The following is a 1,153,433-nucleotide window of genomic DNA, read 5'->3' on the forward strand; positions in this document are numbered from 1 at the left end:
TGGATTTTTACAGGCTAAAACAACTGTTCATGATCCTTTCAGCTGACAGTCTGCAGGTATGCAGTGTCAGTTTGTGTACGCTTGGCTGGCTTGAAACATCCACTCTCACTGACAGCATGTTGCATGTTTTGTGGGCATGGAAGACTGACCCCTGTGTAGACAAAGCCGAGGGCCCAAACAATCACAAATAGTCATTTTGGCTGTCTGTACACACGTTACCCAGTACAAGGTCTTGAACACCAAACTCTCCAGGGTGTCTGAGCACAACTCTTAAGTCTCTTTCTAAATCCTGCAGTAGCCCTGATTCTTGACAGCCAATTCTGCAAATTACACTTTAAGATCTATAGTCATTCCCCTTCCTAAAAGGTCTTCCCTGCAGTCATGAGAAATGCTACACATTACAGGAAAACCAAGCAAGCCTTTAAAGGCTTCTTTCAAACAGGAGACTGAAGGCGGTGAATGCACCACCTGTCATCTTCTGCCCTGCACCAGCTGGGTGCTTGCTAGAGCTCAGCACCTGCAGTGAAGAGGTGCCTCCCCCTCATCTTAGCGTGGCCTCAGCTCACGACATTGCGGTTTTCCACCTCTGGGTAATGCCACCGTGTGTCAGTCAATGGCATTTGTGGTGTTACAAACACTTCTAATTGGCTGTATTTAAATTGCACCTGAACGGCACTCATGGCCAGCAGGCTAACTGCATGATAAGAGTGCAGTTCAGCATCCTATGTAGTGTTCTAAAGCTCAAAATGTGAAAGAAACCATTACTTTCATACAAATTTTATAAGCTTACAGACCAGGCAAGTTTACTTTCGGCCAAAAACCCATTCTAAGCATTGTAAAGCTCCACATTGGCAGAGTTTTGTGGGCTATGATATTTGACAGTCTGAACAATCATGCACATATCCACTTGGCCGAGCACCATGTTCAGTTACTTGAAAGAGTAAAGCCTCTTTTCCACAAGCAGCTGAAGGCGGTGAATTCACCGTCAGCAGCTCCCGTCTACCGGCCATGTACTTGTTAGCGCTTAGTACCAGTAGTGACCAGGTGGTGACATAAGACGTATTCGCTGCCAGGCAACACCTCCGCATGGCAAATGTGACACATTACTAAAAGCATTCGGGTGCATGTAATTGCAGCACAATGGCACATGCGGCCAGCAGCCGGGCGGCTGAACTGCTAGACTAAACAAGCAGTTTAGCCGTCCATGGAAAAGAGGCCTTAGAGAAGCAGCATCTGGGAACAAAGCTTAAAGTTTCCATCCTGGTCAGCTGCTTGTCACCTGTGTTTTGATGAGTGCAGAAGATAAGGAAGACCCAAAACTGACAACCAAAATGATCACAAACAATTGTTTCAGCCATCAAATGTTAAATGCTTGCATGTAATTTAAAGTTGTACTTCAAAGAAAATAAAAATATAGGCACCATGCTCCATCGCCTGCTATGCATAAATCATAGCACACAGTACCTGGTCCATAGCACAGGCATTGCCCCACTTCAAGAGTCCCTTCCAGGTGCTCACTGGGAGGAATGGTACCCTTCCCAAGGGTCAGGTCTATGAACAATGCTTTTTGCCATCATACCACAACTCCGCTGTAATGTGGACTGATGCTTGGGCCCAGTGAAAGCCATGCACTGTGCATTGCTAGCGAGTGGCAGAAAAGTTAATGAATACTATCTTTAATAGGCACCTTATGGTGCCTAGTGGTTCTTCCATTGAAGGTGAAAAAAAAAAAAAAAGATTAAAAAGCAGGACAGGTATAAAATAGCTGTTACAGTATATAATTTCCTTTATGCGTTTGCCATTTTTTTTTTTTTTAAGTATCCACAATGGACTGTGGAATCTCATAAGCTCCAAGTCAGATTCACCACACTGCAGCTGAACCAATCTTTAAAGATGTGGACAGAATGAAGCTTAAAGAGAACCCGAGGTGTGTTTAAAGAATGTTATCTGCATACAGAGGCTGGATCTGCCTATACAGCCCAGCCTCTGTTGCTATCCCAAACCCCACTAAGGTCCCCCTGCACTCTGCAATCCCTCATAAATCACAGCCATGCTGTGAGGCTGTGTTTACATCTGTAGTGTCAGTCTCAGCTGCTCCCCCGCCTCCTGCATAGCTCCGGTCCCTGCCCCCGTCCCTTCCCTCCAATCAGCAGGGAGGGAAGGGATGCAGGCGGGGACTGGAGTTCTGCAGGAGGCGGGGAGAGCAGCAGACTGACACTATAGAGATAAACACAGCCAGCTCTGACAAGCTGTTTGTCAGCAGCGTGGCTGTGATTTATGAGGGATTGCAGAGTGCAGGGGGACCTTAGGGGGGTTTGGGATAGCAACAGAGGCTGGGCTGTATAGGCAGATCCAGCCTCTGTATGCAGATAATATTCTTCAAACCCACCTCGGGTTCTCTTTAAAAACTGCTTCAGGTACATTTTTTTTTGCTGGAACAAAGTAAGCATTTTACCAGGCCTGATGAGGATAAAAAAAACCCTCAACGCGGACAACAATCATTCTAAATTTAGTACAATGATAAAGGTAATTTATTTAACCTATATAAATATTAAATATGAATGTAGAAAGTGATTGAAATAAATTACCAGAACAATCTGTAAGGTTGGCTTTCCACATCGCATTTCCCCCGCCCTCCCACACGATTCAGAAACAGCTTACTGATTTCAACAGGCTGTGATTCTGCATTGGAATAAGCGTGTAGGAAAACACTGCGATTCAGTTGCAGTTACAACAGGCCCTTACACACGCACTACTAAAGAGAACGACGGGTCCGTCAGACCCTCCCGCTGGGCGGTCGTTCTCCCAACAGTAGTGCGTGTGTACAGTCTGTCTGCAGACTGATAAGGCCGTTTCTGAACGATCCACTTAGCGGATTGTTCAGAAACAGCCTCATCAGCCTGCAGATAGACTGTACACATGCACTACTGTCGGGAGAACAACAGCTCAGTGGGAGGGTCTGACGGACCAGTCGTTCTCTTCAGTAGTGTGTGTGTACGCACCTTAAAGGCTCGTACACACGTCTGACTGAAGACAACGACAAGTCCGTCGTCACCTCCCGCTGGGCAGGTTTTCAGCAGACAGTACAGCGTGTGTACAGTCTGTCGGCGGACTGATAAGGCTGTTTCTGAACAATCCGCCGGGCTATATTGATAGCTATTATCACTGCTCGCATCAAACCCCTGTGAAGCCCACACACAAAGCAGAAGTCAGACATGATCACAACCAGCCAAAAGCAGAGGTTAAAGGTGGCCATTAATTGTACAATCTCCAGAACCATCGACCATACAATCGATCAGATTGGTGCAATTAGTGGTGCCGATTAGCAAAAAATTATTTTATCGATCGTTCTGTCAATCCGAATTTCAGAACGATTATTTTACTCTGATTGGACTGCTTATCATTTTCCCATCCATTGGTGGGCTGAAAGATCGTTTGGGAAATGTAATAATTAGCACCTTTACAAATTTATCCCATTATAATGTCAATTTCCTGATTCTCCATGAGTTCATATTGGATAGAAAATTCTTATCAGATCACTTATTGATCCGAAAGAAATGCAAAACAGAAATAATATATAAAAAAACAAAACAAAAAACAAATTTTGACTTTTTCTTACTTGAGCTCAACCATAGCATATGAAACAAAATGTTGGGTAGGAAAGTAAACATTTCAGATACTGCCAAGGCTGCAGTAGGTATACAGGCTGGCCAGCTTGCCATGTAAACATACTGCTTCTTCTACCCTCATGTCTTCTGAAGGAGAGAAGAATCAGTAATTCAAGTGCATTGAATGATCAAATGAGGATTTCTATTTCAAGCCTTTTTTTTCTGAATGTGACAAAAGTCACAAATGAATGAAAATAGGCAAATTACTATTTTTAAAAAGTTTTTAAAAATAAAAGTTTACATCAGCATCTTTAGAAAACATTTTCCAAAAGAGCATCATGCCAATACCTGAGAATAGACAGCTCTGTGCTACAATATCCTTTACATACATCTCCTCAGGCACTGCTCAGATGAACAAGAGGGTGTACATCTGAGGCAATGAAGAAAGACCTGCATTATCTGTTAGATTGGGTAAAAAAATAGAAATCACTACTTAGTCAATGTTATCCCAAGAGCCTGGCCTGTGGGCTGCAAGTGGGTCAAATGTGCTCCTGCTATAAGGCAAATAAATTCCCACAAATCCAAGCAGCACTGGAGGTGTTGGAAGTCATAAACATGCTGCAGCTTATAGTGTTGTCCATGTCTCTACACACAGATAATAAACATGCTGCAACTGGAAATGACAGTACATAACGTCTGACACGCAACGTGAAGCATCTCCACATTGGTGCTAAATGTGCTGTGCCATCTACATTATGAAACAAATACAGGCTTGAGCGTAGCCCATAATTAATAATATATCTAGACACTATAAGTTTCCAGATAGGAGACTGGTAGCCAGCCGACATGCCTGATGCCTCTGACTGGTAACAAGTTATGTGTACAATCATTATTGGCTAAAGTGATAAGGTAGGTTTACAACATGGTCATGTAGCAATTGTGGTGGTGGTAGTAGTAACAAAGGAGCATGGAATGGATATTAAAAGGACACAGAAGATTGTAAAAGGGAAGGGGGAATTAAGATACAACAAAAAGAGGTTGGAAGATTAGTGTGGTCATGAAAAAATGGGGAACAAATATTAAACGGAAAGAAGGGTATGCAAAAATTCCAGTGACCTTTAAAGAAAAAAACAAAAACACCACATATGGAAAACCCTCCTCATCTGCATAGAGAGCCACATGAATTACCACCCAGAAAGTTTGTTCCCATCACCTTATTACACACACAGACAACCTGCACTAATAACATTCCGCAATTAAGAGACTGTCAAATCTTCCAATTTAATTCTCTCTTCTTGCGCCTTCACCAGCCTCTTCTCATGAATGTTAGTGTTAAATGCTGTAACACGGTCAGAAGTCTCCGAGCTGCCGAGAAGCATTCCTCTTAAACCAGCATCCTGGGTCCAAGCTCCGTTGTCCTTGCCCCTCAGGAGCCTGCAAATGGATCTGCCCAGAGTCTTTGGGTAACAGTCAGAAAGTGCTTTGTGAGGAGGCAGAGTCCTGGGAAGCAGCTTGTTGTCTCTACTCCTCCCGACCTTTATTCCTCTCTGTAGTGTATTCCTTAATATTTACTCATTGTCGGTTCCTACAATTTCTATATTGTGCAGCCCACTTCCTATGGACATAATGAATACAGTTCCTCATGGTATTCGCAAAATGAAGTATTCATCTGAAGTGAAAAAATGTAAAGTAGTGCTGGATGCAGTCACAAGTTTCCTGGTAAATGTACCATGGGGTGGAGATGAAACATTGCCACCCCCTCCCCATGGAAATGGTGGACGAAGGCTGTGCCAGAGGAAAGGATGTGGAATGCATAGACAGGCAGCAGGGGGGGCTCAAGCCTCCTTTTTGATCACAAATGTTTTCATGCAGGAGTGGCCCCTCTCTGGAAGGTGCGAGAAGGGAGGAGAGGAGGGTGAGCTGCAGGTGAACAGTCCAGGCAGCAGAGACTGGCCACACAGTCTCACCTTGGGATGGGAGGCAGAGGAGGAGCACCACGGGTTGCTGAAAAACAGAATTAGGATGGTTAATATAAACTGCAAATACATTCTATTTTAAGTAGGCAAAGTTATATTTAGCATAGTTTTTTTTTTCTTTGTAAGAGGACTTTTTGGTCCTTTTAAAAATGACACTGAAATGGAAACATTTTTAATTAATTTAATGTGTAGTATGGATAATTAATAGAACATTCGAACCAAAGAAGAGTCATTTTTATTTTTGTAGTTATACAGCTTTTTTTTCTATAAAACTGCATCATTCTCTAATATTTCGATACGGGAGGATAGGAGGCGCCCTGAAGGGTACTTATGAAGCGGTTTGTAAATCTATAGGTAAAAAGATTTTTTTAATAAAAATAAATAGAAAATAAAAAATGCTGCTGATATACACGCCAGTGGCGTAGGCGATGGTTTAAACAAACTATTAATATAGGAATATAGTAGTCACTCCCAATAGGTTAGAAAAAATTGCTTTAATGGGGCACTTTAAAATGACAACAAGTTTCGCGGTACAGACAGCTACATCAGGTCGTGTATTGTGCCTAGAAGAACAGACAGGGCACTAAGACACATGGGAACAATTCATATACAATTCACAACTAAAATATCCATTTTATATACAATTGGCAATTAAGATATGTATGAGCTAAAATGAGCAATAAACTCATAAAAACAAATGATTAGATGCAGTCAAAACATCAAAAGTTATTATACAGTCTATTGGAAATACATATTTCTCATAAACACTGATGTATCCCCAAATACAGTAATACATGCATTAACAGACTCGAGAGAAAGGATTCCGTCTGTGTCTAAAGCATAACATCTCACACAAACCTGATGTTGGGGAGAAGCTATAGGTCTCCTAGCGTTAGTGTACTAAATGGAGAGACGGTATGAGAAATTCACATACTAAAAAGGTCTATACCCCCAATAGGCCAAAATTGCAGTGCCATCAGGCAATGGTGACCCCCTATATATGATTGGGGGGGGGGGGGGGGGGGGGGAAGAATCTGGATAAACATAAACATAATCCGCTAGACGTACGGGGGTGTAAAGAGGAACCTGCTAAGTGGGTGTCAGTAAATCCTACAACGAATGGAAGTAGTGGGATGGAGAAAGGGACCATATGAGAGCAAGGGGGCATACATTCCCCGTATCTGCATGTGTGATAAGAGATAGGTAGTCTGGAGACGGTTTACCGGAGTGTAAATTTCCCAGGAGTCAGGCGCCTGTAGCGCCGCTGTTACCACTTCCTATTTTTATTAGAAGTCCGCGCTCGTACAAAGTATGACGGCGCAGCCGATGACGTCAACGCGCCTCCCATCTGATCAGGCTCCGCCGGCAAGAAGGGAGTGTGAGGCACACTAAATAGGCACACTATGAATAAGACAGACCTATGGTTTATAAAGTTGTGCTACTTAGAAAGTGTTACGAATGCCTTCAGTAACATACGAATATATTATATTGTAGCACCACTGCAATTTTTGCCTATGGGAACTCGTGGTGCCATTCTTTCCGATGCCTCCCAGAATGCCTTCCCACCCCCCTCCCCCTTTCCAGTCCCCATTACACATTAACCCCTCCCCCCAGCCCGTTCTCCGATTCCCCTTGGTCCCTTCACAATATCTTCCCTCCCCAGTATTTACATCCATCCTCCCCCCCCCCCCCCTCCCTGCATTTTACCTCCTCCACACTTTCCTTTCCCTACCACCCTGCTCATATTGCTTAGATCCCAGGCGCAGTTATAATGCACCCTCATCAATATATACCGATTCACAGATATATGCCCTTAGATCTAAATTTATATTCCATTAATTATTTTCTATCTCCATTAGATTTTAGTTAATTTATAATGTTGAATATAACCCATTAGCGTGTATTATGGTATTTTATGTGTTAGTCACTAAATCCAAATTGTTATTTTTACTGCTTGTCCCTATCTGTGATATGCAGAGGCTCCATACCCTACCCCCTATGAGAAGTGCTACTGTCCATGTCACAAAGCCGCAGTTCGAAGCCTTCCAATGAACAAGTGTGTTCATTATACCACGGCAAAATGGCCGCGGTACGTGGTCTACAAGAGGCGTTCCCGCCTCCCATCTCCTTTGAGACGGCTGCAACACTATCTATGCCGGTGTGGTGTCAGATACTGCAGCCCCGCACGTTGTGCAGCCCCGCATGCGCAGTAGGAGCCTGCGCCCCATTACATTGTGCAGCCACGTGTGAAACGTCCTAAATATCTCCGCTTCCGCACCACGTACACTCCCGAAATTTTCAGGGGATGGAGGGGACCCCCACATCTAGCTCTGTGCCGAATTGCAGCCCCCAAGCCCCGCTGGTTCCCGGGACTGATTGCAGCAAACCTATCTCGGGAACTAGCGGGGCTCGGGGGCTGCAATTCGACACAGAGCTGGATCTGGGGGTCCCCTCCCTCCCCTGAAAATTTCGGGAGTGTACGTGGTGCGGAAGCGGAGATATTTCAGCTAAATAATGTCTAACTTCCCACTGAGCATGCGCGATACTCAGTGAGGAAGGCTGCTTCCGGGCTGCAATATCTGACATTACACCGGCCGAGCGGTAGTACGTGGGAGGCGGGGCGACGTCACCTGCCGCGCCTCACACTCCCTTCTTGCCGGTGTGATGTCAGATATTGCAGCCCCGCACGTTGTGCAGCCCCGCATGCGCAGTAGGAGCCTGCGCCCCATTACATTGTGCAGCCACGTGTGAAACGTCCTAAATATCTCCGCTTCCGCACCACGTACACCCCCGAAATTTTCAGAGGAGGGAGGGGACCCCCACATCTAGCTCTGTGCCGAATTGCAGCCCCCGAGCCCCGCTGCTTCCCGAGACTGATTGCAGCAAACCTATCTCGGGAACTAGCGGGGCTAGGGGGCTGCAATTCGACACAGAGCTGGATCTGGGGGTCCCCTCCCTCCCCTAAAAATTTCAGGAGTGTACGTGGTGCGGAAGCGGAGATATTTCAGCTAAATAATGTCTAACTTCCCACTGAGTATGCGCGATACTCAGTAAGGAAGGCTGCTTCCGGGCTGCAATATCCAACATTACACCGGCGGAGCCTGATCAGATGGGAGGCGCGTTGACGTCATCGGCTGCGCCGTCATACTTTGTACGAGCACGGACTTCTAATAAAAATAGGAAGTGGTAACAGCGGCGCTACAGGCGCCTGACTCCTGGGAAATTTACACTTCGGTAAGCCGTCTCCAGACTACCTATCTCTTATCACACATCCAGATACGGGGAATGTATGCCCCCTTGCTCTCATATGGTCCCTTTCTCCATCCCACTACTTCCATTCGTTGTAGGATTTACTGACACCCACTTAGCAGGTTCCTCTTTACACCCCTGTACGTCTAGCGGATTAGGTTATTATAATATTATCCAGATTCTTCCCTCCATCATATATAGAGGGGTCACCATTGCCTGATGGCACTGCAATTTTGGCCTATTGGGGGTATAGACCTTTTTAGTATGTGAATTTCTCATACCGTCTCTCCATTTAGTACACTAACGCTAGGAGACCTATAGCTTCTCCCCAACATCAGGTTTGTGTGAGATGTTATGTTTTAGACACAGACGGAATCCTTTCTCTCGAGTCTATGTTAATGCATATATTACTGTATTTGGGGATACATCAGTGTTTATGAGAAATATGTATTTCCAATAGACTGTATAATAACTTGATGTTTTGATTGCATCTAATCATTTGTTTTTATGAGTTTATTGCTCATTTTAGCTCATACATATCTTAATTGCCAATTTTATATAAAATGGAAATTTTAGTTGTGAATTGTATGTGAATTGTTCCCATGTGTCTTAGTGCCCTGTCTGTTCTTCTAGGCACAATACACGACCTGATGTAGCTGTCTGTACCGCAAAACGCGTACTCATTTTAAAGTGCCCCATTAAAGCAATTTTTTCTAACCTATTGGGAGTGACTAATTATTAAAGGTAGGATCATTCCATATTCCCATATTAATAATTTGTTTAAACCATCGCCTACACCACTGACGTGTATATCAGCAGCATTTTTTATTTTCTATTATTATAATTATTTATTTTTATTAAAAAAAAAAATCTTTTACCTATTGGTTTACAAACCGCTTCATAAGTACCCTTCAGGGCACCTCCTATCCTCCCGTATCGTGCTATCCTCCCCTGGGATCTGGGGACACCACCTTGGCTGGTGGCATCTTTTCAAAGGAGCAGTGACCACCCAAGCGACGTCACAAGGCCGAGTGAGGACGGTACTTTCTCACATGCAACATTGGTTGGTTGCCTCATGTGCAACCCGGCTTTGTGAGTATATACGATCATTTATTACATCAATCAAAATTGCACGTGCGATAAGACACCAGATCGGGCTCCCGGTGTTTTCCCGTCCCTTTTCTTTATTCTATTAGCGCACATTCTCTAATATTTGCAATTTACAAATTACACTCTGTATTTTAAATGATGAAACAGAGCAGAGCTAATGACACTTTGAACTTGAACTTTCTGACAGAAAAACCGTAGCCACTTAAAGGGATATTGTAGGGGGGGGGGGGGGGGGGGGGTCGGGGGAAAATGAGTTGAACTTACCCGGGGCTTCTAACGGTCCCCCGCAGACATCCTGTTCTCGCGCAGCCACTCACCGATGCTCCGGCCGCGCCTCCGGTTCACGTCTGGAATTTCAGACTTTAAAGTCTGAAAACCACTGCGCCTGCGTTGCCATGTCCTCGCTCCCACTGATGTCACCAGGAGCGTTCTGCGCAGACACAGACCATACTGGGCCTGCGCAGTATGCTCTTTGTGACATCAGCGGGTTCGAGGACACGGCAACGCAGGCGCAGTGGTTTTCAGACTTTAAAGTCTGAAATTCCAGAAGTGAACCGGAGGCGGGGCCGGAGCATCGGTGAGTGGCTGCATAGGCACAGGATGCCTGCGGGGGACCATTAGAAGCCTCAGGTAACTTTATCTCATTTTCCCCCAACCCCCCTACAGTAGTGAACCAGAGACGAAGCACCCTCATGTATTTTACCATATAGATCAGTGGGAACATTAGAGAAAACGCCTACACTGCTCTCTGTTTCATTCTTCACTGCTTGTTATCAGACCTGATAAAATCCCTGACTGAGCATTCAGTCTGGCTTTGCTCTGGAATCATTATAGCAGAGTCATTATGGCAGAGCCAGAAGGGGGCAGGCTTGGGCTTGAAAATACATCAGAGAAGACAGACTCAGCTATGATTCCTGAGCAAAGCCAGACTGAATGCTCAGTCTGGGATTTTATCAGTGCTGATAACAAGCAGGCTGAGCAGTGAAGAAAAACAGAGCAGGGTAGAGTTTTCTCTAATGTTCCCATTGATATATATGGTAAAATACGTGAGGGTGCTTCGTCTCTGGTTCACTTTAAACAAGAAACAGTGAGAGAGGTTGAGATAAACGCTTCAGAAAATAGCAATGCTCTCTGACTAAATTTGTCGGAGAGCTCAGAGACGCTCTTTTGCATAAACAACAACTGGAGTTTCTTCACTCTTACTGTACTGGAAACAATATGAGACTCATAACTGTGCTACTAATGTTCTATTTATTAGCTGTACATACAATTATATTATACATTTACAAGCTACACATGCAAATCATTATCTCATAAGTTTATTTTCACGTCAGATTCCCTTTAATATCATATCATGATGGTGATGGGTCACCAGAAATAGGTTTAGTCATTAAAATGTAAACAATTCCAAGTTCATTTTTTTTGTTTAGTTTTTGTTATGCAAATTCATGCAGCTTGAAAGTGAACCAAATCAAATAGAGCTTAAAATGTTCCATTTTCAAGCCGCAGAAACCTGCATAATTCTGCCCTAACTTGGAATTAAGACCTGTAAGGCTACAGAAGACTGGAAGAAGCTGCATGTAAGCAAGTTTTGTAAAATCATGTCCCCCGTGTAATCTTATGGGCAGCTGCGTGTCCTATGATACAAAACTACCTACATTCTCACATATCTGTGTTGATCCAGAGGAAGGTGAAAAACCCTTACAAGGCATGGTCCAATTAGCCCCAAAAGGGAAAAATTCCTTCCCGACTCCAGATGACAATCAGATAAAATAGCTGGATCAACATCACTGGGAATTACCAAGTAATCATAGCCATGGATGTCTTTCAATGCAAGGAAAGCATCTAAACCCCCCTTAAATGCAGATATAGAATTTGCCGTAACTACATCCCATGGTAATAAATTCCACATTTGAATCACTCTTACTGTAAAGAACCCTTTCCTAAATAAATGGATAAGACTATTCACCCAGCCCTAATCCTTTGCACAAACTTAGGGACAAAAAGTTCATCTGTCAAGTACTGATTTTTTAAATGTCCTTGGGGAAAAAAAAAGCTGCCAGTTGCCCGGTTGACATATTGATCGTTGGGCTCCATTACCATTTCTGGCTTTATCACGCCTACAATGCTTCTTGAACAGCTTCTGCCATTAATTGGAGACGATTCAATCCTCTTCTAATTTTAACCTTTAGGCCTCTTAAACAGTGCAACGTTAAAGTCGCACGTTAGACAATGTTTAAACGTGGACTAACGCACAGCAATATTAAGTCTGTGCAACATTCACAGTGCACATGTTGCATTATGTGTAATGTGTAGCAATATTTAGAAAGTGTTGCATGCTGTGCGTTTTAGCAATAAATCTGCTACGTGTGTGTGTGTGTGTGTGTGTGTGTGTGTGTGTGTGTGTGTGTGTGTGTGTGTGTGTGTGTGTGTGTGTGTGTGTGTGTGTGTGTGTGTGTGTGTGTGTGTGTGTGTGTGTGTGTGTGTGTGTGTGTGTGTGTGTGTGTGTGTGTGTGTGTTGCACATGCTCAGTAATTTTTTTATTTTTTTTTAATGTAACGCATGTGCCGTTTTTTGTTCCATCACTGTGCGACAGAAACAGTGCACCAAACGCAGGGCTAAATGTACTATAACGTCAGTTATAGTCTTTCAATGCGTTGCATTAGGGGCACGTTATGCGACCTTAACGTCGCATCAAAGGCAACGTCCCACTGTGAAAGAGGCCTAATAGAAGAACTTCAGGAGGTGTTAAATTAGCGTGTCCCTTAGTTAGATCGGTTATTACAATTAACAGTTTAATGCTTTTTTCCTTTGCCTTGAAAGATTGCTGAAAACTGCATTTATGCTACTGAAAGACTTCTATTTTGGTATGACTGGCAATGAGCTATATAGCAGATACCTAAAAGCATGAATAACAGAGCAAAGAAGACACTGCCACTTTACTGTTTGGACAAACACCCTGCCAGGCCAATATGCTCCCCACTGCAAAAAGATTGCTGGAAGCCCTTACAGACCATATGCTAGTTTCATATCCAAATGCAATTCATGGATTTGGCAAATGGTCATCTGACACCTGTATATAAAACATTAAAATACACTGTTAAGAGGAGGGAAATTATAAGGTGGACCAGATAGATCACTAGGATAAGCAATTCAGCCACAACCACATTTTACACAGGATTAAAGTATGAGTATTGTGTGTCCAAAAACAATAGAAAGAAGCATGAACCTTAAAGCGACACTGTATTGAATAAAGTTCAGTTCAATTCTCCTCGTATTTATGAATGTCAAACTTCATGTAACCAGGCTGTTTGTCAGATTTTTTTTCAAGTGTCTGTATGCAGTAGCCATCTTTATACACATTGTGAAATCACTCTCCATGTGATGTCTGTGTGGGTAGAGTTAGGTCGAGCTAGAAACTACATCCAGGTTAATCCACGCAACAGGCTGTTTCCTGTTCCGTGGATGGGGGGGGTTAGCCCTATGCGGACTGCGCAGCCGCGGCCAGCTCATGCCGCCATGTTAGTGCAGGCAGGAGAGCCCGACCCAGGCCGTGAGGTCGGGAGCCGGCCCGGGGGGCTACTGAGCGGCGGGGACCCGGCGAAACGGCACAGAGGGAGTCTTCCGTGCCTACAAAAGTGATGCAGGTATATAACTGACATTTAGCATCGGAAGTCCTTTAAGACGTCAGCAAATGAAAAGACAAATCGGTAACAACATAATGTTCTTTGGTTCATAAAGACTTAGGTCTCACCTCTGATTGATTTGCTGGGGTAGATTTTCTGGAAGGGTCTGTAGTCCTCTGGAGCAGGAAATTCATCCACTGAATGAAAAGAGTACTTTGACTCAAAGTCATCTGCAACACATATATAAAATATTAAGTAAGGTAGTTCCTTGTTTCTCACTACCTGATCTGTCATTTCAGATCTCAATTTCCTAGGCATACACCTAGTGAGATGCAATAGTTGAAAGCATTAGAGCAAAATCTTATAAAAATCTAAATTACATTAATGGAAATGGCATTGAATATACAGGCTCACGGAGAAAGCATGGGCAGCAACCAGAATAGCAACCATAGTGATTTCTATGGGGCCCAGTTAGACCTACCTTACCTGTGTCATCTCCCCAAAACAAACACTCACTGTAGACTGAGCAGGTAGCGTAACCCTCTGGTGAATAAGCCTGTGATGTCAGTGATAATGGGGCTTGGCATCCTTTCATGTAAAAGTCAATCAAAATCGTCAGGAAGTGCATTTGAATGGCCCAATTCCAAACTGCATATAATTTGCATTAAATATTCTTGCAAAGCAAAATTATTAGCATACAACCGTCCATCTCTAGACAGTAATATGGCAACCTCTGTTTAACCACCTTAGCGGTATGGACGAGCTCAGCTCGTCCATTACCGCCAGAGGGTGCCGCTCAGGCCCTGCTGGGCCGATTTTGATAAAATAAAAAGCAGCACACGCAGCCGGCACTTTGCCAGACGCGTGTGCTACCTGATCGTTGCCACTCTGCGGCGATCCGCCGCGTGCAGCGGCGAAAGAGAGTCCCCCCAGCCGCCCGAGCCCTGCGCAGCCGGAACAAATAGTCCCGGCCAGCGTTAAGGGCTAGATCGGAGGTGGCTGACGTCAGGACGTCGGCTGACGTCCAATGACGTCACTCCGCTCGTCGCCATGGTGACGAGAAAAGCCAAACAAGGAAGGCCGCTCATTGCAGCCTTCCTTGTTACTTCTGATTGCCGGAGGCGATCAGAAGAACGGATTCGGAGCGCCCTCTAGTGGGCTTTCATGCAGCCAACTTTCAGTTGGCTGCATGAAATAGTTTTTTTTTTAATTTAAAAAAAACCCTCCCGCAGCCGCCCTGGCGATCTTAATAGAACGCCAGGGTGGTTAAAGGGAACCCAAGGTGAAAGATATATGGAGCAGTGTGCTCTACAAACCCCATCAGCCATGCACTCCACCAGACTAATTTTGGCGAGTGCCAGGCTGTCATGACTCTCCTACTCACTGCCCTCCTATCATGCTAGCACATGGAGATTAGAGCAGGGAATAATGAAGGGCCAGATGCGCACACTCATAGCTGTCTAGTCCTGCGAGTCAGCAGCAGCAGGAGAGAAAGTGTGAGAAAGATTGTCTTGTTGTACCAGTGTACAGCACTGCTGCCCCTGGAGTTTACTGCTTGAATTACGAGATTCTGTTTTTCTCGTGGTAATTCAGGCAGCAAATTAAGGGGCAACATCGCTGTACAATGGTACAGCAGATCTTTATCACGGTTTCCACACAGGAGTGAGAGAATGAGTGTGCGTGTTTTACACAGCAGTTTCACTGAAAGAGGCCTTAGAATCCAAAAAACATCAGTGCACCAAGGGATGAAAGGGTCTGACAAGAGAGTCAATAAACCCATTGACCTTTTATACACATCTATCAAGCAAACAGATCACAGGTGAAGATGGTTACCTTTAATTGCCATTATAACACATTTGTGTCAAGTTGTGTGGGTTGCTATTAGGACGAATCACAAGGGTATGTAAACTTTTGATCAGGGTCATTTAGGTAGTTTGTGTAGATTTAAAAAAAAAAAAAAAAAAAAAAAAAAAAAAAAAAAAGTGTAAACCATTGTTTGACAATAACTGGCTTCACCCAACCACTAACTGTGAATGAAAAAGTTTGTTTTATTCATATTCCATGAAAAATGGTTAAGCAAATTCTGCCAAGGTATGTAAAGTTATGAGCACAACTGTAATTATGTCTATATGCATACATGTACCTCATATGCCCCTAAATAGTGCATAATATTGGTTTACATTTCAGAATGCCCTAACCATTCTGGAAATAGAGTTGTAAATTACAAAAGAATGCATTGATTCTAACCCTATATTAGAGTGAATAACCATCCCATTCTTGCCCGATATAGGATTTCAGCAACTGTTCAAAGGACTTTAAAACTGTGCGCTGCTGACTAGCTGGGCAGTCCTCTTAAAGCGTAACGAAACCCAGCATTTCTTCTTTGCTCTAAAAAATTATTTACAGCATATTATATACTACCAGCATTTTTTTTTACTAGAACAGCATTCAAATGGTTACACAAAAGACTTGAAAGTTCAGTGCAGAGAAATCTGGACACATCCAAAGTTTAGATAATGTTAACTTGGGTTTACTTAATTGTATCAAGTGAGGAGAATGTGACATTCTCTGGTTGTGCAGAAGCTCCTGGACAAAGACAGACACTCAAAGCATTTCTGCCTTCAATACATAATGAATAAAACCAGTTATGAATAAAATGCAAAGTCAGCTCTCAAAGCAAAAAATTGTACTTTTGGGAACCTGTAATTTGTAAATGAATACTACTACTTCTGCACAAATACAAATATGATAACCGTATGGCATATAAAAAGCAGGAAAACATGTTCATTGATTATGTCAGGGTTTTATACCAGGTTTTATGGTTGTTGGTGCCAGATGAGCCGGTCTCAGTATTTCACAATCTGCTCAGTTACTGGGATTTTCATGCACAACCATTTTTAGGGTTTACAAAGAATGGTGTGAAAAGGGAAAAAAAAAACATCCAGTATGCGGCAGTCCTGTGGGCTAAAATGCCAACGTTGACTGAAATAACCACTCGTTATAACCGAGGTATGCAGCAAAGCATTTGTGAAGCCACAACACACACAACCTTTAGACAGATGGGCTACAACAGTAGAAGACCCCACCGAGTACCACTCATCTCCACTACAAATAGGAAAAAAAGGCTACAATTTGCATGAGCTCACCAAAATTGGACAATTGAAGACTGGAAAAATGTTGCCTGGTTTGAGGAGTCTCGATAAAGGCAGAATTTGGCGTAAACAGAATGAGACTATGGATCCATCATGCCTTACCACTGTGCAGGCTGGTGGTGGTGTAATGGTGTGGGATGTTTTCTTGGCACACTTTAGGCCCTTTGTGCCAATTGGGCATTGTTTAAATGCCACGGCTACCTGAGCATTGTTTCTGACCATGTCCATCCCTTCATGACCACCATGTACCCATCCTCTGATGGCTACTCCCAGTAGGATAATGCACCATGTCACAAAGCTCAAATAATTTCAAATTAGATTCTTGAACATGACAAACAGTTCACTGTACTAAAATAGCCCCCACAGTCACCAGATCTCAATCCAATAGAGCATCTTTGGGATGTAATGGAACAGGAGCTTCGTGCCTTGGATCTGCATCCCATAAATCTCCACCAACTTCAAGATGCTATCCTATCAATATGGACCAACATTTCTAAAGAATGCTTTCAGCACCTTGTTGAATCAATGCCACATAGAATTAAGGCAGTTCTGAAGGCAAAAGGGGGTCAAACACCGTATTAGTAGTGTTCCCAAGGTTATAAAACAATTTTCACTGCAGATTCAGGTAGGTTTGTGTTCAATCGGTTTCATTCTCAAGAAAAAAAAAATCCATCAACTAAAACAGGAACATTTATTTGCAAATAACTGCCCCCTAGTCAGTCAACTAAATATCTAAAGTTCGAAGACAATGGGTTAAATAAGACTATGCATGTATAGAATATTTGTACCACATTCTATTATTGTATTAGTAAAGTGCTATGAATCAAGAAGCTTCAGTTTGGTATTGACAGACCCACTGTACATAAACTTACCAGCAAATGATCTACCGAAAGGAATAGAGTCACGGTGTCCATTCCTGACAGGGGGTGGGGGAGGCGGAGGCCCAGAAGGCGTTCTGGAGGGAGGTGGAGGAGCCTTGGCCCGGTTCTGAGTAGTTTCACTTCCACCATGCATTCTGTAGGGAGGAGGTGGAGGGGGTGGGGCTTCACGTCCACCATTTCGTGAAGCTGGAGGTGGTGGAGGAGGGGCTGAAGATCGGAAGATAGCAAAAAGAAAAAAAAATAAAATCTTAACAAAGCATAAAAATTATTGATTTAATTAAATACAGGTCACAAATTAACTTTGCACCGTAATCTTAACAGTGGTTAGATACATCATTGCCTGTATATAGTAGGTTGAGAAGATCCAAAATTCCTACTGCCTAGTTACATTTTCTATCCCATAACAAGGCAATGCATCTTTGAGGAGTTTTGGGTTCATCAGCTCAAAGTCTGTAGTCTGAGCACTACCTGCCAAACCACAGCCCTGCTCCACTTGTCAACCATTGGTCAGGTAGACTGAGCACTGGAAAATTGTTGTCTCCATGTCATTGGGGCTTCCATCTTGCTTTCTGCAATTTCTGAAAATAACATTACCTGCATCTGACACTAAACCGTACATTTCAGCATCTGAAATGTTTATATGAGAAGGTGACGGACAGATTCAGAGAGTTATCTACTGCGGTGAACGTGGATACATGAGGAATGGGAGGACAATCATGGTTGAGAGAAGAACATCCTAATACCTCATTTGAAAAGATGACATCCAGAGTAAAGGGCATTTGAACCATTCTAGCCAAGCTAATAGAAAAACAAAAAACACAGGGAGACCGGGAGCCCAATCTGGTATAATATCGCCAGATAACTGGTAGCGTCTATGAGTGATAAGTATTATACCCACAAAGATAGGTTGCTAAAAGGCAACCACTGATAAAGCAGGTGGAGAAGGACCATCCCCACTCGGCCTTTATTGGTCACAGCTCCAAGGCAAAAGGTTTGTACCCCTGGATGTCATCCAAAGGTGTACACCCCAAGATGGGGGTAGCGATACAGCAGAAGGTGGTTTGGAGGCGCCCGTGGTTATGCAATCTAGCTAGCATACAGCAATTATGAATTGATTTATAGTAAGTGTTTTCCTACCTTAAAAGTAGAGATTCTCATAGTCATGGTATTACTATGGCGCCCCAAGATGTGATGTGTAGAAGGGATAATGTCAGCTGGATAGAATAAACAAATAGGCTTACCTTTAAAAGAAAGGGGTAGCCCAAATAAATCTTTTTTTATTAGAAACCAGACACTTGAATGATAATGCATTTTGAAGGTGACTGCAATCCGCGAAACGAGTTATCATTCAAGTGTCTGGTTTCAAATAAAAATTGTATTAATTTATTTGGGCTACTCCCTTCTTTTAGAGGTATGCCTATTTATGTTTTATCCAGCTGACAGCCATTCCACACATCGCATCACATCTTGAGGCGCCTCCTCCCTCCCTGTAATTACCCACACCAACCCACTCAACTTGTGGTGTTGGCCGTGGTTGTTAATTCCCTGGAACCCTTACACACCCTTTTTTCTTTTCCTTGAGAGCGACCTACATTCCTGAAGACTAAGGAACCCGAGTGAGGACGGACTTTCCTCACCAGCCATTACACTGTGGTTGCCAGTCTTGCAACCTATTCTTGTGAGTATTCTGCATACTGTTGTCGAGTATCCCATACCTTCGACGTGCTACACTATCATGGGCTCCTCATGTTCCTGTTTCAGTTTTTTGTCTCCCTTGGAAGGTCCTTAGATATCATTGGTAACACACCCTCTACTTCCTATACCTGTATATTTGCAAGGGAAGGGCTCTCTCACCCTTTAGTATCTTGGAATTTGTTATACATTTTATTCATTACTTTTGTTACTGCAATCACCAATTCTGTATATTGATGTGTACTATTGTCTGTATTATTATGTCCCCCATGTTTGTTTCTTACTTTGCACAGTGCCATGGAATATGTTGGTGTTTTATAAATCCATAACAACAATACTGTGTTCCACGGCAGCTGCAATACATGCTGGGTATCAACGATGCATGCCGGGAGATGTAGTTCCCATTGATGTGATTACATCGCATGGCCAGAAGATGTAACCACATCAAAGAACTGCATCTTCCAGTATGCATTGCAGTCACTGGGACACATATCATTGCAGGTATATTCCACTTCCATATAGACAGGGAAGGCTAAAGAGTAGCCCCCTGCAGGTAAGTTATTGCTTGCTTGCTGCCGAAAAGCCCCCATAGTTTGTGAACCTCCCTTTGGGGAGGTTCATTTAATGACAGTGCTACCCTAAAGGTGGCCACTAACGGTCCACTTTTTATTGAACAATCGTTTGAGCAATTAATCAGAACTAACATGTCATAATACATTGTTTTCACCATCAAACAAATCTGTACTTTCTATCCATCAGATCCAATTAAAAAAAAAATTCCAATCAACAAAATTGCCGAATGATCCCTTTAAGAATAGTTTACAGTCGATTGGCAGAAAAACTCCACTGATGTTACCAAACTTGTCAAAATTTTCTAATTGTTCGAATGATTCTTCAATAAAAATTGGACAATTAGTTGCCACCTATATAGGAGCAACCAGGTGTTCAGTATACTTTAGCTAGTCAGCTCTGTTTTAGGATTATTTAAAAAAAAAAAAAAAAAAAAAACCATTTCATTAGGTGGTAAGCAGCTTTATTTTTGTGACCATCTGATAAAGAAAGATCATAACCTTTCAAGAAATGTTATTGCATATAAAGTATAAAAAATAGAACTAATAATGATGCTACAAGTGATCTAACATAGTTGCAATCAACTATTGTGGAGCACTAAGTAACATACTGATTCTTTATGAATACAATTTAATTAGAACTTAGAAAAATGGAAGAAAATGCATCTGGCATGAATGTGGTTTGTTCCAAAAGCCAGGTGGGTGGGACCCACTGCTTCAATTTGTCGATTTCTGTAATTAACAACTAAAAGAGTAACATTTTTGTATAGTGCTCAAAAAGCCTTACCTGCTTCTCTTACTCTTGCTGGGGGATCTCTAGCTGGTGGTGGTGGTCTATTTCCACCAGGGGAAAGGTTGGCTGAAGGAGGAGGAGGGGGAGCCATAGTTCGCACTGGTCCAGCCTGCCTGCGATGGAGTGAGTTGTGCCTCTGTGGTAATTCTGGTGCCAATTCATTTATTGGACTGGGTGGTCCATTAACAGATGGAGGTGGCTGTCTATAAGGTGGCGGTGGGGGAGCATGATTAGAGGGCGTCCTCATGTTGATAGGAGAGGGAGGAGGCTTGACTGGCGGGGCAGCAGGGGCACGGTGTCCTGGGGTTGGTGGTAGAGGCTTCTCTCTGTTGTATGGTTTGGCATTCTGCGAGGAAGGAGAAGCAGCAGCTGTTTGACGTCTGCCTGGTGGAGGTGGGGGAGGTGCGGAGGAACTGTGCTTCATAACAGGACTGCTTGTACTGGGGGGCCGAGTGAGATCAGGCAGGGATGGTCTGTGCGCTCGTCCAACTTCTGGAGGGGAAGAGCGATTGCTGCCGCTGTCTGAGTCATCCTGCGGTCTACCTCCCGTGACTGGAGGACGTGGAGCAGCTGATCGTGTGGAAGAACCCTGAAGAGGAGACCGACCAGTGGGACCATCTGAAACATAGTAAAATCACCATCTGTCTCAAAAACAGATTTGACAGGTACATTACTCTATTTTCGAACTTCCTACATTCAGTTAGCATGTCACTCCCATGCTGTCCCTGGAGGAAGCTATTCAACCTGCTCAGCTGAATAGCTCTTTAGTACTTCTCATACAGCCTTCAGTACTCGCATCCCGAGTGCTTCCCAAGAGGAGCACATCCATACTACACTGGCACAAGCTTGGACTCTGGGCTGCAAGTAGTTCCAAAGGCTGCAGAGAGCTAGCATGGGTAATCTCAGCTATATTTATTTTCGTATCCTGCAATTCATGATCAAAGGACAACCTGGGAGCTCAATGCTGCATTGACACAAGTCTATTAAAGAGGAATGCCAGTGAAAATAATGTAATATAAAAAGTGCTTAATTTTTTTACAATAAATTTTGTATAAATGATTTAGTCAGTGTTTGCCCATTGTAAAATCTTTCCTCTCCCTGATTTACATGCTGACATTTATCACATGGTGAAATTTTTACTGCTGGCAGGTGATGTCAGTGGAAGAAGATGTCGCTTGCTTTTTGGGCAGTTGGAAAGAGCTGTTACTTCCCACAATGCAACAAGGCTCCCACAGTATGATGTTAGGACCTCAGAGCTGTGAGGCGCTGACATCACACTGTGGGAGGCTTTTCACCACAATATCAGCTACTGATTGGGATGAAGTTCAATTCTTGGTTATGGTTCCTCTTTAAACCTTTCAGGCATTTCTACACAGGAGTCTTTTCCTAGAAGTTGATGTGACTAATCTGTTAGAGAAAAGGAGAAATTTTGAATATAGTTCCGCTTTAAAGGGTACCTGAACTGACGTGAACAGATAAACGTGTAAGTGAAGGGCCATTCCCACATATAACTAAGCGGGGTTCCTTTTTCTCACTGAAAGGGTTAAAGGACAACTGTAGGGAGCATAATATGGAGGCTGCAATATTTATTTCCTTTTAAACAATACCAGTTGCCTGGCAGCCATGCTGTTCCATTTGGCTGCAAGTATTTGAACAACACCAGAAACAAGCATATGGCTAATCTCGTCAGAAACACCTGATCTGCTACATGCTTATTCAGGGTCTATGGCTGAAAGGAGTAGAGGAAGAGGATCAGCAGGATAGCCAGGAAACTGGTATTGTTTAAAAGGAAATAAATATGGCAGTCTCCATATCCCTCTCGTTACTGTTGTCTTTTAAACATTCAGGTATGCAAATGACCGTTCTAGTTCACACTCTGCGCTTGCAGCTGTGCTAGCCTGCGATCGCGTTCGGCTCCGCAATCGCTTTGCGGCTAAAATCTTGAGATTAAGCGTGATTTGCGCTTGTGATTTCCGTTCAATAGAACAAGAATCACAGCGCAATCGCCCCGAAATGCTGCATGCAGCGCATTTGCGATTGATCAAAATTGCAAATGCTGCAGTGTGAATATATCCATAGATGGCCAGGTGTGTACTGGTCCTGCCCCCTCTCCCCCTTAGATATTCCCCAGATAGCCATTATGCCCCCCTCCCCTCACCTCCATGCTGCGATCGGGCAAGCAGCATGGAGGATTAGCATGTAAACAGCTCACCTTGCCTCGCTCCAGCGCGATCAGCCTCCTCTCCGTGCATCACCGCTGCCTGTGTCTTAATGCCGAACGGATCGGGTCCCGGCTTGATGACGCCATCAAGCCGGGACCTGATCCGTTCGGCATAATGACACAGGCAGTGGTGATGCACGGAGGGGAGGCTGATCGCGCTGGAGCGAGGCAAGGTGAGCTGTTTACATGCTAATCCTCCATGCTGCTTGCCCGATCGCAGCATGGAGGTGAGGGGAGGGGGGCATAATGGCTATCTGGGGAATATCTAAGGGGGAGAGGGGGCAGGACCAGTACACACCTGGCCATCTATGGGGAGGGGGGCAAAGGGGCACACTCAGCTATGGGGGCAAAGACGCTCACCTGGCGAGATATATATATATATATATATATATATATATATATATATATATATATATATATATATATATATATATATATATATATATATATATATATATATATATATATATATATATATATATATATATATATATATATATATATATATATATATATATATATATATATATATATATATATATATATATATATAGGCAATGACAAAGGGGCACATCTAATTATCTATGGGGAGGGGGGGAGAATACAGCGGCACACCTGGCGATCTATGGGGTGTCAAGGGGGAACATATATAGCTTTTACACTGTGGGAGGGGCTGATAAGGGGCACATCTGGCTATACTGGGGGGATAAAGGGGGGCACCTGGCTATCCATGGGGGGAGGGGGGGAGAAGGTGGAATAGAGGGTACATCTGATTACCTATTGGAGGAAAAGAACAAAAGGGGCAAACCTGGCCATCAATGGGGGGTAGGGGGACTAAGGGGCGAATCTGGCTAATAAACATCTGGGATTTTTATGGTGGAGGGGCTAATAAGGGGCACATTTGGCAATCTATAATGGGGGGGGGGGGAGATAAATGTGCACACCTGGCTATCTATGGGGGTGGAGGGTAATAAAGGGGCACGTCTTGCTAACTACGGGGGTGGGAGCTAATAAATGGACTTAGCAGTTTAGATATGTATGCCGTGAGGGTATATTACTGTTATTTTGGCGAATACGGCTTGTAATTGCTAGTAAAGTTGAAAGCAAAAAAAATGGAAAAAAATACACCTTTATTTATTTCTCCTTATTCCCTTTAAAATGCATTCAAAGTAAAATACTTAGCAAAAAGTACCACCCAGAGAAAGCCTAATTGGTGGCAAAAAAACAAAACAAGGTACAGATCATTTGTGATAAGTACTGCTAAAGTTATTGGCTCATGAATGGGAGACCTGTGAAATGTAGAAAATTGCTTGGGTTTTTTAGGGGGAAAACCCCAGGGTAGGGAACTGGTTAAGCAGAAAATAAAAAAACTGGGATTCTATAAGATAAAAAAAAAAAAAAAAAAAAGGTCATTTTCAGGCTAACATCCTCCAGTGGTAGTCAGGTGCATCTCATTTGAATGCAGGGTATGTACTTTATCTACTAGTGGTTCTTGCACACTTCGTGCTAGTAGTAATTTGAATGCAGTCTGTCCTATGTAGCACTGTCTATTGTTCGCTGTCTACATTTTCAGGAGTAAGCTGAGCCAGTACCTATTCAAGCAAAGAGTCCTTGGGCAAGAGTCCCTAACCCTGCAGGGAGGCCTATTGAACATGCCCTTAGTGGCAGCAGCTCACAAGTATCAAACAGAAGAAAAACGCTATAAAAATGTTAGCATCATTATCACCACCAGTTTATTTTCAGCTCAAGTTTTCTTAAAAAGTAAAGACTTATAAACTGCATGGAAGACAGGCATGTCACTTCTATTAATTTGGCTTCACACATAGCATAGACATACAGTTCTCATACGAATGCAATGGGCATCTGCTCAAGACAAAAAAGCTGCTTATGCAAAAAAGCTGTTTCCCAACCCGCGTGCTGCGACACATTTATGTGTCACCGCTCTCTCAGTCTACCTCCTCGCTTCTCTGCTTTCCCTCCACTTCGTCTGTAGTTACAGGCATATGTCAGGGTGCAGGCTGGTGGTGTACTTTATTTTCTAGTTAAACTCTATGGACGTATGTCATTTTTCAATCCAAACAACTATGCAACCATTTAATTTATGTAGTTAGAGCAGGGCTACAAGAAAACATCCACCGATGTCCACAAATGCGAAAATCGGCAGCAATTTTTTGTAGCCCTGCTCTAACTATGAACGGAGAGAAGCCAAAATGGAGCAGCGAGAGGTGAGAAAGAGCGGGGAGCTGAGAAGTGTGCTGCCGCTAGCACATGCTACTGTGGGCACCTATAGCTGGAAACCTATATTGGGGCCAACTACACCTGGCTACCTATACTGAGGGCACCAACACCTGGCTACCTATACTGGGGGCACTAACACCCAACTTCCTATACTGGGGCACCTGTGCTTGGCTACCTATACAGAGGGCACTTACACATTACTTCCTATACTGGGGACACCTATACCTGGCTACCTACCTATTCTAAATCTGGATTGCAGTTTTGTTTTGTTTTTGGCTTCCTTTTTAAAGGAATCTTCAGCCATAAAATGTGCCCCCTGATATACTTACCCGGGGCTTCGTCCAGCCCCTTGCAGCAGACATGTCCCACGCCGCATCTCCGTTCGCAGCTGCCAACCTGGGGTCCCCGCTGGTGCAGAAGGCAAACCTGAGCCTGCCAATCTAGGCCATGTTGTGCGCGGTGTACTGCGCAGGCGCAAAACTGCTGCCCAGTACACCGCGGACATGGACTTGACCGACAGCGGAGCACTAGAGGTCGGCCTCTGCACCGGCGGGGACCCCGGGCCGGCGACTGCGAGTGGAGATGCGGCGTGTGACAGGTCGGCTACAAGGGGCTGGAGGAAGCCCGGGTAAGTATATTAGGGGGCAGCATTTTATGGCTGATGATTCCTTAAAGTGTATTCAGGATAATGCAATATATACATACCTGGACTGTCTTTGGCACCCACAGCTCGTAATTTAGGAACTCCTCCCTGGAAAAGGCCTCCTTTGGGCTGCAATGCTCCTCCTCCAGAGCCCACTCCTCCTGTACCTTTTGCTTCTGCAAGCATACAATAATTTAGTAGTGAGATAACAGCAGCACAGTTACAGAATTTTTTTTTTTTTTTTTGGAGAACCAGCAGTATTTTGGGGCTAAATCCAAGAGGCAGCACTACCCTTGGCTATGTACTACTAGGTCGAAACTGGTTTATGCTAATAGATGTTACCCCAGAAAACCTTAAAGGACCACCACATACATCAAGACAAAATGTACTATCTGCGATTGCTAAAGACTTTAGTTGAAATTTTGAAGCAATGACTCATCCGAAAATGGAGGAACAAGTGATTAAAATCTCTGCATTCAGATACAATTGTGTACACCAGCAATTGTAAACTGAGCAGGACATGAGCTCCAGTGCTGTCAAGTTGTGCCCATGTAACCCAATAGCCAATACCTTCCTAGGTCTGCTAGGGTTTGCATGGCTGGGACCCTGCCTTGAGAGGAGGATCATTGGTCCATTATGCCGAAGGAAAGCGGAGTGAAATGCTGAGCACAGCAGTAGCCTTCAGCCACGCTGCCTTTATGGACGCCAGCTCATTTTCAGGCATTCCACGTAGGACCTCGGGTTCCGCCTCCCCAGTTACCAGAAATTCACGGCACATTACTTCTGCCAGAAGCCTCAATGGAAACACCAGCTTCAGCGCCATTATCATTAGGTCGCTGCAAGCATTGCAAAAGAGGGGGGGGGGGGGGGGGGGGGGGGGGGGGGAGTTAGAGAGTAGGAGGGGTTACTTAAATTGCACTCTGTGCTTCTAGTCTCCTTGAATAAGCAGGGCGATATCCTGGTGGAACGGTCATGGCGAAAAGTGGAAATGGTAACTTTTGAACACTGTAATTTCGAAGGTGTTAGATAGTATTTGAAGATCTGTGCCTATAAACCAGCTGTGCCCAACCTAAGGCCCGCAGGCCATTTGCGGCCTGTGAAACCAACTTTTGTGGCCCGCGGAAGTGTCCTGAGGAGGAGGATCTGGGATTGTGTCATACTATGTCATAGGTTTACACAGCATAGTCACGTTCTCCGCAGTAGCGCTGTGATAGTTAGAGACCCTCATCCATTGGTTGCTGCAGGAACCACCGTACAATAGGAATCAGCCTTATTCTTATTGGGAGGGAGGTTCCTGCAGCAACCAAGAGAGGGCAAGAGTCCAATTATCACAACGCTACTGCAAAGAACACGAGAAACCTATGACGCAATCGCCAATCCTCCTCAGCACGAATTCTTGCTTTGGCTCTCCTCACATGCTCCAGCTCTCCTTTCCCAGATGAATTGCCAACTGCTCCGGCCTCTCATCTCAGAGGACAGTGTGACATCACACCCTACCAGCTTGTCAAGCTGAAAAAAACTTTGAGACACGCTGACCTTCACCCGTGGCAACGAATGGAGCCCCCCGGCTTCTGATGAATAGTTGGCCTCAACTACCCCCAGTAAAGAAAAAACAGAAAAGAGCTTCCCCCATCACATACATTTGAGCGTAGTGAAAAATAGTGGAAAGCCTCTGCACACACACCCAGGTAACCCAGAAAATGGGCATCAAATGGTGAGTACAATTCTTGAATTGGTTTTCTTTCCTTTTCCAACACCATGTTAACTGTTACAAGAAAAATGTTAAAAAGAGTTATATTTAAATTTTGTATGCATGTATTCCGGCCCTAAAAATGTATCCTAATATGAAGTGCAGCCCTCGGGCAAAAGAAGGTTGGGCACCACTGCTATGGACAAACAAAGTAAAACTTGTACTTGAAGAAATAAATAAAAATAAATAAAAAAACACGAATGGGGCTGCCCCCATACTCCTCAGCCAAAGCAATCCAGCACTGGCGCTCCTGAGCAAGCCATAACAATAACACTATAACGCACTTGCATCTTTCCACTTAGGCTCCAGCGGAAAGAGCCGAGCCCTATCGGGTCTGCTCTACTGCGCAAATGGCTTACGCCTGCACAGTAGAACAGACCCAACAGAGCTCAGCCATTTCCGTTGGAGCCAGAGCCGAAAGCTGCTTGTGCGCCTGCATGCAGCGCCAACAAGCCCTTGCCGCCAGGCTTTCAGGGGACCCACCGCTGAAACAGGGCTGAAGAGGATTAAGAGGGAAGCCTCTTCAGGATCCAGTGGCTTCCCTCTCTCTCTCTCGAGGAGTACTTATAGGGGCACTTATTTCACTACAGATCCATTTTAAAGCGCCAAATGGGATGATATGCTAAGCTTGACTTTCCCAGGAACAGCTGTAATGAAATCTAGTCTAACCACTGCAGAACGCATGTAAATAAGGCACAATTCACACGGGCTTTTGGCATCGCCGCGTTTAGGAAATGCAAAACACTTCTCTGCAGAGTGCAGAGAAGTGTTTGACATCGGTTTCGGTCGTTCAGTAAATGCATTGCATTTTGACCTGGCAGGGGGACACGGAAGCACCACGCTTAGCGGATCCTGGATATTACATGTAGCATCCAGGATCCAGCGTACATTCATTCCAATGGACAGCGCTTATGCAAGGAATGAAGCACCGTGATTGATGCTGGTTTAACAGCCCTAAAATTACAAAGAAAAAAAACTAAGCGGACATTGTATCTGCAACTCAAGTAACTTTCCTTAATGTAAAGCAATAGTGTACAACTAACCATACCGCGTATCACACAAAACTAGCTAATTCCAGTCAATATTTATATACATGGGTTGTGTTTGTATATGTTACGGCAAGAACCCGAAGTTTGGCCACTTCCCGTTGTGGCTAGCCACCTCGGGTTCTGGCCGGTCAATGTGCGAAGTGGCCGCAGCGCTGCGGCCAATGTCTGAAATGAGCCGAATCCTGTCTGCTCCGTTCATTTTCCCCGGTGCTGGCTCCGCCCCCTGCCTCCCTGCTACAAGCTTCTGACAGCCGGAGGACACATGCGCCCCCCCCCCCCCCCCGAGTCGTTCGCGGCTGTAGGAAGGCAGAGGCAGGAAAGCAGGGGGGGTTACTCGTGTGTCTCCGGCTGACTGAAAGCAGATAGCAGGGAGGCAGAGGGCAGAGCCAGCGCCGGGGAAAGACTGGAGCCGTCAGGATTCGGCTCATTTCGGACATTGGCCGCAGCCCCTTCGCACATTGACCGGCCAGAACCCGAAGTGGCCAGCCACACCGCGAAGTAGCCAAACTTCAGGTTCTGGCCGTAACATATATAACAGTCTGTCAATACTTCCTGCGTCACACATACTTTCCAATACAGGTGCACTTCTGTCATTCACTGCAGCTGTCTTCTTTAGCCTTGCTCCTTTGCAGATGTCATTAAGTAGAGCTCCTCGACCCCGTTGCTCATCACGGCTCAGTTTGGGAGGTTCTGTATTTGCCTGTGGACAGAAAAATCAGACGGATTTGGAGTAAAACCTGGGATAGAATCTTGCACATGAGAAACTGAGGGAAGAAAACTGTAACCCTGCCCATAGCAATTGGTCCGATTCTTTGGATGTTCTGAATGTCAATACTTTTCTCCACTTTGCATAATGTCTAAATAGCACAGGTGATTTTTTTTAGTAGCACATTTTAAAAGTATTGTCAAGCTTGTAAGTGAACCTTTAGCAAAAGCAACGTTTAACCACTTCGCACACCTAGGTTTCTACCATGGAAGTTTGACAATATTGACACTACATCTGTGTTGCTATTGAAACAGCAATAACTTTTTCATTACTTATAACATCCATTTTGAGGGAAAATTTTTCACATGACAAATACCACAGTTATAAAACCCATAAAATGATATTCTTAGGCCGTTTTAGATTAAAATCATGTCACATATTCTATTACTAGCGGGACATGCAGTGGACCATTATCCCCAGAATGTGAGTCTGTAGTGATGGGATGCAACAGTTATGGCAACAGTTCAGGGGCCCCAGTGCTGTACAGATGCATCACTAAGCAATGGCAGAACAATGCATTTATAGATCATTAGGTCCCCAAACTGTCACCCTAGCGACCAATTGCTACAAGCGGCAATCATTAAAAATGGTGTGGAGGCAAGTGGAAATGGTAACTGTTGAACACTTTCATTGCAAAGGTGCTAGATTTTTTTTTGTAGATCTGGGTCTGTATTCAGACTTAAAGTCCTGAACTACCTGAAGTACCTGAACTGATAATAAAAAGTCAAAATAACCATACACAGGTCATACTTACCTCCCGTGTAGTCTACTCAATCTCTTTCTCCTCTCCTGTGTCCCTTTTGTCCACTGTCATCAATGGAATTCTCTGTCCTCCATTTTAAAAATGGCCGTTACCCCATAAAAGCTTCCTGGTAAGCACACTTAAACTAACATCACCCACTTGAGCCATAGGGAAACATGGACATTACCTTGCACAATGAGTTGTAACTGACAGCTGCTGATATATAACTGACAGCAACTGGTAGATTTCAGTTCTAACAAAATATTGTCAGACCTGGAAGGGCTTACTGTAAGAAGAAAATGGTGAGATTCGGAGAGGAACTGATGGGGAGGTAAGTATGTAATATTCATTTGCAGCTACGTCATGTGTTTATTTTAAATCATTTTACTCAGTTCAGGTTCCCTTTAAAGAGGAACTGTAGTGAAAAGGGATAAAAAAAAAATAAATACATTGTAAAATGAGATGTTAAAAAATAGAAGAGAGATCAAGAAATTAATGATGATCGCCATTTAATTAATCCACAATCAGCCTGCATGTAATCCTCTTTACTACCGGCAGACATGAAAAAAAAACCCAGACAACACCAAATGACCTCATCTATAACCGCACCACCTAACTATGCGATAGGCTAAAAGGCTGTTTTTGTTTGTTTTTACAAATATACATATGGACAGAGGGAAGTACTGGTTGCTAGGCAGCTGGAAACATCCATTATTTTCCACAATGCAACAAGACTCCCACAGTGTGATGTCAGTACCTGGTGCTGACATCACACTGTGGGAGGGGTTTCACCACAATATCAGCCATACAGACCCCCCTGATGATCTATTTGAGAAAAGGTAAAGATGTCCTATGGGAAAAAAAAAAAAAAAAAAGTATCCGCTACTGATTGGGATGAAGTTAAATCCTTGGTTACAGTTCCACTTTAAAGTAAACCTGTGACTTGAAGAAATTACACACACAAAAAAAATAGAAAAAAAAAAAAAAAAAAAAAAAAAAAAAAGAGGATGAGGCTTCCCCTGTACTCCTCAGCCAGCACGATCAAGCGGTGGAACCCCCGAACAGACCCTAACAATAATAATAATGGCCTGCCTGCGAAGGTACACTAGCAGCTCTCCACTCAGGGCTTGTTTCCACTGTTGCGACGCGATTTCGCCGGCATTCCGACGCTTGTAAAAACGCATGCGGATGAGTTTCCACTTGCGTTTTTACCCGCGATTTCGCGTGCGATTTCGCATGGCAGGGTGCCATGCGAAATTAACCATGACACTGCCAGGGCAAAATAAAATTGAAAAAGGTGCGAAATCGCACGCGAAATCCCGGGTAAAAACGCATGTAACAAACGCATGCGTTTTTACTATTAAATAAATTAGCGGCGATTCGCATGCATTCCACTCGCAGGCGAATTCGTTGGCTCTTTTGTGCGTTTTTTTGCTGCTTAAAAAAACGCACCTCAACAACGCTACAGTGGAAACAGGCCCATCCACTTGCATTACATGTGCGAATCCGCATGCATTGGACGCATGCGGATTCGCGATAGTGGGAACGAGCCCTCAGGCTCTGGCGAAAACAGCCCTGATAGAAGATAATATGAGGCAAGGATTGCTCTCTCTGAAAACCAATCTAACATTTTTGGAGGTTAGTCGTATCAAGAAGTCACAGTGGCAGCGCACAACCACAGTAAAAACCACGTCTTTATTGGAAAATCTTTAAAATAGCATATCCTGCTTAGGCCTGGCAGCCATTTAATGTGATCCCTCCTAAAATGCAGCATATACCGTATATAGCCAAAATTTGACCCTCACAAGGTGGATTTTTTCAATTATTCAAGTATAAGTCTACAGTGGCTTGCAAAAGTATTCGGCCCCCTTGAAGTTTTCCACATTTTGTCACATTACTGCCACAAACATGAATCAATTTTATTGGAATTCCACGTGACAGACCAATACAAAGTGGTGTACGCGTGAGAAGTGGAACGAAAATCATACATGATTCCAAACACTTTTTACAAATCAATAACTGCAAAGTGGAGTGTGCCTAATTATTCAGCCCCCTTTGGTCTGAGTGCAGTCAGTTGCCCATAGACATTGCCTGATGAGTGCTAATGACTAAATAGAGTGCACCTGTGTATAATCTAATGTCAGTACACATACAGCCGCTCTGTGACGGCCTCAGATGTTGTCTAAGAAAATATTGGGAGCAACAACACCATGAAGTCCAAAGAACACAGACAGGTCAGGAATAAAGTTATTGAGAAATTTAAAGCAGGTTTAAGCTACAAAAAGATTTCCAAAGCCTTGAAAATCCCACGGAGCACTGTTCAAGCGATCATTCAGAAATGGGAGTATGGCGCAATTGTAAACCTACCAAGACAAGGCTGTCCACCTAAACTCACAGGCCGAACAAGGAGAGCGCTGATCAGAAATGCAGTCAAGAGGCCCATGGTGACTCTGGACGAGCTGCAGAGATCTACAGCTCAGGTGGGGGAATCTGTCCATAGGACAACTATTAGTCGTGCACTGAACAAAATTGGCTCTTATGGAAGAGTGACAAGAAGAAAGCCATTGGTAACAGAAAAGCATAAAAAGTCCCTTTTGCAGTTTGCCACAAGCCATGTGGGGGACACAGCAAACATGTGGAAGAAGGTGCACTGGTCGGATGAGACCAAAATGGAACATTTTGGCCAAAATGCAAAACGCTATGTGTGGCAGAAAACTAACACTGCACATCACTCAGAACACACCACCCCCACTGTCAAATATGGTGGTAGCAGCATCATGCTCTAGGGTTGCTCCTCTTCAGCAGGGACAGGGAAGCTGGTCAAAGTTGATGGGAAGATGGATGGAGCCAAATACAGGGCAATCTTGGAAGAAAACCTCTTGGAGTCTGCAACAGACTTGAGACTGGGGCGGAGGTTCACCTTCCAGTAGGACAATGACCCTAAACATAAAGCCAGGGCAACAATGGAATGGTTTAAAACAAAACATATCCATGTGTTAAAATGGCCCAGTCAAAGTCCAGATCGAAATCCAATCGAGAATCTGTGGCAAGATCTGAAAACTGCTGTTCCCAAACGCTGTCCATCTAATCTGACTGAGCTGGAGCTGTTTTGCAAAGAAGAATGTGCAAGGATTTCAGTTTCTAGATGTGCTAAGCAGGTAGAGACATACCCTTACAGACTGGCAGCTGTAATTGCAGCAAAAGGTGGTTCTACAAAGTATTGACTTGGGGCTGAATAATTAGGCACACCCCACTTTGCAGTTATTGATTTGTAAAAAAAATTTTTTGAATCATGTATGATTTTTGTTCCACTTCTCACATGTACACCACTTTGTATCGGTCTTTCACGTGGAATTCCAATAAAATTGATTCATGTTTGTGGCAGTAATGTGACAAAATGTGGAAAACTTCAAGGGGGCCGAATACTTTTGCAAGCCACTGTATATGTAAGCCCGCCAGGTATGTGCCTCCAGTATAGGTAGCCAGTATTGTTACCCCCAGTATAGGCTAGGCAGGTAGGTGCATCCAGTGTAGGTAGCAAGGTATAGTTGCCCGCAGTATAGGTAGCCAGTATAGTTGCTCCCAGCATAGGTAGGTAGCCAGTATAGTTGCTCCCAGCATAGGCAGGTAGCCAGTATAGTTGCTCCCAGCATAGGCAAATAGCCAGTATAGTTGCTCCCAGCATAGGCAAATAGCCAGTATAGTTGCCCCCAGCATAGGCAAATAGCCAGTATAGTTGCCCCCAGCATAGGCAAATAGCCAGTATCGTTGCCCCCAGCATAGGAAGGTAGCCAGTATAGTTGCCCCAGCATTGGTAGGCAGCCAAGTATAGTTGCCCCCAGTATAGTTTGGTAGCCATTACAGTTGCCCCCAGTATAGTTTTATTGTAGCCAGTATAGTTGCCCCCAGTGCATTTTGGTAGCCAGTACAGTTGCCTCCATGTATAGGCTGCAGCGGTGGGAAGCAGGCATGGAGGCAAATATCTCACCTTCTATCTTCCATCTACTGTACTTCCTCCCCCTTCCATCTACTGTACTTCCTCTCCCAGTTTCAACACAAGGGATGCGCGGTAAAGGAAATAGATGGAAGATAGAAACTGTGGGGGTCCAAGAAGGCGAGATGTTTGCCTCCATGCCCGCTCTCCCCGCCGCTGCAGCAGTCTGTTACCATCCACCGCTGGGCGCAGTCTCTTCTCTTCCACTCGCGCTGTAACTTCTGCACCCGAACCTTCTCTGAAGGGGGTAGACCGCACAAGTGAGCCCAGCGATGGATGGTGGGTAACACGCGAACGCGCGCGCGAACACACACACACACTTTAGGACTATGCGACTTGTAAGTCGACCCCCCCCCCACTTTTGTACTTTGAGTCAGTCCTAAATTTTGCGACTTATAGCCGAGAATATACAATAGCTCTTTGAAATTGCAATTGGAAACACACCCACAGGTTTCGGCTGTTGCAGCACTTTGCCAATTGCCAGTGATCAGAAAGCGCTGCAGGAAACGCTCTAGTGGGTCTCAGCATACGCTCTACTCAATTATTAAAATGTGCAATGTCTCCAATAATACCTTTCTGATAGAAAATGTTGTGTGTCTTTATATGTGGAACGATGGTGTGATTCGTAACATTTGTATGCATGCTTACAAGGTTTTCAATAAAATCTTTAAATACAAAAAATAAATTGATTGTTGATTGGCACCACCAACAATATCCAATCCGATTGATCAGGATATATATTTTTGTGGAAACCTTAGTTTACCTGAAAAAGGAAAAAAAAAAAAAAAAGCGCCAATTTTGGGTACTTAACTCGCTGTTCCAGCGCTGGGACCCCTGAAGCCAGAGCTCAGGCGCACTGCGTAAGTGGCTCGCACCTGAGCAGTGGCACGGGACTGAACAAGTTTGGCTTTTTCCGGTGAGCCTGAGCGGCAGCTCCTTGCTACTGTGTAGGCTGCCTGCTCTTGCACAGTGTAGCTGCGCTCATTTGTGTATGGGACCACAGGCACGAGTTGCGGAGAGAGGCAGCGCTGGAACAGTAAGGTGAAGGGAGACGGGGGAGCCTCTAGCAGGGCAAGTATGTATTTTTTTTTCCTTTTAGAACTCATAGGTTTGTTTTAATTCCCCAGGGAGAGAGAAAACAAGAGACAATTACATCATATAGCTGCCACTGACAACATGAACATTTAAGCATTCACTTCTTATGCCACTTTTAAAAGGGAGAGGCAGGCTATGACTTAAAATACTGTTTCCAAAGAGAGGCTATAGACTTGAAATTATTTTAGCCTAAATAGAGGCTTTAATAATAGGTTTACTTGTGGATAGTCACAACTGAAATGGAATAGCTGCTTCCCCATCCTGCAAAGCACACAGCGGCATGTACATGTGATTAATTGCAAAATACCCCATCTGTGTTTAATTAAACACAGACACATACTAAATAGTATGCTTCATACCGCTGACAGCTTACTATTCCATTAAGCAAACATCCAAAATTAATCAACGACAAGGCAGTCGTACTCTTAGTTGGCACCAAAAGCAGCCTGTACTAAAAGCTGTTTAACTCTGGTTTCTTTGGGGAAAATGGAGATAAAGTGTGCCAGAGATGGGCAATTACCAATAAAATACATACCTGGGGCTTCCTCCAGCCTGATTGCTCCCACAGCGTCCTCTTCTCCCTCTCCACTCGCCTGCAACTGGCCCCAGAAAATCCATCAGTTGGGACCAGTTGTTGCATGCGTAGTCCAGCCAGGCACGCTCACGTTTCCCTCCCGTCGCTTGGAGCGCTCTGTACACACGGTGGATTAAAGTTGGCTGAGGCAGTCGTTAACGACCTCCTCAGCCAATATTCTAGTGTGTGTACAGCATCTCAACTAGCAATCCGCCTGGCGGATCAATTCAGCCAAGCAATGGTAGATACCTTTGTTCTCACTTTCGCTGTGGATAATAATTCTTAGAGAAAATCTGTAAACTCAAAAAGTTCCTGTGGGGGGTACTTACCTCGGGAGGTCGAAGCCTCAGGATCCTAATGAGGCTTCCCTCGCCATCCTCCGTCCCTCGCTGCAGCCCTTCGTACAGCGGCGATGTAAATATTTACCTTCCCGGCTCCTGTGGCGGCTGTCGGCTCCAAAGTAGGCGGAAGTACCCGATCGCCGTCGGGTCTGCTCTACTGCGCAGGCGCAAGTCTCCGGCGCCTGCGCAGTAGAGCTGACCCCGACTGAGATCGGGTATTTGTCTACTTTGGAGCCGAAAGCCGCCACAGCGCCCCCGCTGGAGCCTGGAAAGGTAAATATTGAACAGTTGGGTCTGCGACTGCGGGCGGCTGTTCGGAGGGCTGCAGCGAGACCCCCGTGGGACAGAGGACGGAGTGGGAAGCCTCATTACGATCCTGAGGCTTCCCCCACCCGAGGCGAGTACCCCCCAGGGGAATTTTTTGAGTTTACAGTGTCTCTTTAAAGCAGAAGAGGAGATGGAAAGCCTTATCAGAAATGAATAATTGGCTGCATCAGCAGATGAGCTTTAAGGCCCGTACACACGTCGGATTTTTCCAAACGATAGGTCGTTTGAACGTCCCGTTGTTCAATCGCCCGCACGCCAAATCGGGCGTGTGTACAGACCGTCGTTCGGGTGATAAGACTGGTCTTGAGCGATCTGCCTGGCGTCGGAAAAATCCGACGTATGTATGGGCCTTTACTCTGCAAAGGAAGATCTGGGAAGGGTGTTCACCAACCAGGTGCTAGCAAGCATGTTCTAATTAATCTGCTACCCCCAGAAGAGCATAGCTGGCTACAGACAAGTGAAGGTTTTTTAATACTGTAATATTCTACAAAATAGCTCCTGTAGCACATAACATATATCCTAAAAAAATGAATACCGTACAAAATATCTTCTAGAGAACCACAAATTCCCTGTCGTGTGTGTTCTTTCACTGGGCCTACCTATTGGGAGTCCATTAGCCAACGTATCCACTGAGGTGTTTTGGCCTCACCCTACACTTTATCTTACAGGTCTGGAGAACTTAACAATTTAAAGAGGATTTCATCCATACGATTAAATCAGTACATTTCTGACACCTAGAATTGCCTGCCTGATTACTAAAATATACATAAAATTACATAAATAAAAATTACATAAAAGCACCAATACCCAACCTATTCAGTATTAATTCGCTCACTAAGGCCCAGTTCACACCAAAAACCTCTAGCAGATCCGCAAAACGCTAGAGGTTTTTGAAGCAGATTTTCAGAGCGATTCTAGGCATGTTTAGAGAGCTTTTCTAAACATGCCTAGCGTTTTATGGAGCGTTTTTGTGTAGCAGATGTCATATATTGTTACAGTAAAGCTGTTACTGAACAGCTACTGTAACTGGAAAATCGATCTGATCGAACGTTTTTCAGAGCGGTTTTCCACTTTCAAATACTTAAACATTGAATTTGCGTTTGTGGGAAAAACAAACCGCTCTGGTGCGCACCAGCCCATTGAAATACATTAGCCAAGCGGTTTTCTATCCCCAAGCGTTTTAAAAAAAGCTCCAGAACCGCTCTGGTGTGCACCAGCCTTAATACAGGAACAATTTGTTGCGTCTCCAGATGCACACACAACAGACGTTAGTGCATAGTATCACTGCTTTCCTTCCAGGCCTCTGCTCTCAGGACTGGCACTGCACACCAAGAGGGAGCTGCTAACTCCAGGAAGCAATCTCAGCACATCTCATTGTGACCTTAATTCTCCTCACTCAGAGGGATAAAAAAAAAAAAAAATAATAAAGAAGCCATCCACCACAGAAGCAATAGCTGCATGTGTTGATACATTGACCAGGATTCAGAGGGCCAACTGAAACTGGGCACGGCAAACACGAGTATGAATCAATATCAGTAGTAACCAATGTTGAGGGGAAGAATCTGATTGCAGCAATAATGTAAAAAGGTGGAAATTCCTTTTAATATGTGCAGTCTTGTGAAAACCATGAGCTGTCATGACCAGACAGGAAGCAAGGTGTGGGCTCAGTTGGGCGAATACATAAAAGAAATGCTATTGGAAGGCAGCCAAGCACTTATCACCTGGAGAGGCAACACCTCCAGATAAACTGAGCCTCACTGTCTGAACATAATGGATTTACTAACAGTATCAGCTATTCTTCCTCTGCTTGTGCTTCTGCTTCAAACCTCTACCCCCAAACTAAACAAAATACTCAATTTTCAAGCATGACGAGAACTTTTAGATGCCCGGTGGTCTTCAGCACTCTTTTGGTCATTTAACGCACATACAATCCTTAGCTCAGTGAATGATCGCCGCCAAGTTTCACCTACAAACTGCCATCCCCTAGCGTGGTGTTGCTAACAACGAGCGTTTCACTGCTCCATCAGCTGACAGTCATGGCCAGATTGATTAAAGTTTTTTCTTCTTAAAGGGCCACTGTAGCGAAAAACATAGGTAGCGGTAGTTAAAATCTAACAGAACCGACAGGTTTTGGACCAGTCCATCTCATAGGGGATTCTCAGGGTTTTCTTGGTTTTAAACAGCATTTCCTAACTGCCAAAAAAGTAAGATACCAGCCAGCCTCCCTAATCACTTGCACACTATTTTGTCAGACTTTGCAGACTCTGCTGTTCAAAACAAAGAAAACCCTGAGAATCCCCCATGAAGAGATGGACTGGCCCAAATCCTGTCTGTTCTGTCAGATTTTAACTGCCTATTTTTTTTTCCGCAATACTGATTATTTAAACTGTTCTAACCAGCAGAGGAACTGTTCTGCATGATAAGAAACTTATCCAACAGAATAGCATCAGTTTAGCATTAATTACTAGAGCTGCACTACAGATAAAGTGCAAATCCATCCCTAAACTGTTGCAGATTAAGAAGTGCTTAAAGCGGAGCCGAGATGAAAAACTAACTATAAAGGGGCCCATACACCTAACGTTTTTCCCGCCGATATATGGCCGATTCGATCACAGCGATCGAATCGGCTGTGAAATCGCCGCCCACACCGCTGACAGAACGATCGATTTCCATCTGAAGTCGATCGTTCCCGTCGATCCGTCCGGAAGATTTTTCTCGATCGCCGGCGGGTCGGGAGTGCGTCGATAGGCACCGGCCAGGGCATTGACAGTGACTAACTAGGAACAAGAATTAAGCTAGCAACGTGTGAGTAATTTTAAAACCCCTGTGATACCTGTTCCACGTCATGTAGCCAATGCAGAAACCATGGATTAGAATTGCTGACAGGCACCTGGCATTTTTACTGGAAAGTCAGCAACAACAGGATACATGATAAATCATCACTAAGGCTTTGTTCACATCTACAATTGAAATTGCAAACGCCAGCACTCAGATTTTGTGAGCAATTTTTTTTTTACCCTCCCGACGCTTACCTTTGCACTATGATTTTTTGTAAAGCACTTTTTAAAAGCGCTTTTGCAGAGCGATTTGTATTTTTGCTTCCTGATGCAAGCCAGGAAGTGAACTATTTGACCCGGAAAAGAATAAATACAACGTATTTATTCTTAAAGCGCAAACGCAATTGCCGCACAAAACGATTGAGAGTTTTGCGCTTTTCCTATACCTTCCATTGTAGCAAAAATTCCCTAAGGGCCCGTTCACACCTGAGCGGGAATCGCACGATTCCCGATCACGGCAAACCACTGCCACGGTTGCGGTTAGCGATAACCTCAACCGCACTGCATGCAGCGGTTTGCCGGCGACGAGCGTTTCGCGATTTGCGATCGTGATTAGCGTGCATAGCACGCTAATCACGATCGCTCCAAAACTGCGATGGTACATGCATCGTTTTGCTAAACGGAAAGCTGACGAAATGCTCAGATATGAACTATCCCATAAGGATTCATTGCACTACCGATTTTAGTGAGTTATTTTTTTAATCACCGGCGCTCAAAAAAACCCTGCAAAAAACACCCTAGGTGTGAACGAGCCCTGAATGGAAATGTGCTATTTTCACCTATTTATTCTGTATAAAACTATAACCTAACACTTCAGATAAAAAAAAAATACTTCAAAGTCACAGTGGTATCCATGCCAACACCACAAAGTTCTGACTGTCCTACTGAAGATGCCAAGCGGTACAGGGTCAACATACATTTTTGTGCAGTATCTGCACTTTCTGAAGACCAATCGAATAGCAGCTGTGAAGACAATTTTAATGTTAGTTTTGGTTAAAGGACAGCTGCAGTGAGGGATAAAGAGGCTCCCATGTTAAATTTACTTTTAAACAATGCAGATTGCCTGGCAGTCCTGCTGATGTTTTATGCATAAGTAGTGTGTGAATCACACACCTGAAACAAGCATGTGGCTAATCCAGTCAGCGCACCTGATCTGCATTGCTTGTTCAGGATCTATGGCTGAAAGTGTTGTGCAAGGTACACACAGATTTTCTGGCAGAATTACTCAGATCGATTATTTCCAACATGTCCGATCTGATTTCCGATTGATTTTTGATCAATTTCCGTTCACTTCTAGCGTAAATCGATCGGAAAACAGATTGGACATGTTGAAATAATCAATCTGAGAGTAAATCTGCCAGAAAATCTCGTCATGTGTACCTAGCATAAGAGCCAGAAGATCAGCAGAAGAGCCAAGCAATCTGCATTGTTTAAAGTGAATGAAATATGGCATCCTCTATAGTCCTCTCACTTTAAGTGTCTTTTAAATAACAAAAATAATGTGCTTAAAATATTTTTTTCCTAGAATTGAGCTCTAAAGTATAGACTTACCTGCCCAAAAGTTGGGGGAGGAGGACCTGGAGGGGGAGGAGGTGGAGGAGGGATGGGCATTTTTCTGCCGATAAGTGCTACTCTGTTTGGGTCCCCAGCGCCAGCCCTGACAAAGTGGGCGGTGACTTATTTCTATGGGAAGACAAAAATACAAGTACAATACAATGAATTTTCCACTACAAACACCACTAGGAGTACTAAGCACAATAAGGTGAGAGTCCTAGGTATCTGCAGTGAGATCAGTTTCCACCTGTTCTTAACAACCTGACATTAGAATTGCTTGCAATCTTACCAAGCAAGGGTAAGAATAACAGGAACCTCGAGGACGGAATATCAGTAGTTGAGGAAGTGTGGCTGTAATTAGGATCCCAAGCAGATCTATTTCTAGGACATGGACTGCATCACTGCAGGTGCCACATGAGGCAGAAAGTGAGAAGGAATCAGGATGGTAGTGTTAAAATGGTCATCTGAGATCTACTGCAATTTTATATTCTACTAGCTGATGACCAAGAATTGCCCAGGTATGTATTTGGCTCTGCCCACTTTTCTTAACCTCAACACCCAGTCACTCCATGACCAAGTTTGTGAGCTTTGCATCAATGATTTAAAATGTTCCCTTTGAAATGAAACAAATCGGATTTGCTGTTTGAGGCTCCACCCCTTTTGTGAATTTGAACCCCAGTCACCCAATGACCGACGGTAGCAGGTGTGAGGCCTCTGCCTTTAACAATTGTAAGGGTGGCCACTAACGATCCAATCTTTTTCATCCAATCTTACAAATCTATGTAGTAGAAGAGTAAACTGATGGAATATATTAATTGGATACCATAGGAAGTTCCCTTATATTAGATAGAAATTGTAAGATTGGATCATTAGTTGCCACCATAACAATGGCAGCAGTTTAAATTTTTTTCCTTTAAAATAAAATGGGTGAATTTTGATTGGCTGTTGCAGCGTCCACAGACTTTCTACTTTTAACTTTCCTAATTATTAATCCCGGTCATCCAGTGACCAAGTGTGTCAAGTTTGAAAACCTTGTGATTAACAGTCTAAAGGTGCGTACACACGCACTACATCTGCCAACGACAGGTCCGTCAGAACCTCCCGCTGGGCGAACGTTCAGCCGACAGTAGCGTGTGTGTACGCGCTGTCGGCGGACTGATAAGGCAGTTTCTGAACGATCCGCTGAACGGATCATTCAGAAGCAGCCTCATCACTCTGCCGACAGCACGTACACATGCACTACTGTCAGCTGAACGTCCGCCCAGCGGGAGGGTCTGACGGACCAGTCGTTGGTGGATGTAGTGCATGTGTACGCACCTTAAGAATGGCTGCAGTTTACATTTTACCATTTGAAATTAATGCCTGAACTGTCATTGGCTGTTTTATGCTCTGCCCACTTTTCCTGAATTTGTAACCTGGTCACTAAGTGATGAACTGTGCCAAGTTTGGGGACTCTGGCTTTATTACTGTGATAATGGCAGCCTTTTCCATTTTTTTTTCCATTGACGTGAATGGGTGAAATATGAATGGATGTTTGTGGTTCCACCCAGGTGTGCAGGGGGGTCATGAGACCCCCAGAACACATCTTCCCAGATAGTAAAGTACCTGTATATCAAGTTTTGTCAAAATCAGACAAGGTGTTTGAGCAGGAAAAAAAAAACAAAAAACAAAAAAAAAACCTTACACGTCAATATATACAGTGCTCAGCATAATTTAGTGCAACCCATTACATTTGTCAGAAAACCTTTAGTTTCCTTTCAGTATCAACATTTTCTATGAGATACTGTACTACAAAATACTCCCACAAATGTGGGCCATTGATTGCAAACAAGATTTGTTACTTTGCATACACAAACAAGCGATTTTCCTAACAAATTCATTCAAGCCCATGTTGCAAATATTAGTACACCCCAATTACAAAATGAACAGACATTCAACCGAAGGTGAGCCTAATGATTCATTTAAGAGGTGTCCAGCAGACAGGTGTCTATAAAAAGGCATTACTCAAAAGCCCTTCCCATTTCATGCTGTCAACAATGGCTCCACGTGGAAGAGAAATGTAAAAAAAAAAAAAAATCTGAGAAAGGAAATAAATTACTTTACACAAAAAAGGTGAGGGCTACATATCAGTCAAAATACTGCAGCAAAAGTAATTCAAAAATTTAAGAAAGATGGAAGTGCAACCATCTTACAGAGATGTCCAGGCCGTCCATGGAAGTTAACATCTCCACAAGAGAGAGTCTTCTGATGAGAAGGGTTGAAGAGAAATTGCCATGCAAGTTCGCTGCAGTTATCTAAAGCAGTAGAAGCCAAACTGGAGTGACCGGTTTCCGTGACACCATACGGCGCACACTGCAGAGGAATGGCATGCATGGGTATCAAAAGGAAGCCTCTCCTAAACAGGGCTGTGGAGTCGGTACAAAAATCTTCCAACTCCGATTCCTCAGTTTATGAAATTACCGACTCCAACTCCCCAAAATTGCTCCGACTCAGAATCCGACTCCACAGCCCTACGCCTAAAGCCCATGCACAAAAAAGCATGCCTAGAATATGCTAGGGCCCAAGCTGAAAAAGATGAAGACTACTGGGACTCTACATTCTGGAGTGAGGAGACAAAGATCACCATTTATGGAACTAATGGTTTCAAAACTGTATGGCGTCATAAAGGTGAGGATGTCATAGAAAAATGCATAGTGCCTACAATGAAACATGATGGTGGCAGTGTCCTTATGTGGGGCTGCATGAATGCTGCTGGTGTTGGGGAGCTGCATTTCATTGATGGCATCATGAACTCAACAATGTACTGCTCTATACTGAAAGGGAACCTAAACTGAGAAGGATATGGATTTTTCCTTTTAATATAATACCAGTTGCCTGACTCTCCTGCTGATCTGGTCTCTCTGAAGGTGGCCACACACCATACAATTTTTTAAATATCTGTTCAATTTAAGAATTGCAATCAATTTTTCTGACTGATTGTAACATTTCAAAAATATGACCAATGTACCACACACCTATGTTCAATTTTGTCCCCAATTATGATAAAATTGATTGGAAAATTGAATTCCTAGGGTGTGTATATTAATAAATGAACAATCCAACACACACCATACAATCTTTATTAGAAATTGAAGAGAAATATCTGGCATTCCGGATCGATTTAAAATCGAAAAAAATGGGAAATCAGATCGGATTTTTCAGTCGAATGAAAAAAGCTTTCGATTTTTTCGAAAGATACGATCGTTTTTTATCGAATTACTGTAAAATCGGATCATTTTATTGTATCGTGTGTGGCCACCTTAATACTTTCAGCCACAGCCCCTGAACAAGCATACAGATCAGGCGCTCTGACAGAAGTCAGACTGGATTAGCTGCATGCTTGCTTCAGGTCTGTGATTCAGCCTCTACTGCAGCTAAAGCGATCAGCAGGACTGTTGGGCAACTGGTATTGTGTAAAAGGAAACATCCATGAAGAATGGAAAAAGATAGGTGATGCAAGGTCGCCAATATGCCTAGAAAACTTGGTGCGGTCCTTAAAATTCACGGTGGTCATACAAAATACTGGATGTCGTTTTTGTTGTGGGGTGTATTCATTTTTGCTTCAACCAATTTGAGTAAAACTGAAGATTTTGTGATCTAAGTTATATTAACCTTAATTTCAGATTATGGAGTTAAACAAGTGTTCAGTAAAACTCAGCCTTGTAAAAATTCTGGAAATTGTTCTTTTGTTCATTGAGCAACTGATTAAAATCGTACTTTTTATGCTGGGAATACACCATACAATTTTCTGTTAGATTTTTCTGTTAAGGGGCCCATACCCCTAACGATTTTCCCGCTGATATACAGCAGATTCTATCACTGTGACCGAATCTGCTGTGAAATCGTTGCGCAAACGCTGACAGAACGATCGATTTACGTCTGAAATCAATCGTTCCCGTCGATTCCAGCCGTTCCGTCCGTGCGGAAGATTTTGTTCGATCGCCGGCGGGTCAGGAGTGCGTCGACAGCTGCGTTCGAATGCCTGACGACCGCCGCAATACATTACCTGATCCGGCCGGCGTGATTCCCCCGGTCTCAGCGCTGGGCTCAGAGTCCAGCTGGCTTCACTGAACTTCCTGTCCCGGCAGGAAGTTTTAACAGTAGAGCGCCCTCTAGTGTTTAAACTTCCCCCGGACAGGAAGTTCAGTGAAGCCTGCCGGACTCTGAGCCCAGCGCGGAGAAAAGACAGCGAAGACCGGAGGACTCGCGCTGGCCGGATCAGGTAATTTATAGCTGGCGGGGGGCGGCGGCAACTTCACAGATTGTGATCGGTTTCATGCTGAAATCGATTCACAATCTGTTTGCAGTGAAGGCAGCTATACGATCCCTCTCTGATCAGATTCGATCAGAGAGGGATCTGTTGGTCGATCTGATGGCAAATCAACCAGTGTATGGCAACCTTTAGATTTTCTGTTAGAATGCATAATTAGATTATTTTCTGTAGAGAATGGTCTGGTGCATTGTCTTCTGTTTATCTCCTGCTGAGTAGAACAATGCCTAATTGCTCGGCAGATAGATGGTAAGCTAGATAAATTTCCAACATGTTGAACTTTATCTGTGAGGTAAATCTAACAGAAAATTGTATGGTGTATTCCCAGCATTAAAGAGAACCCGAGGTGGGTTCTAAGAATGCTATCAGCATACAGAGGCTGGGTCTGCATATACTGCCCAGCCTCTGTTGCTATACAGTGCCCCCCCCCCCCCAGGCCCCCTTTGCACACTGCTTGCCCCCCATAAATCAATCACCGTGCTAGTGACATGCAGCGTGTCGCAGCCTGCTGTTTACGTTTGGTAGTGTAACTCTCGCCGCTCTCCCACCTCCTCTAGGTCGCCTCTCCCCTCCTGCGTCCCTTCCCTTGGATCAGCGGGTAGGGAAGGGACGTGGGCGGAGAGAGGCGACCTAGAGGAGGCAGGGGAGCGGCGAGAGTGACACTACCAAAGGTAAAAAGCTGGCTGCGACACGCTGCGTGTCGCTAGCACGGCAACTGATTTATGGGGGGCAAGCAGAGCGCAAAGGGGGCCTGGGGGGCACTGTATAGCAACAGAAGCTGGGCAGTATATGCAGACCCAGCCTCTGTGTGCTGATAGAATTCTTGGCACCCACCTCGGGTTCTCTTTAAAGAGGTGTACTCATTTATGCTGAGGTGTGGGTGTGAGATAGATAGATATACTTAGGTTTTCCTAGCCTGGTCATTATCTTAACGGATGATATGCCTACTTAGAATTAGGGATGATCAATCGCCTGCTAATAGCGCATGATTATACTTTTCAAAAGGACCTCCATTTTTCAATTTAAAAATCATTGTTTTATTGATTTCATGTAATATTAAAATTTTCTGAGATTATTATTATTTTGGGGTTTTCATAAGCTGTAAACCATAATCTTTAAAATTAGGACAAATAAAGGCTTGAAGTATTTAAATATATTACTTTGCATGTAATGAGTCTATTTCATATATTAGTTACACCTTTGAAGTTGAATTACTGAAATCAACTTTTGAGCGATATCGTAATTTTTCGAACTTCACCTGAAAAGACCTACTTTTCCATCTTCTGGAGAAAGGAACGTGCTGTAAAATAACCCTATTCGAAACAGTCAATCATTACATCATCCGTGTTAGTTTTAACCTTGATAAAATCAGATCAGTCCAGACAATGCAAGGTTTGAAATATCTTTTAGTAAAGAATATAAACAACCAGGCAAAGGGTTATGAGCAAACAAGGTGATAAACTACATAAAAAGTGGGAGGATTAGAAGCCTCACCTTAAATACACAGCTACAAGATCTAGACCATGGCCTGAAAGCAAAGAAGAGAGGTGAGAACCGGCAGAGAAAGGTAATCAGAGCACAAGTAACAAAAAATGAAGAGGTAATGAACCCCACATTTTAGCAGGACAACCCTAAGATTATTATTCATTTATAACGCGCCAACATTTTCTGTGGCTCTGTACAGAGCAAGAAAAACATAGGGTACAACACAATAGAGACACTTGGTTATACCAATATACATGATACACAATTGGTACAAAATACAGAATTGGTAACTACAGTGACAAACATAACCAGGGCTGTGGAGTCGGAGCAATTTTTGGGTACCTGGGGTCGGAGTCAGGAAAAAATGCACCGACTCCCAAGGAATTTAAACTGTAATTAACATAGAATATGATAAAATGTTGTATTTCTCAGATAATTGTCATAAATTATATATACAGTAATAGCTGTGCTTAGCCCACAAAAATGAAATAAACCAAAACAAAAATAGTTACTTGAGCTGCTTCAATAAAGCAGTCCTCGTATTTTTAGTTAGATATACATATATGATTGTGACTGTATATATGATGTGCACACAGGAATCTTTTATACATACTATGGTAAATAACATCTATGCTGTAAGAATAAAGCCTGACGTGTAGCTGAATTACTAATAGAAAGGGGTCAATGAGATGCAAATAATTCTGCGTTGATGCTGGTTTATGCAAATTTATGCACCCCTTTTGCTCATGAAATCAAATAATTTGATATGCTGTTAAAATTTGGTTTGGTGACTAAAGGGTACCCGAGACTGATGAAAAGAAAAAAAAAAGAAAAAAGTTTTATACATACCTGGGGCTTCCTCTCGCCCCCTTCAGGCTAATCAGTCCCTCTCTGTAGTCATCCACCACCTGGATCTTCTGCTACGAGTCCCGGTAATTCAGCCAGTCAGCGCAGTCCGGCCGCATGCCGCTCCCACAGCCAGGAACATTCTGCATCTGGGCAATAGTAATAGAGCTGTGCAGGTGTAGTACGTTCCTGGAGGCGGAGTGTGTGCATGCGCACTACGCCCGACTGGCTCAAGTACCTGGACCCATAGCAGAAGATCCAGGTGGCGGAGGAGGACAGCGAGGGACCGATTAGCCTGAAGGGGGCTGGAGGAAGTCCCAGGTATGTATAAGGGCTCTTTCACATTAGGGCAGACTTTCTGCGTTAACGCAAACGGAAGCCGTTTGCGTTAACCAAGGTAAGATGAAAGTCCATAGACTTTCATTTTACCTTTCACACTCGACGCTGCGTTTCCGACGCACCCGGGCGCAGTTTTTCCTCCAACGCACCCGCGAGCCGGCGGTTTCCGTCGGGTTTAATTACCAGCTACCGCCGCTGATTGCGTCGCACCGCAGATACCCGACGACACGCCGCAGGCAGACAACGCGTGCAGGAGAACGGCTCCTGTTCGCGTTGTCTGATGTGAAAGAGCCCTTAAACTTTCATCTGTCTCAAGTTTACTTTAAAGAGACTTTGTAACAAAATTTTCAGACTTATTTCTATTATCCTATAAGTTCCTATACCTGTTCTAATGTGCTCTGTCTTACTGCAGCCTTTCATAGTTGCACATTGGCTGTATTATCTCTGTTATATAATCTAATTTTTTTTCCTCTGATGGCTTTGTCGAGCTCAGGCACTCAGGCTGGAATGTGCTGCACCGCTTCTGATAGGATAAAAGCTATACACACCTTCTCCACACCCCCTGCAGGCTCTGTGTGAGTCACACACACTGAGCTCCTCTCAGCCTATCACATGCTGTTAGCAGCCATGTCTTGTTTGTAAACACTGCCTAAAACTGGCAAATTACAAGCCAGGATTGCAACAGGGAGTGGAAGAAACAGCACAGAGGGGCCCAGGAGAACATAATGAATAGAATGGTATGCTTTTTATTGTAAGAATTTTAGAGTACAGATTCTCTTTAAGTTACAAAGTAGTACTATACTCTACATATGCATTCCCCACAGAGATGCAGGAAATCCACTGAGGCTGTTGTGCACATTGAACACAGAGGTGTTTATCACCCATAAACCTGGTTCAGATTGTTCATGAAGAATGTGTAATAGAGGAAGAATCCCCTCATTCTCTTGCGGAGTACCTGTACATCACTCTTACATGTACTCACCGTTACATTGCCTAAGGTCTGATAGATGTTCTTTGTTCCTGTCTGTACCTTCTACAAGTACTCTTACCAAGGATTCGTTTAGGCCTTGTTCACATCTATGCAGCTCAGATGGCCGTGCGACTGGAACACAATGCGTACGATTGCATGCCATCTGCGCTGCTACCCGCGGCACTGCTGATCCCATCCATTGACAGTGAATGGGTCAGACCTGCGCTTGTGAGCAGAATGCAAGCGCATCATAGTGCATTGTATTGCTGCACAGCGCATTTGATGTGACTGCAAGAAGGGCTGTCTATACTCTTCTGCTGTTCTTCATGTTACCATGTCATACGCGCTTCCAAATGTGCACGGAAGCCCGTATGATGTGAACGAGGCCTAAGTGTGACTAAAATTATTAGAGGCAGAAGATCAGCTGGATAGCCAGGTAACTGGTACTGTTGAAAAGGTAATAAATATGGCAGCCTCTATATCCCTCTCAGTACAGTTGTCTTTTAAAATTCCTAAGCGTTGGTAGTTGAGAGATGCATTTCATGTTACATACTTTCAATCAACAAGATTGTAATATGCAAATTAGAGGAGTCTGAGTCAAGGAATCCTAACCCGAGGAGTTGGAGACGGAGTATTTTTGGACAGACTACACAGCCCTGAAAGAGAACCCGAGGTGGGATTTTATTATGCTAGTGGGGCACAGAGGCTGGTTGTGCACACTATCACCAGCCTCTGTTGCCCCATGGTGTGCCTCCAGGACCCCCCTGCGCACCGCTATACCCCCGCAGTGCTGGCGACAATGTTTACCTAAGCGCTGTCATCGCTGCTCCCCCGCCTCCTCCTTATCGGCGCTACCCGCCTGTGTCCCTTCCCTCCCGCTGATTGGAGGGAAGTGACGCGGCGGGTAGCGCCGATACGGAGGAGGCGGGGGAGCGGCGCTGACAGACAGCGCTTAGATAAACATTGTGCTGGCGACACGCTGCGTGTCGCCAGCACTGCGGGGGTATAGCGGCGCGCAGGGGGGACATGGAGGCACACCATGGGGCAACAGGGGCTAGCATAATAAAATCCCACCTCGGGTTCTCTTGAAATTAACATGATAAATAAAAAGCTTAAACTGCAACAAACAAAATGAATAACAAATTCCAAGACACAAAAGGTGAGAGAGCCCTGCTCTTTCAAGCTTACAATCTAAAGGTATGGAAAGGGGGGGGGGGGGGCGTTAGTATACAACATTTTTACCTAGAGGCAGTGTTTTTAGGTCATCTAGTAAGAAGCACAACTTGGCTAGAGGTCAAAGGGGGAATGGCCTGCTTGTCAGAAAAAGTAAGTTTTGAGGAAGCGTTTAGAGATTTCAAAGGTTGGAGAGTGACAGATGTGTTGTGGCAGGGGATTCCAGCGGAGGGGTAATACACATGAGAACTCTTGTACATGTGAATGCAAGGAGGTGATTCTAGAGGACAAAGGAAGGCCATATGCAGATCTCAGATTGTGGTTGGGTTGGTATCTGGAAACTAGTGAGATGTAGTACAGGGGGGGGGGGGGGGGGGGGAAGAGAGAGAGAGAGAGAGAGAGAGAGAGAGAGAGAGAGAGAGAGAGAGAGAGAGATTGTGGAGAGCTTTGTAGGTTAAGGTTAAGCGTTTGAAATGGATCTTCTTACTAACTGGCAGCCAAGGAAGAGCTCAACAGGAGAAGCAGAGTAAGTGTAAGGGAAGACTGAGTCGAGAAGCATTGTTCAGTACAGATTAGAAATGCCAGTCTGTTAGTTTTTGGTCCACAAAGCAGTATATTATAAGAGCATGTACTAACATTTTAGTAGAGTCCTGAGTGAGAAAAGGTCAGATAAGAGATGACAGGAGCTGGTTAGGGAGTGAATGTGAGGAATAAAAAGAGAGAAGACAGAACATTATGCCACACTTTTCTGCTGGTGGACTCAATGCGCCAGAGCTGAAGCCACTAAAGTGCACTCAAGTAGGCAGTAGCAGTGTTAGGGATTGTTGCCTGAGGACTGAGTAGGTGTTTAGGCTTACTTAACCACTTGCCGACCGCGCACTCATACCGCGCGTCGGTAAAGTGGCAGCTGCAGGACCAGCAACGCAGTATTGCGTCGCCAGCTGCAGGCTGATTAATCAGGAAGCAGCCGCTCGGGCGAGCGGCTGCTTCCTGTCAATTCACGGCGGGGGGCTCCGTGAATAGCCTGCGGGCCGCCGATGGCGGCTCGCAGGCTAAATGTAAACACAAGCGGAAATAATCCGCTTTGTTTACATTTGTACGGCGCTGCTGCGCAGCAGCGCCGTAAGGCAGATCGGCGATCCCCGGCCAATCAGCGGCCGGGGATCGCCGCCATGTGACAGGGGACGTCCCGTCACTGGCTGCACAGGACGGATAGCGTCCTGTGCAGCCCTGATCTCCGGGGGGGGGGGGGGGAAGCAGGTAGGAGAGGGAGGGGGGAATTTCGCCGCGGAGGGGGGCTTTGAGCTGCCCCCCCCGCCAGCCACATGCAGGCATGAGAGATCGGACCCCCCCAGCACATCATCCCCCTAGTGGGGAAAAAAGGGGGGTGATCTGATCTCTCTGCCTGCTACATGATCTGTGCTGGGGGCTGCAGAGCCCACCCAGCACAGATCACTCAGCACAGCGCTGGTCCTTAAGGGGGGGGTAAAGGGTGGGTCCTCAAGTGGTTAAAGAGGAACTGTCGCGAACATCTTAAAATTTAAAACGCATACAAATAAGAAGTACATTTCTCCCAGGGTAAAATGAGCCACGAATTACTTTTCTCCTATGTAGCTGTCACTTACAGTAAGTAGTAGAAAGCGGACATTACTGACAGGTTTTGGGCTAGTCCATCTCTTTTTAATGGGGGTTCTCCACATGGCCTTTATTCTTTATAAAGATATTTCCCTGAAAATGATTAATACAATCCTCCCTGCTCGCTGCACACTATTTTGGTAATTGGATGGAGAGCTGAGATTTGAATCCTGGTCTCCTGTGTCAGAGGCAGAGCCCTTACAGTGACACTGAAGTTAAAAAAAAAAAAAAAAAAAAAAAAAAAAAACTTTTGATGTAAGGATTTATATGTGCAATTCTGAATTAGTAAAACGGTTTTATTAATTTATACTGAATGCCATTGAGAATCCACATGCATTTCTCTTTTTTTCATGGTGCCATTTACTGTGATTAGGTTACCTGATCCATTGGCAAAAAAACCCCAAACAAAGAATTAGGTTCCCACCATCATGTTTGACAGCGGGGATGGCGTTCTTTGGGTTGAAGGCAGCTCCCTTTTTACGTCAAATGAAAGAATCATGGTGACCAAACAATTCAATTTTTGTTTCATCTGACCGTAACAGACGACCAGAAGTCGTCTTTTGTCCAGATGAGCATTTGCAAAGGCCAAGCGAGCTTTCGCGTGCCTTATCTAGAGGACTGGAATCCTCGGTCTGCATACATGGAGCCCAGCAGTGTGCAATGTCCGTTGGATTGTCTTGCCTTAAGATAGTCATCAACAGAGCCCAGATTCACCAGAGTGGCGTTGGCGGTGACCTTTGGATTATTTTTCACCTCTCTCACTATCCTCCTGGCCAGCACAGGTGTCACTTTTGCTTCCGACCACATCCTCTGAGATTTTAACACAGTGAGGGACATCTTGTATTTTTTTTAATACTACTTTGCACTGTAGCCAATGGAACTGGAAAACATTTAGGAACATTCCTGACTTGTGAGCAGCCACAATGCGCATGCGCAGGTCCTCACTGAGCTCCTTTGTCTTAGCCATGACTGTCCACAAACCAACTGCAGAGAGCTGCTGTTTTTCACCTGTTGAATTGATTAAAACAGCAGTTCCCAATTAATCAGGGTAATTAGGATGCTTTAGAACAGATGGGACCATTTAGAATGGTATAGACCAGTGATGGCTAACCTTGGCACGCCAGCTGTGGTGGAACTACAAGTCCCATGAGGCATTGCAATACTCTGACAGCTCTAAGCATACCTTGGGGAGGCAGAGGCATGATGGGATTTGTAGTTTTGACACAGCTGGATTGCCAAGATTAGCCATCACTGGTATAGACTATTTGGACTGTGACAGTTTGAGAAGGGTATGAATAATTTTTGACTGGACACTTTTTGCTCAAATGTAAATAAAAGCCGAGATTTGCCCCCCCCCATATTGCCTCTTGTACATAGTCTAATCTTGAGGGGGGGGGGGGGAAGAGAGGGAGGGGAGAGAGAGAGAGAGACACACAGACAGACAGACAGACCGAGAGAGAGAGAGACAGACCGAGAGAGAGAGAGACAGACCGAGAGAGAGAGAGACAGACCGAGAGAGAGAGAGAGAGACAGACCGAGAGAGAGAGAGAGAGACAGACCGAGAGAGAGAGAGAGAGAGACAGACCGAGAGAGAGAGAGAGAGAGAGACCGAGAGAGAGAGAGAGAGACAGACCGAGAGAGAGAGAGAGAGAGACAGACCGAGAGAGAGAGAGAGAGAGAGACAGACCGAGAGAGAGAGAGAGAGAGACAGACCGAGAGAGAGAGAGAGAGACAGACCGAGAGAGAGAGAGAGAGACAGACCGAGAGAGAGAGAGAGAGACAGACCGAGAGAGAGAGAGAGACAGACCGAGAGAGAGAGAGAGACAGACCGAGAGAGAGAGAGAGAGACAGACCGAGAGAGAGAGAGAGACAGACCGAGAGAGAGAGAGACAGACCGAGAGAGAGAGAGACAGACCGAGAGAGAGAGACAGACCGAGAGAGAGAGACAGACCGAGAGAGAGAGACAGACCGAGAGAGAGAGACAGACCGAGAGAGAGAGACAGACCGAGAGAGAGAGACAGACCGAGAGAGAGAGACAGACCGAGAGAGAGAGACAGACCGAGAGAGAGACAGACCGAGAGAATGCATAAGAGGACCAGCCAGAATGAGGGACAGCATGGACCCGGGGACTTGTGCCTGCGGTACAGGCGAGGTCATTGCTGCGTTGGTCATCGCCGAATAGAAACCAGTTACTCCCGACCCGCCGGCAATCGAGCAGAATTTTCCACCTGGACAGATCGACAGAAATCGATCGATTTTGGATGGAAATCAGCCGATCGGTCCACATTTGTTTTATCGATTTCACAGCAGATTTGATCACAGTGATCGAATCTGCCGTCTATCGGCAAGAAATCAAGTTAGTGTATGGGCACCTTTACAGCTATCCTTTAATGAGTGATTAATGGTCTCAATGTAACTGCTGGGAATACACGTTACGTTTTCTGTGTTCGATTCTCCGCGCGATTTGTTAGTTGCTCGATTCTCTTATCTTCCTCTCCTTTTTCTTATCTTTTTTAAAATTCACTTCTATGAGAAATCGAGCGGAACAGAATCGGCCATGTCGGAATTTATAGATCGCGCGGAGAATCAAATGCGGAAACCGTAACGTGTATTCCCAGCATAGCAGGAAGATTAGTCACACCAGAAAGTGTCATGATTTGCATAACAGAGTTCCTGGAGGGTAGAGTCCTTACAACACCTTGAGAGACAAAGGTCCATATGCAATTAACTTTTTCTCCTTCATTTTCTCCAAGTTGATATTTTTACACCTGGTCATTAAAATGCCTTTTAAGCCACCAGGAAGCAAGAAAATACACTGGATCACTGTCAATACTTTTTCACTTACTTTTGGCATTTTTTCAATTACAAGGTGCTGAAAAATAATCTTAAGGGGACTCCGAGGAGTAACAAAAACAAAACCAGAAATTCTCTAGCCCACCGTAGGTCGGGAGGTCCCCCGGCATCGTCCTGGCTCCTCTCTGGGTCCCTTTAGTCAGTGGAAACCGCTTCATGTTAGCAGTTTAACCATTTGACCACTGAGGGGTTTTTCCCCTTTAGGACTAGAGCAATTTTCACCTGTCGGCGTGCGTTCCTTTCTTTTGCCAATAACTTAATCACTACTAATCACAATGAATGATCTACCATGTATCTTGTTTTTTTGCCACCGAATAGGCTTTCATTGGGAGGTACATTATGCTAAGAATTTTTTCTAAATGCATTTTAATGTTAATAAGAAATAAAATGGGAAAAAAATAATTTCTCGGTTTTCAGCCTTAACAGTTTTAAATCAAAACTTTCTACTGTGGATAAAACCCACACATTTGCCGATTTGTCCTGGTTATTGCAACGTTTAAAATATTTCCCTAGTACATTGTATGGTGCCAATATTTGGAAATAAGGGGCATTTTTTTCATTTTGCGCCCATCACAAATTAAAAGCCCATTAAAAAAAAAAAAAAAAAAAAAAAAAAAAAGTTCAGTCCCTAAGGTAACTATATACAGTGATGTGAAAAACTATTTGCCCCCTTCCTGATTTCTTATTCTTTTGCATGTTTGTCACACTTAAATGTTTCTGCTCATCAAAAACCGGTAACCATTAGTCAAAGATAACATAATTGAACACAAAATGCAGTTTAAAATGATGGTTTTTATTATTTAGAAAAAAAACTCACTAAATAATAAAAAACATCATGTAAAATTGCATTGTGTGTTCAATTATGTTATCTTTGACTAATAGTTACCGGTTTTTGATGAGCAGAAACATTTAAGTGTGACAAACCTGCAAAAAAAATAAGAAATCAGGAAGGGGGCAAATAGTTTTTCACATCACAGTATTTTTTTTGAATTGTCTTTTTTCTGCAAAAAGAAAGGGAGAGGGGGTGAGCAGCTACCTCCCGCAGCAGAAAACTAAGATCTACCTCCCTGGGACGTCAGATGAAGTTTCCCAGGGCATAGATATACTGCACTAGATGCAGTAAGAGGTTAAAATAAACAGGGCTGTGGAGTCGGTCCAAAAATCCACAGACTCCGACTCCTCAGTTTAGGATTCCTCCGACTCAGACTCCTCTAATTTGCATATTACAATTTTGTTGATTAAAAGTATGTAACATGAAATGTGTCTCTTAACTGCCAACGCTTAGGAATTTTACAAGACAACTGAAGTGAGAAGGATATGTAGACTACTATATTTATTCCCTTTAGACTAAAACTAGTCCTTGGTAAGAGTACTTGTAAAAGGTACAAACCGGAACAAAGAACATCTATCAGGCCCTAGCCAATGTAAGTGTGGGTACATGTAAGAATGATGTGCAGGTACTCTGCAGGGGAATGAGGAGATTCTTCCTCTATTACACATTCTTCATGCACAATCTGAACAAGGTTTATGGGTGATAGACAACACCTCTGTGTTCAATGTGCACAGCATTCTCAGTGGATTCCCTGCAGCTCTGTGGGGAGTGCATATGTAGAGTATATTATTATTATTTATTGTATTTATAAAGCGCCAACATATTACGCAGCGCTGAACATTAATTTAGGTTACAGACAATATTTAGGGGTGACATACAGCAATATGACAATACAGGAATACAAGAAAACCAGATCACACAGCACAGTATTAGTACAAGGTAATGCTTAGTCACTGGATGAAGCATGGAGATTAGGCAAGTTAGGTTCACTCAAATGCATGGCATGGGTTCACAGTAATGGAGGTGCCAGATCAGGTAGGACACAAAAGGAGGAGGACCCTGCCCAAAGGCTTACAATCTAGAGGGAGAGGTAAGGACACGAATGGTAGGGGACCAGAGTTCAGCTGTAGGTTTAGAGCACTTGTGAGGGGTAGTAGGCCATAGTGAAAAGGTGAGTTTTGAGGGCTTTCTTGAAGATGTTGAAGGAGTTCCATAGTGTTGGAGCAGCTCTTGAGAAGTCCTGGAGGCGTGCATGGGACTGGGTGATGCGGGGGGTGGTTAGGCGAAGTTCATTGGAAGAGCGGAGTGAGCGGCTAGGTGTGTACCTCTGAGTAAGATCGGAAATGTAGGTTGGACAGGTTTTGTGGACAGATTTGTAGGTCAGACACAGTATCTTGAATCTGATTCTGGACTGGATAGGAAGCCAGTGGAGGGATTCTAGGAGGGGATCTGCCGTGGTGGAGTGATGGGAGCAGTGGATAATTCTGGCTGCCGCATTCATGATAGACTGCAGTGGGGCTGTTCGGGTCATAGGGAGACCAGACAGCAGGGCATTGCAGTAGTCAAGGCGGGAAATTATGAGGGCATGGATGAGGAGTTTGGTGGTGGCAGAGGTCAGGAAAGGACGAATCTTACAGATGTTACGAAGGTGGAAGTTGCAGGACTTTGTGAGGTTTTGGATGTGGGAAGTGAAGGAGAGTGTGGAGTCCAGGGTGACACCCAGACAGCGGGCTTGAGAGGTAGGGCGAATGGTAGTGTGGTTAACAGTGACATGCACATCTGGGAGGTTCGTGGATGGCCGGGAAGATCATAAATTCCGTTTTGTCTAGATTTAGTTTCAGGAACCTAGCAGACATCCAGGAGGAGATGGCGGATAGGCAGGAGGAGACCTTGTCCATGGTAGTGGTGGATATGTCAGGGGTGTGGAGGTAGATCTGGGTGTCATCTGCATACAGATGGTAGTTAAAACCCATGGAGGAGATAACCTTGCCAATGGAGGATGTGTATAGGGTGAACAGTAGGGGGCCAAGGACCGAACCTTGGGGGACTCCCACCGAGAGGTGGTTGGGGGTGGACGAGGACTCATTGAATGTGGTCGTGAAGGAGTGGTTGGAGAGGTAGGATGAAAGCCAGGACAGGGCGAGATCGTGAATGCCCAAGGACTGGAGGGACTGGAGGAGTAGGGGATGATCTACTGTGTCAAAAGCTGCTGACAGGTCAAGGAGGAGGAGAATGGAGTATTTACCTTCAGCTTTAGCTAAGGCAAGGTCGTTGACCACTTTGGTGAGAGCAGTTTCGGTTGAGTGGGCAGGCCGAAATCCAGATTGGAGTGGGTCTAGCAGTGAGTTAGCATTGAGGTACTGGGTCAGGCGTTTGTGAACCAGACGCTCAAGGAGTTTTGAGGCAAAGGGGAGGAGGGAGATAGGACGGTAGTTGGAGGGTAGCGAGGGGTCGAGTGAGGGTTTCTTGAGCAGGGGTAGTACAATGGCCTGCTTGAAGTCTGTGGGGAAGGTGCCTGTGGATAGGGAGAGGTTGAACAGGGTAGTGAGGACTGGGGCCAATTCCGTGAAGTGAGGCTGAAGTAAATCCGAAGGGATGGGGTCAAGGGGGGAGGTAGTGGTATGGGAAGTCTGCAGTAGGTGGTTGACTTCCTCGGTGGTAGTAGGAGTGAAGGATGTGAGGGGAGGATAGGGTGGAGGAGGAGCTGGTTGGGAGGGGGTGGGAAGTGAAGATTGGAGATTGGATATTTCCTGGCAGATGGAGACAATTTTGTTGGTGAAGTGGGTGGCTAAATCTGTGGCAGAGAGGGAGTAAACGGAGGGTGGGGGGTGGGTTTAAGCAGGGAGTTGAAGGTGGCAAAAAGACGCCGGGGGTTGGAAGCTTGTGCTCCGATGAGCTTGGTAAAGTATTCCTGCTTCGCATGAGCAAGGGCAGTGTGGAACTGCAGCAGGTTGGTCTTGTACTGTAGGAAATCCTGGTTAAGTCTAGTTTTTCTCCATTTCCGTTCAGTGGCGCGTGTTTTCCTCTGGAGGATGCGAATATGGGTAGTGCGCCAGGGCTGGGGGTTAGGGGGTCGGTTGTGGCGAAATATTGGTGGAGCAGCTTTCTCTAGGGCTGATGAGAGAGTTTGACGATACTGAGCTGCAGCAAGATTAGGACAGGTTAGGGTGGGGAGAGTGGAGGAGAGGGCATGGAGGGGGTCAGCAAGGACACTAGGGTTGAGCTTGCGTAGGTCTCGCTGCCATCGACCAGGTGGGTGGGTGGCTAATTTGGAGGTGCCTTCCGTGAGGAGGTTGAAGGTGAGAAGGTGATGGTCTGAGGGTGGAAAGGGTGCAATGTCAAGGTCTGCAATGGTGGTGGATTTAGTGAGTACAAGGTCGAGAGTGTGACCTGCAGTGCGAGTGGGGGTGTCGGCGTGTTGTACAAGTCCAAGTGAGTTGGCAATGGTGAGTAGCCGGGTCACAGCAGAGCTCTGGGCTTCATCGATGGGAATATTGAAATCCCCAAGGATGATGGTGGGGAGGTCAGAGGAGAGGATATGAGGGAGCCAGGAGGCAAGGTCATCGAGAAATTGTGGGGTGGAGCCCGGAGGGCGGTATAAGACCGCAACAATGGCAGGGAGGGGGTGGTAGAGGCGAATGGTGTGGGCCTCAAAGGATGTGAATTGTAGAGAGGTAGGTGGTGTGAGGACACGGAAGGTGCAGGATGGGGAGAGGAGCAGACCCACCCCTCCCCCGGTCCTGTTGTCTGGTCTGGGGGTGTGACTGAGGTGAAGACCCCCATAGGAGAGGGCAGCCTCTGCGGCAGAGTCAGAGGGGGTGAGCCATGTCTCAGTGAGTGCAAGGATGGTGAGGGATTTGGAGAGGAAGAGGTCGTGGACTGCTGTAAGTTTGTTGCGGACGGATCTGGCATTCCAGAGACCGCAGGGTAGGGGGAGTATGTGTTTGAGTATAGTACTACTGTGTAACAAAGTAAACCTGAGACAGATGAAATTAAAGTTTTATACATACCTGGGGCTTCCTCCAGCCGCCTTCAGGATAATCAGTCCCTCGTTGTCCTCCTCCACCACCTGGATCTTCTGCTATGAGTCCAGGTACTTGAGCCAGTCTGGTGTAGTGCGCATGCACACACTCCGCCGCCAGGAGCATACTACACCTGTGCAGCACTATTACATATACATACATACATACATACATACACACACACACACATTTTTAATGACTTATCTGAGAAATAGAACATTTTATCATATTTTCTATTTTAATTACAGTTACAAATTCATTAGGAGTCGGAGCATTTTTTCTCCGACTCCAGGCACCCAAAATTGCCTGACTCCACGACTCCGACTCCACAGCCCTGAAAATAAACACAGTTGTACTTCAAAATGGTTAAAGTTATTAGGACATTATTATTTAGTATTTTTATTATTTAGTATTTATATAGCGCCAACATATTCCATAGCACTGTACAGAGTATATAGTCTTGTCACTAACTGACCTTCAGAGGAGCTCACAATCTAATCCCTACCTGAGTCCTATGTCTATATATGTATCATATCAAGAAGTGGATGTATTGTAGCCTAGGGTCAATTTTTTGAGGGATGCCATTTAACTTATCTGTTTGTTTTTGGGATGCGGGAGGAAATTAGAGTGCCCAGAGGAAACCCACGCAGACATGGCAATGTTGACCCAGCTGGGATTCAATGTTGACCTGGCTGGGATTCAATCCGGGGACCCAGCGCTGCAAGACGAGATAACTACAGTCATGAAACATCAGTATGCACAAAATCTATAAAACACGACATATGTGTCACTTAAGATTAAAATACAGTTAAAACGTATAGTCAGTGTTTGAGTGACATGCTGGGAATGCGGTTTGTATGCACCAACATGACCTGACAAACTAGCCAGGAATTGATGGCTTAATCCATCACTTTATTCCTGCTTGCAGAGAATGTGACAAACTGTAAAAGATGAACAGTACTCCAGAATTCATTTACAAATAATGAAATTATCTAAAAACAATAGAAAACCAGTTACAGCAGTAACAATGGGAGAGGATGGTATGAGGATGGCCATACTGAGTTCATTGATATTTGGACAATGATACCCCTGTAATTTTGGATTAATACTACTATGAATTAGAAGTGAAAGCAATTCATCTATGCAATCAAGCACAGACCTAATTAGGACTGGAACCAATGGAAATCAAATATTGGGATATTTCAAGGCTGCACTGCAGTTTGCTGCATGTACATTACTCTTTCTGCTTTCACTAAGGTTGTTAGCAAGCGAGACACATAATGTGGTCAGGTGTTTGCATTCATGGAGTTTTTTTTCTTGAACCTTAAAGCGGATCCGAGATGAAAAACTAACTAACTATAACAAGTAACTTGTCTATAGATCTTATCTAAAGTTTAGATGGTTTACACAGCAAAGCTAGCTTCAAACAGTTATTAGAATAGGATTATTTATTCCTGTGATACAATGACAGCAGCCATGTTGTTTGTAAACATTACATTGAGACCGGTTTATATGTACCTTGAGCCATCAGCCTAATCCCCTCTCCTCCTCCCTTCTGCCTCTGAAATCAATGGCTAGTAACACCTCCACCTCCTCCTGCCCAGACTGAGCTCCCATGAGCCCTTGCTACTTCCAAGGCTCTCTGAACCTTTGGGTGTGGCTTATTTAGTTTATAGGGAATTCGAGTATTAAAACAAAAACAAAAATTTGGCTTGAGAAATGCCCTATAAACAATAGGAAAGGAACAATTCCAGTGATGTGAAAAACTATTTGCCCCTCTTCCTGATTTCATATTCTTTTGCATGTTTGTCACACTTAAACGTTTCTGCTCATCAAAAACCGTTAACTATTAGTCAAAGATAACATAATTGAACACAAAATGCAGTTTTAAATGATGGTTTTTATTATTTAGTGAGAAAAAACCCCTCTAAACTTACATGGCCCTGTGTGAAAAAGAAATTGCCCCCTGAACCTAATAATTGGTTGGGCCACCCTTATCAGCAATAACTGCTATCAAGCGTTTGCGATAACTTGCAACGAGTCTTTTACAGCGCTCTGGAGGAATTTTGGCCCACTCATCTTTGCAGAATTGTTGTAATTCAGCTTTATTTGAGGGTTTTCTTGCATGAACCGCCTTTTTAAGGTCATGCCACAACATCTCAATAGGATTCAGGTCAGGACTTTGACTAGGCCACTCCAAAGTCTTCATTTTGTTTTTCTTCAGCCATTCAGAGGTGGATTTGCTGGTGTGTTTTGGGTCATTGTCCTGCTGCAGCACCCAAGATCGCTTCAGCTTGAGTTGACGAACAGATAGCCGGACATTCTCCTTCAGGATTTTTTGGCAGATAGTAGAATTCATGGTTCCATCTATCACAGCAAGCCTTCCAGGTCCTGAAGCAGCAAAACAACCCCAGACCATCACACTACCACCACCATACTTTACTGTTGGTATGATGTTCTTTTGCTGAAATGCTGTGTTACTTCTACGCCAGATGTAAGGGGACACGCACCTTCCAAAAAGTTCAACTTTTGTCTCGTCGGTCCACAAGGTATTTTCCCCAAATTCTTGGCAATCATTGAGATGTTTTTTTAGCAAACTGAGACGAGCCTTAATGTTCTTTTTGCTTAAAAAGTGGTTTGCGCCTTGGATATCTGCCATGCAGGCCGTTTTTGTCCAGTCTGTTTCTTATGGTGGAGTCGTGAACACTGATCTTAATTGAGGCAAGTGAGGCCTGCAGTTCTTTAGATGTTGTCCTGGGGTCTCTTGTGGCCTCTCGGATGAGTTTTCTCTGCGCTCTTGGAGTAATTTTGGTCGGCCGGCCACTCCTGGGAAGGTTCATCACGGTTCCATGTTTATGCCATTTGTGGATAATGGCTCTCACTGTGGTTCGCTGGAGTCCCAAAGTTTTAGAAATGGCTTTATAACCTTTACCAGACTGATAGATCTCAATTACTTTTGTTCTCATTTGCTCCTGAATTTCTTTGGATGTTGGCATGTCTAGCTTTTGAGGTGCTTTTGGTCTACTTCTGTGTCAGATAGCTCCTATTTAAGTGATTTCTTGATTGAAACAGGTGTGGCAGTAATCAGGCCTGGGGGCGATTACAGGAATTGAACTCAGGTGTGATAAACCAGTTATTTTTTAACAAGGGGGGGGGCGATATTTTTTTCACACAGGGCCATGTAGATTTGGAGGTTTTTTTTTCTCACTAAATAAAAACCATCATTTAAAACTGCATTTTGTGTTCAATTATGTTATCTTTGACTAATAGTTACCGGTATTTGATGATGAGCAGAAACATTTAAGTGTGACAAACATGCAAAAGAATAAGAAATCAGGAAGAGGGCAAATAGTTTTTCACATCACTGTATGCAATGTGTAAAAGTTCACCTCGGATCCACTTTAACATAGCCATACATCTAGCGATTCTGATTCGATCGACAAAGCAATCTACTTTATTAAGGAATCGACTTTAGTATGGTTGATCGAAAGTCGATCGACTAGTAACACACACACACTACAAACTATATCCTATGCAATTCACCTACACCGATTGATCTGACTGTTGTGTCTCCATGCTCTTAATGCAAAAATTGATCGAATGACATGTGAACAGTAGCCGATTCCTGTGCAATCAACTGATATCTTGCATCCTGCTCAATCGAGTAAGCTGGTCGATTAGACATGAAATCAGCCACTTTTCATCGACTGGGAATTCTGGAACACACTCGATTCGATAAAATGATCAAACTGAATGGTTGATTGTACTGCAAAATTGCTAGATATATGGGCATCTTTAAGAGTGAGGCGCATTGCAGACAAAAATCTGGAGAGTGTTCTTGAATTAGCTATATATGATAATTTTTTTTCTTTACCATGGAAAAAACTATAGTCATCCAGGCTTTTTGGTGTTGCAGAGCTCACCGATGCATTCTTTTTCAAGAATGAAGCAAACTGGTGATTTGGCCACTAATAATATTTCTGCTGTCTCTGATGGCTTTGTTTTGGTTTTTCAACCACAAGATTATTTGTTTGATTGATGGTTTGATTGTATTGACAGCTTTCTGGGCCACAGTCACAAAGTTCACAGCAACAGATTCCCAATGCAAAAAATGAATTGATGACTCCTATAGGACCTGTCACAATGGGAGTATAGAACAAAAACTGGATGGAACATACATCTAGCCATTGAACTCTGCAGCCCCAAGACTGGAGTAGATAACATGTTTTTCCCTCTAGAACTGTTCCAGCATTAGACTTTACATGGAGTGCCCCAACGAAGGTCCACAGCTTCTTAGAGAAATCAGGAGAAAAACTACCAAATGACTGAATGTACAAATGTACATCAAAAATAGCCTCATGGCAAACCCTGCCTCTGCCATAGCTCAACCACTGGAAACAGCAGCCACGAATCCAAGCCACAGAAGTACAGATCTCTCTACCACTTCCATGTGGGTCAGGCTTGCAGCTAGAAAACAAAACAATAGGGATTTTTAATATGCCTGGTGTGTATTATCCACCTGGGGCCATATACAATTCACTTTTTCTCCTGAGTTTTCTCCTAGGTGATATTTTTACAACTTGTCATAAAATGCTTTTTAAGCCATCAGCAAACAAGGAAATGCTCAAAATTTTTATAGTACTTTTTCACCAACTTTGCGGTACTTTTTCAATTGTAAAATGCTAAAAAGTTAGTTTAACCTTTTCAGCCGCGCGGACGTGAGCTTCACGTCCGCAGCGGCAAGTGCTAGAGCCGCAGGGACGCGCTAGTCACGTCCCTGCAGTTTGGGTGGTCTGCAGGCGATCGTGCGGGCAGATGTACGCGATCGCGCTGCTGCTGCTAGCAGAGGGGATTGGCTGCAGGGGACAAAAGTCCCCTGTGCCAATCCGAGCATGTCCGCCGAGAATTAACACTGTTTTTGTTGAAAAACAGTGTTTATTCTGTAAATGGAGCCGCCGCGCTATCTCCCGCCGGTTTCCGCCGCCCGATCATTAAATTTATGAATGGAAACAATGTTTCCATTCATAACTTCCCCGCCGCCGCTGTGATCGATGGAAGCCTACGTCACTTCCCTGGTTACAATGTAGTGATACATTGTATCCCCATTAGCGTACTTTGTACGCTAATGGGATTTTTGCTCAGTAGGGACATCTTGTGGCCAAATAGTATAACACACCTACCGAGTTTGGGGAATAAAAATAAATGGTTATTTATGTCAAGAGGACATTAAATTAATAAATATTGGGCTAAAAATTTGTGATGCATGTAAAACTGAAAAAGTGCACCTTTATTTCCAAATAAAATATTGTCACCATACATTACACTAGGGGTATAATTTGAACGTTTAACTAACGAAGGCAAATGGACAAATAAAATGTGTGGATTTTAGTTATGGTAGCATTAATTATTTTAAAACTGTAATGGCTCAAAACTGAAAAATAATGCATTTTTTTTATTTTTTTCTTATTCCCATTAGATTAAAATAATTCTTAGCATAATTTACCACCCAAGGAAAGCCTAATTGCTGGCGGAAAAAACAAGGTAGAGATCATTTTGTTGTGATAAGTAGTGATAAAGTTATTGGGGAATGAAAGGGAGAAGCGCTGACAGGTGAAAATTCCTCTCGTCCATAAGGTGAAAAATACCCGCGGGCTGAAATGGTTAAATAGAAGTTGAAAATTATCTCCTAGGAGAAAACGCAGGTGAAAAAAATACTTGCATATGGGCCCTGCTGTTTTCTGTAACATCAACTAGGACTCAACGGTCACTCCAAGACCTCACTGGGTAGCAAGTACCATAAATCCAGTAATACAGTATAACCTTTTTTAAACTTTTCATCCTTGGACCAAAACCAGGACAGGACTACCTACTCACAATTCTGCCCTAGGAATAAGGGGATAGATTATGAGGTCCATAACCTATTACAAATTGTCTGAGGTCGCGTTCACATTACAAATGCTGACGGGCACGAACGCGGAACGCAACGCGTACGAACGCACGCCATCCGCGTTTGTATGCATTGCGTGGCTGATCCCATCACTGAAAAGTGAATGGGACAGTCACGCGTTTTGGCAAAAAATGCGTGCAGCATGCGTTCCCGGACCGCACAGGTCCGGAACGCATGCAGTGTGAACATCAGACAGTGCACTCTATGCACTGTCTGATGTCGTGCGTGTCGGGCACCTGCACGCGTTTCCAAAACGCGTCTGGAAACGCGTGCAGTGTGAACGGGGCCTAATCCCAGGCTGGGCATAATCACAGTAAATAAATAAAAAAAGTTATGCATTTACTCAGATTGGGGGTATGGTAATTATCCCTCTGAGGTTTAGCTGTATTGGAAGTGAAAGAAATAGGCTTATTATTTTAACCACAAGTCAGTAGATATACGTCCTCTGTGACTTCATCTAAGCCACAAGTCAGTAGATATAAGTCTTGTAGGAAAAGCAGTGCAGGATTGGCCTTGCTCCTACGCACATTTCTGGCACTATCTGATGCAGCACTAATTGGTGAATGGGAATATATGTTTCCTGAGCTAATAAGATTGATTTTTACTATTAAAAACACTTTTATTTTTCACATTTCATAGTGAACAATACACTCTGTAGTATAATTTCAGAATCAAATATCTTCACCATAAATTGTGACCAGAACATAATCTAAGTTTTGTGATAAGCAGTAAGAATAGCCAATCAAAATGTGTGTTTTTATCTACAATAGCACTTTATTTTTAAACGAATTAGTAAAACTGAGAAATAAATGTTTTTTTTCCTTGTTTTCCCATTAAAATTCACAGAAAACAAAATTGTTCGAGGGAAAAAAATGGCATACAATGAAAGCCTAGTTTGTCTTGAAAAAAAATAATATATATTTAATTTATGTATCGTAAGTAGGGATAAAGTTATTTCTGATTAAATAAGGATATAGCTAAACTGTCAAAACTGCTCTGGTCCATAAGTGGGAAAAAAGGTCTGGATGCGAAGTGGTTAAGTCTGTATGGAGTTTTCTTGTAATGATCGCAAAATTGCTGCATGTCTAGGGCATTTAAAGGGGACCTTAAACCTTCATGCCCAGAGGCCTTTAAAGCCCCTTCTATACCATTCAATTCCAGGCGCGATCGATTTCGATCAGATCGATTAAATCCGACATGTCCAATTTTCAATGCAAATCGATCACATGATCGATGGATTCCCGAACCAGACATGTCGGATTTAATCAATCCAATCAAATTCGATTAATAGCGCATGGAATTGAATAGTGTAGAGGGGGCTTAACCAGCTGGGCGGTATGGACGAGCTCAGCTCGTCCATCACCGCCGGAGGCTGCCGCTCAGGCCCTGCTGGGCCGATTTGCATCAAATAAAGAGCAGCACACGCAGCCGGCACTTTGCCAGCCGCGTGTGCTGCCCGATCGCCGCCGCTCTGCGGCGATCCGCCGCGAGCAGCGGCGAAAGAGGGTCCCCCCAGCCGCCTGAGCCCAGCGTAGCCGGAACAATAAGTTCCGGCCAGCGCTAAGGGCTGGATCGGAGGCGGCTGACGTCCATGACGTCACTCCGCTCGTCGCTATGGCGACGATGTAAGCAAAACAAGGAAGGCCGCTCATTGCGGCCTTCCTTGTTTATTCTGGGCGCCGGAGGCGATCGGAAGAACGCCTCCGGAGCGCCCTCTAGTGGGCTTTCATGCAGCCAACTTTCAGTTGGCTGCATGAAATAGTTTTTTTTTTATTAAAAAAAAAAACCTCCCGCAGCCACCCTGGCGATTTAATCAGAACGCCAGGGTGGTTAAAGGAGTCATCAGGGATTTTTATAGAAAATAAATGCTACTTACCGGGGGCTTCCTCCAGCCCCAATCTCCCAGGACCTCCCTCTCCGCAGCTCTGCCTTCAGCTGTTCGCCGGAGCTCCGACCCGGTCCCCGGCGATGACGTCAGAGCGACCTCCAGGTCGGTCTGCACTGCGCCGGCGGCGCTGGGTCGGAGCTCCGGCAAACGGCTGAAGGCAGAGCTGCGGCGAGGGAGGTCCGGGGAGCTTGGGGCTGGAGGAAGCCCCGGTAAGTAGCGTTTATTTTCTATAAAAATCCCTGATAACTCCTTTAAGGACAAATGAAGTCAATGCACACTCCAGTACATTAGAAAACGTGTACGTACATACGTGTGTGTGTGTGTGTGTGTGTGTGTGTGTGTGTGTGTGTGTGTGTGTGTGTGTGTGTGTGTGTGTGTGTGTGTGTGTGTGTGTGTGTGTGTGTGTGTGTGTGTGTGTGTGTGTGTCAACTTCAAAGTCTCACATTCCTTTTAAACCATAGAAGACAAGAAATATTTGCATACAGAGATTAGATCCATAGTCACTTCCTGCATAAACCTAAAGGAATGTATTCACCTACAGCACACTGGTACCACAGTACAAAACTCCACGACATATGAATGTATTACTTCCAAACAGAAATCAGCTATGACCCAACAAACCACACTGAACTGCAAAAACATTTAGGCCCAGTGCACACCAAAAATCTCTAGTAGATCTGCAAAACGCTAGAGGTTTTTAAAGCAGATTTTCAGAGCGATACTAGAAATGAAGGAGAAGGAGCATCAGTGACAGCGGGGATACGCACCGGCCGGATCAGGTAATGTATTGCCGCCAGCGGCGGACATTCGAGCGCCGCTATCGACGCACTACCGACAAGTCTCATTAGGGGTGCTGTCTGAGCTAACGTACTGGGAAAATCTTCTGGTCCAGTGCCAACTGCACATGCAGGACAGGCATGAGTTTCTGACACCAGGAGCGTTCCACGCCTGTGCATTACCACTGCACAGGCGCAGAACGCTCCCGATGAGGGGAGTGAGATGGGGTAGCGCACCTGGCCGGACTGTGCCGACTGGCCCCGTCTGGAGGATTTTCCGGAGCCAGTTGCAGGCGAACGTGGAGGAAACTGAGGACGAGGAGGGAGAGATCAGGTCAGAGGGGTCTGGAGGAAGGTATGTATAATTTTTTTTTTTTTTTTTATGTGGCCCCATCTCAGGTACAGTTTAAGGCCTATTTCACATCAAGACGTTGCGTTTTAGGGGACGTTAAGGTAGCATAACGTGCCCCTAACGCAATGCATAGGCCTCGATTCATGAAAGTGTGTGCGGGTAATATAATCCGTGCGGTATTTCACACTTCTGGGTTGTCATTCATAAAATTTTGTCAGTTGCGATAACAGAGCGGAGATCTCCCGCTCTAGGCTGGCGGAAGGCATGCGGAAACGTAGGAAGCTGCCGGAGTCCCTCCGTGCACTCCTCTCAGTGCTGCTGCTTGGGAGGTCTGTCCCATTCACTTGCACGTGTTCCGCATGGTTATCACTACATCCCGAGGTAGCGGTAATACCCGGCCGCATCCCGCTTGCGGTAATTTTTATGAATGGGCATTTTGATACTTTTATTAACATAATCACCGCACAAGGCGGTGATTTCTCGCTCTGCTCACGAATGTCGGCTTTTCATGCGGAAAAAGCCTTTATGAATACACATTTTGCTAAGTTGTCGGTAAAGTCATCTGTTTTCAGCATTCCCGCATGCGGAAATGCTTTATGAATCGAGGCCATTGTGGTGTTGAAATTGGACGTCAGATTGAGCCGCGTTGTGCAGCTCTTGGTGCGCTGTTTTCATTTTATCTATGCTGATAGAACAGCCGCTCCAGGATAGTAATGGGAAGTCCAGATCTTTTCAAGGATTCGGATGATTCGAATCGGATCATTGAAAAGGTCCAGATCTTTGAACCAAATCATTTGAATCATTTTACTAGGGAAGCAGACTGGGGTGAAATGACTAGCAGGACACGACTTTCCCTGCACTGTACATTCTGTATGTTCGTGTTTCTTCCAGACAGACATCCACTGTGAACCGAATCGTTCATTGTGATGATCCGGATGATTCGACTCACAGAAAAGATTCGGATCAAATGAACGATTCATTCATGATCGGACAACAATGAGTCCAGGTTACGTCACCACAGTGCAGTGAATATTAATTAGCCATGTGGCTAGTCACTGAGCATGTGCAAGCAGTCTAATGCAGCTAAAGCCCAGTATAACGCACAGCATGCTGCACTTTCATTCAACGTGTAGCATTACAATGTAACGCAACGTGGGCACTCTGAACAGCACATTGATTTTTCACTACTGTGAGTTGCGTTGCAGGCTGCTGTAACATGGGACTTTAACATCCCACTGTGAAAGCAGCCTAAAGGACAAATGAGGTGAGAGGGATATGGAGGCTGCCATATTTCCTTTTAAGTAAATACATAAAACATTAAATAAGAACGGAGTTCATTGGAGGATACCACAGAGGAAGCCACAGCTGTCCCAAAAAAACATTGCTGCATGGTTAAAGTTTGCAAAAGAGCACCTGGATGTTCCGCAGCAGTACTGGCAAAATATTTTGTCGACAGATGAAACCAAAGTTATTGTTTGGAAGAAACACACAACACTATGCGTGGAGAAAAAGAGGCACAGCACACCAACATCAAAACCTCATCCCAACTGTGAAGTATAGTGGTAGTGGCATCATTGCTTGTGGCTGCGTCAGGGCCTGGACAGATTTCGATCATTGAAGGAAAAATGAATTCCAAAGTTTATCAAGACATTTTGCAGGAGAACTTAAAGTGAACTTTAAGCCAGAAAAAAAAAAAAAAAAAAAAAAAAAGGGTTTACTCACCTGGGGCTTCTACCAGCCCCCTGCAGCAGTCCTGTGCCCTCGCAGCCATTCAGTAATCCTCTGGTACCCGGCTGCCAGCTAGTTTCGTTTTTGCCGACAGGCCAGTCAGGACTGGCCACGCGTAGCTTTTCCGCATTCCCAACTGTAATTAGCGCTATTGCTGGCCGCAACGCGTACAAAAATATGCGTTGCCGCACAGCTATGCGTTTGTAATGCGGCAACGCATATTTTTGTATGCGTAGCGGCCTGCAATAGCGCTAATTACAGTCAAGAATGCGGAAAAAGCTACGCGTTGCCAGTCCTGTCAGCAAAAACGAAACTAGCTGGCAGCGGGGTACCAGAGGATTAGTAAGTGGCTGAGAGGGCACAGGACTGCTGCAGAGGGCTGGTAGAAGCCCCAGGTGAGAAAACTTTTTTTTTCTGGCTTAAGTGTCTTTAAGGCCATCTGTCCACCAGATGAAGCTCAGCAGAAGATATATGTTGTAACAGGACAGCGACCCAAAGCATAGAAGTAAATACGCCTTATGGAGTGGACCAATCAGAGTCCTGACCTCAGCTGATTGAGATGCTGTGGCATGACCTCAAGAAAGCGATTTACACTAGACATCACAAGAATATTGCTGAACTGAAACAGTTCTGTAAAGAGGAATGGTCAAGAATTACTCTTGACTTTTGTCTGATCTGCAACTATAGAAAACATTTGGTTGATGTTATTGCTGCAAAAGGAGGTTGAACCAGTTATTAACCTCCCTGGCGTTCTGGACGAGCTAGGCTCGTCCAAAGACGCCGGAGGTCACCGCTCAGGCCCCGCTGGGCCGATTTGAATATTTTTTTTTTAAAACACGCAGCAAGCACTTTGCTTGCTGCGTGTTGTGTCTGATCGCCGCCACCCGCCGCTACCCACCGCGATGCAGGGCCTCCCAGGCAAGACCCCGTGCGCTGCCTGGCCAATCAGTGCCAGGCAGCGCTGAGGGGTGGATCGGGTCTCCCTGTGACGTCACAACGTGCATCGTCATGGCGACGGGGGAAGCCCTCCTGGAAATCCCGTTCAGAGCGGGATTTCCGGACGGGTGATTGCGCCAGCGGGGATCGGAGGGGTGGGAGGGATCATGTAGCTAGCGCTAGGCTAGCTACATGATAAATTTAAAAAACAAAAGTGCAAAAAACGTTCCCGCGGCTGCGGGAATCAGAACGCCAGGGAGGTTAAGGCTAGTTACACACCAGGACGTTGCGTTTAGGGGACGTTATAGGGCACATAACGTGCCCCTAACGCAATGCCTGGTGCTCTCTGGTGTGGACGTCGGAGTGAGCTGCGTTGTGCAGCTCACTCTGGCGTCCGTGATGCGTACTCTTGGACGCATGCGGCATCACGTGGACCCGCCCGGCCAATCGCCGCACAGAGCGGCCGCTCCAGGAAGTAAACACTGCACGTCACTGAGCGCAGTGAATATTAATTAGCCATGTGCCCGGCCGCTCTTCCCTCCTCCTCCACATGACTGAGCATGTGCAAACAGTCTACCGCGACTTAGCCGCCTAGAACGCACAGCATGCAGCACTTTGCTGCGTTACAATGTAACGCAACGTGAACAGTCCACTTGTGTTACATTGCTGTGCATTGGGGGAGTGTTACAGGCTGCACTAACGTGCGCCTGTAATGTCCCTGTGTGGAAGCAGCCTAAATCCAAGAGTTCACATACTTTTTCAACATGCACTGAATTTTTACATGGCATGTTCAATATAAACATGAAAACATTATCTGTGTGGTATTAGTTTAAGCAGACTGTGATTGTCTATTGTTGTGACTTATGCTGGGGATACACGGTACGTTTCTGTACCGTGTATCGACCATCTGATCAGGCCAGCTGATAATATTCAGCTGGCCCGATCAAGCCGCTCGACCCTCGCCCGCTCGCTCCCCGTTAATCGATCCGCGCGGGGACGTGGCTGGGGTCGATCCGGCGGCTAACCAGATCGACCCATGTATCCCCAGCATTAGATAAAGATCAGATCACATTTTAAGACCAATTTGTGCAGAAATCCATAATTCTAAAGGGTTCACATACTGTTTCTTGCTACTGTATATCCTCTACTTAAGACAAGTACACCATATAAACATTCTGGAAAGTAGCATAAGAACTGAGGAAACAAGTTAAATTCCACATAACTTTATAACACGTTTCCCTAAAGCCACAGAACCTTGAAACTTTTAAGATCTGAAAACACCAACACTGACAGAGGCCTGTCCCTAGGGCAGCGTCAGGCTTTCACCCTACAAACCTTACACTTCTTCAGTTATGTTCCTCGTTTTCTTGACTATCCACATTTTTAAAAGTTTTCTATACAACTTTCAGTAAGGTATGCAGCAGAGATATGCAGTCACACCCCCAGGGCCCGGACTCCCCTTTCGCACCTGTCCAGGAGGGAAGATGAGGTAGTACAGGCAGGAATTTCAACATAGGCTCTTACAGAGAATTTGGTCAAACCCAGCAGCTTGTTGATCACTCATGAGTCACGCGCAAAAACAGAAATAGCACATTTTTCATATAATATAAGGGCTGAAGTTAAATTAGTACCATGTAGCCACTGTGACTGGCTTTGGTCCATAAACCATACAATGAGGACACAGTAATGATTTAAATATAGATGAATTGTATACTTTTTGGGACAGTGTTATTCTTCCATCTTGTTATTTTGAGATTGCCACAGACTTGTAAACCAATCCCCTTCTATTTAACATAGGGTCCTGCAAAGTATGTTGTTGCCTTATAAAGATAGCCCATATATATTCTGTTGCACTTTACAGATAATATATCCTTGTCACTAGCTGCCCCCTCAGTGGGGCTCCCAATCTAATTCTTACCATGATACTATGTCCATCGTAGTCTAGGGCCAAAACATGTTAGGCCAATTAATTTATCTGTATGTTTTTGGGATGTGCAACTAAACCTGAGTGCCCAAAGGAAGCCATTGCAGACACGGGAAAACATACAAACTCCATGCAGGTAGTACCTGGACTGGGATTGAAACTGTGGATCCGTTACTTCAAGGAGAGAGTGCTATCTACCACACCACCCTGTCACCCATGTAAAAGTTTCAGGAAGTGACCACTACGAAAAAAATTGATACGCCGAAATACCTGTCTCTATGGAAGCCATTATTTCTTACAATAATTCTTGCTCACATTTGGTCTGGGGCACTATAGGGCCAATCAAACCTTGTTCAACCAAAGCTGCTGAAAGAGCAGACAAGGTATTCTAAATAGTCACTATAAAGACCCCCTCTAATTCTGCCCAGGTTTTGCTTGCATTAGTTTTGATAAATCTGCTTTTGTCTATCTTTTCTGCATGTGCTATGAGTATGCTAGAATAAGTGTTGTACAATGGACAGGCGTCAATCGCTGCTTTCACAGCAGGCTTCTGACAGTGAAAGGTTTCTTATGATGAACTGGAAGAAGTAGAAAGAATGTATAGATGAGGTCTCTTTGGCATACCATGAAAATGAATGTATAATGAAGTATATACTGTACTGCTACAGAAGGCTCCCACTGGTTTCTGGTCCATTTCCTTCTTAGCAGGAACCCTCTAACTCCCTGCTGCTGTAACAGTCAAGTTACTGATGTCAGTGTCCAGGTACTTGGTCCAAGATCACCAAGTCTAGTATGAGACACTATGGAAAAAGCTTTCAAAAAGGGCAACTACTTACCATTCCTGTAGTGCAAATAATTGGCAAGATTAGAGAGGAGAAACAGGGTCTATTGGGAGCCTTCCCGGGTAGGCATGTATATTCCCTCTTTTTTTTTTTTTAGCCATTTATATGTAATGAATTTATTCACATGCATTTCTGTCCAGTATTTTCTCTACAGCCCTGGCCAGGACGTATGAAGTGCTTATAATTATATTTCAGTACATCACATAAACAACTCTGAAACAAAGATATAAAAGCAGTTTAGCAGCAAACTTGTGAAAACTAATATTTTTGACAGCCTCAAAACTTTTGGCCAGGACTGTAGACAGTAGGGGTAAGGCTTTCTCAAGTGGCACAAATCAAATGAGTGCTTCTGTCGTGGCACCACTTCTTTGCCTAAAACCTTTCTGCACTACTCCCTGTTCACTTGTAAGGGCAGACACACACTGAAGAGTGCTTTTTGTACCTTTTATGTTTTTAAAAGCATCCTCCCATTTGACATGCATGAATATCATGGTAAAAATCACAGCAAAATTGCCATGATCCCAATTTTGTTAAAAAAAAAAAAGTGAACGCAGCAATTTTTCTGCGATTTTAATGCATGTCAATAGGAGCAGGTTTTAAAAACTAAAAAAAAAAAAAAAAAAAAAAAGGATCAAAAAGCGCTCTGCAGTGTATCTCAGCCCTAACTTGCACAGACCCTTCCTGACTATTAGCTACTGCTGCATGTATGCATATGTAAAAGCACAATGAAGTAATACGCCATGCTTAATCAAATGGAACTTTTTTTCCTTTAATTACCTTCCCTCAAGAGAAAGAATGATAAAATACCTTTTGGAATGGAGATTCCCAATGACTGTTTCAGCATGGTTGTGCCCCCAAACAGCTGTAATTGGGCCACATACAGACAAATGAACTGAAGTAAACATGTTCAACAATGCTACTGTCCAAAAAGTAGAATCTGTCTCAAGAGTGAGAAAAGTTTCTTCCACTATTCTGCTTTGAGATATAGAGCCTTAAATTGAGAATCATATGTAGGCTGCCATCTTTTCTTTTAAAAATGATGCCAGTTGCCTGGAAGAACTGCTGATCTCTTTGGCTACTGCAGTGTCTGAATCTAATCAAACTTCAGTCAAAGCATCTGATCTGCATACTTGTTCAGGGTCTATGGCTAAAAGTATTAGGGTGTGTATACACATCCAATTTAAACCGGCCAAAAGAGGGAAAAGAGAGATTTTGAACAGATTGCATAGAAAAGCTCTCATACTACATGGAAGTGGTAAAACTGACTATTAGTCAAAACTGGATGTGTATATGCACCCTAAAGCCCGGTACACACATTCAATTTTGAATGGTCAATTTTACTATACATAATTTGTTCATAGTCTTAAAAACCTGTTGATTTCATGCTACTTTGAGGTGATAAATTGGTCAGTTATAAGGTACCCATTAACAGTACAATTTTTCCTTTAGACTTGATGTCTCAACGCACTTTTTTATGATCGAATTGTATAGAAAACTATTCCATGTGGCGCAAATAGATGTGAGAAGATTCTTTGGTCGGAAAAGTAAAAATTATCAATCCGAAAGTTAGATTTTATGATCGAATTGGAATGTAAAACCTTCATAAAATCTTCATAAATGGGAACAATCGATAATTTAGATTGTAAGCCTGCACGAGGAGGGCTCTCCCCACCTTTTGTGTCTTGAAAATTATTATACATTTTTTATCATGTTACTTTTATCACTGTCATTACCAATTCTGTATTTCGCATCATTTTTGTATTTTTCACCAATTATGTATCCTGTATATATAATTGGTGTACACTATTGTTTGCATTATTATGTACCCCATGTGCATATCTTACTTTGTACAGCGCCACAGAATATATTGGCGCTCTATAAAACAATAACCACCTTCCGATTAGATACGCTTGTTCAAATTACATCAAAATATTGCATCTGATGAAAAAAATTGTACCGTTACTGGGCACATATATACACACACCAATCAAAATTGGATGTTTGTATCAGGCATTTGTATTGTTCAAATATAAAAAAAACAAACAAAAAAAAAAAATACATACGCCAGCCTCCATATCCCTCTCACCTCAGGTTCCTTTTAAGCCTGCTGCAGAAAGTATCCGAGGTGAATGTAAATTACAGGGGCTGTATTTTCATGGTTAGAGATGATCAGTCATAATAGTCTTGGCCGTAAATGTGGTATCAGTACAACTGGCCCCAGGCATTGTTTAGCAATCCATCCTGAGAGACTGAAGAAAGAGCAAATCCAAACAAGTACTTTTGTTTGGTACCGGTTGCTCAGAGGCCACGTGTTGTCCATCCTCCCCTACCTATATAGCAGAACAGGCTGCTCAGCTATAGCCAGATGCAGTATAAAGCTAATGCAACTACTGCTCATGTACTACTTCCAGCAGGTAAGTGAAACTCATTTTTTTATTTTGCTTGGACATTCCCTGTAAAACCAAAAACTCATTGCAATAAACTAAGAAAAGTTCAAGTACCCCCTATGCAACTCCTTAGATATTGCATATGGAATGTATCATAACCTCATACAATCATATTACAGTAATAGAATCAAAGTCCTCTCATTCAAACAAGGAGTGAGGCCTTGTGCACATTGTACCAGTTTTTGAAACATTTTAAGCGAGGGCGATTTTCAAAAATCGCTTGTGCAATGATTCTCTATGAGAGAGAGTTTATATCAGAGCAGTTTGTTTGCAATCCGCTTTGAAAAGCAGTGCTTGAGCCATTTTTGAGGTGATTTGCCTCAACGGAAGGAATAGGAAAAACCAAAAACACTCACAAAAATCGCTCAGTGCAGCGATTGCCTGAGCGTATTTAAGAATACATTGTATTTATTCTTTTCTGGACCAAAGAGTTCACTTCCTGACGTTAGGAAGTGAAAAACCGCAATTGCTCTGCAAAAGCACTTAAGAAAACTCTCCAACACAGAGAAATCGCATAAAAACCGTCAAAAACCAGCCAACGCGGACGGAACGTAATGCGAACAAAGCCTTAGGCAGGAAACACACTTCACTGTTTTCGTACGCGATTTCTGCACAGAAAAACTGAGAACTCATTGTAATCAATGGTCTAGTTCACACTTAATGTGTTTTTTGCGCGCAGAAAAAAAGCCGACATTGCGCATCATGATTCTGCACATTTCGTCAGTTTTCTCTATCAATTACGGTACATTAGCTGCTGTGGGAAAAAATGTGCTGCATAGAAACACACTTGGGGCAGGAGAAAAAAAAAAAAAAAAGAAAAAAATTATATAAATATAGATATAATTATAGTTAGTTTGGGCCACCTTGTTAATCTTCATGATTTACCTGTATAAATCGTCGATTGTTACGATAAAAAATGTCAGTTAAATATATCATATAGGAGATGCACAGTAATATTCAAGAAGTGAAATTAAATTTATTGGATTTACAGAAAGTGCGCAATAATTGTTTAAATAAAATTAGGCAGGCTTGGGCACGGTTGTCATTTTATTGATTCCAAAACCTTTAGAACTAAAATTATTGGAACTCAAATTGGCTTGGTAAGCTCAGTGCCTTATACTGGGCATACATGGTTCGTTTATGCGTCGGTATCAAGCCTGCGGCTCGATGCCGGCGTGTCACCACTCGTCCGCGCGGATCGATTCCCGCTCATCCCCGCGGGCGTTTCTCATCAGCGCTTCTTATTTTCTATTGACCGCCCGCGGGGATCGAGCACAGTATCTGGAGCGCAGGATCTGTCTCGGTGATTGGACAGGTTAGATCTTATCAATCGAGCCATCAGCGGCTCGATTGATAAGAACTATCTAACCATGTATGCCCAGCATTACATACACAGGTGAATCCAATTATGAGAAAGGAGTATTTAAAGGGATCAATTCTACGTTTCCCGCCTCTTAAATTTTCTCAGAGGAGTAACAACATGGGGGTCTCAAAACAACTCTCAAATGACCTGAAGACAAAAATTGTTCACCATCTTGGTTTAGGGGAAAGATACAGAAAGCTGTCTCAGATTTCAGCTGTCTGTTTCCACAGTTAGGAACATACAGTATTGAGGAAATGGAAGACCACAGGCTCAGTTCACGTTAAGGCTCGAAGTGGCAGACTAAGCAAAATCATGGACAGAAGCGACGAATGGCGAGAACAGTCAGACTCAACCCACAGACCTATAACATCTTGTTGCAGATGGAGTCACTGTGCATCATTCAATCATTTGCGCACTTTACACAAGGAGATGCTATATGCAAGAGTGATGCAAGGGAAGCCTTTTCTCCGCCCACAGCACAAAGACGTTTGAGGTATGCTAAAGCACATTTGAACAAGCCAGCTTCATTTTGGAATAAGGTTCTGTGGACTGATGAAACTAAGATTGAGTTATTTGGGCATAGCAAGGGGCGTTCTGCATGAAGGAAAAAACACAGCATTCCAAGAAAAACACCTGCTACCTACAGTAAAATATGCTGGGGGCTCCATCATGCTGTGAGGCTGTGTAGCCGATGCAGGGTCTGAGAATCTTGTCAAAGTAGAGGGACCCATGGATTACACTCAGTATCAGCAGTTTCTGGAGACCAACGTCCAGGAATCCGTGACAAAGCTGAAGCTGTGCCGGGGCTGGATCTTTAAACAAGACAACGACCCTAAAGTAAACACTACTCAAAATCCACTAAGGCATTCATGCAGAGGAACAAGTACAACATTCTGGAATGGCCATCTCAGCGCTGCGTAATATGTTGGCGCTTTATAAATACAATAAATAAATCTCTGTCCCCAGACCTGAATATAATTGAAGATCTGTGGTGTAAGTTAAAGACAGCTGTCCATGCTTGGAAGCCATCAAACCTGAATGAACTAGAGAAGGTTTGTAAAGAGGAATGGTCCTAAATACCTTCAACCAGAAAACACTCCCTCGTTGGAACCTACTGGGCACATGAACAGCGGCGGGGGTAATAAGATGCGCACATTGCAGGGAACCATCATCGAATGTACTACTACTTCCTGTTCCAACTTACTGTAACAGTGACATTTTAAGCAATACCAGTTGCCTGGCTAACATACTGATCCTTTACCTCTAATACTTTTAGCCATAGACCATGAACAAGCATGCAGCAGATCAGGCGTTTCTAACATTGTCAGATCTGACAAGATTAGCTGCATGGTTGTTTCTGGTGTGATTCGGATACTACTGCAGCCAAATAGATCAGCAGGACTGCATGGTATTGTTTAAAAAGGTAAAAATATGGCAGCCTTCATATTCTCACTTCAATTGTCCTTTAACTATAAAATCTATTACCCATTCACTTCTTGTGAGATATTATTTCTATGCACATGGTTAGAGACCAAAAACATCTTCGCCGAGCAGATCAGTCAAAAACCAGTCTTATCAGTCTGCCGACAGCCTGTACTCCGACAGCCGTGCTACTGTCGGCAGAATGACCGCCCCGTGGGAGGGGTCTGACGGACCAGTCATTTGTAAAAATACGGCCTTTATCTGTATTGAACTAGGTTGCTTGTCTCATTCATCTCTCTTCTCGGTCTTCCTCTCTGCCAAGCTCTTCATTGGCTGCCAATTAGCAAGAGGATCCATTTCAAACAAGCCTTGTTCACATTAGTAATTGCCAGCGCGAATCGCAAGCACTGAGCACTTTTGTGAGCACCTTTTAAAGCGATTTTCTCTGTGCTTTATCAGCGATTGTCATTTTTAACAATCGCTTTTGTGTGACGATTTGCAATTTTCTTCCTAAAGACAATCCGGAAGTTAACTTTTTGACCCGGAACTGACTGTATATAATATACAATGAGCAAACGCGCTCACCAAATGCTTTTCCAAGCGCTTACTGATTTTACTATTCCTTGCACTGCAGCACAAACACTCAGGAAATGGGGCAGGATCCACGTTTGCGATCAGAAAGAAAGCTCATCACTTATGTGAAAAACACTCACATAGAGCAACACTGCATAAGCGCTTTAAAAGCAATTTTTAAAAACGCCAAGTGGAACGGTTGCAAAAATCTTAAAATTTAAAAACACAAACAAATAAGAACATTTCTTCCTGAGTAAAATGAGCCAAAAATTACCTTTCTCCTATGTTGCTGTCACTTATAATAGGTAGTAGAAATCTGACATTACCGACAGGTTTTAGACTAGCCCATCTCTCCATATGGGATTCTCAGCAGGGCCTTTATTCTTTATAAATACATACCCTAAAAAAATCTTTATACAAAGATGGTGGACAGTCTCCCTAAACATTATTTTGACAGTTAGGGCAGAGCAACTGCCATTCACTAACTGCTTTTAAAAATAAAGAAAACCCTGAGAAGCCCCCATGCGAAGATGGGCTAGTCTGAAATCTGTCGGTAATGTCAGATTTCTACTACCTACTGTGACAGCAACAAAGGAGAAAGGTAATTTATGGCTCATTTTACTCAGGAAGAAAATGTACTTCTTATTTGTATGCGTTTGAATTTTTAAGATTTTCGCGACAGTTCCTCTTCAAGAAAAACAAAAAAAATCTCTCATAGGGTGAACAAGCCCTTAGGGCTTGTTAACATTACCAGAGCTTTTTAAACGCTAGTGATTTTGAAAAGCTCTTGCTAATGCAATGCTATGGGGGATTTTTTACAACATCACATCGCTCTAGTGAGAACACAAATATAGGATAACATTAGCAAGAGCTTTTAAAAATCACAAAGCGCTTAGAAAAGCTTTTGTAGTGTAAACAAGCTTTAACCCTAACCTACATAGCTCTCCCCCCTATACATTTCCTCACTTATTTCCAAATACCAACCCAACCGCAATCTGCACATGAGCTTCTTTTGTCCTCCTCTAGAATCACCTCCTCACGATCACGTATACAAGACTTCTTGCAATTAAGTCCGCACCACCAGAATCAAAAAATATAAATCAACACATCCTGTGCAACTGGCAAATGTCAATACGTAAACAAAACGGGAAAAAAAAAAAAAAAAAAAAAAAAAAAAAAAAAAAGCATAAAACCAGAAGTTTATATGTAAATATAGAACCGAGAGCCAAATATAGTGTAGTAAGTTGTGGCAATGGGTAGTATGAAAGAAAAAAAAAAAAAAAAAAAAAAGAGTACAACGATATACTCACAAGGCGCCAGGTGTTACCCGGACATACTGCTGTCGTGTGCTCCTTTTGCTATTGCCTGAGGAAGCGGGTTTTTGCCTGCGAAACGCGTTGCAACTATCCCCCGGAGTGTACCAATAAATCTACCATTTGTTTTGAATACACAACTTGTTGAGTCTGCTTGCAGGAGCTAAGTCCACCACTGCCTCCTAAGCATTTTTTAAACCTTTTAATAACTGTTTTTATCCCTTTGGCGCCTCTGTTCTCTTCTACGTTAAAACCAGAAGTTGCAATGTTTGTACCGGTACGTCCTGATTCATGGGAGCAGACATTTTGTTAACAGCCTGTACTTTCAAATGTGCGTATCTACCGTGGCAGTCATGTGACACAGGAGAGTTGTCAAATTACAACTTGTGATTAGACACAAATGAGGGGGAATTAGACAGGCTAAACTCTCTAAAGACATACAGGGTGCATTTCTATCTCTATGCTCTCCTGCCTTGTGCAAGAGTTTAGGTCTACTTTAAAACATAAAATCAAGTGGAGGTTTAATCAGGAAACCCATCTACATATCACAAAAAGACATTAATACATTTGTAGTACATATTGAATACATTTTAGTACATTTGTAATGAAGGTTAGGGATCAACAACTGCATATCGATATGTATAGAAAATATCAATCCAGTAGTATAATGAAATCCTACTATAACAATATAGAAGAACATAAATGTCAGTCATAAGAAAAAGTCACCAGGTGCACAGAGAAGAAATCAAAGTGCTCTATGCAAGATTGACAAAAAATAAAAATGCTTCGTGCTTGGTCACGTAACCAAAGTGCATGAAGAGAAGAGCTATATGTGAAGAGTCAGACCGTCAAACGCAGACTAATGCCTGGCATACACGGGTCGATAGGGCGGCCGATTAGCCGGATCTGCCAGATCTATTTTCCAACATGTCCGATCTGAATGTCGATCAATTTCCATAGAAGTGAACGGAAATCAGAAATTCTATCGAAATTTAGATCGGACATGTTGAGGAGGAGAATTCGATCTGGCAGGTAAATCTGACAGAAAATTGTATTTTGTGTACCTAGCATAAGATTCGTGTTCTGCAAGAAACACCTGGTGCAATAGAGATTGGACCCCATTCGGGGAAGGAGGAAAACTGGATACAGAAGTGAATGAGGAGTAGCCTATAGGATGCCTACTAGTGGAGACGGCAAAAGCGGCGTCCCCAACCACGCCTACCCCTCCACGTTTTAAGCATCCCATATAGTTACAATAAAGGACTTTTGTCATTACACATCTAGGTGCAACATCTGGTTTTCTGCTTTTTTGTTTAAATATATACACACACACACACACACCTTCTCAAGTGCTTCAACAACCCCTAACACCCCCCCCCCTCCCCCAAATACCCTTCCACAGCACATCAGTCGCTCTCCAACCTTTGAACACTCCCAAAAACTCACCTTTTTTGACAAGCATATGCCCTAACTCAGGCCATTCCAACTTCAACGTCTGACAGAGTTGTATTCCTTACTAAATAACCTAAAAATACACTACCTGTATGAATACAGCATACTACCATACTTCCTCTTGTAGTGCCATACCCCCCCCCCCCCAGATTCTTGCTTTATATTGCACGCTTGTAAGGGCACAGCTCTCTCACCCTTTTGTGTCTTGGAATTGGTTATTCATTTTGTAGCTTGCAATCTGTTAAACAGGTTATATTTCTCACTGCAATTACCAATTCTGTATTTTATACCATAGTCCATATTTGATGTATATCATTGTCTGTATTATTATGTACCCCATATTTGTTGTTATTAATTTGTACGGCTCCCACAAAATATGTTGGCAATAATAATGCACACAGACATATAAAATAAAAAAAGTCACACAGACGTACTCATAGCTTACAACACAGACTAGAGGAGTCAATAAAGTACTGCACCTAACATCCAGTGCATCCATTAGATATGACAGGCTGGGACCTGCAGCAACATAGCAGCTGCAAGATCCCAGGCTTGTATATATTACAGACTGATGTCTTCTATATGACTGCCACTGTCACCAGCACATATATACATATACAAACATATAGGACACAGGCTGCAGTATTGCTGCAGAGAATAGTTTGCTCAATACCGAACTAGTCATTTCTCACCCGCTCGCTGACTCTACCTCTTCTCTGCGTTCTCACCGGGCTCCGACAACCCGGAAATACAAGAATTAGACTCGTCCACTAGCACAAAATGGAGTCACCGCAAGGGGCGTGACCCACAGTTCCAGACGTCATGACGTCTGCCGCTACGCCCGTACCGTTTTGTGTGGGAGCGGCCATGATTGGGCGGGACTGCCAGAAGGAAGGCTAGTAGTCTGGGGCGGATCTGTACGGATATGGGTGGAGCTATGCGGAGGGCTTGCCTAAGTAATGGCACGACGTAACTAACAGGTAGAGATGGTCCTCCAGGTGAGAGTCACGTGCAGAGAGGCGTTCAGACCCCCTCAGTGTCCACCCCCTCAGTGCCACACCTCCAGCACTCGCCTGTCTACATTCTTTCATGGAAATCCTGTCACAAGATCCCCAGGAGAGCAGTGTGACCAGGGGCGTAGCAATAGGGGGTGCAGCGGTAGCGACCGCATCGGGGCCCTTGGGCCAGAGGGGCCCCGAAGGGCCCTCCCTCAACTACAGTATTAGCTCTCTATTGGTCCTGTGCTCATAATAATCACTTCTATAGATACTTTGAACAGTGGTAATCATTAACAAGCTATTTCCCATCCCCTTCTTGCACCTCTGACACTGTAGTTACCATTGGCAGGTTTTGGTGCGCCGTATCAATTGTTATGTATAGAGTGCTTGAGGGGCCCCATTGTAAGACTTGCATCGGGGCCCACAGCTCCTTTGCTACGCCACTGAGTGTGACATCTGTAGCTCGAATAATAAATACAAACTTTACTAATACAGTGCATTTTAACTCATACAGTACATTTTCTCACAATTGTCTGCTAAAACGAGATTGCTCCAGGAAATTCCCGCATGCGGTAAAGTACATGCGGGAAGTTTGCACCCAAAATACCGTCAAGTTGGAATTCTCAAAATGTTCCCCATGTTTTTTCCGCATGCGGAAAAAGTGTGGTAAAAGTGCGGGATTCATGCGGAAAAATTTCCGCAAAAGTCGGTATTTTCCGCAATAAAAGATCAATTCTCAAAAATGTTCAGGCGCATCATTTCGTCGTTAATTACCGATTTTTTATCACCTACAAGTAGTAGGTGATATATTCTGCATCCCATTGACTTTAATGAAGTGTGGAGGCTTAAGGGCTGTGTTTGCTGGACTTTAACTTTTTTTTTTTTAAACACTTTTTCATGCGACCTTTTTACCGCATCATTCCCGCATGAATAATAGCTGTTTCTGCATCTTTTTTCCCGCATGCGGAAAACATGCGGAAAATATTAGTGAATGTGGAAAAAATGCGGAGTTTACCGCTGGCGGGAATATAGCGGTAAAATTTTGCGGAAAATTTGGCTCTTTGAGAATAGAGTCCATTGTAGTAAATCACGGGCACTTTGCGAATTCGCAAACTGCACGTAGTGGGTCCCAGGCCTCAGCTATTTCTTCATTAGTTGTTTTTATTAGCTGTGACGGCTGGATAGTGCCTCCACAGGGAACCAGGGTTCAAACCTCAGCTCTTTCTGCTTAGTAACCTTGCGTCTATTCAGTGAGGAGACCTTGGGTAAGGGCTCAGACACATTATAAGCGCTTTTCTTAGTGCTTTTTGGTCTCCAGAGCTTTCTGAGAGCCTTTTAAAAAACGCTCCCATTGACTTTCTAAGGCCTAATTCTCACTTTTCAGAGGCAAATTGTGCAGGTGATTTTACTGCGTTTAGCGCGGGGGGGGGGGGGGGGGGGGGAGGGGCACAGCTCACTCAGCTATTATTCCCCTATTGTGTTTGAAGCAGAGAGAAATAAGAAAAGGGGATACATGGCAGTGACTGCAAGCCAGATAGTGTAAGCCGATTAGTCTCTGTGCTCAGCCCCGACTGAGAGGAATCCACCAGACACTGTCTTAAATGGGTATATCAAGAATTTATTTGTGACCTAATAATGGTCAACTGGTAACTTCTCAACCAGTAACAAACCTCAACACAATTCTATATTCTTTGCACAATACTAGTCAGATAAATCTTCTCCTCTTCACAGCCGGTGCACTGGTAAAAGCTGCGGAATGAAATTCGGGTTACTTATACACTTCTTACAAACGATTGAGCTACAACAGATCTATCTTTTTCACAATCATCAACCACTACTCAATACAATTTTTTGTCATCACAGTACCATATGCTGAGGTATAGGGGGCTTGGGTAAGAACAGGTCTACTGAGCAATTCAAGTTCTATACAGTCTCTGTCCCTTGTTACCAGTCCAAGCTATATTGCTCAGCAAAACCTAAGGGTGTTAGAGGTTCTCTTCTGTTATGGGACTGAAGCAACTTTCATTTTCTTTTGCTGATGTATGGCACCGAAATGATTTACACTTTTTTGGCTCAGAAGATTTCTCAGACTCTCTCTTTCTCTATACTGTGGTCCCCAAATAAAATAATAATAAAACAAAATAAAAATAATGAAATGAATGGATAAGGGATTAAAGAAATAAAAAGAAACAACGAAAAGAAATGCGCCCAAATCTAGCACCAATATTTCTCTGCAGTAAGATCACTCTTTCTTTATGCTGTTTGGACTTCACACTAAATAAAGCTCCAGCCTATGCAATTGCAATACTTGATTCACTAACTCTGACTCCTTTTCTCTATCAGGTGCTACTTTCCTTTTCACTGTAGTTCTCTTAGTGTCACTGGATGCAGCGTGACTCCATCACAAATCTTCTCCCTTTTCTGCCGGCAGGTTAACAGAACTTATGTTTAATTGACAGGTTCTCTTTAGCTCAAATGCTCTTTCTCGCTCTCGCTCTCGCTCTCTCTCTCTCTCTCTCTCTTTTACAGGCCTTGTACTTAGGTAGAACAAATATCACTTATGATTCACTTTAATATCAGGCTGTTGGTACATAAAGTGAGGAACTGATACAGGCTGACTGCAAATGTCTCTGGAGCACAATCACCACTCGCAGGTGAGCTATACATCAAATGAGGGGCTTGGCAGAGGCCATATACTTTCTGGCGACAAAGTTCACTCACACTGGCTGTAACTTAGGCACAGTCTTTGTTTCTTTGGGCAATACAGTGTTATATTGCAGAAATGAACTGTTTATCATCACAACGTTACTATTTCTTTAAGTATATATCAGACAGGCAGAACCTAATCACACCACCTTCATCAGAGGATACATTCAGTATGCTGTGGTTAACTGTCACTTTTCTCAGACAACCATCACTGAATCTTAGCTCTTTTCACCTTGTTGCTGGCTACTACTTTGATCACAGTCTGTGGCAAAGTAGCACTGCTTATTCTCATCTGTCTCAACAGTGTCTCTTTCTCTCTCTGCGCTGGTTTGGATCTGATTTCATGTCTCTTTAATCTTTTTTCCTAGTTGCCGCTTGGTCTCTGTCACTTCTGACTAAGCTCTCTCTCCTTTGTGTTTGTTTAGCTGCCACCAGGCCCCTGCTCTGCTTCATGGGGTGGCTGCTACGGCTGCTCCGGTGCGGGCCTCTTTTCCGCTCGCTCACCGCCACCTGACTGAATTGCGCGCTGTGAGGAGAACTGGTTATAACCAGTCTCCTCAGCCTGTGTCTCGCGCCACTCTGCCTACTGCGCCTGCGCTGACTCACACACTCTCCTCGCGCGGCTTCTGGAAGATTCCCTGCTTTATGTCTATGGTTGCCTAGCAACGCAAATACATTCGACCAAATGCTCACTTTAGGCCTCTATGCGCCGTTTTAGTTTCAGTGCTAAATCTCAAGGCGAATTTTAGCCTATCATGCTAATATTACATTACACATGTGAAACACATTCCCTCATCACACTCCGTTTTCCCAAAGGGCTACCTACCTATCTAGAGATTGGTGTCTCATCCTTGGGTGCAGGAGGACTTTGTCCCGGCTCTGTTCCCTCTATACCTATTCGACTCAGCCAGTTGACCCAGTGCTAAATCAGGGTGTTTAAAGAGGGTTCATAATTATCCAGAGGCTTCCCACTGCTGAGGTCAGCATATATCTAACTTTTTTCTTTTTGGAGGGGGGGTTGACAATCATACTACATGTGATGCATAACACTTGAGCTACAATGCAGGCATTACGCAACTTACACTTCACATGGTAAAATATGCAAGTTATCTTCATAGCATGAACAATTGCTATGTAACCTGAAAATTTTGGCTCACAGTATCCAGAAACGCACTGTAGAAACTGTGTTAGGATATCATATTTTTTTATTACGAGACAGAAGTGTGAGCATGCAGCAACATAGCATGATGCAAAGTGCATAGTGTGAACGCATACTCTTAGAGATGGTAAGAGATGTAAATAATTTTGGCTTTCAGCAATTTGTATGCGGCTTAGAATTGGGCTAAGCGATTTCTATTGTCCCAGATTCAATCTGCAGACAATCTGAATTCATGCTATAAAAATATGCATGTTTTAACATGCAGCGTTTGTATTGTGTGGCACTAGTCTACTTTAGGGGACCCAGCAGCAAACCTTGAGGGGAACAGTTGTATACATCAAATTTAGTAAGTGAGCAGTAAAGTCACTTCCTGTGTACACACCGTCACTGTGCACTGTTCGCCTGGCTGTCTCTTCACTGCTGATCTGAGGTCTGAAGTATGCCGCAGGGCAGCACTGCCAGAAGTGAGTGAGGGATGCTGAACTTTGTGGAGGAAAGACGGGATCAGGACAAGTGACAGGCAAACCTGGTGTGTACCACCTGGCCAACAGCAAAGAACCACTGGTTGTACGCCCTGGTCTAGACATAATGGGAAACCACTTGAGGGCTATATTTGATGGCTTTGCAGGCCAGGTTTGGCCCATGGACTAGAGTTTGACATGTATGGTCTACGACCAGCTAACAGGCAGGCTGTCCTGACTCCTATGAAGTAAACAATCTCTAGTGACAAACTTGTGGCAGCCATGGATGGACCACCAGACACAGCTGAAGTATAAGTGATCCTGAGACAGATAATGCATCTAAAATCTTTATTGATAAGGACTAGGGATGAGCGGAATGAGCAAATTCCGTTCCGCCGGAATTGCGGAATTACGCCAGCGCTAAATTCCGTCGCCATTACATGTCTGCGGAATTTTGCGTATTTCCGCGGAATTCCGCATTCCAGGGGAAAAAGTAAAGTAATCGTAAATGAAACCTCATTTACGCTAAATGGTAGCCCATGGGACCTAGTGGCTGTTCCCCCGGTCATTTTTTTTTTCAGCAGGAGCAAGAGGTGTCGCTTAAGCCATGGAACCTAGCGGTGGTCCCATGGCGGTCATTTTGACACCGCAAGAGGTGTTGCTTACTCCATTGGACCTAGCGGTGGTCCCATGGCGGTCATTTTGGCAGTGGTTTTGGCGCCGCAGGAGGTGTCGCGTAAGCTATGGAACCTGGCGGTGGTTCCATGGTGGTGATTTTGGCACCGCAGGAGGTGTCGCGTAAGCTTTGGGACCTGGAGGTGGTCCCATGGCGGTAGTTTTTGCGCCGCAGGAGGTGTCGCGTAAGCTATGGGACCTATACAAAATGGTTGGGATAGGTGAGATAGCTAGGGAGCTGGTTGCTAACATAGGATTGATTAGTTTTTGTTAACACTGTAATTGGTGCTGAAATAATTCCGATTTTCATGCAGAAATCCATTTGGGTGGTTTTTGTAAGCCTCTGATTGGTGCAGAAATTCCTATTTTCATGAAGAAATCCTGTTCTTTTCACTTTAAGCTTCTTCTAGGGCAGCGTTTTTCAACCGCTGTTCCGCGGCACACTAGTGTGCCGCGGGGGATGTTGCCTGGTGTGCCGTACAGGTCTGGCCTCTCGGTCCTCCCCTCCCCGCCGCTTCTGTCACCTTATCATGAACGGGCGGCCGCTTGTCCGATTAGATTCCCCCGTAGTAGCCGCTTTCCTCTGTGGCATCTCCTATTACAGCAGCGCGCTCGGCGGCTGCTGTGATGACCAGGAAGCGGTACAGCGGTTCCCATGGTAACGGTGATGCATATCGCCGCTACAGGAAGCCGCTGTACCGCTTCCTGCTCATCACAGCAGCCGCCAAGCGCGCGCTGCTGTAATAGGAGATGCCACAGAGGAGAGCGGCTACTACGGGGGAATCTAATCGGACAAGCGGCCGCTCGCTCATGATAAGGTAACAGGAGCGGTGGCCGCGGAGGGGGAGGGGCACACCTACCCATACTAGTAAGCTATATTGGGCACTATACTAGCTATACTGGGCACTATACTGGGGCACTACCTACCTATACTGGGCACTATACTAGCTATACTGGGCACTACCTACCTATACTGGGCACTATACTAGCTATACTGGGCACCATGCTAGCTATACTGGGCACTATACTGGGCACTATACTAGCTATCTGGGCACTATACTAGCTATACTGGGCACTACCTACCTATACTGGGCACTATACTAGCTATACTGGGCACTTTACTGGCTATACTGGGGCACTACCTACCCATACTGGGCACTATACTGGGGCACTACTTATCCATACTGGGACTATACTAGCTATACTGGGGCACTATACTGGGGCAACTATGCTAGCTATGCAGCCGCACCCCCCCCCCCCTAGCCTGCTGCGCACCGCACTGTCCACTAGGTCGCGCAAACACCCGCGCCCATACGCCCCGCCGCACCCCCCCCCCCCCCCCCCCCCCCCCCCCCCCGCCGTTGCCCAGAGAAAAATTTGGTCAGAAAGTGTTTCCCGGGCCGGAAAATGTTGGGAACCACTGTTCTAGGGCACATGTGTCGAACTCCATGCCAGTGTTTAGAATGGACTGAGAAAGGAAGGAATGTGTTCTACCTGATGGACCACACCTTTCCTGATTCAGACCCATCAATTCATTTGAGCTGTATCAAAAATGTGTCTCGGCCCTCGTAGGACCGGTTTGACATACCTGTTCTAGGGGCTTCCTTGTGATTGGCGTACAAAATTCCGCATTCCCGCCGGAATTACGCATCGTTCCGCGGAATTTCCGCTATAGCGCTATTGCAATTCTGTTCCCATGCGATGGAACGGAACCACCAAATTCCGTCCGGAATCACAGAAAAATTAATTCCGCGGAACGCGGTGAGCATCCCCAATAAGGACAGCCGGTTCAGCAGGACACATCTGTTTGCTCTATTTATTGAATTGGAGCAGTAGGGTACTCCTGTTTACAACAGGAATACAGAGTACAAGGCACATTTTCCTGTGGATCCACCAATCTGGTATATCTGATCATGTGTGCTAAATACCCTAATGTTATGTACAGTGGCTTGCAAAAGTATTCGGCCCCCTTGAAGTTTTCCACATTTTGTCATATTACTGCCACAAACATGAATCAATTTTATTGGAATTCCACATGAAAGACCAACACAAAGGTGGTGTACACATGAGAAGTGGAACGAAAATCATACATGATTCCAAACATTTTTTACAAATAAATAACTGCAAAGTGGTGTGTGCATAATTATTTGGCCCCCTTTGATCTGAGTGCAGTCAGTTGCCTATAGGCATTGCCTGATGAGTGCTAATGACTAAATAGAGTGCACCTGTGTGTAATCTAATGTCAGTACAAATACAGCTGCTCTGTGAGGGCCTCAGAGGTTGTCTAAGAGAATATTGGGAGCAATAACACCGTAAAGTCCAAAGAACACACAAGACAGGCCCAAGACAGGTCAGGGATCAAGTTATTGAGAAATTTAAAGCAGGCTTAGGCTACAAAAAGATTTCCAAAGCCTTGAACATCCCAAGGAGCACTGTTCAAGCGATCATTCAGAAATGGAAGGAGTATGAAACAACTGTAAACCTACCAAGACAAGGCCATCCACCTAAATTCACAGGCCCGAACAAGGAGAGCGCTGATCAGAAATGCAGTCAAGAGGCCCATGGTGACTCTGGACGAGCTGCAGAGATCTACAGCTCAGATGGGAGACTCTGTCCATAGGACAACTATTAGTCATGCACTGTACAAAGTTGGCCTTTATGGAAGAGTGGCAAGAAGAAAAGCATTGTTAACAGAAAGCATAAAAAGTCCCGTTTGCAGTTTGCCACAAGCCATGTGGGGGACACAGCAGCCATGTGGAAGAAGGTGCTCTGGTCAGATGAGACCAAAATGGAACTTTTTGGCCAAAATGCAAAACGCTATGTATGGCAGAAAACTAACACTGTACATCACTCTGAACACACCATCCCCACTGTCAAATATGGTGGTGGCAGCATCATGCTCGGGGGGGTGCATCTCTTCAGCAGGGACAGGGAAGCTGGTCAGAGTTGATGGGAAGATAGATGGAGCCAAATACAGGGCAAACTTGGAAGAAAACCTCTTGGAGACTGCAAAAGACTTGAGACTGGGGCGGAGGTTCACCTTCCAGCAGGACAATGACCCTAAACATAAAGCCAGGGCAACAATGGAATGGTTTAAAACAAAACATATCTATGTGTTAGAATGGCCCAGTCAAAGTCCAGATCTAAATCCAATCGAGAATCTGTGGCAAGATCTGAAAACTGCTGTTCACAAACGCTGTCCATCTAATCTGACTGAGCTGGAGCTGTTTTGCAAAGAAGAATGGGCAAGGATTTCAGTCTCTAGATGTGCAAAGCTGGTAGAGACATACCCTAAAAGACCGGCAGCTGTAATTGCAGCAAAAGGTGGTTCTACAAAGTATTGACTCAGGGGGCTGAATAATTACGCACACCCCACTTTGCAATTATTTATTTGTAAAAAATCTTTGGAATCATGTATGATTTTCGTTCCACTTCTCACATGTACACCACTTTGTATTAGTCTTTCACATGGAATTCCAATAAAACTGATTCATGTTTGTGGCAGTAATGTGACAAAATGTGGAAAACTTCAAGAGGGCCGAATACTTTTGCAAGCCACTGTAGTTTGATTAAGCCAAATTTTGTAGTTTATTTGAAAGTGTTGGTAGGGAGTGTTAGAAAAAAATACTGTCGCTTGGGGGGGCAGTGGGTGACAGTGGGCCTTGGGTGGAGAAAAGTACAAATCCGGCCAGGTCACCTGTTTTTTTAAAATATCACGTTTCCTTGATCAGCCAGGCAGTCAGGGGCTAGCAAGAAAATTAACACTCCTACACACTACCAGGACTGGATTTTTTTCCCTTGCCCCTATTTACATAGAGATTAACTGGGCAATAGCCCAGGGCCCCAGACTTTTTAGATGCCCCCAAGTCAGGGTCAGGGACTGTAAAGGTTACAACAGCTTACAGTCAGGACAGTACTAGATTGTAAGTGCCTTACATTAATGTCTGCCAAGGTCCTATTTACCTAAAATTGTCCCTGATTCTTGCATTCAGAATGTGTACTTACATTGTGTAAAAGTTTGGAGGCTGAGTCTGTATATTCAAATTTTGACTGTGCAAATAAACATAGAATCACATGTAGTACTTAACCACTTTTTTGATCCTAAGGCAATCCATATGAAATCATTTTAACATGTTTCAAGCATTTTAATAAGTTGTATTACACACACAAACGTGTAATTGGTGTAGTGAGTGCTCTGAAGCTGTCTATGCGGACTACAATAAAATACTGGTGTTGCTGACTCCTGCTGTTAAAATGGGAGTATAATAGCTGAGGTATAAGCATTCCCAGCATACATACAAATATGCATCACCTCTCCATGGGTACTTTATGATTCATTGCAGTAAAACTAGAGAAACGTGAAGGGTAAAAAATGCATGCATGGAATTTTATTTCCTGCTTTGAGCCAACGTCAGAACTAGCCACAAAAACAGTGATGATTGTCACGGCAGAACTATGGAGTTGATTCACAAAGTTTCTTATTTTTCACCTGCAAGGAGTGCTAATGCATGAGATAAACAAATAAGGAAAGATAATTCATGAGATAAATAGATAAGCTAAACCATGAGTTATGCCAAATAAGGAGAGCTAAACCATGAGTTATGTCAAATAAAGAAAACTAAACCATGAGTTTAGTCAAATAAAGAGAGCTAAACCATAAGGTAAGTTAGATAAGGAGAGGTAAATCATGAGTTAAGTCATGTAAGGAGAGAAATTGTGAGTTAATAAATAAGGTGAGATAATTTAACAGAAAAGCTTTGTGAATCAGGCCCTAAGGCCCATGTGCACTTTTTCTCCTTTGTGTTCTCTAAGTTGATATTTTCACAATTTGTCATAGTATGCCTTTTAAAAGCCCAGCAAGCAAGAAAATACTCAAAATCAATTTAAAAGTACTTTTTCTACTACTTTTGGTACTTTTTAATTGTAAAATGCTGAAAAGTTATTTTAAAGAGCAGATGAAAAATTATCACCTAAGTGAAAACACAGGAGGAAAATCGAATTTCATATGGGCCTAGAGTTTTATGATCGCAATCGGGATTGTAATCCAATCCGATATTGCATTGTGTAGGAACGCTTTGTTTTTTTCTTTGTATGTTAGAAGGGAAATTTTATTTAATTCAGACTGGGTGTGTGGACTCTCAATTTTTCAGATCCATTTGCATGACACTAGACTGCTGAAAGCATGCGTTCCTCTAACGGTCCGTACACCAGCCTGGCCGATAATGACTGCCTCAGCCAATAGGCATGTGTACGGTGGCCCCCACCCCACGGGTGAACCGCTCAGCAGATCAACCCACCCCCATGAAGGCTTATCACATTGTTTGCATTGCTTCTCTGCCCGCTGCGTGATGCCACGCCCCAACCCCCCCACATAGCTATAGGACGCATTGTTAGCTACACGGCTGTCGGACAAGGGGATCGGGTTCTGATCCCCAACGGACAATATAAGGTCAAGAGGAGAAAATTCACACCTGGCCTTAGCAACTAAATGGCAAACAAAAGCCAAAGCAGAAAGGAGGGAGAGTCCAGACCAGGGGGACAACTGTCAGTCCCCAAAGCCATAGGGGGTAGCTACCTGTGCTCTGGCAATAATAATGAAACCATTTCATTTTTGCTCTCCTCCGAACTAAACCATACATTTTTATCCCTATAAAAAATAAATTACCAAATTCTGGGCATCGTGCCTTTCATGCAGACATCTTGCGTGATGGGAGTAAATATGAACAAACATTTGTTATAAAATGTAATCTTAATATTTCACACAGGGGAATAGTGTTTGGTATTGAAAGTTTATAGGTTTTTCATGGGTTATAAAATATGGACAAACAATAAATGCATAATTAACTTTGACCCTTGAAATGCAGTGGGAGGATCAGCTGGAGCAGGAGGGAGTAGAGATGGCTCGAACCTCCGATTTTTGGTTTGCGAACCTCGAACGCGAACTTCCGCAAAAGTTTGCGTTTGCGCGAACCATGTGAACCGCAATAGACTTCAATGGGCAGGCAAACTTTAAAGACTACAAACACTGTTTCTGGCCACAAAAGTGATGGAAAAGATGTTTCAAGGGGTCTAACACATGGAGGGGGGCACGCGCAGTGGGATACACGCCAAAATTCCCTGGGACAATTACGGATTTGACGCACAGTAGCGCTTTAATCCCTTAAGGGTAGAAATCACATGGCATTCCTAAATTAGAGGCATAAAGTGCTTGAAAACATCTTGCGTGTGTATACATGGATCAGCAGGTAGTGTAAGTAGTGTACTGCTTCACACTGACAGACCAAACTCACTGTGTAACGCACCGCAAACAGCGGCTTGTGTAGTGATGGCCGTGCTGGACTGGTGCGCACCATGGCGAGAGTGCAGGTGATGGCGGTTTTCAAGCCCATATGGTCGGGCTGAGGTAGCTCAATGACAGAACAACAGTGACTGTCCAGCTGATCGAATTTGGTCTGTCCACAATGAAGCAACGACCTTATTATCTTGGGTCAGGTGTGCCCCCCAACACACTCATATAGCCGGTTATTTCTTTCAATGTGATATGCAAGCCCCTTCACCGCGGCAATGTAACGATCACAAAGGGGAATTGACACTTGTACATGCCTTTTGTTTTGTTGCAGCCGCAGTGCAGCTAGAGAAATTAGGCAGGCATGTACACGCACCAGAAAAGTTACATAGTTATTTTGATTGAAAAAAAGACATACGTCCATCGAGTTTAACCAGATTGTTATTCTTTTTGTTAGCGGCCTCAAAAGTTCAGGAATCTACCTGGAGTCCTGGACCCTGTTGGTGGTGGCGGAGAAGGCAGGCAAGCGGCCTGCAGGCAGAGATGCTGTGTGGGGGGACTGACTTAGTCTTGGGGCAGGCAGCAGCGGCCTGCAGGCATGCAGGCAGAGATGCTGTGTGTGGGGACGACTTAGTCTTCGGGCAGGCAGTAGCCCTCCGGGATCCATGCCTCATTCATTTTGATAAAGGTGAGGCACTGAACACTTTTTTGATCTAGGCGACTTTTCTTTTCTCACTGACAATGCCTCCAGCTGCGCTGAAGGTCCTTTCTGACAGGACGCTTGAGGCAGGGCAAGCCAGAAGTTGGATGGCAAATTGTAACAGCTCTGACCACAGGTCAAGCCTGTGCACCCAGTAGTCCAGGGGTTCATCACTGCTCAGACTGTGGATGTTTTTTTCTCTACCATTGTTAAAGCTTCCTTTTTTTTGTTTAATTACTTTTTCTGCTGTCTGTCTAGTTCCTTCATTGAGAATCTGTTATGGAGGGCAAGTCTGCCATTCATTCAACTGTGTGATAAAGTTTCCATGGTACTTTCTCGGTACCATGGTGACCACAGGTAACGGGCCGGGAATCAGGGTTCGCTTTCGGTCCGGAGTGGGAGCCTGAGAAACAGCTACCACCACACATCCAAAGAAGGCAGCAGGCACGGTACGCAAGTCCAGACTCAGGGAGGTAGTGACGAAAAATAACAATACAGGAGGACTCTTTCGAGGCCCTGCTGTAAAATGATGAGTCGAATACACTTGAAATCCTTTAACGAGAATCTGTTATGGAGGGCAAGTCTGCCATCCATTTAAGTGAAAGGTATGCACTGACTATTATCCGGAGTAGTACACCATCAGGAAGCACTGTGGGGATGTGTATATACCCATCAAGTGAGGACAGCTGTCTGTGAGGGTGGGCAGCAGTAATAAAGGGTGAGTAGTAGACAATAGGTGTGGACTGCTGTGATAATCCAGTGTGATAAGACGTAACTGCACTATGATGTTTTATTGTTTTATTTGAGATCGCAGTGGAAGAAAATTATTGTGACAACTTAAGCGCATTTGCTGTCTGTGAGGCGGGGCAGCCTTGCAGCAAGGTGAGCGTGCCATTTGTTGGTCACTACAGGAGGTGACAGAGGTGATCCCACAATAGAACTTGCACTGATGGGCCCCCATAGGGTGATGGTCCCCGTGTGGAATTAATACAGACAGATCGCACTATGTTTTACTTTTTATATGTGCTGTGACGTTTATAATCGATCCCCCGGAGCACCCGGAAAACCAGTGGCCTCTGAGTGAAGGAGGATGCAATGTATGAGGACTAATACAGCAGGAACTATCAGGACTAATTTGAAAATATATGTAATGGGGTAGCGCACTCTACAAGAATTTTGATTTTTATTAGGATATGCACTGACTGGTATGTAAAACAGTGTGCTGTCACACAGATGCAGTGAAAGGTATGCAGTGACTGGTGGTATAACAATGTGCAGTCACACAAGGGCAGTGAAAAGGTATGCACTGACTGGTATATAAAACAGTGTGCTGTCACACAGATGCAGTGAAAGGTATGCAGTGACTGGTTGTATAACAATATGCAGTCACACAGGTGCAGTGAAAAGGTATGCACTGAATGTGCTGGGCCTGGCACAGTATAGCAATTAGCAAGGGCCATGTGCGACAGACAGGGCTGTATATGCAGTGTCAGTGGGCCACAGTGGGCCTTTTCAGCAACAAATATCAGCAAGGAGCAAGCTAACAAGACCTCCTAAATAACGCTTTTCCTATCTCTCCAATGTCTCTCCCTTCTCTCACTATAGCAGCAGCGGACGCTGCTACCTTTTATAATGGGGAGGGGTCCAGGAGGGAGTGCAGCCTGATTTGCTGCCATGTGTCTGCTGACTGTGATGTAGAGGGTCATAGTTTAGCCCAATGATGTAGTATAGGGGGCGGGTCGAACCCACGTTGTTCACGCAAACAAGTTCGCATGCAAACCGTTCGGGCCATCTCTAGGAGGGAGGAACCCTGCCTCCCAAACCACATTTCTCATGAGGAATCGTGGCCGACAGCCATTTTAATATCCTAATTTCAATTGCACAGACAACTACTAAAAGTCCCATGGAGATAGCTGCTAAGCTGGGACTCCTATCTACATACATGGACTTTAACTAGAAGATTTTATAATTTCTTAAAGGATTCAGACTTCTCTAAAAAAAGTATTTCTTAATTTTTTCCTTTTCAATTTAATACTGTGGCTTCTGTTGTTATAATTGTTATCCATAATCATGTTTCTGTAATAATAATAATGTATAGCATATAGTTTAATAAAATGACAAAAAGTAATTTTTTGGCTATTTACCTGATTTGAGTACCGTAGAACGAACCTTGCTTTTCTGAAGAGATGCTACCCAGAGTATTGTATTGTTTCAGTAACAATAGATTGTGTTAACCCTTTCTTCTTAGCTCAGGCTAGATAGCGGGTTCCTCTTTTCCTGAGTAAAGGTGGTAGCCTTTTTACTGTAAAATTATGCGTATTAAAGTTCCTCTGAACATTGATTGCATCCACAAGATTGGATGGTCTGTGAGCTAAAGCAGATTGGGAGGCACTAAGCGGTCTGGCCAATAGGGGGCATGTGTAGAGATGGCTCGAACCTCCAATTTTTGGTTCGCGAACCTCCGCAAAAAGTTCGGTTCACGCAAACTTTTCGAACCGCAATAGACTTCAATGGGGAGGCGAACTTTGAAAACTACAAACATTTATGCTGGCCACAAAAGTGTAGTAAAAGATGTTTCAAGTGTTCTAACATCTGAGTTTTTGCATGGATGAGTGGGATAGATGACAAAAGTCCCAGGGAAAAATCTGGATTTGACACACAGCAGCGTTTTAAGGGCAGAAATCACATTAAATGCTAAATTGGAGGCCTAAAGTGCTTTAACCACTTTCCCCCCGCCCGTACGAATTTCTCCGTCCCTTTTTCCATCCTTTAACCCCCAGGGACGGAGAAATCCGTACTTTGCGCACTCCCGCCGCTGTCCGCGCTCCCGCTCGTAAACACACCGCCCGCCGCTAGTAAACCCGCCGCCGCCCGCTCGCCCGGAGATCAATGAATGGGAAAATCCATTCCCATTCGTTGATCTAAGCCCCGCAATGATCCGCTGCTCTCCGATGCGCAGCGCGATCATTGTGATCTTACCCAGCCTCCAAGTACCTCCTCCAAGCTTCCGAAAGGACGCTTGGAGGTCGCATTAAAACAAAAAGTTACTGTGGCCATCTTGTGGCCAAATAGTAAAACTACACCCTACACATTTTTCACATACAAATAAATTACTTTTACACAAAAAATTAACTCATTACCTCCCACACTCCCAATTTTTTTTTTTTTTGTAATTAAAAAAAAATAAAAAAATGTACAATAAAAAATAGTTACCTTAGGGACTGAACTTTTTAAAATAATGTCAGGAGGGTACAACACTGTTACTTTATAAACTATGGGCTTGTAATTAGGGATGGACGCAAAACTGAAAAAAATGCACCTTTATTTCCAAATAAAATATTGGCGCCAAACATAGTGATAGGGACAATTTTATAACAGTTTTATAACCGGGACAAAAGGGCAAATACATTTCATGGGTTTTAATTACAGTAGCATGCATTAATTAAAAACTATAATGGCCGAAAACTGAAAAATAATTAATTTTTTCCCAGATTTTTCCTATTTTCCCATTAAAACACATTTAGAATAAAATAATTCTTGGCATAATGTCCCACCTAAAGAAAGCCTAATTAGTGGTGGAAAAAACAAGATATAGATCGTTTAATTGTGATAAGTAATGATAAAGTTATAGACGAATGAATGGAAGGAGCGCTGAAAGGTGAAAATTGCTGTGGTTTTCAGGGGGTAAACCCCCTCAGTGGTGAAGTGGTTAAAACATCTTGCATCTGTATACGTCAATCAGGGAGTGTACCAAACACTGACACACCAAACTCACTGTTTAACGCACCGCAAACATCTGTTTATGTAGTGACGGCTGTGGTGAACTGGTGCGCACCATGGCGAGATTGCTCTTCCTCAGTGATATCAGGTAATGTCTGACTGCCTTATCAACTTTCGATTGTTCTTTCTCTACCATTGTTAAAAGCTTACATCTATTTTTTTAAATTACTTTTTCTGGTGGCTGTTCAGTACCTTTAACGAGAATCTGTTATGGAGGGCAAGTCTGCCATTCATTCAACTGTGTGAAACTTTCGATGGTACTTTCTCAGTACCATGGTGACCACGGGTAATGGCCGGGGAATCAGGGTTTCGATTCCGGTCCGGAATGGGAGCCTGAGAAACGGCTACCTACACACATCCAAGGAAGGACCCATTGTGCTGTATAGTAATATACCTGCCCTGACCGTGCTTTGCAGACCAGGAATCTGTGGTCAGATGGACCCTTGACCCAACGCTGTGTGCCAGAGATGACACCACTTGCTTTAACGAGAATCTGTTATGGAGGGTAAGTCTGCCATTCATTCAACTGTGTGACTGATAAACAAGTTTCCATATTACTTTCACAGTACCATGGTGACCACGGGTAATGGCCGGGGAATCAGGGTTTGATTCCGGTCCGGAGTGGGAAACTGAAAAACGGCTACCACCACACATCCAAGAAAGGCAGCAGGCCCGCTGTGGGCAAAGGAGCAGGAACGACTATCACCACACATCCAAGGAAGGCAGCAGGCATGGCATGCAAGTCCTGACACAGGGAGGTAGTGACAAAAAATAACAATACAGGAGGACTTTCGAGGCCCTGCTGTATATGAGACGAATTAACTTTAAATCCTTTAACGAGAATCTGTTATGGAGGGCAAGTCTGCCATCCATTCAAGTGAAAGATATGCACTGACTACCAGGTATAAAATAATACAATGTGCAGTCACAGATGCAGTGAAAGGTATGCAGTGACTGCAAACAGCTGTCTGTGTAGTGACGGCCATGTTGGACTGGTGCGCACCATGACCAGAGTGCAGGTGATGGAGGCTTTAAAGCCCATATGGTCGCCGGGCTGAGGTAGCTCAATGACAGAACAGTGACTGTTCAGCTGATCGAATATGGTCTCTCCACAATGAAGCAACGACCTTATTATCCTGGGTGTGCACCCTCCCCCCCCCCCGAAACACTCATATAGCCGTCGTGACATTGCTTCATTGTGATACGCAAATCCCTTCACCGTGGCAAGGTAACAATCACGAAGGGGAATTGACACATGTACATACCTTTTGTTGTTGCAGCTGCAGTGCAGCCAGAAAATTAGGCAGGCATGTACACGCACCAGAAAAATTATTATAGCGGCCGCTGCTAGCAGCAGCCTTAAAAATTCCGGAATCTGCCTGGAGTCCTGGTGGACCCTGTTGGTGGTGGCGGAGAAGGCAGTCAAGCGGCCTGCAGGCAGAGATGCTGTGTGGGGACCAACTTAGTCTTGGGGCAGGTAGTCACACGCCATGCAGGCAGAGATGCTGTGTGTGTGGACTGACTTAGTGTTCGGGCAGGCCTGACAGTGCTTTGCAGACCACGTGGTCAGATGGACCCTTGACCCAACGCTGTGTGCCGGAGATGACACCACTTGCCTTTCAACATCACGGTACAGTTTGGGTATCACCTTTTTTGAGAAATAGTTGCGGCCTGGTATCTTCCACTGCGGTGTGTGGCTTTGCTTTTGTGTGCTGCTGGTCATCCCATTGCAGTTTGTGCTTTCTCATCATGTGCCTTCGTAAGGAAGTTGTCTTGGTCTTTCCACAGCTCAATTTTTGGTGGCAGAGAGTACAGATGGCATTGCTCTCATCTGAGGCAGACACACAAAAAAATGTCCACACCGCTGAGCCCTGGGGTGATGGCACTTTGGTGGTGGCGGCCGACTGGGGGTGCCAGAATCAGAGCAGGAGGAGTAAGATATATCATGCTTCCGTGCGGAAGCTGAGGAAGATGAGGTGTGCTGTGTTAAATAGTCAACTACGTCCTGACAATCTTGGGGGTTGATGGCACGCGCCTTCTGAACACTGTACTTTGGTCCAGGGCCGCACAAAATCACGACAGCATGACCTCGAACAGACCTGCCGGGTGGCCTGCCTCTGCCTGTTTTGCCCATATTGGGGGGGATGAAGTGAAAGGTATACACTGACTTGACTAATACAATGTGCAAACACACAGGTGCAGTGAACAGGTATGCAGTGACTGGTATCAATACAATGTGCAGCTGTCACACACACAGGTACCGTAAACAGGTGCAGTGACTGGTATATAATGATACAACACTGCTTGCGGTCACGTAGGTAGGTGCACTGAACAGGTAGGTATGCAGTGATTGGTATTACAAATGTGCAACTGTCACACACACACACACACACACACACAGGTACCGTGAACAGGTGCAGTGACTGGTGGTATATAACACTGCGTGCGCTCACGTAGGTAGGTGCACTACTGAACAGGTATGCAGGGACTGCTATTACAAATGTGCAGCTGTCACACACACACACAGGTACCGTGAACAGGTGCAGCAACTGACTGGTATATAACACTGCATGCGCTCACGTAGGTAGGTAGGTGCATTGAACAGGTGGGTATGCAGTGATTGGTATTACAAATGTGCAGCTGTCACATACACACAGGTACCGTGAACAGGTGCAGCAACTGACTGGTATATAACACTGCATGTGCTCACGTAGGTAGGTAGGTGCACTTAACAGTTGGGTATGCAGTGATTGGTATTACAAATATGCAGCTGTCACACACACAGGTAGTCACTGAATGTGCTGGGCCTGGCAGTGGCACAGTAGGAATTACCAAGGTCCAGCAGCTGCGACTGACTGACAGGGCTGTATATGCAACACAAGTGTCTGTGGGACACACACACACAAAAAAAATAGATCACAAGAACATTAGCTCTCAAAAGAGCTGTTGAGAATGAGGAGTACTTTTTAACAATAAGTATCAGCAAAAAGGAGCAAGCTAACAACAAACCTAACACAAGAGCCTAACTAAGCTTTCCCTATGTCAGCAGGTTCTGTCCCTTCTCTAATTACTGCAGCCACACGAGTGAGTGAAAAGGCTGACGCTGCCTGCATTTTATAAGGGGGGGGGGGGGGCTCCAAGAGGGAGTGTAGCCTGATTGGCTACCCTGTGTATGCTGACTGTGATCTAGAGGGTCAAAGTTGACCCCAATGATGTAGTATAGGGGGCAGGTCGAAGTCGCATATAGTTCGAGGTTCACCACGAACGCGAACCACCGAAGTTCGTGCAAATAAGTTTGCGGTCGAACCTTTCGGGCCATCTTTAGGCATGTGTCAATGATATTTCGGGGGCATCTTTTACACGTTAAAAAGAAGTACACTACTGCAAGTTAAGTTTTACATTTCAAGTAGCATTAGTATGTCAGACATCCACAATGAGACATCAAGCATTGCATTTCTTGAAGGACAGAGGAAGATAAGTAAGGGTTTGACAGGTGGTAATAACATGCTATATGCATTTTTTTTATTAAAGTGGAGCTCCCCTTTGATTTTTTGAAAGACATGAAGAATGCTCATCAAGTCTTGGAACACTTGCTAGAATGCAGGACTGCAGCATGGTGACGTAGTGGTTAGTGCTCTTGCCTTGCAGCGCTGGGTCCCTGGTTTGTATCCCAGCCAGGTCAACATCTGCAGGGAGTTTGTATGTTCGTTCTCCCCGTGTCTTTGTGGGTTTCCTCCATGCACTCCGGTTTCCTCCCACACTACTAAATAATTATAATAATAATAAAATGAATCCTTATAATGACCCAGTAGGTCCCCCACACCTCTGTGTACCAGATTCCCCTTCACATCCTGAACTTCGCACCAATACAGCCATGTACAAGGTTATGAGCCACAGAAAACCTTTCGACCTCTCGTTAGTGTAAATAAAAGGGAAAAGCATTCAGGCCAGTTTCACCCTAAGGATTTGCGGCAGCCAGGGAGCCGCACCGCCAAAAACAGGCTTTCAGGGTTTAGCACGTTTAGCACGTTAATAATATGCGGTAAGACCCTACTGGCTGACAGGCAAAATGGAAGTGAAGCTCGCTTGCGCTCACTTTCTGTTTCAGAAATACGGAAGTGCTCAGAAGCGTATTGTAAGAAAAACATTTTCGCGCAAGCGTGCCTCACCGCCACACCACCATTTTTAAATCCCTGCATCACCATAGACTACATGACTTCCGGTCTGATGCAGGTTGCTACATAACCGTGCAGTAACGTAGATCTATCTGAGCATCGGGTATTAGGTAAAAAGTCACTTCCATTGCATAACGCCATACCGCAGCAGTATGAAAGTACATAGTTACATTGTTATTTGGGTTGAAAAAAGAACAACACCAGCCTGCTCCCTCACAAATCCCTGTTGATCCAGAGGAAGGCGAAAAACCCTTACAAGGCATGGTCCAATTAGCCCCAAAAGGGAAAAACTCCTTCCCGACTCCAGATGTCAATCAGATAAAATCCCTGGATCAACATCATTGGGCATTACCTAGTAATTGTAGCCTTGGATGTCTTTCAACGCAAGGAAAGCATCTAAGCCCCCTTTAAATGCAGGTATAGAATTTGCCATAACTACTTCCTGTGGCAATGCATTCCACATCTTAATCACTCTTACTGTAAAGAACCCTTTCCTAAATAAATGGCTAAAACGTTTTTCCTCCATGCGCAGATCATGTCCTCTAGTCCTTTGAGAAGGCCTAGGGACACAAAGCTCATCTGCCAAGCTTTTATATTGCCCTCTAAAGTATTTATACATGTTAATTAGATCCCCTTTAAAGGAATACTTAAGGCAAAAAAAAAAAAATGACATTTACTCACCTGGGGCATCCCTCAGCCCCCCGAAGCTGGATGGTGCCCTCGCAGCTCCGCTCCGATCGTCCTGTCCCCGCCGGCGGCTACTTCCGGTTCGGCGACAGCCGCCGACAGGCTGGGAACGCGGCTGATTTTCCGCGTTCCCAGCCGCTGCTATCACCCTCTATGCTGCTATAGCGTATATATAGACGCTATAGCAGCATAGAGGGTGATAGCAGCGGCTGGGAACGCGGAAAATCAGCCGCGTTCCCAGCCTGTCGGCGGCTGTCGCCGAACCGGAAGTAGCCGCCGGCGGGGACAGGACGATCGGAGCGGAGCTGCGAGGGCACCATCCAGCTTCGGGGGGCTGAGGGATGCCCCAGGTGAGTAAATGTCATTTTTTTTTTTTGCCTTAAGTATTCCTTTAAGGCATCTTTTCTCTAGACCAGGCATGGGCAAACTCGGCCTTCCAGCTGTTATGGAACTACAAGTCCCAAAATGCATTTGCCTTTATAAGTCATGACTGTGGCTGTCAGACTTCTGCAATGCATTGTGGGACTTGTAGTTCCTTAACAGCTGGAGGGCCAAGTTTGCCCATGCCTGCTCTAGACTAAATAAACCCAGTTTATCTAACCTTTCTTGGTAAGTGAGACCTTCCATCCCACGTATCGATTTTGTTACTCGTCTCTGCACCTGCTCTAAAACTGCAATATCTTTCCTGTAATGTGGTGCCCAGAGCTGAATTCCATATTCCAGATGTGGCCTTACTAGAGAGTTAAACAGGGGCAATATTATGCTAGCATCTCGTGTTTTTATTTCCCTTTTAATGCATCCCAAAATGTTGTTAGCTTTAGCTGCAGCGGCTTGGCATTAAGTACGATTAACTTGTTGTCGATGAGTACTCCTAAGTCCTTCTCCAAGTTTGATGTCCCCAACTGTATCCCATTTATTTTGTATGGTGCTAGACCATTGATACGACCGAAATGCATGACTTTCCATTTTTCAACATTGAATTTCATCTGCCATGTATGTGCCCATATAGCTATCCTATCTAGATCCTGTTGCAATATGTCCCTATCTTCTTGAGAGTTGATGATTCTGCACAATTTTGTATCATCTGCAAAAATAGCAACATTGCTTACTACTGCATCGACTAAGTCATTAATAAATAAATTGAAGAGCATTGGACCCAGTACAGACCACTGTTGGACCCCACTGCTAACAGTCACCCATTTTGAGTATGATCCATTGACCACAACTCTTTGTTTTCTGTCCATTAGCCAGTTCCCTATCCATGCACACAGACTCTTCCCCAGTCCTTGCATCCTCAACTTTTGCACCAGACTTTTGTGTGGAACAGTGTCTAAGGTCTTTGCAAAGTCCAAGTATATCACATCTACAGCATTCCCAATATCCACATTAGCGTTCACTACCTCATAAAAGCTGAGCATGTTAGTCAAACCGGACCTGTCTTTGTTATTATTTTCTACTATATAGTCATGTATAGTATCTCTTAGTAACCTCTCAAATAGTTTGCATACAACTGATGTTAAGCTTACAGGTCTATAATTTCCTGGATCTGATTTTTTTGCCCTTCTTAAATAATGGGAAAGGGTGGGCTGTACGCCAATCCACTGGGATTCTGCCAGTTGAGAGAGAGTCACAAAAGATAAGATAAAGGGGTTTATCTATAACTGAGCTTAATTCCCTTAGGACCCGAGGATGCATGCCATCCCAGCCAGGTGCCTTGTCTATTTTTAATTTATTTAGTCTTGCCTTCACTTCTTCCTGCATTAAGTATTTAATATTTCATTTGGAAGAGTGAGACTCTTCTGCATATGTAATTTGCAACAGTGATGTTTCCCTTGTGAAGACAGAAGCAAAGAAAGCATTTAATAACTCTGCCTTACCTTGGTCATCCACCATTGAGTTCCCATCCTCATCCTTTAGGAGTCCAATACAGTCAACCTTTCTTTTTTTTTAGAGTTGATGTACTTGTAAAACTTCTTTGGAATAGATTTGATATCCCTAGCGATTTGTTTTTCAGCTTCAATCTTTGCCAGCATAATTTCTTTTTTACAACTTTTATTGCACTCCTTATAATTGCTTAATGCAGCCTCGGTCCCCTCCTGTTTTAGAACCTTATATGCATTCTTTTCCCCCTTCATTTTATCTCTAACCTTTCTATTCATCCATAGAGGCCTTTTTTTATTCCTAGACATTTTCTTTCCATATGGGATATACATACTACAATATTGATTGAGAATAAGTTTAAAAGCTTGCCATTTCCCTTCAGTGTCCTCCCCTTGTAGTACATAGACCATAGACTTTCATTGCCCTGCGGTGGGGTGTGGTAAAATTACTGCACCACCCCCATGAGAAAGGGCCCTAAAGGAAGTGGTCTGGCATAGTAATGCTGCCTAGAAAGTATCCTTATCTTAAATTGTTTTAACCTTAGTTCAGATATGCTGTAAATCAGGACTGTCCAACACCAGAGATTTTGTCGTAGCCCGTCCACCGTTTGCTCTGTCCCTCCTCCTCAGCAACTCCCCCCCAAACAGTGGCGTAACAATAGGCCCCCCCCCCTGGGGCCCGCTCGGGGCTGTTTTGTGGGGGCTGGAGGGGTGGCAGCATGAGGGGAAAGCCTTGGCCACAGTCGGCGGGGTGAGGTGAAGTTCCCCCCCTCTCCCTCACCTCGGGGCTCTCCCCTCTGCGCTCCCCTCCAGCTAGTTACAGGAACTTCCGGAAGTGATGTCAGCCGCTAGAGCGAGAAGTCTGCGATGGAATGCACGGAAGAAGGTATGTATCTGCCTGCCGCTGCCCGCTGCCCACACACTGTAACTAGCTGGAGGGGAGGGCAGAGGGGAGAGCCCCGAGGTGAGGGAGAGGGTTGAACATCCCCTCTCCCCGCCGACTGTGGCCAAGGCTTTCCCCTCATGCTGCCACCCCTCCAGCCCCCACAAAACGGCCCCGAGCGGGCCCCAGGGGAGGGAGGGGGGGCCTGCTCTGAAATTCTGCAGGGGGGCCTGGTGGGGCCTAGTTACACCCCTGCCCCCAAAGGTCTCAAACTGCACAGAAGCAGCTGAGCGATCTCACCTCTATGCCAGGCCTGCCTAATTGTGTGTATTTGGGGGGGGGGGGGAGGTTTGTGGGTGTTGCTAGGACCTTAAAAGATCCAGGGTCACTTGGCGAGTGTGGCGAAAAATGGGCATGGTAATGATGTGGGTGTCAGAAGATGGGTGTGGCCATGACATGGACGTAGCCAACTATAATGCAAGCCTGAGTTTTTTTCCCAAAGCACAGGCAAAGTGACCCTAAGCAGTGGTGCTCACCGCCAGGTCGTGATCACGCTTACGCGTGGATTCACGACCATTTTGACGCATTCCGCCTCGGACACGCTAAGCCGTGAATAGATTTTCAACCACAAAAATCGGCTTCGCGTGAATGCGGACAGAAATCCGCATTCACGCTCGTGAAACCCGGCACTGAAGTCGTGGTTAGCGGAAATGCGTCAAACTATGCGGAAGTGACACATTGCAGGCCAATCAGAGGGCCCCAGCCAGGCCCTAGCAACCAATCACAGGAGGGGAGCTATGCCCTCCCCTCCTGAATATAAAGCGGCGGCCATGATGGAAAAGCTCTGTCCTTGCTAGACTGTGGTGCTGAGAGGATTATCTCCAGGCCATTGTTGTTTGAGCAAGTGCATTTATTGTGTTAAAAACAAAGCGTTTTTTTTGCTAACACTGCTCTTATACTGTACACAGTTAGCTAGTCAGTGAGTGATTGCTGTAGTTAGTTGTAGTCAGTGTAGTGTAGTGGGAGTGTGGGAGTCTAGTGATTATTTAACTGTGTGTAGTGCAGGCAGGTTCAGTGCTGCAGTTTAGTCAGTGTAGTGGGAGTGGGGATTATCTGTGTGTAGTGCAGGCAGGCAGGTTAGTGCAGCTGCAGTGTTCACTTGTATATTCCAGTGACAGTTATACACTTGTACTATTTGCAGGCAGCCAGTCACACCGCCGGCACCGCCACTCTCTGCCAGCGCTGTTCATTCATTCTGTCAGTGACCTTGTGCCGTGCCCAGTGCCCACTGCTCGCTCGCTGGCATATAAGCATCTCATTACACAGTGTGAAATCCTTGTGTGCCCACTGCATCCTACAGTGACCTAGTTGTATATCCAGTGCCCACTGCTGTGCCCACTGCATCCTTCAGTGACCTTGTACTGTGCCCACTGCATCCTTCAGTGACCTAGTTGTGTATCCAGTGCCCACTGCTGTGCCCACTGCATCCTTCAGTGACCTTGTACTGTGCCCACTGCATCCTTCAGTGACCTAGTTGTATATCCAGTGCCCACTGCTGTGCCCACTGCATCCTTCAGTGACCTTGTACTGTGCCCACTGCATCCTTCAGTGACCTTGTACTGTGCCCACTGCATCCTTCAGTGACCTAGTTGTATATCCAGTGCCCACTGCTGTGCCCACTGCATCCTTCAGTGACCTTGTACTGTGCCCACTGCATCCTTCAGTGACCTAGTTGTATATCCAGTGCCCACTGCTGTGCCCACTGCATCCTTCAGTGACCTTGTACTGTGCCCACTGCATCCAGTGATTCATTACTAGCAACATGTCTGGCAGGGTTTCGCGGGGTGAGAGGAAAGGGAGTTCAATTGCCTCAGCCACTTCTGGGACTGCTCCACGTCCAGGGAGAGGACGCCCAGCTGTACGTGGTCGTGATGCAGCAGAAAGGGGGGCAGCAAAGCCTGGGCCGAGTCAGCGGACGCCATTGTCCAAATATTTTAAAGTTTCTGGTCCCCGTGTGGTGGTTGAGCAAATGGAACCTGATGTACTCATGGACATCATGACTTCCTCCCAGACCTCTACTGTGAGCACCACTCCAAGCAGCAGCAGCAGCAGCCAACGTCCCACGCTTGTTGTGACATCCACCCCAGCACCCACTGGTCAGCAGCCCTCCCAGGATGACAGCGTTCTGTCCCTCAGTCCGGCATCTGGGAACCTGCTGATGCAAGAAGCTCAGGACTTACTGGGGACTGATGTGGCAGAGATTGAGATCGGGCCACAATCACAAGCGTTGTTGAGTTCTGGTGATGAAGAAGAGGGGTCTGTGTCTGGGGATGTAGGGACAGAAGAGGAGGCGGGGGAGTCAGAGGAAGAGCTGGAATATGATGATGGTGCTGATGATGACGACGTTGTGGACCCTAACTATGTGCAGCCTGCGGAGTCCGTGGAAGAATGGTCAGAGCAGGATGACGAGTCACCTCGGCCTAGGCAAGGATATCGCCATGTCAGGCAGGGGCATCGGCAGCAGTGGGCGTGGAGGAAGTAGACAGGACACTGCTTCAGCCGGCACCACCACCATGCAACCCCCGGCAACTACTACCACACATTGTTCCGCTGCACCCTCTGCTAGTGGGGGCCGCAGTAAATTAAAGTCACCAGTGTGGGATTGCTTTGACGAATGTACTGATGACAAAAGGTATGCGGTGTGCAGGTTATGCAGCAAAAGATTGAGCCATGGGAAAAGTCTGAGCAAGATGGGTACCTCATCCCTCCAGGGCCACCTGAGAAGCCGCCACTGCCGCGAGTATGCGGACTTTAAGAGGAAGCAGGCACTGCTGGCAGGGGTTCCTGAGAGCAGAAGGCCCACCAGCGCAGCAGCATCATCCCTCCCTCAGGGTCGTGAATCCCCCACAGCAGCAGCAGTAGTAGCACGCAAGCGCTCTTCCACCTCGGCTACTCAGGACACAGACATTGAGGCTGGCAGCCAGTGTTCGTCTCTCTCCTCTGTCTCCCCTGCATCCCAGCGTCGTCAGACCCTGCTGAGCGACACCTTTCAGGGTCTGACCAAGCCTCTGCCTCCAAGCCACAGGCGGATCCGCAAACTAAATGGCTTGCTGGCCCGGGCCATGGCATCACAGCTGCTTCCCTACTCCCTGGTGCAGGAGGGGAGCGCCATGCGGACGCTGCTCCAATTTGGCATCCCCGAGTGGCAAGTCCCCCGTCGCCACTATTTCAGCAGGAGCGCGATCCCAGCACTCCACAAGTTTGCGGTGGAAAACGTGGCCCGTTCCCTGGACTACTCTGTGGGCAAGCGGGTCCACGTGACCATGGACTAGTGGAGTAGCAGATTTGGGACAGGTCGCTACCTGTCCTTTACGGCCCACTGGGTAACACTGATGGAAGGGAGGGAGGACAAGAGCGCATCAGCCCAGCTAGTGGTGCCACCACGCGGGATCAGGGGGGATGCCGAAGGGTCCTGTCACGACACTCCCTCTGCACCCGTAAAGCAAGCCCGCCTCGGCAGCAGCAGCGCCAAGCCTCGGCACTGCCAAGCCCTTTTAAAATTGGTGACCCTGGGGAAGGAGAGGCTTACGGCCACCAACGTCCTGGCCGCCCTCAGGAAGCAGGAGCGGAGGTGGCTGACCCCCAGAGGCCTGGAAGTGGGGTATGTGGCAGCCGATAACGGGGCCAACCTGGTGGCAGCAGTGCAGCAGGGAAACCTCCAGCACATCCCCTGCTTGGCCCACGTGCTCAATCTTGTGGTGCAGCGCTTCTTGCGCACCTACCAGGGGATGAGCGAGCTGCTGCAGGATGCCCGGGCGGTGGTACGCTTTTTCCGCCTGTCAGCCACTGCCTCTGCACTCTTGTCCACCTTACAGCAGCAGTATGGAAGGCCACAACACCGGATGATCATCGACATGCCAGTTCGCTGGAATTCGACTCTGGCCATGTTGGAGCGGCTGTGTCAGCACAGGCTGGCTCTTAGGGCCTACATGCTAGACCCAAGTGTACCCAGCAACCAGCAAGTCCCCATGATTACTGCCACTCAGTGGACACTGATGCAGCAAGTATGCCTGGTGCTGAGTCCCTTCCTGGAGGCAACCAAGATGGTCAGTGAGGAGCGGGCCTCTGTGTGCCAGTGGGTGCCCTTGGTTTGTCTACTGGAGCAGGCAATGGACAATTTAATTGAGCGTGGGGATGAAGCCCTGAGGCAGTTGGAAGAACAGGAGCAGATGGCAGCACAGTCCAGCTCAGAGGAGGGCTCACAGCAGGTAGTGGAAGAGTTGGAGGTCCCTAACCTGAATGAGGAGGAGGAGGAGCAGAGTGCAGCAGGCGTTGTACGTGAATGGCGGTTTGAGGAGGACAACGACATGGCACAGGAAGAGGACAGGCATGCGTTATGGGACAATGGCGAGGACGAGGAAGATCTTGCTGGCAGGGCCCACTTGTTTCCCATGGCTGTGCACATGTTGCGCTGCCTTTGCAGGGACCCCCGGGTGATCCAGATGCGTTCAAGGGAGGACATCTGGATTACCTTGATGCTTGATCCCCGTCTGAAGGGGAAGCTGGGAGACTTAATGACGCCATCCACCACCGAGCAACGCACAAGGGAGTTGAAGGAGGCCCTTGTGCGCAGACTACTGGAAGCATTCCCCCAGCCTTCCACCCCCACTGTAACTGCTCTGCCAAGCCAGCAAGAGGTGCCTGCCATTGCCACTAGCAGCACAACAACAACCACCAGCAGCAGCAGCAACTGGCGCCCCGGAGACCTGAAGAGCCTAAGCAAGAGCCTGTATGCAGTGCAGCAGCCCAGAACAGAGGTGCCCGCCACAGCATCCACCACCAACCAGCACAAGCAACGACTGACCACCATGGTGTCTGACTATATGGGGTCATCCAGCGGGCTCAATGACACCGACAGCCCCGTGGACCCCTTGGAGTACTGGGTCAAGAGACTGGACATCTGGAGCGAGCTTTCCCAGTACGCCCTGGAACTCCTATCCTGCCCTCCTTCCAGTGTCCTCTCAGAGAGATGCTTTAGTGCGACCGGTGGCGTGGTCACAGAGAAGCGCTCTCGGCTCTCCCACGCCTCTGTGGACAAACTCACCTTCCTGAAAATCAACCAGGTTTGGGTGGAAGGTGAGTTCCTGGCCCCTATTGTCGGACACAGGGGGACATGAAGTGGCTGCTGCATGTGCTGTTGTTAACTATGCCTGCCTTTATAAAGACAGTTACTACCTGCCTAGTGCCTACCTTGGTTAATTTTTTGGTGTTATGGTACTACTACCAGTAAGTTGCCATGGTCCTCCTTCTGAGCTGCTGAACTGACCGCCCGCTTTGTCCTCCTGACTCAGTCGCTACTACACTCTGCGTTCACACTGCCCGGGTCACTGGGTGCATTTAATTTTTTGGCCAGCACTATGACGCTGTGCTACTACTACTACCACCAGTATGTTGCCATGGTCCTTCTGTGCTGCTGAACTGACCGCCCGCATTGTCCTCCTCCTCCTGACTCAGTCGCTTCCACCTATGTACTCTGTCTGCGTTCACACTGCCCGGGTCACCGGGTGCATTTAATTTTTTGGCCAGCACTATGACACTGTGCTGCTACTACTACCACCAGTATGTTGCCATGGTCCTTCTGTGCTGCTGCTGCTGCTGCTGAACTGAACGCCCGCTTTGTCCTCCTCCTCCTCCTGACTCAGTCGCTACCACGGTACCACCAATGCACTCTGTCTGCGTTATCACTGCCCGGGTCACCGGGTGCATTTAATTTTTTGGCCAGCACTATGACACTGTGCTACTACTACTACCACCAGTATGTTGGCATGGTCCTTCTGTGCTGCTGCTGCTGAACTGACCGCCCGCATTGTCCTCCTCCTCCTGACTCAGTCGCTTCCACCAATGTACTCTGTCTGCGTTCACACTGCCCGGGTCACCGGGTGCATTTAATTTTTTGGCCAGCACTATGACGCTGTGCTGCTACTACTACCACCAGTATGTTGCCATGGTCCTTCTGTGCTGCTGAATTGACCGCCCGCATTGTCCTCCTCCTCCTGACTCACTCGCTTCCACCAATGTACTCTGTCTGCGTTCACACTGTCCGGGTCACTGGGTGCATTTAATTTTTTGGCCAGCACTATGACGCTGTGCTGCTACTACTACTACCAGTATGTTGCCGTGGTCCTTCTGTGCTGCTGAACTGACCGCCCGCATAGTCCTTCTCCTGACTCAGTCGCTACCACCACTGCACTCTGCGTTCACCCTGCCCGTGTCCACTGACAACTCTGCTGCGATGTCATTGCTAATTGCTGCAAAAAAAAAAAAAACTACAAAAACCTCTCTGGGGCCTTTTTGGCGTCAGCCACTCATCCTCCTCCAGCGGTACCTTCGCCGCCAAGTGCCATTGGAACTCGCCTTCACCTCTTTGATTGCTTAACGCGTATATCCCTTTTTAAAACCACGTATTACCAATTAATAGCCCCATTTACAGTGGTGATTTGTCTTTAAAAGCCATAAAAAAAAAAAAAATTGGGGAATTTTTTATGTTGAAGTTATGTTGCCCCTTATCACCGCGATAATCCATGCAATTTGGGGGATTGTAGCATGTATGGGGGCTTTGTTATTAACGTTAAAAGAAAATCCGCCTCCGGGCGGGAATCCACGCGTGATTACGCCATTCACGGCAGAAAATCCGCGTGGTTGCGTGGACGCGGACGAAAATCCGCATGCGGCGGGGCCGAATGCGGATTTTTTTTTGCAACCACGCGGATTGCCGAATTCGTGGATGAGGCACATCCGAGCATCCCTGACCCTAAGGCCGGTTTTAGCATCTGATGGAGTCGGGAGCCTGGCAAGTGTGAAGCTGTTTCTTCCACAGTGCTAACTCTTATGGAGGGGGGAGCAGAGTGACAGGAGGGGAGCCCCAAGGAGAGGAAGGGAGGATAGAAGTCGTGGCCCTCGGTGCGCCATGGGCGGAGTTTCAGGGGAGAATCCCGAATATTTTGCCCTAATGGAGTACATCTCTTCTCGGCGCCGGGAGTTCAGTGCAGGGCGAGCCCGAATGACGGCTCTCCCTGCTGCAGCTAAACTCTCAGGCAGCAGTAAATACTATTGCCCCTCCGAGTTGCAACAAGGTGTAATTCGGGGTCTGGCAACCGCCGGAGCCCCAAATTACCATTATGCGGGGCGTGCAGCATAGCATTACTGCTATGACAGCGCCCAGCTTCGGCACTCGGAGCTCAGTGCTGCATGCCAAAATGAACTGCTTCGTAGAATATCATCCCTGCCATCATCTTAGTCACTAACTGTCTTCAGAGGTGCTTACCATTAACGGCTCACTTCATTTCACACATTTACACAAGCCTGTAGTGGATATGAGCACTTAAAGAGACTCTGTAACAAAATGTTCAGCCTTATTTCTTCTATCCTATAAGTTTCTATGCCTGTTCTAATGTGGTGTGGCTTACTGCAGCCTTTCCTAGTTGCACAGTGGCTGTATTATCTATGTTATTTGATCTAATCTTCTTTCCTCTGTTGGCTCTGTCGGGCTCAGGCACCCAAGCTGGAATGTGCTGTTCTGCTTGTGATTGGATAGAAGCTATACACAACCTCACCAGGCCCCCTGCAAGCTCTGTATGAGTCATACACTGACCTACTCTCAGCCTATCACATGCCATGTCTTTTGTTTGTAAACACTGCCTAAAACTGGTAATTACAAGCCAGGATCACAGCAGGGAGTGGCAGAAACAGCACAGAGGGGCCCAGGAGAACATAATGAATAGAATGGTATGCATTTTATTGTAAGAATTTTAGAGTACAGATTCTCTTTAATCCATGCCATCATACTATGGGCTCGATTCACAATGCGGTGCTAACCCAGTTAGAGACTTTAGGCATGATAACCATTGCACCACGCTGGTGAAAAGCAATTTTAGGCGTGATACGTTTAGGCGTGATCAGTTTAGATACGTTTAGATCGAGCGCAAAATCCCGCACGCAAAGCAGCGCCATTAAACTCTATGCAAAGTGCACCAGACTTTGCTAGCACAAAACTTTTGATCATCTGTGCACTCTTATCAAGCCTAAACTTATCATGCCTAAACTTATCATGCCTAAACTTATCACACCTAAACTTATCATGCCTAAACTGAGTTTAGGCGTGATAAAGGGCTTTTCACCAGCGTGATAATTGTTAGCACCGCTTTGTGAATCAAGCCCTATGAGTTTACAGATTAATCCCTGCATTCATGCTACTAACTGTCCTCATAGAATCTTATAATGTAATTCCTGTCAGTGTTAATTATGAGGGGCACAGTGGTCTTAGAGTTGATTATAGTAACCAACACCAGTTGTCATATCAGTCCTTTTGATCTGTATATTTATCCCATTATTGGCACAGCAAAAATTCAATTTATTGAAGCCGGCCCCCACCCCCTCTCCCGTGTTTTGTTTGTCCACTGTGATTGATGGAATTCTCTGCCCTCCATTTTAAAAATGATGATGACCCTGTAACAGCTTCCTGGTCAGTATTCCGTTAACCTGTAATATCACTTGAGCCATAGGGAAAAATGAACATTACCTTGCAACTTCAATTGTCCTTTCAGTTATAACTGGCAGCAACTAATATAGTGTAAAGGGCCCTAGTTTCTGGAAACAAGTACGAATACATGTAGCCAAAATAGGAAGGAATCGTTCTTAGAAGAAAATGGTAAACTTCTGAGAGGAACTGATGGCAAGGTAAGTGTGTAATATTTATTTGTAGGTACAACATGTGTTTATTTTAAATCATTTTTACTCTATTCAGGTTCACTTTAAATAGAAATTGCACATGCGTTGTTTAGGTTCCTTCCCCATTTCACCACTGCTGTGGAAGCATCTTTGTGGTGTCAGTACACAATTCCTTCAATTCCACCTCCAACTTCTCCAGTTTATGGCAACTCCAACTCCTCTGTTAAAGCTCAACAATTTAAAACCTTTAATGAAGTTAGTGTCATAAATGATTCGTGAAGAAATGCAATTGATTTGTGAAGAAACGCAATCGGTTTTCTGATTTTTTTTATGATTCCAATTTAGATTGCATGTCTAGGGAACCGTAGAGAAAAAAGCTGGGGATTGGCTATTCCTGTGAGATAAATCAGATTCTATTCCTTTAGATTGTAAGCTCGCAAGGGCAGGGCTCTCTCCCCCTTTTGAGTCTTAGTAACCATTATACATTTTATTCATCATGTTAATTTTATCACTGTCATTACCAATTCTATAATTTGTATTTTGTCACTAATTATGTATCTTGTATATTGGTGTATACCATTGTCTGTAGTATTATGTACCCCATGTTTGTTTCTTACTTTGTACAGCGCCACGGAATATGTTGGCGCTTTATAAATCAATAATAATAATAATAATAATAATTCTATTCAGGCTTCTCTGTTCTGGGACATAGTTTCACCCAGCTGACAACTAGGTGTGATTTCTAGCTGAAAGGAATTTCTCTTTAGTAGCTCACTCAAGGCCCATACACGCGGCATACATTTGTCTGTAGTTGTGAGGCAACGACAAACAGACAACAGCATATTTATGGCAGTGCCAATTCGAGAAACCAACAGACTAAGTGACGGTTTGTGAGACAAAAGTCACAAAAGATTCACCAGTTGAATCGCTCAAACATGGCTGTATCTGCAGACAGTCTGCTGACAGTATTTGTCTTTTGCAGCTTACACACGAACAAACCCTTGCTCAACACATGTCTGTACAGACATTTGTATGCCATGTGAAAGGGGCTTCACACAGAAGGGTCCACATCAGTTTAATACAGTATAGCCATTTGTTACTGACATAGAGGGCTGGTAATGCAGCAGGAGAGCAGACTTGCTGGCACAATTGTAGCAGATTTAAAATAAATATATTGTATGATTTTTGCCTTTTTAAGATATACCGTACTTATGATGGGTATGAAAATTATATAATTTTATTGGTCAGGACCTGCTGAGTATTCTCATATGTAATTTAAGGACATGGGGTAAGCCACAACCGAATTATTAAACTTCGCAGTGGCAGAATGTTATAAAATATTCATGTCTAGTGTCAATTTGATCTATATTTTTGGGAGATTGTGCATATGTTATTATTAGTTGGGTGTGATGAACGTGAGTTGAGGTATGAAAATGTCATATCTTTTGGACTTAAGCTTCCCGCCCAAAAATAAAATACCACCCAAACTCCAGCCCAGGGGCTAGCTCTGAGCTCCGCCCTCGGAGCAAGTTTGGATAAAAAGAACCACAGCAATTTCAGCAAGCAGTCCTCCAGTTTTTAACATCACCGAAGCTAGCAGAGGGCCGTAAGGCTGGCTTCCTGAACTGAAACAAAGGAACTTCTTGGACTTCCGCACAAAAGGTCATCTTTCCCTCCAACCTTTAAGTATTATTTTTTTTATTTTTTTACCTTTTATTTTAGCTGGGCTATTATGTGTATATTAATTATTTATATTGCATTTATAAGAAAATACTTTAAAATAATTTTCTTCAGCTACATACCGTCTCTAAGCACCGCAGAAAGAATCCTAGCCTTTCATAAGATTAGCTACCCTGAAGTATTTTATTGTTTAGCCAGAGCAGAGTGTTTTAACAATTTGCATTCACAGGTTTAGAATAGTCAGAGCAGGTTCCTTTGTCCTTCACAGAGGTGGTAGCAGCCCTGTACCTGAAACTGTGTGTAGTAAAGAGTTTTTTTCACTCCCCCGCTCCCGCTTAGCCTGTCTGCTGTCCAATTTCAGCAGTTTCAGCGCACCGATTACATCCACAAGGTTGGACAGTCTGTGGGTTGAAATAGATTGGAAGGCATAGAGCAGTCTGGCCACTAGAGGGCAAGCAACAGTTAGTGTCTGCTTTTGGGCGCAAACCAAAACAATACTGGCTAGAAATCTGACATACTACTGTATTGGCCATCCAAGTCTTCCATTGCCATCATAAAGTAGTTAAAACTGTTAAAGTTGGGGGGCGGAGCCAACCATGGAGGAGTAAGGACGTGAGTGTGCTGAGCTCCCGGCCCCGCATGTATTCAGCAGCGACTATCAGATAGAAACCTGGCGACATCTAGGGGGGTATGAAGAGTGATAAAACAGCATCTGCTACCGATAGGTGCCCTCCAGCCCCGAATCAGAGGCCGGTAACCAGATATTTCCAGGCATTGGGCCCGACCAAAGATTCTACCAACATGGCGGATGCCATGTCTTCTTCCTCCTCCCAGACCTCTACGTCCTTCAAAGCAGGCCCGGCGGCCTTGTGCAATCTAGAGGATATCTGGAATTACTTACGTGGCCTCCCCACCAAACAAGACGTGGATGAGCAGACGGAACGAATTGTCACCTCTACAAAGGCGGAGATAGCCTCCATCCATGCTGATATTACAGGCCTCTCGGACAGAGTGACCACGGTGGAAAGCGGCCTAGCAAACCTCCGTGCAGAAGTAGCACAGCTGAAAGAAGCCAAGGACAAACAACTTATATGCAACCGCACGCTACAAACACAAATGGAGGACATGCAAAACTGAAACCGGCAACCGCCGCAATAATATAAGAGTACGCGGCGTCCCCGAGTCTGTTTCAGCCGACGACATCACCAACACACTGCGCGCCATTTTTAACGGCTTGCTGAAACGACGAGGGATCAACGTCTCAAGTTTGATAGAGCACACAGGGCCCTGAGAGCTGCCCCTACGGATCAAGAACCACCTAGGGATATCATCTGCAGGCTCCACAATTTCACAGAAAAGGAGTCCATTATGAAAGCCGCTCGTAACGCAGATAACGTTTCCTGGCAGGGGTTAACGATCACTTTATTCCAGGACTTAGCCCCATCTACCCTGATTCAGCGTCGAGCTCTGAAGCCACGGATACAGGCTCTACAAACCATCGGCGCCACTTACCACTGGGGATTCCTCTTCCAGCTGGTGATGCAACATGGATCCAAGTCCTTCACCCTGCGCCACCCTTCGGAGCTACCGGACCTGTTCCAGGCCTTCACTATGGATAAAATGGAACTACCTGAATGGGATCCTGATTCAATGAACACCACTCGCCCGCCCAAAAAACGCGGCCCACGCCGTTAAGGTCATGTGAGTAGCACTGTACATTGTTCCCCCCGTTCGTCTTGTCGGACTGCCTTGGCCTGTTCCCCCCCGATACCCCACTGCGAAATCTATTTGCTACCACCCCCTTGACTTTCCCCCTGGGACCGGATTACCATGGACTCTGCTGCCCCATACCCCCCGCCCTTGGGAGGTTTGAACCTCCATACATCGCTGCCTTCCTGGGTTTCGCACCCTCATCTGCATTGTTAAGCGTTTCCATATCCATACACTATCCATATGCTCCCCTCTGCATGGTGTGGAGAGTACGCCGAAGCCCCCAACAGGGGCACCTGAGATAACTATATCCCTCGGACTCAGCATGAGAATACGCCCCGCCATCATGATCTACTCTACATGCTTGTTATCCCAGCCCTCCTGACGCATGTGCTACCATTGCATCTACAGCATTGCTTCCCGACCGCGCTGTACCCTCACCGGGCACAGCTAAGAGCAGGCCTGTTCAACATATCTCTATTTTAAACCTTCCGCTGAAGGTCATACGTATTTACTGTATGGGTTGTGTTTTGTGGGGGGTACATATGTTGTAATAGACGACGGAAGGGTTGGGGTCCTTCCGCCATCTTGCCGCTGGACATGTTTACATTATCATCTGTGTGCAGCGGGGTGGCGGGGGCCCGGCCATTCATCTTGTGGACTGAGCTTTTGGGATTACATTTCTGAGCTTACTTAAATACTGGTCTGGGGTGGGGGGCGCTTGGGGACGTGGGGCTGCCCTTTGAGGCCATTATAACTTCCCATGCTGCAGCCATGTATTGTGACTGGTGGCGGGGGGTGGCCCTGTGTCTCCAGGCGCCTGCGGGGTGCCTCTCGCTGATTAGCTGAAAGTGCATGACGCATGGAATTATAGCACAATCTCTCTGCCCATCCTGACTCTCCACGCTAGATGTCCTAACCATTGTTTGTGTGGATGTGGAGGGGAATTTTGGGGCTGCTTGTTTGCCCCCCCTCCCCTCCCCGGATGCAATGACAGACTTTCCTGTCTTCCTCCCGGTTGGTACCGTCCCGGGGCGCACGAATATGTGCTCGCCCCTGGGGGGGCGGCTTGGGAGCTGGGATATACAGTACCTAGCCCGGGGGAGGGCGGGGGGGGGGCGGAATTTGAGGTGGTGGGGTCCTTTTACCATAGGGAATGGTCCACAGGTACATGAAACTAAACTAAGGTATATGGGTCTTTCTCATACAGCTACATTACGGGACTATTGAGGACACTTTTGTAGCAATGAGGATCTCGTCATATGTTTTGCTGAACCAGGAGTACGGTTTTGAACATGTGGAGTGGTGGGAGGGGGGATTCGGGCTGGGGTGGGCGGGCTGGTACTGGGGGAATAATTATTCACATCATTAAGGTGTTACATATGTCCTAGGCGCCTATTGGAATGTATAGAAGCCTCTAGATTATCGTTCTCAGGCTTATACTCGCCAGTGAGTTGTTTCTTGTTTTGATGATAAACATGCGGAATCCCAGGAACCCCGGGACACATACCCCTCTTAGGTGTGGTTTTCCCTACCCCGAGGCTAAACGCCACGCTCTTGGGAGATTCAGAATCTCTCAATTGAAGGGATAATACACCCATACATTGGGTACACTTCGTGACCCACAGGTAAATTCTTGTACTGTCTGTACTTTACCTATGTTGTTTTTGTGGTTTGTTACACTTTTTGTGCTATCTATCTCTCTAGACCTTTCTCTTATTCTATTTCCTCCCTTACCTATAACTTTTCTTGCTATAACTCTACTGGTTTTCTCCTATATGAAGTATCGAGGGGTCCGTCCGGTGTCGGTGCGCATTCCAACAGGCACTTAGATTGCTATCCCTGAATGCCAGGGGCCTAAACGTTCCAGAGAAGAGATCCTCAATTTTAAATATGTGTCACAAAGATAGAGCAAACTTTATCTGTCTACAAGAAACCCACTTTAAAGGCCCTAAAACCCCCAAGCTGATCAATAAATACTATAAACAGGCATATTAAAGTCTCCCCCAAGACAATAAGACTAAAGGCACGGCCATTCTGATCTCCAGAGATACCCCTTTCTCTCTACAGGCAGAATACAGCGACCCTTTTGGCCGTTTTAACCTGATTAAGGGTACAGTACACAACCAGAAAATTACAATCGGTTCTTTTAAGCCCCCAACACTCAGCAAACCACTTTTCTTCAGGCCTTCCTATCTAAACTTAAAAAGAGTCTGAAGCGAGAATAAATCTCGCTGCAGACCTCATAGATAGCAGGGGCATGTTTGCCCCTGCTAAAACGCCGCTATCCCGCGGCTTAACGGGGGTCCCTGACCCCCCAAATCCCTCCGTACAGCGGGGGAGCGCTTCCTGGTTGAGGCAGGGCTAACCGCCGCAGCCCTGCCCCACGCGCGTCTGTCAGCGCGTATCTCCGCCTCTCCCCCGCCCCTCTCAGTCTTCCTTCACTGAGAGGGGCGGGGGAGAGGCGGCGATGCGCCGCTGACAGACGCGACTGGAGGCAGGGCTGCAGCCATTAGCCCTGCCTCCAGGAAGCCATAAATCACGACCAAATCTGCGACCAAGTGTTGCAGTGGTCGCTTTGGGGGTGAAGGGACCCCCGTTAAGCCGCGCTATAGCGGCGGTTTAGCAGGGGCACACGTGCCCCTGCTAACTATGAGCTCTGAAGCGAGATTTATTCTCGCTTCAGAGTCTCTTTAACACTTTTGCCGAAGGCAGCATAGCCATTGGGGGAGACCTTAACCTTGCATTAGATCCTGCCCTAGATTCCTCCTCTTAAAAATCCCCGGTCTCCAGAAGGCTCCTTCGTAAATGCAGATCCCTAGCCAATTAGTTGACGTCTGGAGAATACATAATCCTACACAAAAGGATTATACATTTTTTTCTTTCCCCCATTCCTCTTACTTGAGGCACAGACTAACCAGCAAGCTCATGGTGACCCAGAACTCATTGGGGTGTGTAAGGGACTACAATGGTCCTAAAAGCCCTCTTACTAAGTTTTGTTTCTCTTACTTGAGAATTGACTATATTTTCTTATCGCATAACCTACTATCAGTAACTTCCTCTACCAAAATTGGGAGCATATCACTCTCTGATCATGCACCAGTTTCGGTAGACCTTGCGCTGGGGGAATGTCGAAAGGGTAGCGCCTCTTGGCGACTAAACAACTCCTTACTCCATGATAAAGCATTCTATCAAAAATTCAAAGGGGAAATGGAAGAATTCTTCCAAATCAATAATAAGGAAGATGTATCCCCATCCATTTTATGGGAAACGAATAAATGTTTTGCTCGAGGTTTATTAATCAGAGATGGAGCCAGAAGGAAAACGATAAGGGAGAAGGATATTCAGAATACTTTGAATGCCATAATTTCTTTAGAGGCACAACACAAACAATCCGGTTTGCCAGAGGTGTTATCCGACCTAACTAAACATAGGGAAACCCTTAAAAAACTCCTTTCCATAAGGCCAAACACGCAGCTGAAAGATGCCGACGCACCTTTTATGAATACGGCAATAAGTGCAGCTCTATTTTAGCGAAGGCCCTTAAAACTCAACAAACCTCCAATTATATTGCAGGGATCAAAAACACAAACGCTACGATGCTACATAAATATGAGGAAATCTCAGGTGCATTCCGAGATTATTACTCTAACCTATACAACCTGCCCCCACGCGCTGACAAACCTACACCCACGATTCATAGAGTCCGCATCTCAGACTATATCCAACAGTCAGGCATGCCGGCCTTAACGGAAGCCCAATCTAAAGAACTTGAAGAACCTTTCACAGAAGATGAGCTCTGCACCGCGTTATCCCAGATGCCCTCTGGGAAAGCTCCAGGTCCAGATGGTTATACGTCCGAATATTATAAAAAGCTTTGCCCACTCTTGGCTCCTTTTATGTTACGAGCCTTCAATACCATTGCAGAGCGCTCATCGGGCCACAGTGGATTCCCAGCTCAGATGCTGGAATCTCACATATCTGTTATTCCAAAGTCAGGAAAGGACCCCTCCCAATGTCAAAGCTACAGGCCAATATCGCTACTGAATATTGACCTTAAGATATACGCCAAAATATTAGCTAACCGTTTAGCTCCACTTTTAAATGGTATAGTGCACCCTGACCAGGTGGGATTCATGCCGGGAAGAGAGGCGAGGGACAACACAATTCGTGCCCTGAATATCCTTCATTGGGTGAGGTCCCGGTCCACCCCGACTTTGTTATTATCCACAGACGCGGAGAAGGCTTTTGATAGGGTGGACTGGGACTTCATTGAGGAAACCCTTCATCATATTGGCCTGGGTGACAGGATATGCAAACAAATTTTAGCATTATACTCCTGCCCGTACGCCAGAGTAAAAGCTAATGGGGTATTGTTTGAGCTGTTCTCCATTCATAATGGGACTAGACAGGGCTGCCCTTTGTCCCCTCTAATTTTTGCCCTCTCCCTGGAACCATTTCTTTGCACAATACGTAACAATCTTGATATTAACGGTGTCAGCTTCCCACGCTCTACTCACAAAGTAGCTGCCTATGCAGACGACTTGTTATTCTTTCTCACTAATCCCCATATCTCCGTACCCAACTTGCTAGATTAATTTAAAAGATATGGTCACCTCTCCAACATGTCCATTAATTATGACAAAAGCGAAGCTCTGGGCATATTGCTGTCACCAGACCTAAGGTCCCTTCTGCAATCTAATTTCCCATTTAAATGGCCTAAGAAAGCCTTAAAATACTTGGGCGTACAGATTACTCCAAACCCTAAGGACCTTTTCCTAGCTAACTTTACCCCAACCTTAGATCGTATTAAACAGGATCTCCTCCTATCGGATAAACCACATTTTTCCTGGTTCGTCAGAGCTAACATTATTAAAATGACCATTATGCCCCGTCTACTACACTTATTCCAGACGTTGCCGATTTTCATCCCTTCCCATTACTTTCAAACAGTCAAGCAAACCTTCTCAAAATTTATATGGAATGGCCGGAAACCGAGGCTTAAATACTCTCTTCAAACTGCCTCTAAAAATACGGGAGGGATGGCTGTCCCTAACCCATGCCTTTACCATTCTGCAGCCATTCTGATTAGAGTTATAGACTGGCACAGACATGCAGGCTACAAAAGATGGGTCTCTATGGAAAACGAAATAATGGACGGACGTCTCGCACACTGCCCTTGGCTGGCCCCATCATACAAAATAACGGACCCAGCGGTTTCTTTGATTTCCCATACTCTTAAAACGCTGGCAAAACATAGGCAAAATTCTGATATTTTACCTTGGCCCACGCCTCTACTTCCTATTTTGGATAATCCGGGTTTCCCACCTGCCCTCCCCCCTAATAGCTACCCGTTATGGTGCACTGGGGTCATGCTCCGGGCAAAAACTTTCCTTGCTGAAGGAGACTGGATCACCTTACAGAACCTCAGACAGACCCTTAATTCCCCGAACCTGGACCACTGGTCATGGCTTCAATTTAGACACTACATTATGTCCCAAGAACCCAAAGCGGCCTTCTCTAGGCCCTTAACGACACTTGAGCAAACCTGCTTAAAAGAAGGGCCGATGCGAGGCATGGTCTCACTTCCATATTCGCTTCTGAATAACCCTGAAGCACCAGCCTCAAACTATAAAGAAAAATGGGAACAAGATTTGGGAATGTCCTTCTCAGATAAACAGTGGGGAAAAATACTCACCTTTTCACACAAATGCTCCATTTCCTCAAAAACCCAAGAGGCCGGATATAAAATCTTCACGAGGTGGTACCTCACTCCATCTAAACTACACCGAATGTTCCCCGGGGTCCTCCCCCCTCTGTTGGAGATGCGGGATGGAGACGGGAACTTTGATACACATATTTTGGTCATGCAATAGGATCTCACAATTTTGGTCAGACATAAACTTAATACACACAATGACTGACTCTCTTCCTCCAGACTCCCCAGCCTTCTTCCTACTGCACCACAACACCTGGTCTATCCGCAGATATAAAAAAACCCTCACAAGACATCTAGTCAACGCAGCATGGGCATTGATAGCTAGGTAATGGAAATCCACAGACCCCCCCACACAGTACAGGTGTGGCTAAAAGAAATAGATCAGATAAGCTACATGGAAGATCTCACTGCCACCATACATGAGAGTCATGAAAAATTCTGGAAGACATGGTTCGGCTGGTTCGAATTCAAGGAGACAGACCGTTATCGGTCCCTTATGTCCAATCAAAACTCACCTTAATCTGTTCATCTGTCATATAATTCACCCTGGCATTTTAGGGAAATGTGGACCGGTTTGCGGGACGGCCTCTCGACGCAGATCTTATCCTCTTCTTTTACTCCTTCTCTCCTCTTACCCTTTTTTCTCTTCCTTCTCATCTCACCTTTTTTCTTGGACACAGATATCCATCAAACTAAGAAGGGGTAAATCGCTCCCCACACGCTTACAATACAGCTATGTTACCTTTACACCTAATTTACAGAAAAATGGGTCCGTGGCCTCTGTCTGGGTATAGTTACTCCGCTAGACAAGCCCTATGAATGTTCCCCATGGGCGTAGGGCTGTTAGCTTTTATGTTTAAAATATCTTAGATAAGAGATCTCCCCTTATTGTTTATTAGATCTCTTTTCTCCTCGGTGACACTACAGGTTTTCTGAGGCACTCTGATAAATACTGATTGGCCGCCCTGGTTCGCGGTCCATTACTGCACTGCTCAACTGGTCGCAGAGGCCTCCTCCCCCTCACCACGTGCTGGTATGCAATAACTACCCCTGCTCCTCTGTTCTTTGTATGTCTTCTGCATACTAATGCTATATAATATGTATGCTTTATCAAAGATGTATATCTTATTTTATATCTGCTGTCAACAGTAATATAATGTTCTGTCTGTTATTAGGTTTCTCTTTTTTCTTTGAAAAATAAAATAAAAGAATCTTTAAAAAAAAAACTGTTAAAGTTTGGGTCCAAAATAGGCCAGCTTATTCTGCACAGGAAAGGAGGAGGACAAAGGGAAGCTCCAGGGGACCATCTTATCTGATCACCTAATTCCGATGCCATGCAAAAAGTTATACTAAAGTATTCATTGAAGTATTCATTAAAGAGTAAAGGTGGCCATACACTGGTCGATTTGCCATCAGATTCGACCAACAAAGAGAGAAAAAAATGTTTGATCTCTGCACAATTGTTCTAGTGATTGCATCTGCTCAGCCACTGATAAGGAATCATACAAAGTTTTGTACACAAAGATTTGAGGACAGTCTCTATTCAGTGTGCAGGGGGAGGGGCTCCATCCAAAGTTTTGCAGGTGGGCCCAGTGGTTTCTAGTTACGCCCCTGTTAGTAGATCCTCCTTTTGCAGAAATTACAGCCTCTAAACGCTTCCTGCAGGTTCCAATGAGAGTCTGGATTCTGGTTGAAGGTATTTTGGACCATTCCTCTTTACAAAATATCTCTAGTTCATTCACTTTTGATGGCTACCGAGCATGGACAGCTCTCTTTAACTCACACCGCAGATTTTCAATTATATTCAGGTCTGGGGACTGAGATTTCCATTCCAGAACGTTGTACTTGTTCCTCTGCATGAATGCCTTAGTGGATTTTGAGCAGTGTTTAGGGTCGTTGTCTTGTTGAAAGATCCAGGCCTGGTGCAGCTTCAGCTTTGTCACTGATTCCTGGACATTGGTCTCCAGAATCTGCTGATACTGAGTGGAATCCATGCATCCTTTAACTTTGACAAGATTCCCAGTCCCTGCTCTGGCCACACAGCCCCACAGCATGATGGAACCCCCACCATATTTTACTGTAGGTAGCAGGTGTTTTTTTTGAAATGCTGTGTTCTTTTTCCTCCATGCATAGCGTCCCTTGTTATGCCCAGGGCCGGATTTTTACTTTTTGACGCCCAAGGCCTGCTGTGACTGGCTGCCCCTGACACCCCCCCCCCCCCCCCAGATCAACCAAACCCTGATCACCCCAATCTGGATGTTCATGGTGAACTCCCAGCACAACAGCACTATTTAAATCAGTTAATGAAATGTTTTATAATAATTTCATGAAAGTGTGCGCCACTTCAAAATGGTGCTGCTGAGGCATCCGATTAGTTTATAAGAGTGTACACAAAATTTAGTTGGATATGGGGGGCAGTTTTCAACGGATCGGTTGCGATTACCACAATGAAAAAATCCAACTTGCATGATAAACCTGGACAGTGGATGCGTTTTCTACAGAAGTCTGTGGTGGAAACGTATCTGCTCCAGACAGGCCCGTTTCTAGGGCCGTGCGGCCCGTGTGGGCGCCCTGGGCGCTGAAGGAGTGTGGGCACAGTAATGAAGGGGGGAGTCAGCCGCGGGGAGGGCAGCCCGACCTCTCCCTCCCTTCCTCTCCCGGGCCGCCCTCAGTGCTCCCCCCTCCGAGTGTGACTGCACAGGAAGCGCTGTCAACAGAGCGCATTAGCGCAACTCACCTCCCTCCCTGGTTCCAATCGCCGCCGCTCTCCTCCTGTTTTGCCGGAAGCAGCGTGTGTAACTGTATCAGCGGCTGTGAGGAGAAGAGGAGACCGGCGGCGATTGGAACCAGGGAGGGAGGTGAGTTGCGCTAATGCGCTCTGTAGACAGCGCTTCCTGTGCAGTCACACTCGGAGGGGGGAGCACGGAGGGCGGCCCGGGAGAGGAAGGGAGGGAGAGGTCGGGCTGCCCTCCCCGCGGCTGACTCCCCCCTCCATTACTGGGGGCGGGAAGCTTCCTATCTAACCACACTGGGGGGCAGCTACCTAATCTAACCTATACTGGGGGGCACCTACCTATCTAACCTATACTGGGGGGCACCTACCTAATCTAACCACACTGGGTGGGGGGGGGGGGTTGCACCTACCTAATCTAACCTATACTGGGGGGGCACCTACCTAATCTAACCACACTGGGGGGCACCTACCTAATCTAACCACACGGGGGGGCACCTACCTAATATAACCACACTGGGTGGCACCTATCTAATCTAACCACACTGGGGGGCATCTACCTAATCTAACCACACTGAGGGGCACCTACCTAATCTAACCACACTGGGGAGGGCACCTACCTAATCTAACCACACTGGGGGGCACCTACCTAATCTAACCACACAGGGGGACACCTACCTAATCTAACCTATACTGGGGGGCACCTACCTATCTAACCTGTATTGGGGACAACTATTCTGACTCCCTATATTAGAGGCACCCACCTAGCTAACCGGTACTGGGGGCACCTACCTATCTAACCTATACCGGGGGCACCTGCCTATCTAACCTATACTGGGGGCAACTATACCGGCTACCTATACTGGAGGCACCTACCTGGCTAAATGGGGGCAACTATACTGGGGCACCTATGCCTGGCTACCTATACTGGGGGGGACCTATAGCTGGCTACCTATACTGAGTGTAACTAGACCTGGCTAACCTATACAGCGGGCATATATACCTGGCTCCGCGGGGGGGGGGGGGGCGGGGGTTCGCGCAATTTTAACACCCTCGCCCTGGGTGCATTTTAGCCTAGAAACTGCCCTGGCTCCAGACTCCAACTGAACCACAGTGCACTATCTGAGTGGACATTGCACTGTCCGCTTCAGTTAGCGGTTAGTGATCTGGTCTGAAGTGAACCTTGTACGGCCAATTGTTTTATGCACAGCTCTCTCCCACCCACCGCTTGGATGTCATGTACAGATCCCAGCCCAGCGATGTCACCCAAGGACCCAATCCCAATCCCTGACGGTCAATATCCATTACAATGTAATGGGTGGTCATGAGACCTTGTGCAGGGAAAGCGAAAAGTATACTTAAGGTAGCCATACATCTAGCGATGATGGGCAGATTCGACCAAAAGACAAATCTCTCTGATCGAATCTGAAAAGAGAGAGATCTGTCAGCTGACCATACACCGCAGGCTGGTTCCCCATCAATATCAGCATGAAATCTTTCGGGAATCAGCCTTGTGACGCTGCATCCGACCACCGCGCCACCTGACGATATCCCCCTAATGATGTCCTAAATGTCCCCTGTGCCTAGTGCAAGGTATACATTACCTTTCCACCGCATCCGATAGTCTCTGCAGGCTCCGGGCGCACTCTGCTCATCATACATGCATGCAAAGTGGTTACCTAGTAAAGTGGCCGTGTGTATGACGTCTGATGTCATGCGCACGCCCCTTACTAGGAAACCACATGGGGCGCGCGTGTATGGCGAGTGGAGTGCACCCGGAACTTGAGGAGACTAGCAATAGTGGCGGAAAGGTAATGTATTACATGCACGGGGCACCAGGGGGAACATTTATCATTGGGTCCACAGCAGTGGGGATTTTGTTGCGCTCTTGCAGCATGCGCGATCGATTATGCGGGACCGAAATTAGTCGCTTTGTCGGTCGGGCATGTACTAATTTTCATCCGGGTTCAATTATAATGGAATCAGATGGTCGATCGGCCGCCAAGTTGCCTGATGTATGGCCACCTTTAGAGATTGGGAGAGAAGGACACTTAGCTGTAAGTTTAATGGCAAGTCAGGAAACCCCACACACTAACACACAATAGAGGAGCAGTAAGCCAGATGTGTAGTAATGGATCTGTAACTCTGCAGAATTCTTACCAGGAACTGGCTAGGAGATGATTTGCTTCATTGCTTGCTTCTCCAGCACAGTGAGTGATTTGAGAGTCTGGGACTCAAGTTTATGATGCTTATCTCTCCCCTCTGAACTTTCCCCTCTAGTCCAAGCCTCTGATCTTTCCCCTCTAGTCCAAGGCTCGTCTTCACCTCTCCCCCTCCCAACTCAAACTCCCTCTAACTTCCTGCTTGCTCTGAATACTTTCCTGGCTGTCCTGGCTCGCTCTCATAGCAGCACTAATGCTAGATACACACTATGAGATTTTCTGGCAGATTTAGTATCAGGTCGATTATTTTCAACATGTCCGATCTGATTTCTGAACATTTTCCGATCGATTTCCTATTGAGGTGAACGGAAAACAGTCGAAAATTGTTCAGAAAATGATTGGAAATCGATTGGAAATTAGATCAGACGTGTACGAAATAACGGATCTGACAGTAAATCTGCCAGAAAATCTCATAGTGTGTACCTAGCATTAGACAGTGTGCTGCTTCTCATGCAGACCTATCCTCTCTGTTTTCACTTCACTGCACAAGTGAAACTTCCATGCACACTGCACACAGGAGCAGCCATGTGGACCTCCTTCAGCTGCAGGACGTAATTGGGCTATTGTCCGTTACTGATACCCGCACTTCTCCTGGTCTGTAGCCGCCCACTGCACACAGACACACAGCACAGCAGGGTGCAGAGTGAGGCGGCTTCAGATCAGAGCATAATGATGAATGATTAATTGTGCTGTGACTGTAGATGGAGCAGCCTGGGACGACTTGTGCTGCTGCTTATGAATGTTAAAGACTGCTCTCCGGCCACCCGCCTCTTGCTTGGCTCCGCCCTAGTCACGTGCCTAGGAGGCATTCCCAGAAATCCGGCCCTGGTTATGCCCAAATAACTAAATTTTTGTTTCATCCGTCCACAGCACCTTATTGCAAAATAAAGCTGGCTTGTCCAAATGTGCTTTAGCATACCTCAAGTGGCTCTGTTTGTGCTGTGGGTGGAGAAAAGGCTTCCTCTGCATCACTTTCGCATACAGCATCTCCATGTGTAAAGTGCACCGAATGGTTGAACGATGCACAGTGACTCCATCTGCAGCAAGATGATGTTGTAGGTCTTTGGTGCTGGTCTGTGGGTTGACTGACTGTTCTCACCATTCGTCGCTTCTGTCTATCCGAGATTTTTCTTGGTTTGCCCCTTCGAGCCTTAACTGGAACTGAGCCTGTGGTCTTCCATTTCCTCAATATGTTCCTAACTGTGGAAACAGACAGCTGAAATCTCTGAGACAGCTTTCTGTATCCTTCCCCTAAACCATGATGGTGAACAATCTTTGTCTTCAGGTCATTTGAGAGTTGTTTGAGACCCCCATGTTGCTGCTCTTCAGAGAAAATGAAACGAGGAGGGAAACTTACAATTGATCCCCTTAAATACTCTTTCTCATAACTGGATTCACCTTTGTATGTAGGTTAGGGGTCACTGAGCTTACCAAGTCAATTTGACTTCCAATAATTAGTTCTAAAGGTTTTGGAATAAAAAAAATGACAACAGTGTCCAAATGTATGCACCTGAATAATTTTATTTAAACAACTATTGTGCACTGTCTGTAAATCCAATAAACTTCATTTCACTTCTCAAATATCACTGTGTGTCTCTCCTATATGATATATTTAACTTACATTTTTTTATCGTAACAACCAACGATTTATACAGGAAAATCATGATGATTAACAAGGTTGCCCAAACTTTTGCATCCCACTGTATGTGCTCCTTACCACAGTGTAGGGAATATATCCCTACTATCTGGTCTTCCACTGTCTCAAAGAATAGGAAGCAAGAAAGGTCTTTACATACAGAAATTCCTGCACATAGGGTAACCACTGTTTTTAGTTTTGCAAGAAAAGTTTAAAACTTCTATTAGGATTTTTTTGTACTGCTTGGGTCCCTATTTGGAATATTCAATTTGTTTGTGCCCCAGTGACTGTTATGGAGAACAGAGTGAGAGAATTGCCACACTATGAAACCAGATTACAAGGAAATTCTGACTCTTCACCTTCTATATTCCAAATGAAAGAAAAAAGCGACGCACTATTGCACTGCTGCACACATTTTTGGCAAAGTGCATTGCTGATCCCATTCACTGTAATGAATGTTACATAGTTACATAGTTATTTTGGTTGAAAAAAGACATACGTCCATCGAGTTCAACCAGTACAAAGTACAACTCCAGCCCGTCCCCCACATACCCCTGTTGATCCAGAGGAAGGCGAAAAAAACCCCACAAGGCATGGTCCAATTAGCCCCAAAAGGGAAAAATTCCTTCCTAACTCCAGATGGCAATCAGATAAAATCCCTGGATCAACATCATTAGGCATAACCTAGTAATTGTAGCCATGGATGTCTTTCAACGCAAGGAAAGCATCTAAGCCCCCTTTAAATGCAGGTATAGAGTTTGCCATAACGACTTCCTGTGGCAATGCATTCCACATCTTAATCACTCTTACTGTAAAGAACCCTTTCCTAAATAAATGGCTAAAACGTTTTTCCTCCTTGCGCAGCTCATGTCCTCTAGTCCTTTGAGAAGGCCTAGGGACAAAAAGCTCATCCGCCAAGCTATTATATTGCCCTCTGATGTATTTATACATGTTAATTAGATCTCCTCTAAGGCGTCTTTTCTCTAGACTAAATAAACCCAGTTTATCTAACCTTTCTTGGTAAGCGAGACCTTCCATCCCATGTATCAATTTTGTAGCTCGTCTCTGCACCTGCTCTAAAACTGCAATATCTTTTTTGTAATGTGGTGCCCAGAACTGAATTCCATATTCCAGATGTGGCCTTACTAGAGAGTTAAACAGGGGCAATATTATGCTAGCATCTCGAGTTTTATTTTCCCTTTTAACCTTCCCAGCGTTCAATTTCCCCAGGATTTCTGTGCAAACAGTGATAAAATTTATTTTTTAAACTTTTTTTTTCCTGTAACTTGCTAAAATGTGTCAAGCAAGGGTCTAGTATACAGTGCAGGAGAGTATTGATGTATATGCATGTTTATACTGTTCACAGCATGTTTTTTTGAACGGACATTTCTGTCCATACCGCTAGGGAGGTTAATGCATCCCAAAATTTTGTTCGCTTTAGCTGCAGCGGCTTGGCATTGAGTACGATTATTTAACTTGTTGTCGATGAGTACTCCTAAGTCCTTCTCCAAGTTTGATGTTCCCAACTGTATCCCATTTATTTTGTATGGTGCTAGACCATTGGTACGACCAAAATGCATGACTTTACATTTGTCAACATTGAATTTCATCTGCCATGTATGTGCCCATGGGAGTGGGATCAGCAGCACAATGCACGGCAACGCATATGGCGTAGCTAAGAAAGCTGTGGGCCCCCTGTGCAAGTTTTACATGGGACCCCCAAGTGCTATATACATAACAAATGATACGGCTTACCAAAACCAATCAAGGACAACCACAGTGTCAGAGGTGCAATAAGGGGATGGAGAACAGTGCATAATGATTACTACTATTCAAAACATCTCTAGAAGTGATTATTATCAGCACAGGACCAATAAAGAGTGAATACTGTGGTTAATGGAGGGCCCCTTGGGGCCCCTCTGGCCCAAGGGCCCTGATGTGGTCGCTACCTCTGCACCCTCTATTCCTACGTCAATGTGCGCTTGCGTCCCAAGCGTACGGCCATATGCGTTGCCTAATGTGAACGAGGCCTAATACTAAGCTAGAGATCAGCAGAGAATACAGGAAAACAGGAGTGGTCTAAGATGCTTTAATCAGTAAAGAATAATATGCTAGTGCTATTGCAGTTACATGCAAGAGCATAACAATACATACTGGAGATGGGGCGGGCAGGTGCTTGCTTCTGTGCAAGTCACATGACACACATGAGATAGACTGCACAGTTCGTGGCTTCAGTAATGAGATGAGTAAGGACTTGTGAGAGAATTGAGGGTGAGGGTGCTTCTGGTTGGTGGGATGGGTGCTTCTGGCTGGTGGGTGCTTCTGCCTGGTGGATGGGTGCTTCTGCCTGGTGGGATGGGTGGGTGCTTCTGCCTGGACTGGATGGGTGTTTCTGGCTGGTGGGATAGGTGGCTGGATAGGTGCTTCTGGCTGGTGGGGTGGGTGCTTCTGGCTGGTGGATGGGTGCTTCTGGTTGGTGGGATGGGTGGCTGGGTGGATGCTTCTGGCTGGTGGGGTGAGTGCTTCTGGCTGGTGGGATGGGTGATTCTGGCTGGTGGGATGGGTGGCTGGGTGGGTGCTTCTGGCTGGTAGGATGGGTGGCTGGGTGAGTGCTTGTGGCTGGTGGGGTGGGTGGGTGCTTCTGGCTGATAGCTAGTGGGCTGGGTGCTTCTGCTTCTTGGCTAGTGAGGTGGGTGGGTCGGATGTGCAACTTACCTCAGGGCCCTTTCCTGTCACTGAGCTCCATTTCTTGTGGCGGAAGATACAGCTTTCACAGGCTTCATCAGCCGCTAGAGCTCCAGCCGCCTGCCTTCCACGCTCTATCCTCTCTGCAATGCCCACACTACTTCCTGTTTCCATGAGCGTGGCATTGCAGGGAGGATACAGCATGGACGGCAGGCTTTTGGAGCTCTAGCTGCTGACTGCATCCTTGTTCAGGGTCTAAAAGTCAGACATGATCAGGACTGTCAGGCAACTGGTATTATTTAAAAGGAAATAAATATGGCAGCTTCCATTTTCTTCTCACCTCGGGTTCCCATTAAGGGGGCAAAGACCACTGGTACTTATGTGGTTAAAAGATTTTGGGTAGGAAACAATGTGGAACTGGACTGAATATTGATTTAACCTTAATTTATTTTTTTCAGCATACTCCACAAAAACAAAAATGTCATGATGAAGATGAGGTAGAACACCTACAATATGTATTGAAAGACTATATACAGTATGTGATAAAAACCTCGAATAGACTGCCATATGGAATTTAGCCACTGGATGGCAGCAGAGGAATTTATATAAGGATATCTGCAATTAAACTTTCATATGTATTTTGGACATCATTGTGTCCTGAGAATTTTAGATTTGTTACATAGGATGGGAGTCTTATAATGTTTTATATGTTATGTTTTAACCTTTTATCTTGCATTGTAAAATAAATATGGCAACTTTCATTTTCCTCCCACCTCGGGTTCCCTTTAAGGGGGCAGAGACCGCTGGTGGTTAAATATTTTTGGGGAGGAAACAATATGGAACTGGACTGAATATTGATTTTAACCTTTTTTTTCAGCATACTCCTGAAAAAACAAAAATGACATGATGAAGATTGAGGTAGGACACCTACAATATGTAATTTAGCCACTGGATGGCAGCAGAGGAGTTTATATAGGGATATGTGCAATGAAACTTTCATGTGTTTATGGACTATTTTGGACATCATTGTATATTGAGAATTTTAGATTTGTTACATAGGGATGTGAGCGTTATAATGTTTTATAGGTTATATTTTAACCTTTTATCTTGCATTGTCAAGAAGTTTTAAATCAGAATGATACCATTTAATGGCTAACTAAAAATGAATAAGAATAAACAAGCTTTTGGCCTTGCAGCCTTCGTCGAGCTTACATCCTGTTAGTTTGCAGGCAGGTGGTACAGACAGCTATATACATGCAACATCAAAAGGATTATGTGCATATACTAATTTATTCATGTGTATATAGGAAATAGATGTTGCATGTAAATTGTCCTCCTGAAGCTCTTCCCTAAGCGTATTTTCGCATTGCAAAATTCACATAAAAATGAAATTCATTATGCTAAATTAGACCAGACAGTGTGGACACATGTGCGGGATGGTTAACCACTTAAGGACTGCAGTCATAAAACCCCTTAAGGACCAGACACTTTTTTTCCATTCAGACAACTGCAGTTTTATCGGTTTATTTTGCTCGGTCATACAACCTACCACCTAAATGAATTTTACCTCCTTTTCTTATCACTAATACAGCTTTCTTTTGGTGCTATTTAATTGCTGCTGTGATTTGTAGTTTTTATTATATTCATCAAAAAAGACTTGAATTTTGTCATGATTTTTTTTAACTTTCTGTGCTGACATTTTTCAAATAAAGTAAAATTTCTATATACATTTTTGTCCAAATTTATTGTGCTACATGTCTTTGATTAAAAAAAATCCAATAAGTATATATTTATTGGTTTGGTTAAAAGTTATAGCGTTTACAAACTATGGTGCAAAAAGTGAATTTTCCCATTTTGAAGCATCTTTGACTTTTCTGAGCACCTGAACAGAATTCCAGGATATTATAACTACCCCCCAAATTACCCCATTGGAAAGAAGACATCCCAAAGTATTCACTAAGAGGCATGGTGAGTTCATAGAAGATTTTATTTTTTGTCACAAGTTAGTGGAAAATGACACTTTGTGACAAAAAAATAAAAATAAAAAAAAGTTTCCATTTCTGCTAACTTGTGACAAAAACAAATGAAATCTGCCACGGGCTCACCATGCCACTCTCTGAATACTTTAGGATGTCTACTTTCCAAAATGGGGTCATTTGTGGGGTGTGTTTACTGTCCTGGCATTTTGGGGGTGTTAAATTGTAAGCAACCCTGTAAAGCCTAAAGGTGCTCATAGGACTTTGGGCCCCTTAGCGCACCTAGGCTGCAAAAAAGTGTCACACATGTGGTATCGCCGTACTCAGGAGAAATAGTATAATGTGTTTTGGGGTGTATTTTTACACATACCCATGCTGGGTGGGAGAAATATCTCTGTAAATGACAATTTTTTGTTTTTTTTACACACAATTGTCCATTTACAGAGATATTTCTCCCACCCAGCATGGGTATGTGTAAAAATACACCCCAAAACACATTATACTACTTCTCCTGAGTACGGCGATACCACATGTGACACTTTTTTGCAGCCTAGGTGCGCTAAGGGGCCCAACGTCCTATTCACGGGTCATTTTGAGGCATTTGGTTTCTAGACTACTCCTCACGGTTTAGGCCCCCTAAAATGCCAGGGTAGTATAGGAACCCCACAAGTGACCCCATTTTTTTTGTACTCAGAAGAAGTAGTATAATGTGTTTTGTGGTGTATTTTACACATACCCATGCTGGATGGGAGAAATATCTCTGTAAATGACAATTGTTTGATTTTTTTTTACACACAATTGTCCATTTACAGAGATATTTCTCCCACCCAGCATGGGTATGTGTAAAAATTCACCCCAAAACATATTATGCTACTTCTCCTGAGTACGACAATACCACATGTGTGACACTTTTTCGCAGTTTAGGAACCCCACAAGTGACCCCATTTTAGAAAGAAGACACCCCAAGGTATCCCGTTAGGAGTATGGTGAGTTCATAGAAGATTTTATTTTTTTGTCACAAGTTAGCGGAAATTGATTTTTATTATTTTTTTTTTCACAAAGTGTCATTTTCCACTAACTTGTGCCAAAAAATAAAATCTTCTATGAACTCATCATACACCTAACGGAATACCATAGGGTGTCTTGTTTCTAAAATGGGGTCACTTGTGGGCAGGGCCGGGACAAGGTCTACCACCAACAGAGGCTGACCTGCCCAAGTGCGCCCCCCCCCCCCCCAATCAGCCACATCTCAGTTATTGTGCCTCTTTACAGGGGGGTGTATATAGTGAGCTGCTGGTCGTCTGGTATGCAGGTGCTACTGCGAGTGACAGACTCAAGCTCCAGAGAGTAATCAATACCGCAGAGAGAATCATTGGGTCATCCCTTCCACCTCTGGACCTTATACACACCTCCAGACTGTGGTCGAGAGCAAATAAAATACGGAACGACCCTTCCCACCCCGGCAGTCGTTACTTTGACCTCCTGCCACTGGGTCGCCGCTACAGATCCATCCCTACCAAAACCACCAGACATTTAAATACTTTCTTTCCCCAGGCTGTCCGCCTGCTGAACTCGAGCTACCACCCTCACGAAACACGCTAGTCTCGCACTGCTGTCCAAATCACGTTGCACCCTTTGTAAGTTATGCCTGTTATGTAATCTTGCTATTGTCAAAACTATATAGTTATTATTGTTATTTTTTTTGCATTCTACTGTATACCACTGTCTGTTTATTGTCTAAATGCTCTTTTTGTAACAAATTTCCATGCCGTGTGTTCCACAAAAAAGTCTGTGTGCGACGCCTGTCGTACTCGGCGATTAAACTGATTCTGATTAAACTGATTCTGATTCTGCTCCACAGGACTGCATTTGGCACACATACAGTAATCATCAGTAGTGGAGATCACTTGAAGTCTTTTTGTTGCTATGAGTTTTAGGTAACCAGTTATAGGTGCCCCCTGTATAGGTAGCCAGGTACAGGTATAGGGGCCCCCAGTATCACTCCAGGTATAGGTTCCCCCAATATAGGAAGCCAGATATAAGTGCCCCCAGATTTCATTCAGATACTTCATATTCTCCTACATCTTCAAAGCATACTAATAAGTCAACTGGTTTCCCCCAAACAATCCTATAGTGAAAATATTAGTCTATAACTATGATAGGGATTGTACTATGAGCAACTCTAGGGACAGTCAGGGACATGACTATGTACTCTGTAAAGTGCTGCAGAAGACGTCAGTGCTATATAAATACATAATAATATGTTAGGACATTAGACTATGACTATGGTGGGATTAGATTGTGAGCTCCTCTGACCTGATCCTGACCTGATGACCTGCCGCTCAGAGGCCGGAGCCTCTCGGGCCTCTGTGTCGCCCCGGTCCTGCTTGTGGGGTTCCTATACTGCCCTGGCATTTTAGGGTCCCAAAACCGTGAAGAGTAGCCTGGAAACTAAATTCCTCAAAATGACTGTTCAGGGGTATAAGCATCTGCAAATTTTGCTGACAGGTGGTCTATGAGGGGCCGAATTTTGTTGAACCGGTCATGAGCAGGGTGGCCTCTTAGATGACAGGTTGTATTGGCACTGAAGTGCAGGAAGCACAGGATGTTCTCAAATCGTGACCTGGACATGGCAGCAGAGAACATAGGCGTGTGATGTATTTGGTGCGTAGACCAATAAGACCGCAATACATTCTTTTTGACTAGACCCATGTTAAGGAGAAGGCCCAAAAAAATGTTACGTTCGGAAACTTGGAGTTGTTTCCACCGAAAAGGCTGGGCATGGTAGCTTCTTGGATTGGCGGTTGCGTATTGTGTGGCATAACGGTTGGTCTCAGCCACAATCAAGTCGTAGAGACCAGCAGTGATCAGAAAAAAAAATACTGTCACTGCGGTGGGGCAGGTGAGGGTTTGGCCGGGTGATCAGAAGCCCGCAGGGGGCAGATTAGGGCCTGATCTGATGGATAGGAGTGCTAGGGGGTGACAGGTGGTGACAGGAGGTGATTGATGGGTGTCTCAGGGGGTGATTAGAAGGGAGAATAGATGCAATCAATGCATTGGGGAGGTGATCGGAATATAATACAATACAATAACATTTGTAAAGCGCTTTTCTCCCATAGGACTCAAAGCGCATAGCTGTGTCTCAGATTAATACAGGGTTTCAGGCTGGGTTGTGTTACAGAGGAGATAGTCAGATGTTCATGAATGCCAGACTGAAAAGGTAGGTTTTCAGTTTAGACTTAAATGTTTCCAGGGATGGGGCTGTCCTGATTGGGTGTGGCAGGGAGTTCCAAAGTGTAGGGGCAGCATGACAAAAGGCTCTGTCTCCAAAGGTTTTGAGGTGGACTCTGGGGGTGACCAAGGTGTTACGTCCTTTTGATCTAAGATTGTGGGGGGTGTGATGTAGTTGCAACAAGTCCTTCAGGTATCCAGGGCCCAGATTGTGCAAGGATTTGAATGTGAGTAAGCCAATCTTAAACAGAATTCTCCATTTTATCGGTAGCCAGTGGAGTGAGCTCAGGGTTGGTGTTATGTCCATTTGTTGATAGGACCAAAAATTTCCAGGATAGACTAGGTGTTACCAATTATGATATAAGAGCTTTCATAAACTGTGACAGTGAGAAGGTAGTGTACATGATTGAGTGCCCCTGCCATCTTAGATATATAGGGAAGACTAAGAGGGCCCTAAAGGAACGGGTGTTGGAACACCTAGCTATCATTGTAGGTGGGAAAGGTCAGACCAACATAGCGGAGCACTACAGAGAGGTTCATGGGAATAGTTTGAGGGGTACAACTGTAAAAGGGATATATAAACTCAACATTTCAAGCCGTAGAGGTGACTTTGATGAAGTGTTACTCTGCAAGGACTCAATGTGGATATTCAAACTTGACACGGTGAGCCCTAGAGGTTTGAATACAAAGTTGGACCTCTCACCTTTCTTGAAGGTAGCAAGGTATGGTTGACCCTATGGCACTTATGGCACTTATAAAAACCAATGGTTGCGATGAATGGATCCTTTTTAAGCCATGTCATTTCGGCATTGGAATGTGAATATGCTTGGTCCCGCAATGAATGTTAGAAATGCACCGTGCCTTCTTTAAGCTGTGCCGCTGCCTGCCGCACACAAATCAATAAAAAGACATGCACTGATGCCTGTATCTAATGAGGACGCTGCTATTTGATGGAACATGAACATTACTTTGAACGTGAAATTTGATGGGAGAAACTGGAACTGTGGTAACTGACACATTCCCTGTACTAAACTCCTTCATTTGGATTGTATTGTTGCTTCAGGTGGTGGGAGTGTCTGATGCTTTGCTGGACTCTGTAGCTATGATGATTCGGGGAGTGGAATATCTAGGAATTGGCTAGGACGTGCAGCCTTCTCTTCCCCTCCACTCTGCCTTCCCCTCCCCTTCCTGGCTTGTCTCTCCTCCTGTTATTTGCTGGTGGATGGGCGTGATACGGGTGTTAAAAGGGGCGACATGTCAGGAGCTAGCCACACCTTGACAAAGAACCTGGGCGGTTCGAAACGCGTCGGTGGGCGGAGCTTCGATCAGCTGATCGCTTCACAGCAGCGTGTGCCCGCTACTGCTCCGGGCCTGGCGTGCTCTTCTCCCCTGCCGGTGAATCATCACAAGAGAATCCCCTGCTGCGATTGAGCAGGAGCGATAGGACCCTTAGGATCAGCTGGGTTCATGTGAGGCGGCACTGCGGATTGAAACGGAGCATCACGTTGGATGTTGGTGAGATCCCCCTATGCTACAGCTCAATACCATGTGCAATTCGGGTATATAAACAGGATGTGGCTGCCACCATCATTGAAATTAAGTGGATAAAGCTTTCTCCCTATTGCAGAGTTTTTTCTAAGGGGGCCCCCCAACAATTTTTACCTATCCGGGCACGGTGCATTTACAGGTGAATGCGCGGGCGAGTGTTGGAAGTATGTGATTAAGTATGCCATACACGCTATACGTCTGTGAGCACATACAATTGCGGACAAGCTGATTTATGAAGTTTTCTGCTGAGCTCTTGTTTTTAACCTTTTGTATTGTGATGACAATTGTGATGCTTGCATAGTTTTTGAAAATTGTATATCGGTGCTGTAATTAATAAAAAGTTTTGTATTCCTTGTTGACACTACGAGCCCAAAAGCTTTTCTTGTTTTATCTTGGTGTTATGTGGCAAGGGCGGGGTTGGCTCGTTAACAGCCCTGCGGCGGCATTCTGTACTAATTGCAGGCGGCGTAAGTCTTTCTTATGCAGGCCTGTGTAGAGGACGTTGCAGTAGTCTAACCTTGATGTGACGAAGGCATGAACTAGGGTTGGAAGATCCTCTGAAGGAATTAGGTGTTTAATCCTTGCAATATTCCTTAGGTGAAAGAAGGAATGTTTCACAACAGCTGAGATTTTATTCCTGAAGCTTAATTTCCCATCAATCAGTACTCCCAGGCTGCGCACACAGTCTGAGTTGTTCAGGTCCGAGCTCCCTATCCTTAGCGGTGTTGGTTGAGACTGGAGCTTTGCTGTTGAGCCCTGGCCCTCGATAACAAGAACCTCAGTTTTGTCAGCATTAAGTTTTAGCCAATTATTATTCATCCACTCCTGAAGCTCAGCTAAGCATGCGTTTATTTGTGGAGTAGGGTCTGTGACGTCAGGTTTGAATGACAAATATAGCTGGGTGTCATCAGCATAGCAATGATATGTCAGGCCATCGGAAGGGGGTCTGAGGGGGATCTGAGGGTTTGGCCGAGTGATTAGGAGCCCACACGGGGCAAATTAGGGCCTGATCTGATGGGTAGGTGTGCTAGGGGGTGACAGGTGGTGACAGGGGGTGATTGATGGGTGATCAGTGGGTGATTAGAGGGGAGAACAGATGTAAATAATGCACTGGGGAGGTGATAAGGGGGGTCTGAGGGCAATCTGAGGGTGTGGGTGGGTGTTTGGGTGCCCGCAAGGGGCAGATGAGGGTCTGATCTGATGGGTATGATGGGTAGCAGTGACAGGGGGTGATTGATGGGTGATCAGTGGGTGATTAGAGGGGAGAACAGATGTAAATAATGCACTGGGGAGGTGTTCAGGCGGTGTCTGAGGGTGATCTGAGGGTGTGGGCGGGTGTTTGGGCGCCTGCAGGGGGCAGATTAGGGTCTGAACTGATGGGTAGCAGTGACAGGTGGTGACAGGGGGAGGCGGGGTGATTGATAGGTGATCAGGGTGTGATAGAGGGGAGAATAGATGCAAGCAATGCACTGGCAAGGTGATCGGGGGGGGGGGGGGGTGTTTTCTGAGGGCGATCTGAGGGTGTGGGCTGGTGATTGGGTCTGATCTGATGGGTATCATGGGTAGCAGTGACAGGTGGTGACAGGGGGTGATTGGTGGGTGATTAGAGAACAGATGTAAATAATGCACTGGGGAGGTGATAAGGGGGGGGGTCTGAGGGCAATCTGAGGGTGTGGGCGGGTGTTTGGTTGCCCGCAAGGGGCAGATTAGGGTTCTGATCTGATGGGTAGCAGTGACAGGTAGTGACAGGGTGATTGACAGGTGATTCAGGGTGTGATTAGATGCAAGCAATGCACTGGCGAGGTGATGAGGGGGGTCTGAGGGTGATCTGAGGGTGTGGGTGGGTAATTGGGTGCCCGCAAGGGGCAGATTAGGGTCTGATCTGATGGGTAGCAGTGACAGGTGGTGATTGATGGGTGATTGATAGGTGATCAGTGTGTGATTAGAGGGGAGAATAGATGTAAACAATGCACTTGGGAGGTGATCTGAGGGCAGGTCTGCGGGCGATCTGAGGGTGTGGGAGGGTGATCAGGTGCCTGCAAGGGGCAGGTTAGGGTCTGATCTGATGGGTGGCAGTGACAGGTGGTGACAGGAGGTGATTGATGGGTGATTGACAGGTGATTGACAGGTGATCAGTGGGTGATTACAGGGGAGGATAGATGTATACAGTACACGGGGGGGGGGGGGGGGTCTGGGGAGGATCTGAAAGTGTGGGGGGTGATCAGGACCCCCCAGGGGGCAGATTCAGGGCCGGATTTCTGGAAAGGCCACAAAGGTCAAGGCCTAGGGCGATAAAATTCAGCAGGGCGCTGGACTTGGAGAGATAAGAGGTCACATGTCAAAGTAAATCACTTCTGCTTTGCTCTATTCTGCCTGAATTCCAGAGATCCCTGCATCTCTCTCACTGCAGAGTGTGTGTGATGACAGTCAGCATGTGTTGTCATCTGAGGATCTTGTCCTTAGTATAATGAGTGGGGACATACAAGCTGCTGTGAGAAGAAAAATATATGGGCTCAAGTAGTAGAACTTTTGAGTTCAGATTAGTTTCTTTATGCAGCACGCATTCACGGACAGGAATTATCAGCTCTCTTCTCCCCCAGACTGATGTTTTATTACTTGGTCAGAGCTGTTAAAGACCTGAGACCTGTAAGATTTATGGTTTGTTTTCTTTCCTGACAACAACATTCTCTTTGCTACAGTTTAACTCTTTCCTGACATGTTTTAGAAGCAGCAAAGCATTGTTCTGTTTTAGCCATCAGTGAAAGCAGGATGTTTTGAAACAGAATGACAACTGTATTACATTTATTTATATTTACAAAACAATGTATGCATCTCCTGCTGACTTTATATATATCTGGGTTCCCCAACATCTTACATCTTGTATACAGGAACAAAGTCTGAAGATGACTCATTAGCCAAAGGCTCACTATTTTCTTTTGGTTAGCCAATAAATATTATCATTCTATTACAAAACGTAAAAACTTCCTGCTGACTGATTAAGATCTGTCTTAACTTGCCCCAAGTGCTAAATTGTCACTGTGTAAAGTACACCTGAGCTTATGCTAGATACACATGATGCAATTTTCTGACAGATTTACTGTCAGATCGACTATTTCCAACATGTCCCATCTGCTATCCGATAGATTTTCTGAATGATTTTTTTCATAGAAATGAACGGAAAATCGATTGAAAAATTGATCGGAAATCAGATCAGACATTGTAAACAATCGATGTGACAGTAAATCTCAGAATTGCATCGTGTGTACCTAGCATTACACGACATCTATGCCAGCGTGTGTAGTGTTGGATCCTTCTACTTACCTGTTCTGCTTTGGATGGGTTTCTCTCCTTTGCGCTGCACCATCACCTGTTTGTGACTCTGACTGAAGCAAGTCGCACAAAGGACAAAGAAGCAGTGCATGCTCTGTCCTCTCGGGCTTCTTGTTATTACGCACTCCTGTACTGATGTGCACAGCAGCCGAGGCTGGGAGTGTTATGGGTATGTGTACTTGACAAGTGCTGCTCATATATGAGCATCATTTCTGAATTATGCAAGCCCAGAACACTATCGGCTGCTGTGCATCCAGGCTGGAGTGCAAAATTACATGGAGTGGACAGAGCATGCACTGCTTCTTTGAACGGGGGGGGGGGGGGGCAAAGCAGCAAAACAGACAGGAGCCCATGTAAACCAGTGATCACTAGTCAGAGTTGGACAGAATGGGGGGGGGGGGGGGGGGCGGTTGGTGACAGCTGGCCTAGGGCGCTGGAAAGTACAAATCCGGCCCTGGGCAGATTAGGAACTAATCTAAAAAATAGTGTTGACAGATAGTGACAGGGAGTGATTGATGGGTGATTAGGGGGGTGATTGGGTGCAAACAGGGGTCTGAGGGGGTGATCAGGGGGAGGTCTGAAGGGTGCTGTGGGCGATCAGGGGGCAGGGGGGGCAGGATCAGCATTCTTGTGTGCTTTCCAAGTGGGCTGTCTCCTGCCCTGGTGGTTCCTTGATCACTGGGACCACCAGGGCAGGAGGCAGCCTGTATAATACGCTTTGTGTACATTACAAAGCGTATCATACGCTTGCTTTGCGGCAGATCGGAGGTTAACAACCCGCTGGCGCTGCTAATTGGCCGGCGGATTGACGTTGCGAGTGGGCGGAGCCTAATGCCGGTGGATGCGCGCGCATCACTGCCCTGGGAGAGGGGGGAGGCTTCCCCCCCTCCCCGACGATCTGTGCCCGCTGCCCCCCCTTCCAAGCTGGGGTGAACTTGCATTTTGTGGGGGTATCTGCCGCCAACCTGATTGCATTTTGTGGGGATATCTGCCGCCAACCTGAATGTATTTTGTGGGGGTATCTGCCGCCAACCTGATTGCATTTTGTGGGGGTATCTGCCACCAACCTAATTGCATTTTGTGGGGGTATCTGCCACCAACCTGATTGCATTCTGTGGGGGTATCTGCCGCCAACCTGATTGCATTTTGTGGGGGTATCTGCCGCCAACCTGATTGCATTTTGAGGGGGTATCTGCCGCCAACCTGATTGCATTTTGAGGGGGTATCTGCCGCCAACCTGATTGCATTTTGTGGGGGTATCTGCCGCCAACCTGATTGCATTTTGTGGGAGTATCTTCCGCCAACCTGATTGCATTTTGTGGGGGTATCTGCCGCCAACCTGATTGCATTTTGTGGGGGTATCTGCCGCCAATCTTATTGCATTTTGTGGGGAAATCTGCCGCCAATCTTATTGAATTTTGTGGGGGGATATCTGCTGCCAATCTGATTGCGTTTTGTTGGGATATCTGCCGCCAATCTGATTGCATTTTGTCGGAAAATCTGCTGCCATTTGACTAGTTGATGAATTATCATGAGGCATGTAACTACTTGAATATTTTATCTAAAATGTATCTGGTCGGACCTAATCTCTGTGAATAACACCGCTACTTTTTTTTTTTTTTTTTAAGTCTGCATCATGACCACGCCGATGTTCCAGTGCGTGGTGACACCCATTTATTTTTGTTGCGGTGCGCATGTGAACATATTCCTATTGTAGACTGTCCTCAGAAGTGCTCACAATCTATTTCCTACCATAAAGTCATGCAAAATTTCTAGAGTACATGTGTATGTGAGCCCAAAATGAGGGGGGGGGGGAGGAGGAGAGGGGATGAGGGGGGGGAGGAGAGGGGATGGGGGGAGGAGGAGGGGAGCGGATGGGCCCCAGGCTGAAGCTTCCTCGGTGGGCACTCAGTGTCCCAGTCTGACCCTGCCTATATACTTTTATTCTACACTGAGGGAGTCCCTGTTTATCTTTTGTCTTCACATACACTCTGTGGATATTGGAGCCTGCTAACTTGCTCACAAGAGACAAAGAGGACATCCTGAGAACAGTGGATGGATTTATAAGGCCTATTGGTGGAAGCACTAGCGTGACAGATTGTTTTGATTGGCTTGGAGAGACTGCGTATGGGACTAGGTCTTACTGTATGCTGCTGTGTTCCGTCATATTCCCATAATTTTCTACTTGAATCTAAAGGCAAGGAACCAAGGGCACCACAGACCTGTTAGTGCTCGATTTCTTGTGGCTGATGTAATAGACTGATTTTTGTGTAGTAAAAATCTGTAAAGCAGTAATTTCCCAATTAGCTATTGGAAAAGAATCCTTTTCTTTGAAATATCTATGTAAATAACAGGCTGAAATACAGGATCAGGATTTGGGCTATCTATTGGCTGAGTCTGTTTATGTTTAGCAACTAGTTTGACCTGGGGAAAGTACCTAAGGGGTGGCTCTTGGCCTGGCTCCCTCATTCTCATCAGACATGATGCAGACAGAGGAAGCATGCTCATTGAGTCCTTATTTATAACTCCCCTTTTTCAGGTATTTTATCCATGTTTTAAGCTCAAAGTGAATTAAGTGATTACTAGACAGTTATTGTATGTTATATGAACAACTTATGAACATGATAAATGTATGTGAAGCAGATATTTGCTGTGGATAAACTGAGCAGTGCTGTATGTGTTATATACTAGGCAGCTAGCCATTCAGCCATTTTAGTGTATATGTGTTATATATGTTACGGCCAGAACCCGAAGTTTGGCCACTTCTAGTTCTGGCCGGCCACTTCGGGTTCTGGCCGGCCAATGTGCGAAGTGGCCGCTGCGCTGCGGCCAATGTGAGGAATGGAATGAATCATGTAACATTCATGTATATTCTGGCCCCAGCGCAGCGGGCAAACGTATCGCAACTTAGTTATTTTAATGAAATTAAGCCGGCTTTTTCTCTGCCTCTCTCTCTCTCCTCCCCCCCCCCCCCCGCCTCTCTCTCCTTCTCTTATTATGTGCAGCACTCGTGTCCCCCTCCAGAGTCGTTCGTCGCGACAGGGGAAGCCTGCCGTTCCTGCAGAGCGGGTGCTGGCAGAAGCGATGTCTGCAGCCTCCCCGCTTTGCTTTGCCTGGCGCGACGAACGACTCTGGAGGGGGACATGAGTGCTGCCCATAATAAGAGAAGGAGAGAGAGGCGGGGGGGGGGGGGGGGAGGAGAGAGGGAGAGGCAGAGAAAAAGCCGGCTTAATTTCATTAAAATAACTAAGTTGAGATACGTTTGGCCGCTGCGCTGCGGTCGAAGATACATAAATGTTACATGATTCATTTCATTCCTCACATTGGCCGCAGCGCAGCGACCACTTCGCACATTGGCCGGCCAGAACTAGAAGTGGCCAAACTTCAGGTTCTGGCCGTAACATATATATATATATTATGCAGCTAGCCATTCAGCCATTTCAGTGCTATATGTGTTATATGTTAGGCAACTAGCCATTCAGCTATTTTAGTGATTTGCAGAAGAAAAGCCGATCAGGCCTCACAGCCAATATGCAATGTGTGTGTTCTGTTCATATGAAGCCTTATAACTCACAGTTATGTGGTAATATAGTGTTTATTGTAAATGCATTTGAGCTAGTGTGCAGCCACATGTGTGTTTAGTGACTACCTGCAGTCAGCCATGCTGGAACCATGTGTCACAGTGAATCTATGCAGTTATAAAGATCAGCAGAAAAGTTAATGCATCTTTACCTGTTCAGCAAGACATGCTTTTGTATTTGCACTTTTATTTGACTGTTATATGGACAAGAACTGGATGTTATTGTGGAATAGTTCTTATTGAAAACCTTTTATTTTGCTATACCAGTTATATTGTTTGAATAAATTCTCATCAGACATGATGCTAGTAGTGTAGAAAAGCACAACCCCATAAACTTGATCTGTGGATGTGCCACGGCGAACTCAGACACCACCTGAGTATAGCAATAAAAAAAGATCCAGCCGGCACCATCCAATAGGCTCTTTTAGTTTATTATAAGACCGTCATATACAAAGTGCGACGTTTCGGAGTAGTAAACTAGCTCCTTTTTCAAGCCATGACAGTCTCAAAGTACAGTGTATGACAAACATCTTATATACTGCATCATCATTTCAAATAAACCAATCACTGACCCCAAAACACAAGGGGCCAATCACAGTCCGCCATGTCAAAAACGGACCTGATGGAGAACTTACTCTGAACAGAGCTATCCAATGAACATCAGGACTCACCAGTGTCATGTCCTCCAAATGCGCACAGCACCTGTGATACAAGGGGATCCACAGATCGCTCTCTGATGGTAAACTTTACTATCAGAATACAGTACACAGATGTAAACAAATATACCATGACATAAAAAAATGACATTTTTAATCATTGCATTTTAATTATTCAAATAACTCACTTTTCAACCCCTTTTATTCTGATTCAAAACTTTCTGCTTTGACCCCTTGAACCACTTGAGGACCCGGGGCTTAAACCCCCTAGTGACCAGGCCATTTTTTCTGTTGGTGGGCTATGATCCCTGTTGAGATGTTTATTTGTTTTTATACAAATATGTATTTCCTTTATTTTTAAATAAATGTTGCTATTTCTTTATTATTCTTTTAACCCATCCCTCCTTCCCCCAGCCAGCCAAACAGCACGATCGGCTCCCTGCCTCCAGAGGGGAGAGCCGTGTCAGGCACCAATTCCTTCCACCGGTGCCAGGATCAACAGGTGTAGCTTGCCAAGCACAATTGGGTCATGAACCTGGTATACAGTAAAATACACTGCTTCTATAACTATATTTTCTTGTGTTCCCTAGAACAGTCTGGTGCAAAAGTTGAGGATGCAAGGACTGGGGAAGACTGTGTGCATGGATAGGGAATTGGCTATTGGACAGAAAGCAAAGAGTTGTGGTCAATGGATCATATTCAAAATTGGTGACTGTTAGCAGTGGGGACCCACAGGAGTCAGTACAGGGTCCTGCATTCTTCAAATTATTTATTAATGACCTAGTAGATAAAGAAGAAAGTAATGTTGCTGTTTTTGTAAAAATCAATGTTGAAAAATGTAAAGTAAGCATTTTGGTCGTACCAACTGTCTAGCACCATACATATTAAACAGGATACAGATGTGGAGATCAAACTTGGAAGAGGATTTAGGAGTACTCAACGACAACAAGTTAAATAATTGTAGTCAATGCCAAGCAGCTGCAGCTAAAGCAAATACAATTTTGGGTTGCATTAAAAGGGAAATAAGAACTCGGGATGCTGGCACAATAATGCCATTGTTTAACTCTCTTGTAAGACCACATCTGAAATCTGGAATTCAGTTCTGGGCACCACATTACAGGAAGGACATTGCAGATTTAAAGCAGGTGCAGAGATGAGCAACAAAATTAATTAGAGGGATGGAAGGTCTCACTTACCAGGGAAGGTTAGATAAACTGGGCTTATTAATTCTGGAGAAAAGACGCCTTAGAGGAGATTTAGTTAACAAGTATAAATACATCAGAGGCAGTATAAAAGTTTGGCAGATGAGCTTATTGTCCCTAGGCTTGTGCAAAGGATTAGGAGAGTTGATCTGCACATGGAAGAAAAAAGTTTAAGCCATCTATTTATGAAACTGTTCTTTAGAGCAAGAGTGATTAAAATGTGGAATGCATTACCACAAGAAGTAGTTATGGCAAATTATATATCTGCATTTAAGTGGGGCTTAGATGCTTTCCTTGTAATAAGAGACATCCATGGTTATAATTACTAGGTAATTCCTGGTGTTGTCAGCCAGGGATTTTATGCCATCTTAGGCCTGGTGCACACCAAAAACCGCTAGCAGATCCGCAAAATGCTAGCAGATTTTGAAACGCTTTTTCTTCTTTTTCTGTAGCGTTTCAGCTAGCATTTTGTGGTTTTGTGAAGCCTTTTTGGTGTAGTAGATTTCATGTATTGTTACAGTAAAGCTGTTACTGAACAGCTACTGTAACAAAAAACGCCTGGCAAACCGCTCTGAAGTGCCGTTTTTCAGAGCGGTTTGCATTTTTCCTATACTTAACATTGAGGCAGAAACGCATCCGCAATCCAAAATCTGCAGCAGCCCGGGAGTATGCGTTTCTGCAAAACGCCTCCCGCTCTGGTGTGCACCAGTCCATTGAAATACATTACCCTAGCGGATCCGCACCCGCAAGCGGATCGCAAACCGCAGCAGAACCGCTCTGGTGTGCACTAGGCCAGAGTGCCATCTGGAGTCAGGAAAGATTTTTTTTTTCCTTTTGGGGCTAATACGACCATGCCTTATAAGGGTTTTTCAGGGATATGTGAGGTTTGAGGCTAGTGTTATATCTTTTCTGGTTGAACTTGATGGATGTACACCTTTTTTTAACCAAAGTAACTATGTAACTATGTAAATTATGAATCTCATTACTATTAGACCTTGCCTTGTTCAATTTTGTGTTCAGCTGAGCTTTAACTCGTAGGCTTACATTCTCCCAAACAATAACCTTCATTTAATGCTTACTTTACCAATTTATCTAAACTTGAACCTTACACTAACCCTAAACCCTTAACTAGCCATAACATTCACCTTCATCCTAGCGCTAATCCTCAAAACCTTGTACACACGCACACCAGATTATCTTCAGATGAGATGATTGTTTATGTTTACAGCTGCCTCATAACTGTGGCAGATCACTAATACATGATTAATGAATGAGCACATTGTCTTTCTTGGGACCCCGAGTCCCAGGATGATGCTTGTTCATTCATTGCACATCAACCTTTCTCCCCTATATAACCAAACAGCGAGTCTGTACAGCACTTTCCCAAAATTATTGATTGACAAATGTAGGGAACATAAATTCTGTGTGCATGAGGCTTTGCCCTACACTAAAGATGATCTTATATAACCCGAATTAACCCCCCAAGATCTGTTTCATTATCTTTGCCAGATTAGTGGGATATGGAATCAACCACACAAGGAAAAGATGCTTCAGCTAAATCCATCACTATAGGTCAGTTAGTTCAGCAGCGTTAGAGGTCCTAAATCTTCCTCCTTTACTGGAATTCCTGGACAGAAAAAAGGAATAAGTTTATCTATAAAACTGCATCCTGTGACTTGAAAGATTAGGTCCATGGTATCCACATCATAGAAAGCCAGGTAGCCCATTAAAACATCAACAAATACTCCAATTCTCAGTGGTGAGCACATGGACTTTGGAGAGGACTGTCCACAGGCAAGGTAAACATTGTCTTCCTGCTTACTTAGCACCCAAAACCCATTAGTTGGATCCAGAACTTGGGCACCCCTCCTTGGCACTGTCTCTTTCACAACTCCAATAATCCAGTTGCTTTTATGACCAACATCCACCTCCCAGTATTGCTGACCTGACTGAAATCCAGGTTGTCCCAAAACATAAAGCCCTGTGTCAAAATAGCTTTGCCTTTTGAAAGTGAAAGTTTGTGGTACAAATGAGAACCTCACTTGCTTGAGGTTTTTAGAGAGAAGAAGATTAGGATGTGCACTCTGGGGGTCAAAATGTAGGGGTTTTTGCAGGGGTTTCATAACATGTTTAATTCCTCTCCAATCCTGGATGTGTAAAGGAGGTGCTCGGCCAAGCAATGCCATCCTAAATCTGGACAAATCAACCAGCTGCTCCTTGAGGATGTGCATCTGTTCACTGGTGTTAATTAGGAGTTTGTTTTTTTCCATTTGGAAAAGCAGTGTTGTTATGGAAGAAGACAGCTCTGAAAGCAAGACTGCTCTGTCTTCCAAGCTAGTTAAGGTTTCTCTTTCTTTATGCTTATTTTTGTCTAGCCGAACAGTTTCCTCATCAATTAGATATTTGTGAAGATGTTGAAAAAAATTGCTAATTCTCGTTCTGTTCAAGACTGCAATAGAATGCACTGAATGTGATTTTCTCTCAAACTCTTCAAATAATTCCCAGGCTGCCTTCTGCAGTGACAGAACTTCTTCTGTAATGTCAGCTTCATTTTCTTGAAGGTCAAGTTTGGAGAGCCTCTGCGTAGAGAGAACACAAACAATTAAAGCAAAGCTGTTCTCAAACTGTCGAAATCTTCATAGAACAGACAAGGGGGTTGATTTACAAATGGAGAGTTAATGCAAGAGATAAACAAATAAGGAGAGATAAATCATGAGGAAAAACAGATAAGAACAGATAAACCATAAGTTAAGTCAAATAAAGAGAAATAAACCATGGGTTAAAGCGGTATTGTCACCATAAAAGTCAAATTTCAACAGCAACTGGTCTGAGTGTATTAAGTGATAAAGATGCTAATCCTGCATTCAAAACTTGCAAAACGTTTTCTGCTGTTATGGGTTGGAGTTATCACATACTTTAGGAGCACTGGCCCTAGTGCCAAACAGTGCCAGAGTGTAATGCTGGGAGTTCTTTTTATCTATAATATATTCCTACTTTTCCTTTTAATTCCCTGCCTAGCTGCTTATCAGAAACACCCTCTGATCACCAGGGGCGCCTCTAGCCTTCTTGTCACTCCAGGCAAGAAATCCTGTGGCGCGCCCCCCCCCCCCCCCCCCGTAAAAAATAAAACAAAAATCATATACATTATAGAACACTTCACACATGATATAAGCCATCAGAGAAGGATAACTATGAAACTTTGCCCTCCACTGATGGTCACCTGGCTCATTAAGTTAGATTTGGTGGGGGCTAGCAACCACCAGGCCCCTAAACTATCTCTAGACCCTAGGCAGCTGTCTAAGTTTGCCTTGTGGATGATCAGCATTGTATGCCATACAGCACATGCTTCCAGTATGCACCTCAAATAAATACAGCATCCACACTACAAGTTCCAATGTCAGTCACATTGCAAGATTGGATTATCAAGCAAGACATTCTTCCTTTCAGAAAATTTTTCACAAACATTATGAGATATGCAGATATGTTACCACCTGTTAGGGTAGGACTGGAGTGGGTATATCATACCATTGATATGGTAAGGTGGTTTAAGGCACAGTGCACACCGAGCGGTTTTAGCAGCGATCCGCCAACAACATCTGTCTGTGAAAATGCTTGGCTAATGTATTTCAATGGGATGGTGCACACCAGCGGTTTGAGGTTTTTAGCAAACCGCAAACGTGCCTCCTGCTGCACATTTGCGGTTTGCGGAAGCGATTTTGCCTCAATGTAAAGTATAGGAAAAATACTAACCGCTCTGAAAAAACGCTAGATCAGAGCAGTTTTCCAGGCGTTTTTGCTACAGAAGCTGTTCAGTAACAGCTTTTACTGTAACAAGATTTGTAATCTGCTTCACAAAAACGCTCGGCATGTTTAGAAAATGTCTCTAAACATGCCTAGAATCGCTCTGAAATCTGCTCCAAAAACCGCTAGCGTTTTGAGGATCTGCTAGCGGTTTTGGTGTGCACTGGGCCTAATAGTTTGATTCATAATCCATTCTGGAGATAAGCACAGTGTATTTGTAGTGTAAGTGATACAAGAGAAGAGAAGTAGAATGGAGGGAGGAAGGGTAGTAGAGGGTCAGAATTGATGACATGGATGAGCAGATATCTATGAGTAGAATAGAGGCTCAGTGGGTAGCACTACTGCATTTTAGTGCTGAGTCCTAGGCTTGAACATTGGCCAGGGCAAAATCTGCATGGAGTTTCTGTCTTCAGACACTTCAGACATTTCCTGCATCCTAAAAAAAATACTAATAAGTCAACTGGTTTACCCCAAAACAATCCTATATTGAAAATATTAGACTAGAACTGTGGTAGGGATTAGATTGTGAGCTCCTCTGAGGACAGTCAGTGACAAGAAACCCCTTCCAGAGCAAGGCGGAGCTGGGCGACAAAGGGGGCATGACCTGGCTGGGGGCTGGTGAGCTCACTGCTGGACAAGAGAGGGCAGTGGAGGTCAAGGTGCCAAATAAGGGAGGGCAAGGGACCTGGAGGGAACAACAAAAGGAAAAGAGAGGAAGCTGGACTTCCTTTAGAGATCCAGCAGGAAAGGAACAAGGAAGGAGTCAAGGAAAGAACAGCAATCTACTACGCAGGAAAAAGGGCTGGTAAGTGATTGCTAATTTTGCTACTATAGCGGAATCCTTTTATTTTAAACTTCTAGGGACCCGGCCAAGCACTTTCCTAAACCAGTTGCTCACTTTAGCCCTCCTGGCCATGAATTGCATATTTGCAATTGCATGGCCACATGTCCAGGACCTGATCACTGGGTTTCCCCAGCCAGCGGTTTTTCATCCCAGAGTTTTATGATAACAGGATTCTACTGTAGTTGCCCAGCATTTAACCAGCTAAACCCCCTGCACGTTAAATAAGGACACTCCCAGTACAGCAGAGAGAGTAGAGATTAGATGAATGTGTTAGGGGGAAGGGCAGCCTTTTGTCCTGTTTGGATATAACAAAGCCACACAGCAGGCAGAGAGAGTGGGTTCAGGCGCAGCTGGCTTACCTCAGCAATAGTGGGCACCATGGCCAGGCATCCACACATAGCAAGGTGCTGGGCCCCAGGGAGCCTGTGCGCTTGATCGACAGCAGGGGATGGCTGGGCAAAATGAATGCCTGTGCTATCTGGGTCCCCAATCAATGTCATACGGCAGGGCTTGGGACCCGTGCAACATGGCCAGGGACCCAGCAACAATTACCCCCTCAAACAGTGGCTGCTCATACTTTAGGGCGAGCTGAGGGGGTTGCTGCGTTACCCCTACCCCCTGCATCAACGGAACACACCAACCTGGATAGAATCAGGTGAGGTCTCAGTAACACTGAGTGGCGCAGGCGATGCCCCAACACAAACACACACAAATAGCACTGAACAGAGAGAGTTAATGATGGCTTTGAGTAGGGCAATAGGGGCAATAGTAGAATCCTTTTATATTAAACGTCAAAGGACCTGGCCAAGCACTTTTACGAAGCCAGACGCATACTATAGCTCATCTCGTCATGAATTGTATATTTGCATGACCACGTGGCCAGGACCTGATCACTGGGTTCCCCCTGCCTGCAGTTTTCAACCCAGAGTTTATTATAACAAGATTCTACTGTATTTGCCCAGCAGTTAGCCATCTTAGACCCCTGCACATTAAACAAAAACACTTCCAGTACAGAGAAAAGAGTGGAGATTAGATGGATGTGTTAGGGGGAAGGGCAGCCATTTGTCCTGTTTGCATATAACAAAGCCACACAAGAAACAGGACCCAGAGGGCACAGTGTTTCAATTCCTAGATAGAGGGATTATCAGTTATTTCAGGGTGAAGAGAAAGTTTTTAAGTAGAACAATGTTATTAATTAGCTAATGAATTACTTTAATCTCTGCTGCCTTATAATCAGCATAAGGCCTCTTGCACACTACATGCGATTCCACTTCCGACTTGCGATGGATTGGTCCTGCATGCCGCATTTTTACTGCGCTGTTCTTCATTTGTTACTGTATTCTGGGAAAATCGGAAATCGGATTTGAGATTTACAGTAAGCAAGAGGCCTTAAATCATTTATTAGTCATGTTCAGGATTAGTGCCAAGGTTCAAGATATAGGCTGAGGTGAGGGAAAAATTTAAGCCATGCAATAAGTTGATAAATCTATGGCTTTAATATAGAATAGCCACCCACACATATGGATGCAGTTTCCTAGGTAAGTACTGTAAGTAGTTATTCTTTAGGATATCTATCACAGTTTAATCAGAATGATACATGGTAAAGACTAGCAACCTAACTTCAGGATGGGTACGTTTCACATTGTCCCTTTGCAGCAGTAAAGCATACTCAAGAGTACGCTGGCACATTTTAAATCAATGTTAACCAGCCTGGCGGTATGGACGAGCTCAGCTCGTCCATCACCGCCGGAGGCTGCCGCTCAGGCCCTGCTGGGCCAATTTTCTTCAAATAAAGAGCAGCACACGCAGCCGGCACTTTGCCAGCCGCATGTGCTGCCTGATCGCCGCCGAGGGTCCCCCCAGCCGCCTGAGCCCAGCGTAGCCGGAACAAAAAGTTCCGGCCAGCGCTAAGGGCTGGATCGGAGGCGGCTGACGTCAGGACGTCGGCTGACGTCCATGACGTCACTCCACTCGTCGCTATGGCGACGATCTAAGCAAAACAAGGAAGGCCGCTCATTGCGGCCTTCCTTGTTTATTCTGGGCGCCGGAGGCGATCGGAAGAACGCCTCCGGAGCGCCCTCTAGTGGGCTTTCATGCAGCCAACTTTCAGTTGGCTGCATGAAATAGTTTTTTTTTTTATTAAAAAAAAAACCTCCCGCAGCCTCCCTGGCGATCTTATCAGAACGCCAGGGTGGTTAATATCTAGTTACACAGAGGTGCAAATTTCGATCTGCCTTGCACATTCCTACAGTGCTAGTATTACAGTATGCTTTCCCTGTGCTAGGGATCCATACTCAATCCCTGTTAGTTTACAACTTATCAAACTTATCAGATGTTAGTGATCGGATAGTAACTGAACAAAATATTGCTACAGTGTAGGACCACATTAGCTTAACATTATGCATACCTAATGTGTTACTAAATTTACTAAGCATACCTAATGTGTTAGACACAGGCAATTGATGAGTGAGCTAATTGCTTTACCATTGTCCCTGCTCCAGTCATAATAGCCAGGAGAGCAGATGTAATACACAGGTCACCCCTCCTGTTAGAGTGCAAAAAGTACTATATTATTATTATCTAGTATTCATATAGCGCTGCATCTTTTGCAGCGCCGTACAAAGTAGGTACATATAGTCTAGTCAGGGCCGGATTTCTGGAAAGGCCACAAAGGTCAAGGCCTAGGGCGATAAAATTCAGCAGGGCGCTGGACTTGGAGAGATAAGAGGTCACATGTCAAAGTAAATCACTTCTGCTTTGCTCTATTCTGCCTGAATTCCAGAGATCCCTGCATCTCTCTCACTGCAGAGTGTGTGTGATGACAGTCAGCATGTGTTGTCATCTGAGGATCTTGTCCTTAGTATAATGAGTGGGGACATACAAGCTGCTGTGAGAAGAAAAATATATGGGCTCAAGTAGTAGAACTTTTGAGTTCAGATTAGTTTCTTTATGCAGCACGCATTCACGGACAGGAATTATCAGCTCTCTTCTCCCCCAGACTGATGTTTTATTACTTGGTCAGAGCTGTTAAAGACCTGAGACCTGTAAGATTTATGGTTTGTTTTCTTTCCTGACAACAACATTCTCTTTGCTACAGTTTAACTCTTTCCTGACATGTTTTAGAAGCAGCAAAGCATTGTTCTGTTTTAGCCATCAGTGAAAGCAGGATGTTTTGAAACAGAATGACAACTGTATTACATTTATTTATATTTACAAAACAATGTATGCATCTCCTGCTGACTTTATATATATCTGGGTTCCCCAACATCTTACATCTTGTATACAGGAACAAAGTCTGAAGATGACTCATTAGCCAAAGGCTCACTATTTTCTTTTGGTTAGCCAATAAATATTATCATTCTATTACAAAACGTAAAAACTTCCTGCTGACTGATTAAGATCTGTCTTAACTTGCCCCAAGTGCTAAATTGTCACTGTGTAAAGTACACCTGAGCTTATGCTAGATACACATGATGCAATTTTCTGACAGATTTACTGTCAGATCGACTATTTCCAACATGTCCCATCTGCTATCCGATAGATTTTCTGAATGATTTTTTTCATAGAAATGAACGGAAAATCGATTGAAAAATTGATCGGAAATCAGATCAGACATTGTAAACAATCGATGTGACAGTAAATCTCAGAATTGCATCGTGTGTACCTAGCATTACACGACATCTATGCCAGCGTGTGTAGTGTTGGATCCTTCTACTTACCTGTTCTGCTTTGGATGGGTTTCTCTCCTTTGCGCTGCACCATCACCTGTTTGTGACTCTGACTGAAGCAAGTCGCACAAAGGACAAAGAAGCAGTGCATGCTCTGTCCTCTCGGGCTTCTTGTTATTACGCACTCCTGTACTGATGTGCACAGCAGCCGAGGCTGGGAGTGTTATGGGTATGTGTACTTGACAAGTGCTGCTCATATATGAGCATCATTTCTGAATTATGCAAGCCCAGAACACTATCGGCTGCTGTGCATCCAGGCTGGAGTGCAAAATTACATGGAGTGGACAGAGCATGCACTGCTTCTTTGAACGGGGGGGGGGGGGGGGGGGGGGGGGGGGGCAAAGCAGCAAAACAGACAGGAGCCCATGTAAACCAGTGATCACTAGTCAGAGTTGGACAGAATGGGGGGGGGGGGGCGGTTGGTGACAGCTGGCCTAGGGCGCTGGAAAGTACAAATCCGGCCCTGAGTCTAGTCACTAACTGTCCCTCAGAGGGCCTCACAATCTAATCTCTGCCATAGTCATATGTCTATGTATGTATTGGTAGTGTATGTAATAACTAGTGAAGAGAGGGTTCTCATATGCAGGATTGTCAATACTGTTCTACAATTTTTAATTTTATTTTATTTATTTATCTTGTTATAAAAAGTTTGGCTAACCTACAGGTAAATAAAAAGTAAGCCTTTGGATAATACCCCTTCTTCAGACGTCCATCCTGTATATACAATTTTTACAAATACACATTTTCAGTTCTGCTCTCCCCGAATCTAAAACTTAAAGGGGGGGGGGGGGGGGCAGCAGGGGGCGCTAGCTCTCCTGCTGCAGTCCCTGTGTGTAATGTCCCAGATCACCTCTAAACAGCAATATCCTGCTAGTTTCTGCAGGAAATAGGTTGTAACTGAACTTATGCAATTGGATTCTCTGCAAATGCATGTTGGCATAATGCTGCAGACCCAGTACCAGGGGATGGGTCCCAGGTTAAAACTAAGGACACTATATGCATGGAGTTGATAAGCTACAAACAGGGACAGAATAAGACAGACATTGGCATATACAAATAGACACTGGTACTTATTTGATTTATTGTATTTATAAAGCGCCAACATATTATGCAGCGCTGATGGAACTGGTAAAATTACAGTGACAAATACGTCATGATGATCAACATGTATAGCACATTACAAGATACAAAAGTAGCCTAGTAAACTTATAGGCTTTCAGGAACTTTCTGAATCACAGGAGGCATATGGTTAGCTTAAGGATCTGTGCCCACTAGAGCAGAGAACTAAGCCCCCCACCCCCCACTCCCTTTCATCCCCGCTAGGACAACTGTCTGTAATAACAGAGACAGTAACAGGAAAGGAAAACTCTGTTCTCTAAATAGCCTGACCAACTACCATGTTCCATAGAAAACGCTGGGGTGCAGCAGGGCCAGTTGAAAAATGGGGAGATGAGTTAAAACAACGTTTAACTGATGCACTAGAACCTGTTTTTCTTTAGGGCCAATTGTATGCACTTAGCACAGTGAGGGGGACACAGTACCAAATACATGCTTGGATTCAAAATTCAAGTGAGACATAGGGCCAGTCACCATAATAGGAGGACTTTTCAGAAGTTCTGAGGTTGTACACATTAAATCCAACAGGGGGGTTGTTCCTAAATGGCCCATTTATTTATATTTATCTATTGTATTTATAAAGTGCCAACATATAATTCTGGTTGTATTATACGTATGGCGTAGGTTACATTATACATTTCTACAAATTGGAGCACATAGCGGGAAATAATGAAATAATCCAACCTGACAAACTATATCATATCATAATTATTGGGAGTACATTGCCAAACACTAGGATTATCGCCAACATTCTTTACAAATAAAGCACAAGTAGGCAGAGGCCTTATGACTATCCCTTGCCCCCCCCCCCCCCCCCCCCAAAAAAAAATACAAATAAAAAAGTGTATGTAAAGTACCAACAAGATGTACTAAATTAATTTCAAGAAGTACTAAGTTCATTTCATACCAGATTTGTGTAACAAACAAAGGCCCGGTGGCCAGTTCTGAATGGAAGATCACCGCTGACTATAAGAAGCGTTCATAGTACGGCTTAGTAATCAGAACTTACATCAGACACCCACCTTTGTACATAAGGAATATGGGTCAGCCAGGGCACCATAGAATTTGGTGCACCCCCCCCTTTTTCCCCGGTATATAAGCTATATTGCACAATACCTAGGTGAGCCTATGGCAGCCGGCTAGTCTGCTTCTTCTTTCACCAACGGATTTAGCCGGAAGAAGCAATGAGGCAAAGTAGAGTCATATAGACATCTTTGCACTACAGTGCATGCAGAATGATGCCTGGCTTTATACAGCCTTTTTGGCAAGGGGTGGGACGACTGACAAGTCTTTCAAAGCAATTTTCTTAGAATAAAAGTTTACAGACATGCATGACTGCGTGGAGACACATTGCCCTGGGGCTCACCTTAGTCAGATGTGTCAAAAAACTTTACAGACTGTCCGGGCTAGGGTGTATGATATAAAAACCTTTATACTCAGAGCATGCGACATGTTTCCTGGCCTAGTGATAACTTGTTTTTCAGGAAGACGGAGTTCACATCAATGAGGTGGGCATTAACGTTGTCCTGTTTGGCCTAAGGGAAGCCCTGGAGGTGGCTTTGGCCCTGTGGCGGGGCATTCGGGGTTGAGGCAACCTCCGAAGTGCTGTGGCGGGGCCCCTGACAAGGCCCATGTGGATGTTTAAGTTGAGCCGGCAGTGGGGTGTACCCATCGAGCTGTTATAACTGTGGCTGGTGGCTGGTATGGGTTGCGCTGCGGCTCGTTTTATTGGGCGGCCTGTGTCAGGGGACTCCGATGTTTTTCTTTATTAATGTGTGTGAAAAATTATGGAAAAGAAATTGAATGTGATTTATATTTCAAATAAAAATTGTTGCCTCAGGCAATATTGAGGTTATGGTAATAAAAGCTGTGGCCAATTTTAAAAATCCAAATGGTTGTCGCAGTCTTTTATTTACCAAGTCAAAGGGAGGTCACTGTTTGCCCCCCTATCCAGGTCAAGAAACCCCTTCCAGAGCAAGGCGGAGCTGGGCGACAAAGGGGGCATGACCTGGCTGGGGGCTGGTGACCTCACTGCTGGACAAGATAGGGCAATGGAGGTCAAGGTGCCAAATAAGGGAGGGCAAGGGACCTGGAGGGAACAACAAAAGGAAAAGAGAGGAAGCTGGACTTCATTTAGAGATCCAGCAGGAAAGGAACAACTCTCCCACCCGCCCCTGAAGCGGACATCACCAGCAGGAATCACGTCATATGTTATTTGTCACAGCAAGAATGGTGGCGGGGCCCCTGACAAGGCCCATGTGGATGTTTAAGTTGAGCCGGCAGTGGGGTGTACCCATCGAGCTGTTATAACTGTGGCTGGTGGCTGGTACGGGTTGCGCTGCGGCTCGTTTTATTGGGCGGCCTGTGTCAGGGGACTCCGATGTTTTTCTTTATTAATGTGTGTAAAAAATTATTGAAAAGAAATTGAATGTGATTTATATTTCAAATAAAAATTGTTGCCTCCGGCAATATTGAGGTTATGGTAATAAAAGCTGTGGCCAATTTTAAAAATCCAAATGGTTGTCGCAGTCTTTTATTTACCAAGTCAAAGGGAGGTCACTGTTTGCCCCCCTATCCAGGTCATGACTCTGTAAAGTGCTGCAGGAGATGTCAGTGCTATATAAATACATTATAATAATATGGTAGGACATTATTCTATAACTACGGTAGGGTTAGATTGTGAGCTACTCTGAGGACAGTCAGTGACATGACTATGTACTCTGTAAAGTGCTGCAGAATATGTCAGTGCTATATGAATACATAATAATAATATGGTAGGACATTACAGTTTGACTATGGTAGGGATTAAATTGTAAGCTCCAGTGAGCAGTCAGTGACATGACGATGTACTCTGTAAAGTGCTGAAGATGTCAGTGCTACATAAATACACAATAATAGTTCCAAATGCTACTGGCTCCCCTGAAGAGTGCTCAGACTAGTGTACATAGTTGTGCACATTGTTCCCCAAGTAGCAGTTGTTTGGTCAGAGAGACAGTGGGAGAGGGAGCATGAGCAGAGGGTGAGGGCAAGCAAAGTTAAGCTCCACACTCACCACAGTGACTGCAACAACACAGGAAGATGGATCCAGCGAGGTGTCCCCTCATGACAAGCGTCCAGCGATTAATCTTCCTGCCAGCGGGTATGCAAGATGTCACGTGACATTACAGGATGGGCGCCAACGAGAAGTCAAGCGACCGCAGTACTTTACGGGGTGTCGTCAAGGATCTTAAAGATCTGATCCTCAGTGACGGTCACTTTTCACCACACAACGCTAAGTGATGTCACGACAACGTGTAAATGACTACTTGTCGCTCAAAAAAAATTTTTATGGACATCGGGAAAATCATTGGAAAAATCGTGAGGTGGTACATAGCATTAGAGAGAGGGCAAACAGACAGCATTAATGGAAATACGTTATTATGCCAGCTTCAATTATAAGTAGTGATGGATGTAATTACACACATTGCTTACATGTTCATTATCATTGTTTGAGCTTTAGATGCTGCCCTCCTGTTCACTCTCTCACAATGAAAGACAAAACCTGCAACCCCCACTGTGTCCATTACACACTTCAAACACTGTCCTGGTGAATTCAGGGAGAAGTTCAGGCTGTGTGTCCCAGAGGGGAGAGAGGATCAGATGATCCTACCTCTCCATAGCTAGTCATGGCAAGCGTCCTGACATCTAGACATGCCAGACATTCTAGCAGCAGAGCACAGGGCTGTCTGCAGAGTTTACTGTTTGTTTGTCTTGCTCGCTCTGCAGACTCAGTAACATTTGGGGGTAGGGTGCTGTCACCTCTGTACACTGAATAGTGAGGGACTGTCTCAAATCTTTCTATGAATCCTTATTAGATGCATTCCTAAAAACACTTGTGAGAGTAGAACAGAGTAACCAAGCAGCTCAGGGTGACCCAAGCTACTAGTAATGTATAGGGGGATAAAAGGAACCAAAAAGCCCTCCTACTAAAAAAGCAAAGCTTGGTGTAATTGCCTTCTTAAAACAGAGAGTAGAAAACCTTCTCTACATACCCTTAAACGGCAGTCAGTCACTCAGGCTCAGAAAGGTGGGGCAGAGAACAGCTATAAACCAGACACCTTCTTCTTAGGGAGTATCTATAAATCTGAACTCTGAATGATTCTTTATCCGTGACTTAGCAGAATGCTATTTGTGAAAAGAGCAGAGTATCCAAGCAGCTCAGGGTGACCCAAGCTTCTAGGAATGTATAGGGGGATAAAAGTTACCAAAATGCCCTCCTACTAAAAAAGCAAAGCTTGGTGTAATTTGCCTTCTTAAAACAGAAGGAAATCTATTTCTCTCCAGTCCCTTACAACGGTCTTTCAGGACCGGAATTTTTATTTCTCCTTGGACTGACAGTAATTTATTGCGCCTTACCCCATCAAAGCCGCTCCAAGCCGCTGCCTGGGTGGTCAGTAGGTTAAGGCGCCCCTGCTGATCACTTGTGTTTACAAGCAAGGCTGAGGTGACTCAGCGATTGGATGTGTAAATAAAAAAAAAGAAGTTCCTAGTATACACCTCAGTGGGAGTGACTGAAGACTCTGGGAGGAGGGCAGCTAATTAAAACACAATGAGCAAGAGAAGGGATGGGGAAAAACAAGAGTCAGGGAGGATATAATGTCAGCATTAGCTTGGCAAGATGGCCACTGCCTAGAATAGGATTTTCTGCTTTTCCTTTATAAAATTCACAGGAATCATTACGTGGATAGCACAATACATCTGTTATGTAAGTAGAAGTAGTATTTATCTACTTATATATGTGTTTTTTATTTCTAGGCTAGCATGGGTGTCGCTTGTTCTTTAAGTCATTTAAAGTAAGCCTGAGACAGAAAAAATAAAACAATATACATACCTGTAGCTACCTCCAGCCTCCTCCAGGCTGATCACTCCCTCACCATCCTCCTCTGCCACCTGGATCATCCACAATTCGGCCCCAAACGTCCTTCAGTCTGGGCCAGTCAGCGTAGGTTCAGTGTGGCCGTGTGTGCTCCCCTGTTGTGGTCCCCTTCCCCGCAGTAGTACTGTGCAGGTGCAGAATGCCCCCGGCGCGAGGACCGTGACAGGGCCGGGCCGTGCATGTGCAGAACGTCCCAGACTATAGGACTTTCAGGACCAAATTGCAGACTATCCATGCACAGTGTTGCCAACCGCCCGTAAATTTACGGGCAGCCCGAAATTTTTGCTACAAATTAAGCTGCCCGTGAATTCCATAAGGAATTCAGCAGCGTCCGTAAAAGGGCGGCCGATTAGCCGCCCGCTCTGTTGCAGGAGGACAGCAGCGCAGTGGAGGGAGAGCTGTGGGCAGCGGTGGAGAAGGGGGGCAATCTCCCCCCCCCCTTCTCTCACCTCTGTGCTCTCTCTCCCTCGCTGACTGTCCCCCTCCTGATCTAAGTGACGAGTGGCTGGCAGTGGCGTTTGGCAGCGGGCGGGACTTACCTTCCGTCTCGCTCCAAGCGCCGGAAGTTCTGCTGCTCTGGTCTGGAACAGACCAGAGTAGCGCAAATCATCCCGCGCCGGCGACGAGAGAAGACGCAGGTAAGTTCCGCTCACTGCCGCCTGCCACTGCCAGCCACTCAGTCACTTAGTTCAGGAGGGGAGAGCGAGCTGCTCCCCTCCTGCTTTGGGGGGGTCACCTGGCTACCCATGGGCACATATACATCTGGCTACATCTACTGGGCACATATAACCCTGGCTACATCTACTGGGCACATATAACCCTGGCTACCCATGGGCACATATACCTCTGGCTACATCTACTGGGCACATATAACCCTGGCTACATCTACTGGGCACATATAACCCTGGCTACATCTACTGGGCACATATAACCCTGGCTACATCTACTGGGCACATATAACCCTGGCTACCCATGGGCACATAAACCTCTGGCTACATATACTGGGCACATATAACCCTGGCTACATATACTGGGCACATATAACCCTGGCTACATCTACTGGGCACATATAACCCTGGCTACATCTACTGGGGACATATAACCCTGGCTACCCATGGGCACATATACCTCTGGCTACATCTACTGGGCACATATAACCCTGGCTACATCTACTGGGCACATATACATCTGGCTACATCTACTGGGCACATATAACCCTGGCTACATATACTGGGGACATATAACCCTGGCTACCCATGGGCACATATACCTCTGGCTACATATACTGGGCACATATAACCCTGGCTACATATACTGGGCACATATAACCCTGCCTACATATACTGAGCACATATAACCCTGCCTACATATACTGGGCACATATACCCCTGCCTACATATACTGGGGACATATACCTCTGGCTACATATACTGGGCACATATATCTGCTGGCTACATATACTGAGGACACTGGCTGTTTGCCATTATGTGCATTTACTGGTGAAAAGCTGTCTCATGTGCATTTACTGGTGAAAAGCTGTCTCTTATTATGTGCATTTACTGGTGAAAAGCTGTCTCTTATTATGTGCATTTACTGGTGAAAAGCTGTCTCTTATTATGTGCATTTACTGGTGAAAAGCTGTCTCTCATTACATGCATTTACTGGTGAAAAGCTGTCTCTCATTACGTGCATTTACTGGTGAAAAGCTGTCTCTCATTACGTGCATTCACTGGTGAAAAGCTGTCTGTCATTACGTGCATTTACTGGTGAAAGGCGGTCTCTTATGTGCATTTACTGGTGAAAAGCTGTCTGTCATTACGTGCATTTACTGGTGAAAGGCTGTCTCTTATGTGCATTTACTGGTGAAACGCTGTCTCTCATTATGTGCATTTACTTGCCATGCCCACTTTAGTCGCCGCAAATTTCCTCGAACATGTTGCCCCCTACCCATTTGACTGCCCCCTCATATGTGCCAGTCTAGAAAACCGGCCCTGTACCCCTGCATACATATACTGGGCACATATACCCCTGGCTACCTGTTCTGGGGACATCTCTCCCCCTGGCCACCTATTCTGCGGACACCTATAGACCTGGGGCTACGTATTTTTGGGGAACCACTGCTGTCAGATTAAATGTATTTTGGGGAACTGCTGCCAGATTATGTGTATGTTCGGGGAATCGCTGCTGCCAGATTACATCTATTTTTTGGGAACCACTGCCATATTATCTGTATTTTGGAAGAACCTCTGCCAGATTACGTGGATTTTTGGTGAAATGCTGTAAGATTACATGTATTTTGGGGGAAGGGGGGAAACACTATGGCAGAGCTCAAACTTCCCTGGCAGACCTTTCACAGCAATATTAAAATCATGTATATTTGGCCCCACCCATGACCACTCCCACATTCTGTTGCGTGGCCACGCCCATTTTTTGGCGCGGCGCGGGGGTTTTGTCAGTAAAAAAAAAACTTTTGTCAGTAAATTTTTAGGTATTTGTTAGTAAAAAATAACGTGAAAGGTTGGCAACACTGTCCAGGCAGAGAAGGAATGTGGCAAGGGAGCGATAAGCCTGTAGGGGGCTGGAGAAAGCCCCAGATGTATATATGTTTTTAAAACCTATATCTCAGGTTTACTTTAACCCCCCTTGCAGTATTCCTGAGCTGAGCTCGGGCTAGGTATTAGCAGCTAGAAGTGGTAAGACCCGAGCTCAGCTCTGGCTGGCCTAAACCAACGCGCACGTTGTTTACCTGGGTCCCACGTGCGATCAGCGCTGGCCAGTGGGATCCAGGCTTCTCTCCCCGGCCGCGGGATCCCACTTACCTCGCTCTTGTTCTGGGATCCCAGCGGCCAATCAGGACGGCAGAGTGGCAGTGTGCGGCGTGACGTCATGCGGGCGGCACAAAATGTTAATGTGGATCTGAACTTTTGCACAGGGCAGAAGGAGAACATAGAGAAATGCGCCCTGTATGCAAATAGAGAGTTTAGCCTGTCTAATTCCCCCATCTGGCCCCCAATATGCACTGGCACAAGGAGAACATAGAGAAATACGCCCTTGTGTACATAGAGTTTAGCCTGTCTGATCCCTCCATCTGGACCCCGATCTGCTTCACAGGACAGAAGGTAAACAGAGAGAAATGCTGCCTGTATATAGAGAGCTTAGCCTGTCTAATTCGTCCTCATTTGTCACTAATCGCAAGTTGTAATTTGATCTCTCCCGTGTCACCTGACTGCCATGGCAGAGATGGCAGATAAGCTCATTTGAAAGCACAGGATGTTAACAATATAGCCATTTGGTTCCCAACTGCTTCTGAGCTAAGAGCTTCTGCCTTAATGTTACAGATTTTTGCCTGGATTTTGACTACTCACTGCCTGCCATCTGTACGACCTCTGCCTGGATTTTCACTACTCTCTGCCTGCTGCCCTGTACTGACCTCTGCCCGGATTTTGACTACTCTCTGCCTACCGCCTGCACCGACCTCTGCCTGGATTTTGACTATTCTCTGCTGGCCGCCTGCACCGACCTCTACCTAGGATTTGACTACTCTCTGCCCGCCTCTTGCACCGACATCTGCCTGGGTTTTGACTACTCTCTGCCTGCCACCTGCACTGACCTCTGCCTGGATTTTAACTACTCTCTGCTTGCTGCCTGCACCGACCTCTGCCTGAATTTTGACTACTCTCTGCCTGCCACCTAAGACTGATAGCAAAGGGAGTAAAGTCCGAAAGGAATCACGCTTATACTTCCCCAATTGTGATGTCGCCCTCTGTGCTATTCCCTGTTTCAAAATATACCACATGCAGGAGTATTTGTACAGTTTCACTATGTTTTAAGCTTATTCATAAATTTAATTATTTCAACAATTTTGTGTTCTAGTGTTTTATTATACACGGGATGTCTTTTAAGGCCTTTATTCTGACATATTTTGGTGAGTTATGACTTTGTCAACGTTCATTGCGCCTTCACAGCCCTGACCGCGCACTTCCACGTTCGCGCCACCTTTTCTGGGAGCATACTGTGCAGGCTTACAGGAAACCTCATATTGCTGTACACTTTAGGAGTATATACCCTGTAATGGAGGTGGAGGGCTAAGTCCGCACACAACAAAACAATGTAGTACAGTTTCTCACCCCAAACCACTTGTATGGTACAGGTGCAGGATAGCCCCAGGGCGTGCAGCCGGCCAAAACAGCAGAAAAACACATAGAAGTCACTTAGTACAAAAAAGCTGGTCTGGGCACTGTCCCTTTAAAAGGCTTTATTCAATCACCGCCATGTTCATAATACAAAACAGTTCCATACATCTCTTGAACCAGGATACATCTAACCTGTATTATCGGGCGGTGTCAGGGTGGTGAGGAGGATTGTGACCAGAGGATGTAGATGGCACAACAGCCGTTTCGCGCCAGTGCAGCGCTTGTTCACGTGCACTAAGTCCTCATATTGAGACTGTGCAGGATGCTCCCGGCGACAGGAGCCTGAACAAGGACTCGCAGGCGTAGTGGCAAGCAACTAAAGAAACCAAAACTGAGCCGCAGTGGGGAACGGGAGGATTGTGGAGGACCGTCGTGGGCACAGGACGGCTGCAGGAGGCTGGCAGGAGCTCTAGGTAAGTGAAACTTTTTGTAACGACATTACAGGTTTCCTTTAAAGCGTTGCATGCGTGCGCAGCCAGGCCGTGCATGCGCAGTAGGCCCCGACTGGCCAAGTTACCAAGACCCCGCCCCGAAGATCCAGGAGGCGGAGGACCTCGCCGAGAGAGCGATCATGCCGGAGGGGGCTGGAGGAAGCCCCAGGTATGTATGAAGGACAACCACAGTGTCAGAAGTGCAAGAAGAGGATGAGGAACAGTTTGTTAATGATTACCACTATTAAATGCATCTATAGAAGTGATAATTACCAGCACAGGACCAACAGAGAGCTTATACTGTCGATGAGGGAAGGCCCCTCTGGCCCAAGGGCCCCGGTGTGGTCGCTACTTATGCACCCCTTATTGCTACGCCACTGCACAGAGCACTCCATATACCTCAGTGATTGCACTTAGCATCCCATACACATAAATGAAGGCTAAGAGCAACCCATACACATAAGTGATGGCATGGAGCACCCCATATACATGACTGATTGCACAAAGCACACCATACACATCACTGATATCTAAGAGCACCCCAAACACATCACTGATGGCTAAGAGCAGCCCATACACATCAGTGATTGCACAGAGCACCCGATACACATCAATGATGCCTAAGAGCACTCCATAAACATCAGTGATTGCACAGAGCACCCCATACACATCAGTGATGGTACAGAGTAAACCATACACCTCAGTGGCGGTATAGTTTGTTACATGTGATGCTATTGTGTGCCTCATAGCCATCAGTGATGGCATAGAACACTCCATACACATCAATGATGGCTAAGAGCACCCCATACACATAAGTGGTGGCACAGAATACCCCATACAGATCAGTGAAGGCACAGAGCACCCCATACACATAAGTGGTGGCACAGAATACCCCATACAGATCAGTGATGGCACAGAGCACCCCATACACATCAGTGATGGCTAAGAGCACCCCATACACATAAGTGATACACAAGTGATATACGAGCTCCTTACTTACGCCACTGTGTGCCTCATACTTATTAGTGATAGCACAGAGCACCCCATAGACATCAGTGGTGGTGCAGATCACCTCGTACACATCAGTGATGGCACAGTGTGTTATATGTGATGTTATTGTGTGCCAGTCCATGGGAATCCATGGCCTCGCCTTGGCTTGGATCTCCTACCTGTTCAATCGCTCCTTCAAGTCCTCAATTTCTGCCCCCCTCTCAGTCATGGTCCCCCAGGGATCTTTTCTGGGCCCCCTTCTGTTCTCAATATACTCTTCCTCATTTGGCAAACTCATCTCCTTCCTGGGCCTCAAATGCCACCTTTTTACCAATAACACTCAGATTTACCTCCATACCCCCGATCTCTTCTCCACCACCATGGACAAGGTCTCCTCATGCCTTTCAACTATTTCCTCCTGGATGTCAGCTAGGTTCCTAAAGCTTACCCTAGACAAATCTGAGCTCCTGATCTTACCAACCCATGCTGCTGCACCCCTCCCAGGTGTCCACCTCACAATTGATAACACACCCATCCACCTTACTTCCCAGGTCCATTGCCTGGGCGTCACATCTCGAAGATCCACCCCTTTCTGACCATGGACACTACCAAGTTACTCATCCATGCTCTCATCATCTCCCGCCCTCCTTCAATCAGTAATGAAAGCGGCTGCCAGACTCATCTATTCTTCCCACCTTTCCGCATCCACAGTCCTCTCTGTAAATCCCTGCACTGGCTCCCTATCCCATTCAGGATAAGTGTCAAGATTCTATGCCTGGCCTATAAATCTGTGCACAAAACCTGTCCTAACTACATCTCTGAGCTTGTTCACAGGTATACACCAGGCCGTGTCCTCTGGTCCTCCAGTGACCTTCGCCTAACTGCCCCACGCATTCCACACTCCCATGCGCGCCCACAGGATTTCTCAAGAACTGCACACACCCTCTGGAACTCCCCTCCACAGCCCATCAGACTTGCCCCCTCCTTAAAGCGGACCCAAACCAAACATTTTTTTAATTCAAAATATTTAGTTGCACCACTCTGACACATACAAATATAAATAAACACTCCTTCAAGCCTATGAGCATTTCAGTGCATGCTTTTCACCCTCCTCTTTGCATAACTAGGGTTATACAGGTGGCAGCCATTAGCAATTCCTCCTTTGCTGGACACCATCTACTCCACAAGTTTGCCGGATTATTTGCCGGCAATATGAAAGGAAGGGAGGGGTCTCGTCAATAAATGTAAAATATTTTATAGTTGTCATCATGCAGCTGAAAAAAGGCTGCTATTTATTATTATAATTTAGAAAATAGATTTTATTTCTGAACTCTTGTATTTTTAGTTTGGGTCCACTTTAAACACATTCAAGCAAGCCCTCACAACCCACCTCTTCAAGATGGTCTACTCACCCCCTACCACACAGCAACTCAATACTGAATACTTATTTTCCAACCCTATCTAGTGTGTCCATCTCTCCTCCCCTTAGATTGTAAGCCTTTGGCAGGATCTACCCTTCCCTAGTGTATTCTATATAATTGTGTGCTCTTTTCCTATGACCACCTCATACTTGTATTACTGGGCTTACCTAACCAGCCCCAAATCGCATGATCATCTTATACCGTTTGCCTTGTATAATTTTGACCTATGTTGTATAACCTTGTTGAGTTACGATTGGGATCCTTTGTACCATTGTATGTATTATCAGTGGTGGCACAGCACACCCCATACACATCAGGGATCATGCACATTAATAAACTAAAATGTAAATATTATTACATGTAATTCATATCTTTTATTAAATCATTTTGTTGTGATTGTGTCAATATCAAACAGATGTTTGTGGTACATCGGTTGTAAGAGTCTAATTTTTCATTCAAGTGAAAAAGAAAAAAACGATCGAAATTGTTTAATAAAAAAAAGGTAAAGAATTAACGTGTATGGCCACCATTAGTCTGGGCAGATTTGCTGTTTGGCAAAGTCCAAAGCAATTACACTTATACATTTTACAATTACATTTATTACAACTAAAATACACACAATTTAATGGCAGGCAAATGAATAGATGAAAGCAGGATTTACATTTCTTTTTCTTTACTCTTGTAATTGAGGTTTATTGTTTTACTATAAGTAAAAAAGAAGTATGCTATTGCTATAAACTAAAGGGAAATTATCTACAGTGTTATGAAATCCAACAGTGAAGTTCAATGTAAAAGAAATGTCAATAGGTCTTCTTCCCAAATCCCCAAAACATACTGATAAGCTAACTGGTACTCCCAAAATGGACTTAAAAGAGACACTGAAGCGAGAATAATTCTCGCTTCAGAGCTCATAGTTAGCAGGGGCACGTGTGCCCCTGCTAAAACGCCGCTATCCCGCGGCTAAACGGGGGTCCCTTCACTTCCAACCCCCCCCCCCCCCCGCAAAATCAACAACCAAAGTGGTCGTATATTTTGCTGCTCCTAGAGGCAGGGCTAACGGCTGCAGCCCTGCCTCTAGTCGCGTCTATCAGTGGCGCATCGCCGCCTCTCCCCCACCCTCTCAATGAAAGAAGACAGAGGGGCGGGGGAGAGGCGGAGATACGCGCTGACAGACGCGCGTGGGGCAGGGCTGCGGCGGTTAGCCCTGCCTCATCCAGGAAGAGATCCCCGGCTGCTCGGAGGGGATTTGTGAGGTGAGGGACCCCCGTTTAGCGTCGCGATAGCGGCAGTTTAGCAGGGGCACGTGTGTAACTATGAGCTCTGAAGTGAGATTTATTCTCACTTCAGAGTCTCTTTAAAGGACACCTAAAGTAAAACTAAGCTTCCCAGTGTCATCTATCTGGGGCTTCTTCCAGCCCCCTGTAGTAGTTCTGGTCATGTGCCATTGTTACACTCTTCTCCGTTCAGCCACTCTCCCCTCCAAAAGCTGCATGTGCGACCCTGGGCCACGCGTGTCTGTTCTGCACTTCTGCAATCTGTAACAATTGCAACTGTGCAGAATGCTCGATTCTGCGGGAGTGCTATCAAGGAAGCATGCGGCTGAGGCCACTCATGTGCAGTGGCCTGTGACTTGCCCAGTCGGCACAGTGGCTGAATGGAAAAGAGAGGAACAAAGGCAAGGGACCAGAAGGACTACCTGAGCCTTGTAGAAGCCCCAGGTAAGTTAAAATGTGCACATTATTTTTACTTCAGGTAACTAGCCATTCACTATTAGGTTACCATGCAATGTTGTTGATGTTCGATATTACCATAGCGTGTGGCTAGCTTAAGGCTAATTTTGGGAGAATTTCGGGAAGACCGTGATGGTGGCCACTAACAATCCACTCTTTTTCATGCAACCTTACCATTTCTATGTAATATAAGGGAACTGCCTAAATAATCCATTCAATATATTCACTGTTTTCCCCTCGACTACATAGATTTGAAAAATTGGATGAACAAGATTTGGATCATTAGTGGCCACCATTAGTGACATGACATGACTGTATACTAAAGTATCATATATATCATATACTAAAGTGTAAAGTGGTGCTGAAGGTGATCGTGTTATATAAAAAAAAGCACAATGATGTTAAAAATAATTTGCTAGGGTTTTTTTGAGGAGGGGGGAGCAATAGGTTATTATGCTTCATTATGTTGCAGTGACAATTATTTGCCCCATCATTGGATTGAGTGACAACGAGTAATTTCAACATTAGATAACATTCTTCTACCCGGTCAGGTTACTGTATAAAGTCTTGCATTGCAGAACGGTTTTTGCTAACACAGAGTTAATGGGCACCAGTCTTCTTCTCTCACAGGGACTCCTGGGCAAAAAAAGGGAAACAGCTTCTGCTCAGCACAGACAGAGAGCTGAAAAACACTTCTCATTGTGTCAGCATTGTAAAAAGCAAGGTGATTTTTAAATAAGTCCAAACACACGCCAATTCTCATGGGCAAAGTTTCTAGAGTCAGAGATATAAAGGAATCGCCTATGCCATAAAATACATTGTCGTCTTGCTTACGCAGAACCCAGTAGCCATTTTCTGAATTGATCTCCCATGTTCCTTTGCGTTCTACTGTCTCTCGTACAACTCCTATGATCCAGCTTCTTTTACTGCCCACATCTACTTCCCAGTAATGTCTGCCCGATTTAAATCCAGGCCTCCCCAAGATATATAACCCAGGCTGAAAACAGTTCTTCCTTGCTTCTGTTATGTCAGGGCAAGGCTCAAATCTCACCCTCTTCAGGTCAGGAGATAGGCTGAGGCTTGGATGAGCACTTTCTGGGTCAAATTCAATTTGTTCTGATACTGGTTTCACTATATGAGTCATCTCTTTTGATACTCGTAGATGTATAGGAGGCTCCCATTCATCCAGTCCCACCACAGGCTTTGAGAGTGTGCGTAACAAAGCATGAAGTTTACGTACTTGGTCCTTTGTCTTTATTTTATTTAGACACTCCATAAAGTTTACCAAGTTCAGGCATTTGTCCTCCAGCTCAAGCTTTGCTTTTTCTTCCATTCTACTACTCTTGGCCAGCATCACCTCTTTTTCTTTTTCAAGTAATTGAAGACAATCCCTGTAAATGTTGTTGAGATGAACTTTATTTAGGATAGCATCCCTTCTTATTGTGCTCATTTTACTATGTATGTCACTTATTAGTTGACAGGACAGCACTTGCATGTGAGAAAGTTGCCTCTTGGTGTTGTGAAGGGAAGCAGCGGTAGATTCTGTAGGTTGGGAACCGGTTTCATTTCTATTTTGATTTGCAGTTGTGTCTTTGCATCCCGTGGTCTAAATAGAAAAGGATATATTGTGGCCTGTTAGGAAAAGGCTAATATATAATATATTTGTGCTGGCTCATTACTTTAAAGCAGTTGTTAAGTACATGGGTAAAGAACGCTAAAGGCATACTATATAGTATATTTACTATATAGTACCAAAACCTAGCGACAGGTATAAGACATAGTGCAGATACTGTAAATACAGTTTGGAAAGTACTAGTCAGCTGTATGTTCACTAGGTGTGCACATGTATACAATTCAAGCAGGTAGCTTGCACCTGGAATTTTTACCAAGAAATAAACTTTGTCCTTTTTTAGTTACATTGGCTATCATTCATGAAAGTGCTGTCAGTATGGAGAATCAGTGCGGGAAAACACCGCTGGCGGTGTTTTAGACTTCTGGCTGCTGATTCATGAAAAAGTATTCAGGTGCGGTAGCAGTGCGGAGATTCCCCGACCTAGGCTGGCGGTAGGCAGGCGGTAGGCTTGCGGAGACACGGAAGCTGCCGAGTTGATACATTTCTCCGTGTTCCGATCTACTGCAGCTGCCTGGGAGGTCTGTGTCTCCATTCACTTAACATTGTTATCGCCACATGCAAGGAAGCGGTACTTCACGACCTCACACCGCTTGCGGTGATCTTTATGAATTAACATTTTGCTACATTTTTTACAATAATCACCGCACAAGGCGGTGATTTATCCCTCTGCTCGTTAGTGTCAGCTTTTCATGCGGAAAGAGGCATTATGAATGCCGAACTTGCTAAGTGTTCGGTAAAGTCAGCTGTTTTAAGCATTTCCGCATGCGGAAATGCTTTATGAATTATAGCCATTGACAAACAGATAAAAGTGTGACAAACAACTGTTTCAAGTATCACAGTAGCCTGTTTCAAGACAAGACTCAGAACATGTATAGCTGCAGCCACTAGGACACGCTCTATAGGCAGTAGCAGTGATATGGAGTCTTGCTCAAGGTCTCCTACTGAATATGTGCTGTCTAATGGCCCATACTCACGGGCAGCAAAAGTTGCCTGTCGCCAGCACACGTGAGCGTGTGGGCGACAGACCGGCGACAGCTCCTCGCCAGGTCCCTCCGCGTACACACGCGGAAGAGGGACCAGCGGCGCGACGGAAGCTGTCGCCGACGTTCCTCCTCCCCCCGCCAGAAGCTCCGCATTCTCAATGGAGGTTGCTGTCGCTAGTCCGCGTACTCACGCGGACTAGCGACAGTTGCGGCGGAGGTGCGGCGGTGACTGTCGCCAGGCAATTGAAACTTTCAATCGCCTGGCGACATCAGCGACGGGCGACAGTTCGGGGTGCGCGCCCGTGCGACGGCCCATACTCACGGGCGACCTGTCGCCGCAACACGCACGCGCCGCATGTTGCGGCGACAATTGTAGCCCGTGAGTATGGGCCATTACTGAACAGGAAGAGCCGAGATTTTAAGCCTGGACTCCTGTGTCAGAGGCAGAGCCCTTAACCAGTACACTATCCAACCACTTTTCAAGCATGCTATAGTTTGAAACAAGCTGTGGTGCTTGAAGGTTTTTGTCAGCTTACTACCTGGGATGTTGTCTGTCTGAAAATGTAACTAATGAAGAAAAACAGGTTTATTACTTGGAAGAAGTTCCTGGTGCAAGCTAACTATCTAAATTAGATAATTTGATGGCAGCCTCTCGTGTAGCTCACAACTGTCGCAATTTGGGCAAGACTCCCAAATTTTTATACCCCTCTCGCAGTTCTGTCACCCACAACCTATTCACTCCACACATTAGTGGAACAGCTAGCCCAGCCCCTTGCATATGTATGTGTATGCTGGTTGCCTGGAAGCGTGTGTATATTTGTACGGTGTGTTCCAGCATACCAGTTCCTCTTTATAGTGTGTTCCAGTATATCATTTCCCTCATCATAATGTGTTCCAGCATTGCAGTTCCTCCTTCATTTTGTGTTCCAACATACCAATGTCCCCCTCCCAATGTTTTCTAACATACCAGTTCCCCCATCATAGCACACAACAATTTCCCCTACATAATGTGTCCCAGTATACCAGTGTCCCTGTTATAGTGTGCCCCAGCATTCCAGTTCCCTCCTCATTGGGGCAGATTCACAATTGAGCATCCTTACCATTTACATGCATTTCATAACAAAGGCAGACCGGGAACTGTTCTGCTACTTGCATTTATTGTCAAACATCACAGCCAAAGTAACATCAAAGTCCAATGAATATGTACATCAAACCTGTTTCCATTGTGTATATGGTTGGTGGAGGGAGGTATGGTGACCAGCGAATAAGTGGACGGGCACTCGTCCCCTGGTCACCATACCTCCCTCCACCAACCATTTACACAACGGACACAGGTTGGATGTACATATTCATTGGACTTTGATGGTACTTTGGCTGTGATGTTTGACAATAAATGCAAGTAACAGGACAGTGCCCGTTCTGCCTTTGTTATGCAATGCATTTGAATTTCTATTTCGTAGTTGCGCTCCCCTGTTCCACCCTCACCCACTAACCAATGGTCTGCTGCAACTCGTTTCTACGCTACATGCACGTCCAGGTCAAACTCAAAGTTCTTTATAGAGTGTGCTACCCTTTCCCATAAAATATATATTAATCCTAAAAAATGTTTTAATCCCGGAACAGTCCTACTGTACTGATCCTCTGTATTGTGTCCTTTTCCACTTAGAAGCCACTGTTTATCCGCGTACTCCAAAGGATCATCCAAGACACGGCACATAAAGGCTAAAGCCCTGATGAGTCGAATGACGTAACGCGTAGGGCGGAGCAAGGAAGGACTAGCGAACAGCAGCAGGAGGAGACGTCCCCTGAGTCTTTTAACTTTGATATGCGCTTTTTAACTCATGTTTGTGAGTATGTTTCTGATTTTTATGGAATAAATTGAGTGGTTTTACACTATTGGAGGTGTTTTTAGCCTTAGATTTTCAAGCAACTCTGTTTTAAGACAAAAACATTCCTTGGAGCAGCAGCACTTGCTCGGGAGGCATTGTGGAGAGGTCTGTGTACCTGTTAAGCGAAGACAGCTGTCTGTGAGGGTGGGCAGCAGTTAAAGAGGGTGAGCAGGAGATATATAGGTGTGGTTGATTGTGAGAACTTTATGATGATCCTTTGGAGTACACGGATAAACAGTGGCTTCTAAGTGGAAAAGGACGCAATACAGAGGATCAGTACAGTAGGACTGTTCCGGGATTAAAACATTTTTTAGGATTAATATATATTTTATGGGAAAGGGTAGCGCACTCTATAAAGAACTTTGAATGCATTTGAATGTCCTTCTTTCCCCTCGTGATACCGGAAGCACGACTCTGTGCATGTCAGAATAAGCCAGCAGTGTATACCGGTGGATGAAGTCCTTTATTTGCTGTTTGTATGTGGTGGGACCCCTCTGCAGGCCGAGTGCCCAGCCAACTTCTCTTTTATGTACCTCAGTAACATTTACTCCTCCATTCAATATGAGCTCTAGACTGCTTTCCACCTTCTGACACTTCCACCACCTAAACTGGAAATTTGGCTGTGAAGGCCGAAGTGTAAGGAGCAGTGTGGAATGCATCAGAAGAGAGGTGGCGGCCAAGGTAAGTTAACCTTTGTGTATACAGCCATAATCACCCTCTCTCCCCTCCCCCCTGAACACTCCAGGATTATTTTTCTTTTTGCAACATCGTTATAAGTCATCACAACAAACTACATACTGCTTTGTATGTAGAAATGTAGAAAAGAGTTTTGTAAAAGTAATACCTTTGAATGGCTAACTGATGCAAGCTTTCAGGGTCTAGTCTAGTTCTTCATTCCTATAGCGCTTTGTAGAATCACTGCATTCTATCAGTGGTACATCACTTCATAGGTCACAAAATCAAAGTGCATTTGAGGTATGTAGTTTATGGGCAATGCACACTTTAATTTAGCATAGATTTTATTTGAGACAATCATTCACATTTGAAGCTCGACGTAGGCCACATAAAACGGCGAGGCAGGGCGCTTTGAGTTTCACATTGCTCTCTCTGTCTATGACAGTTTGCCCCTCTTTCTCATGTACAAATGTGGGGAGGCATGTGAATCCACTGCTATATCCTGAAACAGAAGTATTTAAAGGATTCCTGAAGTGAGAGGGATATGGAGGCAGCCATATTTATTTCCTTTTAAACAATGCACATTGCCTGGCTGTCCTACTGATCCTCTACCTCTAATACTTTTAGCAATAGATCCTGAACAAGCATGCAGATCAGGTGCTCTGACTAATGACTGACTGGATTAGCTACATGCTTATTTCAGGTGTGTGATTCAGACGCTACTGATGCCTAAAGGATTAACAGGAAGCCAGGCAGCTGGTGTTGTTTAAAAGGAAATAAATATGGCAGTCTCCATATGTTCTCACTTCAGGCATTAAAGGAAAACTGAAGTGAGAGGAATAAGGAGACATCCATCTTCATTCTCTAATAAACAGTAACCGTTGCCTGACTACTGTGCTGATGCTCTGCGTCTAATAAGTCACTGGCCCAGAAAGAGCATGCAGATCAGATGTTGTGACTCTGTCTGACTGCTTGGTGCAGGTGTGTGACTCAAATACAATTGAGTCCAAAAGCTTAGCATAACAGCCAGTATTGTTTATAAGGGAATAAAGATGGCAGCTTTCATATTCCTCTCACTTCTGGTTCCCTTTAACTACTTGCCGACCGCTCCATGTCAATTGATGTGAACGCGGCGGCAGCTCCAGGACCCTTCCACGCCGATTGGCATGAATGGCCTGGAATGGGGATTGCAGGGAAGCGCATCCCCACTCTGATGACAAAGCTCCTCTCCACCTTCAGCCTCCCAATGGCGATTGCTGCCCTGAGGGACACAGAAGTGATCCGAGGTGATAGACTGAAGCCTATCACAACCGATCACTGTGATAGGCAGACGGGCTCACTTGTGTGCTGAGTTGTACAGCCCTGCAGTGAGGCCTTAAAGCTGCAGTGGCCTATTTCTGTAAAAATGGTTTGGTCACTAGGGGGGTTTAACACCGCGGTCCTCAAGTGGTTAAAGAGGAACTCCAGTGAAAGTAATGTAATGAAAAAAGTGCTTGATTTTTAACATAATTATGTATAAATGATTTAGTCAGTGTTTGCCCATTGTAAAATCTCTTATCCCTGATTTACATTCTGACTTTTATCACAGGGTGACATTTTTACTGCTGGCAGGTGATGTAAGTAGAAGAAGATGCTGCTTGCTTTTTTTGGCAATTGGAAACAGCTGTAAACAGCTGTTATTTCCCACAATGCAACAAGGCTCCCACAGTGTGATGTCAGAACTATGGTCCTGTTAATCGAAAGTATCGCACACCTATAGTAGAGCAGTGCTGGAACCCGTAGCAGCGATAATCCAACAGTCAAAAGAGGGATCCGCACATAGTCTTCAAGGAACAACGTCCTTTTATTGTTCCAATGCACACATATAATACACACCAAATTGTCTCAGCCGACAATTGTTTCGGGGCCAATCAGGTTACCTTTATCAAGGCATAAGCAGACAACATATACGTTTATTTACGTATATGTTGTCTGCTTATGTCTTGATAAAGGGGACCTGATTGGCCCCGAAACAATTGTCGGCTAAGACAATTTGGTGTGTATTATAAGTTTGCATTGGAACAATAAAAGCACGTTGTTCCTTGAGGACTGTGTGCGGACCCCTCTTTTGACTGTTAGAACTATGGTCCTGCTATCGCACTGTGGGAGGGGTTTCACCACAATATCAGCCATACAGAGCCCCCTGATGATCCATTTCAGAAAAGGTAAAGATTTCTCATGGGAAATGGGGTATCAGCTTATGAAGTTCAATAATTGGTTTACGGTTTATCTTTAAACCCTTTTGCCATGTTTTCAGTTGGTGATCAATTACCTGATCAGGACAGGAGCTGATAAGCATATAAGATAAAACTCATGCGCCTATGCATAAAAATATTGCACTATTTATTAAATCACAATGGAGATTAATAATCTGCATATACAGTGTAAACCGCAAACTTAGTTTCCCAGGCTCAAACCCAGACGTAATAAAATCTCAGGAGTGGTACCTAGACTAATCTGCCGGCTATTACCTCATACATGCATGTATCATAAAAAATATAGATAAAAATGCAATTAAAAGCGAATGGCTGTTTTAAAAATGGTAGCGTCATTCATCTATTCATAGAGGCTCCACACCACATTTAGGAGTTGGTCACAGATTTCCAAGGTCCTGATCCAGTGTATGTACATACAAACAAGCTGGTATATGATCTTCCGCTAATCCAATAATAAACTCACGGTTCTTGGTTAGTTCTGCGCTGATAGTTTTTTTGTCAGTCTCTTTCAGCGGGAGGAGAGGCAAAGAGAGTCCACAATCCTTCGGAAAATAACGGAGTTGCTTGAGTCCCGGCCGGCGACTCACTGCAAACTTCCCATGTTACAGGCTTCTCACGGACTTCCGGGTGAAAGAGTTGTTACAGCACACGGAGTCCGGGGGTGACGTCACCACACTCTTAGCCAATAGCCGACGCGTTTCGGTAGGGTCCGCCTACCTTCTTCAGGGCGTGCTCCTATTGGTTGTGTCTTCTCTTTATACTGTGTGACTCCGCCCTCCTCTCTCGGCAATGTTTCAGCGCGGTTTGTACTAGGCAGAATTGATTAAAATGCATAGATCTCAATGTCAGAATTTAGTCCCAGTGGAATTCCACTATTCATAGTGTATATCCACTCCGTTTCTTTACGTGACATCTTGTCTATATAGTTTCCACCCCTCCAATCTTTATCTACCTGCTGTATAGCATAAAATCTGAAAGTTTCAAGATTTTTCCCATGTGTTTCTTTGAAATGTTTACTCAAAGGTTGTTTCATATTTCCACTTTTGATGTTGTTTATATGTTCTCCTATCCTGGAGAGGAGCTTCCTTTTAGTCCTGCCGACATATTGCTTTCTACAGCCACATTCTATTATATATATCACACCAGTGCTATTGCAATTCAGGTCTCCCTTTACATTAAATCGTTCATGTGTCACATATGACTCAAACTCCTGTATTGGTGTGTGGTGTCTTGTATTTTTACAAGGGACACAGAACCCACATCTTTTAAAGGAGCCATTTTTTCTTCCATTTCTCAATGTCTGTGGTTCAGATATGGTGGGAGCAATTATGCTCTTGATATTATTAGCCTTAGAGAAGGTATACTTTGGTTTCTCCGTTAAGATTCCACATAGTGTTTTGTCCTTTTGAAGGATTTCCCAATGCCTAGCTACAATCTTTTTTATATCATTGGATTGTTAATTAAATTGCATCTTAATGCTGGGTAGTGGATATGTTTCACTGCCCGTCTTGACTTTTAGAAGATCTTCACGTCTATATTCTCTCACTGTGTCTGCCGTTTGTTCTAATTTCATTTTGTCATATTTTTTCTCCATAAATCTTTCTTTCAGCAACAATGACTGTTCGTTATAGTCCTCAATTTCAGTACAATTGCGCCTAATGCGCATAAATTGACCTTTTGGGATGTTTGTAAGCCATTTCAACATATGGCAACTATCAAAATAAATAAAGCTGTTGGTATCAACTTTTTTTAAAAAGGTTTTGGTCTTAATCTGCCCTCTATCTATAAAAATATTTAAATCCAAAAAATTAACTGTATTCTCACTATATTCACAGGTAAATTCAAGATTATATTCATTTTTGGTATTTAACCATCCCAAAAAGTCTATCAGTTTTTTCTCTCCACCTCTCCATATAAACATGGCGTCATCTATAAAACGTCTCCAGAGGACGAGGTCCGCCCCGGGTCCCCCTTGGCCTTCCAATATCAGTTTCTCCCAATAGGCCATATATAAATTCGCGAACCCCGGAGCGAACCTCGTCCCCATCGCCGTTCCGATACGCTGTAGATAATGTTCTCCTGCATACGAAAAATTATTGTGCGTCAAAATAAACATAATAGACCTTTCTATGAACTCGATTTGGTCCTTCGGAATATCTGTAAGTTCATTTAAGAAATGACTCACAGCTTCTACCCCTTTAGTATGATCTATAATGGTGTACAGGGACCTGACATCTGCCACACATAGAATGTCTCCATTTCTCCATTCAACCTCACTCAGGATTCTCAAAAAATGTCCCGTATCTTTGATATAGGATTTAGTCTGGATCACTGCCTTCTGTAGAAAACCATCAACATATTCTGATAAATTTGCTGTCAGGGACCCAATCCCGGAGATAATTGGTCTCCCAGGAGGGTCCCTGACTTGTTTATGAATTTTAGGGAGATGATAATAAACTGGGAGACGGGTTTTTTTTTGCGACAAATATTGTCCTTCCTTTTCATTCAAAATGCCTTGCTCTTCTCCAAACCTAATTAAGTCTTCCAACTGTTTTTTATAGTCTAAGGTGGGATTTTTTCTAAGAAGTAAATAGGTTTCATTATCTTTTAGTTGTCGCTCAGCCTCTATTTTATAATCTGATCTATTCTGTACCACTATCCCCCCCCCCCCCCCCCTTTGTCCGCTGGCCTGATTAAAACCTCAGGATCATCACGCAAGGACTTCATAGCTGTTTTTTCCAATCCATTAAGGTTGGAAAAATTCCTCTGCTTGAGTTTCCTAATGTCCTTTAAGACCATAGTCTCGAATGCTGCCATGGAATCACTCATTTCGTTAACAGGGTTGAATTTGGACCTGTTTTGTAAACCACTATGTATATACCTACTCTGATTATCCTCATTCATGATCGGGGGTTTCTTAATGAAGTATTTTTTAAGACATAGTTGTCTCATATATTTTTTGATGCCAATATAGGCATCAAATTTATTTAGCTTGTTAGTGGGTGCAAATTTTAAACCTTTCTTGAGGACAGACACTTCAGTGGAGTCTAATTTTCGATCACTCAAGTTGTATATCCCATCTCTGATCTCTCTAGGCTCCATTGGGGTTTCAATATTTATCTTTTCTTTCTTGGATTTGCCCCCCCCCCCCCCTCTACTCCCTCTATATCTCTTCCTTCTTTTCTTCCCTTGTATAAAAAATGATTGGTTATTTTATTGGTAGCGTCATATTGTGATCTTAATTTCATTTTCTCAATAGTCTCTTTTTTATCTTTCCTATCCTTCTCACTCCTCCTACTTTGTCTGATCTTCTCTGATTTCTCTACTCTTTCCCAAGGGAAGAAAAGAAGGAAGAGATATAGAGGGAGTAGAGGGGGGGGGGGGGCAAATCCAAGAAAGAAAAGATAAATATTGAAACCCCAATGGAGCCTAGAGAGATCAGAGATGGGATATACAACTTGAGTGATCGAAAATTAGACTCCACTGAAGTGTCTGTCCTCAAGAAAGGTTTAAAATTTGCACCCACTAACAAGCTAAATAAATTTGATGCCTATATTGGCATCAAAAAATATATGAGACAACTATGTCTTAAAAAATACTTCATTAAGAAACCCCCGATCATGACTGAGGATAATCAGAGTAGGTATATACATAGTGGTTTACAAAACAGGTCCAAATTCAACCCTGTTAACGAAATGAGTGATTCCATGGCAGCATTCGAGACTATGGTCTTAAAGGACATTAGGAAACTCAAGCAGAGGAATTTTTCCAACCTTAATGGATTGGAAAAAACAGCTATGAAGTCCTTGCGTGATGATCCTGAGGTTTTAATCAGGCCAGCGGACAAAGGGGGGGGGGGGGGGGGGGGGATAGTGGTACAGAATAGATCAGATTATAAAATAGAGGCTGAGCGACAACTAAAAGATAATGAAACCTATTTACTTCTTAGAAAAAATCCCACCTTAGACTATAAAAAACAGTTGGAAGACTTAATTAGGTTTGGAGAAGAGCAAGGCATTTTGAATGAAAAGGAAGGACAATATTTGTCGCAAAAAAAAACCCGTCTCCCAGTTTATTATCATCTCCCTAAAATTCATAAACAAGTCAGGGACCCTCCTGGGAGACCAATTATCTCCGGGATTGGGTCCCTGACAGCAAATTTATCAGAATATGTTGATGGTTTTCTACAGAAGGCAGTGATCCAGACTAAATCCTATATCAAAGATACGGGACATTTTTTGAGAATCCTGAGTGAGGTTGAATGGAGAAATGGAGACATTCTATGTGTGGCAGATGTCAGGTCCCTGTACACCATTATAGATCATACTAAAGGGGTAGAAGCTGTGAGTCATTTCTTAAATGAACTTACAGATATTCCGAAGGACCAAATCGAGTTCATAGAAAGGTCTATCATGTTTATTTTGACGCACAATAATTTTTCGTGTGCAGGAGAACATTATCTACAGCGTATCGGAACGGCTATGGGGACGAGGTTCGCTCCGGGGTTCGCGAATTTATATATGGCCTATTGGGAGAAACTGATATTGGAAGGCCAAGGGGGACCCGGGGCGGACCTCGTCCTCTGGAGACGTTTTATAGATGACGCCATGTTTATATGGAGAGGTGGAGAGAAAAAACTGATAGACTTTTTGGGATGGTTAAATACCAAAAATGAATATAATCTTGAATTTACCTGTGAATATAGTGAGAATACAGTTAATTTTTTGGATTTAAATATTTTTATAGATAGAGGGCAGATTAAGACCAAAACCTTTTTTAAAAAAGTTGATACCAACAGCTTTATTTATTTTGATAGTTGCCATATGTTGAAATGGCTTACAAACATCCCAAAAGGTCAATTTATGCGCATTAGGCGCAATTGTACTGAAATTGAGGACTATAACGAACAGTCATTGTTGCTGAAAGAAAGATTTATGGAGAAAAAATATGACAAAATGAAATTAGAACAAACGGCAGACACAGTGAGAGAATATAGACGTGAAGATCTTCTAAAAGTCAAGACGGGCAGTGAAACATATCCACTACCCAGCATTAAGATGCAATTTAATCAACAATCCAATGATATAAAAAAGATTGTAGCTAGGCATTGGGAAATCCTTCAAAAGGACAAAACACTATGTGGAATCTTAACGGAGAAACCAAAGTATACCTTCTCTAAGGCTAATAATATCAAGAGCATAATTGTTCCCACCATATCTGAACCACAGACATTGAGAAATGGAAGAAAAAATGGCTCCTTTAAAAGATGTGGGTTCTGTGTCCCTTGTAAAAATACAAGACACCACACACCAATACAGGAGTTTGAGTCATATGTGACACATGAACGATTTAATGTAAAGGGAGACCTGAATTGCAATAGCACTGGTGTGATATATATAATAGAATGTGGCTGTAGAAAGCAATATGTCGGCAGGACTAAGAGGAAGCTCCTCTCCAGGATAGGAGAACATATAAACAACATCAAAAGTGGAAATATGAAACAACCTTTGAGTAAACATTTCAAAGAAACACATGGGAAAAATCTTGAAACTTTCAGATTTTATGCTATACAGCAGGTAGATAAAGATTGGAGGGGTGGAAACTATATAGACAAGATGTCACGTAAAGAAACGGAGTGGATATACACTATGAATAGTGGAATTCCACTGGGACTAAATTCTGACATTGAGATCTATGCATTTTAATCAATTCTGCCTAGTACAAACCGCGCTGAAACATTGCCGAGAGAGGAGGGCGGAGTCACACAGTATAAAGAGAAGACACAACCAATAGGAGCACGCCCTGAAGAAGGTAGGCGGACCCTACCGAAACGCGTCGGCTATTGGCTAAGAGTGTGGTGACGTCACCCCCGGACTCCGTGTGCTGTAACAACTCTTTCACCCGGAAGTCCGTGAGAAGCCTGTAACATGGGAAGTTTGCAGTGAGTCGCCGGCCGGGACTCAAGCAACTCCGTTATTTTCCGAAGGATTGTGGACTCTCTTTGCCTCTCCTCCCGCTGAAAGAGACTGACAAAAAAACTATCAGCGCAGAACTAACCAAGAACCGTGAGTTTATTATTGGATTAGCGGAAGATCATATACCAGCTTGTTTGTATGTACATACACTGGATCAGGACCTTGGAAATCTGTGACCAACTCCTAAATGTGGTGTGGAGCCTCTATGAATAGATGAATGACGCTACCATTTTTAAAACAGCCATTCGCTTTTAATTGCATTTTTATCTATATTTTTTATGATACATGCATGTATGAGGTAATAGCCGGCAGATTAGTCTAGGTACCACTCCTGAGATTTTATTACGTCTGGGTTTGAGCCTGGGAAACTAAGTTTGCGGTTTACACTGTATATGCAGATTATTAATCTCCATTGTGATTTAATAAATAGTGCAATATTTTTATGCATAGGCGCATGAGTTTTATCTTATATGTTTTTTGGTATATAGTGACGGACTCTATAGTAACTTATTGCTGCCAAACCTAATTAACATAATTATAAGCGCTACAGCCATTATTACCAATCTTAGGAGCTGATAAGCGCATAATCAATGCTGCTCTTGCTAATACAGCTACTCTCATGTCTCACTGCAATTCCCACAAATCATTACTTCATTCACTCCAGTGATGTTCACATTAGCATCATCATGTTCCAATACTATATCCCAGATTTTATAGTCTTTAGAACTTGAAATGAAATTCCTATTTTGTTTAAAAAAAATGATAAATATAATGCAATGGTTTACAAGTGTTTTTTTTCCCCTGATGTCAGACTGGTAAGGTAATCCCAACTTCCTGCATGAGTAATGAACAGTGCGGAAGCCCTTGTTACTTATTTAAAAACGTATTTGTAATGATCCGCTCAGCTGGCTGCACAGGCAGACAGCTGTTTGACCATTCCTTATGTCTGAGAGATGCAGGTCTCTGGAAAAGAGACCTCGCTTCATCTTGCAACTTTCAGAGTTGCTTTGCTGAGGGATTTGCATACATGCAAATTGCCCAGCTGTCTCCTTTGAGGGCTGGCAGTATAAAAGCCTTCTGCTGACCAGAAGGCTTTGCTGGTCATAACGGTTTGTTAATACACTCCTGGAGTGTCAGCCTTCCCTGTTGGATTGTTATAGTTATCTTAGAGTAATTCTGGGGACTGCACTAGGCAGCTCCTCTATTGCAGTTAGCCTGCTTATCTGTTTTGTCTATGTTGCCTCTCTGGTGTGATTGTCCTGTCGCCAACGGTGGTCGATAGGAAATCGTCCTGTCTGTCTGTGGGTGCTAACCAGAGCAGCGGTTGCTACTGGTAGCCCCTTCTGTTTCATCTGTCTTACTTGGATCGCACTAGCCTCTAGCGGTAGCGGCTGTGGATCCTTCTGATCTGCTTTCTTGGAGTATAGCTGGAGCAGCGGTTGCTACCGGCTATCTCATCTGTCTGTCTTGCTCGGATCGCACTAGCCCCTAGCGGTAGCGGCTGTCGATCTTTCTGATCTGTGATCCTGTCCCTGAACCCGGATTGCACTTGCTCTGGCGGAAAGAGCAGTGGATCTTTCCTATCCTGTCCCTGAACCCGGATCGCACTCGCTCTGGCGAAAAGAGCAGTGGATCCTGCTAAGCTCTGTTGCTTTACTTGGATCGCACTCGCTCTGGCGGAAAGAGCAGTGGATCTTTCCTATCCTGTTTTTCGTCCGTCTGTCAGTCTTGTCTGATACGAATGCTTACTGTAGGCTCGGTGAGGTAACCGTTAAGCAAGCGCTCGCGTTCTCTATTTTGTGTTTGTGTGGCGGTGGTTAGTTAGGCGTGCTTGTCTCTGTTAACGTGCGGAGATCGCGCTGTAAACGCGTTCGCTGTTGTGAATGAGCGCGGTGTTCGCGTTTAGTTAGCGTTTGTTATTTTCCTTATCTTTGTATGATTTGCTGAGCCTTTGCTACTCTCGTGCCCTGTCTTGCTTAAGTCTTGTGTCACCTCTGGCAATTGCCTCTCTCGCGATTGCGTTCCTACTTTGTTTCTGCTGTTGTGTGTGCACCGTCGCGGGTTGGCGACTAGATTGGTGCACACACATACATTCTGTCCCTGTGCTCATTCTCATTCGCAATCGCTTCTCTTGCAATTGCGTTCTCACTTGGTTTCCTCTGTTGTGTGTCCATCGTCGCAGGTTAGCGACTAGATTGGTGGACATACATACATTCCTCCTCTGTGCTTATTCGGTCTTGTGTCGCTGTTAGCAATTGCCATCTCTTGTGATTGCCTTCTCACCTGATCTTCATAGTTGTGTGTTCATCGTCGCTGGGTGGCGACTAGATTGGTGGACACACATACACTCTGTCGCTTTACTCTCTCTCTTTAACCACCCTGGCGTTCTGATTAAATCGCCAGGGTGGCTGCGGGAGGGTTTTTTTTAAATAAAAAAAAAACTATTTCATGCAGCCAACTGAAAGTTGGCTGCATGAAAGCCCACTAGAGGGCGCTCCGGAGGCGATCTTCCGATCGCCTCCGGCGCCCAGAATAAACAAGGAAGGCCGCAATGAGCGGCCTTCCTTGTTTTGCTTATATCGTCGCCATAGCGACGAGCGGAGTGACGTCATCGACGTCAGCCGACGTCCTGACGTCAGCCGCCTCCGATCCAGCCCTTAGCGCTGGCCGGAACTTTTTGTTCCGGCTGCGCAGGGCTCAGGCGGCTAGGGGGGCCCTCTTTCGCCGCTGCTAGCGGCGAATCGCCGCAGAGCGGCGGCGATCAGGCAGCACACGCGGCTGGCAAAGTGCCGGCTGCGTGTGCTGCACTTTATTTGATAAAAATCGGCCCAGCAGGGCCTGAGCGGCAGCCTCCGGCGGTGATGGACGAGCTGAGCTCGTCCAGACCGCTCAGGAGGTTAAGGGCTATCTTGCCCTGCGTTTCTTCCCTTCGTACAATTCCTGTCTGACGTCTGTGGCAGGGCAGAGGATCTGTTCCTCTGCACTCCACAGCTCCATCTGCCGACAGAAATCTCTCTCTACAGGTGCGTTGCACCTTTTGCTGGGTTCTCTCAAATTATACGCTTGTGGAGGATTTCCGCAGTGTCAGCGCACGTCCTGTGCGCTGACCACGGATAGAATTCCACAATCGTTACGGTATTCAGTATTCATCTATAAGCTTTGACTAGTCTGTCTGTATTTTTTTTAAGAGTACCATGGAATAGATGTGCTTTGTGTGCAAAAAAAAAAAGCTATTGTTCAACGGCGTGCATGAAATAGAGGCGCAAGGAAAAATGGGCACCGGGAGAAGCTGATATAAGTCTATACGATAAATAACTTTGTGAATTGGGTGCCAAATGAAAATGAAATTTTTTTTACAGTGGTAATAACAATAGTGAAACTTTGGTAAATGTTACCAATATTTTACCAAAACTAAACCTAGCCCTACTATGACACAAAACCCTCCCCCCTCCAATGCCTATCCTTAACCCCCCCCCTCCTTCCTGGCGCCTAACCCGAAGATCCCACCTTCCTGCTGCCTATCCCTAAAACTTCACTTCCTGACGCCTAACCCCAAACGCCCCTTTCTGATGGCTAACCCTAAAACCCCCTTCCTTGTTTAACAAACTGTACCCCATCCCCTTCTTGCACCTCTAACACTGTAGTTGCCATTAGCAGGTTTGGGTGCACCGTATCAATTGTTATGTATAGATTGCTTAAGGGGCCCCATTGTAAAACTTGCATCAGGGGCCTACAGCTCCTTAACTATGCCACTGCTTAAAGGAAACCAGAGCTGAGCTAAAATAAAATTTTGATAGATACCTGGGGCTTACTCCAGCCCCATGCACACGGATCGCTCCCACTTTGCTGTCCTCAGTCTTCTCTCTCTTCGGTACCAGGTTCCGTAACTTCAGCCAGTCTGCGCAAAAGAAGTGCGCCCTCTACGTATCCCTATGCAAGCACTGCCAGCGCTTAGTGAAGTTAATTTTGTATATGAAATTTGTCTTCATTGAGGGTAAGCCACATCATTCCTTTTCTCATTATTTGGTTCTTAACCCTTGGATGCCTCTTCTCTCCCTTTTGTACAATATTAATGTATGTTATGTAAACTATTCTTGTGCTGATTTTAGTAATCCAGCAACAACAGAGGTGAAGTCAGACGATCTGCTTAGTTTTTATTTGTTATAATTCTTAGCTTGTTCTGCAGAGACGTCTGGTCACTGATGTGGCTTGGAGATGGGAGGGGCTCAGCAATGCAAATGAAGGAGGAAATGTTACTGAACAGCTAGGAGCCTCAGGTGGGTGAAGTGAGATGAGGTTTTTTTCTTCTCAACTCAAAACTCTGTCCAAGATTTCAGTCTAGGCCAAACATGTTAAACTCCTGCCCGCCAAATCTGGTCCTCAGAACCATTAAATTCGGCCCTCAAGTGGCTTCCCCACTATGCATTATGTGTGGCCCACTCTAGACCACCATGCAAGCTATATTGAGGTGAAGCCCTAGAACACCAGGGGAACAAGAACAAGCCATATGGGGGATGTAGGGGGAAAGTACTAAACACCAGGTAACTGTACAGGGGAGGGAGGACCACTAGACACCAGAGAACTTGTTAAGGGAGGAAAGTGGCCAGTAGATATTAGGGTTGGCCCGCGACTAGGTCCCAGTGTACAATTTCGGCCCACTTTGTATTTGAGTTTGACACCTCTGGTCTAGGCACATCAGCAGGAGGCAAGCATCACCCTTCAAATTGCTGCGTCTTCCAATCAGCAAAGCAAAATGTGCTGATTACATTAATATATCAGTGAAAAATCTGGATCTAAATTAGGGCTTTAAATACTAAGTACTGAAGGCAGGTTCTTTCTCTAGTAGTATACATATAAAAAGAGTGCTGCAGTATTCTCACTTGAATTCGCCCTCTATCGATGCCTATAAAACGAAAAATATTGTTTTATTATGTAAACGAATGCGGCGCCATTATTATACTGTCGGCGCTGTGTGCCATTTTTAACTGTTCCAGCACCTCCTGGCCTGAGTGCTACAATAGCTGCAATTAACATTGTGGTCTATGTTGCAACCATTTTACCAAAGCGCCAGAGGCACCAGAGTTACCTGCTTCGCTCTAGTAATCATCTGCAGGGGGTAGAAAGAATTCTAGCTCTACAGCAGGTGACACCTGTCTATGTGTAGACCTGCATTACAAAATATGTTCTGTAATGTATCTTAATCCCCAGTATTTCATGCACACAGTTTTACCTCATTATCCTGCTGTGGAATATCAGAAGGGGTGGAAAACGCAGGATCCATGTTAATTCTCTCTAAGATCAAACTTGTAACAGCTTTGTCTTCTTTATAATCTGCAAATAACGCAAACATGTATAGTTTATAAACATGTTTACACGTACACAATGAGCAGCATCTGCGTTTAAGATTGGTTGGTGTGCTCATACACATGATACAATCTTGATTGTATGTACAATCGGTAAAATAAAGTTATTGATTTTACACTGTAAATCAAGGTTTTGCTGCCACCACTCTCCAGATTGATGAGGTGGAGAGACCTCAGATTATCTATCTAATAGAAAAATGGTTAATTGCAACATAACTAGCCAAATCAACATAACATTTTCACTGAAAGCCTAATAGGGTCCCCGTATGCTACCCTGGCGGGGTCAGCCAAGATTCTCAAACACCAGATATTTCAAACTGAGCTCCCCCACACCCCAATTCTGCCTGCCCCAGTATAGATAGCAGACATTCCCCCCAGTATTAGGTAGGTCGCCCATAGTATAGGTAACGAGATGTGCCCACAATATTAGGTCCCTCCAGTATAGATAGCCAGATGGGCTCCCACCATTATGCGCACCCCACTATAGGTAGCCACATGTGCCCCTGGATGCACCTCCTATGGGTAGCTAGATGTGCCCCCAGTATTAGGTCCCCTCCTAGTAGAGATAACCAGATTAGGTTATCCCCCCAGTATTAGGTAGGTCGCCCATAGTATAGGTAACGAGATGTGCCCACAATATTAGGTCCCTCCAGTATAGATAGCCAGATGGGCTCCCACCATTATGCGCACCCCACTATAGGTAGCCACATGTGCCCCTGGATGCACCTCCTATAGGTAGCTAGATGTGCCCCCAGAATTAGGTCCCCCTCCTAGTAGAGATAACCAGATGTACCCCCAGTATAAGCCAGCCCCCCCCCCCCGTATAAATGGCCAGATCCCCAGTATTAGCCCATTAGCCCCCCCCCCCCCCCAGTATAGTCAGATCATGTGTCCCTTTTATTTACCCCCAGTATTTATAGCCAGACGTGTCCCCCATTACAGATTGCTGGATGTGTCCTCAGGGTCCCCATCCCCCCCCTCCATTACAGTCAGCTGTGCGTGGAATAAAAGCTGTGGATGAAGCCTTTCTCACCTCTTCTGGTTTCATCGGCAATCATCCTGCAAGAGCCGCTGCGCACAGCTTGTTCACTCAGCCTCGTACTGCCGAATACACCAGATCCTGGCTTGATGACCTCATCAAGCCAGGACCTGGTGTATTCGGCAGTGTAAGGCTGAGTGAAGAAGCTGTGCACCGCGGCTCTTGCAAGATAATATCCGATGGACCCAGGAGAGGTGAGAAAGGCTTCCTCCACAGCTTTTATTCCTCGATCTTGTAAGCACGCGGAGGAATGAACGAGCATTGCTAATGGCTACAGCAGTAATCGTTCATCCCTGAGGGGATAACTGATTGGCTAAGGGACGTTATTTTCCCTTATACCAATTAGTGTTACAGCTAAAAGTGCAAGAGGTGTGCACAGGAGTGCGCCTGATCGTGCATATCTGTCCCCAAACAAAAACCTTATATCTACATCCGCGTGGCTTGGATGAAGTCATAGAGGACCTAGATATACTGTTGTAGTGGAATAAGTAGTTAAGGTCAAAAAATCACCCAGGGCTAGGGTGAACTAGAAATTTTTAAAGTAAACCTGTAAGGATTTTTTTTTAAAAAGCAGATACTTACCTAAGTAATGGGAAGCATGTACCTAATATTAGGAGCATGAGTTACTAATCATTTTTTGTTCTTAAATGTCTACTTGAAAGGTTATAGAGTGTGTATGCAGAGATCCTGCCCATCACTTTCAAAGCGATGTGATGTGTACTACACCCTCTGCTGACTCAGGCTGTGCCGTAACATCTATATTTCATCTCCTCTCTCTCTCTGCTGAAGTTGTACTGGAAATGACGGCCGCTCAGCAAGTGCTCAGGGAATGCTGTGGAAGATCGTAGCACTGGGAGCAGAGGGAGCCAAGCCCAGTGTAAAGTGTAATGTAAACAAGTAATTTATCTTGCTTACTTGTTTATTTATGATCTTCCACAGCACTTGCTGAGCAGCAGAGAGAGAGGAGAGCAGTTGCAGCCCTGCTATATAGGATCTAAAACTACGTATAATCACGCTACAGTATATACTAACTATATACCTATTTACTATACTATATATACAGTATACTACTGTATATACTACTTACTGTAAATACTACATATAATCACGCTACACTATATACTAACTATATACCTTAACAATCTAAATAAGCTATACTTAATACCACCTAAATTCTATGTATAATCACTGTACACTATTAAAAAGAGCAACAAGAGTAATAGTAGCAGGTTGGCACTACAGTATTTGAAGTGAAGCGATGAGCAACGCAGCATTGCCTTATTTGTGCATTCTTCCGTTTCAAGTGTAAATAGCGTGCTCTAGCAGATATAGTCCATAGATGCAGTAATGAGGAGATAGAAAGTGCTGGCACTGCTGTAAAACACTACTTTATTTGTTTGTATCATATAGTACATGCAACATGTGCACCTGTACCCAGCACCCACCGTCACCATCTGTGCCACTCTCCAGTATATGGTATGTTCACCATTTTGACTTATATGACTTATATGTTGCATGTACTATATGATACAAATGAATAAAGCAGTGCTTTACAGCATTGCCAGCACTTTCAATCTCTTTACTACTGCACTATTAAGAGAGGTTCAGAAATGATGTGTGTTTTTAGGGAGCAGCAAGCATTTACTTACCTATGGGGGGCATCTATTTGGGGGTCTCCATCTTCTCTGTCCCTTTACCACTGGTTGAAGTACCCATGGTGATGTCATATGTCCCCGGCCACCGCAATCCGTGCCTGTTCATTAATGTGACTGCATCTTCTGGCGAGAGATGTAATCACGTTATTGGACAACATCCCTCAGCAAGCATTACGGCAGCCAGGGATGCTGGGGGCGCGCAACATCACTGTGGATACTTCAACCTGTGGTTTTGAAGCACAGGGACAAAGAAGAGGGAGGTCTCCATATAGAAAGGGGGATACAGAACAGAAGGTAAGTGAATGCTTGCTCCCTCCTCTCTCAAACGCTCGCAGAGTTTACAAACCTCCCTTAGAGGGAGGTGTCACAGGAGCCCTAGTGGTCAAACCGCAAATTGCCTTCCAATCGGTTTCAGCACACAGACCATGCAAGCTTTGGTCGCGATCTTTGCGCAGAAACCAACAGAAATTTGGGCACCACCAGAAGGGAGCCTGTGGGTTACGGAAATACACTTTACACACTAGTTCAGGGTATAACTGCCACCACTTCTGTTACCATGGGACAGAGGAGCCCGCTGACTGTCTGAACCTAGATCTACAAATAAAAACGGTTAAAACACGCTGTATTCTGTCTAGCTAGCAACAATACAATAGTAGCGTCTCTTCAGAAGTCTGGTTCAGTTTGTGCGGCTGCAAAGCAGGGTAGCGGAACAGTGAATGACTTGGATAAAGTCGTTTATTCACGGCAATATAAATAATTAATATATACAGACAATTATTAAAATCAACAATTATTAAAACAGTAATAGCTAGTATGAAAAATAAAAGAAAGGGAGAAAAGATACTTAGTTTCATGGAAAATGTTCTTTTGTGGGAAAATCATCAAGTCTTTGGTTTCAAGTTCCGCAAAGTTCTTTGTTTCAGCTAAGTTCAAGCAAAATGGCCACCACTTGTTCCTCACGGTGGCCGTGTGTTCATGAAGGTGTAAAAATGGAGGAATGAGAGCCCGCCTGCCAGCCATGTGCTTTTGATGAAGCTGGTTTGGGGGTGTGGCAATGCCAGCCCCCTCTGAGTTACCCACCAATGACAGTTCATTCCCTCTGAGAGATTTTAGGGTTTAAACTTACAAACTGCAGTACCTCACAAACAATACACGTTATATTTAGGGGGATAACAGATTCATACTTGTCGGAAAATACAGATTAATATGACATCAGACATGGCTAGGGCAGCGGGTCCAGTTCTTGATAAGGGTCATACCTCAATAACCGGACGGACTATCACAATGAATTTCATATCAGCACGATGGCCAGATTTTACCGAACAAGACGATATGAATTTTATAGCTGTGCGAGGTATGGTTGCCATATAATCGTCAAGAAACCATACCCCACATGCATTCATATCTGGCCTGGTCGGAGCCGCTTCGGCTGGCTTTCTATAGCCCCCCTGTGGAGATTAGCTTCCTGAACTCAAGAGTTTGTTCCTGCTCATTAGCATATAAAAAGAGCCATCCAGCAGTTAAGCTGATGTCTTCTCTCTGCTGAGAAAAGACAGATGCTCCTACACAATCAATCCAGATTCTATTCATCTGAAGCGCAATCGATGCAGATAATCGAGTGCGATCGCTTTTTCTTCGCGGGCGGTTCCAGGACACGTCTGCGGCCCCGCAACCGTCCGTGACAGCCCCCCCCCCTCTTGTCTGCGGCTTAGACACACACCCGCAAGATGTGTGGCGGTGCCGCTAACCTGGCTGACGGGTCTCGGGTTGCCGGTGCGGCGGGAAAACCCATTGGAGCCTGTGGCTCAGTTCCCCTGGACAGGTCGCGGTCCACTACCCTAAGGCTTGACCTGACATGGACCGTTCCGGACAGGGCGTTTGCGCCACTGCGTTCGGATGGGGCGTCTGCCAGGACTGCTGACAACGGGCAGTGGTTTAGGTAGGTCAACAGCCAGCCCACGCAGGGTTTCCCTGCTAAGTGGCTGTGGACCTAAGGGAACCCCGCGGGAATCCCTGGACCTTCCCAGCTCCTGACAGACGGCACATGCTTTGCAGAAGTTTGCTACATCCCTGTTCATCCTGGGCCAATAAAACTGTCTCCGAATACAGGCAAGTGTCTTGCGGACACCAGAGTGTCCTGTCAGGGAATTATCATGTGCGGATTTCAGCACATGTCCCCTGAACGCACTCGGGACCACAAGCCATTTGGTATTCGCCTGTGGCTTACCTGCAGGGGGCTGTACAGACTCGCTGTACAGTCTCCCACCTTCCCAGTACACCTTGAAAGCGGCCGTCTACGAGGGACTCAGAGGCTTGCTGCCTGAGCACCTCCAGGCTTGGGTCGCTTTGTAGTGCTGCTGTGAGGACGCTGTCAGTTTCAGCCAACTTGCTCATGTCACACGGAGCCAGCGGCTGAAAGGTCTCATCCCTGCAGTCAGAGGAGGGGGAGGAGGCCGGAACCCCCTCCACCTGTTCTGAGCTCGGGTTCTGAGCAGTACCGCTGCGCGGTACTGCTAGCACAGGTATACCTTCGGAATGGCACAGACTGGCATTACTCAAATCATCGTTGCAGGCATTAATGACAGTGACAGGCCTAGACACATTTTCATTACAAACCGTTTGTACATTAAACACAGGTACAGTTACATTTCCATCACAACAGGCAGTTTGTACATCAAACTCAGGTGCCTTTGAAGCAGGCACTATTGAACCTGATACCCTTGAACTGGGCACATTTAACCCACCTCCCCCTGGTGCTCCCCCAAGTGTATAAAGTACCTGGTGGTGAGTGGAGAGTCCGTCTCCTTCCGTGAGCGACAAGGCGGTCGTGGCAGGTTCGTAGTAGGACACAAGCTTGCCCAAATCATTCCCCAGCAACACAGGGACTGGGAGATCCTTCATAACCCCAACAACCCTTTCTTGGACTCACACCCCCCAGTCGATCTTCACTCTCGCGTGGGCTATGTGGAAAAGGGTGCCCTCTACTCCAGTAAGGGCAAGGGATCGGCTGGAGCTGGTGCTCTCCTTTGGCACAAGGTGTGAGTGAACTAACGTGATGTCAGCTCCGGTGTCTCAGAATCCAGTGACAACTTTGCCGTTCACTCTAACAAGTTGCTGCTGGTCGGTTCGGTCGCGGATTTCCTTTCCGCGGGCAAACAGAACAAAATCTGATGATCCAGGCTGTGGTTCGCTGGCGGGTTGCCTCTGCTGTGGGTGAGGTACAGGGGATACAGGTGCTGCAGGTTCTGGTGGTGTCTGTCTCCGCTCCGGACAGTCGAATTTCATGTGTCCGGGCTGGCGGCAGTAGTGACAGGTGACCTCTCCAGGGGCTGCAGGCCTGGGTGCAGTAGCTGTGCTGGGTGGCCTCTGTGGCTGACGGCTCACAGGGGCAGGAGAGTCTGCCGGGGTATTGGGCTGACCTCCTCTCCAGCTGGATGGGACAGTTCTGCGTTCTGCGTGTATCAGACACCCGGGTAGTTGCAAAGGTCTCAGCGAGGTCTGCAGCGACAGTTGCTGACACAGGCTTGCGCTCAAGCACAAACTGTCCTACATCAGCAGGGCAAATGTTCAGAAATTGTTCCAGGACTGTCAAGTCCTCCAGGACATCATAAGACCCTTTGGTGAGGCCTAGAGTCCACTGGCGGAGTGTGGTGAGCAAGCTGCTGACCACATCTCGATAAGAGTCAGAAGACTTTTTCTGCCAGGCCCTGAACTTTTTGCGATAGGCTTCTGGTGTCAGCTGGTATTTGGTAATGATAGCGTCTTTTATAGCGGCATTATCATTATCTTTCTCCGCAGGCAATTCTGCGAAAGCATCAAGCACTTTGTAGCGCAGCAAAGGTGTCAGATGTCTGGCCCACTGGTCTTGGGACAGACGATACTGACGGCATGCTTTTTCAAAAGACCGCAGAAACAAGTCAATGTCGGTGTCTTTTTCAATATTAGCAAATTTAAATTTTGCACTTACGGGTGATGCTCCTTCAGCAGGGAGGCTGGGCGGCGAACTCCGGCTGGCCTGTTGAACTTTTGCCAGGTTCAGCTCATGCTGTCGTTGCCGTTCCTCTCGTGCCTCTGCAGATTGGCGCTCCAACTGCGCTTGCATGTACTGCAGGTACTTGTCCAGGTCAGTTTTCATCAGCTTTCGTAATGCCTGCTGCATTACCGGGTCCGCACCCATGGACAGTCCAGTACTGGCCAGTTCCGGGCGAGTACTTTCAGAAACTCTGGGATTGGGGACCATACTGACAGCCTCCTGTGTAACTGTTGCCGCATTGCCCGCGGGTTGCTCAACCTCTGTACGCTCAGGATTTTCAGTCTCTGGTTCCCCTCGACGTCAGTCAGATGGGCTGGTATCCACTTCAGCGGACACTCCCGGCTCCCGCAGTTGCTGGGTATCCCATCTGGACAAGTCGGCTATCAGGTCCCGTTTTTTCTTGCGGAGGATGTCCATGCCCCTCGCTTTGCAAAGATTTTCCAGGTCTGCTAGGCACATGTTCTGGTAGTTCCCAGACATTTCCATGCCAAATAAAATAAAACTTTTGGGGAGGGGTACTGGCTACACAGTCTCTCTGTATATATAAAAAATATATTGCCTTCCAGCTACACCATCGAATTAGTTTGTTTCTTGATAGCACTAGCGCTATCTTAGATACTTTCAGCACAACACAGGTCCCAACCGCTGCCAAACACTGTCACAGGAGCCCTAGTGGTCAGACCGCAAATTGCCTTCCAATCGGTTTCAGCACACAGACCATGCAAGCTTTGGTCGCGATCTTTGCGCAGAAACCAACAGAAATTTGGGCAGCAGCCTGACCAGAAGGGAGCCTGTGGGTTATGGAAATACACTTTACACACTAGTTCAGGGTATAACTGCCACCACCTCTGTTACCATGGGACAGAGGAGCCCGCTGACTGTCTGAACCTAGATCTACAAATAAAAACGGTTAAAACACGCTGTATTCTGTCTAGCTAGCAACAATACAATAGTAGCGTCTCTTCAGAAGTCTGGTTCAGTTTGTGCGGCTGCGAAGCAGGGTAGCGGAACAGTGAATGACTTGGATAAAGTCGTTTATTCACGGCAATATAAATAATTAATATATACAGACAATTATTAAAATCAACAATTATTAAAACAGTAATAGCCAGTATGAAAAATAAAAGAAAGGGAGAAAAGATACTTAGTTTCATGGAAAATGTCCTTTTGTGGGAAAATCAGCAAGTCCTTGGTTTCAAGTTCCGCAAAGTTCTTTGTTTCAGCTAAGTTCAAGCAAAATGGCCACCACTTGTTCCTCACGGTGGCCGTGTGTTCATGAAGGTGGAAAAATGGAGGAATGAGAGCCCGCCTGCCAGCCATGTGCTTTTGATGAAGCTGGTTTGGGGGTGTGGCAATGCCAGCCCCCTCTGAGTTACCCACCAATGACAGTTCATTCCCTCTGAGAGATTTTAGGGTTTAAACTTACAAACTGCAGTACCTCACAAACAATACACGTTATATTTAGGGGGATAACAGATTCATACTTGTCGGAAAATACAGATTAATATGACATCAGACATGGCTAGGGCAGCGGGTCCAGTTCTTGATAAGGGTCATACCTCAATAACCGGACGGACTATCACAATGAATTTCATATCAGCACGATGGCCAGATTTTACCGAACAAGACGATATGAATTTTATAGCTGTGCGAGGTATGGTTGCCATATAATCGTCAAGAAACCATACCCCACATGCATTCATATCTGGCCTGGTCGGAGCCGCTTCGGCTGGCTTTCTATGGCCCCCCTGTGGAGATTAGCTTCCTGAACTCAAGAGTTTGTTCCTGCTCATTAGCATACCAAAAGAGCCATCCTGCAGTTAAGCTGATGTCTTCTCTCTGCTGAGAAAAGACAGATGCTCCTACACAATCAATCCAGATTCTATTCATCTGAAGCGCAATCGATGCAGATAATCGAGTGCGATCACTTTTTCTTCGCGGGCGGTTCCAGGACACGTCTGCGGCCCCGCAACCGTCCGTGACAGCCCCCCATCTTGTCTGCGGCTTAGACACGCACCTGCAAGATGTGTGGCGGCGGCGCCGCTAACCTGGCTGACGGGTCTCGGGTTGCCGGTACAGGCGGGAAAACCCATTGGAGCCTGTGGCTCAGTTCCCCTGGACAGGTCACGGTCCGCTACCCTAAGGCTTGACCTGACATGGACCGTTCCGGACAGGGCGTTTGCGCCACTGCGTTCGGATGGGGCGTCTGCGGCCCCGCAACCGTCCGTGACAGGAGGTTCATTTGAAATGTTTTTAAAATTGAGTGAAAACTTCCCTTTAAGGAAAGCAGAGATCCGCATCTTTCAAAAGTTAATGTGATTGGGAAACTAATGATTGGTTCAGCCCGGAGAAGGGGGGGGGTTCACATTAATCAGAACAATTGCCTTGAGAAATTTCACATTACAATTCTATACAGGACTAAGAAATTATTTGTGCCACATGCATTAAATAGGCGCTATAAAAAAGGGCGCAGGATAATGCCGAAATCATTATTTTTCGACAGTGATAAGGAAAATATTGTTTTGCAAGTAAATAAAGGTTAAAATTAGTAATTGTTTCTAAAGTCTGCACAGTCAGTGCGCAAGGGCGTGCATGGCCGCGATACACACGCGCTTGCGCGGCCACTAGGCGCACGCGCTCGCATGACGCACCCGCACACACCTGCCCCCCTGCATCCTGGATAGAGTACTGGTTAAGGGCTCTGCCTCTGACATGGGAGACCAGGGTTCGAATCTCGGCTCTGCCTGTTCAGTAAGCCAGCACCTATTCAGAGGGAGACCAAGTCTCCCTAACACTGCTACTACCTATAGAGCGCGTCCTAGTGGCTGCAGCTCTGGCGCTTTGAGTCCAACAGGAGAAAAGCGCGATATAAGTGTTTGTCTTATTGTATCCGTCCTCCTGTGCTGTCCGAAGTCTGCCCTCATGCCGCACATGCATGCTAGGCAAAACACAGGGACACGGAAGGATGCAGTGATAGGATAGAATAATAAATATATTAAAATGACGGTAAAAGTGTGCCGGGTGAAACTAAAATCTCAAAATATAGTTTATAACAATGGGAAAGAAAGTTAATTTTCGTAATAATTGGTAAATATTCCAGATAATTTACTACTACTAAACCTAACCCTACTCTCACACAGAACCCTACCCCTACCTATCCCTAACCCTTAGACCCCCCCCCCCCGGTGGTGTCTAACCCTAAGGCTTTCTTGGTGGTGCCTAACCCTAAGACCCTGGTAGTGCTGAACCCTAAGATGCCCCTGGTGGTGCCTAACCCCAAGAACCCCCCTGGTGATGCCTAACGCTAAGATACCTCTGGTGGTGCCTAACCCTAAGGCTCCCCTGGTGGTACCTAACCCTAAGACCCCCCCCCCGGTGGTGCCTAACCCTAAGACCCCCCTGGTGGTGCCTAACCCTAAGAACCCCCCTGGTGGTGCCTAAATCTAAGTCACCCCTGGTGGTGCCTAGCCCTAAGACGCCCCCTAGTGGTCAAAACCATAAGCAATACATTTGTAAGATATTATGTTTCAAAACGATAATTTATAAAATTATAATTCTCATAACAATTTTCAAAATGTTAAAACAGTTAAAATGATAATTTACAAAAAATGATAATTGTCAAAATGAATTTGAAACAATATTTTACAAACCACTAATTCTTAAAACAACAAATTTCCCACTATTTAAAGGGCGCCCAAATAGTCCAGTTTTGCGCCCAATAGCTGATATTTAACATCAGAGCGAATGACGGTGCCCAATTTGTTCACTTCTCATATGCACCCGATTTTCCTTCGCCCATTTGTGCCTGGAAAATGGCTTTGAGATTTCAATAGCTTTGTTGCACAGCTCTCTAAGTTCCATGCCTATCATCAGTTTGGCTTTTTTTTGCAGCAAAGAGAGTAAAGCACAGCAAATAACAATATAAAAGCAGAATCTATACAGTAACATACCAGTGGGCAGTCATGTCACTCAAGGTAATTTTTGGGGAATATCAGCAGTCTCCTTCAGCTAGCAATGCCACTATTGTGTCTTTTCTAGTAAGAACATCCTGGTAGACTGCAGCACAGACTGATAAACACACATCAGAACACAGTTGAGTTTCATTTTCGCAGCTCAGTTTCGTTTCTTCGTCTCTGTCCAAAGGCCGACAGGCAGCTCCTAGCAGTATTTACTTAGCCCCACCCAGCTATGAGTATTGCAAGCCTGTAGAGATAATGCAAATTGTTCTTTCATTTTCCATCTGTGGAGCTCAAGATTGCATGAAAACGAGATAAAGCTGCTGAAGTCATGATGTATATTTTGTTATGGTTATTGATTTGGATATACAGTCATATAACTATGCTGTTCACAGATAGAAGTGCATGTAGATTTGCAAAGCCTATCTCGATCCGGGAAATTTTGGCACCCATTCAGATATCGCCTGTGGCCTAACCTTGACCCCCCCCCCCCTCGCCCTTTTAGCGGTGGATTGGCACGGGAAAGGGGGGGGGAGCGGATTGGGTTAAGGTTAGTCAATGGGGTGGTGGTGGTTAAGGTTAGGCATGGGGGGGGGGTGCTTAATGTTAGTCATGGGTGGGTGGTCAAGGTTAGGTATCGATAGAGGAAGGGTTCAGTGTGAGAATAGAGTTATATATAACTTGTTTTGGCTTCACTAGGTGCCCTTGTTTCCTCAGCGCCCTTTTTGCATAGATGCACCTATCTGCTCATAAGGACTCGTTCGTGTGAGCTGTCAGTGTAATACTCTGCAGGGCAGAATTGTGGGACTATAAAATGTATGGATTGTTATGTTCAACATAACGTAACAATACTTGTACCTTAAAAAGGATTGTACTCAAACAGCAAATGGGATTATTAATAAGTATTACTATTTATTTTGTGCTTGATGGTGTCTTTAAAGGCCTTTACATCCTTCATGTGTCCTCAAAATGTGACCTAGGTAAAATGACAGGATAAACAACCAGTTATAATGGGCACATAGCTTCATAAAACAAGTTTAGCCAAAGATTGCACTTAAAGGGACACTATGGCTAAAAATTGTAAAATTTAAAATATGTGCAAACATATACAAATAAGTAGTACGTTTTTTTCCAGAGTAAAGGTTAGGCATGGTAAAATGAGCCATAAATTACTTTTCTCCTATGTTGCTTTCACTTACAGTAGGTAGTAGAAATCTGACAGAAGCAACAGGTTTTGGACTAGTTCATCTCTTCATGGGGGATTCTAAGGGATTTATTTATTTTCAAAAAACTCTTAGTGAATGGCAGTTGCGCTATCCAACTGCCAAAAAACTGTATAGCGAGCAGGGAAGCTGGCCAGCATCATTGTTTAAATCCTTTTTAGGGAATTTCTTTATAAGGAATAAAAGCCTTGCTGAGAATCCCCTATGAAGAGACGGACTAGTCCAAAACCTGTCGCTTCTGTCAGATTTCTACTACCTACTGTAAGTGACAGCAACATAGGAGAAAAGTAATTTATTTTACTGTGGAAAAAAATGTACTTCTTATTTGTCTATGTTTGCACATATATTTAAAATTTTACAGTTTTTCGCCATAGTGCCCTTTTAACCGATTAATGGCAAACTGACTTATTAAAATGTCCTGTTTGAGCCTGTTAACGGCAACAGGACGTTTTAATAAGTCGCTCGTTCCCGCCACCGCTCCGCACGTGTGCGCGCCGCTTCCGCCACCGTTACCCATCGAGTCTCAGTGTTCCGTGATTGGGGAAGAGAACCGTGTGGTCCTCTACCCAATCGCAATGCCTGGAATGAATGGACGTGACCGCTCAGCGGCCGTGTCCATTCATAAAACAGGCAGACATCACAGTTCAGTAAAAATGAACACTTCCTAAACAGGAGAGTGTTCACTAGCGCCATCTTGTGGCCAAAAAGTAAAATTACACACAGACACATACATACACATACATTTATACACAATATTAATAAAATTAATAACTTACACTTCCAAAGCTGCCCCCCCCCCCCAAAAAAAAAAGAAACACTTTAAAAAAACACATTAAAAAATCAGTTTGAAAAAAAACAAACATAAATAGTTGCTATAGGGACTCAGATTGTATATTTTATGAGGGAATATTACTATAACTTTACTACATAGGGGCTTGTAATTATGGACCGGACAAAAAAAAGCAAAACAGAAAAATAACACCTATATTTCCACATAATATATTGTCGCCATACATTGTGATAGGGACATAATTTAAATGGTTTAATAATCGGGACAACTGGGCAAACAAAATGTGTTGGTTTTAACCACAGGAGAACGTTTAATTTTAAAACTATATCGGCCGAAAACTGAGAAATAATGATTTTTTTCCATTATTTTCCTTGTTAAAACGTATTTAGAATAAAAACATTCTTAACAAAATGTACTACCCACAGAAATCCTAATTGGTGGCGAAAAAAATGAGGTATAGATCATTTTGTTGTGATAAGTAGTAATAAAGTTATTAGGGAATAAAAGGGAGGAGCATTGACAGTTGAAAATTGTTCTGGTCCGTTAGGGTAAAAACCACTTGGGGGTGAACTGGTTAATGTTGGAATCCATTATGTAAGAGTCATCAATATGCACATCTGCCACTAAATAAGAATGGATTGTAGGTTTAGGCTCTTTTTACTAATATACAACATACACTCCTTCAATAATTGGTACACATGTAACACTATAACCAATCTTTTACTATTGAATAGAGTTGGGCCGAACGGTTCGCCTGCGAACGGTTCCATGCGAACTTCCGTGGTTCGCGTTCGTGTCAGGCGAACGTTTGCGGAAGTTCGGTTCGCCCCATAATGCACCATGGAGGGTCAACTTTGACCCTCTACATCACAGTCAGCAGGCCCAGTGTAGCCAATTAGGCTACACTAGCCCCTGGAGCCCCACCCCCCTTATATAAGGCAGGCAGCGGCGGCCATTACGTTCACTCGTGTGCCTGCATTAGTGAGAGTAGGGCGAGCTGCTGCAGACTGTCTCTCATAGGGAAAGATTAGTTAGGCTTAGCTTGTTCCTGGCTGCATACCTGTTCTGTGAACCCACCACTGCATACCTGTACTGTGAACCCACCACTGCATACCTGTTCATTGAACCCACCACTGCATACCTGTTCAGTGAACCCACCACTGCATACCTGTTCAGTGAACCTGCCAGGCTGCCACTGCATACCTGTTCTGTGAACCCACCACTGCATACCTGTTCTGTGAACCCACCACTGCATACCTGTTCAGTGAACCCACCACTGCATACCTGTTGTGTTCAGTGAACCCGCCACTGCATACCTGTTCTGTTCAGTGGACCCGCCACTGTATACCTGTTCAGTGAACCCGCCACTGCATACCTGTTGTGTTCAGTGAACCTGCCACTGCATACCTGTTCTGTGAACCCGTCACTGCATACCTGTTCTGTGAAACCACCACTGCATACCTGTTCAGTGAACCCACCACTGCATACCTGTTGTGTTCAGTGGACCCGCCACTGTATACCTGTTCAGTGAACCCGACATTGCATACCTGTTGTGTTCAGTGGACCCGCCACTGTATACCTGTTCAGTGAACCCGCCACTGCATACCTGTTGTGTTCAGTGAACCTGCCACTGCATACCTGTTCTGTGAACCCGCCACTGCATACCTGTTGTGTTCAGTGAACCTGCCACTGCATACCTGTTCTGTGAACCCGCCACTGCATACCTGTTCTGTGAACCCACAACTGCATACCTGTACTGTGAACCCACCACTGCATACCTGTTCAGTGAACCCACCACTGCATACCTGTTCAGTGAACCCACCACTGCATACCTGTTCAGTGAACCTGCCACTGCATACCTGTTCTGTGAACCCACCACTACATACCTGTTCTGTGAACCCACCACTGCATACCTGTTCAGTGAACCCACCACTGCATACCTGTTGTGTTCAGTGAACCCGCCACTGCATACCTGTTCTGTTCAGTGAACCCGCCACTACATACCTGTTGTGTTCAGTGAACCCGCCACTGTATACCTGTACTGTTCAGTGAACCCGCCACTGTATACCTGTTCTGTTCAGTGAACCCGCCACTGCATACCTGTTGTGTTCAGTGGACCCGCCACTGCATACCTGTTGTGTTCAGTGGACCCGCCACTGTATACCTGTTCTGTTCAGTGAACCCGCCACTGCATACCTGTTGTGTTCAGTGGACCCGCCACTGCATACCTGTTGTGTTCAGTGGACACGCCACTGTATACCTGTTGTGTTCAGTGAACCCGCCACTGCATACCTGTTGTGTTCAGTGAACCCGCCACTGTATACCTGTTCTGTTCAGTGAACCCACCGCATCAGTGTGCATACCTGTGCAGTTAAGTGAACCCACCTACCTACGTGAGTGCACGCAGTGTGATATACCACTCCGTGCATACCCGATATGGACAAAACAGGTAGAGGAAGAGGTAGTGCCAGAGCCAGAGGAAGGCCACCCGGCAGGTCTGCGCGAGGTCGTGTAAATGTAATTTCGTGTGGACCTGGCCCACAGTACAGTGCTCGGAAGAAGGCACGTCCCATCACCTCCCAAGATTGTCAGGACGTGGTTGAGTATTTAGCGACACAGAACACCTCATCTTGCTCAGCCACCAGCGCTACTACTAGCACCACTTCCGCTGCATTTGACACTTCGCAAGAATTATTTAGTGTTGAAATCACTGATGCACAGCCATTGTTGTTACAGCCAGATGAATTTTCACTAGCTCATATGTCTGAGTTACGCGGGAACACTATGGATGTAACGTGTAAGGAGGATGAAGGACCTACTGATGGTGCATGTTTGGATTTTTCTGAGGCAAGCGAAGCTTGTCAGGATGATTACGATGATGACGATGATAGGGATCCTCTGTATGTTCCCAATAGAGGAGATGAAGAGGGGGACAGTTCAGAGGTGGAGTCAGAGAGTAGTAGGAGGAGAGAAGTTGCTGAAAGAAGCTGGGGCAGCTCTTCGTCAGAAACAGCTGGTGGCAGTGTCCGGCACCATGTATCGCCACCTATGTACAGCCAGCCAACTTGCCCTTCAGCATCAGCTGCTGAGGTCCCCATAGTGCCCACATCCCAGGGTGGCTCAGCGGTGTGGAAATTTTTTAATGTGTGTGCCTCAGATCGGACCAAAGCCATCTGTTCGCTCTGCCAACAAAAATTGAGCCGTGGAAAGGCCAACACTCACGTAGGGACAAGTGCCTTACGAAGGCACCTGCAGAAAAGGCACAAACAGCAATGGGATGGCCACCTAAGCAAAAGCAGCAGCAGCACACAAAAGAAAAGTCACCCTCCTTCTCCTCTTTCTCCTTCAGGTGCATCATCTGCTTCTGCCGCTTTCTCCCTTCCACCTTCACAGGCACCCTCCTCCACTCCGCCTCTGCCCTTGAGCGCTTCCTGCTCCTCTGCCCACAGCAGCAGTCAGGTGTCCGTGAAGGAAATGTTTGAGCGGAAGAAGCCAATTTCGGCCAGTCACCCCCTTGCCCGGCGTCTGACAGCTGGCGTGGCGGAACTGTTAGCTCGCCAGCTGTTACCATACCGGCTGGTGGACTCTGAGGCCTTCCGTAAATTTGTGGCCATCGGAACACTGCAGTGGAAGATGCCAGGCCGCACTTATTTTTCGAGAAAGGCCATACCCCAACTGCACCGTGAAGTTGAGAGGCAAGTGGTGTCATCTCTTGCGAAGAGCGTTGGGTCAAGGGTCCACCTGACCACGGATGCCTGGTCTGCCAAGCACGGGCAGGGCCGCTACATTACGTACACAGCCCATTGGGTCAACCTGGTGGTGAACGATGGCAAGCAGGGCGCAGCGGACCAAATTGTGACACCTCCACGGCTTGCAGGCAGGCCTCCTGCCACCTCCTCTCCTCCTGCTACATGCTCTTCGCTGTCCTCCTCCTCCTTGGCTGAGTGGCAGTTCTCCTCTCCAGCTACACAGCCCCAGCTCCGCAGGGCCTATGCTGCATGCCAGGTACGACGGTGTCACGCCATCTTAGACATGTCTTGTCTCAAAGCGGAGAGTCACACTGGAGCAGCTCTCCTGGCTGCTCTTAACAGGTGGATGAGCGGCTGACCCCGCACCACCTGGAGATAGGCAACGTGGTGTGCGACAACGGCAGCAATCTGCTTGCCGCTTTGCATATGGGGAAGCTGACACACATACCCTGCATGGCACATGTCATGAATCTAGTTGTTCAAAGATTTGTGGCAAAGTACCCTGGCTTAGCGGATGTCCTGAAGCAAGCCAGGAAGTTCTGTGGGCATTTGAGGCGGTCTTACACAGCCATGGCACGCTTTGCGGAAATTCGGCGGAAAAACAACATGCCGGTGAGACGCCTGATTTGCGATAGCCCGACTCGCTGGAATTCGACCCTGCTCATGTTCTCCCGCCTGCTAGAACAGAAGAAAGCCGTCACCCAGTACCTCTACAACTACAGTAGAATGAAACAGTCTGGGAAGATGGGGATGTTCTGGCCCGACAACTGGACACTGATGAAAAATGCATGCAGGCTCATGCGGCCGTTTGAGGAGGTGACCAACCTGGTGAGCCGCAGTGAGGGCACCATCAGCGACTTAATTCCCTACGCTTACTTCTTGGAGCGTGCTGTGCGTAGAGTGGCGGATGAAGCTGCGAATGAGCGTGACCAGGAACCGTTACGGCAGGAACAGGCATGGGACCAATTTTCATCAGACCCAGCTGTTTCCTCAACACCTGCGGCAGCACAGAGGGGGGAGGAGGAGGAAGAAGAGAAGTCTTGTGCAGAAGACGAGTCAGACTCAGAGGATGATGAGCAAGGTGTTTCTTTGGGGGAGGAGGAGGAGGAGGGGACGGCGGCAGGAGAACAACCGCAGCAGGCGTCGCAGGGGGCTTGTGCTGCTCAACCTTCCCGTGGTATTGTTCGCGGCTGGGGGGAGGAGGTTGACTTACGTGACGTCACTGAGGAAGAGCAAGAGGAGATGGAGGGTACTGGATCCGACTTTGTGCAGATGTCGTCTTTTATGCTGTCCTGCCTGTTGAGGGACCCCCGTATAAAAAACCTCAAGGGGAATGAGCTGTACTAGGTGGCCACACTACTAGACCCTCGGTACAGGCACAAAGTGGCGGACCTGTTACCAAATCACCTGAAGGTGGAAAGGATGCAGCACATGCAGAACCAGCTGTCAACTATGCTTTACAATTAGGGGTGCTCGGAATTGCAAATCCGTGTTCCGCGGTAATTCCGAATACCGCCGCTCCGGAATTCCGTTACCGGGTCATACCGCGGTATTCCGGAGGGTTTCCGCGGTATTCCGGCGGTATTCCGGAATTTCCGTGTGTATGTTTCCGTATTTTTATTACGGACTTCCGTAATTTACGATACCGTTGCTCTTTCCGTTTTTTTGCTCATTTACTCATTGTTTTTGGTATCTTCTGCCTTTAAGATGATATGACGATAGTGTTAGGGAATAAAGTTGTTGTGTATGGTCTAAATTTGTGATAACAGCGTACTTCCGTCAAGTTCCGCCCATTTTTCCGGAATTCCGTTTTTTTCATTAATACACTACGGGGGCAGATCCCTGGAGGAATTCCGTGCTTTGGTCACTTCCAGGAACTTGTGGAGTCTGTGTAGTGAGTCTGAGAGACCTGGAGGAGCAGATTGCACCTGCTATTGAGGTAAGTGAATAATATGTACATATATTTGTTTACATATATGTGTATTATGTTTGATGAATGCAATTATTCCTTTTTTTTTAGGTTAGAAGAACAAGTTACCATATTTGTGTGTTTGACACTGACCTGTCACTCTGTCAGTCATTTGATGATTAGGAATAGGATAGCATCATATTGCATTTCATGGAGATTTGTGGCATGCACTTTCTGTGCATGAAGTTACCTTCGTGGGCATGTAGGGCGTTTTTTTTTCCAGACCACATGTTGGAGGAGGGCCGGTGTTAGGAGTTGGACCCAGGAATCTAAATTGGGTTGCCAGGGTTAGTGCTGCTTATGGGCATTATGGGGTTAATGTATGACTTTGCACATGTTCAATTTCATTTGTATGCTATTTTGTCGGGTATGCTGAAATGTTGGAACAAAGTGCATTCTGATTGGTCGCAGCTGTGCCCACAAAGTGCAGTGTGATTGGTCGCAGCTGTGCCCACAAAGTGCAGTCTGATTGGTCGCAGCTGTGCCCTCAAAGTGCAGTCTGATTGGTCGCAGATTTGGCCACAAAGTGCAGTCTGATTGGTCGCAGCTGTGCCCTCAAAGTGCAGTCTGATTGGTCGCAGCTGTGCCCAGAAAGTGCAGTCTCATTGGTCGCAGATGTGGCCACAAAGTGCAGTCTTATTGTTCGCAGAAGTGTCCACAAAGTGCATTCAGATTGGTCGCAGCTGTGCCCACAAAGTGCAGTCTGATTGGTCGCAGCTGTGCCCTCAAAGTGCAGTCTGATTGGTCGCAGATGTGGCCACAAAGTGCAGTCTGATTGGTCGCAGATGTGCCCAGAAAGTGCAGTCTGATTGGTCGCAGTTGTGCCCAGAAAGTGCAGTCTTATTGTTCGCAGAAGTGTCCATACAGTCTAGTCAGATTGGTCGCAGCTGTGCCCACAAAGTGCATTCTGATTGGTCGCAGCTGTGCCCACAAAGTGCAGTCTGATTGGTCGCAGATGTGGCCACAAAGTGCAGCCTTATTCGCAGAAGTGCCCACAAAGTGCAGTCTGATTGGTCGCAGCTGTGCCCACAAAGTGCAGTCTGATTGGTCGCAGCTGTGCCCTCAAAGTGCAGTATGATTGGTCGCAGATGTGCCCACAAAGTGCAGTTTGATTGGTCGCAGATGTGTCCACAAAGTGCATTCTGATTGGTCGCAGCTGTGCCCACAAAGTGCATTCTGATTGGTCGCAGATGTGGCCACAAAGTGCATTCTGATTGGTCGCAGCTGTGGCCACAAAGTGCAGTCTTATTGTTCGCAGAAGTGTCCACAAAGTGCAGTCAGATTGGTCGCAGCTGTGCCCACAAAGTGCAGTATGATTGGTCGCAGATGTGCCCACAAAGTGCAGTTTGATTGGTCGCAGATGTGTCCACAAAGTGCATTCTGATTGGTCGCAGATGTGGCCACAAAGTGCATTCTGATTGGTCGCAGCTGTGCCCATAAAGTGCATTCTGATTGGTCGCAGATGTGGCCACAAAGTGCAGTCTTATTGTTCGCAGAAGTGTCGACAAAGTGCAGTCTGATTGGTCGCAGCTGTGCCCTCAAAGTGCAGTCTGATTGGTCGCAGATTTGGCCACAAAGTGCAGTCTGATTGGTCGCAGCTGTGCCCTCAAAGTGCAGTCTGATTGGTCGCAGCTGTGCCCTCAAAGTGCAGTCTGATTGGTCGCAGATGTGCCCAGAAAGTGCAGTCTCATTGGTCGCAGATGTGGCCACAAAGTGCAGTCTTATTGTTCGCAGAAGTGTCCACAAAGTGCATTCAGATTGGTCGCAGCTGTGCCCACAAAGTGCAGTCTGATTGGTCGCAGCTGTGCCCTCAAAGTGCAGTCTGATTGGTCGCAGATGTGGCCACAAAGTGCAGTCTGATTGGTCGCAGATGTGCCCAGAAAGTGCAGTCTGATTGGTCGCAGTTGTGCCCAGAAAGTGCAGTCTTATTGTTCGCAGAAGTGTCCATAAAGTCTAGTCAGATTGGTCGCAGCTGTGCCCACAAAGTGCATTCTGATTGGTCGCAGCTGTGCCCACAAAGTGCATTCTGATTGGTCGCAGCTGTGCCCACAAAGTGCAGTGTGATTGGTCGCAGCTGTGCCCACAAAGTGCAGTCTGATTGGTCGCAGATGTGGCCACAAAGTGCAGTCTTATTCGCAGAAGTGCCCACAAAGTGCAGTCTGATTGGTCGCAGCTGTGCCCACAAAGTGCAGTCTGATTGGTCGCAGCTGTGCCCTCAAAGTGCAGTATGATTGGTCGCAGATGTGCCCACAAAGTGCAGTTTGATTGGTCGCAGATGTGTCCACAAAGTGCATTCTGATTGGTCGCAGCTGTGCCCACAAAGTGCATTCTGATTGGTCGCAGATGTGGCCACAAAGTGCATTCTGATTGGTCGCAGCTGTGGCCACAAAGTGCAGTCTTATTGTTCGCAGAAGTGTCCACAAAGTGCAGTCAGATTGGTCGCAGCTGTGCCCACAAAGTGCAGTATGATTGGTCGCAGATGTGCCCACAAAGTGCAGTTTGATTGGTCGCAGATGTGTCCACAAAGTGCATTCTGATTGGTCGCAGATGTGGCCACAAAGTGCATTCTGATTGGTCGCAGCTGTGCCCATAAAGTGCATTCTGATTGGTCGCAGATGTGGCCACAAAGTGCAGTCTGATTGGTCGCAGATTTGGCCACAAAGTGCAGTCTGATTGGTCGCAGCTGTGCCCTCAAAGTGCAGTCTGATTGGTCGCAGCTGTGCCCTCAAAGTGCAGTCTGATTGGTCGCAGATGTGCCCAGAAAGTGCAGTCTCATTGGTCGCAGATGTGGCCACAAAGTGCAGTCTTATTGTTCGCAGAAGTGTCCACAAAGTGCATTCAGATTGGTCGCAGCTGTGCCCACAAAGTGCAGTCTGATTGGTCGCAGCTGTGCCCTCAAAGTGCAGTCTGATTGGTCGCAGATGTGGCCACAAAGTGCAGTCTGATTGGTCGCAGATGTGCCCAGAAAGTGCAGTCTGATTGGTCGCAGTTGTGCCCAGAAAGTGCAGTCTTATTGTTCGCAGAAGTGTCCATAAAGTCAAGTCAGATTGGTTGCAGCTGTGCCCACAAAGTGCATTCTGATTGGTCGCAGCTGTGCCCACAAAGTGCATTCTGATTGGTCGCAGCTGTGCCCACAAAGTGCAGTGTGATTGGTCGCAGATGTGGCCACAAAGTGCAGTCTTATTCGCAGAAGTGCCCACAAAGTGCAGTCTGATTGGTCGCAGCTGTGCCCACAAAGTGCAGTCTGATTGGTCGCAGCTGTGCCCTCAAAGTGCAGTATGATTGGTCGCAGATGTGCCCACAAAGTGCATTCTGATTGGTCGCAGCTGTGCCCACAAAGTGCATTCTGATTGGTCGCAGATGTGGCCACAAAGTGCATTCTGATTGGTCGCAGCTGTGGCCACAAAGTGCAGTCTTATTGTTCGCAGAAGTGTCCACAAAGTGCAGTCAGATTGGTCGCAGCTGTGCCCACAAAGTGCAGTTTGATTGGTCGCAGATGTGTCCACAAAGTGCATTCTGATTGGTCGCAGATGTGGCCACAAAGTGCATTCTGATTGGTCGCAGCTGTGCCCATAAAGTGCATTCTGATTGGTCGCAGATGTGGCCACAAAGTGCAGTCTTATTGTTCGCAGAAGTGTCGACAAAGTGCAGTCTGATTGGTCGCAGCTGTGCCCTCAAAGTGCAGTCTGATTGGTCGCAGATTTGGCCACAAAGTGCAGTCTGATTGGTCGCAGCTGTGCCCTCAAAGTGCAGTCTGATTGGTCGCAGCTGTGCCCTCAAAGTGCAGTCTGATTGGTCGCAGATGTGCCCAGAAAGTGCAGTCTCATTGGTCGCAGATGTGGCCACAAAGTGCAGTCTTATTGTTCGCAGAAGTGTCCACAAAGTGCATTCAGATTGGTCGCAGCTGTGCCCACAAAGTGCAGTCTGATTGGTCGCAGCTGTGCCCTCAAAGTGCAGTCTGATTGGTCGCAGATGTGGCCACAAAGTGCAGTCTGATTGGTCGCAGATGTGCCCAGAAAGTGCAGTCTGATTGGTCGCAGTTGTGCCCAGAAAGTGCAGTCTTATTGTTCGCAGAAGTGTCCATAAAGTCTAGTCAGATTGGTCGCAGCTGTGCCCACAAAGTGCATTCTGATTAGTCGCAGCTGTGCCCACAAAGTGCATTCTGATTGGTCGCAGCTGTGCCCACAAAGTGCATTCTGATTGGTCGCAGCTGTGCCCACAAAGTGCAGTGTGATTGGTCGCAGCTGTGCCCACAAAGTGCAGTCTGATTGGTCGCAGATGTGGCCACAAAGTGCAGTCTTATTCGCAGAAGTGCCCACAAAGTGCAGTCTGATTGGTCGCAGCTGTGCCCACAAAGTGCAGTCTGATTGGTCGCAGCTGTGCCCTCAAAGTGCAGTATGATTGGTCGCAGATGTGCCCACAAAGTGCAGTTTGATTGGTCGCAGATGTGTCCACAAAGTGCATTCTGATTGGTCGCAGCTGTGCCCACAAAGTGCATTCTGATTGGTCGCAGCTGTGCCCTCAAAGTGCAGTATGATTGGTCGCAGATGTGCCCACAAAGTGCAGTTTGATTGGTCGCAGATGTGTCCACAAAGTGCAGTCTGATTGGTCGCAGCTGTGCCCTCAAAGTGCAGTCTGATTGGTCGCAGCTGTGCCCTCAAAGTGCAGTCTGATTGGTCGCAGATGTGCCCAGAAAGTGCAGTCTCATTGGTCGCAGATGTGGCCACAAAGTGCAGTCTTATTGTTCGCAGAAGTGTCCACAAAGTGCATTCAGATTGGTCGCAGCTGTGCCCACAAAGTGCATTCTGATTGGTCGCAGATGTGGCCACAAAGTGCAGTCAGATTGGTAGCAGATGTGCCCTAGATTGTCCACGCTCCTCCTATGCAGCGTGGACAATCCAGAACGCCGCACGCTGCCAGCTCCAGATGACACCAACGCTCCCTACACGTTCCCAGAGGCGGAAGCAGCGGCAGCGCTGTCTTTCGCCAAAATGGTAATTTTCTTATTCATTACTGCTCCCTAGCAAGTACATCAGGAATTTCTAGCACTTCAGAAGTATATGAAAGTATTAGATATCCACTTCCGTATTACTATTAATCAGATGATATGTAACTAGATAGCCAGTTACACAATAGTCATTGTACAGACTTTAGAACGCTATGTCGCTGTCTTTGCCTCAAAACAGCAAACTCATTGCAATTATACATGTTTTGCTCAGAAATAATTTATCGTATGTGAAAAAATATATTTCATATTTCCCAATGTTATTATTCATAGAGTTGTACGAATATGGCAGATGCTGCTGAAGCTGGTGGGAGTGGTGGTGATGGTGGGAGGAGCAGGACGTCAGCCCCTGCCGCCTCCTCTCCACGCCTGCAGAGGAGGGAAAATTTTTTTATTATTAAAGTAAGTTTATTTCTTTTTTTCTTCACTGTATTAATACATGACTTTCAATTTATTTTGCTTGACTGTGTAATGCATGCTGCATCTGTAGCTACTTTAATAGTACCATGAAGCTTTGCAATTGAAGGGCTTAAAGGGATACTGTAGGGGGGTCGGGGGAAAATGAGCTGAACTTACCCGGGGCTTCTAACGTTCCCCCGCAGACATCCTGTGCCCGCGCAGCCACTCACCGATGCTCCGACCCCGCCTCCGGTTCACTTCTGGAATTTCTGACTTTAAAGTCAGAAAACCACTGCGCCTGCGTTGCCGTGTCCTCGATCCCACTGATGTCATCAAGAGCGCACAGCGCAGGCCCAGTATGGTCTGTGCCTGCACAGTACGCTCCTAGTGACATCAGCGGAAGCGAGGACATGGAAACGCAGGCGCAGTGGTTTTCAGACTTTAAAGACTTAAATTCCAGAAGTGAACCGGAGGCGGGGCTGGAGCATTGGGGAGTGGCTGTGCGGGCACAGGATGTCTGTGGGAGACCATTAGAAGCCCCGGGTAACTTCAACTCATCTTCCCCCGACCCCCCTACAGTATCCCTTTAATGTTCAGACTACACAACTGTACGCCCCATACACACACTCAAGTCAACACTCAACAGCGGTCTGTAAAGTCCACCCGGCGGATCGCTCAGAATTTCAGAAAGAGCCTTATCAGTCTGCCGACAGCTTGTAGACATGCCGGACTGTCCGTGAAAAATCCGGCCAGCGGGAGGTGACGACAGACCCGTAGTTGCCTCCTGTGTAGCGTGTGTACGGGCCTTTAGGCTCTCATAAGTTTCATTTCGATTCACTTACCAAAAATCTCCTTATATTGTTCAAGGAGTTGATAAGACTGATGATGATAAGTCAATTGAACATTCAATTGACTTTTCATCAGTCTTATCATATGTTAGTACAATAGCAAGAGATGTATGTATTTTATAGGTTACTTTTAGCGGATCATTGATTATTTTTTTTTTTTCCAGACAATGATACGTGGGGGTTATGATAAGGGGAAGAGGGAGGAGAAGAGGGCTGTGTTGGACCAGCTGAAGCGTGACCTGGAGAGCCGGTACCACCGCACCTGGTCTGTTAAAAAAATCCAAACTATGTGGAGTGATTTCAAGATGAAGACGCCAGGTGCGGTGGAGAAAATCCGAAGACAGCTTCGGAAATGTAAGTAAATAATGCGTTTTTAGTATATGTAGTGGGATGCGTAAGTTTTTTCAACCTTGTTAATCCTCACGATTTTCATGTCTAACAAATTTGTTGTTACGATACAATTGTGAGTTACATACCCAATAGGAGAGACAAACGCCTTGCTAGTGCTACTAATAGGAAAGTGCAATGGAGTTAATTGGATTTGAAGTCATTTTACATCAATTGTTTAGCTTAATGTAGCAGATGCATAATAGTGTATACTGCTACAATGAATAAAATCAATATGTTGTTGTATATCCTCCTTTTGCACAATTTTTGGATAGTAATCTTTACCTGTACTCAATGACTGTATGAAATCTGTCGTAAGGTGTTTTGGACCATTGCTGTTAATACAACGTCTGTAGTTCATTCACGTTTCATGTGCTGTAAGAATTGAGATCTCTCATTAAATCACACCATTGATTTTTGGTCTAAGGACTAAGATGGACGTTCCAGAACATTGTCATTATTCCTCAGCATTAATGTATTATCGGATTTAGAGCAGTGTTTACGGTCGTTGTCTTTCTTAACGATTCCGGCAAGATGCATTTACCTATTTCTTACTTATCCCCGTACATTGGTCTCCTCAATGTGCTGATACTGATTGGAAGCCATGCGACCCTCTACCCTTTGGCTAGATTCCCAGTCCCAATTCCGTGCACTTGCCGTACACCCTCACAGTATTATGAAACTAAATTTTAACTGTAGGTAGCTTTTTTTTTTTTTTTTTTAATGCTTTGTTTTGTTTCCTCCATTCATAACGCCCCCTCTTTGCACAGAAAATGTACGTCGATTAACAAGGTTTTAAAAACTTTCAAATTTTACTTAACATTGTAAGATGTTTCCTTTTTTTTTTTTTTTTTTTGGTTTTCAATATGACTGTTTAGATGACGTTAAACTATGTTATAGGTTTTGATAATGTGTATCAGTGGTTTAATGCTCTTAGGCAGGGCCGGCCCTAGACTTTTTGGCGCATGAGGCAAAATTAGAAAAAATCGCCCCCCCCCCCCCCCACCGTCCGTGGGTGTGGGGGGGGGCGCCGAGCTGGAGGGGTAGCGGGCAGGAAGGGGGTATTGGGCCTAGCGGTGGGGAGGGTAGTCGGACCCCCCTCCTCCCTCGCCTGGGTCCCCCGATCTGCGCTCCCCTCCAGCTTTAAAAAGTGAAGTACCAGCTCTATGATTAAGAGGCAGCGGGCAGGAATCACTCACCTTTTCCGTGTTCCATCGTGCGCTTCACTGTCGTCACTTCCTGCAACGCCGTCCACTTTCAATACAGTGGGCGGCGTTGCATGAAGTGACGTCAGTGGAGCGCACGATGGAACGCAGAAAAGGTGAGTGATCCCCGCCCGTTGCCTCTTAATCATAGAGCTGGTTCTTCACTTTTTAAAGCTGGAGGGGAGCGCAGATCGGGGGACCGAGGCGAGGGAGGCGGGGGTCCGACCCCCCCTCCCCACCGCTAGGCCAAATACCCCCTTTCTGCCCGCTACCCCTCCAGCTCGGCGGGCGGCCCCCCGCACCCATAGACAGGCGGGTGCCGCCCCCCCAGAAATGCCGCCTGAGGCAAATGTTTCACCCTGCCTCATGAGCGGGCCGGCCCTGCTCTTAGGCCTCTTTCACAACAAGACGTTGCGCTTTTGGGGACGTTACGGTCGCATAACGTGCCCCTAACGCAACTTCCTGGTGGTGTTGAAGTTGGACGTCACAGTGAGACGTGTTATGATGAGGCTCTTTCCTTGTACACTGGAAGAATTCTGGATGAATCGAATCTGATCTTTCAAAAGATCCGGATCTTTGAACCGAATCTTTGAATCATTTTACTAGGGAAGCAGGGGTGCAGCAGAGTGAGAGGTGCAGGAGAATGAGGGCACATTGAGGGTGCTAATGGGGAAGGGAGAGATGCAGCATGAAGACAGTGCTTGTGATGTGAACAGAAGCTGCAGTTCCTGTTTCTTCCAGACATCCACTGTTAACCAAATCATTCATTGTGATGATCCGGATGATTCGACTCACAAAAAAGGTCTGGATCCAAGAACCGTATCGTTCATGATCCGCACAACACTATCGGCTCCTCCAAGTGCAGTGAATATTAATCAGCCATGTGGCTAGGAACAAAAGGACTCTCCCCTTACTGAGCATGTGCAAGCAGTGCAATGCAGCAAAGTACCAGTATAAGGCATAGCATGCTGCACTTTCCCAGAACGTGCAGCGTTACAATGTAACGCAACGTGGACACTGTGAACAGCACATTGATTTTTCAGTGCTGTGAGTTGTGCTGCGTTACAGGCTGCTGTAATGTGGCACTTTAACGTCCAACTGTGAAACCAGCCTTATTGTTAAGCAATGCACTTTTTAACTTTAGGTATTATTTTCTTCCATCTTTATTTTAAAAACAATCTCACATTCTTTTTTAGTGGATCGGTCTCAGGCACGCAGGCGGTCCCGTTCAGCCTCTGCTCCTCCCTCTTCCCGCAATGTCGTGGACCCCAGTGATGATCCTGCTGCTGCTGGCCCCCCCCCTGCAGATGATGAGGCTGGACCCAGCCAAAGGCCCCGAAGCCGGCAGCGTGGGCGAAGGCGCTCCCGGAGCCGTTCTGTGGCCTGTAAGTTTTTTTTAACAAAGTTGCAACATTAGTCAGATGAAAGTGGTACGTCTCTAAGGAGATTAGTACATAATGGATTTTTTGCACAGAACATTTTAATTAATGTTTTTTCTGTCCTAAAAAAAAAAAAAGTGGAATGATACCATGTTTTCTTTTTATCTTAGCCTCTAGCTCTGTGCGACTGCGCAGACGCAGGCCAAGGCGAGAATCTCCCGGCAGGCCAGAACCTCGTTCCAGTGGAACTGCTGCTGAGTGTAAGTAAAACATTTTTTGGTAGAAAAAAAAAACAGGCAAGACGGAATGTATCCACAGCTATATTACGGTTCTAATTGAACACTTTTTTTTGGGGGGGGGGGGGGGGAGGAGGTGTAATATAAGTTGTTCCGAGTGCTTCTTCTGGGCAGTGACCAGTTTGTTTTCTTTTCATGGATGTTTGTAAAAATCGATCTTGTTTACAACTGGTGTTATCCAGGGAACTAATGGGATGAAGTAAATGCGATAGTAACTGATGTTGTGGAGGTTCTTTGAGAATGGTTATTTGAGTAATGTGTTATTGCTAATGTTTATTATCTACATAGCGCCGACATCTTTCTCTGCGCTGCACAGAGTATATTTTGTTTTCACTTAACTGTCACTTTAGGTGCACACACAATGTAATCCATCCAAAAGTCCTATGTCTATATTGCCCTCAATTCCACTACCTTTATCAAACAGTTTACACAGTGTGTCATAAATAATGTAACGCATGGGTATCATCAAATTTAGATTTCGCAAAAGTGTTATCGATTGGATGTATATAAAGTTTCATCTAGAAAACATTCAATAAATATGTAAAAACGTACTTAATGCAAAAGTTGATTTTGCTTGTTCGTTACATTATTACACCCTTTAAAAAGTGTTTGATGCAGCTTATTGATTTGGAGACATTGTGTAGTGTATGTATCGTATCGTACTCTAGGGTCTATTCAGGGTGATTCCAAGCCTAGTATAGTAGTTGTAGATCTTTTGGATGTGGGCGGAAGAATGAGTGCTAGGGGGAAAACAATGCAGACAGAAGGAAAAACTTAAGGGACCACTATCGTGAAAAAAGTAGGCAGTTAAAATGGGACAGCTGACAGGTTTTGGGTCAGTCCATCTTTTTAAGGGGGATTTTCATGGCTTTCTTTGTTTTCGACAGCATTTCCTGAACAGTTGCGAAATCTAACTGACATAATAGTGTGCAAGTGATTAGGGAGGCCGTCTGGTATCTTGATATTTTGTCAGTTAAACAGCAATTCAGGAAATGCTGTTGAAAACAAAGCAAACCCTTGAAATACCCTATGAGGAGATGGATTGTCCCAAAATCTGTCGGTTATGTCAAATTCTAAATGCCTACTTTTTTTTGTGCGCTAGTGGTCCTTTAAGAACTCCATCCCGATGTTGAAGGGATTGGAATCGTTGCAAAGCAAGAGCACTAACCCACCCACCACACCACTACATCCCCCTGCTTCCAAATTAGAATACTTCTTCCAGTCAGTGATTATGTCCATAGTAAAAATAGTGTATTGTCACGATCGGTGTAGCAGAGAGGGTCTGATTCTCGGTGATCTAGAGTATCACTGGGAATACAGATATATACCCGATTATTGATGATCTGCAGTATCACCGATAATCCGATATAACGCTAACCTCTGAACACCTTAGTAGTGTGAGTGCTTGGTGCAACAGTAATACCCTGAGGACTAAGCCTTAGAAACAAGTGCCGTACAGTATGAAGTACTGCAGCAATATAGATTCCTTCCAAATACCTGGACTCTCCCGGGGGAGGAGTCAGGCGAAGCGTAGGAAGGACAGAACGTGAGTGACACCTAGGAGAGGGTGTCACTAACACATCTGGGAACTGCCTCTAACAGTAAGATCAGTTCTCGAAGTCGGGCAAGCCAGGTCGTAACACACGGACAGATACAGTACATATTCAGAAAGCAGTGGCGGAGTCTAATAAACAAGCAGGGTATGGCAACAGGGTATCAGAAATATCGGGGTACAGAATCAGGAATCAGATGCATGGTCTAAGAGCGAGCCGAGGTTCGGCAACAGGTTATCAGAATGACAAGGTAAAAAATCAGAATACAGAAGAATAGTAACAAGCCTGGGGAACCTGAGGAGCGGGTTCCCAATGAATACAGGATGGGCCCTGAAGCAGCAAATACAGAGCTGGCCCTGTGGAGCAGGTGCCCAGCAAATACAGAGCTGGCCCTGGGGAGCAGGTGCCCAGCACATGCAGAGCTGGCCCTGTGAAGCAGGTGCCCAGCACATACAGAGCAGGAACTATCTCCTAGCGATAGAGATAGTTCTCAAGGATAGGATGGCCAGGTCGGCAACTCACAGACAAACAAAGTACAGGATCAGAAGACAGAGGCAGAGCCAGGGGCTAGCGGAGTTCGGCAAGGGAGTATCAGAAAGGCAAGGTACAGAATCAGATATCTGGAGAGTAGTCAGACAGGCAGAAAGTCATAACAGATAATCACAATCAAAATAGTACTTTAGACTATCAACAGAATCTACCTAAGTGTAGGATTACAGCTCCAGCTGGTCCCGGCACACTTTCGGATCTAACTAAGGTCTGAGTGCCACCACATAGTGATCGCAACGACAGGCAACCAGCAACTGACTAAGCAGCAGAATATATAGTTGCTGGACTCTGCTGCCCCGGCCGAACCATTCAGCCAATCATGAGTCCTGCAGGAGTCAGCTGACACTTCCCCTGCTGGAATAAAGGTCCTGCATTCAGGCCCGCGCGTGCATAGCTCTCCATCTGTCTAGGTGCACTAACAGACCCAGCCACACCAAGCACACGCCGCCGCATGCAAGCAGCTGCTTTGCTGTCAGGACATGCGGGGGCTTTTCCGCGTTCCACCACACAACCAGATGCGTGCAACCGTCGCAGAAGAAGCGGAGTCAGCCGCCTAGCTCTTGGCAAATGCGGTGGCTTTTCCGCGTTTCCTCACATGTATCATCCGTAAATGTAATGTAAGCACAAGCTTTAATTTCACAACTTGAAAGGACGCTTCATTCCAATTAGGCCGTAAATAAATGTACATAATGGGGCAACATATCACTTGAGGAAATGTTGACAAGCTGCAGTACTATCCATGTGTGGAATGGTAGTTTAAAGTTATTTCACATCCATTGTAGCCACAACAATTTCAAATAAATGTTTGTGTTTCTTTTTTGTATTGCAAGACACTACTTTTGGCAGTCATATTTCAGTACTCTTTCTTTAATTTTGGTAAAACAAGGTTTTTTTTATTTTAAATCTGGATGATACCAATCATTGGTAAACGTAGACATGAGTAAACAGTCAACTTTTGGCTTATAAACAGCTTTCGTCGGACTGCTTCTTGACCAAAAATGAAAAACACACTTTATGTACACTGACATACAGAGGTGAATAATTTTTCTTCTAAACATAAATGTATTTTTACATGAATTAACTGTTACTCAGAACAATTTTCCTTGCCTCTGGGCTAAATTGATAACTACTAGTCACATGCACCATTAATTGTAAGCTAAAAAGAATTCTTGCATCTCAAACCAGCATATGCAAAAAAAAAAAAAAGTTAACACCGTCAAACACAGCATATGACACAAAAAATTAATGGAAAAATAAAACAAAAACTTTTTTTTTCAACATGTAAACCCATTGTACAAGCAAGAGAAATTGTAAACAAGAGTCCTGGTTTTAACCATGTTGTACAGATTTGATCCAATGTATAAACTTTTTCTATTTTTTACATCTCATTTATTTCCGTTTTGAAGCCACCCATTAATATAGTCAATGTCTATGTTTGTAAGCCGTGTTTTCACTGTTGGTCAGGGAAAAGTGCAAGGAAAGCTTTATATAATCTGATGAACCAATGATTACTTTTCTCCAATGTAGCCAATAAATGCTATCATCCTGTTTCCAAACTCCTTGTTTTTATGGCTAATACGGCCACACTCTACTGTATTAACTTTTATTATACGTTATTGTCCAATGTCCATGTATAGTGTAATTTTTTAATTTTGTAAATCTTGTTATTTACAGCTTCTCAACTTCTCACTGCCCGGGTTGCTGCACTAGAGCAGCAAGTTACAGTTCTGCAATCTGAAGTACAGCAGCAGCGGGCAGAATATGAAGTGCGCCTCCAGCAGCAACAAGCTGCTTATCAGCAGCAGATACAGCAACTACAAGAACTACTGGAGGCGCAAATAGAGGACCAGCGGCAGAGGATTCTGGCCTGCAGGGAGGAGGGAGAACGGCTCCATGAATACTTCGCCCAGGTTGCCGGGAAAAGGAGGATGTAACACCTCGATATGTTTTGTTTAAAACCATTCCATTGTTGGCTTGTTGCCCTGGCTTTATGTTTATGGCCGTTTTTCCTGTTGGAAGGTGAACCTCCACCACAGTCTCAAGTTTTTTGCAGTCTCCAAGAGGACTTCTTCCAAGATTGCCCTGTATTTGGCTCCATCTATCTTCCCATCAACTCTAACCAGCTTTCCTGTCCCTGCTGAAGAGATGCCTCCACCGAGAATGATGCTGCCACCACCATATTTGACAGTGGGGATGGTGTGTTCGGCCTGATGTGCAGCGTTAGTTTTCCACCACACATGGCGTTTTGCATTTTGGCACCTTCTTCCACATGTTTGCTGTGTCCCCCACATGGCTTGTGGGCTGTGGCAAACTGCAAAGGGGACTTCCTATGCTTTTCTGTTAAAGGGGAACTTCAGCCTAAACAAACATACTGTCATTAAGTTACATTAGTTATGTTAATTAGAATAGATGGTTAATATAATTTTTTACCCACCCTGTTTTAAAAGAACAGGCAAATGTTTGTGATTCATGGGGGCTGCCATCTTTGTCATGGGGGCAGCCATCTTTTTGGTTGAAAGGAGGTGACAAGAAGCATGAGACACAGTTCCAACTGTCCTGTGTCCTGATAACCTCTCCCAGCTGCACACGCTAGGCTTCAAATGTCAAATTCAAAATGTGAAGAAAAAAAAATGTGCACCAAAACAGCAGAACGAGAGCAACAACATCAGAAATCCCATCATGCTTTGCACAGCATCATGGAAAAAAAGCCCGGGCAGTTTTCTTCTGTGCAGCTAAAAATGAGGCTTGGATACGAGCAACAAAGTTCTGATGCTGTGAAACGGTTAAAGAAACACCAGGCCTTTTCAGTGCAGCTGAGTCGATTTTTAGTCCGGAGGTTCACTTTAACAATGCCTTTCTTCTTGTCACTTTTCCATAAAGGCCAACTTTGTGCAGCGCATGAAAAATAGTTGTCCTATGGACAGAGTCTCCCACCTGAGTTGTAGATCTCTGCAGCTCGTCAATAGTCTCCATGGCCCTCTTGACTGCATTTCTGATCAGCACTCTCCTTGTTCGGCCTGTGAGTTTAGGTGGATGGCCTTGTCTTGGTAGGTTTAGAGTTGTGCCATACTACTTCCATTTCTGAATGATTCATTGAACAGTTCTCCGTGGGATGTTCAATGCTTTGGAAATCTTTTTGTAGCCTAAGCATGCTTTACATTTCTCAACAACTTTATCCCTGACCTGTCTGGTATGTTCTTTGGACTTCACGGTGCAGTTGCTACCGATATGCTCTTAGACAACCTCTGAGGCCATCACAGAGCAGTTGTATTTGTACTGACATAGATTACACACATGTGCACTGTAATCTCTTACCCATCCTGTTTTATAACAGCAGGCAAATGGTTTATTTCATATTGGCAGCCATCCTTTTGGTGAGGTGACAGGGGGCCAGATTTATCAAGAGTGTCTGAGACAAAATATTAGTAGGTTTTTAGAAAACCGTGCTGAACTGTCTCAGACATCCTAAGAAATCGCTATTGCAGATTCCTTCTTAACCACTTCCCGACCGCCCACTACACAGGGGCGGCGGGGAAGTGGAGCCCTGCAGGACGGCCTCACCCACAGAGGCGGCGGTCCATTTAAGGGCATGGGCGGAGCGATCGCGTCATCCGTGACGCGATCCTCCGCCGGCGCCTGTCACCGCTCGCTCGCCGCAACATCCCGCCGGCTATACGGAAGCGCCGGCGGGATGTTAACCCCGCGATCGCCGCATACAAAGTGTATAATACACTTTGTAATGTTTACAAAGTGTATTATACAGGCTGCCTCCTGCCCTGGTGGTCCCAGTGTCCGAGGGACCACCAGGGCAGGCTGCAGCCACCCTAGTCTGCACCCAAACACACTGATTTCTCCCCCCCCTGCCCCAGATCGCCCACAGCACCCATCAGACCCCCCCCTGCCCACCCCCCAGACCCCTGTTTGCACCCAATCACCCCCCTAATCACCCATCAATCACTCCCTGTCACTATCTGTCAACGCTATTTTTTTTTTTATCCCCCCCCCTGCTCCCTGCCCCCTCCTGATCACCCCCCACCCCTCAGATTCTCCCCAGACCCCCCCCCAGACCACCCCCCCCTGTTTACTGTATGCATCTATCCCCCTGATCACCTGTCAATCACCTGTCAATCACCTGTCAATCACCCGTCAATCACCCATCAATCACCCGTCAATCACCCCCTGTCACTGCCACCCATCAATCAGCCCCTAACCTGCCCCTTGAGGGCAATCTGATCACCCCCCCACACCAATAGATCGCCCACAGATCCGACATCAGATCACCTCCCAAATCCATTGTTTACATCTATTCTCTCCTCTAAACACCCACTAATTACCCATCAATCACCCATCAATCACCCCCTATCACCACTTGTCACTTTTACCTATCAGATCAGACCCTAATCTGCCCCTTGCGGGCACCCAATCACCCGCCCACACGCTCAGATTGCCCTCTGACCCCCCCTTATCAATTCACCAGTGCATTAATTACATCTGTTCTTCCCTGTAATAACCCACTGATCACCTGTCAATCACCTGCCAATCACCTATCACCCATCAATCACCCCCTGTCACCCCCTGTCACTGCCACCCATCAATCAGCCCCTAACCTGCCCCTTGCGGGCAATCTGATCACCCACCCACACCATTAGATCGCCCGCAAACCCGCCGTCAGATTACCTCCCAAATGTATCGTTTACATCTGTTATCTTCTCTAAACACCCACTAATTACCCATCAATCACCCCCTGTCACTGTTACCTATCAGATCAGACCCTAATCTGCCCCTTGCGGGCACCCAATCACCCGCCCACACGCTCAGATTGCCCTCAGACCCCCCCCCCCCCCCCCCTTATCAATTCGCCAGTGCATTAATTACATCTGTCCTTCCCTGTAATAACCCACTGATCACCTGTCAATCACCTGCCAATCACCTATCACCCATCAATCACCCCCTGTCACTGCCACCCAACAATCAGCCCCTAACCTGCCCCTTGCGGGCAATCTGATCACCCACCCACACCAATAGATCGCCCGCAGATCCGACATCAGATCACCACCCAAGCGCAGTGTTTCCATCTATTCTCTCCTCTAAACACCCACTAATTACCCATCAATCACCCATCAATCACTCCCTATCACCACCTGTCACTGTTACCTATCAGATCAGACCCTAATCTGCCCCTTGCGGGCACCCAATCGACCGCCTACACGCTCAGATTGCCCTCAGACCCCCCCTTATCAATTCGCCAGTGCAATATTTACATCTGTTCTCCCCTGTAATAACCCACTGATTACCTGTCAATCACCTATCAATCACCCATCAATCACCCCCTGTCACTGCCACCCATCAATCACCCCCTGTCACTGCCACCCATCAATCACCCGCTGTCACTGCCACCCATCAATCAGCCCCTAACCTGCCCCTTGCGGGCAAACTGATCACCCACCCACACCAATAGATCGCCCGCAGATCCGACATCAGATCACCACCCAAGCGCAGTGTTTCCATCTATTCTCTACCCTAAACACCCACTAATTACCCATCAATCACCCCCTGTCACTGCTACCTATCAGATTAGACCCCTATCTGCCCCTAGGGCACTCAATCACCCGCCCACACCCTCAGAATGCCCTCAGACCCCAGCCCTGATCACCTCGCCAGTGCATTGCTTGCATCCATTCCCCCCTCTAATCACACCTTGAGACACCCATCAATCACCTCCTGTCACCCCCTAGCACACCTACCCATCAGATCAGGCCCCAATTTGCCCCGTGTGGGCTCCTGATCACTCGGCCAAACCCTCAGACCCCCTTCCGATCACCTCCCCAGTGCATGGATTGCATCTATTTTCCCCTCTAACCACCCCCTGAGACACCCATCAATCACCTCCTGTCACCCCCCTAGCACTCCTATCCATCAGATCAGGCCCAATACAACCTGTCATCTAAAAGGCCACCCTGCTTATGACCGGTTCCACAAAATTCGCCCCCTCATAGACCACCTGTCATCAAAATTTGCAGATGCTTATACCCCTGAACAGTCATTTTGAGACATTTGGTTTCCAGACTACTCACGGTTTTGGGCCTGTAAAATGCCAGGGCGGTATAGGAACCCCACAAGTGACCCCATTTTAGAAAAAAAAGACACCCCAAGGTATTATGTTAGGTGTATGACGAGTTCATAGAAGATTTAATTTTTTGTCAAAAGTTAGCGGAAATTAATTTTAATTGTTTTTTTTTCACAAAGTGTCATTTTTCACTAACTTGTGACAAAAAATAAAATCTTCTATGAACTCGCCATACACCTAACGGAATACCTTGGGGTGTCTTCTTTCTAAAATGGGGTCACTTGTGGGGTTCCTATACTGCCCTGGCATTTTAGGGGCCCTAAACCGCGAGGAGTAGTCTAGAAAACAAATGCTTCAAAATGACCTGTGAATAGGACGTTGGGCCCCTTAGCGCACCTAGGCTGCAAAAAAGTGTCACACATGTGGTACCGCCGTACTCAGGAAAAGTAGTATAATGTGTTTTGGGGTGTATTTTTACACATACCCATGCTGGGTGGGAGAAATTTCTATGTAAATGGACAATTGTGTGTAAAAAAATCAAACAATTGTCATTTACAGAGATATTTCTCCCACTTAGCATGGGTATGTGTAAAAATACACCCCAAAACGCATTATACTACTTCTCCTGAGTACAGCGGTACCACATGTGTGGCACTTTTTTACACCCTAAGTACGCTAAGGGGCCCAAAGTCCAATGAGTACCTTTAGGATTTCACAGGTCATTTTGCGACATTTGGTTTCAAGACTACTCCTCACGGTTTAGGGCCCCTAAAATGCCAGGGCAGTATAGGAACCCCACAAATGACCCCATTCTAGAAAGAAGACACCCAAAGGTATTCCGTACGGAGTATGGTGAGTTCATAGAAGATTTTATTTTTTGTCACAAGTTAGCGGAAAATGACACTTTGTGAAAAAAAACTATTAAAATCAATTTCCGCTAACTTGTGACAAAAAAATAAAAACTTCTATGAACTCACCATACTCCTAACGGAATACCTTGGGGTGTCTTCTTTCTAAAATGGGGTCATTAGTGGGGTTCCTATACTGCCCTGGCATTTTAGGGCCCCTAAACCGTGAGGAGTAGTCTTGAAACAAAAATGACCTGTGAAATCCTAAAGGTACTCATTGGACTTTGGGCCCCTTAGTGCAGTTAGGGTGCAAAAAAGTGCCACACATGTGGTATCGCCATACTCGGGAGAAGTAGTACAATGTGTTTTGGGGTGTATTTTTACACATACCCATGCTGGGTGGGAGAAATACCTCTGTAAATGACAATCTTTTGATTTTTTTACACACAATTGTCCATTTACAGAGGTATTTCTCCCACCCAGCATGGGTATGTGTAAAAATACACCCCAAAACACATTGTACTACTTCTCCCGAGTATGGCGATACCACATGTGTGGCACTTTTTTGCACCCTAACTGCGCTAAAGGGCCCAAAGTCCAATGAGTACCTTTAGGATTTCACAGGTCATTTTGAGAAATTTCGTTTCAAGACTACTCCTCACGGTTTAGGGCCCCTAAAATGCCAGGGCAGTATAGGAACCCCACAAATGACCCCATTTTAGAAAGAAGACACCCCAAGGTATTCCGTTAGGAGTATGGTGAGTTCATAGAAGATTTTATTTTTTGTCAAAAGTTAGCGGAAATTGATTTTAATTGTGTTTTTTCACAAAGTGTCATTTTCCGCTAACTTGTGACAAAAAATAAAATCTTCTATGAACTCGCCATACTACTAACGGAATACCTTGGGGTGTCTTCTTTCTAAAATGGGGTCATTTGTGGGGTTCCTATACTGCCCTGGCATTTTAGGGGCCCTAAACCGTGAGGAGTAGTCTTGAAACGAAATTTCTCAAAATGACCTGTGAAATCCTAAAGGTACTCATTGGACTTTGGGCCCTTTAGCGCAGTTAGGGTGCAAAAAAGTGCCACACATGTGGTACCGCTGTACTCAGGAGAAGTAGTATAATGTGTTTTGTGGTGTATTTTTACACATACCCATGCTGAGTGGGAGAAATATCTCTGTAAATGGACAATTGTGTGTAAAAAAAATTAACAAATTGTCATTTACAGAGATATTTCTCCCACCCAGCATGGGTATGTGTAAAAATACACCCCAAAACACATTATACTACTTCTCCTGAGTACGGCAATACCACATGTGTGGCACTTTTTTGCAGCCTAACTGCGCTAAGGGGTCCAAAGTCCAATGAGCACCTTTAGGCTTTACAGGGGTGCTTACAATTTAGCACCCCCCAAAATGTCAGGACAGTAAACACACCCCACAAATGATCCCATTTTGGAAAGTAGACCCTTCAAGGTATTCAGAGAGGGGCATGGTGAGTCCGTGGCAGATTTCATTTTTTTTTGTCGCAAGTTAGAAGAAATGGAAACTTTTTTTTTTTTTTTTTTTTCTCACAAAGTGTCATTTTCCGCTTACTTGTGACAAAAAATAATATCTTCTATGAACTCACTATGCCTCTCAGTGAATACTTTGGGATGTCTTCTTTCCAAAATGGGGTCATTTGGGGGGTATTTATACTATCCTGGAATTCTAGCCCCTCATGAAACATGACAGGGGGTCAGAAAAGTCAGAGATGCTTGAAAATGGGAAAATTCACTTTTTGCACCATAGTTTGTAAACGCTATAACTTTTACCCAAACCAATAAATATACACTGAATGGGGTTTTTTTTATCAAAAACATGTTTGTCCACATTTTTCGCGCTGCATGTATACAGAAATTTTACTTTATTTGAAAAATGTCAGCACAGAAAGTTAAAAAAATCATTTTTTTGCCAAAATTCATGTCTTTTTTGATGAATATAATAAAAAGTAAAAATCGCAGGAGCAATCAAATAGCATCAAAAGAAAGCTTTATTAGTGACAAGAAAAGGAGCCAAAATTCATTTAGGTGGTAGGTTGTATGAGCGAGCAATAAACCGTGAAAGCTGCAGTGGTCTGAATGGAAAAAAAGTGGCCGGTCCTTAAGGGGTAGAAAGCCCTAGGTCCTCAAGTGGTTAAACTGTAAGAAATAGAAGGAGCTAGGAATGTCAGGGACTGCAGTGTGTGAGGAAAATTGCTGTTGTTGAGGTAACCAACACACCTGCTGTCAGCAAGCTCTGAGTGAGGGGGAGGAGCCCTTCCCAAATCACATCTAGCCTGCACTATCTGTAGAATTGATAATGAGCACCTCTTCGGCCTCTTGCACACTGCAAGTGATTCCGATTCAGATTCCGCTTTTTAGGCCTCTTGCACACTGCAAGCAAATCAGATTCAGATTCCGCTTTTTAATCAGTTTTTACCTCCGATTCAGATTCAGATTTGCAGTGTGCAAGGAGCAAACTGCAAATCTGAATCTGAATCGGAAGTAAAAACAGATTAAAAAGCGGAATCTGAATCTGAATTGCTTGCAGTGTGCAAGAGGCCTAAATCAGTTTTTACCTCCGATTCAGATTCAGATTTACAGTTTGTTCCCTGCACACTGCAAATCGGAATCTGAATCGGATGCAAAAACTGATTAAAAAGCGGAATATGAATCGGAATCACTTGCAGTGTGCAAGAGGCCCTGCAGCAGTAATTGAATAGATTTGCACTTTTCTAAAAGAGACACTGAAGTGAATAAAAAATAATGATATTGTGATTTGTATGTGTAGTACAGCTAAGAAATAAAACATTAAGATCAGATACATCAGTCTAATTGTTTCCAGTACAGGAAGAGTTAAGAAACTCCATTTGTTATCTCTATGCAAAAAAGCCATTAAGCTCTACGACTTTCAAAATCGTAGTGGAGAGGGCTGTTTTCTGACTTTGATTATGTCAACTGTTATTGAACTATTTACTTTTTCTCGGCCAGAGGAGAGGTCATTAGTTCACAAACTGCTCTGAAACAATAATTTCGAATGATGAGTGTTGTGTAATCTGAACCTATTATAGAATGATGCTATGGTAGAAATAACACTATATTACTTCAAGGGACTCCGAGCAGTGCGGAAACTATGGAAAGATGCATATCATTTTAAAGCTCTCTTTCTCCCCTTTCCAATGATATATAAACCACCACCCTACGCCTTTTAGTTTTCTCTATTTTCGCAATTGAAATCAAGGCCGCGGCAATTTCAATTGCGAAAATCGTGACAACTAAAAGGCGTAGGGCGGTGGTTTATATATCATTGGAAAGAAGAGAAAGAGAGCTTTAAAATGATATGCATCTTTCCATAGTTTCCACACTGCTCGGAGTCCCTTAAAAACAAAAATATGGGAATATTTTCTTTGCTGTTAATCTTCTAGTAATTATTCATAATACACAACCAAATCATTATATCATATATTTTTATTCGCTTCAGTGTCTCTTTCACTGTTGTGTAGCTCTAAAAATCCAACGCTAAACTGCCAATATTACATAGGCTTTGGGAAGTTTATTACTATCATGCAGAACTGTTCCTCTGCTCGAACAGTTGTAGAAGAAAAACCTGTCGGTAATGTTTTGACAAATCTGGCCCAGGGAGTATGACATACAGCGCCAACTGTCCTGTGTCCTGGTCACCCCTCCAAGATGATAGGCAACCTGAACAACAACATAGGAAATCCCATCATGCTTTGTAGGTCTCTCCAAACATAATTATCACAAATTCTTTCTGTTGTAAGAAAGCAAAGTTTTATTTTTGTTGTATGTTTTGTAATTTTTTTACCTTTTTTAAAAAAAGTTTAACCGACTTATTGCAAATTGCAATAAAAGTTTAAAAAAAACCTGGTCCTTGTTGTATTGTATGTATTGAACAATGTATGTCTAACTAGTTGGTGATGATAACCATCATGCTCTTGCCTGCCTGGCATATTTTTATGTCTGTTGTATGCACCACAACGTCCGGCAGTTGACTTGTCACAGCAGCAGAAGTAAGTATCATTAGGTTTGAGAGTCTTGACAGCAGGTAACGACAGCAGAGTAGACAGGCTCTTGCCCCTTACAGACATGGGTTGAAAGATATAACGTCCGGCAGTTGACTTGTGTCACAGCAGCAGAAGTAAGTATCATTAGGTTTGAGAGTCTTGACAGCAGGTAACAGCAGCAGAGTAGACAGGCCCTTGCCCCTTAGGGACCTGGGTTGAAGGATATAACATCCAGGAAGTACACTTGTCACAGCAGTAGTAAGTATCATTAGGTTTTAGAGTCTTGAGACAGCAGGTAACGGCAGCAGAGTAGACAGGCCCTTGCCCCTTATTGACCTGGGTTGAAGGATAGAACATCCAGGAAGTACACTTGTCACAGCAGTAGTAAGTATCATTAGGTTTTAGAGTCTTGAGACAGCAGGTAACGGCAGCAGAGTAGACAGGCCCTTGCCCCTTAGGGACCTGGGTTGAAGGATATAACGTCCGGCAGTAGACTTGTCACAGCAGCAGAAGTAAGTATCATTAGGTTTGAGAGTCTTGACAGCAGGTAACAGCAGCAGAGTAGACAGGCCCTTGCCCCTTAGGGACCTGGGTTGAAGGATATAACATCCAGGAAGTACACTTGTCACAGCAGTAGTAAGTATCATTAGGATTTAGAGTCTTGAGACAGCAGGTAACGGCAGCAGAGGAGACAGGCCCTTGCCCCTTAGGGACCTGGGTTGAAGGATATAACGTCCGGCAGTACACTTGTCACAGCAGTAGTAAGTATCATTAGGTTTTAGAGTCTTGAGACAGCAGGTAACGGCAGCAGAGGAGACAGGCCCTTGCCCCTTAGGGACCTGGGTTGTAGGATATAACGTCCGGCAGTAGACTTGTCACAGCAGTAGTAAGTATCATTAGGTTTTAGAGTCTTGACAGCAGGTAACGACAGCAGAGTAGACAGGCTCTTGCCCCTTACAGACATGGGTTGAAAGATATAACGTCCGGCAGTTGACTTGTGTCACAGCAGCAGAAGTAAGTATCATTAGGTTTGAGAGTCTTGACAGCAGGTAACAGCAGCAGAGTAGACAGGCCCTTGCCACTTAGGGACCTGGGTTGAAGGATATAACATCCAGGAAGTACACTTGTCACAGCAGTAGTAAGTATCATTAGGTTTTAGAGTCTTGAGACAGCAGGTAACGGCAGCAGAGTAGACAGGCCCTTGCCCCTTAGGGACCTGGGTTGAAGGATATAACGTCCGGCAGTAGACTTGTCACAGCAGCAGAAGTAAGTATCATTAGGTTTGAGAGTCTTGACAGCAGGTAACAGCAGCAGAGTAGACAGGCCCTTGCCCCTTAGGGACCTGGGTTGAAGGATATAACATCCAGGAAGTACACTTGTCACAGCAGTAGTAAGTATCATTAGGATTTAGAGTCTTGAGACAGCAGGTAACGGCAGCAGAGGAGACAGGCCCTTGCCCCTTAGGGACCTGGGTTGAAGGATATAACGTCCGGCAGTACACTTGTCACAGCAGTAGTAAGTATCATTAGGTTTTAGAGTCTTGAGACAGCAGGTAACGGCAGCAGAGGAGACAGGCCCTTGCCCCTTAGGGACCTGGGTTGTAGGATATAACGTCCGGCAGTAGACTTGTCACAGCAGTAGTAAGTATCATTAGGTTTTAGAGTCTTGAGACAGCAGGTAACGGCAGCAGAGGAGACAGGCCCTTGCCCCTTAGGGACCTGGGTTGTAGGATATACCGTCCGGCAGTAGACTTGTCACAGCAGTAGTAAGTATCATTAGGTTTTAGAGTCTTGACAGCAGGTAACGACAGCAGAGTAGACAGGCTCTTGCCCCTTACAGACATGGGTTGAAAGATATAACGTCCGGTAGTTGACTTGTGTCACAGCAGCAGAAGTAAGTATCATTAGGTTTGAGAGTCTTGACAGCAGGTAACAGCAGCAGAGTAGACAGGCCCTTGCCACTTAGGGACCTGGGTTGAAGGATATAACATCCAGGAAGTACACTTGTCACAGCAGTAGTAAGTATCATTAGGTTTTAGAGTCTTAAAACAGCAGGTAACGGCAGCAGAGTAGACAGGCCCTTGCCCCTTAGGGACCTGGGTTGAAGGATATAACGTCCGGCAGTAGACTTGTCACAGCAGCAGAAGTAAGTATCATTAGGTTTGAGAGTCTTGACAGCAGGTAACAGCAGCAGAGTAGACAGGCCCTTGCCCCTTAGGGACCTGGGTTGAAGGATATAACATCCAGGAAGTACACTTGTCACAGCAGTAGTAAGTATCATTAGGATTTAGAGTCTTGAGACTGCAGGTAACGGCAGCAGAGGAGACAGGCCCTTGCCCCTTAGGGACCTGGGTTGAAGGATATAACGTCCGGCAGTACACGTGTCACAGCAGTAGTAAGTATCATTAGGTTTTAGAGTCTTGAGACAGCAGGTAACGGCAGCAGAGGAGACAGGCCCTTGCCCCTTAGGGACCTGGGTTGTAGGATATAACGTCCGGCAGTAGACTTGTCACAGCAGTAGTAAGTATCATTAGGTTTTAGAGTCTTGACAGCAGGTAACGACAGCAGAGTAGACAGGCTCTTGCCCCTTACAGACATGGGTTGAAAGATATAACGTCCGGCAGTTGACTTGTGTCACAGCAGCAGAAGTAAGTATCATTAGGTTTGAGAGTCTTGACAGCAGGTAACAGCAGCAGAGTAGACAGGCCCTTGCCACTTAGGGACCTGGGTTGAAGGATATAACATCCAGGAAGTACACTTGTCACAGCAGTAGTAAGTATCATTAGGTTTTAGAGTCTTGAGACAGCAGGTAACGGCAGCAGAGTAGACAGGCCCTTGCCCCTTAGGGACCTGGGTTGAAGGATATAACGTCCGGCAGTAGACTTGTCACAGCAGCAGAAGTAAGTATCATTAGGTTTGAGAGTCTTGACAGCAGGTAACAGCAGCAGAGTAGACAGGCCCTTGCCCCTTAGGGACCTGGGTTGAAGGATATAACATCCAGGAAGTACACTTGTCACAGCAGTAGTAAGTATCATTAGGTTTTAGAGTCTTGAGACAGCAGGATAACGTCAGCAGAGTAGACAGGCCCTTGCCCCTTAGGGACCTGGGTTGAAGGATGTAACGTCCGGCAGTACACTTGTCACAGCAGTAGTAAGTATCATTAGGTTTTAGAGTCTTGAGACAGCAGGATAACTGCAGCATAGTAGACAGGCCCTTGCCCCTTAGGGACCTGGGTTGAAGGATATAACGTCCGGCAGTACACTTGTCACAGCAGTAGTAAGTATCATTAGGTTTTAGAGTCTTGAGACAGCAGGATAACGGCAGCATAGTAGACAGGCCCTTGCCCCTTAGGGACATGGGTTGAAGGATATAACGTCCGGCAGTAGACTTGTCACAGCAGTAGTAAGTATCATTAGGTTTTAGAGTCTTGAGACAGCAGGATAACGGCAGCAGAGTAGACAGGCCCTTGCCCCTTAGAGACATGGGTTGAAGGATATAACGTCCGGCAGTACACTTGTCACAGCAGTAGTAGTAAGTATCATTAGGTTTTAGAGTCTTGAGACAGCAGGTAACGACAGCAGAGTAGACAGGCCCTTGCCCCTTAGGGACCTGGGTTGTAGGATATAACGTCCGTCAGTAGACTTGTCACAGCAGTAGTAAGTATCATTAGGTTTTAGAGTCTTGAGACAGCAGGTAACGGCAGCAGAGGAGACAGGCCCTTGCCCCTTAGGGACCTGGGTTGAAGGATAGAACATCCAGGAAGTACACTTGTCACAGCAGTAGTAAGTATCATTAGGATTTAGAGTCTTGAGACAGCAGGATAACGGCAGCATAGTAGACAGGCCCTTGCCCCTTAGGGACCTGGGTTGAAGGATATAACGTCCGGCAGTACACTTGTCACAGCAGTAGTAAGTATCATTAGGTTTTAGAGTCTTGAGACAGCAGGATAACGGCAGCATAGTAGACAGGCCCTTGCCCCTTAGGGACCTGGGTTGAAGGATATAACGTCCGGCAGTAGACTTGTCACAGCAGTAGTAAGTATCATTAGGTTTTAGAGTCTTGAGACAGCAGGTAACGGCAGCAGAGTAGACAGGCCCTTGCCCCTTAGGGACCTGTGTTGAAGGATATAAAGTCCAGGAAATGGACTTGTCACAGCAGTAGTAAGTATCATTAGGTCTTAGAGTCTTGAGACAGCAGGTAACGGCAGCAGAGTAGACAGGCCCTTGCCCCTTAGGGACCTGTGTTGAAGGATATAACGTCCAGGAAATGGACTTGTCACAGCAGTAGTAAGTATCATTAGGTTTTAGAGTCTTGAGACAGCAGGTAACGGCAGCAGAGTAGACAGGCCCTTGCCCTTTAGAGACATGGTTTGAAGGATATAACGTCCAGGAAATGGACTTGTCACAGCAGTAGTAAGTATCATTAGGTCTTAGAGTCTTGAGACAGCAGTTAACGGCAGCAGAGTAGACAGGCCCTTGCCCCTTAGGGACCTGTGTTGAAGGATATAAAGTCCAGGAAATGGACTTGTCACAGCAGTAGTAAGTATCATTAGGTCTTAGAGTCTTGAGACAGCAGGTAACGGCAGCAGAGTAGACAGGCCCTTGCCCTTTAGAGACATGGTTTGAAGGATATAACGTCCAGGAAATGGACTTGTCACAGCAGTAGTAAGTATCATTAGGTCTTAGAGTCTTGAGACAGCAGGTAACGGCAGCAGAGTAGACAGGCCCTTGCCCCTTAGGGACCTGTGTTGAAGGATATAAAGTCCAGGAAATAGACTTGTCACAGCAGTAGTAAGTATCATTAGGTTTTAGAGTCTTGAGACAGCAGGTAACGGCAGCAGAGTAGACAGGCCCTTGCCCCTTAGGGACCTGTGTTGAAGGATATAACGTCCAGGAAATGGACTTGTCACAGCAGTAGTAAGTATCATTAGGTTTTAGAGTCTTGAGACAGCAGGTAACGGCAGCAGAGTAGACAGGCCCTTGCCCCTTAGGGACCTGTGTTGAAGGATATAAAGTCCAGGAAATGGACTTGTCACAGCAGTAGTAAGTATCATTAGGTCTTAGAGTCTTGAGACAGCAGGTAACGGCAGCAGAGTAGACAGGCCCTTGCCCTTTAGAGACATGGTTTGAAGGATATAACGTCCAGGAAATGGACTTGTCACAGCAGTAGTAAGTATCATTAGGTCTTAGAGTCTTGAGACAGCAGGTAACGGCAGCAGAGTAGACAGGCCCTTGCCCTTTAGAGACATGGTTTGAAGGATATAACGTCCAGGAAATGGACTTGTCACAGCAGTAGTAAGTATCATTAGGTCTTAGAGTCTTGAGACAGCAGGTAACGGCAGCAGAGTAGACAGGCCCTTGCCCTTTAGAGACATGGTTTGAAGGATATAACGTCCAGGAAATGGACTTGTCACAGCAGTAGTAAGTATCATTAGGTCTTAGAGTCTTGAGACAGCAGGTAACGGCAGCAGAGTAGACAGGCCCTTGCCCCTTAGGGACCTGTGTTGAAGGATATAAAGTCCAGGAAATGGACTTGTCACAGCAGTAGTAAGTATCATTAGGTTTTAGAGTCTTGAGACAGCAGGTAACGACAGCAGAGTAGACAGGCCCTTGCCCCTTAGGGACCTGTGTTGAAGGATATAACGTCCAGGAAATGGACTTGTCACAGCAGTAGTAAGTATCATTAGGTTTTAGAGTCTTGAGACAGCAGGTAACGGCAGCAGAGTAGACAGGCCCTTGCCCCTTAGGGACCTGTGTTGAAGGATATAAAGTCCAGGAAATGGACTTGTCACAGCAGTAGTAAGTATCATTAGGTCTTAGAGTCTTGAGACAGCAGGTAACGGCAGCAGAGTAGACAGGCCCTTGCCCTTTAGAGACATGGTTTGAAGGATATAACGTCCAGGAAATGGACTTGTCACAGCAGTAGTAAGTATCATTAGGTTTTAGAGTCTTGAGACAGCAGGTAACGGCAGCAGAGTAGACAGGCCCTTGCCCCTTAGGGACCTGTGTTGAAGGATATAACGTCCAGGAAATGGACTTGTCACAGCAGTAGTAAGTATCATTAGGTCTTAGAGTCTTGAGACAGCAGGTAACGGCAGCAGAGTAGACAGGCCCTTGCCCCTTAGGGACCTGTGTTGAAGGATATAAAGTCCAGGAAATGGACTTGTCACAGCAGTAGTAAGTATCATTAGGTCTTAGAGTCTTGAGACAGCAGGTAACGGCAGCAGAGTAGACAGGCCCTTGCCCCTTAGGGACCTGTGTTGAAGGATATAAAGTCCAGGAAATGGACTTGTCACAGCAGTAGTAAGTATCATTAGGTTTTAGAGTCTTGAGACAGCAGGTAACGGCAGCAGAGTAGACAGGCCCTTGCCCCTTAGGGACCTGTGTTGAAGGATATAAAGTCCAGGAAATGGACTTGTCACAGCAGTAGTAAGTATCATTAGGTCTTAGAGTCTTGAGACAGCAGGTAACGGCAGCAGAGTAGACAGGCCCTTGCCCCTTAGGGACATGGTTTGAAGGATATAACGTCCAGGAAATGGACTTGTCACAGCAGTAGTAAGTATCATTAGGTCTTAGAGTCTTGAGACAGCAGGTAACGGCAGCAGAGTAGACAGGCCCTTGCCCTTTAGAGACATGGTTTGAAGGATATAACGTCCAGGAAATGGACTTGTCACAGCAGTAGTAAGTATCATTAGGTTTTAGAGTCTTGAGACAGCAGGTAACGGCAGCAGAGTAGACAGGCCCTTGCCCCTTAGGGACCTGTGTTGAAGGATATAAAGTCCAGGAAATGGACTTGTCACAGCAGTAGTAAGTATCATTAGGTCTTAGAGTCTTGAGACAGCAGGTAACGGCAGCAGAGTAGACAGGCCCTTGCCCCTTAGGGACCTGTGTTGAAGGATATAACGTCCAGGAAATGGACTTGTCACAGCAGTAGTAAGTATCATTAGGTTTTAGAGTCTTGAGACAGCAGGTAACGGCAGCAGAGTAGACAGGCCCTTGCCCTTTAGAGACATGGTTTGAAGGATATAACGTCCAGGAAATGGACTTGTCACAGCAGTAGTAAGTATCATTAGGTTTTAGAGTCTTGAGACAGCAGGTAACGGCAGCAGAGTACACAGGCCCTTGCCCCTTAGGGACCTGTGTTGAAGGATATAACGTCCGGCAGTAGACTTGTCACAGCAGTAGTAGTAAGTATCATATTAGGTTTGAGACTGCAGGTTTTTGATGTAAAATTCACGGGGGAAAAAATCAGATACAATATTCGCCAAGTTTGTAAGGGATAATTTTCATCTTCTTCAACAATTTTATTTTATTTGGTCTCCTTAAGGATCAATAAGAGGGGCATTAAAATCATCATTAATCCAGGATTCGTTCATTTTGATGAATGTGAGTCTGTCCACATTTTCTGCAGACAGACGTGTCCGGTAGTCAGTGACCACGCCACCTGCCGCACTAAACACTCTCTCAGATAGAACACTTGAGGCGGGGCATGCAAGTACCTCCAGCGCATACTGAGCAAGTTCTGGCCAGGTGTCAATTTTTTTGGTCCAGTACTCCATGGGGTCATTACTCTCTATGTTATCAGGAGCACTAGCCGACCCTAAATAGTCACTCACCATACGGTCCAGCCGCTGGCGGTGACTACTATTGCTGCTGGTGCTGCTGCATGGAGCATTGGAAGACTCTGGCTGATAAAAATCATAAAACATACTCAGCAAATTTTGTGGTTTTTTGGTACTGCTGGGACCACCACAACTTTGCTGAGTACTTTGCAGAGGAGTGAAAACTGTGGCCCGGGGTGAAGGTGCGGGAAAAGCATCTTCAACCCAGCGAGCAAGGGCTTCATGGATCTTTCGCATCATGTTGTCTGCCTGGGATGGGGGTAGGAACTGCCTTAATTTCCCTTTACAGCGGGGATCTAAAATGGTGGCCACCCACATGTCCAGCCTCACTTTCAATTTCTTTATCCGGGGGTCACTCTTGAAGCACTGGATCATGTGAGCAGCCATAGGAAAGAGGTGCCTGCCAGAAATCTCCTCTTCCGGCCTGTTATCACAGCTGTCACCATCCTGCTCCAGCAGCTCATCAATCTCTTCCCACCCCCGTACAATTGCCTCTTCCACCTCCTCCTCCTCAACCTCTGCCTCTCCTACGTCCTCTTCCTGGGCATCAGCATGATCAGACACTCCCGAATTTGCCTGTGCACTCTGATCTCCACGTCCAAGCAAGTTAAACAACATTTTGTCAAGCATGAAGATAAGGGGGAGTACTTGTGAGATGCTACAGTTCTCCATGCTGACCAACTTTGTGGCTTGCTCGAAAGGCTGCAAAACTTGGCAAACCTGACCAATTTTCTCCCACTGGTCCCCAGTAATGTAGTCCAGTGACAAATTTGAGGAAGCTGTCTCAGAAAGATAGATTCTGACTGCCATTCGCTGCTCCCACAACCTCTGCAACATGTAGAGGGTGGAGTTCCACCGCGTTGGGCAATCACTTATGAGTCTGTGCTGCGGAAGATTATGACGGCGCTGCAACAACTTCAAAGAAGCGGAGTCGGTTGCTGAGCGCCGGATGTGAGCTGACACCTTTCGTGCTGTTGAAACAGCGTCCTTTAACCCTTCATATGTTCCTAAGAACTTACTAACTATAAGATTGAAGACGTGGGCCAAACAGGGAAGATGGGTGTAGCCACCTAGACGCATAGCAGACAGCATATTAGACCCATTGTCAGAGACGACAATTCCTGTAAGAAGTTTCCGTGGGGCCAACCACTGGCGGATCTGATCTTCAAAGGCACTAAGGATTTCAGATCCTGTTTGCCTCTTCTCTTCCATCGATACCAGCTTCAGCATTGCTTGGCATCGATGGTGCTGCATGCCAGTATACGAGCGAAACTGCTTGATGGGAGGCTCATCAACTACCTGGCCTGCCACAGAACAGGTGGCAGAGGGGAGTGGAGCGGGCCTCCCCTTGACCCCACGAGGTGGCACCACAAGCTGTTGAGATACTGGACAAGATCTTCCACCATCCCCAGCACGATGTAGAATGACCCAATGGGCTGTATAAGTTATATACTTCCCCTGCCCATGCCTGCTGCTCCAGGCATCTGTAGTAAAATGGACCTTTCCACCCACCGCATGGTCCATTGACCGGGCTACACACGCCACCATTTGCTGGTGTAGGGCAGGTATCGCTTTCCTGGCAAAATAATGTCGGCTGGGGATCCTCCATTGTGGCGCCACACTGCTCATAAGTTTGCGGAAGGGGGCACTGTCCACAAAATTGTAGGGTAGCAGCTGTTGGGCCAACATTTTTGCCAGGAGCCCATTATTTTTTACAACAAATTTGTCATTTGCAGGGAGCATACGCTTCCTCTGCAACATTTCAGGAACCGAAGGCTGGCGCTGAAAACCTAATGAGGTGGATTGGTGCACTATTCCAGCCTGGCATGCAGAGAGAATCGGACAGGATTGGGAAGGTGCAGGCTGAATAGGGACAGGCCGAAGGCTGGAAGGAGGAAGGGGTGGGCCTGCTGTTGCTGCTGTTCCAGCCACACTCTTCCCAGAATTCTGTACCCACTGAAATGCACTGTGGTGATGGACGCGCAGATGGCTTCTCATGCCAGAAGTGCCAAAGCCGCTGCCCTTTTGGCCTCTGCTTACCGCTTTGCGGCATATGGTACAGACCACCTTGCAAACGTCCTCTGCATGGTCTGTAAAGAAATGCCATGCCGGGGATGACCTTTCTGCACTCCTACTGGTTTTTTTGGTTGTTTTTTTTACCAGCATTGGACTTGGCTGCAACAGGAATTACAGCTGGAAGTTGCTGGCCAACTGGATGATCACTTTGACCATGGTGATTGTGCCTACTGCTGCTGACACCTAGGCCACGAGATGCCGTCCATGTAGGAACATTAGCCTCACAATCATCTACTTCAACCACAGAATTATCATCTTGTCCCTCCACCTGCACACTGTGCAAATCAGTGGTTGTATTAAGAAGTTGAGTAGTACCACTGGTGTCACAAGCTTGTGGAGCTTTTCTGCATGACAAAAAAATGGGGGCCATTTCTGTCAAAACATCACCCACTATTTCTTGAGAGCTTGGACCCAAGGTCTCTGCCAATGCCTCATCCAAATCTTTTTGCAAATCCCTCTCCTCATCCTGAAATGTTAAATTTAGCTCTGGAGAAGAGCACTGGGAGGAGGCAACCACATCACAATCAGCAACTGCCGCCAGGGTTTTCGCAGCCTCACGAGGAACATGAGAACTAGTGCTGCTGTGACTGTCAAGACTACCTAACAATTCCTCAGACTGGGTACAGGGCTCCTTTTCAAAATAGTTCAGGACAGTATTGGCTCGTTCCTCATTAATAGTTATCCTGCGACCAAACACAGGGAACAAATTGCGTACCAAAGGGGATCTATTCCTGCTGCCACCTTCTGCCTGATCACGTGCTTTGCGTGATCCACCATCGCTCCACTGTCTTTTTGGAGTGAAAGGTGCATCCTGCTGCTTTCGATCCATTGCCTTTGGACTCAGTAGATAAAATAAAAATTTTATATATATATATATAAAATTATAAATATATGTATATATATATATATATATATATATATATATATATATATACACACACACACACACTCACTCTGTCACACCACAGTAAGCTAACTATCCCTGACCCTCTCTCACACTACAGCAAGTACACTCTCTAAGTCTCTATCACACTACACTACACCTGACTCTCTCTCTCTCTATATATATATATCACTCTAAGCTAAACCTGACTCTCTCTCTCTCTCTCTATATCACACTAACCTAAGCCTGAATCTCTATCACACTAAACTAAGCCTAACTCTCTCTGATTCTCCTCACAGCAAATATTACACACTACACTACAATCTAGCTCTCACACTCAATCTACAATCTGTCACAAATACCCAGCTAACTCACTAATCCTCACTCTAGTCTAAGCTCACTCACACACAGTCTTTAAAAAGACTATTGGTTTATTATTTATACAGTAAAGTATATATCTCAAACTCAGTCAGTAACAAAATATGGGTCTGTCTCTCTCCTCTGCTCCACAAGACTGAAACCCACAAAATGGAGGACAGCCTCTCCTCTATTTTATACAAGATGGGTGGGATAAGTTGTGATAGGTCGCTAGGAAATGGTTGCTAACGTATGATTGGTCTATCTTTTTAAAGCAGCCCTATTTGTTCAGCAATTTCGCGGATTTCCGCGGAATTCCGAATTCCGGCAGTTGCCTGATTGGTTCATTCATTCCGAATGCAATGATTGGCTTAAAAATACCGTTCTGCCGGAATCGCGGAAATTCCGCGGAATTCCGTTTCTGTTAACGGAAAATTCCGCGTTCCGCGTTCCGATGCGGAAACATAATTTCCGGCCGGAATTGCGGAAATTACAATTCCGCGATATCCGAGCGAGCAACCCTATTTACAATGCCTTTAAGGGTGATGTGACAGCACAACGCCAGCAAGGTACCACTGCCACTAATCCTCCTCCCGTGTCCACGCAGTCAAAGACAGGACGCTCCAGTGATCTCATGGTGATGTCGGACATGCGGACGTTCTTTAGTCCAACGCCTCGCCGTAGCCCATCCGGATCCACCCTCCACCAACGCCTGGAACGGCAGGTAGCCGACTACCTGGCCTTAAGTGTGGATGTAGACACTGCTGTGAACAGCGAAGAGGAACCCTTGAACTACTGGGTGCGCAGGCTTGACCTGTGGCCAGAGCTGTCCCAATTTGCCATCCAACTTTTCTCCTGCCCTGCCGCAAGCGTCCTGTCAGAAAGGACCTTCAGCGCAGCTGGAGGCATTGTCACTGAGAAGAGAAGTCGCCTAAGTCACAAAAGTGTTAAGTACCTCACCTTTATCAAAATGAATGAGGCATGGATCCCGGAGGGCTGCTGCCCGCCCCAAGACTAAGTCAGTCCCCGCACACGCAGCATCTCTGCCTGCACGCCGTGTGACTGGCTGCCTGGCCTCCCCCAAGAAGACTAAGTCGCTCCCAGTCCCTCCACACAGCATGTCTGCCTGCAGGCCGCTTGACTACCTTCTCCGCCACCAACAGGGTCCGGGACTCCAGGCGGATTGCTGAATTTTTTAGGCCGCTGCTACCAGCGGCCACTGTAATAATTTTTCTGGTGCGTGTACATGACTGCCTAATTTTTCTGGCTGCACTGCGGGCAGCTGCAACAACAAAAGAAAAGGCATGTACATGCGCCCATTCCCCTTCGTGATCATTACCTTGCCGTGGTGAAGGGGCTTGCGTATCACAATGAAGCAATGACCGGCGCCTAGATGAGTGTCTCGGGGGGCACACAAAAGATAATAAGGTTGTTGCTTCATTGTGGTCAGACCAAATTTGATCAGCTGGACAGTCACTGTTCTGTCATTCAGCTACATCAGCCAGGCGACCATATGGGCTGTAAAGCCACCAAAACCTGCACTCTCGCCATGGTGCGCACCAGTCCAGCACGGCCGTCACTACACAAACAGTTGTTTGCGGTGCATTACACTGAGTTTGGTGTGTCAGTGTGAAGCAGTACCTTAATTACACTACCTGATTGATGTATACACATGCAAGATGTTTTAAAGCATTTTAGGCCTGTCATTTAGCATTCAATGTGATTTCTGCCCTTAAAACGCTGCTTTGCGTCAAATCCAGATTTTTCCCGGGGACTTTTGGCGTGTATCCCACTCCGCCATGCCCCCCTCCAGGTGTTAGACCCCTTGAAACATCTTTTCCATCACTTTTGTGGCCAGCAGAATTTTTTTTTCCAAAGTTCGCCTCCCCATTGAAGTCTATTGCGGTTCACGAACTTTTCCGCGAACCGAACGTTCCGCGGAAGTTCGCGAACCCAGTTCGCGAAACCTAAAATCGGAGGTTCGGCCCAACTCTACTATTGAACAGCAGGACTGCTACGCACAATGTCCATGCATGGTCCTTTCCTTTCTATGGCTGCTACATTATTAAGTACTAGGGACCTAAGCCCATCTAATAACAGGCTCTAGGTCTATCACCGCCGCCACCTGTCAGCGTGCATACGCGCGCATGCCCACACCCGCTCGTCGCACGCACACGCTCACCTTGACCCCTGGCAGTCCTGTCCCCGTCCGAACAATGGCTGTCCCTGTGGCACATGCGCACTAGTGCAAAACAGGGACACACACACACACACGGACACCTGATATAATCTAAAAGGTGTTGAAGGCGGAGCGAAAATCCAGGAATAGGATCCTAACTTGAGAGTCAGGTTTGTCAAGGTGTTCTGTATTGTACGCCAAGATAACATTAAAGTGAACCTCCGGACTAAAAATCTACTCTGCAGAACTGAAAAGGCTTGGCGTTTCTTTAACAGTTTCACAGCATCAGAATTTTGTTTTTCTTACCAAAGCATCATTTTTAGCTGCATTTTTAGCTAAGCTCCACCCATCAAAGAAAAAAAAGCCCGGGCTTTTTTTCCCTGATGCTGTGCAGAGCATGAAGGGATTTCCTATGTTGTTATTCACGTTGCCTTGCAACTGGCCCTGGGAGAGGTGCTCAGGACACAGGACAGTTGGAACTGTGTATCATGCTGCCTGTCACCTCCTTTCAACCAAAAAGATGGCTGCCATCATAAAATAAAACATTTGCCTGTTCTTTTACAGGTGGGTAAGAGATTATATTACCTATCTATTTTAATTAACATAACTAATGTAATTTAAAGGGAACCTAAACTGAGAAGGATGTGGATTTTTCCTCTTAAAATAATACCAGTTGCCCGACTCTCCTGCTGATCCTGTGTCTCTAATACTTTTAGCCACAGCCCCTGAACAAGCATGCAGATCAGGTGCTCTGACTGAAGTCAGACTGGATTAGTTGCATGCTTGTTTCAGGTGTGAGATTCAGCCACTACAGCCAAAGAGATCAGCAGGATAGCCAGGCAACTGGTATTATTTAAAAGGCAACATCCATATGCCTGTCAGTTTAGGTTCCCTTTAAAGGGATACTTAAGTAAAAATAAAAAAATGATTTTTACTCACCTGGGGCTTCCCTCAGCCCCCTGCAGCTGTCCGGTGCCCTCGCAGCCTCGCTCCGATCCTTCTGTCCCCGCCGGCGGCTAATTCCGGGTTCGGTGACAGCCGCCAACAGGCTGGGAACGCGAGTGATTCTTCGCGTTCCCAGCCACAATATAGCGCCACCTATGCTTCTATTGCCTTCTTGCCGCAATAGCAGCATAGGGGGCTATATATTGTTCAAGATCAAGACAAGACAAATAACATTTATATCGCGCTTTTCTCCTGGCGGACTCAAAGCCCCAGAGCAGCAGCCACTAGGTCTCCTACTGAATAGGTGCTGCTTTACTGAACAGGCAGAGCCGAGATTTGAACCCTGTTCTCCTGTGTCAGAGGCAGAGCCCTTAACCATTACACCATCCAGCCACCACCAACAGGAGCCTTCACTAGAGGAAGCCGCGTGGAACGCCAGAAGTCTGCAGATCGCCGCTGCTGGAATAGCTAGGAAGGTGAGTTGCTCTGCTGCTAACTATTCTTTTGCAGGGGTAACAGAGACATGCTGGAGGCGGAGGACCACACAGCGCTGGAATTGATGTGAAGGTGAGCTTCTTAGCCACTGCTCTATACCCAGGATGAGTGGAGACATGCAGGAAAGGGGGGGGGGGGGGGGGGTGGAGCCACGGACTTCGACACAGGAGGGGACAAGGATGGACTGGAGGACCACGAGCACACATACAGAAGGGGATACAGACGGACACACACAGGAGGGGACACGAGGGACTAGAGGACTACACAGGGGGGTTGAAGGGGACCCGAACACATACACAGGGGGCAGGAGGACTGCACAAGGAGGCAGTAGGGGACACAGGGGGACACACAGGAGGACAGGAGTGGACACGGGGGGCTGGAGGGGACACACACAGGACACGAAGGGACACATAGGGCAAGAGGACCACACAGGGGGCAGAAGGGGACACATGGACACACAGGAGGACAGGAGGGGACACATAGTGGGCACAGGAGAACAATGGGGGAGATCATCTACAAGACAATCTGGAACATGGACGCACCAGGTTTAGTATATCTTTTTTTTACCTGCTTTTGCTCTGTAAACTTAGGTGCATCTTATATTCCGGAGCGTCTTATATTCCGGAAAATTATGTTTTGTATTTTTGCTTTTAGATCTGACACTACAAGTGCAAAACCAGATGTACTCCATCCTCCAGGTGTTGGAAATTATGGCCAGAGTGGGGGCTAGCATCCACTGGGCCCCTAGACTCTCTCCAAGCCCAAGGCAACTGCCTAAAATTGCCTTGTGGATGATCGGGCGCTGCTTATAAGATAATATAGCCTCTCCTCCATCTCTGTGACCACTGTGGCATTCTGGGTCCAAAGTCTCCTGGGAGCACCTCTTCTGGAGGCTCTTTGAATTGCAAACACAGAAAAATCAAAAAAATGTAATGCATTTTGTGTTTGTATTTTCAAGATGGTGATAACTTGTATTTGATACAACAACCCACTTATCAGAAATCTTCAACAGTGAGTAAGGTTTAGCTAGGTAGTATTGTTGTATTTTCTATTGTGCTGTGGAAGCATTATATTAAAAGCTGTTTTTTTTTTAGTTCACTGTCTCTTTAAAGGGAACCTGAAGTGAGATGTATATGGAGGCTGCCATATTTATTTCCTTATAAACAATAAGATTTGCCTGGCAGTCCTGTCCTGCTGTTCCTCTGCCTCTAATGCTTTTAGCCATAGGCCATGAAGAAGCATGAGATCAGCTGTTTCTCATTAATATGACAAGATCAGCTGCATGCTTGTTACAGGTGTGTGATTCAGACATTACTGCAGCCAAAGAGATCAGCTTTCAAGTGTGTACAAAGCTTATATATACATAGCTTATACGCAAAGTATACTGGGGTTGACATGCCTATATCTAAAATGGCTGTAAAATAAATAAAGTATGTATTTTGCTTCATTTTAACCTTCCCAGCGTTCAATTTCCCCAGGATTTCTGTGCAAACAGTGATAAAATTTATTTTTAAAACTTTTTTTTCCCTGTAACTTGCCAAAATGTGTCAAGCAAGGGTCTAGTATACAGTGCAGGAGAGTATTGATGTGTATGCATGTTTACACTGTTCACAGCATGTTTTTTTGAACGGACATTTCTGTCCATACCGCTAGGGAGGTTAAAGATTAGCTGCTTGATTGTTTCAGGTGTGTTATTCAGGCACTACTGAAGCCAGAAAGTAGCCATGTGAACTTGGATATCAGTGTAGGCTCAACACACACCATACAATCTTGGTTGTTCAATCTTACCACTTTCATGTAGTATAAGAGCTTATCCAATCAGTCAATCAATGTATTTTCAATCTGTTGGCCCTTATAGTACATAGATTTGGTAAATCTGTACAACCAAGATTGTATGGTGTGTGTTGAGCCTAAGGTAGCCAGATGTGCCTCCAATCTCCCAGTTTGCAGTATAAGTATCCTGTGGTTGCCCCAGATAGCAGTATTAGGAAGCTTTGTATGATTGCCCCTTATAGTGCCCATCCACGATACAATAAAAATGTTGGATTTTCCTGTTTATTTGATTAAAATGATCAAATTGAATGAAAGTCAAAAATTAAATCAGACATGTTGGAAAAATCTTTATATTCGATCTAACAAAATAATCAAACAATTATCTAATCGGAGAAAAAAAATTGTACCATGCATGGGCACCATTACCTAGATAGTATTGTGCCCCAGCCTAGATATTTTTATTAGGTAGCTAGATGTGTTTGCAAATCCTACCTCGTCTCTGCCTACACTAACCTTTCCCTTGGACTCTACCTAAGACCTGGTTCACACTCCAAATCACGATCAATTGCAATTTTGCAAACCAATTTCCCAAGCATTTTTTTTAAGTAATGTGCGAATTTGCAGCATTCCTTCGTGCGCAATCCCTCAGAAAATGCTGCATGCTGCAGTGGGATCACCCAGGGTTACATTGTATTAGAGCTTTGCCAACCACTGGCTGGTGATCATCAAGCTTCCCATCAGGGCTGGGACCCACTAGAGCGTTAATTTTTTTTTGTGAGAAATTGCTAAGAAACAGTTCACACTAAGGCCTGGGACCCACTACAAAGCGCTATTGCAATCGCTTGCGATTTGTAATTTTGGGAGTGATTTAGAATGGAAATGCTCCCTAAATGATGCATGTCCTGCGACTGCGATTTCCCTAATCGCAATCACTCTTGTGGAGTATGTCCCATACATTTACATCGGCAGAGCGTTTAGGGAAATCGCTAGCGATTGTAAGCAATCCCTTAACACTCAAAAAACGCTCTAGTGGGTTCCAGGACACAAAATGGAAGTCCGCAACACTAGCAGTATAAATGAATCACCAGGTGTGCTAGGGCTCAAATATATACTGTATATATATAGGGGAAGGAAAGAAAGCCCACATATACAGCACCACTTGGAATATGCAAAAAAAAGTTTATTTCATGATACTAACATCAAATATTAATTGACACAATGATAATCAACATGATAATAAAATCAGTTAAAAACTACGGCAAAAATCAATTCACTGCTGAAAAAATCAATCATATAAACACATATAATATAGCATCAGAATACATAGGTATATACTATAAGAAATTGATAATGAGATGATACCAACAAAATGGGCATCTAACAAGAGCCCAATAATTCTTGAACCCGGGTTCAGTAATAAAAGTAGTGCAAATACATAGTGATGGACAAAAAATCCTTGCAAATAGCAAAAATGAATAAATATATATAATATTGTGTACAAAAAATAGTGCATATGCTGCAAACACACCAATACTGTATATAGGAGCAGCCTATGAGATAAAGTGCATGAGAGGAAAAGCAGAGTGCGACAAAGAAGATACTTATCCCCAAGTCAGGCTGGTATGATGCGATCAGCAGGAAGATAGGTAGGTACCCCTCGGGACAGCCCCGCTAGCTCCGCGGGCGTCACCCCGCTTTGAAGGAGGGCGGAAGTGGGTTCCAGGTGTGTGTGCGTGTGTGTGTGTGTGTGTGTAGAGTGGATGCTTGGTGGCTGGATGGTGTAATGGTTAAGTGATCTGCCTCTGACACAGGAGACCCGGGTTCCAATCTCGGCTCTGCCTGTTCAGGAAGCCAGCACCTATTCAGTAGGAGACCTTGGGCAAGTCTCTCAAACACTGCTGCTGCCTATAGAGCACGTCCTAGTGGCTGCATACTGGCGCTTTGAGTCTGCCAGGAGAAAAGTGCGATATAAATGTTATTTGTCTTGTCTTGCTTGTGTCTGTGTTTGCAGTGGCTGTGTAGAGCATTGGTGTCCACACGTTTTCGGCTTGTGATCTACTTTAAAAATTAGCAAGTCAAAATGATCTACCTATGTACAATTTTAGGAGCACAATCAGAGACAGATTTACCATAAGGCACTGTAGGCACGTGCCTACAGGCGTCTGATGATGGAACGCCTCCCGTTCTTTTTGCCTATGCACAGTCCTGATGAGGGTGTAAATGAATGAGAGGATTACTCACGCTTCTCTCGGGATTCCGCTGATCTCCCTTCAGTTAGGGGTACCTCTAGCTACGAAATACATGGGGGCTCTTCTAGCTACTTAATATTGAGGGTACTTCTGGCTACCTAATGCTAAGGGGCAAGGAAAGTAAGGAGTGACAGCTGGTGCCAGGACATCTGTGCCTATAGACTCCTGTGAGCTAAATCCGGGCCTGAGCAAAATTGTACTGTATATACAGAATGGAAAATGCAGTGAGGTTAAAGATCTACCATGAAGCCCTTTGTGATCTACCGGTAGATCGTGATCTACCTAATGGGCACCCCTGGTGTAGCGTGTATGTCTGTGCAGAGTGTGTGTATACTTTACAAGTAGAGTTGGGCCGAACGGTTCGCCTGCGAACGGTTCCATGCGAACTTCCGTGGTTCGCGTTCGCGTCCCGCAGGCGAACCTTTGCGGAAGTTCGGTTCGCCCCATAATGCACATGGAGGGTCAACTTTGACCCTCTACATCACAGTCAGCAGGCCCAGTGTAGCCAATTAGGCTACACTAGCCCCTGGAGCCCCACCCCCCTTATATAAGGCAGGCAGCGGCGGCCATTACGGTCACTCGTGTGCCTGCATTAAAGAGAGTAGAGCGAGCTGCTGCAGACTGCCTCTCATAGGGAAAGATTAGTTAGGCTTAGCTTGTTCCTGGCTGCATACCTGTTCTGTGAACCCACCACTGCATACCTGTACTGTGAACCCACCACTGCATACCTGTTCTGTGAACCCAACACTGCATACCTGTACTGTGAACCCACCACTGCATACCTGTTCAGTGAACCCACCACTGCATACCTGTTCAGTGAACCCACCACTGCATAGCTGTTCAGTGAACCTGCCACTGCATACCTGTTCTGTGAACCCGCCACTGCATACCTGTTCTGTTCAGTGGACCCGTCACTGTATACCTGTTCTGTTCAGTGAACCCGCCACTGTATACCTGTTCAGTGAACCCGCCACTGCATACCTGTTCTGTTCAGTGAACCTGCCACTGCATACCTGTTCTGTGAACCCACCACTGTGAAACCTGTACTGTTCAGTGAACCCGCCACTGCATACCTGTTCTGTTCAGTGGACCCGCTACTGTATACCTGTTCTGTTCAGTGAACCCGCCACTGCATACCTGTTCTGTTCAGTGGACCCGCTACTGTATACCTGTTCTGTTCAGTGAACCCGCCACTGTATACCTGTACTGTTCAGTGAACCTGCCACTGCATACCTGTTCTGTTCCGTGGACCCGCTACTGTATACCTGTTCTGTTCAGTGAACCCGCCACTGCATACCTGTTCTGTTCAGTTAACCTGCCACTGTATACCTGTTCTGTTCAGTGAACCCGCCACTGTATACCTGTTCAGTGAACCCGCCACTGCATACCTGTTGTGTTCAGTGAACCCGCCACTGTATACCTGTTCTGTTCAGTGAACCTGCCACTGCATACCTGTTGTGTTCAGTGAACCTGCCACTGTATACCTGTTCTGTTCAGTGAACCCGCCACTGTATACCTGTTCAGTGAACCCGCCACTGCATACCTGTTGTGTTCAGTGAACCCGCCACTGTATACCTGTTCTGTTCAGTGGACCCGCTACTGTATACCTGTTCTGTTCAGTGAACCCGCCACTGCATACCTGTTGTGTTCAGTGAACCCGCCACTGTATACCTGTACTGTTCAGTGAACCCGCCACTGCATACCTGTTCTGTTCAGTGAACCTGCCACTGCATACCTGTTCTGTGAACCCGCCACTGTATACCTGTACTGTTCAGTGAACCCGCCACTGCATACCTGTTCTGTTCAGTGAACCTGCCACTGCATACCTGTTCTGTGAACCCGCCACTGTATACCTGTTCTGTTCAGTGAACCCACCGCATCAGTGCGCATACCTGTGCAGTTAAGTGAACCCACCTACCTACGTGAGTGCACGCAGTGTGATATACCACTCTGTGCATACCCGATATGGACAAAACAGGTAGAGGAAGAGGTAGTGCCAGAGCCAGAGGAAGGCCACCCGGCAGGTCTGCGCGAGGTTGTGTAAATGTAATTTCGTGTGGACCTGGCCCACAGTACAGTGCTCGGAAGAAGGCACGTCCCATCACCTCCCAAGATTTTCAGGACGTGGTTGAGTATTTAGCGACACAGAACACCTCATCTTGCTCAGCCACCAGCGCTACTACTAGCACCACTTCCGCTGCATTTGACACTTTGCAAGAATTATTTAGTGTTGCAATCACTGATGCACAGCCATTGTTGTTACAGCCAGATGAATTTTCACCAGCTCATATGTTTGAGTTACGCGGCAACACTATGGATGTAACGTGTAAGGAGGATGAAGGACCTACTGATGGTGCATGTTTGGATTTGTCTGAGGCAAGCGAAGCTGGGCAGGATGATTACGATGATGACGATGATAGGGATCCTCTGTATGTTCCCAATAGAGGAGATGAAGAGGGGGACAGTTCTGAGGGGGAGTCAGAGAGTAGTAGGAGAAGAGAAGTTGCTGAAAGAAGCTGGGGCAGTTCTTCGTCAGAAACAGCTGGTGGCAGTGTCCGGCACCATGTATCGCCACCTATGTACAGCCAGCCAACTTGCCCTTCAGCATCAGCTGCTGAGGTCCCCATAGTGCCCACATCCCAGGGTGGCTCAGCAGTGTGGAAATTTTTTAATGTGTGTGCCTCAGATCGGACCAAAGCCATCTGTTCGCTCTGCCAACAAAAATTGAGCCGTGGAAAGGCCAACACTCACGTAGGGACAAGTGCCTTACGAAGGCACCTGGAGAAAAGGCACAAACAGCAATGGGATGGCCACCTGAGCAAAAGCAGCAGCAGCACACAAAAGAAAAGTCACCCTCCTTCTCCTCTTCCTCCTTCAGGTGCATCATCTGCTTCTGCCGCTTTCTCCCTTCCACCTTCACAGGCACCCTCCTCCACTCCGCCTCTGCCCTTGAGCGCTTCCTGCTCCTCTGCCCACAGCAGCAGTCAGGTGTCCGTGAAGGAAATGTTTGAGCGGAAGAAGCCAATTTCGGCCAGTCACCCCCTTGCCTGGCGTCTGACAGCTGGCGTGGCGGAACTGTTAGCTCGCCAGCTGTTACCATACCGGCTGGTGGACTCTGAGGCCTTCCGTAAATTTGTGGCCATCGGAACACCGCAGTGGAAGATGCCATGCCGCACTTATTTTTCGAGGAAGGCCATACCCCAACTGCACCGTGAAGTTGAGAGGCAAGTGGTGTCATCTCTTGCGAAGAGCGTTGGGTCAAGGGTACACCTGACCACGGATGCCTGGTCTGCCAAGCACGGGCAGGGCCGCTACATTACGTACACAGCCCATTGGGTCAACCTGGTGGTGAACGATGGCAAGCAGGGCGCAGCGGACCAAATTGTGACACCTCCACGGCTTGCAGGCAGGCCTCCTGCCACCTCCTCTCCTACTGCTACATGCTCTTCGCTGTCCTCCTCCTCCTTGGCTGAGTGGCAGTTCTCCTCTCCAGCTACACAGCCCCAGCTCCGCAGGGCCTATGCTGCATGCCAGGTACGACGGTGTCACGCCATCTTAGACATGTCTTGTCTCAAAGCGGAGAGTCTCACTGGAGCAGCTCTCCTGGCTGCTCTTAAGAAACAGGTGGATGAGTGGCTGACCCCGCACCACCTGGAGATAGGCAACGTGGTGTGCGACAACGGCAGCAATCTGCTTGCCGCTTTGCATATGGGGAAGCTGACACACATACCCTGCATGGCACATGTCATGAATCTAGTTGTTCAAAGATTTGTGGCAAAGTACCCTGGCTTAGTGGATGTCCTGAAGCAGGCCAGGAAGTTCTGTGGGCATTTGAGGCGGTCTTACACAGCCATGGCACGCTTTGCGGAAATTCAGCGGAAAAACAACATGCCGGTGAGACGCCTCATTTGCGATAGCCCGACTCGCTGGAATTCGACCCTGCTCATGTACTCCCGCCTGCTAGAACAGAAGAAAGCCGTCACCCAGTACCTCTACAACTACAGTAGAATGAAACAGTCTGGGAAGATGGGGATGTTCTGGCCCGACAACTGGACACTGATGAAAAATGCATGCAGGCTCATGCGGCCGTTTGAGGAGGTGACCAACCTGGTGAGCCGCAGTGAGGGCACCATCAGCGACTTAATTCCCTACGCTTACTTCTTGGAGCGTGCTGTGCGTAGAGTGGCGGATGAAGCTGCGAATGAGCGTGACCAGGAACCGTTACGGCAGGAACAGGCATGGGACCAATTTTCATCAGACCCAGCTGTTTCCTCAACACCTGCGGCAGCACAGAGGGGGGAGGAGGAGGAAGAAGAGAAGTCGTGTGCAGAAGATGAGTCAGACTCAGAGGATGATGAGCAAGGTGTTTCTTTGGGGGAGGAGGAGGGGACGGCGGCAGGAGAACACCCGCAGCAGGCGTCGCAGGGGGCTTGTGCTGCTCAACCTTCCCGTGGTATTGTTCGCGGCTGGGGGGAGGAGGTTGACTTACGTGACGTCACTGAGGAAGAGCAAGAGGAGATGGAGGGTACTGGATCCGACTTTGTGCAGATGTCGTCTTTTATGCTGTCCTGCCTGTTGAGGGAGCCCCGTATAAAAAACCTCAAGGGGAATGAGCTGTACTGGGTGGCCACACTACTAGACCCTCGGTACAGGCACAAAGTGGCGGACCTGTTACCAACTCACCTGAAGGTGGAAAGGATGCAGCACATGCAGAACCAGCTGTCAACTATGCTTTACAATGCCTTTAAGGGTGATGTGACAGCACAACGCCAGCAAGGTACCATTGCCACTAATCCTCCTCCCGTGTCCACGCAGTCAAAGACAGGACGCTCCAGCGATCTCATGGTGATGTCGGACATGCGGACGTTCTTTAGTCCAACGCCTCGCCGTAGCCCATCCGGATCCACCCTCCACCAACGCCTGGAACGGCAGGTAGCCGACTACCTGGCCTTAAGTGTGGATGTAGACACTGCTGTGAACAGCGAAGAGGAACCCTTGAACTACTGGGTGCGCAGGCTTGACCTGTGGCCAGAGCTGTCCCAATTTGCCATCCAACCTCTCTCCTGCCCTGCCGCAAGCGTCCTGTCAGAAAGGACCTTCAGCGCAGCTGGAGGCATTGTCACTGAGAAGAGAAGTCGCCTAAGTCACAAAAGTGTTAAGTACCTCACCTTTATCAAAATGAATGAGGCATGGATCCCGGAGGGCTGCTGCTCGCCCCAAGACTAAGTCAGTCCCCGCACACACAGCATCTCTGCCTGCACGCCGTGTGACTGGCTGCCTGGCCTGCCACAAGAAGACTAAGTCGCTCCCAGTCCCTCCACACAGCATGTCTGCCTGCAGGCCGCTTGACTTCCTTCTCCGCCACCACCAACAGGGTCCGGGACTCCAGGCGGATTGCTGAATTTTTTAGGCCGCTGCTAGCAGCGGCCGCTGTAATAATTTTTCTGGTGCGTGTACATGACTGCCTAATTTTTCTGGCTGCACTGCGGGCAGCTGCAACAACAAAAGAAAAGGCATGTACATGCGCCCATTCCCCTTCGTGATCATTACCTTGCCGTGGTGAAGGGGCTTGCGTATCACAATGAAGCAATGACCGGCGCCTAGATGAGTGTCTCGGGGGGCACACAAAAGATAATAAGGTCGTTGCTTCATTGTGGTCAGACCAAATTTGATCAGCTGGACAGTCACTGTTCTGTCATTCAGCTACATCAGCCAGGCGACCATATGGGCTGTAAAGCCACCAAAACCTGCACTCTCGCCATGGTGCGCACCAGTCCAGCACGGCCGTCACTACACAAACAGCTGTTTGCGGTGCGTTACACGGTGAGTTTGGTGTGTCAGTGTGAAGCAGTACCTTAATTGCACTACCTGATTGATGTATACACATGAAGACAAACATGAACCGAATAAAATTGTACCAGGGAAAATTAAGCAAACACCAATGTCAATATGACATCCCTATTAGTACTAGGTCAGGTTCTATTTACCTGCTAATATCTTAATTAGTCAATCTAAAAATGGCAGCACGCTATAAGTGTTGCTCATGCAGTGTGAGCCATAAATATGTCTGAACAGTCATATGCTGCAGGGGTCCTTGCTGATCCCCCTCCACTCTTCCACTATATATATGAGTGGGGTGTAGCTATCCCACAGATCGACTGAAGTGATCACTAGGGTCTTTATGTACAGCACAATGCACATTCTCTAGCACTTTGTAAATAGCCCCCCCCTATAAGGGTGGTACTTAGGACCAGTACTACTGAGGGGTTAGCTGGGGTGATTTACAGTTTCACAGCAAGCGACCACACTCCGGTCCGTACCACCCTCAGCAGTGATCACTTCAGTCGATCTGTGGGATAGCTACACCCCACTCATATATATAGTGGAAGAGTGGAGGGGGATCAGCAAGGACCCCTGCAGTATATGACTGTTCAGACATATTTATGGCTCACACTGCATGAGCAACACTTATAGCGTGCTGCCATTTTTAGATTGACTAATTAAGATATTAGCAGGTAAATAGAACCTGACCTAGTACTAATAGGGATGTCATATTGACATTGGTGTTTGCTTGATGTATACACATGCAAGATGTTTTAAAGCACTTTAGGCCTGTCATTTAGCATTCAATGTGATTTCTGCCCTTAAAACGCTGCTTTGCGTCAAATCCAGATTTTTCCCGGGGACTTTTGGCGTGTATCCCACTCCGCCATGCCCCCTCCAGGTGTTAAACCCCTTGAAACATCTTTTCCATCACTTTTGTGGCCAGCAGAATTTTTTTTTTTTCAAAGTTCGTATCCCCATTGAAGTCTATTGCGGTTCGCGAACTTTAACACGAACCGAACGTTCCGCGAAAGTGCGCGAACCCGGTTCGCGAACCTAAAATCGGAGGTTCGGCCCAACTCTATTTACAAGCTGCCTGCTTTTGGTTTTCACGGAAGTTCCCTGCTGTTTCTGGAAACCTGGTTGCAGTCACATAGGGTGTCGTTTAGCTATCTTTGGCCAGCCCCTAAGCATACCTTCCAACATTTTGGAATCAGAAAGCGGGACACTTAGGCCACACCCCTAACCACACCCCTGACACATCCCTAGTCATGCATACCATACTGAGACAGGCCCAGCCTGGAGGTCTGATCTAATGCAGCCAGCCAATAGAAAGAGCTCAGACTTGAACACAGGCAGTTACAGCCAGGATAGTTCATTCAGGCTGGTAAGAGTGAGCTGCCTGAGGGCAGGGCTTAGAATCGAGTGGCCACATTTAAGCAAGTTCAAACTTATCACTGCACCAGCTGGCCCTGGTTGTTAGAGGAGACGGCGGCCCGGGGGGAAATCTCCACCCTTCCCCCAGGCCAGTCCACGCCTGATGGGAAGTTTATTATGGAATTTTATGATACTAACAAGCAGACTGGCTCAGCGTACAACCTATTTTTTTTAAGCCTATTTGTGAACTCCTCCATGCTAACTAGTTACGCGACCATGCAGCCACGCGAGATTGAGCTTTAACAGGTCTGTAAGGCCCTTAGATGTGCGGGTGCTGCATGCGTGCTCAAGTGAATGGACCAGCATGGGCGTTTAATTTAAGAATAAATGTTATTGTTATTTATAAGAAATATTTTTATTTAGAAAAAAATGTCAATGTCATTTACAAAAATATGTAACTGCAACTCCAATGCAGAGCCACGCAGTGGAGGCTTGCCAGTGAGGGTCAGCAGGTGGCAGGCTGGCAGCAGGCATGCCTGCCATTCGTAGTGGTGTTACCAACTACAAATGCAGAGGCATGCAGTGGAGGCTTGCCAGTGGTCAGCAGGTTTATCCAATGTGCATTACAGGTAATATACCTGCCCTAACCATGCTTTGCAGACCAGGTATTAGTGGTTAGATGGACCCTTGCCCCAACACTGTGTGCCAGAGATGCGGTGACTTGGCTCTGTACATGATGGCACAGGTTTACACATACAAATTTAATTTTTGAAAAAAAGTCAATGTCATTTAGAAAAAAATGTTATTAGTGCACTGGAATGTGGAATAGGCCCTGGTGAGCTGGGGGTGATATACCCGCCCTGACCATGCTGCTTTTAAATGTCCACAGTGGTAATGTAGATGTTATGCCCGCTTCACACTGACAGACCAAACTCTGACAGACTCAACTCGCCGTTTAACGCACCGCAAACACCTGCAAAGAGTTGTTAATAGTTGACACTCTCAGGACTTAAATGTTAGTCCCCTCGACCGCAATGCTAATGTCCGCAATGCTAATGTGCGCACGTTAGCGAGAGTGCAGGCGACGGTGGTTTTCCAGCCCCTATGGTCGGGCCGAGGTATCTCAATGACAGTAAAGTGACCCAGAAAACACTGGTTCTATAGTGTGGGTCCAGTGTTGACCTAGTAGACTTTATTGAAGGTTTTGCCAAAACGTATCCAGCCGATCGATCAACTTTGGTCTGTTCACAATGAAGCAACGACCTTATCATCTTTGGTGTGCCCCCAGCACACTCATATAGGTCAATATTATGCAATTGCATAAGACGTAATACCTTTATTGGCAAAACAGTATAAATAACCAGTCGAGAGTGTGTTTGTTTGCCTGGTGGATGTGTGAATGCATGAGCTATGTAATGTACAATGGGAGCTCCGTTTGTGCTGCTGGTTTTAATTTGATGGAACAAAGAAAACAGCACTGGGCACTCCATGTCAATGCTTAAGGATTTATTCCATCAGGTACAGGTACATATTACAGGCAAAGCAAGGGGGTAGAAATAGGTCTGACCAGGGCAGGGCAGCCATCGAGGGGGGGGGGGGGGGACACAACTGACACTGCAGTGAGGGGCCCAGGGCTTCTGGGGGCCCTGGGCCCTCCCAAAGCGCTGGAAGGGCTGCATGTTCTGGCTGCGGGCCTGTGGCTCACTAACCAGCACACCGCGTTCCAGCACTGAGAGAAGGGTGACATCAGCGCTAGAACGTGGGGAGCAGATGAGTGAGCCCGCTACAGCGGACTTTCTATACTGGGGCACCACCTATATCTGGCTACAGGCTACCTATACTGGGCCACCACCTATACCTGGCTACCTATACTGGGGCTGGAACCACCGATACCTAGCTACCTATACTGGGGCACCACCTATACTTGGCTACCTATAATGGGGAACCTCCTGTACCTGACTATCTCTCCTGGGGTGCCACCTATACTTGGCTACTTATACTGGGGCGCCTATAGCTTGCTACCTATACTTGTGGCACCTAAACCTGGCTAACCTATACTGGTGCACCACCCATACCAGGCTACCTATACCGCGGCACCACCAATAATTGAATACCTGTACTGGGGTCACCTGTATCTTGCTGGCCTATAGTGGGGCACCAGCTATATCAGGCTACCTATACTGGGGGTATCTACACCAGGCTACCTATAATGGGGCACCACCTATGCCTAGATACCTATACTGTGGGCAGCTACACTTGGCTAGGGCAGGGGAACGAGCTGAGGCAGAAGGGGACAAGAGGTAACACAGGGGGATAAAAGAAGCACAGGGGGAACCTGCGGCGGACAAAATAGGCACAGGGAGAAAAGAGATGAGACAGGAACATGAGGGCCCCACGAGGGTCACAAAAGAGAAAAGAGGGGGACAAAAAAGAACGGATAAAGGATAACCTGTATTTTGCTAGTATTTGGCTCCATCCACAACATGACATGGCCACGCCCACTTTTTGCTGAACCACGATGTGCATGCCGCTTTCTTCAGTGTCAGAGCCATGCACATTTTTCGCCACAGCACACTTCGTGCACAGACACAGGGGTGGGGTGGCTACTGGGTGGGCACAGCAACCAGTGAGTGGACCCGGGGAGGAGGGCCCATGCCTGATAATGTGAGAGGTGCCCTAAAATTTCTGATGGCGGCCCTGGACCAGGGGTCTAGTCCTGGGAAAAGAGGTGAGTGGACTCACCCTAAAAACCTCTATGCTATGCGCGGCGTGCCAAAAAGTGGGCGTGGTCAAGTGTAGCGTGGTCATGGATGGGACCAAATATACATGACCTTAGCAGTGGTATAAAAGGTCTGCCAGGGGAAGTTTGAGCTCTCTCATAGTGTATCCCCAAAAAGTAGATGTAATCTGACAGCATTTCACCAAAAATACACGTAATCTGGAAGAGGTTCCTTCAAAATACAGATAATATGGCCGTGGTTCCCTCAAAATAGACAATCTGGCAGCAGCAGTTCCCCCAACATACACATAATCTGGAAGCAGTTCCCCAAAATACACGAAACCTGGCAGTGGATCACCAAAAATATACCTAACACCCAAAATACATGTAATTTGGCAGCAGTGGTCCCCCAACATACACAATCTGGCAGCGGTTCCCTAAAATACACGTAATCTGGCATTCGTGGTTCCCCAAAAATACAGATCCAGCTGAGAACGGCTACAGAATGGTTCCCCCAAAATAGGTACCCCCAGTATAGCTAGACAGGTCTATAGGTGTCCCCAGTATAAGTAGCCATGTGTATAGTTGTCCCCAGAATAGGTGGCCTGGTGTAGAGATGTCACCAGAATAGGTAGCCAGGTGTATAGATGTCCTCAGAATAGGTGGCCAGGTGTATAGATATTCCCAGAATAGGTGGCCAGGTGTATAGATATTCCCAGAATAGGTGGCCAGGTGTATAGATATTCCCAGAATAGGTGGCCAGGTGTATAGATATTCCCAGAATAGGTGGCCAGGTGCATAGATGTCCCCAGAATAGGTAGCCAGGTCTATAGGTGTCCCCAGTATAGCCAGGTGTCCCCAGTATATGTAACCAAGTGTTCAGGTGTCCCCAGTATAGCCAGGTGTATAGGTGTCCGCAGTATATGTAGCGAGGTGTATAGGTGTCCCCAGTATATGTAGCCAGGTGTATAGGTGTCCACAGTATATGTAACCAGGTGTATAGGTGTCCCCAGTATAGCCAGGTGTATAGGTGTCCCCAGTATATGTAGCCAGGTGTATAGGTGTCCCCAGTATAGCCAGTCTATAGGCGTCCCCAGAATAAGTAGCTAGGTGTCCCCCCCAGGTGGGGAGCAGCGCAGTGGAGAGGAGCGTTGTGCAGAGCAGTGGGGAAGGGCAGATGTCTCCCCCCTTCCCTCACCTTGGGGCTCCCCTTCCTGGCTCTCCCCTCCAGAACATTTGTAGCGGCGGTGGCTGGCAGCGGGCATCAGCGGGCGGGACTTACCTCCTCCTCATTCCAGCGAGTTGAAGCTGTGCGTGACGCTAGTCTGGTCTAGTCAAGATGCAGATGTATGATGTAGATGCAGGCTTGGGGCTTCTGCGACAGGATAGGACTACAATCAGGGAGAGGCTGGGAGACGTTGAAAGACGTACCTCGGACACTGAGGACACTGTCCGGACACATGGCACCGACATTACCGCCATGAAGCGGCAATTGAAAATCATGGAAGTCAAGGCAGTCGATTCCGAGAATAGGAACAGAAGGAATAACCTTCGTCTTCTCGGTTTACCTGAGGGCAGTGAAGGGAAAGACGTTCCTGACTTCGTGGAAAAACTTCTTAGACGCCTTCTCCCGGATGACACCTTTTCTCAATTTTTCGTGATAGAGAGGGCGCATAGGATTGCGAGAAAGAAAAACCCTCCGGGTTCTCCTTCGCGAGCCCTCATCTTTAAAATCCTAAACTACAGAGACCGAGATAACATCCTGGTGGCGGCAAGGAAGGCAGGGGTTCCAAGTTCTTTGAGACTCCAGAGGCTGCGATGACCTGGATTGAGTCGCTCCCACAACTGCAAAAATAAAGTAATATCGACTATTGCTCTCCGAACTGTAAGTAGAGGTAACACTTGATTTTGCTATGTCCAGATACTCTGAGGCCACATCAGAAGATTGAACTTCCCCCATATACTTACCTGTTTAATATTTTGATCCTATCTTCGGAGGGTCATGTTTTTTCCTTTTTATGGATTTATTCTAACGCACAAGACAAATTGTATGGCTGTTCAACAACAGGAGAATACAAATATAGACTGCCATAACTCTTCTATGGTTCATTATCCTTGTTTTATTGTAATGTTCTTTAGCTTGGAAATGTTACGTTACTTCGCATTGTTCCTACTACGTCATGAACAGCTGCAGGAGATTATACTCCACTCTTTATGATGCACAAAGCATTTTTAGGACTTCTTAGATATATATATTTTTACCCCGTGTTCTGTTTTGCAGGTGCCAAGGGAATAGCATACTATGTAGACACTTTAGAATGTGACCTGTTTGCCGGTATGTGTGTTGTGGCTGCACTCTTATTATTATGATCGACCTACCTATATGTATATGTCTGTACAACCTGTGGTATGTGGACTGGGCTCATTGAGAAGTTGATGGTGTGGTGAACGCGGGCTGGGAATAGTCAGTGGGGTCAGCTCAACTTGCCGCCAATTATACGGCGCACCCGCGCCATTTTAAACATGGGTCTGCGCGCCATTCTACTAACGGCTCTACCCGCCATTATATATATGGTTACATTTCAAACACTGCTTCTGACATGTGTCGCTCTGCAGAGCTTTGAGTGTGTGTGCGACTCTGTAGTCTATGAATGACTTAAGGATAGTGTACCAGAGTAAACATGTATGTGACTTCTTACCTCTTATGACACTACCGGATAAAGAGTAATGCACGGGAATGCTCTGGACAGCGGAGTGCCGCTGAGTTGATGCATGCGGGATGTGTGTTCTACATATGACCGAGGTATATACCCTTCGTAGGTGTAGCATGCATTTCTATCTCTGCTGTTGCTATACGTCAACTAACATCTATGCTTGTCTCTGCACTACCTGCATGTACCATCATATGTGTCTCCTATGGGGAAATGCTATTCATTGCAGGTCAATACTGGGTATTGGTACTACTGTTCTTTATTTCCACGTTATAGTGGGACCGGACTCTCTGGCTGGGTCAGGAAGTGTATGTACTCTCACTATTAATAATGTCGGGTGTGTAATTGGCATAACTGTTTGAGGGGGGGTCTGAATACTTGGGCGTGCGCTATATATGGGCATGTGGCCTAAGGACCAGACGCTTCGTGGGTCTCTCTGAGTCTAGCTCCTCTCAGACTATATAACTGCACTCTGGGACTTTAGCTTTCTACAATCTGCAACAAAAATGTGACAAGACTGCGCTAATGTATATTGAGCATTTAAAGAGGAGCTGTTAGGTATAGGGTCTCAGAGAAAATAAACACATATATCAGTAGCTAAATATTGGCTGTACTTACATTACATATGCATTTCACTGTTCACGTTTGGATTTCACAGAATCTTTATATAGTATTTGCACAGAATGATGCTCCTGACAGCTCATGGCAGGTTCCATGTTTGTCTGTCTCCTATGAAGCCAAATGTGTCGTCATGTCCTGCCTGCTTCCTGATGATTAGACTCACACAAAAGATCGGTAATGTAAAACACTACTGTGCAGTGAATATTAATTAGCCATGTGGCTAGGAACAATAGCCGACTCCTGCAGTGTACTCTGCCAGGAGTTTTTTCAGTGCTGTGGGCTGCTGCTTTTGTAACACGAGCCCTGTAACTTATCACTAGCAGCCGAGGGGAGGGCCCCAGAATGCTTTGCTGTATGGTATGCGGCTCTCGGCTTCTTAAGAGCTTGGGTCTAACAGCTTTGCTGATAAGCACACATCAAAACTAAGAGAGATTTTTAACTTCAGTAGTGCCTTTTTGGCTTCCTTCTAAACTGTTTAACACAGGAGAATAGAGGTTTAAATTAGCTTTTGCAACCTGACAGTTACTCTTTAACATCCTGCTTCTCACTTGAAGATAAATGCCGACCTCAGCTAGCAGAGTCCATTACTGTCCCAAGTATACAACTCTGACAGCTTTAATTTGGTTTAAGGATGCTTACTATTGGGGGAGATACAGGCAAGGGAATATATTTGACACGCAATGAATACTTTGCCAACCTTCTATATTTATACTACCAACAGCGACCAGTAGAGGTCACTGCAACCCAACAGTTCGACCAAGCTGTCTTAACATGCTATACATAGGAGCTATGTTATAATGTTTTCTACCTTGTAGTCTATTTGCTCTTGACTAGTGGTGCTCACCGCCAGGTCGTGATCACGCTTACGCGTGGATTCACGACCATTTTGACGCATTGCGCCTCGGACACGAAAATCCGTGAATAGATTTTCAACCACGAAAATCTGCTTCGGCTACGCGTGAATGCGGACAGAAATCCGCATTCACGCTCGTGAAACCCGGCGCTGAAGTCGTGGTTTGCGGAAATGCGTCAAACTATGCGGAAGTGACACATTGCAGGCCAATCAGAGTGCCCCAGCCAGGCCCTAGCAACCAATCACAGGAGGGGAGCTATGCCCTCCCCTCCTGAATATAAAGCGGCGGCCATGATGGAAAAGCTCTGTCCTTGCTAGACTGTGGTGCTGAGAGGATTATCTCCAGGCCATTGTTGTTTGAGCAAGTGCATTTATTGTGTTAAAAACAAAGCGTTTTTTTTGCTAACACTGCTCTTATACTGTACACAGTTAGCTAGTCAGTGAGTGATTGCTGTAGTTAGTTGTAGTCAGTGTAGTGTAGTGGGAGTGTGGGAGTCTAGTGATTATTTAACTGTGTGTAGTGCAGGCAGGTTCAGTGCTGCAGTGTAGTCAGTGTAGTGGGAGTGGGGATTATCTGTGTGTAGTGCAGGCAGGCAGGTTAGTGCAACTGCAGTGTTCACTTGCATATTCCAGTGACAGTTATACACTTGTACTATTTGCAGGCAGCCAGTCACACCGCCGGCGCCGCCACTCTCTGCCAGCGCTATTCATTCATTCTGTCAGTGACCTTGTGCCGTGCCCAGTGCCCACTGCTCGCTCGCTGGCATATGAGCATCTCATTACACAGTGTGACATCCTTGTGTGCCCACTGCATCCTTCAGTTACCTAGTTGTATATCCAGTGCCCACTGCTGTGCCCACTGCATCCTTCAGTGACCTTGTACTGTGCCCACTGCATCCTTCAGTGACCTAGTTGTATATCCAGTGCCCACAGCTGTGCCCACTGCATCCTTCAGTGACCTTGTGCTGTGCCCACTGCATCCTTCAGTGACCTAGTTGTATATCCAGTGCCCACTGCTGTGCCCACTGCATCCTTCAGTGACCTTGTACTGTGCCCGCTGCATCCTTCAGTGACCTAGTTGTATATCCAGTGCCCACTGCTGTGCCCACTGCATCCTTCAGTGACCTTGTACTGTGCCCACTGCATCCTTCAGTGACCTTGTACTGTGCCCACTGCATCCTTCAGTGACCTAGTTGTATATCCAGTGCCCACTGCTGTGCCCACTGCATCCTTCAGTGACCTTGTACTGTGCCCACTGCATCCTTCAGTGACCTAGGTGTATATCCAGTGCCCACTGCTGTGCCCACTGCATCCTTCAGTGACCTTGTACTGTGCCTACTGCATCCTTCAGTGACCTAGTTGTATATCCAGTGCCCACTGCTGTGCCCACTGCATCCTTCAGTGACCTTGTACTGTGCCCACTGCATCCTTCAGTGACCTAGTTGTATATCCAGTGCCCACTGCTGTGCCCACTGCATCCTTCAGTGACCTTGTACTGTGCCCACTGCATCCTTCAGTGACCTTGTACTGTGCCCACTGCATCCTTCAATGACCTAGTTGTATATCCAGTGCCCACTGCATCCTTCAGTGACCTTGTACTGTGCCCACTGCATCCTTCAGTGACCTAGTTGTATATCCAGTGCCCACTGCTGTGCCCACTGCATCCTTCAGTGACCTTGTACTGTGCCCATTGCATCCTTCAGTGACCTAGTTGTATATCCAGTGCCCACTGCTGTGCCCACTGCATCCTTCAGTGACCTTGTACTGTGCCCACTGCATCCTTCAGTGACCTTGTACTGTGCCCACTGCATCCTTCAGTGACCTAGTTGTATATCCAGTGCCCACTGCTGTGCCCACTGCATCCTTCAGTGACCTTGTACTGTGCCCACTGCATCCTTCAGTGACCTAGGTGTATATCCAGTGCCCACTGCTGTGCCCACTGCATCCTTCAGTGACCTTGTACTGTGCCCACTGCATCCTTCAGTGACCTAGTTGTATATCCAGTGCTCACTGCTGTGCCCACTGCATCCTTCAGTGACCTTGTACTGTGCCCACTGCATCCTTCAGTGACCTAGTTGTATATCCAGTGCCCACTGCTGTGCCCACTGCATCCTTCAGTGACCTTGTACTGTGCCCACTGCATCCTTCAGTGACCTTGTACTGTGCCCACTGCATCCTTCAGTGACCTAGTTGTATATCCAGTGCCCACTGCTGTGCCCACTGCATCCTTCAGTGACCTAGTTGTATATCCAGTGCCCACTGCTGTGCCCACTGCATCCTTCAGTGACCTTGTACTGTGCCCACTGCATCCTTCAGTGACCTAGGTGTATATCCAGTGCCCACTGCTGTGCCCACTGCATCCTTCAGTGACCTTGTACTGTGCCCACTGCATCCTTCAGTGACCTAGTTGTATATCCAGTGCCCACTGCTGTGCCCACTGCATCCTTCAGTGACCTTGTACTGTGCCCACTGCATCTTTCAGTGCCGTTGTACTGTGCCTGGTGCATCCTTCAGTGACCTTGTACTGTGCCCACTGCATCCTTCAGTGACCTTGTACTGTGCCCACTGCATCCTTCAGTGACCTAGGTGTATATCCAGTGCCCACTGCTGTGCCCACTGCATCCTTCAGTGACCTTGTACTGTGCCCACTGCATCCTTCAGTGACCTAGTTGTATATCCAGTGCCCACTGCTGTGCCCACTGCATCCTTCAGTGACCTTGTACTGTGCCCACTGCATCTTTCAGTGCCGTTGTACTGTGCCTGGTGCATCCTTCAGTGACCTTGTACTGTGCCCACTGCATCCTTCAGTGACCTAGTTGTATATCCAGTGCCCACTGCTGTGCCCACTGCATCCTTCAGTGACCTTGTACTGTGCCCACTGCATCCTTCAGTGACCTAGGTGTATATCCAGTGCCCACTGCATCATTCAGTGACCTTGTACTGTGCCCACTGCATCCTTCAGTGACCTAGTTGTATATCCAGTGCCCACTGCTGTGCCCACTGCATCCTTCAGTGACCTTGTACTGTGCCCACTGCATCTTTCAGTGCCGTTGTACTGTGCCTGGTGCATCCTTCAGTGACCTTGTACTGTGCCCACTGCATCCAGTGATTCATTACTAGCAACATGTCTGGCAGGGTTTCGCGGGGTGAGAGGAAAGGGAGTTCAATTGCCTCAGCCACTTCTGGGACTGCTCCACGTCCAGGGAGAGGACGCCCAGCTGTACGTGGTCGTGATGCAGCAGAAAGGGGGGCAGCAAAGCCTGGGCCGAGTCAGCGGACGCCATTGTCCAAATATTTAAAGTTTCTGGTCCCCGTGTGGTGGTTGAGCAAATGGAACCTGACGTACTCATGGACATCATGACTTCCTCCCAGACCTCTACTGTGAGCACCACTCCAAGCAGCAGCAGCAGCATCCAACGTCCCACGCTAGTTGTGACATCCACCCCAGCACCCACTGGTCAGCAGCCCTCCCAGGATGACAGCGTTCTGTCCCTCAGTCCGGCTTCTGGGAACCTGCTGATGCAAGAAGCTCAGGACTTACTGGGGACTGATGTGGCAGAGATTGAGATCGGGCCACAATCACAAGCGTTGTTGAGTTCTGGTGATGAAGAAGAGGGGTCTGTGTCTGGGGATGTAGGGACAGAAGAGGAGGTGGGGGAGTCAGAGGAAGAGCTGGATTATGATGATGCTGCTGATGATGACGACGTTGTGGACCCTAACTATGTGCAGCCTGCTGAGTCCGTGGAAGAATGGTCAGAGGCAGAGCAGGATGACGAGTCACCTCGGCCTAGGCAAGGATATCGCCATATGTCAGACAGGGGCATCGGCAGCAGTGGGCATGGAGGAAGTAGACAGGACACTGCTTCAGCCGGCACCACCACCATGCAACCCCCAGCAACTACTACCACACATTGTTCCGCTGCACCCTCTGCTAGTGGGGGCCGCAGTAAATTAAAGTCACCAGTGTGGGATTGCTTTGACGAATGTACTGATGACAAAAGGTATGCGGTGTGCAGGTTATGCAGCAAAAGATTGAGCCCTGGGAAAAGTCTGAGCAAGACGGGTACCTCATCCCTCCAGGGCCACCTGAGAAGCCGCCACTGCCGCGAGTATGCAGACTTTAAGAGGAAGCAGGCACTGCTGGCAGGGGTTCCTGAGAGCAGAAGGCCCACCAGCGCAGCAGCATCATCCCTCCCTCAGGGTCGTGAATCCCCCACAGCAGCAGCAGTAGTAGCACGCAAGCGCTCTTCCACCTCGGCTATTCAGGACACAGACATTGAGGCTGGCAGCCAGTGTTCGTCTCTCTCCTCTGTCTCCCCTGCATCCCAGCGTCGTCAGACCCTGCTGAGCGACACCTTTCAGGGTCTGACCAAGCCTCTGCCTCCAAGCCACAGGCGGATCCGCAAACTAAATGGCTTGCTGGCCCGGGCCATGGCATCACAGCTGCTTCCCTACTCCCTGGTGCAGGAGGGGAGCGCCATGCGGACGCTGCTCCAATTTGGCATCCCCGAGTGGCAAGTCCCCAGTCGCCACTATTTCAGCAGGAGCGCGATCCCAGCACTCCACAAGTTTGCGGTGGAAAACGTGGCCCGTTCCCTGGACTACTCTGTGGGCAAGCGGGTCCACGTGACCATGGACTCGTGGAGTAGCAGATTTGGGACAGGTCGCTACCTGTCCTTTACGGCCCACTGGGTGACACTGATGGAAGGGAGGGAGGACAAGAGCGCATCAGCCCAGCTAGTGGTGCCACCACGCGGGATCAGGGGGGATGCAGAAGGGTCCTGTCACGACACTCCCTCTGCACCCGGAAAGCAAGCCCGCCTCGGCAGCAGCAGCGCCAAGCCTCGGCACTGCCAAGCCCTTTTAAAATTGGTGACCCTGGGGAAGGAGAGGCTTACTGCCACCAACGTCCTGGCCGCCCTCAGGAAGCAGGAGCGGAGGTGGCTGACCCCCAGAGGCCTGGAAGTGGGGTATGTGGCAGCCGATAACGGGGCCAACCTGGTGGCAGCAGTGCAGCAGGGAAACCTCCAGCACATCCCCTGCTTGGCCCATGTGCTCAATCTTGTGGTGCAGTGCTTCTTGCGCACCTACCAGGGGATGAGCGAGCTGCTGCAGGATGCCCGGGCGGTGGTACGCTTTTTCCGCCTGTCAGCCACTGCCTCTGCACTCTTGTCCACCTTACAGCAGCAGTATGGAAGGCCACAACACCGGATGATCATCGACATGCCAGTTCGCTGGAATTCGACTCTGGCCATGTTTTGGAGCGGCTGTGTCAGCACAGGCTGGCTCTTAGGGCCTACATGCTAGACCCAAGTGTCCCCAGCAACCAGCAAGTCCCCATGATTACTGCCACTCAGTGGACACTGATGCAGCAAGTATGCCTGGTGCTGAGTCCCTTCCTGGAGGCAACCAAGATGGTCAGTGAGGAGCGGGCCTCTGTGTGCCAGTGGGTGCCCTTGGTTTGTCTACTGGAGCAGGCAATGGACAATTTAATTGAGCGTGGGGATGAAGCCCTGAGGCAGTTGAAAGAACAGGAGCAGATGGCAGCACAGTCCAGCTCAGAGGAGGGCTCACAGCAGGTAGTGGAAGAGTTGGAGGTCCCTAACCTGAATGAGGAGGAGGAGGAGGAGCAGAGTGCAGCAGGCGTTGTACGTGGATGGCGGTTTGAGGAGGACAACGACATGGCACAGGAAGAGGACAGGCATGCGTTATGGGACAATGGCGAGGACGAGGAAGATCTTGCTGGCAGGGCCCATTTGTTTCCCATGGCTGTGCACATGTTGCGCTGCCTTCGCAGGGACCCCCGGGTGATCCAGATGCGTTCAAGGGAGGACATCTGGATTACCTTGATGCTTGATCCCCGTCTGAAAGGGAAGCTGGGAGACTTAATGACGCCATCCACCACCGAGCAACGCACAAGGGAGTTGAAGGAGGCCCTTGTGCGCAGACTACTGGAAGCATTCCCCCAGCCTTCCACCCCCACTGTAACTGCTCTCCCAAGCCAGCAAGAGGTGCCTGCCATTGCCACTAGCAGCACAACAACATCCACCAGCAGCAGCAGCAGCAGCAGCAGCAACTGGCGCCCAGGAGACCTGAAGAGCCTAAGCAAGAGCCTGTATGCAGTGCAGCAGCCCAGAACAGAGGTGCCCACCACAGCATCCACCACCAACCAGCACAAGCAACGACTGACCACCATGGTGTCTGACTATATGGGGTCATCCAGCGGGCTCAATGACACCGACAGCCCCGTGGACCCCTTGGAGTACTGGGTCAAGAGACTGGACATCTGGAGCGAGCTTTCCACGTACGCCCTGGAACTCCTATCCTGCCCTCCTTCCAGTGTCCTCTCAGAGAGATGCTTTAGTGCGGCCGGTGGCGTGGTCACAGAGAAGCGCTCTCGGCTCTCCCACGCCTCTGTGGATAAACTCACCTTCCTGAAAATCAACCAGGCTTGGGTGGAAGGTGAGTTCCTGGCCCCTATTGTCGGACACAGGGGGACATGAAGTGGCTGCTGCATGTGCTGTTGTTAACTATGCCTGCCTTTATAAAGACAGTTACTACCTGCCTAGTGCCTACCTTGGTTAATTTTTTGGTGTTATGGTACTACTACCAGTAAGTTGCCATGGTCCTCCTTCTGAGCTGCTGAACTGACCGCCCGCTTTGTCCTCCTGATTCAGTCGCTACTACACTCTGCGTTCACACTGCCCGGGTCACTGGGTGCATTTAATTTTTTGGCCAGCACTATGACGCTGTGCTGCTACTACTAGCACCAGTATGTTGCCATGGTCCTTCTGTGCTGCTGCTGCTGCTGCTGAACTGAACGCCCGCTTTGTCCTCCTCCTCCTCCTGACTCAGTCGCTACCACGGTACCACCAATGTACTCTGTCTGCGTTCACACTGCCCGGGTCACCGGGTGCATTTAATTTTTTGGCCAGCACTATGACGCTGTGCTACTACTACTACTACTACCACCAGTATGTTGCCATGGTCCTTCTGTGCTGCTGCTGCTGAACTGAACGCCCGCTTTGTCCTCCTCCTCCTCCTGACTCAGTCGCTACCACGGTACCACCAATGCACTCTGTCTGCGTTATCACGGCCCGGGTCACCCGGGTGCATTTAATTTTTTGGCCAGCACTATGACACTGTGCTACTACTACTACTACTACCACCAGTATGTTGCCATGGTCCTTCTGTGCTGCTGCTGCTGATCTGACCGCCCGCTTTGTCCTCCTCCTCCTGACTCAGTCGCTTCCCGCTGCTGCACTCTGCGTTCACAATGCCCGGGTCACCGGGTGCATTTAATTTTTTGGCCAGCACTATGACGCTGTGCTGCTACTACTAGCACCAGTATGTTGCCATGGTCCTTCTGTGCTGCTGAATTGACCGCCGGCATTGTCCTCCTCCTCCTGACTCAGTCGCTTCCACCAATGTACTCTGTCTGCGTTCACACTGCCCGGGTCACCGGGTGCATTTAATTTTTTGGCCAGCACTATGACACTGTGCTGCTACTACTACTACCAGTATGTTGCCGTGGTCCTTCTGTGCTGCTGAACTGACCGCCCGCATAGTCCTTCTCCTGACTCAGTCGCTACCACCACTGCACTCTGCGTTCACACTGCCCGTGTCCACTGACAACTCTGCTGCGATGTCATTGCTAATTGCTGCAAAAAAAACAAAAAAAAAATTACAAAAACCTCTCTGGGGCCTTTTTGGCGTCAGCCACTCATCCTCCTCCAGCGGTACCTTCGCCGCCAAGTGCCATTGGAACTCGCCTTCACCTCTTTGACTGCTTAACGCGTATATCCCTTTTTAAAACCACTTATTACCAATTAATAGCCCCATTTAAAGTGTTGATTTCACTTTAAAATCCATTTTCTCTAGAAAAATTTTTTGGGGGGAATTTTTTATGTTGAAGTTATGTTGCCCCTTATCACCTCGATAATCCATGCAATTTGGGGGATTGTAGCATGTAAGGGGGCTTTGTTATTAACGTTAAAAGAAAATCCGCCTCCGGGCGGGAATCCACGCGTGATTACGCCATTCACGGCAGAAAATCCGCGTGGTTGCGTGGACGCGGACGAAATTCAGCATGCGGCGGGGCCGAATGCAGATTTTTTTTTGCAACCACGCGGATTTCCGAATTCGTGGATGAGGCACATCCGAGCATCCCTGCTCTTGACGAATTTTATATATACTTATGCTCACTCACTGCCCTCTCTTTCCATGCCCTTGCTGCAATATATATTATATTTCATATAAGCCTAAGTCCTTTATACTTCTGTACTATAGATATGGTGTGGGTTTTCTTTATGAGCTTAGATCCGCAATCCATATGCTGGCTGTGTCTCATGTCTATATTATACCATGCCTGCATGCATATTCCCGTTAAATGTTCTACTAATAAATAGGTATATGGGGTATGTAAGAATGTTTTCCTGATATGTTGGTCCTTGACATGTATGGTTGCTCTGGTACTGTTACTGTGCTATACACCTTAACTGTTTGTTGGTTGTGTTTAGGTCGTTTAAGTCTTATACCCTCAACCCCGGGTGGGTTGAGAGTAGGGTGGCCACTTGCAGTACCCCAAAAAGGAGGACATCACACCTTGAAAAGGAGGACATCGTACTGAGCGTGCCAAAAGTGGGTGTGGTCAAGCATAACATGGGCGTGGTCATGGGTGGGGCCAAATATACATGACATTAGCAGTGGTGTAAATTGTCTTCCGGGGAAGTTTGAGCTCTGCCGTAGTGAAGCCCCCAAAAATAGATGTAATCTGACAGCATTTCACCAAAAATACGCGTAATCTGGTAGAAGTTCCTGCAAAATACAAATAATATGGCAGTGGTTCCCCCAAAATAGACAATGTGGCAGCAGCAGTTCCCCCCAACATACATATAATCTGGAACCAGTTCCCCAAAATACGCGAAACCTGGCAGCAGATCACCCAAAATACACATAACACCCAAAATACATGTAATCTGGCAGCAGTGGTCCCCCAAACATACACAATCTGGCAGCAGTTCCCCAAAATACGCAAAATCTGGCAGCAGCCGTGCCCCTAACATACATAATATGGCAGCGGTTCCCCATAAATACAGATAATCTGACAGCAGTTACCCCAAAATAGGTACCCCCAGCATAGGGAAGAACAGGCTCAAATAATTCATGAACCGGACGTCACTACGCAGCGCTTGGAGCGAGGCAGAGGTAAGTCCCGCCCGCTGCCAGTCACCCCAAAACTTTAGTTCTAGAGGGGACAGCGAGGAAGGGGGAGCCCAAAGGTGAGGAGAGGGGGGGGATATGTCCCCCCTTTCCCACTGTGCCCACAGCTCCCTCTTCCCTGCGCTCTCTCCCTCCACACACAGCCCAGCGCCCAAAAAGGAGGACATCTGGCTGTTCTCCCTTGCCTTGCGCCGGACGGAGGGCAAGCAGTCCAAAAACCGGACTGTCCGGCCTAAATCCAGACGGATGGCCACCCTAGTTGAGAGATTCGGGCCGGGGGGCTCTTCATGCTGTCCGCTTCCCCACAGAGGTGGTTTTAGTAGTTAGATTCTACCATCTCTGACACAGTTGGTTCGTTGGGGTGCAGACATGCTCTTTCCTGTCGTTCTGGTAAGAGGTGTAGGGTGGGGGGGTGTTGGGAGTTTGTTTATCTCTTCTGTTCTCTGTCTTCTTTTCCTTTCTGGCTCCGGTCCCTTCCCCAGGTCGCGCACAGTCTGGCTTCTATTTAGGCCCTTGGACACTAATATATTTTACGCTTTGCCAACATCAGTATATATCACCAATGGATACACTTAAATGTCTATGCTGGAATATAAGAGGGTTGGGGTCCAGGGTTAAACGGTCCCTGGTCTTTAATTATTTAAAACAGTACACTACGCATATATGCATTCTACTTGAAACACATTTGGTAGGAAACAAAATACTATCGCTTAGGCGCCCTTGGGTTTCACAGCATTATCATTCAACGTACTCCTCTTATTCCAGGGGAGTTTCAATACTTCTTCATAAATCTGTTCCATTGCGGATTCTAGATTCATGCTGTGATGACTTAGGACGCTTTGTTCTACTTAACTTTGAACTTTATGGTCTTGAATATATTATGGCTGGGATATATGTACCGCCACCGGTGAACAAACAACTTCTATATGATATAATGGCCAAATCCTCTAGGTGGCATGGTGACAGACTTATTATAATAGGGGATTTTAATTTAACTATGGACTCTGCGATGGACAGAACTAGTACTTCCACCAGAGACGGGAATGATTTACGGCTTTGGGCTGAAGGTTATCATCTTCAAGATCTATGGAGATGGAAACACCCCATGGATAAAGCATTTATGTGCTTTTCCTCGGCGCACCGCTCTATGTCCCGCATAGACCTGGCCTTTGCTACCCCTCCCATATTATCTCAGTTACACTCTATAGACATTTTACCGTCTGATATCTCAGATCATGCTCCTGTTTTACTCACGGTAACTATTTCCACTAAGCCCAGGGATAGACTGTGGAGAATCTCTCGCTTCTATATAACCGAACCCTTAACCTTCCTGGCGGTAAGCCCGAGCTGAGCTCGGGGTAAGCCGCCGGAAGGCACCGCTCAGGCCCCGCTGGGCCGATTTGCATAATTTTTTTTTTGCTGCACGCAGCTAGCACTTTGCTAGCTGCGTGCAGTGCCCGATCGCCGCCGCTACCCGCCGATCCGCCGCTATCCGTCGCGCCGCAGCCGCCCCCCCCCCCAGACCCCGTGCGCTGCCTGGCCAATCAGTGCCAGGCAGCTCTATGGGGTGGATCGGAATCCCCTTTGACGTCACGACGTCGATGACGTCGGTGACGTCATCCCGCCCCGTCGCCATGGCGACGGGGGAAGCCCTCCGGGAGATCCCGTTCTTTGAACGGGATCTCCGGATCTCCGATCGCCGGCGGCGATCGGAGGGGCTGGGGGGATGCCGCTGAGCAGCGGCTATCATGTAGCGAGACTTTGTCTCGCTACATGAAAAAAAAAAAAAAAATTAAAAAAAAAAGATTTGCTGCCCCCTGGCGATTTTTTTGCAAACCGCCAGGAGGGTTAATCCAACCACAAATATCACAAGCGTTGCAACACTACTGGGATACAAATACTGGCTCTACTTCTGATCCGGTTGTATGGGACGCAGGGAAGGCGGTCATCCGTGGTCAATACATGACTGAACTTAAAGCATTTAATTCCAACTCCAGGGCGCACATATTAAGCATTGAAAGTAAAGCTAAAGAGGCTGAAGAGATCTTTATCAATTCTAACTCTCTTGACTCATGGAGATCTTGGCAACAGTTAATCCGGCAATGGAGAACAGCTCAAATATCTCTAACCAAAAATGTACTCCTACATCAAACACAGCGCATCTTTGAATTTGGTGACAAGAATAGCAAACTGCTTGCTTGGCTGTCTAAAGATTCTAGTGTGCCCACAGCCATTCCTGCTATTCTGGACAATAACCAACTTCTCCAGGTTGACCCCGAGCAAATTAATATAGCCTTTACTGCCTTCTATGAAACCCTATACTTCTCTAGAGCCCAATATGCCCCGGAGGATTTGTCTAACTATCTGGATAATATAGATATGCCATGTCTATCAGATCAACATAAAACGCTTCTTGACAGCCCAATTTCCATTGAGGAAGTTCAGGAGGCTATTGCTGATCTTAAACCAAACAAGACCCCTGGTTTAGACGGCCTCCCTTCCGAATTCTATAAGTGCTATACTGATATTTTAGCTCCCAAATTACGCTCCTTATTCAATAATGTCTTGGAGGGTCATTCTCGGAAGCAATAATAATTTTAATATTAAAGCCAGGGAAAGATCCAACACACTGCGGGTCATACAGGCCAATCTCCTTACTTAATACCGATGCCAAAATCTTAGCAAAGATACTAGCAAACAGGGTTAAGCCAGTGATAACTTCTCTTATCCATAGGGACCAATCTGGATTTATGCCCAATAAGGGCACTGACATTAATTTGCGCAGGCTTTATACTAACATATCACTGTCCTCCTCGGTGTCCGGTCGTAGGGTTGTTGCCTCGCTGGACACCGAGAAGGCATTTGATTCTGTGGAATAGCCCAATCTCTGGGAGGTCCTGAGCCGATACGGCTTTGGCACTAAATTTATCAAATGAGTACAAGCCTTATATCATAATCCTAAAGCTAAAATCCGTACGGGTAATACCATCTCTGATCCATTCCAGTTGCAACGGGGTACCCGTCAAGGGTGTCCACTTTCACCGTATCTTTTTGCTCTTGCCATAGAGCCCATGGCTATTCTAATAAGAGACTCTGATCACATTAAAGGTATCCCAGTGGGATGTATTGAAGAAAGGATCTCATTATATGCAGATGATACCTTACTCTATTTAAATGACCCGGATGACTCCTTAGCCTCGGCCCTTGACATTATTACAACCTTTGGCACATTTTCAGGCCTTAGGGTCAATCAGGATAAGTCTGTCATCATGCCACTGACTGGGTCCCAGCTTATTATACCCTCTAATCCTCTACATGGGGTGACTAAATTTAGGTATTTGGGCATTCAAATAACAAACTCTGTGAACGATTATATTAGGTACAATATACAGCCGGTTATTGAGGCCTTCCGTAGGAAATCCCAGACTTGGAAGAACCTACCGCTATCACTTATTGGGAAAATAAATATTTTTAAAATGATCTTTTTACCCAAATTTCTATATGTCCTTTGTAATTCACCAATAGACATTCCTAATTTTTTTTTAAAAAAATAGCTACAATTAGCTATTGACCAGGGAGGTCTGGCCCTTCCTAATATGCAGCTATACTACTATGCTGCAATATTGGTCCAGGCCAGATGGTGGTTTTCCCAAGATAACTATAACCCTGCAGTGGTAACTGAGGCGGCTTATTTGGGTTCCTACGAGAGACTCACTCTTCTACTGTATAGAGGCGCAAGTAATGACAAGCGTTGCACTGTCCCAATGCAAACAGTATGCAAAGTATGGTCTGCAGCGACTAGATACCTAAAGGTAGAGAAGCTAATATCTCCTTACACACCTATATGGGATAATACTAGTCTGGTGCACTTTACTCAAATACCTGACCCCAAACTTTGGGCGTTGGCAGGAATTAAGAATCTACAACATATTATTAAAGATGGCACATTATTAACGTTCAATGAATTAAAGCTATCCTACTCTATTACAAACAAAATGTTCTTCCGTTACCTGCAGCTCCGGCATGCCTTCATGGCGCAGTTCCCCGGGGGTGCGCCTGCGCTGGAGGTACATCACCTTGAAAATACTCTTCTGACAAAGCATCTGGACAAACCCCTGTCGGTAATCTATTCAGACCTAATGTCCCAAAATAATGAAAAGATTCTTCGCTGCCAAGAAAAATGGAATTTAGACATTCCAGGCCTAGACAATACTGATTGGGAGGACATTTTGGCTGACTTTGTGAAAGTTCCTATTTCGGCTAGGGATAGGCTTGTGCAGGTCAAATTCTAGCATAGGACATATCTCACTCCTATAAGAATGCACACTATTAGTGGTGCTAACAGTGCGTTGTGTCAACGATGCTCTGTTGAGATTGGTACGTTCTATCATATGTTTTGGGGCTGTGCAAATGTTAGCATATTTTGGAGAAGTGTTTTTGATATTCTAAATGAAATTTTGGAGACATATGTAGACTGCACGCCCAAACTTGCATTGCTGGGAGTATTTGAAGAACCAACATATGATAAATATACGCAATACCTAATTCGTATACTGTGCTTTTATGCACGCAAAGAAATACTAAGGGTTTGGAAAGGGAAAGAGGTGCCCTCTATACATATGTGGAAACGCACTATTAATCGGGCCCTTCCACTATACCAAATGACGTATAAAAACCGTAATTGCCCTTTAAGATTCCAGAAAATCTGGACACCATGGTGTGAGAACCCTTCCACAACTGGCTCGGATGTGGAGTCTTATACTATACTATACTTTTTCTTTACAATATCATGGATGGGACCATTGGAAATAGTGGTACCGTGGTGTGTGGCCGGGGGGTGGGGTCGGAGTCGGAGTCCTTTTTCTTCACCTTTTACATGGAAAAAAGACAAAGAACAGTTTAACTACACCATCTTACCAGGTTAAAAACAATGTTAATATCACGCTTGGTATAATGTATACACAGAGGATCAGATAATCGTAGTCAAATCGTAAGCTAGGGTCATACACGTGAGATTAGAAAGCTGCGGTACAAAAGGCTAAGACAGAGACTAGGTCGTTTAACAGGCTATGGTCATACAGGGCCGGTTTAAGCAACAATGGGGCCCCAGGGCAAAATAAACCTGGGGGGCCCCCTCAACATATACCCCGGAACAAAAATCGGCATTAGGGGACCTTTTTTGCAGCTGGTATAGTCAGGGTGTGAAGCCCAATCGGTCAGAGCTCCACATTCTGGCTATCCCAGCCTGCATGGGAGACAAGGGGTTAAAAAGTTTCAGGAGGTCCCCACCCCACATAATTTAAAAAAAAAAAAAAATTCCCACTCTAAACATAAAAAAAAATTGGGAAAATAGGAAAAAATGCCAGGGATCTTCATACAGCCATATTGCGGCTGTATAGCGATCCCTGGCCAAAGCGCTGCGGCTGCGTATAGACCCCCTGGAAACTCCGTCAGGAAATTTATTGTGCTTTTGTTTGATGCATGTAAAACTACACTACCGTTAGGTTTGCTACTAAAAGTGACATTTACCGCATTTAAAACTATACTTTTTTCCTTCTAAAATCGATTTTCTCAAAAACTAAAAGGTCTTTTTGAAAAATTATTTTTTCCTCTTATTCCTAATGATCTCCTTAACATATCCTGCAAATTTAGGGTTTCTAGCATTTAAGGTGGATTTGCTATTAACCATTAAAGTCGGCAGGTTTTTAAATGTTTTTTTTTTTCCTTTAAAACTTTAAAATCGATTTTCTCAAAAACTATAAGGCCGATATGAAATTTTTTTTTCCTCTTGTAGCCACTGGGGACCCCTACAAGCTCTGGGGCCCTGGGGCAGCTGCCTTCTTTGCCTTAATGGTAGCGCCAGCCCTGTGGTCATATACGAGTAATCAGAGGGCTGCGGTACAAAAGGCTAAGACAGAGACTAGGTCGTTTAACAAGCTAGGGTCAAATACGGGTGGTCAGGTGGCTGCGGTACAATAGGCTAAGACAGAGACATGGTCAAGGAGTAGCAAAAGTCATACACAAAAAATCAGGAAAATAACAAAGCTAGTCTAAAGGATAGATATTTATCACAAACACTGCATATAAAGGATCTTCTAAAAAAATTAGCATATTGTGATAAAGTTTATTATTTTCTGTAATGTACTGATAAAGATTAGACTTTCATATATTTTAGATTCAAATACACACAACTGAAGTAGTTCAAGCCTTTTATTGTTTTAATATTGATGATTTTGGCATACAGCTCATGAAAACCCAAATTTCCTATCTCAAAAAATTAGCATATTTCATCCGACCAATAAAAGAAAAGTGTTTTTAAAACAAAATAAGTCAACCTTCAAATAATTATGTTCATTTATGCACTCAATACTTGGTCGGGAATCCTTTTGCAGAAATGACTGCTTCAATGCGGCATGGCATGGAGGCAATCAGCCTGTGGCACTGCTCAGGTGTTATGGAGGCCCAGGATGCTTCGATAGCAGCCTTAAAGAGAATCTGTACTCTAATATTCTTACAATAAAAAGCATACCATTCTATTCATTATTTTCTCCTGTGCCCCTCTGTGCTGTTTCTGCCACTCTCTGCTGCAATCCTGGCTTGTAATTAACAGTTTTAGGCAGTTGTCACAAGAGCCCTAGTGGCTGACCGCACTTAGCCTTCTAAACGGTGCCAGCGCACAGATCGTGCGAACTCTGGTCGCAGTCAATGCGCAGGAACCGTTAAGAATTAGCCGCAGACAACTCAGAAGGGAGCCTGTGAGACACGGGTAATTACAACGTCACCTACTGGTTCAGAGTAAACTGCCACCACCGCGGTTACCATGGGACCGTGGAGCCCACTAACTGACTGACTAGTCCTGCGAATAAAACGGTTAAACACACGGTATTCTGTCTAGCCAACAACAAACAAACAGTAGCGTATCTTCAGAGACCCGGGATCAGTTCTGTGTGTGTGCTGATAAGCAGGGTAGCGGACAGTGAATGACTTGGAGAAAGTCGTTTATTCACGCAATATAAATAATTAATATATACAGACAATTATTAAAATCACAATTATTAAGACAGTAATAGCCAGTATAAAAAATAAAAGAAGGGAGAAAAATACTTAGTTCCTGGAAAGATGTCCTTTTTGTGGGAAAACAGAGTTCTGGGTTTCAATTTGAGTTCAGAGTTCAGACCAGGTGGATGCCAGCATATCCTCAAGCTGGCATCTGATGAGTTCAAGATGTTTCAGTGTGGAGGACCCTGAGTTTGGGTCCTCTGCCATTCTTATGCCCCTGCTTCAGTAGGAGGGAGTGAGGGCGGGGAGCCATACACCCCCTTAGAAGATGAGATGAGCCCTCCCCTTGTCCTGGGGGCTAGAAATCATATCTACCCATATATGGGCTCTATCTCACAGAACCGTACAGGTCAGGGCAGATTTATTAACATTTTCAGGTCTGTCTCGATTTACCCAGCGCCCTGATACCAGACATGAGGGGTGGGACCCCTGTGGTATCATCAGGGCATTTTCAAACTGCCTAACTGGCAGTCCTTACCTCAGAATGTTCTGAAACTTCCTCAGAACCAGCACCGGGGCTCATGCTACACTTCCCCCACGTTTGGCGAAGCTGCCATCTCAGGAACCCCAGAAATATGACAGATCTGGGAAGTTATGAATTATGCTATGAGACTCAGGTTTATTCAGGATGTGTTCTAGCTGCTAACAGCTGACTTCCCCTTTGATCTTTACCAGTGAGCAAGGTGTCAAGACCTCCCGGAGATTTGTAGCCTGCCTGGCTGCACCTAGGCATCCTGATCACCCCTTGGTTAATTAACATCTACATGAGATCAGCTAGGTGTCACCTTATACCTGATGGATGGGCCATCCGCACAGCTTGAAGCCAGGGACTCTCTGGGCCCAGGCTCATTAGCATATCAAAAGAGCCATCCAGCCTTTAGGATGGTGCTCTCTCTGCTAAGAAAAGGACTTCAGCTCCCCCTACACACTCAACCCAGATTGTATCGATTTGAAGCGCAATCGATGCAGGGAATCGAGTGCGATCGCTTTTTCTTCACGGGCGGTTACAGGACGCGCCTGCGGCCCCGCAACCGTCCGTGACAGCAGTGTTTACAAACAAACTAACCAGCTTCTAATAGGCTCAGCTAAGCATAGTGTGTGAGTCATTCAGAGTGTGCAGGGGGCCTGCAGAGGGTGTGTATCGCTTCTACCAATCACAAGCAGCCCTGCACATTCCACACAATCAAGCCTTAGCCCGACAAACAGGACAGAGGAAAGATACATTGATTTATTACAGAGACAGTGCAGTTAGGAAGGACTGCAGTAAGCCAGAGCAGATTAGAACAGGCATAGGAACTTATAGGATAGAAGAACTAAGGCTGAAAAATTTGTTACAGAGTCTCTTTAAGCTCATCCAGAGTGTTGGGTCTTGCGTCTCTCAACTTTCTCTTCACAATATCCCACAGCTTCTCTATGGTATTCAGGTCAGGAGCGTTGGCAGGCCAATTGAGCACAGTAATACCATGGTCAGTAAACCATTTACCAGTGGTTTTGGCACTGTGAGCAGGTGCCAGGTCGTGCTGAAAAATGAAATCTTCATCTCCATAAAGTCGGAGGGTATAAGGACGACTCTGAGCCGCACACGCCCACCCAGGGACACAGGGGAGGCTCCCGTTCACCGCCGAAGGGGTGTCGGGGATGCCGCAGGATGAAAAAGGTTGCGGTCGCGCTCCACTCACTGAGCCGCCGGAGCTGTAAACGCTGACAGGTGAGTTGCTTACATTAACAACCCCCCCCGAGGAGTGGCCTCTGGACACACCAACCTAGGTTTATCAGGATAGTTATTATGAAATTCCTGGAGCAATTCATCCGCGTGCGCTTGCAGTGCCGGAACCCAACATCTTTCCTCAGGACCATACCCCTTCCAATCATTGAGATACTGTAAAGAGTTACGTACTTACTTTACGGGAGTCAAGAATTCTTTCGATCTCATACTCTGGGGTTCTGACCTGTGACAATTTGAAAAGGAGACATTTTGGTCGATGAACTGACAAGATTATTGAACGCAAACTCTGCAAAAGGCAAAAACTCGGACCATTGTTCCTGACAATCGGACACAAAACATCGAAGATATTGCTCCAGGGATTGATTTGTTCTCTCTGTCTGACCATTAGTCTCTGGATGAAACCCAGAGGAAAAGGACAAGGATATTCCAAGACGTGAACAAAAGGCTCATCAAAATTGTGAAATAAACTCCTCTGTCAGAGACAATGTTCTCAGGAATATCATGCAATCAAAAGATGTGTTTAATAAACAAATTGGCTAGACATTTGGCAGAAGGTAATTTACTCAAAGAAACAAAATGAGCCATCTATCAACCACTACCCAAATGGCGATGCTCAGCCAGGCCATTGACCTGATTTTGTACCCTCCAAAAATGTTTGCCTGATGAAGCAGGATTGTAAACCCGTGAAACGCGTTGCAACTTTGGAGCTTTTAATAAAAAGTTACTTTATACTGTGAGTAACGTCCCATTGTCCGGTATTTCTTTCTACGAGGGAGGTGAGTCCACCAACTTCCCCCTTTTAAACAGGTTTTAATCGATTTTACTCTACTTGGCGCCTCTGTGTTACTGCTTTACAAATTGTCTAGTCCACCCTTGGTGGAGGGGTGTATCCCCATTCCTTCCTGTCTACAGAGAGCGAGTTCTTAAACCTGAGCGGGGTCAGGTTATAATTCTCCCCGCCGGCTTATCCAGTGGTTGCCTTTGTGGCGACCCACGTTTGTGAGTATTATTATTATTTAGTATTTATATAGCGCCGACATATTACGCAGCGAGGTACAGTGTATATATATATATATATATATATATATATATATATATATATATTGTCTTGTCACTAACTGTCCCTCAAAGGAGCTCACAATCTAATCCCTACTATTGCCATATGTCTATATTATGTAGTGTAAGTACTGTAGTCTAGGGCCAATTTTTAGGGGGAGCCAATTAACTTATCTGTATGTTTTTGGAATAGTATAACCATTACTTTGTTGTACACCTGACTAATTGTCACTGAGATACTACACTATATTGGGCTCTCAGTTTCCTTTTGTCTCTTTCAAGAGACAGAGACTAGGTCGTTTAACAGGCTAGGGTCAAATACGGGTGGTCAGATGGCTGCGGTACAATAGGCTAAAGCTGGCCACTAACGGTCCAATTTCTAGCGAAAAATCGTTCGAGCGATCAGAAATTCTGATCAGACGAAAAATCGTTCACTACACCATCCACTAACCAATCATTGCTTCCTATCTATCACGACCACCAAGAAAATCCAAATTTTCGTTCGACGAAAATTCATTCGGGCGACATTTTTTTCACTCGTTCATAATCGATAGTGTCCACCAATGGAGATTATTTACAACCAATCCGATCAGAATTTCTGATCGCTCAAACGATTTTTCGCTAGAAATTGGACCGTTAGTGGCCAGCTTAAGACAGAGACGTGGTCAAGGAGTAGCAAAAGTCATACACAGAAAATCAGGAAAATAACAAAGCTAGTTTAAAGGATAGATATATATCGCAAACACTGCATATATATCTATCAGAGCAACTAGACTAATCACACAGTACAATAATATCACAAATGACAGAGTGCCCAGCAGCAGCGTACTGAATGCTATCACGGGCAGTGAATGAAAGCGAGACAGGGGTTTAAATCCTGCAAAATCCTGCCCAGGACAACAACCAATTGGAGTGTCAGCTGACACTAATTTCTCCGACATCGGAGGGTATAAGGACGGCTCTGAGACGCGCGCACCCGCCCAGGGACACAGGGGAGGCTCCCGTTCACCGCCGCAGGGGTGCAGGGGATGCTGCTGGATGAAGAAGGTCGCGGCCGCGCTCCGCTCACTGAGCCGCCGGCGCTTGAACCACTGATTGGTGAGTTGCTTACAGTTAAAACATATATGTATGTACAGTGAGGCACTCCGTATCCAGCAGATATATACAAAAAGTAACAGTAATGAGCAGAATAATATACAATTAATCAATATTGTTCTAGGAAGCAATGCAGCTCATTTCTCTCATTTAAACCTAGACGTCCACAGGCCTTTGAACGGGATATTAATCTAGCCTCTTCTTGTTGGGCGAAAGCTATGTGCCCTGATTGGCTAGGATAGCCTGACACTGCACCCGGAAGGGGCAGAACTTGGAGCACTGCGGAGCCCGGCGCACTAGTGGACGCCCATTGTTGAGCTGGCTGGCGGTGAGTGACTGTTATTATACTATATATAAGGGGACATGTTCTGTTATGTGTTTGGTCTCTGAGGAAGCAGGTAATTAACCCGTGAAACAGCTGTCAGACCTATTTCTACCCCCTTGCTTTGCCTGTAATTTGTACCTGTACCTGATGGAATAAATCCTTAAGCATTGACCTGGAGTGCCCTGCCCAGCACTGTTTTCTTTGCTCCTACAAGTTGAATCTTCATGCTGTGAGCACCTGGGTAGCTTTGGGTTCTCAGGTACTGTGCTCAGCCCATTCTGTGCCGGCCACTCATTTTTAATTCTACACACTATTGTTTTTAATTTGATTTTCGTTACCATTGGATATTAATAAAGTTTATTGTATTTAATAACACTTTATACCTATGTACAATTGCATTATTTTGATTGATGATACGGTTGTGTAACCACTGCAATCTTTTGAGAACACTCATATACTGTAGGTCATTGCTTCATTGTGATACGCAAGCCCCATCAACACGACAAGGTAACGATCACGAAGGGGAATTGACATCATGTACATGCTTTTTTTTTTGTTACAGCCACAGTGCATCACCAGAGGCCAGAATAAATTAGGCATGTACACATGCCTGAAAAGTTAGGTATTGTAGCAGCGGCCTTAAAAATCCAGGATCACCTTGAACTCTTGTGTTGGTGGTGGCGAACAAGTCACGCGGTGTACAGAGATAATGGCCGGAGGATCATTTTTGGTTTCCTGGACTCCCATGGGCCCTGGTGCTTGGACCTTTCTCCACCAGTCCTGGCTCTGTATGTTTCAGCTGCCAGAAGCACAGGGTCCCATCTGTCCCATCTGCCTGCATCCACCATAGATCCCTGCACATCAACATCAACTGGACTGACCGGACCCAGGGGAGGTTTTTTTCAATCTGCAGCCCCATGGACTCTGCCTCTCTCTTCTTGCCTTGGTCTTCTCTTTCGTCTCTCTTAGCTATCCTTTCTCTCTCTCTTTCTTCGTCTCTCTTAGCTATCCTTTCTCACTCTCTCTCTTTCTCCTCTTTCCAGGACACACTGTGGGGCATCTGGAGCTGCTGTGGAGCGAGCGAGCGCCGTCGATAGTTGGCAGGCTGCTCCCCTCTCATAGCACTCCAGTTTTCCCCACGCGTCCTTCACTACAGTTATTGGTAATATGTGTGTATATAGGTATATGCTAAATTGTACTACTGTACCTTGATTGTATGTGTTGAAATTGCATGCATGTGTTTGTACCATCTCCGACCCTGTATGAGCCAAAAATAATTCCGGGTACAACCCCCGTTGTACTTGGCGAAATAAATTTGATTCTGATTCTGATGTACAGCTGTGTGGGGACTGATTTTCAGGCAGACAGTAACCCTCCGTGATCCGTGCCTCATTAATATTAATAAAGGTCAGGGAGTCAACACTTTTTTGACCTGGCGACTGCTCTTCTCAGTGACAATCCCTCCTGCTGCGCTGAAGGTCCTTTCTGACAGGACGCTTGAGGCGGGGCAAGACAGCAGTTCAATGGCAAATTGTGAGAGCTCAGGCCACAGGTCAAGCCTAGGCATCCAGTAATCCAGGGGTTCATCACTCCTCAGAGCATCGATATCCGCAGTTAAGGCCAGGTAGTCCGCTACTTGCTGGTGGAGGCGTTATCGGAGGGTGGAACCCATAGGGCTGTGGCCATGTGTCGGACTAAAAAAACTGTGCATGTCCGACATCATCATCTCATCGGAGGAGTGTCTTGTCCTTGCCAGCGTGGCCGTGGAAAAATGATTACTGGCACCTCTCTCCCATCGTGCTGTGACATAACCCTTGAGCGCAGTGTACAGCATACTTTGCAGGCTGTTGTGCAACTCTGCTGCATTCTTTCCAACTTCTGGTAGTTTAGTAACATATCCGCCACTTTGTGCTTATACCGAGGGTCTAGTAGCGTTGCCGTCCAGTACAGATTGTTCACCTTCAGCCTTTTTATACGGGGGTCCCTCAACAGGCAGGAGAGCATGAAAGACCCCATTTGCACAAGGATGCCGACTGCCTAATGCAGAATGGCAGTGGCTCAGCGGCTCCCTCGTTCCTCCACGATGCATATATGGGTCATCTCACGAGGAATGACATTTCACGGGAGCTCGCGCTCACACGAGCTCGCACTCCCGTCAGCTTGTCCAGCAATAAGCCTGCCAGCCAGTGATCGGAGCTAACGGGCTTTTTTTTTTTTTTTGTGTTGATTGAAGTAAGTATTATGATTATGGTCTTGTCACTTAACTGTCCCTTGAAGCGGCTCACATTCTAATCCCTACCATAGGCATTTGTCTATGTATGTATAGTGTAGTGTTTTTATCGTAGTCTAGGGCCAATTTAGGGGAGAAGACAATTACCTTATCTGTATGTGTTGGTTTTTTTTTTCAATTTCAGTCTTTTTTAATTAAAATTAAAAAAACTAAAAATAGCAAAATCAATCAAATACCACCAAAAAAAAGCTCTATTTGTGAGAAGAAAAAGAGCTAAAATTCATTTGGATCCTAAGTTGTATAACAGAGCAATAAACTGTTAAAGTTGTAAAGTGCCGAATTGTAAACAAGAGTTTACCTTACCTGGGGCTTCTAACGCACCCCCCTCCCCCGCAGACGTCCTGTGCCTGCGCCAGGAACGATCCCCTGCTGTTGCTCTCTTCCAGTATTTGCGACTTAAATGTCGCAAGCCACTGCGCCTGCATGGCCCTAGCCTTCATTGCGTCCTTGCTACCACTGATGTCTCCTGGAGCTTCCTGTGAAGGCGCAGTACACGTACAGTATTCCTTTAAGTGTGGAGCCTAATTGACTTCTAGGGGCTGGAAGAAGCCCCAGTTGAGTAACACTTTTCTTTTTTAGCTTGTCTCATGTATCCTTTAAATTGCACAAATAAAGACAGTGTTGGAATGCAGAATATGTTCATTAAACGTTCAATGCTGACATCTTGTGGAAACTTTATGTAAATGCAGTGTGAATTAATTTTGAACGGCTGCCTTACTGAAGTCTTCACACAATCAGGGGAGCCTCTAGGCATAGGCAGTACAGGCCATTGCCTGGAGTACCATTGGTCCTGGGGGGAGCCATGTTGCTGAATGAAGCCACGCCCCCTGGATGAAGCCACACCACCTGGCTAAGCCCCACCCCCTACGGGTGTCTATTACTTGCTTCTGCTGCATCTGCTTAGTGTAAGTTGCAGGCAGCTGCCACTGTGTTCCTCTGTGCCTTGTACATCCTTTTTCCCTCTTTGTGCCTCCTTCTGTCCATTTTGTGCCTCCTTCTGTCTCCTTGTGCCTCCTACAGTCCCTTGTGCCATGTCTGACCCCGTTTGTCCTTCTGTCTCCATGTGCCTCCTTCAGTCCCCCTGTGCCACCTCTGCCTCCTTTTGTCACCCTGTGCCTCCATATGTCCCCTTGTGCCTTTCTTTGCGCCCCTGTGCTACCTCTGCCCCCCTGTTCCTCCTTCAGTCCCACTCTGCCTCCTTCTGTCCTCATGTGCCTCCTTCGGTCTCCCTTTGTGCCTCATTCTGTCTCCATGTGCCTCTTCAGTCCCCATGTGCTACCTCTATTCCCTGCGCCTTCCTGTCCCCCTGTGCCTCCTTCTGTGCCCCTTTGTGTCTTCTTCTGTCTCCCTGTGGCTCTGTCTGTTCCCATCTGCCTCCTTCTGTCTCCCTGTGCCTCCTTACACCCCCCTGCATTCTTCTGTTCCCCTTTGTGCCTCCTACTGTCTTCCTGTGCCCCCTTTGTGCTTTTTCTGTCCCCCATTGTGCCTCCTTCTGCCCTCTTTGTGTCTCCTTCACTCCCCCTGTGCCCCCTTTTTTCCTCCTGTGCCTCTTTTTGTTCCCATTTGTGCCTCAATCTGTCCTCCATTGTGCCTCCTTATGCCCCCCTTTGTGCCTCCTTCTGCCCCACTTTGTGCCTCCTTCTGTCCCCCTGTGTGCCTCCTTTGGTCCCCCTGTGCCTCCTTCTGTCCTTTTTTGTGCCTCCTTCTGGCCCTCATGCCTTCTTCTGTCCCCCTGTACCTCCCACTGCCCCTCTGTGTACCGCCTTCTGTCCTCCTTTGAATCAGAATCAGAATCAGAATCAGAATCATTTTATTTCGCCAAGCATGACTGGGTCACGCCCGGAATTGGATTTGGCACAATGGAGCGGTACATAGAGAGAAAGGCAGGAAAATTGTCAGAATAACAGTAAAACATACACAAATCAGAATAACAGTAAAACATACGCAAATATACAAACAGCATCAGATATACATATAGCTCTGAATACATCTTTCAGAACCGCACTGCTGAAGACTACCGCTCCTATGCAGGTGTTAGGGCGCTGATAGAGGGTGGTAGAATGTTAAGGGAGTTCAGGAGGCTGACTGCCATAGGGAAGAAAGAGTTCTTGTGTCTGGTGGTCTTGGTGGAGATGGCCCGGAGTCTCCGACCCAGTGGAAGTGGGGTGAAGAAACAGTGGCCTGGGTGAGAGAGGTCACCTGCCATCCTCAGAGCCCTGGTTCGCAGTCTTGTTTTATACAGGTGGTCAAGTGGGGGCAGAGGTCTCCCAATGATCCTCTCCGCCGACCTGATGGTCCTCTGTAGCTTGTGTCTGTCACTGGCGGTGGCTCCCGCATACCAGACCAGGATGGCGGAGCAGAGGATCGATTCAATGGTGGCAGTGTTGTGCCTCCTTTTATTGCCCATTGTGCCTCCTTCTGTCCCTCTGTGTGCCTCCTTCTATTTTCTTGTGCCTTTTTCTGTCCTCCTTTGTGACTTCTTTCTGACCCTTATGCCTCCTTCTTTCCCCCTGTGCCTCCCTATGTCACCCTGTGTGCCTTATTCAGAACCCCTGTGCCTCCTTCTGTCCCCCTTTGTGCCTCATGGCAAAGTGGAGCCCTGCCTATGTGTAATTTCCGGTGAAACACTGCTGCATTATAATTATTTTCTGGTGAAACGCTGGCACATTCCGATTATTTTCGGATGAAACGCTGCCGCATCCCGATTATTTCCACATGGGGGGGGGGGGGGTTCAGCGCCACTGGGAGGGAGGGGTTGGGGGGGCTGGGGTATTGATGAGGGGGACGTAGTGGCTGCCACGGGGGGGGGGGGGGGGCGCCTATTGCACTGCACAGTCTTCACTCCTTTTCTGTAATCCTGTCACTTGTTTCTCTGTCTCACTCTTGTGTGCATTGCTGTCCTGTTGTCCCTGCATCCCTGTAATGCCTCTGCTGTTTTCTGTTATCTCTCTCTTGTATGCATTGCTGTCCTGTTGTCCCTGAATCCCTGTAATATCTCTGCTGTTTTCTGTTATCTCTCTCGTGTTGCCAGTGGCGTATCTGGGTAAAATAGTGCCTATGGCAAACAATACAATTGCGCCCCCCCCTCCCATCCCTGCCCCCAAGCTTATTTCCCCATAATAAAAGCAGCCAGGTGCCTCAAGATAAAGAAATTAAATAGCCAGGTGCGCCAGGATAATTAAGTAGCAAAGTGCCCCCATTATACATAATTTGAGTAGATATGTTCCCCAGACAACCGAATTAGGTAGACACGTGCTTCTAGATATTAGTATAAGGTAGTCATATGTGCACTCCACATTTGAAAAATACTCCTCAGTCAGTGACATGACTATGTAATCTGTAATGTGCTACAGAAGGTGTCAGTGCTATATAAATACATAATAATAATATGGAAGGACATTAGGCTATCACCATCTTAGGATAGGATTGTGAGCTCCTCTGAGGACAGTCAGTGACATGACTATGTATCCTGTAAAGTGCTGCAGAAGATGTCAGTGCTATATAAATACATAATAATAATGTGGAAGGACATTAGGCTATGACTATGTTACATAGTTACATAGTTATTTTGGTTGAAAAAAAGACATGCGTCCATCGAGTTCAACCAGTACAAAGTACAACTCCAGCCTGCTCCCTTACATATCCCTGTTGATCCAGAGGAAGGCGAAAAAAAACCCCACAAGCATGGTCCAATTAGCCCCAAAAGGGAAAAATTCCTTCCCGACTCCAGATGGCAATCAGATAAAATCCCTGGATCAACATCATTAGGCATAACCTAGTAATTGTAGCCATGGATGTCTTTCAACGCAAGGAAAGCATCTAAGCCCCCTTTAAATGCAGGTATAGAGTTTGCCATAACGACTTCCTGTGGCAATGCATTCTACATCTTAATCACTCTTACTGTAAAGAACCCTTTCCTAAATAAATGGCTAAAACGTTTTTCCTCCATGCGCAGATCATGTCCTCTAGTCCTTTGAGAAGGCCAGGGCAGTTTCTAGGCTAAATTTCACCCAGTTCGAGAGTCAAAAAATTGCCCCCCCCCCCAAATCAAAGCTGCTAAGTGAAATCATGTCAAAAGGCTTCTTGAAACCAACTCACCATTTTTATTTTATTTTTAATTTTTTTACTCTGCGTCTGACCACCTGCCCAGGGAAAAAAAGAGTGACCCCCTCCGCCCCCTAGCCAGGGAGTCACAGTATGGTGGTCTGACCACCTGTCCAGGGAAAAAAAGTGTGACCCTCTCCCCCCCTAGCCAGGGAGTCACAGTCAGACCATGGTGGTTTGACCGTCAGACCACCATGGTCTGACTTTGACTCCCTGGCTGTGGGTGGTAGGGGGAGTGCTCTTTTTGCCCTGGGCTGGTGGTCAGAGCCCACCATGGTCTGACTGTGACTCCCTGGCTGGGGAAGGGGGGTACTCTTTTTGCCCTGGGCTGGTTGGTGGTCAGACTCTGACCACCAGCCCAGGGCAAAAAGAGTGCCCCCCTACCCCCAGCCAGGGAGTCACACTGTTAGACCATCACCATGGTGGGTTCTGACCACCAGCCCAGGGCAAAAAGAGCGCCCCCCTCCCCCAGCAGCCACATCAGAAAGAGAGAGGCAGTGCTGTACATAGACTGCCTGCCTTACTGCCTACTTACCATGAGGTCCATCTCATGGCAGGTGGAACTGGAAGAAGGCGCCGGGCCAGGAACGGTGGGGGTCCGGGCAGGGGACCATGGAGGTGCTAGCGGGCAGCGGCAGCAAGGGCCAAGGCACCCACTAGCAGCAGTGGCAGCGAGGAGCCCGAGTCCAACTGGCCAAAAAGACTCCACCTTCTGGGGCTGGGCTCCGCCGCACACTGCTGCTGCACACAGGGGTGAGCCTGGGGTGCCTGGCACCTGGCAGCAAGATTTTCTCTGGCGCCTATGGGAGTGGTTAAATTAACAGCGCCCAACCACATAACCACACCCATGTCCTGCCTAATCACACCCACACCTTCCACCTCTTTACGCATGCATGTGGTACCCCATTCCTACCCCTCTTCCATGGGCTTGCTCCTGGCTGGCTTTGACTGCCTGGCAGTCTGCTAGTCTCTGGACTGACTCAGGTTGAGAGGCTCTGCGAGTGCGACGCAGTCACACACTGCGTATTTATGGCTGCCTGCGGCCACCGTACTCTCGCTCGCTGTCGTCGGCTCCTCCCCCCGCCAAGCCCAAGCGTGAGGTGGGCTGCCTGTATCTTTCCCGTTGCGCCGCGCAGCCTGCCAGTGTTGCCAACCTTTCACGTTATTTTTTACTGACAAATACCTAAAAATTTACTGACAAAAGATTATTTTTACTGACAAAATTTCCCCACTAAATGCACATAAGAGACAGCGTTTCACCAGTAAATGCACATAATAAGAGACCGCTTTTCACCAGTAAATGCACATAAGAGACCGCTTTTCACCAGTAAATGCACATAAGAGACCGCTTTTCACCAGTAAATGCACATAAGAGACAGCTTTTCACCAGTAAATGCACATAATAAGAGACTGCTTTTTACCAGTAAATGCACATAATAAGAGACTGCTTTTCACCAGTAAATGCACATAATGACAAACAGCCAGTTTCCCCAGTACATGTAGCCAGCCTGGACCCCCATTAGGCAGTGAGTGACAGGGAGCCCCTTTAGGCAGTGAGTGACAGGGAGCCCCTTTAGGCAGTGAGTGACAGGGAGCCCCTTTAGGCAGTGAGTGACAGGGAGCCCCTTTAGGCAGTGAGTGACAGGGAGCCCCTTTAGGCAGTGAGTGACAGGGAGCCCCTTTAGGAAGTGAGTGACAGGGAGCCCCTTTAGGAAGTGAGTGACAGGGAGCCCCTTTAGGAAGTGAGTGACAGGGAGCCCCTTTAGGAAGTGAGTGAGTGACAGGGAGCCCCTTTAGGAAGTGAGTGAGTGACAGGGAGCCCCTTTAGGAAGTGAGTGAGTGACAGGGAGCCCCTTTAGGAAGTGAGTGAGTGACAGGGAGCCCCTTTAGGAAGTGAGTGAGTGACAGGGAGCCCCTTTAGGAAGTGAGTGAGTGACAGGGAGCCCCTTTAGGAAGTGAGTGAGTGACAGGGAGCCCCTTTAGGAAGTGAGTGACAGGGAGCCCCTTTAGGAAGTGAGTGACAGGGAGCCCCTTTAGGAAGTGAGTGACAGGGAGCCCCTTTAGGAAGTGAGTGACAGGGAGCCCCTTTAGGAAGTGAGTGACAGGGAGCCCCTTTAGGAAGTGAGTGACAGGGAGCCCCTTTAGGAAGTGAGTGACAGGGAGTACCTTTAGGAAGTGAGTGACAGGGAGTACCTTTAGGAAGTAAGTGACAGGGAGCCCCTTTAGGAAGTGAGTGACAGGGAGTACCTTTAGGAAGTGAGTGACAGGGAGCCCGTTTGAGCAGTAAGTGACAGGGAGCCCCCAGCCGCCGCTCCCGCTCCCCCCTTACCTTGCAGACCTCAGGATCAGCGGCGACCCGACCAGTACCGGCGGGCGCCGGACGCAACCGCTCTATATGCGGAAGTGATGTCACTTCCGCATAGTGCGGGCGCTGGGTCCTAGCGCCCGCACGATTGGTCGCCGCCTGATCGAGGTCTGAGTGAGGCGCCAGGAGGGAGGGAGGGGGAGCAGTGGCGGCGGCCACAGGGACGGCCTGGCGCCCCCCAATCTGTCACTCATCGGCGCCCCGTTCAGCAGAACCGGCTGAACGGGGCAAGAAACGGCCCTGGAGAAGGCCTAGGGACAAATAGCTCATCCGCCAAGCTATTATATTGCCCTCTGATGTATTTATACATGTTAATTAAATCTCCTCTAAGGCGTCTTTTCTCTAGACTAAATAAACCCAGTTTATCTAACCTTTCTTGGTAAGCGAGACCTTCCATCCCATGTATCAATTTTGTAGCTCGTCTCTGCACCTGCTCTAAAACTGCAATATCTTTTTTTGTAATGTGGTGCCCAGAACTGAATTCCATATTTCAGATGTGGCCTTACTAGAGAGTTAAACAGGGGCAATATTATGCTAGCATCTCGAGTTTTTATTTCCCTTCTAATGCATCCCAAAATTTTGTTCGCTTTAGCTGCAGCGGCTTGGCATTGAGTACGATTATTTAAAGGGACTCCGAGCTCAGAGTAAAAATAAAATTTGAACTTACCCGGGGCTTTCTCCATCCCATTCCTGGTCGGGACGTCCCACGCCGGCCTCCTGGCTCTTCTCCCGGCGGCTGTCTGCATAGCGCGGACAGGCCGGTCCCCCGGGCGACACTGGCGAGTGTCGGGCCTTCTCCTTCCGTATACGTCACGAATGACATCACACGCCGGCCGGCGCGCGTCATGACGGCGGCCGGCGTGACAGCACGGCGCATGTGCGATTAAACCGCGCATGCGCCGTGCTGTCACGCCGGCCGCCGTCATGACGTCACACGCCGGCGGCGGCCGGCGTGTGACGTCATTCGTGATGTATACAGAAGGAGAAGGCCCGACACTCGCCAGTGTCGCCCGGGGGACCGGCCTGTCCGCGCTATGCGGACAGCCGCCGGGAGTAGAGACAGGAGGCCGGCATGGGACGTCCCGACCAGGGCTGGGATGGAGAAAGCCCCGGGTAAGTTCAAATTTTATTTTTACTCTGAGCTTGGAGTCACTTTAACTTGTTGTCGAGGAGTACTCCTAAGTCCTTCTCCAAGTTTGATGTCCCCAACTGTATCCCATTTATTTTGTATGGTGCTAGACCATTGGTACGACCAAAATGCATGACTTTACATTTGTCAACATTGAATTTCATCTGCCATGTATGTGCCCATATAGCCATCCTATCCAGATCCTGTTGCAATATGACACTATCTTCCTGAGAGTTGATGATTTTGCACAATTTTGTATCATCTGCAAAAATAGCAACATTGCTCACTACTGCATCTACTAGGTCATTAATAAATAAATTGAAGAGCACTGGACCCAGTACAGACCCCTGTGGGACCCCACTGCTAACAGTCTCCCATTTTGAGTACGATCCATTGACCACAACTCTTTGTTTTCTGTCCATTAGCCAGGTACCTATCCATGCACAGGATTAGATTGTGAGCTCCTCTGGGGACAGTCAGTGCAGGGCCGGGCCGAAGCATAGGCTGGAGAGGCTCCAGCCTCAGGGCACAGTGTAGGAGGGGGCGCACAATTCATTCAGCTGTCATTCCTAATTGTGTATGAAGCAGAAAGAAATAAGAAAAGGAGTACATAGCAGTGACTGCAAGCCAGATAACTTGATATTAAGGTGTTGGGGAGGTTGTGGGCCCTGTTGCCCTCTTAGTCTAATAGCAATCAGTGTGTGACGGCTGCGGTGGGAGGGATGGAGGGGCGCACTTTGGTGTCTCAGCCTTGGGTGCTGGAGGACCTTGTCCCTGCTCTGAGTCAGTGACATGACTATGTACTCTGTAAAGTGCTGCAGAAGATGTCAGTGCTATATAAATACATAATAATAATATGGTAGGACATTAGACTATGACTATGGTAGAATTAGATTGTGAGCCCCTCTGAGGACAATCAGTGACATGACTAGGTGCTCTGTAAAGTGTTGCAAAAGATGTAGCTACTCAGATTCAAAATGTAAATTATACAGCGATGACCGTGGGAGATGGGCGTTTCACTTACCCATAAGTCCGTGGGATCCTATGCATTCCATTTGCGTCACACGTTGCGTTCCACGCCAGTATCACGCCTTCTCCTTCAAGCTACAAGAAGGAAGTGCGGTAGTGACATGGAATGTGTCACACACATTGCGTGTGATGTGAATGGAATGCATATGATCCCACAGAATAATGGGTAAGTTAACTCCCCATCTCCCGCGGTCACCGCTGTATAATTTAGATTTCGAATCCAGGTAGCTACTCAAGACCATCCCTGCTTAAAAGTACCTTTTAAAGGAATGATCCACACAAAAAAAAAAAAAGTTTCACTTACACAGGGCTTCCTCCAGCCCGGGGCAGCCGTCCTGTGCCCCCGCGGCAGCTCATACGTTTCCCGGTCCTCTTCGCCGGCGGGTCACGTGGTCAGGCCGACGTCATCTGGATGCTACTGCGCCTGTGCCTGAAGTCGGCTGGACCACGTGACCCCCGCGGTGGAGCGCAGAGGAGGCAGACCTGGAACCCGACCTGAAGAGGACCGGGAAACGTAGGAGCTGCCGCGGGGGCACAGGACGGCTGCCCTGGGCTGGAGGAAGCCCCGGGTAACTTTTTTTTTGCGCTGGTGATTCCTTTAAGGGATGTACAGTAGATGGGGGGGAGGGGGATAAGACAAGCATGGAGAATGGAGATTGAGATGGGGAAATGGAGGACAGTAAGAAGTGTGGGAAAGGCAGGGGGTGGACATAAGAGAATGCGAAAAAAAAGAAAAGGAAGGGTGGGAGATAAAGAGATGGAGGAACAGACTGTGTGGAAAGTGTGGATCTTCACCAGTCCCGTTTGGTAGGAACATCACACCACGAACATGATGCACAATACAGGAGACAGAGGGGGCAGAGAAAGCAGAGCACATGCTGGGAGCAGAGAGACAACAGGAAGTACTCAGCAGTAATCATCTTATCTTTATTGTCGGGAGCTGCCTCTCTCTGCTCCGGTAACTTCACATACATCGCCTATCAGCTCATCTCCTGCCTCTCCTGCAGTAAGAAGACACTCACCGTCTGTGTCACTAGACTTGGCTGCAGCTACGCAGACTCTTGTTCTCCTCTATGCTCCATCCCCCATCAGCCCCAGCGGCAGCAGCAGGGCTCCATGCAGCCAATCAGATTCAGGAGGGAGATGTGAGCAGTACCGAGCAGCAGAGGTGAATGGGACGCGGAAAGCGTTTCCTTCTGCTGTACAGTGCTGGCTGCCAGCTAGATCATCGCCATGGGAAGGGGCCAGGAGGTGGTCAGACCTGGATGGGAGGGAGAGGGGATTCTCTCATTTATGCGCCCCCTGGGAGGTGAGTGACAAAGGGCGCCTATAGCAGCTGCCCTATGTGCACGCCTCCAGATCCGCCTCTGCTTGTTGCTCATCTGTAACGAGTGCAGTTGCGTCTTTAAGAGGCCCTGCAGCTCTATGCACACAGTGTCAGTCCTCTCTACCTTTTTATTGTTTAGGAAAAATATGTCAGCCTCCACATCCCCTCACTTCAGGTGCTTTAAGGACAACTGAAATGAGATGTACATGGAGGCTGCCATATTTATTTCCTTTTAAACAATACCAGTTTCCATGGCAGCCCTGCTGACCTCTTCAACTGCAGTAGTGTCCGAATCCCACCAGAAACAAGTATGAAGCTAATCTTGTGAGATTTGACAAAAATGTCAGAAACTCCTGATCTGCTGCATGCTTGTTCAGGGTCTATGGCTAAAAATATTAGAAGCAGAGGATCTGCAGGACAGCCAGTCAACTGGTATTGCTTAAAAGGAAATAAATATGGCAGCCTCCATATACCTCTCATTTCAGTTGTTAAAGAGACACTTAAGCCAGGAAAAAAAAAATGAGTTTTACTCACCTGGGGCTTCTACCAGCCCGCTGCAGCAGTCCTGTGCCATCACAGTCACTCACTAATCCTCTGGTCTCCTGCTGCCAGCTAGTTTCGTTTTTGCCGATAGGCCCATCAGGACTGGCCACACATAGCTTTTTCCGCATTCCCGACTGTAATTAGCGCTATTGCGGACCGCAACGCATACAAAAATACGCATTGCCGCATTACGCATGCATAGATACGCCATGCATCATTAACCAGGAAGAGCCAGCCCGCCGGGTGACGCCGGTAACGGGGGCTGGAGGAGGCACAAGGAGAGGAGCCAGGAGGACGCTGGGGGACCTCGCCGCCTACGGTGAGCTGGAAGAAGCTCCAAGTAAGTGTACTCTTTTAATTTCAGGCACTGCTCGGGGTCCCTTTAAGTATAAAAACTATGTTCTACAGAGGATGAGTCTCTCAAATGTTATGTGTGACATTTTGTAGGTAAATGGTGCAATAATTTCAGAATAGCATTGATATTTGAGGTTTTCGTCATCTTTGGTGCATAATTTCATTAAAAGATTTGAGAATCTAGTGAAATCTCTATGCACAAAGGACAAGGCTGAAAGCCAATATGGGATGGCCTTGATCTTTGGGCCCATATGAACACTGTATTAAAAACAAATGTCATTCTGTAGTGCAAATCACTGCAGAGGCTCATAAACACATCTGAAAAACACTGTCTATGAACATAGTTCCCCAGTGTGTCAAAAATGCTAATTAGAACTCAACCATGCAAAGCAGAAACCATACTTAAACATTATACAAAAAACATTTCTACCTTCTCTGGGCCTGAGCTCATTCAAGATAAACTGAGGTGAAGTACTCTCATTGTCTGACCCATACAATAAAACATTATTTTTGGTAATCATTGATGGCACATTATCTGGGCTAAAGAGAAGAAACAACATCTGGCTTGCTATCAATGCATAATTCAAAAACCAACATCTCTGATGGTATGGGGGTCAGTTAGTGCACATGGCTTGGGTGGCTTGCTCATCTGGAAAGGCACCATTAATTCTGAACAATAAGTGGGCAGGTATATAAAATAAACCCCTTCAAAATATTCACCTTTTGTTGCTTCACAGCCTGAAATGAAGACGCGTGCACAGAAATACTATTTTCAGTTGTAGGCTGATGGCTTGATCAGGAAGGGTTCTGGTAGCACAAAACATTTTCTTGTTCCTAATTATGGCATTTGTGCTCCTAGGGAACGATAAAGCCTTTGAATTTTTTGTATTCACTTTCAGTTAAATGTAGGGTTTACGAGATTTGCAAATGATCGCATTCTGTTCTTATCTGCATTTTACACCGAGTCCCAGCTGTTTATACTGTAAGCTTCAATAGACAAATGAAACATGGAATTTGATTGGTATTGTAAACTTTCTTTTCAACCAGTTTTTTTTATAATCATCTCCATTGTAACATTGAGTTACTGAAAGGCTTTTACCAGACCGAACAGGTAATACCTATCCAGCATGACATCAGCACTCGGGTTTCTGCCTTCAGTTATAGGCATAATGCATAGACGTGCTCTGTTTATCGCCCCTGTAGGTATAATTTACACCCTTTGACAGGTTTACAATTGTTCTTATCTATTCCACAAAGTCTTTTCACTGGCTGCATGTATCAGATACCTGAGTTCTCCTGTGACACCTGGAGAAGGTTTAGCTGTGGTTCACAGGCACACATGTAAGTGTGCACTTTAACAAATACTCCATTAATTCTATATCGTAATTTGCCGACAGCTGTGCAAACAATGTATATCACTTTCACCGGTGGTTGGACACAATTACATTTATAGTTGCTCTTTTGTTGTCCCCATAATGTAGTGTTACAGTGGTGTGGACATGAGGTGATCATCAATCAATCTAGGTATGGTTGGAATGAGAAACAACTGTACATTCCCAGACCTTCCCAGTGTGACGCCTTTGATATGTCACATTAAATGCATCATAAGCCATACAATCATATTTCAATTTCTGAATCACAAAGTCCTCTCTTTCACACAAAGAGTTAAACTTTTCTAACATATAAGCTAATCAACCCTTCTAGCTATAACTCATAGAACAGAGTCCTTGTCAAAGGACTCTTCCTGGCTGTATAACTCCACCCCCCCCCCCGCCAGGTTAAGTAGCAATAAGATTCAGATTGGCTATGAGGGATGCTACCACTCCCAGAAACTGCACTGGCTTCAAAAAGATTCTTAACTACTCCCCCTCCCCCCTCACGTAACGACTTGTAATTAATTTCTTCTTCATATTTAATGGATTTCAAGCCTTTAGAAAAATTCTAGCAGACCAATCTTTATTAGACGTTATTAAGGTTATTCTGACCCCCGTTCCAGGAAATTCTCAGGCAAATCAGACATCCAGGTCCTGAGATATATACAGTGGAGGAAATAATTATTTGACCCCTCACTGATTTTGTAAGTTTGTCCAATGACAAAGAAATGAAAAGTCTCAGAACACTATCATTTCAATGGTAGGTTTATTTTAACAGTGGCAGATAGCACATCAAAAGGAAAATCGAAAAAATAACCTTAAATAAAAGATAGCAACTGATTTGCATTTCATTGAGTGAAATAAGTTTTTGAACCCTCTAACAATAAAAGACTTAATACTTAGTGGAAAAACCCTTGTTTGCAAGCACAGAGGTCAAACGTTTCTTGTAATTGATGACCAAGTTTGCACACATTTTAGGAGGGATGTTGGTCCACTCCTCTTTGCAGATCATCTCTAAATCCCTAAGGTTTCGAGGCTGTCTCTGTGCAACTCTGAGCTTGAGCTCCCTCCATAGGTTTTCTTTTGGATTAAGGTCCGGAGACTGACTAGGCCACTCCATGACCTTAATGTGCTTCTTCTTGAGCCACTCCTTTGTTGCCTTTGCCATATGTTTTGGGTCATTGTCATGCTGGAACACCCATCCACGACCCATTTTCAGTTTCCTGGCAGAGGGAAGGAGGTTGTCGTTCAGGATTTCACGATACATGGCTCCGTCCATTTTCCCGTTAATGCGATTAAGTTGTCCTGTGCCCTTAGCAGAAAAACACCCCCAAAGCAAAATGTTTCCACCCCCATGCTTGACAGTGGGGACGGTGTTTTGGGGGTCATAGGCAGCATTTTTCTTCCTCCAAACACAGCGAGTTGAGTTAATGCCAAATAGCTCTTTTTTGGTCTCATCAGACCACAGCACCTTCTCCCAGTCACTCACAGAATCATTCAGGTGTTCATTGGCAAACTTCAGACGGGCCTGCACATGTCCCTTCTTGAGCAGGGGGACCTTGCGAGCCCTGCAGGATTTTAATCCATTGCGGTGTAATGTGTTTCCAATGGTTTTCTTGGTGACTGTGGTCCCTGCTAATTTGAGGTCATTCACTAACTCCTCCCGTGTAGTTCTAGGATGCTTTTTCACCTTTCTCAGAACCATTGACACCCCACGAGGTGAGATCTTGCGTGGAGCCCCAGAGCGAGGTCGATTGATGGTCATTTTGTGCTCCTTCCATTTTCGAACAATCGCACCAACAGTTGTCACCTTCTCTCCCAGCTTCTTGCTAATGGTTTTGTAGCCCATTCCAGCCTTGTGCAGGTCTACAATTTTGTCTCTGACATCCTTGGACAGCTCTTTGGTCTTTCCCATGTTGGAGAGTTTGGAGTCTGCTTGATTGATTGATTCTGTGGACTGGTGTCTTTTATACAGGTGACTAGTTAAGACAGGTGTCCTTAATGAGGGTGACTAATTGAGTAGAAGTGTCTAACCACTCTGTGGGAGCCAGAACTCTTAATGGTTGGTAGGGGTTCAAAAACTTATTTCACTCAATGAAATGCAAATCAGTTGCTATCTTTTATTTAAGGTCATTTTTTCGATTTTCCTTCTGATGTGCTGAGGGAAGTATAATAAAGCACATTGTAATAGGGGGTACTGTAAAAAGAAGCACTGAATTGGGGTCAGAACAGGGGCGTAACTAGAAATCACTGGGCCCCCCTACGAATATTTGGATGGGGCCCCCCCTCCATAGGTGCCAAATAATCGTAATGGGGCAGCGTTTCACTGTAAATTAATTGTAAAGTGGGCAGCATTTTACCAGACAATCGTAATGTGGGCCAGAAAATTGTAATGTGGGCAGAGTTCACCAGAAAATCGTAATGTGGGCCTTTAGAAAATCATAATGTGGGCAGAGTTCACCAGAAAATCGTAATGTGGGCACCAGTCACCAGAAAATTGTAACGTGGACAGCATTCACCAGACAATCGTAATGTGGGCAGCGTTCACCAGAAAATCATAATGTGGGCAGAGTTCACCAGAAAATCGTAACGTGAGCAGCAGTCACCAGAAAATTGTAACGTGGACAGCATTCACCAGACAATCGTAATGTGGGCAGCGTTCACCAGAATATCGTAATGTGGGACAGAAAATCGTAATGTGGGCAGAGTTCACCAGAAAATCGCAATGTGGGCAGCAGTCACCAGAAAATCGCCATGTGGGCAGCAGTCACCAGAAAATCGCAATGTGGGCATCAGTCACCAGAAAATCCTAATGTGGGCAGCAGTCACCAGAAAATCGCAATGTGGGCAGCAGTCACCAGAAAATCCTAATGTGGGCAGCATACACCAGAAAATCGTAATGTGGGCAGCAGACACCAGAAAATCGCAATGTGGGCAGCAGACACCTGAAAATCGTAATGTGGGCAGCAGACACCTGAAAATCGTAATGTGGGCAGCAGACACCTGAAAATCGTAATGTGGGCAGCAGACACCTGAAAATCGTAATGTGGGCAGCAGACACCTGAAAATCGCAATGTGGGCAGCAGTGACCAGAAAATCGCAATGTGGGCAGCAGTGACCAGAAAATCGTAATGTGGGCAGCAGACACCTGAAAATCGTAATGTGGGCAGCAGGCACCTGAAAATCGTAATGTGGGCAGCAGTCACCAGAAAATCGTAATGTGGGCAGCAGACACCTGAAAATCGTAATGTGGGCAGCAGGCACCTGAAAATCGCAATGTGGGCAGCAGTGACCAGAAAATCGCAATGTGGGCAGCAGTGACCAGAAAATCGTAATGTGGGCAGCAGACACCTGAAAATCGTAATGTGGGCAGCAGGCACCTGAAAATCGTAATGTGGGCAGCAGTCACCAGAAAATCGTAATGTGGGCAGCAGACACCTGAAAATCGTAATGTGGGCAGCAGGCACCTGAAAATCGCAATGTGGGCAGCAGACACCTGAAAATCGTAATGTGGGCAGCAGTGACCAGAAAATCGCAATGTGGGCAGCAGTGACCAGAAAATCGTAATGTGGGCAGCAGTCACCAGAAAATCGTAATGTGGGCAGCAGTCACCAGAAAATCGTAATGTGGGCAGCAGACACCTGAAAATCGTAATGTGGGCAGCAGACACCTGAAAATCGTAATGTGGGCAGCAGGCACCTGAAAATCGTAATGTGGGCAGCAGTCACCAGAAAATCGTAATGTGGGCAGCAGACACCTGAAAATCGTAATGTGGGCAGCAGGCACCTGAAAATCACAATGTGGGCAATAGACACCTGAAAATCGTAATATGGGCAGCAGACACCTGAAAATCGTAATGTGGGCAGCAGACACCTGAAAATCGTAATGTGGGCAGCAGACACCTGAAAATCGTAATGTGGGCAGCAGACACCTGAAAATCCCCCTCCAGCTAGTCAATGTGTGTGGGCAGCGGGCAGCGGGCAGCAGCGGGATACATACCTTCTTCCTTGCGTTCCATCGCCGCCTTCTCGCTCTAGCGGCTGACGTCACTTCCGCTTCCGGAAGTGACGTCAGCCGCTAGAGCGAGAAGGCGGCGATGGAACGCAAGGAAGAAGGTATGTATCCCGCCGCCGCTGCCCACACACATTGACTAGCTGGAGGGGAGCGCAGAGGGGAAAGCCCCGAGGTGAGGGAGAGGGGGGGAACTTCCCCTCTCCCCGCCGACTGTGGGCAAGGCTTTCCCCTCATGCTGCCACCCCTCCAGCCCCCCAAAAACGGCCCCGAGCGGGCCCCAGGGGGGGTCGGGCCCCCCCGCGGGCGCAGGCGCTGCAGGGCCTATTGCTACGCCTCTGGGTCAGAATAATAATTGGCACAGTATAATCACTGGCGTAACTACTGGGGATACAACCCCATCAGCCGCTGGAGCCTGCCCGCCGTGTGCAGGGGGAACGCTGCCGCCTTTCCATTGTGGGACTCCCCCGAGCCAGGTGTGAAACTGGCCGTGGCGGCAGTTCATTTCCCGCAGCCCGCAGTCTCCCGGGAGGCAGAACAGGGCTACGGAAAGATGGCGTCCGAAGTTCTGCACTGGAGACTATTTGTGTCTGAGTGAATTGTTTTTTTTTTTACAGGTGCATTGCATCTTTTTCTGGTGACTGCTGCCCACATTACAATTTTCTGGTGACTGCTGTCCACTTTACGATTTACTGGTGAATGCTGCCCACATTACGATTTTCTGGTGACCGCTGTCCACCTTACGATTTTCTGGTGAATGCTGCCCACATTGCGATTTTCTGGTGAATGCTGCCCACTTTACAATTATTTTCTGGTGACTGCTGCCCACATTACGATTATTTTATGATGACTGCTGCCCAGTTTATGATTATTTTCTGGTGACTGCTGCCCACTTTACGATTATTTTAAGGTGAAATGCTGCCCACTTTACAATCATTTTATGGTGAAATGCTGCCCACTTCACGATTATTTTATGGTGAAATGCTGCCCACTTACGATTAATTTTTGGTGAAATACTGCCCACTTTACGATTAATTTCTGGTCAAATGCTGCCCACTTTACGATTAATTTCTGGTGAAACATTGCTGCATTACGATTATTTTATGGTGAAACACTGACTGCCCCATTATAATTATTTTATAGTCAAACGTTGCCCCATTGCGATTATTTGGCACCTATGGGGGGGGGGGGGGGGGCATCTAAATTTTGGGGGCCCAGTGATTTCTAGTTACACCCCTGAGTATAATGATTGTCAGTGTAATAGGAGGTAGTGAGATTAACAGCCTCACCTACTTTTAAAGACCATGCCTCCTGAAAAATAAATGCAGGGTTCCTCAAGTTCAAAAAATTGTTTGCAGGGGTTTCTTGAGATCCAAGTTATTTGCAGTGTTCCTCCATGGTAAAAAGGTTGAGAAAGGCTGGACTATTGCATAACCCTCACTGATTAGTAATTACAGCCATAAAATACTTTCCTGTCAGTAAATGGCTTCTGAGAACAGGAAAGAAATAAAAAGGGTCAATAATTCATAGATTTGAGCTCTTGCATACGTCAATGAACGTGTCATTGAGCAGAGACAATGAAACAGTAAAAACTTAAGAACTAGATTTAAATTTAAAATAAAAATGTGGGATATCTAAAAAAAAGTCATTATTTGGAGAAGGAGGATGAATACAATTGTTTTTCTCATCAGTTTATTTTCACCTCAGATGTCCTTTAAAGTGTACCTGTAAGGAAAAAAAATCACCTGGGGGGGTACTTACCTTGGGACGGGGAAGCCTCTGGAGTATAAAGAGGATTCCCCCTTTCTCAAGATCTCCTTGTCAGCGTGCGCGTATGCACAGTAGTGGCTCTCCATTCAGGCTCTGGAGGAAAAAGCGAAGCACTTTTGGGTCCAATCTACTGCTTAGGCACACTGGTAGTACTTCAAAATTTTCAGGTGATAAAGGTGGTACAAATAGTGAAAAGGTTGAAAAGCCCTGCACTACCGGATGCAAAGCTGGCAGTAAACTCCCTGATAATCTCACACCTACAACACCACTCTCTGTAGGTAGAATATTATTTAAGGTTTGTGTGATGTTTGTATGAAACTTTAGCTATACACAACTCTTCCTGTTCTGGGCTGTGCATGGTGTAGTGCAGCCACACAGTAACACCCACTAAATCCCATTTTTCCACCTAGTTTTTCCATTTGATTTAAGTACAGTTGTATGTTGGCTGCATGGTGATAGCAATTAAAACAATTTAAGAAATAGCAAAAAAGCACACAGTCTAGCAATGCAGATGTGCTTGAAAGCCTCTTTCTAAGCAAGGTCTGTGACACTTACTGCTATGCTTGTTTATGGAGTTGCAAGCATACAAGATTTATGAGGTAGTGTTACAGAGGCAGTTATTTCTTATCCATGCTTAGACCATAGGAAAAGGCTCAAATAATTTTAATTACTGTATTTTTGGGATTATAAGCCAAAAGTCTGGAGAAAAATCACAGCGTCCTTGACTCCAAATACAGAGAGTCCCCAACTTACGTTGCAAATGCATGATTTCACACTACATGAAGAGAATGAGGTGCCAGCACTAGAGGAAGCAGGAGACAGGCAGAATGGTTGCACAGGTACAACACTGGACTCCGCAGGGGATGTAAGAGCACAGCTTTTGCTGCTCTATACTCTGCCTTTACACACTGGGCAGGGGAGCGCAGGAGGGGGATGGGGACAGAAAGAAGCACAGAGAGACAGAAGGAGTGGCAAAGGGGGACTGAAGGTGGCATAAGGAGACAGAAGGAGGCACAAAGAGGGTCAGAAAGAGGCACAAAGGGGAACAGAAGGAGGCAAAAAGAGGACAGAAGGAGGCACAAAGGGGAAAGAGGGATGCAGGGGGCTGGCAGAGGTAGCAAAAGGGAACATAATGAGGCACAGGGGAACAGAAGGAGGCACATGGGCCAGAAGGAGTCGCAAATAGAGATAGAAGGAAGCATAAAGGTAGACAGAAAAAGGCACAAAGGGGGACAGAAAGAGACATGAAGGAGGACATAATGAGGCACAAAGTAGGACAGAGGGATGTACAGGGTTGCAGAGGTAGCACAAGGGGACAGAAAGAGGCACAGGGGGACAATATGAGGCACAGGGGCCAGAAGGAGTCAAAGGCCTGGAATGCCTTTCTTTCAAAAGTGCCCTAGCCTGCAGCCTATAGCAGTGGAAGTCTGCAGTCCAGGAAGTGACCAGTGGATGGTCAGCTGAACAGATACTTTAAAGCCCCATTTCAAAGGTGTTTTTCCATGCATATTGTGTATTGCAAAACAAAAACAATGCATTATTCATTTTTATCACCTCGCTGGCTATGTTTACCTTGCTGACTTTCTGTGCTAATGTCAGATACTGCTCAGCTGGATTAAACAGCAGTCAGTGAACTGTCCAAACTCTTTCCTTTATCCCATTACCGCCCACGTCAGGTACTCAGGGAAAATCTAAGAGGGGGCACCAGCCAATTTTCCCCTGTGAATACGGAGCTGACCCTGTCCATGCTCTTCCTGTGCTTCACAAAAGGTAGCAGAGGGAGGAGGTGGGTACGGGCAGGTTGATGGCTCTGTGGAGATATAAATGCTCTCACTCTGTTGGCAACTCTAACTTGTGAACACATCTCAGGTCATGTAACTAACTTAAAGAGAATTTCCCTGAAACCACTGTATCAAATATGAAAACTGTATATTATGTAATGGCAAAGTCCCTTATTCTCCATTACTAGCAATAAAGGTGAACTAAGACTTTAAAGTGGATTTATGTGATGTTAACTAATCAAGGAGCTTCTACACTGACAAAAACAAGCTCTGCATATTCGTGCAAGGTCTAGGGAAGGAACCACTTATTGGTGAGAGAATTATGATGGTTGTTGTTATTAAGTGTTGAGGCACTAACCCCCCCACCTATGCCTAACACGAACCCACTCTCCTAGTGCCTAACCTCCCCTTCCTAGTGCCTAACACTAACCTCTGCACCCAAACTACCAATATTTGCAGCCGATCGTCCACACAATAGATGTTTGGCTTCTCTAATAGTTTTGATCGTAGTAGCTGATTGGCTGTTACTACAACATTGGGTGCTCACCTCACTGCCTCGGTGTCTTGATTACCAATAATTAGAACACATGTATATTAGATTCACACACCCAATCCGCCTGATTCGGTCGTTACTGACTTCTTTCTAAAATGACAGTTTGATGGCTAGCTTAGTGATCTACACACAATAAAAATGTAGACATTACAGTTTTGTACAGAGAGGAATGGCAGCACATTTAAACCAAGCTGCACCTGACTGACATTAGCTGTGTGTAGCTGCAATGCCTCTTAAAGACACAACTGCGTTCATTACAGCTGAGGCAGGTGCTATACACCTACATTTATGCAAAGGTCCCAGCTGCACCCGTTCCTTCCATTTTAATCGCTAGCTGCTCTCAAGTTTACACTCATGTTTGGATGCCATTTTTGGGTCATTTTAAATAGTGTTTAGGGTCCCTTTTGATAGGATGACCTCATCACGGTGGAAGGGTCTAGTATGAAATCCTTTGCATGCAAATTATTTTGGAAGCGAACATCCTCCTTTAGTGTAGGTGTACAGCATCTGATTCAGCTGTAACAAGCACGGTTGTGTCTGTAAGAGGCCTTGCAGCTTCATGCAGCCAGCGTCAGTAAAGTGCAGGGATAAACAAGGGCAGAACCAGAAATCTGCAGGGGCCCAGCTATTGAAATTTATGCTTGAATATTGGTTACCCCATGCAAATTACTGGTGGCTGTCAAACCAGAATTTGTATGTTAGTCAAACTTTTTGCTCATCACTGATTTTTTACCAGGCCTAGGTATATTCCAGAAGCTCAGCACAACAGGTATGTTGCATATTAAACGGGAGTTACAATGGCAACCTGCAGAATTCTCCCAGTACAGGTTTCCTTTAACTAACCTTTAACAAAATAACTAGATAAGAGCGAGATCTGCAAAGTCTGTAGATAACAGCATGTAATGCACATGAGATTACTTCTTGCACAGTACTTTGAACTGTAACCAAACGTTGACAGCTACACTTAGCGAGAAGGGCCTATCTTGCAATGAAAGGGTTAACTACAAAAAAAAGAAACCTTGAGGCGGAGAAATCTGTGCTCCCAAGAGCTTACAGTCTATAAGCTTAACTCTGCAAAAGTTAGGGCCAAAATATTGTGAACGACAGCAGGGTGTCCACGTGGATAGCAGACTGCCTGGACTCTGCTATCACTATGTGTGTGATTTGTGTCAACAACTGAGGCTCCTCGTCACAGCTAAGTCCCAGGCGTATGCTGGCAGAACAGGGGGAAGATAGGAAGCTGTCAGTTTGCTGGGTACAGCACCTTAGGAACCTCTATGTCTTGTTGATGCTTGGATACAGTGTCTGCAACGTCTAGGACTTACTGACACAGCAGCTTATTCCTTCTGTAGTCACGAGTTGACAAAGGCATGGAAAGCAAATATCCAGAAGCTTAATCTTTTTTTAATTTACTTGGCTGTTAGAGTGGTGGTGGTGGAGTGGTGCTGAGTACCCCATGTTTTTGGGCGAGGAAAGGAGGAATTCTCCCCCAGTTGGGTGGCAAAGGAACAGGAGGTTTTGTTGGAGGAATGTCCTGGAACAGCTATTGTGTTGTTTTCAGGGAAGGAGTGGAAAGAAGAGAGCCCCAAATGAGAAGAGAGTGTGTGAGCTGCTCATTGAGAACAAGGTAAGAAGTTAAATGCATACAAAGCTGTGACCTGGGAGCTGCTGGCTAGGATATCACAGGCAATCTCAATCCCTCCATATCTCCACAGCACTGTGATGGCAGCCATGTTGCCACTTTTGTAAATAAGACAGCTCTGTGACAATATGCACTCAGGTAGAGGGCCACTCTATATAGTTAACTATATGCGGCCTGTTATGTGATACGGTATTTTAAAATTACCATTGAAGGGAAAATTATGGGGAAGGATCAACCATTTTAAACTTAAAAAGTTACCCACAAACCTGAAATAAAAGTCTGCCGTCAGATATATGACAGAGCGATGGGAGATATTTTTGTTCAACAGATGTGACCGCTGACATTTCAGAACACTGCTGTCTGCAGCTGTTGGCGAGTGCTGCTACATACATATGGCTGTGAGAGAAATTTGTCAGACAACGTGAAAAGATACAGGGAACGATCATCAGCTGGCATTTCTACACACATGTGACACACACATTACCATCTTAAAGGGCAACTGTAACGAGAGGGATATGGAGGCTGCCATATTTATTTCCTTTTAAACAATGTCATTTGCCTGGCTATCCTGCTGATCCTCTGCCTCAAATACTTTTAGCCATAGACCATGAACAGGCATGCAGCATATCAAGTGTTTCTGATGTCATTGTCAGAACTGACAAGATTATCTGAATGCTTGTTTCTGGTGTGATTCAGACACTACAGCAGCCAAATAGACCTGCAGGGCTGCCAAGCAACTGGTATTGTTTAAAATGAAATAATACAGCAGCCTCCATATCCCTCATGAAAGTTGCCCTTTAAAGGACCCTTCCCGTGACTTTTATTTTGTTTCTGTATATTATTTCTGTAGAGACCGAATTTGTCAATAGTTGTTATGTCTGTGCCTTTTCCATCTGCTTATAGACCACTGAAAATCGAGGCAGAATTGGTCATCAGACTACTTTTATTTTGTGCCTGGCAGGATATAGAACGATCTGTGAGATGTACAAATATATTATTTGTCCTGTTTTGTCCATATTTGTATATTTACTTGGTTTGCAATTATAAATATAATCTGCAGATATTGGTGCTGTGTCTAAAGCATTCAAGACAAGGAGCAGAAAATTCTCCAGTAACCCAGGAAGAAGAAAAAGTAAACTAGCGATTCTAGTAGCTGTTATTCAATTAGCTGGCAGCTGTCCAATTGACTGGGAACTGGTGGCTTTGATAAACTTAATTTTTACCCAATTTGCTTGTTTGATGATTCCAACCCGCCCTCCCTTCTCCAACCACTACCACAAGACTTAAGGCTCATACACGCATCAGACTATAGTCTTTGGAAAATGAAAGATCACAGACCAATCTTACCACCCTTCATGTAGTATGAGAGCCATACCTTCACAGTCTTTTCTATGGAGCTGAACTCCCCATCAGAAAAAAATCTTTGCAAGATGCTGCACACACAGATACTGTACAGACACAAAAGATCAGTATCTGCAAAAGATCTGTTCCAGCCAAAGATCCGTTCCTGCAAATTGCAATGATAGTCTATGAGATCTGCAGATCATCATACACACGATTTAACTGACATTCATCTGCAGATCAGACAATCATCTGCAGATCTGAAAATCCATCCTGGTGGATCTGATCTGCAGATGAATGTCAGTTAAATAATGTGTGTATGATGATCTGCAGATATCATAGACTATGAATGCAATTTGCAGGAACGAATCTTTGGCAGGAACAGATCTTTTGCAGATACTGATCTTTTATGTGTGTGCAGCATGTTTGTGTGCAGCATCTTGCAAAGATTTCTGTCTGATGGGGAGTTCAGCTCCATAGAAAAGACTGTGTAGAGTATGGCTCTTATACTACATGAAGGGTGGTAATATTGGTCTGTGATCTTTCATTTTCCAAAGACTATGGTCTGATGTGTGTATGAGCCTTTAGCCTGCATTCACAGTGGGATGTTGCGTTGTAATGCGACGTTAAAGTCACAATGCAGCATTACAACACAATGCAAAAAAAAAAGTGTAAAAGTATGCTTTCCTGGTAACGTGTGCATTTAGAGGTAATGTACGAACGCTACACGTTACAATGCGATGCTAATGTCACACTGTGAACGTCACATAGGATTAGCATTGCAGTGCGGTATGCTGCGTAATAAGAGTTTACAACGCAGCTCCACAACATCACACTGTGAATGCTGCCTCAGGGGTTTATGCATTAACCTCCCTGGCGGTAACCCCGACCTGAGCTCGGGGTAGGAAAAATGAGCTGCGAGCAGTAAGCCCGAGCTCAGGTCGGGGTAGGGAATTGCATTAGTTTCTTACTGTTTAGGAGTCGCGCGCAATCGCTGCTGCGCAGCAGGACTCCAGCATGTCTCCCTGGCTCTCCCCAGCCTGTATTGGTCTTTCGCTGGCCGCCGGGATCCCCATAGCCCCACTCTTGTTCCGGGGACCTGGCGGCCAATCAATGCGGCGGGGCGGCAAGACGTCACCGGGGGGTCCAAATTTTTAAAGTGGCCCTGAAGATGAGTCAGGGCAGACGGAACAAAACAGCGAAATGTGCACAGTATGTGTGATATATATATATATATATATATATATATATATATATATATATATTTACAGTATATATGCAGCTTGCATATATATATATATAGAGTTTAGTGTGTCTAATTCCTCATTTGTCTCTAATCACAAGTTGTAATTTGATCTCTCCTCTGTGTCACCTGACTGCCACGGCAGATAAGCTAATTTGAAAGCACTGGATGACAATATAGCCATTTGGTTCCCAACTGTTTCTGAGCTAAGTGCATGCCTGGATTTTGACTACTCTCAGCCTGCCTTATTTGTACAGTTTCACATTTGTGTTCCAGTCTTTTATTTATATGCAGAGTGTCTACCAGGCTTTTATTCTGACATATTTCGGTGAGATATGACTTAAGAATTGGAGGCCTAAAATTCTTGAAAAAAATGTACCGCTTTTGACTCATAATTCCAGACAGAAATGTACCGCTAGGGCGGTTAAAGTAAGTCGTGCATGCGGTCATGCGCGTAAGTAAGCACGCGGCTGTGCTGTGAAGTGTGTGTTCCTAAGTAACGAGCACTTTTGTCTAAGTTATGCATGCTCCTTTAACTGCCGTGGTACTTCACTGGCAAGGCTACTACATTAATTAACGTAGTAGCGGCCACGCTAGTGAAGTATCGCGGCCTCTCTACTTCACAGTGCCCGGCAGTTAAAGCAGCGCATGTTACTGAGACAAGAGAGCTTGTTACTTAGGAACGCACGCTACGCAGCATGACTGCATGTAGCATACGCACATTTTAACTGGCGCTGCCTCAGTAGCAGCGCACTTTAATGAATCAACCCCATTGGCCCCTTTTTCCACTAACCCCCAAAAAATACTGTTTTTGCATTCAAGAAATTGAAACGTTCATGGAACCTGTCTTATTAATTGGATCCGTGCACTCTTGTTAGTCAGCAATGGATCAGTTTGATCCGTTGTGGTAAAGGAAACGCAAATTTGGAACCTCCACGATAATTCCCAGAACACACTTAAAGTGGATGTCATCGGAATCAGTGCAAGCCTATCAGAACAGACAAGGTCTGTTCTCACTGGGCTGATCACCACGTATATGCCTGCTCTAATCACCTATGTTCTGTGCCTCCTGTCAACTCGGGTGTCGCCACAGGTGACACTCGCTGGTATACAGCCCCAGCAGGTGACACTCGTTGGTATATATCGTCTGATATATATCAGTATTGCTGGTATATACTGTATATCAGAGTCTCGGCAGAAACAGGCTCCCATTGCTTTGCAAAAAACAATGAGAATCCTGGCTAGTAACAGAGGTTTCTAATTGGTTAACTAATTGGTGGACCAATTAGAAACCTCCCTTTTGCTCGGCAGGATTCTCATAGTTTTTTCTGCAATGCAATGGGGGCCTGCTTCTGTCAGGACTCTGTTCTATACACAAGCAAGTGCCCCTTGTAGTGGAGCCGGATGGTGACAGCAGCGGCGCCATACCTGAACGGTGGCAGCTACAGCGGAATCGATGCACAACGATTAGTAGTAGGAATATGTGGTCAGACATATGTCAGGGCACAGCGTATTTACCAGATCCACAACGGTGAATTCACAGTGTATCCTGAGCAAAGTGGGAATCGAGCCTAACAGGTACTTTAACTCCCACCTAGATCGCAAAAATTATAAGCAAGAACAGAGATATAAGTTGCACATACAGTATCTTCAGCCATATTGGAAGTTCTGCTGTCTGTGCTAGCTCCATTCACTAGTGTGATAAGACGTGAATCCACAAGATCACTAGGACACTCTGGGAAGCGGTCTTCAACTGAACACCAGCAGCAGCTCATGTACTATAAAGTGTTGCACACACGCTGGATTAAACTCGGCTGAGGCAGCCAATAGAGACAGACTCTGGCAATAATCTAGTGCGTGTATGGAAGCCCAGATGCATTGGTGAGTGATCCATCATGCAGGATCATCTCCCCTGTGTCCAGACCAACACTTTTGTATTCGCTCTTTAACCCTCCTGCTCGAGTCTCTCCATCATGCGCCATATGTCATCCCTCCGCCCCCTCCATAGTAACAGCCTGAAGAAAGAGAGTTGAGCTCTCTGAAACGCATGGCTGTTTATTAGAATAAATACTTTTAATTACACTATATGGCAGCCGCTGTTTATCTTTTCTACCATGCACCTCCTTGTCAGTTCACAAACCTCTCTCCAGCTGCCTGCTGCTTGCTTGTGTTTAAGACACGCAGAGCAGAGTGGAGTTTCTCCCAGCCATTACCCCTCACACAAACTGAGCCAGCTCCTGGCATTAAGAACTCCTGCAGCCTGTGGCTTACAAGTGTAAAGCACACAGAGCAGCATGGAGTCCTCTAAACACAAACCTGCACATGCAAGAAACCACTCCTACACATGAATGCAGCCGCCTATAGCGGTAGGTAGCATTTGTGAGGAGTGGAAATACATCCGATCCAGGACTGAAGTTTAGTGGATGGAGGAGCATATGTGCCAGTACATCTTGTGAAGAAAGATCGCTGGAAAGACCTAGTCCCCGGTTCTGAGTGGGACAAAAGCTCCTCAGCTGACCAAACCATATGGGCTAATCGGCAAGAATCTCAGGTGCGATTATTCCACGGTTGGCTAACCAGTTTTCTCAAATTGTCTATTGAGTGCGCTCTCCCCCCACCCTCGCTTTTTCCCTTGTCCTTTACAGATATCCATAGTAACAGAACTCACCACTATTTTACAGGGTGCCTCCAGGTAACCAAATTTCTGTGTAATGCCGCCTATCACGCTGGGTTGTGGGTTAGGCACCGCTGGTTGGGAAGGTTAAGGCTTAGGCATCAGTACAGGGAGAAATATGGGTTAGGCATAGGTAGAGGGAGGGTTCTGTGTGAGAGGGTTAGGTTAGGTCATAAGTCATCAGTGGTAAAGATTACCGATATTTTACCATTGGAATTAAGCAGTAGAAAAAAGGTAATTTACCCGATATTCTACTAGCTGCAATATTCGGCACCCTTTTTTTTCCCAGTTGTCTTTGTTACACTCCAAGATTACCAGCTGTCCTTCAAGTTGCAGGGACAGTCCCAGCTTTTCCAGGCTTGCCCCTTAAATGTTTGTTACTTATGGTCCCCCCCCCCCTCCCACTTTTTTTCCCCTCCGTTAACTCCGGAAATCCAATAGTAATTTATAAGTGCTAGAGTGACTTTGGAGTAAGCCTGGGCAAAGTAAATAAAGCATAGGACAATAATGCTCTTTCAATGAAAATTGCTTTAAAATTATATAAATGCAAAATAGCACTGAGTGTTAGGAGAAAGTTCCTACCTTTTTAGGATAGTGCCATATATTGTGTGGTGCAATTGTCCTGCTGCAGGAAAACCCGGGGCAGGACGATTGCATCGCTCCATTCCTCAATGCATATTACCCTAGAGCAGAGTGCAACGACAGGGTACTTCCTGATGAACAGGAAGTCTGTCACTTAAGTTTTGTTGCTTTGCGCATGCACGCTGCTGGTGATCGGGGATTCACACTTACTGCGTCACCATAGACTTTCAATGTTGCATAATCCATGCGGTAGGCACAGATCACGCGGCAACATACTGCAGTTTTTTGGCAACCTTGCGACTTCCATTGCATCGCATCATGTCGCCATAGTGTTTAAGTCTCCATAGACTTCCATTGCCCTCAGGACGAGCTGCGGCTGGGGAGAGTACCATGATTCTAGAAAATGTGGTGTGAAAGTAGCCTTCGAGCCTGCTCATTATATGATTGTGGACAACTTTTCTGTTCACCAGGAAAGCAGAACTCTAATGATGCATTTATCATCATATGATCAGTTTAATTTGGGTCACTGCCATACAATAGTTAATATTATAGGTAAATGCAATCTGTCTGTTCAAGCTAGTTTGAAATATCATGCTATCTACTAAACTTTTGATCAATTTCAGGCAGTTTAAAGTACGTTGACCAGACGTCCCGCTTTAGCCGGGACGCGTCCCGGATTGGGGGTCACCTGTCCCAGGCTGTGCTATGTCCCGGGAAACGTCCCGCTTTTAGCCGCGGGACGTCCCGGCCTCGGGACTCTGGCCACCGTCTGATTGCATTAACTGGCCGCAGCATCTAATAGACGCCGCGCCAGTTCATATCCCGCTGCCCCGCTCCAGCCTGCAGTCTTCTGGCAGGCAGAGCAGGGCTACGGGAAGATGGTGTCTCCAGTACAGGGCTTCGGGCGCCATCTTCCCGTAGCCTTGCTATTCCATTCAGCACGGGAGATTGCAGGAGCAAGATCTCCGGGGGAGCTGTGCGCCAGAGGCCGGCCAGGAGAGGAGACTTCTGTCAGGTGAGTACATTCTTTTTTTGCAGGTGAAATGTTGCACAAATTGTGTTTGTTTTTTGCTGAAATGTTGCCCAAATTGCGTTTATTTTCTGCTGAAATGTTGCCCAAATTGCGTTTGTTTTTTGCTGAAATGTTGCCCAAATTGCGTTTATTTTCTGCTGAAATGTTGCCCAAATTGCGTTTGATTTCTACTGAAATGTTGCCCAAATTGCATTTATTTTCAGGTGAAATGTTGCCCACATTGCGTTTATTTTCTGGTGAAATGCTGCCCACATTGCGTTTATTTTCTGGTGTCTTGGGTAACTGTTGCTGCATTTATTATTTAATTGTCATAGTTAGCTATATTTGCTACTTTGGGGTTATGGTTACGCTCCGCCCATACAATGTCATGGCCACGCCCATTTTTTGGCGTGGCTCCCCGTCCCAGGTTGATTCCAGAAAAATCTGGTCACTGTATTTAAAGACTCATAGGCAAGTTAAGGGGGGAGATTACTGGTGCCCAGAATCCCCTTCAGACCAGGCCATACGCAGTGTCTGGAGTCGCACAAGTTGAGACACCAGAATGTCTGCAGGCATCCTGCAGCTCACAGCATCGTGCTGTTAGCCTGTACTAGGTGCCACCTCTTTCTGTCCTGGCTACAGAGGACTTTGGATGTAAAAGCAGTGTGTGTACAGAGCATGGAGCAGCTCTGGGGAACTTGACAGAGCACAGTCCTGAACCCTTGCTTTGTGCTAATAAAGAAGGAAGTTGGGACCTTGCAGAAGGCTTCACTTCCCCCTTCATGTATGTCGACTGACCTCATTATTATCTGTATTCACTAAATATGCTGCAGAGGCTAGTGGATACAGATAACAATGCTTACAATCAGCTGACTTCTGTAATGATAGTAGAAGAAGCATCGAGGGGGAGGGGGGGGGGGTGTCTGGACAGATAAGCCAGCTGAATACTTCCTGGTCTCAGAATGTTCATCTGATAGTCCTCTCAAATCCAATTACCTCAATTTGTTACTGAAATGTATGTCTAGCTCTCCCCCACATCTTTCTCACCCTGGTGTAGCCTCTCTTCTCTTTACTCCTTGTCTCTCTTGCACAGTGCAACGTGTCTGTGTATTATCTCAGTAAAATAAATACACAGACACGTAGAATTTTGTAATCCTGGTCAGGTATCTCACCTGTTTCTGTGTTGTCTCCCATCCACTCTGTCCTGTCTCTCTCTCTCTCTCTCTCTCTCACCTACTCTGCCCTGTGTGTGTGTCTTTCTGTCTCCCTCGTTCCTGTCTCTCACTCTTACCCTCTCCTTTTTCTAACTTTCCCCACTCTCTTTTTTCCCACAGACACATTGACATTCACTCATGACTCTTTCCCTTTACTTTCTCTTGCTTTCCTTTCTCTACCTTTCTCCCACTCTCCTGTCTCACTATTTAATCCACATTGTCTCATTCTAACTACTATTATGTATTTATCTAGCACTGACATCTTCTGCAGCACATCACAGAGTACATAGTCACGTCACTAACTGTCCTCAGAGGAGTTCACAATCTAATCCTACCATAGTCATGGTCTAATGTCCGACCACATTATTATCATTATGTATTTCTATAATGCTGACATATTCTACAGCACTGTACAGAGTACATATTTATTGACTGTCCTAAGAGGATCTCACAATTTAATCACTACCATAGTCATACTGTAATGTCCTACCATATTATTATATTGTGCATGGCTGAGAGACCTTCTCAGTAATCCCTCCTTGACAATCCTGGGATTGCCTCTGAGACTAGTAGCTTGATTGGAGGCTGCATTAAACCATGCCAGAAAGGTGATGGGTTGATTGGCAGCCTGGCAGGTGCAAAATTTGCTTCTGCACTAAGCACAGAGGGCTGGTGCACACCGAGCGGCTTTTTGGGCGTTTTCAGATCCGCTTGCGGCTGCGGATCTGCTTGGTCAATGTATCTCAATGGGGTGGTGCACACCAGAGCGGCAGGCGTTTTGCAGAAACGAAAAATGCCTGGGTGAGGCATTTTTTGGATTTCGGATGCGTTTCTGCCTCAATATTAAGTATAGGAAAAACGCAAACCGCTCTGAAAAACGCCTGTTCAGAGCGGTTTTGCAGGCGTTTTTGTTACAGAAGCTGTTCAGTAACAGCTTTACTGTAACAATATATGAAATCTACTATACTGAAAACCGCAGCAGCAATCCGCAAAACGCTAGCAAAACGCCTCATAAAAATAAAAAAAAGCGTTTAAAAATCTGCTAGCGTTTTGCGGATCTGCTTGCGGTTTTTGGTGTGCACCAGCCCTAAATGGTTTTCTATCAGACTTCTGCAGAAATCCCATAAACAGAGAAAGGTTCTGTGTTGTCTATTGATTCCTGTTCCTCAGGCAGTATTTCATTTAGAAAAACAGAGTACAGGTCTATTAAAACCACTGTTGGGCTGTGTATGGAAAAAAAATTATCCAGATCAGCTATATACAGTACATTGTAGGCGTATTGGCCAGCTTTATTTGAGTAATACCTATTGTTGTGCTGGAGCTAAGGTAGCTATAGCATTCAATGACTGTTGTCAGTTCTGACAATTTGATTTCTATAGATACTTTCTGCCTCCCCTAGGCCTACTATGCTTAAAGTGGACCCAAATTAAAAATACAAGATTTCAGAAATAAAATCTATTTTCTAAATTATAATAATAAATAGCAGCCTTTTTTCAGCTGCATGATGACAAATATAAAATATTTTACATTTATTGGAGGAACCCCTCCCTTCCTTTCATATTGCCGGCAAAAAATCCGGCAAACTGGTGGAGTAGATGGTGTCCAGCAAAGGAGGAATTGCTAAGGGCTGCCACCTGTATAACCCTAGTAATGAAAAGAGGAGGGTGAAAAGCATGCACTGAAATGTTCATAGGCTTGAAGGAGTGTTTATTTATATTTGTATGTGTCAGAGTGGTGCAACTAAATATTTTGAATTAAAAAAATGTTTGGTTTGGGTCCACTTTAACTTGAAAGAGAATGTGGTCTTTTAACCAGCTGAGCGGTCTGGACGAGCTCAGCTCGTCCAACACCGCCAGCGGCTGCCGCTCAGGCCCTGCTGGGCCGATTTTAATGAAATAAAAAGCAGCACACGCAGCCGGCACTTTGCCAGCCGCGTGTGCTGCCTGATCGCCGCCGCTCTGCGGCGATTCGCCGCGAGCAGCGGCGAAAGAGGGTCCCCCGAGCCGCCTGAGCCCAGCGTAGCCGGAACAAAAAGTTCCGGCCAGCGCTAAGGGCTGGATCGGAGGCGGCTGACGTCAGGACGTCGGCTGACGTCGATGACGTCACTCCGCTCGTCGCTATGGCGACGATATAAGCAAAACAAGGAAGGCCGCTCATTGCGGCCTTCCTTGTTTATTCTGGGCGCCGGAGGCGATCGGAAGATCGCCTCCGGAGCGCCCTCTAGTGGGCTTTCATGCAGCCAACTTTCAGTTGGCTGCATGAAATAGTTTTTTTTTTTTTTAAAAAAAACCCTCCCGCAGCCACCCTGGCGATTTAATCAGAACGCCAGGGTGGTTAAATTAGAATTTCAGCAATGAAACTATTGATTCCTCTGAAACAAGGTGCCATGAGAGGTCTGCTGGTCCCTTTTCTTCTTTTGAAGAAAGTCAATGCAGACCCCAAATATGTTGCTTTTTTTCTCACTTTTATGGTTAAAAAAGTTGTCAGCCAAAATTTAAAGCTGACTGTCCCACGCTCTCAGCCGCCGTTCCGGGCTCCCCGCATGGTGCAGAGGCCGATTGCGGGGTCAGCTTTACTGCGCCTGCGCGAACCGCCGCTGTCAATCGTGGCCACGTGGTCCGCAACATGCAAGCATGGCGGCGGAGAGCGGAGCGGTCGGTGTGGGACAGTCGGCTGCAAGGGGCAGGAGAAAGCCCCAGGTGAGTAAGCCTCATTTTTTAAATTTTGTCTGATTCCTTTAAGAATCCAAGGCTCTAAATGATAGTATCTCTGTTGTCGGATGTTGGATTATTGTGGCTCTGTGCAATTAACAAGCTGACACATTATTCATTCCAGTGGTTCTGGAGGTGTAGTTAGCTTACAGGGACAACAAAGGATGATTTCCATATTCAGCGATGATGTACAGTGCAGTTTCTAGGCTAAAATGCACTCAGGGCGAGGGTGTAAAAACTGCTCCCCCCCCCCCCCGAGCAAGGTATGGGTGCCCGCAGTATAGGTTAGCCAGGTCTAGTTGCACTTAGTATAGGTCCCCCCAGTATAGGTAGCCAAGAATAGGTACCGCAGTATAGGTAGCCAGGCATAAGTGAGCCAGTATAGTTGCCCCTGCTATAGGTTAGCCAGGTAGGTGCCTCCAGTATAGGTAGCCAGTATAGTTGCCCCCAGTATAGGTTAGATAGGCAGGCGCCCCCGGTATAAGTTAGATAGGTAGGTGCCCCAGTACAGGTTAGCTAGGTGGGTGCCTCTAATATAGGTAGCCAGAATAGTTGCCCCAGCATAGGTTAGATAGGTAGGTGCCCCCAGTATAGGTTATTTAGGTAGGTGCCTGCAATATAGGTAGCCAGTATAGTTGCCACCTGTATAGGCTAGCTAGGTAGGTGCCCCCAATACAGGTTAGATAAGTGCCCCCAGCGTAGGTTAGATCAGTAGCTGCCCCTCAGTGTAGGTTAGATTAGGTAGGTGCCCTCAGTGTAGGTTAGATTAGGTAGGTGCCCCCCAGTATAGGTTAGATCGGTAGCTGCCCCCCAGCGTAGGTTAGATTAGGTAGCTGCCCCCCAGTATAGGTTAGATTAGGTAGCTGCCCCCCCAGCGTAGGTTAGATTAGGTAGGTGCCCCCCATTGTAGGTTGGATAGGTAGCTGCCCCCCAGTGTAGGTTAGATAGGTAGCTGCCCCCCAGTATAGGTTAGATAGGTAGGTGCCCCCCAGCATAGGTTGGATTAGGTAGCTGCCCCCCAGTATAGGTTAGATTAGGTAGCTGCCCTCCAGCGTAGGTTAGATTAGGTAGGTGTCCCCCATAATGGAGGGGGGAGCCGGAGCCGCGGGGAGGGCAGCCCGACCTCTCCCTCCCTCTCCTGTGCCGCCCTCCGTGCTCCCCCCTCAGATGCAGAGCGAGCAGCCAGGGAGGAAGCACTGTATACAACATACCTCTCTGGTCTGCTCGCTCTGCATCTGAGGGGGGAGCACGGAGGGCGGCCCAGGAGAGGGAGGGAGAGGTCGGGCTGCCCTCCCTGCGGCTCCGGCTCCCCCCTCCAATACAGCGCCCACCTCCCACCAGCTCCCAACAGCGCCCCGGGCGACGGCACGGGCCGCACGGCCCTAGAAACGGGCCTGATGATGTATTATGCTCACTCTAGTCTGGATAATTGCAAATAACTTCTGTTTTAAGAAGGCAAGCTTTTGTTGTCGGACTGGAATCAAACTGCAGCATAAGTCTCATTGAAAATTGATTAGAACTGTGTAAAATTCTGTGCGGTTGAGAAAAGCATCAGTTCAGGGATCAGATGACAAGTTCAATAGTTTAACCACTTTACCCCCCGCGGTACTAATTTCTCCGTCCCTTTTTCCCCCCTAAAAAACCAAGGGACGGAGAAATCTGTACCTTCCGCGCTACCGCCGCTGTCCGCACTCCCGCCACTCGTACGCGTGCTCCCGCCGCCTGCTCGCCCGGAGATCACTGAACGGGAAAATCCATTCCTGTTCGTTGATCTAAGCCCCTGCAATGATCCGCTGCTTCTATTAGAAACAGCGCGATCATTGTGATGTTCCTAGCCTCCTAATGCTTCCTGTAAGCGTCCGGAATGACGCTTACAGGTCGCATGTAAACTCACTGTGGCCATCTTGTGGCCAAATAGTAAAACTACACCCTAAAGCATTTTACATATACAAATACATTAGTTTTCCACAATAAATTAACTCATTACCTCCCACACTCCCCATTTTTTTTTTTTTTGTAATTCAAAAAAAAAATACAATAAAAAAAAAAACATAAATAGTTACCTTAGGGACTGAACTTTTTAAATATTTATGTCAAGAGGGTATAACACTGTTACTTTATAAACTACGGGCTTGTAATTAGGGATGGATGCAAAACTGAAAAAAATGCACCTTTATTTCCAAATAAAATATTGGCGCCAAACATTGTGATAGGGACATAATTTAACCGGTTTCATATCCGGGACAAATGGGCAAATACATTTCATGGGTTTTAATTACAGTAGCATGCATTATTTAAAAACTATAATGGCCGAAAACTGAAAAATAATAATTTTTCCCCACATTTTTTTCCTATTTTCCCATTAAAACACATTTAGAATAAAATAATTCTTGGCATAATGTCCCACCAAAAGAAAGCCTAATTGGTTGCGAAAAAAAAACAAGATATAGTTCATTTCATTGTGATAAGTAATAATAAAGTTATAGACGAATGAATGGAAGGAGCGCTGAAAGGTGAAAATTGCTCTGGTGTTCAAGGGGTAAAACCCCTCAGTGGTGAAGTGGTTAAAGTGTACCAGAGATGACATGTGACATAGTGAGATAGACATGTTTATATACAGTGGCAAGCATAAAGACACTTATGCTGTGCTCCTTTTCTTTTTTCCCTGCCTGAACGAGTTTATAATTAGCTATGGAGCTGACAGTTTTACTCCAGTCAGGACTCAGTCGGCTTGCTGATAACAAATTACAGCTAAAAACACTTGCCTAAGTAGTTACCTGGGCTTTTTACTGTGAGGGGAGAAGATAACGAAGTTAATAGTTCATGTATTTTCGCTCTGGGACTCTTAAGACACTGCAATTGAGCAGAGACTATGAAATATTATATCTGCTTTGTAAATGTTTATACATAAAATAAAACCTTGATATCTAAGAGTCATTTTTAGGAGTAGAAGGACAGATCCAATTGTTTATCTCATTAGTTTATTTTCATCTCTGGTTCACTTTAAGATTTGTCTGTATGGAAATGAATGACATGAGACAGTCTAACGTTTGAAGGTAGATTTGAACCTTTTAATACAAAATAAAACTGAGGGATTCTAGGTCCTAATTTGGAGTAGGAATCATAAGTACAAGTGTTTATCTAATTACTGGTAGTTTACTTTAAGTAACACAACTTAATGCAGTACATTCCATGGCCTCCCTGGTATCTGCTTAGACCCCAAAAAAAATGTCAGTGGTAAATTAAAGGGTACCTGAGATGAGTAAAAACAGTTTTATACATACCTGGGCTTCCTCTAGCTCCCTTTAGGCTTATGGGTCCTTCACCGTCTTTCCAGGCCTCCTGGATCCTCTGCTAGCCTGCCCGGTCATCTCAATCTCAAAATTACAATTTCGCATCTGTTTTGACCATGATTTTCTTATTTTTTGTGTGTTTTGCAATGTTTCTGCATTTTGAAATCGTGCTGCAGTGATGCTTTTTACTTTGTGCGATTCACATGTAATGCAAATCAATGTAAATGCAGAAAAAACACAGTACAAACAACTGCATGCAAAATGTAAACAAAAACGCTAAATCGCAGAGTGGAAGAATAAAAGGGCAAAACTGAAAAATTGCAAAATTCAGAGGTGCTGGAAAACCTCATGGGAAATTCGCCTAGTTAAGTGTGAACACTGCCAGCTATGCAAACTTTAAAGATAGTCTGAAGTGTAATAAAAAACAACAACAACAAAAAAACACAGATACTCACCTAAGGAGAGGGAAGGCTCTGGGTCCTATAGAGCCTTCCCGTTCCTCCTATGGTTGCCGTTAGCAGTCTCCGACCAATGGCTCTCTCTTCTGCTGCAGGAGGCTTCGGCAGTCTTCGGGAGCCCGAGTGCTCCCCAAAAACGGCCCACTCCATATTGTGCAAGCCCAAGCAAGTATTCTAGCGCATGTGCAGTCTGGAGCGGGCTGGTCTTTGGGAGCACCCGGGTTAAAAGAGCACTCCGACTGCAAATGATCAATTCTCATTGTGATTTTATATACATTTTAAAATCGCACAGCAATTTCCTTTTTCCCGTATATTGTATGCAAATCGTATACAATTGTAACGTTTGCGGAATCATTTTCGCGGTCAGCGCACAAGATGTGCACTGACACAGCGAAAACCCTCCACAAGCGTATAATTGGGTGAACCCAGGCTAGATGCAATGCACCAGCAGAGGGCAATTCCCACCGGCAGATGGCGCTGTGGAGTGCAGACGAGCACAGCCTCTGCACAGCCACAGATGCCAGATGGGAATTGTACAGATCTAAGACAATGCGGGGCTGAACAGCCCTTAAAGAGAAAGAGCACAGATACAGGATGAATGTGTGTTCACCAATCTAGTCGCGACCCTGCGACGGTGAACACACATCAGCAGAAACAAAAGCAAGAATGCGATCGCGAGAAAGGCAATCGCCAGAAGTGACACAAGACTGATCAGAACAGAACTCAAGAGTAGCAAAGGCACAGCAAACGACAATGAGAAAATAACGAAAATAACAAACGCTAACACCGCACTCATTCGCAACATCGAACGCGTTTACAGCGCGATCTCCACACGTTAAGCGCAACAGAGACAAGCACACCTAACTAACCACCGACAGACAAACACGAAACAGAGAACGTGAGCGCTTGCTTAACGGTTACTTCACCAAGCCTACAGCAAGCGTTCGTATCAGACAAGACAGACAAACGGAAAACAGGAATAAGAGAGGAAAGATCCACTGCCTTTTCCATCAGAGCGAGTGCGATCCGGGTACAGGAACAGGACAGCAGATCAGAAGGATCCACAGCCGCTACCGCTAGGAGCCAGTGCGATCCAAACACGACAGACAGATGAGGTAGCCGGTAGCAACCGCTGCTCCAGCTTACACTCCAAGAACAAAGATCAGAAGGATCCACAGCCGCTACCGCTAGAGGCTAGTGCGATCCAAACACGACAGACAGATGAGGTAGCTGGTAGCAACCGCTGCTCCAGCCTACACTCCAAGAACAAAGATCAGAAGGATCCACAGCCGCTATCGCTAGAGGCTAGTGCGATCCAAACAAGACAGACAGATGAACAGAAGGGGCTACCAGTAGCGACCGCTGCTCTGGTTAGCACACCAGACAGACAGAACGATTTCCTGACAACCACCGTTGGTGACAGGACAATCGCAACAGAGAGGCAATACAGACAAAACAGATAGCAAGCTAACTGCACTAGGGAAGCTGCCTAGTGCAGTCCCAAGAATTACTCTAAGATAACTTTAACAAACAATAGCAGGGCTGACACTCTAGGAATGTTTCAACAAACCATGAAGGAATGACCAGCAAAGGACTCTGGGAAAACATGGGCTTTTATACTGCCAGCCTACAACGGAGGCAGCTGGGTGATTTGCATAACCAATGTATGCAAATTCCTCAGCAGCAGAGCAGATCAGAAACTTGCAAAGGAAAGACAGGTCTCTCTTCCAGAGACCTGCAGCTCACAGACTAGAGGAATGGTCAAACAGCTGTCTGCCTGTGAAGCCAGGAGCGGATCATTACAACAATGCTTTCCTATGGAGCTGCAAAGGTGTGCATTTTTGCATGTGTTTATATAAAAAATGATCTAGTAATGTATTTTTTCCTCTCTTTTGAAATAGAGTTATTAACCACTTCCCTACCCTATGGTTTTCCCCCTAAAAAAACCAAGCAATTTTCTACATTTCCCACTCCTCCCATTCATTAGCCAATAACTTTATAAGTACTTACCACACATAAAAGATTTATACCTTGTTTTTGCTACCAATTAGGTTTTCTTTAGGTGGTACTTTTTGCTAAGAATTATTTTATTTTGTATACATTTTAAAGGGAATAAGGAGAAAATAAATGAAAAAAAGTCATTATTACTCAGGTTTTAACCTTTACAGTTTGAAAATAAAAAGTGTTAATGTAGATCAAACCCACATATTTTATTTGCCCATGTGTCCTGTTTATCAAAACATTTAAATTATGTTCCTAATACAATGCATGGTGATAATATATTTGGAAATAAAGGTGTATTTTTCCATTTTGTGTTTTCTCATTGTACCTTTTCAGTAATTATAATTACTGATTATTATTATTTGCCAAAATAACAGTAATATAACCTCATGGCATACATATTTAAAAAGCTAAGCCCATTTATTAGCCCCACCCCCGTAGTTAGCCAAATGTGCCCCTTATTAGCCCTTCCGGGTCTACATGAAAAGGGCGCCGGTAAAAAAGGGCGCCTGGTGGAGCCCATATATATATACCAACTTCGGCTACAAAAAAGGCGCCTGGTGTAGCCCATATAAACTTCGGCTACAAAAAAGACGCTTGGTGTAGCCCATATAAAAACTTGGGCTACAAAAAAAACTATGTCCTTAGGACACGAGCACGTGAACAAGCGCCAGTCAGGCGCGAAACGGCGTTGTGCAGTCCTCTTACCCTGGTCACCCACACCCTGGCACACCTCAGCGCTGATACCTGCACCAGGTTTGACACAACCAAGACTGTATATATGCATGTATCATGTTTGGCATGAAGATACAATAAACAAGAAAGCAGATTAAGGCTACAGTTGCCCGGCTTGCTTTGATGTACCATATGCATGTAGACTTTCTTTCAAGTGATTGCACCGGTTGCACGTCCTTTTGCTTTTGTGTATACGCTGCCACGCAGCGTGTGGAGGTGAAGATTGTGCCTTTTTGTAAGGATCCATGCAGACTGCTTTTTTGTCCCCCCTCGAGAAATAGCACTGAGTGCCGAGTGGTGTGTGTTGCTACAGTGTACTACAAAAAAAACAAGGCGCCTGGTGTAGCCCATATAAAAACTTCGGCTAGAAAAAAACTCCGGGATGTGTTAATTACTATTCCCAATCCAGGCCGCCATGGATAGTGGGGGAATGAAATAATTCTGCTTCCAGCGCTTGTAGCCCATATACAACTTCGGCTAGAAAAAAACTCTGGGATGTGTTAATTACTATTCCCCCTCCAGGCCGCCATGGATAGTGGGGGAATGAAATAATTCGGCTTCCAGCGCTTGTAGCCAAAAAACAAACTTCGGCTAGAAAAAAACTCCGTGATGTGTTAATTACTATTCCCCCTCCAGGCCGCCATGGATAGTGGGGGAATGAAATAATTCGGCTTACAGTGCTTGTAGCCCATATAAAAACTTCGGCTACAAAAAAAAGTCAATAATATGGGCTACAGAGGGGCACCTTACTGTAGCCGAAAAAAATATGGGCTACAAAGGGGAGCCCGCTTGTAGCCGAAAACCTTGTAGCCGAAAAAATATGGGCTACAAAGGGGAGCCCACTTGTAGCCTATATCAAAACTCGGGTGCCCTTTTCTACACCTTGTAGCCCATATTTCCAGAAATAACATTGATGTCTATCGCGGCGCCCTTTTCATACAGGCAGCTCGGGCGCCCTTTTCAACCGATCCCGCCCTTCCCCCATATAAAAAGACAGATGTGCCCATTTGTCCCCCCATCCCCAATGATAGCCAGGTGTGTCCCTTTGTTCTCCCCCCTCCCCATATATAGCCAGGTGTGCCCTTTTGTTCCCCCCCATAGATAGCCAGGTGAGCCCCTTTGTTCTCCTCCCCCCATAATAGCCAGGTATGCCCATTTCTTATCTGCCTCCTCCCACCTCAGATAGCCATGTGTTCACATGATCTCCCCCGTTCGGGCAGCATGGAGGACTAGCAAGTGAAAGGATCTCATCTCACCTGGTTCCAGCGTGATCAGGCTCCCCTGCATGCAGTACTGCTGTCTGTCTGACATAATAAAGCCGAGAACCAATCCATTTGGCATAGTGAGGCAGACAGAGGTACAGAGCAGAGCCTGATCACGCTGCAACCAGGTGAGGTGAAGTCCTTTCAATTGCTAATCCTCCATGCTGACCTATTGCAGCATGGGAAGGGGGGTTCATTACAGGGGATCGGGTGGGAGGTGGGGGATCGGACCCCCGGGAGAGGATCCTTGATTAGTGTAGTTAGGTAGAGGGGGGTTAAGGAGCCCAGACGCGTGCTCATTAAATTGAAGTCACTTGTATTCACGTGAATATACTGTAGGATACAAAGTGGTTAATAAAAGTGTAAATAACAAAAAAAGTTCCATTAATTAGTGTAAGGCCTGGGAACCATGAGCAGACTTTCTAAGCGCTAGTGATTTGAAAAGCTCTTGCGAATGCAATGCTATGGGTGATTTTTATAAAATCACATCGCTCAAGTGAGATCACACCCATATCATTACATTAGCAAGAGCTTTTCAAATTACAAGTGTTTAGAAATGGCTTAGAACTATACTGCTAGTGGGTCCCAGGCCTAAAGCTGCTACGGCTGCATGCAAATATACCATTTGTCAGTTCTCAGATAGTCTGGCTGCAGAGCAGTTAATTTATTCTAAAGTCACAGGTGAACATTTGCCATTTAAATAGAAAGAGCACCATTATCTGCATAATTCCTCTCATTTGCATTTCAGCTATGAACCTGTGGCCACACTGCTGTACAAATTCCTGAAGCAGCCCATAAGCTGGTCTCCTGGAACTCAATGCTGCCAAAGCTGAGATTATCCAGGGCAGAGTTAATATGAATACTCATTTAATAATACACGCTCCAGGAGTCAGGACCACTCCTGTATAAGTACACACACCTACGATCAGCCAAAAAGAAATGATCACCCATGATCCACTTTTCTCAGCTCAAAAACAGGACACTGCAATCAGAATTATGTGACTTTCAGGGATGTAAACTGCACAGCACAGAACGACTAGCAACAGGCTGCAGCCTGTGAGAGCCCTGCTCATTCTGGCTGCAAGAAATCAATGGATAATATTAAACTAACCTTGTCCATGTTTACTTTCTGCCTAAGTGCTTTCTAAGAGTCCTCAGTTAGTTAATGGAGCAACTTTAAATCCTAAAAATACCAAATAAGCATTTTTGGATGTTGATCCAAAAACGTTCGTCTTTTTGTTTCTTGCGTATACTATCCTTTATAATTTCTTGAAAACAACAATCTTAAAGGTGTGTTCCTACTAAAACCCCCAGAATTAAAGGTAGTGGCGGGTAAAGCCAGCAGTGGGCCCCTGTGAAGAATAAATGTAGGGGACCCCATGTAAGTGGCTGTGGTCATCATAACATCATGGGTGGATACAAATAATGTAGATAACATATAAGTACATGATCCTAGGTTACATTCTGTAAGCACTGTATTAATGTAGCTCACTTTTTATACTTTTATCACTGTTGCTCGTGGGTTACAGAGAGAAAAATACAGAGAAGAGCAATAATCATGCCTTACTGAGGTGCAGCTGCATGGGCCTCTAGAGGACATGGGGCCCCTGTGTGGCTGCACGGGCCTCTGATTAAAGGTTTTAAAAAATATGTTCTTATCAATCTTGATTTAGATGCAATCTGCATTTACTTTAAAGGGAGCCTGCATTGATAGGAATATGAAGGCTGCCATCTGCATTCCCTTATAAACAATGCCAGTTGCCTGGCTGTCATGGTGAACTTTAGGCTTTAGGGCCCGTTTCCACTAGGAGCCGTGCGATGCGGCTACATAGCCGCATCGCAATCGCACCGCAGGTGTCCTGAAACACATGCACGGCAATGGAAGAGTTTCCACTGCGTGCATGTTGTGTGGAGTGGAGCGATCCGAGAATCTGCAGCATGCTGCAGATTATCGCACGTCCGCTTCCGCCTGCAGCCACACCTCATCTCCTCCATTGGCTTCCGCATCGTGAGATGTGGAAGTGATGCGGCCGGCGGCGGAAGTGATGCGATGCGGCTAGGTAGCCGCTTTTGCATCATTTAGCAGTGGAAACCGGCCCTTAGTGTTTTGAATAACACACCTGCAATAAGCATGCAGCCAGTGGAGTCAGACCAGAGTCAGGGCATCTGATCTTAATGCTCATTCTGGACCAGGGATTTAACTGTTAGGGCTCGTATACATACCCAACTGATGACGCCCATCGGGGATCAGGAGCTGATCTCCTTGGGCGACATCCCTGGCAGCACATATGTGTGTGTCGGCTGAGTAGCTGACGACGTGCTGTGTGTGTGTGTGGGGGGGGGGCGCAGAGGCATGACGATTGGCGCATGCTTAACGTCAAGTGCTGGGCGGGGAGCGCTGCGAAAAATGGGATCGGCAGAGAACCGCGTCCCTGGGGTTGAGTAGATCCGTCCGACGGATTGCTCACATGTTTGGCGTCGGGGTCGTAGGGTGCCATACACACGCCTGATTGTCGGTTCTGACGTTCGTTATCGGCCGCCTCAGACAACTTCAGTCAGGCATGTGTACAAGGATGTAATGCTGGGCATACACGGGTAGATAGTTGGTTATCAATCGAGCCGCTGATGGCTCGATTGATCATTTCCGACATGTCCGATCACAGCGCGGATCGATTCCCCGCTCGATACCCGCAGGCGGACAATAGCGGAAATCGAGCGGAAGATAAGGAAGCGCCCGCGGGGACAAGCGTGAATCGATCCGGGCGGCCGCGGGGATGAGCAGGGACGCACGGGGACGCGCCGGGAGTCGATCCGGCGGCTAATCGAGCCGCCGGATCTTACCGTGTATTCCCAGCATAAGAGGCAAAGTATCAGCACAGAAGTCAGGCAACTGGATTTGTTTGTTAGAGAATGAAGATAACATCCTCTGTATTCCTCTCACTTCAGGTTTCCTGAAAAGAAAAAAAAAAAAAAAAGAGCTTACAATCACCATCTGAGCAAAAATTAATCCTGAGCTTTCCTTGATGCAGTACATCTGCATCAAAGTGCTTTTCCAATATGTGCTGGTAAATGTAGTTAGATTCAGAGCCTTTGGCTGGGGTGGCAGCACCACATTCAGGTTTATACAATGTAATCTTGTTTTGAATGACACTTTCACCATTTTGCCTACTTCCAACCCTCTCCCATAATGAAACTTTCCTTACTAATCCCCAGGTCTGACCACCTCTTTTGCCAAAAGCATATTTTCTTCATATCTAACATTAACCTACTTACCTAATGTAAATACCCTTCTTGATGCCTAAAACTAACCTCCCACTACCATGTTCTATAACCATTCTAATTAATACCTAACCCAAGCAGCTACTCAACTTTAATTGCCTATATCCTTTCTGATTTAGTAACAGTTGCTCTGTATACCAGTCCTCCGCTGAAAAAAGTAATGTATCTTAAAGAGAAACCGTGACCAAGAAGTGAACTTCATCCCAGTCAGTAGCGGATATCCCATTTTACATGAGAAATCTTTTATTTTTCACAAACGGATCATCAGGGGGCTCTGTATAGCTGATATTGTGGTGAAACCCCTCCCACAGGAAACTGTGATGTCCTGGTAGTTTCCTGTCTGTGAACCTTTTGCATTGTGGGAAATAACTGTTTACAGCGGTTTCTAACTGCCAAAAAAGCAAGCAGCAGCTACGTCCAGTGACATCACCTGCCAGCAGTAAAAATGTTACCATGTGATAAATGTCAGAATGTAAATCAGGAGAGAGGAAATCTTTTACAATGGGCAAACACTGGCTAAATCATTTATACATAATTATTGTAAAAATCATGCACTTTTTTGTATTACATTATTTTCACTGGAGTTCCTCTTTAAGTGCCAATGCCAGAACGACCCCCTATTTCTGTTGGGGGTTGTGTGGTGAAATCTTCCCCCATCTTCCCCCTATGTATCTCTCTACAATAGGGGAAGAAAAGCACTTTTAAGATGCAAATAAAATATTACTACAATCTACTGAAACGATTTCTATAGAAATTGCATACAAACACTGTTGTGAGAACACTTACATTGTGTTACATTACATTGTCCAACTGCTTTGCTGATAACTGGTGAACTATCCCTTTAAAGGATATTCGAGACGAATAATAAATTATATCTTTACTTAGAGATCATATATGTCCCTCACCTCAGCTCTGGTCTTCTCCTGGGTCTCACTGGCCGCCTCTGAAGTATTGCTAGCCCCAATGGGTCGGCGTCTTCTGCACATGCGTGGGTGTGCGCCCACATCACCGGGGCGTATTGCGCCTGCAACCCTATGATGAATGATGGCAAAATCACCAAAACTCGTCAGGAACGAGTGAGAGAGTGGGTAAGAGAGGGGCAGATCCAGGTTTACTACACCTAACTGGTACTTGATATGCATTAAGGCTTCCTTATGTTGAGTGGATCCTACAGATTCCCATTGGAATCTACATGTTACATGTTCATACATTATCTGTCATTTTACTGCATTTAAATAGCGACTTTTTTCCCTCTAACTTTAACATCAATCATCTCAAAAACTACAAGGTCTTTTTGAATTTTTCCCTCTTCTTTTCCCTGTCCTCCTTAACATACACTGCAAATGTGTTTGTAGCACGTACGGTGCTTTGCTATTTGCTATTAACCACTAATTATATGGGGCCTTTTGCTGCTGCTTTTCCTTCACCCATCTTATTGTAATTATTCATATTCGAACTCCCGTCTGTGGTGGTTGCGTAGATGGCTTATCAGCCATGAAGTGCCGAACCCGCTGCCCGATTGGCCTCTGCTCACCGATTTATGGCACACAGAACAGACTGCCCTGGATTCATTCTCTTCGGTGGGCGCCCGAGGGGGCTGCCTCGGCACAAAGCTCCAGCCTGTAGGACTTTTCTCTCCTGTTTTTCTCGTTTTTTATTTCTCGTTTTCTAGCCGGTAGCTAGCTGTAGTACACTTAGTTTAGCATTAGCTTAGTATTTCGTCCCCTCAGCTGCTGCTGGACGGCTCCCCTCACCACTTCGGAGGGAGACCTGACTGCGACCACGTGGAGGACCGGTGACCGGATCACAGCACACGGGACCTGCTTCCACCCCCCAGTGTGGCCCACACACTCTGGCACACGGACCGTTCACCACCTCTACAGATGCCCCCCTGCCGGCGCACTGCCCATCCACCTCCACTGCTACCTCGGCTTCTCGTCCGGCACGCAGCACAGGCCAGGCACAAACACGTGGCCTGCCTCCATTCATCGCTCCAGCCACGGCCTCCACAGCGCGCTTCCAAGGCAGAAGCGTGTTGCTGCCACCCGGCACGGAGAGGTCCTCCTTCATCCAGCTGCGGCCCCTCCACCGCGCTCCGTAGGACAGGAAAGGTGGCTGCCTACATCGAGCCGCGGCCTGCCTCCATCCAGCTGCGGACTCCACAAAGTGCTCCTGCATCAAACCAGAGTGACCCCCAAGGGAGAAGCGCACACCCCGAAGCAGCCAATCCATAGCTGAGCGCACCTTCTGCCTCCCACTCACCATCGGGACCCTCAGGCATCCACAGCCTGCCTGCTCATCGGCTACCACCATACTTGCGCAGGACAGCTGATCTCCGGGCCCTGGCACCAGGAGCGTCTGCCACTGCCACATCAGCCCATCTGCGAGGTAAGCCCGCAAATACTCAGCTACTGCAGTCACTTTGCCACCCTGCGGGCTGCTCTAGTCTGGCTGTGTTGCTGAGACAGCTGAATAACACTGACTACTCACACTGCCTGCACCACAGCCCTGACTCGTTGTTTTGCCTGCCTTATGAAGTCAGACCCTGCACCTGGGCACTGCCACTTGTGCAACATACATCACACTACACACAACCTCTCAACCATCAATGCACCCTGTCGCTGCACAGTACTGTAAATAGCTTCTGTGATCTGTCTGCCTCCAACTACTACCACCACTGCTCTGCAACTTGCCCACTACTAAGCCCATACCCTGCGAGTCCGCCACACAACAACTGGCAAAGTCACCCAGACCTGGCGCACTGCTTCCTGATCAGCCTGAGCCATACTCACCAATACGGAACTGTTTATGTCTGTTACGCTTGCTCACCTATCACCCTGCCTTCTGTTCTGATCTGCTTGCTGCTATGCCTGATATTGAGCCTGCGCCCTGCGGTCTGCCACGGTATAGTCTGTCTGCTATTATTATATGCCGGTTTGTTCCTGGTCAGTAAGCACCACTGCCACACATAGCTGCTTCCCCTATGCCACCCCAGTGCTACATCTACTCCAGGGTGCAGCTCCTCCTGTGGGAAACATGCGGCACCCACCCGGGGATGAGGTTGCTGTACAACAAGGTATGGAACCATGCCCAAAAAATTGCAAGCTCAGTCCAAGCGCCCCCTGCACGTCGACGGAAGAGGGGCTGCCGGGCAGGCACTCAGGTGAGACTCAAAAGAAAAGGGCTGAGGTCAGCGATCCCCTCAGTTCTCCTGGCAAATGTCCGCTCCCTCCCTAACAAGTTAGACGAACTCCGTCTTCTCAGCGACAAGTGGGAGCTCAGCAGCAACACCCCAATCCTTTGCTTCACAGAGACGTGGCTACATGATGACATCCCAGACAATGCCCTTCAGTTTCCCAACTTCAGCTTAACACGAGCAGACCGCAGCACCGTCCTCTCTGGTAAAAAGAAAGGCGGCGGTATTTGTTTTTACATCTGCCAATCATGGTGCCTCAACACATCGATACAAGCCAAGAGTTGCTCCCCCGAGCTAGAACTTCTGATAGTCAACTGCAGACCGATATACTCGCCCAGGGAGTTCTCCTCCTTTGTCCTCGTAGGAGTGTACATCCCTCCAGATGCCGATGTCAGACACGCCCTGCGAGACTTGAGCGACACCATCACACAGTGAGAGTCATCCCTTCCAGACTCGCTGTTCATCGTAATGGGCGACTACAACAGAGCCAATCTCCGCCATGAGCTGCCACGTTTTCACCAGCATGTAGCTTGCCCTACTAGGGGCCGGAACACCCTCGACCATTGCTACACAGTGCTGAAGGATGCCTACAAAGCCATACCACGGGCAGCACTGGGCTTCTCTGACCACTCTCTTGTCCACCTGATCCCCACCTACAGGAGGCGCCTGGAGTCAATGAAACCCATTCTCAAGTCTACCAAAGTGGGGTCGAGTGAGGCCAAACTCCAACTTCAGGCCTGCTTCGACTGCACTGACTGGAAGGCCTTAGAAGCTCCAGACCTGGACGAGTGGGCAGACAACATCTCCTCATATATCAGCTTCTGTGAGGACTCCTGCATACCAACCAAGTCCTTCAAAGTCTACCCTAACAATAAACCGTGGTTCTCCAACAAACTATGGCAACTGAGGAGAAGCAAGGAAGCAGCGCACAAGGCCAGCAACCAGGCGAACTACAGGACAGCAAGGAACAACCTGAAACGAGAACTAAGAGCCGCCAAAAAGGAGTATGCGGCCAGGTTGAGACACAACCTCCTCTCAAATGACCCACGAGCCGTCTGGAAAGGGCTCAAAGCTGTCACGAACTACAAGCAATGCCAAGCGCCAAGCTAGCAGAGGACCTAAGCAGCTTCTACAGCAGGTTTAAAAACCAGGCGGCAACAGCGGAGCCTGAGATAGCTACTGTCCACTCCACAGCCACAGGCGATTATGCCACAGACCTGACCCCACCACCTCCAGCAGTGTGTGAAGTTGACGTCCTCTTCCACCTGTCAAAACTGAATGCGAGGAAAGCCTCTGGGCCTGATGGGGTGTCACCAGCCTGCCTGAAAACATGCTCACAGCAGCTGGCTCCCATCCTGACCCCCATCTTCATCAAATCCCTTCAGGAAGGCAAGGTCCCCGCATGCTTCAAACAGTCTACTATCATTCCGGTTCCCAAAAAGCAGGGAAACTCCGATCTCAACAACTTCAGGCCTGTGGCCCTTACCTCCAACATCATGAAAACCTTTGAAAGAGTAGTACTGTCCCACATTAACCACTTCCCGACCGCTTAACGCACAGGGGCGGCCGGGAAGTGGAGCCAGCAAGGACCAGCTCACCCACAGAGGCGGCGGTCCTTTTAGGGGCATGGGCGGAGCAATCGCGTCATCCGTGACGCGATCCTCCGCCGGCGCCTGACTCCGCTCACCGCCGCAACATCCCGCCGGCCATACGGAAGCGCCGACGGGATGTTAACCCCGCGATCGCCGCATACAAAGTGTATAATACACTTTGTAATGTTTACAAAGTGTATTATACAGGCTGCCTCCTGCCCTGGTGGTCCCAGTGTCCGAGGGACCACCAGGGCAGGCTGCAGCCACCCTAGTCTGCACTCAAGCACACTGATCTCCCCCCCCCTGCCCCCTGATCACCCACAGCACCCCTCAGACCCCCCCCTGCCCACCCCCCAGACCCCTGTTTACACCCAATCACCCCCCTAATCACCCATCAATCACTCCCTGTCACTATCTGTCAACACTATTTTTTTTTTTTTAACCCTAAACTGCCCCCTGAGGACTCCTGATCACCCCCCCCCCCCTCAGATTCTTCACGTGTGGCACTTTTTTACACCCTAAGTACGCTAAGGGGCCCAAAGTCCAATGAGTACCTTTAGGATTTCACAGGTCATTTTGCGACATTTGGTTTCAAGACTACTCCTCACGGTTTAGGGCCCCTAAAATGCCAGGGCAGTATAGGAACCCCACAAATGACCCCATTCTAGAAAGAAGACACCCAAAGGTATTCCGTTAGGAGTATGGTGAGTTCATAGAAGATTTTATTTTTTGTCACAAGTTAGCGGAAAATGACACTTTGTGAAAAAAAACAATTAAAATCAATTTCCGCTAACTTGTGACAAAAAAATAAAAACTTCTATGAACTCACCATACTCCTAATGGAATACCTTGGGGTGTCTTCTTTCTAAAATGGGGTCATTAGTGGGGTTCCTATACTGCCCTGGCGTTTTAGGGGCCCTAAACCGTGAGGAGTAGTCTTGAAACAAAAATGACCTGTGAAATCCTAAAGGTACTCATTGGACTTTGGGCCCCTTAGCGCAGTTAGGGTGCAAAAAAGTGCCACACATGTGGTATCGCCGTACTCGGGAGAAGTAGTATATTGTGTTTTGGGGTGTATTTTTACACATACCGATGCTGGGTGGGAGAAATACCTCTGTAAATGACAATCTTTTGATTTTTTTTACACACAATTGTCCATTTACAGAGTTATTTCTCCCACCCAGCATGGGTATGTGTAAAAATATACCCCAAAACACATTGTACTACTTCTCCCGAGTACGGCGATACCACATGTGTGGCACTTTTTTGCACCCTAACTGCGCTAAGGGGCCCAAAGTCCAATGAGTACCTTTAGGATTTCACAGGTCATTTTGAGAAATTTTGTTTCAAGACTACTCCTCACGGTTTAGGGCCCCTAAAATGCCAGGACAGTATAGGAACCCCACAATCGACCCCATTTTAGAAAGAAGACACCCCAAGGTATTCCGTTAGTAGTATGGTGAGTTCATAGAAGATTTTATTTTTTGTCACAAGTTAGCGGAAAATGACACTTTGTGAAAAAAAACAATTAAAATCAATTTCCGCTAACTTGTGACAAAAAAATAAAAACTTCTATGAACTCACCATACTCCTAATGGAATACCTTGGGGTGTCTTCTTTCTAAAATGGGGTCATTAGTGGGGTTCCTATACTGCCCTGGCATTTTAGGGGCCCTAAACCGTGAGGAGTAGTCTTGAAACAAAAATGACCTGTGAAATCCTAAAGGTACTCATTGGACTTTGGGCCCCTTAGCGCAGTTAGGGTGCAAAAAAGTGCCACACATGTGGTATCGCCGTACTCGGGAGAAGTAGTATATTGTGTTTTGGGGTGTATTTTTACACATACCCATGCTGGGTGGGAGAAATACCTCTGTAAATGACAATCTTTTGATTTTTTTACACACAATTGTCCATTTACAGAGTTATTTCTCCCACCCAGCATGGGTATGTGTAAAAATACACCCCAAAACACATTGTACTACTTCTCCCGAGTACGGCGATACCACATGTGTGGCACTTTTTTGCACCCTAACTGCGCTAAGAGGCCCAAAGTCCAATGAGTACCTTTAGGATTTCACAGGTCATTTTGAGAAATTTTGTTTCAAGACTACTCCTCACGGTTTAGAGCCCCTAAAATGCCAGGACAGTATAGGAACCCCACAAATGACTCCATTTTAGAAAGAAGACACCCCAAGGTATTCTGTTAGTAGTACGGTAAGTTCATAGAAGATTTTATTTTTTGTCACAAGTTAGCGGAAATTGATTTTTATTGTTTTTTTTCACAAAGTGTCATTTTCCGCTAACTTGTGACAAAAAATAAAATCTTCTATGAACTCACCGTACTACTAACGGAATACCTTGGGGTGTCTTTCTAAAATGGGGTCGATTGTGGGGTTCCTATACTGTCCTGGCATTTTAGGGGCCCTAAACCGTGAGGAGTAGTCTTGAAACGAAATTTCTCAAAATGACCTGTACAATCCTAAAGGTACTCATTGGACTTTGGGCCCCTTAGCGCAGTTAGGGTGCAAAAAAGTGCCACACATGTGGTATCGCCGTACTCAGGAGAAGTAGTATAATGTGTTTTCGGGGTGTATTTTTACACATACCCATGCTGAGTGGGAGAAAGATCTCTGTAAATGGACAATTGTGTGTAAAAAGTTTTTAAAAAATGTCATTTACAGAGATATTTCTCCCACCCAGCATCGGTATGTGTAAAAATACACCCCAAAACACATTATACTACTACTCCTGAGTACGGCAATACCACATGTGTGGCACTTTTTTGCAGCCTAACTGCGCTAAGGGGCCCAAAGTCCAATGAGCACCTTTAGGCTTTACAGGGGTGCTTACAAATTAGCACCCCCCAAAATTCAAGGACAGTAAACACACCCCACAAATGACCCCATTTTGGAAAGTAGACACTTCAAGGTATTCAGAGAGGGGCATGGTGAGTCCGTGGCAGATTTCATTTTTTTTGTCGCAAGTTAGAAGAAATGGAAACTTTTTTTTTTTTTTTGTCACAAAGTGTCATTTTCTGCTTACTTGTGACAAAAATTAATATCTTCTATGAACTCACTATGCCTCTCAGTGAATACTTTGGGATGTCTTCTTTCCAAAATGGGGTCATTTGGGGGGTATTTATACTATCCTGGAATTCTAGCCCCTCATGAAACATGACAGGGGGTCAGAAAAGTCATAGATGCTTGAAAATAAGAAAATTCACTTTTTGCACCATAGTTTGTAAACACTATAACTTTTACCCAAACCAATAACTATACACTGAATGGGTTTTTTTTTAATCAAAAACATGTTTGTCCACATTTTTCGCGCTGCATGTATACAGAAATTTTACTTTATTTGAAAAATGTCAGCACAGAAAGTAAAAAAAAAACATTTTTTTGCCAAAATTCATGTCTTTTTTGATGAATATAATAAAAAGTAAAACTCACAGCAGAAATCAAATAGCACCAAAAGAAAGCTTTATTAGTGACAAGAAAAGGAGCCAAAATTAATTTAGGTGGTAGGTTGTATGAGCGAGCAATAAACCGTGAAAGCTGCAGTGGTCTGAATGGAAAAAAAGTGCCTGGTCCTTAAGGGGGGTAAAGCCCAAGGTCCTCAAGTGGTTAAGCTTGACACCACCCCCCTACTGGACCCATTCCAGTTCGCATACAGAGCAAACAGATTCACCGATGACGCTATCAACATCTGTCTAGAGCTTGTAAACGACCACTTGGACAAATCGAACACGTATGCCAGGATCCTTCTACTAGACTTCAGCTCGGCTTTTAACACCATCTGTCCCCGCATACTGCAGAGCAATCTGGTAGAACTGAATGTCCATCCCACCCTTTGCCTGTGGATCACTGACTTCCTGACCAACAGGACTCAAGTCGTGAAGCTGGGGGATGTCATCTCTCAACCAAGGGTAACAAACACGGGGGCCCCACAAGGCTGTGTCTTGTCTTATCACCGATCCTGTTCTTCCTCTACACAAACAACTGCAGATCCAGGGCAAACTCTGTCAAGGTCATCAAATTTGCGGATGACACTACTATAGTGGGCCTGGTGACCAACAGCGACGAACAGGACTACCGCAGGGAAGTCGATAGAATTTGCCAGTGGTGCATGGATAACAGACTGGTCCTCAACACAACCAAAACTGTTGAGGTGATAGTAGATTTCAGGAGGCACGCTCCAGCCCCCCCACCAATCTACATTGGCGGCATCGAAGTTGAACGAGTGGCCAGCGTTCGCCTCCTGGGAACCACCATCTCAAACGACCTCACCTGGAAGGAAAACACCACCTTAACTCAGAGAAAAGCCCAGCAGAGGCTGTTCTTCCTTCGACAACTGAAGAAGTTCGGCATGGCCCAGGAACTGCTGATGAACTTCTACTCTGCCACCATAGAGTCTGTCCACTGCTCTTCGATCCTCGTCTGGTACGCTGGATCGTCCATTAGGGATAGATACAAACTCCACAGAATGATTAGATCGGCGGAAAGGATTATTGGGAGACCACTCCCCTCACTCGACTGCCTCCATCTCTCCAGACTACGCTCCAAAGCACTGAGGATTGCCGGCGACCCCTCACACCCTGGTCACCGCTTTTTCATCCGGCTACCGTCAGGCCGCAGGTTTTCGAGCCATCTACGCCAAAACTTTGAGGCATAGTAACTCCTTTTTCCCCTCTGCTGTCAACCTCCTGAACTCACTTGAATGAACTAGCGAACAAAACTCCATGTTGAATCTGGTCACTGGACACTGTTTACTGAAATTCGAATCTCCACTTTGCACGCCTGATTTTGTATTCACATTTGTACTATGGATTGTTTTGTTTTGTACTTCTGCCTCTGCATGTTTCTGTTATTTTGTACTTCTTGTGTTCTACTATGAGCAACTGTAAGGTGCCAAACCCAATTCCAGGCACGACCCCGTCGTGCTTGGCGAATAAACTCCTTCTGATTCTGATTCTTCTGATTCTGATTCCAGAACAGTAAAATAATTTCATGCAGGGGATGTGGAGCAGTGGTGCGACCTGTTCTAGCACGTCGATGCTCAGCATTGGACTGGTGGGTACTGACAGACGGGAAAGCACTTGCAGGCTGCTGGCCAACCATCTGCTCTGTTTCTCCATGCTGCTCACACCTGCTAGTGTCTAACCCACCAGATGGCAGCCACGGTGGATCAGCCACCTCATCATCCAAAACATCATCCAGTTCAACCAAAGCACTGGAACCCACAAGTGACTCTTCTGGACCCTCCACCTGGCCATGAAACACCTCTGTAGTTGACTGGTGGTGACACAATTCCCAGTTGTGATGGATTACTGGATGAAGAAAACACAGGGGCCATTTCTGTCACGACAGAACCCACCGCTTCTTGGGACCTTTGTCCCATGGTCTCCTCCAATGCCTCATCCCAATACTTCTGCACATCTCTTATCGACTTAAAGAGACACTGAAGCGAGACTAAATCTCGCTTCAGCTCTCATATATAGCAGGGGCACATGTGCCCCTGCTAAAACGCCCCTATCCCGCGGCTGCACGAGGGTCCCTGTCCCCCCAACCCACCCCCGCAAACCTTGGTTGCAAGTTGGTCGTAGGTTTTTTTTCTTCCTGGAGGCAGGGCTAACGGCTGCAGCCCTGCCTCCCAGCGCGTCTATCAGACGCGCATCGCCGCCTCTCCCCCGCCCCTCTCAGTGAAGGAAGACTGAGAGGGGCGGGGGAGAGGCGGAGATACGCGTCTGACAGACGCGCATGGGGCAGGGCTGCGGCGGTTAGCCCTGCCCCAATGCGGAAGCGCTCCCCCGCATTACGGAGGGGATTTGGGGGGACAGGGACCCCCGTTAAGGCGCGGGATAGCGGCGTTTTAGCAGGGGCACACGTGCCCCTGCTATATATGAGGTCTGAAGCGAGATCTATTCTCGCTTCAGACTCTCTTTAAGTGTGCTTTAATTCTGGAGGAGAGTACTGGGAGGAAGCAACCTCGTCAAAAGAAGCAGCTGTGGTCGGGTTCTGGTCATGAAGAACCTGGCCACTACTGGTGCTGCTGCCACTAGCTTCAAGTTCCTCACACTGGGTAGAGGGTTCCTGATCAAAATAATCAACTACCCTGTTCGCCTGCTGCTCAACAGAGGGAAGACATCTCTAATCAGGGCGGAACGCTTCCTGCTGCTGCTGCCACACTCAACCTGATCACGTACTTGACGTGATCCTCCAACACCACCATCACTCCATTTTCTCTTAGAAGTGGTAGGAAATTGCTGCTGCTTTCGCTCCATTCTTTTGGGGCCAAACACTTTATTGGGGAAGGGGTATAAGCAACAGAAGCAAAGTAAAATAAATCCAACTAACTTGAAATAAAAAACAGATAAAAAATAAGGGGGTGAAATAAAGAAAATTAATCAAAAACAAAATAAAGAAAAAAAAAATGAACTTCGAAAAAAAAACAAAAAAAACCTTGCACTACACTCAACTAATCAATCACCTCTTTCACTCTGTCAAACACTAAGCCTGCGGCCTGGCTGGCTCTGTCTAACCCTCTCCACACAGCAACTACTAGTACACTACACTACAATCTATCACTCAAACTAACAATCTACTGTCACTCTCTCACAAATACACCTAGCTACTACTAATAGCTCACACTCAATGGAATTCTCTCTCACAGTTTTTAAAAAGACTTTTGTTTTATATACAGTCTTTAAAAAGACTATTGTTTTATGTTGAAACAAGTAATATGGGTCTGTCTCTCTTCTCTCCAACACCAGACTGAAGGCCACAAGCTTCGTGACTGTCACACCTCTCTTATATACAAAATGGGTGGGATAAATAGGTAGCTAGGAGCTGGTTGCTAACGTAGGATTGGTTGGTTTTTGTTAAGACTCTAGATGGTGCAGAAATTCAGTTTTTAATGCAGAAATCATCATGTTTTAAAGAAAATCTGTATTGTTAAAATTGCACAAAAGTAAACCTACCAGTGCGTTAGGGGACCTCTCCTATTCCCCTCTGTCACAATTTCGCCGCTTCCCGCCGCATTAAAAGTGGTCAAAAACAGGTTTAAAAAGTTTGTTTATAAACAAACAAAATGGCCACCAAAACAGGAAGTAGGTTGATGTACAGTATGTCCACACATAGAAAATACATCCATACACAAGCAGGCTGTATACAGCCTTCCTTTTGAATCTCAAGAGATCATTTGTGTGTTTTTTTCCCCCTGCAGCTCTCATGCACTGAAGTGACAGGCTAATCCTTTCTTGCTGCAAACAGCTCTGCCTGTGTCTAATTCCTCAGTATGTGAAAGCCCAGCCAGCTCAGAGGACGATTTATCCAGCTTGTAAAAGATAAAATCTACATAACACACAGGCAGTGTGCATAGAGGGGCCCGTAGGGGGGCGTGCATAGCAGAAACACAACACTGAAGAACTTGACGGCCTTCCAGACACAGGACGACAAGTCCAACAGGGGAAAGATAAGCTGATTTATTACAGAGATGGTGATAGTAGAAAGTGCTGCAGTAAAAGCCAGAGCACATTAGAACAGGTTTAGGAACTTGTAGGATGGTAGAAAAGCGGATTACATTTTTGTTAGAGTCACTTTAAGCTTCTGTGATGGGTCTATCTCCTTCCGATCTTTCTGATTGGCTAATGCAGCTTTTACACGCATCTGTTTAAATTCCGTTGGAATTCCGCATAGAAATTCCGCTATTTCCGATTACCGATATAGATCACCGGAACGGAATTGCCAATTTCTGGGATCTCCATTCCGCGGAATCCGACGAGCATCCCTAACGCCTGTTTCCTATAGAGAGGAAACAGTCAGGGCCATGGCCTTTTACTCACACTGTGGGAGGGTTTTCACCACAATATCAGTCCTACAGATGTCCCTGATGATCTATTTGAAAAAAAGCTAAAGATTTCTCGTGCATAAGAGGGTATCGGCTACAGATTGGAATTAAGTTTAATCCTGGGCCAAAGTTAAGGCCAAAAGAGGTAGACATTTCACAGTCCAGGAAATCTTTCTTCAGTTACTTCCAATTGAGAGATGCAGTACCGTCCCAGACGACGGGTTTGACCAATGTCACTTTTGCTCTTTCCTAAAAAAACAAACTAATTTTACAAGCCAATACCAGGAGACAGATCTCTACCCATTATCATGCTTTATTACAGATTATTCAGTCAGATGAATGCACTCAAGTTCCTAGACGGTGGCATGATGCAGACTCTTCCACTGTAGAGACTGACTGGAATGATTTTGAGAACACACATATGAAGACTGTTATTTCTTCCAAGGACCAGCTGAATCAATTAAAATGGTTCCACCAGGTATATCAGGTATGCCATTAAGACAAAGGGGGCAATTGCACCAGGACCACGACCCCTGCTGCCCCCCCCCCCTCCCCTGGAAGCTGGACCCCCCAGGTGGGCCCTGCACAATAAATACTATAGCTGCATTGTAATAACTCACCTGTCCCGACACTGCTCCATCCGTATTCTGTCTTTATGCCCACTGCCTGCCTCTTCTCCTTGACCCGGTGTAGGTTATGCATAACAGTCACCGAATGCAGAAGAGGCAGGCAGCGGGGCTGAAGATGGAGCATGGACAGAGCAGCACACAGGGACAGGTGAGTTATTACAATGCAGGTACACACCGTGCAGGGGCCCTGTGGAGCAATCGGGGATAGGGAAGGAGATTGTTGTCAGCAGCTAGATAGGGGCCCCAGTGGCTGGCTGACTTTGTTGGGGGGGGGGGGAGGAATGGGGGCCCCAAAGGTTACCTTTGCCTGTGCTACCATAGAGGCAAAGGGGGTAATCGCCGAAAGGCCCCAGAGCCTATAGGGGCCCCCAAGGTGTCTCCCCCCACAACTTAACTGTTCCCCTAGGCTTCTGCAGAGTCTTTGGTGCTGCGCTAGCAGGCTTTCTCCTCTTTCCTTCTGTGGCTCTGTGCACTCCCAACTTCATCCAACGCTGGCTGCATCTTCTCTGTGATCCATGGCATAATATTACATTATAACATGCACTGGGTCAGGAAGGAGAGGCACCCTCTGAGGAGGAAACTGGGGAGTGCATGGAGCCATGTACTGATAGAGGAGTGTTCCCGTTAGCACAGGTGAGACGCTAACCTGCCAAAGAATGTGCAGGGGCCCCAGGGAGCTCAGTTAAGGTAGGAGGTGATGGGGGGGTCCAGCAGCCGGCTCAAGGGCCCTGGGGTAAATTTGGCTGCAACAAAGGGCCCCTAATGCCACATTTTGGTCAGGTTGGGTGTCTGTTGGAGGGCCCTGGGTTTTGCCCAGGGGCCCCACTGTTACTAGAATCGGCCCTGCCCATGCCACCTAAACTTCTTGCTCTATGGCTGCATCTGTCTCATAGTAGAGAAATACTGGAAATCCATTTTCCATGGATAAACTCACATATCAGCTTATTGGTCACCCTAAATAGTGATACAATTTGGAGTATCTGGATTGAATAATTTATTGGGCCTGATTCACTTTTTCTCCTGTTTTTTTTTCACATTATGATTAAACTGCCTTTTAAGCCACAAGAAGCAAAAAAATACTCAGAATAATTTTGACAGTACTTTTTCACCTTCTTTTTGATGCTTATTTGCAGAGTGCAAACTTTATTTTAAACAGAAGATGAAATATGTATCTCCTAGGAGCCCATTTACTCCCAACTTGGACATTAAAGAGAACCCGAGGTGGGTTTGAAGAATATTATCTGCATACAGAGGATGGATCTGCCTATACAGCCCAGCCTCTGTTGCTATCCCAAACCCCCCTAAGGTCCCCCTGCATTCTGCAATCCCTCATAAATCACAGCCACACTGCTGACAAACAGCTTGTCAGAGCTGGCTGTGTTTATTATCTATAGTGTCAGTCTGCTGCTCTCCCCGCCTCCTGCAGTACTCCGGTCCCCGCCTGCCTCCCTTCCCTCCCTGCTGATTGGCGGGAAGGGACAGGGGCAGGGACCGGAGCTATGCAGGAGGTGGGGGAGCAGCTGAGACTGACACTACAGATGTAAACACAACCTCACAGCACGGCTGTGATTTATGAGGGATTGCAGAGTGCAGGGGGACCTTAGTGGGGTTTGGGATAGCAACAGAGGCTGGGCTGTATAGGCAGATCCAGCCTCTGTATGCAGAAAACATTCTTTAAACCCACCTTGGGTTCTCTTTAATGTTTGTGTGGGTGATTTACACCCCTGACCTCCTACTCCATTTTCCTTGATAGAGATATCTACTTTTTGGAGAGCTCTTATAAATCCTTTGTGATTTTTGTCTTTCTATATGCATGTAACATGGATTGCTTATTGCTTTCAATGAGCTTGATGCATGAAGTAGCGTTAAATCTACCGCGCACACACAGCCTGGGTTACTATTGGCATGCTCACACAGTACACAGTCCTGTTAGAGTAGCTTTTGCTCCTAACTGATGTGCGATGCTCTTGTAGCACGTCACTGTACTGCATTAGCCTGGCCGCTACTACTGTAATTACCACAGTCGTGCTACAAGAGCATTGCGCGGCAGTTAGGAGTGTATGCTACTCTGACAGGACTGCACGCTGTGTGCACACGCTAATAGTAACCCACACTGTGTGTGTGTGTGTGTGCGGTAGATTTAATGCTACATCATGCATCAAGCTCAATTAATCAATCTGATATATATCTCTACAGTATATGTAGAATAAGGCACACATTAAGACAGTCTATTATTTATTGTATTGCTACAGTCATTTATGTACGAAAATTTTATTTTCCTGTAGTTTTTGGTGTGATTTTAAGTTCATTTGGAAACAGTTGTTGCAGTTACTATAAAATTAATATCACATCCCAGGCTGACTTGTCTAGGCAGTGTGTCTCCCTAACATATCAACCCTGCAGAGGCTTGTGAACATGTCACTTCCTGGAGGGGAGATACCCAAACATGTCACTTCCTGCAGGGGAGATACTCCACATTTTTTCATTAGAGTCTTCAAGAAAGATACTGCAATACCCAGCGTAGCTTCCTCACTGGCATCCTTGCGTACCCACTGTGCACTCCAGTCCTTACAATGCATGCATCCAACAGCCCCTGAGCTTTGTTCCTTTATTTGTAGTACAATTGAAGGCCTTTCATAGGATGAAAGGTATTCAAGAAAAAAGATTAGGGATAACAGAACAGTATGCCAGGAGAACAGCTTCCAATGAACAGTCACAGCTCGCGTTTAATGGAATTTTTTTGTCAAAAGTTTGCGTTCGCATTTAACATTATAGTTAGTGGCCGATGACTTTAGCTGTTAATAGCAAATCCCCTGTAGAATCACCAAATTTGCAGGGTATGTAAAGGAGAAGTGTGAGTACAGGGAATTTTTTTTTTTTCAGAAAGACCTTGGCATTTTTGAGAAAATCGTTTTTTATAGTGACAATAGGAAAAAAGTGTATATTTAAATGCGGTTAAATGACAGATAATGTATCATCCTATCGGTAGTGTAAATTTACATATATCAAAAGAAAGAACAGCAAATTTCATGACAGGGTGTCCAGGTGGTCAGTACGCAGTGCATAATGACCCCCTGGAAACCCTGTGGAACTGTGGCAATGCTTTGGCCAGGGATCGCTGGACAAGGATGCCTGGCAACTATACCTATTTTTTGGACCATTAAAAGTTATATGTGCTGAGTGTGGGAAATTTTTAAAAAATGACATGGGGTGCCGTTTCCCAAGTCTCTTTAGCCCCTTGTCCACTTTGCAGGCTGGGATAACCAAAATGCGGAACCCTGGCTGCGTAGGGCGTCTCTCTTTGAGTTATACCAGCCCACATGGTCCATGGTATGTGGTATGCTCAGAAAGGTCCCACACTAATACAGTGGTTTGCAAAAGTATTCGGCCCCCTTGAAGTTTTCCACATTTTGTCATATTACTGCCACAAACATGAATCAATTTTATGGGAATTCCACAGGAAAGACCAACACAAAGTGGTGTACACGTGAGAAGTGGAACAAAAATCATACATTATTCCAATTTTTTTTTTTTTACAAATAAATAACTGCAAAGTAGGGTGTGCATAATTATTCAGCCCCCTGAGCCAATACTTTGCAGAACCACCTTTTGCTTCAATTACAGCTGCCAGTCTTTTAGGGCATGTCTCTACCAGCTTTGCACATCTAGAGACTGAAATCCTTGCCCATTATTCTTTGCAAAACAGCTCCAGCTCAGTCAGATTAGATGGACAGTGTTTGTGAACAGCAGTTTTCAGATCTTGCCACAGATTCTCGATTGGATTTAGATCTGGACTTTGACTTGGCCATTCTAACACATGGATGTTTTGTTTTAAACCATTCCATTGTTGCCCTGGCTTTTTGTTCAGGGTCGTTGTCCTGCTGGAAGGTGAACCTCTGCCCCAGTCTCAAGTCTTTTGTAAACTCCAAGAGGTTTTCTTCCAAGATTGCCCTGTATTTGGCTCCATCCATCTTCCCATCAACTCTGACCAGCTTCCCTGTCCCTTCTGAAGAGAAGCACCCCCAGAGCATGATGCTGCCACCACCATATTTGAAAGTGGGGATGGTGTGTTCAGAGTGATATGCAGTGTTAGTTTTCCGCCACACATAGGGTTTTGCATTTCGGCAAAAAAGTTCCATTTTGGTCTCATCGGCCCAGAGCACCTTCTTCCACATGTTTGCTGTGTCCCCCACATGGCTTGTGGCAAACTGCAAAAGGGACTTCTTATGCTTTTCTGTTAACAATGGCTTTATTCCTGCCACTCTTCCATAAAGGCCAACTTTGTGCAGTGCACGACTAATAGTTGTCCTATGGACAGATTCCCCCACCTGAGCTGTAGATCTCTGCAGCTCGTCCAGGGTCACCATGGGCCTCTTGACTGCATTTCTGATCAGCGCTCCCCTTGTTCGGCCTGTGTGTTTAGGTGGACGGCCTTGTCTTGGTAGGTGTACAGTTGTGCCATACTCCTTCCATTTCTGAATGATCGCTTGAACAGTGCTCCGTGGGATGTTCAAGGCTTTGGAAATATTTTTGTAGCCTGAGCCTGCTTTAAATTTCTCTATAACTTTATCCCTGACCTGCCTGGTGTGTTCTTTGGAGTTTATGGTGTTGTTGCTCCCAATATTCTCTTAGACAACCTCTGAGGCCGTCACAGAGCAGCTGTATTTGTACTGACATTAGATTACACACAGGTGCACTCTATTTAGTCATTAGCACTCATCAGGCAATGTCTGGGGGGATATGTAAAAAACAGCGCGATCGGGGGGATCAGAGCATGCTGGCGGGGATCGGAGGGGTGATGTAGCTAGCCAAGTGCTAGCTACACCCCCTCCGAAAATTTGGTGTAAAAAGACAAGAGAAATACACCGCGGCGGTAATGGACGAGCTGAGCTCGTCATTACCGCCAAGGTGGTTAAAAGTCCCTCCAGTGCTCCCCATTGATCTATTAACAGACCAATGGGAATCTTGTTCTCCTTAACATATCCTGCAAATTTGATTAATTTAGCTTGTACGGGGGCTATGCTATTAAAGCGGAATATAACCCTGCATTTCAACTTTGCTCTAAAACATTATTTACAGCATATTATATGCAAAAAGCATTTTTTTTTTACTAGACCAGCATTGGAAGGGTTAAACACAGAGGTTTAAAGTTCCGTGGAGAGATATGCAGAAGTTCAGATTGTTACATTCTATTTAGTTATATGTTACATAGTTACATAGTTATTTTGGTTGAAAAAAGACATACGTCCATCGAGTTCAACCAGTATAAAGTACAACACCAGCCTGCTCCCTCACATATCCCTGTTGTGTATATAATAATACAATAATGTATCTATTGAGCCATGTTACACACTCTTTGGCTGTCCTCCAACTCCTTCTCAGTCAGAGAGATGAGTCACATTCAACACTTACATACATTTATGTAAACAAAATGTATCTATGTCAGCTTCGGATGCGCCTGCAGAAATCTCCAGGAACTTTAAAGCACTGTGTAACCCTTCCAATGCTGGTCTAGTAAAAAAAAAAAACGCTGGTTGCATATAATATACTGTAAATAATGTTTTAGAGCAAAGTTGAAATGCAGGGTTATATTCCGCTTTAACCGCTAGTTAAAGTCGGCAGCCATTGAGATCCCTTTAAAAAAGTGTTTGCATAAAATACGTATTTTTTGGTGAATATTTCTCCATTGATGCCCCTCTGCCATGCCACTGTCTGAGTTTTTAGACACATTGTACACCTTTTTGAAAAAAACCATTGTGGCTGCTGAGATGCCCTGCAGGTTTTAGATATTCGCCTGCCATTAAAGTCAATGGAGCGCACTGCAAATGGTAGGTTTGTGAATTTTCGTGGTAAAATTTGCGAATGCGTTCACAATTTTAAATTGCAATGTTCGACCATCCCTAAAAAACAAGGGGCATATACAGCAAGTGTTTAGAAGAAGCACAGCTGGCTTAATTAGCTGTCGGCAGTTTCATTATACCTGCAGTGTGTACTTACTTGTGCATGGCTTAATCATTCAAGCAGTCAGTCAAGTCATATAATACCGTGAACATTCCACATGGCTGCAGTGAAATCATTAAGATTTGTTATAAAGAAAGACCTGTTTTTCAGGTTCACAGACTTCACAAAGATTGATGGACTAATGATGATCATGTAATATGAAAATATTGTATGTAAATATACTGTACATTCAAACAAGAGACATTTAGAAGGGTTTGTCAGTTACCAAACCAGGATATCAATAGCAGGCACAACCAATAGTGGGCCCGATGTAGAATGAACAATACAGGCCCCAAGTGGCATGCAATAAAACGGGCAAGGTCAAATCAGATTGCTTATAGAGCCAAATAAAGGATTTAACATAAAAAATGTGAATTAGGTTGGCATTGTATTAACAAGGCAAACTTGTACGCTTGCAAGGGCAGGGACCTCCTCTTATTTCTAATTTTTTTTTTAATTTATCATATGTGTACCAAATCTATGCAAAACAGAAGTGTGCCTTCTTAAAGTTGTCTGAAAGTCAGCATTTCTACTTAGCTCTAAAAGATTCCTCACAGCTTTTAAAGAGACACTGAAGCGAAAAAAAAAATGATGATATTATGATTTGTATGTGTACTACAGCTAAGAAAAAAAACATTAAGATCAGATACATCAGTCTAATTGTTTCCAGTGCAGGAAGAGTTGAGAAACTCCAGTTGTTATCTCTATGCAAAAAAGCTATTAAGCTCTCCGACCAACTTGGTCGTGGAGAGGGCTGTTATCTGACTTTTATTATCTCAACTGTAATTAAACTGTTTACTTCACAGACTGCTCTGAAAGACTCATTTTGAATGCTGAGTGTTGTGTAATCTGGACATATTATAGAGTGATGCAATGTTAGAAAAAACACTATATACCTGAAAAGAAAAATATGAGAATATTTTCTTTGCTGCTAATCTTCTAGTAATTATTCATAGTACACAACCAATTCATTATATCATATATTTTTTTTCGCTTCAGTGTCTCTTTAAATCTACTATCCCAGAATTTTTTTTAGCAGAACATCACGAGCTGAGCTTGTCATTACTGCCAAGGTGGTTAAAAGTCCCTCCAGTGCTCCCCATTGATCTATTAACAGACCAATGGGAATCTTGTTCTCCTTAACAGATCCTGCAAATTTGATTAATTTAGCTTGTACGGGGGCTATGCTATTAACCGCATAAGTCGGCGGCCATTGAGATCCCTTTAAAAAAGTGTATGTTAGCATGGTCACAGCAGATTGTGAATGGACACCAGTGGGCAAACACACTGTTGCACTGTCCATTGAAGTCAATGGCCCGCTTGGGAATTGTTTACGTTCTGTCCCTTCATGTTCTGGTCATACGTTTATTTCCATAAAAAAACAAGGGAAGACTGCTACACTCACGTGTGTTACACATATGGGAGCAGGGAAATAGGATGCCAAAATTCAAGAAGATAACCAAGGAATTCGTGTGTGTGTGTGTGTGTGTGTGTGTGTACACACATACATAGAGAGAGAGAGGTCTAAGCAGGAAAATAGGGAGAAGAAGAGACATAGGCCCATATGCAATTATCTTTTTCTCCTGAGTTTTCTCCTTAGAGATATTTTTAAACTTGTCAATAAAATGCCTTTTGAAGCACCAGAAAGCAAGAAAATACTCAAAATGTTTTTGATAGTACTTTATCAACAACTTTTCAGTACTTTTCAGTTGAAAAGTGCTGGAAAATTATTTTAAATAGAAGATTAGAAAATTATCTAATAGGAGAAAACTCGGGAGAAAAAGGGAATTGCATATGGCCCATAGTCTATTATCTTTCATAGAACGTGTTAAGGTCCAATCTGGATTTGAGACCCAAAGGGGAATGTGTCCCCAATTTCCAAATCCAGAAGGCCTCTCATTTTAATAACCTCCTATACAATCCCCTGCCCTTAATGAGCATGTTACTCTCTCTATACCTTGAAACCTGAACCATGACATATTGCCTGAATGAACATAGAAGAAATGCTTGGATACGCTGGAGGCATTAGTGACATATGCAACATTCCTAATGCATCTTCCAGCACCTTTATAGTGTTCCGAGATTCTCTTACGGAGAGAGCGAGTGGTACACCCCACATATTGTACCCCACAGTCTATGCATGTGATCAGATAAACAACATTACAAGATTGGCAATTAATATACTGCCCGATATCATAGCTGTTGTGTCTGGAGAGCGAAATAACTTCACGTGTCTGGCTGTGAACACACCACAATACCTACAAGTGTTATAGACACACCTGTAGGAGCCCTTATATGTCAGCTAAGTGGGTTTAGGTTTATCTGTGCTCTGAAACAGGCTGGGGCACATTGTGAAGAAAAACCACAGCCTTCCATCAGCACAGCATGGAGTTTGGGATCCGAATGGAGCACAGGCAAGTATTTTTTAATAATATTGACAATCTGGTTATATTCCAAACTATAAGAGGTAACAAAATGTATACCCTTATTCCGTTGCCTGTCCCTACAGCCGGAGCCTGGGGTCAATAGATCTTTTCTTTTTTTTACACAGAACACAATCTTTTGCTTCTGCTATCTGATCTCCCCAAGACCCTCGGTCAAGGAGTCTAGATTGTACCAAACCTAACTTCTGCTGTAACCTACCGGGATCCGAGCAGTTTCTCGCTGCTCTAATCATCTCACCATGTGGAATAGATTTTAGTGTATGCTTAGGATAGCAGCTTGTTGCTAAAAGCAAGGAGTTGCCTGCACATGTCTTTCTAAATGTTCCAGTATGAATCCTCCCCGATGTGACTTGGCCTCAAAAGTAAGATCCAAGTAGTCTATTTCTGTGGCAGTATGGGACATCGTGAAGGACAAATTCAGATCATTGTGAATGACCCATATTTTCTAATGTGGAAATCTAGGGCTTTAAGGACCAGTTTGTGGGGGATGGAAGAATACAACAAGGCCACATCCATTGCAGGGATTCCAGGCTCAACAATAAATGTGTTGTGCCGCGTAGAAACCCAGGAAGACGGCGTACCAAAGGTTGGAGGCACCCGTCCACCCACTGCCCAAGACGCTCTCTCAAGGAGCCAATACCAGCCACTATTGGGTGGCCCCTAGGAGGAACGTCAGGCTTGTGAACCTTGGGTAGGTGATGGAAAATGGGTACGACAGGTGCCTCCACCAAAAGGTAGTCCCTTTCTTTTTCACTGAAAATTCCCAGTGAAACCCCAAGATTAAGGAGTTGTTTAAGCTCTGTCTTAAAGCTAATGGGATCCCATATTTAAATAAAATAAAAGTCAGATACTCACCTAAGGAGAGGGAAGGCTCAATCCTAATGAGCCTTCCCTCTCCTCTCCCAGTGCCCCCGGTGCTGCGCTGGCTCCGCCGTTTACATCCCCCGCCGAGGGGACTTCGGAAGTCTTCGGGAGCCGAGTCCTCCCGAAGACTGGCGGCTCCATACTGCACACGCGAGAGTGCGTCATAGTGGGCGCTCGCGCGTGCGCAGTGTAGAGCGACCTGTCTTCGGGAGCACTCAGGCTCCCGAAGCCTCCCTTTAGCTGAGAAACAGCGGTATTTGACCGAAACGGTCGAATACCGCTATGGGGGAGCCAGCGCAACAGCGGGGACCAGGAGAGGAGAGGGGATGCTTTATGGGACCCAGAGCCTCAATCTTCTTAGGTGAGTATCTGACTTTTTTATTTAAATATGGGTTCCCATTTACGTTAAAAGGACAGGTGGGGTCACCGGACAGGAGGACCTCATAAGTATTAGCATCCCCCAACTGGCGTAATGCCTCGTCTTGGTAGGCAACTGAATCAAGAACCACCACAGCCCCTCCCTTATCTGCATTGCGAATAACTATCGCTTTATTGTTTTGGAGGGACTGCAGTGCCTCCCGTTCCTGACATGTTAAATCGGAGACTGCACTGTTAATTCTTTGCACCTGCATAAGCTCCTTTTCCACCAGAACTTGAAAAGTATCTGCAATCGCCTGGATGGGGTAGAAGTGGGGGTTAGAGGTGGCCATGGGGCCCGGGGCCGCCCCGGAGATTGGGCCATCACTCATGCTGGACAAATGTTTCAACATGAGGATGGTCGAGACCTCCTGAAATGGAGGAATCTGCCCAATGTCCGGGGCGGAAATTGTTGAGGGCCCCGGGGCCACCCCACGTCCACACTCCGCTGCATCCTTATCATCCATTTCCTAGAAGTGTTTCCTTACCATCAGATTCCTAACAAATTTGTTGACGTCCAGCATGGTGCTGAAGACATCAAAATGGTGCGATGGTGCATAGGATAAACCTCTGGAAAGTAGAGAGATTTGGGTCTGAGAGATCTCTATGCTAGACAAGTTAACGACATTAGAAACAACTGAGGAATTAGTTATCTTCCGATGCTTGCGGCCTGCCCTCCTGGTCCCTCTCCCCCTCTGCCCTTGTGCTTTCGATTGCCCTTCTTTGGTCGTTGATAATAAGTCGGTCGTCCTGGAAGGGTTTCCTGTGCAGCCCATCCGCGCTGGTCCCCCCCCCTCCCCCGATTAGGGGTGCCAGAGAAGACAGACTGAACCCTCTCTTCCCTAATCTCTGAGGTATCTGATGCGGAACCGGCACTGTCAGCAGAACTAAAACTCACTGTAACGATTGTGAGATAATCTCCATGATCAGCGCACAACGTGTACGTTGACACTGAGGAGATCTCCCACAAGCGCTCAGACAAGGAACCCCAGTTATGGTGCAAATACACCTGTGGAGGAACAGACCAGCCAGCAGAAGGAGCTGTGGAGCACAGAGGAGAAACACCTCTGAATGAAGCCACAGCTGTAGTGCGAATGCACTGGTGAAGGAGAGGATAGGCTGACAGGATAAATGCTTACTAATCGTAGTCACTCCGAGTGACAGTAAGCATTTATAACAGGCCAGACTAAAAGGACAGACAGAAAAGAGGCAAAGGCAAGACCAGGCTGAGCGAGAGACCAGCAAGGAAAATAACAAACACGCCAGTATGCATAAATATTGGCAATGAACCAATATTTAATGCAAGTACTAGCAAAATAACAAAAGCTAACTAAACGCGGTCTCCGCACGTTAAGCGCAACAGTGACAAGCGCGTTGGAAGTACAGTCACCACACGTTAAGCGCAACAATGACAAAGCGTACCAACTGACTAACAGATGAACACGAAAAATACAAACAGATAATGGGAATGATTCCTAATCGGTTGCCTTACCTCAGGCAACAGCAAGCATTTGCTCCAGACAGACAGACAAACAGATAACAAGAACAGGTCAGATAGGATCCACTGCTCTTCCGCAAGAGCGAGTGCGATCCGCACGTCAAGACAGGCAGAATGAACGCTTGCACAGCAAGCATTCACAAACAAGACAGGCAGGAACGAAGTAGCCAATCGCAACCGCCGCGATGGCTTCCTTCGCAAAACGAGACAGACTGGAAGGATCCACTGCTCTACCGCAAGAGCTAGTGCGATCCACACGGCAAGACAGACAGAATGACCGCTTGTTTAGCAAGCATTCACAAACAAGACAGGCAGGAACGAAGTAGCCAATCGCAACCGCAGCGATGGCTTCCTTCGCAAAACAGGACTGTAAGGATCCACTGCTCTACCGCAAGAGCTAGTGCAATCCACACGGTAACACGGAATCAGGGACAGGGGTCCAGTAGCAGCAGCCAGACAAGCTAAGACTGAAACTATGTTGGACAAGGAACACAGCAGGAAGCAACTCTTTATGCTGAGGTCATCCAGAGGGAGTGGACATGCAAATTCCCACACAGGTGAATGGTAATCAATCACAGGCTGACAGCAGAGAAAGGCAGACAAAACTGGGCCATTTGCATGAAAAGACATCTGGAATTGCTTGGCTGCAGTACAACTGCAGCCAGCAATACATGCTGCAGAGGAGATCCTAACACTCACCCTTTTAATGTGCTTAGGTCAACGAAGAATGGGTCTTGGTGACCTATGTACTGTCTCCCACCTACCCCATTCATATACTACATTGTTCTTATAATCCCCCAAATCTCTAAGAAACTTCACATGTTTAGTATTCATGATAAGATTTTCAAATTTCGAAATATTTTCCTTCATCTTGTTGGTTAGCTCATCAAAATGTTCAAAGGAAGAGAGCTTATTAAGCTCTCTTCTGTTTTCCAAAGTTTGAACTTTGATGTCTGTTAGTTTCTTTTCTTCATATGATATAATCAATTTCATAAGACGAATGGAACAATCGGTTAATACCTGGTTCCATTCAATTACGAACTGATTTGAATGAATCGTAGTTGGAATTTTCTTAATACGTACACCTCTGGGAACCATACCCTCAGCAACATAATGTTTTAGAGTAGTGATATCCCACCATAGTCGTTCTTCTTTGTCTAATAGACCCTCTAAACCTGAAAAAGAAGATTGTAAATTCGTAGCTGGGTCAATACTATAGGACCCCGGTTGTTTAGAGAAAACAGACATATATTTATCAATTTTATCGGGATTCATCAACAACTCTCCTAGAATGTCCAATGCAAAGTCAGGTTCCGATTCTGCTGACCCCAGACTAGTGGAATTATCATCCTGTATAACAGGAATTGGTTCTGGGGGAGGCTTAGTGGTGGAAAAATCTTGTTTAGATAATTCAAGAAAGTCACTCTGAGTCTCCGGGATAGATGTATTGGATGGCCCAGAGGCCCAAGGGTCATCTTGTAAAGGGGAAGTCTTAGAGTCATTGATGCTTTTATTATGTTCCTCATTAGCTGCCATGAACCCTCTAATAAGTTCCCGGACATGGGAGGATTTAGGAATGGCCCCCGTTTTAATCCAGTTCTCCAAATTCCCTTTAACACTTTTAGCAGAATAAGAAAGACTACTCACATTACTGAGGGCCTGGTTGGATCCATTAGCCGGACACAGTTTAAGGCCCTCAGCCACAGCGAGCAATGCAGTTCCTTGTGTGCTGGATTGTTGATGGGGGACATGCGCCCGCTCCCACTGCTGCTGCTGTGAGGTAGAATTGTCTTCCGACAGTGTCAACTGCGATGCGGGAGGAGGAGACGCCGGCAGCACTGGTCTCGGAGAACATTGAGTGATGACGTCACTTCCGCCTTGCTTCAGACCCGGCGGATCTACTGTCGGCGTGGTATGCAGTGACGGCGGCCATTTTGTTGTAGCCTGTTTCTCGGCATTGGACGGCTGTAAGCTCTCTTGTCCCTGTCCCCCACTTTCAGCAGAGGGGGGAGCACCGCGGAAAATATTTCGAAACTTGAAAATCTTATCATGAATACTAAACATGTGAAGTTTCTTAGAGATTCGGGGGATTATAAGAACAATGTGGTATATGAATGGGGTAGGTGGGAGACAGTACATAGGTCACCAAGACCCATTCTTCGTAGACCTAAATACATTAAAAGGGTGAGTTTTAGTTCTGCTGACAGTGACGGTTCTGCACAGGGCTGGATTTACCATAAGGCACTGTAGGCACGCGCCTACAGGCGCCTGATGATGAAGGGGCGGCTCACTCTCCTTCCCTAGTGCTTTTCTACTTCCCTATGCAGAGTCCTGAGCAGAGCTTAAATGAGAGTTTAGTCACCTGGCTCTCAGCATTCCACTGACAAGATTTCCCTTCAGTCAGGGCACCACTAACTGGCTACCTAATGCTAAGGGACACCAATAGCTACCTATGACTGGTATGGGAGAAGTCAAAGCTGAGTCAGCCAGCACACTTGTGGTGCAGTTCAGCGGGGGTTTGTGGGTTTCTGGAGGGTGAAGTTTAGGGTGCCAGGACATCTGTGCCTATAGGCTCCTGTGACGTAAATCCGGGCCTGGTTCTGCATCAAATACCTCAGAGATTAGGGAAGAGAGGGTTCAGTCTGTCTTCTCTGGCACCCCTAATCGGGGGCGGGAGGGGGGGCGCCAGCGCGGATTGACTGCACAGGACACCTCTCCAGGACGACCGACTTATTATCAATGACCAAAGAAGGGTAATCGAAAGCACAGGGGAAGAGCGGGAGAGGGACCAGGAGGGCAGGCTGCAAGCATCGGAAGATAACTAATTCCTCGGTTGTTTCTAATGTCATTAACTTGTCTAGCATAGAGCTCTCTCAGGCCCAAATCTCTCTACTTTTTAGAGGTTTATCCTATGCACCATCGCACCATTTTGATGTCTTCAGCACCATGCTGGACGTCAACAAATTTGTTAGGAATCTGATGGTAAGGAAACACTTCTAGGAAATGGAGGATAAGGATGCGGCAGAGTGTGGACGTGGGGTGGCCCCGGGGCCCTCAACGATTTCCGCCCCGGACATTGGGCAGATTTCTCCATTTCAGGAGGTCTCGACCATCCTCATGTTGGAACATTTGTCCAGCATGAGTGATGGCCCAATCTCCGGGGCGGCCCCGGGCCTCGTGGCCACCTCTAACCCCCACTTCTACCCCATCCAGGCGATTGTAGATACTTTTCAAGATCTGGTGGAAAAGGAGCTTATGCAGGTGAAAAGAGTTAAGAGGGCAGTCTCCGATTTAACATGTCAGGAATGGGAGGCACTGCAGTCCCTCCAAAACAATAAAGCGATAGTTATTAGCAATGCAGGTAAGGGAGGGGCTGTGGTGGTTCTTGATTCAGTTGCCTACAAAGACGAGGCATTACGCCAGTTGGGGGATGCTAATACTTATGAGGTCCTACTGTCCGGTGACCCCACCTGTCGTTTTAAAGTGTATGGGAACCCATATTTAAATAAAAAAGTCAGATACTCACCTAAGGAGAGGGAGGCTCTGGGTCCCATAGAGCATCCCCTCTCCTCTCCCGGTCCCCGTTGTTGCGATGGCTCCCCCATAGCGGTATTCGACCGTTTCGGTCAAATACCGCTGTTTCTCGGCTGAAGGAAGGCTTCGGAAATGCTTTGGGAGCTTGAGTGCTCCCAAAGACGGGTCGCTCTATACTGCGCACGCGCGAGCGCCCACTATGACGCACTCTTGCGTGCGCAGTATGGAGCCACCTGCCTTCGGGAGGACTCGGCTCCCGAAGACTTCCGAAGTCCCCTCAGCGGGGGATGTGAACGGGGGAGCCAGCGCAGCACCGGGGTCACCGGGAGAGGATAGGGAAGGCTCATTAGGACCGAGCCTTCCCTCTCCTTAGGTGAGTATCTGACTTTTTTTTATTTAAATATGGGATCCTATTAGCTTTAAGACAGAGCTTAAACAACTCCTTAATCTTAGGGTTTCACTGGGAATTTCCAGTGAAAAAGAAAGGGACTACTTTTTGGTGGAGGCACCTGTCATACCCATTTTCCATCACCTACCCAAGCCTGATGTTCCTCCTAGGGGCCGCCCAATAGTGGCTGGTATTGGCTCCTTGCTCCTTGGGGGAGCGTCTAAGCCAGTGGGTGGACGGGTGCCTCCAACCTATGGTACACCGTCTTCCTGGGTTTCTACGCGACACAACACATTTATTGTTGAGCCTGGAATCCCTGCAATGGGAAACATCCTTCACATGGGTCACTATGGATGTAGTATTCTTCCATCCCCCACAAACTGGCCCTTAAAGCCCTAGATTGCCACATTAGAAAATATGGGTCGTTCACATCCACCTTTCAGTAACTTTCTCCTGCTGGCAGTAGATTATCTTCTTAGTCAAAATTATTTTATGTTTGACAGGGTGTAATATCTCCAAAGATGCGGAGCTTCTATGGGAGCAAATTTCTCCCCATCCCTCGCAAATGTGTATATGGGATGGTGGGAGGAGCACCACATCTTTGGAGAACACAACCCCTTTTCAGACTTTTTATTTTGGTATGCTAGGTACATCGATGATCTGCTGCTGGTGTGGAGAGGTCCTGAGGGTGACCTATCCAAGTTTTTGGCATATTGTAACAACAATGATCTGAATTTGTCCTTCACGACGTGCTACTTTGGGCACCAGCCTTTCACCCAGCCTGCTTCAGAGCACAGATAAACCTAAACCCACTTGGCTGACATATAAGGGCTCCTACAGGTGTGTCTATAACACTTGTAGGTATTGTGTTGTTCACAGCCAGACACGTGAAGTTTTTTCGCTCTCCAGGCACAACAGCTATGATATCGGGCAGTATATTAATTGCCAATCCTGTAATGTTGTTTATCTGATCACATGCATAGACTGTGGGGTACAATATGTGGGGTGTACCACTCGCCCTCTCCGTGAGAGAATCTCGGAACACTATAATGGTGCTGGAAGATGCATTAGGAATGTTGCATATGTCACTAATGCCTCCAGCGTATCCAAGCATTTCTTCTATGTTCATTCAGGCAATATGTCACGGTTTAGGTTTCAAGGTATAGAGAGAGTAACATGCTCATTAAGGGGAGGGTATTTGTATAGGAGGTTATTAAAACGAGATGCCTTCTGGATTTGGAAATTGGGGACACATTCCCCTTTGGGTCTCAAATCCAGATTGGACCTTAACACGTTCTATGAAAGATAAAAGACTATGTCTCTTCTCCTCCCTATTTTCCTGCATAGACCTCTCTCTCTATATATGTATGTACATATACAGTGGAGGAAATAATTATTTGACCCCTCACTGATTTTGTAAGTTTGTCCAATGACAAAGAAATGAAAAGTCTCAGAACAGTATCATTTCAATGGTAGGTTTATTTTAACAGTGGCAGATAGCACATCAAAAGGAAAATCGAAAAAATAACCTTAAATAAAAGATAGCAACTGATTTGCATTTCATTGAGTGAAATAAGTTTTTGAACCCCTACCAACCATTAAGAGTTCTGGCTCCCACAGAGTGGTTAGACACTTCTACTCAATTAGTCACCCTCATTAAGGACACCTGTCTTAACTAGTCACCTGTATAAAAGACACCTGTCCACAGAATCAATCAATCAAGCAGACTCCAAACTCTCCAACATGGGAAAGACCAAAGAGCTGTCCAAGGTTGTCAGAGACAAAATTGTAGACCTGCACAAGGCTGGAATGGGCTACAAAACCATTAGCAAGAAGCTGGGAGAGAAGGTGACAACTGTTGGTGCGATTGTTCGAAAATGGAAGGAGCACAAAATGACCATCAATCGACCTCGCTCTGGGGCTCCACGCAAGATCTCACCTCGTGGGGTGTCAATGGTTCTGAGAAAGGTGAAAAAGCATCCTAGAACTACACGGGAGGAGTTAGTGAATGACCTCAAATTAGCAGGGACCACAGTCACCAAGAAAACCATTGGAAACACATTACACCGCAATGGATTAAAATCCTGCAGGGCTCGCAAGGTCCCCCTGCTCAAGAAGGGACATGTGCAGGCCCCTCTGAAGTTTGCCAATGAACACCTGAATGATTCTGCGAGTGACTGGGAGAAGGTGCTGTGGTCTGATGAGACCAAAATAGAGCTCTTTGGCATTAACTCAACTCGCTGTGTTTGGAGGAAGAAAAATGCTGCCTATGACCCCCAAAACACCGTCCCCACCGTCAAGCATGGGGGTGGAAACATTTTGCTTTGAGGGTGTTTTTCTGCTAAGGGCACAGGACAACTTAATCGCATTAACGGGAAAATGGACGGAGCCATGTATCGTGAAATCCTGAACGACAACCTCCTTCCCTCTGCCAGGAAACTGAAAATGGGTCGTGGATGGGTGTTCCAGCACGACAATGACCCAAAACATACAGCAAAGGCAACAAAGGAGTGGCTCAAGAAGAAGCACATTAAGGTCTTGGAGTGGCCTAGTCAGTCTCCGGACCTTAATCCAATAGAAAACCTATGGAGGGAGCTCAAGCTCAGAGTTGCACAGAGACAGCCTCGAAACCTTAGGGATTTAGAGATGATCTGCAAAGAGGAGTGGACCAACATTCCTCCTAAAATGTGTGCAAACTTGGTCATCAATTACAAGAAACGTTTGACCTCTGTGCTTGCAAACAAGGGTTTTTCCACTAAGTATTAAGTCTTTTATTGTTAGAGGGTTCAAAAACTTATTTCACTCAATGAAATGCAAATCAGTTGCTATCTTTTATTTAAGGTTATTTTTTCGATTTTCCTTTTGATGTGCTATCTGCCACTGTTAAAATAAACCTACCATTGAAATGATACTGTTCTGAGACTTTTCATTTCTTTGTCATTGGACAAACTTACAAAATCAGTGAGGGGTCAAATAATTATTTCCTCCACTGTATACATACATATATATATGTATATATATATATATATATATATATATATATATATATATATATATATACACACACACACACACACATATATATATATGTATATATATATATATATATATATATATATATATATATATATATATATATCCCATTCGCATTCCGTCGTTTTCACTTGAGCAATGTTCACCTCCCATTGATTAGCCTATAACTTTATCACTACTTATCACAATTAACTGATCTATATCTTGTTTTTTCCGCCACCAATTAAGCTTTCTTTGGGGGGTACATTTTGCTAAGGGCCACTTTACTGTAAATGCATTTTAACAGGAAGAATAAGAAAAAAACGGAAAAAATTCATTATTTCTCAGATTTCAGCCATTATAGTTTTAAAATAATACATGCCTCCTGTAACGATCGGTGTAACAGAGAGGGTCTGATTACCGGTGAACTGCAGTATCACCGAGAATACAGAATATACCCGATTATTGGTGATCTGCAGTATCACCGATAATCAGATATATCTACTAACCTCTAAACACCTGAGATAAGCGAGTGTTTGGTGAAACAGTAGGACTATGAGAATTGCACCTCAGGAGGAGGTAGAGGAGCAGTAGAGAGTACTGCACAACCGTATGTTCCTTCCGATGGCCTAGACTCTCCCGGGGGAGGAGTTAGGCAGAGAGTAGGAAGGACAGAATGAGAGTGACACCAGTGAGAGGGTGTCACTAACAGGTCTGGGAACTGCCTCTAACAGTAAGGCCAGTTCTCGAGGTCGGACAAGCCAGGTCGTTAACACACAGACAGATAAGGTACAGATTCAGAAGACGGATACGTAATCCAATAGACAGGCAGAGTTTGGCAACGGGTATCAGAATAGCGAGGTACAGAGTCAGAAGGCGAATACAGAGTTCAGGAACGAGCAAAGTTTGGCAACAGGATATCAGAAATAGCAAGGTACAGAATCAGAGTTTCAGAAGAATAGTCAGGCAGGCAAAAAGGTCATAACAAATAATACAGGTGATATTCCTAACGCTAAGGTGTGAGGTCCTTGATCATCAACACCTTTGGAAACTATGCTAGAACACAGATACGAACAAGGTCTGAGTGCTACCACGTTGTGATCGCAACGCCAGACAACCAGAGAATGACCAGCACCCAGTATATATACACCTGTGCTCTCCAGCACCTACCTTAAGTGCTGGACCAATGAAAGTTGCTGTAATTGTCAGCTGACCGGCCTGGTCAGCTCACCCTTCTCTGACTGCCATAAAAGTTCTGCCTCTCCGCACGCACGCGCGTCATTCTGAACCTAGGTGGACTATCAGTCCCAGCCACACCAGTACTGCTTTGCAATGTCTCCGCTGACCCATGCGCGTGGTTGGTCGCACCGCTATCTGCACCGGCGGCTGCCACCCTGCGCTGGGTCAAAGTGTCAGCAACAGGGCCATGCGTGCTAACCGCCGCGTCTGACGCGGCGGTTTTTCCGCGTTCCGCCATGCTCTCCATGGAAACAGCCGCCTCACGCTGAGTAGAGGCAGCTGATTTTCCACGTTTTCTTACACCTCCATAATTAAAACTCACGTATTGTATTTGCCCATATGTCCCGGTTATTACACCGTTAAAATTATGTCCCTATCACAATGTATAGCGACAATATTTTATTTGGAAATAAAGGTGCATTTTTTCCGTTTTCCATCTATCACTATTTACAAGTTTACAAAATGTACAAAAAATAAAAAAAATATAGAAATATTTCATCTTTACATTGATATTTAAAAAGTTTAGACCCTTATGTAAATATTTACATGTTTTTTGTTTTTTTTATTGTAATATTTTTTGTTTTTTTATATTAAACATTTTATTTGGGTATTTTTGGGAGGGTGGGATGTAAACAATAGTTTTATAATGTAAATGTGTGTTTATTTTTATTTTTTTTACTTTTAGTTGTAGTTTTACTTTTTGGCTACAAGATGGCGGCCATGAGTTTGTTTACATGACGTCACTCTAAGCGTAACATACGCTTAGAGCAGGCATGGGCAAACTTGGCCCTCCAGCTGTTAAGGAACTACAAGTCCCACAATGCATTTGCCTTTATGAGTCATGACTGTGGCTGTAAGACTCCTGCAATGCATTGTGGGACTTGTAGTTCCTTAACAGCTGGAGGGCCAAGTTTGCCCATGCCTGGCTTAGAGAGACGCATGGGGGAGGCAACAGCCAGAAAAAGCGCAGCTTCCGAGAGAAGCTGTCGCTTTTTCAGCGGGGGAGAGGAATCAGTGATCGGGTACCATAGCCCGATTCACTGATTGCCTGGCTAACGACCTGCGGGCCGGGAGCATGCGCGCACGCGATCAACCGCGGGAGCGCGCGGAAGCACGCATGGTTCCTGGACGTAGAAACTACGTCCAGGACCTAAAATAGGATATATATATATATATATATATATATATATATATATATATATATATACATATATATATACATACACACAGTGGCTTGCAAAAGTATTCGGCCCCCTTGAAGTTTTCCACATTTTGTCGCATTACTGCCACAAACATGAATCAATTTTGTTGGAATTTCACATGAAAGACTAATACAAAGTGGTGTACACGTGAGAAGTGGAATGAAAATCATACATGATTCCAAACATTTTTTACAAATCAATAACTTCAAAGTGGGGTGTGCGTAATTATTCAGCCCCCTTTGGTCTGAGTGCAGTCAGTTGCCCATAGAGATTGCCTGATGAGTGCTAATGACTAAATAGAGTGCACCTGTGTGTAATCTAATGTCAGTACAAATACAACTGCTCTGTGACGACCTCAGAGGTTGTCTAAGAGAATACTGGGTGCAACAACACCATGAAGTCCAAAGAACACACCAGACAGGTCAGGGATAAAGTTATTGAGAAATTTAAAGCAGGCTTAGGCTACAAAAAGATTTCCAAAGCCTTGAACATCCCATGGAGCACTGTTCAAACGATCGTTCAGAAATGGAAGGAGTATGGCACAACTGTAAACCTACCAAGACAAGGCCGTCCACCTAAACTCACAGGCCAAACAAGGAGAACGCTGATCAGAAATGCAGTCAAGAGGCCCATGGTGACTCTGGAAGAGCTGCAGAGATCTACAGCTCAGGTAGGGGAATCTGTCCATAGGACAACTATTAGTCGTACACTGCACAAAATTGGCCTTTATGGAAGAGTGGCAAAAAAAAGCCATTGTTAACAGAAAAGCATAAGAAGTCCAGTTTGCAGTTTGCCATAAGCCATGTGGGGGACACAGCAAACATGTGGAAGAAGGTGCTCTGGAAAGATGAGACCAAAACTGAACTTTTTGGCCAAAATGCAAAACGCTATGTGTGGCGGAAAACTAACACTGCACATCACTCTGAACACACCATCCCCACTGTCAAATATGGTGATGGCAGTATCATGCTCTGGGGGTGCTTCTCTTCAGCAGGGACTGGGAAGCTGGTCAGAGTTGATGGGAAGATGGATGGAGCCAAATACAGGGCAATCTTGGAAGAAAACCTCTTGGAGCGTGCAAAAGACTTGAGACTGGGGCGGAGGTTCACCTTCAAGCAGGACAATGACGCTAAACATAAAGCCAGGGGGGGGCGTGGCCGGCCATGGAGAAGTGAGGAAGCACGGATCTCCAGCTCTCTCCCACCCGTGACAAATTTGCCGGTATCCTGCTCTCCAAGCTCGCACAGCCGCCCTCGGTCTGGTCCCAGAGGCTGAGGAGATCGCAGCGGTGTGCAGGGATGGCCTCACAGAGTAACCAAAAGGCAGCAAGCCCAGCCGAAAGACTCGCGCGGTTCGCCCGCGCGGCAGGCCAAGATGGCGCCGACGCGCCTGCAGCTCACCAACACGCAGCCATGGAGAGGGAAGAAGTGCCTCCCAGCTCTCCCACACCGAAGCACAAGCAAGCGGCTGACCCCACCGGTAAGACCCAGCCTGTATCCCCCTCCCCACCCAAAAAAAGACAAGCAGAAGGGGAAAAACAACATGCAAGGGAGAGAGGACAGACAGGGGATGGGCAGGGCAGGAGACTCGCAGGCCGCCACCTCCTCTCCGCGCGAAGGCACCCACTCGCAGCACAAGCCTGTCAGAGGCTCCCCCAGCAACCAAACAACATCTCAGCCGGCACAAACACCCTCATTTAAGCAGGGAGAAGACCTGGGGGAACAGTCACTATCCAGGGGTGTAGAATCATGTGATGCTATATTGGAGGAAGAAACGCAGGCTGCAGAGGAGCCATCTAGAGCAGAAATTATGGAGGCCATAAGGTTCCTGCATACATCCCTAACGACCAGACTAGACACCTTTCAGTCTGACCTTTCTTTCGTCAAGCATGACTTGTCCAAAGTGAAAGACCGCACTAAAGAGATTGAGCGCAGGGTCAGTGACCTGGAGGATACGGTCGCTCCCATGCAACAAAATTTACAATGGGTGACTGGCTCTTCTTCAGCCCACTCTGCCAAGCTTGATGATCTGGAGAACAGGGCACGCAGGTGTAATCTCAGGCTAGTGGGGGTCCCAGAAAAAGCAGAAGGCCTTCAACCAGAAATCTTTTTCGAAAACTGGTTTAAAGAGGCTCTACCAGATTTAATTGTTTCGCATGCATATGCTATAGAGAGAGCGCACAGAGTGCCTGGGGGCCCGCCAAAACCAGGAGCAACTCCTAGACCAATTGTGATGAAATTTATAAATTTCAGGGATAAAGTTGCTATCCTGAAAGAAGCCAGAAACCAACCAGAACTTTTTATCGAGGGGGTGAAAGTTGCTATCTACCAAGATTTCTCGTTAGAAATACAGAAAAAGAGGGCCACTTTTTTCCACGTTAAAAAGAGACTGCGTGACAACCAGCTGCAATACAACATGTTGTATCCTGCAAAGCTGAAAGTTATGAAAGGTAGTAAGACCCACTTCTTTTTCACGGCAGAGGAAGTTTCTCAGTGGCTTGATGGACAAGGCCTTCCAGAGTGACAAAGGGAGTCTGTTTTCGTTCAGTATACAACTCTTTTCGTAACTACGGAGTTAACTGTACCTGTCATTCAAGTTCTAAGATTATGCAGTTTTCATTCTGATGTACCGTGTATTGTCTAGGCACTGAGAGGCGATTTTACTAGTGCTGTGTGTCTTTTCCCTACTTCTCTATGTCTTTCAACTCTAGGACAAGTACTATTTTTATATATATGCATTTTCTAGTGTTATAGAGTTAAATGTGGTAAATATGCAAGTTCTGACGCTATGCCACAGGCGCAACCTGGATCCATTTGGCTCCGCAATGTTTATTTCTATGTACCACAATTTAGCCACCTAGCTGCAAGTGTTCTTATAAAACTCCAATCGGGTCTTTTACTCGACTGACAGCTTTATATGCCTGTATACCTACCCCAGTCGGGGTACGGATGTGCGAGTGTAAGATTTAAACGTATTTTACTTAACACGGGTGGGGAGGGCTGGCCACTTTAATCACCCAAGCTAAGTAAGTTCGTGGAATGAAGCTTCCTGGAGTTATAATCAGGGAGTGGGGGGGTCAGGGGTTTGGGGTTTTTGTAGAGTAGGTGGGGATCGGGGAAGGGGGGCCTTACAACCTTGGTTTTTCGTCACAGTCCTTCTAAACAACAATCCAATAGTCCAGTCATACAACTTGTTACTTGATCATGGCTAATTTACGTATAGTGTCGTGGAACGTCAGAGGTCTGAACAATGCTATCAAGCGTAGACTGGTGTTTGATTACTTAAAAAAAATCTCTCCACATATAATTTGCCTGCAAGAGACACACCTAACCGGAGGTAAAGTACTGTCGCTAAAAAAACCATGGATAGCTAGTTATCATGTCTCTCACTTCTCCTCCTTCTCAAGGGGCACAGCAGTATTAGTCAGTAAAAGCTTCCCAGGCACAGTATCTAGCGTCCAGGTTGATGCAGCGGGTAGATTCACAATAATTACAGTAGCCATTGAAGGGAAATTACTCACATTGGTATCTCTTTACATTCCCCCTCCCTTCTCTGTCTCAGTCCTTGATGCCCTGACCAGTAAAATCCGAGATAAATTAGATAATCCTATCTTGATAGCCGGAGATTTTAATGCGGTCATAGACCCACAAAAAGACAAATTATCCAAAAGCCTGCGGGCCTTTCCCGCGCTGAATGAATGGATGTCAAGATTAGAATTAACTGACATATGGAGATGGCGTTTTCCTGAAAAAGCAGATTTCTCATGCTACTCTGATCAGTTTAAATCAATGTCTCGGATTGATATGTGTCTGGACACTAGGGACTTGCTGACATGGTATTTCAGACCATTCGCCAATGGTGTGTGATCTCAGATATCTTAATGAGAAGCAAACAAACCATTGGCGAATGGGCCCATGGTGGCTGGAGGAGCAGACAATCCTAACCCCATGCAAGGAATCTTTGGAACACTTCTGGTCTGAACATACAGGAACAGCTGACTTTAATATATGCTGGGATGCAGGTAAGGCAGTGTTGAGGGGGACATTTAGAGCCTCTATGTCTATAATCAGACAAAATGCTCAAGCTTCGCAGGAGTTTCACGGGCATAGGTTAAATGAAGCGAAATCACAACTTATCTTCACTCCCGGGCCGGATACATATGAAACCTGTACATAGCAAGGAAATGAACAGCGCTACTTAAAAACAGGCAAGTGCCTACCTGCAAAAGAGTGCAAGCCCCACTTGTGGGATATAATACACACCGAGCATACACATGACCTGTCTACCACTGGAGGAGGATGTTAGTTTCCTGTAACAGCTTGCATGCAACCTATTAAGTACTCGTCCCTCCCACTGCGAAGAAGTCGATCCTCCATGGGAGGGGCCTAACACTAACTAAATCCTAACCTATGTATATGCATAGCCCGGGTGCAGCTAATCAAATAAAATCGAAAATTGCGCAAAAGGTGGATCAGCGCAACACCAGGCCGCCTCCGAATGGCCTCCAATCAGAGGTGCGCTGAGCCCCCCCAGAAACTACAAACGCACCTTGAACCCAAACAGAAGCTCTGCATATACACCAAAAGCATGGCTGTTAAGTGGGAGCAGCTGACCAAAAACGAAATAAATTAGTACATAGCAAGGAAATGAACAGCGCTACTTAAAAACAGGCAAGTGCCTACCTGCAAAAGAGTGCAAGCCCCACTTGTGGGATATAATACACACCGAGCATACACATGACCTGTCTACCACTGGAGGAGGATATTAGTTTCCTGTAACAGCTTGCATGCAACCTATTAAGTACTCGTCCCTCCCACTGCGAAGAAGTCGATCCTCCATGGGAGGGGCCTAACACTAACTAAATCCTAACCTATGTATATGCATAGCCTGGGTGCGGCTAATCAAATAAAATCAAAAATTGCGCAAAAGGTGGATCAGCGCAACACCAGGCCGCCTCCGAATGGCCTCCAATCAGAGGTGCGCTGAGCCCCCCCAGAAACTACAAACGCACCTTGAACCCAAACAGAAGCTCTGCATATACACCAAAAGCATGGCTGTTAAGTGGGAGCAGCTGACCAAAAACGAAATAAATTAGTACATAGCAAGGAAATGAACAGCGCTCCTTAAAAACAGGCAAGTGCCTACCTCCATGGAGGATCGACTTCTTCGCAGTGGGAGGGACGAGTACTTAATAGGTTGCATGCAAGCTGTTACAGGAAACTAACATCCTCCTCCAGTGGTAGACAGGTCATGTGTATGCTCGGTGTGTATTATATCCCACAAGTGGGGCTTGCACTCTTTTGCAGGTAGGCACTTTCCTGTTTTTAAGTAGCGCTGTTCATTTCCTTGCTATGTACTAATTTATTTCGTTTTTGGTCAGCTGCTCCCACTTAACAGCCATGCTTTTGGTGTATATGCAGAGCTTCTGTTTGGGTTCAAGGTGCGTTTGTAGTTTCTGGGGGGGCTCAGCGCACCTCTGATTGGAGGCCATTCGGAGGCGGCCTGGTGTTGCGCTGATCCACCTTTTGCACATATGAAACCTGAGCTATGGCAAGAAGAACCTATGAGTTGGCGGTGGTGAGACGAGCAAAGCGCAGGGAGATAATTTCCAAACAACAATCATTTGAGTTTGGTAACAAATGCAGCAAGCTCTTGGCATATATGCTAAGAACGAACGAGACCCTAAATGCTATTCCCCGTATACTTTCAACGGCAGGTACATTCTGCACTACCACGGCAGATATAGCCAAAGAATTTTTTGAGTTTTACTCAGATCTTTATGCTAGCAAAACTGATGAGTGCTCGAAGTCCATAGCACTGTTTTTAAACAAAATAGATCTACCTACCCTTGATGAGCCTGCCAGGTTGGAATTGGACTTACCCATCTCAGAGGCTGAAATCTCCATAGCTATAGAATCTTTCAAAAAAAGGCAAAACACCAGGTCTGGATGGAATTCCATCGGAATGGTATCTAAAAAGTAAAGCAATATCTACTCCCAAACTAGCTAAGATGTTTGCCCACTCATTGGAAACGGGAGCACTCCCTGATTCACTATATGAGGCCCTGATCATCCTTCTACCCAAACCCAACAAAAACCTTGATCTTTGCGAATCATATAGACCTATCTCGTTAATTAACACTGACGCAAAAATATTAGCAAAAGTCCTGGCCAATCGACTCAATCAACATATTACCAAACTAGTCCACGAAGATCAAACGGGCTTCATCCCCGGTAGGTCCACTAAATCTAATATCAGGCTCCTATTCTCTAATATACAATTTCCCCATATTAATAAAGGGTCCAGAGTTATACTGTCTTTAGACACGCACAAAGCTTTCGACTCTGTGGAATGGCCATACATGAGGGCAGTCCTGGATAAAATGGGTTTCGGAGAAAGGTTCAGGAAGTGGTTTGACGTTTTATATGCTTGCCCCCGGGCCAGACTAAGGGTCAATTCATATATATCCAAACCGTTTAGGATACACAGGGGCACGGGACAAGGGTGTCCCCTATCCCCCCTACTGTTTGCCATAGCAATGGAACCTCTTGCAGAATATATAAGATCCTCCCAATCAATTAAAGGCCTTCGGGTACAGAAAATTGAGGAACGCATTTCGCTCTATGCGGATGATGTACTCCTATATTTAGCGGACCCCGGCCCCTCGCTGGTAGAGGTATTCAAAATTTATGAAGCCTTCCAATCGGTCTTCGGGCTGAGAGTGAACTGGACTAAATCCGTCCTTTTCCCGCTGGACCCGGGGGCCGAGAGGGCAATTGATCCTTCCTCTCAATTAGTGGTAGCAGAATCCTTTAAATACCTAGGTATAAATATAACAAGAAGGATAGAGGATTATGCCCAGACTAACCTTACGCCTTTAATTGGGTCTCTGGGAGTTAAATTCAAAACATGGGCCAAGCTGCCACTCAACCTGGTGGGCAAAGCCACAATAATTAAAATGGTTTGCGCTCCCAAACTCCTATAAATTCTTCAAGCCTCACCTATATATATCCCTAAGTACCTCTTTGCAAAAATAGACTCAATGGTTACGGGTTTTCTCTGGGGCGGCTCCAATCCTCGCATAGCATTATCCACGCTGCGTCTTCCGACGTCATGTGGTGGCTTGGCGCTCCCCAACTTCCGCCTGTACTATTTTGCTGCACAACTAACTTATATACAAAAATGGATGAGCGCAGACAGATCAGACGCCTCCATGAATTTAGAAGCAGATATAGCCACCTCATATGAAGCTTTAACCAATATAATATACAGAGGCACAGTCCCTAACAAACAGGGCTCTGCACTACTAAACTCATCGTTAAAAAACTACAAAGCCATATCTAAATTATTTCCATCCCCAATAGGTACCATCTCTCCCAGTACTCCATTGTGGGCAAACCCTCGTCTAATGGAACTTTACAAGATGGAGGACTCCCAATTTTGGGTTAAAATAGGGATTAAATATGTTAACCATATTTTTGAAAATGGAGAATTTAAAACCTTTAATAGATTCAGATCTGAGTTTGGTCTCCCCCAGCGCTCCCTGTTCCGCTACTTCCAACTCAGAGATGCCATCAGATCCCAGATGGGAACGTCGGGGGTCCGCATTGAGCCCTCCGAGCTAGAGCTGCTGATTCTGAATAAAGACACTTCCAAACAAATTTCCAGGTTTCATTCAGTCTTATCATGTAAGTTGGGCTCTCAGAGATTTGAGACAACTAAGGCCAGATGGCAATCTGATCTGTGCGAACTCTCCCCATCAGACTGGTCAGAGGTAGAGACCTCCTTTATGTCCAGTGTAATCAGTGCCAACGATAAACTAATTCAGATTAAGTGGCTACACCAAATTTATTATACCCCCCTCAAGCTCTCTAAAACGGGTAGGGATACTAGCTCGGAGTGCTACAAGTGTGGTTGCCCTGACGCAGGATTCATTCATTGTGTATGGGAGTGTGAGCCGGTCCAGAGATTCTGGTATCAGATAACCCTTTTACTATCTCAAATCCTACAAAAACCAGTGGATCTCTCATTTAAGGCCTCAATGTTGGGAATTGTTGACAATGCTACATGTGGTAAGCATAAGCAACTATTTATCAAGTTAGCACTATTTTACGCCAGGAAATGTCTTCATCTTAAATGGAAATCTCGAACTCCCCCTTCTGTGAATGACTACAAATCTCTGATCAACCAGAATCTTCCTCTGTACTGTCTCACATACCAGACCAGAGGCCATCCCACCAAATTTGATAAAGTCTGGGGTAGCTGGGTGGAAAACGGCAATTCTGTCATTCCCAATCTGGATATCACTGTTAGTGTTGAAGACCTACACATGTAACTGTTTGACACGGTAATTCATATGTTTATGTTGTTTATGATCAATGTGACTAATGTAATACTTCTCTTTCGAACTATATGAAACGAATGTTCTAACTGATATTGGACTGATGTATGCCCAATGGGGATGGGCCTCCCTGGGAAGGGTTCTGCGGGGTAGTGGGGTGGGGGGGGGGTGCTTTACTTGGGTTTGTTACTGTATGCAACTGTGAAAACTCAATAAAAATTCTCTGTTAAAAAAAAAACATAAAGCCAGGGCAACAATGGAATGGTTTAAAACAAAACATATCTATGTGCTAGAATGGCCCAGTCAAAGTCCAGATCTAAATCCAATCGAAAATCTGTGGCAAGATCAGAAAACTGCTGTTCACAAACGCTGTCCAGAAGAATGGGCAAGGATTTCAGTCTCTAGATGTGCAAAGCTGGTAGAGACATACCCTAAAAGACTGGCATCTGTAATTGCAGCAAAAGGTGGTTCTACAAAGTATTGACTCAGGGGGCTGAATAATTACGCACACCCCACTTTGCAGTTATTTATTTGTAAAAAATGTTTGGAATCATGTATGATTTCCGTTCCACTTCTCACATGTACACCACTTTGTATTAGTCTTTCACGTGGAATTCCAATAAAATTGATCCATGTTTGTGGCAGTAATGTGACAAAATGTGGAAAACTACAAGGGGGCCGAATACTTTTGCAAGCCACTGTATGTCTAGTTTGTTGAAGGGATATTTCTTCTTAGATTTGCCCTGAAGATTTCTCTATCTGTCTTCTCTTGCTGTGTAGTGGACTCTTCTGTCCCCCCCCCCCTTTTCTTCTCCCTCTTTTAGAAGCTGTTACTAATCCCTGTGACGAACATTACGGAAAGTCGTGCGCGTAAACACCATCGATTTTTGCAGGGTCATGCGCAGTTCCTGTCAGTCCCGGGTAAATGCACAATAGATGTCAATTTCCCTCTCTCTTACTGAGAACAGTAACCCCCCCCCCCCACATCCTGTGTCAGGTCAGGAAAGAATGTCACACCTAGCAGGACCTCCCGCTGGGCCAGTTGCTGGCACAGCCTTCCCCAAGGAAACTAGATCCAACCAGTAAGATAAAAAAAATCCCTCCAAACTCAGAGGCTCAAACAAAGGAATCCTTAATGTATTAATAATTCAAAATAGGTTTGGCACAGAAAGACAACAAACACATTTCCTGATACCCAGAAATCAGTTCTATCACTCACATGATTTATAATTTTCTGGCTATCAGGAATCAATAGAGAATACACTTTATCCGGCCTGCGTAGAGCGAATGCGACAGACTAGGCATGTATAGCCTAGTTTAATACAGGATCGCAAGCGGCTTATGAATATAGTCTCGGATTTGCGATGCGCCAATCTGGGACGGAATTACACAAATTATTAATAAATTGGTACATTTCTTGCTCTAAGTCTGAGGGTGGCAACCTGGCTTCCAGGAGGTAACCCTGCCTTAAACACACCTACTTTCCAGGTAGTGACCGCCCCAAAACTGAGGTCAGTAAAAAGTGTTTGCGAGGAACTCCTCCTGAGTTCTTCAATTTCCATCGACTAGGGAGGTCCAAACATGTGCTCAAGAAGAACCGGGCGCATGTTGTGTACAAAGGACTTTTAACCTGAATGCCTACCTTTAAACTGGACTATTTTTCTTCATGCTTCAAATGGACTGCTCAGCTAACTAAGTAAGAACTTTCTGATTTTATTCCTTTTATTTTTAAGCTCTGTGTTTATGTGTTAATAGGTGTATATAACTGTATGTAATGCATTTTTGTTATTAAACGTTTAAAAATCCTTTAGCGGTTATGACCTGTTGCTGAACATACACAATCGTACCTATTCTCCTGAAATCGCTACCCTGTGTTTAATAGAAGTATACACTTATAACCCGTATGCGAGAACCCGGCCCAGATATAACGATCTGACCCAGGTTCCTGCATACTGCTAAGGGTTAATAGAGCGTTCTCCAAGTCCTAGTATAATTACAGTAGCGGGCTGTGTAACTCGCTTGGTGGCAGATCTTTGAATTGTATATGTGTGTGGTGAATCGGTTGGTATCAGAACGCTCCGTTCGCGAGTCAGTTCATCAAATTGTGAATGCGGGTTACCCTTCGTGATGAACAAATGACCGTGTGAGAGGATTTCTGACGCTGATCGACTGACCCACCCGCAGACCGGCCTAGCGGTCTGTGACATTGTTTGGCAGCTTACTGGGATTTGTGTATGTTCAGAACATTAACGGCAACGTTATTTGATTAACCTGCCAGAACAGATCAAAAATCTGTGGTCGATAACCGGTGCATTACCATTTATATAGACTAAACGTGTAGCACAGAGTTCCCCCCCAATCTCTTTTGCTATCCTATCTTTTATTTGGCAAAAATGGCTGCAGCAAGATACAAGAAAATGTCAGTGGCAGACCTAGTAAACTTGTGTGAGGAAAAAGGCATTGTGACTTATAGAAAAAAGAAATCGCAATTGATCAAGGACTTGTTGCGACTGAATACCCAGCCGGAGCAGATGCTGGGAGAGCACACTCCTGGTTCAGACGGTGCTGTAACTGGGGCAGAGGAAAGTGAGCGGTTGGAGCAAAGCAACCCACTTCCAGACCCAGAGGAAAACGGTACCGCGTCTGAACCGGTCGCTGTAACTGCTGAGGAGCATGGTGGCCGGCAGGAGCCCGCCCATGCCAACCTGTTCTGTGTTCCTGATGCTGTAATGCAACCTGGATTACAAAGGCTGTTGGAGACAAATCCTGAGCTGTACATGCAGATTGTCAGAGAAAATGCTGACCGTGCAGAACGCCAGCGCCAGGCGGAAATGGAAGCCTCAGAACGCCGGGAGCAGGGAGAACAGGAAGCCTCCGAGCGCCGGTGGTTTGCTGAGAGAGAAGCGGAAAGAGAGGAGAGAGCAGCCGCACGCAGACATGACCTTGAAATGGCCAACCTGCGAGCGCAAGGCCAAAATCCCTCGCAAAGTGCTCCGGAACCCCGGCCCACAGCAGGCCCGTTTGGGACTCCAAAGTTTAAATTCCCAGAAATGGAGAAGGGAACAGACCCGGACACTTATTTACACTCATTTGAAAAGACTTGCTGTCAGCATCATCTGCCCCAGGAGCAGTGGGCGAGATATCTGACATCCAACTTGTGGGACAAAGCGCTTGAGGCGTTTGTGGACTTACCCGCTGAGAAAGACAATGACTATGAGGCGATAAAAGCTGCAATTATCGCCAAATACCAGCTGACCCCAGAGGTCTATCGCAAAAAGTTTCGCTCCCTGCAGAAAGGCCACACCGACTCTTACACCGACCTGGAGAGTCGCCTGCTGACCGTGTTCAGGCAGTGGTCGCGGGGCCTCAAAAAGGACTCTCACCAAGGTCTGGAGGACCTCATCGTACAGGAGCAGTTGCTGAACTGCTGCACTCCAGATGTCCTGCAGTTTGTCTTGGAGCGGAAGCCTGAATCCGCCAAAGCTGCCGCAGAACTTGCAGACACTTTTGTGACCACCCGTGTGCCGGACAGCCGCAAACCTCCAGTCCAGAGCTGGAGAGGGGGGAGACCTATGCAACTCAGCTCTCCTCCCCCTGCGAACCGTGGGAATCGGGTCCCACAGCCACAGAGGCCGGGAGCTGCACCTGCTGCTCATTCGTCTGATGCGACATATGTTCCCAAGTGTTACCAGTGTGGCGATCGAGGACACCTCAAGTCCGCCTGTCCAAAGGCAAAGATGACAGCGCCAGGGCCTAGTCAGAGGCTGCCTAGCAACCCCTTTTCCTCCCCATCGGCTCTGGTTGTCGGCAAGGAGGGCACCCATCGCAGCTCCGATAACCATCAGCTTGTACGGGTGAACGACCAGATTGTCACTGGCCTCCGAGATACCGGCGCCGACATCACCTTGATTCGTTCCCACCTTGTTGCGGAAAAGGACATTATCCCTGACAAGCACCTCACCCTCACAGGAGTGGGGGGCACCCTTTCCCACATTGCCCAGGCTCATGTGGAGATCGACTGGGGTGTAGGCCCCCAAGAGAAAGTAGTCGGCATCTGGGATAATATCCCTGTTCCTGTGTTGCTGGGAACTGACCTGGGCAGGTTAGTGTCGTATTATGAGCCTGCCGCCAGCCAACAGGAAACCCCTGCCAACCCTCAGGTACTGTGCACCCTTGGGACTGAACCGAAGGGGGGAGGAGATGTGGTAGTACCTTCTACGGAGGTCCTGGGGTTTAATGTACAGCCATCCAATCCTGGCTTTTCTGCTACAGAACGTGACAATGATGCTCTCAATGTATGTGTAACTAATGTAAATGATGACAATGATGGTGATGATGTTATACCTGTGTTAGCAGTGACTCGCAGCAGCACTGCTAAGCGCCTGAGCTCGGAGCAAGCAGGAGGCGCTGCCGCCCCCCCTCCTTGCTCCAACCCCAGGGATAGCACCCCTCAACAGCTGGTCACCTATACCACAGGCCAGCTGGCTGAGACTAACGGTTTTGTTCAGGCACTGAGGGACGATCCCAGTCTGGAGTCGCTCAGAAGGCAGGCCTCTGAGCCACTCGCAGATGGTGCTAGTTTTAAAGTGTACTGGGAAGGTGGGAAGCTGTATAGTGAACCGATACAGCCCACCACAGAGGAGACAGGCCTGGATGCCAAGTGGCTTGTGGTACCAAGGGCCTACCAAGGGCATGTGCTGAAAACTGCACATGACATTCCCCTGGCAGGACACTTAGGGATCCACAAAACATTTGATCGCATTCAACGGCATTTCTACTGGCCTGGAGTTCGGTCAGATGTGACTAATTATTGCCGGTCATGTGCGGTGTGCCAGAAGGTTAAGAAGGGAAGAACCTGCAGGGCTCCTCTTTGTCCGCTGCCAGTCATTGGTGAACCCTTCCAGAGGGTGGCAGTTGACATAATAGGACCCCTGCCCATTCCAAGCAGCTCTGGGAAAAAATAATCTTGACGGTGGTGGATTATGCCACCCGCTATCCAGAGGCTGCCGCACTCTCCTCCCTGAGGGCAGACAAAGTGGCAGATGTGCTACTTGGCATTTTTTCACGAGTAGGCTTCCCTGCTGAGATGCTCTCAGACCAGGGACCACAATTCATGTCTGACCTTATGGGGGCTCTCTGTACGAAAATCCAAATGACGCACATCGTCTCCAGCCCCTACCATCCGCAGACCAATGGCCTCTGCGAGCGATTCAACGGGACGCTGAAGCAGATGCCTTCAACGTTTGTCGAGTCGCAAGGGGGGGACTGGGAGCGATATTTGCCTCACCTGTTATTTGCGTACCGAGAGGTGCCACAGGAGTCCACCGGGTTCTCACCCTTTGAACTCCTGTACGGAAGGAATGTCAGAGGTCCCTTGAAGCTGATCCGGGAGACGTGGGTGTAACGATTGTGGGATATCTCCGTGTTCAGCGCACAAAGATGTGCGCTGACACTGCGGAGGTCCTCCACAAGCGTGTCAAGATACTAGAACCCAGCTTTTGGTGCAAGCACCAGTAGAGGGAAATTCCTGTCGGCAGAGGGCGCTGGGGAGCGCAGAGGAACCAATCCCCTGCACCTCCACAAATGCCAGACAGGAATTGCACGAAGCGCAGAACGCAATCGCAAGAGAAGCGATTGCGAATGAGAACGAGCAAAGGGACAGGTTGTATGTGTGTGCGCCAATCTAGTCGCCACCCCGCGACCGCGCACACACAACAGCAGGTGCGAAACAGAAACGCAACCGCCAAGAACGGCGATTGCCAGAAGTGACACAAGGCAGATCAGAACAGAATACGAGGATAGCAAAGGCACAGCAAATCATACAATGAGAAGATACGGAAAATAATAAACGCTAGCTAACCGCGAACACCGCACTCATTCGCAACAGTGCACGCGGTTATGCGCGGTCTCCACGTGATAAGCACAATAGAGACAAGCACGCCTAACTAACCATCAACAGACAAACACGAAACAAAGAACGTGAACGCTTGCTTAACGGTTACCTCATCAAGCCTACAGCAAGCGCCCGTATCAGACAAGACAGACAAACGAGAAACAGGAACTAGGCAGAAAGGATCCACCGCTCTTCCGCCAGAGCAAGTGTGATCCAAGCAGGAACACAGATCAGAAAGATCCACAGCCGCTAATGCTAGCGGCTAGTGCAATCTAAACAAGACAGATCAGATGAGGTAGCTGGTAGCAACCGCTGCTCCAGCTTACACTCCAGAAACTAGATCAGAAGGATCCACAGCCGCTACCGCTAGAGGCTAGTGCGATCCAAACAAGACAGAGCGATTCGCTATCAACCGCCGCTGGTGACAGCGCAATCGCGACAGACAAGACAGGACAGAATAGGCAGTACAAATTATACACAAACTGACTGCACTAACTAGGAATGCAAGGAGCACTCCCAAAGAATTAACTATACTAAGATAGCAGTGGCTGACACTCCAGGTGAGTCCAGCAGGAACAAACCTCTATGAGCAGCGAAGCATTGTGGGACACACATAGTACTTATAGTACACGCCTCCAATGAATGTGGCCAGGCAATTTGCATGACAACGTATGCAAATTCCTCAGCAAGCACAAGCTGCAAAACTGACAGAAGGTCTTCTTTCCAGAGTCCTGCAGCATGCAGACCTGAATAATGATCAAAAGGCTGCCTGCCTGCGCAGGCAGCTGAGCGGATCGTTACAGTGGGAAGGAAAAGGTGACCCCACCGACTCGTCCGTGATTGATTATGTCCTTAAATTCAGGGACAAAATGGAATCACTCATGGAGGTGGTAACTGAAAACATGGCCCGGGCACAGGCCAATCAAAAAATGTGGTATGACCGCAATGCCAGAGACCGAGCATATGAGGTAAATGACAAAGTGTATGCGTTACTCCCGGTAAAGCATAATAAGCTGCACGCCGCATGGGAGGGACCGTACACTGTAGTGAAGCGGGTGACCCCTGTTACATATCTAGTGAACATGGGAGGTAGAAGGCAAAAGAGCTTCCACGTGAACATGTTGAAGGCCCACAGAGACAGAACGCAGTATGCTTTGCCAGTGTGTAGCCAGCTGGAACCAGGAGAGACAGATCCCCTTTTAGATTTACTGGCCGACACACGGGGGTTCGAAGGTGGGGTCAATGTCAACCCCCAACTCACCGCCTCACAGGAAGCGCAGCTGCAAGAGGTGTTAGGAAGGCACAGCCAGACGTTCACCGGTACCCCCGGCCGAACCAATCTCGCTGTTCACAGAGTAGACACAGGAGCCCATCCGCCCCTCCGGCAATCTGCCTATCGCATCTCTCCTGAGGTACAGGCAGATATGAAGAGAGAGATAGAGGAGATGTTCGAGTTAGGGGTGATTCAGAAATCCTGCAGTGCATGGGCTGCCCCAGTTGTCCTCGTCCCCAAAAAGGACAAGACAACTCGGTTCTGCGTGGATTACCGAAGGCTGAACGCCATCACCACCACTGACGCCTACCCCATGCCTCGCATCGATGAATTGTTGGATAAGCTGGCTGCCGCAAGCTATCTAACAATCATGGACCTGAGCCGGGGGTATTGGCAAATTCCTCTTGCCCCCGAAGCACGAGAAAAATCCGCATTTGTCACGCCATTCGGCCTTTTCGAGTTCACGGTGATGCCGTTTGGCATGAAAAATGCGCCTGCCACGTTTCAGCGGGCTGTAAACGACCTGCTGGCAGGGATGCAAGACTTTGCCGTAGCCTTCCTGGACGATATTGCCGTGTTCAGTACCACCTGGGATGAACATCTCAATCACTTGTCGCAGGTTCTAGAGAGGCTGTCCTCTGCCAATTTGACAGTTAAACCAAGTAAGTGCCAAGTTGGCATGACAGAGGTACAGTATTTAGGACACCGGGTGGGAGGCAACACCCTGAGACCTGACATTGGGAAGGTTGACGCCATCCTAGCATGGCCTCGGCCTATCACCAAGAAGCAGGTCCAGGCCTTTCTAGGCACAGCAGGCTACTATAGGAAGTTTTTCCCCGCCTATAGTACCCTGGCCAAGCCCCTGACCGATGCCACTAGTAAAAAGCACCCCAAGATAGTCAGTTGGACCCCGGAGTGTGAGGCCGCTTTTCAGGCCTTGAAGCAGGCGCTAGTCAGCGCTCCTGTGCTTCAAGCCCCGGACTTCAGACGTCGGTTCCTGGTGCAAACCGACGCCTCTGACTACGGACTCGGGGCAGTTCTCAGCCAGGTAGACGAGAAGGGCGGGGAACACCCTATCCTCTACCTGAGCAGGAAGCTGCTTCCCCGAGAGGTAGCGTATTCAACCACCGAGAAAGAATGCTTGGCGATTGTATGGGCCCTACAAAAACTACAATCGTACCTGTACGGTCGCTCTTTCACGATCATCGCGGATCACAACCCCCTTACCTGGCTGAATCGTGCTGCTGGAACCAATGGCAAACTCATGCGTTGGAGTCTGTCCCTGCAGCAGTATGACTTCACAATCCAGCATAAGGCGGGGAGTCGGCACCAGAATGCCGACGGTCTGTCGCGCTGCGGAGAACCCGTTCAGTAGCTACGCGGCGTGTAGAGCAGGTCTGGCAGACCCACTCTGTGCGTCCGACTGGTAGGGTAGAGATGTGACGAACATTACGGAAAGTCGTGCGCGTAAACGCCATCGATTTTCGCAGGGTCATGCGCAGTTCCTGTCAGTCCCGGGTAAATGCACAATAGATGTCAATTTCCCTCTCTCTTACTGAGAACAGTAACCTCCCCCCCCCCCCCACATCCTGTGTCAGGTCAGGAAAGAATGTCACACCTAGCAGGACCTCCCGCTGGGCCAGTTGCTGGCACAGCCTTCCCCAAGGAAACTAGATCCAACCAGTAAGATAAAAAAATTCCCTCCAAACTTAGAGGCTCAAACAATGGAATCCTTAATGTATTAATAATTCAAAATAGGTTTGGCACAGAAAGACAACAAACACATTTCCTGATACCCAGAAATCAGTTCTATCACTCACATGATTTATAATTTTTTGGCTATCAGGAATCAATAGAGAATACACTTTATCCGGCCTGCGTAGAGCGAATGCGACAGACTAGGCATGTATAGCCTAGTTTAATACAGGATCGCAAGCGGCTTATGAATATAGTCTCGGATTTGCGATGCGCCAATCTGGGATGGAATTAAACAAATTATTAATAAATTGGTACATTTCTTGCTCTAAGTCTGAGGGTGGCAACCTGGCTTCCAGGAGGTAACCCTGCCTTAAACACACCTACTTTCCAGGTAGTGACCGCCCCAAAACTGAGGTCAGTAAAAAGTGTTTGCGAGGAACTCCTCCTGAGTTCTTCAATTTCCATCGACTAGGGAGGTCCAGACATGTGCTCAAGAAGAACCGGGCGCATGTTGTGTACAAAGGACTTTTAACCTGAATGCCTACCTTTAAACTGGACTATTTTTCTTCATGCTTCAAATGGACTGCTCAGCTAACTAAGTAAGAACTTTCTGATTTTATTCCTTTTATTTTTAAGCTCTGTGTTTATGTGTTAATAGGTGTATATAACTGTATGTAATGCATTTTTGTTATTAAACGTTTAAAAATCGTTTAGCGGTTATGACCTGTTGCTGAACATACACAATCGTACCTATTCTCCTGAAATCGCTACCCTGTGTTTAATAGAAGTATACACTTATAACTCGTATGCGAGAACCCGGCCCAGATATAACGATCTGACCCAGGTTCCTGCATACTGCTAAGGGTTAATAGAGCGTTCTCCAAGTCCTAGTATAATTACAGTAGCGGGCTGTGTAACTCGCTTGGTGGCAGATCTTTGAATTGTATATGTGTGTGGTGAATCGGTTGGTATCAGAACACTCCGTTCGCGAGTCAGTTCATCAAATTGCGAATGCGGGTTACCCTTCGTGATGAACAAATGACCGTGTGAGAGGATTTCTGACGCTGATCGACTGACCCACCCGCAGATCGGCCTAGCGGTCTGTGACAATCCCTTCTTTGCGAGACAACGTGTTCTAATAAGAATCATTGTGATTAATGGGTTGCTATACACTGATGCAGTTTTCTATGTGTTTTTAAATAGATTTTTTATGTATATGTTGTAGTGATTCACACTATCTTAGACTATGATGTATGTACCTTTAAGAACAAGACTGACGCCCTTATTGGTGTGTCTATCCACTATATAACTTGTGTAACACATGCATTTGTAAGCTATGATTAAGGAGCCATCTATTGCTCCGATACGCGCGAGCTTTTATCTGTAGCATTGATGGTGGATTAAAGAATAAAAGATTTTCTACTTCACTCTAACATTTGGTGCAGCGGGACTTCCTTGGTTATCTTCTTGTTTATTTCCACAGTTTAGAATCGGGCAGCCTTTTTACAGTATGACAATTAAATGTATTTTTCTGCAAACCGAAAAATTGACCACAGAAGCTGCCACCGCTGCACGCCAGTTATACATTACCTGATCTGGCCGGCGCGACTCCCCCGGTCTCCGCTGTCTTCTTCTCCGCGCTGGTCTCCGGTCCGGCTGGCTTGCTTCACTGAACTTCCTGTCCAGGGAAAGTTTAAACAGTAGAGGGCGCTCTACTGTTTAAACTTCCTGCCGGGACAGGAAGTTCAAGGAGGCTGCAGTCCTGGAGCGGAGAAGAAGACAGTGGAGACCGGGGGAGTCGCGCCAGCCTGAACTGGTAATGTATATCCAGGGCCGGATTTGTACTTTTTACCGCCCAAGGCCAACTATACCATCTGTATGGTTGTTATCTCTGTGCGCCCCAATGAGAATTCTACTTACATTGGATGATTGAACATCATTGGATGTCACAGACTATAACTTTTTCAGAAATACGTGTATAGATTATAAGTTATGTTTTCCTTAAGAACTGTTTTGTTATGTTTGCCATCTTGTTAATGATGGACCCATTGTGTCACCATGAGAGGAAGGCTGATGTGTACCTGCAGGATTGAGCTTATAGGTCTTGCAGGGACGACACAAGTACAGGACAGAGAGTTAAAAGGTTAAAACTCCTTATAGTTAGGGATGGCTGCATAGAACAGCTTTACTGCCCCTCACTGAGCCGCCCCTAAATTTCTGGTGCCCTAGGCCATGGCCTATGTGGCCTTGCCAGAAATCCGTCCCTGTGTATATCCGCTGTATTGCGTCGGTTGTCGGGTATTCGAACGCCGATATCGACGCAATCCCGACCCGCCGGCGATTGAGAAAAATCTTCCGCACGGACGGATTGACGGGAGTCGATGGGAACGATTGATTTTGGACGGAAATCGATCATTCTGTCAGCGCTTGCGCGATAATTTCACAGCAGATTCAATCACAGTGATCGAATCTGCTGTATATCGGCGGTAAAATCGTTAGGTGTATGGGCCCCTTTAGGCTTCTAGATTTGATTCATAAAGCTTTATTTCTTTTTTCCTAACCCCAACTGATAACCCTAACTACAGTACGGTCTTGGTTATCCGGCACCCTTGACGGGGATTGGCTGAAACATAAGTGTGCTTTCTGGTTGCTTGAAGACTAAGGGCCATATCCAATTTAAGGTTATAAGTAGCCTGCAGATACGAGTTACCGGTACTTATCACCTTGCCATCGTGCGAGCATTACCGATGCAAGCCTGAGCAATGCTCCCATATTACGGGTGATGTGGAGCGACATTTTACGTTGTGCTGCTGTACTTCAGTACCATGGCCTCACCTCCGAGAGATGCTCAGACTCCTGTGCTGACACAGCTGAGAGCTCAAATTATAAGTTGTGATTACTTGCAGCTGAGGAAGAATTAGACATGTTTCAGCTAATTTGTAAACATAGGATGTTAACCCTTTGTCTGCTTCCATGAAAGCAGGAAGTAGACACACTGTGGTAGACACACTGCAGATTTATTGCAGCTCTGTGGGATGTAACAAAAGAAATGTTTTTCTTTAACCTCCCTGGCGTTCTATTAAAATCGCCAGGGAGGCTGCGGGAGGGTTTTTTTTAAATTAAAAAAAAAACTATTTCATGCAGCCAACTGAAAGTTGGCTGCATGAAAGCCCACTAGAGGGCGCTCCGGAAGCGTACTTTCGATCGCCTCCGGCAATCGAAAGTAACAAGATAGGCCGCAATGAGCGGCCTATCTTGTTTCGCTTTCCTCGTCGTCCTGACGTCAGAGCCCTCTTTCGCCGCTGCACGCGGCGGATTGCCGCGGAGCGGCGGCGATCGGGCAGCACACGCGGCTGGCAAAGTGCCGGCTGCGTGTGCTGCTTTTTTCAGATTGAAAATCGGCCCAGCAGGGCCTGAGCGGCGACCTCCGGCGGCATACCCCGAGCTCAGCTCGGGATTACCGCCAAGGGGGTTAAAGGTTATTATGCTGTTGCTTACCTTTAAGAGCATAGAGAAAGTTCTGAGTTCAGGTCCATTTTAAGCTATAAAGCAAAGCAGAAATAATGACCCTTTAAACTTTCCTGCAGTAAAACCTTATCTTAAGCTGTCTCTCATTGTTTCTTGGCTGTTTAACCTCTTGACGACCAGCTAACGCCGATCGGCGTAAACTGGTCGTCTGCGGGTTACCATGGATCCATGTCAGTTCACGGAGGGTGTCTCCGTGAACAGCCGGAGAGCCGCCGATCGCGGCTCGCCGGCAAAATGTAAACACGCGGGGAAGAAATCCCCGCTGTTTACATCATACGGCGCTGCTGCGCAGCAGCGCTGTAGGGCAGATCGGCGATCCCCAGCCTCTGATTGGCCGGGGATTGCCGGCATCTGATAGGCAGAAGCCTATCCTTCAATGCGCAGGACGGAACTCCGTCCTGCGCATTACGGAGAGAGGGAGGGAGGGAGGTAAGGAGGCAGAGGGCAGAAATGGCTGCGGAGGGGGGCTTTGAGGAGCCCCCCCCCCCCGCAAAACGCAGATGGCCGGCGGCGATCAGACCCCCCCGGCAGGACATCCCCCTAGTGGGGAAAAAAGGGGGGGAAGTCTGATCACCCTGCTGCACTCCTGATCGGTGCTGCGGGCTGTAGAGCCCACGCAGCACAGATCAGGCAAATCACCCCTGGTCGGCAAGTGCTTAAATGTTTCAGAAAACAGGACTGTATTTGACCAAGTTGGGTTGAATAGCTGAAGCTTTTTTTTTTTTTTTCCTTTTTTAACTTTTCCTGTACTGGAAAACAATATGAGACTCTTTTGTTTGCCACTAATTGTGTTGTACGGTAAATACAGTGGTTTGCAAAAATATTCAGCCCCCTTGAAGTTTTCCACATTTTGTCATATTACTGCCACAAACAGGAATCAATTTTATTTGAATTCCACATGAAAGACCAATACAAAGTGGTGTACACGTGAGAAGTGGAACGAAAATCATACATGATTCCAAACATTTTTTTTACAAATAAATAACTGCAAAGTGGGGTGTGCTTAATTATTTAGCCTTTGGTCTGGGTGCATTCAGTTTCCCATAGACATTGCCTGATGAGTGCTAATGACTAAATAGAGTGCACCTGTGTGTAATCTAATGTCAGTACAAATACATCTGCCCTGTGACGGCTTCAGAGGTTGTCTAAGAGAATATTGGGAGCAACAAAACCATGAACTCCAAAGAACACACCAGACAGGTCAGGGATAAAGTTATAGAGAAATGTAAAGCAGGCTTAGGCTACAAAAATATTTCCAAAGCCTTGAACATCCCACGGAGCACTGTTCAAGCGATCATTCAGAAATGGAAGGAGTATGGCACAACTGTAAACCTACCAAGACAAGGCCGTCCACCTAAACTCACAGCCCAAACAAGGAGAGCGCTGATCAGAAATGCAGTCAAGAGGCCCATGGTGACTCTGGACGAGCTGCAGAGATCTACAGCTCAGGTGGGGGAATCTGTCCATAGGACAACTATTAGTCGTGCACTGCACAAAGTTGGCCTTTATGGAATATTGTGAGTGATAATAATAATATTTTTATAGCGCTTTTCTCCCTAGGGATTCAAAGTGCTGTGACCCTGCGTTATGCAGTCTTGGGAAAAGAGGTGTTTTTTTTAGCCTTTTCTAGGGGCTGCATAGGAAACGCCCAAGGACCAAATGGGTCCTGGGAATAACCAGATTCATCTTATTGGCAGAGCGGAGGGTGTGTGGAGGGGCATATAGCTCCAACAGATCCGCTATGTATTTGGGTCCCATGTGGTGTAGAGACTTGAATGTCAGCAGGCAGATCTTAAAAATGATTCTCCATTTTACTGGCAACCAGTAAAGAGTTTGCAGTACTGGGGAGATGAATGTGCTGCAGGGGGAATTATCTAGAATTCTAGTTGCTGCATTCTGTACTAGTTGCAATGGGTGCAGAATCTTATCCAGGGATCCGATGAACAGGGCATTGCAGTAGCGAGAGGATACAAATGCATGAACTAGCGCAGTTAGGTCTCCAGCTGGGATAAGGTATTTAATTTTTGCTATATTTCTCAGATGGAAAATTGAGGACGTGACAACAGCCGATACCTGGGCCTATATGCAATTCACGAGTGCACTCAAAGTTGCACCTCGTAATTGTGGCTGATATCGAGTTATGACTTTGATGGCATAGTGGGTAAATACAGCTCATAATACGACGAGTCATAAATTACGAGTCATTACACCCGCCACTGGTGGGTCCTGCTAATTAAGTGTGGTATTCTGCTGGCAAAGGCTGAATGTTTTCATGTAAGCTTGTGATATAGTGCATGTGGTTGAGGCTGCACTACGGATATAGAAATAATAGTGGTGGAACCAGTTTTGCAGCTTTAGGTTCAGGGCCATTCAGAAAGTGATACCAGCAAGTACAAATAATTCGGCTCTACATTATGGAGGTTTATTTTTGAAGCCTATTGTGTAGAAAATGTGACAGAGACCGAGACCTAGGAGACTATGAGAAGGGGGGGGGGGGGGGGGGGGAGCATGTGGCTCAAGCCAAAGCTATTTGGCAGAGCTGGGACAAGGTCCTCCAGCACCCAAGGCTGAGACACCAAAGTGCGCCCCTCCATCCCTCCCACTCCAGCTGTCACACACTGATTGCTATTAGACTAAGAGGCGCCACAGGGCCCACAGCCTCCCCAACACCTTAATATCTAGTTATCTGGCTTGCAGTCACTGCTATGTATCCCCTTTTCTTATTTATTTCTGCTTCAAACACAATTAGGGATGAAAGCTGAATGAATTGTGCGCCCCCTCCTACTCTGCGCCCTGAGGCTGGAGCCTCTCCAGCCTATGCCTCGGCCCGGCCCTGCTATTTGGTGCAGGTGTTCTACAAAATGTGACTACAGCCAGTGGAGCTCTATGTTAGAAAATATTTCTCTTGTGTGTAGCTTTTACAGCATTTAATCAGAAGAAAGGATGTACTTGGGCAGGTGCACCTAGCTCCTTATTACTAATGGGAGTATAGCCACTGTCAGTGGCATAGTTAAAGGGATACTGTAGGGGGGGTCAGGGGAAAATGAGTTGAACTTACCCGGGGCTTCTAATGATCCCCCGCAGACATCCTGTGCCCACGCAGCCACTCACCGATGCTCCAGCCCCGCCTCCAGTTCACTTCTGGAATTTCCGACTTTAAAGTCTGAAAACCACTGTGCCTGCGTTGCGATGTCACCAGGAGCGTACTGCACAGGCCCAGTATGGTCTGTGCCTGCACAGTGTGCTCCTGGTGACATCAGCGGGAGCAAGGACACAGCAACGCAGGCACAGCTGGAATTTCAGACTTTAAATTCTGAAATTCCAGAAGTGACCCGGAGGCAGGGCCGGAGCAACTGTGAGTGGCTGCGTGGGTACAGGATGTCTGTGGGGGACCATTAGAAGCCACGGGTAAGTTCAACTCATTTTCCCCCGACCCCCCTACAGTATCCCTTTAAGGACTTATAGGCCGCAGTACAAGTTTTGCATTGGGCCTTCTCCCATTCATTAATCTAAGCCCCCGTGTGAATGAGTGGCAGCATAAATGAGATGTCAGCATCATTGTAGCGCCCTCTATGCTGCTATTGCGGCAAGGAAGGCCGCAATAGCAGTATAGGGGGTGCTATTGTGTCGACAGGGAACGCGAGTGATTCTTCGCGTTCCCAGCCTGTCGGCGGCAGACGGCGAAACCGGAAGTGGCCGCCGGCGGGTCCAGGAGGATCGGAGTGACTCTACGTGGGCACCAATCAGCTGCAGGGGGCTGAGGGAAGCCCCAGGTGAATAAAACTCTTTTTTATTTGACTTAAGTGCCACTTTAAAGTTCTATTTCAGGCACCCAGGATTTAATGTATGATTTATATTTGCATTAATTAGCAACAGTTTTATCCATGGCACATTTATACAGTTAGGTCCGTAAATATTTGTACAGAGACAACTTTTTTCTAATTGTGGTACTCTGCATTACCACAATAAATTTTAAATGAAACTACTCAGATACAGTTGATGTGCAGACCTTCAGCTTTAACCACTTCAGCCTTCAGTGTTGTTTCAACTTATGCATCCGAGCAACGTTCACCTCCCATTCATTCGCCAATAACATTATCACTACTTATCACAATGAATTGATCTATACCTTGTTTTTTCTGCCACCAATTAGGCTTTCTTTGGGTGGTACATTTTGCTAAAAATTATTTTTTTCAAAATGCATTTTAGCGGGAATTTTAAAGAAAAAAAATGGAAATAATTCATTATTTCTCAGTTTTCAACCATTGTAGCTTTAAAATAATACATGCTACCATAATAAAAACCCATGTATCTTATTTGCCCATTTGTCCCGGTTATTACACCATTTAAATTATGTCTCTATAACAATGTATGGCATCAATATTTTATTTGGAATTAAAGGTGCATTTTTTCAATTTACGTCCATCACTATTTACAAGCTTATAATTTAAAAAATCATAGTAATATACTCTCTTGACATGCACATTAAAAAAGTTCAGACCCTTAGGTAACTATGTTGTTTTTTTTTTTATTGTAATTTTTTTTTATAATGTTATTTGGGTTTTTTGGAGTGGGGAGGTAAACAGATACTTTTAAATGTAATTGATTCTGTATATTTTTTTAAAAAAATATATGTAGATGCAGTTTTACTATTTGGCCACAAGACGACAGTGATTTTTTTGCGAGAGCTCTCACTTACAGGAACTGAAGGGATGACGTGACACTTAGAAAAATCGTGGCTTTTCAGAGAAGCTGTCGGTTTTCTTACAGAGACACAGATCAATGAACGGGAACTGTGTTTACATTCATTGATCTCTGGGGCAGCAGAAGGCGACAGGAGCGCACGGGGCCAGCGGCAGTCAGTGCAGCCTATCTGGGCGAATATATCCATCCGGATAGACTGAAGTGGTTAAAGTGACACTGAAGCAAAAAACAATTATGATAAAATGAATTGTATGTTTAGTATGAATAATTAATAGAACATTAGCAGCAAAGAAAATAGTCTTATATTTTTATTTTCAGTTGTATGTTTTTTTTTTTTTTTTTTTTATAACACTGCATCATTCTCTAATATTTGTAACTTACACACTACACTCAGCATTCTAAATTATTTCACAGAGCAGGCTAGCAGGAACTTTTAAACTTTACTCTGAAGCAAAAACAAAGTACAGTGACAAACACATGAGATAATAAGCTTCAGAAGACAGAGCTCTCTGCGACTTTGAAAGTCATGGAGCTCAGATAATCTCTTTTGCATAGATAACAACTGGAGTTTCTTAACTCTTCCTGTACTGGAAACAATATTAGACTCGTATCTCTGCTGCTAATGTTTTATTTCTTAACTGTAAAAGAACATGTAGTCAAAGGAGCTCTCCATGCAGGTGCTACGTTAGCCAAAAGGCTGCCAATTTGTAATATGATGTGTGTCACGAGTGGCATCTGCTGGCAATTTCCTGAACTATGTTGATGAACTTCCTCTATTTCACCAGCAGATGTCCTCAGTGTCCTCAGGGATTATGTGGCAACTTGATTTACTCTCTGCCACCAGCAGGGGTCTCTCCTTTAGGAACTGTCTATCACAGACTGTAATAAGGTCAGGTCTGGGATCACCTGGACTTTGTCATCTGACCTTCCAGCACAGAATATAAGCTGCCTTAGCAAGTCAGTCCAGTGCTAGATCATCACGTCAGTTCCTGGTCCTGATTATCGAGTTCTAGCCTTTCCTGCCTGGCATCTGTGCTTAGTATCTTGCCCTTGCCGTGTATGACCTTTTGCTGTTTGACTAATCTTTTGCCTAAGCGATTATATCTTGTATGATTCTCTGGTTTGACCTTGCGTGTTTGACTTCCAGTTGCCTGCCGATTCTGATTCAGTTGCTCTGTCCATGTATATATTGTATATAGTTCACATGTGTATATATTAGCCAGGTGTAACAATCCTACATTCCAACCAGCACCCCTGCGGCGGGGAATCCAAGCACACGCATGTGCAAGATCTGTTATGCCTTATAGGCTAAGGAGGCGGATCTTAAGGTGATGTCATCAGGTGACATCACCATGCAGGAGGGGCTCCCAATCGGGGAGTGGATTTGGGAATTATCTATTGTGTATTTAAAGCCAGAGCTCTCAGTCATTCACTGGCCTTGATACTAATCAGTTCGCAGGTTTTTGGTCTAGCTAGCGATCTTTTGAGCTACATTTATATATTGTGTAGATGCACAATATATATGTACTCTAGTTAGTCAGTCTTGTTATTTTGTAGTTATATTGATTATTATCGTATTGTAATTTTAATATCGTAATATATTGAAATAACATCTTATTGTATATTATTCTGTGTACCGACCTTTTGCCTGGCTCTTGACCTCACTCTTGTCTTGTCCTTCTGTACCACTGCCATCTGATTTTCGTGTTCGACTCAGCCTGTCCCTGACTATCCTTCTGATTATCCTTCCAATATGACTGACATCTGACTTACGTGTATGACCCTGCCTGTTTATTGACAACAATTTTGCCTAGCTACTCTGTACCTCGATACTTCTGACTTTGTGTATGACTACGGCCTGAACCTGACCACACTTTACTCATTATTGCACTAGTTACGCTACCTCATCCCGTATCAGCATGATATTATCAAGGCCCCCAAAAAATATATTATGGAGGAGTTGCGAGACCAGATTCTGACACTTGCTGGTGCAGTGAATCACCTCACTGAGCGAATGGCCACTCAGCAAACACAGTTAATTCAGCTGTCTAACACACTCGCTCAGATAATTATACCTGCTAATGCAAATAATCAGCAGATTCCTCCACTGGCTCCTATTCCACCGATCATAGAGCCTAAAATTCCGTTACCAGAAAAATTTACTGGTTCACGTTCTGACTTCAGTAGTTTACGTAATGTCATATTTTGAGGGCAGGTCTAGGTCTTCTAGAACTGAGTCCCAGAAGATTACTCTGATTAAGACCTTACTGCAGGGTGACTCTCAAACCTGGGTTATGGGTTAGATCCAGATCATGTAGCTCTCACTTTTGCCGAAAGTTTATTTGATGCTATGGCAACCATTCATGCTGATCCCGATATTTCAGCTACAGCAGCTCGTAAATTACGAGACTTACGTCAGGATAGGCATACGGTTGAGGAGTATGTGGCTGTGTTCAGGAGATAGTCTGTATCTGTCAAGTGGGGTGGGGCAGCACTCCTAGACCAATTCCTTTTTGGGTTAGCCGAATCAATGAATGATATGCTTTTAAAGGTAGCCATACACTGGTCGATTTGCCATCAGATCGACCAACAGATAGATCCCTCTCTGATCGAATCTGATCAGAGAGGGATTGTATGGCTGCCTTTACTGCAAACAGATTGTGAATCGATTTCAGCATGAAACCGATCACGATCTGTGAAGCTGCTGCCGCCCCCCCTGCATACATTACCTGCTCCGGCCGGCGCGACTCCCCCTGTCTCTGCTGTTTCTTCTCTGCGCTGGGCTCCGGGTCCGGCTGGCTTGGCTTCACTGAACTTCCTGCCGGGGGAAGTTTAAACAGTAGAGGGCGCTTTACTGTTTAAACTTCCTGCCGGGACAGGAAGTTCTTTGAAGCCAAGCCAGCCGGACCCGGAGCCCAGCGCGGAGAAGAAGACAGCGGAGACCGGGGGAGTCATGCCGGCCGGAGCAGGTAATGTATTGCTGCTAGCGTCGGTCATCGGACATTCGGACGCCGCTATCGTCGCACTCCCGTCCCACCGGCGATCGAGCAAAATCTTCCGCACGGTCGGATCGACGGAAACGATTGATTTCGGATGAAAATCGATCGTTCTGTCAGCGTTTGCTCAAGATTTCACAGCAGATTCGATCACAGTGATCGAAACTGCTGTATATCGGCGGGAAAATTGTTAGGTGTATGGGCCCCATAAGTCATCCTGAGCTGAGGAATTTGGAAGAGGCTATCTCCCTGGCCATAAAGGTTGACAGGCGGATTAGACACAGACCTCAGGGTAAAGTCTATTCCGCCTCAGGGAACCTCAGGACAGGTAGCTCATCCAGTAATGAAGAACCCATGTAATTGGGCTTCTCCAGACTTTCACCTGTGGAGAAGCTCAGGAGAAGGCAAACGGGGCTTTGTATGTATTGTGGTGAGAAGGGTCATTTCACTCAAACATGTTCTGCAAAGAAAACTCCAGTGCCTAGGTGAAGTTGGGGAACTTTACTTGGGCGAGCCGGTCTTTCCCCTCAAAATAAAGAAAATATCTTATTACCAGTCACTATACATTGGAACGATAAATCATTCCAATCAGAAGCCTTCATTGATTCTGGTGCAGCGGGTAACTTCATTGATATCATTTTTGCAGCCAAACTGGGTATTCCTGCCGTTCCTTTGCAGAACAAGCTTTATGTTACAGCCATTGATGACACTCCTTTACAGACCAAACAATTCATTTCCATCACACCTGAAGTTTCCTTACAGGTTGGGGCTCTGCATTTTGAAAAAAATCCAGTTATATATACAGAGGATGCCATCCAGTCGTGTTAGGTTTACCTTGGTTGCAGTCACAATCCTCACATAGATTGGTGTACAGGTCAACCAGGGCCGGCCCTAGACTTTTTGCCGCCTGAGGCAAATTTTGAAAAAATTATTGCTGCCGCCCCCGCCCCCCCCCCCCCCGAGCTGGAGGGGTAGCGGGCAGGACGGGGGTATTGGGCCTAGCGGCGGGGAGGGGGGTTGGACCCCCCTCTCTCGCCTGGGTCCCCCGTCCTCCGCTCCCCTCCAGCCTTAAATAGACCAGAAGCGTTACTCGTAAGAGGCAGTGGGCGGGGAGGACTCACCTCTTCCTCGCTCGATCCAGCGTGCGCTCCACTGACGTCACTTCCTGCAACGCCGTCCACTTACAATACAGTGGGCGGCGTTGCAGGAAGTGACGTCAGTGGAGCGCACGCTGGATCGAGGAAGAGGCGAGTCCTCCCCGCTCACTGCCTCTTACGAGTAGCGCTTCTGATCTATTTAAGGCTGGAGGGGAGCGGAGGACAGGGGACCCAGGCGAGGGAGGGGGGGGGTCCGACCCCCCTCCCCGCCGCTAGGCCCAATACCCCCGTCCTGCCCGCTACCCCTCCAGCTCGGTGGCCGGCTCCCCGCACCCACCGACGGGCGGATGCCACCCCTAGAAATGTGCCGCCTGAGGCAAAAGTTTCACCCCGCCTCATGAGCGGGCCGGCCCTGAGGTCAACTGACCAGCTGGTCACATCATTGTCAGGACATATGTTTAAGGGGTGTCCCTCTCCTAAGTTTAGGGGTTAAACAGATTGCCTTACCACAACCATATTTAGACTTTTCCGATGTTTTTTCTCCCCAATCAGCCGACAAACTACCACCACATAGACTGTATAACTCTCCCATTGACCTACTACCTGGCACCATGCCCCACAAGGTCATCTTTATAACCTCACAGGTCCTGAAAAACCGGCAGTGAAAGAATATATCAAGGAGAACCTTGAGAGGGTTTATTAGACCGTCCACCTCACCAGCCGTCACTGTGTTTTTTTCGTAGAAAAGAAAGATGGGGTACTACGTCCCTGCATTGATTATAGGGGACTCAACAAAATCACGGTTAAAAAATCGATACCCTTTACCACTTTTTGATGACCTCTTCGCCCAGGTCTCAGGGGCCAGAATTTTTTCTAAATTGGATTTGCGGGGTGCCTACAATTTTATTAGAATCCATCAGGGGGACGAGTGGAAGACAGCCTTTAATTCCCAGGACGGTCACTATGAATATAAGGTGATGCCCTTTGGTCTGTGTAATGCACTAGCTGTCTTTCAGGATTTTATAAATTATGTGTTTAGAGACGTACTGGGGAGATTTGTAGTAGTCTATTTAGACGACATTCTAATATACTCTAATTCCTTGTCTGAGCATCGGGAACATGTAAGATTTGTGTTACAAAAGCTAAGGGAGAATTCCTTGTTTGCCAAATTTGAGAAATGTCTGTTTGAAGTCACACAAGTTCCCTTCCTGGGTTATGTCATTTCGGACACTGGGTTGTCTATGGATGAGAAAAAACTGTCAGCAGTAATGGATTGGCCTCCACCCAAAGGCCTCAAGGCCATTTAACGCTTCATAGGCTTTTCTAACTACTATTGTACATTTATCAAGAATTTTTCCTCTCTGATTGCCCCCCTAACTGACCTAACAAAAAAAGATGCCGACCCTGTCAATTGGTCCTTTTCTGATGTTAAGACAGCCTACTGTTCTGCTCCTATCCTGACCCATCCTGATGTAAACTTACATTTTATTATCGAGGTTGATGCTTCTGATCTGGGAGTGGGAGCCGTTCTTTCCCAGTTTTCTGGTTGTCCTGAAAGATTACACCCATGTGCCTTTTTCTCCAAGAAATTGTCTCCTGAACTTTTGGTGGTTAAAATGGCGTTCGAGGAGATCAGTTTATACAGATCACAAAAATCTGGAATACATTGAGGGGGCTAAAAGGCTTAATCCCAGGCAGGCACCATGGGCACTATTGTTTTCCCGCTTTAATTTTGTGATCACATATAAACCCGGGTCCAAGAATATAAAGGCTGATGCCTTATCTAGGACCTTCCTGAACCTGAAACTTCCCAGGATGTATCTCCTAAAAATATCGTGCCTACACAATCTTACCTTCCAACGGCAGGTCCCGCGACGTCTCTGGCGGGGTCCGTGTGGGTGATGAAGTTGCCGCGCTGTCATCCTCCGGCGGCGTCCCCAGCACTCCTGTGTCGGTAAATCTGAGCGCACGCGTGCGCAGTGCGTCCAAAGGGACGCGCGCAAGATCTGTTATGCCTTATAGGCTAAGGAGGCGGATCTGAAGGTGATGTCATCAGGTGACATCACTATGCAGGAGGGGCTCCCAATCGGGGAGTGGTTTTGGGAATTATCTATTGAGTATTTAACCACTTGAGGACCACAGTCTTTTCGCCCCTTAAGGACCAGAGCCTTTTTTTCCATTCAGACCACTGCAGCTTTCACGGTTTATTGCTCGGTCATACAACCTACCACCTAAATTAATTTTACCTCCTTTTCTTGTCACTAATACAGCTTTCTTTTGGTGCTATTTGATTGCTGCTGCGAGTTTTAGTTTTTATTATATTCATCAAAAAAGACATGAATTTTGTAAAAAAAATGACTTTTTTAACTTTCTGTGCTGACATTTTTCAAATAAAGTAAAATTTCCTATACATTTGAGCGCGAAAGTTATTCTGCTACATGTCTTTGATAAAAAAAAAAAAAACATTCAGTGTATATTTATTGGATTGGGTAAAAGTTATAGCGTTTACAAACTATGGTGCCAAAAGTGAATTTTCCCATTTTCCAGCATCTCTGCCTTTTCTGACCCCCTGTCATGTTTCATGAGGTGCTAAAATTCCAGGATAGTATAAATACCCCCCAAATGACCCCATTTTGGAAAGAAGACATCCCAAAGTATTCAGTGAGAGGCATGGTGAGTTCATAGAAGATTTTATTTTTTTGTCACAAGTTAGCGGAAAATGACACTTTATGACAAAAAAAAAAAAGTTTCCATTTCTTCTAACTTGCGACAAAAAAAAATGAAATCTGCCACGGACTCACTATGCTCCTCTCTGAATACCTTGAAGTGTCTATTTTCCAAAATGGGGTCATTTGTGGGGTGTGTTCACTGTCCTGGCATTTTGGGGGGTGCCTAATTGTAAGCACCCCTGTAAAGCCTAAAGATGCTCATTGGACTTTGGGGCCCTTAGCACAGTTAGGCTGCAAAAAAGTGCCACACATGTGGTATTGCCGTACTCAGGAGAAGTAGTATAATGTGTTTTGGGGTGTATTTTTACACATACCCATGCTGGGTGGGAGAAATATCTCCGTAAATGACAATTTTTTATTTTTTTTTTACACACAATTGTCTATTTACAGAGATATTTCTCCCACTCAGCATGGGTATGTGCAAAAATACACCCCAAAACACATTATACTACTTCTCCTGAGTACGGCAATACCACATGTGTGGCACGTTTTTGCACCCTAACTGCGCTAAGGGGCCCAAAATCCAATGAGTACCTTTAGGATTTCACAGGTCATTTTGCGACATTTGGTTTCAAGACTACTCCTCACGGTTTAGGGCCCCTAAAATGCCAGGGCAGTATAGGAACCCCACAAATGACCCCATTTTAGAAAGAAGACACCCCAAGGTATTCCGTTAGGAGTATGGTGAGTTCATAGAAGATTTTTTTTTTGTCACAAGTTAGCGGAAATTGATTTTAATTGTGTTTTTTCACAAAGTGTCATTTTCCGCTAACTTGTGACAAAAAATAAAATCTTCTATGAACTCACCATACTCCTAACGGAATACCTTGGGGTGTCTTCTTTCTAAAATGGGGTCACTTGTGGGGTTCCTATACTGCCCTGGCATTTTAGGGGCCCTAAACCGTAAGGAGTAGTCTAGAAAACAAATGCCTCAAAATGACCTAGAACAGTGATGGCAAACCTCGGCACTCCAGCTGTGACAAAACTACAAACCCCATCATGCCTCTGCCTCCCCGAGTTATGCTTAGAGCTGTCAGAGTATTGCAATGCCTCATGGGACTTGTAGTTCCACCACAGCTGGAGTGCTAAGGTTAGCCATCACTGACCTAGAAGATTCATAGAAGATTTTATTTTTTGTCACAAGTTAGTGAAAAATGACACTTTGTGAAAAAAACAATAAAAATCAATTTCCGCTAACCGTTGACAAAAAATAAAATCTTCTATGAACTCGTCATACACCTAACAGAATACCTTGGGGTGTCTTTTTTCTAAAATGGGGTCACTTGTGGGGTTCCTATACTGCCCTGGCATTTTACGGGCCCAAAACCGTGAGTAGTCGGGAAACCAAATTTCTCAAAATGACTGTTAAGGGGTATAAGCATCTGCAAATTTTGATGACAGGTGGTCTATGAGGGGGCAAATTATGTGGAACTGGTCATAAGCAGGGTGGCCTCTTAAATGACAGGTTGTATTGGGCCTGATCTGATGGATAGGAGTGCTAGGGGGGTGACAAGAGGTGATTGATGGGTGTCTCAGGGGGTGGTTAGAGGGGAAAATAGATACAATCAATGCACTGGGGAGGTGATCGGAAGGGGGTCTGAGGGTTTGGCCGAGTGATCAAGAGCCCACACGGGGAAAATTAGGGCCTGATCTGATGGGTAGGTGTGCTAGGGGGTGACAGGTGGTGACAGGAGGTGATTGATGGGTGTCTCAAGGTGTGATTAGAGGGGGGAAATAGATGCAAGCAATGCGAGGTGATCAGGGCTGGGGTCTAAGGGCGTTCTGAGGGTGTGGGCGGGTGATTGGGTGCCCTAGGGGCAGATTAGGGTCTAAACTGATGGGTATCAGTGACAGGGGGTGATCGATGGGTAATTAGTGGGTGTTTAGGGTAGAGAATAGATGTAAACACTGCACTTGGGAGGTGATCTGATGTCGGATCTGCGGGCGATCTATTGGTGTGGGTGGGTGATCAGATTGCCCGCAAGGGGCAGGTTAGGGGCTGATTGATGGGTGGCAGTGACAGGGGGTGATTGATGGGTGATTGACAGGTGATTGGCAGGTGATCAGGGGGGATAGATGCATACAGTACACAGGGGGGGGGGTTCTGGGGAGAATCTGAGGGGTGGGGGGGTGATCAGGAGGGAGCAGGGGGCAGTTTAGGGTTAAAAAAAAAAAGCGTTTTTAGATAGTGACAGGGAGTGATTGATGGGTGATTAGGGGGGTGATTGGGTGCAAACAGGGGTCTGGGGGGTGGGCAGGGGGGGTCTGAGGGGTGCTATGGGCGATCAGGGGGCAGGGGGGGGGGGAATCAGTGTGCTTGGTGCAGACTAGGGTGACTGCAGCCTGCCCTGGTGGTCCCTCGGACACTGGGACCACCAGGGCAGAAGGCAGCCAGTATAATAGGCTTTGTATACATTACAAAGCCTATTATACTCTTTACATGCGGCGATCCGGGTGCTAGTAACCCGCCGGCGCTTCCGAACGGCCGGCGGGTTACAGAGTGAGGGGGGCGGAGCCAGTCGCCGGCGGCTGATCGCGTCACGAATGACGCGATCGCCGCATAACCACGCCTGCCGCCGCCTCCACCGATGTGCGTATTGCGGTCGTTTGGGCCCAGTCTTTGCCGCCGCCCATCGGCTGGGGAGGTCGGCAAGTGGTTAAAACCAGAGCTCTCAATCATTCACTGGCCTTGATACTAATCAGTTCGCTGGTTCTTGGCCTAGCTAGTGATCTTTTGAGCTACATTTATATATTGTGTAGACGCACAATATATATGTACTCTAGTTAGTCAGTCTTGTTATTTTGTAGTTATATTGATTATTATTGTATTATAATTTTAATATCGTAATATATTGAAGTAACATCTTATTGTATATTATTCTGTGTACCGACCTATTGCCTGCCTCTTGACCTCGCTCTTGTCTTGTCCTTCTGTACCACTGCCATCTGATTTTCGTGTTCGACTCGGCCTGTCCCTGACTATTGTTCTGATTATCCTTTCAATACGACTGACATGTGACTTACGTGCAAGTAACATGTGACCTTGCCTGTTTATTGACTACGATTTTGCCTAGCTACTCTGTATCTCGATACCTCTGACTTTGTGTATGACTACAGCTTGAACCTGACCACACTTTACTCATTATTACCGTGTATTGCACTAGTTACGCTACCTCATCACGTATCAGCGTGATACCAGGTTCAGGGTTCAGTGTGCACACTTGATTATATGCTTTGGATTATCCTGCATATTTCTCTATATGCAAGGGGTTCTTAGCATATGCAAATCCCAGATAGTAATTACTGCTACAGTGTGTAGCTTTGTTTTAAGTTGCATTATTATTTATACTGATTGCCTGATAATATGTTTGACTACTGTGCATGAGCTTAATGCTGTTTGTTTATGTATGCTAATTGCCTGGTTACTTGCATGATTCTCTGCATGAGCTTAATGTACATCATTGATGCCGTTTATTTCATTTATGTCAACGTTTGCAATAAATCTTCATATTAATTCCTTTAATTCCGATCTGAGTCTCAGTGTTTCTTGCATAGTGACAAAACTACTTCCTTTGCGATTTCTTTGCATTGCAAGCCCTTGTATAGGAATCCTGACAGAATGATTATTGTTTATTTAGATCAGCGCTGTCCAACTGGCGGCCCGCGGGCCGCATCCGGCCCGCCAGGCCACCTGCTGCGGCCCGCTCGTCTTCCTGGGATGCAGGCATGACTTGCGCTATGGGCGCCATGCCTGCTCCCTCTTATTGTGGCCTCTCCTGTGTCCCCGCTGGCCTCTCCCGTGTCCCCGCTGCCGCTGCTGCCCCACAGCTCAGACCTCAATTCGCGGCGACTGAGGTAAACAGAGTGCGCATGGTACCCGCACGGAGTACGTCACATGCGGAAGTAACATCATTGGTCACTCCCGCATGTGACGTTCTGCCGCGCGGGTGTCATGCGCGCGCTCTACTTGCTTCTTCAGTCGCCGCGATCTGTGAGGTCTGAGCTGTGGGGCAGCAGCAGCGGCAGCGGGGACACAGGAGAGGCCAGCGGGGACACAGGAGAGAGAGGTAACGGGCTCGCTAACTGGTGGGGGCACCTGTCACTAGCTGGGGGGGCACCTGTCTATCTAGCTGGGGGGGACACCTGTCACTATCTAACTGGGGGGGCACCTGTCACTATCTAACTGGGGGGGCACCTGTCACTATCTAACTGGGGGGGGCACCTGTCACTATCTAACTGGGGGGACAACTGTCACTATCTAACTGGGGGGGGGGGCACCTGTCACTAACTGGGGGGCACCTGTCACTATCTAGGGGGGCACCTGTCACTATCTAACTGGGGGGGCACCTGTCACTATCTAACTGGGGGGGTGCACCTGTCACTATCTAGCTGGGGGAGGGGACCTGTCACTATCTAACTGGGGGGGGGGCACCTGTCACTATCTAGCTGGGGGGGACACCTGTCACTATCTAGCTGGGGGGACACCTGTCACTATCTAGCTGGGGGACACACCTGTCACTATCTAGCTGGGTGGGACACCTGTCACTATCTAGCTGGGTGGGACACCTGTCACTATATAGCTGGGGGGACACCTGTCACTATCTAGCTGGGGGGGGGGGGCACCTGTCACTATCTAGCTGGGGGGACACCTGTCACTATCTAGCTGGGGGGGGACACCTGTCACTACCTCAACTGGGGGGGCACCTGTCACTACCTCACCCGGCCACAGCATCACCGGCAGCCTGGCCACAGCAGCACCGCAAGGCATTTCAGCCCACACATCATCCCCAATCCGGCCCAAAACACTATTGCCAGGCACAGCAGCCAGTAGAGGAGAATTTAGAAGCCAGGTGAGAGGTGTCTACCATATTAAAGGGGCATTCTGCTTATTTATGTGAAATGCTGTCTATTTATGTGCCCCATAACTGCTGAATTTGTCATGTTGGGGGCCTCATGGTTACTTGATTTGTCTTGTTGGGGGCCTCATGATTTGTTGGGGGCATCACGATTGCTGAATTTGTCTTGTTGGGGGGCCTCATGATTTTTTGGGGGCCTCATGATTGCTAAATTTGTCTTGTTGGGGGCATCATGATTGCTGAATGTGTCTTGTTGGGGGGCCTCATGATTTTTTGGGGGCCTCATGATTGTTAAATTTGTCTTGTTGGGGGCATCATGATTGCTGAATGTGTCTTGTTGGGGGCCTCATGATTTGTTGGGGGCCTCATGATTGCTGAATTTGTCTTGTTGGTGGTCACATGATTGCGAACTGCGAGACTATGGAAAAGCTAAATCGTTATCATGAAACAATAGCGTTAAACCTACTTTTTTAGCTTTTTAAAACGGAAAATTAAACTGGGAGGTTCTAAAAAACCCCACATTTTTCAGGAGTAGGATGGATGAAATTGTTTATCTTCACAGTTTATTTTCAACTTGGATTTTCCATAATGTTCATGTATGAGTTAAAACGTTTGTATGTAGTTTAAATTGCTGTTGCCACTTTGCGATAGATAAGTGACTTTTGGGTTGCAGTTTGGACACTCGGCCTCCAAAAGGTTCCCCACCACTGTCCTAATCTAATGTCCCACATTGCTAAATTTATGTAAATTTGTCTCCACCCGTGGCCACACCCACATTCTGGTCCATGGCCACACCCATACGCGCGCCGCTCTACACGCAACAGAACCCCCGTGGTTTTAGCGCGCCACACAACTTCCCCGACATCTTAAATTGCATTTTGTGGTAAGTGCTGCCAATCTAATTGTCCTTTAATTGCATTTTTTTCCTGGGGGGGGTGGGGTGGGGGGGGGGGGGGGGTTGCGACTCTAGCAAGAACCTTCGGCCCTCCACCATGGGGTCTGAAAAAAAAATGGCCCTTCATGCCCATGAAGTTGGACAGCACTGATTTAGATAAATGCACTTTAGCACTAGGCACTCTTGCACGAGCACCTTTCTGTTACCCTGATGAATCCCCCATTTTAAGGTGTTTAAACATGTAGGATTTTTTATTTAGGGTGGTGTTGTTCTGTCTATATAGCAGTATGTATTGAGGTGACCCCTATTGCTTTTTATTGGGGGCTACTAATCAGCAACTAAACCTCAATCCACAGGTTTTGTTTTTGCTCCACAACTGATTATATTGATACAACAAAAGGTTTTAACCCTCTATAACTAATAAAAGTTAAATTTTAGGCCTTAGGGCTCATTCACACTATGTGCTACACTGTCAATTTTGACACAACGCATATTGTGTACTCCCTAAGTCCATAGACTTTCATGTTACCATTCACATGACAGGTGTGCTTTCCCACGTGTTGTGATGTAACGCATCTAGGAACATTTTATCGCATGACGCACACGTTTGCTGATTGGTACGGCTGCTGACGTCCGCGCTTTAGCGCACCACGATGTGCATTGTGCGATGGCAACGCATGCACAAAATCACTTTTGTGCATGCGTTCTGTATAGACCTAATGCTAGGTACGCACGATGCAATTTTCTGACAGATTTACTGTCAGATTATTTCTAATATGTCTGATCTGATTTCCGAACTATTTTTCAATCAATTTTTCGTTAACTTCTATGAAAAATCGTTTGAAAAATTGATCAGAAATCAGATCGGACATGTTGGAAATAATTGATCTGACAGTAAATCTGTCAGAAAATTGCTCAGCAAGGCAGATTTGTCATGGCTGCTGTTTAGAATTAAGCCTTAAACTGTACATAAAAATATGAGTCTCACTTCATACGTTTTATTTTCAATCCAGGTTTTCTTTAAATGCATTATTTTCGTGGCTTTAATGCAAGGCGCACTACTTTTCCATGTTCTGTTGTTTTCGATGGACATACCGTATGTCTTTTTTCAACCAAAATAACTATGTAAGGCTTTGTAATTGTTTACAAGCATAAGAGATAATGCTAAAATTGCTGTGCAAGTGTAAAAATTGTGCAAGCAGTACAGTTTTACATAATGTAGTGTAGAACTCTACTCGCAAATAACTGGGATAACACAAAACTTTACCTGCATGTATGAAATACTGCCTATATTAATGTATGCTATGATATGTGATTGTGCTCTTGTGCATCATGTGCAAAACTTTGTCCTATGACTCAGGTAACCTTTACTCACGCTTGGAATATGTACAATTTTGTTGGCGAATGAATCCCCAATATATATTACAAAAAAATGAAGCTGAACTAGCATTTAAAAAAAGCTGTGAATGAAAATCATGGTGTAATGTTCCAAATGCAAATTAGGCAACGATAAGAATTTGCCGTTGTCATTTGCAGGAGAATGGCGAAAGTTGGGTAAACTGTGAGCCACGGGACTCTGATGTCAATGAGGACAGCTTGGGAGATGGTGAGTACAACAGAGTTACTCAACGATACTGGGTTTTTCTTATGGACAGCCATTGATGTTCTTCCATTGAGTTGAAGCATTGTTTTGCTGGCAGCAAACTCTTCCTATTCAACAGTTTTGGTAAACATCTACTTGGACTTATCTGCACACTGTATGGGATAGGTGTTTTTTCTCCTAGAGAAATTAAATCTACGGGTGAGGTAAGCAGAGGCCTCTAACAAAGGACATACCTCCCTGCAAAGTTGACTGCCCTTTTTATCTATGGTAGCCATCAGTATACTGTCTATGTCTAGACTTTCCTTGGGGTGAGCATGAGATCTGTACCTTTCCTCTTGGCTTTCTAGCAGCCTTGAGGTATAGCACAGGTAGTGAAAATGTCACAGACTGAGAGGAATAGCATATTGCACTATCTTACTAAGCTTCAAGGTAGCCCCTTTTAAACCCACAGACATTCCAGGTGGTATCTTGGAGTGCAGTGCTGAGAAAAGGCGCAGTAAGTTACTGTCAGTCCAGGGAAAAATATTTTCCCTTTTCTGAGAGACATTGATAAAGTTCCAGAGAGAAAAAAGCTTTCTGCTCTCTTCACAATGGTTCTAATGGCTGCATCTGCACTGCCACTGATAAGGAATCATTCAGAATTTGGATTTATAGACTCTCCCTATTCAGAAGGTCTTACAGCTGCCCCTGCCCCCAGCCTCTTCACCCCCTCCTAAGTGCTGTGTACTGTAGTGATGCTGGAGGAGTTTGGCTAAGAACTGCTCCACTGGAGTGAGTGGAAGAACAGTGACTGGAAGCACACTTCTCTGTCAGTTTTCTGTGTGCATTTCTGTATGTGTTTCCTGCACACCATGGGCTTGATTTACTAAACCGTGATAACTCATATCACGACCGTTTTCTCACGCACTTTTGCGTTTGCGTGCAATCCTGAATTTGCGTGCGCATTTGCGAGTTTTCGCACAAAAATTATTTTTCCGCGCAAAAACTCGCGATTGCACACGCAAATGCGAACATGTGCGTGAAAACGGCCATGATATGAGTTATCACGGTTTAGTGAATCAAGCCCCATGTGTGTCTGCATGTGTGAAAACACTCAGTTTAATCACAGAAGCTAATGTAATTGATGCACTTTTTATCTGCATGGGAAAAAAGCATTCAAGTGTGCACTATAATACAATTGTGCTATCCACCATGTCTCCATTCCACTCATATCTCATCCATGTCATCAATTTTGACCCTCTACTATCCTTCCTCCCTCTATTCTAATTTTTTTACCTTGTCTCACTTACACTACCAACACACTGGCCCACATGCAATTAACATATTCTCCTTAGTTTTTTACTAGGTGATATTTTCAAAATTGTCAATGAAGTGCCCTTTAAACCACCAACATGCGAGAAAATACTCAAAATATTTTTAATAGTACTTCTCCACCTACTTTTTGGTACTTTTACAGTTGCAAAGTGCTGAAAAGTTATTTTAAAGAGAACCCGAGGTGGGATTTAATTATGTTAGTGGGGCACAGAGGCTGGTTGTGCACACTAACACCAGCCTCCGTTGCCCCATGGTGTGCCTCCAGGACCCCACTGCGCGCTGCTATACCCCCCGCAGTGCTAGCGACACACAGCGTGTCGCCAGCACAATGTTTACCTATGCCTGTCTGTTAGCGCCGCTTCCCCGCCCCCGCTTCCTCCGTATCTGCGCTACCCGCCCGCGTCACTTCCCTACTTCCCTACTTAAACATTTTGCAGGAAATTTGTAATAATATGTATTGAGATTTAAAAAATTATACAGCCTTTTTAAATAAAAAACCTGAGTGAGTATAGTTTAGTTCCATTGACAGTGACACTGCGTATCTGCTTGTGATCAACACTGGTTGCTCTCACACATAGGAATCTACTGGACCCTGGCAAGTCCCCGTAGTTTATGACTATGGACTAAACTATTAACTTGCTCCCCTCTGCCCACCCAACTGATCTCAGTATTGGCGCAGAGACCAATCAATTACATTGTAAGTGCAAGGAGGGGGCATAGCGATGTCGGTGAGAGGGGGAGACAAGTGCTAGTGAAGGCATGGTATGTGTAAGAGAGGCAAAGCATGAGCAAAAGGAGGCGGGACCTGGCCTTTCAAAACAGGACATCCTGTTAAACAGTGGGGCTCATGGAGCTCAGCAGAGCTATATTCAGGGATGCTCAAAAAAACCTTATTCGTATGAAATCCGAATAGGTTTATTAGTATTTCATCCTGCTAATTGAATCACCTGTGTGGGTGGGCGAGGGGGGTTAATCTTACCCATCATACGTCTTCTTTGATCCGTCCCTGGCCGCGGTCATGTGATTACAAACATTCTCTCCTTCCGGGTTGAAGGAGGAAGTGTTTATAGTCACGTGAAGCGCTTGGAACGCATTGTGGGAGGCGCCGTGGGACGGATCAAAGAAGACGTCTGATGGGTAAGATTGACCCGCCCTCGCCCACCCGCACAAGTGCTTTAATTTCTCGGATGAAATCCAAATAAAACCTATTCGGATTTCATCCGGTGATCATCACTGGCTATATTCATGGCAACAGCTTGTACTACTAAGGTAGCAAGGCTATTTAGTGTATAGCATTGACACCAATCTACTATATGCAAGCATCTACAGATTTACTTTAAATGCAAACATAAGCGAATGTTTAAAGGACCCCTGAGCGCAACATAAAAACTAAATTTGAACTTACCTGGGTCTTCCTCCTGTCCCCCGTAGCCCGCGAGGTCCCCTGGCCAAATTTAATTTTTATGTTGTGCTCAGCGTCCCTTTAAAAAGCACCTACATATATTTATGGATTAGGGTAAACAAATATTTATGTTCATAAAGGGATATTTGATAAGAGGTTACCCACAAGATTTCTAGGAATAAAGAAAGGCCTCTATGGATGAATAAAGGTTAGAGATAAAATGGAGTGGAAAAAGAATGCCTATAAAAGGCCTTAAAACAGGAAGGGGCTGAGGCTGCATTAATGGGATTATCTTGAACTTTTTAAACACAAAAATTGCCACTTAGCGGGGGCTTCCATCGTCCCCCTGCAGCAGGAATGTCCCACGCCGTCCTCTTCCGATGCACTGTTCCCCACCGCCGTCACCGGTGTAATTAGTCATCTAACTAGACGAATAGAAGTGCGGCTGCATGGCCGTGCTCGTTCTAGTTCGTGCGTCATCGGGAGCTTACTGCGCAGACGCAGTATGAAGTTTCCTGTACTGCGCCTGCGCAGTAAGCTCCCGCTGACGTGCGTGGGACCGAAATGTGCACAGCCACGGCCGCGTAGCCTCACTTTTATTTGTCTAGTTAGACAAACAAATTGCCGGCAGGCAGGGAAAGGCGCATCGGAAGAGGAAGGACATTCCAGCTGCAGGGGGCCGATAGAAACCCCAGGTAAGTGGCAGTTTTTGTTTTTAAAAAGGTCAAGAGAACCCCTTTAAGCAATTATAAGGAGTGCAATAAGTTGTAAAAATAAATAAGGCTGGCAAAGATTGAACTTTTAAATCAAATCGCTACGGACATCAAATCTAACCCAAAAAAGTTTTACAAGTACATCAATTCTAAATACATGAAAGGTTGAGTGTATTGGACTCATAAAGGATGAAGGAGGGAATTCAACCGTAGACGGCCATATATAGGGCAGAACTATTGAATGCCTGCTTTGCTTCTGTCTTCACAAGAGAAACATTACAGATGTGGAATGGTCCCAATCTTCCAATATTAATATTAAATACTTAACGCAGGAAGGAGTGAAGGCACGAATAAACATCAAAACTGATAAGGCACCTACCCGGATGGCGTACAACCTCAGGAGCTAAGAGAATTAAGTTCAGTTATAGATAAACCCCTTCATAGTTATATAGTCTGGTTAAAAAACCATTCATTCTAGTCCAACCAGAAATAAATCATGCATTCTGGTCATACCAATGGTCTAGCACCATACAAAATAAATGGGATACAGATAAGGACATCAAACTTGGAGAAGGACTTAGGAGCACTCCTTGACAACAAGTTAAGTAATCGTATTCAATGCCAAGATGCTGCAGCTAAAGCAAATATCATTTTGGGATGCATTAAAAGGAAGTCAAAGTTTGGGATGCTAGCATAATACTGCCCGTTTAATTCTCTAAAAGGCTGAATCTCTGTGAGTACTAACTTTCAGGGCTATTTTCTGCTAATTGCGTTTCATCATTTATCACAAAACGTGAGGTACACTTTAGGCTAATGGAAATGCAACCTCGCAAGGAAGTTTCCATTAGTGTGCTGCATTTGCGACGCGATTTTCCCAGATTGTTATTGTCATACCTGCAGCATTTTTCATGGGATTGGCCTCCTATACAAAGTATAGGAGCACAGAAAAATCACATAGAAATCACACCTCTGCGATTTTTCCATGATTCGGCAATTCAAAATATTTTTCCCCTCACATAAATCGCAAAAATACATCCCAATCTCACCCATACACTCGTCGGTTCGTGGTGGAAACACTGCAGTGGAAAATGGGATGAACATGATTGGAAGAGCCTCTCACATGAGTACCAAACACAGTGCAGTGCTAAATCTCTGTGAAATCTCTGGGAATCAGTTTTCAATGTTCAGCATTGCGCTGTGGTGAAATAGAAATATTTTTCTAAATATTGCATAGTACAATATGTGCACCTTGGAGATTATTACCTCTCTTCAGACTCCAACATTCCCGCTAAACCACTACGTGTGCTATTTTAAATCACTTAGCGTAATGGCAACACAATGGCTATCCTGGCATACGGTGTCTCTTCAAATCACTGTAATTACTGCGTAACATGAGATGGGCTAAAGTCAGAATGCATGGTTAATTTACCTCTATAGCATACCTAAACATTTTTTTAATTACCGGTAACTTTTTTTTTATTTATTGCCTTTTTTGCAGTCGATACAATTTTAAAGTCTGTATGCTTTATGCTGCTTTACACTACTACAATCATGTTTTTATCTCAGTTCGAGCAGTCACTGATTAATCATGGGAGGCTCCCAATGAGAATAAAATAAATTATAAAATGATAAACAAGTAGATTAATTCAATACAGAATGTGTTTCATGGACGCGATCCCAATTCCTCATGTAAATACGTGAAAAGTCTGGTAGCTAGCCTGGTAAGAAGTGCATTCTGCCCAAGAAGAGGCGCTCCATGGCTAGCTATCACTAGCCTTTGCTCTTATTTATTTACCTGAGAAATCAGAGTTATGCCCTTTAAGCACATTATTTGTTGTTAAATAACTCGGCATTGTCTCAGCTGAGAATCTAGAGCACGTACAGCTGTCCCCAGCATGCCCAATTGCTAAATAAAAAAAGAACAATAGCTTTAGGGCCCGTTCACACTGCACGCGTTTCCAGCCGCGTTTTGGAAACGCGTGCAGGTGGCCAAAACGCACGACATCAGACATTGCATAGAGTGCAATGTCTGATGTTCACACAGCATGCGTTCCGGACCTGTGCGGTCCGGGAACGCATGCTGCACGCAGATTTTACAAAAACGCGCGGCTGTCCCATTCACTTTTCAGTGATGGGATCAGCCACGCAACGCATACGAACGCGGACATGCGTGCGTTCGTACGCGTTGCGGTCCGCATGCGTTGCGGTCCGCATTTTGTAGTCTGAACGGGCCCTTATGTTTTTAATCACCCTACCCAATGGCACCCACCCGTTTCTCAGCTATAGCCAAATAAGCTTGTCTGTACAGTACTTACTGTATATAACTAACTTGGTATTTTTTGACCTGCTACTCTTTGGTTTATTATTTATGCGGAGGTGGCAGGTCAATGTTATCTAATTAATTAGTTGGATAGGTCAGCTCCCGTTAGGGTATATGTCCAGCTGTTTAGGGACAAGTGCAATATCTAGTCCTGGGAGCCCATGCTGTCAGTCATCTTTTGAAAATACAGCCTTAGTAATGATACATTGGGAGGCACTGGTCTTGCAGGTGGGGAGGGAGTGTTCGCAGACACAGGTCTCAAAGGATGGTCAGCAGCTGATTAATGGAGGGTTTCACAAGCTGACTAAGCTATACAAAAATACATCAAGGAATTGGAGAGCCACATTGGAAAATTCCATAAGAATCTGGTAATAAAGAGGTGAAAAAGAGAAGTGTGTGTGCTCCTCCTAAAAATATTTTTTAGAACAGGCTTCCTACAGCAAGAAGAATCCAGGTTTGCAAAACCCTCGAGGTATCCTCTCCCCATCTAATCATCAGTAAATCAATTTTCATAGCTCAAGAGAGTATAAATAAAATCATCTACCACCCTACCACCAATATGAATAATCCATAAGTGTGTTTCGTGTCACTCCTTGTCTTCTCTTCTTTATGCTAGTTCAGAGAAAAAACAGAGAACAGAGACACACAGTATGCATATATAGATATATATATATAGATATATAGATATATATATATATATATATATATATATATATATATAGTGATGTTCTGTTTTTGCAAAAATGTACAATCCTGTGATAGTGCAACTGTGACTCCAATCAATACTACAAATCCCCCGTGCATCGAGTGCCAAACTTATCACCTCGGTGCCTCCACCTCGATGCAACACAATCTAACACTCACCAGATGCAGTTGCTAACCGATCATAGGCCAGCTCTGCTTGTTTGTATAGCCTGCATGGGTGCACTTTCCTACCCCTTTACTCCACCACCTCCAAAACCCTTATATAGAGCTTTATTAACCTCCTGAGCGGTATGCCCGACACTGTGTTGGGCAAGAAGCATGCCGCTCAGGAGTTTTTAAAAGGCACAGGTGTCCCCCAGTATAAATCTGTTAGGTGTAGGGGCTCCATAAAGGTTAGCTAGCAACAGATTAGGTAGTATCGGTGCCCCCCACCCCCTGATCGCTCCTGATCCCCCGTTCAGTCGCCTGCCCATTCGCTGGATCTCCATGCTTTGCAGAACGCTGTGGATGGTTTTCTTACCCATCCGCGCTTGTCCGCCTGTCACCATGCCGCCGCCAGTAATACCGATCCTCCATGTTGTCCCCGAGTGTCCGTCCGCCCCCTGGGGCAGCTTCTTCTTCTCGATCCGCCCTGCACTTCCAGTTGTTCTCGATGAAGTCTCACAGGTATGACACCCTCTAGTGGCACCTGGCGCCACTGCAGCAATCGTAGCTGTGAGACTTCAGCGACAACTGGAAGTGCAGGGCGGATCAAGAAGAAGAAGCTGACCTTTATGGAGCCCCTACACCTAACAGATTTATACTGGGGGAAACCTGTGCCTTATTTATAATACTGGTTGAACTCGATGTGCCTTTTATATATACTGGTTGAACTCGATGGACGTATGTCTTTTTTCAACCAAAATAACTATGTAACTATGTAACTATACTGGGGGACACCTGTGCCTTGTAATACATACTGGGGGACTCCTTATATGGAGCAACACCTGTACCTACCTAGCTTGCACGGAGCGACACCTGTACCCACCTAGCTTATATGGAGCAACACCTGTACCCACCTAGCTTAGACTGGGGACACCACCTGTACCTAGCTAGCCTATACTGAGGGACACCTGTACCTGACTACCTACCTACAATAATCTGCGGGGGATTCTGAAAACAAATGGGCACTGCGCAGTGGGTGACACAGGAAAGGTAATATATAAATGCACACATGGGGGGTACATTTATATACCAGAGAGATTTCATGGTGAAATAGATCGGGATCTCTCTCTCCTTGTACTATTTTTCATCCTGGTATACTCTCTAGGCACTATAATGCTTGCTTTGGGTATACACTCTGGAGATAAACAAGAAAAATGGACAAGCACCATCAAATGATAAAGTAGGCAAATAGGTATATAGTCATGTCACTAGATAAATGTGTGCAGAAAGGCCAATAATGCTATGTAACACTGAAGAGAGAAAGGACTGGCCCTGCAAGAACCGCACCACACATATGTAGTAGAAAAATACAAAAAAGCCTTTATTTGTACCATACAGTGAATAAAACCATAAAAACAAGAGCACATAAAGAATGAACTGCCCTCAATGAACAATATATGGATCAATAACACACATGCATATGCGTGACTGTACAACAGAACACACCGGATGGCTGCAAGTGAAGAGGTGAAAAGAGGCTGGAAAAAAACAGTTGGACACCCTAGGGCCTGTTCTATATGCGTTCCTAGCCGTTTTCAGGGAACATGTCCGGGTACCAAAAACGCATAGAAACGGCTCCTAATGCTTTTGAATGGGCTAGTTCACATGTATGCGTATGAGACGCATACGTTTCTCATCCGCATTGCTGCACGCAGTTCTGTGCGATACGCATAGAAACGGACGCAATGAAAGTCTATGGACGCGTATCAAAAACGCGTACTATTGCGTTTTTAGCGTCAGTTTTCCTCTGCGGTTCCCATAATTCTTTTTTTTCCCCTGGGTCACGTGTTTGTGCAAAACGCAATAGAAAACGCATTCAAACGCAAGAAAAACGCATGCGTTTTTCAACTTGCGTTTATTTGAATTTATACGCGTTCTACAAACGCAGCAAGTATGAACAGGCCCTAAGAAACAGGGTGAAAGGATAGAAATGAGGAGGGGATGACAATCTTGGTCCCCTGTCAGTGGTTCAGACAGTGAAAAGAGTGCCCGCAGAGTAGCAACCCCAGGCAGCGTGTGTTAACAGGTGATGAGGACACTGGCCAGGAGACAGTGAGAAACGAGTGTGCAGCGGCGAAGCCGGGCTGCCTGGGTGCAGAAGGAAGGGTGTACAGGGCTGAAAGCCCAATCTAGCGGAAATCTGAGTGATGTGGGAGCCAGAAGAGGGAGAAGCTTACCGGTGGTGCTGGACAGCAGGGAGTGCGTGACAGGAGCCGTCGCGATTCGCCGCAAAGAGCGGCTTCTTCCGGGCATGATGAAGCCCATTCAGCGTGGGGCTAAATAGTCGCATGCAATGACGCACATACGCGTCAAATGACGGCGGCCGGGGCGGAGTCAGAGGTAAATGAAAAGTGTGTGGCCACACACGGGGATCAGTCTCCACGTACGCATTGACGTGGAAGGCTGTCCCCACCTCGAGAACGCCCCTAACAGCCGCAGCCATCATGGAATAGGGAAAGAACGGGCACTAGAATTAAAAAACCAGTATGACACATACAAAATATCTAAATATTACTAAATATGCAAATCTCTAGTTATGGCTACCTAGAAAGGGACAATTGTCAGACACGAACATAAAATATACATGAGTATATTACAAAATTGGGTAAATTGTGGGTGGAAATGGCCAGAGAATACATAAGCATCTGTACATATAAACAGGTAAGTGTTCTACTGACACTCAATGGGCGAAACTGGTATTGCAGACCAAACAAAACAAACTTGATAGGAATAGAACCACAATATGGGAAATAATGGACATACAATGCAAAGGGTATTTGTCAGTCCATGAGACAAGAATCCAATCACCCCCATCAACCCCAGAAAACAATCCTCCGCAAGGGCTAGGGAGTTGGTAATGTGGCGGTGAAGTCAACCTTCAGAGTAATTCCATTCGGCAAGAGGACACACACAAAGACAGAGGACCTCCAGGCTTGAAATGCAGACCTCCAGATCTAAAAAGAATAGATTATATTGTAAGTAAAAACTCCAAAAAGGTTCAAGAAACCAAGTTGACCACATAGTCATGCATAAAAGCACGACCAGCAGCCAGCGGAGACCATATAATTGAACAGTCTAGTGGATGGAGAAATCTATGGTCAACTCACCAAAAACCATGGGGACAGTGACAAAACATCATAGCGGGCAAATTCTACCAAACATCTAAATGGACGAAAATGTGCCACTCCAGTGTGTAACTAACACAATACGCCAAACAGGTGCTGGTCACAGGGTACCAACGGTCGAACTCACCAACGACCGCCAGGGACCCCATTGAAAATAACATAGCCCAAGCCCCATTGTGGACCAAACAATACATTTTGTGCAGCATATGCCAAGGCATGCTGACCCCAAAAAAATCACAAATACAAAGGGAGTGATGGATCTACAGGGGTGTAATATTTTCGCACGGCAAAGAAGGAAAGGCAACACACACAACATGGGTGGATAGGGAGAGTGAAGCTGCACCCTACTCACGAAGGTGAAGCTGTACAGGAAGAGAGGGCACCTACTCACAGGGTGTCTCTCAAAAAGAGGGCTGGTGACAGCTCAAGTGATACTTAGCAAACTCAGGGCAAGGGAAGTGCCAAATGACAAAAATCAATGCAAAAAAACGAGAAATGAAAATTCCTCGTTTAAACCTACCGGTGCCAAGGTACCCAGGTCAAAAATCCAGAGAGTCTCCTGTCTCAAGAGTAATTGCGTGATGTCACCACCCCTAGAAGAAAGATACACCCTGGATAAGCCACCTACCCTCCAGCCTCGAGTACTACCCCCATGTATATTAAGGGCATGTTCTGCCACCGGAGTCAATAGCTTACCGTCAGCACGATCCTGACTAGCCAGACGTATAGTAGACATTTGTTTTTGAATTCGGCTCTTCAACATGTTTTTTGTTTGACCCACATATCGCTTATTGCACGGGCACCATAAAAGGTATATCACCCCCTCAGTCTGGCAATTGATGTAGTCCTTGAGTTTGTATGTTTTGTTCGTCTTGTCACTGTGAACCTCTCTTGTGGGTAACATCATTTCACAAACGTTGCATCTTCCGCACGGGAAACTTCCACACACCACTGGCTTTCTCTTATGTCGACGTTGGAAATGGCTTTGGTTAAGTTGGTCCTTTAAATTGGTGGCTCTCTTCGCAGTAATTGATGGTCTCGCTGGAAGGTACCTGTTTAAAATAGAGTCAGTTTGCAGGATGGACCAATGCTTAGAGATTATATCTTTCAGGGTATTCCAACTACTGTTGTAGGGTGTGCAGAACCTTACCAAGTCACTCTGTTTGTTTCATGTGGAGTATAATAACCTCTCCCTGTTGGTATTGTTGGCCCTTTGGTATGCTTGTTCGATCACACGTTTTGGATATCCCCGATTTCTGAATCTATCCTTCAATAGTACTGCTTGTGCCTGGAAGTCCAACTGACCCACCGGAATGTTGTTTTTCAAGTTTTTAGTATGAAATGACTCATAGTGTAACAAACTATTCACCGCCGTCTCCTTCCGGTATAATGTGGTTTCAATCTGCCCCATGTCTGAAAAAGAAAGATGCAGATCAAGGAAGTCCAAGGACTCCAACGACATTTGAGAGGTAAGTACAATATTTAGATCATTTTTCCCCAGTGTCTCGATGAACTTGAGGGCTAAAGACTCAGAACCATCCCAAAGGATCAATATGTCATCAATAAATCGATGCCAACCCAGTATGTGGGCATGGAATTGCTCGAAACCAGGCCCCCAAACCACCTCTCGCTCCCACCAGCCCAAAAATAAATTGGCCACTGATGGGGCACATTTGGCTCCCATGGAAATGCCATGTACTTGTAGGAAAAACCTACCGTCAAACGTGAAGTAGTTGTGTTTTAACACGTAATCCAGAAGTGTCAGGAGGAAGTCATTGAATTCGGACCTGGAGATCGTGGTTGAGGCCAAGAAGTATCGAACTGCTTCCACCGCATGATGGTGTCCTATATTGGTGTATAAGGATTCAACGTCCAGTGAGATCATAATGGTACCTGGAGGGATATGCACATGTCATTGCATGCGACTATTTAGCCCCACGCTGAATGGGCTTCATCATGCCCGGAAGAAGCCGCTCTTTGCGGTGAATCGCGACGGCTCCTGTCACGCACTCCCTCCTGTCCAGCACCACCGGTAAGCTTCTCCCTCTTCTGGCTCCCACATCACTCAGATTTCCGCTAGATTGGGCTTTCAGCCCTGTACACCCTTCCTTCTGCACCCAGGCAGCCCGGCTTCGCCGCTGCACACTCGTTTCTCACTGTCTCCTGGCCAGTGTCCTCATCACCTGTTTACACACGCTGCCTGGGGTTGCTACTCTGCGGGCACTCTTTTCACTGTCTGAACCACTGACAGGGGACCAAGATTGTCATCCCCAACTCATTTCTATCCTTTCACCCTGTTTCTTACAGGGTGTCCAACTGTTTTTTTCCAGCCTCTTTTCACCTCTTCACTTGCAGCCATCCGGTGTGTTCTGTTGTACAGTCACGCATATGCATGTGTGTTATTGATCCATATATTGTTCATTGAGGGCAGTTCATTCTTTATGTGCTCTTGTTTTTATGGTTTTATTCACTGTATGGTACAAATAAAGGCTTTTTTGTATTTTTCTACTACATATGTGTGGTGCGGTTCTTGCAGGGCCAGTCCTTTCTCTCTTCAGTGTTACATTGGGTATACACTCTATTTCAATCTCTTAGGTGTATAAGGTTCTTGGATTGAACCTGGTGTATACGCCATAAACTCTGTCTGGTGGTGGATCCTTTGTAATTCCTTGCGACCATCCTTAATGGTCCTCTGAGGAAGTGTATTTTGCGATTTCTAATGTATTGTTGTTTGATTTTCTTATAGAGCTGGGTATCTTGGCCTGATGAAGGGCATATTTATTGTTATAAAAGCTCGAAACGAACGTGTGTCGTTGCCTTGAATAATACAAATACCCATAAAGCTACAATCATTTTCCAAGTTCCTATTTTTGGCTCTATGAGGACCCACTGTTTGATATTCAAGAACTGTATTTTTATACATTTTCTATTTTTGGATATACCTGTTTTGTATATGTGTCAATAAAGCTTTTTTATAAGGAATTTCCGGTGATCTTGAGATTGCATTAACTATATGAGTCCTTATCTAAAGCAATACATTAGTCATGGTGGGCAAGGTGGACTGCCCTTAAAAAGGACTGTGTTTTGATCCTTCACGATATAAAGGACCTTACCCAATAGTATTTTTTCAACGAAATAGATCGGGAATCAGCCTGCGGTGTATGGGCATTTGGACAGCCAAACGATCTCTCTTTACATTCATATTAGTGCAGGTTGAGCAGCTGCAGCTTGAAAGTATAAATGATTAGAGATTTTGGGGAGCAATTTTGAAATTTAGTTTAGATTTTGTGTTTCAAACTTTTATTAAACTCAAAATGTATACCAGAACCCTGCTTGACACATTTTGGTAATTTACAAGAAAAAAGGTTATGAAAATTAATTGGATCACTTTTTGCTCAGAAATCCAGCAGAAACTGAACGCCAGGGAGGTTAAAATGTAATATAAAAACAATATTGCACTCACATTCCATAAAATGACATGTGCCTCACACAATTTATGCAGATTTATCATTTGTACATCCGTGATGTGAGACCACCATATCATGGGGAAAACGCTGCATTTTTGTGTGTTTTTTGTGAGGGAAATACTGCCTTACTATATGTGTGTTTTTTGGGGAAAATCTTTTGTCTAATTACCTTTAGGGTCACTTTGCCTAACTGTTTTAGGAAAAAAACTCAAGGCCCTTTTGAGTTACACTGTTACATTACAATTGACTATGCCCAAATAATGGCCACACCCATTCCCCGACATCCGCTCCATGGCCAAGCCCATTTTTGTCGCACTCTGCCTTTCTCCTTGGTGACCCACTGTGCCCCCTTTTAGGATCCTAGCAATGTCCCTGTTTGGAGACAATTTTCATTGCCTTTTACAATAGGAGACGTGTTGGATTTTAGACGTTTAAGGACAACTATCGATTAACATGTTTTTTTTTTTAACTGGGGTGGGTATATGTTGTCTAGTTGTTTCTTAGTACTGCTGTATATCTTCCCCTGCCAGGGGCATAGCAATCGCCATAGCAACCATAGCCGTTGCTATGGGGCCCGCCTGAGCCCTACGTCACAGGGGGCCCACAGGTCTTTTGTAAGGGATAGCGGAGATGCCGCCGCAGAGACAGGCGGCATGGCTGCTGTCTCCGTGTGTCAGCCGGTGGCCTCTGCCGCGCAGTTACATGCTGGTGATCTGCCTGGTCCTTCTATTACACATAGATTGAGGGCTACGCGCGCGCCAGGCGACAAGACCTTTATGCGAATAGAAGGGGAGTCAGCTGATCTGCCCAGTCAGCTGACTCCAACAGTACTTCGGATTGGCTGAGTGGCTGTGGCGGCGCTGCGGAGCAACTTTGTACATATAGTACCAGACTGTCAGTTGCTCCGTGTCTGCTGTTGCAAATGCTTACGTGTGAGCGCTCAGACCTTAGTCAGATCCCAAAGTGTGCTAGAACCAGTCGGAGCTGGGGATCCACACTTAGCCAGATTCTGTTGATAGCTTAAAGTACTAATTACATTGTATTATCTGTTATGACCTTCTGCTTTCATTGACTATTCTCCTGCTTGCTGACTCTGTGCCTCTGCCTATCTGATTCACGTTGCCGACTCTGCCTGAACTCACACTGAATCAGCCTTCTGTCTTTGTACCTTACCTGTCCGTACGTTGCCTACTCTGCTTGTCTGACCTCTCTATCCTCGCCAGTGGGCCTAGCCACTGGTGAGGGATCTGTAGCATTCACCTGCCCCTCAGGTGAAGCTTTATTGCAGCACTGTCTGTAACACCTGCTCCTCAGGTGTCCAATAGCTGTAGTATAGTCTTAATCACCTGTTCCTCAGATGATCACCTTTTGCAGCACTGTTTGTAACACCTGCTCCTCAGGTGTCCACTGGCTACAGTACTGTCTTAATCACCTGCTTCTCAGGTGTCCTTTAGCTGCAGTACAGCCGGACTCGCCTGCTCCTCAGGTAATCCTTGGCTGCAGCATTGTCTGTAGTCACCCGCTCCTCGGGAGACCTCCTCTTCCTCATTACTGTTGCACCAAACACTACTTGTCACAGACCGCTAGGCCGGTCTGCGGGTGGGTCAGTCGATCAGCGTCAGAAATCCTCTCACGCGGTCATTTGTTCATCACGAAGGGTAACCCGCGTTCGCAATTTGATGAACTGACTCACGAAGGGAGCGTTCTGATATCAACCGAATCACTCCACACACATACAATTCAAAGATCTGCCACCAAGCGAGTTACACAGCCCGCTACTGTAATTATACTAGGATTTGGAGAACGCTCTATTAACCCTTAGCAGTATGCAGGAACCTGGGTCAGATCTGACTATCTGAGCCGGATTCACGCATACGGGTTTTAAATGTATACTTCTATTAAACACAGGGTAGCGAGTTCAGGAGAATAGGTACGGTTGTGTATGTTCAGCAACAGGTCATAACCGCTAAACGATTTTTAAACGTTTAATAACACAAATGCATTACATACAGTTATATACACCTATTAACATATAAAACACAGAGCTTAAAAAATAAAAAGGAATAAAATCAGAAAGTTCTTACTTAGTTAGCTGAGCAGTCCATTTGGGGATCGGTTGAAAAGGGCGCCCGAGCTGCCTGTATGAAAAGGGCGCCGCCATAGACATCAATGTTATTTCTGGAAATATGGGCTACAAGGTGTAGAAAAGGGCGCCCGAGTTTTGATATAGGCTACAAGTGGGCTCCTCTTTGTAGCCCATATTTTTTCGGCTACAAGGTTTTCGGCTACAAGCGGGCTCCCCTTTGTAGCCCATATTTTTTTCGGCTACAGTAAGGTGCCCCTCTGTAGCCCATATTATTGACTTTTTTTTTGTAGCCGAAGTTTTTATATGGGCTACAAGCACTGTAAGCCGAATTATTTCATTCCCCCACTATCCATGGCGGCCTGGAGGGGGAATAGTAATTAACACATCCCAGAGTTTTTTTGTAGCCGAAGTTTTTATATGGGCTACACCAGGCGCCTTGGTTTTTTTGTAGCCGAAGTTTTTATATGGGCTACACCAAGCGTCTTTTTTGTAGCCGAAGTTTATATGGTCTACACCAGGCGCCTTTTTTGTAGCCGAAGTTGGTATATATATGGGCTTCACCAGGCGCCCTTTTTTACCGGCGCCCTTTTCATGTAGACCCGTCCATTTGAAGAATGAAGAAAATAGTCCAGTTTAAAGTAGGCATTCAGGTTAAAAGTCTTTGTACACAACATGCCACTATGCAGCTTTAATGTTTGCATTTTTATGATCCAATAAAATAATCTTCTGATTAAAAGAGCTGTGCTGGATCGTTTTGGAGGAATTGCACGCTATACCCTGTGGGTACAGGGGTGGATCCGCTGCACGCCTATTCCCGACATCGCTAGTGTGCGGTCTTACACATCTTTGTGGTTGTTTGTACACAACATGCGCTCGGTTCTCCTTAAGCACATGTCTGCCTTCCCTGATAGATGGAAATTGAAGAACTGAGGTGGAGTTCCTCGCAAACACTTTTTACTGACCTCAGTTTTGGGGTGGTCACTACCTGGAAAGTAGGTGTGTTTAAGGCAGGGTTCCCTCCTGGAAGCCAGGTTGCCACCCTCAGACTTAGAGCAAGAAATGTACCAATTTATTAATAATTTGTGTGACTCGGCCCAAGATTAGTGTATCGCAAATCCGAGCCTATATTCATAAGCAGCATGTGACTCTGTATTAAATGAGGCTATACATGCCTAGTCTAACGAATTTGCTCTACGCATGCCGGATAAAGTGGTTTCTCAATTGATTCCTGATAGCTAGAGAATGATGATTCATGTGAATTATAGACCTGTTTCCTAGGTATCAGGAAATGTAATTTTGGTTTTGCTGTGCCAAACCTATTTTGAATTATTAATAAGTTAACGTTCCCTTTGTGTGAGGCTATGAGTTTTTGGAGGGAAATTTGAATCTCAACCAGTTTGAGGAGGTTTTTCTTTTGGGGAAAGATGAGCTGTGTAGCCAAATGGCTTCTCCCCAGGGAAGCTAGCCACGTGTGACATTCTTTCCTGACACAGGATGTGGGGGAGGCTACTGTACTCCTGCAATGCTCTCAGAAGAAGAGCAAAGAAAGGTATTTGTTATCCTACCCAGGGCTGACAGTGACTGTGCACGACCATGCGAAAATCGATGGCGATTTTGCGCACAACTTTCCGTAATATTCGTCACATTCCCCCCTACCAGTCGGACGCACAGAGTGAGTCTGCCAGACCCGCTCTACGCGCCGCTTAGCTACTGAACGGGTTCTCGACTTCTTATCTGACTGCCCTTTGGACAACTCACCAGAAGCATAAGGCCTCATGGTCCGGTGTGTCCCAGTGCCCGCTTTGCGGACGGTGCGATGCACACCAACAGGCTTACCTCTAAAGGCTTGGCTGGGTTTGCGTAGCGCTTCCTGTAAGGAAGAGAGTCGTTGGCTGACATCCGGGTCACTTCCTGACTCTCGGGTGTCAGCCTGCGAATCTGGAAGCAGCGTGGCATACCCCTGCTCTAACTGACTACACCTTGGCACAACATTTTGGTCAGCACAACCTAGGTGGACATTAGAGCACATTTTAAAAAATGAATCAGCCTTCACCTGGGTGGCGAGGCTTGCCCCTTCTCCAGGAAGGATAGAGGGTGGACCTCTGGGCAGTTTTGCACTGGGTTGCTTCTGCAAGAGGAAGACATGCAAGGTTGAGACAGGGAAGGCATGGCCTGTCTCCACCAGCTGTTTGTTAACAGCAGGCAATGGTGGAGCACTCTGGCTGTCATAGCAGGAGGGGAGGTCTAAGCCCCCAGCTGCCTGCTCTGACACCTGGCCTGCTTCCACTGCCCTGCACGGATATGACCCAGGCAAAACAAGACTGTTACCTCTTAGATTAGAGGCAATCACACTTAAACATAAATCATTTTTAGTAATAGGAGATTTATCATGAAATCTATTAGCAACATCTGGTACAACATTAACATCACAGTTACGTTCATTTTTCACATCATGTACACAGGTATCTGGAACAACAGTGACAGGTTTAGAATCAGACAAACCGTGGTTAGACAGCTGTCCATTAGAAACAGGTACCGCTTCCTTGCCTCCTTCCCTAGGAGGGCTAGGTACCATTACCCTGGCTGCCTCCCTCTGTCCCACCCCAAGCTGGTACAGTACCTTAGTGGGTCCAGACTGGCAATCCGGGGTGTTGATCACAGGTTCATAAAAGGATCGTAGGGTGCCAAGATCGGTGCCCAACAGCACAGGCACTGGGATGTCATCTATCACCCCCACAACTTTTGTCTGGCGTCCCCTTCCCCAATTGAGAACAACACGAGCTTTGGCGATGCGTGCGTGTGTGCCACCAACTCCCACAAGTGTGACACGCTCATTAGGCAGGAAATTCTCCCTGGCTACAAGATGAGAGCGAACCAAGGTAAGCTCTGCGCCTGTGTCGCGGAAACCAACAGCGATCTGGTCGTTAACTTCCACGACTTGATGATTTACGGAAAGTCGAGGATTTGCTGCTCCCATGACGAGGTCGGCGTGTGCAGTAGAGGAGGCACTAGCCACTTCTGCGCTAGGCTCTGGAGACGGCGTCCTCACCTCGTGGCAGGCAGACTTGAGGTGTCCTTGCTGTCCACAGTGGTAACACTTCGGAACATATGTGGCATCAGGCGAAGAAGTAGCAGGTGCAGCATCTGGCCTCTGTGGCTGTGGGACCCGATTCCCACGGTTCGCAGGGGGAGGAGAGCTGGGTTGCATAGGTCTCCCCCCTCTCCAGCTCGGGACTGGAGGTTTGCGGCTGTCCGGCACACGGGTGGCCACAAAAGTGTCTGCAAGTTCTGCGGCAGCTTTGGCGGATTCAGGCTTCCGCTCCAAGACAAACTGCCGGACATCTGGAGTGCAGCAGTTCAGCAACTGCTCCTGCACGATGAGGTCCTCCAGACCTTGGTGAGAGTCTTTTTTGAGGCCCCGCGACCACTGCCTGAACACGGTCAGCAGGCGACTCTCCAGGTCGGTGTAAGAGTCGGTGTGGCCTTTCTGCAGGGAGCGAAACTTTTTGCAATAGACCTCTGGGGTCAGCTGGTATTTGGCGATAATTGCAGCTTTTATCGCCTCATAGTCATTGTCTTTCTCAGCGGGTAAGTCCACAAACGCCTCAAGTGCTTTGTCCCGCAAGTTGGGTGTCAGATATCTCGCCCACTGCTCCTGGGGCAGATGATGCTGACGGCAAGTCTTTTCAAATGAGTGTAAATAAGTGTCCGGGTCGGTTCCCTTCTCCATTTCTGGGAATTTAAACTTTGTAGTCCCAAACGGGCCTGCTGTGGGCCGGGGTTCCGGAGCACTTTGTGAGGGATTTTGGCCTTGCGCTCGCAGGTTGGCCATTTCAAGGTCATGTCTGTGTGCGGCTGCTCTTTCCTCTCTTTCCGCTTCTCTCTCAGCAAACCACCGGCGCTCGGAGGCTTCCCGTTCTGCCTGCTCCCGGCGTTCTGCCCGGTCAGCGTTTTCTCTGACAATCTGCATGTACAGCTCAGGATTTGTCTCCAACAGCCTTTGTAATCCAGGTTGCATTCCAGCATCAAGAACACAGAACAGGTTGGCATGGGCAGGCTCCTGCCGGCCACCATGCTCCTCAGCAGTTACAGCGACCGGTTCAGACGCGGTACCGTTTTCCTCTGGGTCTGGAAGTGGGTTGCTTTGCTCCAACCGCTCACTTTCCTCTGCCCCAGTTACAGCACCGTCTGAACCAGGAGTGTGCTCTCCCAGCATCTGCTCCGGCTGGGTATTCAGTCGCAACAAGTCCTCGATCAATTGGGATTTCTTTTTTCTATAAGTCACAATGCCTTTTTCCTCACACAAGTTTACTAGGTCTGCCACTGACATTTTCTTGTATCTTGCTGCAGCCATTTTTGCCAAATAAAAGATAGGATAGCAAAAGAGATTGGGGGGGGGAACTCTGTGCTACACGTTTAGTCTATATAAATGGTAATGCACCGGTTATCGACCACAGATTTTTGATCTGTTCTGGCAGGTTAATCAAATAACGTTGCCGTTAATGTTCTGAACATACACAAATCCCAGTAAGCTGCCAAACAATGTCACAGACCGCTAGGCCGGTCTGCGGGTGGGTCAGTCGATCAGCGTCAGAAATCCTCTCACACGGTCATTTGTTCATCACGAAGGGTAACCCGCGTTCTCAATTTGATGAACTGACTCACGAAGGGAGCGTTCTGATACCAACCGAATCACTCCACACACATACAATTCAAAGATCTGCCACCAAGCGAGTTACACAGCCCGCTACTGTAATTATACTAGGATTTGGAGAACGCTCTATTAACCCTTAGCAGTATGCAGGAACCTGGGTCAGATCTGACTATCTGAGCCGGATTCACGCATACGGGTTTTAAATGTATACTTCTATTAAACACAGGGTAGTGAGTTCAGGAGAATAGGTACGATTGTGTATGTTCAGCAACAGGTCATAACCGCTAAACGATTTTTAAACGTTTAATAACACAAATGCATTACATACAGTTATATACACCTATTAACATATAAAACACAGAGCTTAAAAAATAAAAAGGAATAAAATCAGAAAGTTCTTAGTTAGCTGAGCAGTCCATTTGAAGAATGAAGAAAATAGTCCAGTTTAAAGTAGGCATTCAGGTTAAAAGTCTTTGTACACAACATGCGCTCGGTTCTCCTTAAGCACATGTCTGCCTTCCCTGATAGATGGAAATTGAAGAACTGAGGCGGAGTTCCTCGCAAACACTTTTTACTGACCTCAGTTTTGGGGCGGTCACTACCTGGAAAGTAGGTGTGTTTAAGGCAGGGTTCCCTCCTGGAAGCCAGGTTGCCACCCTCAGACTTAGAGCAAGAAATGTACCAATTTATTAATAATTTGTGTGACTCGGCCCAAAATTAGTGTATCGCAAATCCGAGCCCATATTCATAAGCAGCATGCGACTCTGTATTAAATGAGGCTATACATGCCTAGTCTAACGAATTTGCTCTACGCATGCCGGATAAAGTGGTTTCTCAATTGATTCCTGATAGCTAGAGAATGATGATTCATGTGAATTATAGACCTGTTTCCTAGGTATCAGGAAATGTAATTTTGGTTTTGCTGTGCCAAACCTATTTTGAATTATTAATAAGTTAACGTTCCCTTTGTGTGAGGCTATGAGTTTTTGGAGGGAAATTTGAATCTCAACCAGTTTAAGGAGGTTTTTCTTTTGGGGAAAGATGAGCTGTGTAGCCAAATGGCTTCTCCCCAGGGAAGCTAGCCACGTGTGACATTCTTTCCTGACACAGGATGTGGGGGAGGCTACTGTACTCCTGCAATGCTCTCAGAAGAAGAGCAAAGAAAGGTATTTGTTATCCTACCCAGGGCTGACAGTGACTGTGCACGACCATGCGAAAATCGATTGCGATTTTGCGCACAACTTTCCGTAATATTCGTCACACTACTCACATTGGTAGTCCTGTGTCTGGCTATACTAGCATTATTGGTGATTCTGCAGATCACCACATAATCAGGTATAGAATCTGTATTATTGGTGATACTGCAGATCACCAATAATCAGAAAAGCTGTTTAGCTGACACCAATCGTTACAACTTTTTTTTTATTATATTATAATAAAGCCGGCCCCCCTCCGATAATTATAACGAAAGCGGGCCCCACTGGCCCCCCTCGCTCCCCGAGTCCTGCTAACCAGTAAAGCTGGTAAGGAGGAGGACTACTGCCGGCACATTAATTTACTCCCTGACTGGACCCGACAATTACTTTATAGTTCCGGCGACCAGCCAGGGAGGAAGGAAGAGTGACGGGCGGCACAGACAGTCAGAGGAGGACTGTGGCTCAGAGCCGGAGAGGTGTGCCCTGGCCTGGACGGTGGACCTGAGCGAGGGGCGACCCAACCCACGCCGCAGAGTGACAGCGGGAGCCGAAGCAAGCTGCAGGATCTGTAAGAATGTGTTAGTCAGACTGTCAGAGATAGACCACATTGCGATTATTTTCTGGTGAAACGCTGCCCACGTTGCGGTTATATGATGCCCACATTGCGATTATTTTCTGGTGAAATGATGCACACATTGCGATTATTTTCTGGTGAAATGATGTCCACATTGTGATTATTTTTTGGTAAATTATGCCCACTTTGCGATTATTTTCTGGTTAAATGATGCCCACATTGCGATTATTTTCTGGTGAAATTATACCCACATTGCGATTATTTTCTGGTGAAATTATGCCCACATTGCAATTATTTTCTGGTTAAACGATGCCCACATTGCGATTATTTTCTGGTGAAATGATGCCCACACTGCGATTATTTTCTGGTGAAATGCTGCCCACATTGCGATCATTTTCTGGTGAAATGATGCCCACATTGCGATTATTTTCTGGTTAATTGATGTCCACTTTACGATAAATTTCTGGGGAAATACTGCACACATTGCGATTATTTTATGGTGAAACATTGCTGCATTACAATTATTTTATGGTGAAACGCTGTCCCATTACAATTATTTTATAGAGAAACACTGCCCCATTACGATTATTTGGCACCTATGTGGGGACCCATCCAAATTTTACAAGGGGGCCCAGTGATTTCTAGTTACGCCCCTGACTACTACCTTAACTGGGGACACCTTTAGACGTGGCTACTTATACTGTACTTAGAGGGGTGTGGGAAGGTTGGGGTGGAGGGTCCTGGAGGAATGTTTGGGTGAGAGGACCGTGGGGTTGGAAGGTTGCGGTGGGGGGGGTTGGTCCCATAAAAAATTTTTTACTATGGGCCCAGTCATTTCTAGCTACGCCACTGTCCCCTGCTTATCTCTTCCTTTCATGTTATAAAATTCCTTTCACAATTCACTAACAAGTGACTGGTGTCCGACCAGTGAACCCCGGAGGGGATCCCTCTCCTTACATCTATTAACTCTGTGTGTACTTTATAGCTCGCTAGCTTAGGCTAGTTCACATGGGCGATTTTATTTTTGTTTCCTGCCGGCCATGGTGCTCATGGTTAAAGCACTGCCCATTCATGTGAATAGACAGCACCTTTACCGTTGTTTGCCGCTGTTTACCGTTGTTTGCACAAGCTGCTCGTTTCAATCCTGTCATTTTAGCCGACCCTGGAAGCAGCATGCTCTCAGGAGCAAGAGAAGGGAGAGACACTCTCCCTCTTGTACAATTCTCTTGGCCTGGTAGATAAGAAGCTAGAGTGGTTGTCTATCACTCCACACACTATTATACTTCAGGGGTCATGTGTTTTTTTTAACTTGCGGTCAGCTTGGGGAGCTTAAAATAGATCTGTACAATCAGTTCCCTCAGTGGTTTTACCTGCAGTAATTAACTATTCCAATGTCCAATGCTGTCAGTGTCTTCAGGGCCAGGGGACGCTGTCTTTCAGGTATATTAAGGAAACCACACATTGCACAACAATATTATATACCATGTCCCTTCTTGCAGTTTTTATTACAATAGATTCATTCAGGGTGTTGACACAAAAGGGATTAGTGTGATAATTGTTCTTTAATATTTGATAAATGTTCTATTTAGTCTTTTTTGATATTCTTGGATGAAATTATTAATCCGCCTGAAGGCATAGACAGAACAAGCTGTCGCCTGGAGCAGCATGTCCAACAGGGGGCTGCACCAATGCTTCCACTAACTTCAACTTGTATCATATGCAGTATCTCCCCATTTTCCTGCTGCAGGGCTTACCGTTCAGGCTCCAAGCTTCCTGCACCACTTTCATGCGCCTCCTGGCCAATTGAGACAGAGCAAACATGTTCTGTCCCTCCTCTTAGGCTACCCCTTCCTGTCTTCCTTATCAGCTACAGGCGCAGAGCAGCCAGTGTCTGTGTACTGCCTGTGTGTGGCTGTCTGCCCTTGGCTCGGCTTAAACTCCGCCCCCCGCCAGACAGAATTTCAGGGCTCCAGGCTGGCTAAATGGAATCAGAATCAGAATCAGAATCAGAATTTATTTTCGCCAAGTACAACGGTGGATTGTACCCGGAATTGGTTTTGGCGCATACAGGGTCGTCGAGGAAAAAGAAAAAAAAAAAACAGGAATAGCATACGGTTACACATAGACATGGGACAAGCATACATAGGACAACATTACAGCTTGTGTGTACAGATAAGCAGAGAACAGCATCGCATACAGTTAAGCATGGTACATACATATAAACAATAAAGCAACGATAAAAAGCAAAAACAGAGCATTACAGCATACACATACAGTTAAACGTAATACAACCATAGCAAAAACATACACTAATAGCAGGAACAGAAAAGAGTGGGACTGGAGGAGCAGCCTGAGAGCTGATATGAGCGCTGCCATTTTCGGCACTGGACGCTACACAGCGACACGCTCCCAACAAGACAGGTGCTACCAATTGTCCACGAAAGTAGAGAGAAGGATGTGAAAGCTGAGGGGTATCATGATGGAGGCGGACAGCAGAGTTCACTCGGGCCAGGTTGCCCGAGGAGTAGCGCTCCTGATTTCAAGTCCGCACGGCTGGTAATGAGGATGCAGACACAGTGACACAGTGGGGGCCCCGTGGGGCCAGGGGGCACCTTTGCTGGGCCGCAGTGGTGTTGGACGTGGGGCCAGGGGGCACATTTGCTGGACGTGGGGAGCAGTGGTGGCGGACGTGGGGCCCCCAGTGGTGGTGGACGTGGGGCCGGGGGCCACCCCGGCTGGGCAGCAGTGGTGGTGGACGTGGGGGCCAGGGGCAGCAGTGGTGGGCAGGCCAGGAGGTTTACCTCGATGGTGGCACTGATGCCCAGATGCAGCAGCCGGCTCCACTGGGAGGGGGGCAGCATCACCTCCTCTGGGGCAGCATCAGGCCCTCCATTGACGCGGTGGTGGTATGGATCCAGGCAGCCCAGAGCGCTCCGAGGTTGATAGGGCATGCAGAGTGGATCCAGGCCACTGCTGCATGAGAAGGCTGTCGGCACTCGGCAGCGATGAAGATCCGGAGCTGGCTGGAGCTGGCTGCAAAAACGGGCAGCAATGGGGAGAGATCCGGAGATGGCTGCAGCTGGCTGCAGCTCGGGCGGAGAGAAATCCGGGTCCTCCATGGCAAATCCCCGCAGGCCGCATCGAGCAGCATGCCTCAGTCTTCCCTGCGGCGGTGAGAGAGCGGAGGCCAGATCCGGACACAGCACAGCCAGAGCACGTGGGTGCGATCAGCTGAGCGCCTGATCAGCTGGCCGCCCGCCGCCAGGCCTGCGCGTCTCCACGTGTTCCTCCGTCAAGGCCCCCCAGGCTGTGTGCCAGTGTTGGAGCTGCCGGCGTACGCAGCGGTGATGGAGCTGCCGGCGAGTGGCCGGCGATTAGCAGCCGTGACCTCGCCACTTCACCATTCCCCTCAGAGGGAAAGAAAGAGCAGGAGAGGACCTCAAGGGGCGAAAAGGAGAGAAAGGACCGGAGCCCTGTGGCCGCGGCGTCCTGTTATGGCGCCATCTTGGTAATACAAACGAGCAGCATGCTTCCTGCCTCCCCCTCCCAGATTATGACACAGGTAGCAAACGAGTGGTAACTGAGGGGCTGACTCTGAGCTGTAGCCTGTGGCAGGGGAGACTGGAGAGTCACACGCAAGCAGCAAGTGAAGAGCAGAGCTGTGTGAGAGAGGAAGCAGGCAGAGGCACAAGTGAACCACAGTGTGTACAGTTTTGGTTCTGGTTTGTGCACTCAGCTGCCATAAGTCAGTTCTCTCTCTGTAAAGGTGCATACACACGCACTACTAAATGCAACGATGGGTCCGCCGGACCCTCCTGCTGGGCGGTCTTTAGCCGACAGTATGTGCGTGTGTTCGTGCTGTCGGCAGACTGATAAGGCTGTTTCTGAACGATCCGCTGAGCGGAAACAGCCTTATCAGTCCGCCAACAGCGCATACACATGTGCATACTGTCGGCTAAAGATCGCCCAGCGGGAGGGTCCGGCGGATGCGTCGTTGCGTTTAGTAGTGCATGTGTACGCACCTTAACTTCTGTGATTCAAAAGGGAAGTAGAGAATCAGAGGCAGCCAGGGTGAAAACAAACAAACAGAGATGTTATCGCACTGTAATGTCCAGACTCTATGCAGGCAGGCTGAGCTCTCACAGATCCCAGATTTACAATAGAAGAGACAATCCAGGCACAAACCTTCAGGGACCATTTGCACTGGTGCGGAAATTGGGCCAAATCCACAGAGGGGTTTTTTTGAAAATAGATACTAGTGGTTAAATCAATACAAAACGCAAACGCATTTCTATGTGTTTTTCATGCATTAATATACTTTGAAATGTAAAACGTATCATAATCGCACAGACATGCGTTTGCGTTTTTAAAAAAATCAGAACGCAGCAGTGGAAAAGGCCACTCAAGATTCTTATTTTAAACAGGCTGCATTTAAGAATTAGCAAACACATGCGGTTTTGGCAAAAACGCAGATAGTGAAAAAGGGCAAAGGAAGGAAAGGCCGCCACGCGTCGCACAGGACGCAAGGTGGCTAGTGGAAACGTGCCCTTAGGGCTGTCTCTCGCTCCCACACCCACCTGCCTGCTCCATGTCACATTTCCTACAGGCTACAGCAATGATAGTTTGTGGAAGAAGAATCCTCTGATAAATAGAAAACAGAACTGAAGGTTGGTGCCTGGTTTGCTTCTTTTGTTGTAAGTATAGTACTGTGACTTCTATAGCACTGTTCTGCAATGTTAGCTCCTCCCTCGACACTTGTGGGCTGTGTCTCTGCTGCTGTGTGATAGGCTGAGAGTGATTTTCATGTGGTGAGGGTAATGGAGTGAGAGTGACAGACTGTGTGAGGGTTACTGGCTGAGCATGGGGTGACAGACTGTGTGTGAGGGTGAAGGGGTAGCATGGGGTGAGGGTGACAGACTGTGAGGGTGACAAGCTGAGCATGGGGTGACAGTGGCAGACTGTGTGTGAGGGTGATGGGCTGAGCATGGGGTGAGGGTGACGGGTTGAGCATTGGGTGAGCGTGACAGACTATGTGTAAGGGTGACAGGCTGAACATGGGGTAAGAGTCCTATGGACAAATGTTATTGTATTGCATTATTGTAAGAGTGACAGACTGTTTAGGAAAGCAAATTTTGTTTTTCTTAACATCTTAGTAAGGGGGCTTTTAGGACCATTGTAGTCCCTTACACACTCCAATGAGTTCTGGGTCACAATGAGCTTGCTGGTTAGTCTGTGAGAGAGGGTGACAGGCTGAGCATGGGGTGAGAGTGACAGACTGTGTGTGAGGGTGATGGGCTGAGCATGGGGTGAGAGTGACAGACTGTGTGTGAGTTAGATGGGCTGAGCATGGGGTGAGGGTGACGGGTTGAGCATGGGGTGAGAGTGACAGACTGTGTGTGAGGGTGACAGGCTGAGCATGGGGTGAGAGTGACAAACTGTGAGGGTGATGGGCTGAGAATCGGGTGAGAGTGACAGACTGTGTGTGAGAGTGATGGACTGAGCATGAGAAGACAGTGACAGACTATGTGTGAGTTTGATAGGCTGAGCATGGGGTGAGAGTGACAGACTGTGTGTGAGGGTGATGGGGTGACAGCGACAGACTCTGTGTGAGGGTGATGGGCTGAGCATGAGGTAACAGTGACAGACTGTGTGTGAGGGTGATGGGGTGACAGGGACCGGCTGTGTGTGAGGTCCTGGGCTGAGCAGGAGGTGACAGTGATAGACTGTGTGTGAGGTTGATGGGGTGAGGGTGACAGGCTGAGCATGGGGTGACAGTGACAGACTGTGTGTGAGGGTGATGCATATCTCCCAACCGTCCCGAATCCTGTGGGATTGTCCCGATTTGGGGGGCCCTCCCGCTATTCCGCGCTGCCCCCTCCTTGTGTCCCGGCCAGCTTGGCAGAGAGGGGAAAAAAATTGATTGAGGCACCAGCCCTGGGGATGCGGTATGCAGGATGGATGGCCGCCATTACATTTCTCCCTCCCTTCCTCCTAATGTGCCCCCATTGTCCCCCCCCCCGCCTGCGGAGTAAAGTGCGCAGCGGAGTGGGCTGTCATTTAATCTTACCATTGCTCCGTGCATACCAGCATCTGGCTCTTCTCGGCTTCCTGTGACGTCACAGGAAGCAGGAAGCCGAGAAGACCAGATGAGATCCCGGTACGCAAGGAGCAATGGTAAGATTAAATGACAGCCCACTCCGCTGCGCACTTTACTCTGCAGGCTGAGGGGGGGGGGGGAACTGGGGGCACATTAGGAGGAAGGGATGGAGAAATGTAATGGCAGCCATCCATCCCGCATACCGCATCCCCAGGACTGGTGCCTCGACCAGTCTTTTTCCTCGCCTCCACCCCACCCACGGCCACCCTCACCCTCCTCCCCACCCACGGCCACCCTCACCCTCCTCCCCACCCACGGGCACCCTCACGCTCTTCCCCCTTTGGGAGTAATATTAATATTAGTAATATTAATTAAAATAAAAATATTTCTTAAAAAAAAACTTTTTGGTGGGCGTGACTAGGGGATGGGGTGTGTGGTTAGAGGTGTGGCCTAAGTGTCCCGCTTTCTGTTATGAAAATGTTGGGAGGTATGGTGATGGGGTGAGGGTGACAGGATGAGCATGGGGTGACAGTGACCGACTGTGTGTGAGGGTGATGGGGTGACAGTGACAGACTGTGTGTGTGGGTAATGGGGTGAGGGTGACAGGCTGAGCATACTTTTGGTTCCACTCAGCTACTGTTCAGTTTATTTTTGTATATTGACTTGACCAAATCATTTTATTATTTTAGACTTCCCGTGGTTTTTATTGCTGCTACTACAAAAGTACCTCTCTGCCCCTGGTCTTTCCACTGCTGCTCTCTCCTTTGGGTTGATTGGCCACCAAAAGTGACAGAACAATACACAGATACAGGCCCATATGCAATTAAGTTTTTCACCTGAGTTAGCTCCTAGGAGATAACTTTCATCTTCTCTGTAAACTAAAGTTGTAAAAATATCACCTAGGAGGAAACCTCGGGAGAAAAAGTGAATTGCATATGGGCCACAGTCTTAAAGAGGAACTTCAGCCTAAACAAACATACTGTCATTAAGTTACATTAGCTATGTTAATTAAAATAGATGGGTAATATAATCTCTTACCCACCCAGTTTTAAAAGAACAGGCAAATGTTTGATTTCATAAGGGTAGCCATCTTTTTGGTTGAAAGGAGGTGACAGGGAGCATGAGACACAGTTCCAACTGTCCTGTGGCCTGATCACCCCTCCCAGTTGCTAGGCAATGAGAACAACAACATAGAAAATCCCATCATGCTTTGCACAGCATCAGGGGAAAAATGCCCGGGCAGTTTTCTTTGATGGGGCGGAGCTTAGCATCTGTACAGCTAATAATTAGACTTAGGTAATAAAAACAGTTCTGATGCTGTGAAACTGGTAAAGAAACACCAAGCCTTTTCAGTGCTGCTAAGTAGATTTTTAGTCTGGAGGTTCACTTAAAAGTTAACCTGAGATGGCGGTGGGCGAAAAATACATACATACCTGGGGCTTCCTCCAGCTGCCTTCAGACCTTTGGCTCCCTCGCCGTCCTTTCGGGCCGCCTCGATCTACCGCTAGGGTCCTCTAAAGCTTCTAAGGTTGGAGCATACTTCGCATGTTTGTGCTCCCGCATCATGCACCAGTCGCCGAGAGCGTACTGCACCTGGCAGTGTTATCTGGTGATGAGAGCGCAATGGGGCAAATTTGCAGCAGAACTGCGCATGCACCGACTGGCCTCAACTGGAGAAATTTCAGAGGACCCTAGCGGCAGAACGAGATGGCATGGGAGGACGCTGAGGGAGCGAAAGGTCTGAAGGGGCTGGCGGAAGACCCAGGTATGTATGAATTTTACCCCAAGCCCTGTCTCAGGTACACTTTAACGTGCCCATACACTCGTTGAATTTCCCCTGCAGATTCGATCATTATGATCAAATTTGCCAGAGCTCAATGCCCCAACATGGCTATCAGATCATAATTTAGATTGTGGAAATGGATCAAGACCATCGATCAAGCTCCAGATGGAAAGATTTTTTAAATGGCCAGGTGTCGGCTAACACTGGTAGATATTCAGGATGACCTATGGACCCCATCAAGTCTCCCCACATTTAAAATGTGCTCCCCAGACTGTTGCCAGGAGTGCACACTCACCCGTTGCACACATCTCCCAGTGTCCTCTCTCCAGCCCCGGCGGGGTTGGAGACCGGACACAGGAGGACTGTGCTAGCAGATGGGTGAGTGCACTCCACTGGCAATACTCTGCATGGGACCTGGGGCAGCAGGTTTTAGCTGGTGGGAAACCTGGAGGTGCCCATCAGTTGGCCCTGCACTGTGGAGGTGGCTTCATAGATTTTTAATAGATTTAAGAGCTCATTCACACTAGAGGCAATTTGTGATTTCTTTAAGCGCTGGCGATTTTTCAAAATCGCCCTGAAAGCGCTTGTGCAATGATTCTCTATGACAGAGTTCACATCTGAGTGGTTCATTTCCGATCCGCTCAGGAAAGCGCTGCATGTACCATTTTTGAGGCGATTTTGCCTCAATGGAAGGTATAGGAAAAACACTAAACGCTCACAAAATCACTTTGTGCAGCGATTGCATACGCGTTTTTAAGAATAAATACATTGCATTAATTATTTTCCGGGTCAGAGTTCACTTCCTGACTTGCGTCAGGGAGTGAATTAAAAAAAACGCTCTGGAAAAGCGCTCAGAAATACGCCTAACCCTAACCAAACCCCTGGTGGTGCCTAACCCTAAGACCCCCGTGGTGGTGCCTAACCCTAAGACCTCCCTGGTGGTGCCTAACCCTAAGACCTCCCTGGTGGTGCCTATGCCTAAGACCTCCCTGGTGCTGCCTAACCCTAAGACCCCCCTGGTGCTGCCTAACCCTAAGACCCCCCTGGTGCTGCCTAACCCTTAGACCTTCCCCCTAGTGGTGCCTAACCCTAAGACCTCCCTGGTGGTGCCTAACCACCCCCCTGGGAGTGCACAACCCTAACCATCCTCACTGCCCTTACACACATATAAACAATAATATATTTAATCCTTAAAATACTTCACTATAAATAACATGAATAGAATAATTTATACATTTGTAATAGAATAAATAGCCTTAAAATCACCTACACATGAATATATAATAGAATAAATAGCCTTACAATCACGTACGCATAAAAAATCTTAAAATAACGGTAATATTAAAGAGACTCTGAAGCGAGAATAAATCTCGCTTCAGAGCTCATAGTTAGCAGGGGTGCCCCTGCTAAAACGGCGCTATCCCGCGGCTATACGGGGGTCCCTTCACCCCCAACCCCCCCCTGCAAAATCAACGACCAACTTGGTCATACATTTTGCTCTTCCTACGGGCAGGGCTAACGGCTGCAGCCCTGCCTCTCAGCGCGTCTATCAGACGCGCATCGCCGCCTCTCCCCCGTCCCTCTCAGTGAGGGAAGACTGAGAGGGGCGGGGGAGAGGCGGAGGTACGCGTCTGATAGATGCGCGGGAGGCAGGGCTGCGGCAGTTAGCCCTGCCCAAATGCGGAAGCGCTCCCCCGCAGTACGGAGGGGATTTGGGGGATCAGGGACCCCCGTTAAGCCACGGGGTGGTGGCGTTTTAGCAGGGGCACACATGCCCCTGCTATCTATGAGGTCTGAAGCGAGATTTATTCTCGCTTCAGACTCTCTTTAAAAGCGATATATTAGTAAGATAAATCTAAAAACTATAATCGACGCATTATAAGTCTAAAAAACAAAGTTAATACCTAAAGCGATGTATTTCTAATAGAATAAAACTATATTTAAGAATTATACATATGAAAGCGAATTTTAAAGTGCTAAAATAAGTGTAAGCAAAAATGGGTACTTATCCGTTAGCCGGGCGCATCCGGCAGGTGGCGCTGTTGTTGCTAATTTCAATCACAAAACTGTGAATGTAAACGCCGGATGCGCCCGGCTAAACTGTATGTAATGCGCCCGGCTAACTGAATGTAAACGCCGTAGGTGGTAACAATATGTATATTAAAGAAGAGAGTTAATTAAATGACAAATAAGCCGGCGGCAATGTGACAGATCAAGCCGCCGGCTTGCTTCATGTCTCGCTCTCCTCCCCCCTTGCCCTCTTTCGTATAGAGCCCTGGGGAGGGGACTCGTGTCCCCCCAGAGTCGTTCATCGCAATAAAACAAGCAGGATTCCCTGCCGCGACGAACGACTCTGGTGGGAAACGCATGTCCTCCCCCATTGTTTTTGTCATCAGTTAGCCGGGCGCATTACATACAGTTTAGCAGGGCGCATCCGGCGTATACATTCACAGTTTTGTGATTGAAATTAGCAACAACAGCGCCACCTGCCGGATGCGCCCGGCTAACGGATAAGTACCCAAAAATGTACTTATTACAGACCTGAAACGAAATTTAAAAACAAAAAAATAAGTAAAACCTCCTATAAGCGAAATTTAAAAATGAAAAAAATAAGTAAAACACAAAGTCAAAACGAATTTGTAAACGATATTTGTAATAAACGTTATTCTGTAAACGAAAACTTTTGTTAACACGATCCCTGCAACCGCTATTTCTTGGGCGCCCAAATTTCCTGTCGGGCGTCCAATAGCCGATATTTTGCATTGCAGTCTATGGCGACGCCCTTTTTGTCCATTAGCCATATGCGCCCTTTTTTACTGGTTCCACAAGTACTTCCTTCCTCCATTTACACTTTTTCAGGGTCCTCTGATCCCTCTTAATTTTAAAGATTTCTTTATTCTCTACAATATAGCAAACTACAGAATAATTGTTAATTCACCAATCCTTTGTGACTCAGCCTCTCTTTTTGCATAACCTCTACATTAGCTGGCAGGGTTGATCGTAAATGCCCGTTACCGATAACGCGGAAATTACGATTTCCACCAATGTCCGTTTACAATTTTCCGTTTTTTTCTGATTGCTGAGTAGTATTTTATGAGTCACGTTTTGCATTTAGAGAATGGAAAAAATGAAGGAAGAAAAAAAAAAAAAAAAAAAAAAAAAATCGGAAAACTAGAAATAAAGAAAACGTAAAATCCACCGTTTTTCTTGTGAGTGGTGTAAAATTACCACGGTGGTCTGATTTTTGCAGAAATATTCTGCATTCTTTGATTGGTCCAGTGCTTCTAAGTTCCTGTGATTGGGCTAAAATTACTGAGTTGTGGTAAACTGGATTTAGCAAGAGCTTTTCAAAATCACTAGAATTAAAAAAGCTCTTGCACTGTGAACCAGCTTTGTTATTCTTGATCATTTTAGATTGCCTCTTTTTGAACAAACAAACTGTTTGGTGCTCTGCCAGCCTCTTGTGTGTACTCAACTCTTACCCCAGCCAGTTTCAAGCCCTGGCTCTGAACTACAAACAAACAGTTGTGGTAGCTATATCTTCCAATGGTGCTGTTTCTGAAATGGAACACTACAGCAGCAGCTTTGTGTGATTTACTTTTCAGAGCATTTTCCTTGGTGTAGCTGCAGTTAGGGGTGAGGGACTTTGTTTTTGAGCTATCAGCAGGCAGCACTGGAACAGGAAAAAACGGGCGCAGGGGACCTTGTGGAAAAATGGGTGTCACTATAGGTGCCCATTGTAAAAGCCACAAAAAAGGGAAATTTGGGTGAAAAATGTGGTGCGGTCGCTAAGTAATATCGCAATTTGCATATCAACAATCCCACATTTTATGGGCGCTTCCGTGCGTGGAGGGAGCGGGTTAAAGGATACCTTAGCGCACATCTAAATTTAAAAACGGGGCATATGTAGTGGGCTCTCCTCACGCCCACTGCTCCCCCATTCTTCTCTGTCCCCCTCCATTATGGTATACTGACCTCTCGAACGTACTTTCTGGTCAGGAGGGTTGGTGCGGACTGATCGCTCGGCTGGGAGCGCTCTGCACATGCACTCCATCACAACTACGTAGTGCGCATGTGCAGAGAACTCCCAGCCACGGGCACGATGAAGGACGAGTGTCAGCCAGGCAGTGCCTGCACAGTCCACACCGACTCTCCAGACCAGGAAGTAATTTTGGGGACTTGGTCGGTATACAGTAATGGAGGGGGACAGAGGAGAACGGGGGGAGCGGTTGGCATGAAAAGACCCCACTACACATGCCTGCTCTCCCCATTTTTAAATTTAGATGTGTGCTAAGGTATCCTTTAAGTGTTAGACACCACCTGAGGAGTTAAGGGTTAAAGGGATACTGTAGGGGGGTCAGGGGAAAATGAGTTGAACTTACCCAGGGCTTCTTATGGTCCCCCGCAGACATCCTGTGCCCACGCAGCCATTCACTAATGCTCCGGCCCCGCCTCCGGTTCACTTCTGGAATTTCAGACTTTAAAGTCTGAAAAGCACTGTGCCTGCATGGCTGTGTCCTCGCTTCTGCTGACGTCACCAGGAGCGTACTGCGTAGGCGCAGACCATACTGGGCCTGGCCAGTACGCTCTTGTTGACATTAGCGATAGCGAGGACACGGCAACGCAGGCGCAGTGCTTTTCAGACTTTAAAGTCTGAAATTCCAGAGGTGAACCGGAGGCGGGGCCGGAGCATCGGTGAGTGGCTGCGCTCATCATGTTTAACAGCCGACAGCTAGTAGTTTATGGCCCTCATATGATCCAGGATACCCTCCCCAAGCTTGGCATAGCTGATTCTTTAGGATCTCACGCACCCTCATCTGCTTCTCAGAATTGTGCCTTCCCTCCTCGTCCTTCATACACTAAGGTGGCGACTAGGAAGTCACTACGATCTGGCAGTCATCAAGATTGTTCAGGGAGCCCTGGCAACTCTAAAACATCCTGACCAAATCCTTTTCTGTGGAGTCTGTGGTCTAAGGGCCCGTTCAGACTGCAAAATGCGGACGGCCACGCATGCGGACTGCAACGCGTACGAACGCACGCCATCCGCGTTCGTATGCGTTGCGTGGCTGATCCCATCACTGAAAAGTGAATGGGACAGCCGTGCGTTTTTGTAAAATCTGCGTGCAGCATGCGTTCCCGGACCGCACAGGTCCGGAACGCATGCAGTGTGAACATCAGACATTGCACTCTATGCAATGTCTGTTGTCCTGCGTGTCGGCCACCTGCACGCGTTTTCAAAACGCGGCTGGAAACGCGTGCAGTGTGAACGGGCCCTAATTGTTCTTTATAATCCATCTTTAGATTAGAGACATTTGCAGATTTTTGGTTAAACTTATTGGAGGGGGGCTCTACCTCTCCCCACTGCCTTTGCCATCTGCTAAGGCAATCGCTACCATAATGTTTTTGCTGTTTTGCTTGTGTGTTTGTTTTCATGAGGTTATCTGTTATTTTAGTTATGTGAATTTTAATACTCCAAAGGTACATTCATTGTTACTGCTTACTCTGAACCCACCATGGCATGCATTTATTCTTCTTAAGATGCTATTGTTTCTATATATATATATATATATATATATATATATATATATATATATATATATATATATATATATATATATATATATATATATATATATATATATATATATATATATATATATATATATATATATATATATATATATATATATATATATATATATATATATATATATATATATATATATATATATATATATATATATATATATATATATATATATATATATATATATATATATATATATATATACACACAGAGGGGCTGCAGCACACAACAGGAAAACAGTGACAGGGGCTCTTGGTTACGCTTTAACGCGCTTAAGCTCACCAACTGCACCAAAGTGTCCCCAATCTGGTGAGTCCTACTCTACCATGCAAAAAGCCATTTTTATAAGCAGTCTAGTGGGAACTAATCCATAAACCTAAAAGTCAACTAGATGGGAAAAAAGGAAATTAAAAACACCTCACCCTTCACTAGCTACCAAACGAACTCTCTGAACATGTGCAATGCACTCATTTATATACTTAACCGTGCTAGAGGTGGGCGTGGTCATGCAGGCTCACAGGGGAAAGTTATAAATAAATTACCAAGGGGTGAGCAGCACAAACCAAATTTTTTATGCAATTCTATGCAAAGCATGCACGCAGCGCTGGAGGTCCCCAGACTCCATAAGAAATATATAAGTACAGAGGGGCTGCAGCACACAACAGGAAAACAGTGACAGGGGCTCTTGGTTACGCTTTAACGCGCTTAAGCTCACCAACTGCGCCAAAGTGTCCCCAATCTGGTGAGTCCTACTCTACCATGCAAAATGCCAGTTTTTATAAGCAGTCTAGTGGGAACAAATACAAAAACCCAAAAGTCAACTAGATGGGAAAAAAGGAAATTAAAAACACCTCACCCTTCAATAGCTACCAAACGAACTCTCTGAACATGTGCAATGCACTCATTCATATACTTAACTGTGCTAGAGGTGGGCGTGGTCATGCAGGCTCACAGGGGAAAGTTATAAATAAATACCAAGGGGTGAGCAGCACAAACCAAATTTTTTATGCAATTCTATGCAAAGCATGCACGCAGCGCTGGAGGTCCCCAGACTCCATAAGAAATATATAAGTATAGAGGGGCTGCAGCACACAACAAAAAAAAAAACAGCTGCAACAGCATTCCACTCATTTCAGGTTGGTCACAGTGGCAGGTAGTTCACTCTCCCCACCACTGTTCCCTCATAAAATTAAAGGATACCCCAACTGAAATGTGACATAATGAGATAGACATGTGTATGTACAGTGCCTAGCACACAGATAACTATGCTGTGTTCCTTTTTTTCTTTCTCTGCCTGAAAGAGTTAAATATCAGGTATGTAAGTGGCTGACTCAGTCCTGACTCAGACAGGAAGTGACTACAGTGTGACCCTCACTGATAAGAAATTCCCCTTTTTTACCTCTTTCTTGCTCTCAGAAGCCATTTTCTGCTAGGAAAGTGTTTTATAGTTGGAATTTCTTATCAGGGAGGGTCACACTATAGTTACTTCCTGTCTGAGTCAGGACGGAGTCAGCCACTTACATACCTGATATTTAACTCTTGCAGGCAGAGAAAGAAAGAAAGGAACACAGCATAGTTATCTGTGTGCTAGGCACTGTACATACACATGTCTATCTCATTATGTCACATTTCAGTTGTGGTATCCTTTAAGGCTTGTGGTGCCAGCCAGTTCTCAGTGGTCCCCTCAGCACCCTCCACAGCTTCCTATTTTGTGCAGCGACAGCTCTTGATCCATGAGATCTTTTGTGCAACCAAGGCTCTGCCTTCCATCAACAGGCGTATTCACAAACTGAACAGGATGCTTGCCTGTGTAATTTGTTCTAAGCTCCTGCCATCATCTCTTGTGGAGGAGGGTACCGATATGCTGCAGTATCGGATTCCTGAGTGGAGAATCCCTTGCCGCCACTACTTTTCCAAGATGGCTATTCCAGGACTGCATGATTTCGTAGTGGAGAATGTGTCGCTTGTGCTCGATCACTCTGTGGGCGACAGGGCCCATCATTCTATGGACTCTTCTTGCTCACACGGTAGCAGAATAAGCTGTGGACCCTGGTGGTGGGACCCCAGCATTAATAAAATGAACCAATAACACCAGCAGCAGGAGGAGTTGCTGGTAGCAGAATAGGCTGTGGAACCTGGGAAACTTGTACCATGGGAAACTTGTCTTGGAAGATCCTGCGGATGGTACATGCCAAGAAGAAGAAGACATCAACGTGATTAAGAAGCAGGTGCGCTCTTGCCAAGGTTACATAACAAAGAGAAGAAGAAAACTTTGTCCAAGAAGCAGGTGTGCTCCTGCCAACGTTACATGCCAAAGAGAAGAAGAAGAAAAAGATGAAGAAGACTTTGTTATAATCAAGAAACAGGTGTGCTCCTGCCAACGTTACATGCCAAAGAGGAGAAGAGTTTGGCGAGATCAAGAAGCAGGTGCACTCATGCCAACATTGCACGCCAAAAAGGGAAAGGATTGGAAGAGTACTTCAGGATCAAGAAGCGGGTGTTCTGAGCAAATTGGGGGGCTCCTGCCAACTTGAAAGATATATATTTATATATATATATGTCCAAACATGTTTCAAAAAATTCATTCATAGCATGTCAATTTGTAAACATAGATAACGGATATATATATATATATATATATATATATATATATATATATATATATATATATATATATATATATATATATATATATATATATATATATATATATATATATATATATATATATATATATATATATACAGGGAGTGCAGAATTATTAGGCAAATGAGTATTTTGACCACATCATCCTCTTTATGCATGTTGTCTTACTCCAAGCTGTATAGGCTCGAAAAGCCTACTACCAATTAAGCATATTAGGTGATGTGCATCTCTGTAATGAGAAGGGGTGTGGTCTATGACATCAACACCCTATAACAGGTGTGCATAATTATTAGGCAACTTCCTTTCCTTTGGCAAAATGGGTCAAAAGAAGGACTTGACAGGCTCAGAAAAGTCAAAAATAGTGAGATATCTTGCAAAGGGATGCAGCACTCTTAAAATTGCAAAGCTTCTGAATCGTGATCATCGAACAATCAAGTGTTTCATTCAAAATAGTCAACAGGGTCGCAAGAAGCATGTGGAAAAACCAAGGCGCAAAATAACTGCCCATGAACTGAGAAAAGTCAAGCGTGCAACTGCCAAGATGCCACTTGCCACCAGTTTGGCCATATTTCAGAGCTGCAACATCACTGGAGTGTCCAAAAGCACAAGGTGTGCAATACTCAGAGACATGGCCAAGGTAAGAAAGGCTGAAAGACGACCACCACTGAACAAGACACACAAGCTGAAACGTCAAGACTGGGCCAAGAAATATCTCAAGACTGATTTTTCTAAGGTTTTATGGACTGATGAAATGAGAGTGAGTCTTGATGGGCCAGATGGATGGGCCCATGGCTGGATTGGTAAAGAGCAGAGAGCTCCAGTCCGACTCAGACACCAGCAAGGTGGAGGTGGAGTACTGGTTTGGGCTGGTATCATCAAAGATGAGCTTGTGGGGCCTTTTCGGGTTGAGGATGGAGTCAAGCTCAACTCCCAGTCCTACTGCCAGTTTCTGGAAGACACCTTCTTCAAGCAGTGGTACAGGAAGAAGTCTGCATCCTTCAAGAAAAACATGATTTTCATGCAGGACAATGCTCCATCACACGCGCGCAAGTACTCCACAACGTGGCTGGCAAGAAAGGGTATAAAAGAAGAAAAACTAATGACATGGCCTCCTTGTTCACCTGATCTGAACGCCATTGAGAACCTGTGGTCCATCATAAAATGTGAGATTTACAAGGAGGGATAACAGTACACCTCTCTGAACAGTGTCTGAGAGGCTGTGGTTGCTGCTGCACGCAATGTTGATGGTGAACAGATCTAAACACTGACAGAATCCATGGATGGCGGGCTTTTGAGTGTCCTTGCAAAGAAAGGTGGCTATATTGGTCATTGATTTGTTTTTGTTTGGTTATTGAATGTCAGAAATGTATATTTGTGAATGTTGAGATGTTATATTGGTTTCACTGGTAAAAATAAATAATTGAAATGGGTATATATTTGTTTTTTGTTAAGTTGCCTAATAATTATGCACAGTAATAGTCACCTGCACACACAGATATCCCCCTAAAATAGCTAAAACTAAAAACAAACTAAAAACTACTTTCAAAAGTATTCAGCTTTGATATTAATGAGTTTTTTTTGGGTTCATTGAGAACATGGTTGTTGTTCAATAATAAAATTATTTCTCAAAAATACAACTTGCCTAATAATTCTGCATTCCCTGTATGTGTGTGTATATATATATATATATATATATAATTTAGCCACCCACTCAGGGTCGGACTGGGACCCTGGGGGCCCACCAAAGGAATTTCAACCTGGGGCCCACACATCTCATGATTGCGTTGAAAAAGGGGCGTGACCATGCACTGGAAGGTGGTTCTTGATGTATCATGGACAGGGCCAAATGTACATAGCAGCACTGTAATTGAGACACCGCTGCCCAGCAAATCTTTGTATAGTATTTATATAAAGTAATATTAATATAAAGTGATGTCCTAGTTACCATACATATGAAATTGATTACATTGTGAGCTCCTCTGAGGACAGTCAGTGACATGACTATGTACTCTGTAATGTGCTGCAGAAGATGTCATTGCTATATAAATACATAATAATAATATGGTGGGACATTAGACTATGACTATGGTAGGATTAGATTGTGAGCTCCTCTGAGGACAGTGACATGGCTATGTACTCTGTAATGTGCTGCAGAAGATGTCAGTGCTATATAAATACATAACGCTAATAATAATTGTACGGCATAACATTAGACTATAGCATGATTAGATTATGAACTCCTCTGACATCATCAGTGACATGACAATGTACTCTGTAATGTGCTGCAGGAGATGTCAGTGCTATATAAATACATAATAATAATATGGTAGGACATTACACTAGGACTATGGTAGGATTAGAGTGTGAACTCCTCTGAGGACAGTCAGTGACATGACTATGTACTCTGTAATGTGCTGCAGAAGATGTCAGTGCTATATAAATATCTAATAATAATATGGTAGGACATTAGACTGTGACTATGGTAGGATTAGTTTGTGAGCTCCTCTGAGGACAGCCAGTGACATGACTATGTACTCTGTAGTGTGCTGCAAGAGATGTCAGTGCTGTATAAATACATAATAATAATAATATGTTAGGACATTAGACTATGACTATGGTAAGATTAGATTGTGAGCTACTCTGAGGACAGTCAGTGACATGACTATGTACTCTGTAATGTACTGCAGGAGATGTCACTGCTATATAAATATCTAATAATAATATGGTAGAACATTACACTATGACTATGGTAGGATTAGATTGTGAGCTCCTCTGAGGACAGTCAGTGACATGACTATGTACTTTGTAAAGTGCTGCAGAAGATGTCAGTGCTATATAAATACATAATAATAATAATATGGTAGGACATTAGGCTATGACTATGGTAGGATTAGATTGTGAGCTCCTCTGAGGACAGCCAGTGACATGACTATGTACTTTGTAAAGTACTGCAGAAGATGTCAGTGCTATATAAAGTACTGCAGAAGATGTCAGTGCTATATAAATACATGATAATAATATGGTCGGACATTACAGTTTGACTATGGTAGGGATGAAATTGTAAGCTCCAGTGAGCAGTCAGTGACATGACTATGTACTTTGTAAAGTGCTGCAGAAGATGTCAGTGCTGTATAAATACATAATAATAATAATATGGTAGGACATTAGGCTATGACTATGGTAGGATTAGATTGTGAGCTCCTCTGAGGACAGTCAGTGACATGACTATGCACTCTGTACAGTGCTGCAGAAGATGTCAGTGCTATATGAATACATTATAATAATATGGTAGGACAATACACTATGACTATGGTAGGATTATAGTGTGAGCTCCTCTGAGGACAGCCAGTGACATGACTATGTACGCTAAAGTGCTGCAGAAAATGTCAGTGCTATATAAATACATTATAATAATATGGTAGGACATTAGACTATGACTATGGTAGGATTAGAGTGTGAGTTCCTCTGAGGACAGTCAGTGACATGACTTTGTACTCTGTAAAGTGCTGCAGAAGATGTAAATGCTATATAAATGCATCATACAGATATATCACACTAGGCTAGATATGGTGATTGTGAGCAATGACAAGTAATGTCAAGTGTCTCCAAGTAGTAAGAAATGCAGCAATCCTGAAGAGTCTAGTCGACCTCCTCCTTCCAATATACATTTCCCTGGCATCAAGTGGACCCTTCCCTCCCTTATACAATTCCCTGGATTCTAGTGGCTCAACCTCCCCATACCGTTTCCTGAAGTCTAGTGGACCTTCCTTTCTTATACAGTTTCCTAATGTGTAGTGGACCTCCTCCTTGCCCTATAAAAGTTCCCTGGCATCTTGTGCATCCTCCCCTATACAGTTCCCTGTAGTCTAGTGGTCCTTCTGCCTCTATACAGTTCCCTGGTGTCTAGTTGTCCCCTCGTTCCCCTATACAGTTCCTTGGTGTCTAGTGGACCTTAACTCCACAGCCTGTCATCAGGGGGAGAAGAGGAGTTATACTTACCTGGGGCTTATTCCAGTCCCTGTGGTCCATCAACTCCTCAGTATCCATCTGGTCCATTCTGTTCTGCCGCTTGTCCTGTCGCTGTCATCCCTAGTAAAGTCCACAACTCAGCTCAGTCGGGACTATTGCGCATGCGTTGCCTCAAAATCTCCTCAATCGTGCTCCCATAGTCAAGAGTATTCTGTGCCTGCGCAGCTACAAGCCTTAAAGCGGAACTGTAATTAAAAAAAAAACAAAAGTGTTTTACTTACCTGTGGCTTCAGCCAGCCCCTTGCACCTGTCCTGTCCCGCGTTGGTCCTCCACATTCCTCCGTTCTCCCGCCGCTAGGTACTTTTGGTACTGTGGACTTGTAAGTCGACGGCAAGCCAGGCGTTTCTTTCCTTCCCGCAATAGTGTCCTGCGCTAATAGCGCAAGACGCTATTGCAGAGAAATATATACGTGTGGGCCAGGGGGTGCAGGAGCAGTTGCCAATTCGACCGAGCTAAAAGTAGCTTGCAGCGGTAGAACGGAGGATCAAGGAGGACCAGCGTCGGGCAGGAAGGCTGCAAGGTGGCAGAAGCCCCAGACAAGTCAAACTTTTGTTTTTTCAGTTCTGCTTTAACTGCACAGGCACAGAACGTTCCTGGCAATGAAGCATGATTGCGGAGGCGTGTGGCCAGTGCTGTGCGTGTGCAGTAGTCCACGACTACTGAGCTGATAATGGCAGAATGGAGAGTTAAAGTATAAACACTGAGGGAGCTGACAGACTAAAGGGGGCTTAAGAAGTATATCCTGTTACAACCTCTCCCCCCCCCCCCCCCCTCTTCTCATCCCATGGATCTGGCATGTCAGCAACACGGCGACGTGAGGGCAGTGCAGTGGCATAGTGGTTAGTGCTCTTGCCTTGCAGCGCTGGGTCCCTGGTTTGAATCCCAGCCAGGGCACTATCTGCATGGAGCTTGTATGTTCCCATGTCTGCGTGGGTTTCATCTGAGCATTACGGTTTCCTCCCACATCCCAAAAACATACAGATAAGTTAATTGGCTTAAATCAGTTCTCATTTTTGTCCAATGAAATTAATACGACATGACATGGACTCCTCGTACGTAATATTTGTGAGTCCCTCAGTTAATGCTCTGAGCTGTGATGCCTGAACATAATGGAGTAGATGGGGATACTGAAGTCCATGTTCTGACTCACACGGTCCTGATGCAGGTGTAATGTAAAGCATTTTGGAACTGGACAGCATTGGGGTTTGTAGCCTGCACTATAACAATGCAGAAGTCGCATCTCTTGTCTCATTCCTGGCCACCTCCACAGACAGATCCCGCCATTCCTGTCCTGTTCTGCAACAATTTGACAGGGCCATGGCTACCTGGCATCAGCAAGGAGGGAATGAAGCTGTGCAGTCTAATAAAGCCGGGTTGCTGTATCAGGCCCTGATACGGTGCACATCAGTGACACTCACAATGCTTTATTCATTGTCTGCAGGAATCCTCTTGTCACAAAACATTGGACCACCTGACAGGTCTTTCACAGTTCCCAGCCCTACCTGACCCCATTATCTGGCTTGTTGCTCCCTTAAGTGTGCAAAATTAGCCATCCGAAGCCCACTTTCCCTATATCATCTGTACTCTCTAATCCTCCCAACCCCTCAGTGCTCACATTAGCTTGTGGCAGGCTACAGTATGAGCCTTGCCTGGGTTACAGAGGAGGCAGAAGTCTGTTCTGCAGCTTCTTCCAGTTAGTTCTGCAGCATTTAGGAATACAGATATGAAGGGCTACATGTGGCTAAGCAGAGGCAGATATCACGCTGCTGGGTGGGCTGCATGTGTGGATGCAAATCAGGGTGATATGTCAGCTAAGAGTTCAGCAAAGGTCACAGAGTAGATAAACGTGCAGCTGCCAGAGCCCAGGTGACTGAAGACAGTACAAAACATACAGCCTGCTGAACATCTTGTGGTGAGAGAAATCAGGGATATAGCAGCCAGCCAGGCAATTTACAGTCTCTCACCTCCCTCTCTTCTCCATGCTGCAGTCACACTCAGGGAACACTGCATGGTGTATGTGTTTGCTGAGGCCTTCTGACCATCAGCCCCAGCAGCTCCATAAGGCTCACGTAGCACAGGACAGAGCAGGGGGTGGGGTTAGAGCAGCTACAGCCAAGTTCACTACTGCAGGGGGGAAGCTAGAAACCAATAACTTATAACAGGGCAGCAGAGAATGACAGCCAGGGTAAGGCAGGATTCTCAGCCCCTGCTCAAATGGCTGCAGTAATTGTTGGCAATATAGTTCTGATGGTCTGGGTTATGAGGTGCAGCTGCATCGTTCTCCCACCCCTGCTTTCAGTCACAGTGGCACTGGCCCCTACCTCTTCCTGAGTCCCGCACAGTACTTCACTCCTTGCTGATGTATATTGCTTCTTCATGCTGGCTGGGCTGTAGCCTTTGAAACTTGCCGCCCCAGCCCAGCATCACTTGGGGGGCGGAGCTACCCGGACACAGCTCAGCCCAGCCCAGCCTGCAGCAGCCTCTCAGCATGAATGATTCATACGCTGAGAGGAGAAACTTTGTGCTGCAGGCTGGGATTTGTTCACCCCAGGAGTGGAGGCGGGGCCCACCGGAGATGTGGAGGCGGGGACTACCGAGCAAATCCTCGGTACTTCGGTGGGTCAGTCCGAAGCTGCACCCACTACATACACATATACAGTGTATATAATACATCCCGTAGTAGTAATTGGTCATTACAACTTTCACTAGTCTATAATGTCAAAGTATCAAAACAGCAAAATCAGAGATGGTTTTCAGAAGGATTCATGAATAGAAGCTTGGAAAGTCTTGATGGCATAAGTGGTCACCATGTTGCGTAATTGATTAATAATTAATTGAATCAAGTAAACACATTTATGGAAAGTCCCAGAGACTTTTGGAAAACAATAAATAAATAGCATCTCAAATTATTAATTTTGGTGACATACGAGATACATGTCTGTATGGACTTTAACCCTCCTGGCGGTCTATTAAAAACCGCCAGGGGGCAGCGCAGCAGTTTTTTTTTTTATTTTATTTTTTTAAAATCATGTAGCGACCTTAGGGCTAGCTACATGATAGCCGCTCTGCAGCGGCATCCCCCTACCCGCGCCGATCGCCTCCGGCGATCTGCAATCAGGAAATCTCGTTCGAACAACGGGATTTCCTGGAGGGCTTTTCCCATCGCCATGGTGACGGTCATTATGACGTCATCGAGGAGTCCCCATCCACCCCTCAGCGCTACCTGGGGGCGGCGTGGCGCGGCACGGCGGATAGCGGCGAATTATGCAAATTGGCCCAGCAGGGCCTGAGAAATCCTCCTGCGCGGCTAAAGGGAAACTTAAAGGACAACTAAAGTGAGAGGGACATGGAGGCTGCCATATTTATTTTCCTTATAAGCAATAACAGTTGTCTGGCTCTCCTACTGATCCTCTTCCTCTACCACTTTTAGCCATAGACCCTGAACAAGCATGCAGCAGATCAGATATTTCTGACATTATTGTCAGATTTGACTGGATTAACTGCATGCTTGTTTCTGGTGTGACTCAGACACTTCTGCAGCAGCCAAATAAATCAGCAGGACAGCCAGGCAACTAGTATTGTTTAAAAGGAAACAAATATGGCAGCCTCCATATTCTTCTCACTACAGATGTCCTTTGAGTCACATGTAAGAAGCCAGTTTTACTTATCTGGGGCTTCTACCGGCCCCCTGCATTCGTCCTGGTACTCAACTATCTTCCAGTCTCCCGCTGTGGCTCAGTTTTGATTTCACCGACTGAGCCTATCGCCAGCCACTGTGCTTGCGTGTCCCTGGCCACACGTGTCCTCGTTCACAGTCCCGTCACCAGGAGCACCTTGTGCAGGTGCAGTATAAGAAAATCTCTACTGCGCCAGGGCAGTAAGCTCCCAGCGACGGGAGCATGAATGAGGACACGCACGACCAGGGCTGTGCAGGCACAGTGGCCTGCGATGAGCTCAGTTGGTGAAATTGAAACTTAGCGGGGGACCGGAGGATCGTTAAGTACCGGTGTGTGCACAGGGCGACTGCAGGGGGCCGGTTGAAGCCCCAGGTAAGTAAAACTGGCTTTTTTATGTCCCGTACCTTTCGTGTCCCTACCTCTCCCTCTAGATTGTAAGCCTTTGGGCAGGGTCCGCCTCCTTTTGTGTCCTACCCGATCATGCGCCTCCATTACTGTGCACCCATGCTATGCATTTGAGTGAACCTAACTTGCCTAATCTCCATGCTCCCATCCAGTGACTGACTAAGCATTACCTTGTACTCATACTGTGCTGCGTGATCTGGTTTTTCTTGTATTCCTGTATTGTCATATTGCTGTAAGTCACCCCTAATATTGTCTGTAACCTAAACTAATGTCCAGTGCTGCATAATATGTTGGCGCTTTATAAATACAATAAATAAATAAATAAACTTAAGGTTTCCTTTAAGACATCAAGAGCTAGTGGACCACTTTTTTGGTCTACACCTGTCATGAACACAGACTTACTGTACTTTATTGCCAAATCCAAACCAGTAACACAGGCACCACACACCTGTGTGACAAAGCATAAATGAACAACAGTGCTCTCTATACAAAAGAGCTGTGTGTGCAGTGTGTATAGATCACACCTGTCCCCCAGGCTTTCAGTTTCCTATAATACTCTTCTTCAGGATGTCACACAGAGGCCAGGAATGTGCCCTGCTAATCCACTAAATGTAGTCACATAAGGTCCATATTGTAATTCTGTAGCTCAGTGAGTTCCTGTATTCCTGTATTCTACATCATTCCTGATTACCAACATATCTGTCTTGTCTATTAATGTCATACTGTCGGGAGAGGCGGGTAAATTTGTCATCCCGCTTTGGTTATTATGATGTCTCAATTATGTGAGTCATTGATGTCTTACCATAAAAAAAAAATGTTTATGTTTTTGCTTCCGCCCACATACAGTGTGTCTGCGGTAGAACTGTATTGGTATAGAGCTTTTCATGTTTAACCACTTCACCACTGAGGGGTTTTACCCCTGAAAAACCAGAGCAATTTTTACCTTTCAGCGCTCCTTCCATTCATTCATCTATAACTTTATTATTACTTATCACTATGAAATGAACAATATCTTGTTTTTTTCACCACCAATTAGGCTTTCCTTAGGTAGGACATTATGCCAAGAATTATTTTATTCTAAATGTGTTTTAATGGGAAAATAGGAAAAAATGTGGGGGAAAAAATCATTATGTTTCAGTTTTCGGCTATTATAGTTTTTAAATAATGCATGCTACTGTAATTAAAACCCATGAAATTTATTTGCACATTTGTCCCAGTTATAAAACAGTTTAACCACTTGCCGACCGCCTTAAGCCGATGGGCGGCGGCAAGGACTGGGCCCAAACGACCGCAATACGCCCATCAGCGGTGTCGGCGGCGGGCGCGGTTATGCGACTGGCTCCGCCTCCCCCCCCCCGTGCTGTAACCCGCCGGCCGTTCGGAAGCGCCGGCGGGTTACTAGCACCCGGATCGCCGCACGCAATGCGTATAATAGGCTTTGTAATGTATACAAAGCCTATTATACTGGCTGCCTCTTGCCCTGGTGGTCCCAGTGTCCGAGGGACCACCAGGGCAGGCTGCAGCCACCCTAGTCTGCACCGAGCACACTGATCCTGCCCCCTTCCTTCCCTCTGATCGCCCACAGCACCCCTCAGACCCCTCCCTGCCCACCCCCCAGACCCCTGTTTGCACCCAATCACCCCCCTAATCACCCATCAATCACTCCCTGTCACTATCTAAAAACGCTATTTTTTTTTAACCCTAAACTGCCCCCTGCTCCCTCCTGATCACCCCCCCCACCCCTCAGATTCTCCCCAGACCCCCCCCCAGACCCCCCGCCCTGTGTACTGTATGCATCTATCCCCCCTGATAACCTGCCAATCACCTGTCAATCATCTGTCAATCACCCATCAATCACCCATCAATCACCCCCTGTCACTGCCACCCATCAATCAGCCCCTAACCTGCCCCTTGCGGGCAATCTGATCACCCACCCACACCAATAGATCGCCCGCAGATCCGACATCAGATCACCTCCCAAGTGCAGTGTTTACATCTGTTCTCTACTCTAAACACCCACTAATTACCCATCAATCACCCATCAATCACCCCCTATCACCACCTATCACTGTTACCCATCAGATCAGACCCTAATCTGCCCCTTGCGGGCACCCAATCACCCGCCTACACGCTCAGATTGCCCTCAGACCCCCCTTATCAATTCGCCAGTGCAATATTTACATTTCTTCTTCCCTGTAATAACCCACTGATCACCTGTCAATCACCTATCAATCACCCATCAATCACCCCCTGTCACTGCCACCCATCAATCACCCCCTGTCACTGCCACACATCAATCAGCCCCTAACCTGCCCCTTGCGGGCAATCTGATCACCCACCCACACCAATAGATCGCCCGCAGATCCGATGTCAGATCACCTCCCAAGTGCAGTGTTTACATCTGTTCTCTCCTCTAAACACCCACTAATTACCCATCAATCACCCCCTATCACCACCTGTCACTGTTACCCATCAGAATAGACCATAATCTGCCCCTTGCGGGCACCCAATCACTCGCCCCACACGCTCAAATTGCCCTCAGACCCCCCCTTATCAATTCGCCAGTGCAATATTTACATCTCTTCTTCCCTGTAATAACCCACTGATCACCTGTCAATCACCTATCAATCACCCATCAATCACCCCCTGTCACTGCCATCCATCAATCACCCCTGTCACTGCCACCCATCAATCAGCCCCTAACCTGCCCCTTGCGGGCAATCTGATCACCCACCCACACCAATAGATCGCCCGCAGATCCGATGTCAGATCACCTCCCAAGTGCAGTGTTTACATCTGTTCTCTACCCTAAACACCCACTAATTACCCATCAATCATCCCCTGTCACTGATACCCATCAGATTACACCCTAATCTGCCCCTAGGGCACCCAATCACCCGCCCACACCCTCAGAACGCCCTTAGACCCCAGCCCTGATCACCTCGCCAGGGCATTGCTTGCATCTATTTCCTCCCTCTAATCACCCCCCTCAATCACCTCCTGTCACCACCTGTCACCCCCTAGCACACCTACCCATCAGATCAGGCCCTAATTTGCCCCGTGTGGGCTCTTGATCACTCGGCCAAACCCTCAGACCCCCTTCCGATCACCTCCCCAGTGCATTGATTGTATCTATTTTCCCCTCTAACCACCCCCTGAGACACCCATCAATCACCTCCTGTCACCCCCCTAGCACTCCTATCCATCAGATCAGGCCCAATACAACCTGTCATCTAAGAGGCCACCCTGCTTATGACCGGTAACACAAAATTTGCCCCTTCATAGACCACCTGTCATCAAAATTTGCAGATGCTTATACCCCTGAACAGTCATTTTGAGAAATTTGGTTTCCCGACTACTCACGGTTTTGGGCCCGTAAAATGCCAGGGCAGTATAGGAACTCCACAAGTGACCCCATTTTAGAAAAAAGACACCCCAAGGTATTCTGTTAGGTGTATGACGAGTTCATAGAAGATTTTATTTTTTGTCAACAGTTAGCGGAAATTGATTTTTATTGTTTTTTTCACAAAGTGTCATTTTTCACTAACTTGTGACAAAAAATAAAATCTTCTATGAACTCACCATACACCTAACTGATTACCTTGGGGTGTCTTCTTTCTAAAATGGGGTCACTTGTGGGGTTTCTATACTGCCCTGGCATTTTAGGGACCCTAAACCGTGAGGAGTAGTCTAGAAAACAAATGCCTCAAAATGACCTGTGAATAGGACGTTGGGCCCCTTAGCGCACCTAGGCTGCAAAAAAGTGTCACACATGTGGTATCGCCGTACTCAGGAGAAGTAGTATAATGTGTTTTGGGGTGTATTTTTATACATACCCATGCTGGGTGGGAGAAATCTCTCTGTAAATGGACAATTGTGTGTAAAAAAAATCAAACAATTGTCATTTACAGAGATAATCCTCCCACTCAGCATGGGTATGTGTAAAAATACACTACAAAACACATTATACTACTTCTCCTGAGTATGGCGGTACCACATGTGTGGCATTTTTTTGCACCCTAAGTGCGCTAAAGGGCCCAAAGTCCAATGAGTACCTTTAGGATTTCACAGGTCATTTTGCGACATTTGGTTTCAAGACTACTCCTCACGGTTTAGGGCCCCTAAAATGCCAAGGCAGTATAGGAACCTCACAAATGACCCCATTTTAGAAAGAAGACACCCCAAGGTATTCCGTTGAGAGTATGGTGAGTTCATAGAAGATTTTATTTTTGTCACAAGTTAGCGGAAAATTACACTTTGTGAAAAAACACAATTAAAATCTATTTCCGCTAACTTGTGACAAAAAAAAAATCTTCTATGAACTCACCATACTCCTAACAGAATACCTTGGGGTGTCTTCTTTCTAAAATGGGGTCATTTGTGGGGTTCCTATACTGCCCTGGCATTTTAGGGGCCCTAAACCGTGAGGAGTAGTCTTGAAACCAAATGTCGTAAAATGACCTGTGAAATCCTAAAGGTACTCATTGGACTTTGGGCCCCTTAGCGCAGTTAGGGTGCAAAAAATTGCCACACATGTGGTATCGCCGTACTCAGGAGAAGTAGTATAATGTGTTTTGGGGTGTATTTTTACACATACCCATGCTGAGTGGGAGAAATATCTCTGTAAATAGACAATTGTGTGTAAAAAAATCAAAAAATTGTCATTTATGGAGATATTTCTCCCACCCAGAATGGGTATGTGTAAAAATACATCCCCACACATTATACTACTTCTCCTGAGTACGGCAATACCACATGTGTGGCACTTTTTTGCAGCCTAACTGCGCTAAGGGGCCCAAAGTCCAATAAGCATCTTTAGGCTTTACAGGGGTTCTTACAATTAGGCACCCCCCAAAATGCCAGGACAGTGAACACACCCCACAAATGACCCCATTTTGGAAAGTAGACACTTCAAGGTATTCAGAGAGGAGCATAGTGAGTTCGTGGCAGATTTCATTTTTTTTTGTCGCAAGTTAGAAGAAATGGAAACTTTTTTTTTTTTTTTTGTCACAAAGTGTCATTTTCCGCTAACTTGTGACAAAAAAATAAAATCTTCTATGAACTCACCATGCCTCTCACTGAATACTTTGGGATGTCTTCTTTCCAAAATGGGGTCATTTGGGGGGTATTTATACTATCCTGGAATTTTAGCACCTCATGAAACATGACGGGGTCAGAATAGTCAGAGATGCTTGAAAATAGGAAAATTCACTTTTGGCACCATAGTTTGTAAACACTATAACTTTTACCCAATCCAATAAATATACACTGAATGTTTTTTTTTTATCAAAGACATGTAGCAGAATAACTTTCGCGCTCAAATGTATAGGAAATTTTACTTTATTTGAAAAATGTCAGCACAGAAAGTTAAAAAAGTCATTTTTTTGACAAAATTCATGTCTTTTTTGATGAATATAATAAAAACTAAAACTCACAGCAGCAATCAAATAGCACTACAAGAAAGCTGTATTAGTGACAAGAAAAAGAGGTAAAATTCATTTAGGTGGTAGGTTGTATGACCGAGCAATAAACCGTGAAAGCTGCAGTGGTCTGAATGGAAAAAAAGGCTCTGGTCCTTAAGGGGCGAAAAGACTGTGGTCCTCAAGTGGTTAAATTATGTCCCTATCACAATGTTTGGCGCCAATATTTTATTTGGAAATAAAGGTTTCTTTTTTTTAGTTTTGCATCCATCCCTAATTACAAGCCCATAGTTTATAAAGTAACAGTGTTATACCCTCTTGACATAAATATTTAAAAAGTTCAGTCCCTAAGGTAACTATTCATGGGTTTTTTTTTATTGTAATTTTTTTTTTTTATTACAAAAAAAAAATTGGGGAGTGTGGGAGGAAGGCAGCACCGCAGACTTGGTGGAGCCACTAGAACCAGATAATAAATAGCTGTATTGTATGAGTTTTGCCTTTTTTAGAGATACCATACTTGTGATCTGTATGGAAAGTGGATCATTTGATTGTTAACGTCCCACCGGATGTTTTGGTACCCCTTTCAAGCAGCTGATGTAAGCCGCTGCCCTGTTAATCACTCAGTAACAGAATGTCACTAGGGATGCTCATTCGGATTCCACAGAAATGCAATTTCCGCATTTCCGATCGGAAATTGCATTTCCGCATTGGAATTCGGAAATCGGTAATACAAGTGCGATAGGCGGAATTTCACGGATTTCCACCGAAATCGTGGAAATTTCTGCCGACTTTAACCATTTATGCCTCCAGGACATAGTACCTACGTCCAGGAGGCCACGTGCGCATCCGTGCACTCCCGCGGCCGACCGCGCACATGCATGCACGCTCCCGGCCCGCGGTTCGTTAGCCAGGCAATCAGGGAATCGGGCTATAGTGCCCGATCACTGATCCCTCTCCCCCGCTGAAAAAGCGACAGCTTCTCTCGGAAGCTACGCTTTTTCTAAAGCTATGTCCCTCTAAGCGTACATTGTACGCTTAGAGTGACGTCATGTAAACAAACTCAAGATTGCCATCTTGTGGCCAAAAAGTAAAACTACAAGTAAAAGTAAAAAAACATTACGATACACAAATATTTCCCCAAATAAAACACTATTTATATTCCACCCTCCCAAAAATACCCACATAAAATGTTTAATAAAAAAAACAAAAAAACATTACTATAAAACAAAAAAAAAACACAAATATTTACCTAAGGGTCTAAACTTTTTAAATATCTATGTAAAGATGAAATATTTCTCTCTATTATTTTTTTTTATAAGCTTAAGTGATGGATGCAAAACGGAAAAAATGCTCTTTTATTTCCAAATAAAATATTGTCGCGATACATTGTGATAGGGACATAATTTAAACGGTGAGATAACCGTGACAAATCGGCAAATACAATACGTGGGTTTTAATTATGGAGGCATGTTTTATTTTAAAACTATAATGGCCGAAAACGGACAAATAATGAATTTTTTCATTTTTTTTCTTATTCTTACTGTTAAAATGCACACGGACAGACAAAGTACAAGATCAGGAGGCAAAGGCGGAGTCTAAGTACAGGCAAGGTTCGGCTCTGCACGGGGACAGCCGCCTCAGCTGAAGTGGAAGCGGCTGCCTCCCCGTGCTCTGTCACATTGTGCGCGGAAAGAGCCGCCTCCTGACTCGCGGCGGCTGCTCTTCCGTGCTTCCTGACAGTACCCATGAGGAGTGGACTCCGGACAGCTCCTTCCAGGTTTTTCTGGGTGCAAAGTGTGAAACTCCCTTTTTAACTCATCAGCATGCATGCGAGTCCCTGGTACCCATTGTCTCTCCTCAATGCCGTACCCTTTCCAATGCACTAAATATTGTACCGAGTTCTGTACCACACGTGAGTCCAGTATCTTCTTCACCTCATACTCAGGTTGGTCCTCCACCATCACAGGAGGAGGGGGAGTAGGACCCACATGAACCGCAGGTTTAAGTAGGGACACGTGAAACGACCTTACGCCCCGCATGCTGGCAGGAAGATCAATGGCGTAAGTGACGTTATTGATCCTTTTAGTCACGGAAAATGGACCCACAAACCTGGGGCCCAGTTTGGCAGATGGCTGCTTTAAGGTCAAGTGACATGTGGACACCCAGACTAAATCCCCTGGCTGAAACTTCCATTCCACGGACCGTCTCTTGTCCGCTTGAACCTTCTGACTCTGGAACGCCTTCTGTAGGTTCCCCTTAACAATTCCCCAATTGTCCCTGAGTGACCTCTGCCAATCCTCCAGTGCTGGAAATGGAGAAGAGACATTGGAAAAGGGGAGAATTTGGGTGACCTCCCTGTCACAATCAGGAATGGCGAGAAACCAGAAGAAGAATTCTTCAAATTATTTTGTGCGAATTCTGCGAAGGGCAGAAATTTTACCCAGTCACTCTGTGCCTCCACAACGTAACATATTAGGAATTGCTCCAAAGACTGATTAATCCGTTCAGTCTGCCCATTTGTATGTGGGTGGTAGCCTGACGAGAAAGACAATTTCATGCCCATTTGGTGGCAAAATGCCCTCCAGAATCCAGACACGAATTGGACTCCCCTATCTGACACATTGTCTTCCGGAATGCCATGCAGCCGGAAGACGTGAATGATGAACAATTCGGCCAGTTCCTGAGCCGAGGGGAGTCCTTTCAGGGGCACAAAATGGGCCATTTTGCTAAAACGGTCGACTACCACCCAAATGACCAACATGCCTTCAGACCTAGGCAATTCACCCACAAAATCCATGGACAAGTGGGTCCATGGCTCACTCGGGGTGGGCAAAGGCTGCAACCTTCCTACAGATGCCAGCCGGGAGGGTTTACTCTTGGCACATACCGCACACTCCCTGACATACTCCTTGCAATCCGTTGCCAAAGAAGGCCACCAAGCACACCTGGCAATCAGATCCTGCGTTCTGGCAGCTCCAGGATGACCAGCATTCTTATGGGCATGAAAGAGTTGCAGAACTTGTAAACAAAATGGCAGTGGGATAAACATGAGCCCTTCAGGTTTTCCCTTAGGAACATCCTGCTGAAAGGGACCCAAAACCTCTGTCCAATCCTCCCAGGTCTCCGTGGCTGCTAACACTAGTCTCTGTGGGATGATGGACTTAGGGGCTGTGCTGTCTCTGTTTCAAAACATCTGGAGAGGGCATCTGCCTTGATGTTTTTGCTGCCTGGAGTGTACGTGATTATAAACCTGAACCTCGTGAAAAATAAAGACCAACGGGCCTGACGGGGACTTAGTCTCTTAGCCCCCTAGATGTATTCCAAGTTCTTGTGGTCAGTGTAAACTGTGATCGTGTGTTCTGCCCCCTCTAACCAATGGCGCCATTCCTCAAACGCCAATTTAATGGCCAGAAGTTCCCGGTTGCCTATATCGTAATTTTTTTCTGTGGGTGAGAACCTACGGGAAAAGTAAGCACACGGATGTAATCTGCCCTGCAACCCAGACCGTTGAGACAGCACCGCCCCCACCCCAACCTCCGAGGCATCAACCTTCACAATAAAGGGAAAGGACGTGTCCACATGCCTCAAAATAGGCGCTGAGCAAAATAATTTCTTCAAGTAAGAAAAGGCTGCCACGGCCTCAGGGGACCAGTGGTTGGTATCTGCCCCCTTTTTCGTGAGACTGGTAAGGGGGGCAACTATCGTGGAGTACCCCTTAATGAACCTCCTGTAGTAGTTTGCAAAACCTAAAAATCTCTGTAGGGCCTTCAACCCCACTGGCTGTGGCCATTCCAACACAGCTGTGACCTTGGCAGGATCCATTGACAGGCCCGAGGTGGAAATTACGTACCCTAGGAACGTGACAGTGGTCACCTCGAAAATACATTTTTCCACTTTAGCATAGAGCATATTTTGTCTTAATTTGTTCAACACAAACTTAACATGGACCCTGTGCTCGGAGAGGTTATTGGAATAGATTAGTATATCATCAAGGTATACCAGCACGAATCTACCCAATACCTCCCTGAATACCTCATTGATTAATTCCTGGAAGACTGCTGGCGCATTGCACAACCCGAAGGGCATCACTAAGTACTCGTAATGCCCGTCGGGTGTGTTGAAGGCCGTCTTCCATTCATCGCCCTTTCTAATGCGGATCAGGTTGTATGCACCCCTCAGATCCAATTTAGAGAAGATCTTTGCATTTGTGACCTGCGTGAATAAGTCGTCTATCAATGGTAACGGATAGCGATTTTTCACCGTGATTTTATTGAGACCCCGGTAATTGATACAAGGTCGAAAGACCTCCGTCTTTTTTCTTAACAAAAAAGAAACCGGCCCCAGCAGGCGACCGAGAGGGCCGAATGAACCCCTTAGCCAAGTTATCACGAATGTACTCCTGCATAGCCATCTTCTCAGGTCCGGACAAGTTATACAGGTGACCCCTAAGGGGCATACAACCAGCACGGAGATCAATGGGGCAATCTAAGGGCGATGAGGAGGTAACTGATCAGCAGCCTTGGGACAAAATACATCTGAAAATTCAGAATATACCTCGGGAACACCCTCTACGTGAAACTTGGTCTGACCTAATGTCACTTTCCCTAGACACTGCTGGGAACAAAAGTCCGACCAATTGGTTAATTGTCCTGTAGCTTAATTAATCTGTGGCGAATGGAGCTGCAGCCAGGGCATACCTAGGACAATTGTGGAGGTAGACATGTGTAACACAAAAAAACTTAAACCCTCCTTGTGCAGGACCCCAATAATGACCTCCACCTCTGGTGTCTGAGACAGTGGACGGTCCCTTTGTAGTGGGGAGTCGTTCACAGCAGTAACCTGGATAGGTGGTTTTACTGGGGTGAGTGGAATGGCCAACTTCTCTGCAAACTCTAAACTCATAAAGTTAGCCGCGGAGCCTGAGTCAACAAAAGCCTCCGTGGCTTTAGATTTGTCCCCCCACGTAATCGTACAAGGAAGGAGCAAACGTTTTTCTTTTAGGGGTGTGAGTTGGGCGCCCAGGGTGTCACCCCTTACAACTCCTAGGCGGTAGCATTTCCCGGCTTATTCTTACCTGGTTTAATGGGGCAGTCTCGTACCCTATGCCCCCTTTCACCACAGTACAAACATAACTGTTCCGTCATTCTCCGTCTTCTCTCCACTTGGGTCAGCTTAGACCGACCGATCTGCATCGGTTCAGGTGGAGGCATGACTGGAGATGATGAGACCGAAGGAGACGGAGATACCAGGGGTGCTGCGGGAGGTGCTGCGTAAGATGTTACCCTGACCCGATGACTGCCCCTAGTCTGTCTTTGATGACGTAGCCTACGATCGATACGAATGGCCGATGAGATGGCCTCATCGACTGTTTTGCGCTCGGGTTGGCTTAACAATAGGTCAGACACCTCATCCGACAGCCCAGACAGGAAATAATCCATCAAAGCATAGGTATCAAACCTGGCCGTAACTGACCACCGATGAAATTCTGCCGCGTAGTCTTCGACCGAGCCGCTGCCTTGCCGCAAAAGTTTGAGCTTCCGCTCAGGGGTCGCAGCAAGGTCTGGGTCGTCGTATATTACTGCCATGGCTTTAAAGAATTCCTCTACCGAGGACAGAGCTGTATCTGTGGGGGGCAGGTTGTATGCCCAGGACTGGGAGTCACCAGTTAACAAAGTTTTAATAAATATGACCCGTTGGGTCTCAGTTCCCGAGGATCGGGGTCTCAACTCGAAATATTATAACACTCTACTCTTAAAATTCCGAAAGTCAGACTTGTGGCCGGAAAATTTATCAGGTACTGGCATACGTATGTCATCACTAGGAGGGGATCGCACTGAATCAACTGACGTCTGGAGGGTTTGCACAGAGCCTGATAGGGCATCAATTAAAGCTTTGTGCTGGCCCAGTGCTTGATGAATGCTATCCACCGAAGTGGCAAGCACAGTTAGAGGGTCAGTGCGTGTGTCCATCTGTTTTTTGGTCTGGCGTTCTGTAACGATCGGTGAAGCACAGAGAGTATCTGATTACCGGTGATCTGCAGTATCACTGGGAATACAGATGTATACCAGATTATAAGTGATCTGCAGTATCACCGATAATCCGATATACCAGCTAACCTCTGTTCACCTGAGCAGAGTGTAGTGTTTTGGTGTAACAGTAACACTTTGAGGGCAAAGCCTCAGCGCAGTCAGGAGTACTGCACGGATTCCTTCCACAGACCTGAACTCTCCAAGACGGGAGAAATCAGGCTGACAGTAGGAAGGATAGTCTGAAAGTAACCCTCTGGAGGAAGTGTCACTAACAGAACGGGGAACCGCCTCTAACAGTAAGGTTGGTTCTTGAGGTCGGACAAGCCAGGTCGTACACACACGGACAGACAAAGTACAAGATCAGTAGGCAAAGGAGGAGTCTAAGTACAGGCAAGGTTCGGCAACAGGGTATCAGATATATCGAGGCACAAGATCAGGAGGCAGAAGCAGGGTCTTAGAACAAGCCGGGGGTCGGCAACAGAGTATCAGAAATATCGAGGTACAAGATCAGAGTTCAAGAGGAAAGTCCGGCAGGCAAAGGGTCATAACAGATAATCACAATCAAACTAGTACTTTAAGCTATCAACAGAATCTAGCTAAGTGTAGGATTACAGCTCCAGCTGGTCCCGGCACACTTGCGGATCTGACTACGGATCTGGGTGCTCCCACATATGTGATCGCAACGCCAGACACCAGAGAAATGACCAACAAGCAGTATATATACACAGGCACCTTCTCCAGCACCTCCCTAAGTGCTGGACCAATGAGGAGTGGAGCCAGAGTCAGCTGACCAGCCTGGTCAGCTGACTCACTTCTGGCTGTGATATCTTCCCTGCCTGAGTGCGCGCGCGCGTCACTCTAAACCTGAAGGTACTATGTGTCCCAGCCACACCAGCACCGCTCTGCGGTGCCTCCAACAAGGGGCCATGCGCGCCAACCAAGGGGCCATGCGCGCCTCAGCGCTCTGCCATGCTCTGCACGGGGACAGCCGCCTCAGCCGAAGTGGAGGCGGCTGCCTCCCCGTGCTCCGTCACACTGTGCGTGGAAAGAGCTGCCTCCTGACTCGCGGCGGCGGCTCTTCCGCGCTTCCTGACACCTGCATTGCTTGCTGCATATGCTCTGCCAATGGAATTTTGCTACTTTCTGGCTTACTGCTGGCTGCTTGCTTTCTCGATATGTGCATGTCCTTGATATGTGGCACCTTTGCATGTTCCAAGGAGCTTTGAATAAGTTAAAGTTGGTGGAAATTTCCGCAATTTCTGTTGGAAATCCACATCGGAATGCGGAAACCAGTAATGGAAAGCAGAATTGGTAGCGCTAGTGGTAATCAGCAATGGCGGAATGCGGATTTTCTGCGGAATCGGAAATTGGCATTTCCGACCATCTATTCATGTCTGCTATTAATGTAATTCATATTCTTTGGGGATTGTGAATTTGCTATTATTTTTTGTGTGCAATTAATGTGGCCCGATGTATAAAAATGTCACATATTTGGGATTCAAGGTTCCCTCCAAAATAAAGGAATGCAACAGCCCCAGCCCAGGAGTTGGCTCAGAGTTCCGCCCTCAAGAGCTGAGTCCTATATAAGAAAAGGACTGAAATCTGATAAACGTTCTCCATTTTAACACAATATATGGATTGAAGCTAGCCAGAGAACCCAAGAAAACTGCTCAGCATGTAATATTTAACCACTTCTGTGCTGCGTGGGCTCTCCAGCCTGCAGCACCGATGAGATAGCAGCCAGGTCGATCAGACTTCCCCTCTTTTTTCCCCACTAGGGGGATGTCCTGCTGGGGGGGTCTGATCACCGCCGGCTGCTTGCGTTTGCGGGGGGGGGGGGGCTCTTCAAAACCCCCCTCCGCAGCGCTTCCTGGCCTCCTTCCCCTTCCCTCCCTCTCCCTCCCCCTATGAGCGGCGCAGGACGGATTTCCGGCCTGCGCCTGATGGGATAGGCTTTAGCCTATCAGATGCCGGCGAACCCCGGCCAATCAGAGGCCGGGGATCGCCGATTTCCTCTATGGCGCTGCTGCGCAGCAGCGCCGTATATATGTAAACACCGGGGACGATCGCGGCTCGCAGGGTGTTCACGGAGACACCCTCCGTGAACTGACATGGAACGGCCTTTCCATGGAATCCACTTCAGGATTCAGGGGCGTACTTAAGCGTACGCAGAATCCTGAAGTGGTTAATCAACATCAATTTCATCAGATAAACCACTTTATTTTTCCAACAAAAAGGAGTTTATTGAAGCACAATGGTTTCAGAAAAAGAATACAACCGAAATGTAATGAATTTATTTTCTATGTACAATTCTAGACGAATCATAAATAAGGGAATCGTTGTACTGAAAATGACAATAAACAGGTAAGCAAGTTAGTGCATCAATAATAACATGATGCTGATATGCGACCATGGGCAGTAATAAGGGAATATTAACCACTTTACCACTCCGTCCCTTTTTCCTCCCTGTCAACACCAGGGACGGAGATATCCGCTCCTCCCGCTGCTCCCGCCACTGTCCGCGCGCCCCCGCGCTCGTGCGCGCTGCCGCCCGCTCGCATGGAGATCAATGAACGGGAAAAACCATTCCCGTTCGTTGATCTAAGCCCCCGCGATGATCGGCTGCTTCTATGAGAAGCAGCGCGATCATTGGGGAAAAAAAAAAGGTTTCCCAGCCTCATAACACTTCCTGCAAGTGTCCTTCCAACACTTGCAAGTCGCATAAACAAAAAGTTACTGTGGCCATCTTGTGGCCAAATAGTAAAACTACACCCTAAAGCATTTTTCACATACAAATACATTAGTTTTACACTACAAATTAACTCATTACCTTCCACACTCTCCAATTTATTTTTTTTGTAATTAAAAAGAAAAAATAATTACAATAAAAAAAAATACATAAATAGTTACCTTAGGGACTTTTTAAATATTTATGTCAAGAGGGTATAACACTGTTACTTTATAAACTATGGGCTTGTAATTAGGGATGGACGCAAAACTGAAAAAAATGCACCTTTATTTCCAAATAAAATATTGGCGCCAAACATTGTGATAGGGACATAATTTAAATAGTTTTATAACCGGGACAAATGGGCAAATACATTTCATAGGTTTTAATTACAGTAGCATGCATTATTTAAAAACTATAATGGTCGAAAACTGAAAAATAATGAATTTTTTCCCACATTTTTTCCTATTTTTCCATTAAAACACATTTAGAATAAAATAATTTTTGGCATAATGTCCCACCTAAAGAAAGCCTAACTGGTGGCAAAAAAAACAAGATATAGTTCATTTCTTTGTGATAAGTAATGATAACGTTATAGACGAATGAATGGAAGGAGCGATGAAAGGTAAAAATTGCTCTGGTGGTCAAGGGGTAAAACTCTCAGTTGTGAAGTGGTTGAGGGAAAACAAACAACGTTTTTGAAGAATACTATAAATACCTTGCATACTTTGATGATTATTAGAAGCAATAGATCCATCGAAGGGAATCATATCACCTAGTGTTGCGGCTCAGTTAGACATGTGCCAGGTGCACGGTATCTCAACACAACTCACGATGATAGCTAATTAAGAAGCACTCCAAGATGACCCATCCAACATCCATATATTAAACTGTTATCGTTCTCGCCATTTATCCCATATTTTATGAAATTTTGTGGGTGTATTTTCTATGTGCTTATATTATTTTTTTATAGGGTAAGCTCCTATCCACCCTTCTGATCCAGTCTGCCCTTGTCGGAACATTGGGACCATTTTAGCACGATTTCTTGTCGGGCTGCAAACAGAGTTTTGGTTCAGAATTTTTTGGTGTCTACCTGGATGGATTCATCTGTAAACACCCCAGTAGCCATTGTGTCATGTCAATCGACATTGGGCATCCCATTTTGTCATGAAGGAATTTAACAGTTTGTCGCCAAAATTTGTGGATGGGCGGGCAGTCCCACTGAGGGCCCGTTTCCACTAGAGCGAATCCGCATGCGTTGTCTCCATGCGGATTCGCATAACCAATACAAGTGGATGAGACTGTTTCCACTTGTCAGTTTTTTGGTGCGTTTTTCTGTGCAGGATTTTTCTGCACGGTAGGGCCTGCAGATTTCGCCTGCGTGTGGAATGCAGGCGATTCGCAGGCAATGTATTTAATAGGGGAAATCGCACATGCGTTTTTTGCCGCGATTTCGCGTGCGAATTCGCACTAAAACTAATGTACATTGAGCCAGGCAGTGACATGGTTAAAATCGCTGATAGCCTGCCTATGCGAAATCGCATGCGAAATCGCGGCAAAAATCGCATGCGGAATCGCATCCGCATGCGATTTTGTCAGCGGTGGAATCCCAGCGATTCGCACCGCACTAGTGGAAACGGGCCCTTAAGGTTTAAAAATGGAGGGGAAGGGTTATGACATTTAGGACAAAGATCAGGCACTGCCCTATTGAATCTATGTACCCTACAGGTAGTTAAGAGATAAACCACTTTAATCACCACACAGCCACTTTATTAAATTTCCACAACAATATCAAACCCGGCCAGGCGATATGACCCATTCCAGTCACCATACTATAAAGGCAACATGCCTCCAATAAAGTCTCTGGACAACAACAAAGTGTGGGCAGGAGGGAAAATATAATTAATATTAATAACTCTTAACAGCAGGTAAAATTGGTGATGTCACCCTCTGGCCTTCTTACTGTGTGAAAACGCGGAAAAGCCGCCACGTGTGCTGAAAGCAAGGCGGCTGATTCTGCGTCCAACGCGGTGGTTTGCACGCGTAGGCACGCGTCTGGTAGTGTGGCAGAACGCGGAAAAGCCGCCGCATGCTCTAACGGCAAAGCGGCTGTTTCCGCGTCCAAGGTGGCGGTTTGTACTCAGCAGCGTGCCTTTGGAGTGGCTGGGTCTGTTGGTCCACATAGATGGATGAAGAGCTACGCGCGCGCGGGCCAGAAGTCAGGACCTTTATACCAGCAGGGGAGGTGTCAGCTGATCAGGACGATCAGCTGATTCCTGCTGGACTCATGATTGGCTGAGTGGCTCGGGCGGGGCAGCAGAGTTCAGCTACTATATATTCTGCTTGCTTGTCAGTTGCTGGTTGTCTGCCATTGCAAACACTTTGTGGAAGCATTCAGACCATAGTCAGATCCTTACAGTGTGTTTGAACCAGGTGGACCTGGGAATTCACACTGAGCCAGATTACCTTGTACTGTTGTTATTTGTTAGACCAGTTCCAGGGTGTTGATGATCACGGAACTCACACTCAAGACTAGGGAATTGTGTTATCATTTATGTTATATTCCAGACTAGTTCCAGGGTGTTGATGAACACGGAACTCACACCAAAGACTAGGGAATTGTATTATCATTTATGTTATGCTCCAGACTAGTTCCAGGGTGTTGATGAACACGGAACTCACACCAAAGACTAGGGAATTGTGTTATCATTTATGTTATATTCCAGACTAGTTCCAGGGTGTTGATGAACACGGAACTCACACCAAAGACTAGGGAATTGTATTATCATTTATGTTATGCTCCAGACTAGTTCCAGGGTGTTGATGAACACGGAACTCACACCAAAGACTAGGGAATTGTATTATCATTTATGTTATGCTCCAGACTAGTTCCAGGGTGTTGATGATCACGGAACTCACACCCAAGACTATGGAATTGTATTATCATTTATGTTATGCATCAGACTAGTGCCTGGGTGTAGAGACCACGGACCTCACACCAAGACTAGGCATTGTTTGATATCTGTTTCTTCCTTGGGAACTATCTCTCTCCCTTAAGAGATAGTCTCCGGACCTGCTAGGGACATCCACCTTCCAGGTGTCGCTCCGGTGCAGGTTCCTCCTACCTTCAGCCTGACTCCACCCCTTGGAGATTCTCAGGCTGTTGGAAGGTTCCTCGGTCAGCAAAAGCAGTATTCCAGACTGCTTCTTATCACCTGCTCAGCAGGTGCATTACTCAAAGTATTACTGTTACACCAAACACTCACATACCTTAGGTGTCCAGAGGATAGCAATATATCTGATTATCGGTGATACTGCAGATCATCAATAATCGGGTATATATCTGCATTCTTGGTGATACTGCAGACCACCAATAATCAGATTCTCTCGGCATGCTGACACCAATCGTTACACTTACTTTTACAGCTGCTACCTGGCTGCTGATAGGGTGCAGTGAAAGTCCAACAACCGCAGGCAGCCAGTAGCAATTGTTTCTTTTGAATTCCTCCCAGATACTTCGGGGTAAGCTGCTAATTAGCACACTTGTAAGGGAGAAAAAGAAGGAGAAGCCAGGAATTGCAGGTAGAAAGTTTTTTAACCCTTAAACTGCTGTAAGGTTTGGCATTCCCATGTGGGGCCCTGCTTATATTCCGGCTAAGGTCCACCATATTTTCCATGGCAGCAGTTTAACCATGTTTGATTTGATTCAAAACATACTTCAAAGCTTGAGCTGGCATATAGATACTTTATAGCTAATAAATACTATTTAAAAAGTCAAAGTCTCTTTTCCTATGTTGCAAAATCAAATTTGCAAGAAAGGTGATATTAATTTAATTCAGTCCCCTACTTTTTTTTCTTGTTTCTTCTCTCCCTCCCGCATTCTTACCTAACTTTAAGTTAACCCCCCCCCCCAAGACCGGGTTCATCAACTTCGAGGTTGAGCCCTCCCTTTAGGTGGACCACCTGACTCCTCCTTGTACCAGCCTGGGATACAGACTGTCCTCACAATGCCCAAATAATTTGGTCCATGATTACGTCTCATTGGAAATAACAAGAAGGAGGTTAGACATAATTTTGACTCTGCTCACACACAACCACATGTGCTGAATACCACAATGTCTCCTGTAGTATCACCCTGTACCATAGCCACAGGGTCACTATTGACCAAAACTGGGGGCTGATTACTGGCTGTAGTGTTGAGCCGAAATGTTCGTAATTTCGCATTTCCTTAATTGCGGATGCGAATTTTTCCGCTATGATACGGATTTGTAATTTTGTAATTGCCATACAAACCGTAATTCGAAATTCTGTAATCGACAGTGTCTGTCACTGTATTGTGTCGTTTTCTGCAGAGGAAAAATCAAACGTTCACTAGCCTGCTTTGTAAAATCATTTAGAATGCTGAGTGTAGTATGTGAACTGCAAATATTAGAGAATGATTCAATGTTATAAAAAAAACTATATAACTGAAAATAAAAATATGAGAATATTTTCTTTGCTACTAATGTTCTAGTAATTATCCGTACTACACAATCAATTCATTATATCATTTTTTTTTTCGCTTCAGTGTAATTACGAAAATGGAAGTAATTTTGTTTCTAATAGTAATTATGCACATTTAGGTAATGACTAAACTCAGCAAATTCACTCATTGAATGCAATTACTGATTGCAATTACTGATAATGCAAAGGTACCTGCACGTGCTATCACCTTAAATTTATCAGGAGGCCCCAGCCACTTCAAAGACAGGTGCTCTTTGTCAAGGTGCACTTAGCGGTCAAGCATGCTGAGACACTTGGTTTTGGGCCTTGCAGTATCTGATAATGCAATGCAAAGGTCCCTGCAAGTGCTGTCGCTTTAAATGTATCAGGGGGCTCTGGATTGGATCACAATTTCGAGAACGAGTGAATTTCCGTGTTAAACATGAAATTCTGATTTGTTTGTGTTACGTAAATGATCGTAATGATGAAAAATGATTTTAATTACGAAATTCCCAATAAATACGAAATCTCGCGTAATTTAGTGAAATTTGCGAAATTTTGATAACGGCTATAACAGTAATTTTGCGAATTGCACGGAATTTTGCGTAATCGTAATTAGGTCATTACGCTCATCACTCTCTGTGCCTCCCTCCTATTCAACACACAGGACAGAGCAATTAGTACATACTCCAGGCCCTTGCATAGGTCAGTTTGAGAGTACAGGCTATTAAAGATGACATGGTGGTCCTGAAGACATGGGGATGCTGGACAAAAGCTTACATGAAATGTCATAGCTGGAGCTTCTAGGAGAATATGCTGAGTATAAGGGGGATTGGGGAAGGTCACAGGTTGCCCATATGCACACAAGTAAAGTTCTGACTCTACTGCATGCTTACTTGTTCCTCCTATGTGACTCAGATAATGCTGTAACCAAAAGATTAGCATGGCGGCCTGGCAAATTTTTAAGAAAGAATAAATATGGCAGCCTCACTTCAAATTTTGTTCAAAGTAAACCAGTCCCAACAATTAAAGATATGTGCAAACCTGCATTTATGTTAAGGGATACATGAGTTGAAATCTGCTTATATAGGGTGTGTAATGTTGTCCTTGATGTGTGTGAGTTGTTGTGTTAGAAACCCTGATCAGGGAGCTAAATGAGCAGCTCGAAACACTGAGATCCACTCACAGCATGTAGAAGAGCCTTATTCTCACTGAAAAGTATTGGCATGGATCAGTAAAAAGGAGGGTGGAGTGCAGCGAGGACAGGATAGTGAAGTTAATTCCTGGGTCACAGTTAGAAGATGAAGGCGAAAAGATAGGCTAGTCCTGAATTAGGTGGAGGGTGGAGAAGGAGGGTGGAGGGAGGCCAATTAAAATCTCCCTAGCAGAGCAGCTGTCCCATAACTAATTAGTGCAGCCAGACAACTGAGTCAAATGGTATAAAGGACCTAGCTTGAAGGGAGGGTGGGCGGGTTCTCAAGCAGTGTGTTTGACAATAACATGTCTGCTGACAGTGAAATGGAGGCTAAAAATTTTGCTCAATACAGCATTATGGGGCGAATCGAACTTCCGCAAAAGTTCGCCTGATGCAGGCGAACGCGAACCCCCAAAGTTCGCCTGGAACCGTTCGCCGGCGAACCGTTCGGCCCATCTCTAGTGGGTGGCAGGGGACTGTATTAGCTGGAGTACAGATTTTGTCGAGGAGATAGGCAAATTGATGGGTAGGACTGGGGAGGATCCAGCTGTCTTAGTGCACATTGGTACCAAGGACAAAGTTAGTGGAAGATGGATGGTCCTAGAAATGATTTTAGTGAACTAGGAGACAAACTCAAGGAAAGGAGCTCCAAGGTGGTGTTTTCCTAACTAATGTCAATGCCTATTGTTGATTTTACCGAGTAGTTATGTACTCGTACCTGCTCAGAATCGAAATGTAAATGAGACAACTGTGACCGTGTGGGGGGGGGGGGAGTTAACATAGTGATCCATTTGTCTGATCCAATGCCTTTCACATCACGTTCCACATCACTCCCATGCTTCTTTCTTCAACCCGGAAGGGGGATGCTTAGGAGTGACATGGAGTGCGATGTGAGATGTGACGTGGGACGCATCGGATCAGATGGCCACATGGGTATGTTAACACCCCCCAGCCCCCCTCCCTGGGCACAGCTGTCTCATTTAAATTTCCATTCCGATTAGCTACGAGTACGTAGCTACTCGGTAAAATGAACACTTCCAGTGCCATTTGCTTTACCAAAAAGGCAGCAAGAGCTTAGGAAATTAAATAAGTGGCTGAGAAGTTGGTGCAGGAAGAAAGGGTTAGGGGTCTTGGAGAACTGAGCAGACTTTTCAGTTGGCTACAGGCTCTACTGTACAGGCTTTACTGTAGGGACAACCTGCACCTAGATGGGGATGGGGCTGCTGAGAACATGGTTAAAAGATTGGAGAAGTTTTTAAACTAGGACCTAGGGGGAGGGAGTGAGTGCAGAGGCTACATGGGGATTAAACAGAATAGATAAAATACTGGGAATATATAGGCTGGAGAGGGGGATATGGGAAGCTCAAAGAGTTAGGAGGGGATTAAGCACAAACTCAAGATGGGAAACTGTGGGGTACCGCAGGGGTCAGTATTTGGTCCAATTCTTTTCAATTTACTTATTAATGATTTAGTAGACAAAATACAGAGTAATGTAGCCATGTTTGCAGATAATACAAAATGATGCAGAATTATCAACACAGATAGTGACATGTTACAACAGGATTTTGACAACCAGAGCTAGTTCATAAAGCATGCTTGAAGCATGGTGAAACACTTGCATCAAGGGGCATGTTTGTACTGTGTGTTTACACTTATAGCTTGCAGTCAGAGTTGGAGGAGAAGCGAGAGGAGAGCGAATGAGGTGAAGAGGTCATCATTGGGGAAATGCAGCTCGTTGTGCTGTGTGAGGAGTCTGCCAGTGAGTAAAGAGGGGGGAGGCAGGAGAGCAGCAGTGTTATATTTGACTTGCACAGCAGAAGGGAGGAGGTAGCACTGCTGTCCTGACTAGAGGTGGGCCGAACGGTTCGCCGGCGAACGGTTCCAGGCGAACATCGGGTGGTTCTTTCTTTCCCGGAAGTTCGATTCGCCCCATAATGCTCTATGAGGGTCAACTCTGACCCTCTGCATCACAGTCAGCAGGCGCATTGTAGCCAATCAGGCTACACTAAGCCCTGGAGCCCCACCCCCCCTTATATAAGGCAGGCTCCGGTGGCCATTAGCCTCACTCGTGTGCCTGCTAGAGACAGACTAGGGACAGCTGCTGCAGACTTGTTCTCCTAGGGACAGATTAGTCAGGCTCTTGCCTTCTTAGCTTGCTCCTAGCTGAATCTTATTGCTATAATAGTGCCCCAGAACAGCTCTTTTCAGAGCTCATCCTGCTCGTGTGATCAATTTTTTTTTCTGTGTTTGAAACTGACACTTATGTTGCTTACTAGACAGCATTGCTAATTCATACTGTGTGGCCCACTGCAGTAGCAGCAGCAGCACATTCAGTGACTACCTGTGTGTGTGAGACACTTGTGTTGCTTAGACAGCATTGCTAATTCATACTGTGTGTGTCCCACTGCCAGCAGCCCACCAGAATTTGCAGCACATTCAGTGACTACCTGTGTGTGTGACAGGGAGCTGCACATTGTACTACCCACCCAGTACTGCATTTACCTACTACTAGTACCTGTTGTGTTTAGTTAATCCACCTCATCACTGCATACATCTACGTTTGGGTTTAATGAACTCACCTCACTGCATCTAGCTACCTTTTGTGTTCAGTGAACTCACCTCACTGTATATATAACTACCTTTTGTGTTCAGTGAACTCACCTCACTGTATATATAACTACCTTTTGTGTTCAGTGAACTCACCTCACTGCATATATAACTACCTTTGGGTTGAGTGAACTCACCTCACTGCATATATAACTACCTTTGGGTTGAGTGAACTCACCTCACTGCACATAGCTACCTTTTGTGTTCAGTGAACTCACCTCACTGCATATATAACTACCTTTTGTGTTGAGTGAACTCACTTCACTGCACATAGCTACCTTTTGTGTTCAGTGAACTCACCTCACTGCGTATATAACTACCTTTGTGTTGAGTGAACTCAGCTGACTGCATCTAACTACCTGTTGTGTTCCATGAACTCACCTCACTGCATATATAACTACCTTTGGGTTGAGTGAACTCACCTCACTGCATATAGTTATCTTTTGTGTTCAGTGAACTCACCTCTCTGCATATAACTACCTTTTTTGTGTTGAGTAAACTCACCTCACTGCATATAGCTACCTTTTGTGTTCAGTGAACTCACCTCTCTGCATATAACTACCTTTTTTGTGTTGAGTAAACTCACCTCACTGCATATAGCTACCTTTTGTGTTCAGTGAACTTACCTCACTGCATATATAACTACCTTTGGGTTGAGTGAACTCACCTCACTGCACTTAGCTACCTTTTGTGTTCAGTGAACTCACCTCACTGCATATATAACTACCTTTGGGTTGAGTGAACTCAGCTGACTGCATCTAACTACCTGTTGTGTTCCATGAACTCACCTCACTGCATATATAACTACCTTTGTGTTGAGTAAACTCACCTCACTGCGTATAGCTACCTTTTGTGTTCAGTGAACTCACCTCTCTGCATATAACTACCTTTTTTGTGTTGAGTAAACTCACCTCACTGCATATATAACTACCTTTGGGTTGAGTGAACTCACCTCACTGCACATAGCTACCTTTTGTGTTCAGTGAACTCACCTCACTGCATATATAACTACCTTTGGGTTGAGTGAACTCACCTCACTGCATATCTACCTTTTCTGTTGAGTGAACTCACCTCACTGCATATACCTAGCTTCCCCCCGAGATGGACAAAATGGACAAACCAGGTAGAGGAAGAGGTAGAGGAAGACCCAGAGGAAGGCCACCTGGCACTGGCAGGTCTGTGCGAGGTGGTGTTGCTGTAATTTCGTGCGGACCTGGCCCAAATTACAGTGCTCAGAAGAAGGCACGTGCCATCACTTCCCAAAATTGTGAGGATGTGCTTGAGTATTTAACACAGAACACCTCATCTCCCCCAGCCACCAGCGCTACAACAAGCACCACATCCGCTGCATTTGACGCTTTGCAGGAGTTATTTGGTGGTGGTGGTGGTGAAATCACTGATTCCCAGCCACTACTGCAACAACAAGAAGAAGGCGCAGGTACACCACCTCATACGTCTGAGTTAGGTGGCGATAGTATGGACGTAATGTGTGAGGAGGGGCATGATGAACCACGTGAAGTTGGTGCAGTTGTGGAGTTGTCTGAGGAAAGCGAAGCTGGGCAGGAGGATTATGATGACGATCATATGGATGTCACGTATGTTCCCAATAGAGGAGATGACCAGGGGGACAGTTCAGAGGGGGAGCCAGAGAGGAGTAGGAGGAGACGACTCCATGATAGAAGCAGAGGGAGCTCGTCCTCAGAAACAGCTGGGGGCAGTGTCCGGTGCCATGTATCGCCAGCTATGGTCAGCCAGCCAACATGCCCTTCAAGGTCAGCTGTTGATGCCACCGTAGTGCCATCACCCCAGGGGGGCTCAGCGGTTTGGAAATATTTTACGGTGTGTGCCTCAGATAGGAGCAAAGCCATCTGTTCTCTCTGCCTCCAAAAATTGAGCCGTGGAAAGGCCAACACTCAAGTAGGGACAAGTGCCTTACGAAGGCACCTGGAGAAAAGGCACAAACAGCTATGGGAAGAACACCTGAGGAAAAGCAGCACCCCTCAAAAGACAAGCCACCCTCCTTCTCCTCTTCCTCCTTCAGGTGCATCGTCTTCATCCGCTTTCTCCCTTGAACCTTCACAGCCACCCTCCTTCACACCGCCTCTGCCCTTGAGCGGTTCCTGCTCCTCTGCCCACAGCAGTAGCCAGGTGTCCGTGAAGGAAGTCTTTGAGCAGAAGAAGCCAATTTCGGCCAGTTACACTCTTGCCCGGCGTCTGACAGCTGGTGTGGCGGAAATATTAGCTCGCCAGCTATTACCATACAAGCTGGTGGAGTCAGAGGCTTTCCGTAAATTTGTGGCCATTGGGACACCGCAGTGGAAGATACCAGGCCGCACTTATTTTTCACGAAAGGCCATACCCAAACTGTACCGTGCAGTTCAGAGGCAAGTGGTGTCATCGATTGCGAAGAGCGTTGGGTCAAGGGTCCACCTGACCACGGATGCCTGGTCTGCAAAGCACGGTCAGGGCAGCTACAGCATGTGTCTTAGCAGGCTCCTACTTCGGGACGGAATCCAACCTTCATTTCCCGCCCATTACCCGTGGTGACAATGGCAGACTTGCCCTCCATAACGGATTCCCGTTAAAGGATTTAAAGTTGATTCATTACAATTAGAGCCGCAAAAGGTCCTCCTGAGTCCTGTATTGTTATTTTTGGTCACTACCTCGGGGCGGGCGGGCGTGCATGCCTGCCTGCTGCCCTCCTTGGGTGTGTAGTGGTAGCCGTTGCTCAGGCTCCACACCGGATTCCATCCCTCATTCCCTGGCCATTACCCGGGGTCACAAATGGCAGACTTGCCCGCCTCCATATGATTCTCGTGAAAGGAATGTGGTGTCATCTTTGCCCGCCATAACTGGTTCTCGTTAAAGGATTTAAAGTACATTCATTTCAAATACACAGCAGGGCCTCGAAAGTCCTCCTCCTGTATTGTTATTTTTGGTCACTACCTCGGGGCGGGCGTGCATGCCTGCCTGCTGCCCTCCTTGGATGTGTAGTGGTAGCCGTTGCTCAGGCTTCACACCGGATTCTATCCCTCATTCCCCGGCCATTACCCAGGGTCACAATGCCAGACTTGCCCGCCTCCATAGGATTCTCATTGTAGCGGTATTGAACAAGTACACAGCAAGTAGAAAATGTAATTTAAAAACAAAACGTAAGCTTTTTAACCTCCTTGCCGGTTTTCCCGACCTGAGCTCGGGGTAGAAAAAAGCAGCTGCTATCGGTGATCCCGAGCTCAGGTCGGGGAAGGCATTGCAGAGCTTTACCTGTAGTTGTGGAGTCCCGCGCGCGATCTCGCTGCGCAGCGGGACTCCAGCCTCTCTCCCCGGCAGTGTGGGGTCTTTCCCTGGCCGCCGGGATCCCTAATGTCCCCGCTATTCTTCCGGGGACCCGGCAGCCAGTTGGAGCAGCGCAGCCATGGTGGTGGCAGCAGAGCGGTGGTGGCAGCGTGACGTCATTGGGGGCGGGGCTAACATTGAAAACGAACTTCTCTATATTAGAGAAATATAGAGAAGTTCGTTTATATGTATATTAGCGCCATCTTGTGGGCAAAGAGAAAACTGCAGCCCAGGAGCCCAGGAAGGTAAATATTTTTTTATTTTGCTGCAGATCTCCCTGCCAGAATGATTTTTTTCAGGTTTTAGGGTCTGAAAGAGTGAAAAAAAATTGCACCGCTTTTAGACCCTAAAATCTGGAAAGAATCAGACTGCCAAGGAGGTTAACAATGCCATGGAAAGTTGATAAGGAAGTCACACTTTACCTGACATCACTGAGTAAGGAAGAGCAATCTCGCCATGTTGCGCAGTAGTCCAGCATGGCCGTCACTACACAAACAGCTGGTAACTTGCGGTGCGTTACAGAGTTAGTTTGGTGCATCAGTGCGAAGCAGTACTCTAATTACACTACCTGATTGATGTATACACATGTAAGATGTTTTAAAGCACGTTAGGCCTGCAATTTAGCATTCAATGTGATTTCTGCCCTTAAAACGCTGTTTTGCGTCACATCCAGATTTTTCCTCGGGAGTTTTGGCGTGTATCCCACTCCGCCATGTCCCCCTCCAGGTGTTAGACCCCTTGAAACATCTTTTCCATCACTTTTGTGGCCAGCATAATTTTTTTCTATTTTTCAAAGTTCGCCTCCCCATTGAAGTCTATTGCGGTTCGCGAACTTTTTCGCGAACCGAACCTTCCGCGGAAGTTCGCGAACCTAAAATCGGAGGTTCAGCCCATCACTGGTCCTGACTGAGGAGGAATAGAGGACGGCTGCCTGGCTGAGGGTGGGCAGTTTGTTTGTCACAGACTCACAGCCAGCCAGTATGTTATTGTATTGAGCTGCAGCATGTCACGTCTCAAGTTGTTGTGTATGCTCCCTTGCTGGCTGAGAACATTAAATTAAGCAGAGTAAATTGTAAATTGCCGGGTGCTGTCTGATCATTCCAAGTTTACCTCAGGCAGCAAAAAGTCTATGGCAGATAAAATTTCATGAAGATGAAATGCACCTTTCACATACCAATGATGAAGCACCATGTAAAATAAATGGCATGCAGCTGGGGGCATCGGACTTGGCGAAGGACTTGGGAATACTGGTTGATAAAAAGTTAAGTAATTGTATACAATGCCAAGCAGTGGTAGCTAAAGCAAATACAATCCTGGAATGCATAAAACAGATAATATAATCTCAAGATGCTAGTATACTACTCCCTCTGTATAAATCACTTTTGAGGCCACATCTGGAGTATAGGATACAGTTTTGGCACCACACTTTAAAAAAGGACATTGACCTTCTAAAACTGGTACAAAGACAGATTACTGAATTAATCAGAGGGGTGAAAGAGCTCATTTACCAAGAAAGGTTGGACAATCTGGGCTTATTTCACTTGGAAAAAAGGTGACAAAGAGGTGACCTGATTAACATGTATAAATACATCAGAGGGCAATACAAAAGCTTCGCAGATGAGTTTTTTTTTTTGTCCCTAGGGACAAGGAGACATGATCTGCATATGGAGGAAAAAGGTATTGCCATCTATTTAGAAAGGGGTCCTTTACAGTGAGAGTGGTTAAAATCTGGAATATCTTACCTCAGGAAGTAGTTATGGCAAACTCTATATCAGGGATGTCAAACCGGTCCTTCGAGGGCAGAGGTCCTCACACATTTTTTAAACAGCTCAAATTAATTGATGGGTCTGAATCAGGAAAGGTGTGGTCCATCAGGTAGAACACATTCCTCTCTTTCTCAGTCCATCCTAAACACTGGCATGGATCTTGCCCTCCAGGCCTGGAGTTCGACACCTGTGCTCTATATCTACATTTAAAGAGTACTGCTTTTCTTGCATTGAAGGGCATTCACGGCTATAATTACTATGGTAGGTAATTCTTGGGTGAGTTGATACAGGGATTTATCTGACTGCCATCTGGAGTTGGGAAGGAATTTTTCCCTTCTATGGCTAATTGGCCCAGGTCTTGTGTTTTACGGTCGTATTCCTTATCAGTATGGGTCACACTATATTCCAACCCAGTCCGACCTGGAAAGAAACTGTCACCGGCATAATTGATGTTTAAAGCGGACCTGAACTCAGAAGTTCCCCTCTGCTCTAAAAGATAAGCAACATCATAATAACCTTTAAAGAAAACCATTTACTTGTTACAGCTCACAGAACTCCTGAAATAAATCTGCAGTGTGTCTTCTTCCTGCTTTCATGGAAGCAGACAAAGGGTTAACATCCTGTGTTTACATAGTAGCTTTGTCTGCTGAGGCCTGACAGAGTTGAAAAATCAAATTAGACTTGTATGATTACTTACAGATGAGGGGGCATTAGGCAGGCTCTCCTCTATGTGTCTTGGCCAAGAGTTCAGGTTCAGATGAACTCTTTCAGGCAGAGAAAGTAAAAAAAAAAAAGGAACATGGCATAATTATTTGTGGGCTTGGCACTGTACATCACATGTCTATCTCATCATGTTACATGTTCCCTCATGTATCCTGTAAGGTCAGTCAAGAGAGTTGAGCTATGGTAGCCCCACTCTTGCATTCTTGATTGGTGTTTCAGTGCAGGGACACCAACGGTATTTATTTTTGGTGCACACATTTTTAGAGGTTAAACTATGCACTCACGCACACTAGGATAAACTCAGCCCTGTTGGATGATAAAGACCTCTTTGGGAAAGAATCCAGCATGTGTACGGGAGCCCCCTGATGTTGCCGGAAGATCTACCAAACTCAATTGTTAGCAATGTCCAATCGACCCATGATTACATTTGTTCTTTCACTCACCCTACCTGTTAAAACTCACTCCCACGTGTCGTCCCGTCACTCCTTCCCTAGCAACAGATGCGTCGGTACCCTCTGGGCCAGCAATGCATTTTTACAGAAGACATCCCTGAACTGTTGCCCTTGGATCTAAGTCCTGATCCCTGCCATCTAACAGTCCTATGTACATACTAGATTTAAAAGCTCAAATCCTGGCAGACATATTTTTCAAAAAAAATGTATTTTCTAGTACTGTTTAGGTAATATGTGGAATTAGAAGCATCTTTATATCTGTGTAAATGCTCCTAGATGAATAGTTGTCAAATAAAGCACTTGGTTAAAGGATACCACAACTGACATGTGGCATAATGAGATAGAAACTCTTGAGCAATGCCGAACAGCACCCGACAATTTATTCTGCTTAATTTATTGTTCTCACATGACATGCTGCAGCTCACCACAATAGCACACTGGCTGGCTGTGAGTCTGTGCTAAATAAAGTGGTCATTCACCCTCAGCCACTCTGTAGGACAGCAGTGCCACCTTCGCCCTTCTGTTGTGCAAGTCAAAGGAAACACTGCTGCTCTCCTGCCTCCCCCCTCCTCACTCACTGTCAGACTCCTCACACAGCACAACAAGCTGCTTTTCCCCAATGATGACCTCTTCACCTCACTCTCCTCTTGCTTCTCCTCCAACACTGACAGCATGCTGTTTGTGTAAACACAGTACAAACATGCTGCCCCTGAAATCTCTGTGCCTGATGCAATTGTCAGAATTGAAATATACCAGTTGCTGTCAGTTATATATCAGCAGCTGTCAGTTACAACTGAATGTGCAAGGTAATGTCCATGTTTCCCTATGGCTCAAGTGGGTGATATTACAGTTTAACAGTCTGCTGACCAGGAAGCTGTTATGGGGTAATGGCCATTTTTAAAATGGAGGACAGAGAAATCCATTGATCACAGTTGACAAATGGGATGCAGGAAAAGAGAAAAAGATTGAGGAGTAGATTACACGGTAGGCAAGTATGACCTGTGTATGGTTATTTTGACTTTATTTTCAGTTTCGGTTCTCTTTCAAAAGCATTTCCTAAATGGCAGTTGCTAATTCTAACTGACAAGATAATGTGAATATGAGCAGGGAGGTTGACTGGTATATTACTATTTTGGCAGTTAAACTGCTGTTCAGGTACTTATAAGGCAGGGGACACACTTGTCTTTCATTGTTCTGCACGTGTTTTTCTGTGTGCGTTTTCTGCACACCGTGGGCTTGATTCACAAAGCAGTGCTAATGCATAGCACGACCGTGCTATGCATTTAGCACGCAATGTAAAGGTTAGCACGCGGCTACGTTCACACGCTAACTCTGCGCGCACGTAACTTTGGCTGCGCCGCGCACGTAATCCTTTGCGCGCGTCACATTGCAAGCTAAATGCATAGCATAGTCGTGCTATGCATTACCACTGCTTTGTGAATCAAACCCACGTGTGTTTGTGCACATAAAAACGCACACGTTTTTTCACAGCAGCTAATGTAATTGATAAAGAAAACTGACAAAATGTGCAGAATTATGCTGCAGTTGTCATTTTATTTACTGCATGCAAAAAAACGCAAAGTGCAAACTAGCCCAATGATTAACACAAATTCTCAGTTTTTCTGTGCTGAAAATGCGCACAAAAATAGTCAAATATGTCCTGTGTCTAAGTGACACTCACTCCTGTAGCAATTTAATAACTGTTGTAGTGGTAGGTTTATTTTAAATTCACTGTATCTCTAAAGCTGGATGCTGACTGCAGCTGAGAGTAAGCATTATCCAACAGCCTTATCCACAGGATAACCTGACCTCATATTACACCACGACGTGATATGTTTTGGCTAAGCCCAAAGAGCTGTGTTGATCAGCAGATATGCTGGAGAGCACCGTGATGTACGTGTACTGTACAGTAAGTAAGTACATGTGTTGTGTGTCACATAGCCTGAGACACCCCCCCCCCCCCCCTCCTCTGCTTCCCCTTCATGAAACGTGCAGACAGAGGAAGGAGGAGGAGAAGAGGCCGGTACATTGGCATTGGATACAGTCCAAGACTTCACACAGCTTCAGCAGGGAGTGTAAAGCATGTACATAAACAAGAACTACACCTGTGATGTCTATGTGCAGCAGAGTCTTCCTGGAATATGAACTACCTGCTACTACATTCACACAAACAGATCTAGCAAAACACTGCACCGCAATATGTGTGTACTTGGACTGTAGCACTTTACAAGACTTCTACTGCCCAGCTGTAGTAAAGCACACACATCCACTGCTCTCTTATATGCGTCGGGCCCAGTTACTCAATAGGATGCCTCTGATTCATATTTCAAGAGGGCGGGAGAAGGGTTTCCAGGTGATGTCACCTGAGAGGAGTGCCCATTTAAATCAAGACAGGTAGATAAAGAGAGGAGGATAAACAGGAATTGCCAGTTCTCTGCTTGGTTGAGGAGCCCCCCCCCCCACTCCAGGATTTCTGTACTGGTCACTGGTACAGGTAGGAACTTGTTGCTGTCATTCAGTCACTAGACCACCGTAGACAAGCGGCTCAGACGGCTGTGTTAATTAACCTGTGCATTGCTTTTGTGTGTATCTGTGTGTGTTATCAGCTCTAGTGTTTCCAAAGCCGAAAGGACTGCATAGACGTATATTAGTAAAAGGTCTACTGCCAAGATTTCTAATGTGTTATCCATTTCTTTAACAATGTGTTTAAGTATGGCTCAGGCAAAGTGTAATTCTATTTCAATAATGTATAATTTCTAATCTGAAGATTTCAAGATGTAAAGTAACCATAACAGGCCATGTTACATGCTGAGACCTGTAGTTCAAGAGCTGCTTTACATCCTACACTTGATCATTCCAAGGTTTTTTTTAATATGGTTTTTCTTAGTAGCAGTTCAGTTTCAGCAGAAAAACACAGCAGAAACTTAAAAAGCAGTGTAAGTTAATTTTTTGTCCACTTTTAAGTCGCTATGATCTTATTTCAGACTTTGTTGCAAAGGGAAACAGCAAGTATTTGTGGATTTAAGGAACAGTTGAGTTGAATGAGGCATATGTACATTACTTATGCAGTACAGTGAACAGTAATTATGTTACAGAAGGTAACTGCTGATATTGTAAAACAAAAATAGATCCAAGTTAATGACAACCTATGACACTGCAAAGTTTAACTACGTATATAAAGTATAGGTGCTAATCTGCATGCTTTTATAGTCATAAGTAGAGTCTGCTAAGCCAGAAATGTGGAGTGTAAAGTGTGTTTGGTTCAATGTATTTATGGTGTGTATTGTTTTTAAATCATATAAAAGCAGAGGATAGGATGGGGTATAAGATGTTGTCTTCAGTGTACTGAAGAAGTCCACTGGCTTTAGGTCTCTTACTCTGGTGGATCCTCATGCCTCATTGATGCCTAATTTGGTAGTGATGCTGAAAGTTGTAGACATTTATTGATTAATTGCTACGAGAATCTAATACTAGATGGATGCAAATAGCCTTGCTGTGCAATGTCCGCCATCCCTCATCATCAGAAGTAAACATGGCCAGCACCGGCTTCAGTGGATAGCTCTCTCGCCTCATAGCATTGGAGTTCTTGCTTGAAATCTGGGCTAGGATGCTATTTGCATGGAATTTGTATGTTCTTCCTACGTTCGTGTATTTTTCTCGCTTGCACTCTATTTCTCCATACATCCCAAAAATATACAGATTGGCTAATGGGTTCCCCCTAAAATTGGGAATAATCTAAGATAGGGACTTTTGACTATGACAAGGATTAGAGTATGAGTTCCTCTGAGGGACTGTTAGTAACACAACAACAGATTCTGTATAGCTTAGTTTCTTAAAGTGTACCAGAGATGAACAATGTGAGTGTATTTATACTTACCTGGGGCTTCTTCTAGCAACATTAGGTGCGTGGGGTCCTCGCTGTCCTCTCTGGCCGCTCCGTTCTCTAGTAATTCCCCTGGTAATCCAGCCAGTTGCGCCCAGTTGTGCACCCCTGCCACACCGGCCGGATTACAGGGGGGGAATTACTAGAGAACGGAACGGCCGAAGAGGATGGGGAGAGACCCCATGCACCTAACGGGGCTGGAGAAGCTCCAAGTACGTATAAATACACCCACAATGCCCATCTCAGGTTCCCTTAAACACATTATATGTGTACCCAAAGAAGTGCCTTGGTTGTGGGTACTTGAACTTATAGTCATTTTATTACACTAAGTTTTGAGATAAAAAATGCAATAAACAATAAGCACCAAGGAAATATTGAAAAGCCTTTATACGCAATTATGAAGTACTCCTAAGCAATAAACTGTATATGTATCAAGGGGTATTTAAGATGATGTTACAGTAGCTAATCGGCAATACAGTCATTAATAATGGGATACATGCTGTTATGATGTTGAGAAACGCTGCTGTATAGTACTGTGGAAGATGTCAGCGCTACATAAAGGCTTACAAATACTAACAGAACATAGCTGAGTGTTCCAGCCCCCAAGTTCTGTAGATGCTAGGACCCTTGTTAACATGCTGCTTCTGTTTATTTTGGTATCTGGAAAACAGGCTGCTAAACAACACAATGTGGAGCTTATACATGCATCTATATCTGTGCCGTCTCTCTGCTTGCTTCAGTGATAGCAAGGAGCACGCACTGAAACATAAACAAAGCTACCGAGAGCTGCAGGACTCCAGTCTTTCCACAGAATATTTGGGGTGTTACATCACCGATTCGGATCCGGTCCGTTTGCATCAGGCATGCATCAGGCTGCCATCCGGTTCCGTGAGCAAAAAATAGCGAAATTTTAAGAAAAAAATGTTGGGGCAGCAGAAGGTGCACCTGGTGCACCTGTAGAATCAGGTTCCTCCGCTGTAGGACTCACCTCCACCTCCGACATTCTGCCAAACAGCTCCAGCACGTCTGTCACTGCTGCTCCACTCCAGACATGCTTGGCCCATGTGTCCCCATCCGAAATGGCCGCTTGGATACGCATAGGAAGTGGGGTAGAACGTCGTTTTGTAGGCAGTGTGTTCTGTGCCTTCCGTTCCCCATTGGTTTCTGTGTTCCGGATGGTGCTGTCAGGCTCAGGTCCGGCTCCGGTCCGGGTGCGTGGGCCGAAGATCCGGACCCAAAAAATAGCGCATGTAGGAAAAGAGTCCGGAGTCCGGATCCGATCCGGCTCCGTTCTGTACGGAACGGACACGTGTGAACGTCCGCATAGACTTTACATTGCTATGCGGAACGTACGTTCCGTTTGTACAGTATGCGGTCCGGATCAGATCCGGAAAATCCGGATAGCGAACGCTAATGTGAACCGGGCCTTAGGCTAGGTTTACACTAGAGACAAAAAATGGGCCAATTCAAGGAACAGACCCCAGAAGGGTGTTACGCATAGGATCTTTTAAGACACATATCCATTTCTCTTTGGTGTCGGTTGTGCCCTTAACCTCCCTGGCGTTCAATTTTCCCAGGATTTCTGTGCAAAAAGTGATAAAATGTATTTTATTTTATTTTATTTTGGCACGAACCCATCATAGCAGGGACGATGCACTTGCTTCCTATTTTGATGCTATTTGGTGAAGTTGCTATTCTAGTTCAGAGCAGTAAAATAATCAACTTTATGAATAGTTTTCATTGCCTGTTTGTTAGTTTGTTTGTTTAAAACCAAACTAAACTGAAGATTGAGCAATGCATATTCTCAGAGTATTCATATTAGTTTGTGTAAATTGTAAATACAATATATCCTTTGGAACTGAACATTTTAAATGAAAAAACCTAATGTGCATTGTGGAGCTTTTCTTGCCTGCAGTGATGCGCCTATCCATGCAGGATTAAGACCTATCCTGCCTCTTTCCTCCTCCTTTTGACTGAGGTCTTACAATTAAGTCCCGCCTCCTCATGTAGGCACATGGTTTGTTCTGTATTGCTGGAATTCTGGAAAGTGTTGTTTGGCATCATTTATTCTTCTTCTTACATTGGTAGTGTAGCCTGGCATAAATTATTCTTCTTATTTTGGTATTACATGGTTACTCCTGATTGAATTGCTTACCAACTGACTCTCAAATATTCCACAGGTAAAAGTTAACAATGTTCCTCAGTCACATTAAGGAACAATGCTTGTGTAAGGCACGATGTATAGCCTCAGCTCAGGAACATTTTGTTAATACGCTTGAACTAATACACTATTTTAAATTAAAGGACAACTATCAAAGTTAACTAAAATTCTAAATGCCACATATATGTCTAGTAATTAATAGCAATACAAAGGCTATTTTCATTTTTTATTTAAAGAAAATACGACATTTACAGAGAACAGATTTCACTGCAGGCATTACTATGGAGGACTGTGTCCAGCACATACAGCATACAGAAACAGTCCATACTGGCTGCTGCAATCCTGTGATAGAAATGTGTTCAGAATGATAGAAAGCAGAAATATAGCATCAAATATTGTGTAAATAACTCATTAGATGTCCCTGTGTCTCTCTCTGCCTCACACAGTCTAAAGTAAACAGAGTTTACAGCCAGGAAGAGCTCATTCTGAATGGGGTTGTAAGCATGCCAGTACAGGAATAAAGTACAGGTCCTTCTCTTCAGATCCTTTCTCTGCAGCTGAAAAAACTCTCAGCTGTTCTCATAGGATCTGTGAGGGAGCAGTGTGTGTTGGCAGGGCAGAAACAAATAGTAAATCATTCCTCTGTGAATAGTGACAGAGAAGTGGAACTAATCTACATGGTACAGCTCTGGCCCTGACTCCAACTTTGTTACAAAAAGCTGATACACAAGGGTTTTTTTTTCACGCAGTCTGTGATCAGAGACTTCTGAAAAGCATTATATTGTTACTGGTTAAAAGCTCAATAGGTATGTGGGATTTACAGTACACAATAACAGTTTCTTTGATAGTTCCTATTTAAATATGCATTTACCTCCCTGGCATTCAAGTTCTGCTGGAATTCTGTGCAAAAAGTGGTTAAATTGATTTTCATAACATTTTTGCCAGTAATCTTCCAAAATGGGTCAAGCAAGGGACCAGTGTACATTTTAGTATAATAAACGTTTAAAACACAAAATTATGTTAAAAATAAATACAATTTTCCCTTTCTTCCAGGCCACAATTTCCCCACTCTTGTGCTTCACATGTAGGTTTTTGCATTAAAATTTGTGGTTGTGAAAATTTTCACATGCAGGTTTCAAAAGCATATGAACAAAAATTTTAATGTGCAAAACACGTGAAAAATAATGAACTGCTGGATGAGCCTGACTCGTCCATACCGTTTACAGCTTTTTTTCCTTGGATGACTTAGGCTCATCCATACCGCCAGGGAGGTTAAATAAATTATATATATATATATATATATAAATTATATATACAGAGTATGCGCTTTTGGTAATTGTTATAATTGTTATGCACTATGTGGTTCGCATTCTCACTGTTTGTGTGCAAACAAAAGTCGGGCAATTATGTAAAACAGAACGCGCACTCTGTCTCATAAAATAAGGAGTTAACAGTCTCACAGTCAGTCCTCACACAGGGCTCTTTTAAAGGGGAACTGAAGTAAGAGGTATACGGAGGCTACCATATTTAATTCCTTTTAATCAATACCAGTTGCATGGCAGCCCTGCTGGTCTATTTCTCTGCAGTAGTATCTGAATAACACCAGAAACAATCATGCAGTTAGTCTTGTCAGATCTGACTTTAAAGTCTAAAACACCTGATTTGCTGCATGCTTGTTCAGGGGCTATGGCTAATAGTAATAGAGGCAGAGGATCAGCAGGGTTGCCAGGCAACTGGTATTGCTTAAAAGGAAATAAACATGGCAGCCTCCATATACCTCTCTCTTCAGTTCCCCTTTAAAGGTCATCTGTATTCCAAAGCATTTGGCTTCTTAATCCAGGACAGTCACATCAACATGCAAAATAAAACTGAATGGACATATAGCATATAACTGCCTTCACAAGTTGCCCCGTCACCAAGGCTATCCACTTGTGCAAACTTTAATCGATCACCTTCCGATCACCAGTGCTTGGACACACCATCCAATGTGCCCGCACTCACCCTAAAAGCCTCCTCCTGAGTCTCCTGAGGTGAGATTGAGAGTAAAGTTGCTCCAGGATCCATTTATTAATAAATATACGGATCCCGGAGCAACTTTACTGCATTCAAACAAAGACCTGGCAATAAAGGTGAAGACCTGCAGGCTGATTGTCGATCAAACAACATGAACAGATTACATGGTGTTGCAGTGCTGTCTGATGCTTGTTAGTGATTGAGGAAATGAAGATAGGTCGTTGAGCCCCCACACACTCTCAATCCCACCTCCGGAGATTCAGGAGGCTTTTAGGGTGTGTGCGAGCACATTGGAGGGTGTGTCCAAGCACTGATGATCGGAAGGTGATCGATTAAAGATTGCACAAGTGGATAGTCTTGGTGACAGGGCAATGTGTGTGTGTGTGTGTGTGTGTGCGTGCGTGCGTGCGTGCGTGTGTGTGTGTGTGTGTGTGTGTCTGAAGTGGGAGTGAGGCCACAGTCCCAGTCGATCATAGATATGCTGTGACACTACTCAAAATAGAAGTCGAGGTGTTAGGTATGCGTTGCGGTACCAAACTACTTCATACGCGCATTGCTTATTGTTTTTTTGTTTTACCCATTGAGTACGGCATACATACTTTAGATATCTGTCACTCAAACCCATTTTTTGTGATTTGCTTCAGGCAACAGTATGCCAGCAATGGCAATACTAACGTGCAGTCTTGTCTCTCTTCCAAGCAGCAAGTTCTGTCCTATGGAGCAGGCAGTGTAAGTGAAAAAACTGGGAGTATATGTAGCTGAAAATATTTTTGAAGAGACAAAAAAGTTTCAAGATGATCATAAATTTTAATTATCAAAAAGTTTTTTTGTTAAAACTGAGTTCACAAATCTTCAAATGGATTCATATTTGTAAACAACATCCCATTTTTAGATACAGAAAACATATGATAAAATATGCAATTGTTTAGAAAGGCGACAAGGTCGACTTGTTTCGGAAAACCTTCTTCAGGCCTTCACAAAACAATTGTAATAACCTGTAATGTACAGGACAAAAATATAGGATGGGTACCATCTGGACAAAATCAAGCCAGGATCACCACTTAGACTACCATTGGACACAGCACACAGGCAAGGTGGACCACTTTTTCCTGGACCAGTGCGGTCCACGAATGCACACTGCACGCATATTTTAACAAAACGCATTGCTGACCAATTCAGTATAGTGAATGGGATGAGCCACACAACGCATGAAAATGCAGATGGCGTGCGTTCGTACGCATTGCGTTCCGATCGCACTGCATTCCGATCGCACGGCCATCCGCGTTTGATAATGTGATAGTGGCCTTAGTGTTGAAAGAGGTTGTACTTTGTTTTCATCCTGAATGTAAAAAACTGTCAGATGTCTGTCTCCAATTTGTCTTTCAATTTTAAGATTTGCGCGAGTGCATGCTTGGAGCTCAGCCTAATGTGCATGCTGCCCCCTATGGCATAGCTCCCAATTGTCCCTCTTTCAGAGGGACAGTCCCTCTTTGGGAGCCCTGTCCCTCTGTCCCTCTTTCCTCCTCATTTGTCCCTCTTTCAGGACTTTGTCCCTCTTTCTATGTAAATATATATATTTCTCTACTAAAATATGTGTTTGATTGACTCTAAACTTTATAACCATCCTTTAAATTGATATATTACTAATTTTAAACTGTTAATATGAAGGAAAATGAACCAGGATAGAAAGGACCAGTGTGGGTTGAATTATAAAACAACAGTTCAGGCAGACGCAGAAAATGATGATACTCCACTGAACATATATGCCTTGGTCACCTCAGACCATCACATCATCATGGAAGAAAACACAGAGAGAGAGGGCTCATGGTGTAAAAGTACCACTGATAACACTCTTCACCTCTCCACCAGTGTGAACCAGGTTACTTCTACCGCACCTTTCCTCATGCAAAGACACACCCCCTTCCCCCCGATGTGCCCTGCACTCACAAGACTTGCAAGATATCAGTACATTGTACAATGTGTTTTTGAACAGATCCCGGGTAGCTGCCCTCACACACGCTGTTTTACACTATTCGGAGCTTTCTTAGTTGTAGTGCCTACAGTGATTCCAGTGACAGTCTGCCTGCCCTCCATACGTTTACATCCTACTTCTGGATTTATTGGAGGATATTAGGGTGAATTCGGGCACATCGGGGGGGAGTAGTTGGGGGGGTCTTTGCATGAGGAAAGGTGCGATGGAGGTAACCTGGTTCACACTGGTGGAGATGAAGGGTGTTATCAGTGGTACTTTTATGCTATGAGCCCTCTTTCTGGGTTTTTTTTTAATGATGTGAAGGTTTGAGGTGACCGAGGCATATATGTTTCGTTGAGTATCATCATTTTCTGCGTCTGCCTGAACTGAGGGGACAGTGGATGGTGATATTTGAACTTTATTCCTCCCAGTATATTGATCACTGAGCGCAATCAAACTGCAAGGGTTTGCCTTGTGGATGATCTGGGATGATCTGCATCTGCCTGAACTGAGGGGACAGTGTATTCTATCTGGATCCAAAAGTCGCACTGGGGGGGCGCACTGCCCATACTATGACAGCTTAAGTGCGACGAATAGGGCGCACCGCCCACCAAATAGAATAACATTAGGTGCACAAAATAGGCACACCACCCACTACGTTACATAACAAACCCCTCCAACGCTCATTGGTCATCTGACACACTCCTTCCCTATGTCCTACACCCATTGGCCACCAGACACGCCCCTTACGTCCCCCACACCTCCATAGGTCAATCCACCTGTATTTCACTTTGGCCTCCTCCCTCCTGGAAAAACTTGATTGGTCAGTCTAACCAATCATGGGTATATAAAAAAGCTCTCAGCCCCTATACCAGTACAGAGGCGCTTTGCGTGATCTTGAGACTACACTGGTAAGGCCCGGTTCACATAAGCGTTCCAGGTCCGGCTTCCCCGGACCCGGAACGCTCCGTACACAGCGGATGGTGAATGGATACATTGTTAATCAATGTATCCATTCACACTCGTGCGACTGTCCAGATCCGATCCGGGAACGCAGCTCCGGGACGATCCGGCTTTTTTTCCAACATGCTCTATTTTTCAGTCCGTCCCGGTGAGGCTGCGGTCCCGGGCCGGATCCTGACCCGAACATGCGGCCATGCTGTGCAATGAGAAACGGATGTTTCTCATCACACTGGCAATAGGACCGGATGCTTCCAGCACCGGTCCTATGCCACTTGGGGGGCCCGGACTACACACCGGTATCCCCCATGCTTGCGGTGCCTTTCTGGCACTGCAATGTATCTAGTTCCGGCTACTTTATTGTAGCCGGAACTGATACATTCCGGATCCGCAACTGGTGGCAACTTGTGGCCACCGCAGAGACCCGTACGGTCTCTTTGCGGCCCCCGGACCCCCGGACACTTGCGGACTCGAACCGCAAGTGTGAACGGGGCCTTAGTCACTCCTTTGCTTTGATATGATTGATACCAAAATTTCCTCCCCTCCCCTCTTGTTTTCTCCTTACTTCCTCCCCCCCCTCCCCCTCTTCCTCGTTTACACATCTAGATCTATATGTAATCAGTTAGCTCCTTATTCTCCCTAGATACTGTTTTTTTACCCCTCCCTCCACCACCCCACCCCACTATACCTTATGCATACCTTTCTCACACATTGTCTCTACTGAAAACCAGCTCTTCCTTTATCATTCCCCATACTTTCCACTGGGATATACCCACTATCCCAATGTGAACAGACTTTACAGAATTTGTACAAAATATAATTATTATTGATATATACATATATCAATACACTTGTTTTTGGTTTCTACAGTTGTGCACTTCTCCCTGTTATTGCCCGAGGAAGCAGAAATATACCTGCAAAACGCGTTGCTTTGTATGTTGGAGTATGTGAATAAAATTTTTCTGTTTTGAAAATCGACAGTTTCATGTCTACTTTAAGGAGGTAAGTCCACCACTTCCTCCATTGAAATTTTAAAGCTTTTAGTATATTTTATCCTTTTGGCGCCTCTGTTCACTTTTACAATACTCTATATGGATGGTGATATTTTAACTTTATTCCTCCCACTATATTGATCCCTGAACGCAATCAGATTGTATGATATTTTTTGAACATTGACAACAGGTGTTATTGATCTGCGCTCCACATCCTATTTGCATATCCATTTAGCGCATATCCATTTAGCGCATATCCATTTATTGTTTTTTACTGCAACCCATGCAGTTGCCTAGAGTCTGTGGGGAGTTTAGGGGCCTGGTGGCTGCTAGTTCTCACCAAACTTTACTGAAAAAAGCCAGGTAACCATCAGTGGTGGGCAAAAACTGCTATCTCGCCTAGGTCCCCATTTAATCTTAATCTTTTTCTGGGTACAAGGAGTAAACAAACATTCAACAGTGTTGCACCTACCAGTAGTAAAGATGTCACCACCTGTGATAAACTTCATAATGTAAATCAGGGTGCGGAAAGATTTTCACAATAGGCAAACACTGACTAAATTTATAATGTAATATTGTAAAAGAGAAAAAATGATATTCATTACATTATTTTCTATACATTTTCTCTTTAATTCCAGTCTACCTTTCTCTCAGTGTTCAGTAAAGTTGTTTTCGGCAATAGTGCAAGCTTGTGAAGCTCGTTTTCCTGGAATCAATTAGAGATTTAACATTTGTCCCCCAAGCAATTATGGAATTCATTATAAAGGTACATAATATTCTAAATGGCACTAGTCTGTGTAATCGACCAAGATGTGAGACTGTGCTTAAAGCGGAATATAACCCAGCATTTCATCTTTGCTCTAAAACATTATTTACAGCATATTATATGCAACCAGCATTTTTTTTTTACTAGACCAGCATTGGAAGGGTTGCACACAGAGCTTGAAAGTTCAGTGCAGTGAAATGTGGACGCATCCGAAGTTGTAGATTATATAGTTATTTTGGTTGAAAAAAGACATACGTCCATCGAGTTCAACCAGTACAAAGTACAATTCCAGCCCGTCCCTCACATATCCCTGTTGATCCAGAGGAAGGCGAAAAAAACCCCACAAGGCTTGGTCCAATTAGCCCCAAAAGGGAAAAATTCCTTCCTGACTCCAGATGGCAATCAGATAGAATCCCTGGATCAACATCATTAGGCATAACCTAGTAGTTGTAGCCATGGATGTCTTTCAACGCAAGGAAAGCATCTAAGCCCCCTTTAAATGCAGGTATAGAGTTTGCCATAATGACTTCCTGTGGCAATGCATTCCACATCTTAATCACTCTTACTGTAAAGAACCCTTTCCTAAATAAATGGCTAAAACGTTTTTCCTCCTTTGAGAAGGCCTAGGGACAAAAAGCTCATCCGCCAAGCTATTATATTGCCCTCTGATGTATTTATACATGTTAATTAGATCTCCTCTAAGGCGTCTTTTCTCTAGACTAAATAAACCAAGTTTATCTAACCTTTCTTGGTAAGCGAGACCTTCCATCCCACGTATCAATTTTGTAGCTCGTCTCTGCACCTGCTCTAAAACTGCAATATCTTTTTTGTAATGTGGTGCCCAGAACTGAATTCCATATTCCAGATGTGGCCTTACTAGAGAGTTAAACAGGGGCAATATTATGCTAGCATCTCGAGTTTTTATTTCCCTTTTAATGCATCCCAAAATTTTGTTCGCTTTAGCTGCAGCGGCTTGGCATTGAGTACGATTATTTAACTTGTTGTCGATGAGTACTCCTAAGTCCTTCTCCAAGTTTGATGTCCCCAACTGTATCCCATTTATTTTGTATGGTGCTAGACCATTGGTACGACCAAAATGCATGACTTTACATTTGTCAACATTGAACTTCATCTGCCATGTATGTGCCCATATAGCCATCCTATCCAGATCCTGTTGCAATATGACACTATCTTCCTGAGAGTTGATGATTCTGCACAATTTTGTATCATCTGCAAAAATAGCAACATTGCTCACTACTGCATCTACTAGGTCATTAATAAATAAATTGAAGAGCACTGGACCCAGTACAGACCCCTGTGGGACCCAACTGCTAACAGTCTCCCATTTTGAGTACGATCCTTTGACCACAACTCTTTGTTTTCTGTCCATTAGCCAGTTCCCTATCCATGCACACAAACTCTTCCCCAGTCCTTGCATCCTCAACTTTTGCACCAGACTTCTGTGGGGAACAAAAGTTGAGGATGCAAGGACTGGGGAAGAGTTTATGTTATCTTGTGTTTACTTAAGTGTATCAAATGAGGAAAGTGACACATTCTCTGACAGTGGAGAAGCAGCTCCACACGTACAGAGAGTCAAAGCATATCTGCCTTCAATACATAATGAATAAAACCAGTCAGAATAAAACCAGTCAGCTCACAAAGCAAAAAACTGTACTTTTGGGAACCTATAATTTCTAAATGAATAATAATACTTATGCACAAAGCAAATATTATAACCGTGTGGCATATAAAAAGTAGCATTAACATGTTTTTATTGAATATTATGTCAGGGTTTTAACCATTTCTGCCGCCCGGACGTGAAGCTCACGTCCGGGCGGCTGCTCTGCTGCGGTGCCGCGCCTTGGCACGCTCCGCTCCCGTGCCCCTGTGGTGTCCCCCGGTAGCCCCGGGATCAGTGAACGGGAACATGGTCACCAATCCGTGTCCCCAGCAGAAAAACCGAAGCGCTCTTACAAGAGGCTTCAGTCTTTCTGCACGTAAAAATTTCCGCATCCCCCTTGTGCTTCCGCTTAGCGAGAAGCACAAGGAGGGGAAAAAACTCAAGGTGGCCATCTTGTGGCCAAATAGTAAAACTACATCTACATATTTTTTACATTACAATTTACACATACAATAACATTAAAAATTAACTGTTTATTTCCCACACCAAAATATTACCCAAATAATATTTTTCATGTGAAAAAAAAAATTACAATAAAAAACAAAAAAAAGACAAATAGTTACCTAAGGGTCTGAACTTTTTAAATATGCATTTGAAGGGGGTATACTATGAACATTTTTTAAATTATAAGCTTGTAAATAGTGATGGACGCAAAACGGAAAAAATGCACCTTTATTTCCAAATAAAATATTTTGGCGCCATACATTGTGATAGGGACAAAATTTAAATGGTGTCATAACCGAGACAAACGGGTAAATAAAATACATAGGTTTTAATTATGGTAGTGTGGATTATTTTAAAGCTATAGTGGCCGAAAACTAAGAAATAATGATTTTTTCCATTTTTTTCTTATTAATCCTGTTAAAATGCATTTATAAAAAAAATAATTCTTAGCAAAATGTACCACCCAAAGAAAGCCTAATTAGTGGCGGAAAAAACAAGATATAGATCAATAAATTGTGATAAGTAGTGATAAAGTTATTAGCGAATGAATGGGAGGTGAAAATTGCTCTGATGCATAAGGTGAAAAATCCCCACGGGCTGAAATGGTTAAATCGCTTTAAAGTGAACCCAAGGTAAAAATAAATGGATGCGATAAACAATTATATTTATCCTCCTACTCCTAAATATGACTTTTTTTTAGATAGCTCATGGTTTTATTTTATATATAAACATTTACAAAGTAGGTTGAATGTTTTAGGGCTCGTTTCCAGTAGTGCAGCGTGCGCCTGCGAGACGCGCGCCGGCACTGAGCGGGTGGGCGGGATCGCAGGCGAATCCCATGAGCCGTGCCATGCACGGCTATGGGAATCACAGCCTTCCGAGCAAATTCTGTGGGGGTTCCGGCCGAATTGCTAGGGCAAGCGATTCGGCCGGCGAGTTTCCCCGTGCGATTCATGTGCTGGGAAACTCTGCGGAATCGCGGCAGTTTCCGCGCTAGTGGAAACGGGCCCTTACTGTCTCTGATCAGTGGCAGCCCAGCATTAGAAAAAGGTCAATAGTTCATGCATTTTATCTCTCCCTGCCCACAGAAGAAATATTCTGCCAGGAAAACTTTTATGGCTGTAATGATGTGCTTATCAGTGATATTTACTATATTCCTGACAAGGGATTGACAACAAAATCACAATATGAGCACTCAAGTCTTAATATTAATATTGTGTTCACATAAAAAGGCAGCCAACCTGCAGGAAACAGTTGCATGTTGAAAAATGACAAAACCACAGGCGTCTACAAAAACCATGTATGAAAATGTATTAATTGGCTATAGGAATCAGATGAATACAAAAACCCCTTATCCCCCAATAAAAACAAACTGCCAGCCTGTAATTACTTAGATTGTAAGCCTCTGGCAGGGTCCTCCCTACCCTAGTGTAGTCTACATGATCATGTGTTCCTTTCCTATGATAGCCTGTACTTGTATTACTGGGCCTACCTAACCAGACCATATCGCAATCGTCATGTATCTTGTACCATTAGCCTTGTATAACTTTGTTCTATGTTGTATAACCTTGTTACATCTGTCATTCTTGTATCATTGTATATATTTATTGTCCAGCGCTGCGTAATACAGGGGTGCCGCCAGCGTGCAAGCAAGCCACGTGCCCGCTTGGGGCCTCACACTACGGGGGGCCTCGCTCTGCTGCTGGAAGCTCCCAAGTGGTGCGGCAGGAGGGTAGGCACAGCGGCGGGGGCCGGGGGGAGCGGGCAGCGTGAAGTTTCAGCTCACATGCCTCAATCCTGCAAGCATTCTCTATCTTCATCCTGTCCCGGCATCTGTCGTTGTGGTAACAACACCCCCGTGATGACGTAAACGCATGTCATCACAGGGGGTGCTCTTACCAATGCAACGGACACTGGGACAGGAAGAAGATAGCGGCTGCGTGCGGGGATCAAGGAAGTTAGGTGAGTTAAAACTTCTCTCTGCCCGCTCCCCCGCCCTATAATGGAGACACCCACCTATCTAACCTATACTGGGGGCATCTGCCTAACCTATACTTTAGGGTACCTACCTATCTAACCTATACTGTGTGCACCTACCTTTCTAACATATACTGGTGGCATCTACCTCTCTAAACTATACTAAGGGGTACCTACCTATCTAACCTATAGTGCGTGCACCTAACTATCTAACCTATAGTGGGGGCATCTACCTATCTAACCTATAGTGTGTGCACCTACCTATCTAACCTATACTGTGGGCACTTACTTATCTAGCCTATACTGGGGGCACCTACCTATCTAGCCTATACTGCCGGCACCTACCTATCTAACCTATACTGCGTGCACCTACCTATTTAACCTATACATGCGGGCACCTACCTATCTAACCTTTACTGGGGCAACTATACTAACTAAACTATACTGGGGAAACCTACCTATTTAACCTATATATATATATAATAAATAAATATTTCTGTGTCTGTACAGCACTCAACCGCAAACTGTCACCTGGGGGGGGAGGTCAGTTGTGAACCCTGTGGGCAACTATAATCAAGGGTGCGTACCTACAGTAGTTTTAGTTCCACGGACAAAGTGGTTGCTTAGTTACTTTGGTTTTAGGACATAGAGTGGTAAGGCAGAACTGCTTCCAGAAGCAAAAATTTGTTAAGGGTACAGGAAGTCATGGTGGTGTGAAGCCACCAGGCATTTATTAGAACACAAAGCATTTAAGGACCATTATGTTGAAAAATGTAATATATTAAAAAGTATGTGTACTCGAAACACATAGGGTGTATGTTTGTCCAGAGCAAATTGCACTGTAAATAACTTATTTTCTTTAGTGCTTTCACTTACTGGAACCTTTTACACAACAGTTTTAGACTAGTCCATCTTCTCACAGTGGATTCTTAAAGTTTTATTTTTGCTTTTCAAAACGGGATCTAGTGCTGTTGTACCTCCGTGTCGCTCAATAAACTAGTCCAAAACCTTTGGGTAATGGGGTCAGATTATAATATACAATATAAAAAAATGTAATAAAGAACTTTAAAAGTAGTCTATTCTTTTTTCTCTTAAGTCATACGTAAAAAGATTGGTAGCAGTGGTATATCTAAGGAGCTGTGGGTTTGCAGAATTTAGTTCTCAGCTATGTTTATTTGGACAAACCTTTTTCTCTCCCATAATCTGTTAAGGATAAACTAAACACAGGCTCTAGATTACTGTCGTCTGAATTTATCATATGTGATTGTGATAGTTTAGTAAAGATTGTTGTACAGACACCATGTTTGGAACTCATCTAAGCAACATGTTCTCTGCTATGGAGATGGAGAGGATGAGGAGTAAATCAGTCAAAAAGGAAACAGAACATACCGTCTCTCCGTAAATCTTTATGGCAAATGAATTCAAGTCTTACTGTATGGAGTAAATGTCCTTACAAGACACAGTTTTCAATATATACACCTCAAATCCAGGTGCAGTTGATAAACCACTGCATTCCATAGTTCAAATAGTGCCAATCATCATCCAAAGGCTTATCACAAGTGCAGAGATCCAAGTTATAAGGTCTAAGTCACACATAGGTCTCCGACCGTCAATCGTTACCTCTCCCAGTATCCTCAATAGGTGACGAATCCAATTTTCCTCCCATAGGTGTGGTCTCAAGATTGCATGAAATGTATGAAGAAAGTATAGATCTACGTGTACTCCTTTTAAAAACACTTTCAGTAAATACACACACTGGTGGAGGACACAACAACTCCATTACTTCTATACTATTGAAAGCGTTGGTTGGTTGTTGGGTCCATTTGCTACATGGACTCCACATGTAAGTGCTGATATACTGTGTGTATGTGCATTAAATAGGAGTCATATCTATTAATCAACAAACAACTTCTCACCCCATTGAGATGGTTCTGTTTCATTTAAGGCATTTTAATGGCATGTATTTATGCCTGCAAAAAAATCTATGTATCCTCTTTTGATGTTGCATGAACATAGCTGTCTGTTCCATCAGCTTGTAAGCAAACAGTTTTTAAAGAGGAACTGTCGCGAAAATCTTAAAATTTAAAACGCTTACAAATAAGAAGTACATTTATTCAAGAGTATAATGAGCCATAAATGACTTTTCTCCTATATTGCTGTGACAGTAAGTAGTAGAAATCTGACATTACCGACAGGTTTTGGACTAGCCCATCTTCTCATAGGGGGGTTCTCAGGAATTTCTTTATTTTTAAAAGCACTTAGTGAATGGCAGTTGCTCCTTCCAACTGCCAAAATAGTGTGCAGCGAGCAGGGAGGCAGGCCACCATCTTTGTATTAATCATTTTTAGATAATGTCTTTATAAAGAATAAAGGCCATGCTGAGAATCCCCTATGGAGAGATGGACTAGCCCAAAACCTGTCGGTAATGTCCGATTTCTACTACCTGCTGTAAATGACAGCAACATAGGAGAGAAGTAATTTAGGGCTCATTTTACTCTGGGAGAAATTTACTTCCTATTTGTATGTGTTTTAAATTTTAAGATTTTCGCGACAGTTCCTCTTTAAGTCTGAAGAAAGCTGCACAGCCAAAATCTTTAGGGCTCTTTTCCACTATGAAATGTGATCGCGATTGTGATCGCGATCGCAATCGCGATTCAATTACCACCATGCGATTGCGATTCCGATTGAGCTACTATACTCAGTATAGTAAAGCTCAATCGCATCCAAAACGTGGCAGGACGACAATGGCGTTTTGACTAAAATCGCATCGCAATCGGATCGCAAATCGCAAGGTACTTTAAACTAATGGAAACTGCAGCAGCAATTTCCATTAGTGCGATGCGATTTTAGTCAAAACGCGATCGTCGTCCTGCCACGTTTTGGATGCGATTGAGCTTTACTATACTGAGTATAGTAGCTCAATCGCATGGTGGAAATTGAAACGCGATCGCGATCGTAATCGCAATCGCATTTCATAGTGGAAAAGAGCCCTTACTCTTATTCTTTTCAGTTAGCCAATAAATAGAATCATCCTGACTCAAAACTTCTTGCATTACACTTCCTGCTTTACACTTGCAAGTACACTTAGATCTGTACTTTCTTGAGACACTTTATGCAGTCTTGGGAACACACCTATACACTGAATATTGGATTGATTGCCTATTGAAAATACTGGGAGAAGTACCGATTGATGGTCGGAGATCTATGTGCAATTTAGACCTTATAACATGGGATACTGCAGTTCCGGTATGCCTCTTTGTACAGTATACTGGGAGATGGGCACTATTTAAACTATAAAACACAGTGGTTTATCCATTACACCTGGATTTGGGGTGTATATACTGTAATGAGGAGGAGAGAAGGAGGCACCCACTGCAGTGAGTACAGAAGCAGTTGTATTAGTATGATGTGACATGGTGGATCAGGAAAAAGGAATTCAACAACATTTGGGGGAGCACCAGTACCCATGCTAGATTTTCACCCCAGACTATCATAAACCATTGTCTCAGGTGATGAAAACCTACTGTGTATGTAAGGTTTAAGGCAAAGTTAAGTGTTTTCTCAATTGCAAAAATTGTTGTTTCCAAGTCTTTCTTCCTCCACCCCAGCTTATCGGCACACCTCTGTATCTGCACAATGTCGTAATTTGTTGACATGAGAAGTGTAGCCAACCTAAACAAGAAACCTTTGTTTCAAAAAAGGTTAAGCAGAGTTCAGTTGTTTGAGGAGTTGGAGTTGAGGCTCTCTTGAGACAGAACAGGGATGTCAGGTAATAAGAGATTCATATATCTCAGTAATGTAGTCCTGTTGGTAGGGAGAACTTGCCGCACCTAATTTTTTCCCTAAGAGGCAGGAACAATTCCACATTTCACATTAAAAGACAACTGAAGCGAGAGGGATATGGAGGCTGCCATATCTATTTCCTTTTAAACAATACCAGTTGCTTGGCTATCCTGCTGATCCTCTGCCTTTAATACTTTTAGCCACAGACACTGAACAAGCTTGCAGCAGATCAGGTGTTTCTGACATTACTGTCAGATCTGACAAGACCAGCTGCATGCTTGTTTCTGGTGTTATTCAGACATTACTGCAGCCAAGGATGGCCAGGCAACTGGTATTGTTTAAAAGGAAACAAATATGGCAGCATCTATATTCTTATCACTTCAGTTGTCCTTTAAACAAACACCTTCTATATCCCCTTAATCCAGAGGTAGGTGTGAATATAGCATCTGTGACTTCTCTAAACTCTTTGAAGCACAGTGTCCTATTTCCCCCCTCCTCTACCACCCCCCGGCTGATGAAAGCTGTTGTGTGCTCTCTGGTAATGTGTGTAATAAAATAATTACATCAGTCCTTATCTGCCTAAGTTTCTGCGGTAGGACAGGCACTGCTGTCCGCAGAAGTAGGGTAATAACAGTTTCTGCTAAACTTTTAAATGTAAAAATAAGTGGTGAAATGGAAGTTTTTTTTATCAATGAGCCACACTGTTAGCATGCATTTTTTATGTGCTATTGAGATGGTCTGGGTGCTAAAAATAGTGCTTGGTTCCTTTTCAGTGTGCTTAAAATAACCCTCTGATGAATAATGCAGTGCTGATTTTAGCCCCATTGTATAATGTTAGCATATCACCCTCAGCATGTAAAGTATAAACTGTTACTCTGTGCCCATATCAAGGCTAGAGTTATACTTTTTTCTCCGCTAGACCAATGTTCTGGTTGCACCCCCATATACAGCTGGCCTTTTCTAATTTCATGTACAGCCCCCTTTTCCTGGTGTAGTATCCATGTACATCAGCCCCTCTCTCATGTACAGTTCCCTTGAGCAGCAGCTCCCTACTACATGTATACTGCTTACCACTAAGGTAACCACTGTAACAACAGGTGGGGAGATTAGACCCATCCCCGCTTGGGTTAAAAGTCGCTCTCTGTAGACAGGAAAGGATGGGGAAAACACCACTCCACCAAGGGTGGACTAGAGATACTGATTAGTATTTGAACAGAGGCTCCAATATAGAATACAATATTTAAAAACAGTAAAGGAAGGAGGTTATGGTGGACGTAACGCCTCAAACAGACTCATAACAGTTGATATTCAGAAAAAAATCATTTTATTTTTAAAGGGAACCTTAAACCAAAAATTGTTTCACTTACCTGGGGCTTCTACCAACCCACTGCAGCCATCCTGTGCCCTCAACGTCACTCCCGGATCCTTTGGTCCCCTGCCGCCAGCTAGTTTAGTTTTTGCCAAATCGGAGTCAGGGGGCCATAACGCATATCATTGCACGTGTTACCACGGTTACAGGATGCTGTAGCGGGTGTCAACACGTATCTTTGTACGCATTACAGGTGCAAAGAGAACGAGTTGCAGGTGCCCTTAGAGAATCCCCCAGTTCCAAAGAATATCATATTCTATAGAGTTGGAGGAGATAAGCAAGACGTATGCTAAGCCTTCTGACTGTACTATGATTATTTCTAGAAATATTTTTTTGGGGGTACTATTTTTGAAATAAAATTTGCTATGCATGGAGAGCAGTAAATATCTGTACCTCGCGTCCCTTTTTTATTTGACTCTTAGTGTAGGAGATACAGTAGTGTGGTGCCCAGGGGGCACAGAGAGGACTATGGGGGTTGATTCACTTAAGGAGAAAAAAATGTTAGTTAATAAGTAAGGTGAGATAATTCAACAGAAAAGCTTTGGGAATAAGCCTCTATGTCACTTGATGAAGAGAAGTGATTTCATTCCCCTCCATTATTTGGAGCTAGATGCAGTGGAGATGAGGAATGAGTATGGCCAATGGTCATGGCATCCACTGCCCCCATATCACTTTTGATACCGACAGCCATGGATACATGTAACTGCATAGCAGTGTGTCGTTTTAGCAGCTTATACACAATTTTACACTATTGAGGGTACGTTTATCCTCCTTTCATTTCATCCCTGTAACGAGTTCCCTTTTACCAGAGTTGTACAGAAAGCAACTTTCACTTATAGCGTGCCAAAAAAGCCCTGGATTATTCTATTCCAAGTCATGCCTGTGATTCCAAGTCATGTCTGTGTCCTTATTCAGCACTCCACCTTCACCTGGGGGGACCTTATTACACTTCTACAATGTGTTGAGTGTACATGGTATAGTAACAGCCATTCCACTCTCTATTTGGCAATTACTCTTTGGTAATTACTGTAGAACTGGTCTAACATGGTCTGCTGTGGTTTAGCAATGAAAAGTATTTTTGTTTATAAGTCTAATTAACCATGAATTTCTGATGTATTATTCAACACCATCTCAAAACCACTTATGTCTTTCAACAACAGTTCATTCCTGTAATGGTTATTGCTGTATCTACAGTATTTAAAGGGCTGGTCCACCCAACTGTAAAAGTTTGAAACTTTAGAAATCCCCTTGTCTTTAAAGCACTCCTGAACCAGGAAAAAAAAGAATAAAGCCCATGTTAGGCTAGATCCTCAACAGGTGGTATGTTTACCCCTGGGGGTACTTGATCTGGGTTTAGGGGGTGCTTGAACTCTTCTTAGTTAATCTATTACAATGAGTTTTTGGATTTAAAATATGCTATGTGCTGCATAAACGGGCCTGAAAAAGTATTTGAATTGCTTAAAAGCATACAACAATTACATGAAGTACCCCTAGCAAGCAAATAAAAATGTATCAAGGGGTACTTGAGATGATGTGTTCACAATATGGGGTACTCACTCAGCAAACCTTGTATCTTTTAAAGAGTTACATGCTCTAATAATATTGAGAAACACTTGGCTAGATTATCACCTCCATAGCCTCCTGATGCTGCGTGTTGTCCTCGGGGTCCCTCCCATTGCCCATTCCCGGTCCTCTATTGCAGTAGACAATATGCAACTGAAGTTGGTAACAAAAGACAGTGATGGAAATAATAAAAAGGGTGGAGCATGCTGCACAGTTCACCTCCCACCTCATCCATGGTGGGATTTTTAGACTGAACTGTCAAGCAGTGGCTGGATAGTGTAATAGTTAAGGGCACAGCCTCTGACATAGAAGACCTGGGTTCAAATATTCCTGTTCAGTAAGCCAGTTATTTAGTAAGCAGTTCTTGGGCAAAACTCCATAACACTGCTACTGCCTACTGAACACGCGCTAGTGGCTGCCTCTCAAGTGCTTTAAATCCCACAGGAATGTTGGAATTATTAACTGTAATATTTTATGTCTTTGTTAGGGCTGGTTCAGACGGACGTTTGGAGGCGTCGCGTTCGTTGGCGTTGCGTTCGTGATGCGTTCAGGCTTTCAGCAGCGTTCGCATTGCGTTCGGATGCGGTCGCGTTTTTTCTTCCCCTAGAGGGACATTACCCGTCGCGGTTAACCGCCCCTGGAAGCAACATGTAGCTTCCAGGGGCTCCTTGAACGCCAGTGAAAATCGGGACCCGAACGCCGCGTTTGTGCAAACGCGCGTAAAAGCTTGGTACAAACGCTCCCATTCACTTGAATGGGAGCGTTTAACGCCAAGCCCCGAACGCTGGCAGTAAACGCTCTGCAAACGTCCGTCTGAACCAGCCCTTACTGTGATTGAAATCTTCTTGAAGTTTCTTCTTGACTTATCGCTGCAACATGTATCACTATACATATGTTGATGGGAAGATTACTTCAGTTGAGCGCTGGAACTCAAATTATGAAGATGCTGGATGCAGTATCTCTTCATCCAAGCTGAGAAGACTGCAATTAACACACAAAAAAGCAGTGCACTGCAAGCCAGAGAAAAATTATTTTTTAAGCAACCCCAGAAAGACACAGCTGCAGCCAAGCTGACAACTGACTTCAGAGTAGACAACAAAGAAGAAATTCGATAATACAGTAGGTGTCGCGGTCACCCCTATCACGTGAAGTAACGATGTTCGCGCGCAAACCTTTGCACGCGGCAGCTTGCATGATAACTGCTGTGATTGCAGTTATCACAGCACAGTGAATCAAGCCCCATGTGTGCAAGGAGCTTCATGGTATCAGGAGCACATTTATCCATACTCTGCATCATGGCAAATCCACCTGACACTTACCCTGTACTGATAAGAGGAAAGACAAGTGAATAAACAAGCAACTTTATGTTGCTAGAGTGAAAATTCTTGTTTCAAAAGACAACTGTACATGTGACAGTTGTTTATTTAAGCATATCCACCTGGATGTCCGACAGATTTTTGAAACTCAACCTGGAAAAGACTGCATTCATGATCTTCCAATTCTGTTCATCGAGCCCTCTCACTGACATCTCCATTGCTATCAACAACACATCTATCCACCCCTGTCCCTGCTGCCTGAGTGTCACCCTCAACTTTCCACTCTCCTTCACCCCCCTTCCCCCCTCCAAAAAATCTCCTGATCCTGCCAAATCCATCTTTGTAACATCGCCAACATTTGCCTCTACCTATCCTGCCACACTGGTTCATGCTCTGGTCCTCTTCTGTCTGGGCTACTGCAATACCATCCTTTCTGGGATTTCTGAGACTAGACTACAACTACTGTAATCTGTTATAAGCACAGCTGCCAGGCTCATTCACTCCTCCCACTGCTCCTCTTCAACTGCTCCCCTTTGCAAGACTGGCTCCCTGTTCCCCTCAGAATTACATTTAAATTTAAATGGCTCTGGTTGACATACAAATCCATCTACCATACTTTCTTTTCATAAATTTCGAGTCTTATCCAGAGATACTTTCCAACCCACTCTCTCCACTCTACGGATGTCCAAACCTTGCATCACTTGCTCAACTCGATGCTCCAGGATTTCTCCAGAGCAGCCCCTACTGTATAGAGTTCCCTTCCCTATCAGGCTTGCACCCCCCCCCCCCCCCCACATTCAACTCATTCAAGCAGGCTTTAAAGACCCAGCAGTGACACATTCACCGTTTTTTATATCAAATGTATCATATTTCAGTTACAATGTCCCAGCCTAGCAGAGGCTTAAAGTGGAACTGTAAAGAGTTTTTACACACATAGTTTAACTTACCTGGGGCTTCCCCAAGCCCCCAGCAGCCGTCCTGTCCCGCGCTGATCCTGCCCGAGCCGCCGTTCGCCCGCCACCAGCTACTTTCAGTTTTGCCGCCAGTTAAACTTATCCAGTACAGAGTTTAAAGGACCAATATCATGAAAATGTGTAACATTTAAAATACTTACATATAAATTGTACATTCTGAGAGTAAAATGCACTATAAATTACTTTTTCCCATGTTTCTGTTGTTTTCCCATGTTTCTGTTGTAACATTGTAATGTCTCCCGTATCTATAATACAGTGCTGTATAATATGTTAGCACTTTTTAAAGAAAATTTAATAATAAAAATAAGTACATAAAATAACATGAAAGCATTTAAAGCATGCAGTAATGAATACAAGGATGTGAAAATAAGTGATGCAAGTAGTATGTTTCAAACTTCCCTGTACTGCAGGTGGATAGTAACCAATGTATCTGGTAAATTAAAAGTCCCCTTAATACATTAAATCATAATAATAACATTAACCACTTTGTCCCCCTTGACGTATAAAAACGTCAAGGAGGACAGGCGCGCTCCCGCGGCTGATCGCGCGTATGCACGCGCACTCCCGGCCGCGGATTCGGTAGCCACGGAAGCTGGAGCCCGATCACTGATTCCTCTCCCCCGCTGAAAAAGCGACAGCTTCTCTCGGAAGCTTCGCTTTCTCTGTAGCTATGTCCCTCTAAGCGTACATTGTACGTCATGTAAACAAACTCAAGATTACCATCTTGTGGCCAAAAAGTAAAACTACAAGTAAAAGTAAAAAAACATTACAATACACAAATATTTCCCCAAATTAAACACTTTTATATCCCACCCTCCCAAAAATGCCCACATAAAATGTTTAATAAAAAAAAACAAAAAACATTACTATAAAAAAAAAACACATAAATATTTACCTAAGGGTCTAAACTTTTTAAATATCTATATAAAGATGAAATATTTCTCTCTATTTTCTTTTTTATAAGCTTGTAAATAGTGATGAATGCAAAACGGAAAAAATGCTCTTTTATTTCCAAATAAAATATTGTCGCGATACATTGTGATAGGGACATAATTTAAACAGTGAAATAACCGTGACAAATGGGAAATTACAATACGTGGGTTTTAATTATGGAGGCATGTATTATTTTAAAACTATAATGGCCGAAAACTGACAAATAATGAATTTTTTCATTTTTTTTCTTATTCTTCCTGTTAAAATGCATTTACAGTAAGGTAGCTCTTAGCAAAATGTATCCCCCAAAGAAAGCCTAATTGGTGGCGGAAAAAACAAGATATAGATCAGTTCATTGTGATAAGTAGTGATAAAGTTATAGGCTAATGAATGGGAGGTGAACATTGCTCGGATGCATAAAGTGAAACCAACTGAGAGCTTAAGTGGTTAACATCAGAAAATAATTCCATCAAAGTCAGTAATTTCTATTTAATGTAAGCTAATAGGTATTTAAAGGATAATTGTCATTTGGTGCAACAGTAGAGGAAATTCTTCATAAGCTCTGCTATCCCTGGTGAAGGAACACAGTGCCTCACTGACAGAATGCAGACAGGAACAGTGACAGCACAGTGTGTAAAGAGAGTAGATGCAGAATCTGACTACAAGTGTACTCAGGAGTGTGAAAAAGAAAAACATGGCTATCTGTTATTGTGAAGCAAAAATGTCCTGTGCAAATAATAAGAAAATGCCTGGCTGATGCAATCGCTGGAGTTCATTCTTAGAAATAGCACTAGAAAGCACCTAGACAGATGGACAGCTGAAGATTTAGTGCTGGTATGTCAGAGACTTTACTCGTGTCTGCAAGCTCTTGGAATCAGCACCTATGCTTAAAATGGACTCAATAATAAAAAATAAAGTGATCGCTGTGACAGTATATCTTCTCCAACCTTTTATGCCAAATTGTTAGTGTGTCCAGTTGAAATCTGAGTAATTTTTTTTTTTTTTGTACAACCGTTTAGGGCCCTTTTCCACTACGGCGTTTGCGATGGCTGAATCGCAAAAACGCAAACCGCTAGTGATTTTCAAATCACTACGGTTTGCTTTTTAACATAGGAATCGCGGTAGGCCATTTCCACTATCGCGATTCGATTTTTACTCAATCGCGATCGCGCCGCGGAACGATTATTGCCGCGATTTTGCTATGCAGTGCATAGCATAGCAAAATCGCGATCGCAAACGTCGTGTAATCGCCATGAAATTTAGCACTTTTGCTGAATCGCAATCGCTAGCGTTCAGCGCGAACGCTAGCGATTGCTAGTGGAAAAGGGCCCTTATAGATCATATATTAACATTTTTATCAAAACATCACCATAGGAATACTAAACTAAACTGATCTTTTTGAAAACCTATTTTTATAAGTAATATTTTATTAGCGATATACTGTACTATTAAAAATAGATGTCAGTTTTTATTTTGTGCAACAGTCAGGCCTCTTTTCCGTGGGAGGCTGAGCTGCTTGCTTGTCAGACAGTTCAGCTTCTCAGCTGTCGGCCACAAAAGCCTTTCCAGTGCAATTACATGTAGCTGAATGGCAGCAACTGGTAAAACTGTGCTTGTCTTGTTTGATACACTGCGGAGCCCAAAAAAGTCTCCTGTCACATCTGAGGATGGCAACCACCATGTTCAGATGCAACTTCATGGGAGGGCCGGCTGTCCACCGCCTGTGCCAAGTAAATGGGAGCAGCTGACAGTTGGTGAATTACACATAGAGGTGCCCAATACAGGAAGGGCCTTAGGCACTCACACCGTTCTTGACCCCGCTCTGCAAGCCACACCCCAGGGGGCAGGAGCAGCACAGACAGCCCCCTAAAAATGCTCTCACCTCCTGGTGGACCATCCACAACTGCTCTAACCACTATCCCCAGATGGAGAATTCCCTGCCTTCAGCTGCTTGTGGAAAAGAGGGCTGAAGGAAACCATATAGATGAAACCTATGCCTACCATATGCAAGCCAAGAGATCACTGCAGTAGCACTGACACAAGATGTATGAACTCACTGAATACTTTATGAGCAGCACAATACTTACACTGGGTAGGGCCTACCTTTGCCCTCAACACAGCTTAGTTCTTTGTGGCATGCATTCCACAAGACGTTGGAAACATTCCACTGATGATGTTGACATGACTGTGCAAATGTCTGCAGATTTGACACATGCAAATTCTTGCTAAATTATTTCAGGGAGATTTATTTCCATAGCCTATTTTGGTGACCACTATTCAGCGGCAGTAAAAAAAAAAAATCACTGGGGACACTGAAAGCAATAAAAGCCTAAAAAGATAGGATCTAACCCTCTTTCTCCTGATCTTATACTGAAATGAAAAGTAGATATCGAGGTACGTCTTGATAATTTTCTCTGAAAAAGTAAAATCATCTATGCTGATCAAAAATCAGACGTACGGTATATCCTCCTAAACTGGTGGTTAAAACTATGGTAGGCTCATGTCTAAGATTTGATTGACCTAAAAGTTATTGTACAGTCTGGACAAGGCTTAGTTCATACTGCAAAATGCAATTGCTAAACCCTTAGGCCTCTTTCACACCTGACAACGGCTGTTGTATACGTTTTCATTGCCTGCATTTTATCACTTTTTACCAGCGTTTTACCTACCTTTTTAGTGAGTTTTAATGTGTTTTTAATGCATTTGTAATGCGTTTTAGTCTCTTCAAAACGCAGGTTTTTTGTACTGAACTGTTAGAAAATGCAGTGATTTGATTGGTCAATGTAATGAAAGCTAGTGATTGGTCCTTGGAAATGCACACATATGTTTTTTGTTGTTGTTGTTTTTTTTTTTCAATTTTGAACTGCAAATGCAATTTGAGGTGATTTCATTGGTCAAATAAAGTTTACATAATTTGATTGGTTATTGAATTGTATATAAGGGCCTCTACAGGCACATTCAGGTTGAGAGGAGATAATCTGTAGTACAGAGCAGCACTATGTATGCAGAGGTTGGACTTGCACTCATTATTATAATTGCAATTATGCATTTAAGAAGACAGAAAAAAAGAAGATACTGGGTTCATCCATTGATGCAGGAGCGTGAAGAAAAAGGAGAATTTACAACACTGTATTCTGATCTCCACAGCCATCCTGAGAAAAATTGTACTCAGATGAAAATTGCAAGGTAAGGTTATTTTTAAATACTGTAGTATTAATACAGAATATTGTATTGGATGTATGTTTATTCTAAATTTTCTCTTGTTTAATTGCAGTTTTGATTACCTTCTGCAACTTGTCTACAACGATCTGGATCATCAGACAACCAAGTTCAGAAAGCCCATTGCACCAACAGAAAGATTGCTCATTACACTCAGGTGAGATAAAATGTCATTTGCTGTTTTGATGTATCTAGTTTTGGAGTTGAACTTGTTGTGACAGGTGTCAGGTACTGTGAATTGCACTGCTGACTTTACCAGTGCAATTCACAGTAACTGAAACCTTTCAGTGTAGCTTTTGCAAGCACCCCTTCTGTTGTTGTGCGTAGTCTGACCACTGCTCACTTCAACAGTGCAAATCAGATATTGATTTATCGCAGTGAAATTTTGTTTTTACTGATTACGTTTTTAGATGTTAATTAATTTTGTTTTATTTTTAGATTCCTTTCAAGTGGTCACACTAATACTTCTTTACATTATGAGTTCCGTATGGGCATTTCTACTGTGCAAAAGATTGTTATGACAACTTGCAATGTGCTGTGGAACACACAGCAACCTCTGCACATGATGTTCCCTACGAAAGAAAAATGGATAGAAATTGCAGACAACTATTGGGCCAAACATAACTTTCCAAATTGCTTAGGGGCAATTGACGGAAAACATGTGCGTCTAATTTGCCCCCCCTGCAGTCGAAGCAAATTTCATAACTATAAAAAGTATTTTTCAATAGTTCTCATGGCTGTGGTTGACGCTGATTACCGTTTTACCTATGTTGACATTGGAAACTATGGTAGCAATAATGATGCCAGTATATTCCAAAAATGAAAATTGGGGATGAAACATCAAGATGGAAAACTGGATCTTCCACCACCAAGACCGTGGCCAGGAACCACCACACCTCAGCCATACACCTTTGTGGCGGATGAAGGTTTTGGACTAACAAAACATGTTATGAGACCATACTCTCAAAAATCAACTCATGTAAATCAAGAAGTTTTCAATTATCAGCTTACCAGAGCACGTAGAGTGGTAGAGTGCACCTTTGGCATTCTGACTAATAAATTCAGAATTTTACATAGTTCAATGCAGTTAGAGCTAGTCCACACTAGGTCCGGAAACGTATCCGTGGCTGCGTTTTTCAGCCCTGATGAAAAACGGAGTCCCGAACACTAATGTTAAAAATAGCAGCCGTCCTCACCCAAGAAAAAAACGGATCCGTCTGCATTTGCAGGGACCCGTTTTCAAAACCTGAACGGAAGGTCCGGAATTGCTGCATTTTTACGGACCACGGATACACAGATGGGTAGTGAAAAGCAATGAGAAAACGCAACTCCATCTCCACAGGCAAAATAGCACCAAAAACAGATGAAAAAACGGATAGCCTGAACTTTATTATTGGCCCAAAACCTCCTCCCACTACCTTCCTAATGATAAGAGACGTTTTCTATCAGTTTTTTGGGGTAAAAAGCTGAACGGAAACTGATGCAAAACGGATTTTTTTTTTTTAAACGGATCAGTTTGCGGTCTGGTGGTACTTCTCCTGATCCCGGACTGCAGCGTCCGTCCTGCAACCGTGCCTAGTGTGGACCTAGCCTTACACCCAAAAAATGCAGTGAAAGTAGTTAAGGCAGCATGCATCTTGCATAATTATATCAGGGACATGGAAAGAGGAATTGTAAATGAGTCCTCATCAAATCTACCTTTGATTAGTGTTTCTGGAATTGTACCTAGAGGCTCTTCCAGTGCCGTGAATTTCAGGGATGAATTAGCAATGTACTTTGTTAAAGATGCACCTGTATTTTGGCAAAATGATGTGGTGAATTGAAGAATAATTTTTGTTTATGAAAACCTGTCCTATTTCTTTTGATTATTAAAAAGACATTTTCAAATGACTACTTCTTGTCTTTCATTAATGAAAAATGTGTATTTATAAGTAGTATGAAATTGCATACACAATTAACACACATTTTTGTGTACATTAATTTGGAACACAATATGCTATTAATTGCTATTGTACTGTAAAGTAAAACAAACTTCATTTTCAAAAACAATTTTTTTTTCTACAATTTGTTATTTTGCAAAGCAAATAAACATTTTTTTGGTGTAAAAAAACGTACACGACAATTGTTTGTCCCGAATATTGGACAATATAACACTACAATGTAAATAACATTGAACAAATGCCGCAACGTACGGCAAATAAAAGACAACAATGCACAACATTTTTGTACATTTCTCTTGCATACAATTCTTCATACAGTGTAGTAACTGTACAAAATTTGTTGCTACTCAGAAATGTTATCAGTGCTTTTTTTTTAAATACAATTTTGACATTTCCTTTGGTTTTGTCCTCCCAAAACCTGCATTTATGTCACTTGAACCAGCTCCACGGTAAGCAGACTAATGCTGCTGCCGTCTTGTGCCATCACACTTAGTCAGTTCCCCACTGCCAGTTAGTATTTGTTTTTGTTGTGAGGATAAACACGTCTGTCCATGCATGTCAGTTCACAATGTCATGCAAAGGCAGACCAGAACAACAAAAATGCACGTGGCTAGGCCTGTGCACAAAGGCCACCTACTCCCTGTCAACACAAACAAAAGTAACTGCCAGCCCTGGACCGGAAGCTCTGTGAGTGACTGCAAGGGCACAGGACAGCTGCAGCGGGCTCGTAGATGCTACAGGAAAGTAAACATGTCCTTATTATAAGTAGCATCTTAAGTATGGATGTTTCAACCATTCTGATGAAATTAACCACTTAAGGACCAGGGGATTTTGGAATGATCGGTGCTGCGTGGGCTCTACAGCCCGCAGCACCGATCAGGTAAAAGGCAGGGCGATCAGATTTCCCCCCCCCCTTTTTTCCCCACTAGGGGGATGTCCTGCAGGGGGGGTCTGATCGCCACCGGCTACTATTGATTTGCGGGGGGGGCTCCTCAAAGCCCCCCTCCGCAGCGCTTTCCGGGCTCCCCTGCTTTCCCTCCCTCTCCCTTCTCTTGTGTGCGGCGCAGGACGGATATCCGTCCTGCGCCTGATAGAATAGGCTTCTGCCTATCAGATGCCGGCGATCGCCGATCTACGTCACGGCGCTGCTGCGCAGCAGCGCCGTGTGATGTAAACAGCGGGGATTCCTTCCCCGCATGTTTACATTATGCGTGCGAGCCGCGATCGGCGGCTCGCACACTGTTCACGGAGGCAGTCTCCGTGAACTGGCATGGATGCTATACTACTAACGACCCGCCGACGCCTATGGGCGTTAGGCGGTCGTTAAGTGGTTAAAGGGACTCCGAGCTCTGGCTAAAATAAAAATGTTCGCTTACCAGGGGCTTTCTGCAGCCCAGTGCTGGTCGGGACGTCCCACGCCGGCCTCCTGGCTCTTCTCCCCACGGCTGTCCATATAGGGCTGTCCGGCGGCTCCCCGGGCGACACTGGCCGAGTGTTGGGGCTCCTTCTTCCGCAAACCTCATCAATGACGTCGCACGCCGGCCGCCTCGCGTCATCACGGCGGCCGGCGTGACAGTACGGCGCATGCGCGATTTAATTTTTATTTTAGCCAGAGCTCGGAGTCCCTTTAACCTCAATAGTGCAATCCTCACATAAAAAAATATAAACTACACACACTTGTATGCAATTTTTCTTCTAAAAACAAACATTCTAGTTTTAATTTGTTTTTAAACAAGGTTGATTTCCAGTCCATGAACTGTTTAAAAAAAATAGTAAACTTACCAGTGACTTCCTCCAGTACGTGGCTGACTGGAGGTGCCCTCGCCACAGCTGCGGAGGCTCCGGTTCTACTCTGGTGCGTGGGTACACACATCAGATAGAAGTCTTTCAAAAATGAAAGATCACAGGCCAATCTTACCCCCTATCATGTAGTCTGAGAGCATACTCTACACAGTCTATTCAATTGAGCTGAACTTCCCATCAGAAAACATCTTTGCAAGGTGCTGTACACAAAGATGCTGTATACATGCAACTGATCATCAATATCTGCCAAAGATCCTTTCCTTCAAAATGCATTTATAGTATATGAGTATATGATATCTGCAGATCTCATACACACTTTGTTTAACAGACATTCATCTTCAGAAAAGAAAATCATCTGCAGATCTGAAGATATATCCTGGTGAATCTGATCTGCAGATGATTGTCTGTTAAACAAGGTGTGTATGATGATCTGCAGATATCATACACTATGAATGCATTTTGAAGGAATGGATCTTTGGCAGATACTGATCTTTTGCATGTGTACAATATCTTTGTGTCCAGCATCTTGCAAAGATTTTTATCTGATGGGGAGTTCAACTCAATAGAATAGACTATGTAGGTATGGCTCTCATACTACATAGAAAGTAGTAAGATTGGTCTGTGATCTTTCATCTATTTTATCTGATATGTGTACCCACCTTAAGATGACATGCCCAGGTGGGTCACGCTGAAGTGCTCACGCTGGAGTGTTGACGTACTCAGGACTTGACTGCGCAGATGTATAAAATACTACCCCATGCGCCGTACAGTTCGGATGATGTTTGGATGACGTCAGCGCTCCAGAGTGAGCCACAAGAGGATGCCCGAACAGGAAGCTGAGGAAGCCGACCACGCCAGGTCGTCTTAAGCAGCAGAGTAAAAGAACAGGAGCCTACAGAGGTGCTGAAGGAGCACATTCTGCCTGATCCGTGCTGAATGAAGCCCCAGGTAAGTTAATTGCTTTTTAATATTTTAAAAAAAAAAAACAGTCCGTTTACTTACCCTTGATGAATTTTTTTTTTTCAAATCAAAAATTGTGTATACAGTTGTTAAATTTGTGTCAACAGTGAAAAATTATGAAAACTGAGAAAACTGGCTTCATTTAGTCACTAATATCCACAATGTCCCTCAGTGCGACATTGCTCTCAAAAAATGACCTATGGGTCACGATGGTAACGTAGGTTGATCTCCTTGTTGTCTATCTGCAGGTGTGTTTTGTACCGCGGTAGTGGTCAACCTACGTTACTACCATGAACAAGTGGTTAGTTTTTGAGAACTGGAAAACATTTATTATTCTTTTGCTAATGTGGACCTAAACTTAGAACTTCCTTTCTGCTCTAAAATATACTCAACAGCATAAACTTACAGGTGGTGCAAAATCTAAAATAAATCTGCACAGTTTTTACTTCCTGATTCATGGAAGCACACATATTGTTTACTGACTTTGCATTTCAATGGGCTTATAAGCTTGCTAACCATGGTAGTTATGTGCCACAGGTGATAATGCCATTTACATACACAGGATGTAAACAATATGTCTGCTTCCAATAAACAGGAAGTAGAAAGTATGCAGATTTGTTCTAGGTTTTGTATCAGCTGTAACCAAAAACCTGATCTGATGTTGAAAGGCTTTTTGATCCTGTTGTGTATCTTACAGCAGAAAGAAAGTTCTGAGTTCAGGTTTACTTATACCAACTTAAAAAAATTAAACTAGGCAACCAACAAAGGTGCAAGTAAAAAACACTTTTAACATAAGAACATCCACAAAATACACATTAAAGGTTAGTGAAATAGTTGTTTTCTGGGGCAGAACTGGCAGCTATGTTACTTTCGCCCTCCTCTTGTGCATCAACTTGAACAGATTGATTACAATCAACATTGATTTCTTGGTTTTGATCACCACCACTAGTTTGGTCGGTTTGAAAACGTGGCGAATCAGATCGTAAAGCATTCATGAATGATGCATGCATGCCAGTATCAGGACCATAGTTTAGATCAGCAATTTCAGGCATACTATATAAAGTGGACATGTATTGAAAGTTACCATCACCTTGTTGAGGTACATTGCGTGGTAGTGGTGGATAAGGGTAAGGGCGAGGTAGACGACAACTTTGCACATTTTTGGAGTGTGGTTGTTGAGGTAATCTACTGAAAGCTTGCAACCGATATTGTTGGTAATTACAGTGTGCTTCAGTATGCGGAGGCACATTACTTTGAGTAGGTTTTAGAGAGAATTTTCTCATGTACTCCGCGTGCATAGACTGGCCAAAAGTTCCACTTTGTGGCATTGCACTTGCTATGGGTACAGTGGAAGGTGCAAACGATCGCTGTTGGTTAGCAGGTGGCAAAAATACATCATGAGTGGAAGATTTGGCTGCAGTAAAGTCTCAGCTTGATGGTGAGGGGATTTGTGCATATATTGTGTCTAGCAATGCATGCCGCAAAGCAAACATGTTTGCTGCTGGCACTCTCTCTATTAGCGGAATCAGACTTTGAGCCAAAGATTGTGCTTCCGAAAGTTGCTGCTCTTTCCCTTTAATCACAATCATACATGTTTTCAATTATGACGCAAGGACATCTTCTTTATTTTTTTGCTCATTTTTTTTACCCGCACATCTGCTCCTCCTGTCTTCTTAGGTACAGCAGTAGAAGAAGATTCTTCACTGTCTTGTGTACCTTCCTTGGTCAGATCAATTTCATAGTCCACATCCTCAATTTGTGATGCTTGTGAAGTATCCATTGACTGATTATTTGAATCTTCATCTGAAGAAAATTGAATATTTTCCCCTGTATTGTTGAAAACCAAAAGAAAAAATTAATAATGAAAAAACATTACATAAATCAATCAATCGTACAACAGCAAAAAAACTGACATCCTCAGTTCCAAACATGGCCTCAGGAACGCCATAATTTGTGTATGTACACAGGCACGTGCACAGGGGGGTGCTCTGGGTGCCCAGGCACCCCCCTTTTTAAAATCATCAAAAAAAGGCCCCTCTCGCCGTGCAAAATAAGCTCCGCCCTGGCCGCGATAAGCTCCGCCCCCGCCTGGGACACTTTCAAGTGAAGAGGCCCAGACAGGAATCCTAGTGTGGCATACTGACCTCTCCCTCCACCTAGTACCCAGTGACCACTCCCTCCCCTAGCACTCACAGGGACCTCTCCCTCCACCTAGGACCCATACTGACCTCTCCCTCCCCCAGCACCCACAGTGACCTCTCCCTCCCCCAGCACCCACAGTGACCTCTCCCTCCCCCAGCACCCACAGTGACCTCTCCCTCCACCTAGCACCCACAGTGACCTCTCCCTCCACCTAGCACCCACAGTGACCTCTCTCTTACCCAGCACCCACAGTGACCTCTCTCTTACCCAGCACCCACAGTGACCTCTTCCTCCATCTAGCACCCACAGTGACCTCTTCCTCCATCTAGCACCCACAGTGACCTCTCCCTCCACCTAGCACCCACAGTGACCTCTTCCTCCCCAGCTCTAGCAGTGATCCTGCCTACCCCAGCATCCACACTGACCTATCCCTCCCCCAGCACCCACAGTGATTTTTCCCTCCCCCAGTGGCTACCCTCCTGTCCCCTGCAGCACCCACAGGGACCTCCCATCCCAAAAGCAGCACCTACAGTGACCTCTCCCATTGCCAGCGCCCACAGTGGCTTCTCCCAACACCCAGCATCCACTCCCTCCTCCAGTAACCACACTGACTTCTCCCAGCACCCACAGTGGCCTACCCTTCCCCCAGCACCCACACTGACCTCTACCTCCCTTAGCAGCAACTATGCCATTCATAGCAGCACCCATAGTGACCTCCCACCCCCTGCACCCATAGCAATCCCACCAATATTCAGAACCCACATTACACTCAACCAGTAACCCCCCTATAGTACTTGCACCAAGCACCCTGCACCCAATACTCACATCTGGCCTCAATATGGCACTTAGTACTTGCATCAAACAGCCGCATGACACCCAATACCTGCACCCCTTCACCCTATAGCTGGCACCCAGTACACCTACATGACACAGTACTTGCACCCAGCTCTGACATGTCACTCACTACTCACACCTGCACACAGCCTCTACATGGCACCCACTCACATAACCAGTACTAGCACCCAATGTACCTGCACTCAGAACCCACGTGACACACAACACCCACCAGAGCTAGCTCCCAGTGCAGGCATGGCACCAAGTATTTGCACCTATGTGATACCCAGTACCTGCACCCAACACCCACATGTTTCATCTGCAGTAGTTCCAGTTGCACTAAGCCTCCACTTGGTGCCCAGCACCCACACCAAGCACTCACATTTGACATCCAGTACTTGCACCCAGAACTCAAAAGGGACTGAGTATATGCAATCAACACCTACATGATGGTTGATACACACCCATACTGCCAGAATCCACATGACACCCTGTGCCAGCAGCACCCAGAACCCACATGGCACCCAGCATCTGCCTTTAGCACCCACATAACAACAAATATCCCACTAGCCAGCACCCATCACCCATATGTCACCATGCACTCACTCCCAGTACCCACTTGGCACTCAGTATTTGCACCTAAGACCCACATACCCCCATAATCAACACCCACATGGCACAGTACTCACACGTCACTAAGTTCCAAAGCCATTATATGCACCTAGTACCTGTCCATGGCAAGCACCCAAATAGCACCCAGTACCCATCCTTGGTCCGAACCCATATGAGACACAGTACTCTCCCATGGCACACATCCAGACCACGCATGGCACTCCCTACTCACTCATGTCCAACACTCATATGGCTCCCTGTACCAATTAGCACTCACATGGCACCCACTATTGTTTATCACCATCTGCTACTCATTCAGCACCCAATACTGCATAGCACCCACTGCAAATAAACACCCAATACAAACTGGACCTTGGTACCCAAAGCAGCTTGACACAGACTTTACATTGGCATCTCGGCACCCACTGCAACTTACCACAAAGTGAACCTTTGCGTCTTACCATCCACTGCATCTGGGCACCCACTGCACCTTGGCACTTACTGCAATTTTGCATCTACTAATGCTTAGCAACCACTGCATATTGGTAACCACTTCTTTGCCTGAAATGAGGCGTGGGTGCTGACCAAGAGGGACAGAGGTCCCAGTAATGAAAGGTGAGTCTGTGCCTCTACAGTGGGCTCCACTGTGCCCACTCTAACCCACTAACAGTGGGCACCTATCACTGCTGATTTGAGGGTGGTAGCACCAAAAGAGTTGGAAGGAGACACACAGTCTGCCTAATACTGCTATAAAGGTGTGTGTGCGTTGGGGGGGGGGGGGGGGGATAAGACTGCCTTATGCTTTATGGAGAGGGGGTATTACATACACAATTTAGTACGATTTATCGATTTCAAATTTGAGCACCACACCCTTGAGTATTTTCTGCGTGACCCTGCCCCTTCCTGCAGCACCCACACTGACCTCTACTTTTCCCATCAGCCACCCCTTCCCCTCATAGCTAGCACCCAGTACTCACACTCACATGACACCAAGTATCTGCACCAAGGCCTAAAATTGCACCCAGTACTCACACCTGCACGCAGCTTCCACATGGCACCCACTATCTGCACCAAGTATCCACTTAACCCGTAACCGCACCCAAAGTACCTGCATTCAAAACCCATGTGATGCCCAAAGCCCACCTATAGCCAGCACCCAGTACAGGCATGGCACCAAGTATTCGCACCCATGTCACACCCGGTACCTGCATCCAGCACCCACATGACATCCAGTACATGCACCCAGATTTTACATGGCACTAAGTTCTTGCAATCAACACCCGCATGACACTCAATACCCAAACATAGCCAGAACCCACATGACACTCAGTACTTACACCCAGAACCCACATGGCACCCATCATCTGCATTCAGCAGCATGACAATCAATACCCCCCCCCCCCTAGCCAGAAACGAGGAAGGGGGGCATGCGGGGGAAGGCATTGCCAGGCCCCTTGTTTAAATTTGAGCACCCCCCACTTAAGGACCCTCTGCACGACCCTGTATGTACATATGGAACACGGTTTGATTTTCCAGAACCACTTCTTTGCTCCCTTTTTTCTTGTTTACTGTAAGCTCTTTTGCAAAGTTATCTCATACACGGCACCACTTCAGTTTCATCTTAGCAACTGAAAATAATGTGAAACATATTTTAAAATTTTTTTTTATACTTTACATAAAATATTACACTTAGCAGCAGGGGTCGAGTGGGGCGTGGACGCGGGTGAACGGCGTCCACTTACTATTTCCGCAGCGTGGACGCTGTCCACCCTGGCGTGTGGAAGGGAGCAGCGCTGAGAAGAGGGAGAGCTGTGAGCAGCGGTGGAGAAGGGGGGCCATCTCCCCCCCCTTCCCTCACCTTAGGGTGCTCTCCCTCCCTCGCTGTCCCCTCCAGAAGTAACGTGCGGGCAGCTGGCAGCGGGCGGGACTTACCTCTCCTCGTTCCGGCGCCGGATCTGCGTGCCGCTGCTCTGGTCTGGACCAGACCAGACTTGCGGCAGTGGAGTGCTCGCACACACACACACACACACACACACACACACACACACACACACACACACACACACACACACACACACACACACTTACCTACCTTGGTTCACCTTTTCTTGCTCAGACATCAGGGGCCAATCCTCTACAAACAGCTCCATTGTTATATTTCTCCAAAACTGATTTTTCAAGATATTTTTCTTGAAATCTTCATGCCCCTTATCATAGATTGCAGGGTAATGCTGCACCTTGGCAATCAGGTTCTCAATATCCACCTCTATGGGTTTGGGAGGCATTTTTATTCCCTGCTGCGCCACAGCCTCTCTGGAACCCTGTCAAACGTTTCTCCTTCGTTCTGGAAAGGAAGTGACACACAGGAAGCTGAAGATTTGCATTCTGGGAACCTTTTTCTTACGTTACGCGTTTTGAAAAAAAAAACATTTTCCATTTCCAAAACGCAACTTTAGACATATTCGACGCACCCAGGAACGTCGAAATGCAACGTACCGAAACGCAGAGTCAGGTGTGAAAGGTAAAATAAAAGTCTATGAACTTTCATTTTACCTTGGTTAACGCAAAGAATTGCCTTTGCGTTGAAACGCTGGAAATAGTCAATGGTGTGAAAGGGCTCTGAGAGTTTGTGATTTTGCAATGCGATTATGAGAGTGATTTCTGTAGGAATGTGTGTTTTTGCACTTTCCTTCAGGTTACAATTCAATTACTATGAAAATGAAAAATGCTGCATGCAGCACGACTGCAATTTTAACCAAATAGCAATGCTACTGTGTGATAGGATTACATTACCGAAGCTCTTTTCACATCAAGGTTTAAAACATGCTCTTACCATAAGCTTGTCAGCTTCCTCCACATCTGCAGGTCTCTAATTCACTTTCTTCAGACTTAAATGGGGTTTTCAGAATTCTAAAAGTTCCCCAGCCTGGTTCCCTGTTGGGATTAGTGCCCACAAAACGCATCGTCAATACATTGTCACCTTCAGCGATCTGTCATTTGTTTGTAGGTAAGCAATCTCCTACTTGCTTTTACAAAGTTTTTATTTACTTTATTTTATTTGGGGTGCCACCTTTTCCCCCTTGATTGTAATGCATAATTGTATTTTTCGGAATATAAGATGCTCCGGCATATAAGACGCACCTAGGTTTATAGGGCAAAAATCAGGAAAAAAAATAAAATAAACCTAGGTGCGTCTATACTGCAGGGGCATCTTATGCACCTTTTACCCCCCAAAAAACTGTCTCTAAGCTACTCTATTTACAATACACTGCCCAGCTACACTAATAATAATAATTCCTTTTTTTGTATAGCGCTTTTCTCCTGTCGGACTCAACCCGCTTGCGAGGCACTAGAGCGCACTCAGTAGGCAGTAGCAGTGTTAGGGAGTCTTGCCCAAAAAACTCCTTACTGCATACCTGCTGGCTTACTGCAATAGGAAGAGCCAAGATTTGAACCCACATCTCCTATGTCAGAGGCAGAGCCCTTAACCATTACACTATCTAGCCACCACTACTACACTAATCTCTGTTGCCCCACCAGTTACACTATACTACACTTATCCCTGCTGCCCTACCAACTAAGCTACACAACAATACACTACATTTAAATTAAACTGCAGTAACATTACACTGCCATAACCTACACCACAAATAACTAAACTACAGTACACTTCACTTCACTGCACGGCACTAAACTACACAACACTGTAGTATACTTTCACTTTCATACTATACCTGCTCCTGCCACCGCGATCCTCTCCCCCTGGCTTCAGGTCCTGTTTCCTGTGTGGTCCTCTTGCATTCTCCGCAATCCGCTCCCCATGGGTCCTGGCAGCTCGCTCTTCTTCAGTGGCAGTGGTAGGCAACGACACTGGCCGCCTACCGCTATGGAACTGCCAGGAGTGCACTGCCAGGATCCATAAGGAGAAGACTTTGGAGGATGCAAGAGAACCCCACAGGAAGCAGGGGAAGAGGATCGCAGCGGCAGGAGCAGGTATATTGTTAGCTTCCCTGCACTCTCTGCATAGATTTTTCAGTATCTTTGTAATATGAGACGCACTCACTTTTCTCCCCAAGTTTTGGGGGAGAAAAAAGGTGTGTCTTCTATTCTGAAAAATACAGTAATTGAAAGTAATTCTATGTTAAAGGAGTCATCAGGGCTACTTGAGTAGCACTTATTTTATTAATTTTGCCCTGATGACTCCTTTAAGTGCATTTAAAATTAATTTAAAAAAAAACTGGTACTTTAAACAAACGCCCTTATTCACAATAGATCAGCATATCACATTTATATACAGAACATGGTAAAACAAGTCCTTCTAAAGGGGCCCATACACCTAACGATTTTCCTGCCGATATACAGTTGATCCGATCACAGTGATCAAATCAGCTGTGAAATCGCCACGCACACTGCTGACAGAACGATCGCTTTCCGTCCGAAATTGATCGTTCCCGTCGATTCCCGTTGATCCGTCCGTGCTGAAGATTTTTCTCGATAGCCGGCGGGTCGGGAGTGCGTCGATAGCGGCGTTCGAATGCCCGACGACCGACGCAATACAGTGGGTATACATTACCTGCTCCGGCCGGCGCAAGTCCCCTGGTCCCGGCTGTCTTCTTTTCCACTCCGGACCGTTCCTGCAGCTACACAGAACTTCCTGTCCCGGCAGGAAGTTTAAACAGTAGAGCGCCCTTTACTGTTTAAACTTCCCCTGGACAGGAAGTTCAGTAGCTGCAAGAACGGTCCGGAGCGGAGAAGAAGACAGCGGACCTGGGGACTCGCGCCTGCCTGGAACAGGTAATGTATGCGGGAGGGGGGGGGGGGGGGCGTCAGCAGCGGCAGCTCCACAGATTATGATCGTTTTCAGGCTGAAATCGATTCACAATCTGTTTGCAGTAAGGTGGCCATACGATCCCTCTCTGATCAGATTCGATCAGAGAGGGATCTATCTGTTGGTCGAATCTGATGGCAAATCGACCTGTGTATGGCCACCTTAAGACACTTTGCATAATAATTTTACCAGAAAATGTCTATTTGCTGTCATGGTCATCATTCAGACATTAGCATTTAATTGATGCCTTTAGAGTAGATCCTGGGCTCCACTCTTTTGTAGCCACTTCAGAAGTGTCAATAACAGATCACACTACTGTTTATTTAATTGGATTAGATTACATTGGTCACTCTGGTGCAAAAGTAGATGAAGTGCAAAGCAAACATGATTGCACAAATATTTTCTCGTTCCTTTATGCTTGGTACACAACATGCAATTTCCTGTCAGATAGACATGTCAAATTGATTATTTCCAACAAGAACAATCTGATTTCCGATCGTTCTTCTGATTAATTTTGTATAGAAGTGTTTGGAAAATCGTTCAGAAAAACAATCTGAAGTCAGATTGGACTTGTCAGAAATAATTGTTTCGACCCGTGCATCTGACAGAACATTGCAAAGTGTGTACCAGGCATAAGGCCGAGCACACACAGGCTCAAATTCACTTCTGATCTCAACATAAGACAACAAGTGATTGTATTGTTGGAGAATCAGATGTGAATTCAATTTCAAACAGAAACCAGATAGAACCAATAACTTAGAGATCTTTGAGCAGACATGCTAGTAAATATTGAGCGATAATGTACATAGTTGCATTATTTAGGTTGAAAAATGACATACCTCCATCAAGTTCAAGCAGAAAATTTGGTACAGCACTAGCCTGCACCCTCACATATCCCTGCTGATCTAGAGGAAGGCGAAAAACCCTTACACAGCGTAGTCCAATTAACCCCAAAAGGGGAAAAAATTCCTTTCCGACTCCAGATGGCAATCAGATAAAATCCCTGGATCAACATCACCGGCCATTACCTTGTAATTTTAGCCATGGATGTCTTTCAATGCAAGGAAAGCATCTAAGCCCCTTTTTCACGCAGATGTAGAATTTGACATACTACATTCCTTTCCCATATAAATGGCTAAAAGGTTTTACCTCCATGCACAGATCATGTTGTATTTGTACATGTTAATTAGATCTCCTCTAAGGCGCCTTTTTCCAGACTAAATAAACCCAGTTTATCTAACCTTTCTTGGCAAGAGAGACCTTCCATCCCTCATATCAATTTTGTTGCTTGTCTCTGCACCTGCTCTAAAACTGCAATATATTTTTCATGTAATGTGGTGCCCAGAACTGAATTCCATATTGCAGATGTGGCCATATTAGAGAGTTGAACAGGGGCAATATTATGCTAGCATCTCAAGTTTTTATTTCTCTTTTAATGCATCCCAAAATTGTATTTGCTTTAGCTGCAGCAGCTTGGCATTAAATACGATTATTTAACTTGTTGTCGATGAGTACTCCTAAGCCCTTCTCAAAGTCTGAAGTCCCCATCTGTATCCCGTTTATTTTGTATGGTGCTAGACCATTGGTACGAACAAAATGCGTGACTTTTCATTTTCAACATTGAATTTCATCTGCCATTTATGTGCCCATATAGCCATCCTATCCAGATTTGTTGCAATATGTCACTATCCTCCTGAGAGTTGATGATTCTGCACAATTTTGTATCATCTGCAAAAATAGCAACATTGCATTCTTCTGCATCTACTAGGTCATTAATAAATAAATTGAAGAGCACTGGACCCAGTACTGACCCCCGTAGGACCCCACTGCTAACAGTCACCCATTTTGAAATAGATCTATTGACCACAACTCTTTGTTCTCTGTCCATTAGCCCGTTCCCTATCCATGCACACACACTCTTTCACAGTCCTTGCATCCTCAACTTTTGTACCAGACTTTTGTGGGGAACAGTGTCGAAGGCCTTTGCAAAGTCCAAGTATATCACATCTATAGCATTTACTAGCTCATAAAAGCTGAGCATGTTAGTCAAACAGGACCTGTCTTTAGTAAACCCATGCTGATGCTGATAAATAAGATTATTTTCTGCTATGAAGTCTTGTTTAGTAACTCTTAGTAACCTCTCAAATAGTTTTCACACAACTGACGTTAAGCTTACAGGTCTATAATTTCCTGGATCTGACTTTTTGCCCTTCCTAAATAATGGGAAAATTTGGGTTGTACGCCAATCTATTGGAACTCTGCCAGTTGAAAGAGAGTCACAAAAGATAAGAGAGTTTATCGATAACTGAACTTAATTCCCTTTGGTCCTGAGGATGTATGCCATCCGGGCCAGGTGCCTTATCTATTTTTAATTTATTTAGTCTCGCCTTCACTTCTTCCTGCGTTGAGTATTTATATTACAGTTGGAAGATTGAGACTCTTCTGCATCTGTAATTTGCAACAATGGTGTTTCCCTTGTGAACACAGAAGCAAAGAAAGCATTTAATTACTCCGCCGTACCTTGGTCATCCGCAACTGAGTTCCCACCCTCATCTTTTAGGAGTCCAATACAGTCAACCATTTTTTTATTTTTTTTTAATTATTTTTTTTAGAGTTGATGTACTTCTTTGGTTAGACTTGATATCCCTAGCAATTTGATTTTCCCATGTGTCTATGCACGTGTGTGTGATCAGTGTAACCCTGGGACATGATGGACTTTTGTTTGAAGACCATAGGGAGCTGCTTGGAACTTAAAGATTGAACAAAAGAACCACCTTATAGATGTGCATGTTGACAGGGTGTTCTCTAAGTCCAAGTAAGTCCAAGGGAAAGGATTGTAGCTATGAAGTTGGTGGGCAAGTGATGGTGAACAGATGGGTCTTTAAGGCCTGCTTGAATGAGTAATGGTGGAGGCGAGCCTGATTGGGGGGTGGGGGGCAGGATTTCCATAGAGTAAGAACTGTTCTGAGGCGGTTCTGGAGCCTCGTGAGTGAACTGGTGATGCGAGAGGTGGACATCCATAGAGTGTTGGAGAAGAAGAGGGAGCGGGCTTGGAAATATCTCTGGATGAGATCTGAGATGTACCAAGGGGAGGTATGGTGAATGGAATTGTATGTAATTGGAAAAATTGGGAGACCCAAAAACCATATCCTCAATGGTGTGCCAGAACACCAATAAAATAACCATATAAGTACAAGGATATATAGTAGAAAAATATTTTTGAAGAGACAAAAAAGTTTCAAGATGATCTTAAATTTTAATGTATCAAAAAGTTATTTTGTAAATTCACAAATCTTCAAGCGAATTCATCTTTGCAAACAACATCCCATTATCAAGTACCAAAAACATATGTTGAAATATGCAATTGTTTAAAAAGGCGACAACCTCGACTTGTTTCGGAGTAACGTTCTTCAGGCCTTCACAAACAACTGTAACCTAAAATGTAATGTATAGAAAATACAACATTAAGTTACAGTAATTAACAATAAAGCAAGCAAACTGCATCAAATACATAAAAATACATATGAAATTAAACAACAACAATGGTAACATAATCAAAAATACCACAATGAGAGCAGACCAGAAAAAGACCCAAGAGAGATAAGCCAGAAATAATAAGCCAGAAAATAAAAAAAATAAATAAAAATAAGCCACCTGAAAAAAATAACCAAACTGTGTAGGAATCATAGATCCTATAGAAAATTGGAAGGAAAAGAGAGCAAACAAATCCACCTCACCACTGAATTAAGGGAAAGGAGAAGATACAGGTAAAAATCAGAATACCTGTAATATACAGGACAAAAATTGGGACGGGTACCATCTGGACAAAATCAAGCCAGGAAACGCCACCTAAATAATTACACAATATATAATATATAAAAAGATAATAATATGCGCTATTCAATGTAAAAAATACTCCAACATAGGGATACTTCAGCAATCAGGTAGCTAGCAAATAATGCATTAATAGGCAAGTTGCAGCAGCCAGATGATTAGTAAATAATAATAAACTTACAAATAATGAACCATACTAAGAGCTAAAAGTAAAAAAACTGTCAAAATAGTAAATTCCATGGCCATTTATCAATCAAAAAATCAAGATGTTAACAAAACTAATAAACAACCAGCGATACTCACTTAGACTAACATTGGACACAGCACACAGGCAAGATGTACCAGGAGAGAGTGGTAACGAGTGGGGACTGAGCTGACAATATATAGGGAGTAACCACACCCCTAACTCACTCCATAATGATAGAAAACACCTGTAAGATCACAGGAAAGAGGCGCATGTAATTTCCTGACTAAAGTTCACATCATTTCCTGCCTGTAAGGTCCCAACAACCTGGAACACATGCCATTTCCTGACTAAAATTCACTTAACTTCCTGCCTGCAAAGTCCAAGCAACCTGGAACACATAGTGGAGTGCATATGTCATTTCCTAACTAAAATTCACATAACTTCCTGCCTTCAAAATCCAGAAAAACGGTCGCTTGCCTGCAGGATCCAGACCACCTGGAACACATAGTGGAATACAAATGCCATTTCCTGACTAAAATTCACATAATTTCCTGCCTGCAAGATCTAAACAACCAGTCGCTTGCAACACTATGGAGATAAAAAAAAAACTCTTAAATAAGTGCACCAAAACTGTACCAATGCTGTCCAAATGAATAAAAAATACCAAGAGAAAAAATAGGAAATAGCAAAATAGAGAAAGAAAGATCACAGGTGACAGTTCAAAAATAACATTGAAAGGAACGAGCACGGAATACCTTATGGACTATAGTCCAAATTCATGCCATGGGGCACCAGTGTATGCAAACGTCTGATCCAGGATGCCTCACGTTTCTTAAGATATGCCTGTCGATCACCTCCCCTACGGGACTTCTCAATAGCTTCCAGGACTAGAAATTTAAGTTGATTCGCTGCATGTTTCGCCTCCCAAAAGTGTTGGGCAACAGGGGACACCAAAGATTCAGGAGAGCCATTCTTTTTGTAGGCTCTATTGATGTTACAACGATGTTCACCTATCCGTTCCTTTACAGGACGGGTGGTCTCTCCAACATAGAACTTGCCACACAGGCATTTAATACCATAGATCACGTACTTAGAATCACAAGTGGCATAATGTCGCAATTTAATCAGAGTGCCTCACATGGGAGGATTGAATTGTCTTCCATTCATCATATATTTACAATTCACGCACTGTAAGCAAGGGAGGTTGCCACAACGTATTGGGGCCAGCCGTCTAAGGTTGCCAACACTAGTGGGGCCAATATCGGCCCTGACCAAATGGTCCTTAATAGATCTTGCGCGTTTAAAGGCCATCATGGGAGGATTAGCAAAAGCTGGAATGTCAGTGCCTAACGATGCCAGCACTTGCTAGTTTTTTCTAATAGATGAAGAAATGTTGTTGGATAAGGTGTTATAAGTGGTCACACAGACCATTCTATTGTTAGAATCTGAGAAGCTATTCCTGTTTCTCGACGTCAACAGGTCACTCCTACTCATTGCCGAGACTTCATCCCTCGACCTGTAGACCAAACCCCCAGGATAACCCCTATCTAGAAATGTTTGGGACATTGTTTGTAATCTACAGAAGCTGGTGTCAGGGTCACTCACAATCCTCTTGACACGCATCAACTGAGACTTAGGTAATGATTCCCGTTATCTCTTGGGGTGAAAACTCTGAAATTTCAATAAAGTATTCCTATCTGTGGGCTTAGTATACAGGTCAAGACTGAGCAGCTGCCCATAAACTGACACATTGACATTAAGAAACGGCACTGCTTTACCTCCCACGTGAGCTGTGAATTTCAAAAAAGGGGAAGCACCCTGTAATTGTTGGAAGAATTCCTTAAATGAATCAATGGGACCTGACCACATCATAATGATGTTGTCAATATAACGACGCCAAATGAGGGCATACTGACCAAATAACTTGTTCTGGTATACCCACTTTTCTTCAAAATTATCCACGAAGACGTTTGCATACACCGGAGCTACATTACTTCCCATGGCCGAACCACGTAGTTGTAGGTAAAAAGAATCCTGAAAAAGAAAATAATTCCGTGTAAGAACTATTTCAAGCAATGTCAATATAAAATCCAATTGTAAAGCATTCACTGTAGAGTCTGCCAATACCGCATCTTTAATAGCCTGAATCCCTTCAATATGAGGGATGCAGGTATATAAGGATTCAATGTCTAAAGTAATGAGGGAACAATTTTCATGAGGCAATACAATACTCTGAGCAACCTTAATAAATTCAGAAGAATCCCTGAGGTATGACTTCTCATTAATCATGTATTCACGTAAAACACGGTCAAGGAAAATAGCTACTCTACTAAAAATAGAGTCAGTGCCGACGACTATGGGTCGACCTGGAGGTTGACAAGGATTTTTATGCAATTTTGTCAGACAATAAAGTACAGGCAATACAGGATAGTCATTGTACAAATATTTATACAGTTTCTGATCAATAATATCACCAGCAAGTGCATCATCTAACACAATCTTAAAGAGAACCTGTACTGAGTAAAATTATTTAAAATAAACACACGAAGTAACTTCAAATGAACATTGCATAGTTACCTTGCCATCAGTTCCTCTCAGAAGCTCACCATTTTCTTCTGACAATATCCCTTCCAGTTCTGACAATATTTTGTCAGATCTGAAATATATCAGTTGCTGTCAGTGATATATCAGTTGCTGTCAGTTACAGCTGAGAGGAACACTGATGTGTCCTTGTTTCCCTATGGCTCAAGTGGGCGATGTTACAGTTTAACTGTGTGCTGACCAGAAAGCTGTTATGGGGTAATGGCCATTTTCAAAATGGAGGACGGAAAATTCCCTTGATCACAGTGGACAAACAGGACGTAGGACAGGAGAAAGACACTGAGGAGTAGACTACACCGGAGGTAAGTATGACTTGTGTATGCTTATTTTGACTTTTAATTTTCAGTTCAGGTTTTCTTTAAGGTCTTTCAAGAATTTCTGAGTGGGATCATAATCCAGTTGGCAGTAAACAGAAGCATCACTGAGTTGACGTTTAATTTCTTGAACATAATCTGACTTGTTCATAATGACTACTGCTCCTCCCTTATCTGCACTTTTAATGACTATTGAATCATTAACTTTGAGGTAATTAAGGCTTGTCTTTCTTCCTTTGTAATGTTGTTATATACATAAGGAAGAAGGCCTCTTTCATAACGAGATTCTAGAAGACCCAAATCCTGTTTACATAATCTAATGAAAGACTCAATATGAATTTTATCCCGGGGTGGTTTACTGGATGAATTAAGCTTAAGATCCAAATCACTGATCATGAACAGTGCTACCCTTCTGGAAGTAGGATTCTTAACCTGTATTTTTTGTTTGGACCAATAGCTTTTCCATCGTAAATTGTCAAAAAACCAGGCAAGCTCACAGTCCAAAGTAAAAGAATCAGGAATAGACGTAGGACTGAAAGACAAACCCTTAGATAATACTGATAATTCACAATCAGTTAGAACATGGGTAGATATATTTACCACCGGTGACTGTTGGACTGTATCTATGGTCAACTGCGCATGTAATAGTTGTTTCTGGGGACATGAGGAGGCCTGTTTTTGGACCTGATACCGGGCTCTCTCGAGCGGTCCCCTGAAGCCCCTAAAAAAGAAGAGGCAGATGCAGAGGACCCCGTAGAGAGGGTAGGAGAAACTGGGCGGTCCCGTCTTAATTTTGGGGTACGTTTTCTGGGGCGCTGTCTTGGGTGATCTAAACCCCATTGTAGTTCTTTCTGCTGCCATTTGTACACAGAGCCTGTAGTATAATCCTTGGAATCCAAATTTTTATGGAATTCCTTTTGGGGTTGATTATCTGATAATTTACTATGGATATTAAGGGACTCTGCTTCGTAAATGGGTAATTTTTTATAAATCCACTCTATATATAACAGAATAATATCGAGAGATGATTTATTCAAAATCCTCTCAAACCTATTGAGACATTCTGGTTCATCAGTAAACATAAATGGTTGAATTTGTGAACTACCACCCCTTGGGATCCGGGAAGATCGATAATACTCTGCTAAGGTTTCCCCATGTAGTTCCAGATCAATTATGTATCCCTCAATTTTCTCCAACTACTGAAAATCACATTCATTAACATTCACATTAGATAAAAAATTGACAATGTCCCTTGACTTTGCTCAAAATCCGCTGAACATCATTTTGGAGATAAGAAAAAGTAGGGATGGTGATATTAGTTTCCTCTTCAAGAGTATTCAAGTTTTTAGTAGACATTAGAAAAAATACAAATTGCAAAAAAATTGATTGCAATCCCAATACGGGGATGATTCAAAACACTATATAGCTCCCACTTGGACAATCACTGTAATTGGAAAAATTGGGAGACCCAAAAACCATATCCACACTATACTATATCTTATGTTCAGCATGTCATTGTTGTACCTCCATATAGCATGTGCTCTCATGTAGTAAAATAATATGGCTGTGTGCATGTTTGTACTGGGAGCAGAGCTGCAAGGAGGGACTTGTCGACTGCCAGGGGCTGGAGGAAGCCCCGGGTAAGCAGATCTAGGGGTAGCATAGATTGTCTGACGTTTCCTTTAAGTCTAAGTGTTTTTATCTGCATAGGGAAAACACATTGGTCCTCATTTTTCCTGTGTAGAAAGTGAGGGAGGTAGGGGTGGAGGGGCCTCCTTCAAAGTTTTGCGGGGGGGGGGGCATCAAAAGTTTCGCAGGGGGGCCCAGTGATGTCTAGTTACGCCCCTGGTTTCAGGCAATGATGGAGCACCATTGCTTCTGGCTTCTGTCACTTGTGGTGCTACTGGCTGTAATATAGTCATGTGGATGAATCTCTGCTGGCAGCTGTGTCACTGAGCCCCATCAGTGGAGCATAGCCATGAACACTGCTGACTTTAGTGCTGTTAATGCTGTTAAAGAGAAACTCCGACCAAAAATTGAACTTTATCCCAATCAGTAGCTGATACCCCCTTTTACATGAGAAATCTATTCCTTTTCACAAACAGACCATCAGGGGGCGCTATGTGACTGATATTGTGGTCAAACCCCTCCCACAAGAAACTCTGAGTACGTACTCCTGGCAGTTTCCTGTCTGTGAACCTTGCTGCATTGTGGGAAATAGCTGTTTACAGCTGTTTCCAACTGCCAAAAAAGCATGCAGCAGCTACATCACCAGCCAACAGTAAAAATGTCACCATGTAATAAATGTCAGAATGTAAATCAAGGATTTAAAAGATTTTACAACGGGCAAACACTGACTAAATCATTTATACATAATTATTGTAAAAATGAAGCACTTTTTTTATTACATTATTTTCACTGGAGTTCCTCTTTAATAACTGTCTGAAACAAATCCAGCCAGGCAAGTCAATGTTTTATCAAGTGTGATAATTCCACCAGTATCAGCTCACTCCACACTGCCTCAGTTGGGAAAATTATCTCCGCTATGGGCTACAACTACCACCTGTATGCCAACAACACCCAAATATACCTCCACACCCCAGATCTCTCCTCCACCACCATGGACAAAGTCTTCCCCTGCCTCACATCCATTTCCTCCTGGATGGCAGCCAGGTTCCTGAAGCTTAATTTGGGCAAGACTGAGCTTTTGATATTCCCGCCTGCACAATTGCACCCCTCCCACTCCCAGATATGCATATCACTATCGAGAACACTACCAACCACCCTTCCTACCAAAAATCCTGTCTAGGTGTTACCCTGGACTCTGCACTTTCCTTTGCACCCCACATCCAAAATATTGACCCGATCCTGCAACTTCCACCTCCACAACGTCTATTGACCCGATCGTGCAACTTCCACCTCCACAACATCTCCAGGATCCTGCCCGACCTGCATCTCTGATCACAGGCACATACCGGCCCGTCCCCTCCGATCCTCAAACGACAAATTCTACCACCTCCATGTAGTAGGAGAGTTTACCTATGCAATCTGCTCATAGTATTCAAAATTTGTTGACCATCGTACTACATAAAGGTGTAAAACTGACCAATCATTGCCTAATCAAAACTGAAGGTGTGTAACAGGCTTAAGAGTTTGGCGATTTGGTGGTCTTTTACATAAGTTGTGCTATTGCTGTAAAAAATATGCAACTCCTTGAATTTTGCACCTAGAGGCTCAGATCACATATTAACCGTTGCAATTCTTTGTTCGTTGCTCATATCTCAAGAATCCTGGCCAGTAGGCAGTGTCCTCAGGGCCAGATTTGTACTCTTTACCGCCCTCCTACACTGCGCCCTGAGGCTGGAGCCTCTATCGCCTCTGCCTCGGCCCGGCCCTGCCTCTAGTATAGGTAGCAAGATGACCCTCCCCTCTAGTATAGGTAGCGAGATGACCCCTCCCCCCTTTCTCTCCGGTATAAGTAGTCAGATGACTCCCTTAATCCCTCCTTTCCCACCCCCTTTCAATATAGGTAGCCAGCTTGCTTTCACACAACAGCAGCCATCAGTGTTACTCATTTCTCCACTTGTCTCCAGTGCAGAAGCTTCCTCTTCCTTTCCGTCTCCAAAGCTGCCCAAGTCCACAGCCACTGGCCACAATGCAAATGTGCACAGAGAGCAAGGTGGCTGCTGCACAGGCGCCTAGCAGCAGAGTACCACTGTCAGGCGCTTGCCTGATCTTCCTGCATTGCAGCATTTGCAAGCTTGCAAATGCTGCACCAGTTTCGCCTGCTGCTTTGGTGTTCTTGCCAGGGCCGGATTTGTACTTTTTACCGCCCAAGGCCAACTATACCGTCTGTATGGTTGTTATCTTTGCGTGCCCCAATGAGAATTCTACTTACTTTCCATCATTGGACATCACAGACAATAACTATTTTAGTAACATGCATATAGATTATAAATTATGTTTTCCTTAAAGGGAACCTAAACTGAGAAGGCTATGGATTTTTCCTTTTAAAATAATACCAGTTGCCTGAATCGCCTGCTGATCCTGTATCTCTAATACTTTTAGCCACAGCCCCTGAACAAGCATGCAGATCAGGTGCTCTGACTGAAGTCAGACTGGATTAGCTGCATGCTTGTTTCAGGGTGTGATTCAGCCACTATTGCAGCCACAGAGATCAGTTGGACTGCCAGGCAACTGGTATTGTTTAACAAGAAACATCCATATCACTCTCAGTTAAGGTTCCCTTTAAGAACTGTTATGTTTGCCATCTTGTTAAAGTGAACCTAAAGCCACGGAAAAAATGAGATTAACTCACCTGGGGCCTCCCTCAGCCCCCTGCAGCCGATCGGTGCCCTCGCAGCTCCGCACCGATGCTTCTGCACCTGCCGGCGAACACTTCCGGTTTGGCCGTCACTGGCCGACAGGCATGGGAACGCGAGTGATTGTTCGCGTTCTCAGCCTGTATATCGCCCCCTATACTGCTGTTGCCAAACCGGAAGTGTTCGCCGGCGGGTGCAGAAGCATCGGAGCGGAGCTGCGAGGGCACCGATCGGCTGCAGGGGGCTGAGGGAAGCCCCAGGTGAGTTCATCTCATTTTTTTCCGTGGCTTTAGGTTCACATTAATGATGGATCCATTGTGTCACCATGAGAGTTAGGCTGATGGGTACCTGCAGGATAGAGCTTACAGGTCTTGCATGGATGACACACGTACAGGACAGAAAGTTCAAAGGTTAAAGCTGTCTTTATAGATGGGGATAGCTGCATAGAACAGCTTTACTGCCCCTCACTGAGCCGCCCCTAAATTTCTGGTGCCCTAGGCCATGGCCTATGTGGCCTTGCCAGAAATCCGGCCCTGGTTCTTGCTCCTGTGGTGCCCTAGGCCCACAGGAGCAAGAGGCCTTGTCCTAAATACGGCCCTGAGTGCCCTCCTACTATGGTGCACTGAAGTAAGGTCTCATGCCCCTACAAGTTTTGAACAGGAGGCTATGGCACTCAAATGACTTGTGCCTTTGGGTACCAAATTCAGGTACATAGTTACTATTTTTAAATGGTACTTCTAACTTCATGCATTGTGGAAGTGGGGAAGTAAGTATTTCCCAAATTACTATTTTCTGCATAAGAAGTCCTTATTCAAATAATAAAGCTGGTTGAAAGTTCCATTTGGGAGCTTAAGCTTTACTAAAACTGATTAATTACAGCTTTGTGAAAAGTCAGAACAATTGTTTAGGTGATGTTTCACTTTGGTTTATTAAATTTCCAGTAAAGAACATCTTGTGACTGGAACTGTGTGCCAGCCTCTCCTTGATATTAGCATCATGTTAATACTATAATGAAGGAAAGCAGTGAAAGATTTGTAAAGTGACTATTAAAATAGACTTATTTTTATAACACAAATATACCAAGGATGTTTGCATTAGCACATGCTGAAAACAAGGCAATGCTTTGATTTTATAGGAATTATGTTCATTTTGCTAATTGTTTCTCTGGAGCACAGAGTTAATGCCTATAGACATGCTGGATTGATGTCAGCCAACAAGAATCATAATCCAATCCCTTGGGTGACATCGCTGGGCCGAGGCTGTTCAGATGCGGAATCAGCCTACAAGCTGACGATGGGTTCTGCTGCGGTGAGGCATAGGTGACAGGTGGTGTGAGCAGCAATAACAAAGCTATTGGCTGTTGCTCTACTGAGTTGATCCACCTGGCAATTTGCTGACCAGGCGTTGGTCGGGGCTGCTGTACACATGCCGGATTGTCGGCAGAGCCGCATACATCCTTGCTGCTTCACTCTCTCCTCTTTACTCTGCAACACGACAGCGTGCACCGGCGTTCCTCCATAAGGCCTCAATGTCACGTGACACTGCACTAGTTAAGGGGAGAGAGCAACGTATATATGCATGCTCTGCTGCTGCTCTGCATAAAGTGGGGAGGGACAATGAAGGTCCCCCTTAATCCTCAAGCCCCCCTTCCTTTGGTGCAGGGTCTATTGTTACGCCCATGAGCAGAGAAGTATGGAAGAGGAGGGTAAGGAGGAGAACAATAGCCTAGGACTGCAACTGGGTGACATCCAGCAGGCTGGATCTCTCACCGATGCATCAGGGCCACCTTACACACTGTCACAGGTGCCCTAGTGGCTGACCGCACTTAGCCTTCTAAACGGTGCCAGCGCACAGATCGTGCGAACTCTGGTCGCAGTCAATGCGCAGGAACCGTTAAGAATTAGCCGCAGACAACTCCGAAGGGAGCCTGTGAGACACGGGTAATTACAACGTCACCTACTGGTTCAGAGTAAACTGCCACCACCGCGGTTACCATGGGACCGTGGAGCCCACTAACTGACTGACTAGTCCTGCGAATAAAACGGTTAAACACACGGTATTCTGTCTAGCCAACAACAAACAGTAGCGTATCTTCAGAGACCCGGGATCAGTTCTGTGTGTGTGCTGATAAGCAGGGTAGCGGACAGTGAATGACTTGGAGAAAGTCGTTTATTCACGCAATATAAATAATTAATATATACAGACAATTATTAAAATCACAATTATTAAGACAGTAATAGCCAGTATAAAAAATAAAAGGGAGAAAAATACTTAGTTCCTGGAAAGATGTCCTTTTTGTGGGAAAACAGAGTTCTGGGTTTCAATTTGAGTTCAGAGTTCAGACCAGGTGGATGCCAGCATATCCTCAAGCTGGCATCTGATGAGTTCAAGATGTTTCAGTGTGGAGGACACTGAGTTTGGGTCCTCTGCCATTCTTATGCCCCTGCTTCAGTAGGAGGGAGTGAGGGCGGGGAGCCATACACCCCCTTAGAAGATGAGATGAGCCCTCCCCTTATCCTGGGGGCTAGAAATCATATCTACCCATATATGGGCTCTATCTCACCGAACCGTACAGGTCAGGGCAGATTTATTAACATTTTCAGGTCTGTCTCGATTTACCCAGCGCCCTGATACCAGACATGAGGGGTGGGACCCCTGTGGTATCATCAGGGCATTTTCAAACTGCCTAACTGGCAGTCCTTACCTCAGAATGTTCTGAAACTTCCTCAGAACCAGCACCGGGGCTCATGCTACACTTCCCCCACGTTTGGCGAAGCTGCCATCTCAGGAACCCCAGAAATATGACAGATCTGGGAAGTTATGGATTATGCTATGAGACTCAGGTTTATTCAGGATGTGTTCTAGCTGCTAACAGCTGACTTCCCCTTTGATCTTTACCAGTGAGCAAGGTGTCAAGACCTCCCGGAGATTTGTAGCCTGCCTGGCTGCACCTAGGCATCCTGATCACCCCTTGGTTAATTAACATCTACATGAGATCAGCTAGGTGTCACCTTATACCTGATGGATGGGCCATCCGCACAGCTTGAAGCCAGGGGCTCTCTGGGCCCAGGCTCATTAGCATATCAAAAGAGCCATCCAGCCTTTAGGATGGTGCTCTCTCTGCTAAGAAAAGGACTTCAGCTCCCCCTACACACTCAACCCAGATTGTATCGATTTGAAGCGCAATCGATGCAGGGAATCGAGTGCGATCGCTTTTCTTCACGGGCGGTTACAGGACGCGCCTGCGGCCCCGCAACCGTCCGTGACAGCCCTCCCTGGGGAGAAGGCAGATAGACATTCATCAGCAAGATGTGTGTCGTTGCCGCTAACCTGCGAGATCTGATCTAGTTCCCCGTTGGCGTTCTGGGGTCGGCTGCCCGCTGCGTGTCGGCCAACCTGGCTGACGGGTCTCGGGTTGCCGGTGCGGCGGGAAAACCTATTGGAGCCTGTGGCTCGGTTCCCCTGGACCGGTCGCGGTCTGCTACCCTCAGGGTTGACCCGACATGGACCATTCTGGACAGGGCGTTTGCGCCACTGCAGTCGGACGTGGTGTCTGCCGGGACTGCTGACAACGGGCAGTGGGTTGGTTAGGTCAACAGCCAGCCCACGCAGGGTTCCCCTGCTAAGTGGCTGTGGACCTAAGGGAACCCCGCGGGGATCCCTGGACCTTCCCAGCTCCTGACAGACGGCACATGCTCTGCAGTAGTTTGCTACATCCCTGTTCATCCGGGGCCAATAAAACTGTTTCCGAATACCGGCAAGTGTCCTGCGGACCCCTGAGTGCCCTGTCAGAGGATTACCATGTGCGGATTTCAGCACATGTCCCCTGAACGCACTCGGGACCACAAGCCATTTGGTATTCGCGTGGGATCTACCTGTAGGGGGCTGTACAGACTCACTGTACAGTCTCCCACCTTCCCAGTACACCTTGAAAGCGGCCCCGTCTGCGAGGGGCTCAGCGGCTTGCTGCCTGAGCACCTCCAGGCTTGGGTCACGTTGTAGTGCGGCTGAGAATACGGCGCTGTTAGTTTCAGCCAACTGGCTCATGTCACACGAGGCCAGCGGCTGAAAGGTCTCATCCCTGCGGTCAGAGGAGGGGGAGGAGGCCGGAACCCCCTCCACCTGTTCTGAGCTCGGGTTCTGAGCAGTGCAGCGGCGCGGTACTGCTAGCACAGGTACACTGTCAGAATGGCACAGACGGACATTACTCAAGTGATCATTGCATGCAGTAATGACATTGACAGGTATAGACATTTTTTCATTACAGACAGGTTGTACAGTAAACTCAGGTACAGTTACAGCATCATCACAACAGACAGTCTGTACATCAAACTCAGGTGCCTTTGAAGCAGGCACTATTGAACCTGGTACCCTTGAACTGGGCACATTCAACCCGCCTCCCCCTGGTTCTCCCCCAAGTGTATAAAGTACCTGGTGGTGGGTGGAGAGTCCGTCTCCTTCCGTGAGCGACAAGGCGGTCGTGGCAGGTTCATAGTAGGACACAAGCTTGCCCAAATCAGTCCCCAGCAACACAGGGACTGGGAGATCCTTCATAACCCCAACAACCCTTTCATGGATCCCTAATCCCCAATCCAGCTTCACTGTCGCGTGGGCTATGTGAAAAAGGGTGCCCTCTACTCCAGTAAGGGCAAGGGATCGGCTGGAGCTGATGCTCTCCTTTGGCACAAGGTGTGAGTGAACTAACGTGATGTCAGCTCCGGTGTCTCGAAATCCGGTGACAACTTTGCCTTTCACTCTAACAAGTTGCTGCTGGTCGGTTCGGTCGCTGATTTCCTTTCCGCGGGCAAACAGGACAAAATCTGATGATCCAGGCTGTGGTTCGCTGGCGGGCTGCCTCTGCTCCGGACAGGTGAACTTCATGTGTCCCGTCTTGTGGCAGTAGTGACAGGTGACCTCTCCAGAGGCTGCAGGCCGGGGTGCAGCAGCTGCGCTGGGTGGCCTCTGTGGCGGACGGCTCACAGGGGCAGGAGGGTCTGCCGAGGTATTGGGCTGACCTCCTCTCCAGCTGGATGGGACAGTTCTGCGGGTATCAGCCACCCAGGTAGTTGCAAAAGTCTCAGCAAGGTCTGCAGCGACAGTGGCTGAAGCCGGCCTGCGTTCTAGCACAAACTGTCGCACATCAGCAGGGCAAATGTTCAGAAATTGTTCCAGGACTATCAAGTCCTCCAGGACATCATAAGACCCTTTGGTGAGGCCTAGTGTCCACTGGCGGAGTGTGGTGAGCAAGCTGCTGGCCACATCTCGGTACGAATCAGAAGGCTTTTTCTGCCAGGCCCTGAACTTTTTCCGATAGGCTTCTGGCGTCAGCTGGTACTTAGTAATGATAGCGTCTTTTATAGCAGCATAATCATTATCCTTCTCCGCAGGCAATTCTGCGAAGGCATCAAGCGCTTTGTAGCGCAGCAAAGGTGTCAGATGTCTGGCCCACTGGTCTTGGGACAGACGATACTGACGGCATGCTTTTTCAAAAGACCGCAAAAACAAGTCAATGTCTGTGTCTTTCTCAATATTAGCAAATTTAAATTTTGCACTTACGGGTGGTGCAGCTCCTTCAGCAGGGAGGCTGGGCGGTGAACTCCGGCTGGCCTGTTGCACTTTTGCCATGTTTAGCTCATGCTGTCGTTGGCGTTCCCGCTCAGCGGCATCCCTCTCCGCGTGGCGTTCTGTCCGCGCTTCTGCAGATTGGCGCTCCTCACGCATGTACTGCAGGTACTTGTCCAGGTCAGTGTCCATCAGCTTTTGTAATGCCTGCTGCATTAGCGGATCAGTACAAACGGACAGTCCAGTACTGGCCGGTTCCAGGTGAGTACTTTCAGAAACTCTGGGATTGGGGTCCACACTGACATTCTCCTGCGTAACTGTTGCAGCAGGGCCCGCAGGATGCTCAACCTCCGTATGCGCAGAATCTTCAGTCTCTGGTTCCCCTTGACTTGGGTCAGATGGGCTGGTATCCCCTTCAGCGGACACCCCCGGCTCCCGCAGTTGCTGGGTATCCCATTGAAACAATTCCGTTACCAGGTCCCGTTGTGTCTTGCGGCCGACATCAATGCCTCTCTCTTGGCAAAGATTTTGCAGGTCCGCCAGGCACATTTTCTTGTAGTTTCCGGACTTTTCCATGCCAAATAAAATAAAACTTTTGGGGAGGGGTACTGGCTACACAGTCTCTCTGTATATATAAAAAATATATTGCCTTCCAGCTACACCAACGAATTAGTTCGTTTCTCGATAGCGCTAGCGCTATCGTAGATACTTTCAGCACAACACAGGTCCCAACCGCTGCCTAACACTGTCACAGGTGCCCTAGTGGCTGACCGCACTTAGCCTTCTAAACGGTGCCAGCGCACAGATCGTGCGAACTCTGGTCGCAGTCAATGCGCAGGAACCGTTAAGAATTAGCCGCAGACAACTCCGAAGGGAGCCTGTGAGACACGGGTAATTACAACGTCACCTACTGGTTCAGAGTAAACTGCCACCACCGCGGTTACCATGGGACCGTGGAGCCCACTAACTGACTGACTAGTCCTGCGAATAAAACGGTTAAACACACGGTATTCTGTCTAGCCAACAACAAACAAACAGTAGCGTATCTTCAGAGACCCGGGATCAGTTCTGTGTGTGTGCTGATAAGCAGGGTAGCGGACAGTGAATGACTTGGAGAAAGTCGTTTATTCACGCAATATAAATAATTAATATATACAGACAATTATTAAAATCACAATTATTAAGACAGTAATAGCCAGTATAAAAAATAAAAGGGAGAAAAATACTTAGTTCCTGGAAAGATGTCCTTTTTGTGGGAAAACAGAGTTCTGGGTTTCAATTTGAGTTCAGAGTTCAGACCAGGTGGATGCCAGCATATCCTCAAGCTGGCATCTGATGAGTTCAAGATGTTTCAGTGTGGAGGACACTGAGTTTGGGTCCTCTGCCATTCTTATGCCCCTGCTTCAGTAGGAGGGAGTGAGGGCGGGGAGCCATACACCCCCTTAGAAGATGAGATGAGCCCTCCCCTTATCCTGGGGGCTAGAAATCATATCTACCCATATATGGGCTCTATCTCACCGAACCGTACAGGTCAGGGCAGATTTATTAACATTTTCAGGTCTGTCTCGATTTACCCAGCGCCCTGATACCAGACATGAGGGGTGGGACCCCTGTGGTATCATCAGGGCATTTTCAAACTGCCTAACTGGCAGTCCTTACCTCAGAATGTTCTGAAACTTCCTCAGAACCAGCACCGGGGCTCATGCTACACTTCCCCCACGTTTGGCGAAGCTGCCATCTCAGGAACCCCAGAAATATGACAGATCTGGGAAGTTATGGATTATGCTATGAGACTCAGGTTTATTCAGGATGTGTTCTAGCTGCTAACAGCTGACTTCCCCTTTGATCTTTACCAGTGAGCAAGGTGTCAAGACCTCCCGGAGATTTGTAGCCTGCCTGGCTGCACCTAGGCATCCTGATCACCCCTTGGTTAATTAACATCTACATGAGATCAGCTAGGTGTCACCTTATACCTGATGGATGGGCCATCCGCACAACTTGAAGCCAGGGGCTCTCTGGGCCCAGGCTCATTAGCATATCAAAAGAGCCATCCAGCCTTTAGGATGGTGCTCTCTCTGCTAAGAAAAGGACTTCAGCTCCCCCTACACACTCAACCCAGATTGTATCGATTTGAAGCGCAATCGATGCAGGGAATCGAGTGCGATCACTTTTCTTCACGGGCGGTTACAGGACGCGCCTGCGGCCCCGCAACCGTCCGTGACACACACACTAGATTCTCAGCAGATGTGGCTCCAACCGGCCACCTTGGTCAAGAGACATCTAGCTTATGTATAAAGCATAAGTACATAGTCTTATGATTACTTATGTTTGCTCTACATTTCAGGTTCACTGTCATTTATCTGAGTGATTCCTGAATTGGACATCACCCCACCATTTGTCTCCAGCCTGTATTTGTCATCATGTTACGCCTTCACAGCTTTTATTATTTTTTGAAAGGCCATACAAAACTAACACCATATTTTTAGGTAAATGCTGGCAAGACTAATTTCTCATTAGCTTTGTATGGCTAGTGGAACCCTCTCTGCACTAGCTGGGAGCACAAAGGTATACATGGAGGCAGGGCTTGTGACTAATACTTTTGGGAATTTATAGGAATTACATAACAAGCCCTGCCATCATGAACACAGCGCCAGTGTGCCAGTCAGTGCAGAGATCTTTTTCTATTGTAGCCACTTCAACAGAATGCAACACCGTAGGTGACAGGGGCGTAGCTAGAAATGACTGGGCCCCATAGCTAAAAAATGTTATGCCCCTACCCCTTCCAACCCCACGGACCTCGGACCTCCCACCTAAACATTCCTCCAGGACCCTCCACTCCAACATTCCCACACCCCTCTAAGTACAGTATAAGTAGCCAGGTCTATAGGTGTCCCCAGTTTAGGTAGTAGTCAGGGGCGTAACTTGTGGCAACAGCAATTTAACCTAAATACTGTACAGTCATTTTAACTCATACATGAACATTATGGAAAATCCAAGTTGAAAATAAACTGTGAAGATAAACAATTTCATCCATCCTACTCCTGAAAAATAAATTCATTTTGTACAACCTCCCAGTTTTATTTTCTATTTTAAAAAGCTAAAAAAGTAGGTTTAATGCTATTGTCTCATATGATGATGATTCAGCTTTTCCCATAGTCTCGCAGTTAGCAATCATGTGACCCCCAACAAGACAAATTCAGCAATCATGAGGCCCCCAACAAGACAAATTCAGCAATCATAAGGCCTCCAACAAGACTAATTCAGCAATTATGAGGCCCCCAACAAATCATGAGGCCCCCAACAAGAAATTCAGCAATCATGTGACCCCCAACAAGACAAATTCAGCAATCATGAGGCCCCCATCAAGACAAATTCAGCAAAAATGAGGCCCCCAACATGACAAATTCAGCAATCGTGAGGCCCCCAACAAGACAAATTCAGCAATCCTGAGGCCCCCAACAAGACAAATTCAGCAATCATGAGGCACATAAATAGACAGCATTTCACATAAATAGGCAGAATGCCCCCTTGATATATTAGACACCACTCACCTGGCTTCTGAATTCTCCTGTACTGGCTGCTGTGCCTGGCAATACTGGTTTTGGCTGGATTGGGGATGATGTGTGGGCTGAAAGGCCTGGCAGTGATGCTGTGGCTTGGCTGGCGGTGATGCTGTGGCCGGGTTGGCTGGCGGTGATGCTGTGGCCGATGCTGTGGCTGGGTTGGCGGTGATGCTGTGGCTGGGTTGGCTGGCGGTGATGCTGGGCTGTGCTTGGCTGGTTGAAGTAAATGCTGGCCTGACTGGTGGTGATGCTGTGGCCTTTTTGACAGTGATTCTGGGCTGGTTGGCTGGTGGTGATGCTAGGCTGGCTGGCCTGGATAGTTTAGGTAGTGAAAGGTGCCCCCTAGTTAAGGTAGCGCCAGGAGTCCCCAAGTTTAGGTAGTGACAGGAGCCCCACCAGTTCAGGTAGTGACAGGAGCCCCCCCCCCCAGTTCAGGCAGTGACAGGAGCCCCCCAGTGTAAGTAGTGACAGGTGACCCCCAGTGTAAGTAGTGACAGGTGACCCCCAGTTAGGAAGTGACTGACAGGGATCTCCAGGTTAGGTTGTGAGTGACAGGGACCCCCAGGTTAGGTTGTGAGTGACAGGCGCCCCCCAGTTAAGTAGTGAGTGACAGGCGCCCCCCAGGTTAGGTTGTGAGTGACAGGGACCCCCAGGTTAGGTTGTGATTGACAGGCGCCCCCCAGTTAAGTAGTGAGTGACAGGCGTCCCCCCTGGTTAGGTTGTGAGTGACAGGGACCCCTAGGTTAGGTTGTGAGTGACAGGCAGCCCCCCAGTTAAGTAGTGAGTGACAGGCGCCCCCCAGGTTAGGTTGTGAGTGACAGGGACTCCCAGGTTAGGTTGTGAGTAACAGGCGCCCCCCAGTTAAGTAGTGAGTGACAGGCGCCCCCCAGGTTAGGTTGTGAGTGACAGGGACCCCCAAGTTAGGTGAGTGACAGGGACCCCCAGGTTAGGTGAGTGACAGGCGCCCCCCAGTTAAGTAGTGAGTGCCAGGTGCCCCCCAGTTAAGTAGTGAGTGACAGGCGCCCCCCAGTTAAGTAGTGAGTGACAGGCGCCCCCCAGTTAAGTAGTGAGTGACAGGCGCCCCCCAGGTTAGGTTGTGAGTGACAGGGACCCCCAGGTTAGGTGAGTGACAGGGACCCCCCAGGTTAGGTTGTGAGTGACAGGTGCCCCCCAGTTAAGTAGTGAGTGACAGGTGCCCCCCAGTTAAGTAGTGAGTGACAGGCGCCCCCCAGGTTAGGCCGCCCCTCCCCCTCCACCCGGGCCCGCTCAGGGCCGTTTTTGAGGGCTGGAGGGGTCGCAGCATGAGGGGAGAGCTTGGTGGCACGTCGGTGGGGAGGGGGGAAGGGCCCCCCTCCTTCACCTCGGGCTCTCCCCTCTGCGCTCTCCCCTCCAGCATTAAACAGAGATTCTATGCAGGCGGAGGCGGCGGGGCAGCGGCGGCAGATACATACCTTCCGTGCGCTCCACGGATGCGTCTCTCTCTAGCCTCTGATGTGACTTCTGGTATAAACAGGAAGTCGCGTCAGAGGCTAGAGAGAGACGCATCCGTGCAGCGCACGGAAGGTATGTATCTGCCGCCGCTGCCCCGCCGCCTCCGCCTGCATAGAATCTCTGTTTAATGCTGGAGGGAAGAGCGCAGAGGGGAGAGCCCGAGGTGAGGGAGGGGGGGGCCTTCCCCCCTCCCCACCGATGTGCCACCAAGCTCTCCCCTCATGCTGCGACCCCTCCAGCACCTAGCGGGGCATCCTGCTGCGGGCCCCCCCGCTATGGTTGCTATCCCCATTGCTACGCCCTTGGTAGGTGAGCAACACTTGGTGATATAAAGAAAGGAAGTACTGCACCAAGTTATGGTATGCTATGCTAGCTGACATATTAGGTCTATGTTAAAATAAAAAAAACTGCCATGCAGTTTACATGTGCAGTTATCTTTTAAAGCATTATTTCATGCAGATATTTTTGGGGTCTTGTGTAAACACTCATAGACAAAGCTTGTTGTTACGTGTGTAAAAGCTGTTTGATTGGACAAGTAAAATCCACCTTTAAAATACCTGGGCAGGAATCTATACATAAGCCACTTCCTGCACTGCAGACCTTCACTGCTAAAGACTGCAAAACTTCCAAGAAAATTCAGTCTGTGCCTGGCCTTTTGCACTCTGAACAGGAGGCTCCTCCACATGCCCATCTTGCTCGTGCACCTGTCGTTCATTCTGTACATGTGCAGAACTCTCATGGCAACATGCGTGCATGCACAGTTGCGCACGACTTCGGCTGAAGTCGCTGCCTATCTTCCTGTGACCCATAGAAATAGATTTCATAGAGATGTTTATTTTAGTGTATAAAGAAAAATCTCAATACAGGTAACCTCTGTATTGAAGTGGTGAGCTACTGCCAAAGGGGCTTTTAAATCTAAATCTTGTAAGTAAAAGAAAGGGTCGGCTGTTTATACACACACATGGAAGAGGTGGATTCACATGGAATGGGAGGGTGGCTGCTGCACATGGAGAGGTAGCCACAGAAAGCTAGCCTAAGCACATCAAAAGTATACCATTATACGAAATGTATACTTTGTTTGAATTCACAACAAAAGCAGAAAACTACATCTGAGTTTGCCATAAGCTTTTCCTTGCAGAGTTCTCTCTGAATAGGCTTGCAGTGAACAGTGTGTTTGCTTACTGATTTGGTAACCTTGAACATGAAAGGATCATGGGAAATCTGCAGGAGAGCATTGCAATGACTTGTAAATAACATATTAAGCAATCATCTAGTCTGTTGTATTTAATAGCTGCCCAATGCAAGCACAACTTATAAACAACAATACTTATAAAGTACATCTACAGTGTAATTATGGTGGGAGGGGATTTCAAATATTTCTTGGGGAGGGGGCACTACATATACATTTTATGGTGCACTACATACATAGTGTTTCCATATTAGACATATTTGATAGTAAGATATTACCAGTGTTGATTCCTGCCCAAAGTGTAGGGTGCCCATGCATCTCTTTCTGGGGCTGGTATGGCATGATATCCGCTCAATGCACCCCCAGATGCAAGATGTATGTACAAACGGCTATGTGCATAAATCCAAACGCTGGTGACAACATACTGATGTACAGACTTGTACAAAAAAGAAGCATGTACGGAGGGATGACTGATTTGGCTATATGTTTTATATGGAACTAATATAGATTCACCTTGGATGTGCCAGCTCTTTTTGATCGAACATTGTACAGAGGGCATCATCCCTCTTGTTTCCAGCTGATGCACTCCCCCTTGAGATAATGGGTTTGATCCTTTAGTGTGAGCAAGGCAGGTTAGGAACCTTACACTGCCTCAACTGCTGCAATATCCTATACTGCAGTATTTAAAAAAAACAGACTAGCACCTCTCTAAGCCCTAATAAACTCTGCTAGACTAGTCACATCCATTTCTCCTCTTGAGGACCAGTTCAAACTTCTTCCCTGTCATTTAACGCTCTCCATAAGCGTATCATTTGTAATAGTACCCTTTTTCAGGCTTGGACCACACCAGAATAAGAAGAATAAATTATGGATGTTAATCCTATCAAATGACCAATACAATGACCCTCCATAGACTTGAGTTCTCGTTTAAAGCTATGGTTGATCCACATTTGTACAATAGCATTTCACCCTTGGTAATCTATATTGTGATACCACTGTTCACAAGTATAATCCTACATCATTACGCCTCTTCCAACATGCTCTTTGCAAAGCACATGAGCATGGTGGCATATTTGGAAGCATGGTGGCATTTTGGGAAGCATGGTGGCATAGTTGGTGGCATAGTGGTTAGCACACTTGCCATGCAGTGATGGGTCCTAGCCAGGGTTCTATCTGCACGGAATTTTTATTTTCTTCCTGTGTCTCTGCGGGTTTCCTCCAGGCACTCTGGTTTCCTCTCACACCCCAAAATATACAGTTAATTGGCTTACCATATACTACACAATACATACATAGAGATATGACTATGGTAGGGATTAGATTGTGATCTTCTCAGGGACAGTTAAGTGACAAGACAATATACTCTGTACACTGCTGCGTAAAATGTTGGCGCTATATAAACATTAAATAAAAATCATAATAAAAGACCATCCTAGCAAAGATCTCTCCACATTCTTTAAACCCAAAGTAACCATCTCATTCTCGCAGTACACACCGGTCAGCTTATGATACATTGCTGGTGACCCTATTCTCAGCCTTGTATGTGGTGCCCAGCAAATTCCTGATAGATAGGTTTATAATTGGATTTAATTATTAATGTTTATTATTATTAAGTGCTTTATGCTTTCCTATTCCATGTGGCCATATCCATCACAACTGGTATACATTGTGAAAGTATGAATGTTTGCATCAGCTGTCCTTAAGATGAGTTTGTGCTCTCATCAATTAATCATAACATACCAACTTTAAAAATCACAAAAAAAGAAATATGATTAGTTACAAACTGGCTCACACTTCCCTTTATAAAATGAGCCCTCAGGTTTAGATGTCTGATATGTATCTTAGGCAAATCTCTCATGTTTAGATGCCGGAACAGCTCTGTTTACTCGTTGCATAATGCATGATGCAATGCTTTAAGAAAGTCTGTCCCATCAAGTTATTGCTTGACTGCTGCTGGACTCCTAAACTGCTGTCAGTCTTTTATCTCCAATGTGTCCCTAACTGCACTGTGCCGATCAACTGGAAAACTGCGACGTGGAATTATATCTCTACCTCCCTGTCCAGAAAGTAGACATTAATCAGAATGGGACAGTTTCCTGCTGCCATTGTGTAGGTAACTGACAGAGTGTCAGGAGCTTAGCCCTGATGGTTGCTGACGAGGAAGGGCAGTGTACGTGCCCTCTAGATTTGGCTGTGTTACAGTCTGTAACCCAACTCCAGCAAGAGCGTCTACCTCTGTTTGGAATGTATGTTGTGAAATCAAAGCTGTTGCAGCGTCATGCCAACAGCTAAATATATACCCAAGAAAGCGGGCATGGGGGCAGCGAATCGTCTGCCTCTTGCAAAGCAGATGTCTCATGCTTTAGTCAGACATATCAAGACTAGCAGTTCTGTCACAGGAGGCCCTAGTGGTCAGACCGCAAATGGCCTTCCAAACGGTGCCAGCGCACGGATCGTGCGAACTCTGGTCGCAGTCAATGCGCAGGAACCGTTGGGAACAAACTAGAAGGGAGCCTGTGAGGTACGGTAATTACAACTAACACACGACTCCAGGGTATAACTGCCACCACCACCACTGATATGGGCCAGTGGATCCGACTGCCTGACTGATCCTGCGAATAAAAACGGTTAAAACACGCTGTATTCTGTCTAGCCAACAACAAACAATAGTAGCGTCTCTTCAGAGACCTGGGATCGGTTCTGTGTGTGCTGAATAATAGGGTAGCTAGAACAACAACTGACGATAGCGTCGGTTTATTGAAAGCAATATAAATAATTAATATGTACAGACAATTATTAAAACAGTAATAGCCAGTATGAAAAATAAAAGAAGGGAGAAAAAATACTTAGTTCCTGGAAAGATGTCCTTTAGTGGGAAAACTTGTAGAGTTCCTTTTGTTCAGTTCAGCAAAGTTTAAAATCCAAGCAATATGGAAGATGTCCTTTGTTCAGTTTCAGCAAAGATGGCCGATCAAGATGGCCGCTAGCCATGTGTCCTTTGTTTCAGCTTAGACAAGATGGCCGCCAACCATGTGTCCTCTGGCTGGCAATGTGCTCTCAGGAAGGTGGAATTTGGAGGACTGAAGCCCGCCTGCTGGCCCTGTGCTTTTGATGAAGCTGGTTTGGGGGTGTGGCAATGCCGGCCCCCTCTGAGTTACCAACAAATGACAGTTCATTCCCTCTGAGAGATTTTAGGGCTAAACTTATGAAATGCTGTAACTCCTGAACCATACACGTTATATTTAGGGGGGTAAGAGATTCATACTTGTTGGAAAATACAGATTAATATGACATCAGACATGGCTAAGCCAGCAGGTCAGGCTCCTGAGAAGATTCATATCTCAATAACCAGACAGGCTATCACAATGAATGTCATATCAGCACGATGGCCAGGTTTTACCGAACAAGACGATATTAATTTTTTAGCTGTGCGACATACGGTTTTCGTATACCGACAGGAAATCATACCACCCAGGCTTTCAGATTGGCCATTCATTGGTGCCAGGAAGTCTGGGGGGGGGGGGGGGGAGTAGGTTTGGAGTAGCCCCCTGCTGGGGAGGGAAGCCCTCTGAATAGAGTCCCCAGCTGGTGACTAGAAAGGTAATGAAAGATAAACATTCTAAGCTAATTAACACATCAAAAGACATCCTGCATCTAAGTCAGGGGCAGAGGAGAAAAACTTGTACTTTAAAAAACCAGGAATGTCGGTTCTGATCGCTGTAATGGCTGCACAAATTTAGCCAGACAGCGATCAGAAATTGGACTGCGCGGCTCCTTCCAATTCGCCCGCGTTTCTCACGGCTGTTCCGTGACAAGTTCTTTCTAACACCTTCCAGTAGAATCCTCATATCAGGAGTTATATGAACTCTTAGGCCCGATTCACATTAGCGTTTTTTTTCCGGAACGTAACCGAAACGTATACTGTACAAACGGAACGGATGTGAATGGATCCAATGTTCACCTATGGATCCATTCACATGCCTCCTTTGGTACGATACGTTCCGGTCCCCGGACCTAAAAATTGCTGCAGGCCCTAATTTTCCGGACCGTTCTGCTTAGCGGAACGGATCCAGACAAAAATGCAGCAGCATTGGGGGCAATGGGAAAAGGAAAGTTTCTTCACACTAGTGAAGAAACGTACCGTTCCACGCGGGATTGGGGCATGGGCTGACGCGAATCTAGCGACGGGAGGGTGAGGGGAGGGTGCAGCAGCCAGGCGGGTGGGCTAGGGAGGGTTTATACATACATAATCTTCATAGGCAGCCGGCGGTAGAGGCTTCCGTCTTCTTCCGCGTCATGTGACTACATGACGCGTCATATGATTAGTCACATGACACGCTGTGTAGTCAAAGTGGAAGAAGTGGAAGCCTCTACCGCCGGCTGCCTATGAAGATTAGGTATGTATTGCCGAGTGAAAACGGATCCGATCAATCATTGAACAGATCCGTTTTCACAAATGTGAACCAGGCCACGGACTGAGCCATCCGGATCCGGTGAAGCGGAGACCGGATCTGCACACCGGATCCTTTTGGCTTAAAAACGCCAATGTGAACCGGGCCTTAAAAGACAACTATAATGAGGGATATGGAGGTTGCCATATTTATCTCCTTTTAAACAATACCTGACCCTCTGCCTCTTAAGGGGCCCATACACCTAACAATTTTCCCGCCGATATATACAGCAGATTCGATCACTGTTTCCGTCACGAAATCAATCGTTCCCGTCGATTCCCGTCGATCCGTCCGTGCAGAAGATTTTGGTCGATCGCCGGTGGGTCGGGAGTGCGTCGATAGCGGCGTTCGAATGCCCGACAACCGACGCTAGTGGCAATACATTACCTGCTCCGGCCAGCGCGAGTCCCCCTCTGTCCCCGCGGCTTCTTCTCCGCGCTGGGTTCCGGACCGGCTGCAGCTTCATTGAACTTCCTGTCCCGGCAGGAAGTTTAAACAATAGAGCGCCCTCTACTGTTTAAGCTTCCCAGGACTGGCAGTTCAATGAAGCTGAAGCCGGTCCGGAACCCAGCGCGGAGAAGAAGCTGCAGGGACAGATTGGGACTCGTGCCGGCCAGAGCAGGTAATGTATCCGGGGGGGGGAGGGGGGGGAGATGCGGCGGCAGCTGCACAGATTATGATTGGTTTCATGCTGAAATTGATTCACAATCTGTTTGCAGTAAAGGCAGCCATACGATACCTCTCTCATCAGGTTCGATCTAGAAGAACCTAGAATATGACATATTTTCAGCTGTTACCCACTTTCTGGTTATGTACTATACTTCCACATGTGTTAATTCATAGTTTAGATGCCTTCAGTGTGAATCTACAATGTTCATAGTCATACAAATAAAGAAAATTCTTTGAATGAGAAGGTGTGTCCAAACTTTTGGTCTGTACTGTATGTCAGACATACAGTATTGCTAGAACTGGCATTTGTCAATGGTAGTACAGTAAAAATAAATTTAAGAATTAAAAAGAAAACCTGAAATTCGTGATGGCTTTTGTTAAAAGTTTGTGGCACAGAAGCACAATGTTCTTCCTGTAAATGGATTGTTAGTCATGCCGAGAATAGCATTACAGGAAAGGCTATACAAATATTTCTGTAGAAACAGTTCAGGCCTATAACTGCTAAACTGAGTGTCATATTTTACGAGACACCCACTCATATATGACAAATAAACAGGAAAAAAAATGTGGATTTGATAGAAAAGCTAAAATAAATATTACTAGTGCCATTTCTGGTCATTTTGACACTCTAGGAAACACAACCATTGTCATGCCTCCCGATGTTACTTATATATACTAGATTAAAGTTTTTGTAAGAGCTGCAAAAAGTTTTGGTTTCACACTTATTCATATTTTCCGACTATGAAGTAAATCCCCATTGTTTTGCTAGTCCTGTGTAAGCACTCTCTTAATAGCCTCATTTGTATCGGATCAGAAACTCCTTGACTCCTTGAGTCTCGTGTCAAATACGGTAAATTAAACTTTTAAAGTACCTGACAAGATACTGGCCATTTTCGGCACTGTATGCCAGTATGCCATTGTCATATAGTCTGTACTCTCATCATTGTCTGTGCTTTCCTCCTGCTGTTGGTACAGCAGGATGATGCAAACCAACAAGCAACAGTCATACTCATGGATCTTTGTACTACTCTGCTTCTGCTTATGTGCTCAGAATGTCAAGACAGAATTTTCAGATAGAGGCCCCATTTCACACATAAAGATAATATCTCAACACTAAACTATTTAATTGGTGTATATCGATACCTGTGCTTGAAAATGTGCTTTAAAGATTTAAATGGGGTTTCTTATTAGTTGCTATAGAAAGCACAGTTCCCTTTAAGAAAATGGGATCAATTTAAAATAATAATTATAATACCCCACCACCACCACTACTAGTGCTCTAAACCCGCAGATGAACTCTGGTCCCCTACCTTTAGTCTCCCCACCTCCTCCCTCTAGACTGTAAGCTTTCATGCAGGGTCCTCCTCCTTCTGTCTCCTACCTGTTCATTCACCTACATTACTGTACACCCATCCTATGGATCTGAGTGAACTCTTGAGTGAACTCGACTTGCCTAATCTCCATGCTCCCATCCAGTGACTGACTAATACTCATACTGTGCTGCGTGATCCGGTTTGCATGTATTCCTGTATTGTCCTATTGCTGTATGTCACCCCTAAATATTGTCTGTAAACTTAAAGGTACGCTTAAGCCAAGAATAAAAGAATCAGTTCTACTTTCTACCTTCTACCAGCCCCCTCCAGCCGTCCTGTGCCCTTGCAGTCACTAACACAGCCTACAGTCCCCCGCTGTCAGCTAGTTTCGTTTTGGCTGACAGGCCCAACAGGCCTGGCCACGCGTATCTTTCTTCATGTTCCTGTCCGCAATAGCGTCCTGCGCCTGTGCAGGAGGCTATTGAGGACGGGAACATGAAGAAGGATCCGCGTGGCCAGGCCTGCACAGGCGCAGAAAGGACGCCGACTCCCTGTCAGGGCCTGTCAGCGAAAACGAAACTCTCTGTTAGTGACTGCAAGGGCACAGGACAGCTGCAGGGGGCTGGTAGAAGCCCCAGGAAAGTAAAACTGTTTTTTTTATACCTGCTTAAGTGTCCTTTTAACTAATGTACAGCGCTGCGTAATTTGTTGGTGCTTTAAAAAATACGATCAATAAAAATAAATAAAATAAATATGTAGCTAAGGGGGGAGGGGATGCAATATTCCTGGCTACTCAAGACATAACTACCCTGTGGACGTGAAGGTCATGACTTACAGCAATTAGTTTTGTAGACACAAAGGACCAATTACCAGGCTTTATTCATAATAAATACAAACACCCATGTTCACAGAAAAGTACACTATGCTCCCTCGATGAATATAGTTCTAGGAATTCAGGGTTGTTGACACCAAAAACAAAGAATGCAACGAAAATAATGACAAGCATAATTAGCCCATTTACAGTACCTACCACAGAATTGCCTAATTTGCCTGTACCTAAAATGGTCCTGGCAATTACATATTAACATAGATAATAAATGTTTTGATCAAAGCAATGGATATGAGGTTGTCATTAACTGGGGCTACGTGCTTAGAGTATAAGTGAGAGGCTTTAATCATGCTTATCACACAAGCCTGTGTCCTTTACACATACACAGGGAGGAACCAACAAGTTGTACAAAACTGAATCCTTAATATCAGTAGTGAGACATCTAGTGGCTAAACTGCAATACTACATATTGCTACATCCTTTCTCTTTTAACTGAAAAAAGGTAAACACAACACAGTATATGTATATGTAGAAAATTCAACCAAAACTCTAGCTATACTGATCTGTGTACAGAGTTTATACATTAAACATAATCGTTCATATGAGCTGGTTTTCTAGTTGTTCTGCCTGCTCGTGTTACATAAGGTGCCTGTCCATGTTCTCGTGCTGATACAGGCAGACCAATGTCTACTGCAGTCTCTCTGCCAACTGCAGTCTCTCTCTGCTCTTCTCCTTGTATTGCTCTTGTTGCTTCTATATCTGCAGATGTAGATGGATAAGTGTAATTGTCCCAATCTGGCTCACTTGGCCTCATCCTGAATCTTTCCTCAGTCTTTCTTAAATGCCTCCGATTTCTTCTCAGTTTTCTTCCTTCCTCTGTTATCACTTCATTGGACGAGATCCTAATTTCCGCACAACTTTTGCCTTATGTTACTGTTTTTGACACTTGTTCATTGGCTGAACGCGTACTGTATCATTTCTCTGGAGCTCATGTAGATCTTTGGCTGACTTATCATAGTACAATGCCTGTCGACTTTGATTGCTCTGCAGTTTTTCTTTGCAGTTCTCCACAAGTTTTGGTCTCAATAGACGACTCATGGTTGGTAATAGAGTCCTAGTACGCCTGCTCATAAGTCTCTGTGTTGGACTAGTCTCCAGGCCTTGACTGGGTGTATTTCTATAATCCAGCAAACTCAAATAAACATCTGTGCCAGCCTGTTCTGCTTTCTGCATCAGTCTTTTGGCTGTCTTTACTGCTGACTCTGCTTTGCCATTGCTTTGAGGATATCCAGGTGATGAAGTTTGGTGATGAAAATCCCATACCCTGCTGAATTGTTTAAACTCATCTGAGGTAAACTGAGGCCCATTATCAGAGAATACAATCTCCGGAATGCCATACCTTGCAAAATGCGCTTTCAGTTTCTTGATCATTGTCTTTGCCCTTGTGTCTTGTAAGTAGTCCACTTCCCAGAAGTTGGAGAAATAGTCCACAGTTACCAAGTACTCTTTGTTATTCCAGCTAAACAAATCTAAGCCTACTTTGGACCATGGCCTATCTGGAATTGCATGTGGTTGCAAAGTTTCGTTCTGCTGCTTGTCAGACCATGATGCACATATGTCACATTTTGCAATCTATTGTTTTATTTGATCATTCATTCCTGGCCAGTAAACACATTCCCGTGCTCTGCGTAGACATCCTTCTACGCCCGTGTGAGTGGAGTGCAATCTCTCTAGTATGCTCCTTCTCATTGATTCTGGTATAACGGCTCTTTCACCTTTAAATATGACACCATCCTGCACTGACAGTTCATCTCTTACATGGAAAAAGGGCAATACTTCAACTGGTGCATGTTGTTTATATTTAGGCCAGCCTTCTAATATGACATTTTTCACAATCTGCAGTTTCTTGTCTTTTTCTGTATTGCTCTGTATTTCTTCTAACCTGTCTTTTGATACAGCTAAGTACTCACATATGTTAATATTCCCAATGTCTTTTCCACCTTCTGCTCCAGTGGGTAAGTAGGCTCTACTCAGCGTATCTGCAATAAGTAAATCTTTTCCTGGGCAGTAGCTGATGTCAAAATCATATTTCTGTAGTTGAAGAAGCATGCGCTGCAGTCGTTTTGGTGCATTTAATAGCAGCTTCTTTGTAATACTCTCCAGAGGCTTATGATCTGAATGCACTTGTACCTGTCGTCCATAGGTATATTGGTGACGAAGACAAGATGGCGCCGGGTTCGGTCGCCGCGGCCACAGGGCTCCGGCCTTTTTTCTTTTTTTTACCTTAATTTCGCACTCTATTCTCCTCCGAGCTCCTCTTCCGGCGGGGTAGTATGTGGAGGTTAGGGGCACGCAGGTCTTGCTCTGCATCCCAGCCTTCGGGTCCCGGTCTGCCTGCCGATGGGTCCATCAGCTGTTCGGGACCCACGTGCTCAGTGGTGCAGATCCCAGAAGTCAACTGCTGCGGACGTGAGGGAGCCAGGGCGACATCAGAGCCTGCTGCATCGCCCTTGCAGCCTTGAGGGAGCAGGACACTGAGCCGGCCGAACCACCGCTGCCGCTTGCTGGACCTCTGGCCTGCGTGGAGCCCACCATGGCAACGCCGCACAGGATGCACAGTTCTGTATGGGCACTGGGCTATGCCGCTGCCAGGGAGACCAGACGCCGCTGAGGGCCCTTCGCTTCCACGGGGACTGTGTTCCGCTGCCTCTCCGGGCATGCTGCCCTCTCCACCTGGCAAACAGTTGAGAGCCAGTGCCTGATCCTGCAGCCACCATCTGCGTGGGCTCTAAGTGCCCGAGCGACCACAACGTACTAGGCCAAAGCTGGAGGCTAAGGTTATGTACATCCTGGTCACCAGCCGCAAACCCTCCACGGCAGTCAAGTGCCCCCTCCCAGCGTCCCCTGGATGAGTTACAGTCCATCCTCGCACCATACGCTGTCGGGACAACACGGGAAAATGCACGTTCGAGCCCTTGAGTAGCCAGGCTAGTCAGCTGGCCAGCCAAGAACACCGCTGCAGCCATAGGAGGACTCTTTTTCTCGGCAGCAGCCAAGTGACACAGCCATCCATTCGGTTACTAACCAGCCGGGTTACCCTAAAATCCAAAAGGGAGCTCTCTCTCACTGCTCTTTCACTGCTCTTCACCTTCTCTCTCACGTATCTCCCTTCCTCTTCACTATCTCTCTTCCCCAGGTAGACTGCGGGGGCATCTGATTCAAAATATCGCTGCAGAAGCGTTTGAGTGCCATAGTAGGCAGCGGATTACCCCCCTGGTTCATCTGGATCCTTCATTTTCTATCCTTCTATCTATGCCTTTATCTGTGCACATGCACAGTATGCACTGTATTGTATGTATCCGTATGTACTGTATATCTTTCTCTTTCTCTCCCCCAAGATAGATCAGGGGCATCTGATTCAAAGTATCGCTGCAGAAGCGTTTTGAGTGCCATAGACGGCAGCGGATGTCCCCCTGGTTCTCTTTTTGGGTCCATTTCTTACGAGTTCTCTACCTATGTTTTTGCTTTACTCTGTAACTATGCATTGTACCTACTGTATGTCGCCGTATATATGTATGGACTATATGTATTTACTGTGTACCTACTGTATGCTGCCTGTTCAATTTCTGTACTGTACCACCACCGACCCTGTTGTGCCAAAACCAATTCCGGGTACAACTCACGTTGTACTTGGCGAAATAAATGATTCTGATTCTGATTCTGGTGAAATTTTTCCATGCCAAATAGCACTGCAAGTAGTTCTTTCTCAATCTGTGCATAAGCCTGTTCTGTAGGTGTGAGAGCTCTGCTTGCAAAAGCAATAGGCTGTTTTCTCTGCATTAAAGTGGCTCCAAGACCTGTTTCTGAAGCATCAGATTGCAATACCACGGCTTCCTCTGGGTTAAAGTATTTAAAGAGACTCCGTAACAAAAATTGCATCCTGTTTTTTATCATCCTACAAGTTCCAAAAGCTATTCTAATGTGTTCTGGCTTACTGCAGCATGTTCTACTATCACCATCTCTGTAATAAATCAACTTATCTCTCTCTTGTCAGACTTGTCAGCCTGTGTCTGGAAGGCTGCCAAGTTCTTCAGTGTTGTGGTTCTGTGATGCATCTCCCCCCTCCAGGCCCCTCTCTGCACACTGCCTGTGTATTATTTAGATTAGGGCAGCTTCCCTCTTCTCTCTTATCTTTTACAAGCTGGATAAATCCTGCTCTGAGCTGGCTGGGCTTTCACATATTGAGGAATTACATACAGGCAGAGCTGTCTGCACTCTGCAGGAAGAAACAGCCTGACACTTCAGTGGAAGATAGCTGCAGGGGGAAAGAAACACACAAATGATCTCTTGAGATTCAAAAGGAAGGGTGTATACAGCCTGCTTGTGTATGAATGTATTTTCTATGTGTGGACATACTGTACATCAACCTACTTCCTGTTTTGGTGGCCATTTTGTTTGTTTATAAACAAACTTTTTAAAACTGTTTTTAACCACTTTTAATGCGGCGAGGAGCGGCAAAATTGTGACAGAGGGTAATAGGAGATGTCCCCTAACACACTGGTATGTTTACTTTTGTGCGATTTTAACAATACAGATTCTCTTTAAGGGTGGCTGTGTCTGCAATCGCTTTTTTCACCTCTTGGAATGCAGTCTCCTGTATGTCTGTCGATTCCCAGAGTACATCTTTAACTGTCTCAACGGCTCACACATGTCTGAGAGATGCTTACAGAATTTAGAAAGGTAATTGACCATACCTAGGAACCGCAAAACTCCTCGTACATCTGTAGGTGTAGGCATTTCTTGTACAGCCTTCACTTTTTCAGGATCTACTTTCAAACCATTTGAGGTTAGCAGATGTCCAATGTATGGAACTTCAGTAATTTTCATTCTGAATTTTTCCAAATTTAGTTTAATTTGCTTCTCTCTACACCTGTTCAAGAATTGTATCATCTTCTGATCATGATCTTTCATTGCTTATTCCTTATCATCGCCTTCCCCAACTATCAGTATATCATCTGCTATTGTTTTTATTCCTGGGAGTCCTTCTAAGGCAGGGGTCTCAAAGTCGCGGCCCGCAGGCCATTTGCGGCCCTCGATATAATATTTTGTGGCCCTCGCCGGCAAAAGCTTCCTTATAGTTCGCTTCAGTGCTCCCAAGTAATCCGCCGCTAAACGAGGGCTGCAGAGCCCCCAAATCGCCTGGGGGGCAATCCGCCGGCATTTCCTGGAAGGGGCAGAGCTTTCAGCTTCAGCTCTGCCCCTCCTGACGTCAATAGCCGCACGGATCGCCGCCTCTCCCCGCCCCTCTCTGTGAAGGAAGAGTGAGAGGGGCGGGCAGAGGTGGCGGTGCACCGCAATTGTGAAATTCCTTATGAGGCCCAGTGTCATCCTGACTTTGCCTCTTGCGCCCCCCCAGGTAAATTGAGTTTGAGACCCCTGTTCTAAGACTTGATTTAACTTCTGTTGAAAGACTTCTGGAGCCGGACTGGCTCCCATGGGCAATCTCAGCCAACGATAACGCCCAAATGGAGTTGAAAATGTTGTCAAGTAACTTGATTGCTCATCTAATTTCACATGCCAGAATCCATTTTTAACATCACATACTGAAAAAAATCCTAGCTTTTGACAAATCAGGCAAAATGTCTTCTATTATAGGCATGGGGTAATGGTTTCTCTTCAGTGCTCTATTCAGAGGTTTAGGGTCTATGCATATTCTTAGTTTGCCTGAGGGTTTCTTCACAATCACTAAACTGCTTATCCAGTCTGTACTTTCATGTACTGGTGCGATTATATGTCTGGACTGTAGATCTATTAGCTCATCCTTTAGTGGCTGCATTAAAGATACAGGTACTCTTTTGGTTGGTAATCTAGAGGGCTGTATTGACGAGTCTATTTCAAACTTGTATGTGCCTTCCAGGCAACCATCACCCTCAAAGAGATCTGCATAATGTGTCCATACAAACTGTAAATCCAGATTACCACTTGTCTTTTGCTCCAACATGCTGGTTTGCTGGAAGACATCCAGAGACATAATGTTGTGAGACTGTACTTTTAGCAAGTCCATAGCCTGAACCGCTTTTACTCCCAACAGGGGACTGTGATCGCCATTGTTTACCACAATAAATTCAAGCCTATAACTTTTTCTATTACACGGGTTTCTTATTTTCAGTCAGCATGTGCCCATGGGTTTCAGGGTGGTTTTATTATACATCATTAATACTTGATCTGTAGGCTGAATTGTTACTTGTGTGTTAATTAGAGTATAAGGAATAACATTGCAGCTTACTCCACAGTCCAGCTGAAATCTGACAGGTCTCTCACCCAGCAAGAAAGTTGCAAAAAGTTGTTTTGCATCCTTATATTCCTGTTGCTTTACCATATTAACACTCTCTGCTGCTGGCTGTAGTTCCACCTCAAGTCTTCAGCACTATCAGAGTCTGTGTTCTGTGTCACAGTGTTTACTGGTCTCTGTTTTAGTCTTTTCAGTCTGCACTGATTGGCAAAATGATTCTTTTTCCCACAGGATTTGCACAACTGTCCATATGCTGGGCACTTCTCCTTATCTCTCTCATGTCTTCTTCCAAAATATTTACACTGTATGGTGCTTTCTGGAAACTTCTGACTCCTGTGTGTGACTGATACAGCATGCACACCAACATCAGCTGAACTTTCAATCATCTTTAAGCAGCCCATACACTCAGCCGATTTTCTGGCCGACCGATCGATCGCGATCGATCGATCGATCGATCGATCGCAAATCGGTTGGCCAATCGACCGATCGACGGCCGATTTCGATCGATTTCGATGGATTTCCATCGAACTAGCAGGGTGGAAAATTTAGGTCGATCTGATGAGATTGCTTATCAGTTTGCATTGGCCTTAATGGAAATCTGATGGCAAAAAAATGCCATCAGATCGAATTTCAACAGATTTCAAACTGAAATCTATTGGAATTCTATCCTGGTAAAAAATGTTCTAAAAACGCATCAGATAGATCATCAGATGCATTTCTTATCTGTCTGCTGCCAATCTGACGAGTGTATGGGCACCTTTAGGCTGTCTTTTTGTGAGCTGAGAGGCTCTGCATATCTGATTACATTTCTCTAGATCTAGGTTTTCCTCTCTCAGCAATCTCTCTCTCAGGCGAGAGTCCTAGATTCCACATACTATTCTGTCTCTGATTAGAGAGTCTCTGAGATCACTGAACTCACAGCTTGCTGCTAGTATTTTCAGTTATGTAACATAGCTGTCTATGGTTTCACCAGTCTCCTGATTTCTTGAAAAAAATGTAAATCTTTCCACAGTTTCATTCTTCTTAGGGTCACATTGTTTATCAAACATCTGAATAATGTCTTTCACAGTCATATCCTCTATGTCATTTCCTCTGACTCAGGGCCCGTTTCCACTATAGCGTTGCAGAATCGCCGGCGAATCACCGCAGGCAAATCGCATGCGGGTGCGATTCCGCATGCATTTTTTGCCGCGATTTCGCATGCGATTTCGCATGGGTTAGGGTGATGCGATTTTAACCATGTCACTGCCTGTGTGAATTAACATGGGTACCTATGCGAAATCGCATGCGAATTTGCGGCAAAAACGCATGGGGAAAACGCATGCGATTTCCCTATTAAATACATTGCGTGCGATTCGCCTGCATTCCACACGCAGGCGAATTCTGAGGGCTGTGCCATGCAGAAAAATCCTGCACAGAAAAACGCACAGCAAAACTGACAAGTGGAAACAGGCCCATCCACTTGTATTGGCTGTGCGAATCTGCATGCGGGCAACGCATGCGGATTCGCGATAGTGGAAACGGGCCCTAAAGTCTGTGATATTTCTCTGCCCTTCTCTCCTATTAAGTAGTGGAATAGTTTTATTTTGCGCTTTTCATCACTGGCTGCTACTGTGAGATCCACATACAATGTGAACTCTTCTTTCCATTGCTTCCATGCTTGGGCCAGATTAGATGAACTCACATCTAGTTTCCCAGGGGGTTTCAATCCACTCTCCATGCTGTCTTTATCTGTACAGGGACACTTTACTCACTGTTGCTGTGGTTGTCTCTTCCTTGCAGGCTTGCTGCTTCTTCTTGTGAGTTCAGTTTGTTGCTCGGTTACTCTGAAGTCCTGTACACCGCTGCCACCATGTTTGTTATGTTAGGTTTCTTCTATTTGCAGACACGCATGGTAGATTATAACTGAGAGGCTTTAATCATGCTTATCACACAAGCCTGTGTCCTTTACACATTAGTGTTGTCCGGATCATGAACTATTCGGATCTTTGATCCGAATCTATTTTGTGAGTTGAATCATCCGAATCATCAAAATGAGTGATTCGGATCGCAAAGGGGGGCGGGGCCAGGAGCAGCACGCCCCCCTCTCAGCTGGCAGCGGGGTCCTGGAAGCAGAGCAGAGATGGATCGCTCTGTTGAAGGGGAGCCAGCCTTGCAGGGGCAGGTAGATCAGAGAGAGGGGACATGGGTGCCACTGCCAGATATGTGTAGAGCACACATACTGGCTATAATGTGCTGCTCATTATAGGCTGTCTGTTCCGTAGTTGTGCACAGTGAACAAATTGGAAACTTTTGGCACAGCTCAGTAACGTTACAGACAGCGTGCTGGGCTAGGACAGGGCAGGCACTGTGATTGCTGTGCAATATGATCATCCTGCACTGCTCTAAACAGCTGCACTTCACTTCTGGGAATGCTTTGGGGAATGCTTTCTTTCACTGTGCGACGTTTGCATTCAAAGTATGCAGCAGTGTTGCCAACTCATCCCTTTAATTACTGACACATATGAATTATACAGATTTTGTGGCTAGGTAGATGCAGTTCAGGCACTGATTATGTGCAAAAAGCCCCAGAACCTGTATAACTTAGATGTGTCAGTAATTAAAGGGATGAGTTGGCAACACTGGTATACAGATGAACATATAGGCGAAATATATGTAAAGCATATGATTGCAGCATGTGGGTATTTTGTGCAAACAAACATTTCTGCTCTCTGCTCGTCCCTCCTCCCTTCTCTGTCCACTCCCTGCCCTCTGTCCATCTTCTCCCCTTCTCTGTGTGTCCACCCCCCTCCCCTTCTCCTGTCCTGCTAGTCATTTCACCCCCGAATGCTTCCCTTGTAAAACGATCCGAGATTCGGATCAAAGATCCGGATCTTTTTAATGATCCGATTCGAATCAACCGAATCATTGAAAAGATCAGAACTTCGCATCTCTATTACACATACACAGGGAGGAACCAACAAGTTGTACAAAACTGAATCCTTAACCCATTCGCGTTCCGTCGTTTTCACGTGAGAAATGTTCACCTCCCATTCATTAGCCTATAACTTTATCACTACTTATCACAATGAACTGATCTATATCTTGTTTTTTCCGCCACCAATTAGGCTTTCTTTGGGGGGTACATTTTGCTAAGAGACACTTTACTGTAAATGCATTTTAACAGGAAGAATAAGAAAAAAATGGAAAAATTCATTATTTCTCAGTTTTCAGCCATTATAGTTTTAAAATAATACATGCCTCCATAATTAAAACTCACGTATTGTATTTGCCCATATGTCCCGGTTATTACACCGTTAAAATTATGTTCCTATCACAATGTATGGCGACAATATTTTATTTGGAAATAAAGGTGCATTTTTTCCATTTTGCATCTATCACTATTTACAAGTTTAAAAAAAAAATATAGAAATATTTCATCTTTACATTGATATTTAAAAAGTTTAGACCCTTAGGTAAATATTTACATGTTTTTTTTTTTTTTATTGTAATGTTTTTGTTTTTTTATAGTAAACATTTTATTTGGGTAGTTTTGGGAGGGTGGGAGGTAAACAATAGATTTATAATGTAAATGTGTGTTAATTTTTATTTTTTTTTACTTTCAGTTGTAGTATTACTTTTTGGCCACAAGATGGCGGCCATGAGTTTGTTTACATGACGTCACTCTAAGCGTAACACACGCTTAGAGTGACGCATCGGGGAGGGAACAGCCAGAAAAAGCACAGCTTCCGAGAGAAGCTGTCGCTTTTTCAGCGGGGGAGAGCAATCAGTGATCAGGCACCTTAGCCCGATTCACTGATTGCCTGGCTAACGAACCGCGGGCCGGGAGCGCGCGTGCATGCGCGCGATCGGCCGCGGGAGCGCGCGGCAGCGCGCATGGTTCCTGGACGTAGTTTCTACGTCCAGGAACCAAAATAGGTTAATAACAGTAGTGAGACATCTAGTGGCTAAACTGCAATACTACATATTGCTACAGACACGCCCCCTATACTACATCATTAGGCTAATCTTTCACCCTCTACATCACAGTCAGCAGACACAGGGCAGCCAATCAGGCTACACTCCCTCCTGGTGCCCCTTCCCCCCTAATAAAAAGCAGCAGCGTCAGCCATTTCTTCACTCTGTGTGCTGCATAGGTAGTGAGAGAAGGGAGAGAGGTTGCTGCACAGATTAGGGAAAGCTTAGTTAGGCTGTTGTTAGGCATTTTAGCTTGCTCTTTGCTGATACTTATTGCTAAGAAGCACCCCAAACAGCTCTTTTGAGAGCTAATGTTCTTTTGATGTGGTTTCTTTTTTTTTTTTGTGGACCACTGACACTTGCATATACAGCCATGTCAGTCGCAGCTGGCCTTTGCTAATTGCTATACTGTGCAAGGCCCAGCACATTCAGTGACTACCTTTGCACTGCACCTGTGTGGGGCAGCTGCATATTTGTAATACCAGTCACTGCAGACCTGTTCACTGTACCTGTGTATGTGACAGCTGCACATTGTGTTGATACCAGTCAGTCACTGCATACCTGTTCAGTGCACCTGCGTGACAGCACTCAGTGTTATATTATATACCAGTCACTGCATACCTGTTCACGGTACCTGTGTGTGTGACAGCTGCACATTGTGTTGATACCAGTCACTGCATACCAATTCAGTGCACCTGCATGACAGCACGCAGTGTTTTATTATATACCAGTCACTGCATACCTGTTCACGGTACCTGTGTATGTGACAGCTGCACATTGTGTTGATACCAGTCACTGCATACTTGTTCAGTGCACCTGTGTGACAGCACGCAGTGCTATATTATATACCAGTCACTGCATACCTGTTCACGGTACTTGTGTGTGTGACAGCTGCACATTGTGTTGATACCAGTCACTGCATACCTGTTCAGTGCACCTGCATGACAGCACACAGTGTTATATTATATACCAGTCACTGCATACTTGTTCACGGCACCTGTGTGCGTGACAGTTGGACATTGTGTTGATACCAGTCACTGCATACCTGTTCAGTGCACCTGCATGACAGCATGCAGTGTTATATTATATACCAGTCACTGCATACCTGTTCACGGTACCTGTGTGTGACAGCTGCACATTTGTAATATCAGTCACTGCATACCTGTTCATGTTCACCGCACCTGCGTGACAGCACGCAGTGTTATATACCAGTCACTGCATAACTGTTTACTGCACCTGTGTGTGTGACAGCTGCACACTTGTAATACCAATCACTGCATACCTGTTCATGTTCACTGCACCTGTGTGACAGCACTCAGTGTTATATACTACTCACTGCATACCTGTTCACGGTACCTGTGTGTGTGACAGCTGCACATTTGTAATACCAGTTACTGCATACCTGTTCACTGCACATGTGTGACCGCACGCTGTTTTATATACCAGTCCGTGCATACCTATTAACTGCACCTGTGTGACAGCAGCACATTGTATTGTAATACCAGTCACTGCATACCTTTCACTGCACCTGTGTGACTGCACATTGTATTAGTCAGTGCATACCTTTCACTTCTCCCCCCCCCACTCCCCCGATATGGACAAAACAACAGGCAGAGGCAGAGGCCACTCGGCAGGTCTGTTTGAGGTCGTGCTGACATGATTTTGTGTGGCCCTGGACCAAAGTACAGTGCTCAGAAGAAATCACATGCCATCAACTCCCAAGATTATCAGGACGTAGTTGACTATTTAACACAAAACACCTCATCTTCTGCAGCCACCAGCGCTACTACAAGCACCACATCCACTCCATTTGACACTTCGCAGGAGTTATTTGGTGGGGAATTAACTGATTCACAGCCATTATTGTTACAACAAGATGAAGGCTCTAAGCAAGTTAAACCACCTCCTTTGTTAGGCAGCACTATGGACGTAAGGTGTGAGGAGGAGGATGATGAAGTACCAGATGTTGGTGCAGTTTATGAGGTGTCTGATACAAGCGAAGCTGTTGGGGATGATTATGATGATGACTATTTTTATTGCTTTATTTTTAAAGGGGAACCAGCATGCCCAATTGTATGTGCAATTGAACGAATGAGGGTAATGTATGTGCAAAGGAGTTTTATACTGTATTTACACATCTTCTTAATAAATCAACTTATTGAATAAGTATCACAAACTGTAAGCGCTTATGTCCAGCACACCACCATTGTAATTATAGATACTGTCATTTTTGGTAGGTGGGAAGCTTAAGGGGGGAACCCCGCCTGGTTGATTGCAGCAGGAGGTGGATTGTTGCTGCATTAAGAGAATATCAATAGGATATCTATAAGTTGCAAGATAACATAAGTCGTAGCGCCCTCCAGTACTGTTTGTTAAAATTGAACACTGGCTCCATAAAGCTATTTTACAGGAAAGTGTGACATAATGTTTGCTTTTAAGTTAATTTACTTTTAATTACCGATACTGTATTTTAACCTAAATACAGAGTTTATAGTGCTAGTATACAAGGGGGGTATAAAAGTAACTCTGAGATCCCTTGCACACATAGCCCGTCATGTTGCAGTACTCTTCTCCACTGCAGCTTATCGCAGTGGCCATTATTCTCAATGAGACTGCCTCCAGTACCCATGGTGCGATGCAATGCAATGGAAGTGCTTTGAACAATGCAGAGGTGATGCAGACTCTGCAATGTGTTGGCAAGTGGTCTGAGCAGTATAGCTCAGCACACAATTGCATTGGAATCAATGGCACCGCAATCAGGGGCATAGCAATAGGGGGTGCAGAGGTAGCCACCGCATCGGGGCCCGAAGGGCCTTCCCTCAACTACAGTATTAGCTCTCTATTGATCCTGTGCTCATAATAATCACTTCTATAGATACTTTGACTAGTAGTGATCACTAACAAACTGTTCCCCATCCCCTTCTTGCTCCTCTGACACTGTGGTTGTCTTTGGCAGGCTTTGGTGTGCTGTATCAATTGTTATGTATAGAGGCGTCTATTTGAAAAGGGCTCCCGGAAAAAAAGGGCTTCTGCTGTAGCCCATATATACCAAATTCGGCTACAAAAAGGGCGCCTCGTGTAGCCCATATGCCAACTTCGGCTACAAAGGGCACATGGTTTAGCCCATGTATGCCAACTTCGGCTACAAAGGGCGCCTGGTGTAGCCCATATGCCAACTTTGGCTACAAAGGGCACCTGGTGTAGCCGAAAAAGCTAGTTATAGTTTCAGAAGCGCACGGAAGGGGTTGTTCCGGGTGTACAGAACACCCCCCTGCACCAAAAGTCAGAGACTATTCGCAAATGTCTCCTCTAAATCTGAGCAGCGGCAGCCACAGATGCGCAGCTGCCGCCTGCTCATATCTGTGTGCGGGGCGAGGAGGACTCTGACTAGAGCGGGGGGCCCAGAGCAGATGCATTAACTTATCGGCAGCGGCGGCGCCGGCCGGTGATGGCGTCCCACTGGTCTCCATGGCTACCTTCCGGATGACGTGACGTCACCACGCCATGCAGCGGCCGGCCCGCGCTCCTCCCCTGGCCATGATTGGACACTTCAAGTCCAGACCGTGGAGAGGCTGCCTGGAGAACAGTGAGGCTCGTTTGGAGTAGTGATGCGAGCGTGCGGTCTCAGTCCCCTCAGGCAAGTGCAGCAGCCCGCCGGGTGGAATGTTTGGAAGCCAGCCATTCTGGCTACATATACTGGGACATATCCCCCTGCTGGCTACATATAGAGTCTGGGCACATATCCCCCTGGCTACATATACTGCCCTCCCTGGCTACATATACTGGGGACAATATACCCCCTGGCTACATATACTGGGGGCATATACCCCCTGGCTACATATACTGGGGACATATACCTATCTAACCTATACTGAGGGCATATACCTATCTAACCTATACTGGGGCCATATTCCTATCAAAGCTATACTGGGGGACATATACCTATCTAAGCTATACTGGGGGACATATACCTATCTAAGCTATACTGGGGGACACATACCTATCTAAGCTATACTGGGGGACACATACCTATCTAATCTATACTGGGGCATATACCTATCTAAGCTATACTGGGGGACATATACCTATCTAATCTATACTGGGGCATATACCTATCTAATCTATACTGGGGGGAGTGCAATTTAGCCTAGAAACTGCTAGTATTTGGCTCCACCCACACCATGTTTTGGCCACGCCCACACGCCACTTTCAGGAACCCCCCCCTTGGAAATCCTGGATTTGCCCCTGAGTTTATTTAAAAGGATGCTGGTATAGGCAAAAGGCTATAAAAGGGCTCTAGATATAGCTAAGAAAAGTGATTATTATGACCTAACTGCTCCCTACTCTCACACAGAACCCTCCCCTGATGGGGCCTAACCCTAACCCCCTAGATGGTGCCTAACCCTAAGACCCCCAACATTTGGGGCCTAACCCTAAGACTAGTGTTGGGCGAACATCTAGATGTTCGGGTTCGGGCCGAACAGGCCGAACATGGCCGCGATGTTCGGGTGTTCGACCCGAACTCCGAACATAATGGAAGTCAATGGGGACCCGAACTTTTGTGGTTTGTAAAGCCTCCTTACATGCCACATACCCCAAATTTACAGGGTATGTGCACCTTGGGAGTGGGTACAAGAGGAAAAAAAAATTAGCAAAAAGAGCTTATAGTTTTTGAGAAAATCGATTTTAAAGTTTCAAAGGGAAAACTGTCTTTTAAATGCGGGAAATGTCTGTTTTCTTTGCACAGGTAACATGTTTTTTGTCGGCATGCAGTCATAAATGTAATACATATAAGAGGTTCCAGGAAAAGGGACCGGTAACGCTAACCCAGCAGCAGCACACGTGATGGAACAGGAGGAGGGTGGCGCAGGAGGAGAAGAAGGCCACGCTTTGTGAGACACAACAACCCCGGCCTTGCATGAGGGCAAGAAGCGTGCGGATAGCAGGCTTTGTACCGCCATGCAGTCATAAATGTAATAAAGATAAGTGGTTCAATAAACAGGGACCACGCGGCAACGCTAACCCAGCAGCAGCAGACGTGATGGAACAGGAGGAGGCGCAGGAGGAGAAGGCCACGCTTTGTGAGACACAACAACCCAGGCCTTGCATGAGGGCAAGAAGCGTGCGGATAGCATGCTTTGTACCGCCATGCAGTCATAAATGTAATAAAGATAAGTGGTTCAATAAACAGGGACCACGCGGCAACGCTAACCCAGCAGCAGCACACGTGATGGAACAGGAGGAGGGTGGCGCAGGAGGAGAAGAAGGCCACGCTTTGTGAGACACAACAACCCCGGCCTTGCATGAGGGCAAGAAGCGTGCGGATAGCAGGCTTTGTACCGCCATGCAGTCATAAATGTAATAAAGATAAGTGGTTCAATAAACAGGGACCACGCGGCAACGCTAACCCAGCAGCAGCAGACGTGATGGAACAGGAGGAGGCGCAGGAGGAGAAGGCCACGCTTTGTGAGACACAACAACCCAGGCCTTGCATGAGGGCAAGAAGCGTGCGGATAGCATGCTTTGTACCGCCATGCAGTCATAAATGTAATAAAGATAAGTGGTTCAATAAACAGGGACCACGCGGCAACGCTAACCCAGCAGCAGCAGACGTGATGGAACAGGAGCAGGCGCAGGAGGAGAAGGCCACGCTTTGTGAGACACAACAACCCAGGCCTTGCATGAGGGCAAGAAGCGTGCGGATAGCATGCTTTGTACCGCCATGCAGTCATAAATGTAATAAAGATAAGTGGTTCAATAAACAGGGACCACGCGGCAACGCTAACCCAGCAGCAGCAGACGTGATGGAACAGGAGCAGGCGCAGGAGGAGAAGGCCACGCTTTGTGAGACACAACAACCCAGGCCTTGCATGTGGACAAAAAGCGTGCGGATATAGCAGCAATGCTTTTTGCCGCCATGCAGTCATAAATGTAATACAGATGAGAGGTTCAATAAACAGGGCCCGGAAACGCAACACCATCCCAGATGTTCATTGGTCATGTTACTTGGTTGGGGTCCTGGAGTGTTGCGTAGTCATTTCCAATCCAGGATTGATTCATTTTAATTTGAGTCAGACGGTCTGCATTTTCTGTAGAGAGGCGGATACGCCGATCTGTGACGATGCCTCCGGCAGCACTGAAACAGCGTTCCGACATAACGCTGGCTGCCGGGCAAGCCAGCACCTCTATTGCGTACATTGCCAGTTCGTGCCAGGTGTCTAGCTTCGATACCCAATAGTTGAAGGGTGCAGATGGATGGTTCGACACAGCTACGCCATCTGACATGTAGTCCTTGACCATCTTCTCCAGGCGATCGGTGTTGGAGGTGGATCTGCACGCTTGCTGTTCAGTGGGCTGCGGCTGCATGGGTGTCAGAAAATTTTCCCACTCCAAGGACACTGCCGATACCATTCCCTTTTGGGTACTAGCTGCGGCTTGCGTTGTTTGCTGCCCTCCTGGTCGTCCTGGGTTTGCGGAAGTCAGTCTGTCTGCGTACAACTGGCTAGAGGAGGGGGAGGATGTCAATCTCCTCTCTAAAGTCTCCACAAGGGCCTGCTGGTATTCTTCCATTTTGACCTGTCTGACTCTTTCTTCAAGCAGTTTTGGAACATTGTGTTTGTACCGTGGATCCAGAAGGGTATAAACCCAGTAATTGGTGTTGTCCCGAATGCGCACAATGCGTGGGTCACGTTCAATGCAGTCTAGCATGAATTGAGCCATGTGTGCCAGAGTCCTACCAGAATCCTCATCATCCTCTTGTGAGCGTTGTGATAGTTGTTGTGATGCATCATAGTCGTCACCTTCCTCCTGGTCTGCTTCTGCTGACCATTCGCGTTGAATTGTGGAAGTCCAACGTGCACCGCTCTGGCCCTCGTCAGTGGTGGCATGAAATTCCTGCTCCAACTCCAGCTGTTCCTCCTCCTCTTCTTCGTCATAGCTGCTGGGGCCAGCGTTCCCTGAGGCGGATGGCCTGATGTTGGTACCATCACGCTGATCGTTTTCTCCTTCAGATTCCCCCAGTTGCATCATGACAGCTGTTTCCTTGATTTTTAACATCGACCTCTTCAGTAAACACAGCAGTGGTATGGTAATGCTGACTGAAGAGTTGTCACTGCTCACAAGCAACGTGGATTGCTCAAAATTTTGGAGGACTTGGCAGAGGTCCAACATGTTGGCCCAATCGGATCCACAGAAGCTTGGCAGCTGGCCGGATGCGCCTCGGTACTGCGCCGTCATGTACTGGACCACTGCACTCTTCTGCTCGCAAAAGCGGGCTAGCATGTGCAGCGTAGAATTCCAGCGCGTAGGGACATCACACAGCAAGCGATGGTGGGGGAGATTGAAGCGCTCCTGCATCTTGGCGAGTGCCCCCGAAGCAGTACTGGAATTTCTACAATGTTTGGACACTCGACGCACCTTCAACAGCAGATCGGGCACGCCTGGGTATGTCCTCAGGAACCGCTGAACTACTAGGTTCATCACGTGCGCCAGGCAAGGGATGTGTGTCAGCTTAGCCAACCTTAAAGCGCGAATGAGATTACTCCCATTATCACACACAACCATGCCCGGTTTCAGGTCCAGCGGTGCCAGCAACAAATCCGTCTGTTCCTTTATTCCCCTCCAAATTTCCTCCCCTGTGTGCTGCTTATCCCCAAGGCAGATTAGCTTCAGCAACGCTTGCTGACGCATGCCAACAGCTGTGCTGCACTGCTTCCACGATCCTACTGCTGCTGGGTTAGCGTTTCCGGATGAGGTACAGCTTTGAGATGCGTTGGAGGAGAAGGAGTCAGAGAGGTAGGTGCTGCTGTTGTTATCCAGTGGGAGGGACGGCGGTGCAGCTGTTTGTGGCGTGGGCAACACCCGTGCCGTAGCAGGTGAGGAATCGCTGCCAGGCTCCACAAGGTTCACCCAGTGCGCGGTAAGGGAGATGTATCGACCCTGGCCGAACGCACTCGTCCAGGTGTCAGTGGTGAGGTGAACCTTGCAGGCAACGGCATTCTTCAAGCTTCGGGTTATTTTGCTGACCACGTGCTCATGCAACTCAGGCACTGCAGAGCGTGCAAAGTGGTAGCGGCTGGGAACCACGTAACGTGGGATGGCCACTGACATCATGCCCTTGAAGCTGTTTGTCTCCACCAATCGATATGGCAGCATTTCGCAGGCCAGAAGCTTGGCTATGCTGGCTGTTACTGCCACGGCCCGGGGGTCATTTGCTGGCAATTTCCTCTTGCGCTCAAACATCTCCGACACAGACAACTGAACCGTAGCGCTGCACACGGAAGGGCTGTTGGTTGTTGTGTTTGATGAACACTGGGAGACCTCAAGAGCACTACTCCGGAAAGTGACAGTGTCAGCGTCGTCTGATGTTTGTGAATGTTGTGAACCACGCAATGGCTGGGCTACTGCTGCTGCTGAGGCGGGTCTGGTGAACCCAAGGGAGGCAGTGTTGTTTCTGGTACCCTGTCCTGACGCGTTTGCCCAAAGAGTGGGATGTTTGGATAGCATGTGACGGCTCATGCTGGTGGTGGAGAGGTTGTTAATATTTTTCCCCCTGCTCAGGCGGGTCTTGCACACCTTGCAAATCGCCATGGTAACATCCTCAGTGCAGTCTTCAAAGAAAGCCCAGACTTTGGAGCACCTGCCTCCTTGCTGGCGATTTCTGTTTGCTCCTCTTTTGCCTCTCACTTGAACTTCCACGCTTGTGGTGCCTGAAATTGCGCGCCGCCTACCTTGTGGCACAAGGCGAACTCGTGCAGCAGTGTGTTCTTCAACAGACTCATCTGTGCTGCTGCTACGACGGCGATGTTCTCGTTCACAAACAAAATCTGGGTCTCTGTCCACATTGTCCATACCCTCCTCTTCCATCTCCTCAAACTCGTCATATGTCATTGTGGGCCACCGCCGTGGAGTAGAGCTCCCCACAACAACCTCTGCGCAGCACACTCCAACGTCGTCTTCCAGATCTTGTCGGCCGACCTCCTGCAATTGCAACCCCTCCTGCCCAAATTGCTCTGGGATTTGGGTTTCCGAGTCCTCTTCGGACTCGCCTTGTATTTCAGTGCGCGGTGCATTTCCCACAGTTAACGGTTGTGAATCCAGGCACAACATTTCTGGCTGTTCCTCCATTGACCTTTGAAAGGTGGAAGTTTGTTGGGCTGGGAATAGCTCCTGCGAATACCCCATTGTGTCCTGAGGTAATTCATCGGACTGGTTATCTGGCAGTTGTGTGCGTGGTGTCGCTGCCGGTTGTGTCAGCTTTGTGCCCACTGGCTCCTTGTAACTGGCTGAGGACTCGGACCTCGTGCGTGATGTGCTGGTGCTGCTTAACCCACTGCTGGACGCTTGAGAGGTCATCCAAGTAATTATCTGGTCCTGTTCTTTTGGATTTGTGAGGGTTGTTGTCCTGGACAACATGGGCGGTATTGAGTGGGTTTTCTTGGGTGCTCCCCTGTGGCCTGTACGTGAACCGTCAGGGGAAACACCTCTTCCCTTGCCCCTCCCTCTTTCACCGGATTTCTTCCTCATTTCACTTATCCTTACAGTACACGCTGACTGGCAGCAGTACAGTGGCAGTACAGAAATGCTATACAGTACCACTATTCCCAGCAGCGACACAGAGCACAATGCTATACAGTGACGGGTGAGCGGTGTACCACTATTCCCAGCAGACACAGAACAGTACACAGAATGCTATATAGTGTGGCTGAACGAGCGGTGTACCACTATTCCCAGCAGACACAGAACAGTACACAGAATGCTATATAGTGTGGCTGAACGAGCGGTGTACTACTGTTCCCAGCAGACACAGAACAGTACACAGAATGCTATATAGTGTGGCTGAACGAGCGGTGTACTACTGTTCCCAGCAGACACAGAACAGTACACAGAATGCTATATAGTGTGGCTGAACGAGCGGTGTACTACTGTTCCCAGCAGACACAGAACAGTACACAGAATGCTATATAGTGTGGCTGAACGAGCGGTGTACTACTGTTCCCAGCAGAATCAGAGTGGCAGTAAACAATGGTATATAGTCTGGCTGAGCGGTGTACACAGAGTGTCAGTAAACAATGGTATATAGTCTGGCTGAGCGGTGTACACACAATGCTATATAGTCTGCTATATAGTGTCAGTAAACAATGGTATATAGTCTGGCTGAACGAGCGGTGTACTACTGTTCCCAGCAGACACAGAACAGTACACAGAATGCTATATAGTGTGGCTGAACGAGCGGTGTACCACTGTTCCCAGCAGACACAGAACAGTACACAGAATGCTATATAGTGTGGCTGAACGAGCGGTGTACCACTGTTCCCAGCAGACACAGAACAGTACACAGAATGCTATATAGTGTGGCTGAACGAGCGGTGTACTACTGTTCCCAGCAGACACAGAACAGTACACAGAATGCTATATAGTGTGGCTGAACGAGCGGTGTACTACTGTTCCCAGCAGACACAGAACAGTACACAGAATGCTATATAGTGTGGCTGAACGAGCGGTGTACTACTGTTCCCAGCAGAATCAGAGTGGCAGTAAACAATGGTATATAGTCTGGCTGAGCGGTGTACACAGAGTGTCAGTAAACAATGGTATATAGTCTGGCTGAGCGGTGTACACACAATGCTATATAGTCTGCTATATAGTGTCAGTAAACAATGGTATATAGTCTGGCTGAACGAGCGGTGTACTACTGTTCCCAGCAGACACAGAACAGTACACAGAATGCTATATAGTGTGGCTGAACGAGCGGTGTACCACTGTTCCCAGCAGACACAGAACAGTACACAGAATGCTATATAGTGTGGCTGAACGAGCGGTGTACCACTGTTCCCAGCAGACACAGAACAGTACACAGAATGCTATATAGTGTGGCTGAACGAGCGGTGTACTACTGTTCCCAGCAGACACAGAACAGTACACAGAATGCTATATAGTGTGGCTGAACGAGCGGTGTACTACTGTTCCCAGCAGACACAGAACAGTACACAGAATGCTATATAGTGTGGCTGAACGAGCGGTGTACTACTGTTCCCAGCAGACACAGAACAGTACACAGAATGCTATATAGTGTGGCTGAACGAGCGGTGTACTACTGTTCCCAGCAGACACAGAACAGTACACAGAATGCTATATAGTGTGGCTGAACGAGCGGTGTACTACTGTTCCCAGCAGACACAGAACAGTACACAGAATGCTATATAGTGTGGCTGAACGAGCGGTGTACTACTGTTCCCAGCAGCGACACACAATGACTGGGGGGGACCCTGGCTAGCGTGGCTGGAGCGCGAACTACCCTGCCTGCCTACCCAAAGCTAAACCCACAGACAAATGGCGGAGATATGACGTGGTTCGGGTATTTATTTACCCGAACCACGTGACAGTTCGGCCAATCAGAGCGCGTTCGGGTCCGAACCACGTGACCCGTTCGGCCAATCACAGCGCTAGCCGAACGTTCGGGGAACGTTCGGCCATGCGCTCTTAGTTCGGCCATATGGCCGAACGGTTTGGCCGAGCACCGTCAGGTGTTCGGCCGAACTCGAACATCACCCGAACAGGGTGATGTTCTGCAGAACCCGAACAGTGGCGAACACTGTTCGCCCAACACTACCTAAGACCCCCCAGGTGGTGCCTAACCCTAAGACCCCCAGGTGGTGCCTAACTCTAAGACCCCCCAGGTGGTGCCTAACCCTAAGACCCCCCAGGTGGTGCCTAACCCTAAGACCCCCCCTCCCCCTGCTTGTGATGCCTAATCCTAACCTTCCCTACACTCTCGAATCAAAAATCTCGGGTATAAAAGGGTGCCCTTTTGTAGCAGAATCAAAAACCTTGGAGCCTAAAACCTTGTAGCTGAATAAAAAATATGGGCTACAAAGGGGCGCCCTACTGTACCCGAAAACCTTGTAGCCGAATAAAAATATGGGCTACAAAGGGATGCCCTTTTGTAGCCGAAAACCTTGTAGCCGAATAAAAAATATGGGCTACAAAGGGGTGCTGTACTGTAGCCAAATAAAAAATATGGGCTACAAAGGGGTGCCTTACTGTAGCCGAAAACCTTGTAGCCCCCCAAAAAAATATGGGCTACAAAAGGGCGCCCGCTTGTAGCCTATATCAAAACTCGGGAGCCCTTTTCACCACCTTGTAGCCCATATTTGCCGAAATAACATTGATGTTTATGGAGGAGCCCTTTTCATACAGGCAGCTCAGGAGCCCTATTCAACGGATCCCATATAGAGTGCTTGGGGGGCCCCATTGTAAAACTTGCATCAGGGCCCACAGCTCATTAGCTACACCACTGACCGCAATAATCTATGTAGATTGTTGCTGTGCGGCAGGCATGAGCCAATTATTTAAATTTCAGTGACATACTTCCTGTCCAGCGGGAAGCAGGTCACTGAGAGGGGGAGGGCAAGTTATGCAAATCACCCTGCCGGCGCAGTCTGCCACAGGGTGTATGATATAGGAAATGGTGCGGTACAATTGTCCTGCGGCGGGCTTTCCTTCTGCGGGACAATTGGACCACAACAAGGGCTTGATTCACTAAACCGTGATAACTCATATCACGGTCGCGCTAGCGTTTTCAGGCGCAATCGTTTTGCACGCAATCGCGAATTTTCACACACAAAAATTTGCGATTGCATGCGCAAACGCATTCAAAACGTGAAAATGCTAGCACGGCCGTGATATGAGTTATCGAGGTTTAGTGAATCAAGCCCCAAGAGTGCAATTAGCCAACCCTAAACTTCACTTATCTTGCTACCTTCCAACAATTCCCCTAGATGCCAAATAACTTAGATTCTACTGTCTGTGTACCTCACCTTGCTTAGTATACATACTATTGATAAATATAGCTCTTTAATTGGCTGGCCTGTAGGAAGAAGTGAGATATGATTACATGACCAGCTGGCTGAAAAGTTGCAGATCAATCGCCTAATCAAATGATGTGTACGTGCATGCGTGTGTGCACGCCACTGATGACCTCCTGAAGTCCTAGTTACCTAGCTGCTATGTTAATCACTTGGATACATTAATTTATGAGTCACTCATATTTAACTAACACGTTAAGAAACGTAACACCTAAAGTAGATAGGTGTTGCAAGTAAATAATCTGGACTGGAATTGTTATAACCAGAGGATCTGCATTATTTTAGCAGGAGGTCGGTCAGCCTACATGACAGAGTTACTTTAAGACACAAGTGACAAACACCAGGCGCATAAAGCTGCAGCAGATAAACACTTAAAGGCTGCAAGAAATGAAAAGTGAGCCAACCGCATTGCAGTTATTAAATCCAGCTTTACTTCTTTGTTTTAAGCCTTAGAATTTCTTAATGCCCTCGCAACTAGACCCTAATGGTGACAGTTATCCCTTTTCACCATGGGAAAGTGTACACAGGATTAGGACATGGCAGTAGGACAAGGTGCAGACAGTGCTGGGACTGAGCTGCACCTGTCAGGCTGAAGAGATGGGATCCCAGGAGGAAGAAACAGAAGTAAAAGGCATTTGCATAACTGCTAGCTGAAGGGTGGCTGGCAATGAAATGGCACAGACTGCGTCACCGCACCCTCCCTTCCCCTTTCCTATAGATAGACTTTGGATCAGCCGCTTGACTGAGTGCAGCCCTCCCCCCTCCTTCTGCTCTTGCTTACAGTATAACAAGAGGTCATTTCATGCATGAGAAATATCAAGTCAATAATTAACTTGTACCACACAAGTTGCAGATGAGAAAAGCCAGAGCTAAGAATTAACCTGTCGCTTCCCAGAATGCTCCACAACTCTGACAGCGCAAATGGTTTAATTTCGCTCTGCTGCATTTATCTCAACTTTCTATTTTTGACTTGTTAATAAATGATCTGTCTCCATGTCCAGTCTCAAGTGTATGCACATGTGGCCAAAACAAATCAAATACTTTCAATTGCATTGAAAGACATCCATGGCTATAATTACTAGGTAACGCCCAGTGATGTTGATCTAGGGATTTTATCTGATTGCCATCTAGAGTCAGGAAGGAATTTTTCTCTTTTGGGGCTAATTGGACCATGCCTTGTAAGGGATTTTTGCCTTCCTCTGGATGAACAGTGATATGTGAGGGAACAGGTTGTTTTTGTACTTTGTTTTCTGGTTGAACTCAATGGACGTATGTCTTTTTTCAACCCAAATAACTATGTAACTCTTGGTTCTTTAAGTTCGGAACTGGAGATGTAGTGTGAAATGACTAGAGATGAGCGTAATGACCTAATTACGATTTTGCGAAATTTCGCGTAATTAGTGTAATTACGATTATGGCCGTAAGTACATAATCGTAATGAAGAAGGATTTCGCGAAATTTCGCGTAAGCGTAATTTTCGCGTAATTTTCGCATTACAGTCGTATCATGCCGTAATTTCGCATTAAACGCTACCGTAATTTCGCGTTAAACCGTAACGCTCCGTATAATATAAAAAAGCCGCCGACTTTAAGGGTTAATAGCAAAGCCCCCTTAAATGTTAAGAGCCTCAAATTTGGAGAATATATTAAGGAGATCAGGAGGAATAAGAGGAAAAAAAATTTTTTCAAAAAGACCTTATAGTTTTTGAGAAAATCGATGTTAAAGTTTCAAAGGAAAAATGTAAACATTTAAAAACCCGCCGACTTTAACGGTTAATAGCAAAGCCTGCTTAAAGTTTAGGAACACCAAATTCCCAGGGTATATTAAGGGGATCAGTGGGAATAAGAGGAAAAAAAAAAATTTCAAAAAGACCTTATAGTTTTTGAGAAAATCGATTTTTAAGTTTCAAGGGCGAAAATGTCTTTTAAATGTGGAAAATGTCAGTTTTTTTTTGCACAGGTAACAATAGTGTATTATTTTCATAGATTCCCCCAAGTGGGAAGAGTTTTACTTACTTCGTTCTGAGTGTGGGAAATATAAAAAAAAAACGACGTGGGGTCCCCCCTCCCAGACCTCTTTAACCCCTTGTCCCCCATGCAGGCTGGGATAGCCAGAATGCGGAGCTCCGGCCGCGTGGGGCTCCGCACCCTGACTATACCAGCCCGCATGGTCCATGGATTGGGGGGTCTCGGAAGGGGAGGGGCAGCCAAGCTTTCCCCTCCCCCTCCGAGCCCTTGTCCAATCCAAGGACAAGGGGCTCTTCTCCACCTCCGATGGGCGGTGGAGGTGGAGGCCGCGATTTCCTGGGGGGGAGATTCATGGTGGAATCTGGGAGTCCCCTTTAAAAAGGGGTCCCCCAGATGCCCACCCCCCCTCCCAGGAGAAATGAGTATAGAGGTACTTGTACCCCATACCCATTTCCTTTAAGAGTTAAAGTAAATAAACACACAGACACTTAGAAAAAGTATTTTAATTGAACAAAAAACATAACCACGAAAAAAGTCCTTTAATATTCTTAATTAACCATTAATACTTACCTGTCCCTTTAAATAAATGATCCCTCGCAATATCCTCGGAAATGTTCTATCAGTTACAATGTAACAAAGTTATTACAATGTATCAACTTTGTTACATTGTAACTACGCCGCACCCGACGTCACTCGCCGCCGCCGCCGCCACCGCGTCTGCGCTGCAGGACCCCAGAGCTCTCTAAGCATCTTTGTATTTGGGCTCCAAGGAGCCCCATTGGTCCTTAGCAGACCAATGGGGTTCCTTCTGATTTGAAGGAACCCCATTGGTCTGCTAAGGACCAATGGGGCTCCTTGGAGCCCAAATACAAAGATGCTTTAGAGAGCTCTGAGCTATAGCTCAGAGCTCTGTCGGGTCCGTGCAGGACGCTAAGTCCCCGCCGGCTCCGCTGCCCTCCCCGCCTCTCCCACATGTCACCCACATGTCACCCACATGTGGGTGACATGTGGGTGACAGATGTGGGCGGGGTGGACAGCGGGAGCTGCGGGGACTTAGCGTCCTGCACGGACGCGTATGCGGCGGCTGAGCGGCGAGTGGCGTCGGGTGCGGCGTAGTTACAATGTAACAAAGTTGATACATTGTAATAACTTTGTTACATTGTAACTGATAGAACATTTCCGAGGATATTGCGAGGGATCATTTATTTAAAGGGACAGGTAAGTATTAATGGTTAATTAAGAATATTAAAGGACTTTTTTCGTGGTTATGTTTTTTGTTCAATTAAAATACTTTTTCTAAGTGTCTGTGTGTTTATTTACTTTAACTCTTAAAGGAAATGGGTATGGGGTACAAGTACCTCTATACTCATTTCTCCTGGGAGGGGGGGTGGGCATCTGGGGGACCCCTTTTTAAAGGGGACTCCCAGATTCCACCATGAACCTCCCCCCCAGGAAATCGCGGCCTCCACCTCCACCGCCCATCGGAGGTGGAGAAGAGCCCCTTGTCCTTGGATTGGACAAGGGCTCGGAGGGGGAGGGGAAAGCTTGGCTGCCCCTCCCCTTCCGAGACCCCCCAATCCATGGACCATGCGGGCTGGTATAGTCAGGGTGCGGAGCCCCACGCGGCCGGTGCTCCGCATTCTGGCTATCCCAGCCTGCATGGGGGACAAGGGGTTAAAGAGGTCTGGGAGGGGGGACCCCACGTCGTTTTTTTTTTATATTTCCCACACTCAGAACGAAGTAAGTAAAACTCTTCCCACTTGGGGGAATCTATGAAAATAATACACTATTGTTACCTGTGCAAAAAAAACTGACATTTTCCACATTTAAAAGACATTTTCGCCCTTGAAACTTAAAAATCGATTTTCTCAAAAACTATAAGGTCTTTTTGAAAAAAAATTTTTTCCTCTTATTCCCACTGATCCCCTTAATATACCCTGGGAATTTGGTGTTCCTAAACTTTAAGCAGGCTTTGCTATTAACCGTTAAAGTCGGCGGGTTTTTAAATGTTTACATTTTTCCTTTGAAACTTTAACATCGATTTTCTCAAAAATTATAAGGTCTTTTTGAAAAAAAATTTTTTCCTCTTATTCCTCCTGATCTCCTTAATATATTCTCCAAATTTGAGGCTCTTAACATTTAAGGGGGCTTTGCTATTAACCCTTAAAGTCGGCGGCTTTTTTATATTATACGGAGCGTTACGGTTTAACGCGAAATTACGGTAGCGTTTAATGCGAAATTACGGCATGATACGAAACGCGAAATTTCGCGTTGAAAATTACGCTTACGGTATTTTCAATTACGATTTTAATGGCAATTTCGCTACGCTAATTTCGCATCGTAATCGCAAATTTCGCATGCGTAATTATAGTAATGCGAAATTACGAAAATTTCAGCTCAACTCTAGAAATGACCAATCGCAACCAATGAAAGTTCACTAAGTATGGGGCAGAATCTGAAGGCACATTGTGGGCCAATCTAAACCCCATATTTACTCAGGCTGTCCAGAGATGGAGAATGAGCCACCAGAACTGGACTGATTTTTTTGGTATTAGTTGGCAAAATTTTGCAGCAGTCACCTGGGCGCCTGACTGTAGCTAAAAGTTAGTGAAATAGAGATAGTACTGTTGCAGCCACATGTAGCACACTTAAAGGTCACCTGAAGTGAGAGGGATGTACAATAGAGGGTGCCATACTTATTTCCTTTTAAACAATTCAAATTTCCTGGCTGTCCTTCTGATCCTCTGCCTCTGATACTTTTAGCCATAGACCCTGAACAAGTATGCAGATCAGATGATTCTAACAAGTTTGACTGGATTTGCCATATGCTTGTTTCAGGAGTGTTATTCAGACACTACAGATGCAAGAAAGATCAGCGGGATGTCAGGCAACTGTCTTTGTTTAAAAGGATATAAATAGGGCAACCTTAATATCTGTCTCACTTTAGGTGTCCTTTAACCCATCAGCAGGTGCATGTAGCAAAGCTATATGTGCGGTTCAGGGTAAAACATTTTTGCCACTGGGGAAGTGTGCCTTCCCCAGCCTGGCAGGGTAAGCAGAGCGGTGCTGTTCCCGGGTGGCTGGGTCGCGTACGTACAAAAAGGGCGCCTGGACAAAAAGGGCGCGGGGTGTAAACTCTAAATAATAATTAATCATTAATAGGGTTTATAAATATAGTGTGCTATATTTCGTTTACAAATAATGTTTAACAAAATTATAAATCATTAAATAATGTTTATGAAATCGGAAATTGTGAAAACGTTAATCTTCCCTGTTCCAAAAGTTAAACTTATAATTACGTTTATAAAAAAACCAATAATATATGTTTAATTGTTATAATTGTATATTATTGTGAATAACCGTCATTTATGGTTTGTTCTTATAATAAAATCTGAAAATATTGTTTATAAAGATGATATAAATATAACTACGTTCGTAATAAGTGTTGTAATACATTAGTAATTATTACTAAAATTTTACTAAAACTATACCTAAGCCTACTCTTACATAGAACCCTACCTGTACCTATCCCTAACCCCTAGACTCCCCTGTTGGTGCCTAAACCTAAGACCCCCCTATTGGTGCCTAAACCTAAGACCCCTGTGTTGGTGCCTAAACCTAAGACCCCCCTGTTGGTGCCTAAGTAACCCTCCCTGTACCTACCCCTAACCCCTAGACCCCCCTCTTGGTGCCTAAACCTAAGACCCCCCTGTTAATGCCTAAACCTAAGACCCCCCTGTTGGTGCCTAAACCTAAGACCCCCCTGTTGGTGCCTAAACCTAAGACCCCCCCTGTTGTTGCCTAAGTACCCCTCCCTGTACCTACCCCTAACCCCTAGACCCCCCTCTTGGTGCCTAAACCTAAGACCCCCCTGTTGGTGCCTAAACCTAAGACCCCCCTGTTAATGCCTAAACCTAAGACCCCCCTGTTGGTGCCTAAACCTAAGACCCCCCTGTTGGTGCCTAAACCTAAGACCCCCCCTGTTGTTGCCTAAGTACCCCTCCCTGTACCTACCCCTAACCCCTAGACCCCCCTATTGGTGCCTAAACCTAAGACCCCCCTGTTGGTGCCTAAACCTAAGATCCCCCTTTATTATGTGGATAATAATGTTTTACTAATTGTGGATTCAAAAAATATTTTGCAATTTATGTTACGTACTGATCGCTTTATTTTGTGAATAATAATGTTTTACAAACAGTAAGGGATAAAACTTTAAATAATGTTTTAATTATTTAAATAAGATAAATATGTTTAGTATTTTCATAAACGTTATTCGGCACGGGTGCATTTTATAAACGTAAATCACCACAAGTTCAGTTATAAATCATTAAACATCGCCGGGCGCCGTTTGTAAACTTTATTTAGCTCCTGGCGCCGTTTATAAACTTTATTTAGCTCCGGCGCCCTTTTTTCCTACTCGGCGCCCATTAAACTCTATTTATTATGGGAGTGAATGGCGGCGCCCTTTTTGTCCACTAGCGGCATGCGCCCTTTTTTCCCAGCTCCGGCTGGGTCGGCTTTTCCTCTCTTCCACTGACAGCGCTGTAATTCAGACATCCTCTTCAGAGTTCCGATCACATGATATTGCTTTAGATTGTAAGCTTGCAAGGGCAGGGCTCTCACCCTTTTGTGTCATGGAATGTTATTAATTTAATTGCTTGCACTCTGTTAGACATTTATACATTTTAGTCATCATGTTAAATTTGCTATTGTAATCAGCAGTTCTGTATTTTGTATCAGTGTTCATATTTGATGTATATAATTGTCTGTATCATTATGTATCCCTTGTTTGTTTTCTTACATTGTACAGCGCCACGGAATATGTTGGCACTTTATAAATAAATATTAATAATAATGATATGACAAGATCATAACCCAGGAGATGGTGTCAACGTTGCAGCGCTGCCTGGTGGTGGAAGAGGGATGATGGGAGAGTCTTTTCCATCACCCCTCTCCCACCACTGGGCGGCGCTGCAAGTCTGACACCATCCCATGGGTTACGATCACATTTCATATCATGAACTCTGAATGTTAGGTGCACACATAACATAACATGAAAAGCAGCGTTTTATGTCATGTTTTATGTTAATGTTGTGTGTATTTTTTGTGTGTTTTTGCTGCGTTTTGCTGGGTTTGGGTTGCGTTTTTTTTACCACAGATGCATTGTGGGGAAACGGAACGGAAGCAGCTGAACGGAAACAAAGTGAAAAGGATCCAATTGACCAGTAATCAGATCCGTTTTCACGCATTCATTTGCCACTTAAATGCAAATGAGAACTGGGCCTAATACCTTACATTGTCTCTTGACAGGGGCATTGCTAGCCCCAAACATCAGTGGCGCGTGCCCCTGATCTATTCTGGGGTGCCCTAGATGTCCCCCAGGCAGAGTAGAGGCACCACAGCACCCAGCATGGCACCTTCCAGTACCCAACATGCCCCAAAGAAGCATCACAGCACCCAGCATGGCACTAAACAGCACCTAGCATGGCACCGCAGCACCCAGCATGGCATTACAGCACCCAGTGTGCCCCATAGAGGCACCATAGCACCCAGCATGGCATCACAGCACACAGAAATGGGTGGTATGCTGGATGCTATGGTGCCGCTATGTGGGCATATTGGGTGCTGTGATGCCATGCTAGGTGCTGTGATCCCTTTATGGGGGGAATGTAGGGAGCTGTGGTTCTTCTATGGGGATATGCTGGGATTTGTGATGCCACAATAGGAGGTCCATGGGAGCATGGGGGAGGGTCCACTAGAAAGTAAGGGAATGATATGGGGGGGCTGGCAGCAGCAAAGCTCACACAGCAGAAAGCCAGACCAGCCAGTACAGAAGCCAGGTAACTCTACCTAGTTATGTTTAAGTGACACTTGCTTTTTATGTGATATGCTCCACCCACAACCACACCCACATTCCGGTGCATGGCCACACCCATTTTTTGACTGGAGTGACCAAACGTGCCCCTAATCACTTAGGATCCTAGCAACACCACTGTCTCTTGATAACCAATAGTAAACTTTTGGCAGGGCTTACACTATAATACCTGAAACATTCTCCTCTCCTATTGGGTAAACACAAACTGGAGTCAGGGACTAGTGAAAGCTGAGATTAGAAGTTCCACAAAATGACTAAAAAGATACTTGCACACTACATTCAGTCCAGCACATAGCCAGCCAGGGTGTGGCCCAGCTTTCTGCAATAAAGGAAAGACTGTAAATATTGCCAAATGGTTCAGAAAGGACATTGAGTTATACCCATATTTTGTTATGTCTGAGCCTTGTCCTCTTGCCTAACCTTCACTAGACTGACTGCAATTGTTATGACCATAAACTGAATCATAGATGCCATCTCAGTCTGACAGACTAACATTTTTATGAAGATGCTACCTAACTGTCTTTTAGCTGAGTTCCTTCATCTAGTAAATTCTCACCTTTTTAATGACTCTCTGGTGTTGGTGTGTGTTTCAGTCAGGGATAATAATAGTGAAAAAATACAAGATAGATAAAGGGAACGGAAAAAGGAAAAAAAGGTGCATATCGCTAATGGACAAAAAGGGCGCAATGCAAAATATCGGCTATTGGGCACCAAAGAAGAAATGAGGGCGCCCGACAAATAGCGTTTACAGCGATCGTGTTAACAAAACTTTTCATTTACAGAATAAGGTTTGTGACAAATATTGTTTACAAATTTGTTTTGACTTTCGCTTAAACTGATTTTATCATTTTTAAATTTCGCTTTCAGGAGTATAAATAGCAAATTTTTGTTTTCACTTATTTTATTGTTTTAAAATTCGTTTCCATAAGTATAATGCATAAATTTCGTTTTCAAGCTTATTTTATTACAAATATATCGCTTTTAGTATTAACCTTGTTTTTAGAAATATAATGCATAAATTATAGTTTTCAGATTTATTATGTTACTAATATATCGCTTTTAACCATTTAAGCCTTCTGGACATAGAAGCTACGTCCAGAAGGCCATGTGCGCTCCCGTGCGCTCCCGTGGCCGATCGCGAGCGTGCATGCGCGCTCCCGGCCGCGGATCATTAGCCCAGGAATCAATCAGTCGGGACATGGTGCCCGATGATTGATTCCTCTCCCCCGCAAAAAAAGCGACCACTTCTCTCAGAAGCCTCGCTTTTTCTGCCTCTTGCGTTCCCCTACGTCCCTCTAAGCGTCCATGTTAGGCTTAGAGTGACGTCATGTAAACAAACTCATGGCATGGCATACATCTACATGTAAAAAAAAAATATAAACATATATTTAAAAAAAAAAAATACTATTTACATCCCACCCTCCCAAAAATACCCAAATAAAATGAAAAAAACAAACAAAAAAATTACAATAAAAAAACACGTAAATATTCACCTAAGGGTCTAAACTTTTTAAATATCAATGTAAAGATGAAATATTTCTATTTTTTTTAATTGTAAGCTTGTAAATAGTGATGGATGCAAAACGGAAAAAAATGCACTTTTATTTCCAAATAAAATATTGTCGTCATACATTGTGAGGGACATAATTTAAATGGTGTAATACCCGGGACTATTAGGCAAATACAATACGTGGGTTTTAATTATGGAGGCATGTATTATTTTAAAACTATAATGGCCGAAAACTGAGAAATAATGAATTTTTTCAGTTTTTTTTTTTATTCTTCCTGTTAAAATGCATTTACAGTAAAGTGACTCTTAGCAAAATGTACCACCCAAAGAAAGCCTAATTGGTGGCGGAAAAAACAAGATATAGATCAGTTCATTGTGATAAGTAGTGATAAAGTTATAGGCTAATGAATGGGGGAGTGAACATTGCTCGGATGCATAAAGTGAAAACGACTGAACGCTGAAGTGGTTAATATTACTGTTATTTTAACATTTTTAATGCGTACGTGATTGTAAGGCTATTTATTCCATTACAAATACATAACTTTTTCTATTGATAATATTTTTAATGTATACGTTATTGTAAGGCTATTTATTCTATTAAAAGTATATACTTTTTTTTAAATATATATTTGTAGTGAAGTATTTTAGTTAAAAAAAATATATATTATTGTTTCTATGTGTGTAAAGGTGCTTGTGCAGTGAGGGTGGTTAGGGTTAGGCACTACCAAAGGGGTGGTTAGGGTTCGGTAACACCAGGCAGTGGTTAGGGTTAGGCACCTCCAGGTGGGTGGTTAGAGTTAGGCACCACCAGGGGGATGATTAGTGTTAGGCAACACCAGGGGTAGTTAGGGTTAGGCACCTACAGGGGGGTTGGCTAGGTAAAGATGAAAAATATTGTTTTACATAAAGACTTGTAATTTCATCTACAGTGGGATGCGAAAGTTTGGGCAACCTTGTTAATTGTCATGATTTTCCTGTATAAATAGTTGGTTGTTATGATAAAAAATGTCATATATCATATAGGAGACACACACAGTGATATTTGAGAATGAAATGAAGTTTATTGGATTTACAGAAAGTGTGCAATAATTGTTTAAATAAAATTAGGCAGGTGCATACATTTGGGCACTGTTGTCATTTTATTGATTCCAAAACATTTAGAACTAATTATTGGAACTAAAATTGGCTTGGTAAGCTCAGTGACCCCTGACCTACATACACAGGTGAATCCAGTTATGAGAAAGAGTATTTAAGGGTGTCAATAATAAGTTTTCCTCCTCTTTTAATTTTCTCTGAAGAGCAGCAACATGGGGGTCTCAAAACAACTCTCAAATGACCTCAAAACAAAGATTGTTCACCATCATGGTTTAGGGGAAGGATACAGAAAGCTTTCTCAGAGATTTCAGCTATCTGTTTCCACAGTTAAGAACATATTGAGGAAACGGAAGACCACAGGCTCAGTCCAAGTTAAGGATCGAAGTGGCAGACCAAGAAACATCTTGGATAAACAGAAGCGACGAATCGTCAGAACAGTCAGAGTCAACCCACAGACCAGCACCAAAGACCTACAACATCATGTTGCTGCAGATGGAGTCACTGTGCATCTTTCAACCATTCTGCGCACTTTACACAAGGACATGCTGTATGCAAGAGTGTTGCAGAGGAAGCCTTTTTTCCGCCCACAGCACAAACAGAGTCACTTGAGGTATGCTAAAGCACATTTGGACAAGCCAGCTTCATTTTGGAATAAGGTGCTGTGGACTGATGAATCAAAAATGGAGTTATTTGGGCATAACAAGGGGCGTTATGCATGGAGGAAAAACAACACAGCATTCCAAGAAAAACACCTGCTACCTACAGTAAAATATGGTGGTGGTTCCATCATGCTGTGGGGATGTGTGGCCAGTGCAGGGACTGGGAATCTTGTCAAAGTTGAGGGACGCATGGATTCCACCAGGCCCGGATTTACCTCACAGGAGCCTATAGACACAGATGTCCTGGCACCTTAGACTTCGCCCTCCAGGCTCCATGAACCTATAAACCCCCACCAAACTGTACCACAAATTTGCTGGCCATCCTTCCTTACTTGCCTTACCCATCATAACTTATAATTAACTACAGGTGCCCCTTAGTATTAGGTAGCCAGAAGTACCCTTCAATATTAAGTAGCACGAGGTGTTCCCAAGTATTAGGTAGCTAGAGGAACCTCAGTATTAAGTAGCTAGAGGTGCCCTTGACAGAAGTGAGATCTCGTCAGTGGAATGCCGTGAGCAGAGCAGAGTCTTATTTATTATTATTATTATTATTTAGTATTTGTATAGCGCTGACATCTTCCACAGCGCTGTACATAGTATATTGTCTTGTCACTTAACTGTCCCTCAGAGTGGCTCACAATCTAATCCCTACCATAGTCATATGTCTACGTATGTAGGTATTGTGTAGTGTAAGTAACGTAGTCTAGGGCTAATTTAGGGGAAGCCAATTAACTTATTTACACTCTCATCAGGACTCTGCATAGGTAAGGAGGTAGTGAGACGCGAGAGGAGGTGAGTGAGCCGCCTTTCCATCACCAGGCGCCTGCTGGATGGTGTAATGGTTAAGGGCTCTGCCTCTGACACAGCAGACCTGGATTCGAATCTCGGCTCTGCCCGTTCATTAAGCCAGCACCTATTCAGTAGAAGACCTTGGGCAAGTCTCCCTAACACTGCTACTGCCTATAGAGCGCGTCCTAGTGGCTGCAGCTCTGGCGCTTTGAGTCTGCCAGGAGAAAAGCGCGATATAAATGTTCTGTGTTTGTTTGTTGTTTAGGCACGTGCCTACAGTGCCTTATGGTAAATCTGGGCCTGGATTCCACTCAGTATCAGCAGATTCTGGAGAATAATGTCCAGGAATCAGTGACAAAGCTGAAGCTGCACCGGGCCTGGATCTTTTAACAAGACAACGGCCCTAAACACTGCTCAAAATCCACTAAGACATTCATGCAGAGGAACAAGTACAATGTTCTGGAATGGCCATCTCTGTCCCCAGACCTGAATATAATTGAAAATCTGTGGTGGGAGTTAAAGAGAGCTGTCCATGCTTGGAAGTCATCAAACCTGAATGAACTAGAGATGTTTTATAAAGAGGAATGGCCCAAAATACCTTCAACCAGAATCCAAACTCTCATTTCAACCTACAGGAAGCGTTTAGAGGCTGTAATTTCTGCAAAAGGCGGATCTACTAAATATTGATTTCATTTCTTTTTGTGGTGCCCAAATTTATGCACCGCCTAATATTGTTTAAACAATTATTGCACACTTTCTGTAAATAAACTTTATTTCACTTCTCAAATATCACTGTGTGTGTCTCCTATATGACATATTTAACTGTCAATTTCTATCGTAACAACCAACGATTTATACAGGAAAATCATGACAATTAACAAGGTGGCCCAAACTTTCGCATCCCACTGTATATCCTGTGCCATTTTTTCCAGACACCCTTTTTGCATGTACGTAAGGGAACCCAGGGGGAAAAACATATGGGGACTGACATTTATTTCCATTTAAAGAATACCAGTTGTCTGGCAGTCCTGATGATATTTCTGGTCTGTCGTGTCTGAAACAAGCATGCAACTAATCTTGTAAGATTTTTGTCAGAAACGCCAGATCTGCATGCTTATTCAGTGTCTCTGGCTAAAAGTATTGGAGCCAAAGGATCAACCAGGCAATGCACATTGCTTAAAAGATAATAAATATGGTAGCCTCCATATGTCTTATCTCAGGTTCCTTTTAATGAGTAAGCTGTAGTTCTTGATTCTTGATCTCTTGGATCCACCAAACAAAAGCCCAGTAAATTTAATTTATAGTTTTGTCACAGGCATATAGGGATACTGAAAAGTGACGGCAGCCTTAAAAATCTGCCACCCATCTAACCTCTTTTAGGCATGGTTTACACTGAATCCAATGTAGCGTACACAATGCTAACATAACACCAATCCTTATCCCTTATACTAGCTTCATTAAAACTTTCAGGCAGGGAACACACTTGTCTTTCAGTTTTCTGTGTGCGTTTTTCTGCATACTTTCTCTGCACACCAAGTTTGTTTCTATGCAAGAAAAATGCGTTTTCACAGCAGCTGATGTAATTAATAGAGAAAACTGACAAAATGTGCAGAGTCATCATGCAGAATGTCCGTTTTTTTTTCTGCGCGCAAAAAACATATGAAGTGTGAACTATCCCATTGATGAACATGAGTTCTCCGTTTTTCTGTGCAGAAAACGTTCACAAAAACAGTCAAGCATGTTCCCTGCCTTACACTAAGGCCTCTTTCAGACGGGAGACTGATCTATGCACTTGTTGGGCAGTTCTGCATTTCGTCTGCTGCACAGGAGTGTCATTTGAGTGTAATTCAAATGCAGCCAAATGGCCACAGTTGCAACACCACGTGTGTCAGTGTGTAACACGTGGTGGCACTACCCAGCAGCAGTTGGTGTAGAATTGGCTTGTCCGAAGACCAATTACAGGAGTGGAGTTTGAGAAAGGCAAAGCAGCTGTAGGCTCTTAGCATTAAGGGCCCACTCACACCTGAAAAAGGCAAAATGGTTTTGCGTGGGTGATGTTACTGCAATTAGTGCAGTAAAATCACTGTACACTCTTGCAATTCAGTGATCGCTTTTATAAGCCATGTATCGCGATCGCTCCAGAATCGCAAAAAAATGCGGCAATGAGATCACCGCCATAGGGTTACAATTGTACTAGCGCTTTAAAAAGCGATATTGCTTCGGCGATTAGCGGGAATCACTCGCTAATCGCCCTAATGTGAATGGGTCCTAAGGATCTGGCCACTACCATCAGGTTGCAGCAGCAATTTTTCATTTTTATATTTCAAGAACCAATATAATTACAATATAATTTTAAATTCACTTTTATTTGTAATTATGTAAGGATGTAATGACATGTCAGTGAAATGCAGTTATTAAAAATTAGGACAAATAAGGGCTTTAACCTATATTTACAAAAGTGCTAATATGTACAGCTGTACATTAAATGAGGGTGGCTGTGGTTGATTAAAAGCTGAGGATGAACGATCACAAAAACATGTAATAAGTATCCTGCCTAAAAGAACTGACAATCTTAGAGGTGGGGTAACAGGTACAACAAGTAATATTGCAATATGAAATCACAGCATCCCTGTAGACATTTTGCAACCTTGACCAAGCACATCACTAAAGATAAAAGGCTCCATGTAACATGCCAGTGGGTGGTAGTGCCAGCAATGCTTAAAATTTGACCCTGCGCTCTCTGTAGATCTTTGCGAAAACCAACCATCGTCGCACATTTAAATTTGCAATGCTATCTGCAAACTGAAATGGAAAAGTAACGTTTAATAACTTTAATTTTCAAAATGTATGGATAAGCGATTATGCATGTATGAGTTTTATTGAATATACTTTTAATTAGAAAAAACAAGGACAGCACATGTCTGCTTGAGTATATTGTTTATTAATCATACAGTAAGAGCATTGTCGCGGCCATGCCATCATTAGCTGTGTTTGAGTTAGTCATTTAGGTTGGGAAAGTAGACAGCACTATTGATGGAGCAACTAATTTGAATGCTGTAAACGGTAAAGCCCTTTGTTATGTGTAGGAGTAACATGCCTGACAAGGAAGAAAAGCATGCTATAGGAAATGTTTGGAAATTTAGGATAAACACTATAAAGCAGAGTTGTCCAACTTGTTCGATTATCGAGATGCTTTCTGTGATAACATTTTCTCATAGTGCTTGAGAGCTGTTTATTTAGACTTCTTTATTATTAATTATTGGATTTATACAGTGCCAACATATTACGCAGTGCTGTACAATAAATAATGTTATAGACAATGATAATAGGGATGACAGACAACATAATACAGGTAATAAGCAATCAGAGACACAATGCCAGATCATGCACTGGGGTAGTAGTCTCAGTAATTCAAGTTCATGTTATTCTCTGGGCTGGATGCATAAACAGGTATGATACACAAGAAGGGAGAGCTCTGCCAGAGGCTTACAATCTAAAGAAAGGGAATACTGCATTGAGAGGTTCTAGGTAAAAAGAGTTAGGGCATAGGTGAGGTGCAGTAGGCCTTCATGAAGAGATGAGCTTTGAGGGCTTGTTTGAAGCTGATGAAGGAGGGGGCAAGCCTGATGGGAAATGGGAGAGAGTTTCACAGGATAGGGGCGGCTCTAGTGAAGTATTTTAATTGTGCATGGGCATGTGAGATGCCAAGCAGTACCACTCTGCAAACAATTGCACTGGAGTTGGCGCGCATGCGCAGATCTACGGAAAACCAGTGACGTACTTCCTGTCCAGCAGGGAGCACATGGGGGGCAGAGCTACACATATTACCCTGTCGGCACAATCTGCCACAGGGTGTGTGAAATAGGAAATGGAGCAATGTGATTTTCCTGCCACAGACTCTCATGCCGCAGGAAAATCACACCGCTCCATGGGCTTGATTCACTAAACCATGATAACTCAAATATCACACCTTATCAAAGATCACACCTTATGAATAGAAATCACACCTTATCAAAGTCAACGTGCCTTATCAGAGTAGCATAACTAGCGCTACAAACGTATGCCTGCTAATTGGCAGTGGCACTCGTCCTGCCCTGAGGCCCAGCGGATTCGTAGCGCTCGCTATGGTACTCTGATAAGGCGTGTTAACTTTGATAAGGTGTGATATCTTTGATAAGGTGTGATAACTTTTCATAAGGTGTGATATTTGATTTATCACGGTTTAGTGAATCAAGCCACAAAAATGTAGTGACTATTTCAGAGGTTCCCAACATTCATGTGTCGCGGCAGCACCAGCTATGTGTCGCCGCTCTCTGCTCCCCCTGCTCGTCTCCCCCGCAGATCGCCCTTCTCAGGGCTACAAGAAAATGGCCGCCGCCGTTCACATTTGCAGACATGCGGCGGCCATTTTCTTGTAGATGTGCACTAACTACAGGCAGAGGGCGGAGGCAGCGCATCGAGGACGGAGCCACGGTGCGAATGAGTGGCTCAGGGAGGAGAAGAAGGGGCGGAGTGGTGGCTATGGAGGGGTGAGTTAGGGCGGGGATCCCCAATCTGCCTGTGGTCCGCGGGACGCTCCCAGTTGGGCCGCAGGACTGTCCTCTTCCCTTCCTGGGGCGCTATACTGGGGCACTATACTAGCTATCCTAGGGCACTATACTGGGGCACTATACTAGCTATCCTGGGGCACTATACTGGCTATACTGGGGCACTATACTAGCTATCCTGGGGCACTATACTGGCTATCCTGGGGCACTATACTAGCTATCCTGGGGCACTATACTAGCTATCCTGGGGCAATATACTGGCTATACTGGGGCACTATACTAGCTGTCCTGGGGCACTATACTGGCTATACTGGAGCACTATACTGGCTATACTGGAGCACTATACTGGCTATACTGGAGCACTATACTGGCTATACTGGGGCACTATACTGGCTATACTGGGGCACTATTCTGGCTATACTGGGGCACTATTCTGGCTATACTTGGGCACTATACTGGGGCACTATACTAGCTATACTGGGGCACTGCAGCATCAGAAGATTGTTTCTGAGCCCCTCATTGTGCCTGCAGCATCAGCAGATTGTTACCGAGCCCCTCATTGTACCTGCAGCACCAGCAGATTGTCACTGAGCCCCTCGTTGTGCCTGCAGCACCAGCAGATTGTCACTGAGCCCCTCATTGTGCCTGCAGCACCAGCAGATTGTCACTGAGCCCCTCGTTGTGCCTGCAGCATCAGAAGATTGTTTCTGAGCCCCTCATTGTGCCTGCAGCATCAGTAGATTGTCACTGAGCCCCTCATTGTACCTGCAGCACCAGCAGATTGTTACTGAGCCCCTCATTGTTCCTGCAGCATCAGCACATTGTCACTGAGCCCCTCATTGTGCCTGCAGCACCAGCAGATTGTCACTGAGCCCCTCATTGTGCCTGCAGCACCAGCAGATTGTCACTAAGCCCCTCATTGTGCCTGCAGCATCAGCATATTGTCACTGAGCCCCTTATTGTGCCTGCAGCATCAGCACATTGTTACTGAGCCCCTCATTGTACCTGCAGCATCAGCAGATTGTTACTGAGCCCCCCTTAGTGCCTGCAGCATCAGCACATTGTTACTGAACCCCTCATTGTGCCTGCAGTATCAGCAGATTGTTACTGAGCCCCTCATTGTGCCTGCAGCATCCGCAGATTGTTACTGAGCCCCTCATTGTGCCTGCAGCATCAGCAGATTGTTACTGAGCCCCTCATTGTGCCTACAGCATCAGCACATTGTTACTGAGCCCCTCATTGTGCCTGCAGCATCAGCACATTGTTACTGAGCCCCTCATTGTGCCTTTGTGCCTGCTGCATCAGCACATTGTTACTGAGCCCCTCATTGTGCCTGCAGTATCAGCAGATTGTTACTGAGCCCCTCATTGTGCCTGCAGCATCATCAGATTGTTACTGTGCCCCTCTTTTCTATCATACGGGACGTGTCATGTATATCTGAATGTTTGGCATGATGTGACGTGTCCCGGATATCTGAATGTTTGTCGTGATGTGTCACGACCTGGAAAAGGTTGGGAACCACTGGACTATTGCAAGAAACTTTCAGTTACCGCTGCCATAATACAGGAAATATTGGCTGCTGCCGTCATACACTTTAATGATAATGTGGGTAAATTGAGTAAAAAATAAACCTAAAGGTGGCCATACATGGTACAATTTTTCAATTAGATAATTTAGTTCGATTATTCCGTTAGATCGAATATAAAGATTTTTCCAGCATGTCCGATCATTTTTCCCGAAAAAACGGGATAATCGTTCGAATTTCTTGATCGAAAAAAAAAAATATTTTCAACTTTCATTCACTTCGATCATTCAGATCTAATAAACGGGAAAATCGAACGTTTTTATTGTATCGTGTATGGGCACCATTAAGCCGACTAAATCAAAATCTCTTGACATGTGGCAGATTCCATCCAAATTATCAATTTGGCTGGAAATCAACTGTAAAAAAAATGATACCTGTATGGCAGACATAAAAGATTAAAGGGAAGGTCCAAGCAAAAAAAAAAAATGAGTTTCACTTACCTGGGGCTTCTACCAGCCCCATGTAGCCATCCTGTGCCCTCGTAGTCACTCACTGCTGCTCCAGTCCCCCGCTGGCAGCTTTCTGACCTCGGAGGTCAGGGCCGCATTGCGTACATTTTTACGCATTCCCGCTAGTGCAGGAACATTAACATATACATTTTTACGCGTTAGTGGTGCAACGCATACATTTTTGTTCCTGCACTAGCTGGAATGCGTAAAAATGTATGCAATGCGGCCCTGACCTCCGAGGTCAGAAAGCTGCCAGTGGGGGACTGGAGCAGCAGTGAGTGACTACGAGGGCACAGGATGGCTACATGGGGCTGGTAGAAGCCCCAGGTAAGTGAAACTCATTTTTTTTTTTTTGCTTGGACCTTCCCTTTAATGGATATAGATAATTACAGAATAATTACAGAATTACTTATTTGTTATGCATAATTCCAATTGTTTCATTTTACTGTTGGACAGTTTATGTTTTCAAAGATGTACTGCCCAAAATGCTACCATTGTGAAATTAGGACCATACCACTTTCACCACTCTAAAAGGTCACCCCCTCCTTGTAGCACCCGTGAAAAAAATGTCTGCACAGATCATATCCTACGAGTCTTATGTCCTGTGTAAAGGCTAATGTGGCCAGTGGCCACTAGGTGGGAAATAGGAGGTGAGTTCTGAGTTGGTGACCACAACGTGTGGTAAGAGTACTGTAGCAGGACATGGACCTCTGGGATGACAGGGATATCTTTCAGGTCATCCAGGTGCATTGTCCTCCTGACCATAGTGTCTTCTATAGTCATTGTTTCTGCAGGACTACGAGGAAAAATAATAATTTACTGCGACATGCAAAGAGAATATAATTCATGACATGAGGCACTGAATACACGCAAGAGACTCCCTACTACTGTCTTACTGTTCAGAATGTACAGAATGTGGTAGTAATACTATTTGACTGCATACAACAACATACTTACACAGTCCTCTATTGTTATACAGTTCAGATGATGCATAAAGGACTTCCTGAGTATAGTGACTATAGACAGACTTGAAACTGTAAAGCACTCGCATCTGGGATGTAGCCCTGGTATGTTAAGTGCAACCACCTCCCTCCATCTTGTGTTCATGGCTTTATTGAATTACTGATGCCAATTATTTTATTGTAAAGTTACAAAACTGAATATACTTAAAATGGAACTCCCTGCAGAATATCACAAATAATATTTGGCATCAAAGTTCATAATCACTCTTCTTTAGAACATTGCTTTCTCCCCACCTTTGCTACAGAGACCCCTGGGGAAGAATAGCCAGCTGTATATGTCATCATTATGGGGTTTTGGGCACTTAACACTAGAACAGCAGGAAAGTCTCTAGAAGTTGCAACAATGTACACATGAATACTAATAATTTGTATTGACTGCAAGCAGTGGAACTGAAGTGGAAGTTTCCAGGAAAAAGTGCAGTATGTCATATGCACAACAAGATCTGTTCCTAGACATTGAAAAGGAGCTATGAGCTGCATGAAGCAGGAAACGTATTAAGCTGGCCACTAACGTCCAATTTCTAGCGAAAAATCGTTCGAGCGATCAGAAATTCTGATCGGATTGGTTGTAAATAATCTCCATTGGTGGACACAATCGATTATGAACGAGTGAAAAAAATGTCGCCCGAATGAATTTTCGTCTAACGAAAATTTGGATTTTCTTGGTGGTCGTGATAGATAGGAAGCAATGATTGGTTAGTTGATGGTGTAGTGAACGATTTTTCGTCCGGTCAGAATTTCTGATCACTCGAACGATTTTTCGCTAGAAATTGGACCATTAGTGGCCAGCTTTAGACTGACTGCATGTTCTCTCATAGCACATAGAAATATTATTGGCTGAATTAGACTATGGATCTGATACAAAAAGCCTTAAGTTTTCTAATAAATTACCTGAGTTTGTATTTTTCCAAATAACAAGCAAGTAAACTATAAATATTACCTTTTAAATTGAACACGGAATATGTTGGTGTTTTATAAATCATTAATAATAATATTTACTGAACTTAGCAAATTAAGAAATACTTTGTGTAGCTTTGCTTACTGAAGCTGTGCACCTATTATACAGACTTAAGATGTCTAATGCCTGCCATTTTCTGGAATAAGAACTGAGGTCGTAATCTTTTTCACGTCTACTTCCTGTGAACTACAAAGTCCCACCTCCTCATGTAGACATATGGGGATAAATTAATTGAAACAAGGGCAAGGAAAATGGGTGTGAAACTTGAGCAAAAAATGAGGAAGATATCTAGATTAAGGATTCTGACTAGTCCCTCTGAGCAACTGCTTCACTTCTGCACCTGTTTACTCCAATTCTCCTTGCACTGGTATTGATAAATCTATCCCATGACCTCTGCTGTTATTCTAGAATCCTGAAAAGGTAATCTGGCATCAGCTGTTCTTCTTGCTTTGTATGTCACATGATCACACCTGAATGAAATGCCCAGCAGCATTTGGAGGGCAGATATAGCAAGTTTTACTTTGGCGCTTGTAGCTACCTATGCTGGGCAAGGGAAGTGAGGGAGAAGTGACAGCTGGGCCAGCCAGTACACTTGTGGTGTGCTCGGGCGGGGGTTTGTAGGTTCGGGGAGGGCAAAGTCTAGGGTGCCAGGACATCTTTGCCTATAGGCTCCTGTGAGGTATGTCCGGGCCTGTGTATAGCACTTTCCCTCTGTGCACTGTGTCTGTTTACCTGTTTTAGTGCTTGACTTCAGGAGATTGATTTGGAAATCTGAATTTTTCCGCACATCACACTTCAGCTGGAAGGAGGGAGCATCGCAGTCACGTGAAGCATGGTGTGAATTACAAGTAAATGAACTTCCCGCGATCCTGTCCACTGCTTCGTACTGTACTACGTAAGTGTACGTATGTTCCAGCCACTGTTGATTTGGGCGCAGGGAGAAGTAGAAGGACAGCTCTCCCTGCACTTGGTAATAATCTTGGCGAATGTTTTAAATGTATTCTGCTACTTTCCTTCCTCTGTATGTGTAATTTGGGGTCCGGCAATTGGCGACACCTGAATTACAGTCATTTTTATGGAATCGCAGCTATGGCCTTAATTAACATTACAGTCTATGCCAGAGCCCAAATCAGGCGCTGTGCGATGCTGAGCGGGCGCCAAGATGACCTGACTTGTGCAATTCAGATTTCCAAAATCAATCTCCCGAATTTGAACACTAATGTTAACTTACTATCCTGATTGTTAGTAAAATTTGTATTATTCAGTTTGGGATGTATTTGGGCTTTAAATTTGATATAATGTTTTTTAGCACTTGTTTTGCTTGCTATGTGTTGGAAAGGTATTTTATAGAGAATGTTAGTAAAAGATAAAAAAATATTACTAAGGTGATACGTTTTGTGCCTGCATATCTTTATCTGCAGAGATCATCAGCAGGAAACTCTGTTGTAAAGCTGTACCCCAGAGTGTTTCTTATCTTTTCTCTGACACTGGATAATAATTCTCTGTGGCTCAAAAAAATTCAAACTCATGCAGTTATGTTTTCCAAGAAATGGTGTCCTGATTTTCAAGTAAACTAAAAGGTCATCTAGAAAGAAAAATGTACTTACCTCAGTAGGGGAAAGCTTCTGGATAGTCCACAGTCTTCTCCAGTCTTCCTTCGTCCCTCTGTCCCTCCGACGGTATCCTCTAAAGAATATTGCTCGCTATCACCTGACATGTAGCGACAGAAAGAGCAGGTAGACAGTATACAGTGCCTACAGTGAAGAAGACAAGAGTGAAGATGTTGTGCAGCTGGGTGAAGGTAATGTGTGAAGTTCCACTCTACTCTATATCTGATACAGAGAGGATCAGGTCCCCTTAGCCCCCATGCCCCCTACACTCCCTCTTCCCCCCGACTATGGCAGGAGTCATGGGTTCTATTGTTACTACGCCCCTGGAAGGATATCTGCAGTCACCATTTGTCTCAACTGTCCCACTGAGAAGTACTGTCCTTGCTTATGAGCCAAAGTCCTTTGACCCTTTTGCCACCTAACTGTCACTCTTCCAGGTCTTGACTTATGTACTATACACATTTGTGTAAATAAACATATTACCTACCTACTACATGCTTGTACTTCATGCAGTCTATTAATTATTGCATTGCTGTTTCTCCCAGTATTGTTCTATGGCTTGTGGAAGTTAGAAGCATCTATAGAGTAATGATGGTCATGTCTAGGGGACTCAAGGAGAAGCATGTGATCAGTTTGGTCAGGTGATAGATATGTAAGTGAAAAAAGTAAAAAGAGTGGCAGGGTTCTTGATATGTTAAACCAGATAGTACAAATTTATTGATACAGATAATAATTTAAATATACACAATTGCTTGATTGCATGCAAAAATCAGCATAATCTAAAACTAGCTAAAAATCTTGCTGGAGCCAGAACACCAATTAAATGTGCTCAACATACCTCTACCTAACTAAGCTATGCCGGCATTACAATCACCAACACCTTGCATACTGACACACGGGCCCAGACAGACATATATATCATAGTTCGAGCGAGAAGAATGCTGTAAGCTCCCCATAGAGGGCATGAAATCCACCTGCACAGCAGCGATAGAGCATGGGTTAATGCAAGCCACAAGAAGTTAGTAACTAATAAAACAGTTCCAGAAGCTGCGCAGCAGTTGTCTGCAATAATCTCACCACCTCCGCTGTTTTAGTCTTCTCGTGGGTACCCACAGCAATGTATGTAGCTTGGCATGTCCAAGTAGTCCCACCAGGGTAAGTCGCTAGAAGCGGTGGACAGGTCACAGCCTGGAGTTGGCCTGACTCTTTCCTCCGCCGGCAATGCCTCCAGCAATGATGTCGGTCGTGCTAGCACGTGGGACGCCGTGTAGAAGCGCTCCCGTCAGTATTTAGTGTGGGATGTATCACCAAGGCGTAAGGGCTCTGCCCATCGACGCGTTTCCCGCCCCTCTAGTGGGCGATTCGTCAGGATGTGAGCTAGGCGTGTCCACCATTTTCTTTTATATGTCAGCAGAGCCAACCTCCTCAGCCACACGTTACCACCTCTTTCCTCTTAATCTCCGAGGAGACGGCAAGTCAATCCACAACTATACCAGATACAGGCTACAGTGGCGGCAGCAACGGGTCGTGGCAGATATGTCAGCTAAAGTTAAGGATAATAGTTCATCATACTTCCAATGATCGCAGATGTAGCATTTAAGCACAGTGATACCGTCTCACGAGATAGTGACTATGATATAGGATGACCTACTATCATATTTATTCAGTCACAGCAAGGGGAAACTGGGAATACATGTCCTTAAAGGGGACACATCACAGCAATCAAACTGGAATGTCCATGGGCAGGGGAGGACTGGGACCTTTTGGCCTGGGGGGAAAACACAACCCAGAGGCCCTTTCATGGCAGCCCCAGCCCAAATACTTATCTTTCTTGCGTGCAAATGTATCAATGGCAGTCTTGGCAGAGTAAGGCCTTGTTCACACTATGAGCATTTGCGTATTTTTTTTTAAGCGCTGGCGATTTTTAAAATCCCCCTAAAATCGCTTGTGCAATGATTTCCTATGAGAGTGTTCACATATGAGTGGTTTGATTGAGTGCCACTCAGCAAAGCGCTGCCTGTACCATTTTCTGAGTGCTTTGGCTCAATGGAAGGTATAGGGAAATCACAGAGCGTTTTGTATTGCGATTTTTCCGAGCGCTTTTAAGAATAAATACATTGTATTTATTCTCTTCCGGATTAAAGAGTTCACTTCCTGACGTCAGGAAATGAAAAAACGAATCGCTCTGCAAAAGTGCTTTTCTAAGCGCAAAGCACAAGGAAAAGCACTTACAAAACTCTCAATAAATCACTCAGCGCTTGCAATAGCACTGGCGATTTATATTGTGAACAAGGCCTAAAGGAACAATATATTTTACAGTTACATCTCCGGCTGCGGGAGAGCAATAGGAGTCTCAGGACCCTTCCTGAGTAAAAGTGTCCATATACCTAAAAAATTTCCCGGCTGATTCCAGTTAGATTCATCAACAAAGTTGTTTTAGGCATTGCAAGGGTGGCTAAGGTTAGACATGGCCAAGAGGAAGGTTAGAGTTAGGCATCGCCAGGGTCTAGATTAGAAATCACTGGGCCCCCCTGCGAAAATTTTGGTGCCCCACCCATAGGTGCCAAACAATCGTAACGGGGCAGCGTTTCACCATAAAATAATCGTAATGCAGCAATGTTTCATCATAAAATCGTAAAATGGGCAGCATTTCACCAGTAATTAACCGTAAAGTGGGCAGCATTTCACAAGAAAATAATCGTAAAGTGGGTAGCATTTCACCAGAAATGAATTGTAAAGTGGGCAGCATTTCACCAGGAAATAATCGTAAAGTGTGCAGTATTTCAACAGAAAATCGTAAAGTGAGCAGCATTTCACCAGAAATTGTAAAGTGAGCAGCATAAGCATTTCACCAGAAAATAATCGTATAGTGGGCAACATTTCACCAGAAAACAATTGTAAAGTGGGCAGCATTTCACCAGAAATGAATCGTATAGTGGGCAGCATTTCACCAGAAAATAATGCACCTGCAAAAAAATAAAAATAATTACTCGCCTGGCAGAATTCTCCTCTCCTGACCGTCCTGTAGCGCACAGCTCCCCCGACGATCCTCCTGCAGCAAATCTCCCGCTCTAAATGGCAGAGCAATGCTACGGGAAAATGGTGCCCGAAGCCCTGTACTGAAGACACAAATAGTCTCCAGTGCAGGGCTTCGGCAGCCATCTTCCCGTAGCCCTGCTCTGCCTCCCAGGCTAAGGTGTGCTGCGGGGAATGAACTGGCGCAGCGTCTAATAGATGCCAGTTCAACACCTGGGGGGTCCAACAATCGTGCGGCAACGCTACCCCCGCACACGGCGCTTCTGCCCTTCGCCCCTCCAAAGCGGCCCTGGGCAGCGCTCTGCGGATGATGTATAGTGATATATAGCCAGGGGCTGGCCAGGGTGGCTAAGGTTAGACATGGCCAGGACGGTTAGGTCATAGTAAAATATTGAGAAAAATTACTGCTATTTTACTATTAGAATTAACTAGTAAAATGTTAATGTTACCAATATTTAACTAGCGGTTATCTCCCACACTTTTCAACCTGCAGCTTTTTGAAATGTATGGTTAATGAGCACCTTTTTTATGATGTGTATACATCATCAGCAGTGGACATTGCTGTAATCAATTAATCAGCTTGCAAATAAAACTTGGTAAACATAAAAGTAATGAAATGATTATCACAATAGCACACATTCTTACAACAAGAGAGCATCAGCAGTCGATTCCCTGTATTGGTGGTATGCAGTATTAGTTTCTCACTGTTCCAGTAGCTGCTTGATTCCAGAAGCCGAGATGCCCCATCCATCATTTGTCACTAGCCACCGTTGGAATTTGACCTCCATCCTGCACATGAATGCTGCCCCGACAGATCTTTTCGCCCAGCTAGCACTAGAGAGCCAAGAGCTAGAGACACGTGTGCTCCTGCTTCATACATCGGGAGGAAACTTGGACCCTTCAACTGCACTCTGACTGACCTTTTAACATAACGGTCACCTGGCTTCACAGAAAAATACAGAGACAGCGTGCTCTATCAGATACCCCTCCTGCAAAGCTGACTTCTTGCTGAACACAGACATGAGCAGCTTGTCAGGCCGCTGATGTGAAGCTCTGTCAGTCGGAAGAAGTGTTTTATTTCCTGGATGGCCTTACATTCTGCGTGAGGATACAAATCACGCGCGCTCCCTTCTGCTCTGCTGATTGGCCATTGTAAGGAGAGGGTGTGAGTTACATGAGACGGAGCAGCGTAGATTCCATCTGATCCCTGCTTGCCCTGCACTGCATTCCGCCTAGCTGCTTACTGGCTGCTGCTACATGCACCCGGCCACTCGCTCACCTTCCTATCCCGGCCAGCGGCCCAAAACATGAGAGAAGAAGGCGGCCTGGGGGGCAAATGCCACCCATCCCCCCGCCCCAGTCCGCGCCTGTCCATGGGTAGGGAAGGGGACTGCAAAAGATCATGGCTTACCCAAACCTCACAGGAGCAGGTGACACAGAGACAATAGACCGCAGGCATTCCATTCCATCTGTGCACCTAATGTTAGCTAAATATTACCAATTTCTAGGTATATACCTGTTTTCTCAAAAAAGGTTTATAGATAGATATGTAAGTCTCTGATTTGTTAGTTATGTTAATGAGCAAGATGTGATCACTTGAAATCCGAGCTTTGGAAATCTATCAGCTGATAAATCAAATCACATGCTTCTCCATGAGTTCTCCTAGACATGACCATCACTACTGTGGAGGGATGATAAACTCAATGCTGCTTATGAAATCTTCACAATCCCCATAAATGGAATGGGAAGCAAGGATACCCTGCCAGAGTGATACTGTTCTATTCATGAAACCATACAGTCAGAAGTCTCTCTTTGTGGATCTCCGGTTTCATTATACCTTCATGTTGAACCACCCTCTGATGTCTGATTCCAACTTACAATATACAGTACAAATGCTGGACTGCGCTCTCCACTTCCAGCGCGTCTGACGTCACCAGATTGGAGCCGATCGAGAGGGAGATTCAAGCGCCGCAATAACAGCCGGGTAGCCGTGAAGGGAACGGGGAGTCGGGACGCCGCTCATCCATTCATTCAGGTGCCGTGCAGACCTTGCTGTTGGGACTTTTGATGTGCTATTAATCAAGAAACTATAACATGAGTGCGCATTTGTGCGCGGGCATTGCGGCTGATGTTTTAAATAGGATCACACTATGTTGTTTTTATGTATTTTTATTGAGGAACTTTTATATTAAAGAAAAGATGAAGAAGTGAGAAAGTGCCTTGTGGAATTGTATACAAACGCTAGACACACCTGGTTTCTGAGGTGGTGCAAATCCGGTGAGCAGATTCAAAGAAGGAGTGTGCGGTCACGTGTGTTGCACTTTGATCACTGTAGCACGGGTGGTGTGTGAATATTTTATACAGAGTCACGCTATGTGCAATCTTGTGTTGTTATAGGAAGTGGAGAGCGCAGTCCAGCATTTGTACTATATTTACCATCTGGAAAAGTGTGACAGCGATCCCATTGGAACTTGTGGACATTGTATGGACAAATAATTCTATCGTGTTTCAAAATTTATTGTGATCTTAAATCTTGATTATAACTCATTGTGGATAGACAGCGCAGCCTAGTTGTTGAATTAACTTACAATATACAGTATGTATTGGACGCATCTGTGATATTATTGTTGTAGATTGGAATTTTACTGTAATGCCTCTGGGTACCTTTGGCCTTCACCAGACACATGCAGTCAGAGCAGTTAGCAAGAAACAAAGGGACTTCCTATTGCAAACTGTACTAGCATGATATGATGGGGACAGGTAGAGCTGCCAACAATGAATCATTCTTGTAGAGTCTGGAGGAAGACACACCTGTCCCTGCAGCAATGTGGGTGTACTGTACACCTGGGGCAATGACACGCCTTCCACAGACTCCAGCTACAAGATGGTATTGTTCCTCTTAGACAGTATTATTCCACAGGATGTCTTCCTCCTTGAATGTTAACCCTCTCTGTACCAGTGTAAGCACTAGTCAGTTAATGAGCCTTTACAAGGCTGTTATGAGGTGGACAACAGCGGTATCTGTAAAAAGCAATCTGGGACTTGTTTAAAGGTGGTGGGACATTAATAACCTCAGCCATGAAAAAAAGAAAAGTCCTCAGCTATAGTACAGTGAATATCCATTCATTTATTGGAGATGTTTATGTATGGAGATTTTCTTTGTGTGGTAGTTGCTTTAAATGGAATCTGAAGCGAGAGGTATATGGACAATGCCATATTTATTTCCTTTCAAATGATACTAGTTACCTGGCAGTCCTGCTGACCATTCTGACATCAGTAGCAGCTGAATCACCCGCCTGAAACAAGCATGCAGATTTTGTCATAATTTAAACATCTGATCTGCTTGCTTATTCAGGGCCTATGCCTGATTTATTGAAGGCAGAAGATCAGCTGGATGCGAGACAACTGGTATTGTTTAAAATCAAATATGTCATCCATATCCATCTAACTTCAGGTTCCTTTTAACAAAGTCTTATGGTGGAGTCTGTGTGGAAGTATGGATTTTGCTAGCCTTGTCACATTTGCTAAAATGAAGAACATGACTTAACTAACCTGGCCTGAATTAATTAGAGAACTTTGGCTAGGTCATGTAAGACCATAGCAAGGATTTCTGTCATTATACCGGTAGTGTGTGATACTCTCTGTATTTACAGACATTTGTTGTTTTTTTTTTTTATATAAATCCAAGTCATCCTGGGTTAATTGAACATGTCCCTTTAGCAAATAATGCATTTCACAGCAATCAATAATTCCAGGTATAGGATGCTGGACTAACATGGGTGCATAGATGTTTCCTAGGAAAGTCATGCTTGGTTCCACTTCTTTCACCAATAAATTCTACTTATTGGCCCTATAATGTGCAGTCTTTGATTTGGTTATATCAGACCATATTGGGTTATTTGTGGTCAGAGTATTGCAGAAGTATAACACTATCTGTTCCAGTGGCGCAGTTTCATAGTCCTTCAGGCTGCCGATGTCCCCTCCATAAGATTGTGATCCCCCCATGCCATGAGTGCTCCGCGCTTGCGCACTTCACAAAGACTTGAACTACGCAAAAGCAGAGCATACAGAGATGCCCGCAACTCAGCTGAGGGTCTCAATCTTACAGAGGGGAAAGTGGCAGCTTGGAGGACTACGGAACTGCGTTGCTGGAGCAGACAGACTTCTAGGGGCTGGAAGACGCCGCAGGTAAGTAAAGCTTCACTGATTTATTTTAACTCACGCATCCTTTAAAGGAGCTTTAAATGTTGCTTTTAAACAGTCAATTACATGCTGACAAAAAATCGGATGTTTGCTATATATTTTCTTCAGTAATAACCTGCGCAACTGGTAAATTCTAAAATGCAGCCAATACTTTTCAGACCAAATCTCCCAATGTGTGCAAGAATTAAGGTGGCCATATATCATGCAATGACATTATTCACTTTTATTTTTCCTGGCACAAGTGTCTGATGTCAGTGCCAAAAACACTACAAAGCTTGTTTAGTCTGGTTACAATTAGATATACAGAATTATTTTTTTTTAACTTTCTGGATATTGCCAGCATGGTTGGATTTATACTTCTTGTCCCCCAGGCCAACTTTCTTGTTTCACTCATCGCATTTTCCAACATCACAGTGTGCTTACCATTTTGTGTTGTATGTGCTATATCTGTATACAGACCATCTCTTCAATATGCAGCTCCCTCTTCTGTGTACAGCCCTCATTTGCCTTCCATGTCCATTAGCCCTCGATTTCCATACCCTTGGGAGATAGATCTGCTAGGCTGTGGCAAATATGGCTTTTGCAGAGATCTAACCTTGATTATCAGGTTCCCACTTCCAGTACAGAGCTGTCCAATTTTTTTGTGTACCAGTATATGTTTTGTAAGTCGCTCAATCTCAGGTTGCAATCATTTGTATTGGAAAACACTTCTACATGGGACCCTAACAGTAGAAACGTTTAATCTTTGTGTCACTTGGGGTCCCAATTTATGCATGCAGCATAATGTTTTCTCATCAATCAGTCGAATATTATCAGATTGTTATACTCACCGGGCCCCGGGATCAAGCTCCAGCTTTTCAGAACGCCATCCCTGGACACTTTTGGTAATGGTGTGGACACAGTCCTTCAGCTGCGGCGGTAGGTACGCACTCTAAGAAGTGCAAACGTGCCTCTGTATTGCAAGTGTAGCCATGGTTTTGGGACTACAACACTGGCGCAAAGGCCAGGGTATTTAAACCCTGGCCAATTGCCGCTCAGTGCTGATCAGTCATTTTAACAGCCACAGCGTGTCTCAAGCCGTTTGTGATTTTTCTCACACAAGTCAGTCCTGTCACGTCAGTTCAGTCAAGCCAGTCAGTCCTGTCATTCAGCCTGTCCCATCAGTCCAGCCTGTCAGTCCCTCTATCATCGGCCAGTCCTGTCATTCAGACTGCCCTGTCAGTTATGCCTGTCAGTCCAGTCATCATTCAGTCCTGTCACATTTCAGTTCCTCCATCAGCCAGTCCTGTCAGCCCCGGTCAGCAGGTCTGGGTGGCCCATGACGCCAGGTGAAGCAGGTTCATCAGGTGGCATGAGCCATGGAGCAGCATCCTGTTCGCTAGTATCCACGGCTGCTGTAAAGAGGAAGGAAGCAGGACAGAGGTTCCCTGCAGCGGTGATATACAGAAAGTAAGTCATGCATGTCCTACTCTGCCTCTCTCTGTCCAGCCAGCCCTCCCATCCAGCAAGAGAACACCCAGCAAAGCATAGCCCCCAGCAAAGCAAAGTGCCCAGCAAAGCCCCCTGCAAATCACAGAGCAAAGCAAAGCCCGGCACCCAGCAAAGCCCCCAGCACCCTGCAAATCACCCAGAAAAGCCCACAGCCCTCAGACCATCATGCAGCAAATCGCCAAACAAAGTGCCCAGCAAAGCCCCCAGCAAAGCAAAACCCTTAGACCAGCACCAAGCACATCACCCAGCAAAGCCCCTAGAATCCAGCAAATTACCAAGCAAAGCAAAGCCCTAAGCCCAGGACCCAGCAAAACACCAAGCAAAGCTCTCAGACCAGCACCCAGAAAATCACCAAGCAAAGCTTCCAGCAAAGCCCTAAGCCCAGCACCCAGCAAAGCCCCCAGCAAAGCAAAGTGCCCAGCAAAGCTCCCAGCACCCTGCAAATCACCATGCAAAGCAAAGCCTCCAACAAAGTGCTCAGCACAGCAGCCAGCAAAATACCAAGAAAAGCAAAGCCCTCAACCCAGCACCCAGTAAATCGCAAATCAAAGTTTCCAGCAAACCCCCCCCCCCAGCAAAGCTAAGCGCCCAGCAAAGCCCCCAAAACACAAAGAATTGCCAAGCAAAGCCCTCAGCCCAGCACCCAGCAAAACACCAAGCAAATTCCCCACTAAAGCCCTCAGCATAGCACCCAACAAACCGCCCCTCAAAGCCCCCAGCAAATCGCCCAACAAAGCACTCAGCAAAGCAGAGTGCCCAGCAACGCTTTAGGCCCCGCATGTGACACTCGCCCCAGGCCCCGCATACTCTAAGGTCACCTCTGGTCTAGATCCCGGGGGATGTAAGTTGAAATGACCTCTGTGCACTATACTCAGGGCCGGTTCTCTCATAAAGCAAGGTGAAACATTTGCATCAGGTGCAGAGATTTCAGGGGCAGCATTTTTGTACTGTGTGCACCTTCCTGATGAGGAACGGAGTGACTGAGGGTGAGCAGTTTATTTGTCACAGACTCACAGCCAGCCAGTGTGTTGTTGTGTTGAGCTGCAGCATGTCATTTGAGAACATTATTGAAGCACAGTAAATTGTCAGGTGCTGTGCGGTCATTCCAAATCGTGGTGGGAGGCGCATCCTCACAAGTTTGCCTCAGGCAGCAAAAAGTCTAAAACAGGCCCTGCCTATACTCAGAGACCTCCCAGTGGCTACCATGAGTCAGGCTCGGGGTTACCACTCTGAGCCACAGTTTTCTGCCTCGAGCCTGACTCAGAGGTACCGCCAGGGAGGTTGATAATGCCTTTTGCAAAACCCCCCCCCCCCAAAAAAAACTAGATTCCGAGTTATAAGCTACTGATATGATATGGCAATATAAAAGTCAATCCTGGTCGTCACCTTCAACACTCCAATCCTTCCCATTGGTACTGTGATGCAAAGGGCTGCTTCACTAACCAATAGAGGAGCTCAGGAGCTTAATTCCCTTTACTTCTAGTATGCCCCCAGCAGAATTACTGAAAGCGTCATTTTCTTTGTCTATGTAGCGCAGGATTGTGACAAGTTTGTTTAAAGTGGATCTTCACGCCAGAGATGGAACAACACCAACAATAATTATAGCGAGCTGTCAAGTCATGAAGTAGTGAGGACCAAGGTGGTCTTTATTGCCTTCACTTTTACTTTTTCCTCCATCCTGTGACTTCATATCTCTGAGTCCATGTTCTGTATGCATTTTATGTTGTCATATATCATTGTCACATAGTTATTTGGGTTGAAAAAAAGACACACATCCATCAAGCTATACCAGAATATAAAGTACAACACCAGCCTGCACCCTCACATACAGTATCCCTGTTGATCCAGAGAAAGGTGAAAAACCCTTACAAGGCATGGTCCAATCAGTGGTGTAGCAATAGGGGTTGCAGAGGTTGCAACCGCATCGGGGCCCTTGGGCCGGGGGGAGCCCTGTAGGGCCCTCCCTCAACCATAGTATTAGCTCTTTATTGGTCCTGTGCTTGTAATTATCACTTCTATAAATGCTTTAAATGATAATAATCATTAACAAGCTTGTTCCCTGTCCCCTTCTTGCACCTCTGACACTGTGTTGTCCTTGGCAGGTTTTGGTATGCCTTATCAATTGTGATGTATAGAGTGTTTGGGGGGGGGGCATGTAAAATTCACATCGGGGCTCATAGCACCTTAGGTACGCCACTTGGTCCAATTAGCCCCAAAAGGGAAAAAAATTCCTTCCCTACTCCAGATGGCAATCAGATAAAATCCCTGGATCAACACCACCAGGCATTACCTAGTAATGGATGTCTTTCAATGCAAGGAAAGTATCTTCTAAGCCCCCTTTAATCGCAGATATCGAATTTGCCATAACTGTGGCAATGCATTACTCTTTTTAATTACTCTTACTGTAAAGAACCCTTTCCTAAATAAATGGCTAAAACATTTTCCTCCATGCACAAATCAAGTCCCCTAGCCCTTTGTAAAAGCCTAGGGACAAAAAGCTAATCCGCCAAGCTTTTATATTGCCTTCTCTAATTAACATGCGTTAATGCATTTTTTCTCCAGACTAAATAAACCCACTTTATCTAACCTTTCTTGATAAGTGAGACCTTCCATCCCACGTATCAATTTTGTTGCTCGTCTCTGCACCTGCTCTAAAACTGCAATATCTTTCCTATAATGTGGTGCCCAGAACTGAATTCCATATTCCAGATGTGGCCTTACTAGACCTCAATCACTCCCATTTAGTTGAAGGTGTCATTAATAAAATGTGCCACACAAATTGTGTTATGATTCCAAGGTATGTTTCCCACTAAAATCGGAACCTGTTGTGAAAAGATATACTAATCCCTTCCTTCTACACAGCAGTCCTAATGCCGCAGCTGCAGGTATTTGATGTTACTGTCTAACATCACTTACAGCTGTGATTGTTAAAAGCAAGCTTCAGTTTATGATCACTATTTTACACTGTTAATAGTGAATGGAGCCATGTCCAGAAATAGTGGCTGGAGCCACAATTCCTGTTGTCAGTGTCCTGGAACATAACATGAGTGGGCCTGCTAGCATTTAATGCCATATATAGATTCATTTCTCACCTGACAGGTTCTGACCTTAGCCAGGAGATCCACCTTAATTAGCCTGATAGTGTGATTTTTTTCAGCCTTCCTTTTCAACTGTACAAAAATCTGAGGACAGACATTGCCTGTTATTTGTTTAGACACATTCTTTATCCGGCTGCTGGAAATGGTCCAACCCTGTTTTATGACGCAGTCGACACTCTAGGCACTTACCTGGTTTTCCTCATGGTTAATAAGTATCTACCAGTAGATAAAAATACATCTAAAAAGTGTATCTTATGTTGCTGCAGTGCTTTACCAGTTGCACAATAAGGTGAAAGTTTTTTTTTTTTTATAATATTAATCTTCGAATGTTCATATGGGTTCCAATAACGTCTTTAGATAAAGACCTGAGCTATATTGACTATTGCGTAGAAATAGAAACTAGACATTAAGGCAGGACTATATCAAACAAAAAAAGCAAACTGCAAAGTAAATGTAATAACAATGATTAAATCCTTATTTAAATTACACAGGGTTTTTGTTTTGTAACATTTTTTTCTCAGTGAATCAATTACATTAGTGAAAAAATTAAAAGCAATATATAAGAATAAACTTCAACATAAAAATGTGCATCGTCAAGTCAGTGCAATGATAAAGGCTTTCTCCTGGCCTGTGATTAATATACAAAAATAGTATAAACAGGGAAAAGTAGCATAGACAGTCAGTCAACAATACAGAAACATACAGCAAAGAAGGGAGCACCGAGAGTAATATCATAATGTAAACCGGAGAGAGTGTGCATTTTGCCATATATTTACATACATTTTTATGAACCTCATCCCAAAGAATTGCCCCAGATTAGGGTATCATAGGTGCCCCAATCACTGTGTCCAATGACCTCCTCACGCCATAAATAGAAATAATTGAAAAGGAAAGACAGAGACAGAAAATAAAGACATGCATCTTTCTCATAATAGGAGATCGACACTAAAGCCAACCTGGGAACCAGAATCTAGTTCACCCCAAGTCCCCACAGGTCTGCACCCTATTCCCAGCAAACTCAAAGGCTACATATCGTTCACAGAAGTGCAGAACAAGTCCTGAACTTCAAACTCACCAAGTCTTCCACAGCACAGTATCAGGAGTGATGCTGATAAGTTGTTGTCTCATCATACAGGGGAGGCCCATGCTTTGGGCAGCTGGTGCCAAAGAGGACAGCTGGACATGGAAGAGGGGTTGCAGCACATGAAAGAGAGGGCAACTAATAAAAAATGGAGCTACAAATGGGGAGTAACACATGAAAGTGGGGAGTTGCTGCCCTAAGAAGATGTTCAAGACAGCAAGAAGCTGCTGTACATGAATGTTACACATGGAAGAAGGGGCTGCACATGGAATAAGAGGGAGGCCTGCTGCACATGGAAGAGTAACATCAAGAAAGTTGGCCTAGGGGTGGTAAAAGTATGAATCTGGCCTTGATATGATAGGAAAGCAGATACTTTTCACTCCATAAGCTATAAATTAGTGATGAGATGTAATTTCAAATTTCCTTTATTACGACACAAGATTTGCAATTACGACCCAAAATCTTAATTATAAAAAAAAATAGTCATTTGTAATTTTGTGTCGTAATTTCATGTTAAAGCGTAATTTTGTGTTTCATTAGTAATTCCGTAATTTAGCTTAGTTACGAAATTACGAGTAGGGCAAAATCATAATTTCATGTTTGGTGTAATTTTCAATGTTTAGGATTATGATTTTTCCATTACAATCGTAATCCTAATTACGAAAATTACGCTAAATTTCACAAAATTGTAATTAGCACATTATTATCATCGCTACTACAAATGTCATCTGTGTTGGTTAATCATGGGCAGAACATACAAATTTTACCAGATAGTGTCCATTGTATGTGATGTACATGTAGAAATTTGCAAAAACAAAGTTTTGAACTGCGTTTTCCATCCACTTGTCATAGTACATTGATTATTTCACCATCAACGAACCAAACATTGATAATTTCACCATCAACAAAGCAATCTGTACTTCCTATCCAATCCAACTGATTATAAAAAAAAAAAAAAAAAAAAACTTTTTTCGGATTGATTAACCACTTCCATACTACAGGTTATTTACACTTAAAAACCAGAGCAGTTTTTACATTTCACGCTCCTCCCATTCTTTCACCAAAAAAATGATTGTTAGTTATCACACCTAAATGATATATATATTAATTTTTTTGTGGTTCAAACTATGCTTTCTCTGGGTGGTACTGTAAATGTATTTGCCAATGTATCAAGGTTATTATAACATTTAAACTATGTTCCTAGTACAATGTATGTTGACGATATTTTGTTTGGAAATATACTATATCAATAATTATAAGCCCTTATTTGCAAAAATATCAGTAATATACCCTCATGCTATACATATTAAAAATGCTGAGTCCCTAAGGTAACTATTTATGTATTTTCCCCAAATGCTGTCACTTTGGCTCTTTTAAACCAAGTGTTTTATTTTGGTAACTATGGGGAGGGGCAGAAGGGGCTAATAAATATAAGGGATGCATTTTGTAATGTATTATTATTTTAATTTTACTTTTTGTCCACTAGATGTCCCCACACTTCCTGGGAGCCTAGAACAGTACACAGGAAATGAGTGTGTAGGTTTTTACTTTCATTTTAATGAATAATCACTGTATTCTGGCTGGCTGATCACAGGCACTTTGATTGGCTTTGGCCATTCACCAATCAGTGCTTGGCGGGAGGGGTTTGCAACACACAAAAACAAGGAAGCAAACACATATAAGAACCTGATCTTGAAGTAAAGTTTTCAGGGACATACTGTATATATGCCATGCAGGGATCCAGAACTGGTTAAATTGTCTTGAATTATCACCTCTAGAATTGCTAACAGTCAATTTGGGACATCAGAAGGTTTATTTTCTGCCAATTCAATTACATTTATGTGATTGCTTGGGTGAGTGATCCTTTGGTAAAAATTTTACAAGGTGCTATGATTTCTGCAATATCACTGTGGACCGTTATGACCCATGCAAGTTTGGAAACTTTTGCCAGCTCATAGCAGAAGTTGTTTAAATATTCAGTGCAGACTTTCACAATCAATAATGTTCTCTAGCCCTGGGGAACTTTAGTAAATTAGTCTCTTTACCTTAGGCTATACATACATACGACATTGATATTGACATGTGACTGAATGGCATGACTGATCGCTTAAGGAGTGTTGATTTTTTTTACCACAATATTCATTGCATCAGACTTTGTAACATACTGCAATATCCAGTAAAGCCCTGTCAGGGTAAAATGTTGCCTAATTTGCTGGTGGCAAAATGCAGAAACAGCACCAGGTGAGGGGCAGTAGGTGGTTACACTTTGACTCCTCATTACATGTTTATGACTGAATTTTATGTTTTGTCCTTAAAGAGGAGCTGTTAGGTATAGGGTCTTAGAGAAAATAAACACATATATCAGTAGCTAAACATTGGCTGTACTTACATTACATATGCATTTCACTGTCCACGTTTGGATTTCACAGAATCTTTATATAGTATTTGCAGAGAATATTGCTCCTGACAGCTCATGGCAGGTTCCATGTTTGTCTGTCTCCTATGAAGCCAAATGTGTCGTCATGCCCTGCCTGCTTCCTGATGATTAGACTCACACAAAAGATCGGTAATGTAAAACACTACTGAGCAGTGAATATTAATTAGCCATGTGGCTAGGAACAATAGCGGACTCCTGCAGTGTACTCTGACCTGAGTTTTTTCAGTGCTGTGGGCTGCTGCTTTTGTAACATGAGCCCTGTAACTTATCACTAGCAGCCGAGGGGAGGGCCCCAGAATGCTTTGCTGTATGGTATGCGGCTCTCGGCTTCTTAAGAGCTTGGGTCTAACAGCTTTGCTGATAAGCACACATCAAAACTAAGAGAGATTTTTAACTTCAGTAGTGCCTTTTTGGCTTCCTTCTAAACTGTTTAACACAGGAGAATTTAAATTAGCTTTTGCAGCCTGACAGTTACTCTTTAAGCAAAATTAGCAAATTGGCTTCCAAAACTGAGTGCACATGGATGTTTTAGATGGCATTACCATGCTGGTATTCTAGCAGTCTATATTAGATTGGTAAGTGGTAACTAAAAACTGTCTGCTATTATCACCACTTTCACCACTGCCACCAAATGAAGACTGCCACAATCCAGCCACGCCGTTATGAGGTAGCTGCGGACACAGGACATTGTTTTACGAGCACCCTCAACCTCAAGCTTCATTACCGTCCGTGCAAAGTCAACCTACAAAAAGCTAATTGAGTTTTGCTGACCTATGAAATAAAGCGGTGTACAGGCTTAAATAATTTATAAAAGCAGTGAGTGCACCTGTATGAACTAACTTATTTGCCAGTGCACCCTGATAAATACTCTATAGGCTTAATGTAAGCATATCACTTCCTTCACCATCTGAAGAGTACGCCTACTTCTAGGAAAATGTTTTCATATAAAACAGCCAAGTATAAATTAGGAATCTATATTCTCTGACACTAAAAGGATAAGTAAACTCATAATATACAGTTCATTTATCCACCCACACAGCATAGCAAAAAAAGTTAATGACAGTCCCAGCATGGGAGCTACTGAAATGTCTGCTCACTCCCTTTCGCTTACCCTTTGACCCTCTCTGTTGACATGCTGTGGTGAAACAAAAGCACTTCAGGCTGAAAATGCTACACATTTTCCCTTTTGAATGCATAGTGCTGCTGACTTTACCAGCAAGATGGCAGCTCCCATGCAGGCAAAAAAATAACAACTTCAGAAATCCTCTATGGAAAAAAGTAACAACAGTAGAAACTGTTACCTCTAGATGCAGGTAATATCACATTTGAAGTATGCTTTAGGTAATGGTTCACTTAAAGAAATATGTCACATAGAGTGTACTTACTACATACTGTAGACGTGTGTAATATTATAAATGCTGCCATTGTTCAGATATTTATAGACAATTGATATGGCCACCATTTCATATAATTTCGGAAAATAACTCCCATCAATACTGCTTTTGAGGTGGTTGTGCTGATTCTCTGCTTCTAATAGCTGTCTCTTAATCATTGACAAGGAACAATTTGGAATATACAGTATATTAGCAACAGCTTTTATGCTTAGACTGTGTGTGTACTAAGAGGCCCCAAGGCGACATTGTGTAATTTGTTGATGTGCATGTTTAGTCTTATGTGCTATTATATTACTTTACTCTGTAGTTTTTTAAATTGCTTCTTCCGCTATGTGAGATCTAGCAGAGTTATCCAAGTTTGACTCACAAGTACAGCCTTGTTACAAGTTGCTGAGCTGATTGTTATTATCCAATCATCACAAAGACCACATCTGCCTACAGAACAAGTATGCAGATCAGGTGTTCTAAATCTATCCACGCTCTGCATGAATGTTCTAGGTGTGCGAAACTGCTAAAGTCGGAAGATCAGTATCACAGCCGCATAGCTGGTATTTATGGAAAGGAAACAAAGGCTACAACCTCCATATTCCTGGCAGTTTAGGTTCCCTTTAAAGATGTTAGTGAGATGGATAATCCTCAGTGTTGGAGGGACTGTCAGCCCATGGCTGCATCCTTGATAAGCGGTAAAATGCCAGTTGAGATTCTTCTGTGTAGTAAATCAAATATTTGTTTTAAATTATTTCAATAGCTCAAAAAAGGTCATGTTTAACCGAAGTCATGCGTGGCAAGCTGTGTTTGTTTAAATGGCCCACTGAGAGCACGAAGCATGCCTTGACTGAAATAGTACAGTACGCTAAATTAACCAAACAAGTGACACGACATAGGGCAAAGGAAGACAGTGATACCTGAAAGAGATGCACTAAGCTCTGCTTATATGTAAATGGTATCTTAACAACCCCAGTGCACAGTCAAAATAACTACAGTACAGCAGTTATGAAGGAAAAAAATACATTTTAAGGAATTCTTGTGCCTCTTTCAGTCAGGAATATATAAAGGTATGAAAAAAAGATCTGTGTGTGACCAGTCCTAAGAGTTCATGTCTGCAGTCTGGGACAGGAATGAATATCTGCATAGAGATTGTATGTTCTCTCTACACCTGCATGGGTTTCTTTGGTGGCTCCACCACATCCCAAAAACAAACAGAACACTTTATTTGATTCACCCCAGAATTGGCCTTAGGGCTGGTTCACACTGCAAGTACTTTTGCAAGCACCAGTGATTGTTAAAGAGCTTGCTAATGTAATGCCATGTGTGATTTCTAAAAAATCACATTGCTCAAGTGAGAACATACACATAGCATATTATTAGCAAGAGCTTTTCAAATCACAAGCGCTTAAAGGACAACTGTAACGAGAGGGATATGGAGGCTGCCATATTTATTTCCTTTTAAACAATACCAGTTCACCGGCAGCCCTGCTAGTCTTTTTGGCTGCAGTATTATCTGAATCACACCAGAAACAAGCATGCAGCTTATCTTGGCAGATCTGATGTCAGAAACACCTGATCTGCTGCATGCTTGTTCAGGGTCTATAGCTAAAAGTATTAGAGGCAGAGTATCAGTGTCAGGGACTTACCTCCAGGATCCAGTGATGCGGCTCTGCCGAGAGTCAGCCGCGTCCTGACACTTCCGGGTTGGAGCAGATTTCTAGCGCGCACGGCAGTCCCCGCATCCTTAGCAACAGGGGTGTGCGCATGCGTACTCGGAGGCGGACGCAGCCGTTTTGATGCATCTCCTACATTGCTAGGAGATGCAGGACGTAGTGTCAGCTGACATAGTAGTCAGCTGACATTTAGGCAGGGCTGTGTATGTGGTCAGCTGAATGTTATCAGTTGACTCATAGGCAGGGATGCTGACATTTGGTTGGTTGGTTGTTTGGATGTGTGGCCGGCCACTGATTGGATGGTTGCTGTATTTAAGGCTGCTCAGTGCATTCACTCATTGCCCATGATAGCTTTGGCTGCGTGCTTATTGCTGGGTGCTCTTTTGTTGTATTGGATTTATTTGTGTACTGACCTTGCCTGGAAACCGACTACTCTCTGAATGCTGCCTGTATTGACCCTTGCCTGGATAACCGACTGCTCTCTGATTGCCGCCTGTACCGACCTTTTGCCTGGAATCTGACTACTTGTTGACCTCTGCCTGGACCGACCTTGGATTGCCTGATTCTGATATTGCCTGCTCCCTAAGTACCTTGATATCTCTGATTTTACGTGTATGAACTCGGATTGTTACTGGACTTGCTCTTTTGTCTCCTGTCTGGTCTTGGTGAGGTATCTAGTTCACTGTACGTTCAGCTCCTATACCTTGCACCTACAAGGCCTGGGTGTAACCGAAGTCGGGTAGGTGTTGTTTCCCTACCTCCCATTCAAGCGGTGACGTGCCACATGGGGTGAAGAAGGTGGTGTTAGATTGGGGCATAGGAGCTGAGCTATTAGCTGATATCTTGCCAGGCCTGACATTCAGCAGGATAGCCAGGCAACTGGAATTGTCAAAAGGAAATAAATATGGCAGCCTCCATATCACTCTCATTACAGTTGTCCTTTAAGGTGGCGACACACGATACAATTTTTTACATTTCTTTTCAAGAATTACAATCAATGTTTCTGATTGATTGTAACATTTAAAAAATGTACCACACATGTGCTCAATTTTTCCCCAATAATTAAAACAAAGGATTGAAAACTCTGAAAAAATTGCTTGGGTCTATTCATTAATAAATTCACAATGTACCCTACACTATTCAATTTTCATAAAAATTGTTCAGAAAAACCCAACACTTCAGATCGACTTTTGGTTTTTCAGAGCAACCAAACATTTTTATTGAATTGCTGTAAAATTGGATCATTTTATTGTATCGTGTGGGGCCACCTTTAGAAAAACGCATGCAGTGTGGACCAGTCCTGAGAATCTGATAGGGATAGGTGACTATGATCATGGTAGGGATTAGATTGTAAACCCGTCCGATGGACAGTGACATGACTATATACCCTGTAAATAACACTGAAGAAGATGTCAACGCTATATAAATACACCATCGTGATTGTAATAGCGGTCAATAGTAAGGGTTGTGCACAGATACAGTGTGGTTCTGTATTTGTAAGCAGAGGCGTAACTAGAGGGGTACAGTCATAGCTCATGCCATGGGCGCCATAGCACCATGGGTGCCATCACTGCTTCTGTGCTGCGCTGCCTTCCACTGTGCTGTGCGCTGCCATGCCTGCCCTGTGATGCACCCCCATACCTGCCTCTGTGCTGCTCCCCCATGCCTGCCCTTGTGCTGCACAATCATGCCTGCCCCTGTGCTTCCCCATCACCTCAGATCAGATTAATTCTGCTTATCTGGGCAAAATGGCTACTTAACTTATGTACCTAGGGTGCACTTGACTTAGTGTTAGAAAAGAGTGCAGATAGTGAATAAGGGGAGATTTCCAAGAAAGTAACTTCTGCAATATCCCAAGCCAAAAACTACAGGCAACAGTAACATGTTATCGAGAAAGGATGCTGTTTTTAGAGGGGAAGATGGCTGGGGGGGGGGGGGGGTGCAATTTCAGTGTTTGCCATGGGCTCTATATCACCCAGATATGCCCTGTTCGTAAGTAAAAGATTTTAAGAAGCCAACACAAGATCTGACATGGTGGACCTGCCACTCAATTAATTAACTTCATACAAGGCTGGTACTGCTGCTGTATTTCTATGCTCTCAAACAAAAGTCCATATAGAAAGTTTTACCACTCAGTGAAAAATTGATTCCAGGCTTTGTATCAAGTGTGTTGCAGCTTTAATAGCCATTCAGCAAAATGTGCAGCTAACTCAATGTGGTGGGTGGACAAGGATCTTTGCTAATGGTGGATTTAGGTAGCATAAGCTTTCTCACAAAGCTGAGATCACAGTGACCCTGACCTCCAATGACTAACACAAAACTACAAACTGACATCAACCATCAGGATTCTTTCTGAATCCCCAGCTACATATTTTTTTGCTTTCTGACATGCCACAGAGAGAGTAGAGTGTTTGCAACAAGGAGTTGACGCTAGAGATCATGGGAAGTGTAGTCCTGCAAACATTATAAATAAATGTATTTTGCAACAGTCTGAGCCCTGATACAATAACCTCTTCTTTACTGGAAAACAATGAGCCATATACAGTAGAGTGTCAGTTATTCAGCACCAACGGGACTGACTGATGTCGGATTTTGAAAATAGGCCTAGCTAATGCTGTACTATACCCCACTCTATATACATACCATGAACTCTGTATTAAATGGTAAAATACAGTATTTAAAAGTATATTAAAAATGATATTAACCTTGGGGGACAGTGGCTTAGAAATAGGGGGTGCAGAGGTAGCGACCACATTGGGGCCCTTGGGCCAGAGGGGCCCTTTCTCAAGCACAATATTAGCTCTCTATTGGTCCTTTGCTGGTAATAATCATTTCTATAGATGCTTGAAATAGTAGTAATCATTAATAAACTGTTTCCCATCCCCTCCTTGCACCTCTGACACTGTGGAAATCCTTGGCAGGTTTTGGTGTGCCATATCAATTGTTATGTATGGAGTGCTTAGGGGGTTCCATGTAAAACTTGCACCAGGGCCCATAGCTCCTTAGCTACACCACTAATGGGGGATCCATTGAATCCAGTATTTAAAGGGACTCTGAAAACAACTTAAAAAAGGAATATGAACTTACCTGGGGTTTCCTCCAGCCTGTAAGGTCCCTTGGCATCCTCTAGGCCACCTCTGTTCTTCTGCTGGTGGCTCCGTTAGTCACACAACTTTGCCAAGAGTCGTGCGCAACTCTTTTTTTCTAGAACCGTGCATGCTTAGAAAGCTAACACCAATGGGCGCACAGAGTTGCACACGACTGCCGGCGAAGTTGCGCAGCTAACGGAGCTGCCAGCAGAAGAACAGAGCGAGTCCAGAGGACGCCGAGGGACCTCACGGACTACGGGGCTGATGGAATCCCCAGGAAAGTTCATATTCCATTTTTAAGTTGTGTTCAGCAGAGCCCACAAACCTAAGAAGTTGGCTTTCACCACTGTGAGTACATTGTGAGTACTACTGAGTGATCTGTATTGGTTGGTTGAGACTGCTGGTTAGTTGAGTTCTGGATAACCAGGACTCTGTTGTTAATCACATATTGCAATCTTAACAGGAAATTAATATTTTGCAGGAAAGAAAAACTTTCAGTTCAGCTCTGTACACTGAAAAAAGTTTATTGGTCAACACTATTTCAGATAGCTTACATGTTCAAATTATAACACTCATAATTAGTGAAGACTAACATGGCACTACCCATAATGCATCTCAGTGTGTGAAACCGTGAGCGAGGAATGCATCCACAGAATCATTAGTTCGACTTGTTTTCAGCCCCCCCAATCTTGGTTGTGTGGGGCAAATAGGAGAAACAGTATGATGAACTCAGTCAGGTCAGTGAAAATGTGTTCCTGTTATTCCTGTTGAAAGGAAACTGTGTAATATCTACTAGTTTTCTTTGTAGACAGTAGCCATTAAAACCTGTGTTTGTGGCAGGAAATCGAGGAACATATTTTATGCATTGCATGAATTGTCAGAATTAGCAGTATTTTTCCAGGGATGCATGCAGGGGGTTAAACAAGAAAGACAACTTCAGACACTTCAAGTTCCCTAAGAGAACCAAAAAAATGCAAACTGTCTAGTTTCTTTTGTGTGGGAACCGGCAGCGCATTGGGGTCACATACCTGAATTAACCTCTCTTGTACTGAATTGTCACTGGATGAAGTTCACGTTCCATATCTTTTATAGCTGCTATGTAAAGGGGAGAGAAAAGTTCAGATGCAAGATTTTATGATAACCCTTATATGCTTTAACAAGTCGTATATAGCTTCAGTTTAAAGGAGATGTGTCAGTGGGTGGGTGGATCTTTTTATCAGGTTGGTTTCTTCAAATTCTTTTGGAACCAGACCCAGGCCCACATGCAATGAATTTTTTCTCTTGAGTTTTCTCCTAGGTGTTATTTTTACAACTTGTCATAAAATGCCTTTTAAGTCTACGACAAGCAGGAAAATACGTAAAATAAATTTGATAGTACTTTTTTCACCAACATTTGGATACTTTTTCATTTGTTAAATGCTGAAAATTTAGTTTACAGAGAAGATGAACATTTTCTCCTAGGAGATAACTCAGGTGAAAAAAATGAATTGCATATGGCCCCCGGATGTGATGAGGTACTAATAGTCATCCATGACACACGATGGATGTGTTGCATCAAAACTACTGTATGTTGTAAAGCAGTGTTTCTCAACATTTTATTGGTATGTACCCCTTTTAAAACCCAGTAATCACCAAGTACCCCCTAGCATAGTAAAAATTATCACAAGTACCCCTTGACAAATATATATTTGATTGTAGTACATGATAATTGGTTCTAAACAATTTCCAAGCATTTACTATTGCTTTTAACTAGCTAGAATGTTAACTTGGTGTTTTTTAAATAAGATTTATCATTTTCTAAATCTCTACATTTTTATTCTTGGTTAAGTATATCAAGCCCGAGTACCCCCTGTAACCATCAGAAGTACCACACGTTGAGAACCTAGGTTGTAAAGTACTAGTACATGTATGTGCCCTTAGTCCAGTGGAGTAATGGGTCTACATTTCCAGAAAGTGAACAATACAAACAATGCAATGTGCTTTTCTGATATTTAGTAGTAGTGGTTGTAGATTGCAGAAGACTCAGTTCTGGCCACTTTCATTGGCTCCTGACCCTGTCCATCAATGTAAGCCAATGGGAGTTCCTTACATGAAATCAGATCCTTACCGGCTCGCAGGGCTCTGCCGTCATAGAGACGGCAGGGCGAGTAAGCTGCAGCGGGAAGACAGCAACTAGATCTGCGGGAGCATCGAAAGCGGCAAGAACGTGTGGTGGCAATGATGTGAAATTTACGCCCTGGCAGGTATTAAAGCATCAAAACAGGACGTAGATTTCAATCATCGCCATCCGGAAGTGGTTAAGAGTGCCAACATCTGAGGGCCCCATGAAAGTTTTGCCAAAACAGCCTATGGTCTGTTCAAGTTCAGTCAACTTATTCCTGAGATAAACTATGGTTGCTAGCCAACATTTTGAAATTGATCTTTTGCAATTGGTGAGTTGTGTTTTTATTTTTTTATAACTTATTATGATTTGCTATACTTCTGTTCATGTTTCATACATTTAATAAACAAGTAGTGATGTGGTAGCACCCTCTAAAAAAATCCACTTGGATGTGCCTGGCTGATAGTCCAGCAGCCCTCTGGAGCAATCAATAGGTAAGCAAAGAAGCAGCCGGCACCATCAATCGTAAAGTTTCTGCTCTTTTATTGCATGAAGGATTCCAGCAGTTAAAGCAACGTTTCAAGGTTGCACACCTCTTTATCAAGCTTGCTAGGAATCAAGATACACACTAACTGACAGTATACAGCTTTATATAATACACATGATCAACAGCATCCAATAGGATTCAAATCTAACTGCCCCAATCATCACAGTCCTATGCTGGTGGACCTGATGGGGAACTTAAACATAGCTGTCCTGATAGGCTGCAGTATTGTAGAACCACCCACCTGTCCAATCTCTCATTGACCGACCAGCCTCCGTCCCCCTGGGTCCGCCGGACTTGACAATGGGCGTCCACCTTCCCCGCTGAACGTGTCAGGCGAATCCCCCATGTGTATACACGCGATGGGCGGAGCTGACGCTCCGTCCCAGCGTGTCTCGGCGGACTCAGGAGACGTCAGCGGCTGTCAGCCGCCGACGTCACCAGATGGAAGGGGGAGCGGCGCTGTCGGCCAATCAGAGTCCTCCTACATGTATACAGAACGTGGCAGTCGCCTGGCAACCGTGAAAACACGTTGTCAGAGCGACGCCACCGTAATACGCAATACACTGGTAGTAAGCATTCCATAAACAATCACTAAATACAATCCATATATAGACATCAACGCAGTATGGAGGCATAGCAGAGGCAGACAGAAGGAGAGAAGGAAAAGAGTATATAGTAACGAAAATAGAAAGGCAAAACAAAGAAAAGAGAAAAAAAGAGAAAAAAGAAGAAAGAGTATAAACGAGAGTAGGGGGGATGGCCAGTGCCAGCATACACAAGGATCAGAGAGTAGAAAAAACAACATCATATTATGTCATAAAATCGTCTACCAAAGTAACAGATGTCAATACATTCCCACCAGATTCCACTATGAGCATATATCCACAATTCCAATAACATGCAACCACAGTTCTATACATATAGTAAGGCTGGGCTCAATGGAGTATTGAGTGCAACAGTCTATATCAACACAATATTAGCATAAAATTTTTTTTATAAAAAGGGTGATAAGTCAAGTTCCCTATTGAGTCCTCTCGGCTCCATTGTGTCCAGCCTTTTGATCCAATACGCCTCCCTCCACAATAGCTTCTTAATGCGATCCCCTCCCCTCCTAAGGGGTTCAATCCTTTCAATGACCATAAATCTGAGTTGGCTAACATGGTGGCCCATCTGTGCAAAGTGGTAGGCCACCGCCTGGTCACTCAGTTTCTCTCTAATTGCATGTTTATGAGATGATAAACGTTTTTTAAGTTTTTGTGTGGTCTGGCCAATGTATAGTAGGCCACATGGGCATTTCAGAGCATAGACTACATAGTCTGAATCGCATGTATGCCAGCCCCTAATCATAATTTTAGTGCCCTGGTGAGGGTGGAATAATGATGGGCCCTTAATAACCGAGCTACAATGTACACAATTAAGGCAGGGAAAAGTCCCTCGCCTCTGTGTCTGAACCGTATGGCTGTCAGTATTCACATCTGCATGTACCAAACGATCTCTTAATGTAGGTGGTCTTCTATAGGATATAAGGGGGGGATTCCTAAAGTGTTCAATCTCGGGGAAACTGTCGGATAGCAAGTGCCAGTGACGTTTAATAATTTTAGATATGGCCGGACTGTGTGTATTGAATCTAGTCACAAAGGGGATACGACCTTGGATCTGCTGTCTATTTTGTTGTCCCATACTACGTGTATCTACCCTAGCACGTGCCCTTTGCAGAGTCTCAGTGGGATACCCCCTATTCTCAAATCTATGTTGCATCTCATCAAGTCTAGTCCCACGTACATCCTCATCCTCAACAATATGTTGGATTCTCTGAAACTGGCTGATCGGCACAGACCTCCTAGTGGCCCACGGATGGAAACTCCCGAAATGGAGAAGGGAGTTCACATCCGTGGGCTTAACATAGAGGTCGGTAGCCAACCTATCGCCATTACGGTATACCAATGTATCTAAGAAACTCACTCGTTCAGTTGAAGAGTGTATAGTAAGTCGTATGTGCGGGCATCTACCCATCAACTCAGCAATAAAGGTCTCCAGGGTCGAGTGTGGCCCCGTCCACACGCAAAACACGTCATCTATATATCTATGCCATTGTCTGGCGTATTTTTGGAATAGTGTGTTGGTGTATACGTACATCTCCTCGTACACCCCCATAAAAATGTTAGCGTAGGACGGGGCCACATTCGACCCCATGGCTGTACCCCTGATCTGTAAGAAGAAGTCATTATCAAATCGAAAATAGTTAAACTGCAGAACGATTCTTAATAAATCACATATAAATTTAATCTGTGCAGCCGAGAAATCCGATGCTGTCTCCAGCATATAGTGTACTGCCTCTACACCCCCATCATGTGGGATGGAGGTGTAGAGGCTCTCCACATCCAAGGTGACCAGAAGGCATGGGTCATACAACGGTTCCATATTGCGAATGACATTTAATAAACTAAACTTCACTAAAAAGGGTCTTTCACACTCCCTGGTAGTCCACTACTTTTGAAACAATGACCTATGTTAGCTGTTGTTGATATGTTGGGCCTACTTGGTCCTACATAGGTTAAGGTATGTTTGTTTATACCTTGTCGATGTTGTAAAAATTGAAAACTTTCAATAAAAATTTACCTGTAAAAAAAAAAAAAAAAAAAAGCAGGTGGTCACACACAACACAGGAAACTTGTGATTAGTCAGATGCACAAATCACATTCGTAATATTGGGGAACCTCCCCAGCACCTGTGCAGAGTCTCACTTAATTCAAGTAATTTTTAATTGACATATGACTATATTCCAGAATTAAAGGGAACCTTAACGGGTACACAGGCATCTCAAAGACCAGAGGAGATAACTGTGTAAGGATCCCTCCTGTAGCGTATTCTGTCCGTTGCAGTGGATCTGCAAACGGACAGTTCTGGCTTATCTGCTTGCATTCGGTTGTACATTTGCAATGGGTCTCATTGTCATTTGCAATCACTCTGCAGTTCTTGGCAGCTCAGGATGCTGTCTTCATTCCACCAATTGCTTGTTGCAGCTGAGCTGCGGCCAGATAGCCCTGGATTTCCTGCATGCATGTTGTTACATAATACTGCATGTATTTCTAATGGGAGTCCTTTGCATTCACAGCCAGCTAGCAAATGTAATCAAGCCAGCTCATGATTGAGTGAGTACCATTCAGCTGTGTGGAGATTTGCATACCTGCATCCATTGGCTGATGCCAGCATAAAGGTCTGCCTCCCATTTCATACCCCGCCCATCATAGTGGTCAGTACGCTGATCTGCTGGGCACCTTGTTACTCTGTATAGTTCTGTTATTGTATTTCTATGCGACCTTATCACTTGTGCTTTAGCTAGTTTTTGATAAATATATATGCAGACTTGCTAAAATATATTTATCTGTTGGTTGAGCCGTTTGTTATTTTTCTTATTATTGTGTATTGCCTAGTTCCATGCTTGATGGACGTTCGCTGCATCCTCGGTGGGTCAGTGAAGCCCATTATCCAGATAGCTTGGATTCTGCCATCACCACGTTGGTGACTGGTAGTATTCCTGCTACTCTAGTTTCTGGGAATGTAACTATAAGCTGCAGTTGCTAATAGTTACGTTCTATCCTGTAGTCTTGCCTGGGTGGATGCTTGTTGGTGACTGTTGTTAGCCTGCTTGCTCTGCTTCTGAGGACGTGACTGTGAGCTGCGGTTGCTACTAGTTACGCTCCAATCCATAGTTCTGTCTTGTACCTGTCTGAATGCTTGCTATCGCTAAGACAGAACAGTGCGAACTAAGGCAGCACAACATCGCACTGCGATTAACCCCTACGTATGACAGTCAGCAATCATCAGCATTAGCCACTCCTCCCATCGCTCCACCACAGCAGCTCCCTTTTGGAAATCCCTAGCCAGTCCAGAATCAGATTCAAGATACTGTGTCCACAAAACCTGCCCAACCTACATTTCCAAGCTTACCCAGAGGTACACACCTAGCCGCTCACACCGCTCCTCCAATGAACTTTATCTGACTGCCCACCGTATCACCCAATCCCATGCTCGCCTCCAGGACTTCTCAAGAGCTGCTCCAACACTATGGAACTCCCTACCTCCCCCATTAGGGTTTCCCTCTCCTTCAACATCTTTAAGAAAGCCCTCAAAACTCACCTTTTTACTCTGGCCTACCCCCCTCACTATTGCTTTAAACCTGCAGCTGAACTCTGGTCCCCTACCTTTCCTGTCCCCACCTCTCCCTCTAGATTGTAAGCCTTTGGGCAGGGTTCTCCTCCTTATGTCTCCTTCCTGTTCACGTACCTCCATTACCGTATACCCATCCTATGGATCTGATTGAACCCTTGAGTGAACTCGACTTGCCTAATCTCCATGCTCCCATCTATTGACTGACTAAGCATTACCTTGTACTCATACTGTGCTGCATGATCTGGTTTGCATGTATTCCTGTACTGTCTTATTGCTGTAAGTCACCCCTAAATATTGTCTGTGACCTTAACTAATGAACACCTCTGCGTAATATGTTGGTGCTTTATAAATGCAATAAATAAATAAACATAGAAAAGAAGCAATTACCCCCACATATAAAATGCTGCACTGACCCCACATATATGATACAGCAATTACCTCCACATATAAATTGCAGCATTAACCCCACAAATAAAATGCAGAAAATGACATGATGGTAGGGATTAGATTGTAAGCTCCCGAGTACAGCTAGAGACATAAACAGCAGCAGGTGGGCGAGCACCATCCCCAATATAAAACAACAATCCCGCAATTAAATAAAGAACCAGAGCATGCAGAAGAGGCATGACATCAAATTGAAACCATAAAGAACCTCCGATTTTAGTTCGAACGCGAACTTCTGCAAAAGTTTGCAAACATGCTAACTTTTCGTACCGCAATTGACTTCGATGGGCAGGCAAACTTTCAAAACTTCAAACATTAATTCTGGCCCAAAGTGATGGAAAAGATGTTTTAAGGGGTCTAACACCTGTAGTGGGGCATGGCGGAGTGGGATACACACCAAAAGTCCCGAGGAAAAATCAGGATTTGACGCACAGCAGCGTTTTAAAGGCAGAAATCACATTGCAATGCTAAATTGGAGGCATAAAGTGCTTTAAAACATCATGCATGTGTGTACATCAATCAGGTAGTGTAATTAGTGTACTGCTTCACACTGACAGATCAAACTCATTGTGTAACGCACCGTAGTAGTGACGGCTGTGCTGGACTGGTGCGCACCATGGCAAGAGTGCAGGCAGGGTCGTAACTAGAAATCACTGGGCCCCCCTGCAGAACTTTGGATGGGGCCCCCTTCCGCCAGAACAGAGCTCTCTGGGAGAGGTAGAGATGTTGAGGGCTGGGCATGGTACAGAAGAGCCTGCTGCACACTGAATAGGGACTGTCTACAAATCTTTGTCTGCAAAACTTTGTATGATTCATTATCAGTGGCCGAGCAGATGCAGTCATTAGAACAATTGTGCAGAGAGCAGAAAGTTTTTCCTCTCCTTGCCCTTAGTTGTCAGTCTCTCAGGATGGGGCCCCCTGTGGCTTCTGGGTCCCCCTGCGGCTGCAACCCTTGCAGGGTCTATTGTTACGCCCCTGAGTGCAGGCCATGGCGGTTTTCAAGCCCATATGGTCGTCAGGCTGAGGTAGCTCAATGACAGAACAACAGTGACTGTCCAGCTGATCGAATTTGGTCTGTCCACAATGAAGCAATGACCTTATTATCTTGGGTGTGCCCCATTGTGATACGCAAGCCCTTTCACCGCGGCAAGGTAACGATCACGAAGGGGAATTGACACATGTACATGCCTTTTGTTTTGTTGTTGCAGCTCAGTGCAGCCAGAAAAATTAGGCAGGCATGTGCATGCACCAGAAAAAATTATCATTGTTTTTGTTAGCGGCCGCTGCTAGCAGCGGCCTTAAAAATTCAGGAATCCACCTGGAGTCCTGGACCCTGTTGGTGGTGGCGGAGAAGGCAGTCAAGCGGCCTGCAGGCAGAGATGCTGTGTGGGGACTGGGTACCGACTTAGTCTTGGGGAAGGCAGTCACACGACGTGCAGGCAGAGATGCTGTGTGTGGGGACTGACTTAGTATTCGGGCAGGCCTGACCGTGATTTGCAGACCATGTGGTCAGTTGGACCCTTGATGCAACGCTCTGTGCCAGAGATGACACCACTTGCCTTTCAACATCACGGTACAGTTTGGGTATCGCCTTGTTTAAGAAATAATTTTGGCATGGTATCTTCCACTGCGGTGTGCGACTTTTCTTTTGTTTGCTGCTCTTTCTCAGGTGGTCATCCCATTGCAGTTTGTGCTTTGTCATCATGTGCCTTCGTAAGGAAGTTGTCCCTACGCGGGTCTTGGTCTTTCCACGGCTCAATTTGCAGTGGCAGAGAGAACAGATGGCATTGCTCTCATCTGAGGCAGACACACAAAAAATGTCCACACTACTGAGCCCTGGGATGATGTTACTTTGGTGGTGGCGGCCGACTGAGTGTTAAGTGGGGTTCCAGAATCAGAGCAGGAGGAGGAAGATATGTCACAGTTCCGTGCGTAAGCTGAGGAAGATGAGTTGTTCTGTGTTAAATAGTCAACTACGTCCTGACAATGTTGGGGGTTGATGGCACTTGTCTTCTGAACACTGTACTTTGGTCCAGGGCCACACAAAATCACGACAGCACGACCTCGAACAGACCTGCCGAGTGGCCTGGCTCTAGCTCTGCCTCTGCCTGTTTTGTCCATATTTGGGGGGATGAAATGAAAGGTATGCACTGACTTGACTAATACAATGTGCAGTCGCACAGGTACCGTGAACAGGTATGCAGTGACTGCTATATAACACTGCGTGCTGTCACGCAGGTGCAGTGAACATGAACAGGTATGCATGGACTGGTATTACAAATGTGCAGCTGTCACACACACACAGGTACACTGAACAGGTATGCAGTGACTGGTATATTACACTGCATGCTGTCACACAGGTGCAGTGAACATGAACAGGTATGCACGGACTGGTATTACAAATGTGCAGCTGTCACACACACAGGTACACTGAACAGGTATGCAGTGACTGGTATATAACACGGCGTGCTGTCACGCACGTACAGTGAACATGAACAGGTATGCATGGACTAGTATTACAAATGTGCAGCTGTCACACACAGGTGCAGTGAAAAGGTAGGCACTGAATGTGCTGGGCCTGGCACAGTATAGCAATTAGCAAGGGCCAGCTGCGACTGACAGGGCTGTATATGCAAGTGTCAGTGGGCCACACACACAAAAAAAACACATCACAAGAACATTAGCTCTCAAAAGAACTGTTTTGGAGTGCTCTTTAGCAATAAGTATCAGCAGGGAGCAAGCTAACAAGCCTAACAACAACCTAACTAAACTTTCTCTATCTCATCTCCAATGTTTCTCCCTTCTCTCCCTAGTATCTGAGCACACAGAGTGAGAACTTGGCCGACGCAGCTGCCTTATATAAAGGGGGGGGGGGGCTCCAGGAGGGAGTATAGCCTGATTGGCTACCATGTGTCTGCTGACTGTGATGTAGAGGGTCAAAGTTTAGCCCAATGATGTAGTATAAGGGGCGGGTCGAACTCACATAAAGTTTGTGTTCGATCGTGAACACGAACACGCGATGTTCGCGCGAATAAGTTTGCATTCTAGCTGTTCGGGCCATCACTAAGGGTGGCAGGGCACACATATAGTCAAAAATATATATGAAAAAAAAAAAAAATATATATATATATATATATATATATATATATATATATGTATATATATATATGTATATATATAGATAAGCTGTATAAACAAGCAGGATATTTAGAAAGGTTCAAAAAGTGCTTTGTGCATATTGTACACATTCAAGATTCAAACTGTTTGGGCAAATGATCTATATATATATATATATATATATATATATATATATATATATACAGTGCAATCATGCAAGGAAATAATTAAATGCATATATATATAGACACAAGAGGCAAACCCAAGAAGGAATGGGTGCCCAGAGAAATAGAGAGTAAGAACAACCTGTCCTGGAGAGGAAGGAGCAGTATTGAGTGAACCCAGAAACAAGGATAGTATATATCAACCGCAAAGCAGTGAATAATGCAAGTAATAGGCCCCAAACAATAAAGAGGGGAGATGAATGAAGTGAAAAAAGTGCAGCCAAAAATATATCAGAGTGCCAGAGAACGTGTGGATAGAGAACCTTACCAAAATTACCGGTGTTCAGTCCCCACCGCCGCTATTGCGATTCACCAATAAACACTGGCTTCCTTAGTTTTGTCTACAGCTAGCGTCATGGCGGCAGGGATTAGATTGTAAGATCATCTGAGGACAGCTAGTGACATGATTGCATGGATTTGATTGTAAGCTTCTCTGAGGACTTTTGGTCCAAATCTGTAGTGTTCCCCCACATACGGGAGGAGTGGGGAAACGCTGCCTATCTAACTAGTGGCTTGCTGTCCAGATTACACATTGGAGTGAAACTGGGCAGCCGAATCCCCATAGCCTGGATGGCATTCAGTCAGCAGCTTCACAAAGCAACGGGAGCTACGGCCGAATTGGAAACGGCCACGGCTCCTAATGGAAATGAGCCCTAAGTGATATGATTGTACAGATTAGATTGTAAGTTCCTCTGAGGACAGCTAATGACGTGATGGCAGAGATTCGATTGTAAACTCTTCTAAACACAGTTTTCAGCAAAGTCACAGAATGTTACAGTCCTTAATCTCAAAATGTACAAAAAGAAAGGTCTAGCATAAAAATTATGTAAATTATACCACATTACATAAGTGTGAAATTACACCTTATGCCAGATTAGCCATTTTCTTTAAATTATCTTTATTTAAAACAATACAAGTTACACAGCTATACTAAAGAGTATGAAATGTGGAAAGAACAAAGAGTTGTTATCCACGACATGCACTTTCAGAAATCCAGTACATAGCACAGAGTTATTGGAATCTAGTACCCTACTGCAGTGTTTCTCAATATTATTTTTTTGTTCTCAATATTATAGCGTGATTGCAAAGTTCCCCGGTCAGCATCACTTGTTAAGCAGCAAGTGGTGGGGAGGGTAGAGTCGGACTCGCGGAGCGGCACATCAGGGGATGTCATGTGACAAGGCTGTCAGCAGAGCTGCAGGCAACATGTGTAAGTTGCTTGCTGGCTGCTGCTGTGCCTGTGATGTGTTTGCTAGGATTGGCATTTGGCCAGGCGAGGACTGGGACCTTTTGGCCTGGAGGGAAAACACAAACTAGAGGCCCATTTTTACGGCAGCCCCAGCCCAAATGACGTCAAGCCCAAATGACATAACACACGTGCAAGGATACTTGAGGGACAGCATGACAGGTAATGTATAATGCACTGTAACCGCTGGGCACATAATATATTTTGAGGGACAATGGCCGGGGTTTCCATCACATTCATCGTTCATGATTATTGCACTTGATCAACATGAGATTTCCCAGCATCTCAGATCAATACATTCAACTAATTTTCACCCGAAAACAGTCCAATCCTTTATTGGGCATGCTTGTGGTGGAACAGATTTTCATCTGATTCGATAATAATTATCGAAACGGTTGGTAGATCAGCCAGCCCTAAATCATTAAATTAAAGGCAGCCTGGGGGGAAATCCCCCCTTCCCCCCTGGCCAGTCCTCCCCTGCATTTTTCGCGCGTGGCAATCACTGCCTGCCTGCTCCGCCAGCATGTTAGATTGTATTTCACCCCCACGTAGGCGGTGGGCCACGTGTCCGTAAGTCACATGACAGACGCGGCCACCCACTGCAATCTGCAAATGTGTGCAAAGTGCAAACTCTGCAGGGAGGACAGACTGGCTACCTGCTGGTGCTGTGCTTCAGATAGCACTTAATGGGCCAGGCTGGCCAGCAGGCCGCAGGAATCAGGATTACTGGTAGTGATGGAGGCGAGTGCAGCTGCAATGGCATCCTGCATTGTAGAGCAGTCAGCGCTTTGTTTACTGGCTGCACACACTGACTGTACACAATGTTTATTGCCCCTCAGCCGCCCTCAACAAGGGTAATTTATCTGGCGCCCTAGGCCATAGCCTTGCCAGAAATCCAGCCCTGTATATTCATATGCTGATCTGTCATGTTTTTGCTTGACACTTTCCATTTCCAGAAGCCTTCAGAAGTCTGCACCAAGGCTTACATTTTTATCTTCTGTATTTGTAGTTATTTTAAGTTTTCAGAAACGTTTCATTAACTTCAGTAAAATATGTTCACTTAGGCCACTTAACAGCAGTTGTAAAAGGAAATCCCAGAATGCCTTGCAAGCCTGTCACAATGGTAGTTTGCTGTATTTGTAGTTCCACAACTAGCAGAGGTGTACAAGCTGTATAACTGAAAACAAAAGTTTGCTTTCTTAGAACAGAAACAATTTGCGATAATTCAGGTTGGAGTGAGCTTGAGATGTCTCCCAGTGCATCACTGCTGAATATATGCAAATTAACCATTGTTGCCCTTAGAAGCTAAACATACCTCCAGAACCGCTGGAATGCAATGATGTGTCACCTTGTTAATTTGTACAGAGCCATAATAATCCAACATGCATACAGACTGTTTCGGATTGTTTGATCCTCATCAGTGCATGGCATGGATTAATTTGGCTCTATGGAGTAGGGCTTGTAACACCGAGAGGTACAGACTAACCAGCAAGCTCAAGGTGAACCAGAACTCATTGGAGTGGGGCTACAATGGTCCTAAAAGCCCCCTTACTAAAATGCTATGGAAAACAAAAGTTTGCTTTCTTAGAACAGAAAGAATTTGCGATAATTCAGGTTGGTGTGAGCTTGAGATGTCTCCCAGTGCATCACTGCTGCATATATGCAAATTAACAGTGTATAACTGAGGTATACAGTACATGTTATTTTTAATAGATCACTTATCAAGTTTCTGCACAGTAGAAACATAAGTTAATATTGTTTCTGCCTCCCACACTTGTGGCTAAGTATCATTATGATTGTATGACCTATCTGTACTCTAGCTGAACGTGTTAACTGAGCAGTAGGTATCACGGAGTTACTTTTTAAACACAGGAGGAGGAGCGAGCCAGGTCAGGTGCAGGTCAAAGCGTGGAAAGAAAATTTGCTGAAGAAGCAGAATCCATGCCAACAGTCAAAGCCAAACAGCAACCTGGCTGCTTAAAGGCACAGCCCGCAGCTGGCAACAGTCATCTGTCGCATCAAGTCTCAGGACGGCACAAATGCTAAGTAAAGACTGTATCACATGACTGATCATTTCCAGGGCCTGTGCCAGGTTTCTGTGATTTCGCCCTGGAAGTTTTTGTCTGTAGAAATGCATCTGGTTGTCATATGAAATACAGGTCCTTCTAAAAAAAATTAGCATATTGTGATAAAGCTCATTATTTTCTGTAATGTACTGATAAACATCAGACTTTTATATATTTTAGATTCATTACACACAACTGAAGTAGTTCAAGCTTTTTATTGTTTTAATATTGATGATTTTGGCATACAGCTCATGAAAACCCAAAATTCCGATCTCAAAAAAATAGCATATCATGAAAAGGTTCTCTAAACAAGCTATTAACCTAATCATCTGAATCAACTAATTAACTTTAAACACCTGCAAAAGATTCCTGAGGCTTTTAAAAACTCCCAGCCTGGTTCATTAGTCAAAACCGCAATCATGGGTAAGACTGCCAACCTGACTGCTGTCCAGAAGGCCATCATTGACACCCTCAAGCAAGAGGGTAAGACACAGAAAGAAATTTCTGAACAAATAGGCTGTTCCCAGAGTGTTGTATCAAGACACCTCAGTGGGAAGTCTGGGGGAAGGAAAAAGTGTGGCAGAAAACGCTGCACAACGAGAAGAGGTGACCGGACCCTGAGGAAGATTGTGGAGAAGGACCGATTCCAGACCTTGGGGGACCTGCGGAAGCAGTGGACTGAGTCTGGAGTAGAAACATCCAGAGCCACCGTGTACAGGCGTGTGCAGGAAATGGGCTACAGGTGCCGCATTCCCCAGGTCAAGCCACTTTTGAACCAGAAACAGCGGCAGAAGCGCTTGACCTGGGCTACAGAGAAGCAGCACTGGACTGTTGCTCAGTGGTCCAAAGTACTTTTTTTAGATGAAAGCAACTTTTGCATGTAATTCGGAAATCAAGGTGCCAGAGTCTGGAGGAAGACTGGGCAGAGGGAAATGCCAAAATGCCTGAAGGGGCAGCACGGTGGCATAGTGGTTAGCGCTCTCACCTTGCAGCAAGATTTCATTTTTCAGCATGACCTGGCACCTGCTCACAGTGCCAAAACCACTGGTAAATGGTTTACTGACCATGGTATTACTGTGCTCAATTGGCCTGCCAACTCTCCTGACCTGAACCCCATAGAGAATCTGTGGGATATTGTGAAGAGAAAGTTGAGAGACACAAGACCCAACACTCTGGATGAGCTTAAGGCCACAATCGAAGCATCCTGGGCCTCCATAACACCTGAGCAGTGCCACAGGCTGATTGCCTCCATGCCACGCCGCTTTGAAGCAGTCATTTCTGCAAAAGGATTCCCGACCAAGTATTGAGTGCATAACTGAACATAATTATTTGAAGGTTGACTTTTTTTGTTTTAAAAACACTTTTCTTTTATTGGTCGGATGAAATATGCTAATTTTTTGAGATCGGAATTTTGGGTTTTCATGAGCTGTATGCCAAAATCATCAATATTAAAACAATAAAAGGCTTGAACTACTTCAGTTGTGTGTAATGAATCTAAAATATATGAAAGGCTAATGTTTATCAGTACATTGCAGAAAATAATGAACTTTATCACAATATGCTAATTTTTTTTAGAAGGACCTGCATATGTTATATTTTGCTCTTAATATTGCATCCTATTCTTGTATGTACATTTTTTTTTTAAAGGAAAACTTTTACAAATCTAGCTCCCAGCATTGCTGCATTTCAGTCCTAAGTTTAATCCCTGGCCTGGATCATGTCTATGTGGTGGAGTATGCATGTTCTATTTGTGTTTGATCTCTCTGGGCACTTCAGTATCCTCCTGCCAGTGGCATAGCAATAGGGGTTGCAAAGGTTGCGACTGCACCGGGCCCTTGTGCCAGAAGGGCCTCGTAGGGCCCTCCCCTCAACCGTAGTATTAGCTCTTTATTGGTCCTGTGCTGGTAATAATCACTTCTATATGTGCTTTGAATAGTAATACTCATTAGCCTCCTTAGCGTTCTGGACGAGCTGAGCTCGTCCAGTAACGCCGCTGTGCACCGCTCCGGCCCTGGTAGGCCGATTTGCGCATTTTTTTTTTCAAACACGCAGCTAGCACTTTACTAGCTGCATGTTTCTTTGGATCGCTGCCGCTTGCTGCCGATCTGCCGCTACCCGCCGCGAAAGAGGCCCCCCCCCCCCCGCAGACCCCTTGCGCAGCCTGGCCAATCACCGCCAGGCTGCGCTATGGGTTGGATCGGGACTTCCTGTGACGTCACGACATTGATGACGTCGATGACGTCACTCCGTTCGTCATCATGGCGATGGGGGAAGCCCTAAAGGAAATGCCGTTCAGAACGGGATTTCCTGATGGGCATGATCACCGGCGGCGATCGGAAGGGTGGGAGGGAGCAGGGAGAGGGGAATCATGTAGCTAGTGACAGGCTAGCTACATGATTAAAAAACAAAAATTAGGTGAAAATACCCTCATCAGAACGCCCAGCAGGTTAACAAACTGTTCCCCATCCCCTTCTTGCACCCCTGACACTTTGGTTATCCTTGGCAGGATTTGGTGAGCTGTATGAATTATGTATAGAGTTCTTGGGGGCCCAATGTAAAACTTGAACCAGGACCCATAGCTCCTTAGCTACTGTATGTAGCTTCTGTATGTAACTGTCTCCTACATCCTAAAACTATACTAATGAGTGTTAGCTGAAAGCCCCCAGATTGTCTTTAAGGCTGGTTCACACGGGCTTCTGCTGAGCTTCTGATTAACATCTCGTTCAAATGCAGTGTTTTTTTTTCAAGAATGCCAAAGTTTAAAATCTAAGAATGGATTTTGAAGGCTTTTAATAACTTATGAGTATGTTGCATTTTCTGGGCTTTTGCAGGAGGTGTAGGGAAAGGGCTGGGCTTCATCGACTTAGAGCTGGTTCACATGGACATCCGCCTGGCTTCCATTGGCGTCTCATTCGGCGACATCTCGGCAGTGTGGCATTCAGGCTTTCGGCGGCTTTCAGTGGCTACCCGTCGCGGTCTGTGTTTTTTGTCCCCATAGGGGAACACTAGACGTGGCTATTAATCAACCCTGGATGCTACATGTAGTGTCCAGGGTCATCTCAAACAATGGGAAAAAATGGATCAGAACGCCGGTAAAAGCCTGGTACAAACGCTCCTATTCATTTGAATGGGAGCATATAACGACAACAACAAATAACATTTGTAAAGCACTTTTCTCCCGTAGGACTCAAAGCGTGTAAGCATGGCTCAGACCAATAATTGGATTGATTGGTAAGTCATGGTACAGAGGAAGAATTCTATAAGTCTGGAAATGCCAGGCTAAACAGTAGGCTTTTCAGTCTGGATATGAATAACTCCAGGGATGGGGCTGTCTTTACTGTGTATGGTAGGGAGTTCCAAAGAGTAGGGGAAGCATGACAGAAAGCTCTGTCTCCAAAGGTTTTGAGGTGCACTCTGGGAGTGGCCAAGTTTATAGAGCCTGCTGATCGGATGTTGTGAGAGGTGTGGTGCTTCAGCAAGTCCAGGATAAGAATGCAAGAAAGGCAACAACATCAAAGAACCGTCAAAGGGTCCTGAAGAGCCAAATCAGTTGGCATAACAAGATCCAAGTCATCTACACGTTATGCCCTGAAAGTTATCAAACACTTTGCTGGCATAATAAGCTTGCAAAAGGAGGACATAGAGGCTGCTGATGTGAAGACTTGGGAGCTCCTCATATTGTACGGTGGTTTTCAAGTCTTACACCAACTAAAAGAGAGCAGCAAGGTCTGGTAAGTGTAGTAGCTACTATCATGGAGGAAGTCCAGTCCATCCAGATGTACAGATCGTACACAAAGATGAGCTGCTAAGAGAATGCCTGAGGCAGCAGCATACATCCAAAGCAGGCCATATAGACAAGATAGGACACAGAACAATTGTATCACACCAGCTCTTGTGCCCACGGAGCCTTGCCCATAGACTCCTTACTGATTTTATGTACTGGCTTGAGCCAAGATTCAAACTCTGGCCAAGGGTGCAAATCCTACATCAAAGGCAACAGCCTTACCAGTACACTATCCAGCTGACCCATGTAGAGAAAGTGCCATGGCAAGAAAAGATCCTGTATGAGAAATATCATCATCAGACACCTGAAGTGACTTACACTGGAAAATCCTACTAGAGGTTGGAAAGATCTGGACTCATCATAGCAACAAAAGAATAGGAACTTAGCACAAGATCCATAGATCTACCACGCTAGGCAGGACCCATGTAGAGGCAGACAATGCAGTGACACTTTACACGCATTCCAACACATTGTAGCAAGGTATAAAATGCAAGCAGGAACAGCACACACCAATAAGCACCATCAGGAAGATGGCTTTATGTACAGAAACATCTCCACAACCTATGGACTAAACCCTTGCAAGTATTGAGATTCCACAGAAGGTCTCAGGGAATAATAGGGCCAAGACATCATGGCAGTAAACAACGACCAGAAGACAATATTGGTGATAAATCTAACATTACCAAAGTGACATCAGCAACAGGCCGGAGGAATAAGAGAAGTACTGGAGCCTAAAAGTGAAATTGAAAACATGTGGAAAGTGAAGGCAAAAGTGGTCCCAGTGCTGTTAGGAGCAATCAGCGCTCCGACTCCAAAGCTGAACGAGTGGCTTCAACAGTTCCCAAGAACTTTAAAATTCTTACTCCAGAAGAGTGCAGTGCTAGGAATACCTAAGACACTGGGCAGAACCCTGAATATCCATCCTAGTCCTCTGGTAAAGGATCTAAGATTGAAGAAGACAAATATCACAGGAGGTTATAAAGGAATATACAGTGGTTTGCAAAAGTATTCGGCCCCCTCGAAGTTTTCCACATTTTGTCATATTACTGCCACAAACATGAATCAATTTTATTAGAATTCCACGTGAAAGACCAATACAAAGTGGTGTACACGTGAGAAGTGGAACGAAAATCATACATGATTCCAAACATTTAAAAAAAATAACTGCAAAGTGGGGTGTGTGTAATTATTCAGCCCCTAAGTCAATACTTTGTAGAACCACCTTTTGCTGCAATTACAGCTTCCAGTCTTTTAGGGTATGTCTCTACCAGCTTTGCACATCTAGAGACTGAAATCCTTGCCCATTCTTCTTTGCAAAACAGCTCCAGCTCAGTCAGATTAGATGGACAGCGTTTGTGAGCAGCAGTTTTCAGATCTTGCCCGATTCTCGATTGGATTTAGATCTGGACTTTGACTGGGCCATTCTAACACATGGATATGTTTTGTTTTAAACCATTCCATTGTTTCCCTGGCTTTAGGTTTAGAGTTGTTGTCCTGCTGGAAGGTGAACCTCCGCCCCAGTCTTAAGTCTTTTGCAGACTCCAAGAGGTTTTCTTCCAAGATTGCCCTGTATTTGGCTCTATCCATCTTCCCATCAACTCTGACCAGCTTCCCTGTCCCTGCTGAAGAGAAGCACCCCCAGAGCATGATGCCACCACCATATTTGACAGTGGGGATGGTGTGTTCAGAGTGATGTGCAGTGTTAGTTTTCTGCCACACATAGAGTTTTGCATTTTGGCCATAAAGTTCCATTTTGGTCTCATCTGACCAGAGCACCTTCTTCCACATGTTTGCTGTGTCCCCCACATGGTTTGTGGCAAACTGCAAATGGAACTTCTTATGCTTTTCTGTTAACAATGGCTTTCTTCTTGCCACTCTTCCATAAAGGCCAACTTTGTGCAGTGCACGACTAATAGTTGTCCTATGGACAGATTCCCCCACCTGAGCTGTAGCTCTCTGCAGCTCATACAGAGTCACCATGGGCCTCTTGACTGCATTTCTGATCAGAGCTCTCCTTGTTCGGCCTGTGAGTTTAGGTGGGCGGCCTTGTCTTGGTAGGTTTACAGTTGTGCCATACTCCTTTCATTTCTGAATGATAGCTTGAACAGTGCTCCATTGGATGTTCAAGGCTCTGGAAATCTTTTTGTAGCCTAAGCCTGCTTTACGTTGTTCAATAACTTTATCCCTGACATATCTGGTGTGTTCTTTAGAGAAAGAAAAAGGAGGGGCGCTCTGAGCCTTCCGTCTTCCACAAAATAGAGTCCACAAGGGACAGGTCTCACCTGGATTCAAAGGGGCTGTTACAGCGTACACAGCCTCGATGCGCCTTGTCCCACTTAGCCGAGCCGGGGACTGAGCTCTCTTTGTGGCGTTGTTGCTCCCAATATTCTCTTAGACAACCTCTGAGGCCATCACAGAGCAGCTGTATTTGTACTGACATTACATTACACACAGGTGCACTCTATTTAGTCATTAGCACTCATCAGGCAATGTCTGTGGGCAATTGACTGCACTCAGACCAAAGGGGGCTGAATAATTACGCACACCCCACTTTGCAGTTATTTATTTGTAAAAAATGTTTGGAATCATGTATGATTTTCGTTCCACTTCTCACATGTACACCACTTTGTATTGGTCTTTCACGTGGAATTCCAATAACATTGATTCATGATTGGGGCAGTAATGTGACAAAATGTGGAAAACTTCAAGGGGGACGAATACATTTGCAAACCACTGTATAGTGAATGCCATATATCTACTAACAATTCCTCATAATAAAAAAATAAGTCTTTTTACCTTAATTTACGGTACCTCTCTGGAAAGATCAACCAAGAATTTGCATTTGTTCTTTGAATGTTTATGGACAATAGTATGTAACTAATAGAAAATGTTACATCTGTTGATGTTTTTGTTAGAATTCTTCTCAGATTCCTTCTTTATTACTTTGGATACAAAAAGACTTAAAGGATGCCTAAAGTGAGAGAGATATGAAGGCTGTCATATTTATTCCCTTTCTAACAATACCAGTTGCCTGGTTTTCTTGCTGACCCTCTGCCTCTAATACTTTTTGTCATAGATCCTAAACAAGCATATGCAATCAGACATTTCTGACAAAAATCTGACAAAATTATCTGCATGTTTGTTTCAGGTGTGTGATTCAGAGACTACTGATGCCGAAATGATCAGTAGGGCTGCCAGGCAACTGGTATTTTTAAAAAGAAATAAATATGGTAGCTTTCTTATACCTTTTGCCTTAGGTTCCCTATAAGAAGACAAGCCATAGGGTAATTAAAGGAAACCTGAGATGAACAGTTACCTTTAAAATAAACATATCCCCCGAAAGTGTATGCGAAATACAGGCTATTCCTGTAACTTTTTGTTGCCCTTCTGTGCTCATTTAATTCTTAATTTTTCATTTGTATCCTGTCTTAAATCCAAGATGGCCGACATCTGCTTCCGGGTCAGTGTCATTGTGTGTAAAGTTCTCCATCAAATAATGTATGCAGGGACATATATATATATTTGGGAAAAAACCTGCAGGTATATACACACAGGCACAATTACTTTTACTTATTCCTGTAAAACCAAAGACAAGCACAGATGTGTACAGTCATCAGAGCAATAGAGCTGTTCCATGTTTTTGCCATTTATGGATAATGGCTCTCGCTGTGGTTCGCTGGAGTCCCAAAGCTTTAGAAATGGGTTTATAACCTTTACCAGACTGATAGATCTTAAGTACTTTTGTTCTCATTTGTTCCTGAATTTCTATGGATCTTGGCATGATGTCTAGCTTTTGATGCGCTTTGAGTCCAATGGGAGAAAAGCGCTTTACAAATGTTATTGTATTGTATTGTATTGTATGGGGAGAGATAAGTGTGTAACTCAAGCTGGGACACTAATTAGCTGGGTAGATAAATAAACCTATGTTTTCTGAGCTGCTTCTTCCATCACAGGCACTGCTCTCTGTGATGCAGTTCTGTGCACAGATAGGAAGAACACGGGCAGAGAGGGGGGTGGGCTTGAGCAGACTGCTCTCACTGATATAGAGCTTCATGATAAAGCAGCCGACTGAGAGCTCAGTCAGTGGTTTTTACAGGTGGGATTACAAGCTCACAGGGCAGATCAGAATGCAACAGACAGCTGGGTAAGTGTCTGTTCTCATGTACTTACTAGTATATAGTATTAATTTAAGCAGGTTGCTTAGTCTCTGGTACACTTTAACCTGCCTGGCGTTCTGATTCCCTGCGGCCGCGGGAACGTTTTTTGCAATTTTTTTTAAAATATATCATGTAGCTAGCCTAGCGCTAGCTACATGATTCCCCCCTCCCTGCGGCGTCCCTCCCACCCCTCTGATCCCCGCCAGCGCAATCACCCATCCGGAAATCCCGTTCTGAACGGGATTTCCAGGAGGGCTTCCCCCGTCGCCATGACGACGCACGCCGTGACGTCATCGACGTCGGCGACGTCGTGACGTCACAGGGAGACCCGATCCACCCCTCAGCGCTGCCTGGCACAGATTGGCCAGGCAGCGCACGGGGTCTCGCCTGGGGGGGCCCTGCATCGCGGCGGGTAGCGGCGGATCTGCGGCGGCGATCGGACACAACACGCAGCAAGCAAAGTGCTTGCTGCGTGTTTTAAAAAAAAATTATTCAAATCGGCCCAGCGGGGCCTGAGCGGTGACCTCCGGCGTCTCTAGATGAGCCTAGCTCGTCCAGAACGCTAGGGAGGTTAAGCGGAGGAGTACAAGTAAAAGAAATTCCACGACAAGCTACTTAACTGTAAAGTACCATCATTTTACCTCCTTGCATTCACGTATACAAGATTTTGCATGTGCATCACCCCTCCTCTGGAATGCCCTTCCACAACACATCCATCATTCTCCAAATATACGCTCTACCTTAGGCCACTTCCCCTTTGTCCAATAGCCAAGTTGCACTCCTAGTTACTATATATCCTAAAACACATTGCCTCTTGGTATGTTCATTGTATACTACCCCACCACCTCTTGTTCCTCCCTTCCCCCCCCATTCTTTCAGATTGTAAGCTAGCAAGGACAGGGCTCTCTCCCCCTTTTGTGTCTGGGAATTCATTATACCTTTTATTCATCATGTTAATTTTTTCACTATCATTACCAATTCTGTAGTTTGTATTGATTCTGTAGTTTGTCACCAATTATGTATTTTGTATATTGGTGTATATCATTTGTCTGTATTATGATGTACCCCATGTTTGTTTCTTACTTTGTACAGCGCCACGGAATATGTTGGCACTTTATAAAACAATAATAATAATTTTATTCAAAAACAAAATGCAAAAATAGAAAAACAAACATGATTTTAGCATGAGAATGCAGGATGGCCACCCCATGCAGATACAGCGCCACCACATCAGATTAATCAAGCCACATGCACACAGAGGTATATTCTGTATATACTCGCATATAAGCCTAATTTTTCAGCATAAAATATGTGCTGAAAAGTTACCCCCTTATGCGAGTCAGTGGAGCAAAACAGATGGTGGAGCAGGTTTTGTTAATGGCAGATGAGCATAAGGATTGTGCACTAGTGATCCTGCTCTTACCAGCTTGTACCCTGCTGTGTCCGTGCACTCCATCCCCTGCAACATGGTGTGCAGAGTGTGCTGCTCAAGACTATATGTGTTCTCTGGCTTGTGGAGCGGAGCGTTCAAGCAAAGTTTCAGTGGTGCAGTGATCGAGGATTCTTCCAGTGTGGCAATCGTTGTCTCATATCTATGACGCCATCTAGTGGCTTCTTGAGACAGTAGGCAGATGTTCCCCCAGTACAAGTCAGCCTCCATCCTCATAGCCAGATGTACGCCAGGATCATACAGCTGTGTATGCTGGGGTACATCTGGCTATGAGGAGTGGGGCTGACTTATACTGGGGAACCTGTGGCTAATGTGTAGGAGGCTATATTGGGGAGGGGGCTTATACGCGAGTCAATCACTTTCCTGGTTTCTGAGGGAAAAGTGGGTACCTCGGCTTATATGCGGGTCGGCTTATATGCAAGTATATACGGTATACCTGTATCAATCTGTTGTATGAAGACATTGCTTGTTTTGATATTAAACAGCTACAAATAAATCTCACCGCGTGGTCTGTCACAGTGGCCCTTTTGACCCTTTTAGAAGATAGGGGTGTCATCAGGGGCGTTGCTAACCCCAAAGATCAGTGGCACGTGCCCCGGATCTATTCTGAGGTGCCCCAGATTTCCTCCAGGCAAAGTCAGGCAGCAGGTGGCAGTACTGGCCTCCAGATGCTTGGTCTCCAGATTCTACAGAAATCTTCTCTTTTGGGCTTCTCCCTCTAGTATCTGATTCTCAGATGCTAGGGGGAGAATCGCCAGCTCTAGTGGATCTCTCCAGACTTGGAGAGCGGATAGAGCAGATGAATAGTTCCTCCAGCTGTGCTACTCTGCTGGGTGGGTGAGGGTTGGGGGTAGGAACAGTGAGGACACACACAATATGCATGCTTCCTATGGAGACTCCAGGCACCACAGCTTCCAGCATGTCACCACAACACCCAGCATGCCCCATATAGGAATCACAGCACCCAGCATGCCCCATAGAGGAACCACAGCATCCAGATTTACACAAAAGCAACCAGCATGGCACCCAGCATGAACCATTGAGGAACCACAGCACCCACTATGGCACCGCAGCACCCAGCATGCCTCATAGAGGCACCTTAGCACCCAACATGGCACCAGAGCACCTTTCATACCCCACAGATGCACCCAGCATAGCACCACAGCACCCAGCAGGCCCCATAGAGATACTACAGCACCCAGCATGCCCCCATATAGAAACCAAAGCACACAGCATTTCCCCATAGAGGCACCATAGCACCCAGCATGCTCCCCATTGATGCACCACAGCCCCCAGCATGCCCCATTGAGGCACCACAGCTCCCAGGATATTGCCATAGAGGTACCACAGCTCCCAGGCATGCTGAGAGTTGTGGTGCCTCAATGGGAGGCCCGTGGGAGCACTAGAAGGTCAGGGAATGCTATGGGTGACTGCTAGACAACCTGGCAGCAGGACAGCCCATCCAGCAGAAAATCAGACCAGCCAGGCTGTCATAGCAACTTACTTGCAAGCTGTTTGGTACAGTTCCGTAGAAGTATTTGAATGTTGGTAAAGTCACCATTGGAGATGTGTCATTTGTCATTCATGTGGATATCCCCTTCTGTATACAATCAGTCTGCTCTGGATTCCAGAGTGATAAGGCAGCACCTGTCTGTGTTTCAGGACTCTGTAATCCAAATCCGGTTAGTTTTGTGTGTATCATGAAATCACATCAAGTGTTGACATTAGTTGTGTGGATTCCTCCATCTTTCTCATGACCTATGTTGCCTAAAGCACAGAACTTATCAAACAATCCCTTCCAATACAAGAAATTCAAGTTACACAAAATGTATGTGGAGGTTCCACTGCCCTGGAGCTTACACGCTTAAAGTAGCCCCGTTTAAAATCACAGTGCCATTAAAGGTGTCCACTAATGATACAATCTTGATAGTGCGATCTTAAATACATATAGTAAAAGTATCAACTGAGTAAATATACTACATAAGCTTTATGCAGTTCCTCATATTACGTAGAAGTGGTAACATTGTATCATTAGTGGGCTCGTTTCCACTGTAGCGGTGCGGAATCGCCTGGATTCCACCGCTGAAGAAATCTCATGCGGCTGCGTTTCCCCATGCGGATTTACCCGCGATTTCGCATGCGATTTCGCATGGCAAGGATCCAGGCGAATTTAACCATGTCACTGCCTATGTAAAGTACCATTGCCTTTCATGCGAAATCGCATGCGAAATCGCGGGGAAATCCGCATGACAAAGCCGCATGCGATTTCCCTATTGAATGCATTAGCGGCGATTCGCCCGCATTCCTGCCGCACGTGAAATCTGACGACCCTGTCGTGCAGATTTTTCCAGCACCGAAAAACGCCGCCGCCGCCGCACACGTGGAAACAGCCCCATCCACTAACATTGAGTATGCGAATCCGCATGCAGTGCCCGCATGTGGATTCGCTATAGTGGAAACGAGCCCTTAGGTCACATGTGCCTCGCATACAGTCTCAACTGCCTCCCAACAGTGCTTGTTTTACCAAGGCTAGAGGAATCTGTTCTAAATTGTTCTATTCGCCTCCTTTACTACCTGGTGCAGAAGTGTAGCCATGCTAACCAGCTGCTTACATGACCATGCACTGACTCTGGATTGGAACAGCTGGTTTATAGTCACGTGGGTGGAAGAGGAGAAGTGGTCAAGCCCAACAGAACGCCCTCCTGCCCACCTAACTGACATGAAACCAGTCACTTAAAGCCAGATGTTCAGATGGGGTGAGGGCCTCATGTGGTGTGTCTACTTCTCTTCTCCACCCACATGACTATAAGCCAACTTCTGCTTTATTACAAAGTTGTATATAGTCTCAACTGTCAGGAAGTCCTGAATGCATAGTCATATGGCAGAGTGTAGGTGTGTGAGAAAGGCATCATGGGTGTATGCCGGTGATGGGTCCACACGTGATCGATCTGCATTGGGAACGTTTTTAACTAGTCGATGTTATACTAAAGGGAATACCTTGCTGCAACCATTTTCCATTTTGCAGTACAATTACAGCAGCTTTATGCACATGAAGCAGCACCACATTATTGTTATTTAGTGTATCACATATGGGGCTTGATTCACTAAACCACGCTAGCGTTTTCACATGGAAATTCACGATTGCGTGTGAAAACGCACACGAAAAAGATAGCGCGGCTATGATATGAGTTATCACGGTTTAGTGAATCAAGCCCATAGTATAAACAGTGACAGCTCCTCCTGAATAAGAGTGGTGCAGATCGTACACTGGTCGCTGCTCACATATAATTTTTGATCATATAATCTTATGGGTCCCCCTGGTGTGGGAGGAATTGCCAAACACAAGTTATGCCTATTGTACATCATTGTATTTGATAGATTTATTGAATCAAATGACCTACTTAAAAAATAGTATTTAAGTGCTGGTAATTGATTGACTGCTTGAAGGAACAACATTGCTCAACAGGAAACAATGATGAAGTGCTGATAAATAGTTAACCTTTAGCAGTGACACTGTCCAGTCCACATCCTCAAGAAATAAATATTGTTCTGTTTTTCCCAGGAGGCAGCATGGACTTGGAGGCGTTGGAGAGCAGTCATAGTCCTGCGCCAGACAACCCATATGAACGAGAAGGCTGCACTTCCCGAGGGCTCACACCTCTGAAGGGGCACACAGAGAAAGTTGACCTATTATCACCAGATGTGAAGAGGTCACAGCCATTGTTAATACAGAGCAGCAGATGGGGGTAAGTCATACAAAGTTATTGTGCTTGTAAACTCACCTGCTCAAATCCAGGTATACAAATCCAGGTTTTTAGAATTGGAGTTTCTATGCCTTCAAATCACAGCTCTTTAAACTGTACTTTTTTATGCACAGATTAGGTTTTTTGCTTTGCTGATTCTGTTAATGGTATTAAATATCTTTCGATTGCAATTTCTATCCAAAAAAAGAATTCCCCGAACCGGAGTGTAAACTCAAAGGCTATCATTCATAAAGCATTCCCGCATGCGGAAATGCGTAATACCGCTGACTTTACCGAGCACTGAGCAAGTTTTGTATTCATAAAGCCTCTTTCCGCATGCGGAGCTGACATTCCCGTGCAGAGTGACAACGTACCGCCTTGTGCGGTGTGGATACGCAGTTATCCAGAAAAAGTATCAAAATGTTCATTAATAAACATTTCCGCATAGCGGTATGCGGAAGGGGATTACCGATCCCCTGGATGTAACGGGAAGCTTGCGGAGTACATGTAAGTGAATGGGACGGACCTCCCACACATCAGCAGAGAGAGCACCGCATGGAGGGACTCGGACAGCTTTTCTGTTTCCGCATGCCTACCGCCCGCCTGCCGACACCATTCTCCAGAAAACCTCCGCACTGCTACCGCCCCAGGCACAAAGTTTATGAATGACCACCCAGAAGGATAAACTACCGACGGCGGTATTCTCCCGCACGGGTTCCCCTTACCGACAGCCTGTTCATGAATGATAGCCAAAGTATTCTATTTTTTAACCACAATGGGCCATATGCAATTCAGTTTTTCACCTGAATTTTCTCCTAGGTGATATTTTGAAACTTGTCAATAAAATGTGTTTCAAACCCCTAACAAGCAAAAAAATACTCAAAATAATTTTGATAGTACCTTTTCTCCTACTTTTTGGTACTTTTTCCTTTGCAAATTGCTGAAAACGTATTCTACATTGAAGATGAAAAATGATCTCCTAGGAGAAAAGTCAGGTGAAAAAGTGAATTGCATATGGGCCCAATATGTTGGTCTGTTTAGAGACTGTGTTGAGAATTCCCAAAACCGTTGAAAACAGTTAAACAAAGCGCCTGTTTGTCACCCAGGCACTTTATTTATAGTAGGTTCACAGTTTCAGAGCACATAAAAATAACTCAAAGACTGCACTTAGATGTAAAACCTATAACATTTCATTAATAAATACTTAGCTACAGAAGGGTGGTCAAAATGTCCAGCTTGATCATCTCGGATTTGTTCCTGAGGGGTCCCATTTGCTCTGACAGGCATCTCAGGTTTGGTGGTCCCAAGAAAAGTTTGCTATCGACCAAATAGTCCTGTCAAGAATAGAGATTTTAGGTTTGCGAACCTCCCGCGAAAGTTCGGTTAGCACGAACTTTCGCGAACTGCAATAGACTTCAATGGGGAGGCGAACTTTGAAAACTAGAAAAATTTATGCTGGCCACAAAAGCGATGGAAAAGATGTTTCAAGGGGTCTAACACCTGGAGGGGGGCATGGCGGAGTGGGATAGACGCCAAAGTCCCGGGGAAAAATCTGGATTGGACACAAAGCAGCGTTTTAAGGGCAGAAATCACATTGAATGCTAAATTGCAGGCCTAAATTGCAGGGAGTGTAATTAGAGTACTGCTTCACACTGACACACCAAACTCGCTGTGTAACGCACCGCAAACAGCTGTTTGCGTAGTGACGGCCGTGCTGGACTGATGCGCACCATGGTGAGATTGTTCTTCCTCACTCAGTGATGTCAGGTAATGTCTGACTGTCTTATCAACTTTCGATGGTTCTTTCTCTACCATTGTTAAAGCTTACATCTATTTTTTTAAATACTTGTTCTGCTTGCTGTTCAGTACCTGCAAAGGGAATCTTTTATGGAGGGCAAGTCTGCCATTGCGAGTGATCATGGGTAATGGCGGGGGAATCTTGGTTCGATTCCGGTCCGGAGTGGGAGCCTAAGAAATGGCTACCACCACCACACATCCAAGGAATGCAGCAGGCACGCTGTGGGCAAAGAAGCAGGAACGGCTACCACACACATCCAAGGAAGGCAGCAGGCATGGCATGCAAGTCCTGAGGTAGTGACCAAAAATAACAAGACAGGAGGACTTTTGAGGCCCTTCTGTATATGTGAGATGAATCAACTTTAAATCCTTTAACGAGAATCTGTTATGGAGTGCAAGTCTGCCATCCATTCAAGTGAAAGGTATGTACTGACTGCCAGGGGTGTAACTAGACATCACTGGGCCCCCTGCAAAATTTTGGATGGGGCCCCCTCCCGCCAGGACAGAGCACTTGGGGAGGGGTAGCGGGCTTGGGGGCAGGGCGCTGTACATTAGAGCCTGCTGCACACTGAATAGGGACAGCCTACAAATCTTTGTCTGCAAAACTTTGCATGATTCCTTATAAGTGGCTGAGCAGATGCAGTCATTAGAACAATTGTGCAGAGAGCAGAAAGTTTTTACTCTCCATGCCCTTGTCAGTCTCTCTGGACAGGGAAAAGAAACTTCTCCCCCCACAGGGCCCCTTGTGGCTTCTGGGCCCCCCTGAGGCTGCATCCTTTGCAGGGCCTATTGTTACGCCCCTGCTGACTGCCAGGTATAATACAATGTACAGTCTAAGATGCAGTGAAAGGTATGCAGTGACTGCAAACAGCTGTTTGTGTAGTGACGGTGATGCTGGACTGGTGCTCACCATGACGAGAGTGCAGGTGAAGGTGATGGCGGCTTTCCAGCCCATATGGTCGCCGGACTGAGGTAGCTGAATGACAGAACAGTGACTGTCCAGCTGATCAAATTTGGTCTGATCACAATGAAGCAACGACCTTATTGTCTTTGGTGTGCTACCCCCTGAGACACTCATATAGCCGGCGGTCATTGCTTCATTGTGATACGCAATCCCTTTCACCGCGGCAAGGTAATGATCACGAAGGGGAATGGGCACATGTATATGCCTTTTGTTTTGTTGTTGCAGCCGCAGTGCAGCCAGAAAAATTAGGCAGGCACGTACTCGCACAAGAAAAATTATTATAGCGGCCGCTGCTAGCAGCGGCCTACAAAATTCAGGAATCCGCCTGGAGTCCTGGACCCCATTGGTGGTGGTGGAGAAGGCAGTCAAGCGGCCTGCGGGCAGAGGCGCTGTGTGGGGAGCGGCTTAGTCTTGGGGCAGGCAGCCAGTCAAGCGGCCTGCGGGCAGAGGCGCTGTGTGGGGAGCGGCTTAGTCTTGGGGCAGGCAGCCAGTCACACGGCATGCAGGCAGAGATGCTGTGTGTCGGGACTGACTTAGTCTTCGGGCGGGCAGTAGCCCTCCGGGATCCATGCCTCATTCATTTTGATAAAGGTGAGGTACTGAACACTTTTGTGACTTAGGCGACTTCTCTTCTCAGTGACAATGCCTCCAGCTGCGCTGAAGGTCCTTTCTGACAGGACGCTTGAGGCAGGGCAAGACAGAAGTTGGATGGCAAATTGGGACAGCTCTGGCCACAGGTCAAGCCTGTGCACCCAGTAGTCCAAGGGTTCGTCGCTGCTCACAGTGTCTACATCCACACTTAAGGCCAGGTAGTTGGCTACCTGTTGGTCCAGGCGGTTGTGGAGGGTGGATCCAGAAGCGCTAAGGCGAGGCGTTGGACTAAAGAATGTCTGCATGTCCGACATCACCATGAGATCGCTGAAGCGTCCTGTCCTTGCCTGCGTGGACATGGGAGGATTACTGGCAGTGGTACCTTTATTGTGTTGTGCTGTGACATCACCCTTAAACGCATTGTAAAGCATAGTTGCCAGCTTGTTCTGCATGTGCTGCATCCTTTCTGCCCTCAGGTGAGTTGGTAACATGTCCGCCTCTTTGTGCCTAAACAGAGGGTCTAGTAGCGTGGCCACCCAGTACAGCTCATTCCCCTTGAGTTTTTTTATACGGGGGTCCCTCAACAGGCTGGACAGCATGAAAGACGCCATCTGCACAAAGTTGGATGCAGACGTACTATTCATCTCCTCTTGCTCTTCCTCAGTGACGTCAGGTAAGTCCTCCTCCTCCCCCCAGCCACGAACAATACCACAGAAAAGTCGAGCCCCCTGCGACCACTGCTGCAGTTATTCTTCTGCCGCCGCCTCCTCCTCCAAAGAAACACCTTCCTCATCATCCGAGTCTGACTCCTCTTCCCCACACGACTCTTCCTCCTCCTCCCCCCTCTGTGCTGCCGCAGGTGTTGAGGAAACATCTGAATCTGATGTAAATTGCTCCCACAACTGTTCCTGCCATAACTGTTTCTCTTCACGCTCCTCCACAGCTTGATCCACCACTCTACGCATGGCACGCTCCAGGAAGTAAGTGTACGGGATCAAGTCGCTGATGGTGCCTTCACTGCGACTCACCAGGTTGGTCACCTCCTCAAACGGCCGCATGAGCCTGCATGCATTTCGCATCAGTGTCCAGTTGTTGGGCCAGAACATCGCCATCTCCCCAGATTGTGTCCTTTTACTGTAATTGTACAGGTACTGGGTGACGGCTTTCTCCTGTTCTAGCAGGCGAGAGAACATGACCAGGGTCGAATTCCAGTGAGTCGGGCTATCACATATCAAGTGTCTCACTGGCAAGTTGTTTCTCTGCTGAATGTCCGCAAAGCGTGCCATGGCCGTGTAAGACCGCCTGAAATGCCCACACAACTTCCTGTCCTGCTTCAGGACGTCCTCTAAGCCTGGGTACTTTGACACAAATCTTTGAATGACTAGATTCAGCACATGTGCCATGCAGGGTACATGTGTCAGCTTTCCCAAATTCAAAGCAGAAAGGAGATTGCTGCCGTTGTCACACACCACGTTGCCGATCTCCAGCTGGTGCGGGGTCAGCCACTGATCCACCTGTTTGTTAAGAGCAGCCAGGAGAGCTGGTCCAGTGTGACTCTCTGTTTTGAGGCAAGACATGTCTAAGATGGCGTGACACCGTCGTACCTGGCATGCAGCATTGGCCCTGGGGTGATGGGGCTGTGTAGCTGGAGAGGAGATGGCAGCACCAGTAGAGTTGAACTGCCACTCAGCCAAGGAGGAGGAGGAGGAGGACGACGACAGCGAAGAGGATGTAGTAGGAGGAGAGGAGGTGGCAGGAGGCCTGCCTGCAAGCCGTGGAGGTGTCACAAGTTGGTCCGCTGCACAGCCACGTACTCCCTGCTTGCCATCGATCACCAGGTTGACCCAATGGGCTGTGTAAGTTATGTACCTGCCCTGACCGTGCTTGGCAGACCAGGCATCCATGGTCAGGTGGACCCTTGACCCAACGCTGTGTGCCAGAGATGACACCACTTGCCTCTCAACTTCACGGTACAGTTTCGGTATCACCTTTTTAGAGAAATAATTGTGGCCTGGTATCTTCCACTGCGGTGGTCACAAATTTACAGAAAGCCTCAAAGTCCACCAGCTTGTATGGTAACAGCTGGCGAGCTAACAGTTCCGCCACGCCAGCTGTCAGACGCTGGGCAAGGGGGTGACTGGCAGAAATTGGTTTCTTCTGCTCAAAGATTTCCTTCACTGACACCTGGCTGCTGTGGGCAGAGAAGCAGGAACCGCTCAAGGGCAGAGGCGGAGTGGAGAAGGGTGGCTGTGAAGGTGCATGGGAGAAAGCGGCTGAAGATGCTGCACCTGAAGGAGGAAGAGAAGAAGGAGGGTGGCTTTTCTTTTGTGTGCTGCTTTTGCTCAGGTGCTCTTCCCATTGCAGTTTGTGCCTTTTCTCCATGTGCCTTCATAAGGCACTTGTCCCTACGTGAATGTTGGCCTTTCCACGGCTCAATTTTTGGAGGCAGAGAGAACAGATGGCATTGCTCCGATCTGAGGCAGACACATTAAAAAATTTCCAAACCGCTGAGCCCCCCTAGGGTGATGGCACTATGGTGGCCTCAGCAGCTGACGTTAAAGGGCATGTTGGCTGGCTGTACATAGGTGCGGATACATGGTGCCAGACACTGCCACCAGCTGTTTCTGACGTCGAGCTCCCCCTGCTTCTTTCAGCAACTCGTCTCCTCCTACTCCTCCCCCTCCAAACTGTCCCCCTGTTCATCTCCTCTACTGAGAACATAAGTGGGATCCGTATAATCGTCATCATCATAATCATCCTGCCCAGCTTCGCTTGCCTCAGACACCTCCAAAACTGCACCAACAGCAGGTACTTCATCATCTTCCAACGTTACGTCCATAGTGTTGCCTAACTCAGACATATGAGGTGGTGTAACTTGCTTAGCGTCTTCATCTGGTTGTAACAATAATGGCTGTGAATCAGTTAATTCCCCACCAATTAACTCCTGCGAAGTGTAAAATGCAATGGATGTGGTGCTTGTAGTAGCACTGGTGGCTGCGGAAGAGGAGGTGTTCTGTGGCAGTTGGCTGATGGTGTAATGGTTAAGGGCTCTGCCTCTGACACAGGAGACCAGGGTTCGAATCTCGGCTCTGCCTGTTCAGTAAGCCAGCACTAATTCAGTAGGAGACCTTTGGCAAGTCTCCCTTACACTACTACTGCAAGGAGAAAAGCGCAATATAAATGTTATTTGTCTTGTCTTGTCTTGTGTTAAATAGTCAAGCACGTCCTGACAATCTTGGGTGTTAATGGGACGTGCCTTCTTCTGAGCACTGTACTTTGGGCCAGGGCCGCATGAAATCACATCAACACGACCTCGCACAGACCTGCTAGGTCTGCCTCTATCTCTGCCTGTTTTGTCCATTGTGTCCATATCAGGGGGGATGAAGTGAAAGGTATGCACTGACTTGACTAATACAATGTGCAGTCACACAGGTGCAATTAACAGGTATGCACAGAGTGGTATATCACACTGCATGCACTCACGTAGGTAGGTGGGTGCACTGAACACAACAGGTAGGTATATGCAGTGATGGGTATTACAATGTGCACCTGTCAAACACAGACAGGTAGCAGACAGGCACAGTGACACTGCGTGCGCTCAACTCACATAGGTAGGTGGGTGCACTGTGAACAACAGGTAGATAGGTATATGCAGTACTGGGTATTACAATGTGCAACTGTCACACACAGAAAGGTAGTGGACAGGCACAGTGACACTGCGTGGGCTCAAGTCACATAGGCAGGTGGGTGCACTGTGACAACAGGTAGGTATGTATATGCAGTAATGGGTATTACAATGTGCACCTGTCACACACAGACAGGTAGTGGACAGGCACAATGACACTGTGTGCGCTCATGTAGGTGAGTGGGTGCACTGTGAACAACAGGTAGGTAGGTATATGCAGTAATGGGTATTACAATGTGCACCTGTCACACACACAGGTAGTCACTGAATGTGCTGGGCCTGGCAGTGGCACACACACACACAGTATGAATTTGCAAGGCTGTCTATGCAACACAAGTGTCAGTGGGACACACAGCAATGAAAAATAGATCACAAGAACAAGATTAGCTCTCAAAAGAGCGGTTGTGGGGTGCCATTTTAACAATAAGAATCAGCAAGGAGCAAGCTAACAAGCCTACAAGAGGCTAACTAATCTTTCCCTATGAGAGAGTCTGCAGCAACTGTCCCTTCTCTATTTACTGCAGGCACACGAGTGAGTGAAATGGCCGGCGGTGCCTGCCTTTTATAAGGGGGGGGGGTGGCTCCAGGAGGGAGTGTAGCCTGATTGGCTACAATGTGCCTGCTGACTGTGATGTAGAGGGTCAAAGTTGACCCTAACGGTGCATTATGGGGGCGAACCGAACTTCCGGTAAAGTTCGCGGTTCTCCACGATCGCTAACCCCTGGAAGTTCGCCAGCGAACTGTTTGGGCCATCTCTAGTCAAGAAGCCGCTGATTATTAGGAATCATGGTCTGCCATTTACTGCCTGCTGTTTGTAGTACTGAGTTGGACTTCCCTGAATTTCCACTATCCACCAGCAGTGGCTGTTTCCTGATCTTGGCAACCTTTGATCTCCTCTATCCATCAGTAGGCGGCCTTTTATTGACTATAAGGACATGGACTTGCAGTTGCCATTGTGGATTGCGGGTGGTTCAGGAGAACTTGTTGCCAAAGCACACCACCAGCTGCTTTGTGTCACTAATTACATGGACTATGTGCGAACTGCCTCTTCCTCCTGATAGTTGCCAGAACTTTTTGTGCTCTGAGGCCTGAGTATTCTGGACAATCTTGTACCTGTAACATGATCTTGATTTGACTACCCTGTTGCCGTATATCTTGCATGGATTCTGCTTATGCTTATACAGTACAGATACAGTACTCAAACTAATCCTAAATGCCTTCTGGACATCTTTCCTTTTAAGGTTATGGTCATTTGCCTACTAAGGTATATTACATGTACTGTACTTCCATTGAAGGAAATGGCTAATTCTGAAGTGAAAGAATGTTACATACTGATAATAGGCTGTATACTATTTATAATAACATGTATATACAATATCACTGGTAATTGGATGAGGCATGATTATATCACTAATTGAACTACATCATCCTACAGAGGACAAGTGGTCCAAAAATGCGTACATGTGAAATAAAAAAGTGCCAATTTATCCTGGTAGTAGATCATCAAGAATGCGCAAAAGAACCAGGGCTCAACTGATCATTGATTATCATTATAAACTCCATTTATTTTCAAGTAGAATATACAGAGATCACCGACATGACGTTTGGGGCAGGCCAGGTACATCCTTTATCAAGTACTCAGTGTACTGAGGGATATTCAACGTAACCACTTTGCATCCAGACCTTGTTTCCCCCTTATGGACCAGAGCTGTTTTGACATTTTAGCTATGTCCCTATTTAATCAGCAATAACAAGTTAAATAATCACATTCAATGCCAAGCCGCTGCAGCTAAAGCTAATAAAATGTTGGGATGCATTAAAAGGGAAATACAAACTTGAGATGCTATCATAATATTGCCCCTGTTTAAAGAGACACTGAAGTCTCTTAAAAATCATCTTTTTATTACAATAGCCTGTGAAACATTACTGTCCTAACTAAAACGCCGCATCCCTGCGGCTGTAAGCTCACTAAATCCTATCAGCGGTGGATCTCCACCTCTCCCCCGCCCCTCTCAGTGAAAGAAGACTGAGAGGGGCGGGGGAGAGACGGCGATCTGGGCTGACAGACGCACTGAGAGGCAGAGCTGCGGCTCATAGCTCTGTCTCTCACGGCAGCGCTGCCCAGATTGCCCCCCGGGGAGTTTGGGGGGATTTGGTTAGATTACAGCGACGGGGATGCGGCGGTTTAGGTAGGGCAGGGATGTTACACAGGTTTTTGTGATAAAAAGAGGATTTTTAAGAGACTTCAAAGTCTCTTTAACTCTCTAGTAAGACCACATCTGGAATACAGAATTCAGTTTTGGGCACCACAGTACAGGAAAGATATTGCAGTTTTAGAGCAGGCGCAGAGACAAGCAACTAAATTGATACGAGGGATGGAAGGTCTCACAAGGGTAGATAAACTGGGTTTATTTAGTCTAGAGAAAAGACGCCTTAGATGGAATCTAATTCACATGTATAAATACATCACAGGGCAATATAAAAGCTTGGCGGATGAGCTTTTTGTCTCTAGGCCTTCTCAAAGGACTAAAGGACATGATCTGCGCATGGAGGAAAAATGTTTTAACCATTTATTTAGGAAAGGGTTCTTTACAGTAAGAGTGATTAAGATGTGGACTGCATTGCCACAGGAAGTAGTTGGGGCAAATTCTACACCTGCAATTAGTGCAGAATGCTGCTGCCAGATTGCTAACAAACCAGCCTCGCCACTGTCACATTACACCGATCCTTCGCTCACTGCACTGGCTACCAGTAGAATGGAGAATACTCTTCAAGATTGGACTGCTGACATTCAAATCCCTGCACAATCTGGGCCCTGGATACATGAAGGACCTGCTAAAGCTGCACCACACCTCTCACAACCTCAGATCAGCAAATTCTATAAACTTGGTCACTCCCAGAGTGCACCTAAAAAAATCTGGAGATAGAGCCTTCTGTCATGCTGCCCCTACTCTTTGGAACTCCCTGCCACACCCAGTAAAGACAGCACCATCCCTGGAGCTATTCAAATCCAGACTGAAAAGCCACCTGTTTAGCCTGGCATTTCCAGACTTATAAAATTCTTCCTCTGTACCACGATGGTCGGAGCCATGTTTATGCGCTTTGAGTCCCATGGGAGAAAAGCGCTTTACAAATGTTATTTGTTGTTGTTGTTGTTGTTGTTTTTGTTGCATTTAAAGGGTGCTTAGATGCTTTCCTTGCATTGAAAGACATCCATGGCTACAATTACTAGGTAATGCCCAATGATGTTGATCCAGGGATTTTATCTGATTGCCATCTGAAGTCGGGAAGTAATTTTTTCCCTTTTGGGGCTAATTGGACCATGCCTTGTAAGGGTTTTTCGCCTTCCTCTGGATCAACAGGGATATGAGGGGGAGCAGGCTGGTGTTGTACTTTGTTCTCTGGTTGAACTAGATAGATGTAAGGTTTTTTTCAACCCAAACAACTATAAAACTATGTAACATTATCCCTACACCTAAATAAAATATATATCATTTTTTTCAAGACTAACTAGGCTTTCATTCTATGGCATTTTTTCCCTCAAAAATTTTGTTTTCTATGCATTTTAATAGGGAAAAGAGGGAAAAATTCCAGTTTAAAAATAAAAAGTGCTATTGTGGATAAAAACTAAAATTTTGTTTAGCTATTTCAATCAAGATCTACTGAGAAAATAAAAGTATTCTTAATGGTAAAAATTAATCTTGGCTCAGGGAATATGTATTTGCTTTACTTTCACCAATTAGTGCTGCTGCAAATACTGTAGTGTCAGAGGTTTTGCACAGGAGTAAGCCCAATCGTGCACAGCTGTGCTTCAGCTTCAAGACTTATATCTACATCCTCATGGATTAGATGAAGTCACAGAGGACGTAGATATACTGTAGTGGTGGAAAAAATTGGTTAAATACAATACACAGGAATAAACACACCCACTAAAGAGTGGGCACCACCTTAATGAAAATGTTGTTAACCCTAAAGGCCCTTGCACACCCGGGCGGTTACCGCACCCCACAGCCGGGCAATGAAAGTCTATGGAGACTTTCATACTGCCACCTTACAGCGTGATGTGACGGAAGTGATGTTTTCGCTACATCCCCAAAGCAGGGCCAGAACTATGTTACATAGTTACATAGTTACATAGTTATTTTGGTTGAAAAAAGACATAAGTCCATCGAGTTCAACCAGTACAAAGTACAACTCCAGCCTGCTCCCTCACATATCCCTGTTGATCCAGAGGAAGGCGAAAAAACCCTTACAAGGCATGGTCTAATTAGCCCCAAAAGGGAAAAATTTCTTCCCGACTCCAGATGGCAATCATATAAAATCCCTGGCTCAACATCATTAGGCATTACCTAGTAATTGTAGTCATGGATGTCTTTTAACGCAAGGAAAGCATCTAAGCCCCCTTTAAATGCAGGTATCGAGTTTGCCATAACGACTTCCTATGGCAATGCATTCCACATCTTAATCACTCTTACTGTAAAGAACCCTTTCCTAAATAAATGGCTAAAACGTTTTTCCTCCATGCACAGATCATGTCCTCTAGTCCTCTGCGAAGGCCTAGGGATAAAAAGCTCATCCGCCAAGCTATTATATTGCCCTCTGATGTATTTATACATGTTAATTAGATCTCCTCTAAGGCGTCTTTTCTCTAGACTAAATAAACCCAGTTTATCTAACCTTTCTTGGTAAGTGAGACCTTCCATCCCACGTATCAATTTTGTTGCTCGTCTCTGCACCTGCTCTAAAACTGCAATATCTTTTCTGTAATGTGGTGCCCAGAACTGAATTCCATATTCCAGATGTGGCCTTACTAGAGAGTTAAACAGGGGCAATATTATGCTTGCATCTCGAGTTTTTATTTCCCTTTTAATGCATGCCAACATTTTGTTAGCTTTAGCTGCAGCGGCTTGGCATTGAGTACGATTATTTAACTTGTTGTCGATAAGTACTCATAAGTCTTTCTCCAAGTTTGATGTCCCCAACTGTATCCCATTTATTTTGTATGGTGCTAGACCATTGGTACGACCAAAATGCATGACTTTACATTTTTCAACATTGAATTTCATCTGCCATGTATGTGCCCATATAGACATCCTATCCAGATCCTGTTGCAATATGACACTATCTTCCTGAGAGTTGATGATTCTGCACAATTTTGTATCATCTGCAAAAATAGCAACATTGCTCACTACTGCATCTACTAGGTCATTAATAAATAAATTGAAGGGCACTGGACCCAGTACAGACCCCTGTGGAACTCCACTGCTAACAGTCCATTTTGAGTACGATCCATTGACCACAACTCTTTGTTTTCTGTCCATTAGCCAGTTCCCTATCCATGCACACAGACTCTTCCCCAGTCTTTGCATCCTCAACTTTTGCACCAGACTTTTGTGGGAAACAGTTTCGAAGGCCTTTGCAAAGTCCAAGTATATCACATCTACATCATTCCCAATATCCATATTAGCATTCACTACCTCATAAAAGCTGAGCATGTTAGTCAAACAGGACCTGTCTTTAGTAAACCCATGTTGATGCTGAGAAATAAGATTATTTTCTACTATGAAGTCATGTATAGTATCTCTTAGTAACCCCTCAAATAGTTTGCATACAACTGATGTTAAGCTTACAGGTCTATAATTTCCTGGATCTGATTTTTTGCCCTTCTTAAATAATGGGAAAACGTGGGCTGTACGCCAATTCACTGGGACTCTGCCAGTTGAAAGAGAGTCACAAAAGATAAGATAAAGGGGTTTAGCTATAACTGAACTTAATTCCCTTAGATCCCGAGGATGCATGCCATCCGGGCCAGGTGCCTTGTCTATTTTTAATTTATTTAGTCTTGCCTTCACTTCTTCCTGCGTTAAGTATTTAATATAACAGTTAGAAGAGTGGGACTCTTCTGCCTCTGTAATTTGCAACAGTGCTGTTTCCTTTGTGAAGACAGAAGCAAAGAAAGCATTTAATAACTCTGCCTTACCTTGGTCATCCACCACTGAGTTCCCACCCTCATCCTTTAGGAGTCCTATACAGTCAACCTTTCTTTTTTTAGAGTTGATGTACTTGTAAAACTTTTTTGGTTTAGATTTGATATCTCTAGCGATTTGATTTTCAGCTTCGATCTTTGCCAGCCTAATTTCTTTTTTACAATTTTTATTGCTCTACTTATACGGTAATTGCTTAGCGCAGCCTCGGTCCCCTCCTGTTTTAGGACCTTATAGGCATTCTTTTTCCTCTTCATTTTATCCCTAACCTTTCTATTCATCCATAGAGGCCTTTTTTTATTCCTAGACATTTTGTTTCCATATGGGATATACATACTACAATATTGATTGAGAATAAGTTTAAAAGCTTGCCATTTCCCTTCAGTGTCCTCCCCTTGTAGTACATTATCCCAGTTCACCAAACTTAGTGCCTGGCTAATTTGATTGAACTTTGCTTTTCTAAAATTCATAGTTTTAGTGGTCCCGCTGCCCCGTGGCCTATCAGTCACCAGATCAAACGTTATTACCAGATCAAACATTATCCCTATTTATTGTCCAGTGCTGCGTAATATGTTGGTGCTTTATAAATACAATAAATAAATACTATAAATAAAATAAATGTTGTGATCACTATTTCCCAAATGTTCTTGAACCTGCACATTTGATACATTATCTGATCTATTAGAAATGATCAGATCCAGTAACGCATTCCCCCTAGTTGGTTCCGTTACCATTTGAGTCAAGTAATTGTCCTGTAGTGCTGCTAGAAATCTGCCGCTTTTACCAGAATGGGTAGCCTCAATACCCCAGTCAATGTCTGGAAAGTTGAAGTCGCCCATAATTATGACCTCATTTTTACTTGCAGCTTTTTCAATTTGCTGTAGTAATCGCAGTTCTGCAGCTTCATTAATATGAGGTGGCCTGAAGCATACCCCAATAAGCAATTGGCAACTTTTATTTCCACCATGAAAATTTACCCAAACGGACTCCACATCTTCGCAATCTTCCTCCATCTCATCGTTGAGGACAGTTGTAAAAGAATTCTTAACAAAGAGACAAACCCCTCCACCTTTTTTCCCTGTTCTATCCCTCCTAAACACATTGTATCCTTTTAAATTAGCTATCCAGTCATGGCTTTCATCCATCCATGTCTCGGTTATTCCCACAATGTCATAGCCTTTGTCATTCAGAATGAACTCTAGTTTGTCTATTTTATTTGCAAGGCTCCGAGCATTGGTTACCATGCACTTTATATTTTTACCACCACATTTACCAATTCTGTTTACATGAAATGGGCTACTTGAAGTTTTACCAACCTCCTTAATCTTTACACTGTCCCCACCTCCCTCTCCACCCCCCGTAATGTTAGGCTCCCACTGTCTTTTTACCTTATCTTGTCTACGTATTGAGACTTTTTCCTCCGGCTCCCGCTTCCCCCCAGATCCTAGTTTAAAATCTCCTGGTTACCGCTGTGATGTTGCATTGACTTGCGGCGATCTGCGTCGTCCTCCAAGTCATGTTAGTCTATGGCGATACGTGTGTGCGGAAACATATTTAAACAATACATTTCCACATACCTGAAGCAGGGAGTGACGTGAAGTGCATGTCACTTCCTGCTTGGCCGGTGGCCAGACAGGGAACATCGCACAAAAGCACGGTGTTCCTGACCCTGAAGGCCTGTTTTTGGTGGTGCGATGCAGTGCAACAGGTGTGACGCACCGCATCACTAACGCTGGTTGATAGTGTAAAACCAGCCTATAGAGCAGCAACACACAAATATTACAAAAACAACTTAACAAAAATGAATCATGAAGTCCATCTGGCTTAAGCATCTCCAGTCAATCAACCCACCATGTATTATATCATAACAAAATATTGGTGCAATCACATCCCTTTGGATACATTTATGCCCTCTAAAATGCACCAATGATTCTGACGTACATTATGACCCTCTACACAAAAATGTTTTGTGCCTGATTCAGTAGCACTCAATTTACCCAAAGCTTCAAGTAATCTGGCCCGAATGGTGCTTTTATGCTCATTCAACCTTACCTTGATCTTTCTTTTGTCTGGTCAACAGGCGTGAAAAAGGCTATTCACTCATCCCTGGCTATACATTTTCAGTATGAAGCAAATAAATGCAGATTACTTCATGATAATCACTGATCAGTTGAGCCTGGTTCTTTTGCATATTCTTGAATTGGTTGCTGAGAGGTGGACTCCTTGTTTCCACTGGCTCCCTACTATATTGTGAAAGGCTGTCATGGTCACTCACACATTGAAAGTAGATAGTCAACCTTTTACCCCTTGATATGGATTGAAGCTGGCAAGAGAGCCCACTGCTGGATCCCTGAATTCTGAAACAAAGAAAGTTTGAATTTCTTGGATTTCCTCACAAAAAGACATCTTCCCTCCAAACCTTTAAGAATTCATCTTTTTTTTTCCGTTTTATTTTACACTGTGCTACCGTCTATAATTGTTGTTTTTAATAATTTTTGGCATATATTAATTATTGATATTGCATTTACAATAAAATACTTAGTCATTTTGCGCTGTGCTGCGTAATATTTTGGCGCTTTACAAATACAATAAATAATAATAATAATAATTTTCTCAGCTGCATACCTGCTTTAAGCAACGCAGAAATAATCCTGGCCTATCTGAAGATTTGCTACCTGAAGTAATGTATTGTTTTAGAAAGAGCAGAGTGTTTAACAATTTTCATTTGCAGGTTTAGAATAGTCAGTAGGTCATCTGGCCTATTCCAGAGGTGGTGACAGCCCTGTACCTAAAATATTGTGTAATAAAATGTTTGTGTCGCTCCCTCCTAGTCTGTCTACTGCCCAATTCCATCGGTTTCAAAGCATCGATTACATCTACAAGGTTGGATAGTCTGTGTGTTGAAATACTATGCAGGTCTCCTGTGATGTTCTAGGAGCTCAAACAGCTAAGAAGAGTAATATACAGAGACAGTGGTATTGTTTATAACAGGACACGCACATACACTCTTCACAGCAGGGCTTTAGGTAGGTAGCCAGGTATAGGCGCCCCAGGTAAAGGAAGCCAGGTATGGGTGCAACCAGTATTGGTAGTCAGGTTTAGTTGCCCCCAGTATAGGTCAGCCAGGCATAGGTGCACCAGTATAGGTAGCCAGGCATAGGTGGTCCCAGTATAGACAGGCCAAGTATAGTTGCCCCAATATAGGTTAGCCAGGTATAGTTGTCCCCAGTATAGGTTAGCCACATATAGTTGCCCCAGTATTGGTTAGCCAGGTATAGGTGCCACCAGTATAGGTAGCCAGGTATAGGTGCCCCCAGTATAGGTAAGCCAGGTATAGTTGCCCCCACTATAGGTTAGCCATGTATAGTTGCCCCAGTATAGGTTAGCCATGTATATTTGCCCCAGTATAGGTTAGCCAGGTATAGGTGCCCCCAGTATAGGTTGCGAAAGAGTTAGAGTTAGAGGTAGGTGCCCCCAGTATACGTTAGCCAGGTATAGGTGCCCCCAGTATACGTTAGCCAGGTATAGGTTCCCCCAGTATAGGTATCCAGGTATAGTTGCCCCCTGTGTAGGTAGCCAGGTATCATTGCCCCCAGTGTAGATAGCCAGTTATAGTTTCCCCCAGTATAGGTTAGCTAGGTAGGTGCCTCCTGTACAGGTTAGCCAGGTATAGTTGCCACCAGTGTAGCTAGCCAGGTATAGTTGCCCCAAGTATAGGTTAGATAGCGATATTTGCCACCAGTATAGATAGCCAATTATACAGTAGTTGTCCCCAGTATAGGTTAACCAGGTAGGTGCCCCCTGTATAGGTTGGCCAGGTAAGTGCCCCTGTATAGGTTAGCCAGTTATAATCGCCCCCAGTATATGCAATAAGCCTCGGGTCCCCCTTGCCTCGCCTCTACCTTCTAGTCCAATGTGAAGAAAAGAGAGCGGCTCGGCTAAGGTAGCAGCGCATATACCGGAGGTAAAGTACTTCTGGTACATGAGTTGCTATTGTAGCTCAGCTGCAGCCGCTCTCCTTTCTTCACAGCGGAGCTACGGGTCGCTGCTGATCTGAGGTCTGGACTGGAAGGAAGGAAGGTAGAGGCGAGGGGGACCCGGGACTTATTGCAGGAGGAGGTCGCCGATTGTTTCAAAAAGGCAAAGGAGTGGTGGCTAGGGATGGAGGGGAGCGGGATGCCGCCCTGATGCAGGATGCCGCCTGAGGAAGTGGCGTCACCTGGCATCATGGGCACCCCGTGGCTGATTGTAAGTGTTCAATGCCGTGGATAGAGGACACTCTGACTGGTCTACAGTTTTTTTGGTATCCAAAAGGTCTTTTGTGCTTTTTGGACCTCTGGTGGGTGAGAATAGTGTTTCGTAACAGCCTATTTGTTGCTCCTTTTATGAAAAGTGTATGGATAGGAAAATAATCCTGGTACATTACCTTTGGTGATGTGTTTATATAGTAGGACCTTTGTTTGGGCTCCACTAGCTTGCCATTTGTATAGGGGGACCTCTGAAAGTGGTTGCACACTTTATTCAGGCTGTATCCTGTGAGTGTGCAGGGCAGCTGGATGACAGATAGAAGATCTCTATAGTGCGTGATTGCCCCGGCAACATATGCCTTATTGTGCCCACATGGTTACTTTCACCCACCTTGCCCCCCCCCCCCCCCCCCCCCGGTGTACTTTGCCGGCTGGAAGGGAGAGAGGGAGGGGTTGCAGTGTTTTGCTTTTGTGATGGACGATTGGCCGTTCCTATTACTGTTGCCTTTCCCTCTTTCTCCTCCTATGTGGCCTATTGGGTGGTGGAGAGGAGGGGCTTTGGCAGGTATCACAACTGTGCATCCCTGTAACCTAGCAAGGGGATGCAGGTGCGGGTGGTGATGCACTTCCGCTGTATATCCTGAAGGCCTGAAGTGCACTGTACATGCTATTTCTTAGCACTTTTACATTACAGTGCTTGGGTGGTGAATGCTGGCCTACTATCACCTACCTTGCCTGTTATGTTAGCCATGTACAGTATTTTAGGGCAACGGTTATTATATGACCTTCTCAACATATATAGACCTGTACGGTGTTTAGTACACAATCGTGACCTTACGTTGTGTGGAGTACTGCACACTAATATCACTATATGTATATACAGTATGTTATGTGTTGCCCTGAGATTTTTACTAGATAACAATAAAAATTATGTTTCAACAAGTGCGCTAGGGCCCTGTCCTTTTGGAACTAGTATTTCTCCCTGAGTGCTGATTCAGTATTTGATGGTCTACAGCTTTGCAAACCCATGACAACAACACAACACTGTGTGTTCTCACTCCTTTCTCTTACGGCCAGCAAATGTGCTTCAACAGATCTTTCCTTAGACCACTTTTGGTATGTGCTAATGCTTATCAGGAACCCTCTAACTAGACCCACTGTTTTGAAGATGTTCTGACCCAGTCGTGAAGCCATCGCAATTAGGCCCTTAGCAAAAAACTTTAAGAAGCAAGTCTTGACAAATTGACAGTGTAACAAGAATTATTTGTGTTATTCACATTAACTGACAGTGAATTTAATTTTGTGGTTGATGGTTGTAGATTTTCATTTTAACATAAGCAAAAAAGTATTCAGGAAAATCTCTCATTCTTTGTGTTGCAGACGGTTACGAGATGACGAGTCACAATCATCTTCTCTTCCTGCCATCCCTAATCCATTCCCAGAGCTTTGCAACTCCTCACCTATTCTCAGCAACACCCCTAACAGCAGTTCCCCACTGGAAGGGGGTCCCCATGTGAGTATGCTGCTGGCCTGTATGTTCTAATCAGTTTGTATAGACTAGTGGGAATCATTATATACACATATTTTAACTCTATCTTGACTTTCCTACAATTGTGCCAATACTTTTACTCCTTAAACAAGGGAAGGTTAGTTTGATGCAGGGTTATGCAAATTTGGTATGCAAATTTACACCTTTAAAATGGACCAACCAGAATTTTACCTTGGCAAGATTCAATTCCTCTGTGTTCCATGCTTAAATTTGTATGCAAACTGTTCATAATACAGTATCAGCATAGAATTTGCATTTGATTGACCATCCCTCCCTGAAACTACCACGTGGTATTGGTGTTTGAATTCGGCATAGCAAATTCAAATTACCTGAATACTCCCGATTGCCGCTGTTCAGCACTGAACGATTGGACAGGGTCAGGAGGAATTTGCTGCCTTTCTTGTCCTGTTGTGTTTCACAACCCAGTGAACTCCTCTTGACCCTGTTTGGTTATTTAGTGCTGAACAGCGGCAATTGGGAGAATTCAGGTGTTCTGAATTTGCTATGCTTAATTTGAACATCGACACTATTAACATGCAATCTTGAGTGAACAAAATAGTCCTACCTGGTGTAATGATCGGTATCAGCACACAGAGAGAATCTGATTATTGGTGATCTGCAATATCACCAACAATACACATATATACCTGATTATTGATGATCTGCAGAATCACTGATAATACAAGTATAGCTAACCTCTGGACACCTGAAAACGTGTAAGTGTTTGGTGCAACAGTAATGAGTAGAGTCACCTGAGGAGCAGATTACTCTAACCAAGGAGAGTCAGACTCTACTGCAGTCAAAGGACTCCTAGAGGATGAGTCCCTGGCTGGTTTTCAGAGAGATCCCTCTGAGAGACAGGGGGTCCCTGCAGATGGACTGAACACCCAGGGGGTGGGTGAAAGCCAGAAGGGTCGGCCAGATCGGGTCGGCAACACACGAGCAGATAAGGTACAGAGACAGAAGGCTAATTCGGTAACCAGGGACAGGCAGGGTTGGCAACAGGTAATCAGATATGCGTAGGTACCGAATCAGAAAGCAGAGGGAGAGTCAGGAAAGCAATAGGTCATAACAAATATCAAGCAAGGCCTAGTCTTGGGTGTGAGGTCCATGGTCTCAACACCCTGGAACTAATCTGAAGTATAACACAATAGTAACACAGTATCCCTAGTCTTGGGTGTGAGGTCCGTGGTCTCAACACCCTGGAACTAGTCTGAAGTATAACACAATAGTAACACAGTAATCTGGCTAAGTGTGGATTCCCAGATCCTCCTGGTTCAACCACACTGAAAGATCTGAGTGCTAACACATAAGCATTCGCAACGCCAGACACCCAGCAACCGACAGGCAAGGAGTATATATAGCAAAGCGCTCCTCAGCGCCGCCCAGTTCCCTTCAGCCAATCCCCTGCCACGCTGGGATCAGCTGATCGTCCCGATCAGCTGACCCCTCTCCTATTGGCATAAAGAGCCTGTCTCGCAGCGCGCGCGCACACATAGCTCTCCCTCTGTGTGCAATACTAGGTCCAGACAAACCAGATGCATGCTGCTGCGGAGAAACCGCCGGTCTGAACGCGGAAACCGCCGCCTCACTGTCAGACCACGCGGCGGTGTCTCGGCAATCTATTACACCTGGATGATACACAATACTCATAGTCAGCATAAGTCAGCAGAAACAATCAGCAGAAACAGCCAGTATTGGTTATTTAGGACAACCACCTGCTATAATGGTACCCATACACAGTACAATAAAAACATTCAATTTTCCATTTTTTTCAACCAAAGTGATCGAATCGAATGAAAGTTGAAAAGAATCTTTTTTTTTTTCGATCAAGAAAAATTAACAATTATCCAGTTTTTCTATAAAAATCCGATCAGACATGTTGGAAAAATCTTTATATTCGATCTAATGGAGTAATCAAACTAAATTATCTATTAGAAAAAAAACTAAATAATTGTACCATGTACGGGCACCTTGATAAAGATATACAATTAACAAAATAAAAGCTCTATCTTGGCTAAAAGCCTAATCCAAGGGGTCAGATCCTTGGACAACTGCCAGGAAAGTATTGCCTTTCCATCACAATGTGGTTCAGCAGCACTGAATATAGAAGCTCAATTTATTGCTGCATTGCTACACTTTTGGCCAAAGCTTGTTGGCTGAAACAGGATCCTGCACAGTTAAAGGACAACTGAATTGAGAAGTATATGGAAGCTGCTATATTTATTTCCATTTAAACAATACCACTTGCCTGGCAGCCCTGTTGATCTATTTGGCTGAAGCAGTGTCTGAATTAGTAACACCATAAACAAGCATGCAGCTAATCTTGTCAGATCTGACAATAATGTCAGAAACACCTGATCTGCTTATGCTTGTTGAGGTCTATGGCTAAAAGTATTAGAGGCAAAGGATCAGCAGAATAGCCAGGCAACTGGTATTGGTGGATTTTAAGAATGCTATTAGGATACAGAGGCTGGTTGTGCATACTATCACCAGCTTCTGTTACTATACCGTGCCGCCCCAGCCCCGCCCCCCCTGTACTCTGCTGTCCCCCCCCCCCCAAATAAACCCCTCCCCCCCGCCGTGCTAGCAACATGCAGCATGTCGGTAGCAGGCTGTTTACATCCAGGATGTCACTCTCCACCGCCTCCTCTATAGCGCCGCTCTCCGCTTGCGTCCCTTCCCTCCCCGCCCTCTGTAGGCTGATTGGAGGGAAGGTACACAGGCAGGGAGCGGCGCTATAGAGGAGGTGGGGGAGCGGTGGAGAGTGACATCCTGGATGTAAGTGACATCCTGGATGTAAACAGCCTGCTAGCAACACGCTGCATGTCGCTAGCACGGCAGGTTTTTTTTTTGGGGGGGGGACAGCAGAGTGCAGGGGGGACATAGTATAGTAACAGAGGCTGGTGATAGTGTGCACAACCAGCCTCTGTATCCTAATAGCATTCTCGGGTTCTAATCAGGTTGCGGGTAGCGGCCTGCGGGTGCTGGTCGGGTCGCAGGTAGTGAAAGCAAGCAAGCATGAGATAATTCTGTGTCATTTGCTTCCCAAAATGTGTGATGGCTGCTGGAACAAGAATAATCAATTGCTTGTTTGCAGTTGCGAATCTTTAAGTCTAGGTGCACACATAGCAGAAATGCTAGCTGTCAGGAACCGGCCCGCGGCACGCCTGCGTATACGGTTCCCGACTGCGGGTTTGACCAGGCTGAGAGGGGAAGCAGCCTTAGTCAAGCTAAAACAAGGCTGGGACCCCTCAGAACACCTCTCACTGCCACCACTAGCTGTTCGCTAGACACTTCCACTCTGCTGTTGAGTCCTCAGCGCGCACTCCACGTTTTCGTATTCGGGTCAGCTTTGCGCTTAGGCCAAATACGGGAACGCCACGCACCCACACACACACACAGTTGCAATTTTACACTGTCGTGAAGCAAAGACCCACTATCAGTCATTCCGAACGATACTGTTAGCCACTCTGCTGTCGCTACTCGCACTGGCGTTGTTTGTACGTTGGGTCAGCTGCGCGCTTAGGCCAACGTATGACAAACGCCCCCACACACAATGCAATTACAATTTCATACGGTAGCGTTGCTCAAACATACAACTAGGCATGAACTTATACACGGTTACACTTCAGTCTCTTCTAGGCTATGAGTGTTAGTTTAGTACAGCAGAAGTCAAGCTTATTAAATAATGATTTAATATTCCATAAAAACATAGAACAATGCAGAACTTAATATATACAAAGATTACAAAAAGACAAAGTAAAAATAGTTACAAGATAAAAGTTACAAAGATAACACACACGGATATTTGCGTAAAATAAAAATGGGGATTAAAAAAAACGTTACCAACTTGAAGGTCTCAACGTTGTCGGCAGGAGCATGCCGCTTGTTCGACCAGAAGTCGAGATCAACTCTAGCTATGTGCTAACTCCAAGAGCAGATAGTCACTAGGCATCTGCCTCTGCTTTTTATACTTTGAGCTACGCCTGGAGGCTGCAACTTCCTTGGGGAGGGGAGGAACTAGGTTTTAATTACATCCTCAGTCATAATTGGATTTCTAGAGATCTAACATCCACAAAAAATGTACTATAGCCCACATACATGAAAAGACTTCCTCCAATAATTTAATTTCCTCACAGTGAAATAGGGTTTCTTCACCACAAGTTGACATGTGTTAGACTTTTCCTGCCTAGGCTTGCTTTGTGTATTGAGACAATGGGCCGTCTCCTGAGTTCAAAACGCCAGGCAGATAATACCATTAGCAGAAACTCAAAGCATTTCCTATGGTCAAGACAATACCCACTTCCTTGCCCCAAGCAATCAATGGCCACAGCTCCCTTCTAGCCGACCTATATGGAACACAGGCAGAAAAAATGGAAGAATATGTTCCTGTTATCCTTACATCATACGCACCCCAATATATCACCACACTAGCGTTGTGGAAAACCTCTAATGGAAGTCTATGGGCTGCAGGAAAAAAAAGCGTATAAAAAACGCATATGCGTTTTCTGTGTTTTCAAACCTGGGTTTTTAAAAATGCAGGTTTTGTTGCATAATGAAAGTCAATGGGAACGTAATGGTATTTGTTTTTCATGCATTTTCCATGCGTTTTTATATGCGTTTTCCCCAAAATATTTTTTAGGCTGTATTTCCGTTTCCTGTTGTCTTCCCTGTGGTTTGCATAAATGGAAATAGAAAACCGCATGCACAATGTATACAAAACGCATAAGCTAACCGGTTTGCTAACCGCAAATGCATTAAAAAGCACGCAAAATGCATGAAAAAACGCATCGTAAACGCACAAAAACGCACATAACATTAACATAAAACATGACATAAAACGCAGCCTACACGTTATGTTATGCCTAAACTGTCAGTTTTTGTTTTTAAAAAGAACCACAGAACCCCTTTATAACAGACTCCTTCCTCAACCGGAGACTCCCCCTCCCCTATGCTAGCGGGTAGGGTTGTGGGTCTAGAGGCCTGCGGGTCGGGTGCGGGTACCAGATTCACCAGAAAGCAGGGTGCGGGTCTTAAAAATTAGACCTGCGCAGGCCTCTAATACAAATCTTACACACAGGGTGAATGCTCCTCAACAAAAACAGCTGTATTGAGATGCAGCATTATATAGCATCCTGCTGATACTGTAATAATGTGGTAAATGGTGTCATGTGACCAGAAGCATGTGTTATCGGGAAGATAGGGTGCTGACTTATGTTTTAGAGGTGTCTTACAGAATTACAAAATCTTTATATCCTATGACTGATGACATCCCATGACCAAACTCCATCCAAACTTATAGATACTTGGCCAGGCCCATGTTCAAGTATGTATAGAATATATGATCATTACAGGGCACAAACATAGACCGTATTGCTGAAACTGTGGCAGATAATATGTGCGAACAACAAAGATATGGTTTACTAGAGCATATGAGAGCTATGGAGCCTGATTGAATTACAACAATCACCAACACTGTTGAGTGAATATTAGCTTGCCCAGCAGTGCAAGAACTCTTCTGAACATCTTATTTACTTTCCCAAGCTCTTTTCATCTGATTCAATTAGTAGGTTTGGATGTGGGTAGATTACATTTAGTGTAAACAATGAGGGCAGAGAAATGCTAAAATTATCACCTGCTTTATCTTTTTTTCCCAGAAGTGAGGAATCCCATTGCTCAGTATACTGACCAATAGCAAATCCTAGTTTAAAGATGATTTTGCTGGAGGTCCTTGTACTGCTGCAATAGCAGAGAGAAGAGAGCTCTGGCATAAACAATCTTTGAATCTGCTGCCAACAAACCCCATTGGTCTTTTGATCTGACCAGTTGGAATCCTCCTCAGGGAGACTTCTCATTGGTCCAATCAGCATGGGGAGAAGAAGGTAAAGGGTCTACTAGAGGGGCTATGTGACTTTTTAAATGAAAATATAAAAACAAAGAAAAAAAAACTGGAGATGCTTTAAGGTGGTATGGGCACAATATGTAGAGGGAATTTATATTTTTCTTACCATGGCATGAAATGGCTAAGCTAAAAAAGTTTGCTTTCTCACAAGAGCAGGTGGTGAAGGTGTACAGTGAAGACGGCACATGTCGATCACTAGAAGTGACAGCTGGGGCCACGGCTCGACATCTATGTGACATGTTGGTGGAGAGGGCGCACTGTCTGAGTGACGAGAGCTGGTCTCTGGTGGAGTTACATCCACATCTAGGGCTTGGTGAGGAAGAAAAAAATAGGATTTTTGTTTGTATAAATAAGTCTATTTTTGAGCTTTGGTCTTCAGTTGGGATAATCAAAATTGAAGATGTTATTGTTACCTAATACATCAGTTACATTTTAAGGACCAAACTGAAAAGAGATGGAGCTGTTGAGATATATAGTAGATTTGTGAAATATTATGTTGTTTCTAGATTTCTCCCCATCTAGTTTTCTCTTTATAGCTTTATTTACTTCAGCTCCTAAAGACATCAGTGTTGATGATGCTTAGTTCACCCACAACTTAGCCCCCTAATGCATCCATGGTAACATAAACTGTATAAAAAACTTGGAAGGGAGTAAGTGTTCTACTCTACCTTTTAATTTTTTTAAATGCACTCTCAAACCCACAGGTAAGACTAGTACAATGGCTGGTTCTTCTAACTTCTCCATCCCTGTATGGTTAATTGGCTGAGTAGTGGGAATGGTAGCAGCCAGGGCTGTTTCTGGCCATTGTGGTGCACAAGGCAAGGCAGCTGTTGCTTCCCCCTCCCCAACACCCCCCTTTCCTGTAAACTTATGAATAGGAAGTCTTTAGCCTACATTAATTAGCCACTTCATAAAAGAAAATTATACTGTTTGCTTGATGCCTGGATCTTTACAGGTTGGAATATTCTCCTGGAAATTCAGAAGAACTGCAATAATCAATACAGACCAAATCAAAAAACAATTACAGCTTACCGTAGTTGAATGAGCGCCCCTGCCAGGGGCATTGCTAGGATCCTAAAAGATCTGGGGCACTGAGGATTGAGGTAGAGTGTGGCGTGCAAAGAGTGTGAAAAGTGAGCATGGCCATGATGTTAGCACCACAAAATGGGCATTGCCAACTGTAATGTAACAGTGCAATTTAAAAAGGACTTTGCCTTTTTTCCCAAAATGAAGTTAGGCAAAGTGACCATAAAGCTATTTAGACAATGTCCTTTCCCCCCAAAAAAACAAAAACCACACATAACAATGCAATGTTTCCCCATGATGTGGTGGTCTCACATCACAGATGGGCAGACGATAATCTGCAGAAACTGTGTGATGCTATTGTGTCAATATAACCAAAATCTGAGGAATGCCATGAAGAGTGAAGGCAGTTTTAAAAGCAAAATGAGGTCCAACTCAGTACTAGCAAGACTTAACTAATAAAACAAACACTACACCACATGTCAAATGCAGAAACCATTACCCCAAATGTCAAAAACAGAAACCATTACCCCAAATGTCAAATGCAAAAACCATTATACCAAATGTCAAATGCAGTAACCATTCCTATACATGTGAAATGCGGAAACTGTTACGCCCCATACTGGATATGCACAGGGAGGGAGAGGTCAGTGGGCGCTGGCGGAGAGTGGGAGAGGTCAGTGGGTGCTGGCGGAGAGTGGGAGAGGTCAGTGGGTCCTGGCAGAGGGTAGGATAGGTCAGTGGGTGCGAGGGTAGGAGTGGTCAGTGGGTGCTGGTACCTAATTATCTCTGCTGGGGCCCCAGGGACAGCAGCAGTACTTGGTACTTGGTGGCCGTGGCCAGTGGTGTTCTTTCCACTGGCACGCTCCTTCCTTGTGCACATACTTTACTGGCTCCCATCTCCCCCCATGCCACAGGCAGCTAATGCAGGCTTCAGACACGTGAGGGACGGAGGCGGGGCTGGCTGGGGGTGAGTGACACCCAAAGCACCCTGTTGGCATCTGACAAACTGCCATTGGCACTCTGTGCCCTAAAAACTGGGGCACCATGGGCGGAGGTTTGGGGAGTGCCCTGAATCTCTTGCCCTAATGACGCGGCTGGTCCCTGCCATTCATTGTTATGCTATTCAAGCAACCTTTGTTATGCTAATCAGTATTGTCCATTTAGTTGTTAAAATGACCATTCATTCATGTCTTAAGGTGCGTACACACACCCAACTTTATGCTTGATAGTCGTTTGGATCGGTCGTTTGAATGACTTGTGAGGCAAACAGCATGTAGTTTAAACATCACGTACCCCCATCCAACAAAGCGTTTGACAAAATAATTTAGTCATAACAGACATGCATCATCGTCGCTTACGCTGGTCGTTTGTTCACACGTACGGACCTGACTGTCATTTGAACAACAGTTGGTCCAACTGATCTGCCAAGCGGATCGGGCAAAACAGCGGCTATCAGTCGCTCAACTATGCGTACACACGTCCAACTTGTCGTTCAAATGACAAGTTGGTCGGAACAGTGGAAATAGCACTTGTGCATAAGCATTGCATAAAGCACAGTCTGTTAAGAATAATTCCTTAGTGCTCTCTCTGAGTGTGACAATAAGTGACAATAGGGAAGTGGTTGGCAGTGGTAGAGTAGAGAAGAGGAGAGTTGGAGAAATCCAGCAAAATTGAGTCACAATGGATGGAGTACTTTTAATACTATAATGACAAGATGGCATGAAACCCAGAGTTATATTTTGTGTTGATGTCCAGAGGAGCTTAGGTGTTGCACCATGCAGACCTCTGATATGCTACTGATAACTAGATAATAGAGCTTCTAAAGGGGCCCATACACCTAACGATTTACCACCAATATACAGCACTATGATCGATCACTGTGATCGAATCTGCTGTGAAATCGTTGCGCAAACGCTGACAGAGCGATCGATTTCCGTCCGAAATCAATCATTCCTGTCGATTCCCGTCGACCCGTCCGTGCGGAAGATTTTGCTCGAGCGGAGAAGAAGACAGCGGTGACAGCGGAAACTCGCGCCGGCGGAGCAGGTAATGTATAGCTGGCGGGGGGGGGGGGGGGGGGGGGGGGGCGGCAGCTTCTCAGATGGTGAATCGATTTCATGCTGAAATCGATTCATCTGTTTGCAGTAAAGGCAGCCATGCGATCCCTCTCTGATCAGATTTGATCAGAGAGGGATCTATCTGTTGTTCGATCTGATGGCAAATCGACCAGTGTATGGCTACCTTAAGATGAAAACACTGCTCGTTCAGACCCTCTCTTAAAGGCAACCTAAACTGAGAAGGATATGGATTTTTCCTTTTAAAATAATACCAGTTGCCTGACTCTCCTGCTGATCCTGTCTCTCGAATACTTTTAGTCACAGCCCCTCAACAAGCATGCAGATCAGGTGCTCTGACTGAAGTCAGACAGGATTAGATGCATGCCAGTTTCAGGTGTGAGATCCAGATACTACTGCAGCAAAGAGATCAACAGGACTGCCAGGCAACTGGTATTGTTTAAAAGGAATTATCCATATCCCTCTCAGTTTAGGTTTCCTTTAAGGCTGCCATACACTGGTCGAGTGCCACCAGGTCGACCAACAGATAGATCCCTCTCTGATCAAACCTGATCAAAGAGGAATCTAATGGCTTCCCATACACTGCACACAGATTTTGAATTGATTTTCGCATTAAATCGTTTTACAACCTGTGGAGCTGCCGAAGCTGCCTGCCTTGCTGCCCCCAGACCTGCCTCCTTTGGTGCCTCCCCCCCCCCAGCCAGCAGCAATATTACCTGTCCGTCAGCACAAATCCCCGGGTCCATGCTGTCCCTTCTTCCAGCGTCATCCTTCGTCTCCTCTTCACTTCCTGTCCCATCCTGTGAGAGCAGAAGTTAAAACAGTAGAGGGCGCTCTACTGTTTGAACTTCCGCTTGTCACAGGATGGGACAGGAAGTGAAGAGGAGATGGAGAAAAAGGCCAGCTGGAGAAAGGGACAGCACGGACCCGGGGACTCGCGCTAGCGGATAGGAGATAGTATCGCAGCATCGGTCGTCCCTGAATCGAACGCCGCTAATGACACACTCCTGGCCTGCTGGAGATCGAGCAAAATTTTCCACCTGGACAGATCGACTGAATCAATCTATTTGAGATGGAAATCGGTCGATCTGTCAACGTTGGCGTTAACGATTTCACAGCAGATTCGATCACAGTAATTGAATCTGCTGTATATCGGGAAATCGCCGTAGTGTACCTTTACACTTTGGAACCAGTCAGGAAGAAGATAGGCTCACTCAGTACAAACTGTAATGAAGATTGCTATTATTGCTAGGTAAATAAAGGTAAAAACCACTATATCTCTTTGTGTTGCAGAGCGGTGCCTTGAAGATCATGAGTCAGTGGTGGAAGTTCAGGCTATGTGGCCTGCAGGAGGAGACAGCAAGTATATTTTTCGGAAAAATTTCACCAAGTATGAACTATTCCGAGGATCTCCGGTGAGTACAAAGAGCCTTCACAGAGACAAATAGATGGTTGTGGCAAGCTCTTTTAGATAATTGCACGTTCCTACCCTTGTCCTGTCATCCAGGTATGCTTTGGTCTTACATCTCTGAATGACTAAGATCGACAAAAATATTTCATTTGTTATGTTTCTACTTCAAGTAATGTGGGCATGCAGATAGGCCAGATCTTTCTGACACCACTGAAGAAAGAACACATACCTTACCTGTACCTTCGTGATCTCGCCATTGATCACCTATGACCATATCTGTTTTCAGTTGTATATCTTTACAAACATCCCTGTCTTGTGCAGCTGAAACCTGCTTGGAGAATAGCAGCTAGCCATGTTGTAATTTTTGGCAACTTGATATTTTTTCACAGCAGTAAGTTTTTTGCTCCTCTTGCCCTTCAGAAGAGCTAGGCATGCATCTCATCATTGCATCACTGGTCTGACCCAGATCCTGCCTACAGCACCCCAACTAGTATTTAAACTATTTACAGCTTTAATTTCAGCCTACTTAGCCACAACAGCATATGCCTGTGAGACAAATGTCCTTAGAGGGGTATTATGCTGAACATTTTTAAAATTTAAAATATGTGCAAACATAGACAAATAAGAAGTATGTTTTTTCCAGAGTAAAATGAGCCATAAATTACTTTTCTCCTATGTTGCTGTCACAGTAGATAGAAATCTGACAGAAGTGACAGGTTTTGGACCAGCCCATCTCTTCATGGGGTATGTACAGGTATATATACTGTATATGGCAGATATCACTGTAATGTAGGCCATGAACTAGGATAATGGGATATGCTGAGTTGCATATCAGCAACCCTTACAGCTCTGAAGCTGAAAATCTTGTACAGTATATAGCTGGCTTTCTAAAGTTATACTTAGAAATCAAAACAGCACTGCTACCTGGAGCAAACAAAAGACTACCCTTTATGGTGAATGATACATTAAACATGACAGGATATCTAGAAAGGTTACATTAAGGTATCCTGTATACTAACACAGTTATATTTTTCTTATTCCAGTATGCATTATTCCCAGAGGAAATGATGGCAGGAAATTTAGAAGCTCACAAAGGCCTCTCTCATTCAGAGCTCATACAGGTGCGTAAATTAGACAAGGATCTTGACTTCCAGCGTTCCAGACAGCTACTAAGCAGAAGATCTGCTCTCATGAGTCCTTGCTGACAGTTTGACAGTGTTCAGAAGTCAGGACAGTCTGTACCCTGACTTGGACATTGCTGCAAACACTTATATTACACAGACTAGACATCGGAAACAAGTCTAGGTCATGTAAGCTGTGATCTAGGATAACTTTTTTTAACATGTCTAACAAGACTGAAACCTGATGATTATTCTCCCTTTCAGAACTTCCTCAACTCGGGCAGCTGGCCGGAGATCCAGGGTTATTTACATATGAAGGAAAGTGGACGCAAAGTCTGGAAGCGCTTCTTCTTCTTCCTGCGGCGGTCTGGACTTTATTACTCTGCCAAAGGGACCTCTAAGGTATGTATCCTGAACCAGAGATGTACTTTACAGTCTAGTGCAGGGTACACCATTGGGATTCTTCAACACTGAGTTGCTGTATTTGCTTAAATAAAATGATCTTTGAAAGTTTTTGAACCGCCCAGTATACCTATATAGAATAGTCAGATGTCCCCTCAGCCCAGTATAGGTTGTCAGATGTTGACCCCCCAGCCCAATTTAGGTAGTCGGATGTCCCATCCCCCCAGCCCACAGTAGTTATATAGTTATTTGGGTTGAAAAAAGACTTACGTCCATCAAGTTTAAGGAAGTTGTAGCTAGCCAGCCCAGTATATTACATGTATTAAGGCGCCCATGCATCACATGGCTCATAGTAATGCTGCCCATTTGTATTGACCTGAGGAAGTGGGCTGAGACCAGTGAAGCACGTCTATAGTATAACCGTTTTTGCACTATAAAGACTCATTTTTCCCATCCATGAGAGTCTTCACTAGAGGTAAGATACCTCTTTTTATATATGTTGGTATAAGCCTTACCCACCTTCCATACACATTGGGTGCCTTCCCAAACATCCCTAATGTTCCCAAACATCCCTAATCCCGTTGTTACTTTACACCTCCTTGTGAGGTGTTAATCCCCCACTACTTGTTGAGTCCATTAGTAGAGAGGACCCAAGGAGGAGAGTGACTGCCCAGTTCCAGGAGGATCTGGGATACAGAGCGGGAGCAGCTTATTTCCGCATGCGCAAATGGTGGTTGCAGGATTGCAACCCATCCTTGTGAGTATCTGCTTCCCACAACATTCTGTATTAATCTGTACCTGACGATACTGCACTATTGGGCTCCTGGGCTCCACTTCTTCACAGGTAAAGGGTTCCCCACTCTCCTTGTGAAGGGACCACCTGACCCACCATATAAGTACACTACATGTTACAGGCAGGCCCTTCATCGGTGTGACTTCCTACAACTCCACCGGCAATTTAACCACTTTTTAGTGGGCTGTCTAAGTGCTGACCGCACTCTTGAGTGGGGCCATGCATGCACTTAACTGTTAAACACCCAAGTGTATCATACATTAGTCTATATAGTTAATAGTACAATGAGGTCTTTATGTTCAGGTATATCCTCTGGTAAATAATATTATTTAGTAGACTGTGTCCATATCTGTGACTGATATTTAATGTAAATTACAAGCTTCTGAAAATAGAAATCCTTGAAAAAGTACTTATATCCTGTTTGTAAGAAAAGGGAGTGAGTTTATGGCGCAATTCTCTTTATAAATATTACTAGTGACCTTAAACGGGCTAGGTCTGTCTTCGCGCACCTGGCGTGTGCATGAGCGCACCCCGCCCACATGTGTGCACCCGCCCGCTACGCACGGCCGCCACACGCGCAAGCACTTGCACACATGGCCACCCCTTCCTCCCCTTCAGTGTCTCTGTATCCCTCCCTGCACATGCGCAGTGCTACAAAACACACACACACAGGGACATGGGACGCAGAGACACTTGGGTTTTATTATAGAGGATGGTGAACAAAGGCGTAGGAATAGCCACAGCAGCTGCTATGGGGCCCTGGATCAGAGAGGGCCCAGGTAGGACTTGATGTATTAAACTTTCTTGTGTTCCTTCACCCTATGAAGTTGTCTAAGTGCCCATGGACTATATGTAGTGTAGATTGTATGAGAATGTAAAGTGCCCAATTAACTCACATCCATAGGGTAGGGGCAGGTGACATTGCTCAAGAATGCCTACATCTGATAGCCTCATGAAAGTTTTGCTATGGAGCCCCATGATCTCTAGCTACGCCACTGATGGTGAATCATTTACAAGAGTAAAATAGCGGCACTCCCATGACAGAAGTGATTACTTCAAGGTTTAAAGGGTGTGATAAAGCCCGTCCCCATCCTCCCTTCCTTAAAGGAAATGTATAGTAGTTTCTGGTCACTTTCTTTAAAATTCATAACTTTATAAATTGGTGTTTTTATAATCCATGAATGGAATGCCTAGTTTTAAGTCTCCTAACTATGCTAGCTGAGACAATATGAGGATATGATTTTTGATTATTTGCTATCATACGTCACTTCTCCTAGAGCCTACCTACCCACTAAATTCTTATCCATCCTTACCCTCCCATGTTACCTGTCCTGAGCCACCACTTTACCACCCACCACCCACCTCTCATCTACTGCTACCTTTCACTTATCCATATACCCACCCCTCTGTCATACTCTTCATTTCAGTTGCCCACTCATCACTTATCAATCACATGATCTATACTCCCAATTATCATCTATTGTTCTACCTCACAAACTACCTCTCTGAACCTTCACCTGCCCAACATTTATCTGTTCTTCCAACTCTCATCGCTGTTTATCCCCTCACCTATCTATGCCTCATCTATCATCCGACCCTTATGTCACCTCCTTTGGCCCCCGACCCACCCCTCATCTATTGTCCATGAAACCAATTTCATTAATCCTGATCCATGCCTACCCACCTACCCCTCATCATTTCACCTCTTAGGACCTCTCATAAAGGTCACCAACCCATCCAATCCTTGTCTGTCTTTCTACCTCCCACATCACCCCTCCAGACCTTCACCTAGCAACCTTTTCTCAATTCTCCCACTTAACACATCATTGGCAGACACCTTTTCCTTGCCTACCAGTTCCCCTCTTTCATGTTCAGCCACCTCCCTCCTCCGTGTACAGCAGGCACCTTTTATTTGTTTACCGGTCCCACTCTTTCATGTACAGCAACCTCCCTCCTCTGTGTAGCAGACACCTTTTCTTTCTCTACCAGTCCCCCTCTTTCATATACAGCATCCTAACTCCTCTGTGTACCGCAGATACCGGTTATCGGTCTACTGGTCTGGTTTCCCTCTTTAATGTATAGAATTTTTTCTCCTCTGTGTACCGCAGACAGCTCTTCTTTCTCAATCAGTCCCCCTCTTTCATGTACAGTATCCTAACTCCTCTGTGTATTGCAGATACCTTTTATTTGTCTACCGGTCCCGCTCTTTCATGTACAGCAACCTCCCTCCTCTGTGTACTGCAGGCACCTCTTCTCTGTCTATCGGTCGCCCTATTTCATGTAAAGCAACCTTCCTCTTCTGTGTACAGCAGACACCTCTTCTTTGTCTAACAATTTTTTCTTTTTTGATGCACACGGTTTTGACTGTTAAATATAAAAGACAAACATTTTTAATAACTATAACCATCTAGTTTTCAAAACGATAAAAACATTGAAAACTATAACATTCTAATTTTCTCAAAATGAAAGTAATTTCAAAAACGTTCAAATTTTTATAAAGATATTTATCGGGCGCCCTAGATTCTGCTTTTGGCACCCAATAACGGATTTTTGTATTTGCGCCTATGGCAGCGCCTAAACTGCCCAAGCTGCCGTGCATGCTCAAATTTCCTGCTTCCCAGCATTGCCCTTCCTCTGTGTACAGCAGTCACTGCTTGTCTATCTACCGCTCCCCCACCCCCCCTTCATGTACAGCAACATCCCTCCTCTCCACTCTTCCTAGCTTACCCATTCTCCTCTCATGTACAGCAATCTCCCTAATTCATGTAGAGCAAATACCTCTTTCTTGTGCACCTGCCCCCATCTTTCATGTACAGCAACCTCCCTCTTGTGTACACCTCTTCTTTGTCTACCGGTTTCCCTCTTTTATGTGCAGCATCCTCCCTCCTCTGTGTAGAGCAGACATCTCTTCTTTGTCTACTTCCCTACTCCTCTTTCATGTACAGTAACCTATCTCCTTCGTGCACTACAGACACCTCTTCTTTGTCTACCAATCCACCACTTTTATGTACAGCAATCTCTCTCCTCTTTGTACAGCAGACACCTCTTCCTTGTCTACCGGTCCCCCTCTTTCATGTACAGTAACCTCCCTCCTCTGCATACAGCAGATACCTCTTTGTTGTCTAACAGTCCCGCTCTTTCATGTACTGCAACCTCCCTCCTCTGTATACAGCAGACACCTTTTCTTTGTCTACTGCCCCCCTCCCCCCCACACACACACACTTGTTCACACTTGTTTTAAAACGTATCCGTGGCTCTGTTTTGTTGGCCCTGAAAACAAAGCCATGGATACCAATATTAAAAATAGCAGCCTTCTTCACCCACAAAAAAAAAGATGGATCCGTCTGCGTTCAGGGTAATATGTTTTGAAAAACTGAATACACGGTTTGCAACATTTTCACGGACCGCACAAGGATCCGGATACACGGAGGGGTAATGAACGGCAATAGGAAAACGGATCCCCCTCTACACAAGCAGCTTTGGACACAGAAACGGATCCGTTTTCTGTGTCCCAGCCTGTGGGTGGGGGGTGGTCAGCGATCGGCGGGGGCCCCCCTCCCTCACCTGGGTCCCCCGTCCCCGCTCCCTCTCCAGCTACTTTCTACTAGATTTTCAAATGTATGTAGGCAGTGAGCGGTAAGCTTACCTTCTTTACTTTCTCTGCTCGCTGCGTCACTTCCTGCAACTCTGGAGTATAGAGGGCAGCATTGCAGGAAGTCAAGCGCCAAGCGGTGGAACGCAAAGAAGGTAAGCTCCCTGATCGCTGCCTACAAACATTTGAACAACTTTTGCGCAAAGTAGCTAAAGGGGAAGCGGAGACAGGGTGACCGCTGACCCCCCCCCGCCCCTGTCCTGGCTGCTTTCCACTTCAGCATGGTGGCCCCCTCCTCCCACAGGCTGGGCACACGTTTCCACGGCCTGAAAACGTATGCTTTAATTACATTTAAAAAAAGAAAAATGGAGGAAAAAAAATCACCAAATCGTATGCGTTTGAAACTGTTCGGATCTGCTACGGACAGCTGTGGACCTAGTCCCTCTTTCATGTACAGCATCCTCCCTCCTCTGTGTACAGCAGACACCTCTTCCATTGCTAAAAGGAAAAATTGCTGAGACAAAAGGAAATGAAGGGAAGGTTGAGCTTTGCTCATAGGAAGCATACTGATTCCTACAGAATGATAACTGAAACCACAGTGTACTTGAATCTTCATATTTGTATTCTAAATATCCATACTTGCACTAATTCCAACCTGGCCAGGCAAACAATTGATCGTATTAGTCCAGACAGAGTTATTTATTGGAGGGTGATAATTTCTGCCCCACACAATGCCTTTCATTCTCCATCATATGTCTGCAGAAATCTGTTCAAAAATCAATTGTATGTGTATCACTGCTTTTGATCATGTTATTGATCAATAAACTGCCCGAATTAATCCAAACTTTTTCAGTCAAAAGCAAGGCAAAGAGCACATTTACACTGAAGGCACAAAAAAAAAAAAAAAAAAAAAACCCTGTAACTGGTAACTGGTGAAATAATCCTGTACTGCGATCAAGTAATATTCTTGACATGAGCCAGGATCAGGTGGGGTGGGGGTAGAAGGTGGAGGCAGATGCAGCCAACATGTGTGTGAGAGTGTATATCGGAAGATAAATTGAACACAATTGAGAATGGCATGTTCCACACACCTGTGGCAGGGCTCTTGTGGTTCAGCGACATTTTAAAAATGGCTGAGTTCAGGTTCTATCTTTCCAACCATTCCAAATTAAGTGAAATTGTTGAGTGCGATCTCTATGAATACAAACTAATTTTTTAAAAGCAAGGGCATTGTCTAGTCTCTTCTTCCAGCAAGGCAATTTTGGGGATTCGGTAGCAAGCCATTTCAGGGCAATCTCCTGTCCAGCAGCGAACAGGGTCTCTTTCATCAAAGACTTAGTACAGGCCCTTATACCCTCATCTCGTATCACGCCTAGGACACAAAGCACAGGGTCCATTGTAACCGGGCAACCCATTTTGTCAGGTAGGAAGGTCACAACTTGTTTCCAGAAGACCATAATTTGTAGGCATTCCCAAATTAAGTGAAAGAAGGATGGGGAGGCAGTGTCACATTTGGGGCAGACTTCTCTAGCCTCAGGTTTATATTTGAGCAATCGGTTAGGGGTTAAATAGGCTTGATGTAGAATATATAACTGCATGGCACAATCTTTGACATAGAGAGAGACCCTCTTAACCGCCTCCAAAGCATCATCTCCCTCATCATCTTCTAGTGCAAGACCTACAGCTTCTCATTTATCTCTGGAGCATTTAGTACTTTCACAAGCTCCACCTCCAAATAGTTCACTATAAATTTTACCTATTTGGTGTTTCACTGGACCTAATTCAATTAGGGTAATGACTACTGCTTCACCTTTGAATTGAGCATGGAAGGCATGTGCCAATTGCATGTAGCGGAAAGAGTGAGGGGAAAGTGTAGGGTATCTGGTGCTAAGGGCAGAGAAGGAGATTAACTTTTTCTGAGCTACGATTTGCCCGAGAAAAACTACACTGCTGCATTGCTACAAATGGGGATTACTGCAGGTGTCTTTAGTTCACTATCAATGTCTAGTGTTGGGACCGTGTTCGAAATAGAAGATATGGGTGGTGATTCTGCAGTAAGTATTCTGCTTTAACACATACTCGCTGGTGCGGTCGGCTGGATCTTCCTGGTTCTGGTGGGATGAAGCTGCTTGACTCCGAACAAGGCAAGGCAGCAGCAGTGGCTTCTTCTGCTTTCTTTTCTAGTTTCTACATACTGGCTGGAAGCGATGCCAGTACTTGGGGGAGAGCTTAGTGGTGACAGGAATTCTGCCATCGCTGGACTCCAGGGACCAGGTGAGACAGTGGCACATCTTCCGCTGTACGATATATTGTGCGCGGCAGCAGGCACTGCCAGGGGCAAACCCAGGATTGTCAAGGGGGGATGCCTGAAAGATCTCTTTCAGCAAGTCGCACACTACTGCACATGCACCGGCGCAGCATTTCCCCACAAAATACATACAATGGGCAGTGTTTCCCTACAAAATACACATGATGCAGCAGTGTTTCGCCAAAATACTGTATATTTAATTTGCCACCGGTTAGGTAGCCAGAAAACCCCCATTTAGAACAAGTAGCCAGATTACCCCCCCCCCCCATTTATAGTATAGGTAGATAGATAATCCCCCATTTAGGATTGGTAACCAACATGATCCCCAGTTACAGTATATATAGCCAGATCTCCCTTTATTATATAGACAGTGTATATGGCCAGATCCCAGTGTATAATGTCATTTACATATATCAGAAAACCCCCATTTAGCACAAGTAGCCAGATGACTCCCCCCCCCCCATTTATAGTATAGGTAGCTAGATAATCCCTCATTTAGGATAGGTAACCAACATGATCCCCAGTTACAGTATATTTAGCCAGATCTCCCTTTAGTATATAGACAGTGTATATGGCCAGATCCCAGTGTATATAGGCAGATCCTCCCTGTATAGCCTGTGTATATAGCCAGCTCCTCCGGTATATAGCCAATGTATGTAGTCAGATCCCCAGGCCTGTACAGTACAGTGGGATGTGAAAGTTTGGGCAACCTTGTTAACCGTCATGATTTTCTTGTATACATCGTTGGTTGTTACGATAAAAAATGTCAGTTAAATATATCATATAGGAGACACACACAGTGATATTTGAAAAGTGAAATGAAGTTTATTGGCTTTACAGAAAGTGTGCAATAATTGCTTAAACAAAATTAGGCAGGTGCATAAATTTGGGCACCACAAAAAAGAAATGAAATCACTGTTTAGTAGATCCTACTTTTGCAGAATCTACAGCCTCTAAACACTTACCATAGGTTCTAATGAGAGTCTGGATTCTGGTTGAAGGTATTTTAGACCATTCCTCTTACAAAACATCTCTAGTTCATTCAGATTTGATGGCTTCCAAGCATAGACTCTTTAACTCACACCACAGATTTTCAATTATATTCAGATCTGGGGACTGAGATGACCATTCCAGAATGTTGAACTTGTTCCTCTGCATGAATGCCTTAGTGGATTTTGAGCAGTGTTTAGGGTCGTTGTCTTGTTGAAAGATCCAGCCCCAGGGCAGCTTCAGCATTGTCACTGATTCCTGGACATTGGTCTCCAGAATCTGCTGATACTGGGTGGAATCCACGTGTCCCTCAGCTTTGACAAGATTCCCAGTCCCTGCATTGGCCACACAGCCCCACAGCATGATGGAACCAACACCATATTTTACTGTAAGTAGCAGGTGTTTTTCTTGGAATGCTGTGTTCTTTTTCCTCCATGCATAATGCCCCTTGTTATGCCCAAATAACTCAATTTTAGTTTCATCAGTCCACAGCACCTTATTCCAAAATCTGGCTTGTCCACATGCGCTTTAGCATACCTCAAGCAGCTCTGTTTGTGCTGTGGGTGGAGAAAAGACTTCCTCTGCATCATTCTCACATACAGCATCTCCTTGTGTAAAGTGCACCGAAAGGTTAAACGATGCACAGTAACTCCATTTGCAGCAAGATGATGTTGTAGGTCTTTGGTTCTGGTCTGTGGCTTGACTCTGACTGTTCTCACCAATTGTCGCTTCTGTTTATCTGAGATTTTTCATGGTCTGCCACTTCGAGCCTTAACTTGAACTGAGCCTGTGGTCTTCCATTTCCTCAATATGTTCCTAACTGTTGAAACAGACAGCTAAAATCTGTATGACAACTTTCTGTATCCTTCCCCTAAACCATTATGGTGAACAATCTTTGTCTTCAGGTCATTTGAGAGTTGTTTTGAGACCCCCATGTTGCTACTCTTCATAGAAAATTAAAAAAGGAGGGAAAATTATAATTGACCCCCTTAAATACTCTTTCTCATAATTGGATTCACCTGTGTATGTAGGTCAGGGGACACTGAGCTTACCAAGCCAATTTGAGTTCCAATAATTAGTTCTAAAGGTTTTGGAATCAATAAAATGACAACAGTGCCCAAACTTATTGTATTTAAACAATTATTGCACACTTTCAGTAAATCCGATAAGCTTAATTACCGTATTTCGCGCCGTATAAGACGCTCCGGAATATAAGACGCACCCAGGTTTAGAGGGCAAAAACCAGGGGGAAAAAAAAATACTAAACCTGGTGCGTCCATATTCCAGGAGCGTCTTGTACATGTCCTTCTGTGTGTCCTCATGTGTGCTCCTGTGCCCCCCATATCCCTATGTGTCCTTCTGTGTGTCCCCCTGTGCCCCCATGTGTCCTCCTGTGCCCCCATGTGTCCTCCTGTGCCCCCATGTGTCCTTCTGTGCCTCCCATGTGTCCTCCTGTGCCCCCCATGTGTTCTCCTGTGTCCTTCTGTGCCCCCCATGTGTCCTCCTGTGCCCCCCATGTGTTCTCCTGTGTGTCCTTCTGTGCCCCCCATGTGTCCTCCTGTGCCCCCCATGTGTCCTCCTGTGCCCCCCATGTGTTCTCCTGTGTGTCCTCCTGTGCCCCATGTGTCCTCCTGTGCCCCCCATGTGTTCTCCTGTGTCCTCATGTGCCCTTATGTGCCCCCCATGGGTTCTCCTGTGTGTCCTCATCTGCCCCCATGTGTCCTGTGCCCCCCATGTGACCTGTGCCCCCATGTGTCCTCCTGTGCCCCCCATGTGTGCGCCTGTGCCCCCCCATGTGTCCTCCTGTGCCCCCATGTGTTTTTCTGGTGCCTCCTCATGTGTGCTCCGGTGCCCCCATGTGCCCTCATTTGCCCCCCTGCCTTCCTCCCTCCCACCTGCCCGAGTCTCCTGGCCCCCAGATTGAGTGTTAATAGCGGCAACAACTTACCTTTGCCAGGCTCCCGCGCTGATCCTAGATCATTGCGCTGCCCCCCGCTAGCCTCCTCTGCCTCCCCCCTCTGTATCTGGCCCCCCCGGGTGTAGGAATAAGTATCGGCAGCTTACCTCCGCAGTGCGCCCGCGATGACTGCAGACGTCCATCTTCCAGGCACTTCTCGCTCTAGTGGCCGGCTTGAACTGATGACGCGCAGTTCAAAGCGGCCACTAGAGCGAGAAGTGCCTGGAAGACGGACGTCTGCAGTCATCGCGGGCGCACTGCGGAGGTAAGCTGCCGATACTTATTCCTTCACCCGGGGGGGCCAGATACAGAGGGGGGAGGCAGAGGAAGCTAGCGGGGGGCAGCGCAATGATCTAGGATCAGCGCGGGAGCCTGGCAAAGGTAAGTTGCCGCCACTATTAACACTCAATCTGGGGGCCAGGAGACGCAGGCGGGCACAGAAAGGCAGGCACAGAAAGGCAGGGAATCCCCAACGTGGCGGCGGGTCGGCGGTTCGGATCGGCGGGCGTTATTAAGTTGGGGATTCCCTGCCTTTGCCGTATAAGACGCAGGGACTTTTTCTCCCCATTTTTGGGGGAGAAAAAGTGCGTCTTATACGGCGACAAATACGGTACACTTCTCAGATATCACTGTGTGTGTCTCCTATATGATATATTTAACTGACATTTTTTATCGTAACAACCAATGATTTATACAGGAAAATCATGACAATTAACAAGGTTGGCCAAACTTTTGCATCCCACTGTATATAGCCAGTGTATATAGTCAGATCCAAACTGTATATAGCTAGTGTACGTAGTCAGATCCAACCTGTATATAGCCAGTGTATGTAGTCAGATCCCACTGTATGTAGCCAGTGTATATAGTCAGATCCCTCCTGTATATAGCCAGTGTATATAGCCAGATCCCCCCTGTATATAGCCAGTGTATATAGTCAGATCCCCCCTGGATCCCTCTGCTCCACTGCCCGGCGGCATACTTCACACCACAGATCAGCAGTGACCTACAATGAGGTAGTGAGTGGTGCCCATTAGGCGCAGTATACAGGAAGTGACATTTCTGTTTACTTCCTGTATACGGCGTCGACTGTTACTGGGCAATCCTAACGGTCTCCTTGTTGCAGGTCACCGCTGATCTGCGGTGCAAAGTATGCTGTGTGGCAGCGGAGCAGGGGGATCCGGACTTTCTAAAGGAGGGGACCAGGAGGCAGCAGAGGAGGTAAAGCAGTGGCTGGGGGGGGGGGGGTTGGGAGCAGGTAACCAGGGAGCACTGCCCCAGCTTCAGGGCAGTGATAACATCCCCCCCACACACGCCCCTGACTGCGGCTGCAGGGGGGGGAGCGGTTGTCACACACCCACACGCTGGGATCCGAGAGGGCCACTTCTTGTGCCACTCCCTTTGGATGCCACTGAGTATTATGTAGTAGGTCGTTGGAATATGCACCCTTTTTTACTTTAACCAGTGTATGTATCTCCCAGCATTACAACTGTATTGTTGCTCTAATAAAAGTAGATGTGATAATCAAGATACAGACATCGGGAATGGTTCTGCTATCATATCGATAACTCCATGAGGTGTCATAACCAACCCCAGGTAGGAGGTTACTAAATCGAGAATAAGGTGTGTTAACTTTGGTGTTATCGCTATCACACTCTCTCATATTGGTCACTGAAAGTTCAACATGGCACATCATGGCAGCCAGAGGACACTCTGAGGATCTAAAAAAAAATTCAAAAAGGAATTATTGCTCTGCATAAAGATGGCCTGGGTCATATCACACGTTAGTGCAACCAAGATGCTTGTAGCAGGATTTTTAGAAAAGACAGCGACCGCCATGCTGTGCCATTACAGATAATGTACATGTTATCTTTGTATCTTGCCGGAGCTGCATCACAAAATGTCAGGAATCATTGCAGTACAAGCTAGTTCTTATGCTGAATACACACGGTTCGTTCCCGCATCGAATGCGCCGCTCAATTCCCGACGAATCGATTATTCCCGAACATTTCCGAGCGCATTTCAATGATTTTTAGGTTGATTGCCATGTAAAGTAGTGCAAATCGACCTAACGATCCATTGAACCGCGAATCGGACATGTCGGAAATAAACGAATCGATGGGAATCGAGCGGCGCATCGACGGGAATCGAGTGCGGGAACGAACCGTGTGTATCCAGCATTACAATGATCGGCATTTATGCACAATGTGGCTATGGCAGGACACTGAGATCAGCAGGGGGTATGGGAAGTCAGTGCCACAGGTCATGTTTACACTTCGTTACCTTGTAATCTTCCTTTTTCCATTGATTTCTAGTTACTGATTTGTCATGTTCCTGAACTGTGTAAACTCCATGACATTATAGGACTAAAATGGGTTTGTCTTCTAAAATTACATTGTGTGAGCAGTAGAAAAAAGTCTACAGTACACATAGCGGGCTTGATTCACTAAAGGGGCCCATACACCTAACGATTTTCCAGCTGATATACAGCAGATTCCATCACTGTGATCGAATCTGCTGTGAAATCGTTGCGCAAACGATGACAGAACGATCGATTTCCATCCAAAATCAATCGTTCCTGTCGATTCCCGTCGATCTGTCCGTGCGGAAGATTTTGCTTGATCGCCGGCGAGTCGGGAGTGCGTCGATAGCAGCGTTCGAATGCCCGACGACCGACCCAATACAACGGCAATACATTACCTGCTCCGGCCAGCGTGACTCTCCCGGTCTCCGCTGTCTTCTTCTCCGCGCTGGGCTCTGGGTCCGGCTAGCTTGGCTTCACTGAACTTCCTGTCCCGGCAGGAAGTTTAAACAGTAGAATTCCCTCTACTGTTTAAACTTCCCCCGGCAGGAAGTTCAGTGAAGCCAGCCAGCCGGAGCCCAGTACAGAGAAGAGGACAGCGGAGACCGGGGGAGTCGCGCCGGCCGGAGCAGGTAATGTATGCGGGGGGTGGGGTTGGGGTAGGGTGGCGGCGGCAGCTTCACTTACTGTGATCGGTTTCATGCTGAAATCGATTCACAATCTGTTTGCAGTAAAGGCAGCCATATGATCCCTCTCTGATCAGATTCGATCAGAGAGGGATCTATCTGTTGGTCGATCTGACGGCAAATCGACCAGTGCATAGCTACCTTAAGGCATCACCAGAGGGCTTTAACCATCCCCAGTGAGGCTATCATACCTGATCCAGCAAACCTGGACTGATTTGCTAAGTCATTTATTAGGTGATAAGAGTGCACTCTCTCCCTGGGTCATAATAAAACATAATGGTAACTGTTGAAAGGTCAAAGTTTAGTGTCTAAGGCTATCATGATTTATTAGAAGAAATAAAGTACAGTATTTAGATACTTGGAAATCACGGGAGGTGTCTGCAAATTCACCATGTTGTGAGCCTGATTAGCAATGTAACGACTTTTTGGTTCCTTTTTTTTTAAAAAAATTACATCTCTTGGTTTTAGAACTAGATTAAAGAGAAACTCTACAAAATATACATCAGTGAACTAGACCATTGTGTCTAAACCTCTTGAGGACCGGAGGTTTTACCCCCCTAAAGACCAGGCTAGTTTTGTGAAAGAAAGGCCACTGCAGCTTTAAGGCCAAGCTGCAGGACCGCACAACACAGCACACCAGTGATTCCTCCCCCCTTTTCTCCCCACCAACAGAGGTCTCTGTTGGTGGGGTCTGATCGTCCCCCCCCCCCCCCCCCCCCCAGAGTTTGTTTCATATAAATATTGTGTTTTGTTTTTTTTATAAATCTGCCTTTTTTTTTGTTGTTGCTCTTTTCCCTCCCTCCCTCCCACCCCACAGCCAGCCAATAACGGCGATCGGCTGTCATAGGCTTCTGCCTATGAGAGCCGATCGCTCTCTAGTGTCCCATGGGGACAGCCGTGTCACACGGCTGTCCCCAGTACAGCGCTGCTGCTGATCGCAGCGCTGTACAATGTAATTCCGCTGTCCGCCGTCTAACAGTCTCCCAAGCGGCAACCGCCGCTCGGAGACTGAAGGCGGAGCTCTGCTCCGCCCACTAACAGGAGATGCGCGCGCAGCCTGCGCGTGATCTCCTGCACTGCGAGCCCCAAGGACTTTACGCCAATCGGCGTTAGCTGGTCCTGGCGTGATGCGGGCGGCAAGCGGTTAAAGGATTACTTTACTTCACTCGGTCCCCCTGCAAAACTTTGGATGCCCCCCTCGCTTTTTGCACAGGTAAGCAGAGAACCAATGTTAGGGCCAGTGCACACCAAAAACCTCTAGCAGATCCACAAAACCCTAGAGGTTTTTGAAGCAGATTTTCAGAGCGATTCTAGGCATTTTTAGAGACATTTTCTAAACATGCCTAGCGTTTTTTTCGAGCATTTTTGTGTAGCAGATTTCATATATTGTTACTGAACAGCTACTGTAACAAAAAAGCCTGGAAAAGCGCTCTGATCTAGCGTTTTTCAGAGCAGTTTGAGCTTTTCCTATACTTTACATTGAGGCAGAAACACATCTGCAAACCGCAAAAATGCTGCAGGAGCCACATTTACGGTTTGCTAAAAAACTTAAACTGGTGTGCACCATCCCATTGAGATTAGCCAAACGTTTTCACAGGCGGCAGCGGTTTTGAAAACGCTGCCAAAAACGCTTGGTGTGCACCAGCCCTGATTAATTTGGATAGTACACACTTGAATGTGTTTTCCCCATGCAGGTAAAAACTGACAGCAGTGAAGCACTGCATGCGTTTTCACTATCAATTAAATTAGCTTCTGTTTTAAAACGTGCATGTTTTCACACATACAGACACACATGGGCCCATATGCAATTAACTTTTCCTACTTCATTTTCTCCAGGTTAATATTAAGTTGTCAATAAAATGCCTCTTATTCTGTCCACCTCTGATGGGGCTCTCCTGACTTCTCTAGCATCACTACAGTACAGAGCACTTGAGGGGAGGGGGGGGGGGGGGAGTAGAGAGGCTGGGGGAAGGGTTTGGAACACAAGACCATCTGTACACTGAATAGGGACTGTCTACAAGTCTTTGTCTGCTGAACAGATGCAGTCATTACAACAATTGTGCAGAGAGCAAAAAGCTTTTGCTCTCCGTGCCCTTAGTTGTCAGTCTGTCTGCACAGAGAGACCCCTGGGCCCCCTGTGGCTTCTTCTCCTCCCACAGGCCCCCCCTGCAGCTGCATCCCCTATTGTTACGCCACTGCTTTACTTATTAATTACAGTTATCCAAAATGTCCCTCTCAGGCTTCTAAATGCTTCCTCCTTCCTATCACCAGCATCAACTTGTATCTTGACTACACACCCACAGGCACCAGGGCCCATACGCAATTAACTTTTTCTCCTGAGTTATCTCCTTGGAGATCATTTTTGTCTTCTCCTTAAAACAACAATTCGGCTTCTTACAACTAAAAAAGTACCCAAAAGTTAGTGAAAAGGTACTATCAAAACTATTTTGAGTATTTTCTTGCTTGGTTGTGGTTTAAAGGGCATTTTATGACAAGGTGTGAAAATATCACCTAGTGGAAAAGTCAAGAGAAAATGTGAATTGCATATGGACCCAGGAGTGAACTAAGAAGCATGGATTTGCTTGTTTTCCTTCAGTGCCACTGCTTCTTCATCATAGTAGAAAGTAGACCAACTCTCTATTGAATTGAATTTAGAGGTCATCTATGGGAGTACGAATTGTCACGTCGCTGGTGAGTTGGGCGCCGGGAAAGTCGAAAGATGGCTCTCCCTGCTGCTGCAAAACTCCCTGGCGACGTTAAATACTATTCCCCTCCGAGGTGTCGCAACTCGGAGGGATATGCAATTTGGGGTCCAGCAACCGCCGGTGCCCCGAATTACCCTTACGAACTCCGCGGAGCATAACATTGCTGCTATGCGGTGTCTGGTTTTGGTGGCCGGCAGTGAGCTACGTACGCCTATGGGCCCTTTCATACCAGGGGCCATATGCAATTAACTTTTTCACCTGAGTTTTCTCCTAGGTGAAATTTTCAAACTTGTCAATAAAATGTCTTTTAAGCTACCAGAAAGCACAAAAATACTTAAAATAATTTTGATAGTACTGTATATTCTGGTGTATAAGACTACTTTTTAACCCTTGAAAATATTTTGAAAAGTCAGGGGTCATCTTATACGCCGGGTGTCATGCTGGGTGATACGCCCTTTTCTGTTACCGAGACTCAGATCTCGCTGCTGAGGACTGTAGTGAAGTGGCGCAGGTGCACATGTGCGAGATCTGAGAGGCAGAGAAGGAGGTAAATAGGATACAAGGATGGGCCAGACAGGTGAAAGAGGCGTGTTTTATGGACACAGCGCAAGTTATTCTTCCATACCGCCCTGATAAACCGGTAGACAAGGAGAGCTGAGCAACCCACTTAGGGAGAGGGAGAGTTGACCAATCCGACCAGTCAATCCCATATATACTGTTGTATACTGGGTACCACATACAGTACAGCACCAGTATCTGTTCATACATAGCACCACTATCATATGTTTTTTTTTCAATTTCTGTCTGGTGTGTGTTGGAAGAGGGGTAGTCTTATTCAGCGAGTATATCCCAAACTCTATATTTTAACTGAAAAAGTTGGGGGGTCATCTTATACGCCCAGTCGTCTTATACGCCGGAATATACAGTACTTTTTCCCCTACTTTTTGGTACTTTTTCCTTTGCAAAGTGCTAAAAAGTTATTGTAAATCAAAGAAGAAAAATTATCTCCTGGGAGAAAAGTCAGGTGAAAAAGTGAATTGCATATGGCCCCAGCTGCGTTCTGTTTTGTTTTTGAAAAGGATTGAAATTTTTCAAACGCAAGTACTGTAAAGTTACAGTTGGAATCATGGGAATGCATTCATACTGAATCCATTTCTGATTTTCAAAAAAAGGCAATCATAGTTCTGCTGCATTTTTCCTGCATTTCAATTGAGACCAACATAGTCAGGATCGCAAAATGTGTTGGAATTTGTGATTGCGTTTTGCAATTTTTCGTGTGAAAGGGCCCTATTTCCTGCTCAATTAAGACACCTAGACGACAGGGAAAGCAGTAGAACTGAATGTAAACAAATAAAGCCTTGTCTGCAGGATACAGACAAAAGTGATACTGGGGTCTGGGGAGCATTCAGATAGCTGGGCTGAGGGAGGCTTATTCTATCCTTTAATTGCAGTACTTATCTGCCTCTATTCTGCTGCTACATAAATATATGGGGAAATAAGTACAGAATAAAGGGAAGAAGAATGTAGATGATAAAAAAATAATAGTGTTCTGGAGTTTTGATGAAAACTAGCATCCTATGCTAACCTTCCCTGATACACAGACATCAGATAAGTGTGAGCTTTGCAGGCCATGCATTACTATAGTTTACTTGTTCTTGTTTGCTTGTTTTCTCTATAGTTAAAGCAGTTAAAGAATGAAGAGACACACTCTGCACTGAGTTGAATCTATAGCCTGTGTTCTGTCTTTCAATAGCTCTGTATTAAAGGGTACTTGAACTGATAGTTGATTTTATGAAATAAATATAGGTTAATTATCGTAAGTTTATTTTCAGTACAGGTTAACCTTTTTTTTTTAAACAATGATTTTCACATTCTTGCATTAAAGATGTGTAGTCTAAAAATGAGGGGGGGGTTAAAGAGTATCTGTGAGAAAAGAGATAATCACCTAACCCTGCACATCTACCTCTGTATCTGGGAATTTTTTCTATTACGTTCCTCAGTGCATTTATAAAAGGTTAGGGGCCTGTTTCTACTTGAGCCGCACGCATCTGCACTTCCGGGTCTGCGGGTACGCAGACAAATCCCATCAGCCGTGGGATTTGCAGCCTCCCGCACCATTTTGGATGGAAATGCTGGCCGAATCGCTAGCGTAAGCAATTCGGCCGGCAGCACTATTGTTCCCTATGGCAGAGTTTGTGCCCTTAAACAAAAGAGTGGTGAGAAATGATTTCTCGTTACATGGAGGGAAGACTCCCTGACTATACTCTATTGCTGTGCTTCATTTCCTGTCCCTGGGACCTTTGGTTTTCATATTAAAGCCACAAAGTTTCATGGAGGTCCCAGGGTCACAAAATGAGGGAAAAATCACAGACAGACAGCAAAATATAACACTCAAAAGTTTATAACCCCTTTTCACAGTATCCATATCTAACATTAAAAAATCCCTGGGGTTGTACTTTATATCTCTAACAAATACGTTTGTCTTTGCATCTGAAGCTGGTAGAACTAGTAATCAGTGTTGCCCGGATGCACCCAATTCCGGATTCGAGTAGTTTTGTTCACGGCTCCACCCACTTCCAGATTGCCGTGATCGTGATTACAGATAGAAATTGGAGTTCCGAATTCGAATGCGGTTTCGAGTCGGAATTACGCATTACATCCATGATCACGAGACAGAATCTCTGATTTCTTTAATGGTTAATAGCAAAGCCCCCATACATACACCAAATTTGCAGGGTATGTTAAATAGAACATTGGGAACAAGAGGAAAAAAATAAAAAAGACTTTATAGTTTTTCAGAAAATCAATGTTAAAGTTCTCGTGCAGAGTGTGGGAAAAGTTTCCCTGGCCACTGACTTTAGCGGGTAACCCTCCTGGCGGTAAGCCGCGCAGGAGGATTTCTCAGGCCCTGCTGGGCTGATATGCATAATTTTTTTTTTGCTACACGCAGCTAGCACTTTGCTAGCTGCACGTGCACACCGATCGCCGCCGCTACCCACCGATTCTCCGCTACTCGCCACCCCCCCCCCCCCAGACCCCATGCGCTGCATGGCCAGTCCGTGCCAGGCAGCGCCGAGGGGTGGATCGGGACTCCTTTTGACGTCACAACGTCGATGACGCCATGGCGACGGGGAAGCCCTATTGGAAATCCTGTTCAGAAGGGGATTTCTGGACGGGCTTGATCGCCAGAGGCGATCGAAGAGGGTTGGGGGGATGCTGCTGCACAGCGGCTATCATGTAGCAAGCCCTAGGCTTGCTACATGATTAAAAAAAAAAAAAATTTAAAAAAAAAACTGCTGTGCTGCCCCCTGGCGGTTTTTAATAGACTGCCAGGAGGGTTAATAGTCCCTGTATGTGCTAGAAACACCAAATTTGCAGGGTATTTTAAAGTTAGAATAGGAAAAACGTATACATTTAAATGCGGTAAAGGACATATAATGCAGAAACCTAACGGCAGTGTAAATTTACATATATCAAAAGAAAGAGCAATGAATTTCTTGACAGGGTTTCCAGGGGGTCCGTATGCACTACGTATGGACCCCCTGGAAACCCAGTGGAAGTGGCAACGCTTTTTTACAGGGATCGCTATACAGCCTCAATACGGCTGTATAAGGATCCCTGGCAACTTTACCTATTTTTGAAACCTATTTTTTTTTGTTCGGAGTGTGAGAAATTTTGAAAAAAAATAGATATGGGGTCCCTTCTCCCGAGCCTCTTTAACCGCTTGTCCCCAATACAGGCTGGGATAGAAAGAATGCGGAGCCCTGGCTGAGTGGGGCCTCGCTTCCTGAGCTATACCAGCCTTCATGGTCCATGGTATGGGGGGGGGGCTCCAGGGGAGAGGGGCAGCCAAGTTCCCCCCTCTCCCCAGGAGCCCTTGTTCAATCCATGGACAAGGGGCTCTTCTACACTTTTGGTGCCCCAGGAGGAGGTGGGGACCCCCGACGCCCTGTGGGATTGGGTTATGGTGGCATCTGGGAGTCCTCTTTAAGAAGGGGACCCCCAGATGCCTGCACCCCTCCCAGGAGAATCGGGTTTAGGGGTACATAGTACCCCTTACCCATTTCCACAAAGGGTTAAGTGAGAAAACCCAACAATGAAAAAAGTCCTTTATTATTCTAAATTAACCAGAAATACTCACCTGTACCTTTAATACAAAGGCTTGGAAGGGGGGACCCGAAGTCATTTTTTTAAAATTTCCCACACTCTGAACATAACAAAAATGTGCATGTATATACTGTACATGTTAATACACTATCTGTCATTTTAGTGCTGCGACTTTGCTATACTTTGCTATTTTTTTCCCTCTAACTTTAAAATCGATTTTCTCCAAAAGGTCTTTTTGAAAATTTGTTTTCCTCTTGCTTTTTTTCCTCTTGTGTTTGTATCAAGTGCGGGTCTTTACTATGAATCGCTTAAGTTGGCTACCAGGGAAACATTTTCCACACACTGCACTAAAACTTAAAAATTCAATCTCTAGAATTGGTACTCCCATCTACATACACATGAGGGTAGGATGACATCACAATAGTCTCAGCTCTGCAAGCATGCAAGGATCGGTTTGAGATGTGATTTCAAGTTCTTTTGACTTTTGACTTGACACAGGGTGATATGTGATATAGGCACTTTTTGCAAGAGGTATCAGTACCAAGTTCAGCATTGAGTTTCACTAAACTCTATGGATCTTTAGGGTAAAAATACCCTTTCCATAGTAAGGGCAGCAAACAAGGTAAAGGAGCATTATAGCCTGAAGTCCACATTTTTGTGTTAATTGCACATGGAGGTCCCCTCTAAATAACTTTTATTAAAAACATATACTGTTATCTTTAAGGATCCTCGACACTTACAGTATTTTGCTGATGTGAATGAATCCAATGCATATTGCCTAACTCAAGGAAAGAAGCTCTACAGCGCCCCCACAGAGTTTGGATTTTGTTTGAAGGTAAGTGTTTTGTGATCTATTTGCTATTTTAAAATAATTTTGCATATCGTTGAAAGCAGAAGTTCAACCTCCCATTTTTTAATACATATGGTAATAAAATTTGCATCAATTAGCAATGCACAAGCTTTGTATACTATTTGCAATAAATATATTAGTATTGCCTTGTTGGTGAGACAGTGTAGCTATATTGAGGAAAAGCTGTCTCCTTATACCAGGGGTCTCAAACTCGCGGCCCGCGGGCCATTTGCGGCCCTCGATACAATATTTTGTGGCCCTCGCCGGCAAAAGCTTCCTTATAGTTCGCTTCAGTGCTCCCAAGTAATCCGCCGCATCCCCGCCGCTAAACGAGGGCTGCAGAGCCCCCAAATCGCCCGGGGGGCAATCCGCCGGCATTTCCTGGAAGGGGCAGAGCTTTCAGCTTCAGCTCTGCCCCTCCTGACGTCAATCGCCGCCTCTCCCCGTCCCTCTCTGTGAAGGAAGAGTGAGAAGGGCGGGCAGAGGCGGCCATGCGCCGCGATTGTGAAATTCCTTATGCGGCCCAGCCTCATCCTGACTTTGCCTCCTGCGGCCCCCCAGGTAAATTGAGTTTGAGACTCCTGCCTTATACATAAGGCAAACAGGGAGGAGCAGCAGCTAGCCTTTTCCTAACAGCACAGGTCACAAGACTCCTCCCACTGTCTGCCTCTGCTGACAAGAGATTGCAGTCTCAGGATGATAAGACCTACAGTAGTTTCCACTGTTTTTGTATCTATGAGCATCTTTGATTGAAAACCTATTTAGAGGATCTCTATATTCACAACATACCATATATCATACCTACAGCCCCCCTTTGGAAAAATAAAAGTTGAGATGCTGTGTAAAGTGGAAATAAAAATAGAATTTGATGATTAGCAAACCCTGTAATTAACTGAAAACAGTATAAAGACAACATAGGAAATATTGAAGCTGAAAAATTTGACTATGAAGCTGCATCTGCACATTTTACAAAAGCACGGCTCTGTAGTAAGGGCCCAGTGGGTAAACTAGTCGTCCTGCTCCAACCCTGGACACGTTTAACTCAAAACTGAAAAGCCACCTCTTTTGTCTGGCATTTAACTTTTCCCCCTGTACACAATACTATGAGCTGAACTGAGACAAGCTAATGGGTCCTACAGGAGAAAAGCACTTTACAAATGTTTTGTTGTTGTAAAATATGACACAGGAAACCTCAGGCCGGTTTGACACCAGCGACTTGCGTTTTGGTTGCGGTGCAATCGAATGATCGCATCCAGGGCCGGATTTACCATAAGGCACTGTAGGCACCTGCCTACAGGCGCCTGATGATGGAAAGGCAGCTCATTCCCCTCTACTAGTGCCTCCCTATCTCTTTCCCTATGCAGAGTCCCAAGCAGAGGATAAATGAGAGGTTACATTCCAATGACGAGATCTCCCTTCAGCCCCACTAGATACTGAGGGTACCTCTAGCTACCTAATGCCCCACCTGTAGTTACCTATGACGGGCAAAGAAAGTAAGGGAGAAGTGACAGCTGGGCCAGCCAGCACACTTGTGGTGCAGTTTAATGGGGGTTTGTAGGTTCATGGGGCCAGATTTATCAAGAGTGTCTGAGACAAAATATTAGTAGGTTTTAAGAAATCCGTGCAGAACTGTCTCAGACATCCATAACTGTCTCAGAAATCACTAGCTAGTGGAGATTCCTTCTAAAGCTGGCCACTAACGGTCCAATTTCTAGCGAAAAATCGTTAGAGCGATCAGAAATTCTGATCGGATTGGTTGTAAATAATCTCAGTTGATGGACACAATCGATTATGAACGAGTAAAAAAAATGTCGCCCGAATGAATTTTCGTCAAACGAAAATTTGGATTTTTTTGGTGGTCGTGATAGATAGGAAGCAAAGATTGGTTAGTTGATGGTGTAGTGAACGATTTTTCAACCGATCAGAATTTCTGATCGCTCTAACGATTTTTTGCTAGAAATTGGACAGTTAGTGGCCAGCTTTAAACTGTAAGGAATAGAAGGAGCTAGGACGGTCTCTCAGGCACTGCAGTGTGTGAGGGGAATTGCTGTTGCTGAGGTAACCAACACACCTGCTGTCAGCAAGCTCTGAGTGAGGGGCGAGGAGCCCTCCACAAATCACATCTAGACTGCACTATCTGAAGAACTGCTAATGAGCACTTCTTATCTGCAGCAGTTAAGGAATGGAACAAAAATCCTTGCGCTCCTCTCTGGAAGCTGCAGTCACACATGCACAGTAGTGAGTCTTCCTTGCTTGAAAAGAGAATGTACTGTGCCGCTCCAAACAGTAGGGTAAAGGAAGATATCTATAAAAAGAAACGGAGCGCACAATAGTGCATTACCTGTGTTTATTTTTAGTGATGAATTAAAAGTTGTACTCACAAAAGTTCAATATTAAAACGCTTCTCAGCGGTGAAGCCAACCGCTTATTATCCCAGGCAGGGCGGCAGCAGCGCACTGTGGCCAGCAGCGCGGGACCCGGTGGTTGGGGAGAGCCGTCTCGCTGCCGGGGTGGGCGTGGCTGTGGATCAATAGGCGTGCAGCGTCATTACGCGTTTCGGCGCTCTGCGCCTTCGTCAGATGACGCGTGCACGCAACACGGAGGGTTTTAAGCCAACCTTCGTATGTTGTCATGGTGAATGTAAGCCATGGCATCCAGAGAAAAAACTTTATTTAACAAATACTGGGGCGAACAGAACACTTGTATCGGGATGGAGATCAGAGGGAGACCTCGTCATAGGCGGTGCTGGCTCACAGAGCGCTGTGCGCTCTCGTGTGGGTGTACTGCTGAATACATGTTTAGCATACATGGTGAGCCAAAGGACACTGCAATCAACAAAACAGGCAAAAGGGAATTCATACATCAGCTATTACATCTCTTTTTTTTTCTCTTATTTCTGTTTATTTCTCTTTTTTATCCATTTCATGATGTGTTTTTAATTTTTGGAACTCTCAGAGATGTAATAGCTGATGTATGAATTCATGTTTTTGTACGGACAATAAGGGGGTCCCTTTTGCCTGTTTTGTTGATTGCAGTGTCCTTTGGCTCACCATGTATGCTAAACATGTATTCAGCAGTACACCCACACGAGAGCGCACAGCGCTCTGTGAGCCAGCACCGCCTATGACGAGGTCTCCCTCTGATCTCCATCCCGATACAAGTGTTCTGTTCGCCCCAGTATTTGTTAAATAAAGTTTTTTCTCCGGATGCCATGGCTTACATTCACCATGACAACATACGGAGGTTGGCTTAAAACCCTCCGTGTTGCGTGCACGCGTCATCTGACGAAGGCGCCGAAACGCGTAATGACGCTGCACGCCTATTGATCCACAGCCACGCCCACCCCGACAGCGAGACGGCTCTCCCCAACCACCGGGTCCCGCGCTGCTGGCCGCAGTGCGCTGCTGCCGCCCTGCCTGGGATAATAAGCGGTTGGCTTCACCGCTGAGAAGCGTTTTAATATTGAACTTTTGTGAGTACAACTTTTAATTCACCACTAAAAATAAACACAGGTAATGCACTATTGTGCGCTCCGTTTCTTTTTATAGTTAAGGAATGGATTTGCACTTTTCTTAACTGTAGTGTAGCTCTAGAAATCCACCCTAAACTGCCGCTATTACATAGGCTTTGGGAAGTTTCTTACCATCATGCAGAACTGTTCTTCTGCTGGTTAGAACAGTTTTAGAAGAAAAAACTGTCGGTAATGCATTGCTAAATCTCCCCCATGGAGGGTGAAGTCTAGGGCACCAGGGCATCTGTGCCTATAGGCTCCTTTGATGTAAATCCGGGCCTGATCGCATCGCAATATCGCACCACAACGCTTAAAATAGGCTTTGGAGATTACTGCGGCAATCTCACTTCTGGCAGCAAGCCAAACTATAAGTGAGGCTCACTTCCTGTGGCCGAAAAAAAATATATGCTTCTGTGCTTGTGCACTGTAACGCAAAACATTTTAAAATATGTGCATCACCATTGACTTACATGACTTCCAGTCACCGCATGTCGCCACGGATTTTGAACGGTAACAGGCTGATGCTTTACGCGTCAGATCAGATGCTTCCGGCGCATCACATCCGATCTGGAATGTCCCATTAATTTTCACTGCTTTAGCGTTACCCTACGGTAAAAAGGGGTAACGCAACACAATTGAACTGTCCTAGTGTGAAAAAGGCCTCAAACTGTTGAGCAACTGAGGCAAGAATGTTGAGGTAAGAATAGGGCAACGTGATTTATTGCAATTGTCTCCTTGGTTCCTAAGCTTTTACAAAGCGTTGCTGAAATGAGAGGTTAGGTAACACAATGGTAAACACGCATTTGTTCCAAGTTGTTTGAAATTTGTTGCTGACGTCAGATTGAAAGGGAACATATTTTTAAAAGAAATCATATATTTTAGTTTAGTTTTTAACATTTTCTATGCGGTCTGCTTTCAGTTAAATATACTGTATATGGTTTGCAAATCACCATTTCCTGTTTTTATATATGCTTTACATATCATCACAACTTTTTTGGGCCTGCACAAGTCAGACAGAACTAGAAAAGATACATAAATAAACAGAAATGTCTGGCCAGGATTTTTTAAGACCGTTTTCATGTAAAAAAAAGAATATAGGGGTTCATAATATCTCTTCTAGTTTTTATAGGCCAAGTTGAAAACACCCTGCCCCTGTTTCTCAGGCATAGCATACAAAGCAACTTCTGTATTTTAACCAGTCCTCTTTGTACAATTTCTTATTTAATCTCTACCAGCCACACAAGATGCGGAGTGGCACTAAAGGACTGAAGATATTATGCTGTGAGGACGAACAGTCTCGCACCTGTTGGCTTACTGCCATTCGATTGTTCAAGGTGAGCCTAGATACAAAGTTCACTACTACCTTGAACTGGTCTTGGATTAACAACTTTTAAGCTGTTCATATCTACTATCAATTCATAATCATAAGAGCCAGTCAGACACTGCAGGTATGTAAGGCCTCCTTTACACTTGTTGCAGTGTGGTTGTTGGTGCGCCCGAGACGCCTTACCACACTTTTTAGCCGCAGTGCAACCAAATGAGAGAGGCATCCTTTCCATTGAAAGTATTCCATATTTCTGGTGTTACCTTGCCAAAACACATGCAACTCTTGCTGTGCCGCGATGGGACATGCTGCAACACATCGCACCATGTCCAGTGTGATAGCCCTATCGGGCTATTATTACTTCTTTCACTTTTACATTTTGAGGCCTATTTATGAAGTGTGCACAGATTTCTGCTTATGCAGGTAATCTCCAACTTTGGCAAACGGACCAAAAATTTTGTGGAAGCAAATAAAAAACATTTTTTTTTTTCAAGTTTATTTTTTTAAAAATGGCACAGAGAGGGGCACTGAAGGCACAGGGGGACAGAGGTTACACAGAGGGGGACACTGGAGGCACAGGGGGACACAGACGATATATAGGAGACAGATATTGAACAGTGTTTCAACTTATGGACAGATTCAGGTTAAAGGGAACCCGAGATGGGGGTATAAAAAAAATTACATATACCTGGGGCTTCCTCCAGTCTGATCACTCTCTCACCATCCTCCTTTGCCGCCTGGATCCTCCACACTGGGTAGGGTAGTATACAATATTCATACTTGGAGGCAATGTATTTTTAGGTTATCTAGTAAGGAGTACAACTTGGCCCGAGGTCAAAGTGGGAAAGGCTTAAAGGGACTCCGAACAGTGCAGTAACAATGGAAAGATGCATACCATTTTGAAGCTCTTGCTCTTTCTCCTCTTTCCACTGATATATAAACCGCAACCCTACGCCTTTTATTTTTCGCTATTTTCGTGATCGAAATCGTGGCCGCCATCTTGGATTCCTTATTCAGCATTGTATTATGCAGGGCAACACTTTCCCCAGTGTCGGCAGCTCCATTTAGTGCAATGCAATGAAATACAAGGAACCCAGGGGGATATAATTACAAACATCATGCTGGTAGGTGTGAGGATATAATTAATTAGTTGTGGGTATGCTTAAAGGCATACCCACAGGCACTGCTCGGAGTCCCTTTAAGTGCGTAACAAGGTTATTGTGATGCACTTAGGCCTAAGATAGAGAGTATGCTTGTAGGAAAAAGTGGGTTTTGAGGAAGCACTTAAAGATTTCAGAGGTTGGAGAGTGACTAATGTGTAGTGGCAGGGGATTCCAGAGGAGTGGTGAAGCACGTGAATGCGAGGAGGTGATTCTACTGGAGGACAAAACAAGGTTGTGTGCACACCTGAGATTGTAGTTGGGATGGTATCTGGAAAGTAGTGGGGAGATGTACAGGGGAGGGAGATTGTGGAGAATTTTGTAAGTTATGGTTAGGGGTTTGAAATGGATCCTCTGTTTAATTAGCAGCCAATGAAGAGCTTGACATGAGCAGCAGAGAAAAAGCAAGAAAAAAGTTAAGTGGTTCGAGCAGCCGAGTTCAGCATAGATTTACATTTATCTGTGAAGCCTCAGAATCATCAGTATCTTAGTAGATCACACTTATTTCCTTATCTGATTTACATTGTCTGCCAGTTTCTGCTTTCCTCCGTCATGCTTATTTTGCTTTGTGTTTTTTTGTAGTACGGAGCCCAGCTCTATAAAAACTACCAAATTTCCAGACGTGGCCCTCAACCTTGGACAGATCTAAAAAAACAGGTAAGTTTAGTTTCCACATATTTTAGAGGGAAAGGCTGAAGTCATTGCTTGCCTCAGCACCAGGGCCGGTTCTCTCATGAAGCGAGGTGAAACATTTGCATCAGGCAGCAGAGATTACAGGGACAGCAGGTTTGTACTGTGTTTACACTAACAGAATGCAGTCAGAGTAGGAGGAGAAGTGAGAGGTGAAGAGGTCATCATTGGGCATAAGCAGCTTGTTGTGTGCTGTGTGAGGAGTCTGACAGTGAGTGAGGAGGGAGGAGGTAGGAGAGCAGCAGTGTTTCATTTGACTTTCACAGCAGAAGGTAGGAGGTGGCTCTGCTGTCCTGACTGAGGAGGAATGGAGAGGCTGATGATGAGCAGTTTGTTTGTCACAGACTCACAGCCAGCAAGTGTGCTATTGTGTTGAGCTGCAGCATGTCATGTGAGAACATTAAGTGAAGCAGATTAAATTGTCGTGTGCTGTTTAATCATTCGAAATCAGGGGGGAGGGGGGGCATCTTCACAACTTTGCCTCATGCAGCAAAAAGTCTAGAACCGGCCCTGCTCAGCACTGAGTGTTGTCGACGTGTCAGGATTCTTTTTCTGTTGAAGTGTACTATTCATCTAGTAATTTAGTACTATTTATTAGAGCATTTAACTAGTGCCTAGCATGCTTCATACACCAGATAGTTGAAACCGTTAAATAAGAGACACACTTTCACCTTAAGGGGCACTGGCTTCAATTCATCAAAGGCTGTCGATAAAAAAAAACAATTTCGGAAAACACTGCTTTTGGTATTTTAGATTTTTTTTTGCTAATACATCAATATTTTCAAAGGTGCAGTAGAAGTTTGGTAATTTACCGAAATACTATGCTTCAGTTTGCTCTGAATCTGTCCATTAGTCTTTCTTAACATTTTATTTAATTGCCACAGCTTAGATGAACTTCCAGGAGACATTACACATGCCATGCTTAGGTGATTTCCCCAGTAGCTACTCTGTAAAACAGCTACTCTTTAAACAGGAACCTAAAAAGTTAAATGTCTAAAGGGAGGCAGGGGAAACCACTTTTGTTCTTTTCTCTCTGCTCGCTGCCTGGGGGGTAGAAAAGCTGGACCCTCCCAACAAGCCTTCGCAACCTATCAATGTCAGATCAGCGGGACTTGCAGGAGACAGGGGCTGTTTCTATTGGCTTCTGCTCTTATCTGCTCTTATCAGTTATAGTGTATAACTGCTTGTGTGAGTCACAGCTCCTCTGCACTAATTGCGACAGAGGACAGCTGCCGGTAATTATCAAATAGGTTACCTGGCTTTACCGCATGCTGTATGTATTGCATTGAGGTATTTACCGCACAAGTCCGTAATTTACCTCACTGCTCGGTAATTTCAGCTTGCCATGCAGTAACAGCCTTGATGAATTGACACTTTCCTAAATACTCTGAAAAATAAGCTGTTTTCAGCATTACCGAATGCGGTAATGCTTGATGAATTGAGGCCACTGTCATTTGGTTAACTTGGATAAGCTAATGACAAGGTTACTTGAAGGTTATGGCTGATGATTAGAAGTGGGGTTTAGGGGTATTCTACTGTTAAGGGCTCTTTCACACCAGAGCCCTTTTTACACGTTTTAACGCAAGGTCTATACTTTGGTTTAACCAAGGTAAAAGGAAAGTCCATAGACTTTCCTTTTACCTTTCACACCCGACACTGCGTTTCGATACGTTGCGCATCCCGGCGCATTTTATCGTCGGGAATCGCCGTTTCCCCTTCGGGTTAATTAACTACTACCGCCGCTACTCAGCATTGCACCGGAGTTTCCCGACGACACGCCGCAACGCGTGCAGGAGCCGTTCTCCTGCACGTTTCTGATGTGTAACAGGCCTTAGGTAAAGACAGTAACCTTTTTAACCTAACGCAAATGGGGAGAGGGATGGGGGGAATTGACGGGCACATGGGTGGGTACGACATCACTTCAAGTCCCCTCATTTCACACAGGTGTTCTCTAGTGTAGTCACAAATCACAAGAATCGCCTTTAAGCTCAACACACACCATACAATCTTGGTTGTACAGATTTACCAAATCTATGTAGTATAAGGGCCAACAGATTGAAAATACCTTGAATGATTGATTGGATTAGCACTTATACTACATAAAAGTGGTAAGATTGAACAACAAAGATTGTATGGTGTGTGTTGAGCCTCAGTCAGTGTACTTAAAGGGAACCTGATGTGAGAGCAATATGGAAGCTGCCATATTTCCTTTTAAACAATGCAAGTTGCCTGGCTGTCCCTAATCCTGTGTTTGTTCAGTCTCTGAACAAACATGAAGATAAGGTGCTCTGACTCAAGTCCGACTGGATGAGCCACATGCTTGTTTCAGGGTTGTGACTTAGACACTACTGATGCCAGAGATAAACAGGACTGCCAGGCAACTGGTATTGTTTAAAAAGTAATAAATATGGCATTTCACTCTCGCTTCAGGTCTGCATTAAGTGTGCTTGGCATGTAATAAATTCCTGATCAGAAGTGCAGTTTATTTCCATTATTCATTTGAACCCTATTTGAAGACATAGGTATGTCAAACTCAGTGTGCACAATAAAACAATTGGTTCCCAAAGTAGCCAATCATTATTTTGTGTATGTGTGTGTGTGTGTGTGTGTGTGTGTGTGTGTGGGGGGGGGGGGGGGGGGGGGTTACCATTGAAAAAGACAGTATAAAAGTGGGGGGGGGTTTACATTGTACTATTCCGCCTACTTTATATTGAAAAAGCTGGATTCATGGCAATGTGTCCATGTTAATATTTAATTGTTGGTGGTCAGGTTTCGATTAGGTGATATGTTTGGGTTAGGCTAATGGTTAAAGATAGGATATAAGATCAGGGTCATTATTCCACACACACCCATTAGTAATGTAAAGTGTGAATGTTTTATTTATTTTTTTTAATCTGACCCTGCAGGCCATCTGCTGTTTGCATTGCCCTGTACGACAAAACTACTAATATACAGTGGTTTGCAAAAGTATTCGGCCCCCTTGAAGTTTTTCATATTTTGTCACATTACTGCCACAAACATGAATCAATTTTATTGTAATTCCATGTGAAAGACCAACACAAAGTGGTGTACACGTGAGAAGTGGAACGAAAATCATACATGATTCCAAACATTTTTTACAAATAAATAAATGCAAAGTGGGGTGTGCATAATTGTTCAGCCCCCTTTGGTCTGAGTGCAGTCAGTTGCCCATAGACATTGTTGGATGAGTGCTAATGACTAAATATAATGCATCTGTGTGTAATTTAATTTCAGAACAAATACAGCTGCTCTGTGACGGCCTCAGAGGTTGTCTAAGATAATATTGGGAGCAACAACCCCATGAAGTCCAAAGAACACACCAGACAGGTCAGGGATAAAGTTCTTGAGAAATGTAATGCAGGCTTAGGCTACAAAAAGATTTCCAAAGTCTTGAACATCCCATGAAGCACTGTTCAAGCGATCATTCAGAAATGGAAGCAGTATGGCACAACTGTAAACCTACCAAGACAAGGCCGTCCACCTAAACTCACAGGCCGAACAAGGAGAGCGCTGATCAGAAATGCAGTCAAGAGGCCCATGGTGACTCTGGACGAGCTGCAGAGATCTACAGTTCAGGTGAGGAATCTGTCCATAGGACAACTATTAGTTGTGCACTGCACAAAGTTGGCCTTTATGGAAGGGTGGCAAGAAGAAAGCCATTGTTTACAGAAAAGCATAAGAAGTCCCGTTTGCAGTTTGCCACAAGCCATGTGGGGGACACAGAAAACATGTGGAAGAAGTGCTCTGGGCAGATGAGACCAAAATGGAAATTTTTGGACAAAATGTAAAACGCTATGCATCCCACTGTCAAATATGGTGGTGGCAGCATCATGCTCTGTGATTGCTTCTCTTCAGCAGGGACGGGGGAGCTGGTCAGAGTTGATGGGACGATGGATGGAGCCAAATACAGGGCAATCTTGGAAGAAAACCTCTTGGAGTCTGCAAAAGACTTGAGACTGGGGTGGAGGTTCACCTTCCAGCAGGACAACAACCCTAAACATAAAGCCAGGGCAACAATGGAATGGTTTAAAACAAAACATATCCATGTGTTAGAATGGCCCAGTCAAAGTCCAGATCTAAATCCAATCGAGAATCTGTGGCAAGATCTGAAAACGGCTGTCCATCTAATCTGACTGAGCTGGAGCAGTTTTGCAAAGAAGAATGGGCAAGGATTTTAGTCTCTAGATGTGCAAAGCTGGTAGAGACATACCCTAAAAGACTGGCAGCTGTAATTGCAGCAAAATTTGGTTCTACAAAGTATTGACTCAGAGGGCTGAATAATTACGCACACCCCACTTTGCAGTTTTTTTTTTAATGTTTGGAATCATGTATGATTTTCATTCCACTTCTCACGTGTACACCACTTTCACGTGGAATTCCAATAAAATTGATTCATGATGTTTGTGGCAGTAATATGACAAAATGTGGAAAAATTCAAGGAGGCTGAATACTTTTGCAAACCACTGTAATAGTGTTGTTCAATATTGCAGTTCATAATTTGCTGTCATCACCAAATGGGCTGAATTGTACAATCAAAGTCCACTATATTGATGTACATGTTGAAAGTTTATAACTACACTTTAAGATAATCTCAGCTACAGGTGCACTATCAATGCCATTACTAAATTAATCAATTAACTACTTGTTATTGTAGAATTCTATTCTATTCAGTAAATGAATGTATGGAGGCACAGCTGTTCAGCTGCACATGAGAATAGTAATGGAGGGGGCTGCACAGAAACGAGAGTTTTGTGGTGGTGTTTTAACCATGTCTTCGTTTAAAAAAATAATGTGATGAGATTTCGAATTCTAAGTGTCATGTTCTGCTCCCCACAGCGCAGTGTATCAGATAGCACTTTGGTCCCTATGGATTTTTCAGGGTGTACAGGTCGAGTCATTGAGAACCCCCTTGAGGCCTTATCTGTGGCTCTGGAAGAAGCTCAGTCTTGGCGGGTGAGTAAAGCATGAATTTATTCTACATTTATTTAATTAAGCACATGACCAGTTGAGGATGTGGAGCTCAATCTTGGAATGAGAGGTTAGAGGCCAGTGTTGTACACAGGGCGCTGCAACCATCAGTCATGTCTTATAATATCTTTGCAGTCCTGATTTTTCACCTAAGGTCTATTTTCTATGGAGTGCATTTCGCGAAAACGCTAGGTACTCATTTTACTAACGAAAACTGCAAAGGGGTCAGTGTTCTCCCCAGAATTTTTTTTCCAGCTGGGTGGTATGAAAAAGTAGTTGGGTGGCATGAAAAAATAGCTGGGTGGGGCGAGATGAGAGAATGCAGGGCTGGAGCTTCTCTGCTTACAGCAGAGGAGTAGGTGAGCAGATAACAGCCGAGTGGTCACCAAAAATAGCCGGGTGGAGCACCCAGCTAAAAGAGCCTGGGGAGAACACTGGGGGTGTTTCTATAAGTGCGCTGCCCTTGCAACGCAATTTTTCACAATTGTTGTGCTCGTTGTGCATTTTTTGTGCGATTGGCCTCGTAAGCTAAGTATAGAAGCCCAGGAAAATAGCATAGCAATCACACCATTATGTGATTTTTCAGTGATTGGGTTATTTAAAATATTTTTGCAGCAGTGTTTTCTTTCTCCTGTCAGAAATTGTAAACATGCCATACACTGAACAGATCATGCCAGACTTGCGGTAGCAGAAAATAGAAGAAAGTGTCATCACATAAATGTATTGTCCCAGTTATATCAGTTATTGCAACAGCATTAACAATAGCATTTCTGCTGCTGAAAACAATGTGTCTCATGTACTGTACATCATGAAATCAGCTTAAAGGGAACCTGTACTGAGTAAAGTTATTTAAAATAAACACATGAGGTAACTTCAAATGAACATTACAGAGTTACCTTGCCATCAATTCCTCTCAGAAGCTCACCATTTTCTTCTAACAATGATCCCTTCCAGTTCTGACAACATTTTGTCAGAACTGAAATATATTAGTTGCTGTCAGTTATTTATCAGTTGTTGTCAGTTATAGCTGAGAGGACAACTGCTGTGCCAAGTAATGTCTATGTTTCCCTATGGCTCAAGTGGGCGATGTTACAGTTTAACAGTGTGCTGACCAGAAAGCGGTTATAGGGTAATGGCCATTTTCAAAATGGAGGACAGAGAATTCCCTTGATCACAGTGGACGAACAGGACGCGGGAAAGGAGAAAGAGATTAAGGAGTAGATTACACGGGAGGTAAGTATGACTTGTGTATGTTTATTTTGACTTTTAATTTTCAGTTCAGGTTTTCTTTAAAAGAACTTTCAGACCTCACTGTACCAAGGATGTTAAATAACAGAGCCCAGGCACCATGGGATTTTGAAAGGGTAAAGGATCAAAAATGCTTCTGTCAGTAGCTAATTGTACCCAGTAATTGTATCTCCTCATCCAAATCCATGTGTATCACAGGGCAAAGAAGATCCAGGGGTCTGAACAGCCCATTCTCCTGACGTTTACATAGAGTGATACCACTAGTCTTGGCAAGTGGGTCTACCTTGTAATAGACAGAAATGAAGAGAGGACATCTGCATTCTATACAACAGTGCCATCTAGCTACTGGAGGGAGCGCTGGCACTGGATGTAAACATAATGCTAGCCATACACTATTCAATAATCACTTGATTTTGTTTTTTTTATATATATTATGATTAATATTACAATTGAGATTAAGAGCGAAAATCGATTGAAAGATAGATTCACAATGTTGGTTTTCATTCGGCCGATAAAAATATCCATCAAAATATTTAAAGCAAAAAGATTGAGTGGTAATTGAATAGTGTATGGCCAGTTTAAGTTTCAGCTCTTTAGATCACAGGTGCCTGCAGGGGCTAAATAGGTGAAATCAGGCAAAATATATTTGGGTGGGCATACAGGAGGCTAATGAGGGTTTTTGGCATGTGCATTGTCAGTACAGTTGTCCTTCAAAGACATTAATTTTGTTCTTAAAGCTGCAACACAAATACTTTATTTCTACAGATATCTACTATACAGTTTGTCTGTGTTAAACATGGAGATTTCCATACCTCCCAACTTTTTGAAGTAAAAATAAAAGAGGGATTCTTAAAGGAAACATCAGGGAATTAAAAAAAAATGTACTTACCTGGGGCTTCCTCCAGTCCTTGGAAACCTATGTGTCCCTCGCTGCAGCTCCACTGTCAGTGGGTCTCCTGGGGTCTCCTCCGTAGCATCTGCCGGCCACGTTGGCAGTTCCTGTGCATGCGTGAATGTGTGCCCCAGTTAAGTCACTTTTTTTTATTCCCTGATGTTTCCTTTAAGCCGTGCCCCCTGCCACACCCCTGTTTATAAAGATTTCATTAGAAAATATGTAAATGAATAACTTTTTCTCAATCGTGGTTCATTTGGCTTCATATTAATATTTGAAAGTAAGAAGTATATATATATATATTTACATAGCTCTGTACATCAGTCCTGAAGCAGGGACAAATGAGGAAGAAAGAGGCACAGAGGGATTGGGTTTCAAGCACTGTCCCTCAGAAAAGGGGACAGTTGGGTTCTTATAGTGTTTTTGTAATGATCCACTCAGCTGGCTGCACAGGCAGTCAGCTGTTTGAGCATTCCTTATGTCTGAGGGATGCAGGTCTCTGGAAAAGAGACCTGGCTTCATCTTGCAACTTTCAGAGTTGCTTTGCTGAGAGATTTGCATACATGCAAATTGCCCAACTGTCTCCTTTGAGGGCTGGCAGTATAAAAGCCTTCTTCTCCCACAATCCTTTGCTGGTCATAATGGTTTGTTAACACACTCCTGGAGTGTCAGCCTTTCCTGTTGGATAGTTAAAGTTATCTTAGAGTATTCTGGGGGCTGTATTAGACACCCCTCTAGTTCAGTCAGGTTGTATTATTTGTATTGCCTGTTCTGTCTGTCTGGGGGTGCTAACCAGAGCAGCGGTTGCTACTGGTAGCTCCTTCTTTTCGTCTGTTTTGTATCACACTAGCCTCTAGCGGTAGCGGCTGTGGATCCTTCTGATCTGTATTCTTGGAGGGTAAGCTGAAGCAGCGGTTGCCACTGGCTACCTCATCTTGCTGTACCTGGATCGCACTCGCTCTGGCAGAAAGAGCAGTGGATCCTGCTAACTCTGTTTCTATACTTGGATCGCACTCGCTCTGGCGGAAAGAGCAGTGGATCCTGATAACTCTGTTTCCCTACTTGATTCACACTTGCTCTGGCGGAAGAGCAGTTGATCTTTCTTATCCTGTCCCTGAACCCGGATCGCACTCGCTCTGGCGGAAAGAGCAGTGGATCTTTCCTGTCCTATCCCTGAACCCGGATCGCACTCGCTCTGACGGAAGAACGGTGGATCGCATCTCTCATATTCCTGTTGTCCGTCCGTCTGTCTGTCTTGTCTGATACGAATGCTTGCGGTAGGCTCGGTGAGATAACCGTTAAGCAAGCGCTCGCGTTCTCTGTTTCGTGTTTGTGTGTCGGTGGTTAGTTAGGGTGGCGTGCTTGTCTCTGTTGCTCTTAACGTGCGGAGACCGCGCTGTTAACGCGTTCGCTGTTGTGAATGAGTGCGGTGTTCGCGTTTAGTTAGCGTTTGTTATTTTCCTTATCATTCTCATACTGTGCCTTTGCTCTGCTCCTGGGTTTACCTCTGCTTTGTCTTGTGTCACCTCTGGCAATCGCCTCTCTCGCGATTGCGTTCCTACTCTGTTTCTGCTTTTGTGTGTGCACCGTCGCGGGTTGGCGACTAGATTGGTGCACACACATACATTCTGTTCCTGTGCTCATTCTCATTCGCATCTCTTGCGATTGCGTTCTCACTTGATCACCTCTGTTGTGTGTTCACCGTTGCAGGTTGGCGACAAGATTTGTGGACATACATACATCCCTTTTCTGTGCTTATTCAGTCTTGTGTCGCTTAGTAGCAATCGCTATCTCTTGCGATTGCTTTCCTACTTGATCTTCACGGTTGTGCGTTCATCGTCGCAGGTTGGCGACTAGATTGGTGAACACACATTCACCCTGTCGCTGTGCTGTCTCTCTTTATGGGCTATCTTGCCCTGCTCGGTTGCAATTCGGACAATTCCCATCTGGCATCTGTGGCAGTACAGAGGCTTGCTCCTCTGCCGGTGGGAATTTCCCTCTACTGGTGCTTTGCACCAAAGCTGGGTTCTCTCCTTTCATACGCTTGTGGAGGATTTCCGCCGTGTCAGCGCACACCTTGTGCGCGGATCACGGAGATAAATCCACAATCGTTACAGTTTTTTGTTTTTAAGTAGGAGGGATTGTTTATCCTAAAAACAAAGATGACAATTTAACTGATTGCAAATGTAAATGGATAGAAAATGCTTTTGGCATGATGGAGATTAATTAAGTAAAGTACCTCTGTTCTCAGAAGACCCCCCCCCCCCCTATTTAGAAACTGAGATACAAATAATCTCAGTTGACCTTTCTATTATATGCCATGAGACAGGTTCATAATATATGATAATGTCATGTAATATGTTGTTTATCTTTTAGAAAAAGACAACTCACCGTTACAGTCTGCCTACACCATGCCAGACGACCCCTAGCAGCACAGGTAAGTTTCAGTTTTTGTGGCAGTGCTCAAAGACTGCAGTGAGTAAATATGCAAGTAATTGTAAAATTTCAGGGAACACTGTATAATTCACACAAAACCAGGCACTTGCAGAGGAACTCCAGTGAAAATAACATAATGAAAAAAAGTGCTTAAAGGAATATTATTAAAGTATCTCAAATTTCTGGAAGCAGCATTAATCAATATGGCAATATGAGTCAGAACGAACACAGCATATACTTGTCCCCTTCTGCTTGTGTGTGAAGAGAATCGTCAGAAGTTTCCCTTCACACTAGTAGTGAAGCCCGGTTCATGAGGGATTGGCTCATTTGAGCCGGTTCTTTCCTGTGAGTCGAGTGATCCGACTCATCACACTGAACCGAATCAGTTCAGTGAATGAGAAAGACACTGAACCGAATCAGTCCAGTGGATGAGAAAGGAATCCTTTCTCATCCACTGGACTGATTCGGTTCAGTGTCTTTCTCATTCACTGAACTGATTCGGTTCAGTGTGATGAGTCGGATCACTCGACTCACAGGAAAGAACCGGCTCAAATGAGCCAATCCCTCATGAACCGGGCTTCACTACTAGTGTGAAGGGAAACTTCTGACGATTCTCTTCACACACAAGCAGAAGGGGACAAGTAAGCATGGTGTTATTGGCCGGGCAGACTTGGAGTGAGAGGGAGGGAGAGCTGTTGTCTCTCCCTCCTCATAGTAACATGCTGGATAACTTGCACTGATGTTGGGGAGCATAAAACAGTATAGTCCACAGCTGCACTCGGCAAGAGGCATCACCTCTAGCATAATGGTCTGCCCCAATAACCCGTCGCCGTCAGTTTGTTCAGGGGACGCTGTCTGCAAGGTATATTAAAAAAAGACACACTGCACAGCAGAAGCATATGCTGTGTTCGTTCTGACTCATATTGCCATATTGATTAATGCTGCTTCCAGAAATTTGAGATACTTTAATAGTATTCCTTTAATTTTTACTATAATTATTTATAAATGATTTAGTCAATGTTTGCCCATTGTAAGATCTTTTCACTCCCTGATTTACATTCTGACATTTATCACATGGCGACATTTCTACTGCTGAAAGGTGATGTCTGTGGAAAGACATGATGCATTTTTGGCAGTTGGAAACAGCTGTTATTTCCCACAATGCAACAAGGCTCCAACAGTGTGATGTCAGCACATAATTTATTTGAACTGCAAAGAAATCATAAGAACCCTCTCCTTTGCTTGATCAGGAAGCAATGAAATCATATTTTCAGTTTGGATACAGCAATTGCCTCAGTTATTTGCTGACTGACTGAACTGATGTATCAAATAAATAAATAAATAAATAAAAAAAAATCCATGTCTAGAAAAAAGCTGAGGCTGTGCTGCCATTACTAGATGTGATGCCTTCTCTAGCACAAGACAGGTCATTTTGGCATGCGCTCACAGCCATGTAGCGCCTGACCTGGGTGCTGCCATAGACATAATGTTATTACATCTTTAGCGGTGCAGCAGGATTTTCAGTGTAATTTGGGTGCCAGCAATAGCCGGACACAGAACCCAGTGTCCTTCCAAGTTGCTACGACTTGAAGAGGGAATAATATCTAATGCCACGTTGCTACGACTTGGAGAGGGAATAATATCTAATGCCACGTTGCTACGACTTGGAGAGGGAATAATATTTAATGCCACCTGGAATTTCAGCAGCAGCAGGGTAAGCAGTAATTTGGCTCACCCTGTGCCCAACTGACCAGACAACGCTCTAATACGTACACCTCTAGCAACTTTGAAAAATAAAAATAAAGTGGCAGTGTTGAGGTGCAGAAGCAGACTTTGGGGAGTAGTACTGGAAAATATTTCAACAGCAAGCAGGTAGGCACTGCCTACTTAATGGAAATTTTTAAAGTTGTGGTGCTGCACCTTTAAGTTAAGAAAAAAAAGAGTTCCAGTATATTTTTTTAATTATTATTCCCATAAAAGGTTATTAAATGCATTTAGCAATCTAGCGAAAAAAGCATAGATTTACTCACATAGAAGGTTAGATGTGGGAATGGATCAGATATAGAATACAGAGCCGGGACAAGGTCCTCCAGAACCCAAGGCTGAGACACCAAAGTGTGCCCCTCCATCCCTCCCACCCCAGCCATCACACACTGATTGCTAATAGACTAAGAGGTGCCCCAGGGCTCCCAACACCTTAATCTTTTATCGGTTTGCAGTCACTGCCATGTATACCCTTTTCTTGTTTCTCTCTGCTTCAAGCACAATAGGGGAATGATAGCTGAGTGAGCGCCCCCTTTCTACACTGCGCCCTGAGGCTGGAGCCTCTCTCGCCTCTGCCTCAGCCCAGTCCAGATAGTATAGCTGCCATTTACTCAATCAGCTTGAACTTCAACAGACTCAGAATTATCATCATCATTATCATTAAACAGCAATGTCAAAATAATATGTTCAATGGCCTATGTGTTGCTATTTCTTTACAGAACAATTTTGTTCCTGCTGCACTTTATAATCAGTTATTGCATTTGAGGCAACATAACAGAAAATAAGACTGTAAGGGAGTTCAAAGCTTACCAATACAGTATAAAAAATCATTATTGCACATAAAAGACAAAAATATGCTATAGAAAACAGTTTATATTTGACCGCCATCAAAATCAAAACTATGTAGTCAAATCAACTGACATGAAGACATGTGACAGTTCCTTTAAGGAGTGCACTCCAATTAAGCCAAAAAACGGTATTTTTCATATCTTTATGCATAATTTACAGGACTATCCACCAAAGCACAACATTCACTTTTAGTTTAAAGAGAACCCAGGCTGGTCAAGATAGCTAAAAAAAGCTTACTACCTGATCCAGGGGCGAGGGGGAGGGGGGCAGATCAGATAGCGTCCATTTTCGGTTCTCTCCGTGTCGCTGCTCCAAGAGCATGGATCAATTATTGGCATGGAGGGGCCAGTGAGAGGCTCTTATCGGCGGGGAAGAGGCATTATGCAGGAGCTCCTCTCCCGTGAGGGAACGCTCCTTCCCCATTGCTTTGCCAACAAACTCCTTATAACCAGACTGGGGGGAGGGGGAGGGGCTAGCGTAGCACAGAGAGTGCTGTCAGCACAGCAGAAAGCACACAGAGGCATGTCCTGCAGATGGGAACATGCCTCTGTGTCCCTTTTTTTCACTTTAAAAAAACGTTTCGGGTACATGTAGGAAAGGAGTTAGAAATGAGTACAGAGATTAAATAAATATCAAGGCAGGTACTGCTTAGATGAATTGAATGAGAGATTAAAAAGAAAAGTAGAAAAAGAACAGGAAAGGATTAGGCTAGTTAAAGAAAAAAAAAGAAGTTCATGTGAGATGTTGAGGATTACAAAAGGGGAGATATTTTTAGTCAAAGTGAAAGAAAATATAGCTCAAAACGTTGCCCGGGAAGGAGGGTGCGCTGGAGTAGGAATCAAGGAATGATTGGGTGCGGAAGAGCGGAAAGGGTAAAGACCAAGGCATTTTGAAAAAAAGAAATAAGCCCAAAATAGGAAGAAATAACAGGAATAGAAGGAATAAGAACAATAATGAAAGAGGGTTTTTAGAAACAAGTGAAGAAAGAGAGGAAGACGGAGGAGGAATGCAGATAAGGGTGAGGACTTCCCAAATGCAGGCACAGAGAGGGGCCTAGGTCAATTAGGTATTGACTGAGACGCAACTTTTTGCTCTTAAAGGACAACTGAAGTGAAAGGTATAAGGAGTCTGCTATATTTATTTCCTTTTGAGCAATACCAGTTTTCTGACTATCCTGCTGATCCTCTGCCTCTAATACGGTTATCGGACACCAAGTTGTGTAATGTATGGGCACCTTTACAGTCTTACTTTCAGTTATTCAATTATTTAAGGTGAGACAAGCATATTTAAGTATAGGGGGATGACCTGCATATAATTTATCTTGTGATTAATTGCTATGTCATTGCCTTTGCCATTGTCCTTCTCTGCTGTCAGTGCTGCTGTCAATCTCCTTCTGTAGATTGTTCACCTTTCTCATCTTCCATCAGTGATACACAAGACACAAGCATGGTATCACGGGCGCCTGTCACGGGATGAGACTCAGCGGCTCATAATGCAGCAAGGAATGGCTGATGGGTAAGATCTTTGCTGTTAACATTAAGTGACATGACCATTAAGTTAACATTAAGTGAAAACAAAAAAAGTTCTGATATCAGGACTTGCAGTCTGCCAGCTGAGTGAATTTATGTTTTTGAAATACCAATGTTATTATAATTCTTACTGAAAAGTTTACTTCCCCTAGTGAAGGCCGGGGGTGCATGGAATAAACAGTGGAGGGCGCACAGCAATATTACCATTACTACTGTCAACGGTGTACAGTGAGTTATGTCATTAGCGTGACAAACGGTACTCAAGTGACGTGAGCATTGCTATGGTAACAGGTGCTGGCAGTAGTAACGGTAAAATTGATGTGTGCTATTTGCGCATATCAATATTACCGCTGCTTTGTGCATCAACATGCTTAGATGAGATCTGATGATTAAGGAGTGTTACTCTGACCTGCGTTTTTCAGGGGCTAGGAAAGCAGTATCATATGTCAGACATCAGGACATACTTGTATAGTGCTTCATGGATAACAATATTTAAATCTTATAAAAATAAAAACGTTGTTATAGGTTTTTGGTTCTTAGCTTAGCCACTGTCTCTTTTCTGTGATTGCAGTTACACTTTAAAGCAAAACTCCAGGTCAATGTCAAGCTTTTTGCTGGGGGAGGGGGGGGGCTGCAATGATCTCTATGGTATTGAGTTTTCCTGTATTCTCTCTATGTTCCTCTCTATTTTAAGCAAGCTGCATTTCCTGATGGTGTGTATATGATTTAATGTCTGCACATTTTTCTTTAGTAAAGAGTTCTAAATTGTTATACTTGGTACCTATCTATGTGTTCAGACCACTCCACTCCATCATTAATGTGCTCTCCCCTCTTTCTCTCCACCTTTGACCTCATGTAAAAATACCAATTATTCCCCTGAACTACCCATATCACCAACAATATTTCTCCCCCCTCCCCCCAGGGGTAGATGTGAACTCCTGATTCTTTGAGGTACTGTTCATTTCTGCACCGAGTTAGCTATGGCACGGTTGTCATGGCGTTCCCCTTGTCCTACACTAACACTATCTCACCACTGGGTTGAACTGAGTGATTGTGGTTTGCCACAGATGTACGCCATTGCTTACTGATTCAAAGAGAAGGATCACACTTGACCTTCCTAGGGCTTTATAAATCAGGCCTGAAGGGCGCCACATCACAGCAACAGGTAATCATAGTTACTGTGCTGACAGATAAATTAAAACAGTAACAAGGTAAGGAACCTTTGCCCTGAAGTTATTTGTGAGCTAACTATTGAGCCCAGGAAGCCTGCTGTCATTGCTTATTTAAGGTGGGCAAAGAGAACGTAAAGTGTTTGGATTGTTCCTAGTCCTGTGGAATGGGATAAAATGAAAAAAGACACCTTTTCCTCCTCACTATTGACATAGATATTCTCTTTCTCTCCCTCTGCCTCCCACAGAGTTTTCCTGGTGCGAGAAAGCACAAGAAACCCCAAAGGATTTGTCTTGTCATTGTGTCACTTGCAGAAGATCAAGCACTACCTCATCCTACCGGTATGTCAGTGACCTCAGTGCAACAGGAGAACGTGAGGAGAAATGCTGCATTGTGCAGAGCATTGAAATAACCAGCTGCTTAGTCAATGTCTGTCATTTAATACCACTGCTGCCAAGAATTTACTATGTAATCCTGGAGCCATTAGTTCTTTCTCTGCTGCTAGATAAGAAGTTTTATAGCAGATCCGTCACTAAAATCACACTTCACATAAATCAATAGGACATATGTCCACATTGCCAAACCATGGTTTTGTTTTCAGAATAAATACACCTCTTCTTAGTCCAGAATACAAAGCACTGCTCTTAAGTTCCTGGTTAAAGCCTAGGTCAAGAGAGTCATTTTATACAGCTTGAGTGTGGCAGGAGCTCAAATATCGAGGCAGGGTGATAAGTTGATGCTACAAGGCCTCCTCTTCTCAGACCTACTGTTTAGACACACAGACCCACTCTATAATATACTTAAAGGTGTCAGTGGCGTTCCACATCTTTGTTCCTTATTGTAATGCTGCAGCAGCAGATAATTAAAGTATGGGATCATTCGCACAAACTTCTTCTTTTCAATGCCAAGCCCAATCAGGCACCACTATGGGAGAATGTCAGCCTCATGGAGTTCAATAAAATTCCTGACTTTTTGGTATGACAAGGGAGTTTACTATTTACATCATATTCTGCATAATGTGATGATTAAATCCTTTGCTCAACTCTCCACGGACTACAATTTACCACATACAGCCTTTTGTAGGTACTTACATCTTAAAGGGAACCTTAACTGAGAGTGATATGGATGTTTCCTGTTAAACAATACCAGTTGCCTGGCAGTCCAGCTGATCTCTGTGGCTGCAGTAGTGGCTGAAACACACCCTGAAACAAGCATGCAGTTAATCCAGTCTGACTTCATTCAGAGCACCTGATCTGCATGCTTGTTCAGGGGCTGTGGCTAAAAGTATTAGAGACACAGGATCAGCAGGCGATTCAGGCAACTGGTATTATTTTAAAAGGAAAAATCCATATCCTCAGTTTGGGTTCTCTTTAAGCATGCACTCTACACCCAGTTTGACACTATCTCTCCTCAGCCAGAAATCTCACAGTTCACAGCATATCTAATCCCTCTTCTAAGCAGTTGATATCTGTGCTCTACCAAGATCTCATCTTTCCCTCAGCCCATGCTAAAGCTCAAGCACGTAGGGTGGCATAGGAGGCTGATGTTGGATAACTGTTTCGGATGAGACCTTGGAGAAGGTTACCAAAATTTTGCCCCATAAGCTAGACCATTTGTTTTATTATATTATATACAGGATATTGTCAAAAAATTAGCATATTGTGATAAAGTTCATTATTTTCTGTAATGTACTGATAAACATTAGACTTTCATATATTTTACATTCATTACACTACAACTGAAGTAGTTCAAGCCTTTTATTGTTTTAATATTGATGATTTTGGCATACAGCTCATGAAAACTCAAAATTCCTATCTCAAAAAATTTGCATATTTCATCCGACCAATAAAAGAAATGTGTTTTTAGAACAAAAAAAAAGTCAACCTTCAAATAATTATGTTCAGTTATGCACTCAATAGTTGGTCGGGAATCCTTTAGCAGAAATGACTGCTTCAATGCGGCGTGGCATGGAGGCAATCAGCCTGTGGCACTGCTCAAGTTGTATGGAGGCCCAGAATGCTTCGATAGCGACCTTAAAGAGACTCTGAAGCGAGAATAAATCTCGCTTCAGAGCTCATAGTTAGCAGGGGCATGTGTGCTTCAGTGTCTCTTTAAGCTCATCCAGAGTGTTGGGTCTTGCGTCTCTTAACTTTCTCTTCACAATATCCCACAGATTCTCTATGGGGTTCAGGTCCTGAGAGTTTGCAGGCCAATTGAGCACAGTAATACCATGGTCAGTAAACCATTTACCAGTGGTTTTGGCACTGTGAGCAGGTGCCAGGTCGTGCTGAAAAAATGAAACCTTCATCTCCATAAAGCTTTTCAGCAGATGGAAGCATGAACCCACTTTTGAACCAAAAACAGCGGCAGAGGTGCCTGACCTGGGCTACAGAAAAGCAGCACTGGACTGTTGCTCAGTGGTCCAAAGTACTTTTTTCGGATGAAAGCAACTTTTACATGTCATTCGGAAATCAAGGTGCCAGAGTCTGGAGGAAGACTGGGGAGAGGGAAATGCCAAAATGCCTGAAGTCCAGTGTCAAGTACCCACAGTCAGTGATGGTCTGGGGTGCCATGTCAGCTGCTGGTGTTGGTCCACTGTGTTTTATCAAGGGCAGGGTCAATGCAGCTAGCTATCAGGAGATTTTGGAGCACTTCATGCTTTCATCTGCTGAAAAGCTTTATGGAGATGAAGATTTCATTTTTCAGCACGACCTGGCACCTGCTCAAAGTGCCAAAACCACTGGTAAATGGTTTACTGACCATGGTATTACTGTGCTCAATTGGCCTGCCAACTCTCCTGACCTGAACCCCATAGAGAATATGTGGGATATTGTGAAGAGAAAGTTGAGAGACGCGAGACCCAACACTCTGGATGAGCTTAAGGCCGCTATCGAAGCATCCTGGGCCTCCATAACACCTGAGCAGTGCCACAGGCTGATTGCCTCCATGCCACGCCGCATTGAAGCAGTCATTTCTGCAAAAGGATTCCCGACCAAGTATTGAGTGCATAACTGAACATAATTATTTGAAGGTTGACTTTTTTTTGTTTTAAAAAGACTTTTCTCTTATTGGTCGGATGAAATATGCTAATTTTTTGAGATAGGAATTTTGAGTTTTCATGAGCTGTATGCCAAAATCATCAATATTAAAACAATAAAAGGCTTGAACTACTTCAGTTGTAATGTAATGAATCTAAAATATATGAAAGTCTGATGGTTATCAGTACATTACAGTAAATAATGAACTTTATCACAATATGCTAATCTTTTGAGAAGATCCTGTATATATATATATATATATATATATTCCATAGATCATACGTGACCCCAATGCGCCTTGCAAAATGTAGACCTGGAGCTCTCCCTAATTGCCCCAAATGTGTTATCGCAACAGGTAACTTCTTTCATTTGATGTGGACTTGTCCAAATGTTAACCTGTATTGGGAAAAAGTAGTGAAGTTTATAAATGACCATATGGGATGTCCGGTAATGTGTGATCCTGCATTATCCTTAATGAGTATGTTTCCTGACACCTTGGGCCATATGCAATTCACTTTTTCACCTGAGTTTTCTCCTAGGTGATATTTTTAAACTTGTCAATAAAATGCCTTTTAACCACTTCAGGACCACAGTCTTTTCGCCCCTTAAGGACCAGAGCCTTTTTCTCCATTCAGACCACTGCAGCTTTCACGGTTTATTGCTCGGTCATACAACCTACCACCTAAATGAATTTTACCTCCTTTTCTTGTCACTAATACAGCTTTCTTTTGCTGCTATTTGATTGCTGCTGCGAGTTTTAGTTTTTATTATATTCATCAAAAAAGACATGAATTTTGGCAAAAAAATGACTTTTTTAACTTGCTGTGCTGACATTTTTCAAATAAAGTAAAATTTCCTATACATTTGAGCGCGAAAGTTATTCTGCTACATGTCTTTGATAAAAAAAAAACCATTCAGTGTATATTTATTGGATTGGGTAAAAGTTATAGCGTTTACAAACTATGGTGCCAAAAGTGAATTTTCCCATTTTCAAGCATCTCTGACTTTTCTGCGCACCTGTCAGGTTTCATGAGGGGCTAAAATTCCAGGATAGTACAAATACCCCCCAAATGACCCCATTTTGGAAAGAAGACATCCCAAAGTATTCAGTGAGAGGCATGGTGAGTTCATAGAAGATTTTATTTTTTGTCACAAGTTAGCGGAAAATGACACTTTGACAAAAAAAAGAAAAAAAAAAAGTTTCCATTTCTTCTAACTTGCGACAAAAAAAAATGAAATCTGCCACAGACTCACTATGCTCCTCTCTGAATACCTTGAAGTGTCTACTTTCCAAAATAGGGTCATTTGTGGGGTGTGTTCACTGTCCTGGCATTTTGGGGGGTGCCTAATTGTAAGCACCCCTGTAAAGCCTAAAGATGCTCATTGGACTTTTGGCCCCTTAGCGCAGTTAGGCTGCAAAAAAGTGCCACACATGTGGTATTGCCGTACTCAGGAGAAGTAGTATAATGTGTTTTGGGGTGTATTTTTACACATACCCATGCTGGGTGGGAGAAATATCTCCGTAAATGACAATTGTTTAATTTTTTTTACACACAATTGTCTATTTATAGAGATATTTCTCCCACTCAGCATGGGTATGTGTAAAAATACACCCCAAAACACATTATACTACTTCTCCTGAGTACGGCGATACCACATGTGTGGCACTTTTTTGCACCCTAACTGCGCTAAGGGGCCCAAAGTTCAATGAGTACCTTTAGGATTTCACAGGTCATTTTGAGAAATTTCGTTTCAAGACTACTCCTCACGGTTTAGGGCCCCTAAAATGCCAGGACAGTATAGGAACCCCACAAATTACCCCATTTTAGAAAGAAGACACCCCAAGGTATTCCGTTAGGAGGATGGTGAGTTCATAGAAGATTTTTTTTTTGTCACAAGTTAGCGGAAATTGATTTTAATTGTTTTTTTTCACAAAGTGTCATTTTCCGCTAACTTGTGACAAAAAATAAAATCTTCTATGAACTCACCATACTCCTAACGGAATACCTTGGGGTGTCTTCTTTCTAAAATGGGGTCATTTGTGGGGTTCCTATACTGCCCTGGCATTTTAGGGGCCCTAAACCGTGAGGAGTAGTCTTGAAACCAAATGTCGCAAAATGACCTGTGAAATCCTAAAGGTACTCATTGGACTTTGGGCCTCTTAGCGCACTTAGGGTGCAAAAAAGTGCCACACATGTGGTACCGCCGTACTCAGGAGAAGTAGTATAATGTGTTTTGGGGTGTATTTTTACACATACCCATGCTGGGTGGGAGAAATATCTCTGTAAATGACAATTGTTTGATTTTTTTTACACACAATTGTCCATTTACAGAGAGATTTCTCCCACCCAGCATGGGTATGTGTAAAAATACACCCCAAAACACAATATACTACTTCTTCTGAGTACGGCGATACCACATGTGTGACACTTTTTTGCAACCTAGGTGCGCTAAGGGGCCTAACGTCCTATTCACAGGTCATTTTGAGGCATTTGGATTCTAGACTACTGCTCACGGTTTAGGGCCCCTAAAATGCCAGGGCAGTATAGGAACCCCACAAGTGACCCCATTTTAGAAAGAAGACACCCCAAGGTATTCTGTTAGGAGTATGGTGAGTTCATAGAAGATTTTTTTTTTTTGTCACAAGTTAGCGGAAAATGACACTTTGTGAAAAAAAAAAACAATACATATCAATTTCCGCTAACTTGTGACAAAAAATAAAATCTTCTATGAACTCATCATACACCTAACAGAATACCTTGGGTGTCTTCTTTCTAAAATGGGGTCACTTGTGGGGTTCCTATACTGCCCTGGCATTTTAGGGGCCCTAAACCGTGAGGAGTAGTCTTGAACCCAAATGTCTCAAAATGACCTGTGAAATCCTAAAGGTACTCATTGGACTTTGGGCCCCTTAGCACAGTTAGGCTGCAAAAAAGTGTCACACATGTGGTATCGCCGTACTCAGAAGAAGTAGTATAATGTGTTTTGTGGTGTATTTTTACATATAACCATGCTGGGTGGGAGAAATATCTCTGTAAATGACACATTTTTGATTTTTTTTACACACAATTGTCCATTTACAGAGAGATTTCTCCCACCCAGCATGGGTATGTGTAAAAATACACCACAAAACACATTATACTACTTCTCCTGAGTATGGCGATACCACATGTGTGACACTTTTTTGCAGCCTAGGTGCGCTAAGGGGCCCAACGTCCTATTCACAGGTCATTTTGAGGCATTTGTTTTCTAGACTACTCCTCACGGTTTAGGGCCCCTAAAATGCCAGGGCAGTATAGGAACCCCACAAGTGACCCCATTTTAGAAAGAAGACACCCCAAGGTATTCCGTTAGGGGTATGGTGAGTTCATAGAAGATTTTATTTTTTGTCACAAGTTAGTGAAAAATGACACTTTGTGAAAAAAACAATAAAAATCCAATTTCCGCTAACTTTTGACAAAAAATAAAATCTTCTATGAACTCATCATACACCTAACAGAATACCTTGGGGTGTCTTCTTTCTAAAATGGGGTCACTTGTGGGGTTCCTATACTGCCCTGGCATTTTACGGGCCCAAAACTGTGAGTAGTCTGGAAACCAAATTTCTCAAAATGACTGTTCAGGGGTATAAGCATCTGCAAATTTTGATGACAGGTGGTCTATGAGGGGGCAAATTTTGTGGAACCTTTCATAAGCAGGGTGGCCTCTTAAGCTAAGTACCCACGGGGGTACAATTGTAGCTGTCGCCGCACACGGGAGCGTGTGCGCGACAGTTCGGCGGCAGTTCGGCGACAGCTCGTCGCCAAATCCCTCTGCATCCACACGGCAGCAGAGGGATTAGCGATGCGGCGGAAGCTGTTGCCGAGTTTCCTCCCCCCGCCGGAAGCTCCGTGTGGTGTGTGTGGGTAGCTGTCGCTAGCCCGCATACACATGCGGGGCTAGCGACAGTTCCGGCGAGGTTGCGGCGACGACTGTAGCCGGCGATTGAACAGGTCAATCGCCTGGCGACAGCTCCGACGGGCGACGGTTCGGGGCGCGCGCATCATACACACGGGGGAACTGTCGCCGCAATACGCGCGTGCCACGCGGTTGCGGCGACGGCCGTCCCCCGTGAGTATGGGCCTTTAGATGACAGGATGTTTTGGGCCTGATCTGATGGATAGGAGTGCTAGGGGGGTGACAGGAGGTGATTGATGGGTGTCTCAGGGGGCGGTTAGAGGGAAAAATAGATGCAATCAATGCACTGGGGAGGTGATCGGAAGGGGGTCTGAGGGGGATCTGAGGGTTTGGCCGAGTGATCAGGAGCCCACACAGGGCAAATTAGGGCCTGATCTGATGGGTAGGTGTGCTAGGGGGTGACAGGAGGTGATTGATGGGTGTCTCAAGGTGTGATTAGAGGGGGGAAATAGATGCAAGCAATGCACTAGCGAGGTGATCAGGGCTGGGGTCTGAGGACGTTCTGAGGTGTGGGCGGGTGATTGGGTGCCCGCAAGGGGCAGATTAGGGTCTAATCTGATGGGTAACCGTGACAGGTGGTGATAGGGGGTGATTGATGGGTAATTAGTGGGTGTTTAGAGGAGAGAAGAGATGTAAACACTGCACTTGGGAGGTGATCTGATGTCGGATCTGCGGGCGATCTATTGGTGTGGGTGGGTGATCAGATTGCCCGCAAGGGGCAGGTTAGGGGCTGATTGATGGGTGGCAGTGACAGGGGCTGATTGATGGGTGGCAGTGACAGGGGGTGATTGATGGGTGGCAGTGACAGGGGGTGATTGATAGGTGATTGACAGGTGATCAGTGGGTTATTACAGGGAATAACAGATGTAAATATTGCACTGGCGAATTGATAAGGGGGGGTCTGAGGGCAATCTGAGCGTGTGGGCGGGTGATTGGGTGCCCGCAAGGGGCAGATTAGGGTCTAATCTGATGGGTAACAGTGACAGGTGGTGATAGGGGGTGATTGATGGGTAATTAGTGGGTGTTTAGAGGAGAGAAGAGATGTATACACTGCACTTGGGAGGTGATCTGATGTCGGATCTGCGGGCGATCTATTGGTGTGGGTGGGTGATCAGATTGCCCGCAAGGGGCAGGTTAGGGGCTGATTGATGGGTGGCAGTGACAGGGGGTGATTGATAGGTGATTGACAGGTGATCAGTGGGTTATTACAGGGAATAACAGATGTAAATATTGCACTGGCGAATTGATAAGGGGGGGTCTGAGGGCAATCTGAGCATGTGGGCGGGTGATTGGGTGCCCGCAAGGGGTAGATTAGGGTCTAATCTGATGGGTAACAGTGACAGGTGGTGATAGGGGGTGATTGATGGGTGATTGATGGGTAATTAGTGGGTGTTTAGAGGAGAGAATAGATGTAAACAATGGATTTGGGAGGTGATCTGATGTCGGATCTGCGGGCGATCTATTGGTGTGGGGGGGGTGATCAGATTGCCCGCAAGGGGCAGGTTAGGGGCTGATTGATGGGTGGCAGTGACAGGGGGTGATTGACGGGTGATTGACGGGTGATTGACAGGTGATTGACAGGTGATCAGGGGGGATAGATGCATATAGTACACGGGGGGGGGGGTCTGGGGGGGGGGGGTCTGGGGAGAATCTGAGGGGTGGGGGGTGATCAGGAGGGGGCAGTGGGCAGGGGGGGGATAAAAAAAAAAATAGCGTTGACAGATAGTGACAGGGAGTGATTGATGGGTGATTAGGGGGTTGACTGGGTGCAAACAGTGGTCTGGGGGGTGGGCAGGGGGGGGTCTGAGGGGTGCTGTGGGCGATCAGGGGGCGGGGGGGGGAAATCAGTGTGCTTTGGTGCAGACTAGGGTGGCTGCAGCCTGCCCTGGTGGTCCCTCGGACACTGGGACCACCAGGGCAGGAGGCAGCCAGTATAATAGGCTTTGTATACATTACAAAGCCTATTATACATATGTGCAGCGGCGATCCGGGTGCTAGTAACCCGCCGGCGCTTCCAAACGGCCGGCGGGTTACTACGAGCGGTGGGCGGAGCCAGTCCCCGGCGGCTGATCGCGTCACGAATGACGCGATCGCCGCATAGCCACTCCCGCAGCCGCCCCCGCCGATGGGCGTATTGCGGTCGTTTGGGCCCGGACTTTGCCGCCGCCCATCGGCTGGGGGCGGTCCTCAAGTGGTTAAGCCACAAGAAAACAAGAAAATACTCAAAATAATTTTGATAGTACCTTTTCACCTACTTTTTGGTACTTTTTTAGTTGAAAAGTACTGAAAAGTTATTTTAATCGAAGATGAAAAATTATCTCCTGGGAGAAAAGTCAGGTGAAAAAGTGAATTGCATATGGCCCCCTTATCTGGTAAATATGCTAAGCTTATAATGCTTGAGGTGCTACGTATTGCTTTTAAACTGCTAATCAAATACTGGATCACCGCTATGGTCCATACATGAAGCGACTGGATTAGAGCGGTTAGGATTAGAGCGGTTAACTTGGTCCTACTCCTTCTGAAGGCTGTTTACCATTATAGTTATTGTAAACCAAGCTTTTATACTAGTTATTTTGAATTACTGTTAGTTTTTTTCTTTTTTACCTATCTTAAAGCTTTTTTTTTTTCTTTTTCTTTTTAAATAAATAAATCATTTTTTATTACTACATGTATAACTTAAAAAATAAAGCACAATACAAACGACAAGATAAATTACAGGCGGTTGTTCCCCAGCTCATGTTATGTGCCCAACCCACAGTTACACCCTTGCTTACATACATTTCTTGACATAATCTGAACCATTTATTCTGATGTACTGTCATTCTAGCTGAGTTTGACATCAGCATATCAAATAGTTATTAACTGGGTGTATGTACAGGTCGATCACCTATAATATATAATGCATTAAAAAAAAGTTATTAAGTCTAAAAAAAAGTACTGATCTAACATTCAAGATTCAAGCACTTTATTGCTGTGTAACACAACAGTGTATTTAAGGAACATAGTGATAGTAACAAAAGGTAGAAATAGAGGAATTATACAAGCATGCCAGGTACTTCAAATATTTAAACATTTTGTACACAATGTTCATAATTTCAGAGAAGATTCAGAGTTTAACAAGGTTGTGACTGATGGGGGGAAAAAAGCTGTTTTTTAAGTCTGTGTGTATGCAGGTTGACCTAAAATGTCTACCTGATGGTGTTTCCCGGGTGAGTGTTTTTGGCCCTTCTCATACAGCGAGTCTCGTACAAGAGTTCAAGTGATGGTAGTTTAGTGCCAATAATTACCTTTGCCCTCCGCAGCAGGGCTTCTCTTCTAGCCTTGGTGCAGCTGCTGTACCAGGCCGTCATTCAGTTGGTCAATCGTGCATCTGTAGAAATTAGCCAGCAGCTTCTGTGGAAGGTTAGTGCTCCTTAGTGATCTAAAAGATGAGAGAGGTTGTTGTGCTTTGCCAATTACAGCTAAAGCATTGTCAGCCCAGGACAGGTCCTCTGCAATGATGACTACCAAAAGCTTAAAGCTGGAAACTCTCCACAACCTCTGCATTGATCATTATTATGGAGAAGAAAGGAAACCAAGAGCCCAATATAGTGTAGTATGTATTGGAATAATGAGAGTAATACGTAGTCATTAATTATACTCACAAACCAGGGTTACCTTCCAGGCAACCACTGTAAATGCAGGTGGGGAGATCAGGCCTGTCCCCACTCAGGACTAAGATGTCGCTCTCTGTAGATCAGGAAATAAGGGTATAAGCACCCCTCCACCCAGGGTGGACACTAGTATCCCCACGAGAAGGAGTATCAAACTATAAGACAGAGACAAAGAGGAGCCATCAGATCGCTGTGTGTGTCATGATAGATGAAAATATATACATGTAGATATGCACATATACATAGAAAATATATATATACCTAAAACACATACACATACATACATACATACATACATACATACATACATATGTGTGGGAAGCAGGTGGTGTGTTTGCATTATCCACTAGGGCCCTATTAGTGAGCATGTGGTGATTGGAGTGTTAAGCCCGCATTAGGGGGTATTCCCCCCCCCCCCCCCCCCAATGGGGGCTTAACACTCCAATCACCACATGCTCACTAATACGGCCCTAGTGGATAATGCAAACACACCACCTGCTTCCCACACATGTACATGTATGTATGTGTGTTTTAGGTATATATATTTTTTATGTATATGTGCATATCTACATGTATACATGTATGTATCTATATTCATCTATCATGACACACACAACGATCTGACGGCTCCTCTTTGTCTCTGTCTTATAGTGTGTTACTCCTTCTCGTTTATTGCCTGAGGAAGCAGGAATATACCCGCGAAACGCGTTGCCTGTAATATTTTGGCGTATGTAAATACATTTTTCTTGCTGATAATCGATAGCTTTGTGTCTGTTTGGGGCGGTGAGTCCACCACGTCCTCCCTTACACTCGTAACCATTTTTAGCATATTTTATCCTTTTGGCGCCTCTGTTCTCTTTCTACAATTGATCATTATTAGTATGTGATTGGTCTTTTTGGTGATTCTAAAGTCCAGAATAAATTCTTTGGTCTTTTTGTATTTAATAACAGGTTGTTCATGTCACACCATGCAGTTAGCTTCCTAACGCCTTCCCTGTATACAGCTTCCTCATTATCTGATATAAGCCCAATGACAATCGTCTTATCAAATTTAACATCATAGGGAAAAAGGAGAGGATCTGCTTCTCTGGTTGATTAAAAAGTCTGATCTTTATTAATGATGAAATATGGTGGACAAGCAATAAAGCTCACACGTATCGGAGCCTCACAATCGCTCCTTAATCATAGCTAAAACAACTCTAGAAACACCACAATTTATACAGGTATGGCTCCGCCTCAAGTGGGCGGGCCTGACATAATTGGCAGTTGTAGGTAGAAAAGGTATATGCATGTTTTACACTCTTAAAGGTACCTATTACATACAAAAATACAAAAAGTGCAGAAAATACAAAAGTGATCAATTAAGAACAAGAAAAATCATCCCCAGCATTCTGTGAAACAGAATTACCAGGCTGCAATACAATTACATCATAAATTCTTTCAGATCCTCCTGAGATACTCTCCAAATAATAAGCAGCTCATCAATATATCTCCCGTACCAAAAGATACGGGAGAAATACGGATTAACATCCTAAAACTGTTGCTCTTTCTCTTCACTTAAGAACCAAACTCTTGGCTCAATTTTATCACCAAGCTTATATCAGTCTGCCCCTTTGAGGTCTAATCAAACATGGCTATCTACTACTGGCATGTACAGGTGTGGATAATATTCCACCTGTCGGTACTGTTCATATCCTCAACCAGGACGCAAAGTGTACTCTTACTCGAAAAAACGATCGTTTATGATCTCTGGTTTCATTAATTGTGCCACTACTAATGTTATTTATACCATTTATTGCCAAAAATGTTCTTTGCAGTATGTGGGTTGTACTACCCGTCCCCTCCGGGAAAGGGTATCTGAGCACTATAGGGGGACCTCTAGGGACAATTTTGGAGGGTCTAAGGTCTCTCGACATTTTGCAACATATAATGGGGACCTTTCCTCATTTAAATTTCAAGGTGTGGAGAGAGTTGGGCGGTCTGCCAGAGGTGGGGACAATCAGAGGAATATTTTGAAGCGGGAGACCTCCTGGATTTGGAACCTCGGGACTCGTTTTCCCGAGGGCCTAAATTCAAGATGGGATGTTAGTTTGTTTTACGATCTTTAACGCTTCTATACCCCATTTCCTCTGTTGTCACCATTTCCTCTTTTTATGATGTAATTGTATGGCAGCCTGGTAATTCTGTTTCACAGAATGCTGGGGATGATTTTTCTTGTTCTTAATTGATCACTTTTTTGTATTTTCTACACTTTATGTATTTTTGTATGTAATAGGTACCTTTAAGAGTGTAAAACATGCATTTACCTTTTCTACCTAGAACTGCCAATTATGTCAGGCCCACCTGCTTAAGTTTGAAGCCATACCTGTATAAATTGTGGTCACTCTAAAGTTGTTTTAGCTATGATTAAGGCGCATTTGTGAGGCTCTGATACGCGTGAGCTGTATTGCTTGTCCACCATATTTGATCATTAATAAAGATCAGACTTTTTAATCAACCAGAGAAGCGGATCCTCTCCTTTTTCCCTATGATGTTCCAGTGTTTGGCTGTCCATGGTCCTGCTCCTGGTAGAGATGGCGGGGTGGTGAGCGGGGTGCACCCTTTTTCTTTGATTGCATCAAATTTAACACTTATGTTTCATTTGTGGATACGGTAAGTTAGCAGTCATAAGTGAACAGTGCGTAGAGGAAAGGAATTAAAGAGACACTGAATCGAAAAAAAATATATGATATAATGAATTGGTTGTGTAGTACGGATAATAACTAGAAGATTACTAGCAAAGAAAATATTCTCATATTTTTGTTTTCAGTTATATAGTGTGTTTTATAACATTGCATAATTCTTTAATATTTGTAGTTTACACACTACTCAGCATTCAAAATGATTTTTTAGAGCAGTCTTGTGAACTATTGACCTGTCCTATGGCAAAGAAAAAGAAAATTCTTCACGGACAGTTGAGATAATAACTTTCAAAGTCGCAGAGAGGTCTGTCTTCTGAAGTTTATCTCTATGCAAAAAAAGCCATTAAGCTTTGCTTAATGGCTTTTTTTGCATAGAGATAACAACTGGAGTTTCTTAACTCTTTCTATACTGGACACAATTAGACTTAGGTCTCTGGTCCTAATGTTTTATTTCTTAGCTGTATTACACATACAAATCATCATAATTTTTTTTCTTGCTTCAGTGTCTCTTTAATACATATCCCTGTGGCATGTCAGTGCTAAGGGTAAGAGTGGAGAATGTGTGTTTACCTAACCTGACAGCTTGAGGGCTATTTGTAAGAAAGTATTTGTAAGTAACATATTTGAATGGTATCTCATATTTCATAATAAATAATTTCTTTGTCAATTATCTCAATTAAACATTTAGCCACAGGTGGAATTTCAATTACGAACAGATACTCTAAGCTTTAGGCTTGGTTCACATTGCACCTGATACGGGACGGATCCGACAAAATGGATCCGTTCCGTTCGATACGTTTTCATACGTTTTGTTCACATTTTATAGCCATTTTGCATACGTTCTGTTCCGGTACAGTATGAATGAAAACGTATGGAAAATTGACAATGGGGAAGGGAAAGGGGTTGGCCAGGATGAGGTTTGGAGAGGGTGATGGTTTCAGTAGTTGTTTTTATCTATTGAGTTGTGGTTCTTTGTTCATTTGGAGACAAGGACCTCAGGAAAGTACATTCCTCCATCCACGGATCTCTTGTTCCAATTCCACTTTTGGCTCACTGTGGCAACAGTGGCGGTGGCATTGACCTATGCCAGGCGGGGGACCATTATGAGGAGAAGAAGGTGGTGGGTGCATCCACTGCTGATCGAGAGGGAGCAAAAATGACAGTTTGCCCTACTGTACTACGATCTACGTAAGCACCCAGACAAGTTCTTCAAGTACTGCCGGATGTCTGTGGCTCTGTAAGTATATATCTTTGTACCTATGCGACAAGCATACCACTTACTATATTGTGTACAGCAATGAATACCCCCTTTTTTCACCCAGGTTTGATCAACTGCTGGCAATCGAGAGAATTGATTTGCAGAAGTCCGACACCCAACTGCGTAAGTCCGTGACCCCTGAGGAACAGTTGCTGCTAACTCTGAGGTATGCCATATAGTTATTTGCCATACTATATCGTTATGCAAGGAAAGACCATACTGCAATGTCAAAACAATGTTATTTTTATTTAGCTGTACCATATAACCGACAGTTTACAACATAAAAGCAAAGAATTGGCAATATCAGACAATAGCATGTTGCTTTACAAACCTGCCGCCAAGGACCATCAACAGTCCAGGCCTTGCCAGCTGCAAGCCTGCAGCTGTGCCCAAGAGGCTTGGTTCAAGGCCTGACCTGTTGTCGGTCCTTGGTGGCAGGTTCGGAAAGCAGTGTGCCAATGGCTAATAAAGGCTATATCAAATTTTAATGTCCCATATCTTCATCTCCTGGGAAAAGTAATTGAGAAAGGGGTGGTAGTTTGTCCACTACATCAGGTGTGCTGCTATGTTGTGGTACAGCAGACAGCATCTGTGTGTATGTTCTTCTGTCTTCCGGTGGTGCATTATAGTAAGGAGCACATTGATTTGCCCAATCCCCTTGAGGCCTGAAAGGTGGATGTTGAACAGGTGTTGCCATCACAGGACCAAAAGACAGGGGCCTTTCGGGTGACATATGTGCTTTAGTGGTGTCCATCAAGTTGTATAGGCAAGGCAAACGCTTGTGCCTTGGAACTTCATCCATGAAGGGAAGAAGCCCCATTAGAGCATGGAAGTTTGGACTTATTTTTTGCTTTCCTCCAACTGCTTATGTAACAGTTCCAGTTGGTTTTAAGAAATTCTATATGTTTGTGGGACCTGTCAACTAATGTAGGATTACTATCAGGCTGAAAATATCTTCTAACCAGCTGTTCTTGGGTTCTCACAATGCCCAATAGCCCCTTAACAGACCCAGCCATTTCTACATCTGACTCACGTCTTGTGTTAATCCTGGGACCTACACCTCTTCCACGTCTACCTCTAGATTGAGATGAAGGTACCACTTCCTCTTCCCCTTTCTGTATACTTTCTGTAGGGGTGGGGTGATTTCCAGTTCAGAACAAGCACTGTGTGGAGAGGATGGAGTAACAAATGACAAAGATCTTTCTTGCGCTTCCTCTTGAGAATCTTCCAGCCTCTGAGATGTGGACTCCTCCATATTGGCAGATGTAGTTTTGTCCTCCGTGGGCCTCTCCTCTGTATCCCCAAAACTGTCTTCAGTCCTCGTGTAAAATAAGCAAAAGCAATATAAGTATTAAATTGGTTACTATTGTGGTCGCTCACACAATTATGCTTACGTACCTTCTGGGCTCGATGTACTTTCGCAGAAAGCTCAATTGGGCCGTGTAGCAATCAGGAACTCTACGTGAAGAGCCACGTCCACTCCTCTGTTCCTTTTTTTCAGCTTTAAGTTCTTTGATTAAATTATCTCTGATACTTCGCCACTTGGTATTTTTCAACTGGAAGATATAAATAATAATATATTACGATCAGCAAATGAATTACATTAACATATTTTTCTTTATTCCTGTCTCCATCTGACCTTTCGCATAGGAAAGAGCACGATTTCCTACATCGTCACCAGGACTTGCAAAGCCATTTGGGAAAAACTTTGTCCCCAATACATGCCGGTCCCTGACAGGAAAAAATGGTAAGAAGTGGCGGAGCTGTTTTGGACCCGTTGCAATTTCCCAAATTGTATTGGGGCTATCGATGGCAAGCATATCCGGATGCAGAAACCGAGGATTAGTGGCAGCTTCTATTACAACTACAAAAAATATTTCAGCATCGCACTACTTGCCGTGGCAGATGCAGATTACAAATTTATATACATCGATGTGGGGTCATATGGCAGCGCAAGTGACTCTGCAATCTTTCAAAACTCACGATTGTATAGACCATTGCAAGAAGACAAATTTGACCTCCCTGGTGACAAGCCTTGGCCTGGGACTGCTTCCCCCAGCTACCCTTTCGTTTTCATTGGGGATGAGGCCTTTGCGTTATCCCATGATGTCATGAGGCCCTACGGACAGAGAGGGCTGACTCACCGGCAGAGGATTTTCAACTATCGGTTGAGTCGTGCACGATGTATGGTAGAGCGCACATTTGGCATCATGGCCAACAAGTGGCAAATATTTCACACACCCGTCCAGTTGAAACCGGACAATGCCATTTGTGTGGTCAAGGCCGCGTGCATTTTACACAGCTACGTCCGGCAGGAGGAAGCTTATAACATCGACCACCTAGACCAAGACTACCTTCCACGGATACGCAGATATGCCACCAGGGGTAGTGCACAGGCATTGAACAACCGTGACTGACAAGCTGTCAGAATTCTTCCTGACACCACAGGGACTGGTACCTTGGCAGGAACGCTTCATTTAGTTTAGTTTTGTGGGTTATCATTGCAAAATGTTACGAGGGGGGTGGTTAGGGGACTTGGTTGTGGGGTTATGTTTCTATTTTGTTTGCTGTGGTTTTCAATAAATGACTGTTTTTAGTTTTCACATGATTTGAGGGTTTTTTTTGTTGTTTTTTTTTTTTTACAAGGTGCCCCTTCCACTCCCACACCCGACACATACAGGTACTAAATTGCAAAACTAATTACCTTCGCTGTTCTTCCTGGATGCAGACAATTTGCCAAATTCCGGGCAGTACTGGCGAGCAATTTTCTCCCAAATTTTTCGGGCCTTGATATGGTTTGGATAGCCTGGGTGCCCTTTATCATAGAGTTTAGGGTCTTCTTCGACAACTACTATCAGGTCCTCCACACTGAAGTAGCGAGTGGTGTAGCTGCAGGGTAGCCATGCTGCAGTGGATGGGTGATGTGGCTTGCAATGGGCCTATCTTGCTGGGACTATGTTGCAGTGTGCCTATGCAGCAGACAGACAGCCTGGAACCTGCTGTGTCTGGCGTGGTGTGCATCGATCTGTGCCCCAGAAGTAGAGAAAATCAAAACAGGAAGTGATCTTTTGCTACGATTCAGGTATGTTTTCTAGCCAATGCGATTAGTACTGTCCGTTTTCCATTGAGATACATTGCATACGTTCTGCGTTCAGGGCCGTGTCAGTTCCGTGAAAATAGTACAGGTCAGGAACGTCCGATCAGTTTAGCGGAACGTCGGAAGGAGATCCGTTTTATAATACCAATGTGAACTTTCCCATTGAAATGTATTGCATGCGTCCACAGATAAGCTTCTATGCTCCGCTTAACGCTACGGTTTTTGTGCAATGTGAACCAGGCCTTAGTGCTAACCATATACCAAGGGGATGATTTATGAAAAACATGCAAAAAAAAAGATAGGGCAGTAGCAGAATCTTTGTTTAACCAGCTCAGCTCGTCCATGACCGCCGCGCTGGATTGCTCTGGCCCCGTGCGCAGCCTGGCCTATCAGCGCTAAGGGGTGGATCGGGACTCCCTCCGACGCCATGACGTGGACCCGATCGTCGCCATGGCGACGGGGGAAGCCAAACAGGAAATCCCGTTCTGAACGGGATTTCCTGTTTGCTCTAATCGCCGGAGGGGGATGCCGCTGCACAGTGGTTATCATGTAGCTAGCGCTAGGCTAACTACATGATTTAAAAAAAAAAAAAAAAAAAAAGTGCTGCGGCGCTGCCCTGGCCGTTCTAATAGAACCCCGGGGGTGGTTAAAGTCATAGCTGAAATGGATTGGTGCTCCACATTTTCTGCAGTGTTCTTTGGATCTGTCCTGATAAAAAAAAGCCGCATGATCTGGGCCTTTCTACTTGGTTATGCTTAGACTGAGAAACTCAGCTTGGAGAATAAACCTCTACATCTTTAGGTAATTCTAATCTTGCTAATGTTTTTAATGGAATTTGTTTATAACTCCCAGTTGATGGGCAATGGCTCATAATGTGGCACATCACAACACAAATTTAATACCAAGGCCATGTTCACACTATGCAGGAGCGGTACCAAATCCATATTGATGGATGCGTTGTACTACTGGCAAGGTCTGTTGCCGGCCGGGTTCATGGCTGCTACAGCGCAGGGGTATGCCATTCATCACCTAAATGGCATCTCAATTGGCTGTCTGTAAAAATGTCTGTGGGTTGGATTTTTCAGCAGCAGATTGCAGTGGATGAGTTTAATTGCCTATAGTAAAAGCATGAGCACTTTGTGTATGTCCACTATTCACCGTGGCAGAGGACAATAGTGTGAACTCGCCCTTAATGCTGTAAAGTTATTTATGGGACTCCTTACAGAACACTGCTCTGGGCTAATAAAATACAGAAGCATTACCGGACTGGGAATTTGGGTGTGATTGTGCTATAGAAACCTACATGAAGGGACACAGCATTGTAATGTCAGCACCTTGAACACAATTCTAACAACTATATATACCTTGTTTTTTTATGTACACCTACACAATTCAGAGGCTGCTGTCTAGAGATGGCTCGAACCTCCGATTTTCGGTTCGCGACCGTAAAAGCGAACTTCCGCAAAAGTTTGCGAACATGCAAACTTCCACAAACCACAATAGACTTCAATGGGGAGGCAAACTTTGAAAACTAGAAACACTTATGCTGGCCACAAAAGTGATGGAAAAGATGTTTCAAGCGGTCTAACACCTGGAAGGGGGCATGGTGAAGTGGGATACACGCCAAAACTACCCGGGAAAAATCAGAATTTGATGCAAAGCAGCATTTTAAGAGCAGTAATCATATTTTATTGCTAAATTGCAGGCCTAAAGTGCTTTAGAACATCTTGCATGTGTATACATCAATCAGGGAGTGTAATTAGTGTACTGCTTCACACTGACAGAACAAACTCACTGTGTAACGCACTGCAAACAGCTGTTTGTGTATAGACTGCCGTGCTGGACTGGTACGCACCATGGCCAGAGTGGCTGTTTTCAAGCCCATATGGTCGAACTGAAGTAGCTGAATGACAGAACAACAGTGACCGAGTGTCCAGCTGATCGAATTTGGTCTGTCCACAATAAAGCAACGACCTTAATATTTATCTTCTTGGGTCAGGTGTGCCCCCCAACCCCAACACACTCATATTGCCGGCGGTCATTGCTTCATTGTGATACGCAAGCCCCTTCACCGCGGCAAGGTAATAATCACGAAGGGGAATTGACACATGTACATGCCTTTTATTTTGTTGTTGCAGCTGCAGTGCAGCCAGAAAAATTAGGCAGGCATGTACATGCACCAGAAAAATTATTATAGCGGCCACTGCTAGCAGCGGCCTTAAAAATTCAGGAATCCGCCTGGAGTCCTGGTGGACCCTGTTGGTGGTGGCAGTCAAGTGGTCTGCAGGCAGAGATGCTGTGTGGGGACCGACTTAGACTTGGGGCAGGCAGCCAGTCACACGGAGTGCAGACAGAGATGCTGTGTGCGGGGACTGACAGTCTTTGGGCAGGCAGTAACCCTCCGGGATCCATACCTCATTCATTTTGATAAAGGTGAGGTACTGAACACTTTTGTGACCTAGGCTACTTCTCTTCTCAGTGACATTGCCTCCAGCTGCGCTGAAGGTCCTTTCTGACAGGACGCTTGAGGCAGGGCAAGACAGAAGTTGAATGGCAAATTGTGACAGCTCTGGCCACAGGTCAAGCCTGCGCACCCAGTAGTCCAGAGGTTCAGCGCTGCTCACAGTGCCTACATCCACACTTAAGGCCAGGTAGTCGGCTACCTGCTGGTCGAGGCGTTGGTGGAGGGTGGATCTGGAAGTGCTAAGGCGATGCGTTGGACTAAAGAATGTCCGCATGTCCGACATCACCATGAGATCGCTAAACCGTCCTGTCCTTGCCTGCGTGGACATGGGAGAAGGTTTACTGGCAGTGGTACCTTTATTCCGTTGTGCTGTGACATCACCCTTAAACGCACTGTAAATCATAGTTGCCATCTTGTTCTGCATGTGCAGCATCCTTTCTGCCTTCAGGTGAGTTGGTAACATGTCCGCCACTTTGTGCCTATACCGAGAGTCTAGTAGCGTGGCCACCCAGTACAGCTCATTCCCTTTGAGTTTTTTTATGTGGGGCTCCCACAACAGGCTGGACAGCATGAAAGATGCCATCTGCACAAAGTTGGATCCAGACGTACTATCAAACTCCTCTTGCTCTACCTCAGTGATGTCAGGTAAGTTCTCCTCCTCCCCCCAGCCACGAACAATACTACGGGAGCGTTGAGCAGCACAAGCCCCCTGCGACGCCTGCTGCGGTTGTTCTTCTGCTGCCTCCTCCACGTCCTCAAAAAACACCTTCCTCATCATCTGACTCCTCTTCCCCACACAACTCTTCCTCCTCCTCCTCCCCCCTCTGTGCTGCCGCAGGTGTTGAGTAAACATCTGGTTCAGATGAGAATTGATCCCACAACTCTTCCTCCTGTAACTGTTCCTGTTCACGCTCATCCACAGCTTGATCCACCACTCTACGCACGGCACGCTCCAGGAAGAAGGCATACGGGATCAAGTCGCTGATGGCGCCTTCACTCATCATGTTTGTCACTTCCTTAAACGGCCGCATGAGCCTGCAGGCATTTCGCAAGAGTGTCCAGTTCCTAGGCCAGAACATCCCCATCTCCCCAGAGCATGTCCTTCTACTGTAGTTGTAGAGATACTGGGTGACAGCTTTCTCAGCTGAATATCGGCCAAGCGTGCCATGGCCGTGTAAGACTGCCTGAAATGCCCACACAACTTCCTGGCCTGCTTCAGGACATCCTGTAAGCCTGGGTGCTTGCACGCATATCTCTGAATTACGAGATTGAGCACATGTGCCATGCAGGGTACATGTGTCAACTTTCCCAAATTCAAAGCTGAAATGAGTTTGCTCCCGTTGTCACACACCACGTTGCCGATCTCCAGTTGGTGCGGGGTCAGCCACTGATCCACCTGTTTGTTCAGAGCAGCCAGGAAAGCTGCTCCAGTGTGACTCTCCGCTTTGAGGCAAGACATGTCTAAGATGGTGTGACACCGTCGTACCTGGCATGCAGCATAGGCCCTGGGGAGCTGAGGCTGTGTAGCTGGAGAGGAGATCGCAGCACCAGTAGAGTTGCGCTGCCACTCAGCCAAGGAGGAGGACATTCACAGCAAAGAGGATGTAGCAGGAGGAGTAGGAGGAGAAGGAGAGGAGGTGGCAGCAGGCCTGCCTGCAAGCCGTGGAGGTGTCACAAGTAGGTCCGCTGCTCAGCCACGTACTCCCTGCTTGCCATTGGTCACCAGGTTGACCGAATGGGCTGTGTAATTAATGTACCTGCCCTGGCTGTGCTTGGCAGACCAGGCATCTGTGCTCAGATGGACCCTTGACCCAACGCTGTGTGTCAGAGATGACACCACTTGCCTTTCTACTTTACGGTACAGTTTGGGTATTGCCATTTTTGAGAAATAATTGCAGCCTGGTATCTTCCACTGCGGTGTCCCAATGGCCACACATTTTCGGAAGGCCTCAGAGTCCACCAGCTGGTATGGTAACAGCTGGCGGGATAACAGTTCCGCCAAGCCAGCTGTCAGATGCTGGGCAAGGGGGTGACTGGCAGACATTGGCTTCTTCCGCTCAAAGATTTCCCTCACGGACACCTGGCTGCTGCTGTGGGCAGAGGAGCAGGAGCCGCTCAAGGTGAGAGGCGGAGTAGAGGAGGTTGGATTTGATTGTGAAGGTGCAAGGGAGATAGCGGCTGAAGATGATGCACCTGCAGGAGGGTGGCTTTGCTTTTGTGTGCTGCTTTTGCTCAGGTGGTCTTCCCATTGCAGTTTGTGCCTTTTCTGCAGAAGGCAGTTGTCCCTACATCAGTGTTGGCCTTTACATGGCTCAATTTTTGGTGGCAGAGAGTACAAATGGCATTGCTCTGATCTTTGGCATACACACAAAAAAATGTCCACACCGTTGAGCCACCCTGGGGTGTGGGCACTATGGTGGCGTCAGCAGCTGACGTTGAAGGGCATGTTGGCTGGTTGTCCATAGGTGGCGATACATGGCGCCGGACACTGCCACCAGCTGTTTCTGATGGCAAGCTCCCCCTGCTTCTTTCAGGAACTCGTCTCCTCCTACTCCCCCTCTGAACTGTCCCCCTGTTCATCTCCTCTATTAGGAACCCACGTGGCATCCGTATCATCATAACCATCATAATCATCCTTCCCAGCTTCGCTTGTATCAAACACCTTCAAAACTGCACCAACAGCAGGTACTTCATCATCCTCCTCCTCACACCTTATGTCCATAGTGTCGCTTAACTCAGACATATGAGGTGGTGTAACTTGCTTAGCACCTTAATCTTGTTGTAACAATAATGGCTGTGAATCAGTGATTTCCCCACCAAATAACTCCTGTAAAGTGTCAAATGTAGCGGATGTGGTACTTGGAGTAGCGCCGGTGGCTGCGGAAGATGAGGTGTTCTGTGTTAAATAGTAAACCATGTCCTCACAATCTTGGGAGTTGATGGGACGTGCCTTCTTCTGAGCACTGTACTTTGGTCTAGGGCCTCAAGGAATCACGTCAGCACGACCTCGAACAGACCTGCCGGGTGGCCTGCCTCTGCCTGTTTTGTCCATATTGGGGAGGATGAAGTGAAAGGTATGCACTGGCTTGACTAATACAATGTGCAGTCACACGGGTGCAGTGAAAGGTATGCAGTGACTGGTATTACAATACAATGTGCAGCTGTCACACAGGTGCAGTTAACAGGTATGCACGGACTGGTATACTAAACAGCGCGCGGTCACACAAGTGCAGTGAACAGGTATGCGGTGATTGGTATTACAAATGTGCAGCTGTCACACACAGGTACCGTGAACAGGTGCAGTGACTGGTGGTATATTACACTGCTTGCGGTCACGTAAGTGCACTTTACAGGTTACAGGTATGCACTGCAGTGATTGGTATTGCAAATGTGCAGCTGTCACACAGGTACCGTGAACAGGTGCAGTGACTGGTGGTATATTACACTGCTTGTGGTCACGTAGGTGCACTGAACAGGTTACAGGTATGCACTGCAGTGAATGGTATTACAAATGTGCAGCTGTCACACACACACAAACACAGGTACCATGAACAGGTGCAATGACTGGTGGTATTAACAATGCGTGCGTTCAGGTAGGTAGGTAGGTAGGTGCACTGAACAGTGAACAGGTGCAGTGATTGGGATTACAAATTTGCAGCTGCCTGTCACACACACAGGTAGTCACTGAATGTGCTGGGCCTGGCAGTGACACAGTAGGAATTACCACCAAGGGGCCAAACGCCAGCTGTGACTGACTGACAGGGCTGTATATAATGCAAGTGGGCCACACAAAAAAATAAAATAGATCACAAGAACAAGACTAGCTCTCAAAAGAGCTGTTGAGGGGTGCTTTTTTAGCAATAAGAATCAGCAAGGAGCAAGCTAACAAGCCTACAAGAGCCTAACTAAGCTTTTCCTATATCTCTCTCTGCAGCAGCTCTCCCTTCTCTAATTACTGCAGGCACACGAGAGTGAAATGCCTGATGCTGCCTGCCTTTTATAAGGGGGGGGGGGGCCTCCAGGAGGGAGTGTAGCCTGGTTGGCTACAATGTGCCTGCTGACTGTGATGTTGTAGAGGGTCAAAGTTGACCCTAATGATGTAGTATAGGGGCGGATCGAACTTCTGAAAAAGTTCACGGTTCTCCGAGATCGCAAACCACGGAAGTTCGCCGGTTCCCGTTCGCGTCTTGACTCTCTTCCATAAATGAATTTTTTTGGCTATAGCACCTTCTGAGACACTAGCTGGAACAAGTATACAGACTGAGACAGTCAAAGTCTAAGCAAAGTCAGAACCCCTGACCTGTATACCTGCTTCAACTAAGAGACTCAGCAAGTACAATAACTACATAATCATTATTACCGGCTGTAATTAGCATTTTTTAGAAGAAGGCCAAGATAGCAGCCTCCATAGCTTTCTAAGGAAAGGTGTAATTTAAATGTCCAGTAAAGAGCACTTAGACCAATTGGCCATCTCTTCTGCAGCTAACATACATGTTTTGCCTATTATTGCTTATAGAACACTATCCTTTTTGTACAAAAATTTTAGGAAGGTGTTAATATCATTAGATATTTCTTGAAAAAATTTGGAGAGGAATTACAGAAGCAGCCACAATAACTGCTATCGGACCCATAGCCCCAAGAGGAAGGGGGGGGGGGAATTGTCCCTAGCCACTTCCAGGGCCCTTACCCTCTTTCCACATTGCGACGCCCAATCCTTCACCTTTCCTGCATGGGGTCTGCCTGCCACCAGTTATGACAGCTAAGCTGAGCCCAGTAGTGTTGAGGGAGAGACCCAGCACTGCTCCTCTTCTCCAGTGCATCTCCACTTCCATCATTTCACTTTCCATACAGCATGCTTGTGGATGTCCATGGACATGCACTGCAGGAGAGGAGCTCTGCAGTCAGTACTGTGGTAGACTAATTGCTCATGAATGGGGCTTGCAGTATAATAATAGTCTGGGGACAGTCTTAGGGAAAGTTAATTTAACCTACCAGGATATGGAGTTTAAGAACACCAGAGGCTAGACAAGTGGGTATGCAAAATACTTATTAACTATTTCATTCTTATTTGACCCTACGATAGCCACAAGATGGATCTCCGCAGTGGCCGTCAATAAAGGTTACGGCCTTGTTAAAGGGGCACTACAGCAAAAAACTGTAAAATTTAAAATATGTGCAAACATATACAATTAAGAAGTAAGTTTTTTCCAGAGTAAAATGAGCCATAAATTACTTTTCTCCTATGTTGCTGTCACTCACAGTAGGCAGTAGAAATCTGACTTAAGTGACAGGTTTTGGACTAGTCCATCTCTTTATAGGGGATTCTCAGCAAGGCTTTTATTCTTTATAAAGATATTCCCTAAAAGGGATTTATGCAAAGATGCCGGCCAGCTTCCCTGCTCCCTACACAGTTTTTGCCAGTTGGACAGAGCAACTGCCATTCACTAAGTGCTTTTGAAAATAAATATATCCCTGAGAATCCCCTATAAAGAGATGGACTGGTCCAAAACCTGTCACTTCGGTCAGATTTTTACAACCTACTGTAAGTGACAGCATCGTAGGAGAAAAGTAATTTATGGCTCATTTTACTCTGGAAAAAATGTACTTCTTATTTGTATATGTTTGCACATATTTTAAATGTTACAGTTTTCCGCTGTAGTGCCCCTTTAAGATCAATCTTGTCAATGGCATTCAAAGGGTTTATTCCAAATTCTAAGAATCTTTATGGACTCTGCTGTTAAAGAATCTCATTAAGGATAATATGACATGGCTAGGCACCAAAACGTTTTACGCAGGGTGCGACACCAAATATAACTCTCTCTTATAGCATGTCACATAGTCTTTTCTTCTGACAATGGCACAAGGGAGAGATGGACACAAATTCATTAAATTAAACCATTGAAAGAAGATGGCCATTTCATAAGACTTATAACTTGTTCTTCATATTTGTTGTCCTCAGTGGTTGGAAGAAGGGATGACCTTTCTCTAGGTATATCTGGACTTGATTGATAGATATTGTAAGCATGCCAGTTTAATATTTGCTATCTCTCTCTATTCTAGTGTGAGGAAGATGGTAAACCCTACTTCTCTATGGATGATGGGCAAACCAAATTCATGGACCTTATTCAACTGGTTGAGTTCCACCAGATTAACCGGGGTATCCTCCCCTGCATTCTCAAGCACTACTGCACTTGTGTAGCACTGTAACCTGGCCCTGAAGGCCACACTGTGAAGCTGGTTCAGACATCTTGAAGGAAGCATGATGGATGAAGCTGGATGTCTCATAGACGTTTATGATGTTCCACTATCTCAAACTACTGAGTGTGAGCCAGCATGGGCCCAGTGCTGGTACTGGAGACAAAATACATTGCTAAATTGTTACTGTAAGCCTCACCTGAGTGGACAGAGCTCTATCAGGAAGCACTTCAATAAGCTAAGCCTTCTATATTTTCTTTCTGATACAAACAGACTGTCTTGTGACAGTCGTGTGACATTCGGTGGCTGAATTCCAGTGGAAGAAAAGCTTTCTGTAATCTCCTAATGCCCCCTGAAAGATGTCAGGAGAAGGGCACGGAGCTACATCCAGGCTCGGAATGTTAAGTGGGCACCTGTTGCTCAGTGCACTGTACTGTATATTGACAAGGCCAGTTCACTGTCTCATATTCTATGCCAGAAATCTTAACAATATATTTTTGCCTTCTATTTTCTCTTATTTTTGTACAGACTGCTCGAACCTCAATCTACTTATGAAGAGAGAAAAAAAAAGTTTATTTATATGTACCCAAAAGTGTCACATTAATAAAAGAAAAAGAAAAAAAAAGTACATGTTCACTTACTGACAAGTAAAAGTATTAATGTCTGATGGCTGAAAGGAGTTTAGATCTGTAGCTTAGAATACTATCCTTTACAGTATGTGGCCAGTGTGTCGGCAAGGAGAAACTTCACAGCAGAACTCCACAGAGCTCACAGGATCTCAGTCTGCAGACATTTACTACAACGGTTAATTATGGCTGAAATCAGAGCTCCACAGCCCATAGGTTCTCAGTCTGCAGTGTTTACCATAACAGATACTTACAACTTGCAGCAGAGCTCCACATTATACAGGTTCTCAGTCTGCTTGAATTGTCAGGTAGTCCCACAGGGTACAGGTTCTTGTACACACTAGATGAAACTTGGCCTAGGTGGCTGATAACGACTGACAACTACCACCTCTGCTATCTAACATGTGCACAACTCCACCAATGCACCCCGACAGCATGGCCAGCATTCAGCCCGGCGGATCAATTTGGATGAGCGCAGCCAAGATCATGGTCCTCCACACTCACCCATTCTCTGCGACATGCTCCTTGCATGCTGCTCAATTGGAACAGCATGAACTGCAACAGAATACATCTCTACTTTGTAGCTAGCAACTAATCTGTACAGCAATGGCCCCTGCAATGTTGCCTGAGGGATTGAATCCCGATCACTGCCAGGCAAATTTGCCACATACATGCGTACGATTCTTTAGTCTGCAGTACATGTATGACACTAGGCACTTATCGCTCACAGCAGAGCTCCACAGGGCACATGTTTTCAATCTGCAGTGTATGTACATTAGAATCCCTTTAGAGTAAGCTTCAAGGGACCTTGCCAAGTAGTTTATTATACCAAAACTTTACTATATCAGAATTTGTTATACATTGTATATGAATACAAATTTCCTAGACCCGGGGAAAGAGTTTACTATAGCCATAGGTTTACTATATCAGAATTTACTAAAACAGTAAGATTCTACTGTTATGTATTTATAACTCACAACACAGCTCCACAGGATACAGGTTGTTAATCTGCAGTACAATGCACTGTACTAGAGTAACAGATAGTGCTTACAGGGAGGATCACTAAATCACTTTAAATAGAGGTATAATGATATGAGGAGCAGCCCTTGCAACTTAAAGTGGTCTGAAAGCCAGCATTTCTACTTTGCTCTAAAAGATTCCTCACAGCTTGAAAGCTACTATCCCAGAATTTTTTTTTTTAGCAGAACATCACTGAAATGGTTAAACAAAAGCTATTCAACTTCAAATCCGCATCCAAACTGGAGAGAACAGTAGCTTTGTTTACATTCCAATCTTGTTACAATGACCTCAATTCACTAAGCTTTATCCAACACTTTACCAAACGTTTGATAATTTACCTCATGAGTAAAATCTAATTTTGAATTCACTAAGGTGTTATAGATTTATAGCACGTTTTATCGATAAAACATTCGATAAATCTATAACACCTTAGTGAATTCAAAATTAGATTTTACCCATGAGGTAAATTATCAAACGTTTGATAAAGTGTTTGATAAAGCTTAGTGAATTGAGGCCAATGTGTGTAAACACAGTCTAACAAGTGAAGGAGCTCTGTGCTTCAGACACATACAGTTCAGAAAAACTCAGAAGATGTTCATATACAATAAAATGCAATTTGAATAAAAATCAATTTCAGGGTACGATAAACTACACTTTGGAAACTTGTAATTTGTAAACAGACAATATTGATTATGCACAAAAGCAAATATGATAACTGTATGAGTAATAAAAAGTAGGAAAACACATTTTTATTGAATGTTATGTCGGAGTTTCAGACCACTTTAAGGGTAACCCAGCACTGTGGGAGTCTCCCAACTACTAACCTTTTCTCCCTCCAATAAAGGGGTCTATACTCCAGATCAGGTGTTTTGTTGCTGCACGTGATACTGGTGTGAAGATTCGGAATATGGTAGGGATTAGATTGTGAGCTCCTCTGAGGGACAGTTATTGACAAGACAGTATACTCTGTACAGAGCTACGGAAGATGTGGGCACTATATAAATACTATATAATATTAAGGGGAGACAAGGGAGGGCGTGTTGCTGTGTGGGGCTTCCATTATTGTAGTTATACCCCTGGATTATAAAGGTAGGTGCCTATGGCAAAAACGTACACACATTTCTGAAGCTAAAAACCATCTGTACACACCTGGCGTGTGACAGACGAAGGCTTTATGGGAATTCAGTAAAGAAGAAACTGCTATGGTAATAAATTCACAATGCAATGCAATAAAATCAAACCAGCACCAAAAAATATATAGGTGAACTAACTAAAAGCAAATGCCCCTTCAAAGACGCATTCTATACAAGTCAAACAACAGTTCCAGGTGCAGTCATATCCGACCTCCGTGCTTTCCGCCTCACCCCATCCCAAAGCACGATTACCAGAAGACCCAAATTATGATCCCCTTCTCTGTCCATCCACACCATCTGATAATATAATCCCAATATCATCTTAATGTCGTTCTCTCACTGAAGTGCCAAGACCCAAATTATTTAGAATATCTGACAAAGCATGAGTTTCCACCAATGAGGGGCGGAAAGAAGGATGCAATTCTTTTTGTATCAAAGCACTGGTTGTTCTGTTGGGCCCTTGCATTACTATAGGTCAGCCGAAATCCTCCAGGCTATATAGACCCATAATATAATTGTTTTCTGACTTGCATGTCGCATGCAATAAATGGGGTGTTAGCCTAAAGCAGTGTACACAATTGTTTTTAATGCACTCTGTAAACACACATATATAAATATCATTTCCTGGAGTGAGAGAATGTCATTAAGATGATATTGGAGCTATATTATCAGATGGTGTGGATTATCATAGAAGGGGATTATTGGTAAAAACTTTGTCAAACCTTATAATTTGGGTCTTTGACACTTCCACTTAACCTGCTTTTGAACAAGGTGTTGGGCACAAAGCTTTATAGAGCACTGAGGTGTGATAAGACTGCCTGGATGTGTTTTACAATAATTTGCAATACTTTGTTTTTTTTTAAGCGAAACTACAGTCTAGCATACTATACACAGTCACATTCAGCTATTGTCAAAATTGCCATCTTGCAGTCCTTTAGGGCAGTGAATAGGGCGAGGTAGAGGATAGAATGGGGGAGTGACTGGAGGGAATATTGCTGTAAGCCTGCCTTTTCTTGTCTGAACATTTAAGTCAAATTTTTCAAGCAGAGACCAGAGTGAAAGAAGAACTGACAACACACAGAGGTATCTGCATCATGCAAGAACATACAGTGCCTCTGTAAAATGCTTACACACCAGCGGGTTGTATGCAAAAATTATACTATATAGCCCCCCCCCCCCCCAACAAATGTATACATATGGTTCTGGTTCGCCTCCTCTATATATTAAATATTGATGCAAAAAGAGGAAAAGCGCTCGCAGTACAGGATAAGAATCCTTTTAATGCTATACATTAAGCAGTTAAAAAAGTAAGCAGTTGATGTGGCATTAGACAGATCCCGGTCCACCAAACAACCCAATACCCCCAAGGCTCCCGGCACCCCAAACCCCACAACCATTAGCTCACTGTTCCGCTCCCAGGGCCTCCTTGATGCCTGGAGAGAGCTCAATCCTAATACGCGCGACTACACATTTTATTCCAACCCCCATAATAGCTTTTGCCGGATAGACCATTTCTTCCTCCACCAACAAACCTTGCCCAACGTAACCAGAGCTAAAATACTTGCAGTCACATGGTCAGATCATAGCCCGCTACTCATCCAGCTAACCTCTCTAACCCCTAGGAAATCAAACTTTAGGTGGCGCATGAACGACTCCCTACTCTCAGACCCAGATTCCCTAGGCAAAATCCGCACCTTTTTGGAGGATTACGTAGAGGAGAATGGGGAGTCAGTTAGTTCGCCCATCATTCTTTGGGAGGCCCTGAAAGCAACAGTCAGGGGACGCATTATTGGCCTAGCCTCACATATGAAAAAGCAGAAACAAAAAGACATAGCGGACCTCTCTGATAAGTTGGAGAAAGCTGAGGCTGCTTGGAAAAACAACCCTATTGTCTCCCTCAAAAGAGAAAGACCTCCTCCGCACCCAGCTTGACCTTAAATTATCAGACGTGGCTGAAAAACAACTGCGCTGGCAAAAAAACAAATTCTACAGATGGGCCAATAAGTCACTTTACTGGCCAATAAACTAAAGCACAGGGTCTATAAACCCCCTACTTTATCAGTTCGCTTACCCTCTGGCCAGGTCACCCTAGACCCCCAGAAGATCACTCAAGGCTTTCACAATTTTTTGAGCAAGCTGTACGCCCCCCCCAGATCCTCACCCGGTGGCGGATCTAGCATCCTTTTTAGACTCCGTCCATCTCCCACAGATCCCTCCGGACCTTATAGAGCTGACGAACGGGGAAGTAACGTCGGGGGAGGTCTTAGAGGCTATTAAGTCTCTCAAGGTTTCAAAAACTCCCGGACCTGACGGATTCTCTGGACTCTTCTATAAGAAATTTGCAAATGCGCTGAGTCCCCTTCTTGTCCCACTTTTCAACGCCTATAAGCAGGGCTACGCCCCACACCCCAGTTCTTTACAGGCTGATATAGTGATGCTCCCCAAATCCGACCAAGAGCCTTTAGATCCTCAACATTTCAGGCCTATATCTCTACTGAATATAGATCTCAAACTACTAAGCAAAATATTGGCCTCTCGTGTTAATAGATTTCTGGCAGATATCATACACAAAGACCAGGTGGGCTTTGTCCCAGGTCGCCAGGCTTCGGACGCCACCTTACGGGCAATCCAAATTTTTGAACTCATGCATTTAAGGAAGATACCAGGCCTGTGCCTCTCTCTCGACATTTATAAGGCTTTTGACCGGGTCTCATGGGAGTATCTGTACGCAGTACTAGATAAATGGGGACTGGGAGGCCCATTCACTACATGGATCAAAATGTTATATTCTAACCCCACAGCTAGTATACACTACGTGGGTCACTCCGCCCCCCTGTTTAGAATCCACAGAGGCACCAGACAAGGCTGCTCCCTGTCACCCATTCTTTTTATCATGGCCATGGAACCTCTAGCGGCGGCTATTCGACAACACAGCGGAATACGGGGGGTAGAGCTAGCGGGAGTACACCACAAATTAAACCTATTTGCGGACGATCTACTTCTGTTTATAACCCAACCCCAAACCACCATCCCAGAGGTAATGTCTATATTAGATACATTTTGAACTATCTCAGGCCTCCAGATCAACACCAAAAAATCTAAAATTCTTAATATCACGCTACCCCCAGACACCTGCCAATCCCTCCAGCTACAATATCACTTCACATGGCCAGGCCCTGCCCTAGACTATCTTGGAATTAACCTGACTGCCTCATATGATACACTTTTTCAACATAACTACTACCCCTTAGCTAGGTCAATAACACACCTTATATCTCAATGGTCCACATATGGGCTCTCCTGGTTGGGTCGGGTTAACTCCATTAAGATGGCACTCCTCCCCAAGCTCCTCTACCATTTTAGGCAGCTGCTGATCCGTGTCCCACCCCATTTCCTTAGAATGTTGCAGGGCAAACTAAATAAATTCATCTGGGATAAATCCCGCCCAAGGGTCGGTAAACGGACTCTTTATACCCACAAAAGAAACGGAGGCCTGGGAGTTCCTAACCTCTCCAACTATTATCAGGCTGCTCAAATAACTCATCTAGTAGACTTGTACAAGGGTCCCAAAATGCCTACATGGGTCCTATTTGACATTCCCGGGGCAGCCCCGCAGTCTATTCAGACTCCCATATGGCTACACAAACGATCCCGCCCCCAGACCCTGAGTGCCCCATTACGACACTGGCGGTGTGGGACACCGCACGTTACTCCAGAAACTTGATGTCTCCCACCCTCCCCCTCCTACCTATTATTGACAACCCCATCTTCACCCCAGCCTCCGACAACCCGGACAGCTTTAGATGGTGGAGAGAGCAGGGCCTAGAACAAATAAAACCTCTGACCAGCAGTGCCGGGATACTTTCCTGGGAAGACTTAAAAGACAAATACCAAATTCCAAACAAAGAAAGGTTCCGATACCTACAATTAAAACACTGGTTAAATTCGCTCTTCCCGCGGCAAACCCAGTTCCCAATTGTTCTAACTAGATTCGAGAGGCTTTGTGCCCTGGAACCTTTTGCCAGAGGGGTAATCTCGGTTTTATATGCCCTCCTTAACGACCCGCCCCCATCATTTCGCCATGCATATGTATCCAGGTGGGAATTGGACCTGAAGAGCTCTAAATCCAATGAGGAATGGGAGACAATCTGGAACACGGTACCCAAGCTTTCTTTAAACTTAGCCCTGGTTGAATCAGCCTACAAGGTTCTACTTCGGTGGTACTGGGTGCCTGCCAGACTCCGGCATGTCCCTGGTATGGAATCGGGCCACTGTTTCCGAGGCTGCCAAACCAAAGGAGATATGTTGCACATCTTCTGGGCCTGTCCCATGATATCCAGGTTTTGGTCCAGAATATATAGAATGTTCCAGATACTATTTGGCAAACAGGTCACTAGAGACCCGTGGTCCGCACTTTTACACCATAAAATTGACCAGTTGACCAAACCTCAGAATGCTTTGGCCCACTTTATTCTGGTGGCGGCCTCTCAGACAGTGGCTCGTGCCTGGCGCACCCAATTTGTCTCATTTGAAGAGATGAAACATAGGGTCTCTGCATACATGGTCCAAGAACGGATGGCCAGCATGCTGGAAGACAGAGTCGAAACTCACCACAAAATATGGGACCCATGGAAGCTTTACATTGCCTCCATCTCCCACTAAGAAATTGCCCACTCTGAATGTCCTATACATGTGTACGAACTAACCCTGGTCCCCCGCAGGGACCGGAGTCTAGACCTCTCCCCTGCTTTTTCTTCTTCTTTTCCTCTTCCCCTTTCTATTCTTTCTTTCCTTTTTGTTATGTGTTTGTCCTTTCCTTCCCTCCACTCTGTTTCGGGGGCTAAGGCCCAACTAGTATAAAAGCGGTCAGAGGTGTCTTAGGCTACATGTGTCTCAACTGTGGACATTCCAGAAGCGCAAAAATGAAGCCTTGGGCCGGCATATTGAGACCACCAGTAACTTGGACATTTCTTTGTGTCACATCCTGTCCCGCTTGATTTGCTATACAAGAGTGTATATGTTATATTTTATATGACGAAAAATTCCAATAAAAATTTTGAAACAGAAAAAAGTAAGCAGTTAAAATATGACAGTACCGACAGGTTTTGGACTAGTCCATCTCCCCGTGGGGGATTCTCAGGGTTTTCTTTGTTTTCAAACGCATTTTCTGAACAGCAGTTTAACTGCCAAAATAGTAAGATACCAGCCATCTTTTCTACCCACTTGCACACTATTTTGGCAGTTAGACTTAGAAACTGCCTTTCAGGAAATTCTTGTGTGCAATAATCGCAGACGAACAATAGCTGATACTTGTTATCCCTTTTCCCATAATTCTATTCTCAAATTTGTAGCCTCACCCAAGGTTGCCAAAGGGCCTAGCTTTTAGGCAACATTCACAGTGGCCCTTGCATTTCCTGTGACAGCAGGAACGCAGCAGATCGGGACAGCGATCTGCATGTTATGTGCATGTTATGTGCATGTTATGTTAGCCTTGTGTCGGGTACAGTGAAGTATACAGTCAATTAAAAGCATGCATCACTTTCACTGTTATTGTGAGCACTTAGTAGTAACACACTGCATGCAGTATGTTACAGTACCGCAACCTGTTATACCGCAATGCACCTGCCACAATTTGAACATAGGTGGTACTATTACTATGCACCGTAACACACACGTCGGATAACCCTATCTTAACCTCACTGTAATCATGGGGCGGCTGGAGATATTCGGCCTAGGGCAGTAAAAAGTACAAATCCGGCCCTGCTCCCAGTGTATCCAAGGCGCCCGCCCGCTGCTCCGCGCTGTCCTCGTTAGTGGTGGGGGACGACCCGGGAACGGTCCCAAGGTATGAATAGACCTAAGTGGAGGTCTCACCACACGGTGGGGTGTGGTGGAGGCTTACTCTATCTCAGAAGTGGCTAGAAGGCTGTGGAGAAACTACATCAATTGCTGCATCTGTTATCATTGTATTAATGGGACTTTGTTGCTGTTGGGGAAAGTCACTGAGGACAGTTATATTTGCTGTATAGCATTGAAAGGATTCTTACCCTGTACTGCGAGCGCTTTTCCTCTTTTTGCATCAATACAGTCCCTTTGTGCTTACCTTCAGTAACTTTGCCTCAGGTCATGTATCTTTACGATGGAGGGAGGGGGGCACTCTGCAAAATAAACCTTGATAAACAGCACATGAAACTGAGATATTATCATGGTACGTAGGTGTAATGAGGTGAAGAGGCCTTGACCAGCCATTCAAGCAGATAAATGTTACACTGCTCTTCAGGGCTATGCTACAATTTGCAGGGGTGGTGCCTGGGGGAGGGGGGGCAGTCACTTGCTGTGGAATTGTATATGTTTGCTTTAGGGGTTTAATGCTGTATTGGCCAACCTTAAGTAGTGTTATACTGGCCACACTTGCTGTGCTGTGTGGGTAAAGGGGACGGGGTGGTATAGTTATGGCAGCCATACTTGTTTGAAGGGAAATCATGGAAGCACTTTTTATGGGGGAAGGAGGGTGGAGAGTTAAAGTGGTCTGAAACTCCGACATAACCGTAAATAAAAATGTGTTTTCCTACTTTTTATTACTCATACAGTTATCATATTTGCTTTTGTGCATATGTAACATTGTCTGTTTACAAATTACAAGTTTCCAAAGTGTAGTTTATCGTGCCCTAATAGCTGTCATTGTATTTTATTCAAACTGCTTTTTATTATATATTAAAGTGAACCTTAAGTCAAATAAAAAAAAATGAGTTTTACTCACCTGGCGCTTCCCTCAGCCCCCTGCAGCTGATTGGTGCCCACGTAGAGTCGCTCCGATCCTCCTGGACCCGCCGGCGGCCACTTCCGGTTTCGCCGTCAGCTGCCGACAGGCTGGGAACGTGAGTGATTCTTCGTGTTACTTGCCACAATAGCGCCCTCCATGCTGCTATTGCGGCAAGAAGGCCACAATAGCAGTATAGAGGGTGCTATTGTGGCTGGGAACACGAAGAATCACTCGCGTTCCCAGCCTGTCGGCGGCTGACGGCAAAACCGGAAGTGGCCGCCGGCGGGTCCAGGAGGATCGGAACGACTCCACGTGGGCACTGATCAGCTGCAGCGGGCTGAGGGAAGCCCCAGGTGAGTAAAACTCTTTTTTTATTTGCCTTAAGTGCCACTTTAACATCTTTTAATGAGTTATTCTGAACTGTGTGTGTGTCTGAAGCACAGAGAGTTCCTTTTAACTTGTTACACGGTATTTACACACATTGTAACAACATTGGAATATAAACAAAGATACTGTTATCTCTAGTTTGGATGCAGATTTGAAGCTGAATAGCAGGACAAAGTGCTTTGTTTAACCATTTCAGTGATGTTCTGAAAAACAAAATTCCGGGATAGTAGCTTTCAAGCTGTGAGGAATCTTTTAGAGCAAAGTAGAAATGCTGGCTTTCAGATCACTTTAAGGTGGCCACACTTAATGTAGATATGTAAGAAGTCATGGGGAGGGTAACGTATGGAGGGGGGCATGAAACTTTCGTAGTTCCACCCTTGTCTACAACACAAAAAGAACAAAAAGCTGTTTAGTTGAAGGTACCTTTTTTCAAACATAAAACTTCGACGCTTACAACAATAAAGATGGCTCCTTTACACTGGGCTCCTTTACACTGGGCTCCTTTGCCTAACCTCAGGAGAGCATCACATAAACACCTGCAGTCACCCATTGCTCAGAAACACATAACAGGTGACCAATACCACAGATGAGGGATATTGCAGTATTTAAAAAGCAGATTACAATATTTATTGTTAAAAAGCAGTAAAATATGAGCATATAGATATTGATACTCACATTGTGGGTCCTGAATTAAGGGGACCCATCAAAATACTTTGACATAAAATAGCACTACAAGTGCAATAGACTTGGATAAAGTCAGAGAAATGCCCACTTTCTATGGGAACAAAACTAAACAAAAAAACACACATGGCCACACCTGCCTGACGTGTCATGCCTTTCCTTGTCAGCAGTCAAAACCATATTTTTCTAATAAGGACTAACATGCTGCACCAGAATCAACCAATTGTTGCTAAACAATCTTGAAGGACCACTACAGCGAAAAAAGTAAGCAGACAGGTTTTGGACTAGTCCATCTCCCTGAGGGGGTTCTCAGGGTTTTCTTTGTTTTCAAACGCATTTTCTGAACAGCAGTTTAACTGCCAAAATAGTAAGATACCAGCCATCTTCTCTACCCACTTGCACACTATTTTGGCAGTTAGAAACTGCCTTTCAGGAAATGCTTGCGTGCAATAATCGCAGACGAACAATAGGAAAACCCCAGCCACTGTCCCTCCTAATGTTTTATGACCCTGAGTGACCTGTGCAGTTATACTTAACATGTCTGCCCATTTTCACTGTACTTCCGAACTCTGGCCACACGTGACTATTGGCATATAGTACGTGGGGCGCGTGACGTCACACGTGCCCCCCAATGTACTATAATGTAGTACGAGAAAGCCAGCAGTGCAGACAGCGGCACCTAAAGTATAACTGCACAAGGCAGCGGGGGGCCATAAAGCATCAGGGTAGACAGTGGCTAGGGGCATTGAGGTTCCCTGTGAGGTTCCCACAAGGTTTCATGTTGAAATTGATCCTCCTCTGCTGCCTGCTGCTCTGATATTGGTTCCCGTTAGTTCTGCCAGTCTGCGCCAGAGAAGTGTGCCCTCTACGTATCTCTCCGGTGGCCACTGGAGATATACGCAAAGAGCGCAGTTCCTCTTGCGCAGACTGGCCTCGACTGGCTGAACTAACGGGACCCGATACCGGAGCTGCAGGCAGCAGAGGACGGCGGCGTGGGAGCGATCTGTGCACATGGGGTGGGAGGAAGCCCCAGGTATGTACAAAACAGTATCAATCATCTCTGGTTTCCTTTAAGGTGGCCATACATCAGCAACTTGGCAGCTGATCGACCATCTGATTCAATAATTATTGAATCGGATGAAAGTCTTTGCTGCCAAATGCATGCCCGATTGAAGAATGGTTGCATATATCGGTCAGACATGCTGCAAGATGTAGGGCCGACTTTCTGGATTGGATGCGCGACGGTAACGGTGAACGATATCGGGGGAAGCAACAAATGTGTCCTATATGGGTCCGGGTGGGAGGGGGCCCAGGCCTGATGATGTGTGAGGGGCCCAAAAATTTCTGATGGTGGCCCTGCTTAGCAGTATTTGTTATGCCTTATAATCAATATATTAAGAATTATCTTGAAAGGACTGATGAAGTGCCGCTTAGTGCTAATGTCTGGTTAATTTGACCCCAGGTTATTTATCACATACATATTGCACATCAATTTCAGTGTGATAAGGCACAAATAATCTCATTAACCAGATTATATTATCAGAGGCAGACACTGAGCAAGCATATCTCGCTGCATTCGTCAAATCTAACTTCCTCTCATGTCTACGCATAACGCTGCTTATGGGATACGTATGACACCTAGTGGTGTATAACATATAGTACAGTATATAACCTGCATGGACACAGAGATGTAGAGTACATGTATTACTGCAGGTTTTGCTTCTCTATGCACCAGCCAATTTCCACAATTCCACGCATTGTGGACATTATACAACCTCTCCCTGATCTCCTCCACTTAGTTTAACCACTTGATGACCCACCCTTTACCCCCCCTTAAGGACCAGCGTGGTTTTTAGTGATCTGTGCTGGGTGGGCTCTACAGCTCCCAGCACAGATCAGGGTGCAGGCAGAGAGATCAGATTGCCCCCCTTTTTTCCCCCCTATGGAGATGATGTGCAGGGGGGTCTGATCTCTTCTGCCTGCGTGTGGCTGGCGGGGGGGGGGGGCACCTCAAAGCCCCCCTCCGCGGCGAAATTCCCCCCTCCCTCTCCTACCTGCTCCCCCCCCCGGTGATCGAGGCTGCACAGGACGCTATCCGTCCTGTGCAGCCAGTGACAGGACGTCCCCTGTCACATGGAGGCGATCCCCGGCCGCTGATTGGCCGGGGATCGCCGATCTGCCTTACGGCGCTGCTGCGCAGCAGCGCCGTACAAATGTAAACAAAGCGGATTATTTCCGCTTGTGTTTACATTTAGCCTGCGAGCCGCCATCGGCAGCCCGCAGGCTATTCACGGAGCCCCCCGCCGTGATTTGACAGGAAGCAGCCGCTCGCGCGAGCGGCTGCTTCCTGATTAATCAGCTTGCAGCTGGCGACGCAGTACTGCGTCGCTGGTCCTGCAGCTGCCACTTTGCCGACGCACGGTATAAGCGTGCGGTCGGCAAGTGGTTAAGTACATGTGTCCGGGGGTCCTCTCGGTAGAGAAGTTCTAAAAACAAAAAGGTACAACCTGGATGACTTTTGGTCCTGGGTGTGCGTACATTTAGTATAGATGCTAATGAGTTTGGTGCAAGATGCCGATAGTATATTGGTAATTTTATACTACCGATAATATAATACCTATTGAGAACACAATGCTTACATCAAACTCCTCTCCTAATCCCTCCTCCAACACGAGCCCCCTGTGTGTCGTTACAACTAAAGCCTAGTACACACATCCAATTTTGATTAGCCAATCACTAGCTGATTTTACCACCTCCAGGTAGTATGAAGGCTTTCAGATTTCGAATACTATGAATAGATTATGTAGGTAAACCCTCATGCAACCTGGAAGTGGTAAAATTGATCAGTGATTGGAAAATCATAATTGAAAGTGTGTATACCAGGCTTTACACTAACCCTCCTACTACTGCCACACCTATCACTAGTCCTACTATTACCGCTGCATCTAACTACCACTACACCTACACTAGCCTAAGTGTCGGACTGGGAGGTGGAAAAGCTGAGGAAATCCACTTGCTGGCCAAGCAGAGGTAATCAGGTGTTGGTTACAGTGAAGACTTGCTGCAGGTTTCTATTATGAGTGATAACTCATGTTTTCTGCTGCTTGACCAGCAGGTGGATTTCCTCAGTTTTTCCCCCTCCCAGTCCGATACAGACTAGCCTCACAACCGCCACTTCTAAAAATAACCTTCCTAACACTAACGTGGTGAGGTGTGGGTGTCTGTGCACCCTCTGGAGAAGAAACACAGGAGACAGGAATGGGTGCCCAATAGTGTAGTATGTCAAAACAATGGTGGATATAAATGATGGAAAAAAGATACTCACAAAGGTGGGTTGCAGTAGGGCAACCGACCACAGGAAGCATGTGGAGACAACAAACCCGACTCCACTTGGGGTGACCCCTAGGGATCTGGATGCGGTCGCTCTCCTTGAAAAAAGAAGGGACAGAGATGTCTGCCGTGGTAAAACCACGTGTATTCTGTCTCGACCCCTCAAAACATAAGGTATGGGGGGTATAAGATGCACAAATTGGGTGAAAGAGGCGCCCTGGTGGTCTGTAAAAGCACTTAAAAACAGTTTAAAATCAACAAAATATTTTGAGGTGGCTTACCTCAAATGACAAAAATCTTTGTTGAAACAAAAGATTTTATTAGTAGCACAGGCAACACGTTTCACGGGTCTGATCCCGCTTCCTCAGGCCAAATAACAGTGCCTACATAGCAGAGAGAGACTCCTCAATATACCAATATCTTAACGCATCATACATATTTTTTAAAAAAGTTAACATTAGTTTTCATCACCTTAATAAGTTCGTTTGCAGACTGCAAGTTCTGCTTATACGTATAGACTGAATATAAATATCCAGTGTTGCAGGTATTAAAAGTTTTTCAAATTTGCTTCATATCAAATTTAACAAGGCTGCGGTTACTTTTTCTCGCATTTTGCCATAAGATAAAGAATTCATTAATTAAAAAACAATTAGAACTGTATAAATTCATAACTATATCCCAGCAATTGCTAAAGAATAAATTGGTAATAGTTGATTGAATAAATACATAAATAAGGTCTAATTTTCATAACATATGAAATGAATGTAAAAAGTAAATACATCAAATATTCTTATAAGACTTGGCCAGCTAATAAATAGATAGTAAGACACATTACAGGGAGCGTTGAGCTGATAGAGCTGTGATGGCCTATAGGTTAAAAATTGGCTGGTCACTAATGGTTAAAAACAATGCAGTACATAACAGCTTTTAACAGCAGGGGGAGCACTGGACGTAATTATGACATGGAGAGTATATAGATAAGCTTCTTCACTTACCAATCTATAGAGATATAGTCAGCCTCTAGGGGGGGGAACGTCTGCACTATATAGATTTTAGATTAATGAGCTGGCGGCCGCAGATTCGCACGCTCGCCGTGTACAGGGGGCGTGGCATGTGTGTGATGATGTCATCGCGCATGACACCTTAGCCGGAAGTATGGGCAGCACCATTTTGGATAAGAGCTTCTTATATGTGAGTGCTGTTTTTTGCCAGCACTCATGTTTAATATGGGTTGATATTTTAGAAATTACTGAATGCCCTGTTTTTCCCACTAGATGACAGCAAAGGATAATACATGGATTTTCTTATGTGAATATAAGCATTTCAAGTGCTGGGATCTTGGTGGAACTAGATTTAGGTGTTTAGTATAATAAAGATTATATGAATAAATAATACATTTCTATATACAGTAATTGGGATAATTCATGTATTGTGCATATTTAGATTATGTAAATATGGTTATGTAAATTAGCTGCGGGTTTATTATTGATAAACAGTGACAAAAAGTGATAAAAAGTGACAGTATGAAAGGTTATATGAATAAAGTGCAAATTGGATTTTTAATGATAGGCCCACCCTTGAAACCACTCCTATCGAGTCCCACATCCTTACACTGCCCCGTAAAAACCTCGAAAGCCCAAAACTGACCAGCGTCAAGCCCCGAAAACGGGGCAGAAGGGGCGGCCAAAAAAAGACACAACAGAAACCAAACACAAATAACTTCGGTACCATCCCCCAATTCTAGATATAAATCCATTTTCAACCTATCATCTCATGTTATGACTCATACTGAATCAAAAGTCCTAAATCATGGCCTATCATTCTGTCCCACCAAATCATCAAACCTCTTCGAGCTGTTTGTTGATCTTAACTCTTTCGTAAGAAAACTTACCCTTAAGAGATACCTCACTATGAAAGATCTATATAATCCGTCTATCAACTCTGACACCCAACCAATTTTTACAAACGATCTTAATGACCATCTTACAGCTTTGTTAGATCCAGAAACCTTCATGATGGAACAATACATTCATACAGAGTTTAAAAGAAAATCCCAATTTTATCCTACCTCCTATCGTGGCCCGCACATAGAATCTTTTTACCTTTTTGTTCTAGACGACCTTAGGCGTCAGGACAAACAATTAAACAAATCTAGATCTAATTTAACAATAGCAGAGCGTGCAGCTCTAAATTCACTCAAAAACAATAAAGAAATTGTTATAAAGGCCACCGACAAAGGGGGCGGCATTGTTATTATGAACACGTCAGACTATACCATGGAAGCACATAGATTTCTACATGACTCCACATACTATACTAAATTATCATCAGACCCCTCTAAAGAATACAAACAGAACTATGACAAACTTATCCTATTAGCCTTTAAAGAAACCACAATTTCTAAAGAAGAGGTGAGAAAGGGATTTTCTCATCATCACATACCCCAAAAGGATTTTCTCATCATCACATACCCCAAACTACCATTTTTCTATTTCCTGCCCAAGATTCACATATCTATTACAAATCCCCCTGGATGCCCCATCATCTCTGGTATTTTGTCACTCACTTCACCTCTATCCGAATACGTTGACCACTTCCTACAGAAATATGTTATCACCCTACCATCTTACCTTAACCACTTCACAACTGAGGGGTTTTACACCTTCAGCATCCAAGCAATTTTCACCTTTCAGCTCTTTCCATTCATTTGCCAATAACTTTATCTCTACTTATCAGAATGAAATGTGTTAAATGTGTTTTTTTTTATCACTAATTAGGCTTACTTTGGGTGGTAAATTATGCCAAGAATTTTTTTATTCTAAACGTTTTTTAATGGAAAAATAAGAAAAAAATTGGAAAAAAATCCTTATTTTTCAGTTTTCGGCCATTATAATTTTTAAATAACGCATGCTACCATAATTAAAATCCACGTAATTTATGTGCCCATTTGTACCGGTTATTACACAATTTAAATGATGTCCCTATCACAATGTCTGGCGCCAATATTTTATTAGGAAATAAAGATGCATTTTTTTTCAGTTTTGCATCCATCATTAATAAAAAGCCCATAATTTATAAAGTAACAGTATTATACCATCTTGACATACATATTAAAAAAGTTCAGTCCCTAAGAAAACTATTTATGCATTTTTTATAATTGTAAATTTATTTCATTGTATTTTTTTTACAAAAAAAATAAATGTTGGTAACTATTGGGGAGTGTGAGAGGTAAGGGGTTAATTTAAAATGTAAAAACAGGTCTTTGCATTTAAAAAAAATACTTTTAGTTGTAGTTTTACTATTTGGCCACAAGATGGCCTCAGTCTTTTTTTTTTTATACGTCCTGTAAGCAAAATATGTATGCTTACAGGAAGTGTACTGAAGATGGGAAACTTTTATTTATTAGAATGATCGTGCAGCTTCTCATAAAAGGCGCCGATAATTGCTACGGGGACTTAGATCAATGATTAGGAATTGCTTTCCCATTCATTGATCTCCTGGCGGGCAGATGGCAACATGAACGAGCGCACAAAGAAGCGGGAGCGCTTACAGTAGTGGTAGCAGCGAGAGTACGTATATTTACTCCCCTGGGCGGTTAGATGAAGTCTGCAGGGGAGTAGATATACTGTACTGGAGCTGTGAAGTGGTTAAAGATTCCAGTCAATTATTAGAGGAACTCACATCCATCAAATGGCTACCCAGCTACCGTTGGGTGACCCTTGATGTAGAGGCCTTATATACCAACATCAAGTAAGAGATTGGTCTCCGTTCTCTAGCCCATTTTTTACATCTAGATTCCACCATACCCATTCCTCAAAAAAAAAATTCTACTATATGCCACAGTTTATATTGACTCGCAACATCTTTTCATTTCAAGATACCTTTACTTACAGACACGGGGCACAGCCATGGGCACAAATTTCGCACCATCTTATGAAAATCTGACTATGGGACTATTTGAAAAACTATTTTTCAGCCAAAATCAATATCAGAACAATGTCGTCAGATCCTGGAGATATATTGACGACATTATATTCATCTGGGAGGGAGAGATCAACACTGTCCATCAATTCACTCACTCCATCAACAATAATGATTGGGGACTATCCTTTACCATGAATACAGACCCATACACCATTGACTTTCTTGAGATTACATTATACACAGAAAACAACCTTATGCGATCAAAAACTTTCTTTAAGAAAGTGGTCGCAAATTTATATGTCCACTTCAAAAGTTCACACTACAAGCCATGGAAGACAAACTTCCCATTTGGACAATTTAGGAGAATTAGAAAAAACTGTTCCGTCTCACATACATTTGAGACACAAGCAAATATTTTAGAAAGTAAATTTAGAGAACGTTCATTTCCCAAAGTACTAATTAAATCAGCAAGAAAAAGAGCTAGCCTCCTTGATCAAATGTCCCTTTTGACTACTTGAGAAAAAAAGAAACCAACCACCGTAATACAACCTTCTTTTATCACTCGCTTCTGTTCGAAATCACAATAGTATTAGATCAGTCATTAATAAACATTGGTCAACCCTACGAAAAGACCCCTATTTATGCCCAAACCTAGAAACTAAACCCAAACTTGTTTTTAGACGAGCTAAAACCTTGAAAACCATTAGCTCCCAGTAAACCTCATGCCCTTGTCACACATGAATTGCCGTCTGACAATTTACCATGCATTAAGAGATGCAACCCTACCAAATGCTTAGCGTGCGAATACCTACGCCCTGGTACCATTTCCTTCATCTGTAATATCACCCGTGAAACATTTAACATCCACCAATCCTTTGGTTGCAATACAACATACATTATTTACTTGCTCAAAAGGTGGATCAGCGCATTACCAGGCCGTCTCCGAATGGCTTACAATCAGAGGTGCGCTGAGCCCCCCCAGAAACTGCAAACGCACCTTGAACCCAAACAGAAGCTCTGCATATACACCAAAAGCAAGTGGGGCTTGCACTCTCTTGCAGGTAGGCACTTATCTGTTTTTAAGTAGCGCTGTTCATTTCTTTGCTATGTACTAATTTAAATCATTTTTGGTCAGCTGCTCCAACTTAGCAGCCTTGCTTTTGGTGTATATGCAGAGCATCTGTTTGGGTTCAAGGTGTGTTTGCAGTTTCTGGGGGGCTCAGCGCACCTCTGATTGTAGGCCATTCGGAGGCGGCCTGGTGATGCGCTGATCCACCTTTTGCGCAATTTTCAATTTTACTTGGTAGCGCACCCAGGCTATGCATATGCATAGGTTAGGATTTAGTTAGTGTTAGGTCCCCTCTCATAGGGGGATGACTTCTCCGCAGTGAGAGGGACGAGTACAACAAGTTACATGCAAGCTGTTACTGGAAACCAACATCCTCCAGTGGTAGACAGGTTATGTGTATGCTAGGTGTGTATTTTATCCCAAAAGTGGGGCTTGCACTCTCTTGCAGGTAGGCACTTATCTGTTTTTAAGTAGCGCTTTTCAATTCTTTGCTATATACATTATTTACTTGATAACTTGCCCATGTGACAAACAATACGTTGGCAGAACAAGCCAACAAACAAGAGCCCGTATAGGACAACATTAAAAAAACATTAAAAAAGCATACCCCAAACATAGTCCTTCTAGACACTTTGCACAATATCATGATTCAAATCCCAAATTATTCATATTTACACCCATTGAACATATACCAGACAACCTGTCCCCCACAGAACGAATAGCATGACTAAAAGCGTGTGAAATGTTCTGGATTTTTAACCTCAGAACATTAAAGAGAATCTGTATTGTTAAAATCGCTCAAAAGTAAACATACCAGTGCGTTAGGGGACATCTCCTATTACCCTCTGTCACAATTTCGCAGCTCCTCGCCGCATTAAAAGTGGTTAAAAACAGTTTTAAAAAGTTTGTTTGTAAACAAACAAAATGGCCACCAAAACAGGAAGTAGGTTGATGTACAGTATGTCCACACATAGAAAATACATCCATACATAAGCAGGCTGTATACAGCATTCCTTTTGAATCTCAAGAGATCATTTGTGTGTTTCTTTCCCCCATGCACTGAAGTTTCAGGCTGCTCTTTTCTTCCTGCAAACAGCTTTGCCCTTGTTTGTAATTCCTCAGTATGTGAAAGCCCAGCCAGCTCAGAGGAGGATTTATCCAGCTGATTAGAGCAGCTTCTCTCTTCTCTCTTATCTAAATAACACACAGGCAGTGTGCATAGAGGGGCCAGGAAGGGTGAGTTCATAGCAGAACCACAACACTGAAGAACTTGGCAGCCTTCCAGACACAGGCCGACAAGTCTGACAGGGGAAAGATACATTGATTTATTACAGAGACTGTCATAGAAGAAAGTGCTGCAGTTAGCCAGAACACATTAGAATAGCTTTTGGAACTTGTAGGATGATAAAAAACAGGATGCAATTTTTGTTACGGAGCCTCTTTAAAACCAGAAGGACTCAATGAATGCTTGGAGCATAATTTTTAATCCGTTGATATACCATTTCATTTACCTATCAACTGGTTCATAATACATCTATTTACTCGAATTTCTATCACCCACCGAACCCCACACCCCTTGTCACGCATCTCCCTTCCCCCTCCCTTTTCCCCTCACTGTTTTTTCCCCTAAACCCCCTCCCTCACGTACCTGGTCCTATCCCACACTTGACACAATTTATAATTCTATCCAATTGGATGTCTGATCAATATTTTAATAAGCCACGTTTACACTACTAAATATGGCTTTAAACACATTTTTCCCCATTCAAACAAGAATTTTTGAAAAAACACTCATCTTCACACTAACCCCCTACACCATCATCAAAAATCCAATTTGCACTTTATTCATATAACCTTTCATACTGTCACTAAATATCAATAATAAACCTGCAGCTAATTTACATAACCTTATTTACATAATCTAAATATGCACAGTACATGAATTATCCCAATTACTGTATATAGAAATTTATTATTTAGATCATTCTTATTTATTCACATAATCTTTATTATACTAAACACCTAAATCTAGTTCCACCAAGATCCCAGCACTTGAAATGCTTATAGTCACATAAGAAAATCCATTTATTATCCTTTGCTGCCATCTAGTGGGCAAAACAGGACATTCAGTAATTTCTAAAATATCAGCCCATATTAAACATATGAGTGCTGGCAAAAAACAGCACTCACATATAAGAAGCGCTTATCCAAAACGGTGCTGCCCATACTTCCGGCTAAGGCGTCATGCGTGATGACATAATCGCACACATGCCACGCCCCCCTGTACACGGCTAGCGCGCAAATCTGCGGCCGCCAGCTCATTAATCTAAAATCTATATAGTGCACCGCAGACGTTCCCCCCACTAGAGGCTCCCTATGCTGACTATATCTCTGTAGATTGGTAAGTGAAGAAGCTTATCTATATACTCTCCATATCATAATGTCGTCCAGTGCTCCCCCTGCTGTTAAAAGCTGTTATTTTGTACTGCATTGTTTTTAAAGGAGTCAGGGAAAATATAGTAAAATGAGTGGTACTTACCGGGGGCTTCCTCCAGCCCCAAGCTCCCAGGACCTCCCTCGCTCGGACTGTCAGCTCCAGCCCACGTGGCGGTGATTGACAGCGCCGATTGCGCAGGCACAGTACAGAGCGAACTCCAGGTCGCTCTGACGTCATCGCCGGGGACCGGGTCGGAGCTCCGGCAAACGGCTGCGGGCAGAGCTGCGGCGAGGTAGGTCCTGGGAGCTTGGGGCTGGAGAAAGCCCCCGGTAAGTACCACTCATTTTACTATATTTGCCCTGATAACTCCTTTAACCATTAGTGACAAGCCAATTTTTAACCTATAGGCCTCGCAGCTCTATCAGCTCAACGCTCCCTGTAATGTGTCTTACCATCTATTTATTAGCTGGCAAAGTCTTATAAGAATATTTTATGTATTTATATGTTTACTTTTTACATTCATTTCATATGTTATGAAAATTAGACCCTATTTATGTATTTATTCATTCAACTATTTCCAATTTATTCTTTAGCAATTGCTGGGATATATTTATGAATTTATACAGTTCTAATAATTGATTGTTTTTTCATTAATGAATTATTTATCTTATGGCAAAATGCGAGAAAAAGTAACAGCAGCCTTGTTAAATTTGATATGAAGCAAATTTGAAAAACTTTTAATACCTGCAACATTGCATTAAGATATTGGTATATTGAGGAGTCTCTCTGTGCTATGTAGGCACTGTTATTTGGCCTGAGGAAGTGGGCTCCGACCCGTGAAACGCGTTGCCTGTGCTACTAATAAAATCTTTTGTTTCAACAAAGATTTTCGTCGTTTGAGGTAAGGCACCTCAAAATATTGTCGATTTTAAACTGTTTTTAAGTGCTTTTACAAACCACCAGGGTGCCTCTTTCACCCAATTTGTTGCTAACACTAACCTCATTGCTGCTACTACTAAAGGTGACCATACATGGTACAAGTTTTCATTTTTTTTTCAATTAGATAATTTAGTTTGATTATTCTGTTAGATCAAATATAAAGATTTTTCCAGCATTGTATCGTGTATGGGCACCATTACACTAACCCTCCTTCCACTACGACTAAAGGTGGCCACACACACACACCATACAATTTTTAAAATATCTTTTCAATTCAAGAATTGCAATCAATTTTTCTGATTGATTATAACATTTAACCACTTGAGGACCCACCCTTTACCCCCCCTTAAGGACCAGCGCTGGTTTGATTGATCTGTGCTGGGTGGGCTCTGCAGCCCCCAGCACAGATCAGGGTGCAGGCAGGGAGATCAGATTGCCCCCCTTTTTTCCCCCCTATGGGGATGATGTGCTGGGGGGGTCTGATCTCTCCTGCCTGCTGTGGGTGGCGGGGGGGGCACCTCAAAGCCCCCCTCCGCGGCGAAATTCCCCCCTCCCTCTCCTACCTGCTCCCCCCCCTGAGATCCGGGCTGCACAGGACGCTATCCGTCCTGTGCAGCCAGTGACAGGACGTCCCCTGTCACATGGCGGCGATCCCCGGCCGCTGATTGGCCGGGGATCGCCGATCTGCCTTACGGCGCTGCTGCGCAGCAGCGCCGTACAAATGTAAACAAAGCGGATTATTTCCGCTTGTGTTTACATCTAGCCTGCGAGCCGCCATCGGCGGCCCGCAGGCTATTCACGGAGCCCCCCGCCGTGATTTGACAGGAAGCAGCCGCTCGTACGAGCGGCTGCTTCCTGATTAATTAGGCTGCAGCTGGCGACGCAATACTGCGTCGCTGGTCCTGCAGCTGCCACTTTGCCGACGCACGTTATGAGTGTGCGGTCGGCAAGTGGTTAAAAAATCTGCCCAATGTACCACACACCTGTGTTCAATTTTACCCAATTATGAAAAAGATGATTGAAAACTGAGAAAATTGCATGGAAGTGTATATAAGGAAACTGACAATCTACCCTACAACATTCAATTTTCATAAAAATTTATCAGAAAAAATCATCACTCTTGATAGACTTTTATCCAATAAAAGCAGGAAATCCAATCAGATTTCTTGCTCGAATGGAAAAAAAAAAAGCTTTACATTGTTCGGAAAATCCGATCGTTTTTATCGAATTGCCCTAAAATCCGATCATTTTATTGTATAGTGGGTGGATACCTTAACACTAACGTCACTGCCGCCACTTCTAACACTAACTTCACTAAATAAGCACTACACCTGGCCATGCATCTGCCACTATGACTGTTTCTATACCCTTGAATGTGAAAGAACCTTATGTGCATACACATTTCCCGCATCAGCAAAAAGCAAATTTCTTGGGATTTCAGTGTAGACAGCAGTAACCTGGAGAAAAGTATTGAACACAGCCAGCATTGGCCTCAGTATTCACAGTACCCTACACATTGCTGTACTATGGCTTTAATTGCCTCCTTGCCCACATTTAGGGCTAGTTCACACTGCAAGAGCTTTTTAACCACTTGCCGACCGCACACTCGTACCGTGCGGCGGCGAAATGGTAGCTGGAGGACCAGCGACGCACATCTGCGGTTCCAAGTGCCTCCCTAATTAATCAGGAAAGGCCGCTCGCGCGAGCGGCCGTTTCCTGTTAGATCACGGAGCGGGTCTCCGTGAATAGCCTGCGAGACGCTGATCGCGGCTCGCAGACTAAATGTGAACGCAGGAGACGTTTGTCTCCTTTGTTTACATTGAACGGCGCTGCTGCTACAGCAGCGCCGTAAGGCAGATCGGCGATCCCCGGCCAATCAGCGGCCGGGGATCGCCGCCATGTGACAGAGGACAGCCTGTCACAGGACGGATAGCGTCCTGTGCAGCCCCGATCACCAGGGGTGAGAGGGAGGAGAGGGAGGGGGGGGGGGGGGAATTTCGCCGCGGAGTGGGGCTTTGAGGTGCCCCCCCCCCTGCAAAACCCAGGCAGGCAGGAGCGATCAGACCCCCCCTGCACATCATCCCCATAGGGGGGAAAAAAGGGGAGCGATCTGATCGCTCTGCCTGCAACCTGATCTGTGCTGGGGGCTGCAGAGCCCACCCAGCACAGATCATAAAAAAACACGCTGGTCCTTAAGGGGGGGGGGGGGGGGGTAAACCCCTGGACCTTAAGTGGTTAAGTGCTAGTGGTTTGAAAAGCTTAGGCTAATGCAATGCTCTGGGGGATTTTTACAAAACCACATCGCTCCAGTGAGAACACACCGTTAGGCTTACATAAGCAAGAGCTTTTAAAATTACGAAAAAAGCTCTTGCCCTTATTAAGAAACAACTGCCAATTTAATTAACAGGAAAAATTCAGTAAGGACAGTATTTTTTTCCAGACTCATTTATATTTGGAACACTGCTGCATGGCTTGTGGAAGAGTTGTACAGATGCACATGCTTGAACTTAAAAACTCGCCAACAGCAGCCCCATGTCCTGGTGGTTCCGCAATGACACCACTAACAAAATATGCAGCAAACGTGGATTGCAGCTATTTGCCAACACTACTGTGAGGAACACCATGAGATGCAGCATATGTTACTTGAGAAATTAATTTTAAATTCAGTATTTCAGGACCACCATTCTTCCCTCTATGACAGGCCCATGCCTATAGAGATTTAACCACTTGAGGACCTAGGGCTTTCTACCCCTTAAGGACCGGCCACTTTTTTTCCATTCAGCCCACTGCAGCTTTCACGGTTTATTGCTCGCTCATACAACCTACCACCTAAATGAATTTTGGCTCCTTTTCTTGTCACTAATAAAGCTTTCTTTTGGTGCTATTTGATTGCTCCTGCGATTTTTACTTTTTATTATATTCATCAAAAAAGACATGAATGTTGGCAAAAAAATGATTTTTTTAACTTTCTGTGCTGACATTTTTCAAATAAACTAAAATTTCTGTATACATGCAGCCCGAAAAATGTGGACAAACATGTTTTTGTGGGTGATCTGGGGCGGGAGAAATCAGTGTGCTTGGGTGCAGACTAGGGTGGCTGCAGCCTGCCCTGGTGGTCCCTCGGACACTGGGATCACCAGGGCAGGAGGCAGCCTGTATAAAACACTTTGTAAACATTACAAAGTGTATTATACACTTTGTATGCGGCGATCGCGGGGTTAACATCCTGCCAGCGCTTCCGTATAGCCGGCGGGATGTTGCGGCGGGCGAGCGGTGACAGGCGCCGGCGGAGGATCGCCTCACGGATGACGCGATCGCTCCGCCCATGCCCCTTCAAGGACCGCCGCCATTTGTCTATACGGCGGTCCTTGCGGGGTGCACTTCCCGGCCGCCTCTGTGCGTTAGGCGGTCGGGAAGTGGTTAAATCCAAGTGCAGAGTGTAAAGGCTTCAGGTCAGAAGAACTCCTGGCAGTGAGACATTTAGTAATGTAGAACCGGGGTGAAACAATCGCCCCTGCAATGGATGCAGCTGTGGGGGGAGAAGCCTGAGTGGGGGCCTGCAGCTCTGGGGCCTGACCAGGGCCATTTTTAGTGGCAGCAGGGGGTGCAGCGGGCCCACACTGCAGCAGGAAAGGGGGCCTGATTCCCCTCCTCCCTCACTTTGGGTTCCCCCTCCAGAAATTACAGCAGTGGCAGGGCAGGGAATGCGGACTCGCCACTTGCGTTTTATGTGACGGAGCTCTGCTCTTCTCTGCAGTGCCTCACTCTACTTCCTGAGCCAATCAGGAAGTAGAGTAAGGCGCTGCAGAGAAGAGCAGAACTCTGTCGCATGTCTCCAGGGCAACCACCATTTTCTTCCGTTTTTATACTGGTGCTAATGGCAACCTTTACCATCTTTACCTGTGCTGCCTCTGTGACTGAAATTACGGCAAATACCACTTCATTTTTTTTTCTTTTTAATTATGGCGGTCATTTACGTGTGCATTGTATGAAGAACTAAGTTTGCAAATAATATCAGAAAAGACAGGGTTAACCGCCAATGAACACCTTTTCTGGTGAACTAACACCTTACTGGTAATTTTTAATTCAGTACCTTCCATGACAACTATTTAGGCGTTTTCACACTGAGCTTAAATTACATTAAAACATTGGTTGCACACCTTGTTGTCAGAAGTGATAGGGTTAACTTGTAGATATCACTGTTCCTGAATGTCACGATCTGCATCTGCTGGTAACATCATGAACTCTATGGATGGACTTCCTATGTCTCACCAGCAGATGTCACCAATCTCTTCAGGGATTGTGCAGCCTGAACTGCTCTCTGCCCACCAGCAGAGGTCTCTATTTCCAGAAACATTTCTGTTACAGACTGCTAATGAAGGCAGGTCTGGGATCACATGGACATTGTCACCTGACCTCCCAGCACACCATTTAACCAGCTTCAGCAGACCAGTTCAGTGCTAGTTCTTCAAACCTGTTTCCTGGACCTGATCCCCGAGTTCTAGCCTTCCCTGATTCAGTCTTGTTACCTGCCGTGTACGACCTTTTGCTATTTCCTCGACTAATCTTTTGCCTAAGCGATTATATCTCTGTATGATTTCCTGGTTTGACTCTGCTTGTATGACTATCCATTGCCTGTCGATATCTGCTTTAGCCGCCTTGTTTATGTATATATTGTATATAGTTTGTGTGTATATATATTAACCAGGTTCCAGGGTTTAGTGTGCACACCAGTGATATATGCTTAAGGCTGCCTTGCATATTCATTATATGCAAGGAGCACTTAGTGTATATATATCCCTGACTATTACTAGTCCTGTGTATGGTTTCCTTTTTGCAGTTGCATATCTTCTTATTTTTGCCTGGTTTCCGTGCATGAAGCTAATGTACGTTTAATGGTATGTGCTTAATTTATGTTGCAATAAACCTTTATTTTCCTTATTCCTGGCCTGAGTCTTGGTGTATTTCCACATTAGTGACTAACTTGCAATTCCTATGCACTGCATGTGATGCTTTATGTTACCAGTGCAGAGGTATCGTAACACTGAATGTCTGACACTATCTCTGTCAGAAGAACTCTCCACACGTTACAGGAAAATCAGTGGAAAGACATGATTCCTAAAAGACAGCAATGGACCTAATATACTAAGATATTCAGCAGTAAAACTTTCCTTGTCAGGTTGGTCCATTGCTTTTCTGAGACTTGAAACAGATATGTCAGTTTCAGCTGAAACCAAGTCAGAGAATACTGAGGGGGAGAATCCACAGAGTTTCCCCGCAGGCGAATAGTTTGCACTGCAACAGTGGCGGTGCGCTCATTTTCACTGATGGTGTCAGAATTCTAGCAGTTTTATTTATGCAGGAAAATCTGTCATATGTGTATGTTTTAAGTTTTAATGTTCTATGCAAAATTTAATTGTAAACTGTAAAGTTAGAGTACTTTTTTAAAATATTGCTCTGAGACATCTCAGCATATTCCAGGCTGAGAAGCTTAGAAGATTATTCTAGTTACAAGAAGCCAAAACATTCTTTGTTTAGGTTACAAGAATCTTTCAAATGCCAAGGTTAGATGGCGCAGTATGTGCGGACAGAAAAGCAAGTTTAAAAGTCACATTACTGCAGCAGGCACATATATATATATATATATACATACACACACACACACACACACACACACACACATATATATATATATATCCGGCATAGCGGGGTCTGAACCCGTGAAATCATTGCGCTTTTTCCACGATTTTAATGAAGGTGAATGGGAGCGATTTAAAAAAAAACGCTAATTAATCGCAAAACGTTCAGAAAAGCACTTCTAGTGTGAATGGGCCCTCAAGGAGTGTCTTTATAAAGAATAAAGGCCATGCTGAGAATCCCCTATGGAGAAATGGACTGTCAGTAATTTCAGATTACCAACTTAAAGGGAAGGCAACATAGGAGAAAATGAATTTATGGCACATTTTACGCTACAAGAAACTTACTTATTTGTATGTGTCTACATGTATTTAAAATGTTAAGATTTTGTGACAGTGGTCCTTTAGGGTGGGTGGTTTTGGAAGTAGTACAGTTTCATAAAGGTAGTGATCATAGGATCACCTTACTTAGACGTGAAGCCTGGTGGATGGAGAGACTGGGGACTCAGTCACTTCATGGCCTGAACGAAGATTTCCGTTGCAGATGCTTCCTTTGATTACATAAGCTGCTCTCTAGCCAGCCTTTTAAGAGTTAATGATTTCCTAAGTATGTGCCTACCCCTCAATTGTTTGGGAGTGATTTTAAATATTCACATAGTTTCACATGAGCACTTGATAAAGGGCCTCCGCCTGAAACCTTGTGTTGTCTATGTGTGCTGTACCACCGCAAATGCACAAATAAAAAATTGCTGTATATTTCACCTTGAAGGGTCAAGTCCTATGTGGATGCTGCTACTTGGGGTAAATAGTCTGCTATGTGCCGGAAAAGGTATTATTTTAACCGTGACAGGCAATAGAATATAATTTAGAGTGTTTAAGTGCTGAGGCCTATGTCATGTGAATTTTTTTTGTGACCAAGTGTAAAAAAAACAACTGTAAAAACATTCCAATTTCAAAGTTATGGTAGAAATTTAGCAAAACTGCATACGTCCAAATGTTACAAAATGCAATATCTGAGTAGTCCTGGGCCTCTAGTGTTCAGAATGGTTAATGAAGTGTATATATATTTTTTTTGTTCAGACAATGGGCTTGATTCAAAGCGGTGCAAACTGTTTAGCACGGGTGTGCTAAACAGTTAGCCCGTGAAGTGCCGTTCGCGGACTTTTGCACACGCAAAAGTCCGCGAATGTCACTTCACGTGCTAACAGTTTGCACCGCTTTGTGAATCAAGCCCAATGACTGTGACAAGCGAGAGAATATAATTTGGAGTGTTTAAGAGCTGAGGCCTAACACAAAAGTAATAAAATAGCTCTTTTTATACTGTATACCAAAATAGAACACTTGTAAAAAAACCAAAAAAACCTCCAAAAGTGACAGAATTGAAAAGAAAATACATAAATTGTTCCCTTAGGTATTCCGCTTTTTATAGATGTATGCCATGAGGGTGTATCACTGTTATTTTTGCAAATAAGGGGTTGTAATTACTGATACAGTACAAAAAAACCACAATGTTGTAATAACAAGAACAAATTAGCAAATAAAATTAATGTGTTTTACCTATAGTAGCACTTTATGTTTTTAAACTACCGTGTTTCCCCGAATATAAATCATCCCCTGAAAATAAGACCTAGCTTCTATTTCGAGTATCCTCGAAATAGAAGACATCCTCCGTAAATAAACCATAGTGGCTGTGGACCTGGCGGGGACATGGTCGGCGCTGGGGTCCTGCTCACTTCACCCCGCCCGATCTCCTTCCCGCCCGCTCGCCTGCTTTACCACATCTGTGCATGGCTCCTGGCCCCTCCGTTACAAAGCCGGATCCCTCCGCTGTTCATCCCTGGCATCATTCAAACCGCTGATCAGCAGTAAAAGGCAGTTACTGCAGTCCCGTAACAGCGCCGCCCTCTACAGGAAGTAAACAAAGATCACTTCCTGTATACGGAAGTGCTTACTGGACTGCATTAGCCGCCTTCAACGCTGACTGGCGGTTTGAATTATGCCAGGGATGAACAGCGGAGGGATCCAACTTTGTAACAAAAGGGCCAGGAGCCATGCACAGATGTGATAAAGCGGTCGAGCAGGTGAGGGAGGGAATCTGCTTATATACAGGGGGATCTGCCTATATACAGGGGGATCTGGCCATATACAGGGGGAATCTGCCTATATACAGGGGGGATCTGCCTATTTACAGAGGGAAATATGCCTATATACAGGGAGGATCTGGCCATATACAGGGGGAACCTGTCTATATACAGGAGGGATCTGGCCATATACAGAGTGATCTGCCTGTATACGGAGGGAATATGACTAAATACTAAAAGGGGATCTGGCTACCCCCACAAAATATAAGACGTCCCTGAAAATAAGCCCTAGCACATATTTTGAAAGAAAAATTAATATAAGACAGTGTCTTATTTTCGGGGAAACACGGTATAACAGCTAAAAGCTGAGAAATAATTACTTTTTTCATTTTTTTCTATTTCCTTTAAAATTCATATGGAATAAAATAATTCTTAGCAAAAACTATGACCCACCAAAAACAATGTATAGATCATTTGAGTGTGATGAATAGAGATAAAGGTATCGGTGAATGAATAGAAGGTGAGTGAAATGTGAAAATTGCTCTGTTTTTTAAGGGTAAATAACCTGTGGTGGGAAAGTGTTTAAACACAGGCTAAACAAGAGTTCTTCCTTCACTTATTTCTACATTCTGAAAAAACCTATAGGTTTTGGGTTTTAAAAACTTTTTATTGGGCCTAACGTGTGAAACTCACACTAAGAAATGTTCTTGCTGCTACTACAGTTTGCTTCTAACTTTTGTATTTACAGTACAGAAAATATAAGGTGGCGATACACCGGAAGGTAGAGACAAAGATACATGAAGCATTTAGAATTCAATACATATAAAGCATGAATAACCAGCAAGATACAATTTCAAAATATTAATATCAATATTAATATAACAATACTCAATTTCAGTGATGATTGAAAAATCAAATGCACGGTGTTCATTATCCAGGTCTGCTATTTATTTGGTTGGGATAACCAAAATAATGCTTGTTGAATCAGATATGGTGCATAAACTGCTATATTGACTCCCATCATGCAAATTTGCAATGCACCATGTAAAAAAAATAAAAAGTATTACATGAACCTGAATACAGTGCCAATAAAAACCCTTTAAAGGGAAGGTTCAGGGACTCTCCCAAAAAAATAAAAATCCCCATCCACTTACCTGGGGCTTCCTCCAGCCCGTGGCAGGCAGGAGGTGTCCTCGGCGCCGCTCCGCAGGCTCCCGGTGGTGCGCCCGACGTGGCCAGGCCGGCGGCCAGGTCGGGCTTCTTGTGCGCTCCAAAATGCACCTCACGGCGGTGCGCTGATGTCATCGGACGTCCTCCGGGCTGTACTGCGCAAGCTCAGTAGTTCTGAGCCTGCGCAGTACAGCCCGGAGGACGTCCGATGACGTCAGCGCGCCGCCGTGAGGGCATTTTGGGGCGCACAAGAAGCCAGACCTGGCCGCCGGCCTGGCCGAGCGCGCCACCAGAGACCACCAGGAGCCTGCGGAGCGGCGCCAAGGGAACCTCCTGCCTGCCACGGGCTGGAGGAAGCCCCAGGTAAGTGGATGGGGATTTTTATTTTTTTGGGATAGTCCCTGAACCTTCCCTTTAAATTAAGTGTTAAACTAACCTGCTTATACTGATATTTTATAATACAATTCTGGGGGCCTGCAAAAAATTGCTCCCTTAATTGTGACCAAATCTACCAATGTATTTGATGACTATATAACTTGTAGCATAGATGTGGATAGGTTACATAGTTACATAGTTATTTTGGTTGAAAAAAGACATACGTCCATCGAGCTCAACCAGTATAAAGTACAACACCAGCGTGCTCCCTCACATATCCCTGTTGATCCAGAGGAAGGCGAAAAAACCCTTACAAGGCATGGTCCAATTAGCCCCTAAAGGGAAAAATTCCTTCCCGACTCCAGATGGCATTTAGATAAAATCCCTGGATCAACATCATTAGGCATTACCTAGTAATTGTAGCCATGGATGTCTTTCAACGCAAGGAAAGCATCTAAGCCCCCTTTAAATGCAGGTATAGAGTTTGCCATAACGACTTCCTGTGGCAATGCATTCCACATCTTAATCACTCTTACTGTAAAGAACCCTTTCCTAAATAAATGGCTAAAATGTTTTTCCTCCATGCGCAGATCATGTCCTCTAGTCCTTTGAGAAGGCCTAGGGACAAAAAGCTCATCCGCCAAGCTATTATATTGCCCTCTGATGTATTTATACATGTTAATTAGATCCCCTCTAAGGCGTCTTTTCTCTAGACTAAATAAACCCAGTTTATCTAACCTTTCTTGATAAGTGAGACCTTCCATCCCACGTATCAATTTTGTTGCTCGTCTCTGCACCTGCTCTAAAACTGCAATATCTTTTTTTGTAATGTGGTGCCCAGAACTGAATTCCATATTCCAGATGTGGCCTTACTAGAGAGTTAAACAGGGGCAATATTATGCTCGCATCTCGAGTTTTTATTTCCCTTTTAATGCATCCCAAAATTTTGTTAGCTTTAGCTGCAGCTGCTTGGCATTGAGTACGATTATTTAACTTGTTGTCAATGAGTACTCCTAAGTCCTTCTCCAAGTTTGATGTCCCCAACTGTATCCCATTTATTTTGTATGGTGCTAGTCCATTAGTACGTCCAAAATGCATGACTTTACATTTGTCAACGTTGAATTTCATCTGCCATGTACGTGCCCATATAGCCATCCTATCCAGATCCTGCTGCAATACGACACTATCTTCCTGAGAGTTGATGATTCTGCACAATTTTGTATCATCTGCAAAAATAGCAACATTGCTCACTACTGCATCTACTAGGTCATTAATAAATAAATTGAAGAGCACTGGACCCAGAACAGACCCCTGTGGGACCCCACTGCCAACAGTCTCCCATTTTGAGTACGATCCATTGACCACAACTCTTTGTTTTCTGTTCATTAGCCAGTTCCCTATCCATGAACACAGACTCTTCCCCAGTCCTTGCATCCTCAACTTTTGCACCAGACTTTTGTGGGGAACAGTGTCGAAGGCCTTTGCAAAGTCCAAGTATATCACATCTACAGCATTCCCAATATCCATATTAGCATTCACTACCTCATAAAAGCTGAGCATGTTAGTCAAACAGGACCTGTCTTTAGTAAACCCATGTTGATGCTGAGAAATAAGATTATTTTCTACTATGAAGTCATGTATAGTATCTCTTAGTAACGCCTCAAATAGTTTGCATACAACTGATGTTAAGCTTACAGGTCTATAATTTCCTGGATCTGATTTTTGCCCTTCTTAAATAATGGGAAAACGTGGGCTGTACGCCAATCCACTGGAACTCTGCCAGTTGCAAGAGGGTGGATTGGTTATTTTAATGCATTGATATCCAAGATGAACAATATTATTTCTATAGTGCCGACATCTTCGGCGGAGCACCTGTGTCAAAGGGGCTCACTATCTAATTCCCAACCATAGTCATATGTCCATCGCAATCTAGGGCCAATTGTAGAGGGAAACCAATTAACATATTTGCATGTTTTTGTGGGGGATGTGGGAAGAAACCGGGAGGTCCCAGAGGAAACTCACGCAAACACAGGAAAAACAGAGAGAGAAATAAATTGTACGAGTCACAATTCTAACTCATGATACAAAACTTTATTGCACACTTATGGTATAGATATACATCCACAAGTTGGCTTCAAATTAGCAGGCCAACCAAAACCTCGGAGTTAAAAATTGCTAAAATGTGTCGAATTAAACCTGTCACCAGCTCAAAAATATTATGCACCCAATATGTATATAATGCAGTTAATGAGCATGTTCACCCTTAGGGTTATAACTCAAAAACAGATACAAGCCCACGCATACATACATACATACATGCATTCACACTGCCTGGAATAATATAGAAGCGTTGGGGGGACCTTTCAATAATAGTACTTGAATTGGATCCAAGAGACAACTGTTGCTTAGCCACAAAAGAGACCAGCTCCAAGAACAGTTCTTCAGGGTAAAACGGATCAGAGTTCCTTAATAACAATGTGGGTCAATTCAATAGCGGTAGAGGGGCTGACTCACTGCATCTATGAGGCTTCAGCTCCCTCACTCACGTTGGCTTAAATGAACAGTTGTCATCCGGCAGAGGTTTAATTTCCGCAAACGTGTACAAGCAAAAAACTCCGTCCTCCGCTCGTATTAGCCTCAGAGGACCTCCACGCTAATGGCAATTGGAGTGTATGGCGGTAACACAGTAGCTGGTGCAGGCTCCTTGCCGATGGTAGCCTGGCTGGGGTTCAAATCAAGGACCCAGTGCTGCAAGGTAAGAGTGCTATTCACTACACCACTCGTCTTCCCAATATGACATACAAATATGAAACATTTACTTGAGAAACCAAACTCTGAATTGGCATGTATGGATAACCCAATTCTCATGGAGAAATAAGTCAAAAATCAATATTTGTAACAGGTACATCACCAAAATAATTTTTCTCGTTTTCATTTTTTCACATTTTCCCTTTTACTGCCTTTCTTCAAGTTCCACAGCATGTTACAGAATAACTCATAACAGAAAAAGGTGAGTCCAGTGGAAGCAGCAGCTTTCAGAAGGCTAGGGGATAATCCTTTAAAAAAACCAGTGAAGCCCTCTTCTTGATGTATACGCCATACACAGTCTAGGAGTCCCTGGTATGTTCTGACCTGTTGAAACACGATTTAAAGCAAAACTAAAGCCAAGTAAAAAAAAAGTCAGCATGTCATACTGCATATTCACTGCAATAGCAATGATTAAAAATATACCTTGTCAAACAACTTGTAGATATTTTGCATACTGCACGTGTAGGGGCAGGCTTATTGCACTCTAAGCGAACTGTCCCTCTCTGCCTGTAAAAACTAGTGTAGATAATCATCACCAATAGATCTAACAAATACCATTCCCAGTTGTATGCCATTACTGTCTTCCCCACTGGCCTTTGTAGTGACTGGACAGGATTGGTTAAGGCACCGCATTTGACAAGGAGACCAGGGTTTCAATCCTGGCTGACAACCTATCACTGCAGGGTGGCCTATTGAGTGTGCCCTTTGTGGCTGCAGCTCTCAGGCGCTTTGAGTCCGACAGGTAGAAAGTGCTATACAAATGTTAGCATGTAGGGATGTAAAAGCGCCTTAAGAACATACGATACATTTTCTTACAAGGACACTTTTCCCTAGTTTGCTTTAACAGAAGAATTATTACTTAGATTGTAAGTTCGCAAGGGCAGGGACCTCCTCCTAGTGTTTATTATTTTGCTGTAATGTATCATATGAATGGGCACCAGTATTGGTGATGTCTCAACCCACACATCAACTATGTACAGTATATATTTGTTAAATAAGGCAGTGCGGCAGCGCACATCCACATAAAAGACCAACTTTTATTCTATAAACGTTAAAGCAACATTAGTTAAAGAGTATTACCCACTAAGGAGAAAGAATGTACAGGATATACAGAGGTTAACAGCCGTTTCGCACCCATTTATGTGGTGCTTCTAGAGCTCATTGTCCTGACGAAGCACCACATATGTAGGTGCGAAACAGCTGTCGACCTCTGTATATCCTCTCCTTAGTGGATACCGTTCATTTGACTGAGGTTGTTTAAAATATTTTTGAATAAAAGTTGGTCTTTTATATGGATTAACATGTTTCTCTGCATCTGACTAGCTGCATTCCTAGAGGCCGCAGTTTGGGACTTGTGATCGGTTAAAGCGGAATGAAACCCAACATTTCTACTTTGCTCTAATAGATTATTTACAGCATATTATAAACAACCAGCATTTTTTTTTACAAGAACTGCATTCAAAGGGTTAAAACAGGCTTTGGAAGCTTCCCTGTCTGCAGAGCTGGCTGCTTCCGAAACTTTACATAATGTTATCTAGTGTTTAATTGTATCAAGTGAGAAATGTAAACAAAGCCTTCTCTCACACTGCCAGCTCTGGCTTTCTGATTAAGCTAGAGGATGAATAAAGCAGTTATAAATAAAATGCAAAGTCAGCTCTCAGAGTAAAATTAGTGTACTTTAGGAATGTATAATTTCTAAATGAATAATACTTATGCACAAAAGCAAATATGCTAACCGTATGGCATATAAAAAGTAGGAAAACGTGTTTTTATTGAATATTATGTCAGGGTTTTATACCGCTTTAACCAGATGAATCTTCTAAGAAAAAGATTTCTCTCCTTTGTAATCCATCTAAGATACAAGCATTTCAATTGTGCATGGGTCTGATCTGACTCGAGAAAAAAATTTGAAGCAGCAAAGATCATAGCTAGGACTCCGTGCCAAAGAAAAAAAATTAGCTTGACACATTTACAAATACAGTTTTTCAATTTCCTGAAGGGTCGGTCACTATGACTGCTTTATTTTCAGTGTATTCAACCACTAAAAGTTCCAGCCCAAACAGGGTTAAAGCGGACCCAAACCAAACATTTTTTCAATTCAAAATATTTAGTTGCACCACTCTGACACATACAAATATAAATAAACACTTCTTCAAGCCTATGAGCATTTCAGTGCATGCTTTTCACCCTCCTCTTTGCATAACTAGGGTTATACAGGTGGCAGTCATTAGCAATTCCTCCTTTGCTGGACACCATCTACTCCACCAGTTTGCCGGATTTTTTGCCGGCAATATGAAAGGAAGGGAGGGGTTTCTCCAATAAATGTAAAATATTTTATATTTGTCATCATGCAGCTGAAAAAAGGCTGCTATTTATTATTATAATTTAGAAAATAGATTTTATTTTTGAAATTTTGTATTTTTAGTTTGGGTCCACTTCAAGTGCTGCCTTGTGTATATTTGTCACAAAAATAGACATGTTTGTTTTTTGCTCAGTGCTGTGCCACAGGATATGTTGGAACTTTATAGATCAGTAATAATAATAATAACACCGCAGAATTAGGAGCTTAATTGCTTTTGTAAGACCTAAAGTGAAAGAAGACTGATAATGTGCATTATGACAACTAATATTAAGTGACTGAATAAAGAGAGGGGAAAAAACAAACAATAGTAAAAGTATCTTATATACTGTACTTGTTAGTCTGATGGTAATATGTTATATTGCATTTCTGTATAAAACTCAACTCATTAACTTTCTTAGTCTAAGACTATTAATAAAAAAAAAAAACTCTTCTAAATGGACACTCCGGGCTACAGAAACGCGTACGAGGATACACATGGCCAGACACAGTGGACTGTGACTTAGAAGTTTTTTGGGTTTTTTTACAGATATTTCAGTGTCACTTTAATGTTGGAGACTGCTGATCTATGATCAGTTACTAGCTTCCCACCATACATGTGAAAGTAATTAATTCGTAGTTTTCTTCTGTTAATCTCTTTTGTTTTGGCCAACTGTTTCTACATAGAAGACACTTCTTATAGGCTGTAATAGCCACATATACATATGGTAAGAATACATTATTATTTTTACTCTTCCAACATAACCTTTCTTCTTATATTGGCTGCAGTTCTTCTAATATGTAAAACATAAGCAAACAGTCTTATTCATGCATTCTTTGCATTTATACCTGTGCACCAGTACTTTGCTACTTCACGGTTTCTGAAGGGTAATGTGGTGTTTTTAGAAGTATGACATTTGGAGCAGTGCCTACACTCTATGGTCTGACGGGTGACAAAATGTAATGCCTGTCACAATTTCTCAATAGACTGCCAGGTAACAGGGATTATATATTAATAAGACACACAGTTTCATTACGGACAAGCACTGTTTTCATAGTACTTCCAGGAGTTACCCAAGTTTCAGTTCTCAATTCCACCTTTTTCCTAAGGTGGGAGCTAGCAGCATTGTTGCACAATCTCTCTCATTGCTTAGTTAACTACCGTATATACTCGGGTATAAGTCGCAAAATTTAGGACTGATTCAAAGTAAAAAAATGGGGGGGTCGACTTATAGTCGCATAGTCCTAAATTTTGCGACTTACAGCCTGAGTGGGGTGAGGGTGTGTGTTATGGATGTGGGGTGTGTGTGTGTGGAGGGGTTACTCACCATCCATCGCTGGGCGCAGTGTCCTCTTTTCCTCTCTTCTCCCTCACTCGCGCGTCTGCCCCCTTAAGAGAGATGGTCCGGCTCCCGATGTCACATGACGTCGGGACCGGAAGTTACCGCGCGAGTGGAGGAGAAGCGAGCAGAAGAGAGGAGACTGCGCCCAGCGGTGGATGGTGAGAGGAGACTGCTGCAGCGGCGGGGAGAGCGGGCATGGAGGCAAACATCCCACCTTCCACAGCCTCTATCCTCCATCTACTTCCTCTCCCACGCATCCCCTTGTGCTGATACCAGCGTCTCCTGTGATGATGTCATCACAGGAAACGCTGGTATCAACGCATGGGATGCCTGGGAGAGGAAGTAGATGGAGGATAGAAGGTGAGATGTTTGCCTCCATGCCCGCTCTCCCCACCGCTGCAGCCTATACATGGGGGCAACTGTACTGGCTACCTACCTATGCTACTGGCAACTATACTGGCTACCTACCTATACTACTGGCAACTATACTGGCTACCTACCTATGCTACTGGCAACTATACTGGCTACCTACCTATACTAATGGCAACTATACTGGCTACCTACCTATACTAATGGCAACTATACTGGCTACCTACCTATGCTACTGGCAACTATACTGGCTACCTACCTATGCTACTGGCAACTATACTGGCTACCTACCTATTCTACTGGCAACTATACTGGCTACCTACCTATGCTAATGGCAACTATACTGGCTACCTACCTATGCTACTGGCAACTATACTGGCTACCTACCTATGCTACTGGCAACTATACTGGCTACCTACCTATACTGGGGGCAACTATACCTGGCTGCCTACCTATGCTGGCTACCTATACTGGAGGCAGATACCTGGCTGGCTTACCTATAGACTCTATAGACTTACCTATAGACTTATACTTGAATAATTGGAAAAATCCACCTTGTGAGGGTCAAATTTTGGGGGTCGACTTATACACGGGGTCGACTTGTATCCGAGTATATACGGTACCTCTAAAGCATACATCTCGTCAGGGTGAACATACAGTTGTGTTCAAAATTATTCAACCCCCACTGAAATTGAGTGTTTTGGCCAGTTTGACATTGATTTTGATAATTTCAGACATCTTGTTTACAATTAAATCAAAGAGGCACTTGTAAGTCAGACAAATATAACATACCATTTATAGTGAAATAACCACAAAGGTCTTTTCTGTGCTCACATCATTATCAGTTTTATTCAACCCCCAAGTGACATTCATTCTTAGTACTTAGTACAACATCCTTTTTCAGTTATAACAGCTTTAAAACGTGAAGCATAGCTTGACACAAGTGTCTTGTAGCGATCTTTGGGTATCTTAGCCCATTCTTCATGGGCAAAAGCCTCCAGTTCAGTCACATTCTTTTTTTTTTTTTTTGTAACTGTTTTTATTAACAATTGTTAGTAATTAACCAAAGACATAAATCAGTAGGTACAGTACAGGTTGTCCGATATAGGACGTTCGTATTAATCAAACAGCTACGTAACAACTTCTTCAGTCTGAGTTTGTCAGACTCCAACATATTTTCTAAAGAAGAAAATAAAAGAAAAGGAAAAAGAAAGTGTTCTTGAGAGATCAACGTCCAGATGTAGATCTGAAAATAAGCTGGTTTTTCGTTCGAGAAAGAGAAATGTCTTATCCTATAAGTGAATATATCTTGAAGATGAGACGTCTTTTGTGGTTGAGATATCCTGCAGATATAGGGCTAATGTGGAGTTGGGTTCACTCATTGTTTAGCATATTCTTAGGTAAGTTAAAAAGAGACTAAAGAAGTTGGTATTGGGAGAAAAGTATGGTCTGGAGGGGGAGAGGGAAGGGGGGGGGGAAGTAGGGAGGATACTGGTATACAGTGTTCGTCCATCTCAGCCCAGAGTAGTGTATATAAGGTAAGAAAGTCAGTGAGGAAGTTACTGCAAAGGGTCTATTTCCCATGAATTATAAAGGAGGGGAAAACTTATCTGGAAAATTTAGGGAGGCATATAGTCTGGTGAGTAGAGTAACCATGGTCCCCAGACTTTATGATAGAGTTCTTCTGTGTCTATGAGTGTTGCCGTCATTTGTTCCATGGATTTGATCCAGTTGAGTTCAGTCACATTCTTAGGCTTGCGCGCTGCAACTGCTTTCTTTAAGTCCCACCAGAGGTTCTCAATCGGATTTAAGTCTGGTGACTGCGATGGCCACTCCAAAATGTTCCAGTCTTTAATCTGCAACCATGCTCTAGTGGACTTGGAGGTATGCTTGGGATCATTTTCCTGTGGAAAGGTCCAACATCTCCTAAGCCTCAGGTTTGTGATGGACTGCATCACATTTTCATCCAATATCTCCTGGTATCTCCAGGGAGCCGCTCATCCACATGGGACGCCACACCATAGCGCTGCCCCAAGACGTCACCCCACACTCTTGCCAACTGTTGTAGGTGAGTGCGCAGGCAGACGCTGTCAGCATACCTGCATGAGCGTCCACTTAGCTGAGACTGCCACACAGTGTGCAACACTATTTGGATACATCAGTGGTCCCTGACCCAGACAACACGGACAATGCAGTGACTACAGCCGATCATCTGCCAGAGTGAATCGAGGAGGGGGTGAGATAAGCTGCTGTACAATTTGTGCTAATTTACCAAGGAGCTTTGAGCCTGTGGAACTGTTTTGCCAAATGGAATATACAGGGTGATCCTGTTGCCACTTGTTGAACGGCTTGGATAGCCGGAACTGTTGTGATGATTTGGCTCAGCTCCATAAACCCTTTTGAAGTCTGTTACTGCTTCTTGTGCTAAGTGGCTTACGCTGTTTGTCCTGGCTGCTGCTGCTCCCCATCATTCGCTGCATGAATATTTGGGACTAACAATTCTATAACCATACTAACTAAGTGGATCTAACCCTCAATATATTGCATTCATTGCTATCCTACGAGTGTTTGTGCGGTGCACCAGTAAGTGGGTTGTTAGCTGCGTGTGTGGCAGGGTGGCAATCCCATGCACTTTTAATGTATTTTTTAATATGCTTGTTATTCAACATTAAGATTAATAATAATAAAGTTTGGTATTTTTTGAACTTTTCGTAAAAAAAAGTTTTTTTGTATGACACATGCCAGCCCAATTGAACCACTTCTAATTGTTTCCAATATCTCCTGGTACTGAAGAGATTTCACGGTACCTTGCACACACTGAAGCTTCCCTGTACCTGCAGAAGCAAAACAGCCCCAAAGCATGATTGACCCCCCACCATGCTTCACAGTAGGCAGGTGTTCTTTTCTTCATAGGCCTTGTTCTTTCTCCTCCAAACATAGCTTTGATCCATAGGCCCAAACAGTTCTAATTTTGTTTCATCAGTCCACAGAACACTAGTATTCTAGTACTTAACATTGAGGCTGAATTGTCCCTGGAATCAGCAAAAATGCTGCAGGACCCGAGTTTGCATTTGGAGAGAGAAAAAAAAAAAAAAAAAAAAAAGAAAAATCGCTCTAGTGTGCACCATCCCATTGAAATACATTAGCCAAGCCTTTTTAAAAATGCTTAGAACTGCTCTTGGTGTGCACCGGCCCTTAAAGGGAAACAGAGGCCCCAGGAAAAAGATTCTATACATACCTGGGGCTTCCTCCAGCCCCATACGCACGGATCACTCCCACGTCGCCGTCCTTTGCTGCCTGGATCCGCCGGTACAGAGTCCCGTCATGGCCGCCAGTCGGCCGGCAAACGCGGCCAATTGTCCGCATCACACGGGAATCCCCCCATATACGTACGCGTGAGGCTGCTTACTGCGCAGCCGCATGCGTACGGGTATGGAGGTAGCCCCTGTGATGCGGACAATTGGCCGCGTCCGCCAGAAGTGACGGGACCCGGTACCGCCGATCCAGGAAGCGGAGGATGGCGGCGTGGGAGCGATCCAGGCTTATGGGGCTGGAAGAAGCCCCAGGTATGTATAAAAGCTTTTTCTTTTTTTTCTTACGTTCCTCTCTGGCTCCCTTTAAACATCATTGCAGCTAATACAATTGACTTTACTTGACTTGACTTTATTGAGGTTTAGTAACTTCTCAATTCTTCCTTCCTCTGTTTTATTAAAATATGTCAAATTTTTAGGGTTATTTGTCACTTTCTCAGAACAGGCCTATAATATACTGTAGTGCTTTACCCTATTGCCGGCCGCATCATGCCGATGGGCGTGGCCGCGGTAGCAGCCCCAGGACCACCTAACACCAATCGGCGTAAAGTCCTTGGGGCCCGCTGTGCAGGGCCCCTTCAGCCTCCCAGCGGCGATCGCCGTTCGGAGACTGTTAGATGGCAAAACCGCCGTCTAATTACCTTGTGTGACACGGCTGCCCCCCTGGGACACAGGAGATCGATCGGCTCTCATAAGTTGAAGCCTATGACAGCCGATCGCATGATTGGCTGACTGGGGGGAGGGAGGGAGTTAGGGAAAAAAAAAATATGGAAATTTAATAAAAAAATAAAGAAACAAATAGAATATGTATGATTGCCGCGCACCTAGCAGCACCACAATGAGGAGCTTTGACAAAAAATGTTGGCTGCAAGGAGAAAAATGGATCTGTACCCCAATCCACTCGAATTGAACAAAAAAATACAGTATTACTCCTGCGCACTCAAAACCAATTTAATACCATCCATTAAACAACAATAAAAATCATACCACACACGAGTAGCTCCTCTAAAATCGCACTGTCATTCACATCCAGACACATCTGCAGGTATGCAGAGACCTTACACACCTCTCACACTGAAAAGTCCTGCAGGATCCTGCTAATGAGCCTGATAGTTCAGAGCGGCAGTTTTAGGATGCAAAAATATGCGAGCAAACACTTCAGTGGCAGATTAAAGATCCAATAAAAAATTCCAATAAAAAGTTCCACAATAAAACAAATTCTCCGGATCAATGCCAGTGGTATATATTATCCTCTTAGTAATGTAAAGCATAACACTAATGAGTCCTGTTACTTGGTCGGTATATCCAGCATAGCTGAACAGTCCTTTAAAGGAGGAGTCGGACTTGCACTCCCGGAAAGGAGCAGCTGCGGCTGTCAGCTCTCACTATATGCCGGGATCTGGATGTTGTATTCCGTGGACGCAGTAACCAGCCCCTTAGTCCGGAAGTGATGGTATCATGACGTCACATACAATGTATCCAATCACGCTGACATGTTTTGAGAGGATCCACCTCTCTTCCTCAGAGCATTGTGACTGGCTACTGATCTGTTCTTATACTGTCTGCTAGGGGCTGGTGACTCCTCCCTCCTCCATTCAATTCAGCATTAATTAAAAGCAAAAAGTTCAATATCCTGGTTTAACCCCTTTGGTGCAAGGGAATTTAATGTAAAGATCCAGTAAGACTCTCTGCGAGACATTTCTTTAATATAATCTCCACCTCTCCAGTTGTGCTGCACATGTTCAATTGCATAAAACTTGATCAAGTTCAAAGGTCCACTTTTGCATTCCTTGTAGGGTTTTCTCAATGGATATTTGTCACTTCCTTTGCTCATATTTTTTGTATGCTCAGAAATTCTTTCGCATAGCATTCGCTTTGTTCTACCCACATACTGTTTCAAACATCCACATTCCACAACATATATTACTCCTCTACTATTGCAATTCATGTTTCCTCTAATTTCATATGTCTCTCCTGTCACTGTTGATCTAAAAGTAGTGATTGGTAATATGTTCTGAGTACTCCTGCATGGCACACAAAATAAACACCTTTTAAAATTGCCATCTTTTCTCAGGGGGGTGTTTTAATAGGAATCGTGGGGGTATAATACTCTAAGGCTGGATTCACAGTGGTCAGTTGCATAACGCACGAGTTAAAATGAGTGTGAACTGCAAAGTATACTGGGCATAGACTTTAATACAAAGCCTGCATGCAGCGAGTTAGAATAACGCGATCCATTACTGTGAACAGACCCCTAGAATTGTATGGGCAGTAAGTTGACATGCAGAATTTTTCTGCAATGCAACTGAGCACTGTGAACTTAGCCTTAAGATTCAGGTCTTTCTTAAAAATAACTTTTGGTTTCTCAGGGAGTATGGCAGTTAAAGTTTTGTCATTCTGTAAGACATGCCAATATTTATTTATGATTTTCCTCACATTGCTTGCCTGTGTTGTATATTGCAAACTTATGCAAACTGGAAAATCTGAAGATTTTTTTACTCTTGGTTCCAGCAGCTGGGCTCTGTTCATTTCCAAATAAAAATGAATAGCACTCGGGGGAAATCTAATACTGATACGTATTCCCAATAAAGGGATAGGCCCCTAACGCACTAAATCATAACTTTTATTAGTCACTATTAAAAACACAATGTTTGGGTAGCAGCGAACATATAAAACCGACAGACTGTGTAGGTGTGTATTAGTTCTCAAGATCTGTGTCAGAATATATCAATTGGGAAATTCCGTTTAGACCATATATGTATACATACATGCGCAATCAGACACACGCTACTGCATATAGGCGTGGGTCTATAACAGAATTATTGCGCATATATGGTCGGACCAAACAAGGATCCCTCAGCTTGTATCGATTTGGGAGTCTCTATTGGACCATGTGTGTACATATAAATGCACGATCAGACGTACCCTAGTACATATAGGAGTGGGCCTCAAATAAGCCAAAAGCGCATATTGGTCATATGTGTACACATATATGCACAATCCGACGCACCCTTATACATATAGAAGTGGGTCTCAAATAAGCCAAGTGTGCATATAGGTCAAAATAATCAGAAAAATCCCCGATTTATATCGATTGGAGGGTTTCCATTTGACCGTATGTAAAATATCTGCGCAGTCAGACGCACCCAGTTGCATGTAAGGGTTGGTCTATAATGAAACTATTACGCATATTTGGTCAGACAGATCATAAATAAATATTCTCTGACACAGAGTAAAAAATGGACAGTGTGCGGATACATAGATCCACCCAGTGCAGTAACAGTTAAAACTCGACATGTTTCAGCATTACGCCTTCATCAGGAGTAAATAATATACTGTGCATAACATAAATACAAGCAATTACATCCCCTGTCCCACATATAAACAGACTGTCAGCATAACCCCTTATCAGAGTTGAATGCTGCCTCCCATAGCCAGTCTTATATAGGTATGCAGCTCTCACCTGTTCACAAGGTAACGCCCCTCGTTGGGAAAACCAGGCCCCACCTTATGGCTGTCATAATCCACATGCCAGGGTTCCCTATCTATTTTGCTGTGCAGGCATAGGAGCCTGCATATAGAAAATGTCATAACGTTGGCTATCTCCATAGTAAGACGAACAAAAATGACAGCGCTCACAGGCTGCAACTGGCTTATGGTTTGTCTGTCTTGAAGAAATGTGTCATTTCTGTTTGTCTGTCTTGAAGAAATGTGTATACCATTGTATGATAAGTCGCACCAGGTAAGTTATGCTTTATATGTTAGGTTAGTGGTTAGGTCTTCCCCGAGAGGGCACGTCACTGCTGTGGGGAAGTCTAGTAGGAATGATTTGTGCACACATTATTGCTGAAGCTAATGCCCTCCATTGCTGTACCTGTTTGAATGCATGTTGTGTAATATAGTCCATTGGAGCTCTGCACTTCTTTGCAGCTAAATCAATTCAGGTGCAGCCTTCTGTATTTGGGAGCGCTGCCTACACTCTCTTCTCTATGTAAAATATCTCCATAGAAAATTGGAGATCTATGCACTTCTGGGATAGCGTCTTTACCCGGAAGTGCGTCATCCCCTCCGTAACATAGCAACCAGTGTAATCAAAACACTGCAGAATCAGAATCAGGTTTAATGGCCAAGTACAGGGGTATTGTACCTGGAATTATTTTTGGCACAGACAGGCTCGAGTGGTACACAAGACAAATTATACAGATATACAGTATCGTAGACACAAGACAAATTATACGGATATACAGTATCGTGGACAAGCAGGTATACAATAAGTAGTACAGGAGGGCAGTAGAGTAATTAAGTAGCTCTAGACTAGTTGGGGTGGTGTAACATGGGTGGGCTACTACCCGGATATAAGCGGGGGGGGAAAGGGAGTGCGACTGGGAGGGTGCGTTGAGGAGATCAATGGCTTGGGAAAAGAAGGTGTTTCTGTGTCTAGTGGTCCTGGTGGGAAGGGACCTGTAGCGGCGGCCTAAGGGGAGAAGACTGAAAAAGCCGTTGCCAGGGTGGGTGGAGTATCCTGCTATCCTAGCGGCCCTTGAGCGCAGTCTGGACGAGTAGAGAAGTTTGAGTGGTGGGAGGGGAGTACCGATGATCCTTTCTGCAGACTTTATGACTCTTTGTAGTTTATACTTATCTCTCGCAGAGGCCCCTGCATACCACACGATGATGGAAGAGCCAAGTATTGACTCAATGGCAGCAGAGTAGAAGCAGGTCATAATGTCTAGTGACATTCCAAACTTTTTCAGCTGTCGTTGAAAAAAACAGGCGTTGTTGCGCTTTCTTCTGGATTATTGTGGTGTTTTCCTCCCACCTTAGGTTGCTGGATATGGTGGTGCCTAGTAAACGCGCATGCGGGACCCTGGCTACCTCAGTGCCTTCGATGTGGACCGGGGGGAGTGCGGGATGGCCTTTTCTGAAATCAATGATCAGTTCTGCGGTTTTAGCTGTGTTCAGTACAAGCTTGTTAGCCTTGCACCAGTTGCAGATCTTCGCAATCTGTTGGCGATAGGCTCGTTCATCGCTCTCTTCTATAAGACCAAGGATGGTGGTGTCATCTGCGAACTTGATGACCTGGACCGAGTTGCTTGTTGAGCTGCAGAAGTTTGTGTACAGCGAGAACAGCATTGGGGACAGGACACAGCCCTGGGGGGCACCCGTGTTGGTGACTCGCATCTGTGAGGAGAAGGTGCCCAGCTTGACTGTCTGAGTCCTGTTTGTGAGAAAGTCCTTCAGCCAGCTACAGAGGCTGGGATGCACATTGAGGAGAACTAGCTTGTCGAAGCTGATGGTATTGAAGGCGGAGCTGAAGTCCAAGAGGAGGATCCTGGCATAGGTGTTTGGTCTGTCCAGGTGGCTCAGAACGTGCTCAAGGCTGATATTGATGGCATCCTCCACAGACCTATTGGCCCTGTAGGCAAACTGGTAAGGATCCATCAAATTCTTGGTGGCGTGTTTCAGGTGAGAGAGGACGAGCCTCTCGAAGACCTTCATGATGTTTGATGTCAGTGCGACAGGTCTGAAGTTGTTTAGGTCAGTGGCGCCTGGTTTCTTTGGGATGAGGATGATTGTGGAGATTTTTAGGCAAGAGGGAACCCTGTGTTCCTTTAGGGATTGTGAGAACAGGGAAGTGAGGACTGGGGCCAGTTGTTCTGCACAGGTTTTAAGGCAGAGGTTTGACACACCATCTGGGCCCGAGGCTTTCCGGGGATTGAGTAGCTTAAGGTGTCTAAGAACCTCGGCCTCTGAGACCATCAGTGCGGCTGGGGGGCCTGGGCTAGTATGAGCCTGAGAGGTCGCGACCGGTGGCACCTGGTCATAAGGTACATCCTCTACTTGGTTGTCTTCAAACCTGCAGTAGAACCTGTTTAGATCTCCCGCTAGCTTAGCACTGGGAGTCGCGTGATGAGGGGGGAGTCTTAAAGCTTGTGACCACCTTGAGACCTTTCCAGACTTCGCGCGAGTTATTTGAGCAGAGGCTCAGCCGCAGTTTTTCAGAGAACCTTCTTTTTTCCGCTCTCAGTTCTTTGTTGAGGCTGTTTTTGGCCTTTCTGAACTCTTCCCGGTTGCCGCTCTTGTGGGCTTCCTCCTTGGTTTTACGTAGCAGGCGTAGCTTGTTGTTGAACCAGGGTTTATTATTGGGGTACACTTTATAGGACTTTGACGGGATGCACGTGTCCTCGCAGAAATTGATGTAGGATGTAACTCTATCTGCCCATTCATCTAGGTCGCCGTTCGGTGGGGCAAGGGTTGACCAGTCGGTGCAGTCAAAGCAGGCCTGTAGTTTTAGCTTCGCTTCCGTCGTCCATTTCTTGGTTGTCTTAAGGGCTGGATTGGAGTTCTCAAGTCCCTTCTGTAGGTAGGTATCAGTTGGATGAGGCAATGGTCCGAGTTGCCGAGGGCTGCTCGAGTGGCAGCCTTGTAAGCGCCCTTGAGGATGGTGTAGCAGTGATCCAGAGTGTTCTGGTTCCTGGTTGGGCATGTGATGTGCTGTACGTAGCTTGGCATCTCTGAGTGGAGGTTGGCTTGGTTGAAATCTCCCATGATGATGAAGAGGGAGTCTGGCAGGGCCGTCTCCCATTTCGCAATGATGTCGCTTAGGGTACGTGTGGCACACTTGGCGTCTGCGTCGGGGGGGATGTAGACCTAAGCGAGTACAAAGGAGGTGAATTCTCTTGGTGAGTAGTATGGTCTGCAGTTGATTAGGAGGACTTCGAGGTCTGGAGAGCAGCTTTTGGTCAGGATGGTCAAGTCGCGACACCACTTGGAGCTGATGTAGAAGCATACCCCTCCGACCCTCTTTTTACCAGATGAGGTGGAGTCTCTGTCCGCGCGAAGGAGGTTGAAGCCTGGCAGTTGCAGGGAATCATCTGGGATACTGTCGTTGAGCCACGTCTCTGTAAAGCACAGAACAGGGGTGCTCTTTTCGATTGAGGGCTTGTGGCTCAGTAACTGAATTTCATCTAGCTTATTGGGAAGGGAGCGGACGTTGGCTAGGAGAATGGATGGAATGGGTGACCGCAGCCCTTTCTTTTTCAGTTTCACCAGTGCTCCTGCACGCTTCCCTCTGTGGCATTTTCTTCTGTGCCCTAGCTCGTACTTTCTCATTAGGAGGTCTACATGCTCCCAGATCGCCTCCTTTAGGTTGGTAGACTCGGGGAGTGCATTGTTCGATTCATGCTCCCAGTGTACGAGTTCGGCTCTACTGAAGATTGTGCGGTGGGTTGTAGGGGGGGGTTGGGCCTGCATCGTGAGGGGCCTGCAGGTGAGGGGGGGGGGGGAAGCAGAGTGGTAGTTGACCCCTGATGGTCAGCTGTGGGAGGTAGGCTCTGCCCTTCTCCTCGGTGGTGGGGACCTTGCAGTGGTCGCTCGGCAGGCAGTTTCAGGCAGGCATTCGGGTCGTCAGGCAGGCATCCTCCATGGGGGATCGGCGGGCATCAGGATCAGGTCTGTGGCTGGCTCTCTGCGGCTCTCCGGGATCGGGTCTGTGGCTGGCTCACTGCGGCTCCCAGGACCGGGTCTGTGGCTGGCTCTGCGGCTCCTTCTGAGCTGGCTCCTCCGGATCACGGCCCTCCGGTCTGCGACTGGCTCTCTGCGCTTATGAGTCGGCTCCTCTGGTGAGCCAGAGAGCTGCAGGCTGGCTCTTCAAGGCTTCTGAGCTCTTGAGCCGGCTCCCGCGCGGCTCGTCAGCTGAATCAGAGGCTGCGGGGACCGTGAGTCAGTTTGCCGAGGTCATCCGTCGCCGATTCAACCGCGGTTGAGCCTGCAGATCGGGGTAGCCCTGAGAGGTGGCGGCAGGGGATGCAGTGTAGCAGCTAGGGTCGCGGGGAGCCCGGATCAGTTCTGGAGCTCGCTCTCCTCTCTCTCCACGTGGTCCCCTCGTGGGACAGGCTGTACGCAGTGACGGCTGAGCGGGGTGCGGGGGGAGCTACTACAACTAGCTACTACTCTACTACTACCATACTGCCCTAATGCTGACTAACCTAAACGCAAATAAATAAATAAAAATAAATTAAAAACACAAAAAAAGGGGAAAGCAGGAGCTCTGTGCCGGGGCAGCCCTTACGAGCGCCCGCGCAAGTTGCTCTGCCGATACCGTATGTCACCCAATGAATAGGACTGACATATCTCGCGCATAGCGTGCGGCATCGGCAGATCTTTTTCCCCGTATACCCTATACAAACGAGGGCCCTGCTGTATAATATGTCACACAGCGGATATATATGCCACTATGTCCCAAACAGAAAATGCTATCCTTAGGGGTCCCCTTCTGTCCATATGTATGCGCATCTTGCCTGGTTAGGACCATAATTAAATACAAGGGCCCCACAATATTTTGCGTACATTTTTTTTGACCCCCTACAGGGCCTCCCTATGCAGGATTAGGTGCAGGGGACAACTCTCCAGATATAGCGTTAGTAGATACATATCTATGCATTGCATGTTAGCATATGCAAGGAGTATCACTCACTTTTAACCCCTGCAAATCCCCATATAGTCATGGGAGGGGTCAAAGGGCTTAGTCCACATGGCCTATTGTCACATATGCATATACAGGATCTTCTCAAAAAATTAGCATATTGTGATAAAGTTCATTATTTTCTGTAATGTACTGATAAACATTAGACTTTCATATATTTTAGATTCAAATACACACAACTGAAGTAGTTCAAGCCTTTTATTGTTTTAATATTGATGATTTTAGCATACAGCTCATGAAAACCCACATTTCCTATCTCAAAAAATTAGCATATTTCATGCGACCAATAAAAGAAAAGTGTTTTTAAAACAAAAAAAAGTGTCAACCTTCAAATAATTATGTTCAGTTATGCACTCAATACTTGGTCGGGAATCCTTTTGCAGAAATGACTGCTTCAATGCGGCGTGGCATGGAGGCAATCAGCCTGTGGCACTGCTCAGGTGTTATGGAGGCCCTGGATGCTTCGATAGCGACCTTAAAGAGACTCCGTAACAAAAATTGCATCCTGTTTTTTATCATCCTACAAGTGCCAAAAGCTATTCTAATGTGTTCTGGCTTACTGCAGCACGTTCTACTTTTACCATCTCTGTAATAAATCAACTTATCTCTCTCTTGTCAGACTCGACAGCCTGTGTCTGGAAGGCTGCCAAGTTCTTCAGTGTTGTGGTTCTGTGATGCATCCCCCCCCCCCCCCTCCAGCCCCCTCTCTGCACACTGCCTGTGTATTATTTAGATTAGGGCAGCTTCTCTCTTCTCTCTTATCTTTTACAAGCTGGATAAATCCTCCTCTGAGCTGGCTGGGCTTTCACATACTGAGGAATTACATACAGGCAGAGCTGTCTGCACTCTGCAGGAAGAAACAGCCTGACACTTCAGTGGAAGATAGCTGCAGTGGGAAAGAAACACACAAATGATCTCTTGAGATTCAAAAGGAAGGGTGTATACAGCCTGCTTGTGTATGATTGTATTTTCTATGTGTGGACATACTGTACATCAATCTACTTCCTGTTTTGGTGGCCATTTTGTTTGTTTATAAACAAACTTTTTAAAACTGTTTTTAACCACTTTTAATGCGGCGAGGAGCGGCAAAATTGTGACAGAGGGTAATAGGAAATGTCCCCTAACGCACTGGTATGTTTACTTTTGTGCGATTTTAACAATACAGATTCTCTTTAAGCTCATCCAGAGTGTTGGGTCTTGCATCTCTCAACTTTCTCTTCACAATATCCCACAGATTCTCTATGGGGTTCAGGTTAGGAGAGTTGGTAGGCCAATTGAGCACAGTAATACCATGGTTGGTAAACCATTTACCAGTGGTTTTGGCACTGTGAGCAGGTGCCAGGTCGTGCTGAAAAATGAAATCTTCATCTCCACAAAGCTTTTCAGCAGATGGAAGCATCACCGGAGGCGGCGCCCGACCCGCCCACATCCCCCACAGCGAGCCAACAGCCGAGAGAGGGTGAAAACACCCCATCTACGAGAAGAGGCAAGGAGGGGGGAGGGAGAGGGAAGGGCGCAGCCGACAGGGACCGCCACGTATATACACACACAGGCCCATATGCAATTCCCCTTTTCTCCTGAGATATCTCCTAGGACAGTGGTTCCCAACCTTTTTGACGTTGTGACACATCATGCCAAATGCTCAGATCTCCATGTCACGTATGTATAATAGAAAAAATACTATTAATAACCACGAACGGATGTAAAAAGTGCATTATCCTGAATAGGAAATCAGGTGTAGGTGCCCTCAGTATAGGCAACCAGCTATAGGCGCCCCCGTGGAAGCTGGCGCCCTGAGTGACCGCTCCGGTTGCTCATATCAAAGGCCGGCGATGGGTCAAAGGGCTTAGTCCACATGGCCTATTGCCACATATGCATAGATCTGCACACAGAGCCGCTCGCTATCTATAGCATCCATATTATGTATGTGCAAAAGATGCAATAAAATGGGTAGGGGGGAGGGACAAACTGTACAGTATAGAAGGTGAAAGGGGGGGGGGGGCGGGACAACAAAATTATGACACAGAAATGAAAAGGGCCCGAGAATTCATGTGTAGGAACAGGCAATTGCTAATGCACACTGCCGTAGGTTTGGAGTACAAATTCAAGGAGTGAACAGCGATGCATCAAGCTTTATTTGCCATTTACACCAACACAAACGGAGCTCATAGTAAGTTATCTTAGTCCAAAAAGGGTGCATAAGTAAAACCCTCATTAAGCCCAATCGGGGCCATACAGTTCAGATGAAAAATCCATTTCGCTTCGATTCGTCGTAAAGTATTGTCATGATTCCCTCCCCGACTGTTCCTATTAACTTTTTGGATACCAAAAAAAAACCACATTGAACGTATTTTCCATGTAACATGTCCTCATATGTCTCGATAAAGCGGTGTCCCTTTTATTCCCGATATCCCCCATGTGTTCGAGGACTCGTGATTTGAAGGCCCTGCCTGTTTCCCCTACATATAGTTTTCTGCAGGGGCATATGGCTCCATAAATTACACTTTCAGTTTCACAGTTTATGAACGTAAGTATTTTGAAGGTACGTATCTCACTCGTGTCCTTAAAGAGGAACTGTAACGACAAAACGGCCCCTGGGGGGTACTCACCTCGGGTGGGGGAAGCCTCAGGATCCTAATGAGGCTTCCCACGCCGTCCTGCGTCCCTCGGGGGTCTCGCTGTAGCCCTCCGTACAGCCGTGACGCAATATTTACCTTCCTGGCTCCTGCGCAGGCGCTCTGATGCCTCTCGGCGCCGAAGTAGGCGGAAATACCCGATCGCCGTCGGGTCTGCTCTACTGCGCAGGCGCAAGTTTCCGGCGCCTGCGCAGTAGAGCGGACCCGATGGAGATCGGGTATTTCCGTCTATTTCCGTGCCGAAAGTCGCCACAGCGCCCCCGCTGGAGCCAGCAAAGGTAAATATTGAACTGACAGTCGGCACAGTCGCCGGCTGTTCGGAGGGCTGCGGCGAGACCCCCGTGGGACAGAGGACGGCGTGGGAAGCCTCATTAGGATCCGGAGGCTTCCCCCACCCGAGGTGAGTACCCCCCAGGGGAGGTTTTTGTTGTTAGAGTCTCTTTAAATTGTTTAATTTGCAAGATATTCTTACAGGCCTTACACCTCCCGCACTTGTATGTGCCCACTGGTTTTGGAGGTAGCCAAGAGAGCGCACTGGTATTGGCTCCACCATATCCCTTTTGAACTCACTGTGCACTAGGTGATCCCTGAGGTTACTCGCCCTCCTGTATGTTACATTGGGTCCTTTAGGTAGGATCTTACATAGGTCCTTATCTTGATGCAAGATCGGCCAGTATCTTTTTACAATCTCCAAAATTTGATGTGATTGGGCCGTATATGTTCCTACTAGTCTCGGACACTGGATTTTGGGGGAGGTACTTTGCATCTGTGTCCTGTTGTCATTTAACAGTGACACTCGATCAGTATCTTTTGCCCTATTATGTGCTTTTTTAAAGGACAAAATCTGGGAAGCCTCTCCTCTTAAACCTCTCTGTTAGGCCCGAGGACTCTCGTTTGAAATCCTCCTGTCTAGAGCAGTTCCTCCTGGCTCTTAGATATTGACCCACTGGGATCCCTGCTTTGAGTGGTCGTGGGTGCGCACTTGTCCAGTGTAACAGTGAATTGGTGGAGGTAGGTTTCCTGTATATAGACGAGTTGATACCACCGTCTCCATCAAGTGTAATCATAAGGTCAAATGTTTTAATATCACTGCCACAGAATATGTTGGCGCTTTATAAATCAATAATAATAATATGCCTCTTCAATTAAAGGGACCCTGAACAGAACACAAAAATGCCATAATGAACTTACCTGGGGCTTCCTCTAGCCCCCCTTAGTCCATGATGTCCCTTGGCGTCCTCTGGCTTCCCTCGGTTCTTCTACTGGCGTTTCCCACACCTTTTGTGTGGAAGCGCAGCTTGTCCGCATGCCTGTCTCGCACGCTTGAAAGAATGACTGGGGCATGTGTAGAATGCTCATGGTGATGGGCACAGCGAGGATGGGCAATGCATGCGCAGTTGCTCATGACTCCCGGCCAAGTCGCCGGACTAACGGAAGCCACAAGTGGGAGAACCGTGGGACCTGGTGGACTACAGGGGATGGAGGAAGCCCAAGGCAAGTTCATTATGGCATTTTTTTGTGTGTTCTGTTCAGGGTCCCTTTAAGAACGGATGAGCTGAAACTTTTTACAGAAGCTTTAAAGAGACTCTGTAACAATTTTCAGCCTTATTTCTTCTATCCTAGAATTTCCTATACCTGTTCTAATGTGGTCTGTCTTATGAATGAATATTAGTGAATAGGGCTGACATATCTTGCGCATAGCGTGCGGCATCGGGCAAGTGTGACCTCGCTTCATCAGGCAATAAAAGGGAGCAAACAACTAACAGCTTCCAGGTCCGGGTAAAGCGCTGCCGCCACAGCTTTGCAAGTTTGTGTGGAGTATTGAAATAAATGTCTTTGTTTAACACGTCACCACATGTAACTGGTATTCTTGGGAGTAGGCAAGCCCACCACCACGGCCTTTGCTATTTATTTTTTTAAATGTTATGTACTTTTATCCTGCTGTGGCCTCTGTTCTCCTGCTTAATAAACTCCTGGGTTGCTTTGGCCATATGGTTTGGGACATTGGCTAGTATTATCATGAAACACAGCCCAATCTAATGGACTGCATTTAGCTGGATTTCAGCAGGCAGAATGTATCTGAACACCTCAGAATTAATTAGACTCATTCTGTCCTGTGCAACATCATCAATAAACACTACTGTCCCAGTGCCACTGGCAGCCATGCACACCCAAGCAACCACACCATATCACATCATCTGTAAAACATGATGGAGGTAGTTTGGATAATGAGCTGTTAAATGCCTTCTTCATACTTTTGTCTTGCCATCATTCTGGTAGAGGTGGATCTTGGTTTTATCTGCCCAAAGAATGTTTTTCCTGAACCGTGCTGGCTTTTTTAGATTTTATATTTTTACTTTTAGATGTTCTTTAGTAAATTCCAATCTAGCCTTTCTATTCTTGAGGCTTATGAGTGGCTTGCACCTTGCAGTGCACCCTCTGTATTTACTTTCATGCAGTCTTTTCTTTATGGTAGATTTGGATACTAATACACCTACCCCGCAGAGAGAGTTGTTCATTTGGTTGGCTGTTGTAAAGGGGTTCTGTTCATCATGGAAAGGATTCTGCGATCATCAACCACTGCTGTCTTCTGTGGATGTCCAGGTCTTTTTGCATTGCCAATTTCACTAGCGCTTGCTTCCTTTCTCAGGATGTACCAATTTTTTCATTTTGCCACCCGTAACAGTGTAGCAATTTCTCAGATGGGTATTTTCTGTTCTCGCAGCTTATAGATCACCTGCATGGAGAGCTCCTCTGACCACATGTCTGTTTAAAGCAAAGTCTTCCACATGAAAGCACCACATCTAAAATCAACTCCAGGCCTTTTATATGCTTAATTGATAATAACATAATAACAGACTTGCCCACACCTGCCCATGAAATAACCTTTTGAGTCAATTGTCATTTTACTTCAAGTCCCTGAAATGAAGGATTGTGTTAAAAATTGTTTTAGTTGCCTCACATTTTTATGCAATCATTTTGTTCACCCCACTAAATTAGGTGAAAGTCTAGTGCTATGAAGCTGAAAGAATGCATCTAAGTTGTTTCATTTAAAATTCATTGTGGTAATGAACAGAAACAAAATTAGAAAAAAAAGTTGTCTCTGTCCAAATATTTATGGACCCAACTGTATATATTGATTTGTTCTGTTTTTACAGGGGGTCCAACCAAGGGTGCGAATTCATAGCTTCTATACAATATACTGTTGATTTAAAGAGAGTCTGAAGCGAGAATAGATCTCGCTTCAGACCTCATAGCTAGCAGGGGCATGCGTGCCCCTGCTAAAACGCCGCTATAGCGCGGCTTAACGGGGGTCCCTGTCCACCCAAACCCCCTCCGAGCAGCGGGGGAGCGCTTCCTGGTTGGGGCAGGGCTAACCGCCGCAGCCCTGCCCCATGCGCGTCTGTCAGACGCGTACCTCCGCCTCTCCCCCGCCCCTCTCAGTCTTCCTTCACTGAGAGGGGCGGGGGAGAGGCGGCGATGCGCGTCTGATAGACGCGACTGGAGGCAGGGCTGCAGCCGTTAGCCCTGCCTCCAGGAAGATCAGCTCCAGCGACCTTTTTCCGACCCAGGTTTGCGGGGGGTGGGTTGGGGGTGAAGGGACCCCCGTTAAGCCGCGGGATAGCGGCGTTTTAGCAGGGGCACACGTGCCCCTGCTATATATAAGACCTGAAGCGAGATTTAGTCTCGCTTCAGTGTCTCTTTAAATAACTGCAATAACTGTAAATTTAAACAAAATAAATGTAAACAAGTTAAACAAAGTAAATTTAAACAAAAATACAAACAAAAAAAATGTATTCGGCCATTTCTTCTCATTTATCACAAAACTTAAATTATGTTCCTGTCATAATTCATGGTGATATTTGATTCTGAAGTAAAAGGTTCTACAGTGTGTACTTTACAATTAGAACTGAGAAAATAATAAAAGTATTTTCATGGTAAAAATTAGAGAGAAAAGGTTAATGGGGAAGGTTATTTAATAATTGTATTATGTCCTCTACAGGGCATAGACTTAAAAGTGGGCTTTGTCTTTAAAGTAAATGTTGTTACTAACACTATATTAGATTTCACTGCATCCCCATTATTATGTTTTACCCTATTAGATTTCCCCATTTGAGCCTCGGGTCCCCCTCTCTTGTACGGATTTCTCGGGTAGTCTAGTGGCTATGGTATCGTCTCTTGTTAGGGCTGGCCAAGGTTCTCCAGCGTAATAGATTACAAAGTGTTCCATCCCTGCCCCCCCCCCCCCCCCCAAATTGCACCTGCCCAAGTATCAGTAGCAGATGTACCCCCAGTATTACGTAGGTTCCCTCCCAGTATAAGTAGCCAAATGTGCCCTTAGTATTAGGTTCCTCCCCAGTATAGCCAGATGTGCCCCCAAGAATTAGGTCCTCCCATCCAGTATAGATAGCCAGATGTGCCCCAGTATTTGCACCCCGAGTATAGATAGCCAGATGTGCCCACAAGTAACAGCCTCCCTACAGACAATTAGATGCGCAACCAGCATCAGATCACCCCCCCCCTCCCCAGTATAGATTGCCTGATGTGCCCTAGTAATAACGGAATAGATTGCCAGATGTTCCCAACTATTAGGGTCCCCCAGTATGCCGCAGTATTAGATCCCCCAATGTAGATTGCCATATGTGCCCCAGGGACAGTATTAGGTAGCCCTGGTAGGATTGCTAGAAGTGCCCAGTATTAATGCCCCAATCCTAGTTTAGATTGCCAGATGTGCACCCCTCCCCATATTAGGCAGCACTCATGCAGGGATCTGCAAGCAAGCCTGCTGGGAGAAGTGTCTCTCACCTCTACTGGTTCCAGCGATTATCCTGGCTCCCATGAGCAGCACTTCCAGCAGCTTTGTACTGCCAAATGAAGGGGTCCAGGCTTAATGATATCAGTGCTGTAGATGATTGGCAGCATGCCCGATCGTCTACAGAACAGCTTCAGCAGATAAATGTATACTGTATATGTCCTCGTGGCTTGCCTGAAGTCACAGAGGACATGTATATACTGTAGCAGAGGCAAAAGTGGTTAATTGTCCAAGTTCATCGATTACCTACCTTTCCAAAAGCTGCTCTTGCTTGTTCAAAGCCACCAACTTGAAGTCTTTTTTTAAAGAGATCCAGTGGATACGTGACAGTTTTACTGATCACCCCAGCCCCACCACCACATATGAGACTCTTCAGGTTCTCTGTTTAAAGGATGCAAAAAAAAGAATGGATTTACGATAACTTAGTAGGTAATCGCGCTTAATAAGCAAGTAAAGTAGATAATTTGCAACTAAAGGTATATTTTGCTGTTTAATCTGTTTTCACATTTTTTTTTGTATGTATTACAGTAAAACACAAGCTCATTTGTTCTATTAATTTTGGTAGAGCAAGAGACATTTAGAATAAAAAATAAATAAATAATCTTTTCTTACCAGCATTGCACTTCATCCCAATTAATAGCCCGTATCCACATTCCTATGAAACATTTTTACCTTTTGTGTAATAGTTCACCAGGGACAATCTGTATGGCGGATATAGAGGTAAACCCCTTCCCACAGTTTGATGTTTTAGCCATGGCTATGACAGTTTCCTTGCTGTTAACCTAGTTGCATTGTGGGAGATTATGTGCTGTTGCCAGGCAAGCAGCTCCTCTCTGTGCACAAAAAAAAACCCTTCCAGTCCATCACATTGTTAATGGGCATGTTTATGGATAAGGGCTGTTTGTGCTATCTGCTTAAAATTTTTCATGCCTGCAGGCACTAAAGATGCTGAACCTGCAGGCTCAGGGAGGATCAAACAACATGAATGAATTACATTATCCCTGCAGTACCGCACTCATGTACACTTGGTGCATTGCCCATGGACTTGAATTTCAGCATAATCTGTATGGTAGAGACAAGTCATACAGTAATGCACTGCTGATTTTGCGTCAGGAATGCGGTGACTTTTGTGTGAACTGCTTTCATGAAAGTAGATATAAGGTTAACATCCTGTGTTTACAAATTAGGCAGGCTACACCCTCTAAATACATAAAGGGTGCATTTCTCTAGTTTTTCTTCTGTACTGTGCAAGAGTTGAAGTGTACTCAAGTGTGCAGGGTACTTAATTGGATGGACCATATCACTAACCAGGAAAAGTCATATAAACTGGGTTTGGAGAAAAGATGCCGTAGAAGAATTACAAGTATAAATACATTTGAAGGCAATATCAAAATGTTATACTTACCCGCGACTTCCTCCAGCCTGATGCATCCCTCACCGCCCTCCAGAGAGCCTCCGTTCACCTGGTATCGGTCCTGGTAATCTGGCTCAGTCGCGCCAGTCGGCTCTTCTGCCCATATATATCCTATTCAATAATTTCCCTATCCCTGCATCCTCCTATGTCCATGCATTCGTTGTGCTTGGCATGCATGACATGCTGGTGGACTTCGGGCAGCAGTCATGGAGGGGCGCTTGATAGCGCAGGTCGCGGCTGTCCATGCTGCAGGGGAGGGGGGCGCAGGAACGCACCCTTTGGCCTAGTGGTTGGTTTCAAGGCGCGTTTGTAGTTTCTTGGGGGGGCTCAGCGCACCTGATTGGTAGCCATTCGGAGGCGGCCTGGTGATGCGCTGATCCACCTTTGCACAATTATGAATTTTTACTTGGTAGCGCACCCAGGCTATGCATATGCATAATTTAGAATGCGCAAAAGGTGGATCAGCGCAACACCAGGCCGCCTCCGAATGGCCTCCAATCAGAGGTGCGCTGAGCCCCCCCCCCCCCCCCCCCATGCACTGATCCACCTTTTGCGCAATTTTCAATTTTATTTGATTAGCCACACCCAGGCTATGCATATACATAGGTTAGGATTTAGTTAGTTAGTGTTAGGCCCCTCCCATGGAGGATCGACTTCTTCGCAGTGGGAGGGACGAGTACTTAATAGGTTGCATGCAAGCTGTTACAGGAAACTAACATCCTCCTCCAGTGGTAGACAGGTCATGTGTATGCTCGGTGTGTATTATATCCCACAAGTGGGGCTTGCACTCTTTTGCAGGTAGGCACTTGCCTGTTTTTAAGTAGCGCTGTTCATTTCCTTGCTATGTAATAATTTAGGATGAGTTAGTGTTAGGGTCCCTCCCATGGGGGATGACTTCTTCGCAGTGGGAGGGACGAGTACTTAACCTCCTTGGCGGTTAAATTTTTTCGCCAAGGAGGCTGCATTACACATTTTTTTAGTAAAAAAAAAATTTCTGTTTCATGTAGTTACCCGAGTGGTAGCTACATGAAACACCACTAGAGGGCGCATGTGTCCCTCTAGTCCGATCGCCGCCGGCAACAACAGCAAACAGGAGATTGCGTATAGAACGCGATCTCCTGTTGCCATGGCGACGATCGGAATGACGTCAGCCGACGTCCTGACGTCAGGCGCACCCGATCCAGCCCTTTGCGCTGCCCGCGAGTGATTGGTCCGGGCAGCGCAGGGCTCTGGCGGGGGCCCTCTTCTGCCGCTGCGCGCGGCCGATCAAGCTGTACGCATGGCTAGCAAACTGCTAGCTGCGCGTACAGCACTTTACCGAATTTAAATCGCCCCACCAGGGGCTGAGATATCCTCCAAGGCGGCTTACCCCGAGCTCAGCTCGGGGTTACCGCTAAGGAGGTTAAGTTCCATGCAAGCTATTACGGAAACCAACATCCTCCAATGGTAGATGGTGTATTTTATTTGAATGCTGGGTGTGTATTTGATCCCACTAGTGGGGCTTGCACTCTCAAGCAGGTAGTCATAAGGATGCAATCTCTTTTTTAGTGCTGTTCTTTTCCTCGCCATGCATATATATACATATACACACACATATACATACATACGTACATACATACATACATTTTTTTTCTTATTTTTTTTCTTTAACTAAACCAGAGAATACTAAAGGAAGATGTCTGTCAGTGAACATGGTGTGGGTCATGCAGAAAGACAACGGTCGTAAATACAGAAATATTTCTACCAAACAATAGTTGAAGTGGGATTATAATACCAAAACTAAAATTTCAGTTACTTAGTCTTAGTTACATAAAAGAACATTTGAAAGAATTCCTAAGTATTCCCTGTGTGAAAAATATTTGCCTTTTTGTCGACGACAAGAGATAAGCAAGCTTTTACTGTTCTCTGCAGTGAATATAATTTTTAAATAATTTTATGCACAGGGAATACTTACATAGTTAAGTTGAAAAAGGCATTCGTCCATCAAGTCCAACCAGGAGTATTAAACATCAGGTGCCTTTCTCTCCCAACTGCTCATATATCCCAGTTGATTACGGGGAAAACAAAAACAAAACAAAAAGACCCTTACAAGGCATGGGCCAATTAACCTTTAAGGGGAAAAAAAATCCTTCCCAACTCCAAGTGGCAGTCAGATAAAATCCTTGGATCAACTCTGCTGGAAATGAACTAGTAAATTGGAGCCACGGATGCCTTGGAAATGCCTTCAAATGTTCTTTTATGTAACCTTAGAGTAGTAACTGTCATTTTCATGGCAGCACGGTGGCGTAGTGGTTAGCTCTCTCGCCTTGCAGCGCTGGGTCCCTGGTTCGAATCCCAGCCAGGGCACTATCTGCAAAGTGTTTGTATGTTCTCTCCGTGTCTGCGTGGGTTTCCTCCGGGCACTCCGGTTTCCTCCCACATTCCAAAAACATACAGATAAGTTAATTGGCTCCCTCTAAAAATTGGCCCTAGACTACAGTACTTACACTACATAATATAGACATATGGCAATGGTAGGGATTAGATTGTGAGCTCCTTTGAGGGACAGTTAGTGACAAGATATATATATACTGTACAGCGCTGCGTAATATGTCGGCGCTATATAAATACTAAATAATAATAATAATAATAATAATAATTTTCATGTTTGGAGTAAAATCCCACTTTAAAGATGAGTAAAGCGAATGCTCTCAATGGCCAAGTCAAATGCCTGACCTTTATCCAATTAAAATGTTGTGGAAGGACATAAAAGCAAGTGGTTCAGGTTAGGAAACCAACCAGCATCCAAGAGCTGAATCTGTTCTGTATGGAGGTATGTTCTAAATATTTCTCAAAGTCAATATGCAGGACGGGTCAACAGTCAAAACTTTAAAGGGAACCTAAACTGAGAAGGATATGCATTTTTCCTTTTAAAATAATAAGTTGCCTGACTCTCCTGCTGATCCTGTGTCACTAATACTTTTAGCCACAGCCCCTCAATAAGCATGCAGATCAGGTGCTCTGACTGAAGTCAGACTGGATTAGCTGCATGCTTGTTTCAGGTGTGTGATTCAGCTACTACTGCAGCCAAAGAGATCAGCAGGACTGCCAGACAACTGCTTGTTTAAAAGGAAACATCCATATCCCTTTCTTAGTTAAGGTTCACTTTAAGTTGCAGTTAAGGCTGTGCCACATGCAAATGTGCTATTAGATTTTTATATTCTTAAAAAGAAAAATCCACCTCCAAATAAAATACATTTTTCTATTTGACATATTAAGTTAACCAATGAATGAGATCATAAAACGTAATAGACGACATTGCTACTGAGTAGTTAAAATAAGCACAGGGGCGAAAGTGTTAAATGTGTGGTCTGGCTTCAGCACCTGTTTTATCCTGGTGTTGCAGTGATGTAGCATCCCAAGCTCTCTTGAACAGATTATAGGAGGAAAACTGAAGTCCAGCATATGGGAACACAGCTAACAAAGTTGGGCAGAGACCACGATAGAATGTAAAGAATCCTTCTGTTCTAAACATCGTGACAATGGCATGACATAGTGTCTTGTATACCTGAAAAAGAAACATTTATTAGGAGTTCACATTTCACAGCATAAAAATCTGGACACAAAACACAGTTCCTGCGAACCCAAGGAACTACACAGTTTCAGGTCTGCTGTTCCGCGTCCTTTTTAGCTCTTCCAAAAACCATGAAAGCATCTAATTTGCCAACAACAAAAAACTTTCAGTGGTGCATGCAAAGCAGGACAAACATCTAAGTTACGAGTCAAATTTGTTTGAATCTGAATCATAAGTAGAGATACATTTTATTTAAGTCATATTTTCTCAAAAGTATGCATTTCTACAACTGGTGAAATTGCTGCCATTAATGTAAGAATATCAGCAAAATTTCTCCTCTGCACCACCTGATTTGCTACACCATTATAAAATCTTACATAAACAAAAAAAACCAAACAAAAAAAAAAACCACCTCTGGTGAAAGAAAACCAGAGGTGGTTTCTAATCATCCTAAGAGCGCACAGAGGCTGGGTCTGCATATAATGCCCAGCCTCTGTTGCTATACTGATCCCCCCTAAGCCCCCCCTGCGCTCTGCTGTGCCCCCATAAATCACTTAGCCGTGCTAGCAACACGCAGAGTGTCACAGCCGGCTGTTTACCTTTGCCAGTGTCAGTCTCGCTGCTAACCGCCTCCTCTATGTCGCCGCTCCCTGCCCGCGTCCCTTCTCTCCCCGCTGATTGGAGGGAAGGGACGCAGGTGGGGAGGGGTGACTTAGAGGAGGCGGGGAAGCGGCGAGACTGACACTGGCAAAGGTAAACAGCCGGCAGTGACCCGCTGCGTGTTGCTAGCACGGCTAAGTGATTTATGGGGGCACAGCAGAGCACAGGGGGGGGCTTGAGGGGGGGGATCAGTATAGCAACAGAGGCTGGGCATTATATGCAGACCCAGCCTCTGTGTGCTCTTAGGATTATTAGAAACCACCTCGTGTTCTCTTTAAAGAGCTCTGTTTTTATCAACTCCCATCTTCAGAGTTTCTAACCTACCTACAAATTACAAGACAAGACAAATAACATGTATATCGCGCTTTTCTCCTGGCAGACTCAAAGCGCCAGAGCTGCAGCCACTAGGGGGCGCTCTATAGGCAGTAGCAGTGTTAGGGAGACTTGCCTAAGGTCTTCTACTGAATAGGTGCTGGCTTACTGAACAGGCAGAGCAGAGACTCGAACCCTGGTCTTCTGTGTCAGAGGCAGAGCCCTTAACCCTTACATCGTCCAGCCACCAAATTACTTATTATCTATCATCAAATAAATGTACACAAATTTATCTTCCAAACCATCTTTTGGCATATCTCAAATCTCCAAACACCCTAAAGCTGGCCATACACTGGCTCGATTTGCGCCCGTTTCGACAGCAGATTCGATCACTGGGATCGAATCTGCTGCCAATCGTTCACGCTACACGCCGAATTTCGATTTCGTCCGATCCCGTCGATCGCGGCGTGCGGAAAATAACCGATCGCCCGCGGGTAAAGAGCGCATCGCTAGCGGCGTTCGAGTGCCCGACGACCGACGCAATAGAGCCCGCATACATTACCTGCTCCGCCGGCGCGACTCCAGTCTCCCGGTCACCGCTGCTCTGTCTGCGCTCTGGTCTCCAGGTCCGGCATGCCTCACTTCTTCTAGCCCAGCAGGAAGTTTAAACAGTAGAGCGCCCTCTACTGTTTAAACTTCCTGCCGGGCTAGAAGAAGTGAGGCATGCCGGACCTGGAGACCAGAGCGCAGACAGAGCAGCGGTGACCAGGGGACTGGAGTCGCGCAGGCGGAGCAGGTAATGTATGCGGGCGGGCGGGGGCAGCAGCAGCACCACCACCACAACAGATTGTGAACGGTTTCAGGCTGAAATCGGTTCACAATCTGTTTGCTGTAAAGGTAGCCATACGATCCCTCTCTGATCAGATTCGATCAGAGAGGGATCTATCTGTTGGTCGAATCTGATGGCAAATCGACCAGTGTATGGCCACCTTTAAAGGAGGTTTATTTCACTAGTATTCAACCCTCATGGGAGTCTTCTCCTCAACCAATCCCTACAGATAAACATTACAAGAAATAGTCACGAGACCTCAAATCAGATCTCTCAATTGAAACGTTACATAAAAGCATTATTTCCATCAAGAAATATTTCCATTGCACTACCCATTTAGAAACTCTACTCAAAATATTCTATAATTGGTATCTTACACCCCGCAAATTAGCCACGTTTAAAAATCACTCCTCACGGTGTTGGAGAAAGTGTGGGGATATTGGCTCTCTGTACCACATTATATGGGAATGCCCTCTTGTCTCCTCAATGTGTGATCAAATATTTTTGAAAATCAGCTCCATGGTGGGCAATCCAGACCCTACTGCATTGCAATATCGACATATTTGACCATAACGTCAGACTCCCAATATCACATTTGTTTCTGGCAGCTAAAAAACTAATGTTTAGCCATTGGAACTGACTACATCCCATCACTTTCTCAAATAATTGCCAACACGAATACTAACATACTTTTAGAGAATAGTGTAAACGCGAGACTAAAAAGCAAGACTCCGGACTCATGTCCTCTTATAACTCAATAACTCTCGAAACTACAATCTAGAGTTACGACCTATTAAGCCCTAATCCTAGTCCTATATATCTCCCTAATCAAATTATTTATGGCTGTCACATTAGTGGATGATAAGGACACTTAAGACGATAACAACCTAAGCATTAAAGAGACACTGAAGCGAATTAATTTTGCCCTTTTTACCTTGTAATTCGCTTCAGTGCTCTCAGTATAAGTAAACCGCTGCATCCCTGCCGCTAAATGAGGGCTGCAGAGCCCCCAAATACCAGGGGGGCGATCTGGTCGGCATTTCAGAAAAGAGGCAGAGCTTTCAGCTCTGCCTCTCCTGATGTCTATCGTGGCGCATCGCCGCCTCTCCCCGCCCCTCTCACTCTTCCTTCACAGAGAGGGGCGGGGAGAGGCGGAGATCCACACGGCGATTGACGGCAGGAGAGGCAGAGCTACAGCAGATAGCTCTGCTTCTCAGCACAGCAAAATCCACGACTAAGTTGGTCGTAGATGTTTGCACAGGGATTTGGGGGCTCTGCAGCTCTTGTTTAGCAGCGGGGACGCGGCGGTTTACTTGTGCTGAGAGCACTGAAGCGAATTATAAGGTAAAAAGGGCGAAATGTATTCGCTTCAGTGTCTCTTTAACAGCAGAAATCTGGGAGCGTTTACTTCCTTTATGCCTGGTACACACCATGCAATTTCCAGATGGGCGAAAGTGATTATTTCCGACACGTTCGATGTGATTTCTGACCGTTTTTCAGATTGATTTTCTGATCATTGCTATACAAAAATAGATTAAAAAAATAAATAAATAAATAAATTGAAAATCAGATTAGACATCTCGGAAATAATCGATTCATCTATCTGATGGGAAAATGCATGGTATGTGTCAGGCATTAGATCTGGAGCTCAAACACATGCCTTTTGTCTTAACAAAAAGATCTTCTGACCGTTTGACTATTGTACTCACATTTAAAAACCATGGTTATTAAAGGTGTTGTGTTTTCTTTATCAGTGTGACAATGTCATATGAAAGTCTTTACTTCAATGGTTGTTTAATTCTGATTCCTGATGTAGGAATGTACAACTTGTAAGAATAAAAAAACCCCGAAAACACAGAATGTTCCTGTAAGGCAACTTCCTAAGCAAAATTCCCTAATGGGAATTTCAGGGCGTACGAGAGAAATCGCCGCCAGGAGACTTGGGCGCAGGATACAGCCAATATATGGTTTACCCTGCTGGTGCACAAGTCCCGGCGGTTTTAATTATTATTCCCCCTCTAGGTCCACGTGGATGGGGGAGAATGATATAATTCGGCTTTCAGCTATTGCTGGCAGCCAAATTACAGAGTTTTAAAAGCAACTTCAGCTCCGTCTTCTGACGGCGCCGAAGTTACTCACTGTGCGCCGGCTGCGCCCAAGTCTCCTGCGCTGGATTTGTAGTGTTCGATTTCAGGAATGTAAAAACATATTGTTTATTAGCAAATCATATTTTTTGTATAATGCGAAACAATTTATTCATGCAGACTTGGAATGTAGGTGATAATCACCATCAGCGTATGATACAGTACTGTTAAATTTCACACTTAGGAGTAATTAGAGAAACCCTTACCTTGGGCTCCCCTTGAGCAGCAAAGCGTGTCCTCAGTGTATCTAGGGGCTGGACAGTAAGAGTTGCTGAACAAGCAGCCAGACCTCCACACAGAAAATGCACTGCTGGTGCACGGGCGTCCAGAGAAGTAGAGTTATGAATAATTTCAGTTAATACCTCAAAACTCACAAACTGTAAGGTTGACAAGGCAGAAATGTTAGTTTAATCCCAAGCAAACACAAATAACTAGACACGAAAACGAATATAAAACTCTCACCTGCACAGCACCATAGCAGGCAGAGAGAAGCTGTGCTGGAATGTGTCCCTTCCAAAATCCAGGCAAACCTTCTTCTCTGAAAATCAGTTTTACTGCCTGCACAATACTTCTGTACTTTCCCTGGCTGCCTTTTTCAGACAGATTCTCAATCTGAAGCTGTTAAATACAAACACAGACATAGAAGATAAAGTTCTTAACATTAAAAGAACCAGGTTCGTTTTTTTTTTTTTTGTTTCTATTGGCAATTATCACAAGCCACCAATCAATTAAATATCAGAGTCCTTACGAAAGCCAAATAGAACAGTGCTTGACCAAATCGAGTCTCAATATCATGCTTACAATATCATGCTTAGTATCTGGCAAAATTGTTATCAGCAGTGCCCCATAATGCTGCTAAATGTATAACTCCCTACCTTGCAACATCATAATCTACACTGCAGTGCAAAACTTCAGGATAGCATATCACAATAAGCTCATCCAAGTCAAAGAGACTGAGTATGATGCACATGTCACTCAAGTGTGCAGTGTAGGATCTACCCAGAAGTCCTTTGTGATCTACTCATAGAACTCTATCTATTGGACACGCCTGGTGTAAAAAAAGGTTTGTTCTTATACATACTACGTGGATTAAATCTGTTCCACTACACAACCTCTTTTTTACCCCTAAAGTGCAAAGTGATTTATTTTCTAAAGTAATGGCATTGGGTGGAAGACAAGCAACCACCACACAAGGAAAAATAAACAGACTTGTCTTCTAAAACTAATATATGAATGAGAAGGCATACAATGTCGAGTGCTATATTAGTAGTTTGTTAAAAAATGTTTTCAATATAAAAAATGGCCTGTAAAGGTGGCCACTAACGATCCAATTTCTAGCAAAAAATCGTTAGAACGATCAGAAATTCTGATCGGAAGAAAAATCGTTCACTATACCATCAATGAACCAATCTTTGCTTCCTATCACAACCAATCAAGAAAATTCAAATATTGGTTGGACAAAAATCCAGTCGGACAAATTTTTTTTATAATCGTTCATAATCAATTGTGCCCATCAACTGAGATTACAGTGGTTTGCAAAAGTATTCGCCCCCTTGCCGGTTTCCACATTTTGTCATATTACTGCCACAAACATGAATTTATCTTATTGGAATTTCACGTGAAAGACCAATACAAAGTGGTGTGCACGTGAGAAGTGGAACAAAATCATACGTGATTCCAAACATTTAAAAAAAAAAAATAACTGCAAAGTAGGGTGTGCGTAATTATTCAGCCCCATGAGTCAATACTTTGTAGAACCACCTTTTGCTGCAATTACAGCTGCCAGTATTTTAGGGTATGTCTCTACCAGCTATGCACATTTAGAGACTGAAATCCTTGCCCATTCTTCTTTGCAAAACTGCTCCAGCTCAGTCAGATTAGATGGACAGCGTTTGTAAACAGCAGTTTTCAGATCTTGCCACAGATTCTCGATTGGATTTAGATCTGAACTTTGACTGGGCCATTCTAACACATGGATAGTTTTTTTTTTTTTATAAACCATTCCATTGTTGCCCTAGCTGTATGTTTTATATGTTTAGGGTCGTTGTCCTGCTGGAAGGTGAACCTCCGCCCCAGTCTCAAGTCTCTTGCAGACTCCAAGAGGTTTTCTTCCAAGATTGCCCTGTATTTGGCTCCATCTATCTACCCATCAACTCTGACCAGCTTCCCTGTCCCTGCTGAAGAGAAGCACCCCGCAGAGCATGATGCTGCCTAGAGTTGCCGCGATTTCCGGTATTACGGTATACCACGGTTTTACAATGAACGGTAATCGTACCGTGCACTTTTAGGAAATGCCGGTTTAGGCTGCATTTCTGTATCCCCTGCCACCACTCCGGCATTGTCCTGCTCTCCATCTCCCTCCGTTACAAAGGCAAGCTCCCAAAGCTAGTTCCTGATTGCGGGAGGCTTGCCGACATGAGTGCAGGAGCTGGGTGGTGATACGCGCCCTGTGATGATGCGGCCACGGCAAAAGCACACACAGAGATCTATTTCCCGGCAATGTGTCTGTTTGTGGTTTTTTATTGTGGACTGTACTACAAAGGCAGAGGGGGAGTCAACAGGTCATTCCTGCCAAAATAAATACGGCAAATGAGAAAAGGCTACAGCCCATTCTCCCTCTTGCTAGATGCATGCAGCCCCCTGCCTCCTCCTCCCCCCCCCCCCGACTGCAGAGCTGACAAACACTGATACAGATCAGTGTTCAAAGGAATGTCCAGCTCCCGTCGTCCCCCATGAAAATGATGAGCAGTGCTGCCGCCCGCCCAGGAGAAGGAGTGAGAGACACACTGCACGTGGAGGAGCTGAAGCTTATGACACCAGATAAGCAGTGTTGCTGTGTGAGAGGTGCTGTGTTTGAATGCAGCCAGTGTGTATACAGTATGTATGGCATGTGTGTGATGTGTCTGCCTGATGTATGTGTGTGAAGTCTGAGTGATGTCTTCCTGATGGATGTGCGTTTGATGTCTGCCTGATGGATGTGCGTGTGATGTCTGCCTGATGGATGTGCGTGTGATGTCTGCCTGATGGATGTGCGTGTGATGTCTGCCTGATGGATGTGCGTGTGATGTCTGCCTGATGTGTGTGTGAGTGAGTGAGTGAGTGTGTGTGTGAGTTATGTCTGCCTAATGCATGTGTGTGTGTGTGTTGTCTGCCTGATGTATGTGTGTTTGTGTGATGTGTCATGTGTCCTCATGCCCACCGCTCCCCCCGTTCTACTCTGTCCCCCTACTTTTTACAGAAATCGTCCACAGTGGCTTAGCACAGGACTTCACCTAATTCATGTCCCCCCATTTGCATTTTATTTTTCAGCTCTGGTATCCTTTAAAGGAAACCAGAGACGCAGCAAACTGAACGTTTTATACATAACTGGGGCTTCCTCCAGCCCCATCATGCGCACAGATCCCTCCCACGCTGCCATCCTCAGCCTTTTCTAATCGCTGCTACCGAGTCATGTAACTTTGGCCAGTCGCGGCCAGTTTTACGCATGCGCTGTGCGCTCCCTCCGTGTCTGGCAGAAAATAGTACTACGCCTGCGTAGTATTATTCTCCGCTGTAGAGTATGCGCTTCACATGCTAAGACTGGCCGCGACTGGCTCAAGTTACAGGACTCAATACCAGCGATAGAAAATTTCTCTTTGTTACATCTGATACAAATCTGCACAGTTTCTACTTTGTGATTCATGGAAGCAGACATATTAACCTACTGTGCTTTCAAATGGCCTTATCTGCCCTCTCTGCCCTCCTGGGTTACTGTTAGGAGGGTTAAGGTGGCCACTAACGGTCTAATTTCTAGCGAAAAATCGTTAGAGCGATCAGAAATTCTGAATGGAATGGTTGAAAATGCAGTGGTTTGCAAAAGTATTCAGCCCACCATCAACCTTCTGCGTACAGTTCCACTGTTAGTAAATGTCTCAAGTCTCTGGTACAAAACCACTTAAAGAACCAGGGTATTTTCCTGATAGCGGTGCTGCGTGGGCTCTCCAGCCCGCAGCCCCGATCAGGATTGAACCTGGCCGATCAGACTTCCCCCCCCTTTTTTCCCCACTAGGGGGATGTCCTGCTGGGGGGGGGGGGGTCTGATTGCCGCCGGCTCTCTGCGCTTTGCGGGGGGGCTCTTCAAAGCCCCCTTCCGCAGCGATTTCTGCCCTCTCTGCCCATACCTGCTTCTCCCGCAGGCTATCCTGCGCCGGATAGGATAGGCTTTAGCCTATCAGATGCCGGCGATCCCCGGCCAACAAGAGGCCGGGGATCACCGATCTCCTTTATGGCGCTGCTGCGCAGCAGAGCCGTATTGATGTAAACAGCGGGGATTTCTTCCCCGCGTGTTTACATTATGCGTGCGAGCCGCGATCGGCGGCTCGCACACTGTTCACGGAGACACCCTCCGTGAACTGGCATGGAAAGGCCACTTCCATGCTATACCACTAACGACCTGCCGACGCCTATCGGCGCTAGGCGGTCGTTAAGTGGTTTTAAACGCTCTCACCAATGTTGAAAGGCTGATTTGTCACAGATCAGCTAAGCTCATGTAAAGGGAGACCTCCTTTCCTTTGTTCCTCCTTCCAAAATTTCACTTCTGGATCACTTGTACCTCAGAAAGCCATATGACATAATATAGCGTAAACCTGTATTGGGATGTTCAAATTTTCCACACGCATGCAAAAGTGAGTGCACCCCTACAATGATGAGTGCTCCCCACTGTGTGTGTCCGTGCTACACCTTCTCAATACAATGAGAGAAATTCCTGCTCACCAGATATATATGCTGAGAGTAGGAAGATGCAAAAGTCGGCACTGCTGGCAATTGTGTTTAATTTTCAATAGGTGGTACACATCAATGCAGTTCATGTGGAACAAATGTTTAAAGGTTCCACATGAACTGCATTGATGTGTACCACCTATTGAAAATTGTATTATCAAGCCAGAGCACGCTGGCTATGTGGAAAGAGGCTGTTTTTCCTGCCAATATCCCTCTCCATGCAGAGTGAACTGTAGTGGCGACCCCTCTCTCTTCTCCTCCTCATTTTAACCCAGATATATATGCTGACCTACAGCCCATGATGAGTCATATGACGAAACCGGTAGGGCGTGGCCTCAAGCGGCAGACAGGAAGACGCTGAGAGAGTGGCGGTGAGGACGTCCAGGAGGTTTTTATCTATGCGCATACCAATTTTATAGAATGTGAGTGTGAGTTTAACATTTTATTGAAGAATAAAACAGTATTATGCTATGGGAGCTGTGTATTAGTCCTATAGGTATATATTAACACTGCTGACAAGATTCCCTAATCCTGTGTGACTATAAAGGGCTGAAAGTTGGGCTCTGTGAGGTCAGCAAAGGATCTGGTGAGCGGCTATACTGGTTATTTGCACATTGTGGTGGAAGTCCAACACTGAGACACAGGGTCCAGGGTGCCCACAGCAGGGAACACTCATGTGTATATGAGCACTGGGATAGATCTAGTGTCGTGACAGGTTCACACTATGGGCTTGATTCACAAAAGAGTGCTAACTTTTAGCACGGCCGTTTTCGCGCGAATTTTCGTGTTCACACGCAATTAACCGTTTTCGCGCGAAATCGTTATCGTTTTCGTGTGCAAACGCGAATTTTCGCGCGAAATCGATACCGGTTTCACACGAAAATTCGCGTTAGCGTGCGAAAACGATAACGATTTCGCGCGAAAACGTTTAATTGCGCGCGAACGCGAAAACGCCGAAAATTCGCGCGAAAACGGCCGTGCTTAAAAGTTAGCACTCTTTTGTGAATCAAGCCCTATGTGTGTTGTAATCCTTTATCTTTGAGGAACTGTGGAAGCAAGTTACTGGCATTATTTGGAGGTCTGCCGGAGGAATACCCAGACTTGTGACATCTCTGCGATCTTTTGCTGGTCCAATAGGTCAGCAGGAATTTCTCTCATTGTATTGGGAAGGTGTAGCACGGACACACACAGTGGGGAGCACTCACCATTGTAGGGGTGCACTCACTTTTGCATGTGTGTGGAAAATTTGAACATCCTAATACAGGTTTACACTATGTTATGTCATATGTCTTTCTGAGGTACAAGTGATCCAGAAGTGAAATTTTGGAAGGAGGAACAAAGGAAAGGAGGTCTCCCTTTACATGAGCTTAGCTGATCTGTGACAAATCAGCCTTTCAACATTGGTTAAAGTGTTTAATTCTACCAGAGACTTGAGACATTTACTAACAGTGGAACTGTATGCAGAAGGTTGATGGTGGGTGGGATCACTAAGAGGAGAGAGCGCTGTACAGACATTTAAATCATAGTTAATATTGGGGAATTGCTATCCTCACCTGTATAGCGATCTACCGATTAGAACTGGGACTGTGACTTTGTAAGTATTGGAGGTTGTAAACTATAAGGAACGCCAACACCACTTTATTAACTGTAAACCTACCAAGACAAGGCCGTCCACCTTAACTCACAGGCTGAACAAGGAGAGTGCTAATCAGAAATGCAGTCAAGAGGCCCATGGTGACTCTGGACGAGCTGCAGAGATCTACAGCTCAGGTGGGGGAATCTGTCCATAGTGGCAAGAGTGGCAAGAAGAAAGCCATTGTTAACAGAAAAGCATAAAAAGTCCTGTTTGCAACAAGCCATGTGGTGGACACAGCAAACGTGGAAAAACGTGCTCTGGGCAGATGAGACCAAAATGGAACTTTTTTTGCAAAAATGCAAAACCCTATGCGTGGCGGAAAACTAACACTGCATATCACTCTGAATACACCATCCCCACTGTCAAATATGGTGGTGGCAGCATCATGCTCTGGGGGTGCTTCTCTTCAGCAGGGACAGTGAAGCTGGTCAGAGTTGATGGGAAGATGGATGGAGCCAAATACAGGGCAAACTTGGAAGAAAACCTCTTGGGAGTTTATAAAAGACTTGAGACTGGGGCGGAGGTTCACCTTCCAGCAGGACAACGACCCTAAACAAAGCCAGGGCAACAATGGAATGGTTTAAAACAAAACATATCCATGTGTTAGAATGGCCCAGTCAAAGTCCAGATCTAAATCCAATCGAGAATCTGTGGCAAGATCTGAAAACTGCTGTTCACAAACGCTGTCTGACTGAGCTGGAGCTGTTTTGCAAAGAAGAATGGGCAAGGATTTCAGTCTCTAGATGTGCAAAGCTGGTAGAGACATGCCCTAAAAGACTGGCAGCTGTAATTGCAGCAAAAGGTGGTTCTGCAAAGTACTGCAGGGGGCTGAATAATTACGCACACCTCACTTTGCAGTTATTTATTTGTAAAAAAAAAAATTAAGAAAAAAAATTGGGAATCATGTATGATTTTTGTTCCACTTCTCACGTGTACACCACTTTGTATTGGTCTTTCACGAGGAATTCCAATAAAATTGATTCATGTTTGTGGCAGTAATATGACAAAATGTGGAAAACTTCAAGGGGGGGGGGGGGGGGGGTGAATACTTTTGCAAACCACTGTATTTTTTCGGTAGGCTAATTGGTGTTTATCTTGATTTTCTAGGATGGAGGCTTTGATGTGAGTGGCTACCAGTTGTTCTAAACACTTGGCGATGACAGGGGTGAGAGCAACTGGTTGATAGTCATTAAGACAGGACCTAGAGCATTCCCTCTCCTTAGGGGAGTATGCTTTTTTTTTATGATTCACTTTAATAACAACTGGCCACTATCCCTTTAATTCTACATTTCTATGTGGTAAGTGAGTGATAAGATAGGGGCGAGACTGTGTATGCTCCTCTAAATGGATGCAGGACCATGCTGTGTATCTGGGGATGCCATGCCAGGTTGCATAGGGAGATAAGGTTACTTACACCTAGCACAACAGTACACTGCTTGGTGAATGTCACACCCTATACTTTATCTAAAGGTGGCCATACATGGCCATACATGCAGAGATTTCTATCCAATGTTGCAAACAGTCCAATCCCTCTCTGATCTGAATATGATCAGTGAGGTATTGAATCCCCCCCCCCATACACTGCAAACAGATGTTCTATAGATTTCACCATAAGATCTATTGAAAATGAATCGAACACCAGCATTGCAGTGTTCAATACAGTGCAATGCTATGTTAAGTTGATCCAAGAAATTAAAATTTACCATAAGCAAATTGATCAAAATTATGATTGATGCATCTCGTTGCGTCACAAATAACCAGCAAATATGATCAGAGTGATGGAACCTGCCAGTAAAAATCAATGAGTGTAAGGCCAATTGAAGCATTTGCATGAACTATAATTTTGAATCAGTTATCACCCTTATTCAACTGTTAGAATTCTAATAGTCTATATCTTGGGTGGTGAATATTCCATATTTCTGATGAGAATTAGATGGTAAATGTTCAAAGCACAAGATTAAACTTCAAATAAAAACCTCCTGCTCTATTAACAAAATAAATCAAAATACATTACCTGAAAGCGAATCTTTACGACATCTAAAGGGCTGATGAAGGCTCTTGTAACAAGTCCAGAGAGTGAACCAGCTGCAGCTACTTCAGCGGCAGACAAAAGCTGCCCTTCTGAGCAAGGATCATACCCCACCATTCTTCAAGGGAACCTGATAGAAAGTAAACAGTCATATTTTTTTGGTCTGTTTTTTTTTTTAACAGTGACAAGCATGGATGGCTAATGATATCCAAATAAATTGATGCAGGATTATGCAAATGTTTCAAATTTATGGAGCTTGAGAATGGGCCTATCGAATTCTGTGAAGGTGGACTTGCATTTTCAAGCTGCATAACTTTGCATAGCAAATGTGCATGATTCTGTATCAACTCTAAATTATTTGCATTTCATTGACTGTCCTTAGCAAAAAAATTACCCCAGAGCAGCACTGTAAAACTGTGGCACCTGGACCATCGGGTGGCAGAAGACCTGTACCAAGTCATCTACAACAGTGTTATATACTGTACATCCCTGGTCAAATTAAAGTATCTCAAAAAAGTCAGTACGCCTCTCAAATTCTTGTAAATATTTTATTATATCTTTTCATGGTACGTTACTGAATATATGTGAATATATGACACTGGTACAACGTAAAGTATGACACTGGCAACCATTCACTTTCTTCAATAGAAATTCTTAGTTTTCATATGGTGCTCTAAAAAAAAACCTAGAATTAACCAACGATGTTTATATCGACTAAAACCTGAGAGAGGCCTGGGGGTCCTAAATCTAAAACATTTATCAAGCAGCCCAAATAGAATTTGAATGCATAGGCATTGGATGGATATAGAGGAGACCATTATTCATCCACTTAAGTTAATAACTTGCTATGGTTTTCTCCCACACAGCAGAAAGCAATACATAATCCAATGATTGTACATTCCCTCGCAATTTGGGACAATTGTAAGTACTCTGGATGTCTGGAAATACAGAATGAGTTTTTTCGGCAGATTTACTGTCCGATCGATTTTCATTCAGTGCTGATTCATACTACAAGAGCTTTTTAAGCGGTAGATATTTTAAAAGCTCTTGCTAATGCAATGCTATGGGGGATTTTTACAAAAATTACATCGCTCCAGTGTAAAAACGCATAGAATAAAATCAGCAAGAGCTTTTAAAATCACCAAGCGCTTAGAAAAGCTCTTGAAGTGTGAACGGTCCTCACGTCTATGAAAAAAATTGCTCAAAAAAACAATGCAAGTCAGATCGGACCTCTCGGAAATTATCTTTCGAGCCACCTATCTGCCAAAAAATCTCATTGTGTATTCCCAGCATAATGTCTGTGCATAAACCAATTTTATCCTTTATGGGCCATCCTGCTTTTCCAGCAGTGTTGCACAACCCTAAAATATTTAAATGGTGGCTTTAAGCTAGCCTAACTAGAGTATATGATCTTTCCACTGACACAGGAGTCAAAACATCCCCCTCTCTTCAGGAACACAAACAATTCCCACCCATAGAAATATTTTGCTACATGCAGGCAGCACATTTTGTTAAGGAACTATTGCTTGAAAACAGACTCTCCTTTGATGAGAAGGAGTTTTAAACATGAATGTGCTGAAGACCCACTGTTATCCGCTTTAATCTAACTAATCTATAAAGAGTTTACCTCCAACTGCAGCAAACACAAACCAGATTACACCCAGAAATGGGAAACAGTTACAAATGGAAATAGAGCTGGAAGGTCTGTCTAATCTGGAATAGCACCCCCAAATCAGCATTAAATGCACATTTGGTCAAGGTAAATTACAAATTGCTATTTTACTGGTACACCGTGCCATATAGGCCAACCAAATTTAATAAAAATGCCTCAACTAACTGTTTTAGAGGCTACAACACCACCAGTAAGTATAGTCATATTGGGTGCAATTGCAGATTGGTGAGAAAATTGTGGGTCTGTCTGTGGGCTTGCTCCTTATTAAAGAGACACTGAAGCGAAAAAAAAACTATGATATTATGATTTATATGTGTAGTACAGCTGAGAAATAAAACATTAAGATCAGATACATCAGTCTAATTGTTTCCAGTACAGGAAGAGTTAAGAAACTCCAGTTGTTAGCTCTATACAAAAAAGCCATTATCTCTACGACTTTCAAAAGTCATGGAGAGGGCTGTTTACTTTTCCTCTGCCAGAGGAGAGGTCATTAGTTCACAGACTGCTCTGAAAGAATCATTTTGAATGCTGAATGTTGTATAATCTGCACATATTAGAGAATGATGCAATGTTAGAAATAACACTATATACTTGAAAATAAAAATATGAGAATATTTTCTTTGCTGCTAATCTTCTAGTAATTATTCATAGTACACAACCAATTCATTATATCATATATTTTTTTTTCGCTTCAGTGTCCTTTTAAACACCTCTATTCCTAGAAACCCTCTCCAAGCAATAATAGGGCTACCACACCCTGACATTTCAAGGCACACTCAACTATATCTTTATTGCTACTAAATTTACTATAGAAGCAGCCTGGAACTCCCGGAAAGCCTCGTTTGACTTAGTCAAAAACACTCAGACGTATCCTCTTTTCTGAAAAGTTTAGGGCTAGGTTAGAAGACGACATGACAAAATTAAAAAAAATCTGGTCCCCCCGATCTATTATCTCTAAGGCCAAAAACAAGGTTCTTGGGTAATGGAGCTCTAACTATCCAGTGTTGAGAACTTAACAGCATGTTAATTTTTAACTGTGAACACGTCTTTACTAACAGGCCGCAGACAGACAGATGAAACCGCTTTAGATTAATCCACCACTCCTCTCCTCTTTCTTCTCCCTACATTGAACTCTTTCTTATATAGGTTACCACATGCAGCTCCTCCTGAGCCCCCAGAGAACTATATAAAAGATAAAATCCTTCTCAGGACTATCTCTCTGACCTAAACTTATCAGGAGTTCTAACAGTAAGCAACACACAATATGTCAGACTTAAAGAGACCCTACAGCGGAAAAAAAAATACAGCGAAAAAAAACCTGTGTGTAGTACAGCTAAGAAATGAAACATTAGGAGAAACATAAGTCTAATATTGTTTCCAGTACAGAAAGAGTTAAGAAACTCGCAGAGATCTCTCTCTTCTGAAACTTATCTCAACCTGCACAGGATAGGTCAATAATTCACTGGCCTGCTCTGTAAAATCATTTAGAATGCTGAGTAGTGTGTAAACTGCAAATATTACAGAAAGATGCAATGTTATAAAAAACAAACACTATATAACTGAAAAATATATGAGAATATTTTCTTTGCTACTAATGTTTTAGTAATTATCCGTACTACACAACCAATTAATTATATCATAATTTTTTTTCCGCTTCAGAGTCTCTTTAAAGAGACACTGAAGCGAAAAAAAATATATGATATAATGAATTGGTTGTGTACTATGAATAATTACTAGAAGATTAGAAGCAAAGAAAATATTCTCATATTTTTATTTTCAGGTATATAGTGTTATTTCTAACATTGCATCATTCTCTAATATGTGCAAATTACACAACACTCAGCATTCAAAATGATTCTTTCAGAGCAGTCTGTGAACTAATGACATCTCCTCTGCCAGAGGAAAAGTAAATAGTTAACTAACAGTTGAGATAATAAAAGTCAGAAAACAGCCCTCTCCACGACTTTGAAAGTCGCAGAGATAATGGCTTTTTTGTATAGAGATAACAACTGGAGTTTCTTAACTCTTCCTGTACTGGAAACGATTAGACTGATGTATCTGATCTTAATGTTTTATTTCTTAGCTGTACTACCAGGGCTGTGGAGTCGGTCCAAAAATCCACCGACTCCGACTCTGACTCCTCAGTTTAGGATTCCACCGACTCCGACTCCTCTAATTTGCATATTACAATTTTGTTGATTAAAAGTATGTAACATGAAATTCGTCTCTTAACTGCCAACGCTTAGGAATTTTACAAGACAACTGAAGTGAGAAGGATATGTAGACCACTATATTTATTCCCTTTAGACTAAAACTAGTCCTTGGTAAGAGTACTTGTAAAAGGTACAAACCGGAACAAAGAACATCTATCAGGCCCTAGGCAATGTAAGTGTGGGTACATGTAAGAATGATGTGCAGGTACTCTGCAGGGGAATGAGGAGATTGTAAACAGACAACACCTCTGTGTTCAATGTGCACAGCATTCTCAGTGGATTCCCTGCAGCTCTGGGGGGAGTGCATATGTAGAGTATAGTACTACTGCGTAACAAAGTAAACCTGAGACAGATGAAATTAAAGTTTTATACATACCTGGGGCTTCCTCCAGCCGCCTTCAGGATAATCAGTCCCTCGTTGTCCTCCTCCACCTGGATCTTCTGCTATGAGTCCAGGTACTTGAGCCAGTCAGGCGTAGTGCGCATGCACACACTCTGCTGCCAGGAGCAAACTACACCTGTGCAGCACTATTGCGCAGGTGCAGAATGTTTGGCTGTGGGAGCGGCATGCGGCCGGACATCGCTGACTGGCTGAATTACCAGGACTCATAGCAGAAGATCCCGGTGGTGGAGGACAGCGAGGCACTGATTAGCCTGAAGGGGGCTGGAGGAAGCCCCAGGTATGTATAAAACTTTACTTTTCATCCGTCTCAGTTACCCTTTAATTTGTAGTCACCAAACCAAATTTTAATAACATATCAAATTATTTGATTTCATCAGCAAAGCGAGTGCATACATTTGCATAAATCAGCATCAATGCAGAATTATTTCCATCTCATTGACCATCTCTATTAGTGACACAGCTACACATCAGGCTTTATTCTTACAGCATAGATGTTATTTAGTATATATATATATAAGAGATTCCTGTGTACACATCATATATACAGTCACAATCAGATATGTATATCTGACCTTAAAAATACGGGGACTGCTTTATTGAAGCAGCACAAGTATCTAATTTTGATTGGTTTATTTCATTTTTGTGGACTAAGCATAGCTATTACTGTATATATACATTATTTTTAATGACTATTATCTGAGAAATAGAACATGTTATCATATTTTCTATTTTAATTACAGTTACAAAGTCATTAGGAGTCGGAGTCGGTGCATTTTTTCCCGACTCCAGGCACCCAAAATTGCCCGACTCCACGACTCCGACTCCACAGCCCTGTGTACTATACAGTGGAGGAAATAATTATTTGACCCCTCACTGATTTTGTAAGTTTGTACAATGACAAAGAAATGAAGTCTCACAACAGTATCATTTCAATGGTAGGTTTATTTTAACAGTGGCAGATAGCACATCAAAAGGAAAATCGTAAAAATAACCTTAAATAAAAGATAGCAACTGATTTGCATTTCATTGAGTGAAATACGTTTTTGAACCCTCTAACAATAAAAGACTTAATACTTAGTGGAAAAACCCTTGTTTGCAAGCACAGAGGTCAAACGTTTCTTGTAATTGATGACCAAGTTTGCACACATTTTAGGAGGAATGTTGGTCCACTCCTCTTTGCAGATCATCTCTAAATCCCTAAGGTTTCGAGGCTGTCTCTGTGCAACTCTGAGCTTGAGCTCCCTCCATAGGTTTTCTATTGGATTAAGGTCCGGAGACTGACTAGGCCACTCCATGACCTTAATGTGCTTCTTCTTGAGCCACTCCTTTGTTGCCTTTGCTGTATGTTTTGGGTCATTGTCGTGCTGGAACACCCATCCACGACCCATTTTCAGTTTCCTGGCAGAGGGAAGGAGGTTGTCGTTCAGGATTTCACGATACATGGCTCCGTCCATTTTCCCGTTAATGCGATTAAGTTGTCCTGTGCCCTTAGCAGAAAAACACCCCCAAATCAAAATGTTTCCACCCCCATGCTTGACGGTGGGGACGGTGTTTTGGGGGTCATAGGCAGCATTTTTCTTCCTCCAAACACAGCGAGTTGAGTTAATGCCAAAGAGCTCTATTTTGGTCTCATCAGACCACAGCACCTTCTCCCAGTCACTCACAGAATCATTCAGGTGTTCATTGGCAAACTTCAGACGGGCCTGCACATGTGCCTTCTTGAGCAGGGGGACCTTGCGAGCCCTGCAGGATTTTAATCCATTGCGGTGTAATGTGTTTCCAATGGTTTTCTTGGTGACTGTGGTCCCTGCTAATTTGAGGTCATTCACTAACTCCTCCCGTGTAGATCTAGGATGCTTTTTCACCTTTCTCAAAACCATTGACACCCCACGAGGTGAGATCTTGCGTGGAGCCCCAGAGCGAGGTCGATTGATGGTCATTTTGTGCTCCTTCCATTTTCGAACAATCGCACCAACAGTTGTCACCTTCTCTCCCAGCTTCTTGCTAATGGTTTTGTAGCCCATTCCAGCCTTGTGTATGTCTACAATTTTGTCTCTGACATCCTTGGACAGCTCTTTGGTCTTTCCCATGTTGGAGAGTTTGGAGTCTGCTTGATTGATTGATTCTGTGGACAGGTGTCTTTTATACAGGTGACTAGTTAAGACAGGTGTCCTTAATGAGGGTGACTCATTGAGTAGAAGTGTCTAACCACTCTGTGGGAGCCAGAACTCTTAATGGTTGGTAGGGGTTCAAAAACTTATTTCACTCAATGAAATGCAAATCAGTTGCTATCTTTTATTTAAGGTTATTTTTTCGATTTTCCTTTTGATGTGCTATCTGCCACTGTTAAAATAAACCTACCATTGAAATGATACTGTTCTGAGACTTTTCATTTCTTTGTCATTGGACAAACTTACAAAATCAGTGAGGGGTCAAATAATTATTTCCTCCACTGTACATACAAATCATAATATCATCGTTTTTTTCGCTTCAGTGTCTCTTTAACCACTTCAGCCTACAGCTTCGAAAATCTTATGCATCCGAGCAATGTTCACCTCCCATTCATTCGCTAATAACTTTATCGCTACTTATCAAAATTAATTGATCTATATCTCGTTTTTTCCGCCACTAATTAGGCTTTCTTTAGGTAGTACATTTTGCTAAGAGCCACTTTACTGTAAATACATTTTAATCAGAATCAGAATCATTTATTTCGCCAAGTACAACGGTGGATTGTACCCGGAATTATTTTTGGCACATACAGGGTCGGTGATGGTACAGTAAACCAGTGTTCTCCCCAGAAATATTTTCCAGCCGGGTGGCATGAAAAAGTAGCCGGGTGGGGAAGTAAGGTCACGCTGGGTGCTGCTGGGTGAGAAAGTAAGGAAACACTGAACGGAGAGGGAGGGTCACACTGGGTGGGGTGGGAGTGGATCACGCTGGGTGGGGAGAGGTTGGCATAATGCTGGGTGCTGGTGGGGGGAGCAAGGTAACTTGTTCAAGAAACAAAAATCGCATTGCAAACGATCCCAAAATGCTGTATGCAGTGCATTTGATTTTACATACATCACAATTATAGTGTGAATGCTTCCTGAGGGAAACTTTGTCATAGTGCTGCTCTGTTCGCTGGCATTCAGCAAAGCTCTGTAAATTCCTGGAAAAGTATCTTAGTGTGAATGGGGCCTTAGTGCCATAGCCCCATCATCACATATATGACCTGACATTCAACACTCTCTGCATGCAATGTATTGTGACTCCTGCTGCTGGACATACACTAGGAGCAGCGGAGTGCTGACTTAAAGAAAACCTGTAATGGAAAAAAAACCTCCCCTGGGGGGTACTCGCCTCGGGTGAGGGAAGCCTCCGGATCCTATTGAGGCTTCCCCCATCCTCCTCTGTCCTACGGCAGTGGCGATAACACTCCCCTAACAGCGAGGATGTGAATATTTACCTTCCCGGCTCCAGCGCAGGCGCAGTATCGGCTCTCCGCTCGGAGATAGGCGGAAATAGCCAATCGCTGTCGGGCCGCTCTACTGCGCAGGCGCAAGTCTCCTGCGCAGTAGAGTGGACCTGACAGAGATTGGCTATTTTTGCCTATCTTCGTGCGGAGAGCCGCAACAGCGCCTCCGCTGGAGGTAGGAAAGGTAAATCAATGCTTGTCGAGGGAGGATTCCGGGACACTTCAGGGGATCCAGCGCTGGACTGCCTGTAGCTACAGGGGAGGGGGAAGCCTCATTGGGACCCTGAGGCTTCCCCCACCTACTGAGGTGAGTACCCCCCAGGGGAACTTTTTTTTGTTAGCTGATCACACAGGCAGGCAACAGAGTGGTGAGGATTCCAGAGGAGACTTTGCAAAAAACATGCTAGTTCAAAGCACAGCGATATCAGACATACAAGTATTCTGGCTGAACTTAATGGACTTATGGCTTTTTTTTCCACCTAAACTACTGTAACTGCTGAGATAAGACAGACAGGCTGAACTGAACTTTTTGCCATTCATATTTGCCCATACTAAAAACTGGATATCACAGTGATTTTACAATCACTGACACAAAAGATGTCAGTCTGGCATGAAGTGCAAGGACACAGGGGACAGAGTGAATGCTGCACTAGGTTCATATTACAGCCCTGTAAACCACTCAGCTCTCCCTTCACACTGAATGACCAGCGTCTTGATATGTTAATGAGCCACACTTATCTGAGTATTCCGACATTCCTGTGAATGGAAGGAGCTGGGAAGGGGCTTTGTATCTGCTGCACAGATAGAGGAGGAGGAGAGCTTCTGTGTCCACTGCTGGGAAAGATCGGGTGACCACCAAAAGGAATAGCAATAGAGCCGTACACTCTATTCTATGGTCGGCTCCAGCAAAGTTCCCGAGGTCTGACTCATCTGTGCTAGGAGCTTCCCCCGCCCCTCGCTGCTGATAGGAAGAAGCTGAGGAGGAGGGCGGAGATGTGTCTCTGCACTCAGCGCTGCCTGAATTAAAACTACGAGCAGAGGAAAGTGTCTCTGCTTTAGACTCGGAGGCTAATCAAATCAGCCGGGCGGGAACAGAGACCCAGGTGGGCGCTCCGCCCGGGTAATAGGCTCTGGGGAGAACACTGGTAAACATACATTAAGCATTACACAAAATTAAGCAATTACAGTAAACATACATTAAACATTACACAAAAACATTACATAGAACACATTGAAGAAGAAAGACCAGAGGGGTCTGATCAAGAGCTATGTCGAGCGGAGCTGCCTGCCACAATCTGAGCGGCGCTCACTACTCTGCAGCACTCCAGACCCCCCCCATAAATGAGAGATAGATACAGAGTCCCCTCGTCCCCATGGTTGTGAAAAACAGTCCTCAACTCCTTGACAGTTCTTGGCCCTCCAAGCTCCCAATGCCTAGCTTGCAAATTTAGCCCCTGGCTTACGGGCCTCATCAAAGCAGATGGTACAGATGTCTGGCAGGGGGCATAGATTTGAAGGGGCTGATGGTGATGTTTGCTGTTAAATGACTTGGTGGTGTGATGCAGGCAAGACCTTTGCTTCCCTGGCCGCGGTGGTGGAGTTGTGTGATACAGGCATAGCCCTGCTACCGTGGCCACAGTGGTCAAGTGGTGTGTGGGCGCAGGCCGGACTTTGCTAGCCTGGCTGCATTGTAGGATGAGCTACAGGCAGGACCCTGCTTCCACTGGTGGTGGAGCAGTGTGTTGTGTTCCCATCGGTGGCGGCAGCGGCAGGGAGACAGCCTTACTGACCTGAGCAGATTTGACTCGGCAAGGGTAGCAGTGGCAGCCTGGTCCTCCATGGCTGCGATAGTGGAGCGGCCCCAGTCCAGTATCCTGTGTCGCAAAGGCAGCGGCGGCTCACGTGGCAGGAGTAGCAGCAGCCGGGTCCTCCATGGCTGTGAAAGTGGAGCAGCTCCCAGTCCTGTTAGCTGGGCGTCTTGGGTTGCTGGCAGCGGCGGCTCACGTGGCGTCATTTACTGGAGCAGGAGGCGGCGTGCATGGAGGTCCGCGGCCAACCACGTGGGTGGCGGCCCGATCTTAAACGAGCGGCTTCTCGTGAACGCTGGCGCTCCGGTGACCGGCGCCTGGCCTGCCTGTGTCCCCAGGAGGAGGGGAATCCATCCCGGCAAGAAAATCGGGTGGATCACGCGGGAGAAGGGGGGAAAGAAGAAAAAATGCCGGAGCCCTGTGTGCCACGGCGTCTGCTACAGCGCCATCTTGGTACAATTTAACAGGAAGCTTAAGATAGAAATGGAAAAAAAATCATTATTTCTCAGTTTTTGGCCATTATAGTTTAAAATTAATACATGCTACAGTAATTAAAACCCATGCATTTTATGTGCCCATTTGTCCCGCTTATTACACCATTTAAATTACATCCCGATCACAATTTATGGCGCCGATATTTTATTTAGAAATAAAGGTGCATTTTTTCAATTTGCGTCCATCACTATTTACAAGCTTATAATTTAAAAAAATTTAATAAGATACTCTCTTGACATGTATATTTAAAAAGTTCAGACCCTTAGGTAACTATTTATGTAGTTTTCTTTTTTTTTAATTGTAATTTTTTTTATTTTATTTTTTTTAATACAAAAATGTATTTTGGTAATTTTAGTTTGGGAGGTAAATAGCCAATTTTAGATGTAATATAATGTATTTTTTTATTCAATACAGGTATGTGGGTGCAGTTTACTATTTGGCCACAAGATGGCCACATTCAAAAAATTCCTAGATGCGAACGATGTCGCTTCTAGGAACTAAAATGAAGAGAAGTTTCCTGGGGGCAGAAATACCACGCTCTCTGATGAGAAAGCATCGGTATTTCTGCCGGGGACTTAGATCGGTGAATGGGAATTATATTCCCATTCACTGATTGGGGGGCAGCGGGAGGCAGCGGTAGCGCGCGCGGGCGCGCGCCCGATTGCGCGCACCACACGGCTGCAGCACCACTGCCTATCTGGACGGATATATGCGTCCAGATATGGCGAAGTGGTGTTATCAGCTAAAAAGTGAAAATGAGCTTTACGAACCTGGGGCTTTCTCCAGCCCCTTTGGCAGCCTACTCTGCCACGCCGACCGCTCCCCGCCGCTGTCCGGGTCTCCGTGCTCAGTGTTCAGGCTGACTGCAGGGTCAGCCTTACTGCAGCTGCGCGAAGCGCCGCTGTCAATCATGGCCATGTGGGCAGCAGCGAGCTGTGCAGGCGCAGTAGTTCTGCGGTCGGCCTGAATACCGAGCACGGAGACCCAGACAGCGGCGGGGAGTAGGAATGGCCCAGCCTTGGAAAACTCATGGAGAAGCACATGATCAGCTTGATCAGCTGATAGATTTGTAAGGCTCTGATTTGCTGGTCATGATCATGTATTAAACCAGGAAGTCATCACAAATCAGAGGCTTACACATCTATCTCCAAGGCTGGGCCATCTCTAACGGGGAGCGGCGCGGTCGGCGTGGGACAGAAAGCTGCAAGGGGCTGGAGAAAGCCCCAGATGAGTAAAGCTCATTTTCACTTTTTTAGCTGATAACTCCTTTAAACAATAGTAGAGAATTATATGAACAGGTACTTCCTAAAGTCATTTTATCTAAGACTGTTATAATGGCAGTATTTGTATAGCGTCTTTCTCCTGTCGGACTCAAAGCGCTTGCGAGGTAGCCACTAGAGCGCACTCAGTAGGCAGTAGCAGTGTTAGGGAGTCTTGCCCAAAGAGCTCCTTACTGAATTACTGGTTTACTGAACAGGCAGAGCCGAGATTCGAACCCAGGTCTCCTGTGTCAGAGGCAGAGCCCTTAACCAGTACACCATCCAGCCACAGCATGATCCAGCATGATACATCCCTCACCTACCCCAAACTATGGAAAATATTTATAAGCAAGCCCCATTTTTGCTGGAAGATGAACTACACAGGCTACCTAAATGTAAATCTTAGTGAGACTGCCACCACCCAACCGTGTATGGTTAAGACAATGGGTAGTAGGTACATCCTACCACATATGGATCTAACAGGCAATACCCAATACCCCCTAGCATATATTCCAAACTAAATTCTCTACTTCTCAAAAATGATTACCTTCAGATCACTCTAATCGCAAGACTTCAGTTACATCCATGTGGTGCCACTAGAATGTATAGCATCGCCAACGATGTATGATTTCTTAATACAGTGTATCTTATTTTTTTTTTCCTGTAAACACATGCAATGAAAAATTGTTAACTTTGTTTATATAAGTTTATGTACAATTTGAATTGTTCTTTTGTTTCCTTTTCTCTCAAAATTCATCAAAAACAAAAATTGAAAACAAAATGCATCTCTGTTGTACATAAAAAAATTCAGAGGTATGCTCATGCTTAAGGCTGGTTTCACACCAGGACGTTGCGTTTTAGGGGACGTTATGGTCGCATAACGTGCCCCTAACACAACGCCTGGTGCTCCCTGCTTTGGACGTCAGAGTGAGCCGCGTTGTGCAGCTCACTCTGGCATCCGTGATGCGCACTCTTGGACGCATGCGGCATCACGTGGTCCAGCCGGCCAATCGCCGCACAGAGCGGCCGCTCCAGGAAGTAAACACTGCACGTCACTGAGTGCAGTGAATATTAATTAGCCATGTGCCTGGCCGCTCTCCGCTCCTCCCCAACGTCACTGAGCATGTGCAAACAGTCTAACGCGGCAGTGCCGCTTACAAAGTACTGCATGCAGTACGTAGTCTAATGGCGCAGCGTTACTAAGTAACGCAACGTGGGCACTGTGAACAGCCCATTGATTTTTCATTGCTGTGCGGTGGGGTGCGTTACAGGCTGCTCTAACGTGCACCTGTAACGTCCCACTGTGAAACCAGCCTAAAAGTTAGAATGTCCCAACACATTGTCTGTTTAAGAAGATTCATTGGAACCCTGTATTAGCTGGGTTCTGGGGCACAGATTTGCCCGCTTGCAGAAAATGGCCCTGGCGTTTTCTATATCAGATATAGAAAAGGTAGAGGCTTTTTTCTGCAAGGGAGTAGGGCTACATGCTGGAAACTGGCTAACATGGGGCTCTGGTGAATCTTATTATACAGAAAACATGCTGGGGCATTCACGTTGGGAATTACAGGCTGAGATGGTCAACAGAGTAGAGTGTTGGCTTCCTGGCCAGGAGCTTTGTTTTGTTCCCAAAAGCAGATGTCATCTTAATAGACTTTTAAAATTCCTAAGCTTTAGCAGTGATTAATGCTTTTTATGTTGTATAATTTCAATAATCAAGATCATTATATGCAAATTAGAGTCAGAGTCAAGGGAATCATCAATTGATGAGTTGGAGAATTTTTGTACCGACTCCACAGCCTTGTTTGTGTATCGTCTGCATAACAATGGGAACCTAGGTCATAGTTCTGGACTATTTTGCCCACTGGGAGTACATACCCAGGGCTTCCAGTATGAAGGCAGCATGAATGCGTCGCGACACATGGGTTGGGAACCGCTGCCCTAGATGTATTCTAAGTCCCTCGCCGCAGATCCTGTAGTCCACGTTGTTCTGCTGGCCATCCATGAAGCTTGGCGACTCGCCAGCGGATCAGTGCAGACCAGTATGTGCGCAGGTGCAGTATGTGACCGATGATGTGGCGACTTGCCAACGGGTCTGTGCGGGCGCGCGCAATGGCCTGCACAGGTGCAGTATGTGACCGATGACATGGCCGTGAGCGACTGCACATGGGCAGAAGCGCCAACCCGCCAAGCTTCACAGGCGGCCAGTGGGACAGCGGGGACCACTGAAGCTGTGGCGAGGGACTCAGGAGACACCTAGAGGCTGAAAGAGGCCCCAGGTAAGTAAAAATTGCTTTTTAATCTCATCTCCTGAGTCCTTTAAGAAAGTGGCTCTGGATTAGAAAAGTGGGTGCCCAGGCACAATTGTTTTGACCTGCCACATAGCAAGGACTGAAAACAGCACCCCTTAGGCCACAGTAATTCTTCCAATTGCTGTATTAATATTCTATGATCCACAGTATCAAAAGCTGCAGACAAGTCAAAAAGAATCATATGGCACCGATCCCTTAAAGTGGTGTGTGTGTGTGTGTGTGTGTGTGTGTGTGTGTGTGTGTGGTGTGTGTGTGTGGTGTGTGTGTGTGGTGTGTGTGTGGTGTGTGTGTGGTGTGTGTGTGTGGTGTGTGTGTGTGGTGTGTGTGTGTGGTGTGTGTGTGGTGTGTGTGTGGTGTGTGTGTGGTGTGTGTGTGTGGTGTGTGTGTGGTGTGTGTGTGGTGTGTGTGTGGTGTGTGTGTGGTGTGTGTGTGGTGTGTGTGTGGTGTGTGTGTGGTGTGTGTGTGGTGTGTGTGGTGTGTGTGTGGTGTGTGTGTGGTGTGTGTGTGGTGTGTGTGGTGTGTGTGTGTGTGTTTTTCACCCAGTGCCTGAAAGAATGCACACAAAGCTTACTGCAGGATACCCCTTTAACATTCCAGTTTTGCTTTAAAAGCGGGATTGTCACCATAAAAATTTAATTTCAACAGCAACTGCTCTGAGTGTATTAAAAGATGTGATAAAGATGCTAATCATGCACTCAAAACTTTCAAAACTTTTTCTGCTGCTATGGTTTAGAGTGATCACATACCTTAGGAGCACTGGCCCTTTAATAGCCATTGCCAAAAAGTTGCATGCTGGGGGTTCGTTTTATCTAGTATATATTTCTCCTCTTCCCTTTATTTCCCTGCCTAGCTGAAACACAATCCTCTGCTCTGTTGTATTTACAAGCAAGGCTGAGAAGGTCCAGCGATTGGAGGAGAAAAGAAAAAGTCTTAAGCGAAGAAATTACATCAGTATTAAAGTGAACCTAAAGTGAACAAAAAAAATTAGATTAACTCACCTGGGGCTTCCCTCAGCCCCCTGCAGACGATCGGCGCTTTAGCAGCCCCGCTCAGATGCTTCTGCACCCGCCGAACACTTCCGGTTTGGCCGTCACCGGCCGACAGGAATGGGAACGCGACCTCCTGGCCGCAATAGCAGCATAGAGGGCGATATACAGGCTGGGAACGCGAAGAATCACTCGCGTTCCCATGCCTGTCGGCCGGTGACGGCCAAACCGGAAGTGTTCGCCGGCGTGTGCAGAAGCATCTGAGCAGGGCTGCGAGGGCACCGATCGACTGCAGGGGGCTGAGGGAAGCCCCAGGTGAGTTAATCTCATTTTTTTTGTTCACTTTAGGTTCACTTAAAGCCTCAAACTGTGAGCAAAAGACATGGTCCCCACCAGGAACATAATTCTCTTAACCACTTGCCGATAGCACACTCATACCGTGCGGCGGCAAAGTGGCAGCTGGAGGACCAGCGACGCAGATGTGCGTCGCCAGGTTTCCGCTGATTAATCAGCGATCGCGCGGCTCCAGCCGCGCGATCGCTGTGTCACGTGGTGCCGCCCCCTTGTGACTACAACCCGCCGGCCAATCCGCAGCGCCGGCGAGTTGTAACTTTTCAAACTGGCCACTTAAACACATATAATACAGTTTGTTTACCTAACAAACTGTATTATACTGCCTGCCTCCCCGCTGGTGGTCACACTTAGCGATCGACCACCGGCGAGGAGAGCAGGCACAGTGAGTGTCACACCACACACCTTAGAAGCCCCACAGACACCCCCCCCCCCCGATCACCCGCAGCACCCATCAGACCTTCCCCCTGTACACCCCTGCAGACCATAGTTTACAGATAACCAGCCCCCATATCACCCATCAATTCATCCCTGTCACTCCTATCAATCAGATCAGACCCCCAACTACCCCTTAGGGTTATCTGATCACCCCCCACCCCTTCAGATCTAACCTCCCCCCCCCCCCCCCCTGTATACTGCATCTCTCTATCTCCCTCTAATAGCCCACTGATCAGCTGTCAATCACCTATCAGTCACCTGTCAATCATCCCTTGTCACCACCTGCCACTGCCCCACATCAGATCAGACCCCCAACTGCCCCTTAGGGACTTCTGATCACCCACCCACCCTTTCAGATCCCCCCCCCCCCCCCTATCACATCAGCAGGCCATTGTTTACATCTGTTCTTCCCTGTAACACCCACTTATCACCCGTCAATAACCCATCTATCACCCTCTGTCACTCCTATCTATCAGATTAGACCCCCAACTACCCCTTAAGGTAGCCATACACTGGTCGATTTGCCATCAGCTTCGACCAACAGATAGATCCCTCTCTGATCGAATATGATCAGAGAGGGATCGTATGGCTACCTTTACTGCAAACAGATTGTGAACCGATTTCAGCCTGAAACCGTTCACAATCTGTTATGGTGGTGCTGCCGCCGCTCCCCCCGCACGCATACATTACCTGCTCCGCCGGCGCGACTCCAGTCCCCAGGTCTCCGCTGTCTTCTCGGCTCTGGTCTCCAGGTCCAGCATGCTTTACTTCTTCCTGCCCGGCAGGAAGTTTAAACAGTAGAGCGCCCTCTACTGTTTAAACTTCCTGCCGGGCAGGAGGAACTGAAGCATGCCGGAGACCAGCGCGGACACGGAGCAGCGGTGACCGGGCGTAGTCGCGCCGGCGGAGCAGGTAATGTATGCAGGCTCTATTGCGTCGGTCGTCGGGCACTCGAACTCCGCTAGCGACGCGCTCCCTACCCGCGGGCGATCGACGGTAATTTTCCGCACGGAGCGATCGGATGAAATGGATCGAAATTCGGCGTGTAGCGCGAACGATTGGCAGCAGATTCGATCCCAGTGATCGAATCTGCTGTCGAAACGGCGGCAAATCGGGCCAGTGTATGGCCAGCTTTAGGGGTATCTGATCACCCCCCCCCCCATCCCTTCCTAGTGCATTGCTTGCGTATATTCTCCCCCCTGCCATTTTGTATCTTATCTCCTGTCTGTAAGGCTTGATTGTGCTTTGTTTGGCTACAATTGTCTCAATTGCACTGTGATTGGCATCGATCGTGTGGTTGGCTTCGATTGTCACGTAATTGGTTTTTCGATTGTCGCGTGATTGGCATCAATAGCCCGTGATTGGTTTTGATTGTGCCAATTGCCCTCTGATTGGCTGTTTTGCCCTGTGATTAGCATCGATTGTCGTGTGATTGGCTTCGATTGGATTGTCACGTAATTGGTTTTTGATTGTCGCGTTATTGGATTCAATTGCGCCGATTGCTGTAATTGTGTTGTAATTGCCTCGTGATTGTTTTTGATTATTTGTGATTGCTCTCTGATCCCCAACCCCCCCCCCCCCTCACCATCCTAGTAATCTAAAAACAGTGATCAGTGAAAACTGTCACTTTTTATAGTATCACTAGTGATAACAGTTAGGCCAGTTAGCTAGGCAAAAGGGTTGTTAGTGTCAGTTAGTGCTCAGCCCACTGCACCACAGTCACTAATTAGCGTCATCACTGTCGCTAATCAGCATTGGTACTATATAGTATCTGTAAGTGATCATTAGTGATCACCGTCAGATCTATATTAGGGTCACTAGGATCCACAAAAAAACGCAGTGTTTGCCCGATCAGACCTGATCGTTCGCCTGCACTGCGTTCAGCCCGCCCCACCGCAGTGACAGAAAATTTTTTTTTCTGATCACTGCAAAAAACACTGTACACTAGCTGTGGCACTGTAAACATCAGTTTTGATTTTTTTCGATCAAAACTCAGTTACCGCAGCTTTCTACCTCTCAAGTACTCCCTTTCGCTAGGTAGGTGCTCTTTTTCCTGGGTAGTCTCAGATGAATACCTCCTAAATTTAGCAGGCCACCATGGCAAAAAAGAGGTTTTCCAATGAAGACATCTACAGGTGCATGGACCAGTCGGATGAGGATGATTGGGTCGACTTATTCAACGAATCTTCTGGTTCAGAGTACGATCCTGTAGACAGCAGTGGCTCTCTGACCTATAGTTCCGATGACGAGGTTGAAGTCCCGGCTAGAGCCAGGCGTACCACACCCCATGTCACTGGACTGCAGGTGGCGGAAGATCAGTCTCAAGGGCAGCAGAGTGGTGCTGGCGCTGATCTGATTTTTCTTGGTGAGGCATGCACCAGTAGCGCAGCATCTCCTGGACCTATCAACACCAGTACTACCGTAGAAGACCCTGGTGAAGTGGCGAACACCAGCCTGGTAGTAGAAACTGGTTCCGTGGTACGTGCATTAAGACCCGATTCGCAGCCACCAAGTAGACGGGCCCGTACTCCCATTGGTTTTCCAGAGGTGCTGGCAAACCCTGATTGGCATTCCCCTGATCCCGCCGCACCCGTACTGCCCCCTTTCACCGCCCAGTCTGGAGTCCAGGTGGAGACGGTTGAACTAGGATCGGCCCTAGACTTTTTTGAACTGTTCCTCACCCAGGATCTCCTTGACTTAATTGTGGCTGAGACCAACCGTTATGCCACACAATTTATAACCGCCAATCCGAAAAGCTGCCGCCCAGCCTTTTCGGTGGAAACCACTCCAAGTTTCCGAACTTAAAATGTTTTGGGGCCTTCTCCTCAACATGGGTATTACCAAAAAAAATGTATTGCGCTCTTATTGGTCTACACGCCCAATACATAACATGCCCATGTTCTCTGCTGCCATGTCCAGGTCGCGATTTGAGATCATCCTGCGCTTCCTGCATTTCAATGACAACAAAACCTGTCATGCAAGAGACCACCCAGCTTATGATCGGCTCCACAAAATTCGTCCCCTGATAGACCACCTGTCATCCACATTTGCAGATGCTTATACCTCTGAACAGAACATCTGTGTAGACGAGTCCCTCGTACATTTTACCGGGCGCCTTGGCATCAAACAGTACATCCCAAGCAAGCGCGCCTAGTATGGGGTGAAACTGTATAAGCTCTGTGATAGGGCCACAGGTTATACATCTTGTTTTAGGGTCTATGAGGGAAAAGACTCAAAATTGGAGCCGGTCGGATATCCTGACTACCTGGGGAGCAGTGGAAAAATTGTGTGGGACTTGGCGTCACCCTTGTTCCATATGGGGTACCATATTTATGTGGACAACTTTTACACAAGTGTGGCCCTCTATCAGCACCTAAAGTTAGAAGGAATCCGATGCTGTGGCACCGTGCGACCTAGTCGCCGGGGCTTCCCCCAACGGCTCGTTAACACCAGACTTCAACGAGGGGAGAGGGCCACCTTGTGTACCGATGACTTGCTCTCGGTGAAATGAAAGGACAAGAGGGACGTTTACCTTCTGTCTACCATTCACACAGACACGACAGTACAAATTACACGGGCAACAGAGGTCATTGAAAAGCCCCTCGCCGTCCACGACTATAATGCCAACATGGGAGGGGTGGACTTCAATGACCAGATGTTAGGGCCCTATTTAATTTACCGGAAAACCAGACGCTAGTATAAGAAAGTGTCTGTGTATTTAATTCAATTGGCGATGTACAACAGCTTTGTTCTCTACAGTAAGGCTGGGAGAACTGGATCTTTCCTTCAATTCCAGGAAGAGATCGTTTCGGCACTCCTGTATCCAGGAGATGCCAGAGCACAACCCCCAAATGCAACTAGCCGGCTGCATGGAAGGCATTACGCCTACCCGATTCCTAGCACCCCAACTCAACGCAACCCCAGAAAAATATGTCGTGTCTGCAGCAAGGCTGGAATAAGGCGTGGCACCCCCGTTTACTGTCCCTCCTGTCCTGACCAGCCTGGCCTATGCCTAGGGGAGTGTTATGAGAGGTACCACGAGAAGGCACACTTTTAGAACCTAGGGAACTACAGACACAGCAGTAGGCACACAAGGGTCTCTCGGTGCTATTTTACACTGGCGCGATGCGTTAGGGCAAATTGCCTAGCAAAAGTCACACTTTGCAGTCCCCCCCCTACACCGGAAGTGCTTGACTTAACACTAGTGCATGCCTACGTTACAGCGTGGCTTCTGCGGCAATTTGGGTCGGCCCGGAAGTCATGTTAGTTTACGGCAATGCAGTTAATTACTAGGCCGAATGCTAGGCCTGAACGATTTATCGTTTTAATATCAAAATCGCGGAAATGACGATTCCGTGATCGCCACAGTGGCGAGTTTTGCCGATACTCCGCCGGACCTGTGCCCTCCCGCTGTGCGCAGCTCTGTGTGTAAATCAGCAGCGGCTCTCACTCCCCGCGGCAGCTTATCTTTCCTTCTGGCTTTTGCCTAGTTCCCCCTCCTATGTCATCAGCCCTGCTGCGAGAGCGGCTCAGGCTCTCGCTAATGTGACACTTTCCTCGGCAGATTGTTTAATTTTGCAGGCCACTGGGAGAGACAAAGGCTATTTAGCTAATGTCTGGCCGAGTTTTCCTCCCTCCTTATTCAACAGTTCCCATGCAAGCAGGGAGCAGAGAAGGAATTCCCTCCCCCTTCATTGCCGAAGTACAGGAGAAGAGAGCATGTGGATGGAGCTGCATAGCATGGGGGAGATTGAGTAAGCAAGACTGTGTGTGTATCATTGAGTGCTGGAGAAGTTTGATTGTGTGTGTGCGCATATTAGTGTGTGCTGCAGGATGTGTGTATCAGTGAGTGCTGGATAAGTGTGTATGTGTGCATATCAGTGTGTGCTGCAGGATCATCTGTGTGTATCAGTGAGTGCTGCAAGATGGAGTGTGTGTGTGTGTGTGTGTGTGTGTGTGTGTGTGTGTGTGTGTGTGTGTGTGTGTGTGTGTGTGTGTGTGTGTGTGTGTGTGTGTGTGTGTGTGTGTGTGTGTGTGTGTGTGTGTGTGTGTGTGTGTGTGTGTGTGTGTGTGTGTGTGTGTGTGTGTATAGATGTGTGTGTATAGATGTGTGTGTATAGATGTGTGTGTATAGATGTGTGTGTATAGATGTGTGTGTAAGTGCTGAGTGCGAGAACGATGTGCATCAGCGCAACCCCCCCCCCCCCCCCCACGGCTTACCTTTACGCTACCTATCCCACACCTGACATTAACCGTCCCCACCGCCTCTGTGACATGACTTTTATCCCAAGCACACACCCCCAGCATAGTAATATGTACTGCATGGGGAATCAAGGGACAGTGGCATGATAACTCCCCACCTCCTCGACTTGGTCTAATTTTTTTTAATTTTGACCTACTGTCTATTTGTTTGGGCTTAGGATTTATCACAGCTCTGCTCCGCTTCCTTTGCGCAGACGAAGAGACACATGCTTAAGCTCAATTTTGCAGAAAATTGTGAATCGAAATCGCAATTTCTGACAGAAATCGTGCAATTCAATCTTTTCCTAAAATCGTTCAGGCCTACCGAATGCTACTCTTGTGGTATTCCCTGAAGGTCTGTTTTGGGAGAGACCGACCGGATAGGCCAGTATGCAGTGTGAACCCAAACATCAGGTTTTGAGAGATCCAAATACACTGGCCTGCCAGAAACCTCTCCTTTCACTTGGGACAGAATGCATAATGTACTTCGCCACATATCTGTGCGATTTGCACATTGACCCATGGGGGAGGAGAAGTTTATCCTCAGATCTCAAGTAAACCCCCCCCCCCCCCCCCCCCAAAAAAAAAAACAGGTAGGCAAAAAAGTTAATATTTGGTTACCAATGTTATTGTTTGGTTTGAACATATTTAAAAACTCCTCCTCCTCCTCCCAGAGGCATTGCGCTTCTGTCAGGTTACACAAAATCGGTGCATGCAGCGCTGTAGGACGAGATTTCTCCTCCACAGTAAAAAAAGATACGTTTGCCGAGGCATATGGGTCGAGGAGTGGTGTTGGGGTTCATATGCTTTGGCAAGCACTTTGTATCAAAAGAACTCAATCAATGACTTCTCCATTCACATCGATCGATATGGATGAATAAATCAGGTTTGCCTGGGCATACGAGCTGGTGGGTTTGGATTTTTGGGGTGGCAGCTCCTATGTCCAGGCGGACGCCTTCCACTTTCTTTTCTTTCTTTTTTTTCACATTTTTTGGCAGATATTTGTTCATCCACATTGATTGATGCGAATGAAGGGATGTTTGCCGTTCATTTTTTCCTTTCAGCCCAGAATGCACTACCTGTATGCCCAATATAAGGAGTATAGCAGAAATACTGGCAATACATGTAATGATTGCAGAGACCCTAAAATGCCAGGACAGACCCCACAAATGACCCCATTTTGGAAAGAGGACACCCCAAAGTATTCCGTGAGGTGCATGGTGAGTTCATAGAAGATTTTGTTTTTTGTCACAAGTTAGCATAAATTGTTGTTTTTTGTTTTTTTTTCACAAAGTATCCTTTTCTGCTGACTTGTGACAAAAAATAAATGTTTTTATAAACTCACCATGCCCCTCATGGAATACTTTGTGGTGTCTTATTTCCAAAATGGGGTCATTTGGTGGGGTTTGTTAAAGGGGAACTGAAGAGAGAGGTATATGGAGACTGTCATGTTTATTTCCTTTTAGACAATACCAGTTGCCTGGCAGCCCTGCTGATCCTCTGCCTCTAATACTATTAGCCATAGCCCCTGAACAAGTATGCAGCAGATCAGGTGTTTCAGTGGTTCAGACTTATAAGTCTGATCTGACAAGACTAGCTGCATGCTTGTTTCTGGTTTTAATCAGATACTACTGCAGATAAATAGACCAGCAGGGCTGCCAGGCAACTGGTATTGATTAAAAGGAAATAAACATGACAGCCTCCATATACCTCTCTCTTCAGTTCCCCTTTAACTGTCCTGTCATGTAAGGGGGGGGGGCTAAATTGTGAGCACCACTGTAAAGCAGGGCTGTGGAGTCGGTCCAAAAATCCACCGACTGACTCCTCAGTTTAGGATTCCGCTGATTCCGACTCCTCTAATTTGCATAATACAATTTTGTTGATTAACAGTATGTAACGTGAAATTCATCTCTTAACTGCCAACGCTTAGGAATTTTACAAGACAACTGAAGTGAGAAGGATATGGAGACTGCCATGTTTATTCCCTTTAGACTAAAACTAGTCTTTGGTAAGAGTACTTGTAAAAGGTACAAACCGGAGCAAAGAACATCTATCAGGCCCTAGGCAATGTGACTGTGGGTACATGTAAGAGTGATGTGCAGGTACTCTGCAGGTGAATGAGGAGATTTTTCCTCTATTGCACATTCTTCATGCACAATCTGAACAAGGTTTATAGGTGACAGACAACACCTCTGTGTTCAATGTGCACAACATTCTCAGTGGATTCCCTGCAGCTCTGTGGGGAGTGCATATGTAGAGTATAGTACTGTGTAACAAAGTAAACCTGAGACAGATGAAATTAAAGTTTTATACATACCTGGGGCTTCCTCCAGCCCCCTTCAGGCTAATCAGTCCCTCGCAGTCCTCCTCCGCCACCTGGATCATCTGCTATGAGTCCAGGTACTTGAGCCAGTCTGGCGTAGTGCGCATGCACACACTCCGCCGCCGGGAGCGTACTACACCTGCGCAGCACTATTGCGCAGGTGCAGAATGCTCCTGGCTGTGGAAACGGCACGTAGCCGGACTGCACTGACTGGCTGAATTACCGGGACTCATAGCAGAAGTTCCAGGTGGTGAAGGAGGACAGCGAGGGACTGATTAGCCTGAAGGGGGTTGGAAGAAGCCCCAGGTATGTATAACACTTTTCTTTTCATCCGTCTCAGGTACCCTTTAATTTGTAGTCACCAAACCAAATTTTAACAACATATCAAATTATTTGATTTCATGAGCAAAGAGAGTGCATACATTTGCATAAACCAGCAATGCAGAATTATTTCCATCTCACTGACCATCTCTATTAGTGACATGGCTAAACATCAGGCTTTATTCTTACAGCATAGACGTTATTTAGTATATATAAGAGATTCCTGTGTACTATTCAAATTAGAGGAGTCGGAGTCGAGGAGTCGGAGGTCGGTGGAATCCTAAACTGAGGAGTCGGAGGATTTTTGGACCGACTCCACAGCCCTGGTTTATAGAAGATTTTATTTTTTGTCACAAGTTACCGGAAAATGACACTTGGTAAAAAAAAAAAAAAAAAAAAAAAAAAAAAAAAAACATTTTCCGCTAACTTGTGACAAAAAGTAAAATCTTCTATGAACTCACCATACTAATGCTAAAGGTACTCATTGGACTCTGGGCCCCCTAGCGCAGTTAGGGTGCAAAAAAGTGCCACACATGTGGTATAGCCGTACTCAGGAGAAGTAGTACAATGTGTTTTGGGGTGTATTTTTACACATACCCATATTGGGTGGGAGAAATATCTCTGTAAATGGACAATTGTGTGTAAAGAAATCAAAAAATTGTCATTTACAGAGAGATTTCAATATGGGTATGTGTAAAAATACACCACAAAACACATTGTACTACTTCTCCCGAGTACGGCGATACCACATGTGTGGCACTTTTTTGCACCCTAAGTGTGCTAAGGGGCCCAAAGTCCAATGAGTACCTTTAGCATTTCACAGGTCATTTTGAAACATTTGGTTTCAAGACTACTCCTCACGGTTTAGGGCCCCTAAAATGCCAGAGCAGTATAGGAACCCCACAAATGACCCCATTTTAGAAAGAAGACACCCCAAGGTACTCCATTAGGAGTATGGTGAGTTCATAGAAGATTTTACTTTTTGTCACAAGTTAGCGGAAAATGATTTTTATTGGGTTTTTTTTTACCAAGTGTCATTTTCCGCTAACTTGTGACAAAAAATAAAATCTTCTATGAACTCACCATACTCCTAACGGAATACCTTGGGATGTCCTCTTTGTAAAATGGGGTCATTTGTGGGGTTCCTATACTGCTCTGGCATTTTAGGGGCCCTAAACCGTGAGGAGTAGTCTTGAAACCAAATGTCGCAAAATGACCTGTGAAATGCTAAAGGTACTCATTGGACTCTGGGCCCCTTAGCGCAGTTAGAATGCAAAAAATTGCCACACATGTGGTATTGCCGTACTCAGGAGAAGTAGTACAATGTGTTTTGGGGTGTATTTTTATACATACCCATGCTGGGTGGGAGAAATCTCTCTGTAAATGGACAAATGTGTGTAAAAAAAATAAAAAAAAATTGTCATTTACAGAGATATTTCTCCCACCCAGCATGGGTATGTATAAAAATACACCCCAAAACACATTGTACTACTTCTCCAGAGTATGGCGATACCATATGTGTGACACTTTTTTGCAGCCAAACTGCGCTAAGGGGCCCACAGTGCAATGACTATACTGCAATGACTATACGGCTTTACAGGGGTGCTTACAATTCAGCACCCCCCAAAATGCCAGGACAGTAAACACACCCCACAAATGACCCCATTTTGAAAAATAGACACTTCAAGGTATTCATTGAGGGGCATGTTGAGTCCATGGCAGATTTCATTTTTTTTTTTTGTTACAAGTTAGCAGAAATGGAAACCTTTTTTTTTTTTGTCACGAAGTGTCATTTTCCGCTAACTTGTGACAAAAAATAAAATCTTCTATGAACTCACCATGCCTCTCAGTGAATACTTTGGGATATCTTCTTTCCAAAATGGGGTTATTTGTAGGGTATTTATACTATCCTGGAATTTTTGCACCTCATGAAACATGACAGGTAGTCAGAAAAGTCACTTTTGGCACCATAGTTTGTAAACGCTATAACTTTTACCCAATCAAATAAATATACACTGAATGTTTTTTTTTATCAAAGACATGTAGCAGAATAACTTTCGCGCTCAAATGTATAGGAAATTTTACTTTATTTGAAAAATGTCAGCACAGAAAGTTAAAAAAGTCCGCATGTGTTTCTTTGTAGCGTTTAATGGTTTTTGAGACTGCACTTGGGGACACTTTTAGTTTTCCCAATTTTCGGGCTGACTGACCTTCATTTCTTAAAAACAATAAGTTTTAAATCAGGATAATACCATTTATTGGCTAACTAAAAATAAATAAAAATAAGCAAGCTTTCGGCCTTGCAGCCTTCGTCGGGCTTACATCCTGTACGAAGGCTGCAAGGCCGAAAGCTTGCTTATTTTTATTCATTTTTAGTTCGCCAATAAATGGTATCATCCTGATTTAAAGAGAAACTGAAGCGAGAATAAATCTCGCTTCAAACCTCATAGATAGCAGGGGCATGTGTGCCCCTGCTAAAACGCCGCTATCCCGCGGCTTAACGGGGGTCCCTTCACCCCCAAATCCCATCCGTGCAGCCGGGGAGCGATTCCGCATTGGGGCAGGGCTAACCGCCGCAGCCCTGCCTCATGCGCGTCTATCAGACGTGTACCTCCGCCTCTCCCCCGCCCCTCTCAGTCTTCCTTCACTGAGAGGGGCGGGGGAGAGGCGGCGATGCGCGTCTGATAGATGCGACTAGAGGCAGGGCTGCAGCCGTTAGCCCTGCCTCCAGGAAGAAAAAATTCACGACCAAGTGTACGACCAAATTTTCCGGGGGTGGGTTTGGGGGTGAAGGGACCCCCGTTTAGCCGCGGGATAACGGCATTTTAGCAGGGGCACACATGCCCCTGCTAACTATGAGCTCTGAAGCGAGATTTATTCTCGCTTCAGAGTCTCTTTAAAACGTCTTGCTTTTACTGATGGCTAACACGGTACAATACCCTACTGCTACTCATTTCTTAACCTCCCTGGCGGTAAGCCCGAGCTGAGTTCGGGCTATGCCGCGCAGGAGGATTTCTCCGGCTCTACTGGGGCGATTCGCCCCATTCAAAGTGCTGTGCGCGCAGCCAGCACTTTGCTAGCCGCGCGCACAGCTTGATCGCCGCCGCTCTGCGGCGATCGCCCGCACGCAGCGGCGCAAGAGGGCCCCCCGCCAGAGCCCTGCGCTGCCCTGACCAATGAGTTCCAGGCAGCGCTATGGGCTGGATCGGGTGCACCTGACGTCAGCACGTCGGCTGACGTCATCCCGATCGTCGCCATGGCGACAGGAGAAGCCAAACAGGCGACGATCGCACTAGAGGGACACATGTGCCCTCTAGTGGTGTTTCATGTAGCTACCACTCTGGTAGCTTTACATGAAACAAAAAAATTAACCGCCAGGGAGGTTAAAGTAATGACGGGCACTCTTTTTTCTTTACTTAGCTCACGTGTCGAACTCCAGGCCTGGAGGGCCAGATCCATGCCAGTGTTTAGGATGGACTGAGAAAGAGATGAATGTGTTCTACCTGATGGACCACACTTTTCCTGATTCGGACTCATCAATTAATTCAAGCTGTGTCAAAAATGTGTGAGGATCTCTGCCCTCGTAGGACCGGTTTGACATCCCTAACTTAGCTGCTTTTTTCTTGCCAAAATACAAATTCTAACAGTCTATTCAGTAGGACTATCAGCTGTGTATCCACCTGACTTCTCCACAACGCAACTGATGGTCCCAACCCCATTTATAAGGCAAGAAATCCCACATATTAAACCTGACAGGGTACACCTGTGAAGTGAAAACCATTTTAGGTGACTACCTCTTGAAGCTCATCAAGAGAATGTCAAGAGTGTGCAAAGCAGTAATCAAAGCAAAAGGTGGCTACTTTGAGGAACCTAGAATATGACATATTTTCAGTTGTTTCACACTTTTTGGTTATGTACTATACTTCCACATGTGTTAATTCATAGTCTGGATGCCTTCCGTGTGAATCTACAATGTTCATAGTCATGAAAATAAAGAAAACTCTTGAATGAGAAGGTGTGTCAAAACCTTTGGTCTGTACTGTATAATTCCACATTGTATTATAATTTGAGGAAAATTTAGGAACAGCATGACCGCAGGTGTTCGTGGCTAACAGTGAATGAAATGCCAAGGTCAATACACCTTTGAAGAAGTTAATGATTCTTCTAGCTGGCCCACAACCTGAGATATCAATCCCCTAGACAGGGAAGCTGGTAAAACAGCCACGTTTGGTATCCACAATTTCAGCATATTATGACAGCATAAAATGTGGGTTATTGTATAATTTGTCAAACATCCATAGTTATGGCATAAAATGCCAAAACACTTCTTAACCTGCCTGGCGGTCTGATTCCCGCGGCCCTGCGGCCACGGGAACGCTTTTTGCAAAAACATTTTTTACATTTATCATGTAGCTAGCCTAGCACTAGCTATATGATTCCTCCCTCCCACCCCTCCGATCCCCGCCGGCGCAATCACCCGTCCGGAAAGCCCGTTCTGAACGGGATTTCCAGGAGGGCTTCCCCCGTTGCCATGGTGACAACCGCCGTGACGTCATCGACGTCATAGGGAGTCCCGGTCCACCCCTCAGCGCTGCCTGGCACTGACTGGCCAGGTAGCGCACGGGGTCGGGGGGGGGGGGGGGGGGGGCGGGTCCGAGGGGGCGGGGGAGGCTGTATCGCGGCGGTTCGGCGGTGATCAGGCACAACACGTAGCAAGCACTTTTTTTTTTTTAAAATTATTCAAATCGGCCCAGCGCCCCGCGAGCGGCGACCTCCGGCGTCTCTGGACGCCTAGCTCGTCCAGAACGCCAGGGAGGTTAAAGTGAATGGGAACCGGGGGTTAAAATAAAAAGCCAGATACATACCAAAGGAGAGGGAAGGCTCTGGGTCCTAATGAGCCTTCCCTCTCCTCTCCCAATGCCCGTGGTGCTGCGTTGTCCCCGGGAGCAGTATTTGACTAAATTGGTCAAATACTGCTCCTTCCGCCGGTGAAGGCAACTTCAGAAATTCTTTGGGAGCCTGAGTGCTCCCGAGGATGGGCCGCTCCATACTGTGCATGCTCGAGCGCCCTCTATCGCGCACTCACGCGTGCGCAGAATGGAGGCCGCCTGTCTTCGGGAGGACTCGGCTCCCGAAGTCCCCCGTGCCAGGGGATTTGAATGGAGGAGCTGCCGCCTAAATGAGAGCATCGGGAGAGGTGAGGTAAGGCTCATTAGGACCCAGAGCCTTCCCTCTCCTTAGGTAAGTATCTGGTTTCTTTTTTTAGTTTAGATCCCATTAGCTTTAAGTCAAGGGGCTGGACACAGCCTGAGGTCAGGTTGCTAGAGGTGGGGAATCATCTCTCCTTAAGGCTCTTTCACACTACAGGCAGCGGTAAAAGGCTAAAACGCTGCGTTTTGGCTGCAGGCGTTTTCAGGGCGTTTTGAAGGCGTTTTAACGCTAATACATTACTATCAATTGTAATGAGAAACGCCGCGGTAGTCCCAGAAAAAGCGCCTGGGAGCGTTGAAACGCAACGCTCCAAAACGCAGCGTTAGATGTGAAAAGGTAAAGTGAGAGTCTATGGACTTTCATTTTACCTTGGAAAACGCCAACTTTGGCCGTGGCGTTAAAACGCCGAAAAAGCCCTCTAGTGTGAAAGGGCCCTTACTCCACTCCTAGCAAATAGAGGGTTAAATATGTGGACAAAGAGGCTGTCCAGAGTCCTTCCATTGCCAATCCATATACCATCAAGGATTTGGAATGTTATCTTTGGACTAATACCCCCAAAACTTTCTAAGTTTTGTTTGGACTTACAATTCCCAAGGACACGGTAATTTTACAAGACTGCTCAGACTGTATTCAGTTATTTTTTGTGCAGTACGCTCCCAGCAATGGAAGCACAATGGGGGATGCGCACGCCCGGACTGCGCCTGTGCTGACTGGAGCCAATGGGCGGACTTACCGAACCGCCTAGCTGAGGATCCTGGCAGCGAGGGAGTGATCAGCCTGTAGGGGGCTGGAGGAAGCCCCAGGTATGCATATTTTCATTTTTCCTGTTGATTCGATCACCCTGATTGAACTTTCCGAAAAACTATAGCGTTACATGCTGCATAAATTATAATTTTGATCAATTTCCATAAAAAAATATATATCAAAATTTCAGAGATATAGAAGAGGCCATAGATCAATGACATCCCCAGGGGCATTGCTAGCCCCAAAGGTCAGTGGCACATGCTCCGGATGTCCCCCAGGCAGAGTCAGCTGTGATGCCCCAATGGCGGGCATGCTGGGACCTGTGGTGCATCAACTGAGGTTATGCTCGGTACTGTGGTGCCTCTATGTAGCATAACTCCCAAATTTTTGAGATGAGAAGAGGGACACTTAAGCCACTCCCCTGCCACACCCCTAATCATGCCCCCTCCCCCTCGGCACACCCCTAGTCACACAAAGATTTCATAAGAAAAATATGTTGTATTAAAATTCAAACCACACTGGTCCTCTCTATCCTGCTTCGTTTTCTTTCATATTAACATTTTAAAATTGGTAATGTATCAATTTAAAGGATGGGAATAAAGTTCGAGTACATTTGAAATCGGCGCCGGTAGACTTGGGCGCAGGATACAGTGGTATATAGCTGATCCTGCTTCTGCACAAGTCCGGGCCGATTTAATTACTATTCCCCCTCCAGGCCGCCATGTATAGTGGGGGAATGAAATATTTCAGCTTCCAGCGATTGCTGGAGGCCGAATTATTATGTTTTTAAGAAACCTCGGCTCCGTCTTATGACGGAGCCGACGTTACTCACTGAGCGCTGCAATAGGGATGATTCCTATTGTAGTCTATGGAGGCGCCGGCTGCGCCCAAATCTAGCAGCGCTGAAAAGCACTGCTCCGGGATTTAATCCCTCTTGGATCACATTTAGATCAGAAAGGGATTGATTTGTTTGGTGCAATGGCTATAAGGTTTCATACATTTCCATGCCAGTATACTTTATAGACGTCCGCTCGAATGCAAGAAGTAAGTATGATAATTCAGCTCCCCTTGATGCAAATGCACATGCGATGAAAGTAAGGAAAATTAAAAAACAAAAAACTGGCTTTTTGACAATGACATCAATAGGGGACCGACAGCCAACTTAAAACACCTGAAGTCAAAACTTTCCAGCTTTAGAAAACATAGTTCACCAACTCGCCGACACAAGCGGATTAATAAACATTAAAATACACCTAGTCTCTGAACATTCCCAGTGAATTGTTCTCTTCCCACTGTGTTCTTTTCCTGGCGGCAGACCTTACCCAACAGTGTTTGTCGATGTCATCTGATCTCCTCCCATGAATGGGCAAGGTCTATGTAAAACCGGGCGAAGATTGTGTAAAACCTCGGACATGCTCAGATCCGAGCTCTCTTTACGTAATAGAAGCTGCAGCTCCCCTTTCTTCTTGAACCAGGAAGTGAAAGAGTGGAGGGCGGCTGTCATGTGTGTGTATGAGAGCTTGTGAGTCATTTTTGGAGCCGAAAATATCAGTTTGCCGCTGTCCTGTCGAGTTACATACACAATTCCCATCAAGTTGTTCTACCATCATAATTGCGCACGCGCACAGCCTTTGTGCACATGCGCAGAATAACTCTGGCCGAAATCACTCAATATGGGAAGTTCGGATCTTTTCAATGATCCGGATGATTCGAATCGGATCATTGAAAAGATCCGGATCTTTGGTCCGAATCTCGGATCATTTTACTACGGAAGCATTCGGGGGTTGAAATGACTGGCAGGACAGGAGAAGAGGAGGGGGGTGGACACACAGGGCTCTATTCATAAAACCTTACCGCAAGTTTTCCGCTCAAAACAGCGGATTTTCCCGTCCATTTAGCAAAGTGGACATTCATAAAAGCTGTTCCCGCATGAAAATCTATGATCCCCCAGCAGAGCGAGAAATTTCCGCCCTCTCCAGTGTTTTTCTAGATTTATCTAGAAAAAAGTAACAAAATGGCCATTCATGAAGTTTAGAGGAAGCGGTATGTGGACGGGAAATACCGCTTCCTCTGATTTTGCGGATTACATAAAAGTGAATGGGACAGACCTCCCAGAGAGAGCAGTGCATGGAGGGACTTTGCCGGATGAAGTGTTTCCGCATGCCTTCCAACAGCTTACCGCCAGCTTTCAGCGGGAGATCTCCGCTCTTGCATCGCAGCTTTCAAGATTTTTTGGAATGACCACCCAGAAGTGTAAAATACCGCTGCGGTATTTTACCTCCAGGATTTTTTTCGACTCAGAAGTTTTATGAATAGAGCCCTCAGAGGGCTCTATTCATAAAAAAGTTGTTGCGAGAAAACTCCTGGAGGTAAAATACCGCAGCGGTATTTTACACTTCTGGGTGGTCATTCAAAGAAATCTTGAAAGCTGCGATGCAAGAGCGGAGATCTCCCGCTGAAAGCTGGCGGTAAGCTGTCGGAAGGCATGCGGAAACACTTCAGCCGGCAGAGTCCCTCCGTGCACTGCTCTCTCTGGGAGGTCTGTCCCATTCACTTGTATGTAATCCGCAAAATCAGAGGAAGCGGTATTTCCCGTCCACATACCGCTTCCTCTAATCTTTATGAATGGCCATTTTGTTACTTTTTTCTAGATAAATCTAGAAAAACACTGGAGAAGGCGGAAATTTCTCGCTCTGCTGGGGGATTGTAGATTTTCATGCGGGAACAGCTTTTTTGAATGCCCACTTTGCTAAATGGACGGGAAAATCCGCTGTTTTGAGCGGAAAACTTGCGGTAAGGTTTTATGAATAGAGCCCAGAGAAGGGGAGAAGATGGACAGAGGGCAGGGAGTGGACAGAGGAGGGACGAGGAGAGTGCAGAAATGTTTGCACACAATACCCACATGCTGCAATCATATGCTTTACACAGTGGCGTAGCTAAGGAGCTGTGGGCCCCGATGCAAGTTTTACAATGGGGCCCCCCAAGTACTCTATACATAACAATTTATACGGCGCACCAAAATCTGCCAATGGCAACTACAGTGTCAGAGGTGCAAGAAGGGGATGGGGAACAGTTTGTTAATGATTACCACTATTCAAAGTATCTACAGAAGTCATTATTATGAGCATAGGACCAATAGAGAGCTAATTCTGTAGTTAAGGGAGGGCCCTTTGGGGCCCCTGTGGCCCAAGGGCCCCGATGCGGTCGCTACCTCTGCACCCCCTATTGCTACGCCCCTGGCTTTACATATATTTCACCTACATGTTCATCTGTATACCTTAAATGGAAACGTCGCAGTGAAAGAAAGCATTCCCCAAAGATAAGTGCAGCTGTTTAGAGCGAGTGCAGGAGGATCATATTGCCCCTGCAATCACAGTGCCTGCAAAGTTACTGAGCTGTGCTGAGCTGAGCCAAAAGCTTCCAATGTGTTCACTGTACACAATTACGGAACAGACAGCCTATAATGAGCAGCACATTTCAGCCAGTATGTGTGCTCTACACATATCTGGCAGTGGCACCCATGTCCTCTCTACCTGTCCCTGCAAGGCTGCCTCCCCTGAGTCCCCTCCAACAGAGCGATCCATCTCTGCTCTGCTTCCAGGACCCCGCTGCCCGCTGAGAGGGGGCGTGTCGCTCCTGGCCCCGCCCCTTTTGCGATCCGAATCACTCATTTGGATGATTCGGATGATTCGACTCACAAAATAGATTCAGATCAAAGATCCGAATCGTTCATGATCCGGACAACACTAATATCCATCCGCGGCGTATCGATCTGTGCCTTCGGGGGCTCCAAGTGTAGAAGAGCCAGAGACAAGCCGCGTGATGAACCAAGAGGCCCTGGAGTAGAGGAGAGAGCAGCGGCTGACAGCGGGCGGAGACTTACCGCTGTTACAGCCGCCGAAGGGAGCGCTGCTCTGTGTGCCGCTAGTCTGACTAGCGGCGCACAGAGCAGAGCTTCCTCCGCCGGCTGGAAGAACAGCGGTGAATCCTCTCCCGCTGTCAGCCGCTGCACCGACACTTAAAATACCTGAGAGAAGAGCCAGGAAGGGGGGACCTCCCCCCTTCCCCACGCTGTGCACACCGCCCCCTTCACTTTGCTCCTCCCCTCCTGGGGGACACCTATAGACCTAGCTACATATACACCTGGCTACAAATACTGGGGACATGTATAGCCCTAGCTACATATACTGAGGACACCTATACACCTGGCTACGTATACTGGGGACACCTATAGACCTAGCTACATATACACCTGGCTACAAATACTGGGGACATGTATAGCCCTAGCTACATATACTGAGGACACCTATACACCTGGCTACATATACTGGGGACACCTATAGACCTAGCTGCATATACACCTGGCTACATATACTGGGGACATGTATAGACCTAGCTACATATACTGGGGCACCTATAGACCTAGCTACATATACTGAGGACACCTATACACCTGGCTACATATACTGGGGACACCTATAGACCTAGCCGCATATACACCTGGCTACATATACTGGGGACATGTATAGACCTAGCTACATATACTGGGGCATCTATAGACCTAGCTACATATACTGAGGACACCTATACACCTGGCTACATATACTGGGGACACCTATAGACCTAGCTGCATATACACCTGGCTACATATACTGGTGACATGTATAGACCTAGCTACATATACTGGGGCACCTATAGACCTAGCTACATATACCGAGGACACCTATACACCTGGCTACATATACTGGGGACACCTATACACCTGGCTACATATACTGGGGACACCTATACACCTGGCTACATATACTGGGGACACCTATAGACCTAGCTACATATACACCTGGCTACAAATACTGGGGACATGTATAGACCTAGCTACATATACTGGGGCACCTATAGACCTAGCTACATATACTGAGGACACCTATACACTTGGCTACATATACTGGGGACACCTATAGACCTAGCTACATATACACCTGGCTACAAATACTGGGGACATGTATAGACCTAGCTACATATACTGGGGCACCTATAGACCTAGCTACATATACTGAGGACACCTATACACCTGGCTACATATACTGGGGACACCTATAGACCTAGCCGCATATACATCTGGCTACATATACTGGGGACATGTATAGACCTGGCTACATATACTGGGGACATGTATAGACCTAGCTACATATACTGGGGCACCTATAGACCTAGCTACATATACTGAGGACACCTATACACTTGGCTACATATACTGGGGACACCTATACACCTGGCTACATATACTGGGGGCACCTACAAACTTGTCTGCATATACTGGGGACATATACTCCTGGCTACATATACTGTGGACACCTATACACCTGGCTACATATACTGGGGACAGCTATACACCTGCCTACATATACTGGGGACACCTATACACCTGGCTACATATACTTGTGGCACCTACAAACCTGGTTGCATATACTGGGGACACCTATACACCTGGCTACATATACTGGGGGCACCTACAAACCTGGCTGCATATACTAGGGACATATACACCTGGCTACATATACTGGGGACATGTATAGACCTAGCTACATATACTGGGGACACCTATAGACCTAGCTACATATACTGAGGACACCTATACACCTGGCTACATATACTGGGGACACCTATAGACCTAGCTGCATATACACCTGGCTACATATACTGGGGCCATGTATAGACCTAGCTACATATACTGGGGCACCTATAGACCTAGCTACATATACTGAGGACACCTATACACCTGGCTACATATACTGGGGACACCTATAGACCTAGCTGCATATACACCTGGCTACATATACTGGGGCCATGTATAGACCTAGCTACATATACTGAGGACACCTATACACCTGGCTACATATACTGGGGACACCTATAGACCTAGCTGCATATACACCTGGCTACATATACTGGGGACATGTATAGACCTAGCTACATATACTGGGGCACCTATAGACCTAGCTACATATACTGAGGACACCTATACACCTGGCTACATATACTGGGGCACCTATAGACCTAGCTACATATACTGAGGACACCTATACACTTGGCTACATATACTGGGGACACCTATACACCTGGCTACATATACTGGGGGCACCTACAAACTTGTCTACATATACTGGGGACACCTATACACCTGGCTACATATACTTGTGGCACCTACAAACCTGGCTGCATATACTGGGGACATCTATACACCTGGCTACATATACTGGGGGCACCTACAAACCTGCCTACATATACTGGGGACACCTATACACCTGGCTACATATACTTGTGGCACCTACAAACCTGGCTGCATATACTGGGGACACCTATACACCTGGCTACATATACTGGGGGCACCTACAAACCTGGCTGCATATACTAGGGACATATACACCTGGCTACATATACTGGGGACACCTATACACCTGGCTACATATACTGGGGACACCTATACACCTGGCTACATATACTGGGGGCACCTACAAACCTGGCTACATATACTGGGGACACCTATACACCTGGCTACATATACTGGGGGCACCTACAAACCTGGATGCATATACTGGGGACATACACCTGGCTACATATACTGGGAACACCTATATACCTGGCTACATATTATTATTATTATTATTATTTATTGTATTTATAAAGCGCCAACATATTACGCAGCGCTGAACATTAATTTAGGTTACAGACAATATTTAGAGGTGACATACAGCAATGTGACAATACAGGAATAATAGAAAACCAGATCACACAGCACAGTATGAGTGCCAGGTAATGCTTAGTCATTGGATTGAGCATGTAGATTAGGCAAGTTAGGTTCACTCAGATGCATAGCATGGGTTCACAGTAATGGAGGTGCATGATCAGATAGGACACAAACGGAGGAGGACCCTGCCCAAAGGCTTACAATCTAGAGGGAGAGGTAAGGACACGAACAGTAGGGGACCAGAGTTCAGCTGTAGGTTTAGAGCATTTGTGAGGGGTAGTAGGCTAGAGTGAAAAGGTGAGTTTTGAGGGCTCATAGACTGGAAACACCTATACACCTGGCTACATATACTGGGAACACCTACAAACCTGGCTGCATATACTGGGGACATATACACCTGGCTACATATACTGGGGACATGTATAGACCTGGCTACATATACTGGGGACACCATAGACCTAGCTACCTATTCCAGGAACACCTATAGACCTGGCTGTCTAAACTTGGGACACCTATAGACCTGGTTATCTATTTGGGTGACACCTATAGACCTGGCTACTTATACTGGGGAAACTTATAGACATGTTTACTTCCACTGGGGATACCTTTAGACCTGGTTACCTATACTGGGGGCACCTATTTTGGGGGAACTGCTGCCAGATTAACTATTTTCTAGGGTAACACTGCTGCCAGATTAACCACTTGAGGACCGTGGTGTTAAATCCCCTAGTGACCAGGACCTTTTTTATAAATATGGCCACTGCAGCTTTAAGGCCTAGCTGCAGGGCCGGACAACTCAGCACACACGTGATTCCACCCCCTTTTCCCCCCACCAACAGAACTCTCTGTTGGTGGGGTCTGATCGCCCTCCAGTTGTTGTTTTTGTTTTTTTTACATAAATATTTATTTATTATTTTTTTCATAAAATGTGCAGTTTTGTTATTTTTTTATTATTCCCCCTCCCTCCCTCCCCCCGCCAGCCAATCAGTGGGATCGGCTGTCATAGGCTTTAGCCGATCACTCCCCGGCCTATGGAGGGGACAGCCGTGTCAAACGGCTGTCCCCTGTACAGTGCTGCTGCTGATCGCAGCGCTGTAGGGGGTAATTAGATGGCGGTTTTGCCGTCTAACAGTCTCCCGAGCAGCGATTGCCGCTCGGAGACTGAAGGGTGCAGCGTGTGCGCGATCTCCTGCTAGCCCCATAGACAGCCGTTCACACCAATCAGCGTGGAGCGGTCCTGGGGCTGCCGCACTGCTCATGCCAATTTGTGTGGAGCAGTCGGCAAGTAGTTAAGTGTATTTTGGGGAACAGCTGCCAGATTATGTGTATTTTTGGGGAACCGCTGCCAGATTGTGTATGTTGGGGGAACAGCTGCTTCCAGATCATGTGTATTTTGGGGGAACCTCTGCTGCCAGGTTACGCATATTTTGGGGAACCGCTGCCAAATTATGCGTATTTGGGGGAACCGCTGCCAAATTATATGTATTTGGGGGAACTGTTGCTGCCAGATTACGTCTATTTTGGGGGAACGACTGCCATATTATCTGTATTTTGTAGGAACCTCTGCCAAATTGCATGGATTTTTGGTGAAATGCTTTGAGATTACATGTATTTGGGGGGGGGGGGGGGGGGATTATGACAGAGCTTAAACTTCCCCGCCAGACCTTTTACACCACTGCTAAGGTCATGTATATTTTGCCCCACCCATGACCACGCCCACATTCTGTTGTGTGACCACACCCATTTTTCCGCGCAACGCGTAACACTGGGTCCTTCTAAATGTATAATTTGTTGTAGTCAACAACACTCAAGGCCTGTTACGGTAACAAAGGCATCCCATGTTCTCGGGACCACAGATCAAGCACTGGACCCTCTAAAAGTTTGCAGCCTCACTCCTGTCAGTAAACAAGTGTGGTTGAACTGCACAAGGTCAACATTTTTACAGTAGCACAATCTTGTCCAGGCTCAGCAGACCCAAGGCGTCCTGTGCAGTGCAGATGCACTCGAAGAACTTGTCAATGAAGTTTCGGGGTTACAGCAGTGGATCAGTGGAGGTGATGGGGATGGGAAAGCTCTGGAATATCGAGATGCTTCACTCTGAGGTAAGTATCCATTTGGATTACTTTGGATCTCAACCTGGGGTCCGCAGACCCTTAGGGGTACATCAGCACCTGTCAGTGTGGTCACCCAGGGGGCTGCAGATCTTGCCCCCAGAAGAGAAGTGGCAGGCCATGTCTGCAACAAGGGGCACAGTAACTTACACAGCCCCGTTCCCACATGCACTCCTCTCAGCGCTCTAGTCTTCTAGCTGCCTGGCCATGTCCTTTCCTTTCTCCATGGTTACCCGGCGGCCTTTCATGTCAGAGCTGCCGAAATTAACCATAGCGGGTGGAGGATGCCAGGCAGCGAGAAGACTAGAGCGCTGAGAGAGGAGTCCATGCGGGAATGGGGCTATGTAAGACTACACTGGGGCAACACCTGGCTGTCTATAATGGAGCACATGTAGCTCGCAACCTACACTGCGGCACCACCTGTACCTGGCTATCTATACTGGACCACTTATAGTTTGCTACCTACACTGGGGGCACCTGTACCTCTCTAACGGTTACCTATACTTGAGGCAACTATGACTTGGAACCTATACCTGGATACCTCTATGGGAGGCACCTATACCTGCCTGGCTAGGACAGGCGACAAGAGGTGACTCTGAGGGACAAAAGAGGCATGGAGGAACAGAAGGGAAGAAAAGAGGCACAGTAAAAAAAAAAGAAAAAAGGAGATGATATGGGGATGAGGTGACCAGGGCAGTTTGTAGGCTAAATTGCACCCAGTGCGAGGATGTAAAAATTGCGCACCCCCCTCCGTGGAGGCAGGTATAGGTGCCCGCAATATAGGTTAGCCAGGTGTAGTTACACCCAGCTATAGGTCCTCCCAGTATAGGTAGTCAGTATAATTGCCCCCAGTATAGGTTAGCCAGGTAGGTGCCTCCAGTATAAGTAACCAGTATAGTTGTCCCCAGTACAGGTTAGATAGGCAGGTGCCCCCGGTATAGTTTAGAAATGTAGATGCCCGCAATATAGGTAGATAGAATTATATTTTGCTAGTATTTGGATCCGCCCACATTATGTCATGGCCACTACCACTTTTTCAACATGGAGCGCTTTCTTTGGGAGAGGGTACATGTGCTTAGGGGTGACACACAAAAGTGTACATGTGCTGAAAAGTTTGAGAACCACTGACTTACAGTGAGCCTAAAGCAAAATAAAGGTGGCCAGTTTAACCACTTGCCTACCTATGGGCGTCGGCAAAGTGGCACGCCCAGGACCGCTTAATGCCCATCGGCATCGGCTCCTTGGACACTGAAATGCCCGGGATCGCGCGCATGGATGCGCACACATCCGCCAGCATCAGGCTCCACCCACCCGCGATGTCAACCCGCCGACCAATTAGCAGCGTCGGCGGGTTGTTAACCCCTGATCTGCCACATAGTAAGCGTATAATACGCTTTGCAATGTATACAAAGCGTATTATTCAGGCTGCCTCCTGCCCTAGTGGTCCCACCAGGGCAGGAGGCAGCCCCCCTGGTAAGCACACACAAACACTGATCTGGCCCCCCCTGATCGCCCACAGCACCCCCCAGACCCCTGTTTGCACCTAATCACCCTCTCAGACTCCTGTTTGCACCTAATCACCCCCCTAATCACCCATCAATCACTCCCTGTCACTATCAATGCTATGTTTTAGATTAGGTCCTAAACTGCCCCCTGGGGGCTCCTGATCACCCCACCCCCGTGTACTGCATACATCTATCCTCCCCTGTAATCACCCACTGATCACCTGTCAATCACCCCCTGTCACTGCTACCCATCATAACCATCAGATCAGACCCTCATCTGCCCCTTGCGGGCACCCAATCACCCGCCCACACCCTCAGATCGCCCTCAGACACCCCTGCCCCCCGATCACCTCGCCTGTGCATTGCTTGCATCTATTCTCCCCTCTAATCACACCCTGATCACCCATCAATCACCCCGTCACCCCCTGTCACCACCTGTCACTGCTACCCATCAGATCAGACCCTAATCTGCCCCCTGCGGGCACCCAAACACCCGCCCACACCCTCAGATCGCCCTCATATCCCCCCCCCCCCCGATCGCCTCCCAAGTGCATTATTTACATCTGTTCTCCCCTCTAATCACCCACTGATCACCCATCAATCACCCCCTGTCACTGCTACCCATCAGATCAGACCCTAATCTGCCCCTTGCGGGCACCCAAACACCCGCCCACACCCTCAGATTGCCCTCAGCCCCCCCCCCCCCCCCCCCCCCGATCATCTCCCCAGTGCATTATTTACATCTATTCTCCCCTCTAATCACCCACTGATCACCCATCAATCACCCCGTCACCACCTGTCACTGCTACCCATCAGATCAGACCCCAATCTGCCCCTAGCGGGCACCCAATTACCCACCCACACCCTCAGATCACCCTCAGACCCCCCCTGATCCCCTCCCCAGTACATTGCTTGCATCTATTCCCCCTCTTCTCACACCCTGAGACACCCATCAATCACCATCTGTCATCCCCTAGCACAGAGGTCCCCAACCTGGGGTCCGCGGCCCCCTGGTGGTCCGTGGGCAAATTTCTGGGGGGCCGCGGCGGATCTGGCCTTTCTCCCTCTCCCCCCCATGGCCGCCGCTCCTGTTACCTTATGAGCGGGCACCCGCTTCCTCCCTTATATTCCCCAATCCCATAGCCCCTCTCCTCTTTGCAGCATTTATTACAGCAGCGCTTCCTGTGCGGCTGCTGTAAGTAGAGAAGGAGGCGGACAGCGGTTCCCATGGTAACGGCGATCGCCGCTACAGGAAGCCGCTGCCCTGCTTCCTTCTCTCCCTTACAGCAGCCGCGCGGGAAGCGCTGCTGTATTACGAGATGCTGCAACCGAGGAGAGGAGCGCCTGGGGGAATATAAGGAAGGAAGCGACCGCCCGCTCATAAGGTAACAGGAGCGGCGGCCGCGGGGCACCTCTCCTACCTACACTGGGGCACTATACTGGGGTAACTACTGGATACACTGGGCTAACTGTACAGGCGACACTGGGGTAACTATACTGGCTATACTGGGCTAACTGTATTTGCTATACTGGGCTAACTGTATTTGCTATACTGGGCAAACTGTACTTGCTATACTGGGCTAACTGTACTAGCTACACTGGGCTAACTGTATTTGCTATACTGGGCTAACTGTATTTGCTATACTGGGCAAACTGTACTAGCTATACTGGGCTAACTGTACTAGCTATACTGGGCTAACTGTACTAGCTATACTGGGCTAACTGTATTTGCTATACTGGGCAAACTGTACTAGCTATACTGGGCTAACTGTACTAGCTATACTGGGCTAACTGTACTAGCTATACTGGGCTAACTTAGAGTGACCAGATTTTTGTAGGCTCAACCTGGGACGGGGTGAATTTGGGGGGGGGGGCGCGCCGAAAAATAGCACCGAAAAATTTGGTGTCTGCAGCGCGCGAAAAATGGGCGTGGTCATGACATTCTATGGGCGGAGCTAACAGAATGATGCAACAGCGAGGCATAAGAAAGCAGTGTTTACGCCGTGATGTGGTCAAACGTGGATTCACATCATAGGTGTGCAGAAACTGTGTGATGCTATTTAATAGTATGCCATAACCCCAAAGCAGCAAACACAGCCAACTATGACCATTAAATAATAAATGCAGCAACAGTTACCCCAGACACCACAAAATAAACGCAATGGGCAACATTTCATCACAAAATAATCGCATTGCGGGCAACATGTCAGCATAAAATAAACGCAATGGGGGCAAACATGTCAGTACAAAATAAACGCAATGGGGGCAAACATGTCAGTACAAAATGAACGCACTGCGGGCAAACATGTCAGTACAAAATAAACGCACTGCGGGCAAACATGTCAGTACAAAATAAACGCACTGCGGGCAAACATGTCAGTACAAAATAAACGCACTGCGGGCAAACATGTCAGTACAAAATAAACGCACTGCGGGCAAACATGTCAGTACAAGATAAACGCACTGCGGGCAAACATGTCAGTACAAGATAAACGCACTGCAGGCAAACATGTCAGTACAAGATAAACGCACTGCGGGCAAACAGGTCAGTACAAGATAAACGCACTGCGGGCAAACATGTCAGTACAAGATAAACGCACTGCGGGCAAACATGTCAGTACAAGATAAACGCACTGCGGGCAAACATGTCAGTACAAGATAAACGCACTGCGGGCATACATGTCAGTACAAGATAAACGCACTGCGGGCAAACATGTCAGTACAAGATAAACGCACTGCGGGCAAACATGTCAGTACAAGATAAACGCACTGCGGGGAAACATGTCAGTGCAAGATAAACGCACTGCGGGCATACATGTCAGTACAAGATAAACGCACTGCGGGCAAACATGTCAGTACAAGATAAACGCACTGCGGGCAATCATGTCAGTACAAGATAAACGCACTGCGGGCAAACATGTCAGTACAAGATAAACGCACTGCGGGCAAACATGTCAGTACAAGATAAACGCACTGCGGGCAAACATGTCAGTACAAGATAAACGCAATGCGGGCAAACATGTCAGTACAAAATGAACACAATTTGGGCAAATATGTCAGTACAAAATGTGGGCAAACACTTCACCTGCAAGAAAAAGCATTTACTCACCTGGCAGAAGACGTCCCCTCATGCAGCCGGCCTCTGGTGTGTGCAGCTCCCCCTGGCCTGGACGATCTTCAATCTCCCGCTCAGCCTCTCACAGGCAGAGCAGGGCTACGGCAAGATGGCGTCCGGAGGCGGAGCCCTGTACTGGAGACAAATAGTCTCCAATACAGGGCTCCGCCTCCGGACGCCATCTTCCCGTAGCCCTGCTCTGCCTGTGCCTGCCGGAGGAGAACATTGCAGGCTGGAGCGGGGCTGCAGGGAATGAACTAGCGCAGCGTCTAGTAGACGCTGCGGCTAGTTCATTGTACGGTGGCCAGAGTCCCGAGGCCCGGGACGTCCCGCTGCTAAAAGCGGGACGTTTCCCGGGACCTCATGCAGCCTGGGACAGCGCCCCCCGAAGGCGGGACACGTCCCGGGTAAAGCGGGACATATGGTCACCGTAATTTCATCTAGTAATTTTCTGAAAGTTCTGTGATTCAGTGAATGGGATCTTATGAAGTTAACAGATTGAACAACTACTTTCATCACATGTTCCAAATTCAACTGCTTCCCACAGAGATTTTGCTGATGGATAATGCAATGGAGCTCCAATGGTCGAGATCCATTTGATTTGATCACTTTTTGACTTACTCTTGCAACCAAGCCATTGTGCCGTCCAACCATGCTTTTTGCACCATCCGTAGTCACTCCTACTAATTTACTCCAGTCTAGCGCAAGGTCATTGATCACTTCTGACACTTCTCTGAACAAGTCTTCACAAGTAGTTGTTCCATGCATGCTCTTCATTGCTGCCAGTTCCTCAGTAATTTCAAACATAGGGGTAACACCACGAATAAATACTAACAATTGAGCAGTGTCACTGACATCTGTAGATTCATCAGCTGCAATTGAAAACATTACAAACTGACTTGCCTTTTTCTTTAGCTGTAGCTGAAGATCGCTTCTCAAATCTTCCACCCGTCTCGTGATAGTCATACGCGACAAGCTAACAGCTTCAATTTCACTCTTTTTTCCGGGCACAGTTCTTCCACTACAGCCAAGATGCACCTTTTTACACATTCACCTTCAGAAAATGGTTTGGCTTCCCTAATCAATATATGAGCCACTCGAAAACTTGCTCTGACTGCTGCTTCATTCTCTTTTCTTTTTTGATTGAACATTTTAATATTCCACCAAGTTCTTCACGCAATTTGGCAATTTTCTGTTCTCTGTGCAAACCAACATATTAATCATACTTAGCCTTATGTTTTGTTTCATAGTGTCGTTTGACATTGTACTCCTTAAACCAGCCTTTCTTAACCTTTTTACCCTGGAGGAACCCTGAAAATAACTTTTGGATCTTGAGGAACCCCTGCAAACAATTTTTTGATCTCGAGGAACCCCAACATTTATTTTGCAGGAGGCATGGACTTTAAAAGTATGTGTAGCTGTTTATTTCACTACTCCCATTACACTGCCACTCATACTGTCTCCTGAGCCCCCAATTTAGTGCTACTTGTTACAGTACCAACTATTATAGTGTGCTCTATTATGCTTCCCCCATGATGGGGGAAAATGCCAAGGAACCCCTGCACAGTACTCAAGGAACCCTGGGGTTCCAGGGAACCCTGGTTGAGAAAGCCTGCCTTAAACACTGATGCTGTATACTTACAGATGAGACACAATGGTTTATCTTCTTGTTGTACGAAAAAATACAAGTTCGTCCACTTCTCTTGAAAATTTCTGCACTCCGAGTGCACCTTCAGCTTTTTACGAACCCACATTGTGCCACTTACAGGGCCTGTAGTGTGCCCGTGTATGTGCAGAGGCAGATTAATGCAGCAATGGTATCAGAGTCCAGTACGGTACCTGGGTGTATTCAGTAGTGTTGGGCGAACAGTGTTCGCCACTGTTCGGGTTCTGCAGAACATCACCCTGTTCGGGTGATGTTCGGGTTCGGCCGAACACCTGATGGTGTTCGGCCAAACTGTTCGGCCATATGGCCGAACTAAGAGCGCATGGCCGAACGTTACCCGAACGTTCGGCTAGCGCTGTGATTGGCCGAACGGGTCACGTGTAGTGTTGGGTGAACATCTAGATGTTCGGGTTCGGGCCGAACATGGCCGCGATGTTCGGGTGTTCGAGCCGAACACCGAACATAATGGAAGTCAATGGGGACCCGAACTTTCATGCTTTGTAAAGCCTCCTTATATGCTACATACCCCAAATTTACAGGGTATATGCACCTTGGGAGTGGGTACAAGAGGGGAAAAAAATTAGCAAAAAGAGCTTATAGTTTTTGAGAAAATCGATTTTAAAGTTTCAAAGGGAAAACTGTCTTTTAAATGCGGGAAATGTCTGTTTTTTTGCACAGGTAACATGCTTTTTGTCGGCATGCAGTCATAAATGTAATACATATAAGAGGTTCCAGGAAAAGGGACCGGTAACGCTAACCCAGCAGCAGCACACGTGATGGAACAGGAGGAGGGTGGCGCAGGAGGAGAAGGCCACGCTTTGAGACACAACAACCCAGGCCTTGCATGAGGAAAAGAAGCGTGCGGATAGCAATTTGCGTTTTGTCGCCATGCAGTCATAAATGTAATACAGATGAGAGGTTCAATAAACAGGGACCGGAAACGCTAACCCATCACAGATGTTCATTGTTCATGTTACTTGGTTGGGGTCCGGGAGTGTTGCGTAGTCGTTTCCAATCCAGGATTGATTCATTTTAATTTGAGTCAGACGGTCTGCATTTTCTGTGGAGAGGCGGATACGCCGATCTGTGACAATGCCTCCGGCAGCACTGAAACAGCTTTCCGACATAACGCTGGCTGCCGGGCAAGCCAGCACCTCTATTGCGTACATTGCCAGTTTGTGCCAGGTGTCTAGCTTCGATACCCAATAGTTGAAGGGTGCAGATGGATTGTTCAACACAGCTATGCCATCTGACATGTAGTCCTTGACCATCTTCTCCAGGCGATCGGTGTTGGAGGTGGATCTGCACGCTTGCTGTTCTGTGTGCTGCTGCATGGGTGTCAGAAAATTTTCCCACTCCAAGGACACTGCCGATACCATTCCCTTTTGGGCACTAGCTGCGGCTTGTGTTGTTTGCTGCCCTCCTGGTTGTCCTGGGTTTGCGGAAGTCAGTCTGTCGGCGAACAACTGGCTAGAGGAGGGGGAGGATGTCAATCTCCTCTTTAAAGTCTCCACAAGGGCCTGCTGGTATTCTTCCATTTTGACCTGTCGGACTCTTTCTTCAAGCAGTTTTGGAACATTGTGTTTGTACCGTGGATCCAGAAGGGTATAAACCCAGTAATTGGTGTTGTCCAGAATGCGCACAATGCCTGGGTCGCGTTCAATGCAGTCCTAGGCCGAAGAGGTCATAGCCTAGGGTCACAAAAACCTGTTTATTTGGGCTATTTCAATGGTAGTGATGGTGACGTACATAAATCTCAGCTATGACCGTTAGCAACGTCTGAATTTCACGAAATGTCTCATGCAGGTAGAAGACATATTGTTAGACTTGGATTCCAAAGATGGGGTCCCTACATCTCTGCAAACCAGAGTTACAGGGGTCCAAAATTGGTAAAATCCCCCATAGACTTTCATTGCCTCCCTATTTCACTTTCCAAAATCTCACATCTTTTCAAAGGGCAATGGCTCAGCAGTACCAAATTTTCTAGCATTGTAGGGACCCTTAGGGGGATCATGACTGGTGAGTTTTGCCACTGCTGAGCCATTGCCCTTTGAAATGGTGTGAGATTTTGGAACGGTAAATAGTAGGCCCAATGAAAGCCTATGGGGGATTTTACCAATTTTGGACCCCTGTAACTCTGGTTTGCAGAGATGTAGGGACCCCATCTTTGGAATCCAAGTCTAACAATATGTCTTCTACCTGCATGAGACATTTCGTGAAATTCAGACGTTGCTAACGGCCATAGCTGAGATTTATGTACGTCACCATCACTACCATTGAAATAGCCCAAATAAACAGGTTTTTGTGACCCTAGGCTATGACCTCTTTGGCCTAGGGGCCCGAAACTCACCAGTCATGTTCCCCCTAAGGGTCCCTACAATGCTAGAAAATTTGGTACTGCTGAGCCATTGCCCTTTGAAAAGATGTGAGATTTTGGAAAGTGAAATAGGGAGGCAATGAAAGTCTATGGGGGATTTTACCAATTTTGGACCCCTGTAACTCTGGTTTGCAGAGATGTAGGGACCCCATCTTTGGAATCCAAGTCTAACAATATGTCTTCTACCTGCATGAGACATTTCGTGAAATTCAGACGTTGCTAACGGCCATGGCTGAGATTTATGTACGTCACCATCACTACCATTGAAATAGCCCAAATAAACAGGTTTTTGTGACCCTAGGCTATGACCTCTTCGGCCTAGGACAGCATTGAACGCGACCCAGGCATTGTGCGCATTCTGGACAACACCAATTACTGGGTTTATACCCTTCTGGATCCACGGTACAAACACAATGTTCCAAAACTGCTTGAAGAAAGAGTCCGACAGGTCAAAATGGAAGAATACCAGCAGGCCCTTGTGGAGACTTTAAAGAGGAGATTGACATCCTCCCCCTCCTCTAACCAGTTGTACGCCGACAGACTGACTTCCGCAAACCCAGGACGACCAGGAGGGCAGCAAACAACACAAGCCGCAGCTAGTGCCCAAAAGGGAATGGTATCGGCAGTGTCCTTGGAGTGGGAAAATTTTCTGACACCCATGCAGCAGCACACAGAACAGCAAGCGTGCAGATCCACCTCCAACACCGATCGCCTGGAGAAGATGGTCAAGGACTACATGTCAGATGGCATAGCTGTGTTGAACAATCCATCTGCACCCTTCAACTATTGGGTATCGAAGCTAGACACCTGGCACAAACTAGCAATGTACGCAATAGAGGTGCTGGCTTGCCCGGCAGCCAGCGTTATGTCGGAACGCTGTTTTAGTGCTGCCGGAGGCATCGTCACAGATCGGCGTATCCGCCTCTCCACAGAAAATGCAGACCGTCTGACTCAAATTAAAATGAATCAATCCTGGATTGGAAACGACTACGCAACACTCCCGGACCCCAACCAAGTAACATGAACAATGAACATCTGTGATGGGTTAGCGTTTCCGGTCCCTGTTTATTGAACCTCTCATCTGTATTACATTTATGACTGCATGGCGACAAAACGCAAATTGCTATCCGCACGCTTCTTGTCCTCATGCAAGGCCTGGGTTGTTGTGTCTCAAAGCGTGGCCTTCTCCTCCTGCGCCACCCTCCTCCTGTTCCATCACGTGTGCTGCTGCTGGGTTAGCGTTACCGGTCCCTTTTCCTGGAACCTCTTATATGTATTACATTTATGACTGCATGCCAACAAAAAGCATGTTACCTGTGCAAAGAAAACAGACATTTCCCGCATTTAAAAGACAGTTTTCCCTTTGAAACTTTAAAATCGATTTTCTCAAAAACTATAAGCTCTTTTTGCTAAAAATTTTTTCCTCTTGTACCCACTCCCAAGGTACACATACCCTGTAAATTTGGGGTATGTAGCATGTAAGGAGGCTTTACAAAGCACAAAAGTTCGGGTCCCCATTGACTTCCATTATGTTCGGATTTCGGCTCGAACACCCGAACATCGCGGCCATGTTCGGCCTGTTCGGCCCGAACCCGAACATCTAGGTGTTCGCCCAACACTAGTATGCAGTAATGAGTACGTGGCCTGTAGTGTGCTGGCCGAGGAGGCTGTCAGCTCTGCTGAGGAGGAACAGAGGCCTAATTACCCACACGTGGCCTGTAGTGTGCTGGCCGAGGAGGCTGTCAGCTCTGCTGAGGAGGAACAGAGGCCTAATTACCCACACGTGGCCTGTAGTGTGCTTGCTGAGGAGGCTGTCAGCTCTGCTGAGGAGGAACAGAGGCCTAATTACCCACACGTGGCCTGTAGTGTGCTGACTGAGGAGGCTGTCAGCTCTGCTGAGGAGGAACAGAGGCCTAATTACCCACACGTGGCCTGTAGTGTGCTGGCTGAGGAGGCTGTCAGCTCTGTGTGGGGCTGAGGAGGCTGTCACAGTGTGTGCCCCGGTGTCTGCCCGCGATGTCCTGCGGAGGAGGAGAGGATCGGGTGGTATTGCGTACTATTGGCACTCGGCAGGTATTGCGTCTCGTGCATACACTAGCGTGTGCTCCGTATTCAGCCCCGGGTAGCGTTGGGATAGTTAGAAAGCTTCGCTCATTGGTTACTGCAGGAACCTTCCTCCAATAGGAATTAGGCTGATTCCTATTGGAGGAAGGTTCCTGCAGTAACCAATGAGCGAGGCTTTCTAACTATCCCAGCGCTACCCGGGGCTGAATACGAGCACATGCTGGTGTATGTGCGGGACGCAATACCTGCCGAGTGCCGATACTACGCAATACCACCCAATCCTCTCCCCCTCCGCAGGACACCACGGGCAGACACCGCGCAGGCCACAGAAACTGGCCCGCGGACCGTAGGTTGGGCACAGCTGTTTTAACCTATATAAACTCACACTGGAGTACATTACTGAAATCTAAAAAGCTATGCCATAATGGTCATGGTAATTTTATAGACTATGAAAAGGTTGAATGGTTCTGGTAGTATAAAGCAAACTGCAGCGACAGGTTCTAGGTTGCTGGTGCAGCCTAGACATTATGTAATGGGCCAAGTTTTATTTGAAATATTGGACTTGAATCTAACAGCTCCACTAACCCTTAGACTGACAACTAAATTTTGAAAAATTGACTCACCAGTGCCAGCTATGTTTGTATTGTGTTTATTAAATGTCTTGCCCAAATCTACATGTACCAAAGTCCACATTAAGGTGGCCACTAATGATCCAATCTTTTTCATTCAATCTTATCATTTCTATGTAATATCAGGTAACTACCTGAAGTATCCATTCAGTATATTCACTCAATTTACCCTTATACTACATAGATTTGGTAAGATTGGATGAAAAAGATTGGATCATTAGTGGCCACCATTAGTCAGAAGGGATGTCACTGAGATGCAATTGATTGGAAATTATGCCAATTATGATACAGATTTAGAATTATGAAAATCTAAAATGTAAATGGACTAACCAAATCTTGCAGTGAAAGCATTTCACTGGTCAATGTTCTAGCTGCACAGGTTAGCAGCAACATTTGCATAATTCTACATTACTAAATATCCAAATAATTCTTATATAAAGTAGAAAGTTGGCACGGAGCTCAAAAATTTGTTCTAAATCCTATTTACTACACTGGAATATGAGGAAACAAAAATGCCTATAGACATCAGCTGTAGCCGGAAGTAGTTTTGTACTAAAATGCCTTTAGACATCCGTGGCGTATGGATGTGAAAACAGAACACCTACTCATGTCCAAGGCAGTGAAAGGGTTAATAATCATTAAAAAATATGGCACCTAATGGACTTACAAGATAAAACACCACCCTATTTTTCATAATTCACCCCATTCTGTTGGTGTTAAGAAATTGTAATTGTCCTCACCTGGTTTGGTGCCATGAAATTTCGAAGGGCCCTTTTGCACCAGCTGCGCTCTGATTCAATTATCAGAGCGCTTGCATTTCGCCAATAGAAAGGGCACTGGGATTAACATGTTCATCCAGGGTCCTTTTTTCCACTTGTGCGATTCAATTTATGGTGATTTGAGATCGCGCTGCATGTTTCATTTTTTGTGTGCTTTGCAATTATTGGTATTTTGAATAGCTGCTGAACATTGCAGAGAAAACATACTTCTTAAATGAAGAAAATCACGATCGCAACGCATTTACAATGGTGATCATGATTTTTAATGTAAAAGGACCCTATCCATCTGAATGCAGTTTGGGTTCTGAAAGGTGAAATGTCTCTCAACAGTGGATCACTGAGAAATTATGCTAATATTTGAGGATTTGCTTGAAGTCTACACTTTGACCGCTAAATGTACAGTATCTCACCCTAAGTAGTTTTAACTTCAGATTGCAGGCAGTCAATTTAAAGAGGCCCATACACTGGTCGATTTGAGCCATCGATCTATGGAATTGATCGGAAGTCGATTTTATCAAATCTATCAATCGATTTGTGGCTGATTTTGATCTATTTGATCTGACCGGATGGAATATCTAGGTCGATCTGCTGCTGGTAGCAGATCTATGGCCCATAGAGTTTCATTGTATCTAATGGCCCAATAATGCATTTAGATAGATTTCCAATAGATTTAATTCTGAAATCTATTAGAAATCTGTTCCTAGTGTGTGGCACACATTAGATTCCTGTCAGATTAGACTTGACAGGCATCTGACAGAAATCTATCTGATGGTCGAATGTGCTGAAAATCTATAAGTGTATGGCCACCTTAAGTCAGTTCATTACATCTAAAAGCATTTATCAAGAAAGCATCCCCCCCCCCCAGCTGCATGTACCAGATCCTTGCTGGATGAGGTGCCCATGCCAGGACCAGGTACATGCGACAGAGGAGGCTGGCTGGTCTACAAGAGCTCTGTGATTGTCAATGTAAAGTGGAGAGGTGAGATACTCCTTGTCCAGCCCGGTTCCAACAGCCCGTGTCTGCATGGGAGGAAGGGGAACCACTAGAGCTACACGGAAAGAAAATGGGTATAAGGGGGACCACTTAGGACATTGAGGAGGGAAGAATACAACGAAAAAAGGACAACCAGTAAAGGTCAAAGAACATGGAGGGCACAACATAAGGGCCAACAGGAAGGAGAGCAACATATAGAGTACAACCTAGGGGATGGTATATATGAAGGCACTACAAGGAGAATACTTTAATCGGAGCAAGTAAAAAAAAAAGGGCCCAAGATACACTGTGCTTTTCTGACCATCAGTGATGATTAATGCATTAATATAACGGTATAATGAACGCAAATGTCAAAGCGCTATAGCCGATCTTATCACATAGGGTGCGCTATCACCAGGTTCAGGTTAGCCTTTTTAAACAGTTTACAAATGTTCAGCGCACACCCTCATTGCTCCAACTCCATATGCTCCAATATACTGTCCATATTCTTATTCCAGCATTAATGCCTCCAAGGTCAGCAATACCTCCACCATAGACACCCACTAGTGATACACTCACCAGATGTCTTGGCCACTGTTAGACTGGCCAACCACGCTCAATTCCAGTGATCCCAGGCTCCTCAGGATCCCGGCACCAACTGCAGCTCTATTCCCTTGTTCCTTCTATAAGTTGCAATACCTCAAAGGAAACAAATCCTCACATAGCATAATACTGTCTTCTTAAAATCAAGTTTATTATAAAATACACTCACATGTCCAGAAAGTTATATTGCGCACAGAGTTTTTTCCACGGGCTCTCCCCCATTGCCAGGCTGGGCACACTTTATGGACTCCACTGTTGTCCAACCCTCGCTGGTTCTATTCCCAAGAGCTCCTCACCAAGGTGCCCCTGATGAGTTACGAGACAGTAACGAAATCGATTGGGTGGAGGTGGACATACCAGGACAAGTGAGGAGCTCTTGGGAATAGAACCAGCGAGGGTCGGACGACAGTGGAGTCCATAAAGTGTGCCCAGCCTGGCAACGGGGGAGAGCCCGTGGAAAAAACTCTGTGCGCAATATAACTTTCTGGACATGCGAGTGTATTTTATAATAAACTTGATTTTAAGAAGACAGTATTATGCTATGTGAGGATTTGTTTCCTGAGGTATTGCAACTTATAGAAGGATCAAGGGAATAGAGCTGCAATTGGTGCCGGGATCCTGAGGAGCCTGGGATCACTGGAATTGAGCGTGGTTGGCCAGTCTAACAGTGGCCAAGACATCTGGTGAGTGTATCACTAGTGGGTGTCTATGGTGGAGGTATTGCTGACCTTGGAGGCATTAATGCTGGAATAAGAATATGGACAGTATATTGGAGCATATGGAGTTGGAGCAATGAGGGTGTGCGCTGAACATTTGTAAACAATATAACGGTATAATCACGGCAAAATGGCTGCGATTACGTTTTTTAAAAAATCGCAAATGCAACAATTTTAACCACTTCTGGGTTTCGGGTGGTTTGGATGATCTGTGCTGCGGGGGCTCTTCAGCCCGCAGCACAGATCAGATAGCAGGCAGGGCGATCCGACTTCCCCCCTTTTTTCCCCACTAGGGGGATGTCCTGCTGGAAGGGGCTGATCGCCGCCGCGCTGCTGTGCCTAGCGGGGGGCTCCTCAAAGCCCCCCTCCGCAGTGCTATTCCTACCTCTGCCTCCTTCCCTCCCTCCCCTCTTCATTATGGGAAATCCGTCCTGCACTGCCTCAGATAGGCTTTAGCCTACCAGATGTCGGCGATCCCCGGCCAATCAGAGGCCGGGGATCGCCGCTCTCCTTCGCGGCGCTGCTGCGCAGCAGCGACGTATGTATGTAAACAGCGGGGAAGATGTTCCCTGCGTGTTTACATTTACCCTGCGAGCCACGATCGGAAGATCGCAGGGTGTTCACGGAGACACCCTCCGTGAACTGACATGGACCATGGAAACCGCTTTAGGATTCAGGGGCATACTTATGCGTACGCAGAATCCTGAAGTGGTTAATGCAAGTCAATGGGCGCAGGTTTTTTTTTTGGTTTTTTTTTTAATCCGCCGGCACATCACTGATGGTCAGAAAAGCGCTCACAGTGCGTCTCAGGCCTCATGTAGCGGGGCACCATAATAAAAGGGGATGTAGAAGAATTAAACAAAATAGTAAAAAAACAAAATCCACTGTCTAGCCAACTAAAGTAACCATGCCCACTTTTGAGAGAACATCACCTCCAGAGCAAAACAACCAATCATCCTTATTAACCTCTTCTTCCCCATTTTCACCATTAAAAATGCTTGTATTATTGTTACACTTTTACGGAGCAAAAAGTAGACAATGCAGAAAAAAAAACAAAAAACCTTTATTTCAAAATCAAATATTACCATACATTGTACCAGCAACATATTTCAGTTTGTGATAAATGGGAAAAACAAATGAATACAATTTGCAGCTTTTTGTTTTTAAAATTATAAGGTGTGAAACTGAGAACAAAAAAAAAACCCACAGCAATTTGTTTCTAGAAAAAAAAAAAAATAGATCCCAAAGAAAGTCGAAAGTCTAATCCCCCCTCCCCCAAACAAAAATTAAATCATCACTTCAGTGTCATAAGAAGTGAGAAAGCCATGTTGAATCAATATGCACATCGTTAAAATGTCAAAAGCTGCTCTGGTCTCCAGGGTGAAAACAACCTCTAAGTGTAGTAGATAAAAAAAGAACTTTACTGAATATAAGACAATAAATATTTTTTTTCTATAGTATTAATTTATCAATAGTTTAGTCAATGTTTGTCCATTGTAAAATCTTTCCTTACTTCAATTTACATTCTTAAATTTATCATAGATGGTGGCATCTTTACTGCCAGCAAGGTGCAATACTGTGGAATGTTTGTTGTTTACTGTGAAATGAGCAGGAACACCACCTGGTGTCCCAGAGTGCTCTGGGGCAGAAGGCTGAGTGACGGAATGGCATCATAGCCCAGGTCATATACTGATATACAGCAAAGTATAAATATATCAATCACACACAGTTGTGTTCAAAATTATTCAACCCCTAATACTGTAGAGGGTTTTAGGGAATTTAGTGTACATTTGTAATTTTGTTCAGAATTAAATCTTACAAGGACTTTTTAAAGAACCAAATGCAACTAAATTTACATCAATTGTTTTTGTAATACAGTATTAAATGGTTTTTTTTTGTGTGCGATTTCTTCATTGACACAATTATTCAACCCCTTAAAGACTACCAATCTTAAGAACATAAGAAAGTACATTCAAGTGTTTTTGATCAGGTATTGGATGTTAACAAGCAGCAATCAAGCATAATAAGCACCAATTAGGCAGATTTAAAATGACTGTGATACTCAGCTCCTTCTAGACATTTACTGGTGTGTTTACAAACGTGGTGAAGTCAAGAGAATGGTCCAGGAAGACAAGAGAAGAGGTGATTTCTCTTCACAGGAAAGGCTATGGCCTCAATCCACTAAGCTTATCTCCTGTCTTTAATAACTCTTCTAGAGTTGTTACCATGGTGATAAGGCATGTAGTATTCAGGAAACATTTTACCTCAGGCAAGCCTAAAGTTAACTCTTCTGTCTTTAAGTTAACGCTCCAATCCTTAAAATAACTCCAGAGTTAAAGACAGGTGTGTGAAAATAACTACAGAGGAGGTAAATTAACTACAGAGAGGGTAAATTAACTACAGAGGAGGTAAAATAACTACAGAGGAGGTAAATTAACTACAGAGAGGGTAAATTAACTACAGAGGAGGTAAAAAAAACTACAGAGGAGGTAAATTAACTACAGAGAGGGTAAATTAACTACAGAGGAGGTAAAATAACTACAGAGGAGGTAAAATAACTACAGAGGAGGTAACTTAAGGAATGAAGAGATAAGATTACTCTCTCACTGTGTGGAGGTAAGTTTTCTCTTGGCTTATTATCTCCAGCATGATCTTAGTGAATTGAGGCCATTGGCTATAAGAAGATTGCAAAGATGTTAAACATACCATAGGAAGCATCATTCGCAAATTCAAGGCAAAGGGTACTGTTGAAACGCTACCTGGTCGTGTCAAAAAGATGCTGATTTCGACTACTGTGCGCTACCTGAAGCGCAAAGTGGAGAAAAGTCCCTGTGTGACTGCTGAGGAACTGAAAAAAGATTTGTCAGATGCAGGTACTGAAGTTTCAGCTTAGACAATAAGGCGCACACTGCGTCATGAAGGCCTCCATGCCAGAACTCCCAGGCGCACCCCCTTGTTGTCTCCAAAGAATAAGAAGAGTCGACTGCAGTATTCCAAAAGTCATGTGGACAAACAACAAAAGTTTTGGGATAGTGTTCTGTGGACTGATGAAACAAAATTAGAACTGTTTGGGCCCATGGGTCAACGCTGTTTGGAGGAGGAAGAACATGGCCTATGAAGAAAAGAACACCTTGCCTACTGTGAAGCATGGCAGGGGGTCAATCATGCTTTGGGGCTGTTTTGCTTCTGCGGGTACAGGGAAGCTTCAGCGTGTGCAAGGTACCATGAATACTCTTCAGTACCAGGAGATATTGGATGAAAATGTGATGCAGTCCATCATAAACCTGAGGCTTGGGAGACGTTGGACCTTTCAACAGGATAATGATCCTCAACATACCTCCAAGTCCACTAGAGCATGGTTGCAGACTAAAGGCTGGAATATTTTTAGCGGCCATCGCAGTCACCAGACTTAAATCCGATTGAGAACCTCTGGTGGGACGTAAAGAAAGCAGTTGCAGGGCGCAAGCCTAAGAATGTGACTGAACTAGAGGCTGTTGCCCATGAAGAATGGGTAGATCGCTGCAAGACACTTCTGTCAAGCTATTCTTCACATTTAAAAGCTGTTATAACTGGAAAAGGATGTTGTACTAAGTATGAATGTCACTTGGGGGTTGAATAAAACGGATAAGGATGTGAGCACAGAAAAGACATTTGTGGTTATTTCATTATAAATATTATGTTATATTTGTCTGACTTACAAGTGCCTCTTTGATTTAATTGTAAACAAGATGACGGAAATAATCAAAATCAATGTCAAACTGTCCAAAACACAATGAATAATTTTGAACACAACCATATAATATTATATATATATATATATATATATATATATATATACACACACACACATATATATATATATCCCATCTACTAAAAATGCATTCACATGTAGACGCAGTATTGTGCAGGGTCACGGACGGGCTTGGCCGGGAGAGGGCGTGCGTGTGACCACACATACAGAAACGTCCTTATGTTTCCACTATTTCTCAAAAATAGATTTTGGTAAGTATGAGGTTCTAACCAGACACTGCTGTTAGGGGGGCAGGGATTGAGGGAAACACCATTACTTATCTAAGGGGGGGGGGGGGGGGGCTGCTCCTCAGGTTCCCCCATCGCCATCTTTGCTTCACACCAGACACACCGACCAGTTTCTATCCTTTGGCAGTCTCGCGAACATGCAAGTACGGTGCATCCCAGAAGATATAGTCCAGGAGATGAGAGTACTCGCATTCGAGGTCTACATTATGCGGCATGCATTGTGAGCTCATGCTCTCAACACTGCAGGAAGATACAAACTGGGGTCGGTGCAGCAGTTGCTAGGATCCCTTTAAAATCTAGGTTACTATTACTATAACTATAAAGAAGAGTTTTCGTGTAAATGTTTTTTTTACTAAAAAATATTACGGTATAAATCTATTGACAGAGACAACCAGTATATATGCTGTGAAGGAGTAAAACAGATTATAATTTGAGTTTTGTACCTATTCTTTAATTAACTGATGGGGACATCACCCCATACATAAGACTTCATCTATGAAATACAACGGGGAGAAAGAGGCACCTATGTTGAGAGCAACTAAAATGAAAAAAAGTTTGAGGTGGCTTATCTCAATGATGACACGTTCAAATAATTTGTAACGTGCTTTTAACGTGCACTTGGCAACGTGTTTTGTGGGTCTCAGTCCACTTCCTAGAAGAAAATCAAGCCAATGTTTGAGGTGTTCTCAAATTCTGAGTTCTAGATAAATCTCTTGCTGATGTCTCTACTCCTCACTATTACCCAATGGGATTGTAGGTAAAGGGTTTTTAAAGCGGAATGAAACGCAGCATTTCTTTTTTGCTCTAATAGATTATTTACAGCATATTATATACAACCAGCATTTTTTTTTTTACTAGAACAGCATTCAAAGGGTTACACACAGGATTTAGAAGCTTCCCTGCCAGCAAAGCTGGACGCATCCAAAGTGTAGATAATGTTATCTTGTGTTTAATTGTATCAAGTGAGGACGTAAATAAAATCTTCTCTGACACTGCCGGGTCTCCTGAACAAAGTGAGACAATTTAGAAAGCATTTCTGCTTGTTAGAACATGAATAAAGCAGTTATAAATAAAATGCGAAGTCAGCTTTCACAGCAAAAAAAAGTGTACTTTGGGAATGTATAATTTCTAAATGAATACTAATGCACAAAAGCTAATATAACCATATGGCATATAAAAAGTAGGAAAACATGTCTTTATTGAATATTATGTCAGGGTTTTATACCGCTTTAAATTAAAGGACCACTACATACCATGTGTTTCAGAGAATATGCATTGTCAATTACTTCCTACGTAGCTCTAATTTACAGCAGCTAATATAATCTGATGGCTGTGATCATCTTACCAATAGATTTTGGATTCTCAAGGCTTCCTCTATATTTAAAAGCTTTCTTTTATCAGCTAAAGTGCCATACCCTTCCCAAAATAGAGGGATCAACAACAGAAAGGCTGCACACCACGTTTGTACAGGTCCTTCCCAGGGCGTAATAACAAAAAAAAAAATGAAAACTTGAGAATCTCCCATGAGGAGATGTACTAACGCAAAACCAGTAAGAAAGAGGTTCAGAGCCAATAGATAAATAATACCTACCATGAGTGTCAGTTATATAGTAAATCATTCATTTAGTGGGATTTAGGACAAATGTACACACATACAGGTTTTACATTTTACAATTTATCATATTGGTGCTTCGAAGGACAGCTGTAGTGAGAACTTGAAGCATATGGAGGCCTGCCATATGTATTTCCTTTTAAACAATACCAGTTGCCTGGCAGTCCTGATAGTCTATTTGGCCGCAGTATTGTGTACAACACCAGAAACAAGCATGCAGCTAATCTTGTCAGATCTGACAATGTCAGACACACATGATCTGAATATGCTTGTTCAGGGTCTACGGCTAAAAGTACTAGAGGCAAAGGATCAGCAGGACTGCCAGGCAACTAGTATTGTTTAAAACAAAATAAATATGTCAGCCTCCATATCCCTCCCATTACAGTTATCTAAATGCTATTGTACTTGGCATAGGACTATCTTGAAGAAGTGAGGCTATGGGTTACCAAGAAACATGGTAATACCGTCAAAATAAATATGTCATATATATGTATACACTCATTCACCTGTGACTGCAGGTCCTTCATAGTCTTTTACACTAACAACTTGAGGGTTTTGTAGAACAGGATATCTTTAATGACCCTTCAGTTACAGAAGAGCATTTTATCACTGCTTGGGAAAAAACTGAAAACACGGATTGGCTATTTGAGGTGCAAAATGAATTGGGTTTTGGACCATGGCACATTGGTATGAAACATTTTTTTATTTCAATAATTTTGATATGTTGCAACGTGATGCTACAACCATTTTTTTTTCACTTAAGTGTACACATGGTACCCCATAATGTCAAAGTAAAAACAATTTTACACAATTATGTAAATTAAAAGAAAACTTAAATATTACATTTACATAAGTATTCACACCATTTGCAAGAACACTTGAAATTTAGCCCAGGTTACCTTCCTTTTTCTCTTGATTAGTACTGAGACGTTTCTACATCTTTATAAAAGAGCTCACTTGTGGTAAATTAAATTGATTGACATGTATTTGAAAAGAAACACATCTCTCTATGAAAGGCATAGTAGATGAATATGCATATTAGAGCAAAAAAAAACAAAAAACAAGCCATAAGGTTTGCCTGCAGGGCTCAGAGACAGGGGTTGTTGTAAAGTAAAAGATGGTGGGAGTACAATCATACTGTGGCGCTTTAAAGAGGATCTGAACTGTCCCAATTTGTACAATAAAAAAAACATACCAATTGAGTTATTGTGATCTCATGGGTCCCTCCTTGCCGTTTCCGCCACAATCCTGGCTTTTAGGCAGTGTTTACAAACAAAAAATATGGCCGCTAACCATGTGTGTGTGTGTGTGTGTGTGTGTGTATATCATGTTACAGTATACTACAAGCTTCTGCACTCCAGTCTGGGATTAGTCACAGTTTCTCAGCATGTGACAGGCAGCTCCCTTCCCCCTCAGCCTCACAAAGTGCATCACATACAAGCTGAAACTGAGAGCAGGGAAGCTGTCTGTGAGGAATAAACAAAGCACACAGAGCCTGGAGGGGGCGTGCATAACTTTTCCCTATTACAACAGAGGCAGCCCATTCTTCCCTGGTTCGACAAAGAAAAGAAGATTAGATTTATTACAGAGACAGTGCAACTAGAAAAGGCTGCAGCAATCCAGACCATATTAGAACAGGTATAGAAGAAAAAAGGCTGAACATTTTGTTACAGAGTCTCTTTAAGCAGCAGTGACTGGGAAACTGATCAGGTTTGAGGGAAAGGTGTATGGCAAGTACAAAGATATCCTAGCTGAAAACATGCTTCACAGTGATTAGGACTTTAGACTGTCCCAAAGCTTCACCTTCCAACAAAGACAATACAGGAGAGGCTGAGGGAAAACAATGTGAATGTCCTAGAGTGGCCCAGACAGAGCCCTGACTTGATCATCACTAAAGAGATCTGAACATGTACAGGTATGTCCACCAATGGTCCGCATTTCACCAGAGTGAACAACTAAAGTACTAGGCTCTGAATAGTTAAATGTTATTTTATTTTTTATAAACTTACAAAATTGTCTAAAATTCTTCTTTCACTTTGTCATTATGTGTACTAAGCGTAGATTGAGAAAAAAAAAAGCAATGCTATTTAGGTATGTAGAACATGGAAGAGATATAAAGTGGAGGAAAAGTGAAGTTTTCTTAAAGATTATAGAAAACTCAATTCCCCAAAAAATAGTATTATATTAATTAAGTTACCATAAGTTACATAAACATTCGGGGTAAGTGTCACAAACTGGTGTTACATAATTTGTTTTAAGAAAAAATTGACCAATGACCAGGAAATAAAAGCCATGTGGGAGGTTTTAGTCCTAAGAGGAGGGAAAGGAAGAGGAGAGAAGATGTATTACTGCAGCTCACAAATTGTATTATTCATCTTGGTGGATCACTGAAGAGGAGACCACTGATGTTGGGGGGACATTTGTACATATGATAGATGGTCACAAAAATCAATTCCAAGTTAGGAAGTAGGGTGATGAAAATACAGGGCTTTTTTTTAGCTTTACTAGCAGGCACTTAGTGGACTATTATGAAACAAAAAAAAAAGGACACAATTGAAATATGCACCATACATTACTTTTTCTATGTAGCTTCAGTTTATAGTAGGACTTATTACTCTGATGGCTCAGGACCACTTCCTGATGGGTTTCAAACTATTACATGTCATGTCCTCATGAGGATTCTCAAGCTTTTCTTTTCAAAACAACTTCCTGGTATGGACTCATACAAACATACTAGCCAGTATTCTCGCAAGCACAATATTCTGGCAGTTGACATGCCACTGCCATTAGGGTAGTGTATTGAAAAGAATGAAAGTAAACCCAAACTGAGTAAAATTATTTAAAATAAACACATTAAAATAAACACATGATGTACCTGCAAATGAATATTACATACTTACCTTGCTGTCGGTTCTTCTCAGAAGCTCACCTTTTTCATCTAACAATGATCCCTTCCAGTTCCGGCAAGGTCTTGTCAGACTAGTCTCTCCTGAACTGAAAATAAAAAGTCAAAACAACCATACACAGGTCATACTTACCACCTGTGTAGTCTACTCCTCAATCTCTTTCTCCTCTGCCGTGTCCTGTTTATCCACCCGGATCAATGGAATTCTCTGTCCTCCAAATGGCCATTACCCCATAACAGCTTCCTGGTCAGCACACTGTTAAACTGTAATATCTCCTACTTGAGCCATAGGGAAATATGGACATTACCTTGCACATTCAGTTGTAACTGACAGCTGCTGATATATAACTGACAGCAACTGGTATATTTCAGTTCTGACAAAATATTGTCAGAACTGGAAGGGATCACTGTTAGAAGAAAATGGTGAGCCTCTGAGAGGAACTGATGGAGAGGTAAGTATGTAATATTCATTTGCAGCTAAATCATGTATTTAAAATAATTTTACTCGCTTCAGGTTCCCTTTAACCACTTTACCCCCGCCCGTACGAATTTCTCCGTCCCTTTTTCCATCCTTTAACCCCCAGGGACGGAGAAATCCGTACTTTCTGCGCTCCCGCCGCTGCCCGCCCTCCCGCTCGTAAACACGCCGCCCGCCGCTAGTAAACACGCCGCCGCCCGCTCGCACGGAGATCAATGAACGGGAAAATCTATTCCCGTTCGTTGATCTAAGCCCCGCAATGATCCGCTGCTCTCCGATGGGCAGCGCGATCATTGTGAGAAAAAAACAAACACTCACAGCCTCCTAGTACTTCTCGCAGGTCGCAATAAACAAAAAGTTACTGTTGCCATCTTGTGGCCAAATAGTAAAACTACACCCTAAGCATTTTTTACATAGAAATAAATTAGTGTTACACAAAAAAATAACTCATTACCTCCCACACTCCCCATTTTATTTTTTTTTGTAATTAAAAAAAAATTAAAAAATTTACAATTAAAAAAAATACATAAATAGTTACCTTAGGGACTGAACTTTTTAAATATTTATGTCAAGAGGGTATAACACTGTTACTTTATAAACTACGGGCTTGTAATTAGGGATGGACGCAAAACTGAAAAAAATGCACCTTTATTTCCAAATAAAATATTGGCGCCAAACATTGTGATAGGGACATAATTTAAACGGTTTTATAACCGGGACAAAAGGGCAAATACATTTCATGGGTTTTAATTACAGTAGAATGCATTATTTAAAAACTATAATGGCAGAAAACTGAAAAATAATTAATTTTTTCCCCACATTTTCCCATTAAAACACATTTAGAATAAAATAATTCTTGGCATAATGTTCCACCTAAAGAAAGCCTAATTGGTGGCGGAAAAAACAAAATATAGTTCATTTCATTGCGATAAGGAATGATAAAGTTATAGACGAATGAATGGAAGGAGCGCTGAAAGGTGAAAATTGCTCTGGTGCTCAGGGGGTAAAACCCCTCAGTGGTGAAGACCCTTTTTCACCCCTATCAGTTGCTGTCAGTTATAACTGAAAGGACAACTGATGTGCAAGGTAATGTCCATGTTTCCCTATGGCTCAAGCTATATGACTGGTTAAGGGAGTGCTGACCTGCAAGTTTTTACGGGGTCATCACCATTTTTAAAATGGAGGATGGAGCATTGCATTGATCTCGGTGGACAAACAGAGGATGCAGGAGAAGAGAAAGAGATTGAGGAGTAGACTACACGGGAGCAAAGTATGATGTGTGTATGTTTATTTTGACTTATTTTTTAGTTCAGGTTTGCTGTAACCTTTCAGATGCACTTGTCTCATTAGAAAGTGGATTAAAGACATCAGAATAATACTTAGCCGCATTCAAAGTGCCTGTGCTGTGCCAGCAGATCTATTGCTGGGCAGATTCTGAGCCTTTCTCAATGCAATGGATCCACTGCGTAATGAAAATGCATGCAGCGTTGAGCGATGCAACGGATGCATTGCCATTACATTGTATCGCAACACATCTGACTGCCAACTGAGGCGCTGACACAGTGCCTTCACTGTAAACCTAGCCTTACTGTGAATGACCACTATATAGGAAAGGCATTTACAGTGCATTTTACCCTGGGTCAAATGTACATCATTTACAGTGCTGCCCATAATTATTCATACCCCTTGCAAATTTTGACTTATGGCCCATACTCACGGGCTACAATTGTCGCCGCAACATGCGGCGCGCGCGTGTTGCGGCGACAGGTCGCCCGTGAGTATGCGGCGTTGCACGCGCGCGCGCCCCGAACTGTTGCCCGTCGCTGATGTCGCCAGGCGATTGAAACTTTCAATCGCCTGGCAACAGTCGCCGCCGCAACTGTCGCTAGTCCGCGTGAGTACGCGGACTAGCGACAGCAACATAATAATAAATAGACGGCGCTTCCGGCGGGGGGAGGGACAACAGCGACAGCTTCCACCGCATCAGTTGCTAGGTCCCTCCGCCGTGTGTATGCGGAGAGACCTGGCGACGAGCTGTCGCTGACCTGTCGCGCACACGCTCCCGTGTGCAAGCGACAGGCAGTTTAGTTGCCCTTGAGTATGGGCCATTAGTTACTTTTATTCAACCAGCAACTCATTTTTTTATGGGAAAGGACGTAGGTGTCTCCCAAAAGATAAGACAATGTACAAAATGCATTATTGTGGAAAAACAACATTTCTCAGTTTATTAAATGTTAGCAAAAAAGTGTCCAGTCCAAAATTATTCATACCCTTCACAAACTGTGAAGCACGGGCAGCACGGTGGCGTAGTGGTTAGCTCTCTCGCCTTGCAGCGCTGGGTCCCTGGTTCGAATCCCAGCCAGGGCACCATCTGCAAGGAGTTTGTATGTTCTCCCCGTGTCTGTGTGGGTTTCCTCCGGGTACTCCAGTTTCCTCCCACATCCCAAAAACATACAGATAAGTTAATTGGCTCACCCCTAAATTGGCCCTAGACTACAGTACTTACACTACATAATTCATACATAGACATATGATAATAGTAGGGATTAGAATGTGAGCTCCTTTGAGGGACAGTTAGTGACAAGACAATATATATACACTGTACAGCGCTGCGTAAGATGTCGGCGCTATATAAATACTAAATAATAATAATAATAATAATAACTGTCACAGTCTGTGGGAAAATGCAAAGTTCTACGTACTAAGTGGTTGACTACCTTGCAACCCAATCTTATTGGGCTCCCGGTTTCCCTCCCGTCCTTTTTTCTACCTACCCTAGCCCTATGGCTAAGACAAAGGAGCTCAGTGAGGACCTGCGGGTGCGCATTGTGGCTGCTCACAAGTCAGGAAAGGGCTACAAGGCCATTTCTAAATGTTTTCACGTTCCAGTGGCTACAGTGCAAAGTATTATTAAAAAATACAGTATGTTCTGCACTGTGGAAAATTTCAGAGGATGTGGTCGGAAGCCAAAAGTGACACCTGTGCTGACCAGGAGGATAGTGAAAGAGGTGATAAAGAATCCAAGGATCACCATCAAGGCCATCCAGGTGAATCTGGGCTCTGCTGATGGCAATGTCTCAAGGCAGACAATCCAACGGACACTGCAAACTGCTGGGTTCCACTGATGCAGAACAAGGAGGACACTTCTCCAGATAAGGCACACAAAAGCTCGCTTGGCCTTTGAAAATGCTAATCTGGACAAAAAAAGAAGACTTCTGGTCTTCTGTGAAACAAAAATTGAATTGTTTGGTCACAATGACGTTTCCTTCATTTGGTATAAACAAGTAGAAGCCTTCAAACCAAAGAACACCATTCCTACTGTCAAACATGGTGGTAGGAACCTATGCTTTGGGTGCATTTTTTAGCCAATGGACCAGGGAATCTAATCACAGTAAACACCACCATGAAAAAAAGAATACATGGAGCATTCTCAACAACAACAGGTAGTCTGCAGAGGAACTTGGCCTTGGCCACCAATGGACATTTCAGTATGACCATGACCCAAAACAGACAGCAAAGGTGGTGAAGAAATGGTTAGCCGACAACAACATTAACGTTTTGGAGTGGCCCAGCCAGAGTCCTGACTTGAATCCAATTGAGAATCTATGGAAGGAGCTAAAGATCAAAGTGCTGGCAAGAAGACCCACCAACCTGAAAGATTTGGAGCTCATTGCTAAAGATGAATGGGCAAGAATACCCATGGAGACATGCAAAAAACTGGTCTGCAATTATTGGAAGCATTTGATTGCTGTAATAGCAAATAAAGGCTTTTCTATTGATTATTTAGAAGGGTACGAATAATTTTGAACTGGACACTTTTTGCTCAAATGTAAATAAAAGCTGAGCAATGTATGTTCCACAATAATGCCTCTTGTACATTGTCTTATTTTTTGTTAGACACGTCATTTCCCATCAAAAAATTACTTGCTGGTTGAATAAAATTAACTTTAAAGAGACTCTGTAACAAAATTTTCAGCCTTATTTCTTCTATCCTTTAAGTTCCTATACCTGTTCTAATGTGCTGGATTACTGCAGCCTTTTCTAGTTGCACTGTCTCTGTAATATATCTAATCTCCTTTTCTTTGTCAAGCTTTGTTGAGCCAGACATGAATGCACTGCCTCTGCTGTGATAGCGAGAAGTTATGCATGCACCCTCCACGCCCCCTGCAGGCTCTGTGTGTGTGCTTTGTTTATTAGTCACAGACAGCTCTCTGCTCTCAATTTCAGCTTGTCGGAGGGGGAAGGGAGCTGCCCATGCTGAGAAACTGTGAGAATTCCTGACTGGATATATATACATATACACACATATACACAAACTTCACTTCCTGGTTACTGGGGATTAAGAGCCAGGATCGCGGTGGGGACCGGCAGAAACGGCAAAGAGGGATCCAGGAGATCACAGTGACTCAAATGGTATATTTTTTATTGTACAAATCGAACAGTACAGATTCTCTAAGTCATAATTTGCCAGGGTATTGACTGCTTTTCGGAGGCGAGTCCACCGCTGCCTCCCTAGCACTTTTAAAGTTTTTATTACATTTTATCCTGCTGGCGCCTCTGTTCTCTAGTCAACATGCCGTGTCCACCCCTGGTGGAGGGGTGACCCACCCCTACTTATCCTGATCTACAGAGAGCGACATCTCAATCCTGAGTGAGGACAGGTCTAATCTCCTCACCTGCCTATACAGTGGTTGCCTAGGTGGTAACCCATGTTTGTGAGTATACGTATCTCACTTCTATTTTTTTCACGTGTTTCAGTACAAACTACACTATATCGGGCTCTCAGTGTCTCCCTTTATTTTAAAATTTGCCAGGGGTTTGAATAATTATGGGCAGCACTGTATACGTGTCTATGTGCATTTTACATTTAACAGTTTTTTGTTATAGTAGTTACTTAACCATCACTGTTACCTTACAAGCACTATGAATCCTGACAGGTTTGGTGTATTTAATTTAGCCTAAAATATTAAATGAGGTCACTAACAGGCAGATGAAGAATACACATGAATTTTATTACTATTCACAGTTAATAGCTATCTACCAAATGATGCATTGATGATTAAATACAGAAGCGGTTCTTATTTAAACATGGATTTGAGATGTGTGTATGTATGTGTGTGTGTGTGTGTGTGTGTGTGTGTGTGTGTGTGTGTGTGTGATATATATATATATATATATATATATATATATATATATATATATATACACACACACACACACACACACACACACACACACACACACACACACACACACACACACACACACACACACAATTCATCTGCAACTATGCAGGGTATACACAAATCCCCAAATACACAATCATATGGTCCCAGTGCGTTCCTAACCCCATTCACATGAACCTGAAGGCAACAAACAATGAAGAACGAGACAAAAAAAAAAAAAAAAAAAAAAAGTTGTCCAGAGAAAAGGACTGAAATAAGGATTGCTGTAGTACTGAGGGTATTTATTACCATAGTGGAGTATTTTAATATTACAGAAAGAGAATGCCTACTGTTTGCAAGTCTGCCCACTTTTATTTTTACCACTGTATAAGGACCATCCATAGGATTTGTAATCCGAGTATCACACCATTAACGCTTATTTAGAATCCCAGGCCCTCTGTAAGGGTTAATATCTTATGCAACATAATAAAGCTGCAGTAATGAAAGTTTAAGGCTCAATATGATACACAATGGACACCTCATTTTTGCACATTATGTATTACCGAACAAGCTCACTTCATCTGCACAGATTATATATACTGCATGGGAAACAAAGTCCTTCTATATACTATTTACACTTAAAGCCCAACTACACCCAAAACTTTAATCATAGTTTGGGGAGAGATTTCCTATCCAGACAGGAAAAGGGTAAATTTCTTCGACAGACACTACACTGAAAAACTCTTTTGGTTGAAAGAAATGTAACCAGTTTTTTTTTTTTTTTACTGCTGTTGCTCATCTGCTCCGACTGTTACAGCACAGGGGTTCAATTTTTTTTTTTTGGGGGGTGGGTCACAGGCACACAAACCAAAAGGATTTAATCTCAATGGGGAATAAAGACAGATTCAATAGACTGGCACAATCCTGACTATCACAACATGGGGGGGAAAAAAGTTTTGGCAGAAGTTGGACTTTTATGGACCAGAACAGGTCTGTTTTATTCATTAGCTGGGTAAATTAAGTGGAAAATGGAATGGATACATGCAAATTGTTAAGTCTGTAGTGCTTTTAAGAATTATACATTTTATTATTTCAGCAGTACAGTAACCTTTCATCAGTCATAGGCAGAAACTGAAGACATTCACAAGCTTTAAGTTGCAAGCCATTCCCTGTGAAATGCAGGAGCATTGATACCTTATTTATTCCACGATTTTCTAAAGGAGTCAGAAAAAAAGTCTCTGTTCAAATTGTATGAACCTATGTGGACCGTTAGAAAGAATAGAAAAATATTTATGACGTAAATTAGATGAACTGTCAACCTAACAATATTTTTTTAATTTTTTTTTAGGAAATGGGCAAGATTTGCATAGAGAGAAAATGGCAAGTTTTTTTTTGTACATTTTATTTTACAGGTGTGTGTTGCATCGAGAATAGTGCAGAACACACACATGCATGTTTGACAGGATAGGCATGATGAGATATAGAACAGGGGAAGGAACAGCAGCAGGAATGGGAATTTGAAAATATAAAAAAATGCTTGTTTACTGTTTAATTTAAAGTGAAGTTTTGGCATTCTAAATCAAAATATCCATGATTTCCTAACTCCCCTCCCATTGAGCCTGCCTGAATTTGAACATTCCTTACCCACCCCCAAATTATAGTCCCACGTGGAGCCAAGGGGATCTTTTCGCATCAAAATACTTAGAGGCAGCTGTATATAGCACAGACAGACAACTGGGTTAAACCAGCACAAACCTGGAACTCTTGCTTGTCCATTGTTTTAAGGAACTATGTTTAGTGCCAGTCACTGATTTCTTTCACCAAAATCTTATTTCTCAGCCCACAAGAAATTCCAACCTAAGTCTGTTACATGCATACAATGGTCCTCCAATGTCATCATTGTGCACTGTGCACTGCTCCCCTAAATTGGTGGATTTTTATTACCTGCTCCTAAACCAGTCTATTTCTGCTCTTCTATTTTTGCCTTGACCAATTCTATTTGTATGCCTCTAAGCCTCCCACAAATCCCACCCAGATAAGTCTGTCTGTGCTCCTCCTTGGCTTCTGGTCCTTTGCAGGCTCTAGTTACAAGTTGCGATTTACAGGTGTGACATAGTTGCGAGGAAACATGCCAGTTTGACCGTGACATGTCCCTTTCCACCAGTTGGGATCGGAGTTGTCCACGACTTGGATAAAGTCTCCTCTTCTGAATCCAAGCTCACCATCTTCCTGGGGGTCAAAGTCAAAGAGTGCCTGAACATAGGTTGGTTGCTGCCAGGGTGAAAAAAAAAATCAAAGATTATTAGTATAATATAGATGTAATAACATGATATTAATGATATAATCCATACTACAAAGTCTTACACCTGTACTTGGAAGATATAACCTTAGAACAGAAAATTACCAAGTGGACTGAATGTCAAAACACACATAGTCTGATTTATTAAAGCAAGTAAAAAACAGGGCAGTCTGTCAAGTTTTTACTGGTAAATCAAAGATTCTGATTGGCTTCTCTGGAAACTCTACTGTGAATCATCCTGACAAATCAGCCCCAATATATTTTGACTTTGTTTTAAAGGGCAACAATCTCGAAATTCGTAATATTTTAAATGCATGTAAACGCATACAAACGAAGTACATTTCTTCCAGAGTAAAATTAGCCATAAATTGCTTTTCTCCTATGTTGGCGTGACTCACAGTAGGTTGTACAAATTTGACAGAACCGACAGGTTTTGGACTAGCCCATCCCCTCATGGGGGATTCTCAGGGTTTTGTTTATTTTCAATGAAGAGCAGTAGCTCTGTCCAACTGCCAAAACGGTGTGAAGAGAGCAGAAAAGCCAGCCAGCATCATTGTATAAATCCTTTTCAGGAAATCCTCTATAATAAAAGCAGAGTCCCTGCTTGTGCTGTCTCTGTGTAGCTGGGTCTGTGAGTTTTGCTGCTGCGCATGTGCGCCGCACGGACCCAGCCTCACAGAGACAGGAGGATGGGGCCAGGGAGCCGGGCAGGCACGTGAGCGGCCGGCCGCACGCGCACAGGAACATAGGGCGGCCGGTGGTGAGAAACACAGACCCTAGAGCCCGTTTTTAAACGGGCTTGGGTCTGCTAGTGTCTTTATAAAGAATAAAAGCCTTGATGAGATGAAAATCAGTTCTGTCAGATTTCTACTACCTACTGTAAGTTACAGCAACATAGGAGAAAGGTAGTTTATGGCTGATTTTTCTCTGGAAGAATCACTTATTTGTATAGGTTTACACGTATTTTCAATTTCACAATTTTTTCTGATAGTGGTCCCTTAAAAGAAAATAATTCTTAACATTTCTGATATTTTATTAAAACGGCATTTCATTATTAAAAATGTCTCTATATAAAAAAGTACACCTTTCTACTAATTCCCCCCTCTATATACCTGTGGTAAACTTGTGGCTCTGTCTCCCCCGTGTACCTGTGGCACCTGCTCGATGTCACGTAAGAAGATCTGCTGATTCCGGGACACAGATGTGGACCGATGGTAGTCCACCAGCTCATTCAGAGAGTTAAACTTTACAACCCACAAGAAGTATTTCCCTGCCCCATCTCGAAGAACCTTGAAATGCTGTACATCATTGCCAAATCTGCAGGAAGGACAGGAAAATTATCAACTGCTCCTACAAAAATGTTTGCAAACATGTGAACAGTGTACAGGTGGCTAACATTGTTAATCATTATGAAGTTCTTAATCAATGTTAACCACTTAAGGACCAGAGACTTCTGGTTTGAAAAAACACTGGTTACTCACCGGGTAACATTCTTTCTAGTGATCCTTTAGTCTAGGACAAGACCCCGAGAGACATTCCCACCCACTCAGGAAGTATTTGAACCCCCATCCTATAAAAGAAAGGCTGCAGCAATCCTAGTCACTAATAAATAAGAACTGTCCAGAACTAATCACTTTCCCAGCATACTGCTCTGGTACCTCCCTGTTCACATAAATTAATGCTGCAATATTGTCTGAACTTACAGTGACATGTGTGCCCTTCAAAATAGCATGTGCTTGTATCAACGCCAGTTTGATAGCTCTCAGCTCCTTCCGATTGGAGGAAAACACTTTTTCTCTGACTCTGACCACTGACTCTGAAATCAAGATAGTTTGAATGGGCTCCCCAACCCCTTCCATCTGTGGTAATAACAGACTCCTGGGGAAACGGCCTAAGATTCCCTTGGCTTAGATTTTCCTCCAGCATCCACTATGCTAATTCTCGGATTACTGAAAAAGGTAGAACAAACTCCTTGTCCAGTGAACCCGGAGACCTATCCCAATTCTGCAACTGAAATTTTTGTAGAGGTCTCATTCGCGCCAGTGCCCATTGAACTGCCGCAGACATGGATGTCATGGGACTGATTGTTCTCATCACCAACCTCAAAGAAACTTTTGGCAGCTGTTGCAACACCGTGACTGTTTTGATCACTTTCTGTAACTTTTCTTGTGGAAGGAAAATGTTTTGAACTCTCGAATCCACACTCATTCCCAGAAATATAATCTCTTGTGAAGGCGTTAACACTAACTTCTCCTTGTTCACCACCCACCTCAGCCTAGACAAATAATCCAGAGTCAGATTTAGGTGTAATAAAAGCATCGACTCAGACTTCGCAAAAATCAGAATGTCGTCTAGGTAAAAAATCTGTACCGCCTTCTCTCCGAGGTACCAAAGCTTCTGCCACAATCTTTGAGAAAATGCGGGGTACTGTGCTTATTCCGAAGGGAAGACACGCTAACTGGAAGTGGCACAGAATGCCGTTCAACCATATGGCAAACCTTAAGTATCTCTGGGAATAAGGGTGAATCGGCACGTGCCAGGATGCATCTGTGAGGTCTATGTTGACCATGAAAGCCCCTACCTCCAGAAGGTTTTTGACCGAGTGGACAGACTTCATCCTGAACCTTTTGTATTTCACAAAAAGGGTTCAACTTCTTTAAACTTAAAACAAAATTTACTCAACTGTTTCTTCACCAGAAACATCTAGGTATAAAACCCATTCCCGCGATCTGACTGAGGAACTGAAACAATTACTTACGATTGACCATGTCCCTCAGAATCGGAGCTAATGCCTCCGCCATAGTCTGAGTGATCAAAAACCTTTTGGGAGGTTGAGAATCAAATTATATTCAATACACTATTGTCACAATAGAATGAATGTATGAATTGCAGACTGATTCCATCCAGTATGCACTGAACAGTCAACCCCCCCCCCCACGGCCGAGTAGTTGTGATTTTTTTTATTTTCTTGAGGTTTAAGAAGAAATGCTCCATTATTTTTGCTAAAGGACCATCCCTTCGTTTTCTTTTGACTCGACTCCTGACCCTTAGGTCTACAAAAAGGCCATTTAGCTGGCAGCGTTTTCTTCCTTTGGAAATGTTTTCTTTTTGCTCGAAGTTCTTCCCAAAGTGGCATCTAATTCTGGTCCAAAGTAAAGACTACCTGTAAAGGGCACCATACACAGTCTATTCTTTGAAGTTATACTGCCATCCCATGTTTTTATCCATACTGACCTTCTGATAACATTGGCCAAAACTGAGGCTCTGCAGTATACTTAATGCCTTCAGCAGAGGCATTCGCCTAATAGCTAGCTCCTTTAAACAAAACTGTGAGGGCGTGTAACAACTCCTCTTTAGTACACCTCTTCCTCAATTTTATCTTTAAGTTGATTTAACCACAATAACATTGTTCTGGATACACATGTGGATGCTATGGTAAGCCTAAAGAGAGCCGAAATAGCCTCCCACTCCTCTCCTTTTAGAAAATGCATCAATCTTTTTATCCAAAGGATCTTCAACATTAACCAAATACTCAAATGCTAATTCATCATCTTTAACCATTTGAGAAAACTGTGTATCCAAGCTAGGACATTTTTCTCAAAAATTCACCTCCTCCTCACTGAAGGGAAACCTTCTTTTCATGGATTTAGACAAAAGTAATTTCTTATTAGGTTCCTTCGATTCATTAACAATAGATTGTCTAATGGACTTATGTACTGGAAAGACACTCCTTTACTTTCTTGACAGCCTTCATATAATTTATCATGTGGTGTGAAAGGGTCCCTGAGCAGTAGATATAAATGAAATTGGTACTTAACTGGGGCTTCCTCCAGCCCACCGTAGGCCGCGAGGTCCCCCGGCATCCTCCTGGCTCCTCTCCTGATCCCGCTGGCAACTTCGCTACCGGCGACACGCAGGACGAATATCGGGCCAACACTTCCTGAATGGTGACGCACCGCGTCATCACGCCGGCCACTATACGTCACCACAGCGGCCGGCGTGACAGTCCTGCGGCATGCATGCTTTTATAACTATGAACCGCGCATGCGCAGGACTGTCACGCCGGCATGCCTGTTGCATCTTAACGGTATACTGTTTATACTCCCCCTTTTCATTTGCCTGAAGAAGCAGGGTTATACCTGTGAAACGTGTTGCAACATTTTGTGGAGTATCAAAGAATCTGTCTTTTTGAAATTAAAAGTCTATGGGCTTGATTCACAAAGCCGTGCTAACTGTTTAGCACGGGCGTTTTAAACAGTTAGCACGTGAAGTGCCGTTCGCGGACTTTTGCGCGCGCAACGTGGCGTGATTGCGCGCGCAAAAGTCTGCAAATGGCACTTTACGTGCTAACTGTTTAGCACGCCCGTGCTAAACAGTTAGCACGGCTTTGTGAATCAAGCCCTATGTGTCTGCTTTAAGGAGGAAAGTCCCAGCTGCTTACCGGTAGCCGTGTTTCGGCGAGTCCTCCAGGATGGCTAAGGATGAGACATTGTCTGCTCCCTCCCCAAACGGAAACACCTGCAAGAGTTAAAAGTTTAAGGCACTGCCCTATAAAGGACCTCCCCTTCCCTGTACATTCAGTTTATACTAGAGTAATTCCCATTTCATCATACATACGTAACATATCTAATAATAGGGTTGGGAACTAAGCAGCCATCCTGGAGGACTCGCCGAAACACGGCTACCGGTAAGCAGCTGGGACTTTCTCCCATCGTCCTCCAGGATGGCTAAGGATGAGACAAACGAGAGATTTACCTTAGGGAGGGATGATGGCTTGTAACACTTTACGTCCAAAACTCTGGTCTTGGCTGGATAGCAGCTCCACTCTATAGTGCTTCACAAACGTTCTATGAGAAGACCATGTTGCTGCTTTACAAATTTGTTCCAGACTCGCTCCTGATCTTTCTGCCCAAGATGCTGCTAAAGATCGAGTGGAATGGGCTGTGATCTTGGAAGGGGCTGACTCCTGTGACTCCTTATAAGCCCAGCAAATCAGTTGCTTCACCCATCTAGCTATTGTTGCCCTGGATGCCTGAAGCCCTTTAGATGTCCCCATATATGAAACAAAGAGATGGCTAGACCTCCTCCATGGTGCTGTCCTTTCTAAATATGTTAAGATACATCTCCTGACATCCAACTTGTTCCACTGGACCTCTCTATCATTTTGCGGATTTGGGGAAAATGAAGGTAAAACAATTTCTTGTGTACGGTGAAAAGCTGTTGACACCTTTGGCAAGTAGGCGGGGTCAGGTTTAAAGACAATCCTATCTGGGTGTATTACCATATATGGGTCCTTAATTGATAACGCCTGAATATCTCCTATTCTTCTGGCTGAGGTTATAGCTACCAGGAAAGCGACCTTCAACGTTAAATTCTTTAATGGAGTGAGAGCTATAGGTTCAAACCTTTCTGTCGTTAAAAAATTTAGAACCAAGGATAAATCCCAAGGTGGGACCAACTTTTCAGGTATAGGCTGAGTTTTTGCCACTGAAATCAAACAATTTTTAACAAAAATTTCCTTAGAAAGCGGTTTATGCAAGAACACTGATAATGCAGATATGTGTACTCTTAGGGTGCTTACTTTCAGCCCCATATTTACCCCACTCTGCAAAAATTCCAAAATAACCGTAAGATCATCTGATCTAAACCCCTGCTTTTCTTTCCAGGAGGAGTAAGCCTTCCAAATTTTAATATACTTCTTTCTTGTAGACAACTTTCTGCAGTTTACTAGTGTAGTAGCGACCTGACTTGAAAATCCCTGCTTTATCAATAAGTTTTCTTCAATATCCATGCTGTTAATTTCAGCATCTGGAGGTTTGGGTGGTACATAGACTTCTGGATCAGCAGATCCTGCCTGTCTCCCAGGTGCCAAGGCCCCTCCCGGGTCAGGGATTGAAGGTATGGAAACCATGACCTTCTTGGCCACCATGGTCCTATGAATATTACTGTCGCTTGAGACTGTTCTACCTTTCTCAAAGCCTGTGGAATGAGATTGAATGGCGGGAACGCATAGAGTAGCTGTTCTGGCCAGTCCAAGGTCAGCGCATCTAAGTGACTCGAGGGTACCGATGGGTGGAGAGAAAAATATTCCTCCAGCTTCGCATTGTGAGGAGATGCAAAGAGGTCTATGGTTGGCCAGCCCCACTTGTCCACTATCTGCAGAAAAACTTCCTGTTTTAACTCCCATTCTGACTCCTGAATCGGAGCCCTGCTTAATGAGTCTGCCCAAGTGTTGTCCTTCCCGCGAATGTGGACCGCTGTGAGGGATATCACATGCTGCTCTGCCCATGCCACTATCTCTAGAGCCAAATCCTTGAGAATCTGATTTCTGGTTCCCCCTTGTCTCTTCACATAAGATACTGCTACCACATTGTCGGAGAACACTAGTATCTCTCTTGAGATTACTTGATTTTGGAAGTGGATAAGGGCCAACTTTATTGCCATCAGTTCCCTGAAATTCGATGACCTGTGTGCCATATCCTGGCCCCAAGCTCCCTGGACTTGGTGCGTGAGGTAATGCGCTCCCCACCCCCAAGAACTGGCGTCCGTGTAAATCTTTTGAGGGTGTTGTTGTATCCAGGCCCGACCCTGTGATAACTTTTGAGGGAGTAACCACCACTGAAAAGATTCTAGGACCTGATCTGGGACTAACACTAGATCGTCTAGAGAAGACTGTTTCTTGTTCCAAATGGTCAAGAACCAATGCTGGAGTTGTCGGAAATGGGCTTGCGCCCACTCTACCGCTGGGAATGTGGAGGACATTTGTCCCAACAATGACATTATCTCTCGAAGAGACACTCTGGTTTCTGTCGTAAAATACTGTACCTTTTGTATCAGCTTCATTTCCTTGTCCTCTGGTAGAAATACCTTTTTCTCCTCCGTGTCCCATAGTAGTCCTAGAAATAATCTCTGTTGACTGGGCACCAGGTGGGATTTTTCCATACTTATTAACCAACCTAGATTTCTTAGGGTTTGCAGAGAGAAACCGAGCGTTTTCTCTAAGGCTGCTTCGGATTCTGCTAGGAACAAAAAGTCGTCCAGGTACGGTACGACCCTCACATTGTGGAGATGTAGAAAAGCAACCACTTCCGCCACAACCTTTGTGAATATTCTTGGGGCTGACGAAATGCCGAAGGGTAACGCCCGGTACTGATAATGGCATAGGGATTCTCCTATCTGTACCGCAAATCTTAAGTACCTTTGGAATTCCGCGTGGATTGGAACATGAAGGTACGCGTCCTCCAGATCGACAGTGGCCAGAAAGGCCCCTGGCCAGATTAGATTCCTGACTGAAGAGATGCTCTCCATGCGGAACTTCCTTTCCACAATGTGAGGGTTTAGGGGTTTTAAGTTTAGGATCATTCGATACTTCCCGGAATGCTTTTGAATTAGGAATACCTTTGAGTAGAACCCCCGAAACCGTTCCTGAGGTGGTACTCTTACAATTACATTCTTTTGTAGCAGGGATACAATGGATTCTCTTAGAGCCTCTGCCTTTGCTGGGTCCCTTGGGGAAGCTGTTATTAAACGGCTGGGGGGAGGGAGGGACTTGAATTCTATTTTGTAGCCGAACTGGATGAGATTTAGAATAAATGCGTTTGACGTTATTTCCTTCCAGCAGTGGGCAAACTGGGTCAACCTCCCCCCTACCTGGTACTGTATGTCATTTGTTGGGCTTTGGGGCAGGGGTGCCGGGCTTATTGAAGAGAAAGGACGACTTACCTCTCCCTGCATTGTAAGTCCATCTTCTGTTTTGAAAAGTACCTCTAACTCCCTGGTCCCTTCGTGGTGTTCCTCTCCTATACTGAAATCCTTTCTGGACTGTCTTTTTCCTCTTATCTGGGAATTTTTTCCCCCTATTAGAGGATCTTTCAAGGACCGTATCGAGATCCTTACCAAACAAAAATTCTCCTTCAAATTCCAAGGCACATAACTTATGCTTTGACGTAGAATCCCTGTCCCATGTGTTGAGCCATACTGCCCTTCTGGAAGAATTTATAAGTGCTGCAGCCTTTGCTGATGCTCTCAAAGTCTCTGAAGCCGCATCTGCCAGGAATGAAACTGTTTTTGTCATGACTGGTAAGGATTCTAGAATTGTTTCATGAGGTGTCCCGTCAGCTAATTGCTGTTGCAGACCTCTCATCCAGTTATCTAAATTTCTGGCTAGGCATATTGAAGCAATGGCCGGCTTGAATGCAAAGGAAACCGCATCCCAGGCCCTTTTTAATAGTGTTTCTGCCTTTCTGTCCATGGGTTCCCTAAGCGAACCCGTATCCTCAAAAGAAAGATCTGTGTTTTTGGAGTACTGGGCTAGGGCTGCATCCAGCTTTGGACATTTAGCCCATGGGACCTCGTCTTCCTCTTTAAACGGAAACCTCCGTTTAAAGGATCGGAGAATGAATAATCGTTTCTCCGGGTCCTTCCATTGTGATTTAATTAAGTCCTTAATGGAATCATGAATTGGAAAGGTTTTGAACCCCTTAGCTCTCAGTCCTCTATAAATATTATCTTGAGCAGATACTGTAGGGGAGTCAATTTTAATCTGTTCGGATTCATAGACTGCCTTTAAAAGTTCCTCAGTTTCCTCTCCATTAAAGAGATATTTAGGAACTTTAATTACCACCGAATCATCTGCATCTGAAGCTACTGCTTCCCCTTCCTCTGACTCATAACCCGAAGCTTGAGATAGAGGATCATTTTCTGCGTTCTGCTGAGTGCCCTCAGGTCGAGGTGACTGAGCCGGCAGGGTCAACTGAACTCGTGGAATAACTGGTAAATTAGGAGTAGAAGGCCCTGGCTGGTCCTGGTTTTCTACCGGGTTAGCCATAAGGGCTGTTCTGAAAGCGGAAAATGTACTGGTCATTTCCTCCTTCATTGATTTGACTAGGTCTAAAAGAGCCACAGTAGTCTGTACTGAGTCCTGCTCAGTAGTTCCAGGTTTTTTAACAAGGGAATAACACTTTTTGCATATATCCCGAGTAGCCCCTTCGTGTAACTTTACATTACATTTATGGCATCTCAGTCTTGCAGGCTGAAAAACAGATAACAAGGGGCCCTCAGCATTTATACTCAGATATGTAGGGATATCAGCACAAAACTTTCCCTCTCATACCTGCTCCTGCTGTGTATCCTCAGGCCGGGATTCTATGGCTGCCGCTGCGGAGGTCTGCTGCTGCTCCATGCTGGCGTGCTGACCGGCGTCCCTGTGTGTGTCTCTTCGCGCTAAATGCGCTTCTGCCAGAGCGAGGGTGCCGCCCCCCAGCCTTCCCTCACTCAATCCGTGGCCAGCGGAAGTGACGCGTAACGTGACGCGTACGCGTCTGACGTCACATCCGGGACGGCGCTAACCGCCGCCATTACACAGGGAACTTTGAATAGGCGGCAATGGCGGCGATCCTCCTTCTGGACAGACGACTGCAACCCAGGTACCTCTGCCCCTCCAGGTTGTAGCCAAAGCCGGGATCTCACCACCCACGGCCTCCACCACCATACAGGCAAACCCTAACCTAATACATGGGCGCCCCAGGCATACCACAGTATAAAATAAAGAACTAAGCAGGTGAAACGTCCAGGTGAAATGGGAAACAAACAAAAAACTGAATGTACAGGGAAGGGGAGGTCCTTTATAGGGCAGTGCCTTAAACTTTTAACTCTTGCAGGTGTTTCCGTTTGGGGAGGGAGCAGACAATGTCTCATCCTTAGCCATCCTGGAGGACGATGGGAGAAATCCCACCGCTGTCTTCCAAGCAATTTTTAACCCTTTTAGTTTATTTTAATCTTGCTGGTAAAGTCTACCTGAGTCTCCTTTAAAGAAGATTTAAACTTATCCAAAGTTTCTGCCACCTCTGCTCTAAAAGCCTGCAACATATCTTTAACATAAATGTTTGGCTCCTCAGCTATTACTTGCTTAGAGCATGGTTTACATAATGTTTTGTCCCAATCTGATGGCAACCTTATATTACAAATAAGGGACCGCTTTTTTTTTGCTTCTCAGGCTCATTGCCCTGCAAAAAGAAACAGAATATATTCTAAGTTCGCTATTCTGTTGCCAATGCCCCTTTCAAAGTCCACAAACACTTAGTTGTCACCTTTGAAGAAGCTGGCGTGTCTTTCCCTTAAGTCGACAAGACCCCACACTTTCCGCAAGCACACATCTGTAATGAAGAGAGGACGCCAGCGTGCCTCTCAGACTCTCTTAAAACCCAGCTCCACCGGAAATGATGTGTATGCCGTGACGTCTGTGAATATAACTCATTCACAAAACAAACCCGCCAGACTCACTGCGCTGCTGACAGCTGCTGCATACACACGCCAGCCCAACTCCAGACAGCCCACCTCCAACTCAGTAGACCTCAGAGATCGTAGACACCTTCCTGTTTCCTCTTCCAGTGTGAGAAAGCGAACCAAGGATAAGGTAAAACCTTGTATAACTGCCAGTGTGTCCTCCGCAACTGCTTAGCAGTCTCCCCTGAGGGTCCCAAGGTCTACTCATAAAACTCAGTTCTCCGCTGAGACAGGAATCCACATCCTTCGCTTGTGCAGAAAATATTTGAACTGACTAGGATTGATGCAGCCTTTCTTTTATAGGGTGGGAGTTCAAATACTTGAGTGGGCAGGAATGTCTCTGGGTCTTGTCCCAGAGGATCACTGGATAAAACAGGGTTTACCGACGTCACTCCGTATTGACCTGCCGCTGTGACGGCAGTCAGTCAGTGATCACGGGGTCAGGAGCCAATGAAATCAGTTCCTGACCTGCTCAGGGAGCTCTGCCGTCATACCGACTGCAGAGTGAGGTGGCTGCAGCGGTGAGAGAGTGGGGCGCTAGCGGCAGGAGTGTGCTTTGAGTTGAAATCTATGCCCTGGCAGGAATGACAGGTTCCAAACATGGCGTAGATTTCAATCAGCATGGTCCAGAAGTGGTTAATCTCTGGTCACTACTGTAGAAGTTGCGCTGACTCACTTGACTGATAGTGAGAAGTCTCCAGGGGCACTTTCACTTTCTCGGATCAAAAAGGCACCGTCATGTCTTTGTTTTCCAAGCATCTCCTCTGCTTTGGCACGTGGAATTTTGCCAAAAAACCAACTGAGGCAGGAGAAAAAGAAACAAGACGTAATGCAGAGACAGCAGCTTCATTAAAAAACAAAACAAAATAAAAAACAATACTGTAGAACATTTACTGTACATTACATCAAACAACTAAAAACCACCTGTATTGTTAAACATTCTAAATGTGTGATACATTTTATGACTCTAGGTAGAAAGCTTGGTATACAGTTAGACCCATAAATATTTGGACAGCGACAACTTTTTTTCAAATTTTGGATCTGTACATTACCACAATGAATTTTAATTTAAACAACTCAGATGCAGTTGAAATGCAGACTTCCAGCATTAATTCAGTGGAAGTGGACTAAATGGTTGCATAAAAACGCGAGGCACCAATACTTCCATTTTAGGGGCTTAAAAATATTTGGACAATTAGCTCAAAAGGCTATTTTATGGGCAGGTGTGGGCAAGTCCATCGTTATGTCATTACCGATTAAGCAGATAAAAGGCCTGAAGTCTGTTTGAGACGTGGTGCTTGAAGATTTTGCGGTTAATAAGTTCCATGCAGCAGCTCCGGTGTCCCTTCTGCAGATGCCGACCTCACCAGGTCGGCATCTACTGCACCTGCACGAATGCATGTGATTGCGCACACATGGTCTGGAGTGTTCACGCAGGGCTGCGAGAAGGGACATATCGGCTGCCAGGGGCTGGAGGAAGCCCTAGGTATGTATAGCTTATTCCCCCCCCCCACTCCCCCTTCGGATTTTCCCTTTAAGCAGCGAAAAAAGGAAATTGCTACAATATTATGAGTGGCAAAATAAACAATTTGGTACATCCTGAGAAAGAATGCAAGCACTGGTCAACTCAGCAATGCAAAACGACATGGACATCCATGGAGGACAACAGTGGTGGATGATTGCAGAATTATTTCCATGGTGAAGAGAAACCCTTTCACAACAGCCAACCAAGTGAACAACACCGTGCAGGGGGCTAGGCGTATCGATATCCAAGTCTACCATAAAGAAAAGACTGCATGAAAGTAAATATAGAGGTTGTACTGCAAGGTGCAAGCCACTCATGCCTAAAGAATAGAAAGGTTACATTGGAATTTGCTAAAGAACATCTAAAAAAGCCAGCACAGTTCTTCAAAAACATTATTTGGACAGATTAACCTCCTGAGCGGTATGGACGAGCTCAGCTCGTCCATCACCGCCGGAGGCTGCCGCTCAGGCCCTGCTGGGCCGATTTTTATCAAATAAAGTGCAGCACACGCAGCCGGCACTTTGCCAGCCGCGTGTGCTGCCTGATCGCCGCCGCTCTGCGGCGATTCGCCGCGAGCAGCGGCGAAAGAGGGCCCCCCTAGCCGCCTGAGCCCTGCGCAGCCGGAACAAAAAGTTCCGGCCAGCGCTAAGGGCTGGATCGGAGGCGGCTGACGTCAGGACGTCGGCTGACGTCCATGACGTCACTCCGCTCGTCGCCATGGCGACGATCTAAGCAAAACAAGGAAGGCCGCTCATTGCGGCCTTCCTTGTTTATTATGGGCGCCGGAGGCGATCGGAAGAACGCCTCCGGAGCGCCCTCTAGTGGGCTTTCATGCAGCCAACTTTCAGTTGGCTGCATGAAATAGTTTTTTTTTAATTTAAAAAAAACCCTCCCGCAGCCTCCCTGGCGATCTTATCAGAACGCCAGGGTGGTTAAACCAAGAACAACCTCTACCAGAATGATGGCAAGAAAAAAGTATGGAGAAGGCAAGGAACAGCTTATTATCCAAAGCATACCACGTCATCTGTAAAACTTGGTGGAAGCAGTGTGATGGCTTGGGCATGCATGGCTGCCATTGGCACTGGGACACTAGCAGGGGCGTAACTAGAAATCACTGGGCCCCCCTGTGGAAATTTGGATGCCCCCCCCCCCCCCATAGGTGCCAAATAATCATAATGGGGCAGCGTTTCACTATAAAATAACTGTAATGGGGCAGCGTTTCACCAAAAAATAATCGTAATGCACCAGAAATTAATAGTAAAGTGGGCAGCATTTCACCAGAAATTAATCGTAAAGTGAGCAGCATTTCACCATAAAATAATCGTAAAGTGGGCAGCATTTCACCATAAAATAATCGTAAAGAGGGCAGCAATCACGAGAAAATCAGAATGTGGGCAGCGGTCACCAGAAAATTGTACAGTGGGCAGCGTTCACCAGAAAATCATACAGTGGCCAGCAGTCACCAGAAAATCGCAATGTGGGCAGCAGTCACCAGAAAATCGCAATGTGGGCAGCAGTCACCAGAAAATCGTACAGTGGGCAGCAGTCACCAGAAAGTCGTAGAGTAAGCAGCAGTCACCAGAAGATCGTACAGTGGGCAGCAGTCACCAAAAAAATCGTACAATGGGCAGCAGTCACCAGAAAATCGTACAGTGGGCAGCAGTCACCAGAAAATCGTACAGTGGGCAGCAGTCACCAGAAAATCGTACAGTGGGCAGCAGTCACCAGGAAATCACAATGTGGGCAGCAGTCACCAGGAAATCACAATGTGGGCAGCGTTCACCAGAAAATCGTACAGTGGGCAGCAGTCACCAGAAAATCGTACAGTGGGCAGCAGTCACCAGAAAATCGTACAGTGGGCAGCAGTCACCAGAAAATCGTACAGTGGGCAGCAGTCACCAGAAAATCGTACAGTGGGCAGCAGTCACCAGAAAATCGTACAGTGGGCAGCAGTCACCAGAAAATCGTACAGTGGGCAGCAGTCACAATGTGGGCAGCGTTCACCAGAAAATCGTACAGTGGGCAGCAGTCACCAAAAAAATCGTACAATGGACAGCAGTCACCAGAAAATCGTACAGTGGGCAGCAGTCACCAGAAAATCGTACAGTGGGCACCAGTCACCAGGAAATCACAATGTGGGCAGCGTTCACCAGAAAATCGTACAGTGGGCAGCGTTCACCAGAAAACCGTACAGTGGGCAGCAGTCACCAGAAAATCGTACAGTGGGTAGCAGTCACCCAAAAAAATCGAACAGTGGGCAGCAGTCACCAAAACATCGTACAGTGGGCAGCAGTCACCAAAACATCGTACAGTGGGCAGCAGTCACCAAAACATCGTACAGTGGGCAGCAGTCACCAGAAAATCGTACAGTGGGCAGCAGTCACCAGAAAATCGTACAGTGGGCAGCAGTCACCAGAAAATCGTACAGTGGGCAGCAGTCACCAGAAAATCGTACAGTGGGCAGCAGTCACCAGAAAATCGTACAGTGGGCAGCAGTCACCAGAAAATCGTACAGTGGGCAGCAGTCACCAGAAAATCGTACAGTGGGCAGCAGTCACCAGAAAATCGTACAGTGGGAAGCAGTCACCAGAAAATCGTACAGCGGGCAGCAGTCATCAGAAAATCGTACAGTGGGCAGCATTCACCAGAAAATCGTACAGTGGGCAGCAGTCACCAGAAAATCGGACAGTGGGCAGCAGTCACCAGAAAATCACAATGTGGGCAGCAGTCACCAGAAAATCACAATGTGGGCAGCAGTCACCAGAAAATCGTACAGGGGGCAGCAGTCACCAGAAAATCGTACAGTGGGCAGCTTTCAACAGAAAATCGTACAGTGGGCAGCAGTCACCAGAAAATCGTACAGTGGGCAGCAGTCACCAGAAAATCGTACAGTGGGCAGCAGTCACCAGAAAATCGTACAGTGGGCAGCAGTCACCAGAAAATCGTACAGTGGGCAGCAGTCACCAGAAAATCGTACTGTGGGCAGCAGTCACCAGAAAATCGTACTGTGGGCAGCAGTCACCAGAAAATCGTACTGTGGGCAGCAGTCACCAGAAAATCGTACTGTGGGCAGCAGTCACCAGAAAATCGTACTGTGGGCAGCAGTCACTAGAAAATCATACAGTGGGCAGCAGTCACCAGAAAATCGTACAGTGGGCAGCAGTCACCAGAAAATCGTACAGTGGGCAGCAGTCACCAGAAAATCGTACAGTGGGCAGCAGTCTCCAGAAAATCGTACAGTGGGCAGCAGTCACCAGAAAATAACAATGTGGGCAGCAGTCACCAGAAAATCGTACAGTGGGCAGCAGTCACCATAAAATCGCAATGTGGGCAGCAGTCACCAGAAAATCGTACAGTGGGCAGCAGTCACCAGAAAATCGCAATGTGAGCCGCGTTCACCAGAAAATCATACAGTGGGCAATAGTCACCAGAAAATAGCAATGTGGGCAGCAGTCACCAGAAAATCACAATGTGGGCAGCGTTCACCAGAAAATCGTACAGTGGGCAGCAGTCACCAGAAAATCGTACAGTGGGCAGCAGTCACCAGAAAATCGTACAGTGGGCAGCAGTCACCAGAAAATCGTACAGTGGGCAGCAGTCACCAGAAAATCGTACAGTGGGCAGCAGTCACCAGAAAATCGTACAGCGGGCAGCAGTCATCAGAAAATCGTACAGTGGGCAGCAGTCACCAGGAAATCACAATGTGGGCAGCGTTCACCAGAAAATCGTACAGTGGGCAGCAGTCACCCAAAAAATCGTACAATGGACAGCAGTCACCAGAAAATCGTACAGTGGGCAGCATTCACCAGAAAATCGTACAGTGGGCAGCATTCACCAGAAAATCGTACAGTGGGCAGCATTCACCAGAAAATCGTACAGTGGGCAGCAGTCACCAGAAAATCGTACAGTGGGCAGCAGTCACCAGAAAATCACAATGTGGGCAGCAGTCACCAGAAAATCACAATGTGGGCAGCAGTCACCAGAAAATCGTACAGGGGGCAGCAGTCACCAGAAAATCGTACAGTGGGCAGCTTTCAACAGAAAATCGTACAGTGGGCAGCAGTCACCAGAAAATCGTACAGTGGGCAGCAGTCACCAGAAAATCGTACAGTGGGCAGCAGTCACCAGAAAATCGTACAGTGGGCAGCAGTCACCAGAAAATCGTACAGTGGGCAGCAGTCACCAGAAAATCGTACTGTGGGCAGCAGTCACCAGAAAATCGTACTGTGGGCAGCAGTCACCAGAAAATCGTACTGTGGGCAGCAGTCACCAGAAAATCGTACTGTGGGCAGCAGTCACCAGAAAATCGTACAGTGGGCAGCAGTCACCAGAAAATCGTACAGTGGGCAGCAGTCACCAGAAAATCGTACAGTGGGCAGCAGTCACCATAAAATCGCAATGTGGGCAGCAGTCACCAGAAAATCGTACAGTGGGCAGCAGTCACCAGAAAATCGCAATGTGAGCAGCGTTCACCAGAAAATCATACAGTGGGCAATAGTCACCAGAAAATAGCAATGTGGGCAGCAGTCACCAGAAAATCACAATGTGGGCAGCGTTCACCAGAAAATCGTACAGTGGGCAGCAGTCACCAGAAAATGGCAATGTGGGCAGCAGTCACCAGAAAATCGCACACTGGGCAGCAGTCACCAGAATTAAATCCACCTGTAAAAAAGAAAAAAATTCACTCACCTGGCTCCTCTCCAGCGTCTCTGGTGCGCAGATCCCCCGACTATCCTCCTGAAGCAAATCTCCCGTGCTGACAGGCAGAGTGCAGGGCTATGGCAAGATGGCGCCCGAAGCCCTGTACTGGAGACACAAATAGTCTCCAGTGCAGGGCTTCGGCAGCCATCTTCCCATAGCCCTGCTCTGCCTCCTGGGAGACTGCAGGGATTCGGGGAATGAACTGGAAATTCAACACCTGGCTGGGGGTCCCAGAATCAGGCAGGCAGCAGCGTTCCCCCCGCACACGGCTGGCGGGCCCCAGAGGGGCCCCCCTGCGGCTGATGGGGTTGCATCCCTGGTAGTTACGTTGGTGGACACTAGTGTTCATTGATGATGAGACACAGGACAGAAGCAGCCAAATAAATTCTGAGGTATTCAGAGACATACAATCTGCTCCCATCCAGCTAAATGCAGTCAAATTGATCGGGCAGAATTTCGTGATACAGATGGATAATGACTCAAAACATACAGAATTGCAAAACCTCCCCAAAAAAACGTACTAGGGAATTTTACCTTCAATGTATGGTCCTTACGGACAGCCCTATTTGCCAGGTTCAATGATAAACTATATATAAATGCAGTAGACGTGGTGTAGTCACCAAACTGCTAATGCTGGTGCTTATAAACGCCCAGCAAAAGAGAATGTGTTCCATGTGTAGGGGTCTTTACTGATCCCCCACCTCCCCCGTGAGTGAATGCAAGGAGAGGTATAGCTATCCTACAGACAGTAACAGTAATGTAAACAAATCTAAAAAAATCAGGCAGACTGTTTAGGATGTCTCCTGTTGAACAGCTAACAATCTGATGCTAAAATACTCAAATGGCTAAATAGGTGGGCCATCAGGGGGTTGAGGGTGCAAAATAAATGAGATATATTATATATATATATATATATATATATATATATATATATGCGTAGTATTTTTATAGCGCCAACATCTTACGCAGCGCTGTACAGTATATATATTGTTTTGTCACTAACTGTCCCTCAAAGGAGCTCACAATCTAGTCCCTACCATTGTCATATGTCTATGTATATATAATGTATGTATTGTAGTCTAGGGACAATATTATGGGGGAGCCAATTAACTTATCTGTATGTTTTTGAGGTGTGGGAGGAAACCGGAGAGCCCGGAGGAAACCCACGCAGACACGGGGAGAACATACAAACTCCTTGCAGATAGTTCCCTGGCTGGGATTCGAACCGGGGACCAAGATCGCATCCCCATGCTCATAGTCCGAGCCCCGGCGGCAATTATTCAAACCGCAGATCAGCTGGGATCTGCTGTGAAGTCAGCTACAGCTTCATTGTAAGAGTACTTCCGTATGCAGAAAGTAAACAAAGATGCCACTTCCTGTATACGGAGGCGCTGTTACAGTGAATCTGTAGCTGCCTTCACCGCAGATCCCAGCTGATCTGCGGTTTGAATAATTGCCGCCAGGGGTCGGACTATGAGAACGGGGATGCGATCTTGTGAAAGCGGGGGCAGCAGGAAGTAATGCGGCGCCGTACGGGGGGGGGGGGGGGTGGGGGGGGAGCAGAATTTGTGGTTTGGGGCCGCCATTGCCAGTAGGGCTTATTTTCAGGGAGGGCTTATATTCTATTTTTATTATAGCTGCCCGATATCTGCTAGGGCTTACTTTGAGGGTAGGTTTTAATTTCGGGGAAACACGGTATCATTATAATGTGAAACACGCAATACCCGGAGTGTTGGGTGGGTCACCCTTGACTTCACATCCGGTCCGTCACTTCCAGTGCCTGTCCCTGCATTTACCGTTGCCATGAGAGGATGATACTGTGTCTATGGTAATGAAGTATACCATAACATTGCGGCGTGATCCTGTAACATGTAGTAAAACAGGCGCCGCTGTACAGTATCAACACCATTATATGAATTTACAGGACAAGTGATGTCTAGAAGGTGCCTGCCAATATACACAACACCAGCAGCACACCACTGCCCCCAAGGATAAGTAGGGCCGGGTGTGTATCGTGTGGCAGTTGTAAACACTGCCATATATGCTGCGATCATAAATCAATACAATGGCCAATATTTAGGAGATGCACAAAAAACAAAAATAACTCTCTAGGGCCTTCCCTTAGAATGAGCATATCGTTAATAAATATCCCCCACAGGAGGATGTGTGACGTGTAGAACAGGAGGTCTTAAACAACAGTATCTTTCCACCAGTCCAAGAATAGATTTGCATATGACAGTGCATAAGATGTACCCATCACACCGCCCCTGAGCTGGTGTTAGTATTTGTCGCCAAACAAGAAGGTATTGTGTGCGAGTAAAAATTCAAGTGCTCTAATCAAGAAGTCACTGTGCGACTGTAAATGACTTTCTCTTGTTTGGAGGAAATATCTTAAAGGGAACCTGAGGTGAGTAAAATGATTTAAAATAAACACACGATGTACCTGCAAATGAATATTACATACTTACCTTGCTGTCAGTCCCTCTCAGAAGCTCATGTTTTCTTCTTACAGTGATCCCTTCCAGTTCTGACAAGATTCTGTCAGAACTGAAATACACCAGTTGCTGTCAGTTATATATCAGCTGCTGTCAGTTACAACTGAATTTGCAAGATAATGTCTATGTTTCACTATGGCTCAAATGGGTAAGATTACAGTTTAACAGTGTGCTGACCAGGAAGCTGTATGGGGTAATGACCATTTTCAAAATGGAGGACAGAAAATTCCATTGATCACAGTGGACAAACAGGATGCAGGATAGGAGAAAGAGATTGATGAGAAGACTACACTGGAGGTAAGTATGATGTGTTTATGTTAATTTTGACTTTTCATTTCCAGTTCAGGTTCTCTTTAAAGACAGCCTATTGGGCCAATTAGAGTGCGGGGATCAGGTCCTTTAATGTGACTAGACCCACTGGTGATGAGGGCGGGAGAGGAGTGGAGCCGCATTAGTTATTAGAGTCCGCTATGCTGCAAAACAGCAGCATAGCGTGTGCAGAGTGCTAGCTCCCAGATTAAGCATGCTACGCTGCAGATAGCACGCGTAACGTGCAAGGATACTAATTCAGGCACTTAAAGGATACCACAGCTGAACAAACAGAAAGATCCAGTGTGTAGGGGGTTAAAAGTACATACTGTGACCTCCTCCTGCTGCCGTTCGTGGAAGATTCAAGCCGGTGTCCCGGCGACTTGCTTGACCCTTGACCTGGATATACATCTTCGTCTCTTCACTTCTGGTGGCGCATAGCTATGGGCTCAGAAGCACGCTGTCCCCTGGGTCTACTCTGGGCTGCGTGTGCGCTCCATTACACCCATCAGCGGGGAGGGAAGTGACGCAGGCGGGGAACAGCACTATGGAGGAAGCCGGGGAGCGGTGAGAGTGACACTTCAGAGGTAAACAGCCGGCTGGTGACCCGCTGCGTGTCGCCAGCACGGCGTTTGATTTATGGGGGCACAGCAGAGTGTGCAGGGGGGAGACTGGGGGAAACAGTATAGCAACACAGGCTGGGTATTATATGCAGGCCCAGCCTCTGTGTGCTAATTGGATTCTTAGAACTCACCTCGGGTTATCTTTAAGAAGCTCGGAGACTGACTATGGCTTCAATTCATCAAGCATTACCGCATTCGGTAATGCTGAAAACAGCTGACTTAACGGAGCACTTTAGAAAATGTTAATTCATCAAAGCTGTTACCGAATGAGAAGCTGAAATGACACAGCAATGAGATAAATTACCGACATGTGCTCAACAAATGTTAATTCATCAAGGTTCCCACATTCGCTAACACATTCGGTGTTTATCTCAAGCTCTCCCCTGTCCTTACAGGCATCGAAAGCCTTCTGTGTGAATGTTTTCATGATTAGCAGGAGCAGGCAGCCAATAGAAACAGCCCCTGTTCTCCTGCAAGTGCTGCTGATAGGTCACACAGGCTTCTCCACACAAGCTTTCAGACCCCCCAGGCAGTGAGCAGAGAGAAGGGACAAAAGATATCCCCAGATTCCCTTCGGTGGTGTAACCCTTTCAGGCCCTGTTTGATAATGCAAAGATGCTGGTGGTGAAATCACCAAGCATGGCATTTGTAATGTCTCCAGGAAGTTTATCTACGTTGTGGCAAATAAATAAAATGTTAAGAAAGACTGATCGACAGATTCAGAGCAGCAGAGGCAGTATAAATAACAGTAACTATAACACCTTTACATCTAAAGGGATGTCTGGATGCCTTCTATTGTTATCAGCTTGTAACAACACAGGGACATTCCAAGCTGCTCTGCACCACTCTGCTGTTATGGAACAGCCTTTGATGAACTGAAGCCGTAGTACGAACCTCTACCACACATGGGAAAATATTGATGAATTAGCACAGTGAAGTGTAAAATACCGAATGCGGTATTTTAAGGACTGGGGTTTTGTTATCGAACACCCTTTGATGAATTGAAGCCCAAATCTGGAAGACTGGTAGTATATTGCAAGGCAAGCACAATGAAAGTAGATGGCTAACTTTCTATTTCAAAATGTATATTTCAAGTTTTTAAAGTGGAGCTGTCTGCCATACTATCTCAGAAAAAAACACATATATAAGTAGATAAATACTTGCTCTACTTACATAACATGTTATGTAAGTAAATGTCCACATTTTGATTTTAGTGATTTTTCATTTTGTCTGTCTATCTTGAAGCCAATTCCTGACATTTCCTCCCTTACTCTGTCTGTGCATCAATACTCCTCCCCCAAGTCTTCAGACACTCCAACCCAGGTCTGCAGTAGAAAATGCATTGAGAAATATTGGCCAATCAGAGAGGAAAAGAAGGAAAAACAGGAAGGAAAGAGGCTTCAGCCAATCAGGCTGCATTAGAGGATAACCGAGGTGACAAGTGACACAATGAGATAGACATGTGTATATATAGTGCCAAGCACAAATATAATTAGGCTGTGTTCCTTCTTTTCTTTCTCTGCCGGAAAGAGTCAGCTATGCAAGTGACAGTTTGTCTGTGTCGGCTATAGCATAACCTTCACTGATAAGTAATTACAGCCATAAAGTACTATCCTGTCAGTAAATGGCTTTTGAGGGCAGGAAAGGTATAAAGAGAGTCAATGATTCATAGATTTGAGCTCTGGCAAACTTCAATGAAGGTGTCATTGAGCAGAGACAATGAAACAGTAAAAACCTAAGAACAGGATTTAAATAGGGTGAAAGATGGTATAGTATGGTGTATAGCAACACACTAGGGAACCAGTGTCTCACAATGTATATCAAATTTATTAAATTATCAAAGTTGCACAATCACCCCAATATAAACATCCCCCTCCCCCTAAAAACAATGCCAGTATGGATTGGAGCGCTCCCCATTCATACCATCACATGCAACCAAGTCTTTGGCCAAAGAATTGCAGTCTCCTATTGGATATAGCAGTTAACAGCTAAAGTAAATATTGATGAGAAACTATGACCTCTCTAATAGAATCCTGTTAAGGATGCTTCTATATCAGAGTTGGAGGGGGGGGGGGGGGGGGCGCTAAGGCACCAATGCATCATGGAGGCACCGGGTTTAGTATATTTTTCCCCCTGGTTTTTATCCTCTAAACCTGAGTGCATCTTATTGTCTGGAGCGTCTTATAATCCGAAAAAGTGGTAGCCAGGACATACTAGTGCACATGACAGTATTGCATTTTAAGCACAAGTGTATTGAAATCTAATTTTAAATCTATGATTTCTGTGGAAACACTTCTTGAGAAAAGAATTACTTACGGATGTGGCTTCATTTCTATATAGTTCTTAGGAATAAATCCATCTTTGCCATTGAGCTCTGCCTTGTACCAATTTTGATCACATTCTTCATTTAAAACCTGCCAATGGATGACAAAGAAAGATCAGATATCAGTGATCAGTACTTTCTGGGGGGGCTTCCTTCAGTCCCTAGCAGCGGATCTGTGCCATGTCGCAGATTCACTCTTTGCCGCTGGCTCTCAGACCCGATGGCGCCTTGCCAGGCTGCCCTCTACTGCGCCTGCGCGAGCGCCGCTGTCAATCAAATCCACGTTGACCGGAGAGTACTGAGCATACGCAGAACTACTGCACCTGCGCAGTACACTCCGACCACGTGGATTTTATTGACAGAAGCAGTCACATAGGCGCAGTAGAGGATGACCTCGCGAGGTCGTCCTCAGCACCGGTAGACAACGGCTGAGAGTGGAGCTGCGGCGTGGCAGATCAGCTGCTAGGGGCTGGAGGAAGCCTTGGGTAAGTAGATTTCATTTTTTTTACTAGCTCGGACCTTCCCTTTAAAGTGAACCCGAGGTGAGAGTGATATGGAGGCTGCAATATTCATTTCCTTTTAAACAATACTAGTTGCCTGGCAGTCCTGCTGATCTATTTGGCTGCAGTAGTGAACTGAATTACACCAGAAACAAGAATGCAGCTAATCTTGTCAGTTCTGACAATATTGTCAGAAACCCCAAACCTGCTGCATGCTTGTTCAGGGTCTATGGATGAAAGTATTAGAGGCAGAGGACCAGCAGGGCAGCCAGGCAACTATTATTGCTTACAAGGAAATAAATATGGCAGCCTCCATATTATTCTCGCCTCGGGTTCCCTTTAAGGAAATTAGAGTAGAGAGGTAAAAGAGATATATACTCACAAACCTGGGTTGCTAAACTAGCAACCACCAATTGTGCATGTGGGGAGACCAAACCGACCCCGATTGTTGCACAGATCTGTCTGGTTGGTGCCCTCTTGGAAGAGGGTTCCCAACAGAAAGCTGGGGTTAAAGACCTCAAAAATAATAAAATTACTTCAAATATTAAAAGCAAAATACAAGTACAGAGACTTACCTAATAAATGACAAACTCCTACTGATAACTAAGGATGATATTGGATTCAAAAGAATGTCCCAAAGCCATCAGTTCAGAACTCCAATTAAAACTAAAGCAGGCTGCAGCGGGCTCAGTGGGAGCGTTTAACTCACCCTTGTAGCCACGTCATTGTGCTGCGTTCCACATCATATTCCAGCTCTCATATACTTCCTCCTGGTTGTTCAGGAGGGAGTAAATGATAGCTGAAACGCGACGTAGAACCTTACGGCTTTTTATTTATTAGGTAAGACTCTATACGTACCTTTTTAATATTTTAGACATTTGTAAAATACTGCGTGCTGCACTATTTGTATGGTTCACAGAGAAATCAAATAGCAATTTAAAGAAAAAGAATGATCCAATTCACTGCAACACCTGCTATAAAATGTTTATTCAATACTCATAGCTAGGATATAGAAGGCCTGTGTTTTGTCTGAGAAATTAAATATCCTAGCTATGTAAGGCTAGACTATCTTTGGACTGTCTGTGAGACATTGAATAAATAACCCAGGACATTTGAAAAAAAAAACAATTATGGATTTTTTTGTTCCACTCTGGGGATTGCTTGCTCTTCTTTGTGGAGGACATTGGATTTTGCTATGGATAAGTGGATTTTGTGCTCTTCCCTGGGATTTTCTTGCTTTTTCCTCTCGGATTTGTTTTGAGGAAAAATTGGTCAATGGAATTTTGGACAATGTTAATAGAATAACATTGAGGCATAGTTATATATGGACCTTCCGCCAACGTGTTCACATACTGCATATACATATGTCAGGTCTCTTTACAGTACACAATGTTAAATTACGTTATTGCGACTGATTAATAATGAGTAAATTATTTTACATTTTGTATCTAATGCAGCGATGTGCATACAAATTTTTGTGCACAGGGAGAGTTGGTCATATATTTCCCTCTTTATTCATTGGTTCTTTATTAGGATACGTTGCCTCCCAACTCAATAAAGCTTATTTGATTGCAGAAACATTTTTAATCACAGGTGTAGCCAATTACCCTCCTGCTGACCATTTAAAACATGCTTTTCAGTGTCTTTGAAGTCACACACTGACTACTGAGGAAGCAGGTTTCACTTCTGCAATCATGTGGGGCATGCTGAGGGGATTCGCCCCAGTCCTCCACCAGGCATTATGAGACTGTATTAAGACGGACAAGTTACTAGAACCTGGTGTATGCACTATTTATGCACTCCATTTCCACCTTATCCAGTACTTTGTATACTGCTCCACTGCTGATGCACTTTAGATTGGTTATTCTTTATTATATTACTAGCTTATACTTTATAGCTGTTACACCATTTTTTTTTTTTGCACTGGCACTTTTTGTATATTGACAACATAACTTTGAATGCACTTTATGATACTAATTGTTTTTGTATCCTGGGTTCTACATGGAAGTGGTTCTGACTAAACCATGGAAATTATATATATTTTTATATATATTTCTTTGTGATACACTGCCAATTGTGGAGGTCTATTATTCATGTTTTTAAATGGTTTTATGATAGAGTATTGAATAAACATTTTAACTATACAACCTGTGGTGCAGTGGATTGGATAATTCTTTTCTTACATTATAAACCAAATTTTATTTTCAGTTTGTGAGAAAACAACGTATAGCAATTATACAACCATATGAAAATACAATGTTACAACAGCATATCATCCTATAGAAAACTGGTACATCAAACAAAATAGGCAGCTAGAAAGTACATAGCAATAAGAGCAAAGTATTTCATACCACAGTTTCAGAAATGAGACTCACAATACATAAAGAGATGCAGATGAAAACAAACCTGTAGCTGTCACAAGCCCTTGAGGGCTAACCGTTCACCTTGGTAAGAAATGCTTAGGTAACCTAGGCTGTTTATTCCAGTGGGTCAAGAACTAAGAAACCCTAAAGTGAATAATGAAACAGAGAGCAGGTGTTTTCTCTAATGTTCCCACTGATATATATGGTAAAATACATGAGGGTGCTATATCTCTGGTTCACTATAAGGACCATAGGCTTACACCCCCCAAGTGACGAGATTTTTTTTTACACTTTATGGCTCTGCAGCTTTAACTGCTAGCTACAGAGCCATACAACTGCGCACACAAATTCATTTATAAGTGCTTTTTATTTTCATGAAATGTGTTATTTTATACCCCCCCCCCCCCCCCCGATCCAATCAGCGTGATCTCTCTCGTAGGCATCAGCGAGGGAAGCCTCAGGATTCTATTGAGGACTCCCTAGCTACTCCATTGTCCCCTATCGCTGAGCGTGGCCACCCAGAAGATCAGCGACAAGGTATTCCTGCTAATCACATCAGGCTCACACAGCTCCTTTTCCTCCATAGTGTGTGCAATAGCCAACCGAGCCCATCTACGCATGCGCAGTAAGCCAGAACTGGACGGCCATAATACAGAAAAAGGAGCTGCACCCCCACACACCAAGACCTTGAAGTTCCTCTCAGCAACAGGGGGCTTTCGACCACCAAGAGAAGACTCAATAGGATCCTCAGGCTATCGTCTCTTCGGGGGGATTATTCGATTTAGAACCCAAGTTTTGGCTCGGGTTCACTTTAAATGTACAAAGGCTGGTAGTTGCTGCTCTAACAATGTTGTCATTATATCTGACCGTATAATAACCAAGACTCTGGAAGAAGAATTTGCAGCTAATGGCTGTCCTTTTCCTGATCTTGAACTCCAGGTCTATGTTGCATATGACTAATGTCATGAGGTAAGGAATTGAGAATGCCTCTGTCTATTCAAGTTTGCGGCTATCATGGGGAAAGAGGCCAGAATAATGTGACATATTATTGGTTGAGCCGAGCTAGGTAGTCTGTTAAGATCTATTAAGAGTAAAGGCTCATACACACATCAGACTATTGTCTTTGGAAAATAAAAAGATTACAGACCAATCTTACCACCCTTCATGTAGTATGAGAGCCATACCTTCACAGTCTTTTCTATGGAGCTGAACTCCCCATCAGAAAAAAATCTTTGCAAGATGCTGCACACACAGATGCTGTACAGACACAAAAGATCAGTATCTGCAAAAGAACTGTTCCTGCCAAAGATCCGTTCCTGCAAATTGCATTCATAGTCTATGAGATCTGCAGATCATCATACACACCTTTTTTAACTGACATTCATCTTCAGATCTGAAAATCCATCCTGGTGGATCTGATCTGCAGATGAATGTCTGTTAAACAAGGTGTGTATGATGATCTGCAGATCTCATAGACTATGAATGCAATTTGCAGGAACAGATCTTTTGCAGATACTGATCTTTTGAATGTCTACAGCATCTTTGTATGCAGCATCTTGCAAAGATTTCTGTCTGATGGGGAGTTCAGCTCCATAGAATAGACTGTGTAGGTATGGCTCTCATACTACATGGAAGGGGGTAAAATTGGTCTGTGATCTTTCATTTTCCAAAGACTATGGTCTGATGTGTGTATGAGCCTTAAGGCCAGCTGTGGTGTTAAGTGAAAGTCCTGGAGAAGGAATGTTTGGATTATTCTGTGTTGAGCCATAATTTCGAGACTAGAGGGCATTCCCTGAGAATGTGGTAAAAGGTACCAATACCCTTCTCACATTTCCAGTACACAGGGAGATAGCTTTTGAGAACGACGCTACTTTACAGGGGGGAAGGTACATCCATATAATATTTTCTTCATCGTTTCCCAATAGGAATTGCATTGAGGAAGTGTAATAGTGTAATAGATTTCACTGAGATCAATTGTTCAGCTGTGATATCCAGCCTATCAAGAGACCAGATAGAGGCATAGCATTAAATAGGAGAATGCGCTTGGGACAAGACTTCTTCATACCAAACTGTAACATTTTTTCTGAAATGACCTTTATAGTAGAGCATAGTTAGTACACCACTATTAAGTTGAGGGAGAGCTAATTTCTTAGACTGGAGAAAATTGTAAAGTCTATAGGATGTAAATAGTTGAGATGTGGGTAACTGATGTGTCTGGCTCAATTTAGAAAATGACTTAAAGGAACACTGTAGGGGGTCGGGGGAAAATGAGTTAAACTTACCCGGGGCTTATAATGGTCCCCTGCAGACATCCTGTGCCCGCGCAGCCACTCACCGATGCTCCGGCCCCGCCTCCGGCTCACTTCTGGAATTTCAGACTTTAAAGTCTGAAAACCACTGCGTCTGCATTGCCGTGTCCTCGCTCCCGCTGTTGTCACTAGGAGCATACTGTGCAGGCACAGACCATACTTGACCTGCGCAGTACGCTCCTGGTGACATCAGCGGGAGTGAGGACCCGGCAACACAGGCACAGTGGTTTTCATACTTTAAAGTCTGAAATTCCAGAAGGGAACCGGAGGCAGAGCTGGAGCATCAGTGAGTGGCTGAGCGGGCACAGGATGTCTGTGGGGGACCATTAGAAGCCCCGGGTAAGTTCAACTCATTTTCCCCCGACCCCTACAGTGTTCCTTTAATCGTTTTCGCCATCTAGCACTATATTTAGAGTTCAAACCTGCTTTCCGCCATTTACAAAAATCAACATCCGGAATAAGGAGCTTGAGAGCTGACATTAACAACAGGTATTCTGGCATTTATTCAGTTGGTGGGATACTTCACCATGTACTCCCATGCCCTAAGTGTAGCATGGATAGAGGGATATAGAGATGTGGAGGTCTTTGCTCCTAATTAAATACTTAAAGGAATACTATCGATACCTAAGTGTTCTAAAATGACAGTGTGCAAATAATGTCTAAGTAGCTGTGTAACCATTTTCCTACTTTTCATGTTAAATATCAGAGGCAAAAACTGTAATTTATTGAGAGTAGGATTTAGCTATATTGGGACAAATCAATTGCAGAAGGGGTGTCTGCTTCAATGCACAGCCAGAGTTGCATATCAGACTACAGAAAAAAAATATGAAACATATCAAACTCTGAAAGCAAAAGCAGTATGAAAAGCTGTGACAATTAGTTACATTTCCTCTGCTCTCTTCAGAAACTTCAGCCAGAAACACAGGACACAGCTGTTGGGAGCTCTCTCTCTCTCTCTGTCACACACAGAGCTACACATAGAGTTAACTGATCAAGTGTGAGGGGAATTTCCCCTCCCCTCATGGCTCAGTCAGCTGTCAGTTTTGGCTCAGTAAAGTTTGAAAGTATTTTGCTAACAGTAAACAAAGAAGTTGCTACTAAAATGTATACACCAGTACTTAGCAGCACTTCCCAAACAATTCCTGTGTCAATTGAAAAAAATATGTGAATCGATAGTATTCCTTTAAGAGTAGGGCCCATATGCAATTAACTTTTTCTCCTGTGTTTTCTCCTAGGTGATATTTTTAAATTTGTCAAAATGCCTTTTAAATCACCAGAAAGCAAGAAAATACTTAAAATACCTTTAACATATAATAGATATACTATTAGTTGCGCTTCAGGGAACTCTGTAAACGTATTTCCTAATACCTATCTATAGACTCATATTATAGAACAGTGGCTGGATAGTGTACTGGTACTCTAACAGAAGCCAGTACCTATTCAGTAAGGAGTCCTTGGGCAAGAATGCCTAACACTGCATAGTGGCCTATTGAGCACGGCTGCAGCTCTCAAGCGCTTTGAGTCCGATAGGAGAAAAGTAATATACAAATGTTATTTTTAATCCATATCTTACATCGATGAAGGCCAATTTTAGCCCCTAAGAGCATGTTGCTTCCTGTCCACATAGAGATAAAGAATTTAAAATATCTTCTCTTTTAAAAAGGCACGTTCAGATACTGTAGTTCAATAGAACAGATTACTTTAGGGGGAAGGAGAATAAAATTCATTCAATTCAGTCAAAATTAAAGGGAACCAGAGAGGAATCGGGGATAAAAAAAGGAAAAGCTTTTATACATACCTGGGGCTTCTTCCAGCCCCATAAGCCTGAATCGCTCCCACGCCGCCGTCCTCCGCTTCCTGGATCCACCGGTACCGGACCCGTCACTTCCGGCGGACGCGACCAATTGTCCGCATCACAGGGGCTCCCTCCATACCCGTACGCATGCGGCTACGCAGTAGGCAGCCACTTGCGTATCTGTATGGAGAGAGCACCCTGTGATGCAGAGAATTTGCCGCGTCCGCCGGCCTACTGGCGGCAATGACGGGACCCGATGGCGGCGGATCCAGGCAGCGGAGGACGGCGGCGTGGGAGCGATCCGTGCGGATGGGGCTGTAGGAAGCCCCAGGTATGTATATTTCATCCTCTCTGGTTCCCTTTAAGGATTAACGGACAATAGCAAAATTCAGTTTTGCTTATTTCTTTCACCTTATCCAGATATTGTAATAACTTATCTCTTACATCCAACAAATGCCAATTTTTCTTTTTTATTTGCTGCAATTGGATAGTAAAGGTGGCCATACACTGGCTCGATTCCCGGCCGTTTCGACAGCAGATTCGATCCTGGGATCGAATCTGCTGCCAATCGTTCGCGGTAAACGCAGCCGCCGATCCGATTCCCTCCCGGAATCGGATCGGTCCGTCGATCGCGCCGTGCGGGAAATTACCCTCGATCGCCCGCGGGTAAAGTGCGCGTCGCTAGCGGCGGCCGATCCGATCAGGTGTACATTACCTGAGGCTGGCTCCCGGGCGTCTTCTCCGGGCTGCACGGCTCTGTTCCGGCTCCATCCATCCCGGCGCTTCCTGTGTTACTCCGTGACCAGGAAGTTCAAATAGAGGGCGCTCTATTTGAACTTCCTGGTCACGGAGTAACACAGGAAGCGCCGTAATGGATCCAGAACAGAGCCGTGCAATGCGGAGAAGATGCCCGGGAGCCAGCGTCAGGTAATGTATACGGGGGGGGGGGGGGGGGGGACAGGCGGCAGGAGCAGCTCAGCAGATGGTGAATCGGTTTCAGGCTGAAATCGATTCACAATCTGTTTGCAGTAAAGGCAGCCATACGATCCCTCTCTGATCAGATTCGATCAGATAGGGATCTGTCAGCTGGTCGATCTAATGGCACATCGACCAGTGTATGGCTACCTTAAGGATCTATGGAGTGTGGATTTGGATGATAGTGTAATCTCTTGTGATCTATAAAATAAAGTACCTCTTTCAGGCAAAAACTCCTCACTAGTTCTAAGGATTATCCTGTCATCAAAAATTGAACAAAAAGGTTCTTTACAAGACAAAGCCTTCAACTCAATAATACATCTAATACACAGAAATAATTGAAATTAAACAGTTGTCAAAAAAGGACTCTCGGTTAGCGCTTTTAGAACTAAAGATAAATCCCATCTGGGAAAAGGTTTAACTAAAACAGTTCTTTTTCTTTCGACTGATTAAACAATACGTATAACCAACGGATCGAAGGCCAACTATTTATCTAATAAAAACGGAAAGAGTTGAAATTTGCACTTTGTGCCTCTATCAATTCCATTTTGTAGGAATTCTAATACTGTACCTATTTCTGTAGATCTGACTCATTATTATAACCCGAAATTATAGGTTTTGAAATATTTTCTATAAATTTGTCTTTTTTTTTTCTATTATTAAACAAAGTTTCTATCCCTCTGACAGACAGTCGTTTACTCCTAAGTATAGGCTTCTCAGTAACCATGTCTTTAATTTCCAATGTATTGCTTGTGTCCTTGTACTGAGATTATCTTCTCTGACATAGGAAAGTCTATTGTTTCTGCCACTTTCAGTTTCAGGAGCAGTGGATACGATCACCTCTTCGGCCAATCTGGTGCTATTAGTATTACTGATGCATTCGAGTACATTAGCTTCCTTAAAGAGAATCTGTATTGTTAAAATCGCACAAAAGTAAACATACCAGTGCGTTAGGGGACATCTCCTATTACCCTCTGTCACAATTTCGCCGCTCCCTGCCGCATTAAAAGTGGTTAAAAACAGTTTTTAAAAAGTTTGTTTATAAACAAACAAAATGGCCACCAAAACAGGAAGTAGGTTGATGTACAGTATGTCCACACATAGAAAATACATCCATACACAAGCAGGCTGTATACAGCCTTCCTTTTGAATCTCAAGAGATCATTTGTGTGTTTTTTTTCCCCCCTGAGGGGGGAGTGCAAAGCAGAACCACAACACTGAAGAACTTGGCAGCCTTCCAGACACAGGCTGACAAGTCTGACAAGGGAAAGATACATTGATTTATTACAGAGACTGTGATAGTACAAAGTGCTGCAGTAAGCCAGAACACATTAGAATAGCTTTTGGAACTTGTAGGATGATAAAAAACAGGATGCAATTTTTGTTACGGAGTCTCTTTAATACTAACATCAGTATGTCCAGAGGAGGGAATGCATAGGCGAGTTGCCAATCCTGTGCTAGCGCATCTACTATAGGATTGTCCCATACATTCAGAGAGAATTTTTTGCATTTGGAATGCTCCTTGTTTGCAAATAGGTCTATTTCTGGAAAACCCCATATCTGTGTTACCATCCAGAAAATGACTGGGCTGAGTATCCAGAGGCGCCAGAAGGATAAAGAGGCGCTGTGCTTTGTACCAGACCTGTTTTGAGTTTTATGCTTCTTTTCTATTGCCCGATGAAGCAGAAGATACCCGCAAAATGTGTTGCACATTCTGGAGTACATAAATAAATCTTTGTTTTGAATAACACAACATTCGTGTGTGTCTGCTTGGAGGAGGTAAGTCAACCACTGCCTCCTCTCATTTTAACATTTTTAGAATATTTTATCCTTCTGGCACCTCTGTCTGCATCTACAGTTCCTGAGTCCACCCTTGGTGGAGGGGTGTTACTCCTTACATCCTATCTACAGGGAATTCCTTCTTAATCGTGAGTGGGGACAGGTCTAATCACTAGTTCTAAGGATTATCCTGTCATCAAAAATTGAACAAACACAGTGTGCTATAACTCACCTTTAGTATATCTCCACGTTTGAAACTAAGCTCATCATCTGCCGTGGCTTTAAAGTCATATTTAGCTATGGCTTCCATGTTTCCCGCAATGTCTGTGTTTTGAGGGGGCCTTTAAAATAGATGGGCCGGACCCCTCCACTGCCCACACCTTCTTAGTATCCTTAAACAGTACACCAAGGATTTGATTGTGGTATCACAAAACTTTGGTTATTGCTCCAAAGGAGGTCTCACTTGCGGCCTAGAAGAAATAAAAGAACATCATTAAGATGTGTCACAAAACACAAAAACTAGGACTCCATAGTTTGGTTGTGAAATATGGACTGTATCTTTTCAACCTAACTATAAACGTAACTGATGCAATACAATGGATTTGATAAGGTCATTTTGCTCTTTGGTTGAGATATGTGGACTGTATCTTTTAAAAAAACTCTCCCTCAAACCCTTTTCATTGCATCAGTTAAGTCATGCTCAGTTCAAAATCTTCCTTCGAATGTCATCACTCTGATTGAATCTGTATTTATTCAGTTCTCTGCCACCTACCTGACTGATTACCTTTCAGGAAGTGATCACACTTGAGTCCGCTGGTGACATGGCATGCTGTGATTGCTCAATGAGATGTATTTAAAGGGAACCCGTGGTGAGAGGGATATGGAGGCTCAGAAGTTTATTTTCTTTTAAATAATGCAGATTGCCTGGCTGTACAGCTGATCCTCTGCTGCACGTGGGGATTGATTCACAAGCGGGACATCTTCACTAAGTCGGCTGGTACAGCTGATAAGCTCAGTGACAACACATAAGCCGGTCACTAGTAATCTTTACGCTGGTTTTAATATTATTAACCACTTTCTCCTCCTGGACGTAGAGCTACGTCCAGGAGGCCATGTGCGCTCCCGGCCGAGGATAGTTAGCCCAGGAATCAATAAATCAGGCCATGGCGCCCGATCACTGATTTCTCTCCCCCGCAGAAAAAGCGACAGCTTCTCTCGGAAGTCTTGCTTTTTCTGCCTCCTACGTCCCTCTAAGCGTACATGTTACGCTTAGAGTGACGTCATGTAAACAAAATGTACCACCCAAAGAAAGCCTAATTGGTGGTGGGAAAAACAAGATGTAGATCAGTTCATTGTGATAAGTAGTGATAAAGTTATAGGCTAATGAATGGGAGGTGAACATTGCTCGGATGCATAAAGTGAAAACAACTGAGGGCTGAAGTGGTTAAAGACTACACTTTTACGCTATGACAGCAATTTTTTATTATTAATCTGGAGGTGACGTAGCCACTGGAGGACAAGTGCCATGCAGTGTGCCAGAGAAGCGCCAGGGTAACCAGCATACCCCACATATGCAGCCAGGTTCCGATTAGCCATCACATTTGGTGAGCTGGGAAACAAAGGGGTGCGAGGAAGGTGTCTGTGTGGACACCACAGTTTTCTCCCCAGGCTCTTTTAGCCGGGTGCTCCACCCAGCTAGTTTTGGTGAGCTCCCGGCTGCTATCAGCTCACCTCCTCCTATGCTGTAAGCAGACATGCACACAGAAAAACCGGCCCTGCATTCTCATCTTGCCCCACCAGTCTACTTTTTCATGCCACCAGGCTGGAAAAATTCTGGGGAGAACACTGCACCAGAACTGTCATATCTGCGTATTATGGGGGGAGGGATCTGGGGGGAGGCGGGAGGATAAAGTCTCAACATATAGACAAGATAAGGTAAAAAGACAGTGGGAGCCTAACATTATGGGGGGTGGAGAGGGGGGTGGGGACAGTGTAAAGATTAAGGAGGTTGGTAAAACTTCAAGTAGCCCATTTCAGGTAAACAAAATTGGTAAATGTGGTGGTAAAAATATAAAGTGCATGATAACCAATGCTCGGAGCCTTGCAAATAAAATAGATGAACTAGAGTTCATTCTGAATGACAAAGGCTATGACATTGTGGGAATAACCGAGACATGGATGGATGAAAGTCATGACTGGATAGCCAATTTAAAAGGATACAATGTGTTCAGGAGGGATAGAACAGGGAAAAAAGGTGGAGGGGTTTGTCTCTGTGTTAAGAATTCTTTTACAGCTGTCCTCAACGATGAGATGGAGGAAGATTGCGAAGATGTGGAGTCCGTTTGGGTAAATATTCATGGTGGAAATAAAAGTTGCCAATTGCTTATTGGGGTATGCTACAGACCACCCCATATTAATGAAGCTGCAGAACTGCAATTACTACAGCAAATTGAAAAAGCGGCAAGTAAAAATGAGGTCATAGTTATGGGCGACTTCAACTTTCCAGACATTGACTGGGGTATTGAGGCTTCCCATTCTGGTAAAAGCAGCAGATTTCTGGCAGCACTACAGGACAATTACTTGACTCAAATGGTAACGGAACCAACTAGGGGGAATGCGTTACTGGATCTGATCATTTCGAATAGACCAGATAATGTATCAAATGTGCAGGTTCAAGAACATTTGGGAAATAGTGATCACAACATGATAACGTTTGATCTGGTGACTGATAGGCCACGGGGCAGCGGGACCACTAAAACTATGAATTTTAGAAAAGCAAAGTTCAATCAAATTAGGCAGGCACTAAGTTTGGTGAACTGGGATAATGTACTACAAGGGGAGGACACTGAAGGGAAATGGCAAGCTTTTAAACGTATTCTCAATCAATATTGTAGTATGTATATCCCATATGGAAACAAAATGTCTAGGAATAAAAAAAGGCCTCTATGGATGAATAGAAAGGTTATAGATAAAATGAAGAGGAAAAAGAATGCCTATAAGGTCCTAAAACAGGAGGGGTCCGAGGCTGCACTCAGCAATTACAAGGAGTGCAATAAAAATTGTAAAAAAGAAATTAGGCTAGCAAAGATCGAAGCTGAAAATCAAATCGCTAGGGATATCAAATCTAACCCAAAAAAGTTTTACAAGTACATCAACTCTAAAAAAAGAAAGGTTGACTGTATAGGACTCCTAAAGGATGAAGGTGGAAACTTAATGGTGGATGACCAAGGTAAGGCAGAGTTATTAAATGCTTTCTTTGCTTCTGTCTTTACAAAGGAAACAGCACTGTTGCAAATTACAGAGGCGGATGAGTCTCAATCTTCTAACTGTAATATTAAATACTTAACGCAGGAAGAAGTAAAGGCAAGACTAAATAAATTAAAAATAGACAAGGCACCTGGCCCGGATGGCATGCATCCTCGGGTCCTAAGGGAATTAAGTTCAGTTATAGATAAACCCCTTTATCTTATCTTTTGTGACTCTCTTGCAACTGGCAGAGTCCCAGTGGATTGGCGTACAGCCCACGTTTTCCCATTATTTAAGAAGGGCAAAAAATCAGATCCAGGAAATTATAGACCTGTAAGCTTAACATCAGTTGTATGCAAACTATTTGAGGGGTTACTAAGAGATACTATACATGACTTCATAGTAGAAAATAATCTTATTTCTCAGCATCAACATGGGTTTACTAAAGACAGGTCCTGTTTGACTAACATGCTCAGCTTTTATGAGGTAGTGAATGCTAATATGGATATTGGGAATGCTGTAGATGTGATATACTTAGACTTTGCTAAGGCATTCGACACTGTTCCCCACAAAAGTCTGGTGCAAAAGATGAGGATGCAAGGACTGGGGAAGAGTCTGTGTGCTTGGATAGGGAACTGGCTAATGGACAGAAAACAAAGAGTTGTGGTCAATGGATCATACTCAAAATGGGAGACTGTTAGCAGTGGGGTCCCACAGGGGTCTGTACTGGGTCCAGTGCTCTTCAATTTATTTATTAATGACCTAGTGGATACAGTAGTGAGCAATGTTGCTATTTTTGCAGATGATACAAAATTGTGCAGAATCATCAACTCTAAGGAAGATAGTGTCATATTGCAACAGGATCTGGATAGGATGGCTATATGGGCACATACATGGCAGATGAAATTCAATGTTGACAAATGTAAAGTCATGCATTTTGGTCGTACCAATGGTCTAACACCATACAAAATAAATGGGATACAGTTGGGGACATCAAACTTGGAGAAGGACTTAGGAGTACTCATCGACAACAAGTTAAATAATCGTACTCAATGCCAAGCCGCTGCAGCTAAAGCTAACAAAATTTTGGGATGCATTAAAAGGGAAATAAAAACTCGAGATGCTAGCATAATATTGCCCCTGTTTAACTCTCTAGTAAGGCCACATCTGGAATATGGAATTCAGTTCTGGGCACCACATTACAAAAAAGATATTGCAGTTTTAGAGCAGGTGCAGAGACGAGCAACAAAATTGATACGTGGGATGGAAGGTCTCACTTACCAAGAAAGGTTAGATAAACTGGGTTTATTTAGTCTAGAGAAAAGACGCCTTAGAGGAGATCTAATTAACATGTATAAATACATCAGAGGGCAATATAATAGCTTGGCGGATGAGCTTTTTGTCCCTAGGCCTTCTCAAAGGACTAGAGGACATGATCTGCGCATGGAGGAAAAACGTTTTAGCCATTTATTTAGGAAAGGGTTCTTTACAGTAAGAGTGATTAAGATGTGGAATGCATTGCCACAGGAAGTCGTTATGGCAAACTCTATACCTGCATTTAAAGGGGGCTTAGATGCTTTCCTTGCGTTGAATGACATCCATGGCTACAATTACTAGGTAATGCCAATGATGTTGATCCAGGGATTTTATCTGATTGCCATCTGGAGTCGGGAAGGAATTTTTACCTTGTAAGGGTTTTTTCGCCTTCCTCTGGATCAACAGGGATATGTGAGGGAGCAGGGTGGAGTTGTACTTTGTACTGGTTGAACTCGATGGACGTATGTCTTTTTTCAACCAAAGTAACTATGTAACTATGTGTATCACCTGTTGGACTATCATTGCTGGCTTGAGAGCTTTATCTCCTTCTTGCATCATTGATTTACGTGAACAGAGGTGAGAGGAGGAAGCAGGGGACAGAGACGGAACTGACAATATCTATCTGTTCACACTGTTTCACACTGCCCACAGTAGCCCGGCTACTTTGCATATTTGCTGGCCAGAACCCGAAATGGCCAGACTTCGGGTTCTGAACGTAACATATAAAATAGGCCTGAGTATACATCAGTTATAGTCAATCAGATACGTATATCTAGATTTAAAAATATGGTGACTGCTTTATTGCAGCAGCACAAGTATCTGATAGGTTTATTCTCATTTTTGTGGACTAAAAACTGCTATTACAGTGTACACAAGTTATTTATGACTATTATGTGAGAAACAGCATTTTATTATATATCTTTTCATTTTAACTACAGTTTAAGTTTATTAGGCGTTGTAGTATGTGCATTTTTGTTCAACTCCGATTCAAGGTTACCCGCTCCGACTACTCGAGTTCAACCCCAAATCCATAATCCTGAGGGCGAAAGAGCGCTTTGCATGAATACTCTGCATAGGACCCCCGGGGAGAGCAGTATTAACAGGGTGGACACATCACCAGCTCTAGGTCCCCCTCCCCTGCATAGATACCAGAAAACCCTAACCCCCATCGACCACCAAAAATAGTCGTGTCCCATCAGTAATATTTGTAGATTTCAGTAATAAAATGATCAAAATTACGATCGGGCAGCATGTTGAGGCAACAATCTTAAGCTGATCACAGTGATCAAATCTGTCAAGGAAGATCTCAGTGTATGGGCACCTTACAATACACTTGCAAAATAACACCTGTGCTTAAAGATGACCCAACTCTTGCACATCACACAATGAAAAGTCTTTATTCCACATATAGTAGCTGAAAACAATAACTTCTCTGTGTGTGTTTAGCCCGATCAAAGTGTCTAATTAGTTCTTATAAGCTACTGTGCATAGACTGCAGGAGAGCTCTGCCAAGGCAGCTCTGCACACAGTAAACACATAAGCATAATGCTTTCAAAGCGCCCTACAGAAGTGAAACAAAGTTAAAACCTCAGGCTAGGAGCACACTAGGTGGAATCGCTAGCATTGCAGATAGCACATGCATTTTTGCCCATAATGAAAGCCTATGGGCCACATTATAAAAACGCATAACTCTACATTTTACAATGCAGGGCTGTGGAGTCGGAGTAATTTTTGGATACCTGGAGTCGGAATCGAGAAAAAATGCACAGACTCCGACTCCTAATGAATTTAAACTGTAATTTAAAAATATTATAAAATGTTCTATTTCTCAGATAATATGATGTATGTATGTGAACTAGGCCTAAGTCTATGATTAAAAGTATTAGAGGCAGAAGATCAGCTGGATAGCAAGGTAACTGGTACTGTTTAAAAGGGAATAAATATGGCAGCCTCCATAACCCTCTCAGTTCAGTTGTCTTTTAAAATTCCTAAGCATTGGCAGTTAAGAGATGCATTTTATGTTACATACTTTCAATCAACAAGATTGTAATATGCAAATTAGAGGAGTCCGAGTTGGTGGAATCCTAACCTGAGGAATCGGAGTTGGTGGATTTTTGTACCGACTCCACAACCCTGTGAAAAATCATGCCCATCACTATTGTTAGTCAATTCAGAAACTAGCAGCTCAATCCAATTTTTTAAACTGTTTCTTTTTTTTAAACCAGAGCAGGAAGTCAGACAGGAATTATTTTTATTGTATTTATAAAGCGCCAACATATTAGGGAGTGCTAAACAATAAATAGGGATACAATTTTAACAAGGGGTGTAAGAGGTAGCACGCGGTTAACATAGCACAATGTTATACACGCAAACAGAGTATAATGCCTGGTACAGTACACATCAAGCTATTTCCCATCTGATTTCTGATCGTTTTTCTAAATGATTTTCTGAAAACTTCTACACAAAATTGATCAGAAAAAAAAGCCGGAAATCAGATCGAACCTGTCGGAAAATGTTCGATCTGTCTTATTTAACCTGAAACTGCACGGTATGTACCAAGCATTAAATGCATGATCATACAATTTTACAGAGACACAGTAATTCAAGTCCAAGTTAGTACATGGGAAGTGCGTCATTGGTGGGGCCCCAGGTGATTGGGGGGGCACCTTTGGCTACATGTACTGGGGTGCTACCTACAAATTGGGGTAACATAGGCCACCTATACTGGAGGGTACCTATATAGGAAGGACAATCTTTGCAATCTACACTTGGGGGGAGGGGGGGGGGTTATACTAGGGAACTGCATCAGATTATCAGAATTACTAGCATCACTGAATATTTCTAAACCATTTACACTTGCTGCCTAATGTATCCCACCCCTTATCAAGGGATTCACCAAGTTACTGTGGGGTGTTTGGATTTACGCCAGAGCCATCTTCTGTATGGGTATCCTGGGTTATAAGTTCAAGACCTTCTCCTCGGAATGGAGATGGAGTTTGACTGAACATACCTTTAATAGTGGTATGACAGTTTGTTTTATTGGAAATTGATGAGCAGATGCTGAGCTGTAAAAGCCTGCCTTCAAGGAAGTGGTGCATCAGGGGAAATCACTATTGATAGCTTGCTGACAATTGTTTTTATGACTATTAAGACTATCAGGGCCAATGTTTGGAATTTTAAGAAGATTTATAATATCCATATTCTTGTGGATGTCAAACAAACAAAAAAGTCCAAAAATACCTGGTTATTCTCTTTTTTTGCAACCAGTTCTAATTTTCTAAAATTGTCAGCAAGCTCAAAAATCACCTCACTATGGCAACAGGAGATTACCTCATTCTGTATATATGATTATGTGCTCCATGCAGTAAATTAAATTAGCATCACAATATATCATCCCTAAGGTTATGGCTAGATGTTTTATTTTCACTGTCTACAGGGCCGCTTCTAGGTAACAAAGGACCAGGCCGGATCTGACTTTTGAGGGTCAACCAACCCTCAAACCCCTTAAAGTAGTTTAAGGTGCTCCACCTACTGAATGTAGCATTGGCATCCTCTTTGATTGCCACCACCCCAGCAGTGGGGTCCCAGAGGGGTCAGTACTGGGTCCAGAACTCTTCAATTTACAGTATTTATTAATGGCCAAGTAGATGAAGTAGAGCGTAATGTTGCTATTTATTACAGATAGCACAAAGTTGTTCAGAATTATCAAAACTCAGGAAGATAACATATTGCAGAAAGATCTGGATAGAATGCGTGTAATAGGCACGTAAATGGCAGATGAAATTCAACGTTGAAAAATGTAGAGTCATGCATTTTGGTTGTACCAACAGTCTACCACGATACAAAATAAACAGGATACAGATGAAGACATTATACTTGGAGAGCGACTTAGGCCCCGTTTACAGTTAATCAGTTGGTGTGAGTTAGTACACGTTAGTATGCGTTGGCACGCGTTAGTACGCGTTTTTTTCCATTGCAGTGCATTGTGACAAAGATTTCAGTTAAAACGCGTTAAGTGTGAAAGGTGCCATAGGAAAACATGGGCATTACTTTGAAAATCAGTTTTCTTTCCGTTTTAACTGAGAGTAACTGATTAAGTGTAAAAGGGCCCTTAGGAGTACTCATTAACAAGTTAAATAATCATACTACAGTGTGCTCCCCAGAAATTTTTTCCAGCCAGGTGGCATGAAAAAGTAGCCGGGTGGCATGAAACAATAGCCGGGTGTGGCGAGATCAGAGAACGCAGGGCTGGCACTTCTCTGCACAACTCTGCTTACAGCAGAGAAAGAGGTGAGCCAATGGGGAGAACATTGATACTAAATACCAACCAGCTGAAACTAAAGCAGATACAATTTTGAATTTAAAAGGGAAATAAAAACTCAGGATGTTAGCATAATACAGACTAACCAGCAAGCTCATGGTGACCCAGAACTCATTGGAGTGTGTAAGGGACTACAATGGTCCTAAAAGCCCCCTTACTAAGATGTTAAGAAAAACAAAAATTTGCTTTCCTAAAACAGAAAGAATTTGCGATAATTCAGGTTAGAGTGAGCTCGAGATGTCTCCCAGAGCACCACTGCTGAATATATGCAAATTAACCATTGTACCCTTAGAAGCTAAACACACCTCCAGAACCGCTGGAATGCAATGATGTGTCAGCTTGTTAAATTGTACAGAGCCATAATAATCCAACATGCATACAGACTGTTTCGGATTGTTTGATCCTCATCAGTGCATGGCATGGATTAATTTGGCTCTATGGAGTAGGGCTTGTAAACCGAGAGGTACAGACTAACCAGCAAGCTCATGGTGACCCAGAACTCATTGGAGTGTGTAAGGGACTACAATGGTCCTAAAAGCCCCCTTTAGCCCATAGAGCCAAATTAATCCATGCCATGCACTGATGAGGATCAAACAATCCGAAACAGTCTGTATGCATGTTGGATTATTATGGCTCTGTACAATTTAACAAGCTGACACATCATTGCATTCCAGCGGTTCTGGAGGTGTGTTTAGCTTCTAAGGGTACAATGGTTAATTTGCATATATTCAGCAGTGGTGCTCTGGGAGACATCTCGAGCTCACTCTAACCTGAATTATCGCAAATTCTTTCTGTTTTAGGAAAGCAAATTTTTGTTTTTCTTAACATCTTAGTAAGGGGGCTTTTAGGACCATTGTAGTCCCTTACACACTCCAATGAGTTCTGGGTCACCATGAGCTTGCTGGTTAGTCTGTACCTCTCGGTTTACAAGCCCTACTCCATAGAGCCAAATTAATTCATGCCATGCACTGATGAGGATCAAACAATCCGAAACAGTCTGTATGCATGTTGGATTATTATGGCTCTGTACAATTTAACAAGCTGACACATCATTGCATTCCAGCGGTTCTGGAGGTGTGTTTAGCTTCTAAGGGTACAATGGTTAATTTGCATATATTCAGCAGTGGTGCTCTGGGAGACATCTCGAGCTCACTCTAACCTGAATTATCGCAAATTCTTTCTGTTTTAGGAAAGCAAATTTTTGTTTTTCTTAGCATAATACCACCTGGTTTTTTTGTTTTTTTTTTAATCAGCCTTTATTAAACTAGAAAAGACAAGTATAAAACAATACAGCTTTAAATAAAACGACAAATGTTTCAGCAGCAGCAGCAGCAAGTAAATACTACAACCATACTACAAATAATGGAGCATAACAGTGTCCAGTTAAAACATCGACATAGCACAGAGTATTTCAGATAGATCATGTATAGCTTGGAACAGTAGTAACCACCGTCTATAATGAAATCAACTATTAAAGCTAGTTACCCAAAACTAAATAACCTATTGATAACCATATCCCGATCAGGAAGACCAGGAGTATCCAGCCACGGTGCCCAGATTTTTTCAAATTTTTGAGGTGCACCTCTATGAGCGTATACCAGTTTTTCTAATCTAATATATCAATTAATCTGAGCTATCCAGGAGGGAACGGATTGAGGAACAGGGTCGATCCATACTGAAATAATAAGTATTCTAGCTTGAAATAGCATTCTGTGAAGCATAATTTGCGTTGATTCCGAAATATTCAACCCTGAGAATAGCCCTAATATGCAAAATTGAAAAGTTCTTGGAACGGATAGATTGGTAACAGTGTCAAGTATATCTAAGATGGTCCCCCAATACCTATGCAGTTTGGGGCAATGCCAAAGCATATGAATAAGGTCACCATGGTCTCTACTGCATCGGGCACAAATCGGGTCAGTTCTGTAATGCACAGAATGCAATCCTTTAGGTGTCAATAGGGTTCTATGTAGAATATTCAATTGGGATAATTTATCGGTGGCGTTAACTGAGACCATTGGTACATTTTGAAGAATCTCGACCCAGTCTTGTTCAGAGAGATCACCCAGTTCCTCAACCCATTTATCATAGCTTTTTAAAGGAAAAGATATCTAACAGCATAGCATAACATTGTGAGATAAATCCACTCTTTGAAGAAGTCTGAGATATCAGGTTAAAAATAGGAGTAGGGTACAGTTTAAGTGAGTTGCACTTTTGCTGTTTACGAATTGAATGTACCAGTTAAGCATGTTGGGGGAAAAAGCAAAGGAGTTGTTGGGAGCTTCATTATATCAGCTAGAACTGAAAGAGGACTAACCTCAGTACCATTCAGAACCTGTACTAAATAAGAAATGCCCTTTTTAGACCAAAAATTCAGAAATGAAAGTTCTCTTAGCTCCACAAGGCGGGTGTTACTATTCACTGGGGTGAATGATGTAATACCATCTATATTTTGCATTGACCGTAATCTGTCCCAAATTTTTTGCATCATTACCATGGTGGGGAGCTTACTGTTGCAAAAAAACCGGCACAGGCCTGCTTCTAATGCAGCATATATCGAAGAAAAAACAAATTTAGTGTTTAAGATCTTTCTAATAGAATCCAACAATTCTTCTGAATCCCATCCTACTAGGTGCTGGGCTTGAGAGGCGAGGAAACATACCCAGGCATTGGGGACAGCTAGACCCCCTTCATCCTTAGGATACTGCAGGTATTGCAATTTTATTTTAACCCTCCCAGATCCCCAAATGAAATCCCTAAAGATTTTATCTATAGTTTTAAAGATCTTGAGATGCAGCCATATTGGAGAGTTATGTAGGATGTATAGCAACTGTGGCATCGTGACCATTTCAAGTAAGTTAACCCGTGCTACTGGAGAGAGAGGCATCTTTGACCATGTCTTGAGCTTCTGACGATTCTTAATTAGCAATGGGGAAAGGTTTTGCGACTCAAATGAAGAGAAATACCACCTGTTTAGCTCTCTAGTTAGGCTACATCTGGGACAGATTTGGGTACCACATTACAGGAGGGACATTGCAGTTTTAGGCGCAGAGACAACCAACAAAATTGATTACAGGGATTAAAGCAGGGTTGTTGAGTCGGTAAAAAATCATCCATCTCTGACTCCTCAGTTTATGAAACCACTGACTCCAGGTACCCAAAAACAGCTCCCACTCCACAGCCCTTACAGAGCTATGAAGTGGGTATAAAAGTCATCCAACTCCTCAGTTTATGAAACCACTGACTCCAGGTACCGAAAAATTGCTTAGACTTCGACTTCATAGCCCTGGATTGAAGGTCTTACTTACCAGGAAATATTAAGTAAACTGGGCTTATTTAGCCTGGAAAAAAAGACGCCTTAAGACCCATAGATATGCTAGCGTTAAGTCGGCTGAGGTCGCTGATATCAGCCATTTGCTTGTGTATAGTGGCTCCTGACCACCGACCGGCAAGCGATTCACCAGGCAAATCAACTTATTCAAACAATGGCCAATTCCTTTGTTGGCTCCGCTTACCCACCACGTGACATCATATCGGCACCGCTCAGTTGGCCTTCCACTGCCCGCACAGCAACAGAACGCATTTTCAGCTGTGCAGTTGACTCAGCGTCTGTACAGTCTAGACCCTGCGATGTTGCCTGAGGGATCGGGTCATGATACCCATTGGGAAAAATCAAGATGGTGTATGGGCCTTTAACGACTTCTTGGTTCTGCTACAGTATATCTACGCCCCTTAAAACTTCATCTTAACCTCAGGGTTATTTTTGCAAGTAAGGGCTCATAATTAGTGACGGATACTAAACTAAAATATACAGCTAAAAAAAAGACACCTTTATTTCCAAATAAATATTTTTACCATATGTTGTACTAGGGACATAATTTAAATGTTGTAATAGCCGGGACAATAGGGCAACTAAAATGTGTGGCTTTTACCCACGGTAGCACATTTTTGTAACGATTGTAATAATGTTTTGGTGTAGCAACACAGACGTCTGATTATGTGGTGATCTGCACAATCACCAATAATACAGACTCTATACCTGATTATGTGGTGATCTGCAGAATCACCAATAATGCAAGTATAGCTAACAGGAACACAGAGTGAGATGTGCTTGGTGCAACAGTAACTGATTAGTTTAATGAGACCTCACCAGAGGATCTGGTGGGTACTATCAGAAACAGTAACTGAGTAGATTTAACTAAACCTCACCAGAGGAGCTGGTGGGTACTATCAGAAAAGCACCTCACCAGTGCCAAGGGCCCACTGGTGAGTAGAGAGGTCAGACAGGCTAGGTTCGGCAACTGAGAGGCAGATACAGTACAGAATCAGTATGCAAAAAAGAGTAGTAGGTATTCAGGCAGAGGTTCAGCAACTAGATCAGATGGGCAGAGGTACAGAAACGTTAAGCAATAGCGGAGTCAGAGATAAGCCAGAGTCATACACAGAATATCAATAATAATACAATAAACAATAGTCCTAGTCTTGTGTGAAATCCCTGGTTTCCTCCCAGATCAAAGCACACCGGATACTAGTCTAAGGTCTGAGAGCTAACACGTATGTATTCGCAACAGCAGACAGGTTGCGAGTGAATAGTGCAGGCTTAAAGAGGAGCTGTTAGGTATAAGGTCTCAGAGAAAATAAACACATATATCAGTAGCTAAAGATTGGCTGTACTTACATTACATATGCATTTCACTGTCCACGTTTGGATTTCACAGAATTTGTATATAGTATATGCAGAGATAGATGCTCCTGACAGCTCATGGCAGGCTCCATGTTTTTCTGTCAAATGTGTCGTCATGTCCTGCCTGCTTCCTGATCACAGATAAGCTCGTACTTGAACAACACAGTGTGCAGTGAATATTAATGAGCCATGTGGCTAGGAACAATAGCTGACTCCTGCAGTGTACTCTGCCCGAGATTTATCAGTGCTACGCGATTACAAGCTGCTGTAACGTCTCATTAGCAGCCGAGGGGAGAGCCCCAGAATGCTTTGCAGTATGGTATGCGGCTTGCGTCTTCTTAAGAATAACAGCCTTGCTGATAAGCACACATCAAAGGTAACTGAGATTTTTATCTTCACTAATTGCTTTTGGGCTTCCTTCTAAACTGTTTAACACAGGAGAATAGAGGTTTAAATTAGCTTCTGCAGCCTGACAGTTACTCTTTAAGAAGCAGAGGAGACCTCACAGCCGCGCCCACTACAATTAGCAAATCATGAGCGGCGTGAGTCCCCTCTGACGTCAGCCGACCAACGGGTCAGCTGACGCGCCTCCTCCCAGCATAAGGCCCTGTTCACACTTGCGTTTCTCTGCCAAACGGACCGGATAACCTGACCGGATCCGGATCGGAACCATACGGTTCCGATCCGGATTCGATCCGGTCAGGTTGCATCAGGTGTACATCAGGATGCGACACGGATCCGTTTGGCAAAAGAAAGTAGAAATAAATAAAAATTTGGGGGTCTGGGAGGTCAGCAGAAGGTGCATCTGTGGAATCAGGTCCTCCGCTGTTTAGGCCTCACCTCCACCTCCGTGCTAGATGCCGGCGGAACGGAAAAATCCGCCGAGCAGGGAACTAAAGCGGGTGCGGAGACACCCTGCGTGCCCGCAGCCGCAGATGTTACAGTACCCCCCCTTGAGGCGTGGACTCCGGACACGGGCCACCAGGTCTGTCAGGATGCAACCTATGAAACTCTTTTTTAAGTTCTTCCGCATGCATACCATGAGTGGGAACCCAAGACCTCTCCTCAGGCCCATACCCCCTCCAATGAACCAGGTATTGTATAGAGTTGCGCACTAACTGAGAATCCAAAATTTGTTCTATCTCATACTCAGGTTCCCCATCAATCACCACAGAGGGGGAGGGGGGGGGGAGGAAGAGGAATCCACATGTACTGCAGGTTTTAACAAGGACACATGAAATGTCTTAACACCTCTCCAACTGGACGGAAGTGAAACAGCATATGTGACCTTATTGATTCTCTTGGAGACAGGGTATGGGCCTATATATCTAGGGCCCAATTTGGCAGAGGGCTGCTTCAGAGCCAAATGACGAGTAGACACCCAAACCAGTGCAAAGTCCCACTCTCCCGAACGTCTCCTGTCTGCCTGTTTTTTCTGGGTTACAAAAGCCTTCTTGAGACTTTTCTGAACCAAGGCCCAGATCTCCTTTAAGGTTCCCTGCCACTCCTCCAGTGCTGGAAAAGGAGATTCCACCACAGGCAAAGAAGAGAACTTAGGAGATCTCCCCGTCACAACCTGAAACGGAGAGAACCCCGAGGAGGAACTCTTCAAATTATTATGGGCAAACTCTGCAAACGGCAAGAACTTGGCCCAATCAGTCTGGGCGTCTGCAACATAACACCTCAGGAACTGTTCCAGGGACTGGTTAACCCTTTCCATTTGCCCATTTGTCTGTGGGTGGTAGCCTGGAGGAAAATGATAGGTTCATGCCCAGATGATTACAAAAGGCCCTCCAAAATTTGGAGACGAACTGGACTCCCCTATCTGACACCACATTCTCCGGGATACCATGTAAACGAAAAATGTGGTGAATGAAGAGCTCTGCCAGTTCTTGAGCAGAGGGGAGTCCATCCAAAGGAATGAAATGACCCATTTTACTGAACCTATCGACTACCACCCATATGACATTTTTCCCTGAGACCTGGGCAGTTCCCCTATAAAGTCTCTGGCACGGGTAGTGACTGTAAAGTGCCAACGGGAGCTTGTCTGGAGGGTTTGCTCCTGGCACAAACAAAACAGCCCCCCACAAAGTCCTTACAGTCAGATACAATGGAGGGTGACCAAACACATATGTCCAATAACTCCTGCGTACGGACAACACCAGGGTGACTTGCATTCTTATGGGAGTGAAACATATGAAGAATCTTAATGTAGATATGTAAAGCCGGCACCATCCAAATTGTATCATGCTCTTTTATTGAAGAAACATAGCAATCACAAGAGACGACGTTTCGGGGCGGAGCCCCTTTCTTAAGTTGGTGACAGCCTGAATAGTAGAACGTAATAACCACAATATATACCCCACACCTACATTCAAATTAACCAATCCTGGGCTGGTACCAAGTATCAGCCAATCAGGTATAACCAGGGCACTAGACGGACCTGATAGGGAACATAAGTACCGTATTTTTCGGACTATAAGACGCTCCGGACTATAAGACGCACCTGTTTTTAGAGGACAAAATCCAGGGGAAAAATATATATACTATATATACTAAACCTGGTGCATCTGTAGTGCAAGGGCATCTTATGGCCCTTCCACCCTCGCCTTATGTGTTCTCTGGTGTCTCCCTGTGTCATTCTTTCTCTGTCCCTGTGTCCTCTGGTGTCCCCATGTCCTCTTATGTCCCCGTGTTCTCTGGTGTCCCCCTGTGTCATTCTCTGTCCCCCTATGTCATTCTGTGTCCCCTTGTGTCATTCTCTGTCCCCCTGTGTCCCTCTATGTCCTTCTGTCATTCTCTGTCCCCGTGTCCTCTGGTGTCATTCTCTGTCCCCCTGTGTCCTCTGGTGTCATTCTCTGTCCCCCTGTGTTCTGCTGTGTCATTCTCTGTCCCCCTGTGTTCTGCTGTGTCATTCTCTGTCCTCCTGTGTCATTCTCTGTCCCCCTGTGTCATTCTCTGTCCCCCTGTGTCCTCTGGTGTCCCTCTATGTCCTCCTGTGTCATTATCTGTCCCCCTGTGTCCTCTGGTGTCCCTCCTCCTCTGTCATTCTCTGTCCCCCTGTGTCCTCTGGTGTCCCTCTATGTCCTCCTGTGTTATTCTTTGTCCACCTGTGTCCTCTGCTGCCCCCCCTGTGTCCTTATCTGTCTCCCTGTGTCCTCTGCTGTCCCCCCTGTGTCATTCTCTGTCCCCGTGTTCTCTGGTGTCCTTCTATGTCATGCACTGCCCCCCCCCCCCCCCCCGGGTCCTTGTGTCCCCCTGTTTGCGGTGTCTGTGTTTGCCATTAACATTAGTGAATGAGGAGACCATCAGATATTAATATGGTGCAGTAATCAGGGCGCTGAACCAGCGCCGAGTGAGAGAACAACAATGAAAAGCACGTGTGTAAGGAAAGATGGCAGATCGCTGCATTAGCTTACCGAAGAGGAAGGTATGGAAGGAATACAGCGCAAACGCCACCGCTACCATGCGGCTTTCACTAGGTTAGATGACAGCAAAGCCATTGACCAATCAGGTGGGGGAGCGCTGCCTCAGTCAGCCTATCCCAGCGCATACGGCTACTGCCGGTTTGTTACACCGCCCGATAGTCCCGTGGGCGGGATCATGCTCGTCATTGCGGCTACTGAGGGCGTGCAGTGATTGGCCGCAATGACGAGCATGATCCCGCCCTCGGGACTATCGGGCGGTGTAACAAACCGGCAGTAGCCGTATGCGCTGGGATTGGCTGACTCGGGCAGCGCTCCCCCACCTGATTGGTCAATGGCTTTGTTGTCATCTAACCTAGTGAAAGCCACATGGTAGCGGTGGCGTTTGCGCTGTATTTCTTCCATTCCTTCCTCTTCGGTAAGCTAATGCAGCGATCTGCCATCATTCCTTACACACGTGCTTTTAATTTATTCTGATTACTGCAGTATAATAATATCTGATGGTCTCCTCATTCAATAACGTTAATAGGACACGCAGACACCGCACACAGGGGGACACCAGACACGGGGACTAGAAAAAACATAGGCACTGCTACGTACATTTGGACTATAAGACGCACTGACTTTTTCCCTCCACTTTTGGGGGAGAAAAAGTGCGTCTTATAGTCCGAAAAATACGGTATATGTGGAAGAGCCAATAGGAGAAAAAGGACGCTCACCTGTGAAAACGTTCCGAGACAGGGGGGACTGAACCATCCCCAACGCGAACAGCCGCCATCTGAACCCGCCTCCCCGCCCCCTGAGGGGGAAAGAGGCAAGCACATTGGTCCGCCGAGACAGGAAGCGCCACAGCGCAGAAGGAGGCCGGACACAGAGCCAACGTGGAGCGCAGGTGTCATAGCGCAACGTCACACGCTCAAGAGACGTCACCCGCATGGTGCAAGCGCAGGGGAATTGGATCCTCCCCCCCCCCCGTCCAAACGTAAACACACAGCAGCCCAGCATCTCGCCCAAGGAAACAGAGAAAGAAAACATATGCCAAAATAAGTAATAGCAATGTGGCTGTAAGAGATCCGTCTGTCACACAGCCGCAGCCCGCAACAGGACGCAGGCCAAGTTAGTAAAGTTGTTCTAGAAACAGTAAAAAAAATATAAAAATAATAACAAACAACAACATATATGGAACACCAAGCTACAGAAGGGGTGTCAAATCATATTCCCTATTGAGACTTTTAGGTTCCAAACAATCAAGGGTTTTTATCCAAAATGCCTCTCTATACAGGAATTTCTTGAGTCTTCTCCCACCTCTTTTCATGGGTGGGATGCCCTCAATGATTTGGCAACGCAGCTGGCTCACCTGGTGTCCATATTGTACAAAATGTGCTGCCACAGATTGGTCAATTGACCGATTGCGGATCGCGGACTTGTGCGCAGACAGCCTAACTTTAAATTTAGTCGTGGTCTGACCGATATAGATCAGTCCACATGGACATTTAAGTAAATACACCACATACTGAGAGTCACAGTTAAAACAGCCAGGTATGGTATATGTTCTTCCTGTGTGTGGATGGACAAACGTGGGGCTTCTAATTATAGAGTGACAATGCGCGCAGTTAAGGCACGGGAACGTGCATCTCCTACCTGTACTCTCAGGAGGTCACACTAGGGTCCTCATCTCTGCGTGAAGCAATCTGTCCCGCAGAGTGGGAGCGCGTCTAAATTAAAGAAGGGGAGGCCGCTGAAACTCGCCCACAGATGGAAGAGAGTCAGATAACAGGTGCCAATGTTTTTTAATACTTTTACCTATAAGGTTGGAACACACATTATATTGTGAGACAAAAGGCACTCGATTGTCACTGACTCTCCTACCTCCTGGGCGTGGGAACTGGTCACATGCCTCCCTGCGCGCACTGTCGGTCAAACTGCTAGGGTATTGTCTTGCAAGAAATTTATTAGCCATCTCCGTCTGGACATCTGCCAACAAAATTGGGCGGGTCCTTATACCTTATAGGTAAAAGTATTTAAAAACATTGGCACCTGTTATCTGACTTTTCCATCTGTGGGCGAGTTTCACCGGCCTCCCCTTCCTTCATTTAGACGCGCTCCCACTCTGCGGAACAGATTGGTTCACGCAGAGATGAGGACCCTAGTGAGACCTCCTGAGAGTACAGGTAGGAGAGGCACGTTCCCGTGCCTTAAGTGCGTGCATTGTCACTCTATCATTAGAAGCCCCACGTTTGTCCATCGTGAATCGTGCAGGCTTAATAAGCAGAGGAGACCTCACAGCCGCGCCCACTACAATCAGCCAATCCTGAGCGGCGTGAGTCCCTTCTGACGTCAGCCGACCAACGGGTCAGCTGACGCGCCTCCTCCCAGCATAAAGGTCCTGTCTACGTGCACGGCCGCGCAGTATAGCAACCCTATGTGCTAATGACAATTCCGTCCCCGGCGTGCTAGACGCCGGCGGAACGGTAAGATCCTCCGAGCAGGGAACTGAGGCGGCTGCGGAGACACCCTGCGTGCCCACAGCCGCAGATGTTACAATTTTATTTTAAAACTATAATGGCCAAAAACTGAGAAATAATGATTGTTTTTCCCATTTTTTTCTTATTCCCACTAAAATCCATTTAGAATAAAATAATTCTTAGCAAAACGTGCCACCCAAAGAAAGCCTAATTGGTGGTGGAAAAAAAACAAGCTATAGATAACTTAGTTGTGATAAGTAGTGATAAAGGGCTGAGATGCTTTCTTTGCATTGAAAGACATCCAGGGCTATAACTTACTAGATCAGGGCTGCCCAATAGGTCGATCGCGATCTACCGGTAGATCGCGACCGCCTACTCGGTAGATCGCGGCCTCTTGGCCGCGTCTCATAAAATTTTGCGGCCAGCAGCTCATCATGTTTAGCTGCTGGCCAATAAGAATGCACGGGAGACGGGGAGAGAAGACGCGGCGAGCAGAGAGGGAGGAGAGAGGCGGCGCGGCCGCTACGTCATGGCTGGGGGCGGCCCCGGGCAGCCTGCAACGTGCGTGCTGGTAACATGCCCGGCGCCGCCCCCAGCCATGACGTAGCGGCCGCGCCGCCTCTCTCCTCGCCGCGTCTTGCCGTCTTCTCCCCGACATTCATATTGGCCAGCGGCCTGCCTGCCGGAGGTTCCAGGAGTCCAGAGGACCCTGGCTAACCTATGCTGCAGGTACCTATACCTGGATAAGCTACACTGAGGGCACCAATACCTGGCTAAGCTACACTGGGGGCACCAATACCTGGCTAAGCTGCACTGGGGGCACCAATACCTGGCTAACCTACACTGGGGGCCCATTTACCTGGCTAACCTACACTGGGGGCCCATATACCTGGCAAACCTACACTGGGGGCCCATATACCTGGCTAACCTACACTGGGGGCCCATATACCAGGCTAACCTACACTGGGGGCCCATATACCAGGCTAACCTACACTGGGGGCCCATATACCAGGCTAACCTACACTGAGGACCCATATACCTGGCTAACCTACACTGGGGGCCCATATACCAGGCTAACCTACACTGGGGGCCCATATACCAGGCTAACCTACACTGGGGGCCCATATACCAGGCTAACCTACACTGGGGGCCCATATACCAGGCTAACCTACACTGGGGGCCCATATACCAGGCTAACCTACACTGAGGGCCCATATACCTGGCTAACCTACACTGAGGGCCCATATACCTGGCTGACCTACATTGAGGGCCCATATACCTGGCTGACCTACACTGAGGGCCCAAATACCAGGCTAACCTATACTGAGGGCACGTAACCTATGCTGCAGGCACATATACCTGGCTAACGCGGGCGGGGGGGGGGGGGGCGCGTGCTTAGCATTTGGGACGTTGGTAGATCTCCTGGCCTCGGCAAATTTTAAAGTAGCTCGCGAGACGAAAAAGTGTGGGCACCCCTGTACTAGATCAATTCTGGTGGTGTTGACCCAGGGATTTTACCAGATTTTTTTTTAATTGGTCCAAGCCTTGTAAGTGTTTTTTGCCTTCCTCTGGATCATATGAGATATGTGAATGTGTAGGCTAGTGTTGTACCATATTTTCCGTCTGAACTCGATGGACGCATGTCTTTTTTCGACCCAAATTATCTATCACTGCAATGTAGAGGTGCCCAGGAAAGATCTGGACCGCCCCCCCCCCCCCCCCCTTTTCTAAAAAAAAAAAAAAAAATACAACAAAAAGGGGAGTTTTACTTTAAAAACCGCATTCTGCAAACTAAAAAAAATATATATATATATTGTTGTGACACACAGGAAACCTAACAAGGAAGTTCTGCTCCCACTTATGACATACATACAAACTCCTTATCTCAGCAAAAACTGCTACTGCTAGATGCTAAAGAAACTTCTGGGATATTGATCTGGTCAGTTAGAGAAACTTGAAGGAAAGTCGAAGTGAGAGGGATACAGAGACCGACATTTATTTTAGGCTACTGTCACACTATACATATTTGTGCATCCTGAAAAATAGGATTGCAACGGAAATTGATGCATCGCAGCAGTCCACAGCCTTTATGCTTGCACCGCCGCTGCACGGGACCCTTCGAAATTTGCAGTCGCACTCCTCTTTGAGGACAAGTGGCTCAGCTTACTGTGCAGGCGTGGCGGAACTCACACACGTGCAGTACGGCAGCTCTCATACACTGTGGAGAACGCGACCACAAGAACATATCTGACAAGCTGTTGTCATATGTTCAGAGTGTCTGCACATGGCAACGTTGGAGGCAAGGAGGACATGGGAAGGCTCTTGACTATCCAGAGGCTTCTCTTTACCTAGGTAAGTATGTAACTTTTTATTTTTTTTACATTTTCCTCAGGTTCATTATAATGAAGTCATCAACAGAGGCACTAGAGGGGGAACAATGAAACTACAACTGAAACAGCAAAGGTTAAACAGGGGGAGGTTACCAATATTTTTTTCTCTTCATCTTTATTTTTTCACTAGTTTTTCATTTGGCTATGGTCAGTGTCACTAATGCTGACATGAGGGGATACCTGGGCCCTACAAACGTTGCACACGTGCAAAAAAACATATTGAGGCTGGGTGCACACCAGGCAGTGCAGAAAACCATGCGATTTCCGCACTGTGTGTTTTAAATTTTTTGCTGCTGTTTTGTTTGGGCTTGTGATTACATCTGTGTTTTTTATTATTTTCCTTACTCAATGGAGTAAAGTACAGTATAATTTAAAAAAAATCCATCAATTTATACTCTCATATAGGTATTGATATATTGCTATCATTGCATTTGATGGTTGTTTCTCATGATGTTACTGCTTCTTATTAGTACTTAACCTCTCGATCTTCTATGCCTGTTATATACTCACTACTTGTTCAAAATTTTCTCAATAAAAACGTATTGAAACAAACAAACAAAAAAACATCTCTTTCTCTAAAATAATGCAGCAAATTTTTCAAAACCGGACAATGTAAGATGCACATATATGCATTTTTGCATGCAGCCCATGGACTTTCATTAGCAGCAAAACCGCTAACTTTTTTTGCAATGCTAAAGTTTCTGTAATGCTAGTGTGTTCCTAGCCTGGAAGTACATGCCTGCCTTTTGTCAGGCAGGCAGCATCCAGCTGTTTTTTTTTTATTTTTTATTACCAGAAGAGTGGTACAGTAGTTCCTTTCCCAGAACAAAGCAGCTCTTCTGACCCAATCCACCAATGCCATCTTTGTATCCAGCACTGCAACTACATTTTCTCCCCACTGTGTAAGGGCTGGGTGCTCAACCTTTTTTGGCCCGAGGGCCGAACTTCAAATGAAAAAAAATCTCGAGGGCCGGAACACATGCATACAAAATTTCGATGTAAAACTTTTAACGTTTTTCTAGTAACAGTTAACATGGTGTTGGAAATGGAAAGAAAACGACAATATAAGAATTGTTGTACTCACCATTTGATGCACATTTTCTTAATGAGAAGTTTGTGGCTGTTTTTCAGAAACCAATTTCTGGATATTTTGCTCCAAATTTGTAACATTTATTCTTAATACAGAATGAAGATGATCATCTGTGATGCGAGAACGTGATGGGGCTGTCGGCTCTGTGTGGGGCTGAGGGGGCTGTCAGCTCTGTGTGGGGCTGAGGGGGCTGTCAGCTCTGTGTGGGGCTGTCAGCTCTGTGTGGGGCTGTCAGCTCTGTGTGGGGCTGTCAGCTCTGTGTGGGGCTGTCAGCTCTGTGTGGGGCTGTCAGCTCTGTGTGGGGCTGACAGCTCTGTGTGGGGCTGACAGCTCTGTGTGGGGCTGACAGCTCTGTGTGGGGCTGACAGCTCTGTGTGGGGCTGACAGCTCTGTGTGGGGCTGACAGCTCTGTGTGGGGCTGAGCGGGCTGTCAGCTCTGTGTGGGGCTGAGCGGGCTGTCAGCTCTGTGTGGGGCTGAGCGGGCTGTCAGCTCTGTGTGGGGCTGAGCGGGCTGTCAGCTCTGTGTGGGGCTGAGCGGGCTGTCAGCTCTGTGTGGGGCTGAGCGGGCTGTCAGCTCTGTGTGGGGCTGAGCGGGCTGTCAGCTCTGTGTGGGGCTGAGGGGGCTGTCAGCTCTGTGTGGGGCTGAGGGGGCTGTCAGCTCTGTGTGGGGCTGAGGGGGCTGTCAGCTCTGTGTGGGGCTGAGCGGGCTGTCAGCTCTGTGTGGGGCTGAGCGGGCTGTCAGCTCTGTGTGGGGCTGAGCGGGCTGTCAGCTCTGTGTGGGGCTGAGGGGGCTGTCAGCTCTGTGTGGGGCTGAGGGGGCTGTCAGCTCTGTGTGGGGCTGAGGGGGCTGTCAGCTCTGTGTGGGGCTGAGGGGGCTGTCAGCTCTGTGTGGGGCTGAGGGGGCTGTCAGCTCTGTGTGGAGCTGAGGGGGCTGTCAGCTCTGTGTGGGGCTGTCAGCTCTGTGTGGGGCTGTCAGCTCTGTGTGGGGCTGTCAGCTCTGTGTGGGGCTGTCAGCTCTGTGTGGGGCTGTCAGCTCTGTGTGGGGCTGTCAGCTCTGTGTGGGGCTGTCAGCTCTGTGTGGGGCTGTCAGCTCTGTGTGGGGCTGTCAGCTCTGTGTGGGGCTGTCAGCTCTGTGTGGGGCTGTCAGCTCTGTGTGGGGCTGTCAGCTCTGTGTGGGGCTGTCAGCTCTGTGTGGGGCTGTCAGCTCTGTGTGGGGCTGTCAGCTCTGTGTGGGGCTGTCAGCTCTGTGTGGGGCTGTCAGCTCTGTGTGGGGCTGTCAGCTCTGTGTGGGGCTGTCAGCTCTGTGTGGGGCTGTCAGCTCTGTGTGGGGCTGAAGGGGCAGTCAGCTCTGTGTGGGGCTGAGGAGGCTGTCAGCTCTGTGTGGGGCTGAGGAGGCTGCCGGCGGTGTCCTGCGGAGGAGGAGAGGATAGGGTGGTGTTGCGCCGTAGTTATAGTATCGGCTGAGGAGGCTGCCCGCGGAGGAGGAGAGGATCGGGTGGTATTGCGTGTCGCACTCGGCAGGTATTACGTAGTCCCGCGCATACACCAGCGTGTGCTCCGTATTCAGCCCCGGGTAGCGCTGGGATAGTTAGAAAGCCTCGCTTATTGGTTACTGAAGGAACCTTCCTCCAATAGGAATTAGGCTGATTCCTATTGGAGGACGGTTCCTGCAGTAACCAATGAGCGAGGCTTTCTAACTATCCCATCGCTACCCGGGGCTGAATACGAGCACACGCGGGTGTATGCGCGCGACTACTTACCTGCCGAGTGCCGATACTAGTACAATACCACCCGATCCTCTCCCTCCGCAGGACACCGCCACGCGGGCCACAGAAACTGGCCTCGCGGGCCACTAATGGCCCGCGGGCCGTAGGTTGGGCACAGCTGACTAGAGCATTTAGGGATCGCGTTCAGTTTGCTAGCGATTACGATTAAGCAAATCGCAATCACAGGACACACAGCATTTTGGGAGCATTTCCATTCTAATATACTGTATAGGAGCAAGGAATATGCTCCCAAAATCGCTTGCAAAGCGTTACCACAAAACGCTAGCCATTGCGATATCGCTTTGTGGTCGGTCCTAGGACTAATAGATCATTAAACTTTTTTGACATCCTCCACAGTGTCTTTATAAAAGCATGTGAACCTATAATCAACCGTTCTGTCCTCAATAAGAAACCATTGTGACGCATTCTACATTTTTCATATCGAGTAGATCATACCTCATGTAGTGTTACATCAGCCACAGCCCGGCAAAGCAGAGCACACATTTAAAGGATAACTGATGAGAAAGGGAGGCTGCCATATTTATTTCCTTTTAAACAATACCAGTTGCCTACCAGCCCTGCTCGTCTATTTGGCTGCAGTGGTGGCTGAATAACACCAGAAACAAGCATGCAGCTAATCTTGTCAGATCTGACAATTTCAGAAACACCTGATCTGCTACATGCTTGTCCAGGGGCTATGGCTAAAAGTATTAGAGGCAGAGGGTCAGGACGACAGCCAGGCAACTGGTATTGCTTACAAGGAAATAAATATGATAAATATGGCAGCCTCCATATACCTCTTGCTTCACTTGTCCTTTAATTAGCTCTTAGCTCTTTTCAAAAGGATTTCCCAGGCTTTCACGCACCCCTGCTGACCATCCATCCATCCGCCTTGACAAAACCTAATAAAAAGGGCCTTGTACCAAGAAAAATGTCTTCAGGACCCGTACACTACTCCATATCATAAAATTCTTGCAAGGAGTTTCAAAGGAGAACCTCTCTGATACTTATCTGTTTCCCAACACAACTGTTCTACTAATACATCAGGCACAATCAGAGACGCCCTAAAATCCATTTCCATATTTCATGGTTTTCTGGACACTGGGAATATGTTAACTGAACCGTTTTTATAGAAGTTACTGAAAGTGAATGGGTCAGCCATGCGTTAGGTTAAAAAATGCTTGCAGCATGCGTTCCCAGACAGCACTGGTCCAGAACGCATGCAGTGTGAACATCAGACAGTGCAGTCTATGCACTTTCGTATGTCGTGCGTGTCGGCCTCCTGCATGCGTTGCCGAAATCCGGACGGCAACGCGTGCAGTGTGAACGGGGCCTAACAAAGCATAGTTCAATTAGCCCCAAAAGGGGATAAAATTCCTTCCCGACTCCAGGTGGCAAGCAGATAAAATCCATGGATAAACACCACTGGGCATTACCTAGTAATTATAGCCATGGATGTCTGTCAACGCAAGGAAAGCATCTAAGCCCCCTTTAAACACAGATAAAGAATTTGCCATAACTTCTTCCTGTGGCAATGCATTCCACATTTGAATCACTCTTACTGTAAAGAACCTTTTCCTAAATAAATGGCTAAATTGTTTTCCTCAATGCGCAGATCATGTCCCCTAGTCCTTTGTAAAAGCCTAGGGACAAAAAGCTCATCCACCAAGCTTTTATATTGCCCTCTAACATATGTATACATCTTTATATATCTCCCATACAGATCTCTAAGGCATCTTTTCTCCAGACTAAATAAACACAGTTTATCTAACCTTTCCTTTAAGTGAGACCTTCCATCCCTCGTAAAAAATGTTGTTGCTCGTCTCTGCACCTGCTCTAAAACTGCAATATCTTTCCTGTAATGTGGTGCCCAAAACTGAATTCAGATGTGGCCTAACTAGAGAGTTAAACAGGAGCAATATTATGCTAACATCCCGAGTTTTTATTTCCCTTTTAATGCATCCCAAAATGTTATTTGCTTTAGCTGCAGCGGCTTGGCATTGAATACGACTATTTAACTTGTTGTCGATGAGTACTCCTACGTCCTTCTCCAAGGTTGATGTCCCCAACTGTATCCCGTTTATTTTGTATGGTGCTAGACCATAGGTACGACTAAAATGCATGACTTTACATTTTTTAACACTGAATTTCATCTGCCATTTATGTGCCCATATAGCCATCCTATCCAGATCTTGCTGCAATATGTCATTATCCTCCTGAGAGTTGATGATTCTGCCCAATTTTGTGTCATCTGCAAAAACAGCAACATTGCTTTCTACTGCATCTACTAGGTCATTAATAAATTGAAGAGCACTGGACCCAGTACTGACCCCTGTGGGACCCCACTGCTAACAGTCACCCATTTTGAATATGATCCATTGACCACAACTCTGTTTTCTATCCATTAGCCAGTTCCCTATCCAAACGATGCACACGCAGACTCCTACCCAATCCTTGCATTCTCAACTTTTGCTCCAGACTTTTTTTGGGAAAGTGTCGAAAGCCTTTGCAAAGTCCAAGTATATCACATCTACAGCATTCCCAATATCCACATTAGCGTTCGCTACCTCATAAAAGCTGAGCATGTTAGTCAAACCGGACCTGTCCTTAGTAAACCCATGCTGATGCTGAGAAATAAGATTATTTTCTGCTATGAAGTCTTGTATAGGATCTCTTTGTGACCCCTCAAATAGTTTGCACAGAACTGAAGTTAAGCTTACAGGTTTATAGTTTCCTGGATCTGATTTTTTTGTCCTTCTTAAATAATGGGAAAACGTGGGCTGTACGCCAATCTATTGGAACTCTGCCAGTATAAAGAGTCACAAAAAAGATAAGTTGAAAGGGGTTTATCGATAACTGAACTTAATTCCGTTAAGCCACATACACGCGCTCAACAAAAGTCTTTTAAATGCACGATTATCAAACAACTTGAAGAAGTTGGACAACTTTTGTCAAGTAAAGTTGGACAACTTTTGTCACGTCGACAAGGCGTTATCACTGATGAGAGGTGACCAACGACTGATAAGACGTTGTTTGATAATCATGCATTGAAAAGACTTTTTTTGAGCGTGTATATGAGCCTTTAGGACCCGAGGATGTATCCCATCCGGGCCAGGTGGCTTATCTATTTTTAATTTATTTAGTCTTGCCACTCCCAACTTCAGCAAAGCTGAAGTGCTGCAAAACTGGTAACAAAGTATTAATTTCAGTAGCCCAGAGAAGGTGGACAGGGTCAGATCTGTGTTCACACTAAAAGGCTGGCCTCTCCCTTCCAACAGCTCTCAGACTAAGGCCCCTTTTTCCATGGGAGGCTGAAAGCAATCGTAAATTCACCACCTGTCAGCTGCATCGACAAGGCACTTCCTAGCACTCGGCACAGGCACTGGAAAGCAGGGCTGTGAAGTCGGTATAAAAATCATTTGACTGACAGCTCAGTTTATGATTTCACCTTAATCTCTCCCCAGCTTTTGACAGTGGGTCATCCTCTGCTCTTTCAACTTCTTACCGCTCTAGACAATAAGGGTCTAACTTTCTCCAGGTTTTCTCCTTTATCTCAGATATGACTTTAATAGTTCCGCACTCTGGCACTAGTGATGGTCAAGTAGATGCAAATAACTTTGAGTTGATGCAAATTTTTATGCAAATTTATGCAGTTTGAAAATGAACCAATCAAATCCTGTGGAGGTAAAATTCGATTGGTTCATTTTCCTGTTGCATACATTTGCATCAACTTAAAGTTATTTGCATCTAGTTGACCATCACTATCTGGCACCCCCCCCCCCCCCCTGGCCGTAGGAGCGGCACGCGGCCGGACTGCGCTGACTGGCTGAATTACCGGGACTCATAGCAGACAATCCAGGTGGCGGAGGTCAGCGAGGGACTGATTAGCCTAAAAGGGCTGGAGGAAGACCCATGTATGTATAAAACTTTAATGTCATCTGTCTCAGGTTTACTTTTACAGTAGTACTATTCTCTACATATGCACTCCCCACAGAGCTGCAGGGAATCCACTGAGAAAGTTGTGCACATTGAACACAGAGGTGTTGTCTATCACCCATAAACCTGGTTCAGATTGTGCATGAAGAATGTGTAATAGAGGAAGAATCCCCTAGGCAACTGGTATTGCTTGAAAGGAAATACATATATCAGCCTCCATATCCCTCTCACTTCAGTTGTCCTTTAATGCCTGGCATGGCTGAACTTTACGAGTGAACAATCCGATAGCAAGGTGGGTGCCATTTCTCCATTTCTGATTACAACAGTGTAAAATCTATTGCAGAATTTCTGTGTAAAAGTGATTTGACTTCCTGGTATCAACAATGACCTGTTGCCCTTTCATTAAAGGACTTTGGAATGCAGTTTAGTTAACTTATAAGTAATTGTTACAAGCTCAAGTGACCCGAGGTAAACTGGAGGAACTATTATAGGCGGCATCATATTTTGTTACTTCCTGAAATTTTCTTTTGCATATTTAAAATCTCAATAAAACCAACCTTTGAAAAGAAAAGCATGCACAGATTTAAGTGGTCTTAAAGGACAACTGAAGCGAGAAGAATATGGAGGCTTCCATATTAACCACCCTGGCGTTCAATTTCCCCAGGATTTCCATGCAAAAAGTGTTTTAATTTCCAACCATTTTTTTTTTTTTTTTTTTTTGCAATCAATTTTTTTTTTTATATTGAATTCAATACAGATTATTGTATTGAATTCAATTAAAAAAAAAAAATAAGTGTTATCTGCAAGATGTTGAGGACGCTGTGTGACCCGGTGTCATCAACGTCGATCAACGGGGGACATGTGATCGCCGAGGGAGAAGCAAAATCTGCCAAGGGACATGGAAGAAGACATCAGAGGTACGCTACGAGGGATCAGCACGCCAATGGTGAGTATAAGACCCAGATGTATAGGTAGCCAGATGTGCAGCCAGGTATAGTTAGCCAGATGTGCAGCCAGATGTATAGGTAGCCAGATGTGCAGCCAGATGTATAGGTAGCCAAATGTGCAGCCAGATGTATAGGTAGCCAAATGTGCAGCCAGATGTATAGGTAGCCAAATGTGCAGCCAGATGTATAGGTAGCCAAATGTGCAGCCAGATGTATAGGTAGCCAAATGTGCAGCCAGATGTATAGGTAGCCAAATGTGCAGCCAGATGTATAGGTAGCCAAATGTGCAGCCAGATGTATAGGTAGCCAAATGTGCAGCCAGATGTATAGGTAGCCAAATGTGCAGCCAGATGTATAGGTAGCCAAATGTGCAGCCAGATGTATAGGTAGCCAAATGTGCAGCCAGATGTATAGGTAGCCAAATGTGCAGCCAGATGTATAGGTAGCCAAATGTGCAGCCAGATGTATAGGTAGCCAAATGTATAGGTAGCCAAATGTGCAGCCAGATGTATAGGTAGCCAAATGTGCAGCCAGATGTATAGGTAGCCAAATGTGCAGCCAGATGTATAGGTAGCCAAATGTGCAGCCAGATGTATGTGCAGCCAGATGTATAGGTAGCCAGATGTATAGGTAGCCAAATATGCAGCCAAATGTATAGGTAGCCAAATGTGCAGCCAAATGTATAGGTAGCCAAATGTGCAGCCAGATGTATAGGTAGTCAGATGTATAGGTAGCCAGATGTGCAGCCAGATGTATAGGTAGCCAGATGTGCAGCCAGATGTATAGGTAGCCAGATGTGCAGCCAGATGTATAGGTAGCCAGATGTATAGGTAGCCAGATGTGCAGCCAGATGTATAGTTAGCCAGATGTGCAGCCAGATGTATAGTTAGCCAGATGTGCAGCCAGATGTATAGTTAGCCAGATGTGCAGCCAGATGTATAGTTAGCCAGATGTGCAGCCAGATGTATAGTTAGCCAGATGTGCAGCCAGATGTATAGTTAGCCAGATGTGCAGCCAGATGTATAGTTAGCCAGATGTGCAGCCAGGTATAGTTAGCCAGATGTGCAGCCAGGTATAGTTAGCCAGATGTGCAGCCAGGTATAGTTAGCCAGATGTGCAGCCAGGTATAGTTAGCCAGATGTGCAGCCAGGTATAGTTAGCCAGATGTGCAGCCAGGTATAGTTAGCCAGATGTGCAGCCAGGTATAGTTAGCCCGATTTATAGGTAGCCAGATGTGCAGCCAGATATATAGTGAGCCAGGTGTTTAGCCAGATTTATAGGTAGCCAGATATATAGTGAGCCAGGTGTTTAGCCAGATTTATAGGTAGCCAGATGTCCCCCCCCCCCCCTTCCAATCCTCTACCCCCCCCCCCCCTCCTAGCACGCTGTGGGTAGCGATCTGTGCTACTCCAGTGTGCAGAACAAGCATCCAGCCACCCTAGGGAAACCCTGGGCAGCAAGCGGGGCAGAGAATGTGCGGGGGTTCCCCCTTGTATGCGGAGGCTGTGCGGGCGTGGGATCCCCCTCTGTGCGGGCGGGGGGAACCCCCTTCTATGGTGGCTATGCGGGCGGGGATCCCCTTCTATGGTGGCTCTGCAGGCGGGGGATCCCCCTCTGTGCGAGGGGGATCCCCCTTCTATGGTGGCTGTGCGGGCGGGGAATTCCCCTATGTGCGGGCAGGGGGATCCCCCTTCTATGGCGGCTGTGTGGGTGGCCTATTCCCGCCCCCACGGTCTCAGACCGTTGATCTAATCGCCCAAGGGCTTTCTCCAGCGACGGCTGCGGCGTCACCAAGTCTCGTAATGTAACTCTACAGAGAACTAAACTTCGGAGATGGAGGAGGGTGTGCGCCACAGCCGTTGCTGAAGAACGCCCTTGAGTGAGTTGATCTATTTACTCAACGGCTGGATGGGGGGGTGGTTTGAGATCAGGAGGGAGGGGGTAGGCTATCCACACAGCCACCACAAAAGGGGGATTCCCCTTCCCGCACAGGGGGATCCCCACCCGCACAGCCTCCATAAAAGGGGGATTTCCTGCCCGCACAGGGGGATCTCCGCCCACACAGCCTCCGCACATTCTCTGCCCCGCTGGCTGCCCAGGGATTCCCTATCGGGGGGGGGGGGGGGGGGAGGAGGGGGATAGGTCATCCACACAGCCGCCATAGAAGGGGGATCCCCCCGCAGAGAGGGGAATCCCCCGCCCGCACAGCCACCATAAAAGGGGGACCCCCCCCGCTCGCACAGAGGGGGATCCCCGCCTGCACAGCCACCATAAAAGGGGGGGTCCCCCTGCCCGCACAGGTCTCCACATACAAGGGGGAACCCCTGCACATTCTCTGCCCCGCTGGCCGCCCAGGGATTCCCAAGGGTGGCTGGATGCGGGGGGGGGGGGGGGGGGGGAATCGGGAGTGAGGGGGTAGGCCATCCACACAGCCGCCATAGAAGTGGGATCCCCCCGCCCGCACAGCCTTTATGGTGGTAAGTGCTGGGGTTGCTGCTCTGTATATGCACCCAGTATAAGAGTGCCCTCTGCTGGATAGTAAGCCATAGTGGGAACCTGCCTAGCTCTGCCCGGCAAGCTGAGTTTGAAGTGCTTCCATGGACTTGGAGGAGATACTTGCAGAACTCTAGATGGAAGATTTCTGTTGGGCTGGAGTCCCATTTTGATTGGTCAGGGTAGGTGACCGGGCCCCATACCTCACTGCTATAGAGCAGGATTGGGGTGATGATGCTGTTGAATATCTTTACCCAGACTCTCACTGGTGGTTTTAGGTGGTAAAGCTGTCTTCTGATGGCATAAAATGTTCTGCAGGCTTTCAGGGCCTGTACTGTACTGATCCACGCCCGCACTGTCACCATAAAAGGGGGGACCCACGCCAAATGTGCAGCCAGATGTATAGGTAGCCAAATGTGCAGCCAGGTATAGTTAGCCAGATGTATAGCCAGGTATAGTTAGCCAGATGTGCAGCCAGGTATAGTTAGCCAGATGTGCAGCCAGGTATAGTCAGCCAGATGTGCAGCCAGGTATAGTTAGCCAGATGTGCAGCCAGGTATAGTTAGCCAGATGTGCAGCCAGGTATAGTTAGCCAGATGTGCAGCCAGGTATAGTTAGCCCGATGTGCAGCCAGGTATAGTTAGCCCGATTTATAGGTAGCCAGATGTGCAGCCAGATATATAGTGAGCCAGGTGTTTAGCCAGACTTATAAATAGCCAGATGTCCCTCCCCCCTTCCAATCCTCTACCCCCCTCCTAGCACGCTGTGGGTAGCGATCTGTGCTACCCCAGTGTGCAGAACAAGCATCCAGCCACCCTAGGGAAACCCTGGGCAGCAAGCGGGGCAGAGAATGTGCGGGGGTTCCCCCTTGCATGCGGAGGCTGTGCGGGCGTGGGATCCCCCTCTATGCGGGCGGGGGGAACCCCCTTCTATGGTGGCTATGCGGGCGGGGATCCCCTTCTATGGTGGCTGTGCAGGCGGGGAATTCCCCTATGTGCGGGCAGGGGGATCCCCCTTCTATGGCGGCTGTGTGGGTGGCCTATTCCCCCCCCCCCGCCCCCACGGTCTCAGCCCGTTGATCTAATCGCCCAAGGGCTTTCTCCAGCGACGGCTGCGGCGTCACCAAGTCTCGTAATGTAACTCTACAGAGAACGAAACTTCGGAGATGGAGGAGGGTGTGCGCCACAGCCGTTGCTGAAGAACGCCCTTGAGTGAGTAGATCTATTTACTCAACGGCTGGATGGGGGGGGGGGGGGTGGTTTGAGATCAGGAGGGAGGGGGTAGGCTATCCACACAGCCACCACAAAAGGGGGATTCCCCTTCCCGCACAGGGGGATCCCCACCCGCACAGCCTCCATAAAAGGGGGATTTCCTGCCCGCACAGGGGGATCCCCGCCCGCACAGCCTCCGCACATTCTCTGCCCCGCTGGCTGCCCAGGGATTCCCTATCGGGGGGGGGGGGAGGAGGGGGATAGGCCATCCACACAGCCGCCATAGAAGGGGGATCCCCCGCAGAGAGGGGGATCCCCCGCCCGCACAGCCACCATAAAAGGGGGACCCCCCGCTCGCACAGAGGGGGATCCCCGCCTGCACAGCCACCATAAAAGGGGGGTCCCCCTGCCCGCACAGGCCTCCACATACAAGGGGGAACCCCCGCACATTCTCTGCCCCGCTGGCCGCCCAGGGATTCCCAAGGGTGGCTGGATGCGGGGGGGGGGGGGGGGGAGGAGATCGGGAGTGAGGGGGTAGGCCATCCACACAGCCGCCATAGAAGTGGGATCCCCCCGCCCGCACAGCCACCATAAAAGCGGGTTCCCCCACCCGCACAGGGGGATCCCCGCCCGCACAGCCACCATAAAAGGGGGATCCCCCGCCCGCACAGAGGGGGATCCAATCCAAAAAGCTTTATTGGCAGGACCAAATACATTTAGCATTGCCAAAGCAAAACAAAACATTAACATGGGGAGGGGGGATTGTGGGAATAAGGGAAGGATATAGGGGGTTGGGGTATATAGTCCATAGGTGTGTGGAGGATGTAAGGGACAGCATGGGGGACTGGGATATACAGTCCATAGGGGGGTATTGGGGGAATACAGTCCATGTGGTATCATGTTCCTCTCAGTTGGTGGCAGGCTGTGACATATCGGGCAGCTATTTGCACAGTTGTTTCCTCCTCCCCCAGTAGGATGTAGAGTTTGCTCTCTTCATCTGTGGAGGTAAAATCCTGGATGTGGGCGGAGAGTCTCTGGAAGTGGGCGGTCCTCACAGGTGCGTATTTGCTGCAGTGTAGCAGGAAGTGGGCCTCATCCTCCAAGACCTCCTGGTCGCATTGTCTGCACAGTCTCTCCTCCCGGGGCTTCCATGTCTGTCTGTGCCGCCCTTTCTCTACCTCCAGGTTGTGGGCGTTCAGACGGTACAGGCTCAGGGTCTGTCTGTCTTTGTGGTGGTGTAGCCTCTCCAGATATGGAGCCATTGTGTACTCCCTCTGTAGTGATTAATAGACAGCGAGTTTCTTGGAATTCTTTATGCCACTACTCCATTCCTCTATGTATCGTTCCTTGCAGCTTTCTATAGTCCGTTTTATTTGGGCTTTTTTCAGCCTGTGTTGGTGGCCTTGGCTGGGCTGGCTGCTGATGCTTTGCTTGAGAGCGTGTGGTATGGCCTCGCCCCCCTGGCTCAGTGAGGCTTTATGGTGGTAAGTGCTGGGGTTGCTGCTCTGTATATGCACCCAGTATAAGAGTGCCCTCTGCTGGATAGTAAGCCATAGTGGGAACCTGCCTAGCTCTGCCCGGCAAGCTGAGTTTGAAGTGCTTCCATGGACTTGGAGGAGATACTTGCAGAACTCTAGATGGAAGATTTCTGTTGGGCTGGAGTCCCATTTTGATTGGTCAGGGTAGGTGACCGGGCCCCATACCTCACTGCTATAGAGCAGGATTGGGGTGATGATGCTGTTGAATATCTTTACCCAGACTCTCACTGGTGGTTTTAGGTGGTAAAGCTGTCTTCTGATGGCATAAAATGTTCTGCAGGCTTTGTCTTTCAGGGCCTGTACTGTACTGATCCACGCCCGCACTGTCACCATAAAAGGGGGGACCCACGCACATTCTCTGCCCCGCTGGCTGCCCAGGGATTCCCCATCGGGAGGGAGGAGGAGGATAGGCCATCCACACAGCCGCCATAGAAGGGGGATCCCCCGCCCGCACAGCCACCATAAAAGGAGGAACCCCCCACCCGCGCAGCCACCATAAAAGGGGGACCCCCCGCCCGCACAGCCTCCGCATACAAGAAGGAACCCCCGCACATTTTCTGCCCCGCTGGCTGCCCAGGGATTCCCTAGGGTGACTGGATGCTTCTTCTGCACGCTGGAGTAGCACAGATTGCTACCCACAGCATGCAGTCAGGCATCCAGCCATCCTGGGGAATCCCTCTGATGAGAAAAAATGCAGCCGGTGGGGCAGAGTAACAGGAAATCTCCCTGTCGGCATGGACGAGCTCAGGCCACTTAATTGCCAGTGTGAACTGGGTCTTAGAGGCAGAGGATCAGCATGATACCCAGGCAACTGGTATTGCTTAAAAATAAATATATGGCAGCCCCATATCCCTCTCGCTACAGTTGTCCTTTAAAAGTATACCTCAAACATGTTATACAGCTGTTGGGATTAGAGTTTTTGCACTAAGGGAGGCTTACAGTGTTCTCCCTAGCTTCATTTATCCGGTCACTTCTCCCAGGTTAATTTAGTTGAGTGCCCGACTGGTCTGACTATGACTTCTGTGTAATTACGCTGTGCCACACTAACAATCTGCAGCCAGCAGCACAGCTCAATGCTGCAGCATGCACAGATACCAATGTGCCTCTTCCACTCATTAAAAGCATATGGGGCAGAGACATATGGGATGCTAACATTTAACCTCCTGAGCGGTATGAATTACATTTAATCTAACATTTAATTCCTGGCTGAATTAAATGTTAGCTAGCACAAGGCTAGCTATTATAGGTGCCCCCCACCCCCCGATCCAGCCGCTGTATACATTACCCAGCCTCTATCCAGCGATCGCTGCAGCCTCCTGCACAGCTCCGGTCTTCTCTATGGGAAGGATTGGAACTACGTGTGACGTCATGTACGATCCTCCCCATAGAGAAGACCGAAGCTGTGCAGGGAGGCTGCAGCGATCGCTGGATAGAGGCTGGGTAATGTATATAGCGGCTGGATCGGGGGCACTTATACTAGCTAGCCTAGTGCTAGCTAACATTTAATTCAGCCACTAAATAGATTTATCATGGGGGACTCCTGAAGCTAGCAAATCCTCATGAGCAGCATACCACTCAGGAGGTTAATTCCATTTAAACCATGCACATTGCCTGGCTATCCTGCTAATCCAGTTAGCCATAGACCCTAAACAAGCACGCAAATCTGACAAGATTAGCTGCATGTTTGTTTCAGGTGTACGATACAGACACTACTGCACAGAAAGATCAGCAAAACTGCCAGGCAACTGGTATCGTTTAAAAGTAAATATGGCAGCCTCCTTATGTCTCTCACCTTGAGGTCCTTTTAAGCAGACAGTGATGCTGCTTACAGGTCACCTGAAGCCCCGACCCCTCTCCCGTATCTAGCAGATTGTTGCTTCAAAAACACTTGCCCTGGGCCCAGGCTGCTCAGTAGATAATCGGGGGAGGGGGGGGGGGGGTGGGCAGCTACTGGCTTCAGGGCAACCTTAAGGTAGCCATACATCTAGCGCCGATGGGCAGATTTGACCTAGCGACCAAGGGACAAATCACTCTCTGATCGAATCTGGTTAGAGAGATTTGTCAGCTGCCCATACACCACAGGCTAATTACCGATGAATTTCAGCAGGAAATCTCTTGGGAATCGGCCAAGCCCACCACCTTGTTGCTATTCCCCTAACGCAATTATACATTATCTTTTCTGTATCGCTCGCCGTTACTGCCGCGTACCCGGCCAACCACAACTGCCTGACATGTCCAACCAATTAATACGACCAATTTCAGCCCGAAATTGATCGCATCATGGATCAGGTATGCCCTTGGCTGCACAGATTTTAATCCGACTTGATTATAATAATCAGAGTCAGATGGTTGATCAGCCGCTAAGTCGCCTGATGTATGGCCACCCTTAGTTTGACAAATGTCTGTGTGGCTCCTCTTTCTTTCACCACAATCACTTGCCCTGCGACCACTCCTTGCAGCTGCCAGTTTGCTTGCCTATGCCAGAGTTCACAATTCAAACCGAGCAGTTCCAGTAACTAATACCCTTAAAGGGAACCCAAGGTGAGAGGTATCTGGAGGCTGCCATATTTAATTCCTTTTACAATTTTTTTTTATCGATTACACGCTAAAATTAAAACTCTCTCACAAATTGCAAAACCACTCAAGAAGCAAAATACCTTCCCAGATAGGCACAACTATAAGCAAATTGACAGCTTCACATGTTTTGCAACTGTACACAGTGATTTTCAAAACACTACACACAATTTGTGTATATTTGACTTAAAAAAAATCAATCATATTGACCAGGGTTGTGGAGTCGGTACAAAAATCTTCCAACTCCAAGTACCCAACATGGCTCCAACTCCTTAGTCTAATACTTACCAGAACTGTGGGTTTTGTACAAAATCATCCGACTCCCAACTCAGACTCCTCAGTTTATGAAATCACTGACTCCGACTCCAGGTACCCAAAATTGCTCAGACTCCTCAACTCCGACTCCACAGCCCTGATATTGACTCTACCTTACAATATCAAGGCATAGGCTCTCAAGTGAACACTCACATGAACCGATTGGTTAAACACAATCGCCAGGTGTGCACAAACAAAGGTGCATAATTATGGACACACCAGTCAGGTTTACAAACACTACAAAAGTCAACTGTCTTCACCAAAAATGGATAGAGGAAGATGGAGAATGCATATAATAGCCATTCAGACAAGACGGAGGCAGAGGGAGAGGAGACATGCAGAGGGGTGGGATGTGCACAAAGAAGGCCAACCAAATCTGTCTAATGGAATATGTGTTACATTTGTGGACCATGTAATACAGTAAATCCAGAAATGTACAATATATCCTACATCATTCAATGTTCTGAAAATGTATCATAATTTGCTACCACAGTTGTACAGATATTTTTTTTGAAAATGTTATTACATTTCTCAATCCACTGAGGGGGGGGGGGGGGGGGGAATGATTTTTCTATACAAGAAAACCAAATGTTTTCATTCTGTAGCATGCAGCCCATTTTATGCAGGGGTCACACTTTTTGAAATCACAGGCATTTTGCCACAATGTTACTGTAAATCGCATGTGACAATGCAAACAATGCTTTTCCTTTGAGGCTGCTGTATTTTCAGGAGCCATCTGTGATACTATAGCGTTTATGTAAAAAAAGATACAACCTGTACTATTTTTCCACACAACACATGCAAATCCTCATTGAAATACACTGGCTGCAGTAAAAAAAAAAAAAAAATGTCTGTGTTCAATTGCAGACGAATGGACATATCGTGTAGAAAACCGCTTGTGAGGAATCGTCTGCATTTTCCGCAGACACAGGTGTGATCCCTCCCTTAAGGCCTGTATGCACCTCGCGATTCTTATAAAGATTTTCCTGATGTCTGGTTATTTTTTTTGAGCCATGTGCAGTCGTTTATGCGATAGTGTCATTGGTACAGTCCCATGATCACGCAAACATTGCTTAGTGTTGTGCAAAGATAACGACTTTCACAGCAAATCAGATCTTTAAGATCTCAGACAACTCCAGCGCAAAGTGCCGGGATTGCTTAAAGCCTCGCCGTTGTAACATTGCACATAACCCAGGCTGGTAGATGGAGGAAGATGGATCGATGGAGAATAGTCGTCGGGGAGATGTTGCTGGATCCATTTACCTGCATCGCAAGGTGACTACTTAGCTTCAGGATACTAAAACCCATGTTGTCAATGATCAGACAATTTGCAATTATGTTCAACAAGTCTGCTCAACAATAGCTTGTATTTTCAAATACATCAGGCTCTGATGAAACAACCGTATAGAGCGCCATTTTGAGAAAACTTCAAGCAGGTAAGTTTTGTTCAGAGTGTGCCATTGCATCTTTTGTGACTGTACATATTTTATTGCACAGCAGACCTATAGTATATTGATGTATGCAATGTCATCTTTTACTGGGTTTCATTGCAACTGGATGCGGAGGGAGTCCAGCATGAATATAAAATACATACACACATATATATATATATTGACGAGGCTGGATTTCCTGTAACTTGAGAATATTGAGGAGAGGAACATACATTTTTGGTCACAGGACTGTTGTCCGTGTACCTGGGCAGTGTGGAGGTAAAAGATCCCCCAAAGTAAGTTTGTGGAGCCATTTCACAGAATGGGGTCCTCCACTGCATTGCCAACCTGGATCACTACAACTCTGGCCTCAGTCTTACATTTTTGAACGCACTACAAAATGGACAAGATGCAATACATTGTCGTCCGGGACAATATATCCTTTCATCATTCTGCTGATGTCCACAATTTACAGTACAGTGCAGTACCTTCCACCATACTCCCCCATTCTAAATGTCACTGAGGAGTTTTCCTTAGCATGGTGGTGAAAGTGTATGATCTCTGGCCATATGTACAGATGCCCCTCAGTCAAGCTATGGTGGAAGTCTGTTACCAGATTGACACAGAATCAATACAAAGGTGGATTTGTCACTCCAGAAAACTCTTCCCACATTGTCTTGCAAATGAAACCACAGCTTGTAGGGTTGCTCTGTGGCCAGATCCAGCTAGGGCGGAGAGATGATGTATAGATTGACTTGAATAAATAAATAAAAAAATACATATTTGGTGCCATGTAGTGTTGGAGAAATTCTTTTTACACGTTCTCTGTGGAAATGCTAGGTGTTTCAGGTTAAACAGTGTTTTAGGTTAAACACTGGAGTGTTTAACTGAATCCAACAGAGTCTGACCACCTGCTGACATTTATCTATATTGACAAGAAAATTAGGTTTTTGTAAGAAATTGTATAGTTTTGACTAATGTGGTCCATTTTCCAAATAATCTGAGGTGTTGTGCTACTTGTGTGTAGTGTTGTCTAAGTGAAGTGTTTGAAAAATGAACATCTGTTTTTAAAATTGCGCTTAAAGAAAACCAGAGACGAAGCACCCTCATGTATTTTATTACATTTATCAGTGGGAACATGACAGTAAACACCTACCCTGCTTTTAGCTTAATTCTTATCTGCTTAATTGGTCTATTAGCAGCTGTGATAAGAATCCCCAACTGGCTCAGTCTAGGTTTGACCTGGAATCATTATAGCTGAGTCACTCTTCTGTGGAGTCTTTTCAAGCCCAAGCCTGCCACCTCCTGGCTCAGATTTCCTGCTTTTCATACTGAGAGCTGTGATGACATAGGAGGGGCTGCTGCTGCTGAGAGAGAATCTCTGAAACAGACAAGTGTGGCCTGCAATATGATCTGTGTGCTCTGTGTGAACTCTGCATAATGATGATGACAGCTGTTTTATTCCTATGAGAGACACTTCCTACAGGCAGCTGCACATCATACCAAAATGAAAGCACACAGATGAAAGGCTGCATCAGCCTTTCTCATATAGCCTAGACAGCACATCCAGAACAACTCATAACCCGGAAGCAGAAGGGATATGAGGCGGCGGCCATATTTGATTTTTCCTGGAGCAATAATGGATAAAAAAAAACACTAAAAAAGGCACACCAGAGCAGCGAAATTATCAGGTAGAGATTTTATTCTATACAAGCTATCGACTGATATGTTTATTTTGTGTGAAGCGTTCATCTCTGGTTCCCTTTAAACAATTGAAAAAAAAAATCAAAACAATACCCGTTGCCTAGCTGTCCTCCTGATCCTGTGCCACTAATACTTTTAGGCCTCTTTTCCACAAACTGTTGAGCTGTGTGCTCAGCAAGCAGTTACCAGGCAGCTGCAAGCAGTTGAGAGTTTCAGAGGCATTTCACTGCCTATCAACAGTCCGTGGCAAAGAGGCCTTAAAGTGAACCAGAAACGAAGATTTACCATATATATCAGTGGGAACATTAGAGAAAACACCTACCCTGCTCTCTGTTTCCTCCTTCAGTGCTCAGCCCGCTTGTCATCAGCCCTGATAAAATCCCTGACTCAGATTTCAGTCTGGCTTTGCTCAGAAATCATAGTTGAGTCTGTCTTCTCAGATGTCTTTTCAAGCCCAAGTCTGCCCCCTTCTGGCTCTGCTTTCCTGTTGCTGCTGCTGCCGAGGAATGAGCTATGGTATAGTGATTTTTTTTTTAAATCTATATGTGTTAGTCATAAGAGGTTTTTAGAAATGGTGATTTAATTTTGCACACAGCCCACCAAATAATATGCTTTTGTGAAGAACTCTGTTTTGCATGGAGTTTTAGTAAAAAAAACAAAAAAGAAAACACAAAAAAAATGGCACCCCAGAGCGGCGAAAATACCAGGTATAGTTTTTATTTGGTAAAATCTATCGGGGGATATGTTTATTTTGTGCCAAAGCGTTCATCTCTGGTTTCCTTTAATCATAGACCTTGAACAAGCATACAGCAGATCAGGTACTCTGACTCAGGTTTTACTAGCTTAGCCATATGCTTGTTGCAGGGTTTTGACTAAAACACTACCTATGCCAGAAGATCAACAGGGCTGCCAGGAAAATGGCATTGTTTATAAGGAAATAAATATGGCAGCCTCCATATCCCTTTCACCTCTGGTTCCCTTTAAAGAGAACCCGAGGTGGGGTTCTGACAATGCTATCTGCACACAGAGACTGGGTCTGCCTATACTGCCCAGCCTCTGTTGCTATACAGTTCCCCCCTAAGTTCCCCCTGCGCTCTGCTGGCCCCCATAAATCCCAGCCACGCTGTCGACACGCAGCAGGCTGTGTTTACATCTGCAGCTGTCACTCTTGCTGCTCCCCCGCCTCCTGCATAGCTCCGGTCCCCGCCCGCGTCCCTTCCCTCCAATCAGCGGGGAGGGAAGGGACGCGGGCGGGAACCGGAGCTATGCAGGAGGCGGGGGAGCGGCGACACTGGAAGTACAGAGGTAAACACAGCCCGCTGCGACACGCTGCGTGTCGACAGCGTGGCTGTGATTTACGGGGGACAGCAGAGCGCAGGGGGAACTTAGGGGGATTGAGATAGCAACAGAGGCAGGGCAATATAAGCAGACCCAGCCTCTGTGCGCAGATAGCATTGTCATAACCCCACCTCGGGTTCTCTTTAACCTGTTTTTTTTCATCAGCTCTGTGCAGTGTAAAACCAGATGTGAAGCCATAGAACACCCAGATTTTAATCCCACTACACATAGCTGCTTAGAAGGTTGTCAAGAGCATTTAGGCTGGTGAGCACACTGCAGCAACATGATCAGGGAAAAGCAGCAGTGAGTTGCTAACAGGGGTGGCATTAATCACAGGGGAGATACTACAGTGTAGGAAGAAACAGGCAGGATAATAGATGGGTGAATACAGGGAGGGGTTGCTGTGGAGACAATAACTACAGGGGAAAGACATTAGAAGAATTGCTTCAGGGGGTGGGCAAAAGAGGGCATTTAGGGGAGGGGCACAGGGGTGGCACTAAACATAATATGGACATTAAGGCCTAGTGCACACCAGAGCGGTACGGCAGCGTTTTGCGATCCGCTTGCGGATGTGGAAACGCTTGGATAATGTATTTCAATGGGCTGGTGCACACCAGAGCGGGAGGCGTTTAGCAGAAATGCATACTCCCGGGCTGCTGCAGATTTTGGATTGCGGAGGCGTTTCTGCCTCCAATGTAAAGTATAGGAAAAACGCAAACCGCTCTGAAAAATGGCAGTTCAGAGTGGTTTTGCAGGCGTTTTTGTTACAGAAGCTGTTCAGTAACAGCTTTACTGTAACAATATAAGAAATCTACTACACCAAAAACACTTCCCAAAATGCTAGGTGAAACGTTACAGAAATATAAGAAAAAGCGTTTCAAAATCTGCTAGCATTTTGCGGATCTGCTAGCGGTTTTTGGTGTGCACCAGGCCTACGTGGTAGTTCACTTCACACAGGGGGTACAGGGAGAGGGCACAAATTCCTGGGTTAGAGGCACAGAAAATGCATTTCTCCTGTCTTGCAGTAAGTAACCTGCCATCTCTCAGCTTGACACTTCGCTCTCTTCCATTTACTACGTGATATCCATGTGCCTATCACTTATTCACCAACCACCTACTGAATTTTACATATATCCCTACCATGCATCTGCCTGGCACTACAGTCCCTGTTGACGTTAAACTACCCTCAAACATCACAACAACTCAAGCACATCTGTATTTCCCAACTGATGTAGTAGTAAAGTAAATGCTTAGCGATAACACATTGAACGTTTGACGCAGTTCAAATGCCCATGTTGTACATTTTGTAAGAGGTCTATGTAAAATAACCACCAATGCAAGTGAGGCCTGAAGCTGTTACATTGCCTAGCATCTGGTTTGCCCTTAATCAGGCTCTGCTCCACATGCCATGCCACCAGTAAGTGGCATACCGCAGGTAAGAGCAACTTTTCCTCATTACCCCTTTCCATTGCACCCCATTTTGTGCCAGAAGGCTTGCTGGCTGCTTTTGAATGTGCACATGAAATTGAGGTTAGAGTCCTCATCCACTACCTGCAACTGTATTGATTACTTGTCAGGCACTACTTGTCCTCCATTATTTGTTTTGTTGCCAAGTACCTACCACACCACTACTTGTCTGCCATAATCTGTCACAACACATTATCTACTAATTGCTACTCGAGTCCCAGAAGGTTTATCTGCTGTCTCTACATTCATGTTATCTTGCCTCCATAAAAACAAAGTGAACCCAGGGTGAAAGTGATAGGGAGGCTGCCATATTTATTTCCTTTTAAGCCATACCAGTTGCCTGGGCGCCCTACTGATCTATTTGGCTTCAGTAGTTTCTGAATTACACCAGAAACAAGCATGCAGCTAATCTTTTTTGTTCTGACAATTTTGTCAGAAACACCTGATCTGTATATGCTTGCTCAGGGTTTATGGCTGAAGGTATTAGAGGCAGAGGATCAGCAGGGCAGCTAGGCAACTGGTATTGCTTAAAAGGAAATAAATATGGCAGCCTCTCTCATTTCGGGTTCACTTTAACATAAACAAAACAGTGATTGTGATATTTCAACCTTCTCTCTCTGCTCCCCCACCCATAGTGCCAATCAATGTAGAAAATACCCCAATAAGCTCAACTCCTAAAGCTCGCTGTCTAGGGGTAACTTTGGACTCGGCACTTTCATTTGAACCACATATTAAAATCTTTTCCAGACGGCACTAGTTGAAATCTACGTCCTGTTCATGGCTGCTTATTTCTGACAGGATGTAGATTTCAACATTGCCACCGCCATTCTGCAGCTCCTCGCCCTGCCATCTATAGGATAGCAGAGCTCTGTGAGCCAGTCAGGAGTCTATGTCATTGGCTCCTGGCCACGTGATCACTGTGAGCCAGTCTCATTAACAGCCAGTTAACTACCTCCTGCTACTTCCATCTCAACAACTTTCACAGAATTTGCCCCTTCCTTTCACAGGGCTACTAAAATGTCTTGTATATGCTCTTATCATATCCCATCTGGATTATTTTCCCTACTCTGCAGTTCGCAACCGCAGGGACCTCTTCCTAATGTTTCTTTTCTGATGTGGATTTATCATATGATTATTATAGTTTTATTGATTTATAAAGCGCCAACCAATTCTGTGGAACTGTACAAAAAGGGTACATAATACAGACAATGGTATACACCAATTATGGACACTGGTACAAAATACATACTTTGTCATTACAGTGACAAATAGATGAATACAATGTATAAAAGATTTCAAGATACAAAATAAATAACAATTTTCAAGACACAAAAACGGAGGGGTGGGGGCACAGGAGGTGGGGTAATATACAGTATTCATACAGGCAGTGTGTTTTAGGATTAGTGAGGAGTACAACTTGATCAGAGGTTGAAGGGGGAATGGCCTAACATGTACCAGTATTGGTGATATCTCAAACCACTCATCAGTGTGTATTTGTTTTTCTGGATATCCTGGTTGTACAAAGTTTTGAAACTCTTGTATCTATGTTCCACGCTATTTGTTTTGTATCATGTACAGCACTGCTGAAGACTGCTATACAAGACTGCTATACAAATAAATAATAATAATTGTCCTCCCCTATTTATTATATTACTTATATAGCTCCGACATTTTACGCAGTGCTGTATAGAGTATATTGTCTTGTCACGAACTGTCCCTCAGAGAGGCTCACAATCTAGTCCCTACCATAGTCATATGTTTTTGTATGTATCGTGTAGTGCATTTATCACATTATAGGGCTAATTTAGGAGGAAGCCAATTAACTTATCTGTATGTATTTGGGACTAATCTGTATTCTAAAATTCTTACAATAAAAAGCATATTCTATTCAATATGTTCTCCTGGGCCCCTCTGTGCTGTTTCTGCCACTCCCTGCTGCGATCCTGGCTTGTAATTGCCAGTTTTAGGCAGTGTTTACAAACAAAAGACATGGCTGCTAACCAGAGTGTGATAGGCTGAGAGGAGCTCAGTCTGTGACTCACACAGAGCCTGCAGGGGGCGTGGAGAGGGTGTGTATAGCTTCTATCCTATTACAAACAGAACAGCACATTCCTGCCGGAGTGCCAGAGCCCGACAAAGCCGTCAGAGGAAAGAAGATTAGATTATATAACAGAGATAATACAGCCACTGTGCAACTAGGAAAGGCTGCAGTAAGACAAACCACATTAGAACAGGTATAGGAACTTATAGGATAGAAGATGTTGACCTGGTTGGGGTTCAAACCGGAGACCCAGCGCTAACCACTACGCCTACCGTGCCTCCCAATCTGCCGCAACTTGCCCCCAACTGCCTGTTTTGCAGTGTCTGTCACTACATGTCACACACTACCTGCCAAGTACTTGTCTGACATTATCTGTCACTACTAGTCACCCACTTTCTACCAAGTACATATCTGTCACCATCTGTCTGCTTGTACTTGTCCATCACCATCTGTCACTAATAGTCACTTACTACCTACTGCTAAATGCCAACAGACTGGAAAAAGAATATAGTGATAACACTGGCTTTAATATCATTTACTGCAAGTATAGGACAATTTTAAGAAATAATGGGAAAGTGACCTATAGCTATAGTACCAAGTAATGTTTTCATTTCAAGCACAAAGACCTCATCAACCTAAAATCCTCTCTTTCATCATCCCAAAATCCTCTCTCCAGTTCTTCATATGTCGTGTCAAATCTACCCAAATTCATCCCAAATGTGTGATGTTATAGCCATTCAGCAATGAACAGGAAACAACAATGACATAAGAACTCTAAAACCACCTACTCCCCAATCCACCACCCCCTCTTCCTCTTTTAACCTAATATAATACTAATGTCATTCCCCGCAGCAGTAGTTGAAACATGACCGGATGTAGGTTACTGTAACATCTCTAGGTATTATCTGGGAGCTTCATTAAATTCATTAGTCACCGGATACCCACTATCAGATTCTTCTATACCAATGACCTATTCTAAATTTCCTTATTTTCGGCACCCAAAAATCACGGATACCTCCATTCTATTTATAAGCGAACAGATGTGCTCTAGCCAAGGCTGACACCACAATGCTGAGCCATGTCCTTACGAGTCGTCGGCTCTTCCTGCGCAATGGCTCCTTACACCCACCCCAATCGTTCTCCCACATTTTTTCCGAAACACAACTAAAGCACTTCTTCCGTTTATTCCCACTTCCCCCATACCGATCTCACCGTTTTTCGCAGGGACGCCTCTCCCTTCTTCTTTCTGGCCGCTTCCGCTCCGCCCCAGGGCAGAACCTCCCGCGAGACTTCCGGAACAACAACGTCAGATCCCACAGGCTTAGAACGCAATGCGTCGCACGTAACATGATTGTGGGATGCTTTTCTCGCGCCATATCAGGTGTGGGCAAAAGAGAATTATTTGGCGAGGGTGAGGGCAAAAGAACAATCAGGTGACAGGTGTAGGCAAAAGAAGACATCTGGTATGGGCAAAAGAGCATATCAGGTGTGGGCAAAAGTGAGGGCAAATAAAAGCATACCAGGTGTGGACATATTTTAGGTCAGGCCAGTGGCGGCTCCAGGATTTTTTTGGGGGGGAGGGGGTGCTATGCAGGTGCTGGACCAATTTCTGGGGTAGCTGATGACCCGCGGTACGCAAAGCGCCTAAAAATATGGGCGTGGTCATGACTGGATGAGGGTGGAGCTAACTAATTTAAAGGGACTCCGGGCTCTACTTAAAAAGTAAAATAGTACTCACCGGGGGCTTCCTTTAGTCCAGCGCTGGTCGGGAGGTCCCACGACGGCGTCCTGGCACCTCTCCTAAGCCCCGCTCCGGAATGGCTGGACGGCGGCAGCCCGGGCGACACTCGGCTGAGTGTCGGGCTCCTTCTTCCGCGTATGACGCGGCTGACGTCACACGCTGGCCGCCTCGCGTCATCAAGGCGGCCGGCGTGGCGGTACGGCGCATGCGCGATTAAAGCGCGCATGCGCCGTACTGCCATGCCGGCCGCCGTGATGACGCGAGGCGGCCGGCGTGTGACGTCAGCCGCGTCATACGCGGAAGAAGGAGCCCGACAGTCAGCCAAGTGTCGCCCGGGCTGCCGCCGTCCAGCCATTCCGGAGCGGGCCTAGGAGAGTAGCCAGGACGCCGTCGTGGGACCTCCCGACCAGCGCTGGACTAAAGAAAGCCCCCGGGGACTAGTATTTTACTTTTTAAGTAGAGCTCGGAGTCCCTTTAAAGTGAACAAGGGGTGAGAGTGATATGGGGGCTGCCATATTTATTTCCTGTTAAACAATACTAGTTGCCTGGCAGCCCTGCTGATCTATTTGGCTGCAGTAGTGAACTGAATTACACCAGAAACAAGCATGCAGCTAATCTTGTCAGTTCTGACAATATTGTCAGAAATTCCTGACCTGCTGCATGCTTGTTCAAGGTCTATGGTTGAAAGAATTAGAGGCAGAGGACCAGCACGGCAGCCAGGCAACTGGTGTTGCTTAAAAGGAGATAAATATGGCAGCCTCAATATTATTCTTACCTCCGGTTCCCTTTAAAAGTGCAATGCGAAGACAGTGGGCCCAAGTTTTGGTGACCCTTTCCCCAGAAAATTCACATAATTGTGCAGGTTTTCTCAAGAAAATACACGTAATGTGAGCAGATTTGCCCAGAAAACACGCTCAATCATGTCGGCAGATTTGACCAGAAAACACATTCAATCATGTTGCAGATTTGACCAGAAAACACGTTCAATCATGTCGGCAGATTTGAGTAGAAAATACGTGCAATCATGTGGCAGATTTGACCAGAAAATACATGCAATCATGTTGGCAGATTTGCCCAGAAAATACATGCAATCAAGTGGCAGATTTGACCAGAAAATATGTGGAATTATGTGGCAGATTTGACCAGAAAATACATGCAATCATGTCGGCAGATTTGCCCAGAAATACGTGCGATCATGTAGCAGATTTGACCAGAAAATACGTGCAATCATGTAGCAGATTTGACCAGAAAATACGTGCAATCATGTAGCAGATTTGACCAGAAAATACGTGGAATCATGTCGGCAGATTTTCCCAGAAAATACGTGCAATCGTGTAGCAGAATTGACCAGAAAATATGTGGAATCATGTCGGCAGATTTGCCAGAAAATACATGCAATCATGTCGGCAGGTTTGCCCAGAAAATACGTGCAATCATGTAGCAGATTTGACCAGCAAATACGTGCAATCATGTAGCAGATTTGACCAGAAAATACGTGCAATCATGTGGAAGATTTGACCAAAAAATACATGCAATCATGTGGAAGTGTGTGTGTGTGTGTGTGTGTGTGTGTGTGTGTGTGTGTGTGTGTGTGTGTTCTAATTTTTTTACGTGAAACTGAGTTGAAAATAAACTGATGAGCTAAACATGTGTATTTAAGCTTCTACTCCTAAAGCAGCGTACACACGCCGGACTTTAGGCAACGACGGGTCCGTCGTTGCCTCCCGCTGGTTGGGCGTGCCAGCAACAGTCCGGCGTGTGTACGCTCTGTCGTCAGACTGATACGGCAGAGCGTACACACGCCGGACTGTCGCTGGCACGCCCACCCAGCGGGAGGCAACGACGGACCCGTCGTTGCCTAAAGTCCAGCGTGTGTACGGACCTTAAGAATGACTTCTTCTTTTTTAGATATTCCATTGTTTTATTTTATATTTAAACCTTTACAAACTAGTTTGAATGTTTTGTTGCCTCTGCTCAGTACCAGCCTATTAAGGCCCCGTTCACACTTGCGTTTTGGCATGCAAACGGACCGGATCGGATCAGGATCCAATCCGGATCCGGTCCGTTTGCATCAGGAATGTATCAGGCTGCCATCCGGTTCCGTGTGGTAAAAACAGCGAAATTACTATAAAAATTGTCGGGGTCAGCAGAAGGTGCACCTGGTGCACCTATAGAATCACGTCCTCCGCTGTTTAGGCCTCACCTCCACCTCTGACATACTGCCAAACAGCTCCAGTACGTTAGTCACTGCCGCTCCACTGCTGCCCATGTGTCCCCATCCGAAATGGCCGCTAGAATACGCATAGGAAGTGGGGTAGAACGTCAGGTGTTTGTATCCTGTGTGTTCTGTGCTTTCCGTTCCCCATAGGTTTCTATTTCCGGATGGTGCAGTCAAGCTCCGGTCCGGGTGCGTGGGCCGGATGATCCGGACCCGAAAAATAACGCATGTTGGAAAAGTGTCCGGAGTCCGGATCCAGTCCGGCTCCATTCTGTACGGAACGTACGCATGTGAACGTCCGCATAGCCTTTGCATTGCTATGCGGAACGTACGTTCCGTTTGTACAGTATACGGTCCGGATCCGATCAGGCGGATCCGGACAGGGAACGCTAATGTGAACCAGGCCTAAGTGTCCCAGAGTTAGAAAAAGGTCAATAGTTCATGTATTTTATCTCCCTCTGCTCTCAGAAGTTGTATTCTGCCAGGAAAACATTATGACTGTAATTTGCTTATCAGAGATGTTTACTATATTCCTGATAGGTACAAACAAGACAGAAGCTGTCACTTCCATGATTAGTAATAAAACAGAACAAGTAAAACAGCCTGGTTATTTATGTTTTGCACTGTACATACACATGTTTATCTCATCATGTCACATGTCTCCTCGGGTACATGTGAAGCATACCTGAAGTACAGAGTAAAAAATGGATACCTCAGTAGAAGGAAGGCGCTTGATAGTCCAGAGGCTTCCTGAATCTTCCTGGTGCCCACTTTTCTTGTGTCCCGCAATCCATATCTGACAAAAACATAAAACTCCCCTGTTCCATATGTAATGGTAGCTGCAGTATCACAGACACTAATTATTACATTGTAAAAATCCGTATGCAGAAAAATAGTAATAAGAACAATGACAATAAAGTGTTAATGTGGGTATGAATAATACTGTTCTGATAAGGTGCAGTAAGTACAGTGCAACCATAATAAATAATAACAAAAACAAATCCAATATATATTGTCAGCAATGAAGTCGAAAGAGTATCCAGTTTCCGCTTTCTGGGCACAACCAACTGCCTGAGCTGTAAGGCCAATACCGCCTTTACCCAGAAGAAAGCCCACCAGAGACTATTCTTCCTTTGTCTAAGGAAGTTTGGTATGGCTCAGGTCCTTCTACTCCGCCTCTATTGAATCTGTCCTCTGTTCATCTATTCTGGTCTAGTACGCTGGCTCCTCCAACAGAGACAGATGCAAACTTAAGAGGGTTGTCAGATCAGCCGAGAGGATAATTTAAAAACCCCTTCCCCCACGAGACCTCTTCCACAATTCCAAACTTTGCTCCCGAGCAATGAGGATTGCCAACAACAACCCCTCACACCAAGGCTACATTTCTTCAATCGACTCCCATCTGGCCAGATGTTCTGGGCCATCTCCACCAGGACATCAAGGTATAGGAACACTTTCTTCACCTCTGCTGTCAAACTCTTAAGCTCTCTGCATGCCCCATGCTCCCACCAACCCCATGTTCACCCTCCATTTTCTTTTCCCCCTCAGGCAGCGGCTGCATTAATAAGTACAGTATATACATAAATAAGTCATAAATAAGTTCACAATCTATGTATACTCCAATAACAGATGCACTGCAAACCACTACACAGCAAGGACCCTACACAGGACAGACTACATGTCCTCTCGACCTGATTCCCTCTTACCTTATCATCTATCATTACACCTGTCTTAACCTCCCTCTTTAACCTTTCTCTCTCCAAAGGCATCTTTTCATCCACACTCAAGCAAGCCCTTATAACACCTATACTAAAAAAAACTTTTCTTGTCCCCATTTCCATGCCCAACTACCATCCAAGCTCTCTCCTCCTCTTCTCTTCAAAATTATTTGAGCAGCACGTTTACTCAGACTTAGTCCATCACCTCATAGCTAACTCTCTGTTTGATTACCTTCAATCTAGATTCCCGCCCCAACTACTCAACCGAAAAAAAGTTACCACTGACTTGGCAACTGCTAAATGTACAGGCCTCTACTCTATTCTCATTCTCCTAGATCTCTCCTCAGCTTTTAACGCAGTTGTCAGAATCCGCTCTGCTGGCCTTGATTCTCTGGACAGTTTGTTGGTTTCCTATGCAGGTTGCATAGTTCAGTCCAGGGAAAAGAGGCCTTTTTGTCAGCTTGCAAGATTCAAGAGGCTTGCTGCTGTGGTGACTGATTTGCATCCACTTATCTTGCAATTTGTATTTCTGCTTCCCTTGAAGGTTTTCAGTATAAATGTCACTTCCTCCCAGAATTCCTAGCTCATCATAGGTTCTGTTTGGTGAGACAGACCTTAGAACCTCAGCCTCTTTGTATTTTGTTGCTAAATATCCTAGTGTAGTTAATTCTTGGGGAGTGCACTTTGCACTCCTACTAGTGCAGTCAGTTTTGTGTATTATTTGTACTGCCTAGTCTTGTCTTGTCCTGTCCTTGCGATAGCACTATCTCCAGCGGTGGCTGATAGTGAATCGTTCAGTCCTGTTCCTTGATCGCATTCGCCCTAGCTCTAGAGGTTGTGGATCTCCCTTGTCTGTGTCTTGGAATATAACCTTGGCAGCGGTTGCTACTGGTTACTCCTTCAGTCTGTTTTGTCTGGAACGAACGCTTGCTGTTGTCTGGTGTTAGGCAACCGATTAGCAAGCGTTCTCGCTATCTGTTTGTCTTTGTTTTTTGTGTTCGTTTGTTAGTCAGAGTTGGTACGTTTGTCACTGTTGCGCTTAAATGGATACTTAAGTCAGGCAGAAAAAATGAGGTTAACTCACCTGGGGCTTCCCTCAGCCCCCTGCAGCTGATCGGTGCCCTCACAGCCCCGCTCCAATGCTCCTGGACCCGCCAGCAACGACTTCCGGTTTCACCGTCACCGGCCAACAGGCATGGGAACGCGAGTGATTCTTCGCGTTCCCAGCCACAATAGCACCCCCTATGCTGCTATTGTACTCCACAGCTCCACCTGCTGGTTGGAATTCCCTTCTACTAATGTATTTGCATATACTGGGCACTCTGCTTCTGTGATTGTGGGGATTCCTATCTGCTTCAGCGCACTTGGTGTGCGCTGACTGAAGAAATCGACCCCAGATCATTACATTATGACGAGCTAAACCGAAATTCCTAGTGTAGAGGGAATCTCTGAATTGTACGATTTTGTTCATTATGGTTCTTGTGTCTTTAAATGATTTAAGACGCTGAACTCTGAAACCAGAGATGATTTTATATCAGAGTGTTTGAGATTTCTGGCGGATCCTGAATTTCAGGCCACTGAAATTTCCACTTGTGGTGCTCAGATTGCTTACAATCTTCTCCAAGGGGATCTGTTTGTGTGGGCTGATAAATGGTCTAAACACTGGAATCTGATATATAACCCTCACAGATTTCTTGCTCATTTATTTTCTTGTAAGCTTGAAATTCCGTTGACACGCTATTTCAATGAGTTTTTTCCTGCAGTGCAAATTGCTGATCAAATTGGTTCATGCAGCACCACTCAGTCATTACCATATTCCAATGAGTTGCTGGCTGTAGCTCAATCTTTTGATCCAGTAATTCCCTGCAAAAATATTCAGTTCGCAAGAGAAGGTTCCAAAGGTTCTTTTTCATCTGGCCAGCAGCAATCTAAAGCTGTAAAGATTAAAAAGAAAAAGTCTAAAAAACGTACTCACCTGAAAGAGACGCTTCCTGTAGCTGTTACAAGTGAAAAGTTTTCTCCAGTAAAATCTGGTGGAATTTTTCAGCCTGAATTTACCAACACATCTGAATGTGATATAGGCAGTGTCATTTGCTATATTAAAGATAACCTAAAGTAAAAAAAAAAATGAGATTAACTCACCTGGGGCTTCCCTCAGGACCCTGCAGACGATCGGTGCCCTCGCAGCCCCGCTCCGATGGCCCAGGACCCGCCGGCGAACACTTCTGGCTTGGCTGTCACCGGCCGACAGGCATGGGAACGCAAGTAATTGTTCGCATTCCCAGCCTGTATATCGCCCCCTATGCTGCTATTGCGGCCAGGAGGCAAACGCCTCAATAGCAACATAGGGGGCGATATACAGGCTGGGAACGCGAGCAATCACTCGCGTTCCCATGCCTGTCGACCGGTGACGGCCAGACCGGAAGTGTTCGCCGGCGGGTCCTGGGCCATCGGAGCGGGGCTGCGAGGGCACCGATCGTCTGCAGGGGGCTGAGGGAAGCCCCAGGTGAGTTAATCTCATTTTTTTTTTTACTTTATGTTCACTTTAAAGGTGTAAAAAATTATCTTTATGTTCCGGACCCCAATCCGTATGAGTGTTTTTTGGATATAAGTTTGTGGGAGCCTCCATTTGCTTGCTGGGAAATCGGGGCCCTGATTGAAGAGTTTGACACTGATGTGTCGTTTTGTGATTTCTATTTCGGGAAGGATGAGGTGTTTTTAAATGCCTGTATTAACTCTATGCACACCTTGATTGAATCTGGTGAAACTGAGGAGCATTTGGTGAATTCTGTGATTTGTGTGTGGCAAACGATGTTGTCTGAACTACATACACACCAATCAGTTAACTCCTGTAAAAACACATTGTCAGTGGGCGATTGTTTCAATTTCCCTGAGGTGAAGCAAGTACATTTTGAGTGTGTTTCATCTCCCAAAGCAACAGAATGTGTGAATTCTGAAATTCTGTTTCCCATGGCAACTGCTTGTGTGGAGTTTGAATCTGTGCGATCTGATGCCTTTATCTCAGGTGTTCCTGCAAATTATGATCAAAATGAATGTGTTATTTTTGCCAAAGATATATGGGGTCCCTCGTCAATTAAAAACAGATCTTTTTCCCCAGTAATCTTTTAAGATCTTCCATTTATGAACTTGCTATGGGGAAAATTCCTAAACGATGCAACTTTAAGAACAATGTTAATGTGCCAAATAAATTTCCTCGTGTTTCTGTCTCAACTTCTTCTGCAAAGAAACCTATGCCTCAGGCCTTGTTTCCACTTATGCGCTTCTATCCGCTTTTTATCAGCACATCAATGTTACAGATTGATACATGTTGCTGAAAAGCGGACAGAAGCGCATAGATGGAAACGAGGCCTCACTCTGTTGACACCTGTGAACACACTGCCAGATGAAAATTGTTCCAATTTTCCTGTCTTTTTTTTTTTTTAATTTCTGATCTTAATGTTTTATTTCTTAGCTGTGCTACACATACAAATCATAATATCATAATTTTTTTTTCCGCTTCAGTGTCTCTTTAAAGAGGCACAATGACATATAATACAATGTAAAGCATCATTCAGGATACCCAATTTTACATTAATGATCCTGGTTTCAGCATCAAAAACACTTCCTATATATTTTACTGTATATTGGTATGTAACTCTGCCCTCCCAGTGATGCTTAGCCTAGGCTATGGTGTCACAAAGCCTTCTTCTCCCAGTGCACTCTGGAAGACCGGGTGTTGTTTCTGCTCACTTTGGAACACCCAACAAACAAACCTCTTGCAGTGATGCAAGATGTTGCTAAATAAATGTAAGAATGTACATCAGGGAGAGGAAAGACAGCGGGCACACAATGACTAACTATAAATGAATATTGTAATACAATAAGCAATTTTAATTGTTACGTTATTTTCCTTTTTATACAATTATACTACAATAACACATACATGACTAGATGGGGAGGCAGGGGTAGGCGTTATTAGGATAATAAAACCTTTAGTATTTAAGAACTTAAGGGATAAAACACCGGAGGGAAATAATTGCTCTTTGGTGATTTTTTGTTTCGGTTTTTATGCTGACCACCGACGTATATATTATACTGTGACTTATGTTTGTCAGTTAGCCTTGGGGCGTAGCAAGTCATGTCACTGCTCTCTGACAGAAATAGCAGTGATGTGAGAAATCAGTGGGCAGAGTGTGAATAGTACACCTGGGAGTGAGAAGGGACTTGGAATGGCACCTCAGCATTATAGCCATATCTCCAAATGTATGAGGACTTGGTGAGTTAAACTCTTTACATCCATACAATAACAGCTGGTTTGGTTTTTTTTTGTTTCAAAATATTTATTGAAGTTTTTAAGAAATTTTTAACAAGAAGGTAAATCACATTGCACAGGGAGAACAATTATTGTTAACAGTGGGGCAACAACATGTGATATAACAAATTCTCATCAGCCTGGAGTATAAAGTTGCCTGATGCTTTGAGAGTAGAACAACCAAAGCGAAATAAAACAAAATAACACTTGGGGGGGAGGGGAGGTATAAGGGAAAGTCCCGGACCCATGGCCAGCAAGGGCCACGATTGGGGGACTTCATGTTCTGCTGGTAGTATAATGTACCTCAGAGGATATAATCCAGCTATCTGAGGTATGCGATGGGGGGTATATAGGGAGAGGAAGCCGACCCAAGGGGCGGAAAGGTCGGGCTGGGGTTATTCTATGGAAGCCGGCTCCAAGCATAGGCACAGGCCTCTGCTATTCAGAAGTATTATGTCTTTTACTCGGAAGGTGAAGGAGGAGCAGAGAGAAGAGTCAGAGGGGGAAAAACTAGAAAGGAAGAGAGTAAGAGGCATCAGAGAGAAAAGAAAGGAAAGAGGGGACCCATCTCACAGCCTACTAGCGATGAATGCATCGTCCAAGGTGGGATGTTCCCGTTGGATCCAGGGGTCCCAGGTCTTCTCAAAACTTTTATGGGTGTCGCGAAGTATACTTGTAAGCTTCTCATTAATCATAAATTGGTTCATTCTAGTTCTAACTTCCTCGAAATTGACAGAGGGTTCCAATTTTCCTGTCTTTGACATTCCGCAATTTGGTCCACAGATTTCGGAATCTTGCTCTTTAGAAGCTTCAGCTCCACAACCGAAGGTGATGTGGGATCCGCAAATTTTGCGTTCTGACTCCCCTGATTCGACATTCTTGGACGAATTTAAGGGTGATACAGAGCTTTGGTTGTGCGAATCTGATACTGAGGAATCTTTGTTTTGTCCAGAAAATATTTCTGTGAGCTTGCCCTGTACCATGAGTGAAACAATGTTGTCCAATCAACAGTGTTGCTCGGATACCTCATTATCCTATTCGAGTTTGGTCGAATTCGGATAGTAAACTATCCGAATTCACTCGAAGTTCAATATTCGAGTTAATCGAATATCCGATTCAACCTCGGATATCCGACGTCTGTATTCGAGTAAAAAATTCAAGCTGGTCTTAAATAGCTTTTAAAACTTGTATTGGAGGTCAATTATGCATGAAACCACCTTTTTTATGAAGAAAAACATCAAGTGATTATGCGGTGATGTAGTAGTTATAAAAAAAGGTATCAAAAATAGTAAATTAACTTCATGAAAAGTGTTTGCATGAGAAGGTGTGTCCAAAATGGTTGGAAGTTGGAAGTCTTAATTTACGTCGTCTTCATCTTCTTCTTCTATATCTTTTTCTCCTTCTCCTCCTCCTCCTCCTCCTCCTCCTCCTCTTCTTCCTCTTCTTCTTCTTCTTCTTCATCTTCTTCTTCTATATCTTCTTCTTCTTCTATATCTTCTTCTTCTCCTTCTTCTTCTATATCTTCTTCTTCTTCTTCTCCTTCTTCTTCTTCTATATCTTCTTCTTCTTCTATATCTTCTTCTTCTTCTTCTTCTATATCTTTTTCTTCTTCTATATCTTCTTCTTCTTATATATCTTCTTCTTCTTCTTATATATCTTCTTCTTCTATATCTTCTTCTTCTTCTTCTCCTATATCTTCTTCTTCTTCTATATCTTCTTCTCCTTCTTCCTCTTCTCCTTCTTCTATATCTTCTTCTTCTATATCTTCTTCTTCTTCTTCTATATCTTCTTCTTCTTCTTCTTCTATATCTTCTTCTTCTTCTATATCTTCTTCTTCTTCTTCTTATATATCTTCTTCTTCTTCTATATCTTCTTCTTCTTCTATATCTTCTTCTTCTTCCTCCTCTTCTTCTCTATCATTATATTATGTGTCTTGGTTTTCCTTTCTTTTGTAATATTTTTTTACTTCATTTGTGGAAATATTTTAATTTTAATTACACCATAGTTATATTTGTGTTGATGGCATAATAGGTAGGTAGTGGCACATTGTAAGCCACAGCGCCTTTTTCTGTGTACCCTGGCGGTGATAAAAGACAGACATCAGCAGGAGGAGGAAGTAGTTGCAGGCTTGCAGCTATTGTAGTGTGGTAATAGCTGTCGATAGGAGAGTGGGCGGGCAGGTGGCAGCAGAAAATAGTTCTTCTTCTGTTCTCCCTGGCAGTGGTAGCAGCACACAGACAGCAGAAGCTCAATGCAGCTACTGGAGGAGGAGTAGTATGTGTCAGGCAGTGTGATGTGACTGACATAATAGGCCCTGGTTCCTAGCGGTGGTACCAGGGCCGTAAATAAACAGCATGAGGTTCCAGACAGCGGGTGTGAAGCCCACATTGTGTCCAATACACAATTGGGACAGCACAGTTTTCAATCCGGACACCTCTAAAATAATTTAATTTTTTATTTTTAAAAAAAATAATAATGCAGGGCAGGCAGCTATTTTTGAGCGTAATAGCTGGTAGCGCATGGGCAGCAGCACCTTGTAATGTGTTCCCTGGCAGTGGAGACACAGACAGCAGGAGGAAATACAACAGCAGGCAGCGTGAGGAGGATGAGTGTGTGTGGCAGACTGGCAGAAGGCAGCAGGAGGGCAGGCAGCGAGACATAATAGGCCCTGGCTCCTAGCGGTGGTTCCAAGGCCCTTAAATAAACACCATGAGGTTCCAGACAGCGGTCGTGAAGCCCACATTGTGTCCAATACACAATTGGGACAGCACAGTTTTCAAACCGGACACCTCTAAAATAATTTAATTTTTTATTTTTTAAAATAAATAATGCAGGGCAGGCAGCTATTTTTGAGCGTAATAGCTGGTGGCGCATGGGCAGCAGCACCTTGTAATGTGTTCCCTGGCAGTGGAGATACAGACAGCAGGAAGAAATACAACAGCAGGCAGCGTGAGGAGGATGAGTGTGTGTGGCAGACTGGCATTTGGCAGCAGGCAGCAGGAGGGCAGGCAGCGATACATAATAGGCCCTGGTTCCTAGCGGTGGTTCCAGGGCCGTAACTACACAGCATGAGGTTCCAGACAGCGATCGTGAAGCCCACATTGTGTCCAATACACAATTGGGACAGCACAGTTTTCAACCCGGACACCTCTAAAATAATTACAATTTATTTTTTTTCAAATTAATGCAGGCAGCTATTTTTGAGTGTAATAGCTGTTGGCGCATGGGCAGCAGCACCTTGTAATGTGTTCCCGGGCAGTAGAGACACAGACAGCAGGAGGAAATACAACAGCAGGCAGCGTGAGGAGGATGAGTGTGTGTGGCAGACTGGCATTTGGCAGCAGGAGGGCAGGCAGCGAGACATAATAGGCCCTGGTTCTTAGCGGTGGTTCCAGGGCCAAAAATAAACACTAATGGAAAGAGGAGCACTCCATAGTGTATTACCATAAAAAATGCTTTAATACGCAAGGAATAAAATTGTACTTACAAGATGTACAAAAGGTATACGCATGTAAGCGGGCAGGTCATCCGCTAACTCCCCTCCTGCGGACAGATCGTACGCTTCTGTGGCCAGCAGTGCGCGCTCCGATGTGACCGTTGCTCGTCTCGCTGGGGGGTGGGCGGAGCATCACCCAAATCTAAGGAGCTGAGCCGTGTATCTACCACCTGCATCACAAGGGAGTCTGTGCCCTGGAACTCTGACTGACAGCGCAAAAGTACACAAGCCTTCGTTAGAATCTCCAAAAATAAACAGCATGAGGTTCCAGACAGCGGTCGTGAAGCCCACATTGTGTCCTATACACAATTGGGACAGCACAGTTTTCAACCCGGACACCTCTAAAATAATTACATTTTTTATTTTTTATTTTTTTAAAATAATGCAGGGCAGGCAGCTATTTTTGAGCGTAATAGCTGGTGGCGCATGGGCAGCAGCACCTTGTAATGTGTTCCCTGGCAGTGGAGACACAGACAGCAGGAGGAAATACAACAGCAGGCAGCGTGAGGAGGATAAGTGTGTGTGTGGCAGACTGGCATTTAGCATTTGGCAGCAGGAGGGCAGGCAGCGAGACTTAATAGGCCCTGGTTCCTAGCGGTGGTTCCAGGGCCGTAAATAAACAGCATGAGGTTCCAGACAGCGGTCGTGAAGCCCAAATTGTGTCCAATACACAATTGGGACAGCACAGTTTTCAACCCGGACACCTCTAAAATAATTTAACTTTTAATTTTTTATTTTTTTAAAATAATGCAGGGCAGGCAGCTATTTTTGAGCGTAATAGCTGGTGGCGCATGGGCAGCAGCACCTTGTAATGTGTTCCCTGGCAGTGGAGACACAGACAGCAGGAAGAAATACAGCAGCAGCAGCAGGTGTAATGTGTGTGCGCCACTTCATGTCCCCCTCTCGCCGACAACAGGGGCCAGGAATTCGCCTTCCACCCAAGCCTGGTTCATTTTGAGAAACGTCAGTCTGTCCACAGACTTGTGAGACAGACAAGATCGCTTCTCAGTGACGACTCCACCGGCTGCACTGAAGCAATGCTCTGACAGTACGCTGGAAGGGGGGCAGGAGGGCGTACTGCGCAAGCTCGCTCCAGATCGGCAGGTGCTTGACCCAATACTCCATGGGATCAACAGGGGCCACGCTGTCAAGCCCGCTGAAGGACCCCATGTAGTCAGCCACCATGCGGGTCAAGCGCTGCCTGTGACTGGAGAAGGATGCTGCTGCAGGCACCTCCTCTCTAGTCCTTGGCAGCTCTACACTCATGTAGAGCTCTTGGGTCAGAGACAGCAGGTCTGTGGTGCGCGTGCGCTTGCTGCTGGTGGATGCAGGCACCTGCTGCTGCCTCTGTGCTGGCTGGACAGTGGGGGTGGATGTCTGAGGGAAGGCTTCCTCCAAGCGCTCAACAAGGGACAGCTGCAAATCCCTCATTTTTTTGCGCACGGTCTCCTCCTGCAGGCAGGAACTGGCTGAGCTTCCCCTTCAGATGTGGGTCCAGCATCATGCAGATCCAGATGTCCTCCCTCTGCTTCATCTGGATCACCCTTGGGTCCTTGCGCAGGCACCTCAGCATGTGCGCTGCCATTGGGAAGAGTCTGGCCACGTCTGTTGGCACATCATCGGCAGCCCCAGTGCCGACAGTGCTGTCCTCTTCCCCTGCCTCCTCCACTTCATCCTCTCTCCACCCCCGCACCACTCCAGCTGCACTCTGCTGCTCCCCCTCATCAGCAGCAAAGTCAGGGACCTCCACCAACTCCAAGCCCTCCTCCTCAGAGGTGGCCTGTGAAGCTGCCTGCAGCTCCTGCTGGTCCAAGGCTGCCGCACCCTCTTCCAGCAGTGCATACAAGGCCCTGTCCAGCACACACGCCAAGGGTACCCACTCGCACACCATTGCATGGTCCCTGCTTACCATGTTGGTGGCCTGCAGGAAGGGTGCCAGGACTGAGCACACCTGCTGCATGTGCCCCCAGTCCTCCGTGGAGATGATGGACGGGAGGTTGGTGGCGGCACGCCCAGTTGCAGTGATGGAGGCAACTGTTGCTCGTGCAAGGTACTGGCTGACAGCCTGCCTCTGTTCAACCAGACACTCCAACATCGCCAGGGTGGAGTTCCAGCGAGTTGGAACATCGATCTTGAGCCGGTGCTGTGGCAGGTGCAGCTCCTTCTGCACAACTTCCAGGCTTGCTACGGCTGCAGGTGAGAGCCGGAAATTAAGCACAACCTTCCTTGCCGCCTCAAGGAGTCAGTCCATCCCCTGGTAGGTCCGCAGGAACTTTTGGACTACCAGGTTCAGGACGTGCGCCAGGCAGGGGATGTGGGTCAGGTCTCCCCTGCTGATTGCAGCAACCAGGTTTGCCCCATTGTCGGACACCACCTCTCCGACTCTGAGGCCTCTGGGGGTCAGCCAATTCCTCTCCTGCTCTCGGAGTTTGGCCAGGACATGGTTCGCCGTCAGTTTGGTCTTCCCCAGGCTGACCAATTCCAGCAGCGCTTGGCAGTGGTGGGGCTTCACGCTGCTGCTGAGGCGGGGGGTTTGGGCTGGTGTGCCGGAGGATGGAAGCAGATCAGAGGAACCTGCTGCAATTCCACTGACCCTGCATGGTGGCACCACCCACTGCGTTGTTGGTGCTGCTGTTGCTCTGACAGTGCCCGATGCTGCTCCCCCATCCTCACCCCCTTCCACCAAGCTGACCCAATGCATGGTGAAGGACAGATAGCGGCATGTCCCAAACCGGCTGCTCCACGAGTCCATGGTGACGTGGACCTGTTGACCCACCGCGTGCTCCAGCCCTCTCCCGACATTGGCCATCACAGAGCGGTGAAGTGCAGGGATGGCCGTGCGTGCGAAAAAATGTCGGCTGGGGATTGGCCAATCGGGGGCTGCACACATCAGGAGCGCACGCATGTCGCTCCCCTCCTGCACAAGGGAATAAGGCAGGAGTTGGGAGCACATAGCCCGTGCCAGCAAGCCGTTCAGCTGACGCACGCGATGGCTGCTGGGAGGCAGAACCCTGACCACCCCCTGGAAGGTGTCGCTGAGCAGGGTCTGGCGACGCCTTTTGCTGGCACGGGAATCACTGGAGGGACCAGAGGAGGCCACTGAGGACTGGCTGCCAGAACAGGCCTCAGTGTCGGTGGCAGGAGTTGCAGAGGGAGGAGGAGCAGTGCGTTGCTGACGCACTCCTGCTGGTGCTGCTGGAGGAGGTGGAGGAGGGCGGGTGGCTGCTGCCGACGGCTTCGCAGTGGTGGCGGGTCTGCCACTGCCAGCTTCTTTTAACTTCACGAACTCCTCATGCTCATGAAAGTGTTTCCCTGCAAGATGGTTGACCAGAGAGGTGGTGCCAAATGCAGAGGGCTCCTTCCCTCTGCTGAGCTGCTTGCGGCACTGGTTGCAGGTGGCATACTTGCACTCCACATATGGCAGGGTGAAAAAAATCCATATTGGGGAGGTGAAGTTGCCCCTTCGGCTGGAAGGTGCTGCTGCCGCTGGTCTCCCTGTGGTGGTCGGGGGGGGGGGGGGGGGGGGGGTTCTTGGTGCGGCTGGTGGTGGTACTGGCAGAACTCTTCTCCGGATCAGCACGCTGTGTGCCCATGCCTGCGATGCTGATCCTTCTAGCAAGGCCCACAGATCCTCCTCCTCAGAGCTGATGACATCCCCACTCCCAGGACCTGGCACCCAGTCTCTGTCCTTCACCCTGTCATCATCATCCTCCCCCTCCACAAACATGTCCTGCTGGGATCCCACAAACTCCCCTTCTGCATGCATGGGCGGATGGACAGTCACCACTGTCTGACTGTCCAAAGCATCATCCCCCAAAGTGCCCACGAGCATTCCTTCCTCCTCCAATTCTGCCGCAACAGCATTCCATAACCCCACTGTGCTTGGGGATAAGAAGGTGCTGAGTGACAGGGTGCTGGTGTCGCCCGCTGGGGCTGGAGAACTGCACTCCTCCTCCTCCTCCCCAGGCAGTGCTGGTTGGCTGCTGCTGCTCTTGCGAACAGGAGTGGTGGCAGGGGTGGAGGACTCGGTTCCAGAGCTAATGGTGGCCTACTCATCCACCATCAGTTCCACCAAAGAGTCTGCGTCCTTCTCCTCAATAGGACGGCTACGACCTGGCGGTGGGAGGAACATCTGCGCCACACGCTGCTGCTGTGTCTCTGCAGCGTGACTCCCAGCTGTTGGGCGGCCAAGGCATCCATGGCCAGTGGCTAATGGCGGAATAGCCCCTGGTGCAGACGCAGAACTGCGCATGGTGGTGGTGGCGCGGCTGCCATGCCCACTACCTCCTCTCTTGGCGATGCCCTTGCTGCCCTTGCTGCCCCTGCCCAAACCGTGGCTGCCAGTGCCAGACATCGTATATTTTGAATAATGTACAAATGAAAAAAAAAAGTATGTATGTAAAGGCGGGTGGGACAAGTGGGGTACTTTAATGGGGTGGGACTGGTGGTGGTGGGTGTGTAAGGTGACGGACAGGTGTACTCTACAGCAGAGATCGGTGTAGCGCTAACGAGAGAGTGCGCGGTGCGCACACAAAGACCCTAGCTGACGCTGACTGACGGTGTCCCTATACACAGACTACAGTACAAGTCAGCAAATACACAATAGAAGTAATAGAAAAAAAAAGGACGGGTGTAGCACTAACGAGAGGGTGCGGACAGCGCAGACGTGCACTGCGCACACAAAGACCCTAGCTGACGCTGACTGACGGTGTCCCTATACACAGACTACAGTACAAGTCAGCAAATACACAATAGAAGTAATAGGAAAAAAAAGGACGGGTGTAGCACTAACGAGAGGGTGCGGACAGCGCAGACGTGCACTGCGCACACAAAGACCCTATCTGACGCTGACTGACGGTGTCCCTATACACAGACTACAGTACAGTATAGTCAGCGAATACACAATACAAGTAATATAAACAATAGAACGGGTGTAGCACTAACGAGAGGGTGCGGACAGCGCAAACGTGCACTGCGCACACAAAGACCCTAGCTGACGCTGACTGACGGTGTCCCTATACACAGACTACAGTACAATTCAGCGAATACACAATAGAAGTAATATAAACAATAGGACGGGTGTAGCACTAACGAGAGGGTGCGGACAGCGCAGACGTGCACTGCGCACACAAAGACCCTAGGTAACGCGGTGATGGACGGTCCCTATACACAGACTAGAGTACACTACAGTACTACTAACTAAACAATAGAAGAATCTAGCTAAATAGTAGAACAGGTGTGACTAGATTACAGAGAGCAGATACAGGACAGGTATAGCAGTAAAGCTGGGCCTTGCTAACTACAAAATAGTACAAATCTATCTAACACAGAAGTAGTAGTACAGTAGAGTAGGACAGGTGAGAGCACAGGTAACTAGAGACTAGAGCACAGAGCAGGCAGGCTGCCTTGCCTAGGCACAGGGCCTAGCTGCTGGCTGCAGCTGCAGCAGGCAGCTGCAGCAGTGACAGTCTCCCTCCCTAGTCCCTAATCACACAAACTAAACTGCCTAAAATACAATCTATCTACAATACAAAGCAATACAGTTGAATATCAAGTGTTGGAGTGTAAAAACGCTTGGTTTAGAACAATATAAATGCACTTGCACACAGACAAAAAGCACTGGAGCAGTCTCTCAGTACAGTTAGTCAGTAAGTCGCAAGCAGGACGAGTGAGGCAAGATGGCGTCCGCTATTTATAGAGGGGGGCTTGGCCAGGCTCCCCCTCTGTGATTGGCAGCAGTCAGAGGGCTGGGAGCCCTCTGATTCGCTTGTGAGGACTCGAGGTGACGGCAGACGTGACGCTATCCGAGCTGGTGACGCTATCCGAGCTCAGATAGCTAGGATATCTCTGGATATCTGCTTGCTATCCGAGTGCGCTCGGATAGCACAGCCCGGATAGCTAATACTATTCGAGCTCGGTATTCGAGCTCGAATAGTGAAAAAAAGAGCTAGGATATCCGAGTACCTCGGATATCCTAGCTCAGATGAGCACCACTGCCAATCAAACTGACATTTGTGAATCCCTTTCTTGCTCTAAAGCAGTGCTGTCCAACTTCATGGGCATGGAGGGCCATTTTTTTTTCAGACCCCATGGTGGAGGGCCGAAGGTTCTTGCTAGAGCCGCAGGCCCCCCCCCCCCCCCCCCCCCCCCCGGAAAAAATGCAATTAAAGGATAATTAGATTGGCAGCACTTTGCACAAAATGCAATTTAAAATAATAGTGAAGTTGTGTGGCGCGCGAGGGTACCATTGAGCGGCGCGTGTAGCGTGCCGCGCCGAAAAATGGGTGTGGCCATGGACCAGAGTACGGGTGTGGCCACGGGTGGAGACAAATTTACATGAACTTAGCAATGTGGGACATTAGATTAGGATAGTGGTGGTGAACCTTTTGGAGGCCGAGTGTCCAAACTGCAACCCAAAAGTCACTTATCGCAAAGTGGCAACAGCAATTTAAACTACATACAAACGTTTTAACTCATACATGAACATTATGGAAAATCCAAGTTGAAAATAAACTGTGAAGATAAACAATTTCATCCATCCTACTCCTGAAAAATGTGGGGTTTTTTTTAGAACCTCCCAGTTTTATTTTCCGTTTTAAAAAGCTAAAAAAGTAGGTTTAATGCTATTGTCTCATGATGACGATTCAGCTTTTCCATAGTCTCACAGTTCGCAATCATGTGACCCCCAACAAGACAAATTCAGCAATCATGAGGCCCCCAACAAATCATGAGGCCCCCAACAAGACAAATTCAGCAATCATGATGCCCCCAACAAGACAAATTTAGCAATCATGAGGCCCCCAAAAAATCATGAGGCCCCCAACAAGACACATTCAGCAATCTTGAGGCCCCCAACAAGACAAATTTAGCAATCGTGATGCCCCCAACAAATCATGAGGCCCCCAACAAGACAAATTCAGCAGTCATGAGGCACATAAATAGACAGCATTTCACATAAATAAGCAGAATGCCCCTTTAGTGACAGGTGCCCCCCACTTAGATAGTGACAGGTGCCCCCCACTTAGATAGTGACAGGTGCCCCCCACTTAGATAGTGACAGGTGCCCCCCACTTAGATAGTGACAGGTGCCCCCCACTTAGATAGTGACAGGTGCCCCCCAGCTAGATAGTGACAGGTGTCCCCCCCCAGCTAGATAGTGACAGGTGTCCCCCCCCAGTTAGATAGTGACAGGTGCCCCCCCAGTTAGATAGTGACAGGAGCCCCCCCAGTTAGATAGTGACAGGAGCCCCCCCAGTTAGATAGTGACAGGTGCCCCCCCAGTTAGATAGTGACAGGTGCCCCCCCAGTTAGATAGTGACAGGTGCCCCCCCCAGTTAGATAGTGACAGGAGCCCCCCCAGTTAGATAGTGACAGGTGCCCCCCCAGTTAGATAGTGACAGGAGCCCCCCCAGTTAGATAGTGACAGGAGCCCCCCCAGTTAGATAGTGACAGGTGCCCCCCCAGTTAGATAGTGACAGGTGCCCCCCCAGTTAGATAGTGACAGGAGCCCCCCCAGTTAGATAGTGACAGGAGCCCCCCAGTTAGATAGTGACAGGTGCCCCCCCAGTTAGATAGTGACAGGTGCCCCCCCAGTTAGATAGTGACAGGAGCCCCCCCAGTTAGATAGTGACAGGAGCCCCCCCAGCTAGTGACAGGTGCCCCCACCAGTAGCGAGCCCGTTACCTCTGGGGCTGGCCTCTCCTGTGTCCCCGCTGGCCTCTCCGGTGTCCCCGCTGGCCTCTCCGGTGTCCCCGCTGACGATGCCGCTGCTGCCTCACAGATCAGACCTCACAGATCGCGGCGACTGAAGCAAGCAGAGCGCGCGCATGACACCCGCGCGGCAGAACGTCACATGCGGAAGTGACTAATGATTCACTTCCGCATGTGACGTACTCCGTGCGGGTACCATGCGCCCTCTGTTTACATCAGTCGCCGCGATCTGTGAGGTCTGATCTGTGAGGCAGCGGCAGCGGGGGGACATAGGAGAGGCAGCGGCAGCAGGGGGACATAGGAGAGGCCAGCGGGGACACCGGAGAGGCCAGCGGGGACACAATAAGAGGGAGCAGGCATGGCGCCCATAGCGCAAGCCATGCCTGCATCCCAGGGAGACGAGCGGGCCGCAGCAGGTGGCCTGGCGGGCCGGATGCGGCCCGCGGGCCGCCAGTTGGACAGCACTGCTCTAAAGAAAGTACTGACTTTCCATCCTGTACTCTGTATGAGTCAATAGTGCCTTGTATAAAATCTCCAGCAGAGAGCTCAGAGGCTCTTTTTGGTGTTGCAGCTATACTCACCTGTTTTTCTGCCATTCTGGAATTGCAGTCAAGTTTGACTGCTATGCAGGATTCTGTGTTTAGTGAAAATAAAGTCAGGGAGTCAGGGTCTGTTCCAGCAGATATTCCTATGCAGTTAACCTGTATGCAGTCTGTTCATGTGAATAAAATTCAGTGTGTTGTAGAACCATTTCTAAAACATCAGCTCTGTCCTCTGAATGTATTTGACGTTTTGCCCTGTAACATGGATAGTTCAGAATCATTGATGAGTTTACCAGAAAACTTAGGAATTTGTGCTCCTGAAGTTTTATGTGATGTTTTGGAGGCCTCTGAGTTCCTGCCTAAGGGTGCAAGACAAGACAAATAACATTTATATAGCGCTTTTTTCCTGGCGGACTCAAAGCGCAAGGGTGCAGAGCTTTTAAGATATGCTTCCTGCCCCCTAAGTCCCTCTGAAGTATTGCCCACTTCAGTAGGCATCGCTGTTATGCTGACTACTTTTGCAGATCTTTTGGAGCTTCAGTCATGTGTAGTCAATGATGAGTTTTTGTTGGATACAGTGGTAGTCACAGAGACTCCTAACAAGGAAATGAGCAGCGCTACTTAAAAACAGACTAATGCCTACCTGCAAAAGAGTGCAAGCCCCACTTGTGGGGTCGAATACACACCAAGCATACACATGACCTGTCTACCACTAGAGGAGGATGTTGGTTTCCATTAACAGCTTGCATGCAACCCATTAAGTACTCGTCCCTCCCACTGCGAAGAAGCAGCCATGCTTTTGGTGTATATGCAGAGCTTCTGTTTGGGTTCAAGGTGCGTTTGTAGTTCCTGGGGGGGCTCAGCGCATCTCTGATGGAGGCCATTCGAAGGCGGCCTGGTGTTGCGCTGATCCACCTTTTGCGCAATTTTCAATTTTCGATTTTATTTGATTAGCCGCACCCAGGCTATGCATATACATAGGTTAGGATTTAGTTAGTGTTAGGCCCCTACCATGGAGGATTGACTTCTTCGCAGTGGGAGGGGCGAGTACTTAATAGGTTGCATGCAAGCTGTTAATGGAAACCAACATCCTCCTCTAGTGGTAGACAGGTCATGTGTATGCTCGGTGTGTATTCGACCCCACAAGTGGGGCTTGCACTCTTTTGCAGGTAGGCACTAGTCTGTTTTTAAGTAGCGCTGCTCATTTCCTTGCTATGTACTAATGTAATTCGTTTTTGGTCAGCTGCTCCCACTTAACAGCCATGCTTTTGGTGTATATGCAGAGCTTCTGTTTGGGTTCAAGGTGCGTTTGTAGTTCCTGGGGGGGCTCAGCGCATCTCTGATGGAGGCCATTTGGAGGTGGCCTGGTGTTGCGCTGATCCACCTTTTGCACAGAGACTCCTAAGTCTGATTCCGACTCTCCTATTGAAAGTCCGGTACCTGTGACCACTGTTCATGATGATTTTTTGTCTTGCTCTGAATCTGGTCTGGCTGTGTCGGTTGCTGAGGTCTACAGTTCCTCAGCATGCCCAGTAGTTGCTCCTGTTCCAGTGTGCCCAGATGTTTTCCATGATCCAGTGTGCCCGGAGGTGCCCTCTGTGTTTATGTGCTCTGATGTCCCCCTGGTGGTGTCTTGTCCAGAAGGCATCGGTGGCGCCACATGCCTTAATACGATTCTGATTCCTGAAAACTCTGTTTGTGACAGTTGTCCTTGTGACTTTGGCTTGGGGGTTTCCCTGAGTCATGTGGGGGGTCCTGTTGGATCACCATGTGACTCTCTGGGATCTTCTAATCTCTTGGGGTCTCTTTGGAATTGTGAGTCATTCTGGGAGATTCCTGGCGGTTCTTGCCTTGGTACTTTGGACTGGTCCAATAATGAGTATTATGCTGGAGAAGACTGTTGTAGTGGGCACAACTGTGACGGTTTCAGGTTCTTTGGACTTGACCTGGGGGACTGGGTGTATCATGCCAAGGCTCTCGGTGGGCATTGTTCTGGTAGTCGAGGTGCTCATGGGTATGGCTTTTGGGGTTCTGGGACTGATTGTTTCCGTCATGGTTTAGTCAGTTCAGGAAGCATGCCTGGTTGGTCTAACCGGCGTTTCTGAATCATCTTTTTGATTGTTTTGCGGGGATGGGGGTCTTCTGTTTTGAAAGACGTCTGGAAATCGTCTTTAAAGGGGGGGGAGGGGAATGTCAGAATCCGCTCTGCTGGCCTTGATTCTCTGGACAATTTGTTGGTTTCCTATGCAGGTTGCATAGTTCAGTCCAGGGAAAAGAGGCCTGTTTGTCAGCTTGCATGATTCGGGACGCTTGCTGCTGTGGTGACTGATTTGCATCCACTTATCTTGCAATTTGTATTTCTGCTTCCCTTGAAGGTCTTCAGTATAAATGTCACTTCTTCCCAGAATTCCTTGCTCGTCATAGGTTCTTTTTGGTGAGACTGACCTTAGAGCCTCAGCCTCTTTGTATCTTGTTGCTAAATATCTGTAACGATTGGTGTAGCACACAGACGTCTGATTATTGTGTGATCTGCAGAATCACCAATAATACAGACTCTATACCCGATTATGTGGTGATCTGCAGTACCACAAATAATGCAAGCATAGACGGCTGAAAAACAGAGGTGTAAAGTGTTTGGTGCAACAGTAGATTAAGTGGATAGATCTCACCAGAGAAGCTGGTAAGTACTTTCTGAAACAACAGTGCTAGACCTCACCAGGGGAGCTGGTGGGTACTAGCTGCAATAACAGTGCTAGCCCTCACCAGGGGAGCTGGTGGGTACTAGCTGCAATAACAGTGCTAGCCCTCACCAGGGGAGCTGGTGGGTACTAGCTGCAACAACAGTAGTATAAATAATAGGTTTTACCAGAGGAGCTGGTAAAGTACTAACAACAGGAGTGACAACAAAGTTTGTCTAAACCTTACCAGGGGAGCTGGTAAGGTACTATCAACACAAGCGACTGAATAGTTTAACTAGACCTTACCAGAGATGCTGGTAAGGTACTATCATTCACAGGAGCTGCATAGCGGAAAGAATTGACAGATTATTGGGTGGGGCTGGGGAAGACCCAGCTGTCATGGTACACATTGGCACCAATGACAAAGTTAGTGGGAGATGGAAGGTCCTCAAAAATGATTTTCAGGTACTTGGAGATAAACTTAAAGCAAGGACCTCCAAGGTGGTGTTCTCTGAAATACTGCCAGTGCCACGTGCTACATCTGAGAGACAGAGGGAGCTTAGGGAGTTAAATAAGTGGCTGAGAAATTGGTGTAGGAAGGAAGGGTTTGGGTTCCTGGAGAACTGGGCAGACTTTGCAGTCGGCTACAGGTTCTACAGCAGGGATGGGCTGCACCTTAATGGGGAGGGTGCAGCTGCATTGGGGGAGAAGATGGCTAAACGGTTGGAGGAGATTTTAAACTAGGATCTGGGGGGAGGCGGGAGGATAAAGTCTTAATATGTAGACAAGATGAGGTAAAAAGACAGTGGGAACCTAACATTATGGGGGGTGGAGAGGGGGGTGGGGACAGTGTAAAGATTAAGGAGGTTGGTAAAAGTTTAAGTAGCCCATTTCGTGTAAACAAAATTGGTAAATGTGGTGGTAAAAATATAAAGTGCATGGTAACCAATGCTCGGAGCCTTGCAAATAAAATAGACGAACTAGAGTTCATTCTGAATGACAAAGGCTATGACATTGTGGGAATAACCGAGACCTGGATGGATGAAAGCCATGACTGGATAGCTAATTTAAAAGGATACAATGTGTTTAGGAGGGATAGAACAGGGAAAAAAGGTGGAGGGGTTTGTCTCTTTGTTAAGAATTCTTTTACAGCTGTCTTCAACGATGAGATGGAGGAAGATTGCGAAGATGTGGAGTCCGTTTGGGTAAATATTCATGGTGGAAATAAAAGTTGCCAATTGCTTATTGGCGTATGCTACAGACCACCTCTTATTAAAGGGAAGGTTCAGGGTGGCTCTTAAAAAAATAAAAATGCCCATCCACTTACCTGGGGCTTCCTCCAGCCGTGGGCAGCCAGGACGTGCCCTCGGCGCCGCTCCGCAGGCTCCCGGTCCCCTCCGGTGGCCGACCCGACCTGGCCAGGCCGGCTGCCAGGTCGGGCTCTTCTGCGTTTCAAAATGCGCCTCACGGGGGCGCGCTGACGTCATCGGACGTCCTCCGGGCTGTACTGCGCAGGCGCAGAACTACTGTGCCTATGCAGTACAGCCCGGAGGACGTCCGATGACGTCAGCGCGCCCCCGTGAGGCGCATTTTGAAACGCAGAAGAGCCTGACCTGGCAGCCGGCCTGGCCAGGTCGGGTCGGCCACCGGAGGGGACCGGGAGCCTGCGGAGCGGCGCCGAGGGCACGTCCTGGCTGTCCACGGCTGGAGGAAGCCCCAGGTAAGTGGATGGGCATTTTTATTTTTTTAAGAGCCACCCTGAACCTTCCCTTTAATGAAGCTGCAGAACTGCGATTACTACAGCAGATTGAAAAAGCTGCAAGTAAAAATGAGGTCATAATTATGGGCGACTTCAACTTTACAGACATTGACTGGGGTATTGAGGCTACCCATTCTGGTAAAAGCAGCAGATTTCTGGCAGCACTACAGGACAATTACTTGACTCAAATGGTAACGGAACCAACTAGGGGGAATGCGTTACTGGATCTGATCATTTCTAATAGACCAGATAATGTATCAAATGTGCAGGTTCAAGAACATTTGGGAAATAGTGATCACAACATGATAACATTTGATCTGGTGACTGATAGGCCACGGGGCAGCGGGACCACTAAAACTATGAATTTTAGAAAAGCAAAGTTCAATCAAATTAGGCAGGCACTAAGTTTGGTGAACTGGGATAATGTACTACAAAGGGAGGACACTGAAGGGAAATGGCAAGCTTTTAAACTTATTCTCAATCAATATTGTAGTATGTATATCCCATATGGAAACAAAATGTCTAGGAATAAAAAAAGGCCTCTATGGATGAATAGAAAGGTTAGGGATAAAATGAAGAGGAAAAGGAATGCCTATAAGGTCCTAAAACAGGAGGGGACCGTGGCTGCACTAAGCAATTATAAGGAGTGCAATAAAAATTGTAAAAAAGAAATTAGGCTGGCAAAGATCGAAGCTGAAAATCAAATTGCTAGGGATATCAAATCTAACCCAAAAAAGTTTTACAAGTACATCAACTCTTAAAAAAGAAAGGTTGACTGTATAGGACTCCTAAAGGATGAGGGTGGGAACTCAATGGTGGATGACCAAGGTAAGGCAGAGTTATTAAATGCTTTCTTTGCTTCTGTCTTCACAAAGGAAACAGCACTGTTGCAAATTACAGAGGCAGAAGAGTCTCAATCTTCTAACTGTAATATTAAATACTTAACGCAGGAAGAAGTAAAGGCAAGACTAAATAAATTAAAAATAGACAAGGCACCTGGCCCGGATGGCATGCATCCTCGGGTCCTAAGGGAATTAAGTTCAGTTATAACTAAGCCCCTTTATCTTATCTTTTGTGACTCTCTTGCAACTGGCAGAGTTCCAGTGGATTGGCGTACAGCCCACATTTTCCCATTATTTAAGAAGGGCAAAAAATCTGATCCAGGAAATTATAGACCTGTAAGCTTAACATCAGTTGTATGCAAACTATTTGAGGGGTTACTAAGAGATACTATACATGACTTCATAGTAGAAAATAATCTTATTTCTCAGCATCAACATGGGTTTACTAAAGACAGGTCCTGTTTGACTAACATGCTCAGCTTTTATGAGGTAGTGAATGCTAATATGGATATTGGGAATGCTGTAGATGTGATATACTTGGACTTTGCAAAGGCCTTCGACACTGTTCCCCACAGAAGTCTGGTGCAAAAGTTGAGGATGCAAGGACTGGGGAAGAGTTTGTGTGCATGGATAGGGAACTGGCTAATGGACAGAAAACAAAGAGTTGTGGTCAATGGATCGTACTCAAAATGGGAGACTGTTAGCAGTGGGGTCCCACAGGGGTCTGTACTGGGTCCAGTGCTCTTCAATTTATTTATTAATGACCTAGTAGATGCAGTAGTGAGCAATGTTGCTATTTTTGCAGATGATACAAAATTGTGCAGAATCATCAACTCTCAGGAAGATAGTGTCATATTGCAACAGGATCTGGATAGGATGGCTATATGGGCACATACATGCCAGATGAAGTTCAATGTTGACAAATGTAAAGTCATGCATTTTGGTCGTACCAATGGTCTAGCACCATACAAAATAAATGGGATACAGTTGGGGACATCAAACTTGGAGAAGGACTTAGGAGTACTCATCGACAACAAGTTAAATAATCGTACTCAATGCCAAGCCGCTGCAGCTAAAGCGAACAAAATTTTGGGATGCATTAAAAGGGAAATAAAAACTCGAGATGCTAGCATAATATTGCCCCTGTTTAACCACTTAAGGACCGGGCTATGTTTTGCAGATCTGTGCTGCGTGGCCTCTCCAGCCCGCAGCACAGATCGTGTAAATGGCAGGGTGATCAGACTCCCCCCCCCTTTTTTCCCCACTAGGGGGATGACCTGCTGGGGGGGGGGGGGGGTCTGATCGCCGCCGCTCCGTGTGGCCGAGTGGGGGGGCTCCTCAAAGCCCCCCTCTGCAGTTCGATTCCTCCCTCCCTCTCCTTCCCTTCCTACCTCTCGCTCCATGGGCGGCACAGGATGGCGATGCGTCCTGCGCCGCCTCTGATAGGCTTCAGCCTATCACACGGCGGCGATCTCCAGCCAATCAGAGGCCGGGGATCGCCGATCTCCTTTACGGCGCTGCTGCGCAGCAGCGCCGTATTGATGTAAACAGCGGGGATTTCTTCCCCGTGTGTTTACAATTAGCCTGCGAGCCGCAATCGGAGGCTTGCAGGCTGTTCACGGAGACACCCTCCGTGAACTGACATAGAACGACCGCTCGTTCTGTAAAACCACAAACGACCAGCCACCGCCTATCGGCATTAGCTGGTCATTAAGTGGTTAACTCTCTAGTAAGGCCACATCTGGAATATGGAATTCAGTTCAGGGCACCACATTACGGGAAAGACATTGCAGTTTTAGAGCAGGTGCAGAGACGAGCAACAAAATTGATACGTGGGACGAAATGGTCTCACTTACCAAGAAAGATTAGATAAACTGGGTTTATTTCGTCGAGGGAAAGATGCCTTAGAGGGGATCTAATTAATATGTATAAATACATCAGAGGGCAATATAAAAGCTTGGCGGATGAGCTTTTTGTCCCTAGGCCTTCTCAATGGACTAGAGGACATGATCTGAGCATGGAGGAAAAACGTTTTAGCCATTTATTTAGGAAAAGGTTCTTTACAGTAAGAGTGATTAAGATGTGGAATGCATTGCCACAGGAAGTAGTTATGGCAAATTCTATACCTGCATTTAAAGGGGGCTTAAATGCTTTCCTTGCGTTGAAAGACATCCATGGTTACAATTACTAGGTAATGCCCAGTGATGTTGATCCAAGGATTTTATCTGATTGCCATCTGGAGTCGGGAAGGAATTTTTTCCCTTTTGAGGCTAATTGGACCATGCCTTGTAAGGGTTTTTTGCCTTGTTCTGGATCAATAGGGATATGTGAGGGAGCAGGCTGGTGTTGTACTTTGTTCTCTGGTTGAACTCGATGGACGTATGTTTTTTTTCAACCCAAATAACTATGTAACTATGTGTCTATGTAACTATGTGTAACCGCTCCATTGCTCACCCTTGCTGGGATTATGTGAGTTATTTGTACAACTAGACTCAAACTGGGCACTTCCTGACAGTCTCCTGGACTCCAAGAATTGGCTGCTAAGGTTACCACTTTTTAGACTTACTTTTTTGGATCATCACCACTGGGAACCGACTTCATTACTCTGTGAACAGCACCTGAGGATTGTCAGCCTTGCATTGCCTATACATTGCTGTGGAGGTGATTTAAAGGACAATTGAAGGGAGAGGATATGGAGACTGCCATATTTATTTCCTTTTTAAGCAATACAAGTTGTCTGGCTATCATGCTAACCCTCTGCCTTTAATACTTTTAGCCATAGATCCTGAACAAGCATGCAGCAGATCAGGTGTTTCTGACATTATTGTCCGAGCTGCATGCTTGTTTCTAGACACTACTGCAGCCAAATAGATCAGAAGGGCTGCCAGGCAACTGGTATTGTTTAAAAGGAAGTAAATATGGCTGCCTCCATATTCTTAAAAAGTAAGAAAGACCGGGTCTCGTCTTGGATTTTAGGCCAAATTGGCCAGTTTATTGCAAATACCACAGAGCACAACGTTTCGGCCCAAGAGGCCTTTGTCAAGTGCTTGAAGGCGGAAAGTGGAAGCACTTGAAAAAGGCCTCTTGGGCCGAAACATTGTGATCTGCACTGTGGTATTTGCAATAAACTGGCCAATTTGGCCTAAAATCCAGGTTGAGACTTTTTGCATTGGAGTTACCCTTAGGTGGATAAGGGCGGTGACTGGTCGACTCCCTGGTGAAAAAAGTTTGGGTTGCAGCTGTGAGATATTTTTGATTGCCTCCATATTCTTCTCACTTCAGTTGTCCTTTAATGCTAGGTACACACGAAAATTGTATTGTGTGTACCTAGCATAAAGCAGGGCTCATTGCTGCTATCTGCTCCACTAATCACTTGCTTGTGAACAGTGACCTTTGCCCCAGTCTGGCATGAGCCTTATTGATTTTCCTTTGCTTCTGCAATCTGTTCTGCTGGACACTGCTACAGCTTTATCAACCTCTTCTTAAATGCTTGTACAACTTACCTTGCTAGAACACAATAAGGGAAAGAGGCGCCCTGATTTGAATAAAAGCTTTTAAAACCAGTTTAAAAACGAAAAAGAAAAATGAGGTATCTTACCTCAATGACGAAATCTCTGTAAACTTACAAAAGATTTTTATTTGAGCACAGGCAACGCGTTTCGCGGGTCTGAGCCCGCTTCCTCAGGCCAATACAGTGCCTAGAACAGCAGAAAGAGTTCCTCAATGTACATACATATACATATTTCATAAAAAATTATAAAAATAATAACGGTCAGAGTACATATATAAACGAATAAATAGCATAACATGAATTTAATTTGGCAGATTTATCCATGCCCTAATAGTTGATTCCATGCTGTGCATATGCAAACGCATATTTATGCGCACGCACACACACATCAAAGAGAACACACTACTGTGTCTCATATCTAAGGGCAAACTTGCCCTTTCTGCCGTTATTATTTTTATAATTTTTTATGAAATATGTATATGTATGTACATTGAGGAACTCTTTCTGCTGTTCTAGGCACTGTATTGGCCTGAGGAAGCGGGCTCAGACCCGCGAAACGCGTTGCCTGTGCTCAAATAAAAATCTTTTGTAAGTTTACAGAGATTTCGTCATTGAGGTAAGATACCTCATTTTTCTTTTTCGTTTTTAAACTGGTTTTAAAAGCTTTTATTCAAATCAGGGCGCCTCTTTCCCTTATTGTGCATAGTTATACCCCCGTACATGTTTGTCCGAGGGGTGGTGACAGAACACCCGTTGTTTTACCACGGTTAATGTTTTGTGCATCCTTTTTCATCTAAGAGAGTGACCGCAACCAGGTCCGTCCAGGACCACCCCGAGTGGAGTCGGGTTTATGGTCTCCACCTGCTTTCTGTGGTCGGTTGCCCCTTGCAACCCTCCTTTGTGAGTAGCCCTTTCAATCAATTGATTTCTCCACACACCTACTATTGACATACTGCACTATCGGGCTCCCTTTTTTGTCTCCTGTATCTTTTTTTTCCCATAGGGTGCCAAGACACCCCAACCACGATTACCTTGCTAGAAGCTTATCAACCAGTGCACCAATGCTGCATTATATTTCGCAAACTGTGCAACTGTACTTGCCTTCATTGCAATATGGGGACTTACACTAATGTCACTTGTAGTTTGGAATCGACCCCAACATCTTAGTGAATTAGGGCCCTTTTGATCAGGAAATCTGCCCTCTATAGATTGTCTGCATGTACAGTGGCTTGCAAAAGTATTCGGCCCTCTTGAAGTTTTCCACATTTTGTCACATTACTGCCACAAACATGAATCAATTTTATTGGAATTCTATGTGAAAGTCCAATACAAAGTGGTGTACACTTGAAAAGTGGAACGAAAATCATACATGATTCCAAACATTTTTTTACAAATCAATAACTGCAAAGTGGGATGTGCGTAATTATTCAGCCCCCTTTGGTCTGAGTGCAGTCAGTTGCCCATAGACATTGCCTGATGAGTGCTAATGACTCATCTTGGTGGAGGGCTGTTTCACTTCACTTCACTGCTGGGAATTGTGAGCTCTGATTATATTACATTGCTGTTGTTTGTAAATTTGTGTTTTGCTGCTTTGATATCTGGTAGGCTTGTGCATTGCAGTTTATTAGATATCTAGCAGCAAGTGTTAGTTTTAAAAGTTTTTAAAAGTACATTTTTTTCTCTAGTGTGCTTGCAACAGGCAGGTAATTAGCTAGGGGGAGGGATTAGCTGTAACAGGAGGTATTTGGTCAGCTTCAGGACTCAGTACTGAGCTTGCTCAGTCTGTGGCTTGCTCACTAAGTGGCTTCGACCCAAGTGGCATTGGCGTTAAAAACAGGCGTTACAACACAGGCACAAACAGAGAGGTGAGAGGAAGCAGGTAAGGACTTAAAAAACAATAAAAAATTTTTAAACAATATTGCGGTTCTTTGCATTGGTTAGGATGTGCTAACACGTTGTGGTGTAGTCTTTAAGTTTTGAGGACTCCACCCCAGCTTCACTCACTCCCCCTCCTCCCCTCCCCCTCCTCCACCCCAACTTTTCTCACTCCCCCCCTCCACTCCAACTTCACTCACTCCCCCTCCTCCCCTCCCCCTCCTTCACCCCAACTTCACTCACTCCCCCTCCTCCACCCCTCCCCCTCTTCCACCCCAGCTGCACTCACTCCCGAACTTCACTCCCTCTCCCGTTTCAACTTTTACCGCCACAGTTTACTTTAAATAAAATTTCCCCACACAATAGTCATCATGTTGGACTATGCTGTACAGTGTACATCCTGTGACATGTATGCATGCCTTGATCAGCGGATTGAGGGTGTTTACTGTTGCCCTGGGTGTGTGCGTGTTGCTCAGTTAGAGGCGGAAGTCGCAGAGCTAAATAAGCATCTCGCAACACTGAGATGCATACACAACATGGAGATGAGCTTGGATCTCACGATCCAGACACTGGATGGAATCGGTGAAGATGAGGTGGGTGGAGTAAAGCCGGAGCAAGAAGCAGAGGTAGCCGCTAGTTGGGTCACAGTTAGAAGGGGTAGGGGAAAAAGTGGCAGGGAGGCTAGTCCCGAGTTGTCCCTCACTAATAAGTATGCTTGTTTGCGTAATATTGGGGAGGATGATTCAGGAGTAGCAATGCTGCAGCAGGATGTGCTCCTTAGCAACCAAGGGGCAGACTGCTGTAACGAGAAAGGGAATAGGAGTGCAGCTAAGGCTAGACAGGTACTGGTGGTAGGGGATTCAATTATTAGGCGCACAGATAGGGTAATCTGTCGAAGAAACCGTGAATGCCGTACAGTCTGTTGCCTCCCGGGTGCTCGGGTTCGGCATGTAGCGGAAAGAATTGACAGATTATTGGGTGGGGCTGGGGAAGACCCAGCTGTCATGGTACACATTGGCACCAATGACAAAGTTAGTGGGAGATGGAAGGTCCTCAAAAATGATTTTCAGGTACTTGGAGATAAACTTAAAGCAAGGACCTCCAAGGTGGTGTTCTCTGAAATACTGCCAGTGCCACGTGCTACATCTGAGAGACAGAGGGAACTTAGGGAGTTAAATAAGTGGCTGAGAAATTGGTGTAGGAAGGAAGGGTTTGGGTTCCTGGAGAACTGGGCAGACTTTGCAGTTGGCTACAGGTTCTACAGCAGGGATGGGCTGCACCTTAATGGGGAGGGTGCAGCTGCATTGGGGGAGAAGATGGCTAAACGGTTGGAGGAGATTTTAAACTAGGATCTGGGGGGAGGCGGGAGGATAAAGTCTTAATATGTAGACAAGATAAGGTAAAAAGACAGTGGGAGCCTAACATTATGGGGGGTGGAGAGGGGGGTGGGGACAGTGTAAAGATTAAGGAGGTTGGTAAAACTTCAAGTAGCCCATTTCGTGTAAACAAAATTGGTAAATGTGGTGGTAAAAATATAAAGTGCATGGTAACCAATGCTCGGAGCCTTGCAAATAAAATAGACAAACTAGAGTTCATTCTGAATGACAAAGGCTATGACATTGTGGGAATAACCGAGACATGGATGGATGAAAGCCATGACTGGATAGCTAATTTAAAAGGATACAATGTGTTTAGGAGGGATAGAACAGGGAAAAAAAGGTGGAGGGGTTTGTCTCTTTGTTAAGAATTCTTTTACAGCTGTCCTCAGCGATGAGATGGAAGAAGATTGCGAAGATGTGGAGTCCGTTTGGGTAAATATTCATGGTGGAAATAAAAGTTGCCAATTGCTTATTGGGGTATGCTACAGACCACCTCATATTAATGAAGCTGCAGAACTGCGATTACTACAGCAGATTGAAAAAGCTGCAAGTAAAAATGAGGTCATAATTATGGGCGACTTCAACTTTCCAGACATTGACTGGGGTATTGAGGCTACCCATTCTGGTAAAAGCAGCAGATTTCTGGCAGCACTACAGGACAATTACTTGACTCAAATGGTAACGGAACCAACTAGGGGGAATGCGTTACTGGATCTGATCATTTCTAATAGACCAGATAATGTATCAAATGTGCAGGTTCAAGAACATTTGGGAAATAGTGATCACAACATGATAACATTTGATCTGGTGACTGATAGGCCACGGGGCAGCGGGACCACTAAAACTATGAATTTTAGAAAAGCAAAGTTCAATTAAATTAGCTTAATCAGAAGAAAATGTATGCGTGCTCAACATCAAGCTTAACCCTTTCAAGTCTGGCTGTGCAAATCTGGCTAAAATGGCTTACCATGAGACATTCTCACGCAGAAATGCATCTTCTTTCGCATGCCAAACTTTGCAGGGTCAAAAACCAATACCGCGAAGCGGTGGCCCTGCGGGAATTAGTTCATGCTTTATAGCACTATCCAGGAGCGCCACGGGGAGGCTTCCCAATGCCCCATACAACCGGGGGGGCTGCGGGGCCCCAGGCTCTAAGTTCAATTAAATTAGGCAGGCACTAAGTTTGGTGAACTGGGATAATGTACTACAAGGGGAGGACACTGAAGGGAAATGGCAAGCTTTTAAACTTATTCTCAATCAATATTGTAGTATGTATATCCCATATGGAAACAAAATGTCTAGAAATAAAAAAAGGCCTCTATGGATGAATAGAAAGGTTAGGGTTAAAATGAAGAGGAAAAGGAATGCCTATAAGGTCCTAAAACAGGAGGGGACCGAGGCTGCACTAAGCAATTATAAGGAGTGCAATAAAAATTGTAAAAAAGAAATTAGGCTGGCAAAGATCGAAGCTGAAAATCAAATCGCTAGGGATATCAAATCTAACCCAAAAAAGTTTTACAAGTACATCAACTCTAAAAAAAGAAAGGTTGACTGTATAGGACTCCTAAAGGATGAGGGTGAGAACTCAATGGTGGATGACCAAGGTAAGGCAGAGTTATTAAATGCTTTCTTTGCTTCTGTCTTCACAAAAGAAACAGCACTGTTGCAAATTACAGAGGCAGAAGAGTCTCAACCTTCTAACTGTAATATTAAATACTTAACGCAGGAAGAAGTAAAGGCAAGACTAAATAAATTAAAAATAGACAAGGCACCTGGCCCGGATGGCATGCATCCTCGGGTCCTAAGGGAATTAAGTTCAGTTATAGCTAAGCCCCTTTATCTTATCTTTTGTGACTCTCTTGCAACTGGCAGAGTCCCAGTGGATTGGCGTACAGCCCAAGTTTTCCCATTATTTAAGAAGGGCAAAAAATCTGATCCAGGAAATTATAGACCTGTAAGCTTAACATCAGTTGTATGCAAACTATTTGAGGGGTTACTAAGAGATACTATACATGACTTCATAGTAGAAAATAATCTTATTTCTCAGCATCAACATGGGTTTACTAAAGACAGGTCCTGTTTGACTAACATGCTCAGCTTTTATGAGGTAGTGAATGCTAATATGGATATTGGGAATGCTGTAGATGTGATATACTTGGACTTTGCAAAGGCCTTCGACACTGTTCCCCACAGAAGTCTGGTGCAAAAGTTGAGGATGCAAGGACTGGGAAAGAGTTTGTGTGCATGGACAGGGAACTGGCTAATGGACAGAAAACAAAGAGTTGTGGTCAATGGATCGTACTCAAAATGGGAGACTGTTAGCAGTGGGGTCCCACAGGGGTCTGTACTGGGTCCAGTGCTCTTCAATTTATTTATTAACCCCCTTGGCGGTATGAAAAATACCACCAGGGGGCAGCGCAGCAGTTTTTTTAAATTTTTTTTTTTTTTTAAATCATGTAGCGAGCTCAGCGGCATCCCCCCAGCCCCGATCAGGAAATCCCGTTCAAAGAACGGGATTTTCTGGAGGGCTTCCCCCATCACCATGGCGACGGGGCGGAATGACGTCACCGACGTCAGCACGTCATTGGGAGACCCGATCCACCCCTTGGCGCTGCCTGGCACTGATTGGCCAGGCAGCGCAGGGGTCTGGGGGGGGCCGCGCGCCGCACCGGATAGCGGCGATCGGGCGCGCGGCGGCGGCGATCGGGGTGCTGGCGCAGCTAGCAAAGTGCTAGCTGCGTCCAGCAAAAAAAAAATTATGTAAATCGGCCCAGCAGGGCCTGAGCGGCACCCTCCGGCGGCTTACCCCGTGTCACACACGGGGTTACCGCTAAGGAGGTTAATGACCTAGTAGATGCAGTAGTGAGCAATGTTGCTATTTTTGCAGATGACACAAAATTGTGCAGAATCATCAACTCTCAGGAAGATAGTGTCATATTGCAACAGGATCTGGATAGGATGGCTATATGGGCACATACATGGCAGATGAAGTTCAATGTTGACAAATGTAAAGTCATGCATTTTGGTCGTACCAATGGTCTAGCACCATACAAAATAAATGGGATACAGTTGGGGACATCAAACTTGGAGAAGGACTTAGGAGTACTCATCGACAACAAGTTAAATAATCGTACTCAATGCCAAGCCGCTGCAGCTAAAGCGAACAAAATTTTGGGATGCATTAAAAGGGAAATAAAAACTCGCGATGCTAGCATAATATTGCCCCTGTTTAACTCTCTAGTAAGGCCACATCTGGAATATGGAATTCAGTTCTGGGCACCACATTACAAAAAAGATATTGCAGTTTTAGAGCAGGTGCAGAGACGAGCTACAAAATTGATACGTGGGATGGAAGGTCTCACTTACCAAAAAAGGTTAGATAAACTGGGTTTATTTAGTCTAGAGAAAAGACGCCTTAGAGGAGATCTAATTAACATGTATAAATACATCAGAGGGAAATATAATAGCTTGGCGGATGAGCTTTTTGTTCCTAGGCCTTCTCAAAGGACTAGAGGACATGATCTGCACATGGAGGAAAAACGTTTTAGCCATTTATTTAGGAAAGGGTTCTTTACAGTAAGAGTGATTAAGATGTGGAATGCATTGCCACAGGAAGTCGTTATGGCAAACTCTATACCTGCATTTAAAGGGGGCTTAGATGCTTTCCTTGCTTTGAAAGACATCCATGGCTACAATTACTAGGTTATGCCTAATGATGTTGATCCAGGGATTTTATCTGATTGCCATCTGGAGTCGGGAAGGAATTTTTCCCTTTTGGGGCTAATTGGACCATGCCTTGTGGGTGTTTTTTCGCCTTCCTCTGGATCAACAGGGGTATGTGGGGGACGGGCTGGAGTTGTACTTTGTACTGGTTGAACTCGATGGACGTATGTCTTTTTTCAACCAAAATAACTATGTAACTATGTAACTAAATAGAGTGCACCTGTGTGTAATCTAATGTCAGTACAAATACAGCTGCTCTGAGACGGCCTCAGATGTTGTCTAAGAGGATATTGGGAGCAACAACACCATGAAGTCCAAAGAACATACCAGTAGTGATGCTCGGATACCCCTTTTTATAATTCGAGTTTGGTCGAATTCGAATAGTAAATTATTCGAATTCGGTCGAATATTCGAGTCGAATATTTTTTACTATTCGATTCGACCTCGGACTTCGACCTCACTATTCGAGACGGTATTCGAGCTCATTATTCGAGCTGACTATTCGAATTGGCCTTAAATAGCTTCCAACACTTGTTTTGAGGGTGAATGATGCAAGAAACATCTTTTTTTCCAAGTAACAACAGCAAGTGATTATGTGGGGATGTTCCTTTAAAAAAAAAAAGGTGGAAAGAGAAGTTGTGTCCAAAATGTTGTTCAGTACTGTATATACTTCTTCTTTATCTTCTATATCTTCTTCTTCTTCTTCTATATCTTCTTCTTCTATATCTTCTTCTATATCTTCTTCTTCTTCTATATCGTCTTCTTCTTCTTCTTCTTCTTCTTCTTCATCTTCTTCATCATCATCTTCTTCTTCATCTTCTTCTTCATCATCTTCTTCTTCTTCATCTTCTTCATCTACTTCTTCTTCATCTTCTTCATCTTCTTCTTCATCATCTTCTTCTTCTTCTTCATCATCTTCTTCTTCTTCATCTTCTTCATCTTCTTCTTCTTCATCTTCTTCATCTTCTTCTTCTTCATCTTCTTCTTCTTCATCTTCTTCTTCATCTTCTTCATCTTCTACATCTTCTTCTTCTTCATCATCTTCTTCTTCTTCATCTTCTTCATCTTCATCTTCTTCATCTTCTTCTTCTTCATCTTCTTCATCTTCTTCATCTTCTTCTCCTTCTTCTTCTTCTCCTTCTTCTTTTTCTATATCGTCTTCTTCTTCTTCACTTATTTCTCTTTTATATATATTTTTTAAAGAAATGCAGCTATTTTTGAGCGTAATAAATAGCTGGTTGCGCACGCATGTTGGAAGCGCCATTGTATGTGCTCCCTGGCAGTGGAAACACACAGACAGCAGGAGGTAAATTCAGCAGCAGGAGGAGGAGGATGATTGTGTGGCAGCAGGCAGTCAATGAGGCAGGCAGCGAGACGAGACATAATAGGCTGTGGTACCTAGCGGTGGTACCAGGCCGTAAATACACAGCATAAGGTTCCAGACGGCGGTCGTGAAGCCCACATCATGTCCAATACACAACTGGGACAACACAGTTTTCAACCCGGACACCTCTAAAAATAATATCACACAGTATTAATAAAAAGTATATATAATTTTTTTTTTTTTTTTAAAGAAATGCAGCTATTTTTGAGCGTAACAAATAGCTGGTGGCGCACGCATGTTGGAAGCGCCATTGTATGTGCTCCCTGGCAGTGAAAACACACAGACAGCAGGAGGTAAATTCAGCAGCAGGAGGAGGATGAGTGTGTGGCAGCAGGCAGTCAATGAGGCAGGCAGCGTGACATAATAGCCCTGGTACCTAGCGGTGATACCAGGGCTGTAAATAAACACAGCAGGAGGTCCCAGACAGCGGTCGTGCAGCCCACATCGTGTCCAATACACAACTGGGACAACACAGTTTTCAACCCGGGCACCTCAGAAAAATTAAACCTTTTTTTTATGGTTTATTTGTTTTGTTTTTACAACAAATTACACAGACAGATATAGCTATTGTTTGACATAATAGCTGGTGGCAGAGTGGCAGCAGAAGGTAATTCTGTGTACCCTGGCAGTGGGAAACACAGACAGACAGCAGCAGCAGCAGGAGGAATGGAGGAGTAATGTGAGCAACTATTGTTTGACGTAATAGCTGGTGGCAGAGTGGCAGCAGAAGGAAATTCTGTGTACCCTGGCAGTGGGAAACACAGACAGACAGCAGCAGCAGCAGGAGGAATGGAGGAGTAGTGTGAGTGTGGCAGCAGGCCAGGCAGGCAGCGTGACATAATAGCCCTGGTACCTAGCGGTGATACCAGGGCTGTAAATAAACACAGCAGGAGGTCCCAGACAGCGGTCGTGCAGCCCACATCGTGTCCAATACACAACTGGGACAACACAGTTTTCAACCCGGGCACCTCAGAAAAATTAAACCTTTTTTTTTTTTTGTATGGTTTATTTGTTTTGTTTTTACAACAAATTACACAGACAGATATAGCTATTGTTTGACGTAATAGCTGGTGGCAGAGTGGCAGCAGAAGGTAATTCTGTGTACCCTGGCAGTGGGAAACACAGACAGACAGCAGCAGCAGCAGGAGGAATGGAGGAGTAATGTGAGCAACTATTGTTTGACGTAATAGCTGGTGGCAGAGTGGCAGCAGAAGGAAATTCTGTGTACCCTGGCAGTGGGAAACACAGACAGACAGCAGCAGCAGCAGGAGGAATGGAGGAGTAGTGTGAGTGTGGCAGCAGGCCAGGCAGGCAGCGTGACATAATAGCCCTGGTACCTAGCGGTGATACCAGGGCTGTAAATAAACACAGCAGGAGGTCCCAGACAGCGGTCGTGCAGCCCACATCGTGTCCAATACACAACTGGGACAACACAGTTTTCAACCCGGGCACCTCAGAAAAATTAAACCTTTTTTTTTTTTTTTTTATGGTTTATTTGTTTTGTTTTTACAACAAATTACACAGACAGATATAGCTATTGTCTGACGTAATAGCTGGTGGCAGAGTGGCAGCAGAAGGTAATTCTGTGTACCCTGGCAGTGGGAAACACAGACAGACAGCAGCAGCAGCAGGAGGAATGGAGGAGTAATGTGAGCAACTATTGTTTGACGTAATAGCTGGTGGCAGAGTGGCAGCAGAAGGAAATTCTGTGTACCCTGGCAGTGGGAAACACAGACAGACAGCAGCAGCAGCAGGAGGAATGGAGGAGTAGTGTGAGTGTGGCAGCAGGCCAGGCAGGCAGCGTGACATAATAGCCCTGGTACCTAGCGGTGATACCAGGGCTGTAAATAAACACAGCAGGAGGTCCCAGACAGCGGTCGTGCAGCCCACATCGTGTCCAATACACAACTGGGACAACACAGTTTTCAACCCGGGCACCTCAGAAAAATTCAACCTTTTTTTTTTTGGTTTATTTGTTTTGTTTTTTATAGAAAATTACACAGACAGATATAGCTATTGTTTGACGTAATAGCTGGTGGCAGAGTGGCAGCAGAAGGTAAATCTGTGTACCCTGGCAGTGGGAAACACAGACAGACAGCAGAAGGGCAGTACACAGCAGCCCACTGTAGGTGTAAAATGTGTGGCTGCAGGCGACGTAATAGTCAAAGTGAACCAGGCTGGCTTAGTGAGCAGGAGCCAGGAGGTGGTAAAGGGTGGTAAGGCACATTAACGATGGTTCTTCAGTTCATGTCCCCCTCTCGCCGACAACAGGGGCCAGGAACTCGCCTTCCACCCACGCCTGGTTCATCTTGAGAAACGTCAGTCTGTCCACAGACTTGTGAGACAGACGTGAGCGTTTCTCGGTGACCACGCCACCAGCTGCACAGAAGCAGCGCTCGGACAGCACGCTGGAAGGGGGACAGGACAGCACTTCCAGGGCGTACTGCGCCAGCTCGCTCCAGATCTCCAGGCGCTTGACCCAATACTCCATGGGATCAACAGGGGCATCGCTGTCAAGCCTGCTGTAGGACCCCATGTAGTCAGCCACCATTCGGGTCAGGCGCTGGCTGTGACCGGAGGAGGATGCTGCTGCATGCACCTCCTCTCTAGTCACTGCTGCCGGAGCCCCTACAGTCCTGTAGAGCTCGTTGCTGAGAGACAGCAGGTCTGTGGGGCGCTTGCTGCTGGATGCAGGCACCTGCTGCTGCCTCTGTGCTGGCTGGACAGTGGGGGTGGAAGGCTGGGGGAAGGCTTCCTCCAAGCGCTCAACAAGGGCCTGCTGCAAGCTCCTTATTTGTTGCGCTGGGTCTCCTCCTGCAGGTGGCAGGAACTGGCTCAACTTCCCCTTCAGGCGTGGGTCCAACATCATGCTGATCCAGATGTCCTCCCTCTGCTTCATCTGGATCACCCTGGGGTCCTTGCGCAGGCACGTCAGCATGTGCGCTGCCATTGGGAAGAGGCGGGCCACGTGTGCTGGCACATCGACGGCAGTGCTGTCCTCATCCTCCTCCTCTGCCGCCTCATCCTCTCTTCACCCCCGCACCAACTCAGATGCGCTGTGCTGATCCCCCTCATCAGCAGCAAGGTCAGGGACCTCCACCAAGTCCTCCTCCTCCTCCCCCTCAGAGGTGGACTGTGCAGCTGCATGACGCTGCTGCTGGTCCAAGGCTGCCGCTCCCTGTTCCAGCAAAGCATCGAGGGCCCTGTTCAGCAGACAAACCAGGGGCACCCACTCGCAGACCATAGCATGGTCCCTGCTCACCATGTTAGTGGCCTGCAGAAAGGGAGCCAGCACTAAGCACACCTGCTGCATGTGCCTCCAGTCATCATCGGGGACGATGGACGGGATGTTGCTGGTCCTGTCCCTTCTCTGAGCGGCGGAAACAGTGGCCTGGGCAAGGTACTGGTTGACAGCGTGCTTCTGTTCAACCAGACGCTCCAACATCGCCAGGGTGGAGTTCCAGCGAGTCGGAACGTCAAGGATCAGCCGATGGCGTGGCAGCTCCAGCTCCTTTTGCACGTCTTCCAGGCTCGCACAGGCTGCAGCCGAGCACCGGAAGTGACGCACAACGTTCCTTGCCGTTTCCAGCAGTTCGCCCATCCCCTGGTAGGTGCGCAAGAACTTCTGCACCACCAGGTTCAGCACGTGGGCAAGACAGGGGATGTGGGTCAGGTTTCACCTGTCTATTGCGGCAACCAGATTGGCCCCATTGTCGGCCACCACCTCTCCGACTCTGAGGCCTCTGGGGGTCAGCCAAATCCTCTCCTGCTCCTGGAGTTTGGCCAACACATGGGTTGCCGTCAGTTTGGTCTTCCCAAGGATGACCAAGTGCAGCAGCGCTTGGCAGTGGCGGGCCTTCACGCTGCTGCTGAGGCGGGGGGTTTGGCCAGGTGTGCCGGAGGATGGCAGAGGATCGGAGGAACCTGCTGCAGTTCCCCTGACCCTGCGGGGTGGCACCACCCACTGTGTTGCTGCTGCTGCTGTGCCCGCTGCTGCTCTCCCATCCTCACCCCCTTCCACCAAGCTGACCCAGTGGACAGTGAAGGACAGGTAGCGGCCTGTCCCGAAGTGGCTGCTCCAGGAGTCCATGGTGAAGTGGACCCTTTCACCAACCGCGTGCTCCAGCCCTCGCTCCACATTGGCCATCACAAAGCGGTGCAGTGCAGGAATTGCCTTGCGGGCGAAGAAGTGTCTGCTGGGGAGCTGCCAGTCTGGGGCTGCACAAGCAAGCAGTGCACGCATGTCGCTCCCCTCCTGCCCGAGCGTGTACGGCAGGAGTTGGGAGCACATGGCCCGTGCCAGCAAGCCGTTCAGCTGCCGCACGCGACGGCTGCTGGGAGGCAGAGCCCTAACCACCCCCTGGAAGGACTCGCTCAAAAGGCTCTGGCGTGGCCTTTTGCTGGCACGGGAATCAGCAGACACAGCAGAGGAGGCCACTGAGGACTGGCTGCCAGAACAGGCCTCAGTGTCGGCGGCAGGAGTTGCAGAGGGGGGAGGAGCAGTGCGTTTCCGCACTCCTGCTGGTGCTGCTGGAGGAGCAGGAGGGCGGGTGGCTGCTGTTGCTGCTGCTGCTGAAGGCTGTGCAGTGATGGGTGTGGTGCCACTGCCAGCACCAGATGCCTTCAGCCTCTGGAACTCCTCATGCTGGTGGAAATGTTTCGCAGCAAGGTGGTTGATGAGCGAGCTGGTGCTGAACTTTAAGGGGTCTGCACCTCTGCTCAACTTCCGCTGACAGTGGTTGCAAGTGGCGTACTTGCTGTACACTGTGGGCATGGTGAAAAACCGCCAGATTGGTGACAAAAACAACCCCCTATGGCCTGGAGCCGCTGCTGCCTGTCTCCCTGTGGTGGTTGGGGCGGGGGCTTGGGTGCAGCTGGTGATGGTACTGGCAGATGCTGCTGCTGCTGAGCCTGAGACACCAGCAGGCTGTGGGACCTGCCTACTGCTGCCAATGCTTGCAATGATGCGCCTCCTTGCAAGGCCCACAAGCGCATCCTCCTCCTCCTCAGAGCTGCTGATGACGACATCCCCTGGAGCTGGTGGCACCCAGTCTTTGTCTGTCACCGTGTCATCATCATCCTCCCCCTCCTGAAACATGTCCTGCTGGGATGATGACCCCCCAAACTCCTCTCCTGATGCATGGATGGGCTGCTTGACTGTCGCCACAGTCTTGCTGTCCAATCCCTCCTCCCCCAAAGTGCCCATCAGCATCTCCTCCTCAAGATCGCCAACAACAGCAGACAATTTACTCATGATGCCTGGGGTCAAAAGACTGCTGAATGACAGGTCGGCGAGTGACGGTGAACTGGCCTCCTCCCCAGGCCCTGCTGGGCGGCTGCTGCGAACAGGGGTGGTGGTGGTGGTGGTGGTGAGGGTGGAGGCCTCGGATATAGAGCTGATGGCGGGCTGCTCATCCTCCGTCATCAGTTGCACCACAGTGTCTGCATCCTTTTCCTCAATGGGACGTTTCCGACCCGGCTGGAGGAAAATCGGAGCAGGTGCTACACACTGCTGCTGCTGTGTCTCTGCAGCGTGAGTTGCAGATGCTCCTGCTGGGCGGCGCCCAAGGCGTCCACGGCCAGTGGCTATAGTAGGAATGTTAGCCACTGACGCTGCTGCTGCGGAACTGTGCATGGTGGCGCGGCCGCGGCTTGCCACAATGCTGCTCCCTCTCCTCCTGATTCCCTTGCTGCCCTTCCCCTTGCCCAAACCGCGCTGGCTGCCACTTCCAGACATCTTAGATGTTTTGGGCTAAACACAAAATTTTTTTAAAAGGGCGGGTGAAAAGTGGGGTACTTAAATGGAGTGGGTTGGTGGGTGAGGTGACACTAATCACTAAGTGATTAGATCGCTAACTGATTAGTACAGTACAAATACAAAATACAATAATCGGTAATCAGTAAGTGTGAACAGTGAACAGTGAGTGTGTCCCCTAGTACACTAACTAGAAATTACAATAATCAGTAGTAATCACAAGGAAATAGAGTGTGTGTACACTACAGACAGTGAGTGCACGCACGCGCACACACGCGCAGGAGCTAGCCTATGAACAGTGACTGAGTGAGTGTCCCTAGTACAGTAAGTAAGTAGTAACAGTCAGGAAGTACAACTAGAAATTACAATAATCAGTAGTAATCACAAGGAAATAGAGTGTGTGTACACTACAGACAGTGAGTGCACGCACGCGCACACACGCGCAGGAGCTAGCCTATGAACAGTGACTGAGTGAGTGTCCCTAGTACAGTAAGTAAGTAGTAACAGTCAGGAAGTACAACTAGAAATTACAATAATCAGATTCAGTAATCAATAGTAATCACAAGGAAATAGAGTGTGTGTACACTACAGACAGTGCACATGCACACACACACAGGAGCTAGCCTATGAACAGTGACTGAGTGAGTGTCCCTAGTACAGTAAGTAAGTAGTAACAGTCAGGAAGTACAACTAGAAATTACAATAATCAGTAGTAATCACAAGTAAATAGAGTGTGTGTACACTACAGACAGTGAGTGCACGCACGCGCACACACGCGCAGGAGCTAGCCTATGAACAGTGACTGAGTGAGTGTCCCTAGTACAGTAAGTAAGTAGTAACAGTCAGGAAGTACAACTAGAAATTACAATAATCAGTAGTAATCACAAGGAAATAGAGTGTGAGTGTCCCTAGTACAGTAAGTAAGTAGTAACAGTCAGGAAGTACAACTAGAAATTACAATAATCAGTAGTAATCACAAGGAAATAGAGTGTGTGTACACTACAGACAGTGAGTGCACGCACGCGCACACACGCGCAGGAGCTAGCCTATGAACAGTGACTGAGTGAGTGTCCCTAGTACAGTAAGTAAGTAGTAACAGTCAGGAAGTACAACTAGAAATTACAACTTAATCAGATTCAGTAATCAGTAGTAATCACAAGGAAATAGAGTGTGTGTACACTACAGACAGTGCACGCGCACACACACACAGGAGCTAGCCTATGAACAGTGACTGAGTGAGTGTCCCTAGTACAGTAAGTAAGTAGTAACAGTCAGGAAGTACAACTAGAAATTACAATATTCAGTAGTAATCACAAGTAAATAGAGTGTGTGTACACTACAGACAGTGAGTGCACGCACGCGCACACACGCGCAGGAGCTAGCCTATGAACAGTGACTGAGTGAGTGTCCCTAGTACATTAAGTAAGTAGTAACAGTCAGGAAGTACAACTAGAAATTACAATAATCAGTAGTAATCACAAGGAAATAGAGTGTGAGTGTCCCTAGTACAGTAAGTAAGTAGTAACAGTCAGGAAGTACAACTAGAAATTACAATAATCAGTAGTAATCACAAGGAAATAGAGTGTGTGTACACTACAGACAGTGAGTGCACGCACGCGCACACACGCGCAGGAGCTAGCCTATGAACAGTGACTGAGTGAGTGTCCCTAGTACAGTAAGTAAGTAGTAACAGTCAAGAAGTACAACTAGAAATTACAACTTAATCAGATTCAGTAATCAGTAGTAATCACAAGGAAATAGAGTGTGTGTACACTACAGACAGTGCACGCGCACACACACGCAGGAGCTAGCCTATGAACAGTGACTGAGTGAGTGTCCCTAGTACAGTAAGTAAGTAGTAACAGTCAGGAAGTACAACTAGAAATTACAATAATTAATCAGTAATCAGAAGGAAATAGAGTGTGTGTACACTACAGACAGTGCACGCACACACACACGGTCACACGCAGGAGCTATGAACAAACAGTGACAGTGAGTGTCCTAGTTAGTCCTAGTACAGTTATATAACTACAATACAAAATACAATCACTCAGTAGCTAGTAAAGGACAGCAGAAATACTGATATAGATGAGAAATAAACTAACAGAGGACAGGAGAGAACAGCTGAGCTGCCCACACAGGCAGGCCCTGAGGCCTAAAGTTGTGTAAGCTTGCCTGCAGCAGCTGGCTCTCTAGTAACACACAAACTACTAACTAAAATACAATGTCTATCTAACTAACAACAATATAGGTGTATATAGGAAGTGTATGTGAGCAAAAACGCTAGGTGAATGACCACAATAAAGCTCTTGCTAAGCCAAAGCACAAAGGAGCAGATCTCTCTCTGTACAAAGTCAGGCAAGGACGGAAAAACCGAACATGGCGGCCGCTATTTATAGGGTAGGGGCTGGCCAGGGTCCCCCTCAGTGATTGGCTGCCGTCAGAGGGCCTGGGAGCCCTCTGATTGGCTCTGAGGACATCAATCTGGGCTATGACGCTATTCGAGCTCGGTATTCGAGCTCGAATAGCGCTGTTAGCTCGAATAGCGCGAATAGTGAATGTGCTATTCGAGTTCACTCGAATAGCCCATTCGAATATCTCCAGCTATTCGGAGCTCGAATACCGAGCTCGAATAGCTGAAAAAGAGCTTGAATATTCGAGCTACTCGAATATTCGAGCTCTGTTGAGCACCACTGCATACCAGACAGGTCAGGAATAAAGTTATTAAGAAATTTAAAGCAGGCTTAGGCTACAGAAAGATTTCCAAAGCCTTGAACATCCCACAGAGCACTGTTCAAGCGATCATTCAGAAATGGAAGGAGTATGGCACAACTGTAAACCTACCAAGACAAGGCCATCCACCTAAACTCACAGGCCAAACAAGGAGAACGCTGATCAGAAAAGCAGTCAAGAGGCCCATGGTGACTCTGGACGAGCTGCAGAGATCTAAAGCTCAGGTGGGGGAACCTGTCCATAGGACAACTATTAGTCGTGCACTGCACAAAGTTGGCTCTTATGGAAGAGTAACAAGAAGAAAGCCATTGTTAACAGAAAAGCATAAGAAGTCCCGTTTGCAGTTTGCCACAAGCCATGTGGGGGACACAGCAAACATATGAGACCAAAATGGAACTTTTTGGCCAAAATGCAAAACGCTATGTGTGGCAGAAAACTAACACTGCACATCACTCAGAACACACCATCCCCACTGTCAAATATGGTGGTGGCAGAATCATGCTCTGGGGTTGCTTCTCTTCAGCAGGGACAGGGAAGCTCATCAAAGTTGATGTGAAGATAGATGGAGCCAAATACAGGGCAATCTTGGAAGACTACCTCTTGGAGTCTGCAAAAGATTTGAGACTGGGGCTGAGGTTCACCTTCCAGCAGGACAACGACCCTAAAGATAAAGCCAGGGCAACAATGGAATGGTTTAAAACAAAACATATCCATGTGTTAGAATGGCCCAGTCAAAGTCCAGATCTAAATCCGATCGCGAATCTGTGGAAAGATCTGAAAACTTTTGTTCACAAACGCTGTCCATCTAATCTGACTGAGCTGGAGCTGTTTTGTAAAGAAGAATGGGCAAGGATTTCAGTCTCTAGATGTGCAAAGCTGGTAGAGACATACCCTAAAAGACTGGCAGCTGTAATTGCAGCAAAAGGTGGTTTTACAAAGTATTGACTCAAGGGGCTGAATAATTATGCACACCACACTTTGCAGTTATTGATTTGTAAAAAATGTTTGCAATAATGTATGATTTTCGTTCCACTTCTCACATGTACACCACTTTGTATTGGTCTTCCATGTGGAATTCCAATAAAACTGATTCATGTTTGTGGCAGTAACGTGACAAAATGTGGAAAACTTTAAGGGGGCCGAATACTTTTGCAAGCCACTGTATATGCTCAAATGTATATGTTGGTGTGATGAGTTGAGTGTAGAGTTGGGCGAACAGTTCCGGCGAATCCCGGAAGTGCGTCACAGTCCGCCGGAGATGACGCTCACATCCCGGAAAGGATCCATGTCGGGATGTGAGCGTCATCTCCGGCGGACTGTGACGCACTTCCGGGATTCGCCGCCCTGCGTTCCAGGCAGCTGGCGTGCGATCCAGTCAGGCGAGGTTTCGCCTTCTTTATGACACGCTTCCCTCTTGCTCCTCCCCTCCACCCTCTGGATTGGTTGGCACGGGGTTTATGAAGTCACGGGTTCAGCACTATGGTATTTCTCACTATTCATGGATGCATGTTGGCGTCCATGATATCGTCGTTGAATGAATACACTAGTCCTTTGACAGGTATGTTTGTGGCTGCGACTTTATAATATATGGGATTGAGATGATTCCTTTTCACTATTTCTATTGGGATCTACTTGGAATTACCTTTTTTCTTATAGCACTTGTATATGTATGTATATGCATATGTGGAATATGATGCTATGCTTGGGGGGTTTTGGGGACTATTTTTGAGTCCATGCAACCTCCCATATATGATGCTGACCTACATATGATATCTTTATTTTGCGCACTGCACTATAATAATTTACTTATATGTCGAGAGGTATTATCAGTATAATGGTGTGAGGTTAATTATATATTGCCTCTATACTGTCACTCTATGGGTTTAATTATTCTCACTTTTACTATTACACTGGGCTTCTGATGCCCATATTGATCTGGGGAGCTATACTGGATCCCCTTGCATGTATCTATCACTTGGAGATGTGTATGCATATATGTGTGTGCATTTGTGCACATATGGGACTGATTTTGATTACTGCATGATCTATGGCTATGGTGTGGTGGGACACATCTGACTATATAACGGTTTGAGTGCGGTTGATATTTATGAGAATTATCTTTGAAAATTCTCTAGATCGCGGACTTATGTTTGAGGGTCCATTACTGGTAAGATCTTTTAATTACACTGGCCGCTGTATCCTGATATACGCATAAATCTCGATTGGTATGTAACTTTTTGTACAATTTATATTATGTTTTTAACAGATGTATATGTATACTGAGTGCCTCTGAGGAAGCGGCCTTGTGCCGTGAAACACGTGTCAGGCAACCTTTGTGCGATTTGGGAATCCGAATATAACCCGCATGTCTGTCTTATATATATGGAAGAAAACTCATACTGAGAGGAGTTAAAGGACTATTTGTTCATATAAAGCCCCGTGATTGTTTTTGGATATTGTAAAATTTGACTAGGGGCGGAACAACACTATCTGGTTTTTACTAGTACTTGTATTGCTATAATTGAAAAAGCTGTTTACCTCCAGCTAGAAGCCAAAATCCTACAAAACAACAGTTATGACCCATTCCAGTCTGGCTTCAGGAAACACCACAGCACTGAAACTGCCCTCATCCAAATATGCAACCACCTGCTCATGGCAAGAGACAGAGGAGAGTGCTCCATCCTCATACTGCTAGACCTTTCTGCAGCCTTTGATACAGTTGACCATGACATCTTGATAAACAGGCTACAGGAATACTGCGGCATTGATGGCATAGTTCTTCAGTGGTTCCAATCCTTCTTGAGTGGCAGAACCCACAAAGTGTCTATGGGGCCCTTCCTGTCCACCCCTGTATCACTTAAGTATGGGGTGCCCCAGGGCTCAATCCTCTCTCCCCTGCTTTTCACGATTTACATGTTACCGTTGGGAAAACTAATCCAAAAACATGGCCTGACATACCACTGCTATGCAGACGACACCCAACTATATCTTTCCTTCAAGCCTGGTGTGACAGACCCAACTCTAACTATAAACGCCTGCTTACGTGAACTACAGCAATGGATGAATGACAACTGGCTGAAACTAAATGCAGACAAAACTGAAGTCCTTCTGATAGGAGGGCAGAGCATGATAACAAAACAACTTAACTTGCAGTCTTCACCACTGGGAATAGGAGGCACGGATCTGCGCAGCTCTGATCATGTGCGTAGCCTGGGAGTTCTAATTGATTGGGATTTAAACTTCAGAACTCAAATCTCTGCTGTGGTGAAATCATCCTATTTTCACCTGAAGAACATTGCAAAAATCAAGCACCTCATACCCCCAGAAGATCTGCCAACCTTAGTCCACGCCTTCATCACATCCCGACTGGACTACTGCAATGCTCTCTACACTGGCCTTCCAAAAAAGGTCTTGTACCGACTACAGCTGATACAGAATACTGCTGCCAGACTGCTAACCAACCAACCCCGTCACTGCCACATAACGCCAGTCCTGCACTCCCTTCACTGGCTACCTATAGAATGGAGGGTCCTATTCAAGATCGGCCTACTGACATTTAAATCCCTGAATAATTTAGGCCCTGGATACATGAAAGATATGTTGCAGCTGCGTAGCAATCCCCGCATTCTCAGATCAACAGGTTCTAATAATCTAGTCATACCCAGAGTCCACTTGGAAACTTTTGGTCCCAGAGCCTTCTGTCATGCTGCCCCTACATTTTGGAACTCCTTACCTCAACAGATCAGGACAGCTCCATCCCTGGACGTGTTTAAATCCAGACTGAAAACCCACCTGTTCAGTTTGGCATTTGCAGAAATATAACTTTTGTTGTGTGAATACTTCATCCTACTAATTACTGAATCTGAGAGAGCCTAAGCGCTTTGAGTCCTATGGGAGAAAAGCGCTATAGAAATGTTATTGTATTATTATTATATTATGTATAAGGTAATATCCATGTTTCCCTATGGCTGAAGAGGGCGATGTTACAGTTTAACAGTGTGGTGACCAGGAAACTGTTACATTGTCATTGCCATTTTTAAAATGGAGGACGGAGAATTCCATCGATCACAGTGGACAAACAGGATGCGGGAGAAGAGAAAAAGATTGAGAAGTAGACTACACGGGAGGTAAGTATGACCTGTGTATGTTTATTTTGACTTTTAATTTTCAGTTCAGGTTTGCTTTAAACTGCCAATTGCGCATGTGTGCTAAGTCGCCTAAGTCGCAGCTAATAATGGGGCCTTTTACAGCTGAATGGAACGCGGTGGAAGTGAATGGGCGGCACAGTAAGTATCAGCACTCATGCACACACAACACAAGACTACATTTACACATAGCTATTCTGCTCTAGTATCCTACATACAATACATTCACCACCACTAAGAGGAAGTTAGTAGTAGGCATTGAAGAAGGTTCGGTTAGTGTGAGGCAGGGGCCAGGTTAGTGTGAGACAGAGGAGAGGTGGAGGTCAAAAGTAGAGTTGGGCGAACAGTTCGGCTGTGTTAGCCGAACTGCAGCCGAACTGTTCGGCTGCCCAACCTGTCATTTTGCTGTGGCTCTTACTACTTCCGGGTCGCAATGACCCGGAGTAGTACGTCTGCGCTGGCCCGGCGGAGCGCGTCCGAGATCGCGCTCCCATTGCCGGGCACTCTCTGCGCATGTGTGTGACGTCATGAGTGACGTGTGTGACGTCATGAGTGACGTCACACACATGCGCAGAGAGTGCCCGGCAACGGGAGCGCGATCTAGGACGCGCTCCGCCGGGCCAGCGCAGACGTATTACTCCGGGTCATTGCGACCCGGAAGTAGTAAGAGCCACAGCAAAATGACAGGTTGGGCAACCGAACAGTTCGGCTGCAGTTCGGCTAACACAGCCGAATTGTTCGCCCAACTCTAGTCAAAAGTTCTGTCAAAGTCGTATTTTTAATTTCCATTATATTTCGTTAACATTTATGCTTGGCAATGACTCCAACTTCCATCTTTCCTCTGTCTAACACTAACCTCCTCCTCTCTAAAGCTTAACGCTAATCTCCTCCTCTCTAATGCTTAACACTAACCTCCAGGGCTAGTCCCAAAGATCATACAGCACGTGTCCCAAATGTCCCCCAGGCAGAGTCAGCTGTGGTGCTTCAATGGCTGGCATACTGGGAGCTGTGGTGCCTCAGTCGGGGGTATGCTGGGCGCTGTGGTGCTTCTATCTAGGCATACTGAGTGCTGTGGTGCCACGCTGGGCGCTGTGATGCCTTTATGGGGGCATGCAGGGAGCTGCGGCTCTTCTATGGGGGCATGCTGGGAGTTGTGGTGCTTCAATGGAAGGCCCGTGGGTGCATAGGAGGGGGTCGACTATAACATCAGGGAATGCTATGGGGGAACTGCCAGATAACCTGGTGGCAGGCCAGTCCACTCAGCAGAAAGCCAGACCAGCCAGCACAGAAGCAGGTAACTCTGCCTAGTTATGTTTAAGTGACACAGCCTATTTATGTGATATGCTGCATTTTGGGATTTTTTTTTTGTATTAATGGAGAGGGGGATTCATCCAACATTTTGCTGGGCAGGCCTACTTAGACCACTGTTAAGTTCATGTAAATTTGGCTCCATCCATGACCACACTCACATTATGGTGCGTGGCCACACCCGTTTTCCATCTGGAGTGCCCAAAAGTGCCCCAGGTCTCTTAGGATCCTAGCAACGCTCCTGCTAACCTCCCACTAGTGGTGGCGCCCCGCTGAGTCCTATCAAGCAGGCTAGTACCAGTAGTATTGAGTGACAAGCTGCAGTGGGTGCTAAGCAGCAGTGAGTGCAGCTGTAGAGCCTGAGCTGTCATAAGTATGATCAGTGGGAGCTTAAAGGATACATCCTAGCTGTATGAAAATAAAAAAATACACTTACCTGGGGCTTCCTCCAGCAGCTGCCAGCCGTCCTATGCCCTTGCTGCAGCTCCGCTCACCGCTGGTGGTCCGGGGTCCCCTCCGGGGCAGGATGTCCACTGTGCCTGCGTGAGCGGCTCTCAGAATATCGCTGATGTCATCCGGACTGTACTGCACAGGTGCAGTAGTTCTGCGCCTGCGCTGTACAGTCCGGATGACGTCAGCGCAACCAGTGAGCCGCACGCTGGAGCGCAGGAGGGCACAGGATGAATGCAGGGGCCTGGAAGAAGCCCCAGTTAAGTGGATTTTTCATTTTTAAAGTGCTCGGACCTTCCCTTTAAAGGACCACTATCGCAAAAAAAGTAGGTTGTTAAAATTTGACAGAACCGATAGGTTTTGGGCCAGTCCATCTCCTCATGGGGGATTCTCAAGGTTTTCTTTGTTTTTAACAGCATTTCCTGAACAGCATTTTAACTACCAAAATAGTAAGATACCAGCCAGCCTCCCTACTCACTTGCACACCATTTTGTCAGTTAGGCTTTGCAACTGCTGTTCAGAAAATGCTGTTGAAAAAGAAAACAGCGAGAATCCCTGATGAGGAGATGGACTGGCCCAAAACCTGTCGGTTCTGTCAGATTTTAACTGCCTACTTTTTTTTTGCATTAGTGGTCCTTTCATACCCAATTATTTGAATTGTTGGCCTCCTACACACTTATGATCCCCAAAATACCTTTGTGCCAAATGACAGCCCCCCCCCCCCCCAGTCCAGTTGTTTCACAAGATAGCTTTGTATACTCTATCTCGAGAACAAGCTCCAATTTGGCAGAAGCAGTTTTAGGGTCCACTCGCTACCCTCAAAATTTGGTGTGTGTAGGAGGTATGAGTGTGGAGAAATCGAGCCGCAGCATAATAGAGTAAGGGCTGGTTCAGACAAACGTCTGCGTAGCGTCGCGTCTGGGGGCGTTGCGGCGGCTGCGCGGTCAGGCTTTCAGTAGCCTTCGGTCGCGTCGTGATGCGGTCGCATTTTTTTTTCCCGTAGGGGAACATTAGCCGCCGCGGTTGGCCGCTCCCTGGAAGCTACATGTTGCTTCCAGGGGCAGCCTGAACGCTCGCGAAAATCGGGACCCGAACGCCGCGTTCGGGTAAAAGCGCGCAAAATCTCGGTGTAAACGCTCCCATTCACTTGAATGGGAGCATTTACCGCGACGGTCCGAACGCTTGCGGTAAACGCTCCGCAAGCGTCCGTCTGAACCAGCCCTAAATGTCGCAGTACAGGATCATACTGCACATGAGGGGCAGCGTAAACTTTACGACAGCATGATCAGAACCAACACCGGCTCTTATGTTTCTCTGGTGGTGGTGCTGGTGGGTCAGGAGGAGATCCAGGTGGCAGTGAAAGAGGAGAGCGGGTAGAGATGAGGTCTTTTTCATATGCTTTCCTCCCAGCTTCACCCAGCTGCAGTGGGTGGGAGAGTAACCTGTGATAGGGAAGTATGCGACCTGCTGAGCTCCAGCCTACTGCAGCCCAAAGAGTACACATCACGGGACATAGGTGGGCTCAGCTTCAGAGCACCCTCCTTATCTTTCTATTGGGGCTCCAGGCACAGGTCAATGCAGCCCTGACAAAAACCTTATACTCCTCACAGTGCTGTAGAAAAATACAGAAAATAAAGCCCTACTTGCTATATAAAACGGTCACAAGTAATTTGAAGAGGAGATACTGCTCACTGAGCTCCGACAGCCCTTACATTTTTAGGAGAAAATTAAGCAATCAAGGATAGTCTTCTATAGCACCACTACCTTACCATAACTAAACACCAGATGGCGCCACATCTTTCGCGGACCCACTCTATTACGTTCCGTACTAGAGTTCCGCGTGATGACGAAAGGAGTTACGTGTCTACTAGGTCTTACGGAGTTACGGAACTTTTACCGGTGGCCCAGGAAGGGGGTGGGGCAAAGGTCGCTGCTGGATTGGTGAGATCGGTGTGCTGCAGTAGGTGAGTACGGGAGGCAGAGAGAGGTCATTATAAAAAGAGTTCGCCTAGGTCTCTTTGAGCATGGCAAGTGTAAAACATGGAAGGCTTGCTGTTACTGACAGGTTGCATCCTACTGAGGTCAATTATGGTAAAATGTGATCTGGGAATGCACAGCTTTTGCTTTCATTGCAGCTGTAAAACCTGCGATCTGAATGCCCTGCTTTTAGAGACCTTTTTTTTTTGTGTGTGTGTGTGTGTTCGGCTATGTGTTCCATTTTCTAGTATATAGATAATGATATGAATACAGACGTCCCCCTTACAAACAGGTTTCATTCAGGGAGATTGCAAGTTTAATTTGTTTGTAAGCCGAGTCCTGTGTTAAACATGGTGAAACATGCTTACATTATTTACTTTCTGACTGCTCTGAATTTGGGCATAAAGGATAAACAATGTTTTTGGTTGTTTTCAATGTGTTAACTTTTTCAATTTTAAAGGTTTTTCCTTGCAAAAATAACAAAGAAAATTTCACATTTTAGTGCTGTGTCCGTTCATTTGGCAATAACTTTATCATTGCTTAACACACCTAAATGATCTATACATTTTATTTATTTTTTGCAACACATTGGCTTTTTTTGAGTGTTAATTTTTACTGAGAATTATTTTATCTTATGCATTTAATAAGAAAAAATAATTATTTCTCAGTTTTCAGCCAATATAGGTTTAAAATCAACATGCTATTGTAATTAAAGCCCACACCTTTTATTTGCCCATTTGTCCTGGTTATTACGTTTAAATTGTCATCGTCAGTCAGTCCTGTCATTGAGCCTGCCCTGTCAGTCTTCAGTTACTCTTCTCATCTGTCAGGCCGATCTTCAAGGATATCTGAAGTGACATGATGAGATAGACATGGGTATGTACAGTGCCTAGCACACAAATAAATATACTGTGTTCCTTTTTTTTCTTCCTCTGCCTGAAATAGTTAAATATCAGGTATGTAAGTGGCTGACTCAGGCCTGACTCGGGTATCATTTCAGCTAGCCCTGTCCTGTCTTATCAGTCCGGCCTGTCGCTCTTGTCCACCCTCCCTCCTTTATTGCAAGGTTCACCCCTCCTGTTCTTCTCATCACTGGTGGGGTAACCTCAGGGTTGGTGATTTGGTGGGCACCAGGCAGCAAAGTAGTCCGTCATCCACTGGGGTAACAGCTGCAGACCATAATCATACTGTCTTCAGGAAAGAGCGAGGTGGTGACATATGCTTCTTCATCAGCACTTTCTGGTGCAACAACATCGCCATCCTTAGTCAGCCCTGTACCCCTGATGTTGAGCTACCATGCACCAACTGCAGGCCAAAATACTCACCTAGGGAGATCGCTTCCTTTGTTCTCATTGGGATCTACTGTATATCCCTCCAGATGCAGACACCAAGAATGCCCTGTGAACGCTTAACAACAGCCTCTCTTTACGGTAAACCACCCTTCTGGAGGTCCTCTTTGTCAGGAACCGGCCCGCGGCACGCCTGCGTATATGGTTCCTGACTGCGGGTTTGACCAGATCAAGCGGGGAGCAGCCTTATTCGAGCTAAAACAAGGCTGGGACCCCTCAGAACACCTCTCACTGCCACCACTAGCGGTTCGCTAGACACTTCCACTCTGCTGTCGAGTCCTCAGTGCGCAATCCGCGTTTTCGTATTCGGGTCAGCTTTGCGCTCAGGCCGAATACGGGAACGCCACACACACACACACACACACACACACACACACACACACACACACACACACACACACACACACACACACACACACACACACTTGCAATCTTACACTGTGGTGAAGCAAAACCACTAACAATCGTTCCAAACGATACTGTTAACCACTCAGCTGTTGAGCTACTCGCACTGGCGTTTTCGTACGTTGGGTCAGCTGCGCGCTTTAGGCCAACGTATGACAAACGCCCCACACACAATGCAATTACAATCTTATAAGGTAGTGTTGCTCAAGCATACAATTAGGCATGGATTTATACACAGTTGCACGTCAATCTCTTCTAGGCTATGAGTGTTAGTTTAGTACAGCAGAAGTCAAGCTTATTAAATAATAATTTAATATTCCAGGGAAAAAAGTGGAACAATGCAGAACAGAATATATACAAAAGATTACAAAAAACAAAGTAAAAAGTTACAAAGATAAAAGTTACAAAAATACACACACGGATATTTGCGTAAAATTAAACGTGGGAAAAAGAACGTTACCAGCTTAGGTTAGAACGTTGTTTGACGAGAGGACGCCGTTTTTCAACCAGGAGTCGCGATCATCCCTAGCTATTCGCTACTTTCAAGAGAAGATAGCTGTGCCTGTTCTGGACCCTCTTAAATAGTCTGAAGTGTCCCCTGGGGCATTTAATGTCCAGCCCCCAGGAACTAATGCAATTTCCCCGTTTGTGACATCACCGAACGCTTGTCATAATCTTCCTGTGATATGCGAACTTTAAAGGGTTCCGGTTTCAGCTTTTTGAAGGTTGCAGATTTCACAGGTAAGATTGTATCCTGAGAACAACAAGTATCCCGTTTACACTTACAGATTTCAAAGCAATTCCATTTCCAGCCCACTATTCAGACATAATTCAATTTCCACAGGTAAAAAATGGTATCAAAAGGACTTCACCCCTTCACCCATTTCCAGTAGGCTGTCAAGTACATTTCAAACATTCCTGTGTTAGTCCCCAGACTCTGGTAGTCTTGCTTTGTGTATTGAGACAATGGGCCGTCTCCTGAGTTCAAAAAGCCAGGCAGATAATCCCATTAGCAGGGAACCACTCTCAGAGGAACTGCATTCAGAAACTCAAAGTACTTCATATGGTCAAGACAATCACCCATTTCCTTGCCCCAAGCAACTTAAGGCAACAGCTCCCTTCTAGCAGACCTACATGGAACACAGGCAGAAAAATGAAAGAATATGTTCCTTTATTATCCTTAACATCATCAGCACCCCAATATATCACCACACCTCCCATCTTTAGAATGGGGCAAGGCAGATGATCTTCCCAGATTATTCTGCCAGCACCTACATTGTTGGTTCTGCTTGACGGGACAGCTCATCAGCATTCCCATGATTGTTCCCCTTCCTATGTTGAATAGTGAAGCTATATTGTTGGAGAACTAAGCTCCATCACAGCAATTTGCCATTGTCACCAGAAACCCGATGTAACCAACTAAGAGGGTTGTGGTCGGTTACGACTGTGAATACGCGACCGTAGAGATAGTGCTGCAGCTTTTGTAGGGCCCATACAATTGCCAAGCACTGCTTCTCTATGGTGGCGTAAGCTACCTCCCGGGGTAGCAGCTTCCGACTTAAGTACAGAATCGGATGTTCTTCCCCAGTTTGGTTTACCTGGCTTAACACAGCACCTAGGCCAAAGGCTGAGGCGTCCGTCTGGACTACAAACCGTCGGCTGAAGTCTGGCGCTTGCAACACGGGAGGGCTGGCTAGGGCCCTCTTCAGAGCTGTGAATGACTGTTCACATTCTGGTGTCCAGAGAATCTGCTTGGGCAGCTTCTTTTTTGTGAGGTCTGTCAATGGCTTGGCGAGGGCACTGTAGTTGAGGACAAACTTTCTATAGTACCCCGCAGTACCTAAGAAGGACTGAATCTGCTTCTTCGTTTGGGGGGTGGACCAGGACACAATGGCATCTACCTTCCCAGTATCTGGATGAAGCTCTTCCCCCCCCCCCCCCCCCCACCACCACATGTCCCAGGTACTGTACCTGTTTCATACCTATCTGACACTTGCTAGGCTTGACTGTTAGTCCTGCTGCAGTGATGCGCCCCAAAACCTGTGACAGCTGCGCTAAGTGGTCGTTCCAGTTGGCGCTACACACGGCGATGTCATCTAGGTAGGCGACAGCGCAGTGTTCCAAAACTTCCAGGAGACCATTTACAACCCTTTGGAAGGTGGCCGGGGCGTTTTTCATTCCGAAAGGCATTACATTAAATTCAAACAGACCTGAGGGGGTGATAAAGGTAGACCTCTCCCGTGCCTCAGCTGTTAGAGGGACCTGCCAGTATCCCCGACTCAAATCCACGATTGTTAGATATTGCGCGCCAGCTAGCTTAACTAACAATTCGTCGACCCTCGGCATTGGGTAAGCATCTGACGCAGTTATCAAATTTAGTTTTCGATAATCTACACAGAACCGAGTGGTCTGGTCCCGTTTGGGTACTAGCACTATAGGTGATGCCCATGCGCTGTGCGACCGTTGGATAACCCCTAGTGACAGCATTTCCTCAATCTCCTTGCTGATGTGGGCCTGAACCTCAGGGAAGACTTTATAGGCTGACTGTCTAACCGGCTTATTTCCGGTGTCAACATGTTGTACAGCCAGGCTGGTCAGACCAGGGCGGGCTGTAAATGTACCACGGTAAAGGGTCAGCACATCAGATAGCCCAGCCTGCTGCTCTGCTGTCAACTCCGGATTGATCTGCACCTCGGTAACAGTCGGTTTCCTGGATGGAGGCCAGGATGTCAACCAGGGCCTCTGCTTCACCGTCCGGTAGCAAACTGCAGACCGGGAGAGCGCAAGCGGTTCTATCATGATGTTCCTTTAACATATTGACATGGTACGTTTTCAGCTGCTTACCTCGGTCATCCAGCGCGACCACATAGGTCACATCACTAATCTTTCTATGTATGGTATAGGGCCCATCCCAAGCGGCCTGCAGCTTATTCTGTCGCATCGGGTTTAGAACCCATACCTTGCGACCTACCTCATAAACTCTCTCCATAGCCCCGTGGTCATACCACTGCTTCTGGGTGGCCTGGGCTTGAGTAAGATTCTCTCGCACTAACCCCACCAGGGTGTCCATCTTTTCCCGGAACTTTAGAACGTATTCCACTATGGAGACCCCGGGACCCATATCCTGCCCCTCCCAGACCTCTCGAATGAGATCGAGGGGTCCACGTACCTTCCTCCCATATGAGAGCTCAAAGGGCGAGAACCCGGTGGATGCCTGGGGCACCTCACGATAAGCAAACAGTAAGTGGGGCAGGTATCGCTCCCAGTCTCTCCCTTGCGATTCAACAAACACCCTTAGCATCTGTTTCAGAGTACCATTGAACCGCTCACATAACCCATTTGTATGGGGGTGGTAAGGGCTGGCCATGATGTGTTCTACCTGCATTTGCTTACAGAGGCATTCCATTAGGCGCGACATGAATTGCGGGCCGTGATCGGTGAGCATTTCGCGGGGAAAACCGACCTGTGAGAAAATGCGCACCAATGCGTCCGCAACCTTGTCTGCCCGTATGGAGCTCAGGGCTACAGCTTCAGGGTAGCGAGTGGCATAATCTACCACCGTGAGAATGAAACGTTTCCCTGTGCTGCTGGGTATTGCTAGAGGCCCAATGATGTCAACCGCAACCCTTTGGAAGGGCTCATCTATGATGGGCAAGGGCCTCAGCGGGGCTTTGTGTGTGTCACCTGCTTTGCCGACCCGCTGACATGCGACACAAGACCAGCAAAAATAGGCAATATCTGTCCCCATGTGGGGCCAATAAAAATTGTGGGCCAGACGGGATTTGGTCTTGCGGATCCCCAAGTGACCAGCCAGGGACACCTCATGTGCTATTCTTAATAGCTGCTCCCTGTACCTGTGGGGAACAATCAACTGCCGGTCTGCCTCCTCCACTTCAGACGGCTCAGAGGGAATAACCTCTCTGTACAGTCTGCCAGTCTAAGTGGTCGTTCCAGTTGGCGCTACACACGGCGATGTCATCTAGGTAGGCGACAGCGCAGTGTTCCAAAACTTCCAGGAGACCATTTACAACCCTTTGGAAGGTGGCCGGGGCGTTTTTCATTCCGAAAGGCATTACATTAAATTCAAACAGACCTGAGGGGGTGATAAAGGTAGACCTCTCCCGTGCCTCAGCTGTTAGAGGGACCTGCCAGTATCCCCGACCGTTTCCCTGTGCTGCTGGGTATTGCTAGAGGCCCAATGATGTCAACCGCAACCCTTTGGAAGGGCTCATCTATGATGGGCAAGGGCCTCAGCGGGGCTTTGTGTGTGTCACCTGCTTTGCCGACCCGCTGACATGCGACACAAGACCAGCAAAAATAGGCAATATCTGTCCCCATGTGGGGCCAATAAAAATTGTGGGCCAGACGGGATTTGGTCTTGCGGATCCCCAAGTGACCAGCCAGGGACACCTCATGTGCTATTCTTAATAGCTGCTCCCTGTACCTGTGGGGAACAATCAACTGCCGGTCTGCCTCCTCCACTTCAGACGGCTCAGAGGGAATAACCTCTCTGTACAGTCTGCCTTGCTCCCAGTACACCCTCACTCTGTCGCCCTCCACCGGTGCCCTGTCCGCCAGACCCCTGAGCTCTTCCAGGCTGCTATCAAGCTGTACAGCCTCGGAGAACTCAGTGCTGTCGGCCACAGGCACCATGGAGGTGGCAAACTGAGAGGCCTCTGGGTCCTCAGAGCCAGGCTCTGAAGTGGAAGAGCCCGACCCAGTGACATCAGCCCCTTCAGTGGACAATTCGTCTGCTGCAGCCCGGTGAGCACTGCGGGTCACCACTGCAGCTGACGGAGCGTTCACTGTACACATGTCATTATGCAACACATCACATATTACATCAACATTATCTGCATGCATAGTAACAACGTGTCCCCCTCCAGGCCTGGGCACTGGAGACTCACTAGGGCTGGCTCCTAGTACACAGTCCGTAGTCCCTGGGGCCTCGCCAGCACTCCCCACTTGCACAGCATTATCACACAGTACCTTGCAAGAGTCCTGAACTTCTGCTGGGGATGCAGGCTCCACGGGGTTTGGAGTAGGCTCATACCGGGCCACTAACCGTCCCAGGTCAGTACCCAACAAAACGTTCGTGGGGATGGCATCCGTTACCCCCACTTCTTTCATTCCGCTGCTGGCCCCCCAATCCAGGTGGACCAAGGCGGTGGGTATGGCGGGGGTGACACCCCCAACTCCTTTGACAGCCATAGATTTGCCAGGAATGTACTCCTCTGGGTTCACAAGCTGGGGGTGCACTAGAGTCACCTCTGCTCCAGTGTCTCTCAGACCGGTGGTAACTGTATCCCCAACCGTGACAGGTTGCAGATTCTTGGCATAGCTACCTGCATTCCTGGTGGCGCACAACGCATTTCGAGCCCCGTCAGAGTTTGGGGCTTCCTTCTTCTTTTCTGGGCACGTAGCACTGATGTGACCCGGTTTGTTACAGGCAAAACATCTCCGAGTGTCAACTGTGGCTGTTCTACCTCCAGGTGGCTGCGGGACTAGGCTTCGCTTGGTGCTCAGAGGAGAAGGTTTCGCAGTCTTTTCTCCCTTCCAGCTGGGCGCCGTAGTCCTCCGAAAATCAGATGTTCAATTGGACGTGTAGGCATCAGCAACTTTCGCGGCCTCATCCACGGTCTTCGGCTCTCGGTCCCGTACAAACTGCCGGACCTCAACAGGACAAGTGTGGAGGAACTGGTCTTTTATTATCAGTTCCTGCAGGGCATCAAAGGTTTTAACCGCCAGTCCTTTTACCCACTGCTGGAAGGCAGTGCGCAGGTTGCACGCATGATCCAGGTAACTGTCATTAGGACCTCGCTGCCCTGTCCTGAAACGTTTGCGATACACCTCTGGCGTGAGGTGGTATCGCGCAATGATGGCTTTCTTAATTGCCTCAAAGTCTGTTTCTTCCTCCTGGGGGAGACTTACAAACGCCTCCAGGGCCTTGCCTCTCAGCCCTGGTGTGAGGTATCTTGCCCACTGCTCACGGGGCACCCCATACTGACGACAAGTCCTTTCAAACCCTGTAGGAAAGTGTCTATGTCAGAGTCTTTGTCCATAGCGGGGAACTTATCCAGGGGGATTCTATGCACTCGCTCACCTTCGCGTTCTGAGGGTCCAGCAGACCGATTCTGCTGTTGAAGTTTAGCCAGCTCCAGCTGGTGTTGCCGTTCAGCACTTTCCCTCTCGGCCTGGAGTCGCTGGGCAGCTTGTTCCCTCTCGGCCTGGTGTCTTTCCCTCTCGGCCTGGTGTCGCCGTTCCGCTTGTTCCTTCTCTGCCTATCGGTGCAGTAGGATCAGCTTTAGGCGCAGTTCAGGATCAGCCGAGTTCAGTAGCTGTAGATCAGCTTCCAGAGATGTCATCTCCGTGTTCGGTGGATCATCCAGGACATCGTCTCCCCTCGCATTCTGTGGGGGAGAGATTCCTCCTCTGGCGTGTCGTGAGCTGCATCCGCTGACGTTGAAGCATGGGTTTGCTCTGCCTCATCATACTCCTCGAGGGCACAAACTAACTGCTCCTTAGTCTGGCCGCTCACCGTCTCGATGCCTTTGTGCTCACACAGGTTGAGTAGTATCTCTTTGTTTTGCCTTGCATAGCTGGATGCTTTTTGAGCCATCGTGTTGCAAAATAAAAAGAAAAAAGGGGAGAAGGGAAAGCAAAATACCAAGTGTGTATCTTTGAACAAAAAAAAACTAAAAACGTATATAGATTCTGCACTGAGTAGACTTCTGTAGGCTAGTTGCTTCTAGCAAGCTTCCAGCCTTTAGTACTCAGAATAGCGAGCTAAACTGCGTACTAATGTACTAAACGTTCCCACCACTGCCAGCCAATTATGTCAGGAACTGGCCCGCGGCACGCCTGCGTATACGCTTCCCGACTGCGGGTTTGACCAGATCAAGTGGGGAGCAGCCTTATTCGAGCTAAAACAAGGCTGGGACCCCTCAGAACACCTCTCACTGCCACCACTAGCGGTTCGCTAGACACTTCCACTCTGCTGTCGAGTCCTCAGCGCGCAATCCGCGTTTTCGTATTCGGGTCAGCTTTGCGCTTAGGCCGAATACGTGAACGCCACGCACCCACACACACACACAGTTGCAATCTTACACTGTAGTGAAGCAAAACCACTAACAATCGTTCCGAACGATACTGTTAGCCACTCAGCTGTTGAGCTACTCACACTGGCGTTTTCGTATGTTGGGTCAGGTGTGCGCTTTAGGCCAACGTATGACAAACGCCCCACACACAATGCAATTACAATCTTATATGGTAGTGTTGCTCAAGCATACAATTAGGCATGGATTTATACACAGTTGCACGTCAATCTCTTCTAGGCTATGAGTGTTAGTTTAGTACAGCAGAAGTCAAGCTTATTAAATAATAATTTAATATCCCAGGGAAAAAAGTGGAACAATGCAGAACCGAATATATACAAAAGATTACAAAAAACAAAGTAAAAAGTTAAAAAGATAAAAGTTACAAAAATACACACACGGATATTTGCATAAAATTAAACGTGGGAAAAAGAATGTTACCAGCTTAGGTTAGAACGTTGTTTGACAGGAGGACGCCGTTTTTCGACCAGGAGTCGCGATCATCCCTAGCTATTCGCTACCTCCAAGAGAAGATAGCTGTGCCTGTTCTGGACCCTCTTAAATAGTCTGAAGTGTCCCCTGGGGCATTTAATGTCCAGCCCCAAGGAACTAATGCAATTTCCCCGTTTGTGACATCACCGAACGCTTGTCATAATCTTCCTGTGATATGCGAACTTTAAAGGATTCCGGTTTCAGCTTTTTGAAGGTTGCAGATTTCACAGGTAAGAATGTATCCTGAGAACAACAAGTATCCCGTTTACACTTACAGATTTCAAAGCAATTCCATTTCCAGCCCACTATTCAGACATAATTCAATTTCCACAGGTAAAAAATGGTATCAAAAGGACTTCACCCCTTCACCCATTTCCAGTAGGCTGTCATGTACATTTCAAACATTCCTGTTTTAGTCTCCAGACTCTGGTAGTCTTGCTTTGTGTATTGAGACAATGGGCCGTCTCCTGAGTTCAAAAAGCCAGGCAGATAATCCCATTAGCAGGGAACCACTCTCAGAGGAACTGCATTCAGAAACTCAAAGTACTTCATATGGTCAAGACAATCACCCATTTCCTTGCCCCAAGCAACTCAAGGCAGCAGCTCCCTTCTAGCAGACCTACACGGAACACAGGCAGAAAAATGAAAGAATATGTTCCTTTATTATCCTTAAAGAGACTCCGTAACAAAAATCGCATCCTGTTTTGTATCATCCTACAAGTTCAAAAAGCTATTCTAATGTGTTCTGGCTTACTGCAGCACTTTATACTATCACTGTCTCTGTAATAAATCAATGTATCTTTCCCCTGTCAGACTTGTCGGCCTGTGTCTGGAAGGCTGCCAAGTTCTTCAGTGTTGTGGTTCTGCTATGAACTCCCCCTTCCAGGCCCCTCTATGCACACTGCCTGTGTGTTATTTAGGATTAGAGCAGCTTCTCTCTTATCTTTTACAAGCTGGACAAATCGTCCTCTGAGCTGGCTGGGATTTCACATACTGAAGAATTACAGACAAGGGCAAAGCTGTTTGCAGGAAGAAACGAGAAGCCTGACACTTCAGTGCATGTGAACAGGGGGAAAGAAACACACAAATGATCTCTTAAGATTCAAAAGGAAGGCTGTATACAGCCTGCTTGTGTATAGATGTATTTTCTATGTGTGGACATACTGTACATCAACCTACTTCCTGTTTTGGTGGCCATTTTGTTTGTTTATAAACAAACTTTTTAAAACTGTTTTTAACCACTTTTAATGCGGCGAGGAGCGGCGAAATTGTGTCAGAGGGTAATAGGAGATGTCCCCTAACGCACTGGTATGTTTACTTTTGTGCGATTTTAACAATACAGATTCTCTTTAACATCATCAGCACCCCAATATATCACCACACTCTTCATCACAGTCATACCAGCTGACTGTGGGCTACGGTCCAATTACAGGTGCCTTACAGCACCTGATGTTCCTACTCTTTCTTGTGACTGACAATATTTAGATATGTACACACTCACTAGATAGTGCGTGGCTGAGGTTGCCAGTTGGGGCGGTCTGCCTGGTGGATCATCTCAGTCATCATCTCAGTTAAAGGCAGTATTCTCCTACTCTCCCTGAGTGCTCAGTGCCACTCCGTCGTGTGCTGCTCTGTTGGTCCTCATTCCTCTTGCATAGCAACATCAAAAGTCTAAAATACCGAATGCTGTATTTTCTAGACTAGATTTTATCGCAAAGCCTTTTATGAATCGAGGCCAATGTGTCACTAGCCTGCAGGCTAACGATGCATCTAAACAGAACTCGGCCTCAAACTGATACCCAAATGATCTAGCGCTGATCCATGCTCTACGACCATCCTAATACATGTGTATGAGGCTTTAGAGACATAGGATCAGCAGGACAGGTAATTGCCATAAATTAAAAAAGAATCTTTAACATCTTTCGCAATAGGGTAAAGCTCTTTGCAACTGATTCAGTGTAAACGTCAGTGATGACCTGATTAGACTGCAGGGGGCTAGACGAATTAAACTGAACTTCTTCTATTGTCTGGGATATTCTTTATCTTCTCTAGTACTGAGCTGCTCTTCATCCAGACCCGCAAGTGCTGCAGTTTGAAAAGCCTGTAGCAGTGTTGTGCATCTCTGGCCACCGCAATGTTTGCTGGTGGTTTTTCAATGTGAGTACAGCTTCTGGCCGGATCATAACGGGAGCGTGTTGAGCCGGCTTAGTTTAATGCATATGCCATAGTAAAAGTTTGTACACTTAGCTACCCAAGGTCATATATAGTTCTACACAAGTATTTGAAATATAAAAAGTCCAGTGTGCTGTCTTTCACCATATATCATCCAGGAGCAGTCTTTTGTGTTGTCAGAGAGCGCCTCCTTTAACATCCTCTCTCCTCCAGGTTATATGGTGATACACCTCAAATAAATAAAGACCCTACTATTGTATAATAAATTAAGTTATTTGTAGGTGAAAAATGGTATAACCGACACAGACCACTCTCTATTGTTATGTAAACGTTTTCGAAGAATACTGTTGGCTCAGAGTGGCTGGTAAATATAAAATGGAAAAAAATACAGAAAGAAAACTGTACCAAACTAATCTCAGTGAATCAAACAACTAGTAATGATCAGAGAAAAGAATGTTTAAAATGGTGTGCTCCCATCAAAACTCAGGAACCAGTCCTCAGAAAAGAACCCCATTGTTTACAGACATGCAGCGCTTTGTAACAGTACTCTCACATGCAGGGCAGGTCCTGTACTTTTTTGCTGCCTGAAACAAACATTCTAAGGATGTGCCCCAGCTCCACAACCCCCCCCCCCCCCCCCCACGGGTAATTCCAGGATAAGCTACTGCTGCTAACCAGGGGTTTGGCAATGTACTATAATAGTTGAACTCTGTCGCACATCACCATGGCAGAGGAGTCACTTCACTACTGCCTTTAACCATAGAAGCCAGAGTTTGCCTTTACTGTAGTTGAACTCTGGTGCCCAAATCGCCAAGTTATGAAGTGCGCCACGGGCCCAGTTTAACTGATCTGCTCAAGCACTGTGCACGTGCGCACACACACATGCACATATATAGACAAAATGCTTTTTTCAGGCATATGCACAGCAATATTAGGAGCAACAACACCATGAAGTCCAAAGAACACACCAGACAGGTCAGGGATAAAGTTATTGAGAAATTTAATGCAGGCTTAGGCTACAAAAAGATTTCCAAAGCCGCCTTGAACATCCCACGGAGCACTGTTCAAGCGATCATTCAGAAATGGGAGTATGGCACAACTGTAAACTTACCAAGACAAGGCCGTCCACCTAAACTCACAGGCGAACAAGGGGCACGCTGATCAGAAATGCAGTCAAGAGGCCCATAGTGACTGTGGACGAGCTGCAGAGATCTACAGCTCAGGTGGGGGAATCTGTCTATAGGACAACTATTATTTGTGCACGGCAAAAAGTTGGCCTTTATGGAAGAGTGGCCAGAAGAAAGCCATTGTTAACAGAAAAGCATAAGAAGTCCTGTTTGCAGTTTGCTACAAGCCAAGTGGGGGACATAGCAAACATGTGGAAGAAGGTGCTCTGGTCAGATGTGACCAAAATGGAACTTTTTGGCCAATATGCAAACCGCCATGTGTGACGGAAAACTAACATTGCACATCACTCTGAACACCACCCTTACTGTCAAATATGGTGATGGCAGCACCATGCTCTGGGGGGTGCTTCTCTTCAGCAGGGACAGGGAAGCTGGTCAGAGTTGATGGGAAGATGGATGGAGCCAAATACAGGGCAATCTTGGAAGACAACCTCTTGGAGTTTGCAAAAGACTTGAGACTGGGGCAGAGGTTCACCTTCCAGCAGGACAACGACCCAAACATAAAGCCAGGGCAACAATGGAATGGTTTAAATCAAAACCTATTTAATCAAGGGAGGCCTGCACACCTGATGCACAAATTTGCATTATATAGCATTTAAGCATGAGGAGACTAGCATGGGTGCTGGATCATGGTTGGACAACAGTCCTGAACTATAGAATCAAAAGTAAAATAACCCGCACACCACGTATTGAATTGATCAAAAATTTGTATTCAAAAGAGTAGAGCACAAGACAAAAGTGACAAGCATATGTAGCTGTAGTAGCCAATAAACATCAAGGGCCACAAACACTGGGATTATACAAAATACATTGCAAATGTAACAGGTTCACAAAGGTATAATGAATCACAAGTATACTAAGTACATAAGTCTACCGCAATATGTGCATGAAAAGCATTTATGATGAGTAGATAGCATACATAGTGAATGAATGGCATACAAATGAACCAAACTCTAGAGTCCAAAAACCCTGACGGCTCTGTTTCGAACTACCTTTCTCAAAGGGTTCTGGATATGATGAACAGCAGCCTGATCATCATATCCAGAACCCTTTGAGAAAGGTAGTTCGAAACAGTGCTGTCAGGGTTTTTGGACTCTAGAGTTTGGTTCATTTGTATGCCATTCATTCACTATGTATGCTATCTACTCATAAATGCTTTTCATGCACATATTGCGGTAGACTTATGTACTTAGTATACTTGTGATTCATTATACCTTTGTGAACCTGTTACATTTGCAATGTATTTTGTATAATCCCAGTGTTTGTGGCCCTTGATGTTTGTTGGCTACTACAGCTACATATGCTTGTCACTTTTGTCTTGTGCTCTACTCTTTTGAATACAAATTTTTGATCAATTCAATACGTGGTGTGCGGGTTATTTTACTTTTGATTCTTTAAATCAAAACCTATCCATGTGTTAGAATGGCCCAGTCAAAGTCCAGATCTAAATGCAATCGAGAATCTGTGGCAAGATCTGAAAACTGCTGTTCACAAACGTTGTCCATCTAATCTAACTGAGCTGGAGCTGTTTTGAAAAGGAAATAGGCAAGGATTTCAGTCTTTAGATGTGCAAAGCTGGTAGAGACATACCCTAAAAGACTGGTAGCTGTAATTGCAGCAAGAGGTGGTTCTACAAAGTATTGACTCATGGGGCTGAATAATTACACACACCCCACTTTGCAGTTATTTATTTGTAAAAAATGTTTGGAATCATGTATGATTTTCATTCCACTTCTCACGTGTACACAACTTTGTATTGGTCCTTCACGTGGAATTCCAATAAAATTGATTCATGTTTGTGGCAGTAATGTGACAAAATGTGGAACACTTCAAGGGGGCCGAATACTTTTGCAAACCACTGTATCTTAGTAATGCCAGATTATTCTGGAACCTCGAATTGTGTAAAAGAAGTGTAGAACAAATAAGAGGTAAAGATTGAGATTTAGGCTAGGTTCACAGTGGTCAGTTGCATAACGCACGCGTTATAATGAGTGTGAACTGCAATGGAGACTGGACATAGACTTTTTAAAGAGTAACTGTTAGCCCCCAAAGTGAAATTTAAATCTCTACAGCAATGTTTTATTTAGTATTAAAGTGATCCAAAAAGCCAATGCAGAACTTAAAAATCAATATAATTTTGTTATTAGCTTGGGCAAAAGGCTACATAGTAACAAAATTATATTGATTTTTAAGTTCTGCATTGGCTTTTTGGATCACTTTAATACTAAATAAAACATTGCTGTAGAGATTTAAATTTCACTTTGGGGGCTAACAGTTACTCTTTAAAGTGAGTCTGAAGTCTAAATAAAAAAACAAACTAAAAAAAAAAACCAGATACTCACCTAAGGATTAGGAAGGCTCTGGGTCCTATAGAGCCTACCTACTCTTATGGTCCCCGTATTCCAGTGCTGGATCCCCCATTAGCAGTCTCTGACTGATCGGTCATAGACTGCTCACTTCTGCTGCTGCGGGAAGCTTCAACAATCTTTGGGAGCCCAAGTGCTCCTGAAGAGAGCCCGCTCCGTACTGTGTATACGTAAGAATGCATGCTTGCACATGCGCAGTACCAAGCGTCGCATCTTCGGGATAAATTTCTGTCTTGTCCCACACATGCGAATGATAATTTATGAGTTAGAGTGCAATTTTTGTCCAATATTTCCCCATCAATCGTGATTTCTAAATCTGCTTCCCATTTTGCTATCGTTGGGGAGACAGCTCCGTCAGTTAAAGAGGCCTGAATTGTTTCATCTTTCTCTGGTTGATGTGCGGGCAGGCCATCTTTTCCCAGGTGCCTGAGCTGTGGCCATGTCCCTTTTTAGTGTAGAATGTTTGGGCTATGCATCAATATTGGGAAAAGTGGGTTATCCAACAGGGGAGTTAAAGGGCTATGAATAGTTGACAGTAAGTTTTTGGTGTTAAGTCTGTCCCAGTAATACATCCCTATGATGTCATGTTCTAATTGTACCCATTTTTTATGTTGTATATTTTGAAATCTAGTCTACTACTACGGTGAATATTGATGCTTTGTGATATCTGTCGAGATCTGGTAACCCAATTTCCCCTTTTACTTTACTTGTTTAGTTAAAAAGAAATCTTTAGGTATTGGTGGGAATTTGATTCCGAGCTATTTAACCTAGGTATGCTTTGCTACAAATGGGGAGGATTGTTGTATGTTTTGTGATATTCTGGGTGGTTGATGTTAAGGATTTCAGATTTGGTAGTGTTGACTTTGAAATTGCTTAGTTGACCGAAGAGATCTAGTACTTTTTAAGATATCAGGTAGGGAGCTTACTGGTTGAGTGACGTATAGGAAGATGTCCTCTGCAAATGAGGCTTTATATTCTTGGTGACCTATCTTTAGTCCCTTGATTTGTTTTTACGGATTGCAGTAGCTAGCTGATCCATTGTGAGTATGTAAAGGAGAGGTGATAGTGGGCATCCCTGTCTTTTACCATTTGTTATCTGAAAGGTGTCCGACAGGGTCCCATTTACTTCAACCTGGGAGGAAGGTCCCCGATAGATATTTTATTCTGTGAAAACATTTTTCTTTTAGTCCTATTTGTTTAAGTGAGGCTTCCAAGAGACCCTGTAATATTGTGTAGTTGCCCTTGGTTACCATAGGCACCAGCGAGCAGATGACTGCACAAAGTCTCATATCAGCTTGACATTCACACAGCTGTAGCAGATCTATGTAGACCATGGATGTTCAAGCAGTTTAAGGAAATTTATTGGCTTTAATCAGAATTACAAGGTGTTCATGTCGTCAATCCTCGTAAAGGACAGCTGAAGTGAGAGTTATGTTGAGGCTGCCATATTTATTTCATTCTAAACAATACCAGTTGCCTGGTAATCCTGCTGATCAATTTGGCTGCAGTAGTTTCTGAATAATACCAGAAACAAGCATGCAGCTAAGCTTGCCAGATCTAACCATTTCAGAAACCCCTCATCTACTGCATTCTTGTTCAGGGTCAATGGCTAAAATTATTGAAGTCCAAGGATCAGCAGGGGAGCCCGGCAACTGGTATTGCTTAAAAGGAAATAAATATGGCAATCTTCATATATTGAGGGAAGCTGGTGGGGGAATGGTCCACTGCGCCTGGAGCTCTGACGTGTTGAATCTCCGCCGGGCGCTTCTATCCCTGCCATCGGAACCCTCTGCCTGTGGGGCCTAGCATGGCGGCGTTCCTTGTGACGGATGGACTTCTGCTAGAAGGGAGGTAAGGCGGAAATGGGCAGTCCTAACACACAACGGACACGGAAGATGCTGAGCGGATGGGTTATACTGCTGCACAGTATAAAAGAGAAAGGATGTCCCGCTGCACCGTTGTAGGGTAAAAGGATCTCTCTGACTTTATTTAACACATCAGTAAAAACACAGACAACAGCTCACGCGTATCAGAGCTCTGCATGGCTCCTTAATCTAATAAGGAGCCATGCGTAAGCTGTTGTCTGTGTTTTTGCTGATGCGTTAAATAAAGTCGGAGAGATCCTTTTACCCTACAACGGTGCAGCGGGACATTCTTGCTTGTTTATTGCCAGTTTTGATGCTTTGGGTCCCAGACTCCCGTTTGCTACACTGGTGGTCGTAGCGATCCATCCTTCCATTACAGTATAAAAGAACATGGTGCAGTAGCTAGTGTTGGGCGAACAGTGTTCGCCACTGTTCGGGTTCTGCAGAACATCACCCTGTTCGGGTGATGTTCGAGTTCGGCCGAACACCATCAGGTGTTCGGCCAAACCGTTCGGCCACATGGCCGAACTAAGAGCGCATGGCCGAACGTTCCACGAACGTTCGGCTAGCGCTGTGATTGGCCGAACGGGTCACGTGGTTCGGACCCGAACGCGCTCTGATTGGCCGAACGGTCACGTGGTTCGGGTAAATAAATACCCGAACCATGTCATATCTCCGCCATTTGTCTGTGGGTTTAGCTTTGGGTAGGCAGGCAGGGTAGTTCGCTCTCCAGCCACGCTAGCCAGGGTCCCCCCCAGTCATTGTGCGTCGCTGCTGGGAACAGTAGTACACCGCTCGCTCAGCCACACTATTTATAGCATTGGTTACTGCCACTGTGTACCTCGCTCAGCCACACTATATATAGCATTGTGTTTACTGCCACTCTGTGTACACCGCTCAGCCAGACTATATAGCATTGTGTGTACTGCCACTGTGTACCTCGCTCAGCCACGCTATATATAGCATTGTGTTTACTGCCACTCTGTGTACACCGCTCAGCCAGACTATATAGCATTGTGTGTACTGCCACTGTGTACCTCGTTTAGCCACGCTATATATAGCATTGTGTTTACTGCCACTCTGTGTACACCGCTCAGCCAGACTATATAGCATTGTGTGTACTGCCACTGTGTACCTCGCTCAGCCACGCTATATATAGCATTGTGTTTACTGCCACTCTGTGTACACCGCTCAGCCAGACTATATAGCATTGTGTGTACTGCCACTCTGTGTACACCGCTCAGCCAGACTATATAGCATTGTTTACTGCCACTCTGTGTACACCGCTCAGCCAGACTATATAGCATTGTGTGTACTGCCACTCTGTGTACACCGCTCAGCCAGACTATATAGCATTGTTTACTGCCACTCTGTGTACAACGCTCAGCCACACTATATAGCATTGTTTACTGCCACTCTGTGTACACCGCTCAGCCAGACTATATAGCATTGTGTCTACTGCCACTCTGTGTACACCGCTCAGCCAGACTATATAGCATTGTTTACTGCCACTCTGTGTACAACGCTCAGCCACACTATATAGCATTGTTTACTGCCACTCTGTGTACACGGCTCAGCCAGACTATATAGCATTGTTTACTGCCACTCTGTGTACACCGCTCAGCCAGACTATATAGCATTGCGTACTCTGCCAGTCAGTGTGTATATTGCTGGGATCAGTACTCCACCCACCGCCAACCACTATATGAGCTCACCATGAGTTCCTCAGAGACCTCCGCTGTGAGCAGCACTCCCAACAACAGCAACAGCCAACGCCCCACGCAAGCTATAACATCCACCCCAGCAGCCAGTGGTCAGCAGCAGCCCTCCCCGGAGGAGAACGTTGTGTCCATCGGTCCGTCGCCAGAGCGATTAATGAGGGCTGCCATTGAGGAGATGATTGGGCCTGATGTGGAGGAGGAGGTCTGGCTCAGGCCAGCATCCCAAGTTAATGTTGAGGACGATGAGGGGTCTGTGTCTGGGGATGTTGGGGTGGCAGAGGTGGTGGATGGGTCAGACTCAGGAGAAGAGTTGTATGATGAGGATGATGATCGGGACCATCTGTATGTGCCTCAAAGTCCGACCCCGGAAAACATGTTGTATCGTGTGTTTAGGTACTAAAATCTGCGTTCCCACTTCCCAGTACTGCCCGCAGTGCCCGGGTCCACGGATCCATATAATTTTTTGGGCAGCACTATCAAACTGTGGTAGTATGAGTGAGTTGCCATGGTCCTTCTGTGCTGCCTGTCACACTCACCGTCTGTCTGCAGATGGATTGTTCAACACAGCTACGCCATCTGACATGTAGTCCTGGACCTTGACCATCTTCTCCAGGCGATTGGTGTTGGAGGACGTGGAACTGCCCGATTGCTGTTCTGTGGGCTGCTGCATGGGTGTCAGAAAATGTTCCCACTCCAAGGACACTGCCAATACCATTCCCTTTTGGGCACTAGCAGCAGCTTGTGTTCTTTGCTGCCCTCCTGGTCCTCCTGGGTTTGCTGAAGTCAGTCTGTCGGCGTACAACTGGTTAGAGAAGGAGGAGGATGTCAATCTCCTCTCTAAAGTCTCCATCCTCAAGGGCCTGCTGGAATTGTTCCATTTTTGACCTGTCTGACACTTTCTTCAATCAGTTTTTTAACATTGTGTTTGTATAAACTGGGTATAAACCCAGTAATTGGTGTTGTCCAGATTCCAGAATAATGAATAATAATGAATAGTGAATAATGCGCGGGCCGCGTTCAATGCAGTCTAGCATGAATTGAGCCATGTGTGCCAGAGAGTCCTGCCAGACTCCTCTGTCTTCATGTTCTTGTGAGCGTTGTGATTGTTGTGATGCACCATATTCGTCACCAGCATCACTTTCTTCCTCTTCTGCTGTCCATTCCCGCTAAATTGTGGAAGTCCAACGTGCACCGCTCTGTCCCTCGGCAGTGGGGGCATCCAATTCCTGCTCCAACTCCAGCTGTTCCTCGTCCTGTTCTTTGTCATAGCTGGGACCAGCGTTTCCGGAGGCAGGTTGCCTGATGTTGGTATCATCACGCTGATCGTTTTCATCTTCAGAATCCCCCACTTGCATCATGCCAGCGGTTTTCCATCTTCAACATTGATTTCTTCAGTAAACACAGCAGTGGTATTGTAATGCTGACTGTAGAGTTGTCACTGCTCAGTCACAAGCAACGTGGATTGCTCAAAATTTTTGAGGACTTGGCAGAGATCCAACATGGTGGCCCAATCAGATCCACAGAAGCTTGGTAGCTTGCTGCTGGAATGCGCCTCGGCACTGCGCAAAAGCGTGCTAGCATGTGCAGCGTAGAATTCCAGCGCGTAGGGAGGGACATCACCCAGCGAGCGATGGTGCGCTAGATTGAAGCCCTCCTGCATCTCTTGGTGAGTCCTTCAGAAGCGGTACTGGACTTTTAACAATGTTTTTTTTTTTTTCCTTCAACAGAAGATCTGCCACGTTGGAGTGAGGAGGACGCCGCCGACCCCGACACCAAGCTGAACCCCGGCGAACTCCAAGCAGAGGATCTTCAGGAACCCTCAAGGCTTTGAGCAAGCTGAGGAGGATCAGCAGTCCCGACGAGACCTCTCCTCATATGCGACTGAGTGCAGTGGAGCTCCCCAGAACAACCTCTCAGTTGTCACTTTGTCACTGGTCACTTTGTCACTTTGTCATTTTGTCACTTTGTCACTTGTCACTTTGTCACTTGTCACTTGTCACTTTGTCACTTGTCACTTTGTCATTTTGTCACTTGTCACTTTGTCACTTTGTCACTTGTCATTTTGTCACTTTGTCATTTTGTCACTGGTCACTTTGTCACTTTTCACTTTGTCACTTGGTCACTTGTCACTTGGTCACTTGTCCAGATGATCTCGGTACACCTCCTGCGATTCAAATTCCTGCACACATTGCTCTGGGATTTGGGTGTGATGAATGATGCATCTAACTGGCCACCGGAGGCAATTAAGGCCTTCAAAACATTGAAAGCAGCTTTCTGTTCCGCCCCCATTTTGCGTCATGTTGAGTTGTTGACGTCATGTTCATCCTCGGCCTCGCCTTGCATTTCAGTGCGAGGTGCATTTTCCACAGAAAAAGGTTGTGAATCCGGGCACAACATTTGTGGCTGTTCCATTGACCTTTCACAGGTAGAAGATTGTGGGGGTGGGAATAGCTCCTCCGAATAGCCCATTGTGTCCTGAAAACTACTCATGGCATTGCTTTGCGCACACATTTTTTTGTCCTCATGCAAGGCCTGAGTTGCACCTGAAAGCGTGGCCTTCTCCTCCTGCGCCTCCTCCTGTTCCATCACGTCTGCTGCTGCTGGGTTAGCGTTGACGCCCGGTCCCTGTTTATTGAACCTCTTATCTTTATTACATTTATGACTGCATGGCGGTAAAAAGCATGCTATCCGCACGCTTCTTGTCCTCATGCAAGGCCTGGGTTTTTGTGTCTCAAAAAGCATGGCCTTCTCCTCCTGCGCCTGCTCCTTGTTCCATCACGTGTGCTGCTGCTGCTGGGTTAGCGTTACCGGTACCTTTTCCTGGAACCTCTTCTCTGTATTACATTTATGACTGCATGGCGACAAAAAGCATGTTACCTGTGCAAAGAAACATGACATTTTCCACATTTAAAAGACAGTTTTTCCTTTGAAACTTTACAATCAATTTTCTCAAAAACTATAAGCTCTTTTTCAAATATTTTTTTTCCTCTTGTACCCACTCCCAAGGTGCACATACCCTGCTAATTTGGGGTATGTAGCATGTAAGGAAGCTTTACAAAGCACGAAAGTTCGGGTCCCCATTGACTTCCATTATGTTCGGAGTTCGGCGCGAACACCCGAATATCGCGGCGATGTTCGGCAAACGTTCGCGAATCCGAACATCTAGGTGTTCGCCCAACACTAGCAGTAGCATCCAGGGTCTTTTCTGCCTCATGGAGCATTCTTCCTCTCAGAGTGGTGAGGACACAGCAGTAGCAGATACTGTAAGTTGCTTACTGCTTACTCTCCATTGTGTGGGCCTTCTTCATGGTAGTAACTGATGGCAATCGTTCACGTGTTTCAGGAGCAAGTGCCCAGGAAAGCCACTGAAAAGACGCATCAAACTGGCAAATGTGGTGTTTATTGGAAAAGGCTATCATCCTCATACACAAAACCTCTCTGTCACTCCTGTACAGCATTGATTGTTAATGAAGAAAATGCTAGGTCATTTAAACAAATGTTTAATTCATTCAAGACTGAGCTTAACAATACATAAATTGTTATAAGACAGTTCAGTGTCTCATGCCTCTACCTTGCAAACTTCACAACTGTAATCTCGCCATTGGCAGATCAGGCAGTGGGGTTAGTTCATGCTGTGGTTTCAGAGACACAGAGGCCCGGTGCACACCAAAAACCGCTAGTAGATCCGCAAAATGCTAGCAGATTTTGAAACGCTTTTTTTTATTTTTCTATGGCGTTTTGCGGATTGCTGCTGTGGTTTTCAGTATAGTAGATTTCATATATTGTTACAGTAAAGCTGTTACTGAACAGCTTCTGTAACAAAAACGCCGGTAAAACCGCTCTGAACAGGCGTTTTTCAGAGCGGTTTGCGTTTTTCCTATACTTAACATTGAGGCAGAAACGCACCCGCAATCCAAAAAATGCCTCACCCCGGCATTTTTCGTTTCTGCAAAACGCCTCCTGCTCTGGTGTGCACCACCCTATTGAGATACATTGACCAAGCGGATCCGCAGCCGAAAGCGGCTGCAGAAACGCTGAAAAAGCCGCTCGGTGTGAACCAGCCCAGAGGCCTAGTGCACACCAAAAACCGCTAGCAGATCCGCAAAATGCTAGCAGATTTTGAAACGCTTTTTCTTATTTTTCTGCAGCGTTTCAGCTAGCGTTTTGTGTAGCGGTTTTGGTATTGTAGATTTCATGTATTGTTACAGTAAAGCTGTTACTGAACAGCTACTGTAACAAAAAACGCCTGGCAAACCGCTCTGAAGTGCCGTTTTTCAGAGCGGTTTGCGGTTTTCCTATACTTAACATTGAGGCAGAAACGCATCCGCAATCCAAAATCTGCAGCAGCCCGGGAGTATGCGTTTCTGCAAAACGCCTCCCGCTCTGGTGTGCACCAGCCCATTGAAATACATTACCCTAGCGGATCCGCACCCGCAAGCAGATCGCAAACAGCAGCGGAAACGCTCCGGTGTGCACTAGGCCAGAGAGAGGATTCCTCCTCAGAGGAAAATTAAGTTGCAGTGTCTGGAGTTTGGCTATAGTAGAGCCGAACTCTGGTTACTATGGTTAACAGCAGTAGTAGAGTGTGTCCTCTGCCAGATTTCAGCTAGCAGCTGTGATTTGCAACAGAGTTCAACTACTACAGTATGTTGCCAAACCCCTGGTTAGCAACAGTAGCTTATACCTGGGGGAAACTGGGGCGCATCCTTAGAATATGTGTTTCAAACAGCAGAAAGTATAGAACCTGCCCTGCATGTGTGAGCACTGGCATAAAGCGCTGCGGGTCTGGAAACATTGGGGGGGGGGAGGGGGGATTGGGGTTCTGAGTACTGGATCCTGAGTTCTGATGGGGGCACACTATTTTAAACATTCCTTTCTGAGCCAACTGTATTTTGGCATAGGGACGGTCTCTGTGGTGGAACCATGGTAGCCTGTGTTGACAGAGAGGAGACCAGGAGCAAAATGGTGCAGTAGCTCAAGGTTAGTACAAGAGTCATTATACTAACAAAGGTAGGTTGCAGAACCTGCAACCGCCGTATATTGCCTACCAGTATTCCAGGTCCTGCCTGAACTGGGTGGTCTCTCTCCTGGGGTCCTCACTAGCTGTAGATGGCACCACACTAGTGGGAAGGACACCTCCAAAGGAGGTGTAATAGGCAATGTAGAGGGGTGGAGGCACCCAAAAAATATATATACAGTAGCAAGAAAAAGTATGCGAATCCTTTGGAATTATATGGCTTTCTGCACAAATTGGTCATAAAATGGGATCTGATGTTCACAACAATAGACAATCACAGTCTGCTTAAACTAATACCACACAAATAATTAAATGTCTCCATGTTTTTATTGAACACACTGTGTAAACCTTCACAGTGCAGGTGGAAAAAGTATGTGAACCCTTGGATTTAATAACTGATTGAACCTCCTTTGGCGGCAATAACGTCAACCAATCATTTCCTGTAGTTGCAGATCAGATGTGCACAACGTTCATAAGTAATTATTGACCATTCCTCTTTACAGAACTGTTTCAGTTCAGCAATATTCTTTGGGTGTCTGGTGTAAATTGTTTTCTTGAGGTCATGCCACATCTCAATTCGGTTGAGCTTAGGACTCTGACTGGCCTACCCCAAAAGGCGTATTTTCTTCTTTTTAATCCATTCTGTTGATTTACTTCTATGCTTTGGGCCGTTGTCCTGTTGTAACACCCATCTTCAGCTGAGCTTCAGCTGGTGGACAGATGGCCGTAAATTCTCCTGCAAAATAGCTTGATAAACTTTGGAATTCATTTTTCCTTCAATGATGGCAATCTATCCAGGCCCTGACGCAGCAATGCAGCCCTAAACCATGATGCCCACAACACCATACTTCACAGTTGGGATGAGGTTTTGATTTTGGTGAGCTGTGCCTATTTTTTTCTCCACACATAGGCCCATATGCAATTTTTTTTTTTTCACCTGAGTTTTCTCCTAGGACTGTGGTTCCCAACCTCTTTCAAGTTGTGACACCTCACACCAAGCATTCTGATATTCGCGACACATCACATGTGTATAGTAGGGAAAAAACTAAAATAAATGTCAGCTGCTAATTAGTGGCTACTACTTCTGCTGGCACAGTAATGACTGCTAAATCTGCTAGCTAGCACACTGGTGGTAAGGACCAAGTGATGGTAATGGCTGGCTTAAGGTTCGAGATGGTGAAGGTGCTGAATGCATGTGTAAAGGCGAGTAAGGGTCTTAGCTTGGGAAAGGCAGGTGACGGTTCTGGCTGGGGAGGAGGGGTGAGGGTGCAGGCTGGTGAGAGAAGGGTGCTGGCTGAAAAGAGGAGGGCGAGAGTGCTGGACGGGGATGAGAGAATGCAGGCTGGGAAGAAGAGGATGAGGGTGCTGGGTGAGCATGAGAGTGCAGGCTAGGCACAGGGTGGTGACAGTGCTGGGTGGGAATGAGAGGACAGAGGTGAGAGTACTGGGTGGGGATGAGAGATTTCTGGCTGGGGACAGGAGTGAGAGTGCTGGGTGGGGATGAGAGTGCAGGCTGGGGACAAGAATGAGAGTGCTGGGGGGGGGGGTATGAGAGAGTGCACGCTGGGGACAGGAGTGCAGGCTTGGACAGGCGTGAGAATGCTGGGTGGGAGTGAGAGAGTGCAGGCTGGGGACAGGAAAGTGAAATTACTGGATTGAGGCAGGAGTATGCTGAGTACGGAAAGCAGGTGAGGGTGTAGTGTAGCTTACTGGCTGGGGAAACATATTGCAGCTGCAGTGTGATCTAGTGCAGCTTGGTGCTGTGAGCAACAGCATGTTCGTTCAGAAAGGATGATTAAAAAAATGCGGGCTAGAGAGTCCTCATCTCCGCCCCCTCCCTCGAGTGCCGTCCTGTATACTCTTTTGCAGCGTCTTTCTGCTGAGCCCCACCTCCATTTTAGTGATTGCTCTGAGCTCATGGAGGCAGGGTTCAGCAGAATGAGCCAGGTTAGGACGCTGCAAAGGAATATAGAGGACGGCACTCAAGGGGGAGGAGATGAGGACTCTCCAGCCTGTATTATATATATATATATATATATATATATATATATATATATATATATATATATATATATATATATATATATATATAATTTTTTTTTTTTTTTTTTTTTTTTTCAATGATTCCGTGCCAGAGCACTGCAGGAACTTGGCGACACATGAATGTGTTGCGACACATGGCTTGGGAACCACTGTCCTAGGAGATAATTTTCATATTCTCTTTAAACTAAATTTGTAGCATTTTACAATTGAAAAAGTACCCAAAAGTTGGTGAAAAAGTACTATCAAATTTATTTTGAGTATTTTTTTTTATTTCTTGCTGGTGACTTAAAAGGCATGTAAAAATATCACCTAGGACATAACTCGGGTGAAAAAAAAATATTGCAGAAGGGCCATAGTGTTGTGTGTTTCTTATGAACCGCTCAACTTTGGTTTCATCTGTCCACAGAATATTTTGCCAGTACTGCTGTGGGACATCCAGGTGTTCTTTTGAAATCTTTAAACGTGCAGCAATGTTTGTTTGTTTTTTTGTTTTGGACAGCAGTGGCTACCTCTGTGGTATCCTCCCTTGAACTCCATTCTTGTTCAGTGTTTATGTATCGTAGAGTCGCTAATATGTATATTCGAATATGCCAGAGACTTTTGTAAGTCTTAAGCTGACGCTCTAGGATTCTTCTTCACCTCATTGAGCACTCTGCCCTGTGCTCTTGCAGTCATATTTACAGGATGACCACTCCTCCCTAAACTTTATCCATTTATAGACAATTTGTCTTTCCGTGGACTGTTGAACGGCAAGGCTTTTAGAGATACTTTTAGAACCCTTTTTAGCTTTATGCAAGTCAACAATTCTTAATCGTAGGTCTTCTGAGAGCTCTTTTGTGAAAGGCATCATTCACATCAGGAAATGCTTCTTGGGAAAAGCAAACCCAAAACTGGTGTGTTTTTTATAGGGCAGGGCAGCTGTAACTAACACCTCCAATCTCATCTCATTGATTTGACTCCAGCTGACTGACACTTCACTCCAATTAGCTCTTGGAGATGTCATTAGTCTAGGGGTTCACATAGTTTTTCCACCTGTACAGTGAATGCTTACATGGTGTGTTCAATAAATACTTGGAAACATTTTAATTATTTGTGTTGTATTAGTTTAAGCAGACTGTGACTGTCAATTGTTTTGACTTAGATGAAGATCAGATTACATTTTATGACCAATTTGTGCAGAAATACATATAATTCCAAAGGGTTTACATACTTTTTCTTGCTAGTGTGTGTATGAATATAAAAAGATGAACTTAAACGGAACTATGAACAGTATCCGTATGAAAAGTATACATATAAAAAAACATATAATATATGGTTTTTATGTGTATGTGTATATATACAGTGGCTTGCAAAAGTATTCGGCCCCCTTGAAGTTTTCCACATTTTGTCACATTACTGCCACAAACATGAATCAATTTTATTGGAATTCCGCGTGAAAGACCAATGCAAAGTGGTGTACATGTGAGAAGTGGAACGAAAATCATACATTTTTGATACTTTGTAGAACCACCTTTTGCTGCAATTACAGCTGCCAGTCTTTTAGCGTATGTCTCTACCAGCTTTGCATATCTAGAGACTGAAATCCTTGCCCATTCTTCTTTGCAAAACAGCTCCAGTTCAGTCAGATTAAAAATAAACTGATTAGATGGACAGCGTTTGTGAACAGCAGTTTTCAGATCTTGTCACAGATTCTCGATTGGATTTAGATCTGGACTTTGACTGGGCCATTCTAACACATAGATACGTTTTTGTTTTAAACCATTCCATTGTTGCCCTGGCTTTATGTTTAGGGTCCTTGTCCTGCTGGAAGGTGAACCTCCGCCCCAGTCTCAAGTCTTTTGCAGACTCCAAGAGGTTTTCTTCCAAGTTTGCCCTGTATTTGGCTCCATCCATATTCCCTTCAACTCTGACCAGCTTCCCTGTCCCTGCTGAAGAGATGCACCCCGCAAGTATGATGCTGCCACCACCACATTTGACAGTGGGGATGGTGTGTTCAGAGTGATGTGCAGTGTTAGTTTTCTGCCACACATAGCGTTTTGCATTTTGGCCAAAAAGTTCCATTTTGGTCTCATCTGACCAGAGCACCTTCTTCCACATGGTTGTTGTGTCCCCCACATGGCTTGTGGCAAACTGCAAATGGGACTTCTTATGCTTTCTGTTAACAATGCCTTTCTTCTTGCCACTCTTCCATAAAGGCCAACTTTGTACAGTGCATGACTAATAGTTGTCCTATGGACAGAGTCTCCCACCTGAGCTTTAGATCTCTGCAGCTCGTCCAGAGTCACCATGGGCCTCTTGACTGCATTTCTGATCAGCGCTCTCCTTGTTCGGCCTGTGAGTTTAGGTGGATGGCCTTGTCTTGGTAGGTGTACAGTTGTGCCATACTCCTTCCATTTCTGAATGATCGCTTGAACAGTGCTCCATGGGATGTTCAAGGCTTTGGAAATCTTTTTGTAGCCTAAGCCTGCATTAAATTTTTCAATAACTTGATCCCTGACCTGTCTTGTGTGTTCTTTGGACTTCACAGTGTTGTTGCTCCCAATATTCTCTTAGACAACCTCTGAGGCCCTCACAGAGCAGCTGTATTTGTACTGACATTAGATTACACACAGGCGCACTCTATTTAGTCATTAGCACTCATCAGGCAATGTCTATAGGCAACTGACTGCACTAAGATCAAAGGGGGCCGAATAGTTATGCACACACCACTTTGCAGTTATTTATTTGTAAAAAGTGTTTGGAATCATGTATGATTTTCGTTCCACTTCTCATGTGTACACTACTTTGTATTGGTCTTTCATGTGGAATTCCAATAAAATTGATTCATGTTTGTGGCAGTAATATGACAAAATGTGGAAACTTCAAGAGGGCCGAATACTTTTGCAACCCACTGTATACTTTACATTGAAATGGAAAACGCATCATAATTGCACAGGCGTTTGCGTTTTTCCAGCAGAGAAAAAGGCCACCCAAGATTCTTATTATAAACAGCCTGCACTTAAGAATCAGCAAACGCATGCGTTTTGCGTTTTTGCCAAAAATGCAGCTAGTAAGAAATGAGCACAACACATTTCACTGGTTGATACAGCTTTTCCATCAAATAGATATTGTGTCTGCGGGTCTACCTTATTAACTCAAAAAAAAAAAAAAAAGTGTTTCACTTACCTGGGGCATCTACTAGCCCCTGCAGCCATCCTGTGCCCTCGCAGTCACTCATGGCTCCTTTGGTCTCCCGCCACCAGCTAGTTTCGTTTTTGCCAATTCGAAGTCGGCAGGCCGCCACGCGTACCTTTGCACACATTCCTGCTGGTGCAGAAAGCTATCGCGGACATGAACACATACATTTTTACACGTTAAAAATGTAGGCTTTGCACATGTAACGCTTAAAAATGTAAGTGCCATTGTACTTAAAAGAATTTATGCAATTTTTCTTTCAAATAGTTTTTATTCAAGTTTTTATAGTATATAACAAAAACATAACAGAGAAAAGTAGTTAGCATTGTTTACAAGATCATGGAGTTATAGATCAGGATAAAGTCCTATGATGTAACAAGGCCTGAAATCACGCATTAGAAGAGAATACTGAAAATTGACAGACTAAACTTATTGCGTTGGCCAGGCCGAAAGTGACCTCGCGTAGGCAGTCCAACCAAGGAAGGGTGAGCGAAGTTTAGTCCATAGAACTGAAATTTGCGAGTCGTAGTAGTCTATTACAATATAGAATGCGGGATTATGTAGTTCTGCAGTAACAATATATGTAGTGCATCATAGACTTATATTTTGCAAACAAATGCTGAAAGAGCAAGATAAAGAGGAGGAAGAGGGTAAGAGATAGAAGGAATGAAAAGGGGGTGGGAGGTATGGGGAAGGGGGGAAAGGATTGCGCCCTGGTCTCTGGTATCTGATGTCATGTGGGGTAGATCTCAGTATTTGATTGGATAGAGTCTATCTCAGTTGCAAGGGCTTAATTAAGAGGAAATATAGGCCAGACCTCTATCGGAGTCTCTGAAGTCCACCCATACTGCCCACCTCTTGACAAAGGCCTCAGCATTATCTTGAACGGGAGTGTAGAGATCTTCCATGCGCATGATATTGTTGAGTTCCTTGAATAGTTCTGTCATAGATGGGATTGTGGTTGATTTCCAATGGCGGGCTATCAGCAAACGGGCTGATGACAGTAATTGAGGGGTCAGTGATTTTTTAATAGTGGATGATCTCCCAGGAAGTAATGTAAGTAATGCTGTTGAGGACTGGTGAGGTAGAGGTGTGCAGTATAAAAGCTGGTGGATCCCAAATACCCTTCCCCAAAAGGCCTGTATTGAGGGACATGACCACCAAATATGGAGGTATGTACCTACCGCCTGTGAGCATCTCCAGCAGAGGTTTGTGGTATCGCTGTTGAATTTGGCCACCTGAATTGGAGTCCGGTACCACCTGGCATATATTTTGAAATTTCTTTCCTGAAAGTTCAGAGTAAAAGAAGACTTGTGAGTTAACTCAAAAATTTTCTCCCAGTCCTCGGCAGGGAGGGATCTACCTAGGTCACTGTCCCAGGCGTCAGTTAGTTTTAAAAGATCCTTTTCGCTACCTGCACACACCAAGTGTGTGTAAATGAGGGAGACTTTGTGTTCCAGTGAACTAGTTGTAGCACACAGGCGCTCAAAAGGAGTTAGACTTCTGTGGATGTTGGCCTTGCTGTTAGAGACTTATAAAACCATGTAATTTGGGTCCAGAGTAACCAATTTATGTGTGTGTGTGTGTGTGTGTGGGGGGGGGGGGGGTATCTAGGTTGGCCAGGTTATCTTTTGGGATGAGCTTACCTCCTGCTATGATGTGTCTGACTTGAGGCCAGAAGTCCCGGTCCCAGCCTAGGACGGAGCGTTCTTTCACGCCTGCTGCAAGGAAGGGATTGTCTAGTAGGGACATGAGTGGGCTGTACATAGTGGATCATTTCATGCTATCTCTGATTTCATTCCATCTTTTAATGACTAGCAAGGTCCAAAACGCTAGGTTATCTACCTCTGATTTTGCATTGCGGGGTATCCACAAAAGTGCCCTGGGGTCAAGGTGGGATAATGTCGTTTCAAGAATAACCCATTGTTGGTTTTTCCTGTCTTGAAACCAGTTCAAGATGTGAGTAAGTACGACCGCGTTATAATATGCTTTAATATCTGGCAGGCCCATACCCCTCTCAGATCTGGGTCTGGTGAGGATTTTAAATTTTGTCCTGTGAGTTTTCTGTTGCCAGATGAAGTTTAGTATTAGTGATTGAAGTTTTCTGAGAAATGCTGTGGGAAGTCTGATGGGTAGTGCTTGTAAAGTGTAGAGAATTTTGGGGAGGGTGTCCATTTTGATTACATTGATTCGGCTGGTCCAAGTGAGCTTGAGTTTAGACCAGTTGTCTAATTCTTGTTGAAGTTTAGTTAAAAGTACTCCTAGGTATTTGATGTGGTTATGCTGCCAACGGAATGTGAAAGAGCTCTGGAGAGTGTTTACTGTACGTGTGGGCAAATTGACGTTAAGTACTTCCGTCTTGCTAATGTTTATCTTAAAATTACTTACATTTCCAAATTTTTCTAACTCTGCTAGAACATGGGGGAATGCTACATGTGGATTTGAAATGTATATTAAAAGGTCGTCAGCAAATAGGGAGAGTTTGTATTGCTGGTTGTTTGTATTGATTCCCTGGATTGAGGAGTTTTGTCTAAGAGCAATAGCTAAGTGCTCCATGCAGATGACATAGAGTAACGGGGAGAGGGGGCACCCCTGTCTAGTCCCGTTTGCAATTTTGAAGGCATCCGACAGGGTACCATTTACTCTGATTTTAGCGTTAGGGTTTTTGTATAGAGACATTATTTTGCTTTTAAAATTATTGCCCAGTCCCAGCTGTTCAAGGGAAAGCTCAAGGAAAAGCCAGTGGACCCTGTCGAATGCCTTCTCAGCATCGACTGACATGACACATAAGGGGGATTTTGTTTTCTTGGCGTAGTGAATTAAGGAAACTGTTTTTAGGGTGTTGTCTCTCGCCTCCCTTCCCATGACAAATCCCGATTGGTCTGTGTGAATGACGTCAGGAAGCAGGGGTTTTAGTCTTTCAGCTAAGAGTTTAGCAAAGAGCTTCAGATCAATATTGATTAGTGATATGGGCCTGTAGTTTGAGCAGCTGTTGGGGTCCTTTCCGGGTTTGGGAATGACAGTTATGTGGGCAGTTGACGTTTGTGGGGTAAATGAGTGGGTGTCGTCAATGGAGTTAAAAGTTTTGAGTAGGATTGGGGATAGTAATGAGCTGAATTGTTTATAAAAAGGGCCAGTGAAGCCGTCCGGTCCAGGGCTTTTGCCTTTTTTCAGTGCTCTTATACCAGTTAATAGTTCCATTTCTGTGAATTCTTCATCTACGGCCTGAAGGACTTCTATAGGTAGTGATGGGAGGGGAGTGGAATTAATGTAATTATTTATTTTTTCTTTAAGGTGGGTTGGGTCCATGTTGTGGTATCTGCTTTTGATATTGTATAGGGAGGAGTAGTATTGATGGAATTCGCTGGCTATTTCAGAGGTCTTATGCTTGGTTTGGCCCTTAGAATCTTTAATGGAAAATATGTTTGTGGTGCGGGGGTTGGGGTGTAGGTATTTGGCCAAGAGGGTACCACATTTCACTCCTTGGTGAAATAGAGTACTGCGAAGTCTCTCCCTAGCAGATAAAGTCTTTTGGTCTAGAATGGTTAGCAGGGAGTTTCTAGTGTTAGATAGTTTAAGATCTTTCGCAGGGGTGTAATTGTTTTTAAGTTCGTGTTCTAGTGTATTAATTTCTTGGAGGAGGTGGGTAATCTGTGCCGAACGTTCTTTTTTAAGTCTAGAGCCATGGGAGATAAACACACCTCTAAGAACACATTTCATTGTCTCCCATTTAATACAGTTGGAGGTGTCGTCTTTTGAATGGTTGATACAGAAATTTTCGATAGATTTTTTGATGTCTGCTACACATTCAGGGTCTTTAAGAAGATTGTCGTTTAATCTCCATTGGCTCTGTATGTTAGTTCGTTTACCTAAGGAGAATGAGCAGAAGATTGGAGAGTGGTCTGACCATATTCTGTTGCCTATAGAGGCCTGGACATCGTCTTCCAGGAGCTTATGCGATAAAAAGATGTAGTCTATCCGACTATGAGTGTGGTGCACAGAGGAGAAAAAAGAGTAGTCTCTTTCTGTGGGATGAAGGATCCTCCAGTCATCTACCAGACAAAGAGAGCTTAATTTATTTTTCAGGTTGGACATGATAGATTTGGGGAGAGGGAAACGTTGTGAGGACGAATCTAACAACGGGTTGAGGCATAGATTGAAGTCGCCACCTAATATGATGGTTCCTTCAGCAAAGTTTGCTAGTTTAGCTAGGTATGATAAAAGTGTACTACGACCCTGGTTCTGATTGGGAAGGTATAGGTTCGCCAGAGTGTATTTAGTTTCACATATTTGAACTATAAGAAAGAGGTATCTTCCTTGGGCGTCTGAGAGATCCTTAAGTAGAGTGATGTTTAAGTTTTTATGGAACCCTATTGAAACTCCCTTGGTTTTATTTAAGGGGTTGGTGCTGTGGTGCCATCTGTTGTAGTATCGCGATTTGAAGGAAGGGACCTCTCCCTTTTTAAAATGAGTTTCCTGGAGAAACAAAATGGAGGCCTTATGTTTATGCATATGGTGTAGTATTTGTGATCTTTTGGTAGGGGAGTTAAAACCCTTGACATTATAAGATGCGATCTGACATCTATCCATTATAGAGATTCACGAAGGTTTTAGAGCGCAGTGTTCCATGTATGTTATTATTAGAAAGTGATCGTCCGAGATCTTTTAGGAGGGTGTTGGCGCTGGGTATAATAGGGGAAGGAGAAGGGGGGGTGAGTAGAAGGAAGTCGAAGATAGAAAGAAGGTAACACAGGTTAAGTAATAACAGAAAAGTCAGGTGAAAAGTCAACCCCGACTTGTGATGGAGTAGTTCTCAAAGAACACCCCACCGACACTGCGAGCAGTATCAGTGTGGTGAACGATTGGGTGGGGGGTGGAAGCATAACACCGGGGTCAGACACTCCCGTCAGCCCATGAGTCTTATTTCACACGAAAAATCATTAGCAGCTCTTATCTAATCCAATGAATTGTAAACTATAGATAAGCATGCACATATGGCGTGTCTGGGGGGAAAAAATAACCGTGTATAATCAGGTTGTGGGAGCCACGTTTCTGTGTATTTCTCCATGTCTGTCTCTCTATGGAGAGCAGGCTTCACAGTTGCCGACATTAAGTTAAGACGAGTGGGGGAACTTGTCCGGAGTCTCGTCTGAAGCCTGATATCATGGTTAAAAATTATTGGTAGTGGGATTTAGATACGTTAGAATGGTATCCGGTATGTGCGATGTTGCTAGGGAAATTGGAATGGTGTAGGCTCCTAAAATGAATAAAGGGAGTTACGGAATTAGTATTATTAGTTATCGTAGTATTCCCCCCCATCAAAACACATAAAGAAAACCACAGCAACAATTATAACGGAATATAGGGGTTATCAATAGGTTTACAGTCCTATGATCTGAGGTAAGTCAGTGATTGAGATGCTTAGTGCTGACAAAGCACAATGACATAACACTTGAAGTGTCGGCATTGGTAGGAGAGGAAAATGCTCCTTTGGCAGTTATATATAGACAGCTTTGGACCATTAACGGTTTGATCGTTGTGATCTATTTCTAGGAGGGACCCTCTTCCATCTCTCTCTCTGCGGCATGACCAGTGTTGTTGTTTCGATTGGCCATTCATCGAGCTCAATTGCCGGCAGATCAAAAGTATCTCTGACTTTTTGCAAGTCTTGAGGGGAGTTGGAAGCTTACGGATTTACCATCTTTGCTGATGTGTACGGCGAAGGGGTACCCCCAATGGTAGGGGATATCGCGCTCTCTAAGGGCTTCAAGCATAGGTTTAATAGCTTTCCGTAGCTGAAGGGTTAGGCTTGATAGGTCAGGCAAAAGGCGTATTGTTGCACCGTCAAAATCAATTTCTCCTTTTGAGCGAGCGGCCAGCATGATCGCTTCTTTTTCTTTGAAGAAAAGGACCCTACAAAGGATGTCACGGGGTCTGGTGGGGTCTGTGCTGACAGGGCCCGCCGTCCTATGAGCTCTGTCTATTTCGATTTTTTTCCCAGAGGGTGCATTCAGAAACATATTGAATATAGCTTCCGTAGTAGCCATTATGTCAGGAGCGCGAGTAGTCTCAGGAACCCCTCTGATGCGGATGTTGTTCCGTCTTTGACGGTTTTCAAGATCGTCTATTTTCATGTATAAGGCATTGATGTGACCTGAGTGGGCATTGACAGGATCTTGTTGGCTTTTTAAGGTAGAGTTCATGTCCTCCTGTTGCTTTTCTACGTCTTCTACTCTTTTTGTCACATGGCTAAAGTCTTGGCGAAATTCCGCCATCTCTTGTTTATATGTATCCATTATACGCATGACACAATTCTCAAGGTCTTGTTTGGTCGGTAAGGACCTAATATATTCATGTAAGTCTACCTCGATGTAGGATTCAGCCCCTTCTGAGGTAGGAGAATAGGTAGGAGGCAATGCGTGATTGGGTGATCGAGGAGAGTTGTGAGGGGTATAAGGGCCCGAGGCCCCATTAGAGTTAGAGTCTTGTGTGAGTTGCGGGGAAGTCGGGCTCATACCTTGTTTTTGGGTACCCCACGGTCTTCTGTGGTCTGTTGTTGGCCGTCTTAGTGGGAGGTGGGGTCAGGCTGTGTCGGTCTGGGCCTGTTTTCCTGGTGGCAGGGCTTTTGTGTAGTGGCTCTCGGGGAGCTCTGAGGGGAGAGCCCCGGCACGTCTGTGCTGTTGCGGCCATCTTGGGAAGTTTGTTCGGGCCGATCCAACCCATCAAGAGCTGTGTCTGCCGGGTTTGGAGACCTCTGTGACCTGTCCTTGATGCCTAGAGGGGATGCGGAGCGCCGCGAGGTAGTCCCATGGCTGTTAGGAGGTGAGCGGCTATCGTTTGCATTGTGTTTATCTTGGCGTGTATTGCCGTTTGGTGCCTCCGCCATGTTGTCGGCCTCCCGGTCCTGCAGTCTTCTCTCGAGCGGGCGAAGAAACCGCCTGATCTGGGACTGCGATGGTTTATTCTTTTTAGTATTGCCTCCTCTCTTTTTGTTGCTGCCCATGAGCAGTTTTGGTGCGGGTAAAAGCTGATATGCGCTGTTGTGAAGTCAGGGCTACGGGAGCTCTTAGCAGAGACGTCTTCACGCGGCCATTAGCAAGCCACGCCCCCCGAATTTATGCAATTTTTAAGGCAGTTACACCAAATGTTTTATTTTGTTTTCGCACATTGGTTGTTGTGAGTTGACAAAGACTATTTATTGCTTTTATTTTTGAAAACCTCCTCACTTTATAGCTTTTTGTACACAAGTGTCTAAAAGTTTTCAACTTAAAGTGGACCCAAATTAAAAATACAAGATTTCAGAAATAACATCTATTTTCTAAATTATAATAAATAGCAGCCTTTTTTCAGCTGCATGATGACAAATATAAAATATTTTAAATTTAATGGAGAAACCCCTCCCTTCCTTTCATATTGCCAGGACAGAATCCGGCAAATTCGTGAAGTAGCTGGTGTCCGGCAAAGGAGGAATTGCTAATGGCTGCCACCTGTATAACCCTAGTTATGAAAAGAGAAGGGTGAAAAGCACGCACTGAAATGCTCATAGGCTTGAAGAAGTGTTCATTTAGCTTTGTATGTGTCAGAGTGGTGCAATTAAATATTTTGAATTAAAAAAATGTTTGGTTTGGGTCCGCTTTAACAACTGGTATGTAGTTAAAAAATATAAATAAAAACAAATCTATTACCTGTCTCGTTTATTTATAGGTGTTGGGGACCACATAAAGATCTGTACATGAGTGCTATCAAGAGTTTTGTGCGATGGAGCCAAGTGAGAAGAGCCAGGTAGGTAATCTAGTCACACTTGCATCTCTATAAACTGCTTTTCAATTTTTCCACTTGAATAATCAGAAAAATGTAACCAATATACCATGCGATTATAATCAATATTTAACTAAAATTTCAAACAAATGATAGAATAAAACTTTCAATTTTTACATTTTTTTATCAGATTTTTACAACACATCCAATCAAATTTTACAGAAACAAAATCTGAGAACATTTTTTTTTCTCTGTGCCATTGTAAAGGTAGCTATACACGGCGCGATTATGAACTGATGTACCTATCCAATCAATCACTCTGCTATCAGAATATGATTGGATTCTGATTCCAGCATGAAATCTATTTCTGAAGTTGATTGAACTGCAGTGTTGCACTGATCGATGCAGTGAAATGCTATGGCCCATTGTTTAATCACTGCTGCTGTCCGCCCCCCAATTGACAATCATCCTGGGTCATGTCTGATTACATCAATTTTAGGTCAAAATTGTTTGAAATTTGATAGATTGAACATTTTGGGCAATAGATTCTTGGAAAATCAGATCTTCTGGGAATCGCATGGGCAAATTGATTTGTGTGTGGGTACCATAAAAGTGCCCATACACAATTCAATCATAACCTTTGGTTTTTCCCTTTTTTTTTTTAATCAAAATTATTGTGCAGACAAAATGTAAATCAATTATTTATTTATTTATTTTTTTGATTGGGAAAAAAAAATAGATTTCCTAAATTCTTTTATCACTTCTGTTGATGTGGTCAAAAATTGGGATGTTAAAGCGAAACTTAAGATTCCTATAAAAACAGTTTCACTTATCTGGGTCTTCCCCAAGCCCCTTGCAGCTGTTCTGTCCCACGCCAGTCCTCTATGACCCTCCGGGGACGGTGGACAGTAATGCAAAGAAGGATACACGTGAAGGATACACGTGGCCCGGGTTGCGCAGGCGCAGTTGCCGTCGACTTAGAAGTCGGCAGTAATGAAACTGCACCGCGGCAGTGAGGACACACACAACAGTGCATGCTACCCTTAAGAGGCTCCAGGCACCACAGCTTCCAGCATGGCGCCACAGGGGTGTGCAAAAGGTGGAAGGCTTCCATGGCATGGCTTTCTGGTGCAGCTACACCCATGATGGGTTGATTTGGAGTACTTGAAACTTCCCCCCTCTTCTGTCACATCCTTCTGACCTCATTTCCCACTGCACCCCAGTGACCAGGAAGTGGCCCACTGAAGATCATGAGCTTTAAATATATTATTTCAAATACAACAAATATATTTTAAGAAAAATAAACTCCTTTTCCAAGGATGACTGAACGGCACATTTGTCAGACTTCCAGCTTCAGTTCCATACAGACGATAGGCAGTGTGTGTAACGCCACGCCTGTCAGCATTTTACATGCAGTGGTGTGTTAGCCAGTTGCAAAAAAATGCGACTCCATAGGGTGGCTGCGTTTCCCATGCTCGTGCTCTTCTCTACCAAGCAGTTGGCTGATGGTGTAATGGTTAAGGGCTCTGCCTCTGACACAAGATACCAGGGTTCGAATCTCGGCTCTGCCTGTTCAGTAAGCCAGCACTAATTCAGTAGGAGACCTTTGGCAAGTCTCCCTTACACTGCTACTGCCAATAGAGCGCGCCCTAGTGGCTGCTGCTCTGCTCTGGCGCTTTGAGTCCGCAAGGAGAAAAGCGCAATATAAATGTTATTTGTCTTGTCTTGTCTTGTACCAAGCAGCTGGCAGGAACATAGGAGCAGCTGAGGGGTTTAATTCACCGCCTTTAAACTCCTATGGAAAAACGGCCTAAGGGACTCCAATTGATGATTGATGAAACTATTTGTCACAGGAGCCCTGGTGGTCAGACTGCAATTGGCCTTCTAAACGGTGCCAGCGCACGGATCGTGCGAACTCTGGTCGCAGTCAATGCACAGGAACCGTTGGGACAAACCGCAGACAAACCAGAAGGGAGCCTGTGAGATATGGGTAATTACAACCCACACACGATTCCAGGGTATCTGCCACCACCACTGGTATGGGCCAGTGGACTCGATTTACTGACTGACTGGTCCTGCGAATAAAAACGGTTAAAACACGCTGTATTCTGTCTAGCCAACAACAAACAATAGTAACGTCTCTTCAGAGGTCTGGTTCAGTTGTGTGCGTTCTGAATAGTAGGGTAGCTAGAACAACAACTGACGATAGCGTCGGTTTATTGAAAGCAATATAAATAATTAATATATACAGACAATTTATTAAAATCAACAATTATTAAAACAGTAATAGCCAGTATAAAAAAAAAAGGGAGAAAATACTTAGGGTTTGTGGAAATATGTCCTTTTGTGGGAAAATCATCAAGTCCAAGCAAAACGGTTTCAAGTTCGCAAAGTTCTTTGTTCCAGAGATGAACTCAAAGTTCAGCAAGATTTAAAATCCACACAACATGGAGGATGTCCTTTGTTCCGTTCCGGCAAGATGGCCACCACTTGTTCCTCACGGTGGCCGGGTGTTCAGGAAGATGGAAAATGGAGGAATAATTTGCCCGGGCAGCTCATTCACTTTTAATGGAGCTGAGTTCAGAGGCGGGCTTCCATAGTCGGCCCCCAGGCCGGACTATGGTAATCACATCTGGGGCAGGGGCCTCCACAAGCCCTCATAACCCTGACACTTCTCTAGACAGACCTGCGCGGCCGGCACACAAATAATAATTACATATTCTCGATCCCCAGAACGTACCGATTAATATGATATTAAACTTGGGCATGTTTGCATGCCCGGTTAAAAAACGGTGGAATTCCCAGAGTTCTGGTTATGCCAGTGGCCCAAATTTAATATCAAAATAATCACAAGATCCGGACCAGCAGAATGATATAACTTTCACATTTCTCACCTGAACGGTATTGCTTAAACATGCTCAAAATCCTAAACTCCATGCTTTCTTATTCTGCCTATATGGCTCCGGCCAGTCTAGGGCAAAGCAGGTTTTTGAATAGCCCCCTGCTGTGAGCTCATCCTGTCTTTTCCCAAAAGGCAGAGTGGGCTCTTTCCTGGCTAATTAACATCTAGGTGTCACCTGGTTCCCAGAACAGAAAGGGCAGTGAATGCCTCCAGGTTATTCTGCCTTCCACAGGGAATATGTCCAAGCTAATTAACACCTCCCCCCAGGCTTTCACTCAGCCAAGACAAATCCCCCAGCTGTTCCTAGGCAGAGGGATACTACACATCAAATCTTGGTTTAACGATCTGCGTCGCTAACCGACCGCAATCGCGTTTTGGCCGACTGGGCGTCGCCCGGCGTCACACTATTTATCATAAATGTCCATTTCACCGAAAAGCGTTGTTGGCAGGAGATTACGCAGGGGGGCCCAGAGGCTTTGGTTGCCCCTCCTCCCTCTCTCCAACAGCAAGTACAGCCAATTAGCAAAAAACCCTCCCTGTTCACTCACAAAAATCTTGAGCAGGAGCATGTGTAATTTTTTTCCTGCTCCCAGACGCAGCTTAACAGCAGAACACTCTCTGCTGCAATTTGCCAGCTCCCGATCACGTGACCCGCATGGGTTTTGGGGACCAAGGAGACCACATGCTATCCATTTTGAAGGGGGCCCTATTAAGTAAAGTTACGCCCCTGTACTTGGGTAGTAGAAATGTTGCAGTGATATGACCAATATTAGGCTTGGTTCATACTTGCTGCAAAAACGTACCCATTCGGTATGTTTTTTTGCTTCTACGAGCAACGCAGGGAGCGGAACCTTTTGTTAAAAATATCTTCCACTTGTGTACAAAAAAAAAAAAAATCCATTTGCCACATCCCAGCAATTGGACTGCAGAGTCCCGACCTGCTCTATTTTTCAGCATGAGCAGATGTGTTACCCATAGCATCCTTTTTTTTTTTTAAGAAGATTGTATAGTATAGTAATTTTTTATAATGCATATCTAGCATTCAGCACATGTAATATTTTTGCTCATTTAAGACACTCTCTACCACAGGGTTTTTCACCTAAAAACCACAACAATTTTCACATTTAAGGGAGGCAAGGGTTAATGGGCTTAATGGGGGTATAATTTATTTTAAAAAAAACCTGACTGATGCTGATCAGTCACTAATGCTGTGTTAGTTATCTGAGATCCTCTCACGAGTGATCTCAGTAACTGTAACAGCATAGAGACTGATGCAATGTTTACACACATTCTGCATGAATGAGCACCGTCATTGGCTTTGTGAACACATGTTCACATCAGCCAATCACGGACCAGCGGGTGCCCGACGCGTATGCTCATCCGCGTGCACACGGACGCGCACGCGAACGCGATCGCGCACAGCAGCAAAATAAACAGGAGTTGCCTATCTATGCCCCTGTGACTCAGGTGAAGTTTAAAGGGGCGTAGATAAGCGTGGCAGAGGTTGTTAAGTGGTTAATCTGTAAATTGTTATCAACAGTTTATGGTATAAGAAGTCACTGTTATTGGCCATAATAGCACTGTTTATTTTAGCAGTTACACTTCAACAGTAAATATGTGTCAGAACCGCTTTAATACATATGACCAAAATAATTGAACTTTGGAATAAACACTACTACATTTTCTGTCACAGGATGGTCTTAGGCCGTGTCTGGGGCTCTCCACTCGCCAGGCTTTGTTGTGCTTAAAAGAACAGTTATCATCTACCTTGAATATCCACCGAAAGAAGCGAGCAGATCTCTGGAAGGTCAGCATTTGCACTCAATGCCCAAAATATTTTATACCTCTGGAGAAGTTGGAAATGGGTTGTAGTTTTGATTACTGTGCCTCTGTTTAGGAGATTTTCACCATTTCCTGTTTTCACCTCCATGGTAAAAAGTCCCTCTGTCAGTTTTTCATTATTGTCTTTCACTTTATTTTTTGGTACAGCATAGGCACACAATATAGCCCAAATTATGTGTGACTGAACAGGAAAGCGGGGAGGGATTTAAATCCACTAAATACACAACAGTAAAAACCTAAAAGTACATAGTTATTTGAGTTGATAAATGACATGCATTCATCTAGTTCAACCAGAAAAATTAACATATCCCCTTTTCAGACCATACAAAGGCCTCAATTCACTAAGCTTTATCAAACACTTTATCAAACTTTTGATAATTTACCTCATGGGTAAAATCTAATTTTGAATTCACTAAGGTGTTAAAGATTTATTAAATGTTTTAGCAATAAAAGGTTCAATAAATCTATAACACCTCAGTGAATTCAAAATTAGATTTTACACATGAGGTAAATTATCAAACGTTTGATAAAGTGTTTGATAAAGCTTAGTGAATTGAGGCCAAAGAGTTGAACTTTAAAAGCGTGACAAACGCCCACCAGTCCCGTCTACTATGTCACAGTTGCCATACAGGTCTCGTCAGTGGATTCGCCTCCAGAAGTCTCTAGCGGAGGAGACCTGCAATATAGGACTAATCTGCTAGAGACTTCTGGAGGCGAATCCACTATGATCACAGTAAACGATTGTTTGGTGTGCCCGTACAGGAAAGTTTAAATATGATCAAGATAAGGCCCTGATCCAGATGGCATCCACCCCGGGTATTAAAAGACTTTGGTTCAGTTATCGATAAGACACTTCTCTTTCAAGTGGGACAGTTTTCTATGATTAGTGTACAGCTGATGTTTTCCCCTTTATTCAAAAAGGGTAATCCAAAAACGATAGATCTGTTAGCTTAACATCAGTTGAGTTTAAATTGTTTGAAGGTATCCTAAGGAATGCTAAACACAATTATGTAGCACAAAATAATTGTATCTCAGTTTGACAGCGTGGATTTATTGTTTGAAGTGGTGAATGAAAATGTATATTTTGGCAAAGGAATAATGATGTATACTTGAACTTGGCATATGCTTTTGATACTGGGACTAGAACAGCAAAAAAATGTGTGTATTACAATAGAGAACTGGGTAAGCAACAGAAGACAAAGTGGTGCTAAACGGAACATACTCAATATGGGAAACTAGTTGGCAGTGGGGACTTGCAAGGGTCAGTACTAGGTTCAACTTTGTTTGTTAATGATTTAGTAGACCGAATACAGAGTAAAGTAGCCATCTTCTCAGATGATACAAAATTATGCAGAGTTATCAACACGAAGCAGGATAGTGACATATTACAACATAATCTTGACAACATATGCAGGCATATGGCAGATTATTATTATTGATTTATAAAATGTCAATAATTAATATTGATAAATGTAAAGTCCTGCACGTTGGGTGTACCAGTGGTAGAGCACCGTATAAAATTAATGGCATACAGCTGGGAACTACAGGCTTGGAGAAGGACTTGAGAATACTGGTTATAACAAGTTAAATAACCGCATACAATGCCAAATAGTGGTAGCTAAAATTTTCAAAATTCTGTGATGCATAAAATGAGAAAGAAAATCATAAAGGGGTTCTCTTGGCTATTTAAAAAAACAAAACCTGCCACTTACCTGGGGCTTCTATCGGCCCCCTGCAGGTGGAATGTCCCGAGCGTTCCTCCTCCAATGCTCCGTTCTCCGCCGCCGACACCAGGCTAATTATTAGTCTAACTAGACGAATAGAACTGCGGCTGCGTGGCCGTGCACCCGCAGTTCTGTACATCTAGTTAGACTAATAATTTGCCCGGTGCCGGCGGCGGAGAAACTGAGCATCGAAGAAGGAACATAGAAGCCCCAGGTAAGTGGCAGTTTTTGTTTTTTTAAATGGCCAAGAGAACCCCTTTAAGATGCTTGTTAGGCCACATCTGGAGTATGGGAAACAGTTTTTGGCACCATACTATAGAAAGGACATTATCCTTCTAGAAAGGGTACAAAGATGACTGACTAAGTCAGAGGAATAATAGGTCTCATTATCCAAGCAAGGTTGGACAAACTGGGTTTATTTAGGTTGGAAAAAAGACGAATGAGAGGTGACCTAATTAGCATGCATAAAAACATTAAAGGGCAATACAAAAGCTTGGCAGATGAGCTTTTTGTCCCTAGGCTTGTACAAGGGACAAGAGGGTATGATCTGCAAATGGAGAAAAAATGTTTTTGCCATTTATTCTATACAGTAGAATCTCTGAGATAGTAAACCTCTGGCTGTAGTAAGCTCAGTCCTCAGGTCCCAGCAAATGCTTCTGTATAAATATACAATGTATGACGAATTCTGATATAGTAAACTACTTGGCCAGGTCCCTTGAAGTTTATTATATAGGGATGCTACTGTAACTGAATTTAAAGAGGGCTTTGTTGCTTTCCTTGCAGTGAAGGACATCCATGGCTATAATTACTAGGTAATTCCAGGCAGGGTTGAACCAGATATTTATCTGAATGTCATCTGAAGTCGGGAAGGTATTTTTCCCTTTCAAGGCCAATTGGCTTAAACCAGCAAAGGTGTTTTTTTTGTTTTCTTTTTTTTTGCCTTCCCTTGGATCAACTAGGATCACCTGCAATATGTGCAGGTTCAGGCTTTTTTTGGTTTCTGGTTGAACTTAAAGGTCGAATTATTTATTTATTTATTTTTTGTGTTTTTTTGTAAACTTTGATTCATTAATTGTATTGCGCTGAAACAGCGCATAGTCTGCCCATGATATCCTTAAAGAAAATCTGAGACGACAAAATGAAAAGATTTAATACTTACCCGGCGCTTCCTCCCACCCCATAAGCACCACTGAGTCCCGAGTGCCTTCGTTCTCCGACTATCGGTCCGGGTAACTGGCTCTGCCGCGCTAGTCAGGCTTTTCTGTGCATGCACAGAGGGGCCGCGCTTCTGCAGAAGAGCCCGACTGGTGTGATTCAGTCAGTTACCGGGACCGATACCTGGAGAACTAAGGCACTCGGGAGGATGACCAGGGACTCAGCGGTGCTTATGGGGCTGGAAGAAGCCCCAGGTAAGTATCAAATTTTTTCATTTTGTTGTCTCCGGTACTATTTAAGTCGCCCTACTTTCATTAGTGCATGTAAGAAGAGTTAACTCGTGCTGTTTCAGTGCGATACAATTAATGAATCAACCCCTATGTGTGTTCTATATTTGCAGGACTGGAGACAAAGCTTCCTATATCATGGTAACCGCTCTTCATGCTTCCACTGGCCAGGAGCTTTACTAATGTTGATTGCAACTGTTCTGCTACTTTGTTGTTATGGTATCCAGCCAGCTGGAAGGTGAGCTTAACCGTTCTGTCGCTTTGTATCCTAATGCCTTTCATATGCCTTGTTGCCCACTGTGTGTTGGACTGTTTGAAATTCTAAAATACATTTAAATTTAAGTATTGATTCACATTTCATTGGTTTCCTGCCATACATGGCATGGAACTTTTGTACCCAATCTCTGTTTAATTTGTAACATGCTGTGTATGACATAACCAGTGTCCTGAATTGCGTACCACACAACTGTGCATTCTGCTCACCTCAACTGAGAAATTGGACAACGGATTCGTTTATTAAATCCCTAGGTCAGCCTTCCGGGTTTAAAGCCTCATCTACACGTGTAGATGGGGCGGCGATCCGGCAGCTTGATTACCTGCCGGTTCGCCTCTTCCGCGTCACCGCTCGCCGCGCGAGCGCCGGAATCAATACCCGCTCGATTCCCGCTCGTCGCCGCGCCGTGGGAGCGAGCAGGGAATTGGCGGCGGGTAGATCCGTCCTGTCGGATCTTATCAATGCGCTGATGCGGCTCGATTGATAAGGCACATCGCGGCCGCATTTACGCGTGTAGATGCGGCTTAAATGCATATGATAGTGCATTTGCATTAATTAGCAATGCGCATTGTTTTGTGCATTGCACCTCTGAGCTTCTTGCAATGTGATGCTTATTTTTTGCTTTTTTTATGATGAGTGCAGTTTTACTGTAGACAAAACTGTCCAAACTACTTCCGCTATGCACCACTGTGTTCTTCGCCCCTCCTCCTTGCCCACATACTGTTTCCTCCTTCCCACTTGCTTGTCACCCTACCTATGTGTCATCCCCAGTCCACCCTGCCTGCAACCCATTTTCTTGAGCTTTCATCATCTCTCATTACCTCCCTGTCTGAATCTCCCTGTCTGAACTGTCCCACTGCTCCGCTATCTTACCTAACCTCACTCTGTGCATATGGCCTCAGTGCTAATTCTGCCCACCCATTTAGCTCTCCATTCTGACCATTCCTACTTTGATCTTTGCAATCACCTAGCCCCTTCTCATTTATTCTACCTCAGCCACTGAGGTCCCACCTTAGGGCTCATTTCCATATGTGTAATTTTAGCCACACTTTTTTCGAGACTTGTTGGCAGGGACGTCAGAAAGTGCATAGACTGCACTGTGTGATATTTCCATACATGCGCTATGATTCACCACTGAATTGCAGCACATGGTGGCACGCATTTTGGCGTGATTGCGCAGCGATCCCATTCATTATAAATGAATGGAATTGCAAGCGCCTCTGGGGAATCACGTCATGGAACGTAGAGCCGTGCTGACGCACGCCCACCTGCGGTGCGAGTGGAGTTGAGCTCTAACTCTTCCACTTATCTGTCTTAAGGTGGCCACACACCATACAATTTTTTAAATATCTGTTTAATTTAATTTAAGAATTGCAATCAATTTTTTTGCCTGATTGTAACTCTTCAAAAATATGACCAATGTACCACACACGTATGTTCAATTTTTCCCCAATTATGATAAAAAAATGATTGGAAACTCTGATAATATTGCTAGGGTGTGTATATTAATAAATTAACAATCTAACACACACCACACAATCTTTAGAAAGTTTGAAGAAAAATATCTGGCATTCTGGATCAATAAAAATCGAAGAAAATGGAAAATCTGATCGGATTTTTCAGTCGAATGAAAAAAAAAAAGTTCGATTTTTTTTTTTTCGGGAGATACGATCGTTTTTATCGAATTGCCGTAAAATCGAATCATTTTATTGTATGGTGTGTGGCCACCTTTACTCACATCTGCTTTAAATCTGCACAATGCCCATCAGGCACCAGTTTACTAGTTTCATTTCTTCTGCTTCATGGCACTTGTGTCGTTTGGTTTTTAATATATACAATAACTTGAATCTCTTGTGCTCCGATTACGTTTACATATTGTGGCTTACATCACAGAATATATGTCCGTAATTATAAAATAAAATTCTTTGATTGGAGATGAAAAAGTGCTGACTTACTGTGCATCTGCAGAGTATTCACAGCATATGTACTAGAAGAAAAGTAAAGTGCCGGCACTGCTATCAGTTGCTTTATTCCGTCTTCCATAAAGTGACAAGATGCATACATATTTAAAAATGTAAAACACATACCGGAGGTTGCTGTGACGGTGCAGTGGGTGCAGGTACAGCTGTTTCACGCTAGTGCGCTTCTACGGAGGCTGTTAGCAGCTTCCGTAGAAGCGCACTAGCGCGAAATGGCCGTAAGGCTGTTCATCCCCTGCACTCACCGCACCCTGTCACAGCAACCTCCGGTATGTGTTTTACATTTTTAAATATGTATGCAGCATCTTGTCACTTTATGGAAGACGGAATAAAGCAACTGATAGCAGTGCTGGCGCTTTTCTTCTTGTACATAGGCTCAATTACTGCCTGAGCACGCTTGGAGTTTGCCTAACCATCCGGACTCTTGTGATCATACCACCCTCTCCCCCTCCCTGCCCAAGAGACTTGCTGCAGTGCCAGCACCTCTCTCTCTCTCTCTCTCTCTCTCTCTCTCTCTCTCTCTCTCTCTCTCTCTCTCTCTCTCTCTCTCTCTCTCTCTCTGACACTTAAAGGGACACTTAAGTCAAACAAAAAAAATTAGTTTTACTCACCTAGGGCTTCCAATAGCCCCCTGCAGCTGTCCGGTGCCCTCGCCGTCTCCCTCCGATCCTCCTGGCCCCGCCGGCAGCCACTTCCTGTTTCGGTGACAGGAGCTGACAGGCTGGGGAGGCGAGTGATTTTTCGCGTTCCCAGACACATTAGCACCCTCTATGCTGCTATATGGTATATGCTATAGCAGCATAGATGGCGCTATTGTGGCCAGGAACGCGAAGAATCACTTGCGTCCCCAGCCTGTCAGCTCCTGTCACCGAAACAGGAAGTGGCTGCCGGCAGGGCCAGGAGGATCGGAGGGAGTCGGCGAGGGCACCGGACAGCTGCGGGGGGCTATTGGAAGCCCCAGGTGAGTAAAACTCATTTTTTTTTGTTTGACTTAAGTGTCCCTTTAAAGTATTCACAGCGCATCCCTTTTTCCACGCTTTGTTTTGATACAGCCTTATTCCATAATGGATTAAATGCACTGTTTCCCTCACAATTCTACACCTAATACCCCATAATGACAATGTGAAAAATGTTTACATGATATTTTTGCAGATTTATTAAAAATAAATGAAAGCACATATACATAAGTATTTACAGCCTTTGCTATGAAGTGGGGCGTCCCTGATTCATGTTTTTATTTATTTTTTTATTCCTGAGGGTTGTTGTGTTACGGTCTCCATGGGGATGCCTGCTATATAATTAGCGAATTTTAAGTTACCATGTTGTGATACAAGTTGAGCCCTGGTGATTTATTTTTTTTGTCTAGGTGTCTGCTCTACCAAGCTGTTCCTGCATTTTTTGCAGTCTGTACAATAACCAAAGGGGTTGTGCATTTTGTCATATATTTTTTGTAATTTGAGTCCAACTGTGGCAAATTCAGTTAATTGGACATGATTTGGAAAGGCACACACCTGTCTATATAAGGTCCCAAAGTTGACAGTTCATGTCAGAGCACAAACCAAGCATGAAGTCAAAGGAATTCTGTGGACCTCTGAGACAGGATTGTCTGGACGCACAAATCTGTGGAAGGTTACAAAATTCCTGCTGCATTAAAGGGCCCAATGAGCACAGTGGCCTCCATCATCCATAAGTGGAAGAAGTTAAAAATCACCAGGACTCTTTCTAGAGCTGGCCGGCCATCTAAACTGAGCAGTCGGGGGAGAAGGGCCTTAGGGAGGTGGCCAAAAATCCAATGGTCACTTTGTCAGAAAGCGGCGTCACTACCCCTATTTTAGAGGGGACCATGCCCCTAATCTATTTACAGCGGTGCCCGCTGACCCCCCCGGGCCGCCGCATATACAGCGTGGTGGGTCCATGCACCTGCTCCAACTGGTTGCCGGCTGATACTGAGGTTTGACTCTGCTGGCTGTGTCAGGTGAGGTGGGGCACCTGTCACTCACTACCTAACTGGGGGTCCCTGTCACTACCTAAACTGGGGGGCTCCTGGTGCTACCTTAACTAGGGGGCACCTGTCCCCGCCAGCTCGGCCACAGCATCCCCGCCAGCCCGGCCACAGCATCCCCGCCAGCCCGGCCACAGCATCCCCGCCAGCCCGGCCACAGCATCATCGCCAGCCCGGCCACAGGATCCCTGTCAGCCCGGCCACAGCAACATCGCCAGCCCGGCCACAGCATCCCCGCCAGCCCGGCCACAGCATCCCCGCCAGCCCGGCCACAGCATCCCCGCCAGCCCGGCCACAGCATCCCCGCCAGCCCGGCCACAGCATCCCCGCCAGCCCGGCCACAGGATCCCTGTCAGCCCGGCCACAGCATCATCGCCAGCCCGGCCACAGCATCATCGCCAGCCCGGCCACAGCATCATCGCCAGCCCGGCCACAGCATCATCGCCAGCCCGGCCACAGCATCCCCGCCAGTCCGGCCACAGCATCCCCGCCAGTCCGGCCACAGCATCCCCGCCAGTCCGGCCACAGCATGCCCGCCAGCCCGGCTACAGCATCACTGCCAGGCCTTTCAGCCCACACATCATCCCCAATCCAGCCAAAAACACTATTGCCAGGCACAGCAGCCAGTACAGGAAAATTCAGAAGCCAGGTGAGAGGTGTCTACCATATTAAGGGGGCATTCTGCCTATTTATGTGAAATGCTGTCTATTTATGTGCCCCATGACTGTTGAATTTGTCTTGTTGGGGGCCTCAAGATTGCTGAATTTGTCTTGTTGGGGGCCTCATGATTTGTTGGGGGGCCTCAAGATTGCTGAATTTGTTTTTTTGGTGGCCTCATGATTGCTTAATTTGTCTTGTTGGGGGCCTCATGATTGCTGAATTTGTCTTGATAAGGGGCTTCATGATTGCTGAATTTGTCTTGTTGGGGTCACATGATTGCTAACTGCGAGACTATGGGAAAAGCTGAATCATCATCATATGAGACAATAGCATTAAACCTACTTTTTAGATTTTTAAAACAGAAAATAAAACTGGGAGGTTCTAAAAAAAAATAAAATACATTTTTCAGGAGTAGGATGGATGAAATTGTTTATCTTCACAGTTTATTTTCAACTTGGATTTTCCATAATGTTCATGTATGAGTTAAAACGTTTGTACAGTATTTAGTTTAACCTCCTTGGCGGTCTGATTCTTTCCAGATTTTAGGGTCTAAAAGCGGTGCAATTTTTTTTCACTCTTTCAGACCCTAAAACCTGAAAAAAATCATTCTGGCAGGGAGATCTGCAGCAAAATTAAAAAAAAATTACCTTCCTGGGCTCGTGGGCTGCAGTTTTCTCTTTGCCCACAAGATGGCGCTAATATACATATAAACGAACTTCTCTATATTTCTCTAATATAGAGAAGTTCGTTTTCAATGTTAGCCCCGCCCCCGATGACGTCACGCTGCCACCACCGCTCTGCTGCCACCACCACGGCTGCGCTGCTCCAACTGGCTGCCGGGTCCCCGGAAGAATAGCGGGGACATGGGGGATCCCGGAGGCCAGGAAAAGACCCCACACTGCCGCGGAGAGAGGCTGGAGTCCTGCTGCGCAGCGAGATCGTGCGCGGGACTCCACAACTGCAGGTAAAGCTCTGCAATGCCTACCCCGACCTGAGCTCGGGATCACCGATAGCAGCTGCTTTTTTCTACCCCGAGCTCAGGTCGGGAAAACCGGCAAGGTGGTTAAAGGATACCTGAACTGAAATTTGACATGATGAGATAGACATGGGTATCTCATTATGTCACAGTTCAGTTGTGGTATCCTTTAAATTGCTGTTGCCACTTTGTGATAGATAAGTGACTTTTGGGTTGCAGTTTGGGCACTCGGCCTCCAAAAGGTTTGCCACCACTGTCCTAATCTAATGTCCCACCATTGCTAAGTTCATGTAAATTTGTCTCCACCCGTGACGACACCCACATTCTGGTCCATAGCCCACCCATTTTTTGTGGCACACCACACAACGTAACCCTCATATTTTTCGGCGCGCTAGCTGCAGTGTGCTGATCTCTGCTGCCTACAGTATAAAGTGAACCTAAAACCAAGAAAAAAAGAGATGAACTCACCTGGGGCTTCCCTCAGCCCCCTGCAGCCGATCGGTGCCCTCGCAGCCCCGCTCTGATGGTCCAGGACTCGCCGGCAAACACTTCCGGTTTGGCCGCCACCGGACGACAGGCATGGGAACGTGAGTGATTGTTCGTGTTCCCAGCCTGTATATCGCCCCCTATGCTGCTATTGCGGCCAGAGGTTCTCTGTGGAGAGGAGAGAGGAGAACCTTCCAGAAGGACAACAATCTCTGCAGCAATCCACTAATAGAGCCTGTATGGTAGAGTGGCCAGGTGGAAGCCACTTCTTAGTAAAAGGCACATGGCAGCCTGCTTGTAGTTTGCCAAAAGGCACCTGAAGGACTCCCAAATTCTCTGGTCTGAGGAGACGAAGATTGAACTATTTGGTGTGAATGCCATGCATCAGGTTTGGAGGAAACCAGGCAACGCTCATCACCAGCCCAACACCATCCCTACAGTGAAGGATGGTGGTGGCAGCATAATGCTGTGAGGATGTTTGTCAGTGGCAGGAACTGGGAGACTAGACAGAATAAAGCAGATAAAGGGAAAGATGACTGCAGCAACGTATAGAGACATCCTGGTTTAAAACCTGCTCCAGACCGCTCTTGTACTCAGACTGGGGCGATGGTTATTCTTTCAGCAGGATATCAACCCTAAGTCCATAGCCAAGATATCAAAGGAGTGGCTTCAGAACAAATCTGTAAAGCCCCGTCTACACTATAAGATATTGCAGCGATCTGGCGGATCGATTAGCCGCCGGATCGCCTCTTCCGCGTGCCCGCCGCGTCCCCTCTCGCCACGCGTGAGCCGCATTCAATTCCCCGCTCGTGACCGCTCGTCCCCGCCGGCGCCGCTTACCTTCCGCTCGATTCCCTGCCATTGTTCCCTCGCGGGGAGCGAGCAGGGAATTGGCGGTGCGGAGATCCGTCCTGTCGGATCTTATCAATAGAGCTGCATCAGCGGCTCGATTGATAAGGAGCATCGCGGCCGCATCTACTCGTGTAGATGCGGCTTAAATGTCATTTAGTAGCCCAGCCGGAGCCCAGACTTGGATTTGATTGAAAATTTCTCTGGAGAGATCTTAAAATTGCTGTGCACCGACACTTCTTATCCAACATGATGGAGCTTGAGTGGTGCTGCAAAGCGGAATGGGCGAAACTGGCCAAGGATAGGTGTGCCAAGCTTGTGGCATATTCCGAAAGACTTGAGGCTGAAATGTGTGTAATTGCTGCTAAAGGTGCATCGACAAAGTATTGAGCAAAGGCTGTGAATACTTTATGCACATGTGATTTCTCTGTTAATTACTTACATTTGCCAAAACCTCAAGTCAATTTTTTCATGTTGTCATTATGGGGTGTTGTGTGTAGAATTATGAAGAAAAAAAATGAATTTAATCCGTTTTGGAAAAAGGCTGCAACATAACAAAAAGTGGAAAAAGTGATACGCTGTGAATATTTTCTGGATGCACTGGATGCTTTGCCAGCAAATGCATGATCAACATCTGCCTATTGCCATCTGTTTTAGACAAACTTTTGTTCTTACTAATTATCATACTTAATTGTGTATATTAAATGTATTTGTGAAATGTATTTAAACCTTTTTTTTTTTTTATTTTGAACCCCTGAAGCCAAGGATCGGAAGTGGGTAATGCATGCTCCCTTTTGCTGCTGCTTTTGCTCGATCTCTTTTTGATGAGGCGACAAGAGCTTCTAAAGCTGACGGAGGTGGAAGGCAGAGTGCAAAGGATCATCATGCAGATTGAAGGTATATTACCTATTTTATCTAAAGAGCCTGATATCAGAATAGATGCTGGATACATAGCAGCCTTTTTATGTTAAAGGAGTACTATCAAACTTAACCAATTTCTGTCTGTAGCATAAATCAAAATTGCAACAGTCTGTGCGAACACAGCATATCTTTCTGCTGTGCAGTGTAGCTTTTTTTTTTAAAATGTACCTTATAGACGGCATCTGACAAACTGATGGCGACAGGTAATGGGACAGCTCATTATGTGAGAGGGGATTCATTTTTTACAGTGCGACAGTGCATTATCCTAGTTTCATCTTCCCCCACATCAGAACGCATTATAGAGCACGTGACCTGCCAAAGCCTGCTATGAGGAGCAAGAGACAACCGCTCTTGCTCCTATTCAGTCCAGCCAATCCACCCCAGAAGGAGACTTCCGTGTGTCGGGCTGCCATTGCTACGCAACGACAAACATAAGCTGGAGGAGGGTGCGTCACTGCTCCTGAATGCATCGGAAGCAGGAGCCGAAGGGAAGATCATGACGCGCCCATCTCCAGCTTATGTTTGCCATTCCGTAGCAATGGCAACCCGACACTCGGAAGTCTCCTTCTCCTTCAGAAGTTGTGTGCACACCTCGGAAGAAGCTTGGTGTCTGCCTTGCAAAACGGTTGTTAGGCTGTGCACCTATTGGCGCCCACCCCTGCTGCCTCCCACTGACACCCAGGTATAGCCATTTGACACCTCTTGTGATGACACGTTTTCTTGATGCCTGTCAAGTCTGTCACTTACATGCAAAGCAATTTTTTGTACTTTGCTACTTTGTGTCACCATGCTATATTAAACTATAGTGCCAGACTTTTCTTGTTCTTTGTATTTTTATGCATGATCTTGCACTTGTCTTGAGCACATAGTTTTACTGGGTGTCCACTACAGCCAGCTATCTCCAGCATCACCCGAGTGCCTGCCAGCTCTCCAATACAAACAAGCCAAAAGTTGGATGGCAAATTGTGACAGCTCTGGCCACAGGTCAAGCCTGCGCACGCAGTAGTCCAGGGGTTCATCGCTGCTCAGAGTGTCTATATCCGCAGTTAAAGCCAGGTAGTCGGCTACCTGCCGGTCGAGGCGTTGGTGGAGGGTGGATCTGGAAGGGCTAAGGCGAGGCGTTGGACTACAGAAAGCCCACATGTCCGACATCTTCATGAGATCACTAGAGCGTCCTGTCCTTGCCTGCGTGAACATGGGAGGAGGAGGGAGATTACTGGCAGTGGCACTTTTATTCCGTTGTGCTGTGACATCACCATAAAGAGAACCAGAGACGAAGCACCCTCATGTATTTTATTACATTTATCAGTGGGAACATGACAGTAAACACCTACCCTGCTTTTAGTTTTATTCTTCTCAGTCTAATCTATCTGTTATCAACTGTGATAAGAATCCACCGGCTGACTCAGTCTAGGTTTGACCTGGAATCATTATAGCTGAGTCACTCTTCTGTGGAGTCTTTTCAAGCCCAAGCCTTCCCCCTCCTGGCTCAGATTTCATACTCAGAGCTGTTGACATGGGAGGGGCTGCTGCTGCCGAGAAAGAAGCTCTGACACACACAAGTGTATCTGTGTGCAGTGTGCAGCCAGTCATTATCTACTGTATGCAGTTTCATTTCTATGAGAGACACTTCCTACAGGCAGCCACACAGCATGCCAGAATAATAGTTGAAAGCAGACAGATGAAAGGCTGCAGCAGCCCTGCTTGTCTCTAGTCTCATATAGCCTAGACAGCACATCCAGAACAACTCCTAACCCGGAAGCAGAAGGGATATGAGCCGGCGGCCATATTGGATATTTCCTGGAGCAATAATGGATAAAAAACACTCAAAAAGGCACACCAGAGTGGCGAAATTATCAGGTAGAGCATTTATTCTTTACAAGCTATCAACTGATATGTTTATTTTGTGTGAATCGTTCATCTCTGGTTCCCTTTAAATGCACTGTAAAGCATACTTGCCAGCTTATTGTGCAAGTGCTGCAACTTTTCTGCCTTCTGGAAATTTGGTAACATCTCCGCCACTTTGTGCTTATACCGAGGGTCTAGTAGCATTGCCACCTAGTACAGGTAATTCCCCTTGAGGCTTTTTTATACGGGGGTCCCTCAACAGGCTGGACAGCATGAAAGACCCCATCCGCACAAAGTTGTATGCCGATCTACTATCCATCTCCTCTTGCTCTTCCTCAGTGATGTTGGGTAAGTTCTTCTCCTCCTCCCCCCCCCAGCCACGAACAATACCACGGGAAAGGTGAGCAGCAGTCACACAGATACAGTGAAAGGTATTGACTGCTGGTATAATACAATGTGCAGTCACACAGATGCAGTGAAAGGTATGCAGTGACAGGTATAATACAGTGTGCAGTCACACAGATGCAGTGAAAGGTATACACTGACTGCTGGTATAATACAATGTGCAGTCGCACAGATGCAGTGAAAGGTATACACTGACTGCTGGTATAATACAATGTGCAGTCGCACAGATGCAGTGAAAGGTATGCAGTGACAGGTATAATACAGTGTGCAGTCACACAGATGCAGTGAAAGGTATACACTGACTGCTGGTATAATACAATGTGCCGTCACACAGATGCAGTGAAAGGTATGCAGTGACTGGTATAATAAAGTGTGCAGTCACACAGATGCAGTGAAAGGTATACACTGACTGCTGGTATAATACAATGTGCAGTCGCACAGATGCAGTGAAAGGTATACACTGACTGTGCTGGGCCTGGCACAGTATAGCAATTAGCAAGGGTCAGCGGCGACAGACAGGGCTGTATATGCAGTGTCAGTGGCACACACACACACAAAAAAAAACACATCACAAGAACATTAGCTCTCAAAAGAGCTTTTTTTTGTGGTGCTTTTCAGCAACAAATATTAGCAAGGAGCAAGCTAACAAGACCTAACTAACGCTTTCCCTATCTCTGCAGCAACCTCTCCCTTCTCTCACTAAAGCAGGCTGCAGACCGAGTGAGTAAATGGCCTACGCTGCTGCCTTTTATAAGGGGGGTGGGGGCCCAGGAGAGAGTGCAGCCTGATTGGATGCCATGTGTCTGCTGACTGTGATGTAGAGGGTCAAAGTTTAGCCCAATTATGTAGTATAGGGGGCGGGTCGAACTCGCTATGTATTCGGGTTTCGATGCAAACAAGTTCGTGGGCGAATCGTTCGGGCCATCTCTACTCACGGAGTCCATTTGACCACTGTTACAATGGTCTATTACAATGGCCCTGTGAGGCATTACATGGGCTTCAGTCAATTCACCTCTTCAGAACATAACTTTTCATTAAAATAATAATACAGTTTATAGTGCAAAATAAAGTAGAAATTTATTTTGCTATTGCACGTACAATTCATACGGTTAAAAGGTGGCATAGAATTGTAGTCGGTTGGCTTTGTCCTGCACATTCTTCCTGTTTGACCATCCTAGCTGGTGTCCCACAATTCTCCTGGCTTCCCACCTGTATTCAGGATGTGTTGGATGCAGTCAGAGACTCCTCAGTACCAGGTTTGTCACATCACATACGACTCATCGGGAACACAGTCTCTGCGGCTTACGGATGCTAAATAACGCTCTCTCTGATCCTGGATTGGATTTATGTAAAAGTCCACCCTCTTTACCATAATTTCGCCTCCCAGTCGTCTTCTTACCTTTATGCAAATTAACGTCCACTGGGTGTTATGCATATTGTCGTATAAAAACCCCGGTGTGTGGAGGTTGCAGCGCAATCTCCCGAATGTGCCCATATTACCTACCAAATCTATCGATGTACCGCATCCCATACAGCAACATCATCTTACTTCTTCACCCCTATAGATTATTACGACAACAGTTTACGATAAATGATTCCCATATCATGGTCATTCTGTTGGACAGTGCAGTACAGTGTGCATCCTTCAAAATGAATGCATACCTTGATCGGCAGATTTTAGGGTGCTTTACTGATGCTCTGTGTATGTGTTGCTCAATTAACAGCTGAAATCACAGAGCTAAATGAGTGGCTTGCAACACTGAGATATATTGACAACATGGAAAAGAACTTTGATCTCACAATTCAGACACGCACTGGAACCAGTGAGGACGCAAAGGGTGGAGTACAGTTGGAGTAAGACACAGAGGTTGCTGCTAGTAGGGTCCCAGAAGGGGTAGGGAGTCTAGTCCTGAGTAGTCCCTCAATAAATTTGCTTGTTTACATGATATTAAGGAAAGACCACTGCCATGAGAATAGGAATAAGGGTGCAGCAAAAGCAAGATGGATACTGGTTGTAAGGGATTTGATTATTAGGCAAAGAGCTCTGTTAACGACACCATGATCTGTTGAAGGAACCATGAATGCTGTGAAGTGTGTTTTTATTCCAAATGTTTGGGTTCGGCATATAGTGGACTGAGTTGACCAATTATAGGGTGGGGCTGTCATGGTACACAAGTGGTACCAATGACCAAGCTAGTGGCAGATGGCAGGTCCTCAAAATGATTTCAAGGTATTAGGAGATAAACTGAAAGCAAGGAGTACATAGTAACCAGAGGAGTTCAAGGACCTTCTAGTATAGACAGGATAAAAAAACAGACACACCAAAAGCCCCTTATGGTGTAGTATGTGGACTAGTAGTATCTTGAATTAATAAGGTAAAGCAATGGTACTCACAAAGGTAGGTTGCAAAACCAGCAACCACAGTATAAAAGGAGATGAGGTAGTTCCATCCCCACTCGGGTTCTCTGTTTTCCAATTGTGTGGGTCGCACTCCAGGGGAAAAAAGGCAGATGTTCAAGTTTAGCAAACGAAAACAAATCTCAACCCCCACAAAACAACGGGGGAACTGTATAGGCTATAACTGGGAAAGAGGAGGGGACCCAAAAGCAGTGGATCTAATATATAGGTGTGTAAGATGATGAAATATAACTGGCTTACCACAAGACCAATTTTCACTTCCTCAGATCAAATAACAAATCGTATCTGTACTGTGAAATATGTAAGCTCGGAGCGCCTAAAGACTCTAAAAGTGGTCCACTACTAGGCCAGGAAATGCTATGGGGAAGGGCTGAAAGACCCACCACAAATAAGGAGGGGGGATAGGACCCACTAGGCCAGGGAATACTATTAAGGGGGGTCCACTAGATGGCCAGGGAATACATTTGGGAGTTGGTGGGGGACCACTAGATGACCAGGGAATACTATGCGGGTTGGGCAGGAAATACTTGGAGGAGGGGGGGGGGGGAGGGGCAGGTAACCTGGCATCAGGCCAGCCTGCCCAGCAGCATATGATATACCAGCTTTCATATATAAGGGTGCGGACTAGTATTGTAACATATTTCCTGGTTGAACTTGGTAAATGGATGGCTTTTTTTCAACCAATCTTATGTAATACTCCGATGCAGTGAATGTAGGTTAGGATGATCATTTTATTTGTATTTGTATTTTTGCATTTAAGATTTCCATGTTTATACTGTGTCTTGTTTTCTAACACTCTCTATTTTGATATCCTAGAAGTTCTCAGTAATGGCAATGAACTGGTATGGAGGGACAGCATGTATCCTGATCTGTACATGCCATCCTCTCCTTCCTGGTCTCTTCACTGGGTTTACAGAGATGGACGGCTTGTTAATCTTCCAGTAAGCCTGCTTGTGGATGGAGATGTCATTGCTTTAAGACCTGGTCAAGAATCATTTGCATCTCTCAGGGGTATGAAGGTAAAATGATAGAAACATTACTGTTATCTGCTTACCGTATATACAGGGAGTGCAGAATTATTAGGCAAATGAGTATTTTGACCACATCATCCTCTTTATGCATGTTGTCTTACTTCAAGCTGTATAGGCTCGAAAGCCTACTACCAATTAAGCATATTAGGTGATGTGCATCTCTGTAATGAAAAGGGGTGTGGTCTAATGACATCAACACCCTATATCAGGTGTGCATAATTATTAGGCAACGTCCTTTCCTTAGGCAAAATGGGTCAAAAGAAGGACTTGACAGGCTCAGAAAAGTCAAAAATAGTGAGATATCTTGCAGAGGGATGCAGCACTCTTAAAATTGCAATGCTTCTGAAGCGTGATCATCGAACAATCAAGTGTTTCATTCAAAATAATCAACAGGGTCGCAAGAAGCGTGTGGAAAAACTAAGGTGCAAAATAACTACCCATGAACTGAGAAAAGTCAAGCGTGCAGCTGCCAAGATGCCACTTGCCACCAGTTTGGCCATATTTCAGAGCTGCAACATCACTGGAGTGCCCAAAAGCAGGATGTGTGCAATACATGGCCAAGGTAAGAAAGGCTGAAAGATGACGACCACTGAACAAGACACACAAACTGAAACGTCAAGACTGGGCCAAGAAATATCTCAAGCCTCATTTTTCTAAGGTTTTATGGACTGATGAAATGAGAGTGAGTCTTGATGGGCCAGATGGATGGGCCTGTGGCTGGATTGGTAAAGGGCAGAAAGCTCCAGTCCGACTCAGACGCCAGCAAGGTGGAGGTGGAGTACTGGTTTGGGCTGGTATCATCAAAGATGAGCTTGTGGGGCCTTTTTTGGGTTGAGGATGGAGTCAAGCTCAACTCCCAGTCCTACTGCCAGTTTCTGGAAGACACCTTCTCCAAGCAGTGGTACAGGAAGAAGTCTGCATCCTTCAAGAAAAACACGATTTTCATGCAGGACAATGCTCCATCACACGCGTCCAAGTACTCCACAGCGTGGCTGGCAAGAAAGGGTATAAAAGAAGAAAAACTAATGACATGGCCTCCTTGTTCACCTGATCTGAACCCCATTGAGAACCTGTGGTCCATCATAAAATGTGAGATTTACAAGGGGGGAAAACAATACACCTCTCTGAACATTGTCTGGGAGGCTGTGGTTGCTGCTGCACGCAATGTTGATGGTGAACAGATCAAAACACTGACAGAATCCATGGATGGCAGGCTTTTGAGTGTCCTTGCAAAGAAAGGTGGCGATATTGGTCACTGATTTGTTTTTGTTTTGGTTTTGAATGTCAGAAATGTATATTTGTGAATGTTGAGATGTTATATTGGTTTCACTGGTAAAAATAAATAATTGAAATGGGTATATATTTGTTTTTTGTTAAGTTGCCTAATAATTATGCACAGTAATAGTCACCTGCACACACAGATATCCCCCTAAAATAGCTAAAACTAAAAACAAACTAAAAACTACTTTCAAAAATATTCAGCTTTGATATTAACCACTTGCCGACCAAGTGATTTCCCATTGATCTGTGCTGGGTGGGCTCTTCAGCCCCCAGCACAGATCGTATTGCAGGCAGGGCGATCTGACTTCCCCCCCCCCCCTTTTTTCCCCACTAGGGGTATGTCCTGCTGGTGGGGGTCTGATCGCCGCCGCTCTGCTGGGCCTTGCGGGGGGGGGGGGGCTCCTCAAAGCCCCCCTCCGCAGCGCTATTCCCCCCTCCCTCTCCTTCCCTCCCTCTCCCTGGCTCTGTGGGCGGTACAGGACGGCAATACGTCATGTACCGCCTCTGATAGGCTTCAGCCTATCAGACGGCGGCGATCCCTGGCCTATCAGAGGCCGGGGATCAGCGATCTCCTTTACGGCGCTGCTGCAGCGACATACAGTGCAAACACCGCGGATTTCTTCCCCACGTGTTTACATTTTGCCTGCGAGCCGCGATCGGAGGCTCGTAGGCAGTTCACGGAGACACCCTCCGTGAACTGACATGGAACGGTTTCCATGGAAACCCGCAGACAACCAGTTTGCGCCAATTGGTGTTAGCTGGTCGTCAAGAGGTTAATGAGTTTTTTGGGTTCATTGAGAACATGGTTGCTGTTCAATAATAAAATTATTCCTCAAAAATACAACTTGCCTAATAATTCTGCACTCCCTGTACTCGAATACCAGTCGACCTCGTATATAAGTCGACACCAATATTCAAACCTCTTAAAGAGGAACTCCAAATAATGTAATAAAAAAAGTGCTTCATTTTTACAATAATTATGTATAAATGATTTAGTCAGTGTTTGCTCATTGTAAAATCTTTCCTCTCCCAGATTTACATTCTGACATTTATTACATGGTGACGTTTTTACTGTGGGCAGGTTATTTAGCTGCTCCTAGCTGTTTTGGCTGTTAGAGACAGCTGTAAACAGCCATTTCCTGTCTGTGAACATTGTTACATTGTGGCAGTTTGCCCAGAGTACCGCAGTACCAGAGTTTCTTGTGGGAGGGGTTTCATCACAAAATCAGTCATACAGCGCACCCTGATGGTCTGTTTGTGAAATGCAATAGATTTGTCATGTAAAAGGGGGTATCAGCTACTGATTGGGATAAAGTTCAATTATTGGTCGGAGTTTCTCTTTAAGCTGGAATTTGACTCAAGTCTACCTAGCAAATGTAATGGCTGCACCTGGGGCTCAGGAGGGGTTAATGACTGTACTGCATACAGTATTGCAGCCCCTCCTGTCCCTTAAAGTGAACCTTAAGCCGGAAAAGGAAAGCCAGCAAGGAAGGCCGCAATAGCAGCATAGGGGGAGATATTGTTGCTGGGAACGAGAAGAATCACTCGCGTTCCCAGCCTGACGAACAGTGACGGCGAAACCGGAAGTGGGGCCGGGGGGATCGGAGGGACACGGCGAGGGCACCGATCAGCTGCAGGGAGCTGAGAAAAGCCCCAGGTGAGTAAAACTCATTTTTTTAGTTTTAAGTGTCACTTTACGTGCAGCCAATACTCCCCCCAACCCCCCCCCCTCCCAGGCCCCCAAGTGCTGCAATTATTTACTCCCTTTTATGCAGCCCAGTATTTCCTCCCTGCCCCTTTCCTTGTTAATTGTTGTGGCTAGGACTTTCAGACCTGTGTATTCTTGGCATTCCCTTTCCTGAAAGTGTCACTTACCTGTTCCAATCATTTTTATTGAATTTTTCAAAAAGTGTCACTTACCAAAGGGGAAATTGCTGCAAATGAGAATGTCACTATTAGTACACACATTACTCAGTGTGCTCAGCGTTGCATGTCACTCATGTATAAGTCAACCCCTATACTTTTTATAAAGTGAATTGGACCTAAATTTCTAGACTTATACTCGAGGATATACAGTATTTGTTATAAATTTAAGCTTATCTTGTATGTACCTACTTTATTAAAGCTGAAGGAAGCATTGTGTCCCCTTGTCAGCAACTGCATATGATGTCAGAAGGGACCTTCCTTGGGATGTGCATCCAACAACACACACTCTACCACCCTTTAAAGAGAACCCGAGGTGGCATTTCATTACGTTAGTGGGGCACAGAGGCTGGTTGTGCACACTAACACCAGCCTCTGTTGCCCCATCGTGTGCCTCAAAGACCCCCCTGCTCGCCGCTATACCCCCGCGTCCCTTCCCTCCCGCTGATTGGAGGGAAGGGACGCGGGCGGGTAGCGGCGATGCGGAGGAGGCGGGGGAGCGGCGCTGACAGACAGCGCTAGGGTTAACATTGTGCTGGCGACGCGCTGCGTGTCGCCAGCACTGCGGGGGCTATAGCGGCGAGCAGGGGGGTCTTTGAGGCACACGACGGGGCAACAGAGGCTGGTGTTAGTGTGCACAACCAGCCTCTGTGCCTTACTAACGTAATGAAATGCCACCTCGGGTTCTCTTTAAGATGGCCATACAATTGTAGATGACCATCAGATGGCGCTCTGTCATATCAAATCTGACAAGGATCTATCTGATCTGTGGCATACATTAGGAATTGATTTTTTTTTAATAGATTTCAGTATAGTTCTCCTGTGCGATCTGCCCTCTGTAGCCTCAGCACTCCCTCTACTTCCTGCAGCACAACTAGGAAGTAGAGGGAGTGCTGTGGCTATGGAGGACAGTTTGGATGGGAGTCCTAGGTGGAGGGTTAACGACCACTATTGACACCTCTGGATTACCTGTCTAATTACATGTCTGGTTGCTTTGTGTTAAAAAAAAAAATCTATTTTGTGAATTAAATAGTAACATGTGTAATAATAGTTGGCCTTTAAGTGAAAGAGAGTTCAGTATATTTATTTTGCTGTTTACAGGATGATGAGCATATAGTTTTAGAACCAGGCGATATGTTTCCTCCTTTCTCTCCACCACCATCTCCTCATGCTGAAAGCAAGCATGTGCCACAAGAGCCTCAGCAGCATCATCTATTCCGTGTCATGAAAACTCCTGTGCTGGAGAATATCAGGTGAGAACATGGTTATCTTTGTGGCTCTCTGGGGAAAATATGTGCAATAGTTTTAAAGCCTGTGGTCCTTAAAGAGACCCTGTACCAAAATTTTCAGCCTTATTTTTTCTATCCTATAAGTTCCTATACATGTTCTAATGTGGTCTGTGTTACTGCAGCCTTTCCTAGTTGCACAGTGGCTGTATTATCTCTGTTATATGATCTAATCTTCTCTGTCATCTTTGTCAGGCTCAGGCACCCAGGCTGGAATGTGCTGCTCTGTTTGTGATAGGATAGAAGCTATACACACCCTCTTCACCCCCCCCCCCCCCCCTGCAGGCTGTGTGAGTCACAGACTGAGCTTCTCTGAGCCTATCACAAGCCATGTCTTTTGTTTGTAAACACTGCCTAAAACTGGCAATTACAAGCCAGGATTGCAGCAGGGAGTGGCAGAAACAGCACAGAGGGGCCCAGGAGAACAACATGAATAGAATGCTATGCTTTTTATTGTAAGAATTTTAGAGTACAGATTCTCTTTAAGTGGTTAGTGAAGCCTGTTTCGCCTGCATTTGCTGCCGTATGGGTAATGCTCCCATATGGTAGCAAATGCAGGTGAAACAGGCCTCATTAAGGTGCAGACCGGCCAGCATCTATCTGTAGAATCGCACATGACAGGCAGCCAGGCTGGTCTTTTGTGCTTCACCCTGTACAATAAACTAAACCTGTGAAATTTCACTCCAGAGTATGATGTTTCAATAACCGTGTTCTCCCCAGAAATGATTTCTAGCTGGGTGGCATGAAAAAGTAGCTGGCTGGGATAGTAAGGTCATAACCAAGGTCCTGACAGTTTGCTGTCTGTGAACCTCGTTGCATTGTGGGAAATAACGGATTTTTTCAACTGCCAAGCAAGCAATATCTCCCTTTGTGTAAAGAACTCTCAGTAACTAATATTCGGTACAGATCACCTGGCAGAACTAAAGATGTCACCATCAGTGATAAATTTCAGAATGTAAGTCAGGAAGAAGAAAGATTTTACAATGGGCAAACACAGACTCATTTATAAGTGAATATTGTAAAAAGTAAGTTGGGAGAGAAAGAAAGACAATCGAGAGCCCCCAATAGTGTATTATTGTGAGATAATCGGTGTGAAACATAAGTAGAAGTAAATATACTCACAAAAAAATGGGTTGCCAAGGTTAGGCAACCACTTATATCGCAGACGGGGAGAACCACTGTGCCTGCGTTGCTGTGTCCTCGCTCGCGCTGATGTCACCAGGAGCGCATTGCGCAGGCCCAGTATGGTCTGTGCCTGCGCCGTGCGCTCCTGGTGACATCAGCGGGAGCGAGGACACGGCAATGCAGGCGCAGTGGTTTTCAGACTTTAAAGTCTGAAATTCCAGAAGTGAACCGCAGGTAGGGCCGGAGCATCTGTGAGTGGCTGCACAGGCACAGGATGTCTGCGGGGGACCATTAAAAACCCTGGGTAAGTTTAATTCATTTTCCCTTGACCCCCCCCTACAGTATTCCTTTAACCCTATATCTGCTTCCACTAAAGCAGGAGCTGGACACACTGCAGATGTATTGCAGAATTGGATCAGCTGTAACAAAGAAATCTTTTTCTTTAAAGGTTATTATGCTGTTGCTTATCTTTTACAGCAGAGAGGAAGTTCTGAGTTCAGATCCACTAAAAACAGCCAAGAAACCGTGAGAGACAGCTTGAGATAAGGTTTTACTGCAGGAAATTTCAAAGGGCCATTAGCTCTGCTCTGTTTTACAGATTAAAATACAGTGTGGTTTCTAAACTGCAAATATGGCAGAATGATGCAGTGTAATAAATAAAGCTATATAACAGAAAATAAAAATATGAAACTCGTTTCTTTGCGACTATTGTTCTATTAATTATCCGTACTACACATTCAGTACAATTCATTATCTCATAAGTTTATTTTCACTTCAGTGTCACTCTATTTACTGTATTTTTCAGAATATAAGATGCACCTACGTTTAGAGGGCAAAAATCGGGGGAAAAATATACTAAACCTGCTGCTTATATAGTGGAGGGGCGTCTTATGGCCCTTTTTCCCTCCAAGCAGCCGGATAGAGTTCACAGTTCAAATCAATTCAGTGAATGTGCTCATAGATTATAGGAGATCAGAGCATACTGTACAGACCAAAAGTTTGGACACACCTTCTCATTCAAAGAGTTTTCTTTATTTTCATGACTATGAACATTGTAGATTCACACTGAAGGCATCCAAACTATGAATTAACACATGTGGAAGTATAGTACATAACCAAAAAGTGTGAAACAACTGAAAATATGTCATATTCTAGGTACTTCAAAGTAGCCACCTTTTTCTTTGATTACTGCTTTGCACACTCTTGGCCTTCTATTGATGAGCTTCAAGAGGTAGTCACCTAAAATGGTGTTCACTTCACAAGTGTGCCCTGTCAGGTTTAATAAGTGGGATTTCTTGCTTCATAAATGGGGTTGGGACCATCAGTTGCATTGTGGAGAAGTCAGTGGGATACACAGCTGAAAGTCCTACTGAATAGACTGAATTTGTATTATGGCAAGAAAAATGTAGCCAAGTAAAGAAAAACGAGTGGCCATCATTACTTTAAGAAATGAAGGTCAGTCAGTCACTCCGAAAAATTGGGAAAACTTTGAAAGTGTCTCCAAGTGCAGTCTCAAAAACCATCAAACGCTATAAAGAAACACATGCGGACCGCCCCAGGAAAGGAAGACCTCTGCTGTGGAGGATAAGTTCATCCGAGTCACCAGCCTCTGAAATCGCAGGTTAACAGCAGCTCAGATTAGAGACCAGGTCAATGCCACACAGCGTTCTAGCAGCAGACACCTCTCTAGAACAACTGTTAAGAGGAGACTGTGTGAATCAGGCCTTCATGGTAGAATATCTTAAGGAGAGGCAACAAGCAGAAGAGACTTGTTTGGGCTAAAGAACACAAGGAATGGACATTATACCAGTGGAAATCTGTGCTTTGGTCTGATGAGTCCAAATTTGAGATTTTTGGTTCCAACCACCGTGTCTTTGTGCGACGCAGAAAAGGTAAACAGATGGTCTCTACATGCCTGGTTCCCACCGTGAAGCACGGAGGAGGAGGTGTGGGGGTGCTTTGCTGGTGACACGGTTGGGTATTTATTCAAAATTGAAGGCATACTGAACCAGTATGGCTACCACAGCATCTTGCAGCGGCATGCTATTCCATTCGGTTTGCATTTAGTTGGACCATCATTTATTTTTCAACAGGACAATGACCCCAAACACACCTCCAGGCTGTATAGGAGCTAATTGACCAGGAAGAGGAGTGATGGGGTGCTGTGCCAGATGACCTGGCCTCCACAGTCACCAGACCTGAACCCAATCGAGATGATTTGGGGGGAGCTGGACCGCAGAGTGAAGGCAAAAGGGCCAACAAGTGCTAAGCATCTCTGGGAACTACTTCAAGACTGTTGGAAGACCATTTCAGGTGACTACCTCTTGTAGCTCATCAAGAGAATGCCAAGAGTGTGCAAAGCAGTAATCAAAGCAAAAGGTGGCTACTTTGAAGAACCTAGAAAATGACATATTTTCAGTTGTTTCACACTTTTTGGTTATGTACTATACGTTCACATGTGTTAATTCATAGTTTGAATGCCTTCAGTGTGAATCTACAATGTTCATAGTCATGAAAATAAAGAAAACTCTTTGAATGAGGTGTGTCCAAACTTTTGGTCTGTACTGTATATTAAATTAATATGAGGCAAGGACCAAGGCACAGCAAAGTAGAGCTGAGAGCAAGACAGCACTGGGTAACAGGACATGTGTGTATTATGTAAGTGTACTGTTGTTTAGCTACACGTTTGTACTTGGCTTAGTTCACACACTGGCTACGGCACAGGTTCCTGTTTTCTGCTTCCAGGCTCTCTCCTGCTTATTTGCTTACTTTCTCTCTGGAGCTTCAGATCACAGATTGAAGTCAGAGCCCACAGATCAGGGGCAAAGCATATCACAGTGACAGCTGCAGCAGTAGTAGACCTGTAATTTGGAACATGGAGGCAGGCAGGCTGCAGGCTCCTGGTGCCTGATTGCAGTAAAAAGAGCCTAATGCTAGGTACACACGATGAGATTTTCTGGCAGATTTCCTGCCAGATCGATTATTTCCAACGCGTTCAATCTAATTTCCAATCGATTTTCTGTTCTATGGAAAATCGATCGGAAATCAGATTGAACATGTTGGAAATAATTGCACATCAGCTGAACTGTGAATGTCAGGACAGCCTGCTGGGTACACACACTGTACTGAGTCACACCTCAGACCTCTCACAAACCCCAACAAGACATCAGTGGTATAGTTGTTAGCAAAGGCACTGGGAGGTATCGGCAGTTCGCCCCAGGGGCTACGTGTTACACACTGCAAAAGTTGATCTGTTTGTGCAGCCATGCAATTCGGTGTGGCGCAATGCTGCACAGGAATCTGTAATGGAGGATTTCAATGGAGGGGCGGTCTCACAACATTAGTGCGCTGTGCTATGCACTTAAAGTGATCACGAGCCGAAGCTCGGGATCAAAATGAGATACGTTCCTAAACAGAGGGTAGCCTTAGGAACCTACTGAGGCTTACGCCGACGCTCCTATGCCGGTGCTCCTATGTATCCCGTCGCTGAGCGCGGCTCTCCTCCCGATCGGGGCTGCACTCCTCTGTTAGGAGTGTGGCAGAGCATGCACAGTAGCACAGAGTTGCTCATACACGAGCAGCTCTAGCTTTACTGCACGTGGGCTATCGTGCCTACTGCGTGGCCATGCTTCAGAAAGAGGAGCTGCGTGGCACTGATATGATTAGCGACAATGCCTTGTCACTAATCTAGGAGGCTGAGTAGAAGAAAGTGAAGTCCGCTCAACCCCGATAGATGGGAGCAGGGCAGGAACCAGGCAACTCATACCCCAACAGTAGACAGCAGAAAGGGTGAAGTTCCGCTCAATGCTCCAAATATATCAAAATCTTTATTAAATACAGGTTACATAGCTTGAAGATTCGCTAACATGTTTCGGACACACTCTGGTCCTTAATCATAGCATAATCTAGGAGGCCAAGCTCAGTGACGGTGGACATCAAAGCACCGAGGGAAACCTCAGTAGGATCCTGAGGCTTCAGTCTCTTTAGGTAAGTATCTAAGGATACCATATATTCGGAATATAAGACTTTCTCCCCACTTTTGGGGGAGAAAAATTAGGTCTTATATTCTGAAAAATACGGTAAGTCCCAGCAGGATGAGCATGACTGCCTTTTGTTTGTGTATGTATCTTTAAAGGAGAACTGTAGTGAGAGGTATATGGAGGCTGTCATATTTGTTTCCATTTAAGCAGTACCAGTTGCCTGGCTATCCTGCTAATCCTCTGCCTCTAATACTTTCAGCCATAGGGCCTGAACAAGCATACAGCAGATCAGGTGTTTCTGACAATTTTGACAGATATGGCAAGATTAGCTGCATGCTTGTTTCTGGTGTGATTCAGACACTTCTTCAGCCAAATAGACCAGCAGGGCTGCCAGGCAACTGGTATTGCTTAAAAGGAAATAAATATGGCAGCCTCCATATACCTCACTACAGTTCTCCTTTAAAGGTTCACGTAAGTTAATCTTTACTTATCCTTGAGCATTTAACATACAGAGCCTGCTCTCCTTTTTGTCCAGTGGGATGCCTCATTGACCAAATGAGAAGCATCCTGTTGGAGGATGATTGATGTGCATCTTATGTTAACATCTCATGGCTCAGTTGAATGCACACTGCACAGGGAGAAATAGACCACAGTGGGGGTTTAGACATCTAGAAGTACAATTTTACAGGTACTAGTATACCATGTAGTTACGTTTTAGAGCCTATACTTCTAACAAGCATTTAGCATTGTAAAGGAAGCAGTTGTCAAGTTCCCTTTAATTTATATCATGCCTGGTCACCATTTCCGTTTTCAATGCATTTGCTACCATTTCGTTTCTGATTTTTAGGATTTAATTCCCTGCTGGGTAGTCTTTGTAAATTTTATATTATGTCTGAATGGTTGCTGTACAAAACCCTTTATTTTCCTCTATTCAGTGTTGTAGGGCTGTCCTAGATATTCATAAGTGCTTATTGGTTTTTTTTTATTGATTTTCAAGCTTGTGGCAGTGTCATCAATGCAGAGGTGCAAATCATATGTCGGACTTCAAAGAGGCAAGGAAGTACTTGGGAGTGTACTTCCTCAGTCTGTGTGATTCTAATTACATTCAAGCACAATAACTTTTTTACTTTCAAATATTTAGTCATCTGTGGTCGGGCTTGATAAGTGTTTCTTACTTTGTCCTACTTTATGTGCACTTTATGGGAATAAAAAAAGTTAATGTTTTACTAATGTTCCAAACATTATCACTGTTTCTTAGGAACTGGCTGGACCAGGCCCTCTCCCGCCCTGTAACTGCAATGGATAATGAAAGATTCACTGTTCAGTCAGTAATATTATTATATGCTGTCCCAGCGATACTGGTGAGTCATTTTATTTATTTTGTAAAATTCAGTTACGAAAATTTAACGTCACTCGCGTGTGTGTATACCGGGCCATATCCTCAATGCCATGGGCGGCACTTTAGGTTGGGGGGGCGGTAGCCTAGCTGCTGGTGTTTTTTTACGATTTTTTTTATTGGCCTTCATGGCCAGGCATAAGGGAGCTGGGGGAGGGCCCATGACGCCAAGTGACGCCGCCAGCAGCATGCATCAGGGCGGCATGATTGCCCCATGCCTCGCATGGAAGGGAGCCCGCCATGAACTAGAGGGGGATTTACAGTGCAAGAAGGAGGGGTAGCAACAGTGGGGAGGGGTGGAGCAGACTTTCCTCACCTGGGTCCCCTCCCGCGCTCTCTCCCTCCAGATATTAGATCAGCATCAGGCGCAGCGGACGAGGAATGACTCGCCTGACTTCTGCGTTCCAGTTGCCACGCTGCGTTCCCCAGGTCTCCACCTTCAATGCCGCTCACTGTGCTTACAGATTAGCAGAGGCACAGTGAGTGGCATTGAAGACGGAGAAGACCTGTGGAACGCAGCACTTCGATGTCTGGAATGAGGAACCTTTCCCTGGATCAACTGTGATATGTGCTAGTTCAGGATGGTGTTAATTCTTGTTTTTGTGTTTTCCTTTCTGGTTGAACATGATAGACAGATGTGTTTTTTTTCAATCAAAATAACTTACTATGTTAAATGTATACTACATTTACATGTACACCACATACACCCCAAGGCTTATTACTCTGTTAGATAATGACAATTCAGGGCAATAATATACATAAGAAGCAGGTGTCTCTTACATAGAATAACAGGGTCCACTCACATGAATGACTCTTTCATTTATTTATTTTTGAAATCTGTTATAAGGCTGCTACAAGTGTGCACAAATACATTTGTAAAAACATTTTAAAGATCTGTCAATGCAATGCTATCAAAAATTCTATACTTACCCTAGCTGTAGCATTTTAAAAGATTCATGCAAGAGTTGGAGTCTGCTCACAGTATCACTGTATAGAAATACACAAAATATTTAAAGAACTTCAGGCAAGGCATTATAATGAAGTAATTGCTTGAAATCCACATGTATGCACTGATTTAAGATACACTTTGATACTGATTTGCTTTAGGTATTCTGTGTGCTGACCTAGCAAGTTTAATATGTTTGACTGGGGCCAGTGATGGGCCACATAGCTACAAAGTGAAATAAGGTCCTCGTTAAAGATTTTTTTTTTTTTTGCTATGATTGTTCTCCAAAAATTGTTTTTCTTCTATTTTATTTCATACAGGCTTCCTTCCTCATCACTAATGTCCTTAGGCTGATCTTCCATGCTCCTGGCATTCCACCTGCTACCTATGCCTTGCTTCAATTACAGGTAATCTAATCAGTAATGTGATGCAGTCAGTTGTGATAATTGTGATAATCTGGACAGGGGAAATATTGATTTTGTTGGACAATTGGAAAAACAGAAAAGAGGAGAGAAGGTGCTCTCATAGGAGGCAGCATACTACGGTAATTGTCTTCAGGTGCTTCCGGGTCTGTGCATATTTACAACCTTCGGTTAGTATATAGGATTCCACAGTCTTCATTGTATTTACATTTCTTCTCCTGTTATTTCTTTGTATATTCCTATATCTAAATACATTTTTATTTTTACCTCCAATATTCACATAGCTGAAAGTGAATCTTTAGGCATTTATTAACTACAAAATTACAACTCCTTTTCATAAAATATGACACGCTAACCTTTCAGCAGTTATCTTTGAATAGCTGATTTAATGTTATGGTGATCAGAATCAGGATCGCATTTATTTCGCCAAGCACGACTGGGTCATGCCCGGAATTGGGCTTGGCACAAGAGTACAGGGCATGTCAGAGGCGGCCTTAGAGTATGTGGGGCCTGGGGCGGGTGTCATATGCGGGGCCTAGAGACACACAGATATACACACACGCTGTGGATCAGGGGCATAGCTAGGAATGACTGGACCCCCCCCCCCCATCCTGCAAATCGGAAAGGCAGAGATAAAGAATGGAGAAAGACAAAATAGGGCAGAGATAGGGATGAGAACAGAAGCAGTAGATAAAGATGAGTGGGTGGGGTGTCAATATGACCTAAATTGTTAGTGTTTTAACGTAATGACTTAGCTATATTGCATCATCCTGCTAGCGCCACATTACTCACAGACAATCAAACTTTAAGTCTTTGAAACAGCGGATTACCTGCTGGTTTTGGAGACATGCGCAGTTGGCACCTGGTTTCGCATACATGTGCATGTGTCATAAAAACAGCTGAAAATCCGCTGTTTCAGAGACTGAAGATTGGATTGCACCATTACTTTAGTAGCGCAGCAAGAAATAGCAGGAGGAGGTGGAACATCACTCACCTCCTTCTGCCTCTGCTATTGCTTGCAGCTGTACTTAGGGCTCTTTCACATCAGACAACGCGAACAGGAGCCGTTCTCCTGCACGCGTTGTCTGCCTGCGGCGTGTCGTCGGGTATCTGCGGTGCGACGCAATCAGCGGCGGTAGCTGGTAATTAAACCCGACGGAAAACGCCGGCTCGCGGGTGCGTTGGAGGAAAAACTGCGCCCGGGTGCGTCGGAACCGCAACGCATCGAAACGCAGCGTCGAGTGTGAAAGGTAAAATGAAAGTCTATGGACTTTCATCTTACCTTGGTTAACGCAAACGGCTTCCGTTTGCGTTAACGCACAAAGTCTGCCCTAATGTGAAAGAGCCCTTAAAGTAAAGTTGCAGTCCAAATGGAAAGTGGTGCAGTGGGTTTGGCGGCTTCTGCTGCTGGTTCTGGGCTGGGCATCACCACACTATTATAGGGCAAATGTCTCTGAAATCAGCTAGTTGTTTTTCAGAGACTGAAAGTTGTATTGTGCATGTGTGACGCAATATGGTTAAACACACACCACATTTATATTGCACTTTTCTCCTGGTGGACTCAAAGCGGCAGAGCTGAAGCCACTAGGGCGTGCTCTATAGTCAGTAGCAGTGTTATGGGGTCTTGCCCAAGGGCCCCTTACTGAATAAGTGCTGACTTTCTGAACAGGAAGAGCTGAGATTTTAACCCAGGTCTCCTGAAGCAGAGCCCTTAACCAGTACACTATCCATCCACTGCCACTGTTACTTCAAGACATTAAATAAATACTTAAGTCTGAAAAAAAATGAATTTAACTTACCTGGGGCTTCTTCCAGCCCCCTGGCTGATCCCCTCTGACCAGCAGCGGCAACCCCCATAAAGCTGACATTTTGCAGCAAGTTGATGGCTACTGCGATGGCTACTGCACATGTGCAGCCCCGAGCAATGCACACTCTGATCATGCACCTGTAATTTTCATGTACTGTGCAGAGCTCCTGGCAGCAAGCGTGCGGTCAAGGTGTGCGTGGCTCGGGACCGCACTATGTACAGTAGCTGGCAGCGAGCCTGCTGTCAGGGTGTGCGTGGCTCTGGACCGCACTACGTACAGTAGCTGGCAACTCGCAGTGATGGACCAGCTTTGTGTGGGTCGCTGCTGCTGGCCAGAGGGGATCAGGTGGGGATGTTGTAGGCACAGGAGGACTCCAGGGGGCTGCAGGTAAATTACAATCATTTTTTTTCAGACTTAAAAAAATATTCCTTCAAGGAGATACTAACAATTTAGGGCATACTGGCACCACAGGGGCAGGGAAAGTGAGAGAGAACTGGTGCAAAGCAAAGGGGGGATAGACAGGAAGGAAAGGGCAGCCAGAGAAAATGGTAGAGGTGGAGGAGCAGAAATGTAGGAAGCAGAGTACAGCATAGAAAAGTGAAAAAGCAGGGGAGAGGCAGAAAGGCGCAGGACAGTCTTATGTCCAGCAAAATAAAGTACTGACTTAGTACCTTAAAAACAAATCTTCATAATAAAACAGGCAGGACATTGCAGCTGAGAGGTATCTCTCCAGTGTGCAGAGACTTTCTACCATCTACCCCCAAAGCACCACTTCAGTAGCTTCTTCCAGCACAGCATGCCAGAGTGCTATCTGCAGCAATACTGACCCAGATCTCATTCCTGCAACCTGCTCACCTCCTCCATCAGGCTGACACAAGCATGTGATGTTCTCCAGAGGAGTTAGCACACAGGAGGGACTGGGAACAGAGTACAGAGCAGGGGTGAGCAGCCTCACTGTGTGTGCTTACAAGTGGATTGTATGCCCTGCTCTACCCTTTGTTTAGCTTTGTGTGTAATTTGAGTACCTTCTTTCAGTGTATCTGTCCTGGGCTGTGGATGGCAGGAGGAGGGCATGCTGGGTGCCTGGACTTCCTGCTACTTGTGGCTGGTGAGCTCAGCTGCCTCTCCTCGGGGGAACACCAGAGGCTTGTGTCAGTCTGATGGAGGACAGGATCAGATCCCCAGCCATACTCATCCTCCTGGAATCCCCTGCATGAAGAGCTTGCAGTTACAGCAGGTTGTTGTGGGCTGCAGTAGTAGAGAGGGGGAGGATCCTGGCGAGAGGGACAAAGTTTGATCTCAAGTTGGCTGGTTACAGATGGCATGAATGCAGGGATGAGAGGCAGACAGCGCAGCCTATCAGGCACATTTTAAAATATTGTCCTTCCCTCACTCCTCTATGATTGGCTGGCCAAAGCAGCTCCAGCACTGGCTAATGGGAATCTGCTGCTGTTATTGGCCAGTCTTCTTCTGCTTGCTTCTCCGTGACTAGATACTGTCACGGAGAAATCCGAGGACCCTGCAGAGCATGCGGGGCCTCCTTCAGACGCGGGGCCTGGGGCGATTGCCCCACTTGCCCCCCCCAAAGGCCGGCTCTGGGGCATTTACATAGAAACATAAGGAACAGCATGTTACAGCCGAGGGGAAGAAGCTGTTTTTGTGTCTTGTGGTCTTTGTTGAGATGGACCGGTACCTCAGATACCTCCGCTCCAAGGGGAGCTGATTGAAAAACTGGTGGCCAGGGTGGGAGGGATCCTTGGCAATCTTCAGTGCTCTGGAGCGTAGTCTGGTATTGTAGAGGGAGTCAAGGGCAGGGAGTGTGTTCCCGATGATCCTTTCCGCTGACCTGATGACCCTCTGTAGTTTGCGTCTGTCGCCTTCGGTTGAGCCAGCATACCAGACAAGGATGGAAGAGCAGAGGACGGATTCCATGGTTGTGGTATAGAAGTTCGTCAGGAGTTTTTGTGGCATGCTGAACTTCTTCAGTTGCCACAGGAAGTAGAGCCTCTGCTGGGCTTTCCTCTGGGTGGAGACAGTGTTTGCCTTCCACTTCAGGGTGTTGGAGATGGTGGTGCCCAGGAGTCGGACACAGGGCACTTCCTCCACTGCCGTACCTCCAATGTGCAGTGGGGGTGGGGAGGAGGCATGTTTCCTAAAGTCAATGATAATCTCCACGGTTTTTTGCCTTGTTGAGGACCAGCTTGTTCTCCTTGCACCAGTGGCAAATCCTGTCCACTTGCTGGCGGTATGCCTGCTCGTCGTTGTTGGAGATCAGACCGACTATGGTGGTGTCGTCTGCAAATTTGATTACCTTGACAGAGCTTGCCGAGGATCTGCAATTGTTCGTGTACAGGGAGAACAGGAATGGTGACAAGACGCAGCCTTGTGGGGCCCCCGTGTTAGTGGTCTTTGGTTGCGAGGAGGTGGAGCCCAGCTTTACCACCTGGGATCTGTTTGTGAGGAAGTCATTGATCCACAGTTGGAGTGTGGGGTGGACCCCAAGCTCGGCCAGATTCTCTTGTAGTATATGGGGGCTAATGGTGTTGAAAGCCGAGCTGAAGACGAGGAGGAGGACCCTGGCGTATGAATTTGGTTTGTCAAGGTGGTTGTTGACAAGCTCCAGACAGATGTTTATGGCGTCGTCGGTCGACCTATTTGCCCTGTATGCAAATTGGTACGGGTCTAGCTGGGTTTCTGTTTTCTGTTTAAGGAGAGGCAGGACTGCCTTTTCGAAAGTTTTCATTATGACCGATGTAAGGGCGACAGGCCTGAAATTATTGAGATCGGACGCGCCCTGCTTTTTGGGTACATGGATGATGGTGGACCTCTTGAAGCATGCCGGTACTTTGCCACACTGTAGGGACTTGTTGAAGACGGAGGAAAGGATAGGAGCGAGCTGCTGTGCGCATGTTTTCAGGCAGGCTGGCGACACTCCATCAGGGCCTGGGGCATTCCTGGCCTTTAGCCTGGACAGGTGGCACGCCACGTCTGACTCATTTAGGGCTGGGGGAGGCAAGTTTTGTCCTGGTGGTTCTGCGGTATGAGGTGAAGTGAGGGGGGCCTCTGGCATCGGAAGCTCCACAGGAGCGTCGTTCTCCTTGAACCTGCAGTAGAAGTCACTGAGGTCTTCCGCCAGCTCAGTGCTGGGAGGTGCGCTTTGGGGGGAGGCTTGTAGCCAGTGGCAGCTTTAAGCCCTCGCCAAACGGCTTGTGAGTCGTTTGAGGAGAGGTCCTCTTTCAGCTTATCTGCGTATCCTTTCTTAGCGCTTCTCAGTTCCCTGTCGAGCAAGTTTCTTGTCCTCCTGTAATCCTCCTGGTTCCCGGACTTGTGTGCGGCTTCCTTGCTTCTGCGCAGTTGCCGAAGTTTCTTGGAGAACCATGGCTTGTTGTTTGGGTAGACTTTGTGAGTTTTTGTTGGTATACAGGAGTCCTCGCAGAACCTGATGTACGAGCTCACGTTGTCTGCCCACTCATCCAGGTTTGGTGATTCCATGGCCTTCCAGTCTGTGCAGTCAAAGCAGGCCTGAAGTTGGAGCTTGGCCTCGTTTGACCACACTTTGGTTGATCTCAGGACCGGTTTAGCTGATTCAAGGCGCCTCCTGTAGCTGGGAATCAGGTGGATGAGGCAGTGGTCGGATGCGCCCAGTGCTGCCCATGAGATGGCTTTGTACGCGTCCCTCAGGACCGTGTAGCAGTGGTCAAGGGTTTTCGCGTACCTAGTGGGGCATGTGATGTGTTGGTAGAAGCGTGGAAGCTCTTGGCGGAGGTTGGCCCTGTTAAAATCCCCTAGGATGATGAACAAGGAGCCTGGCAGGGTAGACTCCCAATGCGTGACCGTGTCGCTGAGTTTGCGCAGGGCGGTTTTGGCATCGGGTGGGATGTACACACCGACCAGGACGTAGGATGAGAGCTCTCTGGGAGAGTAAAAGGGCCTGCAGTTAATCATTAGGAGTTCAAGCTCTGGAGAGCATATTCTGGCCAGGACAGAGGTGTTGGAGCACCAAGTGGGGCTAATGTAGAAGCAGATGCCACCCCCCTTCTTTTTCCCGGAGAGGGTGCTGTCGCGATCTGCTCGAATGAGGTTGTAGCCTGGGAGGTGAAAGGCACTGTCCGGGATGTTGTCATGGAGCCACGTCTCTGTGAAACAGAAGATTGGGGTGTTGCTGCCAAGATCCCTCTTTTCCCCGAGGAGCCGCAGTTCCTCTTTTGTTAGGGAGGGAGCGGACGTTCGCCTGGAGGATTGCTGGTGATATGATTTTCTTAGTTTCTTTTCCCCTTCTATTACCATTGATTTTGCCCTGTACTCCATGATGTTTCTCCCACAGAAATGCAAGTATTTGATTGCTAGATCTGTCTGACCCGGTATCAAGTAAATTGGGCGCATGGACTTTCATTGAAAACATCGGCAAGCTGGCACCAAAAGGGAAATTTTGTATTTTTAAGCGGGTGACAAAGGGGAAATTCGAGTTATTGTCTTGCTGCTTTTTTTTTTTCTTTTAATTTTTTCCCACCACCCGGGGTGAGGGGGGTCTTAGGGTCAGGAGCGACCGGGGTGGGGTGGGGGTGGGATCTTAAGCCCCATCTATACGATCCGATTCTTTGTGCGATTCGATTACGATTCTATTTACGATCCGGTTAAATCTGACATGCCTGATTAGGATTCGATTTGATTCAATTCGATTTGCCATTGTTTTGCAATGGCAAATCGAATTGAATCGAATCAAATCCCAATCGGACATGTCTGACTTAATCGGATCGTAAATAGAATCGTAATCGAATCTCACAAAGAATCGTATCGTGTAGATTGGGCTTTAGGGTTAGACGTCATAAGAGGAGGTTAGGCATAGGTAGTAAAGGGTTCTGTGTGAGAGTACGTTAGGTTTAGCTATAGTAAAATATTGGTAACAATTAACAATATTTTACAAACCAAAATTAACACTTTAAATAGTAGCGCATCAGTAAATTTACCAGTATTCTACTATCGGCACTGTTTCTGTGCCTTATTTTTCATGCCGCGTGAAATTCCAGTTTGTGTCTGACCCTGCTGGGCAGTCCTGGTCTTTATTATTATTGATTTATATAGCGCCAACATATTCCGTGGTGCTGACATGAGAGGAGTGATGTGACTGTGGGATTAAATCTTTTATGTATAGAAGAAGGTGTTGCAATTTTGCATGATAATACATTTTCCAGAGATCCATTTTAAGATCATGCCATATTTGTTAAAAAAAACTTATTCTTATGAACCTGATCATTAGCCTTTTTTCTCTGTATACTTTCCTCTTTCTGTGGTTTCCTTTTTAATTCTGAATTTTTGTATAAGCTTGGAGTTTATTTTGTAACCTAAAGTGTACAAAGTACATTGTTGCTCTTTTTTACATAGTTACATAGTTACTTTGGTTGAAAAAAGACATACGTCCATCGAGTTCAACCAGTACAAAGTACAACTCCAGCCTGCTCCCTCACATATCCCTGTTGATCATAAAATCCCTGGATTAACATCATTGGCATTACCTAGTAATTGTAGCCATGGATGTCATTCAACGCAAGGAAAGCATCTAAGCCCCCTTTAAATGCAGGTATAGAGTTTGCCATAACGACTTCCTGTGGCAATGCATTCCACATCTTAATCACTCTTACTGTAAAGAACCCTTTCCTAAATAAATGGCTAAAACGTTTTTCCTCCATGCGCAGATCATGTCCTCTAGTCCTTTGAGAAGGCCTAGGGACAAAAAGCTCATCCGCCAAGCTATTATATTGCCCTCTGATGTATTTATACATGTTAATTAGATCTCCTCTAAGGCGTCTTTTCTCTAGACTAAATAAACCCAGTTTATCTAACCTTTCTTGGTAAGTGAGACCTTCCATCCCACGTATCAATTTTGTTGCTCGTCTCTGCACCTGCTCTAAAACTGCAATATCTTTTTTGTAATGTGGTGCCCAGAACTGAATTCCATATTCCAGATGTGGCCTTACTAGAGAGTTAAACAGGGGCAATATTATGCTAGCATCTCGAGTTTTTATTTCCCTTTTAATGCATCCCAAAATTTTGTTAGCTTTAGCTGCAGCGGCTTGGCATTGAGTACGATTATTTAACTTGTTGTCGATGAGTACTCCTAAGTCCTTCTCCAAGTTTGATGTCCCCAACTGTATACCATTTATTTTGTATGGTGTTAGACCATTGGTACGACCAAAATGCATGACTTTACATTTGTCAACATTGAATTTCATCTGCCATGTATGTGCCCATATAGCCATCCTATCCAGATCCTGTTGCAATATAACACTATCTTCCTTAGAGTTGATGATTCTGCACAATTTTGTATCATCTGCAAAAATAGCAACATTGCTCACTACTGTATCCACTAGGTCATTAATAAATAAATTGAAGAGCACTGGACCCAGTACAGACCCCTGTGGGACCCCACTGCTAACAGTCTCCCATTTTGAGTATGATCCATTGACCACAACTCTTTGTTTTCTGTCCATTAGCCAGTTCCCTATCCAAGCACACCGACTCTTCCCCAGTCCTTGCATCCTCATCTTTTGCACCAGACTTTTGTGGGGAACAGTGTCGAATGCCTTAGCAAAGTCTAAGTATATCACATCTACAGCATTCCCAATATCCATATTAGCATTCACTACCTCATAAAAGCTGAGCATGTTAGTCAAACAGGACCTGTCTTTAGTAAACCCATGTTGATGCTGAGAAATAAGATTATTTTCTACTATGAAATCATGTATAGTATCTCTTAGTAACCCCTCAAATAGTTTGCATACAACTGATGTTAAGCTTACAGGTCTATAATTTCCTGGATCTGATTTTTTGCCCTTCTTTGTTCTCAATACCACTGCTATAGTACCCAAACCTTCATATGCTGGTATCCTTATGTCCCAAGTAGTGTTTACAGCTGTCCATGAGTTCCCTTTTTAAGTTGCAGTCCATAATTTCATATACAGTATTAGTCCTCTATTTCTGCAAATATCAAAAATATGTGGATGGGAAGCACAGTGGCATGGTGGCTTCTGTTGTCCAATATTTAATTCCCTTGACACTACTTGATGTTGTAATATTTTCACTGTTCTTTTGTATTCCATCTGGGCTAAAACCTAGTGGTAGGTTAACTGGCTTCCCACAAACAAATTGATCTTAAACAATGGCAGAGGTATACACACACACACACTCACCCAGGGAGGCACACAGCCCGGCCAACAAAGCCCAACTCCAGCGACCCGGAAGAGGATCCAGGGGGGCTCTTAGGTAAGATAAGGGGGCAGAGAGGAGAACGTAGGGGAGCGGTGGGCATCAGGACAGGTGACCGTATATGCCTGCTTCATTTCTATAGCTTCATTTGGCTCTGGTATTCTTTAACCTCCCTGGCGTTCTATTAAAGATCGCCAGGGGGCAGCGCAGCGCTATTTTTTAATTATTTTTTTTTTTCAATCATGTAGCTAGCCTAGCGCTAGCTACATAATGCCCCCTCCCTTCCGCATCCCTCCCACCCCTCCAATCGCCGCCGGCGCTGTAAGCCATAAGGAAATCCCGTTCTGAAACGGGATTTCCTTTAGGGCTTCCCCCGTCGCCATGGCAACGCATGTCGTGACGTCGGCGATGTCGTGACGGCACAGGGAGACCCGATCCACCCCTCAGCGCTGCCTGGCACTGATTGGCCAGGCAGCGCACGGGGTCTCGCCTGGGGGGGCCCTGCATTGCGGCGGGTGGCGGCGGATCGGTGGCGGGCGGCGGCGATCAGGTGAGACATGCAGCAAGCAAAGTTCTTGCTGCGTGTTTAAAAAAAAAATTATTCAAATCGGCCCAGCGGGGCCTGAGCGGCGACCTCCGGCGGTAATGGACATATTAAGTCGTCCATACCGCTAAGGAGGTTAAGAGTATCTTGCCACTTAAATTCTCTTTTTTTGTAGCTCTTTCACACTAAAAAATAAACTCATGAACACACAGGGGTGTCGCTAGCCCTATTTTAGGGGGGCCTGTGCACCCAACATGTCCGCGGGTGCCCCCAATCTATTTATTGGGGGTGCCCCACTGTCTCCCCCGGCCGCCGCTGCTGCTGCTCCCCCCCGCTGGCTGCCGCTGCCAGCATCAGACCTCGATCAGCCGGCGACCACTGTGCGGGCGCTAGGACCTAGCACACCGCACTGATATGCGGAAGTGACATCATTACCGCATATAGAGCGTGGTGTGTCAGTGCGCCCGCTCTAAATGGTCGGGTCGCCCGCTGATCGAGGACTGAAGCTGCTGCTGCTGCTGGGAGGTGAGTGAGGGGTCCCTGTCACTCACTCCCTAACCTGGGGGGCGCCTGTCACTCGCTACCTTACCTGGGGGGCGCCTGTCACTACCTAACCTAGGGGGCGCCTGTCACTACCTAACCTGGGGGGCGCCTGTCACTCACTACCTAACCTGGGGGGCGCCTGTCACTCACTACCTAACCTGGGGGTCCATGTCACTCACTACCTAACCTGGGGGGGGTCCCTGTCACTCACTACCTAACCTGGGGGGGGTCCCTGTCACTCACTACCTAACCTGGGGGTCCCTGTCACTCACTACCTAACCTGGGCGGCGCCTGTCACTACCTAACCTGGGGGTCCCTGTCTCTCATTACCTAACCTGGGGAGAGCCTGTCACTACCTAAACTGGGGGGGCTTCTGTCACTACCTAAACTGGGGGACTCCTGGCGCTACCTTAACTAGGGGGAACCTGTCACTACCTAAACTATCCAGGCCAGCCAGCCCATCATCACCACCAGCCAACCAGCCCAGCATCACGACCAGCCAACCAGCCCAGAATCGCTGTCAAAAAGGCCACAGCATCAGGCCAGCATTTACTTCAACAGCCCAGCATTACCGCCAGCCAGGTCACAGCATCACCGCCAGCCAACCCAGCCACAGCATCGGCCACAGCATCACCGCCAGCCAGGCCACAGCATCACTGCCAGGCCTTTCAGCCCACACATCATCCCCAATCCAGCCAAAAACAGTATTGCCAGGCACAGCAGCCAGCAGAGGAGAATTCAGAAGCCAGGTGAGAGTTGTCTACCATCTAAATAAGTAGGCATTCTGCCTACTTATGTGAAATGCTGTCTATTTATGTGCCTTATGACTGCTGCATTTGTGTTGTTGGGGGCCTCATGATTTGTTGGGGGCCTCAAGATTGCTGAATTTATTTTGTTGGGGGCCTCATGATTGCTGAATTTGCCTTGATGAGGGGCCTCACGATTGCTGAATTTGTCTTGATGGGGGGCCTCATGATTGCTGAATTTGTCTTGTTGGGGCTCACATGATTGCTAACTGCGAGACTATGGGAAAAGCTGAATCATCATCATATGAGACAATAGCATTAAACCTAATTTAAATTGCTGTTTCCACTTTGCGATAGATAAGGGACTTTTGGGTTGCAGTTTGGGCTCTCTGTCTCCAAAAGGTTCGCCACCACTGTCCTAATCTAATGTTCCACCATTGCTAAGTTCATGTAAATTTGTCTCCACCCGTTACCCATTTTTCGGCGCGCAGAACATAACCCTCATATTTTTCGCCGCTCTAGCTGCAGTGTCCTGAATTCTTCTGCCTACAGTATGTACAGTATAAGCTGTTCTCTAGTGCCTGCACTGTGTGCTGATCTACCTCTAGTGTGTACTGTGCCTTTACTGATTGTAAACCAGCTGTATTGTATGCTGATCCCTGCTACTTTCAGTATGTACATTGTACAGTATTAGCTGTAAAGCCTGGTACACATATATACAATTTTGATTAGCCAATTTTAGCTCTGTTCATCAAATTCATTGTCTGTTGGCCCACTTACTGCATGGTGGTGGTAAAATTGGTCAGTGATTGACCAATCAAAATTGTATGTGCGTATACATCTTTGATCTATGCCTATACTGATTGTAAATTATCTAAATAAAGGACAGGGGGCTCCATCCAATATTTCGATGGGCAGGCCCATTATCTGTAGCTTACACCGTTGCTAAGTTAATGTACATTTGGCCCCACCCATGACCACACCCACTCACCTCATGGCCACGCCCATTTTACAGCCCCCCCCCCCCACCTTGTGCCTACAGATGCCCCCGATCTCCAAGGACCCTAGGAACGCCCCCGTGAACGCATGCGCAGTAACTCCACAGCAAGACGTGCATAAAGATGCCCTCCATGGCACAGCCAACAAAAACGACACAAACAAGCATAACAGAAATTGGTTCTTTTCCTGGATTCCCAGCAGGTCCAGGAGCAAGGCGTGACCAAAAACAGGAGACTCTCTCACCTGGACATCGCTAAGGAATTGCCTCCAAAAATAGCTGTGAAGGGGAAGACAGAGAAAGCCAAGATGGCACAGACTGCCCCTCAACAGCAGCAACAGAAGCTAGAAACACAAGCTGCTAAGGACTTGAATGCAGATTCCCTTGCCCCTGCATCCGGGAACAGCGAGTTATTCCTTAAAATACCAACTATGTTCAAGACTGAGCTAGAAGCAGCTATAGCAGATTTAAAGAGACTCCGTAACAAAAATTGCATCCTGTTTTTTATCATCCTACAAGTTCCAAAAGCTATTCTAATATGTTCTGGCTTACTGCAGCACGTTCTACTATCACCATCTCTGTAATAAATCAACTTATCTCTCTCTTGTCAGACTTGTCAGCCTGTGTCTGGAAGGCTGCCAAGTTCTCAGTGTTGTGGTTCTGTGATGCATCTCCCCCCTTCAGGCCCCTCTCTGCACACTGCCTGTGTATTATTTAGATTAGGGCAGCTTCTCTCTTCTCTCTTATCTTTTACAAGCTGGATAAATCCTCCTCTGAGCTGGCTGGGCTTTCACATACTGAGGAATTACATACAGGCAGAGCTGTCTGCACTCTGCAGGAAGAAACAGCCTGACACTTCAGTGGAAGATAGCTGCAGGGGGAAAGAAACACACAAATGATCTCTTGAGATTCAAAAGGAAGGGTGTATACAGCCTGCTTGTGTATGAATGTATTTTCTATGTGTGGACATACTGTATTTCAACCTACTTCCTGTTTTGGTGGCCTTTTAGTTTGTTTATAAACACACTTTTTAAAACTGTTTTTAACCACTTTTAATGAGGCGAGGAGCGGCGAAATTGTGACAGAGGGTAATAGGAGATGTCCCCTAACGCACTGGTATGTTTACTTTTGTGCGATTTTAACAATACAGATTCTCTTTAACCAGGCAAGTAGGTGAAATGGGGCAGAGAGTTAATGAGCTAGAGAATAGGGCCAATGAAATGGCTGGATGATGCTGGAATCAGACCAAGCAACACTGAATGATCACTCAGCTAAGCTAGAATCTGTTGAGCTAAAACTTAAAGACCTTGAAAACTGTTCTTGTAGAGCGAATATACGTATTAGAGCCCTGCCAGAATCTTTCACTGCACTGAAATTGCCACTAATATATTGAAAAATGTATATACGTTTCGGGGCATGTACTATCTTGATGGCGTTTACTTTTCCTATAATGATAAGTGGAAGGTTCCCCGATCGTCTGAGTCGCACATCTATCGCTTCTTCCAAAGGGTCCAAGTTACGTTCTTACCTTCCGGGTATTGTTGGACATCCCTCTGCAAGGTCACTCACACACAAGATATTTGAAAGGGAATCCAGAAACAAAGGGCGCCTGGGGCTTATGGACTATTTGGGCGCCCCATAGGCGCTAATGCAAAATATCGGCTATTGGGCACCAAAGAAGAAATTAGGGCACCTGATACATTTTGTTTTGATTTTAAAAAAATTTTGTTGTTTTTTTTTTTTTTTTTGATTCTTTATTTTCAAAAGGTTTGTCAAAATACAACATAGTAGAGAAACAGTCAAAAAAAAAGTAATACATCATTCTATGTCTTAATTAGCTGTGGTCAACTACCAGTGTCAACCCATTGAATGATATGACAGAGTAGGAGCATATGTAGATAGAAGACATAGAAGAACTTTGAGAGAGACATCCAACATCATATTAAATCATGTAAAAACGTATCATGCCATCAATGCACATGTTTGCCCCCATGTGCAATGTATATAGGTCCCATCTAATACCAATAAAGTTTAATTTAAGCCAAAGGAGGAATTCCAGGGCCCAAAGGGATCATACACCCGGAAGTCTTCCTGAAGCTAATCTAGAAACTAGGGATCCATAAATGGGATCCATAAATGGAATATTAGCACTTACCTGGAGAGTCTCCACAGCAGTGGTGCCATCAATTCAGCTTTTAATTTACAAGAAAAAAAAGTAGAGTTTTAAAAAATAATAAACAAAAAGAGAAACAGGAGAAGTGAAAGGTTCCACAGTGGTACCTAGAGGCCCAGGATCCAAGCTAATGTGCGTGTGTGTGTGTGTGTGTGTGTGTGTGGGGGGGGGGGGGTCCCAAGGGATCCATCCACTTTTATCCAGAAGTGATTATCAATGTTAGAAGGATGATTCCGACTTATTCGCGTTTATGACCCCATCAAGTTTTTGAAGGTGTCTGAGACCTCGTACTGTTCATTTTTGTTGTGTAGGGATAAAGTTAGGCTTTCCATTTGGTCTATAGTCTGTATCTCCCTTAACCATTCCGAGACCGTTGGGGGTTGGGTCAACTTCCAGTGGCGAGCTATCATTATCCTAGTTGCATTGATCATATGTTTAGAGATATTTCTTATATATTCCCATGCTTCTAGGTGTACTGTGTAGAAGATAGTATGCGGGGTCATCAGAGGGGTCTACTCCTGTTACATGGGCCATTATTGACTTAACTGAAGTCCAGAATTGGATCAAGCTCGGGCAGCTCCAAAAGATATGAAAGAGTGCCCCTCTATGTTGGGAACAGCGCAAGCACAGAGGGCTAGAGTTGGGATATATCCTGTGGAGCTTATCCGAAGTGAGGTACCACTGAGTTAGCATTTTATAACCCGATTCCTGTATGCAAGCCGAGGTCGAGGACTTTTGTGCAAAGAGAAGAATCTTCTGCCACTGGGTGTCAGAAAAAGCTTTGCCCAAATCTTTTCCCCATCTGTTTCGCAGAGAAGAAGAGAGATCTGAATTGGATATAAGGAGGGAGTATATCTGAGAGAGACCCTTCGTAACCTAACCCTCACCATTGCATAGTTTTTCAAAGGTAGTAGTGTCTCTAGAGTAATTATGTTTAGGTCCTTTGGCTAGTAAAAAGTGCTGAAACTGGAGAAGGGCCAATGGCTCAATAGATGAGAGTCCCAATCTTGATTGGATGGAGGCTAGGTCTACCCACCTATCATTTTCTATCAAGTGAAGGGCGCGGAGGGGTCGGAAGCCTCTCCATTTCTTATAAGATCTTGGGTGAACGCCCGGAGGGAACTCAGGGTTATCAAGTATTTGGATCACTGGTGAGGGTGACGGAGCCAGGGAGGCCAGCTTATATTTGTGGAACAGTTTGATAGTATTGTCTACTATAGGGTATGCTAGTTTTGGAGTAGAAGAGTGTTTGTTAGACCAAGGTAAGTGAGTAAGAGATATATAGGTGAGGTCATGCTCCATCTGGACCCATCTCTTAAGGTGGGCATTGCGGTGCCATTCCACCTCCCTTACGAGGACAGCAGCCGCGTGATATAATTGAAAGTTGGGTACTGCAAGGCCACCTTGTTGTTTGGGTAAGGTGATAAGGGCATATTTCAAGCGAGGAGGTTTGGCTCTCCATATGAAACATTGAAGGCACATTCTAAGCTCCTTGAAATATGAGTTAGGGACTGAGATCGGAAGGGCCTGGAAGACATAGAGGAACCTAGGTAGTATGTTCATTTTCAGAATCAATTTATTTATTTTCGCCAAGTAAGTTTGCACCTACAAGGAATTTGTCTTGGCAGTTGCTTAACAAACACAAACAAAAACAATACAAGGACAGACGGTGTGAATATTACAAGTTAAGGACATTATAAGTATAGTGGCAGTAAGCAATGTGAGAATTGTTTATGTTTTGTTCTGTGCTGATTACTTTCAGTCCTAGCAGCTCTAACGTGGTTCAGCATTAAGTATGGCTACCGCTTGAGGAAAAAAGCTGTTCTTGTGTCTAGAGGTTTTGATGGCGATTGACCGGAATCTTACTCCTGAAGGCATGCGCTGGAAGATGGAGTGAGCTGGGTAAGAGGGGTCAGAGGCTATTTTGGTTGCTCTCTTTCTGCACCTGCTAGCGTAAAGATCCTGCAGGGAAGGTAAGCTACAGCCAATTATCCTTTCTGCTAATCGGATTTGACTATATTAATGCGCCTAAACAAGGAACATTTTGCTATATCTCATCTCCGAAGGTCTGCTCTAATAGTGGCTAAGATAGGAAGATAGTTTAACTTAAAAATGTCTGAAAGGTTATTAGGGATTTTAGTGCTCAGATACGAAATAGCTCTGGGGGCCCATTTGAATGGGAAATTTGCTGCAATGGATGATTGAACAGATGGATCTAATCCCACTCCAAGTGCTTCTGATTTATCATAATTTATTTTGAGATTTGACAAGCGACCATATATAGAGAATTATTTCAAAAGGTTAGGAATAGATATGTGGGGGCTAGTTAAGTAGAACAGCAGATCATCTGCGTAGGCAGCTATTTTGTGAGAAGAAGAAGGTAGCTGAATGCCTTGGATGTCTGGGTTTGATCTGATCCTGAATAACAATGGTTCTAGTGTAAGGGCAAAGATAAAGGGGGAGAGGGGACACCCCTGATGGGTGCCATTAGATATTTTAAAGGAATCAGACAATTTGCCATTGATTTTAATACGGGCAGATGGGGAGGTATAGAGGGCTATGATATATGTCATCATATTAAGGGGGAGACCTATGTGCTGCAGTGTGCTCTGGATAAACTCCCAACTGACACGATCAGTGGACAAAAGTAACATGGGTGAGGCTTTTGACCGTGCCCAATGGATTGCGGCTAGCGTTCGCATGGTATTGTTCCTCGCTTCTCTTGTGGGTATAAAGCCAACCTGATCAGGGTGTACCAAGTAAGCCAGCAGAGGGAACAATCTGTTGGCCAATACTTTCGCGTACAATTTTAAGTCAAGGTTGAGAAAGGAGATTGGGCGGTAACTGGAACACACTGCAGCATCTTTTCCCGGTTTATGGATTGCAGAGATATGGGACAGTAACATGTCATTGGGAAAAATAGAGGGGTTTTCGGGATCAGAGAGAGAGTTATAGGCCTTCAAGAGAGGGGGATGCAGCAAGCTCAAGTATTCCTTAAAATAATCTAGGGTAAAGCCGTCAGGCCCGGGTGCCTTCCCAGATGGTGTTTGAGTTATAGCTAACTTAAGCTCATCGTATGTAATTGGGCTTCTAAGTTCCTCTATGTCCGTTTCAGACAGTGTAGGCATACCTGAAGAAGTAAGGGTAGTCTCTTATTTTAGTCTCTTATTTTAGTGGAAGATTGGATATCAGGTGCAAGGTTATATAAAGTGTCATAGAACTGACGGAATATTTTAGCTATAGAGCTAGATCTGTGATGTTTAACCAAGCGAGTGTCATTAATGTAAGGGATATAATTTGATGTTTGCTCGTGCCAGCAATTGGCCACACTTATCGCCATGCTCAAAGTAGTGCCTCTTACAGCGCATAGCTGCCTATCTCGCTCTGGAAAACAGCAGGGATCTCAGCTTCTCCCGTTCTGCAGTTAGGGCTGTTAAATCTTCTGTTGATAGGGAGTTCTTATGTGAGATTTAGAGTCTATGAATTTCTGCTAAGGACCTGTCCTTTACTTTTTTTTTTTAATCTACTACCCTCCTGTATGAGTATCCCCCATATTACACATTTATGAGCAGCCCATATAGACATAGGTGACACTTCTTCCGTTACATTTGTGGCGAGATATGTTTCAATTGCTCTGTCTACTTTGGCTGCCACTTTCTAGAGCATTCCAGAATGTCCGAAGAAATCAACACGGGGGCATGATCAGAGAGAGTGCTCGTGTCTATACGGGTATCTGAAACAGATGAAAGGAGGTTCTGGGAAACAAAAACGTAGTCAATACGGGAGTATACCCCATGAGGGCTAGAAAAAAAGGTAAAGTCCTAATCTGTAGGGTGGAGTATGCGCCAGGCAACCACCATCTGCCGAGAATGGAGAGCAGATTTGCACTTGTTAGAAATTTTATGGGAAAGAGTAGATGACGTATCAAGTGCAGGGTCTAACACTACATTTAGGTCCCCTCCAATAATCAACCCACCTTCAGCAAATGCATAGAGCTCGCTCAGAAAATGCTCCATAAATATCTGTTGCTTAATGTTAGGAGCATAAAATGTGCCGATTGTTATCATTTAGTTGTTTAGTGAGCCTTTTAGCAGGAGATGCCTACCCTCAGGGTCGGACAATTGCTGAATTTGGGATAAGCAGAGAGTAGTATAGCGACACCTTTTGCCTTTGCTGAAGTGGAGCTGCTGAAATATAATTGTGAGTAATATTTGTTGCTCAATTTTGGGTGGTTTGAACCCTTTAAATGGGTTTCTTGTAGAAGAGCTATTTTTATGCCCTTGCGATGGAGCTCTGATAATAAAGCGGATCTTTTTTCAGGTATGTTTAATCCTCTGTCGTTTAATGATAGCACTTTAAGTGATGCCATAGTCAATCAAGGAAGACCAGCACATTAGGAACCCGCTGCCCCCAAGCACCACAGAGAACCAGAAATAAAGAGAAGAAAAGGAGAGAGAAAAAAAACAGATCAGTTGTGAGCAGGGAAGAGAACTGTCTCCCCTGAACAGGGCTGCCAGGAAAATATACCCAGCAGCCATGAGATCCACATTAGGCCAGTCCTCTCTTTCAAAAAGAGAGGAAAACACGTAGTCTGGCCATGGATAAGTGGGAGAGGGAGTGAAACACCACAGTGCAGGGTCCCAGAACTCCCAGCCATTATAATATGCGAAAGAAAACCTCAACCCAACAGAACCAGGAAAAATAGCGATTCTTAAGAGCAATAACCAACTTGTGACCTTTAAAGAGACTCTGTAACAAAATTGTAAGCCTTATTTCTTCTATCCTATAAGTTCCTATACCTGTTCTAATGTGGCCTGTCTTACTGCAGCCTTTCCTACTTGCACTGTCTCTGTAATAAATCTTATCTCCTTTCCTCTGTCGTGTCTGTCGGGCTGAGGCTGGAATGTGTGGAATGTGCAGCACTGCTTGTCATTGGCAGATGCTTTACACACCCCCTCCAAGCTCTGCATGAGTCACACAGTAAGCTAGTTCTCAGCCTATGATACTGTGGTTAGAAGCCAGTCTTTTGTTTGTAAACACTGCCTAAAACTGTTCATTACAAACCAGGATTGCAGCAGGGAGTTGCAGAAACAGCACAGAGGGGCACAGGAGAACATAAGGAATAGAATGGTATGCTTTTTATTGCAAGAATATTAGAGAACAGATTCTCTTTAACGTATATAAGCAAAATCAAGTAGAGAGAAAACATCCCTATAAGGGTAGTGCAATAACCAGAAAAGGAGAGCTCACACTCCTCGCCAGCCCCCCACCCCCACCCTCCAACCCCCCTTATTGCTGCAAGGTCTCATCCCTTTCCACCTACCCCATTAGCTATACTAGAAGATATGCCGGCGATGCGGCCAGGGCTCACTGCATCCAAGGAGGGCCAAGCCTCAGTGAAATCCTTCCAAGAGTAGAATCAACTGGTAGAGTGCCAACTTAAGAGGGTTCTAATGAGCGACTCTATATATAGGCAGTATGGCCACGACCTCTGAGGAGCGAGCCCGGCCACAATCAGCACATCAGCATGTATCCTCTAACCCCTGATTCCCCACTCACCTCTCTCTTCCCCCTCCCCCGCCTCTGTCGCTGAAGATTGTATTCCCAACATATCCTTTCAGCACAAGTTCTGCTCCTATGACCCAGTATCACTTTAGTTCCCAGACTGTAGCTTCCATAATTTAGTGTACATAATGAGATTGGTATCCAATATGGAACATATGGTTAAGTATAATAAGAAAGCCTGAGGAGTACTAGCAGAATACGAAGTAGCATATTTATACAGGAAACCTTATCATTTAGGGCAACAGCATAGCTATATATCCTTTCTAACATGTCAGGTTATCCAAGCTGTGTAGCATAAAGTCCAGCCTAGTGGGAAAAGAAAGGAGCATGTTAATGAACAATCATTGCGTATTTATCCATTGATCCATCCATTGATCCCCATGATCCATTGATCCATCATGGGGAGAAGTCTAGAAAATAAGCTGCATATATGACATGATGGGGGAATTTGTGAACAAGAGGGCTTATCGAAAGGCCGGAGGGGAGTAGAACCATCAAGAGAGAGGGTCTCAAGTGGGGTATATGGTAGGCAGTTCCATTAGGACAGAGTAATCGACACAGAGTTTGTGTTCAGAAACAACGGTCACGAGGAAAAAATGGCGGGGGAGCAGCAAGGGGAGCCAGGACAAAGAGAGGGTAATAACATTCGTGGAGCGTGATTGGCGGTTGCAGCGTGGGCGAACAGCCTCAGCAGAATCTGGGTCCCAGTCTGGGAGGTTCACTGTAGCAAGAATTCAGGCAGGTCTCTCTGATGACGGAGAGTAGCAGATTTTGAGCCTAGTCGTACTTGTAGCTGAAAGGGAAAGCCTCATGTATAAGAAGCTCCGGCTTGTTGTAGTGCGGTAAGTAGAGGTTTAAGGGCCCATCTCTGTCTCAGCGTCGAGGGAGCAAGATCCTGGTATAAAGTCAGTGTAGCTCCATCAAAGTCTATCGGACCCGCTTGGCGCGCTGCCGCCATTACTGCATCCTTGGTAGCGAAGCTATGTACCCAGCAGATGACATCCAGGGGCAGCTCAGAACCTTGTGGGAGAGAACGGAGAGCACGGTAAACTTGGTTAAATTGAATGGCAGTGTCCACGGGCCTATTCAGGAGGCCGTTAAAGAATGCTTGGAGGGTGTACTGCAAATCTTCGGACCTTGTGGCCTCTGGTAAGCCTCTCAAACGGATGATGTTCCGGCGGCTGTGGTTCTGGAGATCTTCGATCTGGGATCGCATGGTACAGTGAAATAGGTCCTGTCGGTCTTGTCGTTTCTTTAAATGAGCAATTTCCGTATGAAGTGTGGCAACCTCCGACACAAGGCCTAAAACCCTCTGGTCTGTTGAGGAAATGTCCCCTCATAGTGCCACAATCTCCTCTTTTGTAGAGCTAATGATCCTCTGTCTGGAGCTGCATGTCAGCCTTGGTTGGCATACCTCTCGAGTATGCCCAAATATCCTCCAATGCTTTATTCTGGCCTGGGGAGCCCGAAGAGCTCGTCGGAGAGGGGCCGGGGAGCTGGTGTGTCGGCCATCTTGGAAGTTGTGCTCCGAGTAGAACAAGGGGTGAAAAATTGTTCTAACGTCTCCTTTGATGCTTTCTGAGTACTTCTCTGTCTTGGTTTCCGTTGCTCACGGTCGGCCATACCCCAGGGGGTGAAATAGGTGAGGTTATGTGGGGTATAAGGTGGCTAATAGTAGCATACGGCCGGGAGCTCTGATGAAACACGTCCTCACGCGGCCATGTTGTGCTCCACCCCCTCATTTTAACTTTTTATAGCATTTTGAAATTCGTTTTGAGAGTTATAATTTTGTTAAATATTATTTTTTGTATTACTGTCGTTTGCAGCAGAGAACGGGTTTTAAGGTTAGATGTCAGAAAGGGGATTTTAGGGTTAGGCACCACCAGGGGATTTTAGGGTAAGGCACCACCAGGGGGATTTTAAAGTAAGGCACCAACAGGGGGCTCTTAGCGTTAGGCACCGCCAGGGGAGTCTTTAGGGTTAGGCACCACCAGGGGATCTAAAGGTTAGGCATAGCTAGAGGGAGGGTTCTGTGTCAGAGTAGGGTTAGGTTTAGTAAAATATCGGTAATATTTACCAATGTTTTACTATAGTTATTACGATTTGTACATATGTTTTTTGTTTTCATTGTTCTAGATTATATTTTCAGACACATGCAGACACATGCCTTGCAAACACAAATGGAGAAAATTGTGCCTCAACTATGACTTCTTGCAGTACAAGCCCAACCTGCAATTACAGTATTTTACTCTGCACTATCTGATGTCAAAACATCGGGTTATACCTTCAATGACTAACTGTACATGGTGTTTCAGCGCTATATAAAACTTATACATGATTATATTAATTTTGGTGTTGCCTGTCTGGATGGTAATCCTAGGATGAGCTTGATCGTACAGGTAGCACTACAGGAATGAGCTTGATGATGTGGGTAGAGATGCAGGAAATGAGAAGTTGTACAATGGCGGCATTCTGGCATGCAATAGCAAGGCACACTGTAGTTATGGGGATTGGGGTACCATGTGGCGCATAAGGGAATGGCTTCTGGCAAGGTAAGGAGGGCAACAATGTGCTTTGGGTCACTATCTTTTAAAGAGAAACCGGTACCACGAATTGAACTTCATCCCAATCAGTAGCTGATACGCCCTTTTTACATGAGAAATCTTTTCCTTTTTACAAACTGATCATCAGGGGGCTCTGTATGGCTGATATTGTGGTGAAACCCCTCCCACAGGAAACTGTCAGGACCATGGTCCTGACAGTTTCCTGTCTGTGAACCTCATTGCATTGTGGGATGTAACTGTTTACAGCTCTTTCCAACTGCCAAAAAAGCAAGCAGCATCTCTTTCCACTGACATCACCTGCCAGCAGTAAAAATGTCACCATGTGATAAATGTCAGTATGTAAATCAGGGAGAGGAAAGTTTTTACATTGGGCAAACACTGACTAAATCAGTTATACATAATTATTGTAAAAATGAAGCACTTTTTTTTATTAATTATTTTCACTGGAGTTTTTCTTTAAAGTTTTGATGTGCCAGATTTTTAAATGACTTCGGGGGACATCTGTACTCACACTAGATTCTCAGCTGACATGGTCACGGATGCCCACCTCAGCTGATTTATAGCTAGCGTATTTACAAGATTTTAAAGTGTACCTGAGGTGAACAAAAATCTAATAGTTATGAATATCAGTTTCATCTTTATGTCAACAGACACTTGGAGGCTCCTTCTTGTGGCTTACTTCCCACCCCAGCCCCTCCTTGCTACCGCAATATGCCACATTCACAGCTGCTTCTGGAGCAGGCCATATGAACTTGTCACCTCTGCTCGCCCTTGTGGAATGTGCTTCTGAATGGCTGGGCACAACAGCCATGGCTGAGAGCATCCAGGTCATGTCCAGTTGGGAAATATTCGTATCCGTGTATTCCCTGTACTCTTCCAGTGGCAGTTGCTACACACAGCCATGGGAGAGCGTTCACAAAGGGCACACAGAGTGGACAGAATGGGGGCTTCAGTTGCAGTAGGGAAGGGAGGCCAGTGACATAAGGCCACAAAGCATACTAAATTCAAGAGGGTGAACAGGTCAGTAGGGATCATACTGATCATCAGTAGTGACCACTGACCACAATGACAAGTACTGTGGAGCCCCTGAGACGCAAAGGTTCTTGAGGCTGTTGCATGGAATGTTTTTGATTTTGACCTCCTTGGCAGCCTGCCTAGTTCTGGATTCTAGGGTCACTAAAAGTGGTGCAATATTTTTCTTCTTTTAGACTCTATAATTTAGAACTAATAACATGTCAGAGAACTCCTCCAGTTTATGCAGCTGCTGCACAGAACTCACCTCCCCAGGATCCAGAGCTGCATTTCTTCCTCCTGTCCTCTGGATGCCTGCGACATGCTACAGTACCCACGGTGCGGCGTGATGGAAATGCTCTGGGCGCCACAGAACTAGCAGTCTGTGCGTAACCCTGCGATTCCCGTAAATGGACCGGAAGTCCCATGTTCATGTTTTTATTTTTGTTCGTTTTTTCGTTGTGGTGTGCTGCGGCTCACCTGCTGCTAGCTCCATGTCTGTGGGGTTTGTATTTCCCCCTTTAGGTCCCAGAAGGCAGAACAGCAGCGGAGTGATCTTAGCACACGCTGATGATTTCGGAGTGATACACACTCCAACTGCATCACCTGGAACTCATTACTGGCCTAATGTTCTGGTGAGGGGAGGTTAATGCTGGCAGATCATGTAGGGGGAAAATGCCTCCACATATATTTTGAGGGAAACACTACCAGATTGTGTATTTTGCAGTAACAATGCCAGATCGTGTATTTTGCAGGAAATGCCGCCAGATCAAGTGTATTTTGTGGGCAAACACTGCTAGCAGATCATGTGTAGTTTGTGGGCCAAACTGCTGCCAGATCATGTGCATTTTGTGGGCAAAACTGCTGCCAGATCATCTGTATTTTGTGGGTAAAATGCTGGGTGATTGCACTGCTATAGTGTTAAAAGGACCTGAAGTTTACTGGCTGATTAGCGATGCATATGCTATAGTATAATTTGCTTTCTGTAAAACGCAAAGTAATGGACCTAACCCATTTACTAACCCAATACTTTTATCATTGCTGGGTTACAGTATATTACTATCCTAGCGCTAAAGTTGAGTGTTTTTTTTTTTTTTTCTTGGGTTTTTTGTTAGTGCAGGTCAACAAATGAATGGCAAAAAAATGTGTTTGCTATCAGTGACAATTCTTTTCCACAATTTTCTCTTACATAAAGTCTGTTTGCTTCATTTCTCAAGCCCATTACACACATTCAGGCCTGGTGCACACCAAAACCCGCTAGCAGATCCGCAAAATGCTAGCAGATTTTGAAACGCTTTTTCTTATTTTTCTGTAGCGTTTCACCTAGCATTTTGCGGTTTTGGGAAGCATTTTTGGTGTAGTAGATTTCATATATTGTTACAGTAAAGCTGTTACTGAACAGCTTCTGTAACAAACGCCTGCAAAACCGCTCTAAACTGACGTTTTTCAGAGCGGTTTGCGTTTTTCCTATACTTAACATTTGAGGCAGAAACGCCTCCGCAATCCAAAAAATGCCTCACCCCGGGAGTATGCGTTTCAGCAAAACGCCTCCCGCTCTGGTGTGAACCACCCCATTGAGATACATTGATCAAGCGTATCCGCAGCCGCAAGCGGCTGCAAAAACACAAAAAAACCCGTTCGGTGTGCACCAGCCCTCAATCTTTACTGGCCAATTTTACCATTTCCATGTACTATAAGGGCCAAAAGATGTTGAATACTTTGAACAGATTGTGTAAGTAGGCACTCTTATGCATGTACTACATAAAAATGGAGAATCAAGATTGGATGTGTTTACACACCTTTAAGAAAAACAATATATTGACAAATTGTGAGATCGTGATTGACTGCTTTGTTAGGTACACACCATACAATTTTCTGACTCTTACTGTCAGATCGATTATTTTCGACATGTCCGATCTGATTTCTGATTGATTTTTCAAATGATTTTCCATAGAAGTGAACGGAAAATCAATAGAAATGTTAGATAGACGTGTTGGAAATAATTCATCTGACAATAAATCTGTCAAAAAATTGCATCGTGTATACGTAGCATTAGAGCAGCCCTGCTCAACCTTTTTACCCTGGAGGAACCCTGTAAATAACTTTTGGATCTCAAGGAACCCCTGCAAACAATTTTTTGGTCTCGAGGAACCCCTACATTTATTTTTCAGGAGGCAAGGTCTTTAAGTAGGTTAGGCTGCTAATTTCACTATCTCCTATTACATTGCCCCTCATTATACTGTCTCCTGACCCCCCAATTTAGTGCTGCGTAATATGTTGGCGCTTTATAAATACAACAAATAAATAAATAAAATAAATAAATAAATTTAGTGCTTCTTGTTACAGTACCGCCTATTATGGTGTGCTCTATTATACTTCCCCCACGATGGGGTAAAATGCCAAGGAACCCCTGCAGAGTCCTTAAGGAACCCTGGGGTTCCAGGGAACCCTGGTTGAGAAAGCCTGCATTAGAGAGTGGGCTTGATTCACAAAGCGGGCTAACTGTTAGCACGCCTGTGAAAACCCCCTTAGCACGTCTAAATAAGCTTTTCGCGCATAAAACTTTACGCGCGTAAAACTTTACGCGCGTACTGCACAGAGCGCAGGGCGCTCCGCGCGAAGTGCCCATTAAAGCCTATGGGGCTTAGCGCGCGTAAAACTTTGCACGCGCAAAGTTAGCGCACGTTCTGATTGAGAAATCCGGTGCTAACCTACTTAGCACCCTGGTTAGTGCGTCTAGAGACTTTAGATGTGCTAAGTAGGTTAGCACCGCTTTGTGAATCAAGCCCAGTGTGTGTTGGCTTCTCTACCAAGGAAGTGAAGAGTTATAGTAGTTTTTATTGAAAGATATGTAAATGGTGCTTCAATTTCACATAAATATTTTAATCTTTAAGATTCTTTACATAACATTGATCTTTTTTTCTCTTGAATTCTTAGGTGAATGCAGTGTTGCCAGTTCTTCCTCTTCTTTTCCCAGTAATGTGGATTTTAGTTACTGCTCTTTGTGAAGGACGTGTGCTTGCCCAAATGAGCAAAACCTGCCCAACGTCTTTGGTGAGGATTTTGAATGTGTTTTATTCTGTCTTACATTTGAACTTGTCCACAGTGTCTGTGTTCTTGTTGCCAGGTGGCTAAATTCTCAGAGGATACGCTAAGTAGTTACACAGAAGCGGTCTCTACTCAGGTAAGCATATCAGAAGAGTCCTGTTTTTGTTTCAAAATAATGCAGTGCTTAGTTCTTTCCCATTTTATCTGTCACTCTTTATATGCTACTGATGTTGGAATGTTTATAAAAATACATTTTATTGCATAGTCTGTATTCTTCTTTAGTCTCTTCTGTTATGTTGTAATTTTTTTAATAATGTTTTGCACAGGAAATGCTGCGCTCTGTTTGCACTCACTTTCTGCATTTCATTAGAGGGAAATGTGAGACTCTGGCATATACGTCTAGCCTACTGCATGGTCTGGGATCTGTCACAGTGAGTAGTATTCCTTTATATTCTTTAAAACAAACTTTTAATGTAAGCTAATGTGACTCCCCTGTTTTCATTTCTGAACCAGTGAATCACCTTCTTGCATGTGTTTAGGCTATTGGATACCTTACTCTAAAACACATAAATATGGCTAGCGTTGCTTTAAAAGAGTCACTCAGAGACGAGTAAAAATACAAAATGTATACATACCTGGGACTTCTTCCATCCCCTTCCAGCCTGATCGCTCCCACGCCACCGTCCTCAGCCTTCTGTATCTTCGGTAACTGGTCCCGTCATTGCGGCCAGACGGCGCATGCGCAGTGCGTTCCTCCGCTCACTCCCGTTGCTGGGTGTGTTCTGCGTCTGTAAAGTACTACTGTGCAGGCGCAGAATACTCCCAATGCAACAAAATACATGTAAGTGCTTGCAAACAATAAAATTATGCAATCTTAAAAGACCAATCAAACACCAGTCCACAAACGGTGGAGCTCTCCCTGGCCATTTGTGTCTAGCTTCAAGAAATAGAAATAAAAAATGGGTAAGCGCTCAGACAAGTCTCTGTTATGACAGTGTCCAGTCTCAGTGGTTGGACAGCATAGCATCACTGGGGCTATCCCCCCCCCCCCCCCAACGTAGAAAGACTCACCAGACTTTATGGCCTAAGTGGGCCCAACTTCGCCTTAGGGGTATAGGCCACCCCTCAGCCTCTCTGGCAACCTCTGGACCTCTGTACCGTCCGCTTTCAACTTGCTTCTCAAGTGGTTGTTGCCGTTACCTCCAGGCAAAAAACAGAAGCTTCACATAGCGTAAAAGTGCTTAAGGGAGTAATCCCATGTTTATTTAAAAAGTTTAAAAGCAAATACAGCTACGGAGCGGCGCAACATCTGACGTCACCGGACGCGGTGATTGGTTGACGCGCCTACCCATCCTGATTGAGCGGCGGTCACTGCGGGTTTCCGAGCCAGGGTAACGCTGTGTACAGTCGCTTTGATAAGCACACCCAGCTGTTTGGGTTAACTCACTCCTGCCTAGTCGCCTGCTCTTATTTTTGAACCTAGGCTGTATTTGCTTTTAAACTTTTTTTTAAATAAATGCTGGATTACTCCTTTAAAGATACTCTGAAGTCTCTAAAAAAAAATATTTTTATTTCCTAAATCTGTTTAATACCTTAGCCCTAACTAAACCCCTGCATCCCCGCTGCTGTAAACTATCTAAATCTCCCCTAACTCCGCCCTCCCTCTCCCCTGCAAAATCCACGACTTTCTTGGTCGTGGATTTTGCTGCCCTAAGCGCTTCCGTGTGAGGCAGGGCTATGAGCTGCAGCCCCGCCTCACACGCGTCTGTCAGCGGCGGATCTCCGCTTCTCCCCCGCCCCTCTCAGTGAAGGAAGACTGAGAGGGGCGGGGGAGAGGCGGCGATCCGTGCTGACAGACGCGGGTAGAGGCAGGGCTGCAGCTTATAGCCCTGCCTCACACGGAAGCGCTCCCCGTAGTGTGCCCTGGGGAGTTTGGGGGGATTTATAGCGGCGGAGATGCGGCGGTTCAGTTAGGGCTAAAGTATTAAATAGATTAGTGAAGTAAAAAGAAGTTTTTTTTTTAGAGACTTCAGAGTCTCATTTTACGCTATGTGAAGCTTCTGTTTTTTGCCTGGAGGTAACAGCAACAACCACTTGAGAAGCTAGTTGAAAGCGGACGGTGCAGAGGTCCAGAGGTTGCCAGAGAGGCTGAGGGGTGGCCTATGCCCCTAAGGCGAAGTCGGGCCCACTTAGGCCATAAAGTCTGGTGAGTCTTTCTACGTTGAGGGGGAGGGGGGGAGGATAGCCCCATTGATGCTATGCAGCTGCAGCATACCAACCACTGAGACTGGACACTGTGTCATAACAGAGACTTGTCTGAGCGCTTACCCATTTTTAATTTCTATTTCTTGAAGCAGAACACTCCCAGCCACGGTATTGAGGCGGAAGAGCGCACTGCGCTTGCTCCGACTGGCCGCGACTGGCCAAAATGACGGGACCTGTTACCGAAGATACAGAAGGCTGAGGACGGCGGCTTGGGAGCAATCAGGCCTGAAGGGGCTGGAGGAAGTGTCTCTGGTATACCTTAAGGTGCCATGTATAGTACTTTGTTAGATTTGTTTTTTAGTATTGTATTTCTGACCAGCAATACTACTAATGCATTGTGAAATCTGTAAGTAAAGGATGTCTTGTCTTTGCAGGTCATTTGTTGTGTAGATAAACAAGGAATTCTCTCCTGGCCTAATCCCAGCCCAGAAACTGTACTGTTTTTCAGTGGTAAGGTGGATCAGAACACTGAAAAGCAGGAAGACATTGCCGACCAATTATCTCTGCATACGTACTGTCAAACTGAGATGGAAGATGAGGTGCTGTCATATTTCTTTATTGCATAAATGCCAATTTAGTTAATAATATTGTGCTGTGCCACATCTCACATTAGTTATATTTTTAGTCCCAGGAGATGGTTGCTTTGTTGGCTAACACAGATGCTGTAAAATTGGTGAATGAACAGGAGAGTGTTGAACGTTCAAGTGATCTCTCTAAGCCTGCTGAAACACAAAAAAAGCCTCACAGTCGGAACAAACATGCCTCTGGTTCTAATGTAAGCTTCAGCCAAGACACTGGTGGCCAGGTAGGTTTACACTGCTTCCACAGAATTTTCTTTTGTAGTTAGACAAATCATTATTACCGTAGAACACAACCTAGGCACAGCATAATTTTTTTTTTTCGTTTTTTTTTTTGTCTGCATCTTTGATCTCTTTACCTTTCTTTTAGCTAAGCAGTGAAGTGGATGATTACATTTGCGACTGCCACCTAGAGATGCTCAGACTATCACAAGACCAACAGAACCCTCAGAGCATACAGTTTGATGAATCAAACTGGCAGATCCACTTGAGCTCTTTGAAACCTTTGGGTCTAAATGTGCTGCTAAACCTCTGCAACCCAGATGTGACTACCACCCTTTGCCGCTTTGCTGACCATTTGAGACACATTGCTCTTCAAGAAACCCACTGCTCTGTGCTTCCAGGACATATTCCCTGGGGACTCTGTGACTTTTCAAGACTTATTGGTATGATTGGTTTACTATAGCAATATAATTTTTTCGCGTCTCTCTGGGGCCCAAAAAAATAACTGCTTCTTATTTTCTGAATAGTTAATGCAAGTGGCAGTAAGCATATTTTTTGAGTTCTCAACAATTAGAGTATAATTTGAATGTTAATGAACAAACCTCCTATGATAATGGTATGTTTGTAAAAGTAAAAAACTTACAACACACTACCGTGCTCTCCGTGACTCCAGCTGTTTGGGAGTCCTGCCACGTAGAGAGCCTGCAGACATTGTGCGGCCAATCAGGCGGGGAGCTGCCACCAGACCCGCCATTACGTCCACTGCTCTGGTTATTAATTGATGCTGATGGTCTCATGAGCAGGGCCACGGCTCCTACATTTTGGTCAATCACTACACTCACTCAGTAGCGGTGACATATCAGATGCTAGTGGGTGTTGTTCCTTTAGCAATGAAGGAACAATGCCCACTGACATCTGATAGGTCACTGCTATTGAAAGAGTGCAGTCACTGTACCCAATGACTGAGCTGTTTGGTGGCAGCCCCCCCCCCCCTCCCTCCAGCCTGATTGACCATACGGCGTCTGAATGCTCTCTACCATGACACAACTGCCAATCAGCTAGAGCTGTGGAATGCATCGTAGTGTGTACACTTGGAGCAGTGGGAAGCTGGGCACCGATTTGAAGTGGGGTTACGCATGGCGGGAAGGACTCAGAGCCAGGAGGAGATGTAGGAGATAGAAGGAGGTCTCAGAGTGAGGAGGAGATGGAGGACTGGAAGCGCATCGGCTAGATCGGCTGAGAATTTCCACTGCTTTTAGTGTTGCTAGTGGAATCTTCATGTAGTTCAAAAAGGAATGGAGTGGTGCGACCTGGCCGTCCTTCAGTACCCCACAGACGGTACATGTTGCGTTGGTGTCTAACGCTGCACGTTAAGTGAAAGTGCTGCATGCAGTGCGTTATACACGTTATTAGCTGCGTTAGACTGCATATGCTCAGTAATGACTTAGAAGCATACTTTTCATTGCCTGTATGCCCTATTGTATGCGACGATAATGGGGCATTAAGTTGCGTTGCAACTTTTTTGGGGCGTTGCGTTGTAATTTGCATTGCGACTTTAACGTCGCAGCAAAACGCAACGTCCTACTGTGAAAGAGGCTTTATTGCTCTTAAAACATAGCTCTTTTATTCATAAATCATTAAAAAGATAAAAAGTGTAGAAAACGTGCAGGGCTGATATCCAGCGACAGCCCGCTTTTTCAGGCCAAGCAGCCTTTCCTCAGGCTAGTCAGACCCATACTGAATCAAATAGCGCAAACACCCATCTTATATAAAAGAATTGGACCAATCAGGAATGAGAATCGCAAGGAGGACCTGATGGGTAACTGCAACAGACCCAGGGGAACCAATGGAAATCAGAGAGCAATGATCCTTTGTGCAAAGAGACTCCTGTCTCACACAGGATGCACTAACTAGATCCTTCCACCAAAAATAGTGCTAAGCTGATTGCTCATTTACACCTCACATAACCACTATAAGCGAAGAAAATCTCACCGCCTGTCAGCTGCACAAGATGAATCTCATCATCAACTCCACTGATTCTTCAAAGGGCCAAAAAACATGAAATACTATATCACTCACATGCCTTTTCTCCTTCTTGCAACAGCCAGCATATTACAAGGTCGCCCGAATGTAAACAATGGCTCTCATAGGCCACCAACTACAGAAAGAGGCGTATAATAAGCCGCCGTCGCATAAACACGTAAAATTGTACACGAAAAATAGAACAAGTACAGCTGATAGCATAGACCAAAAAGAGACATGGAACGGTTGGCAAGTAGTTGAAAGGTACCGGAGATGAATTAACCACTTCAGGACCTCTGCTACGCTTATCTACGCCCCTGCAAAACTTCACTTCAGCCACAGGGGAGTAGGTAAGTGTACTGTTTGTTTTCCGACACCACTCACGATCGCCGCATTTCTCCCGTCCGCAATCGCCGCAATCCTGTCCCTCCGTGATTGGGGAATGGATAACCGCTGTCTCCTATGATGTTCAGCTTCCTGCTGTGTTGCTCAAAAAAAAAATCAGACAGAAACATATGTAAACATTTGTTACGTATTATATTTACTCAACACTGAACACAGCACCATCTTGTGGCCAAAAAGTAAAAATACATCCAAATGCACGCTAAACACTAATCCATAGGCGAATAGAATAGTTTTTAAAATTATTTTTTAACCCCTTCCTCCCCTACCCCATAGATACGAAAACAAAACACTTAAAAAAATAAAATAAAACAAATTACACCATTTATATAATAAATAATAAATATAAATAGTTACCTTAGGGAATTTTTTAATCATGTATGTCATTACTGTGGATTTTGTAAATAAAGTCTTGGAATTATTATTATAATATAAAAAAAACTAAACTGGAAAATAGACACCTTTATTTCCAAATAAAATATCGCCATACATTGTACTAGGGACACACTTTAAACGTTGTAATAACCAGGACAAATGGACAAATAAAATGTGTCTGTTTCATCATCAATAGCACATTTTATATTTAAACTACAATGGCTGAAAGCTGAGACTTGTGATTTTTTTTCTTTTTTTTTCTCTACTTCTTCCTTGCAAAATACATATAAATAAAATAATTGTTAGCAAAAAGTACTGCCCAGAGAAAGCCTAGTTTGTCCTGCAAAAAATAATATATAGATCATTTCAGTGTGATAAGTAGCAATAAAGTTATTGGTGAATGAATGGAAGGAGCGTGATGTGAAAATTGCTCTGGTCCTGAAGGCGAAAAAAAACTGTGGTCCTGAAGTGGTTAAAGAAAAAATTATACATACCTGGGGCTTCCTCCAGCCCCCTTCAGGCTCCCTGCACACTGCAAATCCGATTTGTGATTCAAATTTTTTCTGGATGCTATCAAAAGAAAAACGCAGCATGCAGTACCGATTAAAAATCAGAAATCGGAATTGTGTGTGAAAATTTTATTAAAAATCGGAATCTGGGATGATCACCGACCTTAATCACGAGTGATTACTCCTGATTCAAATGAGGTTTAATTACAGCAGGTGTGCGGTGGGGAATAAAAGGGTTAGTCTTGTTCCAAGTCTCGTTGCCGTCACTTCCTCCTTTTGGCTTGAAGGAGGAAGTGACGGCAGTGAGGCTTGGAACAAGACTAACAGGACGCATGGACCTATTTGGAGCGCAGGGAGGACGCTCTGATTTATGGGCAAATCACCCTTTCATTCCCTACCGCACACCTGCTGTAATTAAACCCCATTTGAATTGTGAGTAATGACTCGTGATAAAGGTCGATGATCATTCCTGATCAGAATCGCATGTAGTGGGCAGGGAGCCTCAGGCTGATCGTTCCCTCGCCGTCCTCCTCCGCCTGGATGCTCTGCTAGGCGGCCTGGTAACTTCGCTAGTTGGCGCAAGCGCAGAACTTTCTCCGCGATGGGGCGTGGACCGGGGCACGCATGTGCAGTATGCCATGAACGGGCGGCCTAGTGGAGGATCCAGGTGGGAGAGGAGAACGGCAAAGGACCGATCAGCCTGAAGGTTTAAATTAATAATGTGGAACATTCTTGTTTAGTAGTTTTTCCTTTAAATGGCCTCACCTGGAAAACTATCACAGGTGTCAGTAATCAATAATTTGCATAATAATTTGGAATGTGGTTTAAGCCTGCTAGATGCAACTGTGTTCAAAAGTGAAACCATAAAAAGTTAGGGTAGTTAAGAGTAAAATTCATTTAGGACATATTATTAACACCAAGGTGTTGTTTAAGTTCATGGTAGCCCCCTGACAAAGGTTAATAGGTAAATAAATGATCATTTTAGGCACAGAAAGTATATGGTGTGCACTTAGCTTAACCCATTCGCGTTCCGTCGTTTTCACTTGAGCAATGTTCACCTCCCATTCATTAGCCTATAACTTTATCACTACCTATCACAATGAACTGATCTATATCTTGTTTTTTCCACCACCAATTAGGCTTTCTTTGGGTCGTACATTTTGCTAAGAGCTACCTTAATGTAAATGCATTTTAACAGTAAGAATAAGAAAACAAATGAAAAAATTCATTATTTCTCAGTTTTCGGCCATTATAGTTTTAAAATAATACATGCCTCCATAATTAAAACTCACGTGTTGTATTTGCCCATATGTCCCGGTTATTACACGGTTAAAATGATGTCCCTATCACAATGTATGGCGACAAATTTTATTTGGAAATAAAAGTGCATTTTTTCCGTTTTGCATCTATCACTATTTACAAGTTTGAAATAAAAAAATATAGAAATATTTCATCTTTACATTGATATTTAAAAAGTTTAGACCCTTAGGTAAATATTTACATGTTTTTGTTTTTTTTATTATTATTGTAATGTTTTTTGTTTTTTTATATTAAACATTTTATTTGGGTATTTTTGGGAGGGTGGGATGTAAACAATAGTTTTATAATGTAAATGTGTGAGTTTTATTTTTTTTACTTTTAGTTGTAGTTTTACTTTTTAGCCACAAGATGGCGGCCATGAGTTTGTTTACATGACGTCACTCTAAGCGTAACAAACGCTTAGAGAGACGCATGGGGGACGCAACAGCCAGAAAAAGCAAAGCTTCCGAGAGAAGCTGTCGCTTTTTCAGCGGAGGAGAGGAATCAGTGATTGGGCACCATAGCCCGATTCACTGATTGCCTGGCTAACGAACCGCGATCGGCCGCAGGAGCGCGCATGGTTCCTGGACGTAGTTTCTACGTCCAGGAACCAAAATATGTTAAAGAAAACCCTAGATGGAACCTAACAATAACAACAACAAAAACATATTCACCTAGGAAGAGGGAAGCCTCTGGATCTTCCAGAGGCTTCCCATGTCCTCCTCCAGACCCCCACTGCTACCCAGGACCCTCTGGAAGTTTGCAGGCTCGCTCTTCTTCATGCTGAAGAGTATGCCATTTAAGTCTTGGGATTCATACACAAAAAGTACAATCATGAACGCGCTCTTTGGAGTCCAAAAGCCTACTGTATGTAGATGGCTTCAGACAAGGACAGGATGAGGCTAGCGACTCGTCTGCATGCCTCCGCATGCACTGTTGTCTGAGGAATCGAGTCCTGATGCTTCTTGGGAGATGGGCTTAATCCCTGTGTACAAGTCTTAACAGGTTATGTGCAATCACGTATGTTTGAAGAGCTTAGTTATATCTTATCTTTAGCTTGCAAAACAGTACACTTTATTGCAAAAGCTGTACACTTTTTCTATGTATTAAATTAATATATTATTTTTCTCTATTTACTCATGTGATCAATGGTCAGGTTTCACCCCTGGAGCCAAGGACCTATTTAAACTTCAAAATCATATTGCTCTTTATCACCTTCCAAAAGATGAAGCTGGGAAGGAAATTCTGCTGTCTAAGCTTCCAACGGGTACCAAGCGGCGACCTCCACTCAGCCACATGATCAGCCTTTTTGTCAAGGATGTCACTTCTAGTAAGTTACCTTCATGTAATTAGAGAGTCTGAAACATTTTTTATTACCTCTTTTTATTCTGCAGTCGTCCTCAGCGTTAAGATACAAGCTGATTCGCTGCATCCCTGCAGCAGAACGAGGTATTTATCCCCCTGAAATACCGGGGCAAAATCCCACGACTTTCCAGGTCGCAGATTTTGCTGCCCGGGGAGGCAGAGCTGTGCGCAGTAGCTCTGCCTCCTATCCAATCAATCTCCGCTGTTCTCAGATTCTCCTCGCCCCTCTCGGTGAGAGAAGACTGAGAGGGGCGGGTAAAGGCGGAGATCGGCAGAGATTGACTGGATAAGAGGCAGAGCTACTGCACACAGCTCTGCCTCTACCAGGAAGTAAAATGCTGCGATCCTGTAATCGATTTAGGGCATTTCTGGGGCATAAATACCTTATTCTGCTGCGGGAATGCAGCAAATCAGTTTGGATTTTAACGCTGAAGATGGCTGCAGAATAAAAAGAGGTAATAAAAAACCCTTCAGAGTCTCTTTAAAGGGAACCTGAGGTGAGAATAACATGGAGGCTGCCATATTTATTTCCTTTTAAACAATACCAGTTGCCTGGCTGCCCTGCTGGTCCTCTGCCTCTAATACTTTCAACCATAGACCCTGAACAAGCATGCAGCAGAACTGACAAGATTAGCTGCATCCTTATTTCTGGTGTAATTCTCTTCACTACTGCAGCCAAATAGATCAGCAGGACTGCCAGGCAACTAGTATTGTTTAAAAGGAAATAAATACGGCAGCCTCCATATCACTCTCACCTCGGGTTCACTTTAAATACCATCTGCTGTCCAAACATTTTGGTAAAACCAAATGTTTGTCCTTGGACAAAAGATATGCTATGGATTTTTGTGAACTTCACCTGTCTGTTCTTTTAGTGTATGAATATATTTTCATTTCTTTCATCTGTTGTTCCTGTAACTTGTAGACACGGAGCAGATGCTGTCCCATGGAGCAGCTGATATTATCCTTGAAGCCTGTACTGATTTTTGGGATGGAGCTGATATTTACCCTCTTTCTGGGTCTGACAGGTATGCTACATAACACTTATTTGTAGTGTAGGGATCCTTTAAAGTTAATGTGTTTAAGCACTTCATGTTTCTAGGACAGTATTTTTGCATCCTCAGATTTCCTGTTAAGCCTCAAGGCAGGGCCGCGGTTCTAGACTTTTTGCACAGCACCCGAAAAATGTTCACCCTCAGTATAGGTAGATAGGTAGCCAGTATAGGTAGCTAGTATAGTTGCCCCAGTATAGTTGCCTCAGTATAGGTACAGTAGCTATTATAGTTGCCCCCAGTATAGGTAGTAGAGTTGCCCCAGTGTAGGTAGCTAGTATATTTGCCCCAGTATAGGTGGAATAGTTGCCCCAGTATAGGTAGTATAGTTGCCCCAGTATAGGTAGTATAGTTGCCCCAAGTATGGGTAGAATAGTTGCCTCAGTATAGGTAGCGATTATAGTTGCCCCCAGTATAGGTAGTATAGTTGCCCAAAGTATAGGTAGTATAGTTGCCAAAGTATAGGTAGCTAATATAGTTGCCAAAGTATAGGTAGCTAATATAGTTGCCCCCAGTATAGGTAGTATAGTTGCCCCCAGTATAGGTAGTATCGTTGCCCCAGTATTACCCCCAGTATAGGTAGTATAGTTGCCCCAGTATATGTATTATAGTTGCCCCAGTATAGGTAGTTTAGTTGCCCCAGTGTAGGTAGCTAGTATATTTGCCCTCAGTATAGCCAGTATAGTTGCCCCAATATGGGTAGCTAGTATAGTTGCCCCAGTATGGGTAGCTAGTATAGTTGCCCCAGTATGGGTAGCTAGTATAGTTGCCCCAGTATGGGTAGCTAGTATAGTTGCCCCAGTATGGGTAGATAGTATAGTTGCCCCAGTATGGGTAGATAGTATAGTTGCCCCAGTATGGGTAGATAGTATAGCTGCCCCAGTATGGGTAGATAGTATAGTTGCCCCAGTATGGGTAGAAAGTATATATGCCCCCAGTATAGATAGTATAGTTGCCCAGTATAGGTAGCTATTACGGTTGCCCCCAGTATAGGTAGAATATTTGTCCCACGTATAGATAGTAGCGTTGCCTCCAGTATAGGTAGCTAGTATAGTTGACCCCAGTATAGGTAGTATAATTGCCCCAGTCCTATGGGAGAAAAGCACTTTACAAATGTTATTTGTTGTTGTAGTATAGGTAGCTAGTATAGTTGTCCCCAGTATAGGTAGTATAGTTGCCCCAGTATAGGTAGTATAGTTGCCCTAGTATGGGTTAGCCAGGAAGGAGGAGCAGTGGGCACACAGCGGTGGGGCCCCCTCCTTCCGCACTCTCCCCTCCAGATATTACTGCAGTGTGTCAGCGGGTGGGAAATAAATGACTTGCCCCTTCCTTCCCAGGTTTGACACCCCTGCCTTACACTTTTCTGTGTTGGTCGGTGCCTCACCTCCCCTTTTCTAGTTTACCCTATTGATCTTACCTACCCCAGATGATCTGGTGACTAGTTTACCTTGGCCCTGGGGGAAAATTGCCCTGCACAGTAATTATATTTGACCCGCAAGGCTAAATGTGAGTTTCTTGTGCAGCTGGCCAAGAACTTTCTTTGTGCCCCTCTGCAGTGGAAAGCCCCTCCCCCATTTGCTCCACAGTATATGCAGAGGAGCAGCCCAGTGGTAGTCATGCTTTTCTCACCTCCTCAGGGCTCCAACAATGTCCATCCATGTATGTCCACTGTATTTGTGATGGAAGCCACTAGGCATCGAGGTTGACCCCCAACTTGGTACCAGTTTATCAATTATTGCCCACTGTGTATTTGACTTTGATGCCCCTTGGGGTACCACTAAACCAACAGTAACAACAGTAATGATTCACAGCACAGGAGCCACATAGAGCTTCTGTAAAGGGGCACAAAAGTGGTGCACAATATTTGGGCCACATTAAGGGATGCCGTATATGAAGATGCAATGGGGGGGGGGGGGGGGGGGGGAATGGGCCACTTTATGTAGATGTACTGTAGAGGGAAAACAGTTTTCTTTGGCACGAAAAGGGAGGTATATTGCAGAAAATGACCAGCACTGGAAAGCTTTGAAGAAAGGCATTTTATTCACCTCCAATAGTGAACAAAATGTAGCCAACATCCATTTAAAGGATACCCAAAGTGACATGTGACATGATGAGATAGACGTGTACGTACAGTGCCTAGCACACAAATAACTATGCTGTGTTTATTTTTTTTTCTTTCTTTGCCTGAAAGGGTTAAATATCAGGTATGTAAGTGGCTGACTCAGTCCTGACTCAGACAGGAAGTGACTACAGTTTGAACCTCACTGATGAGAAATTCCCCTTTTTACCTCTTTCTTGCTCTCAGGAGCCATTTTCTGCTAGGAAAGTGTTTTATAGTTAGAATTTCTTATTAGTGAGGGTCACACTGTAGTCAGGACTGAGTCAGCCACTTACATACCTGATATTAAACTCTTTCAGGCAGGGAAAGAAAAAAAGGAATAGCATAGTTATTTGTGTGCTAGGCACTGTACATACACGTCTATCTCATCATGTCACATGTCACTTCGGGTATCCTTTAAAGCATTCGATGTAATTATAGCTCAAGTAAAATAGCTCTTACGCTGCCAAGCAATGGATCAACCACCAGATGGAGCGGGCAATATACGCAATGCGGAAAAGCGAATGTTTACAGTTTTACAAACACTGATTGGTTTCTATGACAGATAGCCCTGCTGGCAACCGCCATACACCATCCCACATGGGGCAGAGATGCTCCTCACAGTGAGTATTAGTACTTGATACTTATTGGTTGTCAGCATACCACTCCCTATTGCCGAAGTTCCCCATCAGGTCCTCCTCTGTAGTGATTGGTTGGGAGGGTAGGCGATAGGTATATAAAGAGGTGGTGATGCACATTTCAGTGCATTACCTATTAGACAAAGGACTGAGATACCGTCCGAAACAACGACAGTCCGTTGTTGTAACCACACCACAATGTGACATTGCCCACTCCATCTCGTAGTTGATCCATTGCTTGGTAGCATAAGAACTAAATTACTTGAGATATAATTACATCTGATGCTTTAAATGGATGTTGGCTACATTTTGTTCACAATTGGAGGTGAATAAAATACAATTCTTCAAAGCCTTCCAGTGCTGGTCATTTTCTGCAATATACGCTGAGGGAAGCTGTCGATGTTGGATGGACCAGACCATTGCATGGAGTGAAAATTCAAGGAAGGTGTACCCTCATACCCTCATACTCTGGTTCTATCACTAAAATATGGGAACTGTAATAGAGGACTGGAGTAGTAAGAGGTTACGCAATCCTGAATAACAATTGCCTAATATGTTATACTGTATATCACTAGGCCACCTATTAGTAGAAAGGGGAGTTAGAGGACCGCACAGTGAATGGCCTCAAAACGTTATCAATATAGTGTAAAAACAAATACACTTTAATCATCAAAATGTATCCATACATACAAAAACATCAGAATCACAAATAACCATATTAAAGCAACTACAGGGCAGCCATCAATGTCAAGTTTGCAGCTGAATGCTCAGCAAGCTATTTCAAAATACCTTTGCCACAGCCCAATATGATGATCAAGACACTGTCCTTCTGAAATAAATCACAGGTCGTAGGAACAATCCTATACAGTATATTATATTATGTCCAAGTCAGGGAAAGAAGCAAACAGGGGTGCATGATATTATTGAAGTTAGTAGCAGCCTATAAAGGACTTAAATGCAGAGCAAGCTGAGTCTTTATACCACAGAGCCACAAGTCATGTGGTGGAGCATTGCAATATGCAATTTGGGCCACGGAACAGCATGTCTAGTGGCCAGATGCTTTGCATTGGAAACAGCAGAAATAATGCATTCAATAGCTTTCATGGCATGTATAAAGGCATACTTATGTATTGGGACCGCCTTCCAATGCCCAACTAAAGGAAGGAGCATGAAGTCTCCACCCCTATCCACTACAACAACCCCGGGCGGCAACGAACTAGGTAAAAGCACTCACGGGAACGTGGAGTGGGGAAGGAGGACCACCACACCCCCCTTCCACCATGGCAACTAAGACACAATACGCATTGGCTCCGGGTAAAAGTTGAATCGGACAATCATATATACGATGAGGTGGTAGCACATTGGCTCCTTTGTTGCTTTATCAGTATTAGTACTTAGCATAACACTGTCAGTAGGGAAACAGAATTTTGAACGATGTGGTGAGGAAAACTGAACCAATCCAGTGGCCCAGTAAGTGCAAGGATTGTGAGCACAGAGCCATGGTGCTCCCAATACAATAGACTGATGAAGAGGAAAAAATGAGATTGAAACAAAGATACTTATGGTCTCCAAACAGTGGTGCAGTTTGTACCACAGGACCAGTCTACAAAGGGGGCCATCTGCCAACGAAATAGGAAGGGGACTAATTCTAGGTACTATTGGAACACCACTCCTCTGAGCAAAGGTTACACCCCTGAAGAAGGAGCAGGCACCTGAATCCACAATAGCTCAAACTTCAATAGGTGTTGGGAGACCCTGCAAAGTAAGCATGAGATAAACAGAAGTCACCGAAGACGCTACTTTCTGACCTTCCTTGGTCCCAGGTGATGATGACTTACCTCCAGATCAAGTGGGGAAAACTCCAGTGAAAGGGCCTGGCTCTCCACAGCAAAAGAACAGATCAGCCTTGCTTCGTCTCAGATGTTCCTTCTCGGACAGGAAGGTTTTGGCAGCACCCAACTGCAGAACTTCAGGTTCACTCTCTGTTCCCTTAACAGAGGAGGAGGCTGTAGAAGCAGGCAGACCAATGGTGTTGTTGCGGCGATGTATTCCCCCTCTCTTCCTTAAACATACAACAGGCCATCTGTTGTACTAACCTACAACTGTTTTGGGGCCACAGGGGTCCCATTTATCAAGGCATAGGACAGATAAAGGATATTGTGTTGAGTATCTGCCCTATGCCTTAATAAAGGGGACCCCCTGTGGCTCAAAACCGTTGTCGGTGAGTGCGACAGATGTCATGTTGTAGGTTTTTGGAACAATAAATGATTGAGTTCCTGCAAGTTAGTCTGAGTGCTGATCCTTATCTTTGACCATTGTATTCAATTGCAATCGGATCCAGCACTGACATGATTCCTGCTCAAGGTATACAATCTTTTCCAGTTGACTGATAGGACAGGACTTATGTGACAGGACTGACAAGACTGGACAAGCATGACAGGGCTGGCATGACTAAACTGATGAAAGAACTGATGACAGGAGTGGTGTGACTGGCGTGCTTGGACTGGTATGACAGGGCCGGTGTGACTGGACTGACTGACAGACTGGTGGGGTAGGACAGGACTAGCTTGACTGGACTGGCTTGACAGGTAGACAGCTGAAAGGAACGGCGTTGGCACATCCTGCGGCTGAAACTAGAGACTTAACAGCACTGACTGCTGTTTGGTCGGGGTTTAAATACCCTGACCTTTGCACCAGTACTGGAGCCACACCCCTGCGTGCACTAAAAAAGAGTTTTGCGCGCGCGTCCATTCCTGTCCCGGTCCTCTGCAAGAATGGTGTTCTTGGGGTGCCCAGAGACCTCCACTTGAACCTGGGAGCGGTAAGTGTGAAAGCAGTCCTATTCAGTATGGAGTAGAGGGGGACATCTCTCTGAGTGCTGTCTTTCTGATTTCTAGAAAAGACATTGTTAGCGAGTAACATTCTTTTCTATTTTTCCATTAAAAATGCACATAAAATCAAAATTACTGAAAAATAAATAGTGCTTAAAGAAAGCCTAGTTTTTATGAAAAAAGAGTTATATATCACTTAGGTATTATAAGCAATGATAAATGTATTGCTGATTAAATAGGGACATTGCTAAAATGTCAAAACCGTGGTGATCCATAAGGTGAACACAACCACTGGTTAGGAAGTGGTTAAAAGTGCTTTGAAGCGGACCGCTGGTGTAAAAATAAAACCCACATGATCAGCGCAGGCAGCAGAGTTTATAACGAAGTAGCCATAAATCCATAATAAACCACACTACTTTCTTAAAGAAAACCTGAACTGAACATTAAAAGTCAAAATAAACATACACAAGTCATATTTACCTCCTGTGTAGTCTACTCCTCAATCTATTTTTCCTCTCCTGCGTCCTGTTTGTCCACTGTGATCAATGGAATTCTCCGTCCTCCATTTTGAAAATGGCTATTACCCCATAACAGCTTCCTGGTCAGCACACTGTTAAACTGTAACATCGCCCACTTGAGCCATAGGGAAACATGGACACATCAGTTCTCCTCTCAGCTGTAACTGACAGCAACTGATATATAACTGACAGCAACTGATATATTTCAGTTCTGACAAAATGTTGTCAGAACTGGAAGGGATCACTGTAAGAAGAAAATGGTGAGCTTCTGAGAGGAACTGATGGCAAGGTAACTATGTAATGTTCATTTGACGTTACCTCATGTGTTTATTTTAAATAATTTTACTCAGTACAGGTTCTCTTTAAAGGGAAGGTTCAGGGAACTCTTGAAAAAAATAAAAATCCCTATCCACTTACCTGGGGCTTCCTCCAGCCCGTGGCAGGCAGGAGGTGCCCTCGCCGCCGCTCCAGAGGCTTCCGGTCGTCTTCGGTGGCCGACCCGACCTGGCCAGGCCGGCTGCCAGGTCGGGCTCTTCTGCGCTCCATGGCCGGGATCTTCTGCGTCCCACGCCGGCGCGCTGACGTCATCGGACGTCCTCCGGGCTGTACTGCGCAGGCGCAGTAGTTCTGTGAATTGAAGAGAATTTTGTGTGGCCCTTGTGGTACTCTGCTTCTACAGTTAGGAGAGGTAAACAGAGAAGTTGTGTAGGACAAAGAATGCTGCATTCCAGTGCTGCCACGATGCTTCCCTGCTGCTTAAAGAGAAACTTCAGCCTAAACAAACATACTGTCATTAAAGAGGAACTCCAGTGAATATTATGTAATAAAAAAAGTACTGTAATTTTTACAATAATTATGTATAAATGATTTAGTCAGTGTTTGCTCATTGTAAAATCTTTCCTCTCCATAATTTACATTCTGACATTTATCACATTGGGATATTTTTACTGCTGGCAGGTGATGTCACTGGAAAGAGATACTGCTTGCATTTTTGGCAGTTGGAAACAGCTGTTATTTCCCACAAATCAACAAGGCTCCCACAGTGTGATGTCAGGACCTCTGTGCTGTGAGGCGCTGACATCACACTGTGGGAGGGGTTTCACCACAAAATCAGCCATACAGAGCCCCCCTGATGATCTGTTTAACCTCCTGAGCAGTGTGCCGGACACTGTCGGGCAAGAAAATTTTGCTGAAAGCGGTATGCCCGACACAGTTCCGGGGATGCCCTTCAGGAGGTATACTTGCGCACTATTGTTTATTAAAACACGTTAGCTAGCTGTATGCTTGCTAGCACATGTCAGGCAGCTACAGGAGCACCAGTTAGGTGTCTCAGATCAGTGACACCTCTTGCAGCGGCCCCCAACCCCCCCCCCCCCTTCCCTGCAGCGATTCTCGCTCCTCTCCCTCCCTCTGCAGGCATAGCGGGTGATCAGTGATCCCCGGGTGGGCGATCAGTGTCTCCAATCAGTGCCCCCCTCCCCTGCAGTGGCCCCCAATCCCCCGCACGGCGCCCCAGTACTGCAAACAGAGGACTGGATCAGGTGATTGGATCTGCGCGGGTGAGAGGCACGTGAGTATCAGCACCGGCTGCCTGCTATGCCTGCAGAGGGAGGGAGGGAGGGAGAGGAGCGAGAATCGCTGTGGGGAAGGGGGGAGGATTGGGGGACGCTGCAGGGGAGGGGGGGGTCACTGATTGGAGACACTGATCGCCCGCCCGGGGGTCACTGATCACCCGCTATGCCTGCAAAAGGAGGTAGAGAAGCGAAGATTGCTGCAGAGGGGGGAGAGCCGCCGTGGGGGATCCAGCACTCTGGCACCCATATTTATTCTATTCTGTGTATGTAGGTTGAGCAGCTGCAGCTCAAGAATGTAAATCAGGGGTGCCCATTAGGTAGATCGCGAAGGCCTTCATGGTAGACCCCGGCCCCACTACATTTTCCATTCTGTATATACAAGTGTGCTCCTAAAATTGTACATAGGTAGATCACTTTGACTTGATAATTTTTGAAAGTAGCTCACAAGCCGAAAAAGTGTGGGCACCTCTGATGTAAATGATCAGAGATATTTTAGGGAGTAATTTTAGTTTTGATTTGATTTTGTTTTCAAGCTTTTATTATACTCAAAATGTATACTGGACCATTGCTTGACACATTTTGATACCTTACAGGAAAAAGGGTTGTGAAAATTAATTGGATCACTTTTTGCACAGAAATCCAGCAGAAACTGAATGCCAGGGAGGTTAAGAAAAGGAATAGATTTCTCATGGGAAAGGGGGTATCTGCTACTGATTGGGATGAAGTTCAATTCTTGGTTACGGTTTCTCTTTAAGTTACATTAGTTATGTTAATTAAAATAGGTAATATAAGCTCTTACCCACCCTGTTTTAAAAGAACAGGCAAATGTTTGTGATTTCGTGGGGGCAACCATCTTTGTGGTTGAAAGGAGGTGACCGGGAGCATGAGACACAGTTTCAACTGTCCTGTGTCCTTATCACCCCTCCCAGCTGCGCTTGCTAGGCTACAAATCTCAAATTCAAAGTTTTAAAAAACAAAGTTGCGCCACAATAGCAGAACAAGAACAACATCAGAAATCCCATCATGCTTTGCACAGCATCAGGGGAAAAATGCCCGAGCAGTTTTCTTCTGTGCAGCTAAAAATGAGGCTTGGGTAAGAAAACCAAAGTTCTGATGCTATGAAACTGTTAAAGAAACACCAAGCCTCTTCAGTGCTGCTGAGTAGATTTTTAGTCTGGAGGTTCACTTTAATGATGTAATCAACCATTACTGCATTGGGTAAAAAAAAAAAAAAAGAAAAAAGGAGCAACAATCATATTGAGTGTCATTCTGTCACTTTACATAGTTACATAGTTATTTTGGTTGAAAAAAGACATACGTCCATCGAGTTCAACCAGAGAACAAAGTACAACACCAGCCTGCTCCCTCACATATCCCCGTTGATCCAGAGGAAGGCGAAAAAACCCTTACAAGGCATGGTCCAATTAGCCTCAAAAGTGAAAAAAAATTCCTTCCCCCCCCCAGATGGCAATCAGATAAAATCCCTGGATCAATATCATTAGGCATTACCTAGTAATTGTAGCCATGGATGTCTTTCAACGCAAGGAAAGCATCTAAGCCCCCTTTAAATGCAGGTATAGCGTTTGCCATAACGACTTCCTGCGGCAATGCATTCCACATCTTAATCACTCTTACTGTAAAGAACCCTTTCCTAAATAAATGTCTAAAACGTTTTTCCTCCATGCGCAGATCATGTTCTCTAGTCCTTTGAGAAGGCCTAGGGACAAAAAGCTCATCCTCCAAGCTTTTATATTTCCCTCTGATGTATTTATACATGTTAATTAGATCTCCTCTAAGGCGTCTTTTCTCTAGACTAGGCGTCTTTTCTCTAGACTAAATAAACCCAGTTTATCTAACCTTTCTTGGTAAGTGAGACCTTCATCCCACGTATCAATTTTGTTGCTCGTCTCTGCACCTGCTCTAATACGGCAATATCTTTTTTGTAATGTGGTGCCCAGAACTGAATTCCATATTCCAGATGTGGACTTACTACAGCTGAGGTTTACTTTGAAGACCTATCTACAACCAGAGCAGGCTTATCCACCAGGCAACCTAGGCAGGTGCTTGGAGCCTAGCAGGTGTCAAGGTGCCCACCTGCCACCTTCTTTGACCTCTCTTCACTTCAGCTTACCAAAAAGACCACAAGGGGGTCCCAAATCTACTACCTTGACTAGGACCCCATTACATCTTAATTTATCATTGTCTACAACACTGAATTTTAGTGGTTTTATTTTTATAGTCCCTCTTTGTTTATAAAACTCCTCCTGTTTTCATATATTCCAGGAAAAAGGTCTTGGATTTCTACCAGCGAGCCTGCTTATCTGGTTACTGCTCTGCCTTTGCTTACAAGCCAATGCACAACGCATTATCCTCTCAGCTACATGGGAAGTGTATAGAGATGATACATGCTCCTGGACAGACCTCCATCACACCCTCATTTGACCTTGGTGGAACAGTTCCACTGAAACCTGCTGGCAGACTGGATAGCTGGAGTTCTGATGGTGGGTCTTGCAACTATTTTTGAATGGTTACACTTTACATACTACTTAAGGTACAGTAAGTTAATAGTATTTGCACCTAAGCACTGTAAACCACGCATAAAGAGCATACAATGCAGAGTGGTGCTATGTACCAAACCAGGATGTGTGTGGTACCTAACACTGGAGATATCAAAGAAGGAAGACCACACACTCTGATTTTAATTGGTCCAATTTTCCAAATCTAAAAGCTTAATGTATTTATGAAATATTTAGTTAATGCAATGCTATAAGAGATTCTGTGATCTTCACACATGATAAAAGTTATGTAGAATATTCAACACTAGACAGCAAAGTGGCATATTATAACAGGATAATGGTAGCATGACTATATGAACCGGCATATGGTAGATACAATGTAACATTGAAAAATCTAGGATTATGCATCTTTGATGTGCCAGTGGCAAAGCACCATATACAGTAAATTAAATGGCATACAGCTAGGAAATACAAAGAAAGAGAAGGAGCACATTATCATGTATTAACCTTTTTTTTTACTACAGTTCATACGAAAAAATTGCACTTACTAGTTTAAAATCTTTAAGAAGCATATAATGCATGACAATCCCTCCTCTTTAGTTCCTATCTTTTGCAGATTAAGACAGGTAGCCAGTAATGTATTATGTGGTTCTTAAATTACGGTAATTTTGTTTTAATTTTATTTAGGAGTTTCATAAAAATGGGGATAAACACTAGACCATACTTCACTTGCTGTGCAAAATAATAGCAGTAGGGTATTGTACCGTGTTAGCCATCCATCAGTAAAAGCAAAACGTTTTAAATCAGGATGATACCATTTATTGGCTAACTAAAAATGAATAAAAATAGGCAAGCTTTCGGCCTTTCAGCCTTTGTCGGGCTTATATCCTGTTAGTTTGCAGGCTGGTGGTACAGACAGCTTATATACATGCAACATCAAAAGGGAAAACAGCAAAATAAGCAATAAAATGCCCTAGACCTGTACAGCTACTATTTTCGCATAGCTGGCTGCTGTTTAGTGCACTGTTTGGCAAGACAGGACCCACCCCTACTGGAAGAAATGTCATTGAGCCACAACATTGGAAGTAAAGCATGTTGTACCACACTGGTGATCTGCTACAGTGATCTATACCACTAGTACCTAGGGTGTTTAGCAGATGCCTGCTTCTTTGTACAGTTAGGCGGTACCTCAGAAATGTATGTTACTTACCATACCTGTTCCTTCTCCTGTCTACAAATATGGTGAGGTAACTCAACTTTGCTGTGCTGATTATGTACACTGTCCATATCTGGTGTTCTGGTGAGTGTTGCAAATGTTGTGCACATAAAAAACCCTGACTGAGCATTCAGTCTGGCTTTGCTCAGGAATCATTATATATGAATCATTAAAGCAGAGCCAGAAGGGGGCTTAAAAAGACATCAGAGAAGACACTCCGCTATAATGATTCCTGAGCAAAGCCAGACTGAATGCTCAGTCTGGGATTTTATCAGGGCTGATTAGAAGCAGGCTGAGCAGTGAAGAATGAAACAGAGAGCAGGGTAGGTGTTTTCTCTAATGTTCCCACTGATATATATGGTAAAATACATGAGGGTACTTCGTCTCTGGTTAACTTTAAGCACACAAGATGACATTCTGGTGAGTGTACAGGCTTGACACATATTCATTATTCTTTCTCTGCATCCGCTATATCACAGTGGCGGTGCAGCGCTCCACTTTTAAGAGACTAACTGTTTCCATGGTTGTGTTTATGAGGTCCAGTTGTACTGTGGAACTTGAGACGCCCTATTGATTGTGCTTAAATCTATTTGTAAGAGCTTAGAGAGACTCAGAGATGAGTCTTCCTGCCTTTTTCTTACTTACCTGGGGCTTCCTCCATCCCCATAAGCATGGCTGTGTCCCTCTCCGTCCTCCTACAATGTCCCGTTCAGCCGCAGTAAGCCCCGGTAAGCGGCTCAGTGATGTCAGCGGCGGACCTTCTGCGCAAGCGCAGAAGGCCCCGACTGACGTCACTCAGTCAGACTGAGTCCGACTGAGCCGCGTACCTGGAGTTGATGGCGGGTGAACGGGAGATTGCAGGAGGACGGCGAGGGACACAGCCATGCTTATGGGGCTGGAGGAAGCCCCGGGTAAGTAAAAAAAAAAAAAAAAAAAAAGCAGGAAGACTCATCTCTGAGTCTCTTTAAAGAAAACCTAAAGTGAAAATTAAAAGTCAAAATAAGCATACACAAGTCATACTTACCTTCCATGTAGTCTACTCCTCAGTGTCTTTCTCCTGTCCCGCGTCCTGTTTGTTCACTGTGATCAAGGGAATTTTCCGTCCTCCATTTTGAAAATGGCCATTACCCATAACAGGTTTCTGGTCAGCACACAGTTAAACTGTAACATCGCCCACTTGAGCCATAGGGAAACATAGTCATTAACTGGTACATTAACTAGTTTTCCTCTCAGCTATAACTGACAGCAACTGATATTTTACTGACAGCAACTGATATATTTCAGATCTGACAATATTGTCAGAACTGGAAGGGATTCTTGTCAGAAGAAAATGGTGAGCTTCTGAGAGGAACCGATGTTAGGGTAACTATGTAATGTTCATTTGAAGTTACCTCATGTGTTTATTTTAAATATTTTTACTCAGTACAGGTTCTCTTTAAGTACTAGTGTTGGATTATAGTGTACAGGCTTGCCCGATGTTGCATGATGATCGGTCACGCTGGATCTTAGCGATATCTAACCGCATTGTAGCCCCCCCACCCTCATCATCTACTGCACCGTTGTTCCTACTCCCCTTACCATAATAAAACACCTCATCACAACAAAAGGCATAGGGGTCGACAGTGGCGTACCTAGGGCATTTGGCACCCGGTGCTGGGTATTAAAAGACACCCCCCCCCCTAATAAAATGGGCGTGGCCACAACCTGCAGCTTGCTCCGTGGCAAAAATGGGCGTAATCATGCCCGGATGAGGGCGGAGCTAACTGTAATTTAAAGTATTAGCTAGTATAGTTGCCCCAGTATAGCTAGTAGTTTCCCCCAGTATAGCTGCCCCCAGTGAAGCTAGTATAGTTGCCCCCAGTATAGCTAGTTTAGTTGCCCCCAGTATAGCTAGTATAGTTGCCCCCAGTATAGCTGGTATAGTTGCCCCCAGTATAGCTGGTATAGTTGCCCCCAGCTAATAGTTGCCCCCAGTATAGCTGGTATAGTTGCCCCCAGTATAGCTGGTATAGTTGCCCCCAGTATAGCTGCCCCCAGTATAGCTAGTATAGCTGCCCCCAGTATAGCTAGTATAGCTGCCCCCAGGATAGTTGCCCCCAGTATAGCTAGTATAGCTGCCCCCAGTGAAGCTAGTATAGTTGCCCCCAGTATAGCTAGTTTAGTTGCCCCCAGTATAGCTAGTATAGTTGCCCCCAGTATAGCTAGTACAGTTGCCCCCAGTATAGCTGGTATAGTTGCCCCCAGTATAGTTGCCCCAGTATAGCTGGTATAGTTGCCCCCAGTATAGCTAGTAGAGCTGCCCCCAGTATAGCTGCCCCCCAGTATAGCTAGTTTAGTTGCCCCCAGTATAGCTAGTTTAGTTGCCCCCAGTATAGCTAGTTTAGTTGCCCCCAGTATAGCTAGTTTAGTTGCCCCCAGTATAGCTGGTATAGTTGCCCCCAGTATAGCTGGTATAGTTGCCCCCAGTATAACTGGTATAGTTGCCCCCAGTATAGCTGCCCCCAGTATAGCTAATATAGCTGCCCCCAGTATAGCTAGTATAGCTGCCCCCAGTATAGTTGCCCCCAGTATAGCTGCCCCCAGTGAAGCTAGTATAGTTGCCCCCAGTATAGCTAGTTTAATTGCCCCCAGTATAGCTAGTATAGTTGCCCCCAGTATAGCTAGTATAGTTTCCCCCAGTATAGCTGGTATAGTTTCCCCCAGTATAGCTGGTATAGTTGCCCCCAGTATAGCTGGTATAGTTGCCCCCAGTATAGCTGGTATAGTTGCCCCCAGTATAGCTGCCCCCAGTATAGCTAGTATAGCTGCCCCCAGTATAGCTAGTATAGCTACCCCCAGTATAGCTGCCCCCAGTATAGCTGCCCCCAGTGAAGCTAGTATAGTTGCCCCCAGTATAGCTAGTACAGTTGCCCCCAGTATAGCTGGTATAGTTGCCCCCAGTATAGCTGGTATAGTTGCCCCCAGTATAGCTAGTAGAGCTGCCCCCAGTATAGCTGCCCCCCAGTATAGCTAGTTTAGTTGCCCCCAGTATAGCTAGTATAGCTACCCCCAGTATAGCTAGTTTAGTTGCCCCCAGTATAGCTAGTTTAGTTGCCCCCAGTATAGCTAGTACAGTTGCCCCTTCAATGAAGGCGGAGATCTGTGACGACATGACGCTGCCATCGCTTGGAACGCGGAAGTGGTGAGTAATTCTCCGCATGTCTCCCCGCCCCCGCCGCCGAGCCCGCACTTGCCACCGCTGAATGGAGAGGGAGAGAGGCAGAAGGAGGGGTCCCAGGTGAGGGAGGGGGCCAGGGGGGGATATTTCTAACCTTCCCACCACTGCCCCCACTGCCCCTCCTTCTAGCGCTGCTTCCCCCTCCTGCTCTGCTGCTGTGGGGGGTCGTGGCGACACCCCCCTGGGTGTCTGTCACCCGGTGCGCCATGCCCCCCCTGCGCTCTACAATAGGAACGCCACTGGGGGTCGATTCTTAAGGCATCACCACATTCGGTAATACCGAAAACAGCTGACTTTACTGAGCACTTAGGAAAATGTCAATACATAAAGGCTGTTACCGCATGAAAAGCTTGAAATTACTGGAGCAGTGAGGTAAATTAACGATTTGTGCGGTAAATACCTCAACACATGTCCATAAATGTCAATTCATAAAGCCTACAACATGCGATAAAGCCACGAAACAATACTGTCTGCTTTTGAAGTGGTGAAAAGAGTGTGGAGTCTGTGACTCACCAGCAGAAGCAGCGAGAGCTGTGACTGACAGGAGCAGGGAGCCAATAGAAACAGCCCCTGTTCTTCTGCAACAAAGTCAAAATGAACTTCTGCACACTCATACAAATCCTCATGTAAATCCATTCACAAAAATCATGCAGTAATCACTGCTGTCCCTACAGCTAAGTTAAAAGCTGGGTTCTTCGTTACAAGAATAAAGTCTCTTGCGTAGTCACATACACCGCGTAGAGGTAGCCCAGTGTCGTATGTGTCCTAACTCTGGCCCTGTAACCTGCATAGCACAAACATGCACACATTCAACGCATCAAAACCTATCTAAGGAATAGGAGCACATATCCTTACTGTCCTCCCTGGGACAGATAGCAGCTCCCTTGCAGGATTAGTTAGATGCACTAATACCTACATATGTACCCTGCACACAAACCAGCAAGCTGTGTGTGTGCGCTTAGATCACTAACAGGGGAAGAGGGAGAACAGGGCCAGAGTTAGGACACATACGACACTGGGCTACCTTTACGCGGTGTATGGGACTACACAAGAGACTTTATTCTTGTCACGAAGAACCCAGCTTTTAACTTATCTGTAGGGACAGCATTAAATGCTGCATGATTTTTTTGAATGGGTTCGCATGAGGATTTGCACGAGTGTGCGGAAGCTCATTTTGACCTTACTGTTTTGTTTGTCACACCCCTTCCAGCAACTCCCTATTACATCTGCAAGTGTTTAAATGTCATAGCTTGAAGTGAGGAGTCTGGATTTTGTGTTGTATTTGATCCTTGTGGCTAAGATTTTATCTAGTGCTCTCCCTCTTCCCCTACTAGTGATCTTTGGACACACACAGCTTGCTGGTGTGTGCACATTGTACATATGTAGGTATCAGCAGCTCCCTTGCAGGGTTAGTTAGATGCACTACAACAGAGAATTTAATGCATGCATCAAACACCAAGTTAAACCTGACAAATCTGGCTTTGCAAATTTGGCCTATTGGCTAATCACGAGACATTGCTCATGCAAATATGGATTCGCATTAGGATTTGCATGAGTGTGCGGAAGTTCATTTTGACTTTGCTGTTTTGTTTGTCACACCCCTTCCAGCACCTCCCCGTTCTCCTGCAAGTCTGAATGATGGAATCTGATAGGACCCGCAGCCTTCTCAGGCGGTACAAGCTTTTAAACCCCCCCTCCCAGGCAGCAGCAGATTGAGATCGGAACAAAACAGGCTTCCCATGAACATCTTAGGTTGTTTGCCTGGTTAACCTCTTGGGTTCCTGTTTGAAGATGTGTATGAGCTGGTGGGGAAAATCAATTAAGCATGGCATGTGTAAAGTTTCTTGGAAGTTAATCTAAGCTGTGGCAATTAAGTAGAATGTTAAGAAAGACAGATTCAGAGCAAGCAAAGGCAGTATAACAAAACACGTACATCTAAATGGATGTCTGCGATGCCTCTTAGGGCTCAGCCATACTAGAACTGCTTTTCTGAGCACTTGTGGTTGATTGGAGCTTTGAGCGCTTTTTAAAAATCGATCCCATTCACTTTCATTAAAATCGCAGTGATTTTTACCGCGATTTTAATTAAACTGAGCGATTTTTAAAAAGCGCTAATAAATCCCAAGCGCTCAGAAAAGCGCTTATAGTGTGTGGCTAAGCCCTTACTATTATGCCTTCACTGCATGGAACAGCTTGTAACAACACAGAGACACACCACTCTCTTCTGCTGTTAGAACAGATTTTTGTAAAAGGGCCTCAGTAACTTACCAAACTTCTTCTGCACCTGTGAAAATTTTTATGAATTAGCACACAAAAGTCTAAAAAACCCGAATCCAGTATTTTCCAACCAGATTTTTTTCACACAGCCTTTTATGAATTGACCCTGTAGTCATTCAAATACAGATTAGGTTTTAATGTTTAATGTTTATAATTTAACAGTTCTGTTTTCATAATAGTCACCAAAAGCTATTCTTATTTATTTTTTATTTTGTATGAAGACAGGAGACATTGGTACAACACCTGCAGCTGGTATAGGTGTCCTGAAGGTTTTGTAAATTTTCCTAAACACTTAAATATAATATAGTTAATTGTATTCCTTGGAGAGTCTGTACAGCAGGCATGTGCAGAAAGGGAGGCAGTTGGTATCCTGGCACCCCACTCTATAATTCTCAAAAGTGCCCCTTCAGCCATGCAAAGGAAGCCCCACCCCATCAGTGGGTAGCCACGTGTACCTCCCGCAGGAAGCTCTGCACCTGCCCGGGCAGGGGCGCCTCTAGCCATTTTGTCACTCCAGGCAAGAAAAGCTGTGTAATCATAATGCAGCACTCTATCACCAGAAAATAATCGTAATGCAGCAATCTATCATCAGAAAATAATCGTAATGCAGCAATCTATCACCAGAAAATAATCGTAATGCAGCAATCTATCACCAGAAAATAATCGCAATGCAGCACTCTATCACCAGAAAATAATCGTAATGCAGCACTTTATCACCAGAAAATAATCGTAATGCAGCACCCTATCACCAGAATATAATCGTAATGCAGCACTCTATCACCAGAAAATAATCGTAATGCAGCACTCTATCACCAGAAAATAATCGTAATGCAGCACTCTATCGCCAGAAAATAATCGTAATGCAGCACTCTATCACCAGAAAATAATCGTAATGCAGCAATCTATCACCAGAAAATAATCGTAATGCTGCAAACTTTCAACAGAAAATAATCGTAATGCAGCAGACTATCGCCAGAAAATAATCGTAATGCAGCAAACTTTCAACAGAAAATAATCGTAATGGAGCACTCTTTCAACAGCAAATAATTGTAATGTGCGCAGTGTATCACTAGAAAATACACGTAATGCGCCAATGTTTCACTAGAAAATTAATCGTAATGCGCCAATGTTTCTCCAGAAAATAATCGTAATGTGGCAATTTTTCACCAGAAAATAATCGTAATGTGCGCAGCGTTTCACCAGAAATTAATTGTAATGTGGGCAGCATTTCACAGGCACCCCTGGGTACAGGAAAGGGAGAATGGGAAAGAAAACAAGTAGATAGTAGAAGAGTTGTTGGAAAATGGAGGAGATGTCAATGAGAGACAGATGTGTCAATGAGTGAGAGACAGATGTGTCCCACCACAGGTGGTCCTGTTTAATGGGGCATGTTGAAGCACTTGGGGAATACAAGAGGAGGGAGATGGTGCCTGCAGAACATTTTATACCATCAGAAGACAGCTTTACCACCTAAAACCACCAATGAGAGTGTGGGCAAAGATATTCGACAGCATCATCACCCCAATCCTACTCTATAGCAGTGAGGTATGGGGCCTGGTCACCTACCCTGACCAATCAAAATGGGACTCCAGCCCAACAGAAATCTTCCATCTAGAGTTCTGCAAGTATCTCCTCCAAGTCCATCGAAGCACTTCAAACTCAGCTTGCCGGGCAGAGCTAGGCAGGTTCCCACTATGGCTTACTATCCAGCAGAGGGCACTCTCATACTGGGTGCATATACAGAGCAGCAACCCCAGCACTTACCACCATAAAGCTTTACTGAGCCAGGGGGGCGAGGCCATACCACGCGCTCTCAAGCAAAGCATCAGCAGCCAGCCCAGCCAAGGCCACCAACACAGGCTGACAAAAGCCCAAATAAAACGGACTATAGAAAGCTGCAAGGAACGATACATAGAGGAATGGAGAAGTGACATAAAGAATTCCAAGAAACTCGCTGTCTATCAATCACTACAGAGGGAGTACACAATGGCTCCATATCTGGAGAGGCTACACCACCACAAAGACAGACAGGCCTTGAGTATGTACCGTCCGAGTGCCCACAGCCTGGAGATAGAGACAGGGCGGCACAGACAGACATGGAAGCCCCGGGAGGAGAGACTGTGCAGACAATGCGACCAGGAGGTCTTGGAGGATGAGGCCCACTTCCTGCTACACTGCAGCAAATACGCACCTGTGAGGACCGCCCACTTCCAGAGACTCTCCGCCCACATCCAGGATTTTACATCCACAGATGAAGAGAGAAAACTCTACATCCTACTGGGGAAGGAGGAAACAACCGTGCAAATAGCTGCCCGATATGTCACAGCCTGCCACCAACTGAGAGGAACATCATACCACATGGACTGTATTCCCCCAATACCCCCCTATGGACTGTATATCCCAGTCCCCCATGCTGTCCCTTACATCCTTCACACACCTATGGACTATATACCCCAACCCCCTTTATCCTTATCTTATTCCCACAATCCCCCCTCCCCATGTTAATGTTTTGTTTTGCTTTGGCAATGCTAAATGTATTTGGTCCTGCCAATAAAGCTTTTTTTGGATTAGATTGGAGTGTATGAGAACAGAGTCCAGCAGAGAAATCACACAGAGCAGCCAGACACACGAACTTTACAGGTTTATTACCTTCTTCAGCGTGTCTGTTTCTCTGCTCCTGTAATCAGAGGGGCTAGGGGGGCCGTCTCACACAACTCTCTCTGCTCAAGTGAGACGTCCTGTCAGATAACACACACACTGCGGCGCTAGTGCTTCTGACCTTGTCCCTCTGGCTGAAGCTGGCTCGCTCTCTCTTCTCTCCCGCTCTGCTGTCCACCAGGGGGGATGCAGGGGGGCACAGACTTGCCATCTCCTAAAGTAAGGGGCCAGAGAGGTCAGCAACGTCCAGCCTGACATCTATGTAACTCCAGGCATAACTGGAGGTGGGCGGGGTTAGGGGGCGCGGCTACACGCAGTAAACACTGCGTCTATGGCTGGTTAGAGGAGGAGAGGCGTGGAGCAGAGCCTTCCTCCCTGTCCATTGGCCGGCCAGCTACAGGGGGCGGAGCGGAGAGACGTGAGTGCGGTAGCACGCTGCACTCACGTATATCATCACCCGGGTGGCTGCTGGTTGCCGCTGCTGACAGGAGGACGGGGACAGAAATAAAATATACAGTAGTAGCTGCAGGCGGCCGCAGCTGCGCCTTATGATTGGACTCCGCCCCAAGCGACTGCCTATATTGCCTATGGCAACAGGCGCCCCTGTGCCCGGGACACTTTGATAGGGGGAAAGGTAGTACCTATGTGTATGCAGTACCCACCCAACCTGCCTGATTTTGTTTTTTTGGGGGGGGGGGGTCTCGAAGAGTTAAGTTTTGCCCCTGTTGATTGGTGCCCCTTTCTAAAATTTCAGCACCAGCCTCTTGAGCATCCTCTGCACTGCCTTGCTTTACAGCAATTGGCCACCAAAAAGTTGTGCATGTGTGTGCATTTTTTTTTATTGTTTTCACATATTCGTAATCTATTTGTCCTCCTTCCTATTATCCTCAGTTTAGGCCACTTGTACATCTGCTGGTTTTGGTTGCATGAATGGCATGCCTGTTGTTATCTGACATTGTATTTGCAGTGCAAGGCATTCTGTTTAGCCTTAATAGACATGGACACTTTTGCTTTGTATAGCCCTTTAATAATGTCTCAGTAAAGGTCAGAGAAATAAAGCGAACTTGCGCCAAAGTCCCCCAAAAATGTCCACGCTATTTTACACCCACTGCTGGGGTCGCTGCAGAATGTCCAATGTTCAGTCTATTTCAACATTTACTGCTGCGCTCTCCATGCATAAAATAAAGAATAAAAGATACAAACTCCACATAGGTTAATAATGTTCAGTTAGGTTTCACTCAAAACACCCAGGTGTCTGTGATAGATAGTGCCACTCTCCTATATGAGACCACGTCCCCTCTGTGTAGATGCTCACCAGATGCAGACCACCTCAGCTCTCAGGTGGATCTTAAGAGTTAATCAAAACTCCTTGCTTGTACCCGAACTGTCCTGTAATGTAAACAATCTCCACATAGGGTAATACTACTGGAGCTAGATGGCAGAATAAAATGAGACCAGTGCCCTCTGTGCTTAAAGTGGATCCGAGGTAAACTTTTACTCATTGCATAATTGTGTTCCTTTCATATACTTTATAGGGCATTCCTCAAGCTAAATACTTTTTTGTTTGGTTTTAATACTCTGATTCCCTATAACCTAAACAACCCTCGCCCACTTCTCCTTTTGTGCCTTGGCACTATAGCAAGGGCTTATGGGAGCTCAGTCTGGGCAGGAGGAGAAGGAGGTTACTAGCCATTGATTTCAGAGGCAGAGGGGAGGAGAGGGGACTGAATTTACACACAGGCAAGCTGATAGCATCTCCAGCCCTCAGCCTGTGACAATGTGACAAACAAAACATGGCTGCCCTCATTGTATCACAGGAATAAATAATCATAAACTTTTGAAGCTGTTTGCAGCTAGAAATACTGTGTAAACTATCTAAACTTTATATAGACAAGTTACTTGTTATAGTTAGTTTTTCATCTCGGATCCACTTTATTAAGTGATTTCACTCTGTGTTACCACACTCCCAACACTTCACACTATATGCTCACCAGATGTAGCCCACCTCTCTCTACAGGTGGATTATGCGCTTTCGGTAACATCAAACAGGCCAGACGACACTTTTTAAAACTTCTTGACCTCTTATGGAGCTTTTTTTTTTTTAATCCAATAGCAAATCTCAATAAAACATAAAAACCGGTGATGTGAGGGGCGTCTGACTCTCCATCATGGCATCCTTGTAGAGGACCTGGTGTCTTTCTATATACTGCCCCTCCTCCCGACAGCAGATCAGTGAGAATGTTGTGGGCTTCTGCTTCTCGTGTCTCAGATATCAGGGTGAGGTGGGGGCACCGCAATGGTCCCAAGACTTCACAGAAGGGAAACGCACCTCCTCTGCAGCCAGCACGTGGTCTGCTCTCACCACTTCCTCTCTATCACCACTTCCAGTCTCCGCCCCTCACATCACTGTTTTTTATGTTTTATTGAGATTTGCTATTGGATTAAAAAAGCCCCATAAGAGGTCAAGAACTTTGAAAAAGTATTGCCTGGCCTGTTTAGTGTTCCCAAAAGCGCATAATCCACCTGTAGATAGAGGTGGGATACATTTGGTGAGCATATAATGTGCAGTGTTGGGAGTGTGGTAACACAGAGTGAAATCACTTAAAGGAATCGTCCTGGCCAAAAAAAAAATCATCTGCCCAGGAGGAGGATATTCCTAAAAAAGGGAAAGGAAAGTTTAAACTATTACCTCAGCAAACAGATGAATTATTGCAATTCATTAAGGTGCATTGGACATGTTAACTGAGGTTCCTAAATCCTCGTCAGTAGAAGACGAATTATATAAAGAACTGTTAGAACCATTAGGTCCTTCTTTTCCCATTCATGATTCCATTATGGGGCTCATAGCTCGAGAATGGAAGGAACCGGACAAAAAATTAGCATTTCATAGGACAAACAAAAGGAGGTTTCCTATTGACTATGTCAAATCAGAAAAATTGTTAAAAATGCCCAAATTAGATCTTGCTGTATCTAAACTGTCAAGAGATTCTCCCATCCCTTTTGAAGACACAGGCAATCTTAAAGACGTGTCGGATAAAAAGATGGAAGCACTTTTGAGACACACTTGGGATTCAAATGCTGCTTCTTTTGCTCCAAATTTGGACGCTACTTGTACTGCAAGGTATTTGAATATTTGGCTGACAGGTTTGGAAACAAATCTTAAAAAAGGAACTCCACATAATGAAATTCTGGGGTTTGTTTCAGTTCTCATGCTTGCAGCCAAGTTTTTCTGTGACCCTTCTCTTGAAGCGATCAGGATTGCGGCCAAATCTGCGGCCTTAATCAACTGTGTAAGAAGATTTTTATTGCTAAAGGGATGGGATGGTGATTTGACAGCAAAAGGCAAGCAATGTGCCCTGCCTTTTGAAGGTAATCTTCTTTTTGGCTCTGGTCTAGAACAAGCTCTGACCAGGGCATCAGAGGATAAAAAGGTTTTTCCATCAAAGGAAAAGAAGACTTTTCCAAAGAAAAGTTTTCAGAACTTTAGGAAAAACATTAACCTCTTTAGCGGTAACCCTGTGCTGGACACTGGGTAAGCCGCCGGAGGGTGCCGCTCAGGCCCTGCTGGGCCGATTTACATAATTTTTTTTTGCTACACGCAGCTAGCACTTTGCTAGCTGCGTGTGCATAACGATCGCCGCCGCCACCCGCCGATTCGCCGCTATCCGCCGCGCCACCCCCCCCCCCCCCACGAGACCCCTGCGCTGCCTGGCCAATCAGTGCCAGGCAGCGCTGAGGGGTGGATCGGGACACCCGCTGACGTCAGGACGTCGATGACGTCATCGCGATCGTCGCCAAGGCGACGGGGAAGCCCACAAAGGGAATCCCGTTCAGAACGGGGTTCCCTGCAGGGTAAAAGCGCTGGCGGCGATCGGAGGGGTGGGAGGAATAGCGAAGGGATGGGGGGGAAGCATGTAGCTAGCGCTAGGCTAGCTACATGCTTTAAAAAAAATAAAAATAAAAAAAAAGTGCTGCGCTGCCCCCTGGTGGATTTATTGTACCGCCAAGGGGGTTAAGGGCAAGCAAGATCAGAATAAAGAGTGGCAGACTCAAAAGACAAATAAATCAAAAGGATTTATGTTTAACCCTTCCCAATCCAAACAAAGAACAAAGAAACAAAGCCTTCACAGCAATCCCAGCAATAACGATCCAGT

The 1,153,433-nt window shown here is 45.3% G+C and overlaps 6 protein-coding genes and 1 long non-coding RNA gene across 23 annotated transcripts in view; 3 read left to right on the plus strand and 4 right to left on the minus strand.

The window, feature by feature from the left end:
* Positions 1–3,875: 3,875 nt before the first annotated feature.
* Positions 3,876–83,054, minus strand: WIPF2 (WAS/WASL interacting protein family member 2). 5 transcript variants are annotated; one of them, XM_068262984.1, is made up of 9 exons: positions 82,924–83,054; positions 46,591–46,624; positions 40,785–40,916; positions 29,125–29,257; positions 25,821–25,934; positions 20,651–21,274; positions 17,594–17,809; positions 13,698–13,799; positions 3,876–5,612 (listed from the first exon to the last, which is right to left on the minus strand). In XM_068262984.1, the coding sequence occupies exons 3-9, from the start codon at positions 40,842–40,844 to the stop codon at positions 5,572–5,574; spliced, it is 1,290 nt and encodes a 429-aa protein (XP_068119085.1). In that variant the 5' UTR covers positions 40,845–40,916; positions 46,591–46,624; positions 82,924–83,054; the 3' UTR covers positions 3,876–5,571. The 5 variants fall into 5 exon arrangements, with proteins under 5 accessions (XP_068119085.1, XP_068119084.1, XP_068119086.1 ...); XM_068262983.1 differs by having other exon boundaries at positions 82,907–83,054; XM_068262985.1 differs by lacking the exon at positions 82,924–83,054 and adding an exon at positions 79,724–79,879.
* Positions 83,055–83,077: 23 nt separating this feature from the next.
* LOC137541600 (uncharacterized) lies at positions 83,078–286,599 on the plus strand. The gene is made up of 5 exons (XR_011025227.1): positions 83,078–83,212; positions 134,592–134,632; positions 137,245–137,327; positions 285,172–285,339; positions 285,899–286,599. It is a non-coding gene; the product is annotated as an uncharacterized lncRNA (long non-coding RNA).
* On the minus strand, positions 150,422–201,971 carry LOC137541330 (E3 ubiquitin-protein ligase TRIM69-like). Of its 2 annotated transcripts, none has more exons than XM_068262580.1 (3): positions 201,857–201,971; positions 191,047–191,147; positions 150,422–151,816 (listed from the first exon to the last, which is right to left on the minus strand). In XM_068262580.1, exons 2-3 carry the CDS (start codon positions 191,095–191,097, stop codon positions 150,815–150,817), a joined length of 1,053 nt encoding a protein of 350 aa, XP_068118681.1. In that variant the 5' UTR covers positions 191,098–191,147; positions 201,857–201,971; the 3' UTR covers positions 150,422–150,814. The 2 variants fall into 2 exon arrangements, with proteins under 2 accessions (XP_068118681.1, XP_068118680.1); XM_068262579.1 differs by lacking the exon at positions 150,422–151,816 and adding an exon at positions 171,825–174,012.
* A 22,592-nt stretch (positions 286,600–309,191) lies between the features above and the next one.
* Positions 309,192–746,354, plus strand: GRB7 (growth factor receptor bound protein 7). 4 transcript variants are annotated; one of them, XM_068262979.1, is made up of 17 exons: positions 309,192–309,592; positions 344,367–344,531; positions 404,818–404,887; positions 646,600–646,783; positions 665,429–665,561; positions 671,659–671,815; positions 675,897–676,018; positions 677,058–677,135; positions 677,400–677,537; positions 697,699–697,809; positions 702,571–702,669; positions 704,402–704,476; positions 709,367–709,483; positions 714,015–714,075; positions 718,115–718,202; positions 719,634–719,727; positions 745,595–746,354. In XM_068262979.1, exons 1-17 carry the CDS (start codon positions 309,422–309,424, stop codon positions 745,739–745,741), a joined length of 2,010 nt encoding a protein of 669 aa, XP_068119080.1. In that variant the 5' UTR covers positions 309,192–309,421; the 3' UTR covers positions 745,742–746,354. The 4 variants fall into 4 exon arrangements, with proteins under 4 accessions (XP_068119080.1, XP_068119081.1, XP_068119082.1 ...); XM_068262980.1 differs by lacking the exon at positions 344,367–344,531; XM_068262981.1 differs by lacking the exons at positions 309,192–309,592; positions 344,367–344,531; positions 404,818–404,887 and adding an exon at positions 491,558–491,598 and having other exon boundaries at positions 745,595–746,353.
* SLC25A19 (solute carrier family 25 member 19) lies at positions 734,250–851,578 on the minus strand. Of its 5 annotated transcripts, none has more exons than XM_068262989.1 (9): positions 851,292–851,578; positions 832,593–832,706; positions 820,721–820,865; positions 812,775–812,930; positions 812,519–812,689; positions 808,178–808,361; positions 803,651–803,781; positions 735,372–735,529; positions 734,250–735,292 (listed from the first exon to the last, which is right to left on the minus strand). In XM_068262989.1, the coding sequence occupies exons 3-9, from the start codon at positions 820,850–820,852 to the stop codon at positions 735,028–735,030; spliced, it is 1,197 nt and encodes a 398-aa protein (XP_068119090.1). In that variant the 5' UTR covers positions 820,853–820,865; positions 832,593–832,706; positions 851,292–851,578; the 3' UTR covers positions 734,250–735,027. The 5 variants fall into 5 exon arrangements, with proteins under 5 accessions (XP_068119090.1, XP_068119091.1, XP_068119089.1 ...); XM_068262990.1 differs by lacking the exon at positions 851,292–851,578 and adding an exon at positions 851,223–851,258; XM_068262988.1 differs by lacking the exon at positions 832,593–832,706 and having other exon boundaries at positions 734,251–735,292.
* Positions 851,579–887,734: 36,156 nt separating this feature from the next.
* On the minus strand, positions 887,735–968,726 carry GRB2 (growth factor receptor bound protein 2). Of its 2 annotated transcripts, none has more exons than XM_068264596.1 (6): positions 968,644–968,726; positions 921,966–922,203; positions 912,006–912,103; positions 900,713–900,835; positions 890,901–891,069; positions 887,735–889,724 (listed from the first exon to the last, which is right to left on the minus strand). In XM_068264596.1, exons 2-6 carry the CDS (start codon positions 922,041–922,043, stop codon positions 889,539–889,541), a joined length of 654 nt encoding a protein of 217 aa, XP_068120697.1. In that variant the 5' UTR covers positions 922,044–922,203; positions 968,644–968,726; the 3' UTR covers positions 887,735–889,538. The 2 variants fall into 2 exon arrangements, with proteins under 2 accessions (XP_068120697.1, XP_068120696.1); XM_068264595.1 differs by having other exon boundaries at positions 890,865–891,069.
* Positions 968,727–1,022,558: 53,832 nt separating this feature from the next.
* The window catches only part of TMEM94 (transmembrane protein 94), a 264,228-nt gene continuing 133,353 nt past the window's right edge, over positions 1,022,559–1,153,433 (plus strand). For 2 of the 4 annotated variants that reach the window (XR_011025302.1, XM_068263428.1), the window contains exons 1-18: positions 1,022,559–1,022,674; positions 1,059,277–1,059,354; positions 1,063,926–1,064,039; positions 1,067,354–1,067,478; positions 1,075,227–1,075,363; positions 1,080,875–1,081,077; positions 1,085,395–1,085,546; positions 1,091,943–1,092,045; positions 1,093,347–1,093,433; positions 1,119,540–1,119,656; positions 1,119,730–1,119,786; positions 1,119,977–1,120,081; positions 1,122,290–1,122,454; positions 1,122,541–1,122,720; positions 1,122,864–1,123,158; positions 1,128,479–1,128,652; positions 1,129,610–1,129,712; positions 1,139,679–1,139,896. Coding sequence is in view for 3 of the 4 variants with exons in the window: in XM_068263428.1 (XP_068119529.1) it covers positions 1,059,331–1,059,354; positions 1,063,926–1,064,039; positions 1,067,354–1,067,478; positions 1,075,227–1,075,363; positions 1,080,875–1,081,077; positions 1,085,395–1,085,546; positions 1,091,943–1,092,045; positions 1,093,347–1,093,433; positions 1,119,540–1,119,656; positions 1,119,730–1,119,786; positions 1,119,977–1,120,081; positions 1,122,290–1,122,454; positions 1,122,541–1,122,720; positions 1,122,864–1,123,158; positions 1,128,479–1,128,652; positions 1,129,610–1,129,712; positions 1,139,679–1,139,896 (2,359 nt within the window). In the remaining variant the exon portion in view is untranslated. The remainder of the gene's footprint in view (positions 1,022,675–1,059,276; positions 1,059,355–1,063,925; positions 1,064,040–1,067,353; positions 1,067,479–1,075,226; positions 1,075,364–1,080,874; positions 1,081,078–1,085,394; positions 1,085,547–1,091,942; positions 1,092,046–1,093,346; positions 1,093,434–1,119,539; positions 1,119,657–1,119,729; positions 1,119,787–1,119,976; positions 1,120,082–1,122,289; positions 1,122,455–1,122,540; positions 1,122,721–1,122,863; positions 1,123,159–1,128,478; positions 1,128,653–1,129,609; positions 1,129,713–1,139,678; positions 1,139,897–1,153,433) is intronic. The other 2 variants (XM_068263426.1, XM_068263427.1) reach the window with 1 other exon arrangement.

The sequence above is a fragment of the Hyperolius riggenbachi genome, chromosome 12 (genome assembly GCF_040937935.1).
Source record: "Hyperolius riggenbachi isolate aHypRig1 chromosome 12, aHypRig1.pri, whole genome shotgun sequence".
Lineage (NCBI taxonomy): Eukaryota > Metazoa > Chordata > Amphibia > Anura > Hyperoliidae > Hyperolius > Hyperolius riggenbachi.

Excerpts from the sequence above, each read along its gene's own strand:
- WIPF2 (XM_068262984.1), bottom strand. The coding sequence starts at position 40,844 with ATGCCCATCCCTCCTCCACCTCCTCCCCCTCCAGGTCCTCCTCCCCCA. Across the intron at positions 29,258-40,784 it reads CTCCCCCAACTTTTGGGCAG|GCAAATACAGAACCTCCCAA; the intron begins GTAAGTCTATAC and ends TTCTGTCCACAG. Across the intron at positions 21,275-25,820 it reads GGGTGCCAAAGACAGTCCAG|ATGGTCCCACTGGTCGGTCT; the intron begins GTATGTATATAT and ends ACTATGTTTCAG.
- GRB2 (XM_068264595.1), bottom strand. The coding sequence starts at position 922,043 with ATGGAAGCCATAGCTAAATATGACTTTAAAGCCACGGCAGATGATGAG. Across the intron at positions 912,104-921,965 it reads AACGTGGAGATATACTAAAG|GTTTTAAATGAAGAATGTGA; the intron begins GTGAGTTATAGC and ends ATCCATTGGCAG. Across the intron at positions 900,836-912,005 it reads ATAGAAATGAAGCCACATCC|TTGGTTTTTTGGCAAAATTC; the intron begins GTAAGTAATTCT and ends CTCCTGCCTCAG.
- SLC25A19 (XM_068262989.1), bottom strand. The coding sequence starts at position 820,852 with ATGGTGGGGTATGATCCTTGCTCAGAAGGGCAGCTTTTGTCTGCCGCT. Across the intron at positions 812,931-820,720 it reads TCGTAAAGATTCGCTTTCAG|CTTCAGATTGAGAATCTGTC; the intron begins GTAATGTATTTT and ends TGTATTTAACAG. Across the intron at positions 735,530-803,650 it reads CAAGAGCAGCTTTTGGAAAG|TTGAAAAATACCAAGTGGCG; the intron begins GTAGGTAATCGA and ends TATATCTTCCAG.
- GRB7 (XM_068262979.1), top strand. The coding sequence starts at position 309,422 with ATGTTTTTGGGCGAGGAAAGGAGGAATTCTCCCCCAGTTGGGTGGCAA. Across the intron at positions 646,784-665,428 it reads ATACAGAGCAGCAGATGGGG|ACGGTTACGAGATGACGAGT; the intron begins GTAAGTCATACA and ends TTTGTGTTGCAG. Across the intron at positions 719,728-745,594 it reads AGCACTACCTCATCCTACCG|TGTGAGGAAGATGGTAAACC; the intron begins GTATGTCAGTGA and ends TCTCTATTCTAG.
- LOC137541330 (XM_068262579.1), bottom strand. The coding sequence starts at position 191,097 with ATGGATCCTGCGTTTTCCACCCCTTCTGATATTCCACAGCAGGATAAT. Across the intron at positions 174,013-191,046 it reads TTCCACAGCAGGATAATGAG|ACCACGGGATGCAAAGACAC; the intron begins GTAAAACTGTGT and ends TTTTCTATTTAG.